The sequence below is a fragment of the Diabrotica undecimpunctata genome, chromosome 3 (genome assembly GCF_040954645.1).
Source record: "Diabrotica undecimpunctata isolate CICGRU chromosome 3, icDiaUnde3, whole genome shotgun sequence".
NCBI lineage: Eukaryota > Metazoa > Arthropoda > Insecta > Coleoptera > Chrysomelidae > Diabrotica > Diabrotica undecimpunctata.
Window position 1 is genome coordinate 142,393,274 of NC_092805.1, and position 1,060,003 is coordinate 143,453,276.

General features: G+C 32.4%; 6 protein-coding genes across 7 annotated transcripts; 2 read left to right on the plus strand and 4 right to left on the minus strand.

Annotated features, from left to right (window-relative positions):
* Positions 1 to 59,032: 59,032 nt before the first annotated feature.
* On the minus strand, positions 59,033 to 880,214 carry LOC140436192 (uncharacterized). Its single transcript, XM_072524890.1, is given in 12 exon segments — positions 59,033 to 59,732; positions 101,643 to 101,702; positions 121,985 to 122,055; positions 122,058 to 122,091; positions 306,431 to 306,516; positions 347,787 to 347,874; positions 372,554 to 372,682; positions 490,907 to 490,941; positions 584,285 to 584,320; positions 701,095 to 701,124; positions 788,134 to 788,165; positions 880,162 to 880,214. Coding segments are annotated over 7 exon segments (531 nt in total). The 5' UTR covers positions 372,659 to 372,682; positions 490,907 to 490,941; positions 584,285 to 584,320; positions 701,095 to 701,124; positions 788,134 to 788,165; positions 880,162 to 880,214; the 3' UTR covers positions 59,033 to 59,645.
* Positions 426,095 to 426,571, plus strand: LOC140436068 (uncharacterized). Its single transcript, XM_072524777.1, has one exon. The coding sequence runs from the start codon at positions 426,095 to 426,097 to the stop codon at positions 426,569 to 426,571; it is 477 nt and encodes a 158-aa protein (XP_072380878.1).
* LOC140436191 (uncharacterized) lies at positions 785,275 to 849,559 on the plus strand. Its single transcript, XM_072524889.1, has 5 exons — positions 785,275 to 785,394; positions 798,884 to 799,030; positions 817,687 to 817,922; positions 838,367 to 838,771; positions 849,185 to 849,559. Exons 2-5 carry the CDS (start codon positions 798,896 to 798,898, stop codon positions 849,453 to 849,455), a joined length of 1,047 nt encoding a protein of 348 aa, XP_072380990.1. The 5' UTR covers positions 785,275 to 785,394; positions 798,884 to 798,895; the 3' UTR covers positions 849,456 to 849,559.
* Positions 880,215 to 932,550: 52,336 nt separating the features above from the next.
* On the minus strand, positions 932,551 to 954,669 carry Naxd (NAD(P)HX dehydratase). Its single transcript, XM_072527051.1, has 4 exons — positions 954,382 to 954,669; positions 949,141 to 949,409; positions 933,755 to 934,049; positions 932,551 to 932,757 (listed from the first exon to the last, which is right to left on the minus strand). The coding sequence occupies exons 1-4, from the start codon at positions 954,635 to 954,637 to the stop codon at positions 932,564 to 932,566; spliced, it is 1,014 nt and encodes a 337-aa protein (XP_072383152.1). The 5' UTR covers positions 954,638 to 954,669; the 3' UTR covers positions 932,551 to 932,563.
* Positions 954,670 to 955,483: 814 nt separating this feature from the next.
* LOC140437492 (odorant receptor 4-like) lies at positions 955,484 to 981,310 on the minus strand. 2 transcript variants are annotated; one of them, XM_072527053.1, is made up of 7 exons: positions 981,276 to 981,310; positions 968,292 to 968,502; positions 964,544 to 964,792; positions 961,184 to 961,322; positions 957,918 to 958,119; positions 956,064 to 956,219; positions 955,484 to 955,608 (listed from the first exon to the last, which is right to left on the minus strand). In XM_072527053.1, the coding sequence occupies exons 2-7, from the start codon at positions 968,368 to 968,370 to the stop codon at positions 955,555 to 955,557; spliced, it is 879 nt and encodes a 292-aa protein (XP_072383154.1). In that variant the 5' UTR covers positions 968,371 to 968,502; positions 981,276 to 981,310; the 3' UTR covers positions 955,484 to 955,554. The 2 variants fall into 2 exon arrangements, with proteins under 2 accessions (XP_072383154.1, XP_072383153.1); XM_072527052.1 differs by lacking the exon at positions 981,276 to 981,310 and adding an exon at positions 978,240 to 978,421.
* A 15,829-nt stretch (positions 981,311 to 997,139) lies between these two features.
* On the minus strand, positions 997,140 to 1,057,454 carry LOC140437493 (N-acetylgalactosaminyltransferase 6-like). The gene is made up of 10 exons (XM_072527055.1): positions 1,056,951 to 1,057,454; positions 1,054,260 to 1,054,332; positions 1,013,658 to 1,013,802; positions 1,011,595 to 1,011,761; positions 1,009,302 to 1,009,490; positions 1,005,835 to 1,006,012; positions 1,004,266 to 1,004,494; positions 1,003,626 to 1,003,847; positions 1,000,930 to 1,001,187; positions 997,140 to 999,155 (listed from the first exon to the last, which is right to left on the minus strand). Exons 1-10 carry the CDS (start codon positions 1,057,116 to 1,057,118, stop codon positions 998,988 to 998,990), a joined length of 1,797 nt encoding a protein of 598 aa, XP_072383156.1. The 5' UTR covers positions 1,057,119 to 1,057,454; the 3' UTR covers positions 997,140 to 998,987.
* Between the last annotated feature and the right edge of the window lie 2,549 nt (positions 1,057,455 to 1,060,003).

The window sequence follows — 1,060,003 nt, forward strand, 5'->3', positions numbered from 1 at the left end:
AAGTAAAATATGCCATCAAAAGCACCAAAGATGGTAAAGCAGTAGGCCCTGATAATTTTCACTCAGAATTCTTAAAACTTATGGACTATGATGGCATAAAATGGTTGACAAATATATTTAACAGTATATATGATACGGGCGTGGTTCCCCAAGAGTGGTTAGTGTCAACTTTTATAAATCTTCCAAAAAAACCCAATGCGAGAACGTGCGAAGACTATAGAATTATAAACCTTATGAGCCATTTACTTAAAACATTTCTAAAGGTCATCCACAAAAGAATATATACAAAATGTGAGGAACAACTAACAAGAACACAATTCGGATTTCATGATGCTCTGGGTACACGGGAGGCCCTTTTTGCTGTACAGGTGCTATTTCAGAGATGCAGGGACGTGAATTGTGACATATACGTATGCTTTATAGATTACCAGAAGGCATTTGACAGAGTAAAACATGACAAATTAATGACTCTAATGTAAGAAATTGGAATTGACAACAAAGATCTTAGAATTATCAGAAACATTTACTACAATCAAACGGCCAAAATCAAAATAGAAGACCAGTTAACTGATAAAATTACAATAGAACGTGGAGTACGACAGGGCTGTATTTTGTCTCCATTGTTGTTCAATATTTATTCTGAATGGGTATTTAAGGAAGCTTTAGACGGTTGTGCGAAAGGAATACTAATAAACGGTGAATGGTTGAATAACATTAGATATGCAGATGACACTATAGTTTTTGCCGATAATCTGAATGACTTACAGATATTAACAAATCGCATAACAGAAGTTAGCAACAGATACGGACTAGCTCTTAACATAAAGAAAACCAAATTTATGACAATTAGTAAAAAACCAATACTAAACGCTCAACTTACAATCAACCAACAGAATATCGAAAGAGTCGAGCAATATACATATCTAGGCACCAATTTAAATAGCCAATGGGACCACTCAACAGAAATTAAACAGCGAATAATAAAAGCAAAAGCAGCATTCGTTAGAATGAGAACTATTTTCAACAGTCGAGACATATCATTAAAAACAAAATGCCGTCTATTGAACTGCTACATATTCACAGTTCTGCTCTACGGAATGGAAGCATGGACAGTGACTGTTGCATCTGTGAATCGGCTCGAAGCTTTCGAAATGTGGTATTATAGGCGTATCTTACGTATATCCTGGGTTGACAGAGTTACTAATGTGGAGGTCCTGCGTAGAATGGGGAAAGAATGTGAAATTCTCATGACCGTCAAAACTAAAAAGTTGGAATATCTAGGACATGTAATGAGAAATCAAGAACGTTACGGCCTTCTCCAGCTGATTCTCCAAGGGAAAATAAATGGTAAGAGAGGACCGGGAAGAAGACGCATTTCCTGGCTTCAAAATTTACGAAAGTGGTATAACACGACTACCACTGAACTCTTCCGCGCTGCAATAAACAAAGTAAAGATAGCCGTGATGATCGCCAACATCTGGAACGGATAGGCACTTTAAGAAGAAGAAAATATTACCAATTTTTTCTCAACAATGAGGCAGAGTTACATAAGATTTAAAATGAAAGAAGAATAATGGATATTATTCTATATACCAATAACATACAAGAAGAAACAAAAGTAACAAAAAAAAAGGAACAAAAGAAACGAGATAACTACCGAAAAACTGCCGTAAAAAGTAAAATCAAAAAAATATGGGGCACGATAATAAAAAAGAATCGGAAGGATTATACGCAAATGGAGGTACAAAAACAATTTGGTTTCAGAAGAGGAAGATTAAAAACTGACTATCTGATCACAATAATCCATATTGTAGTAAAGAAAGTAGGATATGATAAAAAAAGCCGTAAATTAAGTCTACAATATCATCATTTTCAATTTCTTAAAAATGACAAAACGGAGATATGCTCTTAAAATCGGATAGAAATAGTAATTCAAACCTTGTATTTGATATCAAAGGCTTTATAACACAAAATTCGTAAAATAACCATTTAATATAATCAGAAAGATCCTTAACGACATTTCAAGGAGTTAATATCCTTCTATTTTCTACAAAATAGTAATATAAATACCTATGATTAGGTCCATTTGATAAAGTTGTACGATGGATTCCAGCTACAGTAGATAATTATGCTAGATTTGCTGTTTATTTCATTGCAACAGCTAAAATAGAAACTACTGAGAGTTTGAATTTCAAAAAGTAAGCAGAAAAGTGTAAAGCCTATTAAAAAACTTGGCGAAAGCAGTGCAACTTTCCTCGAAGATCCACTGGTCATGCCTGTCGAAAAACGGTAGGGATGAATTAGTTTACACCTTCATCGTGAATGACGTTATCATAAAGAAACACCAATCCCAAGGCTTTCATCACTCTGTTTATCAAAAACCCACCCATACCAATCGTTACTTGCATGCGAACTCCTATTATCCACCCTCACAAATTATTTCAGTCATTAATACCCTTGTCTCCAGTCACATCAATAAGGGCATCCACAGACATCAATCTCCCACTCAATCTCAACCCAAAGGCTCAGAACTTCATCATGCGAAAGCTTCTCTTTCTTATATTAAAAGTGTCACTGACAAAATCGACAAAATTCTTAAAATAAGAGAAACAAAATCAATATTTACGCCCCAAATAAAAACTTTCATCTTTTGTCCGATCAATCAAAGAAAACATTCCAAATGAACAATACGGAGTTTATGAAATTTCTGCCTCCTGTCTGGACTGCCCCCGATCTTATATAGGCCAAACAAATCGCAGAATCCAAAATAGGATTAAGGAACATTCCATTTCTGTTCGCAATTCCGATTCAATTTAAGCTCTAGGTCAACACCATCTTCATACAGGTCACAAAATTGATTTTGAAAACTCCAGAACCATAACCCCCATCCGCTTCTATATACCAAGAATTATCAGAGAAGCCATAGAAATTGAAAAAAAGGCCAAATTGTTTCAATAAAAGAGATGGCATCCGGTAACCTTCGACATAGAGTCCTCTCATTAAGAAAATATCGTCAGCTCCATCCTCCAATCAAAATTACGTCATCAGAAATCTTCGCGCCAAAGCCCACGCTAACCTCCATCCAAACCACGTCACTATCTACGGCATAAATAAACCGTCCGCTGTTTTCAGTAGCAGTAGTGTAGTGATTAGTGATCAGTGTAGTGGTGTCGGAGAGCTCGGCAGACTGACAAAGTTTTTTTTGGGTTTTGTTTACCAGGATTTGGGTATTCTCTTTTTAATATATAAATAGACCTTTGGCATTTGTCCTGTCAGGATAGTATCAATTTTTACTTGCTTGGATATTTTTAATCGAAAGACGAAGTGCAGAATTAATTCTGTCTAGTAGGCGAGTAAATTACCTTTTTTGTTTTTAATAAATAGTTTGAACTTTTCTTATTATTCAATTTAGAATTAGGGTAAACATAAACATATTAGTTGACAGGTATATTGCTTTCTTTTCTTAGTCAGGTATTCCATTATATGTAAAAGTTTCAAACTGCACATAATAGGTGAAGGGTAATATAGGTTAAATTAATTGTAAATTATATATATATTTTTTATAACAAAGTATTAGTATATTTATATTAGTATAATTTTTTCCTCTACTTTTCATAAATTGATTAAAGCAACCCTTACAGCAATATAATATATTTTAGGAAGTAACATTAACACTCTCCTTGCGCCCACAATTTTCTTTTTAGTTCCTTTCTTATTTCATTATTCTTTTCTTGTTCACTTATCTTTATTAAATTAGTTTGTCATATTTATTTCTAGGTAACTGTCTTTTAAGGGCATGCAAAATGGCCGAATCCTTCCTGAGTTTAATTGGCCATCCTCTGACATAGCCTGCTAGCCAGGCTGCATTGAGTCTCACAAATATTGTGTTGTGAGCACATCTCTTTCATTTTTGTTATATTGACCACTACATCAGCCAACCCCATATTCTTGTTAAGTTGGTGCTTACCACAAAAGCTCACGTTTACATTTTTTGTTACAAGATGAGTGCTGAGAATCGTTCGAGATAAATCATAATTAGGACTTTGAAGAAATGGATAACAAATAAAATATCTAGCAATAGAGTAATATATCAAAGCAAAAATGGAGAAGTACGCAATCAAATAAAAGAAGCAAAAAAAATTTCTGGGAACAAAAATGTGTCTAAGTTGAAAATTTAATTGATGGTTCTCAGACTACGGAAGCATGAAGAACTACCACTAATCTAAGAAAAACACCCATGACTCCTTAAGCAACTTAATTCTTACAGAAAAGTGGGAAAATCTCTATAAAAATTTACTCCAAGAGTCCAGATTGGAATATATGGGAGAGGAATACAGTATGGAGAGAAAAACAAATAGTAACATACATGCTACTAACAACGAGGTCCGTACTGCGTTAATTAAAATGAAAAACGGGCGATCTCCAGAACCTGGCAATATAGCTGTAGAGTTACTTAAAGCAGGAGGTCCACTCCTAATAGAACAAATAACTTTTGTAATGAGTCAATGCTGCCAACAAATTAAAGTACCATCTGAATGGAAAACCGCTCACCAAGTGTCCATCTTTAAAAAGGGTAATCAAAAAGGTCATAACTGCTACAGAGGATTAAGTGTCCTACCTACTGTCGGGAGATTGTTTGGAAAGACAATAAATGGAAAAATACAAGATGATTTATTACATCTAATTAGCGAAGACCAAAGTGGATTTACGCATGGTAGATCTTGCACTGATAACTTATTTATACTTCAACAATTAATAGAAAAAAGAATAGCGATTATTACCGAAGTACATCTAGTCTTCATCGACCAAGAAAAGGCTTATGATACAGTTCCAAGACAACAATTGTGGCAAGCTTTACAAGAACTCGGCATTAGTCCATACCTTTTAGGAATAATCACAGAAGTATATAGGGATAACACTATTTACCTAAAAATCGGAAATAGTCTATCAGAGCCAATAAAAGTAGCTAAAGGACTAAGACAAGGATGCAATATGTCGCCCTTACTGTTTAACTTATATATTGAGGCAGCCCTCCAAAATTGGAAAAACTACTGCCAGGGAATGGGAATCCCCATAGGAAATTACGTACTGTTCTACCTGAACTTTGCGGATGACCAAGTCGTCCTAGCTCAAGATTCTTATGATCTAGAATTTATGATAAAGCGTCTATACAGAGAATATGTAAAATGGGGGTTACAAGTCAGCACGAAGAAAACAAAATATTTAGTTATCAATTCAGATGCAAGGTTTGAAAATCCAACAAGTGGAAAAATTTAAATATTTAGGTGCACTCATTGATAAGAATCGCTTGGGAGAAACCGAAATTAAACACCGAATTAATCAGGGACGTAAAATTGTAGGACGTCTGAACTCCTTATTGTGGGATTGCAATATTTCCAAAAGAAACAAAAAAAAAAGGATAGGGCAAACCATGGTTGGATCAGTTCTTTGTTATGGCTCTGAAGTATGGACAATTAATGCAGACCTGAAGAGAAGATTGTTGGCAGTTGAAATGGATTATTTTAGAAGAAGTGCTACAACATTAAGGCTGGAAAAGAATACCAACGAATCTATAAGAAATAACATGAATGCTACAAAAACGGTCATTGATAGAATAGAAAGAAGAGGTCTAAAATGGTTTGAACACCTATTAAGAATGCCTGACGAACGTTGGCCCCAAAAACTTCACAGATCAAAGCCCCCTGGAAGAAGAATGGAATGAAGGAATTAGAAGAGCGATGGAATCGAGAGGTTCGGAGGAGGAGCATGCCTTGGACCGGGAGGATTGGCGGAGGAGAACGGGAATACGGCCGAATACTGGAAAGCGATAGCCGTCTCCAAAATGTATTGTATTTACAAGTTGGATCCTGTAATATATATATATATATATATATATATATATATATATATATATATATATATATATATATATATAGGACTTTGGATCAAGTGCTGTCCTAGAAAAAATTACCTAGCCACGGATGGTGCAAGTATATGAAGATAAAACAGGAAATTATTAGTGTAAAACCAAGAGAGAAAAAGCAAAAAAGATATGTATTTGTATTTACTTGCCTGTCGTACAACTTTAGTAACAATCTAATAGACATGATCTATTCTAGTAGTTTATTTGATTTTTAAATCTTCGTTTTAAATTCATACATGAAAAATAGGATTACACAAATGCCAGAATCCTTTAGAGATCGAATTTCGCGAACTGTCTTTCTCTGAAGTCTATGTTTTTTTTTTGAATTCAGGTCCCTTGTAACAAACTTGTAACGTTCCACTAAATTTAGTATTCCAATAAAGCAATTTCGTTTACCGCATCCACCAAAGGGTAGAGACATAAAAGTCTATGATAATTTCAAACAAGGTTAAATCGACTGAGGCTTCGCTACTGTACCTCTTCTGTTATATTGAGCAGAAGAATCTGGAATGTTACACCAGAGGCGTTGTTAGAAAGTTTTATTTGGGCGATGAAATTAAGAAAAATGTAAATTGCGATTAGACTTTCCAGGTTATTACGCGTTAAACAGATGTTCATGCTGATGAAAAACTAATAAATTTATTTTAGGAATAATTATATTAATTAAAAGACTTAAGAAGACGACAAAATCAAAGACGTGCAATCCTGCAAATATTTGGGAGTCATCTTCAACAAGAAGGGAAATAGCGCAGATGAAATCAGCGACAGAATAAACAAGGGCAGTGCAGCGACCCGTCCTTAAACTCTCTTCTCTGGCAAAAAACAATTCGACGAGAAACCAAAAAACACATTTACGGTAGTATAGTCCAAAGCTAATAGAAACAAACTTATGACGACAGAAATGGATTATCTGAGACGAAGCTGCGGTATATCGAAACTGGAGAGAGTTAGAAATAAACAAATAAGAAACGAAATGAAAATGGAGCGAAATATCAATGATGACATAGAAAGAAAACAATTAATCAGGTTCGGACATGTTAAAAGAATGCCAGAGTACAGATGGCCTAGAAGAGTACTGGAATGGATCCCTCCTGAAAGAAGAAAGAGAGGACGACCACGGAGAAGTTGGCGCAACGATATTGATGAAGCAATGACGGCAAGAGACTTAGAACAGGCAACTGCATATGACAGAAAAAGATGGAAATTGGGGGCGGAGAAGCGGCGACAGCCGTAATTAATCCGTTATTATATATATAAAAAGTTGAATCCTCGAATTTGAAAATTAATTAATTATAATTATTAATTAATTAAAAATAATTATTTATTTGTAAATAAGAACTCCTTGAATTTGTGTTTCCCTGGGAGTTTCCCGCGGTGACCTAGAACTCATAGTATGGCACTGTTACATTCCATAAATCTATCCAGTTCTTCTCGATATTCTCATAATAACATAGAGTCCACCCTAGAACTTCTAAGAGCCCCCTCCTCATAAATTTTTGACTATTTGTACTAATTTTTAGACATAAAGACATAAAAAAAGTATTTGCAATAATCACTATTTTTGGAGTTAAAAACCAAAATGCACCAATTGTGGAAAGAACCACCTAGAAAATTATAGGTATTATATAATTACTAAGGAAACCAGCTAAAAATAAAAATATAAAAATACGAAAATCTAATCAGTCTTTAAAATTATTTGAAAAATAAAGATCCACAAACAAATTTAGTATCCATTTATTGTATGATTCGAACAACAGTAGACTGAATCCAAAAGAATCAACGAAGCGTTCAAGGCCTAAAAGGAGTAAAATAGTGTAACGATGTGCTGAACGTCCTACAGCAACAGCGTTCAATAGTTCGAACCGTGGTAGTGTCGATAATCACGCATCCATTTCCACGACAAGACGACGAGGTGGGGTCCGGAGCGGCTATTTAAAGCGAGCGGCTGGCGGAGTTAAAGGAGTCTTGTGGATCTGCACAATCGAATATTCTGATTGCGAGAGCGTTTGGCGCTTCCCCTGGACTGAGGTGGAAGCGAGTATAACTCTGCGTGCGATAGAATTCGCGTATTTCATTTTGTGTTAGTAATAATAATTTTTCTTTTACAGACGTCTGCCGGGGAATTCACTCTCGCGGGATCCAGGCGGGGATATAGAATATATTTTATTTTTATTTTTGTACATACGTTAGAATTAATAGATTTATTTTTATTTCAACCTGTGTTTTACTGAGTCTGTCGTATCGAAAGAGCTACCCGTCGCAACAGACAAAAACAAATGGAGCAAACACGAGAACCACAAGAATAGAGAAAATGGGCTGAAGTATCAGGAAAGAAAAAGAGAAAATGATTCATAAAATTAAAATATAGAAAAGGCGGCAAAAACTATGAAACCTCTTTGAAATTTCAAGTTAAGTAGGGACAAGACAACATTAAAATGTGGTTCTATTTCTGACAAGGTTAGACACGAAATATTCGACAAACTTTTGGAGAAAAAGTAGAGGTGAGAAAAAAAATTTTGTGCATACATTAGTAATTATGAAACCTATAGAGAGACGAAGGGAAGAACTGGAAATATCTAGAAGACAAACATCGACCGAGTTTTATTTAAACGCTGAACATAATTGAACACGAGTATGCAAAAAGATGTGTTTAAATACACTCTCTATTGGAAAAATTCCAAAAAAAGTGGACCAGAGAAACAGTTACAGATAATAAGCAAGTTTAAAAGCAGCCAAAAAGCGGAGACGCATTAGAAAACTTAACAAATTTTTTCGAAAAATTACCCAAACTTGAGTCCCATTAAGTACTGCAGGGTAAATAGTTCAAAGTTATACTTGGAAAAAGTATGGCAAATATAAGCACACTTATGTGTTCTACATCTCAAATTTTATTTAAAACAAAAACAATATTTCATCTTGAAACCAAAAATAGAACATTTAAATTCTATCGTTGATTAGTAGTCGTAAAAACTAATTTCTTGCCAATCGGTAACAAGTTTAATCATTTCAGATAGTTTTTTCGCTCTCCTGTAAAATTAAAGAAAATGGAGTTACGCATTATGAGAATTACACTGACGATATCTAACATTATCAGAGGCCCGTATGAAAATTTTGAACTTCTTCTTCTTCTTCTTAGCCTTCTGTCGTCCATGTTTGGACATAGGCCTCTCCCAACTCCTTCCATCGGTCTCTATCCTGAGCAACATATTTCCAATTTGTTCCGGCTATTCTTTTAATATCATCAACCCATCTCATCTGTGGTCTTCCTCTTGGTCGTTTACTTTCGTAAGGTCTCCAATGTTGTATTGTAGTATTCCAACGTTGGTCTTTTTGTCTAGCAGTGTGGTACGCGAATCTCCATTTAAGTTTGGCAATTTTTGTTGCTATGTCCTCGACTTTTGTTTTGGATCTTACCCAGTCGTTCCTCTTTTTATCTGACAGTCGTATACCTAACATTGTTCTTTCCATTGTTCTTTCTGTTGTGGCTAGTTTATTCATGTTTGCCTTGGTTAGGGTCCAGGTTTGACATCCATATGTCATGATAGGAAGGATGCATTGGTTGAACACTTTGCTCCTCAAGTATTGGGGTATTTTGCGGTTCTTAAGTATCCAACTAAGTTTTCCAAATTCTGCCCATGCTAGTCTTGCTCTTCTAGTAATTTCCGCACTTTGGTTCTGTTTGTCAAGTCTCAGGATTTGGCCTAGGTAGATATATTCCTGAATTTGTTCTATCTCACTGCCATTTATAGTTATACGTCTATGGTCATCTGTGTTTGTCATTATTTTTGTTTTTTCATATTCATTTTTAGGCCGACGTATTGGGAGCTGGCTGCTAGTTCCCCCATCATAATTTGCAGTTCCTCGAATGTGTTCGCTATAATCACTACGTCGTCAGCGAATCTGAGTTGGTTTAACTTGTTGCCATTAACGTTAATGCCATAGGTTGACCAATTTGTAGTTTTGAAGACGTCTTCTAGGGCTAGGTTGAAAAGCTTTGGCGATATTACATCTCCTTGTCTCACTCCTCTCTTAATTGGGATGGGATTTGTATTTTCGTCTAGTTGTACTACCATAGTTGCATTTTCATATATATTATGTATTAGTTGCCTATATCTCGAATCTATTCTACAATTATTAATAGCTTGTTCTATGGCCCACATCTCGATACTATCAAACGCCTTTTCATAGTCGACGAAGGCAAGAAATACGGGTAGTTGGTATTCATTTGCCTTCTCTATCAATGTTATCATTGTCAGCAGATGGTGTGATGTACTATATCCTTTGCGGAAGCCAGCCTGTTCAACCGGTTGGTAATTGTCCATTTTGTAGGTTAACCGGTTGTTAATAATTCTCATAAATAGTTTGTATACTTGACTGAGCAACGATATAGGTCTATAATTCTGTAGATCACATTTGTCCCCTTTTTTGTGTAAGAGTATTACTAGACTCTCGTTCCAGTCTTTAGGGATCTTGCTATTACGGAGACATCTATTAAATATCTCTGTTAGTACAGGGATTGTTAATGTCTTGCTTGTTTTCAAAAGCTCGGCAATTATACCGTCGTGTCCTGGAGCTTTATTATTTTTTAGCTCTTTTAAAGCTTTTTCTATTTCGAATCCCTTTATATTTGGTAGTACTTCTGATTCCACATTTTTTATTTTTCTTTTGTTGTTTCATTAGGCTGGCCTAGCGAGCTGTACAAGGATGTGTAAAAGTCTTCGACAATATTTGTTATTTTATATTTGTCCTTTTCTACCTTATTGGCGTCTTTAATTTTAATGATTTTTTGAACTCCCAGTGCGGGCCTTTAAGCCTCCGTTGTTTTCAATGACTCGCTCTATTAAGTTCTCGAATTTTGAACAACAAACTAAAAACAGTTATTAGTCATCAATATTAAATGCATAAATGCATAAACATGTGAACTGTGGGCCTTTAGCTTTTTACTAAAATGTTAAAACCGTATATAGTTTTTCTGTAAAATTCTGTCAAATAAGTTTCTTGAAAACAAGTTAAACATTTTGGTTACTACGGGGCCCCCATTACGCCGATATCACCGGACACACGTCATGTTGGCCTTATTGAAAAGTCGAAATTGAACTTCATCCATAAATAACTAGTAAATTTCAGAATATTTCATTATAAAACAAACAACAGCATTGTTGTAACTCCTCTTAATATGACATGTATATTGTATCGTTTACAACCGGAACTAGGGGATATTTTGCACATATGAATATTCAGCAGTCTAGCATTAATATGAAATTTGCATGATGAATATTTCATCTTTACTATTACCATCACAACGTAACAATTAAGAGTTATTTACTTGAGCTTAACTTTCTCTGCGTTGTATACAAAATAGTTACCATTTACATAAACTTTAGCAGTGTTCTCATAATATACATTACAACTGAATACACAGGGTGTAATGAACAGATTAGCTAATACTATATTATATCACAATATCTAGAGATAGTACAAATACACTACTACCCAAAATTACCGCACCACCTTAAATGTACCATAAGTTTGAAGCTATTTTTCTTCTGAACGAATGATTGGATTTTGATCAGGTTTTTTTCATATTATAGGTATATTTCTAGGAAATCAATGTATTAATGTTTAAAAAAAATCAACGTTTTACCCGTATACGGGGTGTAAAAAGAAAGCTGTGTTTTTTCATCGTTTTTTGCAACACCCTGTGGAATTTATTAGAAAAAAACGCTACATATTTTGAGATAGATTTATTCTTTCTCAAGATTTTCGTAAAAAATTATCTCGATATCTCTGTTATCAAAGATTATACAGATCTTTAAATGTAACAAGTTTTTATTAACATTTAAAGCAAAGAAAACATTACTTACATAAACTTTATTGACATCTAATACAAATAAAGCCTAAAAAAATATAACCCAAATAATCTTTAACAATTCTCCTTTTCCAAAAACACTTAATAGAGAGTATTTCCACCTCTATATCTAATTACTTCTTCATAGCGACGAGGTATACTTAAAATCAAGCAGCGTATTTGGTCTTGATTAATTGCATATCAAACTTCTCTCACCATAACTTCTATGTCGTCAAGAGAGACATGTGGTGGTTGTCGGCTCCTGAGTTGACGATCAATAATATCTCACAAATTCTCTATGCGATTAAGATCAGGGCTGCAGGGTGGTTCATGGTTTGTATTCCAACCTCGTCCAAATATTCACGGACCACACGTGCAACATGTGGTCGAGCGTTATCATGCAGTAAAAGAAAATTATTTTCTTTGTAAGGAGCAAATGGAACTACATGGTTAGACAAAATGTATGTAATATATCTTTCACTTGTTAAAGTGAAAGGTATACCTTTCTTTTTTTCCTTAAAAAGGTCACCTCTTTGTAAAGCAACAAGGTCCATTCGCGTTGTAAGAGATATTCTTCCCCGATCCATTACAGATCCTTCATTGAATAAAGTAATAGCTATAACACTGTGCGTAGCGTTATCTTGGCCGTCGAGTAACTCTCACACGTCTATCTAAGCTATATAAGCAATACCTCGATTCAACAGTGAACAACACGTGCTCCCAGTCATCAACATTCCAGTCAAGATGCTCTTTGACAAATTGTAATGTACTTCTATGATGATTTACGTTTAAAGCTGATGCTCTGACTGGTATCATTAAAATGCAGATCTTGTTCAGCGAGATGCCTTTGTATAGTGTTTCTACTAATTTGAACATTATGAACATTTGTCACTTGTGTTTGTAAATGTCGCATTGGAAGAAAACATTATCTTATAGCACGAAGCCTAATAAACTGACCTTGTCGTGGTGTTGTAAGTCTTCCTCTTCCTTGTCCATGCCGTCTCGTATGGTCGTTTGTTTCTCGAAAACGTTGAATGACTAGTGATATTGTAGTATGAGATACTCCTAACTTTATGCCTATTTCACGATAACTTTACCATACATCAGCTAAAGTAATTGCCTGAACACATTCATCTCGGCTCAGATTTCTTGAAATACGGTCCATGTCAACTAACGAACATATGCAAAATAGCAAAACAATTTTTAGAAATGTAAAAAATATTGACAGTCTAAAATTGTCCTGTAAAATTGTTTGATTTTTCATAGCCAACTAAATGCTTCCATTAATGAGTATTACAATTCGATATAATCACGTTATGCTTTGAACGTACTTTTCTTTTTTGATAATAAAGATATCGTTGATTTTTTTACGAAAATGTTGAAAAAATGAAGCTTTTTCGAAATATTAATGATGAAAAGATGTAGCGTTTGCTTTTAATAAATTTCACAGGGTGTTGCAAAATAAGATGAAAAATCAAATTTATTTTTACACCCCGTATATGGGTGAAACGTTGACATTTCCCAGAAAAAATTAATACACTAATTACTTAGAAATGGGTCTGCAATGCAAAAAAAAAAAAAATTATCGAAATCCAATTAAGGATACACAATAAAAATAGGTTAAAAATTATGCTAGAGTTGAGGCCGTGCGTTAATTTTGGAGAGTAAAAAATCACGTAATGCTTTGAGCATACTTTCCTTTTTTGATTATAGAGATATCGTGATGATTTTATTATAAAAATGTGAAGAAAGAGTAAAGTGATCTCAAAATATTAATAACATGTAGCGTTTGTTTCTAAAACATTCCACAGGGTGTTGCAAAATTAGATAAAAAAACACAACTTTATTTTTACACCCTGTATAGGTAAAAAGTTGACATTTTTCAAACAACATTAATATAGTCATTAATTAGAAATATACCTACAATGTTAAAAATAAATCATCAAAATCCAATTAAGGGTTCAGAAGAAATATAGTTTTAAAATCATGGTCCATTTTAGGTGGTGCGTTAATTTTGGAGAGTAGTATATATTAGATCCTACTTATTTCAACGATAATGGTATTATGGAAACTTTATGATATTTTAACAGAATGGTCGGTATTGTTGAGGTGCGTTCCTACGACGAATTTATTTCAGGGTAATTAGATCAAAATAATATTACGAAAAGAAAATTTCAATCCTATAGATTAGAAGGAGGAGTGTTAAGCAAAGGACTAACTATTCGTTTTTGTAAAAAAAAAATAATTAAAACCAGTTATGAAAACGAAACACGTGCCTCGGATAAGGATGGATCTTTTAATACGACAAAAGCGACGACAAAGGACAATGACTACAGGAACCTGGAACGTACTAAGCCTATATCGGCCGGGAGTCCTATCTCAGATGGTCAAAGAACTTAAATCCAGAAATATAAACATAACTGCCCTACAAGAGATTAGATGGACTAAACATACTACTAGACATACTAAAAACTAATAAATCTGTAGTATTTTTCAGCGAAATATAACAGGAGCATCAATTCGGCACAGGCTTCATGGTCAAGGAAAATCTTGTAGGGTCAGTTATAACCTTCAAACCCCTTAACGAAAGGCTCTGTTAGATCAGAACAAAATAACAACTGTATAACTATTCCCTAATTGTTACCCAGCACCTACAGAGGAAAAAAAGAGCAAGTAAAAGGCAACAAGCTTTTTTGAGAAACTAGGGAAACTGACAAATAATCTTCCCAAGCAGTGCATGTATATTATCTTAAAACATTTCAATTTAAAGATTTGAAGAAAGCACTACTAATAAACACGAGAACACAAGAAAATACACAAAGAAACGTGGGTCTCCAACGACGCCGTCACAAGAAATCAGATCCATCATATTTTGGTAGATGCCAGGATGAGTTAGTAACTGCTTAGACGTAAAAAGTCTAAGAGGGGCGGATAGAGACACGAATCATTTTCTGGTAAAAACGAAGATAAGAACAAGAATAGCGTCCCAAAAAATAATCTACAAGAATACGACAACAACATTATGGAATACCGAAGTTCTGAGGGATAATGAGACAGAGCAGAAATTTCAAAAGGCTGTACGTGTACAAATAGCACTAGTACAGACAAAGGATTATAACAACATATACTCTGCTTGGAAAGATATAAAATTAACTTTGACAAGCATATCAGATAAAATAATAGGACACAAAAAAAAGGAAACAGATGGTTCGATGACAATTGCCTGAAATTCATAAAAAAAAGGAACATGGCTAGAAGGCGCATGCTATAAAATCTCTTGCAGAACAATAGTGAAAGGTATAAACACACAAGAACACAAAAAAGAAATTTCTTCTTCTTCTGGTATACTTCGTTACTAGAGGTTTTCGATCTTCTTCTTCTTAAGTGCCTTATCCGGTCCGGATGTTGGCGATCATCAAGGCTATCATGGTTTTGTTGACTGCTCTGCGAAACAGCTCCGCTGAGGTCATCCCAAACCATTGTCGGAGATTTTTCAACCACGAGATACGACGACGTCCCGGTCATCTTCTGCCAAATACTTTACCCTGCATAACGAGTTGAGCTGTGCTACGTCCCCTACTCTGTTTAAAATATTCTTGGAAAAGACACTCAAACCATGGAGGAGAAAGTGCGAAGGAATGGGCATACCAGTAAGAGACGAATACCTATACACCTTAAGTTTTGCCGACGATCAAGTAGTCATCGCACAAGATGAAGAAGATCTCAGCTTTATGCTCAGAAAACTAGAAGGAGTATATAAAAACAACGGAATGGAAATAAACTTAGAGAAAACCGAATACCTAACAACAGAAAACAAGGATATAAGAAACCTAGAGATAGACGAGGGAAGACAAATAAATGGAACAGATAAATTCAAGTATTTAGGAACCATAATATTGAACCAGGGAACAACAGAAGAAGATATAAACAACAGACTGAGACAAACAAGAAACTGTATAAGACAACTAAACTCAGTGTTGTGGGATAAGAACATTACGATAAAGACAAAAAAGAGAATATATAACACCCTGACAAGAAGTATCCTGACATATGGGTCCGAAAACTGGACAATAAACAAGAGAAATAGAGGTAGAATAAGAGCAGTAGAAATGGAGTTCCTGAGGAGAAGCTGTAGACTTACAAAAAGAGACAGAATTGAAAACGCAGAGATTAAGCGGAGAATGGGAGTGCAATCAGTCATAATGGACTATATAGAGGAGAAGAGACTATCCTGGTACGGCCACGTCAGAAGAGCGGACAGAGGACGCTGGATAAACAAAATCACAGAATGGAGCCCGATTGGAAGAAGAAAGAGAGGAAGACCCCGAAGGTCATTCAGAGATGAAATCGACGAGGCTATGGAGAAAAGAACCCTGCGAGATGGAGACTGGAATGACAGGGAAAATTGTAGAAAACGGTTGAGTGAAGGAAGACAGTGAAAACTGTGGAAATCCTTAGTAGTAGTAGTATAACGAGTTGAAGAATTCGATATTTTTCTTCGTTCCGCATCACGTGGCCGAGGTACTCAAGCTTACGTTGTTTAATTAAATTAAGCACTTCTTTTTCTTTTGTCATGCGCTGTAGGACCTCAACGTTGGTGACATGGTCCACATAAGATATTTTTAGTATCCTTCTGTTTATCCACATCTCGAAGGCTTCGATTCGTTTTTCAGTGGCTTGCGTCAGTGTCTAGGCTTCAACTCCATATAGTAACACTGGAAGAACGTAGCACCTCACTATCCGCATCTTAGTTCCCAAACTGAGATCACTGCAGCACAGCAAGGATCTCAACTTAATAAATGTAGACCGTGCCTGACCGTGGTTTTCGATCACTATATAAAAATGTTCTCTATTCTGCGCAACTCTTAGTAATTGTTGAACGTTCATGCCCATCCAAGTTCTGATATTACAAAGCTATGACATGGCATTTTTGCCTACTCCTCTTCGGTCCTCTATCTTCTCTTCAAATATTAATAATAGTAGGTCTTATTTGTCTTAATCGTTGTTATAAGTTCTTACACTGTATTTATGGTACTTAATACTCTTCAATTTGCAATGTGTTGTGTCCATGGAGACATGACACAGCCTTGTCGGACACCTCTTTGTATACAGACGCTTTTAGTAGTGTGATTGGAATATTTTAACGTTGCTTCTTGGTTCCAATAAAGGTTTTTGATTATGTGGAGATCTTTTGTGTCCAGCTTCAGTTCCTGTAGCTCATATAAAAAAAAGTCCATCAAAAGTCTTCTGGTAGTCAATGAAAAACATATACTTTTTTTGGTGATCGAGGCATTTTTGGTGAGTGTTTGAGTCGCAAACAGCGCTTCTCTTGTTCCCAAGGTCTTTCTAAATCCAAACTGAGAGTTACTAGGTGTCACTTATGTCTATTTCACATTTTTTATAAATTTCATTTTTTTATGATCTTTAAAAATATTTGTAGTAACTGACTCATTAAGCGTATGAGCCTTAATTAATTGCATTTGTGGGAACTGGATTTCTTTGGTATAGCTATGAATTCTGAGTTGAGCTATTCCTTTAGTATTACGCCACTTTCATATACGTTGTTAAAGATGTGCTAGTAGTTTTATGTTGTTGTTACTACTATTATTTTTATTACATTTATTTGTATTTCATCTGACACTGAGAGGACAAAAAGGATATTAGAAAAATCAGAGATGAAAACACTCAGAAAAATTGATGGTAAGACACTATAGGACAGAACTAGAAGTACAGATATACGACGTAGATGCAAGATGGAGAACATCAAGAACTGGGTAAGAAATAGAAGAGTAGAATGGAACGATCATATAAGCCGAATGACAACAAATAGAGTAGTAAAGACGGTAAGAGACGGTTCCCCAATAGGAAGACGATCAGTAGGAAGATCACAAAAACGATAGAACGACTTACTGGAGGCACATAGAAAAACAGACAGAGTCATGTCTATATAAAAAGAAAAAGAAGAAGAAAACAAGAAGTATTTTATCTGGTCCGCAAGCTTTTCAATTCTTTGCATATTGTACCAGATATTTTACCTTTACGTCTAGGATTGGGGTCCTCCAATCTCCCACATCGACGTCTGTTGCAATTCAAGTATGTCATCCGCAAAAGATTTTTCCATAAATTCCTTCCATACTTTTATAAACCATTCTTCTTTTATTGTCAGCTACAGTAGGTATATTATGTTTCTTGTTATAATTGGAGGTTTCTTTTAATTTCCTGTAGAGGTTAAATCTATCATGTTTGTTGTCTATCTCGTCACACATTTCATTTATCCACTTTTCTTTTGCTTCTTTGATTTTTGAATCTATCGTTCATTAATTTTTTTTATACATATATGTTGGTTGTTTTTGTGTATTCTTCTCTCTTCCATGAGTTCCAAAATATCTTAAATCATCCATTTTTTCCATTTCTTACTTTTCGTATTTTTAAGTTCTTCTCTTTGCACTCCAACTATTGTATTTTTTATGGTTTGATATATATTTTCTATTTCTTCTTCTTCTGTTATGATTGTTTTTTTAAGGTTTTCATTAAAGTGTGAAATTAATTTTCTAATCTTTAGTTTTATAAATTTTATCAGTTGAATCCAATAAAACACTTTGGAAGGGATGTAAATCAATTAACGTCCGCGTTAATTCGTTCGTCTACATGACAGCTATGTTTTTATAGCAGCTGATTTAACTGCAACTGATGTTTCCTAAACTGATGTGACTAAACGTACATACCGACCGTGTCATCAACAAAAATATTTCCAACACAGCTATTTTTTTATGGTTACCGACTAAAACGAAAAGACTGTTCTCAACATATATTTGCAACTTTTGCGACCAATTTCAGGAATTTTTAAAAACTTTTTAGAAAGTTGACAAGTTTTCTTTGATTAATACTCAGCTTAAGATCCATTCTAATAAATACATAACTTCAACATAAACATCTTAAAGCCATTTAAAAGATTTATCATCTTTTATGCTTATTGCACATCCATTGGATACTTGGTAAACGAATCTTCTTCTTCTTAAGGTGCCATGCATTTCTGCGTAGGCGTCCACCGTACATCGTCTTGTCAGGTGAGATGTTAAATAGTCAGGATTAAATAATTCTGTTTTTAGCAGCATTGCGAAGCATTTCATAGCTGTGGATTCCTGTCCATTGTCGAATATTGCGCAGCCATGACATTTTTTTACGTCCGAGACCTCTCCTACCCTCTATTTTCCCTTCGAGTATCAGTTGCTGAAAAGTGTATCGTTCTCCTCGTATAATGTGCCCCAAGTATGCAGTCTTCTTACTTTTTACATAATTAAAAAATTAAACGAATCAGCTATACGATTTTTGGCGAGAATATAATTATATGAGAATTTTCATACTTACCTACACGTTTTCAGATATATGACACATACATACGAGAGGCGGTGTAATGTCGGGGATTCCCACTGTGAAGGCTGGCTGTCGGTGTCATGTAAACAAGTCGACAGATGCACTAAGGGATACTAGGTAATGGAGAAATTAAAAATTAATTGCACCCAATTTGGATGTTGACACTTTCATACAAAGTTACCGTATTGTCGGGATAGTAAAGAATGTAGGTATCTATTAAATGATATACATGAACTGTTGTTTCTTTTTTTCAACGATACTTACTATTGTTTTTTGTTTTTTGAGTAACAAATTTTATTTTAATGAATATATGATATTGGCACATATGTAATATAATATAAAACAAAAAAAGTGGAACAGTAGGCGGTACTGTAGATTAGCGCGATTGACTACAATAAAGCATTCGATAAAGTACGGTAAAAACAATTAATTAATGTCCTGAAATCAAAGAAGATTGACTACAACGACCTCAGAATCATATCAAATTTATACTATAAACAGCGAGCAAAAGTACGTGTTAACGAACAGCTGTCAGAAGAAATTGAAATTAGACGTGGAGTGAGACAGGGATGCGTATTACCGCCAATTCTTTTTAATGTTTTAATGCCTACTCCGAAGAGATCTTGAAAAACGCTCTTGAGGGTGAAACAGCTGGAATAAAGGTAAATGGAGTTCCCATTAACAACATTAGATACACGGACGACACTGTGATCTTGGCCGAAAATATTGAAAATCTTCAGAGACTGGTGACCAGAATAACGGAGTATGGAAAAGAGTACCTCTGCAAGTATAGACAAGTATGTACTTCGCAAGTGTACGAATAATCGTGATCCCTTTAACTCGGGCCATTTTTACCGACAAATAATTGTACGAGTAACCCACTCATACGACATGGCAAGTATACTTAAGTGACGATTATTCGCCAAGTACACGAGTCGCCTTGAGTCCGGCTTAATACATGAAATAATACTCGCAGAGAAATTAACATCTGCTTTATAGAGTGAAGGCCTAATTTTCAGTAAAGAGCAAGAAGGTGTAGATTTATGGGCATGTCAGAAAAAAATAGCTTGCACACAAAGAAACAGGGGAAGCTCTCCGAGTCAAGGGATAAGCAAACTAAATATCTCGATCAGTAGACAAAGACAAAAATCTAGAAAACCAAAGCAAGTTAACAGGACAAAAAAACATTTGTACTTTTTCACTAAAATAACTCCATTGCTGCAAATATTTGACAATGATGAAGAGGTTGACTTTCAAATTGTGCGATGCAATTAGTTTTAAATATTAAAAAGCAGAAAACAGTCACAACAAATAATAATCTGACCAGTGACGTTTTTACAAAACCTGGATATAGGCATTGCAAGCTCTTTAATACCAAGTTTTACAGCCTTTACATACTAAAAGAAACTTACATACAAAGGTCCTTCAGGTTTACTCTACTGTTTGATTCAGCTTACGTATTTATCTATATTACATTGTACTCGTATATATTCTATATATACATTTGCAAACGGCAATAAAAAACTTACTTTAAAATACCTCATCCCTTTTATGTTAATTACCCTTGTATGTTAATTTGATGACCCTAGCTCAGCTCGCTTTGTCTTTTTTTCTTCAGACGCCTATACATCGCAATCCACGAAAATATTTGATTGTGATCCTGGCACTATTCAACATTGAAAGCAAACTATTCAACTCGGAGTTACTGTAACTATTGAGTGAGTGTGAAAATAGCTGAATTTATTTCTGATTAATCAATACGACAAAATATCGTACACAACATTATTGAGTAAATACGAACCAAACTTTTTATTGAAGTTATAAGATAAAACAAAGAATATTTTCCTATTACGGATACAGAATGTGATTTAACTTTAACTTAACCAAGTTATCGTTACGGGTATTATTCTTAGTCCTTATGCTGGATTTATTCTTCCATATACTATAAAAGCCAAATGACGACCTCATAAAAATCCAGAATATGTGATAGTATAAAAGTCGATTCGTAATAAAATAAAGAATTGGTATAATAAAAAAATTTATAAAAATACTTTTTTATAAATAGTTTCAGAATGAAAAAGAATATATATATATATATATATATATATATATATACATATATATATATATATATATATATATATATATATATATATATATATATATTTAATGATAATGACATTTACTCTAGATTTAAATACAGTTACTAATTTTATAAAATTAAATAAAATTGACAAAACAGACAAACAGACAATAAAAATAAATTAACTAAAGGGAAGACAGTTAAGATTTGATTTCACGTACAGTGCGTCTGTACATCCGCTTATACGTATTTCATCCTAAAAGGAATCATCGGAGCGGTTATTTACAAACGCTCTAAACGTGAAAACAATCTTTCCTATCGTAGTAGAAGCAACACTAAAATGGCTTCGATATGGACGCAATAGCGACATCTGATAATAAATCCGGAAACTAATTGTCGAAACCAAATTCAGATTTCTGCTTTAATCTGTGCCTTCTAAGAATTGCAAGGCAAAACAGACGTTGATAAAGATGTAATTAGAGACATGGGTAATCTAAGATTGCATTTCACAACATATCTCCTCAACTAAGCAAAAATCCTTAGCGAATTGGTTCTCTAGTACTCATAAAGAGTATACCGAAATAAAAGGAAAGACAGTTAAGATTTTATTTCACGTACAGTGCGTATGTATATCCGCTTATACGTATTTCATCCTAAAAGGAATCTTCGGAGCGGCTATTTACGTACGTGAACGTGTACGTGAAATCAAATATTAACTGTCTTTCCTTTTATTTCGGTATACACTTTATGAGTACTAGAAACCAATTCGCTAAGGATTTTTGCTTAGTTGAGGAGATATGTTGTGGAATGCAATTTTAGATTCCCCATGTCTCCAATAACATCTTTATCAACGTCTGTTTTGCCTTGCAATTCTTAGAAGGCACAGATTAAAGCAGAAATCTGAATTTGGTTTCGACAATCAGTTTTCGGGTTTATAAATTAATTAGTTTTTTATTCAATAAATATCTTAATAATATTAATAACCAAATTGTAAATCAGATGTTCAAATTTAATCTCAGTGTTCTGTAGTGAGTTCTGAAATACCTTTACCGTTTAATAGTGTTCAATACATACGAAAAAAATAGATGGAAATAAAAGAAATGCCAAAATACCAATCTGCCTTTAAAAACGAATCTCTATCTCACTTTCTAAACAAACTCCTATCTCTTTTTGGATACTAAATTCTCCTAGCCTAAGCTTCTCCCGATGTAATGATAATTTATTGGTACACACTTGCAAATTCTGTTAACATTAACGTATGCACTTCTACCAATCAGCACACATGAAACCGCTACTACCACCACTTTCTAAAAAAACACAAAATTACTTTTCTACCGCCAATTAATTTTTTTCTACCGCTTAAATTCACCGGCATGCAATTTATTTTCGGCTTTAGATGTTACTCCTTTTATGAACAGAAACAAACAGCCTTTTCTCTGCTTTCAAAATACAACTACTCCTACCATTCCCTCTTTCCAACCAATCATATTTGACTTTCTCAAACTTTCCCCGATTTGAAAGACAATAGCCTAATACGGTTAATCTCTGTTTTTATTTTCCCCATCGTTAAAAAAATGTTTTTCCTGAATTTCAAAGTTAATGTTTAGGCAGGAATTGTGGATAACAATCTAATAGGCTCAGTATTTCTTCGCAACAATTTAAATGGTGATAATTATTTGCAGTTCTTGGCAAACGATTTACAAGAGTATTTGGAAGAAGTGAATATTGCAATAAGGCAAAATTTGTGATTTCTACAAGATGGCGCTCCACCGCATTACAGTAATGAAGTCCGGGAATACCTTTGCAGGCAGTATCCTGGTCGGTGGATTGGAAGGGGTCGTGACGCACCTATTTCTTGGCCACCCAGAAGTCCAGGTTTTAACCCCATGGACTTTTGCTTTTGGGGGTTTATGAAAGAGAAAGTGTATTCTGTAACAATAGAGGACGAACAACAATTGAGGGTTAGAATAATTGAAGCTGCAAATCAATTTCGTCAGAAAAATATGATTTTTCAGCGCATTCAGTATTCCTTATTAAAACGATACAGAATGTGTATTGAAGAAAATGGCTGATTTTGAACATTTATTGTAATATCATATTTATAGAGGTTATAGACATTGTTTGTACTTGTTAATTCATTTAAGCCATTTATTTAGTTGCACGTAATTTTTTACAGGTTAATGAAAAGGGCCGTAACTCAATAAAAACTGTTTTTTGAAAAAAGTAATAGAAAACAAAAAAGTTTTAAAAATAAAGTGTTAAACTAATGATGCCACAAAATTCATTTGATTTGAACGTACTCAAAAGTTTGGGGGTTTTAGGGCTGCACACCCCCCTTAAAATTTTTCTGTGCGCTTATATTTTGTTGTTTTTTTTGTATGAAAAATGCTTTTAGAATAAGAAAGTAACGTGTCCATTTTTAATACAAAATGTCAAATAGTTTAGGAGATAATGCAAAAAAACAATTTTTATTTTGTAACTTCAAAGGGCTGTAACTTTTTTTGTGTACACTTTTGTACAAAGGTAAGTTAAATTCAATCAATTTATTTTTGTCCCCGGAATGCGTGATTTAATTTATGACACACCTTTTTGAAATACCCGTATAGATTGTTGGTATTTGTACTATTATAGTGTTTAATTTGTAAATGTAGTTTATTAAAAATTCTAAAACTAATTATCGAAACTGTAATAATATATTACATAATGAAATGGGTTACTACGTTATGTATATTTTAATAATATACGAAAAAAATAAAAAAAAATTGATTTCCAGAATATTTTAACAGGTTACTAATGTATGGAAATTGCACCCCTACATATCAAACTAACTGGTTCACACACTGTAATATTATGTTAATGCTTCAGCAGTGTTGAAGCACAGTCTTAAATAATGTAAATAACGTTTGATCATGTATTCACAGAAATGACTTCTACCTCTTTACCTTCATCTCTGGTTTTCTGCGGAATGGAAACGAACAGGGATAAAACTTTCACATCTCATTCGCTTCTATGCGATATATTACCGATTTTTCTCCGTGACTTTGTCATCACGTATAAAAAATCAATATTGAATTTAGATTCTGGATATGCGGTTCATTGAAAGTGACATCGTCGAAGTGGCACTAAATCCAGTAAAGCCAGATAGAGTTTCCCCATTTTCACCCACTGGGATAAGTTTTAGTCCCAAGGGAGTAGAAATTCTACAGAACTAATGTTAGCTATGTTACTTCTTTCTAAATACTCCTGGTAATTGTTTTATGGGGTAGTCTCGACGTTTGGATAATTGAAAATCTTGTGAAGAGATTCTAAGGAACTGGTATACAGGGTTGATAATCGTATTAGGGCGTAAAATTTTGTTTTGAAATAGTCAGAACTTTTAAACTAAAACTATTGCCAGATAGCACACTTTTGCTTTAGTATCAAGATCCTTCGTACACTGTCTAGAAAAGAAGCTCTATATACTAAAAAAGCTCTATTATCAAGATCCTTCGTATACTGTCTTAAATAGAAAACCTCACTAAATAAAATTAAGGCTTATAAAGGAAAAACTAGTGGCCGGCTAAATACCACAGTTGAAAATTTTTTTTTAAATAAAGTGTAAAACTCAGCGGCTGCTCGTGACTTCAGTATGGGGGTAGGTGACACGCGATACATATACCTTTATATATAAATATATATATATATATATATATATATATATATATATATATATATATATATTATTTACATTTTTCTAGTGTATACGACCTATATATATTAAAAAAGCATATTTGAACGACCTATGTATTGACAAAACTCGGGAGTGAAGCCCGTGGTGTTGTACATATTGTGTTAAGTGCAATGGCACACACACTCCCGTTGCAACCCCTTCCAAATCGCCCTCCCGACAATATTCATCCGAAAGCTAGAGTGCCACGAGTAAATTCGGGAAGAACCCTTCCTTGCTACCCCCGTCTCATCAGCTAGGTCGTTACTCGATCTTGTGTTTCCCGGACGTCAAGTTTCCTTATACCATGATTGCATTTAAAAAAGGAAACTATTTAAGAAACCTCTCTATCCTCTGTAATTAAAATTCGAATTCGCTGGTGTATATCCTGACCGCAGTATCCCACAGCCCAGCGGCAGATTGTGAGATAAACCATTAGCTAGATGTTAATATATATTTAAAAAGCTTAGGATGCCAGCCGATCTAAAACATGGGAAAGCTGAAAGAACCTTTTTTGGGTGTATCGAAGTACCATGTTTTGTTTATATACAGGGTGGTCCTTAAGTAATTGTACAAAAAGAAACAGTAGATTATACACTTTAAAATATTACGATTTAAGCCAAATTGCTTTAATAAAATGTTGATATTAAGAAAGATACAGGGTGTTAAAGTGCAAAATTAAAATCTTATTTTTCGCTATAACTTTCATGTTTGTGAACATTTATGTATACAAATTTACAAGTGGATACTTTAAAATATGAGAAATTATTATTTGATGCACACTTTGATGTAACTGATAGAGGGCGCCACTTATGCCACCTATGTGGTATAAATTTGCACTTAGCTTTTTTGCTCTTACAGTTACCTGTATTTGCAATAAAAAATATTAAAGATACATAATTTTAACAAAAAATAAAAGGTATACTTGTTATTAACTTCAAAACTTAACAGTTTTTGAAATAATCGCATTTTAAAAATCAGCTGCATAATTCTGATCTAAGGCAACTCCAGACAACGAAGAAAAAATAGACAAAAACATTAATACTTCTGAATTTTGGTATAAAATACCTTTAACTAAAGTTAATAGTTAACGAAATATTAAATAAAATAAATATATTAGCAGGATAATTAAGAATTGGATTTGACAAAATAACAGAATAATAGGACTTTACATCAAACATTTTACGTTTTATGTTAAATTAAAGTCATAATCAAACCATTTTGTTAACAAACCAAATTAAGAAATAGTTAAACTAAATAACATAACTTTTTGTCAAAGTAAGTGTTCGATATGTCTACCATTTTCTTTAATTCATTTGTCAATATATTCCATAAAATATCGTCTCATATTAAATAGCATCATTGGTTCTAAAGAAACTGCTGCAGCATTTATTTCTTCCCATAGTTGGTTGCGAATGTTTATGAGATTCTTATAGACACGTTGTTTTAATGCGCCCCATATACCAAAATCAAGCGGATTAAATTCGGGGCTACGTGGTGGCTATAATGTATAATGGATGAATATATTATTTTGGATGCATATCCAAATCTTATGCTATATTATGGAACTACATCTTATTTGTCGCAGAAGTTAAATAATGTATTAAACTGTGATGTATCTCGTTCATTGTTACTTATATACACACGAAATAACCTATCGATGATATTACTTATTTATATGATTACGTTACAGCTTACGAGTAACTATAATTACATCTCGAACAAATGGACTATTATGATTTACTAACGAACTAATATTATGCTGAACTAAATTACCTACGTGTTTACTATATTTATAACAATATCGGTTATTAGGACAACGATGATGTTTTTGTAAAAATGCTGAGTCTTTCAGGTTAGATTTGTAGCAAAAATATTATGACACAGGACACATGTGTTATTCAATACCTGTGCTCTAGTTTCTATTTGTCCTAATAAAAATGGGTAAATAATTTACGTAATAAACAAGTATTCTTTTAGAATTTTTTATGAATTAAATAATTATATCAATATCTCACCACATTTCCAAGGAATACCACGACCAATCCAACGTTCAGAAAAGTTGTATTTAAGTATGTTCTAACTGCCTTCTCTCTAGAATGTGGTGGTGTAACATCTTGCATAAACCACATATTTTGAGTTTTTAGCATTTTACAATAGAGAAAACAACGCCATTATAGAAACTTAAGAAGCGATAGCAAAAGGAAATTGTAAACATGACGGCCAACGTCTGAATACGGACACGGCACCTAAAGAAGAAGATGAAGTATCTTTTCTCCAATAAGACATTTAGCACCCATAACAAAGCATTTTGTGATGTTACATTATCATCTTTAAGTTTTTTTATTAAGAATAAACTATGAATTATGCTTATGTACAGGTATTCAGTGATTAACCTCACAAATATCAAACTAAGAATTATTGTGCAGCTGACTTATAAAATGCATTTATCTCGAAAAAGGTTGAATTTTCAGGTTACTAACAAGTACACCATTTCTTTGTAAAAATAATGTATCTTTAATATTTTTTAACACAAATAGAGCTAACTTAAAGAGCAAAAATGTTAAGCGCAAATTTATGCCACACATGTGGCATATGTGGCGCCCTCTATTAGTTACATTTAAGTAAGTATAAAATTATAATTTATCCTACTCAAAAGCATCTAATTGTATATTCTTGTTTAAAAATAGTTACAAACGTAAAAGTTATAGCGAAAAATAAAATTTTAAATTTCCACTTTAACACCCTGTATCTTTCTTAATATCAACATTTTATTAAAGCAAGTTGGCTTAAATCGTAATATTTTTAAGCGCAGAATCTACGGTTTCTGTTTGTACAGTTACTTAAGGACCACTCTGTATATTTTTTGTATTTTTATGTTTTAAACTTGCAAATCAAAATGCCTTATCAAAAATAAACCGATTTTATATCAGATAATTTAAATTAATGCGCCTGTCTTTAAAAGAAACAAACTTATTTATGGTTGTATCGTAAAATTGTTCATTTTTAGAAAAAATGGAAAGAAAATCCTTCTTAATTGAAGGTTAAGACAAAGCTGTCAGTGGATTTTGCGACACAGTGTTTCTTAAATAGTTTTTAATTCTTTTTAAACAAGAAAAATTACGTTTAATGCTAAAAAAATGTAAATCTTTTAAATTTCTAAAACGAACTTTTAGTTGCATAATAATATTATCTATAATTTCAAAATAGTTATAAAGCTCTATATTTTGTAATGCGGTCTACATCGAACGACTCTTTCATTCTTTTAGGTGGGTTTAAGTTAAATTCTAATACCTTTGTTTCAGTCACAAAAAATAAATTATTAAAAGCCTGATCGTTATGAAGTTGTCTTATTATCCAAAAGCTATATCTATATCTTTTTGATACAAATTTATATTTAAACATTTCAATTGTAAAATTTTGTACAATTGTCAGTGATATTAAATATTTTGTTATAAAGGCAAAGAAGAAAATCAAACTCAAAAGTTTTAAAATTTTGTAAATATCCTCGAGCACCATTTATAGATTCGGCTCCCCAATTTTCGTCTTCGATAATTTGATTGAAAACTGAAATTAACTCATTCCATTTTGAATTAAAAACGCTTACAATTTTCGACTTTGAAGTCCATCTAGTTTCACTATTTGTTGGAATACTTCAATTTAGAATTGAATTCAGAATAAATGATCTTTTCGCTAAGTTATTAAACAAACCAGTAATTGATAACCGTTGCAAAAAATTTCCTACAATTTCTAATACATTTTGATCCGTCTTGCAAAACTAAATTTAATCTATAAGGGCAACAATGTGTAAAAAAAGTTTTCGAAGCATCTACTTTAATTTTGGATTATAATGCGTTTAAAGAGCGGGCCATTACACTTGAACCGTCGTAGCATTAAGCAGTCAATTTATTTTTGTAATCATATGACTTAAAAACGTTTTAATTAAAAGTAATTAAAGTATATAGAGCATCTGCAGATATAATTTCGCTGATATTAAAGAACCCCAAAAATCTTTCTGTTATCTGACCAATTTTTTTAACAAACCAGATTGTTAAAATACACTGTGATTTATCGTTTATATCAGTAGTATCGTCCTCTAGTACAGAAAAAAATCTCAATAATTTCTCTTGAAATTTCATTTTTTATGTACACTTCCCGTCATATAAAACTGGTACACTTTTTTTTCCCAATGTAAACCTGTGTTCAGACTGGACACAATGGTTCGTGAATCAATTCGTTGTTGCCATCACAGATAACGGAATTTCAGTAAATTTAAATAAAACGTAAAACGTAAATGATAACGTTTATAAATGTATAAAGTTTTTAGATAGGTATTATTTTTATTCTTAACAATAAAAAACCGTATCTAATACATTTATTAACCAGAGAGAGGATTGAGTTAATGTCCAAAATGTTGAACGATATTTAAACTTAGGGTATTGGCACAGGGAACATTGGAATGCATCTACTGTAATTTTACACTTCAATTACTTACAGAACACAAACTATTGACTGTATGTTATGTCAATAAGTTTAGTAACAGGCAAACTACCTAAATTAATTATTTATTACATAAACGATAAATGTGAAAAAATAACATTATACTTTATCCTACGTAGATTATAAACTATAAAATATCCGGGGCGAAAAATGCTTTTCAAAACGTGACAGTATTACATTACAATCCAATATCTCACTGTAATGTTCCTTATGGAGGTTGAATCTACACCCTAATTGTAATCCGTTTTTATCTATAAATAGATTATTACTTTTTTACATTATTATGTATAAAATGTAAACAAAAAACATTTACTTGCCCATTGAGATGCATATTTTTTTCAAAATTAAATGATTTACGGTGTATAAATGATAATGAGAATAAAATTAAGCGGAGTAAGATATCATCGTCTGTGTTAAAAAATCCTCTTATAACTGAAAAATATTGGTTAAGTATCTACAGATGTTATCAGTGCGTGAAAACTTCCCAAACATATCGGAACGATTAAACATAAAAATTAAAAATAAAATGTATTGCTTTCTATCAGTCAGATTTGACAAGTTTGTCAAAGTGAATTTTTAAAGATGCCACGTCAGTTAAGTCAGTTTGATAAAACGAGAATAATTTCAAAAATAGAAGATGGTTGGTCTATTCAACAACTGGCTCAAGAGTTAAATAGAAGCAAAACCACAATCCACAACATTAAAAAAAAATGAGAAAACGAGCAGACTTTGGATAGAAGGAGAGGGAGTGGGAGACCAGTTATTACTACAGCCCAACAAGATGAAACATTAACTAATTATTTAAGAGCGTATTCCTTCCATACGGCAAGGCAAGCAAAAGTTAATACAAACTTTAATGCTTCTATAACTACATTATAGAGGCCTGCATTAAGGAGAATTAAAAGAACAGATTTAAAAAATTGTGCAGCCGCCCGAAAACACAAATTTAGCGAGGAAGATAAACAAAGTAGACTCCTATTTGCTTTAAATTACGTTTTAAATAATCCAGTCAATTTTTGGGACCGTGTAATTTTTACTGATGAAATAGTATTCCAGGCTTATTATGATATCCATATTAGGGTTTATAGACCGCCTCGAAATAGGTTTAACGAAAACTATATTTTATCAAGTGATAAGTCCGGACGGTTCTCTGTAAATGTTTGGGCTTGGATGTATAGAGAAGGTTTAGGAATGTGTGAAAAATTGAAGGACGATTCAATACTGAAACCTATTTACATATATTAGATAATGTGATGTTGCCATCGGTTAGGGAAATTTTCCCCAACAATAATTTTATTTTCCAGCATGACAACTGTTCAATCCACACAGCCCACCGTGTACGGGATTACCTTATGGAAAATAGCATTGAAGCTCTTCCATTGCCCTCTAAAAGTCCAGATATTAATCCAATGGAGAACGTTTGGGGACTTATGATCAACAAAATACAAAAATTAAATGTAGTTCTCCAAAACAGGGATCATTTATGGACCATCATTGAACAAACCTGGGAAAGCTTGGCCAAAGATGAAAATTTGTCACTAAATTTAATAAACTCAGTATTCCACAACTCAATACAGTTTTGTGCTACACTTTACGAGAAACCAATCACACCTCTCGATTTGAAATTAAACATACTAATTTAAAGTCATGTCTAGATTTATTATCTATCATTATTTTTGAATTGAAATATTTTCATAAATTATAATCAAAACGAATCAATGTATGTGTACTGTGTATGTGTACTGTGAAACACGAATCAATGTATGTGTACTGAGATAATGGAAAATTTCAAAATTAATAGAATTTTTTAAGATGTATGTTTAAATAAATGTTTAAATATAAATGTGACTGACTGATCGAGAATGCTCGATATTGTTTTAGTTTTTAATATACTAAAAACTTGCAACCTGTCGGACAGCCCTGGTTTTAGCTGGTTTGATATAATATTTTCGTTGAACTGGCAACGTTGCCTTCGAAATAAGAATGACACATGTGACAAGCTCAACTTACACAACTTGAAAAACACGATTTTCGGTTAGAAGAGTTGTACCAGTTTTTTATGACGCGAACGGTACCTAATCAGCAAGACAATCTACTAAATCATTTTGTATTGTTTTTGACAACACCCCTGTGAATACACCTTCTATTTTTTTAATATGATCCTGGATTTCCTGATTGTGTTTAACTGTAAAACTGAAAATTTCTTTTACCCATATTTGAAACATTATGGCTCTTATCCCGACCGCAAAACGTAAGTTCTTGTTTTGCTAAAATAATCGTAAGATTAATTTAAATATGATAATAAAATTTTATTTTTTTAACTTCTTCATTATATAACTTATTGGACAAAGTAATATGTCCAGCTAAAGTACTGTGAATAGTTTACGTATTTTTTTCTAACTTTTTTAAAACTAAACAATTATTTAAATAATGTTCTTTCAAAGATTCATGTTTTTAGACACTAGCTTATAAATTCTTCAAATCTGAATATCCCTTACTCACCAAACGTTTATGGTTTTCATAAGATATTGTTTTAAACGATCTCGAAAATGGACGATTATCCTTCTTATCTGTGGATAAAATTTGTAAATTTTGTAAAGGAAGGCCCATTACAATAATCTTTAATCTGTCTTGATTTTGGCACCTAGAAAAAAGCATTTTAATCAAACTGCTGATTTGCCACGACTAGCCGTGGAGTCGTGTTGCTCCTGTGTAACCGTAAGACAGAGAGACGAATAAACATTTTATTCTCTTTTAAGGCAAAAATTTAAAGCGCTTCTCAACTACTACGTGGAACCCAAAATAATTACTTTTGAGAGAATAAACTAAAACTTCGGAGAGAATATAAAAAATAGCTGTTTTTATTTTAAATAGGTATTATGTCAAAATTTAAAAATCACCATTAAAATAAGTAATTTATAATAATAAATAATTTATTGTTGCACATTTCAAGAGGTTAGGCGGCGCCTACCTTGCCTACTCCGACGGGCCGCCCCTGGTAAAACTTCTAGTGTACCTAATTGATATAATTTATAAAATGAATAAAATTAGGAAAATATCCAAAAGGATTACATATTTTCAAAACGTGTTCGCTCCTATCAGACCTTCATCAGTGATACCTGAAAGTAAGTAATTCCACTGTAATTAATGACCAAAAAGGTAATTTATTCAAAAAGGAACATACCGAGCCTTACTTAATGGCAACCACGTGTGCGTCAAACTAAAGTAACCAGCCAACTGAGTTGGAAAACCAGACAGTGAAATCAATAGCTGTCAAGTTTATAAATAACGTCCTTATATTCAACTGAGAGAAAGTTTTTTGAAAAGTTCTTTAAGAGCGTAAGCGCAAAATTTCGGGCCAATGCTTTTTAAATGCATTCATTTTTTTCGAATCCTGGGAAAACTAATGAGTATTTACGAAAAATGTAAACGCAGATTGAAAGATATATTATTACTGAGGGCCGAAAGTCCCTGAAAACTTCTATAATGTTTATTTTAATAAGTTACAGAGGTGAAAAAGAAGAGAAAATTTAGTGTGATTTTTAATTTCTTATTAAAAAAACTTTTTGTTTTTTCTAAGGGACTTTCGGCCCTCGGTAGTAATATAATCTTTCATTCTGCGTTTAAATTTTTTAAAAATATTTATTAGTTTTCTCAGGATTCGAAAAAAAAAAAAATGAATGCATTGGCCCGAAATTTTGCGCTGTCCAAGTTTTGATCTCATATACCACAATTGGGATTTTATTATCGCTCGTGAATTGTTTGTTTTAATTTCTTAGGATATGGTTTAATTTTATGAATGCGTTTGTTAGCATTTGTATCTTTGCACTTATTTAAATAATTTTATTATAATTTATACATTCATTTTCATGATATTGTTTTGATGATTTATTTTTTAAATTGGTTTTGCTTGCGTTTACTGTTAGTCCTCTCCATTTTAATGTTTCTCATATTTTCTTTAACATCCCTTCCAGTCTTGTGAGGTTGTTTACAGTTAACTCGATATCGTCAACGTAACTAAAATTACTTAGATTCCTTTTTTCTACGCAATATCTCTTGTTCTTCACTTTTTTCTTATGCGATTATTCATTTTTATAGGTTTGGAGTATACAGTGCTTTTCAGATACAACTATCCACTTTAAATTACGTTTAAACTTCTAATTTTTAGGAAAAGCGGAAAAACTCGTCAACCACTATTTGAAAGGGTCATATTTAAGCTCGCTGGACAAGCCACCCTCTCACCCCCCATATCATCCCTTTTTTTAAATTACTTCCACGTTTTTTTATTTGATATTTGGATTCTCTTCTTTATACCGATTTCAAAAATGGGTAACACATGATACTTACAGTGATTAGTTTGCGAGAAAAATAAATACAAAATCAAGAAAACTGGACTGAAAAAAATTATTTTTTCAACAATTATATTACGATTAGAATGAACATTTCATTATTAAAAATATTTATAATAATTAATCAAAATAACTTCCATTCACTTTCATACAATAGTGCAATCTGTTTTAAAATTCTTCTCTTACATTCCTTACCACGTCTACATTTAATTGTCGACATTCATCCTCTGTTCTTTGTCGTAAATCATCCAGAGATTCTATTTGAGTAGCATACATCTTTGTTTTTAAATACCCCTTAAGAAAAAGTCTAGGGGTGTTAAATCTTGTGACCTAGGTGGCCAATCCATCATCTGTCCTTTTCTACCTATCCAACGAGCGGGAAAAGTGTCGTTTAAAAATTGTCGCACAGGTAGAGCAAAGTGTAGAGGAGCTTCATAATAGATACAACCAAATCTTCAAAAAGGTTATTATTGTTTTCTACTATTTTTCTAATACGATCAACGACTTGCCTAAGTAACTCAAGATACAATGCTCCATTTAAGTTTCCAGTGATAAAAAAGGGTCTGATAATGTGATCCCCTAAGATACCACGCCATAAATTTAACCTTTGAGGATGCTGTGTGACATTCACGCACAATATGTGATTCACCCTCAGCCCAGTATCTGCAATTATGTCTGTTCACCAAACGCATTTAATGAAAATGAGCATTCATTGGAAAAGAAAATATTGCTTAAGAATTATGGATTATTAATGATGCATTGGACTAAAATGGACTAAAATGGAGATGGGCAGGACACATAGCCAGAATGAGAGATGGGCGATGGACGAAGAGGTTATTGGAATGAAGGCCAAGGGAAGACAAGAGAAGCTTCGGTCGACCACCTACACGATGGACTGACGATTTAAGAAGACTCAATAAAAACTGGATGAGAGCGGTGCAAGATAGACGGGGTTGGAAACATGAGGAAGAGGCCTATGTTCAGCAGTGGACTCTTGAGGCTGGATGATGATGAATGATGCATTGTGTCAATAACTCGCTCAATTCGAAATGACGATCAAAGTTTTCTTCATTTAACTTTTGTATGAAAATATACACCAATTATATATTGGTCGTGCCAATTGAATTTTAAATGGATGGAGAAGGTGAAACACCGATTGCTCTGCTTATTGTTGACAGTGACTGTGATTGCTCAGCCTCAATACAGCTCAGCCTCAAGCTCATACACAGTATGTAGTCTATAATAGATTGTAGATGTGTATTTTGTGTCCACGTATATTTGTGTATATCTCGGTTAGCAATCGGTTGGAAATTTCTATTTCGTTTTGTTTACATAGAGCTATTAATCTGGTACCATTATCATTTACAGTGTCCTCACCAAAGTCACATATGATTGTACTGTGTTGTTCTTTACCTATAACTACTATTTAAGTCTTCCTTGGTTATCATTTCCAGAGTTCTGGGGGTTTGGCAATTTCTGAGTGTAGTTTCTTAAAGAAATCGTCTTTAACGCTGACCAATGCATCATCATTCACTGCATATTCTCATATATTTGTTAATTTGTGTCCTCTAATTGGTAGGTTCTATATATGGCGGAGATAATGAACAGGGTATGTGCGATATAATTTCGCTCTCTATAGACATTTTGGTGATATAGATATTGTGGAGGCCATCAAAACCAAACGCCTAAGATGGATGGACCACGTTATGCGGATGGATAAAAGTGATCCTGTTACAATAACCATGCTAAATGGGCCGGCCGGAAGAAGAAGGAAGTAACTTAAACTAGATATCAGGACGATATGCAGGACGATTTAAGGGACATTGGTGTAAAGTTATGGGAAGACAGAATCTCGACAGGAAAGGAAGGAAGAATGTTTTGAGGCAGGCAGGGGCTCACGAAAGGCCAACTGGCAATGATGGATTGTTAGGTTCATTTTTATCAGTCTCTCACTGATGACCTCCCATATAGTTTCTTACGTATCAGTATAGCTGCTCCCTATTGAGCCCTTCTGTTCTTTAATACTTCACTGTAGAAGTAATCGAATTCCAATGTTTTCTGGTCAATGACGGTTTCGTTTTGTTTCGGTGATCATTATAATATCGATATTCAATGTGTTTAATTTGCGTACCACCTCATTACTTGATTTTTTTTCGTAGCGTGCATCGCTAATTATTCATCAATCCGTTCTGAGACGTTTTGTTGGGTTTTTCCGAGTACCGAGAAGTTAGCTTGATGCCTCAACTCCCCGACTTGGAGGACCTGGGTTTAATTTTGAAATATTTCTCCATTTTCCTATACGGTTTGCTTCCACTGTAGCTGAAGAGCACCACCCGCCCTGCCTGTTGGTCCGCAGATGGTTTTCAATTTCCCACCTATCAGCCAGCCTAGCTGGTGAGGGCTTTCCCCTATCCGCCACTTAAGGACTCCCCCGCAAGACATGTTTATCTAATTTGCTTATTTCTTTACTTATATTTACCACATTCTGCCTTTTCTACTACTATGAGTATGCTAGGTTAATCACTTTTTCTATATAGAAGTTGATGAAGTAAAATAATAATCACCACCGTAGCAATATTTTATCAGTGACAACTGAGAAATGAAAATGTGTGTATGGAAACATAAAATTAGACTACAATGACCCTAGCAAAATATAACAAATTCTTTATCTTCTTTTCTTTATATTCTTTCTGTATATTTATTTTGTATGATAAATAATTAAATTTTCTACACGTTGGTCTTCTGATAATTAGTTTACACATATGCAACAATAACTCTATTTCTATTATTTGATTTTCAAACTCACTACAAATGGCACTGGAGCCGTAAATAATAGTCCATATTTAATGAAAATATACACGTGTTCGGACTCAAATGACATTATTTACAATTAGTATCGAAATAATGGTTTGTCGCTGTTTTGTGTGATATGATCATTATGTAGATTTTTATTTACATTAATCTGTGGTCGTACAATATATCAGAACAGAATAAAGTTTATACCTTAAATTTTACGATATAAAATCATATTAGGGATAAAAATTCTAAAAATTATTAGACTAATCTCACTTAGAAGCAAAATAAGGAACGATGACACAAAGCAAACAATATAAAATAGGATACGGTTTAATCAACTCAAATCTGAAGTAGAAAATGGAGATGTCACGTCATTACAATGGACTCAGATACAAAAAATGGCAAAAAAACTCGACAAATAACGATAACGGGAAAATTAGTGATTTTATTTTACCAAAGGATAATTTTGCTTCTCTAGCTAACATAAGAGCTAATTGAGAGAGCTTCAGACTAAAATAGCTTTACAAATTTAATATTCCCTATTAATACTCTAATATTGTTAATATTCTTTATTTCGGTTGTCATTCTTTTTTTGACAGACGTTGCAGATTCAATATTTGGTAAATCATCATCTTTTTCCTAAGCTTAAATCGTCGTCATGTTGTCAAATCTTTTTCGAGACTTTAATTAGATATTTTTCAGTACAGAGGAGTTATCCCAATACTCCAACCTGAAATAAACGAATTTTGTATCATAGTAGGTATGTCCAGATCGATCAGAACAGATCGAACTTCGGACAGCTTCAAAAGTTTAAACAAAAACGTGAAGAAAGAAATTAGGAACGATCATAGAAACTATACTAACAATCTAATAAAAAATATAATACAAGATAACTGCAATATGAAAGTACTCAAAGCAAAAAACTCTAACGGCACAAGAAAAATCATAGAAATAAAAAATGAGAAAAACGTCACCGTCCGAGACAGAAAGGAAATAAGCGAGGCCATTGAAAAATTCTACACTAAATTATACTCGGCAAATACACAGCCACAACAACGACGTACTGAACGAACAATAATTAACACCGGCTCAGAAGAAATACCGGACATATCCGACTATGAAATAAGAATGGCCCTAAATCAACTAAAAACGAATAAATTTCCGGGAGAGGATAAAATTACAGTCGAAATGTTGAAAATCGGTGAAAGAAAAATAGAACAGGTATTAAATATTTTATTTAATAAAGTAATTGATGAAGGAAAGATTCCTCAAGAATGGTACAACTCCGAAGTCATTTTACTATTCAAGAAAGGAGACAAAGCAAACATCGAGAATTACCGATCCTTGCTCTCACATCTGTATAAATTACTAACTAAAATCATAACCAACCGCCTAACACATAAGCTCGATTTCTATCAACCTATCGAGCAGGCTGGATTCAGAAAACATTTTAGTACCATAGACCACTTGCACACCGTAAGAACACTGATAGAAAAATGCACCGAGTATAATGTTCCAATTCATATGGCGTTCGTCGATTTCCATAAAGCATTCGATTCCATCGAATTATGGGCAGTGCTTGAATCTCTAGAAAATGCACGTATAGATTCAAGATCTTCTTCTTCTTCTTAGTCGTTAACCTGATGCAGGTATCGTGATATCATGAAGCTATTAACTATTAAATTTTCCAATGTTCCTCCACGTTTTTCTATCTTCTGCCATTCTAGCACATTCTGACAATGGAGCGCCAATGGTAGCAACAATATGGTCCGTGTATCGTGTGGGAGATCTACCTCTATTTCTTTTGCCTTCTACTTTTCCCTGGATGGTAAGTTTTTCAAGACCATTTCTTCGAAGGACATGTCCAAAATAGCTTATTCAAGATACACTAACATAATTAAAAACATATATGAAAATGCCACCATGCAGATAAAGCTGGACGAAAGCACAAAAACTAATCCCATAAGACTACAACGGGGAGTAAGACAAGGAGACACCATCTCTCCCAAACTATTTACCCTTGCTCTAGAAGACATTTTTAAGAAACTAGAATGGAACAATAAGGGTATCAACGTCGACGGATCATACTTAAACCACTTGCGATTCGCAGATGACATAGTTTTAATAGCCGATAATATCCAAGAACTAAATGATATGTTACAACAATTAAATGCAGTTTCAGGAGCGGTAGGCTTAAAAATGAACTACAGCAAAACAAAAATACTGAGCCGAGACCAGACAAATATAACAATATAAAATCATACCATAGAAAATGTTGAACATTATGTATATCTAGGTCATGTTATCAAACTAGGAAAACCAAATCAAGATGCTGAAATTAAAAGAAGAACACAACTGGCATGGGGCGCTTTCGGCAAATTAGCATATATCTTGAAAAACACCTCCATTCCTGTAAACTTAAAGAAAAAGGTGTATAACACATGCATACTACCAGTTTGTACTTACGGCTTGGAGACAGTAGCCCTTACCAAAAAATCTGCTAAAAAATTAGAAACGACGCAAAGAGCAATGGAACGAATCATGCTTGGAATATCACTAAGAGACAAGATTAGAAACACCGAGATAAGACGTAGAACGAAGATTAGAGATATTGTGGAAGAAATTGCAAAAATGAAATGGCGCTGGGCAGGTCACGTAGCCCGATATAATGACAACAGGTGGACACGGAGAATTCTAGAATGGAGACCAAGGACGACAACAAGAAGCACGGGAAGACCTCAAAAAAGATGGGTAGATGACATAAGAAAAGTGGCAGGCAAACAGTGGATTAGATTGGCGCAAGATAGAGAAAGATGGAAGCAATTGGGAGAGACCTACATTCAGGAGTGGATGGAAAATGGTTGACAAAGAAGAAGAGATATGTCCTAGAATAGATCATAACCGAACACAATTTAATCTACCCACCGTTTCAGTTGATAATAACTTTCTTCTATCCGTCATCTGCGGATGAACATTTTAGTGGTAACAGGCTTTAAGATACTATGTAGAGTTGATTAGGTATAATTGTTTTTAGTATTTATAGCAACCTTTGGTACTAGATCTTGTCAAATGCTTGTTGAATGTCTAAGAATGTTGTTGGTCTGTTATTCGACTTATTTCTCCATTAAATGGTAATCCATTGTTAATGGTGATTTAAATAATAAATTTTAGATATATCGCTAATAAATTTATAACTCTTTAATTAATTGTTTCTGCACTGAAATTTTTTACTTATAGTTTCATTATGCTTCATCTCTAATAATTAATTTTAATAATCATTAGTGTACGGGGTAAAAAATTGATTTCTGTTATTCCTGGAAATAGTTTATTACACCGTATTTTTGAAAATATCTTTTCCAGAAAAAACCTCGTTAACTAATTAATTCCTGTCCCTTTTTGCCTCTTGCGCACGTAATTTTTCATAAAAGAATATACTTACAAACCACGACGACCTCATTTCTTTTTTGGAAGTGTTAAGGATGTCGCACTTACATTAACATGTGAGAAACTCGGAATTCTTCATTCACGAGTGGTGATATTTTAATAGCTGTTTACCCGTGCTTAAAAGAAAAAAGGGGAAGATTGCGTTTTGCATCTCCGTGAATTTTTTAATTTTAAGGACTGTAATCCTTCAGGCATGTTTTTAACGGCGCTTGGCTTTGCTGATAAAAGTGTAAAGGGAATGTTGACTGGTATTTCAAGTAAAATGGTAAAACTGAAAGGATTTTAGGATACAGTATAACAAGATTTTAGATGTTCGCAAAAGCTTCAAATATTTGCCATTAAATTAGGAATTATTGGGTCAATAATTTTTAAATTATTTTTAAATATTTCATAAAGTAAAAAAAAGTTTAAGAGTAAATATTTTTTTAAGCAGAGAATAAAATATAAACTCCGATAAAACTTATACTTATAAAATCAAAATCGAGCTTATAGTCTAAGATCCCACGGCAAAATCACTACGTTCATAAAGTAGTTAATCAAACTTACACTTTTACGTACATGTGAGAATAGGAGAATACATTGACAATAGGTAAATAATAAAATTTTAGTAACAAGTGGCTGCTCTATTTTTTTAACCGATTATATATAATTTATATGCTGATTTACACAGTTTAGTGATATATATTGTATATCTTTGATATTGTTTTCATCGATTTTGCCATATTTTTTAAGTGTTCCAGAAGTGGTTTCTACCGGATCTTATTTATTCCATTCGTATTATTTGGTTGCAGACTTACTATGGCACGAAGACGTTTTCTAACACAAAAAGAATTTCAAGAAAAATTTTAAAACATCTCTAATGTTTCTGAAGATGAATCCGAGGAAGAACCTTATGCTGCCTCAGAGTCTGATTATGTATCTTGTAGCATTGAGTACTACAAAGATATATTCAAGACCACTGGTTGCTCCTATCGGAGAGAGTTAGGCGGGGTTTTTTTTAAACATATAGAAACTATATCGTATCTTAAATCCAAGCACAATTATATAATATGAAATTATAATTTAATATTGGACGCCACCCCTGGTTTATCCTCGAAGGGGACGAGCAAAGAAAAAATTAAGATTTATAGAAGGTTTACAAGAAAACTATACTTTATTATTTCTTAGTAATGAACAAAAAGAAAACATTAAAAGTTATGTCATCCCAAAAGGATACCAAAATACCACTTTATGTTTATATTACCATAAACAAAATACTTTGTATCGTATTAAATTAAGAATTAGTTATAAAGTAAATGAACATATATATATATATATATATATATATATATATATATATGTATATATATATATATATATATATATTAACACCAAATTTCGAAATTTGTTTACATTTAAAATAATATAGTTATTTATCAACTACAAATAATAGCGAAATTAAACTTTTAAATAAAATTAAAACCCTTCACTATATTTTCATTCTTTGAGTTCATAATTATTTCTCGTTTTCTTGATAGAAGATATAATAAAAATTGGTACAACCTGAATCTACTCTGTTTCTTTTCACTATTTAATCAGTCAACCCAATGAAACCATTGATATGACTCCATCCTATATCAATCCACCACACCATCATAGATACGGCTACTGGACCAGGATTTGAAATAACTCCATACCAATATTATCTTGAGACATGTATTAGAAATATATCAGCATTCTAGCCTCTCCAATAAGGGTCTCTACAGAGACCCACTTCGGAAACACGTCTTATCGGTTGGACGTTCTTAAGAGAAAAAAGGGAGACGCTATCCTTAGCGCTGTGAATCTGGGCGTGAAGTTAATGAACGTGCTCATCTACCGGATATATTTGGGAATTACAGAAGAATCCTTGAGTCGGCTACAAGTACTGGGCAGACAGATGGGGTTAGTAGTTTTATTTAAAAAAAAAGTAATCGAAATTATAATGATTTTTCTAAATCTTTTGAAACGGTTACAACCTGGTGACGATTCTGCCGCAGATTCTGATAAAGTACCTTATAATACTTCTGACTGTGTGGATGTAAACATCACTGCTTCCGACGAAGAAAGTTCTGATAACGCGGAAATATCTAAAGAAGAGTCTAAAAAGAATAAATTGACTGCACAATCGAATATACCAAATACAAACTTTTGTCCGAAAAAGAAAATTCCTACCCAGAAAAATGGGATAACAATACTAAATATTGATAAAGGTTTTCGTCCTGTTGATAATTTTCTAAAATTATCAACAGGACGTATGTTTGATATGACAACGCGTATAGCAGCGCAACAAAGAATAGCAGCTTTTTCAAAAAAACAGAAATATAAAATTAAACACGAAAAAAACAGATATGGATCAAATGATGACAGTGATTGGTTGTACTATGGTTATGTGTTACAATAAAGTACTATCTATCTTACACTACTGGTCACAAAACGAATCACTTTCGAACTCCCTCACAAAAAAGCAATTTCAAGAGATCGCTGTTTATTCCTGCTATCTAAATCTTACTACATAGTAATCCTGAAAGAAATGGTAATACACCAAAAACATATTACATCGATAAAGTGGTGTTTGGAACAAACTTTTGTAAAGGTGAGGACTTAGAGTTTCCATCAGTTCATCGACGAATCAATGACTCAGTTATGAAAATCTGCCTGAAGCAGTATCTTCCTATGAAGCCAGTAAAAAGAGGTATAAAAATGTGTCAACAAAGTGATTCTTATATATATATATATATATATATATATATATATATATATATATATATATATATATATATATATATATATATACGATTTCAATACTTACTTTGGTAGACAAATTTGAAAATAACAAAATGGTAAGGGATGATATAGAGTTTTTAGTTTCATCCAAAGGAATTTTAGCGACTAAATGGAAAGATAAGAAAGAAGTGATCAGGATGTCCAATTGTCACAGTACAACTGTTGCAGTTATCAACAGAAAGCTAAAAACTGGAGAAAAAGCTGAGCTCACTTGTCCAAAAACAATTATTTTTTACAATATTTTTGGCCGAGTAGATCTCGCCGATCAAACAACTGGCTACTTTAATTTGCGACCATTTGTTCTCAGAAAACCTTATATCAGCATATTAGAAAAAAATTAGTTTTAATTTGGTATACAAAACCTAAATATATGTCATGGACAGCGTATTTTATTTAAAAAATATAAAAACGAAATTTTTGTGTAACAAATATTTAGCATTAATTGAATAAATACTATTTGTTGTCACTTTTTGACTGGCAACCGGTTATGAATGTATTCTCTTATTGTTAAATGTATGTAAAAATATGAGTTTGATTAATTACATTATGAACGTAATGATCTTGCAGTGGGATCTCAGACTATTAACACAATCTATTGGCGCATGCTTTAAAAATTCGCACAACTAACACCAAATAATCCACTCAATGAAAAAGCATTGGGCTTGGATCATCTCATTTTTCCTCTTTTTGCTCTTTACAAGCAATTCTTTTTGTTCATTGGAGGATTGATATCTCTATGGAAGCATTCTGCTTTAATGGCTATTCCATTCTTTTTTCTGGTTAGTGTTGTTATAAATATACACTGCTATACAGAGAGAGGCCTTAAACATTTCAAAGACAAAGTGGATAACGGTTGGGAAGATTAATATAGATCAAGGTTCGCTTTCGCTTAATGGAGAGGAGATAGAACGGGTCAACCATTTTAAATACCTCGGCAGCTGGTTAAATGTGAATTGTGACTCTCATGAAGAGATAATAACTAGAATCGAAATATCACGTAAAAATTTAACGAATTGATTGATTTACCAAAAAGAATACATTAAATTTTTGACTTAATATAATAATAAGTCTTAATAAAAAAGGCTTAATTTTGTTATTAAAATTTTTTATTATAAAAAATTGTCGTGGACACAAATAATTGTAATGCCCATTCCTACATTAAACCTGTTAGTTAATTTCCACACATTTCTTATCTATGATTTATTTACCTTTTAGAACCTACATTTCTATGAATGACCCTCTACAAAAACATGATGTCAGATCAAACCAAAACTCATTGTTGCTGTAGCTAATTACATTTGAACTCAACGGAATAAACATAAAGAATGTCCGCATACCAATTATTCTTGCAAATTGGATTTTTATATTTACAATTTCATTTTACCCAATAAATGCATTTGGATCGAATTTTAATGCCAAATACTCATCAACAGTGGTAAATGAGTTAAGAGAGCTGTAAAATTGTCATTTGTTAGAGGATTACGTAAATGTAAAGTGCAATTTAATGTACTACGCAGAAATACATTACTCTATAGATTTGATTTTATAACTAAATGTTAGTATAGATAAATTCATGAACATGTATTAAATATAATTCGTGATTTAATTTATGTTATAATTTTATCATGTTTATAGACTAGTATGGTTCTTCTGCTAGTGCGTCATTAATTATGACGTCATATAATTTATTGTAAGTTTCTAGTATTTCATGTAATTATTATCTCCCAAATGCCAGGATCGTACTTAGCCCCGGGAAAAAGCTTATGGCATTATACTAGTATTTTTATTGCAAGGTGGATTAAATAGTAAACAATATTGTTCATTAAATTTAGAAATATGTAAACATTTAAAAATGATAACACGATCCATTTATTGTGTTTTGATAATCGTATAAAATACAAGCATAGTTAGTTCGTTTTCTAGTTATAGGTAGGCACATTTAAATAACTTGCGTCATTTTTTGTAAACACAAAAAAGATTGTATAATTATTTCGCTACATATCAACTAGTGTTATATTTGAATTTTATTTTATTCTATTCTATTTTATTTTATTTTCGAATGGTATTGAACCGATACCATTCGATAATCGACTTCATTAAAATATCGATTCGATTCGATTCCATAATAGATTCGATAGTGGATTCGATACGATAATCGATTCGATTAGGTTCGATAATCGATTCGATTTGATTCGATATTTGATTATATTTGATATTTGATTCGATTTGATTCAATTCTGATTCGATGATTGATTCAATTCAATTCGATTCTGATTCAATTTGATAATCGATTCGATTCGAATGTATTTTATTTTATTTTATTGTATTTTTTTTTAAATTTTATTCTATTTTGTTGTATTTTGATTCGATTCAATAATCGATTCGATAATTGCTTCGTTTATTCGATAAAATCGATTCTATTCGATTTAATAATTAATTCAATTCTATGATCGATTAGATTAAATAATCGATTCGATTCGATAACCCATTCGATTAGATTCGATATTTTATTCGATTCGATTCGATAATCGAATCGTTTCGATAATAGATTCATTTCGATAATCGATTCGATTTAATACTCCATTCAATTCAATAATCGATTCAATAATCGATCAATTCGATAATAGATTCTATAAGATTAGATAATCGATTATATTCGATACATGATTGGATTCGATTAGATTTGATAATCGAATCGTTTCGATAATAGATTCATTTCGATAATCGATTCGATTTAATACTCCATTCAATTCAATAATCGATTCGATAATTGATCAATTCGATAATAGATTCTATAAGATTAGATAATCGATTATATTCGATACATGATTCGATTCGATGAGATTTGATATTTGATTCGATTCATTTATTTATTAACAATTTGGGTTCAAGACTAGTGGCTACTGATTCGCTCATTGCGATGGGATAATCAGAATCTTTTTGGATACCTTCATTTGTAAGTCGTCTTATAGTTGGCAAAAAAATTTCTAAAGAACAGCAGGCAAAACAATTTTATTTTCAGCATAATTTTAAACTTACTTCACGAACAGCATGAATTGGTAATAAAGTTTGGCCAGCTTCCTTTTCTAATTGAAAATAGTTAGGTAATTTGAGTAATAGTACTTGAAAAAGTAAATAATCCAAAACACAAAATAATGCATAGCGCTGTGAAATTATGTCAAATGCTGACCTGAACGACAACGATCACTTCACTCTTTTTTCACACTTTTACACTTCGAAAAGATGACCAACAGGGATAAAGTTTTACGTCAAATGTTCGCAATTCGCGTAATTGATTGGCTTTAGAAAGCGCGCCTTTTAAATATCAACGAATCAAACGTAAGTTAGGAATAGATTATTTATGTATGTAACTCTGCAATATGATTGTGTTTAATCACGGAACTACCGCTTTTTCCGTCACATCGAACTTAACGCAAAAACTGTGACGCACTCTAAGAAGAACTTGCACGTGTAAATAAGACAAAATAAGTGCCATATTTATTATAATTGTAAAAAGAATCTTGTAACAAACCAAGTGCATCACGTCTGTATATGTGTACCTCGGAGGTAAAGGACACTATGTCCATTTTTATCGAAATTTAGATTATTGCACTTTTGAATATAACTTTTCTGGCTCTACACATAAGTAAACCATACTATGTCCAGAGACAATTTTACGGCAAGTTACTGACTTTTTAATAAACACCAAGTCCACTTCCAGTCAGAGGTAAACAACACCATGTGGACTTAGTGTTGTTTACCTCTACTATATGTGTGCACCGTCATTTACCATCCGGACATAGTGTTATGTACCCTTCTACACTTTCCGTCATATAGAAATGGTACACTTTTTTTTCCCAATGTAAACAAGTGTTCAGACCAGAGATATATAAGAGAGCCTCTCTTACATATCTCTGGTTCAGACTGGAGGCAATGGTTCGTGAAACAATTCATTGTTGCCATCACAGATAACGGAATTGCACTAAATCTAAATAAAAAAAATAACGTTCAAAAATGTGTTTAGATAAATATTATTTTTATTATTAACAACAAAAAACGGTATCTAATCAATGTAATAACCAGAGAGACGGTTGAGTTAATGTCCAAAATGTTTGGAGAATTTTTTAATAATGGAGATATGACAAAATACTATTATTTCAGCAGTTTCGAATTATAATACATATATTTAAATTCCAGACTTGTTCACTGTAAAAGTTATTCACTTTGTATTAATTTCAAATAAAATTTTTAATTTTTTCAGTGTGTTTTATTTATTCTAGTACGCCACAACTCAATACAGTTTTGTGTTACACTTTACGAGAAACGAATGACAGCTCTCGATTTGAAATTAAACATAATAATTTAAAGTCATGTCTCAATTTTTTATTTTTTAACCTTATTTTTGAATTAAAATATTTTTACCAATTATAATAAAACACGATTCAAGTCCTTCTTTTAGCTGGTTTGTTAGCTGGATATTGATAAAATCCATGAGCCTCTAAGTAATGAAAGCTCAGAATCGGACGACAATGGTATGAGACGTATAAGTAAACCAGCGAAAACAAAGGTAAAAGAGTAAGCTATTATTACTCCTACGATTAGCGATTAGTGAGGCAATAAAAAAATCTTCTTTAGGACGATTTATCCCTAAGCAGTGATGCAGGCAATTTCAATGAACATAATGAAGTTATTTTAGAAGAAGAGAAAAGTGTTAAAAGAAATGTACAAAATATAACTAAGTGCAAACAAAAAGGTAAAAAACGTGTAGTATATGAACAAAATTGGGCCTGTAACGTTTGCAAACGAAAAATAGCTGGTGGGAAAGAGTATCTCAGTAAAAGAGGCAAAGACATGCCAGCAAAAATGTTCAAGCCTCATTGCATGTGTCGCATGAAATGCTCTGAAAGATGGCCAGAATACGAAAGACAAAAATTTTTCAACTCATACTGGACTGAGACAAACGTTTCAGATCTTAAAAAGCAATTTATCTTCTCATGTATCGACATCCAACCTACTCTTCGATCAAGAAAAAAAGATCTAAATTCTACCAAATCTAAAAATAATACACTACACTACCATTTTACAGTGAACAATCAGCTATTGAAGATGTGCAAGGTTATGTTTCTAAACACACTTTGTATATCTAATTTAGTAGTAGTAAATATGTTGAAAAAAATTGAGCCAGGAGGTTTAATAAAAGCTGATCAAAGAGGTAGACATACGCCAACCAATAAAACTCTTACAGAAACCATAAATAGTATACATCAACATATTAAATCATTCCCAAAATACGAGAGTCATTATTCCAGAGAAAGGAGTAAGATGGATTATCTGGACACAGAACTTACAATAGAAAAGATGTATCAACTGTACATTGATGAATGCAATGAAAGACATGTAGATTCAAAGCTCAGAGCAAAAAAGTGGTTGTAAGCAGATATTTTTAATAAAGACTTCAAGTTGTCGTTTAAACCGCCCTAAAGAGACATTTGCGATACATGCAGTACATTCACCGCTCAATTAAAAAAATAATCTTACTGCAGATGAACTAACCAGGGTACAGGCTGATCATGATGCTAACCTAATTGAATCTAAAACTCGGTATAACTTAAAACAATTGGACTTTATAATAGCTAAAGAGTCACCAAAATACAAAGTACTATCTGGTGATTTGCAAAAATGTTTGCCTTCACCACTAAAAAACAATTGTATTAGTTTCTACAAAAGGAAGCTTTGGATATTAAATTTTACATTACATGATGCCAGTGATTCTTCTGTACAATGTATAATGTGGGACGAATCGAAAGGGGCCCGAGGTGTAAATGAAATTGCCTCGTCAATTTTTAAATGGGCTGACAATACAATTCCAGGTAGTCAAGTAGAGGACATCACTCTTTGGACCAATAACTGCTATGGACAAAATAAAAATATAAGTATGTATTCTAATGTGCTATTTTTGGATACTGCAAATAAAGACGATCACTCAAAAGTTTTTACTGAAAGGGCACACACATATGGAAGCAGACACTATTCATGCTTTAATCGAAAGTAAAAAAAAGAAACTCTCCAATTTGGGCATTTTAACACCATGGAACTGGCAACAACTAGTTAGGCAAACATCAGGTAAATACACAGTGCACAATATGGAACTTGCAGATTTCAAAAACTTCAAAACGCTGTTCGATAAGAAATTGTCATTTAATCCTCCTTTTGTAAGTAGAAAAAAAAATGTTAATAAAGACCTTGTTCTACTGTCAACATGTATTTTCCTACAAGTCCAACAAGAAGACATTGAAAAGTTCTTTTATAAGACCGATTTCAATAATCAAAATATGTATGAAGTTGACTTCATGAGGTATCGAAGACAGCAAGTAACGTTTCCAGCCCAATTAAATCAAGTCTCAGTAATCCCATTACCAATCACAAAACAAAAGTACAATGACTTAATTGCATTACTGCCTTTTGTTACGTCAGTTTGTCATGCGTTTTATCAAAATTTAACACATAGCGATGTAGCCACAAACGATTACCCACAAGAAGATGAAGATAATATGGAGCATCTTTAACACTTTTGAAACTTGTCGTCTATAATTTTACTTAATTATTATAACATTATAATATTCACCTCTAATAAAATAATAGTATAGGCTGTTTAATGTGTTTGTATTGTTTATTTCGTAAAGACCTTAACATGCAATGCCACATTATTTAAAAAAAGTTGTTAGAGGTAAGCAACACTATGTCCAACTACACATTTTTAAAAAAAATTTAAATAATGAACGGTAAACCTCAGATATATAACACTTCAGGAAATGAAAAATGAATATACACACCACAGTAATAATATATTAATCTGGGTTAAATATAAGAAACATTGGAGTATTTACTGATTACAAATTTAAAAATTTTTAAAACTGCTCTCCTGAAAAAGTAAGAAAATGGACATAGTGTCCTTTACCATAGAGGTACCGATATATTCTTCTGGAATTGTTACTTTTTAACACGTGCCCACCGGTGATTATTTGTGTTTTAGTTCCTAGGACCAAATTTTTTTTGGACACTTATGGTCAATATTTTAGTTTTTAATAAAATTCCGCTGGATGTAGTATTAAAAACAAACGTGATTTTTAACTAATATTTGAATGGGACAGAGTTTCCATCCGAATGGTAAGCTGCTTACATTAGTTCAATATACAAGAAAGGCAGCAAACTTGACTGTAGAAACTACAGTGGACACAGTGTTATAGCTTTCGCAGGTAGACTGTATGGCACAGTATTACGAGATATAAAGTTAGTTTGACTGAGAGGAACAGAGTGGTTTTAGACCTGGAGGACCATATGTTGATAATTTGTTTTATAATAAACAGTTAATGAACAAATGACTTGCATATAGAAGTCAACTGCACATAGCATTTATAGACCTAAGTGAAGCCTATGATAGTGTTTAGTACAATAAACAGCTATTAGTACAATATCATCTGCAAACTTTAGATGGCTAAGCTTTTCTCCGTTTATGTTTATGCCCTTGTCGGTCAGTTTTGCCCTTTTACATATATATTCCAAAAGCGTAGTGAACAGTTTCGGCGATATGGCGTCCTCCTGGCGTACTCCACGTTTTATCGGGAATTTCTGGGTTTGACGATCACCGACTCTGACACTGGCTGTTGCGTTTTGGTATATGTGTTTAATTATATTTATATACCGATAGTCAAATCGGCATTCTGTCAAGGCTTCCAACATTTTTTGTTGATTTACGGTGTCGAATGCCTTTTCATAGTCGACAAATATTAAAGCTAGTGGTTTATTATATTCAGTGCATTTTTCTATAAGATTTTTTATTACCAGTAGGTGATCGTTTGTTCCATAGCCTTTTCTAAAACCCGCCTGTTCTATGGGCTGATAAAATTTGGAACAATATAATAAGTGAAATCTAGAAACAAATACAGATAAAACATAATACAAGGAAATACTCTGTCTAGGAAATGTTCCAGGTGTCTAATTACGGAAGATGGAAATGAGGAAAAGGCTACACTTCATGACTGAAGATGAACCTCACGTAGAAGAACAATAAAAGGAATACCAAAGAAGTCTTTAGAAAAAGGAACTAATATAACCATAAATAGAACAGACATAGAAATAGACTCAGAGCAAAATAAAAATCAATGATGTTTGAATTGCGATAAGCGGTCAGTGGTATTGTAAAATAGTCTTCTTCTTTTTCTTCTTCTTCATTTTATATAGACATAACTCTGTCTGTGTTTCAATGTGGCTCCAGTAAGTTGTCGTTACATCGTTTACGTGGACTTACTACTGATCGTCTTCCTATTGGGGAACCATCTCTTGCCGTCTTTTCTAATTTATTTGATGTAATTCGGCTTATATGATTGTTCCATTCTACTCTTCTATTCGTTATCTAGTTCTTGATGAGAATCGTATAAAATGGCAAAAATCGCGCAAAGTTTATTTATTTAATCCCTTTATAGAAACTGATTTCATTTGCGGTTAAATGCAAAAATTGCATAGGAAAGCTGCACTCTTCACTCTTAAAAAGCATGTAGTTTTTTGTAGATAGGACCTTTTGATCAATAGATATCAAATTTTACAGATAGATATAGATTTTACCGTCGAGTATGACTCAATAGTGTAATGTAATTTGGGATAATCAAATTCAGGTTCTTGAAAAATGCGTGAATCACCACTCAAGAAAATTGTTCTCAGAAATGATATTTTATTCAGCTCCTGTTTATTTTGAAACCAATTATTCCCCCACCAGTTGACTTCAGGAATATTTTTTGTATAAAAAATCGCAGTACCAAGTCTAAAACTATATATTTCACATTATTTTTTATTACATAATATATTTGTTATAAATATGTATACAATGATAATGTTTGACCGTGATTAGAACGATTCGTTTTAACAATAAAGGTATGCGTTTTTTTCATTTTGTACAATATTTACATTTTCCTGTATTAACAATATTCTATGAAATATTTGCATGTTTCATTTTATTTTATACAATCCAGAAAAAAATAATTTTTTTGTATGATATTTATTTCAATAAAACAGAATAATGCGCAAAATGAAAGCACCGTTTTATTTAATTAAATAACTAGACTATCAAACAAAATATTAAACAAAGTTAGGTATATTAAAAATTTATAAACTTGATTTATATAGTTATTTAAGAAAAAAGTTCGATTAAATACACATTTATTCTAAATGGTTAAGTTATATTATTATGGTCCGGTTCGGATAATCTCCCTGCCAACCTTTTCAAAAATGGCGGCGACCCCCTCATGAAACACATGCATAAACTGATAACTGCAATCTGGCAACAGAAAGAAACACCCACAGACTGGAAGTTAGGTGTACTATGTCCTATACACAAAAAAGGAGACATGATAGTGTGTGATAATTATAGAGGCATCACTCTACTCAATATGGCATATAAAGTGTTGTCCAACGTATTGTACAAAAGACTCCTCCCCTACGCCGAACAAATAGTGGGAGGATATCAGTGCGGTTTCCGTCCTGATAAATCAACAACGGACCAGATATTTACAGTGAGGCAGATCCTTGAAAAAACCCTAGAGTTCGGCGTCGACACCCACCACATATTTGTTGACTTCAAAGCCGCATACGACTCCGTTAATAGAAATAAACTTTTACTTGCTATAGTAGAATTTCGCATTCCGTTTGATCTTGTCCGGTTAACTGAACTTACACTCACGGGTGCAGAGAGCATGGTAAAAATCCAAAACGATCTCTCAAGACCCTTCCATTGCAAAAATGGACTAAGACAGGGTGATGGACTATCGTGTCTCTTATTTAATCTGGCATTAGAAAAAATAATTCGAGAGTCGCAGATTACTACTATCTTTAACAAATCAGTACAAATTGTCGGATACGCAGATGACATAGACATCATAGGTAGGTCCACAGAATCTCTGACTGAAGCATTTCGGTCGTTAAGAGCATCTGCACACAGAATGGGACTAAATATAAATGTTCAAAAGACCAAATATATGTGTTGCACTAGGTCAAGCAACCCGACACCTACACGAATAATAATTGATGACCTAGAACTGGAAGGTGTTGACACCTTCATATACTTAGGGTCGCTGCTAACCAAAGATAACAACGTCAGTGAAGAAATCAAAAGAAGAATAGTGCTCGCCAATAAGTGTTACTAAGTGTGCGTTAACGGTCTAAGTGGAATTGGTTGTGGCGGGGGTCGCTGAAGCAGCAGTTGCCATGTTGCCGGCAGTATTTTGGTGTTATCACGTGTGTTTAAGCGGTTGGACCGTAATTGCAATGGTTTCTCGAATAATTCTTGATTTTGAGGAGCGGATAGAAGCGATGGTTTTTGCTTTTTCGAAATCTATTTTGTGACCTGTCTGAACATGATGTTGGGCTAGAGTTGAAGTAGTATCGGAATGTTTTACAGATATAGGTGGAATGCATGTAAATACGGTTGTGGTTTCGTCGATTTATCTGTACTATGTATGTACGTCGGCAACTGACACTGACATTGAGACACCGAACTTATATCCCTTAGAATATCCCTTTAGATAATGCTCAAAAATGGGGGCTAAAACGTTAAGTTTTAAATTATCAACGCCGTTCTTCCCGAGAAGTATTATTATTCATTCATCCCGTAATAATTATTCATTTACCTGACAGCGGAAATTTATCCGAACATGCTAGGATGAAATAAGTTCCGACCAACAGCGATAAAGACATTTAATATGATTTAATACGTTTGTCACATTTCTATAAATATTCAATATTAATGCGACTTTCATTTAATGCTTTCATTTTGCTAGCTAGTCCTATTGAGTCTGTTCTAATCTGTTGATTTTTCAACGTTTTATCGTTTTTCTTAATTTCATATTGTCTTCCAAATTTGATTTAAAAAAAGTACGAAACACATAAAAACACTAAAAAAGAACAGTTAACGATAGTATTGTGTTTAGGTTGGTGTTTTATCCCAACGGTACTTCTATTAGATACAATTTTTACCTGTTTTATTGCTGTTTGATTGCAGAAAATTAAAAAAATTTTATGGATATATAACTTCATACGGTATTATGAAGGTACAACAGACGAAAAAACACTCTAAATTAAACCAATTGAAACTATGCATATATTCAATTACAGAGATATATAAAATTTAAAGCAACTTAGAATTTGTACCATCTAATATAAACATCAATTCTTATACTATACAATATTTCGGAATTTTTTTATTTTATATTCTATATCTATTATACTATATAAAAATATTGTTACACTATAAAATAAATTTGGCACATAATGCTCAATTGCGCTTCATCGTTTAAAATCATGTATGTATGCTCAGCATATTTAGTGTGAAATAGTGCAAAAAAGATAATCAGTTCATTTTCCTACATTAAGTATTTACGCTACGACCAATGAATTAAAAAATCTTGATAAATCATATGAAATATTAAAAAAAATTAATTACAACATAAAATGATAAACAAACTAAAGCACAATTTATACAATTGTGGGTTTGATATAAAAACACGTGATCAGGGATGTCGAAACTTTGAAATATCTAAGATTAATTTTTAATATAAAGGGCAATAGATGGAGAATATAAAACCAGTTCAAGAACAAACAAAAATAAAGTGATGACATAACATTAAACTCCCTTTTTTAAATAAAATCAGAGGTGCAAAAAATATATGTACCGATTATTACTAAATTACTAATTTACTATTTTGTAAACGTGAGACTATAAACCACATTAAACTTCCCCTTGCAGTGCCTATCCAAATAAAAACCTTCTCGATGCCAAACTACAGGTCGCCAAGAAAACAAGAACTATCTATCTATCTATCTATATAAGGATTTTTACAGCTGTCGCCGCCTTACTCCTGTATCTATAGAGATAGCCTCTGTCAACTAATCATCCACTTTAATGTTGGCAATTTATTTACAGTAGATATTTCAGACGATTCATAGATCTGTATCTATACTCGCATGATTTGCATTTAGTTTTTTTATATTCACTAAGGTCAAATTTAACCAGCTGTGTGAAATTTTAGCAAGCATATACATTTTGTTGAATATTTGCTACCTTCTGCTACCTTATGTTTCATTCTGCATAAAACTAATCATGTCCTACAACTTTACCATCTTTAATCTTTCTTAAAGCCTTCTTTGATAATATTTGTGGGTTGCGTTTGATATTTTGTGCCTTAAAAGTGTTACGTAGTTTATCTGCAAAAGTTATTTCCACATATCTCTTCTTCGTGTCTGGTCTTTCTTTTACATCTAATAGTAGCTTGCCTTGGTTAATTTTTTGCTTGGTTTCTTGCTTGTTCTTTGCTAATTCCTCGTGTCTCTAGGATTGAGGTTACATTATCATCCCATGTCTTTATTTGCCTGCCCCTTGGTCTCTTGGTTTGTCTTCTGGCTTCCCATACTATTTTAACCGGTCTTTCTTGATTTATACTAACGATGTGTCCATACCATCTCAGTTGGGCCTCTTCAATTTTCTTAATAATTGATTGGACCTTAAGATGTTCTCTGACTGCCTCATTTCTAATCCTATCTAAACCTGGGTATACGCGTTACTCTTTTAAGAAACTTCATTTCTATGCTCTGTATTTTCGATTTTAATTTATTAAAACGTACTTTTAATTGCGTGGTACATCCGAGGAACACTTTCTATTCTGGAACTTATTTCGGTTTTTTCAGTTCCTCTGTTCTCTATTTGTACTCCCAAGTATTTGTAAGTATCGACTTGTTCAAGTGTATTTCTGTTAAGTGTTATATTCGTTTGTTTTCTATTTTTTCCACATACCATTACTTTCGTCTTCTCATTATTGATTCTCAAATTTCGTTTAATTAGTGCAGCGTTCCATACTTGTACATTTCGATTGAGTGCTTCTTCATTTATCCCAAATATTACTAGATCGTCTGCGTATGCACACTCTAAGATCCACACTGCTTCTAGATTTCTATGTCCGGCATATAATTTTAATGTTTCTGCTCTAGTTTCTTTAATTATGTCATTCAAGACAATGTTAAACAGTATGGGGCCTAGGACTCTTCCTTGACGTAGACCCTCATTTATTATGAACTCTTCGGATTCCATATTATCGATTCTGATTCAATTCCTTGTATGTCTATATATACTCATAATGGCTTGCCTGAGTTTGATTTTCACACCTTTCTTTTTTAAACATATGTCAATCACCTTCCTTGCGTGCGTTTTGTATTAGTTTCTTGATAGTAAAAATGTGATCTTGGATACTTCTGCCTTTTCTAAATCTACTCTCTGATTGTTCCATTTTAAAATCAACTTCTTGTAAAAGATGTTTTTCTAGTATTCTCTCATATACTTTGAATGGGATGCTCAGTAGTGTTATTCCTCTGTAGTTACTACATACTCGTCTGTCTCCCTTTTTGAAAATGGGTAGAATAACTTTCACTTCCCAATCTTTTGGTATTTGGCTCTCACTCCATGCCCTATTACATACTTTTGTTAGCAGTTCAGTGCCCTTGTCGCCTATATTTTTAAGCATTTATGCTGTGATTTTATCAAATCCATCCGCCTTACCTTTCCTATCTTACCAATAAATGATAATTAATAAAAACAAAATTAGGACGACCGAAATAGGTTACTTGAGACGAAAGACCAAAACATAAAAGGTGTAAGCAACAAAAAAATATAAAGTGATAATAAAATAGATCAAAATAGAATTAAAGAAAATACAGACAGATATACAGTATCAGCAAAAAATGAGTACCGCATTGAGAATTTTTTTTGAATAGAATTTATTACTATTACCTTAAATTACCAGTGAAATCTTATTACCAGTTATACAGATGTATAGAAAATTTTATAACGTTGAAGTAAGTCTCATACAAATTTTAACGCCAGTTTAGTCAAGTGCGGTCAGCCGCCAAATTTAGCTGTGCATAAGAAACTTGTTGGTAATAATAGCTATGTCAAAGTAAGAGTTATTAGAGCAATGATCAAATCATGATAGTCTCAAATAAAAATGTAATACTTATTAAAATCTAATGATGGAAATTTACAGCGAATTATGAAAATTGTGAATAAATCAAACACAACTTTTAGGAATTTAATTTTTTCATGGTTTCTGCTTTAAAGCTTAAAACACGTGGCAATTTTTTAATGCAGCAAAATAACATGATTTTGAAGGAAGACTAGCATGCGCATTTTTAAATCTACATTTATTTTTACTGAATCTGTACATGAAAGTCCAATGGTAGCTATTTAACAGCATAAGAAGGTAAATTTGGAACAATACTTATTTAAAAAATACGTATTTTTGCTTAATAATAATAATAATAATAATAATTATATAAAATGGTTATAGAAGAAGATTTTCAAATCAACACTACATTTATGCAATTAATATAAGGTGTAAAATATTGATAGCATCTTTCAATGGAGTATATCGTATAGTCCAAGCTAAGTTTTTTTGTTTTAGCTTCTAAATTGCTTAATAAATTTTGCCAATCATAATAAAAAGATTTAGAACGAACAGAGAAAGTACTTTACCAGTTTTGTACTGGTACACTAGTGCAGTGAACTGTAAACAATGTACTAGTGGAAGGATCTTTTAGACACAGGGACTAAGATCTCGGAAGTACTAACTATATAAACTCAATAGAGGGACTAGTATTTGAGAAATGAGTCAATATCCACAATCTTAAATAGTTTTTATTTAATAAAGTGGGTAAATTTTGGGCTACCGGTTTCAAGGGTTACAATATTTGCACCATTATCAGGCTCCAGTAAGTTATTCTTATATGTATTAAAAACTAAAAGCTAAAACAACAAAAAACAATGTCCAATGGCACTAATGGTTTGTCAATCTCACTCTCACTTAATGTTATAGCTGCTCACTCAATTTGTTATTATTTAGTGTCATTTATTGTGTTTCAGTTGTTTATTGCTTGTTTTATGTTGTTTTATGTCCCTGATGATGGCACAAATATTGTAAGCCTTGAAACTGGTAGCACAAAATTCACTAAATTTATTAAATAAAAACTATTTAAGATTGTGAATATTGACTCATTTCCCATATACGGGCTCCCATATGGACTGACATTGGCAACCTTTTCATCAATAGAGGGAGTCAAAAGAAAAGCATGTCCAAATTCGATGCGGTTTAACCAGGAAACTGATTGAGTTACTCACAGGATTATCAGAATTATTAGCCTCACAAAACAGATAAATCATATATGACAAATGGCATTAAAAACGGAAATAAATATGGAAAAAGAATCCACCTCAAGACTCGAAAGCTGCACATCCTGGAATACCAAAGACCAAGAAATTATTATTGGAGCAACGATGATAGTTAAATCGCAACAACCGGACACCTCAAGAAATATGATCAATAAGAAAAAAAAAAAAAGAGATTTCTGAAAGGATCCGGAATAACAGTCGAATCTGCAATAAAGAACAGATACAACAAATACAAAAAAAAAAATTAAAACATGAAAGTTTTGATAACAAAGCTAAAGAGCGACAGAAAATAAATTATAAAGCTGAATCTTCAATGACAGTCGAAAAATTCTTTATACGATCTATCTATCTATCTATCGACCAAGAACTTTATAAAAGCCACAAAAAAATGATACAGAGCACACCTAAAGAGATAGAAAAAAATGAGAATGGTCAACAAGAGTTCAAAAGACATACCAGAGATTACTAAGGGCAAAATAAAACCTGCGCCCAAAAAGATATAATATGGGAAAGCACCCGAAGAAGAAGAAGAAAAGTTCAAGGAGAAGTTCTCATCGAAAAAATTTCTATTCAACATATGTACTCGTATATATGAAAGCGTGGAACAATGTTTTAATTATAATAATCTATAAAAAAGGGAGACCATACGGAAATTGAAAACTATATATCCATAAGCTTTCCCTCCCATTTGTATAAACTTTTACCAAAATAGTCACCCGTAAATAAGAAAATAAACTGAACCTTTATCAGCAAATAGAACAAACTGGTTTTAGCTCAGGTTTTGGTACCAATTATCATCTTATACTCAAATGAACCACTGTCATCCTTTTTTAAAAGGTATTTCTTTCTTTTAAAGGTTGTTCGAGAGAATGTTACCTAATATTAGTATTCTTCTTCTTTCTTGGCTCTACAACTCTAAGTGATTCTTGGCTATGTTTACTATTTTCTTCCACTCTTGCCGATCTTGTGCAGCAATCTCTCATTGTTGTACCCCCATCTAACGTATATCACTCGTTACTGCATTTCATCTTTTTCTTTGGCAACTAACTGACCTTCTGCCATTGGACCTTTCCCAGAAGGTTGTATATAGTAGTCAATTTGTTAATAGTATTAACAAATCATTCATCTTAAAAAAATTCAACCGTTTGTGGTTATTTGTTTTCTTTTCATTTTTGTCCTAGATTTATCTACAACCCATTTCCATTTACTTAATATGTTAAAATTATAAAAAGACTTACTTTACTTTGTTCTTTAAAAACAAATTTTTATTTTTCATTTACCTGTATAAGCTATAGAATAAATGTCATAATATAATCAAATTATATGAAACTTACGCAAAGTTAAGATCACAATAATTTGTAGGTATAAACATTTTTTACATTTTGGTAACAAAAATATACCAAATTTACCCTCTTGAACATGTCATTTGTCACACAAAATCAGAGTTACTGCTAAAACCCGAACCGGAAGACGAAACTCTAACTAACAGCGAACAATCACTGTCATAATCGTACATCTCGTCATCGTCTTCTGCTTCTCCAAAGGCATTTCTAGATCATAGTTCAATTACCTCTGGACCTTTCCACGAAATGCCCGCTCGCAGGAGGTTGCAGAATCTCATGACTCCACCTATAGCAATTACCTGAAACAAAAAGACATTATTTTATTATTTATTATAACGTGGAACTTTTAATTATAAGCTTAATAGTAATAAGCTGCATAAAACTAAATACTCGTATAGGATGTTGATAGGAATGTTACATCTAGAGGGGATTTTACCAACCGTATTAAAATAGATAATAGGTATTTGTTTTCTGATAACCATAGACAGTATTATATGTCTATGCTGATAACCGTTATCTCAACTTAACCTCATATAACCTATATTAAATTGTAAAACTTCTGCACCATAACTACTATAGTACTTAAAGTTTTATCAATAATCTCTGTTTATTCTGGTGCCACGAGATGAAACGTTTATAAGTACAGATATTGTGTATGAGCGAAGTTGGATGGTCAGATTTAGGCAAAGTTAAAATTATGAACAAAACTTTCTATTACTCTGGCAATAATGATTTACTTTATCGTGGAGTTTGCGCCATGGCAAAGATAATGTAAATGCAGCGATAACTCCGAATTTATATGTAAAGAGTACATTAAGAGCGTAGGCGCAAAATTGCGGGCCAATTCTTTTTAAATGCATTCATTTTTTTCGAATCCCAAAAGAACTGATAAGTATTTTTGAAAAATTTAAACGCAGAATGAAAGAATACATTATTACTGAGGGCCGAAAGTCCATCAAAACTTCTATAATGTTTCTTTTAATAAGTTACAGGGGTGAAAAAAAAAAAAGAGAAAATTTAGTGTGATTTTTACTCATTCAAAAAAACTTTTTGTTTATTCTATGGGACTTTCGGCCCTCGATAATAATGTAATCTTTCATTCTGCGTTTAAATTTTTAAAAAATATTTGTTAGTTTTCTCAGGATTCGAAAAAACTGATTGCATTTAAAAAACATTGGTCCGAAATTTTGCGCCTACGCTCTTAATAACAAATATTAAGGATTTTCTTAAGGAATCCGAAAGTCAAATAATATACAGGTTTCTACATTTGAAATAAGAAAGTTTATTAGATTTCCAGGAAAATGGCAGATGTCTGACAAAAATGTAAATAGCACCGTTAAATCGGCCGCATTACAAGACCCTTACACACCAAAATCTATTTAAATCGAACAAGCGGTTTTCGACATATTTGAGGCCTTCCATATAAAAAACTCACCCCTTGTAGAATTAAACAAATTAAAGTTTATAACTTCTAGAAAAAATACTTTTGTATAATTATTTTCCTAGTTGAAAAATAAGCAGTATTTTTGGATTAAGAAAATTATTTAATTATAACAATAAAACACTGAAAACTTTGTTTTCAAAACTTCCACAAATTTTTATTTTAAATTCTTATCACTACAGCTGTTTCGGCTGATTGCCTTTCTCAAGTAACGGTCGAATCCATCAATTATTTAATTATAACTCATTTCATGACCTATCCAAAAAACCAATGATAATAAAATTTTACATTGACCATTAATATAGTTCTAACGGATCTAAAAACAGCAACAGGGGTAATGGGATACTATATAAAACAAAGTATAACAAAGTTTATGCCAATAACACACTCAAAGGAGCTGTCATTGTTAACGAAGATCTCATTATTAATCACCAAAACTTTGAAAATGTCAGTAAATCATCTTTCTGGGTACACGAATGGACCTCAGTCCATCAGACATCAAGAGAAATAAAAATAGGTGCACAAAATATTTTTTCAAAAAACCTAATCAGATTGTACAGGATGCTTATAATCCCGGTTCTCATATAAGAATCAGAGGAATTGACCCTAAGCAAATTCGATGCATTTTCCATATTTATCTTTAAAAGAAAGATATTACGCAAAATCTTTAAACGTTTTGTATAACCGGAACATAGAGGCGCATATACAATCTGAGTTTTAAACGTAGAAAAAAAACGAAAGAAAAAACAAGGTGGAAAACATATTATAACAAACAGTTAAAAAAACTACAGCCACGCAATCGGTAGATGCAAGAAATTACATTAAAAACGCACTGTATATCGACGGCTTGGTTCCAAATGTGGCTAACTACAATTTTTCCATTTTTGAGCTATTTACATAATAAATCGCATAATTATTTTAAGTTTTGTTCCAAATGTGGCGAATTACATTAATTAAAAAATTGAAGCCAGAATATATAGAACCATTAGTATCTATGTACACAATGAACGTAGTTCGCAATTCCATATGTAGCTAGTAAGACATAACCACCTTTGAAATGGACATCTTTCGATGTAGGTGATATTAGCGCCATTTGTTTTATTATAACCCATGGTACAATGAACATACTATAGGTTGTTCTGTGGAAAGAAATATTCAAAACATTGTGGTAACGTAGAGTTTCTTAGGAAACATTAAAGTTAATCTTGCTTAACAGGTTTGGACAATCAATAAATCCACGTATGATCTTATATATAAATATAGCTCCTGACACATCACGACGGTTCTTGAGTGAGGGCAAAGATAATTGTTGTAACCAAATAACTGAACAATCTTTCAAAATAGTTCTAACTAAGCAACAATTTTCTAATCTTATTGAATCAATGGAGAAATACTTGCAATTCCTAGTAACGAAACCATATAGTTTAAATGCCTTTTTTGACATAGAGTTTTTGTGGTCATCGAAAATAACACCCAAATCCCAAATAGAAGAAACATAATTTAGTGGCTAATTATTAATAGTATAGCAGCTTGTTCCAATTCTATTAACTTTACGAGAAAAACTTATAAAACAACATTTTTTACATTTAAGTGGAGTTTGTTCTGAAAAAGGTAATCCTTTTGTGATGCACGTTAAAACCTATTTAAACGAAGAAGTATTTCACAAAATATTGATTGTTCCCCGTAGGGTTCGAAGAGTACGTTCACTATGGAAAATTGTTTAAAGCCTTTGTTTGCCTTTGAAGAAAAAAGAAAAATATCGGCTGCAAAAATAAAAACTTAAAAGAAATCAGTAGTGCCGCAAATTTTCCCGACGATTGCAGAGCTTTTTATAGAGACTTAATTGGAGATCCAAACATTGAGAACGAGACTGTATTACCCCATGATACTATAACCAACAAGATAAGTCAACGCGCATGTTCTTACATCTCTCTCGCACACCTGTGACGTAAACCCGAGACAACTTTAATGACGGAAGTTAAATGCTCTATATGTGCTCGAGGTTACCCCCTTCCGGCTGTAGGAACGTTAAAACGATGGGCAAGTAAAATAAATTTTCAACCAGGTAAATCCATTTCAATAATTCAGTGAATTAATATATTCAGTCTAAAATAAGTAATATATTGTAGTTTTTAATTAAGGGCATTTTACGAATATATGTTTAGGTATATTGAATACAGTCTTGACACTGATGAAAAACAACGAGATGTTCAAAATGGAGAAGGCCTGTGTTTTGCTTTTTGACGAGATGAAAATTCAGACATCTTAAGAATATGATAAGAAAAACGATACTACACTTGGTCCCAGCAAGTATGCTCAAGTTGTTACGGCTCGAGGAATTTTTGGCAACTGGAAACGCCAATATTTTACAATTACGATTGTAAAATCACGAAACACATATTGTTTGAAATTATAACAAAATTGGAAAATATTAGATAAACCGTTTATGCAATTAATACTGATTTAGGCGGTAGTAATAGAAGTCTTTGGAGTACTCTAAATATAAGTGAACAAAATACGTGGTTCGAAAATCCCATTAGCAAAAAAATGTTTATGTTTTTGCGGATACGCCACATATGATCAAATTATTAAGGAATCATTTTCTTGACTCTGGCTTTTCATTTATTGGCCTAATAATTAATTCAAATCCAGTTTTAGAGTTACTTAATAACACTGAGAAACTAGATTTAAATATTGCTAATAAAATAAATAAAGACTTTTTGACTGTCAAAGGTGCTGAACGCCAAAAAGTTAAATTTGTCACTAAATTATTATCACACACAATTTCTCGAGCCATTTCTAGATTAGGAGTTTTAGGTTTGTATAAAAACCATAACAACTGGTTTGAGTGCTCTGTTTTCTTCAAAACTGTTAATGATTGGTTTGATATTTTTAACTCTAGAGTGTCATACAGTGACTCTAGAAGTCATATAAAAGCTTATGTGTTGGGTTTGAAAGAGCAAATTTTAAATAAAATGGAGAAGACAATATTAGCGGTAAGGAAAATTGGATCTAACTCTTTACTTCTATTTCAGCGAGGTATAATTATTTCTATAGAATCTTTAAAACAACTTTTTGTTTGGCTTAATAAATGACTTTAATGTTAAATATATATTAACTTACGATCTTAACCAGGACCCTCTAGAAGGCCTATTTTTAATTTTAAGAGCAATTGGTGGTCTACATGATCATCCAACTGTTATGGAGTTTAAATATAGATTAAGAAATTATATAATGGGTAGAAATGATGAAATTATTTCAACATCTGCAAACGTAGAGTCAGAGTCTGCAAATATTACTACTAATAGTATAATTAATTGTGAAATCGTCATTGAAGAGACCTTTTCCTCGCTAAATTTTCCTAGTGGTGATATAGAAATTAACCCTGAAAATTTAATTGACAATTAAAAATTATTTAAAAAATTTAATAGAAGCTGTAAAATAAGTAAATGATAGCAAAGATGTAAAATTACTTTTTTTTAGATGTAAAATGTATTTTAAAACACGAATTATAAATAAAAATATTAAAGATAATTTTAATAAGAGAAAGAGAAAAATCACAAAGATTGTAAAATAAATGTCTAAATAATATTCATAAAGTCTCAAGGCCTTTTATATTTAATTTATGTTTTGCAATATTTATTTTGTTTGTAATACACACAATCAAATCGTAGATTCATATATTTATTTAATTAATTTTACAAATTACTTATTAAGTTTTAAACCACGTTTTTACAGAAAGTAACTAGTTATGACTTCTTAGTGCAAGATATGGCATCGAGATATACTTACCGTTAACAGTTTAAGTTTCGAAGTTGTTCATTACAGTAATGGAACAACGTTGCCATATGATGCATCGGTAAAATAAGATCCACACAAGTCTCCTGGCTTTGTCTCGCTATGACGTCATACGCAAAGTCGATTAAAATTAGAACGGCTTACCTGGTTTGTTATAGTATCATGGTATTACCCGATATAAATGACCAGGAAGAGCAAGATTTTTTTTTAAATATTTATTTTACAAGAAGTTTACACCGTTGTTTATGTATTACTTAATTTTATACATTTTTCTGTAGTTGTAATATTCTAGATAACCAGTATTCATTTTGTCAATTTAAAATAAAGTTAAGTTCCAAATGTAGCTACGTGCATTTTAGTTCGAAAAACCCTCCCCAGACGAATAATTTAAAGAACTATTATAAGTTATTCTTATATCTAAAGTGTTTGTCAGTATTACTACCTAATATTTTATAGAGAAACAATAATTCGATTTGAAAGACCTGATTTGAAGGTTAAACTTAAAATTTCGTTTAATCGAAAACGACGATTTTGTAGTTAGCCACTTTTGGAACCAGGCCATGTGGTGTTTTAAAATATTTTCTAAATTATGGTGGAGTCACTTATTGTTTACATCCGAGTTCACCAAAAATAATATTTTTGAGACAGAAAGTCACCTTTGTCCCGTTTATTTGTTTAATGCACGATATGTCACCAAGAAGAGAGAAGCAAGCTACGAGCGACGACTCTATAGTCTTTCCATAGTACATCATCATCATAAAGATGTATGCGTCCACTGCTGGACATAGGTCTCCTTCAGTTAATTCCATCGTTCAAAATATTACTACCATAAATAATCATAGGTTTTTTAAATGAACAATTACACATTTTTATCTAAGAAAAAAACATAAAAGCAAGAAATTAATTTAATTTGTTTTAACTGATCGACATATGTATTTATGTTATTTATTTGTAGTTTAATTACTTTGGTTATACAATATTCAACTAAAATAATTGTGTAGTCAAATCAGGTGCAGTAAAAAATTTACGAATTTTCACCACTATTGACACAAGCGAGCTACAAACAAAATCAATATCAATATCGGATAAAAATTATAGATATTAGCGAAATCCAACTATTCAATTTAGCTTAGGGATGTTTAACGACACAAATCCGGCTTATTTTTATAGCGTCTCGACGACGACGATGCAATGTAGGCTGGATGGCATTTCACTGCTCTCGATATAACTTTATCCCTCGATTTTCCCATGTTGGATAGCCAACGTGGCCAGATAAATAGCAACCGAGCTTTAGATTATCTCTTAAAGATACTCATTTTATTTTATTTATTTGGGGTATATTCGTTTTGCCATATTAGGGTATAGCTGCATAAGATTATTTTCTGTTGGTAGCTTAGCTAATTTTTTTCTAATAAACGAAAGTCGTAACGGATATTATTTATAAACAAAACTACAAATAACGAATGTAATTTAATTTATTTTAAAATAAAATATTAAACGATTTAAAGATGTTTAAACCATGTTTCTTGCAAAATTTAATGTTAAGGGTTGTTTTTAAGGGGTTATTTAATACCATTATGGCTATGCAAACTCTAAATAGTTCTGCCCCAATGCATTCAAAAATCATTACAACCAAAATCCCGACTTCCCGTATAGTGGTACGACGAATGTAAAAATTTAATATTTTGTCTAAAAAAAGCTTTTCGAGAATATAATATTGTCTCAAATCTTGAAAATTATCTAAAATATAAACACATCTAAGCTAAATGCAAAGTTGTTGTCACAAAAATAAAAACAAAACACATCATGGGCCAACTTTTAAAATACTATTACTAAAAATATATCGCTCAATAATATTTGAAAATTTGTTAATAAAATGACCAACAAAAATTATGATTCAAAAACACAACTAATTCCAACAGAGCTGATAGAAGAGTTACTTAACAAGTTAGCTCCACCATACGTTCAAGACCAATTAAAACAATATGCAATTCTAGTAAATTTAAATTTCTAGACAATCAATTAAACATCCAAGAATTGGATACATCTATTAAAATATCAAAATTTACTACACCCGGGAAAGATTATATCACTTATTCGATAATTAATTACCTAATTGATAAAGCTAAAAATCGTTTAATAAAAATATTTAATGATTGGCTTCTGGAGGGAAATTACATTGAAAAAATAAAAGCAACAATTATATGCCTTTTTATCAAACCCAACAAAGACAAAAGTCTCTCATCGTCTTATAGACCCATTTCTTTATTGTCTTATACAACAAAAACTTTCGAAACCATTATTAAAATTCATCTTCACTGAACACTCGAACACTATAATCTTTTGCCAAGTACGCAGTAGATTTCGATGTGGTCTTGGTACACTAAATGCAATAAGTCAATTAACTACAGTAACCACTACTACTAACAACGTATATCCAACTAAATTCTTCTAAAAATAAATATTTAGCATGTTTTTTTCCAGACCTTATGACTTACGACTTGAATGCTTATGACTGTGTTAGTTTAACAGTTATGCATTCAAAGTTATGCGAACCGGGTTGTCCACAAATTTATCCGCTAATATAGTGAATATTTTTAGCAACCAAACTTTAGATATCAGAGACCATAGTAATAAGGTAAAAGAAATAATAAATTAGACTTACTCAAAATCAATTTAATTTAACTAATCAGACGACCGGTTTCGCTTTCTATAATATGCAAAGCATCTTCAGGTCACGATACAAAGTTAAATAAATGCTGAAAATAATAAACCCATATTAGGGTGTTGTCTAATAAAGATAAAATAAAGATAGATGATATAAATTATACAAATTACAGTAATTATGCCAATATTACATGTCTGTGCTTTTTCAAAATGAATAAGATGTTTAAGCAGACAAGGTAAGACCCACAAATTGGTAAAATAGTCTATTAAACTGTAATGAATTAATAAATAAACAAATAAATAAAACATTACTTACATGCCCGTACTCTATTAATTGTTGGTTGAAAGAACATGGTTCAAACTATCTTGTATTGTTGACTGGAGAACTCAAGTCAACTATTGTAATTGTTTAACAGTAAACAGGAAAGTTCTTGAGAGACAGATTTTATCCAATGAAGTAGAGATAGGTGAAGTGTAATTGTTTGTTTGATGAAAGTAATGTTCTATACCATTAAGTTTTTTAAAAGTTATTTATTTTAATTCTGGAGATATATTTATGAAATGTGTGTTATTTATTAAGATTTTTATTTTTGTTTTGGAAGGTGACAGTTGTAAGACAATGAATAAGAATAGATGTACAAATTGTGTGGGTGTGCAATTAGATTAGCTTGTAATTATCAAATTTCTTTGATAGAGTTATCTTGTAATATGTGGCAAATGGATGTAAAGTTCACTATATAAAGTTAAAAATTAAAATTGAGACACTTTAAGATACACAGAAAACACTAAAAACACTTAAAAAAACGGGGGGACGAAACAGACATTAAGTTTAAAAAGGGGAGGATTTGGAAGAACTACATCTCTTACTTGGAGACAATGAGTTTTTTATGTTAAAGAAAGTGAAATCTTCTACGAAATATTCAGATTCACATAAAATAAATAACAAGTTGTTGAACTTCATATTGAGTGAATATACTAATAAAACTATAATTTACACAGATAACTCTAAACTGCATGATGGGAACATAGGGTCTGCAGTGTATATTCCTTCCACTGTAGAAGCAGTAGCTATTGGGAAAGCTTTGAATTGGCTAGAGCACGAAAATTTGCAAGATGCAGTGATCATCTCAGATTCTAAGTCAGTTCTTAGCGGACTTAATAATACTAAGTTAAAGCATAAGACATGTGACCTGATACGTGACATTAAACAAAAAGTAAGAAACAAAGATGTAACATTTATTTGGGCAAAAAGTCAAACCGGAATAAAAGATAATGAAATAGTAGAAGAGCTTTCTAAGGATTCTACTCATTCTGGCATACAAGAATATATTTACACAGCAATAGAGCTAATCAATTTTTATAATCAAAAAATAAATTTTAACTGGCAAGACAGATAGAAAATATTGACCAGTACCATCCCTAACAGAATTACCACACATATTATAATATAACATATCTAAACGATCAGCAGCAACTATCACAAGATTAAAAACTAGTCACAGTGCTGTTCCTGTTCACCTGACTAGATTAAACATTATAGAATCAGGAAACTGCTCATGCGATAATATTTTCCAGTGTGATATTAATTACATCCTGTTTGGATGTATTAAAAATAAAGCATACTTAGCCACATTTTATAAAAACCTAGTTAAAAGTAATGTGCAACGTCCAGTAAACGATATACAAACAATATACGAACTCTTACGTAATCACTTATATGCTTCCGAATATATAATTATTATTTAAATGGGAATAAGCCGCAATTAAAGGTTAAAGTAAGTTTATTGACGTTTCAATAATGTTTGTATTTTGAGAACGATTTCCGAAGTGGAAATTAAAACGTCAATAAACTTAATTTAACCTTTTTTTGTGGCTTATTCCCATTGAAATAGTAATTACTTTAACATGCTATAAGAAAATAGCTTCAGAACAATATCCGGATATATAATATAAATTTGTTACAATCAAGTTTCAATTCATAAATACATATAACATCAATCATTTAAAAATCTGTGTCAAATGGACTAGTTTTCAAGCCAAACACACTATCATCATCATCACCGTAGATACAATAAAATCCAAACAAATTTTATGGTACAGACATTTAATGCGAGTCAAAGACGAGCGATGGCCAATAAAGTAGTGGTATTTGTGACTGCTGATTAAAATAGATAAAAATTTATCGTGGAGTGGCAGTAAATGGAAGAAATATCCGAACATCCGAACGAAAAATATTACACGAGATGTTGGTTCAACTATTTAACAAATGCTTAAAAGGACAAAATATCCCTGATGATTGGAATGTTGGATATATCAGCTTAATATTCAAGAAAGGGGATAAACGCAAATGCTCTAGTTATAGAAGAATAACTGTTCTCAGTGGGGAGGTTTTACGGTCGAATAATAAAAGAAAGAATAGAATCAGAATACGAAGACATAGAAGAACAAAATGCATGTATATTCATTCTGCAGCAGGTAATCGAAAAACGGAAGGCAAGGAATCTATCTATCCAACTATTGTTTGTAGATTTAGAGAAGGCATACGATACGGTAAATTTGAAAAAACTGTTTCAAACATTGACGAAAGTAGGTCTGAGTAGAGAGTATGTGGATGCTATAAGAAATATATACAAAAATATAAGAAGTGTCGTTAAAGAAGGAAACTTTATATCTGAATAATTTTCAATAACAAAAGAGCTTAAACACGGATGTTATCTATCTCGGACCTTATTTAAAATATATATTCAATCATCGCTAGAGCAGTGGAGGAAACAAGTATCCGGAATCGGAATAGACATATGAATAGATATATGAATAGGAAGACACGGACTACATGTTTAGAAAACTAAAGAAAGAATATGAAAAATGGGGCCTCAATATGCCAAAGACGGGGTATCTTAAAATAGGAGATGATGAAGAAGATCCAGTTAGAAATTAGAAACACAAAAACATGCAATGAATATAAATATCTCGGATCTATAATATCCAAAGAAGGCACTACCAAAAGAGACATCGAAAATACAACGCAGTAGGGAAAAAAGCGGTAAACTTTCTAAACTCTCTACTATGCTGTAAAAATATTAGACAAGAAACGAAATTGACAATCTATCGAACTTTGGTAGAGCCTATTATGACTTATGGGGCAAAAGTTTGGCATATCACAAAAAAAGATAGAAAAATCGGTTGCCTGTAAAGTCGGTTTTACGGGCGAAGATTTTACGTGACAACGTCTTTTCCTCGGTAGAATATTTATTGATATGAATATTATTAAATTGCACAATAGGAACAAGGAATTGAATGAAAATAAGAATTGCACAAATTTTAACTATAGAAATATATTTTGTTTACTAAAACATTGTACATGTAAACTTAAACTTAACTAATTTCTATTTGAGTGAGAGGTTATAATTTGTTATTTTAAATGTTTGACTAGCAATACGCGCGGTTTCTTCTCAATCGACTGAATTACGATTGATTGCAGAGTGATTTAAACTAATAATTTACTTAACACTATCAACATTTGTCAATAGTATGACATAACCTATAAACTCAGTTTCTCAACTTTTGTGTCAATCTAACAATTAATCAATCAATCATAGTTTACTATAATGAAATATTAGTGTACAATTATTTACCTTTATTGTTGTAGTTGTTGTAAATGACGAATCTAAGCACTCCACATTTTCACTACAGACACAGCTGACGATACTTTCAACGATTTTCAACTTTAGCGATTCAACGCGCCTAATTCTCTAGTGCCGCGCGCAGCGGACCGATCATGTTTGAGTGGGAGAGAGACGCAAGGCATTCGCCGGTCCGGCGGGCCTCTCTCTCGTTCGGCGACTCACTGTAACAGACGTGAGCGGGCGTTACACTTTTTCTTGAATGACTCCGAGCCACAACCTAATTTAAGACGTTGTCACGTCAAAAGAATAGAAGTAGTGAAAATGGATTTTTTAAGAAGAGCGTGTGGTGCATTCAAAAAAGATCATATCAGGAATGAAGATATTAGAAGGAGGACAAATACTGTATATTCCAGTGTAGACATAATTGAAACGAGACAACTAGTGTCGTATTAATATTAATATTCGCAACGTGAAGCGAATTAATGAAGATAGATCGCCAAAGAAAGCTTTAAATTACATACAACAATAAAAAAGAAGAAGGGGGAGGCCTTCAGTTACCTGGGAAGAAAATGTACGGCACATAATGAAAGATAGAGCCATCAAAGAAGACGAATGGATGGACAGAAAACGATGGCGGTCGAAATGTGAGAAGTGGCAGAGACTGTAGGAAACTCGCTTTTAATTTTTTTTAAATTTAATGTCTGTTTTGTCCTTATTGTATTGTGTTTGTCCCTAATTTTCCTTAATTGTTTTAGTTTTAATAATTTTAACATATCTGACATCACAATTTTCTGCCAAAACAGAAATCAAATGCACTTTATCAAAAATTTGATAATTACAAGTTAAAAATTGCACACTCACAAAATTGTACATCTAATTTTATTAATTGTCATACAACTGTCCTCTTATTGTAAAAGAATTTCAATAAATTAACACATATTTCTAAAATATATCTCTTGAATAAATAAAAATAACTTTTAATAACTTAAATATTATACTTTCATTTAACAAACAATCACATATACCTTATTCCTATTTCATTTGTTAACATCTCTCCCCTCAAGAAACTTCCTCGCTAATTGTCAGACAGTTACAACAGTAACCGAAGATCACCCATCATCAGCAATACAGGATAGTTTGAACTATGTTTCCCGAATCATTAACTAATAATTCTTGTACTGGCGTGTAAGTAGTATTTTGTTTTTTAATAATTTATTACAATTCAATAGATTATTTCTTACCAATTTGTGGGTTTTTACTTTGTCTGCTTGATCAACTAAATGTATATTAATAAACGCAGACATGTAATATTGGCATAAATACTGTAATTGTTTGTTCTTTATCTTTATAAGACAGCACCCTAATATGGGCTTTTTATAATTTCAGCATTTAATTTACTTTGTACCGTTTGACCTGAAGATGCTTTGCAAAGTGTAGAAAGCGAAACTGGTGGTTTTGGTAGAACAATTAAATTGATTGTCTAATTGAAGTCTCATTTTATTTCTTTTACCTATTTGAAATGGACTAACATAAGCAACACATTCATGATTTACTTAAATGATAAAATTATTGATCTTTGAACTTACTCGTGGTGAGTTTTGGTTTGAAGCTGCGACTTTTACATGTTTTATTGGATTTAGTTTTTTAATATTTAATTAATGCATCTCCTTGGTTGTAGTTTGGCTCCAAAGTACTTATATTTTAGTAAAACTTGTTAGTTTATCATTGTTTACCTCTGCATTTAGGTTATGTTGTCAGAGAAAACTGATAGCTGACTCACATTACTTATCATAAATACAAATTATGTATGTGTTTTTGATTTTCTGAAAGATTATATACCAGTAAATGTTACTTAATTTTTTATGCCTGATTTCTTGTTAATACATTTTTTGTTTTTCGGAATGTGTCATTTCCAAAAATAAGCATTTTTGTGTAATTTCTTTTTTTCTGTAAAACGCTTACTTCAGAAAATTTAAAGTAATGCACGAGATGAATTGCATGATCTGTTAATGCATAAGCTTGAGTTTTTTGTGTTTACGTCACTTCTGTATGATAGTTCTGGATTCTAGAAGTCTCTCCTATACATTTGGTCACAATTTAAGCATGGTATTTTATACACAACCCTTGAAATTTCATTTTATGTCAAAGGATCCTTAGTTTTAGTGTATAAGTTGGAGACGATCTTAAAGTTTTTTGTAACGATTTTGAATTGTTGGTCCTTAAGCCATTTTATAAGTTTTGGTGGTAAATCAAAAATGTATGGTTGTGATCCAAAGGTCGTTGGTAATTGTCTTATTCGGCTATTTGTTGTTATATTATTTCGTGAATGGATGTTTGTTCTATTCGTTGGTTTTGCTTTGTGGTTGTGAATGTAAAATCAACAATCACATATAGTACTAAAGATTAGTTTGTTTCGTAATCCGTTTGAGTATGAATTTTCTATTAATATTTTCTTTAACTACCCTAGCCTATTCTCTAAGTATTTTGGATGTGACACTTTTAAGACTTTGTTTTTTAGTCCTAGATATAAGTTTATCTTTATTTAAGAAGGGTGTTCAGAATATTAATTCATAAACCTGCTGCCTATGACAAGAAATTGATAAACCTAAGAATTAAATAAATTCGATATATTATAATATATTTGATATAAATATACTGTAAAAGAATCGATAATAAACGTGGAAAAAAAATAGAAATATCATGATTAAAATGCAATCAAACGTAACAAAATCAATAAAAACATGGTTTAAAATAAGGTTGTAATTGATAATATTGTTTTTTATTGGGTTTATAAATAGCTCTAGGTTCCATTTTTATGTTGTTGATTTTTTCAGTTATCATCGGTGCGATTTTTTGTCATATTCTGACTCCACGTTGCTTCATGTATGTATTTTCTCTGAAAGTTATTAATTTTTTTACTCTCTGAAAGTTTCATGGTGCTAAATTTATCTAATATTGGTTTAAACGCGGAAATGCATTTTCTTTTAATACAGAATTTACATCTTATGACTATTACGACTAAAGAAAGATATTCAGTAGGCACTAGATCATTCTTCCAAAAATAAAAATCACGTAAGAAAAATACAATTTTGTCTAAAGATTTCCTAAATCTGGTGATACTTTATTTTTCTTTTGAACATTTAAATTGTTGGACGCATTTCTTATGTTGCTGGAATTTAAGTTAGCTGATTTCCTTCAGGGTAATGCGGGATCCTATTATACCGAATAAAAAATTCTGGATTTTCGACAAAAATTCCAGACTTTCCTTTTTAGAAGAGATGCCATTTGATGCTGTTTACGGTCAAATATACAATTTTCCAAGGAATTTGAAATGCGGCGAACCGTGAAACTTTTATTGTTTTTCCCTTATCATTATTCGTAACTTATTGATATAATCCCATTACATTTTTCGTAGCTATAGGTTAGATTTAAGTGATGCAATTTGCTTTTGTTACAAAAATATTTGTTTATATTATTGGTATTGTAATTATTTATCTCGCAAATCAATAAAAGTGTAAAAAATTTACATATATCTTATATCATTGTAATTTGTAAAAAAATACCATACTGTGTTTTGAGAAAAAATAAACATGTTCCCAAAATGGGAAAGTTGGCATCTATATGTCACAACTATATACTAAAATACCATCATTGTAGTAAAAACATAAATATTGTATCTCTTACAATATAACAAAACTAAAACAAAAATTATAATGAAAATGTAAACCTACTGTTACAAATAAACTTGTTAGCAAGCTGTATGACATTGATCAAAACAAAATTTTATATGTCGACGCTTTTTTCATTTAGTTCACTCTAAGCGTGTGTTTCTTGGGCCTACTACCCTGTAATGTTCTACTTCTTCTCTTCGTACCAGGTTTTTAATAGCGATTTAGTGAGCTTCCAGCTTTTAACTACGTACAATAATATCGAGAGGATGTAACACTTGACGAGTTCTGTTTTCAGGTTATTGTTAAATCTCTCTCTACATAATACGTTTTTTTTTAATTCGGAACAAAACTGCTCTGGCCTTTTCAATGCAAAGTTTTATCTCTTTGCTCATATTACGCAAAAGCGACAACAAATCAATAAAGAGTTCGAAGAAATGGAAAAATTAAATAGAACACGAATACAGAAAATTTTATAAAGAAATGAATACAAAAGAAAAGTTGTTAAGACACAAAGTTTTCATAATGAAATTCTTTTTAACGACATAATAGAAGTACTGAAAAATTTGCAGGAACACTTTAGTACACCACTTAATGGAGAAAATAGAGCTCAAGGTAAAGATGATATAAAACTAGAATATGAAGAAACTCAGTTACTAACTTGGGAAGAAATAAATAAAGCAATTCAGTCTCTAGCCAGAAACAAGTCACCCGGAGTAGACAACCTATTCGCAGAAATAGTTAAATGTGTCGGTCTAAAATGCGCCAAGAAGAGTAAAATCTAAAAATAAAAAAGGAGTTCCGCAAATCGATCAATACAAACATTGATTGTATTTTGAGAATGATTTCCAAAGTGGAAATTGAAACGTCAATAAACTTATTTTAAACGTCAATTGTGGTTTATTCCCATTAAAATAGTAATAAATATATTGTTTATAAAATTATATCTCAATTATAAAAAAACTGAATATATACAATGTTATTCAACAATTTTTGTTTGTAATAATAATATTTTTCCACATTCTCTGCACTTCTAACATCCAATCATTGTTTTGATTTACCTCATTTGGAATCATTTCCATTGGAACTTTAAGAAGTTCTTCATTATCTAAAGGAGGAAGATGTTCTTTCATAAAACCATGTACTTGTGCAAACAACGACAGCGGGATTTCAAAATTCTGAAAGCTTTCTCAATCACATTCCTGGTTGCAATATGAACATGGTTAAATCTTCATTTTGGGTTATTTTTTCCAGCATTTGAAACAGAAGTCAGTAGCCATGGTTGTAATAGATAACTTAAATCTCCAATTAAATAGTTATTAAATATTAGGTTCATATGCCACAAATTGTCTTCTCAAAAATCATTTTACTACACTTGACTATCAGATCCCTGAATCATGTGTAAAAGTAAGCATTACAATTTTTAAAATATAGAATGGTCAACACAAATTGCTTGCACATTTATAATTTAAATCCTTTTCAGTTAAAGTATGCCAGGCCAGGTCTGATCAGATAATCAGCAGAAGGTGCTATAATTGCAATATGTGTGCAATCAATAGCCCTAATGACACCATTTCGTCCACCAAATCTCATAAAAGTAATAAAAATTTACAAAATCTATTTTTTCAAACACAAAGCCAAAAGTTAGGTTAATTTAATTAACTGACAAATCTTCAGGATATGGCAAAACAGTAAATAACATTTTATGTAATTTTCTGCTGTGGATTGGTCATTTTGCACATAGCAACGTAGGACATGATACATCATACCGTTTTTACACATTATGTTTTGAGAACTGTAGTCCATTGATGTACGTTTTCTGAATTTTACACTTACATGTAATTATTTCTGAGATGAAGAGTTACTACGAATCTTTGAAAGACAGTATTGAAGACAATATATGGCGGAGTTAACGACGTATCATGCGCAGGACGATTTAAAGGAGATTGGAACGGTAAGGGGATGAAGAAGACATACACTCGACAGGAAAGGATGAAAGAATATTTTGAGGTTGGCCAGGACTCACGAAGGGTTGTAGGGTTAACTGATAATGATGCTACTGTAATTATTTACGTAAACGATACATCATAGTCCTTAATATTAATGTGAGAACAAACTTTATTATATCTTAATAATACTAAGTATCTACCTTTTTGTTTTATTAAAGTTAACTGTAATAATCTTTTGTCAAAGAAAAAATTTCAAAAGAAATATAAATCATCACCTATTATTCGAAACAATTCATCCTTTCAATAAACTTTTGAGTGTAAAATTGAGTAAAAAAAGTAAATTACAACGCCAGCATAGAAGCTTCGCTTCAAAAAATGTACAGTACCTTGAACATGCAATATATAGAAAACAAATACGACATGTAATAAAAAATAATAAAACAGAAGGGATGGAAAAGAATTGTAGGTTAAAGTGGCCGTGATGATTGCCAGCCCTAATGGAGATGGTACTTTACGAGGGAGAAGAAGAGAGTACAAAATATTATACATTTTATAGTGGCTGGTTTAAATTAGTCTAATTATTGAAGAAAATAATTGCAAAATAACTGCAGTATACTCACAGGCGAGGTTACAGCAATTTTGGAAGCCCTAAACTTCTTCAAAAAGACCAGAATGATGAAGTGCATTATCGTAACGGATTCATTAAATGCATTACTGGAATCAAAACAAATATATATCAACAACCCTATTATACAGACTATAAAAAACGAACTAAGAAACATTATTCGGAAATAAAGCGGCTTTTATTTGGGTACCTTCACATATAGGTCATCATCATCAGTAGCTCGACAACCCTTTCTGGGTCCTGGCTTGTTCTAGGATTTTCCGCCATTCTGTTCTATTCCTTGCTTTGTTTTTTACATATAGGTATTTACGGAAATAAAAAAACAGATCAACCGACAAACAAAAGTCAAATGAGCTCAAACCATACTGCAAAATTAAAAACATATCCGTACACTGATGTAAACAATCTGGTTAAAATCCACTGTATTAGTACATGGCAAAATCATTGGAAAGAATTAAGTACAAAATTAAATGTAATTTGCCCAAAAATAAATGCTGTCCTGGAGACTTCTTCAAACAGAAGAAACCAAGTTATTATTAACCTTCTAAGAATTGGCCATACTGCTTTAACACACAAATACTTAATAACAAAAGAACCACTACCTATCTGCTCTAGTTGCTCTAATCCACTGACCGTTAAACATATATCCTGCTGGATTGTCCTCAATTCATGGAAAAAAGAAGATCCCACGGATGCACAGATGATGATCTCAAAACAGTTCTCACCGAAAAAATTTCAACAGTGTTAACCTATTTAAAAGACATCAAGTTATGCAATTTTATTTAATGTAATATTTCGTGTATTTACACGTGTATATCCACTAATAGCCCTGCGCGGTTGATTGTTTAAATAGTTGTTTTGTGTTTAAATAAAAAAAAAAACAATTGCAACATAAATATTTTCCATGCGATAAATTAATTCAACTAACGAAATCGTACAATTTAAGAAGCACAGGATTGAACCGCATGTTAAAGAAAATTTATGTTACCTTACTCTTTTAAAGCTAAAGATATAAAAGAATAAAATACACAGGAAGATATACTAAAGCTTTCGCAAATGATTGTAAATAAATCCTAAAACTAATTTCTCAGAAAAATTTATCACTGACAAATTAAGTAATGAAAAACAACGTCTTACTTAAAACCGGTAAAAGTTTTCTGCAAAATGCGGGTTTATACAAATGGGTTCGGGAAGGTTTTACAGCGATATTTTTCATTTATATTGAGGAAAAGAAATGGAAAATTCTTGTACGAACTCGTCGAAAATATAAGTTTAAACTGTGCAGTAAAAATGAGTAAAGCTTGCACTTATCTTTATTATTACACGGGTTTTGATTTATATCTGAGATTTGGTCTTCATGAAAACAAAATGCATTTAGTTCTACTTGTAATGGATTTTAAGGAATGGAGATATTTTAGTCCAAATGGCGTTATTTGTTTTTAATATTATAACAGGGGTCTTATTTTCGAAATTCAATCGAATTGTTTCGTATGTGACTTAACTCGAATAAAAAATTTCGTATCTGAATCTGAATGTGTATTTTTAAACGCTCTTCGAAATCTGAACAATCAAAACACAAACAATTAAATAAGAAGAATAATTAACAGTTTTACTTAACCTATTTTATGGTCATTTTGTTATCTAAAACAATTAGTTGTTTTAGATATAAATTAGATAACATAAATTAGCTGAAAGGAGTAAAAAAAAGGGCATGAAATATGATGGTTCAGTGTCGGCCGCATAAACAAAGAGCCATTCAAGTCTATTAACTCCATTGTTAGGGACTTTATTAATCTGTACAATTTTTGAAATTGTACATCCGAATAGTCCTCTAGAGGTTTAAGAAAAGGATGGCGAACTCTGCCTCTCCGTTCCGCTAATAATTGCGCCTCGGTAAGGGCATTAACTATATTTCTTTCTATTAAAAAAATATTTGTAATCGAAAACCAAGTTCAATGTAAAAATATTGTATTGTTAAATGTAAAAAACGATTAAAAACTATCAGCTGAAATATTATCTGACGTACACGGGCCCAGTGACAGCTGAAATGAAAAGAATTATTTTGATCGTATAGGTACTACCATCAAAATTTAAATGGTTCAGACCCATTCGAGTCTTGTATGTGAATAAATGCATACACGCACTATTCGAAAATAAAAAAAACTGGATTTCGAGCGAATTTCTTTTAATTTCACCTGCGAAATATGCTCGAATGAATTCGAAAATACGACCCCAGGTCGGATCTACTTTATGGTGGATGTAATAGGTGACATTCGGATTTTTGCAGAAATAGGTGATAACTTCAGATTCAAGATTTATTTAACTACGTTTACAAATTTTACATTTGTTTGTAGCAAGTCAATTATATGTATAAGTAAAAAAGATAATATATAACATACACAAAATACTATAGGAGATGAAAATACATTAATGCACACAATATAAAATAAAATATACAAAATAAGACATATACCAACATAGTGAGTACATCCATGTTCATGTTACTGCCTTGAAGTGATCAAAGTATTCACTAACAGAGTAAAAAGCAAATTTCCCAAGATATCTTTTCAGACTTACTTTAAATTTATTCATCGAAAGTTGTTTTAAATCCTTAGGTAGGACATTGTATATATTATAGTCAATTGATTTTTTTTTGTGATTTACTCAAACGATACTTAACTGTTCTGATGTCATTTGCACCTCTTGTGCGATAGTTATGTAAGTCAGAGTGTTTAATTAAAGTATCAGCGTTTTTATGTATTTCTACATCAACGCTGTATAGCCATATTGTTGGCAAAGGCATTATCTTATATTTAATAAACAAAGGTTTGCAAGATTCCAAATAGCTAACTTTTGCAATTATTGTTATTGCTTTTTTTTTGCAATTTAAATATTGTTAGGGAATTGCAAGAGCTTCCCCACAGAATAACACCATAGCTTAAAAATGAACGAAAAAGAGAAAAGTACGTTATTTTCAAGGTATCAACACTTGTAACAAGTTTTATTTGTCTGAGTAAAAATAAGGTACTAGAAAGTTTACCTTTGAGGTGGTCAATATGGTTATACCAAGTCAATGTGTTGTAAACTGTTATGCCCAACAATTTGACATTATTTTTTCAACACTCACATCGAAGGTAGACGAAAAAATTAAATTTTGAGTTTTGTTATCATTTAGTTTAAGTTTATTTGCTAAGAACCATGATTGTGCATTGGAATTTATATACTCACACGTGGTTTCTATAACTGAACGATTTTTATCAGAAAAAACAAAAGTAGTGTCATCTGCAAATAAAACTGTTTTAAATGGAGCCATGAAATTGGGCAAGTCATTAACATATATTATAAATAATAGAGGGCCCAGTACTGACCCTTGTGAAACTTTACGCTTTATCTGCTTAAATTCAGAGAGACAATTTCCGTACTTGACTGCTTGGTATCTATCCTTTAGATACGATGAAATTAGTTCCAAAGGAGTACCTCTTATACCGTAAAAATGTTTAGCAAAATATCATGAGAAACACAGTCGAAGGCATTTGAAAGATCACACAGCGTTATGGCAGAGTGATTATGCTTCTCAAGGCCATCAACTATGGCGTTCATCACATCTAAAAGTGCATGTGTAGAACGATCCTTTCTAAACTCATATTGTGAACTAGTAAAAAGTTATTTGTTTCGAATTACGATATAAGACGTTTCTTCAGAATTTTTTCAATTATTTTACTGAATATTGAAACGATGGAAATTGGTCTATAATTGTTTACAGGGTTACGATCGCCCTTTTTAAAAATAGGAACAATCTTGGAGTATTTAAATGAAGTTGGGAATATCCCGGTTGAAAAAATACTATTAATGATATGTGTTAAAGGTTTAGTAATTATTTCACTAGTGCTTTTGATAAAAGATGCGTTTAGCTCATTAGTATTCAAACAATTTGAATTTTTTATTGTTTTTATAACTGTAGATACTTCTTGTTGATTGGTTGAAGACAGAAAAAATGAATTCGATAGAGCTGGAAATTTTTAATAGTTCAAAATTGTATCGTCTGGTGTATTTGGAAGGGATTTTATAATATTCTCAGCAATTTCAACAAAAAAGTTATTGAAAGAGTCACAAGATATTTTGGTTGTTGAATTATGTGAACGATTTGTTTTATTTCTCTCATAGTTAATTACCTTCCAACACGTCTTGGATTTTTATATATTTTATATTCGCTGTAATGTACTAGGTTTTTAGTAGAATCAGCCCGTATTTTATATGTTTGCAAATGATTTCTCATATTTTTTAAGTTGTCATTGAACCAGTTTACCGGAAATCTTCTGTCTTTGATGCCAGTTTTTTTAGTGGAAAATATTGAGATACTGCAAGATTATAATTATCTATTAGAAACGTTGCTAGGTAATTTACATCAAGATTATCGTTAAAAATGTTCCAGTCTAACACGGATAAAAAGTTTCGCATTTTTAAGATACCCTTCTGCGTAAAGGCTCTAGTGCAAACACTTGACTTTTGCTGAATTAATGTTAAGCTTATGCTTATATACTGGCCTCGATGATCAGAGAATCAAGGTTCAAAAACATTTGCCAGAAACTGATCTTCTCCAACATTTGTCATAATATTGTCTATATAGACATGGATTGTTTGTTTTATTCCAAATGATGATATTATAGAAGTCAGCTCACTAGTATTTGTCGTTTTCGCAATAAAATTAATATTAAAATCTCCCAAAATTATTACTTTTAAATTTGCCCTCATAATGAAACCTAATAAATTTTCGAAATTTGCAAAAAAAGACTTAAAATCGTTACATTTACTCGATCTATACACTGCCAATACAACCGTGTTAATATCTGGTAGAACAATTCCACAAAATTCAGATGTTTGTTCGATATTAAATTTATCACAGTTAATAGCTTCGAATTTTAAAGTATTTTTAACATATATTACAGTACCTCCGTTCTTTTTATTTTTGCTACAGAAACTGCTAGCAAGTAAATACCCATCGATGTTTATGTATCGGAGATTTGCTTCACTCTACCAGTGCTCTGAGAAGCAAACAACATCGAAGGTAAATTCCAACAAAAATAAATCATTTGTACTTTATTTGCTAAACATTGAACATTAACATGGAACATACTCACCAGGCTTTCGCTGGTGAGTATGTTCATACTCACCAGCGACTCACCATACTCACCATACGACTTAAGTAATAATAATTCACTTATCCTCAAATCTCAAATATCACAAATAAGTCGGGAACATTATAATATTTAAAAATTACTAAAAATATTTTTTTTCTAATTTCCTTGCTTGTAACTTTAAAACAATTCATTTTGTAGCAAAGTTGTATAAAAATAACATAACGACAATTAAATTTTCTATAAGATATGGATGGTCAATAATCTTTTAATTTATTACCCTTGCTTCAACATAGCAATAAATAAAAAAAGGGGGAAAAATAAGCGTATTTTATTCAATGTTTTTAAACCACTTAGACTTTAGACCTTCATAATTTGTCTGAAAAATCTTTATAACATAATAAAATAGCCAGCAAAATCTTGCACAACAAAAACACAACCATATAGAAGTTTGTCAATTTTTTTACTTATAAAATCGCAAGTAGTCTAAACAATTACCTTTTTATTTATTTATTTCTATTTTCCGATAAAGATTTTCATATTTTCAAAATATTTATAACAAACATTTTAATAATAAAAACCATCGGTACTACGCGTGAAAAATACCAAAAAAATTAGGTTGAAGAACATTGAATCTCAAATATCAAAATCGGTATGTGTAAAAAATTTGTATTTTCTTGTCTTCCACCTAAGCTATTTTCCTTTTAATCCAATTTAAATAGCATAGATCAGTCTAAAAAACGCATTACCAAATGCCAGAAATGATTTAGTTTTAATATACATATATAAATTAATTTATTTTTACTTCAGTCGTTATAGAGGAAAATGCTTAACCTCTAAAAATCATATAAACAAGATGAATTTTTCTAAAAATGTTAATTTTGGGACCCCAAAAAATACGCAAGAGAGTTTACTATTCTTACCCCAAAAAACAAAAAAAAAAAAAAAAATAGATTTACCAAGATTCTGTGCGTCGTAGAAAAAAATATTTAATAGTGTAGCTAAGACAATATTGAATAAAAATGTTTATTAGAACTGTTTGTAAAAATTCAATATCTTTTTCTTGCTATTTGTTTAATCACAATTAAACAAATAGCAGATGGTAAGGATAAAGTGAAATAGAATTATTATTAAAACTAGTTAAGTTTTGTAAGATTCCTACATGCATAAAATGGAAAACGTGGCTTTGAAGGAAGTGAGGTTATGAATATTGAAAATACTGCCAGAATTATAAAATATAGGTTACAAGAAAGTACTCACCCCAAAGAGATTTCTGCAGACCATAAAATGAACCTAATTTCATATTTCCTTCTTTTATAAATTTCAACTACACACAAAAAAAATATCCCACCACGTTAGAAAATCTGATTGACTGAAATAGTGGGGACTTGAGACAAAAGATGTGACTACAATGAAGTATTTATTATTTAAATGGGAATAAGCCACAATTAAAGGTTAAATTACGTTTATTGACGTTTCAATTTCCACTTCGGAAATCGTGCTCAAAATACAAACATTAGTAAATTAAACAAATTTTGTTTTTTTGTTACTTGGTGAAAAATTGTTCTAATAATTCAATTTTATCTGACTCATTTATATTGACAATTCAGACATACATTATACATTTTAAAGTAGACGACTTTAAACCGATATTGCCAATATTGTTGAGTTGCGTTCCTGGGACGACATTACTTTTAAGAAAGTTCATTCGATTACATGAAATCAACTTTAACTTGAGAATATCCGTCAGAGAAAATCATAGCATGTAATTCGTCTTATAATGTATGTCTGAATTGTCAATATAAATGAGTCAGATAAAATTAAATTATTAGAACAATTTTTCACCAAGTAACAAAAAAACAAAATTTGTTTACTAATCTTTGTATTTTAAGAATGATTTCCGAAGTGGAAATTGAAACGTCAATCAACGTACTTTAACCTTTAATTGTGGCTTATTCCCATTTAAATAATAATTACTTTAACATGCAACAAGAAAATAGCTTCAGAACAATACAATGAAGTATGCCATAGCACAGATGCCATAGAACATATACAGACGGAAAAATGAAAGATTACCCATGAAGGATCATATCAATCACTTATTTTGTATTTGCTGTCTTTTTCTATAAATAACAAATGTTTTGTTATAGAAAAAGACAGCAAATACAAAATAAGTGATCGATATGATCTTTTATGGGTAATATTTCATTTTTCCGACTATATATATATGATTGAATTAGCTCATCTGTCAAAATAGAACAGACTATTTAGTCTACCGGACAGAAAAAAAGAGGATGCCAACTATTTTTTGAAGAACAAATATTAAAAAAAGGAATAGAAGGTTAAGGAATTAATATATTAATAAAGAAATTAAAATAAATAATTATTTAAATATAAATTAATAAAGATGTGACGTTTATAACGTTACAATGTATTACTTTTCCATTAATAGGTCACTATGGAATTTCCATTCTTAAAGCTTAATCTTCAAAACCTATGACATGAAATTTCGGTTTTGATTTTTGGCAAATTGTATAATTGCTTGTTATATTTGTTTCAAAATCGTGTAGTGGTGCTGAACTATTTACCAGAACATTTGACGTTCGTTTCGAAATGTTCGTAAATTCGTAGCCGTATTTACAATTATTCTATATCAGTTAAAAATTCCGATACTGCTTCAGCCCTAACCCAAAATCATATTCATACAGGCCACAAAATAGATTTCGAAAAAGCAAGAACCATCGCTCTAAACCGCTCCTTAAAATAGAGAATAATCCGTGAAGCCATCGAAATTGAATAATGGTCTAACAGCTTAAACACGCGCGATGACGTTAAACCAGTGGTTCCCAACCTTTTTCCCATGATCGCCCCCTTAGACAGGTTTCACCAGTTATGAATACTACAATCGCCCCCCCACCACCCAATTAAATTGAAACAAACAATGAATCTATACAAAAGGTAAGTATCCATATTTATTTATTTTTACATTTCGTAAAAGATGATAAATGGTTATATGTGTGTAAAAGAATTGTTAATGGCTTCCTTGGGGCTAGTGTCCCTCACATAATTTCTTTATGTCTGGCTCAATGTTGGTTAATAACAACCTCAAATCCCCTCTTTCTATTATGTCGAGCCTATTTCTTTGTCTGTTTTTCAATATACACACAAAACTAAAACCTTTCTCCACTAGATATATTGTGGGGAATGCCAATTATAATAATTTGATTGCATTCCACAAGATTGGATACACTTCTTTTATCCGCGGCCAAAATCTTTCGTACCCACACTCCCGAAACAAACTTTCAATTTCAATATCTTGTCTCAAATCAATCAAGTTTTTTGAAGACAAGGACATACCGTTGAAACTTCCACGCTGAAAGGATTGATAAACCAAGTTGGCACTTTCAGACTAGTCAAATCTTGGAATCGGGACTGCAGATCTTCTTTCAGTGTTTGAAGGTGGAGTCAGTATGTTTGAAGATCCTCAGAATCACCACAAGAAGATTTCAAGTTGGGGAATTTGGTCAGATCTCTTCTCTGCATATTTTCTTCAAAAGTAGATAGTTTGTCAATGAATGCTCCGACTACACTCTTCGCTTTGGCCATATTTATGTTCTTCCCCTGTAGTTGCAGGTTTATTTCATTTAATTTTTGAAAAAAATCTGATAAATAAGCGATGTCATTTCGCTTCTCTTGTCGTTTTGTACTCAGTGTGGGGTCAGTAGTATTAAGAAATTCAATAACAGTATCCATGAGACTGAAGAACCGCCTTAAGCAATTGCCTTTAGAAAGCCAGCGGACTTCCGTATGTAGTAGCAATGTATTAAATATCACATCATTTTCTTGACAAAGTATACGAAATATTCGATCATTCTTTGGTTTTGCTTTAATTTTATTTACCGCATGTCGAAGAGAATCGTGTAACCTCCCACTCAAATTCTTGGCAGCCAAATGCTCTCTGTGAATGACGCAGTGAACACACAAAATTCCAGGTACTGCTTGTTTCAGATGTGCAATAATTCCCCGATTGCGTCCTAACATTGCTGCTGCACCGTCAGTAGCACAGGCGATCATATTTAATAAGGGAACCTCTTTTTCCTCAAAAAATCTCCTAACGACCTCAAATATGAAAGATCCTTTTGTATCAGTAATCAGACTTCTAACAAACAGCATTTCCTCGGCCATTTCTCCATTGTCGTCAATGAATCGGACATATGACAGCAGCAAAGCTGTGCTCTCAGGGTACTCTCATCAAGTTGCACAGTAAACTCTCTGCTTTTCAATTTGTTGTAGAGAACATCTTCGACGTCCTTTTCAAGTGATCCCTAAGCCGAGACGGCTTCATGGCTTCGTTTGACAAAGATTTTGCACAAATGAGACACAATAGTAGATTCTTATTTCCTGGCAATTCAATGAATCCATATTTCAAATTCTCCGTTGAGTACTGCCGGCACTTTTTTTTAGGTGCTGAAATTTTGAGAGCAAAACAAAAGAGTAATTAATTACACCTTATTGATAAGGCAAATAATAAAAACACTATCTCGCAATTCTCAATAAATAATTATATTGCCACGCGTCGACGTCTCTGTCCGAATTCTAACATTGTGACTAATAATGATTCTAATATTGTGACCCCTCGTGTTCGATAAGATAAGTGGTTATGTCCGAATTGAAACAGTTTCACAAATAAATCACAGTATCTTTATTAAAATAACAATTCACTGAACACAATGACTGTCAGTTGAAACAAAACAACTTTATATACCACACTACAAAACTAGGGAACGAAGGAGTCGACATTTGAAGTGACGACAACCAACAAACGTACTTCTCATCATTCTTATTCCACTTCTCTCTCTTTCTCTTTTGTGCGGATGATCGCACAATACGAAAGCTCGATCAAAGGAGAATGCAGAATTCGTTATAATGTATAATTATATCGATAATGTATAGAATTAAATTGTATTATGATTCATAGCTCTCTGTGACTAGACGAGATGTTTGTGTTATTATTACCTGCATTGGTATACATATATTTACTTTTTATTATCCTATGGATATCCGATCGAAAGTATTGTATTTTTTTTCTCTTTTCTTATTTTTCTCAATTACCCATTTCTCGTTTTCCGGATGCTAAGCGCCTCCCTTTACGCCCCCTTTTCTCTGTCGCCCCCCATATCGCCCCCTTCGCTCTATCGCCCCCCTGAATATCTCAAACCGCCCCCTGGGGGGCGATCGCCCGCAGGTTGGGAATCACTGCGTTAAACGACTGCCGATATAGTACCCAATTAGTACATTAGTATTGTAAATCACGGTCAACTTTGACCAATTATAACTCCGGAACTAATAAACCGATCATCCAATTTTTGTTTTCTTTTGAGGTATCTTTCGACGCACTTTTAATATACGTTCTGAGAAATTAAAATCAATAAACAATTATTAAAGATATTCCAATAATTGTTGAGAAGCCTAAAATTAAAACAATTTATTAAACAATTTCCTAGGCTCTTCTGATTGACGAATTGTAATTTTTCAAAATGGGTTTGAAATCTTTAATGCTATTCTATATGTTAAAATGTTTTTTAAGTATCTAAAAGTGTTAGTTTTTGTCCTACATAATTTAAAAAAATTGATTGCAAAATTATTTTGCTAAAATGATTTTAATAAAATTTTGTGTGATGATTAAAAATATTAAATTTTTTTTTATGGAATATGAAGGTTTGATTTTAGTCTGGAAAATAAACTCATAAAAAATCCTTTTTTAACTGTTTTTTTGTGTTTTTTCGATAATAATAATAATTTTTAGGATTTAAAACTAGCATTGTCTTACGTAAAAATTAATTACACAACTTGTATGTCCTATACTAAAACTAATAGCTTTTGAGATATATGCCAAAAAAAGGGAAAAAATATTTAATTTTTTTAATTCGTTTTATATTTATGCTTCACACCCAAAAATGGATATTTTAAAAAGATACCGATGAAACAAGGTAGAACAAAAAGAACTCTGAGAACTCCAAATAAAGAAATTGAAGTCACCATTAGCAATTCTGTATTTAAAAATATTATTTAATACTTTTGACTAAAGTACATCACTTAAAAAAAACATTACAATTAAAATTAAGTTTATTTCTCTTTTCATATATAACAAATCTCGGATATGAATCAAAATCTCTGTAATAATAAAGATAAGCGCAAGGTTTACTTATTTTTACTGCACAGTTTAAATTTAAAATTTCAAGGAGTTCCTACATGAATTTTCCATTTCTTTTTCTCAATATAAATGAAAACTATCGTTGTAAAACCTTCCTGAACCCATTTATATAAGCCCGTATATTGCAGAAAACTTTTACCGAGTTTAGGTAAGACGTTCTTTTTCATTACTTAATTTGTCAGTGACAAATTTTTCTAAGAAATTAGTTTTAAGATTTATTATGAATCGAAAGCTTTAATCTATCTTCCTGTATCTTGCTCTTTTATACCTTTACCTTTAAAAAAGTAAGGTAACATAAATTTTCTTTATTATTTAATTTAATCCCGTGTGCCTTTAGAAAGGGAAGAAGCTTCTTGAAATGTACGATTTGTTAGTTGAATTAATTTATTGCAATCAAGATATTTCTGCTACAACTGTTGCCTTTTATAGGTCCCAATGTTATTATTACTTATTATCTCAATTTCAAAGATCCAATTTATTTTTTGTTGAACAAGCTATTGTAATAATTAAAGATTTGCTTTTCAATGTGATATCAAATTCTTATTTGAATAGAATTATTTTTAGTTTACATATAGTATGTGAAAATTTATATAAGAAACAAAGAAATATACATTTAAATAAATTTAATATTTCTTTCAGAACTTTAAGAACAAAACAGTGTACATATTTTAGATACCCTCTATAAAAATATTGACATATTAGCGATAGTTGTCAATCTATCAAATAGACATTTAAACGTAATGGAGAGTTTATTACTGTCAAAGGGTCTAAACTTTGCTGTTATTACTCATATTCCAAAATTAGAGATAATCCGCTCAGTGGAGAAAAATCTTAATATTTACCAACTCGCTAAAAAGAAGAATACAGAGTATTACGTAGACCACAGCGCTATGTGACATAGACTTGAATTGGAAAAGTCTATTTAAAATAAACAAAATATAAAAAATGAGAAACTAAATGCTATAAGAACTTTAAAAAATGACTACTCCATTATATCTGATATCTCTGATATCCTACCAGCAGACAAAGGGAATGCAACTGTGACAATGGATAAAATTCAATTTAAAAACAAAATTAAACATCTAATAATAAACAGATCTTATATAAAATTAACAAAGGATCCAACAAAGCCTTTGGAAAACAGAATATATACAACTTTATTCTAGTTATTAGTTATTAGTTTCTAGTTATTAGCTTTATTAGTTATTATAGATTATTTAACAAATTATCAAAGAAGAATAATTACACCTTATTACAGAAAGACTTCTCATTTTTATGTAGTATCGAAAGTTCATAAAACGAATATACCACTTGGAATTATTTGTAGTACCATAAATTCTCCTTGTAGTGAACTGTCTAAATTTTTATTCAATATTATGGAATCATTTGCAGATAAAATCCGACAAATTTATAAAAAATACACATAAATAGTTTATTTACAAAAATGTGCCAGACAGAATGGGCATCTCACACAATGGGCTGAGCAAGTCTCCTTGACGGATTGCTCCTTTTAGTTCTATGCATTCTATTTCCCCTGTTGGCAATATACCTCTGGTCTTGTTGTTCTTGTTAATTTCATTAATTGTCCTTATTATCTGATGGTCTATTTGTTCAGATTGTAATAAATTTAAGATGTCATTTCGCATCACCCTGTCAAAAGCACTTTTTAAATCTACAAAGCACATGTATGCTGGTTTTCCATATTCAATAGACTTCTCTATTATTTGTCTGATGATAAAAATTGCGTCTATTGTGCTGCGGTTCTTCCGAAAGCCTTGTTGTTCATCTGCCATGTTCGTCTTTTCCTCGATTTTATCTTTTATGACTGCCGTTAACAATTTAAATGTACTATTCATCAGACTAATGCCTCTATAATTTTTAGGATTTCTCAAGTCTCCCTTTTTAATTATTGGTAGCAGGAGACTTTCCTTCCATTCCGCTGGTACTACTCCGGTATTTATTATATCGACGAATAATTTTAGGAGCCATTTGCGTAGTGTTGTTCCTCCGTATTTTAGTAGTTCATTGTTTATCTTATCAGGATCAGATGCTTTTCTGTTTTTTAATTTTTTTATTCGTTCTTGTATTATCTTATATTCTTTATCTTCTGATATTAGTACTCTATCGTGAATTTCGTTAATGATTATTTCTCTGTTCTCTTCTTCTCCTTCTCCATATAATTTTGTGAAATGCTCAGTCCATTGTTCCTCCGTAATGTTATATATGCGTACAAATTCATTCATTTCTGTTTTTTGTCTCCTTATCATCTTCCACACCTTTTTCTGGGATCCATAGAGTTCGTATTCCATATCTTTGGTAAATTTCTTCCAGTGTTATTTTTTGATGTTACCTATTTCTTGGCTTACTCTATTCCTAATTCTCACGTAGTCTGATCGTGCCTCCAGTGTCTTCACTCCTTTGTATGTTAGGAAAGCTTGTTTCTTTTCATTTGCTAGTGCCTTTACCCTTTCGTCGTACCATGGTGTTTTGTATTCCCGTTTATTTCTGTTAACTTTTCTTTTACCTAAAGCTTCTTCCACTGCTTGTAGGATACATTTTTTAACAATTTTCCAGGTTTCCATATTCTTTTTAGTCTCTAGGTTATGGCTGTTTAGCTTTTCTGTTAGTCTGTTTCTATACAAGTTTTGTGTCCCGTCTTCTTCTATATATATATATACAGAAAAGAAATTTAATCTTTGCAGATTAGTTAAATAGTAAACTCTTAAATATTGGGGAAATCTGCAAGAAAGACTCTAATGTGTATCAATTGTTTCGCCGAACGTTTTCGCCAAAGAGAATTAATTTGGCTTCTTCAGGGCTGAAAGAGAATAAATTATAATTAGCTACCATATATTATCTATTAAAACATTATTGATCTTACCGTAACTTAGAATTGTAGAGTTAGAATATTAAAAAACTTTGCTAGTAACATATTATTATATTAACATTATATTATATTGTTATATTATATTAATATGTTATATTGCCAAATAATAATAAAAGCCAAATAATAATAACAACATTAAACTTAATGTGGCTTGTAGATCAGCCCTAACAATTAATAATCTTTATTCTAAGATAAAAGTCGGTCAAACATCTCAATTATTGAAATCACGTATTACACTACACAAAAGTGATTCTCGACTTCACCCTGACCGTTGTGCATTAGCCAAACATGTCCATTCCACTGGTCATCTCATGGACTATACTAACAGCACAATTCTCCACCGTGAGAACAATAAATCTAAAAGAGAGTTCATTGAAATGTCTTATATTTTCCTCAACGATTTCTCCATTAATGTTAAGAGTGACATCAAGAATCTAAGCGATATATACCACTTGTTACTTAAATCAGATACCAAGAATCACTACTATATCACAGATAACTAACTTGACTGATATATCCATTAACAACTAACATACCTTTATAATTAATTTTCATTAACACAAAAAAATATATAACATTCCCTTGCTTTTCTTAGATACATCTCAATAAGTTGCAATAATACATGAACAATATAATATAATTAAATAAAGTAAATCAAAATAATATTTCCCTATACTGGGATTTAAATTCATTCGTTTTTTACCAATGAACCTTAACGACATAAAGATTCATAAGAACAATGAAGTTGTCAGCGCTTGCGTTCTGGCTAAAACAGAACCTCACTTTTAAACTATCTAAAAATCAAAAATTTAGTTATTGCCGACAATTCAAAGAATTACCTCCTTTTAAATGTAGTTACATTGGGTTTTTCGATTAACCTTGGGTAAGCCTTTGCGTGTCAAGTTCAAAGCTACCATACATTTCAAACCTTAAAAAAAACTTTTTTTGCACATAGTAACAAAAAACACCACTATGTTACTAGCAAAGTTTTTTAATATTATAACTCTACAATTCTAAGTTACGGTAAGATCAATAATGTTTTAATAGATAATATATGGTAGCTAATTATAATTTATTTTCTTTGAGCCCTGAAGAAGCCAAATTAATTCTCTTTGGCGAAAACGTTCGGCGAAACAATTGATACACATTAGAGTCTTTCTTGCAGATTTCCCCAATATTTAAGAGTTTACTATATATATATATATATATATATATATATATATATATATATATATATATATATATATATATATATATATATATATTGTGACAATTAGGGTTTATAGAAAATAATTTATAAGTTATATACTACATAATATTAGATATAAAAAAGTATTTGATTATTTTAAATAAGTTATATACTAGAGAATTTAATAAAAATATATTTATGTGAGGGCATTTTTAATAAATTAGCATATAATAAGTGTAAAAATTGTAATTTAATGTTGTAAATAGATTTAAGTGAGCCATGTGCTTAGGCAACCAACTATACATACTCCAAGTGTCAAATTAAGAATCATAATACGAATATAAGTGGGGTTATTATAATAATATATTGTTTGAAATATGTATTTTATTAAATTAGAATGTTAAGTTACTAATTTAATTATATATTCTGATCTGAAAAGCCTAAATGTAAACAAAATTATTAATAGAAAAGAATGGAATTCTCTGGATCTCCGGAGATGGCCATGTTTGCGAAATGGTTTGTTCCAGAAAATTCAGACATGTATTAAATAGAACTGAATAGAACATGATATCTTACGAGATGGTTCTAGAATGTCCAAAACATATAAATACCCGTGATTTGGATTCAAGATGGCAGTTTAAGAAGTTTTTAGTCAGAAGTCAGGCCAGTTCATTATGAAAGTTAATAGACACATTTAGTTAGTGAATATTGAAGTAAATTGTTCAGAATTTTCAAGAAGTCAGTCAGAAAAGTTTAGTAAGAAATATGAAAGTTAGTTGGAGTCAGTGAATCAGGTACAAATAGTAGAATTGTTTAATATAGTGAGTTAAATGAAGATTAAAAATTATGCATATAATTAATGCACATTTATAATTATACACAAATAATTATTGAAGATAAAAAAAGGTATATTGGAAGAAATTAAATTATATTATGGTTGGAGATTAGTATAAATCAACTTATAATAATTGGATATTGGTATATTGAAAAGAAGAATAAATATAAATGCTGTTTGCTGGTTTGGTTGGTAGTGTATAGATGCTGGTGAAGAAAAATATATCTTAAATTGGTAGAAGCTGATAATTGAAAAAAGTAATTTCACAAAAAACAAGGAGAACTGAAGTACGAAGACATTCAGTGGTGATTAGAATCTATATACTTAGTGGAAAATAGTTCATTTAGGCATTCAGTGAAAGAAAGGTACAAAATTTTGTTAATATAATTTAGTTAGTGTCATAACAATTTCAATTTTGAAGATAGTTTGTTTAAATTTTAGATTGTCTATAGAATTTAATTAGTTTTATAAGAATATCAATTTAAAGATAGTTTATTTTAAATTTACATTGACTAGGTTAGATATATATGTGTGTTTCATAATAGTTATAATAAAGATAATTTAAAAAAGTACTTACAAGCTAATTCTTTGAGAACCGCGATAAAAACCCTATATATTATATTATTAAAAATACTCATTGCTCATCATTCAAACAAAAAACACATCATAACAATTTGGCGCCCAACGTGGGGCGCTCTATTTAAAAGAATTAGTTTGGGAAGATAAGTGCTCTCATATAATTAAATTAATTATCAGTAGAAAGAAAAAATTATAGATTTTATTTTTAATTATATTTGAACAAGTAAAGTCTCAAAATGTCTCAAGGAAAGAAAGGTACAAGAAGCAAAAAGAATGAAGAAGATGTGGAAGTAGAAACACAACCTATACAAGAGGAGAGTTTAGTTCAAGCTCCACAAGATACTGCAGAAATGAATCCAGAAAGAGAGGAAAATGTCAATATGGCAGCTTTGATGTCATTATTGATGCAGATGAACAAGACAATGGAAGAGAATACGAAAAAAATAGAACAAAAAATGGAACAGAATTCACAAGAAGTCAAAGAAGACATGAAAAAAATGGAACAGAAAATGGAAGAGAATTCAAAAGAAATCAAAGAAGACATAAAAAAATTGGAAGAGAATTCAAAAGAAGTCAAAGAAGACATGAAAAAAATGGAACAGAAATTGGAAGAGAATTATAGAAAATTAGAAAAGAAAATAGAAGATAATAATAATAAAATTGTAAAACAAATGGATAAAAAACTTGAAGCTGCAGAGAAAAAAGTAGCAAATGAAATAAAAAGTATACGGAATGACTACAAGAAAAGGATAGACAATGAGAGGACAGAAGTAAAGAGGATTATTCGAGATAATAAGATAGATATAGAACAGAAAATAGAGTTACAGAAATGTAACTTAGAAGTAAAAATTAACGAAGACAGGAGAAACACAGAAGAAAAATTAGACGATATACAACAAAATATCCAAATAAATTGTAATCAAATAAGAAATGTGGAACAGAGAATAGATGATATTTCACAAATGAGAGACATAGGGAGACCTTACTTAAATTTAACAAATGAGACTGGGATTAAATTCTCTGGTAATATAAAAAATTTGCATCCTAGAGTATACATAAATAGTTTAAAACATAAATTAAGATTTGTGAATAATATTAATGATATTAAAGATTATATTAGAGTGACATTAAATGACAATGCAGCAACTTGGTTTGCTAGTATTGAAAATGATTTAGATAACTTTCAAACATTTGAAAATAAATTTTTAAATTATTATTGGGGTGAATTAGAGCAAGCAAAGTTTAGAGAAATTCTATATTTTGGAAAGTATAATCACAATTTAAAATCAAATATGGTAGATTATGCATTAAAACTGATAACAGTTGCAAAATATTTAGAACCACCACTTAGAGAGGATGAAACAGTCTTAAATGTATCTAGACATTTTGATGCTGATGTTGTGCAAACCGTAACTGTACAAAATGTTCAAACAATAGATAGTTTTATTAATTTTATTCAAAGAATACAAAGAGGCAATATGACAAGTAATAATAACAACAGAAAAAACAATAATAACTTTCAATATAATAAAAATGATATTCAACAATATAGACAATCATATAACATTAATACTAGGTATGGTAATAATTTACAAAATTTTAATAATAATAACAGTAATCCAAATAGACAGAACTTTAATAATAATACTAGTTATAATAGACAAAATTTTAATAATAATACTAATTATAATAGACAACATTTTAATGACAGTACTAATAATAATAGACAAGATTTTAATAATAGAAGAAATACAGAGCGACCTAACTATAACAGACAGGTAAATTGTGTTCGAAGGAATAGAAGCTGTGAAGACAGGGAACAAAATAGTACAAGGCAGGAAAATGTGAGTAGAAGTCATAGTAGGGAAAGACATAGGACATCAGATCCAAGTGGTCAGATACAATCTGACAATTCTAATAATCAAAATTTTGTGCAGTAAACTTTCTGAATTACAAGTTAGGCCATTGCTATTATGAAAAACCTTCTGAATTTATTTCTTTAGATGAAGAGAAAATTATTGAATCTATTAATTTAATTTATATAAATGCTTTGGCCAAAAATAAAATGATTAAAATTATGATAGATACTGGTTCAGAAAGTACATTAGTCTCGGAGAATTTTATTTTTAATACATTAAAACTATCAGATATAATAAAGATTCCAAAAATTAAAATTATTGGTGCAAATAATAAGAAGTTGGGTGAAATTGATAAACTAGCCAATTTTAAAATTAATATTCTTAATAAAGAAATTAATATGCAAGGATTTATTGTCAAGGATTTATGTGTTGATATATTAATGGGAAATGATGAATTGGAAAAGAAGAAAGTAAAGATAGATTTTGAAGAAAAAATGGTAACTTTGGAAGGGCAAATAATTAAATTTATGCAGAAAGATGAGGTGGAAGAAGGAATAAGAGTTGATAGGATATTATTAAAAGAAAATAATGATGTTTATGAAGAAGAAATGTATTTTGATGATAGGGAAATGTCCCAGAAGAATGTAAAGAATAATTATTGTAGTGAATATTTAAGGAATGGAAATTTTAAGCAGATGGATGCCTACGAGGCGGAGTGCGTAAAATTGGAAGCAAGGAATAATGAGTACATAATGAAGAATAATTTTATTTGTAAAGAAGAAGATATAATGAAAGTTTTAAATTGCCCTGAAGAATATAAATCAATAGTCATTTCCATATTGCAGCAACACAGGGGACTTGTCAATAAAGAAAATAGAATTGCACAAAATTATATCCATAGTATAAAAGTTAAAGAAGAAAAAGATTTTAAAACAAAATCATACCCAATACCATATAAATACAGAGAAGAAGTAAACAAAACAATTAATAATATGTTAGAAGATGGGATCATTGAGAAGGCAGACACACATTTTATTAACCCCATAGTAGTAGTACGAAAAAGATCAGGTGAAATCAGGTTATGTTTGGATGCAAGGAATATTAACAAGATTACTGAAAAGCAATTTGAAGCACCAATGAGTATAGATGGAATATTAGGAAGAATTACAGGAATGTCATTTTTCACTAAAATCGATTTACAGCATAGTTTCTGGTTAATACCTCTAGAAAGAAAAAGTAGACAGTATACAGGATTTCAGATAGATGGAGTAGTATATCAATTCAAAGTAGTACCATTTGGACTTCAATCATCTTGCAGTGCTCTATGTAGATGTCTTCATGATATTTTGGATCAATATGAACATTTTGTAATTCACTACATTGATGATATCTTAATTTTTTCTAAAACGGCTGAAGATCATGAGAAACACCTAAAAATTTTAATAAATAGATTAGACAAAGTGGGACTAAAAATAAATCAAGAAAAATGTACATTTTTTCAAAAAGAAGTCATATATCTAGGTTATAAACTTAACACTAAGGGAATCGAAATGGATCCAGAACGGACACAAGTCATTCAGGAATATAAAACACCACACAATTTAAGAACTTTAAGAGGATTTATTGGAATAATTAATTATTATAAAAGGATGATACCAGATCTAAGTATAAAAGAAATTCCATTACTTGAACTACTGAGAAAAGGTGTAAAATGGAGATGGGATCAGAGAAGAGAACTAGCATTCCAAGAAATTAAAAACATTTTTCTGTCAAATTTGAAAATATACTATCCTGACTATACACAGCCATTCATACTAAGAACAGATGCATCAATAGAGAGATTATCAGGGGTATTATTACAAATACATGATGGGGTCGAATACCCAATACAATTCATTTCAAGAATCACAAAGCCACATGAAAAGGGTTACTCAGTTTCAGAATTAGAACTAGCAAGTATAATACACTGTGTCACAAAATTAAGATTTTATTTGTTGGGTAATGAATTTACAATAGAAACAGATCACCAAGCTTTAATGTCTATATTAAATAACAAATATGGAAACAGTAGAATACATCGGTGGAGTCTAATACTTAGTGAATACTGCTTTGAAATCAAATACATTTCTGGAAAATCCAATATAGTGGCAGATGCTTTATCAAGGTTAGAAAATACACCACAAAAAGGGCAGCGAACAATAAAAATTGGATTAAATCAATTAGTAGAAAATACTGGATTATATTCTAAAGAAGAAATTATAAGAGATCAGATCAATTTGAGTGAAAAACAAAAAGTCCTTAGGAAAGATGGGGTATATTATAAAATAATACATGGCATAGAAGTATATGTAATAACTAGAACTTTAGCAAAGAAAATATTGAAAAATTTACATAACAATTATATGCATATTGGTTCAAGAAAGCTATGGATGCTATTTAGGGACAATTATTTTGCAAAGAATGACATAAGTATAGCAAAGGAAATTACTACCCAATGCCCAATATGTCAACTAAACAAAGAAAAGAATTTCAAAAACCAGAACACATATAAATCTAATGTTGTATATGAAAAACTAAATACAGTTTCCATGGATTTTATTTCAAATTTAGTTCTCAGTCCAACAGGAAAAAAGCATATACTAGTGATAGTTGATTTATATACAAAATTTATTAAACTATATCCCTGCTCTAGAACAAATGTTAAAACATTAAAATTATATATTAATCAATTTTTCGAAGAAATAGGACCATTTAGAAATTGCATAATAGATAATGCTACATATTTTAACAACCAAAAATTTCGGACATTTTGTGAGAAAAAGGGAATCAACATTCATTTTACAAGTATCAGACATCCTCAGGCAAATCCTGCAGAAAGATATATTAAAGAAGTTATAAAATATTTAAGGATACTGTGCCAAAATCAACACGAAACTTGGCAGCAACATATACCACAAGTAGAGTATTTTTTAAATAATACACATAATTTGAATACAGAGGAAGTACCAGAATATTTAATGTTTGGCCATATAGGAAACAGAAAGTGGATTAGTGAATATAATCAGGATATGTTAGAACAAGTAATGCAGAAAGTGAATAACCGAATTAGGAGGAAAGCTGAAAAATATATCAGAAGACAAAATCGAAATATAAAAAAACCAATCACATTTCAAAAAGGAGACCTAGTGTTAATTCGTTCACTTAGAAAAAGTAATGTTAAAGAAAACCGTTGTAAGAAATTACAACCAATGTTTGAAGGTCCATATACAATTGAAAATCAGAATGGACTAAATAGTTATGTGTTAATAGATGCAGAGAACAGACTAAGAGGCATATTTCATATCAACGACATTTTTCAATATCATGAAGAGATTGAATAATGATTTCTATACCTTTAACACAAATATAATAACACTAATAACTTACTGATAGATCCATTTCATAGATAGATGGTAGATTTCTTTGTTGTGAATAAATTTGACATCATACTTGTTGAATTTTGTACATATGGAAATTGTTTGATACCCTAAAAATCATAATTTGGGGTTAGATACTATAATTGCTATAAAAATGTCTTTCTAATATAATAAAGTGGAAAAACTTACCAATTTATATTGATGAAGTTATTTTGAATGGAAATAATTCCTAGATTTTGTCTATAAATAAACAGAACACCATATCTATTATATTTTTAATTAAGGTTATATTTTATTCTCTGATATCGCATCCATTGCTCCATTTGACATGACAGTTTGACCATAGAATAGCCGAACTGTGCTCCGTTGTTCTCTGTTTTGACATAGACAGCGAACAGGGATGTATTTAACACATTTTAAATAAAAAAAAAATTTTTTGATTTATTAAATTTAATAAGGTATGAGAAAATTAATATTTAAAAAAATAATAAGTAAATTATTTATTTTAAATATTATTTTTGGGGTATTGTGACAATTAGGGTTTATAGAAAATAATTTATAAGTTATATACTACATAATATTAGATATAAAAAAGTATTTGATTATTTTAAATAAGTTATATACTAGAGAATTTAATAAAAATATATTTATGTGAGGGCATTTTTAATAAATTAGCATATAATAAGTGTAAAAATTGTAATTTAATGTTGTAAATAGATTTAAGTGAGCCATGTGCTTAGGCAACCAACTATACATACTCCAAGTGTCAAATTAAGAATCATAATACGAATATAAGTGGGGTTATTATAATAATATATTGTTTGAAATATGTATTTTATTAAATTAGAATGTTAAGTTACTAATTTAATTATATATTCTGATCTGAAAAGCCTAAATGTAAACAAAATTATTAATAGAAAAGAATGGAATTCTCTGGATCTCCGGAGATGGCCATGTTTGCGAAATGGTTTGTTCCAGAAAATTCAGACATGTATTAAATAGAACTGAATAGAACATGATATCTTACGAGATGGTTCTAGAATGTCCAAAACATATAAATACCCGTGATTTGGATTCAAGATGGCAGTTTAAGAAGTTTTTAGTCAGAAGTCAGGCCAGTTCATTATGAAAGTTAATAGACACATTTAGTTAGTGAATATTGAAGTAAATTGTTCAGAATTTTCAAGAAGTCAGTCAGAAAAGTTTAGTAAGAAATATGAAAGTTAGTTGGAGTCAGTGAATCAGGTACAAATAGTAGAATTGTTTAATATAGTGAGTTAAATGAAGATTAAAAATTATGCATATAATTAATGCACATTTATAATTATACACAAATAATTATTGAAGATAAAAAAAGGTATATTGGAAGAAATTAAATTATATTATGGTTGGAGATTAGTATAAATCAACTTATAATAATTGGATATTGGTATATTGAAAAGAAGAATAAATATAAATGCTGTTTGCTGGTTTGGTTGGTAGTGTATAGATGCTGGTGAAGAAAAATATATCTTAAATTGGTAGAAGCTGATAATTGAAAAAAGTAATTTCACAAAAAACAAGGAGAACTGAAGTACGAAGACATTCAGTGGTGATTAGAATCTATATACTTAGTGGAAAATAGTTCATTTAGGCATTCAGTGAAAGAAAGGTACAAAATTTTGTTAATATAATTTAGTTAGTGTCATAACAATTTCAATTTTGAAGATAGTTTGTTTAAATTTTAGATTGTCTATAGAATTTAATTAGTTTTATAAGAATATCAATTTAAAGATAGTTTATTTTAAATTTACATTGACTAGGTTAGATATATATGTGTGTTTCATAATAGTTATAATAAAGATAATTTAAAAAAGTACTTACAAGCTAATTCTTTGAGAACCGCGATAAAAACCCTATATATTATATTATTAAAAATACTCATTGCTCATCATTCAAACAAAAAACACATCATAACAATATATATATTGACATTTGTCTATTTTACTGGTCTAAATGCCGAAATGCCGCTTGTTCTTCTTTAAATTCCATTTTTACTTCTTGTCTTAGTCCCAAAAATTATTTTTGCATGTATTTTATACGTATATAGAGACTGGATGTAGTAAAAAAAACTATCATAAATCAGGGACTTAAATCCTGCACTGTGATGAGTTGTAATAATGAGTATAATCACCACTCGTGTTAAGATGATAAAAATGCATTACAACTTAAAAATATTCTACAATATTTCTGAGTAATAACAATTGAGAGACTGCTGGTACAGCTTTATTCAAAAATAAAATATTAGCATTACGCCTATACCCTTAAAGTTATATACTTACGTTAATCAGTGTCCTGGAGATAAAAAATGCGACTTCGGCCTTACAGAGGGCGTCGAATTCCTGCAACAAATGGAAATTTATGCATAATGGACGATTCTTTGAAACATAAATTGAAGGCTTTCTCCTTAAATTGAGACCAAATTGGGACTTTTTTAAATAACAAATTGTTGTGTTATTAAATTAGCTACCGGCAGGATGATTTGAAATTCAAATTATATCAAGGGGATTTGTAATGATAAAGAAATACACAGAAATCTTTTCTCGACGCTAATTTTACTGAGTGGTATTATTCAGATCTGCTGACCCTAAATAACGACAGAGGAGGATACTGCTTCAACTAAAATAAATCAAAATGTGCTCTTGGCATTATGATATTGTGAAGTACTACTTATAATTTATATTAACTCGATTAAAAAATAGTCGGGATTACATTTGACAAATAAATTTATTTAGAAGCATTTTTTTATGTTACCAAATAATAAAATAACATTGCAATAAACTTGTTACTGGACAGATATATTTAAAACTTTGAAAATATATTCTTTTTCAAGCAAATAGATGTAATTCCATATTAAAATGTGGTTTTTAGATGTTAAGTGTTAACTTTACAATAGTCATATGGATTTTTTTTCAAAATAATTAGCTTAGTTCTGTCTTTTACATCAGCTTCTTCTACAAAGTACGTGATGAATAATTGACAGTACGGTTTTTCCAATTTTCTTATTTTCAAAAGAAACCATAATAAGATTTATTGCTTTTGGAATAGATTGATTTTCAAAGTACCATTTATTTATCTTTTTTTAACACTTATATACAGGTGGGCCCACTATTTATGAATTTGTAATATTTTATGTGTTCGTACTAACTACAGCAGGTAAAATGATAACATTAAAATGCGGGGCTGACTTTGCTATATTTACTAACTTGCCTGAGAAAAAGTGGTCACAAATTAGAGTTGCCAGCTGTTAACAACACGAATTATCAAAGATAAAGTAAAAAATAATTAGAGCGCAACGACACTGGTTTGGCAAGTGATAATATGTATATTATTATATATCTATCGAAGCATGTTTTAAAATCTCACACAACTATCACTTCAAACAAGTAACTACGCGTAAAACTGACTTTTATTTTATATTTGATACCTCGCGTTTTTAACGCCGTTTAATAACCTCCAAATTAACAATACATACTTTGACCACCCAATACAACATAAGATCACCTGGTCAGATACAAGAGGACGTAACATGATTAACTCTATGATTGACTTCATTATAACAAACAGACAAATACACCCCAAGAATATAATAGATGTGCGCACGATAGATCTTCCGCCAATGTAGGATCTGACCATGGCCTGGTACTAGGAAAAATATAGCGATCACCATACAAGGCAAGCAAAATACAAAAGTAGAAGAAAAGTTAAACATAGAAAGCTTAGAAAAAGAAGGGACTCAAAACTTGTATAGAAACAGACTAACAGAAAAGCTAAACAGCCATAACCTAGAGACTAAAAAGAATATAGAAGAAACCTGGAAAATTATTAAAAAATGTATCCTACAAGCCGCGGAAGAATTTTTAGGTAAAAGAAAAGTTAACAGAAATAAACGGGAATACAAAACACCATGGTACGACGAAAGGGTGAAAACACTAGCAAATGAAAAGAAACAAGCTTTCCTAACATACAAAAAAGTGAAGACACCGGAGGCACGAGAAGACTACGTGAGAATTAGGAATAGAGTAAACCAAGAAATAGATAACATCAAAAAAGAACACTGGGAGAAATTTACCAAAGATATGGAATACGACCTCTATGGATCCCAGAAAAAGGTGTGGAAGATGATAAGGAGACAAAAAACAGAAATGAATGAATTTGTACGCATAGATCACATTACGGAGGAACAATGGACTGAGCATTTCACAAAATTATATGGAGAAGGACAAGAAGAGAACAGAGAAAGAACCATTAACGAGAAACTCACGATAGAGTACTATTATCAGAAGAAGAGCTACAAGAACGAATAAAAAAATTAAAAAACAGAAAAGCACCTGGTCCTGATAAGATAAACAATAAACTGCTAAAATATGGAGGAACAACACTACGCAAATGGCTCCTAAAATTATTCGTCGATATAATAAATACCGGAGTAGAACCAGCGGAATCGAAGGAAAGTCTCCTGCTACCGATACTTAAAAAGGGAGACTCGAGAAATCCTGAAAATTATAGAGGCAATAGTACATTAAAATTGTTAACGGCAGTCATAGAAAGTTAAAATCGAGGAAAAAGCGAACATGACAGATGAACAACAAGGCTTCCGGAAGAACTGCAGTACAATAGATGCAATTTTTATTATCAGACAAATAATAGAGAAGTCTATTCAATATGGAAAACCAGCATGTGCTTTGTAGATTTAAAAAGTGCTTTTAAAGATGACCTACTAAGGCAGCTCCACACCTTCAATATCACAGCAAACAAACTTAATATGAGAATATCAGTAGAAAAAACCAAATGTATAGTGATCAGTAAAGAGCCGCGTAGATGCAAACTAGAAATAGACGGCAAAATTGTAGAACAAGTAATGAAATTCAATTACCTAGGAGTAGAGATCACTAGTAACAGGGATATAAGAACAGAGACCACAAGGCAAGCATTAAAAGCGGCAAGAGTAAGTGGTTGCCTCCGAGAAACCATATGGAGAAACAAATATCTGACCACGGAAAGCAAAATGGAAGTATACAAGACAACAGTAAGACCAATCCTAGCATATGCAGCGGAGACAAGTACCGATACAAAAAAGATGAAACAACAAATCAACAATATTGAAACGAAAGTATTAAGATCAATAGCGAGCATATCATTAAAAGACAGACAAACAATGCAAAATTGAAAATATTAACAGGTGGATAAAAACAAGAAAAAAAAAACTGGAACGAACATGTAAACCGAATGGGACCAGATAGATTAGCGAACATCTGTAAAAACAACAAGCCGTTATAGCAGAAGATCCGTTGGAAGACCGCCAAAATGGTGGAAAGATAATGTACAGTTCAAAATTATTATATACAAAACACTGCTGAGGCCGGTCCTCACATACGGGGCGGAAACATGGACTCTAACGCAGAAGGATGAAAGACTTCTGGGAATATTCGAGGATAAGATACTCCGCAAAATATTTGGAGCTATAAACGATCAAGGGCAGTGGCTCAAACGATTTATCTTCGAATTCTACCAACTCTTTAATGAATCAGATATCAAAACATTCATTAAAACACAGCGACTTAGATGGGCAGGACACGTAATACGAATGCCTGATAACATGATTGCTAAAAAGCTAACGACAGGAACACCTTTAGGAAGAAGAAGCAGAAGTCAACCGCGAATTAGGTGGTTAGATGGAGTTGAGACCGACTTAGGAATACTAGAGATCAGAAGATGGACACATGTTGTCAAAAACTGAGCAGAATGGCGACTAATCTTAGAGCAGGCCAGCATCCACAAAGGATTGTCGAGCCAAAGATGATGGTGATTAGACGAATTGCTGTTCTTACCGTTAAAACATTATCGAATTTGTAAACTTACGAATCATACATTTTACCTTTAATATATGCAAAAACCAAATAAAAAGCAACGCTAATTGGAAAGATTTTCTGCCATTTAATTTATTTTAATATATGAATTTATTTTCCATCAAATAACCTTATCAAAGAGATTAAAATATCCCCTACAGATTTATGAACTGAATGGCAAGTGGCTTTAGAGTTTCATTAACAGCGGTGATTCGTTTATATAATTTGCATTTTAAATGCTGTCACAGAAATGTAGAAGTTATTTATTTAATCACATCAATTTATATAAAAGTTCTCGACAATATTCTCAAATTGGAAACAAGTTTATAAATGGATTTAAAATGAATATCTAACTCTATTCGGTAATATTAAGTGCATATAAACTTTTAGACTACTCTATACAATAGTCTTTTTAGATTTGTAACTAAATATTACTTTATATACATACAAATACATGCATATAGACAATTTAAAAGCTTCTCATAAGTTATCTTCCTTCCTGTTTTGTCAATTTATAAGACTTTATTTCGATTAAACAGAAGTTTCAAAACGTGATCGCTAAGTTTGTAGCTTTTGAGACACAAGTATCAACCAGTAGGATTCTTTTGCAATAAATTTTTCTTTTAGATGCCTATTATTGACATTATCATTCAGTTTTATAATCCTTTTGTTCGTCTAAATATAACTAATAAATAACTTCTATCTTGTTGAACATTTTCTAGAATTTGGACAGCCATCTATTTTCTCCAAAACACTTGCATTTTTCATTTTGAACTTTGTAAATATATATATTTCTTCTTTTTCTTCCAGCTTTATTGATAGTTTTACTGACGGTTTTTAGTCTCAACTGACGTTGCCGGACCACTTTTTTCTCGAGCATCTTATTGTCCTTGGCAATCTGTACCTTGTTACTCTTAGTGTGCGTTCATAACGAGGCGCCGACCCTCGATCGGACCATAGGAGGGTATTATATTATCATCGCCACGTAAAATAAATGCATTATTTTAAATGAGAGCGTTCACTGTCAGTACTATGCTCTAGGCGAGGATACCATGCGATGATCTCCGTAATGAACGCACCCTTACTCTTCTGTTATCTCTCGTTCTATATGCATATTGATTACAGTCTGCTGTTTTTCTTCTTTTTTCCACATGTTATTTTCTCTATTCCCCATTTCGGTCTTATTTCCTTACTTCTTACTCCATCTCTTAGCTTCATCCGCCTTCGCTTGTGCTGTGCACGTCATTATTAGCTGTTGATTTTTATACTGGCTGTTTCACGAGGAGCTTACTTCTTCTTCAGATATTTCTTTTTAGGTAGAGTTAACAAAATAGTCATCAGACCAATAATGACATACGTTACAGAAATAAGACCTGCTAGCACAGAGAGACCAAAAAGGATGTTGGAAACAGCAGAGATGAAAACACTTAGAACAATTGATGGTAAGACACTATAGGACAGAGCTAGAAGTACAGATATACGACGTAGATGCAAGGTTAAGAACATCAAGAACTGGGTAAGAAATAGAAGAGTAGAATGGCAATCATGGCAATTCGCACTTTCGACACCGCTGGTCTAAAGAGGTCAGCAGAAGTGCAGTTAAACCAAGCTCTCAAATTATTCAACCAGGAGATGCGTCTTCTTCCGAAACTCCTTCTACCCTGTATTCTTCCTTGCGTTATTAATTGCAACAAGTTATAACGCTCGCGCCTCATGACATGTTCCAGATATTGCAATTTTCTGACTTTAATTGTATTTAAAACCTCTTTATCTTTTTCCATTCTTCTCAACACCTTGACATTCGTGACTCTATCCACCAAACTTATTCTTAATATCCTTCTGTAGGCCCATAACTCGAAGGCTTCCAATCTGTCCGAAACATCTTTCTTTAAAGTCCAAGCCTCCAACCCATAAAATAATACGGAGAACATGTAGCATTTCAGAAGTCTTATCTTTAAAGAAATTAAAATGTCCCTGCTGCAGAGTACTTTTTTCAGTTTGTTGAAAGAATTTCTTGCCTGTCCTATTCTTGCCTTAATCTCTTCTGTGTACTTACTTATTATTTTCGTTAATTATTGTATCCAGATATTTATATTTTTCAACTTTTTTAATTTGTTCTCCATGTATTGTTATGTTTTCTTGGCGCTGTTGGGCTTTTGTAATTACCATAAATTGTTTCTTTTTTGTGTTTAGGGACAGTCCGTTTTATTCACTGACTTCTACCACTCCGTTGTATGATGACGGGCAAAATTACTAGTCTACGGATAATTCTCAAAAACTTCTTCTAAGCGCTTTTTCACGGTAGTTAGTTAGTTACATCTAATTCTCTTTTGATATTGTAAATTTTAGTTTTCTTTTAAAACAATAAAAGAATAATACGTTATCTGATTTTTTTAAATCTAAATAGTTAACTTTGTCAATTTTGTGTTTATCAAAAATTTTTTAGACTCCTATCGTTGGAAACGTTGTACACAGAGAAAATTAAATTTGTTGATGTTAATTAAAACACAAGAGTTACTTAAACTTTATCATTATTTATGTTGGCTATGGTCCAGGCCACCTCTTATACTAAACAAACTTTATGTTCCACTCGTTGCTTACTTTTTTTGTTTTCCTGTTTTAGAATGATTAATAGGAGCAACAAGGGTGAGCGAATACCTCTCATAAATTTTCAGCTTCAACGAAAATAAACTACGTAGAAAACTTCTCCATAAAGTATTATAAATGATCAACAGGTGTCAGGTGTTGCACATTGTTGTAGTTCATTTATAAAAGTAAATGAGATAATGCCGCCCGGCGACGCCTTATCAATTATAACTAACAAGTTCCTTCGGGATTCTAGGCAATTTTTTCTTTGTTCCCTGGCGTTTGGGTAATTGAAAGATATGAAAGAGTCGAGATTTATCTGTAATTTTAAACCTAAATTTCGTGCTGCTAGCTACTATAAAAAAGTTTTACCACAGAATATGAACCACGAATAATTCAAGTAGAAGAAAAATTATATTTGGTAAAATTTTAAAATATTTTCTGAGAAAAATATCACACTAAGTTAGTTAAAAAAATCCTATTCGCTCCGTGCGTGACTATGGTAGGGGTACCTTGAAATGATGCCAAATATGACAAATTTGGACCTTTTGGGTCCATAGATAAATAATATAGTATATAGAAATCTTTTTGCTTTGGATCTTTTTTCGCATAAATTTTATCAAAAATGGGTGCAAATACATGTTGCGAATTTAATTGTGCTAATAATAGCAAAAATAGTGAGTGAAGCTTTTATAGGTTTCCAAAGATTACATATAAATTAGAGAAAAGAAAAAGATGGATTCGTGCTATTAATATTAAAAAGTAAATATCACATAATTTCATTTTTATGCAATTGAAATAGGGAAAATTTAAATAATTTACCTTAAATGATATTTCATAAGGCTTCGAGCTAACTGCAGCCTGCCAGATGACTTTAGCTTTTATATCATAATTTTTATTATTATTGTTTTAAATTACAGGCTCTTCCACATGCAAAAACTTGATCTGCCAGTACTAGATTTTCCCTTTCTTTTCCGTTTAAGGTTGAAAAGATAAAGTTGATGAATTTTTAGAAGCCCAGTTTTTAATACTAAATTTATTTTGTACATAAACTGAAAAAATATAATTAAACCCTAATTATTAATACTTGTCAATTTCGTATCTATTTAACATAGGTTTAACCCCAAATTGGAGGTCCAAAACTGTCAGATGAAGGCGGTAGATGTCGCGTCAGTCACGCACGGAGCGAATAAGCTCAAACATTATTATTTTTACTATGTTGTAATCAGGGTCGGTTCTAGTTTTTTTGCTCGAGTCGTCAGAGATTTTTATACGAACAAGCTGAATTTTGCTGAGAATGGTAATTTAGGCTTCCTCCTAAAACGCCCCATGGGGGGGGGGGGAATGACTGAAAAATTTAATTATGAAGGGCTTCAAGCAGTGCAAAAACAGTTATAAAACAGCAGGCTCGAGATGATGGTGCTGCAACCAGTGCACATGAAAATGTTTCACCTAGTACTAAAATCTATGTTGGATCACGTAATAGAAGGTGTTATTTCACATTACTCAGTGGATAGTTCCGATAATAAAAATACAAGTGATGACGACGTGGGTATTCACACGACATTTTTACCTTAAAATGGCGCTCTGTGGATGATTTGTCTCTAGAGCAATTTCTATTGTTAGTCCCAAATGTTGGAGTTAATGCTAAATTATACGAAGATTGTTTTAACAAAAAACCAATTAATATTTTCAAATTATTCGTGACTGATGAAATAATTATTCATATGATAGTAGAGACTAAATCGACCAGGGTCGACTCGACACCGTTCTTCCCGGTTCGGCACAGTCGTTTAACCGTGCATTAGCTAAGTACGATTACGGCAATTGAGTAGGGCGGAAGTGGTGTCCTTTAAAATGGATTTCTTATTGGATGCTGAAGAAAATGTCATGACAGCATTGGCATGTAATGGAATAGAAAAAAGAAAACTACGTTCTAGATTCATTAAATAAATCTAAAAAGCGTAATATACGGAGAATTTTACCATTTGTTTTCAGATTTACGCACAGTTTTAATTAACAATTCATCAAACATAATTGAGAGATTAGGCACACTACTGAAAAAACTAAATACTAAATTCAACACCCAAACTCTCGATGCAGACTGTCGGCTATCGGTAATTTTTGCCTCTATCAATATATAGTGCAGTTGCCGACCTAAGCCAACCGATCATATCTTACCCGAGTCGAAGCAATGCGCGGATGCCTATTTAAACAGTCGCGTGGAGTCGAGTCGAGCTGAGTCGATTCAGTGCGCGTCCTGCTTAATCGTTACGCAGAACAGTATTTAGACAAACAAAATAAGACGTCAATCTCAACAATATCGTATAAAGAAATGGTTATATTAGAAAAAGTCACAAAGTCACTCAATAAAGTCATATTAGAAACAATGTTTTTTGTATTCCAATCAGATTTTTTTCTCGTAACAGGTTTGAACTACTTTTGGCCATGTATCATTTCAGCGACAAACACAGATATTTCACTTGATAACGATAGACTCTGAAAATTAACTCTATTGCTAAACTCTTGTAAACTATTGAAAACTTCAAGAAAGATTCCAAATATGGTATACTCCTGGTTTAAAAGTGTGTGTAGAAGAAAGCATGGTCCCATTTCGTAGACGCTTTTGGTTCAAACAGTATATCAAAAACAAAAACACAAGTTTATACTGCCCACGGTGGAAATGCGTCCGTGAAAGTAGTACTTTATCTTTATCTTATGAAAAGGCTTTTGTATTATGCTCGCAAATTTTACACGGATAATTTTTCCACAAGTATTTCTTTAGCTACTGAATTGTTGACTAAAACAACTCATCTTGTAGAAAAAGCTACAATCCTAAAGATGTAGTACAAAAAAAATCCAAAGATCTAATTGGACAAGAAAGTGATACGAGAATAGTCGTTTTAAAATGGCGCGACAAAGGAGATGTTCTTATGCTAAGTAAAGTTCACACAGATAAGCTAAAAACTATACAGAATGGAGGTGGCCAAACTCAAAAACCAGAAGCTGTGGTAGATTATAATCAAAGCAGAAGCAAAATCAAAGTCTATTCCCATTGTTTACGTAGGGATACTAAGTGGTACAAAAAAGTTGCAGTGGAGTTTTTGTTAGGATCAGCCGTCCTAAACGCTTACTTAGTACCTATATGAGAAAGTAACTCAAAACAAAATATCCATTACAGATTTTCATCAAAAAGTTTGTTCACCTCTCTTGGAACTAACTTAAACTCACTAATTTCCGCAACCAGACGATATGGAGAGCAATAAAAATATTTTAATCAAACATAATTCGTGATTGCGTTGTGTCGTGTGTTACCGTATTATGAAGGCAACAGACGGACATAGAATTGCATCAACTAAAGCAACATGTTCAAAGTGACACTGTCTTGCCTGTACAAAACCTTACTGTATTCCTTGTTGGTTTGTTGTTGTTCCGATGCGACATTTAATCTCTTGGGTATTGTCCCACGACTCATTGATTATAGTTCCCAAGTAGTTGTACTGCAAGACACGTTCAATTCTCATTTGGTTTACACACAGATTTGCTCCAGTTATGTTTGCCTTGCTGATGAACATCAGCTTGGTTGTGCTGGTGTTTATATCCAGTCCATATGTTTTACTTGTTTCCGTTATTTTCTTCATTAAGTTTTGCAGTTCTTCTATGGTATTGGAAAAAACTATTGTGTCATCTGCATACCGCAGGTTATTGAGCTTAACTTCATCTATTGAGATGCTTCTATCAATATCTTTTAGAGCTACTACTACTAAGGATTTCCACAGTTTTCACTGTCTTCCTTCACTCAACCGTTTTCTCCAATTTTCCCTGTCATTCCAGTCTCCATCTCGCAGGGTTCTTTTCTCCATAGCCTCGTCGATTTCATCTCTGAATGACCTTCGGGGTCTTCCTCTCTTTCTTCTTCCAATCGGGCTCCATTCTGTAATTTTGTTTATCCAGCGTCCTCTGTCCGCTCTTCTGACGTGGCCGTACCAGGATAGTCTCTTCTCCTCTATATAGTCGATTATGTCTGATTGCACTCCCATTCTCCGCTTAATCTCTGCGTTTTCAATTCTGTCTCTTTTTGTAAGTCTACAGCTTCTCCTCAGGAACTCCATTTCTACTGCTCTTATTCTACCTCTATTTCTCTTGTTTATTGTCCAGTTTTCGGACCCATATGTCAGGATACTTCTTGTCAGGGTGTTATATATTCTCTTTTTTGTCTTTATCGTAATGTTCTTATCCCACAACACTGAGTTTAGTTGTCTTATACAGTTTCTTGTTTGTCTCAGTCTGTTGTTTATATCTTCTTCTGTTGTTCCCTGGTTCGATATTATGGTTCCTAAATACTTGAATTTATCTGTTCCATTTATTTGTCTTCCCTCGTCTATCTCTAGGTTTCTCATATCCTTGTTTTCTGTTGTTAGGTATTCGGTTTTCTCTAAGTTTATTTCCATTCCGTTGTTTTTATATTCTTCTTATCTTTTAGAGCCTCTTTAAAAATATGCTCCGAGTACATATTGAATATCAGTGGTGAAATTATGCACCTCTGTTTCAATCCCCATAAGATTTTGACCTGACTTGTATATTTTTCAACTATTCAGAACACTGCTGATTGATTCCAATACAGGTCCGCTATTATTTTTAGGTCTTTTCCATCAATCCCTATCCTCTTCAGCACTTCCATCATTTGTTCATTCCTGACTCTATCAAAAGCCTTCTTGTAGTCAATCAGGCATGCAAAAACATCACAACCGACATCTCTACATTTATGAAACAATACCTGCACGTTAAATAAAGCTTCCCTCGTACCAACGGCGTTCACAAATCCAAACTGATCGGGCGCAATTTGTTTCTCGCATTTCTGGGAAAGTTTTTTGTGGATGACTTTTAAAAACAGCTTTAGCAGATGGCTCATTAGGCCTATGGTCCTAAAGTCTTGACAAACTTTTGCTCCTGTTTTTTTGGGAAATGGTACGAACTCCGATATGAGCCACTCTGATGGTATTTTTCCTGCCTTGTATATTTCATTAAATATTTCAGTTATTATTTTTATTTGTTCTGCATCTTATCTTTAATGTATCTTCCCGATCGTTCCGATTTCCTAGTCACTAGTGACACTTTTAAAAATTGTTAGGTCTGGCTTTTTCAACCTTTTCACGACTTGATTAATGCTATGGTATAGTTCTTCCACCTCTTCTTCTGTTTCTTCTGTTGTAGGTGCATATACTTGAATTATATTGATGTCGATTGATCATGCTTTCAGTTGTATGAGCATCACTCTTGCTGAGATTACATTACATTGTCAAAAGATTTTGCCACTTCTTTTGTCAATATAATGCCTACACCTAATTTATGTTTACCGTTATCTGTTCCAGAATAATAAACGCGGTGTTCTCCGATATTTGCTGTTCTTGAACCTGGCCAACTCATTTCGATTTTTCCCAAAATATTTAATTTCATATGTGCCATTTCTTGTATTGCATTATGGATTTTACCTTCCTGTGCCATGGTTTTCACGTAAACTGCTTGAAATGCGACATAATATGCGTACCACGTCACCCAAAGGGCAAGATTAGGTGCGACACGCTCACTATACCTCATGGGACTTAAGGTGTTAATAATAATTACATAATGTACTAAGTACATAATGTATTGAAAAATGTACTAAGTACTCAGTAGAAGATGCCTAACGATTTGTGAAAAATAATTGTTTATTTTCAGTTTATTTGTTTATATATTTAAATAATTTTTTTAATTATAAATTTTTTAATTCAGTAAAATATTAATTTACATTTAAGTTATTCAAATATTACTTTATGTGTGCACGCACTGCAACCAGGTAGGAGTGTAAAAAAGGGGCTATATCTCAGATACTACTAAAGCTATAAAAAAAATTTTAGACAGATTTTTAAGGTAAAGTCGTGCCAATAATTTTTCTTTTAAAAAATTATTTTTTGTTTAATTTTTTTATTAAATACAGCCGAATTTATGAAAAGTCAATCCTTTTTCTAAAATTTTTGCATAATGGAGTTTGTAAACTTTAGAATTGTAAACTTTTTTTGATAACCATCATCATTTTGGCTTTACAACCCTGTGTGGGTCCTAGCCTCCCCAAGAATTTTTCTCCAGTCGTCCCTATCCATCGCCTTCCTCCGCCAAGCACGTATTTCCATATTTCTCATGTCTTCATCGATGTTATCTAGGAATCTTGTTCTGGGTCTTCCTCTTCTTCTTTGACCAATAGGTCTATCAAGGAGCGTTTTTCTAGCTGGGTCGGTTTGCTCCATCCGCATAACATGGCCTACCCACCTTAGACGTCCTATCTTTATGTGTTTTACGATATCTGGTTCCTGGTATATCCTATAGAGTTCGAAGTTGTATCGTCTTCTCCAGACACCATTTTCATTTACCGCTCCATAGATGCGCCTTAGTATTTTTCTTTCGAAACATCCTAACATGTTTTCATTACTTTTTGTTAAAGTCCAGGTTTCTGAACCATATGTTAGGACTGGGCGTATTATTGTTTTGTAGAGTTTTACTTTTGTATTTCTTGATATAACTGTAGATTTAAAAAGGAGATTAAGCCCAAAATAGCATCTATTAGCCGTGCAAATTCTGCGGTTTATCTCTGCGGTAGTGTCATTTTCAGTATTGACGAGCGTTCCCAGGTATACAAATTCGTTAACTGCTTCGATGACGTCATTTTCTATAACAAGTGGCCGTAGTGTTTGTGGTTGCGTACCTATTTTCATGTATTTTGTTTTGTTGGTGTTTATTATTAAACCCATTTTTGTAGCCGCTTCCTTTAATGCTACGTACGCCTCTCGTGCTGCGTTTTCCGTTCTCCCAACAATATTGATATCATCAGCATATGCTAAGATTTGCACAGATTTGTTATATATTGAACCGGTAGTTGTGATTTGTGACGTACGTATTACTTTTTCCAAAGCTAGATTGAATAGTATACAGGAGAGTGGGTCTCCCTGACGTAGTCCGTTATTTGTTTTAAAAGGTTCAGAGAGTTCCCCCTGGATTCGTACTTTGCATTCAACTTTTTCAAGGGTTAGTTTGGTTAAACTTACCAACTGATTTGGTACTCCTAGGTCTATCATTGCTCTAAACAATTCTCTTCTATTTACAGAGTCGTAGGCTGCCTTGTAGTCTATAAATATGTGGTGCGTGTCTACACCGTATTCCAGTGTTTTCTCTAGAATTTGTCTTAGGGTTGAAATCTGATGAATTGTTGATTTACCACCTCTGAAACCAGCCTGGTATTGTCCTATTATTCGCTCTGCATATGGTGCCATACGATGGCATAGTATATTGGAGAATATTTTATACGCTGCATTTAGGAGCGTAATTCCTCGATAGTTAGAGCATTCAAAGATATCACCCTTTTTGTGTATGGTGCAAAGTATTCCAATATTCCAATCATTGGGAAGGGACTTCTGTATCCATATTTCTTTTATAAGCTGCTGTAGGGCTATTATGATATCGTGGCCACCTTCTTTATATAATTCCGCTGGGAGATTATCTATTCCGGGTGATTTGTTTCTGGCTAGTTTGTTTACAGCGTCTTTAACTTCCAGGATCGTTGGTGGATCCTCCTCCCTCTCGTCTGCTCCGCTTACCTCGCAGCTTTCGTCTTCCGGGTTTTCTTCTTCCTCTATATTAAGTATCTGGTTAAAATATTCCGTCCATCGGTTTAGTACGTCTGTTCTTGTTGTTAAGAGATCGCCATTTAAACTTCTACATTGATTTGTGTTTGCCTTAAATTCTTTTCTGTTGATGTTAACTTTCTTATAGAATGTTCTGAATTCTTTCTCTCTGTTGAGGTTTTCTATATATTGAAGTTCCTTTTTTAAGTGGTTTCGTTTCTTCATTCTGTGTATTTTCTTTTCTTCTCTTCTCTTTGTCTGGTTACTATCAGACTTTTTTTGATAACAAACACTTTTAACTATCTATTCTCAAATTTTCATTCTTAATTTATTCTTTTTTTGGGTTTTTTCAAAATTGGGTGTTTATTGAACGGGCTACTAAGCTTTATCACATTACCCTGTACAGTAAACTGTCTGCAATAAAACAAGGACATATGGAACTCATATAATGTCAATTTATTTTTAAAAAATCAAATTTATTATAGCTGTGTATATCCATGTCTGGATTCCTGCGAAAATAAGAGCGTTTTTATTAACAAGTCCCTAATAAAATCCCGAAGTTTATGGGACATAACAACCGTTCGTTGTAAGTGGCTTGTAGATTATGTCTCTATAGGGGATAGTATGGAGGAAAAAACCAATAAAGCCATTCGATTTAAAAAAATTATTGCGTTAACGTAGGCGTTGAATAAACACTTTCGAGGTTATATAGCCGTTAAGGATATTTATTGTTATTAAACGAAACGTTAATCAACTGTATAAAGTTTGATTGGAAAGAAGCAACCCAGATGTTATTTATATTTGAGAAAAAATCCTTAAACACATATAAATTAAGGTTAAGGTTAATTAAGGTACTAGTACAGATTAGAAAGCTAAAAAAATGAATATTTAAAAAAATATTCTCAGCTCCTTTATTAGATAGGAGCATGAAATATTAGAATCGAATATAATTTTTATTATTTTAATTTTGATTTAAAGCAAAAAATTTTTTTAATTCCTATAAATTAAAAAGACGGCGCTAGATAGAGGTCAACTCAGTTAACTTCACAAAAAGGTGTCCGATGGCGGACACTAATTCTCAGGATTGGCACATCTGAATAAAACTGAATTACTTACTAAAGAAAGCGCCCTTTCAAGACAATTAATCACTTTTTAGAAAAAAAAAGTAAAAAAAATTAATTTTTGTTAGGCAAAAATTAGTAATAATAAAATTTATATTTTCAACTTTTTCTTCAAATGTCCATTTTGTTTCTTAATGTTAATTTTCGATTAAAAATGGTTGATTATCTTGCAAGTGCACTTTCTATAAGTAATCCCGTTTGAATTTTTGGTTTAAGATGTACCAATTCTGAAAATTAGTGATCCCCATTGGACCCCTTTTTTGAGGTATTTACTTAGGCGCCCTTTAGAAAACGGGCAATTTATTGAAAATAATTTTTTTTTTGTTTAAATCAGAGATAAAGTAATATTTAAAAAAATATCATGTTCGTATCTAATAGAGGAGCTGAGAATTTTTTTTTGAAAATATGCATTTTTTTAGCCTTCTAATCTATACTTTTTTCCCTAATTTCTATCAGATTTTGTCGGTCTTGTCCTGAGTCCTGAGCTTCCTTGAGTCTACCTCTGCTTCTTTTGTCAGCTCGTAGTCTTCACAGTGTAATTCTTGGGTCCACCGTCCGTCATTCATTCTGGCCACATAGCCCGCCCCGTCCCACTTCAGCCATGCTATACGCTCTATGACATCTGTGACGCCTGTCCCTATTCTTATTTTTTGGTTTCTAACTCTGCTCTGAGAGTCAGTTCAAGTAGCGAGCGTTCCATTCGTCTTTGGGCTACTCTCAGTTTAGTTGCCGTATCTTGGGTTAAGAAAAGTGTTTCGGTGCTGTAAGTTATTACTGGAAGCACACATTGGTCGAACGTCTTCTTTTTTAAAATAATCTGGCAAGTTGCTCTTAAAGATATCTGATAGAGCTTTATATGCGGTTCATGCTAAAGTGATTCTTCTTTGCAGATTTCATGACTTAAGTATTTATATTTATGGAATATTCCTATTTCGTTGCAGTCGACTTTTGACTTTTTTGCTTGGGACCATATTTGTCATGTACTGTGTCTTTTAAAAACTTATGTTTAAACTAACTTCATTACAAGCAGCATCTATTTCAGTAAGCATAGTTTCAATATCTTTTAAGTTATCTGTTATCAGAACAATGTCGTTCACAAATCGAATGTGAGAGAGCATTTTGTCATCGATATTGATTGCTTTGGTTTCCACTTTAATTTTTTAAAAGCATGTTTCAGAACTGCCGTAGAGAGTTTGGGAGATAACGTGTCTCCTTACCTGATTTCCCTTTTGACTTTTGTACATTTTTGTATCTCAGCTGTAGCTAGTACCTTAAAGATTGGCAAATTTGGGTGTAAAGGTGTAGAGTATAGAACTTTATAGGAAAGGGTGTAGAGTTGTGTTATAGAGGTAGAACCTTTTGTTGGAACGACCACATCTATAACTGGTATCCATTATGTCATAAGACATTTGACTCTCACTTATGGCTCCACCTATTACACTTCAGGAAACTGCATTGGTCTGTAGGCTAAAGTGAGGGTATAAACAATGGCCTACTTACTGACCAACAACTTCGGACAGATGAGTTGGTAAGTGACAGGGCACCCTTTTGTCCTGGAGTTGAGAAATCGGCCTCAAAGGTGAATGACCCAAACAATTTCGTCAATGGCATAATGATATTAAAGGCAAGGGGAAACTACTACATTAAAATTCCTATGTATATCCCTAGAAAGCCTAGAAAGTCACTATGGCGGAAAACGATGTAGAAATGGACAATGTGATATCTCAAATTTGCTATGCACATGGAATATTAAAACTCGTTACCAATGAAGAAAATTAGATAATGCCATTCAAAAAATGAAAAGCTTTTATATACAAATAATAAGACTTAGCGAAGTCCGATGGACAAGTTCCGGAATACACATAAAATAGAAAATGGAACACTAACTTTAAAATGGAGTCGGTATTTTGGTTGCCACACAATATAAAAAATATGTCAAAAAATTTACACCTATTTCTGAGAGAGTCATTCTACTCCAGTTAACATATCATAACCTTAGTAAGACATAACATAACAATAACTTTGACGGTTACACATTATTTTCAACAAATTTCTTAAATAATCTTTTTTGGAAACAATTTCTGGAGTGAACATTTTTTAGTTAAAAATGTAATTTTTTTACTACAATAAATTATTGTGACTCAATCCCATCCATCCTATAACTCTGCAGCCCAATTTGAGCCATGGCCTCTCTCAGCAAACCTCTCCATTCGTTATGGTCTGTGGCGCTTCTCATCCACGATCGACTGCCAAGGAGATTTTTTGCATCGTCATCCACATCATCCTTCGCTTTCTTGGTCTTCCAATAGGTCTCTTCTTTTGTATTCTTGCATTCAACAGTTTTTTGAAGGTCTGTTTTCTTTCATCCTAAATACATGGCCTGCCCATGCTAGGACACATTGAGATAAAGATGGTTTTTGATATATATTATCTATTTCATAATTTTACTTGATTACATACATGATATACCTATAATTTATAATTGTACCTTAGCTCTGCATCGTCAATATTGACCTTTGTAATGTTGAATCCTAAATAGATAAAGTTATTTATTTTTTCCAAGTTGGCAACGGTCAGGTAGAGTTGTGTTGCTCTCTTCGATTGACTTTGTACTAGGATGTTAGTCTTTTTTGTGTTTATTAACAGAACTATTTGTTTAGCCTGTAATTTAAGTTTCGTATATGTATTCTCATATGTACAAGATACTAGAAGAACTTAGCGGGTCAACACAACTCGGTTTTAATGGAGGACTAGGAACTAGAGAGGCAATTTTATGTTTGAACACCTTACTACAAAACTGTTTAGATCAACGAAAAGATGTCTACCTCACCTTCATCGACTACGAGAAGGCATTTGACAATGTTAAACATGATATCATGATGGAACTACTGGAACCAAATGGCAAACGTGAGGATTGATCAAGACCAATATACGGATGAATTTGAAACCCGGAAAGGTGTCCGCCAAGGCTGCATACTCTCTCCGATGCTTTTTAATTTATATGTTGAAAATATATTTGCGGAAGCATTAGAAGACATGGAATCAGGCATTAAGGTGAACGGCATACCAATTAGCAACCTACGCTATGCGGACGATACAGTGATTGTTTGGATACTGATAATAATAGCTACTGATAATAAAAATACTGATAATTTGGAAGATCAGCAGTTATTACTTGATAGGGTGAATAGCATAGGTAAAAAATATGGCCTCAAAATCAACATTTTGAAAACGAAATATATGGTCATTAGCAGAAACCCTATAGAAAACCCGATAATATGCATAGGTGACGATCGCATAAAACGCGTGAAAACTTTTAAATACCTTGGCACCACAATCAATGACCAACCGGATCCACAACAAGAGATAAAACCCAGAATACAAATGGCAAGACAAGCTTTTGTGAAATTCAGACCGCTCCTATGTAATCAAAACCTAAATTTCGAAATCCGCTACAGAATGGTCAAGTGCTACATATGGTTCATCTTGCTTTATGGCATGGAAACGTGGACTTTGAAAAAAAACATCTATCAACAAACTTGAAGCATTTGAGATGTGGTCATTGAGAAGAATAGATAGTCATACCTTGGGTGGATAGAGTTCGAAACGACGACGTCCTTAAGAGAGCCGGCGTGGAAAGAAAACTCTTTGAATTAATTAAAAAACGCAAGATAGGTTACCTTGGGCACATATTGAGAGGAGCAAAATATGAAATACCACAGTTAATCCTACAAGGGAAGATCGAAGGTAGGAGAGGAGCCGGCCGCAAACAATTATCCTGGTTAAGGAATATTAAAGAATGGACAGAAATACACAATACAGTCGAGCTGTGTCACGCCGCCAAGAACAGAATTCTAGTAATGAGATAGTCGCCTACGCACTTTGGTGTATGGCATGTTAAGAAGAAGAATATGTATTCTCACCTGTTGTTTTGGTTCTGCTGATGATAATGCTAACTCACCACCCTATTTTAATTCCTGTGTTATTTGAATTGACCAGATATGTAATCAATGCAGATAAAAAAGCAGTTGATAATCCAATAAATTATGATGCAAAATTGGATATTATACTTGAGTTTGAGAAAAACCCACATACTTTTAGTAAAAAACATCCCCAGTAACCCAGTATATTATATCAGTATCGATTATTCTAACATTAAAACAAAATAAAATGCATCCCTATAACCTATAACTCATGGAATTCGCGTTTTTTATAGTAGAACGTATTTTTGTGAAAAAATTATGACAATATTAAATAACAATGTAATCCAATGTAAACAATGTAGACCATGTTTTGTTTTCTAATAAGTGTACCTTTACATTTTCCGGCATGCCAATCGTCAGAATTGCCGCTATTTGTCTATGGAAATTTTCATTAGATGAGAGAACATACACAATATCTTGAAAAGGTTATTGTACGGGCGGCATTGTTGGTGATCATATCATAGGTCCCTTTTTTATCGACGCGACGGCAACTTAAATGGCGATAATTATTTAGCACTTCTCCGATATAATAGATATAATATCATACCAACTTTTACAAACTTATATTCTGTTCCAGCAAGCCCACAAGTTTTAGTGAATATGATATACTTTCAGCAAAATGGAGCACCACCCCATTTCCAAATCAATGTTCCGCAGTACCTCCACCGAATATTTTCAAATTAGTGGATAGGGAGACGAGGATTGATGGAATGGACAGCACGATATCCTGATCTGACGCCATTAGACTGATTCTTATAGAGGCATTTAAAAAATATTGAATTCAAAACTAAACCCCTTGACTTAGCTGACTTAGAAAGACGTTGCCAAGACGTTCTCGGCGAGCATTTTGAATATCTCCAACATTCACATTAATAAATTTTTTGTTTATTTTACATTATCGAGAAATAAACAGTCTTATTTATTAGTTTTTCAGTGTGTTGTAGGAAATCTCGCTACTAGATAATTTTTTTTATTTAGTGTTACCTGTTGCAATAAATGAAAATACTTAATATTTCTGAAATACTTAAAGATACGCATAGAATATGGTACATGCAATATGTCTAGAATATTCGGAGTAAACCAAAAATCAAATAGGGTGTTGTATTTGAAATAAGAAAGTTGGTATTGCCCACTGCTACATGACACTCGGTATAAAACATAATCTATTGCATAAATTTGTAACTAAAACTACCAATCAATGTGTCCAAGTGATTTTAAGACACCCAAATTTATTTCTTATAGATACCAAATATAGAATAGAGCAGATATAAAATTAAATGGAATGGCGATATAATAAAATAACCAGAAAATGATCTTAAAACAACCTCAGCCAAGACTAAATTTTTAGTAAATTGTATTTATTAGTGTAAAGCAAAAAAATCATTTCTAGTCAAATTGACAACACCTAAAAATAAGAAAGACGTTCTTACCTTATTTACATGATCCCTCAGGACGTTCGAATAAACCATGGAAACTGCTTCTAAAGCCATAAAAGTAATAATCCAACAACCCACGGGATTATTAGAGAAATATTCTCCTGAAACAAGAAAGCGTTTATTTATAAATATAAAAATATTAAAATTTAAAGCAATTAATTAAAGCTAAAATGCTAAAAAAACAAATAATACACTTTTTGAATTCATTCTGGTTAAATAAATACCAAGTATGCAAATATATAAATATGAATCGGTAAAAAGCTCATGTCTTTATTGGCCCATTTTTCTCTTTATAAAAAAATTACAAGCGGGGTTATATTTATTTTACGCTCCAAATATTTCGCCTAATCGAACAGTACACATTGATAATGAAATTATGAAGAAAGTGATATGAACTTCAGTCTAACCAAATAAATACTTTTATATTTTATAATATACACTGCGCTCCAAAATTACCGCATAATTTTAAAATTCTTACTTTGAGTTGTAACGGAAAAATTTTTGTTTGTTCTTCTCTGATTTATGGTCGTTTTAGAACATGTTAAATAAAAACTTTTCTTTTTTTACAAAAAATGTATTAAAATTAACAATATAACATCATAAATCTAAATATCTAAACAAACAACTGATCTAAACAAACTAACATTATAATTTAATGACGAAATTGAAATTTTTAAAGTTAAAGAAAATACTAGTACCGTGTACTTGTATCGAGTATTGCCTCCTCTGGCATCTATTACTGCTTGACAACGATTTCTTATACTGAGAATAATCGTTCTGATTTCTTCTTGATCAATTTGATTCGAAATTTCAACCAACCGCAAAAACAGTTCATCTAATGTGGTGCATTAGGTAGTTCTCGTAGTCGTCTGCCTATTATGTCCCAAACCTGTTCTATTGGTTGAGGTCCGGACTTCTCGCAGGCAAATCTATGGCAGGAATTTCAACCTCCTGACGATACTGCTGCACAATTCTTGCCGTGTGTGGCCTGGCACTATCTTGCATAAGCATGAAATTATCCCCAATAAATGGTGCAAATGACATGACATGCTCTTCTAAAATGTCTGTTATATACCTCTGGGATGTAAGCCGACCGTGATCTATTCTAACTATTTCCGTACGAGCCTCTAAATTAATCCCACCCCATACCATTACCGAGCCGCCGCCATACTGTACAGTCCCTACGGTGTTACACTGTGCGTAGCGTTCCGCAGGCTTTCTATACACTCAGTTTCTCCTGTCATCAGAAAAAAGACAGTACCTGGATTCATCGGTGAACAATATTCTTCCCAATCGTCATTATTCCAATCATAATGTTCACGAGCAAAATGCAATCTTTGCCTACTATGGTCTCTGGTCAATAATGGTCCAATTGGTGCTCTTCCAGGGTGTAGGTCGTTTTCGGCCAGCCTTTTTCTAATCGTATTTTGGCTGATTCTAAAGTTATAACGATCCAAAAATTCATTTTGTAGAGAAGTACTGGTAATAAACCTTTGTCTCTGTGTACGAAATATCAAGAACCGGTCTTGATGAGGAGTTGTAACCCTTCTACGGCCTTGACCGGGTCTTCTCGAGTTACTTCCAGTACACTCTTGAAATGGTTGACTGGGTGACGTTAAAATGTTCAGCGAGTTCTACTTGATTCTTCGCGAAGAGTAACGATTCTAAAACAGTCACTTTCTGACAAATTTCGATTTTCTTGCTGCTGGTGGTTCATTTCAAAGAAAAAACACTTAATAAACTTGAAAATCCCTTTTATCTATCAGCACAACGTAATCCAACCCAACTAAATTCGAAATAAAATGAAGCACAATTAGCATGTTTATAATTTTTTTGCAAAAAATAGTACAAACATCAGCGATTTTTACCGTTCTTTCGATAATTTTACAATATACCGGGGGTAACAATAATATATTAGCACAAAAATCGAAACGATAAAATGATTTGATTTAACAGCGTTTTTAAAATTATAAAATTATGCGTTAATTTTGCATCGCAGTGTATATACCATATGTATAAAGAGGACCAAAAGTCTATAAAATAGATGGTACGAACTGTATAAAAATTAGGGTACACCTATTGTGCAATATGGAGATTTGACACTTGATTCTTGCAATGTTGCCAGATTTACCATTTTCGTATTTCATTACACCTCATTCAAATTCGACGTGCAGTAAAAGTAAACAAAACCAGGCTATGCTACGTAAGACTCCATAGGCGTGCGGTTTTGCTTTCATATTTCCTATCAAATTAATAAAACAGTATGTAAAATTAAATATTTGTTTACTATGAACAACGAAGAAAAAATATACAATGTTAGTATTATTTTCAAGGAAATTCAAAATTAGCTTCATTACTGTAAAATAAAAAGAAACTTATGGTTTGACAAAAATAATAAAGCAGTAATTGCAACGTTGTTTTGACACTTAAACGATCGAAATCGAAACATCAAATACACTTATTTTTTAAAGTAAATTGTGTGTTAGTTCGCCTCAAAAGAAGTAACTTATTATTATGTTGTCAGTTTTTATTTGAAAAACAATAAAACTCACGTGATCCAGATTACAAATGTTACCAGAAATTGAAATCTCATTTTATATAAATTTTCGTAAATTTGAATACAGATATACCTTAACTTAAAATGTTTTCATAAACGAAAATTTTGTATTAAAAAAAAATAAGGCGCACTTGGAGAAGTGCCTCCAGAAGTAAAAACTTCTTAAATTGCGTTGAAATTATGAGTATTAATATCTAAGAGCTTCCGGTTTAAACGGGGCTGCCAGTCATGAACTGAGCTCTTAATCGCACCCCATTCGTTTTTTAGGAAAACGAAGTTTCAACAAAAACCTATGCAAATGTCCGAGAAAATCATTCGTCAAAAATAAAAACATTCTACATATCTGACTAATAAATAAAACAAAAAACTCACAGTGTAAATTAATATTTTATTCATAATCAGAGTCTGACGTGCTGCTCTCATTAACTACGTAATTATCAGTGCAACTTGAGTCTCAATGATATTGTCAAGATCCCTCATCTTTTGTTCGACTTTCTGCTGAACATGCTGTATACATTTAATAATTTAATACGAAAGCAAAACCGTATGCCAAATTTTGATTTATTGACTAAGAAGGCTTCTGGCTGAGTACAAAATAAACAACTGATCAAATCCTATCACGCGATATAGAAAATGAAAGGGAAAGATATAACGAATATATTAAGATAGAAAATCAATTACATATCTTAATAGATTCGTTATATCGTCCCTTTTCATTTGCTATGTCGCAAGTTAGGTTTCGATCAGTTGTTTATTTTGAACTTAGCCAGAGGCCTTCCTTAAGTCAATAAATCAAAATTTGTCTATAGTAAATTTATTTTCATTCATAGTGCCTTATGATAACTCGTACATAACTATACGTTCTATATAATTAAGATCCTGTGTAGTGCCATTTTGGTAGTCGCCATGTTTTTTTCTATCTTAATATATTCGTTATATACTCCCCGTTTAATAAATATCGACAACCGAGTTGAAGAAAGCGGATATTCAAAAGTGGCTGCGATCAAAAGTTTTGACAATTCAGTTCTAAAAGTCGAGCTTTTGACTATTGTGAATAAACATAAAAAAAATACACTATTGTTAGCATATTGTAGATGAAATGGGTAAAGAAAAAAAAAGGTATTCACAGGCAATCGAGGTAGATTCTGAGTAAAATATTACCTAAGTTACACTTTGAGTTTTTTGTTTTATTTATTACTCAGATATGTTGAATGTTTTTATTTTTGACAAGATTTTTCTGACCTTTGCATAGGTTTTTTGCTTTGAAATTTCGTTTTCCTTAAACCAACCAATGGAGTGCCATTAAGAGCTCAGTTCACGAGTGGCAACTCCGTTTCAACCTTAAATATTACGTTAAAAACATTTTTACACATTTAATGTAATTGTATTTTAATTCCGTGCATTACAATAACGGATTCACGTTATTATGTTGTTGGAAAACCTCATTCTAACATGTTTATTCAGTTATTTTCAGTTCTGTTATTCCTGTGAACGACTTATGCTACGATGTCTACTTCATATTTTCATATGTATTTCATAATACAGGAAAATATAGGTTTATACATCGTACATCGTTAAAATCATGATGTGGGAGTGCCCCTCGTACAATCATACTGTTGACGGTTTATTTATACTTACCGCAGCTCTATCTTGTATTTAGTGTAGAAATGTTTAGAAAGGTTTTCGAAGCCCCGCCCATTGTAACGTCAGAGGTGAGGTAGTCCATTAATAAACACAATGACCGTTTCCACTAAACAGACTCGAGTTTCAAAAACTCGGGACTCAAAAACACGCCAGTTTTTAGTAAAGTTTGTGAAAAGTTGCTATTTTGTTTTATTGGATACGAGTTTGTGTTTTGTTTTGTTTTTATTTTGTCCGTTTGGTGGGAAACCGCCATTAGATATTACATTTAATTTCAAAACAATTTTTACATATTTAATTTAATTTTATTAATTCAATGCATTACAATAACGAATTCGCATATTATGTTGTTGGAAAACCTCATTTTAACATTTATTAATTTAATTTTATCTTTGTTATTCTTCTGATCATAAAATATAAATGATAACATTTATTATAAATATAAATGAATAAATTCAAGCACTGTAATTCCCTGACGCACGCCCTGGCTAAAATATTATCACTAGAACAACAGTGGTCCAATTAAGTATAGCAATTCTTCCGCGTACAGGGACTACTAAATGATATGGTATGCTGAGTTTCGTATACGATGTCTATTTATATAGTTTATGAGGTGGATATTATGTACGTTTATACATTATAAATCGTGATTTGGGAGTGCTCCTCGTAATATTCATAATGTTGATAACGTGTGTTGGTTTGTTTACTGCTACTGCATCTTTAGATAAATTTGGTGTAGTTACTTTGGTTTTCTTAACTACAACACGGTATATTGCGTTATTAGATCTATATCATGAAATTTTCTATTTTGAGTTTTGGCAACAAATATTTGAAATACAGGGTAATTAATTAATGTGGTGCAGCTCAGTAGATAGCAATTAAAGTTAATAACGAAAATTGTAGGCAATTTTGCCGTTTATATTACAAAAGTAGTAAGACTTTTACAGAGTATTGGATAACATAGTGGCAGACCAAAGTTACGTTTTTTTTTAAATAGAACACCCTATATTTTATTTCATATTCATAATCTTCTTCACTAACCCATCACAACAGTATACAATTTTGTTAATCTGTACAGGGTATTTACAAAGTTAAAACAAATTTTCTGTGAAAATCGTAACAAGTTGAACTCCGTGTATAATTAAAAATAACACAATAATAATAATAATGAGCTGTTGCTGCCAAATTTGTTTATTAATTTTAAAAGTTTCAAAAATGATTAATAATTGCTATTTTTCCGTATATTTAATACAGAGTGAGTCCTAACGCAAGTAGGTACATTATTTTCTCAGTAATTTTATACACAATAACCTGCATTTTATGTCACTAATTTATTAGTTTTTCAGATATTTTCACTTTTTAAAGCAAATTATTAGATTTATTATGATATTATCTAAATGTTTACAAATTTAAAGTAAGTCATGACTAAATTGTCTGAAACAGAAAGTTCATCATTACCGATTATTAATCCGGTAATTAATGTAAAAATTTACTAAATAAAGAAAGAAATATAATTATTATTTATAAATTTTACAAGAAAAAATCACAAACACAAAATACAACATTTATGGTAAAATTAAAAACTAATATTACATAAGTTGTTCCTCTTACATTACGAAGCATTGTACACTTACACTTCAAAATACATTTTGTGTTTTATCTTTCATCTCACCAGTTGTTGTTGGAGGTATTTCATAAACTTCATTTTTAACGTCCATCCCAAAAAATAGTCCATTTTATTAATTTTTCGTAAATCTAGGTGGTCACGTTACTGGTCCATTTCTTCCAATCCATCTATCAGGAAAGTGATCGTCAAGTTCACCTTGAATCAATGCATTATGACGACCAGGAGCACCGTTATACAAAAACCACATTTGTTCACGTATACGAAGTGGAACGTCTTCCAATAATATGGGCAAATTATTTACTAAAAAATCTAAATACATATCACTATTTAGATTTTCTTTAAAAAAAATGTAATCCAAGCACATGGTTATCAACAATACACGTTCATCGACCATCTAGTTTGACTATGTGTAACTATGTGTATGTGTGTATCCAGTTGTGGATAGTGTAAAATATCTTAAAAACCAATAAATTTAGACATACATAGAAAATATAAATAAAAACTGAAGTATGGTAATGGTACTTATCGATACTGACATAAAATACAGGGTGTTCTAATTAAAATTACTGAGAAAGTAGTTTTCCTTGTGTTTTGACTCACCCTGTATTCGATATAAAGGAAATTAGCAATGTCGATTATTTTTGAAAATTTTGACAATTAATAAAAATATGTAGCAATAGACCGTTGTTATTATGCTTTTTTTAATTATACAGGGATTTAAATGATTTAATGATAACACGTTCTTAAAGAATTTGTAAGGTTCAAAGTATTCTATTATACAACCAAATGATATTGTTAAATTATATGGTATAAATTGTACGATTTTGCTTGCACATTCTCCATATGCTTTAAAAAGTTTCATCTTAATGTCTCCTTTTATCATGTACTCTCACAAAACTAACCATAAATCCCAGATGAAGTATAAAGCATATTTCCAATTCCGTTAAGTGCTTTTTTATGTGTCATGTAAAAAGCGTTTCCTTTATATCGAGTTTTGTTACACAAAACCGATATATCCTAAAATCCATTCACCTTTTCATACAGGTTGGCTTTTATGCAATATTTACTATAAATGATACATAAACGTTTACTAGAAATGAAGTAAATATTGTATTTTTATTTTTCCTTAACTTCAGTTTCATCGCAAATTAAACTTAATTAATTATATTATTAAATATAATTTAATTTACGTACTTTACTATTCTATTTTTATCAACAAAGCAAAAATATATTAATATATAAGGACTACTGTGTGTAAAAACCCAAGAACCAGAGTTATTGTTAAGTAAAAGTACTATATATATATATATATATATATATATATATATATATATATATTTATATTATTGTGATATTTAAAGTCTTGGTGTGCAAGCAATAATTAGCTAATTAAATTTTTGATTAATTAAAATTATTTAAATGATATGATTATGACTCTATCACAATTTTTAATTCTTTTATCTCAGGGTTAAAATTCGTGCTTCAATATCTATGCTATTACATGTGAAAGGTAAGGTCCAAAGAATACCGGAATATAAAAAAACATATGATCTAACCTATATATTGAAATAAAAATAATGAAATAATTCACACTCACAAATTTTCAATAAACAAATCTCATATAATGATTCTCAAAATTTTGTTCTACGTACGTGAACAATCAAAATTAATGGTACAAACAATATTAACTGAAATCTCCAAAATCCCAAACCATTCTAAATCTCCTAATCAAAATATTTGTATCCTTTCTAAATTAAGTGTAAAAATTGTGTTATCAATAAAAGAAAAAAACTGCAGAAAACAAAAATATCTCTCTCTGATGATGAGTGGTCCAAATCCTTGTTCCTTGTAGACTATATTATCTCCTCTCAACCGCTCCCTATGTAATCAGCAATCTTACAACAGATTGTTGCAAGTATATCGTCCTTAATGATCTCCTTCAAAAGCAACAATCATTCAAATTATGATAACCTTTCTCCTCTCGAAAACTGAATCTCTCGTTGGCCCGAGGTGAAAAATGACTCTTGGAATATCTTCTCTTTACGATAAACTGAATCTCTCGTTGGCTTGAACAGTGACTCTTGGAATATAAGTAGAAAATATGACTTACAATATTTTGCTGCTTCAGCTTCTGTCAGATACACTAACTCCACAAAAACTCACTAACATTCAACACTACTGCTTGCTACTTCTCGGGAACCGCCAGAGAACAATCACTGTTTGTCTTACAGACTTGGAAAACCTCCTGATTATCTTTTCTCTCTCCTCAATCTCGCTAAACTTTCATTCCTACATACCTATCCCACCTTTTTCAATCTCCGCCAATCAAAACTCGTCACAATTCCCCCATTTTTTCATTTCGATAACAAACAAATTTTTACCTATAATTATACAATTTCTTAAAACTTATTTACAAATAATATTTTTCTATAATTCTTAAAAACTAACAAAAACCTCTTTCTAAAATCTCTTCTATTGTCTTTAATCACCGCATTAATGTATTTGGAAAACCCGGTTCAATTGTCTTTGGATTTCACTTAAACTTATGCGGGTCACTCAAGTATAACAAAGAAATAATTTATGCAAAGCTTACATTTTGTTTAGTACAGGTAATCCAAGAATTTAATAACTTTCCTTCTTCAAAATGTTTGTTGGATATTATCCTACTTATCTGAATTATTTTAATGTTTTGAACTTTGAAATATTTTTAAACAAACCAATATTTTCTCGATTTTACATATCATAACAAATCCCCGCCATTTGATCTGCCGAAAACTCTTTGTTAAATTTTAAAAATGACAAAAGTTTTCTAGGATCAAATTATTTCACTATGTTATTAAAATCTATTCATGATATTGATAGATGTCGTGAATGTTAAAAATACCCCGTATATTTCCTGTCTCTATGTGCGCTAATTCATAACTATTTACCCCATTTTCCGTATTGACCCTATATGGACGTTCAAATATCGGCATCAATTTAGCACAAATACCATTTTCTAAATTCGACACCCTCAGTGCCTTCACTAAGACTTTATCTCCTTTCTGGAATTTGATCGGCCTTTTTCTTCGGGTTCTCTCTTGTCTTTGGAGATATTTCTCTCCACTTCGTCTCAATCTTCTTTGAACCAACTCGATCACTTCTTCGTATTGTCTGGGGGCGGTGTCTTCCCACGGTCTTGTAGGCATTGTTCCTTTCATTATATATAAAGGCGTCTCTTTGGTAACCCTATTTGGAGCACAATTCAAATAGGTCTCGATCTCAACACTTTTCTGTCCCAATGTCGATGATGTTCTTCCGCGGCAATTCGTAGAAATTTTGTGACTTCTTGTATAAAACGCTCCGATGGGTTGCTCTGTGGATGACGGATGCTTATAAATTTTGTATCGATGCCCCTCTCTCTTAATTCCCTTTTAAAACGTTCGTTCCTAAAATATGTCGCATTGTCCAATAAAATATTGTCTGGTCTTCCCACCGTTTCTATAAAATTGTCTATCTTCCTAAGTATTTCAATTCCTTTTGTGGTTCTGCATGCGTACAATTTAACATATTTTGAGAAAAGATCCACCATAACTAATATGTGTTTATTCCTTTGAGTTGTTGGTATCAAATCGCTCAACATATCAATAGCAACAATATCCAGTTTCTTCCGAGCTACGACGTTTTTTGTGACGTTTTCATTTTTAAAGTTCCTACTTTTACACTTTGGCATGTCACACAATTTCGAGTCACCTCTTTGGCTATTGTATAGTCCTGTCGACAAATGTAGTTCTCCCTGAACATAAGCCACACCTTTCTACTTCCAATATGTCCGTTGTCACAGTGTAACTTTAAAAAACTTCTTTTGCCATTTGCTCCGTGATTACATAGAGTTCTTTACCATCGACCCTCTTAAAATATAGGTTATTTTCTTGTTCAGCCCTTTGCTTTTCTCTTTCATTCAATTCTTCCTGATTTTCCCTGATTTTGGCCAAAGAAAATAAGCCTGCTTCTTCTCTCATTATGTTCATGCCTACGTGGAGAGTTTTGTGATCCTCTTTGCGGAATTGTTCATCTCTCGTCAACGCATCAGCCAAAATATTGTCCGTTCCTTTGATATATTTAAATTCAAAATCATATTCTTGGAGTAAAAGAATGCCCCTATGAATTCTATTATTTACCAACCTATTTTTCATTATGTGTACCAACGCTGCATGGTCCGTTTCAATGGTGAATCTTGCCCCAAGTAGGTAAAAACGTAATTTGTTTACACAAAATAACACACTGGCAAACTCTAATTCAGTAACGCTGTATTTTCTCTCATACGTTTTGGTTACACGGGAAACAAAACATATTGGCACCTCTATATCGTCTTGTATCTGTGATAACACCCCTGCAAATTTTTTTATGGAAGCATCGGTCCTGAGAATGAAAGGTTGCTCATATCTTGGGTGGTGCACTCTTACAGCTGTGGAAAACGCTCCTTTTAAATTTTTGAAAGCGATTTCTTGTTCAGTTCCCCATTTCCATCTGACATTTTTCTTAAGTAATGCTATTAGCGGTATTTCTTTTGTACTGAGGTCTGGTATCAGCTTTTTGAAATAGTTTACCATTCCTAAAAATCCCGCAAAGTTTTTAAATTGGTTGGCCTAGGGTAGTTGTTTATGACTTCGATTCTATCTTCTGCAAGACTAATCCCTTTTGTGTCTAATTTGAATCCTAAATACAATACCTCTTTTTGGAAAAACTGACACTTTTTAATATTTAATTTTAATCCGGCTTGATCAAGTTCTTCGAGAACAGTATGAATATGTCGTAGATGGCTTGTTATATCCGGTGAGAAAATTAATAAATCATCTATGTAATGTACAACAAATTCTCCATGCCTATTTAAAATTGTGTGTAATGCGCGAACCAAAGCAGCGCATGCACTTTGTAGTCCAAATGGTACTACCCTAAATCGGTACACCACTCCGTCGATAGAAAAAGCGGTATAATTTCGACACTTTTCTGCCAAAGGTATTAACCAAAAACTGTGTTTCAAATCGATTTTGGAGAAAATGTGTGATCCTGTGATTCGTCCAAAAATGGCTTCTATGTTCAAAGGCGCTTCGTATTGCGCGATTGTGTGCGAATTAATGTTTCTTGCATCTAAACATAATCGCAAATCACCATTTGATTTTTTTACGCATACTATCGGGTTGATATATGGAGAGTCACATCTTTCGATCACCTTGTCTTTGATCATATTTTCAATTTCCTGTCCGACGCTTTGCCTGTATTTATACGGGATTGGATATGTTTTCGATTTAAAATTTTCTAAGTTTTTAACTTTAAAAGAATGTTCATAATTTTTAGCCACTCGGCTTTCTTCATTAATAAGATCTCCATAATTTTCTAAAATCTTCTCTATTTCCTTCTCCATGTTTTCTCCACATTTTATTTTTCTTTCATCCTCAGTTTGTTCACATGTGTTCACTGTCCGTATTACTTCTTCACAAAATTCTGGATTCTCGTCCATAATTGCCATTTCTTCTCTGTCCTCTTCCGTTATTTCTTCTTCTATTTTTTCTTTATGTTTAATTTCTATCTGGTATTCCGAGCACCATGTTTCGGCTCCTTCCATTTTTCTGCTTATAACTTCCTTTTTTTCCTGCTTTCTTTTCGAACTCTTCTTCTTTTTTTTATTCCCTTTTCCTCTTCGGATTGATTTTTTTCTTGAGCTTTCGATTTATCCTCTACCGTCATATTGATTTCTTTATGTTTTTCTTGTCCATTTATCCTTTCAGAAAATTTTCTCCTATCTGTTTCCTTTTCTTCTTCTATGTTGTCTGGTTCTGCTCTGATTTCCAGTTGATTTTCCGAAAAATTGATGGTGATATGTTTTTCACTCAATTCATCAATTCCCGCTATCATATCATGATTTAGGTCTTCGATCACCACACATTGCATAATATAGAATTGGTCTCCCACTCTGATCCGTACTCCTAAACCTTCGTTTACTGTCGTCAATTTTTTATTATTTGCACCCACTAAAGCAACCTTCGGAATCTTATACACAAATCTGTCCATATTTAATTCTTTTACTAGTTTTTTATTGATTAACGAAATTTCCGATCCAGAATCAATCAGAATTTTAATCGCTTTATGTTTTATAAATGCATCTAAAAAAATTAGATTGGAATTAGAATTTTGTTTTTCGTTTCCCGCCAACTGTATAAACTCTCTCGGGTGACAAAATATACCGGAGAGTTTTTTACTTTTGTTTAGTGGATGCCTTATTGAAAATCCTGTCTGGATTCATTGAATACTTCTTCTTCCTCCTTTTCTATTGCCACATGATTCATCTCTCTTCTGTTTTGTCGTTGGAATCTCTGATTATTTCTATCGTCCCTTTGTTCGTTCGTATTCCTATTCGGAGGATTTTGTGCATCTCTATTCCTGTTGTGATTTTCATTTGTTCTATTTTGTGTATCATTCCGGTTATCGTAATTTTGTTGTCTATTGTAATTATTGTAATTTCTCGGCCTATATTCGTTTGTTGATCTGGGATGTCGGTTTCTCTGGTCATAATTTGATGAAAACCTTCTTTCCGGTCCATTATATTGGTCATGTTGTCTTCTATTTCTCATTTCTTTTCTTTTCGCTTCTTTTAATTGAAGGAATTGGCACAAACTATCAATATCTTGATAGTTTCTCAAAATCACGTGATCTTCCAACGTTTCCTCAAAATGTCTGCTGATCATTTCTACCAGCTGTTCGGTAGAATATTTGTATTCTAGATATTTTGAATTGTTATATATCTGCAAAGCATATCTTTCTTCAGATATTCCCATTTTTTCGTGATATTTTCCATTCTGTAGCTCTTGGTTGATTTCTCTCTGTTTATTTTTCCCCCAGAAATAGTTGAGAAATTTATTTTCAAAATCTGTCCAATTTTCAAACTCATCTTCCTTGCTTTCATACCATAACGCTGCTCCTTCTTTCAAATGGTTTCTAATTGTTTCTTTGCAATCGTCAAAATATCTAATATGTTGTAATTTGGTTTTCAAATTTTTAACAAACGGTACTGGGTGTGTTTTCCGAATATCCCCGCCAAATTGTATTTTCGCCTCGCTTGTTCCATGGATGATAACTTCTTTTCTCTCTACCCCTCTTAGTTCAATTTCTGCCATTTGTTTTTCATTTTGCTTTAATCTTCTTTCTACTTCCTTCCTGTCTTCTTGTAGCGCCATTTCAAATTTTTCTTCTAACTGTTCTAATTCCTTTTTCTGGACAGTCTTACTATCTTTCATTTTAGTTTCTATTTCTTCTCTCTGCATCTCTAGTTTCCTCTCTGTTTCTTCTCTGACTTTTTCTAAACAGACTTTTACATTTTTTTCATATTTGTCCAAACGCTTTTCCATTTTCCTATCATTTTCTTCTAATTTTTGTTCATAGTTTTCCAAACGCTGCTCTATATTTCTGTTATTTAGTTCTATTGCTTGCCTTGTTTCCCGTTGGTTTTCTTCCATTGTTTGTTTTGTTTCATCCATTTTTAGTGATGTTTCTTGTTGGTTTCGCTCTATTGTTTGTGTCTGTATTTGCACCATTGCTAATAATTTTTCCAGCATTCCTGTTTCTTTTCTTTCCTCCATTATTGTGGCATTTCCTTCATTATCCGATCCTTCATCAATAATTGTTTCCTCTTCTATCTTATCCTCTTTCCTTTCTTGCGTTTTACTTTGACTCCTTGTGGTCGACATGTTGTTTCTTTTCGTTACTGTTTTTGTCCCCGCCAAATGTGAAATTTTACAATACTCTATATGTCTCAGAACACGACAATATTTCTCCCCAAATGTATTAAATTTTCACGACAAATATCAAATATGCAATCAGTAAAATTCAAATAATTCAAAATAAATATCAAATGTACGATTGGTAAAGAAAATAAAATCAAATAATTCAATAGCAGTAAATATCCACTAACTACGATCAATCAATAAATCAAATTTATATTCCCTGGAAAAATTGTCAAAATACTTTCAAATTCAAATTCCCTCAATGTTATATGTTTTTATCTCTGGATCACCTGTACTTATTCCAGATCTCTTTCCCTTCCTTCAAATGTAAAGCTGCGATATTTTCAAGCCCCACGTTTTGGAAGCCAGTTATTGAGATTTTTAAAGTCTTGGTGTGCCAAGCAATAATTAGCTAATTAAATTTTTGATTAATTAAAATTATTTAAATGATATGATTATGACTCTATCACAATTTTTAATTCTTTTATCTCAGGGTTAAAATTCGTGCTTCAATATCTATGCTATTACATGTGAAAGGTAAGGTCCAAAGAATACCGGAATAATAAAAAAACATATGATCTAACACTATATATTGAAATAAAAATAATGAAATAATTCACACTCACAACTTTTCAATAAACAAATCTCATATAATGATTCTCAAAATTTTGTTCTACGTACGTGAACAATCAAAATTAATGGTACAAACAATATTAACTGAAATCTCAAAATCCCAAACCATTCTAACTCTCCTAATCAAAATATTTGTATCCTTTCTAAATTAAGTGTAAAAATTGTGTTATCAATAAAAGAAAAAAACTGCAGAAAACAAAAATATCTCTCTCTGATGATGAGTGGTCCAAATCCTTGTTCCTTGTAGACTATATTATCTCCTCTCAACCGCTCCCTATGTAATCAGCAATCTTACAACAGATTGTTGCAAGTATATCGTCCTTAATGATCTCCTTCAAAAGCAACAATCATTCAAATTATGATAGCCTTTCTCCTCTCGATAAACTGAATCTCTCGTTGGCCCGAGTGAAAAATGACTCTTGGAATATCTTCTCTTTACGATAAACTGAATCTCTCGTTGGCCTGAACAGTGACTCTTGGAATATAAGTAGGAAAATATGACTTACAATATTTTGCTGCTTCAGCTTCTGTCAGATACACTAACTCCACAAAAACTCACTAACATTCAACACTACTGCTTGCTACTTCTCGGGAACCGCCAGAGAACAATCACTGTTCGTCTTACAGACTTGGAAAACCTCCTGATTATCTTTTCTCTCTCCTCAATCTCGCTAAACTTTCATTCCTACATACCTATCCCACCTTTTTCAATCTCCGCCAATCAAAACTCGTCACAATTCCCCCATATTTTCATTTCGATAACAAACAAATTTTTACCTATAATTATACAATTTCCTAAAACTTATTTACAAATAATATTTTTCTATAATTCTTAAAAACTAACAAAAACCTCTTTCTAAAATCTCTTCTATTGTCTTTAATCACCGCATTAATGTATTTGGAAAACCCGGTTCAATTGTCTTTGGATTTCACTTAAACTTATGCGGGTCACTCAAGTATAACAAAGAAATAATTTATGCAAAGCTTACATTTTGTTTAGTACAGGTAATCCAAGAATTTAATAACTTTCCTTCTTCGAAATGTTTGTTGGATATTATCCTACTTATCTGAATTATTTTAATGTTTTGAACTTTGAAATATTTTTAAACAAACCAATATTTTTCTCGATTTTACATATCATAACAATATATATATATATATATATATATATATATATATATATATATATATATATATATATATATATATATATATATAAATATATAACTGTTTTGGATGGGTTGGAGTCAATAAAAGGGCTATTGGTTAACTATTTTTTTAATCTCGAGCTTTCAATTTTGTTTACAATTATTATCAAGAGCTAAAAGAGACAAAATATCTTACAAGGTTGAACTAAAAAGAAAAAACAATTTTTGTTAACTTACCAAATAAAAATTAGTTTAGTAAGTAAAAATTACTGCTAATACATCTTCAAAATATTTAATATAAAAATGTTTTAATCTAATAAATGTTTCCCCGAAAATTTTTATAATTTTGAAAACATTTTTTAATACAAAAATAATTGAATTTTTAAATAAGTTAAAATAGCAACTAATTACAAATAAGCCTCAATGTCATAAATGCCAACATAAAATTTTTATTTTTGACATTTATATTGCCAAAAGTAAAATTTAGTTTAAACATTCTTTTTTGTTTAGTAACAAAAAGAAGAAGATTTATTCACCGTTGACAGATATCTGAAAAAATGTAACAGATATATGGAGAATTAAATATGACATTTTACAAGTTTTATATATAAATCATAAAGAAAGAATATAATTATAAATTTTACTTAGATTTTGAATTTCTGATCTTTTGTTTAAATTATTATCACTTTTGCTAATACAAACCATTTCCAAAAAAGTCCTTTTAAATTTATTACTTTCACTACATAAAATTTTAATGTTATCAAAATCCATAATATGGTCTTTATCGATTACATGCTCTGCCAAAGCACAAGATGGTTTTTTAATTCTGCAATCACTTTTGTGAGAAATAATGCGATTTGAAAGATTTCTTCTGGTCTCACCAACATATTCAGCCTCACACTGAGTACAACTAATGCTGTATACTAAATTCGTTTTTTCAAATTTGTCTATAGGATATTTAGTTTTAGAATATAAAGATGAAATAGTTTTGATGTTCTTTGTTGCTATTTTTATATTGTCAATAACCTTTAGTGTTTGTATTAATTTAGGTGTTAATGATGGTATAAAAGGTAGTGAATGATAATAGATGTTCTGATTGTTAGATACAATGTTTTGAGATTGAGCAAAAAATGGTGTTAAATTAATTATATTACCAATATTAGAAAAAAGCATCCTATGTAGCATATCTGGAGGATAAGAGTTTTCAATTAGAATATTTTTTAATAATTGAAGATCTTCTTGTAGATAATCTGGATGAGAAAGTTTTAAAACACGTTCTTTTAATCCTGTTATAAGGTTCATTTTCATCTTATTTGGATGGTGAGAGTAAAAGCTTATAAATCTATTACTACATATGGGTTTTCTGAACCATCTGGTTTTCAACATATTGTCTGTATTTCTTACAATTATTCTCATGTCAAGGAATGGTAGAGAATTATCTACCTCTTCCTCAACTGTAAATTGTATATGTTGATTATGACTGTTGAAAATGTTGACTGTTTCATGAATTTTGTGTTTAGGAAGTGCCAAAACTAAATCATCTACATATCTCTTAATAAAAGGAATGAAAAAAGTGCAATTACTGATACAATCACTGATAACATCATCCATGACATAGCTACTTAGAATGGGTGAAAGACTAGATCCCATAGGACTACCAAAAATTTGTTTATAAAAGACACCATTAAATATAAAAATATTAGAATCAAAAACAAAGTTGATAAGTGTTTTGAAATGTAATAAGTCAATATTAGTGTGTTGCGAAATCTTATTCCAATGTTTTTCAACGCTACTTATGATTAAATCTAAAGGCAAATTAGTAAAAAGAGATGTTACATCAAAACTAACTAAAACATAATTTTGTGGTAATTGAAAATTATTAATGAAAGAACTAAAATCAAATGAATCTTTAATGTAAAAACTGTTGTTTAAATTATAAGCATTAGTTAAGATGTCAGTGAGGAGCTGTGCTATTGGTCCATTAGGAGGGCATAAAGATGAAACAATTGGTCTCATAGATAAAGTTGGTTTATGTATTTTTGGTAGAGCATAAAACCGTGGAGCAATGAAATTATAAATTTTAAGCTCTTTTGCTTTTTTATTATCAATAAATTTCTTTATGTTTAATTTAGATACTAGACAATTTGCTTTTTGTTGCAAAGTACAAACAGGACTCCTTCTAAGTGTAGTGTAATACTTAGTATCATTTAAGAGTTCTCCAGTTTTTTGTAGATAATCCTCTTTGTACATTACAACAGTTATGTTACCTTTATCGCTTTTGACAATGTAAATTTCAGGATGGTTTTTAAGAAAAAGTTTAGTTTGCACATAGTATTTATTTAAAAAATGATCTTTGACTTCTTTATGCAAAAAGTTTGTATTATAATAACGTTTGTACATTTAGATCTAACAACATCCTTTTGACTATCATTAAGTGGTCTGATTATTGATTCAATATCAGAAAGTAAATTAGGAACTCTAATATCAGATTTGGAATGACAAATTTGGGTCCTAATGCTAAAAATTTTTTAATTTCAAAAGGAAAATGAATAGATGTTAGATTTTTAAACCATTTTTCTTGAAATTTTATCTTATCAAAAGCTTCTATTTTTAATTTATTGAACTTATTAATTTGTATTTTTTTGATTTTATTTTATTTTACCAAGGCTTACAATATCTTAAATTTTCACACATTTATATTCATCATGATGCTCGGAAATTATGTGACAGGTTTGGAAGAAATATTATTAATTTAGAAATTAAAATCGCTTTTGCTGATATTAACTTTTTTGAAAGAAAATTACATGAGTTACGTACCAAGGCTTACAATATCCTAAATTTCCACACATTTACAGAATTTCATAAATGATTGACACAAGACAAACGCTTGAAAAGTATTGGGAAAATAATCACGGCGTGCATCAGATTTTTATAGACTTCAAACAGGCTTATGATTCAATTAATCGGGCAACATTATGGAAGGCAATGATCGAGCTCGGCGTACCCAAGAAACACAACACACAACCAGCTGCAGTAACACAAATGTGTGTAAGTAACTCATTTGCACAAGTTAGAATAGGGGGAGAAATATCAAATGCTTTCTGCGTAATTGCTGGACTGATACAGGGATATCCGTTATCCCCATTGTTGTTTAACCTGGCCTTAGAATATGTCATGCGAAAAATATATCCAAAAATCAAACCAGACATAACTACTCGGGGAGCAAAAATCATACTCGCCTTTGCCGATGACGTAGACGCAGTAGCACAATCAACATTAGAAATTAAGAATATTTTCTCGAGCTTTGAAGAAGCTGCATTAAACATCGGTCTAAAAATAAATGAAGACAAAACAAAATACATGGTCGTCTCAAAACAAGAGCGACGGCGAATAAGGCAAAAAATTACTATAAATGATCACAACTTCGAAGTGGTTAAAGAATTTAAATATCTAGGAGCAACAATCACAAATGACAACAAATTAGAGCGAGAAGTTGAAACGAGAATAATGGCAGGAAACAGAACTTTCTTTGCAATGCAACATCTAATGAAGTCAAAACTTATTTCACGAGGTACAAAAATTCGGATATATAAGACCATAATACGATCAGCAGTCGCGTATGGAAGCGAAACATGGACGCTAACAAAAAGAGAAATAAATTAATTGCTGTTGAGGGAACGTAAAATTCTTCGAATAATATATGGCCCTTGCAGAGACAGCGTGACAAACGAATGGAGGGGCATTACTGGCACAGGACCGACAAGCATGGAAATCAATCATGGAAATCAGTAAACGCGGCAAAGACTCACGAAGAGTTGTAGCGCCATTGATGATGATGATGATGATGAATAGAATAGTCAAATATATAAAATGCAAAATATTCCACAACATAATCAAATAACATAACCAGATAAATAGTAATCAGATATAATGTCAGATAACAAAAATCGATCTTATAGTAAATGAAATAGCAGCAAATAAAATAAGTAATGATCATAGCAAATCAAATAGTTATTTACATTGTACACGGATGGCTCCTTGTTCAGCAGAAGGAAACTCGATTGCATCGGGACTAAATGGCACATACTAAATATTATGTCGAACTAACAATGAATTGGTTTTGGAACAAGACTTCAATTGGAAAATACTGAGAACGTCGTTGGATTAACATTAGACCGATATATTATCCGAAGGATTAACTTTAAATTAAGATTAGATTATACGTTGGATCATAGTTCAGATTATATTTCGAATTATACTTGGGACCCTAATTAAATAAAAACATACAAAGTCAAAGATAAGCAAAGATAAAGCAAAAATAAAAAGAAAGAAATACAAGATTTACCTTTTGTCAAGGCTCTGGAAACATAACACCATCGACTACATCGTACTGTTAATTGAAAAATGAATTAAATTAAAGAAATATCCTTTTTATAGAAAGAACGGAAAATCCTTTTTATGGAAACAAAGACGCAAACATTAAGGTATTCAATAATGGCATAGAGCTTCATTTAAGGGATTATCTTTCGAATTTTGCAGACAAACAAATCGACAAGTCACTAATGAGCGGTAGACCTGTAAGAAGACTTAATGAATTTGTTATAGCTGACGGTTATTTTTAAACATTACATTTATAAAAGGATCATATCGCACAGATTATTTTAAGCACATCTTGAATATTCTTGAATAAGGATTTTATTATCGGCGTTGTTGCAAAACAAATTAAATGCGTCTTAATATATTTTCATCTAAAATATTTATAAGAATTAAAGTGTATATACACTTTGATTTAAGATTTTGTAAAAAAAACAATTTTGGACAAATATATTAATCGTCATTTTGACACGTTACAAGTGTGAGGAACAGCGATCTCTGAAAAAGGAAAAGCCGAGGAAGAAGAAAAAGATTGATAAATAGATATTTTTTGTGTTAAGACTAGAGGTTCTAAAAGTTTTTAAAACATTTGGACATAGTTTTGTTAATATGACGGACTATCAAATTTATTTTTATATTAATAGTTATAGTAACTAAATGTGTATAGTATTTACTAGAGAGGTTCCATAAGCGTTTGTGTTAACATTTAACACAAACGCTTTTTCCGATTAATATACAGTGATGAGTGTCTTACCACCCGGCTTTTTAACGTAAGAGATAGAAAACACAGTTACCTTGTGAAATAAAAAGACATGAAACTCGTAGAGGTGGGAAATAATCGGTAGAAACCTATAATTTACATTACATTACGTTACCACTATCAATAGTCTCACACCTTTAGACGTTAGCTTCGAGCTAAATCACCTTGGTCATAATTATATATTATGTGTAACGTCGTATGTGTGACGTATTTCCATTTTTTAATTTCGCATAAAGTAAAAACTGATTGACCACAATAAAGCAAAAATGTGAATACAATAGTTTAATTAATAGTGATTATTTAATCTAAAGTTTTAAATTATTAACCAAGAATAATTTCTACTATGATTTGAGGTGTTTCATACACTCTTCTCACGGAATAATTATTAATCCTTCGTGGATTAGTGGTAAGAATTCGACACTGCGACACAGACGTCGTAGACGATTAGAGTTCAAAACCCACTTTTTTTTTTTTTAATAATTTGAAATTATGCGAGATCGATGCGACCTCAAGAACTTCCCCGTAAACGGGGAAGTTCTTGAGGTTTACTGTTAAACAATTACAATAGTTGACTTGAGTTCTCCAATCAACAATACAAGATAGTTTGAACCAGGTTCTTTCAACCATCAATTAATAGAGTACCGGCATGTAAGTAATGTTTTATTTATTTGTTTATTTATTAATTCATTACAGTTTAATAGACTATTTTACCAATTTGTGGGTCTTACCTTGTCTGCTTAAACATTGTATTCATTTTGAAAAACCACAGACATGTAATATTGGCATAATTACTGTAATTTATATAATTTATATCACCTATCTTTGTTTTATCTTTATTAGACAACACCCTAATATGGGTTTATTATTTTCAGCATTTATTTAACTTTGTATCGTGACCTGAAGAAGCTTTGCATATTGTAGAAAGCGAAACCGGTCGTCTGATTAGTTAAATTAAATTGATTGTGAGTAAGTCTAATTTATTATTTCTTTTACCTTTTGAAATGGACTCACACAAGCAACACATTTATGATTTAAAATTAAATTAAATTTACCATTCTCTGAGATATAAATAGATTTATTTCGTTCAAAAATGCCAGCTATCAACCCAAATAAATAATAAATCTCGATCCAGATCTTGACACTGCTAAATACAAGATGTGTTTTTTCATAAAAAGCGGCAAAACGGTCCTGAATACAAATATCATTCTTACTAAAATTTTGCCCGAGGATAATGGTCCGTTTTTTATTTCACATAATTTTTATTCCTTGCGGGAACAGACAAGCTGAAAAAATGCGAAATACGAGTCCGTATAAAAATACATGGAAGAAAAACAAGGCCCTGATCTTATTTGAAATTCTAGCGACGTTGCAGAGAAGCAGTCAACACATTTTTTGTTACTAAAAACTTTTCGTAAAACAAAGGTTGGTTTCAACTTATTGAAAAAGTTTAGAAATTTATAGAACCTTCGTCATGTAATTTAAAATTTTATAATATTTTGATTAGATATCGTCACAATATAATTTATAAAAACTGTCTTATAATTATACATCCTTTTTCGCATAATACCTGTAAAAGGAAAAAATGGTCTCGATTTTTTGTTAAAACATAAACTTTTATGAATATGATTACAAAATTCAAATATATTCTGTAAATATTAATTTAAGGTCATCGTTTTGGATATTCTTAATTAGAAAACTGAAAAATGAAAATTTTGTTTAAAAAATATTTATCTGATTTGGTATGTACACTTAAAGGAGTAAACTTTATTTTCGTCGATATCAGAAATTCTTCTTCCTCTTTATAAGCAATTCTGCTTGTTCATTGGCGGATTAATACCTCTATGGAAGGTTGTCATTCCATCTTTTGCGCGGTCGTCCGATACTTATTTTGCCGATTGGTGACTTATCTCTTGCTATTTTGACGACACGTTCTCCTCCATTTTGCTTATGTGGTTATTCCATTCTTTTTTTCTATGTTGTGTCCATTCATTTATACACTGTACGTTTCATTTTCTTCTAATGTCTTCACTTCTCTTTTGATATCTCAGCGTATTTCCTGTAATTCTTCTCAGTACTCTCATCTCTGCCGTTTCCAGTAGTCTTTGCGTTGTGGCTGTGTCCGGTCTTGTTTCTGAGGCGTATGCCATTATTGGTTTTACACTGGTTTTATAAATTCTTGACTTCATCTCAGTGTTTATGTGTCTGTTTCGCCATATAGTGTTATTAAGGCATCCTGCCAGTCTACTTGCTTTTTGTACTTGATCTCTCACTTCTTTGTCTAGGTCTCCATTGCTAGACAGTGTAATTCCCAGGTATTTTATTTCCATTACTTGTTAAATACTGATGCCATCAATTTTTATTTTACATGTGGTTGTTTCTTTGCTGACTACTATTGTTTTAGTTTTCTGAGATGATTGTCATATGAAGTTCTTTTGCTCTTATGTTAAATCTGTGGACAAGTCTTTGCAGACTATCTTAATCTTAGGCTATTAAATATTGCGTCGTCTGCGTAACAGAGTATACAGATTTCTTTGTTTCCCATTCTATATCCTCTTCCTTTGTTAACGGTTTTATGATTTCATCCATGATCAAATTCAAGAGCATGGGGCTCAATGAATCCTCTTGTTGTATTCTGCTGCTATTTCTATAAGTTCTGTAAGTTATCCATCTATTCTGAATTCCATTTTGTTGTCCTGGTAGATGATATCGATAGTTTTTAAAATATTTAGGGGAACTTCTCTATTATACAGAAGATGGATTACATCTTTGAGTCTTACCCTGTCAAACGCTTTCTTTAAGTCAATCAGACACAGAAATGCTGGTCTATTAAACGCTAGTGATTTCTCAGTAATTTGCTTTTTAACGAATATTGCATCTGTACACGATCTTCCACTACGAAAAACCCTGTTGTTCATCTGTTAAACTTATCCTCTGATTTATTAGCACTTGTAAAATTTTTAATTAATGTTGTTAATTGTTCTGTCATTGCTGCTCCACAATATTTTAGTAACTTGTTTGGTATCCCGTCTTTACCTGCTGCTTTTCTGTTCTTCAGGTCTTAAGTTTTTCCGATCTTCCTGTACATTTATATTAAGTTCTTCATTTGTGATAATTTCTCGTGTTTCCGGTTCTAGCGTCGTTTGCTCTTCCTAGGTCGTATATAGCTTTTTTAGGTAGTCAATCCATGTATCCTGTTGTATGTGTTTTGGTTATGTTAGTTTCTTTACCTCCGTTCTTTGACCTCTTATGAAGCGCCATATTTCCTTTTGCAGATCGTAAAAATAATGTTTCATTTCTTTTAAAAAGCGTTTCCAGTTTACACTTACTATTCTTTCAGAGGTATATTTACAGAAATTAGTGACTAAATAGATTTTTAACTTATTTGCGATTTTCAACCTGTACCGGGAAAAAATAAAGTGCAGTGTCCTTCGTGTACTTTTTACCTGGTGCATTTATTTGCTAAACTTTATATTTAGCATATTATATTATAACACATTTAATCCATATTTTGTTTAACCCCACAGTGAAAATCTCAATTCACCTTTGCACCCTACATAGGTGGCCCTAAATCTACCCAACTTCTTTATTATAAGTAGAGAGTGGAATATATTCAAGACATCATTACAAAATATGCGCATATATATACATTACTTTTATTAAAAATATGCAGCTAGTTTATCTAAATTTGCATAAATATGGCAATGTATATTAAAAATAATCAAAAATAAAACAAAATATTAAATATAAACATTAATGTTTAATACAAATTTATTTTTCACATAAAAACAGATGAAATCAACAGAGGCTTTATCAAAACTATTTGTAGAATAAGAAGCAATCATTGTATGACTCCAGTAAAAAAAAATAGGACTGGCAAATAATAATGAATGTATATGTGGGGAGCTAGCTGATCTACAACATATGCTGTTGAATGTCCTTTACATTTTATTGAAATATCAAATTTTTTTTACCAAGCTAGTTCATGTTAATCTTCAATTACCTTCTAATCTAACACATCTTTTAGAGTCAAAGAATCTAGATGTATATAAAATTTTATTTGGTCATATTAATTGCATAAAATAAAAGCTCTGACAATAAAAAAAATAATAAAGAATAAAAAAAATGGAGAACAAAATAAAAAAAAGATAAAATAAAAAAAAGTTACTAAAAAGATCTAAACCTCCGAGGTTTCGAATCGGGTTTATGTCTTAGCGTAGCAATAAAAAAAATAAATAAAACAAAATAAAAAAAAAGTAAAAAAAAGTAAAAAAAAAAATAAAAAAAACCAAAAAATAAAACAGCAAAAACAGAGTAAGCTAGTAAGTAACTTTCTAACATTCCATGTCTTGACTGCCAATACAATAGTTTTAAATTTAAATACTAACAATAACTTGTGTAAAGAGAGAACTCAAAACAAATTGACTGGCCAGTTGGTTATCAAAACCAGTGCCAATAAAACACACACACACACACACACAGATGAAATGACACACAAAAACTGATAATAATTAAGAATCTAAAACATTACAGTATGAATTTATAATTAAACTAGTGATTTTGCCCCTTTTCATGCGACGAAGGATCCAATCAATTGCCATCTACAGTCATCTACTCATTAAATTTTGCCATCTACTCATTAAATTTTAAAAATAATAAACTTGCATGTAAACCAAGCTGTTGCTATCAACAAGTCCTCACAGACACTTCTTCTAAGGACGAGCAACCCCAGTGTAGTCTTACGTTGCCATGTGATTATTTCCTTTTGTAACTTAAACATCATAGTTTTTAAATATCAAAGATGTAACTCAAAATTAATCAAACTACATTTAAAGGGTTTTTAGCCACATATTTAGTGGCTTCAAATATGAATCATTTTGAATATCTAACCCAACCTCTTTTATGGCATCAAATTGATCTGCGTAGAAAACTGCTGCTTTAATATATATTCCCCATCTTGTAATTACGGGCTCTGGATACATGCTTACACTTGGTAATTTTTCTTTATAGGTTTGAACATGTAAAAGTGCTTTTAAAAATAACTTTTTTAACGTTTGAAATTAATTTATTGACTAGATCAAATTCACTTTCAAGAACTTCTGCTACTCTGTTTATGTCAAGTAGAAGACAAGTGACGTGTACCATATTTGTATAAAATATTTTCAAATTCTACCCAACCTTCACCGTATAGTGGGCGGCATCTTACAAAAGTGTAAAAAAATTCTGAATCTACATATACTGAAACTGAATGAAAGAGGTTACAGTCATATGATTAGTTTTCTCTAGTTATTTTGCAGTTATTAGATAAGATTTTCCTGGTTCATCCTATTTTAAGGCGCCGATTATAAGATACACCATATTATATTGACTACATCTGTACTTTCATCAACAATTACGTACAAATTGTTATTGTCAACTTTAATTTCCTTAATTGTTCCGTCATACAATGCATTCATATTGCCCTTTCATAGTTTTGCTTCATTAGAAAGATTGAAGTTACAATATTTTTGAAAAAATTACCTAAAATGTGTATTTTTTTGCAATTTTTTTTAACGGAATGTTCGCTGCTAATAGAGCTTTACATAGATTACAGGATTTAGCTTCTTCTTCTTCTTTTTTACCCTATCCGATTATCCAACGTTGGCAATCATATTTGCAACAATAACTTTGTCTACAGCAAGTCGAAACAAGTTAGCGGATGTCTCGTGATAACACTCTCGTAGATTTCTGAGACAGGATGTTTTTCTTCGGCCTGGGCTCTTCTTCCAGCAATCTTGCCCTGTATTATAAGGTGTAAAAGGTTATACCTCTTTGCATGGTTCATTACATGGTCGCAATATTGTAACTTTCGGATTTTTATTGCTTTTGTTATATCTGTGCTCTTTTCTTGTGATATTGTGATATTGTGGACTTGACTTTATTCCATATACTTTGATGTTAATTGGTTGTAACTCTGTTTTGGTAACAATCATAAATTTTGGTTTAGAAGTATTAAGTTTTAGGCTATTTTTAACAAATGTTTCGGTCACCCTACTTATAAGTCGTTGCAACTATTTTTTCAAAGCAATCAGTACCGTGTCATCTTCGTATCTAAGATTATTAACATTAATTCCGTTGATTTTAGTTCCTGCATTAAAATCAACGCCTTAAAAGGCTTCTTTGAAAAAAAACTTCGGAGTAGATATTACAAAGCAGAGGCATCAAAAACACCCTTGCCTTACTCCACGTCGTATTTCTACATCTTCCGTCGTGTTCTGATCAATTTTTATATTTACACGTTAATGCCAATACAAATTCTAGATAAAACTGAGATCTTGGCCATCAATTTCTACCTGTTTTAAGACACCTATCAGTTTCTGGTGGTTGATTCGGTCAAATACCTCTTCGAAATCGATACAATAGATATATACTGATTGTCTTGTGTCACTACATCTTTGAACCATGATCTGCAAATCAAATAATGCTTCTCTGATTTCAAGATTGTTTCTGAAACCAAACTGTTTCACTCAGTTGTACTTTTATTTTGTTGTAAATTTTTGAGTGCAGTATTTTTATTGAAGAGGTTTAAAACAGAATGTTTGCCATTTTCGTCGAGGGCTTTGATTATTTCGCTGGGAATTTTATCTAGACTAGTTGCTTTCCCATTCTGTGATTGTTTTATAGCTCTTTTCATTTCGTCGAAGATTATGTTTAACCAGTCGATATATTTTCCATTTGAATTTCTCTTCTTTCGTTATCAAACAGTTCCTTAATATATTTTCTACACCTTCCCAGTTTGTCTTGTTTAAGTTCAGGTCTTAATTAAATAAACATTTTTTTATTCATCTTGATCTTGAACATTTTAAAGATATGTTCCAATCGACTGCTGAACGGGTTCTAATGCAATCTTTTTTAGGTTCAACTTATGAGTCGCAGTTTTTAAATGTTGGTCGACTTGAAACTTCTTCTCACAGAAAAAAAAAAAAAGAAATTAATTTTCATACGAGGAGCTATAGCTAAAGAACAAAAGCGAAATTGTCTACAATTTGATGAATTTTTGTATTTTGATGATTCTCTCTATATTCGTTTTTATATAATTAAAAACGAACTTATTCAATAAAAGTACTCTTTTCATAAAAACGTCCTCTGTGAGATACGGTGTTTTTGTTTGTTAGTTACCCATTTAAGATATGAAATGTAAAAATACATAGGAAATGGGAGAGACTGAAAAGTCTTCAATTATTAGACTTGTGCCCATCCATACTCAGTTTGGGTTCCGCAAGGGACTGGGAACGAGAGAGGCATTGTTTGCTTTTAATGTCCTCTTTCAAAGATGCTTAGATATGAACCTAGATATTTATTCCTGTTTCATCGACTTCGAGAAGGCATTCGACAGGGTCCGACATGAAAAACTAATAGAAATAGTGAGAAACAAAGATATAGACAGACGAGACTTACGAATCATTATCAATCAGTATTGGAATCAAAAGGCCAATATAAAGATAGAAGAACAAAAGTCCGAAAATATAGATATAAAGAGAGGAGTAAGACAGGGCTGTGTTCTGTCACCATTACTGTTTAACGTGTACAGTGAAGCCATATTCCAGGAAGCGATAGCGGATCTGTGTGATGGAATCTCTGTAAACGGAAGAATAGTAAATAACATAAGATTCGCTGATGACACCGTTACAATGGCGGACACCCTGGAATCGCTACAAGAATTGGTAAATAGAATTAACGATTATTGCATTAGATACGGACTAAAAATAAATAAGAGAAAAACTAAATTTATGATTGTCCCAAAAACGCAACATGGAAATGAAAGATTAATGATAGAGCAAACCCAAATAGAAAAAGTAGAGACATATAAATATCTGGGAACCTGGGTTGATAACAAAAATGACCAAAGCAGAGAAATCAAAGTCCGAATTGAAACTGCAAGGCAAGCATTTGTGAAAATGAAGACAATGCTTACCAACAGAGACCTTCAGTTGCATCTCAGATTGAGGGCTCTAAGATGTTACATATTTTCGATCTTACTATACGGAATGGAAGCTTGGACATTGAAGAAACAACACATAAGGAAAATAGAAGCGTTCGAAATGTGGTGTTACAGAAGAATATTAAAAATTCAGTGGGTTCAAAGGATTACCAATGCTGAGGTACTACGACGTCTAAATAAGGAGTTAGAAATTATGAACAGCATAAAAAGAAGAAAACTAGAATATTTGGGTCACATAACCAGAGGAGAAAAATATGAGCTGCTGAGAATTATTATGCAAGGAAGGATCCAAGGAAGAAGAAGCATAGGAAGAAGGCGCATCTCCTGGCTGAAGAACCTTAGAGAATGGTTTAACTGTAGTTCACTACAACTTTTCAGAGCAGCAGCCAACAAAGTGACCATAGCCGTTATGATATCCAACCTCCGATAGGAGATGATACTTTAAGAAGAAGAAGTCCATCCATAATGCGCAGCAATCATTATCGTGGAAGATGAAAAAGAGAAGACAATCGATACGTAATTTGTGTTAGCAATGATATTTTGAACATGTGCGTGTTAAAGCAGCTGATTGGAGCGTGTAATATAATATATGAAATGGGAGGGAATAACCAATATATTAAGATAAAAAACAAACAAGGCGACTACCAAAAGGGCACTACACAGTATCTTTATTGTTAATGAACGTACAACGACAAACGAAATATTACAGGGCACTGTGGATAAAAATAGATTTAATTTAAGACAAATTTTGATTTATTGACTTAAATAAGGCCTCTGGCAGACTAAAAAACAAACAACTGATCAAATATTAACATTCGATATAGCAAATATCGCATTTTAGGATCAAGGAAAGACAATACCGAATATATTGAGATAAAAAAAACAAACAAGGCGACTACCAAAAGGGCATTAGACAACATCTTCGTTATTAATAAACGTATAGTGATATACGAAATATCAATGACACTATGGATAAGAATAAACACACTATACGGTAAATTTGCTTTATTGACCTGAAAAAGGCCGCTGACTGAGTACAAAATAAAAAATTAGCCGATTAGGACACGTCAAATAAAACGACGTGATACGTATAGTAGATATATTGTAGTCGTATACAGCGTGCCACCAATACATATATATATATATATATATATATATATATATATATATATATATATATATATATATATATATTAACAGGATGTATATACATATTAACAGGATATAATAAAAAAACTGATCAGAAGAGTACCAGATCCATTTTAAAAATTTAAATTGCTAAAACCTCCCCTCGCATGCGACGATGGGCATTACATGCGTCATCAGTTGTTCATCCAAATATAATAATATTATATTCTCGATTAGCCTGTTAAACCTATTATAACCTATTAGCCTGTTGAACCACATATACAAGCTCTTCACTAGGTTAGTGATATCAAGAGTGGAGAAAAAATTAGATTTCTACCAACCTAGAGGGCAGGCAGGATTCCGTTCAAATTATGGTACCAATGATCACCTCCATACTGTAGAAGTACTCATTAAAAAATCCATAGAATACAACAAACCTCTTGTCCTCACTGTCATAAATTTTCATAAAGCATTTAATACGATTGAAATATACAGCCTTATAGAAGCGATGAATGACAGCAGGATCGACCATAGGTATAGTCCGTTTTGCAGATGACATTGTCCTTATCACAGATAATTCTATAATTCTCGGAATGAACTTGATCAAAACTAAGTTTATAATAAATATGGTTTTCAATAAACATTTAACTATTCAAGACAAAGTGGTAGAACTGGTGAAGTACGTATTTGGGTCATGAAATAAGAATTAGCAGGGATAACCAAACATGTGAAATCCAAAGACGAATTACTTTAGCATGGGCAGCGTGGGCAGCACGCAAATGTAGTAGAGGAAGACCACCTACACGTTGGGTGGACGACATCAGGCGTATCACCAAAAATTGGCAACAAAGAGCACAAAATCGTAGAGAATGGATAAGTTTAAGGGGCCTATGTCTAGCAGTGGATGTGATAAATGAAGGCTGGACGATGATGATGATGATATTTTCGATTAGGAATACATTGACAGAGTTCTAAATTGCAAGAAAATAAAAATTAAACCCAAATCTTCTGTTTCAAATATCTTTGTTTTTATTTTGTACAAAAATAGGACTTACAAAACATTGCGTTTAAATTTAAAATCCATGCAACAATAACTTAATCATCTTTGTTCTTATTGCCATTGTTTATTTTTACCAGTTTATATTGTTTGCATAAAGATATCTTTAAACAATGTGTACCTAGTTGTTAGCAAACAATGCCCGTTTGAAATTTAGCTTAATTTTACTCTGAAAGGTAACAAGCACAAGTCTATAAGACCTAATTAAAATTTACAGTAGAACAAATAAAAGTTGGCGTTAACTGTATCTGTATACCACGTGAATTGCAATTAGTTCCAGAGACATTTAATTAAAGGCTACCATAAAAAGGTCAGCGAATTGCAGACAGTGCATGTGACAAGTAACGGGTAGCAGCATGTTCACTAGTTTTAAATTAATTAGGACGAGGATCCAAACGAACCATTCATTATGTTTTCTTTTGAAAGGCAATCACTGGATATATTGCTAAAATGTTTTCATTACACAAGACTGGTTTTTCGATGTGATTCACCAGCAGTTTACTTTTTGTGAAACAAAAAAAAAAACAATGACCTGTCTTGTTTTAAATCCAGAGACGGATAACAACCATAATTTATATTGAATATTATCATCGTAAATGTCAATACCCGTTTATTATTGACTTTTATTTTCTACGTTTATTTTCTACCACGTATAATCAAAAAAACACAATTTTAATCATTTGTATAATTTATAAATTTAATAAACTAATAACGAAAAATTTCAGAAAAGATATATTATCTTATGTATACCACCTAGATGATATGTCAACAGACGAACTAAGGAACGTACTGAAGAACAAGAAAAGAAATAAAGCTCCGAGAGAAGAAAATATCGTTATAGAAACCGCAAACATTGAGGAAGAAAGACTTTAAGAGAATATTAAGCAAATTTTTAACTGGTACCTTCGTCAAAGCAAAACGCATACTAAATACCTCGAAGAGTACCGACCCATAAGACTGTTTAACTACCTTTACAAGCTATTTATAAGAATAATATCAAATAGACTACAAACAAAATTAGATTTTTAGGATAATAACAGCGTAATAAAAGCATTAAAGGAAAGTCGTCTGAGTTATCGCTACTCCAAACTGCACGATATAAAATAATGCAACCAGGACCGTAAGAATACAAAATGTATAAAAATCAAATGAGGAATCAGACAAGGAAACATGTTATCTCTCAAACTTTTTACGGCAGTTTTGGAACATGCTTTTGATGTCAAAGAAATTAATGTCAATGGCAAAATGGTCTTCCACCTGGGATTTGGGGACGAAATAGATCTGATAACGGATAACTTGGAACTAGTGACAAATTGAAATGATAGTTTGGAACTATGCCTACTTAGTTATATGCCACCTGTAATGAAGATAATTTAAACATAAATTTTGGAAGGACACGATACATGACAAAATCTGGCCACAAGCAAAAATCCAGAAGTCAGTTGCAACGAACTAGCATTAGTTCACTAATATAAATACTTAAGTCATGAAATCCAAATTACCAGGAACAACCAAACCATTGTACTACAAAGAAGAATCACTTTAGCATGGGCTGCATACATCTTCAAGAACAATATGCCAAATTATTATTAAAAGAATAGAGCAGATAGGAGAAGCATAGGTCGACCACCTTTACTATAAACAGACGAGTTCAAAAGAATCACTGGGAGTTGGCTACAGGAAGCTCAATACCGACAGAACTAGGAGAAGTTATAGAAGGATTATATGCAACATTCAAGGCTATGTCATAATAATGACGATTATAGAATCATAATATATTCTTTATAGTTTGTAGTCATCTAAATTTGTCAAAAAATCCGAATTTTTTGACATTTTTTCGGGCATTTGTATCTCTGTATCTGTGGAGTAGGTTGAGTGAGTTAAGTGTCACAGCAGTTAGGCCACAATTGAGTTCCCCGTAGCATCCTTCCAAGGAGCTGTCGTCCTTAGCTTATTGTCCATCCTGCTATTTCTAGAAAGGTAAACAAGTCACCAGAGGACCAGGTGTGTGACAGGACTCCTTAAACGCGTACTCTCGTATTAACGATAATTCAGGTCATTCATATAGGACATGTTCTACGGAGGTGTTTGCCTAGTTGACAATGACCAGTTAAAAAACCAAATCTCAAGCGTAGGTTTTTTCTGGTCACTCTAAAGTACTTCTGTGATGCTGACTTTTCAAGGTTACTTAGTGTTACCCTGGCACGTTACATCCCATCTTCTTATCTTTTCACGGTTTGCGTATGAGAGTGATATTTGATAATTAATGTGATTGTTGTAGTTGATCAATCAAAAAGATCCCCAGGTCCTAAGAGACTTAGGCCTGCCGCCTTCTTAGTCAAGTGGTCAACAATGCGGTTACATTTATTTCTATTGTGTCCTTTAACCCACCTCAGGATAATGTTATTACCATCCGAAGCTTGAGTTAGTGACTCATGATACTTCATTACTAACCCTGATGCGACACGTGATCTATTCAAGGTTAGTAGCACTTGTCTGCTATCTGTGCAGATTATTATAGTTTTCCCGGATATAACTTTTTGGGTTTTGCGGCTATATTCCACTTTATTCTTAGGTTCAGTAATCTGGAGTATATTTCGCGTCCTGAGCTTTCTTCTATTTTGGAGTTATCGGTGTATACGCAATACGCATCTACAACGTTCAACTTCCTATACTGTCTTGTTTTGATTTTGTAGCGTTGGTCAAAAACAAACTTTGGCTTAATTGAATAGCAGCCTGTCTGTAGCAGGAGTAGCGCATATAGCTTTTCCCACCCTAAACTAGTTCTCAATTATCCCATTCCTACATCAAGGTTTACACCAGCTGAGCGCAGTTGCATTATTGTCACCAGCGCCACCTCTTTGACATATTGTCTAGAGGGGTCATGCCAATGACCAATTCCATTGCAGCAGTTAGTGTTGTTTTCATGGAACCTTTTATAACCATGCAAGCAATCCGCTGAATATGGTTTAGTTTGTTATTCGCTGTTACCTGGCCTCGAAAACGCTAAAATTGGCTCTCTTCGGCTAGTTTATTTGTTTATTTGCATTTTACACTTAAAGTAAGCGTTTTTAATAAAAATCCGAAGAATACCTTTCGTCTTAAAATAATCTAAATTTTTATTAAAAGTGGTTTTTAAGAAAAAAAGCATTTTCTTATTTGTTTAAAATTGTTAACGTAAATAAATTGCCATGGTAAATGTTCGCTAAACTTTTCAATATAGCATATTGACGTCATAATATTAATAATATTAAAACAAGTTTCAGAATATGGGTACGAATTCAATTTTTTTTTGACAAAAGCCACCCGCCGAGCATGTTTGACAAGAAATAAAACGTACTTGATCTATGATTTTTTATTTATTATTTTTTGAGCTGCGGTCAAAAAGAGCATCACGAGACGTTCCTTTATAAAACTTCGTATAGCCAAGCTACGTTTAAATCAGTTAGCATTTGCACAGCACGTCACACTACGATACAAGCATCATCATAATGTATAGCAGACCATGAATTGGCATCTGTATATCAACAGCCGTTGCCAGTTTCTACGAGAAAGTTCGAGGATCTACAGGAACTTTTTTATGCATTACTGACGAAACTAAAATTTGAAAGAGTTAATTTTATTTATTTGAATAGAAAATTATGATGTTGTACCGTAAACATAATTTAACTCTTACATAAAACAGAAATCAGTACGATATTTTGAACCGTAAAGCCGTTAAAAAATTAAAAAGATTTCATAAAAACTTTAACTGCGATTATCTCAGATCCATGTTTTTCAACTTACGTCACTAATTTTATTACTAGTCGATATATAGAGTGAGAAATACGTAAAATATTAGGGCGAAATATAAAACAATAATATACAAATGCAATTGTATTGATAAACTGTATAAATCCCTCTCACTGGTTTTCAAAACTACACTGGAGTGCAAAATTAACCGGACACCCAGATTTTTCCTAAAATCTGTCGTTTAAAAAAGTTTTGATATTTCTTATTGAGTATTCCATAAATAAACAAAATTTAATAGTAAAATTTATTACAAATCAAGAATTTAACAAGGAAAAAAGAAGAAAAAATTCAAAAAATTTGAAAATTTGCAAAGAAAGAAAAATTCAATTTTTTAATTTTTAACATTTTTTAATAAAAAACAATATTTAGTAGGGTGTATTACCTCCACGTCCCCTAATTACGGCGAATATTCGGTCAAGCATAGTTCGAATTAAGCAGCAAATTCTTTCTGAGGAACTTGCTCCCATTCGTCACAAACTGGTGGCTCCAAGTCATTGATGATTTGAAACTGAACCTGGTTACGTCGAACACATCGTCACAGAATATCCCATGCATGCTGTATTAGATTTGGGTCTGGACTTCTTGGGAGTCCTGGTTATAAAGAAATCTTAATTTCACCCAAGTAATCCCGTGTTATTCTTGCAATGTGTAGACGAGCTTTATCTTGCACCAGACGAAAGCTTTCTCCAACAAATGGGGCAAATGACACTACATGATCCTACACACATTGTTTAATATACCTTTCAGCGTTTTAATTGTTCCCTAGAATTATAAATTCCCCTAATTAAATATTCCCTAGAATTTTTGTAATACCCGCTAGAGAAATGCCTGTGCACCCTATTGTGCCATCTTCACCAAATTGAACTCTGGCAGTAAAACATTGGTGCTAACGTTCAAAGTTCAAGTTCTTCTCCAAATCCTAGGCCGCCCATCTGATGAGTATCTGTTAAATCTTGATTTATCTGCGAATAAGAAGGCACCTCATTCTTCAACACCCCAATTAAGATATTTGCGACCGAAGTGTAATGTTGCCTCCGATGTTCTGCTGTGAAGAGAAGTTCCATGACAGATATTCTGGATCCTAATCCATATTCAGTTAAGTATCTTCGAACGGCATAAATGAAAACTATGTTTCTATGGATATCATTTAATCGTTGAATATATACTGGTCGTGATAGTGTGCGATGGCATAACGCTTGCAATCTAAAAAATTGACCTTCAAATTGACCTGTGGTTCTTTGTGTATCTTGTCCTGACCTGCTGGTGTATTGTCCTGTTTCTTAAAATCGTTCTATTGCACTAAACACTGTACTTTGAGAAATTCCTAAAGCATTTGCGACGTAACGAATGCTTCGCTCATGATCCTCTAAAACAATAACTTGTGCTACTTCTTTGGTTATCATAATTTTTTTATTGCAATTTTTAAAAAGAAGAAAACAAAGAAAAACTGAAGGCAAACTTGCAAACATAACTTTAATAACAAAAAGTTTGTGTAGAACGGTAGTTGTTCGCAAAAATTATCTTAACGCTTCAAAGAAGAAAAAAACGTTACCGCTAATAAGGCATAAAACAAAATTCAAAAACATTTTTGTGTAAAAACGAAAAAAATGCATAAAACTCTGATTGTCCGGTTAATTTTGCACTCCAGTGTACTATTGTACCTATAAACTTATTTGTTTTATTTTTATCGTTAAGTTCTGGAACAGTAAATAATCTATATTTTTGTATAAAAACTCATTTTTACGCAGCAGACATATTACTGATTAATTTTTTAGGTTTAATTCGTATTTTTCACTATTAACTTAAAATCTTAACCATAAACCCTCAGGAATTCTGTAATGAATGAAAGTCTCGTACCCTTTTTTTCGACTATTCTCCAACATATATGAATCTTTTTCATTGCACACTGAACAGTGAAAGCCGACAGATTTTATTAGGAGCAGTGCCAGTGCCCTGCGGCATTGCTTGGGCTAGCAAAATGCGCAAAGGGTCTGGTTAACCCTTGGAGGCGAATTCAGATTCGTGTATAATAATTGGATAAGACGGATTGATCTAAATAGGCCGTCATGTGGTGTACTAGACATACAAATTGCTTTTCGTTTACCACAGGCGCTCAATTAAGAAGGAGGTATATTTTATAAAATATTTGTTTTATGCAAGTAGAAATCATTGTGCATATAACATGCTTTAAGATTGTTCGCAGATTAATAAAACTATATTTTAGAATAATTTATAGCTCAAACAGAGAAAAAATTTTACAAACTAGACCAAAACAATATTCTACATATAGTCGGTTCGCTATATTTACGCGGTTTTCGGATTAAAAATTGTATTGTAAGTACCCAGTTTTAATTACCTGCTCTTTGGGGAAATATCAACTGGTCAAATGAAATAAAAAATAATCCATAACTTTGTTTAATTAAATAATAATGGAAAATCTTTTATATAATTGACAGTATAATAAGGAGAATTACTTCATTAATGGAGTCTAATGTGGCTAATATAAAAATAATAATAATTTTATATTACACTTCACACAGAAAATATGGTCTATGTATATTTGTTCCATGGAGAGAATTTCTAATGAATTCTCTCCATGGAAAATGAAAAATAAAAAAATTTAACTTGCCAACAAAAATGAAAATCAGTCATTATCATCAAAAATATCATATTCGTCATCATCATCACTGTCATCACCATTAATTGTTATTATGATTGGACTTATTTCGTTTATTTTATTTTTACGAGTCCACCAATCTTCTATTAGTTTCTCGCACTTGAATATACAGTTGCACCACACTTCTGGAGTTACAATTGAAAGTGCCTTTCGCTAAGTTTCCCGAACTGCGTCGTCGCTATAACCGTTAGGCCCAATATGGTTGTCATAATATTGTTTTGCTATTCCCCATATATATTCGATGGGATTAAACTGGCCATGATACGGTGGCAGACGTAAAACTTGATGACCGTAACTTTCAATAATCTGATCCACAACAAAGGTTTTTGGTTTTGCGTGGATATTTGCCAAGCGTAATAATTCGGATTTTAAAATATGTTTGTAAATGGTATATGTTCCTTTGTCAACCATTCTTTAATTTTATTAACAGTCCAAGAATTCGTTGGACTTTTGTTTAATACTTCAGAATGGTAAGATGCATTGTCTAAAATAATTACGCTGGGCTCACTTAAACCTGGGAGAAGTTTTTCATGTAACCATTTTACACACATTTCTGTGTTCATATTATCGTGATAGTCACTTGATTTTGATTTAGATGAAAATATTAAATCAGCACCTTCTATAAAACCCGATTTCCCTCCTGCATGTAAAATTATGTGTCGCTTTCCTTCTCCATCAGTATGTTTGATAGACTTTACGTTATCATCTTGCCATATTCTCTTGGTTGCACCTCTAGAAAATATCCATGTTTCGTCTAAATATATAAAATTTGCCCTTTCTTCTTTTAATTTAGAATATTTTGTTAGAAAGTTAATTCTTTTATGCACAACAGAACTTCTTTCACAAAGGGCTTTTCTGTTATCCTCCTTTTGAAATTTGAAACCCAAATTATGTATCACTTGCCATAGACTTGTTCTGCCAATTTCGTCAAATTTTCTATCTTTTAATTCTGAGAGAATTGTATTTAAGGTCACATGTTCCTTGTTGGCTCGCATTCGATAAATGTTATCACGAATTTCAAATTTTTTTCCATTTGCAATATCTTTCGTTTTCAATGATAGGCGAGTTTTTCGGTGATCTTCTTTCGGTCGTTCATTATTGCGATTTTGTAATACTCCTCTTAGTTTGGTTTCACTAATTCCTAGAGCATCACATACGCGTTGTTGAACAGACATTACCGATTTTAAAGGACCGCCATTTTCTTTTTCATCCGTAAAATACTTATGTACACTACAAATTAAACTATCTACATCTAACACACGTCTAGGCATTTTTAAATATTTCCACCAAACATACAATGTCAGCACTGGCAAAGAATCAATTCAAATGCAATATTGTAACAAATTTATACCTACCCTAATGTTATTTTAATGTATTTTAAAATACGACCATTAATGCAGTTTTTACCTAATTTTCTGGGAAGTCGTTTACTGCAACTGGTTATCAATGAGTCATTAGCATAATTTTGTTAATTCGAAACCCGCGTAAATATAGCGAACCTAAAATAACAATTTTCAAAAGCATTGAGAGTTATGACGTATTAACAGAAGTTTCCATCAGGATAACCAGAATTAGGTTAAACAATTGCATAATAACCGGGCAGTAACCTGAACAGAATAAAATATTGTTAAATAAGTTACGGTATAAGTAAAAATAGAAATCCGTGAAAAATATATTCATAAAAATATTATCTGTGCTAAAAACGAGTTTAAGTAATTATTTAAATAATGACTTTTTTGAGATCCTAATCCTAACCTCACTTGTTGTCGAATTTTAAATACAGATTTACTGTTTTAAATGTATAATTTGAGTAATTTTTTTTCTTATCTCAATTCTAATTTACCACGTAAAGTGCTGCAATGGAAGTCATATTAAACTGTCCATATTGGCCGGCTAAGTTTTTTAATTTATTTGATATTTTTTTATTATTTTTAACATATGAAAAACTTATTTTATTTATAAACTAAATATTTTTTAAACAAAAAAATATTTTTTTTTGTCTGACAGCATTTGTCCCGCATGGCGATTACACATGTTTTTTTTTTCAGAACGGCCGTCGGGGACATGCGTGTCCGACACATGGAGCACGCTCGTTTAACGCGTTTTCGTGTTTAGACTGGTAGCATGGTACAATGAATACACATTGAATGTGTATTCATTGTACCATGGACTGGTAGTATCGTGGAAACTGCAGTCCGGTGAGGTTATAAAATATGAATATTTTCGAGTTAGTTTGTGAATTTATAAATTTTTATTTTTTGAATTTAGTAGTTTCGAGTCTAGTTTGTAACATATGGGTAAATACGAACGTGAACATGATTGATTACAGAAATTGTGGGACGAAGTTCTTTCTGGAGAGGAACACAATTTTTCGCCGGATGTAAGCGACTACGAGCCCTCAGATAGCGAAAGTTTTGATTCTGATGATCCCGTGACGCAAAAAAAGAACAAGATTGCCTAGTTTTGATAAAAAATGTCAGCGGGTAACAAAAGTTATAAAATTTAAACAACAAGTAAACGTTTCTCCAAAATCAGAGATACAAAGAAATAATCAAGACCCCTAACCATCAACGTCTAGTTGCATAAATACGGCATACACTTATATAGACCACATAATTGAGTCAGTAATAGCACAACATATGGACTGTATTGATGATGAATCTGAACCCTCGCCAATAATAAATTTTGAATGGGGCTAGGTAACAGGAAATTTTTTGAAAAATATTCCTGTTACTAAAATGATTCAGGAATTAAGCTAACTGTTTACGAATAATATGAACAAACTCCATATTTTTTTGACAAAATGATGATAACAGATAAAATTATTTAATTATTTGTTCGGAAAACCAATATCTATACATATCAACATAAAGCTAAAAATACCTCTAAACACTACCCAGTTCAAACTTGGAAAGACACCACGGAGAATGAAATGGAAGCATTTCTAGGATGCCTTATGTAGATGGGATTAGTTCAGCTTCCTTCCGTTTCTGCCTACTGGTCAATAAAAAGTTTGTATCAAACTTCACTAAACATGCTTCACTAAAAATGCCACATTTTTGTTAAAAATGTGGCATTTTAAGAACAACAAACAAGCTAATATGGAAGACAGGCTACATAAAATCAGTCCCTTACTATCAAAGTTACAGGTAACTTTTCAAGCTGCCATAGTACCTGGTGAATATATTGTTATAGAAGAGACACTTGTTCCTTTCAAAGGAAAGCTAAAGTTTAAGCAATATATCTCGAATAAACGATTTAAATTTGGAATTAAACTTTTTAAACTGTGTTTGGAAGGGGGCTATTATTATGACCTAAAGGTGTACTATGGATGAGAAAAAGAGGTTTCAGAAGAGCATTCTGTTACATCTCAGGTTGTTCTGAACTTAACCAGAGACTTGCTAACCAGCGGAAGAACCATTGTAGTGGACAATTAATACACATCAGTAGAATTGGCACATAATTGCTAGAGAATAATACCTATATAATTGGAACTCTTCATAGCAACAGAAAATTAAACCCAAAAACTGTTTTGCAAGCCAAATTAAAACGTGAAGAAGTTATTGCAGAAGAAAGCAATACTGGCATTTTTGTTGAAAAATGGAAGGACAAGAGGGATATCCTTATGCTAAACACAAAATCTTTACCAGAAATGGTGCTGGTCAACAGACGTTCAGGTAAATTATTGAAGCCCAAAAGTGTCCTGGAATACAACAAACATAAGGCCTATATTGATTTATCAGGTAACTTTATTATTTAAAAACATTTTTTTTGTCACTGTAAAATTGTTTTTAGATCAGATGAAATCATATAATTCATCTCTACGTAAAGGAGTTAAATGGTATAGGAAGTTGACAATCGAGCTTGTTATTGGCGTGCTATTCTGAATTCCTATTTATTACATCAAAAAGTAACCAATAACAAAATGACCATCACAGAATTTCGTGAGGAAGTCATTAAGGGCAAAATGTGTATTTAAAAAAAATGATATTATTATAAGAGTATATGTACGTTAGGACTTACAAAACTTGATACCTGTCTGACTCTCGACGATTTGAGCCAAATAGATCAACACGAGCTTATAGAAACCGAAAAAAGGCATCCTGTTCCGTGTGCTACGCAGAACTCACAATAAAATCGGGAAGAACAAATGCCAAAAACAAAACCCCGAAAACAAAACTGTATTGCAATAAGTGTTCGACATCTTATTGTTTACCTTGTTATTTAAAAAAAAACATGCAACTATCTCAGAATAAAGATTTCTGAAATGATAAAATATTTAAATTTTTTTAATAGTAGAAAATCCTCCTTCAAACCTGTCGTAAAATTCTCTAATACCCAAACCAATTAATGATCCATATTGTCCAATACATGCTTTCACCGCTTACATATATCTTAAACGTATCTGTCTAACAAACGCAGTGAGACGCGGCTAGAAGTGTGAACTGACCTGTCGGACAGCATGTGTCCTCTACGGCCACATGCATGGAAAACAATATATGCAAATGGGGGACAACGTCTGTCCCCCATGGCACTTTACGTGTTAATGTCATCAAGCAATAATATAAATAACTGAATTTTCTTTAAATTTTAAGACTAAACATATGGACTTGTTGTTATTATTATCATATTGTTCAGCTTTGATCCTGCAATCCACAGTTCACATTGATGCTTTTTATGATTTTTCCAGAAAATCGATAAAAGGTGAAACCACTTTTACTATTACTGTAGCAGTTTGCAATGCAACAAATATTCATCATCATCATCAGTGGTGCTACAGCTCTAGTTAAGCCTTGACCTTCCCCAGTCTATTTCGCCAGTCGTTTCTGTTCATCGCCAACCGTTGCCAATTTGCCGCGCCGATTTTCCTTGCGTCCTCGTCCACACCGTCCCTCCATCTCAGTCGTGGTCTGCCTCTACTCCTATTTCCCACTGGGAGCGATAATAGAGTTCGTCTGGGTGGGTAATTTTCATTTGCTCTTGACACATGTCCAGCCCATCTAAGCCTACCTATTTTTATGAAGGATATTACATCTCTACCATTTACTATTTTTTTATACTTCTCGTACAATTCGAAATTATATCGCCTTCTCCAAATACCATTCTCACAGAATGCGCCCATTATTCTTCTTAGTATCTTTGAAGCAGAAGAGCAGAAGATTTGCGTCTGTTTTGGAGATGGTCCATGTTTCTGACCCATATGTCAGCACTGGTAGGATGAGTGTTCTATATATTATTAGTTTGGTTTTCTGGCTTAAATTTCTGTTTTTTAGCTGCTTGCTTAGTCCAAAATAACATTTGTTTGCTAGCAGTACCCTCCGTTTTTAACAAATATTGCCTACCATTATTTTAAATAATTATCGGTTATAAAATCTAACCGTAAACTTGACGTATAACCCCTCCCATCAGCTGCACAGAACGAATAAGTTTCGGGTCATTATTAATAGCATAGAAAAAGTCCATCTTTGTACTTGCTAGCGCACGTTTAAGCTTCTGTAAACCAAAAGAAGTAACAAACTGTTGAAACGTTTAAATAGTGTCAACAACTTTATTCTCAAAGTCAATAAATAAACATTGACGGTGAGAAAAACAAGCTCTGGATATTTTTAGAATGCAACTACTGCTTTTAGACCAAAAGATACTAATAGATTTTGAATATTAAAAGAATGATCAGATTCAATTTTAAAATTTATATTAAATCACCAAGTATGTCTGCTTTACTAAGCAAGGACGTTATGACATTCCCAAAATTCACCAAAAACAAGTCAAATTCACCCTTAACCGATCTGTAAACAGTTAAAATATTGGTTTTTATTGAAAGGACATGAATTACACAAAACTCTAAACTTTGCTCTACATTATATTTATTTAGATTATGAAAAGAGTACACAAGATTTTCTTTTACATAAATTGCAACTCCATCTTGTTTCTTTTTTACCCTATAAAAGAAATTACTTAATGAAAAACTGAAGATACTAATCAATTTTAAATTATCTTCACTTTGCTAGTGCTCCAAAAAAAAAAAAAATATGACGTCCTATAACTTTTGATCCGCAAGAAAAGCGTTGGTCATATCGACTTTATTTGAAATACACTGAAGATTTATATGAAACATACTTACCGTACGTTGTCGAATTAGTTTATTTTGATAACAATTTGTTAAAGTTTCTAGCTTTCTTCATCCGTCTTCTTTATGTGCTAAAAATTCCTTTTGAAGTTAAATCTCCTAACTGCAGCTTCTTTAGGCAAATATTGGGTCTGTAGACTTCATCAACTATATCGAAAAGAAAAAATACCTTATATGTAGAGTATTTGTCAGTTCTATGCCATTTCACGTAGTTAAAAGTAATATCGGGTACCGTATCTCACCTAAGAATTTTAGATCATCGGATTTTATATCAACACCTATGCGGGATACATATACATGACCTTGTCAATAAATGGTGTTTACAGTAGCAGTAGACAATTCGTTGCTTCCAATAATGGGTTTGTATTTGTTTACCTTTTTCGATTCCGTATTTCAAGATGAGTGTCCTGTTTTTAGATTGTTTTAATTTTCTTTTTGTTTATCACTCATGTATGAATGAGATCACTTGTGTTTTTGTTTAATGACAATATAATGGGTTCTTGACTGGTAGAATATGTACTTTATTTACAGTTTTGTCGCTAGATGAGGTTAGTATGGGTATGGCTAAATTTTTGTTATAATTATCTTTTAATAAAGAAATTTAATCTTGTTGCTCCTCCGTAGGTTTTTTTTTGATTGAATTAAATTATAGTTTACTTACTGCTACACTTTTGATTTTACTTAGTTCCTTGTCTGTCCTTATACACGGATCAGATCCAATATATTCTAGGTTATGTTCAACATTGAATTCTTTAAGATATTTTTGCACTGTTAGTGTTAATCTATTAACGTACTCTGATAACTACGAAATAGAATCGGACAGTGGTAAATTAAAATTCACTAATATGTCAATTAATTCCTGCTTTTTTAGCTGATTTAGTTCCGCTGTTAAAACTGCAACTTGACTATCGGACGCCATTTTAGAACCCCCAAAGGATCAAACAAATGTAGGAGCCTGATAACTTTTTTGACTGGGAAACCGAAATAAATATCATTTTGATACTATATTCGTGTGTATTAAGATTCAGATATCGTATAATGAATGTGTGGAACGACACGTTTCCAAATTCATGGACTAAAAAACCGGCATTTTCAAGCTCTATAACTTAAAAAGAATTGATTCGTAAGTCTTTGGACACTAAAATCCTTAGATCAGCATGACCATAGTTATCTCTCTGCAAAGTTTCAGTCAATTTAACCAAATCTCTTTTACGTTTAGATACGCCAATGACATCTCCCGTAGTGTCTGTATTTAGGCTTGATGGTTTGTGAATTAAATGAGAAATGGATATTCATATCTAATGGGTTGATCCCTTGTATCTGCTTAAATAAGGTTAATTACGCACTATTATCGTGATATGAATGTTGTGTTTAATGTCAAAAAGAGAATATCTATTGTTATCTTAAACTCAAAAAACCGTAGTTTTTGTATCTGGTGAATATAGTATAAAAAAGAGTTATGATGTTTTTTGCATATATTTTAGAAACATATATCGTATATATTGTAAAATTATGTTTATTATTAACTCTTTAACTTCCATTTTGGCAGTCATTAATAAAACATTGTAAACTCTCAACAATATAAATAGTCACAAAAACGAATAGAAATATGGACAAGTTTTTTTTTAAGCTTTTGTATGAATTTCTTTCAGATATTCGAAGTTATTTATCATGCAGCCAATTTCTTTTAATTTCTGGAAACTTTTTTGTTTTTGTCTTGGTTTTATGTAATTTTAGAACGCTGCGGGACGTATCCCTATTTTTTCAAGGGAAGTAATGTCTTTTTTTTTATACAATTTTTTTAATACGCTTTTCTGTTGAACTTAATCACCGCATAAAACGAGACCTTACTGTATTTACTTCACTATTTTATGCACTATTCAATACAATATGAAATAAACTGTTCTTGAACTGTTCGTGCAATTGCTTGTGTAATTTGTTTGTTGAAAAGATCTTCATTTATCTAGAATTCCCCTGTGCGTCTAATAATAACATCTTTTCATTTGTCTGTAATTTTATATAACTAATAAAACATTTATTTATTTTTGATTTTAACTTCAGAAGACAACTGAATCAACTATCAATATTGGTGAGACTTAAGAAACTAATCGTAGAGATTCTCAGTCATCAATGACAGAATATTATATATACAATAGCACTAAAGGCCTTAGAGGCCCATGGCTTGAAAAGTTTGTTCTTTCTTCATTTTCGCTTTCCTTTATGTACTGAGATCTTCTCTGGCTCGATATGTGATTTTTTTCCATTTCTTCTTGTTATTTATTTTTCTTTTCTGGCCTTCTAGTCCAATTTTTTCCATATCTTTTTCTACCTCTTGATTCCATCTATTTTTTGGCCTTCCTTTTCTCTTTTTTAAAGCTATAGTGTAGTTTAGTATTCTTTTTGGAGTCCTCGTGTTCGGCATCCTTTCTAGGTGACCTCGCCATCTTAGTCTCTGTGCCTTTATGACTCCTATTATGTTAGGTTGATTATATAATTTCTTAAACTCATCATTTGATCTTCTTATCCATAAACCATCCCTTATTATTCCTCCATATATCTTCCTCAGGATTTTCCTTTCCCGTATCTCCAGTAAATTTTGTTCATTTTTTGTCATTGTCCATGTCTCACTGCAGTATGTTACTTGGTTGTATAGTTGTTTTGTATAACTGTATTTTTGCCTTTCTTGATAAAAACTTGCTTTTCAACATTCCACTAAGAGCATGTACACTTCTATTGCCTGCCATTATTCTAGCTTGTATTTCTTCTTTAATGTTAGGTTTACGTGATATTATTGCACCTAGGTATGTAAATCTTTCTACCATTTCGAATTCGTATGATGATCTTTCTTCTACTTCTACTTTAAACTTTTGTCCATCCCTGAACTGATCATCTGTCCACTGCATACATTTTGTTTTAGTTTCATTTATGTAAAGTCCCATTTTCTTTGCTGCTTTTACTATTCTCTGTACTATCTCCCGTAGCTCTTTTTTTCTTCTTGCCAGCAACACTACATCATCCGCAAATGCCAAAACTTGGTATCTTTTATGATATAGGAGTCCTTCTCTATTGATTTTCGCTTCTCGCATTATTTTTTCTAGGCAAAAATTGAAGAGTAATGATGACAAAGGATCGCCCTGCCTTAACCCTTCGTTTAATTCCTTTCTCTTTATTCTATCGTATGCTTGCTGGAAGTCGATGAATAGCGCTATCGTTGGTAAGTTGTGTTCATAGCTTTCTGCTTGTAATTCTCTGATTATGAATATTTGGTCCGTTGTGCTTCTCTCTCGTCTAAATCTGCACTGATATTCGCCTTATTTTCAACTTCTTTTTCAAGCTTATCTTTTATGGATTTTGATAGGATTTTATATACGGTATTTAGTAACGCTACTCCTCTGTAATTACTGCATTCTGTTTTGTCTCCTTTTTTGTGTATTGGGCAAATAATGGCCTCCTTCCAATCTTCTGGTATTCGTTCTTTTATCCATATCTCCTTTATGATCTTGTATATCCAATTATTGAGCCGTTTTCCACCATATTTCATCATCTCTGCTGTTATGTTATCGCTTCCAGGGGATTTGTTGTTTTTCAGATTTTTTATGATTTCCTCGATTTGTTTTTTGCTGGGTGAATTATCTTCTACGTCTTCTAAGTGTTCGATTCTTGCTTCTGCTTCCATACATTCTCTTTGGTTTGACTTATTTTTGCCATTTAGTAATTCAGTAAAATACTCTTTCCATCTTTCGACTATTTCTGCTTCCCCGCTTATATTATTTCCTGCTTTGTTTTTAACGAATATGGGTTTTTGTTGGAAACCTTTTTTTCATTTCTAGCACCTTAATATAGGTTTTTTATTTTTTTATTTCTGTAATTCTCTTCTATTTCTTTTAGCTTATTTTCTATGTGTTTCTCTTGTTTTCTCTCAGCACACTCTTTACTTTTTGTCTTTGCTCCATATATCTATTCTTTGTCTCTGTTGTTTCTTTCGTGATCATTTCCATCCTTAATGATTTTCTTAGTTTTATTTCTTTTTGGCACTCTATGTCGAACCAGTCTTTTCTCTTTATATTCTCTTGTTTATTACATTCTTTTGCTGCTTTGTTCATTATTTGCTTTATGTTTTCCTATTTGTTCTCAGTTTGCTCTTCTATTTGTATCTTGTTTAGTTCTTTTTCCATTGTTTCCTCGTATATTTCTTGCTCTTTCTTTGTTGCTAATCTTATTGGGTTATGTATACATTTCTTTTCTTTTATTTGATTAATTTTGATGCCCACCATGTAATGATCTGAGTCTATTTGGTTTTTAGCTTTCTATCTGGCGATATCCATGTTTCCTTGTGTATTTCTTTTCTTTCGAAATATGTGCTTATTATGATCATATTTTTTTCTCTTGCGGAATCTATCAGGAATTGTCCGTTCTCATTAGTTTCATTGTGTTTACTATATTTTCCTATTGTCGGTCTAAATACTTCTTCCTTCCCTATTTTGGCATTTGCGTCGCCTAAAATAATTTTCATATCATATCTGGGTATATTTTCGATTGTTCTGTTTAATTCACTGTAGAAACATTCTTTGACATCATTATCTTTTTCGTCTGAAGGAGCGTGAATATTTATGAGGGTGATTTTTTGGTATTTTCCCTCGAACCTGATACTACATATGCGGTCTGATACTGGTTAAAACTTTCCTATTGCTTCTTTTAGCTCTTTTCTTATCATAAAACCTGTGCCTAACGTTCGATTATTTCCGTCGCTGTTAAAAAAAACACTGTATCTTCTATTTCTAATATATCATTTCACAGCTGTTTCGTCTCCTGTAAAGCTACTATGTCAAAATGGAACTTTTCAATTTCTCTCGCTAAATGTTTAAGTTTGCCTTCTCCATATGTGCCTCTTACATTCCATGTTCCTAAAAGTCAGCGTTCTTTTCGTAATGTTTTCTTGTGTTTTGGTCCGGTTTTCATTATTTTCCTCTTTTTTCTTTTTTTGTGTTATCGCTAACCTTGTTCTGTGCTTGTTTCGTCAACGTTATTCCAGTAGTACATTTAGTTGCTAGTTTTTTGATGTTTTTTTGAACTATTGCGCCTTCTTTGTTATTCCACTTCCATTCGCTGTTATTTACCCGTATTTTTTTTACTCCAATCTTGACTTCATTTCCTTTATTTCTTTCTTCTTGAGCAATGTTTCTAATTGTTTTCTGTATTTCTCGTTCTTTTATGGTTGCATCTTCGTTGATATATATTTTGTACTCTTCAATTTCTTTTATTGTTTTAGTGCTTTTTTTCTATTATTTTCTTTTTTCTTTCTAATCCTATGCTTTGATGTTAATTAGGCTTATCAATTATAGCGATCTTACTTTTTATAGGGCCTTGGTGTTTTCAGATGTTATTTCACCGATTTTAAATTTTTTTTCTTAGCACTCTCCTTCACTTAATGTCTTATATTGTTCACTGGATATTTTCAATAATTTATTTTTCGTTACAACTCTCAGAAATTGAGTTTATTGCAGACGACAAATAAAATATTTGTTTACGTTTTGGTTACCGTGTTGCAATGGCAGAATAAGTAACCTTAATACGTATCGAACCGGAAGTCTATAAGGCACTACCGTAAAATAATGTAATATTAATAATACCTAAAAATAAAAAACGATAAAAAAAGAACAGTGGATGAAATGAACCATTTCTAAATATCAAAGTTTTAAAACATTTTTACCCAAAATGCAAGCCACGCTGAACCTTGATATAGTAATTTATTGCAACTTTATTTGGAAGCAGTAAGGTATAATGGTGATTATCCCGTAAGATATACGTACTAATTTTAATTCTGATTTCAACTTTTTTTTTATTTTAAGACAGTAAATACTCTACCACATTAATACTAATAAATAAAACATCCATTGTAAGAAGATTAATGGCTTCTTTTTACGCTTGCAAAGAAAAAGTATTATTTTATTTTAGCTGTATCTGTTGGACGATTGGAGCCTTTTAAATAGCGTTAGTTTTATCCAATCTCGGTCGATCTAATTCTATTTTCTTTGCTGTACCGCATTTAAAATTTAAATTTTCTTACTGTGCACTTGGAAAGAGGTAATCTGAACTTTCGTTCTAGTCTCTTTTTATTTTATACTTGAATTTGTCATCGATATATTATGTGAAATAAAAGCACAGACAAACGTATGAGTTTCTAGAAAGTTCTCCTTTTTAAACTAATTATTTGGAAACGTTTCTACGTAAATTTTTAATAACAAGCGATAAATTTTACATTTATCATCTTTATATACGCAATTTTGCTTGTTTATTGGCGGATTGTTGTCTCCTGGGAGATTGTAAATTCATTTTTTCTTCAAACGTCAAACAATGATGACATTACTTATCTAACTTGATCCTGTCAAAGTTTGATGTCTCCGCCGGCAGCAGTTTTTTTTCCCATTTCTTTACGGCGCGGAGGGAAAAATGTTGTCATGGCAACAATATGAAACATGTCACAAAGCAACAATACAAATGTCATTAACAACAATTAAACATCATTTTTATTTATAGTAATATTAAAAGTACAATTAGTTAATGAGGCATTTTCAAAATTAAAACCGTGCAAAAATGTTCCCGACTCTTCTCCCGGTAATTGTTGATGATACTGATGGTCAAGAACAACTTTCAGCAATCATTTCCGATGTTGGCGAATCATGAGGGTTTAAAATTTTTTGAGCATTATCGTTCTTATTTCTTATTGAATCCTCTATATATTCCATTAAGCAACCGTGCTTAATTTCCAGCCCCCATGTCGTTTGAGACATTCTAGATTTCCGCCTCCATCAATTAAAAGTGTTGCTGAAGTTAGTCGTAAAGAGTGACCCGTGTATGCGGTTGCATCGTTTAAATTTAAATAACTAGCTACTTTTTGGGCTACTGCGCTGATCGAATGTATTCCCATGACGCTTCGGTAACACTTTCCATTTTGGTACTTGATAACAAATTGGTTTTCTGTGAAATTTTCAGGCCGCAGTTTTGACCAATTATCGTAAAAGATCTACTTTGTCGTGTTTTATTGTCTGGGATTTTGATAATTATTACATTTTCTTTATCCTCAATGTCCACAGTCTTCATTTTTACCATTTCGTCGTATCGACAGGCGCCGGTAACCCCAATTAACAAAACAATCTGAAATATTTTCATAATTTAGTAGAGTATGCTACATGCATTGCAATATAACTTTTTTTTACCTTTAATCCTAAATACAACTTATCTGGCGCTTCAAACAAAAATTTATCAAACTCGTCTTTAGTGAAAACTTTAGACTTCTTTGCAGTATATCATTCGCTTGTTTTTTTCAGAAAGGCACGTAACTTTAAAAATTTGCTTATATCCACATTTTTTCTAATAACTAACTCGGATTTTATCATAGAGTATCGTAACCACATTGTAGAAGATTTCCATTTATTTTCATTTTCCATTATATTAAAATATGCCAGTAAAACGTCTTCGGTAACTTGCCCACTCTTGTATAGTGCACCACTCTTGGAAGTGCTTGTACGCTAACCGATACTTTATTCCGGACTTGGAGGGCCCCAAACGTGCTACTGCATCATTAGCCGCGGACTCAATTTCGTTTAGGTTTTCCATTTTTGCACTAAATTTGCGCTTGCGGTTGCAACAAAAATAAGCTGTCTTTAACGATTGCAAACAACTGTCAAACAACTGTAACCAGGGAGACGCAAATCCCACCGACGACTTAATTATTTTAATTTCTAACACCTAGACGACTTTGATAGTTGTCACAGTTAATTTCGAGTAAAAATAGCGTATGAATTGTACTATTTATGGTTGAAAATTGCTACGTTTGAAGAAAAAATAGTATACTTTATTCGGCAAAAGAAGCGACTTTTCTTGACTTGCCCTCTATTACGCGCCTCACTTCGTTCGGCGCGTAATATCGGGCGCGTCAAGAAAAGTCATGCTTCTCCGCCTCATAAAGTAATATACTATTTTACGCGGTCAGTCGATTGATTCGTACATAAATAAAACTGACTGACTGAAAACAACAATACAAACTAATTAAGTCAGCCATGTAAATTGACGAGAAACACAAAACGTGATACAAATATTTTAATAGCAATAATATAATATAAATAATAATAATACCAATCATATAATTCAAAGCGAATTTATAGAAATAACATAATACAGTTAGGTTACATGTCACTCCAAATCATCAATACGCAATATTGAAATAAATAATTTAGTTATCTATATATATATATATATATATATATATATATATATATATATATATATATATATATATATATACATTGGGAAATGATATTTATTGCAAATAATTTATAATTAACCATATCAATTTATTATCAAATTTTTGCATATTAGTTACCTGGGAACGGTATAAAATCTTAACCTATCCAGGTGAAGTTACAGAATAGCGATAAACTATCTTAGTTTATAAAATTATATAAAAAAAATTAAATCATTAGTAGTCTCATCTATATCATTAAATAAAAGTTACTTTATCTATATTTAACTTGACATAAATTATGCCTTATTAAAGTTCGGGTGAAAACTGGCGGTAAAACTAATCTCTTGCATGAAAACAATAATTATTTACGAAAACACCTTAATCCTTCAGTAGTCACTAGGAATTTTTGAAAATTAGTAGTCGCGCGCTGTCGAAACGACCGTTTGGTCTTTTACTTCTTAGTTTGCGTTAATAAAAGTATTTGGAACCAGTTTAAGTAAAACACGATTTTATTAAGGTTTAATAAGGAGAGTAACATATTACAAAATAATATAAAAAGTAAACTAATGTTAAAAACACTGGACAGAACATTAAAAAAAACTATTTTCTACTCCGATAAAAAAAGGAAACTTTTAGTTAATCCGAATAAGTTCAGTTTGGCACCCTTCGCATACTGCACGTGTATGTTCTCTGCATAAAAACTTTTTACATTTACAGCAGGAAACAGTCGTTTTCCGGTTCTTTTTACGGTCGCAAAAGTAGCATCTACCATGTACTCCTTCATTCGTTGGAGTGCCGTCTGTATTAGGAATATTACATTTGGCATTAATACGTAACTTCAGATCTCTATTTAAATTGTCTACTGTTGCACGGACCCGTAGATGTTCATCCATAACAAAAAATGCTAAATGCTTCAAAAATTTTCTTCTAAGAATTTTATTATCAGCAAGGTTGTTACTTGCATGAATCACTAGCGAATTAATGCCTGCGATATTTAGTATGATATTAAAAATTACCATGGGCCAACATCTTGTTTTTCGCGAAACATCATAAGAGGAGCATAGCTGATCAACGACGTCAACCCCGCCTTTTGTTTTGTTATAAAACGTCAGAATTTCTGGTTTATAATGTTCAAATGTTTCTCTATCTATAGCGTCGTCATCATGTAGACTTGAAACAAGCAATATAACTTTCTTCTTTTTGGGGATATACGACACTAAGGTACATGTATCGCTAAAGGCGAACATACTTGATTTTAGAAGACGAGATCCTTGAAGTAATTTAAGGGGCAGTTCCCTTTTGTTCTTTCTAATGGTCCCCACAACAGTCAATCCAAATTCTTTTTTTAAAACATCTATTAGAGGAATGCTAATGAACCAATTATCTAGAGTAATGTTGCACCCAGAATTCTTTATTGGCGCACACATTCTTTTTACAACTTCTTTCGGGGAATTGTCTACAGTAAATGGGCCATCTGGTTGACGACCCACATAAACCTCCATATTTATGATATAATACATTTCAGCATCACATAATCTAAAAATTTTGAGCCCATACTTTGAGGATTTGCTTGAAATATATTGTATCCAAGAGCAATTCCCTAAAAATCCAGGAAGCATGTTCAGGAAGATTTCAACGCATGTTACATTTTGAGAAGAGTTATATCCCGATTTACACTTTTCTACGAATTAGTCAAAAAATACTCGGATGGCGGCCATGTTATCCAGTCTCCTACGGTTTTCACGATCGACCTTATCATCAAATCTAATGCATCTTAGAAGAAACCGAAATCGGGATAAGGACATAACTAGTCTAGATATTTCGATACCTTCGCTATTAGTTTGCCAGATATCGTCTGTATTCAGGTAATGGACTTTATATGTCCCTGCCAAATATAAAAGGCCTATAAGAGCGCGAATTTCAGATGGGTTTGTAAGCTTTCCACCCCTTTCCCTAGAAAAATTGCTAGCTATACTTTCAATGTATTTATTAGTTGATTCTACAATTATGTAAATCATGTCCTCTTCAATGAAATAAATCCATATTTCATAAATGTCTTTCAACTTTTTCGTAAATCTATTAAGCCCAGGTGATTGTTTTACTAAATTAGGCTTGCTCATACGTACCCTTTTGTTTTTTCTTTGATGCTTTCTCCACACTGTACCATCTTTTATCCTAAAAACACTTTCTTCTTGTACATTATTTAGTAAAACTTCTCCTATTTTCTCTAAATCCTGTTCTTGTTCGCTTTCCGAATCTTCCGACCTCTCATCAATAACTTCCGGATTTACTTCATTCTCGTCATCGTCGTCGTCATATTCTATATCAAGCGATTCTTCTTCCATGAGGGCTTGAAGTCTCCTTTGTTCCTTCTTATAGTCCATTCTAAAAATAAAGCCAAACAAGTTATATATAAAAGATTGCTGTAGCTTAAAATTTTAAAAAAATAATATTTGATTCTCAATGATAGAACAAAGAACATTATGAAATATCGTAATAGTAATTTGCTTCAAAGTAATTTAAAATTTGATGACTAATTACATAGTAAAAGAAAGAGAGGTATACTCAAAAGGTTACTAAACAATAAGATAAAAGTATAATAGTATATTATTTAAAAAACTAGCGTTTATACATACCTTAAGGTGATAAGAAATACAATAAAACAATTTATAAAAACTTTTTAGGTGACTACACGCGCGCGGAAATTATGACCTTTGCGCTCTGTAACTCCTAGTCAACAAACCTCCCGCTACTCTGATTTAGTACGGAGGTTCCTTGTATCGAATGAGTAAGCTACTGAAGGCCGTGGTTGCCAAATGTAATTTTTTTCTGAAATATTAGCAATTTTTAATACGTACGGTCTTTTTGACCATGTAGCGACTAGTTAAGGGTTAAAAATAATTGTGGTCACTTTTTTTACTGATTTTAAAGTAAAGTACGAAATAATTGATTTTTTCCAAAAGAAAAAAAATTAATATACACTAGACAGAGTGTAAGAGTTCTTTAGCAACAAATGTTCCTTAAAAAATTCCTGATTTAAAAAAGGTTAATAATTTCAAAATATTTCTCAACGAACCGATCAAAATGATATGAAGAACGCAATATACTAATCTACGTTTGTACTAAATTACAATTTATTATTAATTAATACATTAGTAATTATTACAAAATTTTAAATTTTACCAACTAGCAAAATGCAGACAAAAAACTAATGTCATGTCTCGCCAACATTTTTGCTCATCAATTAAAAACTCTTAACTAAAACTTACTTCAATATCCTAAGCAACATTTTAGTCAAGTAGAAAGGAAAGTGTCATCTTTTTTTAAATCTATTTACCCTTTTTAAAACAAGACTTTTTCTAAATCTATCTACAAAAAAAGCTCCTGCCGGCCCTCATTATATTCCCTCAATTTTTCTGAAATATCTATATACAAGGAAAGTCTAAACAAGTTACTCCAGTTGTATAATCCAATCTGGTTCCAAAAAGATTTTATTTCCAAATAGAGAGAATTCATTATATTTCCTTTCAAAAGAAGCAACCTCTTTCCAACTTGGTTCGGCCAATCTCTCTAACATGTAACTTATGAAAATATTAGCTAGTAGAGTATGCCACGGTTAAGCCTGAAAAAATTTTGCATCTCAATACCACTGTAAGCCACGTCCCTTTCGTATGCTCACTAGCGAGTATAATATTTTAATCGTAGACTAAAAATGACGATCGTATTATTGTATCTTCGCGGACAGTTGCCACCTGTCAAATATTCTTTGTCACTTCTTAAACAATCCAATCTCTGGGATATGTTGTCAGTTTGCGTTTGCCAATTCTTCTTCTGGTCTGTCATCTGGCAATTCTTAGTTGTTTTGTGTCAATTCTTACCTGTCGTCTGTCTCCGTCTTTGTTGTCTTCTTTTCATCAGTTGTCGTAAATGTGTCGCGTCGAAAATATGGATATACAGGATGCAGTCAAAAAGTCCATATTTCGTCTGCTGAAATATGGATGTCAAAGTGGCCTTAGTTATAGATCTTCGTTTCTACTGTCCAATCGTGACCTCGTAATATATATTTCATCGTGACATAGATATTTTTACTTTAGCAAAAATGATCAGCAAGTGACTAATTTGGTATCTAGATAAAAAAATATCCTTAACTCTGCTCAACCTGATTTCAGTCCTAATTAATGCTAATTTACTTATTCTGCAAAGACATAAAACCAACGGTATGACTACAAAGTCAGCCAAAGTGGCCATAAAAACTTGTTAAAACTAATTTTATGGATAATATGCTTCATATACAACTTTTTTAAATAATAGATATTTCAGAATCAGAGTTAACGGAATATTAGAAGTATTATCAGAGCAACATATCACTAAAAATGGTGTACCCCAAGGTTCTATTATAAATTTCTGTTTTTCCTACTTTCTTCTTACTTTTTTCTTATTAGCCGTCAATGATATTTGCTCTCGTATAAAATTGTCACAGTTGACATCATTGTGTGTTGTCAAGAAAAATGTAGAACTGCAACCTCATCTTTATTACAAAATGCTTAGAGGACGATTTAAAATCTATTGGAGTTAAAACATGGAGAAGAGTTGCCAGAGACAGGAGTAAATGGAGCATTGTTCAAGAAATGCTTTGTCTTATAACAAACTGTGATATCACTGATGAAAGGAAACTTTGTTCACAATACTGCTCTCTGAATATCCTTAGGCGGATTTCGATCCAGCTTCGCTGCAAGTTTATACTGTGAATTTCATGACCTCCTTCTTTACCTCCGAAGGAAGCAACTACTTCTATATTCCGCCAGCTGAATTTAATCAAATTTTGCAAACCCAGTATTGAATCCACTGATGACACCAATAGCAGGACTCCTAAATAGAATCTAAAAATCCTATAGATCCTATAACTCTTGTGCCAAGATACAAACTTATACCAAACACTTTATCATCATCATCATCAATGACATTACAACTTTTCGAGAGTCTTTGCTGCATTTACGACAAACATAAAAGGCGAGGAGAATAGAACAACAGAGAGAGATGGAAACGGTTGAGCGAGGGAAGGCAGTGAATACTGTAGAATCCCTAAATATATATATATATATATATATATATATATATATATATATATATATATATATATATATATAAAAGGCAATAGCTTTCCATTTTTGTCGATCCTGTACCAGTATTTCTCATTGTCTCAGTCTCATTTTCTCCAGATTCTTTCTGACTGCATCCTTTTACGTTTTTCTAGGCCATCCTAGACCGTACCACATCTTTATTTTCCCAAAATAGGTCTATAAAATCAGAAATCCCTCTATGGGCTAGAACACCTCTTTGAATAAATACTTCCTTTTGAAAATTAAATAAGCAACAATCAAATAACATCATTTTTCGATAAGCTTTTAAGGATATTGTGAATACATCCCATTATGATAAGGTACTTTACATCGATGCAGCTCGCATTACAGATGGAGTGGGCTGGTCTGTCACTACGGTGACAGTAATACAGTAATAGGACAGTACCGAATATCCGATACAAGATAAAAGATACAAGAAAGCTGGAATATTTAGGCCACATTACCAGATGTGCGAAATATGAAATATTAAGGATTATAATGCAAGGTAAAATCAAGGGCAAAAGATCCATAGGAAGACGAAGATTTTCCTGGCTAAGAAAGCTAAGAGAGTGGTATAGTTGCAGCTCAGTAGATCTTTTCAGAGCAGCCGCCAATAAGATACGGATAGCTGTGATGATAGTCAATCTCCGATAGAAAAAGGAACTACAAGAAGAAGAAGAAGAAATAGAATATTCGTAGCGTAGTTTCCGGGAAACTCTTCTGTATTACAGAAGCTCTCGAATTCCCTTTCAATAATCATCAAAATGTAGCTGTATGCATTGATTCCTTATCTGCAATTCACCCAATAAAAATATTTTCACTTAACATCACTTTGTACAAAAAATACTAAAGCCAATCGATCTACACCCTTTCCGAGGCAATACAATAACAATAATATGGGTGCCTTCTTATATCGGTATTCAAGAAGAGATTGCTGATAGCGCTGCCAAAAAAGCATCCACATCCAACTTAGCCATTTACAACATAAAATTCCAAAAATATATAAAATTAAAGTTTAAAAGGAATATTAAAGGTAATACAATAAAGTGGTTGACACATGGTCAACCTATATACCTCTAGCTACATATCAATAGTTATACTTCTACTGCGACGATATTCCCATTACAGTACCTCACATTTTCACGTAATGTTGTGTGCCTAGGAAATTTTTTTTTAATTGAGTTTGGTTTATTAATTTTATTCGAAAGTTATTGAAATATATAAATTACTCCAAATCATATTAGAAGGTGAAGTACAGGGCAAAAAATCAGTTGGAAGATGCCAGCACTCATGCCTCAAAGACCTGAGGATATAGTTTAACGCTCATCCGCAGAAATTTGTTGTGCAGCAGTTTTCAAATCTGCAATTTCTATTTGAATCATCAACCTTCGAAAGAAAACGGCGCAATAAAAAGAAGAAGAATTAATCTTGTTTTATATAATATTATTTTGGCAACTACATGAAACTACAGCCTTTATAGCTGCAGAAAACGTTGCTTTATTTGTATATTGTTCGAATACATCTTATATCACTTACAGTATAATCTTGTAAACTTAATCATTGCTTGTCTCTACATTTATGTTTCCGTACACAAAGACAAACTATAACCGGAGTTGGCACCAGCTTCAATCTTTCCACCTTCCAAAGTTTATGCAATATATACGAAACCTCAGACCGGAACTTTAATGAAAAAGCTCTTCGTATAATGAACTTGCTGGAACTAGATTTTCAATTTATTTAAAAGTTTGCTCAATATTAAAGCATACGGATTATATACGAGAAGGATATATTATGAAGCGATGGTTTGGCTATTATTACAGTTCGGAACATGGCTTTCAGATATGCCTAAAAACTTTTTTTTAAAATATTATTCTAAATAACACAAATTTTTAGTTAAACGTTAAAAATATATATTCAGGTTAGCTATACAAACTACGCGCAATTTAGGAATTGGCGTTGTAAACAAAAAATATTGTGAACCCTTTTCATTAATATAGTTTGTGTCGTACCGACATTTCTCTATTATGTTTATTGGTTTAGACCAATCTGTAACATACTAGTATTTTGCGCTATTTGGGCAATTAATGTACACATCGACTGTCTTGAGTGCTGATGAGATTAAGTGCACAATATACTTTGCATTGTAAGTTGAGTGGGGCTTCAAATCATTCGTATCCTTTTCGTTCGGTTAACATCGTACCAATCAACTTTAATAGCAACCCCCTAATACATCAGTCACCCAATTTAGATTTAAATAAAGCAGTAGCAATATTGAGATTAGGCCTGAGCCAGAGGGTTGTGGCAAATCGACTAAATTTAAGCCAATCTGCTATGCTCCGAGTGTATCGCCGGTACCAAGATATTGGTGATTATGTCCGCCGACAAGGAGGAGGCCGTAAACGAATAACAACGAAGAGAGATGGTGAAATCTCTAAGAAATCGACATTTGACTAGTGCTAATCTCAAAGAAGAGCCTAGAGAGGTCCAAGGTGTGGTCTGCACCAGAATTTGGACAGTCAGAAGAAGACTGAAGGCAGCCAACCTGACACCAAAAAGGGCAGCTACGGGTCCCAAGCTAACTGAGCCCCGAAGCAAAGGCAATTAGAATTTACTCGTAAACATCTGAATTGGGACGACTATCAATAGAGTCAGGTATTATTCTCCGACGAAAGTAGGATCCGCCTACATGGCAATGACAAGAGGCGTCGAGTCTATAGAAAGCCAGGAGAGCGATGTGCTTAATAATGTTGTATACGAGAAATTGTGTCATATGGAGGTGGTTCTTGTTGTTTTTTTGGGTAGGAATTTCCATGGATGGGAAACCGAGTTGGTTTATGTGCCTGGTGGAGGCCGTGGAGGAGGTTTAACGGCGGATTGTTACGTCACATATGATGTCTTTATTTTAATGCACAATAATGCATGATACCATAACGCACGAGTCACCATCACCTATCTGACTCAGATAAATCCATATAGTCTGGACATAAATCCAAAAGATCATGTTTGGGATGAGCTTTAACGGAGAATCCGGGACAGAAATCATGCACTTAGAAGCATAATGGAATTGGTAGCTGCGCTTAATGATGAATGAAAAGCAATGCCTCAAAAATTTATTATAAAAGTCATCCCATCCATGCGAAATCGATTGGAAAGTGTAATTAGGGGTAGAGGTTGTGATATCAAATACTAAAAATAAAGAAACTCATTTTGTAATTGATGATTTCTCTGTTCATAATGTCTTTCTTGCGTTAGTTCCAATGATGAATACTTAGGAAACTCTGTGCGTATTGCATATTGTTTTTATATCGCGTCTTCCAAATAATGCAATAGTAGTTTTTGTGAGTTGAATAATAAAGTTATTGTATACTTCTTATACTTCTATATCTGTCTTACATTGAAACAAAAGGTGTAATCTCAAATATCGCGTTTGAGTCAATTGTTTTGCACTCAAGTGTAGAACAAGAAATAAGAAATATTGCAGATTATGAAGTGATAAGTAAAAACACAAAAAAAATCTCAAAAAAACTATAATAATGGTATTTACTGTCTTTCATGGGAATTAATTACAATTTTATTTGAAAATACGATTATTTTGACGTTTCGATTTTAGGCCTTTCGAAGTAGGTCCGCTTTTTCGTTCCTTTAAAATTAATATGCCTATACACTCAGAGCAAACTTACTTTTTTTACCTTTTGCGTTCCGAATTAGATTCTTCAGATAGTCTCAAACTAACTTAGAGCCAATTAGATTCGATTCCTTTGCATTTAATTCCGCCTGGCTTTTCGATATTATTTGTATAGATTTGTCCCTGCAGTTCCTCTTTATTAGTTCCTGCAGGTATATTTCTATAGCATAAATTTCCGCTTGGAGGATGGTGGAGTTATTACCTAAGCTTTCACTAATACCCTGTTTTCCCTCCGTCTACTCCAGCTCCAATAGCAATCGTTTCTGGAATATTAATTATTACATTTAAATGATATCTTTTAAATTATCATTATTATTAGAAGTACGCTAATACCTCTTGACTGAAGCACATGATTGTCGAGTATACAAAATCGACTGAATTTAAAGAGATTTTAACCAGTAATTATTATCTTTGTTTTGTTTTCATTAAATAAAATAGTCCAGTCAATGTGAACCAAAATTAAGTTCTTAGCGAAGTGAAAATGTTTCCAACAGGGGACGGACCACGATCAAGTGGTTTTCAGTATGCTTCAGTGCAGTTTCCAACTATAATGCAGAACAAACTTAATGCATCCGTATTACCAAGTAAGTCAAATAAATACTCAAGATCCACCATTGTGCTCAAATCAACCAACAGTAAACCAAATATCAGGTATAGCTAACACTTGCCCAACAAACGAACTTTTCTCATTCTACATCAAACTCACAAGTTCTAAACTTTCACAACATCCCAGAAACATAGAGCAAAGATGATTCGATGTCATATGAAGAACATGGAGTCTTAAAATAATAAACATCCATGGCAAACGATAAGAATTAAAACAAAAAGGTTTAAACGCTTAACTTCAAAAGAAACGGAACTTCCAATTACACTCTCAAATAAGTTTTAGTCAATTCCTCAGGAAAACTTCGTAAATGATACGAATAAAAGTTCAGCAATTACAAAACCCCCTCCAACTTGCATCGCAAAATGATAGATAATCTAGCGCGAGTAGAAGAAGAAGAGACTACCTATACTACAGCCTTAACAAACAACACAATAAAAATTTTGCCAAAGACACCTGAATTCTACAAAAAACTAATACATCACGTACGAGAGGAAAACATCGTCTACAATAAATAGTAATCTAAGGAAGAGAGAGATTACAGGGCAGTTATTCGAGACCTACAGAAAAAGGGTCAAATGTCGGAAACATTACAAATATCAGACACAGATTGAGCCCTGAACCACAAGTTCTGCGTAAAAAGATATAATTAAGTAAATAGCGCTAGATCATACAACACAAAGGAACGCAAGAAACTGAAAAACACGCCAGCAACTTGCATTTTGCACAACCATCCTTTTAAGTATAGAGGATGTTATGTTTATCGTGTACTACTAAATTCCAGATACAATGACAAATCAAAACAAATCATCATTCAAAATTGTGTCAATAATCTCAATGAAAATTTACCTACAAAACATAATGCTCATAATTTCAATAGAATTAGTTATAGAGATGCTGCCATTGGAAACATAAATACAGATAACAAAAATAACAACAATGAAGTAGAAGATAAACTATTAAATCTATCATTGAATGATTCAAATATAGTCCTAAAATAAACGGATGGTAAAAAGAGAAAAATCAAAGAAGCGGCTCTAATTATGCTAAATGAGACCAATTGTGTCGCGAATTCCTCGGCAGAATGTAGTAGGATCTGGTTACCCATATTGAAAGAGGAAGTTATTAAAAGGAAAATACTAGTATTGGTAAGTCAGTAACATATAGAGAATACATCATTTATGTTTTTTAAATGACAAACATAATCGGAACTTTTATTCTGTTATGCAATATGGAGTAATTTTCAGGGGTGCTGCAGTAGATAGCTCAACTGTCTTTATAGTCCAAAAAAAGGCACTGCGTGTGATCTTAGAAATAAAGGCGGGAGAATCCTGTAGAGGCCGATTCAAATTACACAATATACTCACTTTCTCAATTACAATTTATTATTAATTATTACATTAGTAATTATTACAAAATTTCAAATTTTACCAACTAGCAAAATGCAGACAAAAAACTAATGTCATGTCTCGCCAACATTTTTGCTCATCAATTAAAAACTCTTAACTAAAACTTACTTCAATATCCTAAGCAACATTTTAGTCAAGTAGAAAGGAAAGTGACATCTTTTTTTAAATCTATTTACCCTTTTTAAAACAAGACTTTTTCTAAATCTATCTACAAAAAAAGCTCCTGCCGGCCCTCATTATATTCCCTCAATTTTTCTGAAATATCTATATACAAGGAAAGTCTAAACAAGTTACTCCAGTTGTATAATCTAATCTGGTTCCAAAATGAATTTACTTCCAAATGGAGGGAATTCATTATATTTCCTTTCAAAAGAAGCAACCTCTTCCCAACTTGGTTAGGCCAATCTCTCTAACATGTAACTTATGAAAATATTAGCTAGTAGAGTATGCCACGGTTGAGCCTGGGAAAATTTTGCATCTTAATACCACTGTAAGCCACGTCCCCTCCATATGCGCACTTGCGACTATAATATTTTAATCGTAGACTAAAAATGACGATCGTATTATTCTATCTTCGCGGACAGGTGCCACCTGTCAAATATTCTTTGTCACTTCTTAAACAATCTAATCGTCTGGGATATGTTGTCAGTTTGCGTTTGCCAATTCTTCTTCTGGTCTGTCAACTGGCACTTCTTAGTTGTTTGCGTCAATTCTTACCTGTCGTCTGTCTCCGTCTTTCTTGTATGTCGTCTTCTTTTCATCAGTTGTCGGACGTGTGTCGCGTCGAAAATATGGATATACAGGGTGCAGTCAAAAAGTCCATATTTCGTCTGCTGAAATATGGTTGTCAAAGTGGCCTTAGTTATAGATCTTAGTTTCTACTGTCCAATCGTGACCTCGTAATATATATTTCATCGTGACATAGATATTTTTACTTTAGCAAAAATGATCAGCAAGTGACTAATTTGGTATCTAGATAAAACAATATCCTTAACTCTGCTCAACCTGGTTTCAGTCCTAATGCTAATTTACTTATTCTACAAAGACATATAACCAACGGTATGACTACAAAGTCAGCCAAAGTGGCCATAAAAACTTGTTAAAACTAATCTTATGGATAATATGCTTCATAGACAACTTTTTTAAATAATAGATATTTCAGAATCAGAGTTAACGGAATATTAGGAGTATTATCAGAGCGACATATCACTAAAAATGGTGTACTCCAAGGTTCTATTATAAATTTCTGTTTTTCCTACTTTCTTCTTACTTTTTTCTTATTAGCCGTCAATGATACTTGCTCTCGTATAAAATTGTCACAGTTGACATCATTGTGTGTTGTCAAGAAAAATGTAGAACTGCAATCTCATCTTTATTACCAAGTAAGTCAAATAAATACTCAAGATCCACCATTGTGCTCAAATCAACCAACAGTAAACCAAATGATACTTTTTGATAATTATTAACCAAAATATCAGGTATAGCCAACACTTGCCCAACAAACGAACTTTTCTCATTCTACATCAAACTCACAAGTACTAAACTTTCACAACATCGCAGAAACATAGAGCAAAGATGATTCGATGTCATATGAAGAACATGAAGACTTAAAATAATAAACAGCCATGGCAAAAGATAAGAATTAAAAGAAAAAGGTTTAAACGCCAAACTTCAAAAGAAACGAAACCTCCAATTACACTCTCAAATAAGTTTCAGTCAATTTCTCAGGAAAACTTCGTAAATGATACGAATAAAAGTTCAGCAATTACAAAACCCCCTCCAACTTGTATCGCAAAATGATAGATAATCTAGCGCAAGTAGCAGAAGAAGAGACTACCTGTACTACAGCCTTAACAAACAACACAATAAAAATTTTGCCAAAGACACCTGAATTCTACAAAAAACTAGTACATCACGTACGAGAGGAAAACATCGTCTACAATAAATAGTAATATAAGGAAGAGAGAGCTTACAGGGCAGTTATTCGAGACCTACAGAAAAAGGGTCATAACGTCATAAATATTACAAATATCAGACACAGACACCAGTTGTCAAATACTTGTAATTGCATCTAGATAAAAATTCACATTAAAACTAAATGGAAATACATAGATTATAAATTTAAAAATATGAACTGGCTACTTAACAAAAGGTCTCAGTTATCTCTTGTAAATAAACTGCTTCTGTACAAAGCTATACTCATACCAGTTTGGGCATAAGATACTCCAAACATTCCAATCCAAAATGTTAATAAGTAATAGAATGATAGGTAAAGCTTCATGGTATGTATCTAACACAATGATCTGGATATCCCACCAATCAAGGACGTAATAAAGAACCATTCAATAAAATATAAAAATCGCACTACTGATCACAACAATGAATTGATAAATAATTTATTCACCCAGCCTGAGATTAACCTTAGAATACTTAACAACTTTTTCCAGCACCGAGAAATACATTGGGTTCAACAATCAAGAAATATGAAATCCATTATAGACTATGTGATCGCTCGACACAATACGCAACTCAATATGCAAGACGTAAGAGTGTTTAGAAGAAGCACATGTGGAAGCGACTACTACCTAGTAAAAGTAAAATAATGCACATAAGAGTAGCCAAGAAAAAAGAACACAACGAAGAACAAGAGCAAAAAACAATAGAAACCAAATACAACTTGGATGGCCTCAACCATGAAGGCACAAAAGCCTGTACAAAAAGCGACTCGATGAAAAGCCCTTACAAGAAAACTTTGATAGTGTTAAGCTAACCATTACAATTACATAAAATAATGTAGTGCAGCAGAAAAAGCCTTGGGTAAATATGAAAAAACCGAACGAAGGAAGCCATATTGGTGGGATGAAAAATTCGAAGAAAAAATAATGATTAAACAAGATAAATACCAAAAACACTTAAATATAAATACTGATCAAAATAAAAACGAATATCGAACAGCCCAAAGAAACGTACGAGGTGCGATAACTAAGACGAAAAACGAAAGTTGGGAAAGAAACTGCTCCAGAATAAACACTTACTTGGGAGGTAACAGAAGCACCGAAAGTTGGAAAATACTTAGATCTCTTCGACAAGATAAGACTAAAGACATTTCACCGATCAGCCTAGATAAGTGGGACGAATATTTTGCAAATCTACTAGCGGAAGAAAGGGCAGAATATTTGCAAACACCTCAAACACAATCACAGATGCAAGTACATAAAATAGCTTCCATAATTAAAATTGACGACAAAAAAGTAGCACGAGCATGCCAAGCATTAAAGAATAGAAAATCACCAGGCCCTGGCCATATCCCACCCGAGCTACTCAAGTACGGTACAAGCAAATTATATAAGCGGCTAGCCAGCATTTACCAAAAATGTATTAATGGAGAGAGTATATTGGAGAAATGAAGGACATCGTTCATCTCGACAATACATAAGAAGGGAAGTAAAGATGTATGTAACAATTATCGAGGAATGGCAGTCCTTAGCACCACCTCGAGAGTTTACGGAAAACTCACCAAAAAAAGAATGAAAGATGAATTCTGTGATATGGAGGCCGAAGAACAGGCCGACTTTAGAGCAGGTAGATTAACTATTAATCATCTGTTTAGTACAATATAACAGAGGACAGCAGAATAAATCAAGAAAGATGGTATGGACACACCCAAAGAATGGATAAACACAGAATACCAAAGAACGTATTGAACTGGACACCGCATGGAAGAAGAAAGCAAGGTAGACCGAGATTAAGTTGGAGAGAAGGAATCGATAAAGACTTAAGGGAGAGGGGAGTTGAAGAAAACCTTTGGAACGACCGAGATAAATGGAGACTGGAAATCAGAAGACGGCGTAGAACGTTATAAATTGATTGATTGATTGATATTCACCCAGACACTTGCCGAAAGAAGACTGAAGAGAGTATGACCAAGCGGAAAGACTCGACAACCTTCCCCATCACTGCAAGTCAAATTGCGAAGCTCTGTTGAACCGGGATAAAACTTATTTTTCAGTGTTATTCCTTGTGTTGATGAGAGAGCTTGAAATCTGAAGTGCATTCGTTGTTTTATTATTTATAGTGAATATTACAAAGGTAAGTTTGTAAAAATTACGCATGCTGTTGCTTATAAGCTACTAAGTATCCCTGTTAAGTGATATAGGCAATTTTCGCCAACAGTTTTCTGAAATAGCTTAAGTTGTGAGGCGGTTTTCTTAAGAATTTTAACGTTTGTTTGCGCGGTAAAATGTAGCTAATTATTCGCGGTGTATTTACTGTAGTTTTATTTGGATTTTTATTATAGATATAATAAATACGTGAACTATAAATATTAATTTATATTTAAATGGGAATAAGCCACAATTAAAGGTTAAAATACGTTTATTGACGTTTCAGTTTCCACTTCGGAAATCGTTCTCAAAATACCGTATTTTCGGTATAAATACGGATTTACTTTTCTTGTGTTAAAGAATTCTAATTTTGTTTTCATTTATTAAGAAATTACCTAATAAATGAATTTTTATTATTAAACAAATTTTATGCGCAGTAATTGGATTGTCACGAATTAACCTTACCTCTATCACGAAATTGAATATCCATATCACGAAATTATCTTACCTGAACAAAATTTTAAAAAATATATAAATTATTAAACTTTATAATATTTTACACAAAATAGTAACTTGAAGTTGTTACTGAGTAATAAGTCTCCCTTTTGGTAATATTTTTACGGTATAAAATTAAAACCTTTAACCGCATTAATTAAATATTCTATAATTATCACGAATATACCTTACTTTACCCTATATTATTAGAACTGTCGGGTGGCATATGAAGACCCTATGCGATTGGCACTATTTAAATTTTAGTAGAAACTACACTGTCGCAACCGTCGCAAAATACTTTTAAACAAACACAAAAACTGGTTTAAGGAATAAAAATTATTTGGTTTATATTACTTATTACGATAATGTCTATTTCTATTAAATTCAGAAAATAGAAATTATCGAAGTAAAATACTTTCCAAATAAACGACTTAAATTACTAGCACTAACAGTTGCGATATTCTTTAATAAACTTTCTGTTTTTGGATTCTGTAAGGTTTGGTACAAAAATGAGAATCGTAAATTACATACACAAATATCTCCCAGTAAATGAAAGCAATATTTTTCCCAATATCTCCCTTTTTCGTATAAAGTTCCAGTAAAGGTTCCAATAAAGTATTCCACAAAAAGCACATTCTATGTAAAGTGTCAGGAGCAAGTTGAACAGACAGTTCCGAGAATTGATATTGATGCCCCCGGTTTATTTACCTATGAAACTTGTAAAAGTTGGCTATTTTACGAAGCTGTGATATTGCACCTTTAATTTTTCGAATTCCCTAGGGCTTTTGCTCTGAATAAACTTACAAACTTTTTTCCAGTACGAAGGCAGACTTTATTTTATCTGCTTTCTCTTATATTGGAAATGTCACGAAGTAAATTTTTTATGAAAACCTGTGTGAAATTGTGTTATATACAATTTATTATTTCTTTTTGACACATTCTGTGCAAAAACTTTACATCGAGTCAACGTAAGCAGGTTTATGAAAATTTAACAGTATTACTAATACTTATAAATGCATACAGAGTGATTTATAAATGATAAGAATTATTTGCTGATTTATAGCAGACTTATTTACAGCAAATGGGCCAGGAGTTAAAGGAAATATGGAAGGGCTTGTTAAAAAAAAGCATAGACAGTAATATTGTACCAACAGGTCTACCAATTAATAACAATTTGCACAATGTTCGCTGTTTTGACCTTTTGATGGAATGTCGTGTGTATGGAACCACGTCTCATCTATATAAATAATTGATTTATATTCTCTCCAGTACTGTTTTATTTTCGTTAAACATTCCTTTAGTTGTATGCGCAGATGATAGGATTCCATAATTATCTGTCTTTTATTTATATTCCTAAACCTAAATCCTATGCACCGCAAATATCCATAAACTTGTTCTACCGTACATAATTCTAGTGTCATCTGCATTGAGTTTATTAAGAAGATTGTCTAACGTCAGTACCAATTGTTCTTTATACATAGTAAACACTTAACGGCGAATTATATCTTCATCCGCACTATCAAACTTACTAGAAACACCACTGTAACTTCTTTTAGTTTTTGGATGTATTGGATTATTAATAATTTTTCGAACGGTTGAAATAGGTATCCCAGTCAGAGTGGCAGTTTCTTCTTTAGCTACAGTTTTACTCATATGCCTATCGCTGAAGGTTAAAAGAACTTATTTCTTTACCATTATTTGATAGATTATTGTTCCAGTCATAGTTTAGTTATTGGTGGAACGATCTTTCCACATAAAAATATTCACAAGGTAACATGGACTGCACCTGGCCATACAAGAGAAAATCAAATAGACCACATCGCTATATCAAAAAGATAAAGATCATCTCTTCTTGATGTACGTAATAAAAGAGGAGCAGACATCGCAAGTGACCATCATCTCGTAATTGGTACCATTAAAATCAAGATGGCAAAAAACAAAACCACGCGAAACACCAAGAGACCAACATACAATCTAGATAAACTAAAAACGGTCCCAGGAAGACATATATTTAGAGAGGAACTTCAACTCAAAACAAGAAAACGTGAAATAAATAGCTGGGAAGATTTCGCAGATGTTTTGACAGAAATAGCTGAAGACAAACTGGGTAAAAAAGAGAAACGTAGAAAGGAATGGATATCAGATGAAACATGGAATCTTATCGAGGAAAGAAAACAACGAAAAAAAGATATCCTGCAAGCAAGAACTGTAGAAATAAGAGCACACCGACAACAGGAATATCAAACAATAAATAAATCAGTTAAAAGAAAAGCAAGAAGAGACAAAAGAAGGTGGGCTGAAGAACTTGCAAAACAAGCAGAAACAGCTGCACAACACAACAGAACTAGGGAGCTTTACCAAATTACTAGACGACTAACACAAAAAGGGTCCAACTGTTCGAACATTGTAAGATCCAAAACAGGCGAATTGCTTACTACAACAGATGACCAAGTAGAGAGATGGAAAGAGCATTTTCAGGAGATGCTAGGTATTCTCAGAGATAACGCAGACGAAATAGTCGAAAACCCGCAGAATATAGACTTGCATATTTCTTGCGAGGCCCCTTCCAAAACGGAGATAATAGCAGCTATCAAATCTCTGAGAAACAACAAGTCACCGGGAATCGATAACATTGCTGCTGAAATGCTTAAAGCTGATCCGCATCTAACTGCTGAACTTTTGCTCCCCATAATCCGAGAGGTGTGGGAAACAAACCACATTACAGCGGGCTGGAAAAAAGGTAACATTATCAAGCTTCCAAAAAAAGGCAACCTCACACTGTGCAAAAATTGGAGAGGAATAACCTTGCTTACTGTCATAAATAAAATTTTTGCGACCATCATACTGAAAAGAATAACAAACAAGGTTGAGTTTCGAGCTAATCAAGCAGGCTTTAGGCCAGAATCCTCTTGCATAGACCACATTAATACTGTGAGGGTAATAATGGAACAATCGGTTGAATGGAACACACCCCTATACATGGTTTTTGTTGATTCTGAACGTGCCTTTGATAGCTTGTCTCACGCTGCTCTATGGAAAATTTTAGAGCTAAGAAACATCCCGCAAAAAATAATTTCTATTATAAAGTCACTATATACTGATGCGAAATGCAGCGTGACACACAATGGGATCAACAGTGACGAATTCAACGTACTTACTGGAGTTAGACAGGGATGCGTGCTTTCTCCGTTTCTTTTTAACATAGCTATAGACTATGTTCTCTCCAAACTACACTCCGACACAAGAGGGATACAATGGACGTTAACCACACGTCTAAGCGATCTAGAATACGCGGACGATATCTGTCTATTAGGTCAAAGGTTCCAAGATCTGGCTTACCAATTGGAAACACTTTCCACTGAAGCCAATAAAATAGGTTTGAAAATCAATATTAGTAAAACCAAGTCCATGAGAATAAATGCAAGGAACAACACGCTATTTACTATCGACAATATGCAGATTGAAAATGTGGAAAACTTTACGTATCTTGGAAGTGTCATAACAGAAAACGGAGGTACAGAAGACGATATTTGTATGAGGATACGAAAAGCTCAACAAGCTTTCAGCACGCTCAACCCTGTTTGGAGATCTAGCGAGTATACCACAAGGACAAAGATCTGAATATTCCGATCAAATGTCATGTCTGTTCTACTCTACGGATGTGAAACCTGGAAAGTGACAAACACCATCACAGACAAACTGCAGGTCTTTGTTAACAAATGTCTACGAAGAATTGTTCGTATATTCTGGCCTAACACCATCAGAAACGACGATCTGCTACACCTGACCGAACAAAAGAGGGTACAAAATGAAATTAAGTCCAGAAAGTGGGGTTGGATCGGTCACACACTCCGAAAAAATAGTTGCAGTATCGCAAAGACTGACCTAGAGTGGAATCCCCAAGGGAAAAGAAAAAGAGGTCGCCCAGTACAAACTTGGAGAAGATCCATCATGGACGAGATAAGAGGCCAAGGAAAGTCTTGGAATGAGGTGAAGGCCTTAGCGCAAAATAGAACCCTAGGAGTTCAAGAACCTTATATATATATTTGATAGATGGGTTCTTTGGCGGCTTTTCTGATTCTTGCTTTGAATTGTAGCAGCCTCTTCTAAATGCCACTTTTCAACGGCAAGCTCAACAGGAGCTTCTTCTGTGTTATCATTATCACAATTCGGAGTCCGGCGCCGATATTGAATTAGCATAGACGCTTTTTAATAGATCCTGACAAATTGTGAAATTTACATAGTAATAACAATCGTAAAATTTCTACACTGCACCATCATACAGTGTTATAGTGTCAATTCATTGTGCATCGAAGAAATAAGACATGTGACTACATATTTTATTTATAATATAAAAATGAATCGCAAAATGTGTAGGTAAGCGCATAACTCAACAACGCAACAACAATTCTTTCTTTAAAATGTTCCTTGAAGTCTAAGGATGGTTTAGGGAAAACCCTAAAACAACCCTTTTCTTTTTCTCATACAAATATGTAGACCATAACTAAATGTAGAGTAAATTTGAACATTATTGATATTCAATAAAGTTTATGTTAAATTACAAGCACTCATTATTGTCTTAACAATGTAGGTGTATTCCTAACGTCGAAGAGTCAATTTGCTGTTTAATGTCGCTACACAAAGTTCAAATTCAATCGAATGTATATGTGTGCGCGTTCGTGTGTGTGCGTGTTTGCGTTGGAGGATCTAATGCGTTCACACAAAAGTGATAATATCGTGAACCTGACCAAATTGAAATCGTTGAAAGTCAAAAAATGTAAGAGCTATAGATTTGATTGGCATCGCAATATTCTTTCTTTTGTTTTAGTTTCGGAACGCGACATTAATTGCATCAGTTTTCACGTCGTTGCATCTGTCAAACAAACCGCGTTAAAAAGCGTTTATTATCTTTAATAATTAATTTATTCTACTGAAGAATTCTACGAATATCATGGATTCAAAGAATGTCAAACGTGGAAGTAACTAGAAATATAGGAAATGAGGCGGAAATAATATTAACTATCAAAAGACGAAAACTTGCGTACGTAGTACATGTGATGAGAGGCCAAAAATACGCCTTATTACAACTTATTATGCAAGGCAAAATCCGAGGAAAGCGAAATGTGGGAAGACGAAGAATATGCTGGCTTAAGAACTTAAGGGAACGGTTTGAATGCAGTAGTGCAGAACTTTTTAGAGCCGCAGTCAACAGAGTCCGCATAGCCATGATGATTTCCAACCTTCGATAGAAGATACTTAGAGAAGAATTATTTTTATTTTTAATTTAATATATTCTATGCACATACAACATTGTTTAGGCTTAAAGGATTTGAATTCAAGTCATATCAAATTAAAAGGAAAATAAAAAAAACTAAGTAGAGATTTCACAGGCAACAACAACCTGTCAAATTGCCGGTGTACATTGGTCTTCTTCAGTTTTCTTTTGTCAACTTAATAAACGAAACAAATTCTCCAGTTTACTTCGATTTATTTTTGATTGATTGTTTTATATCGTGTTTTGTGCAAAGTGTTTAATACCTGTGATTAATAATTATTAAGTATATTCTCCTATAAGACGAAGTAATTTAGGTAGAAGAACCCGAAATGCTACAAACCAAACTAATTACCGATTTAATCATACTGCACAAGAACGTGACGACCGAAATGAACGTGAAAGAATTCATATATTACGAACGCAGGAAGCGAGAGCGAGAGATTCAACTAATAATCGCGCAAGTTTGAATCGAGCTGCTTTCAATTACGATTTGTCAATGGACTCCAGTAATTACCAATGTGTTACTATTGGATCTATGAACTTGGTTTGAAATGCAAATATAAAGCCAATGGATTGTGTTGCATAAATAGGAAAGAGAAATTAATATGATTGGATCCACCACCAGAGCTATTGTACTCAATAATTTCAGGAATAGGACCAGATTCCATACATTTTTTGTTAAATATCCAACAATATAACAAACAGAAGTATGTATTTGATACACTTATGAAAGTCACAAATGATAAAACAGGAGGAATTTACTTCTTAGATGCACCTGGTGGTACAGGAAAAACTTTTTTAATTTTATTGATATTAGCAACAATTAGTTCACAAAATAAAATTGCACTTGCACTCGCTTCGTCAGGAATCGCAGCAACTTTTGGTCGAACAGCTCATTCAGCACTAAAATTGCCATTAAACATCCACAGCAACGAAACTCCAACCTGCAACATTTCGAAGAACTCTGCAATGGCAAAGGTTTTGCAGCAATGTGAATTGATTGTTTGGGATGAATGCACGATGGCACATAAAAACTCTTTAGATGCTTTAGATAGAACCTTACAAGATCTACTGAGCAATCGTAACCTATTTGGTGGTGCAATGATTTTATTAGCAGGAGATTTTCGTCAAACATTGCCAGTGATTCCACGATCAACGCCAGCTGATGAACTCAATACATATCTAAAGTCCTCCAATTTGTGGAAACATGTCAAGGTATTACACTTAAGCAAGAATATGCATATCGAGTTGAAAAATGACCAATCTGGAGACATATTCTCTAAACAACTCATTGACATTGGTAATGGCAAATGTCATATGGACTCCTTGACTGGTTGCATTAACTTTCCTCAAAGTGTTTGTCAGTTAACTCAATCAAAAGATAAACTTATTCAAAAGGTGCTTGCAGATGTTGCTCAAAATTACAGAAACCATGATTGGTTTAGTGAACCGGCTATATTGGCTGCAAAAAACATAGATTTAAATGAATTAAATTTCAAAATTCAAGAACAAATTACAGGCGAATTGAGGATATATAAATCAGTTGATTCGGCTACTAACCAAGATGGTGTCGTGAACTATCCACCTGCATTTTTAAACTCGCTGGATTTACCAGGATTGCCACCTCACAATCTTCAATTAAAGGTTGGATCGGTAGTTATAATGTTGAGAAATATCAACCAACCGCGTCTTTGCAACGGCACACGGGAAGCGATAAAAAATTATTGAACTACGTGATAAAAGCAACTATACTGAAAAGAAAGTATAAAGGAAAAGACGTTTTGATACCACGAATCCCAATGATTCCGACTGATGTATCATTTGAATTTAAACGACTACAGTTTCCAGTGCGGCTTGCTTTTGCTATGACCATAAATAAGTCCCAGGGGCAATCATTAGTTGTCTGTGGTATTAATCTAGAAAATCCATATTTCTCACATGGTCAATTGTATGTTGCCTGTTCCCGTGTTGGAAAACCATCAGATATGTTTGTATATTCACCAGGTAATCAAACAAAAACATTGTATATCATAAACCACTACAATAAAAATTAAACAGATTTTTGTTAATAATTATGATTCACCCGAGCTAACCCTCACAGACAGACCTTTGACAGAAAGAAGTCTGTCGGGTCCGCTAGTTATTAATAAAGTAACCCGTGATCACAGTATTTAAAAATAAAACTACAGTACATAAATTAAAGTTTTTATCATCAAAGGTAATTATCACAACCTTAAGCGGAACAGGTCCGTATTTAGGATAATCAAACGGTAATAAAAATGGAATTTGATGTTACTGAGAATAAAGATGAATTATCTTAATCTACTTCACTACCACCTCTATCTTACTCAGCTGCAGCCAGTAAACAATAAGAACCAATTTATCCATCGAAACTAAAAGCAATAGTTTTCAATTCTCTCAATAATGTCAAATTAAAAGAATACTTGTTAACGATAGGCACTCTAGTTAGTCCAAAACATATTATTTTTTCATCAAGAATCACCAACAATCGTATCTGTATTTATTTCTTAAGCAAACAAATCGCAGATGAATTTTTTTCAAACAATGAAGGTTTCATCACTGTAAACAATATACAAATTCAATTCCGTAGACTGATTATTCAAAGTGAAAGACTCTTATCTATATATAGATGTATAATATTCAATGTATATCCCACTATCCCGCATAAGATAATAGAGAAATAGCTTTTATCTTTAGGACTTAAACTAACTTCATCAATGTCATTTTTGCGAATAGGAACCATCATTCCGAAATACAAACATGTATAAAGTGTTCGTCAACGTATTGTCATATCTTTACTCACAATCCCAATTCCCAATTCCATCGTTATAACGTATGATGACATTAACAATTGATTTTTTTAACCGCTAAACAATGTATGTTTCCATTGCAAACAACATGGCCACATTTCCAGTAGTTGCTCAAAACTGTAAATTTCTCAGATACAGCTGTCCCAACTACTACATTTTCAAACAGAAATAAATCTACTACAGTATATTCAGCTCTACAAATATATCAAACACCTCAACGGTATCTTCAAAAACATCATCTACAACCCACTTATGAGTGAATACAATATATATCTAAAAACTACACTGTCTAAAACAAATATATCCACTTCACCAAGTGTATCATCTCACACAAGCATTACTAAACAGTCTTCATCTTCCAGTTTACACAATAATTCTAGCTCTCTTAATGAAAGCAGCACCAGAAGAATTTAGCATATACAACGAGGAAAATACATCAAAATCATCCTCCAAACGAACTATATCTGAAGCAATAGCACCCCCCATTAAGACATCGTCTAGTGACAATGTATTTTTAAAGCCAACCCAAAAACAAAAAAGAATAAAAACAAAAACATCCACAGTGTCTTTAGAAACCCCAACGCAACAAATTAAAGATTTATTCGATTCCAAAAAACAAATATTAACCTTCGAAGAAACAATTGATTTATTTAAAAACAGTCAAGGAGCTAAAGATGTTATCAGTGTTACAAATAAATACACCTCAGACACTAAATAAGTTATACAACTGATATCCAAAATCCATACATGTACATCCGAGCGTCCACTAAATTTGAAATGTACAAAGTTAAAAAAGAAATCGACGAAACAACTCAGAAAATTCAAATACGAGGATGAAGAACTCGACACGGATACGTCGAGTGTGTTATCCCAGGAGCTTAACATTTAATTAAAAATAAAATAAACATTTAATTTATTAGAATGGAATATCATATAATAATAATCATATAAGAATAATCAGCAAAAAGCAAGTGGTGGACAGGTTATTTATGTTAATATCACCCTTGAACCACAAACAATTCCTCTTAGAACAGACACCGAAGGTGTAGCCGTCTCAATTAAAGCTTCTCAATGCATGCTGTATTTATGTTCCCCCAAAGGCAATCCTCTCCATAACCGACTTAAAAGCACTCGTCTCACAAATACCTATGCTCAGGCTAATATTAGATTTTAATATTCACTACCCAATGTGGGGCTCAACCAATTTTAATACTAAGAGTAGACTAATCAAAGACCTGTTAACAACAGAAAACTAAAACATTCTCAATGATGGACGACCAACCAGATATAATGTACATAATGGTACAACATCGGTAATTGATCTATCGATTTGTGACACAAGTCTTTCAATCGCACTTAACTGGGATCCTCTACCCTTTTTATATGGGAGAGACCATTACTCAATAAAAGTATCTAAAATTTCCGATAACATTACTCATTAGTACCAACTGGTTCGAAAATGGAACCTGAAAAACGCTAATTGGAATATATACGCTTAGGCCATAGAAATAAACATAGAATCACTGAACACCAGTTTTGACAACACTTACTAATAATATTATATATGCTGCAGAAACACATATCGGAAAAACAAAAATATTAAGGAAATACAGACCTCTACCATAGTGGAACACAGAATGTTAAAACTCAATCAAGCAATATAAAGTATACACAGATGCCTCTAAAGCATCTACTGGAGTTGGGCAGCTGTCGTTTCTTCGAATATTACACTTAAATACATATAAACTACCATAACTAAATATAAACTACCTTATACATCTACCAAGCTCTCACTCAAATTAACTCCGATAATATATCCAAAGCTCTTATAATTACCGATTCTCTCAGTTCCATCAATAGCATTAACTAGCTTTACACAACACATCCAATTGCTATCCTAATTAAAAAAGAACTAGCTACCATACAAAACAGCAGCCATACTGTACAAATTCTATGGGTTCCTTCACATATTGGACTTCAAGGGAACGAAGAAACGGACCGCATTGCCCAACAAGCAAAAAACATTAAAACTGCGAGTAAAGTGAGAAATGTAGTGCTAAATGACTTAAAATCATTTGTTAAAGTAAAGGTTAAAAATTTGTGGCCAAATCAGTTTTCTTGGCAAGCCAGAAACTTCCTTAATATACCTTTGTAAATTAATTAAAACATGTTTTTGTTGTAAATTTTAAATTTTTTTGATATGAATGAATTTCAATACTTAACTTTTTTTAGTGTGGTTCTCATGTAGTAGCTAAACTGAAGAGATTACAACATAAAAATTTATATTTTTTTTAAAATTATTCTTTGGATTGGAAACATTACCTGGGAGCCATAATTTTCAAGGCACACATGAAATTGCAAATATATATGTAAACTCAGTTCGTTGCACAGTTCCGCCACTGTTTGCTTAGTTCATCCAAGTACAATATTAAGAAACTATTTTAATATTTTCAAAACCTAACTTTGTTTAAACTTAGAAATTCTTGCTCTCATGGTAATATCCTGTGAATATTATACAAATCCTTAACTTGATAACAAAGAACACGCTTGTTCTTTATAGAAAAAGGAAATTGTTTAATGTATTACACGAAAAGTACATTACGTGTATATATTCCATTTTAAGATGCAGTATGGAAACGCTAATGGATCTTTTTAGTTATGAAAATGCTACGTGTTTTAAATTTTCAGGAATAAAAATGTCAATGTGAGATATTTTATTGTTTAGGTAGAATGTGGAAAGAATATTTAATATTTTTAATAATTTTTTGCGGCAAAAAATAAACAACTTACTTTTTACTTTGTACGGAAACCTTTTAGACTTTATTACCTGTTATAATTTAATTGAAGCAAAAAAGAAAGAGTTCCAGAATCACTACGTAAAGAGCAATGAAACTAAATAACTCGATGAAAAAATATTTAACAATAACGATTTACTGCTATCTGTTTGATAATTAAAAATCACTTCTGTTTTATATTACGCATAAATATTTAGTGTATTGCAGAACTAGTGGTGAACTTTGATATATGCAATAACAAGCAGATTATGTTAGTTAAGAATGAGAAACAAGTACAGAAAAACAACAATTATAAATGTACATGTTCCAACAGAAGATAACGATGAGGATATTAAGGACTACTTTTATTAACAACTCGAAAAACTGTTGCCAAAAACTGTTGAAGAAATACCATCGTATGATATGAACATAATTGTAGGATATTTTAAAGCAAAAGTTGGTAGGGAGGATGCTTGCAGACAAATAACCATCGGATAGAGCAAGCACAGAGACAATCTAAATGGCAGAAGATTGATTGAATTTGCTTTTAAAAATAATATGTGTATTGTAAGCACATGTTTTGACGATAAGAAGATTTATAAACGTACTTGGATATCACAAGATAGTCAAACAATTAATCAGATAGACCAGATATTAACTGAAGCTAAACATGAAGGCCGTTAAAGACAGTTGAAGTTATAGAGGAGCAGCTGCAAATTTAGACCACTTCCTGGTAAAATTAAAAATGAGACAAATAATGCCCACATATACTAGGAGGAATAGCCAGCAGGTGAAACGATATTTATAATATACTATTGCAGAACGAAGAAATAAGAAAAAAATTCAAGAACAAGTAGAATTATCAGGACAGGAAGTAGCACAAGACATGGGCAGTAGGTGGGAACGACTCATAGAAACGATTTAAGCAGTCGAGTTAACTCTACTACTAAACTCTCTCAAAGAAGACAAAAAAATTGGTATAATAATAATTGTAAGAGAGCGATTGAGGATAGGAACTGAGCCAAAATCAATAGCATAAAAAAGAATAATTTGTACAATAGTATAGTAGTATATACTAAAAGGCAAAAGGAACAAAAAAAAAAATATTCATAACAAAGAAAAGATTGTACCTGCAAGAAAAAATAAATAATATTGGCGGACATTGAGTAGGAGGAATATACAAAAAACTGGGCAGATGAGCCAGATATTTGAAAACTGTACTAAATACCAATGAAAAACAGTATCTTCAAATACACTATAAAAAACCATAAACCGGAATAACAATGATGAAATCGTTCTGAAGTTGATTTCCGAAGTGGAAATTGAAACGTCAATAAACTTACTTAAACCTTTAATTGTGGCTTATTCCCATTTAAATAGTAATAATAATGAAATACCAATGAAAGGAGAAATAATAGACATAATAAGAAGGTAAAAAAATAATAGAGCATCCGGTGAAAATGGCATCATAGCAAAAAGGCCACCTTTCTTTAAGAGGCTTTGACCTCTTAAAGAAAGGTGGCCAAAGTCTACAGGAAGAAATCACAGAGTTGATACGTGAAGTATATACCAAAGAGCAAAGCCCTACTATGCCCAATACACAAAAAAGAAAATGTGTCGGAATGTAAAAACTACAGGAATATAGGATTAGACACAACGTATATAGTTTTAGCTATATCGATCAGAAATAGAATTAATGCCAACATTAAAGAAAACCTGGGTGAATATTAAGCTATTCGAGTAAATAAATCAGTAATAGACTAGATTTTTACAATTAAACAGATCCTGGCTGGTTCGTTTATCTGTCACTAAGCATATTGTTCATTTATTTTCGACAAGCATCTGACACAATAAATAGACATGAATTGATCGACACAATAAAATATTTTGACTTTTTTACTAAATCCCTTCCGAATAAAACTAAAAGTAAAGTTATGATAGAAGGTTTTGACTCTGACAGCTTTGACATCACTAGAGACCTACGACAAGGTGGCCCCCTATATACTGTATTTTTTATTCTAATAGTGATAAGAATTCTAAGTGAAAGTCATATATACACTGAAGGCTCAACCTACCACCACAGATATAAATGCGTAGCATATGCGGACGACCTTGACCTAATAACAAGAAGAACAACAGAATTAAGAGAAATTTTTAAAAGGCTAGAGAGAACAACCAGGGAGAATGGCCTAGAAGTAAATAAAAAAAACACAGTATATGAAGACGAGAGGAAATAATAAACATTTACGACAGTTTTGAAAAATTATCTGCGTCAGACAAGGAATATAACTTGGAGATAGTTTTACAGTTCGATTATTTGGGAGTAACGTTAAAAAATAGAAATGAAGAGAATGACCAGCTTTCGTAGGCAATTTTTATGTTTTGGACCGAATGAAATCAGTTTTTATAAACGTGTTAAATAAATAAACGTTGCGCGTTTTTAGCCATGTTTTACGATTCTTACGATTTTTAGGCATATTTTAAATGCTTCATATTTGTTGCCAAAAGTCAAAACCGAAATTTCATGCTGATTAAACCGAAAAAAGTTTTAAGGTATTTTTTTTGTTTAAAAAATATGCTGGGCTATAAACGGCACAATATGAGGCCTATGATTGTCTCTTTTAATTCTTAGAGTAATAATTCTTTTTGAAAATAATATTATTCACACGAGACAAATCATTAAACGGCAGAAAGAATTTATAATATTTTATATATTTAACAATAATTATTACTTAAAATAAATTCTAGTTATGACCTTAAATTGTCATCGAAATTAAGTCAAATGAAAATTGATGTATTCCTACTACTTGATATAATGGTTTAAATAGCAATGAATTACTTTAGCTGCATATATAATCCTGCTAAATTGTGGCAATCACTCAGTCAAGCGATTACGTTACAAAACGGCTATAATCCAATACAAAATGATTAACGTTAGGTACGATAATATCATTTACTGATGATGATTTATTATGAACTTAATTTTACAATTAGCGGTCGAAAGAACCGCATCTCTAAATGAGTTTAAATAATAAACAGAAAGATATATATTGTTTAAAAATATTATTTATTGGTATATATATATATATATATATATATATATATATATATATATATATATATATATATATATATAGTTAACACTTAAATATTGGGGAAATCTGCCAGAAAGACTCAAATGAGTATCACTTGTTTCGCCGAAAGTTTTCGCCAAAGATAATTAATTTGAATTCTTCAGGGCTGAAAGAGAAGAAATTATAATTAGCTACCATATATTATCTATCTAAAAACACTGGAGATCTTACCGTAACTTAGAATTGTAGAGTTAAGATGTTAAAACAAAAAAACTTAACTAGTAACAACATAGTGGTTTTTTTGTTACTATATGAAAAAAGTTATCGTTGGAAATGTATGGTAGCTATGAACTTGGTAAATGGTAAAGATGTACCCAAGGCTGACCGAAAAAAATAATGTAACTATATTTAAACAAAAAGACTTAATTCTTTGAGTTGTCGGCAATAAATAATTTTCTGATTGTTGGAAAGTTCACATGTGAGGTTCTGTTTTACCAGAACGTATGCGCTGACAAGTCAAAGTAGTTCTTATGATTCCTTATAATGTCATTAAGGTTCATTGGTATAACAAAATGAAGTTAATTCCCAGATAAGGGTAAATTATTATTTAAGATTTTTCTTAATTAAATTTTTTTTAAATTATATTGTTCATGTATTATTATTATATATCTTATTGAGATGTATCTAAGAAAAAGCAAGGGAATGTTATCTTTTTTTAATTACTGAAAATTATTATTTAAGAAGGGTAGTTGTTAATGGATATATCATTTAAGTTAGTTCTCTGTGATGTTGTAGTATTCTTGGTATCGCATTTAAGTAAGAAGTCGTATATATCGCTTAGATTCTTAATTTCACTCTTAACATTGATGGAGAAATCGTTAAGGAAAATATATGACATTTCAGTGAACTCTCTTTTAGATTTATTGTTCTCACGGTGGAGAATTGTAGTGTTAGTATAGTCCATGAGATGACCAGTGGAATGGACATGTTTGGCTAATGCACAACGGCCAGGGTGAAGTTGAGACTCACTCTTGTGGAGTGTGATACGTGATTTCAATAATTGAGAGGTTTGGCCGATGTAGGAATTGTTGCAAGGGAGGCATTGAATGTTATAGACAATGTTACTAAGCATATCTATAGGAGTCTTATTTTTGATTTTAGAATAAAGGTTATTAATTGTTAGGGCTGATCTACAAGCCGCATTAAGTTTAATATTATTATTATTATTACCAAAGTTTTGTTGATAGGAGTATCCGAGACTGGGTTCCCACTTAAGACATCAAGATCAGTATTGTTAGTCTCGGTGCCACAAATTCAAACAAACTTTTCCTCGTTACTTACACAACTGGACACATCAGACTCCAAGGAGTTTTCAAAAGAACCTCTCTAAGAATCTCTCAAAGAACTTAAATTTTTGATGACATTTCTATCATTGTCCGGCCAATGTCAACATTCTTGTTCTTTAGGTACCGTCTTCTCTAAGGAGGTTGGTAATCATCACAGCTATTTTCACTTTTGAGATTGAAGCTCTGAACAAGTCAACGGAACTGCAATTATACCACTTTCTCAGATTGTTGAGCCAGGAGATGCGTCTTCTTCCAATACTTCGTTTTCCCTGTATTTTTCCCTGCATTATGGTTTGTAGCAACACATATTTATCCCCTCTCATAACGTGGCCGTGATATTGTAACTTTCTTATCTTAATCGTATTCATAATTTCCATTTCCTTTGTCATCTTTCTGAGGAATTCAACATTTGTTATTCGGTCTACCCAACTTATTTTTAATATTCTTCGGTAGGTCCACATCTCGAATGCTTCAAGTCGATCGCTCACCTCTTTCTTTAACGTCCAGGCCTCCACCCCATACAGCAGCACCGAAAACACATATGAACGTAATATTCTTATTTTGAGTCTCTACTGCATAATACTTTTCTCATCTTATTAAATGTTGCTCTAGCTTGTCCAATTCTCATTTTTATTTCTTCTGTATACTCGTTATTTTCATTAATAATTATACCAAGATATCTGTATTTTTTTACTTTTTCTATTGGAACCCCTCTTGTTTAAAAAGTCTTGTTGTGTTTTGGAAATTGTCATAAATTTTGTTTTATTAGCATTAAGCGTTAGTCCGCTAGTACGCCCCTTTTTATCTCTACTTCCTCCGAAAGTTCTTTGCCTACCCTGACTTTTGCTGTTTGGTTAAAGTAGAAATGAGTTATGTCAACATTGCCCGTTGTTAATCGGTCAATGTTGAAATTTTGACTAAAAGCTAGGTTATGTGTATTGTTTACTTCATTTCTGGTCTCGTGCTGAAATTACTAATAGTAAATTTATGTAAAAAGTGTATCATGGATATCAACAATGTAGGCACTCGTTTTAATAATTATATAAACTCAATAGTCAGGTCAAAACGTGAAGACAATATATCAGAATGGTTTGTAAATATGATGTAATAACAATAAGGCTAAAGAATTTGCACTAAACTTGTTGGAAATTTACACAACGTTTGGTGCACCTCTTATTTTACTACTAATTATTTATTAAACTTATTATTTATTACTAAATTATTTTAACTAACGAACATGCTCCTACAGAAGGGATATCAAAATAAGAAATGAGTTCCATGAACAACTCGGTCAGGTAATTGAAAAAGTGTCAAAATATGATATAAAAACAAGTTGTTAGATATATTTGGGTGTTTAAGAATATGAGTTGCCTATGTCTTACTTTGTCGAATGCTTTGTTGTAATCAATAAAACCTACATATACAACTTCGTTTACATCTAGACATTGCTATATTCTTTTCTTTACTTAAAATTAAGGATTTGTTATACTGAAAGGAAGCGGCTTGACAAACGACAGATGTATTGTTGATGTATATCGTTAAAATATGTCCTTTTTGTAATAAAAATCGTCCTGTTTCAGGATTTTTTCAAGATGCAATGAATATTACCAAAAGTCAAGGTGGATTGTTTTAAGTGGCCAACTCTGTATAATACTATTAGCTATTAACAAACATATTTATTTCTTATATAAACAGAGGAACGACATACAGCTTATGGAGATATATTAGATATTTAACTTAATTTTTTTCCCACTGTTTTTATCAGCGAATTAAAATATAACAAGGAATTTGCTTAAATTTAGAGGTATAAAAGTGTATTATTAATATTCCCTCGAGTCTCTAAATATTTATAACACAACAATTTAATTAAACAATCCACTAATGTACTGTAGCAAAGCTAAAAGCTCTCTTTGATCTTGCTATTCCAAATACCGGCAGAGGATTCCTTTACATCGGATGTATAATTTTATTCTTAAGTAACAAATTTATGTATTTTCTGATAATACTTTCTATATATTGACCTGCACATAAAGAGATTAACAAATTTTCGTTGAATAGATAATTATTTTTATACTTCTAGTTACATGACCGTTATCGATTGTTGGATATTAAATACCATATTCAATAGCTCTAAATAATAATGTAGTCAATTTTCCGTACCATTGTCATAGATTTTTCAATAATGATGTCCGTCTTCTACCAGAACCACGTTTACCTTGGATTTTTCTTAAATGAACAGATGAAAAAGTTAATATTTTTTAGTGTGTCTCATAATTTTCTTCCCCTTTAGCTTTAAGTGATCCAACTTTGGACAAGGCCTCTGCTTCTCTTTCCTAACCATGGTCTCCATTGTTGTATTTCGTGGTTCCATCTTTTAATCTTTAGTCGGGCATTGTGTCCTGCGAAGCTCTATTTTAATTTGGCAGCATGTTCTCCTGCGTCTTTTACTTTGGTTTTGCTTCTAATCCATTTGTTGCTTTTTTTGTCTATAATTCTCACCCCGAGCATTGATCTTTCCATCGCTCTTTGTGCTTTTACTAATTTATCCATATAATACTTGGTGAGTGTCCACGTATGTGAACCATACGTGAGTATAGGGAGGATAGACTGATCGTAAATTCTGGTTTTCAAATATTGTTCTATTTTAGTGTTTTTCAAGATCCAACTCAGTTTTCCAAATCCTGTCCATGCTAACCTTATTCTTCTGGTAATTTCGGCAGTTTGATTTTCTTTGTTAACTTTCATTATCTGTCCCAGGTAGATGTATTCACTTACTGTTTCTAAATTTATGTCGGTCAACATTATTTTTCTAATGTTCGGTGTATTTTTCATTATTTTTGTTTTTTCCAAGTTTATCTTAAGACCTACTTTTTCCGAAGCTTAAAATAGTTGCGTCATCATGGTTTGTAGTTCTTCGAAATTTGTAGCGAATATTACAATATCATCAGCGTATCTCAAATGACTCAGCTTACTTCCATTAACATTTATTCCTTTATCTACCCAGTTAATGTCTTTGAACACGTCTTCCAATCTAAGTGTGAATAGCTTTGGTGAGATAACATCTCCCTGGTGAACTCCTCTGTTGATTGGTATAGCATTGGTTTTCGCATCTATTCGTATTTTCATTGTAGCTTTCTTGTATATATTATGGATGAGCATTCTGTATCGGGAGTTTATCCTGCAGTTGTTCATAGCTCTGTCTGTTGCCCAAAGTTCTATAGAGTCGAATGCCTTTTCATAATCAACGAAGCCAATGTATAAGTTTAAGTGATATTCATTGGCTTTCTCTATTAGCTTTCTGGCCGTAAGAAGATGATCCGCTGTACTGTAACTCTTTCGGAATCCTTCCTGCTCATGCTCTACCGGTTGATAGCTATTGAGTTTCGACGTTAACCTGTTAGTTATTACTCTCATAAACAGTTTGAACATTTGGGACAGCAGGCAGATTGGCCTATAGTTCTTTAGACTGTCTGTGTGTCTTTGGTCATAATATGACCAAAGTATTCCAGATTGTGGCTCTAATATATTGACCAGTTGTATTATTTTCTAACAATTCTCCTCATTTCTAACCCTGCCGAACTTATTCTTAGTAGTCGTATGTATACCCACATCTCAAGGCTTCAAAGCGTTTAAGCATAGCCTCACTTAGAGTCCACGCCTCTAGTCCTTCCAGTAGCACTCTAAATATATAGCAATATGGCATTTAAACGTAAAGGTCAATAGTAAGATCGTGGCTCCAAAGAACGTTCTTTATTTTTACAAATAAAGCTCGGGTTCATCGGTATCATTAACATATACACTTGGATCCCAGCTCTCATTTGTATTATTGGTGAAATACATGAGTCTCGCTACTCTAGTCAGTATGATAGAGTTCTCTAATCTATCCAGCTCTATTATTGTGTCACCCTGTAAATAATTTTAAATCACTAGTTTAAGTTTCAGCTGGTGATCTCTTGTTGTAAAGACTACGTTTTGGGAGTTTGAAAATTGTGTTTGTTATTACTAGTTATTTTTTACACAAAAAGATGCTACAAATCTCCCTTTCATTTTGTATTCCCCGACTATATTTTGCTATGATATCTTCTTATTTTCGTTTACCAATCTTTGCATGACATATTCCATGACAATATTGGGCTTATATTTATTTGTAGATACTAATACCTTTCCTAAATCATGATAGAATTTTTCAATTTTTTTTTTGACATTTTTGTGTCTTGAACTGTCTTCTCCTGAATAGTATATAATGTGATCATCTTTATACTTAGGTTTCATTTAATAGTACATTAACTACTTATAAACTAAAATATTAATTTGGGTCTCATGAATGAAGATTGCTTATAATTTACTCGATTTTAACGCGATAGCCGATATATCGCGGTTCCACGGTCGATATCGATTTCAAACAAATGCGAAAAATAAGTCAGAACAATAATGCTACAATTTCTAGCGAAGCCTTTTTTTTCTCGTCTCATTTTTTTCTAAGACCTCTTAGTTGGAGGCTTAAAAAAAGTCCGTGATTATTTCTCAGAGAAACTTAACATAATGCATTATTTATATATTTATTAACATACATTTGATTGGTTGGACTTTAGAATACGGTCTGTACCTAACCAATCCAATTGTGCGAATTACGAATTGTCTATTAGTGCTAACGATCTCACGTTTAACCGTAAAAGGTCAAAAGGAAAGTAAAACAGTTATGCAAGATAAATACAGAAATGCTAGAAATAGCTAGAAAAATAATACCAATCAATAAAGGGATTCCATATAAATAAAGAAATAAAAAAATGTTTACGAAAAAGTCAAAAATCCTGACGCCGCACCAAGGGGAGAGAAAACAATGACAGACAAACAAAACGAACTAGAGAAAAAAGAGAAACGACAAGAAAAAGACATTGAAAAGTTCCAAGGAACTTCACTGCAATATCAATGTAAACTTGTTTGTGCTAGAAAAAACAACAGGAGAGCTTTTGTCCTTAAGATAATCAAAATATACAGATACTCAACCACTTATTAAAATTCTCAGGAGTCTAGGTATCTGCAATTGTCATTTATACTGTCATCTAATCTGGTAATTATTTGAATCCACTGATTGTAACCAGACTTGACCTTTACCATATTCAGGGATCTCTGAGAAACCGGAGACTGAATATTATTTATCTTTTGTCTTTTAATTGCAAATTCTGGGTTTTTAGTCAGACAGCTACCATATCGGTCAGACAGGTTGGCAAAGGAGAGTATAATTCGCTTAGTTTACCGTGTGATTTAATTGATCCCTGAACTATTTAACTGTCCTAGCCAGCTGTGCTGGCCCTTATAGGCGAGTATAGTCGCCTATACTTAGTCGCCAGAGCCATGTTAGATTTCTAATAGTGTAATTCAGGCACCTAGAGCCTAATAGCCCTTATATTAAGAAAGATACTATACAAAAATTTTTAGTACTCTTGTGGAGACGAAACATGAAATCAAATATACAATGTTGAGCTACCACATTATTACAGCTCTCGCCGTTTCTTACATCCTAGCTTCTAACGCTTGCTATCGTTCCAGTCATCTGGTTGTCTCTATCTTAAATTGCACCATTTACTTCTTGTCTCCACTATTTTCTGAGTCTTTCATCTTTCCTGTGGTTGGTAGGGATCCATGGTAACAATCTCTTTGGCCATCCTTAATCATTTATTCTTTCGACATTTGCATTTCAGCCTTAAGCATATTTTCTATCCTAGTCCGAGGCTCGTCACCGGTTATTTGAGCTTTTTTTTTATTTTTAATTTTCGAAAGAATTCGAAGATACGGCGCTCATATACAATATGGAGATCTCAACAGAGAAAACTAAAGCGATAGTGATATCAGCGGAACCGAGAAGATTTAAACTAGTCGTAAATGACAAAATAATAGAACAAGTGATGGAAACTGAATACTTGGGAATAAAACTGTCAAGCTACGGAAAAGTGGAAGAAGTACAAAAACAAGTGAACATGGCAAACAGAGCAGCAGGATGTCTCAACAACACAATCTGGAGAAACAAATACCTCACAACGGAAACGAAAACCAGGATATATAAATCAACAATAAGACCGATAATGACGTAGCGACAACAAGAGCAGATACGACGAAAACACAAAGACTACTGGAAACAACAGAAATGAAAGTCTTAAGAAAAATAACAAACCAAACTCTAAGAGACAGAGTAAGAAGTGAGGAAACACGAGCGACATGTGGTATAGAGGAAATAAACGCGTGGACCAAAAGAAGAAAAGTGAAATGGAATCAACACATCAAAAGAATGACAGAAAACAGAATAGTACGAATAGCAAGAGACAAATCGCCAAATGGAAGAAGAGCATTGGGACGACCGAGGAAAAAAAGGTCAGACAACGTCAATTGAGGCTAAAAACCGAAGTAAAACAGGCATTTTGCCTATTTATAAAGTAGGAAGAAAAAGAAGAAGCCTTAAGCATTTTATAGTTTCCAGGATGTCAATGTCTACGCTCTCTGTTTTCTGTATTTCTTACTCTTTTTGGGATTTGGCAACCACTACGTCAATAAGTCAGTTCCATTAATTTTATTTTTGATGCGTCTGTTTTATTTATTACCAAAAGCTCTGAGCTATATGTAGCAGTATTTTCTATAATATTTTTGTATATCCTAATTTTTGTGTTTTGAGTGATGTGGTTATTCCAGAGTATAATATTCAGTTGGGGTATTGCTGAATTGCCTAGAAAATGCAAGCTGTACAGTTTATGATATCCAAGTTTAATACACATTCATTCTAATTTTCTTTTCCAAATATTCCAAATCCCCTACAAATAAATCTTAAAGAGCGTAGGTGCAATGCAGCAGCCTTGACGAGGTCCTTTGGTCACCTTTACCTTTTTTGTTACTTTTTGTCCAATCTTTATTGAATTCGTCATATCGTCGTACAACTTCCTCATATCAATAATGGAAATGGTGGAATTTTCTTGTTTTCTATCACCTGACACAGCTGAGCTAATAGGACACTACCCTACGCCTTTTCATTAAACTAAACCCTCTGTAGTTTTTAAAATACTTGGTGTATTGTCTTTTTGTCTTTTTTCTTGTATACGTAGATTGCTGATATACTCTTCTTCTTGTAGTTCCTTCTCCTATCGATGGTTGGCTACCATTACAACTATCTCTACCTTATTGGCGGCTGCTCTGTGAAGATCTACCGAGCTGCATTTATACCACTCTGTTAGGTTTCTTAGCCAGAAAATTCTTCGTCTTCCTATGGATCTTTTACCCTTGATTTTACCTTGGATTATGCGGATATATGCAGTTTTCTATTCTGGAGGTAGCTCTTTATGTCTCAAGAATAAATTAAAGGTATAAGCAATATATTTAAACAGTTCTATAAGTACTCCCCACGGTATTGGAACCTTCCCATTTTTCTTAACTTTAGCGTGTTTTTTAATTTCTACTGGTGTTATCTCATTTTCTTCGCGATAGGAAATATCATATTTTTCTTAGCCAATAATATAGCATTTTGCTCGATCTTGTATCATAATTTGTTCATAATACTCGATCTAATAATTCCGATCAGAGTTAACCTACTGCATTCTTTTCTACCTCAAGTTTTTCTCCAGGCTTCTTTACTTCTTGAGGTACCCATAAAATGTTATACCTTGCCATAGGAATTATTCCACATCCTATTTTTGGCTTTATTTACCTTTTTTTTCACTTCTGTGTTTAAACTGTTGTACTGTTGCCGATCGTAAATGTCTTTGTTCCTAGCCATTTATTATACATATTCTTCATCATCACAAGCTCTTATATTTATAAGATCACAAAGATCTTATATTTTACACTTAATCTTTATACTACCCACTTCTCCAGTAGCTTCCATTGCAGCCTCGTCAAGCGCTTTAATGACTTCGTTGTACGTACTAATTTGTTGAGTAGCAACAAACATTGTGTAATTTCAAATTCAACTTTATTCGATACAGAAACTAAATAGACTTATTTTCAAAACCTTTTAGATTATATCTTTTTGTTGAAATGTTTTGCAGCTCCTCGATGTATTCTAACGTTATTTCTTTTTATTGTGGTGAGTTTTCCTTGCATATATAGTAATCAATTATAAACAATTTATCCACAATAAGCATGACATTAGGACCACTGAAATCAAACAAAAAATTACTACGCGCAGCTGTTACATACCAGAAAACGGAGTAAACTAAAGCGCAGGTAATTGGTAAAGGCACAAAACAAATAACAATTGGTTTCTTATTCTGTGGCAAAAGTGACATAGAAGCTGTTGATTTGAAATATACCTCGTATCTAAGTACCTCACTATTTAGAGATACACAGTTAGACAATATCGTCCGAAGTTGCAAAAGGAACCACAAAAAAAAAATAATTCACCAATACAGCCTTTGATCCCCCAAAATAGTCTACCATAAAAACTGTGTGGTTTAATTTGTCACATATCAGTATTTTAAAACTTATAATTTGGAAACAACAAAAGCTTTTCAGTTAAACGTTCATTTTATGAATTTTAATGATTTTAAAATATAAAATCGAATATAGTTTAAAAGCAAAAATTCATATTTTTTATTATCCAGACTTTTGTGCAATTTAATATCCTTTGATAAATTATACCACATTAGGTCCGCTAAAAATGTCGCAAAATTGTGACACTGTAATCGCTTGGATAGCAGAATGTTTTAAATGACACAAACGCAGCTCACTAGCAGACAGGTGTATGCACAGAAAAGCATTCCAGCTATGACATGAGCTTTAAAAGATTAAATTTTGTTTTCAACATGTTTGCAGCGTCAGTCGACAATCTATTTACAATCAACTCTAAATGCTTTGCATACATGGAAACTGTGTTTGTACTCGACTCACTAGATGAATAGAGTCTATCGGGAACGCTAATTGATAGATAATGCATTTGTATTGATAATGGCTGAATTAGTACTTGAATATTTTTATGTTTTAGTCCAACGATGTGGAAATATAACAGGACTTTATACTCTCCGATCAATTTGATTTTATTTACACTTTATTTAGTATCAAGGGAGTTATACATTTCAATTTTGTATACAAAATGCTTATAAAGAATACAAAATATTTTGATAGGTTTCTATAAACATTTACATTGCAATTCCAGCTAAGCTTTCTTTATTTCCTTCGTTCCTGACCATGCAGTAATTCCGAAAATAGTACAAATTACTTTTAATATTTATTGTTATCCGAATCTTCGGGTCAGATACGTCATTAAAATCTACATAGAAAAATAATAATAATTGAATATTGGTAGCGAAATCTTTTATTTAAAGCATTGAAGCATCCCAAGGGGGTGGAACGCACTAACCGGTCCTAGGATCGCCGGATAGGATAAGGTATATCAACCTTAACAGAAGACTTCCTGGCCCTCTAGGTTGAGGGTTGGGCTAGAGGCCAACAACCTCTTCCTGTAAAAAGCATATATTACGGTACCCCATTAACTAGAGCTAGAGCTAACCGTCCCTTAGCTGGACGGAACTTACGACGCCGACTTTGCAAACGAAAAGTGAGAACTTAGAACAAGGCCTTGATAACATCGAAGAAGACATGAGGAATATGGGAATACACGCTTGGCGGAGAAAGGCGATGGATAGGGACGACTGGAGAAAAATTCTTAACGACGCTAGGACTCACGCAGGGTTGAAAAGCTAACACGACCATGATATATATATATATATATATATATATATATATATATATTAATATATATATATATATATATATATATATATATATATTGTAATGATGTATTGTTTGTTTGAATGATGAGCAATGAGTATTTTTAATAATATAATATAGGGTTTTTATCGCGGTTCTCAAAGAATTAGTTTGTAAGTACTTTTTTAAATTATCTTTATTATAACTATTATGAAACACACATATATATCTAACCTAGCCAATGTAAATTTAAAATAAACTATCTTTAAATTGATATTCTTATAAAACTAATTAAATTCTATAGACAATGTAAAATTTAAATAAACTATCTTCAAAATTGAAACTGTTATGATACTAACTAAATTATATTAACAAAATTTTGTACCTTTCTTTCACTGAATGCCTAAATGAATTGTTTTCCACTATATAGATTCTAATCACCACTGAATGTCTTCGTACTTCGGTTATCCTTGTTTTTGTGAAATTACTTTTTCTAATTATCAGCTTCTACCAATTTAAGATATATTTTTCTTCACCAGCATTTATAAACCACCAAGCAAACCAGCAAAACAGCATTTATATTTATTCTTCTTTTCAATATACCAATATCCAATTATTATAAGTTGATTTATACTAATCTCCAATCACAATATAATTTTAATTTCTTCCAATATTCTTCTAATATACTTTTTTTTTAATCTTCAATAATTATTTGTGTATAATTATAAATGTGCATAATTTTTAATCTTCATTTAACTCACTATATTAAACAATTGGACTATTCGTAACTGATTGACTGTCTTGAAAATTCTGAACAATTGACTTCACTAACTAAATGAGTCTATCTTCTACTAACTTTCATAATAAACTGGCCATCTTGAATCCAAATCACGGGTATTTATATCTTTTCAGATGTTCCAGAACCATCTGGTAAGAAATCATGTTCGATTTAGTTCTATTTCTCTATATATGGATGTTCTCGAAAAAAGTATCTGTTCGATCCACCGACATAATCATTATTCCAGAATGTTCCAACATAAACAAAGGTCAAATTCTGCATTCTGGAGAATTCGTTAATGTTCTATTGATAATTTTGTTAACATTTAGGCTTTTCAGATCAGAATAAACACTTAAATCATTAAATATATATAAATTAAACATTTTAAACTAACATTATTATTATAACCCCACTTTATATTCCTTATAATTCTTAATTTCTATCTGTCACTTCGAGAGTATTTTTGGTTGCCTATGCACATGGCTCACTTAAATATATTTACAACATTAAAATACAACTTTTTACAATTATTATATGATAATTTCTTAAAAATGCCCTCACATAAATAATTTTTATTAAATTCTCTAGTATATAACTTATAAATTAATTTTTTAAACAATATCATTTCAATATATATATATATATATATATATATATATATATATATATACATATATATTTTAGTAGAATCTCTTGAGCTCGGGTTCACAAAAAAAGATTACTAATTATGATACTAAGACATTTTGTTCACTTTTTTCGACGTTTCGACTGACTAAAAAATAATTTATCAAAAGTCATAATAAGATTTAAAAATATTGTTTGATTTACCAAGCATGCAAAGGTGGGTAGCGAACAAGTATGCAATTAAACATACTCTATACACTATATACTACAGCAATACTCTAGTATAGAGTATTGCTTTAATAAGTAATCAGTGTAGTACTGTCTGGGGGTTGGGGGGAATGAGACCTCGGAAGCCCTGACGAAGACATCAGAGAGGATGTCGAAAGCTCGGCGCAATGAGAATCAACGAGGTTCAACCGGGAAGACTGTTGAGTTTAATATTTATTTTTGTGTATATATATATATATATATATATATATATATATATATATATATATATATATATATATATATATATATATATATATATATAAACTAAGGTACACTCGAAGAGTGGAGGGTTTTTCGGTCAAGGTGGAGGAAAAGGTGGTTCCTTTCACTGCTTGGTTTTTTAACGACAAGTTGTCAACCAGATTTATCACATTCTTTGAATATACCGCCTTAATACATAGAGGTTAGTAGCTTGCCTTGCTGTTTATGTCATTGTGACTTCAAGGCCATTTCTACTCACGTTGTTGTGCGTGGGTGTCAAACCTTTAAATTCATTTACCAACGAGCCTCAGTAAGCTAAAGACTGGTAACTTCATTTTATCTTTATTACTATTAATCTTTAATAACTTATAATGTTACCTAAAGTTAAAATTAAAATATAATTTTTTAAATAAATTTGTTGGAAGTGCAATCTAATGATCTTTCTAGTTCTTTACACTTTAAAATAAACCTTAATGTTTTTTACTAAGTTTTTATAAAATTTTTTTTTTTATATATACATGTATTTTTATCACATGTTCTTTTGCTGTGCTAATTTTGTCAAATTGCAAACTTTACCTAGTTTCAATTAATTGTTATATACAACGTTAACTCTGAATGTCCAGCTTTGTAAGCTTTTTCATATTTTTAACATCACTGACTGCTACATGTCTTTGTAAGGTAACACACTTTGGTTATAACTTCTCTATGGATGTTTGGTTTTATATTGTTCTTTTTAGATGAACTGATGATGCTTTCTGAGCAGAAAGCGAAACGTCTTCAATAAATAGATGAAGTAGCCATCTTCTTTGTCTTTTATTTCTCCACTTTGACCGAAAAACCCACCACTCTTCGAGTGTACCTTAGTTTATATTGGATTGACGGTCGTACTCCTTTTCTCTCTCTCTCTGTATATATATATATATATATATATATATATATATATATATATATATATTCAGGAATTCTACAGTATTCACTGCCTTCCCTCGCTCAACCATTTCCATCTCTCTCTGTTGTCCAATTCTCAATCGTTTAGGCCTCTCTTACTCATGGCGTCGTCTCCTTCGTTCCTCCAGGATTTTCGGGGTCGTCCTCTTTTCCTCCTTCCTATGGGGCTGCATTCGGTTATTATCTTTATCCATCTGCTGTCGCTAGTTCTTCTTACATGTCCATACCACTTTAGTCTTTTTTGTTCTATATATATTAGTATGTCTGTTTCTATTAATGTTCTTTGCTTTATTTCGTCATTACTTCTCCTATCCATTCTTGTTACTCTGCAGCATCTTCGCAGGCATTCCATCTCTGTTGCTTCTATATTACTGCTGTTTTTCTTGTTTATGATCCAATTTTCAGCCCCATATGTCATAATGCTTCGCACTAATGTTTTATAAATCTGTGTTTTTGTCTTCATATTTAGGTGTGTATCCCACCATACTGAGTTAAGTTGTCGGATTGCTGTCCTTGTTTGTCCTAATCTTTGTGTAATTTCTTCCTCTGTTGTTGCCTTTTTCGTGATTATAAACCCCAAGTATTTGAATTTATTTTTTCCCTTGATTGTTACGTTGTCATCCGAAATGTTCTTTTTCTACTCTCGGGGAATCGTCTGTTGGTGCATATACTCCGAGTATCTCTGTCTCTTTACTGTATATGTCTATATGCATTTTAATTATTCTCTCGATTTTTGTAATAGTATTAATCTTAGCTCTAGGTTTAATTATATATATATATATATATACATATATACATATATATATATATATATATATATATATATATATATATATATATATATATATAGATATATGAAGTTTTAGTTGCACATAAAAATGATAGGTACATAGTTTAGAAAATATGTGAACAACAATCATCAACTTTTAAAGCAGTGAAACTAGAGCGTAATTTTATTGAAAGCGGCTTACGGTTTTGGCAAGTTGGCAATCCGGTATTCACGAAATGAAGCAAACTGAACTGTGTATGACGAGAGTTTTTGGTAAAATGATTTTAAAATAAAAAACTTTTTTAATTTGCTCTTTTGCCTGTCATTCACTCACAAAACAGTTAGTGATTATTACTTTGCTTTTACTGATAATTTGTATGTTTTCTAGAAATAGTAAAGCTTGATACAATATCATTAAAAAAGTAAGGTTATTTCTACTTCTTTTTTTCAATTGTTCAGAGAAAAATAAGCTGAAAAAAAGTAAAGTTAAGTAGATAGTTTAGTTTAAAGAAATAGGATGAAACTGTGCTCAAAAATTGAACAGTACTTATTAAATAAACCTTGACCGTCACTATCTAAAGTATGAAAATGTAGAGCCATATTTTATTCCAAAATAGCTAAATTAGAAAAGAATTTAAAGAAGAGGTTAAAAAAGTAATAAACGTTGGAAATTTGTATAAGAATAAGTAATTTTTTATTACTTATAAGCAGCATTTGCCATTTCTGTTTGTCATCTTTCTTCTAAATTACGCTTATCTGTATTTTTAATGTTATTTAAACAAAATTTACGTAATTATTAATGAAATAGATCTTTTTTATATTGATCTTGTAATAAAAATATATTTTTAACATTTTCTTTGTGTTTTTGTTGTTTTCTCTTTTTGTTTTTCTCTGTCTGTCTTCATTTTTACTCGTGAATCTTTCTGTTTGATGGTACTGTTTTTCTTTACAATAATGTAGACATTAAAACTTTTAGCAAACCTTCCTACTACCCCGATGAATTAAAAGCCAAGTATATGGCATAGGAGCTCAAATTAGTCAAACCTACCGCATTTGAATCTGTATTAATAAAGTGGTATACCGGTTATTTCAACACCCCTTTCTCTTCAGGCATTTCTGGCAGAATCAAATTCAAACTCGGAAGGTCCAACTAAAATCTCGAGAATGTTTCCTATTTCAGTGGTTGCTCAAAGGAAAGGAAACGATATTTGTAAATCGTTTTCGTTTATGGTCCTTAAAGTAGATAGCACCTCTGTACGCTAACCACTGATATGAGAAACATTCTTGTTTGCAACACTAAAATATTAAATAAAGTTAGCTCAAACATCTTTAACTTTAGAAAGTTCAATATGAATTGTTTACTTGGTTCCTGAAAAATGATCAGAGTCTCTAACAACCCATTTTTATTGTCTCCATTTAAACTTTTTTTAATTATCAAGATTATGAAAACATTGAATGTTCAAACTAAGTGAAGAAAAAGAGGTAGAATACCTACGGTTCTAACCTTTTATTAACAACTGTTTACAATACATTCGCAAAAGATGGACCACTGTCGGTTTACCTAATCTAAACCTATTAAAAATGGTCAATTTTAACTCACTTTTATTCTCGCAAGCACTAATTTTATAAACATTAAACATCAAACTCTTCGATTTTATTAAAGCTTTTTTTACCGGATCCATATGTCACCCACAATAAAAAATAATATATAATAAACACAATTTATCTTCGAGATAACTTCTTATTCGGTACTTTATTTGATAAATAAATGTTTTGTATTTTATCTGCCAGATAAGTTTATTCGTGTCAGTTGGTAGTTCAGATTTCTTTCGTAGGTGACGTGTTTAAATCTAAATTAACATAAAGCTTTAAATTAGTTTTTTTTATTAAATATTATCTTAAAATTAGAACCAATATGTGTTTGGCAATTTTGCGAAAAATTTATCGTATTATTAATTATATTAATATGTAATTAATATTTTTAGTATCATTAAACGTATCGTTTCAAGAACAAAATGTGATTGAAATGTCAGATTTTGGTAGTTTCGATTTCTTTCTTAGGTGGTTACCCTACCGGACAAACAGTGTGACTTGTCGTCCTAGTATGTTATATGCATATTTACTTTTAAATTCGCTCCTTATAGGTCTTTTCGTAATAAATTGTTAATACATAAAAACAATTTAATTAGAAACTTAAAGTTTGTAACTACTTATTCACTTAAAATGAAAAATAAGTTTCTCTGTATTTATACTATATAATAGCATAACTTTCCAGTACACATTGAAACTGACCATTATCCTTAAACGTTGAAATAACCCAAAATTGTTAACTCCAGATTCCGCAGTTCAAAGGAATCTCCCAATTAACTTTATCGTCGCACGCGGAAATAAAAGCCTATTATTCATCAAAAAGGTCTGGTATCTACTTCAAATATCCCAGGGATATCCTTTCTTTGGAAATGACAAAACGAAATAAGCGTCAGCTTTGTGTCAGAAACGACATATTTCTACCTTTTTCTAAACATTTGTATTTGTGTGTTTTTTCTCGTTTTTCTGCAACGTTATCGAGAAATGCGAACATCGAAATGTCGCATCATTTATTTAAGCTGGATGATGTATCGGTATCAAAAGTTATCTGAGAAAGGTTGTCTGGAAATTCAGCTCTTTTAGACGGTCAGATGTGATTTATATAACTGTTTGCCGTTTCCAATGAAACATTTTTAATCCGATGGGCTTAAATTGGTCCTGCCTGATAACAACAATTGTCAATGTGATTTTATTGTGTGGTACATTAACGACCAGCAAATAAATTCTTTTAAGGGAAGTGTATGTATGTATGAATGTATGTATGAAAATATGACACATATGCCATAGTATGTGGGAGAGATGGTCAATTGTTATTTTTACAGATTTTTTAAAATTTTCGTGTACACGTTACTTTCATACTTATTATATTTTGTTTATTTTGTGAGCCAAATATGATCTACATATACATATGTTCCACTATATACCTGTACATTTTTTTCATTGTGATTTTTAAACCCGAACTGCCATCAAAAATGTTTCTTCGGGGTCACCTATCTCAGACTTCTCTACATGTATGTTGCTAGTATGAGATGCGGAAGAAGTTGTGAGTGTCTGGATTTGAATTTTTATACAGCTCTTTTTGTATATATGTAATTTAAATAAAAATGCCCATAAATATAGATTGAATCACATACAGCTAAATTGTGAAATTAAATTTACGTACAATATTGACTGTTTATATTCAAAGTGTTTATAGTTAAAGACAAAAATGCCACTAAACCTCTAACAATCATAGAAACAAGCTAAATTTTGCTATTTTGCTAACAATCTACCAAAACCCCCGATCTTATGAAGAAAAATCTAAAAAATCAATTTACCAAGAATCTGTACCAAGTCGAAAAAAATGTTTTAAATATAAAATGTAGCTGATATAATTCTAAAGTAATTAATATTTAAATGGGAATAAGCCACAATTAAAGGTTAAAGTACGTTAAAATGCCACAAGAAAACAGCTTCAGAACAATATTGAGATAATTCTAAACAAAAATGTTTATTAGCATTTTTAGAATGTAGAATCAACCGTTCTCTCAGAAACAACGCTTAAAGCAACCGGTCGTTTTTATTGTCAGTTATGTGCGAATTATAGTGCAATGGCCGCTAAAATCCAGTATATTCGATTACACGAATTCAATAAGATGTTACCGCCTACAAGCACCGAAAAATCTGCTACTTTGAAACATCAATTGCGACGTACTAGAACAGCAAATTCAGCAAGTGTATTTATTATAAATAAAGCATCGCAAATAAAGCATTTATTATAAATATAGCATCACAAAAGCACCTTTTTTAAGCATGTTGCTTGAAAAAATGAATGGAGTCCTATTACGTTTGGGTCCCCTGAAAAATTTTTGTCTTCTTCGTGTTCTGGTTGTTGATTCTAAAGAGCGTCTTTTAACTTTAATAATCAGGTTCGTAGTAGTGGTAGTTGGCATTCTCTTCTTCTCTATCTGCTTAGCATTGCATATTGTATAATGCATCTCGGTAAACTTTGGCTGTGCTCAGTAATTTGGTGTAAAATTTTGGATGCTTTTTTTTCTGGTACCTGATATTCCACTTACAGCTGTCGGTCTAGGCTGCTGTGATTATCCCGGTCTACGATTTGACTGGTTCTGGAATCTGAATGCTGGAGAGTGTGAAGTGTGGATGCCGTAGTTATTGTTGAAACAGATTAGAACTGGTTCTGTGGGTAGAATTGCTCAATTGATTGCTGCCATTGTTGGATGGGTACTGGTAGCTGATGGATTGCTCTTTGTGGTCGTTCCCGGTAATTTTCGTTTTTTGAAGATATCATACATTATTTTCTTCTTGTACATATTGTCTTGCGGTTGCCAAACTTCCTGGTCTCATTGCTCTAATCAAGGAACCCATTGGTTCTTGTATCTTTGATTGGAATGTTGTGAGAGCTTGTTGTATGTAATAAAATTCGTTTACATGATAAAGATAATGTTGATATGCATTCCTTCGATTTTAAAGACACCTAACTTCTAATTTCTTGCATGTTCAAAGAGTCTTCCACTATCCTACTGACTGCGCCATTTATAAATGTTCCTTTGGAACACACTTTTTTAAAAATCAGAAACACTCAAAATAAACTTTTATTTACACTAGCAAAGATTTTAGTTACCATTTAAAATATAATATTCAGACTACAAATAAAAATATATCAGACTGAAAGTGCTTGTGCGATACTTTACTTATAATAAATACGGTTGCTGAATTTGCTGTTCTAGTACGTCGCAATTGTTGTTCCAAGATTCCAAAATGTCCGTTGCTGACAGGCGGTAACTTATTATACAACTCGCTTAATCGAATATACTGGATTCTAGCGGTCATTGAACTATAACTCGCATGAAATAAATTTTAAATCAAATTTTTATTAACTTGAAGGTAAAAATTATATATCTTTTGATCAAAGTGTCCTATAGATAAAAATCAAAATGTGTTTTAAAGTTAAAAAGTGCAGCTTTCGTATGCAGTTTTTTTATTTTGGCGCAAATAAAATCAGTTCAATAAAGATCAATAAAGGTCTTAAATAAATAAACGTTGCGCGATATTTGCCATTTTTTATTCTCATGAGACCAATAAAATTTATCATTTTGATTGACCTCTCACTATGGAATTTCCATTACTAAAGCCTAATCTTTAAAACTCCTATCATGAAATTTCGGTTTTGAGTTATTGCAAAAAATGTGAGGCATTTGAAATAACAACTTCAGCCATAAATTTTACGTAATGCCGTCTTTGTGAAGGTATATCTTGTGACGTGCGATCGTTTTGTGTCAAAGGTTAAAGTCTGCGTTTTTAGACATATTTAAAATGCCTCATATTTGTTGCCAAATCTTAAAATCAAAATTTCATGTTATAAGTTCTCGTGATCTCCACTACGACCGGTCAATGAAATTAATGAATTTTATTGATCTCATGAAAGTCGTAAAAAATAGCAAACAGCTATTCCTGATATCGAACCTGATCAAAAGATATCGAATTTTTACCGTCGAGTTAATACAAATTTTACTTAAAATTGATTTCAGGTGCGTAACTGACATTCAACATTGCCGGTCGTTTCAAAACGGCTAATTATACGCAAACATTTTTTTTAAACATTTTGCATATTTTTTATGGTCCCATAATTGACAGTTTCAGTAAAATTTAGCTTATTCGTATGATTTTTAAGGTTCAAATATTTGACTACCATACTAATAAGATTATTTGAAGGTTGATATAATCCTATTATTCGTTGTCATTAGTTCTTCTATAGACGTTATGACCTCTGACGATTTTCTTGTTAGTGTTCTAACAAACTGTGTGTCACTAACTATATTCTCATAATATTTACTACATATTAGTGTATCACAATATTTAATATACTACTAAATTAACTTGTCCCCTATTAGTGTCTTTTAGAATTATTTATCTTTGGTTTTTTTTATAAAACCATCTTTTTGTAATATGATTTTAATCGAACTTAGTTATATATTACATATTATATATTATAACTTTACAGTCGCAAAATCATATTAGCTGCCATCTCGTCTCCTTCTACATATTTTAACAATTATATTATATTATTACATGTATTATAATCTTGTAATATATGCTAAATATTCCCATTGAAATATTAAATGAATTTATAAACGTTTATCACTTTCTTGCCCTATTTCGAGGAGAACGTCCAAATTTATAAAAATCAAATGAATATTTGGTTCTGGCATTCCATTTGTTTGTCCTTTAATAAAAACTTCATAAAGGCAAGTAAATGTGAAAACGTCAGCAGTCGAGCATTTCAGATATTTAATTAAATTCTTGAATCCCTTTAAGCCTTTCTTATTTACGAGAATTATATCATTAAAAGAAAAGCAATTTGTTGCTTTGCCAACACCTTTTTTGAAAACGCAGTGAGAGCCGAAAATTAAATGTAGCTTTTTGAAGAATCATTTAGGCTTGTTTTTATTTAAGTTTTTTTTTTTAAATTTTAATTTTGCGATTAAATTTTTTTACGAGAACAGATCATTTTGTGTGTTTGGACGCATTTGATTATAGATTTTTGAAGTGTATTTCGAGTATATACAAAAAACACCACGAGACTAGTATCAAGAAGGATCAAGTAGACTATTTACATACTCAGAAAGAACTAGCTGAAATCTGGACACACTATACTTGGATTGGTGGATGGATAATAGACCGAATATGCCATTTACTAACTTACACCTGGACAATAAAAGTAACAAAACTGGACAAGGCTCTTGAACCGGATGGAATTGCTACGGAAGCCACAAAGCTGTTGTAAGAGGACAACATCGACATGCTGGTAACAATTTTCAATGCCATATATAACACCAGTCACATTCCAATGGATTGGTTGGACTGAACTGATCAGTTTACTAAGGCATTTGCTTAAAGTATTTCTTCTCTTCTTGTATCCTCCACACAAGAATGTTTAGAAAGCTGGAAGAGCTAACAAGTTGGAGGCCTTCGAAACGCGGACCTTGTGAAGAATATTGCGCATACCATGGACAGACAGGGTGAGAAACGAGGAAGTCTTAAGAAGAGAACTATCACTTACGCATGTCTCAGAGACAGACATCTGGTCTTCAAACAATTTGCCAACGATATATGCACGAAACTATAAGAAAACGGACGAATTGAAGTCAAGCTTCTTGAGATGCTTGTGTTTAAAATGCGTCATATCTTTACGAAAAGGTAAAAAATATAAAAAAAAACTATTTAATTTATTAAAAAAATATTTAATTTATTAAAAAAACTATTTTACTTATTTTTATTAAGGGATTAGATGGTTGGGGATGAAAGAACTTGAACATAAAAGGAAGTATAGAGAACTGATATTTAAATTTAAAGCTGCGGTAAAAAAAGCAAAAGACCAAAGATGGAAAAAAATGTCAGTAATAAGATATCTATATTGTCGGTCGCAAATCGAAAGAATCCTTAAGATTTATAAAAAGTATGAGATCCAACAAAATCGAAAAGTAGGAATAAACGTGATAAAACTTGAACTACGAAGTAATAATATATAACACTGTTAGTAAAACATCTGAATACAAAAACACACTTCAGCATGGAATACGAACACAAGGAGAACCAGTAAACAACTAGCATTGAAGAAACTAAAAAGGCTTTATTACTCTTAAAACATAGAATAGATCTAGGTACAAATGGCGGGGTCTATAAAAAATTGATTAGGAACGGTGCCAATAAATTATTTAAAATAACAACAGAAGTTTTTATTAGACATCTGTTAGAAGTCCACAGAGTTCTATCTATAAAAAGAACGTAACACAGGTTCCAATAACTATCGGCGCAGTACTGTCACAAGCACTTTCACCAGAATATATGGCAGAATCTTAAAAGAGCTAATATGCAAACACTACGACCTCTTGAATACAAAGAGAGAAACGGCTTTAAAACAGGTCGATCAATTATAGATAGTATTTTTACCTGTCACAAGTAATCGAGAAAAAAAAAAGATGGGATCTTGAGAGATACATTGGCTCCTAGCCGATTTAACAAAAGCATACGATGCTGTACCTGTTGCAAAACTGGGGGAACTATTATAGAAAACCAGTATGAACGTTAAGTATATATATACAGCTTAACAGACCCTAGAGGCCCATGGTTTGTAATTTTTTTTTACTCTTTTCCTCCATTTTCTTCTGTCAATGGCCGCAATTCTCCAATTTGTTATCCTCATTGTTTGTAGGTTTTCCTTATATGCTTCTAGCCACTTTTTTCGTGGCCATCATTTTGCTTCTTCCCTCATACTGCCATTCACCTCTTTGTCCTGACGATCTGCCTAAATTATGGTTTTCCGTACAGCTCTCTGATCCCTGCATTTGTCCGTCTCCTTCAAACGTCTTGATAGTCTTTTGCTCTCCCGAATATCTCTGGAGATATTTTTTGCTTTTGGTAGTTTGTGTAGAGCTCCAACCGTCTTCCTTTCTCTTGAAACCCACTTCTCAATTTCTTGTCTTTCGTCCGCTTTACTTGTTAGGATTACTTCTAGATACTTATAATATGTCACCTTTTTTAAACCGCTCTTTAAACAACGTTTAAGTGTGGGGTTGTTGGCTTAGATTATTATATCACTTTCTCATCATAAGAACTGTGGCATTACCTTTATCACCAGTAAATACCATTAGGTCGAAGTGTTCTTTAAGAAAAGTGGACGTTTGTTCATAAATTAAATCAATATCCGATTCAGCATTGGCAGGTTTATTGAAGAAGTTAGCGAGAATATTGGTGGCAGATGATCTTAATTCGAGAAGATCATTAGATTCAGAGTAAGGCAGTATGTTTTCTATATTAGCTACGAAATTACATACAGAATAATCCTTGAATTTGGATGTCAGTAAATTTTTTTATCCATTTCTTCCATTTCTCGTGACATGGTAAGCGACTGAACGAAGTGGTCCCTAGATTGTTTAATTTGTATTTGTTTTAGTCATTAGATAGAGATTTATGTAGAAAGAAGGTATATTTTTTAATTAAAGCTGTATACTGATCCAAAATGGTTAAGGGAAGGAGATGTTCAAATTGGATGAATATGTTTGACATTTGTCGAATCACATACTGTTACTCTTCTTTTTTCATCACCTGAATGGGATGAATCACTCTATCTACGTTTAAATAACACTACTTACGTTTAAATTTTATTTGTTTTCTTTTCTTTGTTAAGAATATACCACAGAGTTTATTGTTCAAAAGATTTAACAAAACATTAAGAACTTCATATAACTAAAACAGGGATAAAAATCATATTCACTTTTATTCCAAATTAGAAACGGTTATTGAATTTAACAGAACATATATATATATGTATATATATATATATATATATATATATATATATATATATATATATATATGTATACAGTATTAACAGAATAAATCCAGAATACAGCGAAATATTAACAAATATGTAGCTTTATCCACTATGCCTGTATAATTCCCTTTTACCCCTGTGCTGATACGCTCATGGTCAGTTTAACAGAGGCAAAATTTTTATTGAAACTATCGACTATCTCAAAATACGGAATAACCGACTTATTAAAAACGACGGTTTAGGTAATCCTCGGTTAATTCCTTCCGGCTTTAAGGCCGGGTTCCTTTATGATCAATTTGATAAATATCGTCGGGGCACGTAGTAATGTTTTCTTTATATAATAACCTGATCCAAAGGATTTTAATTTTCTCATGTCCAATTGCTGGTACCGTTATTTACCTCGAACTTTCCGAGTCGTTAGAATTTTTACCTTCTTAGAAATACTATAGGCTGATCTGCCGTTTTTGAAGGGGAGATATCCCACCTTTCTTTGGTAGTTTGGTAAATTTTTGCAGAAGGGAGACCACTTCTACAGAGTGGGCACTCGTTGAGAAAATACCTACTTTTGGTCGGGCGATCTTTAAGTAAAGCCATTCGTTTATATTATCGTCTCTGTGTTACCTTCTTTGTGCATTTTCTTTCTAAGTGTGTATACACTTGTATATTTCAGTTTTTTGATCTAATATTATATTAGATTAAATATTGGTATAGAGTACTTTAATTTTAATTAACTTCAGTGCTTGATACAAGTAAAGTATTATAGTAAAGTAAATTAACTTCAGTGAATTAGTGCAGCAGTCATCAGTAATTACTGTAAGTTACCATAATCTTAGTATCTCCACTTATCTGGGCGAATAATATGGTATGGTATCATATTTTTTTTCAATCATCTGGGCGAATCTAAGTTCATCCATGCCTTCACCTGTAGTTGAGAGTAACTACTGATTTTTGCATCCAATTTAAAGAACATCCAATAATTTCTTACGAACTTTCCATCAGCTACCAAGAAATTTCAATAAATAATAATTACGAACATTTAGTTCTCAATCATTAAATAACAGTGCGAGATAGATAATCAACTTGACCAAGTGCGGTTTGGTTAAATTTTTATTTCGGTAACCTTTTTGTATTCTTGTAAATTTAGATTTGATTAATTTTTGTTATTTGCTATAATTGTTATACATTTTTAACCCAGTGTCTCGAGATATGTCCATTAAACAGCAAAGAGAGCTTCTTTAATCAACTTTGATTGAATTTTTTTCTTACTCACTATCAGGCTCTCTTAGCTGATAATTGAATCTGTGCAGTATTATATTGTTGTATTTGTAAAGGTACTTATTATTCATATTACTGCTTATTTTTGTGTGTATATCACTATTTCATAATTGATGGTGTATTTTTATTACTTGTATGTACATTCAGCTACCGACATCATTGTGTTGTTGAATATATTGTTTTTGTTTTATGTATGTATTTTATTTGTCGACTCCTAAGAAGTTTCCTGATATAATATTAACTCTGAATATTTGCTTTTTGCCTTTAAATATTACTATACCTTTGACCAGTAGAAAGATCAGGCCGATTAAGTTTCGCAGGTAAGTAGATGGACGGAGTCCACCTAATATATTTATTATTTGTTTATGTAGAGTGTTGACCAAATTTATTGAATAGTTAAGTGTTGAGATCTTTCCTTGGATTTGGTCTCAGAACCAAAAAAATTGAGTGGCGCTCTGTTTCTATCTTATCGGATCTTTGGTAATTTTACCCATCTATTCTTTTGTTTATTTGTGTATCTTTTCTAATATATCTTATCCTATCTTTACTTATTTCGTCCGTTGGACCCATTCCCGGTTCCAAAAGCTAGTTTCGAACCCACGACTCACTCTTCACCAACCATCTGGCTGCCGTCCGCAGTTTCTCCATTGGTGACCTTTCTAGCACCATTCAAAAAAGGTTTCCGAGGTTACACTAGTATCCTTAATTCTAGTAATGTTCTGAATTTCTGTCCTGTTGTTGTTGGTTCTATCGAATAATTATATAATTACACGTAAAAAAAGATGTGTACTATTTCTCGATGAATTATAATAAAACGTTTAACAAAATTTAACCAATTCATTCGTAGCTAATAAAACCATGATTACCATGATTACATTGATTTTAAATTTTTTCTCATATGTGACATAAAGGGAAACATTCTAATGTTAAATGTTATATTATTTTGACATTTGTTTGTTTTTCTGTATTTACAATATTAAGTAATGTTCATAATTTGTTCTCTAAAAGCTTCTGTATGCTTTTCTATTGAATATTAAATTACTTTTATGTTTTAATTGCCTTAACATACAAAATTGCGGATATAGATATTATTTAAACTATTAAAATTAAAATTTATAATGTATATGTTACAAACAAGCATATATCATTATCTCAAAGTTTAAATTTTTGCTTCCGAGTAGATCATCTATTTCCAATCACAGAACTTCTTTCCTTTCAGCGTAGTTAAACCAAACTCCAACTTCGTCTCTCTTTTTAGTTTTAAAATCCCCCAAGAGTGGTGTCATTTATTAAACTTTCAAGTTTGGAAATAAATCGTTCGAAGTAGTCACCTTGTTAGTGTCAAAAAGTTAACAGTAGTTCCAAGAACTTATCAACTATCCGAATAAATTGTATTTATACCTATGTATATATGGACTATTGGAAAGATAAGCTGAATATTAGTTCATGTAGTGTTGTGCTTATCATTCGTTATTGGGAAGGCTAGTTAATAGTTTTGAAAGAATCGAACAATTTAAAAAAAAATTAAAGAATGTTTTTTATACAAAAAAATTGCGCAAATTATTCTCTAACATAATCTCATCACTAAAGAAATTCTGAAAGGTGCCTTAGAAATAATACAGACAATAATGGACTAGTAGTCCAGTTTTAGTGTTTTCTTAATAAAGAAAACAACAATATCAACGGTATAAAAAAGAATAAAACAAGAACTAAAGAAAAAGAAAATAAACGATAAATGAACGGAAGATATGTACGATCTAAAAATGATCTTGCAGAAATCTGAAGAAAACCTCAAAAGAAGGCAACAAACAGCAAAGAAACATTGGATGACCAAAGATATTCTGGAGTTAATGAACAAAAGAAAAGAGTACAAGACAAAACAATAAGACATAAAACAAGTTCTTCTTCTTTTTATTCTTCTTAAAGTTTCCTCTCCTCAATGGAGGTGGCCTACTACAATTGTAAGATCTCCTTTGTTTTCAGCTACAAATTATTACTTCTTCAAATTGAGGTCTGTTCAAACTTCTTTTTTTATTACTTCTTCAAAATTGAGCTCTGTTTATTGTAGGATATTTCTTAGCCACGATAGTCTTTTTCTTCTTAGTCCACTCTTTCTTTTAACTATTTTTTGAACATATTGATACTTCTTATTTCTCAGTATATGGCCTAGAAAGGATGTTTTTCTAACTTTCACTGTTTTGAAAAGTTCTCCTTCCTTACCCATTTTATGTATTACTTCTTCGTTTAAGTTATGCGATGTCAATAAAATTTTAAGGATTCTCTGGTAGATCGATATTTCAAAGGCCTCCAAATTATTTACGGTTGATGTTTTAAGCGTCTACGTTTCAACTGCATAGAGATGAGTCGACCAGATGACCAGTCGACCAGACGTAGACATTTTAATAAACGTAGTACAGACCTTTTCTGGTCTGTTCTATTCTCGATCTTATTTTAACATTAAGATTTAGACTGATACATAATACAGAAAACATAGTTCCGCGCTTGTCTACAGTACTGCCTACTGTTCAACTTTTTTAATATAACTTGTTATTTTTTAAACATCTTATTTAGTTAACTTTTTAATTAAATTAACTATCAAATGATTTTTTTTATTTTCATAATTTCATATAAATATAATTTTATGTAAATACAATTAGTAAAACATTTTAAAAATTTTTATTTTTATACAGTCACAGCGGAAGAGTCCATTTGTGTGCCAACGAGGTGGTGCCGTTAGGTATACAAAAAAGCAAAACTAACCATGATTATCTGTTAAATTTGTTTATTTGTATATTTATATATTTTGGTATATTTGTTATTAACTTTTTTAAAGCTATCATAAACAAAATATAATATAAAACATTAGAAAAATATTATTGCTACATTTAGTAACGCGATGCGTAGCTTTAGCAAATCGTTTGACAGGGTACGCCATGATAAGCTTAAAGACATTCTTGAAAGAAAGGACATAGATAATAAAGATCTGCGAATAATTCTTAATCTATATTGGAATCAAAAAGCTAACATCAAAATAGAAAATGAGATATCACAAGCAATAGAAATACGTAGAGGAGTACGACAGGGATGCATTTTGTCACCGCTGCTATTTAATGTTTATAGTGAAAGCATCTGCCAGAAAACCCTTTTGCAAGCAAACGAAGGAATCGTAATCAATGGAGAGGTTGTAAATAATATTCGATACGCAGACGACACTGTACTAGTTGCAAGAACAGTAGAAGAATTACAACGATTACTTACAAATATAAATATTGCCTGCAACAATTATGGCATAAGTATCAATATCAAAAAAACTAAGTGTATGGTCTTCAGTAAGAACATGACACAACCAACACATATTAGTATAAACGGCATTCAAATTGAAAAAGTATCAAATTACAAATACTTGGGTACTTCAATAAATGAAACTGGAGATCAAAACAATGAAATAAAAAGACGTATCGAAATTGCCAGGGCCACTTTCATAAAGATGAGGAAATTCTTTTGCAATAGAGATATAAGCATCCCTCTCCGATTAAGAATGCTAAGGGGCTACGTATTTAACACGCTATTATACGGTGTAGAGGCCTGGACTCTCAAGCAGAACAATATAAAAAATATTGAAAGTTTCGAGATGTGGTGCTACCGTCGAATGCTGAAGATAAGTTGGGTTGACAGAGTTACAAATTTTGAAGTAATGCGAAAGATAGGAAAAGACCCAGAAATTTTGTCAACGATCAAACGAAGAAAACTCGAATATTTGGGTCACGTGATGAGAGAACATAAATACGCATTACTTCAAAATATAATGCAAAGAAAAATAAAAGGAAAACGGAATCCAGGCCGTAGAAGAATGTCATGGCTGCGTAATTTGAGAGAGTGGTTTGGCTGTACCACTAATGAACTCTTTAGGTCAGCTGTAAACAAGGTCAGGATAGCCTTGATGATTTCCAATCTCCGATAGGAGTGGAACAAGAAGAAGAAGAAGAAGCAAATCATAAACTTGTATTACTTCCCTTAAAATTATTATAGTTTTTAATTTTAGAGGTTAATGATTTACCTTTAGATGACAATCTAAGGATTATCCCAACTTAAGTTTAATTTTCTAAATTTTTAAAAAGGAGCATGTTCAATTTTCTAGGTCAATTTTACAACCAACAAACAAAAAAAGTAAAGTAGATATCGAAATAACACCATTACCTGTTTAAAACAAATATTTTTAAATGTACATTTACCCAGATTTACAATTTTTTAATTTCGTGGCGATTTCAAAAACACTATAAATCATAAGCTTGTGTTAAACAAAAATTATTTAGTTTTTCTCGTCTACTGATTCATCTTGTAATTAAAACAATAAATTTATCCTAATGAGTTTTTCTAAACTTGTTTATCTTTGAGCTTTTGAAATAGCGGTCTATTATTTTAAACAATGGCAGAAACCAAAATGAAAAACAACTTTCTTTCAACAAGAGCTTTTCCCTATTATTTTCGATTCTATTCATCAATTCCTGTTGGACAAAAGGCGTAAAAGTCGTATTTTGCGACCCTGCCTTTTGTTTGCCAACAGAATTAACCTCACAATCTATCACGGCCTCGCTGATGATTTTATTGATGGGTCGAGACAACGAATCATTTGTTTTTTCGATGAGTATTGTTTTTCACGCGGACTACTTAACGTTCCCTAACAATTTTTCTTTGTTCGCATTTGCAAACAAAGGTGCTTTGAAAGCTAAAACTCTTGTTTGCCTTTAATATTTTTCCCAATTTGTAAATAAGATACCAATTGTTTATAAATGTTTTTTAGTGTGCTTAAAAAATTATATTTTTGGAATACAGCTCCAAATATGTAGTCATATTTTTTGTTGTACTTTCATATTTTACAACGAGTATCTTTTATATGTTTACTAATGAGATACATTTTTGTAAAATAAAAATAACAGGATCGTTTTTATTGTGGTTTGAGGCTTGAAGCTGACTTTTACAAAAATGTAAAATTTACCGTATCTACTATATTTAAACAGGTCACATTCACAAATATGTAAATAGATGTAGAAATCGTGACGACTTAATTTGAAATCAATAAAATCAAAAAAGTTGGTCTTTGGTTAAAATAGTTCACGAAAGAAATTTACAGAAAATCGTATGAAGTTATGGAAAGTTGAAATTAAAGAAATATAAGGATAATATAGGCGGGCGTATTACAATTAGGCCCTTATTTTTCTTCTTTTTACTTAGACATGACTCTTTCTGTCATTCAATGTGCCTCCAGTAAGTTGTCATTCCATCGTTTTTGTAGTCTTACTACTGAACGTCTTTCTATTGGGGAACCTTTTCTTGCTATCTTTACAACTCTGTTGTCATTCGGCTAACATGACCATTCGATTCTTCCATTCTATTTCCTACTGAGTGTTTGATGTTCTCCACTTTGCATCTACGTCGTATATTTGTACTTATGCCCCATATTGTTTTAATTGTTTTAAGTGTTTTCATCTCTGCTGTTTCTAACATCCTTCTTGTCTTCTCTATTCTAGGTCGTATTTCTGCCGCATATGTTATTATTGATATGATGACTGTTTTGTAAATTCTACCCTTCATTTCTTTCCCGAAATTTTTACTTCTCCATACTGTTTCATTCAAGCAACTTGCGGCACTGTTCGCTCTATTCACTTGATATTCCAACACATGTCTTGAGTTTTTTGTAGCTAGATAATGTGATAACTAGATACTTAAAATCCATCACTTGTTCTACGTATTATCTGACATTCCAGCTCCAATTTACATCTTAGTAAATTTGCTGTTATAATCATACATTCTGTCTTTTGTGCGAAGATTAGCATGTTAAATTTCCTGGCGGTTATAATAAATCAGTGCAGCATACATTGTAAATCCTTTTCAATTTGAGGGAGCAGTATTGCGTTGTCTGCATAGCAGATTATTTTAAGTTGCTTTTATTTTATTTGGTATCCGTTTTTAGTTCTTACTTTTTTTTGTTTCATCCATAGTAGGGTTGACCAATAGAGGACTCAGGAAATATCCCTGTCTTGTTTCATTGGCAGCTTTAATAGGGTCAGCTAGTTCTTCTTCTACTTTTACTTTTATTGTGTTGTTTTCGTAGATATTTTTGATCGTTTTAATTATTCATAGAGGTATCTCTCTTGCATACAATAAGAAAACAACATCCTTTAATTTGACCCAATTGAATGCATTCTTAAGGTCTACTGAAGATAAAAATGTCATTTTTGTTGTATTCTAATGATTTCTCTTGCACTTGCTTCATTATAAATATAGCGTCGGTGCATAAAACCTTGTTGTTCTTCTGCTAGTGTCATAATTTCATTCAATCTATTTGTTATCACTTTAGTTGTTAATTTTAGAGTTGTATTTAATCAATTAATTCCTCTGTAAGTTTCCGGGTACCATTTGTCTCCCTTTTTAAAGAGAAGTCGTTTTAAAGAGAAGATTAGGATGCGTGATGTCCATTCTTGAGGAATTCTATTATATTCTGTAACGTTATAAACGTCACATCTTTATTAATTTATATTTAAATAATGATTTTATTTTAATTTATTTATTAATTTATGAATTCCTGCCTTCAGACTCATTTTTACTATTTTTTCTTCAAAAAGTAGTTGGCGCCCTTTGTCTTTCTTTTCTTTATCTTTCTCTCCGATAGAATAAATATTTGTCTTCTCTCTCTCTCGCTGTCTGGTAGACTAAGTATTCTGTTCTGTGTTGACAGTAAAGCTAATTCCATCATATAAGAACATCCTATGACATCTATGCTAACTTCAGTCTTCAACTTTAACTTAGTCACCCTACTTTCTCTCAATCAACTTTTCTAACGTAGCGGGAATATAATTTTTTGCCTGTTTTTAAAATTTACAAAAGAAGGCAAACATTATTATAAGCTTCATTTTATGGTCTGTAACATTCTCTTGGGTTTATTGGCTGAATCAATTAAGTATATTCTCGGTTTATTAGCCGTATTCCAGACTTTATTGGCTGTATTCCAGACTAATTGGCCACATAGGATGAAAATTTATTGACCATTGAAGGAACCGTCTAATTGGAAGGACACACAAGCAGCCCATTGATGCCATCTTTGCCTTAAGTATCACCCCACTATATTTATTGTTAAGTAGTGGCAAGGTTGATTGTTTCCTGTTTTTAATAAATATGATTAGTTAAAATTTGTTTTATTTGCTATCAGCTAGGGGTTCAGATTTGATTCCTAGTTTAAGACAAGATGAACTCACACTTGAGATACTGAGCTAGGCGAAGCATAGACGATAAGCTCCCATGGTTGATTGAGGTATTATTTTTATAATAGTGCTTTAATTCTCTTTGTAAGTCTTATCGTTACAGTTCTGTTATTTATTGGATTCGTTTTAATAATTGTTTGGTCAGATCTGGTCCTCCGTACTGGAAAAAAACTTTGTAACTCCTAAAAAATAAAAAATATGAAAAACATAAGTATTTGAAAGATTTATTTCATCTTTAAAAAATGAAAGAGCAGCGACGACATGGATTAGAAATTTGATTATAGTTATAGAAAAAAATTAACCAAGCTATCTTAAAAACAAATAGCAATAGAATTTTTTTTTAGTTTTATTAAAATAGTTTTGTAATACAAAACAGAAATCACTTCATCCGTTCACTCTAATTCTACTGCATGCATCTTCATATATTTCTTCATTAATATGTAATACCGATCCTAGGTATTTAAACTTTACTGATCCTAGGTACTTTATTCAAAATAACTCTATCTTCAAAATGAACACTCCAATACCCTGTTATTGTTCTACAAAATTTCACACCTTTTTCCTTAAGAGCTTGTCTCAACTATTCCAGTTTTTGTTTAGAATCCCTTTCATTATTTCCTACTATCACTGCTGTATAGCTATATATCTTCCTTGTTTTTGTAAACAGGTACTCTCACCATTAAAATAAAATTATGTTATAAAATAATTACAGAACATGTAGTCATAATATAAAATTAAGTACATATTCTTATCAGAAACAAAACAATTGGTTGTGAATTCATTATTATTAACTTAAAACAAATTTTCCTATTTATATTTATGCATATCGTGTTGATAAACAGGAAAACAGGGGAACCCGTTTATTTTACTAGTCTTCTTCTTCTTGTCAACCATTTTCCATCCACTCCTGAATGTAGGTCTCTCCCAATTGCTTCCATCTTTCTCTATCTTGCGCCAATCTAATCCACTGTTTGCCTGCCACTGTTCTTATGTCATCTACCCATCTTTTTTGAGGTCTTCCCATGCTTCTTGTTGTCGTCCTTTGTCTCCATTCTAGAATTCTCCGTGTCCACCTGTTGTCATTATATCGGGCTACGTGACCTGCCCAGCGCCATTTCATTTTTGCAATTTCTTCCACAATATCCCTAATCTTCGTTCTACGTCTTATCTCGGTGTTTCTAATCTTGTCTCTTAGTGATATTCCAAGCATGATTCGTTCCATTGCTCTTTGCGTTTTACTAGTATCTGTGCGTTGTTGAAAGTAAACTAATTATCTATAAACTTCGTCTGCAGGTGGATATTTTTCAAAGTTGTCTCGTTCTAAAACGCGTTTAAAATAGCTTAATTCTTCAATACTCTTCCAGTTTTAATCATAATGTTTTTCTATCATCAACTGCTTTTTCTTGCTTTACTTGTAAAGTATATTTTGGTATTATTTTAGGACAAAACTGGTCCATATTTCTATTCGTTTTTGTGACTATTTATATTTATTTATATCGTGTCGATAAACAGGAAAACAGGGGAACCTGTTTATTTTACTAGTATTGTTGTTAAAAGTAAACTAATTATTTTATTATTAAGAGTCTAAGAGATTTATTTATTAAGAACGGTTTTAGGCATTTTTTTCCAATACCGTCCCATTTCATCAGCGTAAAATACTTAAACGGTACAATAGTCCCCATCTTCAACAATTTTCGCTAGGTCCTGTGAAAATATTTTTCTGCTGCTTTATCTACTATAGCACTCTCTCCCGTGATCTTGATGTTATGAAATGCATTTCTTTTTATAAACCCAATTAGCCATTCTTTGCTAGCTGAAAAGTTTTTACCACCTTGGCAAATGGAAGTTGGTGGCTCGTGACGTTTCGTTAATTCATAAAATTGAAGAGCTTTTTCCTGGATTTAATAACCACTTAAAGAAATTCTTCTTTGTATTAATTCCTCAATCCAAATTGCAATGGCTCTTTTTGTTGTTTTTAATAATACATCCCTTCAATAAGATGAGAATTTGGCGCTTAATTTTGTATCAGAAATTATCGTCGGCGAAAGAGCAAAATGGTGTATCTCAAAAAATATCAAAATTGATATTTTAACGCCATCTCGTAAAAAAATATCAATAGTTCCATTAGTGCAAAACCGTACAAGTTTTTGCAATAGCTAATAATAATTATAACAATTATTTTTAGCTGTTAAAAAATATGAATGGAAGCCCAAAATGTCAAGCAACCACACCAAGTTACTGTAGAAGCTAGTCGAAGATCTAATTTTTATAAGTACTAATTAATGAACAATGATCAAAGAGTTCAAGTTTGCAAAAAAATGTTTCTCACCATCTTTGGAATAACTCAATCAGTCGCAGTCCGTTGGCGTCAAGAATCAGAAAATGGAATTCATGTTGCAGCTGAAAATAAGAAAACACCTACCAAATCAAGAACGGCAAATTTAAATCATTTAAAAGGGTTTCTATCAGACTTTTTAACAACTTTACCAAAGCTCGAATCGCATTACTGCCGTGCTTCATCTTCACGATTATATTTAGAGCCTATTTTTAAGAAAAAAAATGATGTATATTCAGCATACAAGGTAGAATGTCAACGACTTTCAATAAAAAGTTTGAGCAGCACTATGTTTCAGTCGGAAATAGAAAATTAAAAAATATCCATCCATCACCCTAAAAAGGATCATTGCGACACATGTATGAGCCACGAAATTGGAAAAATAAGTGAAGAAGAGTACAATAAACACCAACAAGAGAAAGAAGCGTCTAGAAATGAAAAAAGGAAAGATAAAGACGAATGCATGAAAAATAAAAATATAGTTTGTATAATAGTTGACATGCAAGCCGTTAAGTTAGCACCATGCGTTGAAGCCACAGCGTTTTATTATAAAACAAAACTGGCAGTTCATAACTACACAATTTTTGATTTGGTTTCCAAGACTGTATGGTGCTATTTGTTGCACGAAGGGAATGGTGGGTTAGAATCCAGTGTTTTTGCCTAAATTTTATTAGACTATTTAAAATTTCGCCTTGATGACAATTCTCAAATTAAAGAATTTATTATCTATTCTGATAACTGCGGTTATCAGAATAAAAACAATACGTTGTCTAACGCTTTGCTTTATTTTGCCAGAAAAAGCAGCGTGACAATCTGCCAAAAATTTTTGACTAAAGGGCATACGCAGGCAGTTGATAGCTGCCATTCAGCAATAGAAAGAAAGCGTGTTCGTCGTCGCATATCTGTACCAACGGATTATATAAACGTTTGTTTAGAAGCTTGTAAAATCCGTCCCTACACAGTTAAATATGTTGATTATAATTTTACAAACTTTAATAATATTTTATACTATTCTTCAATTCGACCTGGGACCAGACGGGGAGATCCGAGTATTAACGATTTGAAATGCATTAAATACGAAAAAGAAATCTTCTATAAGACGGAATACATTTCAACTTGGAAGCAACTTCCAACAACTATGGCAAATCATGACAACACTCAACTTCGACTATTATACAGCCGACCATTAAAAATCAAATTAGAAAAATTTAATCATTTACAAGATTTAAAAAAAGTCGTTGACAAAGTTTATTGGTCGTTTTATGTTAATCTGCCTCATAATTGAATGCCTTTTTCAATTAGACCCTTCATATTTGATTTTTTTTTATTTTTCATGCATTACTTTATTCTGTTTTTGTGCACTAAGCTAAAATAAAAAATGTAACATTTTATTTAAATATATTAGAATTTATTTTATTACAATTACTCTTGCGTGCAAATCCATGTATCTTCATTTAAAAATGTGAAATGTGGCATTTCTTGTATAATTGTGTGTTTTAATAAAAACTGCTTCTATTAAAACAAAATAAACATATTATTTGTCTCTACTGGAAAGTTGCCAAATGAGATACACCATTTTGCTCTTGCGTCAACGTTATAATATTTTCTTATAGCAACTTCATTAGGTATTCTTAATTGCTCTTATAGTTTATTCGCCTTAATTAAAATGTTTTCCAATTGCCGTAGATCCTTCTTCTTTTTCTAACAGATCTAAAATTGCAATTTTCGTTTCCGACGAAATTGATTGTCTTGATATGTTTTTTTTTTCTCCATTGGGCAAAATAAAATCTTAAAAAGAGAAATAAAAAAAATTAGACTTACGATATTGAGATGGAAAAAACCTCTTCTAATGAAAAATAAAACTTTATGAAACACTTGAAATCTTCAATTCGAAAACCGTGCTGCTTATTATACTGCAACTTGGAATCAGCAAAATCTTAAACAACTTATTATAAAACGAAGCACCGCTAAGAGAATAATTGTTTTAAAACAATAACAGGTTATACCTTTCAATGCGAAACTCGCAATAATGTAATAGGGACATCACGTAACAAGGGTATCCCCGAATTGCAAAGGCTCACTTTACTGACATCTGGATGTGAATAGTTAATATTTAATTATAATAGTTAATAATAGAACTTTTTGTATGAAATACAAATTGCACAACTTTAAAATCGCATAAAAATAATCCGCATAAAAAGAGACCTTATTGTACTAGGTGTACTATTGTGAAATATCATAATGTCAAACTATACTATTTTATACTACTATACTACATATAACACGAAATTATCGACTAATTTATTCACAAAACTTATAAGATACCGTAATGTAAATCTAAAAATATATCTACTTTGCTGGAACCACAACTAGTTATTAGAGATCCACCCACTGTACTGCCCTAATAATTCAATTAGCAGGTTTAAAGAGGGTGGTACTGTTTCACGACTAATTATATGGCCTAGTACAACCTACAAATCATCCGATTGGTCAATGTGAACTAAAAATATCGAATACTATGACACCTCACCAATTAACGATAATAAGAACGACTTTAAGGTCACACACAATAGTTGAACGGTTTTTTGGTGTATTTTTATTAGAATTTAATAATGAAGACAGGCTCGGAGCTCTTTGTTGGAAGTTTAAAGGCAAAAGTGAAGAGAAATTATTTTTTTTTAAATTTTTTATTACTTTACTGCACCAGGTTTTTGGGTGAGATGTTGCTCATATTGCAGCAGTTAACCCCAAAATGATGCTATACCGATCACGAACATAAACTTTTATGTGAAAGGCCACACTTTATGTGTTCGAGTTTCGAACATGTTCAGAAGTTTAGGCAAAATCGAGAAATTACCTTAATGCCTTTTCGAGTTAAACTTGCTGTAATAGTCTCTATTAATATTTCCTTTTGAGATTTTTTTCTGCATGATCTTTGAAGAATTTCTATGAAAATGAAAATTTTTTGGAAAATGAAATGGAAAAATCCTAAATTTTTAAACAGTTTATTGTGAGCTTTCATTAATTGTACTTGAATACATACCGCTGTTCATTTTCATCCGATAGCGGGTAAAAAATATGTATTTACAGTTCTACAATTTTATCAAATTGTTTTTGTTTTTACTATTAGCTTATTAATAACGAAATAATTTCCGACACTGTACTTACTATAAGGTCACATGAGAATAACTGTTTTTAAAACTATAATAATTTTTGGGGAGATACTTGTAAATCTTACGTTATACAACTTTTTGATCCATTAATTAAGTTGTTTTAATTGTAGCTAATATTTTACTCTTTTATATTTATAAAACAAATAAAAATAAAAATAAAAATAAGATGTATACGATTTTTGCTGCTGTTTTAAAGCGTTTTCAAAAATCTCAGCTACCCAAGTGATATATTACGTGGTTTTCAGTTGACGGTTTCCGTTTCCTTGCCAGAGTGTGTTTTGCTCATGCCTTGGGTGTTCTTTCCGGACATCTCCAGGATGTACATATCCTTGTATTTAGATGTTGATTTTACTGGATGTAATTAAGTCAAGAATACGTGTGGGTAAATTGATTAACTATTTAATGGGAATGTGAATGGTTAGAAATTAAAAAAATGCGGCACTGAAGCTATTTTCTTCGAAGTTATATATTCTTCTTATTGCGCCGTCTCATTTCGAAGGTTGGCGATCCAAATGGCAATTCATCGGTGTCAAACCTCGTATGTGGATGTTGGAAAATTTTTCAGAACATGAAAAAACTCTTTATCTTTTTTATCTTTATCAAAATTAAGAGCATTTCGCCGAAATGTGTTAAAAAGTAGGTACTATACTCTTATTAAATTTAGAAGCAATATTAAGAAGATAACAGAATTATGTGTTTTAATTGGATATAACAAAAATACGAGGTATGGTTTCTTAGTTTTGACAGTATATGGAGATACGTGGTACTAACTTTGATTATATTAATCAAAAGTTTAAAATGGATAAATAAATCAATATCATTTGCTCTTTTTAGAAAACTAAAATTTATTTACATAAATATTACAATCTATGTTTGTACCAAAAATATTAAAATAAAACGTAAAAAAATTATCAGGAAGGGCAGTTAAGATTTGATTTCACGTATAGTGAGTTTGTGTATCCGCTTGTATGTATTTCATCCTAAAAGAAATCTTCGGAGTGACTATTCACAAACGCTCTGAACGTGAAAACAATCTTTCCTATCGTAGTAGGAGCAACACTAAAATGGCTTCGATATGGACGCAATAGCGACATCTAATGATAAGTCACGAAACGAAATTCAATGATTTCTAATTGTCGAAACCAAATTCAGATTTCTGCTTTAATCTGTGCCTTCTAAGAATTGCAAGGCAAAAGAGACGTTGATAAAGATGTAATTAGAGACATGGGGAATGTAAAATTGCATTCCACAACATATCCCCTTAACTAAGCAAAAATCCTTAGCGAATTGGTTTCTAGTACTCATAAAGAGTATACCGAATAAATTCCCCATGTCTCTAATTATATCTTTATCAACGTCTGTTTTGCCCTGCAATTCTTAGAAAGCACAGATTAGAGCAGAAATCTGAATTTGGTTTCGACAATTAGTTTCCGGATTTGTTATTATCAGATGTCGCTATTGCGTCCATATCAAAGCAATTTTAGTGTTGCTTCTACTACGACAGGAAAGATTGTTTTTACTTACTTCCTACATATTGTTAAGATTGTTTATTTTGACTTTAATCTTAGTTTATTGAGCCAATAAAAAAAATATAGCTTATTTGTTATATTATTATAAAAGTAAAATAAACTCATTATATTACCTGTGTTCGACGGATTCAAAGATTTTCTAGTTGTCTTTTATCGGGATAGAGAAGAAGGATAAGAATAAAATATATATTATATTACAAAAATTTACGTTTCTTTATTTTATATGAACAAATAAAACAATTATCAAATTCTGTCGTTATCTTATCAATCAGCATACAAGAAAATAAATCAAATTTTTATAATAATAAGATTTTAAATCTACATACATTTATATTACGTGAAAACCAATTTTACTTAAATTTTTCTTTACTTAAAACAAGAAACAACAAAACTTTAAACTTTTGATTAGCCTACCAAAACCTTAGTTCTTAAATTTGAATGCTAATGACCATGATGTCAAACCGATCCTTCACAGATATAAAATTCAATTGTACAAATACTTACAGCTTATTTTCTTGTTGAGTTGTATGTTGGAACATACGCAGAAAAGTCCAGTCTCCTCAACGATGTGATCTCTCCTCTTTGGCACCTCGTCTCCTTTCTAACGTCTCTGCAAACCTCCTGCAGACTACACAAAAACACCTGATTCACTTCTCCAAACTCAGCTACTTATTTATGACACAAGGACCTCCTTTTGTCAACTTGCTGCCGTACAAATACTTTCACATATACTTCACAAAATGCCCACGGTAGATACAAGGACCTCTTTTAATCTACTTGTTATCTCCTTCTGCAAAACTATTCACTTCTTTTCACAATGCCGGTATCCAAACTCACGAACCACACTCTATCTTGAGACAAACGACTGTTTCCTTCGATGACCAAATTATCACTGACCTTCCCCTTCTCATGGTCGCCTCAAAAATTGCCATTTAAAAACGACCGTCCAATCAAAAGCTCAAATTGTGTTTACCATGATTTTGGAAAAGCCTAATTTCGGTTTCATAGAAAAAATAAATAGCTTACTTTAAAATTGGTTTTGTCAATACACAATTTATACATATTTCAAAAGATTAGAATATGGTCATTTAATACTCGATTATACAAACAATGAAAAGATTAACTTTACTTAACAGGTAAAATATCTTCTAATTCTAAACAAAGGTTTTTTGATAATTTTGTTTGAAACGGAAAAAAGGTCGTTTGCCAAACAAATTTCTATTCTTATCTACACTAAATCTTATCTTAAATTACTATATTCAATTTGTTTATATTGATATCTTGAAAGCTCGAGAAAAAGGATTGAGTTCGAAAGAAGCTGCAGAAAAAACATTGGGTAGGATTTAAGACTGTGTTTTCCGAAGCGTAAGAAAATGAATTTGTGGATTATATTTTGTATTTAGAAGAAAGATTGCTTGGCCTTAGCTTAACAGATTTAGGAAAACTAGCTTTCGATTTAGCCGGTAAAAATCACATTCCACACGTGTTTAATGAAGATAAGAAAATAGCTGGTAAACATTGGCTTTATGGCTTTCTAAGGCGGCACCCCCAATTACCATTACGTAATCCTGAAAAACCTTCACTGGCAAGAGCAAAAGATTTTAATCGAGCAGCAGTAAAGAAATTTTTTGATTTGCTTGAATCTTTATATAAGCAACACAATTTATCACCCAATGATATCTACAACGTAGATGAGACCGGCATTATGACTTTACCTAACAAGCCTTGCAGAATTCTTGCTCTGCGTGGTAAAAAGCATGTGGGTTGTTTGTCCTTAGCAGAACGAGGTGTACTGGTGACCTTAGAAAGCTATATAAATGCTGCAGGGAATTTTATGCCAGGGATGTTTGTATTTCCAGAAGAAAGAAAATCCGCTCTTAATGGATGGTTCCACACCAGGGTCATCTGCAGTGTATTATGAGACTGGTTGGATTACCAAAGAAAACTTTATTGTATGTTTGTAAAAGTTTATTGAGGTTTGTAATCCCGGACCTCAAAAACCAGTGCTGCTTATTCTTGATGGTCACAGTTCGCATACCAAAAGTTTAGAACTCCTTCATCTTGCGTGGGAAAATAACGTTATATTATTATGTTTTCTACCACACATCGATTACAACTGCTCGATGTCTTAGTTATGGCACCACTTAGTAAATTTGATGTACAAGAGGTTAAAAAATGGTTGCTTAATCACCCTGGCAGGGGTGTTATAATTTATCAAATTGGACAACTAGTCTATTCTAAGCATCCTCCTTGCTTTAAAGCTGAACATTAAAGCAAGAACACATAAATAAGTTACAGACCTTTGAAATGTGGTGTTACAGGAGGATGTTTAGAATAGTATGGACACAGAAGAAAACTAACACGGAAGTATTGCGAGAAATGGGCAAAGAATGTGAAAAAATAAGCACAATAAAAATAAAAAAGTTACAATATCTGGGACACGTAATGAGGGGACAGCGATATAAACTGTTAAGGTTGATAATACGGTGAAAGATAAGAGGAGGAACACCACAGAACAACCAAACCACAATTCTGAGCAGCAGATATCATGCGCCACTACTATTAACACCACAAACAATAGAATAGAACATTCTACTTTTTCAAGTGGAACTGTGCCTTCTAACGACGCTTCTCCTGAGCCTTATAAAGAAACTTCTCCCGAGCCCTCTACTCAACACGTGGGTCTACGTCACCCAAATCAGCTTTTCTGCTTTCACCAAAAATTTTGATGCCCTCGCCCAAAGAAAAGAAGCTTGTAAAAAGGAATAGTAACAAGAGGAAAGGTAAAACTGTCATATTAACATCGTCACCATACAAGGCTGAACTAGAGGCCGAAGAACAGGAGCGCCAAGAAAAACAAGAAGGTAAACACAAAAAAGACCTTTTCACATATACTTCACAAAATGCCCACGGTAGATACAAGGACCTCTTTTAATCTACTTGTTATCTCCTTCTGCAAAACTATTCACTTCTTTTCAGAATGCCGGTATCCAAACTCACGAACCACACTCTATCTTGACACAAACGACTGTTTCCTTCGATGACCAAATTATCACTTACCTTCCCCTTCTCATGGTCGCCTCAAAAATTGCCATTTAAAAACGACCGTCCAATCAAAAGCTCAAATTGTGTTTACCATGATTTTGGAACAGCCTAATTTCGGTTTCATAGAAAAACTAAATAGCTTACTTTAAAATTGGTTTTGTCAATACACAATTTATACATATTTCAAAAGATTAGAATATGGTCATTTAATACTCGATTATACAAACAATGAAAAGATTAACTTTACTTAACAGGTAAAATATCTTCTCATTCTAAACAAAGGTTTTTTGATAATTTTGTTTGAAACGGAAAAAAGGTCGTTTGCCAAACAAATTTCTATTCTTATCTACACTAAATCTTATCTTAAATTACTATATTCAATTTGTTTATATTGATATCTTGAAATTTTATTTCGATGGATTTTTTTATTTATTTTTCTTTGGTTGGGAAAGAAGAAACATAACAATATATTACGGATTTAGTTCTATGATAAGACTTGCATGATAAGGCAGCTACAAAAAGTACAATACAGTATTTCTAAAACTTAGCAAATGCTTGAATAGTTATAAAATGTGATTTAAAATTGTTTAGTTCTAAACAAATATAAAAAAGCTTACTGTAGTACTGACTATAAAGTTTCTATTCAATTTATTTTTTTAATGAAACTTTATAGTGTTTTATATCTATAATCGCATTGTTCGCTTTCTGTTTATTTTGCTGAATAAACGGTAATCGTAACTGGATGTATTTTCAAATTACGTTAAAAAATGTCAAACAAAATAAAATCGTTGTATATTATTTTGCCTGAAATTGCATTTTAGAAGCAAAATTACTACACCTATCTCCCAATAAATTATTTTAAAATTAATAAAATCAATATATGCGTTAAAGCTCCAAATTTTCACAGTTATATGGAATATAAAGTTTTTTTTGTTTGGCTTTGGCTAAGAAGCAAAGTTTTGTTTACTCTATGTTTTATTTTATTGTCTTATACGCTAACTTAAGGAGTATATTGAAGTTCCGAAACTGTTTTGCTTTTGTCATGTTTAAAGTTAAATATTGTTTTATGTGGGATTAAACTAAAATTGATTGTAATAAATATTACATGTCATTTCCAACCCAAAAATTTCATTTTACAAAATTTATACTTAAAAAAATGTTAGATTGAACTCATAAACTAATTTGAGAGTTGATTTACTTTTCCTCGATCTTATAGGCATACATCCATATCTTAAGTATAATTCTGTAATGTTATAACCATCTAATTGATATCAAATTATGATCTTTCTGTGCTTATGTAGTTATTTATAGATGATAAATAACTCCTGTAACTCAATAATCTTGGTACTTTCTTATTATTGACTTCTTGTTTTAGTATTGGTAATCAGAGACTACATTTTATTAATGAGTTTGCAACACAATTTTCTTTATTTAGCAAGATAAGTGATTTAAGACATCTCTTTGATTTTTCTTATTTCTGCTGTCTATTTCTGTTATGACTATTGATGTGTTTATTGTAGAAGTATTTTTGCATATCTGGGATCTCTCAAAGTCTCTATTATTTTAATGATGTCTAAATGATATCTAAATGTATGATTAATGTTTATTAATCCTAAGACTTAGTGATCTTCAGGTTTCTCCCAGTAAAAATGATTTGTTTGAAGCTATTTTGTGACGCTACCCGTGATGCCGTCTCGTGGGGCTTCTTCCATGACGATCGCCTCAGCATTTTACTATAGGAAAAAAAAATAATATAACGCCAGCATATAAACTTTGCCTCAAAATTTCCAGGCGATAAAAAAAGTTTTTTCAGAAACACAATTCATATATCAAACAATAAAAAATGATATAGAAACGGTAAATACTGCTTTTATCAATTCTTTGGGGATTTTTCTCCTTTATCACCTTTTATAACATCAGGTGTTGTTATATGTATTTTATGTGTTCCGATAAAATACTTTTGTGTCAAAGTACGGATATCTTTTTGAATTATCTTGTTATTTTTATTTTTTTTTAGAGGGGTTCTTAGTAGAAGTCATACAGCATCTCGAGTTCTCAAATACAGTCAATGAGCATTTCATATTGCTCCAATGAAAAAGCAGGTCTTCTCTGTTGACGCTTCATCCCCTATCGTCCCTACGGAACTGATTTTAAACAAGCACAATCGCAGATTTGTTGCCGGTACAAGGTGCCGGTAGTAAGGTATTCACACTTGTGACCTGCACACACATACTAGGCAAATATTGTCTCGGAAAAACGTCGCATGCAAAATCCGTCAATTAGGGGAGAGTCGCCTAAAACCGGATCGCAGGGTAATGTGGTGACATTCAAAATTTCGGTAGTAGAGTGGGGAATTGACCGCCGAACGACGCGTGGGTGTTCTTAGTTGCCTACTAACCAGTTTGCAGTAAGTAGTCGAGGTGTGAGCTTATGTTTATTTTGTGTACAGTTGATCAAAGATTTTTTGTGATTTGTTTACGATTTCAACCTGCACTGTTGGTTGGTGTTAGCAAGGTACATTGAAATAATCAATTTCGGTAAGTGGACCTTTGTTTCCGCTGTCCTTAAGCTACATTTTCACATAATACTCATTTAAAAATCTTAGCATTTTAGCTTCGATACGCCATATTTTTTTAATTAAGTCATAAACGGGTCAAATAGGGACGGTAAGGGTAGCTCAAAACGGGGACGTCCCCATTTTAACCTATGGAATATTTTAATGCCGATTAAGTAATCTTACTAGGTACCTAGGTAGAACTGCTTTTGACAATTCATTTAAATATAAAGGTATTATTGAAAAAAGTCTGAGTCTATACAAAAATTACTAGGGTAAGCATTTATGCATTGAATTATCTAAATAATTATGTTTTTTTTAAGATTTCAACATGGGTCGTTATACAAGAAAAAGAGACAGAAAGAGTTGGTCCAAGGAAAGTATGATGGCCGCCATTCAAGAAGTGTTAGAAGGCAACATGGAAGCATCGAAGCTGTACGCTATTCCACAAACTACTTTGGAGCGCAAGGTAAAAGAAGCTCGAGAAAAAGGATTGAGTTCGAAAGAAGCTGCAGAAAAAACATTGGGTAGGATTTAAGACTGTGTTTTCCGAAGCGTAAGAAAATGAATTTGTGGATTATATTTTGTATTTAGAAGAAAGATTGCTTGGCCTTAGCTTAACAGATTTAGGAAAACTAGCTTTCGATTTAGCCGGTAAAAATCACATTCCACACGTGTTTAATGAAGATAAGAAAATAGCTGGTAAACATTGGCTTTATGGCTTTCTAAGGCGGCACCCCCAATTACCATTACGTAATCCTGAAAAACCTTCACTGGCAAGAGCAAAAGATTTTAATCGAGCAGCAGTAAAGAAATTTTTTGATTTGCTTGAATCTTTATATAAGCAACACAATTTATCACCCAATGATATCTACAACGTAGATGAGACCGGCATTATGACTTTACCTAACAAGCCTTGCAGAATCCTTGCTCTGCGTGGTAAAAAGCATGTGGGTTGTTTGTCCTTAGCAGAACGAGGTGTACTGGTGACCTTAGAAAGCTATATAAATGCTGCAGGGAATTTTATGCCAGGGATGTTTGTATTTCCAGAAGAAAGCAAATCCGCTCTTAATGGATGGTTCCACACCAGGGTCATCTGCAGTGTATTATGAGACTGGTTGGATTACCAAAGAAAACTTTATTGTATGTTTTAAAAAGTTTATTGAGGTTTGTAATCCCGGACCTCAAAAACCAGTGCTGCTTATTCTTGATGGTCACAGTTCGCATACCAAAAGTTTAGAACTCCTTCATCTTGCGTGGGAAAATAACGTTATATTATTATGTTTTCTACCACACATCGATTACAACTCCTCGATGTCTTAGTTATGGCACCACTTAGTAAATTTGATGTACAAGAGGTTAAAAAATGGTTGCTTAATCACCCTGGCAGGGGTGTTATAATTTATCAAATTGGACAACTAGTCTATTCTAAGCATCCTCCTTGCTTTAAAGCTGAACATTAAAGCAAGAACACATAAATAAGTTACAGACCTTTGAAATGTGGTGTTACAGGAGGATGTTTAGAATAGTATGGACACAGAAGAAAACTAACACGGAAGTATTGCGAGAAATGGGCAAAGAATGTGAAAAAATAAGCACAATAAAAATAAAAAAGTTACAATATCTGGGACACGTAATGAGGGGACAGCGATATAAACTGTTAAGGTTGATAATACGGTGAAAGATAAGAGGAGGAACACCACAGAACAACCAAACCACAATTCTGAGCAGCAGATATCATGCGCCACTACTATTAACACCACAAACAATAGAATAGAACATTCTACTTTTTCAAGTGGAACTGTGCCTTCTAACGACGCTTCTCCTGAGCCTTATAAAGAAACTTCTCCCGAGCCCTCTACTCAACACGTGGGTCTACGTCACCCAAATCAGCTTTTCTGCTTTCACCAAAAATTTTGATGCCCTCGCCCAAAGAAAAGAAGCTTGTAAAAAGGAATAGTAACAAGAGGAAAGGTAAAACTGTCATATTAACATCGTCACCATACAAGGCTGAACTAGAGGCCGAAGAACAGGAGCGCCAAGAAAAACAAGAAGGTAAACACAAAAAAGACCTTTTCAACAAAAATAAAAAATCTGTGACTTCCAGTGATAATCTATTAAAGAAAAGAAAGACTAGAGAACCAGCCCTGTTACTGCCCAAGAAAATAAAACAAAACAATGAAGATGTCATTCTGAAGATTCTGATACGTCTTCTAATGAAGACGAGGAAGAAAAAGACGAAGAAGCTTGCATTTTTTTGCAACGAGATGTACAAAAACTATTTTGATCAGGAAGGTTGGATTCGGTGCTGAAAATGTGGTGGCGGGGCACATGAAGCTTGTTCAAGCTGTGAAGATGATTATGACACTTTTATATGCGATTCTTGTTTATAGTTTGATTTTTATTTTTTAATACTGTTCATACTGTAATACTGAACCTACTGTATAATAATGTTCAATACTTCATTACACGTTTAATTAAAAAATAACCTAATAATTCCATGTACCCCATTTTACCCACCCTTTCCTGAAAAACAAGGTATTTGCACATTTTCAAAAATGTCTATTTCTGTCCTTACGTGATTTTTGTTAAATACTCAATATCTGTTTTCTGGTACCTGAAGATACACTTTAACTGCATAATTGTGTAAAATATTTTATTTATTACAAATTTTCATTTTATGTCACAAAATGTGATGGAGTCCCCATTTTGGGCAACTCTCCCCTACTGGTGCCTGGCACGCATAGTGTGAATTAAATCCCGTGAAGTTAATAAGAGTTTATGTAAAATATATCTTGCCGAGCCGATGCCTTGCTCATGCCGAGCACTTGCCTTGAATTATAGTGAGAATACGCCTTTATATGTACCTATATGACAAGATCGAGGGCAACGAGGGACTCAACTGTCAGTTTTGGAAAACACAACCCAACTTAACAAGTTTTGGTTATACTTTTCGCACAATTTTATTTAAAAAATGTAATTTTCATTACAATCCATTATGACATAACTCCATATAAACATAATATTTAACTTGATACACATGTCACGTGAATATAGTTTAAAAACCTTTTTAGTACCATAGAAATAAATATGAAACCTCAAATTAATATTTTTGTTAACGAACGGAAACATATTAACCGATAATTATCCCGATCCGTCCAGTATAAAAGTAGCTTTATAAGCGAGCACAATGAACATCTTTTGAAATATTTAAGATATACTGTTTGTATATTCAGTATTTATATAATTCAAACATTATAAAACAAATTAATGTTTTTCTTTTTATTGCATTGTAAACTACCGAGTATATAGCTCGGAAAGAAAAATAATTCTTACATTTGAAAAATATCTAAGAAAGAACAAAGTCCAAATTTGTTAAAACAGTAATAAAACTTCCCAAAGGTTGTCCGTAATAAAATTTATGTTGGTATAAAACAACATTACTCAAGACTCAAGATAATCAGAGAGTGCAGTACATACCCCTATAAACAACAAACTAACCATACCTTTAGTAAAACGATATCAAATAGTCAAAATAGCTGCGTTTCAATCTTGTTTAATTTATTAATGGATGAGATATTAGACAGAGTAAGATGACGGAGACTATACGATAAAAGATAAATAAATTTGAATCCTCTGTTTCACTGAGAGTGCCATTTTGTGTAGAAAAGAGATTATCGCTAGCGACTGTTATGTTGGACACATTTTAAATAATTGACAAACAATATATAAGTAAAGTAAATACGATTTCAATTAAAACAGCCGAGTTTTTGGGGTCAGGTCAATAATTCTACGGAGAGAATAGAAATAAATAAACATTTGTAATTGATCACTCCCGTATTGTCCACATGGACGCAGGTGTGACTTTACTTTTTAACGCATCTTATGGAGAACTACCAAAGTGTAATTGGTCAAATTTTTCGGAAGTGTTTACACTAAAACCTTTCGTTTTCTGGCAAGAAATGCAGTCTCATAGCAGCTTCCCATGATCGGCGATTCTACAGTCTACAGATCAAGGCGCACAGCCGATGAGCACGGACCGCAACGTACCGCAGACAAAGCTCTTCCTACGATCCGTGACAGTCTGTGTAGGTCTCTACTTTTGTTATTTGCCTTCTGTATGTAGACATTAAATTGTCTCTCTTCTTTTTAAGTCTTTAATCGTAATAGTACTATTCTTCAATTGGTTTTTTATTTATTTTTATAAACTTGTTTCATTTTGATACAAATTTAAAAAATCAAAAATTACTTTCTTTGACCATTCCATTTTTTAGCAAAAAGGTGCAAAACAACTATGATAATACATAATAATATAAATATATAATAATAAGACATAATTGACAGCATAATAAGGAGAATTACTTCAATAATGGAGTCTAATGTGGCTAATATAAACCTAATAATAATTGTATATTACACTTCACACAGAAAATATGGTCTATGTATATTTGTTCCATGGAGAGAATTTCTAATGAAAAATAAAAAAATTTAACTTGCCAACAAAAATGAAAATCAGTCATTATCATCAAAAATATCATAATCGTCATCATCATCACTGTCATCACCATTAATTGTTATTATGATTGAACTTATTTCGTTTATTTTATTTTCACGAGTCCACCAATCTTCTATTAGTTTCTCGCACTTGAATATACAGTTGCACCACACTTCTGGAGTTACAATTGAAAGTGCCTTTCGCCAAGTTTCCCGAACTGCGTCGTCGCTATAACCGTTAGGCCCAATATGGTTGTCATAATATTGTTTTGCTGTTCCCCATATATATTCAATGGGATTAAACTGGCAATGATACGGTGGCAGACGTAAAACTTGATGACCGTAACTTTCAATAATCTGATCCACAACAAAGGTTTTTGGTTTTGCATGGATATTTGCAAGCGTAATAATTCTGATTTTAAAATATGTTGTGTAAATGGTACATATTCCTTTGTCAACCATTCTTTAATTTTATTAACAGTCCAAGAATTCGTTGGACTTTTGTTTAATACTTCAGAATGGTAAGGTGCATTGTCTAAAATAATTACGCTGGGCGCACTTAAACCTGGAAGAAGTTTTTCATGTAACCATTTTACAAACATTTCCGTGTTCATATTATCGTGATAGTCACTTGATTTTGATTTAGATGAAAACATGAAATCAGCACCTTCTATAAAACCCGATTTTCCTTCTGCATGTAAAATTATGTGTCGCTTCCCTTCTCCATCAGTATGTTTGATAGACTTTACGTTATCATCTTGCCTTATTCTCTTGGTTGCACCCCTAGAAAATATCCATGTTTCGTCTAAATATATAAAATTTGCCCTTTCTTCTTTTTATTTAGAATATTTTCTTAGAAAGTTAATTCTTTTATGCACAACAGAACTTCTTTCACAAAGGGCTTTTCTGTTATCATCCTTTTGAAATTTGGAACCCAAATTATGTATCACTTGCCATAGACTTGTTCTGCCAATTTCGTCAAATTTTCTATCTTTTAATTCCGAGAGAATTGTATTTAAGGTCACATGTTCCTTGTTGGCTCGCATTCGATAAATGGTATCACGAATGTCAAATTTTTTTCCATCTGGAATATCTTTCGTTTTCAATGATAGGCGAGTTTTTCGGTGATCTTCTTTCGGACGTTCATTATTGCGATTTTGTAATACTCCTCTTAGTTTGGTTTCACTAATTCCTAGAGCATCACATACGCGTTGTTGAACAGACATTACCGATTTTAAAGGACCGCCATTTTCTTTTTCATCCGTAAAATACTTATGTACACTGCAGATTAGACTATCTACATCTAACACTCGTCTAGGCATTTTTAAATATTTCCACCAAACATACAATGTCAACACTGGCAAAGAATCAATTCAACTGCAATATTATAACAAGTTTATACCTACCCTAATGTTATTTTAATGTATTTTAAAATATGACCATTAATGCAGTTTTTACCTAATTTTCTGGGAAGTCGTTTACTGCAACTGGTTATCAGTGAGTCATTAGCATAATTTTGTTAATCCGAAACCCGCGTAAATATAGCGAACCGACTATACCATATCTTTGACATTACCGACTCTCGATGGATACGACGCACCAGCACAGACGTGCCTGTGTTAACACGGACAAGACATTTCCCACGGTGCGTCGGTGTGAGCTGGTCGGCGTCCGTCCGCAATATCGCCGATCGTGTGAAGCCGCTTTTAGATAAGCAATATAATCAGTGTCGTCGAGATAGAAAAAAATGTACTTATATTTTTGTGCCAAAGGTAGGCTTGCGTTTTAGGTAGATAGTAGGAATAAGTTGTAAATACATATTAGAGACGGGTTTTTGATGACCATTTGAATGTGATATCAACGAAAATATTAGCGACAAAACAACTGAGGAGGTAGGCATTTAAATGTAAATTCTTGTTTAAAACAAGTTTAATATAAATATTAGATATATAGAAATGCTTTGTTTTAATCTTCATCCCCAATCATTTTTTTAATAATTAAAAGTAAACATATTTCTTTTAGATCCAACACCAATGAATTGGGAATTTGTAAATAAGGACTTACATATTCAAACTCAAAGAGTTATCCTAAATATATACCCTTGTTTCCGGGATGAAAATAGTACACTTTTGGAAACTGATATTGTAATAAGTATATGTGAACTAACCAGACTTGTTCGTTGGACAGTTTTACGAGTTAATGCAACTGGGGATGATATTGATCATTGCGTTAAACTTCAAAGAGTTAGACAAAACCTGGAAAATATTGTTATAAAGTCTATCTGATTTCGCATCATGTTATGTTTAGTATCTGCTGGCGACTTTCAAGTGTATAAACGACGCTTGGGTAGCAAGCACGGGATTATTTATATCTGCATTTCTGTGTTCGATCAACTAAAAGAAAGCGTTAACTAGGATATATATCCAACATGTAATCCATTATTTGCAGAATAACGAAATTCCCTTGGATAAGTATAAACCAATTAAATACACAGGAACTCATTGTATCCTATTCTATTTAATTTAATAATTAAAAAAGACATCAAAAGCAAGGTTATTAAAAATTAAACTACTTCGTTACGTAGATAATACAATATGGATACACTAAAATCAAGATAGTTTAAAAAACGAAAGATTCTATTTAATTCCTTAAAGGAATTTAATTGTAATAATGTAGATTAGAAATCGATGACGGTAGAATTAAGCAAGTACTGGACATAAAATATTGAGAAATTAGTCAGTCAAGCTAAGAGTCGTGGTGAGATCAAGTACAAACTGAAGTCATATTAACAGGATACCTTATTAACCCAGATATTACTGAAACTTTTATTGTTAACATTTTGAATTAATTTCGAATTTTCATGGAAATTATAGCATATGGAACCAAAAAACACAATCATATATTTTTTTTATGACGATACCTGTCAAGTTTTGACATGTTCTTTTAAAAGGACGGTAGTAATATACGGTACCAGATATCATATATATTTTATTAGTATCAATTTACAAAGAATGAAAAGATTTAAAACAAAATTTTGGATGTAAAGGTATTTTGCACTTTTCACACAAAAACTGGACTTTTTTGTGACAATATCCACATCGCGATTGCTTTTCTTGATAAAGAACCAAGTGGTTAATACCGTCATATCTTGAATTGGCTACCGAATTCAAATTCCGCTTAGAATGTCCGCGTTTTGTTTCTTTTTTAAAAGTTTCCAAAATATTAGTTGCAATAGATCTTCTAAATTCAAGTTGATCCAGTTTACCGTCTTGAGTTTTGTGAATCTGCCACGCATTTTGAATAGCCATATCAACGCAATGAGCAAAAAGGGGAAAATACCATTTCTTTCCTCTTATGGACACTCGATATAAACTGATGTTCTGGTCACTGCGACAAACGCCACCCATGAAGTTATTGTATAATAACAATATTTGGTTGAGGAACTTGAATATGTTTTTTCTCTGCTTGTGACAATCTCTTTACAGAGAAGCAAAGCATTACTGGTACAAAATTGGAAGCAATAGAAACGATATTATTATCATGCCAGCGGCAAACCACTATTCCTGTATTTTTATCAAGACGATACTCGTATTTACCACGTTCAGTTTTTTTCATAATCGATGAACAGGGTAAAGGGCATTTCATGGTACGATTTTCCTTTACAGTGCCTGTACCAAATATGCCTCTTTATTTTAGCTCATGCAGTAAATGAATAGAAGTAAAATAATTATCAAAAATAATATGGAATCGCCTTTGAGGCCATACTTCATTCAATCTGTCTGCATAGGATAGAACTACTGATGCACCCAATCCAAGGACTTTATATTGTTCAGGTATTGTAGTGGAATTACCTTGGTAAGAAGAAAACCAAACTATGTATCCCAGAAGAAGGGCTCCTACCCACATTTTGTACCCCTAACGGATTGGTTTTCCCCTGATGAATTGTTTTGTGAGATGGCGACCAAAATATGGAACCATTGCCTCATCAATGCTGTGATGTTGTTCTAAAGGGGAAAATTGTATAAATTTTTTGTTTATTACGTCGAACAGGGGTCGCATCTTGGCAAATCTATCAAATTTATCTAATGACAAGTTATTGCAAACATTCAAATCTTTCATTATGTGGGAAAATCTATCCCTAGATATAGCAGCTACCACCATTGCGTTGTGCGAATCGTCACGATTTTCCCAGTACATGTACCTTTTCGGCACAACCACATAACCACTCAATACAAGAACGCCTATAAAACATCGAATCTCATTTTGAGTAATGTCGTTCAAAAGATTTCTTTGTCCTGCGTAGATGTTAGTGTATTCGGTAACCAAATTGATGACTTCATCATTAAAAAACAATATTTCATAGATGCATTACTTCGACAATAAAAAGCCTAATTACTAGACTTCGGCAAATATGCATATTGCATATTTTGCATATTGTGCATATTTTATGCAAATATTTCATATTTTGGCATATTTTTATAAAAGTTTGCATAAAGTGCATAAAAGTTCAGATTTTTATACTGTATTTGAAAATTTTTAAACATACTAATTTATTACAATTCTTGTATAAAATTTTGTAGTCATTTTAATCAAGAAATGATCTAAGTACGTAATTTCTACAGGTACAAAACATTTACAATTTCAAAGAAGATCAATTTAAGTAGCCCTCAACATTCTTAGAAAGTCTCGGTCACTGAGGCATTCAGTTATTGGATACTCGCTAAGGGTTCGCTCATTTGCATTTTATGATCTAATCCCCAAATCTATCTACAATTTATTGTATCTTAACAGCAGGTAAACGGCTAATAGTTTTGTTCCTAATTTAGGGATTTTCCAAAATCTCCCAGTTTATTAAATTAAGTACCTAAACATTTCTAATTTGATGCTCAGATTTGTAAATCATTTTTGTTTTGATATTCAAAGCGTAAACACTCGTTGTGCGTAACAAAAAGGAAGATTGTGATTTTATAATGCCTAAAACAACCAGTGCTTCAACTTGGATTAAACCTTATAAAGAGCTGTCTATGGATATGGGAAAAATCTACTGTTCAGTCTGTAGCAAAATTGTAAGTATCTAATATTTTCTATTAAATATCTAATATTTCATACATACAGGGTGTTTCCAAATGACACTTACAACGTTTGACTGTAGATACTTCTCGAAAAATTGAACAAAACGATATAGTTAATGAGGGGTCAAACTTATTTACTTTTCGAGATACAGGGTGTTAAAATTTAAAAAAATTAAATTCTTTTAGTTAATAACAACAATAACTTTAAAACCAATAAACGTATTTACTTCAAATTTAGTACTCGTAGGTTGTTTTTAAATGAAAAATAGCTTCCTTTAGTGAGAAAAAATTGTCCATGGTACAATACAATATTGTGTATTTAGAAAAATTTTTCACCTTTACTTTTTTTTATGAAGTCAGCTATTCTAAAACACAATTATTTTTATTGTAATTGAATTAACAAAAAAAAAACTTTTGTTGAATTTTAAAATAAGTCATATGATGTACTAATGGTTAGTAACAAAAACTAATTTGTGGATTAATACTGCATTTAAAACACTTAGCGAGTGTTTTTTTTTCCAAACCAGTTATTTGATTAACCAAAAACACCTTGTATATTTTTATATTTTAAAGGTTGGGTTAAAATAAAGGTTTTTATTTTTATTTATAGATAGCATGTGAGAAGAAATTTCAGATAGACCAATATGTGAGAACTGCTTCACACATTGCAAAAAAAGGAAAAATAGGAGGAAAACATCAAACTTCAATGGCTAAATGTTTCCAATCTACTTCAAAAAAATTAGATGAGCAAGAAACTTTTAATGAAGACTTGTGTCGCGCATTAGTGTCTGCAAACATACCGCTTTCAAAATTAGCCAATGTAAATTTTAGTTCGTTTCTAAAAAAATATTGCAAACTTAATGTTCCAAGTGATCGGTCTCTAAGAAGAAATAATGTGAACGGGCTATACTCGTCGGTGTTAATTAATATTAAGGAAGAAATTGCAGATAATTATTTTTACATATCTGTAGACGAAACCACTGATTCCTCAGGAAAGTATATTGCTCATTTATTGATTGGTGTTCTTAAAGAAGATACCTTACCAAAATCTCATCTTATTTCATGCCAGCAACTTGAGAAAACAAATGCTTTAACAATTTCGCGTTTTATACAAGAAACATTAGCAACGTTTTTTGCAGAGGAAATACGAAAAAAGTTTCCTCTTGTAAATACCATGATATCCAGTGTCAAAAAAGTATTTCTTAAATCTCCTATAAGAATTCAACTTTATAAAGAAATGCTACCTAACATTCCTCTTCCACCACAACCTATTTTAACGCGATGGGGAACATGGTTAGAAGCAGCTAATTTTTATGCAGATCATTTTGTTAAAATAAAGAACATAATTGATACGTTAACAGATGAAAGTTCCCAATCTCTTTTGGATTCTAAACAAACTTTTCAGAGTAACTTGCTTCAACAAGAACTTTCATTTATAAAATCAAATTTTAGTTTTGTTCAAAAAACAATTACTCAGTTAGAATCACCAAAACTGTCATTGTTCGAAAGTGCAGCATTAATCAAAGAATTTGCGTCATGTTGTCGGAACGTTAGAGGTAATATTGGAAAAGATATTTTAAAAAAATTTGAAGCTACTATGGAAAAAAATAAAGGTTACCATATTCTTTCTGAAGTAGTCAGTGTTCTAGCTGGAAATATTTCGGAAACAATTAATTTAGAACCAAATGTTTTGGTTAGTTTGAAAAATGCTCCCGTTACATCAGTTGATGTTGAACGAAGTTTTTCCATATATAAATATATGTACTCAGACAGAAGCCACAAGTTTTTGTTAGAAAATTTTGAACACCACTTGGTCATTTATTGTTACCATAATTCTAAATAAGTTTATTCATACTTAAAAATGATGTAGTTACTTAAAATAAATGTAAATCTTAATGAATAGTAGGAAATATTTAGTTATGTACACTTTTTTTTTAAATAAAATTGTTACTATTTTACGATTTTTTTATTTATTTGTATGCATATTTTGTAAAATATTTGCATATTTTCGGGTAAACACGTGCATATTTATGCGCATATTTTCTACATTTTTATTTGCATATTTGCCGAAGTCTACAATTACTTAAAAAAGTAAAGAACAAGAAAAACTTTTTAAAACCTAGGATCAAGTGTGTTGTAAGATACTGTGTATGATTTTAAAGTTGCTTCGTCATATCTAACTAAAACTTAAAATTTTTTGGATTTAATTGTTACACCATATAATAATTTCTGCCGTATTAAAGCAAATGTTACAGTAACACATTTGGGATAATCCATTTAACACTTAACGAACAGAAAGTTCCTATATCAACAATTTTGGGAAAAAACTTTTGTTCACTCCAATGAATGAAATTGGAGAATAGACACCAGCTGCGTTGTCCCAAAAAGGTCTCGCGTGTAAATGTGTTCCGGATAATATTATTCAGCACCCTTTTATCTTATTATTTGTTATCTATCCGTTTTATTCGTCGGTCGGTTACGACTCTATGTTTATGTATCAGAATCTATTCTTTAACGTTTCTCAAGGGCGCCATAACATCAGAGAAAGGTATACAAAAAGTTAATTTTATATTCTCAAAGGTAAATTAAGTTACACATATGGGAAAAGGAAAACACTAAACCGTTTCGATAATATAAATTTTCAGCAATATAGCACAATATAAGAAAATATTAGATTTTTATTTATTGAGCGACATATAATAAAAAGTGGTGTGTTTATAGCCTAAAACGTGAAGAATTTAATGCAAAAGATAAGAATGTCTAAAAAGACACTAATTATAACAAAGTTGATTGTTTAAGATTAACCCTGTATCTGGCAAAGTGTTTCAAATTACATAAAATATAAAAATACATCAAATTTGAATTATAGTATGATAAGCAATAAAAATAAAACTCATAAAACTAAAAGAAAGTGACTTTTGAATTTGTAGCTAAAAAGTTACATTGCCAGTTTGAGGTACATTCTTTTATAGCTTAGGTGTGGGATCAGGTAGAAATCAGATTATCACATATTTTATGTTTATTTAGAATAAAAAATTAAACATGTAAAATGAAAGTATATAAGAAGAATAATGTGAAATGCTGCCAAGAAATATTATAACTGAACCCTGAGTAACCAAAACCTTTCATTGTGAAAATTATAAAAACAATTTATTTTTCAACTTTTACTAAACATAGTCGTATGTCGCATTGACTGATGTACAATATCTACACCTACCCTTGGTGATATGTTTGGGCTAATGAGCAATTGAATTCTGTGTAGCGGCTTTATCTGGTCTCAATGCAAAAAGAGATTGAATTTTATTTTTGGGCTGTAGGGAAGGTCTACCTGTTTTACTTCCTTTTCCTGTGCGTAAGAGAGAACTTGCTAGCTGTAGTCTAAATGCTTTGAACGAAATACGTTTTTCTTTCAGAGCAGTGCAGTCATTTTTATAGAGAATCCATGCATTTATGACACATATGTCCAATATCCAAGGCATAATGGGAAAATACCATCTCTTGGCTCTACTTGGACTTCTATACAATCCAAATAAAGAGTTTTCCTTATCAACCCCTTCCATGTGCTTGTTATAGTGCGTAATTAGAGAGGGACAGCGTACATTTACTTTTCTTTTTTCAGTTTTACAGAATCTTTGTACATAAGTTAGGGCTTGAATACCACAAAAAATACTTACTAAAAGTACACATTTATTATCAGTCTATTTAGTAACAATAATTCAATTTTCGATATCAGACTTGTACATTATGATCCTCTGCCACGTTTTGACATTACCTTGTCGCTTTCCATTATACGTCACTTGATTCTGTTTTGTCTAATTGTTCCTAAACTTGGTATTTTATATTTTGCCTTCAGAAAATTAAAAAGCTTCAGACCGAAAAAACAGTTGTGGCAAAAAAATTACCAATTTTGAGGGATCAGAAATGGTCTTTCTCAAACTTATAACAACGCTAGCACCTAAACCAAAAGAAGTTTCTTCTTCAGTAAGCGCGTTTAGAGTTTACCCAGAAAATGTAAAAGCTCCTTGGTATGCAATCAAATCGGCAATGTAGACAGACACGCCAGCTGGAACAAATATTTTGTATCCCCATTTATGAGGCTTAATTTGAATACCAGCTAACTAAAAGAGATCGAGTTACAACCAGAATGGTGAGTAGAAGATACTTGGTAAAAAATCAGGAAATGTATCAACCAAGCAGCAGAAGAAGCAATTGGAAAGCGGAAATTAACACGAGGGCGATATATCACACCAAACCGTGGTTTTGTCAAGAGGTAAAAGAACTCTCTGAATCAAAACGCAAATGCTACCTGAGATATAAAAGCACACAATCGGAAGCTCTCGTAGATTATGTCCAAATAAGAAACGAAGTAAACGGAAGAATAAAATCAATCAAAAGAGATTATTGGACTAAATTCAAGAGCGACATGGACTACAACATACATGGTGCCCAAAAGAAAGTATGGAAAATGCTTCGGAACAGGAAAAAACCAGTTAACGAGTTCGTGCAGACCAAGGGAGTACCTATAGAGACATGGCAACAGCATTTTAAGAAGCTATATGATGCTGAAGAAACGCTGAATATAAACGAATACGAAGCAGATATAAGTGCTATAATCAATGACGAAGAGGTAGAAGGAAAGATCAAGAAGCTAAAAAACAGAAAATTACCTGAAACAGATGATATACACAATGAACTCTTAAAATATGGAGGCCCTGAACTTGCAAGTAAACTGTCACAACTATTTAACAAAATCTTAAACGACAGAGAAACACCAGAGGAATGGCATAAAAGCATCACAATCCCCATATTTAAAAAAGGACAAAAAACTTGCCAACAAAACTACAGAGGAATAACCCTCTTAAATACAACGATGAAACTTTTCACGAGTATTCTTAAGGACAAATTGGAAAGGCAAATCACTAATGCTGAAGAACAACAAGGTTTTACAACGGGGCGGTCTATAACAGATGCAGTATTCATAATAAAACAAATAAAAAAAAAGCTAAAGAGTTCGGCATGCCAGCGTATATTTGCTTCATTGATCTGACGAAGGCGTTTGGCAGGGTTCACCTGGAAGACATTCTAAATATATTAATACAAAATAAAACACCGACCAACATAACAAATATAGTCCATAACCTAAATAACAACAATGTAACCAAAATTAGAGCAGGAGACCAATTCACATGGGCAAAATTATAAAGTTCTTTCAGTTCTTTCAAATAAGCCAACTAAATATGACCATTTCTACCAACAAAACTAAATGTATGACAATAGCAACAGATCCGTTCAAATGTAAGTTAGTGGTTGAGAACAACCCCATAGAACACATGATGCAATTCAGATATCTGGGCATAGATATATTAAGCATACACGACCCAGTAAAGGACCTAAGGAGTCAGATCAACAAAGCATCTGCATTGTCGGCATGTCTGCGGGAGATAGTTTGGTCAAATCCGTATATGCGCACAGAAAAATAAAAATAAAACGAAACAGATGCTAAGGGTTGCCGAAATGAAAACCCTAAGAACAATAGTGGGCTAAACAAGAAGAGACAGGGTGAGAAATACAAACGTCAGAGAGCAGTGCAAAATTCAAGATATTGTAAGATGGAGTAGGCAGCGTAAGAGGATGTGATAAAATCATGTAAGACGAATGAATGAGAATAGACTCCCAAAAATTGCTCTAGAAAACAACCCGCCCGGTTTAAGACCTCCCGACAGACCACCTAAAAGATGGAGGGATAGTTAACTAGAAGCAGCTTCAGAATTAAACAGATCGAAAGATCTCCAAGAAGAAGAAGAAGAATTTAAATATATTGCCTGAGATTCCCTGAACTAGTACCCTTATTTGCAATCATAGTTTCGTCTATGGAATACTGATTTTCAAACTGATGTTTCTACACTTACAATTAAACTTCAAGAAATTCTTACAATTTTAGTTGTAAGAAGTAAATATTCTTAATGATTATATTATACTCCCCAGAATGACCCTGTTTGGCTTTCAAGTGCAATTTGTTTCTCTCACCGCTACTCGAGCGCTCGTATTGTCATAGGCGCTTCATTAATGATTAAAAAACAATGTTTTAAAAATAAAATAAGCTCAAAATACTGATTAGAAAATATTAGTACAAGGCTTGGCCTTAAATTTAGACCCTAGATGAATTTAAAAGTAATATTTTTTAATTGTGTTACTAAGTTGGAGTAATCTTGTTACTGTTCCGGTTTTAAGTTTAGACAGCCTTTACTGCGAGACTAATGAACCACCTCTCTGGATTCGATGAGAGTATCTTCTTCAATCTTACTTTGTTTTCGTATCTGCAAACCCATCCAATTCAGTCTACCATTTAATTACTTCAACATCGTCTCCGAAGACCCCGCAAAGGATCCAATCAATAATAGACATCCAGAAATTAACTCTAAGAAAAACCATCGACCTTACTAAAACACATCCCTTCCCAATCCCGGATACTTCGCCTTGGAATAGGCCAATCCCACATTCAATCACTTCTATATTAGAATACAGTAAACATGAAACCTCAAGCTTTCTCATAAGGCAAGACTTCGAAGAAATGATAAGCAAGAACCCATTTCAAAAAATTCTGTATACAGATGCGTCCAAAAGCGAAGCAGGAGTTGGATGTGCCGTTACCACATATGATGAAATAATAAAATCATCTCTTTTACCGAATTTATGCAGCGCATACACTGGAGAAATTTATGCGATACAGAAGCTTTTAAAAAACTAAAAACAGATGATAAAAACCAAGCAATATGCACAGACTCCCTGTTGTCACTACACTCGATAAAAACTCTATGCTCTCAGCATCCCTTAGTTTAAGAAATCCATAGCACTTACAGTGTACTCGCTTTTCAAGGTGTAAATGTCACGAACATCTGGCTACCATCCCATATCGGCATCCCCGGTAATGAAAAAGCAGACCAAGCAGCCAAGCAAGCTTCTTGTGTAAACAGTTAATCCTCCAAAGCCCAACATATTCAAATCCATAATGACCTAAAGCAAATTTTCAAGCAACAACAGTATCATACCTGGCAAACCCACTGGAACACAATCAAGAGTGCATTACATGATATCCGGCAAACTGTTGAAAAATTTGAACTTCCAACAATCTCTAGAAAAGAAAAATCTGTCATCCGAAGATTAAGAATAGGACATACCCGATTCACACATGAATACTTAATGAACTCCGAGCCGAAGCCCAATTGCCAAATCTGCTTAAGTGTATTAACTGTGAAACACATCCTGATCGAGTGTCCCCGGTAACAAAAACACAGAGTGCAACATAAACTTACGTCAAATATTAAAGACCTTTTAAACTCACCCGATCAAGTCTTTAACCTAATTGGTTTCTTGAAAGACATTCAGTTGTTTAACAAAATATGACCCCTTTTTTCCATGTACTTTACGTTTAACTTATAACTTAGTGATAAAACTGTTGTATTATTTAGTCATAGGTTCTAACCTTAAAGTTTAACTAAAGAAATTAGTAACAAGTGCTTATTGTAATTATTGTACACAATATTGTTTGTGTCAATGGTCATTGTAGCCGAGACACATTAATTAAAAAAAATATTTGTATCTCGACAACGATAAACTTTAGAGAAAAATTACAAGAGAACTTTTTTGTTCAAAATTATTCAGAAACTATAAAAAAATTTAGCAGGGCAGACATTTTTTTTTATTACAATTTGTTTAAAAATGTAATAAATTTAGCTAAATAAGGACCACTTTTAAACCAATAAATTGTTCATCGGTATATTCATTTTTTAATCGTATTTGTACTTTTGTTACTAATGTAGAAATATCATGATAATTGCTAAGAAGACGCAACTCTAGGGTATAGAAAAAATTTAATAAACATATAATATTATTTATCAATACAAAAACTGGATTGGAACAACATTGGAGTTCTATAAGAAGCAAAAGTTTTACGTAAAAGCTTACATTCCCATTTTCCATTAATGACTGGCTTTAATCATACATTTGTCAAACCATTAATGAAAAGTAAATTGGTTTGTGTACCTCAAAGAGAACGAAAAAAGTTATCACGAATTAAATCTTGCTTTCGTATTTTCTTGACGTCGATAAAAACTTTCCTGGAGGAAAAACAAATACGATTATCTCTTGAGTAGTTCCTTATAAGTCCTTTTAAAATCCTTCGCTGAAAACGGACGATCTTTTTATTCAAACATTCGTCGAGTCTTTTATAAAAGTGTTCCAACGGTATCCTAACCTCAATCCTGAAAAGCTCAAACTCTTAGAAAAAGCTTTTTTACTTTTTTAATCTCTGAAAATGGTGTCGCCTTTATATGGAACATAACATGATGTAAAAAACGTTTACTCAGACAAGGTTAACCTTAAAAAAAGGTATTATTGGTTTATTATTGTAGACTTTATCTCCTGTGGGAATAAATTTGAAGAAATACGTTTATTTCAGTAAATCTGAATGACATTACAAAAATTTTTATTATGTTATATTTTTCAACCATTTTATTGTTCCTCATTTTAATAAGTTTCGGATTTTTTGATTTGTTGTTTTTTTTCTTTAATATCACAAATCTAGTAATGTCACTTTTTTCGTAAAACAAGCTGCATCTCAATATTTGAAAAGAGATAAATGAAGCCGTAGGAAATAAAAGTCTGTTTCAATGTGTAGTAAACCGTTGTATGTTATTAATATGTCTAATTCTAATAAATGTATGCATATATAAAGTAGTAATACAAGCAGTACGTAAAGGTCATGGCTACAGAATGGGGAACAAAGAAATCCAAATATTATGTTATGCAGACGACGCCGCATTAATCGCCGAGACAGAAGACGAGCTCCAAAGATTAACACATATCTTAAATACAACTGCCAAGAAATACAATATGATAATATCAGCAGAAAAAACCAAATGTATGACAACATCTTAATACCCACTACGATGTAAAATCGAAATTGATAGGAAAATAATAAAGCAGGAAGCAGGGTTTAGATATCTGGTAATAGATATAGTTATTATAATACTAGTTACGGAGATGTTGAAGAAGAAGTACGACAACAAAGCTTAAAAGCAAGTAAAGCGGTGGGATCTCTTAATAATACAATCTGGAAGAACAAACACCTAAGACAAGACACAAAAACAAGAATCTATTCGCTGTGTGCAAGTACTTGGAGGGGATACGAGAAACGATCGTGCGCGTGCAGCGGTGAAATTTTGCAACTTTGTTAGCATATTTCATAAATAGTTATTGAAGAAAACGGGATTTAGGAAATGCTGTGTTATAAATTGTAAAAATACGACAAAAAATAGTAAATTCAATTTCTATTGGTTTCCAACTTCTAAGCACAAATTAATGTAACGAGAAAAGTGGATTTATATCATAATAAAACATGAGTAACATAACCCAAATTCTGCATTCTTGCGCCCGGTTTCGTAATTAGTTTGACTTGATTAAATTTCACTTTAAGTGTAAATTTCATGTTGGTTCAAGTTTGTTCAATTTTATCTAATTAGTTAAAGAGTATTTTAGGTTGTCATTATAAAATCGGGCGTTAATATCGCTCCAAACTATTGATATGATATGCAATTATTAATTGTATTTTACAGTGGATATGATAGTTGGTTGAAAAGGTATTTTATGATTTATTTTCTGGAATCCAGTTTTTTTATTGTATCCTAATTAGTAGTATTACTGCAATTTAATAATTAATTTTATTTACTACATACAATATTTACCTTTTATTAACCTCAATCTTAAATGTCAAATACTGAAATCTTGACTTAAAAAATATACTACGAATTTTTACAGTTAAAAATCAATTCAAAATTTTTCAAAAAGTTAATTATTAATATATATTACAATAATTATTGTATTAAATAAATAAGTTTAAGTCACTTTATTTGCAGCTAATATAAGACTAAAATATTAATAGTGCTAACACTATCGCTGATTTATGTCACTAGATGTCGCTTTTCGGAACTTGCACATAGCGAATAAAGCAGACTATTAGACGTATATTAACATACACGGCAGAGACAAGACCTGACACATCTAAACTAGACGACTACTAGAAACAACAGAGATGAAAATACTCCAACGAATATCAGATAAAAGTCTGTTGGATGGGAAGAGAAGCGAAAACATAAGAAGAGCATGCAATATAGAAGAGATAAATGAATGGGTGACAAAACGGAAACAGGAGTGGAACGAACACATTAGTAAAATGGCAGAGGATAGAATAGTACGAATAGCACAAGATAAATCACCAAATGGACGAAGAAGTATTGGCAGACCAAGAAAAAGATGGTGCGACAATTTAAACTATTTAGGAGGCTAACATTGAAGAAGAAACAGGCTTTAAGCCTACATACAAGAAGGAAGAAGAAGAAGATATATAAAATGTTTATTTATTTATTTATAGACCTATTTTTTGCTTTTGTATTGAAATATCCGTACCTGCTGTTTTGTATATCAAATTCTGACCGTTCGATGTTTATTATAGTTAATTACAGATGATGTCTCTCTGACCTGTTATTAATTCGTTGGTGTTGGTATATTTTTTTAGCTAACTTTGTTTTTCAGTTTTGATAGCTAGATCTTGCTACAATTTATTGATGTGTTTGCTACACATTTTTCTTCATTTAGAGGCTAATGAGCTAATTTTAGATAAGTGTTGTTTCTTTGATTTTCTTATTTTTTTTTGCTGTCTGTTTCTTTCATGACTAATGAAAAATGCTATGATTTCAGAGAAATTGGTATTGTAGGTAAAAGAAGGACAAAATTTAGTTTGTGACTGACGAAACCTTTTATACCTTTTATAGTTTTCTCCTGTAGAGAGTTTTCTCCTTCTTTAATTAAGTAAAATCTTTTATAAAACCTTTTGTATTATATCAGTGGTAATCAATAGACTCCAAGCATCTATTGGCTCACTTGGGCTCTTATTACGAGCTGGACCAGCAAGGCCAGACAAGATTGTAATAGCAGGTGTTTTGGACCATTTGAAATTATCTCTACCATATCAACTATTTCTGATAAACAATTCTTCTTGTTCTGAGTCGGAATTTTCTTGTTCTGTTTCGGAGCCGTGGTCACTAATTATTTCTTTGTTCTCATCATACTCATCAGTCATCAATCTCCTCTGACAATATTATAAGTTCTTCGAACACAGCTTCTCTGTCTGGTTGATCCTCGGATATACTTGTGTTAGGATCATTTCTGTTTGAGCCTTCCAAATCCTCTTAAAAATCTTTCAACTCCAAAATATTTTTGATCATATTTTCTGTTAATCCCTTAGAACAAAATACCATTGTTTTTTATTATCTAAAAAAAAGTACATCATAAAAAATAAAAACATATGTTAGCTAATGTCTCATAAGTTCTAATAAAAACATACATAATAATAAAAAATAAAAAACTACCTTACAAAATGAATAGAAATCTAACTACTTTATCTACTTAACACTTATAAAATTGTCGCGTATTGACTGCTGATGGGTCTTTGGGACCTAGTTAAACATAAAATTTACACCACGCCGATACAATCAATATTGAATTACTTGACAGTACTAGCGAAATGAAGTAAATGGTATTGCAAAAGAATACCGAAACAGGGAGCATCCAGTGTGGCCAAACTTAAAAAGTACATCATAAATAAAAACATGATCTGTAGTAACTGAGCGTTAACACCCAAAAAAAGTAGTTTTTATGTAGGGCGAGATGCTCGGGCGAGATAACTCAATCAAATATATCACACTTTTATTGCATTACATTGCGATATTTGATGCGCGCGTATGGTATTAGCAAGACTCTATTGTTTCCGTAAATTAATAACGTTGAAAGGTAAGCTATTTAGAAATTCTTATTTACATATTCTTAACTCTGTTTGCGGTAATTGTCAAAACTATTGTGCACTTATTTTTGTAAGTATTTTATTGAAGTCGCGTTTTGCTGGCATCTTCTGTGTATCGTTGAGGTTATGTATGCATAGTTTCCGTTTTTTTTTAATGTTCCCAACACACACGGAAAATGAGTGGGCCATCTCACCCTGACAATTCGGGTTAGTTGGCTTGCAAATGTTAGGAAGGATTGGCTAGCTCTTAAGTTACTTATATCATGATATTTTTAGTAGATAAATTTATTTTCAGGCTTGTCAACGAAATATAAAAGAAAACGAAATTGCCAAAGTGGTTTATGGACTGAAAATCAACTCGAATCAGCCAAACATGCCGTAAGAAATAGACAAATGCTGCCGCCAAAAATTTTAAAGTGCCAGCACCTACGTTAAGAAGAAGAATGAACAGTAGCAATTTAAAAAAAAGTGCATTAGGAGAAAGTATTGTTCTCAACAGGAAAATAAAAATAAAACAGAGAAACATATCCTAAAGTTGCAAAAAGCTGGTTTTGCACCCACAAGAGCTGAACTTAGAGAAATGAAGATAAGCGGAAGAAATAAATATTAAAATTACTTTCAGCAAGGAAAATAACTAGCAGGTTTTGACTGGTTACAATCATTCTTAAGGAGAAAACCTGACTGAAGTATAAGAAAATCGGAAGGCGTATATATAGCAAGACGTTAAGGCATGAACAAGAAGGATGTAAGCGATTACTTTGATCTGTTAGACAAAAGTTATTCTAGATAATAAGTTGATGGAGAAGCACGGGAGTTTATTTAACATGGACGAAACAGGACTCCAACTGAATAATAAACTTGCATTTGTTGTAGCATAAAAGGGATCTAAAAAGGTAGCTTCTTTGGAGAGGGGGGAAAGAATCACCTGTTGCAATGTTAAGGGTAACTTCCTTCCCACGACCTGCATATTCTAAAAAAAAAATAAAAAACAAGAATTCTAAGACAGCATGCCCCCAGGGTCAAAGACTTGCATGAATGAAAAGTCCGCTTACATAAACACAGATATATTTATTGATTGGTTAATATATCAGTTGTGAAGTCAAGCTAAAATGAATCCTACAAAGGAGATTAACTGTTTCCAGTTTGGCAAATTATTAAATGAGGCTTGAACAAACGCTGCCTCAGTACAAAATGCCGTATCCGGTTTTCGCGCGTGTGGTATCTATCTAGTTGACTGGTGTGTAATACCAGACCACGCCCTTCTTGAGGGTTCAACGCCACAAATTACTGAAATAGATGATCTCCCGCGTCTAAACCTATCATCTATAAGCAGTTCGACGCCGTCTCACACTCCACCATTAAAATTACCATCCATACCTGATAATAAGGTAATCTCTAAAGAAAAGAAAATTACTCCAGGTAAAATTTTAGATTATACCTCTCCAGTACTTCTACATCAGGTATTTCACAAGTAAAGACATTAAACAATTTGTTGCAGTACTTACTGCCCCAGCGAACTTGGCGATACGCAAAAATTTAAATGTTAAAAACAAAGAAAGATATTTTGTAGTCGTCTTCCAAAGACTCTGACGATCATATATAAATCACTTAGAACTCCAGTGATGATCAACAAGATGAAGCAAATTGTGAATGTGTCGGCTATAGGAAAATATATTCAACCACATCGAAACAAGAAGACTGGGTACAGTGCGTGCATTGTAATTGTTGGTTTCATGCAAACTGCTCAAAATAGGTTAATTAATGTGAAATATGCGAAAAGGTATTAGCAAAAAAAACGTGCCAAATAAAGTTTATGATCGAGCCATATCACCCTTATTGCCCGAGTCATTGCACACTGACACATCGGGTGAGTTGGCCTTTTACAGTTTTTTTTTTGTATTTTGATTGATGTTTATTGTTTTTGTCTGTAAGTATTTGGCTTAATCAAGTCTGTACATTTTATTCCAAATTGTATTCTAATATAAATATATGAATGTTTCAGAGTGTAGACATTTTTGTGCCAAAATTCAGACAATCAAAAAAATGTGAACCGTATCTTCCGGACTTACCCTACACTATTGTAGAATATTTAGCGTTCCTGCTAAATTGAAATAAACAATCAAGCGGACAGAGATTTACTTAGAAAATAATGGACCTTTCACAGTGTATATAAGTAACATTTAATTAATTAAAAACAATGTTTAGAATATAATTATATAGTAACTAGAGTCACCATTATACAGTTTAATCTACTTTTTGACTCCTATTAGTTAACCAACACAGTCCTTTATTAAAATTTCCACAAATATATTTGTCAGTCGGTATAATTAACTTCATCATCCCCCAAGGAATAAGATCCTTTAGATTGAACACCACACTGGCAATTCTTGTGGTCTGCCCCCGAATAATAATAACTACCGTCAAGCGACTGTAGCAGAAAATGTTATGCTTTGGATGCCGTCCGTGTCATCTTCCAATTAAACTAATTTCGTGCTCTATTAATTTCCTTAATTTGCACTTGGCAAGTACCATCTGGTTATTGCTAGTTTGTTGCGTTTCGATCAGGGATGTAACAATTGATTTAATTTGTGTTTGAAGCGATAAATAATTTGATCAAAGTGTTTATTTGGTGTCGGTTTTAGGTTCCACTTTGTTTTGTATAAACTTTGTATAAATGTTTTTAATTAAGTTGACACTCATAAAATATAGTTACAATTGATCAATTAAGGATTTTTATTTTTTAATAAGGTTCTTTTTTATTTCCTTTTATTCTAATTTTAGACAGACTTAAAGAAAATTGTTAGCAAGGAACTTTGTTTCTTTTTTTTTGTGGACACGGCTCTGTCTGTTTTTCTATATGCCTTAAGTAAGTTATCGTTTCATCATTTTCGTGGTATTCTTACTAATTGTCTTCATATTGGAGAACAGTCTCTCTCGTTTTTACTACTCTATTTGTTGTCATTCGGCTTATATGATCGTTCTATTATACTTATTTCACGTTCTATTTTTTACACAGTTCTTTTTGTTTTCCAACTTGTATCTCAGTCGTATATTTGTATTTCTAGCTCTACCCCAGAGTGTTTTACCATCGATTTATCTAAGGGTTTTCATCTCTGCTGTTTCTAGCATTATTTGTGTCCTCTCTGTATGAGCTCGTGTTTCTACCGCATATTGCCTTTATTGGTCTGCTGAACTTTTTGTAAATTTTGCCTTTTATTTATTTCCCGGTATTTTTATTTTTTCATATTGTTTCATTTAGGCAACCTGCGGCTCTGTTGGCTTTATATACTTGATATTCAATTTGTTTTGCGCTTTGCGTAGCTAGAAGAATGCTAGCTGTAATGCCAAGATATTTAAACGTCACCACTTGTTCTATTATCTGATCCTCCAGTTCTAAGTTACATCTTAGGTATACTAACGTAACCATGCATTTTGCCTTTTTTGGGAAAATTAACGTATGCTGCAGTGATGCAGGTTAGTTTTCCTACTTTTAATTTACTGTATTTTTCTGGTAGATATTTTCGAACATTTTAATTAGTCCTAGAGGTATCTCTCTTGAGTACAATAAGTGGATAACATTCTTTAAGTTGACAAGGTTAAAGGGTATTAATGAATAAGCTAATTAATATACTACAGCTTTTTATTGTATCGCTTTTTAATATTAAAACTTATTTTTTTTTCACTCTTTAAAGTCGAATGCTGTTCTAAAATGGACGTTCGCTTTAATTAGCTTTACTTTCTATTTTACGATATTACTACCCGTGGGCACAATCTTTCTAGGTGTCTTCTAGGTGTAAAAGCTTGGGCATGAATGTCATACAGTTTTCCGATCATACTTATGACCGCCAGAGCCAAAAAATAATTGTATTATGGCCTCGGCTAGCAACAAGTCAATGTTATTAAAATAATCAATTTATGTATATGTTACGAGCAAAGCCCGAAATTGGACAATCCTAACATTGTACACAAATTATTGTCCACTTTTAGCATTGTACCCCCAAACTGTACAATGTCCGAAATAATCAAAATAATCGAAGAAGAAATTGGTCTACAATAGAGATATTGTTGGTGAAACATTTCAAAGCTTCAAGAGATAGATACATCACTATAACATAGGGAAGATGTTTGTAAAACATCTTAGATTTTAAAGAGATATGTATGATAATTTAAAATAATTTAATTGTACGAATCCAAAAGTCAAAAACGCTGATTAATTATGGATTGATGTTTGTTTGTCGTTAATAATAAATGGGGAATAATCGTAAAAATCGATATCTGATATATTATCTCAAACTTTGACGTATGGCTACTTATTGAAATTCGAACATAGTACAGCAATTCTTTTATACAAAGTCCGCCGATTATATATATTTCGGAGATTGTACAGTAAAGGGGCAATGCTAGAAGTGGACAAGATTTTATGTACAATGCTAGGATTGTCCAATTTCGGACATTGCTCGTAACATATACAGTATCTCTTAAGGCACCTACATACAGCCTTTCTAAGTCACAGTCTGTTAAAAACCTAATTCCTAAATATTCCCACAAGGCAACAATATAAAATATTGCTATTGTAAGTTGTCGGTTGTCAGCTGTCAGACACAATAGATTCAATTTTAAAATAAAACATCTTCAAGTACAGTGAAAGATAAATTCAGTTGTTTGAACCAAGATAATTACAGTCCACACACACATTTTTATACACAGTCTAAAAAAGCATTTACAAAAATCAGATTTATATAAACGTATGTAACTTTGTTATTATATAAACACGTTTGACTAACTGTAATACTACAACACGTGCAGATATTTCAAGCACATGTGGAAATGTGTTTATTGCCGCATGTGTCGCAATTTAAAAAAAAAAAACAGACGACGGGAGCTAGCAGCAAACAAAACGATCAAAATAAATAGGCGGTTTGCCACAAGGGATTTACTCATATCTGGCAATGTTCTAATGTTTGTAAAGGGTGTGTGGAATGGAAACGGTAAACGAGATAGTGAGAGTAGAAGGATTTGATTTGGAATGATCAGTGGCGGATAACGAAAAACTATGGCGTAAACGATAGATAAAAAAGGTTTAATTTTGAATTTATTGATACAATTTATCGATTTTTTTTTTGATTTCATTAAAAATAAATATAAATAGATAAATATATAATAAAAAGATAAAGATATATATTTATTTTTCTACTTTCAAAGAGGAAAATCTTAGAAAATTTAGTAAACAGCATTTACGGTTTCAACATGTCTGAATGATGCAAATAGGCAAACCAACATAGACCAAAGGCTTGCTAGACCAAGTTCTATAGATTGGGAAATAGCCACATCAATCACAAGACTAAGCAGAATTAGATAGGCTATAAATTAATTTCAGCCATATAAGTCTTCATGGACAGATGACATATATCCGATATTTTTGCATAGGGGATTCACTTCAAAACAGTTAAACATGGGGGGGGGGGGGTCGTACTGGAAATATGACAAAATTAACGTACCTCTTCAGTGTTATACATCACTTAATGATACCGATTATAAGTCTGAAAAATCCAAAAGGATGTTTTCATTCATATTTAATGGTATTTAAATTTTTATAATACAAAAGAAGAAGCTTTAAAAGGTCTTGAACAAAAGTGTTTCACATGTTCCTTAATCTTAGAAGGCTTCGGTAGCCTACAGCTATTCTTGATTAAATTCTAAATATAGTAGAAATCAATGTGCATAATGTCCTTAAAACAATTATTAATTAAAACAATAAGGCCATCAATTTGTAAAGCCTTGACTGAAAATGAGGAGGCAGCTTCGACTGGAAAAAGATAACAGTGTTTTGTTCTCCAAGACTTACACAATCTTACACAACAGCAGCGATCAGGATTTGTAATCTATTCGCAATTAAAGACTCAAAACTGTATAAGAGGCGATGAGTAAAGTTAGTCGGTCGAAGAATTTTTTCTTTAGCTGCGAATATCTGCAATTTATCTATGAGATTTATAATAATAATAATAATAATAATATTCATTTATCCTTTGAGACTTTGCAATGCATAGGACAAGTTATTCGTTTCACAAACAAATAAAAATTAAAACATTCATAAATTATATACATATTAGAGCATTTAGGTTATATTTCTGTCCGAATAAAGCAATAAACTGTTTATGGATTTCTTAAAGGAATATTTATTCATTAATATCTATTTTTTTGGTGAAGCGGGAAACAATCTGATGCTTATATACTTTACTAAAATTTCAAATTTCCTTGACCTATGTCCAGATACACTGAACAAGTCGCCACATCGCGCCAAATAATTGTGAAACTAAAATTATACATACGAAGTGTAAGTACTATTCTAAAAATGTAAACACATGGGAAACTTAAAATGTTATTCTTAATAAATATATGTGCTTATACCTTTCAAGGGGTCTAATTCCAATCATTTTGCGTATTATTTGTTTTTGTATTGCAAGACAAGTATTCTGTTGCTGTTGACTAAATTCTTTCACAATGTTGTAATAAACTCTACTATAAACAAGGCTATAGTATACATTTAATAACACACTGATGGGCATAATATTTCTAAATACGAGATCATGAATACTGCGACTTATTAAGTCACTTACTGAGCATGTCTATGTGAACTGACCATTTAAATTTTGAGTCGAGGTGGACACCTAAAAATTTTGTGTGATTTGAGGTATAAAGTAGTAGATTGTTCAAATTTAAGTGTAGTATAGGACTTACAGGATTTAAATCTCTAAGCGTTATGATCGTCTGCAGACGGTGTTTACTTTTTTCTACTTAAATCCAAAATTATCAGTACCTATAGCTTTTTTGTTTTGTTTTAAATGACCTTACAGGTGTACATTGATAAGTATTTGAACATTCCTTGCCGTCTCTTTTATCAGGTACAAACAGTACTTGCTTTTAGCCATCCGTCAAAATATGTGTATAAATTATACATAGTAATTTGAAGAGAATTTTTATATAAGTGAAAAAGTGGTTTATTACGTCTATATTTTAATAAAAAATTTACTGCAAGTACATTATAATATCTTTTTTTGGAATATATTATTGGTTTTAGAATAATAAATAAGCTACTAACATTTTTAGTATTATAATTGATGACCGTCTACAAAAGATCATAACGGTTTACTTCAACTACTACTACTATTTTGTTTTTGCAGATGAGTATCATCTGACTTATTTTACCGTACATATGGATCGCCAGTGTATAAAAGAAAGTAGCCGTAAAGTGTATGTTTTCTTAAATGACTAATGAATCATTTCATATATTAGATTCAGTAGGAAATGATTGTTCATCTGACACTGATGACATTTAGATAGTGATGATAATCTTAGGAATCCTGATTTTCGTTACATCCCAGCTATGACAAGATTAGTTAGTTCGCTGTATTTCATTGTCTAAAGGAAATGGATGTTGCAAATTCTACGGATGACTCTATAAATACTAATTTACCAGGGAATTTTTGCAGTATTGATACAGAAGCTTTTCCATTAACACTATCTCCTATTATGACTGGTGCAGCCATGACATCAACATGGTACTCTACTGAGACTCTTGCAGAAATTTCATTGCGAAAATGTTTTGTTAAAACTACTACAATTCTGACCAAAGAGCAAAGGAGATACGCTGTGGAATATATAAGGATCGCATATGTCATTGAACTAAGTACTGTACCTATTTTGGAAAAATACAAAAAATGTACGTGTAGCTTCCACTTATATAGGACAGCAGCCATTTAAGCGAGCACTTGATCAACAACAAACAAACAAAGTAGTTGGTTATGACAGAAAAAAAGCTATACATTGACGTGGACTGTCTACAGATCAATGAAGAATATCAAGAATACCATCTTAAATACGTTTAACTCTTTCAATAACAAAATACAATTTATTGTTGAAAGAGAAACTAACAATAGTGTACCTTTCTTAGACACTAAAGTAATCCGCACGGAAGACAATGATATAATACTAGATTGGTACCAAAAACCTACTGCGTCAGGCAGATTTCTAAATTTTTTTTGCTAACCACCCAAAAACCAGAAATATAATACAGTTCTTGCTATAAAAAATAGAATACTCAATATATGCGACGACCAGTTTTTAAATAATAGTCAGAGCAAATTACTTGAGATATTTATTAACAACGGTTATCCAAAGACACTCCTTAAACAATTAATTTACAACTCCCACTATTATGATGGATCATTGGATAAGGATACTTCATAAAACTTCCTTCGTTAATAATCTAACAAATAATTTTCTCGTGGCAAAGATAAGACACCAATAATGTAAACTACCAATACAATCCATAAAATACCGTGTTTGGGCTGCGAAGGTTGCTATATTGGACAGACAAGCCAATGGTTAAAACAACGTATTACCCAGCATAAAAGTGACTGCCATAAAGATAAAAACACATGCGCTGTTGTGGAACACTCCATCAATACAGGTCACAAATTTGACTATACCAATGTTGAAATCCTACAAACAGCAACTAATTATAAAAACCGGCTGTTTCTGGAAATGTGTTATATTACTAAAACAAAAAATGTAATAAATTACAAAGCAGCTGCGAATCAGCTAAGCAGCATCTACAGCAATATTCTGCAATTCATGTAAGTCAATATTAATTTACGATATAGCTGCTACCCTATTTTTTATATATAGAAATTTAAAGAAACTCATCTAGTCCACTATACACTTTTTGTTGTTTTATGTGTATATTAACTTATTTTGAAAATTGTCAGCCTAATTGTGACAGTGTCAAACAAATGTTTGTCATGTCTTTTTTTGTGAATAGTTCTACCTCTGTAAATAAATATTTATGTAATTTTATCGTAATGTTGCTTATCTCTTTGTTTTAATAAATTTGTAGGTCACTTCTGATGAAGCCAACAATCAGTTGGCGAAAAGTGAAGTGACTAGAAAATAGAATTGTTTTAATTCCAGATCGATAGAACCTGACATACCCAAGACAATTATTTAGATATATATATATATATATATATATATATATATATATATATATTATATTCGTTTTATAATATGATGTATACATTTTTATATTACCACAAACCCTTGCAATGAAATACTAAAAATAAAGCTCTATTAATTTCATTCCTTAATGCTTTTTTGCGACCTAATAAACTATTATTACATACGCTACATACAATTGACGACTACGCTGAACAGACACCCTTTATATCGCATTTCCGCCTAAGTCGAAACTGTCATTAGAGGTCGCAAAGGGTGATGAAACCAAGTGAATAGATACAGAAGAGGAAATGACGGTGATTTCGGTTGGCTGGATACGAGTATTTCGGATACAATTTTAGTTGTCTACATTCAAAAGGAAACAATTTTCTAGCTAAGTTTCGCTTTACTATGACGGTTATGTTAACAGTGTTTAAAATTTTCCAGGTTGAAACAGAACTCGTATCTTTTCAACGAAATTAACCTTACTATTTTAACCATTATTACAATATAACCTCATTTTAAAGATACTTAAAAAACTTAAGTTTAGCTGTGCATATGGAAAAAAATATTTTCCTCCTTCTTCTTCCTCTTTCCAAATATTGGACATTGATTGCCTGTTCTGGCATCAAAATTCTTATTATCTTTTTAAGTGGCATGTTATTTTAGTTTTGGTATTTGTTTGATTAGTATATTTTCATCGACTCTGTTTATATGTTTTTACCATTTTATTGTGTATTTTTTTTTGTCATTGATTGAGTAAGTTCTTGTTGTACGTCTTTATTTATCTGTCTATCTAATCCTGTACATCCTTTTATTCTCAATTTTAAAATCTGTCAAATTTATGATTGCTGTCTCTACCTTTCATCTTTCTCGAACCTTTGTAAAACCCTATATTTATATATATATATATATATATATATATATATATATATATATATATATATATATATATATATATATATATATATATATATATATATATATATATAAATCAAATTCCTTCTCCTATTGATGTCTCCCTGTTTATAATTCTTTATACAGTTCTCTCCCAAATTTTATTGTGTGCGACATTAGCTTTATCCATCTAGATATTTATTACAGTCCTGAATGTTCTTCTTGTCTTTATACAATGATACTATTACACCCTCTCTCCATGAATTGAGCATTCTATCTTTCTCATATATCCTACTCATCATTTTTCACAAAACCGTAACTCCTTCCTCTCCTCGACAACCTCATCTTTCACTATGTCCGGTATTACATTTTTATTTGGAATCCTCTTTTTCAAAGTATTCTCAGTCTCTTCTCTGGTTTTTATTTGTTTAGCAACTTTTTAAAGTAATTCTAATATTTTTGTTTTATTTCAACATCGGTTCTTAATCTTCCATCCGCACTCTTAATTAGCCGCATGTAAGTCAAGACCTCTCGTAAATTGTCCCTTGCTTAAACAATGCTGTATGAACTTTTCATCCTTTTCACCCTCGGGCGTTTCCAACTCTTCATAATGCTAAATCTTTCCTTAGCGCACTTTGCTTCCCTCCATGTTACCTTGTATATATCCTTATCTTCCTCTCTTTCTTCTCCCTGACTTTCTGTTGCACTTCATCACTTCGCCACCAAGTTTCTTTATCCCTAAAAGGCTCTCTACCAGATGTTTTTTCTAGCACTTCCTCTCCCACTTATACCATAACTGTGCTGTTGGCTTTCCACCGGTCATTTACCGTATCTTTTTTCTCAAACTGTTCCAGCACTCTACTCTTAAAGACTCTTACCAAATCCTTATTCTGTATCTTTCACCACTTTACTAGAAAGTGAAGTGGTGGAAGTTTTGTCTTTATCTCCGTATCCACTATCACCGGTCGGTGTTGACTAGCTATAAACTCACCCTTTATCACTTTATTCTTTTAGCTGGCTTTTCTACACAGCACATAATCCCTATAATGAGTATCCCATAAATAATGAGTTTTCCTTTCTCCGCTACTGTAGGTACCGTAATGGTCTTCAGTCTTCGTAAAGAACGCATTAACCACAGCCAAATCCCATGCCACTGCAAAGTAAATTAAAACTATTTTCGTCATCATTTCTTATTCTTATTGCCAAATCTCTAGACTTAAACTATTTCTATTCCTGCTCTTTCTCTACCAATATAAAGATTCAAATCACTTCCTATAAAATACTTTTGGTCTACAGAAATCTCCGTTATTTTATGATACGTGGTGTTTAATATTTATGTCCTATTTTGTCTCTGAGTGATTCAAAATGATTTTAATTTTATGCTAATTTTTGTATGTGAACGATGCTTTTAAATCTTTACTCTGATAGTATTTGTTAAAAACACAACTATGTTTAACAACCAACACATTGAGATCTATTTTATTACAAACTAAACCTAACAATGAACGGATAAAGAACTATCAAATATTCAAGGTATCAAATATTCAAATGTGCATGAAAAAATAAACAGTCTGGTGAAAACGTTCATAAGTAGTCTTGGAAAACCAAATGGCACAATAAGAGAAAAATTAAAGAAGCTGCTTTCATTTTACGCTGATACTAAGAGCGAGACAATTTGTCGATTTGCATTTTAAGAACTATTTCCGGACATGAATTCGAAATATCCATAAAATATGTAATTTTAAATACAATTGTTGTGATTTCTTCTCTGAAAAAAAAATAGAAGTGTACGTAAAAATGCCACAAAAAACTACTTCAGCACCATGAGTAAAATCTTTTTTAAAAGCTTTAACCAAGTTACAGTGTAGTCAAAATGTAATCATTGTAAAGAATAAATAGAATTTGATTTTTTTGCGTACAACTTATTTTATTATACATTTATATTTTATATTTCAAAATACCCTCTACATTTTCCATTCGTATGAATAGCTACACTTGCCTGCGGCTTTGCTACAAACTTTCATACTCGTGGGAAATGAGGACGATTGCATACTCATTGTAAAATATAGTAGTACGTATTATATCTTATCTCAAACTATCCCAAAATAAAAACAAATTGAATGAAACTTGGTTGTGTGCTGGAAGGCAAAATATTATATTACATATTGATATTGATACAACCGCAAAGATCAAAGCAAACTTAAACACCTATTGCATATAAAATGATTTCAAGAACAATTTTGGAATAAAATAAATGATAACAAAAGTCGATAGAGATCAATATGGTAGATAAGGAGATATTTATGTCAAAAATTAATATAGTGTGAACCCTTAGTTTTTAAATGAGAGATACATTGTGTGGTTGTATTTGTAATAAATAATTTGATATGTCTACAGTTAATAATACATACAATAGATCAATATAAAACAAATTGGAATTTGTATTCAACCAACTTTTTTTTGGAAAAACAACCACAAACTTATGAGAAATTCATCATCATCTTCAGTGGTGCTACAGCTCTAGTTGAGCCTTGACCTTCCCCAGTCTATTTCGCCAGTCGTTTCTGTTCATCGCCAACCGTTGCCAATTTGCCGCGCCGATTTTCCTTGCGTCTTCGTCCACACCGTCCCTCCATCTCAGTCGTGGTCTGCCTCTACTCCTATTTCCCACTGGGACCGATAATAGAGTTCGTCTGGGTGGGTAATTTTCATTTGCTCTTGACACATGTCCAGATCATCTAAGCCTACCTATTTTTATGAAGGATATTACATCTCTACCATTTACTATTTTTTTATACTTCTCGTACAATTCGAAATTATATCGCCTTCTCCAAATACCATTCTCACAGAATGCGTCCATTATTCTTCTTAGTATCTTCCTTTCGAAGACGAGCAGAAGATTTGCGTCTGTTTTGGAGATGGTCCATGTTTCTGACCCATATGTCAGCACTGGTAGGATGAGTGTTCTATATATTATTAGTTTGGTTTTCTGGCTTAAATTTCTGTTTTTTAGCTGCTTGCTTAGTCCAAAATAACATTTGTTTGCTAGCAGTACCCTCCGTTTTACTTCTTCAGATGTGTCATTATCGTTTGTTATGAAAGAACCCAAATATGTAAACTTATGAGAAATTAGTTAACGAAATAAACCGATGCGCAACCGTTACAATTCCAAAAATATCCATTATTATATGGAAAGAATTGGATATTAAAAGTAACAAAACTTCGAAGGGTGCCGTGGTAATATGTTTCGATCTACAGCAAACGCTGGCGACGCCTTTATTTACTAGATCAAAGGTATTCTATCTAAGGCAACTATGGACGTACAATTTTTGCGGACATAATTTGCTCACTGGAGCAGGACACATCTACATATGGGATGAAACTGTGTCTGGCACGGGTTAACACGAGATAGGGTCGTACCTTGTGCATTTTTTTTAAATCCCTACCATTCACTGTTATAGTGTATTTTTATGTATGAGAGAGTAATAAAACAATAAATTATGTATGCAAATCCCTAAACTGTTGATACGGGTGACTCAATGAAAAACAGATATTTGTCAACAAGTTTACAGAAGTATATAGGAAAACAATTTTAAATTGAGTATGACCACCAGGTATAAAGGTTGGAGCAGAATAGAATACAATAGTTGTGAGAGTTACTAATCCCTAAATAAGGTTGCCAGTGTCGGAGTGATGGAGGTTAACAGGTACTAATGAATTTGCAAGAAATGTAAGATGTTTATTTTATTGGTTATATATAACCAATAAAAGTTTAATAAGTACCTACCTATTTGCAAAATAAAGTTTAATTCTTTAGATAAAATAAAACGTTTTATTTTATCTGAAATTAGTGCATTTCACGAAGTAAGGGTTTCAACAATCAAACATTTAATTCTTTAATTCCAGGAATCTACGACAGTAATTGACTAGATAATTACCTTCTAAACTTATTCCACAGAAAATGTGATAGTGAGTTTTTCCATTTTGTATATAGGAAGGTCCAAGTGGCGTATTCAAAATTCTTAACAGTTCACTAAAAGTAGGTACTTCAGTTGCAAGTTGCAGTTTATTGTGTATACTAGTGTTATGGAAAATTTGGAAGTGCCGTGTAAACGCCGAAAAATTGGTCCTCTAACAGTTAATTAAAAAACATTAATATTTAATTGTTTTAAATCATTTACAGACAAACGTTTATGTGAAAGTGTTGATGAGACCGTTGAGTTAGTTAGCAGTACACTTGGTGTTGGGAAATCTACGATTTACAGAGTTATTAAAGAAGAGAAATGTGGTACTTTTCAAATGCCACGTAATGCTCCAGGGAAACCAAAATTTCAAATAGAATATCATTTTAAAGAAGGACTTCGACAAAAAGTGCATGAATTCTTCTTTAGACAAGAATTTCCAACATTGGATAAAGTTCTTGTCTCAGTTCGAGATGATAAGGATTACCCAGAAATGAGTCGAAGTACGTTATGGAAACTTTTAAAAGAAATAGGCTTCCGCTGGAAAAAGAATCCCAGAAAGTCTATTTTATTAGAAAGAAGCAATATTGTCATATGGAGAAGACATTTTCTAAGAACCATAAAGGAAATGAGAAACCAAAAAAGAAAAATATTTTATCTTGATGAAACATGGATCAACGAGGGCCATACACCAAATAAATTTTGGCAGGATGAAACTGTTACAAGTCAAAGGCACGCTTTTGTAAATAACTTATCTACTGGTTTAAACACACCATCAGGAAAGGGACGCAGGCTGATAATAGTACACATTGGCAGTTCAGACGGTTTTGTTGAAGGTGGTTTATTAACTTTTGAATCAACTCGTACCGGTGACTACCATGAAGACATGAACGCTGATGTCTTTCAAGAATGGTTCGAACAAATGATAGATCTTCTTCCTAAGAACTGTGTAATAGTAATGGATAATGCAAGTTATCACTCCAGACTTATAGAAGGACTGCCCACAACCAAGTGGTTCAAAAAAGACTTGCAGAATTGGCTGAGTTCAAAAAATATTACTTACCATCCCGGATCTATAAGAAAGGAACTTTATTCGTTGTGTGCCCTTCATAAAGAAAAATTTAAAAAATAAGAAATTGATGAAATTGCCAAAAATCGTGGAATGACAGTACTTAGATCCCCACCATATCATTGTGAATTAAACCCGATTGAACTGGTATGGGCACAGATAAAGAGTGAAGTTTCAAGAAAAAATACCACTTTTAAAATTTATGATGTTAAACAGTTGTTTTTGGAGGCCGTAAATAATGTAAAACCTGAAAACTGGGAAAAGGCAGTAAATTACACTATTAAAGAAGAGGAAAAAATGTGGAAGCTGGACAATATTACTGATAAAATGATCGAGCCAGTTATTATAAATCTTGGTTCTGAAAGTTCATCTTCTGAATCTGATTTGGATTTGTAACAAGTAGCTGTAAGTTTTATATTAATATTTTTATTCATCTATTTAACATACCTTAGACGGTTTTAAAAACTCTTTTTCTCTTTTGTAATTTTTAAAAATTAAAAAAAATGTGAATTTTTTAAAACCCTTTTTAATGTAGGCCAGTCAGTTCTAATATAGTGTGTGATAAAAGAGGTCACTTTTGTTTACATACACATAACACTTTATAACACTGAAATAATTCATTTATTTTTTACAATTATTCAAAGTAATTTTTCAATTAATCTTGAGCACGCCCATGGAGTGGTCGGAGCTACCAGTTAAAATTATGCTAATTACTCTCTCGTTCATAAAAATAAACTATACTAAAGTAATAGCATACAGCGATTTGTGTGGGGGCCAAAATAAAAATAACAATATTTGCAAATTATTTATGTATTTAGTGAAAACCACCGACATTAAAGAAATACATCACAAATTCCTTGAGCCAGGTCACACTTATATGAAATGTGACAGGAATTTTGCCTTGATCGAAAAAGCCAAAAATAAAAATCCTCAAGTCTTTATTTCCGACCACTGGAGAAAAAAAAAATTATGGTTCACAACATGACCAAGGAAATGTTTTTTGTTTGAAAGACTTAATAAAAGAACCAAAAAAAGATACAGAAGGAAGACCTCTTAAATTTAGAGATATCGCACACTTTAGATATGCAAAAGACTTTGACACATTTTTGTTTGAATTTAAGCCAGTTTTAAATGATATCTATACATTCCTAAAATGTTTATGTGGATCCAACTTATTTGGACGGCCATCGCTTTCTATTAATCAACCTTTTACTCAACTTCACTTAGCTTCAGTACCAATTAAGCTTGAAAAATGAAAAAATCTGCAAATTCTTTTGGATTATATACCTCCAGTGTACCATGCATTCTATACGAATATGAAAATAAAAAAAGGTTTACACATCCGAAGAAGCAATAGAGCCGAGACCGAGTGCAGTTGATCCAGTTATAGAAGAAAATGAAAAAGAAAAGAATGTGATTATTTCTGACTACGAATAATTTTTTGTTTTTGAAAATTTAGTTGTAGATATATACTTCTACTGTATCTTAATGGTACTTCCAAAAATGTTCTGTTTATTAATAAAAATGTTTTAAAACTTTACATTTTGTATTTAATTAATTTTTTTTACTTAAACCATACGAAAAAAATCGTTTGGTGAAAAAACGGTATAAGTGCATTTAATTCAATTTTTTAACTGAACTAAACACTCTATTAAATAAATTATTTTATTAATAAAAACATATTTTCGGTGTAGAATTTTTAAACTTTCTTTATTATACTAACTGGTTATACAGAATTTTAAAAATACAAATATCCTTGGAAGCAATTTTCTTAAAATTAACTTAGACGTACTTACACCCTTTATGCTCCAACCCCTTCACATCTATTATTATAATAGGTTATATGCAGTTCGTCAAAAAAATTATTTTTTTCGGTTTTTGTTTATTCTTTTTTTCTGCATTGAAAGAATATTATTGATGAAATAATTATATTTTTTAATATTTGTGGAGATATTATGTACAATATAATTATATTTTAATGTGCCATATAATTTAATTTAGAGTCAGTATTTTTTAATATTATCATGACCTACTTTTTCGATGATACAGCATAAATTTAACAAAATCAGCCCATTTATTAACTTTTTTTAACCCAAAAGATAATTTCTTGTAGCACTTGAAATAACAAAAACAGAACGAAATAAAACATAAACGATAATATAAATTCTGACATTCTCGTAGAATCCGAAATTGGTTTCGAAATGTTGAAAACGAAAGCGAGGGTTTGGCTGAGAGACCTAAATTCAGATTTATCGCAAGGGTTTGTCACGAATCTTGATAAGCGAAAGAATGAGAAGCTAGAGACAAAATAATTCGTTTAAATGAGAACGAGATTTTCACATAATTACGTTATATTAGGAACACTAAAGATCAGTTGAGTCTGATGTAAAAAAGATAAAACTCTTTAAGTGAAACTGAATTTAACGAGAAACAGAATCGGGTTTTTGCAGCTGAGAAAACTTTTATTAAAATGATCTTTATTTAAAATACATCTTAGCTTAGATAAGCAGAAATTTAATACAACATTGTAATGAAAGGTTCTAACAGTTAAAAAACTTTAAGAGCTTTACTTAATTAAATATTTAACATTTATAAAATTTGAGATAACCTGCAATAGGAAAATAAAGGATAGACTATAGTACAAAAAGAATACATGCAAACAAAAAAGTAAAACAGAAAATGCAATATAGTAAAGACCTTAGGTAATAGACTACGATTTTTAACAATTTATATAAAAACCAAAACAGGAAAAATAACCGTGGCAATCAACTAAACACTACAATACCACTGGTCTGCAACCAAATCCCCCTTCCAAAAATTGTAACAAATATAAAAATATCAATGCTCACTATTTTTGGAATTTATTTTTAACCCTCCTTCCCTATCTTCTGCTTCTTAAAGTGCGCTCTCCTCAATGGAGGTTGGCTACTACAATTTTAAACTCTTCTCTATCTTCAGCTGTTCTTATTAGCTGTTCAAAATTTAGCCCTGTCCATTGTCGGATGTTTCTGAGCCACGATAGTCTTTTCCTTCCTAGGCCTCGCTTTCCCTCGATTTTTCCTTTCACTATAAGTTGAGCATATTGGTACTTATTATTTCTCAGTATGTGGCCTAGGTATGATGTTTTTCTAACTTTTACTGTGTTAAAAAGTTCTCTTTCCTTGCCTATTCTATGCAGCACTTCTTCGTTCGAGGTATGCGATGTCCATGAAATTTTGAGTATTCTCCGGTAGATCCACATTTCAAAGGCCTCCAATTTATTTACGGTTGATGTTTTAAGGGTCCACGTTTCAACTGCATATAGAAGAGTCGACCAGACGTAGCATTTTGATAAACGTAGTCGAATTTCGAGTTTTATTCGAGAAACACAAAGCAGTTTTTTTTATTTTTTCGAAAGATTTTCTGGCCTGTTCTATTCTCGATCTTATTTCTAGATCAGGATTTAGGCTGCTATCGATCCAACATCCCAGGTACTTAAATCTATTGACCTGTTCTAAAATGTGCCCATTTATTGTGCAAGGTTGAGGTACGTTTTGGTTTTTTCGGATTGACATCACTTTGGTTTTTTAATGTTTATTTTCATACCAAATTGCTTACAGGTCGAGTTGGTCTTGTCGATGAGTCGTTGTAGACCTAAGTCGGAATCCGCAATTAACACTGTATCATCGGCGTATCTGATACTGTTGATATTTACGCCATTCACCTTGACTCCATCCTTGGAATTCTCCAATGCTTCTTTTAATAGAAACTTGGAGTGAAGATTAAACAGCAGAGGCGACAGAACAGATCCCTGTCTAACTCCTCTCCTAATTTCTACTTCTGCGGATGTGGAACCTTTGATCCTAACTCTGGCGTTTTGGTTCCAGTACAAGTTTTTTAAGAATTTGATGTCTTTTCCATCTAAACCGACTTCTTGCAAACGTTCTAATAGTAGGTGGTGTCTTACTCTATCAAATGCTTTTTCGAAGTCTATAAAGCATATAAATATATCTTTTTGTTTGTCGTAGCATTTTTGGGCGAGAACTAGTAAACTGAACAGGGCTTCTCTCCTTCCCATGCCGGCTCTGAATCCAAACTGATCGTCTTCGATGATTGTTTTGCACTTTCTATAGTTACGATTATGTACGATTTTTAGTAGGACTTTTACTGCATGACTCATAAGACTTATCAGACGGAACTCATTGCAGTGTTGTGGGTTTGGCTTTTTTGGTAGTGGGATGAATGTTGACTCCAGCCAATCTTGGGATATTTTACCTGTATCATAAATGCGATTGAATAAAAGGACAAATATTTCGATATTTTCTTCGCTGATTAATTTTAACGTTTCTGGTATATTCCGTCTGGACCTGGGCTTTTATTTGTTTTAAGATGATTAATTGCATTTATGATTTCAGATTTCAGAATTGTTGGCCCTTCGTTGTTATTTTCCAATCTTGGTTCTTCTCGTATGTCGTGAAAAAGAATTTTAATATAGTTTTCCCATTCTTTCAGTTTATCTTCCGTTGATTCTAGCAGTTTGCCATCCGTGTTCAGCATGGTGTGAAAAGTTGTTCCCTTGGTAGTCGATGTAAACTCTTTTACCCTTTTATGTAAATTAAAAAAATCGTGCCTTTGTTTGTAGTTCTTCTATTTCCACGCATTTTGTTTCCAGCCATTTCTCTTTTGCTTCGGTTATTTTTTTCGAATTATTCTATTTAGTCTTTTGTATTCTCCGTCCTTGTCATTTTTTCCTTTAGATTCTCTTCCTTCCCTATCACCGTTAGAAAAGATCTAACATTTTTAAATATTTCAGCATACTTTTCGAAATATTGCTTCTTTTGGGTTCTGCAAACAGGAATACTTCTACGAAGACTCGTAAGACTAGTGAAATACCTATAGATTGTTGAACATCCGTTATTATAAGCGCTATTTTGGTTTATTGCAGGTAAATATGGACAAGAAAATGGAAAACCAGTTACTAAAATGGTATGAAGAGATAAACAGCGATGTGGAATCACTAGATTCTGATAAGGACTTAAGTGATGTTCGTTCTGAAAACAGTATCCACAATACAGATTCTAAACAGTCCACACAAGATCTACCCAGTGATCCTGAAGATGCCATGGAAGAAAGCGGCCAAGATGATGGTTATCCAAGATTTTATGGCAAAGATAAAACACCATGTTTGAAACATAAGAAACACACTCACAAAGGTAAGATTATAGCTTGTAATATTGTTACGAACTTACCTGGGGTAAAAACAAAAGCAAAAGGCGCCAAGACCATATTAGTATGCTGGAAATTGTTTTTTTCAAATGCAATGATCAATAATATTGAAAATATACAAATCAAAAACTGGATATGATGAGAGTGTTTTATACTCGCCTCAGGGATTGTCCTGCTGTTGACTATTAGGAAATGCAAGCACTTATCGGACTTTTGTTCCTTGCTGGGGTAAAGAGAGCGGAACATTTAAATACTGATGAACTTTGGAAATTAGATGACACAGCTCCAGATATTTTTGCAGCTACTATGTCCAAAAAAAGATTTTACCAAATAATTCAAGCTGTAAGATTTGACGACGCCACTAAGACTTATATATGTTATAAGATTATAACAAGCAAAAACAAGCAAAAAACGATTCTGATAGATGATTCAGTACAGATGATTGTCATAGTTGGCCTCATGTCTTTTAGATTGAAGAGAATTGTCGTTTAAATGCAAGTTTTTAAGCAACCACAAAAACCGATCTCTTGGCATACAAGATCTAATATACACATCTCGAAGATTCGCCCTGGAAGACCAGTAGTCTCTTAGACTACTAAGTCCCTTTATTCCCATTAGTAAATTCATTGCTAAGAATACTCGCATTTGTTCTGCATTGGTTTGTGTAAATCTATTTTAGAGATTGGTTTGAAAGACAATATTATCAATAAGGTCCTTTGTGAAGAGTTGAAGAAATACATCCCTAGGAGAATCAATATTGTCTGGTATATTGGGGCCGACTGCTTCATTTTTTTTTTAGGAGTCTCTAGTCCAAATTGTATTTGAAAGAAAATATTTCCTTCTACGTATATCCAATGGAGTATCATCATCGTCACCCTCATCTGCTTCAATTGTTTGTCTCTAAGACGTCCTTAAGTTAGTTTTCCATTGAAACGGCGTCTTCAAAGATAATCGGCAAAGACTCTATATCAAAAATACTTTGATTCATATTTGTTGTTAAATCTGTTTCCTAGTCGTCATCGGAGCTGTCATTAATATTTGAATCTACATCAGATGGAATGTCTTCAATAAGAATAAAGATTTCCTCTTGAAACATACGTTCCGAATCGACATAGGAATGTTTATTTTTGCCTAGAATAAAAAAGCATGCATTTGCCTCGTGTCCCAGCGCTGCCACCACCACAACAACAAGGTGTAAAATGTACTAAATTCATCAATGAACATTACCACACCAATACAAATAAATATAGTTTACCTATACAATATATTTGCCACTGTAAACATTCCACTATAAAAATATTACCAACGGTCAGCGAAACAAAATTATATGTGCGAGTCGTTGGAGGCGATCTTGACAATCCACGTATTGACTGTGTCTAAGCGCAAGGACCACGAAGGTACAGCATAAAATTTTTTTAAAATGTGTCTTAATGCTTAGCCCACCAGTACACAAAGGGTTAAAGTAACTCGACATTAGACTGTTTGGTATCTGTGTTATGGTCGTCGTATGTTTCCAACTCTGCAACGAACACTGCATCAACTATGCGATGTTATATATGTGGTCAGACATCAAAAGATCTTAATAAATTAGAAAAATGTGACATTAAAAAAGAATCTTTACAGTTTGTGCTTTTAGTACTCAATATAATACGCTTTTTCGAATTGTTATTGCATTAAGCATATAAAGAACCCATAATAAAAGTATCAGGCCCGTACACCAGAAGACAAAAAAATTATTACGGAAACAAAAGAGAAAATTCAGATATATTTTAGAGCTGAAATGGGTCTACTTGTTGATATTTCTAAAGCAGGCTATGGAAATAATAATGATGGAAATACGTCTAGGAGGTTTTTTTCAACACACAGAATGCTCTTCTCGCATCACAGGCATCAACAGAGAATTAATTAACAGGTTTAAAGGGATTCTTGAGGTAATATCAAGTGGTCATGAGATTGACCACCAAAAATTTAAAAATTATGCCCAAGATACTGCCAAACTATATGTCAAATTGTACGGCTGGCATCCAATGTGCCCTACAGTCCATAAAATTCTAATACATGGAGCGCAGGTGATCGAACAGGCAATTCTGCCAATAGGGCAATTGCTCGAGGAGGCCGCTGAAGCACGTAATAAGCATTTTCGAAAATATCGGTTGGACTTTTCACGAAAATTTTCAAGAATTGACTGTAACAGAGATGTTTTAAATAGATTACTTCTGACATCTGATCATTTAATCAGTTGTAGTCGGTCAAAGAATAAGCAGAAAATTTTGCCATTTTCCGATGAAGCAAAGGAAATTTTAATTGCAGCAACACCGAATTCACACAGTTTGAACGACAATACAGTCGAGTATGATGACGATTAAAAGGATTCTGATATTATCATTGAATCAGATTGCAATGATTCCGAATAAACATTTGTGTTTCTCAATATCTTCATTATTTTCAACTTTTAAAAAAATTACTTATTTTTGTAAAATTGTATTTATTATTGTAAAAATACTAAAAAGTTATTTTTTTAAAAGGTAGGCAAAAAAACCTCTTTTTCGCTTTTCAAAGTTTCAAACTTTTCAAAGCTTTTGACGTGATATTGTTTTAAAATGCATCTTTTGTTACTTAAACACTCGCCTTAAAGCTTTTTAAACAAATTTGGTCGACGGCAAATACAGTGCTTTCTTAACTGAGTTACCCACTGGACCTTTTTATATATTTTATATAAAAAATTTGTACCCGTATTCGAAACCCGTGTAAGTCCACATTTCCTTAACAAAATATTCAAATATTTTCGTTGTCATCCTCTGCGAATAAAATCTAATTATTCCGATTGATTTGACTTCACAGTTCAAATTTCCTAATTTTAGAGAGATATAAAAAAATCCGTGTTATTTGATAGGTTAGCATGTTGCGCTCCAGCCATGCGGAAAATCTGTCTGAAATTCTTGCCATTCCCGAATTATGGCTCAGTGAAATGTGAAATTTCTCCATTGATTTTCATCAGATTCCGTGTAACGTATGAATGCGTCTTTTATTTATCCCAATTTGAACACTTTTATGCCGATAACTCACCCTAAATATTGTCACAGTAATGTTTGCGGTGTAGCTGTTACCTCAAAAGATTCAGGGATTCTTTGTGTTACAGACGATATCATTGTGATAAAAATATTTAAGCATTATTTATTTAAGCCTATTGGCAGCAATAAATACATTATTATACTAAATTATGTTAACTCTCTTTAATAATTATAAAAAAAGTGACAGCATTGATATTGCCGCAGGTGATATCTAAAAAATCGTTCTTGGACAAACAACAATAGTAAAAAATAAAAATATCCAAATATTTAAAAGCATAAATAATTAACACGCGAAGACAACGAAGTCGAGAAGAAAACTGAACCTGAAGTCAAATTAGAAATATGGGACACCACCATTTCTTTCAACAATAAAGAAGAAGAAGAAGATAGTAGATAAGTGAAAATATAGACATTTGTTCAATACAAGAAACCAAAAAGAAAGGTAAAGACATGGATACTACAACGGTTATTATAGCGGTTAATAAAGAAAAAAGAACAAGTGCGAGCAGGCGTAGGTATAAATTATATTATTCATAGACCCTACAGCATCCACAAGGAATAATACGAGAAAAATAACAATACCATACATAAAAGGATTATTGGAAAAATTTAAAACAATAGGAAATAAATTCAACATTCCAACAACATTCAAAACAACAAACACATTAAGATCTTAATTGATGGATTCGACCGTTACTTGATGGAAATTCATTTTATGTAACAATAAAACACTGAAAACTTTGTTTTCAAAACTTCCACAAAATTTATTTTAAATTCTTATCACTACAGCTGTTTCGGCTGATTGCCTTTCTCAAGTGATCTGTTTTTGGCATGGGTTTACACTTTATAGTCTCTAATGAAATAGGATGAGGAGGGGAGAACTGTTTGTCTCAAGCTGGTCATTCAGAATTATATCTGTGTTTTTTAATTTGTTGATTTCCATAGATTCTAGCAAAGATAGCTTAAGGCCTTTAATTTGAATGTGTAGAATTTTAAATTCGTCATTAAAAGAATGATTATGATCTAGAAGGTGAAGTGCGTATGTAGAATCTGTTTTTCTATTATTGAAAGCCCTTTTATGTTCTGCTATTCGTTTATTAAAGTTTCTACCTGTTTGACCAATGTAAGTTTTTGGGCAGTCGCCACATTTAAGTTTGTACACACCACTGTGTAAGTGTTTTTTATGTTGGCTCTTATTGTTTTTAATATATTTGCCTAGGTTGTTATTTGTTCTGAAAGCTGGTGTTATTCCTTTCTTTTTTATGTGTTTGGCTATTTTTGTTGATATTTTGCCTGTATATGTAATCGAGCAGAAGGTACTGGGTTTTTTCTCTGGTGGTGGAAATACTAAGTTCAGGGCTTTCTTGTGTAGTTTAACAATTAATAAAATGTTAAATCAAAAACTACACAAGAAAGCCCTGAACTTAGTATTTCCACCACCAGAGAAAAAACCCAGTACCTTCTGCTCGATTACATATACAGGCAAAATATCAACAAAAATAGCCAAACACATAAAAAAGCACATAAAACACCCTGTAAACGCGATCATTTTTATGTAGGTGAAACATTACTAGACATTCTTCTTCTTCTTCAAGTGCCATCTTCGCTCCGAAGGTTGGCGATCATCAGGGCTATACGTATTTTCGAAACTGCTGACCGAAACAATTCGTTGCTGCTACAGCTATACCATTCCCGTAGATTCTTTAGCCAGGAGTTTCGTCTTCTTCCTATGGACCTTTTTCCTGCTATTTTCCCTTGCATAATTATTCGAAGCAGTTCATATCTTTCGCCTCTTGTAATGTGTCCCAAGTATTGCAGTTTTCGTTTTTTGATCGTAAATATGACTTCCTTTTCTTTATTCATTCTTCTCAAGACCTCGACATTTGTGACTCTCTCGGTCCATGATATTCTCAGGATTCTGCGATACATCCACAGTTCAAATGCCTCTAATTTTTTGGTATCAATCTTTTTCAACGTCCATGACTCCATTCCGTAGAACAGCACAGAAAGTACGTAACATCTCATCAGGCGAAGTTTCATTTCAAGGCTCAAATCTCTTCCGCAGAACACTCTCTTCATTTTAGTGAATATGGATCTGGCTTTTTCTATTCGTACTATTCTTACTAGACATTACGAGACCATTAAATGTTAGAATAAGAGAACATTAATCTTATATTAAAAATAGAGAATCTGATAGATCTCAAATATGTAAACATGCATAGGAAAACATAGGGTTTCATGGAATGATTCCAGTATAGTCCTAAAAGAAACTGATTGTAAAAAGAGACAAACTAAAGAAACAGCTCTAAAGTTTATTCATTTAGCAAATTCCCATCTGTAAACATGAGCACGTGTTGATATTCGCCTTCTCATTCGTCAAGAAGCTATTTAGAATTGATTGCCTTAATCCAGACGGATTCTCATGTTACAGACCCAAACTTACCAGTCTGTTTAAATTCAAATTGTAGCGTGTTGCTTTTTTATTCAAAATGTTAACTTTGTTATGTATCACTCAGTTAATGAATATTTTATTTTAGCACATTTTCCTTCAATGGAACATTAAATTTTGCTCACAGTAATTAAATTTCAAGAAATTCTTACACTAATAGTTTCAAAAGTAAATATTTTTAAAAATCATATAATATACCTCAGTACGACCCTGTTTGACTTTCACGTGCGTTTGTTGACGGATGAGAATATGTAAAACGAATAAAGTTTAATTATGCTAAATGAGAACAATAGCTATGCAAATTCCTCGGTAAAAAAGCTTTCCTAATTTCACGCTTTCTTTTCCTTAGTAGACCGCTTGGCCTGAAAACAAATAATATTTTTGATAAAAACAGACTACATGAACTTGAGGAAAAATAGAACAGTCTGGCAACGTCACATAATATACTGATAAAATCTATATACTTAGTGGGACAATAATACTACAAAGAAACAAACACATAAAAAGATATTTTTATTTTACACCATTTCACACGAACTCGCATAATTGTACCTCAGAAACCACTGCTAATAATTCAATTTTTTTTAATAAGAAACGTCTTGCCGAGTCTTTTATAACGCCTTCTCCTAAATTTAATTTAAGCTAATAGTTACCGAGATATTCTATTTCTTTATTTCTTTATTTTATCTTTATTCTATCGCTTTATTTCTTAAGCCAAAAGTGTTTATACATTTAAAACATTTCTGAGGCCGCCGGCCGGCCAAATATTCCGATTTCAATTCCATAAAATTGGTTAGATAGGTTAAGTGCGTTTTTATAAGTAAAAAAATTGACAGACTTCTATTCGCTCCGTGCGTGACTGACGCGACACCTACCGCCTTCATCTGACAGTTTTGGACCTACCAATTTTCAGGTTAAACATATGACATATGTTTGACATTTTTAAATACAGGCGAAATTGACAATTATTAATAATTAACTTTTTAATTATATTTTTTCAGTTTATGTACAAAATAAATGTAGTATTAAAAACTGGGTTTCTCAAAATTCATCATAATATATCTTTTTAACCCCAAACGGAAAAGAAAGGGAAAAATCTAGTACTGGCAAATCAAGTTTTTCACGTGAAAGAGCATATAATTAAGAACAGTAATAGTAAAAGTTATGATATAAAAGCTAAAGTCATCAGGCACTCTGCAGTTAGCTTGAAGCCTTATAAAATATCATTTAAGGTAAATTATTTAAATATTTCCTATTTCAATTGCATAAAAATTAAGTTATGTGATATTTCCTTTTTCATATTAATAGCACGGATCGATCTTTTTCTTTTCTCTAATTTATATGTAATCTATGGGAACATATAAAAACTACACTTACTATTTTTGCTATTATTAGCACAATTAAATACGCAACATGTATTTGCACACATTTTTGATAAACTTTATGCGTAAAAAGATAGTGTCCAATTTTGTCATATTTCGCAGCTACGGACGCTGGCGTCGTTTCAAGGTACCCCTACCATGGTCACGCACAGATATATACCAGCTTTTGTTGTGTAAGATATAAAAAAAAATTAATTTAAAAAAAGTTAGGTTGCAAAATTATTATCAAAATTTATAAATCGATTTCAACGATATTTGGTGTGCACATTTATTATGTTATAAATATTTTTCAGACGAATTATAAAGGACTTAAATGCAGTTTAAGTAGTCAAAAAACATTAAATAATCAAAGATTTCTTTTATTCATTTTTTTTTTCATGTTTTCTGCCCTTTTTCAGAGTCTGACTCTAAAATCTACACATTGGTTTACGCCAAAGGAGGCAAACAAAAAATTATTGAAGTTATACTTCTATACGCACACTCGACGTTGGAAATTTGTACTGGAGTGAATTGGCAAAACCATTATGTAAGATATAGGTAAGAGAGAGACAGAAGTTATATTTTCTCTCTCTTTCTCTCTCAAGAATAAAAATATTCCTTTTGTAAATATATTTAATAATATTATTATTTTATAATAATTCGGTAGATATATACATTTGCCCAAAGTCTTTTGCAAAATAAATATTCTTCCTGGAACTTCTATGATTCGTAATAACCTTTCCATTTTTGGAATACAATAAATAAATAAACACAAATACAAAATACAACCAAAAAACTGACACAATGTTCTTGAGAAATAATGACATTGATTAGTCACCTTATTAGTGACTTAGATAAGGTTTTTGGTCGAATGAGTTGAAACGCGGTATTTAGAACCAGAAGTCGCGAGTTCGATCCCAATGAGGGAATATATTTTTTTAATTATTATGTTCTGATTTTCGTCACTTTGGTTTTAAAAATCAAAGAATGAAGAAATCATAATATATTTTATATATTGTTTCGGTCATTTTATACATTATTTAATTTTCCAAACTATTTTATTTATCATTGAATATTTAGTACATATAGTACTCATGGGCGTAGAGATGAAAGGGACAAATATATTGATTGTTATTTTAAATTTCTTTTATGTATATGTTTATATGCAGGACATAAATTTCAAAAAAGGTCGATTTTATTTTTAAATTATGATTTTTGACATATATATGATACTAGTGACGTTATCCATCTGGAAAGAAAGAGTTGTTCGTCACCGAGAGTTAATTTAATAAGATTTTCACAAGTAGTGGGGATTTTGAAACGGTGCCACAAAGAATCAAAAAATCCAGGGACCTAATGATTTATACACGTGCTTTTAAATAATATATTAATTTCTCCATGGTCCCATTTAAAAGTATCTTACGTATCTTAAAATGGCGCCAAGACGCTATTAATAAAACTGAGGCTTAGTTTAGTTACCTAAAAATTTAGTAATTCAAGTTTTAAGGTTCAGAAAAGAGTTGTTTGGGTGGGACTTATTTCGTTATTGAAGGTATACTTCTATACGCGCGTTCGACGTTAGAAATTTGTATAGGAGTGAATCGGCAAAATCATTACATATGTAAGATATAGGTAAGAGAGAGACAGAAGATACATTTTCTTTCTCATTCTCTCTCGAGAATAAAATGTTCTTTTTGTAAATATATTTAATATTCATTATTAATATTATTTTTTTATTAATATTATTATCATGGTAAATTAAACATATGCGTAAGTAAGTTATATAATTCTGTTTCTCTTTCTGCCCTCTCTTACCTTATTATTATATATGTAATGATTGCGCAGATTGACTCCCCTGCATATCTTAGCATTATATATGTAATAATTGTGCAGATTGACTCCCATATAAATTTGTAACGGCGAATGCGTGTATAGAAATATAACTTCTACCGACAGTCCCATTGGACTGCCACACCCGTTTTTGTTTTATGCTTGCTACGAAATAGTCCAATTGAATAACCCGGCCTCAATAGTGATCACAAGTATTCTCGACTCAGTACATTAAAATGGGCAATGTGGTCAGAGAAATATGCCAATTTTAAGAAACTGCAGAGAAATGGCCGAATATATTATCAACCAACGTCAATAACCTAGGACCTGATAAGATTGACGTAGTTTTAAATGAATAATAAGCTATTTATATTACAATTTTTTTCCAAATACGAAAAAAAAAACCGTAAATGTAAATAAGAAAAAATTAACAGGACAAAATTTGATAGAATTTTTATTTTATTTGCTCCAATTCAACAATAAGAAGACGTGATTAGAATTTTTTCTCATAATATTTTTGTGTAGCTTTTTTCCACCTGCAGGAAACAAAATATTCTCTCTTTAACCTCATCTGTTAGAAAAAGGTTAACTAATACAACGATAAAGAATGCATTTTAGATTTTTACTACCTTGGGGAATTCATCCATAATCATCTAATTGAATGGGAAAATTTTCCTTCTACTAAATTTCCCGCAGGTACGTTAAACGTTTCGTTAGAGTCGCTGCTATCCGACTTTTCCTTCTTATCATTACATCAATCTGAATTCCGGGAGTATTGTGCATTAGTCAGAAGGAACATAAAAGAGAATTCGAAATCAACGTTTTTTTATGTCCGCCCGAAACAGATGAACACCGACGGCGTTATTAAGAATGCTGTATATCCTGATTATCGCTTACGACGTACTTTTTCAAAAGGACTCCTCTTGAGATTCAAGCAAACACTGCGAGAATTTCATGAAATTCCGGAGATAAAAACCTTTTAAAATGGAATTCTATACCCGACAAAATCGTTTACCTTCCCCCTTTTCCTTTGCTATGATAGAAGGATAATATTATCTGTAGTTTTTTATTGTACAATGGATTGTTTGTGTTAAAGCGAAAAGACATGTAGGCTGACTGAAAAAAAATTGAAGTAGAGATTTCAAGGACGTCTGTTGTGAAAAGTAAAAGGTTAACCTTGAGACAAGATATTTTAGTTTTTATTTCCATCCCCAAAGAAAAATTCAGATCGAAGGATCAAGAAAGTTTATACTTATTATAATAATAATACGAGAACGATACAATTATAATATTCGAGCACTTTTCCAGGCTACGGCCACAAGTGTAAGTACAATTTATGTAATAGAGTGGGCCGAAAAAAACTGCGAAGATCAACTGATAAAGAAATTTCTTTAATGATAACATTTGGAAATGTTAGTAAATGAAAATTTGATAAGTTTCCATGCCATACGCAAGCTGTGGAACGTTGTGTGAAGCTTGTGATTGAGGCGTCGAAAAAGGTCGTTGGTGCCAACTCCAGGGATGGATTAATCAGGACAACATTTCTTTCCCGTTCTTCCATGCCAGACTACACACACAAGTCACAGTTTAAGTGAACATCGACTAGTAGGTCTACCAGTTTGTTTGAAATAAAGACTAAGACTAAAACTAAAAGTAAAATTTAACAATAGGTCTATTCATAAACACGTTTGTTTTGCATATTACTCTGTAATTGTACTGTAAATTTATGCAATTGTACAAACAATATACTGTATTTCAATGTTTGAGCTACTTTTAATTGTATTTATTAAGAAGCCCGAAATCCCATTAGAAGTAGAACTATAGCATTCGTTTTATATCCTGAAATACGTTGTATTTTCAAAGAAGAAAATAGCAAAAAAACGATATTTTTTAATATTTCATGGACGATACGCGACCGGAATATGTTATTATATGTTTTTTCTTTGCTTTATTTTAATCCTGACCTCTTAAAAAAATTTCAAAAACAACCAATTTTTTTAAACTTTACAACCAATCCGCTACCGGAGGATATCAACCAATTTAAAAAAATTCTTGTTGTAATTTAAAACTCTATCCTAGTAGCAACTTTTTCGCGATAAAGCAACACGAAATAAAAAAAAAAGTTTTTTTCGGCCCACCCTATTATGTAAATCTAAATATTTTAAAATAGTTTTAAATCAGTTAAAATTCGCAAACTTGAATATTTTGGGCATTTTGGCCATGTTATGCGCCACCCAGAGAGATATAATATACTCCATTTAATAATACAAGGCAAGGTAGACGGAAGAAGAGGGCCAGGTCGAAGAAGAACGTCATGGCTTAGAAAGCTGAGAGATTGGTTTAACAGATCCTCTGCATCTTTTTTCCGAGTTGCCGTCAACAAAATTACAATAGCCAATTTGATAGCCAACGCTCGATAATGGAGCTCAACACATGAAGAAGAAGAAATATTTTAACCCTTTCTATCCCGGGCCTTAATTTGCATGTTAGTCACTCAATCCCAAAGATTTTTTCATGCTTAGAGTCCCATTGCCTTATATATACGTCGCATATAAATAAACAAATAAATGACCCAAAAATGTTTTTTAATGAGTTTTTTTTTAACAAACTTAAACGTTTTCTTTTCAAAAGTACTCATCAGAGAGCAAAACAAAGTTAAAAAAATGTAACTAACTTAAAAAAAATTATGTAATGTAAATTAACATTATAATTTTTCTTTTGTGTGGTACTCCTCAAAACATGGTACTACGCAAAGGCCTACTGCGCAACTTACACACATGTATCTCGATTCGTTTCTTTTTTCCCCTTCTTTTCTGTGGATACAAACGATACATCGCTTCACTTTATTATCAGGAACTGAACTAGGAAAATGTCGTCCTTTGAGCCTTTGAGGATTCTTGATTAAAGGGTTTATACTTCTGTTTTTTTCATGTTTATTTTTAAAACAGGATGAAGAAATAAGTGCACAATAAAAAAGCAATTATTACAAATTCACCTATCAAAAAGTGTCCCTATAATTATAATCTTATCATACCTACCAATAAAATGGCTGAATTCTGAGTTTATTGCAATTCCAAAAAATCAATATCTAAGAAATGCGTAGAATATTGTACGATAAGTCTCATGACTCATCTCCTAAACTTGTTCCTAAAAAGAATCCATAAGAGAATTTATAAGTTTTATGAAATCAAACTTCCTCCAATCAGTTTGAGTTTATAAATGCTGTTAGTACATTACATTCAACCAACTGCACTGGTGTTCTCCATAATGTTTAACCCTTTGCTAAATTTTAGGTTTAAAATAAATATATGTGTCATTAACCCGTTGTTCATGTTTTGCATATTTTGTTACAATTTTGTTAATAAATAGTATTCTTGCATAATGATATTTAACGTAAAGTTCTTTCACCTACTTGTTTAATAATTCTTTTCTGAAACAAATACTACCGTGCTAAGGATAATTTATATTAAAAGTAGATATACAAAGTACTAAAATGTCACTTTTAATTTTTGTTAAAAAATATTTCGTTGCGTTTAGAACATTTTGTCAATTTAGATGGTGGTTAGATTGCCCATATATCTTTTAGAGTGTACGGTTTTTGAGACATCTGCGATTACGGGTTAAAGTTAAGGTTTTGGTAAATATATTTATATTTATTATAGTTATTTTCAAATGAAAATATTTGTACTAAAAATAAAATATTTCTGGGAAACATTTTAATTTTTTTATGTACGGTTTCCAACCATTTCTAAACTTTTTATCAAATATAATTAAATTACAATCGGCATTACTAATGATCATTAGGCGAATTTGCTTAATATGTTTAGGATCTTTGTAAGCGGTTATATTATATTTTACCTCTCAAGCACAACAGTTAAAAAGTTTCTATTATATTGATCTGGAGTCAGTATATTGTAATTTAAACGTGTAGTTTCAAGTGACAATCATGCCTAGACGTAAGTTGGATATTGATGAATTAGTTGCAAATGTGCATAAATACTTTACCACGGAAAGAGACAATGGTGAACCTTTAGAGTCATTATTATGTATAAATCAACGCGTTTGTGACGCACTCGGGATACGTGAAAGTAAGCTAAAAACTGTAATGAAGACTGTCAGAGATTCCCAAGAAGATAATACTGTGACAGTATTACGAAGACAAAAAACAACTCTAGGAGCATTGAGTTACCTGATGCTGAAAGATTTGATATTCGCAATACTTTTGTATTGAATGCGCGACAACAATCAACAAGTCAGTTTAGATACTTTACTGACCAAAATAAGAGAAAGCCAAGTTTCTGAAATTAAGAGAACTAGCCTTTGGAAAGTGTTGAGAGATTTACGATTTAAATTTAAAAAAGAAAATAATAGGTTACTTTTATGCAAAATGAGTAATGTGGTTCACAAAAGAAATAATTTTTTGAGGGAATATTTTCTTCTTAACATGCCATACACCAAAGTGCGTAGGCGACTATCTCATTACTAGAATTCTGTTCTTGGCGGCGTGACACAGCTCGCCTGTATTGTGTATTCCTGTCCATTCTTTAATATTTCTTAACCAGGATAATTGTTTACGGCCGGCTCCTCTCCTACCTTCGATCTTTCCTTGAAGGATTACCTGTGGTATTTCATATTTTGCTCCTCTCAATATGTGCCCAAGGTAACCAATCTTCTGACGGAGTCTGAGGGAATATACTAGATTTATATCTGAAAATGCAACATTCGTATACTTAGATGAGACATGCACATTTGCAAAGGGTGGAATTAAAAGAATTTGACAATATAACAGCATAAAATCAATAAATAGCGAAGGCAAAAGGCAGATCAGTCTTTATACAGGAAGAAAAGAAGACTTTAGATTTGATTTTTTCTTAAAAATCAAAATCTGCTGATTACCATGTAAAGACGAATGCAGATATGTTTGTTAAATGTCTTGAGGAGAAACTGTTACCTAGTCTGAGTTAACCATCAGTTATAGTTTTAGATAATGCACCTTTCCATTCGGAGATTTTGGAGAAACAACCAAAACAGTTGTGGAACGTACCAAGCATAAAAAATTGGTTAGTTAAAAATAATATCAATTTTCCCGAATACGCTTTCAAATCAGAGTTACTGGAAATTTCAAAACGTATTGAAAAACCAACAGTTTAAATAGTTGACCAAATTGTATCAAGTTATGGACATCAAGTACTATGGTTATCGCCGTATCAAAGCCTGGTGCTTCCAGAAAAATAAAATTAGTGAAATTAATCCAGTGATTATAGATTTACATAATGATAGCGGTAGTGAATTTAGTGACGATGATGATGATTTATAAATTTTAATAATTAGTAAGTACACTATTATATTGTTATTTACAAAATAATTGTACAGCAGGTTAACCATTATATTTATATATTCATTATTACCCACAGAAACAGTAATATTTAAAATTTCATTTGAATTTCTGCTCCTCATTTTATAAAAATTAACTATAACTGATAATACAGGCAAAAATATTCCAAACAAGGCAAGTATATAAAAAAAATATGGAGAACTCCAGTGCAGTTTACCGTGCCTTTTACTACAACGAGGTGTAAGTTGGTTGAATGTACTGTACTAGTGAGGCTTTGTTCTCAGTATAAGTCTTATTCCAGATATGTAGATACGTCAATTGCGACATATTATACGCATGTCTGGTTAATTACGAGAAAGCGTTTGATCGAGTACAGCCTGCGAAGATTACGCAAATACTAAAAGAAGCAGAAATGAATAATCAAGATCTGAAAATAATTAGAAACCTTCACTATAGTCAGACTGTAAAACTCATAATTAAGAGTTAACACACTCTATCTACGTTTTTCTAATATTTAATATCTACTCTAAAAGAATATTTATCGAAGCTTTGTACGAAACGGGTACCAGCTAAACAAGATCAGATATGCAGATGACACTATAGTTATATAATATAATAATAATAGATAAGAATGGTTATCTAGATATATATGGTTATCATTACCCAATAATAAATGAAAATAAAAGACAAGATAACAAAAAACAAAACAAAAAACAAAAACGATTAGAAGAATATCAACAAAAAAGACCCTACAAACTTGATAATAAAGAAATTCCATTGAAATATAAAATAGCCATAACGTAAAATTGAACAACACACTATTACTAAAAATTTTGCCGAGTTTATGTCTTTATTTTATATCTTCACCCATTTAAGTAGTAACTCGACTTACCCGGTTTAGTTTTATAACAAGAGTAATATGAAATTAGACCTGTAAAGTTGGTATATAGCCTTTCCTTGTTAACATTAATAATGCTTTTATAGCTGCATTTACTTCGTGAGTAGGATGTACCTTTAATGCATCGTTTCTTTACAAATAAAGTGACGTTCAAATAGCACAGTAGTTTAATTATACTGTAATGTATGCCCTATATGGAGAGTAATATTGTTAAGATAAAATCTTGCCATAAGTAAGATAAGAAACAAACGATAATGTCTAAGTTGTGTTACTCAGAAAAATTTAATAAAGAAGAATGACAAAAACACACCAATAAGTATAAATAGATAAATGAATTGTATGAATAGTCTTATACATTAAACATCATCAAACACACAAGCTGGTTGGTGGGGGTAAGATCGAAAAGCAGATATTAGATGTAAAGACAAAGTCAAAATTAAAATATTTATTATAGAAACAGTGAGATGCAAAGTGTATGAGGGATCGTTTTACAGATTGTACCAATTTTTCAAAATTTTATCAAAAAAGATGTAATTTTTCTCATAACCATTGTGGTTTATTTTTTAAAATATAAAATATTCACAGTTGTTATATTTTTAATACTTATTTCTACATTTCCTATCTTTCGATCATTCGATGTCTTTTAATTACAAATATGACATCTGTCAGTTTATTAAGTGGTTGAAGATACTTGAGCTTCGTAAGTTGAACATTCGAAGTATTTATTTCATATTCGTTATTTTTATGAAAATTTAGACTGTCAGTGTTTGCTTGTTCTTTTCTCATAGATATCTATCATTTGGATTCCACAATTTAAGCAACCCAGGCTTTTGGCGAAGGTTCAAATATGGTTTGGGGTGGGACAAATTTACTGGTCCGCTCTGACCTAGTAGTTATTGAACCAGATTTTGTCCCATTTGCTAAAAATATGGGTCTAGAATTTATCCTTCAGCAAAATAATGCGAGATCGTACGTGGCCAGGATAGTGCAAAATTATTTGACTACCCACAATGTTCAGCTTATGGAGTTGCCAGCGAGGATACACTCGGGAAGCGCTAGAAGGATCGTCAGCCACTAAAAATCTTACAACATCGAAGAAGTTCTCGTGGAAGAATGGGAATTAAATCAAGATCAAGAAACAATTCGAAATGTGATTGAAAGCATGCCTGGACGTTGTGCAGATGTTCAGCGAGTTAGAGGAGACCATCTTCTTCTTCAAGTGCCATCTCCGCGGCGGAGGTCGGCAATCATCATAGCTATTCGAACTTTTGAGACGGCTGCTCTGAAAAAGTTAAATACAGGATCCAAAAGAGGAGACCATACAGGATATTAATTTTGTTTTAAAATAATTTTTACCAACGTTGTTATTACAATAAATAAATGGAATTTTTTACATTCAACACTTTTAATTTTTTTTTCCACAAGAGAATTTACAGTTCAGTAACAAAAACTATGCTAAATTTATAGCAAAAGCCTTAGATGTAATTTTATAAAAATAATATAATCATAAAACTACGTTAAAATGCACAAAAACTAATCGAAAAATGCTCTAAAATATAAAAAAAACGCACAATATTGTCTGTTTAAGGTGAGCCGGGCACGAATTTACATAAATTCTTTTGTCACCCACAACTATAAACGTCATCATTCGTTCGCTGTTGCCGTTTCAATTAAAATCTATATTAATATATATATATATATATATATATATATATATATATATATATATATATATATATATATATAAATTTTCATCAGCGTTATTGCAATATTTATTTATAGCGAATATATTTCGTTTTAATTTAATATTTTAGCTTTTTATTACTTTAATATGTAATAAGTTTTAACTTACCCTGTATATTCCAAATAATAATGCTATACTAAGTACAATCATAAACATTTGGGTTCCTATTATCGCCAGATATGCAATTTGGACACCTAGAAATAGAGAAAATCAAATATTAGTGTTTATTTATTATTTATATCGTAAAATTAAATGTTTTTAAAATTGACTTAAATTGCAACTTAGACAATTGCCCACATAGTCCAGTCGTCAGAGAGTTGACCCCTAAAAATCATACCAACAAGCTGAATTTTGCAGAGAATAATAATTTTGGGACCCCGAAAAAATGCCAAAAAGTTACAGGGGAGTAAAAACGCAAAAAAATTGATTTACCAAGAATCTGTACACCGTATTTCAATTGCTTTTAATAAAATTTGTATCAGCTCGATGGTAAAAATTCGATATCTTTTGATCCAAATGTCCTATCGACAAAAATCAAGACGCGTTTTAAAGGCAAAGAGCGCAGCTTTCGTATGCAGTAATACATCGAATATACAAAATCGATATACAAAAGATTTTGAATTTTTACCATCGGACTGATACAAATTGTATTGAACATTGATTTCGCGGGAGTAACTGACATGAAAAATCGACGGTCGTTTTAAGCATTGTTTCTAAGAGAACAGTTGATTTTACACAAAAAATGCTTATAAACATTTTTGTTTAAAATAATCTCAGTTACATTTTTTATTTAAAATATTTTTTCTACGGTGTACAGATTCTTGGTAACTCGATTTTTTTGCGTTTTCCCCCCTGTAAAGGGGTCTTTAGGGGGAAGCCCGGGGGTAAAAGTGGTAAACTTCTTTGCATCTTTTTGGGGCCCCAAAAGATTCTTGGCAAAATTCAGCGTGTTCGAATAATTTTTAGAGGTTCAGTGGCATTTTCGTCTCTGATGACTGTATGTTGTAAAATGATTGAAAACTTGTTGCATGAGGAGTCTCAAGCTTATTGTATTTAGAAAGAGTTAGATCACATATTGTAGGAAAAGGGTCCAAGGGGGAGGTTTGACTATATTGGTTTGTGGAAATATTATGGAGAGAGAGATATCTTCTGATTCTCTCGTAAAAGGAAGGGTTCGTTCTTTTTTTTTATTTATAAAGTTTTTATAAGATTCGATTTTATCGCACATATAGATGATGCATATGTTAATGATATCTTATTCTTTTAAAATTTAAAGGTGATTCCAGGGTTAAATATTGTAGACTTTTAATGGGACTAGTACAAAATGTACCTGTAGCTATTCTTAGTGCTATATTTTATATGACTTCTAGTTAAGCAAGAAGAGTCTTCTTTGCAGATGAGTATACAACTTATCCATAATCGATTTTTGATCGTACTAGTAATTTGTAAATATGAATTAGACTTTTAAAATCTGAGTCCCGATTATGATTGCACAATGTTCACATTGAATTGAGACCAGATTCACAAGATTACTTGATTTAAGTGTTCCACATAAGTTAAGTTGTTTTCATATAACTGAAGATCTGAATTTGTAGAGTGGGGTTTTTTTTTAAAATAAAATACCTTTGGTTTTGGTTGTAGAACATTGCAATCCCACAGCTTTTGACCAGTTTTCAAGGTGATTTATTGCGCATTGTAAGTATTTCTGTATAGAAAGAATATTTTTTCCTCTTGAATATATAACCAAATTATCAGTGTATAATCTAGCCTTAATTACTTAAGTTTTGGAAAATTTTCTAAAATTTTGTTTATGTTTATTTCTACTAAGAATAGTGTTGAACTAATAACGGATCCTTGAGGTGTTCCATTTGTTTGGTTCTTAGTGCTGGATATTGTACCATTTACCTTAAGTTTAAATGATCTTTTGTTGAGAAAATTATGAATAAAATATAGCATATTACCTTTGACATCCCAATGGCTGAGGGTGTTAAGAATGTCGTGTCTCCAAGCCATGTAAAATGCTTTTGTTATATCGAAAAAGATAGCAAGCCATTCCTGTCTAATTGCAAATGATTCATGTATTTCGGACTCTAGGTCTATTAAATTCTCTATGGTGGATCTATTCCTGCGAAAACCGCTTGTTGTATTAATTATTAATTTATTATTTTCCAAAAACTATCTTAGTCTATAATTCACCATTTTTTTGAGAAATTGACCTATAGGAATCATAATCAGTTCGTGATTTATTTGGATTTAGTAATGGAATTATCATCGCTTGCGTTAATTTTGTAGGAAACTCATTATTTGTCCAAATTCTGTTGTATAGGTTAAGAAGACATTTTTTTCCATTATCTTATAGATTTTGTTAGAAACTAACAGGAATATCGTCTGGTCCTGGCGCCGATTTTTTCTGGTATTTAAAAAATGATTAAGCTCCTCCACGGTAAATGTTATATTAAGAGGATTATCTTCAATGCAATCAAAATCTATTAATTGATTTTCCGAAATCATCTTATTATATTAGATATTACTATACGTTTATTTTTGCATAGGAATGCAATCCTTTTATGTGTATTGCTTCCAGATATTTTTCTAACATTTTCCAATACGGTGCTTATCTATAAGCACATTGGTATTATTAGAACACATAAATTCTTGACAAAATTGTTTTTTGTTCTTTTTAGTTATATATCTAGCTTGAGACCATAATTTCTTATATTATATGGTATTTTCAGGTGTTTTGTGACGTTTTGATTTGTTTTAATTTGTTAAAAAAGATTTTTTATATTTTTTTGTTATGTCAGTACACTCTGCGTTCCACCATGGTAATGAATTTCTTTTATGTAGAGTTTGTGTTTTGCCTATATTATGTCTTTTACCAGCAAAATTTTTTTTATTTAAAGGCAGCCGCATTAACCATATTGGTTATTAGCGGATGAATTTAATACAAACAATAATGATTACAAATAACAAATAAATAACATACTTATATGTGGTTCAATATGTTACAGTCTCTTAAAAATTTCACAATATTTTCACTGGTACACTCACTAAAAATGTCCCTTATAACTGATGGAATTTTATTAGTTAGTCTTTCAGCACTATATTTGGGACACTCCGTTAATACGTGTTTCACTGTTAACGGCACATCACAACTCGTACATTTTGGTTGAGGTTCCTTCTTCATGAGATATTCATGGATGAGTTTGCTGTGTCCTAATCGGAGCCTGGTTAATACAACCTAAAGGAAACGGCTAAGGGTGTTGTTAGTCCATCGTCCAAAATTTGGTTTAATTTCTTTTAACTTTGAGGATTTTTCTTCCCAACATTTAGTCCAATTACATATCAGCTTTTGTTTAAAGTACGGATTGAGATCTTTTGCTAATGGTTTTATTATCGGTCTGATTTTTGGGGAATTTGCTATTTCCCGAGCATTTTTATCAGCTAGTTCGTTTCCTTTAATGCCTATATGTGATGGTACCCACACGAAGACTAATGTTTTGTTTTCCAGCTGCTGCATCTTGTTTTTAATTAATTTAGCTATCGGGTTGCAAGTGTACATTTTTGACAGTATATGAAGGGAATTGATTGAGTCAGTAATAATAAGGAACTTATCTGGTTTTACTGTTTGTATGTGAATTAGAGCTCTGTATATTGCATACAATTCTCCAGTTATCACAGTGGATTCTGTGGGCAATTTGAAACTTTTTATTATGTCTCTTATAACAAATGATGATCCTACACCAGAAGTTGTTTTAGATGCATCTGTGTAAACTTGGGTATATTCAGGGAAAGAAGAAAGTATTCTATTATAATTGCTAATAAATATTTGTGGATTAGTTTCAGATTTTTGATATGATGATAGTTCTAAATTTAAAGTAGGCGAAGGTATTAACCAGGGAGGTGGCGTGTTTACGTTTGCTGAATGTGTTGAGGGAAAGTTAAAAATTTCAATAGAGTTTAAAATGTTTTTGATCCTTAATTAAAATGGTAAATGTGTTCTTATATTGATATTTGATAACAATGACTGAGTAAGAAAATGGTTGTCAGGTTGTAGTGATGATTGTTTTGAAGCGTAAGATAGACTAAGTAATTTCTGTCGTTCATGTTATGATGGCTCTCCAAGTTCCCACTCGAGGCTTGCAACAGGAGTTGTTCTATAAGCTCAAGAGATTATGCGTAATGTATTGTTGTGTATAATGTCTAAGATTTTTAAATTTGACTTCGACGCTGAAGAATATGCAATGTATCCGTAGTCCAATTTTGATCGAATTAGGCTTCTATACAACAGTAATAATGTATCTCCGTCAGCACCCCATTGTTTGTTGGCTAAACATTTAAGAAGATTTATACCATTTTGACATGATATCGCCAATTGTTTAATATGTGGTTTCCAACTTAAAGTTTCGTCGAATGTTATGCCTAAATATTTTATCTTCGTACTTCGCTTTAAAAACTTTGTGCCGAATTTTAAGGCAGGTATGTTAGCGTGAATAAGCTTTTTGGAAAAAATAATATATTGCGTCTTGTCAGCTGAAAAATAGAATCCACTCCTATTAGACCACCTTTCGATTTTATTTAGTTCTTCTTGTAAACGTTTGACCATCGAGTTAATATTTTTTCCTTTGATAAACATTATCATATCATCAGCATATAATCTAGCCTGTGCAGGTCTCTTGAGATTTTTTATAACATCATTCATTGCAATTAAAAAAAGTGTAGGGCTAATTACAGATCCTTGTGGTGTTCCATTGTCTTGAGACTTAATACTAGAAATTTCTCCATTACTACGTACTGAAAATTTGCGTTCATGTAGAAAGTTATTCAAAAATGCCAACATGTTTCCTTGAATTCCCCAAGTCTGCAGCTTTGTTAATATTCTGTGTCGCCATGCTAAGTCAAATGCTTTGTGGATGTCAAAGTAAACAGCTACGCATTTCTGTTTGTTACAGAAGGCTTCATTAATTTGACTTTCTAAATGTAAAACATTGTCTATAGTAGATCTCAAAGGATGAAATCCAGCTTGTTCCGGTATAAGTAAATTGTGATGTTTCAAATGCCACATAAGTCTATTATTTATTATTTTCTCTAGCAGTTTGCAAGTAGAACATGTAAGTGATATTGGTCTATATGATTCTGCCGCTGTAGCCGGTTTGTTAGGTTTTAGTATAGGTATGACAATAGCTTGTCTCCATAAGTCAGGAAATTTTTGTTTACACCAGATTGTATTAAAAAGATTCAATAGAAAGTCTAAAGCTTCGTTAAGTAACTGTTTTAAGAATATTGCGGGTATGTCATCTGGACCTGGTGATGTGTCTTTTAACATTTGGATTGTTTCTAATAGTTCTGTTTTATTAATTGGAGTATTTATATCATCGTTATTGGCTATAATTTCTATTGGATTTGCTTCTTCTTCTTCCCGATATCGTAAAAAAGTATTGCTGTAATTTTAATTTGTAGATTCTTGTCTGTATGTTTCAGCTAATTCTTCTACAATTTTTTTGTTTTCATTAATTATGTTTCCATTTCATTCTAGGTATTTTATTCCATTTTGTGTACTGACGCCAGAAATCTTCTTAACTTTTTTCCATGCTGATGACATGTTTGTATTCCTGTTAATACTTTGAACGTATTTTTTCCAAGACTCTTTTTTATATCTGGTAGTAATTCATTTTGCATATGCCCTTTTTTTCTTTAGCACTATTAAGTTCTCATTGGTTTTATGTCTTTTGAAAGTATTCAAAGCTTTTTTACTTTGTTTTATTGCCAATTTACACTCTTCATTCCACCAGGGAATAACTTTATTTTTTGTTATATACTTTGTTTTTCCCATTGCAATTGTGGCGGCTTCAGTGATTAAGTTATTAAACAATTTTAAAGTTAAGTTTATGTCTTCTTCAATTATAGGGATATTCGGTATTTCTTCAGTAATTTTTATTTTAAAAATGTTCCAGTTGGCTTGCTTAATTTTCCACTTTTGCAAAGGATTGGTTTTTATTGTGGGGTTGGAAATTTTTGTTACTATTATTGGATGATGATCACTTCCATATAAATCCTCTACGGTTTGCCATGTGTGATTTAGTAACGTCGATGGGTCAGAAATAGACAAGTCAATAGTTAAAAAATTTTCAGTAGTTACCAGCAAAATTGATTAGTGATATTAACGAATTTAGAAGTTCATCTACGTGATGACTTCCGTTGAGGTATGGCAGTTCTGTTCGATTTACTTTTTGAATAAATACCAATCGGCCTTCTTAAGATTCCATTTTGGAATTGGAATTGTATTAATATCATTATCTTTATTATTAAAAGGGGCGTTGATATTTTATAATAGTATATGGATCACTTACATATAAAAACGGGATTACATCCCATGAAAACTTTGGTGGAAATACAGGATCATATATTGACAAGTCGATAGCTGATGAGATACCTATATGAATATTATATCGTGTTGATTGTCCGTCATTTAGCTTTTAGGTTTTTTAAAGTAATTATGTTTTCTAGAATTTTACCTTTGGAATTTATTTCGAGAGATCCCCATATTAAATTGTGACTATTAAGATCACCAACAATAATTATTCTGGAAGTGGGAATTTGATTTAATACATCTGAAATATCTCCTTCTGTGATTGGTAAGTCAGGTGAAATATATTACAGATATTTATTTTTTGCGGAAGAAAAGACACTGATACTCCTACTGCTTCTAATTTACTATTGATTAATATTGCTTTCGATTCATGTTTTTGGTTACCAGAATTTTTGTAACAACTCCTTCACTAGCAATATTTGCGTTGTTTCGGTTTTGATGGAAACAAGAATAATTCTTCATGTCATCAACCATGCTGTCCTTTAAAGTTTGTTTCTTGTAAACAAATAATTGATGGCGAGATTATTGATCACAAATGTTTAAGCATTTCTAAACGGGTATAGAACACGTTAATATTCCACTGAAGAATTGGATCGAAGATTTTAGTTTATTTCTTGAGATTAATTTGTTCTAGTATAACTGTCTTGATTAGCGGCATCATCTGGGTTTGGCATTTTTTGTACTAAATATAGTCTTCCTATTAATATACAAAAATACATTTCCATAATGTATAAATAATCTTCCGTGACAGTATAGCTCTCGTAGAATATATAAATAAAAATCGAACTATTTTATTCGAATATCAAAACAAAAACTAGAAAAAGCTCCTAAAGGGAAGTTTAAATTTTAAATGAGAAATTATTTTAAAAACGTATAAATAATATAAAAAATCAATTGAACACAAAAAACCGACTCGACAGTTATTCAATTTTAAATTTTACACCTTCCAAATGGAAGCCTTAGGCCAACATTTTAAAGAGTTCATAAAATTCAGTAAAATAATTTAAAACGTGGGTGTAACTTAATTGTTTCCTGTATAAATCGAAAAATTCCACTTTTTGTTCATTTTTTTTAAGCGTTTTATTTTTAACTCTGTTAAATTTGTCAAAGTATATAATCTAGTCAGCTTTTAATATTTAAAATAATTATCCAAATAATAAACAAATAACGTAATTAAAAAATAAATTACTTATTGGTAGTAAATTAGATTACGGAGCAATATGCTACTCAACTGCTAGTAAAAAAGTTCTTCTTTAAGACTTGTACTAGATGCCTTTTATACTTGTCCAGTGGCAAGTCTTCAAGCTACACTAAACGAACCACCTCTATTATAAGAAGACACATATCAGACTAAGCTACGCTGCTAAACTATATTACAATATTAACAATCCTAACTACCTGCTCCTACATACAAATAACATCTTTCACAAATGTAAGATATAATCAAGATATTTAACCTTTGAAGAACTTGGATATGGATATGACATTAATTTGATGACATATCGCTATTTACATACCCAGCTGAAATCCCCAGGACAATTAATACTCCTACTATTAATACGTCTCTAAGACTCTTAGTAGCTTACCCAAAGATACCACAAACCTTACCCTCGTTAGTATCTTATGTTAAGAAATTCTATCAAAATATGATAATCATAATAAAATTTTCACCGACGCATTAAAAACCGAAAATGACTGTTCTGCAGCCTTTATATCGGATGATTTCGAATATGCTATACGAATACCTACTTTTTGTAGTGTATTAACTGGTGAAGCTATTGCAGTTTTAAAAGCACTTAAATTTTGTCAAAAATATACAAATTCTAATCTTTTGTTTATCTCAGATTCATTATTAGTACTATAAAGCATAAAACAACTCCATTCAACTTATAAAATCGTCCAAAACATAAAATCTATGCTACGTTACCTAGAAAGCAAAAAGTACACATTCAATTGCTCTGGATACCATCACATATAGGTATTTCAGCCAATAAAAAGGTTAACATCTTATCGGTTAAAGCACCCTTAAATAATAATTGATACTATCAAAAAAAGTCCAGTTCAAGATATCTTAATATCAAACAACACTGTACAGAAGTTTGGCAGCATTGTTGGAATTCAAATACCTAAAATTTGAAAGTGATCATGCACTTTATCGGTGTCCAATTGGACAGAGATTCGTCCAGCCTTATTAACTAAATACGGAGACAGACGTTCCGAAGACATATTAGTAACACAATTATCCACCACTGTCCAAAAACATAGTGAATCCTACGACAACTATCATCAAAGAATAACTACAAATCTGAATGACTTACACCAACACATCACCCCAAACGACAATCTCGCAACAGTAACCTTCAAAACCCCATACTTTAAAAACATTGCCCTTAAGACCTTATGTACTGGAATCAATGAGCCTTATTGCGAATACTTATCGCATTTTGAACTAAATTCCCTAAAGGAAGCCCTTCAAAAGTGTATTGCATACGATAATCACAAATATCAGCAACAATCCATGAAGTTCCTTAAGAGCCAACAAAACAAAAAGCTCCCAATGAAAAATAAACCCTATCAATCTTCGAGTAATAAAAGATCCACAAACTTCCAACCCACACACTCAAACACTTTCAACCCACGCATTCAAATTATGTGAGACCTTCGACTCACAATACACCTTTGCACAATACAGAGCCCAACTTTAACTTTACTCCACAACAGAACTACAATTTTCCTCAGAAACAAAATTTCAGTTCTTACGAACAAAATTAATCCTTCCCAAAAAATGCCCAACAGAGATTAAAAATACAAAGCTCCTCGACCCCAACCAAATTTTGCCACTCCAATGAGCGGTGTTCAAACTATCACAACCAGAAACCATCAGCCCATGACAATCACAACTAATAGAAGCCACAATGTTAACATAGACTCGAATAATACCCAATATTTGATGATACCCAATTTGGAAAATACCAAATAATAGCTTATTTTTATTTAAAAAACGTAATTTTTCGTCCAGTTTAAATTTAATATAATACACATTCTTTTTCCCAATGCTTTACTAGTACTGTCTTTATTTATTATGCTTTATGAAATACCAACCCACGAACCCATGCAATATGCATGACATACCAAACCAGTTCTGTTCTGCTCGTTGAAGCTTTTTTATTGTTGCGTCACAATTCAGTTTATTATTTTTATTGGGAACAAGGCACAATGTGACTTTAAAATAAGCTTATTTTGATGTTTATATTTCCAATTCGAAAATCGTACTTAAAATACGAAATATTAATAAATTTTATTTATATAAAACGATTTCCGAAGTGGAAATCAAAATGTTAAATTAAAATTATTGTAAAGTAAAATTGTGGCTTATTCCCAGTAAAAAACAGTAAGCTGCCATTTAAATCAATTCAAATTTGATTATCTTAGAACATTGTTCAAATGCTAAAAAGACAACAGGTCAAATAAAACCAACAAGTTTGGCAACGTTGAACTTCCCCTCTTCTGTTGAATTTAATATTTCCACTAATGCATTTTCAACGATATAAAGGGCGGATCTAATATACCTCTCTCTTTTTAAACAGGTGTTTCTCACTCCATATCACGTAAAGTCCATACTGACGATAGATTATTACCCAGGCTATATAATAGTGCTAGTTGTAACGATCATCCAATGTGCACTAAAGTTCATTCGTTTACCGAATTCCCATTAGTAAACATGAGCACGTGTTGATATTCGCCGTCTCATTCGTCAAGAGGCTATTAAATATAATTTATTACCTTAAGCGAGACAGATTCTCATGTTACAGATCTCAACTTGACAGCATTTTAAATTCAAATTGTATTGTGTTGATTTTTAAGTTAATATATTGTGTTATATTTATGTTATAGTTATTGTTAAGTTATTTACTGGTCGTGTTATTTTTTAGAGTTTAGTTTAATTGTGATATAATGATTTTAATGTGATATAATGATAAATATTTTTAAAAATCATATGATACATAGGTCGTACATCAGTACGACCCTGTTTGGCTTACACGTGGTTCTATTGACGATTGGGAATTTGTAAAATGAATAGGGTTTAGTGATGACACCGGCAAAGGTATAAAACAGCGTAGATATCGACAGATAGTTGTACCAGAGTACTAATCTCATGTAAACTCCAAACCGGACACTTGAGTAGTGATCGAAGGCTAAGTATATTGAAAGTTCAAACTGATGTACTGATCTAGTTAAAGTTTTCGATCTGGGTTTTGATATATTGATCTAAGGCAAAACCGTCCCGTGACCAAGTATTGATTGACCGCTTTTCGTTCCTCGGCCGGATCGTGTACTGATCAATTAGACCACATCTAAACTAAGCTAATTAGTGATTAGTCCTTCTCCTTGATGTTTAGGTACTGAACGATATATCGTCCTTTTGTTTTAATTTTACTTGCATTGCCTGTATTTATTTTTCGCAAGTAACTGTTGACCTTAGCGTCGTCGATTTATTCATCAGGATTGGTATTTTGTTTTTATTGTACATATTATATAAAATTTAGTTTTATTTTGTTAGTTATTTCGAATATATTTTTATTTAAATTAAACTTGTGTGTTATCTAGTCTGGTATATAACAGAGCAACTCGTTACAAGGTGAGTAAATATTTTTCTATATTTTTACTTTTTTATACAATATATGCAATTTCACTAAATGAGAAGGCACTGGCAAATTATCAATTCAAACAAACTAATTTTTCCATAACAGTTCATTGGTCTGTAAACGATTTTTCACCGCTTTTGAGACATATAACCGGTATACATTTAAATTAAAAAAAAACATCTGTTTAATAGATACGAGATACATAACAAGAGAATGATTTTAAAATGCACGACTTCAAAGCATTCGCTCACGTTCCAACAATTATATGTATACATACAAAAAAAACGGGAGTAAAAATCTCTTTTTGTATTTTCGGTGAAACGAAAATGAAACATGACGTTTTTACAGTTTCCAGATAGTTATGCATAATTATTCTTTGCAACAGATGCACTCTTTGAAATTAAAGTATACTTTTAGAAATTAAAATTAAAAAGCAGTCTCTCCTGCAGCTTTTAACATTTTTTCTACGCCGATGCCTACTTTATAAATATGTAGTATGTTGATTTTGACAGCTAAAGCGATATAAATCTCGTTAAAAGTGTATAAAATGCAGTAAAGAAATGGTCAATTATTCGCCTTCATATATATTTGTTGCCTAACCTGTTCTTTGAGATGTTGAGAGAAAGTGGAAGTATTTTCTCTTTTTGTTTGCTCTAGAGAGCGTGAAGAAAGAGATCTGCATGTTCTTGAAGTGCAGATCTAGAACATGCAGATCTCTTTCTTCACGCTCTCTAGAGCACACAAAAAGAGAAAATACTTCCACTTTCTCTCAACATCTCAAAGAACACAACCACACCCTCAATATCCCAGAAGACGTTTCACTTATCCACAATATCTCCCAAAAAAATTTCCTCAAATTAGATTTATACGAAGATCTTGAAATTCTTAAAGAAAAACAAAAAAGCCCAAATTGTGTTAATCGTCATGTTTCATTCAATCGAGATTTTCTCCCTCTCCATCGCCAACTATTCACCTAACCCACATCCCCAATTTACTTCTACAATTAAAATCTATATTCATTATTAGTTCACCTAATACTCATCTTCCTTAGTTCACTCTAAAAACCTTTCTTCCAATACATCTTACTTTCCATCTATCCCACTCTTTTCTTTTCAACCCAAACTTCATGTCTTAATCACTATAACCAATACTTTCCATGCTTCTATTTCGACACTTCCAAATTCAGATCAGATCACCCGTCATCCACCACCCATTCCATATTATTAAATTCTTATTTTACTTCTCTACACAATTGCCTCAGGGTTGGCTTCGGTTCTCTGGGGACCTCAGCCTTCCGTAGTCTATCTGTTTATCACAGTTTTCTCAAAAACACCTTAATTTTCATTCTCTTTACTCAAATTTAACAGAGCCACCTACAACAATTTCATTTTACTATTATAGTCAACATAGACCAATAGTTCATTCAACTTACCAACTTATAACCTAATCTTTTATTTTCTCTATGTACCTAGTGTTGCTTTATAACAGATAGGGCCTTTTCTCAAGTTATAAGTTGAGTACTTTACGACCAATATATTACAAAACCACTTCCAACCATCAAATTTTGTCCATTTCATATACTTGTCAACACACAAAATATAACTACATCACTCAGTTTGTTAACACCCAATCAGATATTTATAGTAATGAACTTGCAACTCAAGAAGTTTTACATTTTCCAGGTACCAAATGTTGTTTTTTGACATACAGGGCCTAATATAATTGAGTTATAAGTCAATTTTTACATGAACTTTATTTCATTCATTGAATAACATTCTCACATATTAAATATATTAATTCCTACACTTTTTCAAGAACCCAACTTTCCACCTGTGTCTAGTTTCCATTTTCCAGGTACCAAATGTTATTAAAACATAAAGGGCCTTATATTAGAATCTTTTCATCACACCACTTGACACTGTATAGTTGGTTGCCTAACTATAATCACATAATTTTCTCACCACAATTTCATTTCACATACATAATTTATAACAATAACATTGATGGTTGATACTGTTATAAGTTTATTTTATTTCAACTTTCACAATTTTAAACAACGTTGGCTTCTGGCTTAAATAGACATATACAGTTACACTGACTGCTCTGTCATAACTTCCGTCATAACCTGCCAAGATTGTCATTTCAATCAGTTGCTTTAATAAAGTCCTCGTAGACATACCGTCTCAGGACTTGCAACATAATGTAGAGTCATATGTCGCCATGTTACCAATCCAACGGTAACTTTACCATCTTATTTGTAAATTAGACATAATGTAAACTAAATTTTATTTAATAATTTTTAAAGGGTTTTTACCCACATATTTAGTGGCTTCATCCATGTATTAACTAGTAAGTATTAACCACATTTTACATTAACCTTAGTCAAAACTTAAATTATTTCATGTTCTTTTTAATTAAGTGGTTAAATACTTCTTTTAGGACACTGATGCTGGAATACTTATTCCGAAAACGTTTTGTCAATTCAACATAGCCCAACTGGGTTTTGTATATACCTTTTTATAAAGGATTTTATTCAAAATTATAGTTCAAGCTACCACAAACGCTCCTATATGAGGGGATCACTTAGAAACAAGTGTAAAGCAATAGTAGAGCTTAAAGTAAAAATTCCAGATTGTGTATAACACAACTTAATACAATAGGAAACAAAAATATTGATATTGAGGCAACGCATTCTAAACAATTTCATAAATTGGCAAAACACTTCTTGCTGGAACACTGTTTTTCTGGTAAACAGGAATTTGTTTGTTTGGGCTTCTAACGTGGTCGTTTTCATGAAAACTAATTTACATCTAACTAAATTGTTTTTTTTTATATTTTTATATTTCTCTTTTTCACTGTATATGTTATAATATGTGTTCTTGTATGTAGTGTTTACGTTTACTATGTAAAAATTTTCAATAAAAATCTATCTATCTATCTATAAGAGAAATATAAATTTATTCTAAGGAAACCTAAGAAACCTAATTAATATAAATTTATTTAATAACATAAATATTCCAAATTATTGAAAGCAACTTAATATAAAAATTCTAGTGAATTAAAATTTTCTGTACAGTACTGTATAATACTGTATAATAGTCAAACATTTATTAAATTATTTTAATAAAAAATAGTATATTACTTTATGAGGCGGAGAAGCATGACTTTTCTTGACGCACCCGATATTACGCGCCGAACGAAGTGAGGCGCGTAATAGAGGGCAAGTCAAGAAAAGTCGCTTCTTTGCCGAATAAAGTATACTATTTTTTCTTCAAACGAAGCAATTTTCAACCATAAATAGTACAATTCATACGCTATTTTTACTCGAAATTAACTGTGACAACAACTATCAAAGTCGTCTAGATGTTAGAAATTAAAATAATTAAGTCGTCGGTGGGATTTGCGTCTCCCTGGTTACAGTTGTTTGACAGTTGTTTGCAATTATTAAATACAGCTTATTGTTGTTGCAACCGCAAGCGCAAATTTAGTCCGAAAATGGAAAACCTAAACGAAATTGAGTCCGCGGCTCATGATGCAGTAGCACGTTTGGGGCCCTCCAAGTCCGATAAGAACGATAATGCTCAAAAAATTTTAAACCCTCATGATTCGCCAACCTCGGGAATGATTGCTGAAAGTTGTTCTTGACCATCAGTATCATCAACAATTACCAATGCGTATCAAGAGTCGGGAACATTTTTGCACTCAATTTTGAAAATGCCTCATTAACTAATTGTACTTTTAATACTATAAACAAATATTTAAAGTACTATAAATAAAAATGATGTTTAATTGTTGTTAATGACATTTGTATTGTTGCTTTGTGACATGTTTCATATTGTTGCCATGACAACATTTTTCCCTCCGTCGTAAAGAAATGGGAAAAAAAAACTGCTGCCGGCGGAGACATCAAACTTTGACAGGATCAAGTTAGATAAGTAATGTCATCATTATTTGACGTTTGAAGAAAAAATGAATTTACTTGATATTAAAACATACGTTTTACTTCTTAAAATAACAACATAAATACTATATTGTTAAATAAAAATTGTCAGCGGCATAAGCAATATAAAAAGCATATCTTATGGAAATTCTCATCTAAACATCCGGATGAAGCCTGTAAAATATTATTATTCCAAATTTGTGCCAGATAGCACATAGGTAGTTTTGTGACAGAAATTGGTTCATAAATTTCACTCACACTCGCGGTATCTCGAGTATTTATCTTTGTTAAACATGACACATTATTTTTCTGAAAACGAGAGATTTTTCTTTAGACGAATAACACTATTTTACTGGGCAATAAGCTGCCTTGTACACAATGATTTATTATTCGAATTCTGCGAAATGTAATTATTGGTAGAATGGATAGAATGTGCTCTACATATGCAAATACGACCTTGGGTCGCTACCACTGGTAGGGTTACATTTTATTTTAGATATCTAACATATAATTTTACCTCCATGTGTTTAAACCCTGTTTTGCGTAACTTAACAGTATTTGTATTTAAACAATTTATGTAATTAAAAATGCTTTATGTTTTATCTCGTTTAATTATTCCAAAGATTTGTCCCCAAGGAAAATTATTTTTCTTGGGGATAAATCACCATCAACACCAACGATTCTTAATGTTAAAGATGCAGTTAACAAACTAGCCAGAAACAAATCACACGGAATGGATAATCTCCTAGCTGAACTATTTAAAAAAAAGGTAGCCATGATACTATAATGGCATTACAGCAGCTTATAAAAGAAATATGGATACAGAAATCCCTCCCCAATGATTTCCCCAGTACTATGTCCACCGTATGGCACCATATGCAGAATGGATAGTAGGAAAATACCAATTCATCAAATTGCAACCCTAAAAAACACTGGAATATGGTATTGATACTCATCACATATTTATAGACTACAAAGCAACCTTCGACTGTGTGAATAGGAGAGAAATATTCCAAGCAATGAAAGAGCTAGGAATACCAAATCAGTTGGTACATTTAAAAAAATTAACACTTGAAAAAGTTGAATGTAGAGTACGAATTCGGGGGGAACTGTCTGAACCTTTTAAAACAAATAACGGTCTGCGCCAGGGAGACCCTTTTTCCTGTATACTATTCAATCTGGTTCTGGAAAAAGTAATACGTATGTCACAAATAGCAGTCACCCAGTCTTAACATTTGGTTCAGACGCCTGGACTCTAACAAAAAATATTGAAAACATGTTAAGATGTTTCGAAAGAAAAGTACTAAGGCGAATCTATGGAGCAGTTAATGACAATAGAGTGTGGAGAAGACGATACAACTTTGAACTTTATAGAATACACCAGGAACCTGATATCGTAAAACATATTAAGATAGGACGTCTGGCGTAGATAGGGTATGTCTTATAGATGGACCAGAATGACCCAGCTAGAAAAACGCTCCTGGATATACCCATTGGTCAGAAAGGAAGAGGAAGACCCAGAACAAGGTTCCTTGATAACATCAATAAAGACATGGGAAATATGGGAATACGTGCTTGACGGAGAAAGGTGATGGATAGGGATAGCTGGTGAGAAATTCTTAAGGAGGCTAGGACCCACACAGGGTTTTGAAGCCAGAATCATGATAAAAATGATTTTAAAACAAACCTACCAATTACAGAGATCGTCTGCTATCCCAGAAACTGACTGAAACTTTAAACCAATCCCTATTATGTCCAAAAGCAGACTAATTTGATAAATCATCTACTGGTACATACACTAAAAAACACAATTTTTTTATTTAAAAGCATTGGTTTTACTATAATAAAAAATGGCCAACTTTGTGATTAAACAAGTTGGCAGAGGGGTAAAAGGGGGCAGGATAAATGTTGGTGGATGTAGGTGGAAGTTATGTGGAGTTAATATCCATTTAACTAATTGCTTGGGTAGGATGAATGAACGTGGTCTTCATTGCTTCAAGTTATAGCAGTGTTACATTTGTTGACAAATCAGGTACTTGATGGTTTTGCAAAGACGACTGGTGGTCTTCTTCTTGATATCATCATTATCATCAATTAGCCTATATTTGTCCACTGCTGAACGTAGGCCCCCCGTAAAATTTTCCACCTATTCCTATCTTGTGCTTCTTGCATCCAGTTCGTGGTGATGCGTTTGATATCATCCGTCCATCTAGTCGGTAGTCGTCCTTTGCTTCGATATGCCTCTTGTCTTGGTCGCCATTCCAGAATGTCCGAATGTCCAGAATGCAACATGTCCGGCCAGGGCCCATTTAGTCATGGCTATTTTTTCCACTGCATCTGTGACTCCTATTTTTCTTCTTATTACTAGGTTTGGTACCTTCTCCTATCTCTGATGGTAATACCTAATATTGATCTTTCCATAGCGCGTTGTGTAACTCTTATTTTATCTATTGTTCTTTTTGTCAGATTCAGTGTTTCTGCATCATATGTAAGTACCGGTAAAATGCACTGGTTAAAAACCTTTCTTTTTAAACAAACTGGGATAACAGACTTGAAAATGTTATTCAATCTACCAAAGGCAGCCCATGTGAGACCTATCCTTCTTTGTATTTCAGTTGTCTGATTATCTCGGTCTAAGCGAATCTCATGCCCTAGATACTTGTAAGCTATTACTTGATCGATGCTATGGCTCTCAATCAGAATTTTACCGCTGACTACAAGGTTGGTCATAAATTTTGTCTTTGAGGTGTTAATTTTAAGACCAATTGTTTTTGACACTTTATAGAGCGTGTGCAGCATTTTTGTAGCTTTATCAACTCTATCAGATATTAAAACGATGTCATCGGCAAATCTTAGGTGGTTCAGATCTTCCCCACTTATATTAATTCCCATGTTATCCTCTCGTTCCATTTGCTTGAACATATATTCAAGAACAGCTGTAAACAATTTAGGGGAGATAGTATCACCCTGTCTAATTCCACGTTCTATTCGAAATTTCTTGGTATCAGCCAATGCTCGAAGCATTTATTGATGATCTATAGTATCAAACGCCTTTTCATAATCTACGAATATAAGAAAGATAGGCTTGTTATACTCTGTACACTTTTCTATTAGCGTTTTTATAACTTGTAGATGATCATTTGTTCCGTATCTGGAGCGGAACCCAGCCTGTTTACAAGGTTGGTAACTATCCAGTGTGTTGACAAGTGAACATCTTCGTGAACAGTTTGTATGTATGGGAGAGCAAACTAATGGGTCTGTAGTTCTTTAGGTCTGAAATGTCACCGTTTTTGTGCATTATGGTTATTATTGCATTATGCCACTGGGAGGGGGTTACGCTTCTCGTCAAACAAGTATGTATTGAACATCTTTTTCAACACATTTACTAACGTTTTTCTTCTTTGATTCGTTCAATGACTATCCCATCTCCTCCAGGTGATTTGTTGTTTTTCATCTCTGAGAGAGCTGATTTTAATTCCTCTGTTGTGATATCTGGGATGTCTTCTGAGCCTACATTTTGAACTTTTGGTATTTGATTTTGATCAGGATCTGGAAGTTCTTCTTGCTTATACAATTCTGAATAAAAATCTTGAGCAATTTTTGAAATATCTTCTTTATTTGTTGTAGTTTCTCCTTTTTTATTTACAAGTTTACAAATACTTTTCGATCCTTCAGTCATTTGTCGGCGCAGAACTTTTAAACTTTTATTTTTATCAATGGCTTGAGTTATGTCATCAGTGTTGTAATTTCTGACATCTTTTCGAATGGATTTTGTGATACCTTTGTTTAACTGTCTAAGTGTTATAAAATTATCTGTGTATTTGTCTTTCAATTCTCTTCTTTTGTTTATAAGATCTTTAGTAGCTTAAGTGAGTTTATCCATCTTGTTTTTTCCTTTTTCTTATATCTTATATGAGCATTTCGAATCGCACTATTTATTCGCATGTTTGTCACCTCTATATCTAATGCATTTTCATTTAGATGATTTCTTGATATAGTTCTGGGAAAATACGTTAAATAGCTTCTTCTAAAACAATCACGAGGTTAGTTGACTTTTTGTAAACGTAATTCATAGTTGTTTGGTATAACTGAGTCCATCAGATGGAGAGTAGCTGCGGCTATTAGCTTACCTACGACAAGTATTACGATGAGAAACCACAAAATAACAATCTTTTTTTGTTTTTTTGAGTTACTAAATTGTGCAGTATTCCTAAGAATTATTTTCGGTAATATAAAAGTGCTCTTCAAAGAGTTCGTGGAGACAGCAAGGGAAAAATATGCTAAAAAGGATTTAATCTATAGTAGCAAGGCGTTTTGGAAACATTTTAAGTCTTGTTAGTGTAAAGTATAATACTTCCCTTAATCCTTTTTGTGATGTTCTGTGTGGTTAAGTAAATTAGAATGACTAATGATTAGAAATAGACATAAAGATGAATAAATTATGGTGCTGAAGCACATGGTTGAAACCTATAATGTCTAAGTAGTATGTCTTGATATTTAGTATAAAAAAAGCTATGGAACAAAGATTTTGGGAGTTTTAATCTACAATCCGACAGGTAGTAAAACTCAGAATCTTCCTTAAAACTTATTTCTTGCTTAACCACGAAAATTTAATGTAAAGGGGAATTCACTTAATTTTTGTTTGCCCTTAAGACTTATTCAATATTACGACTAGAAAAATATTTTATATACCATTTTTCAAAGTAAAAACGTTGCACGTCACAATTTATATAAAGTGACGTCATTTAATTTAAAATTTCCAGAACGTCAACCTTAGAGTTCAAATTTTCCTAACACAGCTAATGATACGAAACCTATACGAAACTGCTCGATCTTTCATAGGCGTCAACATGGTATAATAATCAGATAAATGTAATCATTATTATATTGGGAATTTTAGAATTATATTGATTAAATAACCAAAAATATTTGTTTATTATTAATAATATAAATTTTATGAAATAATTCTTTAAGTCTAATATTTCACAAAATAATAATTTTAATTAAATAGATTATACAATTGTACGCAACTGATACGGGAATACTTGAAATATTAATGACAGTTCAGCGTGTGGCAAAAGTGTTGCCGCTTTTTTAGAGTAAGAAATTTTGTTTAAAAAAATTTTTTTAAGCAGAGTCTCGAGAGCAGAGGATGGCTGGAAAAGTCACAATGGTCAAGAGGGCGGAAGAACCAACAGCGTCTGATCCAGAATGGGCGGCTGAAGAAAAGGTCCTCCAAACGGGGGTTGTGGATAGAGGGAGCCCCATCGGATACGGGGGGGGGGGGCAATGTTGCGAAGAGTTCGGAATACCCAGTCTTATCAAAGCTCAACCAAAAATCGAAACGAAGAAAAGATAGAACATTCATATGTGCAACATGGAATATACAAGGATGGAACAAAAAGGCGACGGAAGTGATCAAAGAGTTTAAAGAAAGCAACATCGAAATACTAGTAACAACAGAAACCAAAAAGAAAGGAAATGGAACGGAAACAATAGAAGACCATATCCACTGCTGGAGCGGAGTTAATAAAGAATGTAGAGCAAAGGCAGGAGTGGGAATACTAATCAAAAATAAGTGGAAGAACAGGGTTAGAACATGGGAACTAATCAACGAGAGAATAATTAAAATGCATATAGACATATACGGTAAAAAACAGTGATACTCGGAGTATATGCACCAACAGACGATTCTCCGAGAGTAGAAAAAGAACATTTCACGGAACAACTCCAAAATCAAATAGAGCTAATTAAAAAGAACGTGCAGATAATTATAACAGGAGACCTTAACGGCAGAACCGGAAGGAAAGAAAACGATAAAGTAGTGGGGCGATTTGTAGAGGATGAACAAAACGATAACGGAGAACGTCTGATTGAACTATGCGAACTAAACAACCTAAAAATCACCAACGGATTCTTCAGACATAAAAATATTCATAAATATACATGGACGCAAGAAACACGAAAGCTGAAATCGATAATAGACTACACAATAATCAAACAAGTTACCACAATAAAGATCAAAGATATGCGAGTCAAAAGAGGAGCAGAATGTGGAACGGACCATAGACTACTGACAGCAAAAATGGGCATTAATTGGAAACATAACAAGACCCCCTCCACAGAAGAACCGTTGAACACTATAAGAGAAAAACAATACAATATAGAACTAATCCAAGAACAATCAATAAGAGAACTATACCAACAACGTCTAGACCAAAAATTAATAGAATTTAGATACGGCAACATCGAAGAAATATACGAGCATATAAAGGCGAGTATAAAGCAAGCAGCATTCGAAGCTCTTGGGGAAAAAGAACATATATCAAATAAACAGCACTATTATGAAATAAATGAACCAACAAAAAGAATAATTGAAGAAAAAAAGCAACTATACAGAAAATGGCTGACTACAAACAACGACGAAGTTTATAAAGAATATAGAGAAAAAGATAGAGAAGTGAAAAAACAAATAACACAGCAAAAGAATGAAGAATGAGAAAGAATCTGCTTAAATATTGAAACATATATAGGAGGTACAAGAACTTCGGAGTCATGGAAAGTACTGAGAGAATTGAAACAAAACTCAAAAGAAAAAATTAAATTGGGAAATATACAGGACAAAGAATGAAAAGACTACTACAAGGAACTATTAACAGAACAAAGACCACAATTCATTGGAAAAGAAAACAGGCGAAGACGAAGCAGATTCCCACAACACGAAATAGAAATAACAGATAGGGAAATGAAAACAGCCATAAAAGCAATCAAAAATAAGAAAGCACCGGGACCTGGAGGCATCTCACCTGAGCTTATAAAATACGGATCAAAAAAATTACACCGGATGATACAATGGATATTTCAGAAAGCCATAAATGGAGAACAGCTCCCAAAGGAATGGACGGAGGCATATATGACATCTATATTTAAGAAAGGAGATAGAAAACGATGCGAAAACTACAGAGGAATAAGTGTAATATCATCAATAGGAAGATTATATGAGAAGATACTGCGAGAAAAGATAGAGCCAGCGATAAAAGGCAAAATCGTGGAGGATCAGGCAGGTTTCACGGCAGGAAGATCATGCATAGACCACATATACACACTGGAACAACTGTTGGAAAAGAAAAAAGCAAAAAATAGAGATATACACTTGGCATTTGTGGACCTGAGAAAGGCGTATGACTCTGTACCAAGGTCAGAACTATGGGAGGCAATGTACAAATTAGAAATATAGACGGAGCTCATAGAAGCTACAAAAGCTCTGTATAAAGAAAATAAAGGTGAAGTGAAGGTGAAGAAAATAAATGGGAGTACCGGTACGGAACGAATACCTATATACGTTAAGCTTTGCAGATGATCAGTTAGTGATTGCACAAGACCAAGACGACCTCAGCTACATGATGAAGAAACTACAAGAAGAATATACCAAGGCTGGCCTAGATATTAACCTCGCGAAAATAGAGTACCTATCTACAAGTGAAGAAGACATAGAAGATCTACAGATTGATGACAACGTAACAATCAAAGGAAAGGATAAATTCAAATACCTGGGGTTTATAATCACGAAAAAGGCAACAACAGAGGAAGAAATTACACAAAGATTAGGACAAACAAGAACAGCAATCCGACAACTTAACTCAGTATGGTGGGATAGACACCTAAATATGAAGACAAAAACGCAGATTTATAAAACATTAGTGCGAAGTATTATGACATATGGGGCTGAAAATCGGATCATAAACAAGAAAAACAGCAGTAAGATAGTAGCAACAGAGATGGAATGCCTGCGAAGATGCTGCAGAGTAACAAGAATGGATAGGAGAAGTAATGACAAATAAAGCATCAAGCATCATAAAACATCAATAGAAACAGACATACTAACATATATAGAACAAAAAAGATTAAAGTGGTATGTACATGTAAGAAGAACTAGCGACAGCAGATGGATAAAGAGAATAACCGAATGGAGCCCCATAGGAAGGAGGAAAAGAGGACGACCCCGAAAATCCTGGAGGAACGAAGTAGACGACGCCATGAGTAAGAGAGGCCTAAACGATGGAGAATGGAACAACAGAGAGTGATGGAAACGGTTGAGCGAGGGAAGGCAGTGAATACTGTAGAATCCCTAAATATATATATATAAATTTTGTTTATGTTTTGATTTCTTACACAATTTGATCAAATTTATTATATATTAATAAATTGTATTTATAAATACATATTAAATTTAGATTATTACCTTTAAAAACTAATTATTGTTGTGTATTGTGATTATGCTATGTCAAAACAACTAAATAGGCTGTAGAAAGCTGATAAGCTTTCATATAAGATAGATTATTTTGAACAAGAAATGATGGGACGTTTTTACGATTAATGCTCTAAAAGAGGTGAGTTTAAAATTTAGAATGTTTAATTTTGTATTAAAATGTTTTCTTATGTATTTTAGTGTGTTAAGTCTTAAAACTAAGTGTATTTACTGTTAATATAATAGTTTGACAAATAGTTGACATTTTGAATATTCCTCACTTACTATGGTCTGTTTTTTAACCAGGAGGAGTAATTCAAATTTTCCGCGCTGTAATGCTTGTTTGTAATTGGTCCAACCGCAGGCAAGTTTACTCCACTAAATTATGACATTTCGACACTAATGACATTTGTGAAATTTTAAAACTCAATATTTATATCGACGGTTTTTTTGTATTTTCTGCGTTATTCCTTACATTTTTAGATATTTCGTTTGAATTTATATAAAAAACAGTTCTTTTCAGAACTATTTAGCGACATATTAGTGTCATTAAGATAACAATATGGATTGGATGCCAAGTACTAGTGGTAATTATTCCTCTACACCTAAAAAACGTCGGGTAGATTTGGGTCATATATCTTCAAATGAGAAACAATACATTATAAACATGTATAAATAAATCAAAATTGATTATTCTGGAATGAAAATAACAGCCACGCTAGCAAAAATAAAACAGACAACAGGTTAGTTTTGCAGAATAGTTATTGTTAAAATCAAGACTTACGAAAGTAGTGTGCTAATTTTATTAGCACATTACTTTAGCTTGTATTAGAATATAAGCAGACTTCAACAGTACTATTGTAAAATTCCATTGGATTTTAGATATCATTTTATCACGAATATATCGCTTTCGTATACGTTCTTTTTACGATATTCTTCTTAAATTTGATAAATAAACTCTAAAAATTCTGCAACTCCTTTATAACAATCTAACATTTTTTTATTGTGATTAGAAATACTAAATAATATATATTGGAAGTGAATTCGAAAAATTATTATTCAAACCCAAAAAAGAAGATGTATTTGGTGACTTTTCTAGTAACTTTCTTGGGTGTGAATCTGTCTTTTTAGTTTACTCCTCCTGGTTAAAAAACAGAGTATAACTATTCTGATGTTTTGTCGCTGTGGGGTTCTGACGTCGTAAATTTTGAATGACGTGCAATCATTTTTATTTGAAAAATTCTGTATATTATTTATTCAGTGTTTCATATTGATTAGTATATTTTATAAAAAAATTGATTCGATGTTTTATTAATTTGCTACTTTATGGCATGTAAACACAAAAAGAATCTCAAACATTTATTCAATTCTTTGATTTTTTGGATTTAGCAACATCCATAATTGAAAAAGGTTATTCGCAGACATATGTTGATATAAACAGGAAACAGGTAGTATGCAAACAATGGTAAAAAATTTGTAAATCGCCCTCGTTACATTTATCTTTCGTAAAGTTGTGGAGATAAATAAGTTTAACTGGAACATTTTATGTGTACTTTCTCATAGACTTTTGTAGTTTACCTTAGTTTATAACAAAAATTTGTATTTTGAGAATGGTTCCTGAAATTGTTCGAAGTAAAAACATAAAAATAAACAAAGTTTAAACTGAAAATGTGGTTAATTTCTAATAAAAATAGTAAATTAACTATGTGATGGATTCGACCGTTACTTGATGGATATTCATTTTATGTAACAATAAAACACTGAAAAATTTTGTTTTCAAAACTTCCACAAAATGTATTATAATATCGTATCACTACAGCTATGTCGGCAAGGTGCCTATCTCAAGTAATCTATTTTTGGTATGTGTTTACACTTCATAGTCTTTAACTGAATAGATTGAGGAAGGGAGAACTGTTTGTCTCAAGTTGGTCATTCAAAATTATGTCTTTTTTTTTAGTTTGTTAATTTTTATAGATTCTGATAAAGATAGCTTAAGGCCTTTATTTTAGATGTAAATAATTTGAAATTCATCATTAAAAGAATGATGCTTTTAGCACTGGCACCCCCTTTGAACACTGAAGATAGCACACGCCTCCCCTCGTCAATAATTGGTTGGTTCAAGTTAGAACAGTGAAATTGTGAAATTGACGATGATAACTCTACGTTAGCAAAAGCTGGGACGCAAAATAAAAATACAGATATATTTAAATACGAAAGTTTATTTGATGTCTCATTAAACTAAACATTGTTTATTTATTTGAGAAAAAGAATAATCAAAAAATCAAATACGCATATAAAGTTGAAAGTCTTATATGAGTGTTTTTGCACTTTCAATGAAAGGGTTAGCATTGTGTGTTCTTGACAAGTTTTTCGACATTCGGCTGAAACTGTGTCAGAGCACACCTCAAGTCACTTTCAACATCCAGCCTTAAACGGTATTTTGATTTTATATACGCCAATGCAGAAACACCAGATTCGCAAAGATATGTGGATGAAAACTGGACTAATAACTTCGCAGATACTAAAGCCACTTCTGGGTAAATAGGAAAGTAGGTTAACCAAAATTCTTCCAAGTCCATATTAGCAAAATCTGCTTTTGCTTGTGAATCACATTTTAGGTCAATTGCCTGCTCTTGAAGGTTAACTGGAAAAAATAATGTCAACTTCGATATGAAAAGGATCTCTTGTCAACTTAAATTCCCAGTTTTCCGAACTAACATCTGGAAAGTACTTTCGAATTTGTTTTTTCAGTTCTTCCAAATACCGTGATAATGACGTCTTTTAAATCCGAAACTAGATGTAGTGGAAGCATTTGAATATCATCGAGGAGGTCGTTCAGTTTAGGAAAAGAGGAAAAGTTTGGATTGGAACTGTGAAGGCGTCGTTGCCAAAGCGATATTTTTTCTGTAAACCCCTTAATTGCATCATAAGTGTTTAAGAGGTTTTTACGGCCTTAAAGCTTCAGATTCAGGACATTAAGTGTCTCAAAAAAGTCAGACAAATAAGCCAAGTAAAAAATATTTTTATCATCTGTAAATCTTCTCTGAAGATCTTCTTCTTTTGAAGTCATTACCAAAATTTCAACTTCTGACTTTAAATTGAATAATCTTGCAAGCATATTTCCTTTGGATAACCACCTGACTTCTGTGTGAAACAGGAGAGTTTCCTGATCACTATTCAGTTCTTGACATAGTGCCTGAAAGAGCCTAGTGTATAATGCGCTGTCCAATAATCCTAGGGTTCTTCTTTTTTGCCAATTGCATAAATCCAGATCGACATCCTGTCATGACTTGGGCCCCATCAGTACATATGCCAATTACTTTCTCCCATGAAAGTTCATTAATTATTAAAAAATCTTCAAGAGGAGAAAATATGTCAATGGCTTTAGTTGTTGTTTCAAGAGATGTTGAAAACAATATTTCCTCCAGGAACCGTTTTCTGTCAATAAATCGACAGTAAAACAATAACTGTGCATGCTTTGAAATATCAGTTGTTTCGTCGCATGAAGAAAAAAACGGCGATCCTTTTAATTTTTGCAATAGTTGATTTTTCAAATCCAGAGTCATGTCATAAATTCTACGTTTACTGTGTCGTTTGAGAGAGAAATTGTTTCTACTTTCTTACAACTGTCTTCACTAAGTACGGTACTACAAGCAGAAAGTAAACAAGGTTTAATTGGTGACTCGCCAATAGTATGTGGTTTCTTCTCTTTAACTATCAAACGTGCTATTTTGTATGATGCTTCTACAGCTTTCTCATTTTCAACACGAAAATTTGCAGTAGAGTCAAGTTTCATACGTTTTAGGCTGCCTTTTTTGGCGATAAAAAATTCTGAGCCTTTATCTTTCAAAGAAGAATGGTTTGTAATCGGATGCCGTTCCAAACGTCCGGGGCGCATTGCATCATTAGTAAGAACAACATGGCAGTTGACAAACTGAAGTAAATGACTTCCGTTTTTCTCCATAAAGGTAAAACCATACTTGATATAATCATCTGAATACAATCTTTTCTTTTTACAATACACTATTAAATTATTCACAAACAATCACTCTGTTATTAAATAACGATTACACTGATTGCTACATATCAAAAACTAAGGCAATGAAAATGGACTATCGGAGACGATGTTGTAGATACACTAGAATTGATAGAGTGAGAAACGTAGACATTTAAAGAGAAATGGAAATTGGCCTAGATATAATAGATACTGTTACAGTTTCGCAACTGTGTATAAACATTTATTAAATATTAAGACTTTTTGTGGTAGTTTTGATTCTTTCCGTATATCAAGATTCTATGTACAAGGGTGCATCTGTGTTAAAAACTACTAATTTGCAAGACCAGCCATCTGCGAAATATCACCATAGGGGATGTATTTCATACACAATCAGAGTCGAGTTTTATCTCTCAAACCACACACATGTGTATGGGCGTTTGGGTTAAAGGTACCTGAGACACTTGGCATCGGTCCTTTGACCGAGAAAGTCGTTTGATGCAGAAAAGTTGCATTAGGAATTTTGTGGTTCCTGTTGTTCGTCTGTGAAGACATCTTTTGCGGTAGCCGGGGTGCTATCTTTTCATTGGGTAAGGAACAATACACCATTAATCTATGTTGCTGGATATATAAAGTACGTGCATTTGGTATATTTATTTGATATCTGTTTGGAACTTTATCGCATTTGTGCCGCGATCGCGATTAAACGTTGTCAATTGGACATTTTGCATTTGTTTTGTTTTATGTAATATTTACTATATTCTTATTTTTTTTTTGTATTTTGTCATTATCGATTATTCTTTGGATTGAGTTTTTTGATTGAGAAGCCAAAAGACTAAACAGGTATGGACACCTGCAGAGAATGTCTGAAAATAGATAATCAAAAAAAAAAAAAAGAAAAATAGACTCCGCTCACTAGAAGAATATGAAGTAGACCAAGACTGTCATGGAGAGAAGATGTCAAAGATGCAATGATCGCCAGAGATTCAAAAATTGAAGATTGCTTTAACAGAAAACGCTGGAAATTATGATCCCACCAGATATATAAATGGGGTCTTTATAATATTCAAAAATTGACCAAAAACCATGTTTTCATTTTTTGATATCGTCTCAACCTGAATTAATTTTTTCATATTATTACTGTTTATGTGATTCAAAAATGACTCACCGCAATGTTCTAATTTTTATAGACCTGCAGGTTGAGTGTACATAACCTAAAAATACATTTTTTTTCGAGGTAGCTGCAGGTCCAATTTTTTATTTTGTGTAATTTATCAAAAATTCTATATCTTTGGTTTTTTTTTAGATTTTTCATATGGTGCGCCATCTTCAAAAATTTGAAAAACTGTTTTTGCGCCGAGCCTTATTTTTTAATCACATAGAACGTAAAAAAATGAAAAAAAAAATTGAATTCTAGGAGTAAGGGTATTTTGTCTATCTTAACGGGGGTACCCTTTCCAAAGCCTTTAGGTTCTTTGTGATTTTTTGTTACTTTATACATCACATAGGAAGATCGAACCTCGCGCATGTAGCGTGTGCCGACTGTATTCGAAGAGATGGACAGTGGCGTGAGTTTGCTTTTTATATAATTAGTGGCACCGAATAGTTACCGCTGCGCTATTAACAGAGTGGATAAATATGTAAGCAATGCGCTTGGACCAAATCGCTACGAAAATAAGGATTTGCGCTGGATCTTCGTAACTGGCTTCGTATCTTACTTATTTCCATCTGTTCTAGTTTTTCTATTGGGCTAACCTTGTATGAAGATCGTGAATATTGTATCCGGTATTGATCTGATATTTCCCCAGTAGGATATAGGTACCTATTGCCTAGCTTTTTTCTTTCGATCTTGGTGTTAATTTAAAATTTAACTCCGCCTAATAAATGGTCGCTACCTGTACATATATTGACAGACTAAGCACCCTAGCATAATATGTATATGTATGTCACATTTAACCTGTCGTGAGGGAGCCCGATTATAATTTATATCATATTCTATTCGTTAAAAATTGTCCTATTTTCATGAGAACTGTAGTATTTATGTACCATTTTGAGTAATTGATATTTGTTATCAATTATAGATATAGAGATACCCATTTGGTATTTATAGACCTTGAGAAAGCATATGATAGTGTCCCGTTAAAGAAAATGTTTGAGGTCCTCAAAAGGTCCGGATTGGATTCGACGTATATCCGAGCGATATATAAATTATACGAAAATGCAGTTAGTTGTGTAAAAATTGGAACCAGAACCTCAAATGAATTTAAAGTCACTAAAGGCCTAAAGCAAGGATGCTGTTTGTCACCGACACTCTTTAAAATATACGTCCAAGAAGCATTGAGGAATTGGAGAAATAAATGTAGATTTATGGGCATGGAAGTGGGACAAGAAACTCTGTATACATTGTTGTTTGCAGATGATCAGGTGGTGGTTGCAACCGATGAGGAAGATATAAATTATATGAATCGAAAATTATTTGAGGAATATGCCAAATGGGGGCTTACTGTAAACATAAGCAAAACAGAATATTTAAAAATTGGAGGAAATACCACAGATCTGAGGCTTGAAAACGCAGTCATAAAAGGCTGCAACCAGTATAAATATCTAGGAAGCATCATATCAGCAGATGGCAGAGTTAAGATAGATGTACAAAACCGAATAACCCAAAGGAAAAAATGTATCCGAATACTGAATTCATTACTGTGGTCTAATAAAATAAAGATGCATACCAAACTCCGCGTATACAGAGCAATTGTAGAACCAATTACCACATATGGTGCCGAATGTTGGACGATGACAAAGAATGAACGAGATAAAGTAGACGTTGTGGAAATGGATTATCTTAGAAGGTCATGTCGAGTATCGAGAATGGAAAGAATCAGGAATGAGGAAATACGAAACCGTACAGGAATTAGAGATACTCTTTCAGATAGAATACAAGGAAGGCAATTACAATGGTATGGTCACGTGATGAGAATAGAGGAGGAGCGGTGGCCAAAGAAAGCCTTAATGTATGTTCCGCCAGAAAGAAGGAAAAGGGGAAGACCACCAAATTCCTGGAGAAGAGAAATTACAAAAACAATGAAATCTAGAGGCTTAGAAGAGGGAGATTGGAGAGATAGGAAAAGATGGAGGCTGAAATGCGGGAAGCGGCAATCGCCGTAGGACCCTCGTTATATGATGATGATGATATTTGTTATCGCAATATCAATTTGTACCTATATCAATCTCGTGACCTATTAATACATGAAAGTCTTTAACTATAATGTTCCAATAACAGATGGTATCTATATATTTTAAATAATTAATTAATCTACTTTTAACTCATCCTGTTTTTCATTGAAAATTATTTTTGAATAAATCTGAATAAATTTAAAAAGTAATAACAACTGAACGTAACATGAAGTACTCTCTTTGTTTTCTCGAAAAATGTTGAAAACCCTGTCCAGTACCGATTTGGTTAATATCACCATTAAGCAATATTAATAAAATCTTTTATGGTTTATATTCCAAAGCGTATTAAATAATTTGTGTTTAAATTTCAGATTTGTCAAAGTAGAATAGCTTATTCAATCATCACGTATAATTTAAGTCAAACAATAAAGAGAACTGCACCAAATATGTCGTTTGTACAATATTGTATTGTGCTATTCTACAACACAATTATATAACAGATTACTAGCGCAAATTGTTCCCGGGAGTAAAGCGTATGGAAATAATTTATTGTTCAATTTCCGCGAAGATTGTCTTATTTGAGATTTCATTTCAGCCCTTCATTATTCAAATACAGCGGCATTCAGGCTGTTCCATTAAATGTTCGATTATCTATAGTGCCCGTTTAATTACATTAAATTAAGTAAGCAACACACAATTTCATTTAAACCTGTGCCGTTTATCTCGGACTCGTGCTCTTAATTATTCACATTTCTCCCACCGTAACCACACCAATGAGGTGCAAAATGTGCTGATATATAACACAGTAACGAAGTATCTTGGAAAAACACTTCTTCTTATCAATTCTCTTCTTTAAATTTATTATACGAACAAAGCTTAACAGTACGTATTACATCTCTTTACTAAACCTTTTTTGTTTTTCTTGTAATGTATGTTTTATTTAGACTGGTCTATTTTTGTAAAATAAATGTGTATATAATTGCATATCATTAAGGTGTTTCTGGAACCTGCTTCCAAAGCGCTGCAAAGTAGTTTGCGTGGATAAATAAATCGTGGATAAATAAATCAAATTTGCCATGAATGTTTTGGTCCAAAGGTAAATGCATATGAATTAACCACAGTACCTACGTCTACTTTCTAGATTGCAATAGAGCGTTCGATAAAATTAGATACAGCCCCGTCATACAACTACACCAACGAAAGAATTTGAATACGAAGGATTTTAAAATCATTACTAATAATTTACTATAATAAAACAGCGGGAGTGAAGATGAGGAAGATTTTCCGGACGAAATCTAAGTAAGGAGAGGTGACAAGGATGAATAGTGTCCCAGCATTTCCCAAACTTATTTTTTCGTGGCCCGGTTATTTTTGTGCTCATCCTTTTTGATCCACTAATTTTTTTTGCATACCTTGGTGTGTGTACAAGAAAATTCATTTAAATATTTATTATAGTTATACATATTTTAGTAAAGAATTATTAGCCCAATCAAAAATTTAATAAAACAGAATAAAAATAAAATAACAAAGAGAGAAATCATACGATTTCTACTTGGCGAAACCGAATTCAAATTTTTTACCACTGTGCCTTCTAAAACTTGCTAAGCAAACGGCGTGATAAATTACTCTGTAAGGAAATCTAAAAATTGCATTCATGCACCTGCCGTTCATCATGGTCAAAATTCGTAGTGAATTCAGTTTCTGGTACTCCAAACAGAGTAAAAAACTAAAACATAATGACGGTATTAGATTTTTGTTTCAATACAGGGCAGCGGCAAGCCGCTTATACGTATTTCGACCTCTTTAGGTCTCCTCAGAGCGGTATAGCCACTGCTCTCAATCGAAACAAAATCTATCCCGTCGTAGACCAAAAATAAAATACTATATTAATGTGAAGTATGCAGTTGTTTCTGGTTTGGTTATCTAACTTCCTGTCTGAAAGAAAAGATGTTAATTTTATCCTCACTCCTGCTCGTCTTCCAAATGGCTCCTATATTTAGTTTTAAGAAAAACTAATGTTAAAACCTCCCTCACACTTATAGGTCATAACAAAAGGAATTAGAAACTTATTACTTTTTCTGCTAAAACTGGGTACTCTTGGCGGCCAAACAGCCACAAATCTATCAGTGGTATTTTGTAAAATATGTCTTTGAGTGCCCTATCACACGATAGTTTAATTACCGACTAAATATCTAAATCAGGAAGTTCTGTCTCGGAGTCTACGTCAATTGTAAATGGATTCCCTATCCATGCTGTGTGGATGGGGGGAAATATTTCTTCAGATTTGTACTACTTTTTTTGTAGTTCGGTTAGCTTTGTAAATGCTTTGCAATTTCCTGCTTTCGCGCGATATGTCCCCAAATTAAGTTTTTTTTCTTGCTTCTCTTGTTCTTCAAATACAGTTACATTGCTACCTTGTAAAGTCATATTTAGATTGTTCAAGTCAAAAATATCACAAAGATAGGCTACCTTGATTAACCAATTGGCATCATAAAAACTGTCTTTAAATTAAAATATTGCATCCCTAGCCGTTGGTGGATATTATTCTAAGAATATTGAAATTTCTTCCTTCAATTTAATAAGTCTCTCTAAAAAACATTCCCTTTTGATAGTCAACGCACTTCGCAGTGTAAAAGAAGATGTTTATGTTCACTTCCCATTTCTTTGCACAAAGCAGAGAATAATTTCTATTTAAATTGAAATAAGCCATAATTAAAGGTTAAAGTACGTTTACTGATGTTTCAATTTCCACTTCGGAAATCGTTCTCAAAATACAAACATTAGTAAATTGAAAAGCAAATCTTTAATACTTACAATATCTTGATCAACAAAAAATAAATTAGATCTATGATATTGTAAGCTTTCGCGGATCATGGACAAGCTGGCTCTATGTAGAATGTTTTCCAACCTTCTGCTTGAATATGCTGGACGTAACTTCAAGCCCTTCGGTATTAGGTTGTTGTCTCTACATCTTCGTAAAAATTTGATTGAATTTTGACAATGTGCCAGTTTCTTGTATAGAATTTCCAATCTCCGAAAATTTTGAATAACGCTGGGCCCATAACGGTTTCTTAATATTGTTTTGAAGCTATTTTCTTGTGGCAATTTAAAGTAATTACTATTTAAATGGGAATAAGCCACAATTAAAGGTTAAAGTAAGTTTATTGACGTTTCAATTTCCATTTTTTCAATTTTCAATTTTCTAATGTTTGTATTTTGAGAACGATTTCCGAAGTGGAAATTGAAACGTCAATAAACGTACTTTAACCTTTAATTGTGGCTTATTTCCATTTAAATAGTAATCACTTTAAAATGCGACAAAATGGCTTCAGAACAATATTAAGCAGAGAATACTCTTGAGATCAGTGGACGAGATTTTATAAAATTTAAAAATTTTACACATTCTTGAATAGATTTGGTTAAGAGCATTGGCATTTTTTGACAGCTAATTCCTCTCTGTGGATACTACAATGCACACAAACACACTCTGGTGCTACTCCATCGCTACTTAGTCCCACGTTTTATTCCATTCAATTCCATTGTCATTAATATAGCTATTAATTAGATTAAATATTTCTTCCGATGTTGTTCTTGTGGACAGAGATTTACAAAATAGAAATTCTTCGTGAATAGTATTTTCAAAATCGTATTTTACAAAACACATTAGATTAGCATTATCTGATATGTCCGTACCTTCATCAACTTGAAAGGAATAATAGTTGCACTCCTTTAATTGACCTATAATAGTTTCTTCAATATTATCTGCCACCTTTACAATCCTACGCTTCACTGCTATTTGATAGAACCAGCGAATTCTCTTGCTTTTCCTACTTTTTATCACATATTTAAGATACTACTATATTCATTGCTAGAACTATTAATTTCTCGGAATTGTGTGGGGATAACCAGTTTTAGCAACATAATCTTTTTGGTAGCTATTATTCTCTTTTTATTTATAAACAAATCTATCGGCTTACCACTTTATTCCTGAACCTTCAATTCCAAGCGCCGCTTCAATTTTAAAGGTTTCATGGACTCATTTGAGCATAACAAATATAACATAATTGTTTGTCATCAGTTCCCTTTATAAAACCGAACTGAAGGTAATCTTCAGAATATTGTCGGGTCTAGGACTCCTTCTTCTTTTTGTAACAATATTCCGAAGAAATTATCCAAGGGCTGCAAAAGAGACAACCAATAGGCATAAATGTAAACGGAAAACCTATCAACAATTTAAGATACTATGATGGATAACGCATAAATGTCTTGAAGTACAATAGCAGCTATAGTAGATAGTATATAGTACATAGTACATACTAGTAAAGCGAGGTGTGGAGATCTAACCCTGAAAACGAAAAAAACTCAATTTATAGTAATCACTAACTCACAACAAGGACAAAGGATGATCCATAGAGAACAAATTATTATCATTAACCGTTTTGAGTACACTGCTGAATATAGACCTTCCGTAAATAATGTCATTGCATCTGATCTTGAGCAAACTAAATCCAGATGTGCTCGATATGCTTAATATCTTGTGGAGAACGTCCTTGATTACGATAATTATCGTGTCTAGGTCTCCATTCTAAAATTTTCTTGGTTCATCTTCTATCTCTGATTCTGGTAATATGGCAGGCCCAGTTTTATTTCAGCGTTGTAATTCTTTTAACTGCGTCCGTAACACCAGGTTTTTCCTAACTATTTGATTTAAAACTCTATCTCGGTGGGAGATATTTAACATTGATCTCTCCATTGCCCTCTGTGCCACATGTATCTTATTGTTAACTTATCTGTTAAGGGTTAATGCTTTTGCGCCATACGTTAGAACTAGAAGTACACATTAATCAAATAGCCTCCTTTTTAGGATACAGGACTGGAAGAAGAATGAAAAACCAACCAACCATGCGTGCCATGTATTACAAGAAAGCCTGAGGATTTGGATTAACCCAAGTCAATTCCCAACATTCCCCAACATTTAACGGAATAAAGCTAAACAGTAGCAGGTGCTCCAATTCACTTTTTAGAATGAGAAAATAACCTTTTTAAACTTTCTTTAAAGTACGAAGCTGAAAGACAAAACATATAACATCTGATGTAGATCTACCTTATTAGATCTTATCTACTGTGTACCAGCACTTGGAGGGGATAAAAGAAACAATCTTGCGCGTGAAGTTCCAAAACCTTGCATTTTTGTTTAACACATTTCAGAAGTACTATCATTGAAGAAAATAGGATTTGGCAAATATATTATAAATTGTAAAAATACACAAGCAATAGGAAATACAAGTTCTATTCTTTTTTAAATTATAAGCAAAAATTAATGCAAAGAGCAAAGCGGATTTCTTATATAAATTACAATAAGTATTGTATTAAATAAACAAGTTGAATGCCATTTTATTTGCAGTTTACTAAAAATTTCGCTGATCTATGACACAATGCGTCACTCTTCCGAAATGTTTACCTTTAAATAACCTCTATCTTTAATGTTCAAATGATGAAATCTAAGAGTAACAAATATACTTAATCATTTTTACAATCAAAATTCAATTAGCAGTTTTCGAAGTCAAATATTGAAAGTTACAATAATTATTATATTAAATAAATAAGTTTAAGTAATTTTATTTGCAGCTTAAAATTTGACTGATGTATGACAATAGGATTCGCTCATCGAGTTAGAATCTACGGAGAGAGCATGACGTGACTAAAAACGATCTCGCTTCGGCCATATTGTTATGATCGTTTTGGCATATCGTGTATGATTGTTTGCATTTGTTGTTTATCGAATATTTTTAGTTTTATAATATGTTTATAAAAACTGTAATATTATATTGTGATAGTGGATAATAATTGTGTCTTGTTCTCAACGTAGTTGCAGTAGCAGAAGCAATGTTAATAAAAAATCTTCAGGAATAACGTTCCACAGGTTAGTATACAAATATGTAAATAAAGTAATGGCCAGTGCTTCAGAGAATAAATTAATAGTATTCATAAAAAATCTTATAAATAAGGTACATCGTGCTATTCTTGAGAATACTCAAATATCTTCAACTTAAATATCTTAAAAATTTTTATTAACTACTGCAACATAATTATTTTTATTTCTACACAGTATTTCCATTGTGATATTCGGCAGATATTCAATTTTGTTTTTTAATAACTTTTCTAACTTTGTTAATTAAACTAAATTTTTAAGTGTCAGTTAATTTGTAGTTATCAAATATATAAGTTGTAAAACGAACGTATTTCTTTTATTTCATACCGTATATTCATTTTACCCATTAAAATATTTATATTATTATCTCTCTTAGCTACAACTTGTTATTTGACTGTATTAATTTATCTTTAGGTATAATATGTCCTATTTTTAGTGTTTATTGCGGGATAAATAAATCATAGTTTATTAAAAATGTATTGCATTTATTTAGATTATGATTAAATTTTCCGAAGAACTAGTCATATTTGTATAGTAGTTTTAATATTATTGAGTCCGACCCTGATCCCACCGCCATATTGGTATGATCGTTAGCCACACATACTGACGCCGCTTTTAATACTCACGTTAATATGCTATTAGTTTTTCCATAAATTCTTACTCGATGGATTCGCTCTTTTGAAATGTTTACCCCTATCTCTAATATTCAAATGATAAAATGTAAAGGTAAAAAATATATTTATCTATTTTTACAATTAAAAATCTATTAAAAAAGTTTGTCATATTATTTGCAGTTTACGTGTGAGTAATATAATAAAAGTGCCACTAATTTCGCTGATTTATGACACTAGGTGTCTCTCTTCCGAACTTGCACTTAGCGTATACTGGCAACTCTTTCGATTTCTTACTTGGGACCAAACAGTCAACGAAATGATAAACTTGATGTTTATTAGACTTGATGGTTATTAAACTTGATGTTTATAGCTTTTGTTAGTATAGGCACTATGATTATTTGTAATGTATTTTTTTATTTTAATTATACACACAACTGAGTGTATAATTAAACTTAATTCTGAGTGAACATATTACTACCTACTATGTAGCCGTACGTAACTAAATAAAGGATATTGTTTTTGTTCCCCGTATAAACTCTTGCGTTTTATATATTGCCCTTCTAGCATTGCCCGTATTGTGTTTAGATAAGGCCGCTATGAAACGAATCTTATCATCAAAAGAACCATGTCTGCTTCATTGTTAAGAAATCCAAAGCTAAATTGGTTAGTATCCTGAATTTTAGAATACCTACTGCCAAATCGTTTATACATATTTTAAAAATATCTATATTGCAAATTGCTAGAAGTAAAAATAAAAATAAAATAAAAATTAATCTTAAAATGTCAAGTTTCAATTTAAAAGCTATTTTAGGTTTTTAAATAACATGCCCCATTTATTTCGTCATGAAATAACTTTTCTCCAACTTTTCCGTTTAAAACTTTTCTTCCTAATTGGTTTATTACTGTCATAATATTGTCTTATTCTACCTCTCTAGCAATCTTATCCGGTCTTCGAAAGTGCCATATAATTTTATAGATATAAAAGTTTTCTTATCACGTACACAGGATAAACGTATAACGACTACTCACAAGGACAAACTTTATTATCGTACGCCTTGATAAGAATGGGGAAACATCTAATTCCTGAAACCGCTCCGTCTCACGAAGGATAAAGTATTCGAGCGCTTATTAAAAATATTAGGAACTGTTATACAGCTATTTAAATAATATCAATACATAATAACTGGGTAATAAAAGTGATGAAAAAGTTATACAGAGCATTTCATTCCGAAATGGAGATATCGTAATCGTCGGAGAACTCCTAGTGATTCCAACAAGAGCGAGATTAAAGTAACTTTTTAATAACCGAGGTTTATCTACGTTTTCCATTTAGTTATTGGTTCATTACTAACGATTAGTATTTTGTATAAGCGGATCTGTTTTTTTTTAATTTGATAAATTGATTTCTATATTATTACTTTGTTTCTTTCGTCTGTCCGTCTATGCTTAACCTTACTCGTGTTATGCGAACGACAAATTTATCACTAAGGAAGAAGTGAAAACTAAGTGACAGAAATTTTTAAAGGTAGGATTTATCATTATCCAATATTAATTATGATTTTTGTGCATTTGTACCAAATAATGTTGAATAAGTGTAATTGGTTGAAAAAATTAATATACATTAATTACTGCAAAATTTTAATAAAGGGCCGTTTACTAAACAAAAAAAAATTGATATTTTTTTATTGTTGACCAAGGTAGCCGATTACTACCTTAGATAAGGGATTTCTATTCTTTTTAACACATATACAATGTTAACAATTTATATTTTGCTAAACAAGTTTCGTTGCAATACAATTGATACAGGATTAAGAAGTTGGTCACCTATAAATTTTCTATAACGCACTAATTCGGGAATTAAACCTAGTATTCTACAACCACAGCCTGAAGTGGTGGGGGTAATTTAACTAGTAGTCGGTCAAATGTTTATTTCTTCAAAGTTATACACGGTTAAGGGTTTCAACTTGACCTGTTCCCTTTTTTTTTTTTATTAATTTTAGACCATCGCAACCTGTTCCAAAAGGAAGTTCCATCGTTATAAACAAGATACCCTTTAAAAAGCTATTAATGGTATAAGAAACGGCGGAAAAATACAAGGTAAAATACTCCTAGGTCTACGGTACAGGATCATATTAATGGTAGAGTAGGATAAAAATGGCAGATTAGCCCTGGTCCAGTTTTACCAATAGAGAAGGAGAAAAGAATTGTACAGTGATTGAATGGTTTTAAAAAATGTGGGTTTCCGCTTAAAAAGAAAAGTTACATTTAACTATAAAGAAAATTGTTAAAGATGGAAATTTAAAAACCCCGTTTAGAGATGGAAAACCGGGGCAAACATTGTTTCGAAGATTTTTAGGAATACATCAAGGAATTATATTAAAAATGCCAGAAACCATTAATACAGCTAGATCAATTTTATCTGAAAACTCAATACAAGCTTGGTTTAGAGACCTGGAATCCTTTTTAAATGATAAAGGAGCTAGTAAAATATTAGCTGATTCTAGTAGAATGTTTAACGCAGATAAAAGCGAATTTTATCCCTGTCCAAAAAGCGGACCAAAGGAAAGTCCTTGGACCAAATGGATATGAACATTTATATGAAATTACAGAGGAAACACACAAGAGAACTTAACAGTACTAAAAAAAAGTAAATTCAACTTCAAGCTGCGGACGATGTAAACAAATGCCCGCTGGAAACACGCATTTGTTTAGGGCCGGACTAGTAAATTAAAGATACAATATCAAACAGACAAACTTTGACACCAATTTTTTTAATATAAAAATGATTTACAAGATCGAGAGCTATTAACCACAAAATAAACAATGTATGGAGAAAGAAGATAGTTTATAAAATAAGCGTATTTGCCTTATTAACTTTCAGAATCTGATGTACTGCTGTCATCATTAATGTTAATAATGAGAGGCTCAATTTGGACTTCAATTAAATTGTTTAACTCATACATTTGGAACAAATCATAGATATCTGAATTCTTTAGTAAAATACCAGTTATGTCGAAAAAAACCCGATTTTTTATTTTTCTAGGGTTTGGGGAGTCCAATCTTCAAAAAATTATTTTTATTATGTTGATGTATATTATGCACCTAAAGTACAAAAAATTGCAGTATATACAATTGCGATATAGATTGTTTATCTTGTTTGTGGCAGCAGCTAAGGTTAGATGGTTTTTATAAGCGATTTTTATTTATTAGAAAAAATGGATCAAAGAATTTGTATTAAATTTTGCTTAAAAAAATGAGATAAAGTGTAACCAAGTCTGTGAACTAAGACCAATGGTTAATATGATATGAAAAAAACAAGTATTTACGAGTGGTATAAGCGTTTCCAAGATTGCCGTGAAGATGTTAAAGATGATGAACGCCCCAGCACATCAAGAACCAAAGAAAACGTAAAAAAAGCGAAAGAAATGGTTATAAACGATCACCGAATCACAACCAGAAAAGTCTGGTGAAGTTGGTATATCAATTGTTTCATTCCATGGCATTTTTTAAACATTTTAAACGTCTTGGGTATAAAACGCGTGTCAGCAAAATTTTATCCAAAATTGTAAAATTTTTTACAAAACCAGCGATGAATGGAAGTTGCTCTAGAGTCGCTACATGACGTAAACAGGTTATAACGGGTGACGAAAGATGGGTTTATGGATATGACGTCGAATCTAAGGTTTATTCGTACCAGCAAAGGCATTCTGGTTCGAGAAGTCCAAAAAATGCTCAATAAGTGTGGTCGAACGTGAAGGTTATGTGCATAGTGTACCATGAATTTTTGCCACGAGGTCAAACGTCAATAAAACGTACTACCTACAAGTTCAATACCGCGTGAAGCACTCCGAAAAAAACCCGATTTGTGGAAAAACAACTCATGGTTTTTGCATCACGATAATGCACCAGCTCACACTTCGTTGCTCGTTTGTGAATTTTTAGCCGAAAACAATACTTTAATGATGCCTCAGCCTTCATATTCGCCAGACATTACTCCGTGTAACTTTTTTCTATTTCCAAAAATAAAAAAAAACTTTAAGTGACAGTCGTTTTACAAGCATAGATGACATTAAAAGTGCATCGCTGATATATGTGTTTCAAGGATGGGTAGAAGCGTTGGCATAAATGTCTGACGGGGACTGCTTTGAAGACAAAAGTATTAATGTAGACGAATAAATAAATATTTTTACACAAAACGAAAATTACGGGTATTTTTCGAACACACTTCTTACCTGTCTCATAATGTGCTTTCGCAGTATATTTCTTATTTAAAATTAAAGGTTTGAAGTACTGGAAGGGAGAAGGTTGATAAATGGCAGATATCTATACCGCTACAAGATATAGTTCTATTTAAAATAAAAATGTATTTGTTTTAGAATTTTTAAAATTTAATGAATATTGCCAAATATCATGGTGGACTATTTTGAGAGGATAACCATTGCGTATAGTAAATAACGAGCAATGTGAAAGTGTGTGAGTCAATAAATTGATGCTTAATATTAATATGTTTTATTTAACATAATATATAAAGCCAAAATGTACTTACCATAATATACATCTTCTAAAGTAGTAAATTTTTTAATATTTACACTAATTCTCCAACTATACAGCAATACAACAAGTATTGAGATATTCTGAAAACAAGAAATTTTATTAAAATATTTCATTTTATTGCAAAATAAAAAAGAAAAAATAAAACAAAATTTGTCTGTAGACAACAAATTTACTTTAGAAGGTTAATGTTTTAAAAAATTTTATTAATTATTGTTCAATTGTATAAATCTTTTTCCCTAAGATTATACTTATATTTTCATCTTCACCTTAAAAAATGATTTTCAATTCAGTCATAGGCGTCACAGCTGAACTATTTATTGTATGCTGAAAATCTTTCATGAGCCTTACCTGATAGATAGACAGATCTTTATTTAAATAGGAAACCTAATATACATGCAATATTGATACATTTTTTTTGTAAATGCAGGTAACTAAACTGAAAAAAGCTTTTAAAAAAGAACTAATTCATCGTACTTTTATACACAGATTTGGGTATGTATTTGTCACCCAAACCTCTTGTGTCATAAGAATGAATATTTTGGTTGAAGGAAATGAGTTCTTAAAAGTATTCAGATGATAAGCCATTTACTATTTTGACGACCAAAGTCATGGTGAAATAAAACATTCTATTTTCAACAGAGCACCAATTTAGAGAGTTTAACAGTCCCAATTGGGGTATGGCGATTTGTTTTAAGAATTATTCCCATTTCCCGATTTTGTAATTGTTGCAAAACATATTTAATTTTGACCAAATAAAATTAATTTATTATATTAGAAGAATTTTTCACCAAGTAGTAAAAAAAAACCAAAATTTGTTTAATTTATTAACGTTTGTATGTTGAGAACTATTTCTTTTTGAGAACAATGTATATATCCTTGTATTTTTATGTACCTATACAGTGTTTCTCAAAATTGTTATTCATATTTTTCCACTTTTTACGTCTAAAAGTTTTATTCAAGTTCTTTCTATAATTTAAATAAAATAACATTGATTTTTTTAAAATAAATTTAAAAACATTGATGGGAAACTTCATCCAATTTTTTTCTGTTATTGATTTCGTTAATACGCTATTAGAGCATTGGCTTATGTCTTTAATACAGACCATCTGTTAATATTACATCAACATTCAGAATATAAATTCCAAAAAAATTTTTTACTACCGAAAACGTTTACATTATAACCCCCAAGGAATCTAAATCCCCAACTGTTTATTGGAATTCACATTTTGTTTCAGTCGAATAATCTTGGTATATCAATCATTTTTGAAATATAAGACGAAAAAAAAAAAGAAGTTGAAGGGTTGTAAATTGATATATATTAGAGGAGTTTGCTGCAATATGCTACATTTGTAAGAAAATACTATCTGTTTTTTAAAAACAAAGACTATATAAATGTATAAAGACTATGTTTTTAATATTTTAATAATAACGAGTATTTGATATCCTTAAATTAGTAGTATAAAATACTAAATATTTGTGTTTTAGGTGATTGATTTGAGGCGATCGAGAAAATAAACTAACTGTAGAAAAAAAATTGAACTTTTTATGAACGGCAGACGTGCCAACGACATTTAAACTAGAGTATAGGGATGTTTTTGTGTGATTGGTTTTCATTTTACATTCACGCACGCTCACGGTTATTTAGACATGGCGTTGATACACGGCGTTGATATGGCTACTGAAACCGATCCTGAGAATATCAAACTTGTTTAGTATTTTGGATCATGTAGTCGGTTGTCAGCAGTGTAAGAGAATAGATGTGTTAATTATGCCCCCTGATTTTAAGAATGAATGATGCAGACACCAAGAAGTTTGTGTTATAATATCACATTGAGCTAGTTTTGTGAGATCCAACGAGAGAGGATTTTAAAAACTAGAGTCTCGTGAGGCTGCAGCAAGAAGAATTGGTACTAGAACGGAACTTGATGGTTTTACAGTAACCTATGTAATATTGAAATTTAAGAATTTGCGTAGCTCCGTCAAGAACTAAAAAACGTAAACGAAACATGAAGTTCAGCAATTCTTCTGATAAAGTTTATTCCCCTAAAGCTGAAAATAATGGATGATTTTGTCCAACAGCACGCAAAAATAAGAGAAATAGAAATAAATGTGGATGATTTGGGGTCTCTAAATAAACATTATAAACTTTGAACACACTCCACTAGCTAAATATCTAAGTGTTATTTGCAATTTAAGTTTAACCGATAGAGCTTCTCTCATATTAGTAACTTTTCCTAGTATTGGTGTTTCGTGGTTTTTATACATTTGTTATGCCAAATCCGTTTTATTCCACTCTTCGCGAAAATCCATGTTTTGCCTAAACAAACAAATGAAACTTGTTTTTTTTTAATTATGTATTATAGTTTCTTTTCTCGATACTTTTCTAAACATTACTATCTCTTTCACACAAGGCTTTTCTATTATCTTCCATATTAAACTTAAACCCAATCTGGTTTTAGTCTCTAATAACTGATACCAGATATCTGAAAGTTGGGTAATATCTTCTGTAGGATTCTAATGTCCTTGTTTCGAGCAGAAATCTGTATTTTTCCTTAAAGTGAAATCCTATAACATCGACCTCGTAACACAACATTTTTAAAAATTAATGGGTTATTAGACCTTGCTATGTGGCTAGTTTTAATTACTACCTTTATAGGCCTGTGGTCGATATTTTGACCACTGTCCATTATTAGTTCTTCTGGGTAATTGACATGAACATTTACCGTGCAAACAAGTGCAAACTCAAAGTTTGTAAATGAACTGTACCCAAAATGAAGAGCACAGAACAAGACTCAGCAATGTGGTTGATTATTCAGCCACAATTCCTCATATACCTTAAGTCACCGTTAAACGTGATCACAGCTATTTGCCTTTTGTAATAGTTAGAAAAATAATTTACAAAGGATTTATACGTCAAACTCAAGGTAACACAGTGTTATAATCTTTTTTATCTATTCAGATTCTATTGGCACTAAGATAATATATCTTTATTTAGTGAAGATTTATTGAACATGACATTAAACCAAACTAGCACCTGTTGATTTTAAAAATAATGACAAGGTTGAATTTCTTAGTATTGATTCAAATGACTCCATGGATGATGAAGCTTTCCATTTTTAAATAAGAACAAATCGACGTCGAAGAGAATGTGGAAACTTCCTCAGGCAAAGACGAAATGGAAGATAACCAAGAGAACACAGTAAAGTGCAATGAAACATATAAATGGAGAAAGAAGGCTTCTGATTCACAAACATATTCAAATGCTCTGTTTACCAGATGATTTGTTCCAGCAAAAACAGTCAATATAAATTCACCATTCGACGTGTTTTCGTTGTTCATGAACAAAGATATTTTAGCTAATATAATTACACTGTCAAATCTTTATGCTCAATAAAATCACAGTAATCCTAACTAAGGAAGAACGAAAAGCATTTCCATGAGTTCTTATAAACATGGGATTTTATCAACAACCTAGTTTACCTAGTACCTAGAGACATCATTGGTAAACATATATCAATATTCACGTGTCAAGAGTTTTACAAATTTTTACGCAAAAACGATTCTTGAGAATTTTTCGTTTTCTTCATTTAAACAAAAACTAAAATATGAAAAGAGATCAAAATAGTCCTAATTTTTCAAAGTAATAATGTATGCCGAAGAGGTCCATAAAAAGGAGTTTCAAAGTCTGGGTCCTTGCATACTCCGAAACGGGACACGTGCACAAATTTAGCATATATGAAGGCAAACCTAAATTACATGCTGAATATAGTTTGGGAGCTAAAACGGTATAAGACATTACCGAATTTTTTAGAGTTACTGCATTTATTTCGATAATTTCTTTTCGAGTTTTCCTCTTCTTAAGAAAATGTTAGTATATGATTTGTTCCTCTGTGGAACTTTTAGAATAAATCGTAAAGGCTTTTCATTACAAATGGGAAGTGACAAAACAATAAAAATGGAAAACACGATTAATTCATGTCCAATGATATGTCTGTTGTTAAATAGAAAGATCGGGGGCCAAAAAAAAAATCCACTTGAAGTTACTTCAGTTTTGCGAAGAAAAGCGAATGTTTAACGAGAAAGGACCAAGTGTTCAAAAGACATAAGGGATTACAATTGCTATATGTGTGAATCGATCTATTCGATCAACTTCCTGCTTCTTATCAAATTTCAAAAACATCCTGATGATAGTATTTGAAGATTATATAATATTTGATTGATGTAACAGTATTTAATTCGTATGTAATATATAAGTCTACAACCAGTCTTATATATTACATAGAAATGTCACTTATTTTAGAAATGTATTGGCTAACGAGCTCATAGGTGATTTTCAGAACAGAAAGAGGCCAGGACCTAAGGTAATATTAGGAAGAACTAAACTAAAGAAAATGGGAGCAACACATAATGTTGTAAGCGTTGAAAACTTGTTGAGGTGAGACTAAGCGATGATGATAATCAATCATAAATATGTATTAAATATTTTCCATTATTTCATAATAAAAATGTTTAATTAATGTGTTTTTTTTGGTCGATTATGGAACTATAATTATGGTACCAAAATCAACATAATGTAGCATAATGTAAATATATTTTATGTATAAGTTTACAGTTCGATAATATCTTAACAACTAAACTAACTCATAACATCGTTACATATATATACCAAAAGTATTATTCTAGAATATTACTGATGTCACAGACAGACTGTCAAAAATAAACTTGAGGGCTTTTCGTCCAGCTCGCGCACCACAACTGCTCCCAGAACACCGTAGGGCTAGACTTCATTTTGCGCGAGAATATGCTAACTGGACTATGGCGGAATGGAAGAATATACTGTTCCCGAATACCAGAGGTATTTCTTACGAAGCGCGTACCGATTTTGTTGCGTTCGGTAGAGGCAGAGTAAATGCCCAAGTATACGTGCAAGAAGTTCTCCAAGACCATGTCATGCCTTTTGCACCATTCATTGGTGAAAACTTCAGACTAATGCATGACATGCACGTTGCCATACAGCAAGATCTACCCGTGAGTACCTTAATGAGGTTGGGATTCAAGTTCTACCATGGCCAGCACACAGTCCCGATCTTAACCCAATTGAGCATATCTGGGACAACCTCAAAAGATGGGTAAGAGCAAGAGTACCAGCCCCTGCATCCTTTGAAGAGCTGAAGACAGCTGCGGTAAAGGAGTGGTACAATATCCCCCAATCTGATATCATGAATGGATTGCCAAACCGGCTCCAAGAAGTCCTAAGGGCTAGAGGCGGCAACACCCATTATTGATACCCAATTTTTTTCAATTAGACTTTTATTTTCAAAATATTGTTAATTTGAATTTTCACCGAAGATTTTATTCATTGGATTTTTACAGCAACAAATGACTTTTTTTTTAAAAGATTATTTTTTCTCTTCCGCGGAGATAAAAATTGATAAAAAACAGGTCTAGTTGTTAAAGCACCTAACTTTTGTACTATCCAACATAAGCAAATCAATCAAAAAACAAAACGTTGACAGAGCATCAGGCTATAGTTACGATTGAATTATAGTATTCTACAAATGCTAGAATATTCCACAGGGTGATGCAAACTTTAAGAAAAAAACATAGTTTGGTTCGTACACCCCGTATACAATGAAAATTCACCTGTTTAGCAACAATATTATTATAAGTTTATTGCCAAGGAATAAGGCTATAAGATATTAAATAAATCACTTAAATCGGACAACAGGTTTAGGAGATATAAGAAATCAAAAATTACCCATTTTTAAGGTGGCCGGTGAATTTTGGCCCAGAGTGTATATAACATTACACATAAAAAAAATTACTTCATTTATTTGTGTAACCATGAGATACAGTCAACTACTGTCATTTTCCCTTTTTATTATTTAAAAATAATCGGACGAAACTAAAATCGCCACAATAAATAAGTTAAAGAATTAATAGTTTGACGTAAAATACCCCCAACGTACATTTTTTTACTTAGTATTAATTTCTATTTAATTTGAAAGAGAAACAAAAAATTGACATAAATATTTATTTCACTATAGTATTAAATTAGTTTTTGATTAGGAATTATTTTAAAACTTTATTAGAATTTCTATATTTAGTTACCCAATTTAACTAACGAGTTTTCGTAATGAATATTTTGTTTGTAATAATATTGAAAATTATTTTGATTTCGGCTACGTGAAAATTTTGAGATTATTCATTTTAAATATAACGAAACACATTTATTGAATTTCATATCTATTTGAATTAAATATGAAATTTAATTCAACCATTATTAGTTATTTTAATTAATACCAAATTATATTTTAATCAATACATGATTGTATGTATATACATATCAATTTATATATCTACAGTGAAATATCGCCTGGCTAGCGCAGTACAGGAAATGTTTACCTACCGAGTGAAAACTTGTTTAGTCGTAGGTGAGAAGTCAGCTGGTCATCTTAATTTTTCTACTAAAAAAAGCAAATTTTCTTGTTTATCCGATTGGCACTCGTCCTAGGTTACCGCATTATTTAACATGTACTCGGAAAACATTAAAAAAGCCTTGAATGAATTAGAAGACGGTATTGTAGTAAACGGCCAACTTATGGCCAACAACATTAGATATGCAGACGATACCGTATTGCTGGAAAATAGTGCGCAGGTCCTCCAAAGGATGATGGATAATATTATAAACCCGGTCTGAAACTAAATTGTAACAAGAAAAGTGATCATTGTTAAGAAAACTAACATAAACTTCCAAATTGCAATAAATAATACAACGGTGGAAAGAGTGGAGAAAATATGCTATCTGGGCTGCAATATTAAGGATACATAAAATCATAGCTACAAAATAAAAACTCGTATTGAAAAAGCCAGAAGCTCTTTTAACGGTTTTCAGGCAGATTCTTTGCAACTTATATGTAAATGTAACTACCAATTTACGCATACGAATTCTTAGATGTTACGTTTTTAGGGTCCTCTTCTACAGAGTAGAAAGATGGAGTCTTACAAGAGAATCCAAAAAAGAGTTTTAAGAATTTGAAATACGATGCTAACAAACGTATGTTAATACGTAATACGTAATAATAAATACCAAGTCAACAGTTGATTCTTCGAGGCAAGATTGAGAGCAAGAGATGCCCTGGACTGAGAGGTATATCCTAGCTGGTCAATCTTATTAAATAAACTAGGATAAGGTCCACTGATCTATTTCGAGCTAATGTAAATAGAATAAGCTGGGTCAACATCATTAGAAGATAGGCACCTTTAAAAAAAAAGAAAGTTATAAAAATCCGCCAAAAAAAGCCAAACGAACGTCCTAAAAACATTGCGTAGAAAAAGTCGAAAATTATTTAAAAATTATAAAGTCCGAAACTGTAAATAAAAAGTGTTGCACAGCTAGAAGAACGAGAAGAAAAATATATGCATACTAGCAGCTATCCTAAGATAAATACATTTGTATTTTTTTTATAGCTTAAGTTTGCATTAAATTTTTAATAAAATATTGACTCCTTAAAAAATTAAGGAAACAAATTAAGCAAAACTTCTTTATTTTTTTATACAGGGTGCAGCATATAAACGGAAATTAGAATGAAGGGTGACCTATTTATTGACAATATTTTTTTAATATTTTTATGGTTTTTTTATTAATATATATTTGCTACTGCTGTTTATACCGAAAGTTGCTTATAATTTCGTTGTTTTTAATGGGACACCCTGTATATTTTTTAATTTTAGAAATATTCACGCTATTCTAAACATTTTTTGTTAATACTTCCCTATACGTATTGTGAACCGTTTTTGAGTTATAATGGTTTTTATATGAAAATTACACTTTTCTACCCCGTATATAAAGTTCAATATTCTCTAATGTAATTTGAGTGAAAGTTTAAGTTCTTTATGAACTTATTAAACAGATACGGCATTATCGTTTACAGCAGGGATCCTTACTAGGATTTCTTTGAGAGCCTAATAGTTTGAATGAAGTTTTCCTTAGGGCCGCAAGTACAAGTGGTGGTATAAAATAACTTTAAAACTATATGACTATAACATAAGTTTATTACAAGTTACGCAAAAACAATATAATTATAAACTATATGGACTGTTTTGCATGTAAAAAGTAGGAAAATGTCTTTTACTCGACTCCAGGATGTCAAGTCCTGAATTTGTTAATTCTTTGAAGTCGACAGGCGAAATCTTTCACAGCTCTCTAGAATAGCATCTATGTTAGCAGGTTGGGAAGAAACTGAAATTCTCAAAATGTTTTCAACGTTCTCACTAGTCAGCCTATATCTGTACTTGTCTTTTATGAACTTCAACTTACTGAATGTAGATTCACAGACATATGTAGATGAAAAATTAACAAAATTTTCTGAGCACAGTCAATTAAGTTAGAAAATTTGTCATTTTCAACTGCTTCCCAAAACTTATAGTGAGCTTTTTCCTTCTTTTTTTCTTTAAAAATATTTTTGAGCTCTGTATCATTCTGAAGATCAATCGCTTCGTATCCAAAAATAGAAAGATTTGCTGTTGTTATTGCACACGGATTTTCTACTAAGCGAAAGGGTTCTTGGAACTTCCTGAAGTCACTAAACCTCACAGACATTTCATCCTTTAGGTCTGCTAACAGTTTCAGTAGGTCAGAAATCTCTTGACTTTCTTCTGGATTTTTATCTTCATCAAACAGTATTTACGGAAGAAAAGCTGGAAAAATCTTCATTTGACAATTCTTCAATATACATATTCAGCTTCTGCTCCAGTGAAAACACAATACTTATCATTTTCGTTACAATGTTATTGTAATCTCCTTGAAATTTGGTAAATGTTTCATTCATAGTGCTCATTGTATCAGTGAAAAACGCTACTTTAAGCCACCAACTAAAATTATGAATATCAGGAAACTCTTTATTCTTTGTAGACAAAAAAGAGTAATCTCATGTCGAATGCTGAAGAAACGTTCCAAAACTTCACCCTTACTCAGCTATCTCACTTCTGTGTGGTAAAGAATGTCCCCATATTGCCCCATAGTCCCCCAAGTTCTTTCAAAAGTTCTTGAAACTCTCTGTGGTTTAGTTCATTTGATCTTATAACATTCACAATCTTTACAAGTGTTTTCATAACACAGCTGAAATTTTCACCAAATTTACCAGCTTTCTTGATAAATGATACAATGGAAACTCAATAACTTATCATTTCAAAAGTGTTTTTTCAACAGCTGAGCAAACTCTATATTTCGCCCAATATTGATGGACAACTTTTAGTACACACAGACAAAACCTTCCATAAGGTTTTAAAACATCTTTACTGACCGGCCAGTGCCACTGTGGTGGGGGTAAAGATGACTAATGCAAAATGCGATACAATGCATGGCGCCGCTCTACACTACTGTAATCTGATTAAATACATAAATAGAAACATAATTATATTATAACTCGCAAATTTTGTTTTACTGCCTAGCAGTCTGAGGGCCGCGAAAAATAATTCCGAATGCCGCATGCGACCCACGGGCCGCGTAGTGAGTATGGCTGGTTTACAGTCTAAAGTTGCATTTTTATATATTCATTACATATGTAAGATAATGAGTAAGAAAGAGACAGAAGATATATTTTCTCTCTCTTCCTCTCCCGAATATAAAAATGTTCCTTTTGTACATATATTTAATATTATATATATATATATATATATATATATATATATATATATATATATATATATATATATATATATATTATATACTATATACATATAATATTATATGTATAATAAAATATTTATTAATATTATTATTTATGTGATATGTTTTGTAGTATTTATTAAATGTTCATAATTATATTAGTCTTTTGTATTTCAAAATAATAATCTCAATGAATCAGTGTATGACTCAGAACTGTCAATTTTGAAATACGTTTGTGTCATGTCCTCGGTAGTATAGTAGTCAGTATCCCTGCCTGTCACGCGGGTGACCCGGGTTCGATTCCCAGTCGCGGAGGGCTTTTTAATTGATATTATTACATGGTAAATTAAACATATTATGCGTAAGTAGAAAAGTTATGTATATTATTGTTATTTTTAAATACTTACGAATATTGCATTTTAATTTGTATTTTATTATTATATTGAATTATGTTGCACTGTATTGTAGTGTATTTTTTTATGTATATTATTGTTATTTTTAAATACTTATAAATATTGCATTTTAATTTGTATTGTATTATTATATTGAATTATGTTGCAGTGTATTGTATTGTAAATTTATATTAATAACAAAATAAACAATGAATTTATTCCAGAGTATGTGTAAAAAATTTTTTGCATTCAACTCATTTCATACATATATGGGAACAAAAATATACATTTTCATCAAAATATTGATTCAATCATTCATTTACTATACTCCTATTACAGGTCAAATGTTGTTTATTAATTGTTAGTAAGTTGTTATTAATTCTGTTTCTCTTTCTGCTATGTCTTACCTATAGCATTACATATGTAATGATTGTGCAGATTGACTCCCAAATAATTTTGTAATGGCGAATGCGTGTATAGAAGTGTAACTTCTACCGGCAGTCCCACTGGACTGCCACATCCGTTTTTTTAATTCCTCTTAGCGTCGCCGAGTAAAATAAACCATTTTTAGAGTTGTTTATATTTCCTTGGTATTTACTTTGATCGAAACCGCTTTTAGGATATTCTGCGTTTCAAATAAATATTCCAGTTTGTATGTTTTGTTTATGCTAAGTTAAGCGAATGAATTTAAAAGATTATTAGATCACTCTCGCTGAGGCGCGGTCAAGAATGGTGGGCCTCAGCGTTATGTCCAAAATTCTTCGACGAATTTGAAAGTTTTCCTGTTTTGTTCCTTTTCATGTAAAATGTGTAGCAGTTTAATTAGTTTAATGGTTCAGTTGCAGTTTAAGTGAGGTTTGGAAGAATCTTTGTTTCCATCCTCATTTTGTTTCTCCCTGGTTGTCATCCCAGGCTTTTTGGCAGTTTGGAGATGAATTTGTTCGTGTTCAGAGATTTCCAATTCAGTTTCAACCCTCAGAAACTTTAGTGTTTTTTTTTTAGTGAAATCCATGTAACTTTTTGTGTTTTAATTTTAAAGTAACGACAGACATTTTTTTAAATAATAATTGCTTTCATAACAATTTAAATTTTGATAATTAATATTGTAGATCTTATGACAGCTGGTTTTATCATTTTTAACATTGGTTTGTTGTGTTTTTTAACAAAGGTTAACCACTTTATGATAGTTTTATTTAAAAAGATAATTCGTTACTTGTAATAATTTTTTATTTGCCCCAGTTTATAGCCCAGTAATATTTGTAAGTTTTTGTAGCATCTCCCGAGTTTGTAAAAGGATAATGACATGTAAGTTTTCTTACCCATCAACATCGAATGATTCTTGATATTGATTCTGTATCTATTTCCTTAAGAAATTGAAGGATTTTATTTATTATAGCTTCCTTAGTAGTGAAAGGTTCAGAGGACACCTTATTTTTAACATATCTCCAAAAATAGTAATCTAACAGTGACAACGGTATCTTGATGTCCAGAGAAACGGATCTTTATTTGCTATCCGTCTATCGCTAAATATTTAATCAAGCAATGTACCGACTCCTCGAATATTGTGAGCTGGTACTTCATCTTGTTAAAAACAAGCCTTGTTAGCCTTATTATTATGTAAAACGGGAAGTGCTGGTACAATTACTTGCCGTAAAATGTTGCAGTAACGCTCTCCGTTTACATTTTTATCATAAATCATGAGAGCGACTATCTTATTATTTTATACAGCACAAAAAATATTGAACGAGAAGAATTTACTATACCACGTGAGTTGAGAATTTTCGTTACTCCAAAAGTGACTGTTATGGCAGTTAAATATACTATTTTTGGTAAACTTCGATTCATCACACCAAATAAGTCTTGGCATTTGATTAAAACCCATTCACAAATTTCTACACATCTTACATAATCTCCAGGATATAAATGTTGAGCTAGTGCATGCAAATAAAGAGTCTACTGATGTTTATTAAAATGCTGTGAATTGTTGGTGTCGACACCTGTAACAATTGCTCAGATTACCGTAAGGATGAATTTGGATTAGCTCCAAAATATCTCAGGTCATCTATTTATAAGTCTTTATTATTGACGTGGGTCCTTTTACTTATAAACTGACCAAACCAGAAACAGAAGGAAGTTACCAGTAATCGACAGGAGTGGCGACTTCTTTGTGAGCAGGCCAAGATCCACAACGGATTGTCCAGCCACTTATGATGATGAAGAGATAGGAATGAGGAGTATTATTACAGATCGATAGTGAAAAATATATTTTTCTAAAATAATCAATCACATACAGGGTGTCCCATTTGAAGAAAATGAATTAGGTGAAAATTTAGAATGCCGGTTGTATGTCAATTTTCAATTTACCCTGTAAACCATAATGCTGCACTTAATAAGTTTCTAAGAAATTTAAACTTTTATTCAAATTACATTAGAGGATATTGAACTTTATATACATGGTAGAAAAGTGTAATTTTCGTATAAAAACCATTACAACTGAAAAATGCTTCATAATAGGTATAGGCACAGTATATTGTTTAAAAAGAATCAGTAGATTCACTCTGCTGCCAGTCCTTTGTTCTTCATGTTTCATTTTTTTCGCGCGCATGAGTTCCACCCGCAGATAAATTCCAGTTTTTGTTACAGTGCTCAACATAATTTTTAATACACTGCCCGAAAATAAATAGGAAAAGTGTGACTTGTGGCGACCTAAAATTTAATGAGATTTTCGGAATAATGAATACTTTCCTTGATTTAACGTTTTCGACAATTATCGATAGTTTCCCAAATAATGATTAATGATTGTCCTTCAAAATGTATTACGTTGAATCCATCAGTTTGGATTAATCGAATATTTAATTTTTTGATTTATTTGTATAAAATCACGCTGTATTCACTGTTACTGGTGAGAAATCTCATAAAACGAAGAGCTAATAAGGAAACTAATTTATATAGATGAAAAAATTATAATACATTCGAATTATAAATTATATTTTGAGGATTTCAATTTTACAATAGCAGTTATAATAAAAACAGGATTATAAAAAACACAAGTAGCGAACTATGAATACAAGTTAGAATAGAATATATTATATATATATATATATATATATATATATATATACATATATATTTCCACAATCTCAACTTATTAATAAAAAAATAATGAAATGAAAAAATGTCATATAGCCTAAAGATCCCACTGTAGGATCACTACGTTCACAACGTAGTTAGTTAAACTCATATTTTTACATACATTTACAATTGGGAGAATCTATAGATATAAAAGGCTAGGATGTCACACTGTTTGTCCAGTAAGGTAACTACGCCACCTAGGAAAGAAATCTGAACTACCAACATCTACCAAAATCAAATATAATTAAGTAAAAGCTGTAAAAATGCTGTTGAGATAGAAAAAATACACATTTCGGCATTAGAGCGTGTGATGCGTTAAATGAAAGGGCACTACACAGTATTTTCAATATTAATGAACGTATAACGACATACGAGATAGGATAGGGCACTATGGATAAAAATAGATTTTCCTTAAGACAAATTTTGATTTATTGACTTAAAAAAGGCTTCAGGCTGAGTACAAAATTAATTGATTGAATCCTAACATGCGATATAAATCTTCTCAGCTATTTAATATTCTTTTTAAAAAGTTCAAGAAATATATGTTTTTTACATAGCTTAAGTTTTTTTTTAAGACTAAAGCATGACGAATCAAACCAAAGCTGGGTTTTGGGAGGCCTGTTATATAGTTTCTGCAAATAAGGTAATACTCAAATTCTTGCAGAATATAAAATAGTAGAACATATGTTACACCCAGCTAAGATACGCACAGACAGGAACAGTAACAGTCAAATGATAATTTTGAATGATAAAATCAGATTCCACTTCCAGGCAACGATGAAAAAGTGATAGCAATATGGCTGTTCCGGAAGTATAATAAACATTACTGTGATATTTTGAAAAATGACTTTATTGTGTCGGAGGGATCAAAACTGCATTTTTAACATATTTGTAAATCGTCGTTATTTTACTTGCGAATTTCGCCATGACCGGTGATTCCGTAAGTACAGTTATGATGATTTAAAAATATATAAAAAATGCAGTTTTAACCCCTCCAACATAATAAAGTCATTTTTCAAAATTTTACAATTATGTGTTTATACTTCTGGAACAGTGATATATTGATCTCCAAGTACGTAGAAATTCTTTACAAGTACTACTTAGTACAAATCTATTTCACTTTGACAAACACGTGTTTGGGATAAAATCAATGTTGCCAAATGTAATAAATCAATGGATAGATACTGATTAATTATTTAAATAGATTAAGCCAATTAGGCAATATGATTTTCAAACTTTATAAGTGTGTATGGTGGGTATGTGAAGAATTTTACCATTTATGAAATTTTTTTTCCACTTTTCGAAGAACTTCTATAATAATAATTATTTTATTATAATTGCACACGGACCGGCACGGACCTAGGAGTGGATTCAAAATTGGAACCTTGAAAATGCGAGAGTGAACCTACTGATTCTTTTCATATTCTTTTCTGATTCTAAACAAAAAATTAATTTATATTTAAATGGGAATAAGCCACAATTAAAGGTTAAAATACGTTTATTGACGTTTCAATTTCCACTTCGGAAATCGTTCTCAAAATACAAAACAATGTTTGTATTTTGAGAACGATTTTCGAAGTGGAAATTGAAACGTCAATAAACGTATTTTATTCTTTACTTGTGGCTTATTCCCATTTAAATATAAATTAATTTAAAATGCCACAAGAAAATAGCTTCAGAACAATACTAAACAAAAAATGTTCAGAATAGCGTGAATATTTCTAAAATTAAAAAATATACGAGGTTGTCCCATTAAAAACAACGAAATTATAAGCAACTTTCGGTATAAACGGAAGTAGCAAATATATGAAAATGTTTTCATTAAATAGGTCACTCTTTAAAACCCCTTTATTCAAATTTTCATGATTCAGTTACCTTTAGGTCTGGAGATATGTTTAATTGGCCGTTTATCTGCCGCACCCTGTATAAATCTGTACTTAATTTACCGTTGTTCATAAATACTCTAATTATTAATGATGAGTATCTTTAATCTAGTCAGATTTGTTTTGAGTCTGCCAGAATGCTTTTATATTATAAGTTTTATAAAACTGGTGCTTTAAAATGAACTTTCTAATTGTAATCAGTTTATTAATTAATTACTCTTCCTTATTTACAATACGAAATTCATTCGTTTTGTTCATTAATAGTCCTATATTATTTAGTTGTCAAAAGTTATTAAAATTAATCAAAATCCTTCGAGAACCTCATTAGATGTTTCTAAGTATCCGTGTAACTATTGGATTTAGTCGTCTCCCTACTCTTTAAGTTTTTGCTGACGAACTTCGCAAAATGTTTTTGGGATTAATGTCGTGCTTTCACTCCTAATAAACTTCACAGTAAGTGGTGTCGTAGGGCGCCTATAAAAGTTTTCTCAGATCATTTTATGCTTAGCTTTGTATAATGAGCTTCATTATCAAAAAATCTCTCAAGAAAAGTTGGATTATCTCTTATCTACCATTGATTAATCGAATTTCTATAAAAATTAGGAAGGGCAAAAGTTTGATTGTATTATGTTTAGAAAATATATATTACGTAATTTCAAACTTATTAGGATATTACCGAGCTTTTAAAAACTAAAAAATACAATATTTTTATTTTGATTAGAAATAAATTTTTGGTATTTATTTTTAGTAGTAATATCCCTAGGACATTGATAACAGACGAGATAATTTCATGACAATCGAAAGCTCGTTCCTTGGTAACAGCACGAAGCCGAAGGCTGAGTGCTGTTACCAAGCAAAGAGCTTGAGAAATTTGTCATGAAATTATGAGGCATTCATCAATGTCCGAGGGATATTCGGCGGATAATTTTTCGAAAAAAAAAATCATAACTCAACATAACGAAACATTTATTTATTAAAAGTACAGTTAGTGAAAGTACAATTATTAAAATTTAAGTTAACATTAGATTCGTTGCTGTTCTCTACTATAGAAGATCTATTACCACGCATAATATTTATAATCTTGTCATAGGGATTGAAAATTGCACTGAATGCAATTATCAGTCTAATGTTGACATGATTGGGTGAAATTGTTCCACATGACACAAAATGACGAAATTTGAATGGTTGTTAGAACAGTCGAAATATTATCATAGAAATAACTACGAATAGTCCAGTTGTCAACAGTGGCGGATCCAGGGGGGGTCACGGGGGTCATGACCACCCCCAAAACAAAATTAAATATTAATCAAATAATCCTAAAAAAATTCATTAAAAACCCATTAACCCTATAAGCAGGAAGTCAAGAGTTGAAATGATTCAAACTCATTTATTCTAGGGGTAAGTGTAGAATTAAACGGAAGCCTGTTTAAATTGCTCTTTAAAAAAATCAACAATTCTAAATACAGGAATACTTCGACTAAAACTTCCACGAATTCAGTTACGCGATTTTCAAATTTTGTCAATTCGTCATTTGAGTGCCAGAGGCTCGCATAGTTTCTCGTCAAACCTGTCGTCAAAACCAATCTGCTATCTCTTGCGAAGAATATTTCCGAAGATCCATTTATTTACCCCTTTTGGACAATATCTTAAATGATTTAGAAAAATGACTTTCACCGAAAGTTATGAATCTATTTAATCTTCAAGTCGTTTTACCTAAAACTGATAACACACCAGAAGATACAGTTGCATTAAAATTGTTGACACCAGAATATTATTGAACCAACTACTTACTGCATATTCCACAGTAGAACAAGAGTTTTCACTGTGGATGCAAAAGTGGAAAAGAGTCGTGCAAAATAATGGAAAAATTCCAGATTGTTTGTAGAAGTATTAGAAAACTGCGATATTCATATGTATCCAAATATCATAATATTTCTGCAAATATTAATTACACTGCCAGTGAGTGCAGCAACAACAGAGCGTTCTACGCTTAAGCGTCTAAAGACTTGGCTTAGAAATAGAAAGGTTAACTGGTTTAGCACTCATCAATGTGCATCCTGAAATTTCTCTAGATGTTGATGCAATCATAGAGCGATTTGCTATAAATCGGATACCTAGGCGAAAAGAATACATTTTTATAAAATTATATAATATTTACTTATCTTATTCTTTTACTATTTTTATTCACTGAACTTTTATTAATTTTATAACAAAAGATTCAAGAACAGCTTGACTTCGGCGAAGACCTACCCAGGAGCAGACGTCTCATCGGACCACAACCCATTAGTGGGCCAGATAGAACTCAAACTAAAGAAACTCATCAAAAATAAACCTAAACAGAACCTGGATTATGACACTCTAAAAGACCCCGTAGTTCGTCAAAACGTGAGAGATACAATGAGACAAAAACTAGAAACGGCTCAACAACAAGAACAGAGTGTAGAACAAAAATGGAGTTATATCAAAGACGTCATGCTGAATGCGGGAAAAGAACATCTGAGAAAGAAAAAAAGAGTAAAAAATAAAGAATGGATGACTGATGACATTCTACAGATGATGGAACAAAGAAGATTAATGAAAAACAGGGACGCGAAGAAATACCAAGAAACCAACCAGACAATTAAAAAAGAAATACGAAGAGCCAAGGAGACATGGATGCAAGAAAAATGTAAAATAATCGAGGAGCTCCAAGAGAAACACGATCATATAAATATCCACCGAAGGATTCGTGAAGCCACTGGTCAATATAAGAGGAGAAACACACACCTCCTCATAAATAAAGACGGTAATCTGGCGACGACAGTGAATGAGAAGTTGGTTACCTGGAAAATATATATCGAAGAACTTTTCTGGGACGACCGCGGCAACCTTCCGGAAATAAATTGCATGACAGGGCCGTCAATTCTAGAAAGCGAGGTAAAGGCTGCTTTACAACAGTCTAAGAATGGTAAGGCTACAGGTCCGGACGAAATACCCGTTGAACTTATTAAGGTGATGAGTGAAGTGAGCACGAAGGAGTTAACTGAACTGTTCAACGCCATATACGATTCAGGTAATATCCCAGAGGAATGGCTATTTTTCAACATTTGTAACGCTACCAAAAAAACGATCTGCGAAAACGTGCGAAGATTTCCGAACTATCAGTCTTATGAGTCATGCACTTAAAATTTTTCTTAAAATCATACATGCCAGAATTTACAAGAAATGCGAAGAAAATGTCGGTGAAATGCAATTCGGATTCCGCAATTCTATGGGTACACGTGAAGCACTTTTCACCTTACAAGTCCTACTTCAGAGATGCCGCGATGTCAGTTGTGATGTCTATATTTGTTTTATTGACTACGCCAAGGCATTTGACCGTTGTCAGCACCAGAAGATGGTCACCGCACTAGAAAGAGTTGGATTGGATGAGAAGGACATTCGGATCATCATGAATTTATACTGGAATCAGCGTGCTCAAGTCAAGGTCGAAGACCAGCTGACCGACCAAGTGAAGATCATGCGAGGAGTAAGACAAGGATGTGTGCTATCGCCGACTCTTTTCAATATATACTCTGAGGAGATTTTTAATGAAGCCCTCACAAACCTAGACATGGGAATCCGAGTGAACGGTGAATACATCAATAATATCCGCTACGCCGATGACACTGTGTTACTAGCAACCAGCCTAAACGATCTGCAGGCCTTACTAGACCGAGTGCGAACTGTGAGCGTAACATACGGACTGAACCTTAATATTAAGAAAACTAAATTCATGGTTGTCAGCCGTACAAATTTAGATCCCGGGGCACTAATGGCAGGTAGCGAAGAGATCCAGAGAGTCGACAGATTCACTTACCTCGGAACTACCCTCAACGTACAATGGGACTACGCTCAAGAGATTAGATCCAGAATTGAAATGGCACGGTCTACATTTATTAAGTTGAGATCCTTGCTGTGCTGCAGTGATCTCAGTTTGGGAACCAAGATGCGAATAGTGAGGTGCTACGTTCTTCCAGTGTTACTGTATGGAGTTGAAGCCTGGACACTGACGCAAGCCACTGAAAAACGAATCGAAGCCTTCGAGATGTGGATATACAGAAGGATACTAAAAATATCTTATGTGGACCATGTCACCAACGTTGAGGTCCTACAGCGCATGACAAAAGAAAAAGAAGTGCTTAATTTAATTAAACAACGCAAGCTTGAGTACCTCGGCCACGTGATGCGGAACGAAGAAAAATATCGAATTCTTCAACTTGTTATGCAGGGTAAAGTATTTGGCAGAAGAGGACCGGGACGCCGTCGTATCTCGTGGTTGAAAAATCTCCGACAATGGTTTGGGATGACCTCAGCGGAGCTGTTTCGCAGAGCAGTCAACAAAACCATGATAGCCTTGATGATCGCCAACATCCGGACCGGATAAGGCACTGAAGAAGAAGAAGAAGAACTTTTATTTACCACTCGTTGTCGGCTGTTGCTATTCGTGAGAAAAATTTCAAATACCGATTAAAAAAATATTTTACTCACTTATAGCCTAATATGCCTAATTATAGAAATAACTATTCCTTAATTATATTATGTTTTTTGTTGAATACTACTACTACTTGTCATGTCGGTTTATAACGTTCTCCGCCGTTTTCCGACTTCCAATCGACACTTAGTCCGGTTGTTCCATAAGTCTTCTTCTATGGATCTCTCTCTCAGTTCTTTATTGATTGTCTACTTTGCCAACTTTTTCTCGGTTTACCTCATTTTCTCTTTCCTTCTGGTTGCCATTTTAATATTTCCTTTGGTATTCGTTGTTCACCCATTCTTTGTATATGTCCGAACCAGATAAGTTGTTTTGTTGTTAGGTCACCTGTGATTGTTCGTTTGATTCCCATTATTTCTCTAATGCGTTCGTTGGTAATCCTTTCTCTTCTAGATCTTCCTGCAGCTCTTCTCCAAAAATCCTTTTCCGTCACTTTCAGTTAAATTTCATTTTTTGTTGAATAAATTAATTTCAATAAAATGCTGTTTACACTTATTTTTAAGATTTCTTCATCATTGCGGAAGGGAAGCAAATTGCTCTCTATCTTGAGCTGTTCTTAGTGTCGAATGTGTGTCCATACCTGTCCAGTCTCTTACAATCTTCTTCCAGGAGCATTTTTTTCTTCCTTCTACATTCCCTTCCATTATGAGTCGTAGAAAGTTATATTTTTCTTCTCTGTAAATATGTTCTAGATAGCTCGTTTTTCTGTTGTTTACAATATTCAGGAGTTCTCTCTCAGTCCTCATTCCTCTCAGCACCTCATTATCGGTCACGTGCTCTGTCCACGAAATCTTCAGCATTCTTCGAAAAACACATATTTCAAAGGCTTCTATACGCCTCATACTTGTAATTCCGAGAGTCCATGTTTCCACTTCGTATAGCAATAAGGAATAAATGAATGTTTTTGATATTGATATCGGATATCCAACGATAAGATAGAGTTTATTAGGAACGTTAAATACATTCATTAATATTTACACTTACATTGAGTTATTGCATTTAAATTACTTAACTTGGTTTATACTTATTTATCCTTGGTTTGTTCTTGATTTTGTAGCTATAGGATAGGTGGGTTTAAATTAATTGTCTTTAAAATACCTAGTTTAAATTGACAGTCCTTGATTTTTCAGTATTTATATTTTAATAACTTCCCATTGGTTTAATATATCGCCTAAAATAATTATTGAGAAAATGATTCCCTTAGATGAGGCACAAATCATATCAATCGTAAAGGTGCAAAAATCTAAATCCTATATCAAAATCCTTAAGACCCATGACCCCCCCTGACAAAACTTTCTGGATCCGCCACTGGCTGTCAAGGATGTAATCTCTAAAAACGAAAAAACAAGCTAAATGTCAATTTTGGGACCTCAAAAAAGGATGTAAAAAAGTTGCCACCCCTGCTCTTGGGCTTCCCTCTAAAATTCCTTCTCTTGGGGGTGGGGACAGAAAACATCGATTTATTAGGAATCTGTACGCTGTAAAAAAAGGTTTTAAGTAAGAAATGTACCAAGTTAATTCTGAACAACAATATCTATTAATACTTTTTGTATAGAATGAACCATTCTCTCAGAAACAACGGTTAAAGCGACTTTCCATTTTGAACGTACTACAGCCGAAATCAATTATTTAAATAAAATTTGTATCAACTGGACGGTAAAAATTCGATACCTTCTGATTGAAGTACACAATCTACAAAATTCAAAATGCATTTTAAAGCTGAAGAAATTAGCTTTCGTACGTAATTTTGTATTTTGTCGCAAATAAAGTCAGGTTCTAGAAAGCTGTTAAATAATTGTACGTTGCGCGATTTTTGTCATTTTTTACGATTCTCATGAGATCATAAAATTTATCTCCACCACTTACCGCTCGCTGTGGATTTTTCATGGTTAGAAACTAATCTTTAAAACCTTTAACATAAAATTTCGAGTTTTGGCAACAAATAATACGAAATTTGCCTGAAAAACGTGAATTTAAAAATTTTACAATAACAATCTCAAATTAAGATATATGGTGAAACGGTGAAAGTTTAAATTTAGCGTTTTTGCGCATACTTCAAATGCCTCATATTTGTTGTCAAAACTCAAAATCAAAATTTTATGCTCTGGGTTTTGAATCTTAGGCTCTAAAAATGAAAATTTCATGTTGACCGGTAAATGGAAGTGATAAATTTTATTTATTTACATCCTTAGAGAAACAGACTTTATTTGCAGCAAAATGCAAAAGTTGCGTAAAAAAGCTTTTTAATTTTTGTGTATAGGACACTCTGATCAAAAGATATAGAATTTTTATCATCAAGTTGATACAAACTTCATTTAAAAAATTGATTTCGCGCGCATTACTGACATTCAAAATCGTCGGTCGCTTCAAGCGTTTTTTCTGAATGAACGGTTCATTCTACAAAAAAAATGCCAATAAACATTTTTGTTTAAATTATCTCAGATACATTTCTTGAAGAGGAGTATAGCAATGATATACTTTTTGGACAATCATCGCTAATGTACCAAAAACACTGTTTTTATAATTAAAAAATGACATATTTTTAAAACACAAAGATTCCAATCTATTTAAACCAAAGTTTTCAACCAATGTGATTAACAGGTCGTCACATACGCAGCAAAAAGCATAACTCTTACAAAAAATAATAACAAAAACATTAAAATAAGCACAGAGCGACATTGCGAGGTTAATGCTTGAAATAAGCTTAAAAAAAGATTAAAAAACGAATAAATTCGCAGATCAACCAAAATCCTATGAAGATGATCGAGGGATAATGTTGCTATAATAAAGGACGACTGTTGAACAAAAAACTTGCTTTAATGGAGATTACTATCTAACTGTATAATAATTTATATACATAAATTTTGTCATTTTGTAATACGTTAAAGTATTTTTTTTTTAAAATATTGGTTTCTTGCATTCAACAGGTAAAATAATTATTTGTCTGTTTTTCTTTAAAATAGTTACACACTGAAATTACCCAGTACTAAATTTCGTTTTTAATAATTGTAAATTATTTTTATGCATCTTGGATATATGTTTGTAATCTTATAGATAATGTTCATGGAAATGTTTATAGTATTAGTGTAGTAAAATTGGTTTGAAGTGTCTCTAAGAACAATTTTTAGATGAAAGCAAGAATAAAAAAAAAAGGTTTCTGTAAAGAGTGTCATCGGAGATTAACAGGGAGGAACAGGAAATATTTGGAGGAAGTCGGAAATTTGTAGTTCCTAGAAAATGTTAAAGTACTTACGACTGGAAGTTTAAACCAATTTGAAAAATGAAAATAAAGGAATGTGATTGATGGAAGGGAGTGTTGAGCTAAGAGAGTTTTTGGCAAAGAACGAAAAAGGTGTGGATTCCCGAGCAGAATCCACTGAAAGGAGCAGTTGTGTGCATACAAAATAAAAAAAGAAAAAAGTAAGCCTTGTAGGCGTCCGTAAAAGTAAAAAGTACAAAGTAATTTTTTTTTAAGTTAAAAATGAAATTCAACATTCAAGAAATACTGCATCGGTTGGAACAAAATGCAAATGATAAATGCTGAGATGTGTATATTTGCAGACGACATAGTATTAATTGCGGAAACTGCAGAAAAACTGAAATACAACTTAGAGAAATGGAACCTAGAAGCAAGCAAATACAACTTAAACGTAAACAAAGAGAAGACTCAAATAATGAAAATATCAAGGAAACAAGGGACGGAAGATCAAATAGAAGTAATGATAGACCAACAAAAAATAATACAGACAAATTCATACAAATACTTAGGAACAGTAATCAACAACAAAGGAGACATCGAGGATGATCTTAACAACAGAATGGGAAACACAGGAAAACTATTCCAAGCACTAAATAGAGGATTCCTTAATAACAAAAAAATATCAACAAAGACCAAGATGACAATATACAAAACAATATATAGACCTACAGTGACATATGAAGCAGAAAATTGGATATTAAACAAAAGACATCAGAGCAGAAGAGGCAGCAGAGATGAAATACCTCAGAAGAACGATAGGAGTAAAAAGAACTGATAGAATCAGAAATGAAGAAATAAGAGAAAGACTCAAAATCAAACCGATACTCGAGTCAATCAAAGAGAAAAAATTGGCATGGTTCGGACATCTAACCCGGATGGACAATAATAGACAAGTAAAAAGAGTGTGGGACGCCAAACCAATAGGGAAGAACAGAAGAGGAAGACCCATTAAAGAATGGAACAGTGACAGCTCGCAGATACTGCAGAGTAAGGGTAAGACTTGGCAGGAAGCAACACATATGGCATCCAATAGGAAGGAATGGAGAAAGTTCGTTAAGAGCTAGGAGACCTCAGAAGACTGTCAAATATTGTAATTTAATGAATTGTATTGTAAACGGCCCAACACCGAAAGGTACAAGTGGGTTCTACTGATTAAGTAAAGTAAATTAAATTCAGTGATGCGTGATAGCAGTTATAAGTACTCAAATAATAGTATCCGACATCGTAAATAAAAATTGTTCCAAGGTATTCAGATATACCTATATTTCTTTCTCTCAATATGCTCCGTTTCGAGGATTTCAGCTTTTCGGCTCCATCCACGTCCACATAAAGACTCCAGTGTAATTTAGCACAAACTTTTACATAAACAATTTAGTATTTTTTTTTAATTATTTCTTGCAACCAGTTACAATTGTGTTTATTTTTTTGGTATAAAATTTTTTTTTTTTTATACGGTGGTATTTTATTTTTAAATTTTATTTATCCATGACCTTCCTTTGAGTATTGGTTTTTGCATTTTTGTGATTGAATGACGTAAAACCCTGAGATTATTAATCAATTTGAGCTAGCCCATAAAAAAAGTTTTGATTCGTTGATAATTGAAGATAAACATAAACAGTTGAAAAAATAAATAAAGCCTGCTAAAAATATCTTACACAGATAATAAAGATAAAAAGTTTCAATATCTTAGCAACGTACTAAAAAAATCACAAAATCAGCTGCAAAAAAAATCATGAAAAAGTGGAAAGAGTTGAAGTCATATATTATATTTATTCTGTAAACTCAGAATATTTTTGAACTGCTCGACTAACCAGCTTTGAGGTGTAAGAGTAAACAAAATCTAAATATTCATGATCTTCAATCTTTGAAAGACACCGCAAGAAATTTATAAATAAATAAATGTTACTTACTATCGTGTAGATTGCCGCCGTTATAGCAGCATGCCGGGGATTTAATATTCTACAACACCCCACATGTGTTAGTTGTCCATGCTTGTAAATGAGCGCAGACTTCATTGTTCACTATAACATTACGAAAATCTGAAATAAAAAGACTTGTGTTGATAATTTATAATAAAACATATTTAAAAAAAAAAAACTAAAAAATCGTATAATAACCCTTTATAGGTTAATGGTCCATATTTGTACCACTTGCTATTTTCGGTAACTTTCCCTATCGGAAAGGGAAAGATCCCTTTCAGACTAGCGGGGGCGACAACTACGTGTGATATTGTAGCTCTTAGTACGAATAACGCCATTTTTTTTATTAAAACATTAAAATGACGCCATACAGTGGTACAAATTAATACCGATGAGCATTTATTGCAATTATGAGTTTTCATGTGCTTTTTTCCACTGTTTATAACGGTCTAGCGGTGTAAACTAAAAGCTGGTATTTAGTCCAGTCGTCAGAGACGACTACTTCACTACAACAACTACTTGTACACATTAAGCTTTGCAGATGACCAAGTGGTAACGGCTCAAGATGAAGAATATCTGTGCTATATGCTCCGAAAATTAGAAAAGGAATACACAAAAAATGGACTGGAAATAAATCTAGAAAAGACCGAATATTTAACAACAGAGCAAGAACCAGTAGTGAGAAACTTGGAAATAGACGATAATAGGGAACGGCACTGACAAATTTAAATATTTAGGATTCATACTCTCAAAAAATGGAACCCCCGAGCAAGAGATAACCAGCAGATTAGCACAAACAACAACACCTTGGTACGCACTATACTGACCTATGGAGCAGAGAATTGGGTAATAAATAAACGAAACAGGTCCAAAATCACAGCAACTGAAATGGAGTTCATGAGAAGAAGCTGCAGAGTGACAAAAATGGATCACATTAGAAATGAGGAGATAAAACGAAGAATGGCAGTAGAACAATACATACTTAGCTGCATCGAAGAAAAACGTTTAATTTGGTATGGACATGTGGGAAAAACAGATAGGACCACAAGGTGGATAGCAAAGATTTCGGATTGGAGCCCAATAGAAAGGAGGAAAAGAGGTCGACCCCGAAGATCATGGAGGGATGAAGTGGACGAGACCATGGAAAGACGAGACCTCAGAGATGGAGAATGGCAGAACAGAAAGGCCTGGAGACGTTGGCTGAAAGAAGGAAGGCGGCGACAGCTGTAAAAATTTTTATATAGATAGATAGTCAGAGACGAAAATGCCACTGAACCTCTAAAAATTATACGAACAAGCTGAATTTTGCCGAGGCTATTAATTTTGGGACCATAAAAAAAATGGAAAATAGTTTATCACTTTTATCCGCGGGCTTCCCCCTAAAAAACCCCTCGTAGCGGGAAAAACGCAAAAAATCGATTAAACAAAAATCTGCACGTTGTAGAAAAAATATTTCAAATAAAAAATATAGCTGAAATAATTTCGAACAAAAATGTTTATTAACATTTTTTGTGTAGAATGAACCGTTCTTTTAGGAACAATGCTTGAAATTATCGGTGATTTGAATATCAGTTACACGCGCGAAACCTATGTTCAATAAAATTTGCACCAGCTCGACGGTAAAAATTCGATATATTTTGATAAGAGCGTCCTACAAAAATCAAGATACATTTTAAAGGTAAAAAGTGCGCTACCTCAAATTAGAAAAAAAAAACATCAATTTTCGTTTTATTTTAAATTAATAACTTCGGTTTTTAAAATATGTAGTTGAATCGAGAAATGCTAACTCGGGTTCTAAGGGTCGTAGGACATTGATTTCTTTAAAAGTCGTGTTAAAATGCTGATATTCTACATAAAAAAATGAATGCCCTATATGTTGATGCGCCTGAGTTATTTTAAAGGTTTACAAGCATAAAATCACAGTACTTTTATAAACCTATCTTACAATATTTAACATAAATTTTATAAACATTAAGTGGTTTAATTTGATGAAATAAGCCTTTCTATTCAATTTGATGCTTTCCGAATTAAGTAGGCCTAATATTTGACCCATAATAACGTTGTACATAAAAGCTTTCTGGCATAAACAATTTCTATTTTACAATACCTAACTACTTTAAGTGAAACTTCTTGAAATTTTTATAGCTAAAGACATGTGGTATTATCCCTATTCTATCTATCTATCTATACAGCCCTTGCGGTCCAATTTTAGACATAGGCCTCCCCTTCCTTCTTCCACGTCTCTCTATTGTAGACAGTTTGTATCCACTTCGGACCTGCATGGTTTTTCAAGTCATCTGACCATCTTATTTGTGGCCTTCCTCTTTTTCGTGTGTAATGGTCTCTAGTGTATAATCATCTTATTTCATCTGTCGTCTTTCTGCCTTATGGTATGTCCAGCGAACTTCCACTTAAGTTTTGCTATCTGCGTTAATACATCGGTCACTTTTGTTGTGTTGCGGATCCAAGTATTTATTTTCTTGTCTGATAGCCTGATGTTCAGCATTTGCTTTTCCATGGATTTTTCCATGTTTTCCTTTGTAAACGTCCAAGTTTGAGAACCGTAGGTGATAACAGGAAGTATACATTAGTTGAAGACTATTGTTTTTAAATATTGGGGGTGTTTTCTATTTTTTAGTATATAAGAAAGTTTTCCGAAGGATAACCAAGCCAACCGTATCCTTCTCTTTATTTCTCCGGTCTGATTTTTTTTATTTAATTTAACTAGTTGTCCCAAATATACATATTCTTTTACTTGTTCTATAGTTGTTTGTGCAATTGTAATTATTAATTCTTCTGGTTGGTTGGTCATAATTTTCGTTTGAAGGTTGATTGAATAGTTTAGGTGATATAGTGTCACCCTGTCTGACACCTCGCCGTATGTGAATGGGCTCCGTTTGTTTAATTATTTTGATTGTCCCTATGATTACGCGAAATTAAAGTTTTTTGTGCATTTTTAAAAAAGTTATAAATAATGTTCAAAAAAAAACGACGTTTGAAGCTATTTTTGCAATAAATAAACAACAAATTAACAAAAATAACTATACCAACCTCAATTCAAAGAATGTTCTATGATTTTCAGTAAAATTTTGACAGTTTTCTATATAATTTGTCGGTCTCCATCTTTAGTATTTAAAATGAAATAGCGATCTTATATTGTTTATAAGTAAAAAATGACATTTAATATTTTACATGTTTTGTTTATTACACATTGTTGTTACACAATTTCTCAAAAGCAATTGTTAGATATCTGTATCAAAGCGTGTCACAAAAAGGCTATTTATTTGCTAATTTTTCTGATCTAAACTGGATTTTATGTAGACCTTGTGAATATGTGGTTGGGATATTGACTGCGAAACCTATAATTTCAATCGTCTAATCCTATATCTTTATAGAGGTAATGGATTTTGACAAGAGCTATGAGTCATGCAGATGCAGTACATAAGTTTACCTGTTATTTACAAGGTCATAGTTCTTGTCAAAATCCATTACCTATAAAGACCTTTTCTCTATTTATTTTACTTAGTCTTAGTCTTATTTTACGTACTCGGTGTATAAATATTCCATGTTGCATTGATTTAAAAAGTATGAAGATATATTTCATTTACAGTTTGCCCTCACATTAACCTTTCGGAAGCTTGTGTACTGGCAATATATTTTTTTCGACCCACTTAACCGCGAATAACATATTTTAACAATTCTGAGGTTCGAGGACGCATTGTTTATTAATGGAAAACGGACCACAGGAGAATAAATATTGCATTCCCTATGTTTTCCACCAACTGTTTTCAGCACATGTCGGCACTCTCGAAATTTATTTGCTGAATGAAAAACGGCTGGTTTAAACAACGGTTCTAATCGAGTAATTTCGTTTCACAAAAAAACAGTAACAAGAAGCAAATGAGTGGAAGTAAAATTTATTTTGAAATGGCATTAAACTAAATTTTCAAATGGTTTGATGGCCTTGATTTCGTTCAAAATTGTATAAACTGTTTTAAAAACGTATTTGATTTATTTTCGTTGTAATTACAAATAAATTTAATTTAAAAAATTGTGAAATTGGGTATATACACTATATATTTCAATTGAAGATCTGTCAGACGCAATACGTACCTATAGATGCAAAGAAGAGTTTGAGACCAAGGAAGCTCAGAAATATAATTCCATTCATATAATAAAAAAAAGTTTAAAATTATTAAATTATTATTAAAATTAAAGTAAAAGTTTTTAGTATAATAGACAGTAGAATATAAGACAAAATCAACACAATTAGTAAAGGTATGAATATTGGCAGAACTAACAAAATAAGAAAACAGAGATTTAAAAGAAAAGAATCAAAAACTTCAAACAATACTGTAAGTTCAAGAAAGAAAGTTGAAGGTATTAGAAATATAAGTAAGAAAAATGAATCTGATCACTCAAGGAATCGAAAAAATTAAAAATTAAGACGAAACGCAAATCAAACATAAGATATTAGAAATTTCAAGAAAATTGCAAATAAAACTAAATAGAAATCAATATAATATAAAAATACGAAGACACCTGGTATCAAAAATAATAATAAGAAAAGACCAATTCTTACCATATTCAAAAATTGGAGTAAGAAGAACGAGGTCCTCAAAGAAAGAAAAAAATTAAGAGATACAGACATATTTAAAAATGAACCTATCCAAAAGATATACAAATCAAAGAAAGGAACTTTGCAAATACAAAAAGAAGCAAGATAGAAGGGTCAAAATTCAGATATTCGTTATAACAAGTATCACAAAAAAATAAAGCTAGAGAAACAGAAGACTTAAAAAAGAATATAGCTAGCAAATATGGTTATAGATCCCTTTTGAAGGTAGAGTTATCAATGGACACAAAAAGGCAACGAAAAGAACAAATATAGCGCACTGAAAAAACAAGTAACGAAAGCAAGTTGGACGGAGAAACAAGAAAATGAAAATAAAATGAAAAGAGAATTTTATTTTTATCTACAATTGAAGAAGACCTTACCGAAAACCGAAGGCAGAAAGAAAGACATACTGTCGGTGCGGATGCCGGTAGCATACTTAAGAGTAACAGTAGTGAATATAAAAATAATATTCAGGTGATTATAAATTATGCCGACAACGTTCGCATTTAGAGTGAAAATAGCTATTTTAAGAGAAATATTGATGTTTTTTTATGAGAACTTTTGATAATTTTGGTTTTGATTTTAATATTATTATTGACTTAAATTTTAAGGATACGGAAAAATATAATAGAGTTAAAAAGATAGGTAAAAAAACGATCCAATTGCAATAAAAAATCAATGCATAATTGCTCCTAACGGTAATGTCACGAAAAATCAGGGCAATAGCAGAGCTAAGAGTGTTAAACATTACCGTCATCGTTAGTTGACCGCTGAAGGCACATCGGAGAATTTTCCAAGTTTTAGTCAAATTAACGCTAGAAAGCAGAGTACAACAAATAACGCTGAAAGAGAAAGGGGCCAAAAAGGTAACAAAATGGTGACAAAAATGGTAAATATACTGCAGAGGCTAGTACAGAGGATAAAAAAAATAAAAATACAATAGGAAGAAAAAATAAGAAAAGTGGAAACATTTTATTTAGAACGTAGAAGATAAGAACATTAGGAGAAATATGATAACTATAAAACCTTATTAGATAAATAAAATCTACAAAATATTTTAGCGCTACCGGAAATAAGATGAGAGACTGAAGACATCTGGGAATTTGGAAAATACCAAATATTATGTCACAACAATTCACGAGATAGACAAGGGAAGGGATAGGTTTCATAATAAGTGAAAGATACAAGCACGCGGTAAAACGTTTTACTAACAATAAAGAAAGGATGGCTATTCTAAAAATCAATGGAATGTTCGCAGTACAAAATTTTCACACAAAAATACGCACAAAGAAAAATGGGTGTCTCCAGATATGAAAACAAGAAATCAGATCGACCATGTCTTGATAGAAGCAAGTCCTGCTTCAGACATTTCAGATGTGCGAAGTTATAGAGAGGCAAATTGCAATTCCGATCACCACCTTGTCCTAATTAAAATCAGGATTAAAAATATCAAATATGCTTCAGATATATTGGCCTCTAATGACGAAAAAAGATCAAGATATGAAACGAAAATAGAAAAGATAATTAAACAATGAAAAAAAGTAAATAAAAATCATATCAAAGATAAGGGGAAGGTTTTAAAAGAAGCCGTTATAATAGCTGCAAACGAGGAAGTGGGGGAAAGCAACGAACCTAGTCAAAAAATGGTATGACAAATACGGTCGGAGCTTATTGGAATAGAAAAATCAAGCTAGGCTTAAAATGCTCACCAACAGTACAAAAGAAATAAAAGAGGAGTAAAATAAGAGGAGTAAAAAAGCAGAGGAAGGTGCGGCTAAAGTGTACACTTTAGTTAGTAATACTGCTATGCATTAGGGCCTATAGATTACTAGTGAATATGACCATAAATAAGTCTACTGTGATATTCAATAAATACAGAACTTAATTGCTTATTTATGGAGTTTTATTTTTTAAAAATATAGGTTTTTAATTGAAAGAATATGGATATAAAAAACTAAAGTCAATCCAATCTCCTCACAGTTAACTCAACACATAGTCTCTATTATTTCATTCTTTCTTTAATACATATTCACATACATATCATTTTGTTTGGTTTTTCATTTACATATTATTTTAATTACCTAACTCTGTTCATGCCGTTCACAACAACATAGTATTCAATTTCTTCTGTCTGTCTTATGTTATCAACCAACATTTTACACTTCCTCTTTCTTTTATTAATAATTTCATCATTTTTCTTAGCTTCATTTATATTCATTTTAACATACTTCACTATAAGGTAATATTTATACTAACAAAACTACAATATAATAATAGGTAAAATATCATATTCTAACTTGGTTGCCATTAAGCAACCACCATTACCCAATCAAAATTTTTTAGCTTCAATTTCATTGGATTTCAGCTTAATCTTTTAGTATAATACTACTTTCTACACCATTTTTTACACTATTATGTGTACAATACCACATCACTTCCTTTCATTTTCTACCTTAATCAATTTTCATACTACTTATGATGTCATAGATTCCTCAAACATTATTACCACTTATTTAATAACTAACTTGTTTTTTTTTTCAATAATAGAGATTTGCAGATTTAAGACAATGAATATTATCATTTAAATAAATTTAATTCTAACTAAAGGGTTTCATTAATAAGATATTAGGTATTATTACAAAAATTTTTATAATTTTAAAAATTATGTACATTAGTTTCTGAACATATCCATACCTCGTCATTTTAATGCTGTCTTCTTGAATTATATTTCTTGTCACATCAGCCAGTTGGTCTGTGTCCTTTTAACTGACAAGAACCACGTGTTCAAGTCGAGCAAAGAAACATAAATATTAAATTTTTATCCAATGTCATCGACCTAGAGTCAGACTAGAATTTAAATTTGGAACCATGTAAAACCATATATTGATGTCACAGCTACAATTTTAGTGTTAGCTTCAATTACAAAAGAAGGCACCTAGGATGAATCTAGATCGAAAACGTGACGTTATGCTCCTGTATAAATTTTGACGACACTTTTTAAAAAAGTTTTAATTATATGTTTTATACCTAAATATAAATGTGAAGTGTTTTACTTCTGTATAAGTTTTTTAAACGATGGTATACAGCCAACTACTGGGATTTTCCCATTATTGACGTGACAACGTCTTAAATTAGGTTGTGGCTCGGAGTCACTCATGAAAAAGTGTAACGCCCGCTCACGTCTGTTACGATGAGTCACCGAACGAGAGAGAGGCCCGCCGGACCGGCGAATGCCTTGCGTCTCTCTCCCACTCAAACATGATCGGTCCGCTGCGCGCGCAGCACTAGAGAATTAGGCGCGTTGAATCGGAATAGAAATTAGTTAAGTTTAAGTTTACATGTACAATGTTTTAGTAAACAAAATATATTTCTATAAATAAAATTTGTGTAATTCTTATTTTCATTCAATTCCTTGTTCCTATTGTGCAATTTAATAATATTCATATCAATAAATATTCTACCGAGAAAAAGACGTTGTCACGTAAAATCTTCGCCCGTAAAACCGACTTTACAGGCAACCGATTTTTTTTTAATATGGATATACCTACCTACAATTAAAAAATTACCTTCTAGTAATATTTCTCATAAAAAAATATCTAATTATCAGAATCACCTAGCCATTTGTGTCTAGGTTGTCTAGTTGCAATCCTTTTTACTCTCAGTCTCTATAGATTTTCTGTCCAGCTGGGGGATGGTCGTCCTTAGTTCCTCTTGTTAGACGTTAGTATGCATTCTGCAATCTATTTATCCAGATGAGATCTTTTTCTTGACAAATCATTGGTCTATCTTTAATTGAATATAGTCAACCTCTTCATAATTTCTTTTACCTTTGTCTTTTATAGGGTACATTTAATCCATTTTTTATTTCTCAATGTTTATCCAAACTATAATTTATATTTTATACCATAAAAGAATATCACAAATAAAAATTGATACAGTTAGATTATTGCCACAATATTTTCCGATAAAAAAAAATCGGGACTCTTTTTCTGTAAGAAAGAGTATTTCTTTAACTATTTACCCAATTTCCTCTCATTAATTTGTGTCAGTCTTTCCAAACCAATTGCAAATCTGGCAAATTCTCATCACTTGCGTTTGTGATAAAGTTGGATAATTACATTATAAATGTCAATTAACGCGATTGCGGCGACGAGTTGCAAATTCTCGCTTCACGTGTGGTGCACGACAAGGATCAACCACTGAGATGTCTGGCGGTTTTGGCGACGGCGGCTGAAGGCGTAAGTCGACGTCGCTACACTAATTAGGATATTGTCGTTGGGATTAGAAATTAAATGGTCTTGTTTTCAATATCATTTAGAGCAGATGGTTGGGAGAATCTAACTGGGTCAAAGTTGAAATTCGCCGCTACAACTAATTTAAACTATTAACTTCTAGGAAGGTTAGTTTATTTCCTTGTTAATTTTACGTTGCCGTCAAAGGAATTTTACGTGTTTATTATTTTTTTACTACATCAAATCAAAGCCTGTAATAAACAAATTAAGAATACAAATATACTAAACAACATCAAAATTTAGGATATCAGTATCAGTCATTTAAGAAAAATGACGTGCTGGTTGATTTTTGTAAATACAAAAAAAAACAAATAAATATTTAAACATGTCAAGCACAATTTAGATTTAAGCCATATTAGCATAAGCTAAAAGAAAATATTGTTATTCTAATTCTGGCTGAAAGGATTCTAGGATTATATTGCTATTTGTGACAATGTGTGAAGGGAAGACACGCAGCCTAGACATGTTAAATAATCTTAACGATCTGTTCAATCTGTCAATCCATTTATTCAAATAGCTGGGATACCAAAGACTCTGACTTTGTTAGATTTTCTTTTTCGCAATCAGGAATAAATTTTAAATAATTTCAGCAATTTTAATAAAATATTTGACCTAGAACAATAAATTAAAGCGAGAATTACTCAAGCTAGAGATGGTTTTTTCAAAGCACGTGGTGTTCCTGTGTATTAAGGTATAAAAAATGCTTATTACAAGCTTAAAATTTTTATTTTAAAGAAGATCTTTTCGGAATTGAATCATTCCATCATCAGTTTACTAAAAAGTTAAAATTTAAATACATAGTTTAAGTTTAGTTTAAGTTAAAATTTAAATACATAGAAAGAACACGTTGGTTTTTTACCACTTACATAAAAAGTTGTTAAAAACATTGTATGGCCACAGAAAAACATTGGAAAGACATCAATATTAAAAAACAATCCTCATGGTATTTACAAAGGTAAATGCAATAGACTGTTATATATATTTAGGGATTCTACAGTATTCACTGCCTTCCCTCGCTCAACCGTTTCCATCTCTCTCTGTTGTTCCATTCTCCATCGTTTAGTCCTCTCTTACTCATGGCGTCGTCTACTTCGTTCCTCCAGGATTTTCGGGGTCGTCCTCTTTTCCTCCTTCCTATGGGGCTCCATTCGGTTATTCTTTTTATCCATCTGCTGTCGCTAGCTCTTCTTACATGTCCATACCACTTTAGTCTTTTTTGTTCTATATATGTTAGTATGTCTGTTTCTATTGATGTTCTTTGCTTTATTTCGTCATTACTTCTCCTATCCATTCTTGTTACTCTGCAGCATCTTCGCAGGCATTTCATCTCTGTTGCTATTATCTTACTGCTGTTTTTCTTGTTTATGATCCAATTTTCGGCCCCATATGTCATAATACTTCGCACTAATGTTTTATAAATCTGCGTTTTTGTCTTCATATTTAGGTGTCTATCCCACCATACTGAGTTAAGTTGTCGGATTGCTGTTCTTGTTTGTCCTAATCTTTGTGTAATTTCTTTCTCTGTTGTTGCCTTTTTCGTGATTATAAACCCCAGGTATTTGAATTTATCCTTTCCTTTGATTGTTACGTTGTCATCAATCTGTAGATCTTCTATGTCTTCTTCACTTGTAGATAGGTACTCTGTTTTCGCGAGGTTAATATCTAGGCCAGCCTTGGTATATTCTTCTTGTAGTTTCTTCATCATGTAGCTGAGGTCGTCTTGGTCTTGTGCAATCACTACTTGATCGTCTGTAAAACTTAACGTATATAGGTATTCGTTCCGTACCGGTACTCCCATGCCTTCGCATTTCCTTTTCCATGTAGTCAAGGCTTTCTCTAAGTATATTTTGAATAGGGTTGGAGATGTGGAACAACCCTGTAGGAGCCCTTTTGTTGTGGTGAAGTCTCCTATGATTCTTGTTCCCATTTTAATGGACACTTTATTTTCTTTATACAGAGCTTTTGTAGCTTCTATGAGTTCCGTCTGTATTTCTAATTTGTACATTGCCTCCCATAGTTCTGACCTTGGTACAGAGTCATACGCCTTTCTCAGATCCACAAATGCCAAGTGTATATCTCTATTTTTTGCTTTTTTCTTTTCCAACAGTTGTTCCAGTGTGTATATGTGGTCTATGCATGATCTTCCTGCCGTGAAGCCTGCCTGATCCTCCCCGATTTTGCCTTTTATCGCTTGCTCTATCTTTTCTCGCAGTATCTTCCCATATAATCTTCCTATTGATGATATTACGCTTATTCCTCTGTAGTTTTCGCATCGTTTTCTATCTCCTTTCTTAAATATAGATGTCATATATGCCGCCGTCCATTCCTTTGGGAGCTGTTCTCCATTTATGGCTTTCTGAAATATCCATTGTATCGTCCGGTGTAATTATAAAATACGGATCAAAAAAATTACACCGCAATAGACTGTTAACTTTGTTAATTAATAAAAACTGAAAATGGGGGCATCTTACATGACCCCCTGTAGCTGGTGAGGTTTTATCGACTTCCATTACCTCTGATCTGTTCTGGAGTCTGGGGCTAACTGATAGAAAGATGGTATGAAAAATCAGTTAGTACCCGTCAATGTCAATTGGAATGATGTATTAGGAGCAAAAGTTATTGTGCTTCAATTTGTAAATAGGCCGTTTTTAGTAAAGAATTGTGTTTTATGTGTAGTAGGATCAATAGCAATTTTTGGTATTTTTAAAAAAGAGGGGAGAATGTCCAACAATGAGTGACTGTGATTTAAAATAAATTTGGTATACCAGGTATACCAGGTAAGACAAAATTTAAGTTAGGTAGTTGAAAATTTATAAATCATTTCAAAGGCGATAAAAAGAATGTTATTAAATAATTGTTTCATTGTATGAAGTAAGTAGAGATAAAAGTTGGTTTGAAATTTATGGAGGATGAATCGAGGAAAAAGAAATAGGAGATGAATGTAAAGATGTAAACTGGGGATACTGAAACTGATTGTGATAAGAGATTGATAGATGTAAAATGAGTATTTATAAGAAAACCTATGTGATTAGTTAAGATGGTAGTTATTGGAGAGGATGGGAAATTGGATATTGGAAAAAGGGAATGTTAGTGTATTAATGGTGACAAGAATAGAGTTAAGTATAACGGATTATATAGGGAGATATTAAGCTATGTGAAAATAGAAAGAAATGTAGAAGTAAGTAAAACTGGATGTGTAGTTAAAAGAAAGAAAGATCAGGAGAATAATTGTCGATGTAGTGGGACGAAGTCTCTATTGAGGCTGGTGTGACGATTAACACAATTGGGACTATTTTTCGTTTCCTTGACTATCTCCAAATCCTCAAAAAGGTGAAGTTTGAGATAATCTCTACCTGGGATGTTATGAAGAAGAGAAATATCATCTGGTACCTTGATTGTGTGATTGTGATATTTAAGATGATGGGAAAAAGAAGAAGTGTTCTCTAACTTAGAATGTTCAATGGCCCTGGTTACTAGAGATCTACAAGTTCTACCAATATAAGTGGCATCACAGTCAAAACATTGAAGTTTATAAACTCCACTGCGTTTGCTGAAGTCAACTAGAGTCCTTATTATTGCATAATGATCTACTTAATTTATTGTTAACTTTAAAGGAAATCTTAATATTTTCAACAGAATTCAGGATAGTGTTTTTGATTGATTCAGAGAGTGTTGGACAATGAAATGGTAATAAGAAGTAAGATGGAGAATCTGAAGTAATGTTAGGGTAAGCTGATTGTTGAAGCAATTTACGTTTCTTTTTATAAAAGAGTTTATGGATGATATCAAGATTATAGCCATTATTGAAAGCAATCTGTTTGATTATGTTGAGTTCTTGGTTGTAGTTAATGTTGGATAATGGAATGGTTTCTAAACGATGAATGAAACTGTTGAATGCAGATAATTTGTGTGAAATGGGATGGTTAGAATCGAAATGTATGGCATGATCTGTTTGTGTGGGTTTTTTGTAGATGCTATAATCAAAGATATTATTAATTCTATTGATAGAAAGGTCCAAGAAATTGATGGAGAAGTTGGACTCTAATTCCATAGTGAATTTAATATTGGGGTGACATTGGATATTGACATATCGATGTCAAACTTGTAAAATGTTTTGTCTGTTCTATTGTTCTCTATGGAGTCAAAACGTAAAGATTCTGAATAAACATAAAGAGTCTGAGTAAGTTAGAGGCATTTAAAATGAGAGTTTACCAAAGAATTTTAAAAATTACTTAAACGCACGAAAAACAAATGAAGAAGTTTTAAATAAAGTGAATGTAAAAAAAACTATTGAGAAGGATTAAAATAAAATAATTTAGTTATTTGTGTCATTTGCTATGTAAAGAAATGTACATATCCTTCAATTGATCATCAAGGATAAAATGGAGTTAAAACGAAATATTGGAAAAAAAATGTCCTGGTAGCGTAACTAATATTCAAAACTGGACAGGAGTGGCTTTGAAGAGCTTATGCTGTAACGATCCAAAGAACTTATATTTTTTCTGTACAACTTATTCCGTTTTAAAATTATATTTGGTAATTGAAATTGTACTGAATATCGATTCTTGAGGGATTCAAGCGCCTCATATAACTTTTTTTTATTGGTCGAATTCAATTAAAGGATTTAAACTGTGGCGTAATTCCGACAGGGGTAAGCTTTTTCTTTGTGAAGTAACGCACCATTTCATTTCAGATCACAAAGTTGGTCACTTGTATTGTATTTTCCGGAAAATGTCCATCAGATGAGGTACTATCATTTTTCTATAGGCTATGTTCTACCTCTTTTCGTGCAAATAGGGCATTAATAGCTTTTCTTTTTCTTCTCTACAGAAGGAAAAAATATGGAACATTTCCGTCCAAATATTTGACTGTCTTCTTATTTGAATTTTTGTATATTTATACTATTGGTTGTCCAATTTTTTATTTTTATCTGTCCTTAAAATGGATGCAAGCAGTCACGTCTAGTTAATATTCCTTCTGATCGACGTTTGGATGGATTTACCAGCATTAGTGCTACTCACCACCACTACCTCACCAGTAATGCTTTGATAAGTGATCAGTGTCTTAGGATTCAGGAGACTTAGACTTCGGAATCCATGAAAAAGACATCGAAGAGAATATCGCAAGTTCGGTGCATGACAATCAACGCGGTTCAACCCGGACGACTGGTGAGGTTAATTCCATCATCATATAACGGGGGTCCTACGGCGATTGCCGCTTCCCGCATTTCAGCCTCCATCTTTTCCTATCTCTCCAATCTCCCTCTTCTAAGCCTCTAGATTGCATTGTTTTTGTAATTTCTCTTCTCCAGGAATTTGGTGGTCTTCCCCTTTTCCTTCTTTCTGGCGGAACATACATTAAGGGTTTCTTTGGCCACCGCTCCTCCTCCATTCTCATCACGTGACCATACCATTGTAATTGCCTTCCTTGTATTCTATCCGAAAGAGTATCTCTAATTCCTGTACGGTTTCGTATTTCCTCATTCCTGATTCTTTCCATTCTCGATACTCGACATGACCTTCTAAGATAATCCATTTCTACAACGTCTACTTTATCTCGTTCATTCTTTGTCATCGTCCAACATTCGGCACCATATGTGGTAATTGGTTCTACAATTGCTCTGTATACGCGAAGTTTGGTATGCATCTTTATTTTATTAGACCACAGTAATGAATTCAGTATTCGGATGCATTTTTTCCCTTGGGTTATTCAGTTTTGTACATCTATCTTAACTCTGCCATCTGCTGATATCATGCTTCCTAGATATTTATACTGGTTGCAGCCTTTTATGACTGCGTTTTCAAGCCTCAGATCTGTGGTATTTCCTCCAATTTTAAAATATTCTGTTTTGCTTATGTTTGCAGTAAGCCCCCATTTGGCATATTCCTCAAATAATTTTCGATTCATATAATTTATATCTTCCTCATCGGTATCAACCACCACCTGATCATCTGCAAACAACAATGTATACAGAGTTTCTTGTCCCACTTCGATGCCCATAAATCTACATTTATTTCTCCAATTCCTCAATGCTTCTTGGACGTATATTTTAAAGAGTGTCGGTGACAAACAGCATCCTTGCTTTAGGCCTCTAGTGCCTTTAAATTCATTTGAGGTTCTGGTTCCAATTTTTACACAACTAACTGCATTTTCGTACAATTTATATATCGCTCGGATATACGTCGAATCCAATCCGGACCTTTCGAGGACCTCAAACATTTTCTTTAATGGGACACTATCATATGCTTTATCAAGGACTATAAATACCAAATGGGTCTCTCTACTTCTTTCGACACGCTTTTCAATTATTTGTCGTAGGATAAATATATTATCAAGGCAGAATCTCCCGGTACGAAAGCCGCTTTGTTCTTCAATATCTTGTATCTGTCTTTCAACCCTCTTCTTTAATATTCTGCCGCACAACCGGCCCACAGAGCTCTAATACCTCTATAATTGGAACAGTCTCTTTTATTCCCTCTCTTATATATGGAGCTTATATAAGATTTATTCCAATCTTTAGGAATTTCCTGGTCTCCACACATACATTTATTGAAAAGGTCTACTATTAATTCTAAAAGTGCAGTCGGCCCATATTTAACCAGCTCTATGGGAATCTCTCCAGGCCCTGCGGCTTTTTCGTTTTTAACCTCTTTTAAGGTTTCCGTCAATTCAGATAATGTTATTATAGGGATTTCCTGTCTTTCGTCTCTGTTGTCTAGTAATTCCCTTATCTTTTCCCATCTGTACTCTACTCTATCCTCTTTCAGCAGTTTCGTATAATATTCTTCCCATTCATTTAACTTTGTGAGAGAAATGTTGTCTTCATTTTTTTCATTTTTCCTAAACTGCTTTAATGTTTTCTAAGCTTGTGCCACTTTTGTTCCACCCATAAATCTGTCCAGTTTATCACACTTAGCCTCCCAGTTTATATTTTTCGCCTTATCCACGTCTTTTTTAACTTCTCTATTCCATTCAGCGTATATTTCTCTGTCTTGAGGATCTTTAGATTGAAGCCATATGTGATATGCTTGTTTTTTCTTGAGAACTTTCTCTTCTAGTTCCGTTGACAACCATTCAGGTTTTCCTTTTTTCCGATTTTCATTTTTTCCCAGTGCTTCATTTGCCGCTTCATGAATATATTTTTTAATTACCTCATACAGACTTTCAGGGTGTAAGTCCTTTGTTTCTATATTTTTTATTTTCTGAGCTATTCTAATTTTATATAAGAACTTTGTCAAATCTTGTTTAAAGCTTTCCAGGTTATATTTTATGTTTTCTATGGTAATTAGAGGTTAATTCCTATAATAGTATTAATCTTAGCTCTAGGTTTCATATATATATATATATATATATATATATATATATATATATATATATATATATATATATATATCTCTTGTCGTTTCCTCATTGCTGAGGATCGTGATTTCCTACAATGCGGGCTGTCAATTCTCTCCATCTCTTGCGATTTTGGGCTGCTCTCATGGACTCGGAAAACGTCTCTCCAGTGGCTTTCTGTACTTGATCTGACCATCGGATAGGTGAGCGTCCTCTGCCTCTACGTCCTTCTACGTTTCCGCATACAATATATATATATATATATACATATATATATATATATATATATATATATATATATATATATATGTATATATATATATATTATTTGTATTTAATAATTTTTTTTATATATATCTTTTCTTCTTTTCTCCAATTTTGATAAGCTAAAAAATAATTCGGTGGCGCCCGTTTTGGCAAATTATTGAGCATTAGTTTTTTTAAATTTTTTATTTCAATATTTCTGGTTCAGCTCTAGTAGCTATCATCTTATAGTTTAATTTTATGTTTGTTTATATACTAGTCGGAATGTCTTATGAACCACTCCCACATCACTTTATATTCTGAGCAATGCTGCTTCGTTTATTTTGTGTGCCTCAAACACTCATCATCCATGTTGATATAATGCATGCAGTTAAAAACAGATAAATATTTGCCACTATAAACCCAACTATATAATTTTATACAGCTTATACTTTCACAACTCGACTAATAAACGAAGAATTCAGTATATAGAGAACGCTGAACCGTTGAATGCATCCGGTGTCACATTCGCCCGCTATTGCTAGCAGGCAACATAAAACTCAGGTTATCTTCATTTTCTATCTCAAAAAGTAAAGCGCATCGGTTATAAACTAGCAACATAGAGATAGAGGAGGAAATTATGTGTGCCGATATAGTTATTAGACTAAAATGAAATATTGTTTTTAGTAAATATACTCATAAATCTTAATATGGTCTTATATATTATATTATAATGATTTAGTTTTATCAATTGGTTAATCTTCTTAATGCCTAAGACAAAAAGTTTTAAATCGAAGCTTTTATACTGGCGCTGTATTAATTTTTCTCTATAGTAAAATGCCGCGGCGATCGTCACAAAATTACGGACACGAAATAGTTGGTCCATTTACTCGACGAGTAGTGTCGGTTAAATAACATGAAAACTTTTTAACTTTAAGTTTATTAAAATCTATAACTAAGATATTATGTAACAGCGGTTATGAAATATACAAAAAATTCTTAAAATAAATAAACAAAGATTGTAAATCAATGATTGTTTATCTATAGTGGCCAATATGATCAATCACAACTTAAACCCCTTAATTTGTAATCTCACATTAAATGTAATTTTCTAATTTTACCTATACAATTGCAATAAATATTTATAATTTAATTTAATTACGAGGTTCTTCTTCAAGTGCTCTCTCCGCTACGGAGTTTGGCAATCATCATTGATATTCGTATCTTTGAAGATGTTGCTCTGAATAATTGGTTAGATGTGCACTGGAACCAGTCTCTTAAATTGCGCAGCCAAGATATACGTCGTTTCCCCAAGCTTCGTTTGCCCTGAATCTTTCCTTGGATAATTAACTGGAGCAATCGCTACTTTTTCCCTCTTATCACATGAAAAAGATATTCCAACTTTCTTCTCTTGAGTGCTCAACAAATCCCGTTCTTTGTTCATTCTTCGAAGAACTACACTATTTGTTATTTTGTCTGTCCAAGGTATTTTCAAAATTCTTCTGTATATCCACATTTCGAAGGTCTCTAGTTTATCGGTATTGCTCATGTTTAAAGTCCAGGTCTCTACTCCGTACAGCAGTATCAAGAAGATGTAGCATCTAACCAATCTCATTTTCAGGTTTAAATTAATGCCATGACTTCCCAGAATGTCCTTCATATTAACAAAAGCAGCTCGAGCCTTTCCAATTCTAGTTTTTTCTTCTGTGATGTAATTGTTGTTATTAACGCTTGTTCCCAAAATATTTATATTTTGCACTCGTTCGATTTCGTTATTGTGAATGTACAGGTTTGCATTCAATCTTTGTTTTTTTGAAATAATCATGAATTTCGTCTTCTTGACGTTTATTGTTAACCCTTTCTCTTCACTAGCTGTGACTACCTTGTTTAAAATGGCTTGCAGGTCTTCTACTGTCTCCGCCATTAAAACCGTATCATCCGCGTATCTAATTTTATTAATTACAAGGTTATTTACCGGTAAAAACTACAACAATTGCTAAGTATTGTGACAATAATTTTATACTGCGAATTATATGTATGTAAGCACCTTTAGATCCCGGGGCACTAATGGCAGGTAGCGAAGAGATCCAGAGAGTCGACAGATTCACTTACCTCGGAACTACCCTCAACGTACAATGGGACTACGCTCAAGAGATTAGATCCAGAATTGAAATGGCACGGTCTACATTTATTAAGTTGAGATCCTTGCTGTGCTGCAGTGATCTTAGTTTGGGAACCAAGATGCGGATAGTGAGGAGCTACGTTCTTCCAGTGTTACTATATGGAGTTGAAGCCTGGACACTGACGCAAGCCACTAAAAAACGAATCGAAGCCTTCGAGATGTGGATATACAGAAGAATATTAAAAATATCTTATGTGGACCATGTCACCAACGTTGAGGTCCTACAGCGCATAACAAAAGAAAAGGAAGTGCTTAATTTAATTAAACAACGTAAGCTTGAGTACCTCGGCCACGTGATGCGGAACGAAGAAAAATATCGAATTCTTCAACTCGTTATGCAGGGTAAAGTATTTGGCAGAAGAGGACCGGGACGCCGTCGTATCTCGTGGTTGAAAAATCTCCGACAATTGTTTGGGATGACCTCAGCGGAGCTGTTTCGCAGAGCAGTCAACAAAACCATGATAGCCTTGATGATCGCCAACATCCGAACCGGATAAGGCACTGAAGAAGAAGAAGCACCTCGGTAAAAAGGTACAAGTTGATGGCCTTCATGATGAATATTGTTTTATTTGTGAGCTTATACATTGGGGTGGAACTATTTTTTGTAAGTAGTCTAATCACACTATTTACCTCAACTCAGTAAGTACTTATGGTCGGTTTTTGTTCCATTGTTAGCGAATGTGGCACCCATTGTAAACACAGCTTTCTAGCTAATATTTCTAAAATGACGCAATTAGATACCTAGGCTTGTACTAAATCTCTTTCAGTTACTAGATAATTTTTCATTACGTATTCCTTTATTTTTCTACGATTTCTGGTATTATTGCTGATTTTAGATGTCCTTGACGTGGATTGTCTTCAAGACTTGTACGACCTCGTTTAAATTCAGCAAATCATCTTTCTGTTGTTTCACTTGAATTTGTACAAACCTTAGTTTAAGAGTCCTTATACACTTTTAACATTCGTAGTAGTAACGCCCTCTTTTATCGAAAAGCAAAATTTATCGAGCAATCTATTATATACATACAAGTTTCTGCTATAAAGACATCTTTTGATTTTTATAAAGTTGGACGTGCTTTACTAATTTTAAAAAAATTTTCTTTTTGAATAATATTCTTTATTGTCTATTGTGATTTCTTCATCACAGATATACGCACTTCGTTACATTTCAGTCTATTGGTCTGTTATCATTAATGTTTTGTTAGTTTCGCTCAATCAGATATTTTTTAACTACACACATGAGTCGATTTCAAGAGACTATATAAATGCAAAAAATTAAAAAAAAAAATTTATCAATGAAATAAAACTATACATTTCTCTTTTAAAAGGCAACTTATAATATTATAAGAAATGTATATGTTACTGTGAAATCTCAAAATCCAGTGAAGGTCGAGATACACCAGTGAATGTCGATATTTACCAAGTTGCTTTGGAGTATGTTCGAATTATTGGTTAAATATAATCATATTTTCTAAAATTTACCGGTGAATGTCGACATTCGTCATATATTTTTGTTGTATGTTAAAAACACATATTTTTTATCAAGTAAAAATAAAAAATTAGTTGAGTATGTTTTCTACATATTTGGGAATTGTTTTTAAAACAAACAGCGCAAATGTCGATTGGTAACTATTTTTGGAAACATTTTTTATATTTTGACAAATAAAATGAAAAAATAATAAAAACAAAGGAAATGTATTATGTGTAATCGTATTTATTGCAACAACTGAAACTACCATCACATTTTGAATTGTACAAAAGCCTCTTGCCTTTGCAACTACTTTTAGCCGTGAAACACTTTCTTTTGCAGTTAAAACGTATAAGCCTCGTTCTTAAGTTTTCGAGTTAGCACAAGCTGCTTCTCTAGCAAACTGATTTCATCAGTTGTAACCTCATCCATGGAAAGTAATTTTTCTTGTCACATTGCAAACTAATTACGTGTGAAAAGCTGCTTGAAGATACCATTTTTGTTTGCTAATTTATAATAGTCTAAATCCTCTATTTTAATATTAACCGCTAACACATTTCGTGGATCTGTGCGACCACGGTCAATACCAGGCACTTTAATGCTCACATTATCACCTATTTGGACCATAGAGAACTTTTTCTGAGGTTCGCAACATTTTTGTGGCTAGAAGTAAATGATTATCTTTTGCAGCTGCTCGTTTTGAAGAAATTTGCATGTGGTGTTCAGTTAGTACTTAGGATGAAGAAGTGCTGGGCTACGGAACGACTATTTTTTGAGATGTAGAGGTGCTACTCTGCGAAATAGTCAGTGCTTTAGATATAGGCCTGCTAATTTGCGGATCTGTTCTGGAAAAGTATTTAAGTAGGCCTCTAGCTGTTCCTCAGTTTCCATATTTTCAATTTTACTGTAAAGGAGAGATTACAACATTAGGCCCTTTTTGGTTTAGCGCCAATAATGGTGTCATATATGGCAAATTGAATAAACTTCAAACCTTCTGACTATTTATTTGAATCATTATCTTGCATTAGCGCAGTTAATATATTCTGTATGTCCTAATTGGCCCTTTATACCGATACTTGGATTTGACTGTGACGAAGCTTTCCGTGCACTATTTTAACATCTTCGACATAGTGCATAGTTCAGATATAACTTGATTACTGAACATATTACCATTATCCGAATATAATATAACGGGAGCCCCAAATGTTAAAAACAATTTAAGAGGGTGACAAGCTCCTTCCCCCCAACTCTCAATGGTCGTAGCTGAGCAAACTTGGTTAAGTGGTCTTGGCATGCCATTATAAATTTGTAATCGCCGTTTCTATGTGATTACAAGTCTATTAAGTCAACCTGACATCTAGAGTTAAATTCGTACTCTACATTCAACTTTTTCAATAGTTAGTTTTGTTAAATTTACCACCTGCTTGGGTATTCCTAGCTCTTTCATTACTTTAAACATTTCTCTTTTATGCACAGAGTGGTAGGCTACTTTGTAGTCTATAAATATGTAATAAATATCAATGTCATATTCCAGTGTTGTTTCCAAAATTTGTTTCAGCCTCCTTTTTTCTGCCTTGAATTCTTTTCTGTTGATGTTAACTTTCTTATAAAATGCTCTGAATTCTTTTTCTCTGTTGATGTTTTCTCTATATTTAAGTTCCTCATTTAGGAAATTATATTTTTTTTGTGTATCCTCTTTTCTTCTCTTTGTCTGGTAATTCTCCGCAGTTGTTCTAGTTCGTCTAGTAAGCATCTTTCTGTAGACTTCATTTTTTTTTTGTTGCATTCTTGCATTTATCGTCAAACCAATGATTTTAACAGCCACAACTTTCTGTTCCTATTTCATCTTTCGCTGCTACTTCAGTGTCTTCCTTTATTCTGGTCCAGTAGGGGTCTATATCTGTCTGGCCTTCTTCATTTACATTTTGATTCCTTAGCCTATTGGTGATGTTTTCCTAGTACCGTTATGCAATTGTCGCATCTCTCAGCTTTTGCACATTCCATTTTTTTGTATTCAATTCCATTTTATTTTCTTTCTTGGTGTTTGAAATTCAACCCTTAATGTTGAGATCACTTGGCAATGATCTGAGTCTCTGTTTGCGCCTCTAAAACTGCAGATTATTACGTTTGGATCAAGAGAGGTCCAGGTTACCTTATGTATGTTCTTGTGCTCAAAATAGGCATCAGTATCATTAACCTATATCAAAACGTTTTAAACGCCTTTAGTCCAAAGGTATAATGCACTTATTTTAGCAGAATTTACTTCCAACACTACTTTAGAGTATCTTTTATGAGAAAAATAGAAACAACTGTCTTCTCGTTTACTTTCAGTTAGCGCATGTAAATGTAATTTTTGAAAAAAAAAAACTGGTCACGATTTACTGCAGTAGCCACTGATCACAAATAATGTAATGCCTAATATAAAATCAACTTAGCACGCGCTTCTAAACCTTGCCTAAGACTGACCGGAGGCAACAAGATATAAAACCGCCACCCATAAACCGTCAAAAACCAGTTACAACCGCTTATTTCTGACACTCGCCGAAACTCATTTGCGTTTTTCGACAGACACCGATGATACTCCGAAAATGTAACAAAATTTATAAATGTTCGGTCTTTCACAAAGGTATTTGGTGTGTATCGAAATTCACGGGAACATGTCGACACATGACAATTTCGGACTTTCACAGTAACATATATATTTTTTAACATAAAAATAATTTATATTTTTTATTGTACGCGAAAAAAAAAACAAATACTATTATCTAGTTACACGTTTTTAGAGGACAGACAATAAAATATAAATTTTATGAGTGTAACCTATAATAAAGCTCTCGGATATAGCTACAAATCCCATCATTAAACTTGAACTAACTAAACCGAGGAAAAATCCAACCTCCGTATAGAATTGCCTTTGAGTGTCATTGAAAAACTACACTAATTTCTACCAGAAATGCAGAACTGCTTTTGAGCGGATAACCAAATAGACTTCGTTAAAAATACAAAAGTTTTTTGATGCAATCATCAATTTTACCGTTCCCTTGGGTTGTTTTAGAGGAGCATGTTTTTTTAATTAATCATACGCAAAGTTCTTTTGAATTAGTTGTGGTAATAAAATAAAGCCTTTAGTCTCATCAGCTTTAATTTTTTATGTGCAGTACAAGTGTGGATGTGTATTTTGTTCCTTATTTAGTTCATTTGTTTTCAGTTTAACAGAAGACGCTTTTGTTTTTTACAAAAAGACGCATACTGCCAATGATAGTGTTGAAAACTAGTATCGAAAACAAAAATAATATTTTAAACTTATTTAGTTTTGATATTAAACCGATGTTTTTCACTATCAGTAAGAGAGCTTTTTTACTTTTTAGCTGACGTAATAATAATTTAATAATCATTTTATAAGTAAAGTGTTTTAAAATCCACAAGGAAACTAAGTTCCTGTAGTTGGCTGTATACCATATATTAAAAAATTTTTAATAAAATTCTTTATAAAAAGGTATATAAAAACCCAGTCGAGCTATGTTAAATAGACAAAACGTTTTCGGAATAAGTATTCCATCATCAGTGTCCTAAAAAAGTATTTAACCACTTAATTAAAAAGAAATGAAGTGAAGACATGAAATAATTTAAATTTTGACTAAGGTTAATGTAAAATGTGGTTAATACAGGTTAATCCATGAATGTAGCCACTAAATATGTGGGTAAAAACCCTTTAAAAATTACTAAATGAAATTTAGTTTACATTATGTCTTGTTTAAAATTAAGATGGTAAAGTTACCTTTGGATTGGTAACATGGCGACATATGACTCTACATTAAGTTGCAACTTAACTTGGACTTTATGAAAGCAACTGATTGAAATGACAATCTTGACAGGTTATGACGGAAGTTGTAACAGAGCAGTCAGTGTAACTGTATGTGTCTATTTAAGACAGAAGCCAACGTTATTTAAAATTGTGAAAGTTGAAATAAAAATAAAAAATTATAACAGTATCAACCATCAATGTTGTTGTTTTAAATTATGTATGTGAGATGAAATTGTGGTGAGAAAATTATGTGATTATAGTTAGGCAACCAACTATACAAGTGTCAAGTGGTGTGGTGAAAAAGATTCTAATATAAGGCCCTTTATGTTTCAATAACATTTGGTACCTGGAAAATGGAAACTAGACACAGGTGGAAAGTTGGGTTCTTGAAAAAGTATAGGAATTAATATATTTAATATGTGAGAATGTTAGGATATAGAATGTTAGAATAGGAATTAATATATTTAATATGTGAGAATGTTATTGCGTGAATAAATTAAAACTATTGTAATATAAAGTTCATGTAAAATTTGACTTATAACTCAATTATATAAGGCACTGTATGTCAAAAAACAACATTTGGTACCTGGTAAATGTAAAACTTCTTGAGTTACAAGTTCATGAATATAAATATCTGATTCAGTGTTAACAGACTGAGTGATGTAGTTGTATTTTGTGTGTTGACAAATATATGAAATGGACAAAATTTGATGGTTGGAAGTGGTTTTTTGTAATATATTGATCGTGAAGTACTCAACTTATAACTTGAGAAAAGGCCCTATCTGTTATAAAGCAACACTAGGTACATAGGAAAAATAAAAGATTAAGTTAAAAGTTGGTAAGTTGAATGAACTATTGGTCTATATTAACCATAATAGTAAAATGAAATTGTTGTAGGTGGCTCTGTTAAATTTGAGTAAAGAGAATGAAAATTAAGGTGTTTTTGAGAAAATTGTGATAAACGGAAAGACTAAAGAAGGCTGAGGTCCCCAGAGAACCGAAGCCAAACCCTGAGGGAGTTGTGTAGAAAAGTAAAAGAAGAATTTAATAATCTGCAAGGGAGGATGACGGATAATCTACTCTGAATTTGGAAGTGTCGAAAAAGAACCATGGAAAATATAATTTTAATTTTAATTTTAAAATATAGGTTAACCTGTATACATGCTTTCACTTAACAAGTTATTTTTTTATTTGTAATAATTTATTCCTTTTTTGTTTTTTAGGACGGAAGAACCTTTTCTTTTCTCCAGCAGAAAGTTTCCTCGAAGCGGCGTCCCATTTTAAATAGCTAGAGGTCCTTCTTGTTGTTTTGTTGTTCCATTTGTCTAGGAGATTCACGTAAATACCCTTGTATTTTATTTTTGTAGTTGTCTCAATCTAATCCTCCTGTTTCATTCACTTATCCATGACTCCAGCTTTCCAAATAAACACTGAGCGCCGTTCGCATAAGTTTCAATTTAATTTTCTTGCACTATCTCTGCCTCAATAATTTCGGTCCCCAATTTTCAACCCCCTATATTAATACATTGTGTGGTAGGCAAAATATTTCGTTACAATGTTCCGTATTCATAACTAAAGTGCAGAAACATTAGAGAACCAAATTTTAGAAACTGCTAATGAATTTTAAAATTTTTAGTATTAATTATTACATTCATTTACGATGTAAATAGTAAATTAACTATTTTACTAACAAATACTAAACGATAAAAAAGTGGGGACAGGGAGAGAAGTTTGGACATTTCTCCTAAACATCTAGAAAAATCGAAAAAAATATTTTTGTTATTATATTACATAATAACAAAAAAACATTATAATACATAATATAAATTTTCACACCGAATTTTCAAAGCAAGAATTAAAAAAAATGGGTTTTGTTTTGTAACTTTAATACCCCATAACTTTTTTTGGGTGTACTTTTGCTTATACGTAAGTTAGTCCAAATCGACTTATTTTCATCCATAAAAATCGTGGTATAATTTATACGACCAGTCTTTTTGTGGCATCCCGTTTATACCTTTACAACAATGGAGAATAATTTTTCTCTGCTCAAGAAATAGTTTAAATTTCTTTAACAAGAATAGTGTTGTAAATTAACTGCATACGTCAAACAATTGTAGCAAGTAGGTATATATTTTATTTCCCTCAAGACAATGGTAATAAACTTGTGTTATAAATTTCTTGTCGCAACTACAAATAGAGGCTTTATGGAGTTTTGTTATTTTATTTCTTTAGTAAACTATGCCAAGTTAGAAGTTCTGCCAATAAATTTAACTTAATCGTGAGTAAACCACACTTCAAGTAACAGCAAACTAAAACGAATAAATAAAATGAACCTGAAAATGATAAGTACATTTATTAGCGATAATAAAAAATGGATTCTTGATATCTTGAAGTGAAATTAAACATGGACCCCTAGATAATATAAAAAATAAAATTTTTTGTACTAAATTAGAACTAGGAAGTATAATTTGCTGTGGTACATATAAAAATCAACACTAATACAAGAATTATTTGATTTACCTTACTTGACTTAGTTTATTTAACTCTAACTGAAGCATACTAAAAAAAAATAAGTAATAGGAGAAGCCCTTCTCTCTATTCGGATTGCCGAATATAGGCCTCTCCTAATTCTCGCTATTCATCTCTGTTGTTTGTAAGACGTTTCCACATTGGTCTTAAAGTTCTTTTAATATCGTCGCTACAGCGCCATTGCGGTCTTTCTCGTGGTCTTTTGGCTTCATATGGTCGCCAATTCCCGATTTCTTAATTCCACCGGCCATCCTTAAGACGTTCGTTATGTCTAGCCCATTTCCATTTCAGTTTAGCTGCCTGTTCGACAGCATTTTCTACTTTCTTTAAGTCTTTAAGTTAGATACCCAGCATCTGTCGTTCCATTGCTCTCTGAGTTTATCTGATCTTCTCCATGTTTAGTTTAATGAATATCCAGGGTTGAGCTCCATATGGAAGTACAGGTAGGATACAGAAATTAAACACTTTGGTTTGCAGTCTTTGAGGTATATTTTTATTTTTAAGTACGTATGAGAGTCTTCTGAATGCTGCCCATCCCATTTTTACACATCTGCTTATTTCGGTAGTCTGATTTTCTTTGATTACCTTGACATTTTGATCCAGATATGTATATTCATCTACGTGTTCCATCTCTGTCCCTTTAATGTTTATCATAGGGTTGTCATCTTTGTTTGACATTAGTTTAGTTTTTCTGAAATTCATTTGTTGCTCCTCAATCATCGTATTCAGTGCATTCCACGTGTCGCCTATTAGTACTACATCTTCTGCGTATCTAAGATGGTTCAAGTATCTTCCGTTAATGGGGATACCCTTATTTTCCCAGTCTATTGACTTAAAGATATCTTCTAGGGTTTACTGGTCTTGTTTCGATTCCATTACACAACGTCACCCATTGAAATCATAAGTATCAATAATTATTGTTAAGCTTTGGCAGGGTGGAATATTGTTTGTTTTTTATTCTTTTTAATAAATATGTTTAGTTAAAATTTGTCTTATTTGCTATCAGCTAAGACAGGTTCAATCACTATTTTAAGACAAGACGAACTCACACTTGAGATACTGAGCTAAGCAAGGCATAGACGATAAGCTCCCATGGTTGATTGAGGTATTATTTTTATAATAGTACTTCAATTCTCTTTGGTAGTCTTATCGTTACTCATTTCAGCTTGTTCGTAAATATTATGTATTAATATTCTGTACCTGGAGTCGATCCGGTTGTTGACTAATGCTTCTTCTATTGCCCACAGTTTTATGCTACCAAAAGCTTTTTCATAATCTATAAAAGCCAGACATAATGGAAGATTGTATTCTTTAGTCTTTTCTATTAGGATTTTCAAAGTATATAAATGGTCACAGGTGCTGTACCCTTTTCTAAATCCGGCTTGTTCGACTGGTTGATATCCGTCAAATTTAATTGTTAACCTGTTTGTAATAATCTTTGTAAAGTTTTTTTAAAGTTGTGAAATAAGTGAAATTGGTCGATAATTTTTCAGGTCTGTGGTATCTCCCTTTTTGTGTATTAGTATTGTTTTAGCAGTATTCCATTGTTCGGGTATGTTGCCTTCGAATAGACATTTATTAAATAGTATTTTTAGATATATGATGGCTTTTTCTCCGCCTTCCTACAGCATTTCTGCTAGGATTTCATCGCTTCCAGGAGCATTCCTTTTTACTTCTTTTACTGCTCTTGACATTTCTTCGTGGCTTATTTCGGGCATCACTTCTGAGTTGACATTTGTTATCTGTCTTTTCAAGTTCTGCTTTGGGGAGTTAGGGGGATCATTTCTGGAACGACACAGATCGGCGTAGAACTTTATAATTGAGTTTGCTATATCAGATTTACTTTTTTCTAGTTGTCCTTGTTCTTTTTCAATGGTTATTATGTTTTTCTTTCCTAGTTTCGGTTTGGTGCATTTAAGACTTCGGTTTTTCTCTTTGACTTGTTCAATACGGTCTTCTTGATGTTTTTTATTGTCCCCTTTTATCTGTTTTCTTATTATTCGATTAAGTTCCTTAAATTCTGTAGTCTTTCTTTTGTTTTGTCTCAGAAGATCTTTTCTTTGTTTCAGTATGTTTTGTGATTCTACACTTATTTTGGATTTTCGTTTTCTGTTAGCGGTTGCCACTTCTGAACTTGTATTTAATAGTTTTTTTGTTATGACTTCATTGATTTCACTTTAGCTAAGTTTATCTAGATTTAATACTTTTGCGGGTTTTAACTTGCCTTTTTATTGTTCTGTATGAGATTTTAGTTTATCTGTATATATATTCTAAGTTTTTATAAATTTATTTTTATTTTAATTATGGGGCCTGCGTAGCGCAAGCGGTAGGATGCTTGCCTCGCAAGCTGGTGGTCCGGGGTTCGAATCCCAACGCCGGCAAGAACATCTAGACATTTTAAAAATGTCTATAGGCCCCAGGTCGACTCAGTCTGAATAAAAATGAGTACCTTGGGTAAAACCAGGGGTAATAATAGACGGTTGAAGCGTAGCACTGGCCATGTTACCTTCCTTGTATACCTTAGGCCCTAGATATAGCAGACTACCCTGCTATACTTACAAAGCCGCGACAGCGGTATAAAACGGGAGACTATTATTATTATGTTTTATCTCTAATTTAGCTCTAACTATTCGGTGATCGCTACTTACTGACGCCGTATTTATTACTGTTACGTCCTGTATCATATCTGTTTTGTTACACAGTATGTAATCTATTTCGTTCCGAGTTTTCCGTCTGGAGATAGCCACGTCCACTTTCTTTGAGGTTTTTTCTTATAGAATGTGTTCATTGCATAGTATTTGTGGGCTTGTAGGAAGTTAACCAAGGTTTCTCTTCTCTCATTTCTAACTCCAGAGCCAAATTGTCCTATATAGTTTTCGGTTTTTTCAAGTCGTTGTCCGATCTTAGCGTTGAAGTCTCCTATTATCATCGTATACGTGCTGTGATAATCCGCGCTAGTTTCTGCAATTTTCTCATAAAATTCGTCTATCTCTTCATCGGGATTTGCTACGGTTGGAGCGTATACTTGAATAATTCTCAGGGAGATGTTCTCGTTTACATTTAGCCTAATCATTGCAATTCTTTCAGACATTCCTACGAATTGCTCTACTTTATGTATATATTTCTTGGAAATTAGAAATCCTACGCCATTAAGGCTTGGTTCTTCTCGCCCTTTGTAATAAAGGTTGTTACTGGACTCTAGTGTTATGCACTCTTCCTCTTTTCTTTTTACCTCTGTTAGACCAATTATGTCCCATTTTAAGTCCTTGATGTCTTCTTCGAGTTCGTAGACTTTTTCATCTTGCTTAGGGACCTTTTATTTAGAGTTGCGATCATCAATCGTGTGGTTTTTAGCAATTTCTTGCTTCCCCCAGATTCCGTGAAGCTGTCCTTTTTTCCAAAGGAGTTAGATTTGCCATTACTGTATGGTCTACCCACCTGGGGACCCATTCCTTTTGTTTTAGATACCTCCATATTCCTGTTTTTTAGCCTTAAAACACTACGCTGGCTAGATGGGTTGATGAGTGATTTTATAGAGTCAAAGGATTGCCACTTCCATCCACACCGTACCGAAAGTATTGTTCTCCGCCGTGGCTGCCATTATGGACTTCATCGGTGACCCTGGACAAGGGACCCTAAGCAGGTACTAGTTTCCTGGGTCAGAAAATACCTGGAAACTGCGGAGAGCAGGGTTTGATTCATTTTACCTGATAGGACTATCCAAAGGAGTATCTACCCGCTACCCGCCTAGCATACTCATAAATACTCTTAAACCCTTTCGATGCTCTCCATCGATTTTATACCCATCCAAGATTTTTATTTTCTTATAGACTATTCCTCTATAGCTACTCTCCACATTTACTGTTTTTAATATGCCCTTAAATGTAAGTCATCCTTTTTTAATTGCATGTACAGATTTCATTAACATATGTCCAATCAAATTCCACTTCTTTTTCATAATTTCCTTTAATGAATTATTTTTTTATATTGTGAACTTTAAAATTGGGGTTGAACTCTTTTGTATATACAGTCTATTAAAATAATTACCTTAGTCAATACGTGTAATCATTTTAAAGTTACGTTAAGTGAACTTATTTTTAGTTACCAAATACGGCTGACAAAGAAAAGTTACTGACATCGCAATCGAATCATACAACGCTAATTGGGATTTTTAATATTTTCTTTGCATTTATATAGTTAGTTGCTTTTAAGCCGCTAGACAAAACTAATTTTACGTTTTATATATGAAACTTTTCTTTCATGACATTATTGTGATTATATAGATTAAATTTCCCTTTTCTAATAATCCCTTTCTAAAATTATTTCAAGCGACAAACGTTTATATATTCTGTCAGCTTCAGCTCTCTGCATGGCTAAAGCAGACTAACAACATTGTTTTTTAATAAAACTACGGTAAACAGCTTCGCCAGCATCACGATCCACCCATCAAGCTTGCACTAAACAAATACGCTACGCGTGTCTTAAACTTTAAACGATAATCTCACCGCATGCCTCCCCATACGGAATTAGAACGTAGGTTTTTGCATTTTTTTTTATTTCGGATACTTTGTTTGTTAGACGCAGACTATTATAGTACCACTTGTATACGTGATTCCCTACCGGCAACTTTACAGTCCGTATTATACCGAATAGAAATATAATCCATATATTTGAGAAAAACTCGCATTTAACTATAAGTAATTCTTTTGCATTTGATCTTAATTACTTTGAATCCAGTTGTACTGGATGCGCTTGATATCTTCGACCACCTTATGGAGGATGTCTTCGATTACGATACGCATAGTGTTAGGTCTTTATTATAAAATTTTCTTGGTCCATCTTCCATCTCTGACTCTAACAAGATATTCTGCACAGTTCCATATCAGCATTTTAATTTTTTTAATTGCATCCGTAACATCAGTTTTTCTCCTAACTACCTATTTGATTTGAAACTCTCACTCTGAGGGATATATTCAACATTGACCTGGAAATATACATAGGAACTAGGAGTAAACATTGATCAAAGACCTTCCTTTTTAAGCACATGGAACATAATTAATGCAGCAACCGAATCACTTGGAGAGAAGAAAGTAACGAACACTAACATATCAAAAAAGAAAACATCATGGTTTAGAGAGGAAGTAAATACAAAATGTGAAGAAAAGAAGAAAGCCTCTTTAGGCCGCCTTCTTCTTAGGCTTTCTAGTTAGACAAATAAAAAGGGAACACTGGCAGAGCTTCTCAAAACAGATGAAACACGACTTCTACGGAACATAAAAAGAAATATGGAGAATGATCAGAATAAAAACGAAACACATTCAGGAGGAAATATGGGTAGACTACTTTCGATCCATATTTGCTAAAGGTGACGATAATGAACCACCAACACCAGAGGTGACTACAAACGAAGAAGTAAATATTGAGGAGGAAGAGGTAAAGAAAGCATTAAGGAAATTAAAAAATAGAAAATCACCAGGAGAGGACAGAATACCGAACGAACTCCTAGAAGTACGGAGGACCAGATCTGAACAAACAACTATTAAAACTAATCTGCGTAACAGTATTTTTATTTCTTTGTTTCCCATTCTGTATCCTCTTTTTTTGTTAACGTTTTTGATGATTTCATCCATGATCAAATTGAAGAGCATTGGGCTCAATAAATCCCCTTGCCTATTTCTATAGGTTCTGTAAGTTTTCCATCCATTCTGACTTCCATTTTTTTGTTTTGGTAGATGTTTTTAATAGTTTTTATGATATTTAGGGGAACTTCTCTATTATACAGAAGATGGATTACATCTTTAAGTCTTAGTCTCTCAAACGCTTTCTTTAGGTCAATCAGACTTATTCCGCTTACAGTTTTGTTTCGTAAATCGAGTAGCTTGAAAGAACTTTTGCCGGTTTCAAGCCCCTATAAAGGAGTAGGGGGTCTTCAGCCAGGTTAGCATCCTACTGATAGACTTTAAAACCATACAGGTCATAGAAACAGGATTATGCCTCGAAACAGGAATGATTTTATTACAACAAATTGGCAATAATAAATTTGGTAAGAAGAAGTTCTGGAACATCGTTTCATACCCTACCTTTAGACGAGTCAACATCCAATTTTTCAGCAGGATAACGCATGACCTCACATTACACGTGTTAGGTTACGTTTGAACCTTATAACCTCGTTTTTTGTTGCAAAAGCTTTTGAGGTGGTGAGCAATGTAAGTTGTGAGTAGGTAGTTTGGGTAGCATACTGTAAGTAGAGCAGAGTCTTTGAAGGTAGTATTGGTAAGAAAGAGGCGTCATGAAGAAGAGTTTTTGGGTTAGCCATAAGCAGAAGGTACCTCTGGTGTTATACAAAGAAAACGGCTCTTGAATCAGCGTTTTTAGCGTGCAGCGTTTTTGCCAGTACCACATCAACTTCTTCAAATAGGCTGAAATAAATATTTTGTCTTGATCCCCAAGATCCCCAAATTTATCTACAATTTAACATTAATAATATATTATTAATTAATTTACCCATGAAGGTTGTTTCAAGCGCATTAAAATTTTAATTGTTTATTTATTTTTCTACCCTGTACAAAATATTTTCAAAATTTAGTAATTTATAATGGGCGGTCGGATTTCTATGTCACTTATATGTATCGGTGGATAATCTTTTCTTTTCTAATTGTGGATACATATTTTTTAAGTCCTTGAGTTTTATTTATTTTGAAATATCTCATCTTAATACTAACAACATAAAAACAAAAGTGTCAGAAGATATATACATCCACTTACAGTTTTTCTCAGATTCTTTTCAGAAAGTGGTGCAAAAACTGTACTTGAAGTTAAGACAAATGATGCACCGGGATAAATGTCCGATGGGTAAAAACATAAAAGGCAAAAACTTACTACGATATAAGTTCTCTTTCTAAAGGGTAATAACAATACGTTAGGGAATGAGCGACGAACTATGGTCATTAGTGAGAAATAAGTGGAAGCTGTTTCCACACGCAAAAAATTCATCCACAAAATCCAGTACACACATTTTGTTCCACTCCTCTTCGTCGTAGCGCTGAAAAATTAATCAAGTTTTTTTCCGTTGCAGCTTTGCTATAAACTTTAAACTTGTTTAAAACACAAAAAAGTATTAAAGTCCCGTGATAGGACTAATTTATGGCACATGTATAAGCGGGTTTGAAGATAACAGTGGAAAATTTGCCTTTGCCTTTTTAGATCCCGTAGAGATTTTTATAATTGAATTTTCACATTAACGCTAACGAGAACATCGATTTTGTGCTTGAAAAATATGTATGAGTGTATGCTTACGATGATAAGGGAAATAAATGAAAATGTTACGAAGTTAATTTGAACAAAAAAGTAATTTCATACGGAATATACCAGACCAACAGCAATAAAATATAAGCATTCCATTTATTTTTTTAAAAAATCCATAAGTCCATAAGAAAAAAATATTGCCCTTAAAATATAAATCAATCACAAAAAATTACTGAATAAAAATAAATCCAAAAGAAAAACAAAAATCTGTTATTTTGGACAAAGACTTATAATAGTATCAGACAAAAGATACTGTTACTATATATATATATATATATATATATATATATATATATATATATATATATATATATATATATATATATATATATATATATATTGTTATGATGTATTGTTTGTTTGAATGATGAGCAATGAGTAATTTTAATAATATAGGGTTTTTATCGCGGTTCTCAAAGAATTAGTTTGTAAGTACTTTTTTAAATTATCTTTATTATATCTATTATGAAACACATATATATATATCTAACCTAGCCAATGTAAATTTAAAATAAACTATCTTTAAATTGAAATTCTTATGAAACTAATTAAATTCTATAGACAATGTAAAATTTAAACAAACTATTTTCAAATTTGAAATTGTTATGACACTAACTAAATTATGTTAACAAATTTTTGTACCTTTCTGTCACTGAATGCCTAAATGAACTGTTTTCCACTGTATAGATTATAATCACCACTCAATGTCTTCTTCGCAGCTTCGGTTATCCTTGTTTTTGTGAAATTACTTTTTCCAATTGTCAGCTTCCACCAATTTAAGATATTTTTCTTCACCAGCATTTATAAACCACCAAGCAAATCAGTAAACAGCATTTATTTTTATTCTTCTTTTCAATATATCAATATCCAATCACCAAAATATCATTTAAATTTAATATTCAATTAATAATTCTTCCATTATCATCATTTATACATAACATAATTTTTAATCTTCAATATTATTTTCTTTATACTGTTTCTTAATATTGCTTTAACTAACTATATTGTAACTGATTGACTGCCTCTAACTAATTTTCATACTAAAAAACTCATAACTGATTGACTAACTGAATGGACTTTCTTACTAAACTTTCTGACTGACTTTCTGAATCCAAATCACCGGGTATTTATATCTTTTTGGATGTTCCAGAACCATCTGGTAAGAAATCATGTTCCATTTGTTCTATTAAATACATGCCTGAATTTTCTGGAACAAACCATTTCGCAAACAAGGCCATCTCCGGTGATCTAGAGAATTCCATACTTTTCTATTAATAATTTTGTTGACATTTAGGCTTTTCAAATCAGAATATACACTTAAATCAGTAAATATATATATAAATTAAATATTTTAAACTAACATTATTATTATAACCCCACTTTATATTCCTAATTATTTAAAATGTCACTTGGAGAGTATGTATATTCACATGTATAGTTGGTTGCCTAGTCACATGGCTCACTTAAATATATTTACAACATTAAAATACAACTTTTTACAATTATTATATGCTAATTTCTTAAAAATGCCCTCACATAAATAATTTTTATTAAATTCTCTAGTATATAACTTCTTAAAATAACCAAATACTTGTTATATCTAATATTATCTAGTATATAACTTATAAATTATTTTCTTTAAACATTTTTATTTCTCCCATATCATATCAATATATATTATACCGGATGTGCCAAAAGAAGCGGGGCGCGTTCAAAGCATTCCGAAGCGTTCAAAGATTTCGCGAAATTTACATTGGATCGAAAAAATGAAAAACAGGTTTTCATACTTTTTAAGAATCTATCGAAAGAAACCAAACATGACCCCACACACTCACCCCCTGGGGATGGGGTGAGAGTCAACTTCAAAATCTTAAATTGAAACCCCCTTTTGTTTTACAGATTTGGATTTTCCATTAAAAATAAATAACTTTATTTAGGACAATTTGTCGAATCGTTATTAGGTGATGGTACCGTTCGCGTCATAAAAAACTGGTACAACTCTTATAACCAAAAACCGTGTTTTTTAAGTTGTGTACGTTGGTCTTGTCAAATGTGTCATTCTAATTTTTAGGGCACTGTTGCCAGTTCAACGAAAATATTATATGAAACCAGCTAAAAGCAGGGCTGTGCGACAGACCGCCAGTTTTGAGTATAAACTAAAACTAAAACATTATCGAACATGCTCTATCAGCCAGTCAAAAAATTCTCGTATTACTATTGTAATTTTCCATAATCTCAATTAAGAACCCACACATTGATTTGTGTTTTATTATGATTTATGAAAATATTTCAATTCAAAAATAATGATAGATAATCAATCTAGACATAACTTTAAATTATTATAATAAAATATTGCAGTGAGATATTGGATTGTAACTGTCACGTTTTGAAAAGCGTTTTTTCGTCCCGGATATTTTATAGTTTATAATACGTAGGATAAAGTATAATATTAGTTTTTCACATTTATTGTTCTTGTAATTGAAGTTTGCATAAACCAGGACTACTTTGAATTTAATAATGAATTATATACAAATAACAGTGCAGGACTTATAATGGGCAATCCTCTAAGCCCATTGCTATCAGATATTTTTATGGATCATCTAGAGACAAAGATTTCAAAACATCCCATATTCAAACAGTTTTTATATTGGTGAAGATACGTAGACGACGTACTGGTATGTTTCACAGGAACTAACAGGCAACTCGACCAATTTCTATCTTATATTAATTCTCTTCATAGTCATATTAAATTTACAATAGAAACAGAACAAAATCAATCCATAAATTTTTTAGATTTAAAAATTACCAGACTTAAAAACAAACATGACTTCTCCATATTTCATAAACCTACCCATACTGACACGACTATTCACAATTCATCATCCCATCCCACACAACATAAACTGGCAGCCTATCATAGTATGTTACATAGATTAACAGCAATTCCTATGTCAAAATACAATTTTGAGACAGAATTAAATATCATTAAACAAATAGCAGTATACAATGGATACAACGAACAAACAATTAATAAAATGTTGAATCAAAAACTACACAAGAAAGCCCTGAACTTAGTATTTCCACCACCAGAGAAAAAACCCAGTACCTTCTACTCGATTACATATACAGGCAAAATATCAACAAAAATAGCCAAACACATAAAAAAGAAAGGAATAACACCAGCTTTCAGAACAAATAATAACCTAGGCAAATATATTAAAAACAATAAGAGCCAACATAAAAAACACTTACACAGTGGTGTGTACAAACTTAAATGTGGCGACTGCCCAAAAACTTACATTGGTCAAACAGGTAGAAATTTTAATAAACATACGCACTTCACCTTCTAGATCATAATCATTCTTTGGATGACGAATTTAAAATTCTACACATTCAAAATAAAGGCCTTAAGCTATCTTTGTTAGAATCTATGGAAATCAACAAATTAAAAAACACAGATATAATTCTGAATGACCAGCTTGAGACAAACAGTTCTCCCCTCCTCAACTTATTTCATTAGAGACTATAAAGTGTAAACCCATGCCAAAAACAGATCACTTGAGAAAGGCAATCAGCCGAAACAGCTGTAGTAATAATAATTTAAAATAAAAATTTGTGGAAGTTTTGAAAACAAAGTTTTCAGTGTTTTATTGTTACATAAAATGAATTTCCATCAAGTAACGGTCGAATCCATCAATTATTAATAAATAATAATTTAATTTTGGTAGTTTGCCTGTTACTAAACTTATTTACACAAAATACAACTCGTGTTCGGTAGGTAATTAAAGTATAAAATTACAGTATATGCATTCCAATGTTCCCTGTGCCAATACCCTAGGTTTAAAGATCCTTCAAACATTTTGGATATTAGCTCAACCCTATCTCTGGTTATTAAATTTGTTAGATACGGTTTTTTGTTGTTAATGATAAAAATAATACCTATCTAAAAACTTTGTACATTTTTGAACGTTATTTTTTATATCTTTAGATTTTGTGCAATCTCGTTATCTGTGATGGCAACAACGAATTGATTCACGGACCATTGTGTCCAGTCTGAACACAGGTTTACATTGGGAAAAAAAGTGTACCAGTTTTATATGACGGGAAGTGTACAATCTAAAAAATACGATTTATTCTGATAATCTCGATGTTGTTAGGGGAAAATTATGAAATTGCCTAATAGCTCGAGAAAAACACTGTTAAAGGAAAATCCAAAAAATAGGTGTTTAATATTTTTCAAAAATATATTGAATGACATAAAACACAATTCCGTACTTTCCGTAATTTTCCACTAAAACTGTTTCGTTTTTTTTTCTGTATTTAGAAGTGACATTAGGATCTCCAAAATTTTGTCGATAAAAAGCTTCTCCTTCAACAATAGAATATGGTAGAATGTTGACAATAATAAGATCATCAGGAGGTAGAACAGGTGGTGACTTGAGTTCTGTTATTTCATGTAGGTTGGGCTGAAATTTCCTGGAAACTGGTTGTGTGAACTTTTATTCCCATTTCAGTGTCACAAAATGTTTTCCATTTACCAAATTTACCAAAATTATATTAAAATAAAAATCACGAACAGTAGAAATAATAAAATCTGAACTGATTTTGCAAGATAATTTATTTTAAAATTATAAATATTTCACTGATAAGCGCTGCTAGCAATGCTGCATACACGAGCAAATAAACTATTAACTCATTTGCGTTCATAGAGCATCAGACATAATATTATGGTATTCAAAGATTGATCGCGATTTCGACCGTTAGTAAAGCGGAAAACACACCTATAGCTCTATAGTCTTTATCTGTGATGTGTTCTTGTAGATGTCCACGCGAGAATTTATTTCGGGAGTCTATTGTTTTCCATTTGCCGTACATATACAGTCGGAAAAATGAAAGATTACCCATAAACGAACATATCAATCACTTGTTTTGTATTTGCTGTCTTTTTCTATAACAAACATTTGTTAGTTATAGAAAAAGACAGCAAATACAAAATAAGTGATTGATATGATCCTTCATAGGTAATCTTTCATTTTTCCGACTGTACGTACCACATGAGCTGCTTTCGATGCTTAAAATCCGTAGTGTGTGCTGTTTTACACAGAAAATTCAGTAGGTTTAAATAAAATAAAAACATATTTAGACCAAATAAATAACAAAATAAAATTACATTCGAGATGATATGTACAAAATTTAACTGTCAATCCCACGGCAACGGTATCGACGCACAGTTCGATGACCTCGACTTCAGTGTTTAATACCTGCGAAAAGTAAAATATAATCATTGTCATAAAATTGAAACGACAATTACGATGTGTTAATACACACTCGGCGAAGAAAAGAAAGGACGGATTAGAGGTAGACGAATCGATCAACACTCGGTCCAGCAAGGAGAGGAAAGTGACTCATCAACACTAAACCATGGAATAGGTCTGTCCCATATAAACACTCTAAAACCAGTGAGGAACTGTCACTAGATCAACACTCAGGCTGAAGCGGTTGGCCTTTAGTCAACACCCTAGGATCACTGGAGCTGTTCCTCGGCTAATACTCTGCTACATCTGAGAGTGTGTGAGTGTGGTACGTTGACGGGATAAAAGTGATGCGCCTAGTTACAAGTGTTCGCCATATTAAATCCATTTACGTGGCTACTATCTTTCTTCGGTTTCTACCTGCTGATTGCTGCGTTTCACATCTGCATAACAGCGTACTTTTTACCAAAACTTCATAAATATTAAACTTTCTACTACTTATTGTTTCAATTAATTAAAATGGGAAGTTTCCACTATCAGGGTTATAATTAAATAATCATCTTCCTGATTTGGTTCGTGGCATTTTTATTTAAATTTGTTTAGGAAGCTACCTACAATAAGACCGATACTTACATATAGTTCAGAAACCTGGACACACTCTGAGAGTAAGAAAATGTTATTAGCCTCCTTTAAAAGAAACATATTGTGATACATATTAAAATGCATAAGGGAAAATAGAATCTGCCAAAGAAGATATAACTTTGAACTAAATTTTCCAAGATTTCTATATCGTAACATTTACTAAAAGAGGACGGCAGCGTTATATGAGACATGTGGAAAGAACAAAAGAAGGTAAAATACCAAACAACATAAGAAAATAAGTGCTAACAGGAAAATGAACAAGAGGAAAGCCAACGCTGAGTTACATCGACCAAATAGAAAATAATAAACAACCTCAAAAATTAAAAAAAATGGAGAAAAACAGCACGAAACAGATCAGACTGGGAAGAATATTTGAACAGGCAAGACCCAAAAAGAGTTTTTGAGCTAGGATGGTGATGATCTAGAGTATATTGATTTTATAATTTGTGGTTTCCTTTTATAATACATTGCATACCTTAGAACCTCTTTGAAACGCCTCTGTTATTTTTTTTTATTTTTTACCGACAATGCCTGTGCTTACAAAGCGTCAAAAATTAATACCCATTAAAAGATGAAAGATCCAAGGTGTTAATGTTATATTTCACCAGGTTTACGCTAAAAAGGAATATAAATTCTAGTATTAATTCGTTCAGGTTAAATTTAAGATTAAAAATTTCGTGTAAATCTGTGTTAAGTAAATGGAAAAGGGAGCGATTCTCATTAAAAAGATTGTCGGAGCGTAAAGAAACAACCGGAATTACTAGAATTGTTTTAATGGAACGGTTGGTATTTCTGAGTAACCAAAATTAAGTTGCTGAATATCTTGAGTTTTTAAGTTACATTTTATGCGCCAGAATTAACTTTTTTAAAAAAAGGTTTTATTGTTAGACTGTAATATTTTTTCATTAATAGTGGCAAAAAACAAGACATTGTCGTAATAGTAATTTACCCCAATGTGTATATATTTTTAACCTACCAGTAGTCGCGTAGATTTTCAGGATATGTATAGCTGAACCGGTCCAAGAGACTAGTATTTTTTTTTATTTACAAATTTGCATCAACCCGAAGGTTATTAGCGAGAATCAGATTTACAATATTAAATATATGTATTATATATTAACAAAATTAGTAGCTTTTAAGTAGTTTAACATATTTGTGAATGAACAATTTGCACCAAGTGCTTTCTCTAAGTTTATTGAGATACCATGATTAATTCTTGCTGTGGAGAAAAATGGGCAATCTACAACAACATGTTTCACCGAGAGTTTAACGTTACACTGCTCACATTTTGGTTCGGATTCTTTAGTAATTAAGAACTTGTGCGTGGCACTGGTATGACCTAATCTAAGACGAGTTATTGTCACTTGATCCCTTCTTTTATTGGGGAAACATCTCCATGGTTTAATGTCCGGTTTAATATTCCGAAAATTGGACACTGAAAATTCCCACCGGTTTTGCCACTCACTTAGGATCCGCGATTTGATAACACTTGAAACCTCACTAGCTATCACGTATTTCACCATAATAGAGTCAGCTGAATTGAAGGCTTCACGCACACACTTATCTGCTTCTTCATTACCTCTAATACCATTATGTAATGGGATCCAAATAAAGATTACCTCCTTATTACAATTTTCTATCTCTATCAGATTTTGTTTTATTTTTTCAAGAATATGATTCTCTGGGTATATTCTTCCTATAGATCGTAGTGAGTTTAGTGAATCAGTCAAAATTATATATTTCTGATTTGGTGAGGATATAATATATTTGAGTGCCTCGTATATGGCATATAATTCTGCATTAAGAGTACTATAGTGTATTGGCAACTTATATTTTTGACACATATTAGAGGATATAACTGCTGCTCCCACGCCATCTGTTGTTTTTGAAGCACCTGTATAAATTTGAGAGAAATTTGTATACTTTGATAATAAGTTTTGCAGATTTTGATGTATTATACTATGGTTAGTGGTGTGTTTGTCCAATGATGTTAGGGTAGTTATTATTTTAGGTACTCCCAAAGTCCATGGTGCAGCAGGTTCAAAACTAACGGGAAAGCAAGGAGGTAAGGTGGTGTTCAGAGATGAGAGATCCATTTTGATTCGGTGGTAGAAAGGTTTATGTAGACGTGGTTTATTGGAGAAACATGTTGATAATCGGTTAAGGTGATTATATTTGAAGGTGTGGTTGTTAGGATTTGCATTTGATTTAATTACATAGGTTAACTTTAAGTACGTTCTTCTGTGATATAGTGATGGTTCAGCTGCTTCACAATACAGGCTTTCTATTGGTGTGGTTTTGTAAGCTCCCAAGACAATGCGAAGTGTAGTATTGTGTATTGAATCTAAAATTTTAAGGGAAGACTCAGTAGCCGATGAATATGCTATCGCGCCATAGTCTAATTTAGATCTGATTAGAGTTCTGTACAGAGAGAGAGCATAGTTTGTCTATTTGCCCCCCAGTCTTTTTTAGATAGTGATTTAAGGATATTAAGTGTTGCTTGACATTCGATTGCCAATTTTTTAATATGTTCTTTCCAATTTAGATGTTGGTCGAATGTCATTCCTAGAAATTTTTCATTATTTTTTCGAACTAGAGGCTTGTTAAATAGTAAGAGGGGAGAGTGATTAGGGTAGCTCTTCTTTGTGAATAATATAAATTGTGTGTTTTCTGTAGAAAATTGAAATCCACAATTTTGCGACCATTCCTCTAGTTGATGTAAAAACGTTTGTAGCATACTCGTGATGTTTTCCATATTTTGGCTTCTCGCATAGATAACAAGGTCGTCTGCATATAAGAGACCTTTTAGTAGTGAGTTCATATTGGCTAGGACATCATTTATTGCTACTAAAAAAAATGTAGGGCTTAAAACTGATCCTTGAGGAATACCATTCACTAGTTTTGTTTTTGGTGATAGCATACCATTTATTGGTGGAATGGTGGAATTGGTTTTAAGGTGGAATGATCGATTGGTTAAGAAATAATTAATGAAAGCTAGGCAGTGTCCTTTGATATTTAAATTATGTAGTTTTTTAACTATTAGGTGTTTCCAAGTGGTATCATATGCTTCCTTGATGTCAAAAAATATTGCGAGGCATTTTTGATTGGCAGCAAAAGCTTCAAGTACGTCATTTTCTAATGCTAAAATATTGTCCATTGTTGACCGATTTCTATGAAAACCACTTTGATTTGGAATTATTAGGTTTCAATTCTCAAGAGTCCATAAAAGCCTTTTATTTACAATTTTTTTCATTATTTTACCCATCGCACATGTCAGAGATATTGGTCTATATGAATTTGGATTATTTTTTGGATTGTTTGGTTTTAAAATTGGTATAATAATAGATTCTGACCATTTTGATGGAAATTTATGTTGCATCCATATTAAATTAAATAACTTTAGTAAGTACTGATGAGCCTTTGAAGGTAAATTTCTTATAAATTTTACCGGAATATCATCAGGTCCCGCTGCCGAATCTTTAAACGAGGTAAGGGCTTCATTGTACTCTTCCATTAAAAACGGTGACTTTTTAGGACTTTTATCTATTTCGTCCAAATCAATAATTAGTTTATGTTCTTCATATTGCTTAAGTGTGATAAAACTCTGGTTATACTGGGTATTACTAGACCTATATTTATAAGTGTTAGCCATTTCTTCTGCGATTTCGTTGTCGTTGGTAATAACCTTATCTTGAGTATTAAGTGAGTTGATTTTTAAATTAAAAACATATTCAATCATTCATTTAGCTGTCTTTATTGTAATTCTAGTTATGGCTCGAGTTCTCTTATATTCTAGTTGGTTTTAAAATGATTTATTTTTTTTTGTATTTATTAAAGGCAATTTTACTTTCTCTAATGACCTTTTTACAAGATTCGTTCCACCATGGAACTGGTGTGGAACGTTTCGTTGGAGCTGTTTTACCGATTGAGTTTTCAGCTGCCTTATTAATTATTTTGGTCAAGTTGTCTAGAGATTCTTCGACATTAATTATTGTTGTCGAGTACTTGTTTATATCCGATTCTATTTGTTCGGCAAAAAGCTTCCAATCTGCTTTATCCATTTTCCATTTCGGAGAAAAATGCGGTTATGTTGGTTGTTTTCTATAATTAATGGGTAATGGTCACTGTTGTATGTGTATTGCATCGGATACCAAGATAAATGTGGGTAAAGATCGCTGTCGCATATTGTTAGATCAAGTGGAGTAGCTTCTCCAGTTCTTATATTAAATCTAGTCGGGCTTCCGTCATTTAAGAGAGACAAGTTAAGATGATCTAAAATTTCTTCAATTACAGTACCCCGTTGGTCTTTATATGCTGATCCCCAAATCTGATGATATGCGTTTAGGTCTCCCAAGATGATTCGTGGAGTAGGAATTTGTTTGAAAAGATCCTCTAGTTCGTTTCTGGATATTACTGTTCCAGGAGGTAGATATATATTTCAAAGGTTTATATTAGTTTTTCCAATGACGGTGACAGCAATGGCCTCTAAGTTAGTATTTAGAGGTATACTTATCGAGTCATATGAATTATTAATTAAAATTGATACACTACCACTTGCAATGTTTTGGTTGGGCCTTATTTGGTTGTGACACAAATAGTTTCTTAAGTTTATATTTTGATTTTGTTTAAACTTGGTCTCTTGTAAACATACAGAATCTGGATTTTGTTCTGAAACAATGATCTGTAGCATAGGTAAATTATTGTAATAGCCGTTGATATTCCACTGTATTAATTTATTGAACTCTATTTTATTATATAAATTTATTTAATGATTGGTTAAAAGTCAATAAAATTGTAGCCCTTTTCGATTTAGAGGGTGTGTTTCAACTTCTTTGTGGAGAAACATCTGGCTTTTTTTATAAATCAAAGTTAAATGCATGCAACTTTACGATTTATGATGCTTTAATACATCAGGGCCACTTTTTCTTTTGGAATGAAGATGTGGGCAAGAGAAGCAATAGAAATTTATACATGTTTATATAAATATTTCAAACATCATTGCTTAGGAAAAGATGTTATTTTCTGGAGTGATAACTGCACTGCTCAGAATAAAACTAAATCTCTTCTGCATGTATATTTTGCACTTTATACATTGCAGGTGAAAAGCATTACACATAAGTAGTTCATATAATTATATATGAACGCGAAGCTGGGAAAAGAGCCAATATATGCAGAATCCTTTGGTAAGCATAGTTTACATAATATTACCAAAAACAACGGTATAAGAGTGGCACAGTTAGCAATGGCAAACAAACTAAGAGTTGTTCGTACATGTTTCCCTCATAAAAATATTTATAAAGGAACCTGGATGATACCTGGTACTAATAAATTTAATCAAATTGATCACATTTTAATATCTAAGGGGTGGGCAACCTCCGTAACGGATGTTAGAACCTATAGAGGCTCAAATTGCGATTCGGACCATTTCTTGGTTATATCGAAGATAAAACAAAGAACGTCAATGGTAAGACAACAACAACATCAGCAAAGAAATACAAGCATGGATTCTTAGCGGTAATAAGTGCTTTTATGCATACAAAGACTTAATGAAAAGTAAGTTACTGAATCGTGAGTCTTAGACTCACGATTCAGTAACTCTATAGTTATCTTCAGTGAGTCTATAGACTCACTAAAATCTACAAAACAGTAATTAGACCAGTGGTCACATATGGATGTATAACATGGACCCTCTCAACCACTGATGAAAATCAACTGAGAATATTTGAGCGCAAAATACTAAGAAAGATATTTGGACCAAACCAATGCAGCGATGGTTCGTAAAGAATTAAAATGAACCACGAGCTGGAATAACTAATGCAGAGCACAGATATTGTTATATTTGTAAAGTAACAAAGACTAAACTGGCTTGGTCACCTAGAAAGAACGCCAGATAATAGAGCTGTAAAAGTAGTCCAAAGATGGAAGCCCCAAGAAAACAACACAAGAGGAAGGTCCCGTAAAAGATGGATAGACGACGTAGAGAGGGATCTTAAAACCATGAACATCAGGCAGTGGCGAAGTAAAGTATCCGACAGGGCAGAATGGAAGAACATTCTTAAGCAGGTCAAGACTCACAAAGGGTTGTAGCGTCATTAGAAGAAGAATAAGAAGTTCTTTATAAGCCATACACAAAATAAAGGGAACTCAATGCATGCCTGTATTGAAAGAGAGAAGAAAAAAATGTTAAAACAAGGTCCCATTTATGTTTTCTCGAAGTTGGTGTCTGTAATAAAGTTAGCCAAGAAAACAGGTTCACCCTGTTAGTTACTTTCTAGTTACTAAACTAGTTACTTCTAGTTACTAAACTAGACCCCTAAACTAAACCCTTCTAGTTACTAAACTAGAAACAAGAGACTTCTTGACTGGAAACGGCTGTCAAAAAGTATTGGCAAGCAGTATAAGCAATATTTTCCCCTATTTTTCAAGTTTTTACTGTCATAAAAGATATTAACGCAGGAAGTTCAGTTGCATCACGACCGAGAAATAGAGCATGTTATCCGATTTATTACGTTTTCTTATATGTTTTTCCTGTATACATGAACAAGACTAGAGCTTGAAAAAGATTGTTTCCGTTGTGGGTAGATATTATTTAAATTATGTTAATGGACTAACATTTGTTATTTTAACTTTGATACACCATTAAAACGAAAAACATTGGAACTTTCAAAATTGAAAATGGTTATAGTGTTTTAATTCGAATATATTTTCCAAGACATTTATTTCCAAGAATTATATATGTACATATATGCATATGTAATTACTATTTAAATGGGAAAAAGACACAATTAAATGTCAAAGTAAGTTTATTGACGTTTCAATTTCCACTTCGGAAATCGTTCTCAAAATTGCATATGTGTTACATATTATAAGTGTTAATACATAACATAAGTGTTAATTTTATATGTTATTATTGTATTTATTTTTACTTCTTTATATCATTGTGGCATTTTAAATTACGTTGTGTACAAAGTTTAATTCACCTCTTTTAAATTCCATTCTTATAAGGTTTTAATCTACGTATTACAAATCTTTGAACATAAAGAAATACTTAAATATCCAACGGGAAGACATACCATGACTGTTTGTTTATAATTAAAATGTTTCAATTAAAAAATGTAGCTGAGATAATTTTAAACAAAAATGTTTATTATCACTTTTTGCGTAGAATAAACCGTTCTCTTACAAACAATGCTTGAAACGACCGGCGATTTTGAATGTCAGTTACGTGCAAGAAATTAATTTTAAATAAAATTTGTATCAGCTTGATGATAAAACTTTAATATCTTGAGATACAAGTATCCTATCGACAAAAGTCAAGATGCGATTTAAAGGTAAATACTGCAGCTTTCGTATGCAATTTTTGTATTTTTCCACAAATGAACGCTGTTTTTATAAATGTGGTTAATAAATAAACAAGTCGCAATTTATGCCATTTTTTATGATTCTCAATATAAAGTATCCCTTTCATTGACCGGTCACTACAAAGTTTCCATAACTAGAACCTAATCTTTAAAACATATAGCATGAAATCTTAAATTTAAGTTTTGACAATAAATGTAAGGCACTTTTAATATGCTTAAAAAACGCTTTCTAAAACATTTAAAACTGCTCTTTTTTAATTACACGAACCCGTCTTATTGGAGGCATTTCACCTGACGTGCGATCGTTTGTAATGTAAAGGTGGGTACACATATGCGAGCAGAACTGTTCGCGAACCGTTTGTGAACGCTATATTCGAATAATTTGTACGACGGGACGAACCGCTTGCGAGCTGTTCGTTCGTTGCTCGTCAGGAACCACGGCCTGTCGGTTTTTGGGACGAACACAAAGAATGTTCGTAGTTAAATTTAGACGGTGTTCGCAGCTATGTTGTTTGTTCGTGACGTCGTCGAATGGAGATTGTATGACTTGTTCCTAGTTTAAATTTAGTTCGTATTTTTCGGTATGAACCCAAGTTTTCCATGATTGCACAGTGGTCCGAGAATAAGTGTATTTAACTTATTGACTTATATCAGAATAAGAATCCGCTGATTTTGGGATCTGAAAGACCGTGATCATTTTAAAAAAAAACTTGACTGAAAAAAAAGATGATGCATGGCGCGAAATAGGTGAGAATGGACATGCCACCAGAAGATTGTAAGCCGAAAATGATAACCCTATCGGCATGGTTTAGGCGCGAAAAGAAAAAGGTCTCCACAGGGACCGCAGAAATAGGAAAGGGAGAGTTGAATAGAACAGAAATTCTGAAAGCATAAATTATATTTCACCAAATTGTGTTTATTAAAAATGAATGAAATAATTATAATCATTTCTACACAAACAAATCTGTTACTTCGCACAAGTTGGTTCATCGCTTTCCATGGATCGCGATGAGTTCGCTGTAAACATATTTTCAACGAACTGTTCGCGAATAGATCGCGAGCAGTTCGCGAACAGTTCAGCTCGTATATGTGTACCCATCTTAAAAGTTTAAATTATGTGTCATATTTTTAATTTCACTATGATCGGCCAATGAAAATATTAAATTATATTGATTTCACGAGAATCGTAAAAAATTGCGAAAATCGCGAGTTTATTTATTGAACAGCTTTATAGGAACTGACTTCATTTGTGGCATAACACACAAATTGCATATGAAAGCAGAACTCCTCATCTTAAAAACACATTTAGATTTTTGTCGATAGGACACTTTGATCAAAAGATATCTATTTTTTACCGTCGAGTTATTACAAATTTTACTTAATATTGATTTCGCTAGCGGATTTTCTGATTAGAATATGTCGAATTTTTATTGTCAAGTTGATACAAATTTATTTAAAAAATTGATTTCGCGCTCGTAACTGATATTCAAAATCACCGTTCGCTAAAAGTCGCTTAAAGCGTTGTTTCTCAGAGAACAGTTTATTCTATGCAAAAAGTGATAATAAACGTTTTTGTTCAAAATCATCTCAACTACATTTTTTACTTGAAATATTTTTTTACGGCGTACAGATTCTTGGTAAATCGATTTTTTGCGTTTTACCCCCTTACGAGGGGAATTTTAGGGGGAAGCTTTTACGAGGGTAAAAGTGGCATACTTTTGGGGTCCCAAAATTGATATTCTCGATATAATTCAGCTTGTTCGTACATTTTTAGGCATCAAATCTCTGACGATTGGACTATTTCCAGTCCAGTAGGCGAAACTGTCTGTTGTTGGAATATGAAGTGTATATGAGTCTTTGCCGGAAACCTATAACACAAAAACTCCTACACACCTTATTAATAGCTGAAATATTGCAGCTAAAATATTGACACTTTTATTGCAGACTTCTTTAATCGAGAAAATAAGTATAATCATTAATAATGAAAAGGTTTATTCAACAATTTTTATTATGAACCTCTTGTACCTCTTGTAAATACTACCCAATAAACGACTAAATTATTTTAAATAATAATGTGTAAACAACTATTTTAATTTTGATGAAATTTTATTTTGTTAACAAACTGCATAGGGATTACATTTTCCTTTAGGTTACAATTAATATTGACTATGAGTACGTTTGATTGGTTGTACAGTAACTTCCAGTCGAACTCAAAATTTGATCAACGTAGCAAAAATTCATTTAGTTTGGAGTCAAAACATGTCGAAATTAATATGGTGACGTCGAAATGCGACTTTGCGAGCCTTGTGGATTTTAGCTGAACTAACCAAACGACGTCACTAATTTTCGATATATCGAAATTAATTTCAACTTCAAGAAAGTGGTTGAAATTTCATTTCGAGTCGAAATTAATCTGACATGACTGGCTGGACTGGGAGAAGTGAACTTAGGTTTAGTTTAGGCGGTGTTGTGTTTTGATTCTTGCAAGAAAAACTGAGGCAAAAAGTATTAATATGGCTGTGTTTTACGGACATTTGCTGGTTTTGGAGGAATTAGAGAGGATAGATATCCGACGCTCACAACGGAGGATAAGAAGAATGTTACGGGATACTCAAAATCCTTTTTCACTAAGTGATGCTCAATTTAGGCAGCAATTCCGGCTTAATAAACAAACTGCAAATTATTTGATAAGTGTATTAGAAACATATTTGGAAGAGGGTATTTATGCGTCTAGGATACCCAAAATATTTAGGGTAAGTATTACTAAGCTGCAGTAAATTTAAAAATATGTTAGAATATAACCACTAAGTCAAATCTTAGCGGTTATATTCACCTTAGTGGTAATAACTTAAGGATCTCCCACATTCCTTTTTTCTTTCCTTGCTAACATGGCCAAGGAGTTTGCCCTTAGCAAAATCAGCATGGTCCTCCAAAAAAGCCACCATGATTTCCTTTTGCTCCACAGACAATTTAGTGCCACGATCACCAACAGCCTCTCCATCTATTTTCTTCCAATTCAAAATATAATTTAGAATGGCCACTATATGATTTAATAACTCAAACAAGAAAAAAAAAGACGTTATCACGTAACGTAAACAAAACAAACATTCAACAAGCGTTGTGCAGCGTGCAGCCAATAAACAAGAGGGCCAACCCAAATTTTCAGCAGTGTCAAAATGATAAAGTAAATATCCCCAGTTTTAACTACAATCGAAATGAATGAGAATCGCTAGCGATTGCGACCTTCATGGCGTAGTCGCTTTTAAATTTCGACATCAAAATGAAATAGAATCAGGGCCCAGGTTTGGAGATCGCTCCGGTAGGAAAAATTTTCTTATTCGGTTTTTTTGAGGATTTCTGTTTTAAAATGACCCCTTATAAATCTGGAGGGTACCGGGACAAATCTTTGGACAGAAATTGTTTAAAAAAATTTCCTACCGTTTTTGTTCAAAAATCGTTTACCGTTTTTGAGGTTTTTCGGGTAATTCTAAACAAAAAATTTCTTATAATTTTTCTCTGAAGTTTACACTTTTCGAGTTATAAGCCATTTACAATCTGAAAAATGCGAAATAACGCATTTTCGAAGCACAAAAGTCATATACAAATTAATATTTTTCATGTTGTCAATTGCCTAAAATAAAGTTTAAACATTTAATTCAAGATTCTGAAGAGTAGTCAGCTAGCCAGACTGTAACTTGTGTTAATGGTGTTTTTTAGTTTCAAAGTGTTATGAGCGCAAAATTCAATAGGGCGTTTTTCCCTATACTATAATAACTACTCGGATTTAATTTTATATTGGCTATGCTGATATTATCTTTTCTTGCAGTAAGAAACAACCACTTTGGTTTGGTAACATCCAAAGTGTAAATTGGTAGTATGAGGTATTACTATTTTCCAAATTCAATGTCGCCTTGAGGATTATCTGATTGATACATTTCATATATTCTACGTCATTTTTTGTGTCCATTTCTCATCCTGTTTAAATGATGAATATATATATGAAATATATACATAACTGGTATACAAAATCGGCTTATACAAGTCGTTTATTTAAGTGGAAGTAGAAACTTGAACATTAAAGCAACATGCAAAGGGAAACCAAAACTTTCTTTTGTTTATTATAATCTCACCGCAAAACGGCCCAACTATGTATACTAAAGACCGCCTATACTTAAAACCTGTTTACAGAGAAACCCCTTCGGCCTCTAAGTATACATACAAATTCGTCCACATGATGAATGAGGTAAATATTTGTGTGCTGTACCAGTAAAATGAATTATCTAAATTAATAGGAATAATAGGAATATTAATTTTCTACGTAGGGTCAACACATAACTGATAGAAAGGGGAGAATTGACTGCCTAAATTAGGTTGTATATATATATATATATATATATATATATATATAATTGGTTATTCTATACAATACCTAGGCTATGTGTAAAATGCCTAAAACGTTTAGGTAATGCATGAAATATTTATTTTATACTTTGCCTAAGTATTGTACGACGAAATTGGGTAAGAATGAAATATGCGGGGTAATAGCTAACACATTGGACGCCAGCATCATTTTACGCTTTTGTTGCCAGAGTGTCAACAATATTTTTTCGGCCTATGTTCCATTTTTTTCCATTAAAAATTTAATCTACTTGCCTTCAGAGATTATGATGATTTTTGTTTTATAAATATATCTGCTTTTGTTTTTTAGATATTCCTAATTTTCCTGTGATCTCCATGAGGGTCACGCGGTACCACAACTTAAATTTGAATTGATGTACCGCGTGACCCTCATAGAGATCACAGATATTTTCAGCTGAAATGTGTATGTAGTGTCGCTTTTGTTGTCATTCTGTTTCTTTTGTTTCAGAGAGTGATCACAGGAAACAATTCGTTAATCTAAATAAAGCTATAGACATTTAAAGTTATCTAATATCTAAACAGAATTCCGTAGAATGTCTAGAAAATCTAACAGATCAAAACCGTTGACACAGGAGGAACTCGAGAGGTTAATTGCGCAAAGTGATAATAGTCTTTTACCTATAAACGATTCAGATGCAGATTCGGATTTTGACATTCAACATAATAGTGATAGTAATGACTCCAGTGGAGGAGACACAAGTAACGATGAAGATACTGATTCAAAATCAAAAATAAGAAGACTTGAAAAGGTTGTGCAGGAACCAGGTCCTTCACGAGTTAAACAGTTCGCACAGAAACCAGATCCTTTAAGAGTTGAACAGTTCACACAGAAACCAGCTCGTTTCCGAGTTGAACAGCTAGGAGAGGAGCCAGAATTTGCACAAGATGAAGAACTAGCAGCAGAACCAGTTATTCATGAAGACGAAGCCTTGACTTTCACCTGAGGGCCTGTTGAGAATGACTCACTTTTAATTCACTCCTGGGGAAAATGTTGGATTCAAAAATGATATCTTGTTCGAACTTCAAGGTCGGCACCCAGCTGCATACTTTCTACACTTTATTTCCAACATCGTTCTGGATACTATTGTAACAGAGACCAATAAATATGCTTAAAAAGTATTGGAACCGACTTTTCCAGAATTAAGTTTGCAAGATTATGTCGAGAAATAGATTCGAAATTTTGAAGAGAATGCTACATTTCGCGGATGATAACGACCGGCAGCCCAATGATCGTTTACATAAAATCTCATCTATATCATAAAAAATTCCTTCCAAAATGCGTATGTCCCTGGGAAACATGTCTGCATTGATGAGAGTAATATACCGTGGCTTCATTTTCGCCAGTACATCCCAAATAAACACGACATCGCTATGGGATCAAAGTGTTTAAACTTTGAGCGGCTGGTGGATATATATATATATATATATATATATATATATATATATATATATATATATATATATATATATATATATATATATATACGGTTATAAAGTCTACACTGGGAGAGATCTAGAAAGGGTAGGAAATGTATCTGATAGTGTTGTTTTTGATTTGATGGCCCCTTTGCTTGATTCTGGAAGGTATTTGACAACTGATACTTGGTATAGAGAGAGAGAGGGCCATAGAAGAAGATCTATGGAACAACCGGTCTAAGTGGCGATTGGAAGTCGGAAAACGGCGGAGAACGTTATAAACCGACAAGTAGTAGTAGTAGTACTTGGTATACCAGTGTCAATCTGGCAGCAAGACTGCTCATGAGAAATACTCATCTAACGGAAACTAACTGAAAGGGCAATCCTGCTGCAGTGGTGGGTTCTAGACTAAATAAAGGCGAGATCAAAGCTCAGCAGTCAAACCATGAAGTAACCGTTTGTAAATGGAAAAATAAGAGGGATGTGTTAGTGCTCAGCACATGTCACACAGATTCAATAAATAGCTACAAAGATTTAAAAGCTACAATAAGTCAAAAGCGTTTATCGATCTCTCTGACCAGATGAATGCCTACTCTCCGTACTTGAGGAGAACTCTCAAATGGTACCGCCGTTTCATTCTCGATTGCACACTAGGCACAACAATGGTAAATGTATTTGTTATGTACAATGTAAACAATCCAAATAATAAGCTTAGTGTGACGGACTTCATGAATGCCTACTCTCAGTACTTGAGGAGAACTCTCAAATGGTACGGCCGTTTCATTCTCGATTGCATACTAGGCACAACCATGGTAAATGTATTTGTTATGTACAATCCAAACAATCCAAATAATAAGCTTAGTGTGACGGACTTTAAGCATAAGGTTGCTGAAGAACTTCTCTATTCTACCGAAGAAGCACCCCTGGCACCAGCCCCACCACCTGTCAGAGAACACAGATTGCAAGCTGTTAAGGAGGTTTATCAGAAAGTAAAGAGGAGGTGCACTGGTTGCTATGAACGTCTTAAGCGTGAACGAGATCTTAAATATGCTACAGCTCACACCAAAAAAGTCATCACCAAATGTCCATCTTGTGACAAATTCTTCTGCCTTTCTTGTTTCAATGAAAAACATCCTTAAATTAGGTCACATGCATAAGTTGAATGTGGTAAGACGTGTTAAGTTTTATTATAAGCATTGTATTGCTAGTTTTGTTAGTTCGTTTTAAAATAAAGTAGGCTTAAAATACTTACCGGGAAATAATTATCGGGTAAAACAAGGTTTTAACTTAAATTTAGGTCCTTGGTGAATCAAAAATCTTGTTTTCCACTTATTCCTTTACATTCATTACAGAAAACATGAATGTTGAAAATACAATAGATTCTTTAAATAACACTGGTTTATATAAGTTATTGTAACATTACTTACTTTATATTTTCTGTTATAAAAGAAAGTTATATCTCGAAGATGGAACAAATCTATTTAAAGTTATCGTATGCTGTTTTCTAAAATTGTTGCTTTACACACTATACATTTAAATCTAAAATTGACAATACTTAAGAAAATTATTTTCGTTTTACTATAATTTATTTATTTATATTATTTATTTTAAACATTACTTACATACTCCCGTGTTTTTTACCGTTTAAAATAAACTCCAGAATACAGATTGAATTTTAGTTTAGTATATTTAAAGAGTAGTCGAGATACTTCAAGCTTTTTTGAGACAAACGTGCTAAAGTCTCGACATAAAAGATTAAGGTTAATACATTTACTCGCTAACTTAAAATAGTTTCTGAAACGAGTCTTTAGTTAAGTTCTTCCGCACCAAATAAATGTATTTCCTACTCCGTTTTCGTCAAGTTGAAAGAGCATTTTATGAACCAACTGCTAATCCTAAGGATATCTTCTTACACCATTAATCAATCGATAATTTGTTCTACCAGAAACCGTAGATAGACGATAAACTTAAGATTCTGTTGAAATTATTTGGTTTGTGTGAAATATATTTAAGAGAAAGCCTTAGTTAACACGATCGATCGTAGAGCTAGGAAGAAAAGTTTCAAAAAATTTTAGTATATGGTTATTTAGAAATTTTTTAGATGTATTTTTATTAACAGAATATTTTTTTTTCAGACGCAATAAAAACAATTCATAATTTTCTAATATTTTTAAATATTACACTAATTTTATATATACTTAATTAAATTTAATTTTGCTATAAACATAACACGACTTATATCTATTCTACAGAGCTACATAATTGAAATTTAGGTGAACATAAGTACAAAATATACCATAAAAGATTTTACGACTGCTCGGAGGTGTAAAGAATAGCTCTTTAAACCTGATATCTATACTTTTTCCCGTTAAGATATTTTCTCTATTTACTCTAAATCCAATTCTACTTCAGATTAAATTTCGACCAAACCGAAGCTATAAAATTGTAGGGGAAAAATATTTATCTTTGGTTTAACTGAACAAAATAACTTCTATTGTCAAAGAAAGAAAGAATTTTAAACTAACAATGTGTACAGTTGTACAGCAAAATTTTAAAATATACGAAGCATACGAAACTTATGTTTATGCTACGTATATCTATATATACATATATATATATATATATATATATATATATATATATATATATATATATATATATATATATATATATACCTCATATATATGCTTAAAAATAAAAATATACCTCAAAGACTGCGAACCAAAGTATTTAATTCCTGTATCCTACCTGTACTTACATATGGTGCTTAAAAATGGACATTCACTAAAATAAACATGGAGAAGATCAGAAAAACTCAGAGAGCTATGCAACGACAGATGCTGGGTATCTCACTCAAAGACCATAAAACCAATGAAAACATTCGTAATAGAACAAAAGTAAAAGATGCTGTCGAACTGGCAGCTAAACTGAAATGGAAATAGGCTGGACATAACGAAAGTCTTACGGATGGCCGATGGAGTAAAGAAATCGGGAATTGGCGGCCATATGAAGCCAAAAGACCACGAGGAATACCGCAAATGCGATGGAGCGACGATATTAAAAGAACTGCAGGGCGAATGTGGAAACGTCTTACAAACAACAGAGATGAATGGCGAGAATTAGGAGAAGCCTATATTCGGCAATCCCAATAGAGAAAACAACATATATATATATATATATATATATATATATATATATATTCCCCAAAACCGACCCATTCTGGTAGATACCTTAACTACCACTCTTACCATAATAATTCTACCAAAGTCAACTTAATCAAACAGATGAAAAATAGAGTAATAAAACTATCAGATCCTACATTTCATACAAAAAACCTACAAATCCTACAGAAACTTTTTATTTCAAACGCTTATCCAACACCATTAGTGAATAAGATTTTGTTTAATACTGTCCATAACGAAGATACTTCACCTTCCTTAAGTGGGAACCTAAGACATCAGGATACTCTCGGAAACTCCTATTAACAAATATTTTTCATTACCATATTTCAGAGATATCACTCCGGGGTTAACAAGGATTCTGAAAAGTGTTGAAAATAGCTTTGGTAATAATAATAACAACATTAAACTTAATGTGGCTTGTAGATCAGCCCTAAAAATTAATAAACTTTATTCTAAGATAAAAGATAAGACTCCCATAGATAGGCTTAGCAACATTGTCTACAACATTCCATGCCTCTCTTGCAGCAATTCCTACATCGGCCAAACATCTCAATTATTGAAATCACGTATTACACTACACAAAAGTGATTCTCGACTTCACCCTGACCGCTGTGCATTAGCCAAACATGTCCATTCCACTGGTCATCTCATGGACTATACTAACACTACAATTCTCCACCGTGGGAACAATAAATCTAAAAGAAAGTTCATTGAAATGTCTTATATTTTCCTTAACGATTTCTTCATCAATGTTAAGAGTGACATTAAGAATCTAAGCGATATATACCACTTCTTACTTAAATCAGATACCAAGAACAATACAACATCACAGATAACTAACTTGACTGATATATCCATTAACAACTAACCTACTTTAATAATTAATTTTCATTAACTAAAAAAGACAACATTTCCTTGCTTTTTTTAGAAACATCTCAATAAGATATTATTATAATAATAAATGAACAATATAATATAATTAAAAAAAAATGTTTAATTAAGAAAATCTAAAATAATATTTCCCTATACTGGGATTTAACTTCATTCGGTTTTACCAATGAACCTTAACGACATAAAGATTCAAAAGAACTACTTAAATTGTCAGCACATGCGTTCTGGTAAAACAGAACCTCACATTTAAATTTTCTAACAATCAAAAATTAGTTATTGCCGACAATAGAATTACCTCCTTTTAAATGTAGTAACATTGAGTTTTTCGATTAACCTTGGGTAAACCTTTGCATTTTAAGTTCAAAGCTACCATACATTTCCAACGTTAAAAAAAACTTACTGCACATAGTAACAAAAAACACCACTATGTTGTTACTAGCTAAGTTTTTTAACATTCTAACTCTACAATTCTAAGCTACGATAAGATCAACAATGTTTTAAATAGATAATATATGGTAGCTAATTATAATTTATTCTCTTTCAGCCCTGAAAAAGCCAAATTAATTCTCATTGGCGAAAACGTTCAGCGAAACAATTGATACTCATTAGAGTCTTTCTTGCAGATTTCCCCAATGCAATGCAATGTTGTATATATCATGTATATATGTTATATCATGTCCATTACCGAAAGTTTGATTCAACGCAACGTTCAATAGTGTCGATGAAGACTGACTAAAGCACTCACGTAGATTACAAAGCCATGATGTTCTTTTTGGAAAGAGACCCATATTTTCACATATTTTGCCTTAAATAATAAGATGACGCAATCGCATAGTTGGTTTCGAATGTTTACGATTTTCACTAAATCGGGGTAGACGTTGTAGTACCTCTGCATTTCTTCCTCTGTCAACCCAGCTAATAGGTAGCAACCTTCAAGACACCCAAATTTCAAAATCTTAGAGAGTTTATTTAATAAAGATTTAGTGAGCGTCCAGCTTTCAACTTCATACAAAAATGTCGAGAATACGTAACATATAACGAGTCTTCTTTTCAGATTCTTCTTAATACTCCATCCATATAATATTTTTTTCATTTCATATGCTTTCGTATGCGGTTTGTGTATAAAGCCAAAAATAAACTCAGTTTATATAAAGGTGTTATATAAATAAACGTGGCGCGATTTCTTTTATTTTTTACGATTTACGTGAGATCAATAAAATTGACCACTTTCATTGAGCAGTCGTAGTAAAATTTCAATATTTAGAGATCAATCTTTAAAACCTATGACATGAAATTTCAATGTTGAGTTGTGGCAACAAATATAAGGCATTTGAAATATGAATAAAAAACGCAGAATTTAATGTTTTACATTACAAATTATCGCAGGTCACGGGAAATGCATCCAATAAGACGGTTTTGGTTGTAGTTTGAAGCAGAAGTTTGGCTACTACCGGTAGAAGTTATACTTCTATACACGCGTTCGTCGTTACAAATTTATATGGAAGTCAATCTGCACAATCATTACATATGTAATGCTATAGGTAAGAGAGACCAGAAAGAGAAAAAGAATTAGGTATACAGGTATATGGTGCATCGTTTGCTGTATATAAACATTTGACCTGTAATAGGAGTATAGTAACTAAACGAAGGATTGAATCAATATTTTAATGAAAATATATATTTTTATTTTCATATATGCATAAAAGGAGTTGAATGCAAAAAAAATTGTTTACACATACTCTGCAGTAAAATTCATTGTTATTTTTGTTATTAATATAAAAATACAATACAATACACTGCCACATAATTCAATATTATAATACAATACAAATTAAAATGCAATATTCATATATAGTCATATATTTAAGTATATAAAAATGACAATATACATAACTTACGCATATGTCTAATTTACCATGATAATAATACTAATAAAAAAATAATAATATTAATAAATATTAAATATGTTTACAAAAGGAACAATTTTATTCTCCAGAGAGAAAGAGAGAGAAAATATATATCTTCTGTCTCTCTCTTACCTATATCTTACATATGTAATGATTTTGCCGATTTACTCAATATATACGAATACACACAAATTTCCAACGTCGAACGCGCGTATAGAAGTATAACTTCAAAAAATGTTTGTAGAAGATAAAAATAAAAAACCAACAACTCGGATTATGTTGTAAATTTTCATTTTATTTTAAAATTTAGCATTTTTGCGTATATTAGATATATTTAATAAGACTAACATGGGGTTTTTAAATATTTCAAAAATAAAAAAAGTTATTCATATTGGGATTTGAACTCACATATACCAGCGTATAAACCAAACACGTAAGAAATTTGCCAATTAGACATGACACTAACGTATTTCAAAATTGACAGTTCTTGGTTATACAATGATTTATTGTAATTATTATTTTTAAATACAAAAGCCTAAAATAATTATAAACATTTAATAAATAATACAAAACATATTACATAAATAATAATATTATTATATATTATATTATATATATATATATATATATATATATATATATATATATATATGTATATATATATATATAATATATATAATATTAAAGATATATATATATATATATATATATATATATATATATACAAAAGGAACATTTTTATTCCCGATAGAAAAAGAGAGAGAAAATATATCTTCTGTCTCTGTCTTACTCATATTTTACATATGTAATGATTTCACCGATTCACTCCCGTGGAAATTTCCAACGTCGACCGCGCATATAGAAGTATAACTTCAAAAAGTTTAAATGTTTAAATGTTTTAGATCGTTTGTTATGTGAAAGTTTAAATCCAGCGTTTTTTAAGCATATTTCAAATGCTTTACATTTGTTGCCAAAACTCAAAACTAAAATTTCATGCTATTATTATTATTATATATCAAGTTTTAAAGGATAGGCTGTACTAATCAAAACTTCGTAGTGGCCAGTCAATTAAAGGCATAGATAGTATTGATCTCATGAGAATCATAAAAATGGCAAATATCGCGCCACGTTTATTTATTTAACACCTTTATAAAATCTGAGTTTATTAGCAGCAAAATACAAAAAATACATATAAGAACCGAAATCTTTACCTTTAAAATGCATCCTAATTTTTATCGATAGGACACTTTAATCAAAAGACATCGAATTTTTACCGTAGAGCTGAAACAAATTTTATTGAACATTGATTTCACGCGCGTAACTGATAGTCAAAATCGACGGTCGCTTCAAGTGTTGTTTGTGAGAAAACGATTAATTCTACAAAAAAAGTGTTTATACGCATTTTTGTTTAAAATTATCTCAGCTAAATTTTTATTTAAAACATTTTTTTAATAGCGTACAGATTCTGGGTAAATCGATTTTTTTTTTGTTTTTACTCCCTACAGGGGGGGTTTTAGGGGGAAGCCCGGCGGTAAAAGTATTAAACTTTTTTGCGTCTTTTTTGGGGTCTCAAAATTAATATTCTCGGCAAAATTCAGCTTGTTCGTATAATTTTTAGGAGTTGAGTAGCATTTTCGTCTCTGACGACTGGAGTATATGCCTCAATATTTCAATCACCGGTCAGTTTTTAATCTATTTTTTATATACCTATAAATATTTCGGTAAAAGATGTCTTCGTATAATTTTTGTCTCGGTATAAAAACTTCCATATAATTTGCTACCCTTATGAAAATCTCAAAGCAAAGACTTAGTTGTGCCAAAAAAGTATGGTTTTTATCAAAGACTGGTAGCTTCAAAGTAATATTTACTTTTAATATACGTCAAATATATATTTCGTAAAGACAGCATAATAAAAAACGAAAGATGATTTGGTAATTTGCTAATTAATCTACCAAAAAAATATGTATTTATCCGAACTCATAATCTTATCAATTTCTAAAAACTTTACTTTTGCCCTTTGTTAATGTTAATTATTATAATTAAATTTAAGAATTTTTAAATTATGTTGATAAAAAAAGTTTTCTAAAATTTGATTAAAAATCCATTTATTAAATATCTGTGGCCGGTTTTCCTTAGATAATATATTAATTCAGATATAATAAAATAAAAAAAAACAATTTATTTGATAAAAGGAAATGAAAATTAAAAGAAATTAAAAATAATCTCATAATTAACAACTTAATACATTAGTGGGCTAAGTCATGGGAAAAAAGAAATATTCAAATAATGAGATTGAATCTTCTTCTTAACGTGCCCTATCCCTAAGAATATTGGCGATCATCATGGCTCATTTGACTCTATCTGCAGCCGTTATGAAAAGTTCTATTGACGTTTTCCCACTCCATTGTCTCAGATTCCTCAACCAGGACGTGTGTCTTCTCCCCAGTCCACTTTTGCCTTCCTCCTTCCCTTGTATGACCAGCCGCATCTATTATTCTATAACATACAACAACCACAAATCTTTTCAGAGCAGCAATTTGCAAAATACAGATTGCCTTGATGGTCGCCACATCCGAAACCGATGGGCACTACAAGAAGAAGATTCTATAACATAATTAAAGCGAGTAATTGATTCAAATAATTTTTTTAAAAAGTAAATGCATGTCAATTAACATTAAACAAGAATCTTTTTTTCGTCTGAAACCCAATTCGTTTAATAACCTCCATAATGATGTACCTAACGAAACCATCTGCTTTTTAACCATGTTTTCCCTTAATAATTTTAAAGTTATGTGTTTTTATACAAAGAAAACACTATGATTTAATAAACATTTCTTATGAACAATTATTCTGTATACATTTGCCAATCTGTCAAAAGTTCTTACTTATTTTGCACATGTAAATGACATCACGAATACCACTGACATTCAACTCTTCTGTATTAGTTTCTCTTTATGTAGTACCGTTTTTTAGTAGGTTATTTTAAAAAGTTTATTATTTTTAATAGCTTGAGAAATATTATTAACAGTAGATACACTTAGTTTTAAGATTACTGCAACACACTAAAATACATAAGAAAATATTTTAATACAAAATTGTATATTCTGAATTCTTTAACTTACCTCTTTTAGAGCAACTAAATAGTAAAAACGTCCCGCTATTATTTGTTGTTTAAAATAATCTAGCTAGAGCGTAGGCGCAAAATTTCGGGCCAATGCTTTTTAAATGCATTCATTTTTTTTGAATCCTGAGAAAACTGATAAGTATTTTTGAAAAATTTAAACGCAGAATAAAAGAATACATTATTACTGAGAGCCGAAAGTCCCTGAAAACTTCTATAATGTTTATTTGAATAAGTTACAGGAGTGAAAAAGAAGAGAAAATTTAGTGTGCTTTGTAATTTCAAATATTTCATTCAAAAAAACTTTTTGTTTATTCTAAGGGACTTTTGGTCCTTAGTAATCATATAATCTTTCATTTTACGTTTAATTGTTCAAAAATATTTGTTAGTTTTCTCAGGATTCGAAAAAAAGCATTGGGCCGAAACTTTGCGCATACGCTCTTAAAGATTGTCAGATTATCATATTGTGCAGGCTATTCAGTTGTTTTTGGCATAGCACAATCTCAATACACAACAATAGTTCGTTTTTAAAGCTATTAAACTAAATTTAATATGTATTTATAAATACAATTTTTTTATCATATAATATATTGTGAATCAAATTGTGTAAGAAATCAAAACGTTAACAAAATTCTTACTTTAAAAAAGCGGTAACACTGTAAATAATTTTAAAAAGTGCTGAACTGTCAGTGAAATTTGAAGTATTAAAATTATTATTTTGTGCAGTAATAAACTTAACTTGTTTAGGAAACAACAGAAAAGGAGATATTATCCAGTCCGTATCACCGCAAACTTGGGAAGAATACTTTAAAGATTTACTAACAGAGAAAAGAGAGCCCTTCAAACAGATAGAGAACTATGGTTTACAAGGTGTCAGGCTGATAGGATCACCAATCAGAATAAATGAAAGAGAAGTCGAAACCGTATGCAGACATCTAAAGAATGGCAAATCACCTGGTCCCGGAAATGTAGCTCCGGAACTCATTAAACATGGACCCAAAATCAACGACTACAACAACTTTTCCAGGAATGCATAAATAAACATGAAATACCTGAGGAATAGAAAGAATCGCATATGAGCACCATCCATAAAAAGGGAGATAAATCGAAACCTGAAAACTATAGAGGAATTGCAGTTACTAGTAGTATTAGCAGAATATATGGGAAAATAATAAAAAATCGAATAGAAGAAGAATACCAAGATATGGAAGCCGAAGAACAGGCTGGTTTTCGTGCAAGTCGATCTACAATAGACCATGTCTTCTCTATTACTTAGATAATTGAAAAGACAGTTGCTCGTGGCCAAGAAGTCCATCTGACGTTCGTAGACCTTAGGAAAGCATATGATAGTATCCCGCTTGATAAACTATGGTAGGCACTGGGGAAAACAAATATAAATATAGAATTGATTGAAGCAGTAAAAACGTTGTACTACCAATAAACAACAAGAATTAAAACAGGAAATCTGATAACACCGGGATTCAAAGTGACTAAAGGACTAAGACAAGGATGCTGTATATCCCTAACATTATTCAAAATATACCTCGAAGCAGCACTCAACAAATGGAAGAAAAAATGTACGAATATGGGCATACCACTAATAGACTTAACTTTGTACACTCTGTGCTTTGCGGATGACCAGGTCATCATCGCACAGGACTCTGAAGACCTTAGTTACATGATGCGAAAACTATTAGAAGAGTTTACAGAGTGGGGTTTGGAAGTGAATATGGAAAAAACTGAGTACATGAGTATCGGAGGAGATCAACATAACCTTCTCGTAGAGGAAAATCAAGAGATCAAACTATGTGATAACTACAAATACCTAGGAGTAAAGATCACTAAAGACGGAAAATTAGATGCATCCATTAAGGAACGAAATATACAGGGAAAGAAAGGCATAGCCTTACTAAATAGCGTACTGTGGGATAAAAACATCTCTAAAAAAAAATAAAAGAAGAATATACAACATCATAATAAAAAGTATCACAACATATGGATGCGAAGTGTGGCCCCTAAAAGACAGAACAGAGAAAATGCTTAGAGCAACAGAAATGGACTTCTGGCGCCGCTCGGCGGGAATCTCCAGACGCGGCAGAATAACAAACGAGAGAGTCCGAGAAATCATGGGGGTTACACATAATATTGTTGATGATATCAAAACGACACAACTCAGATGGTACGGACACGTAAGGAGAATGCCGGAGAATAGAATACAAATGGCAACCAAGAGGTAGGCGAAGACCAGGAAGGCCTAGAAGAAGTTGGAGAGAAGGAGTTGATAAAGAAATCAGAGAAAGAGAACTGGAGGACGATCTATGGAACGATAGAATGAGATGGAGATTGGAAATCGGAAGACGTCGAAGAACGTTGTAAACCGACATTATATATATAAACTTAAATATGTAGTTATTTTATAAAATTTATATTATTAATGTTTTTGGTTATTTAATCAATATAATTCTAAAATTCTCAATATAATCAGGATTACATTTTTCTAATTATTATAGCATGTTGACGCCTATGAAAGATCGAGCAGTTTCATGTGGGTGTCGTATTATTGGCTGTGTTAGGGAAATTTGAACTCCAAGGTTGATGTTTAGGAAATTTTAAATACAAGTGACGCCACTTTGTATAAATCGTGACCTACAACGTTTTTACTTTGAAAAATAGTATAGTTCTTCTCAGAGCTCTCTTTCAGGGCGTCACAGTTTTTGATTTCTTTCTATAAATTATAACGCAATAAATTACATGTGACAGAAAAAGCAGTAGGTCCGTGATTAAACACAAAAATATTGGGAAGTTACATACATAAGCGGTCTATTCCTAACCTACGTTTGATTCGTTGATATTTAAAATGCACGCTTTCTATAGCCAATCAATTACGTGAATTACGAACATTTGACGTAAAACTTCATCTATGTTGGCCATCCTTTTGAAATGTCAAAGAGTGAAGTGATCGTTGTCGTTCATATCAGGATTTGACATTATTTCACAGCGTTGTGCATTATTTTGTGTTTTGGATAATTTATTTTCTCATTAAAATATTTTAAAAATGCCAAGATATACGGAAAAGGAACAAGTGCTAATACTCAAATAATTTCCTTAACTATTTTCAATTAGAAAAGGCAGCTGGACAAACTTTATTACCAATTTCCGCTGTTCGTGAAGTAATTTTAAAATTGGGCTGAAAATAGAATTGTTTTATCTGCTGTTTATTTGAGCGTATTGCTGTGGGGTTAGGAATTTCTTTGTCAACCATACGATGATTGACAAATAAAGGTATCCAAAAAGATTCTGATTATTCCATCACAATGGTTACTTATATACACACGGAATAACCTATCGATGACATTACTTATTTATATGATTACGTTACAGCTTACGAGTAACTATAATTACATCTCGAACAAATGGACTATTATAATTAACTAACGAACTAATATTATGCTGAACTAAATTACCTGTGTGTTTACTATATTTATAACAATATCGGTTATTAGGCCAACGTTGATGTTTTTGTAAAAATGCTGAGTCTTTAAGGTTAGAGTTGTAGCAAAAGTATTATGAAAAAAGGCACATATGTGTTATGCAATACCTGTGCTTTAGTTTCTAATTGTCCTAATAAAAGTGGGTAAACAATTTACGTAACGAACAATAAGTTTTCTTTTGGTATTTTTTATAAATTAAATAATTATATCAATATCTGACCACATTGCTAATGAATATGACTGCCACGACCAATCCAACGTTCAGAAAAGTTATATTTAAGTATGTTCTCACTGCCTTCCCTCTAGAATGTGGTGGTGTACCATCTTACACAAACCACATGTTTTGAGTTTTCAGCATTTTACAATAGCGAAAAAGTAATACAACGCCAGCAGGTGTAGAAACTTAAGAAGCGATAGAAAAGGGAAATTGTAAACACGATGACGGCCAACGTCTGAATACGGACACGGCACATAAAGAAGAAGCTGAAGAAAATTTTCTCCAATAAGACATTTAGCAGCCATAAAATTTTTTTTGTAATGTTACATTATCATCTTTGAGTTGTTTTATTAAGAATAAACTAGGAATTATTCTTATCAATAGGTATTCAGTGCTTTTCCGCACAAATACCACAACTAAGAATTATTATGCAGCTGACTTATAAAATGCGATTATCTCGAAAACAGTTAAATTTTGAAGTTACTAACAAGTATACCTTTTTTTGTAAAAATAATGTTGCTTCAATATTTTTTAACACAAATAAAGCTAACTTAAAGAGCAAAAAAGTTAAGCGCAAATCTATGCCACACATGTAGCATATGTGGCGCCCTCTATCAGTTACATTAAATTTTGTATAAAATTATAGTTTATCCTACTTAAATGCATCCAATTGTAAATTTTTGTCCAAAAATATTTACAAACGTAAAAGTTATAGCGAAAAATAAAATTTTAAATTTCCATTTTAACACCCTGTATCTTTCTTAATATCAACATTTTATGAAAGCAAGTTGACTTAAATCGTAATATTCAGTGCAGAATCTACGGTTTCTGTTTGTACAATTACTTAAGGACCACCCTCTATAGAATGTTTAGTAAAGGAAAAATGGTGGTATTACATTTTCCTTTAATTTTGATGCTCTGGACCACCGTTCGCAGTAACCTAGTAGTTCAATGATTGGATAACATAGAACAAACCCATTATTATACCATTTAAAACACAAAATTTCATTAGTTTAGTTACCTCTTGCCATTTTCTTCATTAGCCTAGACTCCGTTACTGGACATTTTTGAACACGATTTTTTCTTACAGTTCCCGCCGCCTTTATGCTTTTTTTTTGTTTTATATATATCGTTGGTTCATATGTCGTGATATAATTTTATTAGCTACCCTATAAAAATTTTTTAAAATCGTCTTTTTTGGGTTTGCAAGACAAGAAGGCAAATTATTTAAGCTTATGGTATTAAACTACTATTTTTATTTATTATATATATATATATATATATATATATATATATATATATATATATATATATATATATAATAAATAAAAATAGTAGTTTAATACCATAAGCTTTTCACCTGTGGCTAAGTACGATCCTGACATCTGTCAGATTCGTCCATAATTACATGGAATAATTCTCGAAACTTCCAATACATTATATGACGTCATAATTAATGACGCACTGAAAGAAGGCTCTGAGAAGAACCATATCTTTGTGTATCGTGTTATTTGCCATAGATTAGTCAAGTGTAAAGCAAGCTTAAATATCTAGAAATATAAGAATATGATTTTTTTTATTGAATTATTTATCTATATAAATTATTAAATTTAAAATGATATATTTTGATGTATTCAACATACCAATTAATAACTAATATAAGTTTTACAGATAAAAAAGTAATGACCTAGTCTCAAAACCGTGTGAATTGCAAAATGGGTATTAGTAATGATAGTATAACAACACCCAAGCAGATAAACATTTCAAAATCCAAAATCATTCGTCAAATTCTGTTCATTTGCAGCAAAATTCAAAGATCGCATATTAAATTTGCTCTCTTCACCATTAAAACTTATTTTGATTTTTGTCGATAGGATACGTTAATCAAAAGATATCAAATTTTTACCGTCGAGTTGATACAAATTTTGTTTAAAATTTATTTCGGGCGCGTAACTGACTTTCAAGATTATCAGGCATTTTAATTGTTCTTCCTGCATTCTACACAAAAAATACTAATAAACATGTTTGTTCAAAATTACCTTAGCTACATTTCTTGTTTCTAGAATTGTTTTCTACGGTGTATGGATTCTTGTTATATCCATGTTTTCCGTTTTCACCCTTTAAGAGGCGGGTTTTAGGAGGAAGCCCGGGGTAGGAGTAGCAAACTTTTTGAAGTTATACTCCTATACGCGCGTTCGACGTTGGAAATTTGTACGGAAATGAATCGGCAAAATCATTACATATGTAAGATATAGGTAAGAGAGAGACAGAAGATATATTTTCTCTATCTTTCTCTCTCGAGGATAAAAATGTTCCTTTTGTAAATATCTTTAATATTTATTAATATTATTATCATGGTAAATTAAACATATGCGTAAGTATGTTATGTTTATTTTCATTTGTAACTACTTATGAATATTGCTTTTTAATTTGTATTGTATTATTATATTAAATTATATTGCAGTGTATTGTATTGTATTTTTATATTAATAACAAAATAAACAATGCATTTTACTGCAGAGTATGTGTAAAAAATTTTTTGCATTCAACTTCTTTTATACATATATGAAAATAAAAATATACATTTTCATCAAAATATTGATTCAATTCTTCATTCACTATACTCCTATTACAGGTCAAATGTTGTATACAGCAAACGATGCACCATGTACCTATATACCTAATTCTGTTTCTCTTTCTGTTCTCTCTTACCTATAGCATTACATATGTAATGATTGTGCAGATTGACTCCCATATAAATTTGTAACGGCGAACGCGTGTATAGGAGTATTACTTCTACCGACAGTCCCACTGGATGGCACACCCGTTTTTTTACATCTCTTTTAGCGTCCTAAAATGGATATTTTCGGCAAAATTCAGCTTGTTTGTATGATTGTTAGAGGTTCAGTGGTATTTTCGTCTCTAATGAGTGTAGTATATTACAATCAATAAATTTTTTGAAAAAAAAAAATAAATTTTTAGGACAAAATTTACATAGTTTTCTATCATATCATATATATCTATATTATATACACCCGTAGCTACCACAATTGTTATTTTTTATATTACTACTGTCTTTTATTTTTGTAGCCCATTTAACGATACTAACATCCAGAAATTCAATGCGGATATCACATAAACCTGAGCGTAAAATGTAATGTTAAAAGTGGAAAACATCAGTACCTTTTTATTTGGAGACAAAGACGACGCTTTGAGAATAACCTTAAAGACATCTGGGTGTTTTTATTTCTTTTTACAGGCGCCAAGGGATATTTGCTTTTTCCCTGAAAGGTTTCGTCGACCAAAAATGGAATCCTTTAATTAAGCGGGCTTGTTTGTTTTGATACGAAATGAAAGAATTTGTTTGACAACGAGAATTGTAACAATACAAAAACATGGTAAATAATTGGAATCTTTTGTGATGGTAACTAGAAATAAACAATGAAATATACATTTTTAAATGTTAAAAATGCTGTGTTTTCAATGGAAGTAAGTCAATTTATTTGATGTAGTCAGGTGAATACTGCATTCATTCTATTAATAAAACATAACAAATTATTGTATGTTGTTTTATAAATAACATTGAAACTGAAATGAAAGCTTTTAAGCCTTTATACAATAAAGCACTCTATTTAAATTTAATATTCACTAGAAAATATTTTGAAATCTGAAAAAACAAAATAATGCAAAAAACATTGATGTGGATTGATGTGGGCGGGACTTTGTTCCCATCGGTCGGATGCTTCGTTCTCACAAGAGCTACGGAAAAGAAGAACAATTGACAGTTGAACATTAGATAAGAAAAAGAAGAAGAATTTATAGGTGACAAACGGTTTCGGCCTTGGCTAAGGTTTATGCTCAGCCGGTAATGCAGATTCAACACTTACAGACAGTGACGTCAGAGTAGTTTAAATGTCCCGTCCTGTCTCGCCCAAGTGTCCCATCCTCTGCTGGGAAACAAGATCTATGTCACAAATTTTTGTTGGTTTGAATTTTTATTAAACAAATGAGCGTCCGCCCTGCCATATGCTCTTCATTATGTTAATTTTTTTTAGATTTTTTAGATCATTATCAACAAAAAAGATCTGAAAGTTTTCTCTAAAGTTTATCGTTTTCGAGTTATAAATAATTTAAAACTGAAAAAAGGCAAAATTACAATTTTTAAAGCTCAAAACCACGACGAAAAAATAATATTTTTGAAATCTTTAAGTAACTAAATTCAAGTTTAAGACTTTTTCTATCAGCTCCCGATGAAAATGCTGGGCTAATTTTATTTCAAAACATTGTTTTTAATTGTTTAAACTTAATTGGTAAAACTTATTTGTACAATGAGAATTCAAACCAGTAAAAATTTGTATCATAGATCTTGTTGCCCTCTCTTATACAAGCCGCAGCCCGAGCGCCCGTCCTGTCATAGGCTGTTTCATTCACGGTTGAAAAACAAGGGTTGAAGTTGAATTTAGGTGCTTGGTGAATTAAAAAATAATTTTTTTTGAGTTATGTTCTTGAGCCTTAAAAATTTTAATTTTTCGTTTTTGTTTTCAGTTTTAACCTGATCAAGTTTACAGAAAAATTACAAAAGACGTATTTTATTTAGGATGGCCCAAAAAAATTTGTTCCGGTCAGAAATTGTTACAATTTCAATTAAACTTTTTGCTTGGGACCTCTTGGATTATATTTTGGGGTATCTCATGAAAGGAAATATGTAAATGGGAATGAAAATCTCATGGAAATATGTTTCCGAACGAACCCGAGCTTTTTGGCTTGTCGTTTTTTACCACACCTGGTATTAAAATGTTTCGTCCTCTAAACAGGTATTAATATTTATCAATCAGTAGATCAGTAAGGTTCATTGTTTTCGAAACTCTTATTAAGAGCAGGGTTGTCTTTCACCTATTAGAGGCCTTAGTACATTAGGAAAATGTGCCCCTGGCCTATAATTAAGTACTATTTTGTTGGAATAGAAAAAGAACATAGATAGATATACAAAGTTTTATCTTTATTTTTATTTTTTTACGGTAACATTAAATATTATGTATTATGAATAGATAATTAAAATAACGTAATACACACAATGTAATTAGCATTCACTATTAGCCCCTATAAGTATATATCTGTGCTAATTGAAGAGACACACTTCTAGATTTGAGTTGAGCAAAATCGTTAATTGCATCTTCAAAATCTATGTCTTCAAGAATATTATATCCCATCGATATTAGCGACATACTGTTTAATCTCTCTTGAAACATTATACTTTTTAATTATTCATTTTTTATTTGTTTTAATACTTAAGTGCACAGTGAGCTACCCGGGTACCTTTTGGAATTTCTTGCTCGTTTTTTTATTACTTTGCCTTAAGGTATATCAATGAAACTTTTATTTATCCTAAATCAATTTATTTTTAAGCTAATAACTACTTACTTACTTAGTCCTAAGCCTTTCTACCGTTAGGTGTAAGGCTGGTGGGGTTAAGATTTGCACTGTTGTCTCCATGCTATCCGGTCTTGTGTTAGATTTCGTGCACTTTCCCATGTCAATCCTTTCTTCTCAACTTCTTTTCTGATTTCGTCTACCCACCTAACTCTTGGTCTTCCTCGTTTGTTTTTCGCTTGCATTCTCGTTTTAAACACTCGTTTTGTTAATCTTTTATTCGACATTCTACACACGTGCCCGAACCATCTTAGTTGCCCCTCTACTATTTTTTCGTTTATTGGTTCTAGTTTTAGGTTTTGTCTGATTGTTTCGTTTCGTATTTTGTCTGTCTTCTTTCTGTTTGCTATTTTCCTCAGGAACCTCATTTCCATAGCATTGACTAGAGATTTTTGTCTCCCAGTCAATGTCCATGACTCGCTATTATAGATGATTGTAGGTATAACTACTGATTTAACGACTGCCGTTTTTACCTTCTCCGGTATTTCTTTTTTCCCCAAAAATGTTGTTTTCATAGTGTTAAATAAGCTTCCTGTTTATCCTATTTCTATGTATATCCTATTTTGTCCTATTTCAATGTCTTGTTTACCGTTTGATTCAATTATTGCTCCTAGGTATTTAAAATGTTCCACTTGTTCTAGTTGTTTTCCGTTTAATTGTATTGCGTGTGTCTTTCTCTTATTTGAAATTATCATTGTTTTTGTTTTCTCTGTATTTATTTTTATATTTATGTTTGACAGTTCTTTTTCTAGGATTTCAAGGTTGTTCTGTAGGTCTTTTCTGTTTTCTGCTATCAAAACCATGTGGTCTGCAAATAGAAGCCCTGATAGTTGAGTCTGTTTCATTTGCCAGTATCCTAATGTTAATTTTCTCATTCTTCTCTTGGCTTTCTTTATTGCTTCATCCAGTACCACTGAGAACAGCAGTGGGCTCAACACGCATCCCTGTTTGATGCCTTGACTTGTAGTAAATTCTTCGGATTCCTCGTTGTTGGTTCTCACCGTATTTGTATTATTATTGTAAATATCCTTTATTACATTAATTGTTATCCTGTCAACTCCTCTTTCCTTTAATGTCCTCCATACGTCCTTTCTTTGTATTCTGTCAAACGCCTTTTCCAGATCAATAAAGCATATATGTATTTCTCCATTTTTATTGATTACTTTCTCACTTATTTGTCTTATTGTGAATATGTGGTCTTGCGTGCTTCTGTCCTTCCTGAATCCACATTGTGTATCTTCCATAGTTGGTTCTATTTGAGTTTTTATTCTTGTTTCTATTATTCTTGCGAATACCTTCCCAGAAATACTTGATATAGTAATACCTCGGTAATTATTACAGTTTCTCTTGTCGCCCTTTTTGTGTATTGGTAGTATAATGTCTTTCTTCCAGTCCTGTGGTATTTCTGCTCTCTTTATGATATCATTCATTAGTTCTTTCATGCTGTCCACTCCCTCTATTCCCATGAATTTTATCATTTCCGGGGTGATATCATCCTTGCCTGGTGCTTTGCCTAATTTAACTCTTTCAGTTGCCTTTTCTAGTTCCTCTGTTGTTATGGGTTCTACTTTTTGTTCTTCATTAATTTCTTGTATCTCCACTATGTTGTCTACGTCTGTATGAGTTAGCTCTTTGAAATGTTCTCTCCATCTTTCCATTATTTGGTTTTCTTCTGTTATTACTTTTTCATTCTTGTCTTTTATATTCGGCATCATGTGTTCTTTCTTTTGTCTGAGCTGTTTTAATTCGCCATAGAAGAGTTTTTGGTTTTCTCTATAATTATTTGTCATTTTTAGTCCAAACTTTTCCCATGACCTTTCTTTTTCTGCTTTCAGAGCTATTTTAACCTCTTTTCTTTTTTCTTTATATGCCTCATAATCTTCAGGGCGCTTTGTATTTAGATATCTCTTCCATTTTTCTTTTTTGTTCTTTACTTTCCTTCGTATTTCGTCCGATCACCATTCAGTTCTCCTCATGCTATTATTTGCTATTTTTGTCTTCCCGCAAGTTTCCTCAGCAGCTATGATTAAGCTAGTCTTGAGATTTTCCCACTTTTCTTCTATACTTGCAGTTTTTGCCCTACCTTTTAAAATATTGTCTAATTTTTCTTGGAATATCTTCTTATATCTTTCTTCTTTTAATTTGTAGCTTTTTACTTTTTCATTTACTACCTTTCTCCTCTTTTCTTCATTTTCTTTTGCTGTTCTCATTCTCATTATTACTAGATGATGATCACTGCCAATCTCTGAGCCTCTTTTGACTTTCGTGTCTTGTACTCTTATCCATTTGTTGCTACTTACCAAAAAGTAACCTACGATTGATTTTTCATTTCTACTTTCTTGTACTCTCGTGTATTTGTGTACTTTTTTATGTTTAAATTTTGTATTTGTTATAACAAGTTTATTCTCCATACATATTTCTATTATTCTTTCACCATTTTTGTTTAGTATTTCTTCTCCTTCTTTTCCCATGCATTCCTCAATTCCATTGTTATTATTTCCGACTCTACTGTTTAGATCTCCCATTACAATTATATTTTCTTCCCCATTGTCAATTTGCATTTGGAGCTCCTCGAAAAATTTATCCTTCTCTTCCTTTTTTTGCATCTTCATTTACTCCGTAGGCTGTTATTATTGTCCATATTTCCTCGTCTATCAGTTTCATTTTCAGCGATAATATTCTCTGGTTAACATATGTTTCTTCTATAACGTATTGTAGTCTATTCGGTGCAATTATTATCCTTACGCCTTCTTTTGCTCTCTCCTGTGCATCAGCTCCTACCCAAAATAACCAATATCCTTTGTGTATCTTCTTAAAACCTCTTACTTTTATTTTCGTTTCCGTTATTCCTAATATTTCAATTTTTTTCTGATCATTTCTTCTACAAGTTCCACCTCTTTTCCATTGATGCTTCTTACGTTCCATGTTCCCATTTTTATCTCTCCTTTTTTCTGCGGTATATCTTTCATCTTCTTTCTATTCTCATCCTTGTTTACCTTTGCATCGTGCTTTTTCCTATCGTTATTCCTATTCGTCGCGCTGCTCGTCATTGTCAGATCCTTTCCGTTGCTTTGGTCGTTAGCAATGTTCCTCGTGTGGGAGTAGTTTTCTAGTTTTTAGGATGTTTTTCCAGTTCCTTTTTTATTTTGTTCCATCTCCATTCTTCTTGGTTTACTAACACCTTGTTGTAACCAATTTTGACGTCTTTGCCTTTCTCTTTTTCGTTTTTTGCAAAATTTCTTAGGTGTTTCTGCTTTTCTTTCTCTTCTCTAGTCAAGTCATCATTGATGAATACTTTCTCTCCTACGACGTTTTTTAGTTTTTCTTTTCTTAGTTTTATTACGCATGTATTCTCGCCCATTTTTTTTTACTGTTGTAGGTGTAATATCAATTTTAAGATATTTATTAAAAAGTCCTTTTATTCTTTTTTTTTAGACTGCTTGGTTCATTTGTATCCATTTTTAGACCATTTATTACAATGTTGTTTTTTCTTCTATTTTTTTCGATAATTTCGACCGCTTTTTTCATTTCTTGTAACTCTCTCCTTATTTCTGAATTCTCTTTTCTTATATCCTCATTTTCTTTTTTTAATTGTTCGTTTTCTACTGTCAGTTTTAGTAGAGCTTCGTTTGTTTTGATTTGTTGGTCTTTAATTTATCTTATTTCAGTTTTTATTTTTTTCTGTTCTTGCTTTATATCTTTTTGAGTTGTGTTAATTTCTTTCATTATTATTAATAACTGGTCTAATTTCTCAGATTCAGTTGTTTGGCGTTTTGTAGGAGTTCTTGGTGTTTTTTTGCTGTTTACAAAAAAATCTATATTTTCTCCTTTTCTTTTTCTTCCTTCATCTGTAGAGTATTCGTCGCTGTCCATTCTTACAATATTTTCCTTGGCCTTTTCTTGTTATTTCGCTGTTTATCTCCTTCCTTGTCCTACACCGCGAAAAGAGTCGTCGACCAGTTAACCCGTCGAATCTCCGAACCTTATCGGTGTTTATATGTGGGTCACTTCTACCGAGTTACTTTTCATTGTAAGTCCCGTTTTCCGAGTTTTCTTACAGCCGAAAATTAAAACGATATTTATTCACCAAAGCCACTTTGCTGTCGATTTTAGTGTGTGGACACCTTTGTTGTAGCGAACCGTAATTACTGTTTGGTACAAAAAAGTTACAATATAAAAAGTTAATATGTTAAAGTTGATAATACTAAAACTTTTACTTTAACTTTAAACAATAATTTAAGAATTTTAAACTATTCTCTTAATTATATGAATTGAATTATATTTCTGGACCGCCTTTGTCTTCAATTCTTCTTTGCATCTATAGGTATAGCGTCTGCCAGATTTTTAATTTAAATATAAAGTGTACATACCCAAATTCACAATTTTTCCGAGAGAGCATTTTTAAACCTACTTGCTTGTATCGGGTGACCACACACTCCTAGCTAATAACTAAAGGATACAAATAACACAAGTCAATAAATAAAGAATTTTAGTCCAAAACAGAAATTTATACCTTAAACACATAGTCAAGATAGCGTAGTAACGAAAAGGAAAACATAAACATTTATAAAGTAATCCATCCAAGAAAAACAGATTTTTGTACATATAAATCGACACACAAATTACATTGGCCCATTTTGTCATTTGTACGGAATGCTCGTTACAGATAGGTCGTAAAATTCACAACACTTTCGTGTCTTCCTTAGCAAATAAGATGTGGCTCTACACTTAAAACAGCTACCTACATGTTTTGTGCTTCTAGGAGCGCCCTTTGGTGGTGGCTGTATGAAGGGCGATGTAGGAAAGTCGATCTGATGTCCTAGAAAAGCCTCTATTTCGAACTTGTAGCAAAACGTTTTAAAAACTTAAATGTTTTTAGAGCGCATTTTAACTTTAGGTATAGATAGTTGTTTTTCCAGATCCGAAATAAAAGTTCGCCGACTGTGCGTTGATTTACACGTTGTTACATCTGGAATATTGAAAAATATCGATTGAGACGAACGAAGGGTCTTTCTCTTGATAGTATAATGGTTAACAATGTTGTCCATGTTGTCTCGCCTCCTTTATCAGCATTGTAGTACATTTAAGGGCTGGCAATGACATCGTTGTGGATTGTTAAAAGCACAGTAGCCAAACATTCTTTCTTTAGGACATAGGAGCAAATAGGTACTTTGTTATTCTCACTGAAACCAAACATGGAGAGTGTTCCTCAGTATGTTTGTTTTTCTTTATCTTCTTTGGAATGTACAACTTGTTTTGCTTCAGTGTTCCTACGATTAAAAGCTTTCAGCTGAGTAATAAGGAAGCCAAATCTCCTACAACTCATTGTCCCTGATTCTTTTCTAAACCATTCAGTCCTTTACCGGTATATATTTATCCAGTAATTGGATATGAAATTTGTGTATCACAAACCCACCAAGTTTTCATACCGTACTTTGCCAGTTTGGACGGTATGTATTGGGCAAACCTGGTCCGTTCTCTAAAAGGGAAGAGCTGCTCATCTACCTAATACAATCAGTTGAAACATATATGAAACATATATTAATGACAGATTTGCATTCAGCATCAATCAGAGATCCATGATAGCTGCCGCCTTATCCATTGATATTCGTTCACTTCTGCTTATTTCGTTATCAAAGCGAAAGAACCGGTATATCTCTCGAATGGATGCGAATTCGTCTTTCGTAAAACATTAAGATGCTGATTATTTACTTGTTGTTCACCCATAGTTATAAGGATACCAATGTATGTATATAATTTTTGAGTACTCAAAATTCGAAATGTTTTGCTAGGTTTGTTTGAATTCGCTTTATTTCATTTTTAAAAGAAACGATCTGCTTTTCTGTTGGTTTCTCGCACAATAACATCTTACATTTCTTCGGAGAAAATTAATTTGAACGTGTCAACTACTCATCATCATCATCATCAGCAGCAGTCTTGTTTTTATCGGTTCGGTCTTCTTTTTCCAAAGAATTTTTCTCTCATTCTGTTTCCAGATACAAGAGACATATCCAAAATGGTAAATAAATGTTTATTAACAGTTTAGCACATTATTGAACGTTACCGAAATGAAAATAGAGTTGAAAATAAATCAAGGTAAGCTCCAGATAAGATTTTTACCGAACGTGAAGACAAAGGGATTGTCACAGAAATAGCAAATAATCGTACAAAAAGTGCACCAAAATTTCGAGATAAGGTGATAAGACGATTTGGAAAACAATGTAACCCCGAAACAATTAGAAGGATATTACGAAAAAATATCCTATAAGTGCGAACTTCTAGAAATAAACCTTATATTAGCCAATGAAATAGGCGTATTAAATTAGTGTTCGCTAGCGAGCATATTAACAAAGATTTAAACTTTTGAAATCCAGTAATATTTGCTGATAAAACCAAAATAAACTTGTTTTGGGTAAAATTACAAAATAGTTTAAACATACATTTTCCTGAGACATACAATGTAACTAACCTTAATCATCAACCTCCTTGGAGAATACAGCTGCCTATTTGTGATACAAGTCTTACTATCAATAACAAATATGACACACTACGTAGTATATTTAAAAGAAAAGCAGCAGAGAAATTAAACTGCTCTCATAACTTCCTCATTTTTACAGACGCGTCTAAATCTGACAATGGGGTAGGGACTTCTTTTACAACTTTACACGAAGACTACTCCTTCTCACTTTCCCTACGATCAACCATATTTTCCGCAGAACTTCTTGCTATTTTGCAAGCAATAACATTTGTAAATAATAAAAACATAAAAAACTCTTTAAGTGCTCTCAGCTCTATGAAACAGTTATACACAAACCATCCCATTCTATTGCTTATAAAATCAGAACTAATGAGATGTCAAGAAAACGACCGATTTGTTAAATTCCTTTGGGTTCCGTCACACTGTGGTATAACTGGAAACGAAAAAGCTGATCGGTTGGCCAGGGAAGCAGCAGAAAATCCACGATCAACATTATTCACTAAATGCGTTTATAGCGACCTGAAGCAATATTTTAGAAACAAAATAAGCGAGGAATGGCAAATACACTGGAACAATTCAGAGACATCCATGAAAAACTTTAAGCAAGAGGTAGCTGTATACAAACTCCCATTCAAGCGACGAGACCAAGTATGCATCTCTAAATTACGTATAGGCCATACGAAGTTAACACACGATTACCTTCTAAGTAAAGAAAAAATTCCCATATGCTACAGTTGTGATTGTGTAACTTCAGTGGACCATGAGCTAGTAGACTGCCCTTTGTACACGCTAGAACGACTTCAAGCTGGATTACCCACTTCATCCAAAGAGTGCTTAAACGGCTTCAATAATGACAAAACTATAACCTTTTTACAAAATGCTACCAATACCAAGATAAAGACTACTTTACAAAATATAGTGTAACATATTAACATTTATGTAATTTATTATACCATGCTAATAACCCCTAGTGGTTGAAGCAATTTTGTAAATAAAAAAAAAACTTGTTTGGGTCCGTTGGAAAAATATCGATGTGGAGAAAGACAAATGAAGAACTAAAATTTAAAAATATGAAAACTACGGTAAAGCACAATGGAGGTAGAGTGATAATGTGGGGGATATGTCATCTGCAGGAGTAGGTAACATACATTTTATTGAAGGGAATATGAACGCATAGCTACTTATTGGGGCATATACTTGTACGATTGTTAAACTATATCTTTCACTTAGTTTAAAGGTTAAAGAAGTTACTCTAGTAGAGAAACTTTTTCCGGATATAATACTTTTATATTTTTTCTGTACGAAGAAGCCAACGTCTCCTGTTGTTTCAATGTCAAAACAGGTGACCCGATTTCAGTTTTTTGAGACTATCCGTCGACTATCGTCGTATCCAACGTTCGTTGTTGACATTTCCCATCGAGTTAGAATCTATGGAGAAGCTATGAGCATATTAACGTGTGTATTAAAAACGGCGTAGGTAGACGTGGCTAACGATGATACCAATATGGCGGTGGGATCATGGCCGGACTCAATAATATTAAAACTACTATAAAAATATGACTAGTTATTAAGAAGATTTAATCATAATCTAAAAAAGTGCAATACATTTTTAATAAACTATGATTTATTTATCCCGCGGTAAACACTAAAAACACGATATATTATACATAAAGATAAATTAATACAGTCAAATACTATTAATTTATTCTCTGAAGTAAGGGCCATTACTTTGTTTACATATTTGTATACTAACCTGTAGAACGTTATTCGTGAAGATTTTATATTAACATTGCTTCTGCTACTGCAACTACGTTGAGAACAAGAAACCATTATTATGCACTATCACAATATGTTATTACAGTTTCTATAAAAGTATTTTAAAACTAAAAATATTCGAAAAACAACAAACGTAAACAAACATATATACGATCTGTCAAAAGTGTCAAAACAATCTTAACGATATGGCCGAAGTGAGGTCATTTTTAGTCATGTGATGCTCTCTCCATAGATTCTAATTCGATGACATTTCCTCTCGATATATATATATATATATATATATATATATATATATAATAAAATTGTAGTTAAAATACTAGGCATAAAAGCTCAGTGCTTCCTCTTTGCTTACTGTCTTTTTTGACATATATAATCTTAGTTAGCTTCTAATTGAGTATTTTTAAAAACGCAATTTTTATTCAAATCTTATATAAACAAATATTCTTTGTATTTTCATTTTACGAATATAACTATGAAAAATAAAATAAAAGTAAATTTCCTTAAACTTACTTAATCATCAGTTATTTTAGGAAACTTTCTCATAATGCGGTATATTGTTCAAGATCCAATCATTAAACCAATTTAACCAATTTCTATTGTACTCTTAACCTCAAGATTCTCCCAAATACGAAATAAAAGAAGTTCTAAGTCAGCATCTCATACATGTATTCCCCAAGCGCGTTCGATGTTCTAAGATAAAAGGCTTAATGCAGGTCGTGCTCATGGCAAATCCTGCCAATATTTTTTCCTTTTGATAACGACTCCCCGAGAAGAATCTTCGTAGACTAAAACACCAAAATAAAATACCGGCACCTAACAACGTGGCATCTTGAGAAATGAATGCAATAAATTCGTATTTGGGGCACGTAAACTTCGGTAAATAAGAAGGGAAATAAAGTAATATGATAGAATGGTTTCTGTCTAGGTAGGGTTGCGTCGATTATTTTTTCTATAATATTGTACGCTTAGGATATTAAACAGCCAACTTGCATGAGAATTCTTCCAAGCGTAATATTTGATAAATATTATTGGCGCCGCCAGAATTATTTTTATAGAGGTGCATCTGCATCTACACATACTATTAACCAATATAAAATATAGATAACAGTGTTTTATTAAATGGTATTGCTTGATTTTGTAATTATAGTATAAAATTTTATTATGTAGGTACTTTTTATTTTTACTTTATGTATTTATTAATTCCAAATTTTCTTCATTTCATTATCTTATTTTGTAATAATAAGGTAAAAAGTAATCTTCATTTTTATTTCAAATAGTTGCTTATTACTGACAAATAGATCAAGACAGATTGCCGCATGTGCCAATGACATTAGCATTATGTATCGCAGTACAGAACCGGCATCAGAAATATATTCACAAATAAAAACAGTAGCAGAAGAGACCGGACTAGAAATAAATATTTAAAAGACAAAAAAGCTAACACAGGGAGTTGCATTAAACACGGATGGAATAGAAGACTAAAGAATGAAGACCAAACCAAAGAAACACTAAGACATGTATTGAAATAGCACGTGCATTATTCGTAAAACTTAAAAAGTTTCTTTGTTGTAGGGATATAAGGTTAGGCCTACGCCTAAGAATGCTTGGGTGTTACGTATTCACTACTCTTTTTTATGACTTGCAAGCATGGACATTAAAACAAGTGCATCTAAATAAGTTGACCGCCTTTGAATTTTGGTATTACAGAAGAATCCTACGAATATCATGGACTTAAAGAATGTTAAACGCAGAAGTTACTAGAAGAATAGTAAATGAAGCTGAAATAATATTGACTATCAAAAGAAGAAAACTTGAGTACTAAGACCATGATATGAGAGGGCAAAGATACCATTATTGCAGCTTATCATGCAAGGCAAAATTCGAGGAAAGTAAAATGTGGAAAGACGTAGAAAATCGTGGCTTAAGAACTTGAGGGAATCGTTTGAAAGCAGTAGTGCAGACCTATTTAGAGCGGCAGTCAACAGGATCCGCATAGCCATGATGATTTCCAACACACTGGAGATCGAAAATCAAGGTCTACGAAACTGTTATCAGACCAACAGTATGTTTCGGATAAGGGTGATGGATAGACATAGGTGATGACAGAAGACAAAAAATAAGAGCTGAAAGTCTTAAAAAAAATACTAATTAAAATATTTGAATCTATTAACGAAAACGGAGTATGGAGATCCAGATACAACCATGAACTCTACCAACTGTTCAAAGAGGCACCGATCTCAGCATTGATTAAACTTCAAAGACTTCGATGAGTTGGTCATATAGTGAGAATAAAAGACCGAAAGATGGAAAAAAAGAGCCCTAGATAGTAAAAAAAGGCCACGAAAAAGGTGGGAGGATGAAGTGGCAGCATACGCGCAAAATTTGCTAGACTTACTATCGTGGAGAAGAAAAGAGAGGGGGTTGCTAATTCCAAATATTTTTTATTTCATATTTAAAAGAAGACCACCTAAAATACACGAATCAAAGAGGCAAGAAACCATGGATAACTAATGAAATATTAGAAATGATGAATGTGAGACGACAACACAAGAACAAAGACTGAAGTAAATATAAAGAAATACAAAGACTAATAAGAAAAAAGATAGTGGAAGCAAAAGCACAGTGGCTTGTAGAAACTTGCGAAGAGATAGAAGACCTACAGAATAAATATGATGATAGACTTCTCCATAAGAAAATTAAAGAAATGTGTGGGATCAGAAACGCTAGGCAGTGTGGCAAAATAACAAGCACAGATGATAGAGTCCTGGCCACAATAAAAGAAATAAGCGTTGAATGGCGAACATACATACATACAAAACCTATTCTCAGACAATAGAACAATAAATATTGATAGACAAACAAACATCGAAAATCACGACTTGCTTATCTTAACATCAGAAATAATAATTCATAGTGAAATTATACAACTTTTGAAAGAAGACAATTTAGAACTATTATCAAGACTCTTCAACAGTATATACAAGACTGGTATAATTCCACAAGATTGGTTAACGTCTACGTTTGTGCCTATACCCAAATCAAACTACGCAAAAAAATGTAACGACTTTCGATTAATAAGTCTCATGCCCCATATTCTAAAGCTATTTCTAAAAATTATCCATAACAGAATTTTCAAAAAATGCGAAGAAGATATGGATCCGGAACAATTTGTCTTTCGAAACGGTATGGGAACTCGAGAAGCTTTGTTCAGTTTCATTGTTATCATGCAAAAGTGTTGGGATCAACAAAAAGATGTCTACTTGTGCTTTATAGATTATGAAAAGGCTTTTGACAAAGTCAAACACGATCAGCTAATAGAATGCTTGCAAAAAAAGGACCTGGATTTAAACGACATTAATACAATACGTGAATTCTACTGGAACCAAAATACCTCTGTCAGAACTGAAATGGGTGATACTGGAACCATAAACATCCAAAGAGGAGTTAGACAAGGTTGTATACTATCACCATTATTATTCAACTTGTACTCAGAGGACATTTTTGCACATGCTCTAGATGAAGCACAAGAAGGAATAAAAGTCAATGGAAAATCGTGAACAATATCAGGTATGCCGATGATACAGTACTGATTGCTGGCAGTGAAGAAGAACTACAAATTCTGTTAACCAAAGTAGTGCGAGAAGGAGAACTATACGGCCTTAAGGTAAATGTAAAAAAAACCAAAACAATGGTAATTTCAAAAAAACACATACCAGTTATAAATATACTAGTCAACAATGTTTGCACAGATCATCGTCTCGCAAAAATCAAAATTAAATTTATATTGTTTGTTAGATAAAGTCATCAACGGGTTTATACTGTCAATGGGTAACTGAACAACTTTCGATTCGCTCATCTTCTTGCATTTTGACTTATGTAGTACTGCCCCGACGTGTTGTGTGATCGAAAATTTTCTATGAGGTGGTATCTACGATAATACATGTACTTTTCTCAACTGTTTAAACTTTGAATATTGAGAAAGCAGCGAAATATTATTTATTAAAGAAAAACGAAAAGAAAGCAATCTTAAAACTCTCCATTTCACTACATGCTTTGCAGAATAATTTTTAATTATTGTAAAGAAGCTCTTAAAGAAGATATAAACATTCTCTTAACAATAAGGTAATAAAAATAATCACCTAAATAAAATCCGAATTTCCGGTAAACCGTCCTTACAATAATTTTATGATGGCGTACAATGCGCACTTTGTGGGTAAGTATCGGGTATTGTTTATAAAGACCCATAATATGCATGTTTGTTTAACAATATGCAGAATTTGGTAAAGTGCTCAAAATATTGCTAGGTAGTCGTACCCCATCGTAATTACCTACTTCTTTGTGGTATGGAAAAAACTTATAAAAAACGGGCGTGAACGTGTGTCGGCAAATATTGCATTCTACCGCGCTCTGGTAGATCTTTAAGGACTCGTCAATAGTGGTGACTGATATTTGAATAATAGGTCGTTCTGCGTACATTTTCAAATTTCTTTTTGATAAAACCACCAAAGCTCTTGAAGAGAAAGCCACGCTTAAAAATTCCTTTCGGTTATGTATTCAACCAAATCAGATATAGGTAATATTAAAAATTATATTAGATTTACTATCGTCGATTTCTAAATGATTCAAAATGCATGAGTGACGTACATAGAACTTAATTAAAAAGGGAAAAATAATCTAAAAAATTAAAGATAATAAATTAACAAGGGCAACTCCAATACTCCTACTTTTTAATTGTTTCGATAATTTTAATCTAAAGGGTGTTACTAACTGTGACAAGCTTCAAGGAGTAATTTTGTATAAAAAAATAATGACAGTTTTCCATATAAACATAATATGTCCGTAAATGCTTCGTTAGATACGGGGTGCTGAAATATTTTTTACAACTTAGCAATTTATTTATTTCTCTGCAACCAGTTGGGATATACACATGAAATTTTTTAAGTTTTAAGAGGTAACATAGAGTTGGGGGACTTGAAATTGTTGGGGTGACTTGACACAGCATTATTTTTGAACTGCTGTTGCTATCTATTAGGTAAATGCTCAAACTTCAAAATAATTTTTAAAGTATTCTAAAATGATAAAATACGGTACTTACTGGCAAAAAGTTGTACATATAGTGTTATGTTTCACTCCGAAAAAATACTAAATAAAAGGTAGGAAAACCACAATTTTTGATATGCTGTGAAATTAAGGTCATCAACAGGTGCCCGTATCGGCAAATTATGTGTAATATTTTTTTACAATAGTTTATTGCCATTTTAAGGGGTATTGAACCTCAGTTTTGTTGATTTTATTTTTTGAGGTTAAGTAAGGGTTTTTTAAATTTTTTGTTACAGGTTTTGGGTATCGTGACATAATGCCTAATAAGTTTCAGAGAGTGTTAGGCAAAAGAAAATACTATGACTTTGGTAAAGATGAATTAGAAGAAGCCTGAACAAATATTCGTAACGGTAGTTGGATATTGGCTAAGGCTTTAAGTAATATTGTCCAATTACCTGAATGTTAAACTCTACATTATATGGAAATTTAAAAATAAAAATATGAAAACTTATGGATACCAGACTTCATTGATATAGGAGGAGAAAGTGGTTTTAAAAGATGCTATTGCTATGCTATACTGAGGAGTTCGGATTTCTCTTAGATAAAGACAATATTAAAGATTCGAAATTATTTAAACAGAGAAGGACGAATATTAGGATTTTTTACCGACAACAGACCAAGTAATAATTTGTTCTACGCATTTATTACTCGTCATAGTGAGTTATCCATTCGCCTATTAAAAAATATAAAGCAAAGTCGTCCTGCGGTTTTAAGAGAATATTTTGATAAGTTGGCTGTTACTTTAAAAGACATTCCTGATGAAAGTATTGCAAATTACGATGAAACATGTTTCATCGATGATCCTGGAATAAATCAAAGTTGTTGTTCGACGCACAGATAAACATGTCAGAAAAATAATGGACCACATGTGTGTGACGTTTTCCGTTAGTGGATCAGTAGTTATGTTGCCACCTTATATTGCATATAAGGCAGATCAGCTGTGTGTACAAAAAATTGTCCTAAAAACTCTCGTTACAATCGAAGCAAATCGGGATAGTTTGATCTACATCTATTCCAGGACTGTTTTTAATTTATTGTGCTCCATTATTTAAAAAAAAACTTAAAGGGTCGAAAGTGTTAATCGGTGACAATTTAGCCAGCCATATTACTATTATTATCATTCAAGAGAGCTAAAACGATAATACTAACTTTGTTTTTTATACCGCGCAATAGTACGGTCTAACGCAACCTCTAGATGTTTGCTATTTTAGATCACTGAAGGGTAAATGGAGGTCTGTTTTCACTAAATAGAAGCAAACACAACCTAAAAAAACTAAAGAAAGGTCGATTCCCGGGTCTACTGAAAGCGACATTAGTAGAACTATGGACAAAAAATGCTGAAAACATAAAAGCCGGGTTCTAAGTGAAAGGACTCCTCTCGACCGAGAAACTGTTTTAAAACGAATCCTTTCTCAAGATAGACCTATGGGGAAAATTGCCAACGTGTTGAAGTATATATTTGAAACAAGACATGTAAAACAAACTATGTTCGGCAGACGAAAGAAACTTAATGTTGCTCCAGGGGAGAGCATGTGTGTAAAAAATTTAGAAGCAGAAAACCAGACGAGAAAACGGTGGCAGTACGACTCTTTAATCAAAAGAGGAGTTTAAAAAATCCGAAGCCTAGCAAATCTAATAAATTCGAACTTTTTTCTGATAGGGAAATATATGATAGAGGACTTGAAGACGAGACCGACAAAAAAGAATTCAGCCATACTGAGTCCGAGAATAATACAAATGCGAAATCAAGACAAGCAAAATAAAAAACCTATGAAACGACATTTATTTCAATATAAAGAGTTTATTTTCGTAAACTTAAATATGGAGAAACGACTTGTAAAATATATTGGAGAAATCTGCCAAGTCATAGATGAAGAGCGCCTTTAAGTTGAATTCTTACAAAAAAATGGTCAAAAGTGGGTCAAAAGGAAACATTTTTTTCATACCCTGACGTAGTGGACGAATCAATGGTGGACAGAAATTAAGTCGCACGTCTTCCAGCTCCAGACCTTCTTTGCTGAGAACGTTTAAAATTTTTCACAGATTTAGTTGAAACTAATAATTTTAAAACAAATAGTTTAGGTAACTACAATAATAAAAATATTTTTAAGCAAGCTTTAAGTCTAATACAATCTAAACTTTTTAAGAATATTTTTATTTGTTATTTTTAAATTTTAATATATACCTTTTATAAAGAAATTTTTAAATGAATTGTTTTATATTTTGTCAGAATAAAAGTTTTAAAGTAAATGGTCTCAAAAATTTATTTTACCCTATACAATAGTAATAAATTTGATGACAAATATTTGTAAAATATTTGTCATTAACAAAAATTTAAAGAACAAATTTGTAGCATTTTAAAATTCTTTGGTATATATTAAAATCCCCTCTTATATGTATTAAAATACCGAAGAATATTTTCCATGTATTTCTGTTTCCTATCGTACAAGTTAAAACATGGAAATATTATTTTAATCCTCTTTGCGTCGCCGAGTTGATATAAACACATTTTACAGTTTGTTTATATCATAGACGCATTTTCTTTGGTATTGTCTTTGATCGTTTTCCGCTTATTAATGCGTTTCAAATAAATATTCATTTAGATCGCTGAGAAATTATTGCGGGGAAGAGAATTACAGCACTCTTGATAAGGCCGGTCGCTGTTAAAGACGTGTTTAGTTTTATTGGAATCCGAATTTTTCTTCAAATTCGTAATGTTTTGCGTTTTTCGCCTTTTTTCATGGGAAAATGTGTAGTATAGTAGCAGTTTTATGTAAAGTTAAAATAAGGTTTAAAATATTGGTCATTGGGAGCAGACGTCGGTGTGTGTAGTTTGAAGAAGCCGGCAAATTTGTTGAAAAAAGTAAATTATACTCAATGTAATGTGTCAATTTTGAACGAGTAATCATTGTGTTTTTGTTTGATGTCGTCTCTCACCTAAGAGATTTGTATCTAAGAGATTTGCGGCGTTTCCATAAAATTTGAAAAATACCCACATGATGGTTCCAGTTTTTAAGCAAGCAGATTTTCGAATTTTGTTTCCAGTGCCAACTTTTAGCCTCAATTTTGTTTCTCCCTGGTCGTCGTTCCAGACTATAGATGCAGTTTTTTGCGTGACAGTGAATCTCCAGTTTCACCCCCAGAAATTCTAGTAAGTTTAGTTTCTAACCCCAGAAATTTTAGTGAAATTAAAATTGCAGATCTTATGGTGTGGCCTAGCTAGCTGTCATATTAAGATAATTTTTTATTTTTAATAATTTATTTCTGCTACAAATTGTCGTCCATTAACAATTGTAAGTTTTATATTATCTCCACCTTCTAGAGTTTGTAAACGGATAGGATATAAAAATGTGTAATTTTTTTTTCTAAAACATTTTGTTTATCTCTTTTAAAAAAGTTCCTAACGCCTTTTTGTGTTTTTAGGAAGGAAGAACTTTTCCTTTCATCCAGCAGGAAGATTCTTCAAAGCGGCGTCCATTTTAAATAGCTCTGAGAACATTATTGTGTTTTTGTTTATCCAGGAGATTTATGTAAGTACCCTTTTTGCTTTACTTTTGTAGTTGCCCCAATCCAGTCATGCAATGCCCCAGCCTCTTGTCATTCAATTATCCACGATCCAGTTCTCCAAATAAACCTTGAGTGGCCGTTCGCAACGTTTCGGTTTATTTTGCTTACCCTATCCCTAGCCAGCCTAGTGAGTGTCAATGTAGAACAATAAAACTTACTTCGAGAGCCAATTATAAGGCCTCGTTTAGCTCAGGTATGCATAAGTTTTTGATACAACGCCCTGTGTTACGCCTACCACTGCCGCTATGTCCTTCTGAGACATTCCTTATTCCATAAGACCATCTTTCCCCCTTTGCGCCTGCGTTAACCCCACCCCCAATCCAAGGCATATTTTCGTTTTCGAACCAAAAAGTAAGTTTATTTATTTTTATTTAATGTACAACTAAAGCAAATCTCTAACGTTCCAAACTGTGTTATCTGATTGTTTTATCGGTTTGTTAAATGTCAATAAAAACCTTTATTCTTCGTAACAATAACAAGTTTTTCAATAGAAATAAATATTAGTTTGAAATACATGGTGATTCCATATAAATTTGGTTGTGTGTACAACCAAACTTATGAGCAAAAAACAAAAAAAAAAAATGATTTCCCTTTCTATTGAATTATTTCTACTTCGACATTAAAGTGTGACATGGCAGGACATAGTCGTTATCTAACAGATATACTGTCTATTGAAGTGAGGTATAGAAATTTATATATGTTTTATTATCTCATAGAACATAATAGGGTTTAAATAAAGGAATTAGAATATACAATGAAAATGGAAAATAAAGATTGAATAGGATATTTAGTTGATTAAAGAGTTGAATGAAAATTTTAGCGCCAGCTGTTTTTATAATACAAACAATAAAATAAAACAAAAAGTTGAATAGATGAAATAGATGAATAAAATCAAAAGAAATTAAAATAAAATAATTACCAAAAAAAAAAAAACGTGAAGTTTATAACGTTACGTAAACCCTTCAAATCATTAAGTATTGTAGTAACACGATGATTATGTTTATTGTTTGATTTAATATCTGTACGTGCTTTTGTATAATTATAATTTCAGTTTCTGCTGTAATGTACACTCGGGTATTTCGACGTCCGTGAATAAGGATAAAGAATGGTGTTTGAAAGTTTGCTCCAATTACAGCTAAAAACCCATGCGAACAGGAGAAATCTTGAGGGAACTAAGTCGTTAATTAGCGCTGGAAGTAGCATTTTCTATTCCTATTTTGTGCTGTTACTAACTTTACGGCTAATTAGAGAATAAACCCATTTATTACTCTAGAATTTAGTAATAGTAGTTACACTAACTGAAAGTATGATGAAATTGTTTTGGCCAAGCTAGACAGTGCTAGAAAACACTAGCTAAATTTTTAATAATAAAATATTTATAATTATTACATATATTTATAACTTATTTCTAAAAGAAATAAATTATAAAAGAAGAAAACTATATCCATTATACATTTGCGAAAATTACTGCATTAATTTTTTGGTATCGGTTTACCTCAAAATTAAAATATTTTGACAATTGTTCCAATTTGGACATTAAACTCTTGATAAAGAGTTTAGATTATAATTTATGTGTGATTTTCATTAAAAATGTTACTTATCCCTCTAACTGATATAGCCGTGTGTAAACGGTTTTAATTTTTGTCCATTTATATCCACAGTTGTCAATATCTATTAGCCCAGTCTGGTTAAAAAAAAGGTCGAAAAATGTTTCGCAGTTATCTGAAGCTTTTAAGAATAGGTGGGGGTTACTAGATGATGAATAGATGAAAAAGTACTCGTATTTTTATCTTGCGTTTTTTTTTTAACAATAACTTATGGTCACAATTTGATTTTTTGTCTATAAGTTTTTTCCCTTATATTTTACATAAACAATATTTACATCGTTTTTTTATATTAAGAATATCTTTATTTTCCCGTTTTTTAAATTAAAATTAATACATAATTTACGGAGATATTTGCAAAAAAGCAGTTTTTTGCACTAATTTAAATTTTATTAATTTTTTTTTATTTTAACAAAATAAAATATTACTAATACATTTGAATATCGAGAAATTCATCATCATCATAAGTGGCTCGACAATCCGTTGTGGATCTTGGCCTGCTCACAAAGAAGTCGCCACTCCTGTCGATTCCTGGCAACTTCCCTCCATCTTCTAACCCCTGGAATCTGTAGGTCTTCTTCCACATCATCAATCCATCTCATTCGTGGTCGTCCTCTGCTTCTTGTGCCCTCTGGTTTTGAAAATGTTAATCTCTTCGTGTATTCGTGATCTGACATCCTAGCAATGTGTCCAGCCCATCTAAGTCTCTGCACTTTAACGAATTTCACAATATCTGGATCGGTGTATAACTGATACAGTTCAAAGTTGTATCTTCGACGCCATAGCCCATTTTCATTTACGGCCCCAAAAATCTTTCTAAGAATTTTTCTCTCAAAAATACCAAGAAGTCTGGTCTTATTAAGGTCCTGTATATATTAAGCTTTAGTGCACGTTTTATATTTTTATTTTTTAAATGTCTCCGGAGGCCGTGAACAGTTCTGTTTGCTATTGCTATGCGTCTTTTTATTTCGTCACTTGTCGTGTTTGTTGCGTTTACTAGCGATCCAAGATATGTAAATTCTATGACTTGCTCAAAGGTATGGTTGTTAATTTGAATTATTGCTTGGATATTTCGAGGGTTTTTAGAAACCAACATATATTTGGTTTTTTCCTCGTTTACCACAAGTCCTAATTCACTTGCTGCGTCCGCAAGCCTTGTAAAACACTGCACCATGTCTCTCATACTTCTGCCCACTATAACTATATCGTCAGCGAATGCGAGAATTTGCGTCGATCTATTAAAAATAGTTCCATTCATTCTAATATTTAATTGTCTGATTGCCTTTTCCAAGGCAATATTAAAGAGCAGACACGCCAACGCGTCCCCCTGTCTTAGACCATTATTAATGTCAAAGAACGTAGAGTTTTCTCCTTCAATTCTAACGCATGAGCTTACGTTTTGCATTGTTAGGTGGGTCAACTTAACTAACTTAGGTGGGATCCCAAAGTCTATCATTGCATTATATAATGCAGTTCTTTTCACACTGTCATAGGCTGCTTTGAAGTCAACGAAGAGATGGTGTGTTTCTATGTTATATTCTAGTGACTTTTCTAGAATCTGCCTATGTGCTTGAATTTGATGTGTAGTTGACTTTCCAGCAGTACATCCGCATTGATATTGACCAACAATATCCTTTGTAAAATGTTTAAGTCTTTCAGATAATACATTGCCGAAGATCTTATACGCAAATGCTAACAGAGTAATGCCTCTATAGTTCTTACACTCCAGTTGATCCCCCTTTTTATGCAATGGACATATTATTCCCTTCAGCCACTCTTCTGGTACCCGTTCATTCTGCCATATAAGTACTATTAGTTTATGGATTGCTGCAAAAAGTTGATCACCACCTTTTTTATACATTTCCGAACAGATGTCATCGATTCCTGGGGCTTTATTGTCTTTGAGTTTTAGGATCGCATCTGACACTTCTCTTCTTGTTGGGTCTTCACTGTGTAGTTGACGTTGTATATTTTGTTCATTTTCTATATTGTACTCTCCTTCAATATCGTTTATATTTAGATGTTCGCTGAAATGTTGTGCCCATCTGTTAAGAACTGAGTTTTTATCATGTAGAATTTCACCGTTAGTGTCTTTACAAATTTTTAATCGTGGTTTAAATTCTCGACGGCTAATATTTAAGGATTTGTAGTATTTCCTCGTTTCATTTTTATCGAATAAACTTTGTATCTCACTGAGAGTGTTCTGTTCGTATTCCCTCTTCTTACGTCGATGGATACGTTTTTCCTCTCTTCTAAGACGTCTATACTCTTCTTTTTTTCTCCGTGTACAACCTGCGTCAATGGTTTTTTGATATGCTGCGTTCTTTCTATTTGTGGCCATTTCGCACTCATGATCAAACCAATGATTTCTTTTTTCTGATTTGGTTTTGCCCAATATTTCAACGGATTTCTGTAACACAATATCTCGTATATTTGCCCATAGTTGGTTAATATCTTCTTCTTCTTCTAAGTTTTTTGTCCTTATTTGGTCTTCTATTTGCTGTCTGTATACATTTGCAATGTCGGGATCTTTTAGTTTATTAATGTCGATTTTTTCTCTCCTTCTTCCCATCTCCTTTTTTAAATTGGATATTCTCTCCTTAAATCGTGTTTTAAATAGATAATGATCACTATCTATGTTTGCTCATCTAAAAGACCTAATATCTAATAAGTTAGAGCAGTGTCTTGCATCGATGATTATATGATCTATTTGGTTAATCGTTTCATTATCAGGAGATTTCCAAGTTCCCTTATGTATATCTTTATGGGGAAATCTTGTCCCAGCTATAACCATGTTCTTAGACATCGCAAAGTTTATGATTCTGAGACCGTTATCATTAGATTCTACGTGTAGGCTCTCTTTTCCGATGGTGGGCGAAAATATATTCTCTCTTCCGACTTTGGCATTAAAGTCTCCTGCTATTATTTTGATGTCATTTTTTGGGCACTAATCGTACTCTCGGTCTAGTGCCTCATAGAACATGTCAAATGATGCTAGACACATTTAGCAAATTTCATAGGATTCTTTAGGACATAAACTATCTCTGAAGTTAAATGCATATTGCGTTTTCATCGAAATTATTTAAAAAATAAACGTTTGGAAAATGGGTATGTTTTTTACTTATAAACAATTGTAATAACTTCTATATTTTTCAATCTACAGACTTGTACGTACAACCATTGGATAGCTACATAATTTTCACTGGCCAGGAAATATGGGTAACCTCGGAAAAAATAAGTCAATTTGAAATTCACCGTAAACACTTACTTTTTTTTAATTTGACTGGAATAGTCTATCTCAGTATTATTAATGATGACATAATATTCACCCCCCCCCCCCCACCCGGAAATCTCGGAAAATCCCGGATGTAAAAAATTACCTGAAAGTTAATTTATAAAATTTATAAGTATTTCCGGCCAGTGAAAACTATGTAGTTATTCATATTTCGACGAGCTACTCCAGATTAAAAAAAAGAGGCTTGCAATGGAAGCCCAGATAATGTAAAGTTTTTCCTACCTGTTTTAATTTGAAGTTCCGATCTTGAAAAAAAAACGGAGTTGAAACAGTTATCGCCTTTACTTTCCTATGTCGATCTTTCGAAATTACCTTCGTTTCGAAGTGCTGTAAGTTTAGAAAAATTAGATAAATTTTATAGCTATAAGTTTTAATATAAAGTGTAGATTTTCATTCAAAATTTGTCCAAATTTTACTTCTTAGTGTTTATAAACAATGGAGATATGATTTTTTTAAAAATAGTCCCTAACTTCGTTCATATTGAAGATTTCTTCATATTGAAGATATCTTCGAAGATTTTTTTTAATGTGAGATTTTTACAAAGCTATCCAATGGTTGTACGTACAAGTCTCTAGCTTGAAAAATATAGAAATTATTACAATTGTTTATAAGTACTCCTTTTTTAAACGTTTATTTTGTAAATAATTTCGATGAAATAGCAATATGCATTTAACTTCTAAGTTTAGTTTAAGTCTTAAAGAATCCTATAAAAATGGCTAAATGTGTCTAGCATCATTAATAGAGCAAGTCCAATAGTTTAAATATTTAGTCTATTCGCTTTAGATTAGATTATGGATGCATGCTCTACATGACCGCCTGTAATACTTATCTTAAATCCCTAAACTCAATACAAACGACCTCCTTACGTATATGTCTAGGTGCATTTTGATCTAGCCCCGCCGAAAGCATGTGCGTTGAAGCTTTGGAACCTCCTCTTTTCATACGACGTCAGCTTTTATTCTCTTCCTATTTCACTAGAGTTTCAGCCAACCCAAAAAACCCAGTATTTAAGCTCATTAGCATCCCCCACGCTCCTGAAAATAGAGACAGATCTGTTTACTCCCTACCACAATTAGTAAATCCTTTGCTAGCAGCCATAGACCTGAATATAACTACCCCCATCAGTACTTCTAATAATCCTCCATGGACCAAGAAGCTACCTGCTTTCAATACCAGTCTAACTCGACATAAAAAAGAAGACACTCCCAACCACCTCCTTAGACAATTACTAACAATTACACTTGTAGTATTCACACTGCAGAATTATATGGTATCCTTAAAGCTCTTGAAATGACTTCTCCCAATACCAAATCTCTAGCTATATGCACTGATTCTCTTTCTTCAATTCAGTCCATTGCCAACATATACTCGTTAAATCCGATAGTCCAAAAAATCCAACACATCTGTCATCAAAACCACAGCAGAGGAACATCAATAACCATTATTTGGATCCCATCTCATGTAGGGATCACTGGAAATGAGTCTGCAGACATGGCAGCAAGAAAAGCAAGTTGTTCTGACCTAAGCCAAGAAAAAATTCAACTTCACCAAGATCTAGCAGCAACCATAAAACAAAACACTCGTAAAATATGGCAAAATCATTGGAATCGACAAAACACAAAACTGTACATAATCAATCCCACTGTATACTCATTTAAGATATCTTCAATGACTAGGAGGGACAAACTCATTATTCAAAGACTTCGAATAGGACACACTCGCTTCACTCACGGATACCTGATGACTTCCGAAAACCCACCTGCTTGTGAACATTGTGATTCTCATCGCCTTACAGTAGAACACTTACTCGTTGAATGCAGTTATTATAGAATATATAGACTAGCGCATAATATAACCGGTAACCTGAAGCAGATACTTAGTTCGCCTAATGTGTACAGTGCTCTAATTGACTTTTTAAAAGATTGCAGATTATATTATCGGATATAACAAATATTGCAACATTGTTTGTTAAAAAAAGTTTGTAACACTATATGTAACTATGTTAACTATCTGTAACTTACTGTATTTATCTTATAATGTAATAATCTTATATGAATAATGTAATACTCCAGACGTTCTTGTACCCGTGTCAATGGCCATAGATGTCGAGACACGTTAATTTCAATAAAAAAAAAAAATATATTTAGTCTGAGGTATAAATAAATTAAATAACTTTTAAACTATTTAACCGATCGGGGGGAAATTTCGCACAAAAAAATAGTAAAATTTATAAATTAGTGCAAAAAAACTGCTTTTTTGCAATAATTTCCGTAAATTATTTATAAATTTTAATTCAAAAAGCAGGAAAATAAAGATATTCTTGATTTAAAAAAATGATATAAATATTGTTTATGTAAAATATAAGGGAAAAAACTTATAGACGAAAAATCAAATTGTGACAATAAATTATTGTTTAAAAGAACGCAAGGTGAAAATACGAGTAATTTTTCATCTATTCGTCATCTAGTAACTCCCACCTATGTCTTAAAAAATTCAGATATCTGCGAAAAATTTTGCCATGAAATCGATGGTTTTTACATTACCATACTGGGCTATATATCTTTAATGGTTTTGTCGGGTTGCCGTTCTCCTTGCTGTTTTCGGTAAACTGTTTCCGATAAATTTGGTGATATTATTAAATAAAATATGCAAAAGATTAAACATAATTTTTTATTTATAAACAATATATAAACAATGTAAGATCGCTGTATTTGATTTAAATAATCGCTAAATACTAAAGGTGAAGAACGGAAAATTATGTGAAAAAAAGATACTCAGTTTTACTGAAAAAGCATAGAAAGTCCTTTAAAATGTCCTATTAATGTTTTGCTTAATTATTGCAAAAATAGCTTTAAAAGATTTTTTTGAAAATTAATAATAATTTTTTTAAAAAGGCCCAAAAAACTTTAATTTTACGTGAGAATGGGAGAATCAAGTTTCACTTACTAGTTATTTTAAAAGATAATGTTTATCCCAGAAAGTTTTATTTGCATCGTTATTATGCGTAAACTATCGAGTCTACATACATGAACAGCACCAAATTGAAGATAAAAACTTATCATTATCAAACTTAATCATTTAACGATTAAAAAGTTTATGTTAAATATTGTAAAATAGCTTTACAGAAGTACTGTGTTTTTAAGCTTAAAAACATTTTAAATAACTCAGACGTATCAACATATATGAATTTAAATATTCTTTGTTCGAAATGTTCGCATGTTTACAAGAATAAAAAAAAAACAATACCTTACGACCCTTAGAACCCGAGTTGATCTTTTTTCAATCCACACAATTTCAAAAACTGAATTCATAACTTAAAATTTATAAAAGTCTCAATATCTCCATTTCTAATCAATAAAAATTGTTGTTTTGTTTAGTTTGGGGTAGCTCGTTGCACAGATTATAAAAATGCAATTAGTGAATTTGTGAATTTTGTTCAAACAATTTAAAACAAATATTTATTATGCAAAATTTTACTTTTCTCTTATTATTCTTGGTAAAAAAGGTTATGAAATGACTTAAATAACTTAAATAATAATAATAACTTAAATATTTGTGTAATATAGTTATAAATAGTATTTTTTAAAGATAAATTGTATAAAAAAAATAAATTTTTTATTTGAAAGTCAAATCTATACGTGTTATCCTTTTTTTTTAATTATGCTTATTATCTTTACAATTACTTTTCTTGACTTAAAAGCATTCCAAATATGTTCCGATAAATCAAAACAAAAAACGGTGCGTGGCACTTGAGTAGTGCCGACAGAAGTGAATGCTTCTTATAGCACGTTATTACTATATGTGGGTTAATAAAATATTATGTTTGCTTATTGCTGAGTTTTTAATATTTTTTTATAATAACACCACACATCAGGTGTGGTGTGGACGATGGTGATGGCTATCTCGGTTTCTGTAGAAACGAACACATCGGACTGATAGCGACCTGCGATTTCAATGGTATAACTAATACAATTGGATTAATAGTAAAATTAGAATTTACTAATGTTTGTATTTTGAGAACGATTTCCGAAGTGGAAATTGAAACGTCAATAAACGTATTTTAACCTTTAATTGTGGCTTATTCCCATTTAAATATAAATTAACCAAATGTCTGCTATAAACTTCACCCAAAAACCCTCTTCTTGAAACATTTCCCGTGACGTGCGATCGTTTGTAATGTAAAACAATAAATTTTGCGTTTTTTATTCACATTTCAAATGCCACGTATTTATTGCTACAACTTAAAATTAAAATTTTATGTCATAGGTTTTAAAGACTGATTTCTAAAAATGGAAGTTTTACTACGAATGATCAATTTTAATAACTTCACGAGATTCGTAAAAAATGGCAAAAACCGCTGCTAAATTTTTATAAAAACTCAGTTTCTTTTCGGCTAAATACAAAATGTGAATACGAAAGCTGCACTTTTTATCCTTAAAACACATCTTAACTTTTGTCGATAGGACACTCGGATCAAAAGATATCGAATTTTTACCGTCGAGCTGATACAAATTTGATTGAATATTGATTTAAATTAAAACATTAAAAAGTGCTAATAACCATTGTTGTTTAAAATTATCTCTGCTATATTTTTTATTTGAAACATTTTTTCTACGGCATACAGATTTTTGGTTAATCAATTTTTTGCGTTTTTACCCCCCTTCGAGGGGGGTTTTAGAGGGAAACCCGGGGTAAAAGTACTAAAGTTTTTTGCATCTTTTTTGGAGCCTCAAAATTAATACTCTCTGCAAAATTCAGTTGGTTCGTATGATTTTTAGGAATCAACCCTCTGACGACTTGACTATATACTACTTTTACCAAACAAACCTTGATATTTTATTTAATTCTTACTAATTTAATATTATCTAGTTAATGTCTGTTGTACATGCTTTAACATATGTGGGTATTAAATAAAATATGTATCACATTTCATAAATGGCGACTGAAACAACGTTTCCATCGCTTTAATTAAATCCTCCATCTATGCACTATTCGTAATTAGACACGGTGTTGGCATTATACAGTATAAATAGATTTGTCGTTATTATAGTTCGAATTGTTTCCCTGTTGTTAATAATTGCATTAAAAATACAGTACATGTTGCAAACATAATTCGGTTTTATATTGGAACTATTTTGAATATCATTTGTTGTCATACGACTTTTATACATGAATTTTTTAAAATAATATTAATATATCCAAATAAAACAAAAAATTGTGTAATTAGAAAATTATACAACAAATAAAATTGCATTGTAGTTTTGCATTGCATGTAATGGCATTCAGTGAGTTAAATGACCCTTCCTCTATTCCCAGCACCAGTAACGTATTGATTGCTGATCAGTGTAGTAGTGTCTGGGGGCTCGGGAGACTGAAACCTTGGAAGCCCTGAGGAAGACATCGAACAGGATGTCGAAAGCTCGGCGCAATGATAATCGATATGGTTCAACCCGGAAGTCTGTTGAGTTTAATATTAATTCCTGTAATAGTATTAATCTTAGCTCTAGGTTTAATTGTACTAACCGCGGAAACCTTTCGGAACATATATATTAATTATACACATAATTCAATCTTAATTACAGATATAAATGACTTGATACCCTCATCAAATTCTACATTACCTTATCACTGTACCACTTTGTGTTAAGTATAAAGACACTTTCTTTTCAATAGTGTTGTAGCATTTTTTTGTCCACTCTCTATATCATATCTAATATTTTGAATGACGTCTATAAATCTTCGAAGAGCATAAGCAGAATCTAGATGTTTATTTGTACTGCCAGATTTCTATAACCAGATAGGCACTCTCCTTTTATGTCGCTTTTCTCTCTAGGCGAGAGAAAGTCCAAAGCCGAGGAATTTTTTGTTTGAATTAAATTTTGACTGGCAAAAGCGGTGTTCCGTTTCACCTTGGGGAGTTTGAGAAGATGATTCTTCTTGAAGATGATCAGTTGCTTACTTGCTTTGACACTTATTTGTCAGCATACATCTTATTTGAAAGTATGTGCATTTTTTTAAGACAACTGTATTATGCATTTCTTTATTATTGGTTTATTTATTTTATTCAATAATATCTTTATAACTGGTTTATCTCTGGTTATAAAGAAGATGAAACATGTCCAGTGGTTTCATTTAAGGAGCAAGGGTAACACTATATTTTTCAATTCAATGGTTTCTTATGGTAACTTTAGTGAGAAATCTCTTGGAAGCTGTTTATTCATTTATTAGTCAATACATGTATCAATGGAGACCACATAGCGTATAGTGTAACACGCATAATTCACTATGTTGTTTTTTTTATTATTTTCGATATTTCTGCTAAAGAAAATTAACTAAAGTTGAAATGTTCTCTTCAAAGTATCCAGTGATCAGTGGCAAGCTAAAAAGATCTATAGTGAATTTCATAGGGGTATAATTTTTATTTATTTTTTTTATTTTATTTTTTTTATAACTAGCAATTTATTAATCAAAGTATAACCATCGTTTTTTATCGTTTTACTTTATTTATTGTTTTGTATGTAAATTGAGTTCCAACAAAAGAAGAAGCTCTTTCTTTAGACCAAGTAGATAGTAACTCTGAGAGCACTTGGATCTATCTGAAAGATAAGGTAATCGAGGCTGCAAAAGAGTGAGGCAGCGGTTTTTCCACGGACTGTAAGCCGTGGATATTTAATAATGAGTCTACGACAAAAGGACGCGGAAAACAGGACGCGACACCAAAGGACGCGGAAAAAAGGACGCGCGACAAAAGAACGCGCGAAAAAAGGACGCGTGGAAAAAAGGACGCATATTATTAATGAATTACTATAAATAGTTTATTTTAATTGACATTAGCCATTACCCTCTTTTTATCCCCATATGTTATTACAGAAAATGATTCTACCTAACCTGTTGTTTTTTTCATTTCTCGCAGTGTATGTGGCGCCATATTTAAAGTGCCGGATTGCAACGTAGATATATTGAGAATCCTGACTTCGCCCTTCACCTAAGACAATTGACAGCTCTTGCGTTTGTTCCAGACAACCATGTAGTCAGAGTGTACGAGGAGTTGCTCAATAGCGATTTTTATACACAAAATGAAGAACTACTAGTGCCGCTGATTAATTACTTTGAATACACTTGGATAGGGAGATTAGCTAGAAGAGGAAATCGAAGACAACCCCTTTTTCCAGCAAATGTATGGAATTATTACGATTTGGCAGACCAAGATATACCTCGAACTAATAATGCTGTCGAAGGATGGCATTGATGATTGATAATTTTCTTCTCTTCTCAATAGTGCACATCCGAATATTTGGAAATTTATTAATTCTCTAAAAAAAGAATATGATTTAAATGTTTTGAAAATAGAGCAGTACATTTCGGGCAATGTACCTCCACGCAAAAGAAAATATCAAGATACAGCAAACAGGATAAGGGCTATTGTTGCCGATTATGCTGACAGGCCAACTTTAGAATATTTGAGAGGCATTGCTCACAATTTTCAGTTGCAAACATAAAAAAAATACAAAAAAAATTAATATCAAAAATAAAACAAAAAAAAATAAAATGACAAAAAAATTCCCAAAAAAGCAAAATATAAAAAAAAACTTGTAAACACGCCAGCTTCTGCTGCCAGTCCTAAGCCTGGATAAAGTGTGAAGGCAAGTTTTTTTCATATAAATATTTTTCACTTTTTACTTTTACCGTAACCGATTTTAGGTTAGGTAGAATCATTTTCTGTAATTATATATAGGGGATAAACGGGGGTAATTGCTATTGTCAATTAAAATAAACTATTTATAGTATTTCATTAATAATATGCTTAATTTTTTCCACGCGTCCTTTTTTCCACGCGTCCTTTTTTCGCGCGTCCTTTTTTCCGCGTCCTTTTTTATGCGTCCTTTTTTCCGCGTCCTTTTGTCGGTATACCTTTAATAATACGTGGACTGTGATTCAACGCAGAAAAAAACATAAAGGTAGATAGTAAACAGACGATGAATACAAAGCGTTATCGAAAGAAATCAGAAAGTGCCGCAAAGACAAGGCGAGATAGAGGAACATGGCTATCGAAATTAATCGAATGAATTATTTCAGAAGATCAAACTCCTTAGAATTTAAATCTCAAACGTAGTCTGTAATAGATAATGAAGTTAATTCAAAGACGATACTGACGAAATATTGGAAACATCACTGTGGCGAGCTATATAAAAATAACGAGCTACCAGCAGAAACTCAGTGGCCCTCTGACTACCCTAGAGTACTGTCTTACTCTCTGAAGTAAAAGATGCAATTAAATCGCTAAAGTGAAATAAATCCCCAGGCATTAATTCAATACCAGGTGAAATACTACAATAACTAGGTAACAAAGGATTACATATCTTCCATTCTATCTGTGTCCGTGTTTGTAATTCAGGAAAATGGCGATCTGATTAATGTACTTCAATTTATATCCTGCTACACAAAAAAGGAACTACTACCAGATGTGTAAACTACCGCACACTGTCACTAATAACACATGCTAGTTAGAGCTAAATCTTGTTACATATAATCAAAAACAGATTAAAAACCTATATCCTCGAGTAATGTTACCCGAGAACAAATCCTTAAACTGAGACAACTCATTAAAAAGTCTAGAGAATTTTAAGTACCTATGATTATATGCTTCGTTGACTACCAAAAGGCATTTGATTGTGTAAGCTGAATAAATCTGTGGTTAATTTTACAATTACGACTAGATCAAAAGTTCTCAAGCCAATTCAAGACCAAGAGAGGTGTTAGACAAGGATGCGTGTTATCACCTGACTATTTCAAGATTTATGGTGAACATGTCATGAGGATGGCTTTAGATGGATGGGCCGGTGAAGTAACAGTGGCTAGTAGAAAAATCTCCAATTTAAGATTTATTGACCTACTTCTTAACGTTCGTTGCAGTGTCCTTCAAAGAACCTGAAAGCTGGTGGAGTTGTGGATGCCTTTAAACCTGAGTTTCTTCGTTTAACTTAAATTTAAAGGCTGAACATCCTCCTGGGTTTATTTCTACCTTACCCAAAATAGGGCACATTTTCTTTTTATCCAACTCACATAAATTATACATCACAGTATTATAATTAAATTTCTAGAATTCAATTTATTTAATTCTTTCTTTACTTCTTTCATTAATGACGTGTTACCAATGACGTATATTTTTAGAATATTTTATACTTTTTATTTTGCTCTTTTGCTCTTTTGCTCGCATCAGAAATGAGGAGATAAAACGAAGAATGGCTGTAGAACAAGACATACATATTGGAGCCCAATAGGAAGGAGGGAAAGAGGTAGACCCCAAAGATCATGGAGGGATGAAGTGGACGAGGCCATGGAAAGACGAGACCTTAGAGATGGAGAATGGCAGAACAGAAAGGACTAGAGACGTTGGCTGAAAGAAGGAAGGCGGCAACAGCTGTAAAAATCCTTATATAGATAGATTTTGCACTTAACTATAGGATAAGTAATCTCTTATTATGTACCGACCATATTTTAATTGATGTGATCATTTATTAAAAGCATATCATTCTTATCGCAGGATAAGGATCGCATAGAGGTATGATAAAATAAAAGACGAAAGGCCGAAACGACTGTAACGACATATCGCGTGACCACACGCTACGTGATGTAGTAAACGCAGCCCCATGCGTATTTCTTCTTTAGAAAAAATTGGATCTCAGACTTTCGTATTTTACTCTAGTTACCATAAAACTATTGTATTTTTATTTGTAGAATGTAATTCAATAAACTAAATAATAATATTATAACATAAATTAGTGAATTATTAAGGAAACGACTGCGCCACTTCACCTATTCGACCACTCCTCCGCCAAATGCCGTTTTTTTGTATAAACCAACGTTTTCAATACATTTTTGTCTAAACCTTAAGTTTTAATGCTTTTATTTGGTGTATAAGTGTAATTTTTAGATATTTGAATGATAGTCTTGCAATTAGTAACATTAAAATAAATGTATTGTAACTCGATAGTAATATACACGTAGAATGTAATTAAAAAATATTTTATATGTTTTTTGGCTCATTATATTTGTCAAGGAATCCAAAAAATTAAACTTTCGTCAATGATATAAATACTATAATATTCAAACAACTAATCATGTGTTAAATATCTAAAATTAAATTTACGAACGTTTTGAAATCAAAGTCGCTGTAGCTAATCTCATCCCACTAATTTTCCCCACCTAAATATTTCACAAAGGTTTCCATTAATAATTTCTGCATCGTTTGACTGGAAGACCATTATTCCTTTTCGTTATTTTCGGAACGTCTACACATGGACTTAGGTCTCTTTTATCTCGGAATAGTTCAATCAATCAATTGTTACCTTTTTGACACCGGCTTATGTCCGGGAAATAACATGTTTACGAAAGAGGTTTAGGTTGAATAAAGAGGCAATTTTCTTTTGGACGATCGTCAAGGAGACAGACAGAAAAATAATCCAGGTATTACGATATGGGGGAAAATATTCCTTAAAAAATTTAAGAAGAGTATTTAAATATATATATATATATATATATATATATATATATATATATATATATATATATATATATATATATATATATATATATATATATATAATATATATATATATATATATATAATATATATAAATGATTCAAATATAGTCCTAAAGAAACAGATGGTAAAAAGAGAAAAATCAAAGAAGCGGCTCTAATTATGCTAAATGAGACCAATTGTGTCGCGAATTCCTCGGCAGAATGTAGTAGGATCTGGTTACCCTTATTGAAAGAGGAAGTTATAAAAAGGAAAATACCAGTATTGATAAGTCAGTAACATATGGAGAATACATCATTTATGTTTTTTAAATAACAAACATATAAAATCGGAATTTGGTGTTTATTGGAGGTAAACTAAATGCACGATCAAATACTTACCATGTCGGGATAGTATTATGAGGTTTTTTTGCTGGTTTTTCCCTCATAATTTACTATGGAATCACTAACAGGAGAATTTTACTGTCATCATGGCATGTATTTGTCTTTTTAAAGACGAATTACATGTTATGATCTTTTCTGACTACTATTTCCATTAATAAAACATGAAGAATACTTAATTATATTTTAACCATACTATTTTTGTTTTTCTTTCTCTTCTCTATGGATCAGTTAAAACACACAATTAAATGATCTCACAAACAAAGTTTTACTATCATTAAGTAAATTTTAAAATGTATTTTGTTCATTATTATATATGTTATATTTTATATGTGTGTTATTAATGTTGAGTGTCATGTCATAACTTTATATAAATAAACTCAAAGACTAGTAAGTTGCACTGAGAATTTGTGATATATTGTAAATATTTACACATTCTTTTAATTACAGTGTCTTGAAAAAGGAATAAAACAATTCCGAAAGCTAGACCAAAAGTCAAAAGAGTGTTTCTGTAACATCCTGGCCAAACTTTCTGACTGCAGCCCTAATAAACTGTGTTGTTTGTTTATATTGACAGTCAATAATATCCAGTATTTCTTGTATATATATATATATATATATATGAAATATGAGATATCAATTTGTACCTCTGTCAATTCATTAATGTCAGTTTCTCACTTTACGTTTTGCATTTTTCTGTATCTTGACAAAGGCAAGGGTTAATTGCCGAATATATATATATATATATATATATATATATATATATATATATATATATATATATATATATATATATATATATATATATATATATATATTAAAAACTTACAGAAGTGAGAGTATTTTTAATCATTTCCAAGTTCAAAAATATCACTTAACTCATTTAAGGCCACTGTCCTTTTAAAAGACCTTGCTACAAAGATAATTACCTTACTGTAATTATATTATTTTGCTAGTTATTAAGAGATGGCGTACTGTTTCGTGTAACAAGAAGCCATTTTATTAAAAAAATTAACAATTGTTGTATAAATCTTGTGTTTTCTGCAGAATTTTCGAGGTTACCTGAAAGACTGTTTATAGTTTCTAAACATGAGTGATATAAGGTAAGTAAAATGTATTGTTTAGATCCCTTAATTTAAAAGATATTTTATGTATGTATTTAAAATGCCTTTAATATTATATGTAAAAAGTTATATAATAGAAAAACTATTACTATTTTTGTATATTGGCTATCAAAGTTTGGTGTTCTTTATAAAGAACGGTGGCGTTTTTTGCTATAATAAGTATGAATATTTTTTTAGGTACTGGACAAAATCTTTGACAAAATCATGTCTACACAAAAAGAAGAAGAGGACGTTGTGTATTATAAGCTGTCTCATAACGACTTTGCTTTTAACAAAAACGTAATAAAATTAAACTTTAATAATGTCCCTTCAAGTTTTATTTGATGTAGATGTAGAAGTATCATGGCACAAAAAAAATAAAGAACCGTTTTGTTTACTTGAAAAACATAAAGAAAATTCAAAAGTAATTACCAACCTAATCTCCTCTTTCTTGGAGTTTTAGCTGTCAAAACCGACCAATTTAATTTTGTAGAGGGAAATGATTTATGAAAAAAATTGATCGAAGAAGACGCCTCTTTTAATTCAACAAGTCCATTATATAAATCTCAAAAACTTCAAGCTTAAAGGCTAATTATTACTTTAAATAGATTGTTTGAGAGGAGAGCTCAATATTTTATTCGTAATGTGAAAATGATGCAAGTTTTATGACAATGTGCTTGAGCAAATATTAGTTCTGGGGAGAGCGTAAATTAGGAAAAGTGCTCGACAATATTAATGGATATTTCCGCTTAAAGGACTTCCATATTATTGGAAAGTTATTAACTGTTACAACTTCCGTAAATTTTCCATGCCTTAACAATATTTGCATAACCTGGATTGTATTTTGGCAGATCAAATTAGACATTTAGAAGATTTTATCTATTTTCAATTAAACAATAATATTTTATGGGTTTAAATATCTACGCAATATATCCACGCGCCTATATATAATACATAGGCGTAACAACACCACCCACGCAGTGCAGTAGAGAGAACAACATTACCGCGGTATCAAGGGAAAAGAGGACATATAGGCATATGTGAGCAACTGGATAAACAGGTTCATCATCATCATCATGCAATCTCTTCTGTCCACTGCTGCACATAGGTATCTCCTACTCTTCACGGTTCTGTGCTTCTTGTTGCCATTTCTTGGATATTCGTCTAATGTCGTCCATCCAGCTTGTTGGTGGTCGTCCTCTGCTGCGTTTGTCTTCTAGTGGGCGCCAGTCCATTAGATTTCCGGTCCATCTTTAAGTCTCGCTATGTGACCTGCCCAATTCCATTTTAGCTTGGCTATACGTTCGACGACATCACTGATACCTGTTCTTTTCCTTAAGTCTTGATTGCTTATTTTGTCTTTTTTTGTCACGCCGAGAATTGATTTTTTCATGCGCCTTTGTGCCACTCGAATTTTTAGTGCTATTATTTTTGTGAGCGTGAGAGTTTCTGCTCCCTATGTCATAATAGGAAGAACGCATTGGTCAAATGTCTTCTGTTTCATAGCTATTGGAATGTTGCTCTTAAAGATGTCTCTTAGTGAACCATACACTGCCCAAGCAAGTGTTATTCATAGTTGAAATTCGCAGATCTGGTTGTCTTTGCCTATTCTGATTTCATGACCAAGATATATGTACTTTTTTGTCAACTCTACCACTTGATTTTGGATGATTAGGTGTTCGCTGGGAACTAAATTTGTCATACATTTCGTCTTACTGATGTTTATGTTTAGACCTTTTAAAAGATACGTTTTCTAATTCTTGTACCATTTGTTGTGCTTCACCCAGATCTTCGGTAATAAGTACTATGTCGTCGGCAAAACGCAGATGATTGAGCATTTCTCCATCTATTTTTATTTCTCTATTTTCCCAGTTTAGCATTTTAAAGGCGTATTCGAGGACCGTTATAAATAATTTAGGTGAGAGAGTGTTGCCCTGTCTCACACCTCGCTTGATATGAATTTCTCTGGTGGTATCATGTAGTTTTACACGCAGTGTGGCGTTTTGGTATAATGTTTGTACTAACTTTGTGAGCCGGTAATCTATTCTACTATTGTTTAGAGCAGTTATAATGCTATCTAATTCTACAGTGTCGAAGAATTTGTGAAAGTCTACGAAGATAAGTACCAGTGGTCTGTTATATTCTAGCGACTTTTTTATTTAGGTTTTTACTGTTTGTAGGTGATAGTTTGTTCCGAATTTTGAGCGGAAGCCAGCTTGTTCTCGTGGCTGGTAGAAATCTAACTTTTTCTCTAGTCTTGTCGTAATTATTCGGGTAAACATTTTATAGATGTGTTAAACAGGTTGTTAATTTAATAACATATTCATATTACCATCGAGCAATTTGCGCAGTAGATAACACAACACCGCTTAAAATGCGCATAAACCATCTGACTAAGCAAGAAAAATGCGCACCTGGATTAGTTAACCTCCGCATGGGTGACATTTCAATGAGATAAGCCAAGAATATGTCGACAATATAACGCCGAACTATTGGTTGACGATCAGGAAAGATTTTTCCCGAGACAGAGAGTTTCCTACTTAACATTCAGGATTAGGTTTTTCCAACTGAAAATTACCGAAACTATATTGTCAAAGACCCTCAGGTCCAAGACAACAAATGCCAATATGGATGTCAAGTCCAAGAAACTATTCAACATCTTACGGGGACTGCATTTGTCAGAACTGATTACAAAGAACTCCATGACTCAGTAAAAAAATCTTCACCAAGAACTAGCTAGCAAATTGGGACTTTTTTAAACCGACCATCTCCCTTATTATCAATTTATCCCTGACAGAATGCTCGAAAACGGCAACTATAAACTTTACTGGGACAGCACTGGGCTCACAGATCAATCAGTGACTAGATAGACAACACTAATAGATGTGGCGATACATAACAATAATAATATGCGTATTAAATACAACAAAAAAATTGCCAAGTACAGACAACTGGAAATACAAATAAAAAGACAATGGAGAATAGAAAGTACTTTCTGTTTTTCTCTCTACTACTAGAATTATTTCGAAGAACCTCTTACAAAACATAAAATAGTTGGGTCTTAATAAACATTTTTAATAAACAAAGCCGACCAGGCCCGGCTCCACCGAGGTTTCCTTTAACTGGGAAATTGAAGTGTCTTTTCGATATACAAGATGTTGAAAATAAGGTTGAGTTATTCAATATGTTCTTCGATGATGGACTAGTGAACAAAATTGTTCAAGACACACATTGTCTTGCTAATCAAAAAAGGCGAACAGGCTTTCGCAGAGTTATAATAAAAAAAATTGACACCAACGAATAGGGATGAAATGCGAGTACTTTTTGCAATTATATTACTGCAGAGCTTGGCAAAGAAACCAGTGCACTGGATTTATTAGTCCAAAAAACCAATAATTGAAACGTCTTTTTTCCGTAAGATTATGAAATACAAAAGGTTCATCAAAATAAAGCAATACCTGCATTTCTCTAATAATGAATATATCAACAATGAAACTCCGAAACTGTATAAGATCTAGGAAGTTTATGAATTCCTGAATGCTAAGTACAAATCTTAGTATTATTTGGAAAGGGATGTAACAGTTGACAAAAGCTTAGTTCTTTACAAAGGCAGACTCGGATGGATTCAATACATTCGAAACAAAAGGGCACGATTTGGTATAAGAACTACATGCTGTAGGAATCGTCCTCCAAAAATATTTGGCATTAAATAATTTATGCGGCAAGGACACAAAGTTTGACGAACAATATAAAGATCTACCAGTGTCAACACGTATTGTTATGACGCTAATGGAACCTCTACTGTCGAAAGTTCTTTTATACATCCTCTGAACTAACTGTCCTTTTATTAGAAGTTTGCACAGATACATAAGGTACTATTAGAATACAAAGAAACGGTCTATCACTAGAAATGAAAAACAAACTTCAGAAAAATGCACGTTTCAAAAAGCTAAGGTAATAGTAATAAAGTGGAAGGATAAATGGGACTTTTTTTTCGAAATGGGTTCAAGACTATGACAGTACTATCGGTGGCGTCGACAGAGTCGATTAACATCTTGGTGATTATCTTGAAACCAGGCAGCGTGGAAAGAGGTATTACCAAAAATATTTTTCCACCTTTTTGAACATACTTTCTGCGGAGGGCTAGAAACGTATATAGAATTTCAAATGGGTTTGATAACGCAGCTGATTGAGGTTTCCTACAAAGATATAGGTAAGTTAAGTGAAAGACCTTCCAAACCCACTTAGATTTATCGGTGGATATTTCCCAGAAGTTGTTCCTGTCACAGAGAAAACAGCTCATCCAACTTGAGTTTGTGTTGTGTTCAGTAAGACGAAAGATGTACCTGGAAAGAAGTTGAGGTGCGAATCAAAGTACTACTGCCCTGATTGCAATGTGGTACTTTGTGTAACACCCTGATTCAGGACGTGTCATACGGTAACTTACTTTTAGTTTCTCTTGTTTGTGTTCATTATTATAAAAATATAAATACTTATATCCATATCTTATTCTTTACGCTACAAAGCAACTGTAAGCTCTGCTAAATAAATATTTTTATCATCATCCACAGCGTGCATACAAACTTTTGTAGTCTACTTTGCTGGGAATGGCTTTTAGATGAAAAAACGAACAATGCTCTAGACAAGCTAGACAACAAAACCTTTTGCTCCCAGGTTTAATTTATCCAACCAAAAGCCAGTCAACGCGATATTTACATATCTTTAACCGTTACAAAAAAAATTAAAAACAAAGCAAAAATCAACATTGTTGAACATTTTTGAATTCTGCAAAAAGTAAAGAAGCATGTGCAATAATAAAAAAATGGGTTTTTTGGGACCGTTTTTAGAAAAATAAATGGTTTGGTAAGAGGTTAAGAATATGTATTAGAACCATAAAAAGTGTTTATGATAAAAATTAGTACAAAAATATTTTCAGCAAAAAACAAATTACATAGAGATATAAAATAAATGTGTTTCTACATTGATTTATAGACGAAAGGCATCGTAACAATACTTTTGCTTTATAAAAGGTATATAATTAAAAAACCTTTTCGGGCTACATCGTAACAGAACGTTTTAGGACTTACTTGTCCATCATTAGTGCATTTACCAGGTGTATATAAGACAAGCCACTAAAGCATTTAACTTGCATTAGTGCAAGCTAAATGCACTGACGATGGACTAATAAGTCCGAAAACGTTCTGTTATGATGTAGCCCAAAAGAGTTTTTTAATTATATACCTTTTATAAAGAATTTTAACTACAACTTTTGTGATGTATAATATACAACCAATTACAGGAATTTCATTTTCCTTGTGGAATATTTTTCTGTTATTTTCTCTATTTTACCCAAATGACAGTTTCCGCAAATGTGCTGAGGAAGGCAAAATTTGCTGTTTTTTATACTAAATTCCTTTATAATATATTCTTATATTATATACTCCTATGTGATACTTCAAAAAGAAGAGAAGATTACCGTTTTCCTTAAATTAAAGATCTTCTGTGATGATAGAACCGTCGCAATATACTACTATTGCTAGAATGTGATTTTAAATTGAGACAAAAAATTTCATTTAGCTTAGTGCTCTCGCTTCCCAAGTTTCATATAAACCAACTGAAACAATGTTTCCTAGACGAAATAAACTTTACAGTCTTTATTTATCATATATACAGAAGGGCCATATTGCAAATTGCGACTATTATATCCAAGTTTCGTCAAAAAAGAGTTAAATAACAATTTGAAAGTGTTTCATTATTATTTTTTTTTTTTTCAGTGAAATATTTGCTACTAATAATTTTAGTTGTAATTCTTTATAAACTTCAAAAATTATAAAAGTAATTAGCACATAAATATAAAATGTATTCCAAATAAATCGACGCAATTTGATTAATTCAATTAATACTAGAGCAGTCCGATAAGTACTTACAACTGACTTATTTCTCAACATAGCATACTTTTAGCTTTGAAAAATACGTTTTCTCGAGGTCTGCAAAGTAGGCTTCCGTGGCGACGACGACCGCTTATTTCGACTCAATGCCGGGCGAGTTTCTTTTTTAAGTTTGGAAACAAAAAAAAAGTCACACGGGGGCCAAATCTAGAGAATATGGTGCATGGGGCAACAGTTGGTAGCCCAAGTCGACCAATTTCGCCATGGCAACGGCGGAGGTATAAACCGGTCCGTTGTCATGGTGGAAAAGCACTTTTTATTCGCTAAATGGGGTCGTTTTTTCTGAAATTCGGCGTAGTTTTGCCCTTCCCCAGGTAATAGACGTAGATTAGCCCTTGTATATCCCAAAAAAATTGGTAGCCATTACCTTTCCAGCCGATAGGCAGTCTTCGCCTCCTTCGGAGCACGTTTGCCGAGTGCCGCCACTGTTTCGACTATTTCTTGGTTCCTGGTGTATACCAGTTGATTCATGTTTACTCAATGGTTACAAAACGATGTAGAAACTACTTCGGATTACGCTTAAATAGCGTCAAACACTGCTCTGAATTGGTCTCACGGTTAAACTTGTTGTCTGGAATGAGTAAATGCGGCAATCATCGAGCCGACAGCTTTTCACAATCAAAATTTTAAGCAGGATATGACATACCTTCAGTCAGCGGTCTGCCAATGTAACATCGTGGATTTTTGTTACGTTATTCTCTGTGGTAGCCGATATTGGGGCACCTGAGCGTGGTTCATTAAAAACCGACGTGCGACCACGTTATTACTCGTTAAACCAATTTTTGAGGGTTGCCATCGTAGGAAAGACGCTCTTTGCGAAAAACAAGAACCGAATCACCGACCGATATTGCTCTTTTTCCATTTTTCTAAAATCCGCTAACACGCCCGCTTTCACACGCGGTCGAAACAAAACACGAAAGCAACAGGACAGTTGCTTTTTTCTGACCTAGCGTTTGCTTTTAATTTGGCCCTGAATAATCAATCGCAGTAAGTGATATTTAGGTCCTGTCATTATATAGCCGAAATATTGAACCTTTCTTATTTTTATAATGTTGATCAATTCTCGCTCTTTGTGCATGGTCTCTAGCACACATTCGTTAGGTATGTGTGCTGTCCACGGGATTTTAAGCATGCGACGGTAACACCACAACTCGAACGCTTCTAATTTATTAAGATTTTTTATTTTTGTTGTCCAGGTTTTAGACGTTGTTGTCGTAGACGTGTGGTCAATGATCACACGTCTATTGCACAATAGAAGTCAAGGACTCCTATTCCACAATACAAAACGCCAGTTAATAAAGTTTTTTAGTGCAATTTCTATTCTGGTGGAAATTTCCTAGTCACTTTTAAACCTGCAATCAATGCAACTACATAGATATCAAAAGTTCCGCTCTTTCCAGGATTTTGTGATCTAATTTTAGTATTGAGTCTTTGATACTAATTTTTTTGGCCACCATGCATTTTATTTTCATTGCGTTGATTGCTAAGCCTTTTTCAGTGCATTCATTTTTTACAGCGTTTAACAGGGTTTGAAGGTCTTCCAGGTTCTCTGCCTTTATGGCATCTAATGCTATTAATAATTTCACCACCGATTTTAACACCTTAGTGACGATTATTTAACGCTATCTCAAAAACTGGTTCAGTGTAGCCATTAAACAACATAGGTGACATAACACATCCCTGTCTGATACCACGCTTAATAGAAACTTTAGCTAAAACTTCTTTATCCACCTTAATACAAGCGGTCTGATTGTAATAAAGATTTTTGAGCAATCTAATATCATACGTGTCCAGACCAATTAGTTACCTAGCGAAGATAAAATGTTATAATTTAATGAAAATTAAAAAAGAAAACAAACTCTTCGCGTCCATTTACCGCTATTTTACGAATTTTACCTCGTAAATGTAATTATGAGATATAAATCTTCGAATAACAACATACTCTTTTGTACTTTTATATAAAACTTTGATTTACTTTGTTAGACATACAATAAATTAGAAATTTATTGTTTTAAAACTACTAGAATCATTCGAAAATTTTCATTTTACGGTAATGTATATCAATAAAAAGAGTAATTGGGTAATAACCGATTGTTATTAAATTCCAGTCGAACTACTTTAAAACTTTATGGCGGTTCAGCTAAATAGAAATAATTTATACTCATTAATCAAAATGGAAACCAAACAAAATAGAAAAATGGTTTTTTTTCATTTCTTGTTTCCATCCGCTATATTATTGCAGTTATATTTTATCCAAGATCGAAATGTTTATTCGATTTAATTAACAGGAGAACACTAGTTATTAATTTTATATTCTAGTAATTTATATCATTGCTTGTTTATTATCTGTTCCGTCTTATTATAGTTCACTTCATGTTATTGTCGATTTTATTTTATTATTTTAGATTCATATCGGTAATTCTTAAAGTTTGGGTAAATTCATCATTATCATCAGTGGCATTACCATTACGTTATGAGCCAAAGCCTTCTTCAGAACAATCTTCCATTCGCCCCTGTCTCTGGCAACTCTTCTCCATGTTTTAACTCCGATGAATTTTAGATCATCCTCTATGTTATCTTGATACCTAAGTTTTGGTATTCGTCTGGCTCGTCTTCCCACTGGTCCTCTTCTTTCGAAAATTTTTCTGATCGTTGCATCTTCATCCCGCCTAATTACATGTCCTACCCATCGAAGGCGTGCTAATTTAATATATTTTACAACGTCAGGTTCCCCAAAACTTCTATATAACTCAAAATTGTAGCGTCTACGTCACAAACCCTGTTCTTGGATTCCTCCATATATTTTTCTCTCGAAACGTTTAAGCATTTCTTGGTCGTTCTGTGTAAGTGAACACGTTTTAGACCCGTATGTTAACACTGGCCTTATTAGTGTTTAATATATGGTAAGTTTAATTTTTCTGGGTAGTTTTGGGGCTATATGTTTCCTCAAGCCATAATAGCACTTATTGGCAAGCACTATTCTTCTTTTAATTTCTTCGCTGACATTGTTGTCTTTGGTTAGCAGCGAGTCCAGTAGTTTGGGTAAATTAGCTACCAGAAATCTATTAAAAGATTAAAATGTTTGTCAGTTTTACATATTTCTGGTGAAAATTTGTAGATTAAACCTTCCCTTTGGAAAGTAGCTGCGTCTGTAGATGGTTCTGATAAGGACAATATGAATAAATTTGTAGTGTACGTTATTTCCAAAAGTTAAAATTTTATAGTTTTAAGAAACGACCTCCCCTCCTCTAGGGGATTCTGTTATAAGTTTTGTAATGTATTTTTAGTAGTAGCATTCGACACTCAGTTCAGTAAACATGTATAGTTAAGCAATAAATAGTTCTATGAAAACTGTCCTCGTATATTATTTTAATTTAATAAAATAATATTTTATAGCAAATATATCTCACGATAAACTAATCGTGGGTCACGACATTATCGTTAATTTAATTTAATAGGTACTTTTTAAAGTTTGATTTTTTAAAATCTTATCTTCATTCTTATTATTAATTTATGTAAACTCCAGCAAAGAAATATTGAAATGAGTCATACGCGTGATGTCTTAAGCTATCGTATAATTTAGCTGTCCCTATGAGTTTTACTAAGAAGCATGTCAGCAGCGAAATATTTATTTTTTATTTAGGGTATGGCACATTAAGAACACATAAGTAAAAGTATTATTTTTATAATAATAGTCTCCCGTTTTATACCGCTGTCGCGGCTTTGGGAGTATAGCAGGGTAGTCTGCTATATCTAGGGCCTACGGTATACAAGGAAGGTAACATGGCCAGTGCTACGCTTCAACCGTCTATTATTACCCCTGGTTTTACCCAAGGTACTCATTTTTATTCAGGCTGAGTCGACCTGGGGCCTATAGACATTTTTAAAATGTCTAGATGTTCTTGCCGGCGGTGGGATTCGAACCCCGGACCACCGGCTTGCGAGTCAAGCATCCTACCGCTTGCGCTACGCAGGCCCTGAAGAGAATTAAAATTATTTTTATAAAAAACGTTAAATGGAGTATTACAAACGAACCTCTAATATATCAATATAATCTAAAATATTTTCGGTCGCTTTCAGAAATTCCATCTTCTTAGTTTTTCTTGCTGTTATCTCTAATTTTGTTTAAATTACTTTTTGCTTTTGTTCAGTTTCTGGTAAAATTTACACGTCTCTATTGGCTTAGTTAGATCTTTTAGTTTTTGAAGTTTTTTGATCGTAGTTACTCTCTTCTTTCTGCAGTGGATTTTCTTTTCTTCCTTCCGTAGTTATTTATATTCCTCTCCTTCTCTGCTTGTTCCAATGTTGTATGCATCATTAAATATACGCTGTTTTTCTCTCTATTATAATCTAATATTCTTCGTCAAAACAGTCATTAATTCTTGTTCTTCTTTGTTTACCTTTCACGTTTAATAATTCTTCAGCTGCTTCTTTCATAGTGTTTTTGCACCCTTCCCACTCTTCACTTATGTTTTTATAGTTTTTGTTTGTATTTTTAAGTCTTTCTACATTGTTTTGTTTATGTTTAGAGCCTATTTCCGTTTTTAAACGTTTAAAATTCTGGCCCTTACCATACTTTTGATCCAGTAGTGATCAGAACCCGCATTTGCTCCTCTTTTGGTGCGAACGTTTATTATATTGGATTAATGTCTTGAGTCTACAATATAAAGATCTATCATATTTAGTGTAAGTTTGTCTAGTGTTTTTCTAGTGCTTTTGTGTATATCTTTTCGAGCAAAGTTAAAATTGTACCATCGACTCCAAAAAAAACTACTATAAAAAAGAACCACTTTTGAAATCAGAACATGCAAAATATTTAAAATTCCTTATTTCTCAAGCAAATTTTTTTATTTTGTTGGGCTGTGTTATCATTCCTGTTTCATACCATGCAAGTTAAACTTTTACTTTGTATTCCAGTTTTTCCTTTGATGGAATTTTATAGTTTTTTATTGGAGAATTGGGAATTAAAATTTTCTCAGTCATATATTTCGAATCTCGGTAATTGCGCTTCGTTCTGTTCACTGCGTAAACGCAACAGGTAGAATTAATTGCGGGGAGTATTGTATTTGTAACAATATGATTCATTTTCTATTGACAGACTAAAGAATTTAATATCCTTCTGAAATAAAAAGAATATACATGAAAGATGTAAAATGAATATTTTACATCTTTATGTATATAGCCCACTTCTGCACATCCGCTCAGTTACACATTATTACCGTGAATGAAAACTTATTTTATATATTAAAGACCAATGTATTTTAAAACTTGTACATAAATGAAACAAAAAGACACAAAACAAAATATAAAAAAGCGTATTAACAAAATAATAATAATAATAATAAACAATATTAATAAAAAAAAGATACAAAAAAAAATTGAAAATAAAAAAAATAAAAAAAAATAAAAAGAAATAAAAAAAAATAAAGTAAAATAAAAAAAAATAATAAATAAAAAAAACCACTGCTTGCGGATCTGGATAATACTGGAGAAACATAACCACTGGGCACTGGATGCATAGATTCGCGACTGAATATCTACTACTAGAAAATTGTATAAAATTGTAAAAAAAAATATATGATTTTGTAAGTTTACCAATTGTATAATGTAGAATTTTTACCGTAGTTATATTGTTTTTAAAATATTAATAATGTAAATTTTAAATATTCATAGATTTTATTTTATTCATTGTCAAGAATCAAAGTCAAACATGAGTAGGCGAATAAAACCATAGATTTCGCAGTCAATATCCCAAGCACACACACACAACTTATTTTATAAACCAGATTCAATGTATTATTTTTTTATTAAGGAAACATATTTTCTTACGCGCCGCCAATGATCTAATTCAAAATTTCCAAGAATCCATGATATACACGATATTTCGGCTACTTTTGACCACTTACGATCCGTGATTTGTGATTTATAGTTTCACTTAATATTTGCCAGAGTATAGATTGAACTAATTGAAAACGCGGCTATAGGTGTAGGAGACTAAACGGTTATTTATTAAATATTTGTGGATCAATCAATTCATCACGTTCCATGAATATGTGACTGGTAAGACATATGGGACCATAGACTAAGTTTATTTAATATATTTCTTCTTCTTCTTTGGCTTTTTTCTAAGTCGCCTTCTCTGAGGTCTCTGTCTATTATAGCATTTCCTATATATTTTCTAAGTAACCAAAGCCTCAATCTGCAAATCCGATATCGTATAGTATAATATTATATCCACTATATTCTTCTTTATGGTGCCAAAGTTTTAACTGTTAAACTTGAGAAATTTGAAAGCTTTTGAAATGTGGCTTTTTAGAAAAATTTTGAAAATACCATGGACCGACCATATTACAAACGAAATAGTGTTTCACAGAATGGGAAGACATAGAGAACTTTTGACCAGCATTAAAAGAAAAAAAATAGCATATTTGTGGCACATACTTAGAAATGAAAAATACGAGCTGTTACAGCTGATTATCAAGGGTACAATCAAAGAAAAAAGAGGTTCTGGTAGACGACAAATATCCTGGCTGAAAAACATTTGCGACTGAACCGGGTTGAACACACAGACGCTTTTAAGAAAAACAGCAGATAGAGACGAATTTTCAACGGTTATAACTAATCTTCATTAGTGAAGTTAGCACTAGAGAGGAAGAAGATTTGTTTTATCGTTTAGCCATTCATAAAATGTATTTTTTTTTCTTGTAATCATCTCTTCTCATCATCTCTTCTCGGTCGTCATTATATTTCTCTAAATATTTATTCTTGTGTTGTTTATTACCAATATAATAGATTTTTTTATAGAAATTGTCTTTTAAGAATCTGCACTATACCTGTATATACGAAGGTATTAAGTAAAACGATTTAGGAAAAATAGATATAAACTCGGATACCGATATAGCACACAGTTCTAGTCAGAAAGCTACTATATTAGTTAGCCGTTGATGAATTTTTCAAATACTAAAAGAAAACAAAATACATTTCTACAAAACAACACTAACTAAGGGGCTTGCAGAAGACAATATTAAAAGAACAATCATTTCTCTGAATCCACGATGAAAGCTTTAGACAACAATATACATTACATTATGTCTTACATTACATTACAGGTCCAATTACAGCATGTTTTGTTTTCTGATAAGTATACTTTTTTTTACTTCTCGGACAATCGTTAAAGTTTGCGCTAACGGTTTACTGTGCCAGCCAACTAATGACCCTAATCGTTGGACAAAGTCAGATATTTTTAAAAGCGATGTGGTAGTAAACTAGAAAATTAGTAAAACACGAAAAATAAAACTATTGGGTTGGTAACAACATAAATAAGTTAACATTAGAATTAATCTTTAAGAAACATATTTTCTTAGGAAATCTAAAATGGCATTTCCTACTGGTGTTATAGTATTCACTGGAAAACCTATTATAAATAATATTTTTGACTTACCTAACTATAAGAAGCTCTAGTGTACGTAATTTAATCTGAAACAATAAATTGAGATTATAAAGTTTGTTAATATTATTGTAATAGTATTGTAATAATATATATTGTTTTTTTATTGTTTATTTAAATTAACGTGCCTCGGAAACTAATGGTCATTGACACATGTTCATTAACTATTAGGTATTATGAGATTAAAGTTTTTAGTAGGTAAATTGATGACAATGACCCGATGAATATACGTTTGCTGCTTTTTAGTATGTAGGCTCGACTTGTGTGAATCAATCTGTACATTTTATCTGTAATCAGATCTCTCAAACGGGCAAAATGGCAGGGACACTACAACAATTCAGACAAAGGCAAATTTTATTAAAAAATCCAACCCACAATTTCCGTTAAGACATGGTTTAAACAAGTTTCCAACAGAGGCAAAGTTGCAATAGTTTCAAAACTATTTCTAGAATGAGAAGCAATCATTTTATGACTCCAATCTACAAAAGAAAAATATGACTGGCAAATGAATGAATGTATATGTGAGCATCTACAACAGATGCTGTTAGAATGTCCTTTACATTTGATTGAAATATCAAATTTATTTACCAAGCTAGTTCAATTTAATTTTCAATTACCTTCTAATCTAACACATCTTTTAGAGTCAAAGAATCTAGATGTATATAAAATTTAGACTTATTAATTGTTTACAATTAAAGCTCTGACAAAAAAGAAACAATAAAAAAAAATAGAAGAATAAAAAAATGGATAACAAAATAAAGAAAAAAAAAGTTACTAAGAAGATCTAAACCTTCGAGGTGTCGAATCGGGTTTATGTCTTAGCGTAGTAATAAAAAAAATAATAAATAAAAAAAATAAAAAATAAAGTAAAAAAAAATAAAAAAAATACAAAAAACAAAACAGCAAAAACAGAGTAAACTAGTAAGTAAGTTTCTAACATTTCATGTCTTAACTGTCAATACAATATAACAGTTTTAAATGTACATACAAACCCTATCGTGTGTAAAGAGGGGACTCAAAACAAATTGACTGGCCAGTTGATTGTTAAAACCAGTGCCAATAGAACACACACAACCTGTACATTTAAAATTAGGTTTAAGAGCGCATATATATATATATATATATATATATATAATATATATATATATATATATATATATATATATATATATATATATATATATATATATATATATGTACTAGACGACCTGGCGAACTTTGCACTGCCTTGGAATTAAATATTGTGTATAAAAAATTAACAGAAAATAAAACAAAAAAACTTAAATATATTATGCATGGAAAAAGTGAAATAAATTTAATGCTTTCTGATAGAAAAATTTTTTTGCTCTAAAAAAATATACAAAGGTGACGGTTTTCCGACACTCAAATAATTGCCTATGCGCGAAACATAGAAAATCTAAATTAATTCCATAAACTTTAAACAGTAGCCTTTGCGATTTGTTTATTGTTACTATAGAAGCCAAAATCACGGGAAATTGTAAACGTTTAAAATTAAATGGTATGTTCGTTTAAAATATCAGTATACGCGGTACAAGGTATCCCCTCGTTTGTTTTTTTCCTTGATGATCGTTATTTCAATGGCATTATTCATTAGCCTTTTCACAGTGAGTCTCATTCCATTGTACCGTCGATGTTGATTAATGTTATGCAGGATAATGACAACTGATTCTACTTTTAATTGTAAATTGTTAGATGCGAGTACAGGCAATTCCAATGAATTCAAAAAATCTGTAGGATAGTTGACTACGTAATTCTGATTTATAACTGTGTCAACTGATTTGGCTGAATACAACTTTCCTAGAAGAAAATATACATAACAGATTTCATAAAAATCGGTCAAGCTGTTTCGAAGCAGTCTAGCAACTAATTCTGTGGGGTTAGTGATAGAAGGGTAAGAATTAAGGGTTATATGTATTGTTTAATGCCACATCATAAAAAAAATAAAAATAAAAATTTTTGTCCAAAATATAAAAAAAAAGTTTGAGCTAAACCGTTTTTACCCCTCAGGGGTATGAAAAGTAAACTACGACCTATTCTTAGACCTAACAAATATATAAGTAAAATTTCATAAAAATCGGTCCAGCCATTTCGAATGGCAACTAACTCTGTGACACTAATATGGCTATTAAAAAATAGAGTTTTAAAATTAAGATTTGTATGTATTTTCATATCATAAAAAATAAAAACCAAAAACTTTGTCAAAAAAATAGAGAATACACATGTAAAATTTCATAAAAATCTGTTCAGCCATTTCGGAGGAGTATCGCAACTCAACTAATTCTGTGACACTAATAGTAACAGATGGGTGAAAATTAAGCGCTGTAATGTATTTTTATGCCACAACATAAAAATAAAAAAAAAAATGTTTTTAAGGGTATGCATCAATACACCAAAATATTTAAGGTTTTAAGATGAAAAAATTGAAAAGAACAAAACGTACGCATTAAAACTTTAAAAGTAACTAGGCAATAGACATGAAATAACATCTTTTTATTCTCATTGTAAAACTAATTAATTATAATACTGTGTATATTATTGAAAACGAACCGATTTATACATATTATTACGTATTCCGCTTCTGATTTTCAGGACCGCGCTGTCAATACAAGCTTGTTCATCAAAGTAGCCCATAAATTGACTGCCGTAACTGTATAAGCCTTTTGTAGGGTAAGGATGTGCACCAATGCGATCATCTCTATAATATAATATATGTCTATCTAAAGCATTACCTTGGGAACTGAAATTACATTTGTGTTCAATAACGCAAACGGAATTTGCATCGTTACCTGTGTAAGTTATGACATGTTGAGAATATACTGCTCAATCATTATACCAAATTATTGAATATCTGTTTATATATATATATATATATATATATATATATATATATATATATATATATATATATATATAAATATATATATGTATATATATATATATATATATATATATATAAATAGTAAACTCTTAAATATTGGGGAAATCTGCAAGAAAGACTCTAATGAGTATCAATTGTTTCGCCGAACGTTTTCTCCATAGAGAATTGATTTGGCTGCTTCAGGGCTGAAAGAGAATAAATTATAATTAGCTACCATATATTATCTATTAAAAACATTATTGATTTTACCGTAACTTAGAATTGTAGAGTTAGAATGTTAAAAAACTTAGCTAGTAACAACATAGTGGTGTTTTTTGTTACTATTTGCAAAAAAAAAGTTTTTTTTAACGTTCGAAATGTATGGCAGCTTTGAACTTAAAAAGCAAAGGTTTATCCTTTGAAAAACCCAATGTAACTACATTTAAAATGAGGTAATTCTTAGAATTGTCGGCAATAACTAAATTTTTGATTGTTAGAAAGTTTAAATGTGAGGTTCTGTTTTACCAGAACGCATGTGCTGACAATTTAAGTAGTTCTTTTGAATCTTTACGTCGTTAAGGTTCATTGGTAAAACCGAATGAAGTTAAATCCCAGTATAGGGAAATATTATTTTAGATTGTTTTTTTTAATTATATTATATTGTTCATGTAATATTATAATAATATCTTATTGAGATGTATCTAAGAAAAGCAAGGGAATGTTATCTTTTTTAGTTAATGAAAATTAATTATTAAAGTAGGTTAGTTGTTAATGGATATATCAGTCAAGTGAGTTATCTGTGAGGTTGTATTGTTCTTGGTATCTGATTTAAGTAAGAAGTGGTATATATCGCTTAGATTCTTAATGTCACTCTTAACATTGATGGAAAAATCATTAAGGAAAATATTAATATAATAATAAGACATTTCAATGAACTCTCTTTTAGATTTATTGTTCTCACGGTGTAGAATTGTAGTGTTAGTATAGTCCATGAGATGACCAGTGGAATGGACATGTTTGGCTAATACACAGCGGTCAGGGTGAAGTCGAGAATCACTTTTGTGTAGTGTAATACGTGATTTCAATAATTGAGATATTTGGCCGATGTATGAATTGCTGCAAGAGAGGCATGGAATGTTGTAGATAATGTTACTAAGCCTATCTATGGGAGTCTTATCTTTTATCTTAGAATAAAGATTATTAATTGTTAGGGCTGATCTACAAGCCACATTAAGTTTAATGTTGTTATTATTATTACCAAAGCTATTTTCAACACTTTTCAGAATCCTTGTTAACCCCGGAGTGATATCTCTGAAATAGGGTTCTATCTAATAACTCTGGCGTAAGTAATCTCGTTTAATTAAACAAAATAAATATTTTGCAACATTTATAAGCATGATTTATGATTTTAATTAATTTTTCAACCCTTTTAGCAACTATCCCTCAAATCTAAAATCATGAAAAAATAATTTTTTATATTTCTGAAATATTACATCGCATATTAATATTACCCAAATAGTTGCTTTAATGTTTATGATATAATTTTTGATTGACTGTGAAAATTCAACCCATAAAAACCACCCCTTTAAAGCAGAATCATTGGAAAATTAATTTCAAGAAACTTTAATTATTTGAATAATACATTACTAAATTAAAATCTTATTTACTGAATATTAAAGTGTTTATTTATTTATTGTGTAATTTTACACCCTTAAAAACCACCCCTTGTCATAAAAATAATGGAAAATGTGTTTTTATTAGCTTTAATAGCTTTAATCATTTAGAAACTTTTTTATTGGTTATGATAAACTTTATTAATATATTCCAAACTTTATTATTATTATTATTTTCACATTTCCTGAACAATTTTTTCAGTGCTTATGCGACTTATAAAAATTTAATTTGTTAGTTAAGAGGAAAACGTATTAAAATTAATGTTAAAATATATGAAAATTTCATTCATTTTTTATTTAAGTAATGTTTCATAAATTAATCAAATATTAATAGTACTTTAATTGTTAATTTTTCACTCTTCATCAGAGCTCTCTTCACCAATTTCTCCTTTTTCATTAATTAGAGGGCTATTTTGGCAATTGTCGCCACAACTGCATAATCCGCAGACGGCATTGCAAACGCAGTCTTCGACACCCGCAAGAAGAGCCGCACCCTTATTTGCAGTTGCAAAAAATTATTTTTAATAATTCTTCTGGAGCAGGTGGATTGGGATTTTTAGTTGGAAACAAAGACTCTTCAGTTTCGCAGCATCCCCAGTCAACTGGACGAATGTCTTTGTTTCCAAGCCATATCTGGGTTAGTAAATAAACTCTTTTTATGTGTTCATCCAATGCAGATATACAGAATTTCTTTCACTAGCTTCTTCTATCTTCAAAATATACATACACTCATCCACACATGTATATTTCGAGAGCATATACCTATCGACACGTCTACTTCTTATTACCTATCTTTTTTCCTATATATACATACAAAATCTCGACTCCAAAAATTTTTCTAAAAAAATGGTATTGATCTTTTTACAATAACTCCATTAATTTTTGTGATATCAGGTTCATTTAAAAACCATTTGAAAGGTAATTTCAAAGGCTATACACTATACAGTAGTATTAAATTTAATCTTTTAACTTCCTTATTTTTTAAAAGATAAAAGGTTAAAGGGCTCCGGTTACATGGTTTGATAATATTGGGTGTTTCAAAAGCATTCGTCCGGGACGTGGTAAAGGTGACCCTAAAGTAACTAACATTAAAGCTCTTCGGTCCACTCCAGATGGTAATGTATACTTCAAATTAAAATTCACAGAAGAATGGACCATACTACCGCAACGAAAATCACCAGCAGTTACTGAAAAAATTTGAGGATGTATAATATCTCAAAAATACCTTACCCGAAGACTACCGTAAATATTATGATAATTTACTTCATATCTAGTAATTAACTAAAGTTGAGACTGAGTAATATTGCCTACCTCGTGTAAATATTATACTATGTTCTTACATTAATTAATTTTTGTATTTGGAGAATGATTTCCGAAGCGAAATTGAAACGTCAATAAACTTATTTAAAACTTTAATTGTTGCTTATTCCCATTACAATAGTGATTACTATAAGATGCCACAAGAAAATAGCTTCAGAACGATTCTACAGTAGTTTGAATTATACCCATATCACCTGGTTCCCCGTCAGCAGATTCCTCTGACTCAGTTTCGTGGTCACTGTGTATATAATCAGCATCCTCCTGATCAGACAATTCCACATCAGAGTCAAGTGAATCAAATTATATTTACATTATATGCTTTTGAAATTAGGATCATCGTATTGACTACGAGAAATAAACAAAATTAGTTTATTGAAAATCCGACATAATTGTAGTTTGTAACATACCCCGTGGTGACGTCCAGGGGACCGCAAGCACAGAGTAACCCGAAAACTAAACGCAACAAAATCACTACACTACACCTTAAGGTTGAGAAGAGACTAACTTAAAGGTACTGGAAAGCGCAAATCTAATAGACAAATAGTAGAGGGAATACTAACCACAAACCTAGATATAGCGGTCCGCGGGACGTCACAACATCTGTTAAGGGTTAAGTCATATTATTCTTATTTCGTTTTTTTACTATATGCCAATCACGTATTTTACATCTCCCAACATTACTTGTTGGTAAATATCTAAGCACTATAAAAGCAACGGTATTAATTTTAGATCCTCTGTATTCATATATTCATAAAAAATTTACTACAGTCATTTTATTCTAAACTTAAATATTTGTATTGTTCGCATCAACAACTTTAAACTAATATAGATCTTGCAACTAGTTCCAAGTTGTGTTTGGTGTACATTGTTCTGGAAATTAGTTGATAGAAGAGTGGCCTTGAAGTCGCAAATACTCCGGCATAGCGAGACGTTTATATTAAACTGTTAAGCGTTTAGAGGCTCATATACTCTTGTTGACGTTTATTCACCATGGGTAACAGGCACATTTCATCGTTTTGAGTGAAGGGAAAATGTTTCTTGAAGATGCTGCGGTTGAAAGGAATGCATGGAATATATAGATATGAATGCCTACTTCATTTTCGCATCGTAGAAAATGATTATGGGTTTATATAAATTTGTACAGGTATGCAAAATGTGTGTATGTGTAGTTACAGTTTACGTTGTACCAAATCTAAACTTTAAATTGACATTGACTGTGTTATAGAATGTAGTTGCTATATAACTATTTTTTTGTAATTAAATGGACCAGTTTAAATACAGTGGCACATGATAGATATTTATGTACTTTCTTTGTAGGGATAATAATTTCTAATACAAAATATAATTAAAAGTTGAATACACACACACATGTTTTCTTGTTATTTCTTAAGGTATTAAAATTCAAAACGAGATAGCGTTAGTTACGAAAATGAGCAAGTCATGCTCCTCGATAATTCTCGTTTGTTGATATTCCTTTGGATAATATTCTGCAACATGATGATTTCTTTTACGAAATTCTACCTCTATAATCTTCCTACACAAAACAAAATCTTTTATAACTAAATTGCTTATATTTGCTTCAAAACACTGATTTCTTTAATACCCCAGCTTGGTGGGTAGGTCCGAAGTTCCTTCCCACTACCAAAAATAACTGTTCATTTTTCCTGCCTTATTCTATTGAATATAATCCGAAATTAAAACAGAAGAGTTGTCATTTATCTTTTCCATAAAATGAATTCAATAATCTCTGTAATCGATTTTTTCTTTTTCATAGTCTTGGTATTCAGCAAAGAACCAACCAGATGTTAAATAGAAATTGATTGATCAGTATTTAACAAGTAATGCAAATAAAATACCTGGGAATTACACTGTCTAGCTATGAAGACCTGCAAAGAAGTGAGAAATCAAGTACAAAAAGCAAATAGACTGGCAGGATGCCTTAATAACACTATATGGCGAAACAGACACATTGCCACTGAGATGAAGTCAAAAATTTATAAAGCCAGTGTAAGACCAATAATGACATACTCTACGGCTACTAGAAACGGCAGAGATGAGAGTATTGAGAAGAATTACAGGAAATACGCTTAGAGATCAAGAGAGAAGTGAAGACATTAGAAGAAAATGTAACATACAGTGTATAAATGAATGGACACAAAATAGAAAAAAAAGAATGGAATAACCACATAAGCAGAATGGAGGAGACCCATGTCGTCAAAATAGCAAGAGATAAGTCACCAATCGGCAGAAGAAGTATCGGACGACCGCGCAAAAGATGGAGTGACAACCTTCCATAAACGTATTATTCCGCCAATGAACAAGCAGAATTGATTATAAAGAAAAAGGAGAATTATTCTTCTTCATGTGCCATCTTTACTAAAAAGGTTGGCAACCATCATGGCAATTCGCACTTTCGATACCGCTGCTCTAAAGAGATCAGCAGAAGTGCAGTTAAACCAAGCTCTCAAATTGTTAAACCAGGAGATGCGTCTTCTTCCGCGACTCCTTCTACCCTGTATTCTTCCTTGTATTATTAATTGCAGCAAGTTATAACGCTCGCCCCTCATGACATGTCCCAGATATTGCAGTTTTCTGACTTCAATTGTATTTAAAACCTTTTTATCTTTTCCCATTTTTCTCAACACCTCGACATTCCTGACTCTATCCACCAAACTTATTCTTAATATCCTTATGTAGGCTCATATCTCGAAGGCTTCTAATCTGTCTGATCTGATCTGATTATAATAGATAGATAGCGCTAATGATCCTGATGTCTCTCATATTTAAGTTTTTCTTTTCAAGTAATTCGATAAGACGGTTATGTCCGACTTTATCGAAGGCTTTGTTGTAATCCAAGAAACACATTTATACTGGCTGATTACCATTGGAACTATTAGTATTCAGTAATTATTAGTTTAATGGCAATAAGCCACAATTAAAGTTTATTATAACTTTATTGACGTTTCAATTTCTACTTTTGAAATTTATTTTTTTTTTTTAGGTGAGAAGTCTGGTGGTATTTCACGTTTATTATTTTTCATGGTACCAAGTTAGTTGTTTCTCTTCCAATAGATTTTTTGTTAGTGGCACACTGGTACATTAATTGTTCCCAGTTATGTTGCGTTTTGTTACTTTTAGATGATGTACTTACCTCAGAACTATATCTTCAGAACAATCACTCAGCTTGTTTGGTCCTTTGGGTTGTGTTCCAATGTAAGTCTTGCGATTATGTGTACAAGGTCTAATCCACTGTCCACTAATACAAATATCTTGATTCCATATTTGGTAGACTTACTAGGTATATATTGTTTAAAACTGCAGCGATCCATAAAAGCCAATATTTGTTTGTCCATAGTCAAAAATTTACTTGTACTAAAATTATTTTGGAAATTAATTACAAATATTTCAAAGACTTCCCTTATTGATGCTAGTTTATCTATTTCCTTTTTTTTATTTCTTTACTGATATCATCAAATCTGAGGCACCATATTAAAAATCTAAACCGTTTTTCGCTCATCGCAAGATAGCACCTTTTAATACCACTACCTTTTGAAATGTTGAACAAAATTCTAATAAATGCATGAATTTCCCTATCATCCACATTTGACTTCCCTAGCAAAAAGTGGGACCAGTACCTCTTTTCATTGCCACTTTCCTTAAATATTTGGTACTGTACCCTCTGAAGAAAGGAATTCTATAATCTGTCCCCAAGCAATTAGTGAAGATTATAGCAAAGTTTCCACCACTAGTGTTATTTTTTATGACGAAATAACTTTATTCGGAATTTATCAATTTATTTGAATATTATGTGTGTATGTAAGTTATAGTGTACGCTACCTTTTGATAATGAATGCACTGGGTTGAACTGTGGAATCTCGTTCTTACACTTCAATGGAGGGTTCCAAACTGAAGTGTTTCTTGCTCAGTGAATATACAACTACTGATGAGGCGGCAAGTCTTTCAAATCGCATACACTTTAGTTTGGATCTTTCCTTAAGAATTGCATAAACCAAATGAAGAGCACTAGGGGAAAACCCCGTCAGCCAAAAAAAGTAATTTTCGAGAAAAGGACCATTTATTATTTTTTCAACTCTGGAGGATTAAAAAATAAACAATAAACGTATAGAAAACGTTTTAATTAATTTATTGACAATATTCAAATTTCCAAATTTTCCAAATACTGGGATAAATGAAGAAGGTCGCGATATTTTGCAACTGGTATTGGAAGTTTTGCATTGTACAAATTTTGTAACGGGGTAATTACTGTAGTGGATGCGCCTTGATTTTTCTTTGTTTTTTTTGCAAGGTTTTTTTTCCAGGACTGAGGATGCATAATGTCCAAAAAAAGTAAGATTATAGAACACAAGTCGTCCTTTAGTTGCCGAAATTGTTAATATACGAATCGATCTCGTGGGAAATGGACATTTTCGAGGATAAAGTGATGATAGGTTAGCAGATCAATTTTGAAAACTACATCTACTTCGCAATCAATCACTGTAAATGGAGAGAGTTTTACCCGAGTGCTCCTTAGAACCTCCCTCCAATCTTCTGGAACCTCTGTATAGGATTTTTGTTTAACAATGCTCATATTCCAATCGCATTCCATGTAAGAGTGCCCTCTTATCGGAAATATCATCTTCTGTTTTAAAACGTTTATCTTTTGTTACCAGATGATGTAAAACCGGATAAATGTATAATTTTTATTTTGACCCGCACAAGAGTCGCAAAATATACAGAGTTATTACACTTCAAGGGACAAAATTTAAAAAAAAAAATTGACGAAACATGGAGAATACATCATCTGCGCCTTTTTTTGCCACAGACTCATCATACGTATAAAAAATTGCTTGCTGCGTTGAAAGTAGATAAATATTAAAACTAACAAAATTCAATTGGCGCCAATAGTAGACATCATTAGTCGTAACGTTAGGACTCAACAGGTTTTTTTGAAAGTCCATACTCACACATTCTATCGTGATTGATTTCATGGAACGTTTTTGGTAAATTTTTTTAATGTATAAAAACGCTCACCTCTCTTAAGATGCACCCCTCTTTCTGTTTGTTTTGTTTGCAGATTCTGACTTGTTTCTCCTTTCTTAGTGGCAGTATTAAGCTTCTCCTTAAGCGCTAAAATTTATGATTTAAAGAAATCACATGTACTACAAGAGTCCTTACGTGGATGACCAAAGGAAAGGTTGAAGTTGTTCTCAAAAATTCCACGAAATGATTCATACAAAATTTTATGTTCTGGATAGTTAGTTAAGTACATGGTATGTAGCTTTGAAATATTTAACTCAGCAGGAAGGTAAATTTTGTAGGTGTCTTTTAAAGAATAGTGTGATTTTCTCTTTTTAAGAGATTTCAAATAAGTAAATACGTTTTGTTTGGTTTCTTGTGAAAGTTTGTGGGGTCTTGTTGAATGTTTTCCAGGACAGTCAGTGGGAGATTTATCAGCACTAAGCAGAGCACCCCTTATGTACCTAACCTTATCCTCACTAATACCATGAAGCGACATGAACGCTTTTAAGCAGACCTGAACATCACATACAACATTGTCTTTTAACAAACAAACTCTATATGAAAATAAAGCTGCATTATATCTAGGATCTGCATTTCAAGGTCGTCTTTAAACTATAGGCAACACTGTAATAAGGCCACTCAAATATGGGTTCTGCTTTTCTCTATCTCCCAGCAGATTATACTCTCGAATGATTCGTTTTCGTCCCTCTTTTGGTATATTCTGAAAGCATTTAAGTCTTTTGCACAAACAATCCGGCCCAAGCTCGTGAGACGCTGCTCGCAAATCTCTCATAACATCCTTAACTCGACCTGTTGTTTTTCGTTTCTTACTCATTGGTTTTCTGAACGAGTCATCAGTTTCAGTGCAACTGTCTGAGTAGTCACTTTCCATTATCTTAAACACAGGTACACAAAAAACTGACAAATAACACGCTCTCGACAATACAAAGAAACAGCTTTGTTGCTGAATAACAACTAAAAAACTGATAAGTGTACAACACAAATCCCGGTAATGGATTAATGCAATATTATTTGACTCGCGGGGTTCTTTCATACACGCGCATTGACTGACGGGGTTTTTCCCCAGTGCCGCATATTTTCTAACGTGGATTTTAGTAGATCGACTGTGTTTTGTATATACAAAAGCTAATAAATGTTTAAAAATTATTCGTTTGAAGCCACTGGATCGCCATCAGCCCATTTCTTGAAAAAATTGACTGAGGTTTTTCCCCTGTGCCCTTCAAATAATATAGAATGTTTAAAAATAAATTGCTATAGCATCGCTTCCTCAAATAAATCATGTATTCAAGTTTTCAGGAAAAAAATTATGAGATGGGAGAAATTATTTCTCATCTCATCTAATGGAAATTCTTCTGGTTTTATTTTTCCTTTTCTTGTTTTATTCTTTTAATATTTAAAATAGGCCATCTTAAGTTTAATCGCGCCTCGAGAAAGCTCAATTTTTATTTCAGGCACTTATTATTTATTTAAATAATTGTAACCGGCCGCCTCCGGCTTGTTATTTTAGTATCACCACGGGGATCCAGTATAATAAAACAAATGGCGGGGTTGATTCCAGGTGTTAGGTAAATTAGAAAAATATTTTATGAGGCGAAAGCAGACGTCTCGGGTTCACGGACTATTTAATTTATGTCTAACCAGGGACCAATTTTAACAGGTGATATTTATCATCTGGTAATTTACGACGTTTGCGTGTGATATATGAAAAAAAATATTTGCACAAGAAAAACAAAATTTTAGAAGCGTAAATTGAACAACATATTTGGTTGTAGTTTTCTCACTTGGTGAAAATAAAAATTTACAAGATATTGTTTACTTGAACCGCTTTTAACTTAAGGTTTGGTTATCTAATTGGAAACATTTATATAGACAACAGACAACTATAGTACATTTAAAAATAATTGATAGTACAAATTTTATTTCACGTGAGATAAAACCTAATATAACATCATAAAACACTAAGGGAGTCATTTATGATGTTACACTAAGGGAGATTTTCTAAAATAAAATATTCAGCGTTGTTGTGGAAATGTTTGGGTTTTGCCCAAAATTTTTAAACATACTAATTAATTTTAATTCTTGTCTTAAAATTTTAATCAACAAATGATATAAGTACGTTATCTCTACAGGTACAAAATATTTACAATTTCCAAAAAGTAGAAGGTCGATTTATAAGCTCTCAACTTTCTTAGAAAGGATTAAAATTTCCAAGCGACAGAACGTGTTTTGCAGATTGTCAATCATTTTAGTTAAGATTAACAGATTGTGTTTGTAAAGTGATAATAACACGCAGAATTGTTATTTTTATAATATTCACTAATAATCACACAAAGTAAGACATGAAAAATTAAAAAAGACCAAAGACTTAAAATGAATATAAAAAAGGCCAAATACATGATAATAACAAAGAAAATAAATATACCAACAAACATACATTTGAAAAATGTACCGATAGAAAGGGTTGATAAATACAAATACCTAGGAACCTGGATTTCAGACAATAATGATCAAGAGCCAGGATAGAAATAGCAAGAAATGCGTTTGTAAAAATGAAAACAATTCTCTGCAACAAAGACCTTGCTACGTGTTTTCGATATTGCAATATGGACTTGAAAGCTGGACGTTAAAGCAAGAACACATACATAAGTTACAGTACTTTGAAATGTGGTGTTACAGGAGGATGCTTAGAATAGCATAAGCACAGAAGAAAACTAACACGGAAGTATTGCGACAAATGGGCAAAGAATGCGAAATAATAAATACAATAAAAATAAAAAACAGGTGTGGCAGTCCAGTGGAACTGCCGGTGGAAGTTACACTTCTATACACGCATTCGCCGTTAGAAATTTATTTGGGAGTCAATCTGCACAATCATTACATATGTAATTATATAGGTAAGACATAGCAGAAAGAGAAACAGAATTAATAACAACTTACTAACAATGAAGGATTGAATCAATATTTTGATGAAAATGTATATTTTTATTTTCATATATGTATGAAAGGAGTTGAATGCAAAAATTTTTTTACACATACTTTGCAGTAAAATTCATTGTTTATTTTGTTATTAATATAATAATACAATACAAATTAAACTGCAATATTCATAAGTATTTAAAAATGACAATAATATACATAAAAAAATACACTACAATACAGTGCAACATAATTCCATATAATAATACAATACAAATTAAAATGCAATATCCATAAGTATTTAAAAATGAAAATAATGTAATATTATTAATAAAAAAAGTCCTCCCCGACTGGGAATCGAACCCCGGTCTCCCGCGTGACAGGCGGGGATACTGACTACTATACTACCGAGGACATGACACAAATGTATTTCAAAATTGACAGTTCTGGATCATACAGTGATTAGTACTTTATTAAGATTATTATTTTGAAATACAAAAGACTAATATAATTATGAACATTTAATAAATAATACAAAACATATCAACTAAATAATAATATTAATAAATATTTTATTATATGTATAATATTATATGTATATATATCTTTATATAATATAATATTAAATTATATATACAAAAGGAACATTTTTATATTCGAGAGAGGAAGAGAGAGAAAATATATATTCTGTCTCTCTCTTACTCATTATCTTACATATATAATGATTTCACAGATTCACTCCCATACAAATTTCCAACGTGGAGCGCGCGTATAGAAGTGTAACTTCAAAAAGTTACAATATCTAGGACACGTAATGAGGAGACAGCGATATAAACTGCTAAGGCTAATAATACAGGAAAAGATATAAGGAGGAAGGAGTATAGAAAGAAGGAGAGTGTCATGGTTGAAGAATTTAAGGGACTGGTTTAAATGCAGTTCTATAGAACTCTTCAGAGCAGCAGTAGATAGAGTAAAGATTTATTGATTAGTGAAGTTGTGTAGTAAATATGTCACAAACATCTAATTTTACTTCTGTAAAATTAAAATGTCATTTTACCATGCCAATTAAAACTTTAGTATTAAATGTACATGATGCTTTTGTACATAAACATTTTACAAGTACTGTTCGGAGTATAGCTTTTAAGTCTTCAGATATGACCAGAGTTGGAGAAGCAACTATTTATAGACTTTAAAAGCAATAAAAAATTACAGAAGCGCCTAAAACGTCAACAGGGAGAAAACCCATTCATAAAGACGATACTGCGAAATAATTGAAGGGTTTATTAAAAAAAAACCAATGTCAATTTTATTGAATTTTTATTGGTTGGCACTATCTGATGGCAAATTATCATTTACACTTGTCAGAAATGTATCGTGACAAAAACCGCTGTAGGCTTAAAATTATCACGAGTTCTAAAAACGCTGTTTTTGCATAAACAACCAATGTCAGGATATATTTTGTCAGTAATAACATAACCAATGTCATTTGACATCGGCAGTTCTAGCTCTTAATTCGCAATGTTTACGTTTGTTTTAGTATAGCTTGAGTTACTGAGGTAATAATGTGCATAGTTATAGTTTTGTTTATTATATTGTATTATTGTTTAATGTACAAGTAAGAATTATTATTGCTTGGTTATCAAGAGTGTTAAGAGACCCCAAATATTGAGTGGCCGCTTAAACGTAAAAGAAAGCCGAGAAAAAGTGATGTTATCAAAAAACAAAAGGTATCGGAAAAAGCCCATTTTAACCATAAGGGCGTTGAAATGCCTGCCAGTAGCAATAGACTGCAGGTAAGAATTTTAACGGTCTAATAATATATTTACTTACATACAGAAGTTTGATAACTTATTTACTGCGTACTTAGTTAAAGAATTTTTCTTTGTTTCAAATGTAAACGGTGTAAAAATGTAAAAAGTGCTTAGAGAAAATTGGGTCTGAACAAAGAAGACCGCGACGTGACCATAATGCAGATGAAGACTACGGTCCTTCTTTTGATCATCCTGTAGCCGTATATTATAGAATTTGGAATCAAGATAAGGAAGAATAGGTATGTCACACTGCTTTTTTGAGCTTCTATGGTATTGCCAGAGGTCGACCCAGGAGTTTTAAGGATTCTATTAAAACTTCTGGACTACCACCTTCCAATGGACGTGGAAAGCATGACAACAGGCCCTCTTAAACCCCAGATGAAGTTCTATACCTTATACAACAACACATTAAATCTTTCAGGGCCAGGCAGTTTAATTACTCAAGGCGAGATAATCCTGACAAAGTGCTTTTAAACGTGTTATGTGATGTCATATGTTTTTACGAACAACTTTAACATTTCTGTTGGTGTGCCAAGAATAGACGCTTGTTCACGTTGTGATAAAATAATTTTAAAAATAGAAACCAGTAGTAATGAGTATATTAAAAATCTATGAAGAGCCAGTAAATTTACGGAATTAAAAAGACATTATAAATTGGAAGCAACAGCAGGTAAATGTATGGCTATATCGGTAAACTTTGAACAAAACCTACCATTACCGCATATAAGAACTAGCGACGTATTTTTTAAAAGCCAACTAAAAAGTGGTACTATATATTTGGTATTCACGACACGATGGATGGTTCAGTATGAATATACGTCTATACTGAATATATTGCAAAGAAACTGTCGAACGATGTAATTTTTATGCTTTTGCATTATTTTAATCATAAAGATCTATCTAATGATCATTTTGTTATCTTTAGTGATGGATGTTCTGGCCAGAAAAAAAACCATGTTATGGTTTATTTACAATATATGCTGGTGTATTCTTTAAAGATTTTTTAAAAAATAACTCACATATTTCCTATCAGGGGCCGTTTCTTCCTTCCGAATGAACAGGACTTTGCCCTGATTGAGAAAAAAAAAGAAAATATGTAGTCCAGAAGTTCCAAAAGATTTTGATGAACTCTTACGTCAATCGAGAGAAAAGCCATCTCCATCTAAGGTGATTAATATGACTCAGGAAATTTTTCTTGATATAAATAAACCATGTTATCAATATTTTCTAGAGATAAGTGGTCTTACAAGAGACCAAGACCAAGTTTGGGTCTTAGAGAAGCACGTAATATCAAGATATTTATAGATTCTCCATACGTTAAACCGCGTATTACATATTCTGGTCCATGGACTCACTAAGCTGTTCGGAAAAAGAGAGTATTGGCCAATACTATAGACTTAGATAAGTTATATGAGTGTCCGATTTTTATATCTATCTGCATTTTTAAAAAACCCTAAAAGCGTTCCTTTTTATCAAAATATTTGTGTCAATGAAACGGCACCAACTGTTGACGTTGATGAAAATGACGCTAGCAGTGGATGCAAGTAACTCAAATTTTAAAAAAAACATACTATGTTGTCATCTATGTTCTGGTTAATACAATATTTACAGCAAAACGTGGGATTTTTTGTACTTCAGTCAAAAACAGCCAATATTAAAGTGTTTTTCATTATTTTTTCAAAAAGTAAATACCCTTTTGGCACCTAGTATATTAAATAATATTTGTTTGTATATATCCTAATTTATAAAAATTAGAAAAAAAAAACATTGGCTTGAATATCACCAGTTTATTAAGTAATTATTAATTTCTAAAAATTTACTGCTTTTGAAATAAACCCTTCAATTGATTCGAAAAAAGTTCATTCATTTTATTTCCAAAAAAAGGTTCCTACTTTGGATAAACTTTTAGTAGACATTAATGAAGACGAATCTTTGCCAAACATTAAAAGAGATAAATTGTGAAAAACTTTACTTAAATTAGGATTCGTTTATGAGAATAACAATAGAAAATCTGCTCTCATAAAAAAAAAGAAATAATTTGTTGGAGGAGGCAATATTTAAGGAAAATTTTCGAATCCAAGGGTACTCTATCGAGGAGAATTTAAGGTCAATAAATTGGAAAAATGATCGAAATCAGATTATAATAAAACGCTATGGGCTACTTAAATATAAAAAAAAAGAAAATTGGAATGTCCAAGAAAATAAAGGATATACAAGCAATATCACCTAATACAGGAAGCACAGAATAAAAATAAAATCTAATATAAATATCCTAGCAAATAAAAGTCGTTTAGAATCAAGATCTGAATAATTTCGTAAAATAATGGAAAGGCTAAAAAACTAAAAAGGCCAACATATATACATAATATTATATTACAGCATGTTTAAATAAAAAAGCCTATAAAAATAACAAACAATATATTTTTTAACGAAATAAAATACACTGAAGATAAATTCACCAGCGATATTTCTGTTACAAACACCCACGGCTCTAAGTCTTCTCTAGGGTACGCAAAAAAATCTCAGAATTCTCGTAAAGAAGGAGGGCTTGTTGATTTTATGATGCTTGAAATTTCGGTTGCCAAACATAATTTACGGCTTTGTATGTATAGAGACTGCCATCTAACCGTTTTCCACTTCAAGAGAAATTTGTACCATCATATTCGAAGTAAAATTTATCTTTTATATTCTGTTGTTACACAATTTAGCAACAAGATTATCTTTATATTGGTTTATTTTAAAAAGCAGAAATAAAATAATTGTGTTAAGTGTGCAAGATCAACATTTAATTTAAGATTTGAATCCTTTTGTAAATATGGATGAACGCTTTACAGCTATACCAATCTTCAGAACTTTATCTCGTTTGTAACATTTATTTTTTTAATGTCAAGCGTATTGTGCAAATTTTATTGCAACTGCAGTATCTTATTTAGTTTATTATCTGCGAAAGGTAATTCGTAGTGGCAGGATGTGGACAAAAATTACTAGTTGACAGAAGAGTCCTTCCTGGTTTGTAAACAAAGTGCAAGACTGAAGCATATTAGAATTCCAAAAATCAAAATGCAAATGAGAATAGAAGAAACAATAATACAACGTACATAAAAGCAACAATTAATATAGTAACGACCTGTAAGGCGAATGGGGGAGGAACTAAAGGACAACACGAGGCAAACCACCTATAACCTGGCTACACGGAATTACTAAAACAATGTGAGCAAGAAATTTAAGTGAAAACAACTGACGGGATAGCCAGGCTTAAAAACAGGTAGCCCAAAGTCTTTCCCTATTTTTTGTGTCTGCTTTCATAACATGTCCAAAGTATTTCAATTGTTGGAGATAGAGATTGCAGGATAGCCGTTTGCAGACTTCTAGCTCACTTAGAATTGAATTATTTGTCCTGTGGTCGATCCACGGAATTCATAATATTCTTTTCCAACAGAACATTTCAGTGGCATCTATCTTTCTTCTTACCGCTTGTCGAAGGATCCAAGATTTGCATCGGTATGTCAGTATTGGGAATATTAAGTGTTCTTTTTCTTCTTCGTGCGACTAGGATTACTCCTGTTTGTCTGCCTCTTATTCTGTTTTAGTCGTTGTTGACTGAACATTATGTTTTCACCTTTTTGGTGGCCTTCCAACGGGTCTTCTGCTATATGGCTTGTTGTTTTTACAGATGTTCGCTAATCTATCTGGTCCCATTCGGTTTACATGTTCGATCCAGTTCTTTTTTCTTGTTTTTATTCACCTGTTAATATTTTGAAGTTTGCATTGTTTGCGTATACTTCTGTTGGTTTGTCTGTCTCTTAATGATATGCCCGCTAGTGTTGCCCAAAATCGGTCTTGGTCTTGCAGTCTTGGTCTTGTTCTTGCATTTTTGCAAGACCAAGACCAAGACCAAGACCAAGACCAAGACCGCCTAATTTTAGCAAGACCAAGACCAAGACTGACCGTGCAAGATTTAAGCAAGAACAAGACTAAGCCTGCGAGACTCTTGCGTCTTGCAGTTAGGACTGAGTCTGGTTTTAGCGAGTATAGTAGTTCGAGTATATGCTTAAAGACTCTATGAGACGCAAAAAAATATGTAATAAAAATTTGAAAAACTGAACTTATGCGAATTACAAACAATACCATAAACATACATACCGAATTAAAATATTTATTAAAAAAACACATTTGACATGTGCTCAGAGGTCATAATTACAATGTAAAAATAAAATATTTTGTACATTTTCCAGCAGACTTCTTCGCTCTGAAATTAATTGTCCATATTTTGAGAATCCCCGCTCTCTAATCATAAAAATAATCTTGCATTGCGACGTCGGCAAAATTTGCTGAAAGAGTCAAAAGTAACGAGACAAATTAATAACAGATAATGTCACCTACCGTGTAAACAAAATACCGAAGTATTTATAATAACGAAGTAACGATATATAATTATCGGTTTGTTATTAGATACTTAGGGTATTGGATAGTAACGAACATAAAGTAACTAGTTTATAGTAGTTACTTTTTCGACATTACTTAACTTTATTCCCAATTGAGCTTTCCTTTGAGTCTAATGTAATAATTGTTTTTCATCTAATCCTTGTTGTTCCCGGAGTGACAAGTTTACAATTTGACATGAGGGACAAAGATTCAAATAGTTCTAGTCGGAGTAGTGAGCGTTGGAGTTATAGATCTAAAAGACCTAAAAGCAAATTTGATGAGTTTTTCGAAATAATTTATACATCCCAAATTGCTTTGTGTAAATTGTGCATACATAGAAACGATGAAATGAAAATGAACAACAGAAACACGTCAGGTTTAAGGAAGCATCTAATATCTTTTTACAAAAAGGAATTACAAATATTTCTTCCTGAAAAACCAAAATTCGGTGGAGATATCACAAGCTTTTTAATAACCACTGGAAAAAGTGGACATGTAAAAAAATATACTAATTACCTTATTACCAATTACATATATTATGTACCTACTACTTTATTTTGGTAAATTAATGTATTTATTAAGTAGGTATCTCCTTAATTTAAAACAACTTGATCACCTAAAAAATCTGTGCCCTTGATACATGTATGTGAATTTTTTGCCCATCACGTCCATCAATCCCTTTCTAGGCAGATAATGTTCTTTAAAATAGAGGCATGCTGATGTCATTAATTTGTTTTTTTTTGTGTTTTAACCACGTTTTAGCACATGTAAGCTTAGTAATTGCAAACGTTTATTAAGAAAGAAACAGATTGACTTCCGTGGGGCATGGTAGATAGCTGAGTTAGTTAGAGCATAGGCACGGATCGCTTAGATCGTGGCTTCAAACCCCACCCGATGTCAGTTGTTTAGACATTTATTAATTTGGTTGGTCTTTATTATGGTTATGTTAATTCAAGCTTAAAATGTACTTACTCTGTTACGTTGTTCTTAGATCTAAAGTAACGTTTAATAAATAGCAATAGGCTAATGGGTAACTGCAAGACTTGCAAGACTCTTGCTGCAAGACCAAGACCAAGACCAAGACCGGGAGTGCAATACCAAGACCAAGACCAAGACCAGGTGCATTGGCGCAAGACCAAGACCAAGACTGTCTAAGTCTCGTCTTGTTCTTGCATTTGGGCAACACTAATGCCCGCTATTGATACTAATACTTTTATTTCGATATTATTGATTTGTTGTTTCGTCTTTCTTGTATCGGTCCTTGTCTCCGCTGCATATGTTAATATAGTACATAGCATAGCATAATATCTTAATTTTATGCATTTTTGGCATTACAACTCTGGTCTTGTTGTTCTTATTAATTTTATTTATCGTCCTTATTATCTGAGTATTCTGAGTACTATCTTATTATTAAGTATTATAAGTAAGTATTATTGAAATCAGGGTAGAGTTAGACAAAATTAGTATATCGGTTATATTAAAGTTATATTATTTATTGTTTAAATTGAGATTATTTTACTTATTCCAGTCGTAAACATTTTTTATATTATTAGACATAAAGCCTACGGACTGAAATTGTTGCAAAAGCGATTTCCTACAATTTCTTGTTTACACATTTTTTCGTTTATTTCGATATGATTTCTTTCAAGATTATTTTACTTATTCCAGTTGGAAATACATGGTTAATGTCACCTATGGACATGTTGTCACATTCACATAACGGAGAATTTAGTATCATAATTTATGAGGGTGCGCCGGGAAATGGCCGAAGTTTAAAAAAAATGGCACAGCTATCTCTAAACTATATAATTATTGGTAGCATTGGTTCCTTATTATCAAGCCGTAACAAACACATTTCCGATGCAATAATAAATTTCGTTAAAGAAGCTGAAATCTATATGTCACCTTATAGGCCCTAATATGTATATGTGTATGAATAAAAATGAATCCTGTAGCTAATAGACTATGTCTAAGCCCTTCCCCTTCCTTTACACATACACACACACACACTAGTCCAGTCGGAATAGCATTTGACCTTACATAGCAAGCTGCCCTAATTTTTTTTATTCTAACCTTTATTAGGGTCAATTCACAATCGCAACTGAATTCCGCCGTTGCCTCAGCCGAAATCTTGATTGTAAAGAAGATCCGTTTTTTCTCAATATATCCGCCATTTTCAACTTTTAGACAAAAAGCCTATGGACTGAAATTGTTGCAAAAGCGATTTCCTACAATATCTTTTTTACACATTTTTTCGTGCCGTCGATATTTTCCTTAACTGTTGGACAAAGTCGTCTTCCTTTCAAGTAGGGAAAATATATGTTTTCTTTATGTGAAATCGACCTCGTGTTATGTTATTACAATTAACCATCATTGTTCCATTACTGTTGGACAAAGTCGTCTTTCTTTTAAGTAGGGAAAATATATGTTTCTTTTATGTGAAATCCACCTCGTGTCATGTTATTATTACAATTAACCATGATTCTTGACGCTAGAACCGGAAACACCAGAAATTACAACAAATGAAGAACTTAATATAAATTTACAGGAAGTTCGGAAAATACTTAAAAACCCAAAGAACAAAAAAGCAGCAGGTAAAGACGGGATATCAAACGAGTTACTGAAATATTGTAGAGCAGCAATAACAGAACAATTAACAACATTAATTAATAAAATTATAAAACACGATAAAATACCGAAAGAATTGAGAACGAGCGAACTAATTGTAGTATTCAAAAGGGAGATAAAAACAGCCAGAAAACTATAGAGGTATAAACTTGTTTAATAATACGCTAAAACTTACAACTAAAATTTTACAAGTGCTAATAAATCAGAGGATACATTTAGCGGATTAGCAACAGGGTTTTTGTAGTGGAAGATCGTGTACAGATGCAATATTCATTATAAAGTAAATTACTGAGAAAGCACTAGAATATAATAGACCAGCATTTCTGTACCTGATTAACCTAAAGAAGGCGTTTGACATAGTAAGACTTCAAAATGTAATCCATCTTCTGTATAATAGAGAAGTTCCCCTAAATATTATAAAAACTAATAAAAACTTGGAATACTTGGATCCGCAACAAAACAAAAGTGATCGATGTATTAACGTAGATAGCAAAACTTAAGTGGAAGTTCGCTGGACACACTATAAGACAGAAAGACGACAGGTGGAATAAGAGGATTATACACTGGAGACCATATAGTTACAAATGAAAAAGAGGAAGATGACTTGCGTGAAGAAACAAGCAGGCCCGAAGTGGATACAAACTGCCTACAATAGAGAGACGTGGAAGAAGGAAGAGGAGGCCTATATCCAAAATTGGACAGCGAGGGCTATATTGATAGATAGATAGATCGAAAACATCTACCAAAACAACAAAATGAAAGTCAGAATAGATGGACAACTTACAGAATCTATAGAAATAGGTAGCGGAATAAGACAAGGGGATTCATTGAGCCCCATGCTTTTCAATTTGATCATGGATAAAATTATCAAAAGCGTTAACAAAAAAAGAGGATACAAAATGGGAAACCAAGAAATCAAAATGCTCTGACGACGCAATATTGATAGTCCAAGATGAAGATAGTCTGCAAAGACTAGTCCACAGATTTAAAATCAGAGCAAAAGAATTTAATATGACAATCTCATCTCAGAAAACTAAAACAATAGTAAACAGCAAGGAACCAACAAGATTAGAAACAAAATAGAAATTGATGGCATCAGTATTGAACAAGTAATCGAAATAAAATACCTGGGAATGACACTGTCTAGCTATGGAGACCTGAACAAAAAAGTGAGAGATCAAGTAAACAAAGCAAATAGATTGACAGGATGCCCTAATAACACTATATGGCGACACAGACACATCAATACTGAGATGAAGTCAAGAATTTATAAAGCCAGTGTAAGACCAATAATGACATAGGCCTCAGAAACAAGACCCAAAACAGCCACAACGCAAAGGCTACTGAAAACGGTAGAGATAAGAGTACTGAGAAACATTACAGAAAATACGCTGAGAGATCGAAAGAGAACTAAAGACAGTAGAAGAAAATGTAACGTACAGTTTATAAATGAATGGACAGACAATAGAAAAAAAGAATGAAATAACCACATAAGCAGAATGAAGGAGACCCGTGTCGTCAAAATAGCAACAGATAAGTCACCAATCGGCAGAAGAAGTATCGGACGACCGCGCAAAAGATGGAGTGACAACCTTTCATAGAGGTATTAATCCGCCAATGAACAAACAAAATTGCTAATAAAGAGGGAGAAGAAGAAAAACCATGATTGTTATTTAACTCAAAGGTTTTTACACCTAGTTTCTTAGCTAGTTTCGAATACTTTTAAATGCTTCACTGATGATGGTCCGACGATGACGATTTATATTAGCTTAATCCAGAGGCCTTAAGCTATCTTAAGGATTTGTGGAAATTAACAGACGCCCAACTTGAAGCAAACAGTTATCCTTTCCTCAACCTATTCAGTTAAAGACTATAAAGTGTAAACACATACCAAAAATAGATCACTTGAGAAAGGCACTCTGCCGAAACAGCAGTTTTTTGAAAACGAAGTTTTCAGTGTTTTATTGTTATATTTATTTTTTTATTATTTAAATTTTAAAAGCGATATTCCATCAGAGAAATTTCTTAGTCTTTACTTCTTCTTCCTCAAGGGTTCTGTTATGGTGATTTACAATCATCATTGCTACACTAACTTCTTTCTTTATTCTTCTTTAAATTTCATTTAGAATCCTTGTATATATTCATCTAAATGATCTAAATCTAAATTCATATAACATCTCAAAAGAGTTAAAAGTTATACCTTTTTTCTCTTATCATTGTAAAATATCATGTAAAAGTTTTGGTCAATTGCGTTTTAAGAGCAAACGTCCAATATAGGTTTATTCAAAAAAACTTGTTTATTCTTTAGATTTGCTAGTATTGCAGCATTAGGATTTCGTTAATATTTTATTATTTTTGTTGTTGACATTGAAGAGGAGTTCATATTTTTCCCAACACCTTAATATTGTGATCATTATTATTTCTAGAATTTTAAATTTTTACTATTGATCATTAATTTTCCATAAATTCTTAATATATCATTTATGTACCCTCTTGATCAGCAGGAGATGCGTATTTTACATACCATATTTATTTTATAGCCAATTTCTCGAAGAAAAGTTCGATTTTACGAGGCGGTATCAAAGAAATCGAAAACGTGAAGTGTGTATACATGTCTTTCAGCCTAAGTGTATGAATAAATAACGCAGTGAATTATATATTCGACGAAAGATGTTGAAAACTGATCGTAATCTCATTATTTAGAAGAACGAGGTGTAAAACACGCAATGTAAAGCAGAATTTGTTAAAATAAATATGATATAGTTTGGCAAAAAGTTTATATATATTTTAACTTTATCTTTATTAGGTTTAAGATTCACATTATTTATGACAAAATATGTTTATAGAAAACAGATACAAGCAGAAAAAGGAATTGAAAAGTTAAATATATATTTAAGAAGTTTCAAAAAAAGATTGGTGCAATATTTTTGGGACAAATCAAGCAATTGGAAATTAACAAAGAGTTCCAAAACAGTAGATATAATGAGAAAAAGGAAATCCCGGAGAAAAATACGCTCTACAAATTTATAATATTGCGAAACATCTTGGATAAAGCTATTCGTCGGAACAACTGGTTAAGCTTATTGCAAGATATTTTGTAGAAACTTAGGAATACCACATTATTTTATCATACAGACCGGTAAAGAAAAGAATTTGTGCCAAGAAGTGCCAAAAAACAACACTGCACCGACATATAATGATAATAGAATAAACAGAAATACAAATGAACAAAAATATCTTGAAAACCGTTTCAATGACGAATGACAGAGACGATAGAGTAAAGAAGTAAATAACACCAACATAGAAAGATATAAAGGACGAACCGAGAGTCCAAGAGATACAGTAGGCGTCTTTTCACAAAAGCACCCACTAGAAGCAAAGAAACAGACCAGAATTTTTTGTCACCTAAAAGAATTTATTAAACTCGCTGAAAACAATAAAAAAATGACAAGGATCAACTTTAAAGTTTGTAAACGAAAAACCAATTAAAAGTTTATGACTTATATTTTGGATAAGAAATATCACTAATAAATAGAAAATTGATCGAAGAAGTGGAGTTGACAAATTTGATTTACAAAATACTGCGGGTGAGCTTAGTGGGCGCAAACAAAAGGATATTGGCAACTGTAAATAAAGGGATACCAATAAGGATATGGATAAAAGAAAAATTTTATTCATTATAATGCGTGACAATGCCGAATATGTCGCATGCTATAATCTTAGTTGTGTACGAATTGTCGGAAAAACATATATTGATAGATTTCAAAAACAATTTGATGAAAATGGATGGTGAATTGGTTGCATTAGACAAAAATATAGAAGCAAGTAAAGAAGATGATAAAAAACAGGAAAGCGGATAAAAAACAAAATTTATAAATAAATATGGTAACGGACAAGAATAGAGAAATAACCTTAAAAATAAGCAAAAAATTTAGAGTAAATTATTAATGTCAGTCAATCAGTCAATCAATTTATAACGTTCTACACCGTCTTCTGATTTCCAGCTTTCTCGCTGTATTTCTTCCAATATTAGATTTTGTTGAATTTCCCCAATACACATGTATTCAGTTTTCTTGTCATAAGTTTACGGGTCATATATTCGAGGTCTTCATAGTCTTGGGCCATCACTATCTGGTCGTCTGCAAAACTCAATGTGTACAATATTGCGTCGTTTAGAGGAATTCCCATGTTTCTGCATCTTCATCACTTGCTCTGAGTAGATCTTAAACAAAGTAAAAATACGTAGGAATAACAATACGTGGAAGTCATGGGATGAAGTGAATTTAGAAGAAAGTGAAAAGAAAAAACAAACCTTAGTGGAAAAGAAAATTGAACAAGTTCCAGAAAAGATGGACGAGAAAGCCGACATACAGAAACATGAGAAAGCAGTCATAATTAAGACCGACCCTAGGGCTTGAAGACTGATGCGTTTTTCAGGAGGATATTAAATACGAAACCAAAATATTTGAGCAGAGAGTGAAGGAGAAAAAAAGTTAATTAGCGGAGAAGGCATGGACAATGATGTACACTTGATTTTGAGAAATATGAGTTAATTAATGAAGAAAACACAGTTGCAAGAAATTATGAACATTCAATTGAGGTAAAAAATTTGAAAAATTTTCAATCAAAAACGCACCAGATTCCATACAAATGCAATGAATAGGAAAGTATTTAAAAATGGTATACTATAGACGGGGAAGTAGAATATATAAAGAGGGTGTTAGTAATATTGTATTAAATTCTTTGAAATCAAATCTGGTTCAGAAAATGAATGCATTACAGTTCTCTTTACAATTTCAGCAGAGGGACAAATTTATCCTTATATGGTTGTTTACCCTTATGAGCGAATTCCTGCAGAAATAGTACGAAACACAAATCCGGACTGGGTCATTGGTAAGATATTTTATTTTATTTCATTACGCCTAACTCAGACCTGATTAATTGTAGTAAGGTCTAAAAAAGGTTCAATGTCAAGCCAAACGTTCCATAGTTACGTGTGTAACACACTTCTTCCCTTTCTACAACAAAAAGTCGTGAAATTCCCTACACTTTATTCCTTGGACGGTCATAAATCTCATTTGACCTATAATCTCAGCAAATTTTGGGTAGAGAATGGAATTTTTCTTTATTCGCTTTTCCCAAATGCAACGCATATTCTGCAGCCGGCATATGTTTAATTATTTGCACCCTTAAAAGCTAGTTGGAGGAAAATTGTTCTTAATTGGAGAAGAGCAAATAATAATAAGCCAGTTAAAAAAGCAACCTTTCCCCTTCCATTAGAAAATGCCATAGAGCGAGTTAGTGAGGATTCTGTCAAAAACGGATTTCCTAGATTATATCCCTATAATGTAGATGCTGTAGACTTTGGCAAATGCATGCAAGAGCCTTCCAGAATTTTGGGGAAAAATCAGGAAAATAATATAAGTAGAAATAAACCCACTGAATTTAAGATTCCAAATTTTCTTTATTTTGAATCACTAATTCCGTTGTAAAAAAGAAAAGAATTTAAACGTGCTGAAATGGGTGAATGGACAGGTGACGAATCAGCAAAGGAGTTGTTTAAAATATGAAGGAAGTTACAAATGAGATGTAGAGAAACAAAAGAAAATGAAGTTCTAGATGCAAAAAATGAAGAGAATACCATTAAAAGACCTCAGAAAAATGACACCAATATTATCCATAGCAATGTACTGTTGAACGAGACAACGCCTTTAGGACCATTGATGACTAGCCCTAACCAAAATTTACAGAACCGAAAAATTAGCACTTCCTTCTTAGACCACATTTTTTGGCCAGAAGAGTTGCCTGAGAAGAAAAACCAAGTTGTGAAAAAGGAAAGGCTGCCCTACGCTTCTACGTCAAAAAAGTGGCTTGAGTATCATAAAAACAAAGAAACCTTGAAAATGAAAGAATTAAAAGAAAAAAAAAAGAAAGAGCTATAATAAGAAAAAGAAAAAAGGAAGAAAAGGAGCAAAAAGCTGTAAATAAAAATATTAAAAATCAGAAAAAAGTTCAGACAAAATCCAAAAAACCTAAAATAGATTATTCCGAAAGCGAGGGAGATGAATGGTCTGAAAGCGGAACAAGTCTTGAAGATATATCAGAACAGACAACGAAGAGGAACCTTTAGCCAAAATTGCTGAAAAAGAAATGCAAGTAAAGGACGGGGAATTTTGTTTAGTTAGTTTTCCTGGAAAAAAAATATCACACAACTACGTTTGTACTATTCTCGAGATGAAATAGAAGTTCAAGCTCTTAGTCCTGTTGACGAAGATAAGTCAACCTATAAGTATATTGACGGTGATATTAGCATAGTCACTAAAGTTCAACTCCTTTGTAGGCTGGAGCAGCCAAAATTTGTAGGTACTGAGAATCGTATTAGGTACAAATTTAAGTTTTATTTATATCGTTTGGTATGGGTCAATTACTGGGAAAACATGGTCAAACACTAGTTGTCAAGTGGGCAACAATCGGAAGAATACGAATTTATATATATACAATTTTTTTTCATTAAAAACAATTTTTAGGTTTAGTTTCAACGCTTTTACACGATCTTACATTATAAGTGAACATTTCAGCATTTTTTGTTTTGTGTAGAATAAAAAGTAAAAGGACTTATATGAGTTTAATTATGAAAATTTCCTTAATTGGTCAATTACTGGTTAACTCATCCTAGCTAGTTGATAGCTCATATTTGAGCAATTTTATTGTATTTTTACTTGATTCTATTTGTTTTTTCGACTAAAGTAAACATTTTCAGATGTTAGATACAGCCAATATGCTTGACGTGCTCATTTGACTGAGATTCAAATATCGTCTGGGTAAACAAAAAGATGATATATGGCAGACAATATTCAATATTCCGAATAATATAGTGAAGCGAGAATCATTAATATTAAGCCCTTATTGTTGCCAACTCAGTCAGATATATTTGCTCGAATATTCGTAACCGCGAGCAGGCGATAAGTACGCGTCATTTAAGAGGAACAAATTTGGGTCACGTGGTGCGAACTGACAGTAATTAATGATAGTTCGGTCTTTAAGTAGAAATTAAATTATGTCGGAAATCGCTTCAAAAATAGATCGATTAATTTAACTGTTGTGTACTAAATGGCATAATTTAATAATGAAGTTTTTAAAGATAATAGAGGACATTTTACTTTCGACAGTTTAATACTCCAGAGTTTATCTACCTACCATTTTTATTGTGAAATATGTCAAAAAATCGCTATATCTCAAAAGGTGATAATTTGGACTTAAATATAAATAATAAAGAGAAAAGTTAAAATTAATAAAGTTAAATATAAAATTGTATGCATGTGACACATATGAGTGATCCTCTAGATTTTTCTTTTCATATGTTTCATATAGCATCCATTATCCCCACGTGGTATTTTAAAGCAACTTAACCCGGCACTACATATGTGGGGTTTCACAAACCCCAGCTCCCAAATATCGCTCTTAAAATAAATCAAACGCAGACTTATGCGCACGTCCACCCCAATAGCTTCCCAAAAATGTCCCCACCATCGAATTCAGGCGTTACCTCAGTCTCAGTACATTGTAGGCAGTGAGTGAAGTTACACGCGCCTGAAACGCTCTGGGGTGTGTCAAACCCCACCTATGTACTCGCGTTTGCAAGTTTGACATTATAAGTAAGTTTTTATTTTTGACTTATTTGAATCTGCATATTCAATTGTTTAATTTTTTAGCTAGTATCATGTCATACGAAGCGGAGCAGAAAAAGCTTGAAGCTCTATGGGCTGAAATTGATGACGATGCCATCGAATCGGGAAGCGATGACGATATTAACCATATCTCTGAAAGCGACCACAACACCGACTCGGAGCAGGATATCGCAATAGAAGATGTAGTTTCTGACGGAGATTAAGACATGGAGACATCAAAAACAGAACTTCAGAATGAGACGGAAAATAAAAGCACTGACGGACTTCCAAGAAACGAAGAAATGTATCTCGGAAAAGACGGAACACAATGGAACACACTTGCTTCAAATAATAAACGGGTTCGAACAAGATCAGAGAACATTATTACTCATTTGCCGGGTGTGAAGCATTATGCAAAAAAATGCTAAACGTGCTTTAGATTGTTGGCAACTCTTTTTTGACCGACAAATGATCGAAGACATAGTTCGCTGGACCAATCTCAAAATTCAACAAAAATCAATTGCATATCAAAATAAATGCATGGTGAAACCAACCAATGAATGTGAAATTAAAGCATTTATCGGACTTCTTTATTAAGCAGGTATGTTTCATTCTAATCGTCAGAATTTGAGAGACTTATGGCAAACAGATGGGACTGGTGTCGATATATTCCGCAATACGATGTCTATAAATCGTTTTCAATTTCTGATGGTCTGTCTTCGGTTCGATAACATCGAGAATCGTAAAGACAGATTGGCGATTGACAAATTAGCTCCAGTTCGTGGAATTCTGGACAAATTTATTGAAAATTGTAAGCAGGCCTACACTCCTTCTCAATATGTGACGATAGATGAGAAGTTGGATTTTTTTCGTGGAAGATGTGCTTTCAAACAGTACATGCTCAACAAGCCTGCAAAGTATGGGATCAAAGTGCAAGCCCTAGTTGATGCCCGTTCGTACTACGTTTTAAATTTGGAAGTGTATTCAGGAAAACAGCCAGAAGGTACCTACAGTGTTAGTAATTCCCCAATAGATGTAGAGAGGCTAATACAACCTATTTCTGTTTCCAACCGAAATGTGACCTTTGACAACTGGTACACTAGTTATGAATTAATGATAAAATTGCTGAACGAGCATAAACTTACGTCAGTAGGCACGCTGAGAAAGAACAAACGATGCATCCCAGCACAATTTTTGACAGTCCAGAACAGAGAACAAATGACATCTTTATTTGGCTTTCAGAAAGATATTACACTTTTATCGTATGTGCCGAAAAAAAATAAAAACGTCCTTCTGTTGTCCACCATGCACCATGATAGAGCTATTGATGAAGCAACTGGCGATAAAAATGTACCATAAATAATAAGCTTCTAAAACTTTACTAAAAGTGGAGTAGATGTAGTGGATGAACTGTCTGCATCATATAACGTATCTAGAAACTCACGGAGATGGCCTCTTATGATCGTGTTTTTTCTCTTGAATACAGCCGCCATAAATGCTTTGGTGATAAACAGAGAAAACATTCAAGATTTCAAACTTTCCAGAAGATTGTTTATCAAAATGTTGGGCTTTGAATTCAAAGAATGAGATTCCAAAACTCATGGGAAGATGTTTAGTATGTCCAAGAAGCCGAGATCGGAAAACTAAATATTTCTGTTCAAACTGTGAATCATTACTGTGCCTGGAGCATGCTGTCATAAGTTGTCAAAATTGCATGAATTCAAATAGCGATTAATTTTTTTTCTTTCACTGTACAACCGGGCAGAGTTTTTCCTTGTATTATCTTACTATTAGATTTTCATTTACTATTGTATTTTTGATCATGTGGTGTTTATATTTTTTGGTAAGATTGTTCAGTTAAGTTGTGGTTTTTGCTTATGGAGAATTGCCTATTATTAGTTTATTTTTAATTTCTTTTGAATAAAGGTGTTCTGATTATTTCTTTTTTGCTTAAATAGTCCTTAGATGATCACTTCGGACCATGAAATTAGAAAACATATAAAAAAACTGCCAGAAAAAATTCTGATTTTCTTAGAAATTGGGGTTTGTCACACCCTACATATGTATTAATAACAGAAAAATCCACGTATGTGAAGCCGGGTTAAACATTATGTGAAATCCACAATATATTTCAGAACTTCATATATAGTCAATACAAGTTATTAATATATTTAATACACTTTATTGATCATTCCAATCTTCCACAAAAATATTTCAAATTTGGATCCGACGACATCATATCCACACAACTTTTCTCGAAATATTTCCAATAAATCTTCTTTTTCCTAAAACTAAATTAAATATCAGTATTTGACTGGTATGGTACCTCAACATGTTTTAATACATTCCACCTGGTTTTACAATATATGTACTCATTATATAGAATTTGATTTTAAGTGAACACGTGGTTAGAAAACTTTCAATACAACATTGAAGAATCGTTCAAACTAGTATTATTAATTAAATCAATTTATTTTAATCTTAAATCATATACAAATTTTACGTTGTCGAATAGAGATACTAAACTTATACCATAAGTGACTATAAATTTTTTAAAGTTCACATATAGAACATTTCTAATTAAACTAGTGTTAAACATGTTCCTGACTTTTAGGAGATCCAACTACTTTGTAAAGTTTAACAATCTTTCGTTATTTTTCTTACAAATCTGTAAAAGTTCACCGGAGCGAAGTAACAAAGGCACTTTGTTATTTTATCCCAAAAACTCTCGACTACATATATATAATCAATACCCATTCACATTGTCGGCAAGGACCAACCGAATTGTACTAGTTCTATTGTGTTTCTGCTGACCATTAAATGGAAGCCCAGTAGTGATGAAGGACCATAAGGGCTTCGGGAGCGCTAATTGGAAGAGGTTTTGGTAAAACCACAATAAATTGCTGAAGTAATCCCCTTGCAATTCTGCTGGTTTTTAGAAGGATTTAGGCGTATATTGTGTTGAGTATTCAACTAATTTTAAAATTATCTGGATATTTTAGGCACTGATATGTTACTAACCCAGTAGGAATTAGTTTGGAAACATCTCAAAAAATTCTATCGATTTGAGTTTACACATGTTTTTTTTTTTAATTTTTTAAATTTTGCAATATTTCAGAATAAATTTATCGAATAATTTATATTTGCAAAATACATAGCTGGAAAAGTAAGTATTCCATTCACACTTGGAACAAAAATTACAAAACAGTTAATTGTTAGTGTTGTCTGATATCATTAAAGATACCGCGAGGTGCAACTTAGAAGTAGACATAATTATCAATTAAGAAATAAAATTTTACCTAAATAGATACAAAAGTTTGACTTTTCTATTCTATTCAAGTAAGAATAAACAATAAAATCAGCAAGGATTGAGAAACCATACAATATTAACTGCTATAAATGTTATACTCCTGGATACTCCTGGATAAAGACTCAACCTAAGACATATCTAGATAAACCTTAAATAAAGTCGGTGATAAAGTACATCTTTGTCTCAAACCTTTAGTTTTTTAATGGTTAAGGTAATTTCTGTTCCTAATTTAATTCTTGCATTAATTCTCCTCATAATATTTTTGGGAAGTCTTAATAAGAATTGGATTTACTTTCAAATTCGTCATTTCCTTCTACAACTATGAAGGTGCGGTTTCATATGCTTTTTCCATTTTGCAATAAGGTTACATAAGTTTCTCTATTTCTCTGTACTATTTTTTCTACGGTGATTTTCAATGTAATTAAATTATCTATAGTGGATTAACTAGCTTTAAAACCTACTGGTTAGTCAGGTTATTTCTTTTTATTGTCTACATTGGCGTACTAATTTTAGGCAATAATTTAAAGTATAATATGTCTATTATTCGTATTACTGCTGTTCTCTTATAATATACTAAATCAGTTTTTATACATTCCTCATTTATTAACGAGATGTAGCAAAATCTCTATTCTTCTGAAACTTTTTCGACATTTAAACACTTTTCAAATAGTCTGCGAAGGATCTCTAATAGTTTCTGCAAATTATATCTGATAATCTTTGGGTGTATTCCATGTGATCCTGGAAATTTTTTATGCCCTTCACTGCATCTCTAATCTGTTCTATTTTATGTTCTATCCTTCCATCAGCTTCTATTTGTCCATTGCTGTGTAGGAACTTTCCGTCAACAGATCCACAAAGTGCTTTATCCATGACGTCACATGATACCAACACGAAATATTTAGGCGGTAGGTGTGTTCTTTTTTAGAATCACTTTGCCGAGTACACTGGCATTACAGCCACTAGACATATTTTATTATATAGGCGTAGAAATAATATTTAAAGATTTCTATTATGTTAACTCAAAGAAATACATAATAATATGTTGCATTTAATTTGTATAAATGTATTATAAAGCGTTTTTATAAAGAACATTTGTTCGAAACACACAGTAACTGTAATCGAACGAAGGTGAAATTTTGGCATAAATTGGTAACACTTATTTGACAGTTGCGGTGTTGACACTTTTTGTACTTTATTACTTTAAATTTTAAAGTCAATACCTCTTGTTTTATATTTTTATCGATTTAATAAAATCTGTTCTTTTTAGAACAAAATTAGAGTGTTTTATTTTAAAAATGTCACGTAAGAATTTAAATAGTCGTTGTGAAGAGTATAGTAATAATTATGTGACCTATTTGATTTAAAATGGATTCAGGATTTTTTTATACTTTGGCAACTATGTTTACTTCGATCTCTGACGTAGATAATGACGTGCAACGGTTTGTTAATTAGATGGACTGTATATGAGGAGCGTCCACACAAAACTACACAAGTAGTTTTGAAATATGTTACAAAAACTGTTTGCACAATGGAAAGTAATTTTTATTTGACGAAAATGTCAGTAAGTATACTTACGTGCACACTAATTTGAATACAGTTGTAATTACTTTTTTTTTGATAAGGAATGAAAAATAGTTATTTTTAATTTAGACATGTATGGTTTTGCTCAGACAGTATGGACATGCAGTTTTGACTGAACTGAGTGACGGACATGTGTTATTTTGAACAGTTTATTGGTAAAATACACGAAATTGTTATTAGTATGCAGAAAATCAAAGAAAAATAAATCATTTTACATTATAAAAATACAAAATAAACTTCAATATTTATATGTGAAACAGGTCTGGTAGATCTTGCCATTAAATTTTTTTTTCATCGTTATTATACTGTTTTTCCAACAATTGCTGTACATCTTTTTTCTTTTCTTTTGCAATTTCGTTTCCAATTGACAGCTGTGTTAACTTAAATGTACTTTCAAGCACTTTATAGGTTAACCACAGATACAAAAAGTGGAGATATCGTATTTTTTTGTAAACAAGCACTTTAAAATATTATAAAGGATTAGTATTGCCTTCTATGACCGAGTATCCGCACACAAAATAGGTAAAAAAGCCTAATATAGAAAACTTTGATTTGTAGACATGTGCTGTTTTGAAAAAGAATTTTAACTAGTCCATATTATGAACTCATGGACATGAGTAGTTTTGGTCGAAATATACAATCAAATTACTCGATTGGGACATGTGCTGTTTTGCTCGGATATGTATATCTTCCTACGTGTTTAATACGGGACAAGATATATTTTGCTTGATTCTCACCTTATATTCTTGTTCAGGTTAGGAATTTCTAGGGAATCCCACTATTATCTCATTTTTACTTATTGATGGACATGTGTCATTTTGAATAGACGCTCCTCATGTATTCGCACTTTTCAGCTCATTACGTTTTAACTCTCTATTAAACTTTTTATATTGTATTTTTCTTAACCATATCCCTTTTGCAATACCTTTTAATACAGTTTCTTTGTTTTCTTGATCTCTTTTTTAAATTTTTAATCCTACCAATAAGGTTTACTTGTTTCTTGATCTTTTTTTGCCTAAAGATTCCCTATGATGCATATTTTAAAGCCATTTTTATATGCTCATATTCAACCATCATAGTTTTCTGGGCTTCGTTCAATTTTTGTGTTGCAGGCTCCGGGAATGGAGTGGACGTGTGCTTTCTTTGTCTAAACTAAGTTGAATAATAGCCACTAAGTTAATTTAATGTAAATTGTTTATTGCATTAGGTATGAACTTATATACGTACGTCCACCCAGTTAACGCATATAGTTTCTATAATTGAAAGAAAAAAACAAGTTTCTTATATTCCTTTTTTTTGTATTCAATAAAAAACCAAAACTTGATAACATTTTGGAATCCATTTATTCCGTTACTGAATTTCAATATAATCATAAAAAGAATCAGTTCAAAACTAAGAAAATCTTTATTAATAGATCCTTTTTCGTTTTGACCAGTGTATCTTTCCTGTTACTAAGTGGTGATCTGAGCCACACTCTGTTCTTCTATTTACCTTTACATTTTGTACTCTTTAGTATATTGTCTTATTATTAAGTTGTCTCTTATCGCATTTAGACCCCTCGAGTGTTGGTACTAGGTGAATTAAGTTTTATTCAAGCAGAATCTTTATACCCAATCAAAGCTAAAAATCGTGTTTTGGTAAAAGTATGATTGAAGGGCTGCTGAGTAATCATACATTATAAGTAAATAATCGTAGAGCAACTTCCGGTATCGACAGAACATTGATATACGTCTTATAGACGTTTAAATAGCGTTTATTAGATATGAAAAATATTAGTTTTGGTAACAATATGTTTTGATCGATTATATTTCGACTATTTTCATCATTAACGGGATTTGCTGTTACCATGTTGTGATAAAGAATTCACTATTGCTCTCAGAATTTCTTTTCTTAGTCAATATAATTTCACAGTAAGCCAGTAAGAATGTGGAAATATACGCCTTCTTTATAGACTATTTCAAAGCTGTTTATTGAATTCAATATTATACTGAAACTAGCAAAAATATTCAGAACAAGAGAAATACACATAACTGATAGCCTTAAGAAAATGTGTTCGACAGTGATGAATATTGTCAGCACTTCTCTTTAATATGTACTAGAAAACATTTTCATAAAGGCTTGTGATAGCAAGGTAACAGCACTTATAGTCAACGGCAAAACAATTTATTATATAGCGTATGGCGATGATATGGTTGTTTTTGTCAGCAAGCTGCCAAAACTGCAGAAACTTATAGACGACATTGTAGATAATAGCGAGCGTTATGACCTATATATGAACATTACCAAAACGATATTAATGGTTTTCACAAAATTAGCACAAGATGTCCTCCAAATATATGACAACATTCTTGAATACCTGTCATCAATCAAATATCTGGTTGTACTAATGAATACTAGTTACGATTTGACGAAAGAGATTAAGAAATAAACAGGTTAGAAATACGTTTATCGGAATAAAAAACTTCTTCATCAGGTGGCATCTGCGTTTATTGCTCAAATTTGCTTAAAATCCTTGTAAACAAGTTAATTTACAATTTTTTTTAAGAAAATTATAACTCCAAACGGGTATAACTTTAATGCAAATGAAGCTAAAGTAATTTAACAAATTTTGTTTAAAAGCTATAAAATGGGCTAAAATGATACTTTGTAATGATCATTTTCATGCGTAAAAGCAAAATTACAATCGAAAAAGCTAAAAATACTTATTTTGAAATCATTTTGCACTATCAATATATACTTTTACAATATCCCGAGTTCTGATTAAAGTTCAGTAAACGCCATTTTCTTTGTTTTTTTTTTTTCAAAAAACAAATTTTATTTCAAATTTTTTTTATCTCTTTTAGTTTTGGAGCTAGACCACTTGGATCAAAATCCACCCTCGAAATTCGTAATCAGCCCTCACAAATACATGAAAAAAATTTGGGTGTACCCATCAGAATTAAAAAGGACATGGTTGCCTAGCTGGCCCCCAGACTAAAAATTCAATTATTAGCATTATTCAAAAAAAATAGCTCAAAATATTGTTTAATTTTTTCCTTTAAAAAGTAATGAAGCAACTAAAAGGCCATAAAATGTTTTAAAGCTATCTTCCAGAAACTCCATAATACTTTCTTATTAACTATATACCAGATAATAGAAAAGGAAATTACTGTACAAAACAATCATAATTTTCTTTGAGATAATAATAGACCAATTTTCCGGATGTATCCAATTTCATGGCTAGAACGAAACTACAGAAAATAACTTATTGATCTGAAAAAAAAAATGAAGTAATGTTGGTAATGGAATTTTCTAGTATCTAGCTTTTAACAAGTATAAGGATAATACAAAATTAACGGTTTTATATCCGCAATATATACTGAACAGGATATCGTTAATTATACTCTGATATACTGAATTTTTCGTCGTGTCACAAAGTACGAAACTAAATGCCTTAAAATATATTTATGTAATCACATAATCTTAAACTTGAGGCAGGCCTTCGCTTATAATGGTACATTTGATAGAAAGGAAAATCATTTACCTTTAAAATTTTCAATTGTAGAAGGTAATATTTTAAAGAACTAATTTTAAGCAATATATTTGCATGTGGCGACTGCCTAAAAACTTACATCGGTCAAACGGGTAGAACCATTAACAAACGGATGGCAGAACACAAAATAATAGAAACAAAATAATAGAAAAATAGATTCTATTTATGCACTTTACCTTCTAGATCATAATTATTCATTTAATAACCAATTATAAATTCTTAACATTCAAAATAAAGGCCTTAAGCTATCATTATTAGATCTATGGAAATAAACAAATTAAAAAATACAGATATAATTCTGAATTACTAACTTGAGACAAAAAGTAAAAATATTTTTTAAAAAGGGATCAAGGATTTCTATTGATTTTTCTTGTAGAATACTTTGTAAAGTAAGGAAACAGTCAATTTCTTGATCTTCTAATTTTATATTCCTTAAGAGCAACTTCTTCTGAAACCCAGTAATTTTATCTGCCAATTGCAGGATATGAGTATTGTTTCATCATAAGATTTTGTATGTAAAATTCATTTCTTAATTCGTGTACACGTGTGAGTATGTTGCCTTTGGACAGCCAACGAAAGTTTTGATGAGAGTTTGTAGTCCTCCATACTGTCCAGACATCGCTCGGGCACCATCCGTACACACGTCTACACAGTTATCCCAGTTAATATTATTTTCAACAACTTTCACATATTTTTCTGCAAAATAACAAATCCTCACAGATATTTGTTTCTTGTATATACCGTACATAACATATCAATTGAGCATCATCATTACTATCAGTCTCCTCGTTCAGTTGAATGCCAAATAAACCTGAAAGTTTCCCCACAATTTGCTCATTAATATTTTCTGCCATGTCATGAATACGGCGACTAACCGTATTGTTTGAAAGAGATACATTTTTTATTTCTTTAGCTGCCGATTCTCCAATCATCACTGTTACCATATCAACCGCTGCAGGTAAGATCAGTTCCCCAGCGATCGTATGTAATTTTTTACAAATGACAACGCGCTAAGCTCCCATGTAAGAGGCGAACAATGCTTTGGTAGGAAGTGATGCTCTTGAAACCAAAACCGTGGTCTGATGTTTTAGCTCTCGCAATTTTCTTACAAGAAATCTCTTGGCTTACCTTGTAAATGACGCCAACAGTTTGTGATAAACGATACATTGTGGAAATTCTACATTCCCTTTAGTAACGCAGGTAAATCCAAAATCCAAATATTGGTCGTCATATTTCCTATATTTCTTCTTTTTACTTAAATTAACATTATTGCTCTCGCTTGATTCTTCACTTCGTTTTCTATTCTTTTGAATATAAGTATCCATTGTTGAGAGCAAAAAACTCCGCGTGCGTAATAAAACAAAAAAAAGCTTGTCTAAATGACATAACACACGCGACAGTAGGGAACCCGGTGTTGCCAATGTCCGGATAATTATCAGATTTTCGGATAATTTCGTGGACTATCGGATAATTTTCGGATTGAACAATTTTTTAAATAACTTCGAATAAATCAATGGTTTATCGACTTAATAATATATTTTTTATTTGATTTATTTATTTAATACATATATTTTATAGTCATTTAAAACCAAATACATATAGTTTCTGCATTAAAAGTCTGCGTTGACATGCGACGCCCCTGGGACAATGCAGCGACGCCCCAGGGCGTCGCGACGCACAGTTTGGAAAGCCCTGCACTAGACAGTTCGGACTGGGAATAGCGAACCGACTATAGATATCATTAAAATAGAACTTTTACAGTTAACGTACATAATCATAAGTTACAGATTTGTTTTGAAATAACTAGTGACGATAGCTCTACTTAAAAAGTATATAAATTTTAACATTTTGACATACCAACTTAATACTTATTGTGTAATAAACAAATATCTACTATTGTTTATGTTGTTTTATATTTTTTAAATGTAAACGATCACAATTATTAAAACCAATCCTTTGCTGCGTAAGAAATAGAGTAAATTTTAAATAATTTTATGTATGTCTTTGGCACATTTTTGTATATAATTCCTTGAAATATAACTTTTACATAAATCATTATGTAACAAATTACTGCAAAGAACAAATCTTTCAATAATGTCTACTGGGAGGCAACCCTTTTGCCTAACCCAATATGTATAACATAAATCCTATTAGTCGACTACCGCAACATATACATTCCTTTCACACAGCGTGCTCCAATCTTGAACCCAAAAAAATGTTCTAGACCTTCGCTTACCATCATTGATTCCGTAACCCTCTCCAAAGTTCTACCCTACTAATTATTAAGGGATAGTGTACGACAAACATTATCGGATATTCTGCATATTTTAGAAACTATGGAATTTGGTTAGTAATTCCGTATTGTTGGTATATGTAATAAATTAGCAAACACAAATTTGCATGAAATATGGCAACTGTTCATTATGTGCTATAATAGTAGATACTAGCGAAATTGGGAATGTAACAAGGTGCGATTTGATCATATAAAAATATGGTGTTGATTATTTATACGCTGAGTAATTTTGGATAAATTATTAAAAGTAAATGAACTTAAACGAATATTATGAAATATAAAAACTCCCTATAAAATACCATATTACTATCGTAGAGTAAAAAGACACTATACAGGGTGAGCCATGAGAAACTGTACATACTTTTCGTATGGAGGACTCTATGTGGAATAAACAATGACCATTAAAATATGTCTGCTCATATTGTCTAATATTATACAGGATGAGTTGTGAATTTTGACTGAAAATTATGTATAATTGTCATATCTTATATCAAAAAAAACAGGTTTAACTTTATAAAATTAGTTTATATTCTGTGTTTTCTGTATTCATAGCAAAAATTCCACATTGTATACGGTTCTTAAAATAATCCAATAAGAATTTTTTAAATTAGACAAATGAAAAATTAAACTATCATATTTATTTTTTTCCTTACAAGATTACTTAATGTTTAATTTACAACATTAATATTGACTATGAATTAAAAGTTTGGCAAAGTAAACCACAGTGATGTAAAAACTGTAACTTTTTTTGCAAAATTAAATTTTTTTAAACACACTTTTGTTCGAAGGCAAATAAAAATTAATATTTATGGAATTGGTGTTTACTTAAAAGAAATTCACATTGAATAATAAAACAAATACCTATAAAAGTAAAAGTATTGTTTAATTTTCACAGAAACTTGCAAACTTACAAAACTTACAAACTACAAAAAAAGAGATTAACACAATTCTAAAAACCAACAATTCTTGGGTAAATACATTACATTACAAATAAAATTTAAGTTAGATATAATAGAAATCAAAGTTCAAAAGCAGACATAGGCCAGACAGGACTAAGTTTTAAAAAATGGACAAGGAAACACAGGGTTGATGTTGACTACTAGTAAAACCAACTCAACATATGCCAATCATTTGATTAATTTGATTACTGAAGCCATGAACTTTACTATGCCTTTAAATTGTCGCATAAACAACAAAAACTAAACAATTCGATTTCCTGGGAATATTGGAAACAAATCTTGGAAAGTCTTTCTTACTAAGTTTTACGAAAATTTAGTAGGTAGAAAAGACAATTTCAAATTGATTGCAAACACAAAGCTAGTTAGTTTATATACTGTTTGATAATATTTTCAATCAGTTTCTATTTAGCAGCAGTTTTTTTGGTGTATTTTTTTTAAGTTTTTTAGATACTTTATCGCATTCGTTAGTAAGATCCTTTTTACGTTCCCTATACAAAATACTATGAAACATTTCAAAAATAAAAATTACAAATTATAGTCAGTTTTGACATTCTGTATACCTAACGGCCACTCCCTCGTTAGGTACACAAATGGACTCTTCCGCTGTGACTGTATAAATATGCAAATTTTTACTAATAACTCTTTACCGCACTTTATGATAATAGTCGAACTGTTAATTGCAAAATTCCCACATTGTATTGTATGTATGAAATTATATTTTTATAAATATGAAAATATAAATAAATGTCATTTGATAGTAAATTTAATTATTATACATTTAAACTAAAGTTTAAAACAGAAGTTTTAAATTAATAACATTAATTAAATAAAGTAATTTTATTACTTATTTATTTTTGAATTAACAAAGCATACTTTGTTTATTTATGACAAGCCTATCAAATTCAGACCAAAGATTATTAATCAAATATAAATAAATTTAATTGTTATATAAACTAAATATTTTGTTAAAAAATCATTGAGAAATCAAGGCAGATACGAGCTACTTCAATGCATTTTGCAAAGTAAAAATTCAGGAAAAAGGGCCCAAGGATAAAGACGAATATCCTGGCTTGCTAACCTAAGAGCGTGGTATAGAAAGAACTCAACACAGCTATTTCGTATAGCAACCAACAAAGTCATCATACCTAAAATGATCGCCAACGTTCAGAACGGACAGGCACCTAAGAAGAAGAAGCTTCTTCTAAGTTTGCTAGTTCTCTCGCTTGTTGACCATTATGTCGCAGATTCATGGAAAACTTATTGTACGTAGTTAAGTAACTGTTAAAGATTTAAATATTTAGCTTGCTTAATGAGAGGCCTTCTGTTAATCGATACTGGCAAGAGATTTGGCAGAAGTCCAGAGTTTTTGCCAGCTCGAGTGGGTTTTCCTAGATAGCTCACTAAATTCTTCTATGATACTTCCGGCTGTTTTCTTGTAAAACAGGGTTAAAGGTTTGTTCTGTTGAAAATGTAACCATTGAATCCTTTGTATTTTACTTACGCTCTTTTCGAAGTATGGTGTAAGTGAAAGCCAAAAAGTCGTCATTTTCCATCTGTACTGTAACGAACTTTCTACTTGTACAAGTTACCAGCTCCATCCAATGTTGAGGGATATACAGGTTCTTTTTGGTTCTTTTCTTGTTTAGCTCTATCAAATCAAAGTCTTGGCCATACTCATTAAAAGAATGACCACCTATAAAAAAGCGATGATCTACTGTTTGAATGTAAGTGTTTTTGACAATGTAGAGCTAAAATTTGGCTGTCAGATGACTCTTATTTTGGCGTTCACAATTATCGCTAAATAGAGTTATGCGTTTCGTAGATGAGGCAAGGCTTCTTATTATAATATTTTTTAGGAGACAAGATATTTCCTGACATCCACGTGACACCTGATCTTCGTGCCACATAAAGAAATGGGTCGTTCCAGTTCCTGTAGGTTATTGACCCCTAAGTTATACATCCATAGTTGCCTTAAATAATATGCCTTAGAAGTTAGAAGAACACATTAGGAATTCGCATAGGTTTTGGCAAGTCGAAGATGATATCAATTTTGCTAGCAACCTTTAGGCCGTGACACTCATCTTTTTCTGTTTATACGGCTTCCGCCTCATGCAAGTCTTTTGCTGTCTGAGCTAAAGCGTTTTCATTTGACGATTTATTTTGCATGATTTATTTTATCTGAAATTTGTCACTTTTATCACAGGTGTTTTTACTTGACCTTTTGAAATTAACGTTGAACCGCGCATTAAAAATATTCCTTTAAAAGCTTTTTTTACAAGTTCTTCCTTTTTTACCATCTTAGAGAAATCACATTAAAGTTTGTAATTATTTACAAATTACACTCCTGATGAAGATACCTCATATTCGGAAGATTCTTATTTCCAGTGTAGTGACTTGTGCACCTAGGGAACTTAATAATATGCTCTTTTATAATTTTAATTGCCCTTTCAGAAATTTTATTCGGAGATGATTTCTTTCCTCTTTTGTCTAAGTATAATACGCCTGATGAGACTTTGTTTTTTGCTTTCAACTACATTATGTAAACGTTTGTTGAAGACATCTTCAACAAACAGTTTTTTTTATAAACAGTTCGCATACTCCAAAACCATCCAGAGTATAAACACATGACACCTATTTGTTGCTAACTGCATTAAGTTGTTTTCTGTTTATAGACCCAGTCCTTATGGATCAATTTAAAAAAGCTGTTTGGAGATTTCAGTGCCCAATGCTCAATAGTCTTTAAAAATTAAAAGTCTATGAAATATTATTGGTACATTTATTTCTACAATGATGATTTTAAAGTTCTCGTAACTTTTTTGCTTCATGAGTATTGTATTTTTTGTCCATGTAAGCTTATCTGAATTTCTTGCCATTTTAGTTCTATTTTTTTCAAGTTATCTGGCTGCCGAATCCAAACACTGTAGTTTATAATACCTTAAAACGCTGCAGTTTACATTAAAGTATTACTTTAACGACAAAATAATATTGATTTAGAGGAGCTGTACCACTGCCCATCAAAAATGATAACAAACTCAACTAACAGTCTGACACAGTAGAACAGAGGTACAAGTGCACTTGTATCTCTTCTCTTCCAAGCCCTGCTCATAATTGGCTTGGAGGCTTAGCAACTTGCCGGTAGAGAGCAGCACCTGTTGGTTGCACTATGGTATTTAAGTGAGGATTGACATAAAAATACAATATTAGAATGATAGATTAGAATTATATTCAAAAAACCAAAGTGACTAATGATATCAGAAAATGATCAATCTGGAATTGCATTTATAAGATAATTAGACATTTCCAGACTTTTGGTCCACTCTGTATATACGACAAATTATTTCTTAAACAATTAGATTTACATTGTTAAGACCTCTAATTCAGAAAATTCTTTCTGTGTATGTCCTTTTAATTTTCTATTTTCAACAGTAAACATTACCCTAACAGCTATCCCGTTAACTTCCAAATTAAATTGTAAATTCTGAATCGGTGAACAAACATAATTTATTGAAGAGTTCAGACATTTTTAGTACTCTCCATTTTTGTGTAACAACGCTTACCCATTCAATATTCAAAATGCCCTTTTTCGACCTCTCGACATATTTTTAATTCTCTTAAATGTCTCCCTTCCGTTGTAAAAATCTTTGCCTTTGAATTTCTTCCAGATGTTCATTATACTGATATTGAAGTCCTAAATTAAAAACGATATTGATCAAGCGTACGAACGAAAAGAAAAGTTAAAAGGGCCTTTTTGTTTGATAATGAAGTAGGATTAGAGGCGGGTTAGATGTTAAGGAATTTTTTGTTAGTTATATTTTACGTTTGAAAACTTATCTGTAATATCTTTAAGAAAGACTGATTACCAGAAATATTAAGAAATGTTTTATATTCAACATAATTCGTTGGTTGTTAAAGTATTTATAAAATTTCACTACCGTGATATTTATTCAAGAAAAACATTTAATAAACTATTTTTTTTGTACAGAGACCGCATTATTTCCCTTTTGTGAACTAAAATATCCGATCCAGCCCAGGCCTCTTTGAGAGGTTTCATAGCCTTGATAGTGATATTTTCGTGTAGCCTAATGCCACTCTGACGTCAAAGATCTATCTAACAAGACGCGATAGTGCCAGTAAACAACGAAATATTCGCGTACAGGGTTATATATATATATATATATATATATATATATATATATATATATATATATATTATATATATATATATATATACATATATATATATATATATATATATATATATATATATATATTTAATGGCTGCGGTTTAGTGCTTTCTCTGCTTTCTACAGATATGTATTACGAAAATTTTGTTTTTTATTGTATGTTTTGGTTTGCTTCTATTTTTAACGAAAATGCTAATATCAACTCAACTGGCAACACTGTACACAGCTGTACAGCGTGAAATTAGTATTAGAAGCGATTTCTAACGATAAAGATTAAAGATGCATCCACGGCCACAGAGGGACGATACTTCTATACTGCGCATACTGCGATACTATCGTTCTCAATTTCCACTGAGAACGATATCCAAAATGGAAATTGAAACGTCAATAAACGTACTTTAACCTTTAATTGTGGCTTATTCCCATTTAAATAGTAATAACTTTAACAAAAATTTTAGTTCACATATTTGAGCTCACAAAGGTACGGTGGCAAACGTAAAACGGTTTTATTTTGAGCTTTTGCTACTTCATCAATAACATATTTGTTATATTTGGTAAAAAATATAACAAAAATTAAAAACAAAGCTTTAAGCCCATATTCTTCATTTAAAAATATTATTATAAGATCGAACGATTCCACAATATACAAATTTGTGATAATTCATTTAACGAATTACCTAAGAAAAAATCAAAGAGTTACGTATATCAAACGAATCTGATATTAAACAAAGCATAAACCTAAACAAATATTTGATAAAGGTGTAAAAATTAATGAAAACCAAACACGAACATAAACTTCGTTGACAGAAACAAATGTTAGTTTCTAATTATGCATTGAATTGTTACAAAGAAGCTATTTTATAACAACTAAAATATGCACAAACACAAGGACACGTGCAAAATTCAAGTACTTATATTAATGGAAAACATACAGCCAAAAGGAGAGTGAGCATGTTTATAAATATTCATTGTGAACATACTCAAGCTACTGTGTTTTTTTTATAAAGCGAATAAACACTCACTTTTATATAAAAAGAATTTTATTACACAAAGCGGGGATGTAATAAATATATATGCAACATTCAAAACATTGAATATAATTATTTTTGACTTTTAAAAAATTATAAAAATACCGAGGCCGAAAATCACTAGAATTTAACTTGATGTTTTCCCATCCTACAAGTAATTTTGCCAAAACCCCTACTAGCGAGACAACGGTGTCTGCTATACAATGACGGAGACGGACTTTTAAAAAATACAATACTAAATGGCACTACAACACTAAATACTACAAGGTACTAAATGATGGACAAAATATTTAGGTCAAGTCAACTGCAAAATCACAGCAGACTAAGAGAGTAATACTAAGATTGTACATGGGACAATAACAGAAGTTTTTTTTTAAACTAAAAGGTTAAAAATAACCCAGCATTATACCTCAGAATAGATTGTTTAACACAGGAGGACGTACTGTACGAAAAAGTTTTGTGAACTACGGAACTTGGAACGTGCAAGATTTTAGATCAAAAATAAACGAAATAATACATGAAATGAGTAAACTAAAATTGGATATCACAGTGATCACCGAAACTTCTTTTAATTTAATAATAATAATAATTATTAAATTAAACAAACACTATATATCCTTACCTTACCATATATTAATGGATTTTCTGAACAAATGTCAAAAATATTGGCAAAATATAATATTAATGTTGGATATAAATCGTCAAAAACATTTGGAAAATATTTTTTAAAATTTAAACACAAAGATAATAAAGATCACCAATCAAATGTTATGTATAAAATAAATTGTAAAGATTGTAAGTCCACATATATTGGGCAAGCACACCAATATCTGCAAAAAAGGTTTGATGCAAACAAACATAGTAGACAAACTAACATATTAAACACAACAGCCGTAGCCAAACATTATTTAGAAAATAGCCATTCCTTTGATTTTGCAAATGTACTTTACATAAAGAAATACCTAAAATCTATTAATAATAGGACTGATAATAAATATCTTTTAAAAATGTATCATAATTTGATAAATTGAGTTGTTTTTAAATGCACCATGGCGGATATTTAAGGTACAACCCTGAACCAATTTACTTAAATTTCAAAGCACGTCGCAAACTAGTCACATTTTTCTATAATAAATTTATCTTTTGGCGTAACATCTTTCTGCAGATTTCTGTAAATTTAACTAATTCGCATCTTCTAAAGACATTCAGAATTAATCTTTCTGTTTATTGTTCCCATAGTTGCAAAATCTTTGAAACTCCGAACAATTCCTTGGTGCAAAGGCTATATTGTGGATGTTACGTTTATTCAAAATAAAATACATTTTATTTTTTGTCTAGGTTGCTACAGTAAAAATAATGACTTATTAGTAGAACTATTCAAAAATATAGTAATTATTTTTTTGCTTTTTAATAATTAACATAGTTATGCCGGTTTGTTGTATTCTAATGATTTCTCTTGCACTTGCCTCATTATAAATATAGCGTCGGTGCATGATCTTCCCGATCTAAAACCTTGTTGTTCTGCTAGTGTTATAATTTCATTTAGTTTATTTGTTATCACTGATTGTTAATTTTAGTTTTGTGTTTAATGAATTAATTCCTCTGTAATTTTCCGGGTCCAATTTGTTTCCCTTTTTGAAGAGAGGTATTGGGATTCTTAATCTCCATTCTTGCGAGAGGGGTTAGGCAAGGATGCGTCTTGTCTCCGACGCTTTTCAACGTGTACTCACAGGTCATATTCAGAAAAGCCTTATGGGAAAGAAAAGAGGGAATAAGAATTGGTGGAGAAATCATAAACACCATGAGATTTGCAGATGACACGGTAATTATGGCTGAGAGTATAGAAGATCTACAAACTTTACTAGATGCAATAAATAGTGAATGCATTCAAATGGGACTTGACATCAACACAGATAAGACCAAATTTATGATAGTATCAAGGAGTCCAATAAATAATGAACAACTAACTCTTGGTGGACAGCAAATAGAGAGAGTGACAAAATATAAATATCTGGGAGCTTACATCAACACATAATTAGATCCAGACCAAGAGATCCGGGTACGAATAGAAATGGCAAGGGCAGCGTTCTTAAAATTCAAACAATTGTTCTGTGACAAAAATCTGAATATTGCACTGAGACTGAGGTTTGTTGAATGTTACGTCTGGTCGCAACTATTGTACGGGGTAGAAACATGGACACTAAAAGCGCAAATAGTTAAAAAGATTGAAGCCTTTAAACTTTAGATATACCGGAGAATGTTAAGAATCCCATGGACTGCCAGGGTCACCAACGAGGAAGTGCTGAGAAGAATGGGTCGAGACAAAAAATTGTTGAGAACGATAAAAGTACGCAAGACTGCATACCTTGGACACATACTAATAAATAATAAATATAGCCTTCTGCAGGTCATCATGCAGGGTAGAGTCGATGGCAAAAAGGGAATAGGTAGAAAGAGAAAGTCATGGCTGCGAAATAGTCGAGACTGGACAAACATGACTGTAGACGAATTATTCCACGTTGCAAAAGAGAGAGAAGCTTTTAAAAATGTGGTCGCCAACCTCCGTTAATGGGGACGGCATAGGAAGAAGAAGATTCTTGAGGAATTCTGTTTTTTTTTATTATTTTGTGGATTAGTTTTAATAATTTTTTGTTCAGATCTGGTCCTCCGTGCTTTAGGAGTTTGTTCGGTATTCTGTCCTCACCTGGTAATTTTCTATTTTTTAATTTCCTTAATGCTTCCTTTATTTCTTCGTTTGTCGTCATCTCTGGTGTTGGTGGTTCATTACCGTCACATTTAGCAAATAGGAATAAAAAGTAGTCTAGTCATGTTTTCTTCTGAAGGTGTTTCGTTTTTATTAGTTCGTTCATCTCTTTTCTTTGTCCTCTGATCCTTCTCCATATTTCTTTTGTGTTCCGTAAAAGTCGTGTTCTATCTGTTTTGAGAACCTCTGCCAGTGTTCCCTTTTTATTTGTCTAATTAAAGTACCTATTCGTTTCACTTTTGATTCGTTTATAGTGGTTGTACGCCAGTTGTGTTTGTTGTGTTGTCACATTTTGTCTTTACTTTTCTCTCTAAATCATGGCGTTTTCTTTGTTGATATGTTAGTGTTCGTTACTTTCCTTTCTCCAAGTGATTCTGTTGCTGCGTTAATTATGTTATATTTGAGTTTTCCCAGCTTTCCTCGATGTTATCGTTTTTTAATATTTTATTCTTATTTTCTTATTTAATTTTAGTAGTTGTATAAACTGGCATATCTATGTTTCGTGGACCTTAAGAAGGCATTTGACCAGGTCAAATTAAACCATTCTCTGTACGCAACAGAGATACCTCTAGAACTAGCTAAAACGATCGAAAATATCCACCAAAACAACACAATAAAAGTAAAAGTAGAAGAAGAGCTAACCTACCCTATTGAAGTGACAATGGGAAAAGACAGGGAGATTCCCTGGGTGCTCCATTGTTCAACCTGGTTATGGATGAAATAATAAAAAATGTAAGAACTGAAAAAGGATACCAAATGGGAGAAAAACAACTTAAAATAATCTGCTATGCAGACGACGCAATACTACAGTCTCAAAGTGAAGTTAATTTACAACGTATGCTGCACCAATTTAATATAACCGCCAGAAAATTTAACATGTTAATTTCCCCAAAAATGCATGATTACAACAGAAAATTTACTAAGATGTAAATCGAAGCCATTTTATTTATTACAGTGCAAATATCAACCAGTGTGTGAAGTGTGCAACAGTGTTCTAACGGTAAAACATTTTTTAATACAGTGTTCAAAATATAATAGTGAACTACTCAAATATAGCATACCCAACTCCCTAAGAGATGTCCTAAAAGAAAAGACAGATATCCAAAGAATATTTTCTTATCTTAAAGACTGTCAACTTCTTTAAATGATATAAAACATACATTGTAATACACATACATATTATTATTATTGTAAACTAATGTATATACACTAATTGTATGAATTGTAACATTAATCTAAATACGCTAATAACCCTGCGTGGTTGATGCGTTATAAAAAAAATCAGATAAAGGTCAGATAATAAAACAAGTGATGGAGTTTAAATATCTGGGCATCACATTATCTAGCTCCGGAAAGCTCAAAACTGAGGTGAAAGATTAAGTGAATAGAGCAAACAGAGCCGCAGGCTACCTGAATAAAACAATGGAGAAATAAAAATATCGGGTAAGAAATGAAAGATAGAATTTACAAAACAGTCATCAGACCAATAGTTGCATACGCGGCAGAAACAAGACCTGACACAGAGAGAGCAAAAAGAATTTTAGAAATAGCAGAGATGAAAACACTAGAAAAATTAATGGTAAGACACTATAGGACAGAGCTAGAAGTACAGATATACGACGTAGATACAAGGTAGAGAACATCAAGAACTGGGTAAGAAATAGAAGATTAGAATGGAACAATCATATAAGCCGAATGACAACAAATAGAGTAGTAAAGACGGCAAGGGACGGCTCCCCAAGTCCCAATAGGAAGACGATCAATATCAAGACGACGAAAACGATGGAACGACAACTTACTGGAGGCACATTGAAAAACAGACAGAGTCATGTCTATATAAAAAGAAGACGAAGAAGAAAAAATAAATAATAAGTTTTACAGTAGTTACAACGCAGCCTTATTTTTGCAATAAAAATAACGCTACTTGGGATTATAACCATTTGCACAGACTGACATATTGTTGTAAATTTATTAATTGTTAAGTCTTTAATTTATAATGTCTTGTTCTTATCTTAATTCATTAAAAAGCACAATAACTGATATTTATTTATTTTCACTAAACATACATAATTTATTAAAAAGCGAACGTAACATTTTATCGCGAGCGCGTCGTCCGAATTAACTGTTCCTTCCAAATAAAATGTCCTTTATATATGCCATTGCCTTTACGCTAGAATCATCGAACAGCCTTCTCGATTAGCGGCGAAATTATAACGGTAAGGCAAACGGGTATTTTTACATCGGCTCGACCGTTTCTGGAAGGTCCCTTCAGGTAAATTTCTGCCGGCTAATAGAATACTCTCGTAAAATCTAAAAACAGAACAGCATTAGTCATAATATTTACGGTTATTTTAGGCCAGGATAATTATCGTAACATTGCCCCCCTCTTAAAAGATGGTTCCTCCTGGAACCTTGTCGGGACTGAAACCGGAACTGTATGCTGGTATCGGCAACTGGACCCTCTTTTACAACTTCCAGTTGTATAAAAATGACAAGGGACGGTTTTCTCTCCGCACCAGTAACTATGCGGATTGCAACAGACTAACACCTGGACTTCGGTGTCTTTAAAGATCTCCTCCACCATATTTCGGATAACCCTCCAATCTAATTGGCGGCACTCCAACTTTGGCATGGCTAACTTTTGCACGTCGGACTCTACTACGTGCTCTCTCAATTGAAGTAAGGCTTCCCACACATCTCGGTAGGTAGGTTGGTCACGGGCAGTGTCTTTTGTTACCAGGTAGAAAAGGTAACGTGATGCATCTTGGAGTTTCAAGGTTTTACCGGGAGCTGGCACCTGGCATTGAAGTTCTGCAACTCGACCAAACTTCCTTCGAAAGACGGATGCCAACCCTGGTGCGTCTTTGATACTGGCCGGGATGGTAAGGGCCAGCGAGTAGTCATCGGGGAGCGCGAGTAGATCTTGCTTTTCTTCAGTGGTAACACCATGTCTTGCTTTACCGGTACCTCCATAGGCACCCATGAATTCCTCAAACGTGAGGTCAGACACGTCTTGGACTTGGTTTACTTCCACTTCTTCATCTACGTCGTGGTCACCTTCGAAAGACGCCAGCCGGTTATGGTGTACTATCATCGGCTTTCCCCTCGGAATCTTGCTTATTCGGTAGATGACATCGTTGATCTTCTCCATGATGAGGTATGGACCTTCCCAAAACTGCTGCAATTTGGGAGAACAACCTTTTCGCTTCTTGGGATTATACAGCCATACTTTGTCGTTCTTCTTAAAGCAACCCTTTTCGGCTTGTGTATCGTACCGTTTCTTCATTCGGTCGCTAGCGATCTGAAGGTGGGAACGGACCAACTCATGTACATCGTCCATTCTTCTTCGTAATTCGATCACATAATCTTCACCTGCTACATCTTCTCCAGGTCGACACCCAAATTCTAGATCACAAGGTAGTCGCATTTCGCGTCCGAATAGGACTCTGGCTGGTGTCTGGCCCGTTGATTCGTTAACAGCAGATCTGTAGGCCATTGTGAAGAACGGAAGGTATTGGTCCCAGTCTCGCTGATGATCGGACACCATCTTTGTCAAATACTTGCCAACTGTCCTATTCATTCGTTCTACCATACCATCCGATTGCGGATGATACGCGGTAGTTCTTGTTTTCTTCATGCCTAGTCTATCACATATTCCTTGGAATAGATCACTTTCAAAGTTCCTGCCTTGGTCACTATGGATCTCCAAAGGCACTCCAAATCGGCTGATATATTCTTGGATCAACTTATCTGCAACGGTGGCGGCCTTCTGGTCTGGAAGTGCATAAATCTCGACCCACTTAGTGAAGTAATCCATTACTACCAACATGTACTTGCCCCCATTTTCACTTTCTGGAAATGGCCCTGCAATGTCCAAAGCTATTCTTTCAAACGGGCTTCCAACATTATATTGTCTCATAGGAGCTCTCCTTTTCCGGTGAGGCCCGTTACTCGTAGCACAAATAGTACATTTCTTACACCAGTCTTTTACGTCGTCGGAACTGTTCATCCAATAAAACCGTTCCCGAATTCGCTGAAGGGTTTTCCTTACACCAAAATGCCCTCCCGATGGACTGTCGTGTAACTGACGAAGTACTTCGGCTATTCTGCTCTTTGGGATCACCAACTGTCTTCTTTTCTCTGAACCGTCATCATTTTCCAGGACTCGTTTGAGCAAGCCATCTTCGATGATAAATGAGTCCCACTGGGCCCAATACGTCTTAACTACTGAGCATAGGTTTGATATTTCCTGCCAAGGTGGTCGACGGTTTTCCTCTTTCCATTTTCGGATTTTCTGTATAACTGGATCTCTCTCTTGTTCTTCCCTTATCTTAGTAGGCGTCCAGTCGTCGTTGACAATCGTCGTTCTTAGCGCTGCTGCTTCCTTGGATTCCGTTTTGTTGCAGTGGGAACACTCTGCGGGGCATGGCCTTCTGGAAAGAGAATCAGCATTTCTGTGGCTAACTCCGGCTCGGTGCTCAATCTTAAAATCGTATTCTTGGAGTCGTTCGATCCACCTGGCTATCTGACCCTCTGGATTCTTAAACTGCATCAACCACTTAAGGGCGGCATGGTCGGTTCGGATTAAAAACTTTCTTCCATAGAGGTATTGATAGAAGTGCTCTACTGATTTAACTACTGCTAGAAGTTCTCTTCTCGTGACGCAATAATTCCGCTCAGGTTTTGAAAGAACTTTACTAAAATATCCGAGGACTCGTTCCTGTCCTCCTTGAATCTGAGACAGCACTCCTCCAATTCCCACATTACTTGCATCCGTATCTAAGATGAACTCTCCTTCTGGCAGTGGATACCCCAAAATTGGTGCTGTTATTAAATGCTTTTTCAACGTTTCAAAGGCATTTTGGCAGTCTCTATCCCAGCGGTATTCTCTTGCTTCCTCTGTAAGTCGCGTTAATGGCTTAGCGATATCTGCAAACTTCTTAATAAACCTCCGGTAGTAAGTACATAGTCCAAGAAAACTTCTCACTTGATGTTTGTCAGTTGGTTTTGGCCATTCCTTAATGGAATCGATTTTTCCCTTATCCACGGCCACTCCTTCTTTACTGACTATATGACCCAGATAATTGACTTTACCTTGAAATAGCTGGCACTTCTTGGGGTTTAGCATCAATTGGGCAGCTTTAAGTCGATTAAAAACGTTTTCTAAATTCCTCAAATGATCTTCGAATGTCTCCCCCAAGACGATTATGTCATCTAAATAAACCAGGCATGTTTTCCAAGATAACCCTCTCAACACATTTTCCATAAGCCTCTCAAATGTCGCAGGAGCATTACAAAGTCCAAATGGCATAACGTTGAATTGCCACAATCCAGATCCTGTGGTGAAGGCTGTCTTTTCTTTATCGACTGGGTCCATTTCTACCTGCCAGTATCCAGACTTCAAATCTAAAGTAGAAAACAATTTACTTCCAGCCAATGTGTCCAATGTGTCATCGATCCGAGGCAGAGGATAACTATCTTTCTTGGTAACGTTGTTCAGCAAACGGTAATCCACACAGAACCTCGTCGTTCCGTCTTTCTTCTTAACCAGGACCACCGGAGAGACCCATGGACTCGTAGAAGGTTCTATCACCCCGTCTTTCTTCATTTCCTGAACAATCGTTTCAGCTTCCTCTCTCTTCGCCTGTGGTAATCGTCGAGCTGTTTGACGAATTGGCTTAGCATTACCAGTATCAATTTTATGCTTAACAACGGTAGTTCTTCCCGTCTTTCCTCCTTTCGGTACGAAAATATCACGATACTGCCGAAGAAATTCCCTTAATTTCCTTTTCTCCATCTGATTTAGAGACTGTCCTGCAACTGCAACCATTTGGTCGAATTTGTCGTTGGAATTATCAGATGTTGTCGCCTGACGAATTATGGATGTCACAGGTACACAAGTTCCTACTTTTGTCTCTTTCTTTATGGTCACTGGGTAGTCGTTGACATTGATAAGTCTCACAGGAATTTCTTTAGCCGAAGTCACCAATTCCTTTCCAATTATGATTCCACGGCCAACCTCATCGTCGTGGTTCCAAGGCTCCATCATAACAAGTCTCCCTTCGTCTACAATTCCCTGTAGTCGCGCTACTATGATCGTTTCGCTTCTCGCAGGCACGACTGTATCTTCTGTAATGGCTGCTTGCACAGTGTTGTCATTATGTGGATGGAGAAATACCTCCTCGTTGCCAACTTTAATTACCTTATTCTTAAAATCCAATTGGAATCCATGCATATTCATTACGTCCATTCCTAATATAACATCCTCTTCGATGTCAGCAACTATAACAGTATGAACAAACTTTTCTGCCCCAATTCCCAATTGTACCTGGATTTCTCCATGAATGTTGGCATTTTCACCTGTAGCGGTCCGAAGTCGTAACCTCGTTGGTAACAGTTTCTTTCGGCTGTTTATAACTGTCGGGCGTATAATGGTTCTGGTCGCTCCGGTATCCACCAACAACGTATGCTTTTTACCATTTATGTCTCCATCTACATATACACTATCTTCACGACATTTCAAAGAAGCTATTAGTATAAGAGGGTCTTTGGAAAAGTTCCGGGTCGAAGCTGCTCCCCTAAAGCCGACTCGTTCTGGTTTTTCCGATGGTGAGTTTCTTGATTTTATGGTCTTCGTTTTCTTGCATGTCATGCTTTTTATCATATTAACGAGCTGGTCAAGTTTATCTTCATCTCCTTCCTCTTTTACAGTTCTAACTTTACTGTACCCGCCAGAGGCCTGCGTAGCTGACTCGTACTCGAGGGCGGCGGATAAGACATCAACCAGCGTTTTGTGACGAGCTAATCGCAGTGTTCTCTGCATTTCATGATCACGAAGACCATCAATAAACGTTTGAACGGCCAATTTTTCCATCATGTCTTCGGGAGCTGTTGGATAAGCATATCATACTAATCTGGCAATATCTACCTCATATTCTTGAAGAGCCTCATCTTTCTTCTGTCTACGATTTTTAAGCTGTGACTGATATACATGCTCCAAATGTTCGTGGCCATATCGCATATTTAACCTCTTCTTCAGTTGTTCGAAATCATCGGTCTCCTCTACGGCTATGGTCTGAAGCACATCTAAGGCATCTCCTCGAAGGGCGATAGTCAGGTTTACAGCCTTTTCTTTTTCAGACCATCCATTTGCTCTTGCGGCTGATTCGAACTGTTTCATGTAGTTGTTCCATGATGATTTTCCGTCGAAAGTTGGGACTTTAACATGAATAGAACCTCCATTTCCTTCAAATTTCGGCCGTGTCTCCAACTTAAATTTCGTCTGGTCTTCTTTTATCTCCACTGTAATTGGATTGTTTCCTCTCTCTGCTGTCCCTGTTTCCTCCATCTTCTTTTCCATCTCTTTCCATATCTTTTCTTCGAAGGCTAACATATCGGCAGCAACTTGGTTTTTTAATGAAGATATTCTATCGTCCAGGGCAGACATCTCAGAAGTGACTTTAGAGATTTCCGAAGAGATGTTAGCAGAGACTTTGCTTTCCAGCGAAGAAATCTCGTTAGAAACTTTGTCTTCCAACGAAGCGATGTCGCCGGAAACTTTGGCTACATTAGAAGAAACTTTCGAAATATCGTCAGAAACTTTGTTCTCTAATGATGCGATGTCACCAGAAATTTTCGAAATCGACGAGAGGACAGCATCATGTTTGTCTTCAAATATATAAGTCTCTGGATCTAGTCCTTCTTCTAGCAAAGCGTTCTTTAGTCGTTGGACTAACTCAGCCTTTTTTCCGGTAGAAGCTAATTCTCTGTCTTCAAGATGTCTTCTTAAATTAGTCACTGTCAGCTCATAAATCGTAGCCATTTTCACAATTTATTTTATATTCACTTGTATTATTATTATAAGTCTAATTTATGTTCGATCTCACTCTGACACCATTTGTTGTAAATTTATTAATTGTTAAGTCTTTAATTTATAATGTCTTGTTCTTATCTTAATTCATTAAAAAGCACAATAACTGATATTTATTTATTTTCACTAAACATACATAATTTATTAAAAAGCGAACGTAACATTTTATCGCGAGCGCGTCGTCCGAATTAACTGTTCCTTCCAAATAAAATGTCCTTTATATATGCCATTGCCTTTACGCTAGAATCATCGAACAGCCTTCTCGATTAGCGGCGAAATTATAACGGTAAGGCAAACGGGTATTTTTACATCGGCTCGACCGTTTCTGGAAGGTCCCTTCAGGTAAATTTCTGCCGGCTAATAGAATACTCTCGTAAAATCTAAAAACAGAACAGCATTAGTCATAATATTTACGGTTATTTTAGGCCAGGATAATTATCGTAACAATATTATACATAACCTAAATTATTGTTTATAATTTTTTTTTAAATAAAGATTTAAATATGCTTAAAAAATAATGAATTTAAACTTTCACATTATAAACGGTCCTAAAATGACTAAAATTGCTTTTTTTTTTAATTATGCAAAGCAGTTTTTCGAAAATTTACAACTTTACAACAATTTGTGACAACGAGTCACAAATTCTATACAATATTGACCATAGTGACCAGTAAATCAAAGTGACAAATTTTATTGATCTCAAGAGAATCATAAAAAGGCAATAAACAACAATTGCATACGAAAGTGGCACTCTGCGACTTTAAATTGCATTATAATTTACAGGACACACTGATCAAAAAATATCGAATTTTTACCGTCGAGATGATACAAATTTTATTTAAAATTTTTTCGTGCGCGTAACTGGCGTTCAAAATCGCCGGTCACTTCAGGGGCTGTTTCTGAGAGAACAGTTTATTCTACACAAAAAGTCCTAATAAATATGTGTGTTCAAAACCATTTCAGTTACATTTTTTATTTAAAATATTTTTTTCTACGTGTACAGATTCTTGGTAAATCCATTTTTTCCCACTTTCGAGGGGGTGGTTTAGGGGGAATTCGAGGGTAGGAGTGGTAAACTTTTTGCATATTTTTTGAATCCTCAAAATAAAATTCTCAGAAAAATTAAGCTTGTTCGTATGATTTTATGAGTTTCAGTTACATTTTCTTCTCTGATGACTGGATATATGACAATTAAGTGACAATGACATAAACATTGCTCCTTTAGTTGTATGACTGATTTTTGATCGGCAAATGACAGAAATGCCAATAATTGTTCTAACTTCGTAAAAGTCGTAATAAATTTTCCCGATTTCTCTTTAGTATATTTAAACAGTGCATAAACAATAATAATAAATAAAACTTAACGAATAAAATTCTTAAATATTTTAAGAATTTAATCACAATATAAATCCATAGTCCATCTTTGATAAACTCTTTTTGGCAAAGTTTTCTAATTTAGAAGTTTTCAAATTACAAAATGTTGATAAGAATCACTCGTAAAAGCCCGAGAGACAAATTTTGTATATTCAACACCAAATATAACTTTAATTACTTGTTTAAAATAGGATCTTCTTGCTGAATGTTAATTTGTATTAATGAAAATTTCTCTAATTAAACCCGACTCGAATGTAGCATTCGGTTGGTTAGATTTTCAAAAGTGTAATTTGTACGTGACTATGAAAAAGTTGGCGATTCTGTTCATAGAAACTTGATATGGCGCAGAGTAAAGCGCTTGCTAGTTAAGCACGAGTTAAATATAGTTGAACAATTATAAATACGAATTCCAAATCAACAATATAAAAGGTTTTGATAAACAATAAAAAAGGTATTTAAAACAGTCTGAAAGAGATAAATTCAACATTCAATACACTACTACTCGAAAGGTGAGAGAGTTGTCTTCTTTTGATAAAGCTACGATTATCTAGACTTATCTTCTTCTTCTAGTGCAGTCTTGTAGCGTTATAACTGCTACATTGCCTGTTTTCTTTCTTATGTTAATATATTTCGTAAATTCTATTCTCCAATTTCCATATCTTCTGTCATAATTCATATTCTTCTATATCCTCCATTGTATCTCTTATTTTTCTATATATTTTCTCCCCCACGTTGGGCGCCAATTTGTAACCCTTCGAGGCTCAATTTGTAACATCCCAACGTTGAGCTGCTGTTGTCAACTTGTAACCGCCAACCTTAGTTTGCTGCTACAACCTGACTAACATCACTAACAACGTTGGAGCGACAAATCGTTTCCCGTTGGGACCAATTTTTAACGTCATAACCCCTAATGTATCAATTGCAAAATTGCTACATTAGACGTTATACGAAACACTCCCTGGCTAGCTCACTCAGGACGTGAATATGGCCTACTCTGGAGCAACACACGCAAACAAGTAAAAAGAAGAAACAATACACAGTTAAATTAACACATGTTTATTAAAATATTAAACAAAAAGGGCAGAAAAATACATGTTTAAATATTATATTAAATTTAAATAAAAATTATTCGACTTCTTGCTACAGTGTTACATTATAGTAAGGAAAAATGCTTGTCACCAAATCCTAGGTTTTATCCTGGTCTTTTCTGCTATGGTTGTTAGCAAGCCATGTTGTTAGTTGTGGATTTTCTTGCCCTGGAGTCAACTCTCCTATCGCAATGATAGTGCCATTCTCAGGCAGGTTGATCTTCTGGATGTTAATATAATTTGACCCGCACCTGAGAAATGTATCCCGGAGGTTGACTCCTAATTCAGGAGACGACACAACAATTGGTTATTATACTTTTACAGAAGTCATGAAGAAAATCGACATTTTTAGAAATAAAAGCAATTATATCGACTTTTGTATCGAACGGGAAGGGGGAAATGTCAACAAAAAGGAGTCTTTGTCACTAGCATTAAACTAAACAGAGAATAAAGATGGCACCTCTCGTTCCAAAGTAACAGAAATAGAGATGAAAATAAAATTCATTCTTTAGAAACTTGAGTAAAAGATAAAAATGATGATTATTAAGAAAATAGGAAAGGTAGATACTGAAATATATATATATATATATATATATATATATATATATATATATATATATATATAAAGAAGATAGATTTGGACGCCAACTGGTTTTTATACCAAATACTAGTAAAAATGAAAAGAGAATAATGAATCAGTTAAGTAACGACATAATTCTGATACAATCTATATCTGAGAAAATATATAGAAAAAGAGATACAATGGAGGATATAGAAGAATATGAATTATGACAGAAGATATGGAAATTGGAGAATATAATTAACGAAATATATTAACATAAGAAAGAAAGCAGGCAATGTAGCAGTTATAACGCTACAGTCAGTACGCGAATGTTTTTCAGCCAGGATATTTGTCGTCCACCAGGACCCCTTTTTCCTTCAATTTTACCCTTCGAAGTCAGCTGCAACAACTCGTACTTATCATTTATAAGTATGTGCCCCAAATATGCTGTCTTTGGCCTTTTAATAATGGTCAAAAGTTCTCTGTCTCTTCCCATTCTCTGCAACACCATTTTGTTCGTAATATGACCGGTCCATGGTATCTTCAAAATTGTCCTAAAATGCCACATCTCAAAAGCTTTGAGATTTTTCATTAAGTCAACATGAACAGTCCAGGCTTCGACACCATAAAGAAGAATAGAATAGATATAACATTTTACCATCCAATATGGGAGTTGCAGATTAAGTCTTTGGTTACTTAGAAATTTCTTCATCTTTAAAAAGGCTGCTCTTGATTGCTCTATTCTTGAGCGAATTTCTGATTTCGAATTCAGATCTTCCGTTATCCAGACTCCTATGTATTTAATTTTGTCCACTTGCTCAATATCTTCATTTTTTATCTCGATCCTTGTAATGACTTTGTCCCTCTTACTGATAACCATGGCTTTTGTTTTCTTTATGTTTATTGTTAAATCAAACTGTTCCCCAGTATAACAAATTGTGTTTAGTAACTGCAGGTCCGTCTCATTTTCAGCGATAATAACTGTATCGTTAGCATAACGGATGTTATTTATATTTTCACCATTTATCTTGATCCCTTATGTATAGTTTTTAAGTGCTTGCGTAAATAACTCTTCGGAATATATATTAAATAGTAATGGTGAAAGGACACAGCCCTGTCTCACTGCTCTACGTATCTGTTGCGCATCCGTGCTATTTCCGTCTAATGTTACCACAGCCCGTTGGTTCCAATATAGATTTCTCACTATGTTAATGTCATTTTTGTCGAGTCCTTTTCTCTTTAGACATTCTATGGGAATGTTATGTTTAACTTTGTCGAAAGCTTTCTGATAGTCCATAGAGTTCTGAATATTCTTGCATGTATAATCTTTGAAAATATTTTTAATAAGTGTGACACTAAGCTGATTAATCTATAGTCATTACAGTGTTTGCCGCTGTTTGTTATAGTCATTACAGACTTTATTATATGTTTGCTAGAATTTTCTGTTTGGGTATTCTGTGCTTCCATCTATGGTACACATCATGCCTTAATATCTCTTGCAGGATCCGTCTGTAGTTTTTGTGTGATTTTCTAGATCAGTAAATTTTGTTCTCTCTTTTTCCTTTATCATATCTTGTATCTTGATTTGTTCTAGGTCTCTGAATAGGAACAGTTCAGCCACGTATCTAAGCACGTTTGCAGTTTCTCTAAGGCACTTATTGTGTGCTGCTTGAATCTTCTTTTTGTTGCAATGACTTGTGTGTCTTCATACAAGAGATATATATGTAATTATTGATAGTAGGATGCTGTTTATCAGTATTAATTTTGCTTTTCTTAAGCTAATTTGCTTCTTCTTCCTGTGAGTTCTCTTATTGTGGCTCTGTCCGTTGCCGTTTTTAGGACTATCATGTGATGTGATTATTGGACCTTAGTCTAATGTGACTCCTAGATATTTAGCTTTGTTTTACCATTAGAAGAGTCTGCCTTGTACTGTTAGCTATTCTTCTGGTTCATCTGTTCTATTTTTGAAGGTTACGTCTTTTCTGGGTTTATTGCCTCTTTTTCATAGAATACTTCATTTTTTGTATCATATCCAGTGCCGTCTGTAGATTTCTTACAGCTATATCCAGGTTACTGTGTTTTGCCGCGATTGCAGTGTCGTCTGAATTGAGGCTAATTGGTGCTTCGCGTGTTCTTGGAACGTTTGCTGTATAAATGCTATATAGAACAGGTGACAAGACTGTCTCCCTGTGGTACTCTAGCTTTCAGGATTCCGTGTTTAAATATAACTGCTTATATCTGGACCGTAAATCTCCAGTGGCTTATGGCCCAGCTGTATTCATAATCTTTTTTTGTTTGACAGTCCTTCATGACACACTCTGTCGAAGGCTTTACTTAATATCTGGAAGGCTGCTCTTGTATATTGCTTATAGTATAATTCCGAATTGTGCTTCTCGGATTAATTCTGGTCTGTCTGTCTCGGACTACAGTCTGGTTTGGATGATTCGCTCTACTATCTTACTGACTGCTGAAAGTAAACTAATCGACTTGTAAATTTGCGAAAATATGTGGTTTCTTCCTGGCTTTGGTATTATGATTACATGCACGTCTTTCCATCGGTTTGTAAAGAACCTGAGCTTTCGAAGAAATATACTTCAGAGCTCTGTTACTTATTTCGTCTAGACCAGGTGCTTTTTTAGGTGAACTTTTTCTGATCAGCTCACTTATTTTTATAGTAAGTATATATCTTCGTCATAGTGATAATTTAGTGTACACTCTTTATTAAAAGTCCTTCTCATTACCTCGGCTTTCTTTTTTACAGAGTATACGATTCCGTTTTCTCCATGTAGTGGGGGAATGGGTTTTCTATCGTTTCTGAAGGTTCTTTGGAGCCTCCATATTTCTTGCATATTTTGGTTTCCTTACTCCATTTCATTTAATTTCTCACTTTTGACTTGTATATTCTACTAGTGCCTGTTTGACTTGTCAATTTAGTTGGTTTATCCTATTTTTATCTTCCTGATTTCTTGTTCTTCTGGCTCTTATGTTGGCTGTGTTCTTTTCCTTATAATTACTTTTATTTCCTGAATAATGTCTCTAAATCTTTTCCACGTAGATTTCATATTTTTCTTCAGTAGAGCGATTCCTTAGCGCGTCTTTTATAATATTTTCGAGCTCTATGATTTTCACCTAATTTTTTGTGTATCGAAAATTGTAGAAAAGTTTCCAATTCCTATGCTCACCAGTCGTTTAAAGTTAGATTACTTCATTTTCTTTCTACTTCGTGTAGTTTTGTTATCTTCTTTTTTTTTGTGTACTACAGGCGCTTAAAGAATGCAGGCTAGACTATAGGTATACAAAATTATTATACAATATATACCTACAGGCAAAATCCACGGTTAAATTACATACTAATAGTAATCGCATGAAAATAGAGAGAAAGGTTAGAAAAGTGGACCCAATGTCATCAAAATTTTTTAATACTGTGCTAGAATATGCTTTTAAGAATTTAGATTGGCTCACAAAGGGAACGAAAATAGATGAAGAATATCTAAACAACTTACGTTCCGCCAATGATATAGTCATAATAGCTATGGACTTAGAAATGGCAAGAGAGATGGTACAGGAACTTGTTAGGCTACAGAAAATATAGGTTTAAATATATACATATCAAAAACAAAGATAATGACAAATTTGGTACCCAACAAGAACATCAGTATTGGTGGGCAAAAAATAGAACTCGTAAGTAAGTATAAATATTTGGGACACTAAAAATTATGATTGACAGGGATAATCAGACCCATAAACTGAAAAAAAAATCAGTCTTAGGTGGGCACCATATGAAAATCTGAGAGAAACTTTTAAAAGTGAGTTGCCCACATGCTTGAAGAGAAAAAAAGTTTTAATTAATGCGTACTCCCAGTATTGACATACGGAGCAGAAACACTGATTTTAGCAAAAACCTCGGCTACCAAACTTAGAAACACACGGAGAAGAATGGAGCGTTCCATGTTAGGAATAAATTTGCGAGACAAAATAAAAAACAAATGAAGTTAGGAGAAGAACCAATGTACCTGACTATCATCGAAAGGATAGTCAGACTAAAATGAAGATAGGCAGGACACGTAGCTAAAATGACGGATGGGCGATGGACAAAGAGGTTATTGGAATGAAGACTAAGGGAAGACAAGAGATGCGTTTGTCGACCACCTACACGATGGGATGACGATTTAAGGAGACAAAATAAGAACTGGATAAGAGTGGCGCAAGATAGACGAGGTTGGAAACACGAGGAAGAGGCCTATGTTCAGCAGTGGACAAATATTGCAAAAGATTGCTCACTGTGACAGTTTTTTATTAAAGTTCCGCCCATATCGGAGATTGAAAATCATTCTGGCAATTATAATTTTGTTGGTTACGCACCTGAATAGTTCAATGGAACTGCATTTAAACCATTGACATAGATTGCATAGCCTCATAATTTTACTTCTTCCTACGTTTCTACTACCTTTGACTTTGCGCTGCATTATATTCCTTAATAGTTCATATTTTTCACCACTTATGATGTGCCCCAAGGATTCGAACTTCCTGATTTTTATGGAATTTAAAACTTCGCATCATTTTCCCAGTTGTTTTGTTCAGAATGTGCCGGTAACGCCACATTTCAGATGCCTCCAGGTTTTTAATATTATATTGTTTCAGTGTTCAAGCTTTAAGCTCATACAAAATTCCATCTGACAGCGAATTTCCTATAATTCTTCTCAGTACTCTCATCTCTGCCGTTTCCAGTAGCCTTTGCCTTGTGATTGTTTTGGGTCTTGTTTCTGAGGCATATGTCATTATTGGTCTTACACTGGCTCTGTAAATTCTTAATTTCATCTCAGTGTTAATGTGTCTTTTTCGCCATATAGTTTTATTAAGGCATCCTGCCAGTCTATTTGCTTTTTGTACTTGATCTCTCACTTCTTTGTCCAGGTCTCCATAGCTAGACAGTATAATTCGCAGGTATTTTATTTCCATTACTTGTTCAATACTGATGCCATCAATTCCTATTTTACATCTGGTTGGCTCTTTGCTGATTACTATTGTTTTAGTTTTCTGAGATGAGATTGTCATATTAAATTCTTTTGCTCTTATGTTAAATCTGTGGACCAGTCTTTGCAGACTATCTTTATCTTGGGCTATCTATATTGCGTCGTCTGCATAACAGAGTATTTTGATCTATTTGTTTCCCATTATGTATCCTCTTTCTTTGTTAACGCTTTTGATGATTTCATCCATGATCAAATTAAAGATCATGGGGCTCAATAAATTTTCTTGTCTTATTCCGCTGCCTCTTTCTATAGGTTCAGTAAGTTGTCCATCTATTCTGACTTTTATTTTGTTGTTTTGGTAGATGGTTTCGATAGTTTTTATAATATTTAGGGGAGGTTCTCTATTATACAGAAGATGGATTACATCTTTGAGTTCTACTCTGTCAAACTCTTTCTTTAGGTCAAACAGACCTGTTAGAAGTTGACTAAGCAATTTCAATGCTACATTGTATTTCTTTTGTTTGATCAGAATCTTCTGTGATCCATGTTTCAAGGTATTTGTATAGAAATATTTGTTCAATTTCTGAGTTGTCTAGCTTAACTAGTGTAACGCCAGTGTAACATATAAAGTAATACAAATAAAACATATCAAATATATGAATTTTTGTAATGGCAAAAATAATATTTATTTTTTCATTTTATCTGGTTAATTTATCATTAGACCTATTTTATTATTTAATAGTCATTATATATCTGCAATTAATCAGTTCTAATTTGCATGTTTTAACGATAAAATTCACTTCCATACTACACATATTATCCATTCGATAGTTATAATGGAATTACACGTCAATTACACCTAATAATTTGTTTTGTTTACTCTTTTCATGAGAACAAGGTATACATTCGTAAAACTCATATTGGATATTTAGTTGACTAACAATACTAAATATGAAACAAATAGGCAAGCTGATAATTGGCCTAGAAATATGCCATACATTGAATTTAAAATCGATAGAAGCGAATCCGTATGACAATTAGAATAACATACTGGCAATAATATAACACTTTTGAGCATATCGTTTATTATCGAAAAAAGGAAAAAGTCGTTGGTTTTCTTTAATAGTAGTTATTATGCTCCAGTCGAAAATGTGACGAAAATGCCACTAACCTCTAAAAATCATACGAACAAGCTAAATTTTGTCGAGAATAATAATTTTGGAACACCAAAAAAGATTGAAAAAAGTATACCACTTTTATCCCCAAGCTTCCCCCTAAACCCCCCCCCCCCCGTAGGAGGGTAAAAACGCAAAAAATTGATTTACCAAGAATCTGTAAGCCATAGAAAAAAAAAGGTTCAAATAAAAAATGTAGCTGAGATAATTCTAAACAAAAATGTTGATTTGCACTTTTTGCATAAAATGAACTGTTTTCTCTGAAACAACGCTTAAACGGACCATCTATTTTGAATCTCAGTTACGTGCGCAAATGATGGTTCAATAAAATTTGTATTAGCTCGACGGTAAAAATTCTATATCTTTTGATCGAAAGCTCCTATCTAGTACGTAGCGTACAATATATTCCTTTTATTGACTGGCCATTATAAAGTTTTTCAAAATCTATAGCATGAAATTTTAGTTTTGAGTTTTGGCAAAGAATGTGACGTATTTGAAATATGCTAAAAAACGCTGGATTTAAACTTTCAAATAACAAACAATCTGAAACCTTTAGAATTAAAGGTTAAAGAATATTTAAAAATAAGATCATTTTACAGGCACTATATAGGGTGGTCCTTAAGTAATTTTACAAAATGAAACCGTAGATTCTACACTTTAAAATATTACGATTTAAGCCAAATTGCTTTAATAAAATGTTGATATTAAGAAATATATAGGGTGTTAAAGTGGAAATTTAAAATTTTAAATTTTGCTATAACTTTTATGTTTGTGAACATTTATGTATCAAAATTTATAACTGGGTACTATTAAACATCATAAATTATAATTTGATGCATGCTTTAATGTAGCTTATAGAGGGCGCCACATATACCACATTTGTGACATACATTTTCACTTAACTTTTTTGTTCTTTAAGTTACCGGTGTGTGTGATATAAAATATTAAAGATAAATTATTTTAACAAAAAAAAGGTATACTTGTTAATAACTCCAAAACTCAACAGTTTTCGAGATAATTGCATTTTACAAATAAACTACATAATTCAGATTTAACGCAATTACTCCAAGCAATGAAAGAAAATTAGACAAAAACATCAATACTTCTGAATTTTGGTATAAAATGTCTTTAATAAAGTTAATAGTTAACGAAATATTAAATAAAATAAATATATTAGCAGGATATAATAGTAGGATTTGACAAAATAACAAAATAAGTGGATTTTACATCAAAGATTTTACGTTTTGTATTAAATTAAAGTCATAATCAAAATATTTTATTTATAAACCAAATTAATAAATAGTTAAACTAAATATCATTAAACTTTTTGTCAAAGTAAGTGTTCGATATGTCCACCATTTTCTTTAATTCATTTGTCAATACATTCCATAAAAGATCGTCTCATATCAAATAGCATTATTGGTTCTAAAGAAACTGCTGCAGTATTTATATATTATTGTATGTGAGTATTATAAGTATAATAATAAGTATTCTTTTGGGATTTTATTGCATTAAGTAATTATATTAATATCTCACCACATGACCAAGGAATATGACTACCACGAACAATCCAACGTTCAGGAAAGTTGTATTTAAGTATGTTCTCACTGCCATCTCTCTATAATGTGATGGTGTGTCATCTTGCAAAAACCACATATTTCGCCTTAAGTTTGATAACAATTCTTCCAATAAATCAAATAAAATCATTTTATAAAAAATGTAAATAAATCTCATCATTCAAATTACAAGGTAATTCGCATGTCCGTAAAAAATAATTACCAATTGTTCCAAACCATACGTTTAGTTAAAATTCATGTTTAAAATGCATATCGTATGGTTTGGTACCATTTGTAATTATTTTTTATGGACATGCGAATTACCTTTTAATTAGAATGGTGAGATTTATTTACATTTTTTATAAAATGATTTTATTGATTGGTACACCACCACATTATGGAGAAGAGTGCATTAAGAACATAATTAAATACAACTTTCCTGAACGTTGGATTATTCGTGGTAGTCATATTCCTTGGTCATGTGGTGAGATATTAATATAATTATTTAATTCATAAAATTCCCAGACGAATACTTTATTATTATATTATGTTTATTATATATAATACTTATAATACTTATTATAAATACTGCAGCAGTTTCTTTAGAACCAATGATGCTATTTAATATGAGACGATCTTTTATGGAATGTATTGACAAATGAATTAAAGAAAATGGTGGACATATTGAACACTTACTTTGACAAAAAGTTTAATGTTATTAAGTCTAACTATTTCCTAATTTGGTTTATTAATAAACTATTTTGATTATGACTTTAATTTAATACAAAACGTAAAAGGTTTGATGTAAAATCCGATTATTCTGTTATTTTGTCAAATCCTACTATTCTATCCTGCTAATATATTTATTTTATTTAATATTTCGTGAACTATTAAGTTTATTAAAGGCATTTTATACCAAAATTCAGAAGTATTGATGTTTTTGTCCAACTTTCTTTCGTTGCCTGGAGTACTTGCGTTAAATCTGAATTATGTAGTTGATTTGTAAAATGCGATTATCCCGAAGACTGTTGAGTTTTGAAGTTATTAACAAATATACCTTTTTTTTTGGTAAAATAATGTATCTTTAATATTTTTATCACACCCGTTTTTTAACACCAGTAACTTAAAAAGCAAAAAAGTTAAGTGCAAATGTATGCCACATATATGGCATATGTGGCGCCCTCTATCAGCTACATTAAAGTGTGCATCAGATTATAATTTCTGATGATTAATAGTAAACAGTTATGAATTTTTATACATAAGTGTTCACAAACATGAAAGTTATAGTGAAAATTAAAATTTTTAATTTCCACTTTAACACCTTGTATCTTTCTTAATATCAACATTTTATTAATGCAATTTGACTTAAATCGCAATATTTTAAAGTGTAGAATCTATGGTTTCTTTTTGTACAATTACTTAAGGACCACCCTGTATATCACTACAAACATATGTGTATAAAGTTTTAGAAGCTTAAAATAAATTCAAACACAAAAATTATGCACTACAACTGCTTTAATAAAGCTCTGGATCAAATTAACCTTGTACTCCCTCATTTAAAAGTTCGTTCTTGTTCCGGAATAAACTAGTTTAAACTTTTCTCATAACGTTGATTATTATTCCTACAGAAAAAGTCATATCGTGTATACTTTTAAATGGAGAATAGATAGCACACATTTACAAGAATATTAAACATTAATATGTTGATAAACTTTCGACTTTTGTAGTCTAATAAATATAATATTATGGCAAGTTTCAGAACTGAAGTAGACCGCCAAATGGAACTAATTTTCTTCTGTGGAAATATAGATAATGATGTAGATAATTTGAACAAATGGATCATCTCTGCTGCTGATATTTACGTAGAAAAAAATAGAATAACTTCTACAAGAAAATTAATACCTTGATGGAATTAAAGTTACGCAACTGCTGTAAAAGAATACAAAACTGCTTTTCATAAGTACTGCCGAAACAGAAGTGACCAAAATCTTATTTGTTTTAAAAAACTTATTAACCAAGGCGAAGTATACATTAGAACAAAGTAAGAAACACTCATGAAAAAACTACATTTTCACTTTAACTCATAATACTGTTCCTTCTCAAATCCGGAAAAAATTAATCAAATGGGAGGAAAAATACGCATATAAGAATTTCAGGACTTTTATATAAAACGAATTTAGTAATTGATGATCAAGAAAGTGTTTATGTAATTGCCTAAAATTGCTATCAACGGTTTAGAAACAAGAATATACTTAAAGAAACAAATCTTCCTGAACAATATCCTTCCCAATCTCTCAAATTTAACTCTACTATCTTAAACACATTTACACTACAACAACTCTTAAACATTCTTCCAATTTGCAAAAATTCAGCTACCCGGCAACATCCCCTTTATATTCTTTAAAAATATTGCCATATCTGTACTTCTTATACTGTACAGCATAATATGGACGAATCAGAAATTTTTAATATTATGGAGGGAATTCATCGCTTTAACAATCAAGAAATATGACAAATCCCCGAATAATCCAAATTTTTACCGTTCTATTTCACTAACATACACCTTGTGTAAGTTGCTTGCAAAACTAATAAACAAAACACTAATGTGGTCTCTAGAAAAACACAAAATTTTAGATTCAGCTCAATCCAGATTCCATCCATCTCGAAGCACAGGATTGACCAAAAAAAAAAAATACAATATTACGAAAAATACATGATCTTTTATCGAACAGTTTCTTCCTTAAACTTCCTTAATTTACATTTTCTAAATACTAAATTTTCCATTCAAGCCAAAGTTTCACAGTTATTGCTTCACCCTGTATAACTATTATTTATACCATTGGATAGCATTTTTAATAGTCTTTTCAATGATGTATCACAAGTAGGGGTTTGCAATTTAAACTTTTTTGGATGTGGTGGGTGGGGCCTAGGGGGTTGAAGGGGGTGAGTTATCTTTCATGTAATTTTACCTTACTATCCTAGAAAGTATACTATTCTATACTTTCAAGCATTTTTTGATATCAGCGTTTGTTCGTGAGATATAACCCATTGTAGTTTTAAAATTGAGACACTGTATGTTGACGACCTGATTTTATATTGCCGCGGTAAAAATACGTTAATAACTACAAACTTAATCCAAAAAGAAATAAAGGAACTAACTTTTTGGTCAATAATTTTTGGTATTAATTTCTCTGCTGAAAAATCCAAAGTACTCAAATTCTGTTGAAGAACACGTAGCATATTATTACCTTAAATTACATTAAATAGTACTTCGCTCACAGTAGCTAATGAAACTAGATTTCGTTTTTTATAGTTAACTAACATGGAAACCATAGATTACAAACGTCATAGCTAATTGCTTAACTAGATTAAATCTATTAAAATTTCTAGCAAATCATCACTGGGGAGCTGATAAAGACATGCTAATTAAGGTATACAGATCTCTCATTATCAAATATTTATTTAAGGACTCTTGACATTATTCAGAATACCGCAGATAGTTTTTTTTAATTTTTCAGATTCAGTCCCGGTGAAAGTCTTCGCTGTGAAACAGGTTAACTTCGCTTCGCTTCGCATGCAACAACTTCTTCTGACATACTTTGCTAGAGTGTCTTAGAATCAAAACGTACTTTACAAAGCTACTTTACAAACCCTATAACTGTAAGTCTAACAATAAATAGCAGACACTACCTTAAATTTTACTTCCTTTTTCACGATCAGTTGATTTTTCAGTAACCGATACTTATATAAATGTACTGTCATCAACTCCTCCTTGGGTTAAAAATATTTTAAAAATTCTAAAGCTGGTGAACACAAACTGATATGACGGAATTCTCTACCCAGATGCATCTAAAACTGAGACAGAAGTCGGATATTCTGTAACAAATGCAAATAGTATCATTCAGAAGTTCTGCCTTTCACCATATACCTCCATCCATATTGGAGAGCTATACGGCATCATCCAAGCAACCAAATGTTTATGTAACCAAACTAAAGCCAAGAACACAGCAATATCTACAGATTCGATGTCCTTCATCGACCCGATTAAAAATGTATATTTCGAACATCCATTAGTTTATGCCATATATTAAGCAACAAACTGTATCATTTCTTCTTGAACAAATTGAATAAATGAACTTTAATCAAATAAAAGGCACATATCGAGCACAGTTTATTGATTAAATCTTGCCCAAGTACTTTCGCTTCCTAGAGCATCTTCAGGGGCATTTAGTCAATAATTGTCAAATTGACGTCAAATTGATGAAATGTCCCTGAAGATGCTCTAGGAAGCGAAAGTACTTGGGCAAGATTTAATTAATAAAACTGTGCTAGATATCTGCCTTTTATTTAATCAAAGTTAATACATTAATTTTTATCGAATTTTTATCGTCGATTTGATACAAATTTTATTTAAAACATTTATTTCGCACCTGTCTTTAGACTTTTAGTAGACAAAAAGGAAATATTTGTTTTCTAGAAGTCTAAAAACTTCTTTTTTGCTATTTTCGATTTTTGGAGTTATAGTTCTATATGTGCGCTCCACGTTGGAAATTTGTATGGGAGTGAATCTGTGTAATCATTACATTTGTAAGATAATGAGTAAGAGAGAGACAGAAGATATATTTTCTCTCTCTTAATCTCTCGAATATAAAAATGTTCCTTTTGTATATATAATTTAATATTATATATATTATATAAAGATATATATACATCTAATAAAATATTTATTAATATTATTATTTATGTGATATGTTTTGTATTATTTATTAAATGTTCATAATTATATTAGTCTTTTGTATATCAAAAAAATAATCTCAATAAATCACTGTCTAATAAATTGGGGTGGCTAGCTGTAATAATTTAGGATTGAAGCTGTAAATAAATCTAATAAACCCCTCTAATGAATTGTCTCCACTCTGATAAAGGCTGTCACCATTGTAGAAGACATCTGTCTCAATCTCCTTATCAATGCCTCTACAATTCTTAGGGGATACTTATCCCTGCGAGCGGGGCAAGGCTTACTGGTTCCACTAGTCTGGACTGACTGGTTCCGCCCTCGCGGATTTACAAGAGGATAAGGAAATTTTTGGAAAGAAGGGAATTAAGGACTTCTCGGTCTCAGGTCCTCTAAAGAGTGAGAGGCTATGGGCTTACGTTAGAAGCCGGAGCACTGCATAAGCGAAATGTGTATCTCTTCTAGTCTCGACCTGTAACGGCTAGGAATAACAAAAACAAATTTCGAGTTTACAATGTATTAACTAGACTGTACACTACAAAATATCAGTTATGACCAAAATGCTCGATCAGCCGCGAAGGGAGACGAGAAGAGACAAGCAAGGAATTAAAGGTCGGACAATTCCGTATCATTAGATATACCTTGGGTTAGTATATAGATCTTAGTTACCTTCGCGTATCTAGGCTCTAGCTAGTGAATACGTCTCCAGTCCTACAGGGATTTGAGATTGCGAACCTTCAAGTCCCCAGTTGCCGACACTTATACGTCACACTATCCCGTCGAGTTAAATAGCGCGTCCACTGGCTGCGTATCGTCCGATCTCCAGACTATGGCGTGGAGCGTCTAGAGTGCCAACTTCCCACTAGTCCCCGCTGGCCCCCTTGTTCGCCTTTTTATCAGCCCGTGTTCTCAATTTTCAGTCGTAGTACCAAGGTCGCGTTATTGTTTTTTTGCTGACTGGTCCCCGTGTTGTATTTCGGCGGAGGTCTATGTTTTTGAAACGTGATTTAAACAACCTTGGTGGCCTGATATTTGAGACTCGTGTAATACATTTAAACTGGGTCGAGTTTTCAATCTTTGTTTAATGTAAAATGTTTACGTAAATATGTTACCTACTAGCTATGAATTTATTTGTTCTTTAATCAATTTGGAATATGTAATAATTTCTTAAATAATTATTACTCTTTACTAGGCTAATTGTCCCTTAATTTTTCCTTCTTTATTTCCTTGCTATGTTTACATTACAACTGTATGATCCAGAACTGTCAATTTTGAAATACCTTTGTGTCATGTCCTCGGTAGTATAGTAGTCAGTATCCCCGCCTGTCACGCGGGAGACCGGTGTTCGATTCCCAGTCGGGGAGGACTTTTTTATTAATATTATTATATTATTGTCATTTTTAAATACTTATGGATATTGCATCATAATTTGTATTCTATTATTATATGGAATTATGTTGCACTGTATTGTAGTGTATTTTTTTATGTATATTATTGTCATTTTTAAATACTTATGAATATTGCAGTTTAATTTGTATTGTATTATTATATTAATAACAAAATAAACAATGAATTTTACTGCAGAGTATGTGTAAAAAAATTTTTGCATTCAACTCCTTTCATACATATATGAAAATAAAAATATACATTTTCATCAAAATATTGATTCAATCCTTCATTGTTAGTAAGTTGTTATTAATTCTGTTTCTCTTTCTGCTATGTCTTACCTATAGAATTACATATGTAATGATTGTGCAGATTGACTCCCAAATAAATTTGTAACGGCGAATGCATGTATAGAAGTTTAACTTCCACCGGCAGTCCCACTGGACTGCCACACCCGTTTTTTTTTTCTTTAGAATATAATACTTTTGTTTTCTCCTCTGGGTTTTCTTCTTTGATAACTTTTTCATTATTTTGTTTCCTGATATCAGAAGAGACTTTTGATATCGATGTAAAACCAGGAATTAGCTTGTTTGTATTGCTCTCCAAGGCAATTGCTAATACATATAAAGTTGTTCTTTGTTTTAAAATGATAGAAAGAAATATTTTGTCTATTAGATAACATTCAGTATATTTTTTTACTACTCCACATTTTTTAGTATATTTTTCATTCCCTGTTAAATTTTTTTTCAATTTTATCTTGAAATAAGTGCATTTCCACTTTCTGGGATTCGAACTTGAATTTCTGAGTACTTAGATTTTAATGAAGATTAATGCTCTAGTATTTTGTGGCAGTCTTGATCGAGAACCTGACAAAAATTATCTCTAGCAGGTGATGGAATTTGGAGAAAATAAATTTAAGTATTTCTCGAAACTTTCCATCATAATTTACAAAATGTTTTTGTAAAATAAAATAACAAAAATAAGATGTTTATATAAATTTGTAATATTTATGAAATGAAAGAACTTTAGATACAGTGTCGATAATATAATATAAGCAAAAAAAAGGACAATACATAAAGGTAAACTGATTGAAAGGAGGATGGAAACCGAAAACCAAAAAAGAGTGTTATAGAATTCTTGAAAATACATCATTTTTTCTTAAATGTTTCTAAAGTTATGCAAGCAAAGAATAGGGTATCGAATATAATTTTTAACTCAAGGGGCGTAAAAATTAGATGTAGAAAGCAATCGGTGAAAGAACAATTAACATTAATATAGGTATGTCTTATTACTGTATGTGTAATGATATATTGAAATTTATAGAGTAAATGCTTATACAACTGTTGTAATAAAAGCTATTTTGATGTCCTCAATTAACACGCGGCATCTGCAAAGAAAATTAAAATCGAATTTTAGCTATATATGTGGTTTCCTTGTAAATTTATTTATGCTTCTGCAATGTCTAAAAGAAGTATCATTTTATTTACTACCAATATAAAGAAATTGGAATATGGCGTATGTGCCAAACTTCAACAGTTGCTTAATTTAAATGCGGTATATACAGAGTGCTCAACTAAAAAGCTTTAATTGAGCTCAACTCATTTACCGCCGTTTTAACGAGACTCACGTGGCAAAAATCTCATTTTCGTTTAGTCGTATTTGCATTGGGTTTAAAAACGGATAATTTCTTAAATTTTGCTATAAATTTGGAGTTTGTTTTGTGGTATTTTGTGTTAGTTTTTATGGTCGTGGCCCATTGCAGTTGCTTTTTGGGATTTGATTGGTCAAAAGATTTTTCACGATAGAACAAAATATGTATTATGTATGGCTTTGGAGAAAAATTAAGACCTATGTTTACAAGAGGATAATGCAAATTTGTAGTAAGATCACACATAGTTAAAATTTAATATGTTTATTGCGATAGCTTAACCCAGCTAGAATAATATTTAGTACTTAAATATGCGTCAAAAAATGCAAAAATTACCGTATTATAAGCCTTATAAGTCATCTCCTAAAATTGTTTCCAAAGATAATTCATAAGAGATACTACAAGCTGTTATGTGTGAAAGTCAAATTTCCCCCAACCAGTTTGGGTTCACAAATTCTGTGGGTACTAGAAAGGCTTTAATCTCCGTACAAGTCTTATTTCAGATATGCAAAGACGTCAACTGCGACGTATACGCATGTCTGGTTGATATCAGTATCAACGATCGAGTACAGCACACCAAGATGATGTAAATACTAAAAGAAACAGGAATTAGCAACTAAGATCTGCAAATAATTAGAAATCTTTACTGGAGTCAGACAGGAAATCTCAAAGTTGAAAGTGAACACACTGACTATGTGAAAATCATGCGTGGAGTGAGGCAATGATGTATTTTGTCTCCTCTAATCCTAAATATGTACCATGAAAGAATATTTGTCAAAGCGTTGCACGAAACTTAAAAAGGTATTCTACTAAATAGTTACCGGCTAAACAACATCAGATATGCAGATGACACCATAGTATTTGTGGACAACTTAGAAGACCTACAAGTTCTTATGAACAAAATCACGTATTACAGTTAACAATATGGACTTAATATAAACGTTATGAAGACAAAGCTTATAATAATTAACAAGAAAACTCAGGAGATTAAAGCACCCATCGGAAAAGCTAGATTCACCTTCAATAGGATGGGGGCCTTCTTCAAGAGTCATAACCTCTCTCTTGATACAAAAGTAAGCATGCTGCGATGCTACGTCTTATCTATTCTTTTTTATGATGTTGAATCGTGGACCTTGAACGAAGATATGTGCAGAAAACTGGAAGAATTTGAGATGTGGCTATATCGGAGAATGCTTAAGATCCCGTGGACTGACCGGATCACAAATGAGGAGGTCCTCAGAAGGATGAATAAGAACCAAGAGGTACTGACCACCATCAAATTTTGAAAGTTACAGTTTTTCGGACATATTATGCGAAATGAATCCAGATATGCTCTCCTTCAAGCCATCTTGCAAGGAAAAATATTTGGAAAAGTAGGTCCAGGAAGAAGAAGAACATCTTGGTTAAAGAACCTCAGAATCTGATTCAATACAATATCTACGCTGCTGCAGATAAGTTAAAGATTGCCATGATGATCGCCAATATTTGTAACGGATAGGCACATCAAGAAGAAGAAATATGCGTTTAGTTATCTAAAAGTAAATCTAGACTTTTCTTCGAATTTGGTATATGGATTAACGAATTTCATTAAATTGAGGTAATATATTATATGAAAGAAAAGAGTTTTAAAGCTGAATTTTGCTGTTAAAATAAATGTAGAGTTTGTAAGTAAAATGTAAGTTAAATAAAAAAACTATTAAGTATGATATTAAAAATAAATATAACAATTTTCGGCTCCTCCACTTATGAGGTCGGTTTAAGGTGGAAGTTGTGGCAAGGGGGTAGGAGTGGCAAACATTTTGGAATTTTTTGTGGGGTATCAAAATTGACATTATCCCATTATATTATATTATACATTCATCTAATTTAAAAAATCTAACAGACGTTGTTAAATCTATGTTTGTTTAGAACTTGTGAGGTTAAATGAGATACAGTTTATAGTTTCCAAATATGGCTGATCGAAGGTCAGTAAAATTAATTATTTAAATCTGTTAATTTTAAAAAAAATTTGACATTTACTACCAGAAGGCTTTTGAAAGAGTCCAGCATAAAAAATTATTGTATGAAATACGGAAAATAAAGCTAGATGGAAAAGATCTCCGCATAAATAAAAACTTTATATTAAAATATTCCAACCACAGTACTAAAAGGGTCCGTATACAAAGAGGTGTCCGACAAGGCTGTGGCATGTCTCCATTGCTCTTTAACTTGTACCCTGAATGCATATTGAAACAAGCACTAGACGGCGCCGAAATTGGTAATAAAATAAACGGTAAATATATTAACAATAAATATTAGGTATGCAGCCGATACCGTTCTAATAGCAAAAAAAAATGAAAGACTTACAAAATATACTAGACAGAAGACAGAGTTATTAATGCAAGTGAAGCTTGCCTTACTGAAAACTAAGCTTAGACATCCAAATTAGAGTTATTAATATATATATATATATATATATATATATATATATATATATATATATATATATATATATATACTATAAGACATATGAAATGTGGCTTTATCGTAGAATGCTCAGAATATCATAAACACAACACTTAACGAATAAAAAAATATTAAACACCAAAAATAGATAGTTAGAACCTACTACGAGTAATAATTGAAGGAAAGGTGGAGGCTCGAAGTGGAGTAGGCAGAAGAGCCATGTCATGGCTTCGCAATATTAGAACTTGGACGGGCATTAACATTCAATAAATACTAATAGTGGCGCAGAATAGAGCACATTTTGATGTAGTGACCGCAAACCTCCAAAGATATCCAATAGTTAGAAATAGTTCCGTTCGTTATTAATGTGTAATAATTTCAAATATCTAAGAAATAAATAATTACAATTATTTAAAATTAAATTCTATAACTATTCTCCCCTTTTATAGGCGGACGGTTTTCAAATATCTCTCAGTGCCTACATAACTAATGATTCGATCCATAAAGGCGTTTAAGAACAGTACGGTATCAGTGACCTTTTGTTCATTTTGAGCTAAAAAATATGAGCAGAATTAAATGAGGCGAGACTAAACTAATATTTGAACAAGTGTTTCTTGGAAATAACGTTAATTGGGAATCTACGGCCATTAACCGCAGTCTGTGAAAATAATTTATCGGAAAGCAGATGAAAACAAGATGTAAGAAATTATTTTAAACTTTTGACTATAACGAAGAGATTAAAAAGTGAAATATGAAAACAAACCCAACAAACTTTTCAGACTATTGGCGTTTGTTTGAAAAAGTTTCTTAAATAATATAAACAGTGTTGAAATATGAAATATTGAGAATATTTATTGTAAAACAAGTAATAAGATAGGTTATGATAGATGAGTTAGAATAACAAAAGTGACAATTTGATCGTAATTTCAAATTAAAACTTTTTTTTATTTATTTTGCTTTAACCAATTAACAAAAAGTGATGTAAAATATAGTATAAATATAAATATCGCTACCTTAATTAGCAGACCTTGTAACTCCTAAATAGCAAATTTTATAAGAAACAATAAAAACTTTGTAAAATTTTATTTAAATTAGCAGTCCTATTTTTGGTTTGAAAAATACTAAATATATATTTGTATCCGTTAACTCAAATAGCTAATTGTAATTTTTTTATTTTATAGTTTTTTTTATGGTGTTAAGAGTTTTGCACACACACTACATCGGAGATACGTGATTTTCCAACATTTATTTGTTAAAATGGAAAAAAGAGTGATCCAGTAAGTATTTTTTTAAGTTTATTAATACAAAAATATTATATTATATGTTATAATTTTTAACTTAACAAATTTTAATTAAAGTTATAATAATAAAAAACATAAATTTTACAAACTGCAGTAAAGTTTAACGCAAACAAAGTGTTTAATCGTGAGGAATTGAGGAAGAAAATTGCAGTAATAACTGACTTTCCTCATGTTCATGTTTCCTCGTTTAGTAGGTACAGGAATTTTCCTTTTTGTTATGTTTTCTTCTATGAGACGAAGACAAACAAAAAACCTGACAATTTACAGCTTTTATAGCGCTATCCGGCTATAACCTTTGGAAAAAAGAAATTGTAGGAAATCGCATTTGCAACAATGTCCGTCCCTACCATTTTTGTCGAAAATACCAGAGGTATTAAAAATGGTTCTCCTTTTTAATTTTAAAATTCCAGATAGTGGTTAACAGAACTGTTTGATTAAGTTGTGATTTTAAATTTACACCATTATTAAATAAGTAAATTTTACTCTTCCTTAAGGTTAGAATAATAAAATTTGGGGCAACTTGTCATGCAAAGTTAACCTTTTTTCGTCTAACCTGACTGGACTGACAAAGTTTGCGACTGACGCATATCGTGATTATTGATACAAGGTACATCCTAAAGTAAGGCCAGCAAAAAAATATATATTTCTATGGAAAACGTCCAATTCTAGGCTAATAAGGAAATCATTTTATTTTGCTGTCATTTAATAAAATTGAATATGTTCGAATTCTAAAATTCCAAATAATAATTTAATAATTAAAAATCGATTTTAAAATTAGCTATTAATCTACACATTTACATAAAACAAAAACTGTTTTATAATTTATGGTTTAATTTTAAAACAAAATATGATAATTTAAGAAGCTACCTCAAAGAGCTTCTCTGTAATATTTTTCAATAAAGGGCAATTCGAAGGTTTTTTATTAATCTTTTGTTGTTAAATAGTTTCTTGTTAGACGTAATAACTTAGATGTTAGATGTAAATACTAAGCTATTTAAGCCAGCTTCCTAAAACAAAATTTTAACAGCGAAACGCTTAGAAGCCAAAGTTACCTAGATGTGGTTTATTCTAAACAAACCGAGTGGGATGTATTCGGTTGTTACATTCGTGTCCCTCCTTTTGATCTCTAATAAGCTTTGAGTAAGTCCCACGTTATTTCAGAAAATGGAATCAACAAACACTACATGTTGATAGGTGTGTAGATAAAAAGGAATTTTGTATAATACTTTTGTATAAAAAAGATTTTTCTGTGGTAAAATAAAACGACATTTTTAGCTCGAGTAAACAGGGCATCTCATAACTATTTTTTGTAGATATTTAAAAGTTTGCTATATCAAGATATTCTTTAAACCTTTTTTTTTAACCCTATATTAAACACCAGATGTAAGGCAGCCTAATGGTTAATTGTATATTTTCAATTGATGTATAATGCCCATTCTACAATTTTGAATCTTTGTACCAGCTGTTAGAGGCTAGTAGATCGTTATATGTTTTTGAAGGTACTTAGTTGTTTTTAAAAGTGTTTACTGTGTTCAAACTGGTGTCTCGAAGTCATACAAAATATGGTTGGTTCCTTAAGGTAACCTAAGTCTGCAGCTTAAGTATCGATCAAACATATCCATTACATGTGGGTATTTCCTGATTGGCGCATATCCAATATAAGGATCTCTGTTATGATTCTTAGCTGATAACCGCTTATTATCCGCTGTCTTCACCTCTATTAGCACATATACATTTAAATATAAATTTTAATATTTGTTTGAACAGGTATACTTTCGTAGTAATAGGTATTTATGTTTGGTTCAGATCCAGACTTTTTTCCGTTTACGAACACTGGTTTTTAGTACGTCTAAAGGTGGGTACACATATGCGAGCCGAACGGTATACGTACCGTACGCGTACAGATCCTTGAAAAATATTCTACATCGTACTGATCGCATACTTATCTCGATCCATGGAAAGCGACAACCCAACAACGAACACACATGTGCGAAATGATTCATTTTATTTATAATTTGGGTACTGATTTATGTTCCTGTTTTTGCTTGTTTAACAAAAATAAAAATATGTACAATAATCAGTTTACTGTTTTCTCACGTCTCTCTAGGAAGGAACACGTCATTCACACAATGTCGATTTGATGACACAATAAAAATGTTCGCTGCGTCTAGTAAGCGCCGTCCAAACTGAAAGACGAGCTTCCTTTGAAGTCGTGAAATAAACCGCAACAATTTGATTCGCGACGAGTCACGATGAAACAGTACACAAGCGGTTTTTTCTGCCGTACACATTAACGAATATAGCGTTCGCATACCGTATGCATACCGTTTGGCTCGTATATGTGTACCGACCTTAATGTGAGCTCTGAATAAAATATTTTGTAACTGATGCTCATTTAGCAAGATCATTAGCACTTTTGTTGTCGTGTCTTTCCCAACGATCTGGCACCCACAATCTGAAATAATTATAGTTATTTTACGATAAGATTAAGATAATGTCATTCTAGCAACTTTTAATGTTTACCCATATAGCAAACTCTCTATGCATAGATTCTGATATAATCTAGTAAATTATCAGTTGGCAAAATATTGGAGAATTGCAGTTCATTTCTCGCGTTTTTTGTTATTGTTTGTGAATTGCAGGTTAAGTAGTGTTGGTCATTTACTTTTTCTCGATAGAATATTTATTGATATGAATATTATTAAATTGCACAATAGGAACAAGGAATTGAATGAAAATAAGAATTGCACAAATTTTAACTATAGAAATATATTTTGTTTACTAAAACATTGTACATGTAAACTTAAACTTAACTGATTTCTATTTGAGTGATTTTGTTGAGGATAGGACGATGATAGGAGAAATAGCATCGCACCAGCGGACCGATCATGTTTGAGTGGGAGAGAGACGCAAGGCATTCGCCGGTCCGGCGGGCCTCTCTCTCGTTCGGTGACTCATCGTAACAGACGTGAGCGGGCGTTACACTTTTTCATGAGTGACTCCGAGCCACAACCTAATTTAAGACGTTGTCACGTCAAAAACAATAAAGAATACAGAATCTAAGATACAGTGTTGTTGGGATAGAGAAATTGTTTTTGATCGTGAAGACATTAGACCTGTAGTTATTGATTTAACAGAAGATGATAATAATGAGGTGAGTTAAAAAATCTAAATAATTTTGTAGATTGGTATAAAACAACTATAATTAAGCTTGACCATTTCGTTTTAGGGATATCGCTGTGCATTTGTCAGAGGGAAATAATCTGTACTTATCTGTATATACTTTCTTAAGTAATTTATTATAACCTTTCGAGATATATTATAACCTTTCGATAATAAAACTTCTCTATTAATTAAATAAGTATACTACATTTTACATTATACTGTGATGTAATGTCCATAGTATTGTAGTTTTCTAAGAAGTAAATAATATAAATAGCTTCAAATGCTATTCTAAAAATTGAACATATTTTTCTTCATCTACAAATAATTTACGATTATTTATTGAACGTTGCAGTAGTTTTGTATTACATGAATGTTTAAGATGAAAACCAGACTCCATGCAGTGACAAATCTGAGTATAAACTGCTGTTTGTTGTACATTATTTACTTCACGATTAAAGTCATTTTTCTTGGTTTAAATTCTTGACTTTTATGGTGCTGTAAATCACTTTTAACTTTAAGAAAACAAAGTTTTTTACTAAATAGAATTTGTTTAGAGAAATCACAATCACTGCAGAAAAATATAACTGTTCTTTGTTTTATTAATTTTACTATATATATTCTGTTCCTCCCGTATCCTTAAATCTTCTTGCAAGTTCCACAATTATTTGTATCCATACTTATTTATATACTAGTAATTTATGACCTAGTTATTAATTCCAAAAAAACTTATTTCCTATGATTACTACTTAATCATTTTTGGTAAAAATAATTGGAACCTTATGAAACTTTATTTTTTGGACGCTGTAAAACATTAGTTATAAAAAGATGGGTATAAATTATTTATAGTTAAAAATTTACAACTTGTTAATTAAAAGCGACCAAATTGTTTAAAAAAAAATGAAAAGTTTTGTTGTTACGAAGAATATCGGAAATGGAAAATAGTTTGCCAATGACGCACCTGATCACTCTGTGACGTCATGTTATTATTATCGTAAAAGAAGATTATGTCCCTTCAGCCTACCGACATCTCGGTATTCTCCTGCCAGGCTACAGACACTACTACACCCATCACTAACCAATGCATTACTGGTACTGAAAACAACGGATGGTTAATTTATACCGTCGATTGTGACGTGCTTTAGGTAGAGATTGGCGTGAGGGTTGGTGTGGGAATTGGCACATGGATTGGCACGAGTGTTGGCGCGAACATTTCTGACGACAAGATTTTGATTGGAGGGTTGAGTGTAAGATATTTGCTTTATGAGAGGTCTCTATGTAACTAGATGTCGTCTCGAAGATAACCTAACTGTTCTCAAAGGTAACCAGATGCCGTCATCTCTTTTATTGAGACAATTTCTCCTTTTTTCTATTTTTAAATCAGATCAATAAACCTTTGCGATGGAGCAAGTAGACCCGCTGAGCTCTCTAGTTTAGAAAAAGCCACCCAAAACGGTTACCATGAAAATTACATACATTTAATATGAGGATTGTAATAGCGACCATCAATTTTTATCAGCTGAATTCCGCATGAAGTTAAGAAACAGTCCAAAAACAGGAAATACAACAACTAAATGGCATCTAAGATATAACGATCCGTACAAAAAAGCCGCAACGCAAAAGCTATGTGACCTCAAACAATCATTAAATCCAGAAGAGTCCTCAAATAGCATATGGACAAAAACAAAATCCATATTGCATAATGCTGCGAAAAACATTAAGAGTGATAGAGAAGAAAGAAGGAAACAATGGATAACAGACTCCACGTGGACTAAAATACAGGAGAGGAAGTGCTTAAAAGCCACAGGACTGAAAAGTGAAAGTGATAAAGAGGCCTATAAAGCACTGAACGGTCAAATAAAACGACTCTGCAAAAAGGACAAGAACACACACTTGAACAAAATCTGCATGGAAATAGAAGGGCATAAAACCAAAACTGAGACCAGAGACATGTTTAAAAAAATTAAGCAGATAACGCGTTCCTTTACACCAAACTACCTTGCTATCAAAGATGATAACGGAACTCTACTCACTTCTTAAAAAGATATTTTACACAGATGGAAAGAATACTGTGGACGACTGATGATGGAGGAAAGCACAGACGCCCCATCACAACAAGAAGATGCCAGTTTGGTGACGGAACCTGACGTACTCGAAAGTGAAGTTGAAGCAGCAATTATGAGGCAAAAAAGTCAGAAAGCTGCCGGTCCAGATAACATACCTATTGAAATGATTTGGGCCCTAGATGACGTTGGAGTGGATATAATACATCAAATTTGTCAAAGAGTGTGGGAGACAGGTAAATGGCCTGAGGACTGGACACAATCACTATATATTCCCATACATAAAAAGGGAGCGAAAGATTTATGTAGTAACTATCAAACAATTGCTCTAATTGCGCATTGCAGTAAGATACTCTTACACATAATTCTCGAGAGGATAAAGCCCTTTTTACTACCTAACATTGCGGAGGAACAAGCAGGTTTCGTTCCCGGACGTGGTACTAGAGAACAAATTTTAAACGTACGGCAGATTGTAGAAAAATCCAGAGAATTTAACATCACAACATATTTGTGCTTCATAGATTATAGTAAAGCTTTCGATTTGGTCAACTGGAGTAAAATGTGGCAGGTTTTGTCTGAAATGGGAGTCCCCAATCATCTGATACTGCTAATTAAAAGCCTGTACAATAACAATTATGCCAGAGTTAGAATAAATGGGGAACTAACCGATAGTTTCAGGGTCACAAAGGGCGTGAGACAAGGCTGCATACTAAGCCCAATTCTATTTAACATTTATGGTGAATGGATAATGCGGAAAGCTACTGAGGGCTGGAACGGTGGCATCATTATTGGCGGGAAGAAGATTTGCAACTTGAGATATGCAGATGATACTACTATCCTCGCTAGTTCTGAAGCTGAATTGATTCACCTGCTACAACGGATAGAAGACGTAAGCTTAACGATGGGTCTTAAAATAAACAGAGATAAAACGAGAATCATGATAATTGACAGAGCTAACAACAATCAAAATCATCTGGTCATGATAAACAATATCGCTGTTGTAGATAAATTTGTGTACCTGGGCTCATTAATAACCAACAAAGGAGGCTGTACTGAAGAAATAAAGCGGCGGTCAGCAATCGCAAAAAGCGCTATGGCAAAATTAACAAAAATTTGGAAAAGCCATGAAATAACTACCAATACAAAAATGAGACTAGTAAGAAGTCTAGTTTTTCCAGTTTTTACTTATGCATTGGAATGCTGGACCCTTACTGAGAAAGACAAAAAGAACATAGATGTATTTGAGATGTACTGCTGGAGACGAATGCTGAGAATACCATGGGTGGCCCGAAGAACAAATGAATCCATACTGGACCAGCTAAACATAAAGAAAAGACTAAGAACACAAATATCAGAACAAATAATAAGCTATTTTGGACATGTCCTTCGAAGAAATGGTCTTGAAAAACTTACCATCCAGGGAAAAGTAGAAGGCAAAAGAAATAGAGGTAGATCTCCCACACGATACACGGACCATATTGTTGCTACCATTGGCGCTCCATTGTCAGAATGTGCTAGAATGGCAGAAGATAGAAAAACGTGGAGGAACATTGGGAAATTTAGTTAATAGCTTCATGATATCACGATACCTGCATCAGGTTAACGACTAATAAGAAGAAGAATATGAGGGAAAACTGTTTTGAAAAACTCATTCTTAAATTCATATTGTGTAATATGTTTTGTATAGGAAATGGCGGATTTTATAGTTGCCAAGAATAACTATTTCGCTACTTAAAACTTAAATGTAACTTTATCTGGAAAGAAAATATTTTATTTTTTTTTTATTCTACAAATAGAGAGTCTAACTTTGTTACAATTTTATATTGTCTATGTACATTTCAGAGAACAAAAATTGTTACAATGCATATTGAAGTAGCAGTAAACTCCTTAAATTAAGCACATATTTTGTGATAATTTCTTAAACTAATATTTTACTCAACAATAAAACAAGCACCGAAATTTTTTAGTTTTTGATCAACATCCTGATAATATCAAAGAACGATTGATAAAAACGTTTTTAAAACTTTTGTTTGAGTTTATCTTAATATATTTCGCTGCTCCCGATGCGATACTGTCAGTAAAGCTTAATAAGAATAGCACCACTGTAATTTCTCATCTTTACTTTCTTTTCTTTTATATGCAAAAATATTTCAAAGAAAATACATTTTACAGGAAAAGAATAGATACATCCCGCGTATATCTCAAACTGGGTCACGACACTTCATTGTTAAGAATATGGCTGTATTTCTATTTAACTTCAGTTAAAAATGTCACATTTTTCAGTGACAAATTTACTTTTAAGACCTTTATTCGGCGCGAAAGTGTAGCATTTGCGAAATGAAGGATTTTACTTAATGATGTCATAAAACTTCTTGGAGAGGAACTATTGTAACAGTCCATTATTTTTGCTGAAGAATTGGTAGTTGTAACTGACACCGCACTACAAAAATGTGTAAATATGATCTTGAGAATTTTAAGACATTAAGGCTCAGATTGCTTATTAGTTATATACAGTGTAATTTTTTTGGGGTAAAAGCTTCTTTGTTTTCCCAACAGCATTCATTATAATACGTAGTTCTTTGTAAATGAATCATATCTGAGAGATTAAAAAATTATACCATAAAAGAACTATCTGCAAGATGTATATCCAAGTTAAAAAGTTAGAAACCGACAGTCATAGAGGACAGACGTATTCGAATATTCTCTAGTATAAATCTACCAGAGTCTTCAGCTGTAAATCGGTATTTTATGCTACTATTGCTAAATATTGTTTGATCATGTACAGAACATGGCCATTTTACACAATATTTCTAATTTTTAAATAAGTGTCACTCATCGTTTAAACCAAGTGCCCCGTTACTACTATTTAGGAACCGCCATAAACGACCAATGGGACCACTCAGTTGAGATAAAACAAAGAATTAAAAAAGCCAGGTCAGCATTTGTCAGAATGAGCAAGATATTTAAGAGCCACGACCTACCCTTAAAAACGAAAATCCGTTTATTGAGATGTTACGTATTTACAGTGCTGCTCTATGGGAATGAATCATGAACACTAACCGAGGCATCCATGGGGAAACTCGAGGCGTTTGAGATGTGTTATAGACGGATGTTATAGACGGTGTTATAGACGAATACTTAGGATCTCCTGGGTGGACCGAATAACAAACATTGAGGTTCTACGTCGGATGGATAAAACATGTGAAATTATATCCACAGTGAAACAACGCAAGCCAGAATATCTTGGACATATAATGCGAAACGATCATAGATATAACCTGCTGCAACTTATATTACAGGGAAGGGTCTACGGAAAGAGAGGACCATGAAGAAGAAGAATATTTTGGCTCCAGAACTTACGAAAATGGTTTTTCTTGATCACTTCAGGACTATTTAGAGCTGCGGTCAATAAAGTTAGAATTGCCACGCTAGTAGCCAACATCCGTAACGGATAGGCACCACAAGAAGAAGAAAAAGAAGACCATTTAAACATTTAATGCAAAAATCTTTTTTGTAAACATAACATTTTTGCATTTGCGCTTCCAATACACTGGCTACAGGCTTAACATTTCTTCTGCAGATGCAGTTATCAGACTTGAATCTTTTGTATATCTGTAGCGTTTTTCGCGCAAGAAATCCGTGCTTTATAGAATAGAATAGAATAGAATAGAATAGCTATATAGAAAGCAGCGTGGGCAGCAACCCCGACTATTGACCAAGAAAAAATCTTGACTCTACAGTCAAACACAAAATACTAGAAAAAAGGCAGCTTCGAAAAAAAAAATGGCAGATATCGAGATACGCAAGCGATAAAGCAAAACTAAACAGAGCTATTAAATATCTAATAAAGTTACTAAATACTATTAAAAACAAAAGTATGGAGGATTACCTGAGTTTTCTTGCAATCTTTTAAGATAAGTACAGACTACTCACTTTGGAAGGCTAAAAAAAAACAAGAAAACAACCACAACAATATTTTCCTCTAATAAGAGACACGTAGGGTAAATGAGCCAGACATAACAAAGAAAAAGCCGCAGCCTTTGTTGAACACCTAGTAAAATTGTTTTAACTAAACGAACTAGATCCCGACGACAATTTTAGCGAGATTCAATAAAAGCCCCGCTTCAAATTCTGTCAACTTTACGCTGACAGAAATGAAAAATACAAAACCAAATAAATTCCCGGGGTTTGATCTGATAATAGGCAAGTTATTGCAAAAATGTACAATAAAAGAAAACAAATATCTACTGAACCAAAATCTGAAAAAAAAACCAGAAGACCTTAACTCCTATAGACCTATAAGTTTGCTGCCAATTCTATCAAAGTTATTTGAAAAGCTTCTATTTATAGGCTTGATATCAATTTTAGAAGAAACTAAACTTATTCCGGACCACCAATTCAGCTTCAGGCTAAAGCATGAGATAATCTAGCAGGTGCACAAATAGTAAACAAAATCTCCTACACCATGGAAAGTAAATCCTACCTCTCAGTAGCTTTCGTAGACGTCAGTTAAGCCTTCGATAAGGTTTAGCATGAAGGTCTACATGCTAAATGTAGACCTTCCTCAGTCTCAGAGACAAATGTAAGCCTCAGAGACAAAATTCCTAACACCGAAATACGTCGAAGAACTAAAGTAAGTAGGAAAAAATAGCGACATGGAGATGGCAATGGGTAGCACATGTAGCAAGACAAGACACCAATAGATGGTCTCATAAAGTGACATTCTGGAGACCTCGAGAAACAAAAAGAAGCATGGGAAGACCCAAAAGGAGATGGATAGACGATATAACCGCTAGCAATTCGTATCTTGAAATTCTTTACCTTTATAAGATAAAGAAACAATTGCCATATCCTTTTTTTTCCTTTCTAAAATCCTACCTATCAGATAGATACTTCCTGGTAAATCAGCACGATGAATACACTCAGCTCCACCCTATCAAAGCAGCTGTTCTAGAAGGAAGCGTACTAGGAGCTATTTTATTGCTGCTATTCACTGCAGACCTCCCATTCAGCAGTAACACAGAAGTTGCTACTTCTTCAGATGACACCGCAATACTGACCATGGACTCTAATACCACAAAAACATCATAAAATTTACAAGAAAACCTAAATTAAGTAGAAACTTGGCTAAAAAATGGCAAATTAGAGTGAATGAGACCAAGTGACACATGTAATCTTCACAATGAAACGACGTGAATGATCTCCGGTCACACTCAATGGCAAGCAACTAATTAAGTTGAACTACACAAAATAGGTATCTATCTTGACAAACGATTAACCTCGCAGAAGCACATCTTTACCAAAAGAAAACAACTGAGCATTAAATTTAGACATATGTACTGGTTGACTTTTTAATTTATATGTTAAAAATATATTTGCGGAAGCATTAGAAGACACGGAATTAGGCATTAAGGTGAACGGCATACCAATTAGCAACCTACGCTATGCAGACGACACAGTGATTATAACTGATAAATTGGAAGATCAGCAGTTATTACTTGATAGGGTGAATAGCATAGGTAAAAAATATGGCCTCAAAATCAACATTTTGAAAACGAAATATATGGTCATTAGCAGAAACCCTCCAGAAAACCCGATAATATGCATAGGTGACGATCGCATAAAACGCGTGAAAACTTTTAAATACCTTGGCACCACAATCAATGACCAATCGGATCCACAACAAGAGATAAAAACCCGAATACAAATGGCAAGACAAGCTTTTGTGAAATTCAGACCGCTTCTATGTAATCAAAATCTACATTTCGAAATACGCTACAGAATGGTCAAGTGCTACATATGGTCCATCTTGCTTTATGGCATGGAAACGTGGACTTTGAAAAAAACATCTATCAACAAACTTGAAGCATTTGAAATGTGGTCATTAAGAAGAATGATGCGCATACCTTGGGTGGATAGAGTTCGAAACGATGACGTCCTTAAGAGAGCCGGCGTGGAAAGAGAACTCTTTAAATTAATTAAAAAACGCAAGATTGGTTACCTTGGGCACATATTGAGAGGAGCAAAATATGAAATACCTCAGTTAATCCTACAAGGGAAGATCGAAGGTAGGAGAGGAGCCGGCCGCAAACAATTATCCTGGTTAAGAAATATTAAAGAATGGACAGGAATACACAATACAGGCGAGCTGTGTCACGCCGCCAAGAACAGAATTCTAGTAATGAGATAGTCGCCTACGCACTTTGGTGTATGGCATGTTAAGAAGAAGAAGACTGGTTGATTGGTCGAAACTAAATTAAGATTGGATAATAAACTGCTTTAACAAGAAAAATGGCAGAACAATTAAGAGTAACTCAACGGGCCATGGAGAGGGCCATGTTAAATATAAGCCTTAGAGACAAAATTCCTAACACCGAAATACGTCGAAGAACTAAAGTAACCGATATCATGGAAAAAATAGCGACATGGAGATGGCAATGGGTAGCACATGTAGCAAGACAAGACACCAATAGATGGTCTCATAAAGTAACATTCTGGAGACCTCGAGAAACAAAAAGAAGCGTGGGAAGACCCAAAAAGAGATGGATAGACGATAAAACAGTGGATGAGAATTGCAAAAGATAGAAAAGCGTGGAAGCAATTAGAGGAGGCCTATATCCAACAATGAATAAAGAAGGCTGAAGAAGAAGAATAAACTGCTTATATACAAAGCGATCCTCAAGCCCATATGATATGAGCTAATAAAAAAAATTGGCTTATTTATATTATGTTTGTCAAGCTCTGAGAAACCACTTGTCTCAATCACTACACGTTTTCGGAAAACTATTAATTTTAAACCCCAAAGCACAATATATTTTTAAAAATCAACTATTTGGGGCTTTTATCCAATTTGTTGCATTTCAAAATGAGGATGCATACCCAACGTCGAGGGATGCATTATCCCTCGACCACCTACGTGATACGGTTGGTCTATCCCTACAAAATCGAGTGGTACGCAGTCGTCAACCAGAACCCGAGATGACCAACTAATGTCTAGAGCCTGACCCACTACCAAAGAAGATAGACGCTTAAGCGTCTATATTCTTTGCCACTACTCTGAGCCGCGTATTGTGGGTTGCCTGTTATGAATTTGAATCGGGAAAATTACTGACTTACGTATGCATGACGTCCGACATCGGATAATCATTTTTTACTCAAATAGATGTTATAATAATTATTTCTCTTCTAAAAACGGATTGTCATTAGAACAGGCAATTTTAGTTCTATCATATAATGATTTAATGACTCCCTTTTTAACATTTATGTTGGGATTTGATTTATAATTTAGATATGTTCATATACGCAACAAAAAATATTAAAAGCCAGAGCTTTTCGAGGAACTAACAATCATTTAATAAATAATTTTTATATAACTGTGCTGAATAATGTATTTCGAAACGGAGAAATTATTCATTCATTGATATTACAAAGAAAAGGTCTCTAAAACGTTTTTAAGCAAGCCAAAAAAATCACATTACAAGGCATGAATGAATCAAATATGTAGCACCTTTTTTGTAGATGTATTATTCAAAAACAAACTGAAGTTATTACTATAAACAGGGATATGTATAGCTGGGGCTATGCTTAACTTAAATAAAACAACGATTAGATAGAAAAAAATCACAAATTTCATTAAAATTATCTTATATTTTTTTAAATGTTAATATAATTTGTCAGTAATTTCCCCGATTCAAATTCATAATAGGCAACCTACATTACGCGGCTCAGAGTAGTGGGTCAGGCTCTAGACATTAGTAGATGACCACATGGTTTAGCGTTTAAGATGTCATTTAACCTCGGTGGGTACCTCGTCCTTAAATGCTGTCCTATGTACAATTTATACAGTTCAACAAATGAGTGAGTGCTATTCTCTCAATTTATGATCATTTATGAGTTACGCCAATTGATTTTCCTATTTTACAATCACTTATATTTTATTTTATCGTTTGCTATTTTAATTAACTAACCAGCTTATTTCAATAATTACTACATTAATCATAACGGGTTACTTAAAAGTAAACTTACCTTAGATTTTACTTGAGAAAACCAGATGAATAAAATCTGAAATAAAACAAAATTATTACAAAACTAATATTTTAAAAATTCGGTTGAATATAGTTTATTTTCCAATATTTACCAATACAATAATTAAAAATTATCTAGTGTTGGTAGTACCTTTTCAGCTGAACTTATAGCCATCGAAAAAGCTCTAGAATTTATTTAAGAAATGAATATTAAAAAAGCTGTAATATTAACAGACTATAGATCTGCAGTATATGCAATTGAAAACGCAGATTTTAGTTTACATAAATGTACAATTTTGTGTAAAATAAAAAATAATTTGTAAGTAGAAGAGGTTTTCATATGATAAAAAAGACATGCCGATATAATAGGTGACAAGAAAGTGAACTGGCTGACCAAAGATGGAAGAACAAATGTGATACCTTAATTCAGATTTTAGCGAGTGATGCAATAAATGACGTTAAAGCTAGAATTGTATAAAATATTAGATAATCAATAAAACAATATTTCAAGCATTTCAAAAAATTTATATTTTTCTTTGCATCAACAACTTCCTTCACCGCCTAAATATATATTTAAATATAACCTACCAAAGCGCCATATTTATTGTGAGATTAAAAACTCGACACGGAAAATATGCGACACATCTGCATAAATAATGAATAAAGAATTCACTATTTTGCTTTTGTGGCAGTTTTCCTATAAGAGATCTGAATCAAATTTTCCTGGAATGCAAAATTAACGAGATATACATAGACCAATTACATTACAGTCTACAACAAGAATAAGTGTGTTTTCCAGTATATATATTTACTAAGGTTTCATGGGATGAGAATAATTACCTTAATAATCAATTTTTTAAAAGAAATAAAAAAAATTATTGTTCTAGCTTTTATTAATAATTAAGTAATTATTTCCCAAAGAAAACATATTGCACTGTTTAAATATATTCACATATTAGATATAAATTTTTTAAACACAAGGAAATCCACGTGTATACTAGAGAAGTAATGAGTCGGAATAAAAGATCCATGATTGTGGAAAGAAAAGTACACAAAGCACCCGAAATAGAAAGCAACCATTACATAGTAGTAACAAAGATATGAAAGGAAATAATAAAGAATAAAAAGATTAATACATAAAAGAAAAAACCAATTATAAAAGACGATAAAAACATATAAGCTAAGAAATAAAGAAATGGCAAAAATATTTGAGAAAAAAGTAAACGAAAAACTTATGTCGGTCAAACTTCACACTATCTCAAACAGAGAAAAACACAACACAAAAGTGACTCTACAAAAACCAAAAATACGTATGTGGCAGTTGATCGCCATTTACAAACTGGGCACCATTTTGACTACCCAAATGTCAAGGTCTTCAGGCAAGAAAATAGTTACAAAAAAAGATTGTTTTTTGAAAATGTGCCACATCAATAAAGAAAAAGAGTTAATAAATTATAAACAATGCAGATACGGGATAGTTAAGCAATATTGACTGTAATATTCTTAATAATTTAAATTAATTTTACTGTATACACAATCAAATTTTAACCAATATCAGTATATTTCACTTAGATATTTACTAGCCTTAGATAAAAATAGAAGAGCCAAAGGTAACAGGTTTGCCTTAGATCTGTCGCTTAATTAATTAATAACGTTGAACCTATTGCAAATAAATTAAGTTTAATTAATATTTCAAAAAGTTAATATATAGGTAATATTTCATTTTGACATATGACAGTTCTAGTATCTAGTATCTTTTTCGGACATTTGGTACATAACCATAAATTTTATCAAAAATGTGTGCAAATACATGTTACGTATTTAATTGTGCTAATAATAGCAAAAATAGTAAGTGTAGTTTTTATAGGTTCCCAAAGATTACATATAAATTAGAGAAAAGTAAAAGATAAATTCGTACTATTAATATGAAAAAGTAAATATCACATAACTTCATTTTTATGTAATTGAAATAGGAAAAATTTAAATAATTTACCTTAAATGATATTTTATAAGGCTTTAAGCTAACTGCAGAGTGCTTGATGACTTTAGCTTTTATATCATAACTTTTACTATAACTGTTTTTAATTATATGCCCTTTCACGTGAAAAACTTGATTTGCCAGTACTAGATTTTTCCCGTTCTTTTCCGTTTGGGGTTTAAAAGGTATATTATGATGAATTTTGAGAAACCCAGTTTTTAATACTACATTTATTTTGTACATAAACTAAAAAAATATAATTAAAAAGTTAATTATTACTAATTGTCAATTTCGCATGTATTTTAGAATGTTAAACATATGTCATATGTTTAACCTGAAAATTGGTAGGTCCAAAACTGTCAGATGGAGGCGGTAGGTGTCGCGTCAGTCACGCACGGAGCGAATAGTGTCCCCAAGATCTAGAGTTTGTTGTAAACCGTTACAAATAGCACCATTTTAAGTTGTTAATTTTTGCTATTATTATTTGTAATAATTGTTTATGGTGAGGTAATAATAAATATGTAGTGTTTCTCTCTAAACCAGTATTATTATTGTATTATTGTATTGTAATATGTAGTATTATTTCCTTTAAAAAGTTGTTCACCCTTTTATATTTTTTATGAAAGAAAAGCCTTTCTTTTCATCCAGCAGGAAGATTCTTGTAAACGGCGTCCAATTTAAATATTTTAGGAACCTTTTTGTGTTGTATTGCCCAGGAAATCTATGTAAGTATTTTTTCATTTATTTCTTTGTAGTTACCCCTTTCCATTTATTGAAAATAAATATATCTAAAACCCAGATGATGACAAATCTTGTAGTCAGCGAAGATATATGCGTAGGAACAAGATCCATAGACCAGGTAATGGCCTATAAATACCTAGGTCATGAGATTCGCATAGGAAAAGATAAACCAAACCGTTGAGCTTCTCCGTCGTATAAGACTGACTTGGGCAGCCTTCGGCAAGCTGAACCATATTTTCAAATCGTCTGATATATCAATATGCCTTAAAAGAAAAAGGTTTAATCAGTGTGTTGCCAGTGTTAACTTACGGTGCGGAAACGTTGACCATGACAAGGAGAACAGTTCAAAAGATCCGTGTGTGTCAAGGGGCGATGAAGCGTGCTATGTTGGGCGTTTCACTACGAGACAAGATCCCAAATCGCCAGCTACGACAAAGAACAGGAGTGGCTGATGCAGTAGAGAGAGTAGCAACACTGAAATGAAACTGGGCAGGTCACGTGGCTCGAATGACAGATAATAGATGGACAAAACGGATACTGGAATGGAGACCAAGAGATGATGCCTACCGAAGCAGAAATCGTCCACCATCACGTTGGACTGACGATCTAAAACGTTGTCATAGGAATTGGATGCAAGAGGCACAAGATCGAAATACATGGAAAATTATGAGGGAAATCTATGTCCAGCAGTGGATAAGCGAAGATTGAATGATGACCCCTTTCCATTCCATTTTATTCACTTACTTACGACCCAGCTCTTCAACCAAACCAAGAGTAACCGTTCGCAGACGTTTCGGTTTGTTTGCTTACCCTATCTCCAGCCTAGTAATTTATGTCCCCAGTTTCAACCCCCTATAAGTGATACCCAATGTGGTAGGTAAATATAACCGCTACAATGTGTGTGTGTATATTTTATTTTCCTGACACCTTGACAACTAACCTCAATTAGTGTAAGATACAAAATAATGTTTTATTGTAGCACCCTGATGCAAATAAAGGTTTGCGAAAGCCTGGTCAATTAAAAAGACTATTTCGTTGTCCTATCGTCCGATGCATACCCAAATAGGTATATTTGTATACATATACATTTCTCGTTTGTTATTGTTTGCTTCTTCATCATATTTGTCTGTAATTTTGTCGTTATCTTTTTTTCAATTGTTGAAAATGAATTTCTAATTCCAATAAGTAATATTGCCCCTATCGTATTTCTTTATCCTCTATCGTAATATTTAGTTGTTGATAAAATGTATTTTTCGTAGCAGTAGGGTACGTTGTCATTTACTATAAATTCTGAGTATTATAGTGCAATTATTCTTTTCAGGCAAAAGCAATTGACAGCAACAGATACATGGAGGAAGGTAGAGGAGATCTTGAGAAATATCACAAAACAATAACTTCAAGAAGAAACATCATCTAAAAATTAACAATGGATCACACAAGAGATAAAATATCTGATGACAGAAAGAAGGGCACACAAGAATAAAAACGAACAACAGTACAAAAAAATTAATAAAATAATCAAACAGAAAATAAAAGAAGCTAAGGAACTGTGGCTATCAGAAAAGTGTGAAGAAATAGAAAGGTGAGATAAACAACATGACAGTTTTAACATACACCGGAAAATCAAAGAGCCAGCTGGCATTTACAAGAAGAGGGGTATCGGAAATATCATGGATAAAAATAACAAGATAATAATGGAATGTACAGATAAAATAAACAGATGGGAAGTATGCATAAAAGAGCTATTCGAAGATTGAACCAAGAGGAAGTAATGGGTCACCAATCACCAAAGACGGAATTGAGAAAGCGCTAAAACGTATAAAAAATGAGAAGGCCATGAGACCAGAAGAAATACCTACACAAATCTTAAGAATATTAACAAAAAATCATATGGGCACACTAATAGAATTATTCAATGACATTTATTATACGGGAGAGATTCCGAAAGAATGGTTAATATCAATATTTATTCCAATACCCAAAAAATCAAACGCAATGATGTGTGAAGAGCACAGGACAATAAGCTTGATGAACCATATTCTAAAAGTGTTCTTACGAGTGATACACGAACGTATCTATAAAATGCTAGATGATAGAATAGCTGAGAACCAATTGGGATTCAGAAAAAGCTTTGGCACCAGAGAAGCAATATTTACTGTACAAACACTAATCGAACGATGTCTGAACGAAAAAGCTTTTGACAAAGTACAACACCGAAGAATGGTTATAATACTGCAGAACATAGAATTAGATGACGAAGACGTGAGAATCAATGCCAATCAAACAAAAATCGAAAGAAATACCTATAAATTGTGGAGTAATACAAGGATGTGTGCTTTTCCATTTACTTTTTAAGATGTATTTAGAAGAATTGTTTAAAGAGGCATAAGAAGACGTAAATGAAGGCATATTTATTAACGGAGCACTTCTGAATATTCTTAGATACGCAGATGACACAATACTCCTTGCGGACAGCGGAGAAGGACTACAGATCTTGGTTGATTGCATTACCCAATACTGCGAAAGGTATGGAATGGCACTGAATACAAATAAAATAAAAATCATGGTGGTAAGCAAGAACAAGAGTAACGAAGACAGTGTTTATGCTAAAGGAAAACTTTTAAGCAGGGTGCACAGATATTAGTACTTAGGTTGCGAACTAAATGAAGAATGGGATAGAAGTAAAGAAATAAAACGGCGTATTGAGATAGCTAGAAGTACTTTTAATAATATGAAAGCAATATTTTGCAATGACAAACTCAACATCCAAATTAGAACTAGAGTATTAAGATGCTACGTGTTCTCTGTCCTGTTGTATGGAGTTGAGGTCTGGACAATTACAGAGGCGACAGAGAAAAAAATTCAATAACTTTGAAATGTGGTGTTATCGAAGAATGTGGAAAATATCTTGGACACAACACATAACAAATGCGGAAACGCTACGAAGAATGAAAAAAGGTAAAGAAATACTCAACACTATAAAGAAAAGAAAAGTGAGCTACTTTGGTCACATACTAAGAAACGAGAAATACGAATTAATGCGACTGGTCATACAAGGGAAGGTGGAAGGCAAAAGAGGACCGGGGAGAAGACGCACGTCCTGGCAGAAGAATCTGAGACAATGGAGTGGGAAAACGTCAATAGAACTTTCAGAACGGCTGCAGATAGAGTCAAATGGGCCATGATGATCGCCAATGTCCTTAGGGATAGGGCACGTTAAGAAGAAGATTCTTTCGGAGATTACTTCCCACGAGAATATATTTTTTACGCCATTTTTATGTATTAAAATCGATACTTAACGTTAAATCAACTCCGTTAGCAATGTTCTTGTTGCTAATTAATTATATTTTTATTTGTACACACAATGCACATTTATTATAATATTGATTTATTGGTCCATATCAATTAGATAACACTTAAAAATCTGAAAGTAAGAGGTATCGAGTAAGTTAAAATTCAAACCGTTTAACAAAATGATGAGAGATGGAATAACTTTTGGTAACCTGTCTTAGGAAACAAGCTAAAATAAAACGGAAATTTTACAGCAGTAGACAGAAATTAAAGAGGTAACAAATTAAGCTCAGTGTATCAAAATAGATGGAATTAGGTATGATAGATAGGAGAATATAATATATTATCTTTATGATTTTAGAAAATAAGTTTATAAAATATATTAAACTTGTTCAACATTCTTTCAAGGCATTTTTCATTCGTATACACACTATATAAATATTACATGTTTGATTCAATTATAAATAATTTATAAAATATTTTCTAATTAAGGTTTAAAAGCAGTATAAACAAGATATTTCAGGTCATAAATGATACCGAATTTATAAAGTATTTTCAGATTAAGGTTTAAAAACAGTATATATAAAGACATTCAAGCCATAAATATGATAACGGCATATAAATTTCAACGGGTTTTATAGCCATTTTTATTATTTAGTATTTAAGATTTTTCTCATATGAAATGTGATATAACACTTTTTGGTACAGAAATATATTATTAAAATTCATTGTAGATTATTCAATATTCTATTTTATATTACTCTATATTATATAATTATGAAGACTACTAAGAACATTAAGATTTTTCTACGTTTATTGATCAATCAAATCTTCGGTGATTATGTAGTTAGGAATCTTCTTTCCAGAACTTAAGGAGCAAAGAAGACAATACAAGGACAGGGCAGATGAATGCAGGAGAAAATAGAGAGAAATGAACAAAAAAATATAGCCAAAGCGGCTAAAGAAAACTGGATGGCGTATCGATGTTAACAAAAGGAAGAATTAGAAAATAAACATTACATGTTCAATATGCACAAGAATGTTCGTGAAGTGGTTGACCTGTATAATACGAAAAACACTAATATTCCAATAGATAATCTAGGAAAAGTTATTATTTGTAATAATATATTATACTTATTATTAATATTAACATATTATAAGTAATGTATAGAATATTAATATTAATATATCTCTATCTATACAGCCCTTGCTGTCCAATTTTGGACATAAGCCTCCTCTTCCTTCTTCCACGTCTCTCTATTGTAGGCAGTTTGTATCCAATTCGGGCCTGCGTGTTTCTTCAAGTCATCTGACCATCCCATTTGTGGCCTTCCTCTTTTCCGTTTGTAACTATATGGTCTTCAGTGTAATCATCTTATTCCATCTGTCGTCTTTCTGTCTTATGGTATGTCCAGCGAACTTCCACTTAAGTTTTGATATCTGTGTTAATACATCGGTCACTTTTGTTTTGTTGCGGATCCAAGTATTTCTTTTCTTGTCCGATAGCCTGATGTTCAGCATTTGCCTTTCCATAGCTCTTTGGGTCTTTGCTATTTTTATTAATATAATATACTTAAAATATGGAGTAACTATATAACTAAATTGGTCCAATTTTATACAGGCCAAATATCTAGAGCAATTTAAATCAAGAAATGCTTGAAATTTTAAAATTTCAAGCTTTATTCAGTTTAATTTAAGTTATTCAGTTAAAAGTTATTCAGCTGAACTCTTAAAAATAATACAAGAAGACCACATTAACACTCTAGGTAAGCTTTTTAATGACGTATATATACTACTACATATTGAACTGCTACATATTCACAGTTCTGCTCTACGGAATGGAAGCGTGGACACTGACTGTTGCATCTATGAATTGGCTGGAAGCTTTCGAAATGTGGTGTTATAGACGCATCTTACGTATATCCTGGGTTGACAGAGTTACTAATGTGGAGGTCCTGCGTAGAATGGGGAAAGAATGTGACATTCTCACGGCCGTCAAAACTAAAAAGTTGGAATATCTAGGACATGTAATGAGAAATCAAGAACGTTACGGCCTTCTCCAGCTGATTCTCCAAGGGAAGGTAAATGGTAAGAGAGGACCGGGAAGAAGACGCATTTCCTGGCTTCAAAATTTACGAAAGTGGTATAACACGACTACCACTGAACTGTTTCGCGCTGCAATAAACAAAGTAAAGATAGCCGTGATGATCGCCAACATCCGGAACGGATAGGCACTTTAAGAAGAAGAATATATACTACTGGTGAAATATCTTAGATATGGTTGGTCTGAGAAAAGACTTTTTTTTATAGCAATTCCAAAAAAGTCGCAGGCAAAAAGATCTGACAAATACAGATTAACTAATCTGTTGAGCCACCCGTTGAAAATTTTTCTTCATTTTATTTATGAAAGAATAAGAAGCCAGTTTTGGCTTAAATGTACTTCCCCAAAAATACCACGACCAACATAAAAATATTTATGTGGCTTTTATATATTACAAAAAGGGTTTGAAGCATGAAACGCTTTTGAACAAATTAAGAACCAAAGGCACTGATAATAGAGATCTACTTAATCTACTGAAGAACTTTACTGAATAGCAGTCGTACGTGTCGACGAATACGAACGATATTCATTCAAAGACGCATTAGATAGGGATGCAATCTATCTCCGCCGTTATTTAATATCTACTCGCATATAATTTTCAAAGGCTTTGAAAGATAATAACTTTGGAGTGAAAATCAATGGTGAAATTATTCATAACTTTTAAGGGACTCCAAGAGTTATTGCATTGCGTAAACACGAGGGAGAATTGGGTCTAAAAATGCATGCTTCTAAGACTAAATTTATGATATTCAGTCGCCAACCTTAATATCTCGGATGCTACATTACAGTCCAACAAGACTTAAGTAAAGAGATCAAATAAAAAACGAAATAGCTTTTCATGTAACCACAACTTAAACATAAAATTACGGTAAGAAATGACTAAATGCTATATTTGGTTAGTGCTGTTACATGGCATCAAGATCTAGACTCTAAAGGCTGATACAATCAATCAGCTAGAACCGTTTGAGATGTGGTTGTATAGAAGAATGCCCCAAATACCCTGGATGGCGATGCAGACCAACGAAGCTGTGCTAAATAGAACTAATGCTATACTAGAGTGTATTGCATATTATCAAGAGACCAAATAAAAAATTAGTTCAAAGAATTATAAAGGTGGAGCGACTTTAAAATAGGAAACCTAACTATAACTTATTTTTTCTAAAACAATTAATCTAGTTTTGTCTATTTTGTTTACAAATCTAACAAAGAAATATATTGCAAATAACAAAATCTGGAATAGCGCAAAACTGTGCACAGTTTGTTCAAAATTTGTAAATAGATCAAAAATTTTTACAAGAAGAATATTAGTTGCGTTAATACTGTAGCAATATAATTTGCTTATAGGAGGCTAGAAGGGGGGACTAAATAATTACTGGGCCTGGGGATAGGGTAAGCAATTAAAAATTTAAACGTTTGCGACCGGCTACCCGTGTCTTTTATTTGGAAAGCAAGGTCGCAGATAAGAATTCCTTTTTTTGGGGGACTGGGAGAACTATTTACGAAAAAGACATCAAGAAATACTTACAGAAATGTCTTGGGTAAATACGATACAAGAAGATTTCTATTATAATAGTATAGTAATAGTAATATAGAACTATTTAAAATTAGGACGCCGTTTAAAAAATACTTTTTTAAAAAAACTTTAAGGATGAATAACTCTTTAAAACAAATAATTTTTTTGCTACTAGTTTAAACTAGAAATAAACTCCTAGTTCTAAGAGATAAATTACATATTTATATTATTTCACATAAACAATTATTACAAAAAATATTTTAAATATAATAAAAAACATGATATTGAACATTCCAGCAACACTACAAAAAAAAGCTATAGATATGGATATGTCGAAGTTATGTCGAAATAAACTACCAATCTTTTCTGAATTATTAATTAATTATCAAAGGTTTGTTTGGTTAATTTTTAAGGTTAAAGAATAACTTAAAAGAAACTAAAATATGACAATTAGCTGATAAATAAAACTTACATTTCTTTATAAACATTTTAAATTGTTATGAGAGCAAGTGAATTAAATGTATTAACGATAAATGTTTATTTAAAAAGATTTAACAAAACTAATTGCTTCACTGGCTGGATATTTCTTTTTAAACTATAAAAAAAGTTTGTTACCCCACATTTAAACAAAAAACATTGTTTCACAAACTTCAAACAACCTAAACCTGAAATTTGAAAGACACAAAATGGAGACTGGACAAATCCTGGAAAAAATCAAATCAAATACCAAAACTGGACTTCAGTATGATAACAATTTCTGATCCTTCAAACTCGGCTCCTACAAAGTTCTAATTGCAACACGGTTTCTTAAATTGCTGATAATAGATTATTGTATATAATAATATATGTACTAAACATGTGTAGCTTTCAGTTTATGTAAATATGTTTTTTAATCGTTTATTTTTCAGCGCCAATCTATTTTATAAATAATTTTGTCTTTGGTTTTTAAATTAAACCAATATGTTTGGTTTGGTTATATTATTTATGTCAATTTGTTTGTTTACTGATTCTGAGGAATATTTCCTATTTAACCTATGACGTTAAATAATACATATTATAGTACATTTAGTTAGGTTATAAATCGTCTTCGTCTATTTAGAGAGTGACCTTTATTAATGATTCACCTGGTATAAGTAGATCTCCTTAATATATGATAGTGCTGAATATAAACGCTTATTGTCTCTGTCACAATTGATATTTGATGTGGGTCATTCGTTCCGAAAAGCTTCCTCCCTCGCACCATTCATATATTCATGAGTCACTTCAGATGAGAAGATTTAGTTATTCTCGACGAGCTACAATTCGGGTTAACCGAATTAGATAAAATCGACGAGGTTTCAACTTTTAGCTGAGTAGGTAAAGTTTTAATTTCCATATATTATAATTTTCAGAGTGCTGGCATGTCGACATTTCCGTTCGTTTTTTTGTAATTTTAATGTTATAAGATTTAAAATATTTTTCATATGTAATTTATTTAAAATAATAAAAATTTTGTAATTTTTTGTTTTTCAAGGCTTTATTAATATTTTGATATATCAAATAAAGCTTACCAAATAAAAAAATAGATTACAGGATTCTACGCCAAGATTCAAAATTATTAGCAGTCAATTGTCTTCCTATTCTTATAAATCGTGTCTAGTTTGGACACACAATGTATATACTCCTTTTATAGCGCGCTTTGTAAATGGTGCTTTTAGATAATTTTAGAACCAGAAAAATTTAAATTTGAATTTGATGTTGTACCGTAAATTAAACATGGATGGAAAGAAAGGAGTGCCGGAAGTTGGGTATTATTTTGTTTTAGAAAGTTTAGTCTTGGATTATGACGGCAACGATATTAAGATTTTAAGTTTAAGATACTTTTAGGGTGAAATACGTATAAGCGGATATACAGACGCACTATACGTGAAATCAAATCTTAACTGTATTTTTCCTTTTTCTTCCGGTTTACTCTTTATGAGTATTAGAAACCAATTCGCTAAGGATTTTTGCTTAGTTGAGGAGATATGTTGTGGAATGCAATTTTAGATTCCCCATGTCTCTAATAACATCTTTATCAACGTCTGTTTTACCTTGAAATTCTTAGAAGGCACATATTAAAGCAAAAATCTGAATTTGGTTTCGAAACATTAGTTTACGGATTTATTATCAGATGTCGCTATTTGCGTCCATACGAAGCCATGTTAGAGTTGTTTCTCAAGACAGGAAAGATTTATTTTCACGTTCAGAGCGTCTGTGAATAGCCGTTCTGATGATCCCTTTTAGGGTGAAATACGTATAAGCGGATATACAGAAGCACTATACGTGAAATCAAATCTTAACTGTCTTTTTCCTATTATTTTTGACTTTAAAAGGTGGCATTTCGATAAGCAATTCAATTATAAACAGTTTTTTGAACAATTTGGTTTTGAAAAATGAGATTACGGATGAAAAATAATAGTTTTCGACAAAAATATATTCAAAAACGAAGCAAAAAATAGGAATACACGCAATTTTTCTATTATGCTCTGCTTTACATAAAAACTCTTATGCTTCTTCTTCAAAATCACATTTAGTGAAAGTCTTTTAAATTTATATTATCAAAGATACGATTTTTTAAAGTTTCCCACTCACAACATTTTCGAGCCATTTTTTCAAAAAATGTTCTACAACTATCTGATACAAATTTTATTTAAAATCGCCAGTGACTTCAAGCGTTGTTTCTGGAAGAATGGTTTATTCTGCAGAAAAAGTGCTAATTGTTTAACAATATCTCAGCTGCACTTCTTGTTTGAAACATTTTTTTCTACGGCGTACAGATTCTTGGTAAATGGATGTTTTCCATTTTGCCGCCCCCCTACGAGGGTCGTTTTTATGGGAAAGCCCGGAGATAGGAGGGAAAAACTTTTTTGCATCTTATTTGGGATTTTAAAATTTTTATTTTTAGTAAAATTTAGCTTGTCCGTGTGGTTTTTAGAGATTCAGTGGCACTTTCGTCTCTGACTACTGCTACTGGACCATTCTTTTCTTGTACAAGTAGATATATATATATATATATATATATATATATATATATATATATATATATATATATATATATATATATATATATATATATATATAAAACGTTGCAAGCATCATAATTTGACAAACCATATTTAAGTTACCATCAGTCCTAGAATATTTTACAATATACTATTTTAAAGTACAGTACAGTATAAAAAGTTATAATGTGAAATTTAAAAATAGCCCTAAAAGTTAGTTAAATAGAAAAATGAATATAAAATAAAAATAAATTGAATTTTCTTTTAAGTAAATGTACCACTGCATACTAAAAACTGAGTAGAAAAAAAAAGTTATAGAATAATGTCTGTTCTATAACGTTTAGGGAAAATGGCCAATGGGCATTAGCCAAAAATGCAAATGGCTAAAAATAGGGAAAATGGCCAAAAAATAGTATCAGTGGCGAACTTTGAAAAAACATATCTGGGATACTGTATATCCTATGTACTTTTACTAAACGTCATTTTGAAGAGGAAGCCTAAAAGTTATTTTTCTGTAAAGCAATGTCTATACCCATGCCCTCGTGGAAATAAGTTATGGGATAAAAAAGAATAATTGCGTGTGATCCCGTTTTTTGCTTGGTTTTTTGAATATATTTTTGAAAAAAAAAAAAAAAAAAATTTGACTTTAAAGTGTAACATTTAATTTTAAACAACTTTTCTGTAGAAGTATATGTACGAAAATTGCGTAATTCACCGAAATGCACCCTAGTGCATAGATATAAATTCACCCCTTTCTTAAAAAAGCTCCCCTTTAAATGGTAGCACTACGCGGTTTTTTATAATTGGAAGTCCATTGACTGTATAAAACAATAAAACCCCTTTAACGTTGTGGTTCCTTATAGCCCTATTTTTTAACATATTCAATAGCCTAGGTGTTTTAAAGGACACAACGGCGAGCTTTGGGAGGTAGGTCTACAGATCTCTAATTATAGTAGCGATACTGATGTCAGAAACTGAAAGAAAAGTAGATAAAAATTGAACCAAATAAGAATAAAAAAGGCGCCTTATCTTTTCTTTGAGTGACAAGGAAAACTCAAAGATCCTCTAGAGTTTTATTTTTTTAACGTGTAGAAAAATATCTGCAAATCGCTGGCCTACGTTGATTAAAAATTCTAAATTATTTTAAAACTAATATGGACGAAACAGACAAAACAAATTAAGAAAAACACAATAAATAACTTTCTGTGTAGAGGCATGTGACAATGTAAACAAACAATTCGATTATGCTAAACTGCAACATAGGTAATAATTCTTCTCCATGTTTTTTTTTCTTTTTTTCTTTTTCTCTTGCTTAAGACCAGTGCAGTGTTTATTGCGCTGGCTATTTCTTGGTTTTACTTCTGGATCTACCTATTCTTCTTTTCATTCCAGTTTTGGTATCCCAGATCATTTTTACCGTTTTTACACTTTCCATACGTACTAGATGTCTGAACCATCTTAATTGTTTTGTTTCTATTTTGTTTTAAAACACATTTGACTACAAACGTTTTCCCTTATCCCTTTAAGTTTTACTCTTGCAAACTCTTTCATTTCATAATATAGGTTTCGGTTATATAATTTGTAGTTGGGGATATACCAGTTACTATAAGGTTGACACATTTTCTCTTTTTCTGTAAGCTTTCTATTTTTTTAAGTTTTTATTTTTTTTTAGAATTGGATATGTCTACTATTGTTTTTCTTTCTGATTTTTTATTTATTTTGTATCTTTCATTAGTTCGCTTAGTGTACCCTTTATTCTCCCACTTCATATAATTCACCTGTTTTATTCTATTTGACTGGCGTCCTTTTAGTTACTTTACTTATATTGAAGATGTTTTCTGGGCTTGTTTTTTCCTTTTGCTTTTTTTTTATTTCTCGTAAGTTCAACTTTCTTATAAATAAGCGTAAAGACCATTCTTCTAGTTGTCTTGACACCTAAAAGAGACTGGAAGCTATAGATGATGCCTCCATATTTCAGTTTCTGCATGCGTCGTCGTTACTTATTTGAATATATCTAGAACTTCTAAACTATTCACGTCAACAATCTTTGTTTATTTATAGATTTTATTTATGATTAAGTAAAAAGCGAAATTAGTGGTACAAAATACTATAGCCTGCTGTATATCTAACACTTTCACAAAATTTATTATAATTTATTATCACTACCGCTGTTTCGGCAGAGTGCCTTTTTAAGTGATCTATTTTTGGGATTTTTTTACACTTTATAGTCTTTAACTGAATAAGTTGGGGAGGAAAGAACAGTTTGTTCCAAGTTGGTCGTTCAGCATTATGTCTGTATTCTTTAATTTGTTAATTTCTATAGATTCTTAGCATAGTTTTCTATGATTGAAAGCCTTTTTGTGTCCTACTATCCATTTTATACAATTTCTATTAGTTTGACCGGTGTAAGTTTTTGGGCAGTCGCCACATTTAAGTTTGTATACACCACTATGTAAGTGTTTTTGCTTTTGGATCTTTCTTTTCTGAATATATTTGCCTAAGTAGTTGTTTGTTCTAAAAGCTGGTATTATTACTTTATTATTTATGTGTTTAGCGGCTATTTTTATTGACATCTTGCCTGTATATGCAGAAGGTACTGGCTTTTTTCTCTGTTGGTGGAAATACTAATTTCATGGATTTCTTATGTAGTTTAAAATTTTATTTATTGTTTTTTGGTTGCACCCATTGTTTACTGCTATTTGCTTATTGATATTTAATTATATCTCGAAGTTGTTTTTTAACATGAGAATTTCATATTAATCTTTGTAACATGCTATGGTAGGTTGTCAATTTATGTTGTGTAGGATGAGATGATGAATTGGGTATAGTCGTGTTAATATATAAATATTATATAATATATAATATATAATATATAATATATTAAAACCAAGTGCCACAAGAAAAAGCACTTGCTTAGTAATGTATACAAATTGAAATGACGCCTGCCCAAAAACTTACATCGGTCAAACTGGTAGACATTTTTAACAAACAAATAGTACAACACAAAAGGACTTTCAATAATAGAAAAACAGATTCTAGGTACACACTCCAGCTTCTAGACCATAACCATTATTTTAATGACCAATTTCAAATTCTTCATATTCAAAATAAAGGCCTTAAGCTATCTTTTTAGAATCTATGAAAATTATATATATATATATATATATATATATATATATATATATATATATATATATATATATATATATATATAAGCGGAGATCCTACAGCTTCTGCCGCTTCCCGCATTTCGATCGCCATCTTTTTCTATCTCTCCAGGTGTCTTCATCAATGGCTCTATCTTTCATGGTTTCCATAACACCTTGTATCCAAGACTTGGCTGGTCTTCCTCGTTTCCTTCTATTACTTGGATTGTATTCCATAGCTCTTTTTGGCCATCTGTTGTCGTCCATCCTCTGTACGTGTCCATACCATATTAACTGTCTAGTTTCTATTCTTTCAGAAGTTGTATGTACTCTATCTGTTTTTCTTCTAATTTCAGCATTAGGTATACGTTCTACTCTTGATATACGGCAAGCTCTTCTTAGGTAGTCCATTTCAACCGTGTCAACTTTTTTCTTTCCTTTTACTGTCATTTGCCAACATTCTGCTCCATATGTAAGAATGGGCTCTACAATTACTTTGTAGATAGTCATTTTAGTTCTCATAGTAGCTTTGTTGGACCAAAGTATCGAATTCAGAATTTGAACACTCTTCCTGCCTTGTTGCACTCTATAGTCTATATCTCGTTCCGTTGTTCCTTTACTGCAGATAATACTTCCCAAATATTTGTATTCGTAGCACCTTTTCATTTGTCTAATTTCCAAATCCGGGTCTTCGTCTTCATTGCCTATTCGCATATATTCTGTTTTAGACATATTCATACTCATCCCCCATTTTTCGTATTCATCTTTGAGCTTTCTAAGCATATAATCTGCATCTTCTTCACAGTTTGCAATTAGTACTTGATCATCTGCAAAGAACAGCGTTGTCAGATAATGGTTGTTAAGCTTCAACCCCATTCCCGCACATTTTTGTCTCCACTGGTGCAGTGCTTCTTGGATATATATTTTGAATAGGGTGGGGGAAAGACAACATCCTTGTCTCAAGCCTTTCGTTACTGTAAATACCCTTGAGAAAGTATTTCCTGTTTTTACAGTGCTTTGAGGACATTTATAGATGTTCAGTATTGCTTTTAGATATGTTTTACTAAGGTCCGTTTTCGTCAAGACACTAAATAAGAGTTTTAAAGGAACTGTATCATAAGCCTTCTCCAGATCTATAAATACCAGATGCGTAGGGAGGTTTCGAGCTGTTCGTTTTTCAATTACTTGTTGAAGGGTAAATGTGTTGTCCACGCACGATCTTCCTGCTCTGAAGCCGCTTTGTTCTTCAATTTCTTTATACTCCTCTTCTATTCTTCTTTTCAATATACGACCATATAACCTTCCCAGCGAGCTAGTTACGCTAATGCCTCTATAATTTCCGCATTCTTTTCTGTCTCCCTTTTTATAAATGGGGCTAATGTGGGCCAAATTTCAATCGTCTGGAATCGTTTGGCCTTCAATTAAGCATTTATTAAAAATATTCACTATTCTTTCCAAAAGAGCATCCGGTCCATGTTTCACCAACTCGATGGGAATGTCTCCAGGCCCGGGTGCTTTTCCATTTTTCATTTGTTTCAATTCTTTTTTCAGTTCTTCTTTGTTTATCTTATGCACCTCTGAGTTTTCTGTCATTGAGATATGGTCAGGTCTTTCCATAAATTCGTGCCTACTTTCTGTTAATAGCGTTTCGTAATATTTTTCCCACTTTTTATTTTGAATCAGGTTTATATTTCCCTCATCTTTTCTTTCTTTTCTAATACTTTTTATGAATTTCCAAGCTTGTGTCACTTTGGTTCTATGAAAATTAACAAATTAAAAAATACAGACATAATTCTGAATGATCAACTTGATACAAACAATTATCCCCTGCTCAACTTATTCAGTTGAAGACTATAAAGTGTAAACACATATCAAAAATATATAAATTAAGAAAGGCACTTTTACGAAATAGCTGTAGCAATAATAAATTATAATAAATTTTGTGGAAGTTTTGAAAACAAAAGTTTTCTGTGTTTTATTGGTAGATAAAATGAATTTCCATCAAGTAACGGTCGAATCGTTGGACTCAGATGGCGCAAAATCGGATAAATGGAAAAGCATGCGAAAGACCTATGTTCAGCAGTGGACGTTAGAGGCTAGTTGATAATGATGACGACCGCTCGTATCCATCACACAATTTAAGTAGATTTACTAGATATTATGCATTTAAGTGACAAAAAACACTTAATACTTAGGTAAAAATTATCCAGAAATTCAACTATCTGCAATTATTAAAAAGTGTTTACTTCGGTTATGGAAAAATTAGCAGTGTTCAGCTAAATTGTTGTAGCACTGTTTTAATAAAAAAATTCATATCGGCGCAACGGCATGTGTTGTTTTATTTATTTATCCTGCTAAAACACCCCAAAATACGAATTCAGTTAATAAAATATTTTTTATGATTCCCTTTATCACAGTCAGCATGATACAAGTAATATTTATGCACCCTTTCTTGCTTTAATAACCGTCTGACATTCGGAATAGACTTTATTTTCTTGAAGCATTTGTTCAAAATATAAACTATAAAAGAAGTTAAACGCAACAGTCCTTATTTTACTACGTGTTCAAAATTATTAAATGCGTGTTTTAATTAAATTATCCTTAGATTTACATAAAAATTCATCGAATTGTATTTCTATTTTGAGATATATCACTTCATTAATTATTGGACCAAGATTTGGACCAAGAATACAAAAACCTACATAAATTCATGTGACAGTAAGGGAGTGAGCTAGAAATAAATAGTTTCAAGGATCATGTTAATTACTACTTTACTGTGTCAATTACTACTTTAATTGGGAATAGCCACAATTTAAGTTAAGAATAAGTTTATTGACGTAGCAATGTCCACTTAGGAAATTGCTCTTAAAATACAAAACATTAAATAATTAATTTTATAATTTCAAGACAGGTAGTTTCTAAACTTTCATTTTCATACAGTTTTTAATTTAATCCTGCTTAGAGTTAATATATGATGATAGAAACGAATTGATCGAGAGTAGTGAGCCCTTGTAAAGAACCGCTTATGCCGCTACCCGTGACGACGCCATATTGTGGCGCTAGTTTCATGACGCTTGACTCAGCATTTTACTGTAGAGAAAAAGATAGTAATATAACACCAGTATAGAAGCTTTACGTCAAATAAATTTTCTAAAACATACACATCAAAAAGAAATTTGTCAATCGACAAGTATGGTCCAGTTCAAAGACAAAACTGCTTTGAAACAGTATATGTCAATAAAACCAGTGAAGTAGGGGAGAGAAATATGAGCAGTGGCCTGTACAAAATCTGGTACTCATTCATTTAGAAATCTGTCAAATCAAAACTAACATAGTTGTTCAAGAAACGCTTGGCGAACGAGTTATATTAGATGGTCATGGTCAATATATACCACTCCATAAACGAAAAACTTGAAGATACTTTCTGTTTTTTCTCTCTGAAAATTTATTAACTTACTTTCTATTACAGAGTAAAAATCAAAACTTTTCAAATTATACTTCCATATAACTTGTTCGGCTCACGATTAGTTTACCGTGAGATATAGTTGCGATAAAATACTATTTTATCAAATTAAAATAATATACGACGACAATTTTGATAGAACTTTTATTGACTAAGCCAAACGTGTGTACAGAACTGAGTTTCGAATGATACTCCTAAAGATACATTACAAAACGTCTAACAGAAGCCCCTAGTGGAGGGGAGGGCGTTTCTAAAAACTGTAAAATTTTATCTTGGGAAAGCACGTATTGTCCTTCTCAGAAATACATAAATACGTAGCGGGCACGAGAACAATGAACCGCTTGATTCGACTAACTTTAAATGTTAAAACTACCTAATTTCTAAAGACAGGGATCTTTTAATAGATTTCTGGAAGCTAATTTACCCAAACTTTAAGAATTACCGATATCAATCTAAAATAATAAAGTAAAATCGACAAACAACATGAAGTAAATTATAATGAGACGGAACATAACTTTATTAACAAAATAATACTGTATAATAATAATGTTTAAATCATTTTCCAGTAATACTGTAGAAACTGTTTAATACCTCTTGCGACATTACCTAACGCTATAAATTACATAACTGTTTTATCCTACATAAGCAGATATGCGCTGCATTCTAAAACCTACTAAATCTAACATGAACCATATAAATTCTTGTAGTAAATTATACTCCGCCGCATCGCAAGCAACATACATTAGTGCAGTAGGTACCTTGCTATTACATGCCAGAAGCTTATTGAGTTTTAAACTATCTATAGCACACCTGCTCTATAAACTAAACTTTCTGTTACAGTGTTTGACGTAATTTTATGTCCTGACACTTGATAACTAATTTCAGAAGTGCAATATGAAGTTTGATCGACGTTTAATGATCCGGTGATTTATTAAAATGGGTTAAATATTATTATATGGTTGACTAGCTGACCCAACGAACTTTGAACCGCCTTAGAATTAAATAATGTGTCTAAAAATCTAACAGAAAAAAAAACCAAATAAAAAATACCAAACATATTATGTATGAAAAAATTCTGACGCGCAAAGAATTGTCCATGCGCGAAATATGAAAACGTTAAGTTAATTCCGTATACTTATAACGGTTGGCTTGGTGATTTATTTACTATCCTTGCCTCAATGACATTATTCATTAGCCTTTTACAGGCAGTAACGTTTCATTGCAAAATCATTTTTACGCAGTATATTGACAAGTGATCCTACTTTAAGTTGTAAATTGTTAGGTGAAAGTCCAGACAATTCCAATGAATTCAAAAACTAACTTGTAGAAAAGTTAACTACGTCATCCTGATTTATAACTATTTCAGCTGATTTGAACGAAAATAACTTTCCTGGGCCAAGGTTGCTGCGTTTTTTGAACACTATTTTAAATATAAATATGTATAGCAAAGGCATTGCATATTTACAAAAGAAATTACCATGGTATGAGAGTTGAATTAAAGAATACTTGCTTATATAGACTACTATTTTGTAGGTCATTAGGTCGCCATATCAAATGATACGGAAGGTATCAGGTTGAGTGAAGAGTATCAGAAATAGGAATCCAAATTTTCAGGAAATATAATAATCATTGAGACATGTCAATCACTGAAGCATTTGTTTCTGAATCTCCAATTCAGATACGCTCATTTTTTGTGATCAATATTTCATCATGTTTCTGATAGAATTTACATGAACTGTCGAACAAGTACAAGAATGACATAGCAGATAGCATTTTACATTTAATTAGTGTCAGAATAAGAAGACACACAACCAGGCTGTGCTTGTGATGATGAAGTCATTTATTACATGTGCAACATTTATTATGGTTGTTAGTTATGGTTAAGAATATCCCAAAGAATATATCAAATCGTGAATTAGGCCATAGTTTTAATTAAGATTTGGAAGGTAAAAGTGAATATGATCGAAATGTATTTAACCATTTAGTTCGAACGAATGTACCAATATTAAACACAATTCCTGTATGCCTGTCGACGAATGAAATGCTTTGATTTTGTTGTAGCTTAATTTTTGCCATTTCCTCTTATAAAGACGAGCCCGTTAATAAAATTTTCGCAAATATCACTGTTTAACATAAAAATCACAATTAATTAACTGAAGGAACAGTTTTAGCAACAAAGAGCAAGGATATACGTGAGTTGAACTTAAAATTCGTTTGTGATGACCTCGGGTAGCAAATAACAGTCAGAGAGAGAATTAGTTTTTCTCAAGACATTTATTTAATCTAAACCTAGAATTCTCAACCTGGGAAGCTTGACCCTCTAGGGGGCGGGCTATTACTAATGGGGAATGATATTTCCGAAAAAAAAAATACCAATAACATTGACTAATTTACTTAAATCAAAGCAAAATAAAATTCTGACAAAATAAAAAATGAAATTCAAATTATCACTGATATTTATAACAGGTACCCTTATAAGGAACACTGTATTAGTACTACATATAAACTTAGCGATTCTAAATTATGAAGTTTAATATATATTAGTGACTTTCTTGGGCCTGTTTTGCAGAGTTTATCGAAACAGGATGCAATATTAGAAATAGACGGTCTCAGTTATTTTTCTATATTTAACTGTGATCTATATTTGGTCTGTAAAGCAGCCACCGTATAAAATTCTGTTTTGCAAATGTAGGATATTAAAAACGGTATTAGTATACGGAGTATATTAGTATACAAATATTTGGGAAGTATTATCTGCAGTAAAGGAACAACCGAACGAGATATAGACTATAGAGTGCAACAAGGCAGGAAGAGTGTTCAAATTCTGAATTCGATACTTTGGTCCAACAAAGCTACTATGAGAACTAAAATGACTATCTACAAAGTAATTGTAGAGCCCATTCTTACATATGGAGCAGAATGTTGGCAAATGACAGTAAAAGGAAAGAAAAAAGTTGACACGGTTGAAATGGACTACCTGAGAAGAGCTTGCCGTATATCAAGAGTAGAACGTATACCTAATTTTGAAATTAGAAGAAAAACAGATAGAGTACATACAACTTCTGAAAGAATAGAAACTAGACAGTTAATATGGTATGGACACGTACAGAGGATGGACGACAACAGATGGTCAAAAAGAGCTATGGAATACAATCCAAGTAATAGAAGGAAACGAGGAAGACCAGCCAAGTCTTGGATATAAGGTGTTATGGAAACCATGAAAGACAGAGCCATTGATGAAGACAACTGGAGAGATAGAAAAAGATGGCGATGTGATGAAATTAAAAATTTTACATGTGATAACCATCTTGACTCACAATAAAATAATAATGCTGAATATATTACACGCATGCCTTTACAAAGTGCAGAAAATATTCTAGTTTTTGAAGGTCTTCTTTTATGTAATTAACTACTGTTACAACCGTAGTTAGCACAATATTCAGGCCAAGAGACATTTTTTTAGAAGCTAGAGCTTCTTTGTAAATCATACAGTGTGTCCATATACACATTGGAGACTTTTTTTATTACACAAGCACTATCGGTGTATATTCCGACGCAGTTATTTCACTCTATTTTTGCTTCGTTTAAATAAATAATATTTAAGATAGCAAATATTGTGAACAATGTTGCCTTTAGTTGTATTCTTTGCAGAAAAGTAGCTCTTCTGCTACTGATATGTCATCACAAAATCGAATGTATTCAATAAAATGAGCATTCTTATTGCTATCTGTTGCCTCATCAAGCTGAATCGAAAACAACTCGTCGCGTAACTTCCCGAGTAGCTGATCTTGTACATCTTTAGCTATTTCAGAAGTTTAAACCTCAATTTTTTGACAAAATTATCTCCAAACATAGTTTCTACAATTTAATTGTAGCTGGCAAAATAAGCTCTTTACCAATAGTGTGAGAATTATTATCTGGCTATTTGATATAAGATTTTATAAGTTTTAAATAAAGCTTTTTTATTCACAGTCAAAGATTTTTAAAAAATAATTTTTGCTTTTTATGTGATTTTCATTTTACCTCGAAGAATTCCCGTGGTTTGTTAAGGTATTCAGTATGAAACGTTTCCAAATGTCTTACAAGTTTATTAGGATTTAGGCTGTCGGCTGCTAAAATTTTTGAAAAAATTATACACTGAAGCTTTTCTTCTTCAATTAATTCAGTCAAGGTAAACCCAAAATCTAAGTATTCTTAAGAATATTTTTTTAATTTTATTTTTGGAACCACTCTAGCATGTGCAATTGTTGATGCTTTAGTAGTATCAAATGCTCGCTTACGCCCAGTTAAAAACGTATCCATGATTTTATATAAATTTATATTTACTTCTTGGGATGTATTAATACCATGAACTGCAATAAACACACAAAGTACAACAATTTAACAGGTACAGCAGGATTGACATTGACTAAAATTGGTCAGAACTGAGGAGATGCATATGGTCGAGAATGTTCGAAATAATTCGGAACTTCCCGAGAAGAGAGACATCGGTTCCGGATCGGTGTTGCCATATCCCAAAAAATTAACTTATTTTTAGTAATTTGGTGATTAAGTTTTAACTGTAAGTTTATCGTCAAAATACTTAAGGTATTTTATTGCATACATATATTGGTATTGTACGAAAGGAGCCGCGGTGAAAATAATTATAGAAAATTGGGTCGCAAATGGTAAAAGGTTGAGAAACGCTTGCCTAAATAGATCAAATGTGAAAATGATCCGGCTTTCTTAGACCTTAGAAGGTTATTATGACGATATTTGATCAGTGAATAATAAATCGACGATTGAGAGAATTAATCAAAAATCATATTCAATGATTCGCATGTTCAATTCAACTTACCAAGAATGACCACTAATGTATTTTTGCTTGATATTTTATATATATTTTTATATACATAGATGTACTTTAGACGACAAAAGTATATTATCATCACACATTCAAACGATAACAGCATTCAAAATTATATCGTTAGCCCACTCCATTCTATTAAATCTATTAACTGTGTAAGAAACAAAGACTTGTGCTTGGCCTTATAATTAAAAATCTAAACGAACTAAAACTATATACCAGGACTAGTGTTGCCCAAATACAAGAACAAGAAGAGACATAGACAGTCTTGGTCTTGGTCTTGCGCCAATACCCCTGGTCTTGGTCTTGGTCTTGGTATTGCGCTCCCGGTTTTGGTCTTGGTCTTTGACTTGCAGCAAGAGTCTTGCAAGTCTCGCAGTTACTCCTATTGCTATTTATTAAACGTTACTTTAGGTCTTAGAACAACGTAATACAGTAGGTACATGTTAAGCTTGAATTAAAATAGCCATAATAAAGACCAACCAAATTAATAAATGTCTAAACAAGTGACACCGGGTGGAGTTTGAACCCATGATCTAAGCGATCCATGCCTATGCGCTGTCGGCGTCGCAACGCAAAAATGTATTTTATGATTAGAGGGCGGTTATTCTCAAAATCTGCACAAATAATTTCAGAGCGAAGAAGTCGTCTGCTGGGAAAGAATATACAAAATATTTTATTTTTACATTGTAATTATGACCTCTGAGTACGTGTCAAAAGTGTTTTTTTAATACATATTTTAATTTTATGGTATTGTTCGTATTGCGCACAAGTCCAATTTTCCAAATTTTTGTTACATATTTTTTTGCATCTCATAGAATCTCTAAGCATATACCCGAACTGCAAGACGCAAGAGTCCCGCAGGCTTAGTCTTGTTCTTGCTCAAATCTTGCATGGTCAGTATTGGTCTTGGTCTTGCTAAAATAAGACAGTCTTGGTCTTGGTCTTGGTCTTGGTCTTGGTCTTGCAAAAACGCAAGAACAAGAACAAGACTGCAAAACCAAGACCGATTTTGGGCAACACTAAACAGGACGCATTTGTTGATGAGAAAACTCATAAGCAATATAATACACGCGACGATACTCAATGGAAAATTTTAGAATAAAAAAGCTTTTATTCCGAGAATTCCGATCATACCAAGCGATATAGCATTCAAATTTAAACGAATTAAATATACCATTCATTTTACATTCGCTATAACGATAAATAAATAACAATGCCAATCCTTGTTTGTGTTTGTGTTATGTTTGTGGACTAAATATAAAAAAATAATTATTTCTCTTATTGGTCAATTATACGTAGTATATGTACGAAAACTATCAACTTTGTTTATTTCCGTGCTAGGAGCAACCAACGCAAGATATAGTACACCACAAGTTCCTTCAATAAAACTAATCGACATGAGTGCAATCTATTCAGCTAATAGTTACTTAGCTACGTGAATTAGCTCATTTGTAAACTTTTATTAAACTGAATTTAATTTAATTTAATTTTATTATAAAACAAATTGTAAGTATAAGATTATCAAAGGGAATTGAAATACTATTATAAAAATAATACCTCAATCAACCATGGGAGCTTATCGTCTATGCTTCGCCTAGCTCAGTAACTCAAGTGTGAGTTCGTCTTGTCTTAAACTAGGAACCAAACCATGAACCCTTAGCTGATAGCAAATAAAACAATTTTTAACTAATTATATTTATTAAAAATATGAAACAATCAACCCTGCCAATGCTTTACAATTAATACAATATGGATGATACTTATGGCATCGATGGTATGTGACCTTCCAATTAAGTGGTTAGGTTCTCCAATAAAGTCAATAAATCTTCATAATACGGCCAGTAAAATGTAGAATATGGCCAATCAATACAGTCAATAAACTAAAATATCAGATACAGCTTGTATTAGAGACACATCAAAAAGGGTTTAATTTCCTTGCCATTTTACGAAATTACGATTCCTATATGCATATAACTGAAAAACGCACACAATTTTTGCCTTCTTTTATAAATTTTAATTATAGATAAAAAAAACATATCCCACTCTCAGAAAAGCTGATTAACGGAAAATAAGTGGGAGATTAAAACGAAGTTAGCACAGATGTCATAGTATGTATACCTTTGATGGAATTAGCTTTTCTGTCAACATAGAACAGAATATCTAGTCTACCAGACAGCCAGAGAGAGAAAGAGAAGACAAATATTTATTCTACCGGAAAGAAAGAGAAAGAAAAGAAAGACAGAGATCGCCAACTACTTTTTAAATAAATAATAGTAAAAACTAACCTGGAGATAAAGGAATTAATAAATTAGTAAAGAAATTAAAATAAAATATTTATTTAAACATAAATTAATAAAGATGTGATGTTTATAACGTTACAAAGGTAATAGAACTCAGCTAAATTACTTTAAGATGGTACGAAGTTCGCCGGGTTAACTAATATTTTATATTTTCAGCATTATCTCAATGGTTTTAGACATCAGTTTTTCAATTACTCTTAAATAGTTTTCCATATACGTTTACCATTAAAATTAGGGCAAATATTGGATATTTTTTTGTAAGGTTGTCTTGTGAATACGTGTCAGTGAGTATGCATACTACTGCATACTGATTAAGTATGCAGTAGTATGCATACTCACTGACAGAATTATATAGCGGCGCATATCTTACCAATAATATCCAAAACATTCACCACACAATAACAAATAATAACCTGTTTTCTTTGTGGCAACAGTTGCGATATTTTACTTTTAATAGGTTGAATTGAATAAAAGTTTAAAATTATAAATTTTAAACCAACTTCTGCTTCATATCATAACATTCCATTTTTTTTTCATTCGTCGCCGCCGGGTATAAAAGTTTTATCTCATAAGTTTCTTCGTTATCAATAAAGCGGAATGGAATTAAGTTTTGAATATTCATCAGTTTGAAGAGCATAGATGAACATCAGTTTTCCTTGAATAGAAATTCATTAAAATAGATCTGCCGGCTTTGAACGAATTACCAGTTTTACTACTAAATTTCCTTGCGTTAAAATTAAACTTTCCGCATAATATTCCTCAGTTGAATGTTTTCCGTTAAATATTCATTTATGTGATTAGGTTACTATCTTATGATTAATGTTGTTGTCAAATGTATTTAATTTGTTTTCTGGGCAAACATTTATTATTATAATAAACTTACCCGTTCAGATTACTTAGAAGTAAAGTATACTTAGGTGGATAAAAAGGGCGCTTTAAACTAACAGAGTTTTATCTTAAATAACTTGTTTATTTATGAACCAATTTTGATATATTTTTAAACACTATGAGGAAAATTATACCAGAATACTTAACATTATTCAATATTTATTTATATTGAAATTAAATTGTTATCACCTAAAAGACCACCATTGTTCTACACTTCTTATTGTTGACTTGACTTATTGTTGCTTCGTATAGATGTCGCTGCTAGAATACCAGAGATGCTATTTTTATTATAACATATAAAAATCTAAAATGTTCTAAATATCATTAAAATGTCCCAAGATATCTTGTAAGATTTGGAACGTCAAAAATATATATAAGCAGGGCCCTGACAGTTCAAGCAGTAGTAGTAATAACGCATTTGAATAGTTCTGTCGTTCTGTCATTAGAGTTGTTTAAGTATTGTTAGACTGTTTGCTGTTTTGAATAAAAGTGAATAAAAACAAGTGTAACAGCGCAGCGGTGTGAAAAGAAATATTTATTAAGTAATTATTAATGGGTAATACAAGATCAACGGGATTTGATAAAAAATGGACACGTCTGGAGCCCTTGTATGATTTTTAAAAACGGAAAGGGAGAGAAGTAGGTAAAAAGAAGAGGTGAACTTTGTACCGCCTAAGAATAAAATAATGTGTCTAAAAAATTAACAGAAAGAAACAAACAAAAATTTCAACATATTATGTACGAAAAAAGTCGAATCAATCTAATGCTTCCTGATAAACAATATATACAGGTACGGAAAAATCCTTCTGTACAAATGTACAAAGCACGGAGTGTATGTGACCTTGTGCAAAAGATTGGATGAATCCGAGGCTAGACCGAGGCCGTGATCCTCAAGGGACCACGGAAACGCGAGACTTATATTTGAGTGCGGTGGTGCGGAGATTACTCCAAAAAGTGCCTTAAGTACTTAACTACTCTTAAGAGAGTAACTCCCCACATTAATGGGAGTTGCGGCGGGTGGTGACGCGCACGGTGAAGCAGAGAGTAGTTGCACTGAGAGGGATAATGCCCAACATAAACGGACCCAAACCTAAAACGAGAAGGGCTTTGCACGGGGTCATTACCGGCTGCATGCCCTCTTACAACTCGGCATGCGAGAGGACCCGTTGATTTCACCGTGCTCGTAGTACTGGTGTGACTAAGAGTGTACTGTCGCCAATAGCTTAATTCCGGCTTTACGATTGGCCAAATTGCAACATATAAATATAGGTGCACAACGGCCAAAAATTCGTTCTGGTCTAGACAGGGATCCGCAGAACCACCCTTCTTGGCATTAAAGACCTTTTGGTTGATTTAGTTCCCAGAAACTCGACTTTTGCTTTATTACCTAACCGCTATACTTTTTATTGTAGAATTTTGCAAGTCCCCTAGCTGGACTTAGAATAATTTATATTTAATCGTTATTTTACAGGTATTTTTCGACTTAGGATATTTCTTTGAACTTTCCAAAAATTTCCAAACTCAAATAACTTGCTTTGTGTTATCCTTTCATATCATGTGATTGTTGTTTATCTCCGAAGTACCCAAGATAAACAATAATATCTAATTTTCGAAGAATTCGTCTGAGTGGAAATTGTCACCTTTTCTGAAATCTCAGTAACAGAAAAATTTTCATTTTTTTATTTTTCTATTTTGTGTCATTAGTGTTAGGTGTAATAACTGATCATTTCTCTTGCAGATTCTTAGTTTTAAGACTAATCAACACATTCTTCTTACAGACTCTTATCATTAGTTAACACTTTATTGCATGTTATTTTAAAAAGGTAATCCCAATTAGCTTTGGACATATACGGTCTATATGTCCACGGACCGTGACCTCTACCTGCTCCAGTCCATTCAAGCTATAAATAGTGCGACTGGACCACCTTCCCCATTGAAGCCAGCGACAGTAGAACGTGAAGAGAGAGTCACATCTACACGGATGTGACAAACCAAATGGGAGGCAACTGTGGATGTGGAACAGTGGACCAAGTCACTTATACCGCACGTAAATAAGTGGCTCGAATGTATACACCGGCTTTTTAGATTATTTCATATCGCAGGTTCTCACGGGCCCCGTGTGTTTCCGCTTATACCCCTCTTCTGGTTCAAGAAAGCGGCTACAAACACATGCCCTAACAATTTCCCCTCTCTCGAGATACTCGCCTATATATATATATATATATATATATATATATATATATATATATATATATATATATATATATATATATATATAAATATATATATATATATATATATATATATATATTGATATGATATAGGAGAAAGAAAGGTATTGTTTAAAAAATTAATTTGTAAGTTATATACTAGATAATTTTAGATATAACAAGTATTTGGTTATTTTAAGAAGTTATATACTAGAGAATTTAATAAAAATATATTTATGTGAGGGCATTTTTAATAAATTAGCATATAATAAGTGTAAAAAGTTGTATTTTAATGTTGTAAATATATTTAAGTGAGCCATGTGCATAGGCAACCAACTATACAGTAAATTGACAGATAGAAATTAATCATAATACGAATATAAGTGGGGTTATAATAATAATGTTAGTTTAAAATGTTTAATTTATATATATTTAATGATTTAAATGTTTATTCTGATCTGAAAAGCCTAAATGTCAACAAAATTATTAATAGAAAAGAATGGAATTCTCTGGATCACCGGAGATGGCCATGTTTGCGAAATGGTTTGTTCCAGAAAATTCAGACATGTATTTAATAGAACAAATTGGAACATGATCTCTTACCAGATGGTTCTAGAATATCCAAAAAGATATAAATACCCGTGATTTGGATTCAAGATGGCAGTTTTTAGTCAGAAGTCAGGCCAGTTCATTATGAAAGTTAGTAGACACATTTAGTTAGTGAAGTAAATTGTTCAGAATTTTCAAGAAGTCAGTCAGAAAAGTTTAGTGAGAAATATGAAAGTTAGTTGGAGTCAGTGAATCAAGTACAAATAGTCCAATAGTTTAATATAGTGAGTTAAATGAAGATTAAAAATTATGCATATATTTAATGCACATTTATAATTATACACAAATAATTATTGAAGATTATAAAAGTATATTAGAAGAATATTGGATGGACATTGGAAGGAATTAAAATTATATTATGATTGGAGATTAGTATAAATCAACTTATAATAATTGGATATTGGTATATTGAAAAGAAGAATAAATATAAATGGTTTTGCTGGTTTGCTTGGTGGTGTATAAATGCTGGTGAAGAAAAATATATCTTAAATTGGTAGAAGCTGATAATTGGAAAAAGAAATTTCACAAAAACAAGGATAACCGAAGTACGAAGACATTCAGTGGTGATTAGAATATAGTGGAAAACAGTTCATTTAGGCATTCAGTGAAAGAAAGGTACAAAATTTTGTTAATATAATTTAGTTAGTGTCATAACAATTTCAATTTTGAAGATAGTTTGTTTAAATTTAACATTGTCTATAGAATTTAATTAGTTTTATAAGAACATCAATTTAAAGATAGTTTATTTTAAATTTACATTGGCTAGGTTAGATATATATGTGTGTTTCATAATAGTTATAATAAAGATAATTTAAAAAAGTACTTACAAACTAATTCTTTGAGAACCGCGATAAAAACCCTATATTATTAAAATACTCATTGCTCATCATTCAAACAAACAATACATCATAACAATATATATATATATATATATATATGAGTGTGTGTGTGTAAGAAATACTGGATATTAGCGACTGTCACTAATTATAAAATTATTATTTTATATGTCGCTATTAAATAAACAACAGTTTATTAGGGTTGCTGTCAGAAAATTGGCCGGGATTTTTTTGTCTAGCTTTCGAATTGGTTTCATTCCTTTTTCAAGACACTGTAATAAGAAAAATATGTAAATATTTAAAAAATATCTTAATTCTTCAGTGCAACTTATTATAGTCTTTGAGATTATTTATAAAAGCATTTACACTCAACATAATTAACACACATATGAAATATGTGTTTTATTTCACAATTTAGGAGTCATCGAATGTTGTTTATTTTATACCGTGTACCAATTGTAACAAAATATACATAGGAAAATCATTTCGTTATTTTCACAGTAGGGTGATCTTACATCGTAATGATATAAAAACCAAAAAAATAAATGCATGTGCACTGACAGAATATGCATTAACAATGAAACATTAATTTAATTTCGAGGACTCCTGTATTTCGTCAAAGGAGAAGAACGATTCAAAACGTGTTTTCTTGGAAATGTGTTCCATAAGATCTAGTGCATCTTGTATCAATAAAAAGTCTGACATAGATAAACTGAGCAACATTTATTGTTACTTTCTGGAAAAACATCCAAAATAAAACAAATATTTACCTTTATATAAATTACACTTGTATGCATAACATATTGCATACCATTAAAACAAAATTAAAAAGTAAAATCACCCAATATGGACCTCTAGTATTTCTTAAAAAGAAATATAATATTAAGTACACCTAATTACTTTTTAATCATAGGGTTTTTACTTTCTGTTCTCTATGTGTCAGAGTTAAAACACACCAGTAAAAGATGCCATTAACTAAGTTTTATTATCTTTACCTAAATTTTAAAAATTTTAGAATGTATTTTGTCCATTATTTTATATTTTATATGTGTGTTATTAATGTTGAGTGTCAATGCTTTTATAGATAATCTCAACGACTAGTAAGTTGCACTGAAGAATTGTGATATTTTATAAATATTTACATATTTTTCTTATCACAGTGTCTTGAAAAAGGAATAAAACCATTGCGAAAGCTAGACAAAAAGTCAAAATAGTGTTTCATTAACATCCCGGCCAATTTTCTGACTGCAACCTGGGAACGATTTCCTGATTGAAACTTGAAACGTCAAAATAAGAAATATGTAATTTTAATTACAATTATTGTAGTTTATTTCCAAAAATAAAATACTCAGTGTATCACATGACACAAGAAAATAGAAATGTATACTTTATGTACAGTTTAGCTTAATGATATACTAAACAAAAGAAGCTTTATACACTACAAAAACATTATTGAAGCGAAGCTTCTATACTAGCATTGTATTACTTTTTTTCTCTACAGTAAAATGCTGAAGCGAGCGTCACAACAATAGCGCCACAAGATGGCGCTAGTCACAAGTAACGTCATAGAATAGCGGTTCTAGACATCTATTCACTACTCTCGATCAATTCGTTTCTACTCATCATATATTTACTCTAAACAGGTTCAAAGTAAAAGTGCATGAAAAATAATAAAATATAGACATTATAATTATAACACTATCTAACACTATAAGAATATATATCACTAAAATATCATGTCAAAATTTAATAAAAGTCATATATATCGTCCGATTAATAACAATATTGAATCATTAGTTGTTTATAATAATACTTGTTTTTAAATAATTTCACATAAATACAATTATTATTTCTAAACATATTATTTAGTTTATGTAATCAATAAATTTACTATCAGTTGATATTAATATTTTATTATTAATATTTGATCTGAATTTGACAGGTTTGTCATAAGTAAACAACGTATGCTTTGCTAATACGTTAACAGGTGGCGTTAGGAGCAAACATAATAATTTATTAAATTTATTTAAAACTAAAAAATAAATAAATAAATAAAATTACTTTATTTAATTTTAAATATACTATTTAAATTTTAAAAATACAGCTAACATAGTATGAAGCTCCGCGCTAGTCTACAGTACCGCCTACTATTTCACCTTTTTTTTTAGTTTTTGCAACCTTGATGCTGAAAACATAAATTTGTTGCTCCTGGTTAATTGTAACGAACTATTTCACATAAATCCAAAGTACACCTACAAATTTATGTGCACTCTCTAGGGATGGTCCCAAACGAAGAACGATGTGTGTAATTAGAGAAAATTTAAGCGATTCTAATTTTAAAGCACTAAATATTTGGAGTCACATAACTAACAAGTAGATTCCTTAAAGTTATTTATATTATCGAGAAGTTATTTGTTAGGTTAGAAAGTTTATGTTCGTAAAATTAGAATTAAGATATTGGTTAATTAAAAGAACACTATAAAATGAGATTTCTCGTTTGACAATTGTATATATCAAGTGTTTAAATTAAATTTATAAATTAAAGAAATTTTAAAAGAGAACAAAGAGCGTGAAGTATCATACGACGTCCGATAAAATAAAACTTGTTTCAATTTGTATGGAAAATACAATTATTATCCAATACAACTTATATTTAATGTCTAACCAAGTTATGATCTGGATACGTTAAGTATACAAAAATATATTATAGTTAATTCAGATATATTTATATTTACCTAGCTGACCCGGTGAATTTCGTACCACCTTAGAATTAAAAATGTGTAAAAATAACAGAAAATAAAACCAAAAAAATGCACTTAATCGTTTATGCAGGAAAAAAGTTTAATTACTTTAATACTTTCTGATAAAAATATTTTTTTTTGTGTTAGATGAATATACAATAATGACGGTTTTTTGATACGCGAATAATTGCCTATGCGCGAAACTTGGAAACACCTTGGTTCCTCAAACTTAAAACGGTTAGCTTTGTAATTTGTTTTGTAGCATTTTTAAATTATTTGGTATATATTGAAATTCCCTCGTATATGTTAAAACATATATTAAACATATATACGATTAGCCTCCTCAGCCATATATATAAGCTGTTTACGCGAATACTAGTTAAGAGAATGGAAAGAAAATTAGAGACTTATCAACAAGGGGAAAAAGGCAGGATTCCGAAAAAGTTACAGAACAAATGACCATCTACAAAGTATAAAAACCCTAATAGAGAAAGCAGTGGAATACAATAAACCTCTAGTTCTAATATTTATCGATTTTTACAAAGCCTTTGACACAGTTGAGCTAAGCAAAATATTACAGGCGCTTAAAGAATGCAGGCTAGATTATAGATATACTAAATTATTATATAAAATATACCTGCAGGCAACAACCACTGTCAGATTACATACTAACAGTAATCGCATAAAAATAGAACGGGGGGTTAGACAAGGAGACCCAATATCACCGAAACTTTTTAATACAGTGCTAGAAAATGCTTTTAAGAATTTTAATTGGATGACAAAGGGAATAAAAATAGATGTAGAATATCTAAACAACTTACGTTTCGCCAATGATATACTTATAATAGCTGAAGATCTAGGTATGGCAAGAGAGATGGTACAGGAACTCGTTGTGGCTACAGAAAGTGTAGGTTTAAATATAAATATCTCGAAAACAAAAATCATGACCAATTTGGTACCCAACCAGAACATCAGTATTGGTGGGAAAGACATAGAACTCGTAGATAGATATAAATACCTGGGACATGAAATTATGATTGGCAGGGATAACCAGACTCATGAACTGAAGAGAAGAATCGGCCTTGGGTGGGCAGCATTTGGAAAACTGAGAGAAACTTTTAAAAGTGAGCTGCCCACATGCCTAAAGAGAAAGGTATTTGATCAGTGCGTCCTCCCAGTCTTGACGTACGGAGCAGAAACACTTACCTTAACAAAATCAGCAGCTACCAAACTGAGAGTCACGCAGAGAAGAATGGAGCGGTCCATTTTAGGAATAACTCTGCGAGACAGAATAACCAACGAAGACATCAGGAGAAGAACCGGAATGACTGACATCATCGAGAACCTAGCCAGACTAAAATGGAGATGGGCAGGACACATAGCCAGACTGACAGATGGGCGATGGACAAAGAGGTTATTGGAATGGAGGCCAAGAGAAGACAAGAGAAGCGTCGGTCGACCACCTACAAGATGGACTGACGATTTAGGAAGACTCAATAAAAACTGGATGAGAGCGGCGCAAGATAGACGGGGTTGGAAACATGAGGAAGAGGCCTATGTTCAGCAGTGGACTCTTGAGGCTGGATAATTATGATGATGATGTTAAAACACTAAAGAATATTTTCAATGTATTTCTCTTTCCTATCCTACGTATCGAAACTCCGAAATATTCCTTCAATCCTTTTTGCGTCCACGAGTTAATAATAAACACATTTTTAAAGTTTGTTCATATCGCACAGATGCATATTTCCTCGGTATTCTTTGATTGTTAAGTCGCCTAATATTGCGGGTTAAATAAATATTCCCGTTTATATGTTTTTTTTATACCAAGTTGGGCGAATGAATTTTAAAGATAATTACATCAATCTCCATAAAGCCGTTGTCAAGAGCAGTTGGTTTCGCTGTAGTCCGAATTTAGCTTCAAATTCTTATTAGATTTTTGTTTTTCTCCTTTTTTTTCATGTGAAAATGTGTAGCAATGTAAAGGTTTTATGTGCAATTATTAAGGTTTGGAAGAATCTTTGAAAAGAGAACATGCTGTGAGTGTCATCGTCACGAAACGGCAAATTTGTTAAAAAAAGTCAATTATACTCAATGTAATGTGTCAGTTTAGATAAGAGTAATCACTGTTATTGTTTTATGTCATCTCTCACCTAAAAGATTTGTATCTAAGAGATTTGCGACGTTTCCAACAAATTTGAAAAATACCCACATGGTCCCAGTTTTTTAAGAAGCGGAGCTTCAAGCGTCCAGTGCCCCAACTTCCAGCATCATTTTTCGCAGTTTGGAGATGAATTTGTTTGTGTGGCGGTGAATTTAACTCCAGTTCCTAACCCCAGAAATTTTAGTGAAATCCAGGTAACTCTTTTGTTTTGATTTTTAAACGAAACATAAACCTTTTCTAATAATAATTGCTTTTATAACAGTTAAAAAAATTATAATAATTAAAATTTTAGATGTTAGGGTGTGGCCTAGCTTCCTGTCATATTAATTGTTCTCAGTTTTAAAATTTAATATGACATCTGACGGCTACCTTTAATATTTGACATTTGGTCAAATAGAGATTTTGTTTTTGTTTTTTTCAAGAAGGTTAACCTCTACGCATAGTTTCATTTAAAAAGATATTTTTTTTATTTGTAATAATTTATTTCTGCTACAAATTGTCGCCCACTAACAATTGTAAGTGTTGTAACTTTTGTTGTGTTTTTATGAAGGAAGAACCTTTTCTTTCATCCAGCATGGAAGATTCTTCAAAGCGGCGTCCATTTTAAATAGCTTGAAAACCTTCTGGTATTTTGTTTGTCCAGGAGACTCATGTAAGTACCTCTTTGTTTCATTTTGTAGTTGCTCCAATCCCAAACCTCCTTGCCATTCACTTATCTACGACCCAGTTCTCCAAATAACCCCTGAGTAGCCGTTCGCAACAGTTTAGTTTTATTTTGCTTGCCCTATCTTCACCCCAATAAATTCTGTCCCAAATTTTCAACCTCTTAAAATAATACCCTATGTGGAAGGCAAAATATTCGTTACAGTTTATTGTCATTGCAGAAGCCAAAAGCACGGGAAATTGTAAAGGTTTAAAATAAAATGATGGGTCGTTGAAATCATCATTTCCTTAATGATCGTTGTTGCAATGACATTATTCATTATCATTTTTACAATCAGTCTCATTTCATTATACAGTCGAGGTTAATTAATGTTAAGCACCATAATATCAACTGATCCTACTTTTAATTGTAAATTATTAGGTGGATGTCCAGACAATTCCAATGAATTCATAACTATGTAGGGTAGTTGACTACGTCATCCTGATTTATAACTGTGTTAACTGATTTAACGAAAAACAACTTTCCTGGAAGAAAATTTAGAGTAGTATATTCAGCCGAATATACATATAAAATTTCATAAAAATCGGCCAAGCCATTTCGAAGGCGTGTGACATCTAACTCCGTGACACTAATAACTAACTCTTTGACACTAATATGACTATTAAAAAAAGGAGTTAGTAATAGAGAGGTGCACATTTAGGGTTGTAAGTATTTTTTAATTCTATCATAAAAATTTTAAAATATGAAATTTTCTTTAAAAAATAAAAAAATATATTTTTCGTGAACCACCCTTATTTCTTACTTACTTACTTACTTAGTCCTAAGCCTTTCTACCGTTAGGTGTAAGGCTGGTGGGGTTAAGATTTGCACTGTTGTCTCCATGCTATCCGGTCTTGTGTTAGATTTCGTGCACTTTCCCATGTCAATCCTTTCTTCTCAACTTCTTTTCTGATTTCGTCTACCCACCTAACTCTTGGTCTTCCTCGTTTGTTTTTCCCTTGCATTCTCGTTTCAAACACTCGTTTTGTTAATCTTTCATTCGACATTCTACACACGTGCCCGAACCATCTTAGTTGCCCCTCTACTATTTTTTCGTTTATTGGTTCTAGTTTTAGGTTTTGTCTGATTGTTTCGTTTCGTATTTTGTCTGTCCTCTTTCTGTTTGCTATTTTCCTCAGGAACCTCATTTCCATAGCATTGACTCGAGATTTTTGTCTCCCAGTCAATATCCATGACTCGGTATTATAGATGATTGTAGGTCTAACTACTGATTTAACAACTGCCGTTTTTACCTTCTCCGGTATTTCTTTTTTCCCCAAAAATGTTGTTTTCATAGTGTTAAATAAGCTTCCTGTTCGTCCCATTCTCTCATTTATTTCCATGTCTTGTTTACCGTTTGATTCAATTATTGCTCCTAGGTAATTAAAATGTTCCACTTGTTCTAGTTGTTTTCCGTTTAATTGTATTGCGTGTGTCTTTCTCTTATTTGAAATTATCATTGTTTTTGTTTTCTCTGTATTTATTTTCATATTTATGTTTGACAGTTCTTCTTCTAGGATTTCAAGGTTGTTCTGTAGGTCTTCTCTGTTTTCTGCTATCAAAACCATGTCGTCTGCAAATAGAAGCTCTGATAGTTGAGTCTGGTTCATTTGCCAGTATCCTAATGTTAGTTTTCTCATTCTTCTCTTGGCTTTCTTTATTGCTTCATCCAGTACCACTGAGAACAGCCTTATTTCTTAAGTGTATGAAAAATAGATAGCCGCGATTTTATTTTAAAAATAAATGATCAAAATAAAATATTTGTCAAAAAATAATCACTATTAATTGAGTTAAACTGAGAGATATTGCAAAGAAACATATCTTCTAAAATGTTAGTGTTACGATAAATATGACCCATATTTAACCTGTAAACATGGTATTATTCTAATAAGAATTTTCTAGTAGTTTCCCCTATGATACAGCCGGTCTTCTTCCATGCCGTTCGAAACAGTTAACATCCTTCCGCTTCGAAGGGACTCCATAACAACGGTTAATAAATATATATAGAGTAATTTTCATTGTGTTAGACAGTCTGAATAATAATATCGAGTAGAGTTTTAAAATGTAAAGCGCGTATTCTCGGGAATATAAATTGTAATAAATGTTTTAAATAAATTATATAATTATAGTGTAAAATAAATTTGGGTAATATTGTATAAACAAAGACTTTAATAAACTAAGTGTTGGAACATTTTTAGAATAAATAAAGTTAATAAATTAGACAAATAAACTAAGTTCAAAGTTCATTAGTCTACCTTTTTTATCGAAGAAATGTTGAATATGATTGTAGAAAGTCTTTTTCTACTTCTAATTTATACTATGTCAGAGAAAGAAGAGCAAAGTCTATAAATATTTCAGAATTAAAAATATTTTTCAGGTTGCAAGTGCAATAAGATTTCCATGTGTATATCCAATGATGGAACAATGAAATCTGTAGTAAAATTCGTTACTCAATATTTCTATATTCAAATTTACTTTATCCTTCTGGAAAAAACTTTTATTTTTTATTTTATTTGAGCTACATTTTCATATTCAGTTCCTTTTCTATATTAAAACAGCTCAGCCGTTTATATTGTCTAATACACACTTTGACATCGAGCCTGATAAAACTAAATTTAGTGCCAGACCCTAAGGAGCCATAAAATACCTTTACGATTATTATGACCAATTTTACCAAAATTTTATGAGCATAATTAAATCTTATTGGATGGGATTGTTAGTATTCAATAAGGCACTCTAATTAAAACTTTATTACAAGTATTAGAGATTCAGGTCGATTTGATGAATAGCGTAATTACTCATAAAGTTTATTGAGTGGTACCTTCATTAAAATTATTATTACCAACGTAATATTGATGGATTTATTTTTAAACCTCACTTAGAATTTCGTTTTTTAAGTGGTTGAATTATTTGACATTTTTTTTACGAGTAACAGGACAAATAGGCATGGGTAAAGATACATGTTAAACATTTATGTAAAAAATTATATTTATCGCCAACGGTAATTAAAATAATTCATTGTTGTACTCGTTGCGGCAGTATATGACAAGTATCACTTTTGTGAGTTTTTAAAGCATGTATCGATAGATATTACTAATAATATACATATGATCACTTGTCAAACCAGCGTCGTTGTGCGCTAACTCTATTTTACTTTATCTGTGATAACTCGCGTTTTAACACCTGGCAAGCCTAATATGAGATAATTTTTTCTGAGGCAACCTTATATCATCACATTAAAAAAATAAGCTTGATAATTTAATATAAAAAACATGCATATACGTCATTTTAGCAGCGTATTTTATTTAAAAAATAAATCAAAAATCAATAACTATTAATTGAGTTAAAACTATTTGCCGCCACTTTTTGATTAGCAACCTGTTATCAATATGTTCTACTATTCTTAAATGTACGTAAAAATCTGAGTTTTAGCAACTACGTTATAAACAAAGTGATCTTGTAGTAAGATCATAGACTATTATATTAAACTATACCATTTTTTTTCAAAGTAAAAACGTTGCACGTCACCATTTATATAAAGTGACGTCACTTATATTTAAAATTTTCAGAACGTCAACCTTCAAGTTCAAATTTTCCTATGATGAAATATAATTTCCAAGGCAGATGAAAATCTCCTAATTTGAACAAAGGATCCTGAGAAGAATATAATTGCGGGACGCAATTTACTATTAATGTTCTAAAAGAGTTTAAAACTTGGAATAAATGTTTTCTTATGTAGTATCTTTAGTGTGTTGCAGTAGTCTTAAAACTAAGTGTATTTACTGTTAATATAACAGTTTGACAAATAGTTGACATTTTAAAAATTCCTCACTAACTATTCTGATGTTTTGTCAACGCTCTGGGGTTCTGACGTCGTAACTCTTGAATGACGTGCAATCATTTTTATATAAAAAATTCTATAGTTAATTTGACCGTTGCATGCGACGGAGGATCCAATAAATTGTGATCTACATGCAGTCAATAAATTTTTAAAATAATAAACTTTTTGCATATAATCCAAGTAAATATGATCTGTTGTACTTCTGACCTAACATCATGGTTTTTTTACTACACCTAGCTAGTAATAGGCTAGTTGTTTATTTTGTAATCAGTCAGAGGCCCTTTTCAAGTCAATAAAGCGAATTTACTTTAAATATACCTTATGCTTTATATATAAAGCAAATATGTCTATTATCATTTATAGTTTCATGTGATATGTCGTATGTCGCTATAATAATAACGAAGACGATGTGTAGTGCCCCTTTGGTAGTCTCTTTGTTTGTTTTTCTGTCTTAATATATTCGTTATATCGTCCGCTTTTATTTGCTATGTCGCATGTTAGGATTCGATTAGTCGTTTATTTTGTATTCAGCCTGAGACCTTCTGTAAATCAATAAATCAAAATTTATCTTATGATAAATCTATTTTTATACATGGTGCCCTATGATATCTCCTATGTCGCTATACATTCACTAATAATGAAGATACTGAATCCAGAATTTTGTATACATCCAGAGGCTTTCTTTCAACCAATAGAGTCAATAAATCAAAATTTGTTTTGTAGTAAATGTATTTTTATCTATAGTGCCCTATGATATCTTGTATGTTGGTATACATTCATTAATAATGAAAATACTGTGTAGTGTCCTTTTGGTAGTCGCCTTGTTTGTTTTTTGTATTTGAATATTTTATGTATTCTTCTTTCATTTTCTATGTCGCTTATTAGGATTCGATCAATTGTTTATTTTGTATTCAGCCTAAGGCATTCTTTAAGTAAGTAAATCAAAATTTGTCTTATGGTAAATCTATTTTTATCTATAGTGCCCTATGATACCTAGTATATCACTATACGTTCATTAATATTGAAGATACTGTGTAGTGCCCTTTTGGTAGTCGCCTTGTTTGTTTTTTCTACCTGAATATATTTGTTACATTCCCTTCCCTTTCATTTGATATGTCGCTTGTTAGGATACTTTAAGTAGTTTATTTTGTACTCAGCCGGAGGCCTTCTTTAAGTGAATAAATCAAAATTTGTCTTTTAGTTAAACTATTTTTATGCATTGTGCCCTATACCATCTCGTATGTAACTATACCTTCATTAGTATTAAAGATACTGTGTAGTGCTCTTCTGGTAGTAGCTTTATTTGTTTTATTCTTTCTTAATATATTCGTGATGTCCTTCCCTTTCATTTAACGTATCACACGCTCCAATCGGATCAAACACAAAGGAGATATGTAATAACCTCTTAGCAATGCCGCAATGTGTGTTTTTCTGTCCCAACGATGGGACATATAAATGATGTATCATACGTCACAATCCGATGAACTATTCTACCCCCACCACAAAACGATCAAAAAATTATTTAATTCTACATAATTCTGTTTAACTGGATTTAATTTTATTTAACGCTATTTGCATTTATTTAATTTTACTTAATCTTATTTAGTTTTTATTTTATTTTATTTTGGTAAAGCGTTGAAGTTTTGTTAAACGTCATTTTATTTTTATAGTAAGTATATGTTTGTCTTACCCAGTGACATAATATAATAAATATAATATTATACGTCATTGATCCTACCTTACAATTACAGTAACATATAGCCTTAGCAATATTCGACAAAATTAATTAATTCAGATTTCTTTGTTCAGATGGCGTTAGGGTTATTTAGGTTAGTTAGGTTAGTTTACTGGACAAACGGTGTGACCTGTCTTCATAGCCTTTTATATAGATAGATACAAATTAATTATATTGTAGAATCTTTAGTAGATTTAAAAGTGATTTATAGTAGATTTAAGAGTGATTTAACTCACTACACTGATTCCAAACATTTGTTGTTTTGACTTCCTCTAATGTTTCCCCATTTTTCTCTCATTATTTTTTTAACATTTCGGTTCTCTTTTGGAGAATCTGAATTTGTAGCTCTTTTTGCTCGTTTTTTATTAAATTAAATAAAAATAAATCTATGAGTTTTAAAGTAATTTGAGTTAAATAGGCTAAAATATAATAGTATAAGTATAAAAAACCTCATTTGAATATGTCCTTTATTGATTTATATCCACGAACAAATTTACTACTTTCTTTAACAAGTTGCGAAAGTTGTTTAATTTCCAAAAACCACACTCACATCTGTGTTTTTCACATGACTGAGATCTCTAAATTGATTAAGGAGAAAGTTGATATCAACTTCTCGAACATAGGGGATAATATAACATGTAGACGGCAATTGTTTTCAAGCAGATATTTAGAAAAGTTTCAGATAGGCCTTAGGTTTCGTCTAAATGTAAGTAACAAGGTCCCAAAGGAAACCATATCTTTAAATTGAAATACTTTAAACTATTAACATGATTTTGCTGGCGAAGGTTTATATATACCGTTCTCTTGCATTTTTATATTAGCATATTACAATGAACGCAATCTCGTTAAAAGGCAGTTTTTGGAAACGTGTTTAATATTTAAACACCCTAACGCTCTTAATAAGAGAACGGACATTAGTAACTTGAGCCAAATTTATCATGCATTAATATTGCAGAATTAGACTTAGTATGTTGTTTACTTTAAAATTGTCCCTTAATGTATATGTTTTATCATATTTTCATATTAAATAATTTTTGAATAAAAATAAAATAAAATATTTTCTTATTTTATTTAACTTAGATTCATTCAACTTACATTTTATTGATTATTTATTTTGTCAATGTTACATTTGTATATGTGAAATAATTGTTTCTGATCAAATGGTTTAATAAAATTTTATAATTAAAATTGATTTGTAAAATCTTTATTAGTCTCAGTTCCAAATGTTATCAACCTTGGACTGTTGGAAGTTAAATCAATCTTCACCTGTTGGCTGGCTATTCAGCCACAACGTTTTCAATACGCCTTGCTGTTCTGTCATATTTTGACCTCAAGGCCACTGTCTTTTCTCGTTGTTGGCGTTGGGTTCTACTTGTTGCTTCCATATAACCGGCAGCAGCTAAGCAGCTAAGAATGGTAACCTCATTATATTTTTAAATATCACTATATTTCAATCTTAATCAATTTAATTTTAATAAAAATTAATTAATAAAAAACCCACCACTCTTCGAGTGATCCTTACTTTATATTATATATATCTAGGTTTATAGCGTTCTCGCTTCCTCTTTCCGGCACATAACCGCCACTGATTTCTGTCACCCTACATATTCTTACTGAACTCTCGCCTTTCCATTCCATTGTCTAATTTTCTTTAACTTTTCCTAGGTCTTTTTCTCCTTCTTCAACCTCTTGGTTAATATTTCAAAATCTGTTTTGGTAGTCTTTTCTCGTTCATGCGTTGAACGTAGCCGTACCAAATTGGTTGTTTAGTTTTGATATCGTCTAGTAAATAAGTAAGTTTCGTTTCCCAATCTTTCTGCTGCTCTTCTCCAGAAATCCATCTATGTACCTGTAATTATCTTTTTTGTTTTATCTTTGATCTGACATACTTTATTTCGATATATTATTGTACTTTTGGTAATGGAGTCATGGATCTTTTTTTATTTTTTTCTAAAATGTTCTGATCACAAAGGATACTATTAAGCATAGAGATGGCTTGTCTGCCGTGCGAGTTTTTTTATATTGCCTTATCGAGCAATCCGTCTTTAGTCCTAGATACTTATATTACAGGATAGTATTCATGTTCTACTTCATCTTCCAAAATTATGTTGTCATCGTCTCTTTCTATACACAGTTTCTTGTTTTCCCTATATTAATTTTCTTGTCATATGTTTAAGGGTATCGTGGTCCTGCATTAATACTACCTGGTCATATGCAAAACAGAGAATATAGGATGCTATTTGTTTTAGGGTTGTTCCCATTGTACTGCATTTTTTTTTCATGTTTTAAGGGCTTTTCCAATTGAATTTTAAAAAATAGTTGATGAGAGACAGCATCCTTTTTTAGTCGTTTGTTTGCTGCAATACCTTAAGATAATCTCTATTTTGTTTTGACTTTGGCAGTTGTTTCTTCCATAGTGGTTTAAATGCATTTATTATATCATCTTGTTTATTTGTTTTCACGAAGGTGTATCATAATTTGTTTAACGTTATATCATAGGCTTTCTTGAAAATCTATAAATAACATATATATTCCCATCAAAAAGCAGTGTTTTTTTTTGATTATTTAAATAATACCATATAGGTGGTCAATTGTGGTTTATCTCAACCGGCTCTATATCCTGCAGGTTCCTTTCTTCGTAAGGCGGTAAATTTGTCCTTAATTGTATGTTTTTAGTAGCTTTTCTATTTTCAAGTTGTGTACATATATGTCTTTGATTTGTTTTACATTAATACTTTAAGGGTATTAATATAACATCTATTATTCTCCTTTTATTCTTATTGTTTTTGAATTATGTTCTATTTTATCCTAATAACTTTTCAAAGTGACTCTTTCATTGCCCAAAAGTTATTGGCGAAAATATTTTGTTAATTATTTTGGCGGAGACTATTTGACAGTTTCCAACTTTCGATCACCACCAAAATATCACCACCAAAAGTGTTTATATTATTACAGTCTTTCCCAATCAAAGAGAAACTTCAAAAGAGACCCACGCTGGATAAAATGTTAGCTTCGACGTCAAAAAGAAACGATGATGTTTTGCGAGCGTCTTACAATATCTCGTTGCTTATAGCAAACTGGGGAAAACCGTATACTATCCGAAAATAGTCAATTTTGCCAGCCGTTAGAGATTTTAAAAATTGTTCTATACCAACCTGAATCTGATATGAGTAAAAAAATGTTTAAGCAACAACACAATTCAAAGACATATTAATAAAATAAGTTGTGTTTAAAGCTTTGTGTGTAATTATTTGCAGAGAGCCCATTTCTCTATACTCCTGAGTGAGTCAACTTTATCTGATAATGAAGCATTGTTATTGGCATATTTTCGTTTTATTATGGATCAAAATATACCGACGAATTGCTATTTGCGAGAACTTTGACAACCAGTACTAAAGGCGAATCAATATTTCATGTTTTAAAGGCTTACTTGTTGGAAAAAGCTATTCCTATATCAAATATTATATCGATAGCCACAGATGAAGCACCTGCCAGAGCTGGGCGTTATCGTGGTTTTATAAGTTTTTTAAAAGACAATGTACCCGGAGTATTAGAAATACACTGCGTCATTCATAGACAACCTTTAGTTGCTAAAAATTTGCATGTAACATTGCATGAATCTCGTCAACCCAATTCGAAACGATGCATTGAATACGCGGTTATTTGCGCAATTGTATGAAGAAAATGGTAAGAACTTCCACCAATTACTTGTTCACACTAATTTACGCTAGTTGTCGAAAGACCTATGCCTGACAAGATTTTTTACACTATTTAAAACTGTTGTAGAGTTTCTCTACTGTAAAGATGAGAATTTGAAAGAAAATTTATTGAAGAGAAAAACAGACGATCTTTATTTACAGATTTGTTTGCTGAATTTAATCTATTGCACTTGCAGTTGCAAGGTAACAAGTTTCATAAAAATAAAGTCGATCATTTTAGTGTTTTTTTCCCAAAATTAAACTGATTAAACAAAATATTGAACGGTAAGAATTTCTCCCAGTTCTTCCAGATTTTTAATTTGTCACGAAGTAGTCTGTCAGGAAGACGATGTTTTAAACTATGTCTAACATTTGAGTGCCGTCTATATAGATTTTGAAACTAGATTTGAGGATATTTTGACGTTGATAATACCATAATGAATTATTAATCAATTTGGTGATATTAAAGAAAAGGATATTATATTACAAGAGAAAAAATTGATTGGAATAAGCATTATTGAAAAACTTGAGGTACTGTTTAAAAACAGATATCAAACACTTCTAGCTTCAAAAAGACATACCTGTTAGTTATGTGGTATTATAGAATACAGCGAGAAAGTTTTAGAAGGGTTTCAGTTCAGTTATAAATCTCATAACAAAAATCAAGAAACAAACTGGACATCATTCACGCAGGTAATTTGAGATTCTTTTTCTTAGGCTGCCTGTCCGTTCGGAACGTTGGCGATCATTCTGGCTATGATGACTTTGTTGGTTGCTATACGGAATAGCTGTGTTGAGGTCTTTTTATACCATGCTCTCAGGTTAGCAAGCCAAGATATTCTTCTTCGTCCTGGGGCCATTTTTCCTTCAATTTTACCTTGCCAAATGCATGGGAGTAGCTCGTATCTGCTTTGATTTCTCATTATATGTCCCAAGTACTGCAGCTTACGGCCCCTCACGATGTTGACCAAATTCGCGGTTGTGTTCATCCTCCGCAGTACTTCTTCATTGGTGACTTTGTCTATCCATGGTATCTTCAGGATCCTTCTGTATAACCATAGCTCAAAAGTCTGAAGTTTTGATGGAGTTTCCGCCTTCAATGTCCAAGTTTCTATTCCATACAGAAGCACTGAGTACACGTAACATTTAAGGAGTTTTATTTTTGCTTCTAGAGTGAGGTCATGGCTCTTGAACACAGAGGTCACAGTCAAAGATGCACTCTTTGCCTTTCCGATGCGATATTTAATCTCTTGGAGATAGTCTCACGACTCATTGATTATATAGTTCCCAAGTAGTTGTACTGTGAGACATGTTCAATTCTCATTTGGTACACATACAGATTTGCTCCAGTTATGTTTTCCTGGCTAATGATCGTTAGCTTGGTTTTGCTGGTGTGTATATCGAGTCCATATGTTCTACTTGTTTCCGTTATTGTGTTCATTAAGTTTTACAGCCCTTCTATGATATTGGAAAACACTATTGTATCATCTGCATACCGCAGGTTATTGAGCTTGACTCCATTTATTGGGATGCCTTTATCAATATCTTTTACAACCTCTTCAAAAATATTCTCCATCTATTCGGAGCACCGCTGATTGATTCCAATACAAGTTAGCTATTATTTTTAAGTCTCTTTCGTCAATCCTTGTCCTCTTCATCACTTCCATCATTTGTTCATGCCTGACTCTTTTAAAAGCCTTCTTGTAGTCAATCAAGCATGCAAAAACATTACAGCTGACATATCTACATTTATGAAACAATACCTGCACGCTAAATAAAACTTCCCTCGTACCAACGGCGTTCACAAATCCAAACTAATTGGGCGCAATTTATTCCTTGCATTTCCGGTTAATTCTTTTGTGGATGATTTTTAAAAACAGCTTCAGCAGATGGCTCCTTAGGCTTATGGTCCTATGGGTTTTACAAACTTTTGCTCCTGGTTTTTTGGGCAATGGTACGAACTCCGATTTGAGCCACTCTACTGGTATTTTTCCTGCTTTGCATATTTCATTAAATATTTCAGTTATTATTTTTATTTGTACTGCTTCTAATAGCTTCAGCAATTCTACAGGAATTTCATCAAGTCCCGGTGCCTTTCCATCCTTCATCCGTCTAACGGCTGCCGTTATTTCTTCTGGTATTATTTCGGGACCTGAATTTTTTTCAATTATGGGCTCTTGTATTGGTCTAAGGTCATGGAAAAGTTTCTCCAAGTATTCTTACCATACTTTCTTTTTATCTTTTTTGGTTATGGCAAGATTGCCTTCACCATCTGTTATTTTTCCGCTGTTGCGTTATTGGAGCTTTCCAGCTATTTCCTTCACCTTTCGATGAACATTGAGGTTATTATATCGACTCTGATACGTCTCTATTTTTTGACATTGTTCTGTTTTTTGTTGCTCTTTGGCTTCTTTTATTTTTGTTCTGACGATGGTATGTATTCTCTTATATTCTTAGAGATTTTATTTGGAGATTTGGAGATTTGAAATTAAACCTAACTACATTATTTCAAAATGTCGATAATTTATAATTAAACCGTCAAGTTTTTCCCTCTCCTTAAATAAATATTTTGCTGAGTTTTTTTCATGTAACTGTTATTATATTTTGATTTAAATTTAATTAATAAATATAAAAAAAATGTGTTGTTTTTTTTAATTTTTCACACTGGAAGTATTTACTTCATTACTATTAAAAATTTAAATCTTTTTAAGTAAATAGCAGGGGGCCTATCCAAAATTGAAAAACATGACAAGGATTGTACGAAAGAAACAAGTTTGGTAACCTTTGGTCTACAATAAAAAAGAAATATAAGGTTTAAGCTTAAAATGGGAAAGTTCCCAGGGCTTGGTTAACACTTTTATAGTTAAAAATAATGTTAAAGATTTTTAACTGCCATATCAAGAAACTTTATAGAATAATTAACTTTCATTAATTTCTACGTTAAACTCATTGAACCAGTCAAAACTCAGTAGCTAGAATTAAAATATTTGTATTTCTTAAAACTTATAAACGTAAACTCTACTGTTATGTTAAAGAAGAATTCGTAGTAACGTGGATCAGCCACAAATAAAACTGGCAACTTTTAGTTGAAAATTACGTATGCCAGCTAATAACTTTCTCCGACATTCCCAGGAACTCCTGAGGCACCCTCTTATTTGTAATCGCCCAAATCCTTCCTATACCCTAACTGTCCAACCCATTTCATTGTATCGTAGGTAGTTACATGCAATTCAATTTAAACTACACTGAAGTTCGATGTTATCCGTCCGGGGTAGTCAATAGTCCCTAAGACAATACACGGAACATTTTGTCTGGCTCTGGCCTTAATATGATATTGTTTGTTAAACAAGAGGACGACAATTAATCAAAACTTTAGGCCTTTCATAAGTCGGGGTGAAGGAGAAATTCAAAAACTTTTGTTGCTGCTCGTTTGAAAGTTTCTAACGAACTGGTTTTAAAAATGGACTGGATTTTATATAAACGCTATACAGAATGTCTACTTTTGCAACAAAAATGTGTAAAAGTGATTAAAAAATCGTGATATTAAACTAAGGATAATAAAAATAAATACCAATTACTATCTATATATATATCTATCTATAGCCCAAAATCTATTCATGTGTTGAATATAGGCCTCTTCCATTTGTCTCCATTTGTCTCTGTCTTCTGTTTTTTTTTTCCACATTGGACCTGCGCTTTGCTCAATGCCATCTTTCCATCTCATTAGCGGTCGACCTCTTGACCTTTTTGCAGTATATGGTCTCCAGCGGCCAAATTCTTTATTCCATCTTCCATCCTGATATCTTTCGTTATGCCCAGCCCATTTAAATTTTAATTTCAATGCATGTTCGACAGCGTCTGTTGTTTCGGTTTTGCATCTTATCCACTCGTTCTTTTTTTATCTCTCAACGATATTCCCAACATTTGTCTTTCCATAGCTCTTTGAGTTTTTTTTATTCTATCTAAGTTCCTCTTGGTACACGTCCACGTCTGGGCACCATATGTCAGAACACGTAGGACGCATGCATTAAATACCTTCATTCTTAATTTTAAAAATATTTTTTGGTTTTTGATAGTATATGAGAGTTTTCCGAATGCAAGCCCACCCCATTCTTATTCTTCTGGTTATTTCTTTAGTTTGGTTACTTTTGTCCATAGTTGGTGCTACCAGGAGTACATCATCGGCGAATCTTAGATGATTTAAATATTTCCCGTTTATACAAATCCATTTATTGTCCCAGTCTATAGATTTAAAAATGTCTTCCAACGCCAGAGTAAATAGTTTGGGTGAGATTGTATCCCCTTGTCTGACACCTCTACAAATTCTAATTAATGGAGTTTGTAAATCTCTGTCTAGCTGAATTCTCATAGTGGCGTTTTGATATATATTGTGGATTAACATTCTGTACCGTGAATCTATTCAGCAATTAACTAGCGCTTCTTTCGCTGCGCATAGTTCTATGATGTCAAACGCTTTTTCATAGTCAACAAACGCTAGGTATATTGGAAGGTTATATTCATTAGTTTTTTCTATCAATATTTTAAGGGTGTGAAGGTGCTCGGTTGTGCTGTACTTCTTTCTAAATCCTTACTGAAAGTTTTATAGATTTGTGACAAGAGAGATTTTGGTCTATAGTTAGCTAATTTTAATCTATTTCCTTTCTTATATATCAGTATTGTATTTGCCTTGTTCCACTCTTGCGGTATTTGTCCTTCAAACAAACATTTATTGAAAAGTATCTTTTAGGTCTTTTATCTTTTCCCATCCTTTTTTTAACATTTCAATTAGAATTTCATCGTCTCCCGGAGCCTTATTTCTTTTCATATCTCTAATTGCTTTTTCTATTTCTTCTCCGGTTATGGGGGGTAATATTTCAGAGTTTACATTCATTATTTTCTTTTTCAGGTTTTGTTGAGTTGTATCAAATGGACTGTTTTTAGAGCTGTAGAGGTCACTATAATATTCCCTTGTTATCTTAGATATTTGGGTTCTGCTTTTTTTCTATTACACCTTGTTTATTTTCCATCTCTATGATGTTATTTCTTCCTAGGTGGGACTTGATAGATCTTAAGTTTCTGTTTTCTTCTATAATCTTCTCGATTCGTTCTTCTTGATGTCGTTTGAGATCTTGTTTTATATGTCTTCTTATTTCTATATTAAGGGTTTTGTATTCAGTTGTATTTCTTTTACTTTCTTGTAGTAGGCTTCTCCGTTGTTGTGGCATGTTTAAAGATATGGCACTTGGTTTTGATTTTTTGTCTGATTTTGTTGGTGCTACTTCTAAGCTAGTCTTTAGACGTTCTTCAGTGATGGCTTTGTTTAGTTGATCTAGATTTAGGTCTGTTAGCTTCAGTTCTTCAGCTGTTCTTAATTTGTTTTGGTATTGTTCTTTATTCTCCTTTAATTTTTCTGGGTGGACTTTTTTCTTAAAGTGTACATATTATTGTCTTCGATCTTTTTTGTGTTTAATACTTATTTTAGCCCGTATCATTCTGTGATCACTACCAGTAGAGATTGAGTTTATTACTGTGACGTCTTCGAAAATTTGTAACCTTTTGTTTGTTAGTATGTAGTCAATTTCATTTTTAATTACCCATATACACCAATTACTAATATATCTAAATTTTGGAAACACATATCAGCTTTTAATCTAAGTCAAAATATAACATTTTAGTTTAGTATACCAGACCAGATACTACAAGTAGAATTTAAATAGGCAAGAGAAATAGGCAATACGTAAAGTTGCATGATTAGGATTCATCATCAGTAGCCATTTTGAGTCCAGTGATAAACATAGACCTCTCGTAAATATTTCCATTGCATCCGAATTTAAGCATCCTCAATCCACTAGTGCCGGATGAGGTTGATGTCGTCGGACCTCCTTGTTGCAAGACGTCCTCGATCACAATAAGGATTGTGAGTTATGGTTATGGTAGATCGGGGCATGACCTATTTAGGAGCCCTTCAGATACCTAGATCTCCTAAAGCGGATCCATTGTATCACCTCTACTATACGGAATAGCCGACAAAGACCTATTCTCCGGCGTTTCTGGGTCCAAGGCTGTTCCAAGCTTCCATATTTGCAGCAACATCGTGAGGCCCCAAGTTTCCTGAGTCCTTTTTGCCGTAGCATTGTGTGTAGGTCTCTATTCTAAAATTTTCCTAATCCTTCTTTCATATTCCAACATGGTCTATCCAGTTCCATTTCAACATTGTAATTCTTTTAACTATGTCTCTGAATGATATATTTAATATTGACCTGTCCATTGGTCTCTGTACCAGATGTATTTTACTAATAATTTTTTCAGTAAGAGTCAATGTTTGTGCTCCTTACGTTAGAACTGGATGTACACACTAATCAAAAACTTTCTTTTACCAGCATATATCTGATCTAAAGACTTCCCTCAATTTTCCGTAAGTAGCCCTTGCTGGTCATATTCTCCTGTTTAACTTTGTGGTTTGGTTTTTCTTCCTAATTTAATTTCGCGGCTTAGGTATTTATAAATATACATTTATTCAATTTACGTGTCATTAGTCGAAATGTTCTTGGTCGGTACATGTATTGTGTGTTGGAAAAGTTATTCTTATTGCAAAGTTGCGTACAAGAGCTCTAAAGATCTTAAAGAAGTTGACAGGATTGATCTATTTAATCTGCCGGATTGGTCGTCTACAGACCTCAAATTACATTTGTTTATAGTTATATATTTTTTTTGTTATCAGTTTTTTTAATTTCTTTCTTATTTCTTATTAATGCTGCTACGCTGCGATCAAAGATTTTGTTTAAGACCGTTATCTTCTTTAGATGCTCAGTTTTGTTTTTGATGGCTAGCAGTTTTCTCGTGGCAGGTGACTGACTTTTGTTTAAAATTTTTGTATCACGACGTTTTTGATGCCCGATTTTGAACCCGTTAATATGAAACCGTGGTTTAATCTACTTTCCAGGGGTTCAAATAATATATGTACTTGTATTTAACTTGCTAACTAATGCTGCAGAAACTTTTACATTAACAGCAAAGGAAGAAGAGCAAATAAAAGGTTTTGAGAGGAAGATTATCAGAAAAATACTGGGACAAAAGAAAAAAAATAAAGAGGATGCAAGACAATGGATCAATCACGAAATATAAGAATAGATTGGTCAAAAGAATATAGTTAGAGCAATAAAAGCATAAATAATGATAATATGGACACATAATGAGAAGAGAAAAGAGCAATCCGTTAAGAGTTATAACGGAATGGATACTACCAGTTAAAATGATCAGAGGCAGACCTAAACTGAGATGGAGACAACAATTGGAAGAAGACTTAAGGAATATGAAAATTAAAGATATAGAAAAGACAGTCAAAGAGAGAAAAGAGTGGAGAAAAGTAGTGGAAACAGCAAAGTCACACCAGAAACTTTAAAACCAAACCCAGAATGGGATGATCCCCCACACAACAAGGATCTTCAGAACAGCTTCAGCTTCTTCGGGAGCGTATAGCTTGCATGTATATAACCACACCTGCAACCAGTTATGCAGCCCACTTCGGCCTGCAAACAACTACAAGCCACGTGTCTTATTTTTCACATAAACTTGAAACTGTTCTTTACAACTGCGTGATTTTACTAGATTATAATTAAGCTGAGTACAAAATCGACCAAATCCAGGATTTTTTCTCTATCCGAGGGCCAGTATGTTGGTTCTTCGGTTGATACATAATCTATATTATTAGACTATGATACTTAGGAGAAATCTCCCCCTGTTTGTCATTATACATAGTTTCATGCTGCAATGAACCAGCCACCAAGTGAATTGTAATAATTTTTAAATTGTTCCTTGGTAATAAAGTGTCGTGGAGCAGATACAGCGCAGATATTGAAAGTGATCCATTCCAGTCTTCAACTACAATATTGGTCACTTCAAGATGATTTGTTTGGTACTTGCCACCACTATGTTTTATTGTATTTCTAACTATAATTGCAAAGCCTCCATATGGTATAGTTTGGAATCTTAAGGTAACTTTTTGTGTAAAGTAAGCTTCGTAATGATGATTACTAACATACGGATACGGATAACATTAAATTATTAGAAGTAGTGACAAAGCAAAATAATTTACTCAAGTCGTCGCAGACGAAAATGCTACTGAACCTCTAAAAATCATACAAACAAGCTAAATTTGGCTGAGAATATTAATTTTGTGGCCCCAAAAAATATGCAAAAAACTTTCTTTCTCAAAAAAAAGTCTTTACGTTGGCTTTCTTAAGTATAGTAGGTCTAGAAGAAAGGACGAAGAAACAGAATGTAAAGGCAAAGCGTTCTTGCCCTACATATCGGGTGTAACGGACAGAATTGGGCGAATACTTAAGAAAGCCAACGTAAAGACCATTTTCAAGCCTACAAAGAAAATCAAGGACTGTTTAAGATCGGTGAAAGACAAACGCGACCCATTAGCAACGGCCGGAGTATATCGAATACCATGCACATGTGGAATGGTATATGTGGGAACCACGAAAAGACACACAAACACAAGGATAAATGAACATAAAAGCCATTGTCGTTTAGGACATATCGACAAATCTGCCGTTGCCGAACACGCTTTGGGAAGCGGAGAACATCGAATACTGTTTGAAGAAACGCAGATGGTGGACAAAACTTCACAGTACTACCCACGGTTGTATCGGGAAGCGGTGGAAATATATAAGCACCCAAATAATTTTAATCGGATAGAAGAGGGACTGAAAATTAACAAGACATGGATACCAATATTAAAATCCACAAACACCCTTCCCGCCAAACACAAAGAAAGAAAAGCTACTACAAACAACGACACGCCCCCTCAAGCCGAAACCAGTGGAGGGGAGGCGAGTGGGAAATATGAATATTGCCTCCGTAGTACAAGGCAGTGTCATTTTCAGGTTACAAGCGAAGCAGTAACATCTGCAGAAGATGCCAATCCCTAGTGTTGGCGAAACGTCGAGAATTAATCTCAGAAGACAACGGCCTAACAGCCCAAACAAACAGTTTAACAAGTTAGACAATGGCCGTGAAAGCCTAACGCAGTTTATAATATGCAAAAAAGTTGAGGTTTTAGGGCTTTTCCTAAAACCTCCCTCGCAGGGAGGTAAAAACGAAAAAAAAATAGATTTACCAAGAATCTGTACACCGTAGAATAAAATATTTCAAATAAAAAATGTAGCTGAGATAATTGTAAACAAAAATGTTAGTAAACATTTTTTGTGTAGAATTAAACGTTTTCTTAGAAACAACGCTTGAAGCGACCGTCGATTTTGCATGCCAGTTACGCACGCGAAATCAATGTTCAATGGTAAAAATGCGATATCTTTTAATTCAAGTGATTTATTGACAAGAATTAAGATGCTTTTCAGAGGTAAGAGTTTAGCTTTAGTATGCAGTTTTTATATTTTGCCGAAAATAAACTCATATTTTATAAAGGCGTAAATAAATAAAAGTGGCGCGATTTTTACCATTTTTCTTTATTCTCACTAGATCAATACAATATATATCTTTCATTGACTGGTCACTATAAAGTTTAGATTACTTGAGCCTAACCTTTAAAACCTATGGCATGAAATTTTAGTTTTGAGTTTTGGTAACAAATGTGAGGCATTTGAAATATGCTTAAAAAACGCTGGATTTAAACTTTTACACAACAAGCGATCTAAACGATTTAAAACATTTTTTAATTACACCACTACGTTTTTTAAAAGAACAAAACTTCTTCAATAAACTACATCCAAAACAGTCTTCCTAAATGCATTTCCCTTGACGTATGAACGTTTGTAATGCAAAACATTAAATGCTGCGTTTTTTATTCATATTTCAAATGCCTCATTTTTGTTACTACAACTCAAAATTAAAATTTCATGTTAAAGGTTTCAAAGATTGATATTTAAAAATGAAAATTTTTCTACAACTGGTCAATGAAAGTAACAAATTTTCTTTACCTCACGAGATACATTAAAAATGGCAAAAATCGCGCCATGTTAATTTATTTAACATCTTTATAAAAACTGAGTTTTTCTTAGCAAAATACAAAAACTGCATACGAAAGCTTTACTTTTTGCCTTTAAAATGCATCTTGATTTTTGTCGATAGATCATTTGGATCAACAGATATATAATTTTTGCCGTCCCGCTGATACAAATTTTATTGAACATTGATTTCGCGCGCGTAATTGACATGCAAAATCGACGGTCGCTTCAAGCGTTGTTTCTAAGAGAACCGTTTATGCTACATAAAAAATACTTATAAACATTTTTGTTTAGAATTATCTCAGCTATGTTTTCTATTTGAAACATTTCTTTCTGCGTTGTACAGATTCTTATTAAATCGATTTTTTTGCGTTTTTACCACCCTGCGAGGGGGGTTGTAGGGGGAAGCCTGGGGGATAAAGTAGTAAACTTTTTTGCATCTTTTTTAGGGTCTCAAAATTAATATTCTCTGCAAAATTCAGCTTGTTCGTATGATTTTTAGGGGTCAACTCTCTGATGACTGACTAATTCATTTAATTTTAATTTTAGTTTATTTCCGAAAAACGTAACAAAATTTTGAACTATAGACATTAAATATTATATGAGTTAAAATAAAGTCCGATATTACAATTCCCTTCATTTTAAGTGGTTTTGCGATAGGTAGTAAAATAATTATAAAAATTGTATCGAGCAGGGAAATAATAATTGTCTCATCGAAAAACGCGTTAAATTTTTATGACATAATTAAAAAATGTTTTGTCAAAGTAAATTAATAACCATTTCGTTTTTGTCGAAAACGAGTTTGTCATAAAAAGTACTATTTCCATGTAATCATAAAATCTGGTATTCGGTATTTACTGTTTCGAAAATTTCCATTTAGACAACGAGTTTAATTAGCAAAATGAGTTTGCATTCAAACCGAAAAACGCTTACTAGTAAAAATCAACCGACAGCATGTATTAATTATATAGCTTTCATTTGCTATTAATTCCATTGACGTTAGTTTAATAATATTCGATGATAATTTACTCGATTTAATCGGTAAATAAACTAGAACTTAATTTTGAAAAAAGTGATTAATATAAATCGTTGTATTTGTTTACTGCATCAATTTTAACAGTGTAAATTATATTTTATAATTTCCGCAACAAAAAGGGCAATACCTCACCGAGACTCCATGGAAGTAGTGGATCTGGAAGAGCTTACTCTAATGTGTCATTATGTACGTCGAAAAGATAGTAAAAAAAAGGGTGTGGCAGTCCAGTGGGACTGCCGGTAGAAGTTACACTTCTATACATGCATTCGCCGTTACAAATTTATTTGGGAGTTAGTCTGCACAATCATTACATATGTAATGCTATAGGTAAGACATAGCAGAAAGAGAAACAGAATTAATAACAACTTACTAACAATTAATAAACAACATTTGACCTGTAATAGGAGTATAGTAAATGAAGGATTGAATCAATATTTTGATGAAAATGTATATTTTTATTTTCATATATGTATGAAAGGAGTTGAATGCAAAAATTTTTTTACACATACTCTGGAGTAAAATACATTGTTTATTTTGTTATTAATATAAAAATACAATACAATACACTGCAACATAATTCAATATAATAATACAATACAAAATAAAATGCAATATTCATAAGTATTTAAAAATGACAATAATATACATAAAAAAAATACACTACAATACAGTGTAACATAATTCAATATAATAATACAATACAAATTAAAATGCAATATTCATAAGAATTTAAAAATGACAATAATATACATAACTTTTCTACTACCGCGTATGTTTAATTTACCATGTAATAATATTAATAAAAAGTTCCTGCCCGACTGGGAATCGAACCCCGGTCTCCCGCGTGACAGGCGGGGATACTGACTACTATACTACCGAGGACATGACACAAACGTATTTCAAAATTGACAGTTTTGGGTCATACAGTGATTTATTGAGATTATTATTTTGAAATACAAAAGACTAATATAATTATGAACATTTAATAAATAATACAAAACATATCACATAAATAATACTATTAATAAATATTTTATATATATAATACTATATGTATATATATATATATATATATATATAATATTATATGTATATATATATATATATATATATATATATATATATATATATATATATAATATTAAATATAATACAAAAGGAACATTTTTATATTCGAGAGACGAAGAGAGAGAAAATATATCTTCTGTCTCTCTCTTACTCATTATCTTACATAATGATTTCACAGATTCACTCCCATACAAATTTCCAACGTGGAGCGCGCGTATAGAAGTATAACTTCAAAAACAAAAAAAAACTAAATTGGTGCATTTCTTCATATCAGATCGATGACTAAGTGTTGTTTTTTCTAATCTAAATAACGATTTAAGGAAGTTTTCTACAAAGTTTTTCAATTATGTGGGAATGAGCGTAGCATTTTTAATAAATTATTAGAGATATTTAAAACTATTTTACAAAACAAGACACAATGAAATCTATTAGTGCAGAAAAAAAATTATTTATAACGTAAAGGTGAGCAGTATTTTATTTATAATGACATTATTGTTGATTTGATAACATTGTTAATTTAGACAAAATATTATAGGTACCAAAAAAATAGTATAAAAACTCATCATATAAGTCCAGAACAGATGATTCTTCATAATAATTGTTCATGTTCGACGGCGGTGTTTGTACTGAAGCAACGGGATTGTAGTCCTAAAATACGTTAACAAAGAGTCTGAAAACTATATACGTCTCAGTCTGAGTTGCCTCGTCTAGTATAGACATATCCATCTAAGAAGGCTATTAAGACCTGGGATAGAAACTTTAAAAGTAGTGCTTTAACATCACAGAAAATAGGTAGCAGTGTCAGAACTGCTCGCACACCACAGAATAATAAAGCGGTGCAAAACTCATTACACGCGAGTCCTCGAAACTTAAATCTGGGATTAAGCTATATCACTACGAGCAGAATTTTGCATAAAGTTCTCCATTATCGTCGATACAAAATCTAGATTATGCAAGCCCTATAAGTTTGCGATTCTCTCACCCAACTATGGTTTTGTGAAAAAATATTGGAGCGTGTTATTAAAGACGACAACTAGGTGCATAATCTTTGGGTAAGTGATGAAGCCCACTTTCATCTAAGTTGGTATGTAAACAAACAAAATTTCCGCTATTGATCACCCTTAACTTATTTGTCGGGAAACAGTGAATATTTCTCAGAGTTTTATTACAGTGTAATGGTGGACACCTCACGCTGCCTCCGAGGTTTATTACTAGCCTTAAACCACCTATCATACATTACTTTGTTAACTTAATTTTTAGGTATATTTGTAGGAATAAATATAGTAGAATGCTCACATTCGTATGGTGCGGCAGCTGACACCTTTGAAGGACCCCTTCCTCTTACCGCATGCTTGCATTGATGACGTGGTAATCTAAACATCATAACTCCACGTCATTTTGGTACTTTATCTACAGAATACTTTTTTAATTTGTTAAATGTAATTTAAGTACTCCTTCTTCTATATTTATTTTTTCGCTTGTAAGCCAATCTAAGAGTTGTTGTATTATTTATGTTATTTATTTACAATATCGTCTGTTTGCTAAGATTTTATTTCTTTTTTCAATATTTTGTTCTTGAGCCTGTATATCTTCCGGTATTAATTCATTTAAATATTCTTGTCAGTATATATATATATATTGTTATGATGTATTTTTTGTTTGAATGATGAGCAATGAGTATATTTAATAATATAATATATAGGGTTTTTATCGCGGTTCTCAAAGAATTAGCTTGTAAGTACTTTTTAAATTATCTTTATTATAACTATTATGAAACACACATATATATCTAACCTAGTCAATGTAAATTTAAAATAAACTATCTTTAAACTGATATTCTTATAAAACTAATTAAATTCTATAGACAATCTAAAATTTAAACAAACTATCTTCAAAATTGAAATTGTTATGACACTAACTAAATTATATTAACAAAATTTTGTACCTTTCTTTCACTGAATGCCTAAATGAACTATTTTCCACTAAGTATATAGATTCTAATCACCACTGAATGTCTTCGTACTTCAGTTATCCTTGTTTTTTGTGAAATTACTTTTTTCAATTATCAGCTTCTACCAATTTAAGATATATTTTTCTTCACCAGCATCTATACACCACCAACCAAACCAGCAAACAGCATTTATATTTATTCTTCTTTTCAATATACCAATATCCAATTATTATAAGTTGATTTATACTAATCTCCAACCATAATATAATTTAATTTCTTCCAATATACCTTTTTTTATCTTCAATAATTATTTGTGTATAATTATAAATGTGCATTAAATTATATGCATAATTTTTAATCTTCATTTAACTCACTATATTAAACTATTGGACTATTTGTACTTGATTCACTGACTCTAACTAACTTTCATAATAAACTGCTTGACTTCTGACTAAAAAACTTAAAAACTCTTCTGACTGCACTATCTAAAACTTTTCTGACTAAAAACTTTCAAAAACTGCCTGACTTCAGACTAAAAACTCAAAAACTGCCGAACAATTGACTTCACTAAGTAAATGTATCTATCTTCTAACTAACTTTTATGATAAAACTGCTAAAAACTGCCATCTTGAATCCAAATCACGGGTATTTATATGTTTTTGGATTTCTAGAACCATCTCGTAAGATATCATGTTCTATTCAGTTCTATTTTATACATGTCTGAATTTTCTGGAACAAACCATTTCGCAAACATGGCCATCTCCGGAGATCCAGAGAATTCCATTCTTTTCTATTAATAATTTTGTTTACATTTAGGCTTTTCAGATCAGAATATATAATTAAATTAGTAACTTAACATTCTAATTTAATAAAATACACATTTCAAACAATATATTATTATAACCCACTTTATATTCGTAAATATTCTTAAACGTCACTTCAGAGTATAAATATCTGTCAATCTCCGAGAGTATTTTTGGTTGCCTAAGCACATGGCTCACTTATATATATTTACAATATTAAAATACAACTTTTTACAATTATTATATGCTAATTTATTAAAAATGCCCTCACATAAATATATTTTTATTAAATTCTCTAGTATTTAACTTCTTAAAATAATCAAATACTTAATATTATGTAGTATATAACTTATAAATTATTTTCTATAAACCCTAATTGTCACAATACCCCAAAAATAATATTTAAAATAAATAATTTACTTATTATTTTTTTAAATATTAATTTTCTCATACCTTATTAAATTTAATAAATTAATAATTCAATTTTTTTTTTATTTAAAATGTGTTAAATACATCCCTGTTCGCTGTCTATGTCAAAGCAAAGAACAACGGATCACAGTTCGGCTATTCTATGGTCAAACTGTCATGTCAAATGGAGAATGGATTTTATCAGATAATAAAATATAACCTTAATTGAAAATATAATCTATATTGTGTTATGTTTATTTATAGACAAAATATAGGAATTATTTCCATTCAAAATAACTTCATCAATATAAATTGGTAAGTTTTTTTTTCACTTTATTATATTAGAAAGACATTTTTATAGCAATTATAGTATCTAACCCCAAAATTATGATTTTTAGGGCACAAAATAATTTCCATATGTATCAGACAATAAATATGATGTCAAATTGATTCAAAATAATGAAATCTACCATCTATTTAACAAATCAAGTCTATTGAATAAATGGATATATCAGTAAGCTGTTAGTGTTAAGTTTATAACCTAGATATATCACTACTTTTTGAAAAATTGTACATTTTTCTTGATTTATTTTTAGTCCAACTTTGTCTAATCTATTTATTATAATTTTTAGGTGTTTCTCATGATCTTCAGCAGTTTTAGAAAAAATTAATATATCATCAATGTAGTGAATTACAAAATGTTCATATTGATCCAAAATATCATGAAGACATCTACATAGAGCACTGCAAGATGATTGAAGTCCAAATGGTACTGCTTTGAATTTATATACTACTTCATCTATCTGAAATCCTGTATATTGTCTACTTTTTCTTTCTAGAGGTATTAACCAAAAACTATGCTGTAAATCGATTTTAGTGAAAAATGACATTCCTGTAATTCTTCCTAATATTCCATCTATACTCATTGGTGCTTCAAATTGCTTTTCAGTAATCTTGTTAATATTCCTTGCATCCAAACATAACCTGATTTCACCTGATCTTTTTCGTACTACTACTATGGGGTTGATAAAACGTGTATCTGCCTTCTCAATGATCCCATCTTCTAACATATTATTAATTGTTTTGTTTACTTCTTCTCTGTATTTATATGGTATTGGGTATGATTTTGTTTTAAAATCTTTTTCTTCTTTAACTTTTATACTATGGATATAATTTTGTGCAATTCTATTTTCTTTATTGACAAGTCCCCTGTGTTGCTGCAATATGGAAATGACTATTGATTTATATTCTTCAGGGCAATTTAAAACTTTCATCATATCTTCTTCTTTACAAATAACATTATTCTTCATTATGTACTCATTATTCCTTGCTTCCAATTTTACGCACTCCGCCTCGTAGGCATCCATCTGCTTAAAATTTCCATTCCTTAAATATTCACTACAATAATTATTCTTTACATTCTTTTGGGACATTTCCCTATCATCAAAATACATTTCTTCTTCATAAACATCATTATTTTCTTTTAATAATATCCTATCAACTCTTATTCCTTCTTCTACCTCATCTTTCTGCATAAATTTAATTATTTGCCCTTCCAAAGTTACCATTTTTTCTTCAAAATCTATCTTTACTTTCTTCTTTTCCAATTCATCATTTCCCATTAATATATCAACACATAAATCCTTGACAATAAATCCTTGCATATTAATTTCTTTATTAAGAATATTAATTTTAAAATTAGCTAGTCTATCAATTTCACCCAACTTCTTATTATTTGCACCAATAATTTTAATTTTTGGAATCTTCATTATATCTGATAGTTTTAATGTATTAAAAATAAAATTCTCCGAGACTAATGTACTTTCTGAACCAGTATCTATCATAATTTTAATCATTTTATTTTTGGCCAAAGCATTTATATAAATTAAATTAATAGAGTCAATAATTTTATCCTCATCTAAAGAAATAAATTCAGAAGGTTTTTCATAATAGCAATGGCCTAACTTGTAATTCAGAAAGTTTACTGCACAAAATTTTGATTATTAGAATTGTCAGATTGTATCTGACCACTTGGATCTGATGTCCTATGTCTTTCCCTACTATGACTTCTACTCACATTCTCCTGCCTTGTACTACTTCGTTCCCTGCCTTCGCAGCTTCTATTCCTTCGAACACAATTTACCTGTCTGTTATAGTTAGGTCGCTCTGTATTTCTTCTATTATTAAAATCTTGTCTATTATTATTAGTACTGTCATTAAAATGTTGTCTATTATAATTAGTATTATTATTAAAATTTTGTCTATTATAACTAGTATTATTATTAAAGTTCTGTCTATTTGGATTACTGTTATTATTATTAAAATTTTGTAAATTATTACCATACCTAGTATTATTGTTATATGATTGTCTATATTGTTGATTATCATTTTTATTATATTGAAAAGTATTGTTGTTTTTTCTGTTGTTATTATTACTTGTCATATTGCCTCTTTGTATTCTTTGAATAAAATTAATAAAACTATCTATTGTTTGAATATTTTGTACAGTTACGGTTTGCACAACATCAGCATCAAAATGTCTAGATACATTTAAGACTGTTTCATCCTCTCTAAGTGGTGGTTCTAAATATTTTGCAACTGTTATCAATTTCAATGCATAATCTACCATATTTGATTTTAAATTTTGATTATACTTTCCAAAATATAGAATTTCTCTAAACTTTGCTTGCTCTAATTCACCCCAATAATAATTTAAAAATTTATTTTCAAATGTTTGAAAATTATCTAAATCATTCTCAATACTAGCAAACCAAGTTGCTGCATTGTCATTTAATGTCATTCTAATATAATCTTTAATATCATTAATATTATTCACAAATCTTAATTTATGTTTTAAACTATTTATGTATACTCTAGGATGCAAATTTTTTATATTACCAGAGAATTTAATCCCAGTCTCATTTGTTAAATTTAAGTAAGGTCTCCCTATGTCTCTCATTTGTGAAATATCATCTATTCTCTGTTCCACATTTCTTATTTGATTACAATTTATTTGGATATTTTGTTGTATATCGTCTAATTTTTCTTCTGTGTTTCTCCTGTCTTCGTTAATTTTTACTTCTAAGTTACATTTCTGTAACTCTATTTTCTGTTCTATATCTATTTTATTATCTTGAATAATCCTCTTTACTTTTGTCCTCTCATTGTCTATCCTTTTCTTGTAGTCATTCCGTATACTTTTTATTTCATTTGCAACTTTTTTCTCTGCAGCTTCAAGTTTTTTATCCATTTGTTTTTCCATTTGTTTTACAATTTTATTATTATTATCTTCTATTTTCTTTTCTAATTTTCTATAATTCTCTTCCAATTTTTGTTCCATTTTTTTCATGTCTTCTTTGACTTCTTTTGAATTCTCTTCCAATTTTTTTATGTCTTCTTTGATTTCTTTTGAATTCTCTTCTATTGTCTTGTTCATCTGCATCATTAATGACATCAAAGCTGCCATATTGACATTTTCCTCTCTTTCTGGATTCATTTCTGCAGTATCTTGTGGAACTTGAACTAAACTCTCCTCTTGTATAGGTTGTGTTTCTACTTCCACATCTTCTTCATTCTTTTTGCTTCTTGTACCTTTCTTTCCTTGAGACATTTTGAGACTTTACTTGTTCAAATATAATTAAAATTAAAATCTATACTTTTTCTTTCTACTGATAATTAATTTAATTATATGAGAGCACTTATCTTCCCAAACTAATTCTTTTAAATAGAGAGCCCCACGTTGGGCGCCAAATTGTTATGATGTATTTTTTGTTTGAATGATGAGCAATGAGTATATTTAATAATATAATATATAGGGTTTTTATCGCGGTTCTCAAAGAATTAGCTTGTAAGTACTTTTTAAATTATCTTTATTATAACTATTATGAAACACACATATATATCTAACCTAGTCAATGTAAATTTAAAATAAACTATCTTTAAACTGATATTCTTATAAAACTAATTAAATTCTATAGACAATCTAAAATTTAAACAAACTATCTTCAAAATTGAAATTGTTATGACACTAACTAAATTATATTAACAAAATTTTGTACCTTTCTTTCACTGAATGCCTAAATGAACTATTTTCCACTAAGTATATAGATTCTAATCACCACTGAATGTCTTCGTACTTCAGTTATCCTTGTTTTTTGTGAAATTACTTTTTTCAATTATCAGCTTCTACCAATTTAAGATATATTTTTCTTCACCAGCATCTATACACCACCAACCAAACCAGCAAACAGCATTTATATTTATTCTTCTTTTCAATATACCAATATCCAATTATTATAAGTTGATTTATACTAATCTCCAACCATAATATAATTTAATTTCTTCCAATATACCTTTTTTTATCTTCAATAATTATTTGTGTATAATTATAAATGTGCATTAAATTATATGCATAATTTTTAATCTTCATTTAACTCACTATATTAAACTATTGGACTATTTGTACTTGATTCACTGACTCTAACTAACTTTCATAATAAACTGCTTGACTTCTGACTAAAAAACTTAAAAACTCTTCTGACTGCACTATCTAAAACTTTTCTGACTAAAAACTTTCAAAAACTGCCTGACTTCAGACTAAAAACTCAAAAACTGCCGAACAATTGACTTCACTAAGTAAATGTATCTATCTTCTAACTAACTTTCATGATAAAACTGCTAAAAACTGCCATCTTGAATCCAAATCACGGGTATTTATATGTTTTTGGATTTCTAGAACCATCTCGTAAGATATCATGTTCTATTCAGTTCTATTTTATACATGTCTGAATTTTCTGGAACAAACCATTTCGCAAACATGGCCATCTCCGGAGATCCAGAGAATTCCATTCTTTTCTATTAATAATTTTGTTTACATTTAGGCTTTTCAGATCAGAATATATAATTAAATTAGTAACTTAACATTCTAATTTAATAAAATACACATTTCAAACAATATATTATTATAACCCACTTTATATTCGTAAATATTCTTAAACGTCACTTCAGAGTATAAATATCTGTCAATCTCCGAGAGTATTTTTGGTTGCCTAAGCACATGGCTCACTTATATATATTTACAATATTAAAATACAACTTTTTACAATTATTATATGCTAATTTATTAAAAATGCCCTCACATAAATATATTTTTATTAAATTCTCTAGTATTTAACTTCTTAAAATAATCAAATACTTAATATTATGTAGTATATAACTTATAAATTATTTTCTATAAACCCTAATTGTCACAATATATATATATATATATATATATATATATATATATATATATATATATAGTATAGTATATTTGGTATAATATATGTAGTGGTATATACATATTTTAGCTTTTATTATCTGTATAGTACATATTTTGTAAAAATATTTATAATTAACAATTTCTTAACAATAGATTTTTTATAATTTTAATATGAAACAATAACGAGGTACGCAGTATTCGCTTAATAATAAAATTTCTATTTTACTCGTTTGTTCGCTTCGGCAATTTCCTCGGAATTCAAATTTTTTATCGTGAGTTATTCCAAGCATCCGCAGTTCTCGTCAAATTAAGTTAAGGGGAAATTTTCGGCAAATACCGAAGTACAATTACGTCTTAATGAATGTTTACTTGCAGAAACAATTTCGTTTAGGTACCTCTGAAAAGCGCAAAAAGTTATTAAGAGAAGGCTAATTTACTTAAGGTCGAAATTTGGTTTTGAAAAATCAATTGGTGCAAGTTTGAAGGTTGGAAAATGTTAAAAAAAAATTAGAATCGTAATTCGACTATCGCTATAATAAAAATCAAATTAGGAATTTTAAAAAAGAATGCTGAACACGCTGACTGTAAAAGAATAATAAAAAATTACTAATTAATAATTTATAGACAATTCACAAAACAAAAAAAATAAAAAATATTATCATAATCTAGCCATTACTGTCCACCATAGGCGTTCTCCAAGCTCCTCTATGTCTATCTTTTCTAGACATCTGCTACGCTTGTCTGCTCGTGGTCAGCATTCTAATATTTTTCTAGTTCATCTGACGTTCGATGTTCAGGCCAAATGACCTGCCTACCTCTACTTTATTTTAGTTAGATATTGTAAGCCAATTGTGTTCAATACCAGAGCAAAATTAAATAGGATCCCATACGAAAAAATAAGTAATAGAACAAAACAACAAAGGCTATAGAAAAAATCGCTTTGCTAAAATGGAATTGGACAGGACACGTCACCAGGTTATCAGACAACCAATAGTTAAAAAGTATTGTCGAAAGGAGGGCAAGACAAGAAGCACTACAGAGCAGAGGACGCCACTAACTAGATTAAGTCTGATAATCTGACGACCTAACGCGTATTAGCAGTAACTAGATGCAAGCCGCACAAAGCAGAGACAGATAGAAAGAGCTGAGAACGACCTATGTCCAGAAGTGGACGCGTATAGGTTGATAATGATAATGATGCTGATGTTAAGGATGTATGTATGTATGTACAGCGTTAACAGGCATTTTAGGCCTATTACTGGATGGATAATTTTCATTCTTTTCTGTTCATACCTATTGGTTTCCAATCTCTGATTCCATCTCTCTGACATCTTCCATCACTTCATCTCTCCATTTCTTTCTTGATCTTCCTCTCTTTTTTGCCCTCAGATACTCTCCAAGCAATATTCTTGACTAGTCTATTGCCTTGCATTCTCTCTAGATATCCGAGCCATTCTAGTTTACGTTGTTTCACCACTTTTGTTATTGTAGGATTAGCATACAAATGGTACACTTCTGCATTAGTTCGTCTTCCCCATTCTTCCTCTACTACTTTTCCACCAAACATTCTGCGAAGTATCTCTTTCCCATGCTTCCAATTTGTTCTGTATGGTTTTGTTCATAGTCGATGTCTCGCCAGCGAATAGCATTGTGGGTATAATTATAGTTTTGTATACTCTTGGCCTTAATTATTTTGCTTATAGCTCCAGCACGCCTGTTGCTCTTGTCAGTCTCAGGTTGATTATAGTTTCTTCCTTACTTGTCTGATCAATAAGAGTACCTAAGTACATATATTCATCCACCTTCTCGAATTCTACAACTGATCAAACCTTCACCTCCAATTTAAAGGATCCCCTGGTGTTTATTCCTTTTTTGCTCGAGATTTCCATGTACTTCGATTTATTAATATTAACTTTTAGTCTCATTTTAGAGCTTTCCCGAATAAGTCTTTTTGCTATATTTGCCAGTTCTTTTCCATTTCTTGCAATGAGAACCACATCATCAGCGTATGCTAAGCATTGGTGCTCCATATATAAAATAGTGCCGGATCTATTTATCTCACTGACCCTTACAATTTTTTCTAGAACCATATTCAATAGCAATGTAGATAACGGGATAAAAATATTATAAATTTTTTAGAAATTACATAAAAAATCGTTTTTTTTTTTAGTTTTGGTTTCTTTATTGATCTCATGTCTTTATATCTGTATTGTAAGGAATTAAAATTATATTATCCATAAGCAATTAAGGATAGGACACATGGGTAGATAAACTAGTTATTATTTTCTGTAATATGCTCCTTCTGCTTCTGTTATCTAATACATATTGCACATCTAGAGTTTCTAGATTAAACGTTATTATTTTATTTACAATTTCTCCAATTTGAACTTATTGGGAAATCAATATGTAATAAGTATATTGTATATGTAAGGTTCAAACAGACAAATAAGCAAGTGGAAGTAGAAGGAAGAACAGAAATATCAATAAAACAAGTGAAAGAAACAGTTAAGGGAATGAAATTAAGAAAATGTCCAGGCCTAGGCGGAATACATCCAGAGTTGATTAGGTATGGATCATCAAAACTGTTTGAAATGATCCGAAAATTATTCGAAAGATGCTTAAACGGAGAATAAGTTCCAGAAGAATGGGGACAATCGTATATCTCTCCAATACACAAGAAAGGCACAAAGACGGATCCTAAAAACTATGGAGGGATCGCAGTGATTGCTACTATAGGCCGACTATACTCAAAAGTACTACGAAACCTGATAGAAAATGATATTAAAGACAAACAACCCGAAGAACAAGCGGGATTTAGGGCCAAACGCTCCACTATGGATAATATTTTCACATTAAAAATTGCAATGGAAAAACGAGTGCAAAGAAATAGAGAAACCCATATAGCTCTAATAGATTTGGAAAAAGCATATGTCAGTGTACCGATCTCCCAACTATGGATAAAAATGGGTATCTTGAAAATAAACCCAATTCTTATTAACGCCACTCAAAAATACTACGAACAAAACTTTGCAAGAATTAAAATGGGACAAGAAATCACCTATAAAAATGTAGAAACATGAGAATAACGGTGAAAGAAAACACGCTATATACACTTTTCTTTGCGGATGATCAGGTAGTAATTGCCGAAGACAGCTACGATCTTAGCTATATAGTAATAAAACTACAAAAAGAATATGAGGTGGCAGGTTTAAACATGAATATGACAAAATGTGAATATCTCTCAGTGGGAACAGATGAAATATGTGACCTAGTCTTGGAAGACGACAAATCAAAGGCGTGCAATCCTGCAAATATTTGGGGGTCATTTTCAACAAGAAGGGAAATAGAGCAGATGAAATCAGGGAAAGAATAAACAAGGGCAGAGCAGCGACCCGCGCCTTAAACTCTCTTCAATGGCAAAAAACAATTTGACGAGAAACCAAAAAACACATTTACGGCAGTATAGTCCAAAGTATTACACTTTACGGTTCGGAAGTATGGGACGTCACCAAAGCTGATAGAAACAAACTTATGACGACAGAAATGGATTATCTGAGATGAAGCTGCGGTAAATCGAAACTGGATAGAGTTAGAAACGAACAAATAAGAAGCGAAATGAAAATGGAGTGAAATATCAATGATCACATAGAAAGAAAACAATTAATCTTATTCGGACATGTTAAAAGAATGCCAGAGTACAGATGGCCTAGAAGAGTACTGGAATGGATCCCTCCTGAAAGAAGAAAGAGAGGAGGATTACGGAGAAGTTGGCGCAACGATATTGATAAAGCAATGGCGGCAAGAGACTTAGAAGAGGCAACTGCATATGACAATATATATATATATTATATATATATATATATGTATGTATATATATATATGTATATATATATATATATATATATATATATATATATATATATATATATATATATATATATATATATATATATAAGCGAAACGTATTCGAATAAATCAATAAAGTAGTTGACGACTTTTATTTGCCAATTATTGACGATAAAACCTCTGCTATTCAACCATTGAATATATTCCAAATATATGTATTATAGATATAATATATATACTGTATATGGCAGATAATAATATGATGTACATCAGCAATGTTTTTTAAGTAAAAAGTTGTCAAAACCTTAAAAGAAATAGGTTCCTGTGTATACTGGTTATTGCTTTAGGGAAATCACTTACTTGATTTTAACTGTTAATGCGGACGTGGTAATTGAACCACCAGTATATTGTATTATTCGAGGTAATAGTAAATTTATAGTCATTAACATGTGCAGTAATTTGGATAATTGCCGTAATTGATTAACATCTACACACACAACGTAATTACAAGGATCTAAAAGTAATAATTGACAGCGTGTGGAAAATTCTAATTTTAATTAAAATATTAACCATGAGTAAAATTGGATTAACTCACACATTTGACGCGTGAATAATTAACAATAAATTTAATGTGAGACCAAAAATTCAACGGATTTGTTACGACAATATTATAACTCCAGGCAGTTTTCGACAAAACCAGATTATTTTTATTATAAAGCAATAATAGATTTAAATATTTTTTTTTTTTTTTTTATTAAATTTGTAAATTTACAATCTGCTATTACAAGCTATTAGTAAATGTGAGTATTGCAAATACATGAGAGGAGAAATTATCCACTGATAACACTCCCAATACTAACACTAGCAAATAAAATCAGTGTAGGATTATAATTTGAAACTAAAATTGAAATGGAAATTAAAATTAAAGTTAAAATTAGTGAATAAAGTCTGTTGGCCACTGTCTCTTCAATCTTCGTCTGACTTCTGGTTGTAGGTGTAGTTGTCTTGCTTCCTCGTTGGGGTGGGCTGGCAGATGTTCTAAATAATTTCTTGTTAGTCTGCTGATTTCGTCTTCAACGAACGGTATTCCAGAGTCATCATGTAGTGTTTTATTACTAACGTACCACGGCGCATTGAAAATCATTCTGAGTATTTTGGATTGGATCCTCTGAATGATTTTGGTATTAGAAGGCTTTGCACAGCCCCATAGTTGCACCCCATATGTCCATATAGGCTTTATTATGCACTTATACAAGAGAAGTTTATTATCTGTGGATAACTGTGATTTTCGGCCTATTAACCAATTCATTTGACGTATTTTCATGTTGATTTGGATTTTTTTTGCCAAGATGTGTGCTTTCCAAGTGAGCTTTTGATCAAGTGTCATTCCCAGGTATTTGACTTCTGTTTTTACTGGTAGTAATGTGTTGTTCAGTCTAATTCTTGGACATATGATGTTCCTGTTGGTGAATGTAATTTGATTAGACTTAGTATGGTTAACTTTGATTTTCCATCTATTCATCCAGTCTTGTAGTAGGTTCATGTGTATTTGAAGGTTTCCTGATGCTACTTGGGGGTCATCATCGATGGATATTATGGCGGTGTCATCTGCGAACATGGCTACTGTGGTCGTATTTGTTGTTGGAATATCAGCAGTATATATGAGGTACAGGAGGGGACCCAGGACACTTCCTTGAGGGACACCGGATTTTATGGGATAGTAATGAGAGGTTTCTGTAAGGAATCTGACTTGAAAGTGACGTTCTGTGAGGTATGATTTTAAGAGTAGATAGTGAGGAGTGGGAAAGGATGACTTAAGTTTATACAGGAGACCATCATGCCAAACACGGTCGAAGGCTTGTTCTATATCCAGGAAGGCAGCAGTGCAAATTTTTTTCTCTTCGAGGCATACATTAATGTTTTTAACAATCCTATGACACTGTTGTAGAGTTGAATGGGCTTCGCGGAAACCAAACTGGTGTGTGGGGATCACTGAATTAATTCCGATGTCTTCTGAGAATCTTTGGAGCAGAAGTCTTTCTAAGATTTTTGACATTATTGGAAGTAAGCTGATTGGTCTATATGAAGTAGTAATATTTGGTGGTTTATTTGGTTTACTAATCATAATTATTTGTGCGAACTTCCAATTAATCGGGTAGTAGGCTAATCTTATGATACTATTATATATCATTGTTAGTAGGACAATTGCTTTTCTCGGTAATTTTTTTAATATTAGCCCAGTGATCATGTCAAAGCCTGGTGCTTTGTAGTTATTGCATCTAGAAATTTGTTCTTTGACATTATTAGGAGTAAAGTATTTGATTGGTAGCATCATTGGGCATGGAGCGTCTAAGAAGTTTTTAACTTGTTCTTCGTTATTATTGTTATTAAGTTCAGGTGCACCAAAAACGTGTGAGAGATGTTCAGCAAATATTGATGCCTTTTCTTGTTCAGTTTTTCCCCAGCTTCCATCGGCTTTCCTTAGAGGTGGTATGTGCTGTATAGGTCTCTTGAATGATTTCGTTGCTTTCCAGATGCTGTGGTCTTCTTTTGACAGGCTGTTGATGAATAGTTCAAATGTATCATTCCTCGCGTCTTGTAGAGCAGTTTTAAGTTGCCGTGTTAATCTATTGTATTCATTTTTATCTATAGGATTGCGACTTCTTTGCCATATGCGCCTGGCTCTTCTTTTTTGTGCAACAAGACGTTTTATATATACGGGTATGTTGGTGTCACTTGGTTCTTTGTCATTCTGAGGGGGTGTAGCTATTTCAGCGGCTGCATGTATAGTTTGGGTGAGAAGAAGCACAGCATTATCGATATCGTCTGGTTGCTTTAATCTTATATTTAAATTTAAATTTTCATTTATGTAAGACTCGAATATATTCCAGTTGGTTTTTGATGTTGTCAACTTAGGGATATTCGGACGTTTTATAATTTGCGTAGATAGTGTCACAATTATGGGAGTATGGTCGGTGGACAGATCCCAGGATGCTTGTATGTCAAAATAATTTAAGGCCATGTTATGGAGGATAAAGAAGTCGAGTAGATCTGGGATTTTGTTTGGATCTGATGGCCAGTAGGTGGGTTGCCCTGTAGATAAGTAAGAGCTGTTTGTGTTAGCTATGGCTTGTCTGAGATTTTTTCCCTTTGTCGTACATAGTCTTGATCCCCAGTCTGTATGCTTGGCATTCCAGTCACCTCCAATTACGAATTTGTTTGATAGATGTTTGAAGAAGTCTTCATATTCTGCTGTGGTGATATTATGCCTTGGAGGGCTGTACATTGCCGCAATGTCAAAAGACCATGATTGAGAACTGATACAGATTATTGCAGCTTGTATTTTTTCCGTCTGATACATTATTTCCTCATAGTGTGGTATAGTGTTACGTACAATAATAGCAGCGCCACCGTGTGCTGTTCCATCAGGATGGTTGGTGTTGTAAATAGAATAATGAGGGATCTTGAACATCGTTCTGTCAGTGAAATGGGTTTCCGATATGAGTAGAACATCAATTTTGTTATGTTTAAGAAAGTTAGTAACTTCTGTGTTATGGTTGCCTAGGCCGTTGGCATTCCATTGTGCAATTCGTAGTGACTTAAGTTCCATTACTAATTTTATTTATTACTGTGGAAAGCATGTTTAAGATCACGCTATTTTGATTAATTAGTTGTGAAAACATAGCTTTGAATTCGTTAAGGAAACTCTTCATCATCTCTCCAATGTCACTGTTTGTATTACTTACATGTGTTCCACTTGTTATTTGAGCGTAAGTTGCATGATTCTGGTTGTATGAGTTCGTATTTTTATGGACATTATTTACATTTATTCCACCCGTTGCTTGTGTGTAAGTCGCGTGATTTTGATTGTTTAAGTGCGGATTATTCTGTACTGTATTTCTGTTATATTGTAGTTGATTGTTCGCTGGAGTGTGCGATGATACTCCTCTTGCTCTGTTTCTACTGCTAATTAACTCTTTATATACCATGCATCCTTTGTAATTTGCGGTGTGTGCTCCATTGCAGAGAGCACATATGGCGGGTGTGTCTCTAGGTTTTTTACAATCAGCTGACATATGGTTGCCTCCACATTTGACACAGTGATAAGGTCTATTACAGTATGTCTTAGAGTGTCCATACAATTGGCATCTGGTACACTGGACAATGTTATTCTTTTTATACGGTGGCTCAATAACTATTTTCGCATTGTTTATAAATTGAATTTCATATATTTTTTTATTATTTCGATTAGGTTCTATATCGACGTAGAACATCATTAGAGGGTCCTTACTTACTCTGTGTTTTATATTTACAATATTGCGTACTAAATGCCCATGTTTTTCTATTTCGCTTTTTATTATATTAATGGGCACTGTATGATGTAGATTACGAATTACAACTCTGTATGCTCTATCCTCTTTCATTTGGTATGTATGATGCACAATTTTTTTTGCTGTTTAAATGTCTTACCAGTTTTCGGTATGTTTCTGAGTCACGGGAATTTATTTTTATTGTGTTGTTCTTTAATGCTGTACAATAGAATGTCTCTGTTTGTGTTACTTCCGATAGGCTATTAACCATTTTATTGTATTCAGTAACACCATATATAAAAATTGGTGGGGGTTTAGAGGTTGCTGGAGTTTCGTTGGTATTTTCTGTACTGTTATTGTTGTCGTTTTCGTTTTCATTTTGTAGAATCTGAAATTTATTGCTAGTTACTACTGTGTCTTCGTTTTCTGTTGGTGTCGGAGGATTAATTTTGCGTTTTTTGTTACTATGTTGTATAGTTTGCCATTCGTGGATGTCCGATGACTCAATGTCGCTGATTTCCCCTGAAGATTCTTCACTTTGTAATGTACGTGTCATCTCAATCGAATCGTAAGCTCCATTTTGAGGTGAAGATAATGTGGGATTTATTTTAGGATTGTATTGACAGTTTGAGGAAGATTGTGATAGTACTTGGTTAGGAACATAATATATTGTTGTTGGTGGGTTATTTAAAATTTGTGCTGAATTTGGTTGTAAATTTTGTGGAAAAAGGACATTTGGGCATTCTGGTTGAATTTGCTGTTGCTGATATTGAGTATTTATTATTTGACCATTAACAGTAGCAGTATAAAAAGGAACACTCACCGATAAATCTGGTGGAGCACTCATTTTAATTGTTAAAACTGTATATTTTAATTTTTAAATAGTTTATAAATAGTATATCCACTTGAACGATAATGACGGTAAAAACGCGGCCGGAGCCCGTTTTTAATCACCACTATAAACTTTCGCCTAATTCGTATCGATGTTTACAGGTCGAGAGTCAAATGAATACTTGATTTAAATATTGTTAGATTTAATGATGTCTCAAATTATTTATTTTTTTTATTTTATTTACTTTATATTATCTAAAGTTTATGTGAAATATTTTTATTACTGTTTTTTTCAAAACAATATTTTGGTTTTCAAAACGATTTCCTGTTACCTTAAGGGAATATAATATATGATATATCCACGAACTAAACATTTGAACTGATTAAGAAATATTTTATACTATTTATTAAATAAGAAGCTGTCTTCTTTACTGTCATACATCTTTGTCTAGTATAGTGTACTTTTGCTTATTATATTTATTAATATCGTTATTTCCACAACTTGTAGCATACGTTTGTTTTTAATATCTTCTTGCCTTTCTGTACCATGTATTATAATGGTTCAGGTCTAAAATAAGTCTTTTTTATTCTTATTTTGCTGTTCACTCCCATATACTTGTTATTCCAACTCCTTTTTTCAATATTCTGGAGCTGGTGATGTTTTTTGCAATATTGTGTGCATTCGAGAGGTCAATTCTTTGGTATTTGAACAGTCAAATCTGTTTTGCCTCCTCGATTATTATGGTAATATTGAGTTTGCTACTTATTTAATAAAATTTAAGAAACGTTTTCTAGAGATCACCTTCGGTTTATGCTATACATACATACATAATCCATCCTCTTCTATCTTAAGTTGTCAAGAAAACTGCTACAAGTCTCCAAGTCTTTCAGTATAACTCTGTTTTTTTAGGTTGTCTCCGATCCATGTTTCTGTGACTACATTTCCAACTTTTTTTTTGCCTACACCGAGTTTTCTGGTTGACATACGATTTTAATCCTTAGTGGTTGTACCATTTTATTTTACGTAACTGGTTGCTTGGCGAATTTTGTATCAGTGTGGATTTTTTCCGTTAAAAGTAATATGGAATTAATTTATTGACTCAAAAAACAATAATATGTCACAAAAAAAAACAATTATTATTTATAAAAAAAAATAAAAAGTTATATACTTATCACAAAAAAATTAACTCTATGTTCCAAAATCATTTTACTTGAACTAAAAAAAAATAATTAAACATAAATATTGATACCGTAAATTGTGGTATAGTTGACCCTTTTTCAACTTCAACCAAAGATATTTCCTAGAGAACCAAATAAAATGTATCATATATTTTTGTATTATATATGTATAAGTCTTAACTTTATTTTAGTAGGAAAAACATCGGGTGTTTTAAAAAACCGAACTCAGAAAAAATAAATTGCTTGTTTGGACAACTTCACCCCGAATGGGGTGAAGTTAACTGTCTATGGTTTTACTTAATTAAAATGATTTTTTAGTTAACTGGGGTGAAGATAAACACACTTCTTCTTCAAGTGCCATCTTCGTTCCGAAGGTTGGCGATCATCAGGGCTATACGTATTTTCGAAACTGCTGACCGAAACAATTCGTTGCTGCTACAGCTATACCATTCCCGTAGATTCTTTAGCCAGGAGTTTCGTGTTCTTCCTATGGACCTTTTTCCTGCTATTTTCCCTTGCCTAATTATTCGAAGCAGTTCATATCTTTCGCCTCTTGTAATGTGTCCCAAGTATTGCAGTTTTCGTTTTTTGATCGTAAATATGACTTCCTTTTCTTTATTCATTCTTCTCAAGACCTCGACATTTGTGACTCTCTCGGTCCATGATATTCTCAGGATTCTGCGATACATCCACAGTTCAAATGCCTCTAATTTTTTGGTATCAATCTTTTTCAACGTCCATGACTCCATTCCGTAGAACAGCACAGAAAGTACGTAACATCTCATCAGGCGAAGTTTCATTTTAAGGCTCAAATCTCTTCCGCAGAACACTCTCTTCATTTTAGTGAATATGGATCTGGCTTTTTCTATTCTTATTTTGATTTCTGCTGAGCTATCGTTGTCTTCATTTATAAAAGTGCCTAAATATTTGTATTTGCTAACTCGATCGATAATTTCATTGTGTAAATATAAATTTTGGACATTTTGTGTTGATTTCGATATTACCATAAATTTAGTTTTTTTTATGTTCAAAGATAGTCCATATTCTTCGCTGCAGTCTGCTATCTTATTCACCAATGTCTGTAGCTCTTCAAGTGTACACACTAAATGATTTTAAATTATAATAAATATTTTAATCAAAACTTTTGAAGTCCAAAACGAAACACAGCTCGCCTCTTCGGCAAATTTTTTCCGGGATTAATACTGTTTTTATGTTACTCAGAGGAACATTATCTTTGTCAAGAATATCAGACCATGTAAATTTTCCCAATTTTGAGAGTTTTAGGAACTTAACTTCATCATCTTTAATCACTGAAATTTGTCCTACAAAATGTTTAATATTCTTCTTAGTTTGATATTCTATTACAACCCATGAATTTGCTTCTATATTATTATTGTGAATGTATTCTGTTTCCTCAGCAATATTACTTTGAATGTCTGCAACTTCATGGTCTTAATGGTCTTCTTGGTCAAAATTTTCAGTCACGCTCTCTTTTCCGGAACTTGATTCATCGCTTTCTTCAAAAACATTTTTCTTCACGATTTGTATCTTGCTTGTAGAAAAAATAATATCGTCGTCAATTTCTTTCTCTGGACTGTCTATATACGCAATTGATCTAGCATAAAACCCCTTTCTAGCGTTAACTGCAGCAGACGGCGCCATTTTCTCAAAAAGGTTTTTTAATAATCTTGGAAACAAACTTTTCTCAACAGACAATGAGTTTGAATTGGCTTTCTTTCCCTCGTGCAGTAATTGTTCCATATAGTTGTCCAATAATTCTTCATTGGTCCAAAGAAGCTAAAGTCGAGGAGTTATCAAAGATGCGTTGCATTTGGTGTAAAACAAATGAAAGGAATTTATTATCTTTACAAATATTGAGCATTTCTTTTGTAAAATGACTCGAAAAATTGTCTTCTATTAATACCTTCTTTCCTTTAATTAAACGAGCATGGGGCAAAAATATAGTCTTAAACCAATCCATAAAACAAACTTCACCAAACCATTCATGGTTAGATCGATTATAACGCGTACCTAGATTGCAGCATTTCTTTTCAAAATATGTTGTAATATGTACTCTAGGACCTCCTTGGCGCCAAGAGTCCCACAAATTTGTAGCCTTATAAACTACATAAGGTGATAATATATCTCCAGTTGCCGAAATACATAACATAATTGTCACAACACTTTTAGTATAATGTATTATATTGTCTGGATATTTGACACCTCTTTGATAAATAAGTTTCTTTTTCCCAGATCATCACTTCAATTACTTTCGTCGTAATTAAATGTTGCAGCAGTGTCCACACCTTCAAGTGTGTTGCTTAATTCCTCAAAAAAATTTGTTAATGTTTCAGCATCGACGGCATTATTTTTATGTCTCTCTAGAAACCCCTTAGCTCAATCGTACCCAGGCAAATTATTTTTAAAGGGTGAGTTTTTACCAAGACGGTCTAGGTAAATCATCTTCTTCAACTTTGTTAAAAACAGTTTCACCACCATGTTGTTTAATGCATCGCCCATGTATTGTATTCAATATCGTACCCTTTGAGATTTTGTATTTTTTCCATGCTGCATTAGCATTTATTTTTCTACTTTTCTAGCGTTTTCGCACTGTATTGTTTAAGAATGTTTGCACCATCCTTACGCTTATACACCCTCGGAATTTTACAAATTTATTGTCGATAAGTTCGTAAATTATCTTTAAAAATATTTTACGCGCCAGCTCCAGTCCGCGTTTCAAACTAAACTATAAGTAAGCAGCGCCGATTCAATCTCGTCATTCAATAGTCCTCACTACATGTTCTTTACATAATGGTTGATTGCAATTTTGACAGATGATTATAGTTGTTCTATTTTTCTTTCTTCAACACTGAATACGTCTTCCTCTTGTTTTATTATAATTTATTTCTATTGGCTCTTCATCGAGTGGATATAGTTGACGAAACTGTTTTATGTCCAAAAATAAATTTTTGATTTTGGCTCTCATACACAGATGTGGCTTTATGAGACTCATTAATAAATTTGTAGAACTTTAGAATCAAAGACAAATTCTTCGATTCTCGCCATCAGTATGGGTTGCATTATAAAACACATTTGAATTTAGGCCATCAGTATTTAGTAATCGGTAAAAAATTACAAAATTTCAACGTTTCGTACGTTTTTGTACGAATAGTTACCGCACATCTGGTCGATAGTATCGACTCTTCCCTTGGTGGAGTTGTAAAACAGCACGATTTCTGGCTTTTGAGTTTTTAAACTCACTTTATCATCAGAATGCATAGTGGAAAATATTTTTTTTATAAAACACAACCACTTATATACCACTAGCTAAGAAACCTAAGACAACAATATGTGACCACAAATGAGATGAATATCTAAGTCGCTCACAATATTCTGCTGTTAGAAAGAATACGAGAACATGTGATGCAATCGTGGGACTAACGGTAATCGCTAAGAGATATTTAGAAGTAAAAAGAAGCCTCTACACCTACAGTGTTGATTACAAAAAGATTTTGACTAAATCAAAAATCAAAAATTAATAGAATATCTCCAACAGGTGGGATTGAACGTTTGTAACGCGTATTGGAGTTACAGAGGCTGCATTGAAACAAACAATGGTAACACTAAATTAGTAAAAATTAAACGAAGAGTTCGTCAAAGTTGTGTTCTGTTCTAAATTTGTCTTAATGTATACTATGCTAAACATATAATCAGATCTTCGCTACAAGAACGTCCGGAGAAAGCAAGAATCGATGGCATTGTGATATAAGTTGGGTAGAGCATACGATAATCATCGCAGAAAATAAAGAACAGCTTCAGATAGTCATGAATATACTTACAGAAGAAAGCACCAGAATGGGATTGTTAATACCATGTTAACAAAAACTAGGCTAATACTTACAAGACCATCATAATAAAGACAATCTGCAAATGGTCATCTTATAATGAAAAAAATAATTGTTAAGTCACTTGGCGGAGGGGGTCAAGAAAATATCATCAGGGAGTAAATCAGGCGAATACGAGCAATGAAGCATTAATTTGGCAGACGGCATTCTTCAAATAATGTTTTTATATATTAATAATAGGACAGCATTGTCCAAATACTCATCCAGGTATGCTTTATATAATAGTTTTCTTTATATAGTAATTCTCTATAATGTAATAATAGACCTGAGCTTTTTATTTGTTTTACACCAATACACCAATGCAGCAAACTAATCAAATAGTATCAAAATTTATAGCAACCGTTTATAGGTGTATAGTTTTTATTACCTTTGAACTGCATTAAATCAGTAAGTTTCTGCTATTCTAGCATAATTTTCTGCATAGAATTTTAAGTAAGCTGTTATTTTGTACCTTGCAAAAACCTATAAATAGTTTTATCGGCAATACGAAATTGTATCCTTAACACGCATGCAATGTGAACACAATCACTTATTATAGAGAAGTTGAGTTTGAATAATGATTTTAAAATTCAACGAATAATTGAAGACTAAACGCTCATAAATTAATAAACGGTGTTAGAAATGGCTACAGGACAATTTAAACAAAACAATAATTATTACTTTAATATTATTTATGATGTATACACATTTATATAATTATTTTATATATATATATATATATATATATATATATATATATATATATATATATATACCTATATATATATATACATATATATATATATATATATATATATATATATATATATATATATATATATATATATATTATTGTGATATTTAAAGTCTTGGTGCGCCAAGCAATAATTAGCTAATTAATTTTTTTTGATTAATTAAAATTATTTAAATGATATGATTATGACTCTATCACAATTTTTAATTCTTTTATCTCAGGGTTAAATTCGTGCTTCAATATCTATGCTATTACATGTGAAAGGTAAGGTCCAAAGAATACCGGAATAATAAAAAACACATATGATCTAACACTATATATTGAAATAAAAATAATGAAATAATTCACACTCAAAAGTTTTCAATAAACAAATCTCATATAATGATTCTCAAAATTTTGTTCTACGTACGTGAACAATTCAAAATTAATGGTACAAACAATATTAATTGAAATCTCAAAATCCCAAACTATTCTAACTCTCCTAATCAAAATATTTATATCCTTTCTAAATTAAGTGTAAAAATTATGTTATCAATAAAAGAAAAAACTGCAGAAAACAAAAATATCTCTCTCTGATGATGAGTGGTCCAAATCCTTGTTCCTTGTAGACTATATTATCTCCTCTCAACCGCTCCCTATGTAATCAGCAATCCTACAACAGATTGTTGCACGTATATCGTCCTTAATGATCTCCTTCAAAAGCACAAATCATTTAAATTATGATAGCCTTTCTCCTCTCGATAAACTGAATCTCTCGTTGGCCCGAGTGAAAAATGACTCTTGGAATATCTTCTCTTTACGATAAACTGAATCTCTCGTTGGCCTGAACAGTGACTCTTGGAATATAAGTAGAAAATATGACTTACAATATTTTGCTGCTTCAGCTTCTGTCAGATACACTAACTCCACAAAAACTCACTAACATTCAACACTACTGCTTGCTACTTCTCGGGAACCGCCAGAGAACAATCACTGTTTGTCTTACAGACTTGGAAAACCAACTGATTATCTTTTCTCTCTCCTAAATCTAGCTAAACTTTCATTCCTACATACCTATCCCACCTTTTTCAATCTCCGCCAATCAAAACTCGTCACAATTCCCCCATTTTTTCATTTCGATAACAAACAAATTTTTACCTATAATTATAAAATTTCCTAAAACTTATTTACAAATAATATTTTTCTATAATTCTTAAAAACTAACAAAAACCTCTTTCTAAAATCTCTTCTATTGTCTCTAATCACTGCATTAATGTATTTGGAAAACCCGGTTCAATTGTCTTTGGATTTCACTTAAAATTATGCGGGTCACTCAAGTATAACAAAGAAATAATTTATGCATAGCTTACATTTTGTTTAATACAGGTAATCCAAGAATCTAAAAACTTTCCTTCTTCGAAATGTTTGTTGGTTATTATCCTACTTATCTGAATTATTTTAATGTTTTTGAACTTTGAAATATTTTAATCAACCCAATATTTTTCTCGATTTTACATATCATAACAAATCCCCGCCATTTGATCTGCCGAAAACTCTTTGTTAAATTTTAAAAATGACAAAAGTTTTCCAGGATCAAATTATTTCACTATGTTATTAAAATCTATTCATGATATTGATAGATGTCGTGAATGTTAAAAATACCCCGTATATTTCCTGTCTCTATGTGCGCCAATTCATAACTATTTACCCCATTTTCCGTATTGACCCTATATGGACCTTCAAATATCGGCATCAATTTAGCACAAATACCATTTTGTAAATTCGACACCCTCAGTGCCTTCACTAAGACTTTATCTCCTTTCTGGAATTTGATCGGCCTTCTTCTTCGGGTTCTCTCTTGTCTTTGGAGATATTTCTCTCCACTTCGTCTCAATCTTCTTTGAACCAACTCGATCACTTCTTCGTATTGTCTGGGGGCGGTGTCTTCCCACGGTCTTGTAGGCATTGTTCCTTTCATTATATATAAAGGCGTCTCTTTGGTAACCGTATTTGGAACACAATTCAAATAGGTCTCGATCTCAAACACTTTTCTGTCCCAATGTCGATGATGTTCTTCCGCGGCAATTCGTAGAAATTTTGTGACTTCTTGTATAAAACGCTCCGATGGGTTGCTCTGTGGATGACGGATGCTTATAAATTTTGTATCGATGCCCCTCTCTCTTAATTCCCTTTTAAAACGTTCGTTCCTAAAATATGTCGCATTGTCCAATAAAATATTGTCTGGTCTTCCCACCGTTTCTATAAAATTGTCTATCTTCCTAAGTATTTCAATTCCTTTTGTGGTTCTGCATGCGTACAATTTAACATATTTTGAGAAAAGATCCACCATAACTAATATGTGTTTATTCCTTTGAGTTGTTGGTATCAAATCGCTCAACATATCAATAGCAACAATATCCAGTTTCTTCCGAGCTACGACGTTTTTTGTGACGTTTTCATTTTTAAAGTTCCTACTTTTACACTTTTGGCATGTCACACAATTTCGAGTCACCTCTTTGGCTATTGTATAGTCCTGTCGACAAATGTAGTTCTCCCTGAACATAAGCCACACCTTTCTACTTCCAATATGTCCGTTGTCACAGTGTAACTTTAAAAAAACTTCTTTTGCCATTTGCTCCGTGATTACATAGAGTTCTTTACCATCGAACCTCTTAAAATATAGGTTATTTTCTTGTTCAGCCCTTTGCTTTTCTCTTTCATTCAATTCTTCCTGATTTTCCCTGATTTTGGCCAAAGAAAATAAGCCTGCTTCTTCTCTCATTATGTTCATGCCTACGTGGAGAGTTTTGTGATCCTCTTTGCGGAATTGTTCATCTCTCGTCAACGCATCAGCCAAAATATTGTCCGTTCCTTTGATATATTTAAATTCAAAATCATATTCTTGGAGTAAAAGAATGCCTCTATGAATTCTATTATTTACCAACCTATTTTTCATTATGTGTACCAACGCTGCATGGTCCGTTTCAATGGTGAATCTTGCCCCAAGTAGGTAAAAACGTAATTTGTTTACACAAAATAACACACTGGCAAACTCTAATTCAGTAACGCTGTATTTTCTCTCATACGTTTTGGTTACACGGGAAACAAAACATATTGGCACCTCTATATCGTCTTGTATCTGTGATAACACCCCTGCAAATTTTTTTATGGAAGCATCGGTCCTGAGAATGAAAGGTTGCTCATATCTTGGGTGGTGCACTCTTACAGCTGTGGAAAACGCTCCTTTTAAATTTTTGAAAGCGATTTCTTGTTCAGTTCCCCATTTCCATCTGACATTTTTCTTAAGTAATGCTATTAGCGGTATTTCTTTTGTACTGAGGTCTGGTATCAGCTTTTTGAAATAGTTTACCATTCCTAAAAATCCCCGCAAAATTTTTAAATTTGTTGGCCTAGGGTAGTTGTTTATGACTTCGATTCTATCTTCTGCAAGACTAATCCCTTTTGTGTCTAATTTGAATCCTAAATACAATACCTCTTTTTGGAAAAACTGACACTTTTGAATATTTAATTTTAATCCGGCTTGATCAAGTTCTTCGAGAACAGTATGAATATGTCGTAGATGGCTTGTTATATCCGGTGAGAAAATTAATAAATCATCTATGTAATGTACAACAAATTCTCCATGCCTATTTAAAATTGTGTGTAATGCGCGAACCAAAGCAGCGCATGCACTTTGTAGTCCAAATGGTACTACCCTAAATCGGTACACCACTCCGTCGATAGAAAAAGCGGTATAATTTCGACACTTTTCTGCCAAAGGTATTAACCAAAAACTGTGTTTCAAATCGATTTTGGAGAAAATGTGTGATCCTGTGATTCGTCCAAAAATGGCTTCTATGTTCAAAGGCGCTTCGTATTGCGCGATTGTGTGCGAATTAATGTTTCTTGCATCTAAACATAATCGCAAATCACCATTCGATTTTTTTACGCATACTATCGGGTTGATATATGGAGAGTCACATCTTTCGATCACCTTGTCTTTGATCATATTTTCAATTTCCTGTCCGATGCTTTGCCTGTATTTATACGGGATTGGATATGTTTTCGATTTAAAATTTTCTAAGTTTTTAACTTTAAAAGAATGTTCATAATTTTTAGCCACTCGGCTTTCTTCATTAATAAGATCTCCATAATTTTCTAAAATCTTCTCTATTTCCTTCTCCATGTTTTCTCCACATATTATTTTCCTTTCATCCTCAGTTTGTTCACATGTGTTCACTGTCCGTATTACTTCTTCACAAAATTCTGGACTCTCGTCCATAATTGCCATTTCTTCTCTGTCCTCTTCCGTTATTTCTTCTTCTATTTTTTCTTTATCTTTAATTTCTATCTGGTATTCCGAGCACCATGTTTCGGCTCCTTCCATTTTTCTGCTTATAACTTCCTTTTTTTCCTGCTTTCTTTTCGAACTCTTCTTCTTTTTTTTTATTCTCTTTTCCTCTTCGGATTGATTTTTTTCTTGAGCTTTCGATTTATCCTCTACCGTCATATTGATTTCTTTATGTTTTTCTTGTCCATTTATTCTTTCAGAAAATTTTCTCCTATCTGTTTCCTTTTCTTCTTCTATGTTGTCTGGTTCTGCTCTGATTTCCAGTTGATTTTCCGAAAAATTGATGGTGATATGTTTTTCACTCAATTCATCAATTCCCGCTATCATATCATGATTTAGATCTTCGATCACCACACATTGCATAATATAGAATTGGTCTCCCACTCTGATCCGTACTCCTAAACCTTCGTTTACTGTCGTCAATTTTTTATTATTTGCACCCACTAAAGCAACCCTCGGAATCTTATACACAAATCTGTCCATATTTAATTCTTTTACTAGTTTTTTATTGATTAACGAAATTTCCGATCCAGAATCAATCAGAATTTTAATCGCTTTATGTTTTATAAATGCATCTAAAAAAATTAGACTGGAATTAGAATTTTGTTTTTCGTTTCCCGCCAACTGTATAAACTCTCTCGGGTGACAAAATATACCAGAGAGTTTTTTACTTTTGTTTAGTGGATGCCTTATTGAAAATCCTGTCTGGATTCATTGAATACTTCTTCTTCCTCCTTTTCTATTGCCACATGATTCATCTCTCTTCTGTTTTGTCGTTGGAATCTCTGATTATTTCTATCGTCCCTTTGTTCGTTCGTATTCCTATTCGGAGGATTTTGTGCATCTCTATTCCTGTTGTGATTTTCATTTGTTCTATTTTGTGTATCATTCCGGTTATCGTAATTTTGTTGTCTATTGTAATTATTGTAATTTCTCGGCCTATATTCGTTTGTTGATCTGGGATGTCGGTTTCTCTGGTCATAATTTGATGAATACCTTCTTTCCGGTTCATTATATTGGTCATGTTGTCTTCTATTTCTCATTTCTTTTCTTTTCGCTTCTTTTAATTGAAGGAATTGGCACAAACTATCAATATCTTGATAGTTTCTCAAAATCACGTGATCTTCCAACGTTTCCTCAAAATGTCTGCTGATCATTTCTACCAGCTGTTCGGTAGAATATTTGTATTCTAGATATTTTGAATTGTTATATATCTGCAAAGCATATCTTTCTTCAGATATTCCCATTTTTTCGTGATATTTTCCATTCTGTAGCTCTTGGTTTATTTTTCCCCCAGAAATAGTTGAGAAATTTATTTTCAAAATCTGTCCAATTTTCAAACTCATCTTCCTTGCTTTCATACCATAACGCTGCTCCTTCTTTCAAATGGTTTCTAATTGTTTCTTTGCAATCGTCAAAATATCTAATATGTTGTAATTTGGTTTTCAAATTTTTAACAAACGGTACTGGGTGTGTTTTCCGAATATCCCCGCCAAATTGTATTTTCGCCTCGCTTGTTCCATGGATGATAACTTCTTTTCTCTCTACCCCTCTTAGTTTAATTTCTGCCATTTGTTTTTCATTTTGCTTTAATCTTCTTTCTACTTCCTTCCTGTCTTCTTGTAGCGCCATTTCAAATTTTTCTTCTAACTGTCCTAATTCCTTTTTCTGGACAATCTTTATTTCCTTCATCGTATTTTGGATATCTTTTATCTCTGTCTCTTGTTTTGCATTCTTTATGGTTATTTCTTCTATCTGTTGTATCAGTTCTTTCTTTATCCCCTCAACACATCCTTTAATTTCTTGTTCATAGTTTTCCAAACGCTGCTCTATATTCCTGTTATTTAGTTCTATTGCTTGTCTTGTTTCCCGTTGGTTTTCTTCCATTCTCTTTGCTGTTTCATTCATTGTTTGTTTTGTTGATTCTTGTATTTGTTGTGTCTGTAATTGCATTAGTTGTAATATTTTCTCTATTCCTGATAATTCTTTTTTCTCCTCAACTATTGTAACATTTCCTTCATTATCCGATCCTTCTTCAACAATTGTTTCCTCTTCTCTGTTATCCTCCTTCCTTTCTTGCATTTTGCTTTAAATCCTTGTGGTCGACATGTTGTTTATTTTCGTTACTGTTTTTGTCCCCGCCAAATGTGAAATTTTACAACACTCTATATGTTTCAGAACACGACAATATTTCTCCCCAAATGTATTAAATTTTCACGACAAATATCAAATATGCAATCAGTAAAATTCAAATAATTCAAAATAAATATCAAATGTACGATTGGTAAAGAAAATAAAATCAAATAATTCAATAGCAGTAAATATCCACTAACTACGATCAATCAATAAATCAAATTTATATTCCCTGGAAAAATTGTCAAAATACTTTCAAATTCAAATTCCCTCAATGTTATATGTTTTTATCTCTGGATCACCTGTACTTATTCCAGATCTCTTTCCCTTCCTTCAAATGTAAAGCTGCGATATTTTCAAGCCCCACGTTTTGGAAGCCAGTTATTGTGATATTTAAAGTCTTGGTGCGCCAAGCAATAATTAGCTAATTAATTTTTTTTGATTAATTAAAATTATTTAAATGATATGATTATGACTCTATCACAATTTTTAATTCTTTTATCTCAGGGTTAAATTCGTGCTTCAATATCTATGCTATTACATGTGAAAGGTAAGGTCCAAAGAATACCGGAATAATAAAAAACACATATGATCTAACACTATATATTGAAATAAAAATAATGAAATAATTCACACTCAAAAGTTTTCAATAAACAAATCTCATATAATGATTCTCAAAATTTTGTTCTACGTACGTGAACAATTCAAAATTAATGGTACAAACAATATTAATTGAAATCTCAAAATCCCAAACTATTCTAACTCTCCTAATCAAAATATTTATATCCTTTCTAAATTAAGTGTAAAAATTGTGTTATCAATAAAAGAAAAAACTGCAGAAAACAAAAATATCTCTCTCTGATGATGAGTGGTCCAAATCCTTGTTTTTTGTAGACTATATTATCTCCTCTCAACCGCTCCCTATGTAATCAGCAATCTTACAACAGATTGTTGCACGTATATCGTCCTTAATGATCTCCTTCAAAAGCACAAATCATTTAAATTATGATAGCCTTTCTCCTCTCGATAAACTGAATCTCTCGTTGGCCCGAGTGAAAAATGACTCTTGGAATATCTTCTCTTTACGATAAACTGAATCTCTCGTTGGCCTGAACAGTGACTCTTGGAATATAAGTAGAAAATATGACTTACAATATTTTGCTGCTTCAGCTTCTGTCAGATACACTAACTCCACAAAAACTCACTAACATTCAACACTACTGCTTGCTACTTCTCGGGAACCGCCAGAGAACAATCACTGTTTGTCTTACAGACTTGGAAAACCAACTGATTATCTTTTCTCTCTCCTAAATCTAGCTAAACTTTCATTCCTACATACCTATCCCACCTTTTTCAATCTCCGCCAATCAAAACTCGTCACAATTCCCCCATTTTTTCATTTCGATAACAAACAAATTTTTACCTATAATTATAAAATTTCCTAAAACTTATTTACAAATAATATTTTTCTATAATTCTTAAAAACTAACAAAAACCTCTTTCTAAAATCTCTTCTATTGTCTCTAATCACTGCATTAATGTATTTGGAAAACACGGTTCAATTGTCTTTGGATTTCACTTAAAATTATGCGGGTCACTCAAGTATAACAAAGAAATAATTTATGCATAGCTTACATTTTGTTTAATACAGGTAATCCAAGAATCTAAAAACTTTCCTTCTTCGAAATGTTTGTTGGTTATTATCCTGCTTATCTGAATTATTTTAATGTTTTTGAACTTTGAAATATTTTAATCAACCCAATATTTTTCTCGATTTTACATATCATAACAATATATATATATATATATATATATATATATATATATATATATATATATATATATATATATATATATATATATATATATATATATATATATATATATAAATTTATATATTGTAACGTTATAAACGTGACATCTTTATTAATTTATTTTAAATAATTGTTTTATTTTAATTTCTTTAATAATTAATTAATTCCTTTACCTTTATTTTCGTTTTTACTATTTTTTCTTCAAAAAAGTAGTTGGCGCCCCCTTTCTCTCTCTCTTTCTGTCCCGTAGAATAAATATTTGCCCTCTCTTTCTTTCCTCTTTTTCTTTCCGGTAGAATAAATATTCGCCCTCTCTCTTTCTGTCCGCTAGTAAACATTCTGTTCTGTGTTGACAGAAGAGCTAATTCCATCATAGGCATTGTTGTCGAGAGTGGGCATTTGGGCCTGTAGGACCCATCGCCGGCGCTTCGGGCTTCTTCCTATCCCCGGAATTGGATCGGGTATTCACCATCTTTGGTTTGTCGCTGGTAGAAAGGTTAAATACCACCGCTGTTATAAATAACAGTTCCAGTGACAAATATCTGTTATAGGTAACGGTTCCAAGGAACAGTTACAAAGTAACAGAGCAAAAATGGAAAACAGATAGGTAAAAATAATCTAAGTATTCCTTGACTTACGGAAGGAATAACTTAGTAAACAAGTAAATTAAATGGTATAAAAATATAATGCAAAGAAAAATGTTTCTAAAATATTGCTAAGTGTTTCTTCACTTACGGAAAAAACAGCTTAGCAAAAAATGGAAAAATGAAATAGACAAGTATATATGTATTTTCTTAACTTACGGAAGAAAATATCTTAGATAAAATATCAGAAATAATAATGCGATATGAAAATATTTCTAAGGGTTCTTTTGACTTACCGGAAAAGAACGACTTAGACACACAATAAAATAACCAGAGAGTCCAATAACCAATAACCAATAAGTCAGATATCAGAGAAATACTTCTAAGAGCTCTTTGACTTACCGAAAAGAACTACTTAGATACAAAGTACAAAATCAAATATATAAAATGGAAAAGGCAAGATAAATATTCCTAAGTGTTCTTAACTTACGGAAGAACAGCTTAGATACAAATACAAGAAAATAAACAATCAAAAATAATCAAATAAAATAGCAAACAATCAGTACATGAACAAATATGTGATATTCTAACCTGACAAGGTCTGGATATACAATAATGCTAAAATAAAAAGGTATACAGGAAATCAGAAATAAAACAATAACTTAGTTGGAACAATAATAGCACCGACTAGGTCTACAGTAGAAGAGGCAAGCTCGACTGACCGATGAGAGAAAATCTACCTGCTTTTATGTAAAACAAATCCTTTGTTTTAGGTAGCAAAAGTGGAATTTCCCTGCATCGAGTCAATTAGAAATTTGGATTTGGCCAAACTTGGAATTCCCAAGAATTTTGACCAATATCCAAATTCCTTGATGCGTCCGGCACGGCTGTCAGCTCCCGGCTGACACGCCTCCGGAGGACAGCATACGTCCTATGACATCTATGCTAAACTTCATTATAGTCTTCCTACTTTCTGTCAATCAACTTTTCTAAACGTGGGATACTATTTTTTGTCTGTTTCTGAAATTTATAAAAAAAAGGTAAGAATTATAATAAGGCTCATTTTATGATCTGCAGAATTCTCTTGGAGTGAGTACTTTTATTGTAATCTATATTCTATAATCCTGACATTTTCAATATTCATAACCTTACTTCTTTCAAAGCCACGTTTTCAAATTTGTGCATGTAGGAATCTAACAAAATTTAGCTAATTGTAATAGTAATTTTATTTGATTTTATCCTTGCCATTTTCTATGTGTTTAATTATAATTTTGTAAAATAATTGGCAAGGAAGTTAACCCACTTTGACGCTTCTCTAATACAGGCTATGTAATATTCTAGTCTATGGGATATTTACTAAAGATTTTGTAGGGTATTTTTGGAACATTTTATTGAAATATGTTATGGGATATTTCTAAAACATTATATTAAAAATACTTTATAGAGTGACGTGGGCCTAAACAGCTGTCTTGAAGACCTACTCACATGCTTTGGGGCCTCTGAAGACAAGTGGAATTCACACCTGAGAGACTGAGCTAGGCGAAGCATAGATAATAAGCTCCCATGATTTATTGAGGTATTATTTTTATAATAGTATTTCAATTCTCTTTGGTAGTCTTATCGTTACAATATGTATATATATATATATTATATATATGTATATATATATATATATATATATAATATATTTGTGATATAAAAGCCAAATATTATGGCTTTGCAGCACAAATTAGTCAAAACTTTCGCGTTTAAATCGGAGTCAATAGAAAGATATAACTGTTATTTTGATACCTCTACCTCGTCAGTCGTTATTACTATACATTTCAAATTCTTTTCGACCGTATCACCCTGTGTTAAATACTGTTTTATAGTATAAGCAATCGTTCTGTACGAAATAAAACTCTATATTATATATATGTATATATATATATATATATATATATATAATATATTTGTGATATAAAAGCCAAATATTATGGCTTTGCAGCACAAATTAGTCAAAACTTTCGCGTTTAAATCGGAGTCAATAGAAAGATATAACTGTTATTTTGATACCTCTACCTCGTCAGTCGTTATTACTATACATTTCAAATTCTTTTCGACCGTATCACCCTGTATTAAATACTGTTTTATAGTATAAGCAATCGTTCTGTACGAAATAAAACTCTATTTGTTTTGTCTCAATATTTCGTCAAGACTTGACTTCTCTAGGAGAAAACTGTAAATTTATTAGAATTATTATTGGATGTAAACAAAGTGAATATTTCAATACTTACAACTATGTAAAAGAGTAAAAATTTAATTTTTTTTTATTTAGTTTATTGTGTCTTAAAAAGAGAAAAAAAAAGAAAACACTAAATTTTGTAATACAAGTTCGTCTCTTGAAGGAAATCTAGTACATTCTGAACAAGTTCTAATTGGCTGAGAATCACATTTGTAAGAACTTGTATACAGCATTTTTTTTTATTCTTGCTCGTATTTAACACACTGTGTAAGAATATGTTTAATGAATTTCTTGAAACAGGTGATTTCCAAAGCCATCAGCTGTTCATGTGTCAACCGTGTGTGGCCTGTTCTTAGCCTGCGAATGATTAATTTGTCTCATCTACTTAAGTCAGGCCACTGAAAGATTTTGATGGTAGGTTGTATTTAGTGAAATTTTGAGGGGTTGAATTCTTTCATTGGTTTTGCCAGAACTTTTTGATTTGGGACCTGAAAAGTGGTTTTAGATCTGATGCTAGTTAAACAGATTTGATGTCTGATTTGGTTGTAATCGCTTCTTTTGCAGCAGTATCAGCAGTCTCATTACCTAAAATGCCAACATGTAAAGGAATCCAGATAATGTTATGTTTGTTCCAAAAAAAGTGAACAGTTTGTTTCTTCATCTATGCCATTAACTAATAGATGATCGAAATATATATATTTTTAATAGATTGGATGGAGGACCGATGAAACAGAATCGATAGTGTTAAAAAATATTTTTTCTACGATCCTTCTAAAAAGTAAACTTTTTTAAATTCATAGTAGTGAATAAAGTATCGCTTTTTTAATACAATAAAAAAAAAGAAAATATGAGTGAAACAAGTGCCATAACGTGTCATTATTTAAGGCTCGCGAAATGCATTTCTTGCGAAGTCACCTATGCACATAATTTGTTAAACGTAACTACGACCGACCAAAATTAACTGACTGACTGAATTTAAACAAAAAATCTACAAAATATGGAAGTTATTTCGGATTTTGAACAAGAAAACACGTTCCAGTGTACGCTAGATGAAATAATTAACACGGCAAATGACCCAAACCAAAATTTATTGCTGGAAAAATCGAAAGAGTTGTGTAATAAAGAATACAATATATTTATGGATTAGCTTTGCAAGAAACATTACATTGTAAAAAGTTTTACCGAAAGAGTATTCTTGGCGTATTTCCAAGAAAAAGGTAAGATATATAAATCTTCGATTTTATAGTTATTCTAAGTTAAAAACATCTTAAACTCTCTAAAATATCTTAAACGTCACGTTATTGAAAGACACGTTTCTAGATCAACATGTCACCGAGAGGTCCACAAATTAAGATTTGGTACTTACAAAGCTACTTATATAGTTGAAAAAATGTGTACAAATTATTTTTGAAAAATTTCATTTTGTTTAGTCTAAGAAAAGGGTACTTTTAACATTACCATAAAATAAAAATAGGTTAATATTAAAAAAGAGCATAAAAATTTGACACACACAGGATAGGACGAAATGTAATGGAGTGATGAGTTCAGATTTGAAGTGTGTGTTGAGAGTAAGGCAGCATGTCGTCTGAAAGTATGGGAAAGTTGCATTTTATCAATGAAATTGTAAATACGCACAAATATTTCAAGATTTTATTTATATTTTTTAAAAATCCCTTTTACCAATTATGGATCAAAGTTTAATATTAGTGAAAGATTTTATCTACTAACAGGACGAACATGGCTGCTATGCCTCACGTAAAATGAATTAAATACAATAGTATACCACCTCTGGAATGCGTGCACGAAGTTAAAGCCGATATGAAAAGATTATTGTATTTGGAGTACCCTTAAGCACCTAAAGATTTTCTGGAACAAATTGGTATACACTCACTTATAGATGGACTTTAAGATGCCGAAATGCAACAAGCCCTTTGATTAAAATATCACAAAACGCTAATCTAGTCCAGGACTATGAAGTCGCGAATAGCATTTCCAGATCTCATCCAAAATTAAAAGAAATATCATTGCAAGAAAATATAAAAGTCACTACAGAAGATAACCAACAATCTATTTTATCTCAAAATGTTAAACATACTTCAAAATCTTCAACAAAAAACTAGAAATAAAAACAGAAGATGTTTTAATTTCAGAAAAATGAGACATTTGCAAAACAGTTGCAGAAACCGATACCAAGCATAAAAAGAAGAACTAAAGAATGAGGTCAGAAGGTCACCTAGATGGACATCTAGATGTTTGTAACATACTTTTACTAGAAATACTAGTAGATATGAGTCTCTAAAGAATCGATTTACCACAACTAACTGCATAGAGGCAAAAGATTCTCTGGAATCTGAAGTTGTTCATTTGTAGGAGCAATTAGCGATTACTAAAGATAAAATAGAAAGGTGAAAAGAGCAGGTGTTGATTTTGCAGAATGTATTAAATAAACAGTTGCCAGAATTCCAAGCTGCTCTGAAAAAACTACAGGTTTAAAGGCAGTACTGTAAACTTGAATAAAAAGTAAACGTAACCGAAGAAGAAGGTCTCGAGGTCGCCACAGTTAATCAGGAAGTAGATAATGATCAGACTTCTTCGGAAAGCTTAAAAAGAGCCAAAAGAAATATAATTGCTTAAAAGTTACGCTAAAATGGTTTAAAAATGGAGTAAGACCTATTTGGCAGGAAATAACCAAATACAGTAGAACTATAAAGGCATACTGGTCTCAATATTAATCTCTGTATCTTCTCTATGGTATAATATATCGAAAGTGAGAAAGTCTTGGTAGAGTTCGTTCAGTTTAACAAGTGGTTCTGTAAAAATCACACATTAAAATTGTGTTAAAAGAACCTCATAGCGGCCTTTCTGGAGGACATTTTGAAGTCAAGAGAACTTTTTCCGGAATTCGAGACAGATTTTACTGGATCAATTTTCGCCGAGATATAGAAGTTTGTTGTAAGAAATGCGATCTATGTAACGGTAGAAAAGGCGCTAGAATAGTAATTCGTGGTAAACTGGCACAATATCTTTCCGGAGAGCCTATTGAATGACTTTAAGTGGATATTCTCGGTCCACTTTCGATGACAGAAAGGGGAAACACGTACTTAATAGTCGCAATGATCTATTTTTCAAAATGGCCTAATGTACTCTTTTTTATTCAAAAAGCGACTATAGTAGCAGAAGCATTCATAACACACATCCTATAAAGACATGGAGTTCCTTTAGAGTTACATTCTAATCAAACGAAATTTTGAACCAGCATTATGGCAAGAATTAATGAAAATCTTGGATATTAAGAAAACTTGCACTACGTCTCTCCATTTTCAATCAGACGAAATGGTCGAAAGACATTGACTGTTTGTTAATATCGTACCTTTCGCTGATAATCAAAAGAATTGGTATTCTTTATTTCCTCTATTCTTGTTAGCATATAAAAGTTCCAAATATGAAGCAACCGGTTATTCTTCATCGATGATGATCACCGGAACAGAAATGGAGCTTGCTCAAGATTTTATTTCGGCAAAATTGCCTTCCCCTGCAAAAAAAAAAAGTTCGAAAATTTGAAAGAAAAATTGAAAAAAGTCTAAAAATTTGCTCGTAAAAGTTTAAAGCTCCAAAGTGATAAAGCCAAGACCAGGTTCGACATACATGCTACTGGGACAACTTTCGAAAGAGGTGATCCAGTATGGTTATACAATCCCAAACGTAAGAAAGGACTTTGTCCGAATTTTCGACGAAACTAGGAAGGCCCCTACATTGCCCTGTACAAAATAAACAATCGAATCTACTGCATCCAATTTTAAAATCTCTTCTACCGCTCCATAACTGATCCACCATGTTTGGGCTTCAATTGGTTCTTGGTAGACCAGTTATTCTCGAATAACTATAGAGAAGAGAGCACTGTTACGACAGTTCAGTGAGATTTGTTTCATATAGAAAAAGTTCCTTGACAAAAAAGAAGGAGTAATAAAAAAATCAAGAATGTCTAGTAATGTCTGAAACGTCAGAAAATGTATATAAACACAGAAATTTAAAGAAGAGTAACACTACTTTTAAAGTTTTTTATTATAAAATATAACATCTTAAAATCCCTTTGATTTTAAGGTTTTAAAGCTAAAGAATTAATAAAAAGATTTCATTAATTTGAGATATTTTTAAATATAATGCGGAAAGTGTTATTCCAAGTATTTTTAATAATGCTTTTAAAAGTGTCTGCGTAATATTCCTTTAACAATGTTTTGTAGGATTAACGTTTTCACTTCCCATTTTCGTATTAAAAATAAAACAAATGTGTTCTGGAAAATAATATTAAATTTAAACACAAATAAAACCTAAAAACTGGTTCAGGGTTATTAAAATCTTTTCAATTATATTCCAATTGTAATAAATTTTTTGCTTATCTAGATAACTATACAAATAGTACATATCGGCTACGTAATACTGAAGTTATATATGTCCCGCATTCAAGGATTAGAGGAAACCTGATAAATGATTATATTAGTTTATGGATTAAATAATTAGATTCCAATGTAGCTGTTTCCATATATATATATATATATATATATATATATATATATATATATATATATATATATATATATATATATATATATATATATATATGTATATCTATTATATATGAAATAAAAGCCATATATTATGGCATTTGAGCACAAATTAGTCAAACTTTTTACGTCTGAATCGGAATCAATAGAACAATATAACAATTATTTCAGTATCTCTACTTCGTCAGCCGTTCGAGATGATTCCGATTCAAACCGAAAAGTCCAACTAATGTCTCAGAAATCTTCCCACTTTCAGTGGTTCTAGCACAGAGGTGCTTTGGTGGCGAAGAACTAAACAATTAAATAATTTTTTTTCTGTAGTCTGGGCTGTCTAAATGTGCAAATATTAGTCGCTTTTGGCAAAAGCTTTTGCTCTGATGAAATAAAAGCCAAAAGTCAAAGTTTGTTGACTAATTTGTACTCCAATGCCTTAATATATGGTTTTTATTTTATCAAATCCATAGCAAGCTTTTGCTAAAAGCGACTATATATATATATATATATATATATATATATATATATATATATATATATATATATATATATATATATATATATATATATATTGTTATGATGTATTGTTTGTGAATGATGAGCAATGAGTGTTTTTAATAATATAATATATAGGGTTTTTATCGCGGTTCTCAAAGAATTAGTTTGTAAGTACTTTTTTAAATTATCTTTATTATATCTATTATGAAACACACATATATATCTAACCTAGCCAATGTAAATTTAAAATAAACTATCTTTAAATTGAAATTCTTATGAAACTAATTAAATTCTATAGACAATGTAAAATTTAAACAAACTATCTTCAAAATTGAAATTGTTATTACACTAACTAAATTATATTAACAAAACTTTGTACCTTTCTGTCACTGAATGCCTAAATGAACTGTTTTCCACTATATAGATTCTAATCACCACTCAATGTCTTCGTGCTTCGGTTATCCTTGTTTTTGTGAAATTACTTTTTCCAATTATCAGCTTCCACCAATTTAAAATATATTTCTTCTTAAGCATTTATAAACCACCAAGCAAACCAGCAAACAGCATTTATATTTATTCTTCTTTTCAATATACCAATATCCAATCACCAAATATATTATATAATTTTAATATTCAATTAATACTTCTTCCATTATCCAATCACCAAATATATTATATAATTTTAATATTCAATTAATACTTCTTCCATTATCCAATCACCATTTATACATAACATAATTTTTAATCTTCAATAATATTTTCTTTATACTATTTCTTAATCTTCATTTAACTCACTATATTGAACAATTGGACCTTCTGACTATCTTGAACTTACTGAACGGTAACTGATTGACTGACTCTAACTAACTTTCATACTAAAACTGACCTCTGACTGAACTGTAACTGATTGACTGACTCTAACTAACTTTCATACTAAAACTGGCCATCTTGAATCCAAATCACCGAGTATTTATACCTTTTCAATCTTCCAGAACCATCTGGTTTGAAATCCTGTTCGATTTGTTCTATTTCCTCTATATGGATGTTCTGGAAAAAGTATATGTTCGATCCACAGACATAACCATTATTCGAGAATGTTCTACCGTAAACAAAGGTCAAATTCTGTATTCTGGAGAATTCTTTAATTTTCTATTGATAATTTTGTTGACATTTAGGCTTTTCAGATCAGAATATACACTTAAATCAGTAACTAACACTCTAATTTAATAAACTACACATTTTAAACAACATATTATTATAACCCCACTTTATATTCGTAATTATTACTTAAACGTCACTTTCAAGAGTATTTTTGGTTGCCTAGTCACATGGCTCACTTAAATATATCTACAACATTATAATTACTAAAATAAAACTTTTTTTACACTTATTACATGCTAATTTCTTAAAAATGCCCTCACATAAATAATTTTTATAAAATTTTCTAGTATATAACTTATTAAAATAACCAAATACTTTTAATATCTAATATTATCTAGTATATAACTTATAAATTAATTTTTTAAACACCAATCATCTCAATATATATATAAATATATATTTATATATATATATATATATATATATATATATATATATATATATTTATATATATATATATATATATATAAAGGGTGCAGCCCAATTACTTATATATCGTAAGAGATATGGAGATAGGAAAAAAAATTATAAAGTAAAGTTGAAGCATAGATAAGACACAGGGCCAACCACATTGACGGGGTGGAAAAAACTTGTCTTTTTTAATTTACCACCCTGTATCTTTTTACATTTTTGAACTCTTATCGATGTTCTTGTTTTTCGGTATACTGTTTGGCAGTGTTATACGAGGTAGTATTAAAGATTTAAATAGTTTTAAGAAACTACTGGTTTTTTATTACTTTCGTAGCAAAAATTATCACTCTGTAGAATTTTAGAGATTGGACATCCAAAAAATATATTTATGTCCAAAAGATTTTTATTTTAGTCTATTATTGTCTAAAAATATAAAAATTGAAAAGCTTAGGTGAGATTTCACGTCAATGGTGATCACCTTTTTAATTGAGATGTTTTTTGACAAGATTTGTTCGAAAGATGTCTTTTGAATCTATATCTGCATCTTTTTTGAGTTTTTTAGTTTTTAGTGCTTTACCTTATCGAAACCTTATAGCCTTTGAAAAATTGATGAAACACAAAAATATATCCCAAAACTTCCTTTAAAGCCCAATTGGGTTTCTGCCTCGTATGACTCACATTTTGTGTATATGCTGTTTTGTATATGCCCAAAGAACCTGTCAACAAGCCTCGGAAACAAGACGAAACCAACGGTAAGAAAGGATATGGTAAGGATAGCATATTGAAATATCAAATAATGGACAAGCCAACGACAAGAAATAATTATGGAGCTGAATACCCACAAAATAGATATATGCGGAATTATAATTTTAAGATTGTGGCTTTTGTGTTGTAAAAAAATTTAGATAGTTATTTCATTGTCTCTTTCTCAGTTCCTTAAAAAAGTATATATGCTTCCTCATAACCAATTTCATCACTAGTACATTTATATAGTAAGAAATTCTAAAAGGAAATATTAATTAACATTTCAATTTCGCCCAGCAGTTGCTGCTTTCTGTTCCACTAATTGAACAATAAATTTTTTGAATGTGTTTGCCGAGCCATTCTAAAAGATTTATCTTAACAAATTTTCAGCCCTTTTCTATTCTTGACACTAAACACGAATACAACAAAACACCTATTTTACGTTGATTTCTAATCAAAGAAAAATAGGTGTAAAGTGTAAAAATTCTAGTTTCACCCGATTGAAATTAATCAACTAATGTCAAAATAAAGTAATAATTAGACCTATAAATTGGTTAATATCGACAAGATAATTATATGTATGTGATGGATTTGACCGTTACTTGATGAAAATTCATTTTATCTAACAATAAAACACTAAAAAGTTTAATTTTCAAAACTTCCAAAAAGTTATTATAATTTATTATCACTACAGCTGTTTGGGCGGAGTGTCTTTCTCAAGTGATCTATTTTTGGTATGCGTTTATACTGTATCGTGTTTAATTGAATATCTTAAAGCCTTTATTTTGAATGTGAAGAATTTGAAATTGGTCACTAATAGAGTCTGAAATATGAAGTGTTTACGTAGAATCTGATTTTCTATTATTGAAAATCCTTTTATGTACAGCTTTACGTTTGTTAAAAGTTCTACCACTTTGACCGATGTAAGTTTTTGGGCAATCGCTACATTTAAGCTTGTATACACCACTTTTGTAGTGCTTTTTATTTTGACTTTTGTTATTTTTATTACATTTCCCTAAGTTGTTGTTTTTTCTGAGAGCTGGTGTTATTTCTTTTTTGTTTAATATGTTTGGCTATTTTTGTTAATAACTTGCCTGTATATGTAATCGAACAGACGGTATTGAGTTTTTGCTCTGGTGGTGGAAAACTAATTTCAAGGCTTTCTTATGTAATTGTTAATTTAAAATTTAATTTATTGTTTAGTGTATTATCTCTTGAGAATGTAATCAAGAACCGAAAAATACGTCTTAACTCGTTCGCTACCAAGCGTCCCATATAAGAGCCACTCACAATTTTCTGCTGGACTGCCGTGTCAAATATGAGCCATTAGCAATATTAATATTTTATTCGATTTCCGTTATACCCGTCTACTGTAAAGGTTTCATATTTTTCAGTGGTCTATAGTAAGGTCTGGCTCGTGATCGTGTCGGATGGTCTCTCAGTCACTAACCAATTCATTTATAACTGACGACAAACAACACGTGTTTTGCTGCTCTGCCGTGTTTTGCTATTTTAACACATTACATTGATTTAAATCGCTGTTTTGGTGTTTATATGCAAGTAAGTATTTTATTTTATTACTGACTCCCTATTTTGTAGTCTTAATATTAATGTAAACGTCTAATTACCTACGCAAAATCTGTAAAATTGTAAGTCAAAAGTGTTTCCTAAAATTTCAATATTGAAAATGGTTTATATTGTTTCTTACTAAATAATTGTATATACATAACAGGGTATGTCATAACTAACTACATATATACTCAATATACTACTTACATTATGTTAATAAATATGGGTTGCAACTATCCTTTTTTCATATTCTTGTTTTAAATTTTACAATAGCACCTTTTTATCACATTTAATGATCCGTTAAATTCTTTTTTCAACCTGGTTTATATAATTTTTTTCTTATAAATACGATTTTGCATACTTTTATTTATGTTGCACTTAAAATAAAGCAGCACCTACCTAATATTAGAGTTTTATTTTAGATTTTCTGAAATATGTCACGATGTAAAGGCTTAACTCAAAAACAGCTACAAGAAGAAGCTGATAAAATAATGTCTGAAGACAACGATGAAGTTTTGGCATGTACTTCTGAGGAAATACCGGAAGCTTACTCGGATTCAAGAAGTAGTTAAGACCTTAACTCGTCTGATGAAAGTGTAAATAATGAAGATACTGCTGAAGAAGATGTTGAGGAGGAAGTCGAAAGAAATCCTGATGGTGGTCCAAATAAAAACGACGACGAGTGGTAGTTATCGACTGTGAACCCACATTGTTTAAATTTACAGAGCAAGCTGGTATACAAATTAATATCCCAACCACAAATCTTCTTCTTCTTCTTCGTCTAGCCATTCACGTCCAGATCTGAACATAAGCCTCTTCAAGTCTTCCTTTCCATTGTTTCTTATTGTACGCTACTTGTAGCCAATTTTTCCCGGCAGTCCTTTTCAGATCATCTGTCCATCTCATAGGAGGTCTGCCTCTGGGTCTTTTGTGTTGGTATGGTCTCCAGGTTAAAATTGATCTGTGCCATTTGTTTAGATCGCTCCTAGCTACATGTCCAGCGTATTCCCATTTCAACTTTAATGATTTTTGCACCACATCGGTGACTTTGGTTTTCTGTCTTATCCATGTGTTTGTTTTCTTGTCCTTAAGTGATATACCTAGCATTGCTCTTTCCATTGCGTGTTAAGTGACTCTAAGTATATTCATATTCTTTTTTGTGATTGTCCATGTTTGTGCCGCATAAGTTAATATCGGAATAATGCATGCATCAAAAACTTTAGATCTAAGATGTAATTGAATTTGTTGATTTCTGAGTATATAGTTCAGTTTACCGAATGCTGCCCAAGCTAACTTTCTTCTTCTTTTTATTTCTTCAGTTTGAATTTCCATATTTAGTATTATTTTTTGTCCTAAGTATATATATTCTTCAACTTTTTCTATAACTTTATCGTTTATTATTGTCACGGTGTCTTCGGAGTGCATGACTTTTGTTTTGTTTAAATTCATTTTCAGTCCTATTTTAGAAGATTCGGTATGTAGTTCTAAAAGCATGGTTTGCATTTCTTGTAGGTCATTAGCTATCAGGATTATGTCATCTGCAAATCGTAGATTACTGAGTTAGCGGCCATTGATGTTTATTCCCTTATATTTCCAATTTAGGTTTTTAAAAACGTCCTCCAAAACTAAGGTGAACAGTTTGGGTGATAAAGTATCTCCCTGTTTGACTCCCCTGTTTAATGGTACAGGGTTCGTGTGTTCATTTTCATTTAGGTAGTATGTAGCTGTAGCTTGGTTCATAGTTTCTTTTATTAAATTAATATATCTGCTGTCTATTCTACAATTTTACATTGCGTTTATTACGGCCGTGTGTTCTATGGAATCGAAAGCTTTTTCGTAGTCTACAAATGCTAGGAAAACTTTAAACTTGTATTCGTTACATTTTTCTATTAATATTTTTGTGGTTAACAGGTGATCGGAAGTTGAATAGCCTTTTCTAAAACCTGCCTGTTCATATGGTTGGTATTCGTCTAATGTCCTTGTTAGTCGAGTAGTTATGACTTTGGTGAGTATTTTAAACAGGTGTGACAGTAGGCTGATGGGTCTGTAGTTTTCCAATTTTTGACTATCACCTTTCTTGTGTAATAAGATTACTTTAGAGTTGTTCCAGCTCTTAGGGACTTTGCCCTGATGTAAACAACTGTCCACAAGCTTAGTTACAATTGCAATTAGTTCCTTACCTCCTTCTAATATCATATCTGTGGTAATACTATCTTCTCCTGCAGCTTTATTTCTCTTCGTGTTTTCCAACGCTGTAGTTACCTCTGAAATTGTTACTTTTGGCATTATTTCTGATCCAACATTTTTTATTAATTTCCGTGCTGGTCTTATCTCATCATCTTGTTGATGTGTGCTGTAAAATTCTGTGTAAAATTCTTCTATTCGTGTCAGTATGTTTTCTCTAGTTGTGATTTCATTTTCATCTTTTCCCATTAATGATATCATCTGACGTCGTCCTAGTCTCGGTCTGAGACATTAATATTCTTATTTTTTTCAATAGTTGTTGTTATTAATTTTTCGTTTTCTTTTCTTTTTTGTTGTCTGATTCCTTTTCTAATCTGCCTATTAAGTTCTCTATATTCGTCGGTTCTCCTTTTGTTAGATTTATTTAAGATCTTCTCTCTTTTTATTTGTTGTAATATTTCTTTGTCTAATTCATTGTATGTTGTTTTTGGTTTTTTCAGTTGCAGAAAGCTTTTATTCACTGTTTCGGTAATAAGGTTATTCAAATCATCAATATCATTTGAGTTTATCTGCTGCATGCTAACTTGATTTAATGCATGCGCTATCTTTTTATTAAATTCACTATTTTTGATTTCTTCAGATGTCCATTTGTATCTTTTTTCATGTATTCTTTTTCTTTCTAGTTTTTTGTTAATTATTAGTTTTGTTCTCATTAGTCTATGATCGCTTCCTAGGTCAAACTGATTTAATACTGATACGTCTTCTACTAGGTTTCTATTCCTCTTTAAGTATTGTAGAAAGTAGTGTAGTCCACAAGTACCGAAGAAATATTTGCATTAATATTTGACCAATCATTGAAGGAACAAACATGCGAGTGGATAAATTTACGTGCCGAAATATTCAGGCGTAATTTGACAAGGTATTCGACAATGAAACATTGGACACCAGTCGATACTAATGAGCTGTGTACATTTCTTGGTTTATGCATACTAATGGGTAACAGTAGTATGCCCAGCATAAAAATTATTGGAGTACAAATGTTTTATACTTTAATCCACTTTTTGTAAATACAAAGTCTAGAAATCGCTTCGAATCTATCCTTAGATGTCTGTGTTTTTCCAAAAAGCTGATGACAAAACTTCACGTTTACATAAAATTTCACAGCTGTTGAATCACATCAACCAAAATATACAGAGTATTTTTTATCCCGATGCTAATCTTTCACTGAATAAAGCATTATTACTTTGGCGTGGGAGACTTCTATTTCGTCAGTATATTCCAAATAAAAGTGACAAATACTGAATTAAATTATACGAACTCTGTACTCCAGATAGATTTGTGCTAGAAATTCTAATTTATTCGGGCAAAGGGACAGTTTCTCAAGAGACTAGTCACGCTCAATCGGTAGTAACGAAACTAGCAGGACGTTATCTAGGCAAAGGACATACGTTGTTTCTTGATAACTATTACAACAGTGTAAGTCTGGCTGAATATTTATATGAACAAAAAACACACATTGTTGAAACGTTACGAAAAGATCGTAAGAGGAATTCCAAATCAGTTATATCAGTTATATATACTAATTTAAAAAAAGAACAAAGTGTATTTTGAAAAAAGAAAAATGTACTTGTGATAAAGTGGAAAGATAAGCGTGACGTGTTACTAATATCGACAAAACATAACGCTGCTTTTGGTAAAATCACTAATAAGAGAGGTGTTGAACTAGAGAAACCAAATTTCATACTAGACTATAACAAAAATATGTGGGGCATAGATCGAAGTGACCAAATGGTCAACGCCCCGAAAAACAGTCCGTTGGTATCTGAAAGTGTTGTTCCACTTATTGGATGTTTGCATTTGGAATAGCACACACCTATATAATAAAGTGCAAAGAAAAAAAAATTACTTATTTGAAGTTTTGAGACTTGCTTGTATTTCAATCTTTAAAAGCAAACACAAACACACGTGCTCCATCATTAAAAAAACCGACATATATGGAAAAAATAGATTATCCAAAAAAGCTAGAGAAGAGGAAAAGATGTCGTGTTTGCTCTTCAAAAAAGAAGAGAACTCAAACGTACTTTGTTTATGCAGACTGTAAGGACAAATATGGAGAAACTGTTGGACTTTGTGTAGACCCTTTTCGTGAATATCATGAATCGAAGATCTAATTTCTTTTTAACATTATGTATGCTCGTTTTGTAACAACAGAAATTAAAAATAAAAAAAATCAGTCGAAATTATTATTCTTGGAGTGGCTTATAAGTGAGACACATGGTCTGTCAAAGAAAAATTCATATAACAGACCAGTGTCTCATATATGAGTCGGGTTCAAAAATCCTTTCAAACGTTTTTTTTACTATTTACTATATTGATATTTACTATATTTACTATATTGATTAACAGCACAATTAAAATAATTTTATTTCAAAAAAATAAAAAAAAATTGTGGTCACTCAATGTCCAAAATTTTAAGATCTTGGTAGCGAACGTGTTGAGATGTTTTTTTGCATGAAAACGGCCTCACATATGAAAAAAAAAAACACGAAGTAACTACTGTTTAAAACCCACCAAATTGCATTTGCATATCACTAGATTTAGAGCAATAAATAAATTGTCAGTTTGTAAGAATAACTTTCAACACACCATATCTCGGAAAACGAAACATTTGTGGACATACGTTTATATAACCAACTGTCATTATTTCCTCATGCAGACTCACTTTCTGAAATTTATTGTACTTATTTACTAACTATACAAATATGTATTATTCAAATAGACTAAAAACTAACACTTTGAACCTAAGTAACTCAGAAATAATTGAATCGGTGAGATCAGAAAGGGCATGAGTCATTTGTTGGGCATTTCGAGAAAATTGATGAAAACTATTCCGATCAAGCAAACCTTATTTAGTGCATCTACAATATATTTATAGTAATAGAATATCATATAGGGAACATTTTTACACAGCAAAGGCTAAACCTAGTTTATCACAAAACCAGAAAAAAAGGATGTAAGACGTGGGACTCATGACCTTTCTGCACTCATAGTTAATTGAAATTTTCAAATAGCATGTTTTGCATTATGTTTAATAAACAAAAAGTACATATTTAAAATCATCATTGTTTATAATATTGTATAATTCTAATCTTCTCCATCTTCGCTCTCGTTATCTTCGGGTTGAGCTGTTGGTCACTCGAGTATGCTATTGTAGAATGGGAGATTCGATTCTGGAATGTATCCAAGCATTAAACGTATATTTTCTTGCTTCTTGATTTTAATAGGAACTTTCTCATTTTCCTGATATGAATTTTGCTTCGGTAAAGAAATATCTTTCACATGTGACTTTAGCAGATTGAATTCTTTCACCACAAACCCTTCAATGTATGTGTATGCTTTGACAATGCCTTTGGATGTAGAGCGGTAAGTAAACTGCATGTAAGAGGACGGTCCAAATGTTTTCTTTTGACTTCTGGGTATGCCTTTACCATAAGAATCAGAAGATGAACATGCTGTTTTATAAATGTAAAGGCCACCAACCGCTGAAATCTAGCACTTCATTAGTTTATAATGTTTTTATTTCAAATTTTGTACTCGCCGATTTTATCAAGTTCTTGTAATCATTAGGCTCATAGATACGATCATGCTTTTTGATTTTCCTTTTTATTGTACCAAAGTCACGATCATTAGGTAGAAAGGAGTGCCCCCGGATAGGAAAATAGTGATGAATGACAGTAAAACAGTTAGTATTAGCCAAGGCAGTGAGAAATCGGATTACCGTGTGGTTTTTATTTTGACCCGGACATCCATCTGAGAACAGGTATAACTCTTTGACTGTGTTAGGTACATACTTGTCAATATATTTTAGTAACATTGAGCATACTTCGTTTGCTCCTTTATTAGCAACAACTTCGTGGTACAAGAACATCTTTGAAAGCCCAGTCTTCATGTCATGTACCCCAAAGCAATGTACCCATAACTGGCGAAGGTAAAATATATCTTGCACTGGAATGTGGGGTAGAGGTGGATTTTGCATGAAGTCGAATGTTAACCCCAAAACGTCATCCCTTGTAGCACACAAATCAGTCACTTCTTTTAACTTGGTGTAAAATTTTCGCGCCCGTCGCTTGTGTATCATTAGTTCAGCTGCTGCATTCATTTTTGCATTTTCAGAGAGTAAAGAATGTTGTTTCAATTTTACTTTTAACTCTTAAGCATAACATATAACTATACTTGCATAACACACGTTATGCAAGTATCCACCTGTGGTCGACCAAATCGAAGACAGAAGTTCTCTTTGAAATATGACAAGTAAAATTCATATTTAACATTCAAATGAGGATACTTTTTTACAAAGAGAAAGTACATTTCCTTAACGTCTAACCTTGCATCTAAATAAAACATTTCTTCACCTGAATAATGTGTTTTCTTTTTTGGAAAGCAATCAATATGATTATGTATTTTTTCACATATATTTCCTGGAATCGCGTTATGTTTTATGTTGGTACCTCGCATATCCTTTGGAGTTTTATTTTGTTTCAGCAAATCACATAGGCGACAGATTCTTTTTTTAGTAATACCATGTAAACTAGCAAAGGCATTCTTGCAAACAATAATGCGCACACTATCGTCTCTTATCACAAAATACTTAAAATTGCACATTCTTTCCTTGGGCGTTTCCTTTCTGGGTCGAATATTTTTGTTTTCTGCTTTTTCAATCAGTTGTTGGAGGTAAATGTCCTGATGGTCTTTAGAATTAAAATTGTTAATCCTTTCTATGAGTTTTTCTCGTTGAGTGTCAGTAAAATGTTTAAAGCACGTCTTAAGGCATCTGAAAAAGAAATAAAATAGTGGATTATCTGCTTGTAATTAGATATAATAAAAAAGTTACGCCGGCCAAACAAAAATATTAGTTTTAAAAATTTATTGAACTAAACAGCCAAAAAATAAATATTATTAACACTGAAATGGACGATAACAAAAACATATTCTTAATTTTCAGGAACCTTCATCGAAATATAATGAAATTTTTAAAATTTCCTTATATGTCCTTCCAGTTAATGTGTTCTAATCTATGAACCCCAGAGTTACGAATAATATTCCGTTTATGTGTAGTTTCATTCCTCCTTCTCCTTTTCCCGGTATTAAAAACATTAACATTACCATCACTATCCGAATTCGACATATTAAGAAAAAAAATGTAGACACAATCTCACCGGCATCAAAATATGTACTGATTCGCCATGGATTCGCCTTATTTTACCGAATAACCGAATACCGACCTGAGTCGTCGACTCAGGCCGTTTCTGCTCTCAGTATATTTAGAGGTATGCATAAAACAGCATAATAAGAATACGAAATCATGCCCTTTCTGCACAAAACTATGTGTCTACCTACAAAGATTCATTTTTACATGAAAAGTCATTTTATGAAAAAATGTGACTTATGCCCTTTCTGCTCTCACCGATTCAATTGATTTTTGAGTATTAGGGCAATACAAATTTTTGATCACCATGACCAAAGCTCTATATATCTGCAAAGTTTTAGCCAATTAAATTAAAACGAATTTTACATAAGAAAAGTGCAGGAGTTGTTAAAATTGGAATTAAAGATATTAGTAATATTTACTTTATTTGTTTATTGTTAGATTATTCTTTAATCCTCTACAAAATCCTGACGATAAAATCTCTAATCGATTGCAATCTTTCTTTAAGTCCAAGAATATTTTACTCGACGAAACGTCGACCAACACAATTTAATTAATATTCTGATCCATAATCTTTTATTAATTTGTATTTAAATTAGTAAGACTAACAAGTTAAGTGTTATTTAAGACAACAGTTTGAGGGGAAATTTTATTGATTTTATTGAAGAAATAAATTTTAATAATTTAGTATATACAGGGTTTCCAAAAACGCTACTCACAAGATAAAACTACAAATTCTAAAACACATTTCATGTCGAATTTTAAAGTGATGTTTCTACTGAAATTGTGATTAATTGCCATTAAATATAGTTAATAATGGTTTACACAGACAGAAGACAACTGAAAGTACTTATACTGTAAACCAACATCAGAGCGCCATAGCTCTATATCAGATTCAAAAATAGTAAAACCGCCATTCGTTAAAATATATCATATAAGTATGGTATCTATAAAGACAAATATAAACACCGATCTTGATAATTATATAATTTACAGTGAACATGCCTTTAACAATATAAAACTAGTTATCGACAACATAATAAACACAGACGATTGTTTAACCATGTACTTTCTCAATCTAGATGAAATAAAACATTAAAATTTTCGGTACCCTAAAAATTATAATTTTAATGTTTTTTGATATTGTTATAATTTTATGGACATAACTCATATTGTAAGTTTTTATTACCCATTATATACAATGTTCTTTCGTATTAATTTCATTGTATTTGCTATAAAAATAATTTGATTCCTATTTCAGAAGCCAACGAGTGAACATCAGGCTTCTACTAATAGTATTTTTAATAAAAACTTGTTAGTTTAATGTGATAAATACTTTCGACAAATAACATTAGGCCAGTCGTTTTTGGCCATATTTAATATTTTGGCATCCTAAATATTAAAATCAAATTATGGCATCATCATTACAAACAGCTCAACCTAGCTTCGCTGCAGTAACCAAAATCACACAGAAAAAATCTATAACAGCAACATCATGTATCAGTAGAACTCAAGCCATTGTTATGAACGCTATCCCAGACGTAGTGCTATTTGATTACATAAAGGCAATCGGCGAAATTGTTACCCCTAAAGAAATAACCTTTGCATCACGTATTTCTAACCAGCGTATATGCATCTATCTTTCTTCCGTAACCGTAGTAAATAATCTTCTAAAAAATAATCCGGCTATTTCTGTTAGAAATCAAATAATATCTATTCGCAGACTTATTACACATGCAAAGAGGATACTACTTTCTAACGTGTGTCCTTCGATCCCGAATGCACTCATAGAGCAAGCACTTAAAAATTAACTTGGATTAGAACTTGCTTCCCCTATCTCGCTTATCCGTTGTAGTTCACCGGAAGATGAATATGCTCACATCTTCAGTTTTCTAAGCTCACTCTTTGTGATACCAGATGAAGAATACTTTGAGTTAAATACTTCCATTGTAATCTCATATGAAAATACAAATTATAGGATCTTTATTACTTCGGACAAACTTGAATGCTTTTTATGTAAGTAATCTGCACACACTGCAGACTCTTGCCCCAACCCTCAAAAAATATCTAGCAATCCCTCTCCAAATACAACTTCTAGCCAAATCCCAATTGATCCTCCTTCTAGTGTATCTCCTCTTTCACCTTCCTCAAAAGTAGAAATCTATTCAAATAACCCACCTACTGACATAACAATCCCAAATGAACAGTCTATAACACCATTATCTGTCCCTTCTAACTCTGGCATAAAAACAACTCATTCCACTGACACAAGTCTTGAATCACCTTCTTTACTGGTTACCGCTAGCCCCCTAAACTTAAACTTTAGTAACACACCAAACATAACAACCTTCGCAACTGCTAAATCAGCTCCTAAAAAGAAAACAAAAACTGATGACAAAGAAATTCGTAAAATAAATCTATCTGCTCATTCAAGTATTGAAAAATTAATTTGTACTAATCCAGAAAAATTTTCGTTAACAGCATTACAAATAATTGCTTTCCTATAAAATTCCTTTGGGAGTAGTGATCCTCTCAAAGAAGCTCATAATTTCACCACGAGCATTCATTCTCTTACACGAAGATCGAAGATCTTCGAAGATCTTACACAAATATACCAAACTGTATCCGATAGATCACTTAAAAATCGCATTACAAGAATAACGAAAAAGCTAAAACGCACATTAAATTCTATAGACACTGACGAACTTACCAGCCTTACGTCCAATAATTCATGTGACTCTAACTGCAATGATATCGATCTTTTCTAAAATTACGTAATTAGTACAAGGTATATTCTTTCTACTAACTAAAAAAGTTTTTAAATTCACTATTTTACAATAGAACTGCGACGGATCTTATTCGCGCCTTGAACACATTTAATATCTTATATTAATTTACCATCCAGATTTTCTTTGTCTCAAAGAGACTAATTTTAATACAACTAATATTCCTCATCCTAAATCTTTTGAAGGATACCACTTCATTAGGACGAACTCCTTCAGAGCTAGTGGAGGTGCTTTAACATTTGCGTCCAGCGAAATCTTCTCAACAATGCTACCATTAAAAACGAATCTTGAGGCAATTGACATAACTACATATTGCCCTAATAAACTTACCATCTGCTCCATATATATTTCCCCAAACCATTCTCTAAATAAAGAAGAGCTCCTAGACCTTATATTCCAACTTCCACAGCCGTTTATACTCACAGGAGGCTTCAATGCACATAACAGTATGTGAGGTTCTCAATCAACATTTGGACGGGGAAAAGTAGTTAAAATATTATTAATTGCACAAACTCATGTCTTCTTAACATAGAATCTAATACTCATTTTAATATTTCCTCTGGATCTTTCTCTGCTAGAGATCTTAGTATTAGTGACCCTAAATCTGCACCTTTTCTAACCTGGTAAACAGCTGACAATCTGTTTGATAGCTATCATTATCCTATAATTATTTCCAACAATTGTAATGGGACTGCCTCTGCCAAAAGCTATTGGCGCCTAAATAAAGCTAACTGGCCAGAGTATTCAAAAGCTGTTGACACTCTCTTGCTTGCTCATGATCATCTAATAATCAATGATTGAATGTAGACTATTTGTTAACGTCAATAACAGACACTATTCTTTCAGCTGCTAAGAGTCACATTGGCAAAACATCTTATAAGCTAAAATACAACTATCACTCTGATATGGATACCATCCCATGTTGGTATTAGTGGTAACGAAAAAGCTAATTGCCTTGCCAAAAAAGCTGCATCATCCACGGACACCATTATCAATATACAAATTTGCAATGATATCAAAGCTAGCCTGAAGAAGCTTAATCTATCCACCTGGCAGATTCACTGGAATAATGTTACTTTAGCGCTGCATGAAATTAAACCCTCAGTGAACCTTCTTACCTATCCCAGTTTATCTCGAAAAAATATGGCAATCATACGGAGATTGCGTATAGGACATACCCGTCTAACTCATGGCTACCTGATGGCATCGTCTCCACAACCAAAATGTCAGCACTGTAATACTACTCTCCTAGTCAGGCATATACTTATCGAATGCCCTTTTTATGTCAAAATACGCCAACAGCTCGATATCAGTACTAACTTCAAAGAGGTCCTAGAATGTAACATAGATACACACTATCTCTTCGTTGATTCAAAATAGCCTATGACAGTGTGAAAAGAACTGCATTATATAATGCAATGATATACTTTGGGATCCCACCTAAGTTAGTTAAGTTGACCCAACTAAATGCAATGCAAAACGTAAGCTCATGCGTTAGAACTGAAGGAGAAAACTCTACGTTCTTTGACATTAATAATAGTCGACAGGGGGACGCGCTGGCGTGTCTCCTCTTATTGCCTTGGAAAAGGTAAGCATACAATTAAATATTAGAACGAATTAAACTATTTTTAATAGATCGACGTAAATTCTCGCATCTCGGCAGTTATAAAGTTATTATTTTAAAAAGTGGAATTCATCCATCAGAATAAATTAATTTGAAAGCAAAATTAATATCAGGATATTTTTACAGAATTAAAATTTGTTTTTCTTAAAGAAGTAATAATTGGAGCAAATTTCACATTAAATTAAACAAATTTGCTTTAAAAAGGAGATAACAAAATTAAAGATTCTTTTTCTTGGCACTTAGATAAGAAAGTTTGTACATAATAGAAGTAATAAAGAACATTTGGTCTTTTTTATATGTTGTATGGTAAAATAAATAAATGGTATTTAAAAGTTTGTAATTTTTGTTTACTATATTGATTTTCAAATTTATTCTGGATAAAGCAAGTAACTAGGAAATAATAAAAGCCACCAAATAAAGGTAATTGATATGATAATTGAGCCCTAAGAATTTTGAATTTATTTATGTTTGGTTTACTTTATAATTAATAATCAAAGTACTTAATTAATTAATTAAGTTAATTAATAAAAGTCTGCTTTTTTTGCTTACGATATGATTAATCATATCATAAGCCAGAAAAGCAGATCATATTAATAATATATATATATATATATATATATATATATATATATATATATATATATATATATATTGTTATGATTGTTTATTTTGACTGTGATTTTAATTTATTGAGCCAATAAAAGAATTATAACTTAATTGTTATCAAATGTAAAATAATACTCCTTATATTACCTGTGTTCGATGGATTCAAAGATTTTCTAGTTGTCCTTTATCGAGATAGAGTAGAAGGATAATAATAAAAGAAAATAGTATATTATAAAAATTTAAGCATTCTTTATTTTATATGAAAAAGAATAAAACAATTTTCAAATTCTGCCGTTATCTTATCAATCAGCATACAAGAAAATAAATGAAATTTATATAATAATAGGATTTTAAATCTACATAAATTTATAATTAAAGTGAAAACCAATTTTACTTAAACTTTCCTTTACTTGAAACAAAAAACAACAAAACTGTAACTTTTGATTAGTCAAACAAAACTCAATTCTTTAAATTTGAATGATAATGACCATGATGTCAACACAGATCCTTCACAGATACCAATTTCAATTGTACAAAACATTTACAGCTTTTTTTTTTCTTATTGAATTGTATGTTGGCACATACCCAGAAAAGTCCAGTCTCCTCAACGATGTGATCTCTCCTCTTTGGCACCTCGGCTCCTTCCTAACGTCTCTGCAAACCTCCTGCAGACTACACAAAAACACCTGATTCACTTCACCACAAACTCAGCTACTTATTTATGACACAAGGACCTCCTTTTGTCAACTTGATGCCGTAAAACTACTTTCACATATACTTCACAAAATGCCCACGGTAGATACAAGGACCTCTTTTAATCTACTTGTTATCTCCTGCAAAACTATTCACTTCTTTTTCACAATGCCGGTATCCAAACTCACGAACCAACCCTATCTTCTAACAAACGACTGTTTCCTTCGATTGCCAAATTACAACTGCCTCTCCCCGTCTCCTAATCAGGCTAACCCCATAACCATTCAAAAACGACTATCCAATCAAAAGCTCAAATCTTGTTTACTACTGTTAATGTTTGTTCTAAAAATTCTGTGTATCATTTGGGAAGACCAAGTTACTGTTTCAGAGAAAGAATAAATAAAAATTGATTTTTCTATCCTCAGTCTGTTAATACACAATTTATACCTGTTTCCAAATATTGGAATATGGTCATTTAATACACAAACAATGACAAGATTAACTTACAGGTAAAATGTCTTCTAATTCTACACAAAAGGGTTTTTTGGTAATTTTGTTGGAAACGGAAAAGGTATTTGCCAAACAAATTTCTATTCTTACCTACACTAAATCTTATCTTAAATTACTATATACATTTTGTTTATAATGATATCTTAAAATTTTATTCCGATGGATCTTTTTATTTATTATATATATATATATATATATATATATATATATATATATATATATATATATATATATATATATATATATATATATATATATATATATATATATATATATATATATATATATATATATATATATATATAAATGCACAATTGCATAAATTGGAAAATTAAAATGCCACAAGAAAACAGCTTTATAGCATTAAATTCAGGTAGAACTTCTCCGTGAAATCTAATTTTAGAGAGACAATCCTATTGAAGTAAATTTTCAACCACACGACAGTAAAATAAAATGGATTTAAGTAACTACTGCTGTTCCAATAGGTCACACTATTATAGACTGAATATTTCAATCACTAATGGCGGGAGGCGTATCCTGGTTTCGGAATTGCCAGTTTCTTAAACTAGAACTTCCAATTTCCTTAGTAAGGTCATACATTTTAAGACGTCTTCAATCGTTATTGGTATGAAATGAATCCATTTTACCTACTCGATTAAAAAACTATTTAAAAATATTTTAATAAGACTGTCTTTTCCTGGATATGTTTGTTTGTTCAAATGACACAATACGTATTTAGCAGGACTTAAATAAACATATATCTTTATTTGTTTTATAAATATGTGTTTTTATTTATTTAAAATTTGCATCAATCATACTTGCTGTTCCCCTATAGTTTTTATAAAATTATTAATTATAAACTTTGATAAAATAAAGGCGGATATCGAGCACAGTTTTATTAATTAAATCTTGCCAAGTACTTTCGCTCATCTAGTGAGCGAAAGTACTTGGGCAAGATTTAATTAATAAAACTATGCTCGATATCTGCCTTTATTTTATCAAAGTTTATTTATTCGAGCTTTCAACCTTATATCCATTATTTATAAGTTATTTTTCTTCTTTTTCTTCTTTCAAAGACCTGCAACAATTTTCCTCTGACTTGGGTCTTCCTTAGCAAGTTGTTTCAGCCCAAGCTTGTCCAATCTCGCATGTTCTTAAGCTAGAAATACTGTTTGTCTTGATTCGTAGGTCTTACCCTCTATTATGAGTTGAAGAAAGTTATATCGTTTATGTCTCATTACATGATTAAGATATGCGATTTTCTCTTTTTAATGACTTCGATCAGCTAACGTTGTCCACAGCTAGCAGTGTTGCATTCCAAGATATTGGCAACGTTCGTCGATATATCCACATTTCAAATACCTAGAGTATATTCTGGCTGCTAACTTTTAGCGTCCATGTCTCAATCTCATAAAAAAGTAAATATCGAGCGATCTTTGGAATAGGGGCTAGAAATTTTTATGAAATCGCTCTGTTTATTTCAGTCTATGTTCTGATTTCTAAGTTAGAATTTTTATCGACCTAGCTGTTTAGGTACTTTAACTTCTAAACTTAAATTATTTCTTCGAGGACGTTTTGGAAAACTATCTCAGAGTATATATAAAAAAAAACAAAAGGTTTAGTAGAGAATCTTATCTCACTTCACGTTTTATTGATACAACTTTTGTTTTTTTATATAAACAAATTATGATAAACATATTATCATCATCATCATCCAGCTTCTTATATCCACTGCTCCATACACCGCCAGGAAATTCTATTTTGAGCAAGTTGCATCCAGTTATGTTCTACCCTTTGTATATCGTCTATCCATCGCGTTGATGATCTTCTGCAGCTTCTCTTAACTTCACGGAGTCAGCATTCCAGAAATCTTTTAGTACATTTATAATCGCAAAGCTTTGTAATTTCTGATATTGATATTGAGCGTTAGCTTAAAGTTGTTTTAGTGAGATTAAACATATTAAATAAAGTCGGCTATTATTCTACATTTTCTACTAGTTTAGTTAATTTTAAGTTAAAACTTATATTTTAGAAAGTTAAAACTTACCCATTAACAACAACGGAGAACATTTTCTTTCTGAAATTAAATTACATATTAGGTTTTGCACTAATCTATGTAGTTTACTTATATGTACAGTGAAAACTAAAAACAAACTACATCTTTTACTTAAATTTTGTTTGGCAAGATGTATAGCAAAACTGAATATGATATAAATTGGTCTATTTTTGACGCAATTGTGGAATATTTCAATAAAGTAACTCAAACTACTAAACATATCTTTCCTATTGTTACGTATCAATTTAAAACCTAAATGTTAAAAATAACTTATCCTGTTTCAGATGGCTAATCGAGAAAACTAAAGAATTTAATAATGAACTACACTTAATATTTATTGACTTAAAAAAACATGGTAGCGTACCCATAAATAAGTTGAGGCTTGCCAAGAGGCAGCAAAATATCTCACTAACTTATATAAACGCTATTAAAGAATTCTATAAAGGCCACTCTAGCTATGTACGAACACGGAATGGATGCTTAAGAATGTTTTCTGCATGTCACCAACTCTTTTCAAAATATACGTCCATATCAGGCAAATCCACACGATTTGCCTTATTATTTGTAGGTGGTCATTCGTTCCAAAGCCACTCCTAAATCCGGCCTGCTCTAATGGTTGGTGAAAATCCAGCTTAGGTTCCAGTCTGTTAGTAATTATTCTTATAAAGAGCTTATATAAATGAGAAAACAAGCTGATAGGTCTGTAATTTAAAATTTTTGTGCAATATTATCATAATGGCACTATTCCATTTTTCTCGTGTAACTCCTTCAAAGAGGCAGGCATTATAAAGGGTTTTTAAAGCTTTTATGACGCATTTGCCTCCTAATTTTAACATTTCACTTACAATGCTATCTTCTCCAGGTGATTTATGGTTCTTCGTACCTTTCAACGTTAATTCGATTTCCTCTTCGATTATATCTGGAAGTTTCTCTGCTCCTTGATTTTGTATGGCTGGGATTTCCACCTCTGGAATGTGAACATCTCGACAATATAATGTTCTATAGTACTCTTCGATAATTTTTATAATTTCTTGTTGTTCATATACAGCATGTCCTTGTCTATTTTTTAGCTTATAAATGTTCCTGGTTCCTGTCTTCAACTTTCGTTTTAGAACTTTAAGGCTTTTATTTTGTTCTATGGTATTAGTTGTTTCTTTAGTGTTAAAATCTCTTATGTCTTTCCTAATAGCTTTTGAAGTGGTTTTATGTAAATTCCTCAGCTCTGCGATGTTCACTGTGTGCTTATCTTTCATTTTCCTTCTTTTTTGAATTAAGTTCCTTGTGCCTTCTATAAGTTTTTCATTTTTCCTTATTTGCTTGTTCTTGACAGTTCTTCTGTGCCTTCCTTAGAGCGTCAACCAACCTTTCATTAAGTTGTTCAATATGTTCCGTGTTACCATATTTCTTCGTTCCTTCTTTACGTTTAAGATTACCTTCGCTCTAACCATTTTATGGTCACTGCCGGTTGAAAATTGATTTAATACAGTTACGTCTTGAACGGCGTCTTTTTTGTTAGTAAAGATAAAGTCAATTTTGTTCTTGTTCAAAACATTTGGTGATTGCCAAGTTCACTTTCTTTGAGGGCTTTTTTTTAAAATGGGTGTTTATGACATATAGTCCGTGTGGCAGAAGAAATTCTATAAGAGTTGACCCCTTTCGTTTCTGTCGCTATATCCGTGAGGTCCAAGTACAAACTCCGTGTCATCCTGCTTGTGGCCTATTTTTGCGTTATATATATATATATATATATATATATATATATATATATATATATATATATATCTATATATATATATATATATATATATATATATATATACACTTCTCCAAGAAATTAACGCACCTCTTCAATAAATCAATTTTATTTGTAAACAGGCAAAGAATAAAAAATAAAACTTCACCAAGTTTATTCTACATTTTATTAGTAATTATAACAATTTGTCTAATCATCAGAAAATGTTGAAGTACAGGAGCAAAAAAAATAAAACGGAAAATTCTAAAAAAATAATGATAGAAAAGTAAACTAAAATATGAAAAAAGTCTTAATAACGAGTGTTTCCACCTCTACTACGTATAACAGCCTCACATCGTTGGCCCATACTTAAAATTAATTGCCGTATTTTATTTGGTCTAGTTCTCTCCAAATCTGGATCAGCCTCTCTCCCACTTCCTGTAAGTTGTTTGGTTGAATCGGTGTCGCTCTTAATCGCCTACCAAGGATATCACAGAGATTTTCAATCGGATTTAAATCCGGACTATGTGCTGGCCATTCCATAGTGTTAATTTCTGCCTCTTCTAGATAATTTCTGACGATCTTTGCAGCGTGAGGTCTGGCATTATCTTGCATTAGTAAAGAAATTTTCACTGATATAAGGAGCGAATGGTACTACATGTTGCTCCAGGATCTCCAATATGTATCTTTCAGCTGTAACAGTTCCATTTTGTATGACCACTAGGTCCATACGTGCGGTCAAAGAAATACCACCCCACACCATAACGGATCCTCCACCAAAAAATGTGGTGTATGAGAAGTTACACTGAGTATACCGTTCGTTGGGTCGTCGCAACACACGAACACGTCTATCGTTATTGTACAAACAAAATCGGGATTCATCAGTAAATAGCACTCGTTCCCAGTCAGCCTCTAACCAATTAACGTGTTCTCTGGCAAAATGTAGTCTCCCCCTTCGATGCTCTGCAGTTAATAGAGGACCTCTGGCGGCAATCCTAGGTGTTAAGTTGTATTCCCTAAGTCGCTGGCGAACAGTTTCAGTACTAATTTGTATAGCATGCACGTCTCGAAGCTGAATTTGTAGACTTCGATGTGTTACAAAACGTTGTCGAAGAGCAGAAATTCTTAAAAATCGATCTTCAATCGGGGTAGTTACCCGGTTTCGTTCTTACCCTGGTCTGCGAGTATGATCACCTTTTTCGAAGAATCTTTCTAACACCCGTGAGACGGATGTGTGGGACACATTAAATCGACGACCAATTCTTCGGTAACTCCAGACTTCTTCCGGCAGTATCACTCCTTGGGCACATTCATCTCGGGTTAAATTACGTGATTGACGCTCCATAATAAACACAATTAACAATAATCATTAATTAACAATAGCCGAATAAAATTCGTGAACACTTGGAAATTAGTATATTTATAGAATTAGTACATTTTTTGCTTCTTTTTGTTTTGTTGCAAAAAAAAATTATAGCGATAAAATACAGTCAATAAATTAGAGTGTACAAATAGCATATACAAGGGGCTTGCAAAAATATAACATTACAATGGAATTTTTTATTAACGCTAAAAAAATATTTTAATATTTCAAAGTGGTGCGTTAATTTCTTGGAGAAGTGTATATATATATATATATATATATATAATATATATATATATATATATATATATATATATATATATAATCGAAAACTATCAACAAGGATTTAAAAAATGAAGACTTATAAGTACAAGAGACGATGTAAACAGAATAACCGAAAGAAAAATCGGTGAAAATAAATTCCAGAGAGTCGATTACTTTAAATACTTGGGGTGTTAGTAGACGACAAAAATAAAAGGAGTGCAGAAATAAGCAAAAGAGTTAAAGCGGGGAACGTGGTGTATTGGCAATATCACCGACTCCTTAAAGAGAAAAACCTGAGCAAAAAAATAAAGAGGAATTAAAAGAAATATCATAAGAAGAATAGACAAGTCAAAATAAGGAGAATATAGAAAACTGATAAACCATCAAATAGTCAATATAACCCAAGTGGAAGACATAGTAAAATTTATTAAAGTACAAAGACTAAGATGGTTTGGACACATACAAAAAAAGAGTGAAACCAGATATTAGACAAAGCAAAACACCATAAAAGTCTGTGAAAATAGCCTAAAGGAAATATGCGGACTAATCCACAGCGTTAAATAAATTCAAAAACCTCACGGAATTGAGCGACCTATACTTTACCTAGAGTAATCAGTCTAAATAATATCATATAAATATGTTGTTGATGTACAATTAAGTAAAGTAACTATTTTCCATTATTTTCCTAAGCCATTCTAGTTGGTGCTCTACTCTAAACATTTTTGTACGAATAATTTTAATCAGGTCTAGCAGAATATTCTAAATCACGATTAAACGAATTTAATTTAAGCAGTTTATACTGCCCTAAAGGACTAAAGCATCGTTGGAATCTCGTTCAAAACTTTTAATAATTATCAGGTAAATGGTGTTATGTAGCAAATTAATACAAAGTGACCCTTTTCACGTGAGCGGTCTCAATTTTGCCTAAGGGCCTCTAATTTTATCAATATAATTAGGATTTACGCCAACTCGATATGAAGGGTAAATACCTAGTGAGTCAGTAGCTAAAACTAACCCAGATGAACGTCCGGCTCAAAATTAATCAAAGTTAGTTTATCATTTAATTCTCAGCCTTTCACAAAATTATTTCGAAAGGAAATGAATGGAAACATTTAAACATAATTAAAAAGAGAACTATTACATAAATAATTAAATTCTTGACGAACGTTTCGTAAATTAAATAAAACTCTTTCAATTACTTTTTATAATTAAAATTGTCAGAAACATCTTCGTTGCCCTAACGTTGTCGAAGTTTTTCTTTACAGATCCAATAAATAAGTTTAAGTTTACAAATACTAATTAAATTTTACATAATTTTACGTAATTTTACGTTACAGACATCGGTCTTTTGCCTTTTGTCTGTTCCTGAAAAGATCTTTTTTGAACCTGTGATTGAGCAACAATTTTTTTAAGGAGTACCTGTAATACAAAGTTTTTCAGTTAAAATTTTAAAATCGTATTTTAATATTTTTGATTAAAAGAAAACAGTTAACCAGACTACTATTAATTAATGAAGCAAAAGGAAACTTCATGAACTGTCTACATATTCTTCTTTGTAAGATATAGTACTTTGCGTATAGACTTTGTCTATACGCATTTCGTTCCAGTCCATCTGAGAGTCTCTAGTGTGGAGCCAATGAACCCCCCTCTAGATTCGACGGCAATACCTCTTTCTTTCCTATGCTGCATCTGTCTTTTCTTACCCCCCTTAATCCCGTCTGCCATTTATTCACAACAACCTATATATAACACACCCTTCCCAATAATAAACCGTATATTTTTAATATCATCCACAATAACTAGCGACATCAATTTTAGACATGTAAAACACCTAAAGAACTCACAATAAAAGCATTTTTTAAAATTAGATACAACAATTGTAGCATTTCTATTTCCCATGGTATATCTAAAAACACAGAAAAATACTCTCAATCTTTTTGCGTCGCTGAGATTAATAATATAAACATTTTTACTTTGTTTATATAACACAGATGAGTATTTCTTTTGAAGTTAATATCGCCCATTAGAGATTTTGTGCATCAAATAAACAGGAATATTATACTTTGTTTATAGCGGCTTGGGCGAATGATATCACTCTACGATGGAACGCCAAAGCGTTTGGTTTTATTGTGTGCCGGATTTTTTTTAATTCGTTATGGTTTTTCATATTAGTGGTAGTAGCAGTTAGTAGTTACAGTTAGTGAAGAGAGAGATTTAGATTTGGAAAGAGATAGCTTTTGGCGTGTAGTCTTCAAAAGCCGGCAATTTTTTTTAGTTGAGAGGTGAATTTGGGCTCTAGATGGTATTTGGCAGTCTTTAATGAGGTAATTACCGATTGGATGTGCTGTGCCCTATGTGAAAGATTTGTAAGACAACGTTTCCAACAATTTGAGAGGTCCACATGGTTTTAAGAAGGAATTGAGTGGTCGAGTTTTGAAAATTGCAGTTTATTATCATCCAGGATAATCCGAAGCCCAAATCAGTGTTCTATCTCCCAGAACTTGTCTATTTTGTATTCCATGGTCACACCAGACCAATTCCAGTTTGTGTGGGATACAGTTGTGTATTGTTTGCAGTGTTTTTAGTGTTTCTGATTTTTTTCCAATCCAAAAACTTTCTTAAAGGAAATACACCAGCCAGTGATACCAGTTTATTAAAATTATTCAAAGTAAAATAAAGGTATTATATAAAAATATTTAAAGGTTAAATTCAATGTAAGCTCCGTTGAAAAATTTAGGTAATTTTTATTTCTAATAATTATTTAAATACTTACTACTATTTGTAAAACTGTTACAACTGGCAACCTGTAGGGTGTGTAAAATATATTTTGTTAATTTTATTTGTAATAACTGTCGATGTAAAGTAATAATAAATATCTAATGTTTCTCTCTAAACCAGGAGTTGTAGAATTATTTTCTTTAAAAAGATTTTCGCCCTTTAATATTTTTTATGAAAGAAAAGCTTTTCTTTCTATCCAGCAAGGGGATTCTTTTAAACGGCGTCCTTTTTAAATAGTTTAGGAACCTTCTTGTGTATGTTGCTCAAGAAATCCAGTAGTATTTTTTGATTTTTTTCTTTTAGTTGCCCCTTCCAGTCCCTCCTTTATTTACTTACTTATAACCCCGATCTTCAACTGAGTAAACTGTTTGTTTACTCACCCCATCTCCAGCCCAAGATTTGCTTAGTCCCTACTTTCAACCCCCTATAAGTGATACCCAATGTGGTAGGCAAATTAAATCGTAACATAATTACTTTGATCAAGTATTATACACCGATGCTTCCAAAAGCGATTTAGCAGTTAGCTGTTCAGTCATTTCTAAAAACAATTTTATTTGTACTTCTTTTATTCCTCTTTTGTGCAGCGTACATACTAAAAAATTGTATAGTATCCTACAGGCTATTAAGCATATTAACCTCCTAAACAAAAATGTTGCCATTTGTACAGACTCTCTAGCTTCAATTTTATGCATTCAGGAATTATTTAGTTATCACCCCTGTACAAAATTTCATCACTGTTACCACCACCTTTCTACATTAAACACTAACATTACTATTATATGGCTTCCGTCTCACATTGGTATACATGGCAACAAACTCGCAGATCAGCATGCTAAAACGGCTTCAACAGATACCACATCAACAACCCACATCCAAATTTGCAAAGATTTAAAAACAGAAGTATACAGATTCACCAGGAGATTATGGCAAACCCACTGAAGCTCCTTTAATACATTCTTACATGCAATGCAGCCTCATTATATAAGTCATTATATATTGGACCCTACGTGAATATCTAGACAAGATCTTACAATTATACGAAAAATCCGCCACACCAAACTAACACACAGTTTCCTGATTGAAATGGCATCAGATGTCAGATAGATAGATTTCTTTTAGTTTTTTAGGAAAATATTATTGTATCATACACTCTTTTCCTTCTTCTAGTGCCGTCTTCACTAATGACGGTTGGCTATAACCATTGCAAATTCGCCTCTATCTTCTGTTTTTCTTAAAATCGTCTGTAAGTTTAACCTGGGCCAGTCGCGAATGTTTTTCAGCCAGGATATTTGTCGTCTACCAGGACACCTTTTGCCTTCGATTTTACCCTTCATAATCATCTGCAACAACTCGTACTTATCATTTCTAAGTATGTGCCCCAAATATGGTGCCTTTCGCCTTCTAATGGTGGTCAAAAGTTCTCTGCCTGTTTCCATTTTGTGCAACACCATTTCGTTCGTAATATGATCGGTCCATGGTATCTTCAAAATTCTCCTAAAAAGCCACATCTCAAAAGCTTTCAGTTTTCTCATTAAGTCTACATTAACAGGCTTCGACACCATAAAGAAAAATGGAGTGGATATAACATTTTACCATCCAATATCGGATTTGCAGATTGAGTCTTTGGTTACTTAGAAATTTCCTTATCTTCAAAAAGGCTGCTCTTGATTTATACACTTTAAATTATTTTTTTAGATGACATAGCTTATTAACACCTTTTGTAATACTGTTTGTAATCGCCCCCGTGAGAGTGGCCATAGTTGCCAAGCACGTAATTTTAAATAAAAAAAATCTTTGTTTTGTTTCCTGCCTGTTCGTATTCATCCTAAGGTTTCCTAAATAGCCCAGAGAAACAAGCTTTTTTTATGAACTGATCCGGCCAAGCAAACGACAGTTGTTTTGAATAATATGGACCTCTTTAACAAGAATCTAAAATAGGTTTCCTGCCGTCGATTTTTTGGACTTAATTAGATATTAACAAATTAAGGTCAAAAACGGTAAATTTTCACTTTTTTCGTCTATGAGCAAAAACTGAAGCATTTGAAACAAATTTGAAAGTAAAAAACTTATGTCATAAAAATCCTTCAAAATGGCGGTTCTCAAATGTTTATATCCTTAGTTGTTGCTTAGGAAGCTGCAAAATAAATTTCGGTATTTTAAAAATGTTAATAACATTTTTATAAATGTCTTGGAATTGTTATGCTGCATGGACTATATAGTCTTGTAGTGTTTAAGATATGATCAAGATTTCAAATCGATCAGTCACATAATTTAAAAGAGATTTAATTTTTTTAATCCCAAATTAAATTTTTTGCAAACAATATAAGTCAGAAAAATATAGTTATTGTAATTATGCTGATAGCTTCTGAAAGAAAAATTTTATTCTATTAATTTTATTAAAAAAAATTAAGAAAAATAATTTTAAATATTGCAAAACAGTTTTGCAAAAACATGTTAATTTTTTGCTTAATAAATAACTTAAATACCTTTTACACCATTACCTACAAGAAAATTATTTTTTAATATTTAGAAAGACTGTATTAAAAAAAGTTGTTCTAGGGCAATTTGGGACAAGTTAGTCCCTTCTTTTTATTAAATTGATCAAAGCTTTATTTATAACAAATAAGAGATTTTACTAGCGGCATTTGAAAGAGGTTACTTTAAGGTTTTAATGTGCAAAAATTCGAAAAAGATTGCCTTTTTATGAAATATTTCACTTAGATTCAAAATGTGGTCCTCAAAATCGGCTGGCTTTGAAATTCCTGGCAGCGGCGGAAGGGGAAGAAACTGTTAACTGTATCTCTGGTTCTCGTTTGTGGATTTGGACGTTTCCTTTTTTAATTTGTATGTACTTTTTGCGTACATTACGAATATGTATTTTTTAAGTAATTAAATTTTGAAATAAACCATCTAATTTGTTTAAACATTTTTTTTTTCAGTTTATAAATTTTTTTAGGAATATGTAAGCTAATTTTTATTGTAAAACATAAATGTTTATAACAAATATATATTTTTTTAATAAACTTTGTAAATAATTTATATATAATAGATATTATGAATAAAACAAAATATCCTATTCAATTCTACGTATTGCTTTACAATAAAAAATCCTCAATGAAAATTTGATATTTTTCTTAATGTAAAAATTTTCTTAGTAGAAAATTTTATCATGGCAACCTATTTATTTATTTATTATTATTTATTTGTTTAAAAATTTTTAAAACAATTAGAAAAAAATGTTTTTTTTCCTTAAAATTACACTTTTTGTTTAATTTCAGTTAATCTAAGACAAAAGTTATAAAATGCTGAAAAAAAACCGATTTTATTTCAATAGAATAAACACTAAATTAAAGAAAAACAAAAAATATGAAGTATAAGCTTAAGTCCATTAGTTTCAAAATGCGTAAGTTCATTTTGATTTTATATGGCATGAGTCAGTTTAAAATATCCAGAAACAAATTTATATACCGTTGCGTTTTTGGATATATAGACTTTTCGAACGTCTAAACTTTAACGTTCGAAACACATTTGTTTATTTTTTACCCACAACATAATCTGAATCTTACTTTAATCGAAGGAATATGATGGTTTAACATTACAGTAAAAAGTTTTCCCAAAGTTTAGATAGATAGATTTAGAGAGGTGGCCTTTTGACCTATTCCACTGCGACCTTTTCAAATCTATTGTAGTCTTCTAGTCCTAGATAACATTCTCCAGCCTGACCCTGTTTAAAGAGTCCAATAGCTTCGAAACTGTACCTTTCATGTAGCTATTTGCTGGTGGATTTTCTTCTCCTAATGCAAAGAACCGCACATTTTCCAGACCGTCACACTGACATAGAATGTGCTATGGTCTTCTTTAAGGTGACAGAATCTGCACAGGTTATCATCTGATAATCCCATTAGCTTCAAGTGCCTATTCAGCTTACAGTGCCCTGTTAGAAGACCTACTATGGCTTTGACTGTTTTCCTATCTTTCCGCTGTAAATTTTGGCAAATGTTCTGCAATAAACTATTTCGCCTGTCTTTGTCCTAGTGAATTCCTCCACCATTCCAAGGTTTGTTAGCTACCCACTTCCTTGTAGCAGTTCTTGTTACTGTCTTTGCAATGCCGCTGAAGGGTTCCGGTCCAATGAATGGCATTGATGAGCCTTTTTTGGCCATTTCATCTGCTTTTTCATTACCTTTATAACCCTCATGTCCTGGTACCCAGGCTACCGTAACCTTGCTACGGTCTCCTAGTTTATTAAGGGCGTACACACAATCCCATACTAGCTTAGAATTGACCTCTACAGAATTGAGTGCCTTAAGCGCTGTCTGACTATCTGTGAAGATGGCAACTGAACGGAACGTTCTCTCCTGCCTTTCTATTTCTTCCAAACAGTGATGGGTTGCCGTTACTTCCACCTGGAAAACTGTCACATCCTTAGATAGACTTACCGGACAATGTATCCCTTAATTTGTCCCTACTATGCTGGCTCCCACACCCTCCGATGTATTTGAGCCATCCGTGTATCAGGTAGCAGCAGCTTGTATGCTACCTTTATTCGACTCTTCCCTGCCTGGTATCTTTATTGTCAACTTATTGTTAAAGCTATATTTCGTAGCTGTTGCAAAAATAGGTTTCCCCATCATAATATCGGCTTTTAGCTCCTCGATTAGCTTTCTGTTGTCAGCACCATACATCTGGCTTATATGTCGCTGACTATGGATTAATCTGTGCATCACTGATCTGGCTTCGTCCTTTATAAAGATATGAAGTGGTGGTAGATTCAGCAGGACTTCCAGCGTTGCAGTAGGAGTGGTTTTTATGACCCCCGTAATACACAGGCATGCTAGCCTTTGTGTATTGCCTAGCAGCCTTATTGCTCCCACTTGCTGCGTCTTTTTCCACCACGTCACCGAGCCATAGGTTATCATTGGTCTAATAACCCTTGTGTATGCACGCGTAAATTTAAAATATCCATAACCAAATTGATGTACCGTTACGTTTCGGGATATATTGACTTAACGAATGTCTAAACTTTAACGTTTGAAACACATTGTTTATTTTTACCCACAACACAATCTGAATCTTATTTTAATTAAAGAAATATAATAATTTAACATTACAGTAAAAATTTTATAACACTAGAAATAGCGAACTTACCTTCGTTTTTTTTTATCATCAAAAGTATACAAACTATAATAATAAACCAAAAATTATGATTAATTTCAAAGCAGCAGAACTTCTTTCTAATGTCAAATGAGACCCAAGAAATGAATATGGTCACGCGCAGAAACAATTTTACATTGTTGCCGGTTGTATCTATATATATATGTGATACAATGACAAATGATCAATATCACCCTGGGAAATTAATCTCACCCAATTTAATGGTACCCACTATCAATAAACAGAGAATTTCACAAGACTAAAGAAAAAAAACAACAAATCATCACAAGCAATCCAGAAACACTCACCAGAAGGGATTCAAAGATGACCCAATACACTGAGATGTATTCTGTCTAAAACAAAACCCAATAACAGACAAGAAGAATAAAAGAACTGCATCTATAAAATACTCTCTAAATGAAACAATTTCTATATGGGAGAAATCGCAAGACCCTTAAGCGTCAGGATAAATAAGCATGAATCGTACATCAAGAATAGAGACATCAACAAATCACAGATATATCAAAAACTTGCCAAAATAATAAGCACAGATTACAATGAAAAAATGCATCAATAATCATTAAAAAACAGACATAATAGAGAAAAATTAGAGAAGCACTTCTCAATCTACTTAATGAAGAAAAATATGTAAACGAACCCATTAGCAGAAATCTGCCACAAGAAAACAGTTTCAATACCATTTTAGTTACATATTTGTTTAATTTACTGTTTGCATTGGGAATAATAAATTCATTTTAAAAAGATGCTACTAAACTTCCACGTCAAGGATTATCACATGCATAATTAAATTACTCTTAACGATCAATCCTATGTCGCTCTATTAGTTTTAAATAAAATTGAAACGGAGCATATTTGTAGATGCCCGCTTTCGTTGATTTTACAATTTTGATACTTTGCAAATACAAACTCTGGTTAAATTCAATGTTTAGTTTCCATGCTACAGTTTGGGTTGTCCGGCACGATCCTCTACTGATTCATTAGACTATAAGAGAATTGCAATTACTCTATACAAATAGATGGGCTCTATGAAAGATATGCCAGTAGTAAAATGAGAGGAAGAAATTATTGATGAATAATGTTTTACTTCTTATTCTTTTAAGTTTATTACTTTAACTAATACAGATATACATTACATATTCGTATACATATAATTTTTTTATTACTGGTTAACAGATATTGCGTCTGTTTTGAAGTACTTTTTATACGAACCTCGTCCTTTTATCTCCGGTTTTTTATAGTTACTTTTATAGGTGGTAAATTTTTTCCTCCATATATATATATGTATATATATATATATATATATATATATATATATATATATATAAATATATATATATAAATATATATATATATAAATATATATATATATATATATATATATATATATATATATATTATTAATAGCATTTACAAGTAATAACACAGTTGTACAGATTCATTTACCTAACTTTAATAAGTTGCTTTATTGTTATGGACTATGAAACAATTATTTAGTATATTGTGAGTATATATACTCATGAAGAGCGGAGTACTTTGTTGCATCCTATTGTAGCCGGTTTACTATCATTTGTACTTAATGAGATACCGTATACATGAATTACTTTGCCCAGAAAATTTTCCATTTTATTTAAATGTTTCTTTTCTTAGCACATATAAATAAATACAAAAATTATTTTGAGAACTCGCGAGATATTAACGGAAAATGTACTTATCATTTTTTATCACAATCTTTAACACAGCCAGGAAAAAAATTAAATACAAGGTGGGCAAAGTTTTCCCAGAAAAGTTCAACATTGCCCACTTATTTTAAATTCACTTTACGGCAAAATTGAAACGTAATAGGACTACTTTACCTACGGCATAATACCTTTTTGAGTTGACAACTTTGCCCACGATATACGTTTTGAATTTTATTTTTTAACAAAAACTGGAACAAATAGCTCTATTTTTCTTTAAGAGTTTTTTATTAAAAACCTTTTATTACAAAAATACAAGAAAAATTATTACACTTTTATTAAAAAATGTATAAGAAAAATTATAACTGAAAACAACTTTTAATTATCTTTAAAAGAAAAATATCCTCTTCTAGTCTTGGAAGGTTCCTTTAATATTTTTCTATTGTCTTCAAAATTGACGTCCAATATGTCTGATATGTGTGGATAAACAAAACCATTTATATTTTTTCTTAAAAGTTTTACGGTGTAGGTAAAAGTACCAGTTTTTAGATTATTTCCATCTACTTCGATATTTTTATCGGACTCTATATTTTCATCCATTTCATCCTGCCCTTCTTCATGTAATTCATCCGACTTCTCACCATTATCATCGTCACTGTTATTCATCTCCATCTTCATTTCTACTGATAAATTTTCGTCGTCATTCGTCTCCAGCTCTTTTTCTCCTTCTAAATTCTCATTCCTACTTCCCTGTTGTTCTTTTTTTGTTGTAAAAACTGAAATAATGCATTATTAATTTCTGAGCTTACTCTTTTCGCAAATCTCTCATGTGGCATCTTTTTTAACTCTTCCTGTAGTTCAAAGCGCCAGTTGCGCGAAATTAACTTTGAAGATTTTTTTGAAAGTTTGGTTTAATCGTGTCTATTAGTTTTGTTAGCAATTAGGAAAGATGGTTTTTTCAACTGAATTTAAGTTAGGTTGACTAGTTTTTAAATCATTAAGGATTTTTTTCTAGGCTCGTTTTAAACGAAAAAATCTAACATCAAGTGGTTGTGTAAGCCCTGTAGAATTAGGTGAAAGAAATACAAACCTTATATTTGTCCTTTGACAAGGCCTTATTTCAAACTATTATTTTAAAATTCAGATGTGAGGACAAGTTGTCCCCAATCAAAACTTTGGTGCTGTTATCCCGTTTTGACCACGGTAAAAAAACTTTTAAAAACCAGTCTTGGAAAGTTGATACATTAAAGCATTAAGATTTTGTTCTGTTATACAACGAGGGGGGCCATCCGTTACCCATCTACCATATATAATCTTTTAGCTTTATAAACGACATACAGTGGTAGGCATCTTTCCGGGTATTTTGTGTCACGTCGAAATACACATTTTTGGGTACCAGGGTCATCTGACAGATTTGTTTCATCATAATTTAGGATATTTTAAGTTTCGATGTTTTTAAGTGTTATTTTTAAATTATTCAAATATCCCTCTATGATTTTTTCAGTGTTGGCTACCCTGGATGGTTTAACGTTTTGACAGTGCCTTTGAGTTCAAATGTGCTTATGTTGTGACAAAAAAGCCTTGACCCAGTCACAACTAGGAAGGAAGTTGTAAGAGAAATAAACAACTCGAGTTCCTCTAGCATCTATATATTGTTTGACAAGCATTTTAATCTCTAGGCTTGTTAAAGGAGCACAATATTCTGCACCTGTTATAACAACACCCACTAAATCAAGTTCTTCTATTTTAGCGAGTATAAGGGGATGGCCAATGGAGAAAACATGCGTCCGTTTAATTTTGTTTAGAACGGTTCTTCGTGGCACCTTAAAACGTTTCTCTGCCTGACGGGAACTTAAACCTGCTCTTACTGCTTCCACAGCACGTTCAAGCATGGCTTCAGAGTAGTCTACTTACTGCCTTGCTCCCATTTTTTTCTGCTTTTTCTTGGCATTTTGATTGGTCCTTAAAAAAAATAATTAGGTAAATACTGACATGTTGTTTTACGTAAAAATTGATACTTTATGGCGTTAAAAACTCAAAGGCACCCTTTAGTTTAATTTTAAATGCCTCTAAAAAACATTTTATATAAAATTACAAAACAAAAATTAGAGACAACTGACAGGACAACATTGCCCACTTGGATTTTGATTTATAAAGAAAAAACATGCAATTCCTGATAAACGTTCAATAGCAAATTCAGTTAAGACAATACTAAATAAGACGTAAAGTTTGTTTCACGAAAAATGTTTGAGTGCTTAATGGTTACCTGAGTTGATCCTATTGTGTATACAAGAGTCTCTCAATAAACTACCGAAGTACACAGGGTCGCACTTCAGAAAGTTTGTTATTTAATATATTTCATTGATAGCTGTGTAATACACGATTATAAAAATTTATTAAATTATTTCATATGGTATTTTCAGGTTGTTCAAGTGAATATACTTGATACTTGATAATTGAACAATTTTTAACATGAAGAAAGTAGTTTTTTTGTTCTACGTGAATAATTGTAGTATATGGATCTAAATTCAGAAACTTACTTTCCTTCACACTTTTTACAGGCTTAGGACTGTCAGCAAAAAACTGGCGTGTTTAAAAGTTTTTGCTCTTCCTAATCGAATATCGTTAAAAATGCACAGTAATAATAGTTCTATCTACAGTATATACATACAAACGAATACATAATGTACAAAAAATAGATGAATTGAAAAAAAAATATAGAAAAATATATACAAGTTAATATTTACAAAAAAAAAATATCCAAAATAACCAAAATATATTTATGAATTCCTAAATACCTAATTCTGTTTCGCTGTCGCTATCCTCTTCAAGATTAATAACAATTGGTTTAATTATGTGATTCAAAGTAACACATGAATTTTCTACGTTCATTACATGGCGTACTGAATTTTTACAACTTTCTGGGGAGATATCATCAACACATTTCCTTATTAATTCGACTACACTACCACTTAAAGTCAGAGAAACATTTTGTGACCTAACATTTGACTTTAGTTGGTGCCACATATGCTCTATGGGATTAAATAAACAATAGTAGGGCGGAAGCCGTAACACTGTATGTCCCATGTCCTCGACCAATGCGTCACAAACATATACTTTTTTAATAGAAAATGATTTTAACACTTCTAACAGTTCATTTTTTAAATAACTTTCTTCAAAATATATATCGTTTTCTAACAGGTAGTTTTGAATTACAATTTTCGTGTTATTTGCACTTGGAGACTTATGTAATTGACGACTGTGGTAACTTGCATTGTCCATTACTATCACACTATTTTGAGGAAGGTTAGGTATAAGACAATTCTTAAACCATTGCTCAAAAAGCTCTGCCGTTGTATCCTCATGGTAGTCCACGCAGGAGTCTTTAATGTTCTTTGCAGAAAGCCATAAGGCATTTGGGACTCAACCATTTACTGATCCTGCATGTAAAATTGTTATTATTTTCCCTTTGTTTGATGGAGCTTTTGTTTGACACCTGTTGGAAGAATCGGACCATCCTTTGGATGGTGTTTCATGAGTGTCAAACCATGTCTCGTCCAGATAAATTATTGGTCGATCTTCTGTAAGGTACTTTATTATGGAAGTTATATATTCAGTACGCCACTTTTGTAAACGATGGAACTCCATAACCACCTGCCTTTTGTCAATTGTACGATATCTGAATCCCATTTTAGACAAAATCCTCTAAAGACTAATGCGGCTACAGTTTATTTGTGTATCATCATTAGTAAGCCGTTGTTTTAAAGCATCTAATGTAGGTATCCGTTGCTCTTCGTACATTGTGTAAATTTTTCGTCTTATTAAGTCCTTATCACTTTCGTCAATACATTTGGTAGAACCGGCATCCTTACGCTTCCTTCTTGACTTAATGGGATTTGATGTAATTCTTTTCACTGTGGTTAGAGGTATTTTCGTTAAATCAGATATTTCACTGGCAGCAGTATTAGTAGTAAGTCCTCTTGTAAGTAAAGAACTATATATTGTTTTTACCATTTCTCTAGCGTCAGCAGATAAATGCTTTTTCTTTGCTGGAACACTGGAAGAAACACCATCAATGTTTTTCCACGGACGCTACATAATGCTGTTTTATAGGTATAAATAGGTATAACACTGGTAACACTTGTAACACTTTCAACTAAATGAAACAAAATGTATATTTAAAAATTTCTCATCGGTTTTATATACTTTTACAAATTATACAGAATAGAGGGAACCTGTATAATTATTCCAGGAAATACTTAACGATCAACAAATTTATTGTGGTCATTATAAGATCAACCATTGATAGTGAAACTCACTGATAAAATGTTTACAACTTTATGAAATAAAATTTATTCTAATCGTTTTTATAATTTTATACGATTTTTTAATCGTTTTTATATTACCATGAATTTATTATACAAACAAGATAACGACACTCCACAGTAGCTTCAATTTTACCTAAATACTTACCTGCTCAACTAATGTTGACTAAGCTGGGGTACTTGCGGTCGGGTTTTATTGCAATCATTAAGCACTCAACCATTTTTCGTGAAATAAACTATACAAACAAAAATTTAGTCAATACTATTGTATACCCAGCAGTGCATAGCTTTTACCCTAAAAAAACTACAAAAACGTGTTTAAATTTCTAACCTTACTACCAGCGCCAGCGTTACACTTCAGTCAGGCAGGTTAGATTACACTGGCCTTGATTTCTGCATATTTCTTAGTGCGCGCGTAAACGTCTGTGGTACTCTGCTATGTTGTCAAAATTTTTTTACAAATATTATAACCTTTACGGTGGGCAAAGTTGAACCCACTGGGCAGAGTAGGCCATGTTTACAGTAACTAAAGAAGAAGTACAAGATACGAAGACTATAGTTTCAATTAACTAAAGTGTGGTAATGAAATATTCAAAACTAAGTAGTGTCAAGGCTAAATAACTTTTGGAATTATTTAAATGTTTATGACCTCAAAGAGTGACTGATTCACAAAATATTAACGTATGTATCAATCAATATCCTATTAATTATTAGCCAGCTAAATAGCTTTTCGATCCGTACACACTATGTACTAAATAACTGTCCATAGTCCACAACAATAAAACAACTTATTAAAGTCGGGTCGATGAATCTGTACAACTGTGTCATTACTTGTAAATAAGTAAAAGAGTAAAAGCCATATTTGTTAAGAATGTATAGTTTCAATTAAAAATCGTCTGGCTGTTTATTGTAATCAATAGCTCGCGTGGTAAATCCTGACATTAAGCATTATGGAAAGTGGAAAGGACTTCATAAAGGTCATCACAGGCTTTTATTTTACATACTGGTAATAACGCGGAAACTGTTTATATATATATATATATATATATATATATATATATATATATATATATATATATCAGTGGCGCACCCAGAATTTGTCTTAGGGGGGGGTTTTGAAATTTTTAGTATTCCCGTTCTCCTCCGGGAATCCTCCCGGTGCAAGGCATGCTCCTCCTCCAAACCTGTCGATTCCATCGCTGTTCTAATTCCTTCATTTCAAGAGCGTCGAGGTCTACCTCTTTTTTTTCTTCCAGGGGGCTTCGATTTGTGAAGTTTTTGGGGCCAACGTTTGTCAGACATTCTCAAGTGATGTCCAAACCATTTTGAACCTCTTCTTTCTATTCTGTCAATGACCGTTTCTGTAGCATTCATGTTATTTCTTATAGATTCGTTAGTCTTCCTTTCCTGCCTTTATATTCTAGCACTTCTTCTCAAATAATCCATTTCAACTGTCAACAATCTTCTCTTCAGGTCTGCATTAATTGTCCATACTTCAGAGCCATAGAACAACGAACTGATTCAACCATGGTTTGCCCTATTCTTTTTTTATTCCTTTTGGAAATGTGGTGATCCCACCATAAGGAGTTCAGACATCCTACAATTTTACGTCCCTGATTACTTCGTGTTATTTCGGTTTCTCCCAAGCCGTTCTTAGCAATGAGTGGATCTAAATATTTAAATTTTTTCACTTGTTTGATTTCCACGTCCTCGTCTATCAACACTTCAAACCTTGCATCTGAACTGATAATTAAGTAAATATTATGTTTTCTTCATTCTGACTTGAAACCCCCATTTTAAATATTCTCTCTATAGACACTTTATCATAAATTCTAGATCATAAGAATCTTGAGCTAGGATGACTTGGTCATCCGCAAAGTTTAGGGAGAACAGTACGTCATTTCCTATGGGGATTCCCATTCCCTGGCAGTGGTTTTTCCAATTTTGGAGGGCTGCCTCAATATATAAATTAAACAGTAAGGGTGACATACTGCATCCTTGTTTTAGTCCTTTGGTTTCTTTTATTGGCTCTGATAGTCTATATCCGATTTTTAGGTAAGTAGTGTTATCCCTGTATACTTCTGTGATTATTCCTAAAAGGTATGGACTAATGTCGAGTTGTTGTTAAGCTTGCCACAATTTAAGTCTTGGAACTGTATTATACGCCTTTTCTAGGTCGATGAAGGCTAGATGTACTTCTGTACCAACCGCTATTCTTTTTTATATTAATTGTTGGAGTATAAACAAGTTATCAGTGCAAGATCAAAGATCAAAAATTCAAACGTCAATAAACTTATTTTAACCTTCAATTGCGACTTATTCCCATTAAAATAGTAATTAGATCTTATCTCTGTCATTAGCCCGGTTGGTATTTCTCTTCTTCTTCTTTCTTTTTAATGACTGCTTGGATGTAATTGTGAACACTATTCCATCCCTCCGTATTTCCCGTCATCTTTACGATCATCTCTTACAGTCACAGGGTTCATACCTATTTCTTTATACATTCTGTTTTTCTCCACTGTACATCTATTATACTCCAGCATTGTGTGAGTAACAGTGTCGGAATATTCGCAGTATAGGCATTTATCTGCATCTGTCTTTCTGAACCTATGAAGATACGCCCTAAAACAGACAATCTACCCAGTCCCTTAGGCTCGGGATCAGCATCTTTGTCCACTGAGCAACATCTTCCTTGTTGTTCCACTCTTCTTGCCATTTTTCCATTGATCTTTCCCTTTCTTTTTTTTATAGCTGTTGTCAGATGCTTTCTTCTCCCATAGAGATGTCTCTTTTCTTTTCTACTGCTCTAACACATGCAGAGGAACACAACCCGTGATAGTCCACAAGGCCGCCGCAGATACAGTCCTGTAGGCGCATGCTACTCGCAACAGACTCGTTCTGTCTAATTTTTTATAAGCCTAATATTAGGTATCTATATCTAAATATAATGAAAAATATTATTAATTATTGCGTATTTATACAATAATTATTGTGTTCTACATATTTAAAGTGGTAATTTAATTATTCAATCAGCGTTTTGGATTTTTTGTATTGTGTGTGAAAGACAAGTTACATTTTTCTACTATTCTTTATATATTGTTTACTTTATATGCCCTGGGGGGGGTTTTAACCCCCAAACCCCCCCCCCTGGGTGCGCCACAGATATATATATATATATATATATATATATACACTCACGATCATAAAATCCGGGTCACCTTGAAAATTTCAAGTTTCTTGAATATTTTTGCATCTGGTGCAGTAATAATATTTTTTAAAGGCTAACGTATTTTTTATTTGTCATCAATGTTTGTTTTGAAAGAAAGAAAAAACGGTTTTTTTATTGTTTTTATTGAAAAAGCAGAAAACAAACCAAATTGTTGAAACAGACATACGAAAGAAAAAATGAAAAATACAGAACGTGGTAAAATATCGGTGGAATTTCAATGACTAATATCGTGTATTGCCTCCCCTTGCTTTAATAACCTCTTGCAGACGACGGGCCATATTCTCAATTTTTCTCCGGATTACATGTTGTGGTATGTTGTTCCACTCTCTTACTAACAGATCCTTAAGCTTCTGTGCGTTGTTAGGAGGAGGTGTATGGATTTGAATACGTTTTTTCAAATCGTCCCAGAGATGTTTGATGGGATTCAGATCCGGAGATCTAGCTAGCCAGGGTAACCTCGTATTCCAACCTTGTCCAAGTATTGCATACTGATCCTGGCAACCTGCGGTCGCACGTTGTCCTACATAAAATCTGCGTCTTCTCCAAGCCCTGTCATGGTGGGCATAACATGTTCTTCCAGAATGTCCGTAATGTACCTTCGTGCAGTTAAGGACCCATTTTTGATGAAGGGTAATTCTGTGCGGAAGTCGGAAGATACACCTCCCCAAGCCATGACCGAGCCTCCACCAAATGGCATTCTTGGAGCAATGCAAGCTTGTGAAAATCGTTTATCCATTCTCCTTCAAACTCTTACACGTCCATTGGATCCAGTTAGGCTGAAACGGGATTCATCTGAAAATAACACTTTGCTCCAATCATTAATTCCCCAATGCGCGTATTGTCGAGCAAAAGCTAGTCGTGCAACTCGATGCGCACGGCCAAGTGGCGGTCCTGTAGCCATTACCCGAGAAGATAGTCCAGAAGAACGAAGTCTACTCCCGACTGTTGCAACGCTAACATTGCAATTTCGTACTTGAAGTCCGGTTTCATAAAGCCTGAAACACAAGGAAACGGTCATCTCGTGCCGTGGTCGTTCTTCTTCGTCCAGAGCCAGGTCGTCTGGTTAGCAAACTCGTCTTTTGAAAGCGTTGAAGCACTCGTTAAACCGTAGAAAGGCTTACGCTAACAGTTCTTGCGATTTGCCGTTGAGTGTGACCGTCTTCCACAAACGCAACAATGCGTGCCGTTTCAACAATAGTCAAGGCATTTTTGGCAAAAAATAAACAATAGTAAACACTAATGGTGGCAATAATAAACGTTTGTTTGTTGCGTTTGAACAGAACGTCGAAGCACAAATGACACATCTAAAACAAGCGGCAGTTACAGGTACCGTTCATTTTGGGAAGTGTATAGTTTTCCGCGAAATCGGCATTATTGGAATTCTTTATTACAAAGGATACCGCTAAGCCGACAACAATTCTCAGAAATATGCATTAGTTTGTATTTGTGTTATTATTATTTACGATAAAGGTCGTTAAAAATGAAATAACGGCGATTTTCAAGGTGACCCGAGTTTTATGATCGCGAGTGTATATATACAAGGTGTCCAAAAACTCTCCTGACAAACGAAGACCGGAGATTTCTCAGATAATTTTAAGACAATTTAACCCACCTAGTAAAAAAATGCTTCCTAAGGGAGTGGTAGAATTAAACGGACATTCGTTCAACAAATTAGGATATCGACCTTCCTACCATTTAGAGCGTACTAATTACTCATGTAATTACTTCCTACTTGAAGGACCACATACTGGCGTGGGAAATAAGAACACAAGTAGTTTAAACAATACGTAGTTTAATAATTGAATGTTACCATGATACTATAACAAACAAGATAAGTCGACGCGCATGTTCTTGCATCTCTCTCGCACACCTGTGACGTAAGCCCAAGATAACTTAAATGATGTTAAGTTAAATGCTCTATCTGTGTTCATGTTAATTATGTTGCTGTGTTAATCAAGTTTCCTATCCTGTGTGCTTTAAAACGTAGTCAATGATCTTTTTAATGATTCGTATATTATATTGTGGTATAAATTTTGTGGTGAAAACATTCAGTTTACTGTGTTAATATTACCTAATTTGTTTATCGTACGCAACTTCCTCTCGACTACCTGTAGCTACTTTATAAAGAAGACTAATTATTTAACACTAATATAATAATAATAATAAAAAAGTAAAACTTTTTCGAAGTGTCGTTTTTTGTGTTTCCTAGAGACAAACAAATACGTAAAGTATGGGTGTTCAAGTGTTTTCAGCGAGACAAATTTAATGTAGAAACCGCGAGAATATGCTCAAAACATTTTACAGAAGCTGACTATTGTTTAAAAGAAACACTATTGGGATTGCCTGACAAACGGTGGAATATTACTACTAATAATATAATTAATTTATTAATTCGAATATAAAAGACCTGGAATGGGATGGATTAGAAATTTTAGCCGGTTTCATTGCATTTAAGTTACAAAAAAAAAAAGAAATACTCGGATATATTTCGAACGCTACCGATAAATCGTTTACTTGGGTAAACCACGTTTCTGAGGGTGGTTTACTAAAACCAACACTGGAATTTGTAACTAAATGTAGTGAACTGGGACATATCGAAGATGAAAAATTACTTTTTTTTTAGATGTAAAATGTATTTTAAAATGCTAATTTTAAATAAAAATATTAATGATAATTACAATATCCGCAAGAGAAAAATCACGAAGATTGTAAATTAAATGTCTAAATGATATTCATAAACTCTGAAGTATGACCTGCTTTTCCTTATATTTCAAATTATTTACATTTTACCGGTCTTTTATATTTAATTTATTTTTTGTAGCAATATCTATTTTGTTTGTAATACACACAATCAAATCAAAAATTCATATATTTCTTTAATTAATTTTCAAACCACGTTTTCACATAAAGTAACTAGTTATGACTTCTTAGTGTAACATATGGCATCGAGGTATATGTACCGTTAACAGTTTAAGTATATATCATTACCCATCGCCTATATGTACTAAAATTGATACACATTATTTATGAAACATTATTAAGAAAAAACATAAGCAAACATCTAAACAAATTATTGTAAATATACAATATGTGTTATAAAAAACAAATGTTACAAATAAATTTTTTTTCTTTACATTCAGTAAAAGTACACCTAGTGTTGCCCTGTTTGGAATTCTTAGATGCATGTGCGCGACCAAAGGATTTTTTCAGTGTGCTGTAGCATATAACACATCGTCCTCTTTTGTCATATTCTTCCAGCCTATGGTGTGTTTGTTGAGGTTTTGTAACATTATTGTATTTGCAAATGGCAGTCATTAATTCTTCGCGAAATTGTGTTACATTCATTTTTTTGTTGAAAGCTTTCTTGTACAGAATTAAAGCATTTACTACGGCTGTATTTGTCAATAACTCTATTCCCACTTTTCGATACCATTTTATAGAACGTCTGATGGGATTACTGTAGGAAGCTTTTTGATCAGAGACTTCGATGTAAGATTTAACAGAATTATATTCTACTGTTGTAGACGGTTTTCTTTTTATTCCTGATTTTGCATGAACGTCGACCATTTCGGGACAAGATTTTGTAGTTAAAAATGTTACCTTTTTTTTTGTCGATCCATTTTACTACAATATTTTTTGTGCTGCTCTGTAGCGCCATTATACTTCCTTTATTTATCTTTGCTTCAAACACCGACTTAGGATTGTATTTCCTATTTTTACGAAGTGTTCCAATTAGATGAATATTGTTATCATTAAGTTCGTGTGTCAAACTGACACTGGTGTAAAAATTGTCTGTAACCAAAGTTCTTCCTGAGTGTAGAAAAGGTTGCATTAATTCCATGACAACTAGGGATGCTAGTGATTATTCCTTTGGTCTTTTTTGCTTTTTGCCATAAATTTTTGCGTGATATGTGTAGCCGCCTTTTCCGCAGAGTTTGAATATATACAATACGCCATATTTATTACGTTTGCCAGGTATGTACTGTAAAAATGACAACCGTCCTCTAAAGGGAATCATCGATTTATCAATGCAAACGTATTTGCCTGGTACCAAAGCAGATTGAAAACTTCTATTAAACGCCTGCAACAATGGTTTAACTTTGAACAATCTGCTTCCTTCAGGAAAAGCTTCATTATCTGAAAAATAGAAGCAAGCAAGAAGAGCCTTAAATCTACACCTCGACATGTTTGTGGTCTTGTATGTTGAGCAATGTTGGATAAAATTAGTGCTCCAGTAGTCTCGTAGTCGTGGTTTTGTATTCAAACCTATCCATATCAAAATTCCCAAAAATTTTAATATTTCTTCTCTGTTAGTATCATTCCAGTTAGTGAGATATGAATTTGTCTTAACGTTTTCACAATTTATAGCATCAATAATTTTTTGTTTGGCATAACGATTTGTTTCCTGCACTAAAATATCGAGTATCTTGTTTGTTAGGAGCAGTCTATAAAATGTTAAAGGTGTATCATTTTCCCTACTTTCTACAACTGTACCAAAAGAAATATTTTTATATATAACGTCGAATGTATTCAAATTTCGATCAACATTGTTCCATATAACATTTGTCTGTAAATTCTAGATGTATTGTAGATCCTCAATTTCAGATTCACTTCCGCTTATTTGCAAATTCAAGTATTAATCTTGAATTCTAGGTTGACTTGTAACATTATCTTCCTTAAATATTTCAAAATTAGATATAACATTTGAAATTTATACGTAAATATAAACTTACCTTAAGTCTTTCCACTTTCTGCCGTTTTGTTTGTGGTTCACAATATTTAGAGTATTCATTCAGTTATCGGAAATATCAGTGTCTAATGGATCAGCTGACGACATAGTGATTATAGCGAGCACATTCGAGGAACTGCAAATTATGATGGGGGAACTAGCAGCCAGCTCCCAATACGTCGGCCTAAAAATGAATATGAAAAAAACAAAAATATTCACAAACACAGATGACCCCAGACGTATAACTATAAATGGCAATGAGATAGAACAAATCCAGGAATATATCTTAGATCTTAAACTATAGATATATCTTAAACTTAGTTGGATATTTAAGAACCGCAAAATACCCCAATACTTGAGGAGCAAAGTGTTCAACCAATGCATCCTTCCTATCATGACACATGAATGTCAAACCTGGACCCTAACCAAGGCAAACATGAATAAACTAGCCACAACAGAAAGAACAATGGAAAGAGCAATGTTAGGTATACGACTGTCAGATAAAAAGAGGAACGACTGGGTAAGATCCAAAACAAAAGTCGAGGACATAACAATTGCCAAACTTAAATGGAGCTTCGCGGACCAGACTGCTAGACAAAAAGACCAACGTTGGAATACTACAATACAATATTGGAGACTTTCGAAAGTAAACGACCAAGAGGAAGACCACAGATAAGATGGGTTGATGATATTAAAAGAATAGCCGGAACAAATTGGAAATATGTTGCTCAGGATAGAAACCGATGGAAGGAGTTAGGAGAGGCCTATGTCCAAACATGGACGAAAGAAGGCTAAGAAGAAGAAGAAGAATGGATCAGCATCTAAATCATCAAATTCACAATCACTTATTTCGCTAAAATTTTCAGCCAGATGCTCAAGTTCGTGTAAAGAAAGGTATATCTTGTTATTTCTAGACATTGTACATAAATAAACCCGACTACAATGAAGGTCTAACAGTAACTGGTATGCCAGTCGACAATTTCGTGTTTCCAAATTTTACCTACGATGTTGCCAATTTTAGTGTGCTAGGATTACCAAACTAACATTGAAAATTGGATTTCACAGCCTAAATGAATGACAATGCACGTATAAATACACTACAATTGCGTTCGGACCACATACACCGTCGCTTGAATGCGTTCTACTCTCGTGTATCAAATTCATACACATAGGCTCAGGGAGAGTACCTGTTGTGTATTATGTATGATACACATAGGAGTCAAAGAGTATCACTTCACCATAGGGCCATAGTAGATAAACAAACCCATACCTATTCTCAAACAGCGAAGCTATAAAGTGTTCAATTTGTGACATAGTAGACAGTATATACCATTTCCAAATTGACTTTCCTAAGTATACCATTAAAGGACTTATATATGGCATTCCGAATAACTTGGAAACGTTTCTTTTGAAATTTTGACTACAGCAAACCTATAGTCTAGTATAAATCTTTTTGTTAATAAAATTTATTCACGTATGAACCGTGAATCGTATTTAAATATACTGTATTGGTTACGTAAATAAAACAAATTACACTTATAGATATTCCTAAAAATATATCGTTAAAATTTGGTTATAAATTTTGTCAGGTATGATACTAATGAATAGTGCAGACGTCTTTATATCTCCAACATTTACATCTCAAGTTTAGTAAATTCATAACATATATATCAACTCCGTCTTAATCCCATCTGAATCCATCGTCAACTGCTTTTGCTCGTATATACTACACATCTGCATAATTGAAAAACGTTAAATCCAACCAAACCGCATCCCTTAACCTCTTCTATCCTCTTAATCGCGATGTTGACGATCTTCCTAACATATTTATCTTAAAAGCGAGCTTTCCACTCTAACATGGAGATTATGAAAAAGCCTCTAGCTAGATCGCGTGTGGCAATGATTGAAGTGTCAAGTCTTCATGAGAGATGGCGACAAGGAATTAGACGCGAAACATTCATGTCATGGGGAATTTTAATGAATATAATAATTATGGCCAACGGGCTTGGTAATATCCTCTAGGGATAACAATTAAGACGGGATAAAAATAAAAGCAACGGTTGGAAACAAAACAATGTATTCATTAAAGAAAATGAACGGAAATTTATGTTTTTATGTGGGTAGAATATCTCACCAAAATTATCGTTAAAATATGGAATACTGTTTTTGCAAGTGTATTCCAGTATCATAAAAAATAATATATTTTCATTTTTTTCAGCACCATTTTTATACGATATTAGATAGACAGATAGATAGATAGACATTTAGTGTTTTTTAAAAACTACAGTTTTATTACAATGAGTTTAGTATTAATAAATATAACAAAAAGGTAAGTGATTTCACTTAAGAGCGTAGGCGCAAAATTTCGGGCCAATGCTTTTTAAATGCATTCATTTTTTTCGAATCCTAAAAAAACTAATAAGTATTTTTGAAAAATTTAAACGCAGAATGAAAGAATACAATATTACTGAGGGCCGAAAGTCCCTGAAAACTTCTATAATGTTTATTTTAATAAGTTACAGGGGTGAAAAAAAAAAGAGAAAATTTAGTGTGATTTTTAATTTCACATATCTCATTCAAAAAAACTTTTTGTTTATTCTAAGAGACTTTCGGCCCTCGGTAATAATGTAATCTTTCATTCTGCGTTTAAATTTTTCAAAAATATTTGTTAGTTTTCTCATGATTTAAAAAAAAATGATTGCATTTAAAAAGCATTGGCCCGAAATTTTGCGCCTACGCTAAAATTGAGAGTAGATTTAGTAAACATCAACTGAATAAATGAAAAACTAAAGCTTATTTATTTAAAACAAAAGGTGTTTTAGGATACTCCAAATAAAATTACTATTTAAATGGGAATAAGCCACAATTAAAGGTTAAAGTACGTTTATTGACGTTTCAATTTCCACTTCCGAAATCGTTCTCAAAATACAAACATTAGTAAATTAAACCAATTTTGTTTTTTTGTTACTTAGTGAAAAATTCTTCTAATAATTTAATTTTATCTGACTCATCTATATTGACAATTCAGACATACATTATATATACATTTTAAAGTAGACGACTTGAAAATAATATTGCCAATATTGTTGAGTTGCATTCCTGGGACGAATTTACTTATAAGATAGTTCATTCGATTACATGAAATCAACTTTAACTTGAAAATATCCTTCAGAAAAGATCATAGCATGTAATTCGTCTTTAAAAAGACAAACTCATGCCATGATGACAGTAAAACGTAATTTTACTGTCATCATGGCATGGCATGACAGTAAAATGTAAATGTTTATTTAAAACTGTGTGTACTCGTTTGGCAACTTTCTTTTCCAAAACTGTTTGTTGATGATGTAACGTTAGGCGACAGCCTTTTTCGTCCATATTATATATGCATTGAAGCTTATCCAACAAACACTTATCAGTGAGTATTTTCAAAATGGTCATTTACGATAAATTTGTTTAATTTTTGCGCGCTTGTGAGATTTGTGTTCTGTGTTTTACGACTTCTAATTTCTTGGTTTTGTTTTGAAAATTCTTTGAGCCAATAACGACCTGTTATCCTTTTATTGAGTGAAAAAGGATTTTTGGTATTATTACACACAAAAATTGAACACGCGTATTCGAACTATTCTTCTACACAGATCTTCTTCTTGCTCGGTACTAAGAACATATCTATGCCCCATTGTACATTTGGCCGTGGCATTACTTATTAAGTAATCTCTAAGTGTTCTAGAAGGAACTACATAGTGATTGCATGCCTTGTTAACAGACCAGCCATCTTTGACGGCTATGATGGCATTTCGCATATCGTCTTTCTTACATTTTCCTCTTATTACTTGATTTTGGAATTTAGGCACATTTAAACTGCTGAAATAAAAGGCTAATTAAGATATATAGAACATGAAAAATAATTTAATAATAAAAAAATTAAAATCAAAATAAAATCATACAGGCCAATACAATTTAGAACACAAAGTACAAATCACTGAATTCAAATAAAATTACTTACCAATAACGCCGCTCCAATCTAATACACACCCAAGATGTAAAATTATAAACGGTACTCCTTCTATATCAAACACTGATGCTCAGCTGTCCTAAACACCGCTGGCGAATCTAAGGTCATCGCAAACATGATCACGAGATTTTTAATACCATGAGGAACATATCCATGTTGCAATTTATTATTTAGCAAACGTACTTTCTGAGAAATCACGAGTTTTTGCTAATTTGCACTAATTGCTTTTACAACCGTTAAAGTGACATCGTTAAGACAACCAATAAGGTCGGTATAATTGTTAAGGGGGTCCATATTAATTGGCTTTTGAATTAATTGGCAATTAAACTGTAAATGGGACATTCACATAGTAAATGTTCAAGAGTTTTCAACCTGTTTGTGTGGCAAATAGTACACATTTTATATGATTGAATATGATATAATATATCATTATAGGTAAATTTTAACACATAGCGATTAGATGTTGCGCCATGGTACACATGTATTTTATGGGAATTTGAAATTGTTGCTGAACTGTGGTATTTACAAATGTTTGTAAATAGTTGAGAATGTTGGAAATGGTAAAAATGCTTCCGTGTCTTCTAGATAATGCGTATCCATATATTTTTTTAACATGTTTTTCTTATTATTTAAGAGCCAATTAGGAAAGTTAGCCTCTCAAGAGAAGTCATAAGCTAGTATTTGAAAATATTGTTTAATTTATGCGACTCAGTTGTATCTGTTCTCATTTACTGAATTATTTAATGAAGTAATTTGAAACTGATGCAGAAAACAAATAAAAGACAGTTTTGAATCATGCATTTTCGATAGATTGATGAGCCAACTTATAGTAATTTTGCAACTGCTCTTACTGCTTCCAACCTAACAGCATAATCAGGTGTATTGATACTAAGATGTAAAAGTTTTAAAAAAAAGTTGTTTGTATTTTTTCTAATTGGTCAGGATACCTTATTCCCCAAAAGGACACACAGTTTATAACAATGCTTTGAACTAACGAATCGAAAAGTTGCACACAAGATGTCCAAGATTTCATTTTGGTTTTAGCCATTAAACCTAATACATTGCCATTTTAATGGGAATAAGTAACAATTCAAGGTTAAAATAAGTTTAGTGACGTTTCAATTTCAATATATTTTAAAAAGCTTCAGAACAATATTACATTGCCAATTGCATGGTTTGCTCTTTTCACTGTTGTATCGATCATTTCTTTAAAAGTGATATTGTGGTTAAAGTGAGTACTAGGTATACAAATTTGTTGACAACTTTAATTGTTTTGTTTTTATATGGAAATTTAACACCCCTACTGCCGATTTGACCGCTTCGGGCAAATGGAAGAATTTTGGTTTTTTCAACATTTACAGTTAGCTGGTTTTGGTTACTGTATTTTTCTAGATAACTTAAATATTTTTACCGAGTTTAACTTCCGAGTCAGAAATAATGACCAAATCATCAGTAAACAGTAGCAATATTTGATTTTTGGTATCAATGGAGATACCTTTTGACCCTTATCTGATAAAAATTGGTTCTATATCCGCAATAAATAAACTAAATAGTAGTGGATTCTAGGGTTCTCCATGTAGGACTCCTGTTGTGATATTAAATAGTCTTGTTCAGCCGTTTATAGTTTTGATCTACATTCTAGCATTATTATGTATGCTTTTTAAAATAGTTATTATTTTAGAACTCACTCCAAAACCAAACAGCTTTTGCCACAGCAAATGATGGATAATGGAGTCAAAAGCACATTTTTAATCAACAAATGCATCGTATACCGATTGTACTTTGCGTTTTTTCAGTTGCAGATGGAGTTGTACATCAGAAGTGAGGGTGAATTCATTATTAATGCAACCCCTTGATCCTCTGAACCGTGACTGACACTCAGGAAGAATATTATTTTCTTCAACCCAATCTCTGAGTCTATTTGACAAAATATTAGTAAATATTTTCTTAACACAGATAAATAGGGAATACCTCTGTAATTTGCTGGATCATCTTTGTTGCCCTTTTTAAATATCTTGATAATAATGACTTCAGTCAATCTATGCGATGTATAATGGTCGTTTTTAATATTCTATTAAACATGCCCGTTAAATAGCGTATCCAATTATTTGGAAGATTCTTAAAAAATTCATGACTATATATTTCGTGATTTTTTATAAAAGCGTCAAAAATGGGATGTCTTGCATCAAAAAAACGGGCAACATTTTAGGATGACAAAACAATTAAATTAATTCACTCATTAAGTAGCCATGTTTCAGTGTTTGGGAAAGTATGTACTATTTCTTTTCATATTTTTACATTTAATATTTTTCTTTTAGTGTACTATAATGTGATCTAATTCAATGCTGTATTCTAATGACTTTGTTAAAATATATTGCTTCCTGTTATTTCGTAAAATTGTTAAACTGGCTATCTCATTTATTATGTTTTAAGACGGAGAATTTGACTTCTTTTGTTATTTTTGTGTCGCCAATACACACAAGAGTACAGTATCGTATTACGGTGACAATTAACTTAAATTATCGCCACTCAAAATTGCAATACAATAGAGTGATTTATGGGTATAACCTCTTGCTACCGACCACCTCGAAGCGTGGACAGAGGGTGGTTTCTGACGATCTCGAGACGACACTTACACTTCATCCCAAGACAGCGAACGAAACGCACCGAGTTTTTTGGCTCTCGTGCCATCGAGCCTCGGCGTTCCCGGGCGTCCCGACGTGGTACCAACGAGATTCCACTGGCTAAGAATACGACTTTAATATTTCAAAGGGTAAGTCTATGTTCTTTGTACAGAAAACAATAATGAGTATGGCTAGTTAATTTCGTAATTTATTCACAGTTGTGTTTGCTATTTTTCGCTAATTTATTTACAAACAAAATATTGCATTTTTTCTTCATTATTATTTATCTAATATCATTTAACCAGCGACCTCTTAAGTTTTATAATAAACATTCAGTAAGACATGAAATTAAAAAATCATTATATTCTTTAACAAATTCCTTCAAATTGGCAAATCCTTGACAATTCCAAAATAGAATTTTGAGTGTAGTAGTAATTCTAGGTAAATTATTTATGAATCTAATTGTTAAATTTTTTCTTATCAGCCAGCTACATAAGGATATTTTCTATAGGAAGAGATTCTATTTTCTGGATTTTATAGTATTTACTATTGTAATGGGAATAAGCCACACGTATTAATGAAATTTAAACTATCAATTTTTTATTATTTACGATAACTCACACAACTGAAAAATAAATATGTCATGTGTACCAGGAAGGTATGAACATAAAAGACAAAATGAAATATGACACTATGGCTTTTATTACAATAGAGCTTCCACCAATATTTCAACAGTTCCTTTTTTGATGGATGCGGTCATTAGAAGAAGCATGCTGTTCTAATGAACTTCAGACCTATATACCGTGTAACAATGGTGATGAAGAAAATGAATAAAAATTACAGGGTTTTTAATTAAAAATAGTGGGCAAATGAGTATATATTTATTTCTTCTTTAAGCTGATGACACCTTGCGATCTCTGAGAGCCGTCGGTAATACGTTGCCTGTTTGAAATCTATTACACTGAGATCTTTTATTCTAGCAATCTTGTTGGTTAGAATGAAGTCAATTTCATACTTAGTGCTTATAATTTGATGCTACCTAAGTCCATTTTCTGTTCATATAGAACGTATTTGCGATTGGCATGTTTTTGTAGTGTGCAAACTGAACCAGTCGTTCTTCCCTTTCATTTCTCTCACCGACTTGATAGTGTTGTGGATTTATTAAAAGGTTCAATATTTATAACACTTACGGATTTAATTTATTTCTTTATTTATATTAACTTATCTGACAAATTTATATATATCCGTACGTTACAAATTCGCGAGCGCGAGTTCAGAATTAACTGCCTTCCATATAAAAATGTTGTATTTATATACGAAATCCTGATATACTAGAACAGCATCGAAAGATCGAGAAGCTTGGCCGGCTCATTCACCATAATTTTGGTTCTAGACTTCCACCGAAATTTCTACAATAAAACAGAATAATTAGTCATAAAAGTTAGGCCAGTATAAATATTTATCGTAACATTGCCCCCCTCTTAAAAGATGGTTCCTCCTGGAACCTTGTCGGGACTGGAACCGGAACTGTATGCTGGTATCGGCAACTGGACCCTCTTTTACAACTTCCAGTTGTATAAAAATGACAAGGGACGGTTTTCTCTCCGCACCAGTAACTATGCGGATTGCAACAGACTAACACCTGGACTTCGGTGTCTTTAAAGATCTCCTCCACCATATTTCGGATAACCCTCCAATCTAATTGGCGGCACTCCAACTTTGGCATGGCTAACTTTTGCACGTCGGACTCTAGTACGTGCCCTCTCAATTGAAGTAAGGCTTCCCATACATCTCGGTAGGTAGGTTGGTCACGGGCAGTGTCTTTTGTTACCAGGTAGAAAAGGTAACGTGATGCATCTTGGAGTTTCAAGGTTTTACCGGACGCTGGCACTTGGCATTGAAGTTCTGCAACTCGACCAAACTTCCTTCGAAAGACGGATGCCAACCCTGGTGCGTCTTTGATACTGGCCGGGATGGTAAGGGCCAGCGAGTAGTCATCGGGGAGCGCGAGTAGATCTTGCTTTTCTTCAGTGGTAACACCATGTCTCGCTTTACCGGTACCTCCATAGGCACCCATGAATTCCTCAAACGTGAGGTCAGACACATCTTGGACTTGGTTTACTTCCACTTCTTCATCTACGTCGTGGTCACCTTCGAAAGATGCCAACCGGTTATGGTGTACTATCATCGGCTTTCCCCTCGGAATCTTGCTTATTCGGTAGATGACATCGTTGATCTTCTCCATGATGAGGTATGGACCTTCCCAAAACTGCTGCAATTTGGGAGAACAACCTTTTCGCTTCTTGGGATTATACAGCCATACTTTGTCGTTCTTCTTAAAGCAACCCTTTTCGGCTTGTGTATCGTACCGTTTCTTCATTCGGTCGCTAGCGATCTGAAGGTGGGAACGGACCAACTCATGTACATCGTCCATTCTTCTTCGTAATTCGATCACATAATCTTCACCTGCTACATCTTCTCCAGGTCGACACCCAAACTCTAGATCACAAGGTAGTCGCATTTCGCGTCCGAATAGGACTTTCGCTGGTGTCTGGCCTGTTGATTCGTTAACAGCAGATCTGTAGGCCATTGTGAAGAACGGAAGGTATTGGTCCCAGTCTCGCTGATGATCGGACACCATCTTTGTCAAATATTTGCCAACTGTCCTATTCATCCGTTCTACCATACCATCAGATTGCGGATGATACGCTGTAGTTCTTGTTTTCTTCATGCCTAGTCTATCACATATTCCTTGGAATAGATCACTTTCGAAGTTCCTGCCTTGGTCACTATGGATCTCCAAAGGCACTCCAAATCGGCTGATATATTCTTGGATCAACTTATCTGCAACGGTGGCGGCCTTCTGGTCTGGAAGTGCGTAAATCTCGACCCACTTAGTGAAGTAATCCATTACTACCAACATGTACTTGCCCCCATTTTCACTTTCTGGAAATGGCCCTGCAATGTCCAAAGCTATTCTTTCAAACGGGCTTCCAACATTATATTGTCTCATAGGAGCTCTCCTTTTCCGGTGAGGCCCGTTACTCGTAGCACAAATAGTACATTTCTTACACCAGTCTTTTACGTCGTCGGAACTGTTCATCCAATAAAACCGTTCCCGAATTCGCTGAAGGGTTTTCCTTACACCAAAATGCCCTCCCGATGGACTGTCGTGTAACTGACGAAGTACTTCGGCTATTCTGCTCTTTGGGATCACCAACTGTCTTCTCTTCTCTGAACCGTCATCATTTTCCAGGACTCGTTTAAGCAAGCCATCTTCGATGATAAATGAGTCCCACTGGGCCCAATACGTCTTAACTACTGAGCATAGGTTTGATATTTCCTGCCAAGGTGGTCGACGGTTTTCCTCTTTCCATTTTCGGATTTTCTGTATAACTGGATCTCTCTCTTGTTCTTCCCTTATCTTAGTAGGCGTCCAGTCGTCGTTGACAATCGTCGTTCTTAGCACTGCTGCTTCCTTGGATTCCGTTTTGTTGCAGTGAGGACACTCTGCTGGGCATGGCCTTCTGGAAAGAGAATCAGCGTTTCTGTGGCTAACTCCGGCTCGGTGCTCAATCTTAAAATCGTATTCTTGGAGTCGTTCGATCCACCTGGCTATCTGACCCTCTGGATTCTTAAACTGCATCAACCACTTAAGGGCGGCATGGTCGGTTCGGATTAAAAACTTCCTTCCATAGAGGTATTGATAGAAGTGCTCTACTGATTTCACTACTGCCAGAAGTTCTCTTCTCGTGACGCAATAATTCCGCTCAGGTTTTGAAAGGACTTTACTAAAATATCCGAGGACTCGTTCCTGTCCTCCTTGAATCTGAGACAGCACTCCTCCAATTCCCACGTTACTTGCATCCGTATCTAAGATGAACTCTCCTTCTGGCAGTGGATACCCCAAAATTGGTGCTGTTATTAAATGCTTTTTCAACGTTTCAAAGGCATTTTGGCAGTCTATATCCCAGCGGTATTCTCTTGCTTCCTCTGTAAGTCGCGTTAATGGCTTAGCGATATCTGCAAACTTCTTAATAAACCTCCGGTAGTAAGTACATAGTCCAAGAAAACTTCTCACTTGATGTTTGTCAGTTGGTTTTGGCCATTCCTTAATGGAATCGATTTTTCCCTTATCCACGGCCACTCCTTCTTTACTGACTATATGACCCAGATAATTGACTTTACCTTGAAATAGCTGGCACTTCTTGGGGTTTAGCATCAATTGAGCAGCTTTAAGTCGATTAAAAACGTTTTCTAAATTCCTCAAATGATCTTCGAATGTCTCCCCCAAGACGATTATGTCATCTAAATAAACCAGGCATGTTTTCCAAGATAACCCTCTCAACACATTTTCCATAAGCCTCTCAAATGTCGCAGGAGCATTACAAAGTCCAAATGGCATAACGTTGAATTGCCACAATCCAGATCCTGTGGTGAAGGCTGTCTTTTCTTTATCTACTGGGTCCATTTCTACCTGCCAGTATCCAGACTTCAAATCCAAAGTAGAAAACAATTTACTTCCAGCCAATGTGTCCAATGTGTCATCGATCCGAGGCAGAGGGTAACTATCTTTCTTGGTAACGTTGTTCAGCAAACGGTAATCCACACAGAACCTCGTCGTTCCGTCTTTCTTCTTAACCAGGACCACCGGAGAGACCCATGGGCTCGTAGAAGGTTCTATCACCCCGTCTTTCTTCATTTCCTGAACAATCGTTTCAGCTTCCTCTCTCTTCGCCTGTGGTAATCGTCGAGCTGTTTGACGAATTGGCTTAGCATTACCAGTATCAATTTTATGCTTAACAACGGTAGTTCTTCCCGTCTTTCCTCCTTTCGGTACGAAAATATCACGATACTGCCGAAGAAATTCCCTTAATTTCCTTTTCTCCATCTGATTTAGAGACTGTCCTGCAACTGCAACCATTTGATCGAATTTGTCGTTGGAATTATCAGATGTTGTCGCCTGACGGATTATGGATGTCACAGGTACACAAGTTCCTACCTTTGTCTCTTTCTTGATGGTCACTGGGTAGTCGTTGACATTGATAAGTCTCACAGGAATTTCTTTGGCCGAAGTCACCAATTCCTTTCCAATTATGATTCCACGGCCAACCTCATCGTCGTGGTTCCAAGGCTCCATCATAACAGGTGTCCCTTCGTCTACAATTCCCTGTAGTCGCGCTACTATGATCGTTTCGCTTCTCGCAGGCACGACTGTATCTTCTGTAATGGCTGCTTGCACAGTGTTGTCATTATGTGGATGGAGAAATACCTCTTCGTTGCCAACTTTGATTACCTTATTCTTAAAATCCAATTGGAATCCATGCATATTCATTACGTCCATTCCTAATATAACATCCTCTTCGATGTCAGCAACTATAACAGTATGGACGAACTTTTCTGCTCCAATTCCCAATTGTACCTGGATTTCTCCATGAATGTTAGCATTTTCACCTGTAGCGGTCCGAAGTCGCAACCTCGTTGGTAACAGTTTCTTTCGGCTGTTTATAACTGTCGGGCGTATAATGGTTCTGGTCGCTCCGGTATCCACCAACAACGTATGCTTTTTACCATTTATGTCTCCATCTACATATACACTATCTTCACGACATTTCAAAGAAGCTATTAGTATGAGAGGGTCTTTGGAAAAGTTCTGGGTCGAAGCTGCCCCCCTAAGGCTGACCCGTTCTAGTTTTCCTGATGGTGAGTTTCTTGATTTGCGTCGTACCTAGGGTGCTTACAGGAGCTTCGCACGTGTCCTATTTCGCCACAATTCCAGCATCTGATGGTCTTCGTTTTCTTATATGTCATGCTTTTCATCATATTAACGAGCTGGTCAAGTTTATCTTCATCTCCTTCCTCTTTTACAGTCCTAACTTTACTGTACCCACCAGAGGCCTGCGTAGCTGACTCGTATTCGAGGGCGGCGGATAAGACATCAACCAGCGTCTTGTGACGAGCTAATCGTAGTGTTCTCTGCATTTCATGATCACGAAGACCATCAATAAACGTTTGAACGGCCAATTTTTCCATCATGTCTTCGGGAGCTGTTGGATAAGCATATCGTACTAATCTGGCAATATCTACCTCATATTCTTGAAGAGCCTCATCTTTCTTCTGTCTACGATTTTTAAGCTGCGACTGATATACATGCTCCAAATGTTCGTGGCCATACCGCATATTTAACCTCTTCTTCAGTTGTTCGAAATCATCGGTCTCCTCTACTGCTATGGTCTGAAGCACATCTAAGGCATCTCCTCGAAGAGCGATAGTCAGGTTTACCGCCTTTTCTTTTTCAGACCATCCATTTGCTCTTGCGGCTGATTCGAACTGTTTCATGTAGTTGTTCCATGATGATTTTCCGTCGAAAGTTGGGACTTTAACATGAATAGAACCTCCACTTCCTTCAAATTTCGGCCGTGTCTCCAACTTACATTTCGTCTCGTCTTCTTTTATCTCCACTGTAATTGGATTGTTTCCTCTCTCTGCTGTCCTGGTTTCCTCCATCTTCTTTTCCATCTCTTTCCATATCTTTTCTTCGAAGGCCAACATATCGGCAGCAACTTGGTTTTTTAACGAAGATATTCTATCGTCCAGGGCAGACATCTCAGAAGTGACTTTAGAGATTTCCGAAGAGATGTTAGCAGAGACTTTGCTTTCCAGAGAAGAAATCTCGTTAGAAACTTTGCTTTCTAAAGAAGCGATGTCGCCGGATACTTTGTTCTCCAATTTCGAAATCGACGAGATGACAGCATCATGTTTGTCTTCAAATATATAAGTCTCTGGATCTAGTCCTTCTTCTAGCAAAGCGTTCTTTAGTCGTTGGACTAACTCAGCCTTTTTTCCGGTGGAAGATAATTCTCTGTCTTCAAGATGTCTTCTTAAATTAGTCACTGTCAGCTCATAAATCGTAGCCATTTTCACAATTTATTTTATATTCACTTGTATTATTATTATAAGTCTAATTTATGTTCGATCTCACTCTGACACCATTTGTTGTGGATTTATTAAAAGGTTCAATATTTATAACACTTACGGATTTAATTTATTTCTTTATTTATATTAACTTATCTGACAAATTTATATATATCCGTACGTTACAAATTCGCGAGCGCGAGTTCAGAATTAACTGCCTTCCATATAAAAATGTTGTATTTATATACGAAATCCTGATATACTAGAACAGCATCGAAAGATCGAGAAGCTTGGCCGGCTCATTCACCATAATTTTGGTTCTAGACTTCCACCGAAATTTCTACAATAAAACAGAATAATTAGTCATAAAAGTTAGGCCAGTATAAATATTTATCGTAACAATAGTTTCCCATGACTTGTTTCTTACCGTTTAACTTTAATTATTATTTAGTGCTTTAGTTATTTAGAGAAAGAACTAGTTGAAATAGAACACATACAAGAGGATACATGGATGGCCTTCCTGACAGAAATGTTTAAAAAACAAAACGAATAACCTTTACCAGAAACGCCAAATATAATAACTGAGGAAAAGACCGAAATCTCCCAAAACGATGTGAAAGAAGGAATAAAGAAATTAAAAAACAAAAAGTCACCAGGAGAAGATCAAATACCAAATGAACTCTTAAAATATGATGATGAACTCTTAAAATATGGTGATGTTCTTCAAAAAAGGAGATAAGAAAGACCCCAATAATTATCGAGCAATAAATCTATTATATACAACACTCAAATTGACAACAAGAACAATAGCGACAAAAATAAACGAACGAATATCTCTGCAAGAGGAACAGCAAGGATTTCGGACAGAAAGATCATGCACGGATGCAGTTTTTGTAATAAGACAAATAAAAGAAAAGTCGCTGGAATACAACAAACCAGCATATATGTGTCTGATAGATTTGAAGAAAGCGTTTGATATAGTGAGAATTCGGGACGCGATACATTTATTATATGAAAAGGGAATATCACTGCATTTAGTAAAAACCATTGAGAATATATATAAAGATAACATAGCTATGGTAAGATGTAAAGGAAAACTATCGCAACCTATAAAATATGAAACTGGCATTAGGCAATGAAATTCACTGAGCCCATTAATATTTAATCTGATAATGGATGAAATCATAAAGAAAGTTAAAAAAAGAAGAGGATATAGAATGGGAGAAAAGGAAATAAGGATAATATGCTACGCTGACGACGCCATAATAACAGCCGAAAATGAAGATGACCTACAAAGATTAATTAAAGAATTTGAAGATACGGCGCTCATATACAACATGGAGATCTCAACAGAGAAAACTAAAACGATAGTGATATCAACGGAACCGAGACGATGTAGACTAGTCGTAAATAGCAAAATAATAGAACAAGTGATGGAAACTGAAGACTTGGGAATAAAACTGTCAAGCTGCGAAAAAGTGGAAGAAGAAGTACAAAAACCAGTAAACATGGCAAACAGAGCAGCAGGATGTCTCAACAACACAATCTGGAGAAACAAATACCTCACAACGGAAACGAAAACCAGGATATATAAATCAACAATAAGACCGATAATGACGTACACATCGGAAACAAGAGCAGATACGGCGAAAACACAAAGACTACTGGAAGCAACAGAAATTAAAGTCTTACGAAAAATAACAAACCAAACTCTAAGAGACAGAGTAAGAAGTGAGGAAATACGAGCGAGATGTGGTATAGCGGAAATAAACGCGTGGACTAAAAGAAGAAAAGTGGAATGGAATCAACACATCAAAAGAATGACAGAAAATAGAAAAGTACAAATAGCAAGAGACAAATCGCCAAATGGAAGATCATTGGGTCGACCGAGGAAATGATGGTCAGGCAACGTCAATTGAGGCTTAAAAACCGAAGTAAAACAGGCATTAAGCCTATTTATAAAGTAAGAAGAAGAAGAAGAAGCTTTAGTTATGTAACTGGAGAGTTCCTCAATTTCTTAGATAGTTTGAATAATCGTTACGGGGTGTCTTTGTATATTGTATCTCCTTAATAGTTGTAAGGTTAAGCCAGTAACTCTATCCGAGATACTAGTTATTTCTACTACTCTTCGTTTTTATTTCTTGTTGATTAGAAATCCAATACCCACCTGTTCGCCCATTGATCTTTCTCGTTAGTAGAATGTATTTTCTAACAATAATTCCAATAGTTTTTTATCTTTCCGCCTTACTTCGCTAATTCCTATGATGTCCCATTTTAAATTTTCAGCTTCTTTTTCCAACTTTAGAAGTCTGGATTGATTTGATAGTAAGCGGCTGATATAGGTATGTCGCTATATAAAGCGTTATTGTTTTATTTGGGTAACGGTTTAGACTCCGTAGATTCTTAGCACCCATTGCCCTCCTAGCTTGATCCCGAAAGCTACCCAGTTTAGGGCCATTTGAGCCTACGCACAAAGAGGGCCATGAATTCAGTGTGTCTTTCATATTAGAGATTGTGAGGTGTACCTTACTACGTTGCCTCAATGCTACTTGGTAAGGGTTTTCTGATGTGTTTCTATTATAAGACCCATAACTCGCATTTTACCCTCCTCCTTCTTTTATATAAAGTCCTCCCATAGTACGCCATACATTTCCCTAAGATAACGAAACTTTTGTTTCGTGCGCGTAGGAGGTAGGGCTCGTTGGCATAGTTGACTGACTTTTTTATATCAGCTGTGATGTATTTATCACTATCAGTTAGATACTCACCAGAGATTTTAATGCATCTTATCAGCAAAAGAACAACCCTGTACCAACATCGTTTTAAATCCTATGTTTTATTATATATATATATATATATATATATATATATATATATATATATATATATATATATATATTATTGTGATATTTAAAGTCTTGGTGCGCCAAGCAATAATTAGCTAATTAAATTTTTTTGATTAATTAAAATTATTTAAATGATATGATTATGACTCTATCACAATTTTTAATTCTTTTATCTCAGGGTTAAATTCGTGCTTCAATATCTATGCTATTACATGTGAAAGGTAAGGTCCAGAGAATACCGGAATAATAAAAAACACATATGATCTAACACTATATATTGAAATAAAAATAATGAAATAATTCACACTCAAAAGTTTTCAATAAACAAATCTCATATAAGGATTCTCAAAATTTTGTTCTCTTTTTTTTTTATTTATTTTTATGGCTTCGGCAGTTTGCCATACAGCCAGTTACATGATCTTTTAATCTCATTAGGTACAGTAAAAAGTTTTTGAGTTATTTGCAATCGAATAGACTAAAATAGATAAATTTACAACATTTAACAAAAAGAAGAGAAAAAATATAAATAATACATACACATATATATCCATAAACATATACAATTAACATGGGTCACTCGTTTCACGTCCAGGGGACCATCAGGACATTATAATATATAACATACACAGTAAATAGGATTAAACATATAAAGGAGAGAAAACAAAGGTAAAAAGTAAAAAAAAAAATTTTTAACTAAAGAAAACTATTACATTTGGTCAAAAAATCGATTATGCAATCGTAAATTAATCTATTTTGAGTCGCTAGGGCAGATAAAACGTTAAACGGAGATTTACCGGTAATACGAACTATATTATTATATAATAAGGTGGACTCCAAATTATATTTGGCACAACCAAAAATTACATGATCTAGGTCACCTTCTACTCCACATTCCAAACAGTTTTTACTCTCGATCACATGAATCCTTGCAAGATGAGCAGGAAAACAAGCATGTCCAAATTTAAGCCTAGATATGGTTGTTATATAACGCCTAGGGACATTATAAGTTCTGTGCCAATGTGCAACAGGGACAGTTGTGTGTAAAGAAGTGTATCTATTTGGGTTGGTAAAACAAAACTCAGACCATAGGTCACTCCATTTATATTTTAAAACTGCCTTGCGTGAAGCAACCAAATCAGAAATACTGGGTAGAAATTCTGTGGTATCCACTGAATAAATACTTAATTTGGCTAGTTGGTCCACATGTTCATTATGTTTAATTCCACTGTGTGCTTTGGCCCATATAAATATCACATTTTTTTTTATTTTCCTTAAAGTGTTTAACTAATTTTTTAATTAATATTATGTAGGGATTGGAGTATGAGGTTGGAAAAAAAGGTTGGTTAATGGCTGTGAGAACTGACATGGAATCTGAAACAATAATAACGGAGGAATCTCTGTTAGAAACAAAAAGTAGGGCTTGATATATGGCAATTGCTTCCGCACTAAATATGGAAATATTTGCTTTTAATTTGAACATTTTTTCTACCTTCTCCATGGGGATGTAAAAGGCACATCCTGTACCGTCTTCTGATTTGGAGGCATCCGTGTAGATAGTACTGTAGTAATCCCAATTGGATAAGATGCTTGTTATAATGTTGTTATTTGCTCTTCCAGTGTTAACATAATTTGGTTTAATAAATTTAACGCTATAAAAAAGAGCTTCAAAATCATTTATATCTGTGTGTGATTTTAAATTAATAGCTTCATCGGCACAAACTGTGTTTTCTCTAAGAGCTTCACATAGGGTTGGAGAATTTTTCTTAATCCAATATTTATTCGTTAAATCATAATTGTTTAAATTTGTTAATTCGGTATAAAGGAAAGTGTTCTGGTGTTTAATTTTCAGTAAAAATTTTTCGGCCAAGAAATGTCTTCTAAGAGAAATTGGAGGCTCACGTGCTTCAACATAAAGGGGCTCAATAGGAGTTGTCTTCATGGCACCAATACAGATACGCAAACACTGGTTTATAAATATGTTTAATTTGTTTAGTAAGTTCTTGCTGGCAGATCCATATAACCAACATCCATAATCTATGATAGAGCGAATGTAAGTTCTATAAAAAAGTAAGGAAGTCTGAACATCTGTTCCCCACCAAGTTTTAGTTGTCATTTTCAGAAAGTTTAGGCCTTTTTCACATCTATTTAACATATATTCTATGTGAAATTTCCATGTGAGCTTGTGATCCAGTATAATGCCCAAATATTTAATTACCTTTTTAAAAGGAATTTCTCGCTGTTTTACTATAAATGTTTCGATATTGGGAATATTATGTCTACTGAAAATGGTCACTGCTGATTTTGTGGCCGACAGCTGAAGGTGATTTTCTTCCAACCATATTTCTACAACGTTGTAGGTATCCATTAAAAATCCAAAAGCTTCATCTCTCTTCTTTGTTTCACAGTAAATGCAGAAGTCATCTGCATATTGGATGATCTTAAAAGGATATTTTTCCAACTTTAATTTATGTAGGTCAGCTGTGTATAAATTGAAAAGAAAAGGACTTAAGACAGCTCCTTGTGGAATTCCTGTGAAAACATATCTTGGGCCTAATAAATGGTTGTTAAAATCCCTGACATAAACATGTCTTTCTGAATATAATCCGATAATAGCATACACTATTGCCTTAGGAATGTTAAAATCAATAATCATTTTTTTACTCAAAATATTTAAGTTTAAGGTGTCATATGCTTTCTCAATATCAATAAAAATTGTTGGAAGAAAGTTATTTCTAGAGAAATTATTTTGAATATTTGTTACTAAGGTTGTAAGTGCATCTAGCGTACCCACTCCTCTTTTGTATGCAAATTGACAGGGCGTAAGCAGGTCTTTTTTATGTAGCCACCATTCCAGCCTATGTTTTATCATACGTTCGAAAGTTTTTTGCACACATGATAGCAGAGAAATTGGTCTATAAGAATGGGCCAAGTTAGGGTCTTTACCTTGTTTAGGAATCGGTGTGATTATAATTTTCCTAAAATCTTCAATGCACTCACCTGCAAGCATCTCATCAAAAATTTGTAGAAGAAAACTTTTTGCTATAATTGGTAGGTTCTCTAACATCGGATACTTTATTTGATCAAAACCCGGGGCAGTACTTTTTTTATTTCTTAAAGCATAATTTAGTTCATTAATGTGAAAATTATTTGCCAAAAAATGTTTTTTATCTAAGATCGTATGTTCGATATTTACAGTGAAAGGAACAGTCTGGGGAGCTACATGATTAAAAAACTCATCTATTAAATCATCATTATGTGGCTTACCAATGTTTATTGTTTTACGATTCATTTTTTTTGCTTGTTTCCATATCATGCTAGTTGGAGTATTTTTGTTGAGATTGGAACACCATTCAATCCAACTTTTTTTAGCTTTTTCTTTTAATGTTCGTTTAGTAAGTGCCATGCATTTTTGGTATGCAAGAAAATTATCTTTTGTGGGGTTTGCTTTGTATACTTGCAGTACATGTTTCCTTTCAGAAATTATGTTGTCACATTCTGCATCCCACCAAGGTGAAGGTGTTCGATTTTTGCACTTAAACGGTCTGTATTCTTTTAAAGTTCTTTGTGCCGCATTATTTATACAATTGATTAAGAATGCATATTTTTCTTTGGTGGTTGGATATTCTGCATCAGTAAAGTTATAAAAGTAGTCTTCCACAAACTCTTTATATTGTTCCCAATTAGCTCCTTTTAGGTTCCATCTATATCGCGGAATTGTGATGTCCTGCGGAATTTGCTGCCTTGCAAGAGTTATTTTTATCATAAAATGATTCGATCCAAGTGTGTCAGAGTAAACTGCCCAATCTATATCACTAGCTACGTCCGAGGAGCAAAAGGTAACATCTATCATAGAATCATTGCATCCTGGCCGGGTAATACACGTGGGTTCGCCAGTATTCATAACTACAAAATCACAATTATTGCTTGCTTCAATGAGTTGTTTACCAATAGAATCGTTTTTATGGGATCCCCAAGTAGCATGATGCGCGTTAAAATCCCCACCAATAATACATGGAGTTGAAAACTGCGAAAAAATATTTACCCAATCAGTTGTGTTGGTTTTAATATCCGGTGACCTATAAACGGAAATTATACTTAAAGTTTTATTGTTGAATTTGATATTAATACCACAAACAAGAAGATCGACATTAAAATTGGAAACTATGCTTAATTCTTGGTGTGAAATCGACTTTTTGACCAAAATGCAAATTCCTGAAAAACCATCTTGTCTATCTTTACGAATTACATTATAACCTACGAAACTATATACTTTTTTGGGTTTAAACCATGTTTCACTTATTATTGCTACATCAATATTATTATTTACAAGATAATGCATTAGACTATTTTTATTCGAAACAGCAGAACGTGCATTCCACTGACAAATATTTAATGTCTTTGGTAATGGAGTGAAGGTTACTTTTTACATGTGTCCTCCAACACTTTATTTATTCCTGTTTGAATTAAATCATTATTCAAATTTTTGATATCTTCAATGGTATGAATACCTTTTAAAAATTCAACTATAAAATCTGCAATTGACTTTACAATGTTTTTGTTATTTAAATTTTGATAATTTGGTGGATTATTATTTCGAGGCAGTGGTTGATTAGGGCCAAACTGAAACGGAAACATCGGTTGTGGAGGAGGAGTGTCATTAGAAATTCGACGTTTTTTATTGCTATGGCCGGTAGGACTTCGTGTAGGATGGGTGGGCAAAACGTAATTGCTATTATTCTTAAAATTTGAGTGTAAAAGGGAGTTAGAATTTCCAGACTTAGATTCAATCGCTGGTAAAGGCGGAAAATTGGAGTTGGATAAAATAGAAAAACTATTGTTTACAGATATACCAGAATAAGACATTTCACAATATTCTTTTGCCTCAATAAAGGAAATATTTTGTTCAACCATAACATTCTTAATTTTACGTTGTTTTTCATAATGAGGACATTTTCTTGAAATAGAAACGTGGTCATTTGTTTTACAATATAAACAGCGAATTTCTGAATCGTGACAAACATGATTTTCAGCTTTTACATTACTACACTTAATACATAACTCTTCAATATTTTTACATTGCCTAGAAATGTGACCATAGCGTAGACATGTGAAGCACTGTGTAACTCTGCTAAAAAACCGCTCCACTGAAAAATATACACTATTTATTGAAATATAATTAGGTAAAGTGTTCCCTTCAAAAGTTACAATAATGGTTTTTTTGGGGACATACTGTATATCACCATCCTTTTCTATTCTACGATGTGTACGTTTAACATCAACTACTGTTGAAGGAGATTTTATGTTATCTAAAATATATTTCGTATCGAATTGAGTATCAATATCTTTTATCAAACCCTTAATTTCTAATAAATGATTTGGTATAAACGCTACAAGATCATTTTCTGATAAAAGAGGATTGTTTACTAAAGCATTGGCATCAGAACATGTTTTTAGACTAACTTTTATTCTATTTTTTCCAACAGATCTAATTTGGTTAATATTGTTAACATTTAGTTTTTTGTGTAAGATATCTCCCACAAATAAGGGATGAAGACGGCCGGCATTTTCAATATTTTTTCGTTCGATAAAAACACAAATATTACTCAAATTATACTTATCTCCATTTCTTAGATTAAAAACTTTAGGTGTTTTATTTTGTTTATAAATATCCTTTTCTTTATCACTAATGACCTGGCGACTGGTTTCAGCTGTTGTCTCAGAACTTAAAGTGGTATCCATGTCTTGTACAGGGACCGATAAATAATTTCCTTACTCCGCATCACTTTTAGAGTTAATTGCACTCATTGTCTGGTTAATAGTTACACCTAACGGCGTCTTTCTTTTTAAAGCTTCCCCCATTTAGGGGGGAGCTATTTACACTCCGTACACGTTAACCACCGTACCACTCCGTTGGCTACCTTAATGGGAATCTTGAATACTTATTAATTGTAATATAACTATTAAATACTGTTTAATATACACACAATTATTAAAAACTAATAGGAGAACTTTTAATTATCAAGTTTAACTTTGACAGTTATTTGACGTATGTGAATAGTATATATGAAATTTTGTTCTCCGTACGTGAACAATCAAAATTAATGGTACAAACAATATTAATTGAAAACTCAAAATCCCAAACTATTCTAACTCTCCTAATCAAAATATTTATATCCTTTCTAAATTACGTGTAAAAATTGTGTTATCAATAAAAGAAAAAAACTGCAGAAAACAAAAATATCTCTCTCTGATGATGAGTGGTCCAAATCCTTGTTCCTTGTAGACTGTATTATCTCCTCTCAACCGCTCCCTATGTAATCAGCAATCTTACAACAGATTGTTGCAAGTATATCGTCCTTAATGATCTCCTTCAAAAGCAACAATCATTCAAATTATGATAGCCTTTCTCCTCTCGATAAACTGAATCTCTCGTTGGCCCGAGTGAAAAATGACTCTTGAAATATCTTCTCTTTACGATAAACTGAATCTCTCGTTGGCCTGAACAGTGACTCTTGGAATATAAGTAGGAAAATATGACTTACAATATTTTGCTGCTTCAGCTGCTGTCAGATACACTAACTCCACAAAAACTCACTAACATTCAACACTACTGCTTGCTACTTCTTGGGAACCACCAAAGAACAATCACCGTTCCTCTTACAGACTTGGAAAATCAACTGACTATATCTTTTCTCTCTCCTCAATCTCGCTAAACTTTTTCCTACATACTTATCCCACCTTTTTCAATCTCCGCCAATCAAAACTCGTCACAATTCCCCCATTTTTTCATTTCGATAACAAACAAATTTTTACCTATACTTATAAATTTCCTAAAACTTATTTACAAATAATATTTTTCTATAATTCTTACAAACTAACAAAAACCTCTTTCTATAATCCCTTCTATTGTCTTTAATCACTGCATTAATGTATTTTGAAAAAACCCCGTTCAATTGTCTGTGGCTTTCACTTAAACTTATGCGGGTCACTCAAGTATAACAAAGAAATAATTTATGCAAAGCTTACATTTTGTTTAGTACAGGAAATCCAAGAATTTAATAACTTTCCTTCTTCGAAATGTTTGTTGTTTATTATCCTACTTATCTGAAATATTTTAATGTTTTTGAACTTTGAAATATTTTAATCAACCCAATATTTTTCTCGATTTTACATATCATAACAATATATATATATATATATATATATATATATATATATATATATATATATATATATATATATATGTATTAAATATTAAAATATGCTTTATTAAAAATGTATTATTTATAAAGTATCTTTAAAATAATTGCTTTCAGGTAATAAATAATGACAAGCAAAAATTTTATGTGAACCCGAGAATTGTGACCCAATTCAGTCCTTGAATTTAAAACGGTATAAAAAGAGCAATCTGTCATTTTAAATGGCAATCCTAATTTCAAATTATTCGTAAACAGTATGATGGAATTGCGCACCATTTATCAAAATTGTCCTAATTCGTTTTCTGTAGACAGGCTACACAGAATTGAATATAGCCATCTATATCGTATTTTATTTTTTAATGAAAGATCCGGCAGGCATCGAATCATTCCAATGTAGTTAAAGCATTTATTACATCTATTATGGAATGTACCTAATATGGTAAAAAATTAATAGAAATGTTCAGCAAAATTTACCAAGCATATAAATGCTGTTAATGTTTTCCCCAAAAAATATAAAATGCACAAAATAAAGCAAATTATTCTTAGCTGGACAAATAATACGGTTCTTTTTCGTCTTCTCCTCTCCAGGAAAAAGGCATTTTTTTTCTCTTACGACATTTGACTGTATTTTAATCGTGATATTTGTATTGTATTTCTTTCTTTTTCTTTTTAATGTGCCTATCCGTGACGAATATTGGTGATTATATGGCAACCTTCATATTATCTACAGCAGCGCAGAAAATCTGCTTCTTTAATTAGGATGTTCTTCTTCATTCTAGACCTGGCTTAAAAAATATGTTAGCTTGCAGAATGTCTTGTATTCCGATATAGACTCACCTCAAATGCTTCTAATTCTCTTTACATATCTGTATTTTTATGTTTCTGTTTAATGTCCAAGATTCAACACCATAAAAAGGACAGGGAAGACATAATATCTCAGCTTTTTCTTGCTAATTATCATGAGCTTTGTTTTCTATTTTCCATTTATATTTAGATCTTGGTTGATACTTGCATCTCTTAGTATTGGTTAGTATTGGTGTCATCCTTGCATGCTGTACTCGATCAAATGCTTTCTCATAATCAACTAAACATCCGTATACATAGCGAACAATACCCTTTGTATCTCTTGGCTCCTGTTTTCTTTTTGAAAGTGCAATAAACTCAGACTTCAGCTATTCTGTTGGTATTTCTCCAAAGTTGTATATGTTGTTGAGTATATATGTGAGTATTGCAATTGATTCTGTATTATTATTGATTATTGATTTTGTATTAGTTTAAGTAGTTCTGCTGATATTATTAAGGCATGTTGCTTTAGCATTCTTCTGTGTTACTGCAGAAACAAACTTCCTGCTGCAATATTATTGGTCTATTATTTACCTTTTAGCTTAAAGGTGATATCTCTTTGGTCTTCAAACAGCTTCCAGCTTCTCTAAGTATTCTTTCTAATCTCTTATTTTACACATTTTGTCAAGCTGATGTTTCTTTTAGAATCAGTTAGATTTTCATTCTGTCTCCGTCTTAGACCACCTGTGAATTCTTAAATTTCCTATCTAACTTTTTAATATTATAGTTTAACTGTGGAGTCTGAAATGTTTTGCCCCTTTCCATTCCTTCTTTTTCTTTCGCTTCTATGATTTTCCTTCTTATTGTTAAATTTATCACTTTATTTCTATCTGGGTCATATTTGACTTTTTTTTTATTGTTAATCATCTTCAAAATCTCATCTGACATGCGTAATTTTTTATATATATATATTTAGAGATTCTACAGTATTCACTGCCTTCCCTCGCTCAACCGTTTCCATCTCTCTCTGTTCTTCCATTCTCCATCGTTTAGGCCTCTCTTACTCATGGCGTCGTCTACTTCGTTCCTTCAGGATTTTTGGGGTCGTCCTTTTTTTCCTCCTTCCTATGGGGCTCCATTCGGTTATTTTCTTTATCCATCTGCTGTCGCTAGTTCTTCTTACATGTCCATACCACTTTAGTCTTTTTTGTTCTATATATGTTAGTATGTCTGTTTCTATTGATGTTCTTTGCTTTATTCCGTCATTACTTCTCCTATCCATTCTTGTTACTCTGCAGCATCTTCGCAGGCATTCCATCTGTGTTGCTACTATCTTACAGCGGTTTTTCTTGTTGATGATCCAATTTTCAGCCCCATATGTCATAATACTTCGCACTAATGTTTTATAAATCTGCGTTTTTGTCTTCGTATTTAAGTGTCTATCCCACCATACTGAGTTAAGTTGTCGGATTGCTGTTCTTGTTTGTCCTAATCTTTGTGTAATTTCTTCCTCTGTTGTTGCCCTTTTCGTGATTATAAACCCCAGGTATTTGAATTTGTTCTTTCCTTTGATTGTTACGTTGTCATCAATCTGTAGATCTTTTATGTCTTCTTCACTTGTAGATAGGTACTCTGTTTTCACGAGGTTCATATCTAGGCCAGCCTTGGTATATTCTTCTTGTAGTTTCTTCATCATGTAGCTGAGGTCGTCTTGGTCTTGTGCAATCACTACTTGATCGTCTGCAAAGCTTAACGTATATAGGTATTTGTTCCGTACCGGTACTCCCATGCCTTCGCATTTTCTTTCCCATGTAGTCAAGGCTTTTTCTAAGTATATTTTGAATAGGGTTGGAGATGTGAAACAACCCTGCAGGAGCCCTTTTGTTGTGGTGAAGTCTCCTATGATTCTTGTTCCCATTTTAATGCACACTTTATTTTCTTTATACAGAGCTTTTGTAGCTTGTAGAATTCCGTCTGTATTTCTAATTTGTACATTGCCTCCTATAGTTCTGACCTTGGTACAGAGTCATACGCCTTTCTCAGGTCCACAAATGCCAAGTGTATATCTCTATTTTTTGCTTTTTTCTTTTCCAACGGTTATTTCAGTGTGTATATGTGGTCTATGCATGATCTTCCCGCCGTGAAGCCTGCCTGATCCTCACCGATTTTGCCTTTTATCGCTTGCTCTATCTTTTCTCGCAGTATCTTCCCATATAATCTTCCTATTGATGATATTACGCTTATTCCTTTGTAGTTTTCGCATCGTTTTCTATCTCCTTTCTTAAATATAGATGTCATATATGCCTCCGTCAGTTCCTTTGGGAGCTGTTCTCCATTTATGGCTTTCTAAAATATCCATTATATCATCCGGTGTAATTTTTTTGATCAGTATTTTATAAGCTCAGGTGAGATGCCTCCAGGTCCAGGTGCTTTCTTATTTTTGATTGCTTTTATGGCCGTTCTCATTTCCCTATCTGTTATTTCTATTTCTTGTCGTGGGAATCTGCTTCGTCTTCACCTGTTTTCTTTTCCAATAAATTGTGGTCTTTGTTCTGTTAATAGTTCCTTGTAGTAGTCCTTCCATTATTTGTCCTGTATATTTCCCAATTTAATTTTTTCTTTTGAGTTTTGTTTCAATCCTCTCAGTACTTTCCATGACTCCGAAGTTCTTGTAGCTCCTATATATGTTTCAATATTTAAGCAGATTCTTTCCCATTCTTCATTCTTATGATGTGTTATTTGTTTTTTCACTTCTCTATCTTTTTCTCTATATTCTTTATTTTTTCTTGATTAAATTATCTACCTTTAATGCCTATTCCATTACATTTGAAACTATTTCTGTAATCTATTTAATCTTTTTTTTTCTTCTTTGTATGATTCGTTTACAATTGTAATCAGTTACTTGCTTAACGTGGCTTAACCCCCATTTTTGTATTAAGTTCTTTCAGCATACGTGTTTAATTTATTAAACACAACACTAAAATTAACAACCAAAGTGATAACAAATAAACTGAATGAAATTATAACACTAACAGAAGAACAACAAGCAGAAAGAGCATGCACCGACGCTATGTTTATAATGAGGTAAGTGCAATAGACATCATTAAAATACAACAAACCGGCATATATATGTTTCGTGGACCTTAAGAAGACCGGGTCAAATTGAAGAACGTTATCCACTGATTCTACGCAAGAGAGATACCTATAGGAATAGCCAAATATCGATCGAAAATATCTTCCAAAACAACACAATAAAAGTAAAAGTAGAAGAAGAACTAACTGACCCTATTGAAGCTGGCATTGAAATAAGACAAGAATATTTCCTGAGTCTTCTATTGTTTAACCTGAGACTGGATGAAATAATAAAAAAAGTAAGAACTAAAAAAGGATACCAAATGGGAGAAAAACAACTTTTAAATAATCGGCTATGCAGACGACGCAATACTACTCAAAATGTATGGTTATAACAGCAAATTTACTAAGATGTAAATTGGAGCTGGAAGGTCAGATAATACAAGTGATGGAGTTTAAATATCTAGGCATATCAAATTATCTAGGTACGGAAAGCTCGGAAATAGAAGTGGAAGATTAAGAGCAAACAGAGCCGCAGGTTGCCTGAATGAAGCAATAGGGATAATTAAAAATATTGGGAAAGAAATAAAAGGCAGAATTTACAAAACAGTCATCAGATTAATAATGACATGCGCAGCAGAAATATGAGCTGACACAAAAAGGATGTTAGAAACAGCAGAGGTGAAAACACTTAAAAAAATTTATGGGACTATGGGACAGAGCTAGAAGTACAGATATACGACGTAGATGCAATTTAGAGAACATCAAGAACTGAATAAGAAATAGAAGAGTAGAATGGAACAATTATATAAGCCGAATGACAACAAATAGAGTAGTAAAGACGGCAAGAGACGGTTTCAAAATAGGAAGACGATCAGTAGGAAGACCACGAAAACAATGAAACGACAACTTACTGGAGGCACATTGTCAGACAGAGATAAAACAGACAGAGTCATGTCTACATAAAAAGAATAAGAAGAATAGTTTTAAAAATATTATTTAAAATTTAATATACAGAAAACATAGTATGAAGCTACGCCGTACTCTACAGTAGCGTCTACCGTACCACTTTTTTTTAAATGGACAGCAAATAAAAAACGGTGAATAATATAAGTAGCTGAGTTTAAAAATTACTCAAAAGAAAACATTTTAAATGTTTTATTTTGAGATATTGCTATTAAAGAACGAAAAACTCAATGCAAAAGAGCAATATTTTTAATAAATGATCTTTCTTGGTATCAAAGTGTGTGTCTGTGTGTTCTAAATAACTTTAATTACCGTTTTTTACGAAACAGTTTTTAGATAAAAAGGGATGGAAAAATATGCTAACAGACAAAACAAATAAAATAATTCATGAAAACTCTATAAAATAAAACGTTGATACTAAATATAGGTAGTTTTAAGTTTTCAAGTATCCTATAAAATTTTAAAATAATAGTTACTATATCTCTTAAAACTGTCGACCCTTTCCAGTACTATTTACTATTAGATTCTTAAATTGTCAATTTCCACAACAACGCGTTTCAAACAAAACTTTAGAGCACATACAACTCCGACATTAGACCAAAGTTTCTCGTGTGAACAGGAAAATGGCGGTGTATCTCTAACATTTTACTCGATCGTGACGGCTGGATAAAATAGTTGCTTTGTGACGAAATTACTACCAAACTATCTGGAACGTTTCAGAGAGTGCAATTAAAGTTTACTGTTAATTAAAGTGTTTCTGTTACAATGGATCATATAAGCTTTAAGCACATTGAAATGATTGTTGGTCAAGTATTGTTACACATATATAAATATATATATATATATATATATATATATATATATATATATATATATTAGTTCTTGAACCTGAATAGTAGATTTTCTCGGGCTTAGGTTCATAAAAAAGATTGTCATGATACTAAGACATTTTTATTTACTTTTTTTCTACGTTTCGGCAAGAAATCCATGACTTTTTCAAGAAGGTATGTTTAATAACATACCGTAAAATTAAAAATGACCCTACGAATATATTCCAAAAAAGAAACAACGAATTAGTCGATAGATGGGAAAAATGTGCTATATCTTACCAAACGCTGCTAATCCCCTTAAGATACATAATGCTATAACTCCAAAAATATACGGTCTGCCCAAAACACATAAAGAGGGTATGCCGCTGCGCCCTATTGTCTCATGCATTCAGTCTCCTATATCTCCTCCCATACAACTCCTCGAGCGGACATGCAACCCCATATCATAACGGAGGTTGGATGTTTAGTTGTGGGAAGAACACATTTTGGAGAAAATTCTTCACCAGGAAATCTTCTGACGTAGGCATTTCCAGCATGATTATTAATATTGAAAGTGGATTCAACAGAGCACTCTGCCACTGCTCTGCTGTCCAGATTCGATGTTCCTTGGCCCATTTCAAACGGTGCAATCTTTACTTTTCTGAAAGCAGTGGTTTCTTCCGTGCCTTACATCCTCTAAGTCCAAACCTAAGCAGTCTTTTTCTCACCTACTCCTGTAGGTGGAATTAAGGTTCCTTTCTGCCAGACTTGTTCTTCTTAACGCAGTGTCATCCCGAACAGAAATTTTCTTTGGTCGGCCACTACGCGGTCTGTTCGATTTTTCCTTGTTCAGCATACTTCTTAATGACTCTAATTACTGTAGATCAATTACAGTTTACTGCAGATGCTATTTCGCGACTAGATTTGTCGTTTTTATGATGAAAAATAATTTCAAACCGCTTTTCGTCCGATAATTTAGTTTTTTTGGTCTGGGATAACATTTTGACCTTTTTACCAAAAATCAAAGAGCGAATAAATGTGTTAGGGTAACTACAGTGTTTATATAGTCAAAATTTGTGGCAAATTTGTCATTAAGATTCAATTTAATAGTACTTTTACGACTTAATAATTACCTCATAATTTTCTTGGATTATGGGAAATACCTTCAATTAGATTATTTTAAACTTTTTTGTAGAATTTTGAGCTTGTAATTAAAAAAACATTAGTAAGTATACCAATAATGCTGATTACAAGCACAAACTTAAAATGAATTAGCGAAAATATACAAAAAACTTGTGTTAAACCTCAAAAACTATGGTTATGACTAAGACGCTTAGGTGATGCAGGACTTTTTAACAACACTGTATATACATATATTACTTTTAGAAACTTAATTATAGTTTAGTTAACCTAACATTAAGTTAATTCAATTGGTATAATAAATATGTTATTTGCTTGTATTGCCTATATGTTAAGATTTCTGCCTTTTTTTTCAATATTTTTTTGCCTATAAATTCGAGGTATGGTTAATTCCTGTCGAACGATACCAACCTACATATAATAATTTGCAAGACGGTCTAATGAGTCGTTGAATATTTACTTAATCTGAAACCCGTGGAAATTTATCAAATAGATTTTAGTTATGAATTTGGATTACCATTAATTACATTGATTAAAATTAGAGTGGCACGGACAATAGGATTACTGAAATATATTTAAGCACATGAACCACCTTATATTAAAATGTTCTTATTGTAAAGCGGATACATAAATGTAGCTACTGCATATTTTTTAAATTTCTACGAAAATATATTTTTATTCGTACAATTTTGGAGTTGAGTAAAAGTTTACTGTCTCCCCATACAAACTAGGACATTTCCAAATGTGAATGGAATAAATTGAGTATTTCAATAAAACGTGCCCTATTTTTTGTTCCAAACTAAATTTCAAGATGTTCCAGCTACTAGCGCTAGGCCATTATTCATTTTAAATTTAAATTAATATCACTCTTAGAGACGAAGACCCTCATAAATTTTATGCTCGATAAAATGCATTACACAGTGCATGGGTTCTAAGCAGCAGGAATGGATGCAGAATATGAATGTTGGGCTTTAGCAGATAAGTTCCCTCATACAAATTTTAATACTAGCAAACAAATTAATAAAATTTCATTCATTTTTGTCAGTCATTTATTTATGATATTTTTCAGTAATTTGATCTAGTTAAAAAGCATAGAAATTAGGTTAAAAAAATATTTCTCGCTATTTTTATCATGCGTAAATCAGGGGCACTAGAAGACTTATATATTTTAATATTCTTTTAGACTCATGTTTGAAATTGACATTTTGCTTAAATTTTTAAATTTTCCAATATTTTCTACATTAACTATATACTCTGAAATCTACTACGAAGTCTAAAATCTGAAAATGCGGGATATAATTTATCTTAACGCCCAAAAATTCATTCTTTTTTTGCTGCTGTTCAAATGGATAAAGAAATATGTCTAAATAGACTTCAGCCCCATGACCAAGCTTTTTGTAATATTGTTCTTTAATTAAGAATAATGGAAAGTGTTTCCAAACGTGATATTAGGCAACCTAAACATATAATGTGCAGTTCAGAAAAACGATATTTTAAAAAACGATCAAAAAAACAGTTTAGGTTTATCCAAAAAAAAAGAACAACGGATGCTTTGTTTGCTTTGAAACAGTTGATAAAGAAATATAATAGAAGGCGTATGGAGCTAACAGTTCCTAGACAAGAGTTATGGAGATGTATGAGAAAGAAATGGGTTCCTAAGAACTACGCAAGGCTCGTGAAGACTACGTATGAGAGAGGTTACACCAAAGTAAGGACTTGTGTCGGAATAACCGAAAGTTTTCCAGTGGCACTTGGTTTGTTATCAAGGCTCTTCACTGAGTCACTATCTGTTTAGTCTTATTTTGGATGTACTGACAGAGAAGGTAAAGAATGGGGCTTCTTGTCTAATGCTTTTTGCTTATGATATCGTGTTAGTAGATGAGAGAAAAGAAATATTGGAGGAGACGTTAAAGGGTTGGAGAAGGACTTTTGAAGAGGGGGAAATTAAGTTTATCTGGTCGAAAATGGAAATATAAAGTATGTAGGACGATAGGGCTATTAAAAGTTGATGAAAAGAAAGGTACAGAAAAATCGAGAAAAGAGTGAAAGGACTATGTGGCAGAGGACTTGTATGGAGGTAAAGAATACACGATAGACAGAAATGAGTGGCAAAGAAGAGTAAGAAACAGTGACCTCTGTAAAGAGATGAGAAGCTGGCAAAAAAGAAGAAGAAAAATGACATTTTATTTCAAACGGTAAATAATTTTTAACTAAGTCCTTAACTTTTGTTAGCATAGAGTAGAGTTTCAATTAGGTAAACTAAAACCACTCTTTAGTTTAATTTGTACTGAAAAACAAAAATCTAAATAATTCTAAACTAGCACCAGATGATTTGGTGCTACTACTGGATACCAGGATCAAGACTAAAAAAAATAAAGCGGAAATTTTGTTAAAGATATTTTATTAGTCGGTTAGTACAGTTAGAATAGGAAAAATACCTACGTACATTAAGATATTATACAAAAAACAAATAGCCGAAAAAAAAAGACGTATATTATCTTAGGTAGCGTTCAGCAAGACATAATCCTTTTACTATGAGCTGTACATTTTTCTCTCACAAAGAACAATACAAATATACTTAACTTTGACACTTTGAAAATACTATGACGAATATCTATAATAGTAAAAAAATCTTGTCAGAGCCCTAACATCAGCAGAAATAGGAACTAAATTTGTACTGTACAAAATCAGAATGGAAACGTAATACGTAGTGGATCTATTTTCTTTTCGATACATGTGGGTTCTTAGAACCCCAAATGCGGAAATTTTGACGAATAATATACCCTTCAAGGTGAAAATGTGCTTCATCGCTTAGGATGATTTTGCTTGAAAAATCAGCATCTGCTTGTTGGTGTTCAATAATCTATTAAACAAACTTTTTTCACTGTACAAGTTAAAACTATATTACGACCATATTTTGTACGAAAATTTTAAACTGTGGTCGCCAAGATTATTTTTTAGAATACTGTTCAAAAATGAAAACGCATTGTTCTCTTGTATAAAGCTCCATTTTTACTAACCCTAAGCTATCAGATGTCAAACAAATAAAGTTACAGAACACAAGAAGGTTCTCTTTTTATCGATTTAGAATAAATTTTAGAAAATAACGTCGAAATTTAAAAGTCGATAAACAACCTGCAATTTTATTTTGCACACACTTGTTGCAAAGCATAAACAATTATTTACATTTCATTGAGTTATTCAGTGGAGTGGTGTATTCACATTTACCAGGAAAGGTATCATAATCAGCCATAACTTTCATAAATGAGGGAATTGAGTGGAAACCCTCGCTTAGTATGCAGTAGATTTTATCGAAGAAGACGATCGATAAATATTTGTACTAGATTACTAATAATTTAATTGGATCATGCCTTGTACTGAACCGAGTTACTTTAACTATATAATTATATATAGACAGTGTAGGTAAAAGTTTATGGTCGGTATGTACCTTATGTGAGATGGAGTGAGAAACACCTATTTAAAAAGAGAGAGGTATATTAGGTCAGCCCATTATATCGTCGAAATAGCATTAGTGGAACTAAGAAAAGAGGAGAAGTTCAACGTTGCCAAACTTATTGGTTTTATTTGACCTGTTGTCTTTTTAGCATTTTAACAACGTTCTAAGATAATCAAATTTGGGCGAATTGATTTAAATGGCAGCTTACTGTTTTTTATTTTAAATTTGCCACAATTTTTCTTTACAATAAGTTTAAATTAACATTTTGATTTCCACTTCGGAAATTGTTTTATGTAAATAAAATTTATTAATGTTTCGTATTTTAAGTACGATTTGCGAATTAAAAATAAGCTTATTTTAAAGTCACATTGTGCCTTATTTCCAATGAAAATAATAAAATGCATATAACTCCACAATAAATAAACCTTCATATGAAATTATTTGGCAACGTCTCATGTCGCGTAGTCAAAGCACCGAATCAAAGTACGAACAAAGGTAACGAACGAGTAGAGGTGGGCATTCTTTTTTTTCGAATCTGGAGAAAACTAATAAATATTTTTAAAAAATTTAAACGCAGAATGAAAGAATACATTATTACCGAGGGCCCAAAGCATCTGAAAACTTTTATAATGTTTATTTTAATAAGTTACAGGGGCGAAAAAGAGAAAATTTAGTGTGATTTTGAATTTTAAGTATCTTATTCAAAAAAACTGTTTGTTTATTTCGGCCCTCGGCAATAATGTCACCTTTCATTCTGCGTTTAAATTTTTCAAAAATATTTGTTAGTTTTCTCAGGATTTGAAAAAAATGAATACATTTAAAAAGCATTGGCCTGAAATTTTGCGCCTACGCTCTTAACGCAACTAAACCGATTTTCGTAAACAATAACTATGATTGTTTGACAGTAGTTTCAAGTAAGAGAGTACCTACATAAACAAACATAATGGCTATTATCGTTTATGTGTATATTTATTGAAGTGAAAGAAACTAATGAAGAATATATTTATTTTAACTTGAAAAATAAACTAAACAATACAACCCGATATTAGTAATTGTACTACGTCGGATACTATGGATGTAAGGTTACCGTTTGCTAAAATTTTATTGCAAGATTCTTGAAGGCAGCGTACCATAACAATCACTGAACTACCCTTCAAGTATTTTTGGCCACTCATTGTACTTGTTATTTCTTTAAAAGGCCTTAAAATTTGGGAAAATTGAGAACAAATAATCCAGTCTTCATTATTTAGATTTGGTCCAAGTCTAAGTCTGTATTAACTAATACAAAAGTGGAACGGATTGCCTCTTCTAACTCGGTCATTCTTTTTAACATGTAATAGGTGAAGTTCTTCCTAGTTTCCACGTCTTGGATTGGCCGTTTGGGAACTTTGTTATGTTGTAATCGATACTTTAAAAACCTTTCTAAAGATAAGGTACTTTTTTTGAAATGTGTTTTTTTAGAAACTGAAATTTGAAATTAGTGAAATAATTTCACTAATTTCAAAAGCGATCTTTTCTGAATTATGGTTTCCAGAAAAATGGCAGCAGCCTAATAAAATCGTTTTAAATTCTAAATTTTCGGTTAAATATTGTCCTGTTAATGCGATGTAACTCTCAGTTACTCCATATGTCCTAGGGTCAGTAGTAATACAGATATTTTCTACTTCTTTAACAACTTGTGATCTAATAATTTTCTTAGTTTTGGTATAACATTCCTGAAGTAATGAGCCTGACGTAATGAACAAGTTTTTCTTGTTGGTGGTTTATATCCAGGAATCCACCCTGCAAACTTTTTAAAAGCTCGTTCTTCAACTATGGAAAACGGATGAAACGAGTCTTTGCATAGGTTTATTAAATCCATATCTATTTGTTTCTTTTGTTCTAAACTAATATTTTTATTAATGGAAGTATCCATCACCTTTTGACGCTTGGGTGGCGGTGGCAGTATGTCAGTACTTGTAGTAGAAGTAGTCGAAACGGACAGAAATGCATCAGGAGAAGTTTCAATCATTGCAATATTCAGAAAGTGGACCATAAAAGCTGCATCTTCCACAAATGCGCATTTTTTGAAAATAAAATTATTATTCTTATACTAGGTCAATCATTTTGACTAAGAAAAATAATTCATAATTGAATATTTACAATAAATAAATCCTTTGACGAACTATCAATAAAGATTTGAAATCGAAAATGCAGATCAATCGTAAATCGAAACTTATTCATTAATCAGAATACCTAGTTATAAAAAACAAAAGAAAGAGTTAAGAAGCTGGTTACTTCTATAAAAAAAGAAAATAAAAATTGTACTAGTGAAAATCAACCAGTACAAGAAAAAGAAACTGATAAAGATGACTTAAGTCCATGGTGTATTTTTGATGATTTTTTTAGACATGACTCATCTAAACATACACCCATCTAGAGATATAAAAGAAGTCGACATGTATTTGTCTGATGATATTACCCACAAAAAATTTCGAACGGTGATTGGAACTGTCCATTACAGTGGAGGAAAAACCATCGCCATGTATATCCTAACTTAACCACTATATTCATAAAATATTGTAGTATTGTAACAAAATCTGTTCATTGTGAACACATGTTCAAAATCTGGTTTAATTTTAAACAAAAGAAGAAACAACAAGAAAAGTGGAAAAACGTATGTTTTTAAATGTCAATTTAGACGATTCGCGATTTAATAATGTGTCATGTAAATGTAAGTACTATTTGTATTGTTTAATTTATTTTTTAAGTTATAATAAATATATCCTTCGTTCGTTTCTTTCAATATAATAGCCAATATGTTTTTTGTGTACTCGCTTATTTGAAACTACTGATAAACAATCAACTAGTTACAGTTTACGAAAAACAGTTCCGATAAAAATGTCAACGACAATCGGAACTAATCGAAACTAATCAGAACTAATCGTCTTACTAATGGGCAATGGGCAGCAATAAGAAATATGGAGGGGAGACCAAGGGGAAATATGATTATTATCTTTGTCTGTTCGCTGAAAATATTTTATATCTGCGTTAGATATCCTGTTAAATTTTACCATACCGACCATAAACTTTTACCTACACTGTATATATATATATATATATATATATATATATATATATATATATATGTATATATGTATATATATATACCTATATATATATATATATATATATATATATATATATATATATATATATATATACATATATTTGAGGTACATTTGATGATTTGCCCCATATCATAACACCATAGTTTAGGTGAGAGTGAAATAAAGAAAAATATGTAATTTTTATTGTTTTAAAGTTGACAACCCTTGCTAGTTGGCGAATAACAAATAATGAACTTAATAGCTTTTTCTTAAGTTGTGAGATATGAGCCGACCAGTTGAGTCGATTATCTATGGTTATATCCAATAGTTTAACAGTCTCTTTGTTATCTAGATCATTGTGTAAATTACTTGCAGATATAACCAAATTTTGCATTTTATCAGAGTTAAGTTTTAGTTTGTTTGCAGCAAACCATACGCTAGATTTAGTAGAAACTTCCTCATGAGACATTTTTAAATCATCATTGTTTTTTCCTGATATAACGTATGTCGTATCATCTGTGAATTGTATGATTTTGTACGGAGATATGAATTTAGGCAAATCGTTGACAAAAATAATAAACAGAAGAGGTCCTAAGACCGAACCTTGTGGGACTTCGTCGTGTCGTGTGTCAAAAGCCTTTGATAAGTCTCAAAAGAGAAATTGCTATGCGATTGCCGCGTTCAAGCTCCTCAATCCCTTCCCTCACAATGTTAAATACCGCGTTCGTAGTAGATCGAGCACTTCTGAATCCATATGGTGAGTTGCTAAAGTAGTTATTTAACTCAAAGTAGGAATAAAATTGTTGTTTAATAACCTTTTTAATCACTTTCACAAAAGTAGTAACAATGCTAATGGGTCTGTAATTGTGGGTTTTTGAGGAATCATCTTTTTTGTAGATTTATAGTACTTTTGAGTATTTTAGAACTCCCGAAAATACTCCAGTTGATAAAATTAAATTAATGAGATAAGTGAAAGGTGTTAAAACTATTTGGTAAGTTTCTTTTAAAATTTTGCTATGATTTAGTCATACGGCTCTACACTTCCTCTAAGGGGAAAATTCACTCATCCCAGATACTTACGGTATCAAAAGGATTGAGCTCTGGTGAGACTCTTTCCGTGTTATCGAGACCTAGCTGACTTGGTATGACTTGGTATGACTTGGTATGTTGGAGTATCTCCCAAAAATTTTCATACACATGTGGACGTTGAGAATAGTACAGCTTCTGCATTGTCTTGTAGAAATGTTCATTCAAGACACTATTATTATTAAGATTATTATTATTTATTATTTGAGAGACCTTAATATATAGTTTTATTATGAGGTTGCAGTCATTATATATATATATATATATATATATATATATATATATATATATATATACATATATATATATATATACATATATATATATATATATATATATATATATATATATATATATATCTATATATATATATATATATATATATATATATGTATATATATATACATATATCATCATCATTATTATCATCATTTTCAGCATATTCTACCGATTATGGGGTAGCCTCCCTTACATATTCATTCTTCAAATCTGCTCACGATTGTCTAAAATTCGCTTTTTTGTGCCATGTTGTACCAGCTTGTTTCCTTATGTCATAGTCCCATCTTAAATTTGGACGTCTTGTTGGTCTCTTGACGCCCCTTGGATACCACAGTATAATTCTAGTGGACCACCTATTTTCAGTTCTTCTCGCTAAATGTCCCGCACACTGCCATTTTAAAGATTTAATTCTATGAATTACATCAATAACCTTCGCATTCAAGATAGCGTCCGATAGTCAAGTCGTAGTTTTAAAGGCGGAACTAAATAAGCTAAAAAAGCAGGAACTAATTGACATATTAGTGAACTTAAAGTAACCACTCTCCGGTTCTAATCCTTACTTATCAGATTACGTTAATAAATAAATGTCGATGTCCTCTTCAATTATAGAAATTATCCTTCTCCGAGCTTTTTTTGTGTCGTTGTGGAAGAAGAGGTTCTCGAATAATAAATAATAATAATCTTAATAATAATAGTCTCTTGAAAGATGTTTCCCGAGACTGAGGGTTTCCTACTTGCCATTCAGGATCAGGTTATTCCAACTAAAAATTACCTGAAATATATTGTTAAAGATCCTCAAGTACAAAATGACAAATGCCGATATGGATGCCAAGCCCAAGAAACTATCCAACATCTTACCGGTGGCTGCCAGGCATTTGTCGGTACTGATTATAAAGACCGTCATGACTCAGTAGGAAAGATTATCCACCAAGAACTAGCTGACCAACTGGGACTTCTCCAAACCTACCATCTTCCTTATTATCAATACGTCCCTGATAGAATGCTTGAAAATGACAACTACAAGCTATACTGGGACCGCACTGTGCTTACAGACTAAGCAGTGGCCCATAATAGACCCGATCTCATACTAGTTAATAAAATTACTAAGCAAACAACACTTATTGATGTGGCGATACCCAACACCAATAATTTACGTGTTAAATACAACGAAAAGATCGCCAAGTACAGAGATCTAGAAATACAAATCAGGAGACAATGGAGAATGGAAAGTACCCAGACGATACCTATTATTCTTTCTACCACTGGAGTCATCCCGAAGAGCCTCCTAGAAAACATAAAAAAGCTGGGTCTAAATGAACATCTATATAAGATTATGCAGAAAGCTGTGTTACTTTCGACGTCCAGATGCGTACGAAAATTTTTGGGAGATACACCGACATACCAAGTCACCTAGGACTCGATAACATGGAAAGAGTCCCACCAGAGCTCAATCCTTTTGATACCGTAGGTATCTGGGATGAGTGAATTTTCCCCTTAGAGGGAGTGTGAGCCGTATGGCTAAATCTGGATAATAGTCTCTTGAATGAACATCTCTACAAGAGCTTGCAGAAAGCTGTACTATTCTCAACGTCCAGATGTGTACGAAAATTTTTGGGAGATACTCCAGCATACCAAGTCAGCTAGGGCTCGATAACACAGAAAGAGTCTCACCAGAGCTCAATCCTTTTGATACCGTAGGTATCTGGGATGAGTGAATTTTCCCCTTAGAGGAAGTGTGAGCCGTATGGCTAAATCATAGTCTTTTAATAATTCTAATTGTAGGGTTGTTTACGAAATTAATAGCAAAATTTTAAAAGAAACTTACCAAATAGTTTTAACACCTTTCACTCATCTCATTAATTTAATTTTATCAACTGGAGTATTTCCAGAAGTTCTAAAATACTCAAAATTACTATCAATCTACAAACAAGATGATTCCTCAAAAACCGACAATTACAGACCTATTAGCATTGTTACTACTTTTGTGAAAGTGATTGAAAAGGTTATCAAACAACAATAGTATTCCTACTTTGAGTCAAACAATTACTTTAGCAACTCACAATATGGATTTAGAAGTGCTCGTTCTATTACGAACGCGGTATTTAATGTTGCGAGGAAAGTGATTGAGGGGCTTGAACGCGGCAATCGCATAGCAATTTCTCTTTTGCGACTTATCAAAGGCTTTTAATTGCGTTTCACACGCCATTTTGCTCCAGAAATTAAATTACTATGGGATTAGAGGTATCCTTCTTAAGCTTATAACTTCTTACCTATGTGGCACACCAGGCGGTAGTGTCTAAAGGTAATCTCCGATTTTCTACCCGTAAAACATGAAGTCCCACAAGGTTCGGTCTTGGGACCTCTTCTGTTTATTATTTTTGTCAACGATCTACCTAAATTCGTATCTCCGTACAAAACCATACAATTCGCAGATGATACGACATACGTTATATCAGGAAAAAATAATGATTTAAAAATGTCTCATGAGGAAGTTTCTACTAAATCTAGCTTATGGTTTGCTGCAAACAAACTAAAACTTAACTCTGATAAAATGCAAAATTTGGTTATATCTGCAAGTAATTTACACAATGATCTAGATAACAAAGAGACTATTAAACTATTGGGAATAACCATACATAATCGACTCAACTGGTCGGCTCATATCTCACAACTTAAGAAAAGGCTATTAAGTTCATTATTTGTTATTCGCCAACTAGCAAGGGTTGTCAACTTTAAAACAATAAAAATTACATATTTTTCTTTATTTCACTCTCACCTAACCTATGGTGTCATTATATGGGGCAATTCATTAAATGTACCTCAAATTTTTAGAATGCAAAAGAAAATTGTTGGGATTTGAGCAGTAGTTAGTTATCTAGAACACTGCTGACCTTTCTTTATCAAATTCAGAATTATGCCGCTACCTACTCTGTTGATATTTTAAGTTCTAACTGAAATTCACAGAAAACCTGCCCATGTAATAAAGCAGTATGATGTCCATGTTCACAATACGCGAAACTGTCACTACCTACGAACAAATCGCTATAGATTAAGTCTTTCAAAAAAAAATTGTCTTAATTATAATTATTACAATATTTTACCAAAAAGTATTAAACAACTAAGCTGTAATAAAATGAAAAAGACAGCAAAGATTTGATTTCACGTACAAAGCGTCTATATATCTGTTGATACGTATTTCGACTTAATAAGTCTCATCAGAACAGTTATTCATAGCCGTTCTCAACGTGAAAAATAATCTTTTCTGTCTTTTAAGAAGCAACAATAAAATGGCTTCGTTATGGACGCAATAGCGACATCTGATAGAAAAATCGGTAAGATAGTTTCGAAACAAATTCAGATTTCTACTTTAATCTGAACCTTCTAAAAATGCAAGGTATAACAGACGTTGATAAAGATGTTAATAGAGACATGGGGAATCTAAAATTTGCATTCCACGACATGTCTATCAACTAAGCAGAAATCCTTAACGAATTTGTTTCTTGTACTCATACAGAGTAGATCCGAATAAAATGAAAAAGACAGTAAAGATTTGATTTCACGTACAAAGCGACTATGTATCTGTTGATACGTATTTCGACTTAATAAGTCTCATCAGAACAGTTATTCATAGCCGTTCTCAACGTGAAAAATAATCTTTTCTGTCTTTTAAGAAGCAACAATAAAATGGCTTCGTTATGGACGCAATAGCGACATCTGATAGAAAAATCGGTAAGATAGTTTCGAAACAAATTCAGATTTCTGCTTTAATCTGAACCTTCTAAAAATGCAAGGTATAACCGTTGATTGATTTGGGTTATTTAATCAACGGTATACCAGACGTTGATAAAGATGTTAATAGAGACATGGGGAATCTAAAATTTGCATTCCACGACATGTCTATCAACTAAGCAGAAATCATTAACGAATTTGTTTCTTGTACTCATACAGAGTAGATTCGAATAAAATGAAAAAGACAGGAAAGATTTGATTTTACGTACAAAGCGTCTATGTATCTGTTGATACGTATTTCGACTTAATAAGTCTCATCAGAACAGTTATTCATAGCCGTTCTCAACGTGAAAAATAATCTTTTCTGTCTTTTAAGAAGCAACAATAAAATGGATGTTATGGACGCAATAGCGACATCTGATAGAAAAATCGGTAAGATAGTTTCGAAACAAATTCAGATTTCTGCTTTAATCTGAACCTTCTAAAAATGCAGGTTTAACAGACGTTGATAAAGATGTTAATAGAGACATGGGAAATCTAAAATTTGCATTCGGGAACGGCTATGAATAACTGTTCTGATGAGACTTATTAAGTCGAAATACGTATCAACAGATACATAGACGCTTTGTACGTGAAATCAAATCTTTGCTGTCTTTTTCATTTTATTCGGATCTACTCTGTATGAGTACAAGAAACAAATTCGTTAAGGATTTCTGCTTAGTTGATAGACATGTCGTGGAATGCAAATTTTAGATTCCCCATGTCTCTATTAACATCTTTATCAACGTCTGTTATACCTTGCATTTTTAGAAGGTTCAGATTAAAGCAGAAATCTGAATTTGTTTCGAAACTATCTTACCGATTTTTCTATCAGATGTCGCTATTGCGTCCATAACGAAGCCATTTTATTGTTGCTTCTTAAAAGACAGAAAAGATTATTTTTCACATTGAGAACGGCTATGAATAACTGTTCTGATGAGACTTATTAAGTCGAAATACGTATCAACAGATACATAGACACTTTGTACGTGAAATCAAATCTTTGCTGTCTTTTTCATTTTATTCGGATCTACTCTGTATGAGTACAAGAAACAAATTCGTTAAGGATTTCTGCTTAGTTGATAGACATGTCGTGGAATGCAAATTTTAGATTCCCCATGTCTTTATTAACATCTTTATCAACGTCTGTTATACCTTGCATTTTTAGAAGGTTCAGATTAAAGCAGAAATCTGAATTTGTTTCGAAACTATCTTACCGATTAAGCTGTAATAGTTTCAGTAAAGTTATAAAAAAATATCTTCTAAAAAAATGTTTTTACTGCTTAGAAGAATATATGACTCATTGCAGAACATCCACTGAACTGCTTACCGTAACTTTGCCATAAATGTTTTGCTGTTTAATATGTTTGTATGTATATTTAAGTTACGTTTTATATTTCTTTTTTATACTATATACTTTTTTTTGACTTGCTATAAACAATATTTGTATCTGTTATGTAGTTAAATAAATACTCTACTCTACCTTGGTTTTTCGTCCGATCCATTCTATTATTTTTCGATCTCTCTTTGTTATACCTAGCATGCATCACTCCATTGACCTTTGACTGACTTTGAGTTTCGATATTATCTCTTTCATTAGTGTCCAAGTTTCGCAGCCGTATCATGATTGGTAGTATACACTGATCAAATGCAGCAAATAATCAAGTTCTTGTAGTTCGGCAGGATTATTAGCAATCAGAACGATGTCGTCTGCAAGTCTTAGATGGCTGAGGTATTCTCCATTAATGGATATACCTTTGTCCTGCTAGTTCATTTTGCTGAATATATTTTCTAGAGTTATATATATATATATATATATATATATATATATATATATATATATATATATTTATATATATATATATATATATATATATATATATATTTAAGTAAAATTAATTTATATAATTTAAAACAATGTTGTATTTTGGAACAAAGAGGTGCAAAATATAGAGTATTTAATTAAAAAGACATTAAAGCTAACGTTCTGATATACTTAATGCGTTATAAAGCCATCAAGGTCACGGCTGAGAAGGATACAGCACCTTAGAGAAGTTTAATGACTTTTAATTATGCAAATGATACACACCGAAGTAGCGGATAATGTATATTCGCGATCTTCTAGATAGTGTTATTTATAAGGGGGTTGTTGCTGTGTCAGTCGGTGCGTATAAGTGTCTAATTTAATAGAGTGAAAATTAATATTGTTTAAGCTTCCTCCCCACGTTTACACCAATAAATGTACATTAAAGCAGAGCTGTTATCGATTCTCCAGTTGCTAAATTACTGAAATCGGAGGTAATACGCCTAAAGAGATTAATATCCAATACAGAAGTTATATCTCGAAAAAGGGGGAGGCTTAAAACAATTGAATTAAACGGGTTTAATTTGGTACTCCAATATTTTTCCCTGTTCAATTTAATTTGACTATATATTTTTTATCAAATTAATCTGATTTATTATTAATTTGCAGTTTTGTGCCCCTATTATCAAGATTTTTAAATCTATATTCCTGGCAATTATTCTAAACGGATGGCTTCTGTTTACCTAAAATGTTCCATAGCAACCTATTTATTTATAAAAATGTTTAAACAAATTAGAAAAAATTACTTTTTTGCTAATAAACTACGTTTTTTAATAATTCAGGTTATTTTAAGAAGAAAGTTATCCTTGTGATTTTTTGTAAAGTGCCTACTTTAAGCGTAAAATGCAAATAAACCTTAAAAATACCGGAAAGAAGCCAATTTAAGCGTTTTTCAATGTCGTTTTTCAAAAGGTTAGATACCGAATTAAAAATATGAGGTAAAAGCTTAGGTGGAGTAATTTCAAAATGTCTGATTCTATAGTGAAGTCGTTTTACCCTGTCGTATTTCGGATTAACGCCCGAAAAATAATTTATGACTCTAGTTACAGCCACTCGGTTATGCTTTCCCTTTTCTACCTGCTTTGTGGTACCGAACCTCCTACTGGTCGGCTGTAGTACTTGAGGATAAATCAGCGCTACCAAAACAATTTTTTTATAAATCGTCAAAAAACGCAAATTGAATGCTTTGTGATGATATTTTATTGGAAAAACTTTTATAATTTTATTTCAAATAAAATTGTCTCGAGGAGTGCATCCATTCCTTGCGGTCGCATAACTGGATAATTTTAGTTGTTATATTTGCAAAAATAGTAAACAGTCTGCGGAGTCGAGGCTCTCCATTGACCGGACTCATCGGCCAATGACCGACACTCCCTCCCACCGAGGCCCCGCCCCCTCGTGTATATATTCAGAGAGCTCCGAAAAATCTCGCCATTAGTATTCAACGATCGGTGGTTTTCAATAGTGACAATGGATAACGTACAAGAAAACGATAGAACACCTAAATATAAGTTTTTATCTCTCCGAGTGAGCGTCGAATTGAGACATTTATTCAAAAAATAAAGGACAGAGAACTTTGTGATATGGGTTTGACCAGTTTATCAAAAGTATTAAAAGCTATGGGTTTTAGATACAAAAAAACCAATAATCGTAAAGTGTTGTGCGAGCTTTCCAATGTTGTTGGAAAAAGGTGGAAATTTATAAGAAAATGTTTAAAAAACAATAATTCCAAATTTGCCAGACAATTTGTGTTTCTTGACGAAACATGGATTTTGCGAAAGGAAATAATACCAAATCATCCTGGCAAGATGATTCTACCAAATGCTAGTCGAGTACTAGTGCGAGTAATGGCAAAAGATATATTATATTGCATGCAGGAAATACGGAAGGTTTTATACCCAATGCTAGTCTTATACTTTCTTCGACAAAAAAAAACTGATGATTACCACGGAAATATGGACGCCGATATTTTTGAACATTGATTTGAGGAAAAATTATTAAAAAATCTGGAAAATCCGTCATTAATAGTCTTAGACAATGCTTCGTATCACATCAGAGAGGAGGAAAAGTTTTCCACAAGCAGCTGGAAAAAAGAAGACTTAAGAAAGTGGCTGTCGGAGAAAAATATAGAACACGAACATCTAGTTTTAAAAGCTGAATTATTAAATAAGTGCAAAGAACACATTACTGAGAAAAAATTTGTCGTTGACCAAATGGCACTAAAATATGGTCATGAGGTCCTAAGACTACCACCATATCACTGCCAGTACAATCCAATTGAATTGGTGTGGGGCATCACTAAAAACTACTATGATAAACATGCATGTAATACCACCGACGAAGCCAGCGTTTTACAACTCTAGCAAGATGCACTAAACCAAGTCAATGAGGAACAATGACGGGATTAGACTGGACGAATGACTGGGTATTAGACGACGGATTCGATGCTTGCTCTCTCTCGATTGCACTTGGTGCAGAAAAGGGAAAGCAAGTATCGGCACACACAACCATCGTTAGATCGCCGAATAATTGCTTTGACCGGTAGTGATAAAGCCAAATGGGCTAACCTACCACTTAAATGTAAATACACGGAAATCTCCCATTGCCTGACGGGGGATACCGCGAAATAGTCGAGACCTGGCTCCAAAGACCAGGGGGCGGAGGAAAGCCGGGGCTGGTTGTACCGCAGGAGGACAACCTACTTCGTTGGGTTTGGGAAGGTGTGTGTGGGAAGTAGGAATAAGTCTTTGTTTTATATAGATATATATTTATATATATATATATATATATATATATATATATATATATATATCTATATATATATATATATATATATATATATATATATATATATATATATATATATATATATATATTATTAACCACAATATTAATTTTTGAAGTTGCATGTGTAATATGAAAAATTTTTCAAAAACTTTAAATATCTCAAAAACGGTTATTTTTTCGAGAATGGTATCCCAATAAAAATCGATCCAGAATTTTACGTAGATTCTAAAAAAAATAACACGAAGCACAGTTTCTATTTAAAATAAGAAACTTAATGGCAACTTTCGGTACAATCGGAAGTGCTAGAAGAATGCAAATATTTAAAAATGAAGAATGCTTTGCTTAACCCATTATTCCAAGTTTGCAGAAACCAGTGACGACCAGAACTTTGAAAACTTTTAACCAACATGTTGCGTGAATGACCCTGTATATTTCATACTCAATGTTTATCAATTTACACTATGATATTCAATTATTATACAACATAATACAAAGTTATTTTATTAAAAAACTCCCTAATGTCGTATTATCAAATTAAGAAAACCGTACATTTTTAATTTGAGAACCGCTGACTACCTGAGGCAAATCTGAACAGACACTTTTATTACTTATGCGATAGGCTAAAACGATCTTACTTTATTTTAATTTTACATTGCAAAAGTTAGTTTAAAATATCCATAAACAAATTGCTTTGCGGTTGCGTTTCAGGTAATATAAACCTGAATTTTCTGGACTTCCCACTCGAAGAACTAGCTAATGCACAAATATCCTTAATGCAGGAAATATAAACGTTATTAAAATTAAGGCAGCATTAAGTCTCTTGTGATTGTCTCTCTGACAGGTTCTCCGCTTTTATCCCATATAAATTTGAAGGATTTAAGGATGCATTATGATAGCGGGTGGCACAAAATCTCGGCTTTTAATAGAACTCAATCGTTTTCAGCTTTCATAGAGGACTTTGCGATTTGATAATGTCTATTTTAGAGAATATAGGAACAAATTTAATAAAATATGTCCCTGTAGGCAATTTTTTAATGATCTTGTTTATAGTTGCAAAACGAACTACAACGTTTCTGAGTTTTTTAATCATTGATGCAATGCTGGAAATGAAAAAAAAAACAAGAGCATGCTAGTTAATGAACCTCAGGACCTGGTTTAACAGAACATCTAGGCAGCTTTTTCTCGTTACTGCAGAAAAGATAGAGTTGCTATGATAAACGCCATCATTTGGCATGGAGAGACATTAAACAGAAGAAAAGTTAAATGTGTATTTCGGCAGTATATTCCAAATAAACTGGCAAAGTATGGATTGAAAATTTTAGCAAGAGTTGATGTTAAAACTTTTTGTGCGAATAATTGTAGATGAAGCTTGAGCTTGATTATGATTTAACTTCTGCAAAAATTTAATGTATACTATTCTTACAAGATTTTTGCACAGACAATATAAAAATGTTACTTTAACGCCTAAACATAAAAGGGAATCACTTATACGCCTATGCACCAAAGTGTAGAAGTGAAAATCTCAAAAGCTTCGTAATTTCAATTTGGTAAAGTGACAATCAATAGAAGTAACCATAGTAACATAAAAATTATTTGCGAAAAAAAATTATGTGTTCTATTCGGAGTAAAAATTACTTTTCATGCCTCGGCATATTGTCAGTCTTCCAGGCCAAAAAATCGTGAATTTAAATCTTCAGTGGCTACTTACATTTTGTTGGGTATTTGTAGGAAAAGATTCTATATTTTGTTTAACAACATCGGAATCATTAACGTGTTAAAGATTTTAAAATCCTAAAGAGACTTCTTCATTTTTATTTACATGTTCGCTTTTCACTAAATGTTTTGTCGCGTCAGAATCAGTGTTAATAGCATTGGACACAGGATCTGCTAACGTGTTAGGGATTAAGAGTATAAGTCAAAAAAGTATATTTTTCAGTAGCGCACTTCGAAGAGTTTATTGACCAGTGATATTTTAATGGTTCGATTTTATGCAAATCGCCACATCCCTATATTATTAAAAAGTGACAAATATAAAAAAATGAGAAGTATAAAAAGATGAAAAAAATCATGTTAAATTACCTGACTTATCTTATTAGATTTACTCTGTTTACTGACTTGTACCATTAGGACCAGCTCTTGTACTAATCAGTCCAAAATTTTTCTAGTAGATTAATACCAAAATGGTATTTGTACTAAGTAGAAAATTTCCTGGGAAATTCTTAGGAAAATGGAAAAGTCTTGGAAAAATATTTTGCAAAAAGGTAACTGTTTATAAAAAATCATTTTTCGTAAAATAACAATTTACTCTTTTTATTAATACCCATAAATGATTAAAAAAATATAATAATAGCTACATGACAGAAAAAATATTAATTTTTAGTCACCAAACTCTTCAATATCTGGCTAGGAAGATTTTTTTTTCGCATTGGAGTGTGTTTTCAAATTTTTATAAAAATCATGGAAGGTCGGATTAATAAGTGGCAATAGATCCAAAACATCTTTTTTCTTTTCAGGTGTGATAGGAAGAGTGGTTTCATAACATGGCACAGGCATTAGGTTTTCTGGGTCCACAGAGTTTCGTTTAACTAATTTTGGACATCAAAAAGGTTCTTCTTCTTTCAAAGTGCATTTAAAATAGATAGTGGCTTTTTGTTTAAGTTTCATTGCCATAGTGTCACATTTGTGGCATGTGTCCACTTTTGGAGTTTTAAATGAAATGTTCATTTTATAAAATTCTTTTTGGTAAATATTGCGGCAAACAGGATTAGACACTGAGTCTTTAAAAAGAGAATACATTGTGCTGAGGTTTAAAAATGCAGGTAAGTACTTTTTATCATTCTTTCTCCTGGTATAATGGAATTCGTAGGCAGGAAATGACTCTATGTGCTTTCGTACTTCATTAAGCTTTTTAGGAGACTTCTTGTTGGCAGGTGGGTCTTTTCCTCTATTGTCTGTCGAAGGTATACCAGAAGTAGAGCTACTTACGCCATTTTTTTTAATAGGAAATGTAATAAACATATTTGTTTCATCCAGGACTTTCATAAAACACCCCATACAAACTTTTATGAGCTCCCCCTAGACTTTAAAATGGAATGTGTGCGTTACCATTCGAAATTTTTCTTTTTCAGGATCCCCAGTTCGTTTTCTTTTCGTTTTAGGTTCCTTTGTTTGTACAAGATTAGAAACAAATGTAACTCCTTTGTCCCTAAGTCCAAGAGCTTAGTACTCCCTAAAAATATTTTTTCGTACTTCCTCAGGTAATTTATCTTTACATTTCTCACGACACATGTCTAGCTCTTTTCACTTTCCCGTTTAATGTTGAATAACTCTCGCCTGCATTTCTGGCTTTATATTTTTCTAGTTTTCAGGAAAATTTACCTTGTGTACCTTCATTTTTAGGCAAATTTAAAGTTGGTGATTTTCGGGCGCGTTTTTCCCTAGCATTTATATGGTGAAATACATTAATTTTATCATCTGGTGAAAGCTCATTTTCATTCGAAGAAGGAATGTAGTCATTTTCATTATCAATATGTTCCTCATGGTTATCTGTTTCATCTAAAAAGATTTTATTGTGCTCAGTGTGCAAAATGTTAATAAAATAATAACATACCATGTGAAAAAGTTCATTGATATCCACAGGCTCAGTTTCTGTGGAAGCCTGAATGACAAATACTTGGTCGGTATCAATAACATTTTCTTGATTCGTTTCAATTGTTATATTTGGTATATTTTGTAAAATATATAACTCATTGAGATCAACATCAGAAACAGTTGAAATTTCCACATCCAATGGATTATGGTTCAACACAATTATATCATTACCTCATCCAATGAATTATTATGCTTCAACTCAACTATATCCTAATTATTATTTTGTTTTTCAACATAAGTAGTAATTGGAGATGATTATTTTAACTTTATTTGTCCATATTTTCTTTAGTTAAAGCAAGAGATTTGAACAAAACACCTTTTAAAGAGGAGATAGGAAACACACAAAAACAAAACTTAACTTCACTTTCGGCTGATCTTAACAGTACAAGTCGTGCTTCAAAGCAGTAACAATTATTATGAACTAAATCTGACACTTCTGAATCTAAGAGTATAAGTTGACTTATACTCTTACTCCCGAGCATAAAATAGCCTCAGTTCAGTTAGGTTATTTGGGTTAAATACAAGATACCATTATAAAATCACTAAATTTTGACTTGAACTCTTAGTACCAGGTAGGATACATATCTTTCTACCTACTTCTGACTTATACTAAAAAGACACTAAAACTGACTTATACTCTTAATCCCTAACACGTTAGCTATATCCTTTTTGCTGGACTAAGGAAACGATGATAATGACTCTACTTGTTTTTCTTAAAAGGGAATTTCCTCCCTGCAAACATTTTCCTTTTCGTTAATTCTAATATTTTGATCGCTGCATAGGGGTTTACCTTCCACAAAATCTTTCGTGATGTCTGAATCATTATTAGTAAGATTTGCTACATTAGGACCTGTCTTGTTTTCATAAGGAGAAGATAATAAGTACTCTTCTGGTTTTAACTTAAAAGGAATTTCTTTCAAGCAATCATTTTCTACTTTGTTGATTTGCTCATTTCGATCGCTGCATATACGACTTGTCCTTGAACTCATTTTATATGTAAAAATAAAATACACTGTATTAACTAAAAACAAATCATATGTTGATCGTAAAGCCTCAAAAATTACATTCACAGATACAAATAATAGCCTTATTCGCGGTACAATCCCGGACTAGTTCCGGATTGCTCCGCGAATGATACTATTATTATATTATTCTAATATGTACATACTACATAATAGATTTTTCAAAACTTACCGAAGAAAATAGTATTATCTAAAAATACCATACTTTTTATATATACAATAATACAATATATACAATAACAACTCAAAATATAACGCTCTTACTCGGAAAACACAAAATAAAAGTCTAAATTCTTCCAAACTAAACAGCAATAACTACAAATATTAGACTTTTCGGCCTATGTAAAGTGAAAATATTGGCGATTATTCCGATAATAAGAGTAGCAACTCGAAATGTTACACTTTCACCGGGAAAACACGAAACTAAAATTTACAACACTTCTAAATTAAACAATAATAACTACAGTTATTACACTTTTGCTCAGCAATACAGAGAAGTATTGCAATACACCACGATCACTGCGTTTTATTATGTTCTGAGGAATAGTGATTCTTTTGCCATTTATTCAATAACGATCGAACTTCCTGTAGAAAAGTACTTTTCTTCGGAACGTGCGATATATGAATGCATAATTTTTCTCTTTAAAAAAATCAGAAAATATACTTAATTTAACAAAGGGTAGTTTGTTTAGTGACCATAGGGTGGTTTTTAAGGGTTGAAAATAAGTAACAAATCAAAAAATATTTTATTGACAGGAAAGGAATTTTAGAATATAAAAATATATTAAAAATTTTTGAAGTTTTTTTTTTTTTTAATTTTCCAATAAAATCCTTTATAAAAAGGTATATAAAAAACCCAGTCGGGCTATGTTAAAAAGACAAAACGTTTTCGGAATAAGTATTCCATCATCAGTGTCAATATGTTACATGAATGTAGCCACTAAATATGAGGGTAAAAACCCTTTAAAAATTAATATATGAAGTTAAGTTTACATTATGTCGTGTTTAGAAATAGGATGGTAAAGTTACCGTTGGATTGGTAACATGGCGACATATGACTCTACATTAAGTTGCAAGTCCTGAGACGGTATGTCTACGAGGACTTTATTAAAGCAACTTAGTTTACAGGAACTTATTTTCCTTGTGGATTTTTTTTTAATATTTTTGACAGGAGGTAGTTTTTTTAAGGGTTAAGGTGTTGTAATTAACCAAAATTATTTTATATAAGCAAAGAATTACATTGTAGATGATATAAATGCACTACAAATACTTGTTAAACCATTTTTTACAATTTTTTATTAAAAATAAGGGTTGGTTTTCACCCCTTAAATATAAAAGCTTACTTAGCGCATATATAACTATTAAAGAGGATAGGATAAGACTAATTTAAAATTTTTAGCAAAATAGACTCAGTTATAAAATATTTAGAGGTATTGATCTGTTTTCCTTCACAGTGACTGGACTATTAATAAAGTTATCTATGCTTTCCCCCTCGGTCATCCTGAAGTGTCTAGGTTTTTTATTTAAATTATATTTGAACAAACAGACGTTTTTTCATTTTTTATCGGATATAACCGTCCTTATGAATACCTTTTTTGTTTAATGTAATAAACAAAAACATTAGTTTAAAGTTTAAAAATAAATACATCGTTTTGTTTAATTGTATTATATATTTTATAGTTGAATGGATTTCTTTTCCGGCAAATTCCTTTGAGAACAAGACCACAGAATTTCTACATCACTTCATTGTCTACGAAGGTCAATCTCAAATCTTTGGGGTCATGAACGTATCAGCGGAGCAGAAATTGTATATTAAGCATGAGCTCGATATTGATTTAACTTCTGCACAAATGCAATGTTTATTATCCTTATAAGACTCTTGCACACACTCCTATATACGTCATAATAGTAACTGTTTTTGAGCTATTTCATGAAAATGATAATTAGATAACGTTTGAGTATACTGCAATTTAAAAAAAAAATCACCTACACATGATTTAAACAAATAATATTAAATTCACTGTTATATTTTTGTTATTTTTTAAAGCAATTGTATCCAGTTAGTTTTAAAATATAGTCTTTGTAGTATTCTCCAGTAATTTGCTTTATTTTGTAGGCCCAATTTTATTTGCTACTTCTTCAATACTTGTTAATGGTACATAATATTTGATAAAAGTTGTTTTTTGCTTTTTGATTGATCTCATGAAGTTTAGACATCTGATAAAAGTTCAGCCAGGAACATTAAACCGTGAATTAGGAGTTTACTGTTTAAATAAACACTTATTTTTAAAAAATGACTTCTTATCTCGCAGCTGACTTATAATGTCGAAAACGACTTTTTATGTTAAATACAGAATTAGTTAGACCACAGAAAAAACACATTTAACAGAGTGCACAATGTCTTGATATTCCTTTTTCTAGCATGTGATTGCCAACATCGCTTAGTCTCGTGCTTTCAACACTATAAGCATTATGTGTTGCTTTCATTTTTTTCAGTTTATTTCTTTTTATTGTTATCTTAGGTCCTCTTTCTGTTATGGAAATCACCCATGAGCTCGTTGGCCAATATACTTCTGAAGTACAGGGGACTCATTGGTTTCGATTTAATTGACCTTATTTTCATTGTAGTCTTATAAGTTATATATAAATTTACCACTGCTGCATCAATCAAATAGTAAATAATCTTCATATACCATCTTTGGAATTTCCATGAAATTCGATGAGAAGCATGAAGTTGATTGAATAGATCGACTTCACGCATATAGCGATCGTAATTACTTATGGCTTTTGGACACTTGACACTTTTTTGTTTACCATTTGCTTTTCTTTGCAAAATTGAATAATCTTAAGTAAATTATGCATAGTACTGCCGACTAGAACGCATTTGCGCCCTTAATCGTTCCATTTAATAACAGTCATATCATTGAACATGAGATAATCGTGTTCTCCCATTTCTATTGGTTTGTCCTTTTTCCTTTGTGTTAAAAAGCCTTTACGATTTATTCTAAAAGTTCCACAGCAAAACAAATCATAGGTTAACGTTTTCTTAAGAAGAGGAAAACTCCAGAAAAAATTATTAAAATAAATGCAGTAGTTTTAACCTCTAAGAAACTCGGTAAGGTTTAATACCGTCTTAGCCCCTAAACTATATGCAGCATGTTATGATTGAGATCTGCCTTCATATATTCTAAATTTGTGCACGTATCCAGTTTCGAAGCATGCAACGACCCAGACTTTGAAGCCTCTTTTATCTTGAAAGTTAATGCAGTTTCTCTGTTACTGCAGTTGTGTTATCAAAGGCCTTACTTTGAACAGTTTGTCAAAATTGTGGCTATTTTGATTTCTTTCCATATTTTCGTTATTGTTTAGATGAAGAAAACAAAAAATTTTTAAGAATCATTTTTGCGTAAAAATTTTTGAATCTTTTGGCACGTGCATGTTAATATCTGTTTGACCAATAATGTCTTAAACTATTCTCCGTTCACAAATTGTTGATAGCACGAAATATGCCCCAAACTCATAAAACGATCGTAAATCATAGGCGTTCCTAAGGTGTTTATTCATTAAATAATAATATAATGTTTTAATACTGTTATATATAATATTAATAATATTTTAATACTAATATATTTAGCAGAAAAACAATTAAAACTTTCACGGCTTCTTCTTCATGTGCCTTGTCCGTTCCGAACGTTGGCAATCAACATGGCCACTCTGACTTTGTTTACGGCAGATCTGAATAGTTGAATAGTAACAGCAAATGACAATCCGAACCATTGCCGCAAGTTTTGGAGCCACGAGTGTCTTCTCCTACCTGGACCCCTTCTGCTGTCTATTTTCCCTTGAACGATCAGCTGTAGTACTCTATATTTATTATGTCTCATAACGTGACCCAAGTATTCCAACTTTCTTTTCTTTATACTTATTCCTACCTCTCTCTCTTTACCTATCCGGCGTAGTACCTCTTCGTTGGTCACGTGCTCAGTACAGGTTATACGTAATATACATCGGTAAGCCCACATTTCGAAGGCCTCTACTTTTTTCATCAATGTTGTGGTTATTGTCCACGCCTCCATTCCATATAACAAAACCGGGAATACATAACATTTCAGAAGTCGAATTTTGAGAGGTAAGGTGAGGCTTTTAGAGGTGAAAATTTGCTTCATGCTAGTGAACGATGCTCTTGCCTTTTCTTCTCTTATACGTATTTCCTTCGCTTGGTCCCAATTTGAGTTAACTGTTGTTCCCAATTAGATGTACGAATCCACGTGTTCAATTCTTTCATTGTCTAATATCAGTTGCTGTGGTGGTTGTTGGGTTTTGCTTACTAACATCCATTTGGTTTTTGTGATTGACTAATGTTGGTTATTATATTATATTAATAAAAATAAGAATTTCACCATTAACAATTTTGTAAATAAGAAGATCTTATCTCTTTGGATAATTCAATACTAATCTTCGTGTTTAACCACTTTACTAGAAAACCTGGAATTCAAATCCGAAGGTACTATTCGTTGCAAGATAATTAAAATGAAATTCCCCAGATTTTTAATAATATAATGGGTATAAAGATGCCGGCTTTGGCCACGTGCCTCGTCTGTTCAGTTTATATTCGAAACTTAACTTGAAAGGGCAAAGTTATTACGAACGAAAACAATTTTTTTGTTTAGTACGTTTTTGATCGCATGTAATTTACGGCTCGTCGGTGTTTCCGCGTCTACGGCAGTAATTAGTGTCTCGAATATTTCTTTTGCAAATTATATGCAGTGCGTGAGTGATTTTTTATTCCATATACCTACGAACATATACGTACCTTTCGCTCGTGCTCGTTGTGTTGGATTGTTGGTGATGGCTTCATCATCAACATCATGAGTTTTACACCGGTACTGATGCGTATAGTCAGTAAGTCTGTCTATTCACCAAGAGAGAAGACTATTGTCTTGAATGTTCACGATGCTCTGGTTTCTCAGAATCCCACAAACACTGTTTGCAACATAGTCAAAAGTTGTGCCAACATGACTGGCGTAGGAGAGTCAACTATATATAGGTTCCTATCAGAAAGAAAAAAACACGGTATAGCTAATCCAAACACAAACGAACACTTAAAGAGAGGAAAAAAGCCTATTAAAATTGATGAATTTGCCAAAAATTGTATTCGAAGGAAAATTCATCGATTTTTTTTTCAAAAAAGAAATAGTAAACCCAAAACAAAATTTTACAAGAAGTTAAAGACGACCCGGATTTGCCTCATATTGGACGAACTAAATTGTGGCAAGTTTTAAAAGAATTAAATTTCCGGTGGGAGAAATCAGACCGAAAATTACTTTTGATTGACCGGGAGGAGATAATATGTTAGAGAAGAAATTATCCAAGATCCATACGAAAATTCCGGCCTGAAGGAAGGCCAATCTTCTACCAGGATGAAACGTGAGTAAACTCAGGTCATACTCTAAAAAAAATTTGGTCAGATAAAAATATATTAAGCTCCAGGCAAGCCTTTATGGAAGGTTAGTCTACTGGTATCTCCCCACCTTCTGGTAAAGGCAGTAGATTATTAATTTCTCACATTGATGACAGCTGATGTTTTGAACAGATGATTGAACACATACCACCAAATTCAATTATAGTATTAGATAATGCACCTTATCATTCACGACTAGTAAAAAGACTTCCAACGACTGCGTGGAAGAAACAGGATATTCTTGAATGGCTGCGGAATAAGTATCTGCCTTACGAAGATGGAATGGTAAAAGCAGAACTTTTAAAAATTGCCCGGCAACACAAATCTAAGTTCAAGAAATACGTAGTTGACAAAATGGCGGAAAGGCGAAACATCACAGTCCTTAGACTTCCACCCTACCACTGCGAAATAAATCCAATTGAACTCATTTGGACACAAATGAAAAGTTATGTGGCTAGAAAAAATACGTCATATAAAATACAAGCTGTACGTGAATTGTTATATCTTTACAGTCTTTACAACATATTACAGAACAAAACTGGAAAGATGCAGTAAGACATGTAATAGAGGAACAAAAAATGTGGGATCTTGATAACATAATTGATGCGACCGTAGAGACTCAACCGCTAATTATTAACCCTCAAGACGACTCGGATTCCGAAGTTGATCCTATTTATTTTGAATTTGAATAGTTTTCTAATCGTAATTATATAAGGTAAGTAATAGTAGTTGTAATCGTACGGTATTAAAGGGGAAAGACGCAAAATGCCGCCTGTCAATATGTTCAATGTGTTTTAAATGTATCCATTTTTTTTCAAATCCTGAGAAAACTAAAAAGCATTTTTGAAAAATTTAAAGGCAGAATGAAATATTTATTAGAATAAAGAAAAAGTTTTTTTTGCATGCAATATTTTCAATTAAAAATTATACTATATTTTCTCTTTTATTTTCACCCCTGTTACATAACATATTAAAAGAAACATTGTAGAAGTTTTCAGGGACTTTCTGCCCTCAGTAATAATGTAATCTTTCATTCTGCGTTTAAATTTTTGAAAAATATTTATTAGTTTTTTCCGGATTCGAAAATAATGGATACATTTAAAACACATTGGAATGTTTGCCAGGCGACATTTGGCGCCTTTTCCCTTAATTAAATAAATGTATCTTTTAGGTTAGCCTTGGGTACACCTTTACGTTTCAAGTTCAAAGGTACCATACATTTCCAACGGTAACTTTTTTCACATAGTAACAAAAAACCACTGTGTTGTTACTAGCAAAGTTTTTTTTAACATCCTAACTCTACAATTCTAAGTTACGGTAAGATCTTCAGTGTTTTTTATTTAATAGATAATAATATATGGTAGCTAATTATACTTTCTTCTCTTTCAGCCCTGAAGAAGCCAAATCAATTCTCTTTGGCGAAAACGTTCGGCGAAACAATTGATACACACAGAGTCTTTCTTGCAGATCTCCCCAATATTTAAGAGTTTACTATTTAAATTTTGTCCTTTATATATATATATATATATATATATATATATATATATATATATATATATATATATATATATATATATATAAAATATATTATTGCGCTTCTTACAAAAATTATACCTTCTTGAAAATGCAACAATTAATTTCTATATAAATACACAATATATGTTGTGCTATTGACTGTTACTAATCTTTATAATCGTATTCATTCGAATCCCTCAAATTAAACCAATTGAAATTGATTGCGGTTGAAAACTGTTATATTTCCATCTAAATGTAAAATTAAAATGTTATTGATGTTCGGATTTTATATAACGGGTTGACAATACAACAGGTTATTGTATATTGCCGACGAGATATTTCCATTAAAAATATTCAATATATCGGCAGACCTTAAAAAAGTGAATAACGCACGATGTGGAAACTTTTGTGGTAGATGTGGTTGTCGTCAACTGATTTACCGGAACACGGCTACCATTCAACCATGAAAATTCATCGACACTAAATCGATACCCTTCGTATACACTTCGCGAATTTCGGTGTCCTTTAATACCTTGAGTTAATATGGGTGTTGCAATTCTTCTTTAATTTATTTATTTACATACATATATAAGAAACAATGGCGACAACTTGGTCAGTCAACAAAGAATTGTGCTTCAAACAGGTGTTTGTTGTGTTTGCTATAGTTGTTGTGAGGTTAGTTCTACAATGTATTTATATAATTTTCAAAAACTGTTTTGACTACCAAAAGTGTATACTATAAGTGGTAAAAACCTATTAATAGTCATAAATATAAATATAAAATCTCAATTTTACTAATATTTTAAATAGCAAAACATATATTATATTAAGATGAACAGCAAATCTTTCTTTAAATAGTCCCCGAACTGACAATTTTTCTTTAGATTTCATTAGATTAAATAATTATATTTGATCCAGAATTTTATCCAGTCTAAATTTTAGAATTTCGTGCTTTAATTTTTGATTTGATTTTTAAAACTAGGTACTATAAATATTTTCTGAAAATAAATTACATATCATTCATATTCATCTTCTTCTCCATTACGTTGTTTGTGACTTTCTATATATTTTTTGTTGATCGCCTGGTTTCTATTGGAAAACTGCTTTGAATAATGTTGTAGATGCTATCCTCTCTAAATGTTGTTTCTGTTTGGAGTTTTACCGTGTTTTTAACATCAATTATAATTATACTAGCTATAATTTTTATAACAAAGTGTAGTTTCCTAACGTTTAATATTTTTGTATTTAACCAATCTGGCTTTATACTTCTATTTTGGTCTTGCTAACGGTTTCTTCTAGCTCTTGAAGTATTAGATGATTGCCTGGCAAGACCTGGTTTTCTTCATCATACTATTCATCATAATATTATTTTCATTATATTTTCCCGATATATCTGCCACATATTTCTCTTATTTATTTACAAATTTCATAAGTACATATGCAATGGTTTGTTTTCGACATCGTTTTTGATTATACTGATAAAATTGGCAGATTTTGTTCCATTTGTTGCTAGCTTTTCTTGATATTTCTTTTACCTTACATATATGGACCGATACTCTGGTTATAATATAGGTCACTCAATATTCGGTGAGCTCTTTTAATCCAATTAACGCAGTGGATTAGTTCGCACATATCTTTTAGGCTGTTCTCAAAGATTATTATGTTTTTTGCTTTGTCTACTTAATTTTTCTACTCTCTCTGGTCCTAAATCTTTTCTTGTCAGTTTGCAATTTCCATATTTAATATATCCTCTACAAGTTGATCTTATTTTTGGTATTTCTCTTGGTCTGTTTATTACTTGTTACCAGTTTGTTATCTTCCTAATTAGTCCGTTTTCATCTCTTCTTTGTATGTGTCCCCCCCTTCCGTACATCCCTCTTTAAATTTTGACTTATTTCTACACATCTTCTATTTTTGTAGTTCACTAACACCCCCAAGTATTTAACATAATCGACTCTTTGGAATTTATTTTTACCTATTTACTTCTGTTATTCTATTTACATCGTCTCTTGCACTTATAAGTATTTTGTTTTGATCTGATTGATTATTATTTCTCTAGTGTTTGTTTCTTTTATCAACGTTAGAAGTGTTTCTTCTACCTTTTGTTTATCACTACGAATGCTATATCGTTCGCGTATTCTACGATTTTTGTTGAACTTTAAATAACTACCTTTTTTATTTCTGTCTCTAATTACTTCTTCTGGTATGATATTAAATAGCGCCGTTGACAGACTTACCTCTCCTTTTTTTACGCCAAGTTCTATATTGATGTCGTTTATATCTCCTTCGGTTGTTTTAAATCTTGCTGATGATTCCTAGTCAGTCATTCTAGTCGGTCTTATTAATTTTGCTGGTATTGCCATCCTTTTCAGTTCTTTTAATAATTTTTGTCTGTATATACTGTCAAAGGCTTGTTGAAAAGTCGATGAACAATATGTGTAGTTCTATGTTATGTTTGTAGCTGTATTCTATGGTTTGCGTTAGTACTTGCTAGTGCTATATTTTTTTCTATGTAACAATTTAGTCGGATTCTTATGATTTTCGTCAGGATCTTATACGTTCTGTTTAGTAACATAATAGTTCTGATCTAAATGTTGACCATTAGTTTGTACATTCGTTTGAACAGCTCCTCTTCTCTATTTATGATCAGTTCATTGTTAATTTTACATCCGGAGAGCCAGATAAAATTAAGGTTTGGTTTAAATTTAATTTGATTCTTAATTTCTTTTACCTTATTCCTTTTTATTTCTTTGTAGTTTGTATTGTTACTTTCTTGATTCCGTTTATTTTAAAAATATATTAACAGGCTTTTTGTTTTTCTTTCATTTGTTGTGCTATCTCCTCATTTCGTATTCTAGCCTGTCGCCTGTTTTTAACTTTCTTCTTTAGATATAAACACACCTTTTACAACACAGATTTTTATATTCATCCATCACTCTAGATTTGTATTATTTTTTATTGGTGTTTGCTATAGCTATGGGTCAAATTTGTAAATTATTAGTTTCTTATCTTGATATTAAGGAAAGTAGAGTTTATAGACTCCGTTATTGAAGTTGATTTTTGGAAAAGATTTCTTCCCTTTAGTAAATAAATTTATCTATACTAATGATGGTAAAATTATAATGAAACATTGTATTCGGGGTTTATAGGCCACGTTCAGGAATTGTTTTTTATTTGATCTGCAACGACGGCAGATATTATCAACGACGATCCGGTAGCGAATATGGGCGGAACATACTGGACCGATCTGAAGCGACCAGTCCGAGCAACAACGGGAAAAGTGTGGCATTATTTTATTACTATTTTTTAAGTATTCAGTATTTTGAATGTCTGTAATGTGAGCTTTAATGCAGTCTAACAGTAAAATTACAGTTTAAAACAAAAAAAAACTACAATATTTGTCGTAATACTTACATTAAAGTATACTGTCATACCATATAGAAAACCTGCAACAAATAATATGCGTTAAAACTGCTAAAGTTTCGAGAAGAACTCCATTATTCAAGATAGAACAAGAATAGTTACCCTATTGAGAAACACTATAACTTTTGCAAATGGCACCAAATATCAATTCAATTTTGACATTTATGAAATAAAACCAACGAAAAAATACAAATTAATAAGCGATCAATCGATTTACTTTACAAGAAAGTGGAGTAATTGTTTCCTTTTTGTGAGCAACAATTTGTCGAGTTGTGTTAACGCATCGTGAATTTCGTCGCAGATTTCCTGGCCATCCGACACCAATTAAACAAATACTGCGGCGTTTGGCCATTCGTTTTGAAGAGGCTAGGACAACACAAGATGCTTTTAAGGCTGGACAACCCCTACGCAGAATTTTGTTAGAGGATTTTAAGATGTCTCCCAACAAAGTGTACGCAGTGCATCATATGTTAGCTGTTGACCACCAAACGGTACAGCCTACGCTCAAGTTATCCTTAATTTCAACAAAAGGAGGACTATTTTTCATCTAAAATTATCATGTACGATGAGGTTCCTTTCTATCTTAGCGGTTGCATCAATAATCAAAATTGTTGTTTCTGGGGCAGCAAAAACCCAGGTGGGTGTCAGCTACGAAGGACCATTACACAAGCTCAAAAATACTGAGTGGTGTGCTGTTTATGCTTGAGGAGTCATCCGACCATTTTTCTTTGAGAACGCCGTATACGAAACGACGACTGAGGACGGTACGTACTACAGAGCCATGATTTCCAAATTTTGTCTTACTTAATTAGATAAATTAGGACTGAAGAACATTTGGTTCTAACAGGACGATGCAACGACTGATATTCTCAAGGAATAGTCTCTCGTTTTGGTTATTTGCACTTGCTGGTCAGATCACCTTATTTAATCATTTCAGACTCTTTTTATGGGGTTCTTTGAACTTGCGGGTTTACGTCATTAAGCCTCAGATACTAGAAGACCTTAAGGAGAATATTCGCCAGAAATGCGAGGACCTGTCGCCCGAAGCTCTGACGAAAGTAATGTAAAATGCCATAAAACAGGACCGGATCATCTCTGGCAGGGTCCACTTGGCCGATATTATTCTCGTAATTTGATAAAATAAATTCTAATGGATTAAAGAAACAAATTTTACAAGAATAGAGTTTTTTACTAAAAAAAATACAGCAAAAGAACATCGGGTGATTACTTTTTCCATACCTATTATTTTTGTGCAAATAAATCTAAGTACATAATTAAAACATTTTACATTTAACATTTCATTATTTATCTCGTTAATGGTTCTAACAACATAAATAACACAATGTATTTTATTTTGTTACTTGGAAACAGAAACAAAAATTCTTCTAGTAGTTTATTTTATCTGCTTCACTAATGATGAAAATTCAGACATATATAAGTTAAAGTATATTATTTTAAAATGGTATTGACAATATTTTTGAGGTTTTATTGTAACATATAATGGTCTTGAAGTTTCTAAATAAAACTTTTCCAAACGAAACTTTTCACATTTGCTGTATCTCTGCAAATCCGTTGTTTTTCGTCTTCATTGTTGGGTTTGATTTTAAATAAAAATATTAACTTTATTTTCTGATTTATTCTCAAATAAAAGTTGTAATAAATATGACACGAGAAAATAGTTTTAGAACCATGTATTAAATATAATATATAATTGATTTTTCTCAGTATATAGGAATTCCTTATCAAATTTTCTCATTGGCTGGACATATTTGAGAATACGCATTGTTTTTGTACTACTTTCTAAAGATATTTTACTAGTAGGTACTCCAAATGATCCTACCAAAATCTTTGATCTGCACCAATTTTCCTTATTAGGTGTAAGCTGGCTCATTCTCTGGCTATTCTCTGTCAATAAGTCTATTTAGCGCGTCCTCGTCGTATAATAGATATAATTCTCATTTTAGTAGATCGAAGCAAAAAGATTGGTAAATTGAGGTAGCAATACAGTTCCGTAGAATACAACACGGACTCCTCACCCAGAGATACGAGAAGAGACGACAATTACAGTAATGGCGACGATGAATATCATCGATACAGTAAACTGTAAAACAATTTTTACTCCAATCCATTTAAATCAAAATGAAGTCCTATGAGAGCTCATCTTTTGGAAAATTCACGACCAAATCTATAATAAATACATAACTTGTTGTAATATTGCGATAATTAAAAAAAACATGAAGAATAATTACTATTTCTAAGATACAATCATGACAAGTTATAGAAAAATGACCCCACCGAGGAGTAGACCCTCGATGTGGTAAGCTGCTAAAAATTTCCACAAAAAATGACAGTACGTACTCAAAAGTAAGAAACAGGAAATCGTAATCACCCAGCCTTTAAAATAGGTAACTGGAAATCTAGAAATATGTTTGCGCCAGGAAAAACGTCATCAGAGAGATAAAGCGATTAGCGGTAAATATATTTGGTGTCGGCGAAATAAGGTGGCTGGTCTCAGAGAAAGCTAACATCCATAATTGTATAGTTTATTAGTCTGGGACAGCATTCTATACCCTTACAATGAAATAGCAACTGTATTAGATAAAACACTAAATAGGAAAAATAACGAATTTTTACCATTCTCAGACAGAGTTATGCTACTACAATTGAAGCTAAATTAAATAATGTTAGCCTTGCTCAATAAATACAGAACTTCAACAAGTTTCAATAGTTAAACAACTACTTAATTACACAAGGAAAGAAGACATCACTTTTATTATAGGGGACTTAAACGCTAAAGTTGGTGAACAAATCACCAAGTGTCATCTAAATGATAACTTTAAAGATGAAAATAGCCATCAGATAAGCAGACAAGGTGATAAAGAATCAAATTGATTTCATTTTAATTAATACGGGCTACACAAATAGAATACATGGTGTAAAGGCGTAACCAGAAGTCGATATATAGTCAGATCACAATCCCATTGCTGGTACTTCTTTTCCTTCAGGTACCAACTTTTCTTCCAAGGTTGACTATTAACATGGTTATTTTAACTTTCGAAATAGATACTCTAAAAAGTTGACACTAACTGCATTTAAACCGGTTCTTCAAGTCACGATATACGTCTTCTCTCAATACTTCTTTTGCACGCTATGTTTTCTTACATATGATAAATTGTAGGATGCTGTATCTTTCACTACTTATTATGTGCCCCTGGTATTATAAATTTCTTTCTTTAAGAGTTGTTTATACATCTTTCTTTTTTAGCCTTTTTTCAGCACCTCCACATTAGTAATTCTGTCAACCCATGATCTACGTATTGGTTCTATGTATAAAGTCAGTATTTGGACACCACAATAAAGTACAATGAATACTTTACATTAAAATTAAGTGAGTTTTGGGTTTGGTTTCTACTACATGAAGCGACTTTCAATCTTATAAAACTTGCTGGTGCTTTCTGGATTATTGCTCTAATCTCTGCAGAGTATTTGTTATTTTCAGTTAATGTGTTCCCAGATAAACTTACTTTTTTACGTCTTATTATCATTTTTGTTGTTACTAATCCGCATAAGCTTTGCTTCGCTTTTAAATGTTGAGAGACAATCCTTACTCTTCACTATATTTTGATATTCTGCAAATCAACCTCTCAAAAGAATTAAAATTCGGTAATTATTACTGTATCGTATGCGTATCGAATATTTTTTATCAGTCCTACCCCGTTAACTTTAATGCCGGTCATTTCATTTTCCAAAGCTTTTTTGATTTTTCTTTCCGAATATACATAAAAAGTAAAGACGACAACATACATCATTGTCTCACTTTTTTTTGTATTTTTACTTGGTGGGATGTTTCTTTTCCGATTTTTACTATGGTCTGCTGGTTATAATACAAACCGTATATCCCGCTAGTCAAGATTTTTCTTTGTAAGGATTATCATGAGTTATCATGGCCAAGCTTTATTATAATCTATAAAGCAAAGATAAAAGATCTGATTAACGTCTAAACATCTCTGAGTAAGTACGTACGTTTGGGGCAAATCAGCTTTTTGGTACAGCCTGAAGTAAATTATTTTAAGGATTTTAAGAGTTTATGAAGGATTTAAAGAGATTTATTGTTCGGTGGTCACTAAAAAGTTTTGATTTTGCTTATTTCGGTATAAGAGTAAATGTTGATGTTAACATTTCTGGTGGTATTTAACAATTAAAGATAAAGATGAAACCCATTTTGAACTACTTATAGATCTCATAGTAAACGAAAATCTTTTTAAAAACTTTACCATACATCTTTTTACTTATTTTTAAATTTTTAATAAATAGGATTATTAGGTTTTAAAAGAACCACCACATACTGTTGGTTTTTCACTAGATAATATTGATTGTAGTCTTACTTCAGTTTTATGTGACTGACGTTAACAACATACAACATAGAACGCTACTTTTTCTTATAAGATTTTACACGGTTTTTCTCCTTTTCTCTATCTGACAATTTTACTTTTAGATCATCATTTTGAAAGCGTACTCTGTTTTAAAATAATAAAGTGACATAAAAGATTTAATTTAAACTGACAGAACAAATATTATAGCAAGCTGTGATAGCAAGGAGAATATAAATAGAACGTCTTTACCGTCATAGATCATTTCCTTTATTTAAATTTATCTATCATAATTTAGATATCCCTTATAAATACAACTTTCATGAAAATTGTAAGCGTCATATTTTGCATTTTAGGACAGTTTTACTGCATAGCTGAATTTTTAAGAAACTTTACATATAATGTACCAGTTTCAAATCTTGTCACATATGTTTAGCTCAAAAACAGATTACAGAAAATCTAACGTTTTCCAAATTTAAATTTTATGTAGACAACCGTCGTGAAACTTTATGCATTTTACTTCCAAATTTTATGAGATAATATAAGAATTTGCTGTGTTTTGCATGAATAGAGTTTTTATATTATTACGTTAGCTCCAGGCCAATATTCATTTTCAAGGCACCAATGAACTAAGCAATAGTATTTTCGATTAGGAAATGCATAATAGCACAGTTTTAATGGCAGAATAATATAACGGTCTTTATAGGGTAAGACATGAAATTGTTTATATAAACAAAATAAAAATACACTTCTTTCATAAAACATATTGGCTTAACAGTGTTATATTTTATTTAGGACATTATAAATGTTTGGAAAAAAAACAATATTTATTTTTAATAAATTCACCATTTCACCCACGCATAAGGGTGAAATGCAGCCGAAGTTGGCAGCTAATACATTCGATCCAATCCACGTTCTTTTTAGTGTAACTGTACAGCTTACCACACCCTACACAAAAATCATTATCGTCGTCATCATAGTCTTGCAAGGGGATATCCAGCGATGAGTCGGATTCGGAGTCACTGAAACACGCTTTTGATTTCTTAGATTACTTCGTTTTGGTATTTCCTTTTGTAGTCTCTTTAGTTACTGTTTTTTTCTTTGATCTTCCTTTTAGCATTTGGTCCACCTTTTACTGACTTAATTGTTTTGTTTTGTCTGTCGATGTTTTCTTATCATTATATAATATGTCTTTATTCTTATATTCATATAAGAATAAATCATTCTTTACCATTCAACATCTAATGAGGTCAAAGCTTCTCTCAAGGCGTGCCAAAATCCAAATGTACAAAACCATAATACGACCAGCAGTGACATATGGAAGTGAAACATGGACATTGAGAAAGAAAAAAATCAATAAGCTATTAGTATGGGAACGCAAAATCCTGCGAATTATATATGGTCCTTGCAGGAACAGCGTGACAAATGAATGGAGGAGCAGATACAACAATGAAATAGAGACTCTCTTCGGGAAAGGAAACATCGTAAGATACATAAAAGCCAATAGATTAAGATGGGCAGGCCACGTGGTACGGAGTGATGACGACAGACTGATTAGCAATGTGTTTTGGGAAAGACCAGATGGTAGAAGATCGACAGGAAGGCCTAGAAAAAGGTGGAAAGACGCAGTCAGGGAAGACCTGGAGAAGATGGAAGTAAGGCCATGAGAAATAATAGCACAGGATCGGAATCAATGGAAGGCAATAGTAAACGCGGCAAAAACTCACGAAGAGTTGTAAAAGCCAATGATGATGATGATGTCGATGTTTTCTGGGGAATTCAAAATCTCAGCTAGAGATCTAGAATTCTTTCTTGCAAGTGTAATTTTATCTAGAAGTATCGACGAAATATGATTCAGAAGTTTCCCAGAGAATGTTAGACGTTTTTCAGCTGCCACTATTAAAGTCAAGTCTGGTGCTTCTGATGAAGAAAACATGATACCCTGTGGATTTTCCGCACTTCAGTTGTAATAAAGTTTGTCTACGTTCATGTTCGTGATCTTTATCTACTTCTGCTGTTGGTTTTTCTGAGGAATTCGTGGTTTCATGTCAGTGCAAACAACCCGGTTGAGATGAAGTAGGTCTATTTACATATCGCTCGTTGTTTTTCTCTTGTTGATCTGAATCTGATGGTAAGAGGCATATTCTAGGATAGCATCAGGATTAAACGGGATGATTCCTGTCCTTTTAAATCCGGATATTGCGTTGTCTGTCGTAGCTGCTTGTATTCATGCCTTTGTAAGCAGTCCTCCAAACACTAGTCTCAAAATTTTTCTACAAGCATTGTAAGAATAGGATTTTAAAAAATGATATCTCTAGTTGCTGCAGATAAGGGGTCGTGTGACTGGATAAACAGAGCAAAACTATGTTATTTTTCTCTGCAAACTCTAATGTATCCGCACTGCTGCAATGGCAGCTATGTCCATCCAAAATGAGCACAACTATTTCCTCAGGCTTCCTCGGTGTAAAATGGTTCCTTAGCCACATTGGTTACGTACGCCGACTTACATTATGGACATTATGAAACCAGGTGGCATACTGTCCTTATACTCGGCTTTTTCATTTTTTCCCTTCAATACACATGCTGGAGGTAAAAACATACCCTCTCCATTGCAGCAAACAATGGTACGCTACGCTCTTAGATCCCTTTGCTGCCAACACATAACCTGGTCTATTATTTAAAGTCCGGATTCATCTACGTTAAATAAATTTCCCGGTTTATCAAATAGGTTAGGCTCTATCAAGATGTTCTGCAGCAATGAAAAGTAGTTTGCAACATGTTTCTTGTTTAAACCCCCTTGATCGTGCCTATGAAACTCCTTCCGATTTGCGGATTGACAATTCTGGATTTCGTTTTAGGAATAAATATAGCCAATCCATTCCGGCAGTTTCCTTTTGACGGTTAAACTTGTGATGTAGATTATATTTATAGGCCAGTTTATATACCATGGTACGTACTTCTGTTCTAGTCGGTGCAAATCCGAATTTTTGTGATCTTATGATCTGTTTTAGCATATTTTTTTACATTCCTGTGTTGGGACAGGCGGCCCACCTATGGGCTTTTGTGTAAAGCACCCCTTTGCTATTCTTCTCTTCAGCGTTGAACATGAAACGCCAAACTCTTTGAATGCTTCATTCAGGCTCCATTCATTGTATTTGCTTAGAATTGAATGCTTCTATTTTGTACTGCTTTTACGGCATCTTTAAGTTCCTTTTATGTCCAGTCAGCACGGATGGATCCTCTCTGCCTTTTTTAAAACGTAGGCATTTTTGTCTGAAACAATGATGATGAAAGTTTTACTTATGCCGAGAAATACGAGTACAGTTAGTTTGTTTTATCACTGACAAACCAAAGCAACGACCAATCAAAAATAATTACAGTTTTATAAGAAATAACTTTTTATACCACGTTTTTTTATTTATAGCACACAATATAAAATTATAAACTTTCCTGTTGTTTCATGTTCTATGTCATTTGTAATTGATTTTAAACTCAAATAAATCAAAGGAAATGTTTAAAAAGCTAAAAAATTTATTAAAAAAATTTAAAAAAAAACCGGTTTTGAAACGGGGATCTCTCGATCTGCAGTCAAATATTCTATCATTAAGCTATATCCGATGCTACTGTTATACGCGTTCCCCATCCCCATATCGCCCTTGCCCGAGTTCACGAAATAGTGAAATAGTAAATAGCACAGCAAGAAGTTCACAATGTTAGAGGCAACATTTCAGGCAAATTTTTAGGTTATGTTGTTTATAAACAGTCTAAGAAGGCAGCATATATCTAAAAATACCTCGTGGACTAAGCTTCTTAAAGCAACGTCTACTAACGCATGCATTGTATTAAAATTATTGAGCACCGGAAACACTTTTGCACAAATTATTTACGGTTTTTAAAACAGGGCTGGTTTTCACAACGTGCTCGCTGCATAAATGATAATAAACTGTCATCATAGTAAATTAATTTACTAATGTTTGTATTTTGAGAACAATTTCCGAAGTGGGAATTGAAACGTAAAGAAACTTACTTTAACCTTTAATTGTGGCTTATTCCCATTTAAATAGTAATTATTTTATTATCTTGTCTAGTGATAGAATAAATAGTACCGTTGAGAGCTCATCTCCTTTCTTACTCTATTTTATTATTTCTGTTCTTTCTCTTCCGTTGTCTATTATTGCTTGGAAATCTCGAATTGTCATTTCTATTGTCATATTCTTTCAAAGGTTGGCAATCATCATGGCTATTCTAACCTTCGAGGCAGCTGCTCTGAACAATTGCCTTGAGCTGCAACCAAACCACTCTCTCAGGTTCTTCAACCAGGAAACGCGTCTTCTTCCTACGCTTCTCCTACCCTCTACTTTTCCTTGAATTATGAGTCTCAAGATGTTGTATCTTTCGCCTCTCATCACATGTCCGAGATATTGTAATTTCCTTTCTTTTATTGTATTTTCCATGTAATTTACATAACTTTAATATCTCTTCTTTAAGTAATCCTTTTTCTACCTTTATTTCTTTGTTTATTAGCTTCTTCTTCATATATTTTTTTTTACATATATAGACTTCTTAGGTCTGTGTTTCTTCTTCGATATTAGTCTCTTGCATTGTTTAAATTATCACACCATCTTTTCCTTGGTCTTTCAACACTTCTTTGGCAATTTTGTAATTGGTCTCATGCTGTTTTACCATGCACAATTCAACAAAGAAGGAGCCACAGCTAGAAGAGTACTAAGGCAAAAAAAACATGATCTACAAGAAAAAATTGCAAAGGTAGAGGGAAAACATAGACACAATAAAAGTAAAACATTCTACAGAAAAGTTAGACAACATAAAAGAGATTGCACATCCAAATTTCGTGAGAGATAAAAATGGGAAAAGGCCGAAAATGAAATAATCGAAAGATGGGCCAAATATTTTCAAGAACTCTTGAATGTCCAGAACGTCACTGATAAAACTGATGAAAACAATAAAAACGATGAAAACAACGGAAATAAATGATTATCAAACGGTTGAAATAGAAATATCTCCTGTGAAAAATTAGAAAAGCTATAAAAAACCTAGAGCTATAAGTCTCCAGGTCTGGACAATATTGAGTTAATTAAAAAAGGCGGTCATAAACTTATAAGTAAAATCCATCAATTAATAAGAAAGACCTTGCAACATGTTGCTGAAAGAATGGTGTCTCAGCCTTATTGTAATAGTATATAAGAAAGGAACAAAGAAATCATGTATAAACTATAGAAGAATTTCAATATTAAATACTGAATATAAACGCGAATGTAAACAACTTCTTTGAACAAGTTAGAATATGAGGGAAAACATCAAATGCTTTCTGCATAAATTCTGGTGTAATTCGCTGTCCCAATTGTTGTGTAACCTGGCAATAGAATATGCCATGCGAACTCATCCAAAAATCAAACCAGGCATAGCTGCTTGGGTAGCAAAGATAGTATTTGCCTTTGCCGATTACATAGATGCAGTAACATAATAAACATTACGAGTTAAGGAAATAATCTGAGGCTTTAAAGGTAATGACGGGCGATCAGACAAGTTTGCAATGTAAAAGTTTAAAATCTACGTTTTTAGCCAAATATAAGTCCTTATATTTGTTGCCAAATGTTGCCACCACGACAGGTCAATGGAGGTAATAAATTTTATTGATCTCTTATTTTATTGACGAGAATTGTAAAAAATCGAAAAAATTGCGCAACATCTATTTATTAAAGAGATTTATAGCAACTTACTTTATTTGCGGCAAAATAAAAAAAACTGCATATAAAAGCTGCACTCTTCATATTTAAAATGCATTTTGATTTTTGTCGCTAGGACACTTGGATCAAAAGATATCGAATTTTTATCGTCGAGTCGATACAAATTTTATTTAAAATGGATTTCGCGCGATTTTCAACATCGCCGGTCGCTTCAACCGTTATTTCTGAGAGAACGGTTTATTTTACGAAAAAAGGACTAATAAAACTTTTATCACAGATACATTTCTTATTTGAATTTTTGATTCTACGACATACAGATTCTTGATAAATCAATTTTCCCCCTGCGAGGTTTTAAGTGGAAGTCTGGGGTAGGAGTGGTAAACTTTTTTGTATATTTTTAGGGATCCCAAAAGTAATATTCTCAGCAAAATTCAGGTCAAATCTCTGACGACTGGACTGTACCAGTTTATTTAGAAAGCAATTTCTTTGGAAGTAAAATATCTATCTATAAATCTATATTAGTTCAGTTAGTAATAAAAAATTTTAAAAAATAAAAGAAAAATATAAAATATATAATATATTTAATATAATAAAACATAATAATATAAAAATAAAATTTATTTAGATTTATAAAAAAATATTTTTAAAAAATATTATTTACAGATACTGCCAAAAATGTTGAAACTGAAAGGAGTTTTGATGATATCCTTGTGTTTTTTACTGGTCAACGGTATAACCAGAAGTGACACCTACGTTGAAAATTCTGGTATTGAGGATCTTGAAACATCTGCCTCAGGCTATTCCTACCAGGTTTGTATTTGGTTATATATTAATTATATGTACAATGTACATATATTGATTTCTTAAGTATAGCTTTAAATTCATCCTTTACACTTTTATAATTAAGTATATATTTTTTTAAATAAATTCTTCTTTTCATTATATTCATCTATACAATATTAAAATGTAAAAATAAAATGGGGCAATTCAGATTGAAAATTTTTGCTATCAGATCGTTAATCGTGCATAAATCTAATACATCGATCTTTTACAAAAATAATTAAATGAGAAAAGAGTACGAATATGGAAACGAAAAATTTTAAGGAAGATATATGAACTCGTTTAAGAGAGCGATGGGTGAATGGCCCGACTTCTGCAAACTTAATTAGACGTAGAGCTAAGCAGGGCACGTCAACCAATGAAGAATTATTATGGCGCCACAAGAAGTTTCAAGGTCGAAATGAAAATCAAAAAGAAAGAGACCTAGTGGGAAACATGGGAAATTCTCACGTGGAGTTTATTTATATTATGCATATACTAATATACTCGTATATATGTTCCATTTGATCCAATGATTCAAGTCCATTTTCTGTTTGATTTTTTTCTTAAAGTAGGTATTTGCAATAGGCATGTTTTGGTAGTATGCAAACTGAACCAGTCTTTTTCCCCTTTCATTTCTCTCACAGACCATACTTTATATATAGAGTGTAGGTAAAAGTTTATGGTCGGTATGGTAAAATTTAACAGGATATCTAACACAGATATAAAATCATATTTTCAGCGAATAGACAAAGATAACAATCATATTTCCCCTTGGTCTCCCCTCCATATTTCTTATTGACGCACATTGCCCATTAGTGAGACGATTAGTTCCGATTAGTTCCGATCAGAGATATTTTACATATCTCTGGTTCCGATCATAAGAAACTAGAGGTGGGTCGTTAACAATTTTATCGGAACCGTTTTTCGTAAACTGTAACTAGTTGATTGTTTACCAGTAGTTTCAAATAAGCTAGTACACAAACAAACATATTGGCTATTATATTGAAAGAAACTAACGAATGACATATTTATTATAACTTAAACTTAAATAAATTGAACAATACAAATAGTACTTACATTTATATTACACATTATTAAATCGCGAATCGTTTAAATTGACATTTAAAAACATAAGTTTTTCCACTTTTCTTGTTAACCGTGTTCTTCTTTTATTTAAAATGAATTCAGATTTTGAACATGTGTTCACAAGGAACAGATTTTGTTACAATACTACAATATTTTATGAATATAATGGTTAAGTTAGGATATACATGGCGATGGTTTTTTCACCACTGTAATGAACAGTTCCAATCTCCGTTCGAAATTTTTTGTGGGTAATATCATCAGACAAATACATGTCGACTTCTTTTACATCTCTCGATACAGGTGTATGTTTAGATGAGTCATGTCCAGTTAATTCATCAAAAATACACCATGGACTTAAGTCATCTTTATCAGTTTCTTTTTCTTGTACTGGTTGATTTTCACTAGTACAATCTTCTTTTTCTTTTTGTATAGAGGTAACCAGCTTCTTAACTCTTTCTTTTGTATAACTAGGTATTCTGATTAATTAATGAGTTTCGATTTACGATTGATCTGCATTTTTGATTTCAAATCTTTATTGATAGTTCGTCAAAGGATTTATTTATTGTAAATATTCAATTAAGAATTATTTATCTTAGTCAAAATTATTGACCTAGTATAAGAATAATAATTTTATTTTCAAAAAATCCACATTTGTAGAAGATGCAGCTTTTATGGTCCGCTTTCTGAATATTGCAATGATTGAAACTTCTCCTGACACATTTCTGTCCGTATCGACTACTTCTACTACAAGTACTGACATACTGCCACCGCCACCCAAGCGTCAAAAGGTGATGGATACTTCCATTAATAAGAATATTAGTTTAGAACAAAAGAAACAAATAGATATGGATTTACTAAACATATGCAAAGACTCGTTTGATCCGTTTTCCATAGTTGAAGAATGAGCTTTTAAAAAGTTTGCAGGGTGGATTCCTGGATATAAACCGCCAATAAGAAAAACTTGTTCATTAAGTCAGGTTCATTACTTCAGGAATGTTATATCAAAACTGAGCAAATTATTAGATCACAAAGTAGAAAATATCTGTATTACTACTGACCTCTGGACATATGGAGTAACTGAGAGTTACATCGCATTAACAGGACAATATTTAACCGAAAATTTAGAATCTAAAACGGTTTTATTAGGCTGCTGCCATTTTTCTGGAAACCATAATTCAGAAAACATCGGTTTTGAAATTAGTGAAATTATTAATCAGTGGGGTCTAAAACGAAAAGTAAATTTTGCAGTAACTGATAATGCCTCAAATATGGTCAAAGCTATTAAAGATGTTTTGGAATGAAAACATTTAAATTGTTTTGCTCATACGTTAAATTTATTGGTGGAGAACGCACTTAAATGCTGTCGTGTAGAAATAGATAAAATAAAAAGTCTTTTTTTTGACAATTCGGCAAAAAACACATTTCAAAAAAAGTACCTTATAAGTATCAATTACAACATAACAAAGTTCCCAAACGGCCAATCCAAGACGTGGAAACTAGGTAGAACTTCACCTATTACATGTTAAAAAGAATGATCGGGTTAGAAGAGGCAATCCGTTTCACATTGGTATTAGTTAATACAGACTTAGACTTAGACCAAATCTAAATAATGAAGACTGGATTATTTGTTCTCAACTTTCCCAAATTTTACGGCATTTTAAAGAAATAACAAGTACAATGAGTGGCCAAAAATACTTGAAGTGGATAGTTCAGTGAATGTTATGGTACGCTGCCTGCAAGAATCTTGCGATAAAATTTTAGCAAACGGTAACCTTACGTAAGTATCCGACGTAGTACAATTACTAATATCGGGTTGTATTGTTTAGTTTATTTTTCAAGTTATAATAAATATATCCTTCATTACTTTCTTTCACTTCAATAAATATTGTGCATAAACGATAATAGCCATTATGTTTGTTTATGTAGGTACTCTCTTACTTGAAACTACTGTTAAACAATCATAGTAACTTGTTTACGAAAATCGGTTTACGATAAAAACTTTAACGACCCACTTCTACTCGTTACCTCTGTCCTTACTTTGATTCGGTGCTTTGACGAATTGAGAGATCGGAAGACGAGACGTTGCCAAATAATTTTGTATGAAGAATTTTTTATTGTGGCATCATATGCAGTTTATTATTTTTAATGGGAATAAGGCACAATGTGACTTTGAAATAAGCTTATTTTGATGTTTAGATTTTTAATTCGGAAATCGTACTTAAAATACGAAACATTAATATATTTTATTTATATAAAATGGTTTCCGAAGTGTCAATCAAATATATATATATATATATATATATATATATATATATATATATATATATATATATATATATATATGTATATATATATATATACATTCTATTATTTTTTTTTTACATTAGTCAACATTACCATGTTTCCCCAACATAAAAATTTCCGTTCACAAAAGACTTCCAGTATCATGAACTCTTTCAGCTAAGTAAATCCACTTTCCTTAAAACCTGCATGACGAGCCACCTAGCTTATTTATAAAATAGCTTTGAAATCGACCTTGAAATGTCAATATCAGGATACTCATATCGTTATGATACAACCCCGAACGGCTGTTGACATGAAAATAGATACGGTGATAATGATAAAAATAAATTTCGTAGACGTAAATTGACATAACCGTTAAAAGAGCTTTTATAGTGCAAGGTCAAAGAAAATAGATTTCCAACACTATGTATTTATTTATTTAGACGTTCATAAGACCTTACATGCTAACGACGTAAACTCCCATTGTAATCCATGTAAACCCGTATTATTTTTATTTGTGAATTCTTTATAAATCATAATCATCCGAAATATTAGAAAAACACCAATGGTTCCTCTTAAATATGAGGCTATCCAAATATATTCAACTTGTCCTAAAAGTCTTCTTTTTCCAAATTTGTAATCATTTTGAAGTATCAGATATAGACGTTAACTTTTTTATTCATGGTTTCATGTTTGTTTTCATTACTTTTGTTTAATTCAAACTTTTCCTTTTTTCTATACATTTAATGAAATTGAGCTTTCATCATTTTGGTACTACCCCATTGTTTCAGCTTTAGGATTAAGATTTCTATTATAAATATTTTGGTTTTAATTCTTCATATAATTGTGCCAATCCTAGCAGGTGCGCTGTTAGTACACCGCGCGCAGGCGGCCCAAGGAAAAAGCGGCCATAGGGTGCATCTAATTTTCTTAAAAAATCTAATTATTCACGTATTAAAAAAAACTACTTATTGTAATTTATGGAACAATCAAAATAAAAAGTCCCATTTGTTCGATAGCATAATTTAAGAAATTTAAGTGTCGTGTAAAATGAATCGGCCCTATTGTCTTGTTTACATACATAGATTGACACGCTCATCATTTAATAGCAAAATTTGTGGCAGACGCGGCAATAGTTTTTTGTGCTTAAAGCGGAGAACACAATGCTACCAAGATCGCGATCGCGTCCACGATGGCGATGGTGATTTCGGTTTCTGTAGAAAGCGAACACATCGGGTCGATAGCGACCTGTGATTTCATTAGTATAAATAATACAGATGGAAATATTATAGTGTATAAAATGTGCGATTTTCAAGAAGAGGAAGCATTGCATGTTGCAGTATTTTTTGACGAAGAAAGACAATTCAATCGAATTTAAAGGTATATAACATAATTAATTTGAATAAAAAATGTTAATCATAGATATTGGGCGTTCTATTTTTTTCATTTACAAATGCAGATATTTACTCAGTTTATTTTGCAAAAAAAGAAGAGATGTTTGGGTACATGACACTAACCTGAGGCAGAAGCAACAAGGAAAATTTTATAAATTGTTCCCAAAATTTCGCAGAGATAAGAACCGTTTCTATACATATTTTAGAATGAATTTTGAAAGTTTCGATAAAATTTTTATCACCAAACAACAAAATCTGAATGGGGCAGGTCGAACAATATATGACAGATATTTATTTAAAATTTCAATAAGTTTTTCGATAACCATTTTTATTGGCATCGACGCGACCAGCGATAAACGTAAATTAATGCGTTCTGAACGCTAAAAGCGGAAAACACACCTAAGAGATCCCGACGCTATCGCGTTCACGATAGCGACCGCGATTAGACTCGTCTTTAGGAAACAAATGGATCAGCACATACTGGTCGCGACCTGCTGGCGATCAAAGGAATTTGTGCAGCGCTTTAACAGCAATCGCGGCTATATAATTAGTTTAGCGTTCAGAACGCAGCAGTTTACGATTATGGCAGGTCGCGTGGATGCAAATAAAAATGAATATTGAAAAAATTGTAAAAATATATGATATATTTTTAGACCTGTCCCACCCAGATTATAAAAACGTACATATTAAAAATAAAATCGTTCTCTTACATCAACTGGTTCTCTAAAATTTGTTTGCTGTTTGATGATTTTTTGTCCGATTTAAAATTTTATCAAATTTTAAAATTCATTCTAATATATTAATAGAAACGGTTCTCATCTCTGCAAAGTTCTGGATAAAATTTATGAAATTAAATTAATATCATGTACACAAAGATCTCTTCTTTTTCTGCAAAATAAACGGCATTAATATCTGGATTTGTAAATTGAAAAAATTGAACGCATACCTTTCATTAAATTTTGACTATGCTTTTTCTTCTTGTAAATCGCACATTTTACAAACTATATTTCCAACTGTCTTATTTATACTATTGAAATCGCAGGGTGCTATCGGTCCGATTTGTTCGCTTTCTACAGTAACCGAGATCGCCATCGTCATCGTGGACGCGATCGCCATCGTGGTTGCTTAGATGTGTTCTCCGCTAAACTCCTTATATCGCCGCGATTGCCGTCAAAACGCTGCACAAATTCTTCTGATCGCTAGCAGGTCGCGATAAATATGTGCTGATTCACTTATTTGTTTCAGACGCGTCCAATTGCGGTCGCCATCGTGAACGCCATCGCGTCGTGATCGCGTTGGTGTGTTTTCCGCTTAATACGATAATAGCGTCGGCTTATTCATATAACGCTTATGCTTATTATGCATTATGCTTTGTAAATTAGAACTTAAAAATGATTTCTTCAAAGTTAAAGGCATGCAGCATTGGCATTTTTACTGCGACCAGTCTATAAAAGTTAAAATGAGAGACTGTTTTTGTGGCTTTAGGCAAAGGAAGTTTCAGTAAATTAAAAATAAATTAAGAAATAATATGGCACAAGGAAGTGTTACAGTTTTACCCATTATCTTTATCAAATCCGAATTCTCTTAAAAAATTGATATCACCAAAATTATTGACAAATTTGCTTCCCAGAAGGCCAGAAAAGTTAGTTTATAAATATTAGGTATTCTTTGTAGGACTGATTTATATCAGTGAAGCAAGTTGAATGAGATTTCTAGAGATCTCATTCAACTTGCTTTACTCATCTTTATCATATGTTTTGCATGTTATAACATTGTTTTACTGCTGCAGTTCTGATATCATCTACTTACCTTTTCTTAAATCTGCCTCTATCTTTCTTTATATCTATTTATTTACCTTCATTTTCTACTCTGTTACTCTACGAGTTTGTTTTCCCTATCTTACATATTTTGTTTACGTATTTAGGCGTGTACCACAAAAAACCGGAGGAATTATTCAAATAATCACTAATCTGACGTTTATCGAATACTCGACGAAGTTGCCAAGCAAATCAAATAAATTCATCGCATTATTTGTACCGTATTCGGTTTGCAGTAGCGTACAATATTACATGATGTAATTAACACAGCGAGATGTCACAGATTTTTTATCAGAGAGCAAACCGAACAATTATTCGGTATTAAATTACTGCTCAATCAAGTACATGTGCAAATTTTATTATTACACGCTGACCGACGAATATTTAATTGCAGACGACAATTTAGTTAAAAGGATTCATTAATTTCTTTACTGGAAACAGTTTTGTGCAGCAAAATCATGGAAATATACAAAAAGCATTTAGAGAGCATAGTTCACAAAAATTATTTTTGGTAAAATTTTTAAATGTTTTACTACGTTCTACGTTTTTGATCTGGTATAAACGTTAGAGGAAACAATAAATATATACCAGAAATGCAATTATGAAATTACAAGATGTTATCCGAAAATGAAAAAAATTAAGAGAATATCTTTAATTAAAAAACGGTGACAATAAAATGAAATTCATGTTTTGTACTTTGAGAACGATTTCCGAAGAGGAAATTGAAACGTCAAATAAACTTAATTTTAAATTAAAATTGTGGCTTATTTCCAACAAAAAAAATGTTTAACTTAGTTGACAATAAGTGTCTAGTATTTTCGTTTTGGGCCCTTGGGACAGCCTAAACATATGTTGGTATTCTTCTTATTTACATGCTACCTTCTGCCGAAGGTTGGCGACCATCATACGATGTGACTATCTGTTTTGTGTTTCACTTGGAGAGAGGAAAATAACGAACACTAAAATATCAAAAAAGAAAACACCATGGTTTAGAGAGTAAGTGAAGACAAAATGTGAAGAAAAGAAGAAAGCCTTTTTACAATACAGAACACAACAAACACAACAGGCATACAACCACTATAAACGAATCAGAAATGAAACGAATACTTTAGTGAGACAAATAAAAATGGAACAGTGGCAAAACTTTCCAAAACAGATGGAACACGACTTCTACGGAACACAAAAAAATTGAGAATGATTGGAGGACTAAGAAAAGAGATGAACGAACTAATAAAAACGAAACACATTCAGAAAAAAAACATGGGTAGACTACTTTCGATTCCTTTTTGCCAAAGTTGACGATAATGAACCATCAACATTAGAGATGACGACAAACAAAGCAATAAATATTGAGGAGGAAGTGGTAAAGGAAGTATTAAGGAAATTAAACAATAGAAAATCACCAGGAGAGGACAGAATACTGAACGAACTCTTAAAGTACGGAGGACCAGATCTGACCAAACAACTATTAAAACTTATCCAAAAAACAATAGAGTTCCTCAAGAATGGAGATCAAGTATCCTAATACCTCTTTTCAAAAATGGAGACAAATCGGACCCAGAAAATTACAGAGTAATTAATTTATTAAACACAACACTAAAATAACAACCAAAGTGATAACAAATAAACTGAATGAAATTATAACAGTAGCAGAAGAACAACAAGGTTTTAGGTTTATATTTATGTTTCGTGGACCTCAAGAAGGCATTTGACCAGGTCAAATTAAAGGACGTTATCCACTTATTATGTGCAAGAGAGATACCTGTAGAAATAATCAAAACGATCGAAAATATCTACCAAAACAACACAATAAAATTAAAATTAGAAGAACTAACTGACCCTATTGAAGCTGGCAATGGGATAAGACACGGAAATTTCCTGAGTCCTCTACTGTTCAATCTGATAATATAGGAAATAATAAAAAAAGTAAGAACTAAAAATGGATAACAAATGGGAGAAAAACAACTTAAAGTAATTTGCTATGCAGATAAAGCAATACTACTCTCTCAAAGTGAAGATGATTTAAAATGTATGCTGCACCAATTTAATATAACCGCCAGAAAATTAAATATGTTAATTTCCCAAAAAAGACAAAATAGGTACATGGTTACAACAACAAATTTATTAAGATGTAAATTTGGAGTTGGAAGGTCAGATAATGTGACTTGTCAGAAGACGAGTGATGGGGTTTAAATATCTAGGCATCACATTATCTATCTAGCTACATGAAAGGCAGAATTTACAAAACAGTCATCAGACCAACAATTGCTTACGCGGCAGAAACAAGACCTGACACAGAGAGGACAAAAAGAATGTTAGAAACAGCAGAGATGAAAACACAAAAATTGATCGTAAGACACTATGAGACAGAGCTAGAAGTACAGACATTCGACGTAGATGCAAGGTGGAGAACATCAAGAACTGGGTAAGAAATAGAAGAGTAGAATTCAACGATCATATAAGCCGAATGACAACAAATATAGTAGTAAAGACGGCAAGAGACGGTTCCCCAATAGAAAGATGATCAGTAGGAAGACCACGAAAACGATGGAACGACAATTCTGGAGGCACATTGAAAAACAGACAGGGTCATGGCTACATAAAAAGAAGAAGAAGAAAAAGTGTCACATGTATTATATTTGCAGGTTCTGGTATTTCGAATAATTCCTGTATGTTTCTCAGTCAGGATTTTTTCTTTCTACATAACTCCCCCTATTGGTAATGTAGTTATTAAATGCTAAAAGTTTTGTTTGTTTGTTTAACTCTCCCCGATTGTCTAAAGCACCGAACTTAGATCAGTGAAGTTATTAACACGTCTGCGCAGTGCCGTCACCTTCTTAATATCCATTACCGATCCTAGCACACTCGTGGTATCGTCAATATATAGACATAAAATCTACCATATTCTTGTCTTAAATGGTTGTCACGTATCACTCTTGCATCATGTAATATTCAGCCACAAAATCCCACTTAGTAGGGGCATTGAAATATTTTTGTCACCTTATATTTCGCAAATTGCTTTCCACACGCTTCCTTGACTAGTGACTCAAAAGAAAGTATAGATTCTTTTGAAGACAACACGTCACTTCAATATGCAACTTGCTATGTTCTAAAATAATAGCAGTAGACGTAGCACTAGTTTTTTGGATGATAAATTGCCTTCGTCAAATCTTTGATTAACTATCCATCCAAAGTTCTCATTTTATGCAGATAATTCTTCAATTCAGCTGAAGTTAAAAGCTTATTTTGTAACATAAGGAGACTAAAAATCTGCATAGCCGTGATTTTCAGCTACAATGCATTTTACGCATGTTCACGTTCATAAAGCCAGATTTTCGATACGCTTTCCATTTTCTTTGGCGTGTTGTAATAGACTATTTATCTCTCTGTCCAGATATATGTTACTCTAGTTATTCTAAAGGGTCATTTCATCTACATGTATATAATTTGCTTTTGAGGATTTCTGTTAAATAGAATCAAGTCTATCTGTCTTTTGAGAGTATATTCATTAGTGTCGTTTTTTTCCGTGGAAGCCATCGGTTATACTGCAACCAATTGGCTTATTATACAGCTTTCATTTCTACATGTTACCTATTTCAGAACTCTGGAACCCTGTCCCCGTTTTGTACAGGTCAACTGTATGTTTACCAAATGTTTATGGAGGCACTTGGTAGTCTCCAAAAAGTGTGTGACGCCTGCGATCTAAAGTCTCGCAGTCATGCAAGGTATGGTTGACTGTTTCAGGTTCCAAGTCTCCATAAAACAATCCCATTGTATGCAGGTGTTTCTTGACTGTTGACTGTTGACTCTTGACTCAATCATTATTTTGACATATGATTGACCGGGTATATTTTCCCAGTGTGAGTTATATTATCTTCGGATTCAGGCTCTTTTCCGGTCGCCGACGATGCTTTTTGGCACTCCTAGGCTCTAATCAAGATCAAAGTATTTTTGCTAATGCTTTTCTGGCAAGTGCATCAGCTCCTTCATTGTCGTGTAATTCCCGGTCTCCTGGAAGACATACCAGTCTAATAATATAATGATTTTTCTGTATGTCGAGTTCTACTCGGCATTCCCCAACTAGCCTAGGGTCCAATTTAGGGTTTATGAGAGCTGCCATGACTACTTGGCTACCTGTGCATATATTAATCCACTTAAGTTCGAAAGGACTATGTTAATTTCTCTTGCAGACTGCAAAATTGTAAAAATCTCTCTCTAAAATACAGAGGTATATTGTCCTAGTGGAACAGAACCGTTTAACTTTGTACTTATCAATTTCCTAGTGTGTATTGTAAGAAAATCTTCCATCTAGTTTTCTACAGTCACCGTCATTTTTTTATGTTCTAAACACTAGATCTCTATTTCTTATTTTTAGTTCATTCTTTCATATTCGAAATTCTTTTTATGTAACATATCCCTGTACATAGTAATAACACCAATACTTTAATGCAGAAAGCAAGTATTTTTCTACATTAGAAAAAACCGTCATAAAGCAATAAAAAAATTGCTTTGCAAGTTTTCTTTCTATTCAGCATTTCATCAGACGTGTATAATGTTCCGTGAAAGATCGATTGCCCAACAGCACACCTGCAGTCCATTCCGCGTTCCAGAATAGTGATGAGATTTATTGCCTTTACGAGAGCAATTTTGCAAAATAGACTAGAAACTAACTCTAGATAAAAATAGCTGGTGTGTGTGATACGAATGTGCCTATACAGTTAAAGGGTCACAAAATTTATTTTCTCAAATGGTTTGTTATATATCACGAATTGAAGCGATTTCCATACGACAGAGCACCAAAAATAAAATTAGATTATTCATTTGTAAATAAGACAATAAAGTTCCAGTTAGAAAACTATCAATATATCTTAGTAAGGTATTAAAAAACAGGAAAACTTATAAGGAATTCATTGAATGTTAAAAAATATACCATACTTAATATTTTCGATAATTGAACAATTATTCAGGGGGAAAATAACAACTGTGATCTTTTAGATGTCAATAATGTAAAAAATCATAAATAAATAAAGTTCCAGTTAGAAAACTATCAATATATCTTAGTAAGGTATTAAAAAACAGGAAAACTTATAAGGAATTCATTGAATGTTAAAAAATATACCATACTTAATATTTTCGATAATTGAACAATTATTCAGGGGGAAAATAACAACTGTGATCTTTTAGATGTCAATAATGTAAAAAATCATAAATAATCAGAATAATTGTCAATTGCTTTATGACAAAATAAACACAGCAGGAAACAACAGACTATACCTGTATGAATGTGTTCACTATTAGCGGACTGCGGAGATAAATAGCGGTCTTAAAGTTTCACTCAAATATAAATATTGTTCATATTCACAAGGAATTTTATCAATACAGTTTGTCGTTTTATCATGTATATTGTAGGGTTTAATTTTTTATACAATGAATCTGTGTTTATTTACTCTCCATTAAAATTTTTCTTTAAAAATAAATACTTTATGAATTGTATTTTTGAACCTAAAAAGATACAATGAAAACACATGAGGATAATAATGTTCAATGCAATCATAAAGCTACAATTAGTCAAAAGTTACCTATCTTCCGATGGTATATGTTTCCAGAAAGGTTTATCAAACAAATAATTTTAATTTTTGTTTTAACGTGGAAAATATTGCGTGAAACAGGACAATTGTGGGCTCATTAACTCGTTTGAACTTATTAGTTTGGACTTATTGATCAGTAAATACTCATCCGTGCTTATTGTTGGTTTTCCGAATTTAATTATCGCCGCAGTTTTTTTAATATAAATATCTTGAACTGATCTAGGCAACAGCCAATTTGTAGTAAATTGGTTGTTGCCAAGACAATGATCAATTACCGTGCGATGGGGTCTTATACATAAATGGTACAATTGACTACATTTAGTAAGGAATAATCATTTAACAATCACAAGTTCTACTTTCGAATCTACTACGATCTAACAGAAATTGTTTTTTTTTTATTATTTCCTGCAATAAAAAGTAAATTGTTTAATCAAAATTTGTCAATATCTGAAGAAGAGTTTATTCTTCTTCTTCATGTTCCGCTCCTATCGGAGATTGGAAATCATCTGGCAATTATAATTTTGTTGGTTACGCGCCTGAATAGTTCAATTGAACTGCATCCAAACCATTCACGGAGATTGCGTAGCCACGAGATTTTACGTCTACCTATGCTTCTTCTGCCTTTGATTTTACCCTGCATTATATTCCTTAGTAGTTCGTATTTTTCACCTCTCATGATGTGCCCCAAGTATTCCAATTTCCTGATTTTTATGGAATTTAAAACTTTGCATTGTTTTCACAGTTGTTCGAGAACTTGTTCGTTTGTTTTGCGATCCATCCATGATATTTTCAAAATACGTCGGTAACACCACATTTCGAATGCTTCTAGGTTTTTAATGTTGGATTTTTTAAGTGTCTAAGCTTTAACCCCATACAAAAAGGTAGAGAAAATATAACATCGAAGCATTCTTATTCGGAGCGATATATTGATATCGCGATTACAAAAAAGTTTTCTCATTCTATTAAAAGTTGAGCGTGCAATTTCAATGCGGCATCTTATTTCCTTTGTCTGATCAGTATCTTCTGTGATCCATGCTGCAAGGTATTTGTACGAAGATATTTGTTCAATTTCTGTATTATCTATAATTCTGTATTATCTATATTCTGTATTATCTATATTCTGTATTATAGTACTAGCTTAACTTTGATGTTTTGTGCTTTTGTAAATATCATGAACTTGGTTTTCTTTAAATTTATTTTTAGTCCATAATCGTTGCAATATATATTTAGTTGTTCAGCAAGGTGTTGCAGTTCTTCTAGTGTTCCTGCCAGAAGGACCGTGTCGTCAGCATATCTTATGTTATTAAGTGGCTCACCATTTATTATAAGGCCCTCACTGACTTCGGCAAGCGCTAATTCTGAGATAAATTCACTGTATAAATTGAATAACAAGGGTGATAAAATACACCCTTGGCGGACCCCACGGCAAATCTGGGTATCCTCGATTAGTTCGTTTTCAACTTTTACTTTTGCTGTTTGGTTCCAATAGAGGTTACATATTATTCTAATGTCTCTACTGTCTATGTTTTTATTTAATAAAATTTCTTTAAGCCGATTAGGTTACACTCTGTCAAATGCCTTCTCAAAATCAATTAAACAGGCATATACTTGATTTATGTCTAATATCTAAGCGTGATTTATATCTAAGCATCTCTGCGAAAGAACACTTACTGCAAACAGTGCATCTCGTGTTCCCAGTCCTTTCCTAAATCCCATTTGTGTATTACTTATGCCTTCATCTAATTTCTTATGTATTCTATTGTGAATTACTTTTAAAAATAATTTCAAGACATGACTCATTAAGGCTATGGTGCGATGTTCATTGCACTCCTTTGCATTGGCTTTTTTGGGTACAAGTATGAATGTTGATTGGGGCCATTCTTTAGGTATTATACCTGTTCTATATATGGTATTGAATAGATCCAAAAGAAGATCAATAGATTCAGTATTCACAATTTTGAGTAATTCGATAGGAACTTCATCAGGCCCGGGAGATTTACCACCTTTAGCTTGTTTCATTGAATATTCAATTTCTTCTCGTATAATGGCAGGCCCAGTATCATCCTTAAATTCTTTTGGTGCTTCTGTTCTCTCTTTGTCTTATATTTTTTCTCAATTTCTTCTAGTTCTTGGCACTGCTCATGTAACATTCTCTCCTTAGCTTCTTTTATTCTCTTTTTAATTAATCGATCAGTTTCATTGTATTTAATTGGATTTTTTGTTTTGAATGATTTTCCTTCATTCATTAATAGTAGTATTTCTTCAGGCATCCAGTCTTTATGTTTTCTTTTCTTTGGTTTTAAGTTTTCATTAGCTGTTTTAATTATTGCTACTTTTATATTTTCCCATTTCTGATCAATGGTATACCAACTCTTATTCAGTTCTTGGGCATTACGTAGATTTTCAGTAAGAGTTTTTACAGTTTGTTCCTTTGTTTGTGGTTCCCTTAATCTCTTAATATCACTTCTACTTTGTGTGGGTTTTTTAACCAGTTTCAATTTGATTCGTAATGTGACTACTATGGGGTTATGGTCTAAACCGATGTCTGCTCCAGGGTAAGTTTTGGCAGACAGTATAGAATTACGAAATCTTTGTCTAATGAGGACAAAGTCAATTTGATTTCGGATTATTCTATTCGTTGTGTCGCCGGGAGATTTCCATGTATACAATCTTCTTTTTGGTAGCTTAAAAGTCTCTTTTGGTCTTAAAAAATTACAAAGTCTTCCGTCTGGCAAAATTGTATCAAACGGTCACCACGTTCATTTCTATTTCCTAGACCATATTCCCCCACATATCCATCCACTCTTCCCTGGCCAACTTTGACATTGAAGTCGCCCATTACTATTGTAGTGTGATGTTTCTTTATTGATTTTAAGACTTGTTCCAAATCATGGTAAAATAGTTCGATATCGTCGTCATCTTTATCTGCCGTAGGAGCATAAACTTGAATAAAATTTACTAAACTTTTTTTTTATACCTTTTTTTATACCTTTTTTTATACCTTTTTTTATACCTTTTTTTTAGAGAGTTTATTGCGTGTTTGTAATTAAGCAGTTCATTAAGAGTAAAGTAATTGTCTTGAAAATGGTTCAAGCGAATGATAATAAATATTGACGTCCATGTAGAGTACCTACTTTTAAAATCCATTTTAAATTAAGAAATATTTTTTTATTTCTAATTGTTCGCAGAAACTATGCAATGGTATTAGCGGAAAAACTATTTTGTCTAGTGTATGTGTGTAAAATAAATATCTTGTTGCTATGTAAATTCAGCCCCTGGGACGAGAGAAATATTTATTTTTCTATATTATAACGCAAGCAACAACCTTTCATTGAATACTTATGTATACATAATTACACATAAGGAAAAATAGAAACTTTTCAGTACGTCCCAAGTTCATATATTTTGCAGGGTGTACGAAAAACTAAGGGAGATAGAAAAAAGAAAGATCAAAAAGAACAGAGTTATAGATCTTTTTTAATAAAAAATTTGAAATAAGTTTATTGTAACGTTTAAAGGATATATGATAGAAGGGTTCAGTTTTGTACAAAAAAAAATTCTTTAGGAGGTCTCTCTATGGAAGTATAGTTACAACGTATCTTTTTTTATATGGGACACACTATATGTTTTGACATTTTTCTTTTATAATTATTTTAATTCTTTTTCACCTGATGTGACATATTATATATCAATTTTTAGTTATTGGACCTATTGTGTAAATAAATTGTTTATTTGACATCATGCTAAAGACACAAAAACAAAACACTCAGAAACACATTCTAACATTTTATAATGCGAATAGTAATCCTTCACGGTTTTTTTAACCAGAAATAAGATCAAACAATTTAAAAAATAGAAATAACAAATTAACTAACAACAAAAATCTACTTAACAACCAAAATTAATTTTAATAAATGTTCAAAATGCCTCCGTTTTGTTGTACTAATTATTAAAATCTTTTTCTTATAGATCTTACACAATTGAGTACATGCATAAGCTTCATTTGTATAAATGCCTTGTAATAATTCTTACTTTGTGTTAAAGGCAGATTTATAAACATTGATTTTCCCCAAATAAAAAAATCAGGAGTTAGTTCTGGTGAACAAGAAGGCAATCTAACAGGACCATAAGTTTCAATTCATCAATTATGAGATTTTTTTATTGAAATAATTTAAAACGCATTTAGCAGTAAAGGCAGATGCTCCATCTTATTGGAATCAAAATGTGTTCCCCTTAGCCAAATATTTCTCATCAAAAATGTCATTTAAGTTCGTTTCTGAGAAATCTATATACCGGTAGCAGTTATTTTATCATCAAATACATGATAAACTAATTTATTGTGTTTGATACAACAACCAATATTTAAACCGGATCTTCGTGTTTTTTGTTTTAGTATTCTGAGATGAGATTTTCATATTAAATTCTTTTGCACTTATGTTAAATCTGTGGACCAGTTTTTGTAGACTATCTTCATCTTGAGCTATCAATATTGCGTCGTCTGCGTAACAGAGTATTTTTATTTCTTTGTTTGCCATTGTGTATCCTCTTTCTTTGTTAACCCTTTTGATGATTTCATCCATGATCAAATTGAAGAGCATGGGGCTCAATGAATCTCCTTGTCTTATTCCGCTGCCTATTTCTATAGGTTTTGTAACACTTTTACCATCTTTTAGGTAACGACAAACGGTGCCGACAGGTCAATTAAAAGTTATAAGTTTGCAGAATAAGTTTTACGACTTCGGATAATGCACGTGTTGTTTGTACCTTATTTTTCTTGGAATATGGCTATTCTGTTTTTCAAAAACCTTTCGCTAGTGTACAGTTGTTCGAAGAGTAAACTTGTGCAATTTTTAAATTTAAAACTATGGCTGAGAGATTTGTTAGATCTGTTCAAATTGTTACTTTGATTAATAGTGGAATGAGTCAAAGAGAAGTGGCCAGAGCTTGGAGTCAGTCGTTGCATGGTCCAAAAAATTTACCAACGATTCGTAGAGACTAAATCTCACGAACGACTACCAGAATCAGGCCCTAGAAAAATCACGAGGGCCAGAAAAGACTATTCTTTACAACGCACTTCTTCGCAAAATCGGTTCTTTACGGATAGATCAATCCAAAACCGTTTTCAAAATGCTCACGGATGGACTTTAAGCACTTCTACCGTGAGAGAAGAAGGTTGAGGGAATTTGGTCTAAGGGCTCGCTGTCCAGCAACAGGACCTTTGTTAACAGCAGCACATCGGCAACGCCGACTACAGTTTGCTAGAGACCATGAGCATTGGACGATAGAAGATTGGAAAAATGTTTTGTTTAGTGATGAGCCCAGGATGATTCTTTATGTCTCAGATGGTCGCATCAAAACATACAGAAGACGTGGGGAACGATATGCTACTTGTGTTCAACGAGTACGTGTTGCTTTTGGAGGAGGTTCGGTAATGTTTTGGGCAGGCCTTTTATTCGAGGGCCGTACTGATCTCGTATTTATTGATAGAGAAGCGTTGAATGCACACCGATACATTACCGAAATTCTAGACGAGCATGTAATGCCTTTTGCTGGGTTTGTCGGCGAAAAATTTATTTTTATGCAAGACAACGCGCGGCCACACGTAGCCAGGATGGTAACGCAATATCTGGAAACTGTCGGTGTGCCAAAAATGAACTGGCCGGCTCAAAGTCCAGATTTGAACCCGATTGAACATGTTTGGAACCAACTGAAACGAAGGGTAAGAAACAGAATACCTGCTCCAATAAATCGTGAGCAGCTCTGGTTGGCGCCCATGGAAGAATGGGAAGCTTTTCCTCAAAACGACATCCAGAATTTAATCAATTCAATGCCAAATCCAATGAGGAGTGTAATTTACAATAGAGGTGGTAATACACAGTATTAATAAGCACAACTTAATTGTAATTTTATAAAGAAAACAGAAAAAATGTACAATGTAATTTTTTTTTTTTTAATAAAAACATTTGTTTTGGAAGAGGTTATTTTTTGACATTTGTTATTTAAAAAATGATTGCATACTGCTTTAGAACATATTCTTAAACATTACACAAACATCTAATGATAATCACTTTGTGGTATGATTCGAAAAATTAAAAAAAAATGGCAAAAATTTTAGGTGGCCTCTTTTTCGTGACGCTCAGTATATATCCATTAAAAGTTTTTAAAATTTTTCTATAACCCTGTCGTTTTCGACATTTTTCAATAATCTCTCTGTATCTCGCTAATGTAGGGAGTTATTAACGATTTTATTGAGCAATCGTTACTTTAACAAACACAAAAGTCGACATTTTTACTCCTTTTTTTTCAATCTCTTTAACATACGAATTTGGGACATATATATTTAATACTTCTTTAAAATAAAAATCAAAGATTCGTCCCTGTAGACACAAAACAGGCTTTAAATTTTAGGCAGGTAGTAAATTTAATACTTCACAGCATAACGATAACCTTATTAAATCGATCGATTTTATTTTTAGGCAAGGTCTGGCACCCCTTTCAATTACAAATCCTTTTCAAGCGAGTCTGATGGCATCCCTTATGAATTCGATCAGCCCTCAGATTCAATAGGAAGATACTCCAATCAACCCATACCTCTTAATCTGCTTCCGTTATCGCCGAATTTTGTGCCGAATTATGATTCCAAATCTGTTGATTCCTACGGAGAGTTGCTCGCTCCCTATGCAAAGGGATACGAGCACTTCGTCGACGAGAAGTAAGTAACAGTCTTTAGGTTTATGTAAGTATACTTACAGTTCTAAGAGGTTTAATATTGATCAGATAAACTAAAAGAAAAGTTTCCACATATAATGGTCTAAATAATCCTTATATTTTTCTTAGACGGAGTAAAAGATGATAAAATAAAAATAGATTTTAGAAAAAATAATTTATATCTGGCCTTATAAAGTGTATCCAAAAATGTATTCCAGATTTGAATTTGCTGCTATTTGGGCAGTAAAGCGTTGGCAACAAGAAAGACAAAAACAGTTTAACAGATGACATTTTAGGGTTAGTATGGATTGACCTTTGCACGAGAGAACAACGCGTTTTTATTGTTGAACAATATTTTAAAAATAATGAAAATTTGGCAGCCACAGTTCGAATATTTCGTACAAATAATGGTCGGAATATTGATTCTGAGCTGTGAATAAAGTAACTTAAAAATTCAGAGAGATAGGACCAATTGCTGATGCTAAACACGCTGGTCGTCCTAAATAAGTGGCTTAAATTTTAATATCGAAGCAGTACGTGAGAGTGTTGGTGAAAGTCCAGTAATATAAATTCGGCATCATCACTCGACATCATTAGCCGGTGTTTGGCTAATGACCATGCACAGCGAAGAGAATTCATTGAATTGATTTTTGAACATCAACAAGTGGATGCTGATTTTTTGAGCAAAATCATACTAAGCTGTGAAGCACATTTTTACCTTGATGGCTTTACTAATCGTCAAAATTAAAGCATTTAAGGTTCTGAGAACACACATGTGACTCTCAAAAGATTTCTCTCATTAGATTTCTTTTATGGGGTTATTGGGCAACCCAGAAGCTCTATTCGCTATGCAAGTGCTTATTTAGAGGTACAAGGATGTCAACTGTGATGTATATATTTGTTTTATTGACTACAAAAAGGCATTTGATGGAGAAAAACATGACAAGCTCATATTTATCTTGAAAGAAGCTGGTTTGGATGATAGAGACTTGAGAATCATATATAATTTATATTACAACCAAACTGCCAACATTAAAGTGAATGGCCAGTGGACAGAGACAATCTCCATAGATAGAGGAGTGAGACAAGGATGCATTCTGTCTCCAGTGCTATTTAACATGTAGTCGGAGCGTATCTTCAAGCAAACACTGGGACAACTACAGGAATGCGTCCTGGTTAACGGAGTGTGTTTAAACAGAATTTGATATGCTGATGGCGCAGTAGTTTTTGCAGATACCCTAGATGGTTTACGAGCAATAATGTCGCGCATATCAGATATAAGTCGAGAATATTGGCTGGATCTCAATACGAAAAAAACAAAGTACATGTAGTTAGTAAACGCGAAATATTAAATATACATCTTTTAGTAAACTAACAGCCAATTGACAGGGTAAACAGCTACACATATCTTGATACTATCATAAACAGTCAATGGGACCACTCAACTGAAATAAAACAACGCATAGGGAAAGCAAGATCAGCGTTTGTAAAGATGAAGTCTCTTTTTAGAAGTCACGATTTACCACTTATTACCAAAATCTGTATCATCAGATGCTATGTATTTTCTACATTATTATACGGAGAAAAGGCATGTACGCTGTCTAAAGCTCTTTAGGAAATGTCGAGGCCTTCGAGATGTGTTCTTACAGGCGCATCTTACGAATTTCATGAGTGGATCGTGTGACTAATATTGAGGTCCTACGTAGAATGGGCAAGGAATGCGAGATCACTAGAACAATCAAAGTAGGCAAATTAGAATATATTGGCCATGTTATGAGAAAAAACATAGATATGGCTTATTGCAACTAATTGTTCAGTGCAAGGTATTTGGAAAGAGAGGACCAGGAAGAAGAAGAATATCTTGGGTTTAAAACCTAAGAAAGTGGTTCAATTCGTCTACAACCGGACTATTCCGCATAGCTGCAAGTAAAGTTCGGATAGCTATGCTAATCGCTAAATAAAGAAAAGGGGTTATTGGAAGTCAGAAGTCTATGCCAATAATCCTACAACCTCCCATGTATTGAATGACGAAATAAAACGCTGCAACACGATATTCAGCTACACTTATGTAAAATGGTCATGGAAAATTTCAACAAAAGAATGCGAATATGCCAGGAAAACCGTGGAGGCCATTAACCTGATGTGGTATTTCATAGATAACCATATCCTATGAACTTTATGATTTAATAAAAAAATTACAATCTAAAGAAAAAAACAGTGTTTTCGCTAATAATTGCACAATTCTAAAAGCCAATAAGGACAAAAAATGGTCAAGATATCGCTTATATGAAAATTATTATATAGATAATTGATATTAATTAGACCAAAAAAAATATTTTGACTAATATAATTAGATAAACTAAAACGTTAATAAAATTTTTGTTTTATCGACTTACATTCTAGAATTTCCATAAAAGAAGCAGACATTCACAGATTTCGATTTTTATTACACATAATATTTCTAAGATCTAGGTCATAAAGAGCAAAAGAAAAAAATAATATCTTCCACCAGCAAAACATGCAACATATACTGAATCTCTCTTTATCTAAACGGGACGTCCAGCAATAAACACAGAAACCAGCAAAAAAGTATTAATTCAATAATCTTTAAAAACCTTCACATTGTTGTCCAATTGAGAAAAGCATATAATTTCGAACATATCCATGAAATAAAAACAGGAAATATATATGGGTATCATATATATTATAAATATCTCTTTATTACCTTTCTTTACTATATCTAAACAATATTTAACATACAAAACAAACTTTATCAGCACAATACTTTGTATTAATATCTTTAACACAAGTTGCTTTCTGTAATTTTTCAATAAAATATAATTTTTAAAGATTTTTCTTTACAAACTTTTAACAAACGTTTTAACTTGGTTGAACATGTTTCAACAATTTTCGTGGAAATCTCTAGGCGCTAAAGTAATGTTTAATTTTTACACAGGCGGAAACTTCGGAAAATCTATAAATTATCTCTCATAACCGAGTTCTCACAATATTCCAACATAGCAGTTCTTTCCTTTGACAAGACTAATATAGAAGTACTTTATACCCTTCTATAAACTTTGCAAACTTGGAAACTTACTATAACTTATTTATTATGAAGTAAACTGTATTATACCGCAGGACATACGAACCATGTTTAAAGGGTTTTCATTCAGCTGATTATTACATTTATTGTTTCAAAACGTGGTTGTAAATGGAAAATATATAATAATTATGTAATATCAGGTAAGGTGGATAATAAATTAAGTGATTTTTATTTTTCTGCTAATATTCAAAGTGTCCACCATTTACTTCAATACACTTTATACCCGGTTAGGCAAAGACACCTTAATATCAAATAAACCTAATATTTGCAAATTTAGCCGTAATTATTTAACTTTTTGTTTTTCTTTTTTCTTTTTCAAGTAGGTTTGTGTGATTGTCAATGCATTTATGAATTTTAACGTTTATTTTTTTAAGTAATATTTATCAAATAATGCCTAGGCATAATGAATTTTCTATCAATGAGATGCGCGATTTGATTTGTGTTTTTGCTCAATCAAATTACAGTGGAATCGCTGCGGCTCGAAGATATTCACAATTATACCCAAAATCGAAGGCAGCCTAACTACAAACGTTTTCGAAATCTTTACAACCGTCTAGGTGAAACAGGGTCTTTACGTCCTAAAAATCAACACTTCTTCTTCGTCTTTCTCTTTATAAGCAACTATATTTGTTCATTGGCGGATTAATACCTCTATGAAAGGTTGTCACTCCGTCTTTTGCGCGGTCGTTCGATATTTCTTCTGCCGATTGGTGACTTATCTCTTGCTATTTAGACGACACGGGTCTCCTCCATTCTGCTTATGCGGTTATTCCATTTTTTTCTATATTGTGTCCATTCATTTATACACTGTTCTATTCACTATTTACTTCCAATGTCTTCACTTCTCTCTAGATCTCTCAGCGTATTTCCTGTAATTCATCTCAGTACTCTTATCTCTGAACAACCATATCTAGGCTTAAATTTGGACATGCTTGTTTTCCTGCTCATCTTGCAAGGATTCATGTGATCGAGAGTAAAAACTGTGTGGAATGTGGAGTAGAAGGTGACCTAGATCATGTAATTTTTGGTTGTGCCAAATATAATTTGGAATCCACCTTATTATACAATAATATAGTTCATATTACCGGTAAATCTCCGTTTAACGTTTTATCTGCCCTAGCGACTCAAAATAGATTAATTTACGATTGCATAATCGATTTTTTGACCAAATGTAATATTTTTCTTTAGTTAAAAAAAAATTGTTTTTACTTTTTACCTTTGTTTTCTCTCCTTTATATGTTTATTCCTATTTACCGTGGCCTAGTTCTCCTGTGTATGTTATATATTATAATGTCCTGACGGGCCCCTGGACGTGAAGCGAGTGACCCATGTTAATTGTATGTGTTTATGGATATATATGTGTATGTATATATATCTTTTCTCTTCTTTTTGTTAAATGTTGTACTGATTTCCCAACTTTAAATTTATCTATTTTAGTCTATTCGATTACAAATTACTCAAAAACTTTTTACTGAGCCTAATGAGATTAAAAGATCATGTAACTGGCTGTATGGCAAACTGCCAAAGCCATATAAAAAAAAATTCATAAATTCTTGACTTTATCTCAGTGTTAATGTGTCTGTTTTGACATATAGTGTTATTAAGGCATCATGTCAGTCTATTTGCTTTTTGTACTTGATCTATCACTTCCTTGTCTAGATCTCCATAGCTAGACAGTGTAATTCCTAGATATTTTATTTCCATTACTTGTTCAATACTGATGTCATCATTTTCTATTTTACATCTGGTTGGTTCTTTGCTTACTACTATTGTTTTAGTTTTATGTGATGAGATTGTCATATTAAATTCTTTTGCTTTTATGTTAAATCTGTGGACCAGTATTTGCAGACTAGCTTCACCTTAGGCTATCAATATTGCGTCATCTGCGTAACAGAGTATTTTTATTTCTTTGTTTCCCATTCTGTATCCTCTTCCTTTGTTAACGCTTTTGAATATTTCATCCATGATGAAATTGAAGAGCATGGGGATCAATAAATCCCCTTGTCTTATTCCGCTGCCTATTTCTATACGCTCTCTGATAGAGCTTTTTTAGGTAGTCAATCCACGTATCCTTTTCTATGTGTTTTGGTTCTATTAGTTTCTTTACCTCCGTTCTTTGACCTCCTATGAAGCGCCATAAAAGTCAACACGAAGCTGTCGAAACTATAACTGTCGATGAAGAAGATGAAATTTTAATTCGTGTTGCATAGAAGTATCAATTAATATCAGTACTCGCCAATTAAGTCTGGCTACAGGGATAGGCCAATCGTCTGTTTTTAGAATATTGATGAGGGAAAAACTGCATCCATATCATTACACTACTGTTCAAAATGTACTACTTCAAAATTTACCTGCGCGTCTACAATTTGCTTAATTTTTACAAGAAAAACAAAATATTAACTATTAAATATAATTATTTTTACTGATAAGGTAACATTTACCGGACGAGAAATATTTAATTGGAAAAATAATCATTAGTGGGATTCTGAAAATCCTCTTAAAAATGTTCATGCTAAGAGAGAAACCCATTTTCAGCACGACTTTAAGGTTAGCATTGGGTGCGGTGTATTTTTTGTTTTAATTTATTTATGTAATTAGAATATTTCGGGCATATTACACGTGGAGAGAAATACACCTTGCTCCAACTGATTATGCAGGGAAAGATCCAAGGAAAGAGAAGCATAGGGAGGCGTAGAATGTCATGGCTGCGCAACCTGAGAGAGTGGTACGGATGTACATCAAATGAACTTTTCAGAGCAGCCGTCTCAAAAGTCCGAATAGCTATGATGATTGCCGACCTCCGCCGCGGAGATGGCACTTGAAGAAGAAGACTATAGGATATAACTCTCGCCTTAAGACCTAACGTGTGATTTTTGTACGGCGCGACGGTGCACTGCCACATTATTCATTAGAAGTTCGTCAATACTTAAATCAACAGTTTTTGCTTCGAAGAAGTGGTCGTAGAAGTGAGTTAGCTTGGCCACCAAGAATTCCTGATTTCAATCCTTTTAATTTTTTAATTTTGTGGCAAACGAAGGCAAAAGTTTACAAAAAAAAATACTTTATTTTTAGAATTGCAACAGAAAATAGAAAAAGCCGCAAATGTGAATAAAAATAATAGATAAGAGTTATTTGATATTAAAAGATCTTTAAGCAACCGAATCGTAAAGTGTATTGAAGTCATGTGGATATTTTGAATATTTACTTTAACGTTTTTGGTTTTTTTTACCTTAATTAAAAAAACGTAAAACTGTTAATTTTGAAATAGAAATTGTGAAAACAAAATTAGAGAAACATGGTAAAGTAGGGGTATCAGAAAAGATGTGAACCACTGCAGTGTATTTCAAAGTTTATTTACAAACATTCCTATACATAAAACTCTAAAAACTCTAAACATTCTAAAAACTAAATACAGTATCCTACAAGACCACTTTCTTTCTTATAAAGTCTTATAAAATCTCTCATTAAACATTGTATGTCTAACACTTATTTCATCTTCCCAAATCAATTCTACAGACAAATAAATGGTGCCACAATGGCCGCGCAATAGCTCCAGTAATTGCCAATATCTTTATGGAAGACTTCAAAACCCAAGCACTATCCACATCAATGCTTAAACCCACATATTGGCTACGATATGTTGATGATACATTCGTCATTTGGAATTATGGCAGAGATGCTTTGGTGTCTTTTCAAACCCATCTAAATGGTATACATCCTAGTATCCAGTTTACGATGGAGGTGGAAACTGAATCATCCCTACCGTTTCGCAAGTTTATCATAAAGAAAAATCATTCCCAAGGTTTTCATCACCCTGTTTATCGGAAACTCGAACATACCAATCGTTATTTGCATGCCTACTCACGTATTTCTTATGTCTTCATCGATGTTATCAAGGTACCTTGTTCTGGGTCTTCTTCTCTGTTCTCTTCTTCTCTTCACAAATTAATTCAGTCATTAATACCCATGACTTCAGATCAATAAGCCTTTGTGATAATGCAAGTAGACCCGCTGAGCTCTCTAGTCTAAAACAGGCCCTCATCCAAAACGGTTACCGCAAAAATAACATTGATAATAGGAGCATCCACAGACATAAATCTCCCACTCAATCTCAACGCAAAGACTCAGACTCTCATTATACGAAAGCTTTTCTTCCTTATGTCAAAGGTGTCATCGACAAAATCAACAAAATTCTTAAATCAACAGGAATTAAGACAATATTTACCCCCCAACAAAAACTTTCATATCTTTTGTGTGCAGACTGCCCCCGATCTTATATAGGTCAAACAGATCGTAGAAGCCAAAATAAGATTTATAAACATTCCATTTCTGTTCGCTATTCCAATTCAATTTCAGCTCTAGGTCAATACCATCTTCATACAGGTCCGCTTCTATAAACCAAGATTTATCCAAGAAGGCATAGAAATTGAAAAAGACCAAACTGTCTCAATAAATCCTCTAATCAAAATCCTGCCGTCATCCAGGAAATGTTGACGCCAGCTCCCGCACCAATCCTCACGCCAACCCCCACGGCACCCTCCACCCAAAACACGTCACCATCAACGGTATAAATGAACCGTCCGCTGTTCCCAGTAACAGTAATGTATTGATTAGTGATCAGCGTAATAGTGTCTGGGAGCTCAAAAGACTGAAACCTCAGAAGTCCTGAAGAAGACATCACAGAGGATGTCGAAAGCTCGACGCGGTTCAACCCGGAATCCTTTATATTTTTATATTAGTAATAGTGTTGCTAGTAATGGTTTTATTCTTAGCTTTAGGTTTACTTTTACTAACCGCGGAAATGTTTCGGAACATTCGTTTGTCTTGGACATGTATGCTTTGTGTGAGAAAGGCAATTTCCACTTGACAGAGTGGTATCGCTACGTTGTGCCATCTAATTGAGTTAAAAGAAAATAAATACCACTGTGAGTCTTTGAAAGTCTTTGTGCTTCAAAAATTCTTTGCATGTCGATGTAACCTGTTGTAGTAATTTTTTGGTAATAAAATCCTTAACATACCAGTACTTTTGTAAACGTTTTAATAAAATTTAAGTGGTTAGTTTTTGTTTTGGAATCAGTTTTTTATTACATCAAAACAATATGCATGTTGGCAAGGCATTGTATGTTTTAAACAGGGTCGGCGATAACGGGCCTACAAGGGATGCATTGCAGGCAGTAATAGAATTTATTGATAAATATATTATGTTTTAAAAATCAAACAAATTGCATTCGAAATGTTTTAATTATTTTCTTTAAATTTATTTTGAGTTGTGTAAAGGTTTTGTGTCAGCAGTTGGGACCATAAATGATTTGTAGTAAAATAAAAATTTTACATAAAATTTAGTATATCAGGAGCTGCATTAATTTAGTATTCTATGTCTATAGAATAGAATAGTTTGTCAGCTTACTGTGCAATTAAAAGAACATTATCTAGTCTTGCATTCAATTAAAATAAAACAATTGCCAAAAGATTAAATTTAAAAAAAAAAACGAAGGGCGCTTATGCTAGTTTTGCAGGCCTTATACCTAGCACCTAGCCCCGTGACTGGTTTTAAAAACATTTTTGTAAATAGACAGTAAATTAAAATTCTTTTATCTTCACAAAGACATTGAAACAAATAATGTTTAAAAATTTTATAGTAAGCAGCTTGGGTTTTATATAAGAACAAACCTTCGATTCTCTATAGCAAATTGAAATTCAAATATTCAGGGTTTGAACGATTTGTATATCAGTATACTCGTTTCAAAATATATTTTGTAAGATCGTAAATCAAAAATTCTGCTATGAACTTTTCGGTGGAATAGTGCTGTTGAACGAAATAGATATTGTGTTTATAGGTGCTCCAGATACCAGTAATAAAATAAATTTTCAGTAAATAAAAATATAAATCTTGGAAATGGAGAAAATATTCCCATCGCTGAAATCGTTGAAATATAGCGGTATCGTTTAACTGTTTGTGTTAACGGCGCATTGCATTTTTATTATTTTATCGAAAGGAAAATATTGAAATGATTAATATGAAAACATATTATTTATTGAAATTAATAAAATTCAATATTCAATTCAATCTTTGAAAACAAATGTACAACTTGGAATGAAACGTCTAGGTCTGCTATTTCATGAAATTAGTAAATCGGGGTCTCTCAAAATCGAAGGTTATATTGTTCTGATAAAACGAATAATATGGATGAAACTTTTTCCTTAACTTTTCCCTTTTCATGGGTCGCTGGTCCTTCGTCGTCACTCGTTTCTGTCCATCGGGTCTTCTTCCTCAAGTCCTCTGCCACACAGTCCTTCCTTCTTCTCCTTGCTTTCCTCTACCTATCCTTCCATCAATTTCTAACAGCTCTATCCTTCGTTCCACATAGTTTTTATTTGTACGTTAGACATAGCCAAACCATTGCGGTATCTGTTTTTAAATATTTTTTTAAAACTGTAGTCTCCCCAGCTCTTTTCTAATCAAGTCGTTTCTGATTATATCCCTTTTAGTTTTACCCGAAATCCGCCGTAACATTTTCATTCCAGCTGCCTCCACCTTATTTTCCTGAATTTTCTTTATAGGCTAAACTTCACCGCCATACATCAACGCAGGTCTCGCCACACTCTTGTATACCTTTTCAATATTTGTATTCGCTTCCAGTTAACCAAGCAGCCTGTATCCTGTGGGTAATTTTCCTACTCCTACTAGTTTTCTTCAATCAATTCTATTTTCCCAATTATTCTTCTTTCTCTTAATTATATATACTTTGTTTTAGATTTGCTAACCTCCTTTTCTAATCCGCTAAGTCCTCCTTTTTCAATAGCCCTTCTTCAACCCTCTCCTCCAACATTTCTTTACTCTCCTCTATTAACACGATATAATCAGCAAAGAGCATTGATCAGGGAGCTCTCTTTCTTAATTTCCCTGCTAGTATCTCAGCAGGTGGGACTCAGTGAAGAGCATTTATGCAAACCAACCGTCACTTGAAAATTGTCGGTCAATTCAATACATAGTCTTTACTTTGGTGTACGCTCCCTTATACATATCCTTCACGAGCCTTATGTACTTCTCAGGAACCCATGTCTCTCTCATACTCATCTCCATAACATCTCCAAACAAACAATGCATCCGTTTTCCTCCTTTCTGGCATAAAGCCAAAATGTTCTTCTTCTATCGACGTCTCTCCCCTTAATCTTCGCTCTACAGTTCTCTCCCAAATTTTTATTGAGAGCTTATCCCTCTATGGTTCTTACAATAATAAATGTCAGCTTTATTCTTTTACAATGATACCATCACACTCTCTCTTCATGAATTAACATCCTGTCTTTCTCGTATATCCTACTCATCATTTGCCACAAAATATCAACCCCTTCATCTACCTTACCATTTTTCATCCGATTTAACGACTCGACAGCCTGATCTCTTGTGATCTCTAGTATTACATTCTCATTTCGCATCCCGCATCCTCTGTCTCTCGTCTGGTGTTTTTCATTTAGCAACTTTCTAAAGTAATCATACCATCTTTGCTTTATTTCAATATCGGTTCTTATCACTCTTCCATCCGCACTCTTCATGTGCTGCACGTGGGTCCGATTATTAAAGTCCTTTAATGATTTATCCCTTGCTTTAACAATGCTGTATAACACTTTCATCTCCTAGGGAGTTTCCAACTCTTTGTGCAGCTGTGCAGACGATCTTTGCTTAGCAGTAGCTACAGCGTGCCTTGCCTTTCTTTTTAATAGCTTGTATATAGCCTTTTTTTTCTTTTAAACCTGTCACACCTCTTTTTAGCCTGTTTTTTCTTTCTAACCTTCGGTTTCACTTTATCGTTCCATGACCAAGTTTCTTTGTCTCTAGGAGGCCTTTTATCAGATGTTTTTTCTAGCACTTCCTCTCCCATAATATTGATAAAACTGGAGTACCTATATTTCTCGAACAACGACTTTAAAACCTGGTCAATGAGTTTAGTCGTCTTTCAGGCCGAATAATGTTAATAACTAATAAAAATAAGGTTAATATAAACTTAATACAAGCATTATATATTGCTACACGTAACAGTACTTGTAATGAAATTGATGACTTTACTATGAATTAGAACAATCACTGAATAACACAAAACAACATTAAGTGTGTATGATGGACACACGAAAAGACACAAGACTTTTGAATGGAAAATTTTGTTATTACTAACACATGGTTTAAATGACCACCAAAAAGAGGTCTCTATACGTGTATATCACCGAGAAATTGTCATGATACTCTTATACGTAATCAAGTAGATTGTATCATAATTAATAATAGATTCAGAAACGCTTTGTAAATGCACTAAGGGACATCCAATTCCTGATACAGTCTCCTACTACAATTTGCTTGCATCTAGAGTTATCCTAAAGTTAAAGACAATTTTAGACAAAAGTAAAGACAAAAAATTTTATTAAGAATAAATCTAATAGATAAAAACTAAAACAAGAGGAGTATACAATACGACACACCTTCGATATACTTTATTATAAGACAAATTTTGATTTAGTGACTTACAGAACGCCTCTGGCTCTGCACAAAATAAATAACTGATAAATCCTAACATGCAACATAGCAAATGAAAAGGGAGAATATGACAAACATCTGCTTATGTGACAATCTCCAGTGTGTTAATACCGCGAGTATATACAACAGTAATATTGGTAGGCGTTTTCATAAATTTAATTTAACTATTGTCTGTATAACGGTTAATTCGGCTGTCGCCGCTTCTCCGCCCCCAATTTCCATTTTATTCTGTCATATGCAGTTGCCTCTTCTAAGTCTCTTGCCGCCATTGCTTCATAAATATCGTTGCGCCAACTTTCTTCTTTCAGGAGGGATCCATTCCAGTACTCTTCTAGGCCATCTGTACTTTGGAATTCTTTCAACATGTCCGAACCAGATTAATCGTTTTCTTTCTATGTCATCATTGATATTTCGCTTCTTATTTGTTCGTTTCTAACTCTCTCCAGTTTCGATCTACCGCAGCTTCGTCTCAGATAATCCATTTCTGTCGTCATAAGTTTGTTTCTATTAGCTTTGGTGACGTCCCATACCTCCGAACCGTAAAGTGTAATACTTTGGACTATACTACCGTAAATGTGTTTTTTGGTTTCTCGTCGAATTGTTTTTTGCCAGAGAAGAGGGTTTAAGGCACGGGTCGCTGCTCTGCCCTTGTGTATTATGTCCCTGATTTCATCTGCGCTATTTTCCTTCTTTTTGAAAATGACCCCCAAATATTTGCAGGTTTGCACGCCTTTGATTTTGTCGTCTTCCAAGACTAAGTCACATATTTCATCTGTTTCCACTGAAAGATATTCACATTTTGTCATATTCATGTTTAGACCTGCCACCTCATATTCTTCTTGCAGTTTTCTTACCATATAGCTAAGATCGTAATTACTACCTGGTTATCCGCAAAGAAAAGTGTATATAGCTGGTTTTCTTTCACAGTTATTTCCATGTTCCTAAATTTTTTTTACCCATTTCACTAAGGATCTGTGCAAATAGATTTTAAATAAGGTGGGTGACAGACAGCAGCCTTGTCTTAGTCCCTTTGTTCTTTGAAAAGGAGAGGTGATTTCTTGTCCCATTTGAATTCTTGCAAAGTTTTGTTCGTAATATTTTTGAGTGGTTTTAATAAGAATTGGGTTTATTTTCAAGTTACCCATTTCTATCCATAGTTGAGAGATCGGTACACTATCATATGGTTTTTCCAAATCTATTAAAGCTATATGGGTTTCTCTATTTCTCTGCACTCGTTTTTCCATTGCAACTTTTAATGTGAAAATATTATCCATAGTGGAGCGTCCGGCCCTAAATCCCTTTTGTTCTTCGGGTTTTTTGTCTTTAATATTATTTCCTATCAGGTTTCGTAGTACTTTTGAGTATAGTCGGCCTATAGTAGCAATCACTGCGATCCCTCTATAGTTTTTAGAATCCTTCTTTGTGTCTTTCTTGTGTATTGGAGAGATATACGATTGTCTTCATTCTTCTGGAACTTCTTCTCCATTTAAGCATCTTTCGAATAATTTTCGGATCATTTCAAACAGTTTTAATGATCCGTACTTAATCAACTCTGGATGTATTCCACCTGGGCCTGGAGATTTTTTAAATTTTATTCCCTTAACTGCTTCTTTCACTTGTTCTATTGATATTTCGATTCTTCCTTCTACTTCCACTTGTTCATTTGTCTGTTTAAACCTTTCTCTTCTCTCTGTTAATAAGTTCTCAAAATGCTCTAACCATGTGTTCTCTTGTATTCTATTCTATTTAATATGACTGTAGTTTTTGTATTAGTCTCCAGGAGTAAAGTAACTGTGTGCTCTCGTTATCTAGATTGTCTAAGGTGTACATAGTTCTTTCTATTTTTCCTCTGTGTTCTTTGTTGATGTCTGTGTAGTTCCTGTCTACGAATGGTGTATATATTTTTCCTATTATCAGGCAGTGGTCCGAGCCGCACTCTGCTCCTCTATTCACCTTTACGTCCTGTACTCTTAACTTAGTTTGTTGTCTTGTTATGAAATAATCTATTATCGATTTTAGACCTCTTGTGTGCCGATACCAGGTGTATTTATGTATGTTCTTGTGGGCGAAAAAAACATTCAAATCTATAACTCATATTGTTGGCATATATTTATGAGTCTTTCTCCGTTGTTATTAACAGTTTCTTCTCCATGCATGTCTACCACTTTACTTTGTACTTGTTTTCCTACTCTGGCATTAAGGCCTCCTTCGCATATAATCTCATGGCTGTTAGGAATTTCGTTCAGGATTTTTCTAAAGTCTTCTTCAAAAGCTTCGTTTTCTTGCACTGAGTAGTCATCATTTACGGCATATACCCCCAGAATTGTTTTTTGTGTTCCTCTTAGGAGAATCGTCACTTTAATAAAAGGTTCGTTGTATGCTTCCCAAGATTTAATATATTTTTCTAATTTCTTGTGTACAAATATTAATATCCCTGCTCTTGCTCTTTGATCCTTTCCCACTCCTGAGAAGAAATGTATATAGTCTTTTAATTTTTCGCTTCCATTTCCTTTTTTCTTGGTCTCAGAGGGAATGGCTATATCTAATTTTCGATTTATGAATTCCTGCATAATTTCTTGTTGTTTGTTCCAGATTCCGTAAATCGGTAATAATAACGGATAATTACCTCTCCTATTTATTTTGAACCACACCTGCAGATACAGTTCTAGGAACTGTGAAATTATTTAAATGATTTCACGTATGTACATAATTAATCGTACAGAGTCAGTCATTTAATTTCGCCTGGTCGAACTGGAAAAGTTTATGTTTGGCTAATTTCTAAATTCGCATCAAAAAATTACTTAAAAATCCGTGTTTTAATATCTTCTGGTTCATGTTCTTTTTCTGGAACTAATCTGAGAAGTATGGTCAAAATTACACTTTATCGAGATTCATCGCTGTTCTTTGGCAAGAAAAGATTTAATTAAAGTGGAAGTTATTTACGAGTTGGTCTTTATGGGTTCATAAACTCCAGAATATTGGTTTCTACTGCCTCTAATAACGCCGTTGTTTAAACTACTGCTTCAAACTTGGCCTTTAAAATGCTTAAAGCACTACTTTTTACGAAGTTTAATGGATTACAATAGTTTTTGTAATTATTATCTTACGAGGATAATGATTAAATTACATTATTCGGAAAACGAAAGCTTATTTACATATAAAAAATATTGCAGCTAAATGCTTTTAGATAGTACTTTATTTATGTAAACATAGTACAGTTTTTTATCGTAAGACCCAAAATTGGTCAAGCCAAACTTGAGTTGTGTGACTGCTTTTATTATTTTATTGATTCATGTCTTAACATCTATAATGCAAGAAGACTATAATTATTTTTTACAGCTTTATCTATTTTTAATTTGTTTAGAAGGTCATCATTTGCATTGTTCTTTAGGTAACCCATATTTTTTAGTGATTTTATATCCTTTAATATACTTTAAATTACTCCCATATCAAGGATTTCTTCTTCTTTCTTTTGAATTAGGACTATAACTAAGTCTAAGTCTTAAAACTCCGATGTCCAGCTCTCATACCATCGTTTTGGAGGTATCCCAAGTGGTATCGATGTATTGATATTTAAGATCTTACAATGTTTACGAGTATATCATCGTTCATTCTACTAATGTGGTCTCTTCACTTCTTGCATCTTTGTCCATCCCGCTGTTTTCCAACGTGGGGCCACAAGAAGCAAGTTAATTGTTAAGGGGGGCAATTCGAAAATGGACTCGAGACGAGTTTAACCCTTTCGTTGCGGACTATTTAAATGCAATGCTACATTTCGGTAAGAAATTTAACGAAAAAAGCAAATTCTTAAATAATTGCGGTACACCATTATTAGATATAATTTTGCCACACGTAACCAAAATATCAACTCGGTGTTTGACGTCGTCAAGTAAACTTCCCTGCGGCAGACGGTAGGCTCCGCAAGAAACCCCGGACGTTTTAAAATATCTCAGCGTATAACATTTGTGAGTTATTTAGCCGACATTTTTGAAAAACTAAATATATTGAGTAAGCAACTTCAAGGAAAAATATCCAGAGACAAACAAGAATTTGTTTATTCTCTCTGTTATTTCCGATGAAGTAACGAACAGTAATCTGCCATCATATTGGTGTTCCAACGTCTATGGTATCGTTTCTCCATCACCTTGATATCCTGGTGGAATCGTTCACCTTTTTCTTCACTGACATCACCCAGATTCTAAGGAAAAAAGTCAAGATGGTTATGCAAAAAGTGGATGGATTTTGAGGCTCATAAGACGTTCCAAATCTTTAAACTTATCTAATAAATTAGCTTTTATGAGCTCGTAGTTAGGGTCTCTCTCATTACCTGAAAACTTGGTTATAACATTTTTGCATGCAATCCAAGCTTGTTTTTCCTTAGCAGTCATCTTAGTTTCATAGGCGAAATCAAACATAATTTTACGAATATCTGGTCCAACAAAAACAGCTTTTTTCAATTTTGGCTTCTGATAGATGGGAAAACTTTCCACTCAAGTACTTGAAACATTCTCCATCTTTAGGCAGGGCCTTGACAGACTGTATTAATCTTAACTTGATGTATAAAGGTAGAAGAAGGATCTTTTTTGGAACTACCAAAGTTATGTACATCTCGCCCTGTGTTAAAATATTTCTGATAGGCCATTGCTTTATGTACAAATGTTTATCTCTTGCTTTACTATCTCATTCACAGATAAAACATGGAAATTTTTTAAATCCCTTTTTGTTGACGAAGTAGCATGCAAACAACTTTTAAATCTTCACAGATCATTCAATTGTGAGCTGGATAGCTGATTTTTTGTTAATTTGTGTCAAGATTTTCATATGGACTAAATGAGCAATAGGAAGTAAAGCATAAATGTTCTCATTATGTAAGAGTAGAGCTTTTAAACTTGTTTTGAGGAGTTTATAAAAAGCCTTTAATAATCCCCTTTATACTCAATGAAAAACTCATTCATTAGACCACCAATATCATGACAGTAGACCAAATCCACTCCTTGGTTAAAAAACTGAGCAAACTGTTGATCTCTGTATCCTTCCATCACTTCCTGGACCACTTTCATCAGGTTCTGATTCATTATTTAAAATTTTATCAATACGTAGAGTAGGCTCAGGAACTTACAGTTCAGGTCCATACTCTACCGGATGGATAGCAGACGGGAAGCTAGGATTAGATTAGATTAGATTAGGTTTAGAGGGGTGGCCTTTTGGCCTATTCCACTGCGACTTTTTCAGATCTATTTTGGTTTTCTAGTCCTAGATAACATTCTCTAGTCTGACCCTTTTTATAAAGTGTAGTAGCTTTGAGACTGTACCTTCCATGTAGCTATTTGCCGGTGGATTTTCTTCTCCTAATGTAAGGAACCGCACATTTGCCAGACTGTCGCACTGACATAAAATGTGCTCTGCTGTTTCTTCTTCACAGGTTACACAATCTGCACAGGTCATCATCTGATAATCCCATCAACTTCAAGTACCTATTCAGATTGCTTACAGTGTCCTCTTAGAAGACCTATTATGGTTTTGACTATTTTCCTGTTATGGGAGGTTAGGATAAACAATCACTTTCTTATTTTTTGAATGATTTGATTTTGAACAATCATTTGAATGAGTTTTTGGTCTCTGCATACCATAGGGGCACTGCAAATCTGAAAGCTTTTTTTCTTTCTTCGACCACTACCTTAAATCATCAACACAAACATTACATACATTATGAAGAGCGCAACCTTTGTCTTGGTCACCAATTTTCACACCAAAATATGCAAAATACACCTTTTTTACAAAGTCAGTAACGTTTCTCTGATGTTTTTTAATAACAAAATCACCACGTATGTATCACAATGTATTTGGACAGTTTTTACAACCGCGAATAGGAAAACTTAATAGCGTATGAGTCAAACACTGAAAAGTGAGGTTAAGTTTATTAGAATACAGGAACTACACAGCTGTTAATGAAGAGAAAGAGCAAAGAGTGTTATACAGTTCATTAACATCGCTACCAACCAAGTAACAATAGATTTCTCTGTTCGTTAAAGAAAATACAATGTAATTATGTAATTTTAAATGTTGAATTGTAAAAGAATGGTGGGTGATACAGAATTTTTAATATGATTTTTAGACTCACACTTTTTAGGCACACTAAAATACATAAGACAGAGGTAATTTTATCAAAAATGTTTTTTCATCGTTGGCCTGTGATATGTATGTTAAGTTCATGTTAAAATCAAAATTTTCAATTCGTGACCGTTAAGAAATTCATTTTGGCTTTACAACCCTGTGTGGGTCCTAGCCTCCCCAAGAATTTTTCTCCAGTCGTCCCTAACCATCGCCTTCCTCCGCCAAGCACGTATTTCCATATTTCTCATGTCTTCATCGATGTTATCTAGGAATCTTGTTCTGGGTCTTCCTCTTCTTCTTTGACCAATAGGTCTATCAAGGAGCGTTTTTCTAGCTGGGTCGGTTTGCTCCATCCGCATTACGTGGCCTACCCACCTCAGACGTCCTATCTTTATGTGTTTTACGATATCTGGTTCCTGGTATATCCTATAGAGTTCGAAGTTGTATCGTCTTCTCCAGACACCATTTTCATTTACCGCTCCATAGATGCGCCTTAGTATTTTTCTTTCGAAACATCCTAACATGTTTTCATTGCTTTTTGTTAAAGTCCAGGTTTCTGAACCATATGTTAGGACTGGCCGTTAAGAAATTACCTATTATAATTTTCGTCAGAATCAGAAGGATTTTTATCATTTTCTTGTTTAAGTCCTTGCTAATCAATGAAATTTTATAACTTTCAAACTATATATTACTTTGAAAACTCTGTACAGTTTTTAAATATATTTATTAGTTAAGCTTTATAACTCACGCTAATACATTTACATTCTAAAAGCACTTTCCTTTTTGTCTTTAAGCTTAAATGGCCACACGAAATTCAAAACCAAAAAAATTATATTTTTCAGCTCCACATTATAATGAAATAAACATGTAATAAATACTTCTTATTTAAACAACAACACCATTCCGTAAAACTCTTAATATAAAAGCTGTAATATTTACTTTACATTAATTCGTTTAAAATGATTAGAAAATCATTTTTGAATAAAAAGATAAACTTTTAAGGAAAAAGCTACCTTGCAGCTTATTTTATTTTCCAATTTTTAATAAATGTCTCCTTCTTTTATTAAATGTAAAGACTAGACCAAATCATTCACACCGAATATCTCAGTTTCAATAAGAAGCGAAAACTGGCAAGCTCCCTTAACCCAAGCTTTTCATTAAACTTCCCGTTATTATAGTACAGAAAATTTAGATTGTGTAATAAAGAAAAGCGGAGATACCGTAAAAGTCTCTGGTTTATTATTATAGCACTATCGTTTAATTGCGTATTCTCCGCTTAACACATTTATCGCATTTAATTTTGTAAATTTTTTGTTCAATTTTGGTTCATATATTTTTGTACAAACAATTCTGAATATTATAAAAAGAAACCTTTTAAATTTATTACGCAATATTTAAAATTATCCTTTAAAGTAAAAAAAAAAACTTTTATAAACTTGATGGTGTCTTAAATAGCGATAATTTTTGTTCTTCTGATAGTATAGAGTCTTTTATTTGAAACATACAAAAAAAATTATGTCATAAAAATTCTTGACTGTCCTTTTAACTCACACACGACGATGTCTTCTTTCGACCAGAACAGCTCCGCCTTGTTAATTATGTTAGGCTACCAATCAAAGCCTTCTTCGTTCTAAATGTCCACCTGTCAGCATACCAGCAAACTCTTTCTCCAAAAACACGAGCATGCTTCTTTTACCAGTACTCGTTCAACAAACTCCAAAATTCTCTCCTCTCTTTCATATACTAACAATCTTTCACTTGGACTTTATAGAATCCAGAAGATATTCGTCTTCTCAGCTTGGATCTATCTCTCATTATACCTTTCAACCAATCACTTCTAATTATTAAACTACTGGCTTTTGCTTCTAAATTGACTACACAAAACTTTAACTGCTTCTCTCCGATGACCATCACATAATAGTCTTTTTTACTCCAAACTTTCAAAACATTAACTCTCTCTTTCCATTCCAAACTCGCTAACCAATCAGAAAATTTCTATATCCCGCCTCTTAATTGATATCAGAAAAACCCAAGCATTGCTTGCAAATAAATTTCCTTGAAAATAATAACGGTTTTTTGTAACTTACTTTCTAAATTTAATAACTAGGTACCTGGCGGTTTTTGGCCTTTCCAGCGAAACAAAAAACAAAGGCTTTTAAAATATTATATCTACAAATACTGAGAAACAATTGTCTATTCACTTTAAAGTATTTACTAATGTTTTTCAGTCCTTCAGGTAAAACTCATTATGGATAGACCCACTGCTTAAAACTACTTAATTACTTAATACTACATAAATATTTACAAATCGACGTACAGGGCGTTTTAAATTTATGTGCCTGCGTTCTATAAAAAAATTTTTTTGTATAGCCTGTAACTTTTTGTCTACGTCTCGTGAGACATACAATCGAAAATTTTTTTTGTGATATACTAAAACCCATTTATTTTACCCACTTATATAATGTTAGTAAAGTTAATTTAACATACAAACTTCATAGGATTTATGACTGGTATATATATCGTCTGTATATTGAATTATTTTATATTTGTTATCCATCAAACCATGCAGATCTGCAATATAAACCTTCACCATTTAGTCCGTTTGCTTTGTTTGTAGTAGTTTAAGTTAATCAATAAAAACTTAAAATTGAATACTAATAAAAAATTATTAATATGATGCATTTTTCTTGTACTATTATTTCAGTTTCGCAGAACCGAACCATTACGAGCGACAATCAACAAACTTCATCAAAGGCGGCGGATCAAATTACGAAGACGGCGTAAGGGCAAGCAACGGCGAAAAAGGCACAAAAGGATATTCGAATCGAGACGAATTTGCGAAAGGTCTGAAGGGCCGACACCAGAACGACCAAAGAAAAGGTTTTTATGACGTTCTCGGCGGAGATAAACGCGGTCACCAGGAACAGGAAGGGCACTACTCCACTAAGCATCACTCAACTAAGGGCAATAAGGGCGGATCCTTTTCCGAAGAGAGCAGTCACGATAAAGGGGCGAAAACAACTGGATATCATAAAGTTTACCATAAGGATGAATACAAAAAGGATAAGAGTTTCTATGATAAGCAGGATAAAAAGGGACACTTCAACAGGTAAGCTTTAAGTTTATGTCGTGTTTTTACGGCTCTTAGCAGACCTTTCTTCTTTAGTGCAATTCGTTATTTTACTATATAAAGTTACATTAAAAAATAACTAGAGTTATGTAACATAAAATATAATATTTTCTGCTAGATAGTTAACTTGAGATTTATTTTATTAGAAAACGTTTTATTTTGGTTTATTTAGTGCTGAAATAAGAATAAATTTTATACGGAACGTCTACGTTTGGCAGCGGACAAATATAGGCTAGTTGATGATGATAAGTAGATGGGAATTATACTATCCCTATTAGTAGTAACATAAAGATACTCAAAGCCAAAGTATGTTTCAATAAACCTCCTCAATTAGTGGATCTATCTGAATCCAGTTTTTCTAGTAAAAAAATTTAAATAAGCTATTAAAATTTAAATATTCACGTTAGGTATACACGTTTACCCTCCAACCCCGATAATGGTTCATACCCTTCGATCTCAAAGTGGGCGTTGCGCCTTACAAATACAAAAATTAGCGAAATTGACTGTAATTTATAAATAAAAAAAATAATTTAACACAATTTACATATTTAATATTAACTTCTTCCTCTTCTTTTTATGTAGCCATGACTCTGTCTGTTTTTTAATGTGCCTCCAATAAGTGGTCGTGGCATCGTTTTCGTGGTCTTCCCATTGATGGTCTTCCTATTGGAGAACCGTCTCTTGCCGTCTTTACTACTCTATTTGTTGTCATATTCTACTCTTCTATTTCTTACCCAGTTCTTGATGTTCTCCATCTTGCATATAATTCGTATATCTGTACCTACTTCTATCTCTGTCCCATAGTGTCTTACCATCAAGTGTTTTCATATCTGCTGTTTCTAACATCCTTTTTGTCCTCTCTGTGTCAGATCGTCTATCTGCCGCTTATGTCATTATTGGTCTGATGACTGTTTTGTTAATTCTGCCTTTCATTTTTTCCCAATATTTTTATTTCTCCATATTGTTTAATTCAGGCAGCCTGCGGCTCTGTTTGCTCTATTCCTTGATCTTATCAATTTATTTTAATCTCGACTTCTAATATATAATTAAAAGTTTATCTTAAATCAGTGATCGTTATTTTACGAAGTAAAATGCTATAAGCAAAAATTGTAATACTGATCCTAAATATCTGACTCCATTATTCTTCTCAATCACTTAATCATCCAACCTCGTTATCAGAGCCAGAATTATATGTGCATTTATTAATATCTACTGGTTGTTGTGCTTGGAGCTTTATTCTTATTTAAAATTAATTAAAACCTTTTCGACATAATAATTCATTCATGGCAATTCGTTAGATGAAATCTTGCACCGGAACGATCCAACTTTAGTCTCGTCAACTCTTTTTACAACTTTTACTCTTTTAAATAAAACTGAAGAGTTTACCACAAACTGTTGCTTTGGAGAGTCAAAAAAGGTATAAACTTTAAATGAGTTTAAAAATTCTATTGTCTTCTCGAAACTTTTGTTGTCAAGTACTCTGAGAGGGTATAAAAGCAGATTAAAAAGAGGGTTTAATAAGGATCTAGTTTTAAAAGTTCCAAAGTTCTTTATCCAAGAACAGAGTTTTAAGATTTAATGTGTGAAACATGTGCGAAAACTATCAGAATCCGAAATAAGTTTTAGCGAGGAAACTGGGAGAAAAGTTCTCTGGCAACATTAGTAAATGGTGTAGATTTTGAAAAAACAACACTGGCGTGAAAGCATTACGTTAAAATGCTTAAATAAATTAAAGAAAAGGCTTAAAAGCAAAAATAAGAAATAAAAAAGCTGCTACAGGGAAGAACAATATTTGAAGAATAATAATATTAACACTTCTTAATAAGATACTTAGATATGTAACAAACACAGTCTAACAGTTAACGAAAATTTAAGTCAATACTACCATTTTCTTTTATGAGTATTTTAGTACAATCTTTTTCTTCTTCTTGTGCCACTTCTATCGGAGATTGGAAATCATCAAGACAATTAGTGGTACAGCCAAACTACTCTCTCAAATTACATAACCATAACATTCTTCTACGGCCTGGATTCCGTTTTCCTTCTATTTTTCCTTGCATTACATTTTGAAGTAATTTGTATTTAGGTCCCGATATATGTGAAATAAAATATTCACAGCTTTTTTTCTAGCGGTTTTATCATGATATGATATCGATTTTATTTTCCAAAGACACTCTTGTTGAAATCGTAGGCTTCCACGGCCAGAGTCAGAATTATAGTTTATTCGTCTTCCGGGTTTGGACCGTGTCATTTGTGAGTGACCCAAAAGTGGGTTCATCTCGACGTTTCGCTACAATTGTATGTAGCTTCTTCAGGAGAACAAAAAAGAAAAAGAAAAACAAGAGACAGGAAGATGGGTAGTTAGCAACGGTAACTCAGTTACTCAACGCAACCAGAGGCGAATACTAACTACCAAGATGGGCATTTGGTCACAGTAACTCAACTACTCAACGTAGCCAGAGGTGAAAACCAAATGCCAGGACAGGGATTCACGTCCAACAGCTCAGAACTGTCCTGGCATTTGGTTTTCACCTCTGGCTACGTTGAGTAGTTGAGTTACTGTGACCAAATGCCCATCTTGGTAGTTAGTATTCGCCTCTGGTTGCGTTGAGTAACTGAGTTACCGTTGCTAACTACCCATCTTCCTGTCTCTTGTTTTTCTTTTTCTTTTTTGTTCTCCTGAAGAAGCTACATACAATTGTAGCGAAACGTCGAGATGAACCCACTTTTGGGTCACTCACAAATGACACGGTCCAAACCCGGAAGACGAATAAACTATGACACTCTTGTTCTTTATAAATGTCAAAGAAATCTCTTAAAACCTCTAGCTATAAGTAGTTTTCGAAATTTACCAGCAAATAATTTTTTTGGATTCGTATGATTTTGTCGTTGTCACAATATACACGATCAAATTTACGACTGTGTCGTACTGCTGCGGACTGACTTGTTTGTCTGCCGTCAAATCGGGCCGATTTGGTTAAATAGTGCAAATACAGGATCAAATTACGTTCAATTTTGTAGCATTCGACAAAATTGTACTGCGGCGTTGGAACGTGAGTGGCGGGCTTAAGTTGTGTAACGCAGATTTGTGTTTGTGTATTGTGTGTTGCATATGTATTGTGTATAATTTTTAGGTGATATTTCTCGACTTCTCATCACTCCGCTATGGATGGTATATTTATGTTATTGACTTCTTTATTTAGTATTGGCAACCAATACACATTTTTGTCTTTATAAAGTAGAACGAGAGCTGCTTCTTTGTCTTTTCTCTTTTTCAAGTCCGTTTCTTTCATGAATATTAATGCATATTTTCATTGAACTGTGTGCTCATTATCCCAGGCATGTTTGCAAACATGTTTTGACAAATCCCAGATATGCATGCAATTACTTACGTTTGACGTTTCGATTTACACTCCGAAAATCGTTTTAAATAAATCAATAATCAATTTTAAAAAACATATTAACCCATTTAAAACTCTTCTCTATTTAAGTAGTCGAAACCCAACTATCAAATAAATTTTTGAAATTCTTCAAACGTACTGCCGTACGGTCGGAGCATCCTTCGAAGTATTCGGAGATTCTTGATGACTTCCGACCGCCGCTCTGGAAGAGGAGCAAATGTTTTTCGCCTCCTTCCTCTTACTCGTGGTGTTTATGTGATCTCGACTTCGACTCGTCGAGAAGCTCACCGGAGGCTCTGTGGTCGGCAAGATGCCACTGGCAATGTAGAATGCTTTAAACAGATCGAGTTTTCTTACGTGAATAATATATATTTATCTGACATCAATAATTTGTCTAGTATTCTGAGCACTGTGGATGCCTTGAACCTCACAGATGCCGGCCCTTTACGCCTTAATATGTAGCCAAGTGCATACTCCTCGATAGATATAGGAACATCGACAGTGTGTTGACCGTTCGACGGCCCTTCTCTCCTACCGCCACCTCTCGCGAAATAATCTAAACTACAGTAGGGACTTTTATTTATTCCTGTCGAAATAGCTTTAAGACAACCTGTCTTTCTCTATTTCAAAGATCAATATCTATCTAGCCAGGGAGCGTTCTCTCCAAGCTACTAACTGGCTTTCGCGAGTCCGTTGCCGGAATTTTCTTTACCTCGACAAAAGATAGGCCAACAGTCAAACAACGCCGGTTTCTATACTTCCTGTTGGCTTGAATAATATCGTAGCCAACAAGGCTTCGTGTTTATTTACACACTAAAGAACTTTTGGAATCGTCTTCGAAGGAAAGTCTTCTTAAATCGAAAAAGACACTCGGCCAACAAGGTCTAGCTGGGCTCAAGATGTAGACCGACTTGATCCCGGTCGGAAGATGCGCCGTCTTTTTATGCATTTCTTGTTTGCAACTCCGCAGCGATCTTCCGTCGGTTCATTATTACGTCTCAGAACTACTCGTCACCTTGTACATATTTATAGAGAAACGGGAAGCAGCTACGCTGCAGGCAAGTCTAAAGTGCGAGCTGGAGGAAACACTAAACTGGTCTCAGAATAGTTATTGTAGATTAACCACATACATTAAATCGGCATTTACGTCAATACGTAGATCTTTCATCTGGAACTTGCCAGCGTATTCTTACGAAAGATTTACATTTTCATCCGTATGGCCTTGTAGGCTTCCATAAAATCACCGTAAACAACTATCCCCAAAGGCTAGCTTTCTATATTTGATTTCTGAACAATCGCAATAATAATGATGTATTAGGCAAAACTTTTTTTACTGACGAATATTGGTTTTATCTTTTTGTGTAAACGAATTCTCAGAATATGAGGATATGAAGTGTAGATAACCCGTATTACTTTATTGAAACGCTTTTATATCCACAGAAACTTGGAGTTTGGGCGACTATTTGTAGGACCAATATTTTTCGAATGGATTCTTAACGCTGAAAGATATCGTCAAGAAATTTTAACCCCATTTAGAAACCAATTGATGGATATTATTAGAAAAACTGGGCTTGAATTCATACAACGCTCCAAAATTTGAATTTTATTATGAACTTTTTCGATAATGGGGTCATTAGTTTAAATATGTTTATTATATTCCCCCGTCAATCCTATAATTTGACTTCTCGCGATTTCTTTCTTCGATCTTAGATAAAGAATAGAGAATCATATTGAAGAATTAAATAATAGTCCGTGGATCCTAAATAATGTTATAGACTCAATGAAAAGAAGAGTTACGTTATGTTGAGATGTTGGTGGGGGACATATAGAAATTTTTTTTTTATTATATTTATTATTGTTACTCATAATTTGGTTAATTCAAATCAAGAAGATGACACGTTGTCTTGAAAAGCGATTCCATCAGCATGTAAACATCAAGACTGTATATACTAGGTTAGGAAGAAGACTCAAAACGATTCGGTAGTATTCAATAAATCACAAAATATGAAGAACTAAAACATTTAAAGAGTCGTTGCAGTATTATTGGTATTAATTTTTAAATTTACTGGGTCTCATAATATAATCGAAGTATTCTAGTTTATCATATGCTGTAAACGTAATTTTCTATTGTTAATCATTCTTTCCAGTACATCCATGTTTGATTTATGATCTGTCGTATTTTAAACGGTAGTCAATTGTCCCATATAGTAAACATATTTTTCCTTATAATAAAGCTTATTCCTGCTTTTTCAATTATGAACCGAATATTCGTTATCATGTTCTATTCATTGCGGACAGTTGTTCCACAGTTGTTCCCAGTTATGTAAACTTCTCCTACATGTTTTATAGGTTCCATTCAATGTTAGATTTCCTTTCCTGTCGTTTCCAAATAGTAGATTCTACAGGTGTTTTCAATAGATTGAAAGATTCGATATAAGAATTCCGCAGATTTATTATAAAATTATAATATTCTTCTTAAAAAATTTAAATATAACGGTTACAATTTAGTAGACCAACAGCAACATCTCAGCTACGAATAGGTCTTATCAAATGTAATATCTTAAAGGAAATGAAACTTTAACTAAAATAATGTTTTTCACTTACATTTTAGTCAGATTATTCTTTAAAACACTATTCCTGTACTTTATACCGAATTTAGTAGTGTCTAGACGTACAAAACTTCAAATAATTTTCTTGGATCAACTTTCAACTACGTTGCCAAAATAAGGATCATGTATACGGCACGATAAATCATAGTAATGGTTTGCTGAGACTGACTTCGCTTAGTTTGGATAATTAATCTTTTCCTTAAGATACCCACTTCCATAAAAACAGTTAAAAGATGACGCGATAGATTTATTACCCTCAGATATGGTAATTTCAGCACTAAATTCCCAGATTTTCTTCAAACTTTTAACTATGTACGCAGAGGGTGATGTTTTAAACTTTTAAAGTTGTTTTCACTTTAGTTTTAATTAATAACTATACAATTTATAATTGCGAGAAGTTGCTTATACGATATATGTTATGGAATATAAACGTAAATTAATGATGTTTTGTACAAAACAGGATCTATTTGAAAGTTTTAGAGTAACGAGGAGCAGGTCAAAACAGGAGCTGAGTAATTAAAAACACTATAAAATAATTGTTAAAAAACTGATTTTATTGTATTCGTTGAACTAGGTGATTCTACGATCTTTCTCTTTTCCTTTTCTTTTCGATCTTTACTGTATCGCTGACTCTACTGTAAAGCTTATCGCTTTTCACAACCATTTCTTCAATAAACGCACTCAAAGAGTCTACTATTTGTTCTGTTTATTAAAAGATCCTAAGTATTGTCTGGAAAGTACATCCCAGATATATACATGAGCGATTTTTTTGTCTTTCCCAGTGATATTTCAGCACTAGCAACACACAGGAGAACTGGATCTTTTCATCTTTTTAAGACTTCCGTTATTGTAGCTATAATTTTTTTTTTAAATTACCTACCTTTGATTTATTTCTTCAGTACTTCCTTAAAAATTAGTTTTTAATGACCCTAGTATACTTAGTATACCCTAGTGACCCTAGTATGACGCTAGTATACAACTTAATTAGCAAAAATCAAGGTTAACTCCTGCTTGACTTTTTTTAAACGGGGTAGTATAAAATCCAAATTAGATCTGGGGTATGAATTGTAATCCGCGAATGAATCGGGTGCACAGATGGATAAATAGTGTGCTGGATAAATAGTATAACATTGATCCCTAACCAAACTGGTAAGACTTTAGGAAACCAGAAGATATATAATATAGTATATGAGCCATTATAATTAAGTTGGTGTAAAGTAATACAGATTTTTTAATAAGGAGTAAAGTTGGCAGTTGCAAAAATTAATTACCGAAACTTAGCCATGTGTTTACTATGTTTTACTCATTTTTGTAAGTCTAAACTATTGGTATGCATTTTTTTTATAATCGTTTGTAGTTATAACTGGTTTTAATGCAACCAATTGGCTTATTGTACATCTTCCATTCATCTAATCTCATATTCATCCACAAGGTGGAGCAACGATAGGAGGAAGAAAAATCAAAAACCTACGTTATGCTGATGACACTGTTATATTGGGCTCATCACCAGAAGAACTGGAACAAATTATGAATAAGGTAGGCACGGAGACCACGGAATATGGCCTGAGATAAGACTCATGGCAGGTTACGAAGTGGTCAGGCAATTTAATTACTTAGGCTCAGTTATTACTGACAGTGGAGGATGCGAAGACGAGATCCGTCGACGCATCACAATAGCAAGATCGGCAACAGCCAAACTTACAAAAATTTGTAAGAACACTGACATCACAAAAAACACAAAATTACTTGTTCGGGCATTGATATTTCCTATCGCCACTTATGCTTCATAAACTTGAAAAATAAAAAAAGCCGATTCAAAGCGTATAATGGCATTTGAAACGTCGTATACCGTAGAATGTTGCACATAACATGGACCGCCCATCGCACAAATAACTCAATTCTAGCAGAACTTAACATAAAAACTATACTCATTACAACTATCAACCAAAATATACTGAGATATTTTGGACATTATGTCCAAAATATCCGCACATAATATGTCCAGTGAAGGCATGGAGCGAATGATAGTTGAAGGTAAGGTAGCGGGTAAAAGATCCAGAGGAAGATCTTCAGTACGATGGACGGACCAAATAAAGGAGATGACTGGTTACTCATTCTCCGAATCAAAACAACACTCCAGGAGAGAGATAATTGGGCAGAAATAGTCAAACAAATTACATGACGCCACTACATCCTTATGAAGAAAAATAGATTGAGGAGGAGGATCAAAGATTACGTAATTAGCTAGAACCGACGACTTTACGTGCCCTCCGAAGCATGATGGTGCTTCAGTTAAATTAGAAATTCAAAAATTGCTGGTGCCTGCCGAGATCGAAGCCGGCGGGCTTGCTGACAGTAGCTAACCACGAAGTTATGGCAGCCACCTTCGTAAATATTACCTACAGCTTTACAGCTAAAACAATGTGTAAGTTAATCACTGTTATCTTGGTCACTAGGATTAAAGGTTCGAATATTGTTTCCTTTTTTATTTTTTTTTTCTGCGTCCATCTATTTTTCTTGCTTATTTATTTGTTAAGAAATTTAATGCCTTGATAGATTTTTTATTTGGCGTAATAAATCACATAGTTATATACGAAGAATGGCAGTAGAACAAGACATACTCAGCTACATCGAAGAAAAACATTTAATTTGGTATGGACATGTGAGAAGAACAGATCATACAAGGTGGATAGCAAAGATTTCGGATTGGAGCCCAATAGGAAGGAGGAAAAGAGGTAGACCCCGAAGGTCATGGAGGGATGAAGTGGACGAGGCCATGAAAAGACGAGACCTTAGAGATGGAGAATGGCAGAACAGAAAGGAGAATGGCAGAACAGAAAGGACGTTGGCTGAAAGAAGGAAGGCGGCGACAGCTGTAAAAATCCTTGTATAGATAGATAGATATATACAGATAGATATATAAAAAGACATTACTTGCCTTGAAAAAGTAGGGATACGTCTAGTAGTAAAGGTATTACCTTTACATTGTTATCATTTAAGATCTAACGTTCTATCGTTTTAAGTTGGCAGTAACGAATTCAGAAGGAATTCTTTTGTTTCTGATAAGAATATTTATAACCTAAATTTTATTTTGTGACTAAGTACATGTTCTGTAAGTATTTTAACATAATTTTATTTAAGTGTTTATGTATATGTGGTTTAAAGTGTTTTAAATATTTGTTTGTTAGAGAACGTTTTAAAAAACAATTTTGGATAGTTTTCGCCATCATTTGTAGGGGTCAAATGAGTTGCTCATTTCATTTGATAAACATCACGACAACTAACCTCAATTAGTTTAAGATGCAAAATAATTCTTTTTCTGTATTTTGTACTAATTTTGTTATTGTAGCACCCTGATGATGCAAATAAAGATTTGCGAAAGCTTGGTAGACAAAAAAGGGTACTTCTTTGTCCTATCTTCTGCTGCACACCCAAATATTTAAGTTTTATATATATATATATATATATATATATATATATATATATATATATATATATATATATATATATATATATATATATATATCATCATCATCATCATCATCATCATGTGCAGCTTTATCAACCGTTTCCAATTACGGTGCAGCCTCCCTTATTTCAATGTTATTCTATGTTCTTATTATTATTCGACGATGTCTTAGTTATACGTTGTTCTAATAATTTGCGCTCATTTGCGCCCATATTTTTCTATCTTGTGCTATTCGAGACCACGTTGTTCCTGTTAATTTTCTAATATCATAATCCCATCTGAGATTCGGGCGCCTCTTTGGTCTCTTAGATATATATATATACATATATATATATATATATATATATATATATATATATATATATATATATATATATATATATATATATATATATATATATATATATCTCTTTTATATATATACATTTTTATGAAAATTACGAAGAACCGCGTTGACGTTTCGGCACCCATTTTAGAACCATTATCAAGAGTGATACGGTTCCGTTCGAGCTCAGGGTCTCAATCTGCCTAATCCTCTCACTCGTGACGTACCAGTATCGTGATCTGTAAAAATTCAAGAACCGTCAAACGGTACTGGGATCTCAATCTGCCTACTCCTCAGTGTCGAGTGACTGTGACGACACAGTGTGTATATTAACAATAGATAATATAAAGGTTATATCAATGTATAACTACATGGACTAAATAAACCAATATCCACTCATTTCTTATAAGAAATGTAAACGTGTATTATAACCGCAAGGATCAATTATTAATTAGTTTCGAGAATTTTTGGCCGATTCCAGTATTTAGTTTTTTTTATATACTACTTTGCACATGTTTAATATCTTGCCGCAATTATAAGATATCATCATTTGTAAAATTGACATACATGTTTTCTTGGTTTTTTTAGATACGGAAACTTTAACGCCAAAGCTGGATCTGACGCCGGAGTTGTTATCAACGGCAAATCTGTGGATGCTGGATTTAGACAAGGAGAATTCGGTGCGAAGGGACTTAGCGAAAAAGGCCGTTTCCTCGATGAAGCTAGTGGTTATAGAGGTGCTAAAGGTGATGCTAGTCATTACAGAAATGACGCTGCATATGCCAACAAAGCCGGAAAGTCACGTGGCAGTGAAGGAGGTTACAGCGAGACTAAAGCGGATTATGCACAAGATAAATAATGGTGTTTTCATATATATTATTATTGTTTATAATGTTTATTTAATTTATTTGTTTATTTATTTATTTATATCTTTTATTTTTATTTGTTGTTTATGTAGACAAACAAAATAAATAATTAGTTTAATTCTGCCTTTATTATACTTTTTACCACAGCCCGACCCGCGTCGTCTGTGGTTCATAGAAATCTACATCCGCTAAAAAGTACGTTATTTTCCTAGAAGTTATCTGTTATAAACTGGTTGAACTGCAACCATTTGGTTCATTGTATATCTTCCATTTACTCATGATACCCCTTCCAGGATTCTGGAACTACGTACTAGCTTCCACATAACTATAGGATGGGTAACATATTATGTAGTAGTAAATAAGTTATAAAATCCCATGGTCCGCAATTTTTTAGAAAAATATTGTTAACAAGACAAATTTTTACATTAATGTGTTTATTGGTGTATCACTTGGGGACATAAAATGCAAGCTGCTTCTGATCGCCTAAGCATTTGAAAAGGATCGATAGCGACTATGGTTCAAGATTAATACAGGAAATTTTAAGTAATTTTTTTCTGCCTTAAACGATTGTAACATCTTGTCACTCCCAGTCAAGAGGTGACACACTTCTCTTAAGCCCCCAAGTAAAATTGTGTGTGAACAAATGCACAATCAAGCAAATTCCAACGAACCCATGTTTCCAAAGTAAACTCAACAAAATTGTTAAAACCAACAAACTCTTTGGCTCCGTCCTCCTACCTATTAAAGTATTAAAGTTATGCCCTTTGCAAATGCAGCAAAACTATACACATACAATTCTACTAACATTCCTGCTACCGTACAAAAAGTTGGATCAATCGCCAAAAATAATATCTTCTTTTGGCCCGCACTGAAAACGTTCCTATACTCCAAAACACCTCAAACTGCTCACAACACAGACCTAATACATTTAAGTCTCCGACAGCAACTCCTAAGGCACTATCCAAACCACATACCCAACAAGTTCCAATCACACCATAAGTCACGTTTACCGTCTAATTTTCTTTAAGGGTGCATCTGACCTTGTTTGTAACAATCTACTGAGTTACTCAAAGTCTTTCCTAGTGATTTGACAGTCATTTTGAATACTTATGGTACAGTCAATGTCTACGAATTCTAGACAAAAGCACCTAACATAGTAGAAGACAAAACAGTCTTCGCAGACTGTTTCTACCCCCTATAATCTGTAGAAAACCATCATCTGGTTATTACTGGTGTAAAAAATATCTCCCATAAAAAGAAATTGAGAAAAGCTTTACGAAATCCAAATTTTTATTTATAAAATTCGCAATCTTTACAGACTCCAAAATTAAATCCTTTCTAATGATATAGGTGGAGGAAAACTGCATTGTAACATTCCCAAGTCGTAAAATGCAATCACTATCTCTCTGAAGTGCTAGTTGAGATGCTGCCAAAGTACAAAATGCTCAAGAAAAATCCTGGTAACAGCACAAATATTTCGCTTGTCCTATAGCAAATGTCCCAAATGTCAAGAATGCTGTCCTATCTTCTCTTCCAGATGTTCTACATGATAAGCTCTATCTACCATTTCTCAACAAACACAACTTGTCACCATCGCGAAACAAACTCCAATATGAACATTCCTCGGATATGAAGTCGATAATTTACTTCATGTCAATGATCCTTTCTGCGTTTTTCTTAGAACAAGAAACGACGTAGCTCGTTTCTGTAATGATATTGCCCATAACATGTATGGCTACGCACTTTGTACGTCGGCTTTAAATTTCAAGTATGTTTATGAAAGTTTTGTTAATTCCTTAGGTTAAAGGTCCTCGTTGAGCCTCGAAGCATCCTTAAAGTGCTTTCAACTCCAAACTCTTTAGGTCTCTTCCCTACGAATCTATCTGTTTTCCCGAAGTCCCGGTCAATACTCCTTAAGAGTAACATTCAGTCACATTAAAGGACAGGAGGAGATTGTTTTTCTGTGATTACCCAATCTTATTTAATAAAAAGATAGCGCATGCATTAAATCAAGTTAGCATGCAGCAGATAAACTCCAATGATATTGATGATTTGAATAACCTTATTACCGAAACAGTGAATAAAAGCCTTCTGCAACTGAAAAAACCAAAAACAACATACAATGAATTAGACAAAGAAATATTACAACAAATAAAAAGAAGGAAGATCTTAAATAAATCTAACAAAAGGGGAACCGACGAATATAGAGAACTTAATAGGCAGATTAGAAAAGGAATCAGACAACAAAAAAGAAAAGAAAACAAAAAATTAATAACAACAACTATTGAAAAAAATAAGAGTATGAAATGCCTCAGACCGACACTAGGACGACGTCAGATGATATCAATAATGGGAAAAGACGAAAATGAAATCACAACTAGAGAAAACATACTGACACGAATAGAAGAATTTTACACAGAACTTTACAGAACACATCAACAAGATGATGAGATGAGACCAGCACGGAAATTAATAAAAAATGTTGGATCAGAAATAATGCCAAAAGTAACAATTTCAGAGGTAACTACAGCATTGGAAAACATGAAGAGAAATAAAGCTGCAGGAGAAGATAGTATTACCACAAATATGATATTAGAAGGAGGTAAGGAACTAATTGCAATTGTAACTAAGCTCGTGAACAGTTGTTTACATCAGGGCAAAGTCCCTAAGAGCTAGAACAACTCTAAAGTAATCTTATTACACAAGAAAGGTGATAGTCGAAAATTGGAAAACTACAGACCCATCAGCCTACTGTCACACCTGTTTAAAATACTCACCAAAGTCATAACTACTCGACTAACAAGGAAATTAGACGAATACCAACCATATGAACAGGCAGGTTTTAGAAAAGGCTATTCAACTTCCGATCACCTGTTAACCACAAAAATATTAAAAAAAAAATGTAACGAATACAAGTTTCCAGTTTTCCTAGCATTTGTAGACTACGAAAAAGCTTTCGATACCATAGAACACACGGCCGTAATAAACGCAATGCAAAATTCTAGAATAGACAGCGGATATATTAACTTAATAAAAGAAACTATGAACCAAGCTACAGCTACATACTACCTAAATGAAAATGAACACACGAACCCTGTACCATTAAACAGGGGAGTCAAACAGGGAGATACTTTATCACCCAAACTGTTCACCTTAGTTTTGGAGGACGTTTTTAAAAACGTAAATTGGAAATATAAGGGAATAAACATCAATGGCCGCTACCTCAGTAATCTACGATTTGCAGATGACATAATCCTGATAGCTACTGACCTACAAGAAATGCAAACCATGCTTTTAGAACTACATACCGAATCTTCTAAAATAGGACTGAAAATGAATTTAAACAAAACAAAAGTCATGCACTCCGAAGACACCGTGACAATAATAAACGATAAAGTTATAGAAAAAGTTGAAGAATATATATACTTAGGACAAAAAATAATACTAAATAGGGAAATTCAAACTGAAGAAATAAAAAGAAGAAGAAAGTTAGCTTGGGCAGCATTCGGTAAACCGAACTATATACTCAGAAATCAACAAATTTAATTACATCTTAGATCTAAAGTTTTTTATGCATGCATTATTCCGATATTAACTTATGCGGCACAAACATGGACAATCACAAAAAAGAATATGAATATACTTAGAGTCACTCAACACGCGATGGAAAGAGGAATGCTAGGTATATCACTTAAGGACAAGAAAACAAACACATGGATAAGACAGAAAACCAAAGTCACCGATGTGGTGCAAAAATCATTAGTTGAAATGGGAATACGCTGGACATGTAGCTAGGAGCGATCTAAACAAATGGCACAGATCAATTTTAACCTGGAGACCATACCAACACAAAAGACCCAGAGGCAGACCTCCTATGAGATGAACAGATGATCTGAAAAGGACTGCCGGGAAAAATTGGCTACAAGTAGCGTACAATAAAAAACAATGGAAAGGAAGACTTGAAGAGGCTTATGTTCAGATGTGGACGTGAATGGCTAGACGAAGAAGAAGAAGAAGACCCAATCTCATAAAACAACTATACGTCTCCTATGAAAGGAACTATCTATAGCCATTCTCCATGTGAGCCAAAGCTCTTAGACAATCCACCAGAAGTCAGTCAAAGCAACACCGTCGCCTTTTTTGGAGCCTTGGCTGTATTTACAATAAAAAGTTTCCCAATATATTTCAAAGTCGGATCCCATTTCTTGAAGGGGATAAGTCCAAAGCAAGGATCTCGCTTATATACTTTCTTTCTCTAACATATTTTTCGCAGTGTTAATTGACACAGGATCTTTGTCGATAAGTCTATGTCATTAACTCACATTATGTTACTTATGTGAGAAATCTGTAAGAAGATTTATCAATGCTATTAGTGACCTATAGTTAATATCTTTTTAGAAAAAGCATAAGTAATTAATGTTCCTTGGTGTTAACATCAAACGCGAGATTTGTGCATTATTCCTTTAAATCATTGAACTAGTACCTTTGTATGTTTATCATGCGTAGTACATTTGCACTTTTTTTGGTAGCTATTAAATTTCTAGATGTATATTAGGATGTGAGTTATTATCTAAGGAAAGGTAGAAGACTAAAGACCACGAGGAAAATCCCCAGAGACAGATCCTTGGAGACGAACAATACACGCATAACGATGACCGCTCCACTCCGTCCTGGGGGTCAGGATTGAAGAGAGAGAGAAAATGTGGTAACCAATTAATGGATATTATTTTCAGTGGATGAAATTAGCAAGAAAGCCATTTCTTTATTGTTTGGAACAAAGTTTGTGACGCCGATAGATTTATAGTATGTAACGCCTAGTAAATCATAGAGAAGTATCTCTTCCTTTAAATCAAGCTAGATTTTTTTGACATGGGCTTCTTCTTTGACTACAAGGCAAATGTCGTTATCGTGCAAGATTTTTATCAATACTTGCTATTTTGCTCTGTTGATGCTCTTGATGTCAAAATAACAGACTCGTATACAGTTGAACCGTGATTTATTTTAATCATATATTTTCGTATAATACAATTTGTGATGTCGGGAGGGGTATGTTTTGTTTTGTCTGTTATCAAATTTTGCTAGTTTATATAGTGTTAATTAGGGTACACTACGTGGAGACAAACTAGCTGGACATCTCAATCAAGAACAAAAAAACCTGGGAAGACTACATTCTAAGTTTCAATTATCTGTAAAAATTATACGAAATCTTTTTTTTCCCTGGGCCTGTCTGATGCAAAAAAACTTCGCTATCACTGAAACTGAAGCTGAAACTTATTGTGTTTAAATTCTTTCCTATACCCAGTCTAGAATTTTCATACCCTGTAGAAGTTTGTACAGGTCTTTTGCTTGGTTGGTAAATATATCAAGATCTCCTCTTGGTTGACCATATAGTTTTTGTCTTTTGTGGTCCCGCGCCTCGCAATCGCATAATATATGTTTTACTGTTTCTGGTCACTTATCACATAGTCTGCAGTTAAGTTCTCCATTGCAAATATCTATTTTAATCAGGAAATATCTTACTGGTACATGCTCTAACTACATAAATGTTATCAGTTTGTTCCTGCCCATATGTAGCAGTTCCTCTGTTCTTTTTGTACATAGCCCACCAATGAATATATTTTTCCATGTGTTTGTTTTGGAATTATCTCTCAACATCGTTTACGACTTTCTCTGATCTAGTCCTTTACAACCCTATGTACTACAGAAAAATCCTCAGATTCTGCACGAGGCGGAGCAGGCTATACCCATCAGCACACATACACACACTGGCAAACATAACACCTATTAAGGACAGAATCCTATCCCTCAGCAGGAGGTATGTCCTTCGAACCATCACAGGCTCAAATAACCAAGCAAAGCAAATATTAAAGACACCTTTCAATCGCCGAGAGCAAATACTCACCAGGCTTCCTCAAAGTAAAGTTCCGTTCCCTCCAGCTAAGCTTCTTCACAATACTGGACATGAACTCCCTGATGAGTATTTTGAAATCTTAGAATCAACCCCCATCAAATATCGCAGCTAACTACTGCACGTCAAAAATGCTGATTAAGAGCCGTTCCTATTTTATGGCTGGTAACCCCTGAAGTACCTCCTTCGACATGTTTGGCACAGCTTACCCAAATTCCTCTTATGCGCTTCTTAACACATCGTCCACACATATACACGACCTTCTGATTTCTTAGTAGTCCACTACTCCTCCTTAAAATATCAATCATCACGTTTTGTCACACCCCCATTACTCCGCAAAAAAAAGAAGGAGTACCCCTTCCTTGAAAAGGCGGCAGCCTAAGCAAGGTTAAGACTCTGGTTCCTATATGTAAAGAGTTTACAAACTTCAGCAAGAGCTTTGCTACGGCTTTGATGAATTGAGATGCCGAATAGGTATATAAAAGTAAACGGCGAAAGGCCATATGTTGGCGCATATCACCTAAATTCCTCTTGTGCGCTTCTTAACACATCGTCCACACAAACACGCCACCTTCTGAACCCCAGCTCGTTAGTAATCCACTACTTCTCAACACATAACATCATTCATCACGTTTTATCATACCTCCATTACTCCGGAAAAAAAGGAATACCCCTTCCTTAAAAAAGCGAAAAGCTTAAACAAGGTTAAAACTCTGGAACCAGAACACTGCCTAGAAATAAACTAGCTAGACACCTCAACCAAGAATAAAAAGACATGAGAAGTATATATTTAAAGTTTCCATTATTTCTAAAAATTATACAAAGCTTGTAGAGTATTAATGGTATTCATAATGATATGGTTCTGAAACTGTATTCTTTTGGCATGTCTAAGTTATTCAATTGTTACTGAATCCCATATAAACATAACATAATTATGATGTAGCATATTTGTATAATTAACTTGGTTTTCTTGTCTACGACTGTTCTGTCTGTATTAAAATTATCCTTTCTTCTAACCTCGTTTTCGTTAAATATGAGTATCACGTCAAAATCCCAATTAAATTATTATAGACCTCGACACTATTCCAAAAGCAATGTTCTCAATAACGTTATTATCATGTCAAATTCACCTTGTAATAATTTAACATTTGTATTAGTGAATTATATTAGAAGGGCGCCGTGATTCAACTTTACTCTCAAATATTTGGATAACTTTGTTTCGTATGTAAGAGCCGAGATTCGCTTTTCCAGCTTATCAAGTTTACTGGAAAGTTTGTTGCCTCTTCTTTGGGGGGTAAGTGTAGTGCTTGAAAGTATGTCGAGAAATTGTGTTACTGTCAATCATTTTATGGAGTTTTCTCTTACGTTTCGGTTCTTAGTTCGTCGTCTTTGAACTTTTCCCCAAAGTTAAATTGCAAAGATAGGAAACATTTAAAAATCCATTTAACTTTTTTACGTTAGTGTTACAAAACAGATATATCAAATTAAGTCCTCAAAATAAGGGAAACAAACGTTAATGACAAAATCAATGCAAAATATGATAAAAGTTTTTTACTCGAATTTTTACTATTGCTAGAATTTGCATATTAAATTAAAAGTATGGTGGGGTGTGACAAACCCCAGCAACTGAAAAAGTTAAAGAATTACAAAAAATATCTTTATGTTTATTTTTTATTATTTATTATTGTAATTTGTAATACACAACATGTAATCAATAACATTATATGAGTTTAAGTTAAATTAAAGACAAAAGAAAAATGATTTCATGTATAATACTTAATAAAAAATAAATTATGTTGCACTCCGTAGTAAATTTGTATTCCAAGAAAAATAACCAAATTAACAAAACCAAATTAAAGATAAAAGAAAAATGATTTTATTTATAATCAATAAAACAAAAATTGCTAAATTAGTAAACAATACGAACTTGAATAATTACTCAAAATCTGTACAGTCCTTACAATAGATTTGGGCATGTTCAAGACAGAGGTAAATCTCACAAGCCTCGCATACGTATTTGGTTTTTCTGTCACGAACACGAGGACACTTAGAACATCTTCCCTACTGACCTGGTCTCCTTCTCCTGGTACTGGCTCTGAATGTTTACCCAAAACATGTCTTATAGAACTACGCAGTTCTCGAGTTAACCTCGGATTTGTTACTCTATTCCGTTGATTGTTTTCTATTAATTGTTTTCCTAACACTTTTAGGAAAACTCCTAGCACTTTTCACGTCATTATTGTTCACTCTGTAAATTATTTGAGCATTAATTCCTGCGGTATTGAGAAGGGAGAAAAGATTGTTAGTGGCCAGCGGCGATTTCGACGTGAAACACTGTAAGATGTGCACATTTTATCCACCACATCAACACCACACTTACTAAAATTATAAAAAGATATTATCTCAGGAACTTTTTTCTCCGTAACACCCACCGAATTATTATGATGGAGAGATGACATCAATAATGTCACTTTTCCCTTTTTTGAGTGATAGGATATTAGTGTACAATTTTCTTGAAACCCAAACAGTATAGAATACAAATCTCTATTGCGTACATTTAAAAATTCTGGAGGTATGTGTGGCTTATTTTTTCTAACTGTTCCAACCGCAGTGAGTTTGTGAGTATTTCGTAGGTTTTCGAGGAGTTTGTAGCTGGTATACCAGTTGTCAAACGTCATGTTCCGTTTTATTCCAGATATCGGGGCAACTAGACGGTCTACAATATCTTTAGGGCTATTGCTTTGTCTAAAAGGTCCATCTGGCTGCTGACCAACATAAACCTCCATATTTACAAGGTAGTATGTACATGCATCTACCAAAGCGTGTACTTGTATACCGTACTTAGCTGGTTTGTTCGGTATATATTGTCTAAAACTGCAGCGGCCACGAAACGCCTCCAATTTTTCGTTGATTGTTACATATTGAGACGGTGTATAGGCGTTCTTGCAGTTATCCACGAATCGGTCAACAATTCCTCGAATATGTGCCAATTTGTCCAATTTCAATCTGTCTGCCCTGTTCTTTTTATGATCAAACCGAAGGCATGAAATTAAAAACTGGAATCTTCTTTGACTCATTGTACACCGAAATATGTCCATACCTGTGCCATCCACATTCTATAGCTCACACAGACGACGATGATTATTTCTAAATGCACCGGCTAACTATAAGAGGCCAAGTGCAGCTTTTATTTCTGAAGGATTTGTTTCTCCAAAGTGATTTGAATCTTTCCATTTTTCAGTCTTTTCTCTTATTCTTTCATTAGTGCATGTAACAATGTCAACAATCATTTGTTCAGATATAAATAACTGAAAACATTCGATAGGAGTTCTGGCGGATTTAGCATACGTTTTAACACCAGATAGATAGATATGTTATAAGGTTTTCAGATCTTGTTCTAACGTTTTTGTTTGGTACAGCTTTCAGCCATTTACTTCCATTTTTTCTTAAAAGTGAGCACTTACATTTGGACTTCCATCTTCATCTGAGTTGTCTGTGATATCTGGAACGTCAACATCTTGAAGTTGGTCAGAATAGTCACTATTTTCACTAACATTGTCTATTTATTCACTTACTTCCGAATCACTCTTGTCAATACATTCGTCACTGTCTACTTCATCCCATAAGGCCTGAAGACGTGCTTGTTCTCGTTCGTAATTCATTTTAGCTTAAACTAATAAAAAAAGATGTTAAAATCTATATTAAGTATTATTCACTTACCATACTTACTTATTTATAGGAGTAAAACAAAATAATAATAATTCTGCAGAATGTACAAAATCCGACACGTGAGGTCTGACCGCTTTCAATCCAAATATACTTGGAGAAACTAAACAGATGACTAAAAACTATGTGTCATCGCATAGATGGATTATACAATAGAAAGTTATCTAGCCGCCGTTGCCACTACATGCAAAATGTCCGTATGTTTTAGGCGCTTCAGTATTGTTGGGGTGTACTAACACCCCACCTGTCGGATCCCGGGTTAAGATAAATGGAATTTACGTAGATTTTTCCGCTCTTTTAGTAGAAAACGTAAGTACAGAGGCTTGTGTTTTTGAATTTGTGGTTCTGAAATCTGATGAACGTCAATATAATGATGATTATCAACGATGACGGCCAATCCAGGAAAAAAGTCCATTTTTTCACGGTAAAATATTGTAGAACCTCAGAATTCTAAAGAACCGCAACGATTTTGATGAAATTTTGCAAGTAAGCTTAACTTACCTTGCTCTTCAAAAGTTATATGATTAAAATGTATGGTTTTGTTTTTGTGGGGTGAAACTACCCTTTTTACCAAAAATTAAAAACTGCAGATTTATGCTTATTTAAATCTTAATCATGTTTATGTTAAATAAAGATTTGTGTATCATATGGGAATGCATTTTATAATACATAGTTATTTTTTTCTCTTAAAAACTACCCTTTAAGACAAAATTTGCAAAGAAATGATCTAAATTACAATGCTTCAAACTTTTAAACGGTCTACTTATGATAGATTGAATTTATTATGCTACAAATTGATGTTGTGATATATTGCATGTAGTTAACCTTTAAAAACCACCCTTTTGCTTACAAAAAAAATTTGGTCCAAAAATTGTTACTATAATTTCAAATTGAACAATATTGTTAGTGCAGTCATTTAAAATTTCCTCATTATTGTTAATATTACTTCTCAAATATTTCAATTACTGTGGAAAAATACAAGGTTTTTGACATTGTTTAACACCAAACCTCTCGTTATTCCTCTGGAAAATAAGGATTATTTTGAAAACCTACCTTTAAAGCGAATTATCAACTGAATCTGACATAAGTGACACCGAGGACCGAGTGAAAGAAAAATATTGTTTATAATTATTAATTAAGTTCTTCTACTTTTTTATTATGTTTTGATCAAAATATATTAATAAATTTGTTTTTTTGTATTAAAAAGTTGTACTTATTGCTAAGTCGACAATTAGGTATAGTTTATTGCACGAAAAATCGTTGAGTGCTTAATGATTGCAATAAAACCCGACCCCAAGTACCCCAGCTTAGTCAACATTAGTTGAGCAGGTAAGTATTCAGGTAAAATTGAAGCTACTGTGGAGTGTCGTTATCTTGTTTGTATGATAAATTCCTGGTAATATAAAAACGATTAAAAAATCGTATAAAATTATAAAAACGATTAGAATACATTTTATTTCATAAAGTTGTAAACATTTTAACAGTGAGTTTCACTATCAATGGTTGATCTTTTAATGACCACAAAAAATTTGTTGATCGTTAAGTATTTGATGGAATAATTATACAGGTTCCCTCTATTCTGTATAATTTGTAAAAGTATATAAAACCGATGAGAAATTTTTAAATATACATTTTGTTTCATTTCGTTGAAAGTGTTACAAGTGTTACCAGTGTTATACCTATTTATACCTATAAAACAGCATTATGTGGCGTCCGTGGAAAAACATTGATGGTGCTTCTTCCAGTGTTCCGGCAAAGAAAAAGCATTCATCTGCTGACGCTAGAGAAATCGTAAAAACAATATATAGTTATTTACTTACAAGAGGACTTACTGCTAATACTGCTGCCAGTGAAATATCTGATTTAACGAAAATACTTCTAACCACAGTGAAAAGAATTACATCAAATCCCATTAAGTCAAGAAGGAAGCGTAAGGATGCCGGTTCTACCAAATATGGGAGATGGCAGGATGCTTTCTGCAAAGAACATTAAAGACTCCTGCGTGGACTACCATGAGGATACAACGGCAGAGCTTTTTGAGCAATGGTTTAAGAATTGTCTTATACCTAACCTTCCTCAAAATAGTGTGATAGTAATGGACAATGCAAGTTACCACAGTCGTCAATTACATAAGTCTCCAAGTGCAAATAACACGAAAATTGAAATTCAAAACTACCTGTTAGAAAACGATATATATTTTGAAGAAAGTTATTTAAAAAATGAACTGTTAGATGTGTTAAAATCATTTTCAATTAAAAAGTATATGTTTATGATGCATTGGCCGAGGACATGGGACATACAGTGTTACGGCTTCCGCCCTACTATTGTTTATTTAATCCCATAGAGCATATGTGGCACCAACTAAAGTCAAATGTTAGGTCACAAAATGTTTCTCCGACTTTAAGTGGTAGTGTAGTCGAATTAATAAGGAAATGTGTTGATGATATCTCCCCAGAAAGTTGGAAAAATTCAGTACGCCATGTAATGAACGTAGAAAATTCATGTTACTTTGAATCACATAATTAAACCAATTGTTATTAATCTTGAAGAGGATAGCGACAGCGAAACAGAATTAGGTATTTAGGAATTCATAAATATATTTTGGTTATTTTGGGTATTTTGTTTTTGTAAATATTAACTTGTATATATTAATAGAACTATTATTACTGTATATTTTTAACGATATCCGATTAGGAAGAGCAAAAACTTTAAACACGCCAGTTTTTTGCTGACAGTCCTAAGCCTGTAAAAAGTGTGAAGGAAAGTACCTTTCTGAATTTAGATCCATATACTACAATTATTCACGTAGAACAAAATAACTACTTTCTTTATGTTAAAAATTGTTCAATTATCAAGTATATTCACTTGAACAACCTAAAAATACCATATGAAATAATTTAATTAATTGTTATAATCGTGTATTACACAGCTACCAATGAAATATATTAAATAACAAACTTTCTGAAGTGCGACCCTGTGTACTTCGGTAGTTTATTGAGAGACTCTTGTATACACAATAGGATCAACTCAGTTAACCATTAAGCACTCAACCATTTTTCGTGAAACAAACTTTATATTTAATTTTTTTTTTAATTTTAATTGCAACAACTACATATCTTGTTTTTCAATAACAAAAAAACTAAAACAAGGCTTTAAAAGACTTACAATTAATCAGAAGTTAGATTTATTTCAACTTCTAACTATAAATAGTCAGAAAAAAATTCATTTGCTGTAATACAGCACGGTTTGTTTCTTTTCAAATTTAAAACTGCTGTCCTGAAAAATAGCAAATTTTGAGTTACCTAATTGTAGTATTAAGGGAACGATATATTAAAGATAGTAATATTACACATTTTATAACCTTCATAATTCACAAAATCATTTAAAAAATATTCCCAAAGGTTTATCGGATCTACATAAAAGTTTAATGTTTCAATTAAATGCCTTTAACTTCAGATTGCCTTTTTTCTTTCTCGTTTTGAACCAGACCGTGAAAATAGAATTAAATTGCTAGGATGTTACCACCAATAATTTATAAGGGTTGCTGGTCTCTGGAGTTTTTTCCTTAGGTACATACATTTCTATTCTTGTTTGATTTATTTAGAAGATAAGTGCGTTTAGTTGGGATATAAATTATACAAACCGAAATGAAATTTGTTGCTGAAAATCACTTTCGGGGAGTAGAATTTTTATTACTTGTTAGGTTGTAAGATGACAAGGGCAATTTGTAAACGAATGAAATTTTTGTATTTGTAGGAGAATACATCGATACCAGAGGGGAGCTTTTTGATACAGAACATTGTTATTAAAAAGAGGTTTAAATGTTAATTTTAAAATATTTTATAACCGTAAAGTGTCAAATATGAATTACTTTGTGGAAGATAACAAATCGGTCATCTAAATGCAGTACCCAAAAAGTCCACTAAAATAAATTCTACAGAAATTGTAAAAAATGAACTGGTGTATAATTCTTAGTCGTGATAATACTCAGATTCCCTAGATACACAAAATTTAGGGTCTGTTTAATTTACTCTAGGATTATATATATATATATATATATATATATATATATATATATATATATATATATATATATATATATATATATATATATATATATATATATATAGAAATACTGGATATTAGTGACTGTCGATATAAACAAACAACACAGTTTATTAGGGTTGCAGTCAGAAAATTGGCCGTAATGTTAATAAAACATTCTGTTGACTTTTTGTCTAGCTTTCGGAATGGTTTATTCCTTTTCAAGACACTGTAATAAGAAAAATATGTAAATATTTATAAAATATCACAATTCTTCAGTGCAACTTACTATTCGTTGAGATTATTTGTAAAAGCATTGACACTCATCATACTCAACATTAATAATACACATACAAAACATAAAATAATTGACAAAATACATTCTAAAATGTTTAAAATTTAGGTACAGATAGTAAAACTTAGTTTATGGCATCTTTTACTGGTGTGTTTTAACTCTGACACATAGAGAACAGAAAGTAAAAACCCTATGATTAAAAAGTAATTAGGTGTACTTAATATTATATTTCTTTTTAAGAAATACTTGAGGCCCATCTTGGGTGATTTACTTTTTAATTTTTAACTTTTTAAACCTGTCTTAATGGTATGCAACATGTTATGCATGCAAGTGTAATTTATGTACTAAATATTTATTTTATTTTGGATGTTTTTCCTGTAAGTAACAATAAATGTTAATCTATGTCAGACTTTTTATTGATGCACGATGTACTAGATTTTATGGAACACATTTCCAAGAAAACACGTTTTGAATGATTCTTTTCTTTTGCAAAATACAGGAATCCTCGAAATTAAATATAATATTAGATATTACGTACATAGAAAAGAAGTTTCATCAATTAAAAAATATATTAGAGCAGCATTTACCTGCTCCTTTACTACAAGAATTCTATAGAAGACTAAAAATTAAATACAATAAAGTATTTTTCCAAATTAGAACTAACAAAATCAAAAAATTTAACAAAATTAAATAGATCAATTTTCAAAAATAACATTTCAAGAAAAATGGTTCAAAAATCTAACTGACATCACTTTTCCTTATAATGTCAAAAAACTTTTGTCTTTGGATCCATATATAATATATATATGTATATATATATATATATATATATATATATATATATATATATATATATATATATATATATATATATATATATATATATATATATATATATATATATATATATATATTTCAAATGATTTTTTCGACCGTACTGTTTTAAATATTGATTTAGAGTATCAGCAATCGGTCAGGAAATAAAACTCTATTTGTTCAGTCTCAATATTTCGTCACGATTTTGTGACTTCTTCAGGAGAAAACTGTAAATTTATTAGAATAATTAATGATTATATGTAAACAAAATGAATATTTTAATACTTACAACTATAAGAATGAAAATTTAAATTTTTCTGGCATATCTAAATAAATGACATATTTTTGTTTGATTTTATTAAGGAGTTATGGTAACCGCAATATGTTATAGAGTGAATTCCCGTTGTACAATTTTCAGCGAGTAGGTTAAAATAAACAATTACTATGACAGTATTATTCATTTTATAAAGTGGAAAGATGGAATTAATAAAATTGAGAAAGAATCAGGAACACGATAAATTGATCTATAAAATGTAATTGATGGTATGTAGTCAGTTACTGCAATACTGATATTTAGGAATGTAATAAAATTATAGGTACAGTTACTAGAGAATTACTATAATAAGTATGTGTTTAAAGGTTAAGATCTATCATATTATATATTGTTTAGTATGTTGCAGTAGATATTACTTAAATGATTGGTGTCTGTCTTATAATTGATAGATTCAGGAGTTTTATTAATGTGTACCATTTCAAGGAAAAGCCGATTTTTATAATTATCAACTTGTTCCAAGATTTTTACATTATTAAAGTCAAAGTTATGTCCTGTCTTCAAGTGGTGGTCCACTAAGGCACAAGAGTTTTTTTTTTTTTTTTTTTTTTTTTTTTTTTTTGTTTTTTGTATGTTACAGTCACTTTTGTGTTGAGTGACACGTTTTTTAAGCCACTGTTGACTTTGACCAATATAACAACTTTGACATTGACTGTAACATACAAAAAAACGTTTTGTAGATGCCAACATAAAGGTTATGATATAATAAAAGAAACTGAAGAAGAAACCAATAATTAAAAGTAGAATACGGAAGAATCAATTTTGTAGCATTAGTGCATGGTAAATTTGGCTTAAGCTGCTGATATCAGTTCTTTTATTTAATGCATTAGGTTGTTTCAAAATATGACACATCTCCATAAACTGTCTCTTATTAAGGTTACGTTCTCTAAAGAGAACATCATCAAACATCATCAAAATTCACAGTATGTTTGGTGTTGATTGCATGTTGTGCAAGGGCACAGGTATGTTTAGAAAGTTTAATGTCACTACGATGTGAAGTAAGGCGTCCTTTAAGGTAACGGCCCATCTGACCAATATAACATGCATCACATTCAGAACAGGGTATGTGATAGACTATATTCACTGGTTCCAAAAAGGAAAGAGGTGATTTAATGTTAGAAAACAAGTTCCTTAAAGGAACTATAAAAGGAACTATAAAAGGTCCAAATTTGCAAATCATAATAATATATACTTATATCTATGTATACATATATTACACGACTTTCATATGCTTTAGAACTTTTTGAAAAGATTCAACACAGACTACACACAGTCAAAAAATATTGAACTGTAAATGAATTTGTTTATGAATTTTGTTACACTGTTGACAAATATGTATATTACAGAAATAACCAAACGTGCTTAATCATGTTTAAATTTACTTTATTTACTATATTTATATTATAAATTTACTATATTTATTTTGAATTTCTTCTGTGGAACGATTTTTTAGATGGCTTTGTGTTTATTTCTGATGATTTAATAAACCAAATGCTGCTCACAAAGAATGCATTTATGAATACTTACATTCTTTCTATACATGAGTTTCAAATTTTTTAATGCTCTTATGATTGTAATACGACAATACAATATTTTATTTTGAGTATGATAAGACATATTCCACGTTTCCACAAACAAAGCAGCTGGTGGTAAAGAGTAAATACACATTTACATATTTGCCTCAAAGGCTAAAACTTCACAACAAAGGGAGCAGGTATACATTCGAATATTAGCTCTACTTCAAAACAAAGTTGAAGCCGCAGTCTTTGAACGCGATTCTTTCTCCAATTGGCAAAAATGTTAGGTAAAGATAATATTAAACTTTATGGCAAGCGGATATTTGCGCTTTAGATGCGTTTGTTTGTGTAACAATAAATTTAACCAGGAGCATAATGTTTATAAAGTAGAAGACCTTAAAATAAAGCTGGAGGTCTAACAGATAATAGAGTCAAAGTGTAAAATAAAAAAAATCTACTATAAGACTATAAACTTGCGACCAAAGAAGATTGTCATAGTTTTTTATCGTATAGTTTATATAGTTTGACATGAAATATAAAATTACCAAGAGAAAACTTTCACTATATAGTAACTGTTACAGGAAAATTATAGGCTGTGGTAGCGATTAGAAATAATGTTTATTCAAGAATTACACTAATAACTACACAAAGAACTTAATAAGTATACTTAAAAAATTTTAACAAAACTGTTTTAAATTATCAGGAGTCTTTTAATATTTATATATTTTATTAATTATTCCATATGTTATAGAACATTAAAAAACTTCTCGAAGCATTTAAGAATCGTAATGGTGGTTCGAATAAATTTTAATCAAGGTTTAAAAAAATATATATAGATCGGTTTAAAATGTTCTCCTACGTTTTCCGATACCCAGTTGCCACTTTTTTCGATTCATCCATAAGTTTTCTTCTATGTCTCTGTCTTTCATTTCTCTATTGGTACCAACAACTCAGATGGGATATCGTCTATTATTGTATGTTTTACTTTCATAATTTATCTTATTCTGTTGTTCGTTACTCTTTCTAGTCTAGATTTCCAGCTGAACGTCTCCAGAAATCCATTTCCGTTGCCTCAAGTTTTCTTTTGTATATTTCCTTTATTTGCCATACTTCACTACTTTAGGTAATTATACTTTTAATGATTGTATTATATATCTTGTGCTTGTTATTATTAGAGATTGATTGATCTCAAAGGATACTATTGAGAAGGGAAATTGCTCTTCTTGCTTGGTTGTTTTTCTCCTCAATTGTGTCGTCTACGTTGCCTTCTTTTGTGATGATCATACCTAAATATTTATATATGTTGCAATGTTTGATAACTTATCCATCTTCCAATATGAGGTCCTGTTGTTTCCCGCCGATACACATATACTCCGTTTTTTGGATATTGATTTTAAGTCCCCATTTTTTATACTCCTCGATTAATTTTCGAGTCATATATTTAATATCTTCATAATCTTGTGCTATCACTAGTTGATCATCTGCAAATGACAAAGTGTATATGCTATTGTTGTTAATCGGCATTCCCATATTTCGACATTTGCGCTTCCACAGTTTTACAGCCTGTTCTAGATAAATTTTAAATAACGTCGGGGAGAGACAGCAGCCCTGCTTAAGGCTTTTATTCATTTGGAATCCACTTGGGCAGATTATTTCCAACCTTTACCTTTGAGTTAGCATTAGCGTAGAGTTCCTTCGTAGCATTTATTAAATTCATGCTTATGTTTGTTTTCTCTAACGTTTCCCATAATTTATAATGTGGTACGCTATCATAAACCTTTCTTAGGTCTACATACAATAAATGTACTTCTTGATTAACGGCTATTTTCTTTTCAATAATCTGTGTAATGCAAAACAAATGGTCAACAGTAGATCTACCTGCTCTAATCCTGCCTGTTCCTCAGCCTCTTTTTATTCGCTTTCTATTCTGTTTTTAATTACTTTTTCGTATATTTATATTATAATTACTTTTCCGTACTTTTGGAACAGTTTGGCTAAACTTGTATATAGTTTGGTTGTACCGTGTTTAATTAACTCTGCAGGGATGTTACCTGGACCCGGTGCTTTGTTATTTTTTAGAGATCTACATACATCTTCCACATCTTTCGTTGTTATTCGTATGGGCGAAGTTAATATATATATATATATATATATATATATATATATATATATATATATATATATATATATATATATATATATATATTTTGTGTTTCGTTGCTGTCTTTAAATTGTGGTCTATCTTCCCTTGGGAGTTTCTCAAAATATTGGTCCCAGTCATCCATTGTTATTGTTGACACTATGTCTTTCTTCTTATCTTGTCGTAAAGATTTTACGACTCTCGATCTTTCTGTGCTTCTTCGTCCTCCTAGATGTGAATTTACCATGTTACTATCCTAGATGTTCTTCCAACATATCATTTTTCGTACTTTAATTTAAGAGTATTTGTAGATTATTTTATCCGTTATATTCTTTGTATTTAGGAATTTTTGATATTGGTCCCATTTCTTCTTTATTTCTTGGTCTATTTCTTCGTCAGTCCAATATGGAAGTTTTTTTGATTCTGGCTTTGGTATCCAATGGCTTCTGTTGCTGTCTCCTGGAGACACCTTTTTATGTGAGTGTAATGTTCTTCATTATTATTAAATTGTTTATTTTCCAACTTTTGAGTTAATCTATTTCTGTATAATTCTCTCACGGTTTCTTGTTTTAAGCTGATTAGGTTATACCTCTTCTGTATTACTGGTGATCTTAGCTTTTAAAATGATGATCGCTTCTCTCTCTGATGTAGCTCCTCTCAATACTCTTAGATTTTGTACAATCATATTTGTCTTTTGCGTTTGATTGATTTGTATGTAGTATGTATGTAGTCTGTGATTGATTTTAACCTTCTCGTAATTTGCGTTAATATGTATTTGTGTATGTCTCTATGTTGAAAAAATCCATTTGCAGTTTTCATTTCATTTTGTTCGCATAATAATATTAGTCTGGTACCATTCTCGTTTATGTGGTCCTCTCCGAATTGACCTATAACTGCGTTATGGGTTTTTTTTTCAGTTCTGCTGTTAAAGTCTCCCAAGATGGTAATTTCTCGAGATGTGCCGACTTTTGCAAACTCTAAAGTTAATTTCTCAAAAAAATCGTTTTCAATGTTTACTGGTATCTCGTTTATGGCCTCCCAAGTAGTTATGTATTTCCTTAGCTTCTTACGTATGAATAAGGCAACACCTTGTTGAGCTCTTTTCTCCTTTGGTACCCCGCTGTAGAAGTGATCATATTCTCCGATGTTTTCTGTTCTTTGGCCTTTTCGTTTTGTTTCGGTGATTACTGTGATGTCCAATTTCAGCTTACTCATTTCATATATTATTTCATTTATTTTAGGTCTAAAAACTTGTGCCATTGTAAATTTTGTTTTTAAATTTTGTTAATATTATTTGCAATAACTGTTGATGTGAAGTATGTAATGTTTCTCTCTAAACCAGGAGTTCTATAATTATTTCCTTTAAAAAGATTTTCACCCTTTAATATTTTTAGGAAAGAAAAGCCTCTTTCTATCCAGCAAGAAGATTCTTTTAAACGGCGTTAAAGTTCAAATAGTTTAGGAACCTTCTTGTGTTTTGTTGGCCAGGAAATCTATGTAAGTGTTTTTTGATTTATTTTTTTGTAGTTAATCCATCCAGTCCCTCTTTTTCCTCTTTTATTCACTTACTTACGACCCAGATCTCCTAGCAAACCAAGAGTGGCCGTTCGCAAACATTTCCGTTTGTTTGCTTACCCTACCTCCAGCACAAGAATTGCTGTCCCCACTTTCAACCATCTATAAGTGATACCCAATGTGGTAAACAAAATTATACCGTTACAACTAGAGAAACAAAACCTGACATAGCAGAATAAAATGACTACAACGACAGAGATAAAAATTCTAAGAAAAATAATCGGCAAAACTTTATACTACAGGAAAGATGTGAAAACATTCAAAGACAATGCAAAATAGTTCCAGTTAACATATGGGTACAAAAAAGAAGAATAGAGACGCATAAACATATGGATAAAATGGTGAAAAAAAAAATAGTAAGAATATCTCTAATCGCTAATAGGTCTAAGAAGATTTTGTCTATTTAAGAAGAAAAATGAAGAAAAAAAAAGAACACTTATTGTCTTTTTCAGCATTAATTAAAACTATTTTATTAATATTTAACTATGATTTTTTATATTTATTCTTATCTTTTGTGTCTAACACTTTTTTCATGTTTTTTTTTTATTGATTTTCACGCTGCTCTCGAGTTCTCTGGTAGATAATATATTTTATTGCCATTAAGTCATTGTTTAGTTTGGAATTTTAATGCAATAATAAGTTGTTTATGCAAGCCTTAAGAGTAAATTGTAGCACGTTGTAGTTCCCTCAAGAAAGCAAAAGCTTTTCAGGCATCGCAGAGTAATATTGGAGCAGACACTCAATACTATATCAACATCATTTGATTATTATAAAAGAATTTTATTTTAGTTGATTTTCGAGAGATATCTATTTTTGTTTTTACTGTGTTATTAATTAACTACGATCAATCTAGAGGTATTCAAATGAAATGTGTTCAATATAATGTTTTATTTAATAATAATAATAACCGTCGCGACGCGTCGAGTCTCCCTCCCCTGCATAAGGGATACAAAGGATTTTCGCGCTGTGTCTCGTACACTAAAGAAAACAACTCTAAAGAAAATTTTAAAAGACGTTATTTATAACAAATTAAATTGTCTACAACTTTAATTTCATTACTTTTTAGTGTAAAATAGAAAATAAAAAAGTTATTAACAAAAATAACTAACAATTTTTGAAAAAATTTTCTTTTGCGCCTTATTACTTTCATTTAAACATTTTACGATAAAATGACATCAAAGCAATAATATAGAGGGTTTTTTAAAGAATAATGTTTATTGCAAATCATTTCATTAATTTTTCTGGGTTTTACAGCTCTCCGAAGTTGGCCGGTTATTATTCGTAAGAATATGATAAAAACATTTTAAATCAATTTATCATTTTCTTAAAATTATTATAAATTTATTATCGACCGTTTCCGCCACCACGAAATTTATTATTATTAATTATCTTAAGATAAATTTCTTGGTAATGAAAAGAACAAAACAACCTTAATAGACCTTTTTAAAACTGCTCTTTAATTTAGGCATTTGGCAAACTAAAAAATAATAATTTTCATGAGTTTTCCAGCCTTGAACGTGCTTATTTTCGCTTTATGAGATTTTAAATTATTTATTTAAAAACTATCAACTTTAAAGAAACAATAACAACCGTTTTTTTGTTTAAAATGACCCTAAACCTAAGAAACCCAAAAAAAATGTTTTTTGCAGCAAAAACCCTTTTACTTTTGGAATTTGTTGAAAAATTGTTTAAACAATTTCTGAAAAAAAATTTGCCCGGCAGCCTTATGATTTGTTTTAAACAGGAATCCGTAAATAGACTGAAAGAGAAACATTGTTTCTACGGTAGCGGCATCAAGACCTGTCCCTTTTTTGCCATTTAAAATCATTTTTTTGTACGGCATTTTATTTTTATTTATAATTGATGTCAATATTAACAAAACATATCAATGCCATACAGAAATGTCCAAAGATTGTCCCTGCTACTGGTACCAATATTTTTGTATGACATTAGGTTGCAGTCATTATTTTTGTATTACCTACCTAAGTTATAAATTTCACACAAATATGTTTTACCAAAATGTCCCCCCTTGAGTGGTAAGTTTATCTTACCTATGTAGTCACCTGTACCGATAAAAATTGACGGCATAGTTTCTAAAGTTGTTATTACATATTGTAATATTGATTAATATGTGATTTATGCTGAGTCAGATGACCGCTTAAAAATGTCCCATGAGCTTGTCGTCTAATATCACTACTTGAGAACTTTATTGATCATATTTTAGATAAATATAAACAAATGATCATATTTCAGAAATAAACAGACGAATAGAGATTGGTAGATCAGCATTTATATGAATGCAACCACTTACTCCTAACGTGCTGAGATTTCAATTTAAAAATAAGAACTAATTTGAAAATAATGAGCTGAGACTAAGAATCGAGCTTTTCAACTCGATTGTTAAAGATTCAAAGAACATCTGTAGGTCAAAGATTATGATTTTTAACCTCCGCGGGGACGCAGCACTCTAAGAAAAAGTTATCTATCTAAATGCTGTTATTATGCCAATTTGGAATAATATGTATATACAGTGTGACCCATTTAGATTGGAAACACCTCTATAAAATTTGAAGTTGTTAACCGATTTTAACCAAATTTTTTTTTAATGTCATGTAATAAAAGGTCTATTGCGGGACAAAATATCAAATATTTAGTTAAATTTTCAGGGCAGTCTACGATACTTTTTCTTCGTCGAAAATGGAGAATTTCTATTAGCGATTTTTTTAATAAAAAAATTTCTACGCCACTGGATTTAGAGTGGCTGCAAATAGCTATGACAAAAATTTCATTAAAATATATTTATTAATAACCAAGTTATGACAACTTAAACTTTTAAAACTCACTAAGCTACGAGTCAAAAAAGAACACCCTGTATCAACAGATAACCATAAAACTAATTATTTTTCAAATAATTTTAATAATAAACCACTACTAGATAAAAAAATGTTTAAAATAGCATACAAATGTAATGCATGTAACGCACTTACATTATTATTAACTTTACATGCTACAACTTAAATCTCAGTTGCCATGACAACGATATTACTGTTTGACATTATGTGTCTCATACAAATTTCAGTGCTAGCATAAATTTATGCATAATATCTGCAACAATATTTACTTCAAATTCTTTTAATAATATTTTGTGTCATGGCTGCAAGATTAAGTTTGAAAGAAAAAATTAAAATTATACGTCTTTTGGGAGATAACAATAGAAGTGCCAGCGAAGTTTGTACAATATTTAATGACAGACAATGGGATCGTACTAATATTAGCTGCGGTACGGTAAACAAAATAAATAGAATATTTAATGAATATGGTGCAGTATCAAAACTAATTTTAAAAAATAACCCGTTACAAAGAAGAAGAGAAAATGATCAAATCATTTTAGATCATTTCAGAAATAACCCTAATGCCAGTTTAAGGAATGCCAGTTTATATTTGAATGTGCCTCGAGAGAATATTCGGCGATGTCTTAAGGTAAATAATATTAAACCTTTCAAACCAAAATTCTTACACACATTACAAGAAGGCGACGAAGCAATACGTTTAGAATATTGTTTATGGGCCCAAGCGGAATATTTAAACAATATAAATTTTCTAAAAAACGTGTTGTTTACCGACGAAGCCACTTTCACTACAAATGGAGTAGTATCATCACATAATTGTCGGTATTGGACAGCAGATAATCCCCATTGGGTAATAAACTGTAAAAGCCAGTATTCTCAAAAAATCAATGTCTGGTGGGGTATACTGAACGAGCGAGTTATTGGTCCTTTCTTTTATAAAAAAAACTTGAACTCGCAAAACTTTTTAAAATTTTTAACACCAACTTGTGGGATGCTATTCATGAGCTCCCAATTAATGAACGATTAAATTTGTATATCCAGTTAGATGGGTGTTCTGTTCATTACGCCAGAATCGTGAAGCAATGGCTAAATGAAAATTTTCCGAACCGTTGGATAGGCCGGGGTAGTCCGTTGATAGATTGGCCACTCAGATCTCCAGATCTCACAATTTTAGACTTCTTTCTCTGGGGAGTTATCAAACAAAAAGTTTACCAAACCCGTGCAAGAGACGTAAACGAACTTTGTGCAAAAATTCGACAGGCATGTGCAGAAATTACTCCCCAACAACTAAGAAATGTAATTAGAAATATTCATAAACGCTACGACAAATATATCCAATTAGATGGTGGATTGGTAGAGGCAACTAGGATTTAAACTAAAATTATGTTTCCATGTTTCTGTTAATACAGAGTGTTTTTTTTTTCTTAGTGAGTTTTAAAATTTTAAGTTGTCATAAGTTTGTTATTAATAAATATATCTTAATGAAATTTTTTTAATAAAAAAATCGCTAATACAAATTCTCCATTTTCGACGAAGAAAAAGTATCGTAGAATGCCCTGAAAATTTAACTAAATATTTCATATTTTGTCCCGCAATAGACCTTTTATTACATGACATTAAAAAAAAATTTGATTAAAATCGGTTAACAACTTCAATTTTTATAGAGGTGTTTATAATCTAAATGGGTCACACTGTATATATATATATATATATATATAACAAGTTTATTACAGCTGCCGCCGTTTCTCGCAACCTAGCTTCCAACGCTTGCGATCGTTCCAGTCATCTACTTGTAGACCCCTATCTTCCATTACACCTTTTACTTCTTGTCTCCACGATCTTCTTGGTCTTCCCTTTTTCCTGCGGTTGGTGGTGATCCACTGTAATATTCTCTTTGGCCATCGTTGATCATTCATCCTTTCTACATGTCCATACCATTTCAACCTTTTGCATTCTATAGTTTCCAGGACGTCAATGTCTATGCCCATACGCTCTCTGATTTCAGTATTCCTTACTCTATCTCTTCTAGTGGGTTGGCAACCTCTTCTCCAATAATTCATTTCCATTGCTTTTATTTTAGATGCGTCATTTTTATTTATTACCCAAAGCTCTGAACCATATGTAGCAATGCTTTCTATGATACTTTTGTATATACTAATTTTTGTGTTTCGGGTGATGTGGTTATTCCAAAGTATACTATTCAGTTGACGTATTGCTGAATTTCCTTGACCAATTCTAGTAGCTATTTCTTTTGTATTCTGACCATTGTTTGTAATGTTTACACCGAGGTATTTATAGCTATCAGTATTTTGAATTTGTTTGCTTCCTAGTTCTAAGTGCTTTCCTTCACCTCCCACTACTACGTACTCTGTTTTTGATGGATTAATTGATAAGCCCCACTTAGTATTTTCTTCATCTATTTTTCGTAACATGTAGTGGATATCATCTTGATCTTCTGCAAGTATTACTTGGTCAGCAAAATGCAAGCTATGGTCTCCAATTTTAACACCCATAGGTTCACATTTTCTTTTCCAAATATCCAAAACCCCCTCCAAATAAATCTTAAAGAGTGTAGGTGCAATGCAGCAGCCTTGGCGAAGTCCTTTGGTCACTTTTATCTTTTCTGTCACTTTTTGTCCAATCTTTATTACACTCGTCATATCATCGTACAACTCCCTTACAGCATTAATGTAAATCGGTGGAATATTCTTGTCTTCTAGCACCTGCCATAGCTTGGCTAATGGGACACTGTCATACGCTTTTTGAAGATCAATAAATACCATGTGTGTCTCCATATTATGTTCCAAACGCTTTTCTATTGTTTGTTTTAGGCAGAACACATTGTCTATACAAGAACGACCAGCACGAAAGCCACTCTGATCTTCAGCGTCTTCCCAGCAATCTTCAATTCGGCTTTTAATTATCTTCCCGTAGACTCTACAGATTGAGTTAGTTACACTAAGCCCTCGGTAGTTCTTACAATCTTTTCTGTCGCCTTTATTTTTGTTTAGATTGCTGATATATGCAGTTTTCCATTCTGGGGGTAGCTCTTCTCCTCTCAAGAATAAATTAAAACTATAAGCCAATAGCTGAAATAGTTTGTCAGGGCCATATTTAATCAGTTTAATGGGTACTCCCCACGGTCCTGGAGCCTTTCCATTTTTCATAGCGTTGGCGTGTTTTTTAATTTCTTCTGGTGTTATTTCAGTTTCTTCGCGGTAGGAAATATCATATTTTTGGTAGCCAATATCTTGGAATTCTGTTCGATCTTATGTCAGCATTTGTTCATAATATTCGACCCATAATTCTGGGGCTATTAGAGTTAACCTACTGCATTATTTTCTATCTGTTCTACTACCTCTAATTGTTTTCCAGGCTTCTTTACTTCTTGCTGTACCCATAAAATTTTCTACGTTATCGCAGGCTTTATTCCACATCTCATTTTTGACTTTATTTACCTCTTTTTTTACTTCTTTGTTTAAGCTGTTGTACTGTTGTCGATAGTAAGGGTCCTTTGTTGCTAGCCATTTGTTATACATATTCTTCTTCTTCCCCACAAGATCTTCTATTTCTTTATTCCACCATTCATTTCTATTTTTTATGCTATCCACTTCTCCAATAGCTTCCATTGCAGCTTCGTAAAGAGCTTTCATAATTTCGTTGTACGTATTAATTGGTGAGGAGTAACAAACATCGTGCAATTTCAGATTCAACCTCATTCGATACAGAAACTGGGTAGACTCATTTTCAAAACCTTGTAGATTATATCTCTTTGTTGAAATGTCTTGCAGTATCATTGAACTTTTGTTTTCATTTTGTCGTTGGCTTCCTTTAAATGTAAATAGTAGTGACGCTTTAAGCAAATGGTGATCAGATCCACATTCTGCTCCTCGATGGACTCTAACGTTATTAACCTTTATTGTGGAGTTTTCTTTGCATATACAGTAATCGATTATTGATTTCAAATTCCTCGTTGGCTGAATCCATGTGAATTTATGAATATCCTTGTGCTGATAATATCCATTCATTATCTTTAAATTCATATGATCGCAGAAACTTATTAATCTCTCACCGTTTTTATTTATTTTTTCTTCTCCAAATGGACCGACCACTTTGCTATTTACTTTTCTTCCGGTTCTAGCATTTAAGTCACCTAGTAGAATTACTTCCTTCCTAGTTCCAATACTCTCTACCAGGTCCGTCAATTCGTCGTAAAATTTATCCTTTACCTCGTCCTTTTCATCTTCAGAAGGTGCATATGCGCCCACTACCACTATGTCACGGAATAATATGTTTATATTAAAAAATAAAAAAATATATTTTTATTTTCACTACTGTTTATTGTGGTGAATAATGTATTTATTTTTATATCATGCTAAATATATGAGTATTATCCTCGCTAATGACAATAATGGTTATTTCAGTTAATGTAGCTAATTTCCTTTAAAGTAAAAGATAACAAAGCAATTATAGACAGCAAAACATAATATTTTATCAAAACCAAACAAATGTACAATAAAGAAAAAACTGTAACAAAAACAAATAGGATGAGAAACATGTGTGTATTATATTTATGTGTTGGTACGGGCAGTTCTAACATAGCATACACTGCTCCAAGAAATTACCGCACTATTAATAAATATATATTCACTAATCCAAAATGATTGTCATCATAGTGGGCTGTGGAAGATAGAGACAGCACATGTCGTATCATTAATTCAGATATACTTGTCAGTTTGCGTCAACTTTGACTTTTCAACTTTTCAAAAGTGGTTTTTGCTCGAAATGTATTTTTGAAATGGCCAAAGAATTATTGGGGAATGGGTTTACTCCAACCGAGATGCTTTTAAAGATTTTGTTGAAGAATTTCCCAACGATGCGGTTCATTATGACGTCCTTTGCAGAACTATTCGTCGCGTTGTATATGTTTATGGAGAAACGGGAAGCGTAGCTCACAAGCCAGGGGCAGGCAGGTTAAAAGTCCGAACTAAAGAAAACATCGAACTCGTCAGAACAGTTATAGTAAATCAACCACATACATCCATTCGGCATTTACATCAATAGGTAGATCTTTCATATGGAACTTGCCAGCGTATTCTTAAGCAAAATTTACATTTTCATCCGTATCGCTTACAAGCCTTCCATGAAACCACCCTAAACGACTATCTCCAAAGGCTAGTCTTCTGTAATTGGTTTCTGAACAATCTTAGTAATAATGGTGATGTAGTAGTCAAACCCTTTTTTACTGAGGAATATTGGTTTCATCTTTGTGGGTACATAAATTTTCAGAATATGAGGATGTGGAGTGCAGATAACCCACATTATTTTATTGTAACGCCTTTATATCCACAGAAACTATCAGTTTGGACTGCTATAAGTAACCGACGTATTGTAGGACCCATATTTTTCGAAGGGTTTTTAAATGCTTAAAGATGCTTTCAATCGATTTAAACTCCATTTATAAATCAATTGATCAGGTATGAATTAATAAAAGGATATTTTCAGCAAGACAGGGCGGGGCGCCAATTTATACAACACTGCCAAATTTGAATTTGATTATTTACTTTTTCGACAATAGGGCTATAAGTTTAAATATGCCTATTATGTTCAACAATCGATCCTGTGATTTGACTTCCTGTAATTTCTTTCTATGGCCACATTTAAAAAAATTTATTTTTAAAACTCCTGTAGCGGATTTAGAAGACCTTAGATAAAGAATAGAGAATCATATTGAAGAATTAAGTAATACTCCGTGGGTCCTAAACAATGTTATAGACTCGATGAGAAAAAGAGTTACGTTATGTAGAGATGTTGGTGGTGGAAAAATACAGCATTTTCTTTTTAATATTTTATTTTATTTATCATTGTTAAGAATTTTTCGCCAAGTAACAAAAAAAAACAAAATTTGTTTAATTTACTAATGTTTGTATTTTGAGAAAGGTTTCCGAAGTGGAAATTAAAACTTCAATAAACTTACTTTAACCTTTAATTGTAGCTTATTCCCATTTAAATAGTAATTACTAATATATGTGCTTTAAAAAAGATTTTAAGCGCTGCTTTCATCTAGGTCATTCCAAAGTTCAACCAAAAATCGCTTCAAGTCCTTCAAGTTGTTGGACTGGTCCGGTTGAGATTGTAATTGGCTGCCAAGCATATCCCAGACATGTTCTGTGGGATCATGGTCAGGACTACGTGCTGACGAGCCCATTGTTTCAATGCCAACTTTCCGAGAAATAGTCTCACCCTAGTGGGCTGCATGAGATATGGCTGCATTCTCGTGCATTAACCAAAAATGTTGGTCAATATAAGGGACAAAAGACACTACATGATTCTGAACAATGTTTAATATCGTAAGATTTACATTATTTAATACCACCAACTCCTATATCACTTGTATGCAAGCAAAAGTGTGACTCATCTATCCACAGAACTGGATGTTAAAGACCCCTGTTAAAATTTAACCATGCTCTACGATGATGTCTAGTTAGCGCTGAATTTTAGACAGAAATGGGAGAATGCAATTTTTTTCTAAAAGACGTCATCGACGTCTTATTTGGTTGCCACTTGTATTTTGAAGCTTAGATTGCACATATCTGGTTGTTACAAGTCGTTGTCTTAGAGCTGAAAGCCTTAAGAAATGATCACCTGTAGTTGTGACATGGTTTCTGCCTTGCTCAGCTTTTTTAATATTCTTATCAGTCAGCCTGATATATGGGACACACCGAATCTTTCCTCTATTCGGAGATGACTCTAACCTTCTTCGGGCAATACGACGGATTGAGCGTATTCCTCACGTGGAATATTTCTGGATTCCCGTTGCATCTTGACAATTTAAACAAAAGTATTTCGAAACAAGTCAAAATTAAACATTAAACTGGCTTAAGTTGATTTGCCATTTGCAGTGGAATTTAAAAAAAATTACTGATAGAGATAAAAATTCAACAGCTTTGTTGTTATAATGAATATTATAGAGAGAACTTTCAAAATATAGTAAAATAATATACAGTTTACTTAAATTGGCAATAGTTTTCTAAAAATAGCAATGGGTGCATTAATTCCTTGGAGCCATCTATTCTCTGTATGAAAATTTCATTAGATTACATAAAAAACATATCATTGAATTTTAAAAATGTGGTGACATGAGGTCGATGTAATAGGATAACACTTTAAGGAAAAATATTTATCCCTGCTCGAAAAATGGACAACTTGTTCCAACTGTTGATACCAGCCAATTGGTATTAACTGGTTCAATAAGATCATTGGTTAAGAATTCGGACAAAAAATCAGAATATAAAAAATATCAATTAAGTGTTCTTTGTTCCGGATAATTATATAAATTTTGAAATGATTTATTTATATTAAACTTGGAGGTATTAAGGAGTAAACGTTATTTATAAGTTATGCAGTAAATTATATTTAAAGGATTAAATAAAACAATGTGTACACAAGTGTGTAGTGTAAACACAATTTTAAAACAAATGAGGAGAAATGCACTTACCACTACTACAATTGGAAATGGTGACCTTCCAGAAGGGTTCAAATAAACTGTGCCTATAAAAAAAAACAAAAATTTTATTTTTAAAATCTCATCAAAAAAAATTATTTTAGTTTAAAATTTAAATTTTAGTTTTATTAAGTCCGTCCGTATATTAATTTTAAAAGTAATCATGCATTAACCTAGTATAAATTGATCAAGAGTAGTGAATCGATGTGAAGAACCGCTATTTTGTGACACTGTGACGACGCCATCTTGTAGCGCTAGTTCCGTAAACACGTCATCTTGTGGCGCTAGTTCCGTGAAGACGCCATCTTATGGCGGTAGTTCCCTGACGCTCGTCTCAGCATTTCTCCAAAGAATATAGATAGACGCATATAGAAGAATCTTTCACTGTCATCTTTTAGCGTCGGCAAAGGTTATACATAAAACAATCAGAAGTTATTCAAGATTTTAGTTCCTTATTTGTACCACTAGGAAGCGGTTATATCAGCGCTATTACTGCTTCTAAAATAAGAAAGAGTGGGGCAACAAGTGCAACTTTAGATATTTTTATACGTAGATGCCGCGTTTTCGTAGAATAGCATTAAATTTTTGCGATTTATAAAATGTTTTGAAGAAAATAAAATATTATTTTAACTTTTAATAAATAAATCTTTTTAGAAAAAATATTATGATTTAAATTTTAAATTTAAATATGTACAAATCTACAAATAATATAATTAAAACTATATTCTTATAAATTATAGTCAATAAGTCAATTACCAGGAGAGAAAGCTCAAAAAATTGTAAGGTGTTTCGATCCAAAAACAAGTATTGATCTTGTTAGTACGCTAGAATTAAAATATACCAAAGAATTATTTTTTACAATTTGAAAATTCGAAATTGTGAAGTATAATTTCGGATTTTTAAATTGAAAAAATTAATAAGTAAGTTTCAAATAACGCCTCACAATAACGCCTCAACAAAGAAAGATGAGAAAAAATGCAAAAATGGCTGTTGGGACATGGACCATAGCAAATCCCAAGAAAACCCAATCAGCAACACCCGAGGATAAAAAGAGACTTCGGGAGAATACCATCACACCCCTCCTAACAGAGTTGGTAAGAAACCAAGGGGCTCTAACGAGCAGACTAAGTCCTAAAGCACCGTGACAAAAGTATTCAGAATGGTGGTAGCACACAGACACCATCCTGATACTCAACTAGATCAGGCTCAAGCAAATTTGATCATTAACAAATTGGAGCAAGCATTTGATGAGGTTCCTATCGGAGGTCAAAATGAACTTCTGCAATTCCATAAAACTTCAACATCTTACCTAATTTTTCAATTTTTTTAATGCTTTTATTTCATATATATAATAAATTATTATTTTTCCTTTTACTAATATTATTAATAACTTTTTTTTCAGAAATATTTGACAATATTAATAAAAAAACAAAAAAAAACAGAACTATAGTATAAGAATTTATTTTTATGGCAAATACAAACATTTTGAAAGCGATATTCATCTTGCATGTATACTGTATATATTTAATTGCCGATAAGTTTCTTTCTTTAATGATATTTCTGCACATATTTAATCGGTTTAATTGATGATTATATTGGACAATTTATATGGAAAGTCCTTCTCTCCTTTATTATCCTTACATTTAGAGTTCAAAAGTACACATCGTTACACAAAAAAGTATTATTTGTCTAAGTTATCATCATATAACGGGGGTCCTACGGCGATTGCCGCTTCCCGCATTTCAGCCTCCATCTTTTCCTATCTCTCCAATCTCCCTCTTCTAAGCCTCTAGATTGCATTATTTTTGTAATTTCTCTTCTCCAGGAATTTGGTGGTCTTCCCCTTTTCCTTCTTTCTGGCGGAACATACATTAAGGCTTTCTTTGGCCACCGCTCCTCCTCCATTCTCATCACGTGACCATACCATTGTAATTGCCTTCCTTGTATTCTATCTGAAAGAGTATCTCTAATTCCTGCACGGTTTCGTATTTCCTCATTCCTGATTCTTTCCATTCTCGATACTCGACATGACCTTCTAAGATAATCCATTTCCACAACGTCTACTTTATCTCGTTCATTCTTTGTCATCGTCCAACATTCGGCACCATATGTAGTAATTGGTTCTACAATTGCTCTGTATACGCGAAGTTTGGTATGCATCTTTATTTTATTAGACCACAGTAATGAATTCAGTATTCGGATGCATTTTTTCCCTTGGGTTATTCGGTTTTGTACATCTATCTTAACTCTGCCATCTGCTGATATGATGCTTCCTAGATATTTATACTGGTTGCAGCCTTTTATGACTGCGTTTTCAAGCCTCAGATCTGTGGTATTTCCTCCAATTTTTAAATATTCTGTTTTGCTTATGTTTACAGTAAGCCCCCATTTGGCATATTCCTCAAATAATTTTCGATTCATATAATTTATATCTTCCTCATCGGTTGCAACCACCACCTGATCATCTGCAAACAACAATGTATACAGAGTTTCTTGTCCCACTTCGATGCCCATAAATCTACATTTATTTCTCCAATTCCTCAATGCTTCTTGGACGTATATTTTAAAGAGTGTCGGTGACAAACAGCATCCTTGCTTTAGGCCTTTAGTGACTTTAAATTCATTTGAGGTTCTGGTTCCAATTTTTACACAACTAACTGCATTTTCGTACAATTTATATATCGCTCGGATATACGTCGAATCCAATCCGGACCTTTTGAGGACCTCAAACATTTTCTTTAACGGGACACTATCATATGCTTTCTCAAGGTCTATAAATACCAAATGGGTCTCTCTACTTCTTTCGACACGCTTTTCAATTATTTGTCGTAGGATAAATATATTATCAAGGCAGGATCTCCCGGTACGAAAGCCGCTTTGTTCTTCAATATCTTGTATCTGTCTTTCAACCCTCTTCTTTAATATTCTGCCGTACAACCGGCCCACAGAGCTCGTCACACTAATACCTCTATAATTGGAACAGTCTCTTTTGTCTAAGTTATACATTTCGTTAATTTATTTTAAAAAATCATCTTTTTTGGATCTTTAAAATATTGAAAAAGTATTAATCCATCGTTTTATACTTTTTTAATTCACTTGACTCCTCCTCCTAAGAGCCTTCTTTGTTGAGATTGGCGATCAATATGGCAGGCAAATTTCTCTCTGTTCTTGGCTTGATGAATTAATTCATTTCCTTTTGTGTAAGTCCAATCTCTGATGTTTCGTAGCCAAGATTTTTTCTTTCGTCCTATGCCCCTTTTACCTTCAATCTTGCCTTCTAATATTACCTAGAGCTGCTCAAATTCCCTATGGCGCATTATGTGTCCTAGATATGACGTCTTTCTAATTTTGATAGTATTGACCAGATGAGGGCGTGTGTTCATTGCTCTCAGTACTTCTTCATTCGTAGTTCTGCTGGTCCAGCTTATTCTTAGCATTCGGCGGTACATCCACATTTCAAATGAATTTAATTTGTTGACGTCATACTGTTTTAATGCCCAGGTCTCACAGCCATATAGTAATAGAGACCACACATAACACTTTAGTGTTCTCAATCTTATTAAGACTGATAGCTTGGGGTTACAGAGCATTTTACGCATATTCATGAAACCAGAACTTGCTATTTCAATGCGTCTTCTAATTTCTTTTGAGTGGTCTAGTTAACTATTTAGTTCTCTGCCCAGGTATATGAAGCTTTGGGAACTCTGAAGGGTGATACCATTTATTTGTATATTAGGTGTAACTTGTTCACGGGGGTTTTTGTGGAATACCAGAATTTTGGTTTTGGAAAAGTAAATGTCCAAGCCCAGCCTGTGACTTTCTTCTGATAATATGTTCATCAATATTTTTAGTTGGTCTTCAGTTTTTGTTAATACTACGGTGTCATCGGCATATCTTATATTGTTAATGATGATTCCATTGGCTCTGGCACCTTCATGGCGATCTTCAAGAGAAGCTCTAATTATATGTTCGGCATATACATTAAATAATAGAGGGGGTAGAATGCACCCTTGACGCACTCCTCGTTCTATGTTGATGTACTTGGTGTTTCCGTTCTCTGTTCGAACGCTCCTGTGTGGTTCCAGTATGTATTACTTATGATAGCTATATCGTGTCCGTCCAACCCTACTTCTTTTAGCACCTCGATCAATTTTTCGTGTTTGATGTGGTCAAAGGCCTTTCTGTAATCGACAAAGCACACACACACAAGTGTCAATCCCATAATTGCTTCTCTAGTGCCTGTACCCTTTCGAAAGCCATATTGAGATCGACTCAGGTATTCTTCACACTTATTTTGAATTCGGTTATGAATTATTCGCATAAAAATCTTAGCGACATGACTCATTAGGGATACAGTTCAATGGTCTTCACATTTCCTTGCTTTTTGTTTTTTAGGAAGAGCTATATATGTGGATGTTAGCCAGTCATGCGGTATTATGCCATGTTCATATATATTGTTGTAGAGGGATGTTAATTTCCTGACAGCATTATCACTTAGGTGTTTAAAATGTTCGGCTGTTATTAGGTCTTCACCGGGTGCCTTGTTGTTCGTTGCGTCTTTTATTGCCTGCAAAACTTCTTCGGTGAGAATTTTTAATTTTTATCTGTATCTATTTGTGGAGGCTCTTCTGTTCTCTAATCACCAAACAAATCTTTAAGATATTGCTCCCATATTTCTTTCTGTTTTTCAGGGTCCAATTCCATTTGGTTTTTCTTGTTTGTTACAATCGATAAGTGTTTGGGTTTCCATATTCCAGCTACTTCTTTAACCTTTTTGTGTAGTTCTCTTGACTAATTTCGAAAAATATTAATTAAATAGTACTTTTTATATACATAGGATGCCTACTTTTGGACTCTGAGTATATTACTTACCATTGTGGTGGGAGACTGCTACCTTCTCGCTTGATTCCCTCTGAGTAATATTAACTTGCCCATTATTACAAATTAATTGATCATTATTAGCATTGTTATAAACAAATTAATATTAGCTAAGAACAGCAATATTTACACATAAAAGGTTTTTAAACTATCAACTATTCTTACCTTTAATACGTTTATAATTTCTCATATATTTTTATTTTACTTTTTTTTGTTTTTCAATATCTCTGTAACATTTATTTTAACAAATGTTGGTAGTATTTAGGTTAATTATATATAATGATAAGAATATTATTTAGTTGAATATACTATGTAGTAATTAAACACTAAGTTAAATTTTATTTACATGCAATAAAAAATAAATACTTTGAATATTATAAATTTCATACCTTTTTAGATTTAAAATTAAAAATTTAACAGTTTAATATATTAAAAATAAAGATTTTATTGTGAAAAAAAAAGAAAAAAAGACAGTTTGCAAATCAATGGCGTTGAAATTTGATTAAGTGGATGCATAAGTTAAATAAATAGCTCTGTTCGTACTCCTTTCCCACTTCCCCCTAACTATATTTTTCATGATTTTGAGTTTATGCAGTCGGCCTCTTAAGGATTGTTTTGAAGTATAATAATCGTAACCAAATCGCCCATTTGAACTGTTCTTCTATCTTCTTCTTCATGTGCCTTGTCCGTTCCGAACGTTGGCAATCAACATGGCTATTCTGACTTTGTTTACGGCAGATCTGAATAGTTCAGCAGATGACAATCCGAACCATTGCCGCAAGTTTTGGAGCCACGAGTGTCTTCTCCTCCCTGGACCCCTTCTGCTGTCTATTTTCCCTTGAACGATCGGCTGTAGTACTCTATATTAATTATGTCTCATAACGTGACCCAAGTATTCCAACTTTCTTTTCTTTATACTTATTCCTACCTCTCTCTCTTTACCTATCCGGCGTAGTACCTCTTCGTTGGTCACCTGCTCAGTCCAGGATATACGTAATATACGTCGGTAAGCCCACATTTCGAAGGCCTCTACTTTTTTCATCAATGTTGCGGTCATTGTCCACGCCTCCATTCCATATAACAAAACCGGGAATACATAAAATTTCAGAAGTCGAATTTTGAGAGGTAGGGTGAGGCTTTTAGAGGTGAAAATTTGCTTCATGCTAGTGAACGATGCTCTTGCCTTTTCTACTCTTATACGTATTTCCTTCGCTTGATCCCAATTTGAGTTAACTGTTGTTTCCAAGTAGATGTACGAATCCACGTGTTTAATTCTTTCATTGTCTAATATCAGTTGCTGTGGTTGTTGTTGGGTTTTGCTTACTAACAAAGCTGTTCTTCTATATGCGTCTACATTCTTTGATTTCACTATAGAGAAAAAAGTAAAATACAAAATACAACGCCAGTATAGAACCTTCGCTTCAAAAACCCAGACGTTTTTAAATATCCACACAACTAATTTTTAACATCGTGAGCCAATTCATCAATTCTTCTTTGCACTACTTTATTATTGTTTAAGAAAATTTTTAAATTTGTTGATAGTTTTTTTCAATTTTTTTGCTGTCACCAACTTTAAATTAAAGTTGTGGTTTATATAAACGAATTAGTTTGATTTTTGAAACATGTACAAAAGTTCACTGTTATATTTTAAAAAATTGTTTTTTACAATATTCAAGAGTATCGATTTTCTGTCACTATATGTAGAATTGGCTTTGTTTAAAAAAACTTTTAAAGCTTTTCTCAGATTTTTGATTCATCCATTTCGTTAAAAATATCGATTATCCTTCTGACATACATGTGATTTTTACCGTAATGTAATGTGACATCGCAGAAGTATGCGGAGTATATAATACACATGTTTGCAAAAAGTGCTAACGTGGAATGTGCAATTGGAATTCCAATTTAACTCAGGAAATTCAAGTTCCAGCTGAAAAGTTAAATGTACATTTTTAAAAACGGAACTATTTTTGTGTTTGAGGATCTCCTGCAGCTGAAAGATTAAAAAAAAAGATTTAACTGTAACTTTATTTAATAAAATTAAGGATTAAGTAGTTAAAGGGAATATATGGTTAATTTTATAGTTAATTTTATTTAATGAGATAAGCACAAAGGAGGAAGCTATAAAAAATGAAACAAAGAAGATGAATAAAAAATTAAAAATTTGCAGAAGTAAATAAAAAATATATAAATGCCATAATAACCTAAAACTATAGGTTGTGTTTTAACTTAGGGTAAAGTGAAATTATTTACATATTTGAGAATTTAAGCTAGAAACACATATTGGCTTTACAGATCCAAAAAAATCTTCCGACTGCTCTGTCCGCTTCATCTACCAATCCAACTCCCACTGGCAACAATCTTCATGGCATCTCCCACCCAAATGCCGACCTTCCTCCAAAACAGTACTTCTACATCTAAATTGGATTACAGAGATAGCGATAAATTCTGGGACAAAGCCAAAGTTTTAACAAAACCAAAACAGTCCAGAGTCGATATGATAACTTCAATGTCCATCGAAAGGTGAATGAAATAGCGGGAAAGTTCCAAAAACGCAACAGCGAAAAAATAACAGATAATGAAGGAAATCTTGCCATAACCAAAGAAGATGAAAAGAAAGTAAAATTTGGAGAAAATTTAGGTCCCGAAATCCTATCAGAAGAAATAACGGCAGCCGTCAGAAAAATGAAGGATGGAAAGGCACTGGGACTTAATAAAATTCCTGCAGAACTGCTGAAGCTATTAGATTCAGAACAAATAAAAATAATAACTGAAATATTTAATGAAATATACGAGTCAGGAAAAATACCAGTAGAGTGTCTTAAATCGGAATTCGTAACATTGCCCAAAAAACAAGGGAGCAAAAGTTTGTGAAAGCTATAGGACCATAAGCCTAATGAGACATCTGCTGAAGCTGTTTTTGAAAGTCGTCCACAATATTGCCCCCAATCAGTTTTTATTTGTGAACGTCGTTGGTACTAGGGTAGCTTTATTTAGCGTGCAAGTATTGTTTTAAAAATGTAGAGATGGCAGCTATAAAGTTTTTATATGCCTAATTGACTACAAGAAGGCTTTCGATAAAGTCAGGCATGAACAAATGATGGAAGTGCTGAAGAGGACAAGGATTGACGAAAGAGACCTAAAAATAATAGCTAACCTGTATTGGAATCAATCAGTGGTGCTCCGAATAGATGGAGAATATACAGATAAGGTCAAATAAGGTCAAAAGGGAGTGGGACAGGGGTGCATAATTTTACCACTTATATATTCAATCTGTACTCGAAGCACATTTTTGAAGAGGCTCTAAAAGATATTGATGTAGGCATCTCAAAAAATGGAGTCAAGCTCAATAACCTGTGGTATGCAGATGATACAATAGTGTTTTCCAATACCATAGAAGGGTTGCAAAACTTAAATGAACATAATAACGGAAACAGGTAGAACATATGGACTGGATATAAACACCAGCAAGACCAAGCTAAGCGGAAAGACAAAAGGTGTATTCTTTACTATGAGCTCTGTATTTAATAGCCATGACATCACTCTAGAAACAAAAATAAGGCTTATTAAATGTTACGTGTAATCAGTGCTTCTCTAGGGAATAGAAACGTGGACATTGAAGGCGGAAACTCTATCAAAACTTCAGTCTTTTGAGCTATGGTTATACAGAAGGATCCTGAAGATACCATGGACAGACAAAGTCACCAATAAAGAAGTACCACAGAGGATGAACACAACCACAGATTTGGTCAACATTGTGAAGATGCGGTACTTGGAACATATAATGAGAAATCAAGGCAGATATGACCTACCCCAATGAAAGTTTCAATATAAAATTAAAGAAAAAAGGGCCCTAGGATGAAGAAGAATATCCTGGCTTGCTAACCTGACAGCATGGTATAGAAAGATCTCAACACAGCTATTCCGTATAGCAACCAACAAAGTCATCATAGCGAGAATGATCGTTAACGTTCGGAACAGACAGGCACCCTAAGAAGAAGAAAACAGTTCAACACTCTCACCTGTTGATCGATAATCAAATAATAAATTCTTTTTGCAAAAAATCGCTTCACAACAATTTTATACTAAATACTAAAGAGTGTAAAGACAAAATTCAAAATGTTCTCATCTCTGTTTGAAAAGAAACCCTCAAACCACATAAAAAAAAAACCTTGCGATAGCGACCAAAATTAATGAGATTATTTATGAAAGACAATAGAAGACATCAAATAGATGAGTTAATGCAAATAAATCCAGGAAAATAGAAAGAAAATCTAAAAGACGAAAATAGCTACGTATCCTACATATATAGAGTATATAGAAAATATAGAATACTTGGATAATAAATATAATAGCTTTAACCTACACTCAAAAAATCAATATTACAGGTTCTAAAACTATCACAAAAACGAAGATACTTCAATATAACAAATGGATTATAATAACTGATGTGAAAGGAAGATTGCTGCAATAAACCAGTTACATAAATCCTGTTTAGTAATAAAAGTAATATATGCCCACAGCGTACCTCTAGGAAGCAAAGAAAACTGTAGAAAAGGAAGTGAGGGGAGAGTTTCTAGCGCCGCTCGTGACAAGGCCCGATAATATAAATATTTGGTGGCAATTTAATATGTTCTATACAGTGATGAGTGCATTAAGAACCGGCAAAATAACGCAAAAGATAGAAAACATAATACGTTGTGAAATAAAAAGAGATGAAAGTAGTAGAGGTGGGAAATTATCGATAGAAACCTCTAATTTACATTACATTACATTAGGACTATCGATAGTTTCCCACCTTTAGACGTTAGCTTATAAGCTAGTTGACTTCAGTCATAATATTACAAGTATGACGTCGAACATTAACATTTTTTAAATTTCGCATAAAGTAAAAACTGATTGAAAGCAATAAAGCAAAGCTTAAGTTAACAGTTTAATTAGTAGTAATTTGATAATTAATTCTGTGTTGACGAATACAGAATAACAAGCTATGATAATTCTGTATTGAGAAGAGTGCATGCGACGTCCCAAATCACAGTTTATTATTAATCAATACTTTAATTTTGGATAAAAACATACTCATACTTAAACTGTTTTTACTCACATTACGTGATACGTATTACTATGACTGAAGTCAACCAGCTCATAAGCTAACGTCTAAAGGTGGGAAACTTTCGATAGATCTAATGTAATGTAAAGTAAATTATAGGTTTATATCGATAATTTCTCACCTCTACTACTTGCATTTCTTTTTATTTCACAACGTATTATGTTTTCTATCTTTTGCGTTATTTTGCCGGTTCTTAAGGCACTCATTCCTGTATAGTTTACTATTATATACTTACTTTAATGCAGTAAAAATTAATATAGCCATAAAATAACAAATAAAAACTTACTCTGTGATATAACATAAACTCTCCCTGTCGAAAATATAATATACATTTATATAATGCATTTGTATACTTATATAAATCCATAAAATATTTTTAAATATAGAGATTTTAAAATTTTCTCGCTATTTTATGATTATATTTATTTTCCATTACATTAAAAGGCCAAAGCCATTAGGACAAAATGAATAATAAAATACAGTCGTTGTGAAATTTATTTATTTCTATAATAACGTCTATACAGGGTTGTGATAAAGTATGGAACCAAGTAAATATTTTTGAAACGAAAAAAACGATATTCATGAAAGTCTGCATGCAAGTACAATGACACATAACGCATCTAATACCATATTTTTTGTTATTGTTCTAATTTCGGTTTCACTGGAACTACCATCAACTTATTTAATTTAAATGGGACACAATATATTATATTTTCGCAGATTTTAAAAAACATTATTTCTAATTCAGAAATTTGATAAAAGAAATTTAGCTTAAGACCAATGAGAATAATAATTAAATCTAGAATAAAAAAATCACTTTGAATGTTCAAAAGTTCACATCCTCACAATGCGTAATACTCCATGTGAAACCGCTCCTGTAGGAAAAACATTTCTGATTAGGTTTCTTTACGGATTCTTGTTCAAACATGTCCAAAAAATTCACCCAGCACCCTTCAGATTTATTTAAAGAGCATATTTTTTAATAATAATCCGCAAAGAAAACGAATCGAAAACATTTTTCCTACGAGAGCAGTGTCACAACATGGACTATAAGACTATTAATTATTTACTAGTGTAGTCAGAGGAAAAGCGTAAACTTGTTTTTTTGTATTAAAACAATGTAGTAAGAAATAAACGAGTACTATCTAGTAGATAACTGATGACAAAGCAATTCACAGTAATAAATTGTAAAATAAAAATGGTTCATTTAAGTTGAAAAGGTCTTACTGAAATGTTAATAATGATTGTAATTGTCCAAAATATGTCTATAAACCCATTTTATATAGACGGGTACTTTACAGAGAAGTATTTTACTAAATAACCAAATTATTCTGGCACTTTAATAGAAGAGCCAATTACCACAAAATTTTTCGTTTCAACAAGATGGAATTTCCCCACTATTATCGCCTAGTTAGAAATTTTTTAAATGCGAATTTTCATAAAGTGGCTTGCTCGTTCATCATCTCCATCATTTTGGCTTTACAACCCTGCGTGGGTCCTAGCCTCCTCAAAAATTTCTCTCCAGTCACCGCTATTCATCGCCTTTCTCGCCAAACAGATATTCCCATATTTCTCATGTCTTCATCGATGTTATAAAGGAACTTTGTTCTTGGTCTTCCTCTTCTTCTCTGACCAATGGGTCTATCAAGGAGCGTTTTTCTAGCTGAGTCATTTTGTTCCATCCGCATTACATGCCCTATCCACCTTAGACGTCCTATCTTAATATGTTTTACGATATCAGGTCCTGGTATATTTTATAAAGTTCAAAGTTGTATCGTCTTCTCCACAATCCATTGTCATTCACTGCTTGATAGATTTGCCTTAGTACTTTTTCTTCGAAACGTCCTAACATATTTTTATTATTTTTTAATAGAGTCCAGGTCTCTGAACCATGTGTTAGGACTGGGCGTATTATTGTTTTGTAGGGTTTTATTTTTGTATTTCTCGATATAATTGTGGCTTTAAAGAGGAGATTGAGCCCAAAATAGCATCTGTTGGCCGTGTAAATTCTGTGGTTTATCTCTGCGGTAGTATTACTTTCAGTTTTAAGGAGCGCTCCCATACAAATTCGTTCACTGCTTCGATGACTTCGTTTTCTATTACAAGTGGTCGTAGAATTTCACCTTTGATAATTTTGCTACAGGTAACCTCTTTTGATTAGAGACACATGTGAGAATCACATTTTGTCGTACGCAGGTATATAGATTGATTGTCTACCCGAATTCCCTAGACGTATAGTAGAGTTAGCAGACGCCTACTTGCTGAAGTAGAGCATTTTTTTTTGGATACCGCTTTCGGTTTAGGGAACGAGAATACATGCCTATGCCTGTCCGACAAATCACTTGTGTTACTGTTGTGAATGTCAGTGAAATTCACTGCGGGGCATAAGATTGTAAATAGCTTAGGAACCTTCTTGTGTTGTATTTGCCCAGGAGATCCATGTACGTACCCCTTTTGATTCACTTTTTGTAGTTAACCCATTCCAGTCTCCTTGTTATTCACTTATCTACGACCCAGCTCTCAAAAAAAAACCCAGATTAGCCGTTTGCAAACGTTTTGGTTTATTTTGCTTACCCTATCTCTAGCCCCGTAGTTTCTGTCCCCAATTTTCAACCCCCTATAGTAATACCCTATGTGGTAGGCAAAATAACCATCACAATATGATTGACAAATAATAGTGTGAATTCCATAATAATATATCCATATCATTGATCTTACACCATTGGCAGATCTATCCAAAATTTAGTGCAGTTTATATTAAACGTATGAACTTATACCTTAGATGAACTTATACCTGGGAATTGTTCTATTTTGGGTTTATTGTCTACAGTTACTACTAGGAATCTACTAGAAATTCAGTTTTTATATTTATCAACTAAATTTTCTCCCTTACTTTTAGGGTCTTTAAACTCAGCTGATGTCTCTATTTCCTTTGGAGTAAAGTCAAAGCTAGCAAATACTATATTTCCTTTAAGTTTCTAACTTTTTCATTTGGTTCTCAACATGTGTTACTTAATTCAGCGTCACTTTTAATGCTCGAAAATTGTTTTTATTTGGCTCACCAATTCTGAATGCTGAATACCTTTAGTATTGTAGGTGAATTATCTAACATTGCTGACAATACTTTACTAGCTTCCTTAATATCATTTCCTTCAGGTGTACTATACAGCATAATATTATTGGCTCGATTATTTCTCTCTTACAATTTTCATAGTATTTCCGTTTAATCAAAATCTGTGCAGGACTGTTAGTTGATTTATCATCATCATCAATGGCGCTACATTTCTTCGTGAGTCTTTGCCGCGTTTACTATTGCCTTCTGTGTTTGTCGGTCCTGTGCCAGCAATTCCCATTATCGCACTTCCATTTTCTCTAGATCTTCTTTGACTGCATCTGTCCACCTTTTTCTAGGCCGCCCTACAGACCTTCTTCCCTCTGGCCTTTCCCAGAACACATTGTTAATAAGGCGATTGTCGTTACTGCGTATCACATGCCCTGTTTATCTGAGTCTATTGGCCTTTATATATCTGACTAGATTTTCTTTTCCGAATAGAGACTCTAGCTCGTTATTGTATCTGCCCCTCCATTCGTTTGTCACGCTGTCTCTGCAAGGGCCATATATCATTTAAAGAATTTTACGTTCCCACACCAGCAATTTATTTATTTCTCTTTTTGTTAGAGTCCATGTTTCGCTTCCATATGCGACTGCTGGTCGTATTATGGTCTTATATATCCGGATTTTTGTGTCTCGTGAAAGAAGTTTTGACTTTATTAGATGTTGCATTGCAAAGAAAGATCTGTTTCCTGCCATTATTCTCGTTTCAACTTCTCGCTCTAATTTGTTGTCATTTGTGATTGTTGCTCCTAGATATCTAAATTCTTTAACCACTTCGAAGTTATGATCATTTATAATAATGTTTTGCCTTATTCGCCGTCGTTCTTGTTTTGAGACGACCATGTATTTTGTTTTGCCTTCATTTATTTTTAGACCGATGTTTAATGCAGCTTCTTCAAAGCTCAAGAAAATAGAAAATGTTAGTTGATTCTGGGTTGTTAATTGGTGTGGGTGCATTAAGCTCCTGGCGAAGGTTCTCAACCGATTAAATGAGTTCTGGGACCACTTCAAAAACGTTCTGCACAATAATTATGACTTTCTCCTCTTTTCCTCATTCTCACTCAGACCGACTTAATGAGCATACACACACACAACATTGAACACTTCTTAAGCAAATACAGATTTTACTAACTTTATTATTAATTGCTTAATTAATAATTAACAGATTATATTACTTGTTTTAACAACTTCCACTGCGTTACCATTCATTTCTCTACCAGCAATTATAGCAACTCCATTCCTAGTGTTACTTTTTACTGCATACCACAATTTGTATTCTTGATCTAGTGCTTGCGCTTTTTGTCCTCATGTACCCTTTTTTTAAGAAGACTCTAACTCCTATTCTTACTTCTTCTAAGGCTTCCAAGAATCCAAGACTATGATTTTTCTGATTTTTCTTACTGTAAACCTTAGAAGTAGTACTTATTGGAAATCCGAATAGGGCTTCAATTTGCTTGAGTAACATTTCACGTCAGGAGATGCCATCATCAATACAATGGGTTTATAGAATCAGTAATCGCGAAATGCTACGACACATAAGTAGACGAGAAACATTATGAGCTGCTTATTATCCAAAGGAAAAAAAAGCATTAGAAGAAAAAGTACAGGAAAATGACGCATTTCTTAGCTGAAGAATCTTAGAGAATAATTTCACTGCATAGTTTCTTCAGTTGCGATGATATCCAACCTTGAATAGGAGAACGAATGCAGATAAACATTCTACGGAAACGTCTAGTTAAAGAATTATAAATGTCATGGTTCCGTTATCTCAGAGAATAGTTTAATCAGGCATTTAAGCAACCATTTAAAAAGACGGTCCGTTAGGAAGAAAAATATTTCTGATTCTACCTAAGTAACAATCTCTTATATACGGCTAATATGACTAGAAAGTTTAAGTGTTATTCTAAAAATATTAAATATTTTAAGAATTTAACCTAAAACTCCAGGTCCTAATTTAATTTTCTTTTACGTTTACGTTCGGGATATTGAAAGTGATCCTTTTTTAAAATACTTAATCGAGAGGTAAACACAGGAAAAAGCTTATTGAATATTACCGCCATCAACAAAAACGATTTTCAATCTTCTGATGTAAAAATTAATTATTTACGTGTCCTAAAAATAAATGTCTCCATCATTATTTCGTTGGTGCGTTTGAAGTGGGAAAGGTGTACAACATCGATAAGACTAACGACTTCATTCTGCTGACGTCATTTTATCGATCAAAGAAACTAATGAATGATAAAACTTAAACCTTATTACCATAAATGAGATTCTTAAATACTTTTTAAATATAAAAATTTTATTTCACTACTTTCGTACTACTTCTTTTACTAATATCGATTTAATCATTAAATGTGTAAAAAAATAATGTGAGAAAAAAGTTTAATTAACTGAGCAGAAATTTCACGACACTCTATACAGGGTGATCTTATAATGTAATTAAATGAGACCAAAGATAAAAGAAAATATTATTCCGAAGAAAGCTCTGTTGCAGTTTCGCAAGTGAATATACCTAAACATTGTTAAAATATTAACAGACTTTTTGTAAGTGTTAATTCTACCCGTATAGTTAGTCAAGATTTTGCTTACAAAAACACATACACTATCGAACAATAAAACGGTTGTTAATACAATGTTGTAAACAAAAGAGTGTTCATTCGTACATTGTTGTTAACAAAGAAACACAGAAAATGAGTGTCTTTCGTTAAATTTGCAGATCTCTTGGATAATTATCGTCCACATGTAGCGTCAATAACCATTTTTATAAGACAATTAGAAACTATACTAAACCATAATTACAAGAAATTAGAAACGAAACATATGCACTTATAAGAAAAATAAAAAATAATCACTAGGAACGCTTTTCGAAAGAAATGGAACATTATTTTTATGGTCTGCATAAGCAAATATGGCGCTTAAGAAGAGGTCAAAGAACGGAGGTAAAGGAAATTACCACAAATTAAGAACTTAATATAAATATACAGGAAGTTCGGAAATTACTTAAAAACCTGAAGAACAGAAAAACAGAAGGTAAACACGGGATACCAAACGAATTACTGAAATATTGTAGAGCAGCAATGACAGAACAATTAACAGCATTAATTAATAAAATTATAAATACAATAAAATACCGTAAGATCGGAGAACGGGCGAACTAATTCTACTATTCAAAAAAGGCGATAAAAACAGCCAGAAAACTATAGAGGTATAAACTTGTTAAATACTGCGCTAAAACTTACAACTAAAATTTTACAAGTACTAATACATCAGAGGATAAGTTTAGCAGACAAACAACAGGGTTTTCGTAGTGGAAGATCGTCTGCAGATGCAATATTCGTTATAAAGCAAATTACTGAGAAATCACTAGAGTATAATATACCAGCATTTCTGTCTCTAGTTGACTTTGACGTCTGTCTCAAACGCTTTGTTTGACAGAGTAAGACTCCATCAGAAGATGTAATCCATCTTCTGTATAATAGAGAAGTTCCCCTAAATATTAAAAAAGCCATCGATAACAAACTTACTAAATCTATAGAAATAAGCAGCCGAATGAGACAAGGCATTAAGCCCCATGCTCTTCAATTTGATCATGGATGAAATCATTAGCGTTACCAAAGGAAGAGAATATAGAATGGGAAACAAAGAAATCAGACTTTGATTTCTGCAGTGTAGTCACTATTTTCTGTTCCTAGGTAAGTGTACTTTTTTACTCTTTCGATCTGCTGGCCCTCTACTATCAAGATTTCGTTAGTATTATGAATGTTTTTACAAATTTTCATAAACTAAAAAGACAATTTTTCACTTGGGTTTAATTTCTTACATTATTTGGTTTAAGAATTAATGAAAAAGTAAATCGTAACACATTCTTTAATAATATGGCCAATTTTATGGTATATATACTAGGCTAATCAATAAGTTTTCCCGTTCGATAAGATAAACACTATTCTATGGCTTGAAATACACTTTATTACTCAAATTAGTCTCCCTGAACATCAATACACTTGTTCCAACGAGATTCCAATTTATGAATTCCATCCCTGAAGTGAGAATCTGAAAGGGCTGCAAAATATGCTTCCACAGCTGTTATGACTTGATAAAAAAGTTTTCCACGCATAAATGTTTTTAGGTATTGAAACAGATAGAATTCGCTATGGGCTAAATCTGATTATTACGGTGGATGTTCTAACCGATAGATAGCACCACGGAGTTCATCGTCTCTCCAACTTGTTGAATGTTGCTGATCGGGATAAATGAGCATCAATGAATATTATGTAGACTTCAATTACACACAAGGTACATACCGCTGGAATGGTTTTACCCCTTTCGCCGATAGTAATTGATGCCACACGCCATCTTGCACTGAGGATAGTCTGGTCTTATTTACATTAAATATATTTTTGATTGGGAACTTATACTTCTCCATTAACTATTCAAGAAATTTAGAAAACAATTTAACCTCCTCTTGGTTAAAAGCAGTATCTCTATTCAGACTCGTTTCTTTAGCTTTCCGCACAGGCAAATTATTCGTTCTTAGAAAGCCTTTAAGCCAGTCTTTGCCAACAATTTTATGAGTAGTGTTAAAATTATGTTTTATATTTTTTTTACAGCGTATTCATGAGCATTTTTTGAAACTTGGAGTGAAGTACAGCCATAAAATATATTTTGCCAGAAATTTTACTATATATACTATATCTTTCTCTTGATCTTATTATGATAAATAAATGTATTTCTTCTAATACCATTTTTATTTTTAATTCTTTCTTAAAAAGTTGAAAATGGACCACCGGTAGATTAAACCGCTTCTCTTATTGATTAACCTTCTTTGTCTAACTTGAAACCAGTGTTTATCGAGTTGTGGTTTTATTTTACCTTTATCCTATCCTTGTTTTCCCTTCCCGGTATTTTAAGCGTGATTAAATCCTACTAAATAAACCGAAAAATAGTTATATGACAGCATAGGTATCCACTTTGCTTTGTGGATAATACTCGTCACAGTGACCGACAACACCAAACCGTTTAATTTAATAAATCAATATTATTTACGAAAGAACCTTTTGCAATATAATCAAAATAAAACTACATTAATACATTAATGAATATAGCTCGGGAAATATGCAAAATGCATATTAAGTGCATGTTTGTATATTTTGGATAAATTGTATAAGTGCATATGCATTTATTAAAAGTGCATATTTTCGGGTATACCACAATATAGATAAATGTTAGTATGAGTCAATGAGACAATATAGAGTATGTTTCAACTGTAGTTGCGGAAATTTCTAGGAACAGTAAAGCCTCACCAAACAAAGCAGTGGCGTTCCAAAAAATTCTTATGATTTAAATCAAATTGTTAAAGATAGGTACACAAAAGTTATTAAACAATGATATTAGATTATATTTTTGGCAATATTGAACTACATTTTAATACATATTATTATAATATATCACATACATATATTGTTATATGGGTAATTGTAAAATGAAATTTCACGCAAATTATAAAGAATATACAGTTTCATTTTTTTATTACAAAATATTTTATAATTTAAACTGTAGGTATTTATTCAACACATATATCACATATATAGTCCTTCGAACTTTCTCTAGCAGTGCAAGGGGCATGAGTTCAACCCAAAAAAGATGCACATTGATACCACAATTCTCTGTCCTTTCCGAATTCTACACAAATCAGGCAGATGTTCTCTGGGCTAGTAGCATCCAGATTGTCTAGTTCATCATCATCACAGAAGTCTTTCTCGTCATATTCCGATTCCTCCCTTTTACTTCCTTGAAATATAACTTTCTTGGGTTGATTTTTGACTTCTTTGCCAAATGTTTTTTTTTGTAGCAGCTACCTTTTTCTCGTTTCTCTCTTTCCTCTTCAGGTCAGCTTCTTCGACAATATTCTTCATCGGTGTGGATGTCAGGAAGGATTTCAGATCGTTTCTTTGTACACGTCCTAGTTTTTTTGAGATTGTGTGGGCTCTTGGTAGTGATAATAAATAAGAAAAAGAAATATTGGCTTTTGATGCTTCAGGAATAAGATCTATATCAGATCTTGCTTGTGGAACTGCCTCTGGAGTAATGTTGCCAATTTTATTAATAACCTAATCTTCCAGTTGCTTGGTATCAGATACTCTATATTCTTCTACTTCATTTTCAACGACTGGCAGAGATTGTTAAGTAAGCAATCGAAAGGATAAATACCAACAGGTTTAAATCCTGAGAGATCAAGTACAAAAAGCAAATAGACTGGCAGAATGCCTTAATAACACTATATGACGAAACAGACACATTGACACTGAGATGAAGTCAAGAATTTATAAAGATATATATAGACCAATAATGACATACGCCTCAGAAACAAGACCCGACATAGCCACAATGCAAAGGCTACTGGAAATGGCAGAGATGAGAGTACTGAGAAGAATGACAGGAAATACACTGAGAGATCCAAAGAGAAGTGAAGACATTAGAAGAAAATGTAACGTACAGTGCATAAATGAATGGACACAAAATATAAAAAAGAATGAAATAACCACATAAACAGAATGGAGGAGACCCGTGTCGTCAAAATAGCAAGAGATAAGTCACCAATCAGCAGAAGAAGTATCGGACGACCGAACAAAAAATGAAGTGATAACCTTCCATAGAAGTATTAATCCGCCAATGAACAAGCAGAATTACTTATAAAGAGGAAGAAGGAGAAGAAGAAGACCTAAAGCCGGCAATCCCTTTCTTCATTGTAGCAACTTTTAGATAGGCTTTTTTAAAAATTTCAGCTAACTGAAAGTTAGTTATTCTCTGATGTGGATGAGCTCTGAGATATAATTCACATTCTTTATTATAGACTCCCTTAAGAGAGCTAAAAAATGAAAGGTCGAGGGGCTGTAGTCTATGGATATTGTGCGGGGGTATGGATATGAGGTGAATTGAATTAACTTTACAAACTGAGTATATCTTCAGTGAAATATGACTGGTGTGATTGTCAAGTACTAATAAAACAGTGGACTGTCGATTAGTATACATGATATATATTTAATTATTTAAAGATTTTAAGAATGTTCAGGAAAAAAATATATTAAATACACTTAATGACATTATTTTAAATTTATGATTTTAAAAACAGAAATATCAGTAGATAATAAAAAAAATCCTCATATTTCGCTGTTCCCAAAATCCACCATTGTTAAATCACCGGATGTTCCTCCCAGTCACCGCTCTCCAAGTCAAGTTTACCAAGAATATGATAATATTTATTATATAAACATGTTTTGTGAAACGGTCACCGTGAAATTGATATGTGATACATCTGGAAACTAGTCACGGTTATCCAAGATTTCTAAATCGCCGTGATTAAATCACCGGTAGTGAAATCAGGTCCCATCATTAAGATATTGTGGTGACCCATGGGTACAATGAATACACAAGGTATAATACATAATGTTCCAAAATCGGTTCGCTTTCGCGCATGACGTAGTCAAGAACGCTTATTCCCGCAACATTTGAATGTAGTTATAGGAAAGACTTTTAATTTTAAGTTTTTTTATATAATTTGGCAAATTTAATTATAGTAATTATAAAGAGATGATAAAATTATGTTATTATAATATTTAATCATAAATAAAATTTTGAAGTTAATTTAAGTTTATTGATTTTTGGTACAATTATTTTATTAACATAGATATCCTTTATAAAACAAGTTTTAATTATCTTTTATTACACGTAGGTACAGGTTAACTAACTTATGCTCCAGAGTTCGATATTTCAGATGTTTAAAAAGATACAAAAAAGTGGTAATGAAGGTACACAAAATTTGTACGTATATACCTACTGAACTAAGCACAAAATCAAAATAAATAATGATAAAGTCAACATTATTTATATCAAATGAGCTAGCTGGCCATCGAATATGAGTGTAGTGAGGTCACACAATATTGTACAACATTTTAAATGACATCTTTTGTAATATTGACACATAAAATTATCTTGGTCTTGTTTATAATAATGATAACATGATATATTTTAATAATGATAACATGATCTAACAAAGAAAAATATGTTATTTTGGAAGATGCTAAATTGATTTCCTCCGAAACAGTTCTTATTGCAAATTGCATAGCAGGCTGAGGCTAGTTTCTTACTTAACAAATCGATATGAAACAACCATTAAGGTTTCATGACTAAGAATTAATAGAAATAAAAATTTAGACGTCGTTGACCTAGAAGTAGTAAGAAGCTGCTCAACATACTTTTTGGACTCTCTGTGTTCGGCTCTTTGTACGCGTTTCTTTTGGTTGGTTAAAAGGGTAGCCGATTTTGATTTAGGCAAATAAAGACTAGGTACTGCCTCAGGTTTAAGTTTTAGACCCTTTTTAGAAACGTAATTTAAAAGTTCCTGTAGTAGATTTCTTTGGTAATCTTCAGTTTTAAAAGGTTTAGAACAAATTCTTGCAGTATTACAATTAAAATTATCCTATCTACAACAAGATATAATCCACAGTTTTCTGGTCACGCTATCTTTAGGAAATGTATGAAACCTAAAGATTTTATCTCCGCAACAAGCAATTGCACAGCGCACTTTGAAAAAGGTACAAAACCAGATATACAATGGCAAATAAAAACTTTCAGTTTTACAAAAAAATACTATACAGTATAAATAAACAGTAACTAAACACCACAAGAGAGGACCGGGAAGAAGACGCATTTCCTGGCTTCAAAATTTGCGAAAGTGGTATAACACGACTACCACTGAACTGTTCCGCGCTGCAATAAGCAAAGTGAAGATAGCCGTGATGATCGCCAACGTCCGGAACGGATAGGCACTTTAAGAAGAAGAAGAAACACCACAAGTCTCAGACACAGGCGCGCCTTACTGGTAATTTTTTACGCGCTCGTCTGGGATACGGCCGCCGGTTAAATTTTACCCATCAAATTTTTTAAGCCCTTGCGAAGTGGATATTTGTATAAAGACACATATGTAAACATACTTATATCTAAATTATTTTTCTATTATAAAATAGATGACTCAGTCAGTATTGAGTTATTTTAAAATATATTTATTACCTCATAACTTGCAATTTGCAATAGTCACCACTGATAACCGATATTATTGTTGAACTTTTGTTTTTATACAAGCTTTCTGTCTTGCCGGTGTAAAGTCGTCTGAAGTCGATATTTATTGTGTTTTGCGTTTGAACTAATTTGTGTCTTATTTTCATATAAATAAATTTACATATAATATTCGGTAGGTTATAGTAATGTAATATCATATTGAATTGTAAAACAGATTTTTCTTTATTGTAATCTATTTTGTTTTTATTTCAGTAAAACTGCTTGGAAGTGAGTGACAGTGAATCAGAATAAGCAAATCTACTACTATTTACCTATTCACAGTATTTCCTCTGCAGAAAATTTTTAAATTTCAACGGATTTCCATACAAAAAGAGTGCTTATATTATTAGTATATGTATGAAAATAAAAATAAATATTTCGCCTGAATCCCTAGGAAAAGTAAAGGTTTTACGCTACTGAAAATATATTTGTTATTCAATTATAACCAAAACAAAATATTTAAAAAAAATTAGATCATTTTTTGACCATAATTTAAAAATTAATGTGTACGTTGAGCTGTAATAATGGGTTCGAGGTGGTTCGAGCGGTCTTGACTACGTCACACTCCTGGGCCAGCTGTCAAATGTCATGCGCAATATCGTACCTGTGGTGCCTGTGGTGACCAGTATTTTCGGCTGACCAAGATTACCTGCTTTTACCTTATCTTTTGATAAGTATTTAGATATTTTGTATAGGTATATTACTTTTATAAGCTCGTTTATATGACGATAATATTACATTAAAGATGAAAATTTTATGTACATTTATAGCACAAAGTATTAACTTTAGGCAGTTTTCCATTATCTACAGCAGACAAATTTTTCCGTTCATTGGCTTTAAAATTAACTTTGTTAATATTCACCAAAGTACACCCTAATATAAACAAAATAATCAACTAAGATATATGATATCCTATTCGAAAATCCATGTAACATTATATTAATGCGATTTATTTAAGCGAAATCTAATAAATATAAACCAGACCGCAACAAAATTTTAGGGATAATGTGATATTAGTAGAGATCCAAACAATTCTAGTTCAAGTTTGACGTCGAAGCCTCATGTTAATTGATATCACCAGAGCCGGATTGAATATTAAGCGTTCTAAGCACGTGTTTAGGTTAAGCGGCTCATAGATTGTATATTGTCGCCGATATATTGCACAGTATTTGATTTCGGTAATAATGCAGACCGTACGCAAATCATTTTGAAATATTGCCTAATAAATTGTATCAATTAAACCGAGATTGGATGCTTAATTGAGACTAAGTACAGAAATCAATATTTCGCTCGAATCTAAAAACAATTAACACAAAAAACACAACTCATTGTAAAAATTTAAAGCAGAAAAACTCTTCTGCTGATTTTACAATGTCTTATTTAGGGGATTATCAAATCTGCTTTTGGTAAAAAACGTAGACACTTAACCGTAAAATAAATTCTAAATAAATGTTGGGGAGACAACATTGACATTCATTATTTTGAGTTTAAATAAACCTATGAGTCAGTCAACAGCATTCAGTTATATAACATGCTAAAAAGCTCTAACAACCTCAACAGAGAGAAAGAATTCAGAACATTCTATAAGAAAGTTAACATCAACAGAAAAGAATTTAAGGCAAACACAAATCAATGTAGAAGTTTAAATGGCGATCTCTTAACAACAAGAATAGACGTACTAAACCGATGGACGGAATATTTTAACCAGATACTTAATATAGAGGAATAAGAAAACCCGGAAGACGAAAGCTGCGAGGTAAGCGGAGCAGACGAGAGGGAGGAGGATCCACCAACGATCCTGGAAGTTAAAGACGCTGTAAACAAACTAGCCAGAAACAAATCACCCGGAATAGATAATCTCCCAGCGGAATTATATACAGAAGGTGGCCACGATATCATAATAGCGCTACAGCAGCTTATAAAAGAAATATGGATACAGAAGTCCCTTCCCAATGATTGGAATATTGGAATACTTTGCACCATACACAAAAAGGGAGATATCTTTGAATGCTCTAACCATCGAGGAATTACGCTCCTAAATGCAGCGTATAAAATATTCTCCAATATACTATGCCATCGTATGGCACCATATGCAGAGCGAATAATAGGACAATACCAGGCTGGTTTCAGAGGTGGTAAATCAACAATTCATCAGATTTCAACCCTAAGACAAATTCTAGAGAAAACACTGGAATACGGTGTAGACACGCACCACATATTTATAGACTAAAAGGCAGCCTACGACTCTGTAAATAGAAGAGAATTGTTTAGAGCAATGATAGACCTAGGAGTACCAAATCAGTTGGTAAGTTTAACCAAACTAACCCTTGAAAAAGTTGAATGCAAAGTACGAATCCAGGGGAAACTCTCTGAATCGTTTAAAACAAATAACGGGCTACATCAGGGAGACCCACTCTCCTGTATACTATTCAATCTAGCTCTGGAAAAAGTAATACGTACGTCACGAATCACAACTACCGGTTCAATATATAACAAATCTGTGCAAATTTTAGCATATGCTGATGATATCAATATTGTTGGGAGAACGGAAAACGCAGCACGAGAGGCGTACGTAGCATTAAAGGAAGTGGCTACAAAAATGGGTTTAATAATAAACACCAATAAAACAAAATACATGAAAATAGGTACGCAACCACAAACACTACGGCCACTTGTTATAGAAAATGACGTCATCGAAGCAGTTAACGAATTTGTATACCTGGGAACGCTCGTCAATACTGAAAATGACACTACCGCAGAGATAAACCGCAGAATTTGCACGGCTAATAGATGCTATTTTGGGCTTAATCTCCTTTTTAAATCTACAGTTATATCAAGAAATACAAAAGTAAAACTCTACAAAACAATAATACGCCCAGTCCTAACATACGGTTCAGACACCTGGACTTTAACAAAAAGCAATGAAAGCATAGTAGGATGTTTCGAAAGAAAAATACTAAGGTGCATCTATGGAGCGGTAAATGAAAACGGTGTCTGGAGAAGACGATACAACTTCGAACTCTATAGGATATACCAGGAACCAGATATCGTAAAACACATAAAGATAGGACGTCTGAGGTGGGTAGGCCATGTAATGCGGATGGAGCAAACCGACCCAGCTAGAAAAACGCTCCTTGATAGACCTATTGGTCAAAGAAGAAGAGGAAGACCCAGAACAAGATTCCTAGATAACATCGATGAAGACATGAGAAATATGGAAATCGTGCTTGGCGGAGGAAGGCGATGGATAGGGACGACTGGAGAAAAATTCTTGGGGAGGCTAGGACCCACACAGGGTTGTAAAGCCAAAATAATGATGATGACAAAGCTCTAACTTTTTATTTAAAATATATTCGACGAATAATGTACCATACCTAGAGATCTAGATTGTGATGAATTAATCTTAGAACACAGATACACAATCGGCTTTAAGGCACCGTTGCTCAGTTAGGATAGATTATGGGCGGGCTTGTTCTTAGAGGTGAGAAACTTAAGGAAAAATAAGTAAACAACAAAAAATGGAAATTAAGGAAGAGAACAACTCTTAAAAAAGAAAGGGCGCTACTGTTTTTATATGTTTGAATTAAAATAAAAAAGGTAAAAATTCACTATATCAACTATATTTAAAAATAATAAAATCGTAAATATCACAAACTATGTAGAAATCCTCAATTTAGAAGAGTGATTTCATAGTTTTAACGCCGAATATCCTCAAATTTAAATGTACACAGCGGCCCTCGAAAACTACCCGTTTTCTCTATTACAATTTGCGTTTCCTCATAAGAAATTACAGAATATATAAAGTAGTATATTTATTTGTGCTTCTTTATAGTAGACTTGACCAGAAGTTGTCCGTACAGTGTAGCCAATTCTTGTTCACAAGTAGTAATTATGGTCATACAAAACCTGTATTCTTCCACGCAGCGATTATTACCGTCATAAAAATACCAAAAAACATGATTTTTCAATAGTAAAAATTAATCACAAAATTGTAATGAAATAAACTTTATTATATGTTCCGTTTCGTTATATATTTAAATTTATAAAATAAAAATCGATATTTTAAAACATTATTTTTAAATCGTTTGGCAACGTTGAAATTAGCGAGGAAACTCCGATTTAGAATTCTTAACCAGACATAGCATTATTTTTTCGCCGAAGAAATGCCCATCAAGACATAACCGATGGTTCATTTACGTTGGCGTTCCTATGGGTAGTGCATGTGTTGCATTTTGTGTGTATATTTTATGTGATAAGTTTGTAAACTTATTGTTGTCAATACTGTTTTATCAATACTGTATTGTAGTATTGATAAAACGTGTTATTGATAACAAGAGTGTTACAGTTTGTCGTTTTATAGTAAATTTTTAGTTATATTCTGTGATTATTGAAATACAATGGACGAAAAACCGAGTTGTTCCAAGAGAAGAGAGCAAAATTTTGATGTTGATTCCAAAAATGAAAAGCCGCAAAAGGGACGGAAAATGTTAACGTCCGAAGAGAAGGTAATGATACGAAAGGTTTATGAAGGAATTGTCGGCAGAAAAATGTCATTAGATGTTAGCGGTCGGCATTTCTAGCAGTTTAACAAAAGTATCGGTTAGCTGTATTTATCGTGTACCTAAAAATACATCGGAAAATAAAAAGCAAGAAAAAGGTAAAACTAGAGATAGGAAAAGCATTGTTTTGGATGACGAGACAAGGAATATTATACGTCGAAAAATTCATTCATTTTATTTTCGGAGTGAAATTCCAACACTGAAAAAAATTTCTCAAAAGCTTGAAAACGATGACTCCTTACCCAAAATATCTCGTAGAGTCTTAGTCAGGACCATGCGCAAAATGAACTTTCGATATGTAAAACGCAACAGAAAAAGTATGCTATTGGAAAAAAATGAAATTATTCTGTGGAGAAGAAAATATTTAGAAGAAATACGAAAAAGTCACAGCACTAGACGAAAAATATATTATTTGGATGAAACCTGGATTAACGAAGGTCATATACTTGGAAAAGTTTGGCAAGATTTAAATGTCAAAAGTAAACGCGAAGCATTTATAGAAGGCTGGTCTACAGGATTAAAAGCTCCATCAGGAAAGGGACGGCGTTTATCATCACCCATATAGGAAGTGATACAGGGTTCCTTGATGATGGTTTGCTTCAATTTGAGTCGAAAAAACAGGTGATTATCATGAAGATATTTGAGTATTTGAGCGCTGTTTTAAGAGAATCTTACCAAAATTGGAATCTGGGTCTGTGGTTTTTATGGACAATGTCCATAAAAATCTATCACAATACATCTATTTACATGTTTATTTTACTGACTTTTCGATTTCTATTCCACAGACCGTTTTTGAAGTTAAGAAAAAAAAAAGAAAATAAATAATATAAGATTATATAAATATATAATAATAAACAAATAAAATAAATATAACCATAATTTATATCTTTGAAAACGGTCTTTGGATATAGAGATGGAAACTTCAGTAAAAACCTGCAGATAAATATATTGTGACCTATTTTGAACAATAATATTTAAACAATATAATATAATTAACGTTGAAATAAAAGTGAGTGTACGCCACTGGATTTTCATACGTCTTTCCCCACTTCTCCGCCTTCAAACGATGAATCACTCTCCCAAATAGTGAAATTAGAGTTTAGACATAAAAATATCCAAGTAAAATATATTAACTAAGGTAAATAAATATCGTAAGAAACCCATCAGATATTGATAAAGTTATTATCATAACACATGAGAGTTATCATATTGATCTCTTTAGTTAACTATCTACTAAGTCCTTTCTTTAATGTATTGACTGTGTTGGAAAAATAGATGGAAAATAGTTGGAAAAATACAAAAAATATTTTACTAATTCAAAGTTTAATATATGCAAAAGAACAAATAACAAATAGAATTTACTGTATAGTTAATCCATGTTTTGTTAAATATGTTTAAGCCTAAGACTGTACAATAAGTAACATTAAATTTAAACATTAAAATATTAAATATTAATAGAAAATAATGAAATGTGCTGTTTATTTCAATTTCTAACGAAAAATGACCAATGAAAAGCATGACCAACTTTTAGAGATCTTGGAAGCTAAACAGTTAGACACTCGCTATATAAGAATCGCACGCATTGAAAATAGCACAACAAATGAAATTCAAATTAAAAAAGGAGTTAGACAAGAATGTGTGCTGTCACCAATGCTATTTAATCTCTATTCGGAAGAAATTATGAAGAAAGCATTGGAGGAAGAAGAGATTGGGATAAAAGTTAACGGCCAACCAATTAATAATATTAGATATGCAGATGATACGGTTTTAATGGCGGAGACAGTAGAAGACCTGCAAGCCATTTTAAACAAGGTAGTCACAGCTAGTGAAGAGAAAGGGTTAACAATGAACGTCAAGAAGACGAAATTCATGATTATTTCAAAAAAACAAAGATTGAATGCAAACCTATACATTCAGAATAACGAAATCGAACGGGTGCACAAATATAAATATTTGGGAACAAGCGTTAATAACAACAATGACATCACAGAAGAAATAAAAACTAGAATTGGAAAGGCTCGAGCCGCTTTTGTTAATATGAAGGACAGTCTGGGAAGTCATGACATTAACTTAAACCTGAAAATGAGATTGGTTAGATGCTTCATCTTCTCGATACTGCTGTATCGAGTAGATGTGAGTAGAGACTTGGACTTTAAACAAGAGCAATATTGATAAACTAGAGGCCTTCGAAATGTGGATATACAGAAGAATTTTGAAAATACCTTGGACAGACAAAGTAACAAATAGTGAAGTTCTTCGAAGAATGAACAAAGAACGGGAGCTGTTGATCACCATCAAGAGAAGAAAGTTGAAATATTTTGGTCATGTGATGAGAGGGAAAAAGTACCGATTGCTCCAGTTAATTATCCATGGAAAGATTCAGGGCAAACGAAGCGTGGGGAGACGACGTATATCTTGGCTGCGCAATTTAAGAGATTGGTTCCAGTGCACATCTAACCAATTATTTAGAGCAACAGCTTCAAAGATACGAATAGCAATGATGATTGCCAAAGTCCGTAGCGGAGAGGGCACTTGAAGAAGAAGAAGAACGAAAAATAAAAAGTACAGCCAGAGTTATCCGATTTATAGAAATAATATTTAAATAACAAAATACCATTTGGTTGGTGGGTGGTCTAAATTTTGACTGAACTGTTAGAGCAGTCAGAAATGAACTGCATCTAACGGGATCTTTTTCGGTCAAACTTCTAAAGAATATTTACTATATTTGCAAACAAAAAGGTGTCTGGACTGGATTAATAGCGTTTAGATGAGAAACTGCACAGAGGACAATAGGGTTTAAAAACAGGAATCGTATTGTAGCACCCGAGCGGTATTTTTGAAAATGATTTTTATCATGTCTTAACTCAAAATAGATGAGTCTTAACTATTTTCATGGGAAGATATTTATGAGAATTAAAAGGTATTGTATATGTACAGGGTCAAAAAATTATTTCATAATAATAACAAAAGTTGGACGTAATATTCTATGATACAAGAAGAAATTAGTTTTAACTGTAAGAGATAAAATCTTAAATAAAGGAATAGTTACCACCAATAAAAATTATATTTAAAGTAACATAATATTTTAGATCTTCGGGTATCAAATGGTGATAATGCGTCCCTGGGTATAACGAATATGAATAATAAACCAGGCATTAAATATTATATTATGAGCTTAATTTTAATACATAGGGGTGTTTACTTAACTATCAAATTTGTGGTCTACTGAATTTAGATATCGCTAAAGGGCATTTCGTATAAAATTATTTAGTTAATGTAATATTTTGAGTGCTTCATATGAGACTACGCAAATTAATGTCTAAATAATAACTATTTCAAATAAAATGGAAATTAGTCGTGATAAAAAGATAGCGCATGCATTAAATCAAGTTAGCATGCAGCAGATAAACTCCAATGATATTGATGATTTGAATAACCTTATTATCGAAACAGTGAATAAAAGCCTTTTGCAACTGAAAAAACCAAAAACAACATACAATGAATTAGACAAAGAAATATTACAACAAATAAAAAGAAGGAAGATCTTAAATAAATCTAACAAAAGGGTAACCGACGAATATAGAGAACTTAATAGGCAGATTAGAAAAGGAATCAGACAACAAAAAAGAAAAGAAAACGAAAAATTAATAACAACAACTATTGAAAAAAATAAGAGTATGAAATGCCTCAGACCGACACTAGGACGACGTCAGATGATATCATTAATAGGGGAAGACGAAAATGAAATCACAACTAGAGAAAACATACTGACACGAATAGAAGAATTTTACACAGAACTTTACAGAACACATCAACAAGTCGATGAGATGAGACCAGCACGGAAATTAATAAAAAATGTTGGATCAGAAATAATGCCAAAAGTAACAATTTCAGCGGTAACTACAGCATTGGAAAACCTGAAGAGAAATAAAGCTGCAGGAGAAGATAGTATTACCACAGATATGATATTAGAAGGAGGTAAGGAACTAATTGCAATTGTAACTAAGCTTGTGGACAGTTGTTTACATCAGGGCAAAGTCCCTAAGAGCTGGAACAACTCTAAAGTAATCTTATTACACAAGAAAGGTGATAGTCGAAAATTGGAAAACTACAGACCCATCAGCCTACTGTCACACCTGTTTAAAATACTTACCAAAGTCATAACTACTCGACTAACAAGGATATTAGACGAATACCAACCATATGAATAGGCAGGTTTTAGAAAAGGCTATTCAACTTCCGATCACCTGTTAACCACAAAAATATTAATAGACAAATGTAACGAATACAAGTTTCCAGTTTTCCTAGCATTTGTAGACTACGAAAAAGCTTTCTATACCATAGAACACACGGCCGTAATAAACGCAATGCAAAATTGTAGAATAGACAGCAGATATATTAACTTAATAAAAGAAACTATGAACCAAGCTACAGCTACATACTACCTAAATGAAAATGAACACACGAACCCTGTACCATTAAACAGGGGAGTCAAACAGGGAAATACTTTATCACCCAAACTGTTCACCTTAGTTTTGGAGGACGTTTTTAAAAACCTAAATTGGAAATATAAGCGAATAAACATCAATGGCCGCTACCTTAGTAATCTACGATTTGCAGATGACATAATCCTGATAGCTACTGACCTACAAGAAATGCAAACCATGCTTTTAGAACTACATACCGAATCTTCTAAAATAGGACTGAAAATGAATTTAAACAAAACAAAAGTCATGCACTCCGAAGACACCGTGACAATAATAAATGATAAAGTTATAGAAAAAGTTAAAGAATATATATACTTAGGACAAAAAATAATACTAAATAGGGAAATTCAAACTAAAGAAATAAAAAGAAGAAGAAAGTTAGCTTGGGCAGCATTCGGTAAACTGAACTATATACTCAGAAATCAACAAATTCAATTACATCTTAGATCTAAAGTTTTTGATGCATGCATTATTCCGATATTAACTTATGCGGCACAAACATGGACAATCACAAAAAAGAATATGAATATACTTAGAGTCACTCAACACGCGATGGAAAGAGCAATGCTAGGTATATCACTTAAGGACAAGAAAACAAACACATGGATAAGACAGATAACCAAAGTCACCGATGTGGTGCAAAAATCATTAAAGTTAAAATGGGAATACGCTGGACATGTAGCTAGGAGCGATCTAAACAAATGGCACAGATCAATTTTAACCTGGAGACCATACCAACACAAAAGACCCAGAGGCAGACCTCCTATGAGATGGACAGATGATCTGAAAAGGACTGCTGGAAAAAATTGGCTACAAGTAGCGTACAATAAAAAACAATGGAAAGGAAGACTTGAAGAGGCTTATGTTCAGATGTGGACGTGAATGGCTAGACGAAGAAGAAGAAGAAGTCGTGATACAGATAAAGTCAAATGATTAAATGAAAAATAAATAATTTATTAAACTTTAAGCCACCCATAAGTCTCTAATAACATCTGTATCAACTGTTTTTTGTCTGTTTTGCCTTGCAATTCTTAGAAGGCACAGATTAAAGCATAAATCTGAATTTGGTTTCGAAAAATTAGTTTACGGATTTATTATCAGATGTCACTATTTGCGTCCATACGAAGCTATGTTAGAGTTGCTTCTCAAGACAGGAAAGATTTATTTTCACGTTCAGAGGGTCTGTGAATAGTCGCCTCTGATGATCCCTATTAGGATCTAAAAATAATCTCACGGGCTTAAAATAATCTCATTGTTTACCGAGATGCGTGCAGCAAATTTTCGATATACAGTAATATACATATATATACACTTATTAGAAAAATAAAATGACGTTCAACAAACGTCAGCAGTCCTGTTGGACGATTAAAAAAAAAATGCACACAAAAAACATTCTTTATTATGTTCCACTGATTGCTGTAAAACCAAATTTTGTCTAAGCGCCCAACAATGATCAAAAATTACATCTTGACACTTATCTTTAACCAGTTTTTGTATGCCATTGTGTTGCACACTCATTACAGCCGCACCATCGCTCTTTACTAACATTAACAAATTTCAAAAATCATTCACAAACACCATCATCGCGACGTGTTAGGACAAACATATCTAAATACAACCAAAAGTTGCGACTAGTTTAAAATATCAGTGCTATCGTCTAATATAACAGCTACAAAACTTGCTTCGGTAATTTCTGACTTTCATCAATCATAAATGTAGATATGGCTTCAATAATATCGTTTCGTACATCACTTCCCGAAACTCCCGAAAAAACAGTTGATGTTTCTAGATGTTGGCAAAATTTTTGATCTTTTTTGGCAATTAATGTTAACAATTCCCTGTAATTGCCTCACTTGTCAGAGTTATCTCCTTCAAAATGACACCGAAACGCTAATTCTTGTTATTGTGCTATAAGTGTGCTAACGATATATCCATTTTTTTAGCAATTCCATTATGTTTAACAATCAGGAGATCAAAATAAGAATAGAAAAGGCTAGAGCAAATTTCAACAAAATGAGAAGAGTGCTATGTATCAGGGATATAAAACTAGAACCAAGAGTTAGGTTGGCGAGGTGCTATGTTTTTTCGACTTTATTTTATGGAATGGAATCTTGGACCTTGAATGCGACATCGATGAAAAAAATGGAATCATTCGAGCTGTGGGTGTACAGAAGAATTCTACAGTTCTCTTAACCAAGCTTTTAAAGCAAATATTGCTAAACATAATCTTCTTCTTCAAGTGCCATCTCCGCGGCAGAGGTCGGCAATCATCATAGCTATTCGGACCCGTACCACTCTCTCAGATTGCTCAGCCATGACATTCTACGCCTCCCTATGCTTCTATTTCCTTGGATCTTTCCCTGTATAATCAGTTGGAGCAAGGTGTATTTCTCTCCACGTGTAATATGTCCGAGATATTCTAATTTTCTTGTTTTTATTGTATTTAAAATTTCCATTTCTTTGTTCATCCTTCCCAGAACCTCTTTGTTTGTGACGTGTTCTGTCCATGTTATTCTTGTTTTGCCAAATTGAATAAAATACCTTATGTACATTTAATGGAGAAACTTCATGTCTCCTTTTTATTACTCTAAAACAAGTTAAATCGCGGACTCCCATTGGTCCACCCATTTTATTTTGTAAAAAATAGAAGACATAGCCAACAATACAGTCTTTTTTCAATTTTTCTTGCAACTACACAACCAAGAATTTTCACCATACCAACTAAATTTAAAATAACGAACTCCTTTTTTGATTCCTTTTTTAAATTGTTTAAAATAGGTGTCGGTCTTCCATTTTCAATAATCTCCTTTTTGTCTTTAAAATTATACAAGGAGAATGAATTTTCAAGTGGATGATCGATTACGCAGCGACACCCATCCATGTTTAATTGCACGCATATTGTAATAGATACTAACGAGTAAGTAACCAAAACAAAAAATGTTAACAAGCCTAATAATATATAACACAGCGCACCCACGCCCTCGCGCTTACAAAATTTTGCAGACGAGCCGGCCCCGACCGATAGCCGACGGACCATCACGCGTATCCACAAACAACGTTGCACCGAGTCACATAAACTCGCCAATATTTTCGCGCGTCTTGTTTAGTGAATTACTGTTAACACATATATGTCTATTGGTAAAAAATATAAATTGAATTGTTTCACAGTAGTCATAAAATATTTATTTGCAAGATTTTTAACTGTTCCCAATTGTAACAATGGTTACATGGACGCTCCACCAGTGCGAGTTTTAATTGCTAACTGTGTTTTTACTTAAGATGGGCTGATAAGACCAAAAACCTTCTGATGAAATTGTAATCAGTTTGAAAAATTTCATTTTTTATTAAATTTTAAATATATACCATTTTACACTAGAAGTTGTTCATTTCACTGTTTATTTAAACTATGATATATAGCCAATCACTGGGATTCTTCTTTTTTATTAGTTAAAGTTATACAATTCTATACTTCACAATTAAACTCGGGCAAATTTGAGAAACCAGCAAATAATTTACAAACCCCTAGTAAACATTAACATTACCGAGTGAAATATTTTCTTAAGATCTTATTTAATCTATCTGCTTTATGGATATGATTGCTTCCAAAATGGAGCGAACCTTATGACAGCCCTCTTACAATTTTAAATAAGTTGATGATGAAAATTTAATGAAAACGTCGAATGCTTTGCGGAATTTTAATAAAATTTGGAAAACACAACTACGGAATTTTTAATTCAATAGGTCAAGGATTTAGTCTTGGATCATTTAATTTCGACAAAAATTCGAGACTGGGTATAGCGTTTGAGATATTTATGATACCTAATATACTGTGTGATATTGAAAGCGCAATACACAATAAAATATATGGATACTTTGGTTGTACTGAAAATAAACACAGACAAAAATTGGTTTTGATCGATTTTAGCAGTATAAGTTTTATACAAGTTTTACGAGTTTACTTTACGCCGAATGCTCCTTTTTTTTTCCCCGATTTTGAAAAGCGTAGATATTGGCCTTGTATTCAATCAGGATGTACGTTCTATATGTACAAATCCACATAAAGTGTTGAGTAGGAAGACTCTTTTCTTGACCCTGTTACGGGTTGTGATCAAATCTTGTATTCAGTTTAACTCCAATTAACCATAGCCTCAGGTTAATTCTTTCTTCGTCAAGCTGTGTGCGGTAGCCGCTTACGTTTAAATATCTAAAGCATATGAGCATGTCTAAAGTATATGAGTTGTCTTTTGTTAAGATTAAGGAAAAGGCTTTACCCTCCATCTCCCGCACCACCTATCGACATGTTATAGGTAATTTTAAGCGTGCCTTTCGAGAACATCTACATCTCGTGCTGTTGTTACAAGAGCAGTGTCGTCTGCTTAATTCAGTGTGAGTATGTTTGTGGTTTTGGGATAAGAAAAGTCGCTGTGGTAAATTGTGTATAGATTGGGCGCCAAGACGGAACCTTGTTTCACTCCTGATGTAAGAGTCAAGGGTGTTGATAATTGACTTCTGACGTTTACCGTTATGCTGCATTCAGAGATACATGAATGAACTAGTCTGACAAAGGGTATAGTTAATTCGATATCCAGAAGAAGAGGTCTCTCAAATAATAAAATCTCTTAGTAATTCTAATTGTAGGGACGTTTACGAAATTAATAGTTAACTTATCTTATTAATTTAATTCTATCAACTGGAGTATATCCGGAAGTACTAAAACACTCAAAAGTACTATTTATCTACAAAAACAGTGATTCCTCTAAAACTAACAATTACAGACCCATAAGCATTGTTTCTACTTTTGGAAAAGTGATTGAAAAGATTATCAAACAACAATTTTATTCCTTTTTTGAGTCCAATAATTACTTTAGCAACTCACAATATGGATTCAGAAGGATTGTAAGCGGGGTGATTGAGGAGCTTGAACGCGGTAATCGCATAGCAATTTCTCTTTGCGATTTGTCGAAGGCTTTTGACTGCGTTCCACACCACATTTTGCTCCACAAAATAAATTACTATACAATCAGAGGTTTGCAGATACCAGGCGTTAGTGTCGAAAGGTCATCTCTCCGATTTTCTATCCGTCACACAAGGTTCGATCTTAGGACTTCTTTTGTTTATTATTTATGTCAACGATTTGTCCAAGTTCATATGTTCATAAAAATCCGTACAATTCGCAGATGATACGACATACGTTATATCAAGAAAAAATAATGATGATTTAAAAATGTCTTATGAGGAAGTTTCTACTAAATCTAGCACATGGTTTACTGACGTTCCTGGTCCTGACTGGTCCTAACGTTCATTTGTAGTCCATATTTTATACTGACTTGATGTAATCTATTTACTAAGCGTTGCAGTGCTTAGAGACTGTCTGCAAAAACAGCGGTGTCGTCTGCATATGTTATGTTGTTCAAGGTTTTTCCGTTTATTAATATACCCTGTTGTTCCTCTGGTATTGCTTTCTTAAAAATAGCTTCGCTGTACAGATAGAATAACAATGGGGACACGACGAAACCCTATTTAACACCTATTTTGATTTCTATAGTTTCTGTATCGACATTTTCGATTCTAACCTTTGCTTTTTGATTCCAGTACAGATTGACAATAACCCGTATTTCTCGACTATCCACATTTTTTCTTTTAACAGTTTTACGAGTTTCTGATGTCGTACTATATCAAAAGCCTTTTGATAATCTATAAAGCAGATATAGAGATACTGGTTCATATCTGGCCGTCTTTGCGTGAGAACGTTAAAAGCGAACAGAGCCTCTCTCGTTCCTAGTCCTCCTCTGAATCCAAACTGGGTGTCATCTATATCTTCTTCTATTTTTTTGTATAGTATTCCATGCATTATTTTGAGAATATCTTAAGTGTGTGGTTAACTAATTAATTTTGAACGCCAAATAGCAATAAAAATACTATGCCCCAAACTGATTAATTCTATGGTAAAATAAATATCAGACCAATGTATAAATACCACAAAACAAATTGGTTGTAATTAGAATTGGGTAAGATCGTAATAAAGATCACATTAGGAGTGGTCCTGAAAAAAAGAATCTAATGAACCTTAAACGTAAAGTTTCCAAGAAAGAGGTTACACCTAGTTGTATTAGTGACTGATTTTATCATGACAATAGTGTCAAAACAACTTGTCAGCTAAAATAACGAGGATCTGCAACAAATTCCTTGATATTAGAAGGAAGAAAATCGAGCGTATTAACCGTCGCCGCGTTGAGTTAAAATTGCTATTTTTATTTGATACAGAAACTTCAGACAAAAAAAACAAGATAATATATATATATATATATATATATATATATATATATATATATATATATATAAAGTAGTTAGTTATTATTTACTGACACATTATGTAAACTTATTGGGGCAAATCATTGAGGATAGAATTCAAATTATGAATACGATAGAGAGTTTTTATAGACAACTATACAAAGAACAGCAATGTAACCGGAGTGGATCATTACCAAAGATAATCAATCAGGGATCTGAAATTTTACCGGACGTAACACCCAATGAAGTTCGAAGGTCAGTGCAAGAAATGAAAAACAATAAGTCCCCCGGAGGCGATGAAATAGTGGCAGATGCCTTGAAGGTGGCTGGAAAAAGATTATGGCAGGTCCTTGCCAAACTATTCACTAGATGTTTGCAGGAAGCAATAACACCAACCCAGTGGTATAACGCAGAAATTATCATACTTCATAAAAAAGGGGATGCTACCGACCTCAGGAATTACAGGCCCATAAGTCTACTTTCACATATTTATAAACTATTTACAAAAATAATTACGAAACGACTAGAAAATAAATTGGAATTTTATCAGCCCATAGAACAGGCGGGTTTTAGAAAAGGCTATGGAACAAACGATCACCTACTGGTAATAAAAAATCTTATAGAAAAATGCACTGAATATAATAAACCACTAGCTTTAATATTTGTCGACTATGAAAAGGCATTCGACACCGTAAATCAACAAAAAATGTTGGAAGCCTTGACAGAATGCCGAATTGACTATCGGTATATAAATATAATTAAACATATATACCAAAACGCAACAGCCAGTGTTAGAGTGGGTGATCGTCAAACCCAGAAATTCCCGATACAACGTGGAGTACGCCAGGGGGACACCATATCGCCGAAACTGTTCACTACGCTTTTGGAATATATATGTAAAAGGGCAAAACTGACCGACAAGGGCATAAACATAAACGGAGAAAAGCTTAGCCATCTAAGGTTTGCAGATGATATTGTACTAATAGCTGATAGGATAGATGAGGCCAAAGAACTTTTAAATCAGCTCTACCTTTCCTCGCTAGAAGGGGGATTGAAAATAAATATATCTAAAACCCAGATGATGACAAATCTTGTAGTCAGCGAAGATATATGCGTAGGAACAAGATCCATAGACCAGGTAATGGCCTATAAATACCTAGGTCATGAGATTCGCATAGGAAAAGATAACCAAACCGTTGAGCTTCTCCGTCGTATAAGACTGACTTGGGCAGCCTTCGGCAAGCTGAACCATATTTTCAAATCGTCTGATATACCAATATGCCTTAAAAGAAAAACGTTTAATCAGTGTGTTTTGCCAGTGTTAACTTACGGTGCCGAAACGTTGACCATGACAAGGAGAACAGTTCAAAAGATCCGTGTGTGTCAAAGGGCGATGGAGCGTGCTATGTTGGGCGTTTCACTACGAGACAAGATCCCAAATCGCCAGCTACGACAAAGAACAGGAGTGGCTGATGCAGTAGAGAGAGTAGCAACACTGAAATGGAACTGGGCAGGTCACGTGGCTCGAATGACAGATAATAGATGGACAAAGCGGATACTGGAATGGAGACCAAGAGATGATGCCTACCGAAGCAGAGGTCGTCCACCAACACGTTGGACTGACGATCTAAAACGTTGTCATAGGAATTGGATGCAAGAGGCACAAGATCGAAATAGATGGAAAATTATGAGGGAGATCTATGTCCAGCAGTGGATAAGCGAAGATTGAATGATGATGTAAACTTAAGTTTTATTTTGAGCTTGCAGTCATTAATAAGGCAGGATAAGCAAAACGCTTTGTTCTTTTATCTAGCTTTCGCAAAATTTATTTGCTTCTTCATAATATGCTAAAATGTGATCAACAACGAAAAATATAATAAACAGAAACGAGTGTATTTCTGACATAAATCAAACATCAAAATAATAATTATTATCAATCATGATTCCTACAAAATTAAAATATTCTAATTACATTTATGTACTAATTGTATCTTGTAGTTACTAATTGTAATTGAGGATCCTTAAGGAAAGACTCGTATAATTCCTAGACGGTCACCCCGCCATTCCAGATTACGAATTCGGATTCAGGGCTTCAGGGATTAACGAAAGCAAACACGTCACAGGCATATTCCTAGACGTCCAGAAGGCATTCGATTAGGTTTGGCATACAGGCCTGGTCGAAAAACTCCACCTTGCTTAATTGCCCACACCTTTCGTTAAACTAATAAATTCCTATCTCTCTAATCGGACGATCAGGATCAAAGTCGGCGACATCCTATCCACTCCCTTCACTCCACAAGCTGGAGTACCCCAGAGCTAAATTCTTGCTCCTATATTATACACATTCTACAATAGTGACATCCCCGCCCACATCCTAGATCGGGGATCCTTCTACTGTACGCTGATGACACTGCGCTCCTCACGTCAGGGCCACATAGAGAGCGTGGATAATTGTCTGTATTCGAAAGAGCGCAAAATTATCTAGACAGAGTGATTAGTTGGTGCAATAAATGAAGGGTGGCCATAAATCCCCTCCAAAACACAATTAATTTTATGTAAATCTTCAAACTGTCGTGATGTCCATGGCCGAATAACTCTGTTAGGAGAGGACCGTATTCTCAGAAACTCGGTTTCCTACTTAACTGGAAAACTGACATTTAAGATACCCTTGACAGGGTGAGAAAGAGGAAAAAAAGAAGGAGTACCCCTTCCTTGAAGAGGCGACAGCCTAAGCAAGGTTAAAACTCTGGTGACTATATGTAAAGAATTTACAAACTTCAGCAAGAGCTTTGCTACGGCTTTGATGAATTGATACGTCGAATAGGTATATAAAAGTAAACGGTGAAAGGAACACAAATCGTCAAACTTTCCGTGTATGAATTGGTAAACGTTATTTCTGTACGCCCTACGTACTACTTCAGACAGTCGGAAAGATACAACCTCAAACACGAAAAGCTAGCGAATGTGTTCTGCTATTTCCACTATGCTAGAGTAATGCTGCAAAAAGCGCCACCTATTTTGATAGACTTAAACGAAAACGACTATCGTTTTCTGTTTTATTGAGCTGTATAAAATGTGTAAAGGATTTACAAATTTCAGCAAGAGCTTTGCTACGGCTTTGATGAATTAAGACGACGAACATTTGTCTATTGATGCCAATTCATACACGGAAAGTTTGAGGAATTGTCTTCCTTTCGCCGTTTATTTTTATATAATCGGCGTCTCAATTCATATATATATATATATATATATATATATATATATATATATATATATATATATATATATATATATATATATATATATATATACCTAGGGCTAAGATTAATACTATTACAGGAATTAATATTAAACTCAACAGTCTTCTGGGATGAACCGCGTCGATTATCATGGCGAGGAGCTTTGGACATCCTCTTCGATGTCTTCTTTAGGGCTTCCGAGGTGTCAGTCTCCCTAGCCCTCAGACTCAGGAATAGAGGACAGGTCATTTATAATTTATATGTGACCCGTCCTCTAAAAGTGAAAAAAAGTCTCGAGATTTTCATTTAGTGAATAGAAAAAAATGGACAAAAATCCTGTGTAAAATTTTTTTCAAAATTATACATTACACAGACAATCTAAGGGTATATGTTTATCTAATATGGCAATTTAAAATTATTCATTTAATTAACATACATTTATGGACAAACAATTATTAAAATACACATATTAGGACGAACACATTATAAACTTATCACTATTGAAGCCACATGGTCAATGAATTAAATACCAAATACCTCAAGGTGATGGAAGCTTGTCAGTTATTAGATCCAGAAGTTTCTGTCAACGAACGATGACAGTTTACGGTTTTAGGAGAAAAGTTATATTTAAAATATGAAATTTATGTTAAGATCAATTTTAGAAATTATTATTACGGTATTGGTTGTTAATATATATGTATATATATATATATATATATATATATATATATATATATATATATATATTTAGGACAACTAATTAAGTTAAATAGAGAAAATCAGACCGGAGAAATAAAGAGAAGGATACGGTTGGCTTGGGTATCCTTCAGAAAACTTTCCTATATACTAAAAAATAGAAAATACCCCCAATATTTAAAAACAAGAGTCTTTAACCAATGTATACTTCCTGTTCTCACCTACGGTTCTCAAACTTGGACGTTTACAAAGGAAAACATGGAAAAAATAGCAAAGACCCAAAGAGCCATGGAAAGGCAAATGATGAACATCAGGCTATCAGACAAGAAAAGAAATACTTAGATCCGCAACAAAACAAAACTGACCGATGTATTAACGCAGATAGCAAAACTTAAGTGGAAGTTCGCTGGACATACCATAAGACAGAAAGACGACAGATGGAATAAGATGATTATACACTGGAGACCGTATAGTTACAAACGAAAAAGAGGAAGGCCACAAATGCAGAGGTCAGATGACTTAAAGAAACGCGCAGGCCCGAAGTGGATACAAACTGCCTACAATAGAGAGACGTGGAAGAAGGAGGAGGAGACCTATGTCCAAAATTGGATAGCAAGGGCTGTATAGATAGATAGATATTGGTTGTTAAATATAGAAAATTAACTATGATGGTTTTTTTTATTGTTTTTTTTTTATTATTTAGATGTTTTATATTCGATTTTGTGTTAATCACATTATCAGTTGTTGCAATGTGAGTCATTTCTAAAAAAAGTGTTCTATTATAGGATGTTTCTTTTTCAAGGATTTTGAGATCTGCAAAATACATTCTGTGATTCTGGGTGTAAACGTAGTTAGCTGATGAACACCTATCATGATAAAGCCTACAGTCACTTTTATGAGTAGTGATGCAGTCTTTGAGACGTCTAGAAGTTTGACCAATATATTTACTGTTACAATCATTACAAGGAATGCTGTAAACTACATCTACTATGTGTTCTTTAGGAGTTCGATCTAAATTTTGAAAAAATATAATTTCCTGTTAAAATGGTTTTATTGGCAATTTTGATCTTATTATGGGATTTGAAAATTCTTGTCAGCTTAGGTGTTAGATCCTATATGAAAGGAACACACAATATTTTAAAGTAGTTTGGGTAGTCACAGTGTTATGTGTATAATTTATATATATATATATATATATATATATAAACGGTTAAATTTATCAAGGTAGTTTGGTTTTTTCTTTATTGGCACTTAAGCGTTCTACATAGTTCTCATTAGTCACACTAGCGTACTTATAGTACCCCCAAACATAAATTTTGCTTTAGGCTTTATTATTAGAAGTTTTTTCTCAAAATAAATAATTGAAACTATACTTTTTTCTCTTCATTTAGGTATATGAAACAAAAAAAATTAAATACATCTCATCCCTATTGTAAAAAAGAATTTTTAAAAAGGTATAAACTTACAAATTTGTGAAAAAAATATTATCTCGTAAAAAACACCTGTGGTGTTATCTCGTAGCACTTACACGGCGAGAAATAACGCGATGTTCGTAAGTTCCAGAGCCGAGCACTCACAACTTCCGTTCTTGTCGACGGTAATCGGCAAACTCCCGCCAAACGCTTTTCACGGCGAAGTTTCATTTTCCCATTAGGTGGAGGAAAGGGACCTGATGCGCCGATATCGTGCGTTGGAATTTAAAACTTTTGTTTGTTTTGCTATTTTTAATAAGATATTTATTTATGTATTTAAATTGAAAAGTGATAACACTGTTCTGCAACCAAATGCTCTTTTCACAATTTTTAATATAAATATGAAGATATGAATGCTCTAAATCTATCTACGATGACCGATTTTTTCTATCAGGTCTAGATTTTCTGTTACTAATTATTATGCAATTTACTAGTTAATGTTTTTTTTTCTAAATATTTCAAATTTATGATTTTTGGATCACTTTACAACAACAACAACGATGGGTTTTAGCGAATAGTAAAATAAAAATAGATAGAATCGTAAGTGAGTTTTATGGAAGTACAAATCCGCAAGCGAAGTTTTTGCTAGTTTTTTTTAACTTGACAACAGCTAGTTTAAACTTTTCTTGTAATTGTTTACGATTTGTATGGAATATTTTGGTAAATTTTGCACAAAGTCCATATTTTTTCTATGTAATTAAAGTATTCTATGTGTACGATATGTATAATATAAATATCAAAATTATTTTATTTTAAGTTATAAAATCCAGCGAATGTGTAAAAATGTTGCAGACCGTTTTTGTTACATTTGTAATGAAATTACCCTAAAACTCAACGTAATGTAATAACAGAACTGGTCAAAGAAGCCTATCATCTTTATTTTGGACTTCCCATCAATGAAAGGGATAACAATTGGCTGCCAAAATTATGCCGTACCAGTTGCTTAAGAACGTTAACAGATGGGCTTGAAGGAAATAGAAATATACTATTTTTCATATAAAAATGATTGCACGTCACAATTTATATAAAGTGACGTCACTTATATTTGAAATTTTTAGAACGTCAACCTTAGAGTTCCAATTTTCCTAACACAGCTAATAATACGAAACCCATACGGAACTGCTCGATCTTTCATAAGCGTCAACATGGTGTAATAATCAGAAAAATAAAATCATTATTATATTGGAAATTTTAGAATTATATTGATTAAATTACCAAAAACATTTGTTATTATTAATAATATAAATTTTATGAAACAAGTCTTTAAGTCTAATATTCCACAAAATAATAATTTTAATTAAATAGATTAGACAATTGTACGCAACTGATACAGGAATATTTCAAATTTTATTGACAGTTGAGCGTGTGGCAAAAGTGTATAAAGTGTTGCCGCTTTCTTAGAGTAAGAATTTTGTTTATGTTTTGATTTCTTGCCCAATTTGATCATAATATAATATATATTAATAAATTGTATTTATAAATAAATATTAAATTTAAAGTAATAGCTTTAAAAACTAATTGTTGTTGTGTATTGTGATTGTGCTATGGCAAAAAAAATTAATAGTCTGTAGAAAGCTGATAAGCTTTCATATAAGATAGATTATTTTGAACAAGAAATATTTTTTTTTATTAACACCTGTGCGGTGTTTGTATACTGCTATCTCGTCACAAATGACCAATTATCAGTTATTTTCTGACCTAACATAATAACAGCAAATGCTTAAATCTAAGGCTTACCCTATGGCTTACTCTTATTTTATCTATTAACTAATGCACTACAACTAACATGCAATAATTTCACAGCACTATACTCTGCTTTTTACACTAAACTGTTACACATTTACACTAGCCCAAATGGTTTTGTCCTTATGAGTCTTCTCTTTAGTTCAGTGTTGTCAAGAAGCTGGATTGCCTCGACATTCACATGACTATGCAGCCTCTGCTCGTGACTTGCTGCTGTTCTCTTGCTAACTGGTAAATTTTCTATTTTTTTATTTGTAAAGTTAACGTGTGCAGATTTAGTCTCATTTAATTTTATTCGCCATTTTCTGGTCCAGTTATGTATTTTATTTACTGATAGTTGCAGCTTATCAGTCGCTTCTTCACTAGTGTCTCCTATCGCCAGTATGGCTGTATCATCCGCGAAGGTGGCAATAGTATTTTGTTCTAGCTCTGGAATGTCACACGTATACAATAGGTACAGGACCGGATCTAAGACACTCCCTTGTGGTACGCCAGCTTTGATCTCCCTTAAGACGGTGTAAACTTCTTCTTGTTTTACTCTGAAATATCTATTCGCAATGTATGATTTCAAGATTTCTGAATACTGTTTAGGCATGAAAGTTCTTAGTTTATAGTTTAAACCGTCATGCCAGACTTAATCAAACGCCTGTGCTACATCCAAGAAGATTGTAGAGCAGACTTTATTTTCTTCTAATGTTTTTCTATTATATTCGTTATTCTGTGAACTTGATCTATAGTGGAATGTTGATTTCTGAAACCAAATTGATGATTTGGTATAAGATTTTTTCTGTCTATTATTGGTTTTAATCTTTTCAATAGAAGTTTTTCAAATAGTTTTGACATCACCGGAAGGAGTGATATTGGTCAATAGGATGTCACTTCATTAGGAGATTTACCTGGTTTGGCGATCATAATTACTTCGGCTACTTTCCAGAGTCTGGGAACATATCTCAATCTAAAAGCAGCATTTATTAGGTGTGTCAGCTTGACTATAGCTTTTCTTGGTAGATTTTTTAATAATTCGCCTGTTATGAGATCATATCCTGGAGCTTTCTTAGGATTTATATTCTCTTTCATCTCTGTTGATACTTCTCTAAGTGATGTTAACGTTATTCTTTCTTCAGTTTGGAATGGTTCTTTCCATCTCAGTTCTTCACCATCATTGTGGTTGGGTTTGAACGTGCTTTCTAAATGATCTGCAAATCGTTCTGCTTTCTGTTCGTTACTTCTAGCCCAGTTACCGTTTTCCAACTTGATAGGAGGAGAATGAATAATTGGACTCTTCATTCTTTTTGTTGCCTTCCATAAAGAATAATCTGTGTTCCGGTCAGCTGTTAAATTACTTAAAAAAGAATTAATTGTTGAATTTTTTATATTATGTATCTCCCTTTTTAGTTTTTGTGTAGCATTATTTAAACTAGCTTTGTCTCGTGGAGCTCTATATTGCTGCCATTTTTTCCTTAACTTCCTTTTTTCTACTATGAGTTCTCGGATTTCTTTTGGATAGTTGTTCCCTTTTGTTCTAGAAGTTATTGTGGGAGTATTTTCCCAAGCTGTCTGTTGGATATTTTTTATAAAGACTTCTAATTCGTCATCAAGTTGACTCGTGTTTCTCAATGGCACACAAAGATTAATTTTGTGTTCTAGGTTTATTTTGAAGCTCTCCCAGTCAGTTTTTTATCAGTCAATATTGGATTAAACTCTTTTTTAATCACTGTATCACTCATAGTTAAAATTATCGGTGAGTGATCAGAGTTCATGTCCCAGCCGTCATTGATATCCAGATAGTTAGCTGAGATATTTTTGTAAATAAAGAAATCTATCAGGTCTGGAATTTTGTTCCTATCGGTAGGCCAGTATGTTGGTCTACCAGTAGAGATTACTTCATCCTTTTGTTCCGTAACAGCTGACAATAGTTCTTTTCGTTTAGTTGTAGTTAGCCTAGAGCCCCAGCGGTGCATTAAAGTCGCCACCGATGATGTGGATGAAGAAATAATGACGGGACGTTTTTACTAATTTTATAAAATTCTCTCCCGTTTTTATTCGAGTGTAAATATTTTGATAAAACGTTTTTAAGGCTCGTATAAAACTTTTCTTTAAATTAATATTTGTATTGACTTCTAAAGACTTCTATTTTCCATATTCAGTCTCCATTGAGAGCTTTTCGGTTAAAATATTACTACCAGTTCTATTCGTTATAAATAAGTTAACGTTGGATCATCTAAAAGTAAAAGCTAATCAACGGGAACTTGTTTTATTCTAGAAATACATTTCATAGCTATTTAAAGCTCGACTTTAATTGAAATCATAAAACAATAAATCTATCTCGGAATTAGAACTAAAAAATCCTTATATTATTGGATAACTAGTCCCAAGCGATCATTCACCGGAAGTTCACGCCACGTTCATAAAGAACTGGGAGTTAGAGACTGTTTGAGTCGACACTCGTAGGTCGTTTCCGGTTTACAGGTGCACGCTTCTTGAATCTGTAATGCATTTAGTATTTCCGAACGTCGAACACAATATACAACAGGATTTCAGGATTATGGAATCGACGCAAATTTCTGCATATTGTCTTACCTATTTTTTTTTTTCATTGCATCGAACATTTCTAATTAAGTATGGAAGCAACTTAGTAGACAATTAAGTCTATAATAGAAGGTGCTACAATAATGTATAAGAAATATTTGACTTTTATTCATGCATAATATAATCACTTAGAAGGTTTCCATCAGTTTACACGTCCGTACTTCCTATAGAAGTTTTGTCGGAATTAGAGTTGTATGCCACAAAATGCAAATAGCGTATCTTTAAACGCTTTGTAGAGATAATTCATAATGTCGTGGACCTGACGTAATCATTTAGTGACGTCGATCTACGAACGAAACAATGATATCAGGCAGGCATTGCTAAAATTATGCAGTTCTTTTTAGTGGATTATCGTGGCGAGACAGAAACGAACTAGTTTTTGCGTTAGTGAAATAGTTTTAATATTTTTTTTGCGAACAATCGTTTTTAATATTTTATCATTTTTTGGATCATTCTGAATAAAAAAAGTTAATTGTAATTTTTCTCTAAAGTTGATCGTTTTCAACTTATAAACAATTTACAACTGCAAAAAAAAAACGAAAAATGATGATTGAAAGCTCAAAAACATACAATTATTTTTTAATTTACCAATCCTTGTTCTATCAGTTTCTGATACTTTAGTTTGGGCTTATTTAATTTAAAAACATTGTTTTTAGTTGTTTGATGCCCTTATCACAACCAAAAATTGGATTTATACAAAACTGTTAAATAAATTAGGACCGCTTTTTGTATGAGCGACCTCTTGAACATTATTCTGCGGTATTTTATGAAAGTGATTATGCAAAAAATCTCATGGGAATATTTTTCCCAAGGAATTCGAGGTTTTCGTCTTGTATAAACATATTTTGCTGAACTTAAAACCAAAATCCTATTTTTTTAGCATACCTTGATTTATTTATTTATTTGTCCTTTAGATTTTTTTCAGTTCTTAAAAGGTTTATGTATAAGACAAATTAGTGCAATGTAAATATTTTACATTTTTACACAGCAATTCTTATCGGCAGTGAAGACGAGTAGTCGTAAATTTTTATTACATCTTTCAATGTGAGATAAAATAAAAATGCGATGACTAAATGGAATGTTTACGATTAGAGAAACATAATATGTCATGTTTATTGGAAATACTCGACATCATTAGCACGTGCAAATCCTACCCTGTCACCTAATTTCCTATGAAATTAAAATGGTAAATGTTTTTAGGGTCCATTTATTTTTTCGGACATGCGTATTTACGAGGTCCACGAGGTTTTGAAACATCTTTACACACCATTACTTCGATATTGATATCGTTATTAGTGGGGGTGAAATATTCTTCAAATTAACATTACATTTAATATTTTTAAAAATTCAGACTATCTCATACAAAAGAAGGCATTTAAATGTTTTTAAAAAAATTTATTTACAGAGATTTCTAAGAGTTTTAAAAATATATCAGTTTTTAAAGGTCGTTATTTATAATTTAATAAAAATTAAAAATAAATAAATGTATTATTTTTCTTGTTATATTGCTATTTTTCTAGTAATCGTTAGGAATACAATTAATGGAAAACTCCTCTTTCGTAATCTCTTCTGACACATCGCCTATATATATATATATATATATATATATATATATATATATATATATATATATATATATATATATATATATATATATATATATATATATATATATATATATATATATATAAGGTGCGGCAGATAAATGGATAAATGGCCAATTAAAAATATCTCGAGAACTAAAGGTAATTGAATCATGAAAATTGGAATTAATGGGTTTTAAAGAGTGACCTATTTAATAAAAATATTTTCATCCATTTGCTACTTCCGGTTATACCGGAATAACTGTTAATGAAGCCGTTTTATTTTGTTAATAAATTGATTATGAATTTTATTTTGATTAAATGAGGGGTCTAGATTCAAAACCGGACATTTCCACTTTATGACATTTTGAGTAAAGTAAGAAAAACAATTTACAACTATACTTTTTAATGTATTTTAGATTTTTTTCTTCTATTAATTTTTAAAAACAATTAAGATGATGCTGTTATAAATTTTAAAATGTAGGATAAGGCGTAAACTAGAGAAAAAGGAATAAAAACTGAAAATGTCCGTTCTTGCATTCAAACTGCTCACTTTTACGTTCCTAAATATCTTTATGTGATTGGAGAAAGTAAATGGGTAATAAAGTAAAAAAAATACTCGTTTAGAGCAAAGGATTTATTTTATATTATTATATTACATACGAAAGCGGGTAATAAATTACGCATGCTCACAGATTGGATCATTAAATCCTGCGTAAGTCGCTAATTCTCGTTTAAAGCTGTGGCATAGAATTCTAGCTCCTGCATTTGCTTTCAGTTTGTACCGAAATGTTTGTTTAGTAGCTCGTTTACATCTTTAAGTTTTGCTTCTTTGACCTTTACACCTGGAGGTAAAACTGCAGGATTTATACCAGTCAACGCTTTACCTTTCTTGGTTACTGATAATGCAGTTCCAGTGTCGGATTTGTAGAACATCTCTCCTTGAACAAGAATTTTATATCCTCGCAAACTCTTCTCTCGTAATATTGTAATTCTTGACGATATGCTGATTTGGATGTGCCAACTTGAGAGCCCTTTCAATATCTTCATTTTTTCTGTTTTCCAATCCATTACTTCAAATTCTGGATATTTAATTACGGTTGTATAGTCAGAAAATATATCAAAATATTATTGGGGTTGAATTATTGTCGTTTTTTGTTTTTTTCGTACTTAACGCTTTTTCAATAATGCCAAAAACTCCATCAGCAGTTTAAAAGCTGTGCCCTGTAACTGGATACACAAGTTGAATTGTATTAATATTAATAGGAGCATCATCAGCAACTCATGTTAGACACATAAATACAAGTGTCGAATTTTTGTTTTGTCCCCCACATATCAGATGCACTGTATCTATTTCAGAGGGAAAATCTGTATGTTTTAGCCTATGATATATTGGAGTGTATGTAAACACATTGTCTTTATTAAGTTTTGCTTTTGAAGAACCTTGTACTATTGTAAAATTATATACGTAAAGTTGTCTCGAATAGTAGGCTGCCTGATCGGGTATTTTTGGTAAGGGCATATTTTTCTGACAGTCAAAACTAAAAGTTGGAACTTTCATGCTTTAGTATATCAAAGAAACTTAAGGTTCTTAATTTATGCAGCCGAAACTCAGTCATTTTGTTGACTTTTTCTTGTTCATTCTCGCAGCGTTTAATAGTTTCTCTCAAACAAAGACAGCGAGAGCAGACATCTGTAGCAGGTGAACCAAACCCAATATTATATTTGGTGTTAAATATATTACAAAAAAAAACAATTTCTCACTTTCAATTCGTTAGTGACCGATTTATTGCACATACGACACAGTTTCTTAATATTAAGCTCTGGATCTAAGTACACTCTTACTCTTGAGGATGATGTGCAATAGTGTGATTCGTTACATTTAAGCGATTCGATAAATTCCTGATTTTTTTTCTGTGGACATTTTCTAAATGAGACACTCTGTCACCACCCCTTTGATCGGTCGGCATTGTCCCCAATTTGTGAAATTTTTTCATTACCACCAAAGCTCGCTGTTTGGAAATACCAAGTATACATAAGAAAGTCTTTCTATTTACGGGTATTTTTTGTCTGTTAACAGCATTGTATATAAAATATTTTACACTCACTTCTCTTGCTTTTTTCTCCGCCTGATACTTATGACGTGCTGGTGCACGCACTTCACTTGCTTTAAAATAAAAGCATCTTGAGCATCTTTTTTTTATTTCATAAAAATTTTTATGAAACCGCTGTATGTCCATCATTGAAAGATAGCAGCATTGAAATGATTGTATTTTGTGACCACACGATGGATACTGAGACAAACTGCTTGCAGAATATCTACAACAATGAATTAACACTGGATTAATATAAACGAGACAAAAATTAGTTATAAAAATAGTTACCACTCTTAGGTATATTAATATTTTTACTCGTGATACGGTCAAACATATACAATTTTATTTGTATATATTATTTTGTTAAATACATGAATGAAACAATTAAAATTTTCATACCTTTATAACGGCAAAAACTTTCGAGTTATATAAAATAAAGTTAAGATTTTTGAAGCACTTAGCAACGTGGCTTAATATTTTGCTATTTTTGTCAATCACAGAGTTAAAATGTGTCGTAAACGGTTATAACCTAAATAAATTTAATTGCCGCCAAATATTATTGGTTATGTTCACAATACTCTTTTAAATTTTAAAAGTTTAAAATCTTACCTTGTAACTTTTTGTTTTGTTCTTTTCCAAAAACTAGGATCGCGTTGTGTTTTCCTTGAATTGCTGGTTGAAACTTGGGTGCAGATTGTTTCCATTTTTTTAATAAAAAAAAAGCAAATCTAATACCTATAATTGTTTAACTTGTTGAGTTAACGAAAAAGTCCACTTTTGCATGTGAACCTGAACAAATTCTTTTGCACCAAATTGCTACTAGGAACTGTCCACTTTTGCTCTTTATCAAATTGTTAATATATGGATCTTTAATCACTGATTACAGGGGTGTATTCAACTAATTTTGAGAAAAAGTGGAAATGTCCTAAATTAACTTTCTACTAAATTAACTAGACAGTTAGGACTGAGATCAGCGAATGGGGTATATTAGGCTATCCTTAGGAATTATTCTAGTACTGTTAATAAGTCAAGCAGTATTCTGATTTGGTTTTCTTCGATTACTTTTATTATATGTACTTACTGGAATTAGATCAGGGCCTCTCGCCTTGTTGTTTTCTTTTGTCAGTTTAATGCCTTGCAGTACTTCTTTTATTATGGTAGACCAGTCAGCATAACCTTGTTTTACTATTATTTCTAGTCTTTCTTCTCTGAAAAGTTCTTAAATAATATTCTGACGATATTTTTAATCTAATTTGAATTATTTTTCCATTTCGGTCCAACAGTATGTTACGGAATGTTGAGAAGACAGCAATTAAAACACTATGTTCGAGGAGTAAGTAAAATAGTTGATCAGAATATGGGAAGGACTTAGATATCTTTAGGCGGGAGATAATCTACCACTAATAATTCGATATTAAAATTTGTATTTACTTTAATTCAAAATATTCATCGAATACATTATGAATCTCTTCAATCATGTTAGTTGTGGTCATACTTCTACCATATTTTGCAAAAGCTCTTTCATTACATTTCCTAGTTAAAGTTGCGGCTGCGAAACATGCGACGGCAGGTTCTTCACCTTTAAGTATTGCCCAATGTAAGAAAGTAGATAAAGCTCCACCTAAAATACACACTGAGATTAATATTTATAAATATTTACATACTTTGATTCTACTATGCCCTTATATAATGATGAGGCAATAAATGGAAGCAATCCATTTTCTCCATGGCAAAGGGGAGAAAATTATTAACCACAATAAGTTGTGGCTTCATGCGCGTGTACGGATTCTAATAACAGCAGAGGGACTCTCATACTTAAACTGACTTTGTCATTGTAACAACAAATTATTACTGTATTGTTATTTCTATTTGTAAAATATGCTCAGTTTATATATATATATATATATATATATATATATATATATATATATATATATATATATATATATATATATATATATATATATATATATATATATATATATATATATATATATATATATATATATATATATAGTAATTACTGTTTTAATGTAAATAAGCCACAATTATTGAAGTTTAAAATAAGTTTATTGACGTTTCAATATTTCAATATTAAATAAGAATATTTCATGTAAACACGAAAAAGGAGCACCCCAATATACAGTCCATTATTTATGGCAAAATTCCAATTTTTTACACATGTCAAAATATAAATTTCTGGGGGTCGAGGACAAACATGGAAGATAAACTGTTTTGGTTAAAAAATATAAGGAACTGTGCCGATTTCCAAAACGCGAATAACTTATAGACACTGCGGCCAAAGGGATATATTCGAGAGTTTGATCGCCAACAATCACTATTGAATGTGCAGACTTAAAAGAAGTTGTACTTTATTTCCTTAAAAATATATTACATGTAAGGTTATTATTATTATTAATTAATCTGTTCAACATTATATGATAAAAATAGTAACTCCCAAAATAATGAAACGTAATGAAGAATTTATATTATTAGGTAATTATTAACTTTTTTTATTTATTATTATTATTAAATTTAAATAACAAACCAACTGGTACTTGACAAAATATTCATAATGACTTCTATCAATTCAACTGTAATAATACATATAAACTTACCCAAAAGATCTCCTTGACCTCCACATCGTCTTGCTGAACCCCCTCCGACAACTTTGGTAACTTTTCCATTTGTAAGGATTTCGTCATCGTGTCCCTTGCATAAAATTAGGGCGTTTGGCCCAAATAGTTTCAGGATATTCTTGGATCGTTCTAACTTATCTGCATTTGTTTCACATGATTGCGCTGTAAGTTTACAAAACTCCATTTCGTTTGGAGTTAAAACTAGAGGGGCAGGGTAATCTTTTAGTAATTCGGGTTTTAGGGATATCAAAAATAATCCGTCGGCGTCTATTACCTAAAAAAAAGTAATATGTACTTAAAAATAGTTGTTTATTTGTATATACAGTACAACACGATTATCCGTGCGCCTTGATAATTAAAAAGCACGGAGAATCCGAACATTTACTTCTTAAATATGTACCGTTCGCGTCATAAAAAACTGGTACAACTCTTATAACCAAAAATCATGTTTTTTAAGTTGTGTACGTTGATCTTGTCACATGTGTCATTCTAATTTCTAGGGCTTGTTGCCAGTTCAACGAAAATATTATATGAAACCAGCTAAAAGCAGGGCTGTGCGACAGACCGCCAGTTTTAAGTGTACTAAAAACTAAAACATTATCAAGCATTCTCGATCAGTCAATCACATTAAATTTGTTTAAATGTATTGTTACAAAAATATTATATTTTTATAAATTAAAGGTAGTATAGTCGGACTAGCTCTTTAAGATTTGGTTTAAATCCAATATATACCCGGAGAGTGGGGTGGGTAAAATGTTATGGCCCAATTTATTGAATAATGCCGCGTGTCAGACCATTAGCCATAACCCAGCGGAGGTGCTGTTGTCACCTATCTATGGTTGTCACCTGTCAAGAACTACACTTTGTTTATAGTTTAAATTTTTATTCACTAGTGAAATTAATTGTAAGAATGCTTAGAGCAAATAATATGGATTATTACAATGATTTGAATAACCCCAGCGTATATATATATATACCTTAGGTGTACACTACTTTATCAACGGTAAGTTTCTAACTTAATATTATATCACACTGTTTGTATTTTGTGGTAATTTATTCCTACTAAGTTTCTAACACTAACTTAACTAAATTAAATAAACCTTGTAATCTATACCCCCAATTAGTAACTAAATATCTAACTTTACTTGTGGTCTAACTTAATCTAATTATACTTTAAACTACAAAATTATAATTTAAGGTTACTTTTGTTTCAGATATTAATAGTTTCAATTATCTAAACGTCTGGTGGAAGAGAAGGTTATTATAAATACATCAGTTGTATGTAACCACAGATAAACTATTTGAATATGTGACTAGTAATATCCCAAATATGATAAGGTAGACAAGATGGTTGCAGGGAAGGTAAAATGGTTCATTCTCACCAAGTTTATTGTTCACTTTCCTTCTTAGGGTCTATAGCTTGGTCTTCTTTATATCCAATAGCCCTACAATCAGCTTCTGGAAGTTGTAGATCCAAACGACGAACAGCTTGTATGGAAGCCAATAAAAAGTAAACACCAAATGGAAGATTTGAAGGAGGAGACGAATATAAAATAAAAGTATAAGGTCTGAAAGTAAAAGAATAGTCTTAGAAAGTGTTTAAGTTGTGATTAATGGAATAATAGGTCTTAGATAGGACTTACCGTTGATGTAAGGTGACCTTAATGTAAAATATATCTCAATCAAGAATTTAATCCGCTATAAGCGCCTATTTTACAAATAGAATTGATTCCTGATCCTGTTGAGGTGAAATTGAGTTTAAAATCCAGAAATTTCCTGTATATTCAGTACCCTTGGCACATGTGAACCCAAAAATCTCAACTTTTTTCCTCAAAAAAAAAACAACTCAAAAAACCCACAAGTCCAACTTTTAAATGAACTGATGACAAGATATCCTGTCTCCAACCTATTAGGACCAACAATTCAATGTACAACTTTTAGTTCCATGAACCAATAAATTGACCTTTAGAAGTTGATGTCAAACAACCTGTAAGAAGAGGCTAAATGTCATGTCACTCAAGATAAGCATACCATGCCATTAACCTAACAGGTGACAGTTTTGATAAAGAAAACATTTGATAAGAAAACAATAACCTAAAGAAGAACAATTTGAAAGATACATGAAGATACTACCAGAAGAAAAATTAATTAATATTAAGCAATAACGTAAATTAACTATAACTAAGTAAGTTTTTATAAAATAAATTCAAAGCCAATTTATTGTCTATTTTATTTCTAGTTTCATTGACCACATAAGGAAAATAAACAAAGGAAATATTAAACCTGTAACAACTCTCCCCTAACTACAAAAAAGGTTTTCCTCAAGAAAACCGTAATGGAGCCATTAAAATAATTAAAATTTGTATAAATATAAGAAGATCATTAATGCTATTCTAAGTCTGAATCGTCAGTTTTATCGGCATCTGGTGGGTGACTTTTTAAATCTTTCGCATGCCATACTCCTAAGTTTCGTCCTTTATCGTCTTTCAGTTCATAGGACCATGGAGATAGGATCCTGGTAATGTGATAAGGTCCTTCAAATTTTGGGGCCAATCCCGATGTTATTCCTTGAGCTTTATTTGACAAGGTGTATACTCGTTTCCAGACTCGTTGGTTGAGTGTGAACTTATCATCTCTTCTTCTAAGATTATAGCGAGTCCGACTCTTCTTAAAAGCAGTTTGAATTCGTTCAGCTACATCCTGAAATACCTCCAGAAGTGCTTTTGATCGAGATAAGGGATCATAGATATCGTCGAGAATTTCCAAGGCTGTGTTGTCTGAACCTCGAAGGTTTAGCTCTCTGGAAAACATAATAAAATTTGGGGTCATTTGGGTGACCTCATGGCGGCCAGACCGCATAGCACAAGCAACCTTTTGCAAGTATGTATCCCAAAGGCGATGGTTCTTTTCCACATAGGCACTCAACATGGTCTTGAGTACTCGATGATATCTCTCAACAGTGTTTCCCTGAGGGGAATAGTTTGAAAGGTAACGTTTTTCTACACCATACTTGTCCAAAATCGTATTGACCTGATGACTATGAAACTGTTTCCCATTGTCCATAATAATCTTTTCAGGTACCCCGAATAGTAGAAATACGTTATCTTCTATATGTTCTGCGATTTTTGAAGAGGTGGCGTTTCGAAGAGGAAAGAACAAAACAAATTTGCTAAATACATCACAGACCGTGAATATGAAGGTGTATCCTGCTGACGAACGGGGAAGAGGTCCAACTAGATCTAAGCTCAAAATTTGCCATGGACGTGAGGTAGTCGGAGTCATACTTAGCATCAGTCCTCGTGGTGCTTTCTGTTCGGGTTTAGTTTTGAGGCAAGTTTCACAGCGACGAATATAACGGGCAATATCTGCTTTCATTTTTGGCCAATAATATTTTTGATTTATCCTACCCAAGGTTTTATATACACCCTGATGTCCACAAGTGACGGGTGCATGATGATCATGAATGAGAGAAGTGCGATTTTCTTTGGGAATTACTAATTTCCATTCTTGAATTCGGCTGATGAGGTTCGGATACGGAACCTTGGCTAGTTTATAAAGTTGTTCATTCTCAATTCTCCAATCGGGATATTTATCTGGAGTCTTCTTTATTTTCCCTAGTTGACGGATGTACCAAGAATCTTTTATCGGGGGATTAGACGGAGTGGTTTGTATGGTTTCGACGCAAGGAACTGATCGGGAAAGAGAGTCTGGTACTACATGTTCTGCTCCTTTCCTATGTATAATCTCAAAATCATACTGTTGTAGACGTACTGCCCATCTGGCTACACGACCGGCCTGGTCCTTAAAGTTGTACAGCCATTTGAGGCTGTAATGATCGGTAATTACCTGAAATCGCGTTCCTTCCACATAGGGTCTGAATTTCTCTACGGCATGCAATACCGCTAGGCATTCCTTTTCGGTGGTTGTATACCTACGTTCTGCCTTACTACGAGATCGGCTTAGGTAGGCGATTACTTTCTCTCCGTCCTCGAATTTCTGAGATAATGTTGCTCCGATACCATAATCACTTGCATCTGCTTGGATTATAAAGGGCAGATCGAAATTAGGACAGGTAAGTATTGGAGCTGATATTAGATGTTCTTTGATTTTCTGTAAGGCCGCCGTGCATGAATCGTCCCAACAAAATTTAACATTTTTATGAAGTAACGCTGTCAACGGGGCGATAAGGGTGGCGAAATTCGGTATAAAGCGGCGATACCAGGATGCCAGTCCAATAACTCTACGAACCTCTGAGGTGGTTTGGGGGTTTGGGATGCCAACAATTGCTTCAACCTTTTCTGGGTCCACAAGTAAACCAGATTCATTAACTACATATCCCAAATATTTAAGTTCTGGTTTACAAAAATGGCATTTCTCTCGATTGAGCGTCAAACCCGCATCTTTAAGTTTCCGAAAAACTTTAGCCAGTACATCCAGGTGTTGTTCAAAGGTTGGAGTACAAATGATGATGTCGTCTAGATAGACGAATACGAATTGTTCCAGTTCATATCCTATGACACGATCAATAAATCGTTGCCAAGTCGCGGGGGCTGAATGTAGCCCAAAAGGCATTCTCTTAAATTGAAATAGTCCTCGCGTGGGGACAACAAACGCCGTTAAAGGTCTGCTAGCCTTAGCCACTTTTATCTGCCAATAAGCTGACTTGATATCTAGTGTCGAAAGATATCTTGCATCCCGTAATTTGTCCAGGGTGGATGAGACAAAAGGTATAGGATATGCGTCCTTCTCACTAACTTCGTTAAGTTTTTTGTAATTGACACAAAATCGGTAGGATCCATCAGGTTTTCTGACCAAAACAATAGGAGAAGCCCAAGGGGAAGTCGATGGTTCTATTATGTCTTCTTTTAACATCTTATCTAGTTCAGTATTCACATGTTTTTGCAAAGCCGGTGAAAGAGGGTAATGTCTTTGTTTTATAGGTTGAGCAGTGGTTCTTATCTCATGTTCGACTAAATCAGTACATCCTATTTTACTACCCATTGCACGGAAAGTGGTCTCGATCAATTCGTCCAAATGCACCTTTTGTGTCGTAGATAGACGCTCGACGGAATGGATGGCCATTATGTGATTTAGTGGTAAATCATTGTCTGTCCTAAAAGACCATTGTCCGGAGTATAAGTCAGGAACGATGTTCATGGAAATCCAAAAATCTATGCCCAGGATAGCGGTGTGTGGAAGGCTAGGTACCACCATTACTTCCATAATTTTCACCCTATCTTGTAGTTGGATGGGTATAGTGATAGAACCAAGAATAGGACACCTTTCACCGTTGGCGACAGTACATTCCCTAGGTTGTCCCGAAGGTTTCAGTGTACACACTCTTTTGAGTCGTTCCCAACCAAGACTACCGATAACTGTCTTAGAACATCCACTGTCCAACAAAGCTAAAAATTGATTACCTAAAATCGTGATGGACAAATAAGGTCGAGTGTCATGCTTTGCATGAGCTAATACAAAATCTAGTAGTACGGACATAGAAGAAATTTTGGAAGTCGGATTTTCAATAGCTGATCCCGACCGACTTACTGTGGACCGGCCCGGAAGTTTTTTGTGCAGGTAGGACAATTCTTTACCATTACTCCGGCATAACCACACTTAAAGCAGAATTTTTTACGCGGATCAGGACAATTTCGGAATTTATGCGTATCTTTGTGGCAGTTCCAACACTGTGGTTGTCGGCTAGTAGTGGTGGACTGAGAAGTAGAAGAAGAGGTAGGAGGGTCTCCTAAAGTACTGGTCCTACTATCAGTGTGGTCGGAAAAGTTTCCTTGTTGGCCAGTGCTTCCTAAGGAGGTCCGTATCGCGGAGATGTGTGGTGGTTGAGATGGACGATGGTATGCCAGTTCCGGTTCAAGTAAGTTTCTGTAGGAGGTAGAAGGTGGGGTGAAATTCTTCACTCTTTCTTCTGTCTCCTCAACGGCTCTACATAACCGTATTAACTCGTGAACTGTCTTAACCTGATGGAGGGCTAATTGACTCTGGATGTATGGTAAAAGGTTTCTTCGTAAGATGTTTACTCGGTACTCTTCGGATGGCTGATGGTCTAATCGACGAAATAAATTCTCCACTGCGGTTATGTAAGTCAGAACTTTCTCTTGGCTACCTTGAGTCCTACGGCGAATTTCGTCCCATAAACTGTACTCGTAGTCATATGGTCTAAACGCATCTCGTAACTGAGTCACTAGGTCATCCCAAGAATGAAAATTTCCTGTCCTGAACCAATACAACGCCTCTTTTTCGAAGAGTTCCGGGGCAGATAGAAGAAGTTGGGCTTTACTTATGCCACGTGAGAGCCGGAGTTCTTCAACTCGTTCCAAAAATTCGTTAACGCTAGAACGCCCGTTGAATCTGAGATTCCATCGATAAACGAGTGGATTTGAAGAATATGTCTCCTCTCCGTAACCAGGTACAGAAGTAGTATTAGATCCCAGACGAAGGTTACCAAACTGCGGGGCAAGGGATCCTGCGGTATCCACAAATCTACGGGAACAACTAGGTTCTTCTAGCGTTGTCATATTACGGGGATATTCCATTTCATCAATAGCCACTATCCGTGAAATATCAGAAGTGAAGTGAACTTTGGAATTGGATGAACTAGGAAGCTCCTCGTGTGTTTTGTTTAGTCCTCGTGGAAAAGGTGCTCGGGCTGAATCCAAGTACGAACTAGATTGCCTAGTCAAGAATTTGCTCGTATATGGAGGAGGGCGGTTTAAATTGTCCTCCGGATGGTCTACAATGTCTCCTATGATGTTTAGGCTTCTTGAGATATTGGGTAAACATGGGGGGTTCAAGGTATCCAGAAGGGATTCTTCGGTTTCCCTACTAACCACTGGATTCCGTTGACCATTTGGTTCTGTTCCGATAGCGGCAGCCGGATCCTCACGTGAGAGTAGATATCGGTTTATCTCTCGTGTTACATCACCACGGTTTCTTCGCATTGGGCTAACCATTTCATATGCCATATTTAAGTTGGTAAATAATTGGTTACATTGCGTAGTAAGTTTGCATCGTTCTTGCTCATCTTCACGGTTATCGCCTTTAAACCTTTCCAATCGATGAGATAAGTGTATCAGTCGTGCACATATTCTACGAAAATCATTTTCATAGTTATCTGGATCAATTTCATTTATCATTTCAGCTAACTCTTCTACTTTATCTCGACAAACTGCATATTCTTCAGCGAAAGTCAATGAAATGCAAGATGTAGCTATTTCTTGATTTCCTGTTTCCTTTTCAGATCGAAGTACCTGTCGTAATTTTGCTCGCTTTTCTTCTACTGTAGCACCAACCGGTATGCCTCTGATCCGTAGTTCATATGTTAATTCCTCATTCTTTAATCTGTTTACTTCCATGATAATTAATATTAAATATCCAATTCTTAATACATTCAATGAAAATATAAAACAGTTCTTCGAACTTACAACTAACAACCAAAAGAATGGTAATATCTAAATACCGAATAAAGTGTCTATTTCTATAATAATTTAAAGTTCGCAAAAAAATTATGTAACAAATGGAAGAGTATACACAAAAATATAGTCATGTAAACACACAATTTCCCCTCCTTCCAGGAAGAAAAGAAATTTAAAAGAAAGTCACTCCTAAAATGTGAAATTTTTTTTTTTGTTACAAAAAAAATTTAATTTTTTTATAAATAATACAAAGATTTAATTAGAAAGTTGTATATATATAAATATGATAATTTTGTTGTGTTGATGTTTTGTATATATGTTTATTATAGATTAAGGTGTAGGTAGGTTTAAGTACAATATAGCACTAGTATTATTATTTTATTTATTTATTTTTTTATAATAACCTTCCGTTTTCTAACTACAAAATGTAAACCACAAAAAAAATAACAATAGAAAAGCCTTTAAACCACGTAGGGCGCCACTGTTACAAAAATATTCTATTTTTATAAATTAAAGGTAGTATAGTCGGACTAGCTCTTTAAGATTTGGTTTAAATCCAATATATACCCGGAGAGTGGGGTGGGTAAAATGTTATGGCCCAATTTATTGAATAATGCCGCGTGTCAGACCATTAGCCATAACCCAGCGGAGGTGTTGTTGTCACCTATCTATGGTTGTCACCTGTCAAGAACTACACTTTGTTTATAGTTTAAATTTTTATTCACTAGTGAAATTAATTGTAAGAATGCTTAGAGCAAATAATATGGATTATTACAATGATTTGAATAACCCCAGCGTATATATATATACCTTAGGTGTACACTACTTTATCAACGGTAAGTTTCTAACTTAATATTATATCACACTGTTTGTATTTTGTGGTAATTTATTCCTACTAAGTTTCTAACACTAACTTAACTAAATTAAATAAACCTTGTAATCTATACCCCCAATTAGTAACTAAATATCTAACTTTACTTGTGGTCTAACTTAATCTAATTATACTTTAAACTACAAAATTATAATTTAAGGTTACTTTTGTTTCAGATATTAATAGTTTCAATTATCTAAACGTCTGGTGGAAGAGAAGGTTATTATAAATACATCAGTTGTATGTAACCACAGATAAACTATTTGAATATGTGACTAGTAATATCCCAAATATGATAAGGTAGACAAGATGGTTGCAGGGAAGGTAAAATGGTTCATTCTCACCAAGTTTATTGTTCACTTTCCTTCTTAGGGTCTATAGCTTGGTCTTCTTTATATCCAATAGCCCTACAATCAGCTTCTGGAAGTTGTAGATCCAAACGACGAACAGCTTGTATGGAAGCCAATAAAAAGTAAACACCAAATGGAAGATTTGAAGGAGGAGACGAATATAAAATAAAAGTATAAGGTCTGAAAGTAAAAGAATAGTCTTAGAAAGTGTTTAAGTTGTGATTAATGGAATAATAGGTCTTAGATAGGACTTACCGTTGATGTAAGGTGACCTTAATGTAAAATATATCTCAATCAAGAATTTAATCCGCTATAAGCGCCTATTTTACAAATAGAATTGATTCCTGATCCTGTTGAGGTGAAATTGAGTTTAAAATCCAGAAATTTCCTGTATATTCAGTACCCTTGGCACATGTGAACCCAAAAATCTCAACTTTTTTCCTCAAAAAAAAAACAACTCAAAAAACCCACAAGTCCAACTTTTAAATGAACTGATGACAAGATATCCTGTCTCCAACCTATTAGGACCAACAATTCAATGTACAACTTTTAGTTCCATGAACCAATAAATTGACCTTTAGAAGTTGATGTCAAACAACCTGTAAGAAGAGGCTAAATGTCATGTCACTCAAGATAAGCATACCATGCCATTAACCTAACAGGTGACAGTTTTGATAAAGAAAACATTTGATAAGAAAACAATAACCTAAAGAAGAACAATTTGAAAGATACATGAAGATACTACCAGAAGAAAAATTAATTAATATTAAGCAATAACGTAAATTAACTATAACTAAGTAAGTTTTTATAAAATAAATTCAAAGCCAATTTATTGTCTATTTTATTTCTAGTTTCATTGACCACATAAGGAAAATAAACAAAGGAAATATTAAACCTGTAACAGTATCCTAAAAAATTCCCATATTAATTTTGTAATTTTTCATCATCTCAATTAAGTACCCATACATTGATTTGTGTCTTATTATAATTTATAACAATATTTCAATTCAAAAATAATGATAGATAATCGATCTAGACATAATTTTAAATTATTAGGTATAATAAAACATTACAGTCGGATATTGGATTGTAACTGTCATGTTTTGAAAAGCGTTTTTTCGCCCCGGATATTTTATAGTTTATAATACGTAGGATAAAGTATAATATTTTTTTATCGTTCTTGTACTAAATAATCAATTAATCTTGGTAGTTTGCCTGTTACTAAACTAATTAACACAAAATACAGTTTGTATTCGGTAGGCAATTGAAGTATAAAATTACAGTAGACGCATTCCAATGTTCCCTGTTCCAATACCCTAGGTTTAAAGATCCTTTAAACATTTTAAATATTAACTCAACCCTATCTCTGGTTATTAAATTAATTAGATACGGTTTTTTGTTGTTATTGATAAAAATAATACTTATCTACATTACAATACAATTACGATAATACATTTTTGAACGTTATTTTTTTTTATTTAGATTTAGTGCAATTCCGTTATCTGTGATGGCAACAACGAATTGATTTACGAACCATTGTGTCCAGTCTGAACACAGGTTTACATTGGGAAAAAAAAGTGTACCAGTTTTATATGACGTGAAGTGTACATATGTACTACATACATAAACTCCTGGACAAAATTAACGCACCACTTTAAATAATCTAAATATTTACAATATGAACACAAAATAAAACTAAGTTACATTGAAATAATAATAAACACCTACAAATAAGTCCAACATGACTTTATCATTATCTTAATTTGCCTTATTGTTTCTTTAAAAATTTATTTTTGTCGGAAATGCGTAAATAAGCTAGCATAACTCCAAATTGCAAAAAGAAAAAAATCAGTAAAGTAACACAATAAAATGCATCTGGGTCATCACTTATATTTGATACATTCCTCCTCTACTTCTTATGACTGCATTTATGCGTCGAAGCATGCTTGATATCAAATGTTCAACAAAAGTTTGTGGAATATTCTTCCATTCTTCAATAACGGCCTCAATGAGTTGGTTGTGATTGGCAGTAGGGAGTCTACGACTTCGAATCTTTTTTTTGAGATAGTCCCATAGATGCTCTATAGGATTCATGTCCGGACTGGTAGGTGGCCACTCTAATAATGGAATATCAACATCATTTAAGTAGCCAATAACCTGTCGAGCCACATGAGGACGAGCGTTGTTTTGCATGAATAAAAAATTAGGTCCAAGAAACGGAGCAAAAGGCATTACATGTTCGACAATAATGTTGTCTAAGTAATAATGGGCATTCATAGACCTCGTACGTATGGGGACCAACTCCGTACGAGCTTCAAAACAAATTCCCCCCCAAAACATATTAGAGCCACCACCAAAAGGTACTTTAAGAGAGATATTGCAGCTGGCAAACCTTTCTCCTCGCCTTCGCCAGACACGCTCACAACCATCTGGAGCTTTTGGGCTTACTCTAGTCTCATCGGAGAAAAGAACTCGTTTCCAATCATCGATGGTCCAATTTTGATGCAATCTTGCAAAATTCAATCTCTGAACCCTGTGTTCTCTGGTAAGCAAGGGTTTTTTGGCCAATTTTCTGTTGCTCAATTCTGTTTCATGTAAATGTCTTCTAACTGTTCGAGACGATATCGTGACATTTCGAACATCTGCTAGTTCATTTTTTAGCAAATTGCTATAGCAAATTGTGACTCTCTTATCTCTGAGCGCACGTTGTCTCAAAAAACGATCATCAATTTGATTAGTGCAACGTTTTCGCCCTTGCCCTGGTCTTCGATGGTACGACCCTGTTTCATTATATCGCCTCACCTTGCGACTGATGCTGGAATGATGTCTTCCTAACAAACCTGCAACGTATCTCATTGAATATCCTTCATCTAGGAGAGTCGATGCTCGCACTGCCTCCTCCATCGACAAATTTCTTTGGCGGTTCATGCTTTATTTGATTGTTATGCAAATGAACTTCCGAACATGCATGCGATGAAAAATATCACAATAAAAAGCTTGTTTCTCACAATCACTTTGATTTAATCGGTACTTTTTATGAAAAGTTTAAGTCACTTTTAGTCTAAAACGAAGTTTAATACAAATTATTGTTAAAACAAGACTATTATTAGCTTACATAACAACTGTCACTGTCAAACAAGGTCCATAGGCAACTTGTCGTACAGTAAATTATCAATAAATAAAGATTATTGAGAAAAATATGAGTGGTGCGTTAATTTTGTCCAGGAGTTTACATACGTACACATGTATCTATCATAAAAAGATAACAAATAACATCAAACTTCAAATAACTTTTCTAACATTCACATAAAACGGTTATATATTTTAGGTAGCTATGTTTTTGAAAAAAAAAAATCAGTCACTTTGACCTGTGTTAAAAATCTTCAATATTTTTTAATCTTTTGGCGTATTCTACGCAAGTTCAAAATGCAGACAAGGTCCGAAGGCTCTTTTTACTCAAAATAGTCTAGTATAGCATTGACAGCTTCGTCAGCCTCATCGTTAGTTACTGTTTTGATTGATACCGTCCCATTATGTTCGTTGTTCTTCGGTTGAATCAGTGTGTGAAGTACCGGGCTAATTCAAAGCTAGTTCGACAATCTTCGTTGCTGCGGAGCTGATAACTTGGAGTCTGTCACACTGTATCCACGTTTCAACCCTCGCGTGGCTTCATTAATGTCTTCAAATTTATCGACGTTACACACTAATGCAGTTAGATCAGTTTTAGTATTTTGTTTATAATCATATTCCGTGATGCTTTCATATTTCTCTAGCGTCATTATTTTATAAAATCATCAGATCAACTTAATCCAACAAATTCATAATAGATTATCTTCGGTAGAGACGCTTCATTGTCGCAATGACACTCTGATCCATTGGTTGAGAAATTGATGTAACATTCGTTGGAAAAAAAGATCAAATAAAGATCTGTCGTCAGATCTTAGGGCTGCCTCATTAGAATAAACACCAGTATTATCCAGAAAAAGCGCCATTTGTGGAAACTTTTCCTTCTTCAAATAAGACTTAACTTTAGGAATTAACTTTTTTTATGGAACCCATCTTGAAAGATGTCACATGTTCTCCAGGCAGCTTGCTGGTTATAATAGTGAACTGCGAGATTCTGCGGTTTCATATTTTTAAAAGCGCGGAAATTTTTTGACTTTCCAATCACTGTCAGCTTCAGCCTACGGCTGTCAGACGCATTGGCACAACACTTAATTGGTCTTTAATTTTGTATGCCCCTGTTTCACCAATGTTATAAATTTGAGAAAGTTGTAGATTATTTTTTTTGTAATTATGTCTCCACTAAGTAATGGAGGAATGGGAAAACTACATTAAAGCATTATTTAAGGATGATCGAGGATCACTACCTAACTTAAGTGCAAATACAGGACCATCAATATTAAAAGCTGAAGTGCAAAAAGCCATACACCAAGCCAAAACAACAAAGCCAGTGGACCAGATCAAATATACAGCGAATGGCTAAAATTACTCTCAACTGACAATATAAAAGAACTCACTGTACTTTTCAATCAAATATATGATACCAGTGAAATTCCATCGGACTGGTTAAAATCGATCTTTATTCCTCTACCTAAGAAACCAAACGTTAAGAAATGTAGCGACTGTAGACTCATTAGTTTAATGAGCCATGCCGTTAAAATACTGTTGCATATTCTTCTAAATCGAATTAACAACAAGTGCGAAGAAATAATTAGTCAAGAGCAGTTCGGGTTCCGGAGATGCCTTGGAACTAGAGAAGCACTATTTTCTATGCAAACACTCCTTCAACGATGTTGGGAGGTAATAAAACCCGTATATATGTGCTTCATTGATTTTGAAAAGGCATTTGATCGCGTTCAGCATACCAGACTAATTACCGCCTTGCAGAGCATCCAACTAGATGAGAAAGACATCAAACTTATTGCCAAACTTTACTGGAACCAAACAGCCATTATTAATACCAACAACAGAGAATCAAAGCCAATCAGTATTGAACGAGGCGTAAGACCAGGCTGTATACTATCTCCCACCCTCTTTAACGTGTATTCTGAGAATTTATTTAGGGAAGCTTTAAAAGATCAAAAAGGAATTATCATAGGAGGAGAAATAATTAACAATATACGGTACGCCGACGATACTGTGATTCTAGCTGAAAACATCGACGATCTGCAGGAGCTAATCAATAGAGTTGACATGGAATGCACAAATTGGGGACTGTCGATAAATATCGATAAAACTAAATACATGGTGACCAGTAAAGTGGATATCGGCGCAACCCAACTGATATTAAACCAACAACCGCTGCAGAGAGTTCAGAGATTCAAATACCTTGGATGTTGGATTACCCAAAATCTAGATCCATCCTTCGAAATTCGATGTAGAATTGAACAGGCAAGAAACTCATTTCAAAAGTTCAAGCCTCTATTATCCAATAACTCATTAAATTTGGAAATCCGTGAAAAGTTTACAAGATGTTACGTGTGGTCTGTACTTTTGTATGGATGTGAAACTTGGACTTTAAACGCCGATATCATGAATAAAATCGAGGCGTTTGAGATGTGGTTGTATCGAAGGATACTAAAAATTCCATGGACTAGCAGAACCAGAAACGAAGAAGTTCTTCGAAGAATGGGACATCAACGAACTCTATTAAATATTATTAAGAGGCGTAAACTAGAATATCTTGGACATATAATCAGAGGACCAAGATATGAGTTCCTTCGGCTAATTCTCAACGGTAAAATCGAAGGAAAGAAATGGATAGGACGGAAGAAACTCTCTTGGTTGAGGAATTTGCGGCAGTGGACAGGTTTGACAGCGGACCAATTGCTACACGTAGCGTAAGACCGAGATCTGTATAAAAATATTATAAGCATGGTAGTCGCCGACGTTCCGTAGGGATATGGCACTCTAAGAAGATGTCTCCACTTCATAGCACTAAGCTATGTATAGTGAATACAGTGACGTTTTTTGAACCGATGTAACCAACCACTGGATGCATTGAAAGGTTCTTTTATTTTCAAGTGTTCAATGTGTGCTAAGCAAGCGGAGAAAATCCCCGCTTGCTTAGCACATATTCGCATAGAGATTGGTACACCCTCCGATTTTTTTGCCGAAACCACTTGGAAACTGTTACATCGAGTTGTTGAGAAAACAATCCTTTCAATAATTTCCGTGCAAATATGTTTTAGAGTCAGACTGAGATATGCAATTGATATAGCGATACTTTCACCATTTTCACTTCTGTTTAAAATCCCTAGTTTGTATTCAACCGTTTAAGCATTTCTCTTGCGTTTAACACAGGTTATTGCCACTGAAAACAAAGACATGTGGTAAGAATATAGCAGAGTAGCAACTCTTCTTTAGTGCTATGAATGATTTCCTGTGATTTCCTGGGCACTAGCGCTATCGATATGAAGTAACTTCAAATTTCGATTTCTGAGCTGCTGGTGCAATAATATGCAAATTTGGATCATACGAATTGGCGATACCTATATCAAGCGTTACCTTCAACAGAGCATTAAAAAAATGATGTGTTTGTGGGAAAACAAAGAGAAAGTTTTGGACATGAAATTGAAATAATTTGACAATATCACAAAATATCTCTCCAGAGGAACCACAAACACAAACAAGAAATCTTGAAGTTATTATTTGATAAACAAAATTATTGTGATTTAGAATAATTAAAATTAAGAAAATATACATTACCAGTGGCTTCTTCTTATTTCTACATTCTTGAATGACTTGTTCTATTAAACTAAAAGTACTATTCATTCTTCCCATGCCAGGACCAATCAGTACCACATGTAACCTGGGCAGCCATTCTTCAATAGCTTCTATATTACCGTCAAGTAAAGGTAAAACAATCAACTCTGGGCTATAAGATTTTATGACTGGTGCAGCTTCTTTTTTACTAAAGACATAAGCCAAATCAGCTCCAATTTTTAGAGCACTGATTGAAGAAAAATATGGTGCTCCTGGAATAAAATGTTAAATTTCGAATAAAATAAAGCAAATAATTTTTCATCATACACTACTTTAAAATTAAATATTTTTTTAGACTTATATATTGGTCTTTTAGAGGTCAGGCTCCTCTAAAAAGTTGTCAGTTCTGTTGGCACTCGCCCAAGGGCAATAATAATTTCATAAGTATTAACAATATGTTATCCCTTTATTATTTATGGAACAACCATGATATTTATAATTTCTTATGAATATTTCAATTTAGTTTTATTATGCATATAATGGAGGTGATCAAAGTCACCTTATTATGATCTTGAACTATATATGGGTGTTAACAATAATTGTTTATTTATGAAATTCCTAATAACTAGTAACAAATGATAATCTCAAAACAAACAGGTTTGATGATCTAAACAGTTTTCATCAAGGAATGTTGACAATAGATTGATCATCTTTTAATTTTACATAAAAAAATATAAATAAATTTTAAATAAATCCTGGGAATATGTTATAAGAGAGGTGGATGTCAGAAGAGCCAATCTTCAATAAACAAATCAGTACAACTTGTTGCCTATGTAAATGGCATTAAAAGATATTCAGTTCCGGAATTAGCGACCAAGGATATTGGACTTAAAATAGACATACAAAAGAAAAAAAAACAGACAAGAGTGAAGAGAACCAGAGATTGAATTAAAGTAGTAGATGATGTTGAAACAGTGAAGAGCTTCACATATGTATATCTCTCTTTCTTCAGTCCTGACCCCCTGGAGGGAGTGTAATGATCATCGTGATGTAGTGTATTGTCTGTCCAAAGATCTCTATCTCTGGTCATTTCTTTTACGAATTCTGTGGACTGACCACCAGACAAATAATTCAATTTTAAATAAACTAAAGGTTAGCAAATTGCTCCAACAATTAGGATGTGTTATGAGATCAGACACAGAAAACATGGAAACACTTATTATTCAGCAAAAAGTAGAAGGCTGAAGATCACAACGAAGATCGCCAACAAGATGTATCAACCAAATTACAGGAATATGTAAAAGACTTATGCTTCACATATTGTGAGTCAAATTAAATATAGAGGAAGTAGAAGAAGCTGGAATTCAAAAAAGCATCATGGAAAAGAACACAGCCTATTTTTCACTGACTGACATGTTCCTCTATAAAATTGTGCATCAGAAATTGAAGATCACGATATATAAAACCATTATTAGATGGCAGAAATTTATGTTATGAATGTCAGACATCGGTGATGGCAAAACAAAAAAAACTTTTCGAAAAAAAAATTCCAAGGAAAGTCTTTGGACTAGTCACTGAAAATGGGATATTGGGATCTAAATATAATCATAAACTTTACCAACTGTTAGAAATACTTATCTAAAAATTCATCAGACTCTAGAGACTGGCTGGTCATTGTCTTCTTATTTCAGGCGAGACATGTTTATCTCTGGCACGTGGTCATAAGACCTTTGTACCTTACTGTTTTTTTTTCTCCATTAAATTCTAATAAGTCCTGTGGACTCAATGAAGGCCAACAGTTTTCTTGACAGTTGACCTGTGAATTCCTACCTCAAATCACTTAGCAAATTGCAATGGCATAAGATGTGTATAACAGTATATTCTTCTATTTCACATTTTCTCCACCATGTTTCATTCACAGTAGACTCCCTCTTAACCGGTCCTGCATTAACCAGCCACTCCCCCTTCCTATTGTTTTTCGTACGAGACGATCATCAAGCGCCGCTTGTCAGTTCTGTTTTTGCTTGGACGATGGAAAAAAAGTGTGTTTAAACGGATCGACAAAGGTGAATCGGTAAAGAAAATTTGTTCAGAATGTGGAGAAAACGAAAAACGAAATTCGAGATAGTAGATGAAACTCTTTGGTTGTGGTTCCTTCAAGAACGGCGAAGGGCCACTCCTATTAGCGGTCCGATTCTAAGGGAAAAGGCTTTATGTATACACAGCAAAATTATAGATGGAGGCGAATTTATTTCAAATGAAGGTTGGCTGACTCACTGGAAGGTGCTAACTCCGTCACGGAGTTAATTATGCACACGTAAGTGGAGAAAAAATGTCTGCGGACGCTTCAGGTGCAACTGATTTTACCACCAAGATGGATGAGGCGGGTCTCAATTTTAAAATGCTTCCAGAAAAAACATTTTTGAGCGTGAATTTGTTTAGAGAGTAACGCGCCATCTTAAGAGCGTAAATCTTCCCACTACAGCAGTCCTACTTCTGGATAATGCTCCAACTCATCCTGGAAACCTAGCATGTGGGACAGGCAGATGACATAAAAATTATCTTTCTTCCTCCTAATGTGACAAGCTTAGTGCAACCGATGGATCAAGGGATGATTGAAAGCTTGAAAAGACGATACAGACGTAAATTACTGTCTGAAATTTTACAATGCGCAGAGAGTGAAGATCTCAATTTTATTGATATCATCAAAAAAATTAACTTAAAGGACGTAATTTACATGTCTGCTTCCACCTTCCAAGAAATTCCTGCTTCTAGTTTTGTTAAGCCTTGGTGAAAACTTTGGGCCGACACAGGAACTTTTTGAGTGTCAACAGTCACACGAAGAAGATAATTCTACCACCATTCTTTAAAATCCTCAAACTTTATCTGAAAATGTCCAATTGCAGACCGAAGATATTGAAGAGTGGATGAAGTGTGAAGAGGAACTTAAAAACGAATTTTTGACAGACGATGAAATAATTACACTAACAACACATGAAGAGCCCTATGAAAATGTGACTGATGATGATGATGTTGAGAGGGAGGAGAAGGTCAGCCACACCGAAGCGAGGACAGCAATGGAGGTGGCATTGAAGTATATTGAACAACAACCTGGATCATCTTCAATAGACGTCTTGGTTTTTAAAAAATGGAGAGATATAGCTTTTAAAAATTCTCTTAATGTCAAGAAACAGAAGAAAGTTACAGATTTTTTAAAACAAGTTTGTAAAATATTTAAATATGTATATATGTACATAGAAATAAATAGTATTTTTCAACTGTATACTCTGTGATCTATATTAATATACACCTTCCTGTACATGTGTTTGATATATGTATGTATGTACTTGATTTTTCTCATGAACATGTCTGCATATCAAATTAACCGGCCATTTGGTCGACCAGCCAGGCTCTGGTCCCGAGGTAGGCAGTTAAGAGGGAGTCTAGTGTAGTTGTTTTCTTTAATGACAATGTCCACTCACCCTTTCTGTGATCATTTTAATGCCCCTTTTTGAGATGCTCCTCTGTGCATTTAGAACTCATAATACTGTTGTAGATCATGATTATTCTAATATTAAGCAACTACCCTCATTACCAACACTTAGTATTCAGGATATTGCAGGTATTGCATTTATTTTTAAAATTATAAATAGTCATATTGATTGCACTTACCCTCTGAATGAAATCAAATTTAATTTTCCTTATTTAGGTCAGCGCCATATAACTACTTTTAATAACCACCTTCCTCGAACATTATATGGTAGTAATAATAGGTTATATAGATATATGAGATGTTTAAATAACTCAGGTGTGGACTTATTTAACATCAGTTTCAGTAAACTTAAGGGATCTCTTGCAAGGTGAAATATTTATTATGTACTTAATAGGTTTGTTTAATTGTAATATCTCTATTGATTAACTGATAAATTTTACTTAAATATCTGTTAATGTTTTTAAGTTTGCTATTGTATATTTATTTATTCTTTCATAAGTTTATTATTTCTGCCTAGATTTATGATCAGGGAGGCCTTACTGATTTTTTCTTTATTGTAATTTAGAGTTATTAGGATTACTTATTCAGTTAATAAATAAATAAAAAATATATTAAGTCCCCATTAATCCAGGATTGCCCCTAGATACTTCACCTCCCTGGTTCTTTCTAGTTCCCCTCCAAATAATTTCAGTAGGCTGGTTATGCAGTGATGATGGATGCATGGATGATGACAGATTGACAAGAAAAGCTCTATATTGTAAAATGCAGCGCAGAAGGCCAAATGGAATGCCATTTGGCAGATGAGATAGCAAATATGCTATCTCAGATAGAAGATGAGAGAGCAAAGTGGCAACAGATTTGTGGACCATTTGCTGAATGCTAGAATTTAAAAGTAAGCCGCCTATATTGACTCAATTTGAGCTGCCTTGTCATTGGAAGAAAATTTAATAATATAAAACTTCCTCAACAAGTATTGGAAAATAGTGTAATGTGGTTATAAAATCCCTGCATTCAACAGTTTAGATGTTTTTGTAGCTGATAAATGTAAACTTCTATTTGGTTACTGGATCTAAATATTGTTATTATATTTAACTTATTTTCATTGTCCATCCAGTGCTGACTATGAATCCTTGCTTCACCTAACTCACTAATATTTTTTTGTCTTAAAATTAGCTGTGTTTTTAAAGTAATAAAAGTATTGTTAATTTTTTGTGGTCACAATCAATGTGTGTAAGAGAGAAGTTAGAGAGAGTTTAATGCTAAAAGAGAGAAAAAAAGCAGTTTGAAGCAGATAATCATTGATACCAAATATAATAAAATAAGCTTCATACTGCTTTTTTCACTCTTTTCGCATTACAATTAAATATGCCATATTTAATTTTGGCCAGAATACTTTATTTAAGATCACAATAATTTTGAGTCAAAAAATCCTGCTACTTCAATTTCATAAATTTTGCTCTTGACATAATTTTAAGAAATTTATATGGCATTAAAATCACCATCATCCCATCATGACTTGGAAATACTCATTATTTTGAAAACTAGTTTATAAATACTTAAATTATAACATTGGCCTTGTATTGTTTGTGGTTTCTTTATATCCCTTATTATATAGGTATGATTGCCCTTACATAAAAATGTACTTAATTTTAAGCAATGATAATTATCCTAAACTTGCTACATAAGAATTAAAAAAGTCATAAAAGATAATTAAAAAAATATATTGGATAAAAAACGAAACGATTACTTACCAGTATATTCAAGACTTCCCCCAAAAACACCAATTCGGCCAGCTTGGCCCTTGTGTAAATCATGAGTAAGTGGAGGCGCTAATCTTGATGCCCTTTGGCTTATACTCTGTTCACCGGCATCACACATTATTTTATTTAAATTTCTAGTAGTAACTACTTCTGCAGCACCTACCTTGGTCACCAATTTTGATAAAACCGACAAAAGTAACATGAGAATTAAAATATTCAATTTGAAATGGACCCCTAACCTCAACATGATGATACAAAAACAGATTGCGCGAGTGGAAAAAATGACAAATGACGTTTCAATAAAAACAACTTATTATATTATTTAGGTATTTGTTTTACATTTAAACAGTGGCGTATCATTTGAGAGTCGGGTGAGGTCACACCTGCATTTTGTGACATAAAACGCATTTTGGTATTTTGGACATTTATTCATTATAAAATCTACAATTTAATCCTCCAGGGGGGGAGAGCGGACTCCTACTCTGCAATATTATATTCCAAATTCCAATACAGAACAATTGTTTAGTTATCGTATTAAACCAAAATCTTTCATTTCGGAACCAATAAATTCGACTTTTTTTGATAAATGTCTGTTGAACAGAATCAGTTCGTACCACTATTCGTTTCTGATACCAAGTCCATAAATTCCAGGTTTTCTGCAGTTTTTAGACTGGGGCGTAACATTGTTGAAAATATTGGGTTAGAATAATACATAACGTAATCATTTTCTTTCACTATTAGTTCTATCAATATATTGTATTTTAAACGGATTAGGTACTATATTACTGAAACTATTTTGTATGTGTGTTTGCGTGACATGTTCTTTAGTGAATATGTTATAGGTGGGAATGCACATACACCAAAGTACTGTCATAAAAATTACCTTTTTTTTTATTCTTTTGAGATTTCGATCTCCAATCCGGAAATCTTTTTCTGGAAAATTTTGAAATAAAATTGTGAAAAATTGATTTTTAATACATAAAATTATTTATTAAGGTGGCATTTTTTGAAAAAGATTTCCGAATTACAAATCTAAACGTCAAAAGAAAACAGAAAATATAATTTTTATTGCAATTAATTGTGGTATACGAGATGAATTAGTCTATATTTGCCTTTAAGAATACATAAAGCTCTCTATTAAGCAGGTATCTGTAATGTAAAATTTTATTGCTCCATACTAAGAAGTAACGTGAAATAGGAATAGGCTGTTTTGGTAATCTAAAAAATATGTTCAATCAGTAAATACAAACAAAAGTAATCAAATAAAATTAATTAAAGTTAAAGGATTTTGAAATACTCGTACTAAGACCTTCAGAATGTTAGAATCGTTACAGATTTCTATAAGAAAAAATATAGCTTTGATATACCATCATTCTTTTTTTGAATAGGTGTAGGTAAAAGTGCAGAGTCCAAGTAAATGTACAGCGTTATTGAAACGTATCATTGATTGGATTCAGAAATATTTGAGGTTAAAAGTGATTTGCATTAGAACCTAATTATAGTAGATAAAGTTAATTCTTTGTTTTAAAATATTTTTTTAATAAAATAATTAATTTTTTCAATATTTTTTCATTTACATATAGTCTTAAGACGTAATATATTTCAAATTCATATAGGTACGAATCCTTGGCATATATACAAACAGGTATTCAAAATAGCAACAAATAACTTACCAATAAAAATGACTGTAACGAAAGTACAGTAACAGACGCCGCTGACAACTTGAGTGGTTTTTGTGACCGCATCATTATTAAAATAAGGCACCTTTTACTGGATAGGGGAGCATTGTACCATTTGGAATCAAAAGCTGCATCTGCTACAGATACGCTCTAAAAATCAAAGATATAAATAATGATAATTAAATTATGATAAAATTTAAATGATAACTATGCCACATGATGCATATAAAATTTGTCATAAAAAAATTATTATCAATTAACTAGGCCAAGAATCTAGGCCTGTTACAGAATCACTCTTTATCCCTTCCTATTCTTCGCCTTAGTTTTCCGGTTTTGTACTCTCAATAGTATTAAGTTTTCCTCCACCTGTTCCTTAAATCGTTTAGTAGACCTGTCTGTCCTTTATCCGGTCCTTAGTATAAATATGTTTTAAGGTTCCAACTCGTTCATTTTCCCTTATGTGCTCTAGCCACCGCATCCTATGTACCTATTTTTATGGATCTAAAGCTGATAAGTAAACACAGCAATGACGTGCATTATGTCCTGTCACTGGGAAGGCACGATAACTCCCACTAGGAAAAGATACACATATTGAACAACAAGCAAAGAATTAGCTCTGAGTCATAACAGGCTTTCTTACTGGACATGTACCATCAAGAAACACCTGCATACAATAGGGCTATTTTGTGGAGACTTAAGCTGCAGACTTTGTAGCAGAGAACGTGAAACAGTCAACCATATGCTAGACCTGTACAAGCTGAATCCGGTAATGGGCATCATGAAAGAATGGAAAATGTATAATAAACCAACTAGCTGCAAAGAAATCGGTTTACAAAAGATGCTTCCACGAAAAAAAAAGATAGCAGAAGTTTTAAATTAAAAAAAAGATTTTCAGAATCCCTGGTTATGTGAGTTTATGAGTACAGATGCCAAATGGATGCACTCTTGTAGTCTATGCCGATGATCTCGCACTGATTGTGAAGGCGAGTTAGAAATAGAATTCGTCGTATTAATAGGTGGATCAGAGAGAACGATCTACAGCTAGCACCTCAGAAAACTGAGATGTTAGTTCTCAAAGGGAGCCGGGGCAAATCCTCTCTTTGCTTTATAGTGGAAGGTGTGGAGGTTGCACCGGTTAAATCGGTTAAGTATCTCGGAGTCTGGTTGTTGAAAGGACTGAGGTTCGGAGTACAGATCCAAAAGACGGTAGAGAAGGCGAACCAAAATCTGAGACTTCGTAAAGGCGAATGTTCCTCAGAGTATCTAGCGCATACAGAACGGTTTCAAATGAGGCTCTGTATGTCATTAGAGCAGTGATACCGATCGTTTTGTTGTGCAAAGAGCAAGCGAGAGTGTATGCGAGGAGGATGGACGGAAATATAGATGAACATGACAGAGAGAAAACGAGAGTGGAGTGGCAGAGAGAATGGGCAAATGATATCGGAAAGGCAAAGTAGAGGAAGGAGCTTATTGGAGGAGCCGTGGTGGACATGTAAGTTCAGGAAACTAGACTACTTCATGACGCAGTTTCTGACCGGACATGGTAGTTTTGGCACCTTTACAAATAGAATAGACAAATCTGCTTCGGCAGACTGTATTGTTTGTGGGGTACCGGATGCTCCGCCCACATTTTTAACTGCCAGAGGTGGTTAAATAAGAGGGTCGAAAGCCGAATGGGTTTCGGCCCATTAAGAAAACGCCCAAAAGAAAGTAGTAACATTTGTTTGTATTCAAGTAAATAAATTCTCTGTAACTGTTTTATTATAGTAACTATACTGTATTCGTCTTTTTCGTCTTTAATTTTTTGTTCTATTCGAATCAACGCTTTTTAAAAAACACACTACTCACCTCGTTTATAATCTGCTGGCTATAATAGCATGTAATAAATAACATTGTTACCCATCCTCCAAGGTGCAGCATGAATCGAAGTTTATCTGAGACATTTTCGGCATATACTATTTGAAAGCATAAACTGCCCATGACTAAAGATGTAAGCGAAACATGAACTATCAGCAATAAATTAAAATTTCCAAATACTTCAGTAGCATAACTGTAAACAAGAAACAAACTTTTATATTTAATAGAGAAAAATAGAGAACCATCAAGAATAAAATCAAATATGAAATCAGAAAGGCTAAGGAGGAATGGATGAACAAGGAATGCCAGGAGCTGGAAGAACTCAGCAACAAACATGTCACATCATACGTACATAAAAAAAATTAAAGAACTTACAGGCAACACCAGACAAAAAAGAACACTCATAACAAGAGATAAAAAATAATAATGGAGGAATACTTACTGAAGAGAGCAAAATAAAGGAAGTATGGGAACAATATATAATCCATCTGTTCCATGACGAGAGAGAAAATGAACAAGATATAGGTGAAGAAGAACAATACCTACAAATTTTACCCTCAGAAGTAAAGAATGCATTATTTGCGTTGACGGTACTCTTGCAGAAATGTCAGGAATATAACAAGAGCGCTTCATAGACTTTAGGAAAGCCTTTGACCGAGTGCAGCATATGAAGTTAATAGATGAATTAAAAAACATCAATTTAGACAAAAAAAGACATTGAGTTTATTAAGGCTATATACTGGAACCAGAAAGCAGTAGTAAAGGTGAACGATATAGAAACAAATAATATACCGATTGGGAGAGGGGTCAGGCAAGGATATGTCTTGTCTTCGACGCTTTTCAACCTGTATTGGTGGAGAAATCGTAAACACCATGAGATTTGCAGATGACACGGTAATTATGGCTAAGAGTATAGAAGAACTACAAACTTTACTAGATGCAATAAATAGTGAATGCATTCAAATGGGACTTCACATCAACACATATAAGACCAAATTTATGATAGTATCAAGGAGTCCAATAAATAATGAACAATTAACCCTTGGTGGACAGAAAATAGAGAAAGTGACAAAATATAAATATCTGGGAGCTTACATCAACACAGAATTAGATCCAGACCAAGAGGATCAGGGTACGAATAGAAATTGCAAGGGCAGCGTTCTTAAAATTCAAGCAATTGTTCTGTGACAAAAATCTGAATACTGCGCTGAGACAGCTTTGTTGAATGTTACGTCTGATCCCAACTATTGTACGGAGTAGAAATATGGACGTTAAAGGCGCAAATAGTTAAGAAGCTTAAAGCCTTTGAACTTTGGATATACCGGATAATTCCATGGACTGCCAGGGCCACCAATGAGGAAGTGCTGAGAAGGATGGGTCGAGACAAAAAGTTGTTGAGAACAATAAAAGTACGCAAGACTAAAGAAATACCTTTGGCACATACTGAGGAATGATAAATATATTTTTCTGCAAGTCATCACGCAGGGTACAGTCGGTGGCAAAAAAGGAATAGGTAGAAAGAGGAAGTCATGGCTGCGAAATATTCGAGACTGGACAAACATGACTGTAGAAGAATTATTCCACGTTGCAAAAGACAGACAAACTTTTAGAAATGTGGTCGCCAACCTCCGTTAATGGGGACGGCATAGGAAGAAGAAGAAGATATTATACCGTATATTATCATATATACATGGTCATTGGTCATATTTATTATTGATTGAATAGCTCAAAGGTAGCCAAGTTAGCACCTTAACAAAAGTACGAAAGAGCAATATGTCAGGAGCTTTTCCAGGAGTAGGATGAATTTGTCGATGATAATTAACACAAGTGAAAAACTGACTAAGAAAAATTAATCAAAAACTCCACACTGTTGAAATTTGTATTTTGAAGGTTCACACACCCAAAAGTATTTATTAGATATTCCTCATAATAAAAAATATCAAAAAAATATATATTTTTGATAAATGTGCTCGCAATAATCGGCATACCCTGCTTAGACTACTTCCTCATTTTTGAATTTTAAACTATTCTTCTTTTAATAGACATAGTGTATGCCTGTTCAAGCTTTGGTATATTCTAGATAGTCACATTAATACTTCTTTGTCTCTAAATATTTACGATTCTATTATACGCCATTCTTTCACTATATTTATTCTATTTTTCTTTTGGTACCCATGTAGGTACTAACTGGATCTACTTTGTACTGCCTTATAATTTTTATTTTGCCGGTTATTCTTTTTAATACTTTTTCTCTGTTGTTTTCATTATTCTCTGTTAATGTCTTGTGCACTTTAGTTTTCATGTTTATATCAAGATGTTTATTTCTACATATTGTGGTTTAGGCAGCCTTATTTTATTAGATTTAGTAGCTTGGCCGGTAAAGCAAACTTAGATTAATAAGCAGTCTTGGGAATTAAGGAATCTTCTTCTTCACGTTTCATATAAAAAATTATCCGACTACAAAAAAAATATGACAGTTTTAATGTTCATCGAAAACTGAAGGAAACGACAATGACAAAACAAAAGCATATACATATAATAAAAGACTCTGTAAAATTCTCACGAAGAAAACATCTTCTAAATAAATGAAATATATCAAATAATTGTTCGGAGAAGAGAGACAATAAATAAAAGATTAACAAACAGAGGAAACAGGTCCAAAAATTCTAAGACAAGAAGTAGAATTTGCACTAAAACAGACAAAAGTGAGGATATCGATAGGCCCAGATGTCATCCCGACTGAGTTTCTTAAACTTGTCAGTGAAGAAATAGTAGACAGTTTAGTAGATTTATACAATAATATTTATAGCGCAGGCACCATATCAAAGAATGGTTAGTATCGACATTCATAAACATTCTTAAGAAGCATAATGTCAAAGAGTACTCAGAACACCAGACAAGTGTACTGATGAACTATACGCTCAAATTTTTCCTGAGCATAATCCATAATAGAATTTATAAAAAGAGTTTTAACCCGAAACTCATGAAGGAACTCGAGATTAAATAAACTAAACAAGCATTTCTCTCAAAAATATCAAAAAGACATACGTCAGAAAAACATATCAGCAATTTATCAACAAAAATCATGTAAATCGACATATTTACCCGTAAGCTGTAAAAAAGGTTACATAATCAATAACATAAAAATAGATTTATATCGTCTCTAAACAAAAGTAAAATAATAAATCTCGAAAAATTGTTACACAGGGTAAAACTGGAAATACAGCCGTGAGAAAAACTTTATAAAAATTACTTACTTTATGACGGTAACGTGATACTGAATACAAAAATGTAATTTTCTCTTTAATAAGACAAGATTATCTATATCGGAATCAAAAACATGAAGAATACAGTTTTGTAAATATCTAAGTTGTGCAATAATGTGAATCATAAGTCCTGAAATATAAAAAAAGTTTATAAATATTGTATACTACACACAAGAAGGACATGAGGTTTATATATGTATATAGTAGTACTAAAAACGATCAAAATAAAACTGAATCAATTAAAACAATAAAAAAAACGGGTGTGGCAGTCTAGTGGGACTGCCGGTAGAAGTTATACTTCTATACACACGTTCGTCGTTACAAATTTATATGGGAGTCAATCTGCACAATCATTACATATGTGTATCTATAGGTAAGAGAGAGCAGAAAGAGAAACAGAATTAGGTATACAGGTATATGGTGCATCGTTTGCTGTATATAAACATTTGACCTGTAATAGGAGTATAGTAAGTAAATAAAGGATTGAATCAATATTTTGATGAAAATATATATATTTATTTTCATATATGTATAAAAGGAATTGAATTAAAAAAATTTTTTACACGTACTCTGCAGTAAAATTCATTGTTTATTTTGTTATTAATATAAAAATACAATACAATACATTGCAACATATTTCAATATAATAATACAATACAAATTAAAATGCAATATTCATAAGTATTTAAAAATGACAATATACCTAACTTACTTACGCATATGTTTAATATACCATGATAACAATATTAATAAAAAAAATATTGTTTGGTGATGCAACTGTCAATTTATTTGACATTGACAAATACAATATTATTTAATTGTTGTTTGTTGTGTATATAAGTACACATTTGAACTTTCTTGAGATATTTACAAGTTTTAATTCATAATTTAACATGCCTAACGAGGCTTGTTACTCCCGTGCAAATTTCCAAAGTCGAACGCGCGTATAGAAGTATAACTTCAAAAACGAACAACTCGGATTATGTTACATATGTAATGATTTCACCGATTCACTCCCGCACAAATTAACAACGTGGAGCGCGCGTATAGAAGTATAACTTCAAAAGCTTTAAAAGTCTATTTTTGAAATTTTATACTGGTTCGTAGATTAATATTTTCAAAAGAAAATTTTTTAATTAAAATGAATGAATACACAATTTCAAAATTCGGCAGTATTAACTCTATCTCTATCTGATCGTTTGAGATACTCTATCTTTGTCCTACCAAATTTTAAACTTTTTTTAAGAGCTTCTCCCTATGGTTTCAATTTTTATTTTAAATAACTTACAATATTACCTACTTATTATCTGATCCAACACTAATGAATATAAATAGAGACCAAGTACTGAGCCCTGATATAATACTACTCTCACATTAAAATGACCATTTTCCCACACCTATCCTAACATTGTTTATTAATCCCACACACATAACTCCCACAATCTTCACATGCTGACCAGTATGTGACACATGCACTCCTTTATTGTATTTCTCTCCTAAAGTTTTCCAAACTTCTCCAGGGATATCATCTTCGTCCAACTGTTTTACTTTTCTATATTTTTTCTTAGTTTGTTATTTGTGTGATTGTGGCTAATAAACTCTTAAAGTATTTTCCATCGTTTTTTGATATCCTTTTCGTAAACTAGTATGTTATTATTTTCGTCTTAAATACATCAAATCTCATTAAAATAGTTTGCTTTTCATACAAATTCTGGATTACGGGCTCTTTGTAGCGTGCGAGGAACAGGGTTCCAGGGCTATTATCCAGTTCCATTTGGAATATGGAATGGGTTTCAGTCCATACAGTTTAATTCTTCTTCTTCTTCAGGATTCTTCTCCTATCAGAGGTTGGAAATCATCATCGCTATTTTAATTTTATTGGCCTCGCTTCTGAATAATTCTAATGAGCTGCAACCGAACCACTCTCTCAAATTTCTTAGCCAGGATATTTTACGTCGTCCTAGGTTTCTCTTCCCTTGTATCTTCCCTTGCATAATTAACCTAAGTAATACGTACTTCTCGTCCCTCATTATGTGACCCAGATATTGAATCTTTCTAATTTTAACAGTTTTTATGACTTCACATTCTTTCTTCATTCTTTGTAACACCTCTATATTAGTTACTTTTTCAGTCCACGATATTCTGTGGATTCTCCTGTAGCACCACATCTCAAAGGAGTTTAATTTTTTGATTTCAGACTGTTTTATTGTCCACGCTTCCATGCCGTATAGCAAAGTAGAAAAAAACGTAACAACGTAGCATTCTTATGCGGATCTCTAGATTAAGGTTACGGTTGCAAAGTAAGTTCTTCAATTTTATGAACGTGTTTCTTGCCATTTCTATTCTAGATCTAATTTCTTTTCTTTGATTTCCATCTTCGGTTAGCCACGTTCCTAAATATTTATATGTTGTTACTCTTTCGATCGTTGTATTATTGATGATCAGGTCATCTACATTTTGTGGTTTTTTTGAGAATATCATTGATTTCGTTTTCTTGAGATTCATTTTCAGTCCATACCTTTCACATGCATTGTATACATGTTGTATTGTGTACTGTAGATCTCCCATGTCACTTGCAACTATGACCGTATCGTCCGCATATCTAATATTAATAATGCTATTTCCGTTGACCAAAATACCTTCCACAATATCCAATAATGCTTCTTGAAATATCACTTCACTGTAGACGTTGAATAAGATTGGTGAAAGTATGCACCCTTGTTGAACTCCTCTAAGTATACTTACTTCCTCTGTCAGTTCTTCTTCGACTCGACTTTTAAGTATTCTTTGGTCTTAAGAATACTTAAAAGCTTTTCATGTTGAACTCTGTCAAAAGCTTTTTTAAAATCTATGAAGCAAGCATACATGTCCTGATTCATATCCAGACATCGTTGTGTCAGAACATTGACTCCAAATAATGCTTCTCTAGTTCATAGACCCTTTCTAAAACAGATCTGTGAATCACTTATTTCTTGTTCTAATTTCATGTGGATTCTGTTATGTTTGATTTTAAGGAAGGTTTTCAATGTGTGGCTCATTAATGCAATTGTCCTATAGTCATTGCAATCTTTAGCATTTGTGATTTTTGGAATCGTTACAAAAGTTGAGAGAAGCCATTCTGTGGGTATGTGTCCCGTATATGGAGTTAAAAAGGTCTACCAAGACATCAATATTATCTTCATCAATTATCTTCAATAGTTCAATTGGTATATTATCGGGAATAAGTAATAGTTTAATTAATTTGTTACAACTATTTACTAATTGGGAGGAAAGAAAACGAATGAAATAAAGAATAAAAACAAATCTTACCTATCCTTCAAAATTGTATCAAAATGGTTATTGATAACTTACCTACTAAAGTCATAGTAATACACAGAACGGTTGACGCAATCGCGAGACATGTATATGCGTGCAATATAACTAAAAAATAATACTGTCCCGGTTGGCTCGAATCAAATGGATACCAGGTTCTTACAGGCATTCCACAAGGATCATGTATCCTATAATAATCACTAACGCGAGTCTGCTGGCAACTTTTGAATTCTAACATTGGTAGTACAGAATTGATGACCACTCCTCCACAAGTGTAGAATAATAAAGCTAAAACATATAAACATAAAGTAAATTAATATAAGTAGTATTACTAAATGAAGCTGGTAACGAGTAACTCTGTTAGACACCGGACTCAGTAAAACACCAGTTTAATCTAAATAAAAATACATTCAAAATAAATAACAAAATAAAACAATTACACTGAATGCAATCAATCAGATGTTATATTGGACAAACCGGACAGTGACTGAAACATCGGATCAAACAGCACAAAAGTGACTGCAACAGGAGAAATAAAACACGCGCTGTTTTCCAACATTTTATAAAAACAGCCCACAAGTATTATTATGATAATGTGAAAATATTGCAATCATTAAGCAATTACAAAAATAGATTGTTTCTCGAGATGTCTCATATTTGCCGAACTAAGAATGTCATTAAATGAAAAACAGACACTGTAACGTTATAAACGTCACATGTTTATTAATTTATATTTAAATAATTATTTTATTTTAATTTCTTTATTAATTTATTAATTCCTTAACCTCCAGCTTCGTTTTTACTATTTTTTTCTTCAAAAAGTAATTGGTCTGATCTGTCTTTCTTTTCTCTCTCTTTCTGTTCCGTAGAATAAATATTCGCCCTCTCTCTTTCTGTCCGGTAGACTAAATATTGTGTTCTATGTTGACAGAAAAGCTAATTCCATCATATAGGAACATCCTATGACATCTGTGCTAACTTCATGCAGTCCCTTCCTACTTTCTGTCAATCACCTTTAATGGTGGGATTATTTTTGAAGTTATACTTCTATATGCGCGTTAGACGTTGGAAATTGGTACGGGATTGAATCGGCAAAATCATTATATATGTAAGATCTAGGTAAGAGAGAGACAGAAGTTATATTTTCTCTCTCGAGAATAAAAATGTTCCTTTTGTAAATATATTTAATATTTACTAATATTATTATTTTTCCATTCTGTTCAGATTTGTCTTAAGCCTCGTTAGGCATGTTAAATTATAAATTTACCGAAGAAAGTTCAAATGTGTACTTATATACACAACAAACAACAATTTTGGATCTGTCAATGTCAGACAAATTAACAATTGTATCACGAAACAATATTTTTATTTTATTAATATTATTATCATGGTAAATTTAACATAATATGCGTAAGTAAGTTATGTTTATTGTCATTTTTAAATACTTATGAATATTGAATTTTAATTTGTATTGTATTATTATATTGAATTATGTTGCAGTGTATTATATTGTATTTTTATATTAATAACAAAATAAACGGTTGAGTTTACCGACAGTACAAGCTGAATATAGCCGCAAATGTTAAAAATATTTCGGTTGGGCAGTGTTGGCATGTTTTTATAATGCATATGTTGTATGCTTCAAATATAAACAGATAAAGCTTTTAAAAACTACATTTTGATTATACTATTTTATGAATTATACAATTTTTAATTTATATGAAGCAATAACCAGTAGATATTTGTCTCTTTCTAGATTAATTGCAAAGATCTGTTGTAATCTGGCAACTGTTGATTTGACGATTGCCAAATATGTCCCCTAATCTATCAAAGGGTAATTGCTAAAAAAATTTCTAATAATTAACTGCAATTAATTTTTGTTTCCAAAGAAACAAATATTTACTCATTGTTGTTTTATATAAATCAAAAATTGCAGAATTCATAACATAATATAAACAAAATGTACTTTTCTAAAACTTTATCTTTTTATATTTGAAGCATACAGCATCTACATTATAAAAATATGCCAACACTGCTATACCGAAATTTTTTCTTCCATATTTGACATTTGCGATTATAATCAGCTTGTACTTTCGGTAAACTCAACCAAATAAACAATGAATTTTACTGCAGAGTATGTGTAAAAAAATGTTTTTGCATTCAACTCCTTTCATTAATATATGAAAATAAAATATACAATTTCATCAAAATATTGATTCAATCCTTCATTTACTATACTCCTATTACAGGTCAAATGTTGTTTACATACAGCAAACGATGCACCATATACTTTATATCTAATTCTGTTTCTCTTTCTGCTCTCTCTTACCTATAGCATTACATATGTAATAATTGTGCAGATTGACTCCCATATAAATTTGTAACGGCGAACGCGTGCATAGAAGTATAACTTCTCACAGCCGTTTTTTTTTTTGTTTATAATTGAAATTTATAAAAGAAGGTAGGTAAGCTTCATTTTATGGTCTGCAACATTCTCTTGGGGTCAGTACTTTCATTGTAATCTTTATTCTATAATTCTGACAGCATTTTTAATATTCGTAACCTCACTTCTTTCGAAAGCACGTTTTTCGATTATATTCGTGTAGGGATCTGAACAGAATTTAAGTAAGTACCTAATAATTATCATATTTCATTTTATACTCACCATCCGCTATTTGTATAATTGTAATTTTGTAAAATGGCAAGGAAATTAAACCCTTTTTGATGTGTCTCTAATACAAGCTGTTTCTGATATTTTAGTTTATTGGGTTTATCAACCATATTCACGGTTTATTGGCTGTATTAATTGGCCGTATCATTTTGCTGGCCGTAATATAAAAATTTACACACACACACACACACACATACACACACACAAACACACACACACACACATACACACACACACACACACACACACACACACACACACACACACACACACACACACACACACACACACACACACACACACACACACACACACACACACACACACACACACACACACACACACACACACACACACACACACACACACATGGAATAACTGCAGCTCTCAGGAGGACCTAACCGTCTAATTGGGAGGCCACACAAGCAGCCCATTGATGCCATCATTGTCTTAAGTATCACCCTCACTATATTCATTATTAAGCATTGGCAGGGTTCATTGTTTCCCGTTTTTAATAAATATGATTAGTTAAAAATTGTTTTATTTGCTATCAGCTAAGGGTTCAGGTTTGTTTCCTAGTTTAGGACAAGACGAACTCATACTTGAAATACTGAGCTAGGCGAAGCATAGACAATAAGCTCCCATGGTTGATTGATGTATTATTATAGTATTGCAATTCTCTTTGGTAGTCTTATCGTTACAACACTAGTAATCTTAGTAATGTAAGTCTTATGATGTGCTGGTTTGCATTTTAATGATTCAACTCTGTGAGTTTTTATTTGTTTGTAAGTATGTTCTATGTAGGTATTAATTGTTTTTAATAATAATTTTAGTGCACTCTTGATAAAGCTAATAAACATAAGCAAAATATCGTTTGACGAGATAATAGAATCGTTTTGAAAAACCTGATATTATATAATTATTATATTATATATACTATATACATTTATTTATATATATATATATATATATATATATATATATATATATATATATATATATATATAATTATAGATATTATTAATAATCATGCCTGATTACTGTCAGAAAAATTAACATTATTGAAGTGATATAATAAATCAATAATTCGTATAACCAGTGATTAATCAAAATTACCTTTAGTGACCAATTTAACTTCTTTTTCAGCCTCCAATAGGACATGTTCACCACAGAACTTTTGAAAAACTGATGACATTTTTTCCGTGCAAGTTTTAATTTTTTCCGCGTTTAATTTAAAATTGACATAAGTAAATCCATATCCGACAAAATCTGCCAAAGCTATGATACCTTCAAAGACCACGTTGTTATCTTCAAAATGTACGTAGCACTAAAAAGAAGTTCATATATACATTATTTAAAAGTTACAAATCTCGTAAGATCAGTTATCTTTGATAGTAGTCGAAAAAACATTAGTTTACCAAACAAAAGTGATTGTTTTATTTAGTGGAGCAACAAATTCATCGTTAAATTTAGTAGCGCAAAAACGTTTATTAATTTATAATTGCGCAGCGTCATCGAAAAAAAAAATAATTAGAGCAGGCTCTGGAATAAGCAGTCCTTCTTTTGAATTGACAGTATCACCAAAGAACTTAGAGTAGGGAATTCTACTCGTCAAAGGAGAGGTAACGCGCCATCTAGCCTTCAAGCGAAAGTGAAGCCGATTTTACCCGGTCCGCCATTCGTTTGGTGCTCATTTTCGGATTGACACAACTCGTTTTGTTAATTATTTTTGTGCGATTTCTGAGTGAAAAGTAGCACTTTTTTTAACTCTTTAAAATGGTGATGTGTTCGGCTTACGGTTGTAAAAGCAACAACAGAAAGAATGAAGTGGAAATTACATTTCACATGTAAATAAATATTTTTGTTATGAGTGCGTAGATGAAAATACACTAAATACTCCTTTATTTTTACATATTGCCTTTTAAACTGTTATTTATTTAAAAAACAACACCTTAATGTACCTAATTACATAACTAAAATTACATGTTTTAGTTATAAATTTCGAAAAATTCACATGTAAACTTAAAAACAGCATAAAGGAGCACCATTTTACCAGTGGTGTATGATTAAATTAATTTATAATGGGATTTATAAAATATATTATTGCAACTACGAAAATGAAATATTTCTTCTTGTTTAAATGAATTAAAGTTAAAGGAATTTTCCGGTTGTGAAGCTACTAAAAAATTTATACAAATTACAAATGTTTTTGATATTTTAAACAGTCGTTCAGTAAGAGCAAAACATTTTAAGAAAGCATTATGTGATAGTAATATAGAACAAACAAACAAGTTTGTATAAGAGGCTATTACGTACTTCTCACATCTTAAATTTGATAATGGACAGTTAGTAACCGATTCGGGAAAAAAAACTGGATTTTTGGGAGTTATCGTCTCTTTAACCAGCATTACAGGGTCGTACAACCCAAGTGTTCTTGGGTTGTACGACGACATTGTTATTCAGAAAAAAATTATTACATTACCTTCCTTTGTACAAAGTTAGTCAAGATCATGTTGAACGTTTTTTTTTTAGTATAAGATCAAAAGGGTGATGGAATGATATTTCTACTGCCAGACAATTCACTGCTGCTTATAAGAGGTTGTTAGTGCGTAGTGAAATTCGATCTGGTGGTTTAGGAAATTGTGTTCCATTGGACGATATTCCTATTTTAAGTGGTTTATGTCGATTTAAAAAACTTAAGTTGAATATTTGTTCACCTGAAGCTCGATTATTAGAAACATTTTATGAACAATCTTTAGAAACTATTTGGAGTGAACGTGACTACATAATGAATTCGACTGTAATTAGTGAGTGTTCCGTTCAAATAATTACTTACATAGCAGGTTTTGAAGCCCGAAAATTGCAAAGCACAATAAAATGTGTAGATTGTGTAGATGCATTGTCTGGAAGCAAATTAAATTATTTACTCATTAATTACAAAGAAATCAAGGAGGATTGATATATCCGTCCAAAGATGTGATTGCAATTTGCAAAACGTCGGAACATTTTTTAAGAATAAACGAGCAAAATTTGGGAAACCCCAATTTTATCTCTATTCTAAAAAATAAAATCATGCTCAACTGCGTTCAATTTGAACAATATTTTTGCAATCTACAAGAACATATTTTAGGGCGTGCTTCAAATCATATATATTTTTTAATTGAAGCAATAATGGATAAATATTTATATATAAGATTACATTTTATAACAAAAAAACAAAATGAATTTGATAATGTTATTCGAAACAAATATAACAAATGAATACTGTTTAGTAGACAATAAATCGATAATTCACAAAGTTGTTTGCTTCTATCACATCCCCTAATCCCTAATCCTGGTTTATTTCGACCTATGTATAAAAGTTTGACAAATTAAAAAACTGTCATTTTTTTAAATCTTTTGTGTACGTCTTGCATAATGTTATGAAAAATTAATAAAAATAGAAAATTAAACTAAAATTATGATTACTATTATTTGGAATTTAATTATGTAGTTTTATATTGTTCTTATTGGCCTAGGTGATACGCCACTGGTACACGTGTTTGGTGCTCACTCAGCTTCACTGTTGTTATCGTTGCGGTCACTCCTTTGACGAGTAGAATTCCCTACTCTAAGCCAAAGAAGATAGACGCTTATAAGCGTCTATATTCTTTGGTAGCGTCTATATTCTTTGGTAGATAAGCGTCTATATTCTTTGGTATCACACATAAGTAGTGGAAAACATAACCTAACTTTTCTAATTTTTTTGGTTTTCTTAAAGCACCAATTTAAATAAAATAAAATCATTGAAAACACATATAAGCTCTTTAATTACTACTCTAACATAATATACCTACAACTGGTTCCTAAAAAAACTGATACGACTCTTAGTAAGATTTGATCATTTTGAGCAGTGTATTTGAATGGTCTGACATTATATTATATTTATTATGACAGACAATTAATAAAATATACAAACAAACGACAAACAATTAATTACCTATGTTAATAATTCACAAATTGTAATAATTATTAGTTTCTAAATTTTGATATTATTTTGAATTCCTGTGTAATGTACCTACCTACTCACATGTAAGATAATTAAAGTATCTATGTATTTCTATATAGTTTTTAGTCACCTGGTATATGTTATTTACAATTATGAAAAGTTCTCATGTATAATCACTAATAATTATTTGCTGTTAGAAATCAGAATCAATACTCTTCATAAATATTTTCCTATTTAGAATAAATAAGTTTCGCTAGTTTATTCACCTAATACTTCGTATCTATGGAATAATAATAATTTATTTCTCTTATTTCTTTGTTCGATAAGCTATCCGTATTTGCTATTTTAATATTAATATTTGAGTCCAATCTCTTGTACTCAAATCCATCCAGAAACATCGTTAAATAATTGTAGATAACAGAACTTATATATTCATAGTTTTAAGAAATAACAAGCAGAGTGTAATTTTCATCCTCTAATATAATAAATTTATACATGTCAATATATTCTGTTTAATTCCAAAACAAAGAGTTAGTCCGGAGAAGAAATAAACGCATAGTATTCCATAACAAAATTTGGTGTCAGAACGTGGGATATTAGTAGCAGAGTTCCTCTGATTGCTGATAGAAGGAGAGCTGAGGAATTTTTGAATTGACTTGTTTCCTTCGAGGAATCATTCAAAAAAAAAACTGTCAGTGTGGAAAAATCGCCACTACAACTAATTACATTGGGGTCCAGTACATCCAGTTCGAAATCCAGTTCCAGTCATAACCCAATTGTAGTTCCATCGGAAGTAGAGGTGAACCCGTGGAATAATAGACTATGCGACCAACAACAATATTCTACTTGTAAGTACATTCTATCTTAAATTCTGTCTCATATTTTAAAAATCTTGTAAACGTATGTCTACTTTATATCCTGATATAAGTAACTTATTTGACGAACAAATACCTTCTCCCGACTCAAATTCTCTTTCAAATTCTTCTACTTCTAATTCAAATAAAATGTCAGTATCAATTGAAATAGCTGAAAAACTTCTCATTCGATTTGATGGTACAAAATCAAAATTATACGAATTCATAGACAATTGTGATAAAGCATACAATTTAGTAAATCCGCAATCCAAACCCATCTTATTAGCCATTATAGAAACTAAATTAACCGATAAAGCTAGGGCCATAACTAGAAACAGAACATTTGACGAATGGAAAGATTTAAAAGACTTCTTATTAGATGCTTATTCTGAACGCCGAACTGAAGGTCAGTGGCAATTGGAATTACATTCCTTACGTCAGATGCCCAGTGAAAATGTAATGTCATTTGCAAATAAAGTTGAAAATTGCTATATAAAATTAATAAATACACTTGATCCAGACTTATCTCCAGATGCAAGAAATGCATGTACTAAACTCTTAAAAACTCAAGCACTAAATGTCTTTATTAGAGGATTAAACAAAGACCTCTCTATTTTAATCAAAGCCCGAAATCCAGATTCCTTAGAAAGAGCTGTTGCTATAGCAATTGCCGAAGAACAAGAACAGTTATCAAGACAAGAAATTTTCAGACCATTCTGTAATATTTGCAAACGAAATAACCATTCCTCAAATAACTGTCGATATAAAAACAATTCAGATAGAAATGTTAGACATCTTCAAAATTCTAGTTTTCAAAACCCAAAATATCCTAATTCAAATCTTCAAAGGTCAAATTCTCAAAATCAAAATTATAAACCTTCAAATTCAAATTCCAATTCTGATTTTCCTCCAAACTTAAGAAAAGAAAATACCAACACTTCCCAACGTTTTTGCAGATACTGCAAAAAACCAGGTCACGTTATAGAAGAATGTAGAAAACGCGAATTTAACAATAAAAACAAAAATCCAACAAATTCTTTAAACTTCCAGAATCCTCGACAACCAACGGTCGATTCTCGAGGAGTTCGTTCAGTTCAGGCCGTATCACAACCATCAACTTCTCAGTCACTTCCTATGTAGATTTACCCTTAGTAAATAATTCTAATCCATCCTCTTGCAAGTTTCTAATCGATACAGGCGCAGATATTTCTTTAATTAAATATTCAAAAATACTAAACATTCCAAAAATTTATTCTAAGTCTATTACTCTACGAGGCATTGATAAAAATGTCTTAAATCCAAATAAAACTATATGTAGTTGTAACGTAAATTTCAAGATAAAAGATTTTGTCCAAACTCATGTTTTCTATGTCGTAGAAGACGATTTTCCTCTTCATTTCGACGGTATATTAGGTAGCGATTTTTTTGAAATAAATAAATGCCAAATTGATTATAAAGAAAATAAATTAAACTTTAAAAATTGTTCTATTTCAATCGAATATATAAAATCTCCATTAAACAATGACAATGACGAATTTCTGAGAGATCAAAATATCGAGACAAGTTCTAATATCGATGAAATATTTCCTTATGATGCTAAATCCATAGAGGATCATTCTTATTTAGAAACCAATGATATCCAAATAACCTTAAGTAGTGAAGAACTACTATCCAATCCAATTCAATCTAAATCTAACTCTAAATCCAAAGAAAATTCAAGTCCAAAATGTGTAAAATCCACTGAGATATGCACAAATAAAACTTGTAACTCTTCACGAAATCATAAATCAAAATCCTGTTCAGAAGAAAAATCCTGTTCAGACGATCTTATACTAAATCAAAACTCTAATTCTAACTCAAGAAGTAATAAAACTATTCTATCCGCAAGAACTGAAACAATTGTTCAAATTAAAGTAATAAATAATGAATTAAGCGAAGGATTATGTCCCGAACGCGAAATCTTTAAAGGTGTATTTTTATGTCCTAGTGTTGTTAAAGTAAAAAATGATTTCTTTTTAACCTCAATCGTAAACACTACTGAAACGGATGTTGAATTAAACGATATTCAAGTAGCAATAGAAAAAATTCCAAATTTACAAAACAATGCAAATATACGAAAAATGTCTTCTTATAAAGATAATACGAATTCTAACAGAATTGCTAAATTAAAAAATGCCTTGAGAACAGATCATTTAAATAGTGAAGAAAAATCATCTTTAATTTCTATTTGCAAGGAGTACAATCATATCTTTTATCTGGAAGGAGATCAACTTACCAGTACAAATGCCATAACTTGCAAAATTCCTTTAAATTCTAATGTACCTATTAGCACTAAATCATACAGGTATCCTGAAGTACACAAACATGAAGTCGAAACTCAAATAAAAGGTATGCTAGATCAAGGTATTATCGAAGAATCAACTTCGCCATGGAATTCGCCCCTTTGGGTTGTGCCAAAAAAGGCCGATGCTTCAGCAAAGAAGAAATGGCGAATTGTTATAGACTATCGACGACTAAATGATATTACTATAGGAGATTCATTTCCACTTCCGAATATAGTCGATATATTAGACCAATTGGGTCATTCAAAATATTTTTCAACAATAGATTTAACATCAGGATTTCACCAGATCAAAATGGATCCTGAGGATTCTCCAAAGACTGCTTTCTCAACTCCGTCTGGACATTATCAATATTCACGAATGCCATTTGGATTAAAAAATGCTCCCAGTATTTTTCAAAGGCTAATGAATACTGTCCTCTCAGGAATACAAAATTACAGATGTTTTGTCTATCTCGACGATATAGTCATTCATGCCGATACATTAGAAAATCATAATAAAAGATTAAAAGAAGTATTCGAAAAATTGTCTACATTCAACTTAAAAATACAACCAGATAAGTGCGAATTTTTTCGTCGCGAAGTAATGTATTTAGGACATTTAATAACTGAATTTGGTGTCAAACCGGACGAAAAAAAGGTATGTGCTGTTACAGATTTTCCTATACCCAGAACACAAAAAGATATTAAGAGCTTTTTGGGTCTCACTGGTTATTATAGACGCTTTATAAAAAATTTCAGTGCTTTAACACAACCTTTAACAAAACTGCTGAGGAAAAATGTTGAATTTAATTGGACAAGCATTCAACAACAGTCATTTGAGAACCTGAAATCAATACTTTGTTCAGAACCAATACTTCAGTATCCAGATTTTACCAAACCCTTTGTCTTAACAACGGATGCTAGTAATTATGCAATAGGGTCCATACTTTCTCAAGGTAAAGTACCAGATGATTTACCTATTGCTTATGCTAGTCGTACCTTGAACAAAGCGGAATCAAACTATAGCACAACAGAAAAAGAATTACTTGCAATTGTATGGAGTGTTAAACACTTTAGACCATATTTGTACGGAAATAAATTTTTCATTTATACGGATCATAAACCACTCACATGGCTATTTAATGTAAAAGATCCCGGATCAAGACTCGTTAGGTGGAGATTAGCATTAGAAGAATATAGCTATGAAATTATTTATAAACCAGGTAAATTAAATCAAAATGCTGATTGTTTAAGTCGTCCTCCTTTAACCATATCTGAAACAAATATTTGCGAAGAAAACAAAAACCCGGCAACAATCACCTTACAAATAAACAAAATGAGTAAAGAAAATAATGACACTTATTCACAGTTCTTATCTAAATCCGAAACTATATTAATAACAAATGATAATATAAAAGAAACAAATGAAAAGATTACATCATTTTCACAAAATTTAGCATTGTTTGTTTCCGTAGATTTAAATTTTAATGAGATCGTTCAGAAACAAATAAATAAACAATTCAGTCATATAGAAAAATTGAAAGCCAAAAATCCAAGACTAAATGACATTATATATATTTCTGATCAAAATAAAAACTTTTATTACATATTTATAAAAAATAATTATTGGGACAATACCTCTTATGAAGATATATTTAATTCCCTAATAAAATTAAGAGACTGGTTATTAAACGATAAAATATTAAAAATTTGCCTACCCAGAATAACTTTTAGCTACGATAAATTAAGTTGGGGAAAAATTAGATCTATGATTAGATTTATTTTTAGAAAAACTGATATATCTATTATCATTTATCATGATATACTAACAAATCCTGAACCTGAGGAAATAACTACAATATTACAAGAGAATCACACTAGTCCTACGGCTGGACACTCTGGTTTTCATCGGACATACAATCGTATAAAAAAACATTTCAAATGGAATAATATGAAAAATGATATTAAAAACTTTATAAAAACCTGTGAATCTTGTCAGAAAAATAAACTCGTTAGAAAAAAATTCGTAAAGCCCATGGAGATAACAACAACAAGCTCAAATCCATTAGAAAAAATATTTTTAGATATAGTAGGTCCTTTACCTTTAACCGAGTCAGGTAATAAGTTCATATTAACATTACAAGATGACTTAACAAAATTTTCTCAAGCTTATGCAATTCCGAATCATGAAACCAAGACTATCGCTGAAAATCTGGTTCGTGGATTTATTTGCAAGTTTGGAAAACCCGATATAATAGTTACTGATCAAGGCCGAGATTTTACTTCCAAATTATTTTCTCAAATCGCCAAGCTTTTTAAAATCAGACATATAAATTGTACTGCTTATCATCCAGAATCAAATGCTGCATTAGAAAGGAGTCACGCTACTTTAGCAGACTACCTTAAACATTATATTAAAGCTGATCAATCCGATTGGGACGAATGGCTAGATTTTGCTATGTTTTCATATAATACAACTAATCATACTTCAACCAAATTCACACCATATGAACTAATATTTGGATATACACCTAATCTACCTAGCAGTATAATACGACCAGTAGAACTCAAATATACATATGAAGATTATTTAGATAATTTAACACTTAAGCTTAGAAAATCTCATGAGTTAGCAAAAACGAATCTATTAGAATCTAAAGTAGTCAGTAAAAAATATTATGACCAAAAGATTAATGACACCGTTTTCTTAGAAGGACAATTAGTATATCTCCAAAATGAACAAACAAAGAAGGGTCAAACCAAAAAACTTACACAAAATTATAATGGACCTTATAAAATTCTAGAGATAAATTCTCCTGTCAATTGCACAATTTTAGTAAATAAAAAACCAATAAAAGTTCACATGAATAGATTGAAACATGCTTTTGTTTCAGGTATGCAATAATATGGCTGACAAATAGTGAACAAATTCACAAGAAATATACCAATACTCCTATCAACAAATCACCTGGAATCTATTACGAACACATAAAAAATGTTCAATTTATTGAAACTCATTGGAACATATTAAGTCATATTCCTTTACAACCTTTTACAGACAAATTAAATTTTGTAGATCTCACCTATCAAAAAACATTAAGACTGTGTCAAAACAAACCAGTTCTTATTGAATTACGATTATGCGATACTTCACTAAAACTCTTAGGACAAATCATACCTAGACTCTTTCAAGATGAACAAACTTTAAAAAACATAATTCTGCATGAACATTTTAGACCAAAACGCGCTCTATTTAATGCAATTGGATCTGTTTTCAGGACCTTATTCGGTACCTTAGACAGTGATGATGCTGAAAATTTCAATAATGCTATTAACAAAGCTGAAAGTAACGAAAATCATCTTCTTGATTTACTAAAACAACAAATTCATGTAGTAAAAGCCACGATTGCAAATTTTAATAACTCTATTACAAATCTAGACCGAAACAAAGTGATTTTTGATAAAAATTTTGAATCAATTACCAATTACACAGATAAAATGAATAATAAATATTTTAATTTAGATTTAAAACAAAAAATTGAAGAACATTTTACCTTACTAACTTTCTTTATAACAGAATTACAACAAGAATATTCTACTTTAATAAACGTTATTCTATTTGCAAGAAATAATAACCTTCATCCTTCTGTTATAACACCTGAGCAACTAATTCAAGAATTATCTAAAACGGTAACGCATTTACCTAGTACATCGACTTATCCATTTCCATTGACTATCGATTATGCTCATAAATATTTCGATATCATTTTACTTAAATATATATATTTTGATAACAAGATTTTAATTACGGTTAGTATACCTTTGGTTAGTAATACTCCTTATTCTCTTTTTAAACTAATATCTCTTCCTATAATTCATCCAACATTAAAGAGACTTACCTTTATTCTTCCATCTGTCAAATATCTTGTTCTTTCAGAAAATAGAAACATTTATGTTACTATTGATACATTAGAAGACTGTTATTCATTAGATGAAGAAAAACTTATTTGCAAAAATCCTGATACTTTCCGATTTACACACACTAATCCAATTTGTGAAACTGAATTGTTAACTTCAATAACAAACATACCATCTAGTTGCGATACTCGTATAATTCAAACAGAATATGAAATTTGGCATAAATTAAACAAACCAAATCCTTGGATATATGTTTTACCCAAACCAACAGATTTAACTTTAAGCTGTCAGACTAGTACGCCAATATCTATTGTTCTTTCAAACACAGGTATTTTTTCTACTTCGAATAATTGCAAAACTTACACCGGATCAACTATTTTGATATCTGTCTCAAATCCAAAAGAAAGTAATTTTCAGTCTATCATTCCAGATTTATCCCTTCCAGAAGTCTGTTGTGATGATATTAAGATAAATAATGAATCCAAATTACACCTTGTTCCCTTACAATTAAATAATCTCGATCGAGATGCATTAAATTTAGCAAGCCATAAACTAGATAATTTAGAGAAAATGACCTCAGAAACAAATATTAATTTTTCAGACACAATAAAAAATAGTTCTTATTTCACTTATGCAATCTTATTTTTGATAAAATGTATGTTACTTTATATTTTATACAGGATAATTAAATATTTTTACCGACGATTTCGTAGAAATCCGTCACATAGTTGTCAACAAATTACAAATTGTTTAACACTAAATATATGTCAAAGTAAACGAAAACATGTACATGAGACAGATTTAAGTATAGATTGTAAACATAATAAAGACAATAATTATAGTGAATCCAAAAAGTGTGAAGAGACTAGTTTCACAGAGACTACACCGATAAGACGAAGTGAAAGACTATCGAGACTAAAAGAAACTATTTAAATGTGTTAAAATAAAATAATAATGTATACAAATGTTTTATACCATTTAAATGAAAATTCATTTTACAATTATTTTCATTCTTACAAAAGGAGGTGTAATGTACCTACCTACTCACATGTAAGATAATTAAAGTATCTATGTATTTCTATATAGTTTTTAGTCACCTGGTATATGTTATTTACAATTATGAAAAGTTCTCATGTATAATCACTAATAATTATTTGCTGTTAGAAATCAGAATCAATACTCTTCATAAATATTTTCCTATTTAGAATAAATAAGTTTCGCTAGTTTATTCACCTAATACTTCGTATCTATGGAATAATAATAATTTATTTCTCTTATTTCTTTGTTCGATAAGCTATCCGTATTTGCTATTTTAATATTAATATTTGAGTCCAATCTCTTGTACTCAAATCCATCCAGAAACATCGTTAAATAATTGTAGATAACAGAACTTATATATTCATAGTTTTAAGAAATAACAAGCAGAGTGTAATTTTCATCCTCTAATATAATAAATTTATACATGTCAATATATTCTGTTTAATTCCAAAACAAAGAGTTAGTCCGGAGAAGAAATAAACGCATAGTATTCCATAACACCTGCATTTTATAACGAGTATAGGAATGATAGTTTTTACATAAAATGGGGTTGTTGTTATTATTTTTATTATTATTTATTATTGTTAAGGAATAAAACAAACGACTTAACTCAACAATATATTAAAGCAAAAATTATAACCAAATTAAAAGATAGCTGGTGCTGGGCACTATCAGATGCAGCAAAACATTTTAACATAAGCAGAACCACAGTTTTTCTATTAATAAAAAATGGAGGGAACAAGAAACTCTCGAAAGAAAGCGAGGGTCTGGAAGACCAAAACTATACTAAATTTAGGTATGTAAAAATTAAATTAATATTTTGTAATATCTCCATCATTGATAACAGCTTGTAGTTTTCGGTCCATCTGCGTGAAAGAAACTATGAAATTGTCTTCTTGAGAGAGCTCTTCGCAAACCTGTTGTATACCGTGCCACAGCTCTTCAGCATTTTGAGATATAAAATTACGCCGATACTTCCGTTTTATAATAACCCCCCACACATTCTCGATTGGGTTTAAATCTGGACTGTAACTGGGACATGGTAAGGTTTCGATGTTGTTATTCTGGAGCTACTGGTTCATTATATCTGCAGTGTGGACAGTACAATTATCATGTTGGAGGATAAAATTATTTTCTGGATATGAAATCAATCCCCATACATTGACGCTAAAATGACCAGCTACTTGATATCCATAATTATATAGAGGATTAAATATATTATTATCTGGTCTATACACCCCAATTTTGCCTTTTTTAAAAGATAAAAACATTTTCTCATCTGTAAATATTAATATGTCTAAAAAATCTTGATTTTGTAGCTGATGTTTTAAAGCAAATATAAGTCTTGATTGCTTCTGTTGTGGTGTAAGAGCTTATTTTTTTGCTGTAGTTCGGTACCTAAGACGCGATGCTTTAATTCTGAGCTAAGTTGTTGTCTTTCTTCCCGGAAACTGTGACATAATTCTTGCAGTTTTCGCATCTTCAAAAAGATTCCCTTCTAATCTCTCCAAAAGCGTACGATCTTCATGAGCCGTAGATATTTTTGGTCTTCCAGAACCTTACTTTCTTTAGAGTTTATTGTTCTCTCCATTTTATTTTTAAAAAAATCTTCTTTTATTAATAAAAAAAATGTTGTTCTGCTTGCGTTAAAATGGTTCGCTACGGCAGATAGTGACCACCCATCTTCTAATTTCGTAACAAATTCTTGCTTTTAGTTCTTTGCTAGCATGTGGAGCCATTTTTTTAGGTTGAACAGAATAAGTTATTTGACAAATTTTAAGATTTGACAGTGACAGTGACAGTATGTAAATAATAAGTATTTATCCTTTAAAATACACTGCTCAATTTTCTACAAAATACGCTTTAAGAGTCGTATCAGTTTTTTAGGAACCAGCTGTACCTGTAACAGAGTTATTTTTCAGTTATAATAATAAATCATGTATAATAAAATTCATGAACAAAGGCATTTAATGTCAAACCTTATTTGACTGCAAGTGTAATCTTGTTCTATCGACAGTAGTGCTGTTTTCTAAATCTTTTCAACCTGAAAGTGAGTGAATCTGAAACTGCTATTGAAAATCTGTAACTAATTTTTTTTAATTATTAAACAATGACTTCATATATGACAACAGCCTCCGTGCTAAATACGAAGAAATTGAGGTTGAATCTACTTGCGTTTTCATTAATTTAAAATGGGATTTAATAAGCAAAACCTGATTGATGTGTTGAAAATGTCTCTGTATATAACCAAACGATGAGCATTGGTCTAAACAAAAAGGAAATATTGCAAGGTATTTTTGCTTACTTGAAAATTAATAAGGTAACCCTCCTCTAATTGGAACACTTAATATTTAAATATAAAACGCAACAAGAAAACATTAATATTAATTACTATTTAAATGGGAATAAGCCACAATTAAAGGTTAAAATACGTTTATTGACGTTTCAATTTCCACTTCGGAAATCGTTCTCAAAATACAAACATTAGTAAATTAAACAAATTTTGTTTTTTTTTAATTTTTTTGTTTTAAACAAAAAAAAAGAAAAAAAAATTGTTTAATTTACTAATGTTTGTATTTTGAGAACGATTTCCGAAGTGGAAATTGAAATGTCAATAAACGTATTTTAACCTTTAATTGTGGCTTATTCCCATTTAAATAGTAATTAATTTAAAATGCCACAAGAAAATAGCTTCAGAACAATAACATTAATATTATTTAAAAAGATTTTAAAATTACCTGATAAGCTACTGCACCAAATGCCTGAGATGCGCTAAGGATTACAGTAAATACAATTAAAAAACTGCCAACACGGTTTATCCAATTATTCGTAGTTCTTGGCCAAAGACATAAATATTTTAAAGTTTTTACATTTAAACTAAGGATATTTAGGTTATTCAGAAAGCCCCTAAAACAAGATAAAATAAGAGTATTTTTGATGCAAATTTCAATCCAAGTTGTTTCATTGCCACATGGTATACTGCATGTATAAACACATGGAACACGCTTTCGAGGACCAAAATAAACATAACGATCTAAGACGAAGAGACTGGCGGCCACATCCAGGAGATCGAGTCATGAAAAAGGAACATCATCTATCATCGGCTAGTGCAGCTTTCACCAGCAAACTAGCGCCAAAGTATTCAGGACCATACATAGTAACATCAGTGATATCACCAGTAATAGTAAAACTGAAATTGGCCGATAGTAGCAGCCGCAAGCAGATGACGGCACATGTAAAAGGTTTAAAACCATGGGAGGGGGAAAATGTTACTACAGAAATCCAATCCCCACCACAATCAAACGGTATTTAAGTGGCAATGCTAGCAAGCAGAATTCAGTTCATCCACATCAAACATGGAAGACGTACTAGAGATACCGGAAGAGATGACCTCTCCGGGAACGCCAGAGTGACACGGACTGCCCGTGACACCAGGGAAAGACGCGGAGAGGATCCTGAAGAGGTTCCATGAACTATTTGGTACACCACCAACCCCAACAAGGAAGAAGAGCGTACCTGATACTCCAACAGGGCCAGAAGCCCAATCCGCGTCCACTCCAGGAGAACCTCAACCCGAGAAAAACTCCGATCTCACAGAGATCGTCTTAAAGCACCTGATCGAGAGTAGGACCAAAAAATACCGGATATGGTGTAACAACGGGAGGAAGACTGTGGTAAAGATACCGCGAGGGATAGATGGCATCACAAGGCTGTAGACACATACACAAAAAAAAGCTATGTTACTTTTTTTTTCAAAGAGAAGGGGGTGTAACGATGTGCTGAACGTCCTACAGCAACAGCATTCAACAGTTCGAACCGTGGGAGTGTCGATAATCACGCATCCATTTCCACGAAAAGACGACGAGGTGGGGTCCGGAGCGGCTATTTAAAGCGAGCGGCCGACGGAGTTAAATCAGTCTTGTGGCTAACGCTCTAGGCAATACTCTCCCTGGCTCGCTAGTGCATTGAATCTGCGAGCCAACCCGGACAGAAAGACTTCAGCAGTGAGGATTATGCTCTATCCTTAATCAAGCAGAACTCGTGGGTATAGTGGATTGAACGTTACCGTCAACTCTGACTCCGAGTATAACGTAGATCTGCACAATCGAATATTTTGATTGCGAGAGCGTTTGGCACTTCCGCTGGACTGAGGTGGAAGCGAGTATAAGTCTGCGTGAGATCGAATTCGCGTATTTCATTTTCTGTTAGTGATAATAATTTTTAATAACTTGCCTTTTGAACGCCCCAATCAGATACGAAATTGTTCCTTTCAAGAGAAGGTTCAATTTCACTAAAGCAAAATGGGAAAAATTCGCTGAAGCATTAGATCAAGAAGTTTCACAGCTAGAACCGTGCTCTGATTCATACGATAAATTTTTACAAATCGTAAAACAAATATCACGAAAATATATTCCTAGAGGTTGCCGAACCGAATACATAGCGTGGCTCAATGAAGAATCTAAACCCCTACTTAAAAGATACGAGCAGCTATATGAAGATGGTCCCTTTTCGGAAGCAACAATACAGGCCGGGGAGGAAGTGCTACATGCGATATCCGCCAACAGAACGGACAGATGGTGCAAGCTGGTCACGAGTCTAGACAGGAAACAAAACAGCAGACGCGCTTGGAAATTAATTTGGAATCTTGGCAACAATCCCGCTGCCCCGGCACCCAATCTGACAAAAGTCACACTCGATCAGATAGCCCATCGTCTCCTGACGAATGGTAAGACGACATCAAGGAAGAACAAAGTGAGACTACAACGAAATATCGACGAAGAAGAGGATGTTCTAGGAACCTCCTTTTGTCTGGAGGAGATGAGATGCGCGATCCACCAAATGAAAGATAATAAAGTGGCTCGGCTAGACGATATATCAACAGAACGAATAAAGCACTTTGGACCAAAAACCCTAGAGTGGCTCGTAAAAATGATTAACTGTTGCTTCCGTACATTCCAAATCCCCAAAATCTGGAGGAAAGCTAGAGTGGTGGCTCTCTTAAAACCAGGAAAGGATCCGACGGATACAAAGAGTTTTAAACCTGTCTGTCTTTTGTGTCGCCTTTTCAAGGCGTTCGAAAGAATGATACTGAACAGGATCGCTGAATCTGTGGACACTAAAATTATTCCTGAACAAGCAGAGTTTAGACCCGGAAAATGATCCTGCAGTCAAACTCTTAATCTCATCCAACATATTGAAGATGGGTTCGAACGGAAAGAAATAACAGGAGTAGCGTTGATAGACCTGACTGCCGCCTATGACACAATTGACCATTAACGGCTGGTGGTAAAACTCTACGAAATTACAAAGGACTTTCGACTAACAAAGTTAATGAAATGTCTTCTCCAGAATAAACGCTTCTACGTAACGCTCCAATCCAAGAACAGTTGGTGGAGGGATAAAAAAATGGACTCCCACAAGGAAGTGTCCTCGCGCCGATGCTATACAACATTTACACCAACGACCAACTCAAAAACCAACAAGCAAGACAGTGTATTTACGCGGATGATACAGCTGTGTCAGCTCAGGGAAGTACCTTCAATGTAGTCGAAGTAAAACTGACAGATGCCCTAGAAGACTTAGCAATATACTATGACGAAAACCATCTGAAACCCAATCCTACAAAAACCCAGGTGTATGCTTTCCATCTTAGAAACAAGCACGCCCGAAGGGCACTGGAGGTGGAATGGCGTGGTCAGATGCTGGAACACAATGAGACGCCAAAATACCTACGTCTGGATAGAACTGTCTTATTGATGTCACTGTCAAGATGTCAAGAGAAAAATAAGCGCCAGAAATAATATCATCCGCAAACTAACAAATACAAAATGCCAAGTTTCAGCCAAGTAAAATGGCCGCTGGACGCAATTTATCGTATCCCACATGGAAAGTGCTAAACAGACTAAGAACTGGCGTTTTACTTGGTTTTACGTTGGGCTAGTAACCTGAAGAAATGAGGATACCAGGAGGACGATACCTGCGACTGTGGCACGGTTCAGAATAGTCATCATCTACTATCATGCACAGAGATGAGAGAGACCTGCACAGAAGAACACCTATTGTTAGCGAATGATAGGGCAATCTATGTGGCCAACCATTGGAAATACAAAATTTAAAGCTGTTTTTCCGGACACGGAAAGTAAGTAAGTACTCAAGGTACTCATTTTCGGGCTGAGTTAACCTGGGACTTTAAGATATACGAAGACGTAATAAAAAATAAATTGCTAAATTATAAGAATCTACAAAATAGTTATTAGACCAGTGCTCACGTATATATGCGAAACGTGGACTCTCTCAAGCGCTGATCAAAAACAATTGAGAATATTTGATCGCAAAATATTAAGAACGACATTTGGACCAACCCATTGTAGTGATGATTCGTGGAGAATTAAAATGAACCACAAGATGGACGAATTAATATAGCGAGCAAATATATCTTTATTTAAAAAATTAACTCACCTCATTTTGGGAAAATCAATAAAAACCTTTAAAGACAACTATTTTTTATAATAAACGTATACCAGTGATGTGCACTTCTATTTATATCTCCTAAAAAATTCCATAAAAGTTCATACTTATTTATTAAGAAATGTTTTGAAACCCTTTAATCAGCAAATAATTGCATGTAAGAATATTTTCTTTGCTGAAAGATGTCAATCAGAAATTGAATCTTTAATATGCTTTTCCTAAATCAATTTTTAACGTAGAGTAAAGTGTCTTTATAAAACTCGATTTTATTACATATGCGAATAGTTTAAATGTTTTAGACATTAATGTCTAGTCCAAGTCCATGTGAACTAGTCCAAGAAAGTAGTCTGGCCTTGAATATGGGTACCATTCATACTCAAAAAATAAAATTGAAATGTACTTTACACGTGACAAAATATAATCAAATAATATATTCGAGCCGTACGAATAACCTGGATCGACAAAATTAAAAATGAGGACGTCCTTAGACGCCTGTACCACACAACTGGTCAATATAATAAAGAAACGCAAGCTGGAATACTTCGGTCACATTATGAGACACTCTGAAAAATAATTTTCAGGGAGACCATTTGCATCTGATCATTCAGGGAAAGATCCAAGGTAAACGTGGTTCTGGTAGAAGAACATCATGGCTGAAAAAAGACAACGGTACGGAAAATCGACTACATCACTATTTAGAGCTGCCGTCAAGTCACGATAGCGAATATAGTAGTCAACATGATATCCAACGATCGATAACGGTCATGGAACTAGAAGAAGAAGAAACAAAAATTAAAAATATTCCTGTAATATTCTTTCATCTAAAAGTCATTCTTCGTTACATTCTTCATTGCTTAGGCAGACTTCGATCGAAGCGGTCGTATTTTGCTACACTCCGGCAAATTTAAATTTATTGAAAATTGATTTTAAATGTGTTGTTAAGTTCAAGTAAGTGATTATGATAGATTTGCTATTTATTATCAATCTAATAATTATAATTCATATTTAAAACTAACACAAAGTTAATCGTGCCTAGTACATCGCTTTGGGCTAAATGTTCAAAGCTAACTTTTTACTACCGATAGGAAGTTCCAGTGTGATGGCTATAAGAAACGAATACACATCGCTTGTCGGTCTGTGGGTCGATGATTGAGTTACGAGGCAAACAGTACGTGGGATATACATATACTTTGCAATGCATGCAGTTCAAATATTGGGAGGAATATTACTGAAATCAAGAGTCTACTAAAAGTGAAGTTTAAAGCGGACATTAAGAAGAAAATTGAAGACTTTGATATTAAACTACCTGAACTCAGCATTAAATTAAATCAACTTGATTCTATTATAACAACAGAATTTACCGACAGACGTCCCTGAACCTACAGGACATACACAAAGTAAAAAAGATCATGATAAGAATAATATTAATTTATCCCTAAAAGTCATAGGATGTCAAGAAAGTCCTATTACATTTTATAGACTCGTATAGAGTATATTTATAGAATCAAAATGAGCGTTATCCCCGCATGATAAAAGTGACATTGAGTTTTAAATAATTAATTCATTGATTTATTGAATAATTTATTATCGACCTTTTTCCCGACCGCCTATGAGATAGAGTATGGAGGTGCGTTTTTTTAAAGGTGTCTCTATTAGGCCTAATCAACGGACAAGAACAGCACTTGTCCTGTTATCAGCTACACAGTGCCACAAGCTCATTGAAATAAGAGGGGCACTCCCAATCTATGGTTAGTAATAACACCAACCAACTTTTTTCTTTTTTTTTTTATTACTTGCCAAGGATTTTCTTTATTTTGCTCGCTCTCATCAAATCCTAAGAATTCTTCTTCGCTAGTTGATGATCTTCTATAGTGGTGTTGGCTATTATTTATTGCATACTGTGTGGGAATTGGTTGCTCCAATATTCTATACACTGATAAGCTAATTTGTTTTGTTTTTGTTGATTTACCCTTTCCGTAGCACTATTGATAACGGGAGCAATCGACTGTATACTACAAAAGCTAAGCGAGTACTACAAAAGGGAATTAAAATTATCTGGATATAATCGCAATTGTACTGCAATTGCATTCGACAAAATCGTACTGCGCCGTTGGAACGTGAGTGGCGGGCTTTAGAATACCAGCCTTGTAAATGATTCTTCAAAGATGAAAATTGACATATGTCATTAGAAAATTAAGTTTTTTAAATTCTCGAAAAAATTGCTGATTTGAAATTTATAATCAAAGAAGAAATTTATCGTAAACTCTCTAAAATTAAGTTTTTTAAATCTTGGTTTCCATAACATCATAATGAATATGTTAAAAATTGACTAAAGGTCAAAGTAGGTTCAATCAACAAGTTATCCCCAAAACAAATTATTAAGAATTTTAAGTAAAAATTGAAAATGTTTCTTGTTTCAATGAAGAAGAACTCGTCAAATGATTGATTACAAATAATTGCTATAAATTAGTACCGTCGAACGTGGTAAAACCGACCAAAATTTGAGGTTTTTTTCATGTTTTCAAGATTATTTTTGAATTAAGAAAGCTGCAAATTATATATGTTAAAGTATCATATCTGAAGTGCCAATTGGTGGTTTTTCTTTTGAAATCACCCTAATAGTTTTTGTCTCATATATTTTCAAAAGGTGATCGGTTTTACCCCATCATCATCATCATCATCAATCAGCCCTGAGTTGTCCATTGTTGAACATAGGCCTCCTCTAGACTCTTCCATCTGCTTCTGTTCTGCGCCTCTGCTATCCAATTGGTCACGATTCTTTTGAGGTCGTCGGTCCATCGCGTTGGGGGCCTTCCTCGGCTTTGCTTGTCAGCCCGTGGTCTCCACTCAAGCAATTTTTTTGTCCAACTGTCGTCTTTCATTCTTGCAACATGTCCTGCCCATCTCCATTTTTGCCTTGTAATATGTTCGATAATGTCTTCCACTCCGGTTCGGTTATGAACTTCCTCGTTTCTTATTCTATTTCTTAAGCTTATTCCAAGCATTGATCTCTCCATCTTTCGTTGTGTCCTTCTCAATTTTTCGGCTGATGTTTTTGTGAGAGTTAAGGTTTCTGCTCCGTATGTGAGGACTGGTAGAACTCACTGGTTAAAAGCTTTTCTTTTTAAATGGACCCATATGTTGGGGTAAAACCGATCGGGTGTTGAATTGCGTTTATGTTGCTTTTAAGCAAGCTTTAGGGTAAAACCGATCATACAAAAAAAAATTTTAAACTATGTTTTATGCAATAAATTGTAAAAATCAACACAAGATTTGTTTACTAAAGAACTTTATTTCAAAAATAAATACAAATTTGGGTTTAAAACATTGAAAAAAACTTAAAACATAAAAGAAAACACTTGTTTCTAAAAAACAAAAGGAAGACGTTGGTTCTTTGGTGGTACATTGGTAATTTGGTACCTATTTTCTAACTTATTCTAACGTAAGGTTGGAAATCCCCCTGAAAGTAAATGTTCCTCTTCTAAGAGGAATTGCTTGTATTCTTTGTATAATCTGTTCTTTCTGAACTATGGCGATATCCTCGATAAGCAAAGCAAATTTGTTTTTTTGACTTTTTCCTCAAGCATTGAAGTGTGACCTCCTCGTCAGAAATATCTGTAATTTTAGCAGCAAAAAATCGATCTCTTTTGTTAGTAACAAATTTAACGACAACAAATTCTCCAAGCCGAAAACGTGTATCATCAGAAACCTGGGGTGTGTCCTCGGAAATTTCCTCGTCATTTTCCAACTCTGAAAAACTTAGATCGTGTACTTCTAACCCTTGCTCACTTTCAGAACCTTCACTTTTTTGTACATGGTCTTTCTTAGAAATACTTTTTGCTGCTGCCACCTTCATCCTTTTACCTCTCTTTGGATTTTCACTTGAACCTGTTCTTAGTTCTCTCAAATGATCGACAATGGTATTCGTCCATATTTGCTCGACTCTAGTCTCTTCCTGTTCGCTATTTTCGTTTTATCCTTTTTTCAAATGTTGTATTTTTTGAGCACTTGATCTGGATTTAAAAGCACTATGCTACGCTTTAAAGCCTTCTTGGGTGATTGAGGTTGATTTGAGACCCACTTTTTCTATTGTTTCTTGGAAAAACAGTTGGGCAGGACACCCCTGTTTTTGATTTTCCAAATTGTGAGCACTTTCCTCCAAGCATTCTTTAAAGGTCGAAAATAGGCAACGTCAAGTGGTTGTAATAAATCTGTGGAGTTTGAAGGTAAAAGTATAAACTTTATACCATTATTTTCACATCGCTCGATAACATTGACTGTAAGATGACTGAATAAATTATCTCCTATCATTACATTAGGGCCTTCTAAGTTTCTGAAGTAGGGCAATGCTATCGATAGAAACCAGTCTTCAAAAGTTTTGCTGTCCAACCAACCATTGATCGTTCTGTTATATCGTGCACCAGGGAAGCATCCATCGGCCCATACTTCATACATATGCTTTGCCTTGTACACTATATAAGGTGGCAATAGTGTTCCAGCACCAGCAACTGAAAACATAACGCTAGTGCTCGTTTTCGACGTGTCCATCACTCAATGAGCGTGTTTTGATCCATTTCTGACCACGACTTTTACAGCTCCTGGATCGTCCGTGAAGTTGGTTTCGTCATAGTTTATCACATTTGACGGTGCGACCGCTTTCAAAGACTCTCCAAGATGACGAAAATACTCTTCAACTGTTTCATAAGTGACTGCAGCCCTTACCCTTTTTGTATTCTCTGACAATTTTACGGTGAGATCCTTATGTCGGTCCATAAATTTGAAGAACCAATCTGGTCCTGGTAAATTGTCTCTGAATATTTTTTCTCTTCTTCCTGCCAATACTTTTTAGAGGATATCCCCAGTCCGCGCACACTAGTAGACAGTCAAGCAGCTTTTTTTCTTCCAGTTCAGAAAGAACTGGTGGCGCTCCAATCTTGAGATGTTGCCTCTTTTTTCGAATTTTTTCTTGTAAGTTGGTATAAGGTACTCCATAATTCTCAGAGGCCTTTCTTATACGTTCATATCCATAAGAATTAGGTAGGTACAATCTATAAAATAACTAGGCAATTGTTGGTCGGTTTTACCCCACAAATTTCAGATTTTACAGAAAAAAATATATCAAAATTAACCCAAAAAGAAAAATCGCATAATTGGCCATGACTAATACTCTCTAAGAATTCCACAACAAAATAACACTTACCAGAAATGTTCTATAGTAATCACTTTTTCTGTAGACGGAAATCTTTCCAAATTTTGTAAAAAACACCCGAATACGACGTTTTGTTTACTAGTCTACACTGCAGCCACGCGACACTTTCAACCTATTACTTTGAGCTCACTATGGCGACTGGCATATCCTCGGACAGGTACGAACGCTTGTTTGGCGGTAAATTGACATATACTATTAATCCTGAAAATATTAGGCAAAAAACCCTTAGCTATCGGTTTAACCCCATGTGATTGGTTTTACCCCGTTACCTAATGGAATTTAAAAAAGTAGAATAAAGTTTTTAAGATTGCATGAGCTCACTTTTTTCCCTCTAAAGTCTCCCACAATAATTTAAAAAGAGGTTCATCATTGCAGTTTAGATTGATTTGTGTGTCTATGCAACAATCGGGGTTCAGTTCCATTTCTTTGGATATCTTAAGGTCTTCAAAACTAAGCTAGAGATCCTAAGGCTTCAAGTCATTAAAAACCGGGTTAGTGTCAATAAACCGGTCATTTTGGGTTTGGTGGTTTTACTTACATTGAGAACATCATTTTGTTCCTGTGTAACCAGAACTTCCTGATCAAAGATTCTATATAAGTGAATATATACATTACTTACGTAATCTATGCAATTTAAGTCTTAGCTCATTTTGAAAATGTAAAATGGCATAGGGAAAATAAGTACGAGAACAAAGACAATTCAGATAAATTTTATTTCCAAAATTATAAAAATTTACAAATTCAGCCTGCCTAACATATGGCATCCAATCAAAGGTATTATGGGTATCACAGCAACTTACAATTTATAGATATGTCAATCGTATAAAAATTTTATCAATAAATGTTTTAAGCGACGTATAAAGTTCTCTCTAACACAAAAAATTATCCAATTAAAAAATTAACAATATTTAAAACAACATCTCATATTTTGTTGATATTTTTTGAAGAATTATACAATATTAACTCTGCTGGTGAAAATTAAATAAAGCGGGTTTAGAAACTTTCTAATAAGTAATATAAATATTAATCATGCTTTGAGAAAAGTCAAAAGGCAAAGACGATTTCAAGGAACTGGGTATACTTGAGCAGATCAGCAGAGTTAATTAATACAAATAAAAAAGTAGAAACATTTTCCAAGTTTGAAACTATAACAATAGTTTCTACTTTTTAATTTGCAAAAATATACAATATTTTAAAAATTTATACAATATTTACAATTAGTATATTACCTTTAATAACTATCAAGTGACAATGTTTAATAGATGATTTATTTTATGAAAAAAATTCAACTTATTCAATTATTTTGTGATTTAGCTTATTTCCATATCGATTAAAAATTATATGAGAGGTCTAACTGCAAAACAGACATTCTCAAATTTTTAGTCAAATTCATACAACCTTTTTTCATATTCCCTGTATTTCAACTGAACATATTTTTGAGTTTGTTATACTTCAAACCTCACAATATCCTATTTAATACACACTTTGAAAGTGGTGTTTGTTTCCAAAACTCTCATTCTCCTTCATATTAGTTTGCAAAATTTGCATTCTCCTGACCAACCAATTAAAAGCGTTTATTTTAATCACGTGGCATTATACACCTCTTGTACATTCTAACATACTGAAATAAGTGATGCAATAAAACGTATTTTTAACATAGTTGTTAAGAGGCGACGTGAAGGTGATTACAACAGGTAATAGATTCCTTGCAAAGAAGAAAACCGTCGTGGCATTCATATATCGCTTAAAATGCAGTGAAACACATTACAGAACGGGTCGTAACTATTTACCGTCTAAGTTTAATAGCAAAAAATTCTGCCAGGTGTACAATTCACCAACTACCCAAGGTGAATTAAAGGTTAAGGAATCATTCTTTAGATATATCTAACCGGTTTTGTTTACAGTTACCAGAGCAGATAAAATTATGTAAAAAATTATTAAATTAAAGCCACGCTGACGACAGAGAAACGAGTGCACATATTAAAATATAAAGCATTCTACAAACGTATCAAAGAAGACAAGGAACATATGTTAATACTAAATTTTGATTGCCAAAAAAACCAACATCTGCCTAAACTGCCTGACCAAACAATGTACTATAGTCGTCAGTTTTATTTAAGCAAACTTCTCTGTTGTTAAATGGCACTCTAAATCCAAGCTTACAAAATAAAATATATCTTGTTATATTTGGACTGAAAATGAATTCGGCAAAAGGTCTAATGAGATTTCCTCTTGCCTCTACCCTCAATCCTACAGCATTATTCGCCTTGTAAGTGAAAGTTGTAGTAGTCGGAATAAAAACTTTATTTTGACTAGTATGATAGGCTATTGGTTCCACTGTTGTGCGCACCCAACACCGTAAAGGTTCAACCCGCATTTCCCATAACTGGGCACAGCTTCTTACAACCCAATAGATTTCTCGAAAACTCAGAATAAGATTATCATCAGTCCAGAAGGATGCATTAAGATAATTGATAAAGCTGCTACAGTAAAAAGCTTAGCTGTTACAGAAACTGGAAGGAGATAGCAGATCAAAATATTAAAAAATCTTGTTCATGTTGGGATTCAATCGTGTAAACGAATGTTTTTTACTAAGAAGGGGGATGAGAAGCAAGCAGGAGTAAATAAAGTTTTAGTTCAAGGTGAAACATTCTATACAGTCAAAGGTGATGCAGAAAGTTATGCAAGAAATATTACTCAGCGAGGAAAAAGTTGAAGAAATATAAGAACCGAGGTAATCCTTAAAGGCAGCTGCATTAGTAAAGAGCAAAACAAGTTGATGCCTTAAAAAAAAACACTACGAAGAAAGCTGCAGAAACAACGCTAAGCTGATTTTGTTTAATGTTTTGAGATGATGACGAGGAAGAATGCCATGCACATATAAGAATGTTCAAGCATTTTCTAAACAGAGTTTAACAATAAAGGTTAAAAAACCATAAAATGTTGTTTTTTTACCGCTTCCGCTGTTTTTTATTGTTTCTGTGAAATTTCAAAAAATGTAGCTTTATATTCATTTTCTCAGTCTTCGATAATCGAATTAAACAATGTCTTAAAAAAAGTTATTGAGCACCTTCAGGATTTTTTTCTGTGTAAATATTTTTGGCACGTATATTTGGTAAGTCCCAAAGTAGAAATACTTGCATAATTAAACTAATTTCCATGTACAATTAGAAAGCGTAAGTAAGTGATCTCGTGAAACGAGTTCATACTATACTACTATCACATATAAAATAAGCAATTGTAATATATATCGAAAGGAAGCAATTTTTTGATATTTTAAGTAAAGGAAATACACGAATATCGATCAAATTACATTTTGGGTAGGAAGAAAAAATTTTAAAAAGCATCTCGTATTCAGAAAAATAATAAAAATGGTATCTCTTACTTAGTCTCAATTAACGTTATTCCACCTCGTAAAGTATAGGAAAGGCAATATTAATTTGTTTGACAAATGTTCCGTGGAAAATAAAAATCAGACCAAAGCTCAATGAAAACTGAACAGAATGGTGCTGAAAAAAATTTCCTGTGTCAACTGAGGACTGTAACGTCAAAAGCGTGACTCCTTTGTTGAATCTACACATTCTCCAATATCTTTTAATTTTTCTATTCTGAACTACTTATCAATAATTTTGTCGCTATTACTTTTATCATCTCCTCCAGTGAGAAGAACCAAGGTAACTGACATCATCGAAATGATAGCCAGGTTAAAGTGGAGATGGGCAGGACACATAGCTAGAATGACAGATGGCCGATGGACAGAGAGATTGTTGGAATGGTGATCAAGGGAAGATAAGAGAAGCTTCGGTTGCCCACCTTCACGATACACTAAATAAAAACTGGATGAGAGCTGTAAAAGACGATCGTTGCATTTTAAGTTATTTGATGCTCTCTAAAAGCTATTCAAAGAAAAATTTTATTGGAATATCAAAATATAAATCGTTTAAGAAAAAAAAACAACATATTTGTTTCCAAATGTAAAAGGGTAATTAAATTTATAACTATCAATCAGTTATCTGCCTTCACTGGTGAACCTAGGACTTTCTCAACATTGTCTCTATTCCGAGTGACTTGTTATCAATTCCCCGCTATTATTTAATGGTCCATCTGCTTAGTGATCGTCAGTTTATTTTTATTCTGGCGTCTATTTCAAATTAGTTGCCCTTTTCGGCTTATATATGTCACAAACTTATCTGGACTTACTGTACGCGCCAGCTAAGAAGAACCAGCGCATATCCATCCATCCACTGCTTCTCGGCATCATTCGGAACTACTAAAGTGCTGCTTTAGTTCTTTTTAGCTCACGGTTACTGTATCACTGGGTTAATATGTAATGCGATCAATCGTTAGTCTAAAGTCTAAAGTTATTTAGGACACAACGCGAAACTGGAATAATACAATGAAGGTCTATGTACATTTGGATTTATTTTTATATCATATTATACGATAAATTTAAATCTATTTAGATGATAACATACATTATAGATTACTATTTTTCAATGTCTGTAGCATTTTTTTTTGAAGGCCTTATTGAATGTGTAATAATATATTAAGCATTATCACTTGATCACTTATACACATGGAAAAATAATATACACCAATAATATATCAATTAACAAAACAATAATTAAGTACATTGGCCGAATTTTTAAAATTGACCACACTGGCAAGAAATACGGACACACACATTCGTATTTTGGAATGTTTTGTGTCATGATAAGGAAATATAAAATGATATAACATTAGAGTTACTACTATTTAATGGAAGTCAAAATATATATCACTTAACAATCAACTCCAGATATGTATAGCGCCCGTTTCAATTCTATTTCAAAGATAAGTGCCACTAATTACCCGTTGCTCATGGCAATTTAGTAAATTTATCAGTAAATCGAAACGGGGTGTTGAGGCTACAGATGCCAAGGATGCACTCTTGTAGCTTATACCGATGATCTCGCACTAGTTGCGAAGTCGAGTCAGAAAACGGACGTGGCTAATGCGGCTAACGCGTCACATTAGTAGGTGGATCAGAGAGAACGATCTACAGCTAGCGCCTCAGAAAACTGAGGGTTTAGTTCTCAAAGGGAGAGGGAAAAATCCTCTCTTCGTTTTATAGTGGAAGGTGTGGAGGTTGCACCGGTTAAATCAATTAAGTATCTGGGAGTCTGGTTGTCGGAAGGACTAAGGTTCGGAGTACACATCCAAAAGACGGTAGAGAAGGCGAACCGAAATCTGGAGGCGTTGATACGGCTGATGCCAAACATTGCAGGCCCAGGTAGCACCAACAGAAAGGTGTTAAATGGAGTTTTCCAGTCGGTGGTAACCTACGCTGCCCCGTGTGGTCTAGCGTACTAAACACTGCGAAATGCGCTAAGCTGATGGAGACTTCGAAAGGCGAATATTCCTCAGGGTATCTAGCGCATATAGGACAGTTTCAAATGAGGCTCTATATGTCATTGGAGCGGTGATACCGATCGTGTTGTTGTGCAAAGAGCGAGCGAGGGTGTATGCGAGGAGGATGGATGTAAATAGAGATGAGAATGAGAGAGAAAGATCGATAGTAGAGTGGCAGAGAGAATGAGCATGATAGTGGAAAGGCAAGGTGGATGAAGGAGCTTATTCCCGATCTGAGGCCGTGGTGGGAATGTAAGTTCAGGAAACTAGACTACTTACTAACGCAGTTTCTGACCGGACATGGTAGTCTTTGTACCTTCACAAATAGAATAGGCAAATTTGCCTCGGCAGATTGTACTGTTTGTGGATATGGATACCTTCTTAGGCTTTTATCTAAAACAGTCTTTGGTTAAAAATATCATTTTCGTGTAAGCTTTAATTTTTCGGACTAAAGGTGGGATTGGTTTGAAATAGCATTGCGTCGACGCAACTGTGATATATATATATATATATATATATATATATATATATATATATATATATATATATATATATATATATATATATATAGTAAACTCTTAAATATTGGGGAAATCTGCAAGATTCCAATATTTAAGAGTTTACTATTTAACTAATCTGCAAAGATTAAATTTCTTTTCTATATATATATATATATATATATATATATATATATATATATATATATATATATATATATATATATATATATACATATATATATATATATATATATATATATATATATATATATATATATGTGGAGTCAACTATAAAATAGAGTAGCATAGGCATGAACCTACCTATATGTATGTATATATATATATATATATATATATACATACATCTGTTACGAGCAAAGCCAGAAATTGGACAACCTTAGCATTGTACAGAAATTATTGTCCACTTCTAGCATTGTACCCCCAAACCGTAAAATGTCCCCGAAACGATGAAAATTAAAATTATTATCGAAACGCTCATCGATTCGAATTATTATTGACAAGCGACACACCAAATCAAAAACCGAACATTTGTTGTTAATTATTTGATATTTTTATATTTTCTATTTATATATAGAGTTGTTCTTTTTCGAATCGATAATGTGATAAAATGCTGTGTCAAACTAAAATATATGTATAATACGAAGAAATTTGTCTACAATCTATAATAGACTGATAATGTTAGTGAAACATTTCAAAGCTTCAAGATCTAGATACATCACTATAATACAGGGAAGATGTTGATGAAACATTACAGATTTTCAAAAGATGTGTATGATAATTTAAAATAATTTAATCCTACAATCCATCATAGTCCATACAAGTTAGAAGCCCTAATTATTTATGGATTTATAACCTCATTGATGTTTGTTTGTCTTTAATAACAAATGGGGAATAATCGTAAAAATCGATATGAATCGATATCTGTCATATTCTCCCAAACTTTGACGTATTTCCTTATTGAAACTCGAACATTGTACAGCAATTCTTTTATACAAAGTCTGATCATTAGGAGATTGTACAGTTAAGGGGTACAATGCTATAAGTGGACAAGATTTTCCGTACAATGCTAGGATTGTCCAATTTCGGACATTGCTCGTAACATATATATATATATATATATATATATATATATATATATATATATATATATATATATATATATATATATCTATATATATAATAAAAATGGAACTTTTAAAGAATTAAAAATATATCTACAAGTATAATTCACATGATAAGTAAAAAGCATCCATTGTATAAAATGTAATTGCTCAAATTATGTAATTTTTGTTCAGACAAAAAGAGGCGATGTTGGATGTGCTAAGTATATTTAAATACAATAACAGAATGAAAATAAATATTGAAAAAGAAGTTAAAAGGGCAATAAAACGAAAAATCTACGTGGGGAAAAATTCAAGCTCAATAGATCTTAGGTCGAGTAGAAGTGTGGTTAAGCGCCCACTCATATTGAATCTAACCTAACCTAAAATATTTGTATGGTTACAGCTCAAAACAACTCTTTTGCAATAGCTGGTTTGATTGGAAATCAGTAAGAAGAAAAAGCCCAAATTATGTATACATTTACGAAATAGTATATTGTTAAAAATTACTTGTTGCTCCCTATAAACATTAAATTTTTTGTCTGCATACTGTTTCATATAGCTTATCTTATCCTATGAACCCTGACAGACATTTCCAGACTAGCAATGTCGAGCGACTCTATAATCAAGATAGTGTAGACGTTTACGCGGAGTGGCAGACAGAGGCAACATATGAACTTCCTGTTTAAACTATCTTCATGATACAGTCGTGTGATGGAAATAGTGCCACTCAGGAAGCGTCCTCTGTAAGAGGTCCCTTTTACATTTTGTACTTGGTGAAATCAGTTGAAAAAATATGTGAAATTATAATCAATTGAATAGGTTATCAAAAGAACTGAAATAATTGATAAAATATGCAAAATAAAGTATAGAAAAAATTTTGAAAGAAAAATTACAGTTAGATCGTCATATTTCGAGTAAGACTTAAGACACAAGTACGCATTAATAATTTAACTGGGTAATAAGGAACCCTGATGCTTTTCTAATTGATTTATTAATACTTTAGACTCCAACGTTTTCCCAATTAGCAATAGCTGTTAAATTAACGTTTTCAAACCTCCATTTTTGTGTTTTGGATGCAGAGTCACACCGACTAACATAAAGTCGTTTCTGGCCAGGATCTATATCTAGGCATCTTGGATTGCCGCCGTGGACAAACCATTGTTTCTCCTGAAAAAAGAAAAATATATATATATAAAGCACAGGGTTTAAAGTTCTACTAAGATAATGGATACTGTGAAAAATGTAACAAGCTTAACCAACCCAATCCAACGTCGTTGTTGTAATAAAAGTCAGCCTAGTTTCACTTAAACATAAAAACTAAAAACAAAAAAAAGTACATAAGAAATATTCTGAAATATATACTCGAAAATATGTTGTGAAATTCAGTTTATAGCTGAAAACTTTTACTTATTCTGTAAATGTTATACGCGTATTCTCGTATACTATTATGATTTACCAAATTTCAGTCTGTCCAATATATATTTACACACATAACCATATTCGCTCCGTGCGTGACCATGGTAGGGGTACCTTGAAACGATGCCAGCGTGCGTAGCGGCGAAATATGACAAAATTGGACACTATCTTTTTACGCATAAATTTTATCAAAAATGTGTGCAACTACATGTTGCGTATTTAGTTGTGCTAATAATAGCAAAAATAGTAAGTGTAGTTTTTATAGGTTCCCAAAGATTACATATAAATTAGAGAAAAGAAAAAGATGGATCCGTGCTATTAATATGAAAAAGGAAATATCACGTAACCTCATTTTTATGCAATTGAAATATTTAAATAATCTACCTTAAATGATATTTTATAAGGCTTCAAGCTAACTGCAGAGTGCCTGATGACTTTAGCTTTTATATCATAACTTTTACTATTACTGTTTTTAATTATATGCTCTTTCACGTGAAAAACTTGATTTGCCAGTACTAGATTTTTAACTTTTCTTTTCTGTTTGGGCTTAAAAAGATATATTATGATGAATTATGATGAATTTTGAGAAACCCAGTTTTTAATACTACATTTATTTTGTATATAAACTGAAAAAATATAATTAAAAAGTTAATTATTAATAATTGTCAATTTCGTCTGTATTTAACAATGTCAAACATATGTCATTAATGTCATATGTTTAACCTGAAAATTGGTAGGTCCAAAACTGTCAGATGAAGGCGGTAGGTGTCGCGTCAGTCACGTACGGAGCGAATAGACACCACATAGTGGTGTCTATATGGTTAATTTAATTTTTTCCAAGTAAAAAATTTTTTCCCGTATTTTTTACTTTTTCATGCATAGCGGGCTCTAGATGCTCAAAAAAATATCCAAAACTACATTTCCATGTGAAATTTTCCGCTGAACACGATTCTGGTGTTTAAATTAGCCTAACTAGACCAATCTTAAATGGCTGAACATCATAAGGCATGCGCAATCAAACAGTGGGCCATTGAGCGCGGCATTTAAAATTTTCCTACTCGCAAATTATTTTTGTCGTTAAGGGGGTATGTTCACGCCACATTTAAAACGAGTAAAAGTCAAATAAACTAACGTTTAACAATTCTTTGAGTAGATGGCAGCACGTACAGCATATTCTAATCGTGCTGTTGTTTTTTACCTTTGAGGTTAAGTTGCTGTTTTGATTTTGAGTGTTATTTTTTTAGTTTTTTAAACATTTTAAATAGTGTATACCAGTCTTGTTTCCTAATATTGATTAACTGAATATTTTTTAACAATCCTAAGTTCTTATTCTGTTTCAGCCTTAAGTAATCCAACTTTGGACATAGGCCTCCCCACAAATCAATCCAGTGTTTTCTACTGGATTTCTGGTTTGCGTCACTTGCTTCCAGTTGTGTCCTCCGATCAGTCATCAGCCCATCTCAGCTGATTTCAAGAAAGAAAAAGCGAAACACTACTCGTATTTATTATTTAATTCTATACTTACTGTATCATACTTCCAATATTGATTACCCTTCATCCCATGGCAACCATATAAAGTTACTTCAGCTTTTTCATTGGGATCCGAAACATCCAAACACATAGTCTTCTTGTTTACTCTCAAGTCTTTGTGCCAAGTCAGGGTAAAGATTTGGCTTCCATGTTTTCCTGAATCTTTTATACATGTAGCAACTACCAATACATCGCCTTGGTTGTTTTTGTTTGTAGCGTCCACGCACAATTCTGGTACCCCAAGATTACGCATCTGTAAAATGAATGGAATTACATACTATCAATGGCAAATGAAATCTCGGTTATAAATCTGATAGTGAATAATTCGACTGTAAAAGGGTCTGTGGCAAACACTCCTCCTCTAAATTTTAGAATACATGCCTTCTAGAAGCAGGAATACGCGCTTTGCAACAGGTCATTCATTAAACAAGGGATGGTGGTTTACAAACAGAAAAAGGAAAGTGGAAGCGGGGATAATATTGGACTTTGATGGTTAGTGCACGTTTCACGCCGACAGGAGACCGATGGAGAGTCAGTAAATATTAAGTTAGAAGGAATAGGAGAGGACAGTCAACGAAAAACTGGAGGGAGACCAATGTAGAAACATATCGTCTTATTCTTGCCACGTGCCATATCAGAGTTACCCGACGTTGGCGATCACCATTGCGAAGGCTTCTCGATCTTCTGCCACATGGAATAATTGTCCTGATTTGATATCTGAGTCCAATCACGAATGTTTTTTAACCAAGAAACTTATAAACAAACTAATTAGGGTAACCCAACATAGTTCTTATGACCATCTTGATATTGAGCATTTCGAGCGGTCTTTGTAAAAGATAAGGACAGTTGGCCAGATAATTTCTTATGGTGGGATTGACATTATTCTCAACCACTTTAAAATAATGCAGGTGTAGAGACTAATTATCAAGTGCCAATACCTAAAAATAGAAACGAAGAGAGATTTTAGATAGGCTTTTGAATGACAAATAAACACTTCAGAAATTCTAACGAAAACATCATTAAAATGTGACTTTTTTGGCTTGTGTGCAAGAGGAGTTCTAAAATGAGTCTCTCAGTACTTAAAGACAGCCGGGCAGAGAAGTCCTCACCTAAACACGGCGCACCCCAATGGCTGATAAAGGCATACAGGTATCTAGAACAGATGTAGCCAAATAAACACACGCGAACCAACTTAAGATACTGTACAGAGCAGAAAATATGCCATTACTTCATCAAAGCTATCTAAAGGTTTGATTCAGATAGTCACAGGTGATAATTACATAATAATTTAGCTAACTGTGATATTGTGAACTAACATGGTATAGGGAGGAAGTTCTGAAATTGTATAGTGGAACTGTTAAGAACCAGTTTGTTCCGATTTCATAATCCAATGTTTAGAACATGTAATTATCGCTGTAAACCATTCTACGGAGTACATCACATTGGACATGCGACTGCATATGGTCTGTAAGTACAGTGAAGGTCTCAAACATTGATCAGGTTAATTACCAATTACACAGTGTCAAAGATAACGTAAAAGAGACCATGAGACTATAAAGAGGGAAGCTATAGTTGGTAAGTACGTATTTGGAGTACCAAATGAAAAGTATGAAAGGCTGGTGCAGTTTTCTCAGTACGGAGGTTTGAACAAACAGGTAGTGTTCAAGATACCAAACGATCTGGTCGGCCAACAATTAGTGATGACAAAAAAATTGACATAATTTCAGAAATGGTAATGAACCCTACTTATTCTACAGACCAAGTTGCATCTATCTATGGAATCATTCAAAAGACAGTACACCAAGTGTTGGCTGAAAACAAATTTCATCCATACAAATTAAAAATTGTGCACCAACTTTTTCGAAAGAAAGTACTTTTTCTCTCAATGGAAATGTTAACACACATAATGCGAGGTATAAAAAATTAAATGTTTGGGCAGATATTTGGGGAAACCACATAGTTGGGCCTGTTTTTCTCAATACTAACTTAACCGATGAAGTGTATCTGGAGATGCTACAAAATGCAATTGAACCGTTAATACCTGAAATTGAATTGGACAACGAGGTACGATAGAATGGCCAGCTAGGTCACCAGACCTCGCATCCTTACATTTTTTTCTATGGGGATACTTGAAATCTAAAGTTTACTCTACAGCACCCGACAATATTGACATTTTGAAACAACTACTTGTTGAAGAATGTAGGGCAATTTCCCCCGAGACATTTAAACGAGTACGGCAAGAGTTTAGAAATAGGATGCATTACTGTCAGGAAGTAGATGGAGCACATTTTGAACACTTATTATAAACACTAGTTCTTAAATATTTATTAATTAAATACGAAACTACAATTTTAGTATTTATTTAATTTATTCATCAAAATGAGCTTAAACTCAAACAAAATTAAAATAACAGCATCAGAACAAAGTACCAAGTGCTTTAGCTTACTCTGCAAGTTAAGATTGTTAACATGGGTCCAGTTCCGTTACAGAACAGTGGTATGAAACCAACACAACAATATTTTTCAAAAAGGCGATTGTCAAAATGGACAGAAAATGGTATGGAAGCACAAAAAATAATGGAGTTTTACACATATAAGAATAAATTTCGATACGATGTCCATAAGAAAAAATGAAAAGGAACAAAAAGAGATCATTGTTGAAAAAGTTAAAACCAAACTTAAAAGCTCTTACCTCTCCGTATCCAAAATCTGGTGGTTCAATGGGAGGATACTTCAAGGGAAGGTCAAATGCAATTGTTTCCATGAACCATTTAAACGATTTACATTGCAGTTTTTCCCTAATGGCTCGCTGAGCTGTAAGGTCGCCTTCATCAAGGGTCTTCCAATGGGGCTTCCTGGTGTACAAATATTGGGCATATTCGTCCATCCATACTTCTGCAACTCTTTTGTAGTTCTAAGTAATAGAATATTATAGATATTTTAATAATAATCCTTGAATATATTTTATTAGTAAATATGTTTATACAAATAAATAGCAGCTCATTTCCAAATGATGTATGTTTGATTAAAGTGGCTATTACTCTTAATTTAAAACAAAACAAACTAACTGACATTCTAAACATATTTTAAAGAATGTGTCACATTTGGATTGGAAACACATCTATACAAAATTTGAAGATGTTTTCAAGCTAAATGGATCACAATAATTATTGAATCTGTTATAACCTTAAGTAGTGCATTTAAAGTGTATCGAAACTCCTAGCCAAACTCATACATATGTCACAATGGCATCGCAATCACCTTATTAGAACACATCATCATAAAAAGGTGGTAATTTAATGGATACAGATTATTATTACAGATTAACTTACCCTTCCAACAAAATCACCTTTTCCTGGATTAGGAAAGGGTGCATATTTCCTGTAAATATGACCAACTCTGGAACATGGTGCATCATACATCTGTCCACCACATTGCCAAATCTTAAAACTAAGTTCGTACTGTTCTCCTCCCCAAATATCCAGACCTTCGTCATATCCTCCTATTTCCCAGAAAAACTTGGCGCTGATAGCGAAAAGTCCACCTGCCATGACCGGACTCCTAAAAATAGAAATTAAATATTTCATTAAACGAAGTTTTGGGACAGTTTGAGAAAAGGAGAACAAGAACAATGTAGCATTTGCAAATTCTTTGAAATATATATTGAAATCCCCTTGTATTTGCTAAAGTACCGAAGAATAATTTCAGTGTATTTCTCTTTACTTTCGTACGAGTTAAAATACCCAAAATATATTTTCAATCCTTTATGCGTCGCGAGTTAATGTAAACACATTTTTAGAGTTTGTTTATGCCACGGACGCGTAATTCTTTGATATTTTTCTTTGACCGAAAGCCGCTAGATACTGCGTTTGAAATAAACATCCATTTAGAGGCTGAGAAGGTTCTGCCGGAAAGATAATTAGATCACCCTCGCTGAGGCGTTGTCAGCGTTGACAACTGCTTGCAGCGTTATGTCCAAATTGTTCATCGAATTTGTAATATCTTCGTCCTTCGTCCTTTTTTTATGGAATATGTGTAAAGTTAATAGTAGCAGTTTAATGTGTTCAATGTGTAGTTGCAGTTTAAGTGAGGTTTGGAAGTATCGTTGTTTCCATCCTCGTTTTGTTTCTCCCTGGTTGTCATCCCAGGCTTTTTGGCAGTTTGGAGAAGAATTTGTCCGTGTGTTCGTTACGCTGAGAGTTTAAGTCCAGTTTCTACCCCCAGAAATTCCAGTAGAGCCTAGTTCCAGTGAAGTCCAGATTACAGAAAATTTAAAGCAGTTTACTGAAAATCCAGGTAACTTTTTGTGTTTAATTTCAAAGTAAAGATAGACTTTTTTCAATAATAATAATTATTATGATAATATATCATTAAAAATCGGGTTGGTGGGAAACATATAAATAGGAAAGTCTCGGTAGATCACCTTCTCTGTGTAACCTAAATGGATAAAAAAAGTTCACTTGCTCTATGTAAATTAGAAAAAAAAGACATACGACAGCATCAACTTGTAGCATTTTTCTTTTACCCTGTATAAGATTTTAATACACGTCTTTCAAATATCCGAAAGAGAAATTTCATCTAAGAATCTTCGAACGAGACTAAACAAAATTTAAATATTTATTTTCAAATTGCCTTGGGAAAACCGTTTTCTCGGGTTTAAACCAATTCTATCACAGTTACGTTGATACTTTGTGTCTTTTGTGAGAATTTGCGAAACTAAATAGTTAAAAATATATTGTGAGTAACCAGAAATCTCTGCGAGCTACCAGTGGATAGCCATCGACGAGTTGATGACCAATTTAAGTTCTTAAAAATAACAGAACGCAGGAAGGTGAGCTGGATCGTTAAAAATCTCCCCTAGTAGAAACTATATACAGAAATAATAACATTACAAAGTATACCTGAATGGTTCTGTAGGATGTAGTAAATCTTCAGGCAGCAATGGCAGTCTTTTGTAAAAAAATTCCCAGTCAAAAGCTCCTCTAGCACCCTCATCTTGAGCTCGGTATTCAAAAGTTTCGTACGCTACCACATCTATAAAAGGGCATACGCAAGTCTTGTAATCTTGAGCAATTGGTTCTAAAAAAAAAATAATAAATATCAAAAAAATGAATAAAACAAGATGTTTTTGAAACTAATAGATTTTTTGAACACTCACTGAATACTGACAAGTTTACATTTTTATTAAAAAAATGATTTTCCGTCTGTCTCCATAGAAAATTTCAGCATGTGTTAATTTGTTTCGTCAAAAAGAAAAACGGAACAAAAAACGATTGAAGACGATATAAATTATAAAAACAAAAAGTAGAAAAGTAGAAAATTATAATTTACAATTAGTTCTGCTTTCACAACAAACTTGAACTTAGTAGACTGCAGCCTGAACACGTTTTACCGGCATATTGTAACTAAGATCTCTGAAGGCCAATTAGAACTTTACGCTAGGCGCTCACACATCGAATTTGGGCGGTCGATAAAAGTTCGATCGAACAAATTCATTTTATGGCGCGAAGAAACAATGTGAGCGTGCACACACATCGATCGCCAATCGGCACGGTATCGATTCCGTGTGGCGTTCGATCACTGAAACTGTATGGACGGCTGCCGTGATCGTTGCTGTCCTTCCAAGGAAAAAGGCGGATTGACACGATCCAAGTATGCTTGGAGTCCAACTTGAACCAAGTGGACTTGTACAAGTGTACTTGTACCAAGTTAGTTGACACGGTTAAATGACTTGGATGTCAAATAACCATTGTAAAGATAGCGGAAGTGATTGTGGAAGGTGTTTTAGTGGTTGCCAATATGTTCATACATGAGCTTGCAATCGAGAAAAATGGAATAAAAAAGAAAAAATGCCGCACTTCTAGCATCCTTATTTTTATATTACTTTATCCGTACATTCCATAATGCTTCCTCAGCTTCGTATAACTCCATGAATCTAACAGTCTCCCTTTCAGACCGTTTTCTTTTTGTGTTTCCTTCTCGTTTTCGATTTTTCGACACCGACGCCATTTTAATTTTACAATACCACACTACTTGGATTCAACGAAGTTGGCCAGCGTTCTACTTAACTTGGATAGAACCTGTTGATACAAGTGTACTTGGATGAACAGATGACACTATCAAAGTAGCTTCCAAGTGTTGCGCGCGCAACTTCGAAGCAGACTTTAACCAAGTTTACTTGGATTGTGTCAACCCGCAAAAAGAAAACCAAATGAAAGCGCGCACACACATCGATCTTTGTCGGCCGACCAGAGGATAAGTTTTTTGGACACTGCTCAACATACGTCAGTCCTTGTTGCTACGTAGTTCTGTGTTGTTTATTGTGATTTTGTGTACTCCACCTAACAAACCTTTGTGGATTACCAAACGTCATCGAATAAATGTCGCGTAGTGTGCGTGTGTCGTGTAAATCATCATCATCACGTAGCGCTACAACCCTGGGCGGGTCTTGGCTGACTGTACAATTTTTTTCCAATTTGTTCAGTCTTCCATCAACCTAGGGCTAAATGGAATGTTCATTTTCCGGAGATCTGCTTGGACCTCCCCATCGCATTCTGGGACGTCCGAGTGGTCTTTTGCCTATGGGAATCTCCTCCCATACAAGTTTTACAAGTCTCTCGTTATGCAGTCTCTGCACGTGGCCTGCCCATCTGAGTCGCTGTGATTTAATTTCTTGGACAATATCGGCGTCATTGTAGAGTGATTTTAATTCGATATTGGTTCTGATCTTATACTGGTTTGTGGTGATGTCATGGTGAGGTCCGACAATTTTTCTAAGTATTTTTCGTTCAAAGCGTCTGAGCTTTTCTTCGTTTGCTTTGGCCATGGTCCACTTTTCGCATCCGTATGTTATTACAGGTCTGACGATGGATTTATAGATTTTTATCTTTGAACTTCTTGTAAGATTTTTTGATTTTATGAGCTTATCCAGTGAGAATAGACAGCGGTTTGTAGATTGGATTCTGTCTTTTATTTCTTCAGTAACATCGTTGTCAGCTGTTATTACGGCCCCCAGATACTTAAAACGTTGTACTCTTTCGAAATTGAAGGTGTTGACCGTCACATTTTGTCCTAATATGTCTCTTCGTGTCGTTCTATTTATACACATATATTTCGTCTTCTCTTCATTAATCTTCAGCCCTACTTCACTTGTTATTCCTTCCACCTTGTTGAAGATGTCTTTCGTGGAGGATGGAGTCTCCAACGAGATCTATATCATCTGCATATGTGAGTAATAGCTTGGGACCTTGAACCGATAGCAATTCTGTTTTTATTTTGGCCGACCTCATGGCTTTCTCTAATACAAGGTTAAAAAGTAGTGGAGATAACGCATCACCCTGTATGAGTCCACTGTTGATTTCAACGCTGCCAGACAGTTTATTATTTACACCATGGCATTCCATACTTGGCTTCTTTCTATGCTATCATATGCCTGTCGAAAATCTATGAAAAGATTGTTAGATTAGAAGTTGTCTCAGCGCGAATAGTTGATTTATTGTTGATCTGTTTGCCCTAAAACCAGCTTGATATTCGCCTAGGACATTTTCAGCATAAGGGATTAGTTTACTAAGAATGTTTGAGAGGGTTTTATATGCCGTGTTTAGGAGTAAAATTCCTCTATAATTCGCTCATTTTATTTTGTCCCCTTTTTTGTGGATGGGCACTATTATGTTTTCCTTCCATCGTGCTGGTATTCTTTCTTCTAACCATATGTGCGTTATTAGTTGGTGGATTTGGCGATGTAGTGCGTCTCCCCCATATTTCAGAATTTCGTCCATACCCGGCGCTTTGTGATTTTTCAGCTTATTTAAGGCCTTTTGGGTTTCTTCAAAGAGGGATTTTTGAAGGGCATGTCCGCTGTGATATAGATCTCTTCTTTGTGCTGTGTAAATGCCATCGATAAAAGTTCGAACTTTTATCGACCGTCCAAATTCGTATGTGCGCCTAGCCTTATACTGAAATTTCAAATCTAATTCTCACTTCTTCATGACTTCCATAACTTGCCGGTAGGCCCCTGCTCGAACTGCTGACTTACTAGACCAAGGTGACTTCCTCGACCGCCCAGATAAAAGAAACTTTAATATTTTGCCTGTGGAGTGACCAGTCTACGCAACCTTGAGCATTGAGCGGAATGACCTGAGGAAGCGTAATATTCGTCAATTCCCGATCAAATTAAGATATATTTTTTAAATTCATGTGAGATGGAGAAAGAAGCGTGAATTAAAAAAAAAGAATAGCACTTGATTTCGCTAGACATCTGCCAATGTTTATACAAAGAGTTGGATTTGTTCATTCTTGCTTAAAAATCTACAACGCAATTCCAAAGTATTAAGTGATAGAAAAATTGATCAGCATATTTTACACTTACCTAACAAAGGCGGAAGCCAATTAACATTGGCTTCAGTATGGGAATCTAAAAATATTAACACTTCAGCTGTAGCTGCTTTGGCACCCGCTAATCTAGCTCTGATTAGACCACTCCTTTCAGGTAAATGTATGGCTCTAACTTTAGTTAAATTTGCAGCTAAATAATCATCCAGAGGTTTCTTGGTAAAAGCTAGAAATAAATGACATATGTGCTTTAACATGTATAACATTTTTAATATTTGAAGAAAAATAATACAGTCTACAAAAATATTAATGTTGCACGTGGAGGAGTCCAAAAGATCCATAAACGTTTACAGGCAGGCCTGGAAAATATCTTCTATAAAGAAAAAAATATTCAATTTCATGTAATATTAAAATTATTTATTTAGAATAGTTATACATATTTCATTTCATATTTTCACTTTTTATTTAATTTTCTCTTTTATTTAGTTATACTACTAGAACTTATTTAAAAAGGCAATAAAATGTAAATTTAACTGTTTATTTTTATTAACTCATAATTTTGCTATATTTTATTAATATTTATTTATTCAAAGGTTATGTTAATAACTCGATAGAATGGGGTATCGAAGAAGATAGACTTGCGACTTGAAAATCCCACAAGAAAGAGTCTAATGCGGTAAAATCGCAAGTTCTCAGTGGCAAATTCACATTACCTCCACGTGAGATGATCATGTCCTAAAATCGATTGTGCAGTATGTACAATATGGCATGAGTTGTGTAGTACGTAGCGCCGTCCTATTAGAACTATTGTCGTCGGTATGTATATCATTCAATTCAGGCCAAAAAAAGTTGATAAGTTTGAACTAGCCAAAAATTCACAACGGTGATTTTTTTGGCTTTACATTTGTCGCTCTTGATCTCATCTGGATTGGTATCTTCCCAAATTCAACAATTTTGTTTGTTAACGTACCCACTCATCCAAAAATGATCTTCATTGCTGAAAATGATTCTGATAAAAATTAGGGTCACTTTCCAATTGCACCATAGCCCATTCAGCGAACACACGTCGTTTTTATTGTTGTTTATCTTTAGCTAATGGTCCAGTTAAATTTTTTGCGGGTGTAGGTCCAAGTCCTGAAGCAAAATTCGCCAAGTTGCGGTCTGCAGAAGGTCGAGTTGTTGTGAGCGACATGAAATCGACTGCCCCGTATTCTCCTGTACAGATTTTTCGGCAGATCTTGTTTTTCGTCGACGTATACGACTTACAAACGAGCGAGCTACAGCAGATATACAAACCAATCAACAATACTTTTGGCTGATGATTAGCAGATAATGCAAGATTGTGAAAGTGAGTTATAAATAGCCATATCTACAAAATATATCTAGTGTGCAAGAATTTTAATATGAAAATTATGTGATATGTGATATTATGGATAAAAAAGACAAAAGTTATGACGTTTAATGAAGACAAATACCCCATAAGAACAAATGTAATATTTGAGGAGCACGCACTAGAACAAGTGAGTCAGTTCAATAATTTAGCGTGTTTGAAGCACAAATTTCTAGAAACATAAAGACACGATTACAAAATTGAAACATGCTGCCCCATTTCAGAAAATACAAAAAACTAAAGACCAAATTATATTTTAAGAAACCATGCAGATTTTGCGATGAAGATGTCGTGTTAACTAAAACCGCTATACATTAATAATAAATCCCAAAGGATTAAATTCGATAGACATAAAATAAGTAGAACGAACAACTATTTTTAATTTTGAAAACTAGAGAATAGAAAATACAATAAACAAGATACATAGTACAGAAAGGACCAGCGCCAGCGATTGGAAAGCTATAACACAGATAACGTCAACTAATTTTGGTTAATCTATATTGTGAGTCACAAACGCCTCATTGTGGCCATGTGTTCTAGAGAAATCCGAGAAGCCGAATTCACCTCTTTATCGGTAACCTTCTGGAATTTCGTATTTCGAGAACATTTGTTCTCATTATATAAGCCGTCGAGACGGCCTTTGAAGATTAGTATTGTTTAGAATTATTAGAATTGTTTTGTAAGCGATATCAGTACGAACTCTAAGCGTAATTAGAATTTGTGATATTTGTAATGAAGTGACTTTTTCGAGTTAAAATAAAGTTAACCACGTTTGCTTCACTTAATCTCCGAACCCAAAAAATGTAACAATATCTAATTTGATATATAATCATAATTGGTATATTGATATCAGTATACATAAATTGGTTTCTTTTTATCATCCTTACGTTTAGATAGAATGTGTGTTGATTGCAATATTGGTATAAATAAAATAACTTACGCTTGTTACTAAAATCGTCTACTAAAATTATTTCTTTTAAGAGATGAGCAGGTGATCTGTTGATGACACTCACGGCTGTCCGTAATAACGTCGTCCAGTGTTCATTATGGAAAGGAACTATTACACTTACCGACGGAAGATTCTTCAAATACTTCTTGGCTTTACATCTAAAACAAATGAAATTTAAATTATAACTGTTTTAAAATCGTTAACTGGTTCTTAATCATCCAATACCGTCGAGTCAAAGAATTTGACAGGTGCAAAGTTTTCTACTCCATGTACTAGGAAATGCTCGCCTTTTTATTTCAATCTCAAAGATTTGAATTGAAGGTTTATAATTATGTAAAAGGTGTAAAAGGTAAAATAATTGTTTGAAGATGTTATGCAATTTTAAACGCTATGAATAAATGTACATGCGGAGTTTTTAAGAAAACTTTTTAAACTGGATATGAAGCTTGCTGACTAGCCGGATTTATGTCAGGTTGCCAGTTCTTTCCTGATCTAGTCTGATCTAGTCAACAGGCTTTGAGCTCCAGTACGTATCGCTACCTCAGTACCTCAACATTAGTAACTCTTTGTACCCATGGAATTCTCAACATTCGTTTGTATATATACATCTCAAAGGTATCTATTCTTTTTTCTATTTCAGAGTCCATTGTCCAACTTTCACAGCCATACAGTAAGACAGAAAAAACGTAACATCTGATCATTCGGATTCTAAGCTGCAGACTAAGGTCTGATCTTGTAAAAAATGTTTTCATGCTCATGAATGTTTTCCTTGCTTGTTCGATTCTTGATAGGTGAATCTATAGATGATTCAAATAAATAGATTAATAGAATAAACAAAAAAATAATATTTAAGAATTACATCAAACTGCTGAATTAATATCCTCGTTATAAATTTTAATAAAATTGAAAAAGTTTATATGTTCTATAAAGGACTCTCCTCGTCACGTAAATGGACCCTTCTAACTGTTTACAGCGCCTTACCAAGGCGCTTCTGTAGTAAAAGTAGCGCCTCAAAATGCGCTACTTCCGTAAGATATTTGAGAGGACAATCCAGACGAGACTATTTCATTTTGTAAAGCCAAATACTCCTCAAGAGCAAGCTTAGTTCATCCCAGAAAGTTGTGGCAATTAAGTCCTCTCCCTAATAACTTTTATTGAGGATGGATTATAGAATGAATGTATTATGTAATCCTGGGGAATTTTTAAGGTTTCAGCGTGACTAAAATGAATTGATATACAGAAACATGCCGCTGATAGCCATATCCTTTATATCGAACCGATATACATAAATCTAAGTCCAGAAAGTTTAAAGATTCATATAAAATTTGACGTGAAACGTCAGTCAAACAGTGGCTATAAGCCGACTAGTGTCATTAATTTTATATCAAGTTATGACGAGATTAGCAAACATGTAGACTAAAAGAATTTTTATTAGAACTAACACTTTATGACAGTACTTGTTTATCTTTTAACAGCCATGTCAAAAAATTTGGAAGAATATGAAAAATAACCAAAGTGTACAATTCTTTGATTCATCCAGCTACTGGTTTAACATGCAATAAGGTTTTAGACCTAATACACGCACAGAGTCTGCTACTACTGACTTAATTACAGGAGGTATATCAGTAAAATCCATATTTTATCTTTGGTGATGATACTGGTCTCAAGTGTGCCAATAAGGATCACAGAAAATTAAAAACTGATAAGGACTTAATTGAAACAGATGAGTGGCTTAAGTATCACAAACTCTCACTAATTTCAAATGTAGAATGACATAGGGAGTTGCAGTTAAACTTTGGAAAATTCAAATTTAATAAAAAGAAGTATCTATTAACAGACTCGGGATCAGTTTTCCTCATCGTCAAATTACTCACTACAAATTATCCACTAATAGTTAAATAAGACATATGTTTTAACTATAATATGGGGTAATACCAATCTCAACTCTTTCTGTACTTACATAGAAGACTTAATCAAATTTAATAGATTGTTTTAATGACTACGGCTTTTCGTAATCATACCTACGGCTCTTCGTAAAATAATGTTATTCTTACCCTGGATGTCTGATATCAGGTATGGCTCTATCTAATGCAATTTTATCACTAAGTAACGCATTGAATCCATTTACTTTATATAGTGCATCATATTGGTCAGTTTCGTTACTATACAGGTGTTCTGCTTTGCCCTGTTCACCTCTACCTGTAACAAAGAGAATTTTCAAAAAAAAGTTTCAATATAAAAGCGTTTAATTACAATGTAGCATTTTTTTGTCTACTGTGTATATCATAAAAATTTTATCAAGAAAATTGCGTTTGAAGTAAATTTCTCACCGGCAAAGGGCGGCAAAAGCCATATCCGTGTCGCTTCGGACACTTCGGAGAGTTTTAGAACAGCACAGCATTTTGATTTAGGCGGTGTGTGAGGCTAGTTGGGTCGTACCGAGATGACGCCTCGCTTGCTTGAGCACTCTTTTGCCGATATTGATGTTTCTTTGGCAGTTTTTGTGCTTTTATTTTTAAGAAAGCTATATCATAGTTTTCTTTATTTCTGGTTTATCTCCTGTTATCAAGATAATGAAACATGTCGGTTTTCCCACCTCCATGTTTTTAGAAATTCTTCCATTTAGTAATTTAATAATCAATTTATGTGACCAATGAATGTACGGCCAAGGTAAATTATTGAAGTTGTGTTTATTACTTTAAAAAATACTGAAATAAATAGTAAGAAAGCAAATAAATAATTAAGAGAATGACGCTATCAACATTGAATAGCAGAGTCAGAAATATTGATCACAAATATACCGTCGAAAATTCTAGAACTCGTATCACAGAAGAAATAAAACGGAGGGTACTTAATTCTAGCAAACAAGTTCTACTTTGGGCTAAAGTAAACAAAGTAAAAAAGCAGAACTCTTATTTTAACAGTGCTGACATACAGATTCTTGTTATACAAATAGTCTACAGTTCGTTAACTTGGTGACCTCAGCATACCTGAACTGCTGCTGAATTCACTAAAAATGAGACGAGATAAGATACAGATACAGTAATACCAAAGTTTAACAGATTAAACGTAGACGTTATAATAACAGTTTATTGGACTTTGTAGATTATTTTGAATTTTGTAATTATAGCTTTTGTTTCAACTTCTTTGTTAATATTTTAAAAGTAAGTCTGTCATAAACTTCGTAGCAGAATCGTTAGTATTGTATTTTTAATTCACGCGATCTTTACGTACTTTAGAGTTCTATAAATTAAATAATATTTTTTTAAAAACAAGTTTACTTGTCTTATTACTTATAACTTATAGCTTATAAGTGACGTTATCTGAATGGGGAAAGGCGACTTGGATAAAGAAATGTAGTGCGAGAGTAAGAGTAAGAGTAAGAGAGTAAGAGTAAGTCTAAAGAACGGACAGCAACAATAGACACTATGAAGCTTTTAGATTTTAAAATTAAAACAAAATGTGTATTGGCATTCTATATAACTCCATAACTGAATATATTAAATTAAAGTAAACATGTCTAACTAATAAAATTTGTCATGAATTAAATTAAATTAAAAAAAAGTCATAAATTAAATTAAAATAAACATGTCAAACTAATAAAACTTTTACTAGTTACACGACTATATAAAGTGTCATTAAATTAACGTAATCTAATAATCCTTATCATTTATTTTCCAACCGATATAAACTAAGATAAAAATAAACGATTTTTGCAAATTTTCGATACACTTAATTCTTATAATTAATTTTATTTTCTGCGCTGCATTTCAAAAAAATTTTACTGAATATGTCCAAATAATGTTAAGTTGTTAAATAATTTAGTTTAAATTTGTCATCATTATCATCAGTTGGCACTAGAGCCCTTCGTGAGCACTGGCCTGCCTCAAAATATTCTTCCATCTTTCTTTATAGTTTAGATCGTTCCCTTCTTAGGTAGTATGGTTATTTGAGAAAAATCACTTTCATCCATCCGCATAACGTGGCCCACCCATCTTGGGGCGGTTTATTTTGATGGGTGTTTACGGTATCTGCATCACCAAAAAGTCAAGTCAAGTAAAAGATATTTGTAGTGCCTTTCAAAGATCAAAATCGGTAGACGTGAAAAAATATATTTTCTCGGCTTCCAATGAAGTGATTTTCTTCATTCATTTTTAATCTGATGTAACTTGAATTAAATCACCTAAAAACGCATTACCAAATCCCAGAGATGCTTTAGTTTTGTTATAAATAAATTTATTTATTTATACGCCAGTCGCCAGAGACGAAAATGCCACTGAACTTCGAAAAATTTAAAAATTATACAAACAAATTGAACTGTGCTGAAAATGTTAATTTTTTGACTCCAAAAATATACAAAAGGTTTACTACTTCTACCCCAGACTTCCCTCTAAAACCACCATCCCTCGTAGGAAAGAAAAACAGAAAAATCGATTTAATAAGAATCTGTACATTGTAGAAAAAAATATTTCAAATGAAAAATGTAGCTGAGATAATCTTGAACAAAATTGTTTATTAGCACTTTTTGTAAAATACACCGTTCTCTAAGAAACTAAGCTTAAAGCTATCCGCGAGTTTCAGCTACACGCGAGTTACAGCTACACGCGCGAAAGCAATTTAAAAAAAAAATGTATCAATTCGACGGTAAAACTAAGATATGTTTTGATCAGAACGTTCTATCGGTAAAACTCAAAAAACGTTTTAAAGGTGAAAAGCCTAGCTTTTTTATGCAATTTTTGTATTTTGTTTGTTTCTATAAAAGTGTTAAACAAATAAACGTTGCGCGTTTTTGAAATTTTTTAGAATTCACTATGGAATTTTTATTGTTAAAATTTAATCTTCAAAATCTATGGCCTGAAATTGATTTATGGAACAAATGAGAGGCATATAAAATATGCCTAAAAATGCAGAATTTAAACTTTAAAACTGCTTCTCTTCGATTACAGGAGTACGTTTTTCTAAACTACACAACTTTAGCTACAAATTTCACCCAATATCGTCTTCGTAGAAGTATTTTCCGTGACATATCTTACAAAAAAAGTGCTAATAAACAATTTTGTTCAAAATTATCTATACCGTAAAACGGGGTTACTTTGCACTGGGCAGGGTAACTTTGCACCAAACGTGTAAAAGTATATTTTCTGTAAACCTACGCTCAATTTTGTTTATATATTTGTACTACCTCTAGAGCACATAGGCAACATCGCAATACGTGAGTAAGACGTGCGCGATTGTCTCTGCGGACGCCAGTTATCTATCAGCAACGCAACGGTTAGAATATTAACCTCGAAAATCTATTATTTTCTAACTTTGCAAAATCCTACCGTGCAGACAGTTTCAGCGGACAAAAATTTTTAGATTTTTAGTTGTTAAAATAACGGTTTTAAACCAGGATATCAATAACGAAAAAAAAAAAAACATTGTTTACATGTGCACTTAACACGTGAAATTGGGTATACTTTGCACCGCCAATTTGCAAGTGGTGCAAAGTATCCCCAAGAGTAAAAGGTTAATAATTGGAAAATGGTTTTTAGGAAATGCCCAGACGTTATAAAAGGAAACTGGGATCTCGCAAATATGCAGACTACTCAGAAGAAGATTTAAAAGCATGTCTGTCAGCAATAAAAGATGACATGAGTACAAGAGTTGCCGCTGAATCTTTTAACATTCCAAGGAGAACTATTTTTTACAAATTAAAAGAAGTACCCGCTGGAAAACCTGGATACCCATCAATATTCTCTTATGAAGAGGAAGGTGCTTCGTACAATGCATTCATTCATAGCCTTAGTGATGCTGGATTTCCTGTTACTGGAATGGCGTTACGACAAATAATCAAGACTCATTTAAATCGCCAAGGAAAAAAAATAACTCGCTTTAAGGATAATACTCCTGGTATGGATTGGGTCAAATCATTTTCAAGTCGTAATAAGGACCTTACTGCAAGGATAGCCTCAAACATAAAAAGAAGTAGAGCAGCACTCAATGCAGACCAAATGGCTGAATACATACAAAATTTAAAACAAACATTAACTGGTGTGGAACCATATGCTATTTTTAATTATGACGAGACGAACTTAACAGATGATCCCGGACAAAAAAAAGTATTATCTAAACGTGGGGTTAAATATCCTGAACGAATTTGTAACTCTTCAAAAAGTAGCATTTCTCTTATGATGTGTGGAAATGCAACTGGTGAGCTACTACCTTCTTATGTGGTGTACAAATCCAAGCATTTGTGGGACACCTGGACTGAAAATGGCCCCGCTGGTACGCGTTATGCAAATACTGCATCTGGTTGGTTCGAATCACAGACATTTGCAAATTGGTTTAACACTATTCTATTGCCCAGGTTTAAAAAAATTCAGGGAAAGAAGGTGGTTTTAGGTCTTCTTCTTCTCATATTAATGTCATAATTAATTTGTCTTCTCATATTAATGTTGAAGTTCTGGATTTGTGTCGAAAACACGACATTCATTTTATATGTTTGCCTCCGAATAGCACCGACGTTACACAACCGCTAGATGGTGCATTATTTGCCCCAATGAAAAAGGCCTGGAGGGAAATTTTATCTGAATATAAGGAAACTCATGTGGGGAGTAGATCAAATGTACTTGAGAAACAGCATTTTCCAACGCTTTGACGATCATTAATCGAAAAAATACAAAATAATAGCGATGAGATATTAAAGTCGGGATTTAGGAAATGTGGTATCGTTCCTTGTGATATAACACAGCTCTTGGAGCGGTTAAAAACAACTCAGCAATCTAGTGTAATAACTTATAGTCATACAACAAATAATAATAAATCAAGTTCGTCAGATATCGAAAACACTTTCATTCGATATTTAGAAGATAAACCACTTAAACTCTTAAACAGGGAAGCCACCCAGTTTAAGACACGTGGGAAGAAAAAGAAAATAAATGTTCCAGCAGGACAAAGTATTGCCCATTCTGAAATTAGTTTACAAGATCTAACTGAAGCATCTACTTCCACACTTCATTAAGCTGTTGATACGCCAGAAGTCGTAGATGATTCAGAGAACGATATTGCTTTAGACGACCACTTTCCACTAGGCAAGGATTCATCAGATGATGAAATAAATGAGCTGCAAGAGATGGGAGAAGAAAGCGAATTTAATGAAAAACTCGCCTCAGGTTCTCGGAACGTTAAAAAAAATATTGGTGAGTACGTTTTATTTGTCTATGAAGATCATGTTTACCCTGGGGTCATAACAGCAATAGAAAATGACGGAGCGATGATCAAGCCATGTCAAAATCGTAAAAGTTTTGGAAATGGCCAGAAAGACTCGACGCATGGTATTCGTGGGACAATGTAATTGGCGCCATAAATCCTCCCAAGAAAATTTCCAGACGAGGATTTTACATTGTTCCAGAATGCGACAAATTGTGGTGGGATTAGATTAAAACTTTGTATTTTCACTATTGTACTTATAATAAAGTTTGTTCATTTTTTAAAATTTTAATATAATATAATTTTAAAATGTAGCAATGTTCTTTCTCGTTAGACTTCTTTCATAAATGTTATTTAAAAAACGGGGCCGACCAACATTTTTTTTGTATTTAAATAAAATCAGATAGGATTACTATGCACCAGCAAGCATTTCGTAGCCAAATATTATTAAGATATCAAGTGGTGCAAAGTATGACTCTTCTAGGGTATACTTTGCACCACTAATAAAATTATGATAATCTCTTAATTATGCAATATAACTAAGAAACAGCTATAATGAGAGCTATATTACGACCTGTTGAATAGATATTTATAATAAAAAGTTCAGATCTTCTTTCGAGTAACGTTATATACACTCTAAGAAAATGAAACTAAAAACTATGGTGCAAAGTAACCCCGTTTTACGGTACTACATTTTTTATTTGAGATATTTTTTACGGCGTACAGATCCTTGGTTAATCGATTTCTTCCGTTTTTCTCTCCTACGAGGGGGTGGTTTTAGGAAGAAGCCGGGGGTAGGAGTAGCACATTTTTTAGGGTCCCAAAATTGACAATCTCAGCAAAGTTTAGCTTCTTCGTATGATTTTTGGAGGTTTAGTGAAATTTTCGTCTCTGACGACTGGCGTATAAATTAATAAATTTATTTATATGAAAATTAAAGCATCGTTGGGATTTAGTAATGCATTTTTAGATGTATATATCCAAGTTACGTCGTATTAAAAAAAAAGAGTTTCATTGGAAGCCAAGATAATATTTGTTTGCGTATACCGACTTTGAAGTTTGAATTTTTTTTGGTATGTTTAACGTGCAATACCGATGGTTTTGATTATTATGTATAATATATGTAACAAATATCTTGAAGAAATAAAAATTTTTATCGAGAAAGACCTCCGAAAGTAAAAGGCAATGGTTTAAAGATTATCATCCTATTGTTTAGAACTTCGTCGCAAATGTCGGTCAGCTTTGACCAGTTGTATCTCAGGAACCACTATTCGTATTTCAACTTTTAAAAAAAGCGTGTTACCGAGTCTTTTTCAACGCCGTTTTTAAATTGTAAGCTAATAGTAACTGAGATATTTTATTTGTTTATAAGCCAAAAAATTGTTTCGAATTTTAAAACATTTCTGAGGCCGCCCAAATAATCCGATTATAATTCCATAAAGTACGTTACGTAATGTGTTTAAAAAAATGGTCTAATTCAAAATTATTATATTTTCGCATGGACAAATATCAATTTTTTAATCCTTTGTGCAACATTTAAATTTTTTGTCTTTGTAAAACATGTACAGTTTGCCATTTAAATTATTGTCTTTGGAAATTGAAGTGATTATCGAATCTCCCAGAATTGCGGCCAAATTTGAGGTCATTGTGAGTGACCTTCTTGATAAATGCAGAGATTTTTTTTCTTAATCACTACAATTTCATCGACTGTATTAAAAAAGTAGTAGTCTTCATAAAGATCTACGCGCTTCAAAAAATAGCTGTCATTGGTTACCATTATTACATTGTTTACTCGGTAATTAACAAAATTATTTACTTGTACAATAAATCATTATAATATATCAAAATCAACCATTATCTAGTTGATGGAATAGTTGCAATTATTTATATGAATGAAAATTATTATTCATAATGATTTACAACAATTTCTGCAAATTTTCTAAATAGCTATAAAACATGCTTCTGACGTAAATGTTTTCCAGGATGTCTCTCATTATAATAGGTACACCAACTCTTATTTTCCGACTCATTGTATGATCCACATAAGTGTCATTAATAATATTTATATGGTGTAGATCGCACAAGAAAGGATGAAAAAAAAAACAGTGGCACAGTAAGCGGTACCGTAGACTAGCGTGAAGCTTCGTACTATATTTCTGTATTTTTAAATTAAAAAACAAATATGAAACATTTAAAAAATCAAAATAACAAATTATGATCAGTTTTGACATTTTGAACACCTAACGGACATCCCCTTTTCAGGTACACAAATGGACTCTTCCGCTGTGACTGTATAAATATGAAAATGTTATACTAAGGCGGTACTGTAGACTAGCGCCGAGCATCATACTATGTTTTCTGTATTTTTCAAATATAAATAATATATTTAAAATTAAATAAAGTAATTTTCTTATTTACGTTTGTTCCTAACGCCACCTGTATTATCAAAGCATATGTTGTGAAGTTATGACAAACCTGTCAAATTTAGACCAAATATTAATAATAAAATATAAATAAATACCATTCGATAGTAAATTTAATTATATATAAACTTTAAAAATAAAAATTGTATTTATATGTAAATATTTTAAAACGAGAATCAGATTTAATGTTGTTATTAATCGAATGAGATTTAAGATTTTTATTAAATCTTGACAATCGTTATGAATTGAATCTTTTAGTGACAGATATTCTTTTAATTTTTTCTTCTCATTTAATGGGCATATTTTGTTAGTTTTTTCATGCATTTTTTAATTTAAACCTGCTTAGAGTAAATATGTTAAATTCAACAAATTAAATTCATTTGAAATGTGGATGTACCGCCGAATGCTAAGAATAAGCTGGACCAGCAGAACTACGAATGAAGAAGTACTGAGAGCACTAAACACACGCCCTCATCTGGTCAATACTATCAAAATTAGAAAGACGTCATATCTAGGACACATAATGCGCCATAGGGAATTTGAGCAGCTCCAGGTAATATTCGAAGGCAAGATTGAAGGTAAAAGGGGCATAGGACGAAAGAAAAATCTTGGCTACGAAACATCAGAGATTGGACCCACACAAGAGGAAATGAATTATTTCATCAAGCCCAGAACAGAGAGAAATTTGCTATATTGATCGCCAACCTCAACAAAGAAGGCACTTAGGAGGATGAGGAGAGTAAATATGTGATGACTATAGTAAATTCATATAACAGAAAAGTAGCGGTCAACAAATGCATGCACATAACACGCCAAACCCGATGTTTATATAATTGTACAGGGTTGTATTAAGATTCTAGCAGCCTATACCATCTGAATTTGAAATGAATTAATTTATAATTTTTAGGATTACTGTTAAAATAATAGTAATCAATGATTAATCTTTCAAAGAAGTATACTTAAATAATATTTTTGTAAACTATCATTCACACATCATTAGTTAATTGTGGTATTAATCAAAAGGCAAAAAATAGAAAGTTGTTTTTATACATTTTACGCTTTAAATCCAATATTTGGAAATAAGTAATAATATTATCATTAATGATATAACAAGAGACCTCTTCTTGTGTATACATTGTATTGTGTATACATTATACTTATACATAATTATAGGGTAGATAGACTTATACATTTAACATTACATTAACATTAATAAATAAAATTTATTAAGTCGACGTTTCGATATCGATTTAACATTTATTTGTGTCAGCAGAAACGAATGTATATTTAGAAGAATTGTGACATCACTATTTTTGACTTGCCGGTTATGTCGAAGATGGTTCGAGATATCAAAATGCCGCTTTCAGATTTTGATTCAGGAGACAAAACTATATATGAATCCATCGATAGATCGTCCCCAAAGTATTGCATAGGCGACAACGCACAAACGAACATACTTTGCGGATGTAAAACGAAAGTTTTTCTTTGAAAATGATGAAAAAAACTTTTTACTATTACATATAAGTAATATCGAATTACGAAAAATAAGTACTGGAAAAGTAGATAGGTACAATGCGTAAAATGGGTTACAGTTTTTCATTTTTAAAATATTCCATTTTGTTTATGTAAGTTCGAATTATTTCGTATCTTTTATTTATCATTGCTACTCATTTCCACATCAAAAGCTAGATCCACCTTCAACCGGATGGGGGCCTTCCTCAAGAGCCACAACCTCTCTCTTGGTATAAAAGTAAGAATGCTGCGATGCTACCTACGTCTTCTCTGTTCTTTTTATGGTGTTGAATCGCGGACCTTGAACGAAGATAAGTGCAGAAAATTGGAAGCATTTGAGATGTGGCTATATCGGAGAATACTTAAAATCCCGTGGACTGACCGAGTCACCAATGAGGAGGTCCTCAGAAGAATGAAGAAGAACCGAGAGGTACTGACCACCATCAAATCTCTAAAGTTACAGTACTTTGGACACATTATGCGAAATGAATCCACATCCGGACTGTATATAGTTTAAAAACTTGTGGAAGATGGAAAATCACATATTATGCAGTAGGATGTCCTTTTTTTGTTTTTTGTTGTTTTTGTCACAGGTTCTTACAAGGTTAAGACCTAAAGGTCTTTATTTTGTAAGACCTTTTATTTACATACATATATAATGATCAACATATCACCTCACTACAATGATAGTGTCAAAAGGAAAAGATGAAGACAGACAGTACCCTGGATGTAAGCGGAAAACTTCTTATTGGCGATATCTATATTATTATTGTTTTTTAACAAAACAAACTCTTTGCTGGGCCTGAGGATAAGGCAAATATTGTAAGCCTCGAAACCGATCGCTTCTGTAAAACTTTGAAAGTAAATATTAGATTGTGAGTATTGACCTTTTTAATATATTTGTTCAATTATGGACTCACACTTGCAACCCTTTTATCATCATAATAATTATTATAATACAGTCAAAATAAAATTAAATTTACTTACTTCAGTTGAGAGAAAACAGCAAACACCTTAAAAATGTTCACAGTTCTAAGTTTATTTAAATAACACTATAATTATAAACCAACACTATAAATATACCAACACACATATATAGAGCTATTAAAAGTAAAAATTATATTTATATAATTCAACAGACATAAATATGATTCGTAAGGATTACTGAATCCATATCTGTTAAAACTGCAAATTATGCGTCTTTGTCTAGAGGTGTAGATTGTCGTTACTTGTGAGTTTCTACTTGTTACTTTTGATACGCTTTTGTATATAATCAGTTACAGTATAAGTGATTTTGTAACAAGTAGATACCTCTTCAGCATCTCTAGATACTTGGAATGAATATATCACGCGTCCCTAGTTTGTTTATTCTACTTTTCTGTTAGGCGAATATGGTATAGAAACGAATTGATCGAGAGTAGTGAATCGACGTCAAAAACCGCTATTCTATGACGCTACCCGTGACGACGCAATCTTGTGGCGCTAGTTCCGTGACGCTCGTCTCAGCATTTTACTGTTACTCGACTCCTTTCCACTTGTAGTAAATGTTAATGGGAGCTACTTTTTTTTTCTAAAGTGTCTCTAGCTATCTCCGGTATTAGTTTCTACTCTGAAAAGCAGAGTATTTTATTATTAAAGTCACAAAACGGTTGCATTGTTGCTGTAGTTATCTTTTTCCAATTTTATTTTACCTATTCTTTTACCAATTCTTCTATTTTATCTATACTGATGAAGGTCAGATGCCGTATCCCTTTCTCTTTCTTTTCAGACCTTTGAACTGTTAGCTTGATGATTTAGTGGAAAAAAACTCTCTTATGCTTAATTTGAAACAACGTGGCCAAATAATGCTACCAAAAGTTAAATATAAAACGTATTAATGGTTAAATAAAAATCAATATCAGTGCTTTTGGAATTCTGTTTGTTAGTTTTGAAGTTATAAATTACCCTGTTCGTTTACTAAATTTTTTATATACTTCTGTTCTTTGCATTATTTACATAAAAACTGATTTAGTTCTGTTTTTTCATATAAAAAAAAACAGTTTAATGTTCATGGTCCATACGTTAAACTTTTGCTTCAACTTTCATCTTTTTATAACTGCATATCTTTATACGGTAAAACTTTTAGAAAGTTTTTGTATGGATGTATTATCAATTAACTGATTTTAGATGAATTGATGATGTGTATGGATTCATATATGAAACGTCTTCTTTAATAAAGAATGAAGTAGCAAGTATTCTTTCTTTTATTGTCCAAATTTTGACTGACAACCCTCTAGTATACTAGTGAACTACATATTGTTACGAACATGCTCTCGGCATGGCCCAGGTAACGGTTGCATTGCATCTCTAATACTCTTCTCGAAGACTCGCGGCGTATCGAGTGCGAGAGAGAATAACCGGTCACGTAGGCGAATTAGAGGTGGGACAACGCCAGAATATTCTCGAACCTAGTAACTGTAGTATATATAGGTAACAATGTTAGAAGTAGAGGGAGTTGTTAAGATACTACCGAACTGTAAAGTTATAAATAAATATATGTATATAAATTCGAACCGCTCGTTTTATTTAATCTCGCTACAATATTGTATCTAAATTGACGGTGAGACCCGGGAAACCCTGATAAATACTTCAGAAAGGAGGTCGAAAGCTCGGTATACTGAAATTCGACCTGGGTCAAACCGGAAACCAAGTGAGATTGATGTTAATTTAATCTTAGCTTTATTGTCTAACTAATTTCTATCTTTCGTGTTATTATGACTGTCATGACATGCTTCGTCTTAATCGAGAACTCATCGGATAGTGCTAGAACCGAAGATAGACTGTTCATCCATAGGTCGATCGGGTATACTAGTGTATTTTTGTTTCTAAGTCGCAGATCATTAGGATTTTATACTACTAGGTTAAATTCACTCAGAGTCAAGAGCTTGTTTGGCTATCAGAACATTTCATTTTATTTTCTATGTACGATGGAAATAAATCACAATTGTAATTGAAAATAGTTTCAGAATTATATTTTATTAACTTGACAGAGATACTTACAATTGCGGAAAAACGATTCAATTTACAATAAGGTACAGTACAATAAGTAACTTAGATGGCATTCCATTAATTCTTAAACTGTAATAAATCTTTATCGGCGTTCTACTATCTACACAAATATGTAAACTTTTGATAGTAATACAAAGAAATGTAAGTTGGCATTGAAATTTTTTAACCTATTTGTATAATTACAATTTATCAGACTTAAAACTGGGCGGAACAATTTCAAAGGCGTAGGTAAGTAGCGTTTAATATATTTATATATTAAATATTATATATATATATATATATATATATATATATATATATATATATATATATATATATGGGGGTGGGTTTTTCGGTCAAAAGGTGGAGAAAAAAGACAAGGAAGTTGGCTACTTCATCTATTTATTTAAAGAAATTTGCTCTCTAATCAGAAAGCATCAACAGTTCATCTACAAAGAACATCATGAAAAACCAACATCCATAGAAAAGTTAATATACAAGTGTTACCTCAAAAAGACATGTAGCAGTCAATATTATAATATGTAAAGAAGCTTAAGATATGAACATTAAATGGTTAAATTGTATAAACAATTAATTGAAACTAAATATAGCTTACAATTCGATACAAACGTACAACAGCAAAAGACCATGTGTTTATTGTACATGTAATTTAAAAAAAATATGTAAAAAACTTATGTAAAAAATAAGTATTTGCCGAGAACTAACAAGATCATATGATCACACTTCCAACAGTATGATATTAGTTTAATTTTATTTTTACTTTAGGTAACATTATTGAATCGATATGATTAAGAGTTAATAATTATATTAATATTATAAAAGATGTAATAAAGTTACCACAAAAAGCTTCCAATACGTTCAGGAGGCATCCGGCAAATGGGAGCCCATTAGAGATCCACTCTTAGCTATCACGTGAAAAGACAGTGTCCTTGATGTCAAAACATAACAAACAACAAGGCGATTTACCAACCGCTAGTGCAGTAAAGCGGTAAGTTTAAAAAAAATGAAAAAGTAGTACCTTTTAGAACTTTCAAATATCTGTATAACATTTTTTCAGCTTTTTTTCTTCCTTGACTGGGGTAATTGATATAATATTAGATAAGCACTGTGAGATTCTGGGCATATCGCCCTATTCACCTTGAGTAATTCCATGCTATTTTGTGACATATCATACTTAAGTTGGGGGATTTTGACATTAAAAATTAAAACAATAACTTTCGTATCATCGTGTATATTTCTTAATATTTTCTTTAGTCTTTAAGAATAAAGACCAGGAAATAATGATAATCATGTTATCCTCTATACATGGTGAAAACGTTTTTTGTAGACTTTTATCATCGTATATTTTGTTTGGTTTACAGATTTACATACATAATTATGTTAACATACTTTCATAATGTGGTTTACATTTATGAAAGTACTATTTTGTCTCTTAATTATTTCGTTTTAAACTAGAGAATTATTATTAGTGAAAGATATATTTACGCAGTTCACTGTCGCTAGCAATACGTAAAAAGGAATAATGCATAAAAGAATTGAAATAAAACTATGAATGTTTTAACGATAGTCTATTCGCTCTGTGCGTGACTGACGCGACACCTACCGCCTTCATCTGACAGTTTGGGAGTCTACCAATTTTCAGGTTAAACATATGACATTAATGACATATGTTTGACGTTGTTAAATACAGGCGAAATTGACAATTATTAATAATTTACTTTTTAACTATATTTTTTCAGTTTATGTACAAAATAAATGTAGTATTAAAAACTGGGTTTCTCAAAATTCATCATAATATATCTTTTTAAGCCCAAACGGAAAAGAAAAGTTAAAAATCTAGTACTGGCAAATCAAGTTTTTCACGTGAAAGAGCATATAATTAAAAACAGTAATAGTAAAAGTTATGATATAAAAGCTAAAGTCATCAGGCACTCTGCAGTTAGCTTGAAGCCTTATAAAATATCATTTAAGGTAAATTATTTAAATATTTCCTATTTTAATTGCATAAAAATGATGTTATGTGATATTTACTTTTTCATATTAATCGCACGGATCCATCTTTTTCTTTTCTCTAATTTATATGTAATCTTTGGAAACCTATAAAAACTACACTTGCTATTTTTGCTATTATTAGCACAATTAAATACGCAATATATATTTGCACACATTTTTGATAAAATTTATGCGTATAAAGACTCCAATTGTGTCATATTTCGCCGCTACGCACGCTGGCATCGTTTCAAGGTACCCCTACCATGGTCACGCACGGAGCGAATAGTAGAGAATGTGTCGATTAACATAAAACTTTTACATGCTAATTTTATGAACTGCAAGGGCAAACTTGCAGCAAATGCATAGGCGTTCATTTATTAAGTTTCACAAGGTTAATTCAATATTTTGTTGACCTAATAGTTATTGTGACACTTTAGCACCTGCAATAAAAATAATATTTTATAGTAGATTTTCTTAAATGGTTAATAAATGAAATTACGCAATGGGAAATAAAGATTATTTCGATTGTTTATATTGCGAAGTACCTTTCAGCTTATATTCCACGACTATTAAAAAATCTAATTAATTTTTTGAAGTATATTTGCAGCTTGTGATATTCTTCGATATTGTTCAATTTCGTTTGTTTTCATTAATTTTCGCATATTCCGACAAATGTTGGTTGTTCACCTTGTGGATGAGACAATGTGGCACGTGCTTTTGTGGGGATCTGCCTCTACTTCCTTTACCTTCGATCTTCACTATAAGGCTTTTCGAGACCATCTCTTCAAAACTAACCCGAAATAGAATATTATTTATTCTGTTACGTTATTTTTCTCCCTGAGAGTCCAACACTCGACCACTATGTCGATACCTTCTACCTTTATTTTACTATTAACTCACATTAACCTTTTTCTTGTTGTTTGAAACGTTATAATATATATATATATATATATATATATATATATATATATATATATATATATATATATATATATATATATTAAGGAACACTCAAAGAGTGGTGGGTTTTTCGGTCAAAAGGTGGAGAAAAAAGACAAAGAAGTTGGCTACTTCATCTATCTATTTAAAGACGTTTCGCTCTCTAATCAGAAAGCATCATCAGTTCATCTAAAAAGAACATCATGAAAAACCAACATCCATAGAAAAGTTAATATACAAGTGTTACCTCAAAAAGACATGTAGCAGTCAATGTTATAATATTAAAGAAGCTTAAGATATTGGACATTAAATGGTTAAATTGTATAAACAATTAATTGAAACTAAATATAGTTTTTAATTTGATACAAACATAGAACAGCAAAAGAACATGTGGATATTGTACATGTAATTTAAAAAAACAACAAGAAAAAGGATAATGCGAGTTAATAGTAATATAAAGGTAGAAGGTATCGACATAGCTCGCAACAAAGGAAAAAAAGATATAATAAAATATGTGTATAAGATGGAAGGCAACCGTATATATGTATTTCTGACTATTGGTCGTCTTCAGTACGGTGCAGCCAAGTTAGAAAAGGAGCATATTAACTTGGGAAAGGATCACTATAGGAGCAATGCGACCAATTTATGGCAATAATGTTAGAAGACTCTGAGCTTTCCAGAGCAATAACTAAAATATCCCTGGAGGAAGCGAAGCTACGTTTGGTATTCCTTTCATCGGGTCCTTAAACCACCTATGCCAGCATTAATTTAAATGGAGAACTGCTGAAAGTTTTAAGATTATTAAGAGTGTTGGACAAGGCTGTATACCGAGCCCCATTTTGTTCAATATATGTGACTAAGCAATCAGTAAAAATTAACGATAATCCCTTGGTTTCCAAGTTTTCTTGTATGCTGTCGAGTGCTGGACTCTCAGGGAGAAAAATAACGTAAGTAACAGAATAAATAATAGGCTATTTCGGGTTAGTTTTAAAGAGATGGTTTCGAAAAGCCATATAGTGAAGATCGGAGGTAGAGGAAGTAGAGGCAGATCCCCACAAAAGCACGTGCCACATTGTCTCATCCACATAGCCAACATTTGTCGGAATGTGCGAAAATGAATGAAAACAAAAGAAATTGAAAAATATCGAAGAATATCGTAAGGTCATGATATCACAAGCTGCAAATATACTTCAAAAAATTAATTAGATTTTTAAATAGTCGAGAAAAATATAAGCTAAAAGGTACTTCGCAATATAAACAATCGAAATAATCTTTATTTCCCATTGTGTATACGTAATTTCATTAATTAACCATTTAAGAAAATCTAGTATAAAATATTATTTATTGCAGGTGCTAAAGTGTCACAATAACTTTTAGGTCAATAAAATATTGTGTTAACCTTGTGAAACTTAATAAATGAACGCCTATGCATTTGCTGCACGTTTGCCCTTGCAGTTCATAAAATTAGCATGTAAAAGTTTTATGTTAAACGATAAACGACACATTCTCTACTATATAGACTATCGTGAAAACATTCATATTTTTACTTCAATTATTTTATGTATTACTCCTTTTTACGTATTGCTGCGACAGTGAACTGAGTTAATACACTCAGGTGCAAAAAAATCAATCGATTCCTTATTTCTTATTTATTTGAAGTTGTATAATTTTAGAGACATTAAATTACGTATGTAAATTTAGGTATACCCTTGTATACGAGAAATAAAATAATATTTTTAATATTGCTTTTTATATTTCTTAAAACAAATTGGTATTTCAGGTTTTTGTCAAAAAGGGTCTGAAGCAAGTAGATATTTATTGAATGTTGTTTTTAATTCAACAACCATACTAGTGTAGTGATTTTATTTTCAAAACGTGTTATATTTTTTATTTAATTATCCTTCCTAAATGTCTCTAACTCCGACAGATGCTGCAAGAGCGGTGACTTTAGTTCAAGATGGTCGTAGCCAATATTATGCAGCTGAAATGTTGGGTGTTAGTCGATCTTCGGTTCAAAGAGCAGTTCGGCGTTTTAGCGACACCGGTAATTTCACAAGAAGACCAGGATCAGGTCGTAGCAGGGTAACATCCGAAAGAGATGATCGATTTCTGGTCTCATCATGTTTGAGAAATCGGCATCTAACTTCAGTTGAACTGGCAAATCGTCTAAGCAAAGTGAGAAATGTTGATGTAAGCAGATGGACAGTTCGTCGACGACTTGTAGAAGGTAATTTATTATCCAGAAGGCCAGCCCTTCTCCAATACTATCCATAAAACATCGCATAGCTCGCCTTGCTTTTGCAAGAGAACATGAAAACTGGAGTGATGCAGATTGGAGCAATGTATTGTTCTCAGATGAGTCCAGATTTTGTCTAAGGTCACCAGATGGCCGAGAAAGGGTTTGGAGAAGACACGGAGAGCGATATTTTCAATGTAATATTGCGGAAAGAATAAGTTATCGGGAAGGCTTCGTTATGGTTTGGGCTGGTATCAGTTCAGAAGCCCATACTGATTTAGTTATTGTAGATAGAGGTTCTATGACTGCTGCAGGATACATAACAAGTATTTTAGATCAGCGTGTGGTACCTTTTGCTCCTTTCATTGGACCAAATTTTATTTTTATGGACGATAACGCGCGTCCTCACCGTGCTAGAATCGTCAACCAATATATAGAGGAGGTGGGAATTGTCCGTATGAACTGGCTAGCTTGCAGTCCCGATCTCAATCCCATAGAACATCTATGGGATATGATGGGAAGACGTCTTTGAGCACGAGTACCCCGTCCAAACAACTTGGCTGAACTTACAGCGACCAATTGGATCAATTTGATATCCAGAGATTAATTACCTCAATGCCTAGACGTGTACAGGCTGTTATAAGGGCCCGAGGGGGAAACACTAGATATTGATTTGTTATCAATGTTTTTCTTAATTTCAGAAAGTTTTGAATATGTAAAAATTATTTTAATCTAACATATACTTTTACATATATACCTGATTTAAAACTAATATCTTCAAACGTTTTCTTTTTTTAACAAATAATACCCATGGATCGATTTTTTTGCACCTGAGTGTATATATTTCACTAATAATTCTGTAGTTTAAAACGAAATAATTAAAGGGACAAAAAGTACTTTCATAAATGTAAACTATATATGTATGTAAACATATGTATGTAAATATGTAAACCAAACAAAATATATGATGATAAAAGTCTACAAAAAACGTTTTCACCATGTATAGAGGATAACATGATTATCATTATTTCCTTGTCTTTATTCTTAAAGACTAAAGAAAATATTAAGAAATATACACGATGATACGAAAGTTACTGTTTTAATTTCGGGATGTGAAAATACTGTAGTTATCAGATGATATAATTATAACAGGCTCTGCCCTTTCCTTTCATAGCAGATCCCACTCGCCAAAACGCATGACGCACGCAAGCGTGGCGTTTTAATGCCAAAACCGCCTAACTAAGTATGATGTCACAAAATAACATCATGGAATAACATGAAATTACTCCAGGTGAATAGGGCCATATGCTCAAAATCTCACAGTACTTATCTAATATTATATCAAATACCCCAGTCAAGGAAGAAAAAAAAGCTGAAAAAATCTTGATATTTGAAAGTTCTAAAAGGTATATGAGGGGTATCTGATGAAAAATCCGTGATGTACAGCTGATTTTGTTTTGTTTTGTTTTTAAACAATCTTAAAAAGTTAATTTTTTGCCTATAAAAAGTTTTTCCATACATTCTAGAGAAAAATGTTTCAAGTAAAAGTTTGTTTTGTTTGTTTGTTATTTGTTTGTAAAATAAAACTTTATTTCCAGAGTTACCAAATTAAAATACATAAATAATAATTGACCGAGATAATTATAAAAAACCCATATTTTTATAGTAATTTATAAATGATAATAACTTTGTTTTTTGCTTAATGCGGACTATAAACCAACAATAAATTCACGAAGAAATTCATGAATTTATTCATCAATTTCTGTGTCAATAAATTCGTGAATATCTTGAATGTAAAAGTTTCTTTGACTTCAAAAAAGTTTTACATTATTCATTATTCAGTAGTACCAATGGTTTTATTATTGATGTTATTTTTTGTTGTTTGTTTGAATAAAGGTATATTTGGGAATAAAATCAGAAAACAATGATATTGTTTTAAAAAGAAAATAGTAAGAAGTAATCATTTGTACAAAAGATTATGCTGAATTTAGTAAAGAGTAAGAGGTTGAACAAGACTTAAAAAAATAGTGTAGGTACATTAAATGTAATTAGTGGAAACTGTAGCAGACTTGGAGACAGACCACGTTCCACTGGTGGGAGTATTTCGAGTCAAACTCAAAACAGTGCAGAAAAGGAAAGCACAATCATACGACCAACGTATGCTGAAAGACCTTGATACGAGGATGAGAGTCCAAGCCACGTTAAACGAACAAGTGACTGCAATTAGAGACGAATCGAACAAAGAACAAACGATCAAACATATTACAGAAATAGTGCAAAATGTAAAGGATAAACACTTAAAGACATATAGATTAATGAAGAAAAAATTATGGATGACAGATGAGATCCTGAAACTAATGGACGAGAGAAGAGAAGCCAAAAATGACCCAGACAAATATAAAACCATAAATATATTAATAAGAACGAAAATCAGAGAAGCGAAAGAAAAAGAAGCAAGGGAAAAATGCGAAGAAATTGAGACTCTGCAGTCAAAGTACGATAGTCACAATGTACATAGGAAAGTTAAAGAACTCACAGGGGGACTAAGACGAAGGCAGAAAGGAAATATAACTGATTCTGACCAAAGAGATAACAACTTTGAGCTAGAAGAAGAGGTAAATGATGGACCAAGAATATTACAGCAGGAAGTTTATTCCGCAATAACACAGTTAAAGGATGGCAAAGCAGCAGGTCCTGATAATATACAAGCAGAACTACTCAAACTAATGGACAACGAATCAATAGCAATAATCGGAAAGATATTCAACAACATATACAGCTCTGGAGAAATACCAACAGAATGGCTGAAATCTGAGTTTACTGCACTTCCAAAAAAACCAGGAGCCAAAAAATGCGAAGATTACCGTATTATAAGCCTCATGAGTCATCTCCTAAAATTGTTCCTAAAGATAATTTATAAGAAAATCTACAAGCTGTGTGAAAGTCAAATTTCCCCCAACCAGTTCGGGTTCACAAATGCTGTTGGTACCAGAGAGGCTTTGTTCTCAGTACAAGTCTTATTCCAGCGATGCAGAGACGTCAACTGCGACGTATACGCATGTCTGGTTGATTACGAGAAAGCGTTTGATCGAGTACAGCACGCCAAGATGATGCAAATACTAAAAAAAAACAGAAATTAACAACCAAGATTTGAAAATAATTAGAAATTTCTACTGGAATCAGACAGCAAATCTCAGATTTGAAGGCGAAGACACTGACTATGTGAAAATCATGCGTGGAGTAAGCCAAGGCTGTATTTTGTCTCCTCTAATCTTGTACAAATGAAAAACAAATAAAAAAACTAAAACAAATGAAAAATGGGAAAACACCAGGAGAAGATAAAATTACTTCAGAGATGCTAAAAATGGGAGGCACTGCATTAGAAGAGGCAATGAGAGCATTACTGAATAAATGCCTATTGGAAGGACAAATACCAAAAGCATGGAAAAATGCGGAAGTCATTCTACTCCATAAAAAAGGAGACGCCGCAAATATAGAAAACTACCGACCAATAAGCTTGTTGTCACACCTTTACAAACTACTAACCCGAATAATAACAAATAGATTGACAGCTAAGCTAGATGCATACCAACCGGTGGAGCAAGCAGGCTTTCGTAAGGGTTTTAGCACTATCGATCACTTGCAAACAATCCGGACAGTTATTGAAAAAACAATAGAGTACAACATACCACTACATCTGGCATTCGTCGATTATCACAAAGCATTCGACAGTATCGAGAAATGGGCTTTCTTAACAGCATTGGACGACGCCAGAGTAGATTCAAGATATGCTGCCCTCCTTAAGAATATATACGATGATGCTACTTTTCACGTAAAAATAGATGATGATCTGGAAACTATGAAAATAGACCTTGGCAAAGGCGTGAGACAGGGTGACACCATCTCACCCAAGTTATTTACTTTGGCATTAGAAAATGTCTTCAAAAAACTAAATTGGGTCGAAAAGGGATTAAAAATAGATGGAGTATATCTTAACCATTTGCGTTTCGCAGACGACATAGTACTAATAAGCACAGATATCCATGAACTAAAATCAATGCTACAAGATTTAAATCACAAATCGAATCAAATAGGATTAAAAATGAATCTCGACAAAACAAAGATATTAAGCAACAGCCTAGAAAACATCACGATAGATAACATCAATGTAGAAAAGGTAGAACAATATATATATTTAGGACATGCAATTAAAAACGAAAAGGAAAATCAAACCCTAGAAATTAAAAGAAGGACACAATTATCATGGGCTGCTTTTGGGAAGTTGAGCTTCATTTTAAAAGACAGAAAAATCCCAATACACTTAAAACGAAAAACCTATGACACTTGTATACTACCAGTTGCAACTTATGGATTGGAAACTATGGCAATAACAAGAAAAATGGCAGAAAAATTAAGAGTAACTCAACGGGACATGGAGAGGGCCATGTTAAATATAAGCCTCAGAGACAAAATTCCTAACACCGAAATACGTCGAAGAACTAAAGTAACCGACATCATGGAAAAAATAGCGACATTAAGATGGCAATGGGTAGCACATGTAGCAAGACAAGACACCAACAGATGGTCTCATAAAGTGACATTCTGGAGACCTCGAGAAACAAAAAGAAGCGTGGGAAGACCCAAAAAGAGATGGATAGACGATATAACAGCTGTAGCTGGAAAGCAATGGATGAGAATTGCAAAAGATAGGGAAGCGTGGAAACAATTGGAGGAGGCCTATGTCCAACAATGGATGAATGAAGGCTGAAGAAGAAGAAGAAGAAGAATCTTCAATCTGTACTCTGAAAGAATATTTATCGAAGCTTTGCACGAAACTAAAAAAGGTATTCTACTAAATGGTTACCGGCTAAACAACATCAGATATGCAGATGACACAATAGTATTTGCAGACAACTTAGAAGACCTACAAGTTCTTATGAACAAAATCACGTATTACAGTCAACAATATGGACTCAATATAAATGTTGGAAAGACAAAGCTTATGATAATTAGCAAGAAAAGGATTTACAGAAGGTCAACTCTACGTCAACCAATCCCCTGTAGAAAGAGTGACGCACTACAACTACCTCGGCACCATAATAAATGAAGAATGGACAAACAACCAAGAGATTAGAGCACGCACGCATCGGAAAAGCTAGATCCACCTTCAATCGGATGGGGGCCTTGTTTAAGAGTCACAACCTCTCTCTTGATACAAAAGTAAGAATGCTGCGATGCTACGTCTTCTCTGTCCTTTTTATGGTGTTGAATCGTGGACCTTGAACGAAGATATGTGCAGAAAACTGGAAGCATTTGAGATGTGGCTATATCGTAGAATGCTTAATATCCCGTGGACTGACCGAGTCACAAATGAGGGCCTCAGAAGAATGAATAAGAACCGAGAGGTACTAACCACCATCAAATCTCGAAAGTTACAGTTCTTCGGACATGAGAAATGAATCCAGATATGCTCTTCAAGCCATCCTGCAAGGAAAAATATTTGGAAAACGAGGTCCAGGAAAAAGAAGAACATCTTGGTTAAAGAACCTCAGAATCTGGTTAAATACAACATCTGTGTAGCTTTTCCGCGCCGCTGCAGATAAGATAAAGATTGCCACGATGATCGCCAACATTCGTAATCATCAAGTAGAAGAAGTGGAAACTGTTGATTTTTAGACACAGAAGATAATTTCGAATAACTTAAATAAGGAAAACATAGCCAAAGAAACAGAAAAAGTGGTAATTTTATTTTTTTATATGATAGAACAAGAATATCTACCATTCATTACATACTAAAAATTAGCTGTAGTTAGTAGAAATATTAATCAAATCATTGTGACTTTTAGAATGATGAAAGCATTTATTTAAATACAATACCTGCCTGCACCAAGTCGACGTAATCAATTTTAATCAAAAAGAGTAGATTTAAAGAAATGAATATTTAAAAATAAATAAAAAATGGAACTAACCAGTAATACTTTACCACTAGTTTGTGATCTGATTCTTTACAATTTTAATGATGTGTATTTAACATATTACAATTGGCTATATTGAATAGTAGGATAGGGTAGGACGAAACTAAATATATAAAAAAATACAATAATTTTTAAATTTAATAATAATAATTTACATTGTAAATGAAGAATCATAATAACAAGAATAAAAGCTAATTTTAATATTTCTTATATACAAACAACTATGATTTTATTCTAAATAAAAAATCATATTTACAGATTTTATCCGTGGTAGGATATGGAATCCTGCATTTTTAAAGAAAAATAGTCAGTTTAGGAAGGAAACTATGAATAATAAAGTAGTGAGCAACGATGTACTATACTATATATCGATGGTAGTGAGCGTATTTGAAGAAAAATAGATTTATAAATTATGCGAAGAAAAATTTAATAAAAACTAAAAACAAATTTATATGTATATTAATGATCTTTCTGAGGTTTTCCCATAATACAAAAATATTTTATAGGGCTCCCAAACATCTTTTCAACTTAATTAAGTTCAATAATGTCTTTATTTAGCACTTCATCTTCAAAACTGTTTCCACTTTGGTTTTCCAATTGAATCATTTCAACTGTACAGCCACTTCCATTGGCTAAAATTGGAAACTCTCTCATCCATACACGTTCTGTTACATATTTGGAATTCATTATACAAATTTTCAGGATGTCTTGGTGAATTGTTTTAGTGGACTTCATCTGAATGTTAATTTAAAATCTTATTAATAATATAGATTTATCCAACCTGGTTAAAAAAAAATAGATGAGTTGGCTCGAGCTGAAGTGAATTTAAAAATCCTATCAATAATATAATAGAATTATCCATACCTGGTTAAAAAAATATATCACTAACTAAGTATTTAAAACATATCCAGGGAGTATCACAAAATTATCAAAATTTAAAATCAATCTTTGATATATTTAGAGCATTTATTATAAATTTTGAGAATAACGTGATATACCCTTGATATGTTTTGGATACTTAATGATTTATGACTGTCTTTTTTTGCAAGTTGCTGTTTGCAAGTTGTCATGATTCTCAACATGAGCAGGATCTGACAACCTGGATACTATATCCATGCCACTCCATACTTTTCATTTTGCAATCTTATAATACTTGGCAATTCTAAGAAAACTATCCTTTCCTGTTTCAGAAATTTTCTTTAATCAATAGCACCCATATCTCTCGGATAACGTTGATTAATCCATTTTTAAACTTTCAAGATGATAAAAAGATTTACTTAAATCTAATGGCTAGACTAAGTAAAAGATAGAAGTGAAGAAAAAGGTAGAAGACTTTTGTAATCTTTTATTAATATATTCTCAAAGCATTAAATAAATAATATTTGAATAAAAATATGTAAGAAAGGTAAAAGTAAACAATTTTTTAATAAAACTAGAGTTTCCCGTCTCGAAATTGTATGTTTTTCCTAAAAAATACACTTATCTTATTTTCTGGCTTTTATTATAGGATAATAAACTTGCCTCTTTTCCATAACTAATTTTGTTTAATTCTCAAATAAAAAACTAGTTAAAAACTCTTACTTGACACACAACTTAAAAATGCAAAGTTCAATATTCAAAAACAAAATAATTATTATCCCTACTTCGCGCCAAATCTACACAGGTTGGTGACACTGAATTCATGTACAATAAATGATAAAAATAGGACATGTTCTATCTCGTCAATTTCTTCGTGAATTTATTCATGAATTTATTCACGGCAAAATTGGATGTCAAATTGTGCTTTACACACGTCAAATTTCGACTTCATGAATTTCTTCGTGAATTTATTGTTGGTGTACAGCCCCCATAACGACATGTAACGTAACAATAATACTCAAAATTGTAGCAGTTAATGAGTTATTAAAGTCAGTGAAACTGATCGATCAAATAGTTTATTATAAGTTATCCAATTTGTTTACCCCGGAGAGCGATTATTTTAACGATTGTACTTGCACCAAGTCACTTTAAAGGTATTTTGTAAATTGCAATCGATTCTTTAAGGTTTTATTTATAAGGTTTATTAAAAAAAACTGAAAGATTTTAGTAAATTTGTTATTAAAAAACAGTTTGGCTCAATGAAAAGCTGGCGAAAAACAGTTTTCAGAAAAAAAAGAACCTTCTATGACCAATAACAAAAACAAGTTGAGATATTGCAGCGGACAGTTCTCCCCTCCACCTTTCCGTGGCGGTATTTTACGAGTACCATCATTTAAACGGGTTATAACTTTTTACTTCTTCATTGTGTATGCCATTTATAAGTTGGATCAAATTATGTGGATCAAATTATCAAATTATGGATTAAAATCTAGATCACAATTTGTTGACAAAGTTTCGGCCCTTAATGTTAATAAACAATGAAAATATAGTTTTAAGAAAAAAAAATTTTATCTGGTTTCCTATTGGTCATAGAAGGTTCTGCTTTTTTTAAAGTGTGTTTTTTCACTATATTTTCATTGAGCCTACATACAAGTATATGGCATAAAAAAAAGTTATTATAAATATTTATAAGCTAAAAAGTCAGCCCTTTTTCAAACGGTTTTTTAATAATAAATTTAATAAAATGTTGAGGTTTTTTTAATATACCTTAAAAACGAAGCCTCAAGGAATCAATTGCGATTTACAAAATACCTCTAGAGTGACTGTTTAGGCAAATCATCATCATCACTGGCTCGACAACCCTTTTTGGGTCTTGGCCTGTTCCAGGATTCTTCTCCATTCTGATCTGTTTCGTGCTTTTTTTCTCAAGTTTTTTATTTTTAAGGTTGTTATATCATTTTCTATTTGTTCTACGTATCTCAGCTTCGGTCTTCCACTTGTTCTTTTTCCTGCTGGCATCTGTTTGAATATTTTGTTTTGTATTTCGCCTTCTTCCATTCTTTCTACATGTCCTATCCAACGCAGCCGTCCTATTTTAATGAATGTTATAATATCCGGATCCTGGTATATTTTGTATAGTTCAGAGTTGTATCTTCTTCGATATGTTCCGTTTTCTTTTGTGCACTAATATACATGTCGCAAGATTTTTCTTTCGAAGGTGGCTAACAACGTTTCCTCTCTTTTAGTGAGTGTCCAGGTTTCTGAACTGTATGTGAGTACCGGTCTTATTAGGGTTTTATATATTTGGCATTTTGTTTTTCTTGCGACGTTATCTGATCTTAGTTGCCTAATTAAGCCATGGTAAAAAATATTCGCCTTTTCACTTCCTCGCAACGTTATATCAGACGTGACTAGGGATCCCATTATATAAAGTTTTTTACCCCCTCAATGTTGTATTCTCCTATTGTTATATTTTGTGGCTGTCTTATTTCTGCGTTTTTACTTACCTGCATATATTTTGTTTTGGTCTGATTGATTTTAAGACCACTATTTTGTGCAGCTCGTTCTATTTGGTTGTATGCCTCTATCATTTCTCTTCTTGATATTGCGATTATATCAACATCATCTGAAAATGCTAGTATTTGCACGCTTTTATTAATGATTGTTCCTCGTGTACTTACTATTGTGTCCCTCAATATTTTCTCGAGTACGATGTTGAACAAGATGCATGATAGAGCGTCTCCCTGGCGTAGTCCCTTTTTCACATCTATTGTTTCCATTAATTCATTTTGTATCCGGATTCTACTTTCTCCTTTTAGATATTATTTTATCAGTTCTATTAATTGTGTTGGTATATTAAATTCTTTCATTGCTTTTATTAAGAATTCTCGGTTTATATTGTCATATGCGCTTTCAAAGTCTATGAAGAGATGATGTGTGTCGATGTTATATTCACTTGTTTTTTCGAGGATCTGTCGCAGAACAAATATCTGGTCTATTGTTGACTTCTGTCTACAGAAGCCACTTTGGTATTTGCCAACTATTTTTTCAGCGTGTGGTCTAAGTCCTTCATAAATGACGTTGGACATTATTTTATTAGCTGCACTCAGCAGCGTGATTCCACGGTAGTTTCCACATTCTAACTGATTTCCTTTTTTATGCAATGGTACAATAATACCGCTATTCCACTCCGCTGGTGGCTGTTTATTCGACCATATCTTTGTTATCAATTCATGTATTGTTTTTTGTAGTGCGTCTCCTCCTTCCCTCAGTAACTCCGATGCTATTTGATCCGATCCCGATGCTTTATTGTTCTTTAATTTGTCTACTGCTGCTCTAATCTCGGTTATTGTTGATGGAGTCTTTTCTCTGTTGTCTGCTTGGTCTAATGGTATGTCAGGGTTCGTCTCTATCCGATCTCCTTCAAGCTTTTCCGTTTAGGCAATTACAGTTGTTTAAATAATCACTATCTGGGATAAACAAATTGAATCTCTTATAAATTATTTGGTCGATCCGTTTATATTACATGTCATTATGCAAAAAACAAAGTTATTAACATTAATAAATTACTGCAAAATTAATCGTTTTTTGCAACTATCTTCGTGAATTGTTTATGTATTTTAATTCAGAAACTCAAAAATTGAAGAACATTTTAAGATGTACAATTTGTATTTGAACCATTTTTCTCTAAACTGCATAAGAAACGTTTTATAGGGAAAAAATTATGTTTTTAACTTTTTAAAATTGTTAAAAACAAATACAAAGCAAAATCAGATGTACGTCTTCAGAGAATTTTCATCAGTTGCCCCTCATATATGTTTAAGAATCTTCAAATATCCGTATAAGATTATTAAGTGAAATCAATGAATTTTTCCCAGACAGACTGGTGTAAATCTATCTCACGGATTTTGAGGGAGACATGTTCGTGACATATAATACAGACCAATGCAGAAACTATTATACAGACCAATGCAGAAACGAAAATACTCTCGAAAATTCAATATCGCTACATACAACGTTAGGAGCCTAGAAAAACTCAATTGGGACATTCTCCGTAGGTAGCGAAATAAGAAAACGAGGTGAAGAACGGATTACTGTTGATTCAGGACATATTCCTTTTAATCCAGCATATGACAGTTTTCTGCTCAGAATTCTTTTTACATGCAAGGATTTGCTTGAAATTTTGACAGCATATCTTCTTCCTTTCAAAATGAGCTCCAACCAGTTACTATTTTTTTTGTCTTAAAAATTATCGGCCCTGGCCTTTACCTATGATCATTAAATTACTTATGCAATTGCCAACACGAGAGGTACTCGTGCAATTTTCGCAATAACATTCGTATCCCACTCATATCCTAAAATAAATTATATTGTCGGTACCTATGCAATTTTTGATTACAACCTATAATAAATGTTCTATTACTATATTCGCCATCCACCTACATCCTTTATTGTGCACTCTCAAAACAGTTTTTGCAATTCGGTAAAGTTATTAAAATTTTAATGTGAATACCGTAAACATCGGTTAGTGAAAGTACATAAGATTCACCTAGATGATTATTATTTGGTAATATTTCAAAATGTTAATACTGTGAACGTTCTCATCATTGCAATATTATATAAAAGAATTCATTAGAGATTCAAACACTTCCTATTCACTGAATAATGGAATTTGAAAGATTAACAGATTTCACATGACTGCATCTGGTAGTCATTCATTAGAAATTCTTCTTCTATTGTAAAGTTCAAATTTATTAAAGATGTTTTGATGTACGATAATAATAGTGTAAGTAAAATTCGTTAAATAATAGATTATAATAATTAAAAAATGGAACAGTAAACGTGGTTACATAATTAAGGAAAAGTTCTTCTTGGCATCGAGTCGTCCGTTGTTAAAAGAAAAGTCTTCCAAGAAAAGAAAAAAATAAAGAGTAATAAAACCCATAAAATAGAACGAATTCAAAATATATAATATAACCCTTGGTTTAGAGAGGAAGTGAAAACAAAATGGGAAGAAAAGAAAAAAGCCTTTTTTAAAATAAAGAACACAACAAAAACAACAGACATACAACCATTATAAACGAATTAGAAATGAAATGAATCTTTAGTTATAATCCGTTCACAAATTGTTGAGAGCACGAAATGTGCCTCAAAGTCATAAAACGGCCGTAAAATTTGTATCATCATAGGCGTTCCTGAGGTGTTTATTCATTAAAATTAATGCGTTTTACATTTATTTTCCTTTCTAAAATTTTTATCAATATTAATAATGTTTTAATACTAATATATTTAGCAAAAAAACAATTAAAACTTTCACGGCTAATGTTGGTTATTATATTATATTAATAAAAATAAGAATTTAACCATTATCAATTTTGTAAATAAGAATACCTTATCTCTTTGGATATTTCAATACTAATCTTCCCGTTTAATCACTTTACTAGAAAACCTGGAATTCATATCCGAGGGTACTATGCGTTGCAAGATAATTAGGATAGAATTCCCCAGATTTGTAATAATATAATAGGTATAAAGATGCCGGCTTTGGCCACGTGCCTCCTCTGTTCAGTTTATATTCGAAACTTAACTTGAATGGGTGAAGTTATTACGAACGAAAATAATTTTTTTGTTTAGTACGTTTTTGATCGCTTTTAATTTACGGCTCGTCGGTGTTTCCGCGTCTACGGCAGTAATTAGCGTCTCGAATATTTCTTTTGCGAATTATATACAGTGCGTGAGTGATTTTTTTATTCCATATACCTACGAACATATACGTACCTTTCGCTTGTGCTCGTTTTGTTGGATTATTTGTGATGGCTTCATCATCAACATCATCAAGTTTTACACCGGTACTGTTGCGTACAGTCAGTAAGTCTGTCTATTCACCAAGAGAGAAGACTATTGTCCTGAATGTTCACGATGCTCTGGTTTATCAGAATCCCACAAACACTGTTCGCAACATAGTCGAAAGTTGTGCCAACATGACTGGTGTAAGGGACCACTTAGGGGTGTAGGGGTCAACTATATATAGGTTCCTATCAGAAAGAAAAAAACACGGTATAGCTAACCCAAACACAAACGAACACTTAAAGAGAGGGGAAAAGCCTATTGAAATTGATGAATTTGCCAAAAATGGTATTCGAAGGAAAATTCATGGATTTTTTTCAAAAAAGAAATACCAAACCTAAACAAAATTTTACAAGAAGTTGGAGACGACCCGGATTTGCCTCATATCGGATGAACTAAATTGTGGCAAGTTTTAAAAGAATTAAATTTCCGGTGGGAGAAATCAGACCGAAAATCACTTTTGATTGACCGGAAGGAGATAATATGTTGGAGAAGAAATTTTTTAAGATCCATATGAAAATTCCGGGCTTAAGAAAGGCCAATCTTCTAAAAGGATGAAACGTGGGTAAACTCAGGTCATACTCTAAAAAAAATTGGTCAGATAAAAATATATTAAGCTCCAGGCAAGCCTTTATGGAAGGTTGGTCTACTGGTATCTCCCCACCTTCTGGTAAAGGCAGTAGATTAATAATTTCTCACATTGGCAGTGAAAAAGGATTTGTTAAGCATGGTTTGTTGGAATTTCAGTCCAAAAGCACAAAAGGCTATCACGAGGAGATGCCAGCTCATGTTTTCGAAGAGTATTTTGAGCAGATGATTGAACACATACCACCAAATTCAATTGTAGTATTAGATAATGCACCTTATCATTCACGACTAGTAGAAAGACTTCCAACGACTGCGTGGAAGAAACAGGATATTCTTGACTGGCTACGGAATAAGTATCTGCCTTAAGAAGATGGAATGGTAAAGACAAATGGTTATAGACAAATAAAAAGGGAACACTGGCACAGCTTCTCAAAACAGATGGAACACGACTTCCAAGGAAAACAGAAAGAAACATAACAAAGAAAAGAACATTTATTTACACAAAAATACGAATTTACAAATAAAAATACAAATAGTTTTTTAGTCATCTTCATAGAGATCAACGTCATCTTCTATAACTTGTGGACTATTTTTGCAATCTTCACTCAAGCAGGCGGGCTATTCGAATTTTTCAAAAAAAAATCGTTTTATAAACATATTGTTGCGTTCTGCACATACGATGACCTCTACATAACAATTGGGGTCATCAGAACGGGGAGAGAATATATAATGTTCAATCTAGAACTCGCTGGTTTCTCCCTTTCGCAATGGGTATGTATATTCCCATAGAAAAATAATAAACGAGTAGACTATATAAACTCTATTTAGAATCAAATAAAAGCCAAAGACAAATATACATACGTTCAAATATAATAAAAATATAAAGAGCTACAAATTAAAATCTTTATGATGCGAAACCGATACGACAACCTATCATTATTAATAATATAAAATTTATTTTGAGTATGTTAAATATAATACAATATGATTTCTACTTAAATATAATACGAAGAGAGATAATGATGTTAAACAAAATGCAATCGAGAATGAAATAACTATACTATAAGAAATTTAAATATGGTGTAGCAGCAACAAAATATGGTGTATTGTACTTTACCCCAATGAAATGATAGGACCAACCGCTATCGAAAAAGACGTCTTCAAGGACATAAAGGAACAAAAAAAGTCGATAATGGAACGTCTTACTGCGTGGAACGACTGTCTTTCTCACAAGACCGAAGCGAAGTCCCCTAGGAAGCGCTGATCTTAATCCAAACACACATCTGTGTCGGTTAGGAGATAAACTCAACTGTTTTGTTTTGTAGATGAATTCGTCTCTTATCTCAAACGCACGTCTGTGTTACTTCGCAGATGGCTCGTCTTGCAATGTTTAGCCCTTAAAACCGCTGTGCCCTTGTACACGCAATCTTGTTTAAATATACGGGGAGAATCAGAACTAACAAAAAGTCTGTTAATATATCCCAAATGTTTAGAAACAGTTGCGAGACTGCAACACATAGCTCCTTCATTTTGGTGATAAAAAGTTTTTCCACAAATGATTTTGTAAGATTTTTTGAAGAGCTATAAGACTAAATTAAATTCCGTAATAATAAGGGATTGTTTGCTCGTAAATAGAGGTTTTAAACAGCTATACCTCACTAAATATTCACTGTAAAGAAAATCTATGCACAGGGAAATTTTAGATATTAAAAATGCTACAATTTATTACTATGTATATCATTTTTTTGTATCTCCAGTATTTTTGAAGATATTTTGAAGAAAAGGGCGAAAATAAAAAATGCAAAAATCAATTTATCTTTAAACTCCAATTTTTCTAAAATTAGGCCTTTTAAATAGATCAAACTTCTTAAGTGTATTGATAATATATATATATATATATATATATATATATATATATATATATATATATATATATATATATATATATATATATAAAGAATTACAGAAGAGTGAAGATAAATTTTAATTTGGAGGGTAGTTAGGGGGTTGTTTTCACTGATTTTTTCGTAGAAAAAACAGGTACCGACCTGCGACCGGTCAAGTCGCTCAATTTTTATGCTAGATAATTTTTTTTGAAAGGTCTAATTGTATAGTTGTGTAAGTTTATTTAGTGTAAGTTAAGTATATTGTGTAAGTTTTCCTCGAAAAATGCAAAGTTTTCCAGTTATTTGGTTTTCAATATTTCAAATTATGCATTTGACGAAAAAAGCTAACCTTTAACACGCCGTATCTCGGTTTGTATTGGTGGTAGAAAAATTATAAAAAAAGGATTTTGTTTGTGTTTCTAAAAGATACACTTTTGATATGTACAGTTTTTTTATTAAATGCATATTTTTCGAGGTCTTCTCAAAAAACCCTTTAAAAAAGTCGATTTTTTCGTCGAAAAACTGTTACTTTCATCCACGAATAACTCGAAAAATATTAGTTTTACGAAGAAAACGTAAAGAATATTTTTTTTCTTAGAATTACTGTTTCCATCGATTTCCATGGGGTGTTAAGCCACCCCCAAGGTTTACACGTACAGCGGCATGATAAAGAAAATTATCCTTGTGCTATTCCCTACCTTCTGTGGGGATAGATAAATTTTAAGTAAATCCATGATGGCGAAAAATTGCGAGCCAAAATGCTTCATTCCCTGGCCTATAGGTCTTCTCCAGTGTTTAAGAATTTAAGGAGTTTGCCTTTTAACCTGAACCTAACCTTAAAATGTCGTTTAAAATAGTGATTCTGTTTACGTTTCCATTTGTTCTTCAAAAATTTTCATAATAACTCCGGTAAATAATACTTTATAAATTATTATTTAATACAAGCTCGCAGTTGAAAATGTTAGTTTAGATAAAAAATAAGATAAAATCAATTAAGTACATGTATCAACTGATGCTATCGAAAAAAAATTTATATATTACTTAATCCCATTTCCTCGTACATACTTACTTAATGATGATGTCAGATCAAGTAATACTTCTTACATTGATATGGCGTAATTAGATGTAAATAATTGTACATGAGATGGACAAGATAATTAACAAAATGAAAAATTCTTCATTTTTCGGTCGTGAGTTTTTGTCATAAAGTGAGTAGGTAATTAGAAAGTCGTATTTATCAGCGGCGTTACTATAGGGACATTGTGACAGTGACCTCCATAAAAGCGGATTATGACGAAGCAGATGTGCAGAGGCAAATTCGGCAAATCACATCACGAATGGTGGACAGCTAAATTACCTCCGGGGAAAATACAGAATCTGACTGAAACTAACAACATCAGGGCATTTTTTAAGGCAACTAAAGCTGTATACGGCCCCACTACTCAAGTCCTAAACCGATGCGGTCAAGAGATGGCACTCAACTTTTTAAGGATACCTCCTCGATCAACTGCCGTTAGAAAGAACACGTTGAAGATCTTAAAAATAGACAGTCTCAGGTTCAGGTAGAAGTGGATATACTTAACGTTACCATCCTAGAAGAGGTCGAAAAAGCAATCTAAAAGACAACAAAGCAGCTGGTGCTGACGGAATTCCAGCTGAGATCTTTAAGGAAGGAGGCCCAGCATTTAATCTTTCAGCGCGCGCGCCTACATAAATTTTATGACGATTTACCAAACTAGTGTACGCCACTGTTATTCTAAATTTAGTTGCTTCCTAACACCTTTCTAGAAATGTTCCGTTAGGTACAATGTGGCAGTTAAATTTGGTTGGTTGGATATTGAATTTAGTTGTTGTAAGATATTTGAATCCAGAGGAACGATCATCATATATGTTATAGGGCGCAAGTTTTGGAGTAATTATTTTTTATTTATGTGAGTATTATGATCTAAGACAATGTTATTTCGCTTATTTGCATTCTGTATCAGATTTTAAGTTTAGAAATCAAATAATAATAGTGATGATAATAATATTGATATTGAATTTTGTTTTTGTTTTTTTCAGATAAACCACGAAAACGTCTAAACGTCCTTTATCACCAGAGGAGATTGCTTATTTAGCTGAGCATCTATGGGATGAAAATGAAAACGAATCAGTTCACGCTGTGTCTAGTGATAGTGATATGTCTGAAGAGTACCTATAAGAAAGAAGAAGATATTGACAGTTGTTCTGAAGAGTGATTACGCGATGAAGAATCTGTAACAGCTTTCTGATTATTACGTAGCAAAAGATAAAACTACCAAATGGTACAAAATGAGAATGGCAACTTCATCTAAGACAAAAAAAATTAACATTGTACAAAAGCAGCCTGGTGTCACTCATAGAGCCCGAAATATCAATAATGAGCAAGAAGCCTTTTTGAAAATAATAGACACTAACATGATAGACAATATTATAATGATTATAAAGATTACGTTCAAGTATATTCTAGAGAACGAAACTGCAAGGATATAAAGAGAAATTTGGGCAAGTGCCGGAACACGAATTAAGATAACAAGAGTTGTTATCAGTTACAAACGATTTTTTTTTTATAACGACTTAATTGAGATTTGATGATCGCACAACCAGATTTGAGCGCCGCAAAATTGACAAATCGGCTGCAATCCGTGACTTTTTTTATGCTTTTGAGACCAATATTCAAACATCCTTCAAACTTGGTGCATACGTTAGGCGAAAGGCTTAACCCCTTTCGAAGTCATTGCAGTTGAGTGCAGTACATACCAAGCAAACCAGCAAAATACGGCATCAAAATGTATGCTTTATGTGATGCAAAGACATATTACACTTCAAACCGGCAAACAGCCCGATGGTCCGTACGTTACATACAACTCACCAACTGAGAAATTCCTGCAGAATTTTTACCTAACAAGGACAAAGTTACTAAAACTTGTCTTTGTTGGTTCCAAAAAGACACGATGCTCGTGTCTTTTGTGCCTGGCAAAAGCAAATATGAAATCCTGCTTTCAACTTTACACGATAAGGACGAAATTCATCCAGACAGTCAAAATCATCATCATCATCTTTCGCTCTACAACCCTGTGTGGGTCTTGGCCTGTTCAAGAATTAGTCTCCATTCCCCCCTATCTTTCGCCCAGGCTTTCCAATTTTTGACCTCTAGATTCCTCAAGTCATCTTCGACTTGAGTTTTAAATCTAGATCTTGACTTGTCTCTCTTCCTGGTTCCTACTGGCTCTTGATATAATATCTGTCTTTGGGGGTATCCAGTGTCCATTCTTTCAAGGTGTCCTAGCCACCTTAGTCTATTAATTTTAATAGACCGGAAAATGTTGCATTTTTCATAGCATTGATACAACTCAAAATTGTAGCGCCTGCGCCATATCCCGCTTTCTTGTACTCTTCCGTATATGTGCCTAAGTATTCTTCTTTCAAAGCGGCCTAACAGTTCTTCGTCGCTTTTTACCATAGTCCATGTCTCTGACGCGTATGTCAGGACAGGTTTAATAAGAGTTTCATATATTAGTATCTTGGTTTTTCTGCTAATTATGTGTGATGTTAAGAGCTGCTTTAGTCCAAAGTAAGCTCTGTTCGCCAGGTATATTCTTCTCTTAAACAGTCAAAAACCACAAGTAATTATGGATGAAAATGCAACTAAGGGGGGTATTAATACGGTGGGCACAATTTTTGCAACACATTCAGCTTTTCACATCTTCAGGAGATGGCCTTGTGTTATATTTTACAGTTTATTGAACATAAGTAGAATAAATGCCCAACTTTTATATAGATTTTCGTATCCTGATAATTGCCCAAAAGATCGAAGAATTTTTTTGAAGAATCTGTCGCTGAGTCTAATGAAATAGCACCTTGTTTCAAGGGTTCAGCTAACCAATTTACGCTGAGATGCAGCCGCGTTTCTAAAAGTCAGATATGGACAAACTGTACATGAACACAACTAAACAGTTCGTTTTCCAAAACGTGGAGTTTGTCGTTCTTGTAACGCGGAAAGAAAAAGGACAAAGGCATCCATGAAATGCGTTAAATGCAATTCTTTTACTTGCAAAAAACATTCACTTACTACAATTATGTAACTCTTGTAATACAAACAGTCAAGATGATAGTTTTTAAATGTACATTGATTTATTTGTTTACCTAGACTAAAAAGTAAAAGTGTAAATTATGTTTTATTTTGTAAAATTTGCAAATAAATATGTTTATTCATTATTATTTGTAATATGTTTATATGTTTTATGATTTACATTCAAGAAATATGAGATAACTCTCATTTATTCAAGGTACATATAAAATATGTCACGCGCGCTTCGATGTAAAAAATATGGGCGCGAGCGCTGAAAGGTTGAGCAACATACTTATTTGGTTATCAAAAAAATATAAAACACTAAAATGATCCCTGCCGAACTACGGGAAGCCTCTATTATTATAAACTTTAAAAAAGGCTTTATGTGGAAATTACCGTGTAATATCATTACTTTCAGTTGTTGAAAAAATCACAGCTAGAATCCTAGAAAATCGCCTATTGCTTGTTGCAGATCAAGGGACTACCGACGTGATTTTTAGAGCAAGGCAAATGCAAGAAAGATGCAGAGATCAAATCTTCCAATCTATATATCTACACTATCAACCGGGAAGCACTCTGGAAAATCTTAGCCTCTGTTAGATGTCCTCAAAAATAGATTAACATAGTGCGACTACTGCATGACAATATGACTGCTATCATTCGTACCAGCGATGGAACCACTGAGTCTTTTATGATTACTACGGGAGTTACGGGACTTTTTCCATTTTCGTAGGAAAAAAATCGAAGTGATGAAAATGGTTGCCGCTCAAGGGATGGCACGAACTGTAGTGGAATGAAAGTTCTGCATTTCCTTACAGTAATGCAAAGAGTTATGTTTGGGAATGATCTATTTTAAGTTGTCCTTGAGCAATTCGAATCCGATCACGCGTCGATACAACGAATAACATCACATCATTATAGGCTATTTTGGATTCCACATGGCGTGTAGCGAAACAAAGGCCAGGTGGAGTCTATCCATATTTTTTTGCATTTAGACATAAATAAATCAACAGTAAATGTTTGTTTTTCTGATATTTTATTGCAATATTTCTTATTTAGTGAAATAATTACTTTGACTTAAAATGAAAAATGAAAATGTGAAGGCTGGGATCCGTTTGGAACTCACTTGGCCCCCATGAAGGTTAATGGTGAAAGTCTTCAAAAAATTGATCACTTTTCTTATCTCGGCTTTAACATCGATAAAGAAATTCAGTGCAGACTGATGTGTGCCAGTGCAGCTTTTGGCCGCTTTATAACAAGGGTGAAACTTTATGTTTACCACTTATCTATGGCTGTGAAACTTGGACTACCTACAGATGACACCTAAATTCTTTGAAAAAATATCATGAACGTTGGATTAGAAAGAATTCTGAGTGACCTGGACGGATCTCAAAACCAATATTAGTATCTTATAAGAAGCGAACTCAACAAGTTTTGAAGCCATGATTGTAAATACCAATTGGTGTACATCTTTGACATCAAAGATCTTTCTAATATGGATCATAATTTAATAAATTGAGTTGTTTTTAAAACTTCGCCTGAATTACCCACTAGGTGGATCAAGTAGCTTGGTGGGTGATGTTACCGGTCCCAAGCCCAGATAAAGGAGGAGGGTTGTAGGGTTAAGTTAGCAGCCTGCCATTTATAAAAATAAAAAAAAGCTTAAAGAACCGGTGACGAGCCTCGGATTAGGACAGAAAATATGGTAACGACAAAGGCGAGAAAAAGGACAACGAACTGGAAAACGAAAAATATAATGAGAGTGGCGACGTGGAACATAAAAAGCCTAAATAACCGAGATCAGGAAATAGAAAAAGAGTTGAGAGAATATCAAATAGATATCTGCGCCCTACAGGAAACAAAGAGGAAAGATAAAGGACAGACGCAGCTTGCAGAATATTTACTAATATATAGTGGGGTTCCGAAACAAGAAAGAGCAAAGGAAGGTGTAGCAAGAAGACGAAGTAGTACCAGGAATAAAACAAAGGTTTAATAAAAGAGTTATCAAGGAAAACGAAAAAAGAATGGTGGAATTCTGCACATCAAACAAACTAAGGATAACCAACACATTTTTTGATTATAAAATTCAACACAAATACACGTTTGAAAATACAAGAGGACATAGATCAATGATAGATTATGTGGTCACAAACAGAAATATTCACCATAAACAGATAGTGGATGTGAGAAGTTTGACGTCACCCAATGTGGGAAGCGATCACTATTTGGTACTTGGTAAAATGAGATTCAATGAAAGATGGAAAGAGAGGCTTAAACAAACCAATGCAGAGGAAATAATAAAAATGGAAAATTTAAGAGATGACTCCATAATGAAAATGAAAGCAATGTAGAGACTAGCTGGAAACTTAAGAAAAATATTCTGGATGCTGCCCGAGAACCCCTTGGAACGAAAATAGTAAACAAAAAATGGTCAACGAAAACACCATGGTTTACACTGGAGGTTAAACAAAAATGTCACCAAAAAAAGAAAGCTTTCCTAAAATATAAGTAAAAACAAACGAATGAATCATATGAAGAACATAAAAGAATAAGAACAGAACTGAATATAAAAGAATAAGAATAAGAACTCATCAATTGGTAAGAAAAACAAAAACAGATTACTGAGAAAGATTCACAAAAGGACTAGAGATGGATTTCTATGGACAGCAGAAACAAGTATGGCGCTTCATAAGACAACAAAGAAGCGAAATGAAAGAACTAGTTGAAATAGAACACATACAAGAGGATACATGGGTGGCCTTCCTGACAGAAATGTTTAAAAAACAAAACGAAGAACCTTTACCAGAAACGCCAAATATAATAACTGAGGAAAAGACCGAAATCTCCCAAAACGATGTAAAAGAAGGAATAAACAAATTAAAAACAGAAAGTCACCAGGAGAAGATCAAATACCAAATGAACTCTTAAAATATGGAGGTGATCACCTTGTACAACAACTGCAACTTCTTATTAATAAAATAATCACCACGAACAGTCTTACGAAAAATAATAAACCAAACTCTAAGAGACAGAGTAAGAAGTGAGGAAATACGAGCGAGATGTGGTATAGAGGAAATAAACGCGTGGACCAAAAGATGACAAATCGCCAAATGGAAGAAGATCATTGGGACGACCGAGGAAAAGATGGTCAGACATCAATTGAGGCTAAAAACCGAAGTAAAACAGGCATTAAGCCTATTTATAAAGTAGGAAGAACACAAAGAAGAGTTGTTTTTAAATGCACTATGGCAGATATTTAAGATACAACCCTGAAACACTCCTATTTTAAGATGCCTGCCAGATGTCATCTGTCAATACCAGATACCAATGTTTTAATCCATGTTAAACTTTTAAAAAGCGTAAACATGAAATTTAATTATAAAATGTAATGTTTATAAAATAAAATAAAGAACTTATTGAAAATGGCAAATTAGCTGAAACGTTTAAGCAAAAGTTAAATAGTTTTAGTTACAAAAAACCCAGGAAATAAAAAAGTTTATATATATATATATATATATATATATATATATATATATATATATATATATATATATATATATATATATATGTATGTGTGTGTATGTGTGTTGAGCAACTTGGACAGTCCATAGCAAAGCAGCTGTCAGATTAAGTAGATAGCTGCTCAAGAGTTTGCTGTGGAACTCTGAAAACTTCATCATCTTGGTTGTATATAAATATAGATAAAAAAAGAGATAATACAAAGAAAAACAATGTTGAATTATATTGTATATACCGTTTTATGCACACACTGATGATGTTGAAAAGAAGCTATATTTAACTTGTATCTTATTTTAATTTTAGTACTTAAATCATATTATTGAAGTCTTCGTTATTGATATTTTGTGGACTTTATGGTCATTACATTTTTATGTTTGAGGTATTATGTTGTAACTGGCTGATTGACACCTAGTCAATCATTAAAAAAAAATTTTGGGCTTACAAAGGAGTGGGAGACTTTCTTAATATTTGTCCAAACAATTATCGAAACAATGCCATAAATAATAAGCCCAAAATACAGTAGTTATAATGAAAGGGTTCATAGACACTTACCAGTTCTCAGTGCATCCCTTTTGATCCTATCATAATCATGCCAATCTATTTTTTCATTGTCAATTAAGACCACCTGTAAATGAATAACAATAAATTTCATATTATACATAATAATTAATGTTACGAAAATATCAGTATACTAATACTTCAATGAGAATAACAAGATATGTGTGGTATCAGATTGATGTATAGCAAGAGTACCTAATAGGTAATAGTCAATTTTGAAATTGCTCAGAATGTTGTAGTCCAGTCGTCAGAGATTTTATCTCTAAAACGAGACGAACAAGCTGAATTTGCTGAGAATGTCAATTTTGGGACCCCAAAAAATATGCAAAAAAGTTAACTACTACTACCCCAGGCTTCATCCCCAACCCCAGAACGAAAAAAATCGATTTACCAATAATCTGTACACAGTAGAAAAAAACGTTTCAAATCAAAAATGTTTATTAGCACTTTTTGTGTGGAATAATCCGTTCTCACAATAAGAACGCTTGAAGCGACCGACGATTTTGAATGTCAATTACGCCCACGAAATCAATTTTAAATAAAATTTGTATCAACTCGGTGCTAATTTTCGTGAAGCAGAAATTTTTGCTTATCGTAAAAAGTTGCTTGTGCGATTGTTAAAAAAATCATCTTTCCCTTAGAAATAAAAATTCTGCAAAAAGTAAAAATTGCATATGGAAAATTGTAAGACTCTTTAAAAATTTTAAACTTTTTTATAAAAATTTAAGTTATATCCAAAACAATGGCGTAAATAAATGTGCGATATATTTTTCTGATTTTGTATAATAATTTTGCAGTTCAGTTCTGTCTTAAAAATTTGAACATTTTCGAAACAGCCCTACCTAGATAATTCCTTGTATAAAAGTGCTGATTTTTTACATATAGGACAGTGAACAAGTGTTCGAATCCATTTCAAAAAATCATTTAGTTAGGAACGCCGGGGAATTTTTAAGTGACTATTGAAATCTTTTATAAAATTATTTTTTTACAAATAATTTATTTTTACATATCCATAATTCAATATAATTATTTTTTATACACATTCATATAAATTTTTCGTATTCTACAAATTTAGCATATCTTAGCTATGGGGTAAATTATTGACAATTTACTGTAAAATGATAATAGATAAAGCAGTATGTTGTGAGCTGTGTGAGAAGTATATAAACTTAGTTTTTTTTATTAATCGCTTCCAAGTATCATTCATAGAAATCATAATTTCACTGAGTGCTCAAAAATGGGCTTAATTTTCTATATATTCATATATTCAATATATTCTTAGTTTTTTATTAAATTATATTTATTTATTTATTAAATTAAATTTTACATGTGATAAATGCAGTTGACAATTTTAAAAATTATTATTATCAATAAAAAATCACAAAAAATAGTTAAAAAAAACTTTTCGTCATTTTATATTATATTATAAGTAGGCTCGTCATACTTCACGAAAGAAATCTTTGTAATATATTCAACCACCACACAAAATTTCAATAAAATCGATCAAATCTTTCATATCCATTAAAAAAAAATGAATTAATTATTAATCTAGAGATATTAGTTATTAAGTATTAAATTTTTAAGCTAATAAACAATTATTAGAATAACTTTTTAAATTGTTAACATTTTTTTTTCAAAGTTCATATTGAACATACTGTAAAAGATTCTTCTTTAAGAAAGACAAAAGGAGATATTGGTTTGTTAGTTCAGGAAGTTATTATAGATCAAAGTTGACCATTGTTTACAATAGAAGTATGAAGGTATCAGGGCTGTTTTTTGTTAATCCTTTATCATTTGGTGTACTCATCAGGCATACATCGTAAATACAAATAATCTTGTGCAAATTGGTTAAAATATTGAATAAAAATAATTCATTAGTCAAAAAGACAGTAGGTAGAGCTTCCTAATTAAAAAAAGTTTTTTTAAATGGATTTAAAAGCTAGAATTCCCATCTACCTATGTGATAAAATTTCCATTCAACTATCTGAAGAGATCAGTTTTCGACTTGCATAATTTTAAAAATTAATAACTTTGTTCAAAAAAGTTAGATTGCAAAATTATTGTGCAAAAACTCTTTGATTGGTTTTAGTGAAATGTTGTGTGATGATTGAACATATTGAAAAGATTTCTTTTGCGAAATATGATGGATCTGCATATAACATAAATATAATAAATAAAATCACAAAAAAAAACTTAAAAAAAATGTTTTGAGTAATACCAGAGATCAAAATCTTATATCAAAGATACAAATACATATAGTGAGTATATAAAAAATAAGAAATAATCATTTGGAATGAAATGAAAAGATGCAAATATGACTACAAAAGTTCAAATTTTGCAATTATATATTTTTTATATAATAGATTATTGGAAATACATATTGCTTGATACCAAGTATCCTCTTTTGTCTAAACCAAAAGGGGGCTGGTGAAGGTCCACAACAAATAAACAATACATTCTTTTGGAGTGGGCAATTTAAGCTTCTAGTTAAGGAAGGAATTTATATATTTAATTTTTCAATGACAACTGCTTGATCTTTGTTAAATATGTTTTTCAAAAATTGTGTATCACATAGTTATAATAAAATATGAAATAATAGCAAATAAATTAAAAAAAAAACATATTTTTAAAAGTTTGTATGTAGATGTTCCTTTTATATTTATGTATAATAAAATATTTACTTACCTCTTCTGGGGCAAGAGGTTCCACACCAATATTATTAGCACCAATATAAATTACATTGTCCGTCCTAAAGTCTCTAGTTTTAAATATCCTATAAAACAACACAGTAAACACTACAGTCACGGACGAAATTAAAAGATATTTTAACACAGTTTTTAAATTTCTTCTCATTTTGACGATCACAGATATTTCCACATAAGCATATTAACATTACTCTACAGCTTCATGCTTCAGCCTCGTTTAATTATCAACTCATTGCTGATAAGATTAGATTTAAATTGTGTACCTCCTCAGTAAATACTTTTAAAAAGCGCGTCTAACCTAACTTTAACATTGTTCGGACAGAAGTGAATTTCTTACTTGTTATAAGCAGTTTACCTCGCGACGTTAACTAATAAAATAATAGGAACTATAACATTCACCTTTATGGAAGGTAAAAATTGTGCATAATATTGTTTATAAATAAACGTAATTAGTTTGAAGTTGCACAATAACAAACTGACAAAGCGTTTGTTCGTTTGTTAACTGTCAGATATGTCAATGTTATCATGAATAGCACCGAACAACATAGTTTGGTACCATGGTTCGTTTGCTAATCAGTGGCGCACTAACAAAACTGTATCATATTATTTTATTAATATGAAATAATATTAATTTAAGAAATATATTAAATGAGGAAGCACGGACCTAAATCAAAACTATAAAAGATTAATTTAGTTTAGCTACAAAATCTATTCTGTAAGTTTTAATTAGTATTGTGCAGAATTTTTCGCAAAATTCCTAGAGTGGACAAAGCTGTTCTCCTATGTTTGTCTACAGAATAATTGTATTGTTATTTATTCTGTGGTTTGGCTGAGTTTAAACACATATGTCTGATCTTTGCTGGGTTGGACATGAACTTGGCGTCGTGTTTGGTTTAGATTTTTCTAATACGATCCGTACTATTTCTGTGACATAGTATGAAAGCTTTACCACAGAATAATAAACAATCAGAAGGGCCACTCTAAAGCATGGCGTTCGCGTGCTGACAAACTTCAAAGGCAGCATTTGAGAGTGGACATTCTGATTGTTATTTATTATGTGGCTTTACCTTTTGGTTCTTCGTAGGTAGCCGATATTGCAATCTCATCCGTTCTTTTTCAATTCTTCTGTATTTTTTTTATTAACAAAATCGCATCAGCCAAATTGGCTATTAGCGAAACAATGATAGCGAACAATAATTTGTATTAGATTTATTAGTTTATATAGTATTTAAAACGTTACTTGAAGTTAAGAAACTTTTTATGTTTGAAATATTGTACTGTAAACCTAAAATATCGATAAGTTTGTTTGGTATATTGTACAACAAGCGCTTTGGCGTTAATGCTGGGCATTTCTCTAATATATGTTTGGTTGTTAATTTTTCATCACAGTTGTCACATCTTGGTTCTTGTATGACCTAGTCGGAGTCGCGTTAATATTACCTGGTCTCTCCGACTTGTTGGTAATGTGGGCCAGGGTTTTATCGATTTTTTAACATCGCCTAGCTTGGCCGATGACACTTTCCACTTTTCTTCCCACATATATCGCACTTTAAATTTAACCGCCGCTTTCACGTCCACACTCTGAAATACTCATTCGTTCTGTTCTCACGTTTTTCTACACTTCTTGCATTATGCTGGTATCTTGTCGTATCATTACGTGGCACATACAGAAAATGTATAGCTTTCTCAACTGTGGCTGGAGATGTAGCTAGAGAGATAATTGACGCTAGCCATGCAGAAGACGGAGTCCATAATCTTCAAGGGTCCAAGAGCGAGAGAGCATATCTCCTTGACTTCAGCAGAGAGAATCGCCCAATATGTAGCTTCTCCAATTTTATAATAACTTTTAAACTGTTTGTCCTTTTCTCGTGTTGTGTAAATGTATTAGTTATTGTTTATGCCATTCACCAAATTGTTGGATAGCCTAATTTTAACGAAATGCCCCTGAAGATACTGAAGGAGCGAAAGTACTTGAGCAAGATTTAATAAAAACTGTGCTCGATATTTGCCTTTTATTCATTTATTCGAGCATTCAACCTTATATCACTTTAAATATCCAACTATTTAGATATAACAGAAAATTTGGTATAATTGCGGAACACTCTGTACTTAGGTATAGGGAACTCTTATGAAACAATACCTTATTTTTTGCGGAAAATGCAATATAATACATTGTGTTCCGCAAGAAAAATTATAACTTTAATACGCCGCACTTTATTGGGACACCCTGTATATTTTAAAATGTTTTCTCAACTTAAAAACTATTAATGTAAAATTTTTTTTGTCAAGAGCAAACGAACAAGACATACTAGATCTCCTGCGAAGCGATGAATTAAAAAGCATTACAGTTGGTCCTAAAATTAATAAAAACAAGGCAGAAGAAGTTCGGAGACATATTGATATGGCAAAAAATGCGATGCGTTGCCCAACTAAAGTTTGGAAAGATAGATCCATTTCTCAAAAAATCAAGATGAGACTGGTGAATGTACTTGTGCTCTCAAAATACTGGGCAGAAACTTACAACTTTTCGCGCACAAGAACGCCAAAAAAATGGATACCTTGAGATGTCGTGTTGGTGAAGAATCCTGCGCATATCTTGGAGGGCTCATTGGATAAACGTCACCCTTTTTAACAAACTTAAATATAAAAAAAGGCTGCCCATAACATATCTGCAGCGAATTCTACAGTTCTTTGGTTAGCAGAGGTGGCGATAATTTAGAGAGATTATTTCGGGAAACGTTTTGAGGAGTAAAGAACCATATAGTCCGACCAAATTCAGCGGGCCACTCATTCTGTGAAACTCTTAAAGCAGCTGCAGGTACAGTGCAATGGATAAAATTTGTTAATATTGAAGGAAATCACGATCCTCAGTTGTGTGGAAACGACAAGAGAGAGAGAGAGAGAGGTATGTTTTCGACAATGAATCTGTTAAAATATTCACAAGCTGAGCAAATGGACTATACTCAATTTACTATACAGTTGGGACTGGGATCAGTGAACAGAGTATATACAAGAAAAAAAAATGTTAATCAA

What these genes read in the sequence shown, in the direction of transcription:
- LOC140436068 (XM_072524777.1), top strand. Translation starts at nt 426,095, where the DNA reads ATGGTAAATGTATTTGTTATGTACAATGTAAACAATCCAAATAATAAG.
- LOC140436191 (XM_072524889.1), top strand. Translation starts at nt 798,896, where the DNA reads ATGTTGAAACTGAAAGGAGTTTTGATGATATCCTTGTGTTTTTTACTG. An exon ending in CCTCAGGCTATTCCTACCAG is followed by an intron (nt 799,031 to 817,686) that starts GTTTGTATTTGG and finishes TTTTATTTTTAG; the next exon opens with GCAAGGTCTGGCACCCCTTT. An exon ending in AAAAAGGGACACTTCAACAG is followed by an intron (nt 838,772 to 849,184) that starts GTAAGCTTTAAG and finishes TGGTTTTTTTAG; the next exon opens with ATACGGAAACTTTAACGCCA.
- Naxd (XM_072527051.1), bottom strand. Translation starts at nt 954,637, where the DNA reads ATGTTGAGGTTAGGGGTCCATTTCAAATTGAATATTTTAATTCTCATG. An exon ending in GAAATAAGAAGAAGCCACTG is followed by an intron (nt 934,050 to 949,140) that starts GTAATGTATATT and finishes ACTTTTTTTTAG; the next exon opens with GTAATAGACGCCGACGGATT. An exon ending in AGGTCAAGGAGATCTTTTGG is followed by an intron (nt 932,758 to 933,754) that starts GTAAGTTTATAT and finishes TGTGTATTTTAG; the next exon opens with GTGGAGCTTTATCTACTTTC.
- LOC140437492 (XM_072527052.1), bottom strand. Translation starts at nt 978,290, where the DNA reads ATGTTTCTATTTTCTGAAAGAACAAGATATTTGACAGATGGAAGAATA. An exon ending in TGACAGATGGAAGAATAAAG is followed by an intron (nt 968,503 to 978,239) that starts GTAAGTCTCTTT and finishes ACTTCTTTTTAG; the next exon opens with TGCTACGTACATTTTGAAGA. An exon ending in TATCACGTTACCGTCATAAA is followed by an intron (nt 958,120 to 961,183) that starts GTAAGTAATTTT and finishes TCTTGTTTACAG; the next exon opens with TTATGCTACTGAAGTATTTG.
- LOC140437493 (XM_072527055.1), bottom strand. Translation starts at nt 1,057,118, where the DNA reads ATGAGAAGAAATTTAAAAACTGTGTTAAAATATCTTTTAATTTCGTCC. An exon ending in AAGGTGATTTTGTTGGAAGG is followed by an intron (nt 1,003,848 to 1,004,265) that starts GTAAGTTAATCT and finishes TCTATTACTTAG; the next exon opens with AACTACAAAAGAGTTGCAGA. An exon ending in AATATTGGAAGTATGATACA is followed by an intron (nt 999,156 to 1,000,929) that starts GTAAGTATAGAA and finishes TTCTTTTTTCAG; the next exon opens with GAGAAACAATGGTTTGTCCA.